Here is an 850,000-nt window from a genome sequence, read left to right as displayed (position 1 = left end):
CTCTCTCTGTCTCTCCCCTCTCTTTCTCTCCCCCCTCTCTCTCCCCTCTCTCTGTTCCTCCCCTCTCTCTGTCTCTCCCCTCTCTCTCTGTCTCTCCCCTCTCTCTGTCTCTCCCCTCTCTCTGTCCCCTCTCTCACCCCCTCTCTCTCTCTCTCTCTCTCACCCTCTCTGTCTCTCTCTCTCTCACCCTCTCTGTCTCTCTCTCACCCTCTCTATGTATCTCTCACCCCCCTCTCTCTCTCACACTCTCTGTCTCTCTCTCTCACCCTTTCTCTGTCTCGCTCTCTCTCCCTCACCCTCTCTCTCTCACCCTCTCTCTGTCTCTCTCTCTCAACCTCTCTCTGTCTCTCACCGACACTCTCTCACCCACTCTCTCTGTCTCTCACCCACACCCTCTCTGTCTCACACTCTGGATCTGGATCTCTTATTTACTCTATATATCTTAACTGCCCTATACTTCACCGAAATAACCTATACTGCTTTCTTCCAGATCTGACTCAAGCTTCACATGGAAGACATCGGAACCCCCCCAACCCAGAAGACAGGTAGGGAACACCTTCCCTCCAATGTATAACATTGCAGGAATGAGGGTACATGGACATTGAGGGACTGCGGATCAGGTAAGAGCCCAGGCGAGATTGCTGCTTTAAATATTGGGAAGTGGGGGCATCCAGACACTGGTTAAGGGGTTCAGGAAACTAGTCATTCACATCTGGCTTTTTTTTCTAAATCCGACATTTACACACACAAACACACACACACAAACACGTAACCAGGACTAATTGTAGTATAATGTAATACAATAAATAAACTTATGTCAAAAACGAATGTTCTTACTAGGAATTTATTTTATTTATGTATTTTTAAGCGGGGCGGGATTGGGGGCGGGGTTGGGGGCGGGACTAGGGGCGGGTTGGGGGCGGGACTAGGTGGCGAGTAGATTTTTTGGTTCGGCGAGTAGATTTTTGGGTGATTTGTCAAGCACTGTATATATATATATATATGTACATATATAGATGCATGATGAAGCCACTGTACAAATGAATGGGTGAAGGGTGGGTATCGGGCCAGGGTGGCTAAACCCCTTAATTACCTTTGCGGTTATTATCCGATAAGGTGATTAAGGGGTTAATTGATATCTGAATGTTATTGCTATGTATTGGCTATGTATTTTGTTGGCAACGGAGGACAAGGATTGTGCTGGCGACGGAGCTTCTTATTGATGAGGTCAGTAGAACTTTATTTATTTTATTATGCTAGTTAATGTGTTTAATAATGGGCAAATAATCTATTATCCCTATCTGGATAATAGTTATTTTGCACATTATTGTACTGTATGTGTTGGGGGGGGGGGGATTGATGTATTTAATGTATAGGTCAGGTTTATTTTTTTTACATTCAAGGTTGGTTGCTTTTGGTTCTGCGAGAGACTTCTGGAGACCACCTGCGGTATCCTCGGGCTTCTCATGGGTATCAGGCTGGTGGGTCAACGGGGGACACCTGCGGGGAAGAACCGGTGGCCCCACATCTGTGGGGGCACCGTGGACCCATAGTGCCCACCTGTGGGTCCCCAGACCACGTGGGAACCACCTGAGGCCCCTCAAACACCTGTGGGTCTGACCCGGGGCCCCCAGACATCCGTGGGCCTACCGTGGGGACCCAATTGTGGCCTACGGTGACCCGCAGAGACCACATGGGGGCCATGGAGCCTGGCGGGACCCACCAACAGGCCTCCAGAACCTGTGTGAAACAAGTTGCTGGTAACCTGTAGGTCTGTGAGGTGACCCGTCAGGCCCACCGGGGACTCACGTGGGCCTGGGGTATGAACCCTGTATGTAAAAGAATAAATCATGTATTTATGGGGGGGGCACAGGGGGTGGGTTATGTATTTAATAAATAGAATGATGTTTATTGTGGGGCAATGTATTGTTTTTATTGTGGGTACTGGGGGTGGGGGGAGGGGGTATTGGCCTCAAGGGTATGTGGGTAGGCCTCCCGACTGGGTATTGGGTGAGGGTGGTTAGGCCTCACGGTGTGGGGGGTTAGTGGGGGAGGGTATGTAGGCCTCCCGAGTGGTGGTTGAGGGTGGGTTAACCCCTTAATGACTGTAGCGGTTAATAACCGCTATGGTGATTAAGGGGTTAGGGGACATTACATTGGATGTTTTTATTCTTGTGTATGTTTTGCAGCATCGGAGGGTGCATGGGCAGGATGAAGATGAGGATGAAGACGGCCTTCATCGTTGATGCCTGTAAAAGGTAAGTGTAATATATATTGACTGTATTTATTGTAATTTATATGTATTTAAAATGGGCAAATGCATTATTATCCATATGTGGATAATAGTAATTTTGCCCATTACTGTACTGTATGTTTTAGGGGGCGGGGGCATGTGTATTGTATATTGCTATGTTTATTAGGGGCAATTGGCCCCAATAAACATGTTATTGTGCCTTAAACCCTTCATTGCCTTAGCGGTTAGCCGCTAAGGTTATGAAGCTGCTTTAATGTATTTTTATTAATAGTGTGCGGGAGCAGGGGGTCCTCTGAGCTGAACCGCATTGATTTCTGCCTCAGAGACCCCTGCTTCCCGAGTTACAGGCCCGGGTTTGGGGCATCGGAGGCCAGTGTCGCCGCCATCTTTATAGAGCCCACATCGCGTCTTGGACGCTATAAAGATGGCGGCGACACTGGCACCCGATGCCCCATACCGGGGCCTGTAACCCGGGAAGCAGGTGATCTCTGAGGCAGAAATCAATGTGGTTCAGCTCAGGGGACCCCCTGCTCCCGCACACTATTATTAAAATTTACATTAATGCAGCTTCATTACCATAGCGGCTATCCGCAACGGTAATGAATTATTGTTTATTGTTATGTGTGTTTTGACAGTAGTGTAGATGTGTAGGGGGTCTCCTGAGCTGAACCGCATTGGTTTCAGGTCCGAGGACCCCCTATTTCAGGAGATATAGGCCCCTTTATGGGGTGCCGGTATCCCCTGCAGAATTTAAATGTCCCGGTCACGTGACGCGGAAGCTTGAAAGTGCAGGGGATACCAGCACCCCATAACGGGGCCTATATCTCCTGAAGTAGGGGGTCCTCGGACCTGAAACCAATGCGGTTCAGCTGCGGAGACCCCCTGCTCATGTACACTATAATTGAAATGCCTTGCATGGAGATGGCAAATCTCCATGCAAATGTTACATGCGGCTTTTTTTTCTATCAGCTGGTGTACGGGAACTTTAAGTGCGATAGCAGAGGGAAAAAAGCTTGCACGCACGATAAGCCAGTTTTGGGCCCGTCCGATAGAACATGGGCTCAGGGCCTTAGTGAATCGCGCCGCAGGCTTAATTTTTTATCGGACGTGCTAATTTTTTTCAGGCCAGCGCGAAAGCTCGGAGCTTAGTGCATAGCCCCCTAAGTGTGGCCATCGGTGTAAGCTTCACTCTGGTGGCCAAGTGAAAGCCAAAACATCATCTGGATGCTAGTTACATTCTGGTTCCATCTACACTACCACTATCCTTACCAATGACAAAAAGCAAATGGTTTATGACTTCTGTATGTAAGAGAATTTCAAGAGCATTTGATGAAGATTACAGGTTTCTAACCAGGCCTTCCCCAGCATAATTAGTCACAAATACGAAATACATTTTAAATAAAAAGTAGTTGTAGTAGTATGTACTATGGGTAGTAGTAGTAGTATGTAGTATGGGTGTGAAAAAAAAAAGAAGTTGTAATTTCTACCCCTTATACCTATAACAATTCAACCAAGCAAGGTATCGTATGATTTTTGAGCCTTCTTTATCATGGTTCGTGCTAGAGATGAGCAAAGTCTCCTCACTGTTCAAAAAACTGGTGAACATTAAACTTGGGCTATTTCACGATTCACAATTATGCTCCTGAAGTGTATCTTTCTCAGACAGTCTCCAAATATAATTAATGTCCTTCTCTTCTTGTACACAACCTGTTCAACTTGTGGTGAGACTGGTAAGTGAGAAGAGGGTGGGAGGGGGGTACAAATTTTGGATAATACTTACCGTATTATCCGTCATTTTCGGTTATTTGACACAGTATTTGTCCTGTTTAGGTCAGAAAACTGAGACTCTACTGCACTTTGCACTGTGGTTGACACACTTGAATACAATTTGGGGGAAATATTATGCCTTGTGTATAATTATACAGAGTATGTCTTAAAAAGGGCAGTCCTCCCTACTATGATTTTTTTTCTTATGTTCTTAGAGAGTTTCTAAGTGACAGAAACCCCTTGTTTCTGCCTTTGCTTGGGACGGAGAGCCAATTAACTGTGTTATCAGTGAAGATGGGACAGGCAGTGAGTTATGGGAGAGCAAATAGCAAGTTAGCAACCAGAGTCCCTATTATACTGTACAATGGCAATCTCTAAAGATAAACGGACTAAAGTCAGACTTTAGAACATAAGTAAAACTAGAGCATGTAATTGACTAGCCTAGAACTGATTTTGGCCCAGGAGGCCAGGACTAATACCAGGGATCAATTCGCCAGACAGAAACCCAGTTTCTAAAATTAATTTACTGAAAAAAGTTATCTACAGCTGACATAAACAGACAACACACATACTCGCAACTGGGGAAAAACCTGGGGTAACCTATAGTCCTTAGCGCAGGGACCTCCTTACAGAGATTTTCCCCTTTTCTCTCTTCCCTGCAATGTCCTCTGAAACAGGATTCCAGGCCTGACACCAGCACGAGTGGACAGTGCAGCTTCTCTCAGCTACAGCAACAACTTCTGCAACTCTTATAGCTAGCTAGGGGTCTCCCTCACACCTTTTAATACACTAAACCCACCACATTGAAACATTCATGACCAGGTGCTGTCTATTTGCCCAGCCCCTGATTGGTGGGTCGAAATGCAACATAAAAACAGTAACGTACAAAATGCTACAGGGAAAGCTTACAGACACTTTTGCAACATTTTTCCTGCAAACAAAACTAACTCCTGGTCCCTGAGGTGCGGGAACCAGGTTAAGATATAATACATTATTCATACACTTAACATAATACCAGTGTATTATTGACAGGTTGGGGTAATGGCATGCTTGACCTTTATTTACAGCAGCCATATTTACCACTACCATCACAGCCCCATCTTCTAAAAAGTTTTAGCACACCTTAACTCCCATTCAAGTAAATAGGAGTTACAATGTGCTGAAGCGTAGCACCATTTATAGTAAATCTGGGCCTTTCAGCGTGATGGAATGGAGATGTGGAGGGGGAGGTAAGCAAGCATGGATGTGGAGGGGTCGTAGCATGGGGTCAAGTTGTATCCGCCTCTCTCAGCACTCCTGAATATCAAATGTTGCCTTTTTTTACCCTGCATTCACAGCCGCTCCATTCAGATCAGATCTAGTGTTCTGGGAAAGACACCAATTAGTAGGGGGGCACGAAAGGGCCAGCTCTGCACATATGCCCTCATGATGTGAATTAATTAAAACTTCATTGTATTGTTATTCCGTTAACATATTAGGCACAGAATAAATAAATAAAATAAATTTAATAAAAGAGTCCTGGTCTGGTCTGTGCTGAAGACACTGATATATTAACACTGGACCATGGTGTATTGGTAACAGCTAAATAGTTGGGTGAAACCTTACTGTATGGTCAGTGTCTCTCTATGATAGTACCATATCGATTTTCGGTACTTGGAGTGTGATGCCGGTGACGGATGCATACATTTCTATACACTCTTATAATAAGAGGTACCTATGCGAGTGGGTGACTATGTATGCGTCCATCACCTGCAAATTATTTTAGCGGAATAACAATAAAATTAAGTGTAGCCCTGGTAAGAAATGGGGCTATAGTTCTATCCTCCTCCTGGTGTAATTCCTGCTAAGGGCAGGTTGCCAGGAGTTATCATGGGTTTCCCCCACTTCAAGCACTGCCGTGAGTGGTGGAAGAAGGTCACCTGACCCTGTGTCAAAGCAAGAGGCGCAGGGGCGGTGCCTGCTGAGATCATAAAGAGCAGTGCACTTCCTATTTAGTGAGTTGAGAGAAGTTTGTCTAGTGAGTTAGAGGAGAGTGTATGGAGAGTTTATGTTAGGAGAGGAGGAGCAGCCTCTGAGTAGAGCTGCTAGAATGATAGTGTAGTGAGATGGACCAATACCTCTCACCCTGTTTAGGGGGTGAGGGAAGAGTTAGCTCCACCCTGGATGCCCTTGATCCAGGTGGTGGCAGGGAAGGGACCATCCTGAAGGAGAGCAATCTGAGTGGAGTGGACACCCTGTACCTGTCTGCTGCTGCTGCTGCTGCTGCTGCTGCTGCTGCTGCTGCTGCTGCTGCTGCGGTGAATAAAGACTGCTGCTTTTAAGGAAATCCGTGTGTGTGAGACTGGAATCTCTCATCCCTGTGTGGGAACTTTCTATAAGGACTCCACCCAGCATTCCTGGGGCTTACTAGAGATGGAGGCGCTGCACCACTGAATGAGAACGAAGGCATCCACCCCAGAAACCTGTTCCTGTTATCCCCCATGTCATCGCGGGAGACTCAGGCCCTCCTGTTGCCAGCAGGTATGCACCATATACAGTCATGTAGCCAGATCCCAGTACAGCTTAGGGGGGCCGATCTGCGATTGCCCCGGGATAGATGGGTTACATAAGTTTTAATGAATTCACAGCATGAGTGCATATGTGCAGAGCTGGCCTTTTTGTGCACCCCTACCAGTATACTTACCTGCATGCACCTTGACATTCAGTACACGCACATCTACCTACAGTTGCTGAGCAGGAGCTTCCTTCTCAATATGGCAAAGACATCGATTAAACTGATTAAAAATTCCAATGCCTCAGAATGAATAAGGGAACACAAAGCTTATGTTATGTTTGAAACACCTTTTATTTTGTGCCTCGCCCTTTTTCCTGCAATACATGACATGGTCCTCACTAATAGGTCTTACTCTTTTTACATTCATATAGTGTTAGAGGGGAAATGGGGTGTGCAGTGGCTTTTAGCATTTCTAAGTAAAAATAATCTCCGTGCAGCCTGAATAGTGTAGGTTTATTTTTTTATTTTTACGGCAATATGCTTATACTCTGGGGAATGTCTTGAGCATAAAATGCTATATTTAAGCGAAAAATGCTATTTCCCATTTGGACAGTAGGTGTCTCCTCCTACTCTTGGATACAATGTTACTAATACAAGACTGCTTGGCAGCTGAAAGCATTCTTATTGGTTTACTGGAATTGTGATGCTACAGGGTAGCCCCTTTTAAGAGAAAACCTTAGTACTGTACAATACAAAGAGCTCCACTCTGTACACCCCTCCGTGCAAAGGAAGTACTGGAGACCTAAGGACTGCCATTTCAAAGCAAATATGAGTGAGGTGAGTATCCAACCCTTTTATAAGTCTGGATGTGCTGCACTGTCTAGAGATAGCTGTTGAAGCAATTACAGAACACACCGCAGAGCTGCAGGTGTCAAACAATATTATTATATATATTGTAGTCATCAAATAACCCATGGGAAATATATTTATTGAAAATGAAATTATACTGTTTTTTTTTTATATATACTGTATGATCTGATATATATATATTTTATCTGCTACTGAATTTATGAAAGCACATTGTAGGTATCCTGAAAATAAAAAGTTTATTTTAATTTTTCAAAAGGAATGCATTTTTTCATGTGATTTTGTAGTAATAAATACAGGCTTGTCTGCTATGTAAGGTGAATTAAGACTGCATTTAAAGTATGGGGACAGTGTTTTTTTTGTTTGTTTTTTCAAAACAGTATTGTATTGAAAGAAGGCAAAAGAAAGACTGAATTTGCATTTTACAAATGCAGTAGGATAATGATAACAGCACATCTGCTTTTGGAAAAAATAATTACAGTAGGATTAGAACTTAAATGTTTCTTTAAAAAAAATTGTTTTTCATTTAATTTTTTTTAATTTCATTTGTAAAATAAGATTTACATGTATTTTTGCATGATACTTTCACCCAAAATATCATAATAGTAAAGCCATCTCTACATTCACCAGCAACTTTTTAGCGGAACAGAATTTTATTGGGTGGGGTTACCTGCTATTAAAAAAGAATAGGTATGTAAGTGTTTAATGAAGAGTACATTTTAGATTTAAATGTTTCATATTTATTGGTATGCCATGATACAATAAGTTCACAGGTAACAAGTATTCTATTGATATGAGCACAGTTCAGTATGAATAATTAATACATCCACCGGGGCTACTGGAAATTAATTAGTTTATCTTATTCTACAACAATGTCAATTACACTTCTGAAGTCAAGCCTTCTGAATCCTAATGGAAAATCCCCACTTAATGTGCAGTATGTGATCATTTTGTTGGTTATGAACTACAGTATTCAAGTTAGTAGCACAACCATAAATATCATTGTTAATTTATCCACATGAATATCGATTGAGTATAGTATATTCAACACAATGCAGATTATTCATTAATACTTAATATAAACCATTAAAATATCATCTCCCAGAGCAACAGCTTTTTTGAGCTAATGTTGATAAAATGTGGAAATGTGTAAAATATTGGGGATTTTGGCACATCAATAAGTAAGCAAGTTTTTTTAATAAGTTATTTGCCTATACATCCTATGACGTATCTGGATTTTCATGTGTTCATTTTTATACTTTGTGGCATTGTTTAAATAGGTAGTCAATAACATCAAACTGAATAATCACATTGTCTCTCACTTTATTATGAAAAATATATCTGTAACTGTGCTTTTATTCTGGACAGCACCACTGTTACTCAGGCTCGTACACCTGCAGTATGGTTGCAAAAATTCCCTTCGCACGTTCATTTCCTCTTTTCATACATTGGAATTCAATTGACGCTTATATGTCTTCTAAAAACTTCCACAGAGCCCTACGCACCTTTGCGGAGATTTAGTAGAACTTACTGCATTTTTCAAAATATCCCAAGTTCTTTCAAATATTCATATAGTAGCTGTATGAGTTTACATAAAGTTATGAGTTTACATAAAGTTATACATCTTTGATTTTCCAGAACCATCAGGAGTCGTTTTCCTCCAATGCTGTTCATCTTCTGGAGATTTCCTATGCAAATCTTTTCAATTCAAATAGAGTTGCACATATCGCTGTATTCAAATCAATGCCGGCAATTTCCATAAAATTCAATTAAAGTCTGCAGGCTTTCTAAATCCTTGAATGTCATTTCCATAACATTTTCCATACAGTGGCAATCAATCATGTCGAGGCAATCTTTTTGCTTTTCATAGTGCTTTTGTTGACTCAACGACTCAATGTTATCACAAGAAAATAATATTTGGAATGCTTCAAACAAAGGAACCCAAGCCCAAACTTTCTATGGATACTTATGGTTTTATAATGAACCATTTCTGCTAGTCCTTTCTTTAGGAATACAGCTTTGCATACTTGATATCGGTTTTAATGCTGACTTGTTGACTTGTCAATTTTGACTGCCCATCCATTAATGCTATTGATCGTAAAAATACTGCAACTGACATCTAATCGCTTGGCTTAGCATCTTGTGTACAGATGGGCACAACCATTCTACCATATACTGTACTTCTTTTGATACATTTCTGTGATCCCCATTTTAAAGCTTCCAACAACAATTGTCAATTTTAGCTTTAAAACAAGAACTAAACAACAAGGATAAACAATAAAAGACAGAGTCATACAATATGCAGTAACAGCGTCTTTGTATAGTCTTTGTATGACATATATTCATCTTTAAATGTTAGTACATAATATTGTGCACCTGACAACAGGAACAATCTGCCAGAGACTCTCAAAGCCGCATCGGTCTAAATTCTTCCAAAACTAAAGCTCTCACATTTAAATCTGGTCTGTATGGCTATGAAAAGTGAAACTTCACGCACAATAGCAAAATATATGATGTGCCGGTGTCTGCACTAAATGTACTGCAATAAACTTGTTAAAAGAGGATATTATATTGTACAAAGATCTTTAGTCAGAGGAGTTTACTCCGTCACACTTGGTGAAACATGTTTGCAGTCATAAAAAGGAAAAAAGTGACTGACGGTATCAAAATGCAGAATTGTGTAGATCTAATTATAATACATTTGTCTGGTGACACCTCCTAAATTACTCACCCAAATCACTAACTGATGCACATGGGGCAAAAGTTACTTTGATATATTGATTTTTAACCATTAGCGTGCCCCTATGACAGGGGTGGGCAACTACAGTCCTCAAGTGCAACAACAGATCAGATTTTAAGGATATTTGCTTCAGCACAGATGGCTCGACTGAGCCACTGATTGAGCTACCTGTGCAGAAACAGGGATATCCTAAATACCTGACCTGTTGGTGGCCCTTGAGGACTGGAATTGTCTACTCCTGCCCTATGACGTACCTCAGGTGGCAGGTAGAGTAATTATTGGACGGGCAGGTTAGGAATACAAGAGATTAGAGATGATGGGCCATATTTACTAAGCAGTGCTACTCCATAACATACGTAGCTAGCAAGGTTTAGTAACGATGGTCCCTTGCAGTGAATGTGGTGTAAAGTGTCTTTCGGCCCAGAAAGTCTTTTGTATGGAGTGACACTGCTTAATAAAATATGTCCCTTTCCCTTGAATTGTGGACCAGCAAACTAAATGAAAAATGGTGAAAGGTAAAGCTAGTAGTTGCTGAATTAATGTAAATACCTATGTTGATATGGTGAGATTACACGTGTCCTCAGAACTTGACATGACTTCAGAGCCTGCGTGGCTGCTCCCCCAATCCCTCCCTGAAACCCCCCGCAAATAAAGCACATACACAGAGGTCTGAAGGCACAATGGCCGTGGCTTTTAGTCAGATACAGCAAAGGGGAGGAGATAACCCTGCCAGAGTGCTCCACCCACCAATGAGGCCAATGATGCCCAAAATATGGCCCGCCGGCTAGGACTGTCCAAAGTCCCAGTTGCTCAGCTGACCCCACGTTAGTCGCGACATGGGTGCCTGCATTTCTCTTTTCAGTTGTGGTTAGGAACTACACATCTCAACTAAACAACTAGTGTTTCTAACTTTCATACATTAGGTAGGATCAGACGCATGAGAAGAAGGCAGACCATGTATATTGGCAGTGACTTTTTAAAGCTACATTCATAGCTGTTAAAGCTGATCGACATTTTTGTTGGATTTTATTAAATTGCTGTACTTTAAGCTATATCATCTTGCCCTCTCCAATGCTGGTTTTATATTTTTAAATCTGATGCTCCATTCAGGAGATATGTGTTTTAAATATTAAAGGGGAAATTGGATATCCACAGAAGCGGCCGTTTAGGCTGTTTTTGTCAAAAATGGCCCATGCAGCTACTTCTGTAGATATAGAATAAGGACCAAAGTCACAGATACACAAAAGGGTGCTAAGCTTTAACAAACCTTTATTCCCATTTGTTTGAATGGAAGATAAGGTGTGGTAAAGTTTTGCACACTTTAATGAATCTGGACCCATGGTAGTAGAGCTATGCTAAAGATTATCACACCTTTGTGGATCTTGGCCTAAGTGTCCAGGAGGTTGAAATAAAGCTCTCCCCAGAGCTTCTTCCAGTCTACAGGTTATGTGCAAAACATAGGTACTGGCGCCAACAAATAAAATATATAATGTGATCAATTGAAAAGTGAACAATTCAATTGTGTTGGCGGGAGTCCCCACAAACCAATTGTTACACACAGCGATTCCTGCTCCTGATGGTATCCGTGGAATGGGTCTCCTCCTAAAAAGACAGATGACAATCCACATAAATAGCATAATATTGTTTACTGCAGTATAAAAACAGACACAGTATACAAACAGTGAAAGAGAATACACTCACACTTTTCCTATTAGTTAAAGCATCGAATGTTTTGGGCACGCTCTCATCCTCTTGCATGTGTCCCAGTCACTTCCCAGCTCCAACCTGCACATACGCTGCCTTGCCGCCCACTCCTGCCTCTGCCTCTGTTTCGGGGGAAACACATGGATCTCGGAAAGCCTGCTGATTGGTTGGTAATGCTGCTGCTAGGACGGTATCCTCCGAGGCACTTCCAAACGTGTTTCGTCGTACTGCGACTTCCTCAGAGGTTCTGGCTTCGGAACATGATCCTCTATCTTATACCCACAGCAATATACATTAAGCCAATCAAATGAAAATACAGTTTCTAATTGTGGTAGAGACCAGTTTCCCACACACGTACAGTACATAATACTTCATTAGCTCTTAAAAATACACATTCAATGTTTAATCACACAATCTTTATATAATGAAAATAAATCATTTATACAATGAAATGAAATTAACATAGTTACAAATATATAAATATATATATATATATATATATATATATATATATATATATATATATATTTATATATTTGTAACTATGTTAATTTCATTTCATTGTATAAATGATTGTATACATAAAAGGAGCCTATTTGCCACTATATATATATATATATATATATATATATATATATATATATATATATATATATATATATATATATATATATATATATAGTGGCAAATAGGCTCCTTTTATGTAGGGCTGTCATTTGCCCAGGCTCTTCACGACGCAGTCTTCTAAGGTTTAATTTATAGAAAAGGAGGACAAACACGTGTATACACACAAGAGACACTTAGCCCTCAACCTTCAGTGGTTTATTTTTCCATTAGTGACACTAAACATTTCAAACACTGTCACTTTAAGAAACAAAAGAAATCATAAAACTAACATCTACTCCTGTCAGGAGTCTAACTCACAGCATATCCCTATCTGCAATGTTGGCTGGGTAAGCCAGTTACCAACTTTAAATAAGACACAGATATAACATTAAATTCTTAACTGTCAGATGGGGACAGCGTCCCAATAGATTCTCAGATGCTGCAACACATGAGGGGGGCATCTATCCCGAACTGGATCCTGGGGAGCAACATCCTCCCAGCCTCCAAGCTCTAAGGGCTGGGACCCGCTGTGCTCGGCGGCGCGGACGGCCGCGCGAGCGTTCCCCACCAGCAGGGGAATCCTCCCTAGCCGGTCCCAGCCCCCCCTCGCTGACGGCTCACTACGCACTGTGACGCGTCAGCCGGCAGGGGATTCAAGAAAATTGTGATCCCGAGCGGTGACGCGTCACGTGGTGCGCTGATGAGCCAATCAGCGGCGGGGCCGGGAGCGGGAGCTGTCATCAGGCAGCTTCCTACTCAAGGTAGTGTGTGTGTGTGTGTTTTGTGTGGCAGAAGGGGGAGGGAGCTGCTTACCTTACAGCATCCCACAGCAGCTCCCTCCTGCAGCCCGAGCCCGTGGAGGGAGGGAGGGGGGGAGTAGTGGGTCCCTCCGCTCAAGCCACGCCCCATCCACCCACCTCCCGCTCTGGCTCCCACTCCCTACAGACCGCATATCACGGTCTGTGTCTGTCAGCGCCCCGCCTGTCTGCAGTGCGGGCGCGCTGACTGAGGGAGCGGGGCCTTAGCCTAAGAGAAAATGAAGCAGCCAATCTAACAGCAATATATTCCTGTTCCTCAATTAGGAGAGCAGATGAGGGAAACTAGAACCATTGTAAAGTCTGGTATGGATTTCCTATCCACCAGCCTTAGTGACTGTGAATCTGTGGGGCGGATCACTTCCATACTATGAACGCACTTTGTTTTATAAATCAGACAGAAAGCTGCCCACTATTCCTAGGACTATGGCACAATATATATATATATATATATACTGTGTGCAAGAATTGGTTTGTGGGGGACTACTGCCAACACAATTGAATTGTTCAGTTTTCAATTGAGTTTTCTCTTATTTGTTGGTACCAGTACCTATGTTTTACACATAACCTATAGACTGGAAGAAGCTCTGGGAGAGCTTCATTTCAACCTCCTGCACACTTAGGCCAAGATCCACAAAGGTGTGATAATATTTAGCATGGGTCCAGATTCATTAAAGGGTGCTAAAATTTAAATATGTATACATTGTATATACATACACAATCCCCTCTTACTCAACATCACTCCAATAAAAAAGGATGAAATGTACATCACATGAGATGAAAAGGAGACAAAAGTTAAAATAATCACATATACACAATTGTATTGAAATTGTCGACTGTTCAAGACAAATGTGTTTCCCAAAATTAGATGAACAGTCGAGTAGTCCAAATAAGGAGTGATAAAAAGTCTTGAAATAGAATTAAAAATCCAAGACTATACAGTGTTAATATGAATAACTAATACAACAGACATTATTAACGTTCTGTGTATGATAGCAAAGCGATACAATTACCAGAGAAAATGAAAACATTAGGAAAATTAGAAAAAACATTTTTTTTACAACAAAAGATGGCAATCGGCTCAAAAGGAGGGAAATAGACAGGTAGTGATAATATTATGGTCCTTTAATATCAGAGTATCTCAAATATACAGTTAAAATTCAATTTGAAATGAAAAATAGCCCCATCACCTAAATATACGTTATATAACAGTCTATATGTTACCATGGTAACCTCAGAAGAAAGATACTAGGAAAACAGATTTTATATATATATATATATATATATATATATACATACACACACACACACACACACACACACACACACACGCACGCACACACACACACACACACACACACATACACACACACACACACACACACACACACACACATAAACTGATACTGGGTGCACACAAGGAAAGAACCATAATCCACAGAAACAATATTATATACTTGCAGAGATTCAGGTGCTAGTAGATAGACAGGGAACACCAACCAGTCTGTTAAATACACAAAAAGATGAAGTCCGCAGCACACTCCAAATAGAAAAAGGATTATTTAATCTTAGAAAATCATCAGGCAATCACAAAAACTCCAAATTTTCTGAAGCTTGAGAAAAGACCTTGTGGTCTGAAACGTACGTCGCTCTGGAGTTTTTGTGATTGCCTGATGATTTTCTATTTGGAATCTGCAGCGTACTTCATCTTTGTGTGTGTGTGTGTGTGTGTGTATGTGTGTGTGTGTATATATATATATATCATTAATTTATTTTTAAAGAGCAGGATAGGGTCAGGGGCAAAATAGTGAGGAGTCGATTTATCAAAGTAGAGGACAATGTGTTTTGTTGCACTTTTTTTGGGGGTTTTTTTTGGAGCAGAATTGTAGACGTAGGCTACTTTAGATATGGAGAATTTTGAAAATGGCTGATCCATGGTCATATTGCGTCTTTAGCTGTATATCAAAACTGCCACTTAGTTAATCTGCACCATAATCTCTGCCTATAATTTTTAATTGATACATGTATATTGTTGTAATGGTCAAAAATTAAATAGGGAAAGGTTTCCTGTCTTGCTTCTCGGTTTTTGGTACATAGCATCAAAATCTAAATGAAGAAGCTAAGTCTTAACTGTGCTGAACCTGTAATCATTTCAGAATAGCTGCCTCACTTTATATTTCAATAGCCTGGGTTTAACCTTTGAAAATAACACAGGTAATATTTTACTAAAGTATATGGCTTGTGTTGAGGCTTTAAGAGTCCTTCACTATCAGTGGGATCTCATTAGTGTTCATTTTTCTAAGCAATTTTAATGATTAGTGCTAAATGTCAGAGGGAAATGAATTCTGTTTATAAACGGAAAGGACGATCCCAGCTTCCCCTCCCGCCCCCCACTATGTTACAAGAGAACGTATGGAGATAAGCAGTGTTCGACAAACCTATACATTTGCTCGGCCCGGGCGAGTGGATTTAACCCCCGGGCGAGTAAATATTGGCCCAAGCAGCACACGTTTGGTACTAGGTGGCGAGTAGATTTTTTTGTGTGGCGAATAGATTTTTTGGTGATTTGTCAACCACTGGAGATAAGTATGTAAAGAAAACACAGAGGCAACACTACTGCCCATATTTACTAATCGGTGCTAAACCGTAAGACAGTTTCAGGCGCCGGAAAGTATTTTATGGCATAGTACAGTCTGTAGTGGAAATAGAGGAATAACCCCCTAAATCAGGGCTCTAGAGCATGCAAAATAGGTTAATGTCACAAAGCTTTAGAATATCAGTATCTCTGATTTATAAGAAAATGTCCAATGTTTGTCATCCTGGAAGAATAATGTTATATCTCTCCAATATAGTAGTGTGGTATCCGGTCAAATGATGCTCCCATGTAAGGCTATGATATAAATAAGCACATTGGGGATGTCTGAAAAACCACCAGAATGGCTATCCTGACCACCCAAAATAGCTTGCATATATGTCCTTGGAGCTAGACCGGTGATGCAAGTTGTATGAAAACGGAGAGTACTCACTACTTCTTAGTATGAACTGCTTCCTGGATAGGCGTGCGAACAGTCCAATAGCAACAGCAGGAAAGGATTCTCCCAGACGGGATGGTGCGACCATGCACTGCGTTCCTAACAGAGGTGCGCACTTGCACGAAACGCGTCAGAGGTTCTTCTTACCTGTATGCTGTAGTCTACAAATAAAGTACCCTTGTAGTGACCTGGCAGTTGTCAGCTGTTCTTCCGTTATTGGCACGCATCAACTTCCTCTGTTTGGAACGCAGTGCATGGGTCGCACCATCCCGTCTGGGAGTATCCTTTCCTAGTACAGTCTGTAGTCTGCTGCACTCAGCAAAGGATTACTAGAGTAATAATGACAGAGAATAAAAGTACAATGTATCAGGGAGATCCCTTTGTCAGGGGTAATAGGCAGCCGTGTGCCACACGGTCGCCATTTTGTAAGTGTGTGTAATAAATATGGGCCTACATCTTAGAAATTGGCAATATAATAAAAGGAACCACTTTGGCTATCAATGTATCTACATTTTGTGGATAGAGGTAATGTATTTTTGTAAAACAAAATGGTTAATCTGTGCTCATAATGCATCATTATCATGCACAGATCAATAGATAAACAAAGCAATGTGTTTTTTAAACATTTATTGGACTTAAAAACTCTATCCCTTCTCAATCCAAACCAGCTGCTACAGTACAGCTTGAAGAAAGGCCCATCCTAATGGTGAAAAGCTTCAATATAAATTGATTTAAAAAATATATATGTATCATAATACACCGACTACTGCTGAGGCAGCTAGTGTCGCCTCACATGGGAGAATATACATACACCTCTTATTTGAATCAATTTATATAATAAAGTATTTTAATTATTACAACATTGCTTATTTGTCTTTATTCATGGGGCTTTAGTTCTAGCATTAATATAGTTACTATACTTATATACTATATATCACTTGTATGGTTGAGAGTGCACGCAACCTGGGGAATTCCTGACCCGGCACTTCCGGCTGGTTGTAGCGTGTATCAGTTTCTCATTTGTCATATAGAAACAGAGGCTGTTATATCCAGTTTTGTAGAGCGAGATCTAGTTACAATGGATATGGGGATGGGTAGGAGGAGGAAGTGAGACGTGATGATAAGGATACTGGCAAGTTAGTGTGAAAATAAACAGAGAAGGCGTAAGAGGCAACACTCTATTGTAATGTAATAGGGACCTTGACAATCAGAAGACACAAGGGTAAAATGTGAAATAGTACAAGACTGTTTATGTATACACACACGTAAACCCAGCACACACACACACATTGTGTGTGTAGATAGATATAGATATAGAACAGTGGCACACCTTGAATAAACATTTTCAAAAAGGCCATGTACATATACAGTGCTTTTTTTGTGACCGGAACTCATAATAAAAAAGTTAATAATAAAAATAAAATATACATAATAAAAATCTAATTATTTAGCATTTAAAGACGCTGTTCATTACTGTGAGTTTTAAAGAATTAAAAACAAAATGAAAACATACAAAAATTAGAGTTTTCATAGAAAATGCCAAAGACCTAAAGACGGTAGATGTACCAAACAATAACACTTCCAAAAATGAAAGCATTCCAGATCCTCCCCTCCCCCCCTTTCCCTTCTCCCCTCCCCCTCCCCCCTCCTTCTCCCTCCTCCCCCGCCTCCCCCTCCAACCCTTTCCTTTCCTTGTTCACTTTAAGAATTCACTTTAATAACTCATTGATAAAGGGAACAATTTTTCGAATTAGTGCAGAATTCAAAGATTTATATATAGGCTTCTAGGAGTATATAAGGATTATATCTTAATGAAAAATCACTTGGATTGCATTTATTACAGAAAGCATGCCGTTATCTATGCTTTATTGTATTGGTGTTATTGTTATACATTATTACCATTTTAATTATTGAATATAAACATGATTACAGTACACTTTTGAAATATGCACTATATATGTGAAAGTTATGAATTTAAGATAATAATGCATTGAAAATCCCTTAAAAAAAACCTGACTTTACTTGTTTTTAATTTCATATTGCAATTATATAATATGTTTGATATTTGCAGTCTCAGAAGTGAGTTACTTTGTTACAACTTGATGTATATACTATTGCATGTATGTCACTCTGAACTGGGACTTGCGGTTATAGATTAACTGCAACTATGCGTATAATCATTTGTAAAACTAAGTATCACTTGTTTTTATTCTATTGGTCTTTACTGCGCATGACACTGGTACCGGTGTATCCCACACGAGTCCACGCTAGCCATGAGTGCACTTTCCCATCATGCCATCTTGGGAACACTCGCATCTCATTGGCTGAGTGACATCACGTCCGGTTTACTTCCGATATTTCAGGGGATTGTGCACGAGTAACGTTACTCTTTGAGAAAGCCCATTTCTTGGGTGAAACGCGTTAGAGGCGCAGGGGTTTGTCTCCCCTCCTCTTGTTTTTATCCATGTTTGAATAAAGTATTTTTATAGCCCAGTCCAGCCTCTGCAACCTTTTTCTGCACCGTAGTGCCCGCTGATTCACCTCTCCCCTCGGTAAGGGTGATTTCGTCTTATCTTTGTATCATTATAGTTTTTGGTAAAATGTTATTTTTTCTTTTTTTTCCCCTTCATATGGGTCTATATATTAAATTAAGAGAATAGCGTTTCTTTGCATGTAAACACATCTTGCCACAGGCAATATTTTTTTTTTTAGCATTTCCAAGCCGTGCAGAGATGGCGATTTGATTTGTGGACCTGGAAATCCACGCTGTATGCAAATTTTGCAGGCAAATGAAGACATCTCGCAAAAATTCAATGCTTGGGGGACCCTCCAATTTACGAGATATTACAGTTCTTGACTTTTGCCAGTACTTGAAAAGGAAAAACAAAGACGGCCTGGGGTGGGGTGGTGTGGGTGTCACCCAATGGGAAGCTGCAACGTATCTCACAATGATGCCACAGCTTTCTATTGGCTGCCAGATTTGGGTTAATTCCAGTGGCCATATTGTTGATTCATTTCCAAAATACAATAATGGTTTTAAATGACATATCTCAGGAACCAAGGGTCCCCGTTGCATCAAGTACTGCGGTTCAGCTCCAGGGAACCCCTTCATTTGAGTAAAGAGAAAATAAATCGATGTATTGTATGTAAAAGAAAAATGAGCAGCACAGCTTGCTGCTTTAATAGGTTCCGTATGTTTGTGGTTTGTAAGAAGAGAGGATGATTACTCTAATGGTCTTGATAATGTAGTAATATTTCCACATAGGTAATTCTTATTGAATACAGAAAAACTCATACATTTTATTGCATTAAATTACATTCGGTGTTGGGGAAATTTAGCCTGAGAAACCTAACAGTTTGATGAATAGGCTTGATTATTTTTTTAAAACATAAACAGAAGTTTACCATAACCACTTGCTACTATTATTTCTTCTTTTTTTTAATATATTTTAGAGCTATTATGCGCAGATTTCAAAGTGTGAATGGATATTAATAGAAACAAAATGTTCCGAGCCTTGATAAACTGTAGCAGATAAAGCTCTCTGTGGTACTTGCAATCAATATGTTCAGCTACAAAACAACCTTGTATTGCAAGATTTAGTCTTTAATAATTCTGCCATCATACGTAGGTGTAAATGAATTTACCACTGAGTTTTTCTTGCAAATTACATTTCACTATGACATTGACAGTTTAAAACCGAAAGACAAGTTATTGATAAAATCTCATGATACTGGTTTGTTTGTGCCTACCAACACAACAAAATACTGAAAGCTGGTTCAACGACCTTATATAGCACATTTTTCTTTTCATGTCCCTGAGAATTTTGTATAAATATGATATCTTTTAATGTTGCTACAAGAGAATTGTACACTTTTAGCCCCCTCCTTTAGGCTAGGGTTTCAATGGAAGCTAAAACACGTTGTTACATGTATACAAGGAAACTAAATACATAGAAAAAGACATACTGTATAGGGCTTTGCACCAAGGCAAATTTAGAGCAAAGAAAGTATGTTTTGAGGAATTGCACCGTTGCATCAAATGTGAAGCACTGTATCAGATGCATATTGTGAAAAGCCAGTAATTGATACCACCTTAAAGTTGGTGGATCTTTTGATTCAGATTGAAAATGGAGGATGTGCGCTATGCTGAAGGGAGCCAGTTCGCCAAGAAATATTTTGGAACTGGATTCCACAGTTCACTTGTTCTGCCCTAGTACTTCAGGTCTAAGGTTGAGCCAACCACTTTTGCTATCAGATCTGTTAACAAGTAAACTAAGTTATGGTTACTCAATGTGGGGTATGGATGGTACACTATCAGTGTTTATTAGTAGTCATGGTGCAAGTAAAAAAAATGTTGGAGTCTTCATACATAGCTTCTAAAGTTATTTTGAAAACAAGGACATTAGTAAAGAAGAACAGAAAATAGGTATCATTTTTAACCAGCCCACTTGCAAGTGTTCCAGAACCTATTCCTTTAAAAAAAAAAAAAACATATTCTTTATTCAACATATCAAACGTTTAATAAGATATTGTATGACACTGCAGTATTAACATTTAACATCCACATATAATGTGAGGAACCACTCCTGGGTCTTCAACACACAGCACCTTTATTGTTCCTTGTGGAACACACCTGAGATACCTGTGAGATATGCTAACAGCTAGATTAGCTACATGTGTGAGCAATGAGAAGCTCAAACATAGGATGTAACAGTTATACTACCCATTTACTGATTTAGCTAACACTGCTAGAGCTGCTGCCTAGAAAAGCAGTGGTTGTGGGTTCTAATCCTGTTGTGTCTGACACTATTCTAGTCATTAGGTTGGTGCCTTAGGCGTATTATTGACTCTGTGTAGTTGGTATATCATTCCTTTTAGAAAGTGTGGGGTGGAACTCATTTAAATATACAATACTTTGCATAGATATTTGCATATCTTCCAGCCAGGTATCTCAGGTATGCTCTTTTTTAAGCACAGTCGTCACCCTATTGGATGGACGTTTGAGGGGATATATACTGTATACAACTGGAGATATTTATTAAATTAGAAAGGTCTCCCTCTCGCCCCAGCCCTTTTCAATCCACTGCTGGATGAAGGTCTCCCCAATAATCTTCCAAGTAAGACAGTTGCTACCCTCTCTTCTCCACATCGATACAACATATTTCCTAATTTAATTGTCCCATCTGATTCTTGTTCTTTCGATATCTTTTGGAAGCCAGTAGAGTACCATTCGAGTTGCCTGCAGCTTCTGAATTATCTTCACATTTAGGGGGTAATTCTATATTTACCGAAGTGGCGGTTTTGTCACAAAATCCCTATAAACTTCAATGGGCATTTTTGGACAAAAACAGCCTGAAATTCCGCTTCGGAAGATATATATATGATAAGGCCCTAAGGGTGCAAGATTCACATCCATATGTGAGTCACAGGCATACTGTAATACAGGCTGCGCAAACTTCTTGAGCTGCAGCCCCCTTGCCGGGAGCCGCAGCGTTCGCGCCCCCACCGCGTCATTTGACGTGTGTTGCCATGGCGACACGTGAGAGCGCGGGACCTCTGTATCCGCCGCGCCCCCTCTAGAGATTCTCGCGCCCCCCTCTTTGTGCACCGCTGCTGTAATACACTGGTCAAACACTTTTTTTTAAGGCACAGTGAAAGATTCCCTTGAAAATGTGTCTTGTTTCTTCCAAATGTGCTCCATCCCATCTTCATTCTCCTATTAATTGTATTCGATAGGATCCCATCCATTTATTCTTGCTGGCCAATGTAGTCATAGTTTCAACGTCTTCTAGGTCTTTTTCATTTATTTTTAGCTTTTTCGAGGACAACACATGTACATTTTCGAGGCCGGAAAAATACGACTAAGATTCACCAGTCAAGGAAAAAATAAACTTGTTACATTTTCCTCCTCCCCAATATACAGACCCTCCCTCTTGACCACATAACCCCCCCCTCCATACCAGTGAAGTCTCATCCACCCCAAATGATAAAGACCATTTTCCTTACCTCTGTCAATGATGCAGAAAAGGTTAAGTTCAACCAGTCAGGAGGAAACAATTTTGCTTGCTATTATGTTACTTTAATCAGGTTCAGGTGCTGGCTGGCAGATTTTTGACTGAGGGACAAATGCATACTACCCACCCAGATATTAGGCAGCCAGTGGCCACACACATACTGTATATACACTACCGACACACTTTATTGCAGCATGGCTAGCACCGCAAGCCGGGGGATGCCCCGGCGTGCTAGCCGCACTCCCTCAGCGTGCCGCGCATCACCGATGCGCGGTCACGCGTCATCGGGAGCCTGCGCCCCCTGCACGCGCGTCCAGGGCTCCCCCAGGGAGCCCTGGTGTCCCGCGATGTGGGGGACGGCGGCAGGGGGTTCCGGGGGACCCGGCGGACCCGGCAGCGGGAGTGAGAGCGCCCCAATCGGAGGGCGCTCCTCCGCGGCTTTGGCGCGCGCCGGGCACCCTCCGGCGCGCGCCAGGTTACTGCTGCGGCCGAGACCGGGCAAATGCTCGAATAAACTCGGCCGCAGCAGTACAGGCGGTCCTCGTTTTACGACGTTTCGTTTTACGACGAACGGCTTATCCGACGCTAGTCAATGCATCCCTATGGCCCATTTTACGACGCCCGAACGGCTTATCCAACGCTCTTACGACACTTTACAAAATTGCTACAATTGCCCAATCAGAAGGCTGCAGGTTAGGGAAAACATTCTGAACCGTCTGTGTGAAGGTTTAGTGGTTTATTTTAGGCCCTAACCATGTCTGATAAAAGCAAAAAGCAAAGTGCTGTAACTCCAAAAAGGATTAGAAAATCTATTACTTTGGAGACCAAACAAAACATAATAAACCGCTCTGAGAAAGGAGAGACGAACACAGAAATTGGACGTGCCTTGGATATACCTCGCACAACTATTGTGACAATAATAAAAGATAAGGCAAGAATCTTGGAACAGATCAAGGGCTCAGCTCCTAGGCAAGGTACAACAATAAGGCAACGTGTTGGGCATATTGCTGAGGTAGAAAAACTCCTCATCATATGGCTGGAAGATCAATCCCAGCGTCATGTGCCTATTAGTTTAGCCTTAATTTAGGTGAAGGCTTTGAGTCTTTATGAGGACATTAAGCACCAGCATGGAGAAGGGACCACTGAGGAAACGTTCACTGCAAGTAAGGGCTGGTTTATGCGGTTTAAAGAGAGGGCAAACTTGCGTAACATTAAAGTGACCGGTGAAGCTGCTAGTGCTGATGAGGAGGCAGCTAAAACCTTCCCTGTTACATTGGCCAAAATTATAGAGGACGGTGGCTACTGCGCACGCCAAGTGTTCAATGTTGACGAGACTGGGCTCTACTGGAAGAAAATGCCTAGTAGAAGCTACATTGCAAAAGAGGAAAAATCTATGCCCGGGTTTAAAGTTGCAAAGGACAGGCTCACTCTTCTGCTTGGATCAAATGCTGCAGGTGATTTCAAGCTAAAACCTTTGCTTGTTTATCATGCAGAAAACCCTAAGGCATTCAAGGGTTATGCAAAGAGCACACTTCCAGTGATTTGGAAGTCCAACCGTAAGGCATGGGTAACAGGGAGCCTTTTTGAGGACTGGTTCCAGCATCAATTTATCCCAGCTGTGCAATTATATTGCATAAACCAGAACCTTGATTTTAAAGCATTGCTGCTCCTGGACAATGCTCCTGGCCATCCCGTGTACCTGGATGACTATCATCCAAACGTCATAGTGGTTTTCATGCCCCCCAAACACAACCTAATTGATACAGCCGATGGACCAGGGAGTTATCACTTCCTTCAAGGCCTACTACCTTAGGCGAACATTTACCCAGGCCATCAGAGCAACTGATGTGGAAGGAGGTCCAACGTTGAAAGAATTTTGGAAGGGTTACAACATTCTCCATGCAGTAAGAAACATCATAGAGGCATGGAATGAGGTCAAACAATCCAATTTAAATGGAGTTTGGCGTAATTTGTGCCCTGATTTTGTGTCAGATGTCCAAGGCATTACAGAGACTGTTGCAGAGGTTACAGAAACTGTTCGGCAAATGGCCAGAGATCTCAACTTGGAGGTGGAAACCGAGGATATTGAGGAGTTGCTCGCCTCACATTCTAATGAGTTGAACAATGAAGACCTGATGCAATTAGAAGAGCAATAAATTGCTGAAGAGGAGGCCCACCAATCTGCTGAAGTGGCACAGCCACGTAAATCTTTGTCAACCAAAATGTTGGCTGCGACATTCAAGCACATTGATAGCACACTGGCCATATTTGAGGAAAATGACCCTAACATTGAACGGAGTTCAACAGTCAGTCGTGGGGTGTCCAACCAAATCAGCTGGTATAGAGAGATCTACATGCAGAAAAGGAAAGGATCTGCCCAGACTTCATTGAAGAAATTCTTCAAGAAGCCCAAACCTTCAAGTCCACCTACAGTATATCACCTCCAAAAAGTCCGTTGTCTGTTGAAGATCCCCCAATCATCTTCCTCCAATAATTGATGGGTTTTTTTGCTCATGTACATTACTGTACAGAATACAGTATAGTTTTATTTTTATAGTTTTATTTTACAGTTCTGGAATCAATAAATATAATGTTTCCTTCATAATCTATGTGTGTGCTGCATATCTTATTGCTTGAGTAACATTTTCTGTGTATTTTAGCATTAAAAATGCCTTCAGGAATGGAACGTTTGATTTAAATAGTGTTCCTATGGGAAAATGGGTTTCGCTTTACGACGCTTCGCTATCCGATGCCATTTTGAGTAACGCATTGCGTCGGATAACCGGGGACCGCCTGAACAGGCACCATACACACAAGCCCACCATACACCTGATACATTCTCCCAATCCTATCAAAAGTCATGGAAAAATGTGTCCACTCCCAATTAAGCGATTACTATAACAAGACAAATTTCCCTAGCCAATTCCAATCTGGCTTTCGCCCCAAACACTCCACCGTAACTACCCTGCTAAAAGTTTGCAATTAAATCCAGTGTGGAATGGAACGGGGTCAACTCACTGGGGCAGTATTCCTAGATTTTGCAAAGGCTTTTGATACTGTTGATCATGCTATCCTGCTTAACAAACTCCAGAGCTCTCGAATTGGGAAGCATGCTTTAAACTGGTTTCATTCCTACCTATCAGGTAGATTCCAACATGTGTCCATCTCAGGCTCTAACTCCAACCCCCTGGATATCACCTGTGGTGCACCGCAAGGCTCTGTTCTGGGGCCCCTACTCTTCTCAGTGTTCATCGATGATCTTCCAACAGCTTGTCAGGAAGCCTCAATACACATGTATGCAGATGACACAATCCTATATGCACACAGCCATAGCCTCTCTGACCTTCAACACATACTTCAGTCTGAGACTCAAAAAAATGGATTTCCCACAACAAACTGTTTTTCAACACTGACAAGACTGTAACAATGGTATTTGGGACCAAGACTAAATTTTTAAAGCTCAAGCGACTGAGCTCCAGATTAGAACCAACACTAACACCACCCTAACCCCTGTCACTAGTTTTGAATACCTGGGCATATGGTTTGACTCCCACTTAACATTCGGGATGCACATTGATACCCTGACAACCAAGACCTATGCCAAACTAGGGGTACTTTACAGGAACAAATCCTCCCTAAGTCTCCTTGTTAGAAAGTGTATCGCACAGCAGATGCTAATGCCAATTATTGACTATGGAGACATAGTATATGGCTCTGCACCTCAAACCCACCTTAGCAAACTTGACACCCTGTACAATTCAATTTGTCGTTTTGTTCTCCAATGCAACTATAACACACATCACTGCAAAATGCTCAAAGAACTAGATTGGTCATCACTCGAGTCTAGGCGCAAAGTTCACCTTTCCTGTCTTGCCTTCAAATACTTTATTGGCAAGCTACCCAGCTACCTGAACAAGCTCCTCACCCCTACCACATGCAGCAGCTATCATCTGAGATCACACTCCAAAAGACTGTTCATGGTCTCAAGGCTCACCAAAGTATCCGGATGTTCCTCCTTCTCTTACCGTGCATACGCCGCTACCGCAATGTATGCGTGTATGTGTGTGTTTATGTGTGCACAATATTAATAAATAATTTATTCTCACAGCATGTATTTTTTTATATACGCACATATATACTGTATATACATACATATGTAACGGGTATTCCCCCACCCACAATCGCAGATAGAGTGAATGTGAGGGGGAACCTATATGTTACCAGGTGTGGTGCGTATACCTGCAGGTTCACAGGAGGCCTGAGCCTCTACTAGTGAGAGCCTGGGGGTGAATCTCTGGAACGTTCTCGTCGGTCAGAGCCTCCACCTATGTAGGATTCTATAGGAATGTAGAATGGGCCTAGCATAGGAACCCACCCAGAAACCACATACACAAGGGTTATGGCTAAAAGGTTTACTGAACGAGCAAATAACACAATAACATCACCTCACATCATGTTGTATAGCAACACAACAAAGAGTATCTTACTTTCACAGTGAAACATCATCAGTATGCACAACGATATATACTGTATGCCACCCTCCGCCACTAGCTGGCAGCTATAACCTTGCCCCTAACTGGGCTACAACCTCCTTACACAGTATTCCCAAAGTCCTTGTACCCAAAGTCCCAAGAGTCCCACAACCCCACCCACGTGTGGAACAGCGCTGCCCACTAAGATGAAGTGTATAGGTGGTGCACTTGGTGACTTGGATAATACCTGCCCGGTGCTCCTGCTACCGGGTACGCAGATGACCTTTACTTGGAATCCCTTGCTCCAGGAGATGATCCAAGATGCCTCCGCCTCAATGGTGGGTGGCTCCTGCATGGAGTTATCCACCTTTATAATGTCTCTTATCTCTGCTAACACAGAGGATGTATTACCTTCACAGCAATTGCCAGGATAGTCACGGTTCCTGGCTGGACCCTCACTTGTCTAGGTTCTACAGGACCCTGTCCCTAGTCTAAGGGGAGTCCCTGTAGTAACCACAAGCTGAGGTGAGTAGGGCCTAGCTGAGGGCTAAGGGGAGACTTCTGGCCTAGTGCAGGAGGCTACTTTCCTCCCTGCACAAACACACCCTCCCCTCTCTGTGTCCCAGCTCCTAACTGACAATCCCTGTCTTCACACAACATTGTTGCAACTTTGCAGCATGAGAATCTGTCAGCCTTATTGGCTGTCTGGCTGCCTGTGACAAGGGTGAAAGTGCAGTCCCCAGAGGCTGCTGGGAATTGTAGTTCTTGGTGCAGCTCCTTCTTATGGGGACCGCGTGCTCGATCTTTACTGCGCATGTCTGAAGCTGTAATGGCCGTCGCTACTCTTAACTGAGCATGCGCAACTTTCAATAGCTCCTGCACACATGTAATGGCTGCTGCTACACTTGCAAACCTCAGCGCATTACGCGAACCTCGCGCCAACCACAACAAGGCCGCCGCGGCTATCTGTGCATGCGGAACCCTTCGTGCATGCGCGAACATTAGGACCCCAACGGCGCCGGCCCAGATGGCGGCACCAACCGGAAGAAGTCGCCGTTCCCTTTTCCCACTGCCACAGGGGTAAGGCAGGGGGCAAAGGAAGATCAGGGGAACCGGGGGTGACCCCCTTACACATACATACATACATACTGTACACACATACACACATACATATATACACACACACACACACACCTTCCCCAGTGACACACAAATACACAGCGACACACATACATTGACACACACACACACACACACACAGTGACACACACAAACAGTACCTTCCACGCCTGTCGCTCACAGCAGCATTGACCGTCCACACAAAAAGTGTGCGTCACGTGCACGAGCGTTCGCACAGGCACGCGCGCACGCATTCACTTTATTATTGGCCTAACACACACAACCTTACTCAGTAAACCCTGTAGAATCAGGGCAAATAGTGTGATTTTAGCTAAATAAGGAACAGATGTTATTTGCTCTGAGATCTACATCTTACTCAAAAAAACTAATTATATGCAAAAATAATGTCTGTGCTTGAGCTCATTAGCTCCGTGTTATTTCAGTATAACACTGTATAATAATACTGAGTTATTTTCAAATAATGTGGTGTTATGTAAGTTTTAGTGTTACTCTCTGCGAAACAATAAAATAGTGTGTTTGGCAGACAGTAGAGAAAAGGGAAATAGCAAAGGGAAATAACTGTTATTTAATTCATACCTAAATCTGGTGTTACTCCCACACTATAAGAGGGCTCTTGCTTATTGCTTTTGTCCTATTTCACTTTCTGGATGGGTGTAACACCAGGTTTAATTATGATTTAAAGGAGCAATCCATGCAATATCCTACATGTGCTTTGAAAAAAAAAGTTCTATAATATTATATAATACATACATTTTTTTTCAATTCAACTCAGAATGCCAATTTTTTTGTTTCAAATAATTTTATTGAGATTTACAGCATATGTTAAATCCATGATAAATATGTTAAATATGTTAAATGTTAAATCCATGATATGTTACTCCTTGATAAAGCACGTTTGTGTGAAACACGTAGGAGGGTTCACACCTCCTTTTTTGTAGTGTTGGTTTGGCAATAATTTTTTATACCACCTGTTTCCCTATCTCTATGGGCAGTGCGCTGCTTTATGCATTTTTTTTAATTTTTTCTGCTATGTTAAATCCAAACCTTACAGCTGACATCAAATACAGATGTACAGAATCAACCACATCCAACATTCCGTTTTTCCCCTAATCCGCTGATACATAGGTGTGGATTTAGTGATCCTCTAAGCAACTAAGCTCTACCATTGCTGTCTATAAAACTTAAACCGGGGGACAGACAATTAAATAAATTATATTACAAAAAGACAAACGTGGGAAGGATGGGTGGGTAAGGGGGGGGGAGGGCAGGGGGCACCAGGGGGGGGGGGGAGAGGGTGGGTTCCATCGTCCCCTCCGTCCCCATCACAGAATCAATCAAATGTTTCTCTTCTGTTTATTTTAGTGTTCGATCCATGTTCCTATGTTCTATACAAGGTATCGATTGTTTCATGAATGCAGTTAGTTTCTCCATGGTCATTACCTCGTTATTTCGTTTCGCTACTGTGCGTATGGAAGGTGGAGCTATTTTTTTCCATGAGGCTGCGATTGAACACCTGGCTGCTGTCAATATGAATGAGATTAGCCCTCTCAGTGGGTGGCTTATATTTTCTACTGGTTTCGAAAACATGTATGTGAGGGGATCCCCGGGGATCCACTGGGATCGTTTCCTCTGTGGTGTCTTTTATAATTTCTTGAATCATTAGCCAAAATTTCTGTATTGCGGGGCACGTCAACCATATGTGGGCAATATCCCCTTTCTGTCCGCAACCCCTCCAACACAAGTCTGAGAAATCTGGGTATATCTATCTTAGTCTATCTGAGGTTAAGTACCAATGGAATAGGATTTTACATATGTTTTCCTTTGTCGTGGTGCAGATTGATTTTTTGGTCGCGTATTCCCAGATATCTTCCCATTCATCTCTGTCTATAGTATCATTTAAATCATTGGCCCACTTAAGCATGTAAGATAAGGGGTGTTTCCAGAACCCTCCATTCCCAGGTAGATTTTCGTAATCAGCCCTTTCTTATATACTCCCTTCTGACAGTATGACTCGAAGCTGGTAATCTCAGGAAAGGTTGAGTTATGTGATATCTTTATCCCAAAATGTCAAAACTGAAAATATTTAAATATATGAAGGTCAGGAGCCTCATATTTGGTGCATACAGTAGTTCCTGGAAACTAAGAATCTTCACCTTACTCAGAAGGTCTGCTACTGTCCGTATATTTTTATTAGTATATTGATCGAACTGTTTTGTTTCACATCCCGGTGGAAAATGCGGATCATTGAGGAGAGATATTAACTGGGATGGAGATGAGGTAAATTTTATATTTTCCTTTGGTTCTATTCCAGATGGTCCATGTGCATCCCATCGGACCCAATTTGAATCTTTTAGTATCCGAATCCTGCCCCCCCGGGGGAACACAGGGAGTTTGCTAGTGGGGAACCCCCTGAGTAATGGGCTTCAATACCCAGCCAGCAAAACAGCCTCGGATCAGAATTCCAGACCACTGCCTGCCTCAGCTGGGCAGCCAGGCAGTATTTTAGTATGTCTGGGACCCCCATCCCTCCCCTTGCTCTTGATGCCAACATGACTGATCTCGCCATCCTAGGCCTTTTGTTCTGCCAAATAAATTGGAAGATTAGCCTTTGTAGATTTTTAAACTCTGAGATTGGGATTTGGAGAGTCTGGAAGTAGTATAACAATCTAGGGAGAATGTTCATTTTAACTGATATTATTCTTCCAATCCAAGAGATCTGATATTTGTTCCATTTTTGTAAGTCCTTCTTAATCTTAATAAATAGAGGGGGGTAGTTGCATTGGAAGAGGGAGCCATAGTATCTAGCTATTTTGACTCCCAGATATTTAATGTAAGAATTACTCCATTTGTATTTACAATTTGTTTGTAGTAGTTTAATTTCTTGTGATGGGAGGGTCACATTTAGGGCTTCTGATTTGTCATTATTTATTTTATATCCTGAGATTCTACCAAATGCTGTTAATGCAAATTGGAGGTTGGGTAGGGTTATTTGGCGGTTTGCCAAGGATAAGATAATATCATCTGTGAATAGGGATATTTTATAATCTAGGTCACCTATGGTTATACCTTGGATGTCTGGATTGTTTCTAATATTTGAGGTGAAGGGTTTTATTGGCAGCGCAAAGAGGAGAGGAGACAGGGGACATCCCTGTCTGGTGCCGTTTTGGATTTTTTATTGAGTCTCCATTATTTCCAAGGAATTTGACCGAGGCTGTAGGATTCCGATATAGGGCTCTAACACTCTCTAGAAATGGGCCCCGAATATTTGCATTGTTCTATCTAAAAATTGCCAATTTATTCTATCAAATGCCTTCTCTAAATCAAAGCTCAGCAAGATCACCTTAGTTCCGGTGAAATGCACGTGTTCAACAATATCAATTATTTTCCGGGTATTGTCTGAAGCCTAAAAATAGAGAAAATATCCTATGTGAGAGCACACTATGAAGTCAAATATTAGACTAAAGAGACAACCTTCATACAAGAGCTCGGAGATGCGGTGATCTCCGAGACACTACGGTAGGTATGATGACTGAGATGATATGATAAGTAATTTAAAATGGTGAAACTTTAATGTGAGCTATGCTTTAAATATAAAATAATGGTTCCGTGAGGCAATTGGATTAATGGTCCTCACATAAAATATCAATAGCCTTGGTGAATAGCGAATTAAATGAACTAATAACACATGATCTCTGAAGATACAGAGTAAGTAACTCCTTGCGCTGTATAAAGCTTCGTGCTGGCTGTAACCAGGACAGATGAACACCGTTGACAGTGTAAAACTGGCTAGGTTAGAAAGGCAATCGGTGGGTAGGGTCGTATACGGACCTTAGTATAGCCTGTATGTGGCTAGCCTAGTGTTTCTATTGTCACGTCTCCCAACAGGCAGCTGCATATAAAATGCAGTATGTATCTGAGTGTTACAGGATCATCGTGAGTAGATACAATGAATATATACAGATGCAGCGGGATTAATTTTACGAAATCACGCGGTTTATACCTCGGAATACATGTGATGGCGCGGAATTACTTCCAACCGTACCGCCTTAAGACTCGAGTGCATATAATGCCATTTTAGTGTTCTGGCTTATAAACACCTGAAATAGACACAGTAGCACAGTACTGTACACATTACAATTCATTCATTTCATTGCATATAACTGCACACAATCCATAAAATTCAAACAAAGCAACCGCGATAAACGCACGTGCCTGGGGCGATTGGCCGCGTTCATGCCGAGTGGAGTACAGCAGCGCACACAAACGGCGCTGTGATGCCTTAAAATAACGGCTGCTGCATCTGTAACAACTGAATAGAGTCGATTTTAGGACCTTGGGAGAGCCTAATGAACTTTTTTTATTGGAGTTCACCCTCTGTGCATTTTCATTCAATTGGTGCTGCACTGCATCTCTGTTTTTTCATCGCTATGCCAGAGAAGTAGACAAGTGTGCGTAGAGGGGGTTTTGGTGTGCACTGCTAAACTGTCTGTGTGCTAACACTCGCATGTGCAGGTTTCAGGGGACATTGCTGGTAACAAGATATTCAAGACGACCAAATTCTCACGACATTTTAAATAGTCATGTTTTCTTGCAGCTTGGAGAAGAGGCTATGTTAGATGTATTGGAATTGTGCTATAAATACCTCTGTTTACATTATGCAGTGTTTACATTTGTGTAATTGCCTAGACAAAGCTACCTCTAATATTAGTTCCTACATTACATTTCCATTGAAAGCTGGAAAAAAAAAATTAATTTGTCTAAATGAAACCTGAATGGGATTAACCCTTGATGAGGAGTAATTAGAAGCATGTGATAAACAGTTTCTGAGGAGTCATTAGAAGCATAGTTTAGACGAGTGGATCTCAACTCCAGTCCTCAAGACCCCCCAACAGGACAGGTTTTGAGGATATCCCAGCTTCAGCACAGGTGGCTCAGCCTTTGACTGTTGGGGGGTCTTGAGGACTGCAGTGGAACACCCCTGGTTTAGATGTTATGTATAATAACATAAACATAGTAGCAAACTCCAGGACAAAAATAACCACTACTACAGTTAGCCTCCTGGGATTTAGAATTTCACGTACAAAAGAACATCTTAAAAAGAGTGTATGTTGTAGCAGATTTAAAAGAAAAAAAGAAAACAAATTATGTATTTAGGTCAACTGCACGAGGTACATTGTATTTTCATCCATCATAAAGTAAAAGTCAGTGGCGCCGGGACAGTACCTCCCGCGATGGAGCTGTGTGGGGGTCCATGTTTCTGAATGGGACCCCCCGCAGTGTTAATGCTTTGGTGCTGAAACCGCTGCGGTCATGTGACTAAACATGGCAGCGCCACTGAAGACGGTAAGTCTGGCAACATCTGTATGAGTGCAGTAGCTTTCTCTCGGCTATACCAGTTTTCCAAATGGGTCATATGGACCCTCCCAGAAGCATACAAATATAACATAGCATTATTTAGTTAGCCTGTGTTTCTGGGTTTGAGGTTTTACTCAACAGAGTTACTTTTAGTGCTCTGGGACATTGCTCGTGTAAACTATCTCGCACTTGTAAATTTTAGGTTCTTGAGAGAAAAGTTGTACAGTAAAGATTAGTGGATCAGACATAAAATTACATAACTGGATACTGACACAGGAAATATTGATATTTATGTAGCTTTTAATAAGAACAGGATCTACTTTACAGGGGCTACAGTTATTGTGGTTTATGTTTTAAAAGAGCCAGTTCTGTCATTTCAATATGTTCTACATATCTGTCCCAGTGTAATAAAGCAATGCCCTCAAGTTAGTGTAACATGAAATACAGCTACGAAATAGCAGAACATCAAAACTGTGCCTCAGAACATCTATAAATGTGTTGTGTGTATGATACCCTTTTAATGAATACCTAAATGTTATATTGACAAGCTCGTGGGTTCCATCCTATTCGTGTCTTGGACACAGAGATGCTGCATGGAGAGGTATTAATGCATTGATGTACTGTATAAACATGGCAAGATAAGTATTTGTCTTAAGAATGATCCGTTATACATATTGTGACTCCACAGGCACACAAACTATGTATAGTCTACTTGCGTTTGGATGGGAGGCTCCTCATTCATTGCATGTGTTAAACATGCCTGGAACACTTTAGGAAGTCAAGTATTGAGTATTTAGGAGAAACATCCTACTGTATGTGCCATCTTCCTTCCAATCTTTTAAAGTGACATATTTATTCAAATATTTTACCAGGAAAGATATACATCTCTCCTACAGTATGAAAGGGAATATATCAGAAGGTGTCCAATTGTGAACTGGATATGTCTTGGTCACTGGTAGAGTGGTTCAATACAGAAAAACAAAATGGGTGCTGCTTAGGATGTTGTAGTAGAATACAGCAAAAATAGAAATCTGTGGGGAAGCCCACAGAGAGGAGAGAGCCTATTTAGCGCACACCATATGAGTAAATGAATACATTTTAAATAAGTGTTACTAATATTATATTTAAAGAAGGGAGACATACAACTGTGCTCACGTGATTCTAATGGTAGAATTTAGAAACAGAGAACATGGACACCGAGTGTAACATAGACCTTCATGTGATACATTTCATAATAGTGAACAAGCTAAATGAATTCAGGAGCCGCCTGTGAGGTAAAGTAGTATTGTTAGTTGTTATAGGTAGGACGGATAATTCCTTCTGAGGTAATTTATGCTTAATTAGAGCTTAGAAAATCCTGTTCCTAGTGCTCCGGTATAGGATACTATTTTAAAAGGTCACCATCTAGGGGAGCTGGAGTGGCAGGGCTGGCAAAGCAGATTATGATAGGTAATTAGTTGGTAAGTGACTACAGAAGTGGTATTAGTTGTGTAGTTTTTGGTTAGTGCGATAGTATCAGTTATTCTCTGGACAGGGCCGCCGACAGAGGGGGTGGGGGGGGGGCTGGAACTCCTGTCCTGGGCCCGGTGAGTAAAGGGGCCCAGAACACTGCTGGCAAAGCCTGCAAAAGAGGCATCCTCTCTCTCTCTCTCCCCCCTCTTTCTCTCCCACTTCCCCCTCTCTCCTCTTCTTCCCTTGTCTCTCTCTCCCCCCTCTCCAACTTCCCCCTCTCTCCGTTTCCCTCCTCTCTCCTTCCACGTCTCTCTTCTCCCCAACTCTCTATAAGCCCCTTTTCCTTCCCCCTCTCCTCTCTATTTTACGCCCTCTCCTCCCCTCCTTTTTCTCCTCCCTCCCCCCTCCCCCTCTCTCCTCCCTCCCCCTCTCTCCCACCCACCCTCTCTACCACTTTCCCCTCTCTCTATTCCCCCCTCCTCTCTTCCTCTTTCCCTTCTGCCTCTCTCCCTCGCCCCTCCCTCTCTCTCTCACCCCTCCCTCTCTCGCCCCTTCCTCTCTCTTGCCCCTCCCACTCTCCCGCCCTCCCGCCCTTCCCTCTCTCCCGCCCTTCCCTCTCTCCCACCCTTCCATCTCTCCCCTCTCTCGCCCCTCCCTCTCTCTCGCCCATCCTCTCTCTCGCCCCACCCTCCCTCTCGCCCCTCCCTCTCTCCCTTCACCTTTCTCTTCTCCCCCACTTTCTTTGTGCCTCTCCTCCCCCCTATCCTCTTTTTCCTCCTTCCTCTCTCTCTCTCCTTCTCCCCTTGCTGATGATACTAAATTGTGTAAGGTAGTAAAATCAGAGAAGGACCTGGATAGACTGGAAACTAGGGCAGGTAAATGGCAGATGAGGTTTAATACAGATAAATGTAAGGTTATGCATTTGGGAAACAAGAATAAACAGGCAACTTAAAAATGAAATGGGGATAAATGAGGTCAATCCTTGATGGAGAGGATTTAGGAGTGCTTGTAGACAGCAGGCTTACAGTAGCAATAGCTGTAACTAATCACAGGGAGGTGAATTCAATAAATTAGAGCTAAGTTGTTTAAAGTTTAAAAAACTAAAATAGGTTTGAAGCAGGGGGTCTCTGGAACGGGACCGCATTTATTTCAGCTCCGAGGACCCCCTGCTTTCCGGATACTTACCTCGGTAGGGGGTGCCAGAATCTCTCTGCTGTTTACAGGTCTTGGTCACGCTGGCCAATAGGAAGACACAAAGGATGAGGTCACAGCTTCCCATTGGCCCGTGTGATGCGGGAAATTTAAACTACCATTTTGATATCCCGCAATAGCCCAACAGGAGCTGCTTCCAGCACCCCATAAGGAGTTAAGTATCGCAGACAGCAGGGGGTTCCCGTAGCTGAAATTAACACGGTTTAGCTCATCTTTTTTTTTTTTTTTTTTTTAAACATGTCCTTTGGACTGCTGCTTTAAATCTTACAATGCAGAATTCTGCACGTTGAAATGTACCACTCGTTCAAAGCAAAGCAAATAGGACATTTAAATACCCTAGAAATGTTACTTGCGTCTGTTATATACCACTGAGTGGGTGTATCGATACCAGTTTTCACATTTAGTTGTGTTTTATATACAGTAACTTTTCACACAGTCCACGAAAATGGGCAAAACGTGCTTGCAATATTTTGGCAATTAGTTTAATGACACCGAGAGTCACTGGCTGCAAAACTGAGGCAAAAATGTAGTACCAGGTTTATCAAACCTGTGGTATTTTGTAACTGAGGTATGAGTAAAGAACAGATGTTTTGGTGCTGTACCCTTAAGTGGACTCTCATTGTCTTCTGTTACTTAAGAACAGGTATCTTTGCCTAATACAAATAAAATCACTGCCAAATGTATCCCACATAATAAGCTCCCTGTAAATCATTCTAACCAGCTTTGTTTGTATTTCACATTTTTAATTGATTCACCATGTTCTATATCTGATATTGTTTTGTCTGTGCCCATGAAAGTGTTTGTCATATTTTTAAATGCCGACGGTTGAGTTCTAGTGTGCTTACGTATTCACTTTATTATGAAAGCAAGTACAGCAGATAGCAAGCGCTTGCTGACTATTTGCAGATGTATACAGTATACAGTAGGTACCGAGAATGGGAGATTCCCCAAAATGAAATGTGCAAGTTAGCTAGAAGAGTGTTGTGGCAAGACAATACTTCTATATGTGAAGCCTTAACGAAATGGCCGCCTTTCAGTTTCAATCAATCCTTCAGTCAGTGTAACTCAGCAGCTACAATGTATCCTGATATTACTAAGGTGACATTACCTATTGTTACAGTTTGCAGCTCAAACTGCTGGGAACATTGGCAACAAATTCTCACAAACAGGAAAGTGTTACAAAGATCTTGCACTGCTGGAGAGGTGGGCTAAACCTGCTATAGAAATCAATGGATGCTCAGTATATGAAAACTCATTAAAAATGGCATTAAGAGTTGAATACCAGAATGAATAAATAAACAGTTACTATTTAATAATACAGAACTGATTTATTAATAACAGAATATTTCACATGTTTTGCTGCTTTAAGGTTGCGGAAAACCATTTACAGTAGTTGCATTCTGCATTAGAAATACTGTATCACTGATGTTGAAACCTTAGTTTTAATGTATCGCTATTGTTAAACATATTCTCTCTTTTTTTAAATCTTACTCAAGAAAGGCGACATCCCCAAAATTTTCAGGACTCTTCTTTAAATAAAATATACAGTAGGCCTATAAAAAAAGCATATTGAAGTTATAAACTGGGGGCTGTCATAATGCCAATTTGTTGATATTTCAGGTCTCATACTTAGCCGTGGAATTTCACATACGGAACATTTTGTTCTCCATACTGTATATTACAGAAAGATACCTTTTTATTAGTTCTTTAAAAACGCCCCCCCCCCTCCCTCTCAGAGGCAGTAATAAAAGATATCCCAGAATGCAAGAGAGATGTAGAAGACTGAACATGACAGCACAAAGAGAAAGACCAGGAACTGCACATTACATCATGATAGATTGTAGTACATACAGTACACACTTATTAACCAACATGAAAACATACAGGTTTTTTTTCCTAATTGTTGTGTAGCCTGTGTTTAATGCAGGGTTTCAAGAGTGGTTCCTATGAACCCTTGGGTTCTCTAAAAGGTTCCATGCAATTTTCAGGTAATGAGAAAATTTTACCAAATACAAACAGATTTACAATGCATCTAATATCAGACGCGCTATTTGAGAGGGTTGGGGTTCCTTACAATGCATCTGATCACAGACGCGCTATTAGAGAGGGTTGGGGTTCCTTACAATGCATCTGATCTCAGACACGCTATTAGAGAGGGTTGGGGTTCCTTACAATGCTTCTGATCACAGAGGCGCTATTAGATAGGGTTAGAGTTCCTTACAATGCTTCTGACCACAGAGGCGCTATTAGAGAGGGTTGGGGTTCCTTACAATGCACTTGATCTCAGACGCGCTATTAGAGAGGGTTGGGGTTCCTTACAATGCATCTGATCTCAGACGTGTTATTAGAAAGGGTTGGGGTTCCTTACAATGCATCTGATCTCAGACACGCTATTAGAGAGGGTTGGGGTTCCTTACAATGCTTCTGATCACAGATGCGCTATTAGATAGGGTTAGAGTTCCTTACAATGCTTCTGTTCACAGAGGCGCTATTAGAGAAGGTTGGGGTTCCTTACAATGCATCTGATCTCAGACGCACTATTAGAGAGGGTTGGGATTCCTTACAATGCATCTGATCTCAGACGCACTATTAGAGAGGGTTGGGGTTCCTTACAATGCATCTGCTCTCAGAGACACGCTATTAGAGAGGGTTGGGGTTCCTTACAATGCATCTGCTCTCAGAGACACGCTATTAGAGAGGGTTGGGGTTCCTTACGATGCATCTGATCTCAGACGCGCTATTAGAGAGGGTTGGGGTTCCTTACAATGCATCTGCTCTCAGATTCACGCTATTAGAGAGGGTTGGGGTTCCTTACGATGCATCTGATCTCAGACACACTATTAGAGAGGTTTGGGGTTCTAAAGAATTTCACAATATAAATAAAGGCTTCCGTAACAACAAAAAAAAGTTAAAAACCACGGGTTTAAAAAAAATAAAAAATATTTTGCCCAAGTTGTGCCGATTTATTGTATTCCTGCTTCTCTTTCCGAATGAACAGGTGTCTTTGTAGCAGGCTAATCAGTGGGTGGGCACCAGGGTGAAATCAAATCAGAACTGCACCCTGTAGCTTTACTTCAGCAAAATAGGACAATAAAACATTGACATATCACAGAGATGGAATAACAAAGGCAGTCTTTTCAGGGCAATTAATACTGACTGCTAGCATTACTGTCTTTGCTACCAGTCACACGACTTTCACAGAAGAAAGGAGACAGGTCCATAACATCAATCCAAGACATTTTTTATTTTCTTATTTTTTTTAACAGAGAAATGAAGCAGGGGGTCTCAGGAGCTGAACCCCGTTAATTTCCGCTCCGGGGACCCCCCTGCTTCTTGAGATACGGACCTCGAAAGGGGGTGCCAGTATCTCGTCAAAGTTTTAAGCGCCCGCATCACGCGGGCCAATAGGAACCTAACCTGATTAGGTCATGGTTTCCTATTGGCCCGCAAGGCGCGGGAGCTTTGAAATTCCGCCATTACATGAACCCTGGTTACCGGCTCTTATTATGGTGGTCTGTATCTCCAGAAGCAGCGAGTCCCCAGAGCTGGAATGAATGGGGTTGAGCTTCGGAGACCCCCTGCTTCAAACTTATGTTAATAAAAAATTTTGGATTGTTGCTTTAAGCAGATGGTAAGACTGCCTCACCAGCTAGGCATGTGCGGGCACCCGGGCAAAAAATATTTCCTGGTCCCCTCATGTCTCTCTCTTTTCTCCCCCTCATGTCTCTCTCTTTGCTCGCTCTCTGCTCTCTCTCTTTTCGCAGGCTCTCTTTGCTCTGTCTCTCTCTGCTCTCTTTCTCTGCTCTCTTTCTCTGCTCCCTCTTTTCTCTCCCACTCCCGCTCTCTCTCTTTGCTTTCCCTCTCTGCTCTTTCTACTCTCTCACACTCTTTGCTCTCTCCCTCTCTTTCATGCCTTTCTTTTCACTCTTATGTATTTCTCTCTTGTACATCAGTTTCTCTTTGTGTCTCTTCCTTCCTGTATCCTTTCCTTTCCATGTCTGTTTTTAGCCCTGCGATTTAACCCTTTCCCTCCTCTCACCTTTCCTTCCCTCTCACCTTTCCTTCCCTCTCACCTTTCCCTCCCTTCACCTTTTTTTTCCCTCTCACTTGAGGCCCCGCCCCCTGACCTAGGCCTCACCCACCTACAGAGGCACTGCAGAGGAAGGCATTTTCCCTCTGTCCTTCCTACTGCATCTCAGGGCCCCGCCCCCTGTCCATCCTACTGCATCTCAGGGCCCAGCCCCCTGTCCTTCCTACTGCATCTCAGGGCCCCGCACCCTGTCCTTCCTACTGCATCTCAGGGCCCCGCCCCCTGTCGTTCCTACTGCATCTCAGGGCCCCGCCCCCTGTCCTTCATACTGCATCTCAGGGCCCCGCCCCCTGTCCTTCCTACTGCATCTCAGGACCACACCCCCTGTCCTTCCTACTGCATCTCAGGGCCCCGCCCCCTGTCCTTCCTGCTGCATCTCAGGGCCCCGCCCCCTGTCCTTCCTACTGCATCTCAGGGCCCTGCCCCCTCTCCTTCCTACTGCATCTCAGGGCCCCGCCCCCTGTCCTTCCTACTGCATCTCAGGGCCCCACCCCCTGTCCTTCCTACTGCATCTCAGGGCCCCGCCCCCTGTCCTTCCTACTGCATCTCAGGGCCCCACCCCCTGTCCTTCCTACTGCATCTCAGGGCCCCGCCCACTGTCCATCCTACAACATCTCAGGGCCCCGCCCCTGTCTTCCTACTGCATCTCAGGGCCCTGCCCCCTGTCCTTCCTACTGCATCTCAGGGCCCCGCCCCCTGTCCTTCCTACTGCATCTCAGGGCCCTGCCCCCTGTCCTTCCTACTGCATCTCAGGGCCCCGCCCCCTGTCCTTCCTACTGCATCTCAGGGGCCCGCACCCTGTCCTTCCTGCTGCATCTCAGGGCCCTGCCCCCTGTCCATTCTACAACATCTCAGGGCCCCGCCCCCTGTCCTTCCTACTGCATCTCAGGGCCCTGCCCCCTGTCCTTCCTACTGCATCTCAGGGCCCCGCCCCCTGTCCTTCCTACTGCATCTCAGGGCCCCGCCCCCTGTCCTTCCTACTGCATCTCAGTGCCCCGCCCCCTGTCCTTCCTACTGCATCTCAGGGCCCCGCCCCCTGTCCTTCCTGCTGCATCTCAGGACCCCGCCCCCTGTCCTTCCTACTGCATCTCAGGGCCCCGCCCCCTGTCCTTCCTACTACATCTCAGGGCCCCGCCCCCTGTCCTTCCTACTGCATCTCAGGGCCCCGCCCCTGTCCTTCCTACTGCATCTCAGGGCCCCGCCCCCTGTCCTTCCTACTGCATCTCAGGGCCCCGCCCCCTGTCCTTCCTACTGCATCTCAGGGCCCCGCCCCCTGTCCTTCCTACTGCATCTCAGGGCCCCGCCCCCTGTCCTTCCTACTGCATCTCAGGGCCCCGCCTCCTGTCCTTCCTGCTGCATCTCAGGGCCCCGCCCCCTGTCCTTCCTGCAGCATCTCAGGGCCCCGCCCCTGTCCTTCCTACTGCATCTCAGGGCACTGCCCCCTGTCCTTCCTGCAGCATCTCAGGGCCCTGCCCCCTGTCCTTCCTGCAGCATCTCAGGGCCCCGCCCCTGTCCTTCCTACTGCATCTCAGGGCCCCGCCCCCTGTCCTTCCTACTGCATCTCAGGAACCTGCCCCTGTCCTTCCTACTGCATCTCAGGGCCCCTCACCCTGTCCTTCCTACTGCATCTCAGGGCCCCGCCCCCTGTCCTTCCTACTGCATCTCAGGAACCTGCCCCTGTCCTTCCTACTGCATCTCAGGGCCCCTCACCCTGTCCATCCTACTGCATCTCAGGGCCTTGCCCCCTGTCCATCCTACTGCATCTCAGGGCCTTGCCCCCTGTCCATCCTACTGCATCTCAGGGCCCTGCCCCCTGTCCTTCCTACTGCATCTCAGGGCCCCGCCCCCTGTCCTTCCTACTGCATCTCAAGACCCCGCCTCCTGTCAATTCCTGCTGCATCTCAGGGCCCCGCCCCCTGTCCTTCCTACTGTATATCAGGACCCCGCCCCCTGTCCTTCCTGCTGCATCTCAGGGCCCCGCCCCCTGTCCTTCCTACTGCATCTCAGGGCTCCGCCCCCTGTCCTTCCTGCTGCATCTCAGGGCCCCACCCCCTGTCCTTCCTACTGCATCTCAGGGCCCCGCCCCCTGTCCTTCCTACTGCATCTCAGGGCCCCGCCCCCTGTCCATCCTACAACATCTCAGGGCCCCGCCCCCTGTCCTTCCTACTACATCTCAGGGCCCCGCCCCCTGTCCTTCCTACTGCATCTCAGGGCCCTGCCCCCTGTCCTTCCTACTGCATCTCAGGGCCCCGCCCCCTGTCCTTCCTACTGCATCTCAGTCCCCCGCCCCCTGTCCTTCCTACTGCATCTCAGGGCCCCGCACCCTGTCCTTCCTGCTGCATCTCAGGGCCCCGCCCCTGTCCTTCCTACTGCATCTCATGGCCCCGCCCCCTGACACAGGCCACGCCCACCTGCAGAGGAAGGAATTTCCCTCTGTGCTTCCTTCCTGCATCTCATACCCCGCAATGTGCCGCCGTCAAGGGGGAGAGCGGGCCCCCATGCTATAGCTGCGCCCCTGGCTAGCAGTCGGATTAATATTATGGGACACAGTGTTTGTCCCTTTCATAGTGCGGTATATGTGGCCGATTATAAAACCATAAAAGCATTGTGTAAATGAAGGGACTTGAGCTGTCTCCTTACAGGTCACTCACTTATTTTGCATATGCCTAAAACACCTGATTTTTACATACTGGGTATCAAAGGGTTGCAAAAATGTTAGTGAGGTTTTAGTGAGAGCACACGCCCCACAGTGTCCTCAGCCAAATATAATAATGTACATTTGTATATCCGGTGACTTTTGAAGAGAAGTTTTTCAAACTGTGTTAAATCACTCCATTAAACATTAATATGTCTCTAAGCAGGCAATAAATGACGCTTCCTCCTACACAGTAACAAAACTGTTTATCCTTTCATAACGTTACCCTATGGACAATTCTTCCTTTGGCAGCATTCAAAATTGAAGCTGTGTTGCATCTTGGTGTTGGAAACAACTATCAAGAGAATACATACACAGATGCACGCCCACATACACCTGTCACATCATTGCTTCATCTATTTCCTGTTATCGTTGGAAATTCCCACCGCGGAATAAAATAGTTGCCCTGTGTATAATTTAATGAATGTGTTCTTTGTTTTGCAAGACTAAAATACTTTTGATGCAGATACAGTTAAATTGATCAGTTTAACAGCCATATGCTTTTCCTTATGAAACATTAAAGAGCAGGGGTGGCCTGTCGAAGGCTGAGCCACTGATTGAGCCACCTGTGCTGAAGCAGGGATATCCTGCAAACCTGACCTGCTGGTGGACCTTGAGGACTGGAGTTGGTCGCCCCTGCTCTTAAACATCTTCATTTATCTGCAAGTGTCAGAAAAATATATTATAATTTGCTGTCCACAATTGAGCTCTGCATTTCATAGAAGGTATTCAAGATAGATGGGGGCGTCCTTGCATCCTTATCCACTTTAGCAGATTTATGGCACCTTTTTTGAGCTGCTTGCTGCTGTTTGATTTAAGCAAAGAAAGTAACATCAATCTATGTTTGGATAAATTCACCTTGTATCTCTAATATGACACACGCGATGAGTGCATTGATTAGGAGGCATAAAATACTGTATCTACAAATTATTCAACCACAAGAGGACTGGATGGGAATGCCACTCACTTATCTAAGAGAATAAAGTGTAGGCTTAAATAATACTTGATGTTATAATTGAGCCACACCAGCTCTACATGCAGTACAAAAAAAAATGATGAACACACATTGATGACACATCACATCCTGTGATATTCCGGAATAAAAAAAAACTGTTTCTGCACAAACAATGATCCTATACACTGGTGTGATGTGATACTAAGGAGCAGATGCATTGGCTGAGAATTAGTTCATTAAAAGACAAAATATGCAAAGCACGGAAGGCCTGTTACTAACACGATAAAAAAAAGGTAGACAGGAGAAAGCAGAACGGGCTGATCTTATATTCCCCTCACACAGCACTGAAATACACTATGTTTTTTTTGTGAGTTTCTCTATTCTCTGAGATGATACATGGGTGGTGTAGAAATTATACAGTATGTCCTCCTAGATTACCCCTAACACAAATCAATAAGCAAGTCATTTCTTTCACTCACTAGGTGTACTGTACGTTGAATAAGATCTGACACATCCACTTTTTCTCAAGATGAACATACTTTAGCTTGTTCTAGCAGCATGTGCATACCATAGAAGGCCATTTATTAAGAAATACTGGTCCCTCCCTTTTTTCTTTTTTCTTCTTTCTATATGTAAAGCATGTGACAATGTGTCATTCTACATACTTACCTAAACTGGGAATTGTATGGTGCTCCTGTTATAAATCTGTAAACAAAATCCTGCTTGTGTGCCTAATGAAATGGCCGCCTTTCAGTTTCAATCAATCCTTCTGTCTGTGTAACTCAGCAGCTACAATGTATTCTTATATTACTAAAGTGACAAAGACTATTGTTACAGTTTGCAGCTCAAACTGCTGGGAATATTGGCAACCAATTATCAAAAACAAGAAAGTGTTGCAAAGATTTTGCACTGCTGGGGAGGTGGGATAAAACCTGCTATAGATATCAAAGGATGTGCAGTATATTAAAACTCATTAAAAATGGCGAAGAAAATAGCATATACAAGCGCCAATACTAAAGTATACCTCTAAAGTGAAAATTAAATGATCAACCAGTGATGACCAAAAACATATGATAAAGTGTCCTAAAATAAATGGAAGTCTCTTCAGTGGTGCAATGTCCAAAAAAAAAGGTCTATTAATTTGGTGCAGTATCCTGCAGCCTAAAATAACCTGGGGTTCTCTGAAAAAAAAACCTCTGTAGAAATTGCTGGGTGAAGGTTCTTGTGGGCGCAGTTAATGGATCCAGATTGTATGCGGAAAAAAGAAGAAAAACGTATACTGTAGTGTAGTTTGTTTTAATCATATAAGGCACAATTCTGTTGATGGGGTCTATGGCGTTTACACTCACATTCTAGCTATCTTGAGCTTTGTGTATATAACATGAATGGTGCAGGATAATCGGTCACTCTGCCTTCTCCTTGCTTCAGGTCCTTTTCTTCATAGAGGGAGACAGAAAACAGAAAAAAAGCACATTGCACAGTCTGTCTCTCCAATTTCGGAATATAACGTGCAGAAAGGGTACTCACATTTTCATTGTGATGATTCAAAGCATAAATGCAGATTTTTTCCTGTGTGCTTTTGTATCATGGAAATGTTCTTCCTGAATGGAGTGTCTTCAAGGTAAGGCTGAGTCCCCGCTAGCGCTGAAGGGGCGACGCTTGCAGCGGTTAGATACATATATAGATATATGTAAGTCCCCGCTCACGCGATGCTCGTGCGCGGGCACACACGCTCACTCGCGACCGGCGCATAGGTAAACATAAAACTTATACTTACCCGCGCGCTCAACTACCCGCAATGCCCCCCCTCCCTCCCCCACGCACACTTACAAGCCGGACACCCGGCGCTCATGCTTGGAGCGCTCTCCAAGCATGACCGCGCTCAGCGCTAGCGGGAACTTTGCCAAACACTATTGCCTACTGCTTAGGCTATGTGAAATATGACTACCAATCTCCCTTGGGCTGGATGCCTAATGGGTCTGACCCTCACTAGAGCACCCCCCATCCCCCCCAGGGAGGTTAATGAAGCCAAAAAGGTATATATATAAAAATTAATCTTTTAATAAATATTGACAATCAAAAAAAAACATTAAAGGAAAAATAGTGGGACTGGATGTGCTCACAGGAGTGAACCAGTCCTGATCTTAGTGCCTTCACTCAGTATCTTTGGAGGGGAGCCAATCCGGTGGGATGCAACAGCTTACACACACACAGCTGCTCTCTGCCTCTGCGAGTGTGTGTTTAACTATCCCTTGCCGGTCCTGGACTGATTATGTCACCATTGAAGTTCCGTTGTGTCACATCCCACACCTGTCCTTCACAGCGCAAAAACAACACCCTACGGATTTCGTGACTCTAAGTGGGTCACTTCATCAAGGGTAGTGGTCAGCTAAGACCCAGAGGGGCCATTATATAGCCCAATGTCTTATTTAACCCATTGATGGACAGGGGACCTAAGTCAGCATTAAATCAGCACTTGAATGTAAAGGACACAAAACAACTACATATCGGTTACACTGTGAATGATAAAGTATCAAACAAAATGTTACAAGAAAACTAGAAACTTATCTAGTGCAAAGATTATAGCAGTAATAAATATGAATGCTATAACAATGAATAGGATATGAGTTACAAAACGATATGAAACCTTGTTGGTACTCATAAAAGTGTATAGAACACTCATTTATCAAAAAGTGATAATGATTATTACTTGTTTTTTTTTTTTTTAAAAACTTGTTTTAAAAAATGGCTAGTGAGCCTATTATTCTTAATAGGAGCACAAATCAGAAAGAAGTTAATTAAAAACAATGACATCATACTAGCTCTGAAATAAATAACATCATTAAAGATGACATTAAGGGTTGAGTTAAAGAAAAAAAAACAGTCACTGTTATCTAATATTACAGGACTGATTTATTGAAAATAATATGTAGAAGATTTCACCTTTTGCCACGTTAATGCTATTAATATTAAGAGACCAGTTAATTTGTTTTTGCAAATCTTTAACAGGTAGTTTTATACAGAAATAAAGCATCAAGCGCTCAAAAAGTGCCCCTCACTGCACACATAAAAACATAGGGGGTTTTTTTTGTGCTTTTATGTCAAGTCAGACTTGGTTACCATGTTATTGCTGAGGAAAATTAACATATACCTTAATAAAATTAATGTAAAAAAATCCACTTAATGCCTTATTAAAACCACTTTCCAAATACTGTAACAAGCTCAGGCAATGTACGTTGGGGGATAAGAGATTAAAAAATAAAAAAACTTGATTAATTAAAGTTCAGACGCATCTCCACGACACAATTTACATCAAGTAAGACATTTGTGTCTCCTAATAATGTCAGCTGGGAAATAAAATACATCTGAAGACCCATCAAAATCATTACAATTGGTATCTTCATCATTTTTCATGGCAGCCGTGCATGTAGATGATGTTATAAAAATATAAGTTATAATTTGTGACTTTATTCTTTCCAAAGATACATTGAAATAACATTAGCTTAAATCTGCTGCAATTGCATATTGTAGAAAAGGAGTTTGTCAAGGACAATACCCAAACACTACTGATGTGGATGATACTAATAGGAGATATACAGTACAGGCAGTCATCGTTTTACAACGCTTCGTTTTACAACGAATGGCTTATCCAACGTTATGCAATGCATACCTATGTTCATTTTTACAACGCCAAAACGGCTTATCCAACGCTCTTACGACGCTTTGCAACGTTGTTTATGTGTATGTGTGTGTATACACACATACACATAAACAATGTTGCAAAGCGTCGTAAGAGCGTATATATATATATATATATATATATATATATATATATACTATATAATATTATATTATACTATATAATATATTATTTATTAAGTTATATTATATATATAATACAGTATATACACTATATAATTTATGTGTGTGCTGCATATCTTATTGCCTGCGTAAAATATTTGGTGTATTTTAGTGTTAAAAATGCCTTCAGGAACGGAACCTCTCATTTAAACAGTGTTCCTATGGGAAAACGTGTTTTGCTTTACAACATTTCACTATCCAAATCGCTTTTGAGTAACGCATTGTGTCGGATAACCGAGGACTGCCTGTACTTCCCAGAACTACTTATTGTGCCTACTGCTTGGGTATTTAATGCTGTTGTTGTGTTTAGGAAGTACAGTATATTTGGTGTGAAAGAAAAGTGTTGTCATAATCATGTACTATGCCAGGGGTGCGCAAACCTATCCCCCTGTGCCCCCCTGTCTCCTCTCCTCCCCCTCCTGCTCGCGCCCCCCTCCTTACCTTGTCTTCAGCGTCAAATGACGACGCGGGGTCATGTGATGTCACGTTGCCATGGCGTCACCGAAGACAAGGTAAGTGAGTTACAGAGGCCTCACGCGATGCCCCGACATTTTATTTAAAATGCATTGGGGAAGAGCGTGGGGCCTCTGCAACCGCCATGCCCCCCTTGGGAAATCTTGTGCCCCCCTTGGGGGTGTGTCTCCAAGTTTGCGCACCCCTGTACTATGCTACCGAGAATCACTATAGCCCTGGAGATGTGTTTCATCTTAATGGTAAAGCAATCCAATATATTAAAAACAAAAAAAAAAAAAAAAAAAGGAGAAGGAGCAGCTCAGTGAGTAAAGACACTGACTGGCACTGAGATTGAAGCAGGGGAGCCTGGTTCAATTCCTGGTGCTGGCTCCCTGTGACCTTGGGCAAGTCACTTTATCTCCCTGTGCCTAAGGCACCAAAAAATAGATTGTAAGCTCCATAGGGCAGGGACTGTGTCTGCAAAATGTCTCTGAAAGTGCTACGTAAAACTAGCAGCTCTATATAAGAACAAACTTTTATTATTATTATATAAAATGGATACATGGTTAGGATAGAGCAATGGTGCTCAAAGTGCTGTGTGTGTGCTCCTGGAGGGAGGGAGAACACTGGGTATTAAGGTATCATTAACTTGTATACTCAGTCCATAATAATGGGGGGGGGCACCAGAAAGCCCTGAAGGTTGGGGAAGTTGTCCTAGGACACCCTCCTTCACCTCATTGGGATAGCCCCTTATGAGTACTCACTGTCTTGTTCACCTCCAGAGTCTCCCTTCCAATGCGTGCCGCTGTATATAATGAATTCCAGAGATGTAGTTGTGTAGCGCACAGCATCCAAATGAGAGCAGGTCTGGCGAAAACTTTCTTTATTAGCAAGGCATAAAAAAGAGGGACGCAGCCCTTCAACGCGTTTCGTGCAAAGCACTTTGTCAAGAAGTGCCTTTACACAATATACAGCCACTTAAATACAAAAGATCAGTCAAATCTCGCGATATGTTGTGACATCATCAAACCGCCACTATCCAATGAGAGAGTCATTCCCCGCGCATGCGCGCCGCGATCGAGCCCCGTGATAGCAACAGCCACCGCATACCATCCTTCTCACTGACGCTGCGACGTGCACCAGCTGGTAAGCACAACGCTGCTCAGGAGACCAGCCCTGGATGCGGCAATTGAGCACACCAGACCCTCCGCCACGCGCATGCGCACATGGATGTTCTAAAGTGCCTTATCTATTGACGGATCGGTGCACCTGAGCTGTCAAAGAATAGAGGAAGCAGACTCAAAATGGATACATGTACTGTATGATGTTTCCATGCAGTATAATAACTAAGCTGTGTTATAGCACGGTAGTTGTTGTTTTTCTGCCACTGCGTATAGTTTGCCTTTCATCTGTTACCTAATACTGTAGTAGACCAGTGAGGAGAAGACATTAATTACTTTATGAATTAAAAATATATTAGGAAAAACTTTATGGAACTAGAGAGTGCAAAGAAGAGCCACCAAATTAATAAAGGGCATGGAAAATTTAACTTACTGTATGAGGAGAGGCTAGCTAAATTAGATTTATTTACATTAGAAAAGAGGCGTCTAAGAGGGGATATGATAACTATATACACATATATTCGGGGACAGTACAAGGAGCTTTCAAAAGAACTATTTATCTAAAGGGAAGTACAAAGGACACAGGGTCACTTCTTTAGGTGGGAAGAAAGTAGATTTCACCAGCAACTAAGGAAAGTAAGGGCAATTAAAATCTGCAATTCATTACCCATGGAGACTGTGATGGCAGATACAATAGATTTGTTCAAAAAAAGGTTGGACATCTTTTAAGAAAGGAAAGGTATACTGGGATATACCAAATAAGTACACATGAGAAGTATGTTGATCCAGGGAGTAATCCGATTGCCAATTCTTGGATTCAGGAAGGAATTATTTTTTCCCCTTATGAGATATCATTGGATGATACTGTATAACACAGGGTTTTTTTTTGTTTGCTTTCCTCTAGATCAATAAGGAAGTATAGATATAGGATGAAGTATCTGTTGTCTAAATTAAGCATAGGTTGAACTTGCTGGACGTATGTCTTTTTTCAACCTCATCTACTACGTAACTATATGTTTCAAATCTAAATATTGTGAATTTTAACATTAAAAAAAGTTTGATGTAGTGTATAATGTACTTGATAAACAGACGACAGCTTTTTTCAGTAGTAGGGTGGACGTTATTAAATGTCTATCAAACACTATTACGGTGGTATTATTGCATCAACATCAACTTAGTCCATGTACTCCTCTTGACAAAGAGTTGTTTCCCGAAACGTTGAGGAGCTCAGGCGTGTCGGCCCTTTTTGTATTGTTTATATACTTTTCTGATATTACTTTGAGTATTGTGGGAGATTTGAATCGTGTGATGTTTGTCACAGATGTTTCCCTTATCGTAAAAACTTTTTCGATAGAAATTTGGATAAAGGATTTTTCTCTGAGTAGTGTGCAAACTCTTTTATTATTGTGATTGGAGTTTCCCCCATTTTTTTCCCCTTGTTTAAAAAAAAATCTTTTGCGTGTAGTGTTACTTTATTTAGTGTTGTACGTTTAGTGCAGAACATGTATATATAATGTTTCTATTTGATTCTCTTTGAATACACGAAAGGCAATTGTAATTATGTATAGAGACGGGCGCATCTTTTTGGGCAGACTTAGATCCACAGCAGGTCGGACGGTTCCTCTGGTCCGCGGATTGTAGCGGATCAATATCAAAAAGGGCGCTTCGCATTATGCATATTTTTTATTATAATTGCCAATACACTCTGCGGGTTCTCCAATCCGAGAGTTCAGCGATCCGTTAACGGATTGTTAAGAATTCGCCGAGTTGCTTAATCCGCGGATTGGATTCTACAAATCCATTAAGGGATTGTATCCAATGGCGGTTCTTGGTGAATCCGCATGGATTAAAACCAACCAAATCCATTCGCGGATTTTACACTGCAAACGGATTTGGGGGGGGGGGGGGGGAAATGCGAGATAATTTGGAAAACGGATTTGGACGGATTTGCCTATCTGTAATTATGTCAGAGAGATCCAGTCCACCACATTCAATTGATATAATGTTTAAATGTAACCTATGAAAGGTAAGGGATAGAGATGGTCTCAACTGTAAAAATTGGGTTGCCGAAATTCCACCGAAATTAATTCCGCACCCCAAAACCGCATGCAGATTTCATGCTTGACAATCCGGGCGGATTCATTCAAATTCGCCATTGATATCAATCCGGACGGGTGTGCTCCAAAACGAACATTAAACTGTTAACCAGGAAGTGGAAGTGGTCTGCTTTTAAAGTAAGGCAGGGGCAGAGAGGTATATGCACTCATTTTGGTGCTACATGACGGACATGCACATAAGTGTCTATGGTATAACAGAAGAGGGATAAAAATATTCCCTGCTCCATCTGCCAGACTGCCAGACTGCCAGACATATACTGCATTTAAATACTTAATTTTACAATAAATAACACTCTACAAATGACAGCTAGCTATGCCGCCGCTTGCTTCCCAAAGTGTTATCGGGTTTACAAGTCTAAGGCACCTTAGGAATGGGGTATGGTGTCAGACCCCACAAGATCAGAATTTCAACCCGCACAATCTCTGTTATTCAGAACAAAAGCTCTAGCAGTATGAACTAAAACAGCTGATACGTTGCAGTGCACATTGTTGACTAACAGCATACCCTCCTAGGGATATCTATTTTGTTGATTTGAACTGTATTTGTAACCTTGAAAGCACTTCAAGCACAAAGTAATAATATGTACTGAGGGCTATGAGTTACTGAGGCCAGGTGAGATTAAATAAAAGATGAACAGAACATGGGAACCTCACACTACTGGGTTAGAAGAAAATGGGTGCCACCTCAGCAGCTCTAGGGATTACACAGATATAACGGCGGTTTGACAAGCAAGCACTGCTTTTATTTGTAAATTAATATTATTGGTAATTATCTGGATGTTATACATTGTCATCTTCTTAAACCCTAAAGAGATGGATAAAAACAAGGGGAAGCACAGCTGTGACAATAGTGCTAGCCATCAGCTGGTTTCGCTCACACGGCTAGAGCTGTGGCTTAGAGATACGGTGGTTGTGGGTTTTAAGCCTGTTGGTTCTGACATGATTCCAGTCATTAGGGTGGTGCCTTAGGTTTATTATCAACTCTATATAGTTGGTATGGAAATCCTTTTAGAAAGTGTGGGGCGGCACTCATTAAATATACTTTGCATAGCCATTAGCATATCACTCAGGTGTGCTCCCTTTTCTGTGTTCTTTCGTTCGTACGGGTTCCTTTTTAACAATCCACAGACGGATGGTCAAAAATTGGTCCAGGAACAGATTTTTCATTGCCTCTGAAATAAAATTTAAAATCCTAGGTTGCGGATTTCACTTTTGGAGAGTGATCTGCGGAAATCCACGTATCAAAGGAACTGCCCGATTTCAGGTGGATCCAAATTTCCAGAAACAATTCGCCCATATCTAATAAATGGGCTTATTCTGTAAATTCAAAAATTATATTTTGACCCCTGGGCTGCCAGCAACTGTGCCAAGGGTTTAAATATGTGTAAAAAGATAGCTATCAGGCTGGTATTGCACTGATTTTGAATATTCACTATCAGCGTTTTTTGCAACACAATGAAAAAAAATGTATGATCTGTTTAAACTATAATATTTGCAGCACTGCTTTAATAAATATAGTATGCTGGATGGACAAAATGCTCTTTACACGTAAGATTTTATATCTGAATGAGAACATGTATAATTGTATTTGGTGTAGTGTATGAAGATAGTAATTAGATGTATAGTGCTATGTGCCATATGTCAAAGTAAAATATTGTTCAGCATATTGTAATTATCTGATTGCACAATTATGCCAGTGAAACAGACATGCTTGTCAGACAAATGTGTAATGGATGTAATCAGCAGAGTAACACATATACATACACAGATCTTATGTAAATCAATCTAATACATATGGGGGCAAAATTGGACTTAAATCACTGTCTTAACACGTACATAACATGTTGTCGTAATTAGTCTTCAATTTTTTTCTTTTCTTCATCTAGAGACAAGGTTCTGGGGCAACAAGTGGCAAAGACCAGACATCAGGTGGGAATGGTAAGACTCATTTGTTTATGTAGTCATTTGAATATTGTTGTGAGCAAACCAGAATCACGTGCATTGCATTCATTACATTACAATCACATACATGACCTTTTCATTCCTGCGCTTTTGTTATTAATGTTTGTGAAACTAAAAACAAATGAGTGGTTCAGGTGGATTGGTTTTTTTTATTCCATTTTATTAGGTCTGTTTTTTTAAAGCATAATGGCCGGTATGTCTTGTTAATGTCTATTTAATTGAATAGTGTTTAATAGTGCCACACCCTGAAGTGGTGGGGGGTGAAGGAGGATAGCTTTCTTATCGATGGATGGGTTCCACGAACACATTGGCAGCTATACCTTCTTTGGGGTCACCTTGTCTTAAATTTCGTGTCACTGAGTTGTCTCCAAAGCAACAAAGACTTCAATGGCTGATTAATAGCAATACCGCAATAATAAAAGTAAAAAGTACTGACTCGTTGTCATTGTTTATTATCTCTATTACTACTACGCTAGCGGTGCCGGACTTACGCTTAAGCTAACTGAGCTGTGGCTTAGGGCATCCAAAATAGAAAAGAAAAAAAAACATTTTTAGTTTTAAATTCAGATTAATTAATTAAATAGTTAAATAAAGAAGACGGGCGGAAAAGAAGATTCTTTATCAATACAGACATTTTTGTTCAAAAGTTACGTCAATCATCATGTGCATCGAAAGTGACAAACATCGTAGCTTATCATTTGAAGACAATGACTTTGCTCTCCTAAAATCTTGAAAGAAAATATTTTAATATAAAAATGAATGTGATCTGCAAACACTGTTCATTTTACCTTCACACCGTCTTCTTTGTGTATAACAATTCTAGCATAATGCTTTCATTCATTTCAGTTTCATGGTTATATTTTCAATGGTCCCTTCAGTCAGAATAATAAATCTATTTCTCATTTTTGCGGCCTCTTCAACTTGACTTATCTTAGGGCCTCAGAAGGTCAAAGTCCAGTCCTGCATACTAGCATATGCCCAACTGTAATCTGACCCATGTATGTTGGAGAACATATTTTACGTGTCCTTTGGTTATGGTTCTCATTCAAATTTATATTTCCAAAGCTAGTCTACATATGATTGGATAATTTGTAACTGAAGGTGACATACAGGTGTAGCAGAGGTTATTGCTCCTGCTTGGGTGTTATGGTGGGGATATAACATTTCTGGGTTACTGTATAACGCGTTATGTTATGTTCTCAGCGAGTGCAATGAAGACTGCTACTGTACATCTACTGTATAGGAAAAGAGCACTACTGATTAACCAGAGATCTTCTAGCCCAGGGGTGTGCAAAGTGGGGGAGATTTTCTGGGGAGGGGTCGCGGTTGTTACAGGCCCTGCTTTACCCCGAAAGTATTTAAAATAAATGCCGGGGATCGCAGAGGCCTCTGTAATTTCCAGCGACACGTCTCCATGGCAACCTGGTGTCAAATTGCATCGCGGGGTCACTTGACGCCAGAACCATGCAGGGAGAGGGGGGGAGGGGCACAAACTGGAGGGGAGAGGAGATAGGGGGCACATGTAGGAAACTTTGCGGACCCCTGTTCTAGCCCCAAATGCACATCAATGTGAAGTGACAGCACTCGCATGGACTTTATATACTTGAAGAAATGTATTTTGAACAGAAGGTCAATGGTTCGGTGCCTTCTTCATCCACAGTGAGAAAAGTGATCCATATATACACTCAACCAAGACGCTGCCGGGTAAAGTTTGCCCTGTATGTTGGATATGCAACTGGTGTTGCTAGGCAACCATTACCTAGCAACGCCATGGACTTTATGAGATACTTGTGGAAATGTATTTACTGCCGAGTAAAGTTGGCACTAAATCTGCAACTAGCATTGCAAAGTAATCGTTATGTAAGCCGTGTTGTGGTTGAATGTACAGTATACATGGATCAATTTGCTCACTGTTCTGTGTCTTGATTGAGGTTCATTTAAGGATTGAAATGTTGACCTTACATTATAAATACATTATTAAAGTCCATATGAGCAAGGACACTTCACATTGATGCAATTTGTAGCTGAGCCAAATAATGCTAGGTTTACTTTCCATGTTTTGTTGTGTTTACACTAGCAAATGCATTTGTGCTGCTTAGTGGATTCAATTGCCATGGTGATTCAGGTTCCCTATTCAATGTTTTGTCAATCTTCGTATTTGGTTCGTTAGAGCACTATGATACTGTACAGTATAATTTAAGGATCTAATATCAACATGTTTCACGAGTACCCAATATCTCACCAGCTATAATGTAGTGGTCATTCTGGTGGCGTTATATAGCAGCTATACAAGAGCTTTCAAGACCTCAAAAATATTATAATAACTCCCTGTTGTGTTGTGTCATTGTTTTTTCATAACCGCCCCATTCCACAGTAACAGCGCCCCCTCGGACACGGGATGGTGGTTTTGTGGATTAATGATATTAGTATCATACAGTAGTATTAGATTAAGTCTGGTAAGAAGGAGCAAAACCCAAAAGACGGAGAATTGCTGAAACTCCAAACACAGGGCACTCAAATAGGTATGACAGGTACGCAAATAATAATAATTTATTGTTCAAAAACAGATTTAAAAAAATGGACAAATAAAGTAAACCCAATTAAAAAACAATTCACAACTACTCTAGATCACAAAAAAAAATATAAGCCAATTGGCTGTAGAAAGCAGCATAAAGATAAAGTAAAGGAAGCAGCACATCTCAATAGGTCAAAATAATAACAACAATGTGTCACAGAGATCCCAAATAAACAGAAGGGGTTAAAATAACCCCGCCTGCATGTAGGGGATAGCTGTCCAGCTGGATAGAAAATCTGTCAGGTGTAACAATCAGATGCATATAATCATGAGACATGCAATGAGCATCAACCAGCACAAAACTAGATGCAAACCCAGAAAAAAGGTGATAAACTCTCATGGAACACTAGTATACTGTCATATGTTATGTCAAATATGATGTCATCTGTTGATATAAACATCAGGTAACGTGTAAATAGACAAAACAATGATGGAACATCTAAAGGTATTGAAATCAGGCGTTTTAACCAGAGACACGCTGGATATTCGTCCTAACAAACATTCAGTAAATACGTCCAATGGATATTAGTACTAGATTTTACACTCGTATTTACCGAGTGTTTGTTAGGACGAATATCCAGTGTGTCTCTGGTTAAAACGCCTGATTTCAATACCTTTAGATGTAGGTGATAGGGGGGAGAAAGAGAGGTGATAGGGGGAGAAAGAGAGAGGTGATAGGGGGGAGAAAGAGAGAGGTGAGAGGGGGGGCAGAAAGACAGGGGGGAGGGGAAGAGAGTGGTGAGGGGGGAGGGAGAGATAGGTGAGGGGGCAGGGGGAGAGAGATGTGTGTGTGTGTGGGGGGAGAGAGAGGTGAGAGGGGGAGAGAGAGGTGATTGGGGAGAGAGAGGTGAGGGGGAGAGAGAGAGGGGTGAGGGTAGGGGGGGTGTTGAGGGGGGAAAGGGATGATGGGGAGAAGTGGGGGGGAGAAAATGGGAGGGGGAGAGGTTGGTGAAGGGGAGAATGGGAAGAGAAGTTGGGGGACAGTGATTTTAACTATGTAACCCATATTCCCCCCCCCCCCCCCATCGCAGATAGGGTGTATGTAAGGGGATCTATATGCATTACCCAGTGTGGTGCTTTACCTGTTAGGCTCACAGGAGGCCTGGCCTCCGTCACGGAGAGCCTGGGGCACGTATGACAATATGAATAACCTTGTACTTGGTGCAGCGCCTCCACCGGCGATGGCTTCCACCAGAGGGGGAGTGGTTCCTGCAGGAAATATATATATCACTCCACACAATGTGTAAAACAACCAAGGACTTTACTGGCAGCAACCGTAAGCATATACACATATACCAACAGGTGTCCCTCCCTCGAGGAGACACTAACTCGGCATCGCGCAGGACGCTACCTTCACCTCCACCTCCACCGGATGATCCCACCCAGTGTCCAGTAACCCCACACAGTATTACCCCACCCTCAAGTGAGATGTATATGTGTGACTGCGCAGCCACTATGTCCTTTGTGAAGGTGATATGACTCATTGGTGCACTTGTAGATTACCTGCCGGGCACTCCGGTGTCCGGGCATGCCAAGGAACTTCACAAAGGATCCCGACGTCGACATTACACCGGAACTACCGTCCGGGGCGATTCCACCCGGATGGCTGATGCAGCAACAGCGAAGATCTGAGCCCAAACCTCTGGACGGACGCGCAGCTTCTGCTGTGTCCCTAACTAGCCCTATGTAGTAAGTGGCAGGGTCCCTAACCTGGGGGCTGTCCCTGACACAACTCACACTACAGGGTGACTCAGGGCTAGCTGGGGCCTTGGGGGCTGCTGGCCTAGTGCAGGGAGTCACTGACTCCTGCACCCTACCTCCTTCCCCTGGCTTCTCCTGGCTCCAACTGCCTAACGTGCTCCAAGCCCACAAAATGTATCTCTTAGCTCCTGCAGAGCCATCCTCCAGCCCTATTGGCTCCCTGGCATCACATGGGGCGCTGCTGAGGCTCATGGGACTTGTAGTCCCTTCCTAGAGCCTTCCCTGGTAGGCTAGAGTTTGCGCGTTTATCTCTGTGCATGCGCAACCCCCCAATGGCCGCCGCAACTCCCTGACCTCTTACGCGCATGCGCAACCCCAGCGCATGCGCGCGCAACTGCAATGGCGGCCCCCGCTAGCCGGGTGCGCCGCTGAGCCTCCTAAGGCTCCAACCGCTCCCTGCTCCGGCCCCCACCTTTGTAAGCAGCCGGCGGGTCCGTCGCTGGCTCCGGTGGCACCCGCGACCGCGTTGCTACAAAGGAGGGGGGGCTCTAGGAGCCGCCGGGGACCGAGGCTACAACTACAAAAAAAAATAGATACAAATTACCTTAGCTCAAGCTACTGTATACAAGTTGTGGAAGAATATTACTTTGTTGCAAGTAACAAAGTTACTATTTGGGACCAGCCAGCTTCTGACAGCACTAGCAGCTGTGAGAGAGCCTGCATGTGCTGTGAGAGAGCCTGCATGTGCTGTGAGAGAGCCTGCATGTGCTGTGAGAGAGCCTGCATGTGCTGTGAGAGAGAGCCTGCATGTGCTGTGAGAGAGCCTGCATGTGCTGTGAGAGAACCTGCATGTGCTGTTAGAGAGCCTGCATGTGCTGTGAGAGAGCCTGCATGTGCTGTGAGAGAGAGCCTGCATGTGCTGTGAGAGAGCCTGCATGTGCTGTGAGAGAGCCTGCATGTGCTGTTAGAGAGCCTGCATGTGCTGTGAGAGAGCCTGCATGTGCTGTTAGAGAGCCTGCATGTGCTGTGAGAGAGCCTGAATGTGCTGTGAGAGAGCCTGCATGTGCTGTGAGAGAGCCTGCATGTGCTGTGAGAGAGCCTGCATGTGCTGTTAGAGAGCCTGCATGTGCCGTGAGAGAGCCTGCATGTGCTGTTAGAGAGCCTGCATGTGCTGTGAGAGAGCCTGCATGTGCTGTGAGAGAGAGCCTGCATGTGCTGTGAGAGAGCCTGCATGTGCTGTGAGAGAGCCTGCATGTGCTGTGAGAGAGAGTCTGCATGTACTGTGAGAGAGAGCCTGCATGTGCTGTGAGAGAGAGTCTGCATGTACTGTGAGAGAGAGCCTGCATGTGCTGGCATTCTGTGTGAGGAGAGGAACAGAGATGCCGCGCTCCCTGTGCATCTATGAAAGGTGAATTGGCAAGTTGCCCAAAATTCCGGGCAAGGAGAGAATCTAAGAATTCTTAATAACAGGCCCCTTAACGATCAACCCTTCTGTGTGCACGTAGAGTACTAGGGCTGACGAGCAGGGTCCAGCATAACCTGCTACAGTGCCTAGCAGAGAACCTTGCAGGGGACCATCTAGTACCTCCAGCATTGCAAACAGCAATTGATGCTGAGCTGGTTTTAAAAGCACGTAAATATACTCAAGTCATTTTGACTACAATTTTCTCTAGAGGAAGACAGCTTCAGAATAGAATAAAATGTGATTGAAGTAACAACAGCAATTTGTGTTTCGAGATGTGCAAATGTCTTCAAATTTGCTTTGCAAATTTTCACTTGATTTTTCACAAAATTCTGGAAAAGGTTCACATTTGCTCGGGAATGAGTGAAAATGCCAGACTTTCATCAGAATACTGTGACATTTTTTTTTAAATGGCAGTATACGGTATAAAGGGTCATGTGACCTGATGGTCATTTGCTTCTGTGTTGGAATTTGCCATGTACATTTTTATGGACTTTTAATGCTTGACTAAAAGAAAAACAAAAATGGCAAATTTTGCCTCGTTCCCAAGCCTGTGTGAAAAACTCACCATCTCTGATTGCGATTTCTCTTTACGAAACATCTACCTAATGATAATTTCTTCTTTATCTAATGATATATATTTATGTTCGCCTTTCCTCTGTGATGGGGAGAAAGGCTCCCCGCGACTCCCCGGAATTTTATTTCTTAATGGTTCGTAAAAGTTTGTAATAATGTATCTTTTTGAATATCTAGAAAGTGAAGGTGTGTCAAATGATCTCATTTATTGGTGGTTATTTTGCTGACAACTTATAGAATCTCCACCGAGCTGCCTACTGTACAGTATGTGCAAGGCCAAATTATAAATGTCATCTATGTACCAATAATAGCGTTGCCACATTTAAGTTTTTATAATACAGGACACTGAAATCCAATGTGAAAGTGTGACATCATAATGAGTTAATGACTGACCTTCAAAACTACTATACAAAATATTATCTGCATAGTTTGTATACAGCTTTCCTTTTAATAAAATCCCACTGTTTAGAATAATCATCACTAAATGTTCACTTGCATTTCAGCATCATTATTAATTGAAAGAGTGAGTAGTGTTTCTGGTCCAAAACTTTAACACTAGTCAATTTGCACTGATGAGTGGTGAATGATTTGCAAACGCTTCAAGCTGAATGGTATCTCCCGCTTGATCGCTATAGTCTTTGCTTTTTATTATCTCCGCTGTTGGCCGGGCGGGGAAAGAGGCGCACTGAACTAACAACTGACGGTGGTTGAAAAAGTAACACCTATGAGGGTGGGTGTCATACAGTCACCAGTATCCGATCACTTGCCTGGGTAAAAACTAAGGCATCTCACAGTAAATGGGACTTCAAGGACCCCCCGCTGTGTTAATCCGATTGGGCCATTAGTCTGGCTGCAGAAATCTCACAGAAATTATGCAGTTTATTGGGAGATTGCCCCAGATTTTCCAAGGCAAGTGATCGGATACTGGTGGCTGCATCTGTATTGTGAGATGTTGGTGAGGCACTGTCCTAACTTTGTCATTTTAATAATTTAGTAAGGCGACATTTATCTGAAAAGATAACCACGACACGCAAGTAAAAATGAATTACGTTTTTATTATTGATTTTATCACAGTCATTTTAAGTTCAGACATTTCATGTCATCACGGCACTAAAATACGGAACAATTATGCATCCCAACAGACGTTTCAGGGACAATGGGACAAATCAATGAAATAAGGGACAATTTCCTATATACTGTACAGCACGTCTGGCAACTCTTAATCATAACATGTACAGCATTGTCAGGAGAGAAGATGAGAGTATATGCATGATTCATGAGTATGTTAGGGTTGCTGGGTTTCATAAATGAGGAAATGTTTAAAATGTTTTATTTATATGTAGAATGAAATGCTGTGGAAAAATAGGGAATTCAGAAGGAGGGACAGTGCTGTGTCTGAATGGCATCACCTTCTTTTAAAATATTGTAAAGCAAAAATAAAATATTCATACAGTAACTATTCCACAGGCATAGTCTATAGAGCACACAGTAAAGATTTTTTGGTGGAAGCAAGTGAAGGTCAGCTAAGAAAGGAGTAGCACTTTAAAACATTGGTAATTGCTAAATCAGACATGCAGCCAGCATTTTCATCAACTACAGAAGACGTGGACTCCCAGCCTGGCAGAATTCCCAGCAAGGTGTTACAATAATCAATTCAAGACCATAATACTGCTTGTGTTAGTAATCCTGTGGAGTCGATAGTTAAGACATTATGGATGTGCCACATGTTGAGAAGGTATAACCTACGTGCTTACACAGCACAGGCAATGATGGTCTGATTTGCCAGTTGACCTAAAATTATTACTTCAATGTTATGCTTGTTGAGAAGAAAATCCGTACTGCCTCACTAAACAGCCAGAGGGAAACAGTAAATATAATCAATGTATAAAAAGGTTGATCTCTTTACGATAGAGTCCACATCAGTTTCACTTAAAAGGGGGGAAAAAAACTGTTTAAAGGTAAAATCTCACCTCAGGTGAATGGATTTACCCAGTTGGCGTGTGATCTGAGCCATGAGTGTCACTTACAGTAGGTTCAAGACGCAGCTGAAGGCTCCTCTGCGGTCGCCAACTCCCAATACAGGCTGTAATTCTCTCATTTTATTTCCCTGCTTCTTTCCTTGTGCAACATGAGCTCTTTAACTTCTGCTTCCAGCAGGACTAGTTTAACCATTAGGTGAACTAGGCAGCCGCCCCAGGCAGAATGTGGGGGGTGGCAGCCGCCTAGTTTGCCTAATGCAGTTTCCTAACCGGGTGCGGGATTTTCCCGAGTAGGGAGAGAGCAGGGCTGTTGCTAGGGGGCGGGGAAGTTTCCTCCATCCTGATTGGCTGCTGCTGGGTAATGCTGCCATTCAGGAGCTGTCAGGAGCCTGGGGCGGCGCCAAGCAGAGGAGGCAGCAGCATGACCTGGAGAGAGGTATGTCAGTGGGGGGGAGAGAGTGTCTGTGTCAGTGAGAGAGAGAGAGTGTAAGTGGGGGGGGGGGAGAGCGTAAGTGGGGGGGGAGAGAGTGTAAGTGGGGGGGAGAGAGTGTAAGTGGGGAAGAGAGGTAGTGTCTGTAGGGGGAGGGAGAGTGCCTGTGGAGGGATGGTGAGGGTCTGTGGAGGGAGTCTGGGGAGGGAGAGAAAGAGTGCCAGGGAGAGTGGGGGGAGAGAGTGTCAGCAAAAGAGAGAGTGTCAATGGGAGAGAGTGTGTCAGCTCGACTTTTTCAGTTAGAAAAAAAATTCAGAACGTTACTGTAATTGGGAGGCGTGTTAGGGGAGGGAAATGGGGTGTTAGGGGAGGGAAGCGGGGGGTTAGGGAAGGGGTTTAGGGGAGGGAAGGGGGGGTTAGGGAAGGGGTTAGGGGAAGGAAGGGGGGGTTAGGGGAGGGAAGGGGGTGTTAGGGGAGGGAAGCGGGGGTTAGGGAAGGGGTTAGGGGTAGGAAGGGGAGGGAAAGGGGGTGTTAGGGGAGGGAAGCGGGGGGGTTAGGGAAGGGGTTAGGGGAGGGAAGGGGGGGTTAGGGGAGGGAAGGGGGGGAAAGGCTGAAGGTTTGCCGAGGGCACCGAATACCCTTGCACCGGCCCTGCCTTCCAGTCTTACAAACTTCAAATTACATTTGTTTAGATTTGTTTTGTGAGGCTTCCCTATTTCTTCCACGCTCCCTTCTCACTCTGCTGGGTGCAATATTATCTTTTACACTTGTATACTTTTCTCTTGTTTGTTGTGCCCTGTTCTGTCGTACCCTTTTTTAGTTATGTGTCCCTTACTCTCCCCTGTGCTCGTATCTCTCTCTGCCCCGCCACACCAGTTATCTCCTCTTATCCCCTTGACGCTTTTGGTTCCCTCGACTTCCTTTTCCCAGATCACATGTAGTTTCCTTTTTTTTTTTGTAATACATGTTTACGGATTCCTCCTCCCTCTCTCTTCTCCGCTGCGGTGCTTGTGGCCTGATGACCCAGCAAAGAATAATGCTGTTGTCTCTCCATACTGTGAAAAGGAGGTTGAGAAGCTGTGAGCGGAAAGCGCCCCACAGGCACTGAAACTGTCCTCAGATTATAGGGAGCCAGCTAGGGTGGAATGATTTAGAGCGAACAGTGAGGACAGACGGAGAGAATGATTGTTCTCATATTAGTCATTCTCACAACATTTCCTGCTGAGCCCAGAGCAAACTAAAAGCACAGTACAATATAATTAGAATCTACCCTGCGACTGCCTCAGGGAAGTTCTTTAGTCCAAATAATTTATTCATGTTAAACAGACAGACTAAAGTGGAGGTTCAGGCGTGTGTCACTCTTGATGTAACATCACTTCATCCAAGGGGGAGAAACACGAGCAGCAAATAGTATGGTGACACTTATCAACAACGGTCATACATTGTATCATATCATGATATTACCTTTACATACAGGGGCGCCGACGAGTATTCTAAAACTTGTCTTAAACTTGCCTTGGATATCTGGGGTTATAACCAACAAGACTCAGGTACATGCTGGGTACATGCTGCAACATGCTGGGTACATGCTGCAACATTTCAGTCACATTTCTGCAGAGACTAATGGCCCATCGGATTAACACAGCAGGGGTCCCTGGCAGTCCCATTCAGTTTGAAGACCCCGCTGTTAATCCGATGGGCCATTAGTCTGTCTGCAGAAATGTCACTGAAATGTTGCAGCATGTACCCAGCATGTACCAGCATGTACCCAGCATGTACCTGGGTCTTGTTGGTTATAGCCCCAGATTTGTTTTAGAATACTCGTCGGCAGTACAGTATAGGTAAATCATCCCAATTCCTATTCATACATATTGCAAAAAGCCTTTGCCTTGTTTGCATCTTGGGTCCTCCTGGACGAATAGAGCTGCATTTTTGTCATATTCCACACCAGGGAGGCCCAGGGCCCCCCTTATCGCTGTATAGCACTGGTCAACAGACTGAACAGCTGCTTTAGGATGTGACTCAGAAATAGGTTGCTGTTTACTGGATTCCACCTACAGTACAGACGCTTCAACATTTTGCACATACAAATAGGCACCACTGTAGTTGTGTCCTCATGCTGGATGGAGCTACAGTACTTCCCAGCAATTTCAATGGGAGTTCCTCAATCTATGCAGCCTACTATACACAAAAAATTTAATGATACAGCTGGTCTTACAGGACACACAAACACATGCTGTACCTGCTAAATAGGTACAGTTGGAGGGCATGCACTTATGAGTAACCATATCTATTTAATAAACCATAAACATCTGGTATAGCAACATAGCTATTTAAAGCTGCAGTTCAGGCAATATCCTGCATGTGTGTGTTTTTAATAAATCAGTTCTGTAGTAAGAAAAAATACTTTTAGCATTTGCTGTTTTAAAAAAAACAACTTTGAAAGACCAATTTTCTTGTATTCTATTTTAACAAGCATGCTTGTTCCTATAGCAACGATTTACATTCCCCATATTGTATTGTATTGTATGTCTTTATTTATATAGCGCCATTAGTGTACATAGCGCTTCACAGTAGTAATACATGTGGTAATCAAATAAATAACAGATAATATAAATAACAGATCATGGGAATAAGTGCTTTAGACATAAAAGTAACATTTCGGAAGAGGAGTCCCTGCCCCGAGGAGCTTACAGTCTAATTGGTAGGTAGGGAGAACGTACAGAGACAGTAGGAGGGAGTTCTGGTAAGTGCATCTGCAGGGGGCAAGCATTATGTATCGTGTTTAGAATATCCACAGTGCTATTCATATGCTTCTTTAAGCAAGTGTGTCTTAAGGTGGGTCTTAAAGGTGGATAGAGAGGGTGCTAGTCGGGTACTGAGGGGAAGGGCATTCCAGAGGTGTGGGGCAGTCAGTGAAAAAGGTTTAAGGCTGGAGAGGGCTTTAGATACAAAGGGGGTAGAAAGAAGACATCCTTGAGAAGAATGCAAGAGTCTGGATGGTGCATAACGAGAAATTAGGGATGAGATGTAAGGAGGGGCAGAAGAATGTAAAGCTTTAAAAGTGAGGAGAAGAATGGAGTGTGAGATGCGGGATTTGATCGGAAGCCAGGAGAGGGATTTCATGAGGGGAGATGCTGAGACAGATCTAGGAAAGAGTAGAGTGATTCTGGCAGCAGCATTTAGGATAGATTGTAGGGGAGACAGGTGAGAGGCAGGAAGGCCGGACAGCAGGAGGTAACAGTAATCAAGACGGGAGAGAATGAGGGCCTGAGTCAGAGTTTTAGCAGTCGAACATCAGAGGAAAGGGCGTATCTTAGTTATATTGCGGAGGAAAAAGCGACAAGTTTTAGAAATGTTTTGAATGTGAGGGGCGAATGTGAGAGAGGAGTCGAACGTGACCCCTAGGCAGCGTGCTTGGGCTACTGGGTGAATGATTGTAGTTCCAACAGTAATGTGGAAGGAGGTAGTAGGGCCAGGTTTGGGAGGAAGTATGAGGAGCTCTGTTTTAGCCATGTTGAGTTTAAGGCGTCGGAGGGCCATCCAGGATGATATAGCAGAGAGACATTCACATATTTAAAGATGTCGCCAAACTTTGCCGATCAATAGACAGAGAACGAATTAACCGGCAGCTATGCAGTTCTTTAGGTAAATAGAGATTGCCCACATGAAACTATTGAAGTAAAAAAATAAATTTAAAAAAAAGACTGAACTGCAGCTTTAACAGGATGCACTGTAATTTATACCTTCCATTTATTATGGAGAAAATGTTCAGTTCTCAGCTAATTCAGGCCTCTGATTAGCGGAAGCACCCTATTCTTTCTTGTAGCGTATTATACATTGTCTTAACGTCAGTGTGATACTTTAAGTATTTTTCCCTTCGTTAGCATAAGCGTGAAAAATGCTTTGTTTCAGCCAACTGAGCATTGACCTTTCTCTTATATATTTATTTTGAAATCAACAGTGCAAATGTTTTCAGTCCCTTAATATCGGAGAGCAAAATTAGTTTTCATAGATTCCATGACCTTGCAACCTTTGAGCTTCTACCCAACATCCACCCGTGGGTTATAATACAGTAAATCATGATACCGAACTGGAGGTAAAACGAACACAGCTTTAATTAAAAATAATTGTACATTTAAATTGTACAATTAAATTTGACCCAGCCAAAGTACTCACCCTGACACTCTGCCATTGGCCTACCCTTAAACTTTTAAATTAGGTCCGGTGCCTCCAGCTCCCAAATAAGCTTTTTCACTGCATCTTGCTAAGTCACGTGCAACAAATCCAGACACAGCGGAGATAGACGAACCCCATCCAACTGATACAGTCTCACATTGCCCAAATGCCAAACAAACTTCGCAATTGCCTTATTTATCTTCCTACCCCGAGCACCACAGAAAACAGAACTAACTTTAGCCCCTTAAAATGGACCAATTACTGGGTGAGATCCTTCCAAATAGAATGATTGACCTGCAAACACATCTTGCCCCCCAATTAACTAAAATTTCCTGCGGAGGCTGCCTATCTCTCCCCAAAAATTTCAGCTCGGACAACAACTTTCCCCAAATGATGCTTCTCTTACCCCACCAGAAGAGTTTTGCTCTGTCTATATTAAACACACATTTTTCCATAAGGGCCAACGACAATCAGATGCACATGCAGTAAGAATCAGCCACAATCAATACAGTTTATCAACATGCACCTGTCCTAAAATAAACATGCAGTAATATATGAACATGGTTAACAACCAATGCAACTTTAGAGCCATACATAACTCTTTAAGCAACTGGACTCCCTTCGTCCCAAATCACCTCAACACCTGGCCCAGAATGGTCCACCTCTGTCGCTAACCCCATTGCAAAAGGAATGCATTCCTAACCTCTCTTTCCCCAAACTTCCCCAGAAACAACTGGAAGCTGGATACAGGCCACCTATCTGCATAGACCAACAATGGGCATGTCCCAACAGACCTCCTTGCTAAGAGGCCTCTACTTGCTTTACCGGACACATAACACTATTCCGTAAACCATAACACTTTACCATTGACCCTTACCCAGCTGATCCATTGTTGATCCCCTATTAAGAAAGCTGAGCTGCCTGGCTTCCAAAACACTTCTTCCACCTGCAAACCACCCCTCCTCCCCCCCCCCCGCCCCCTGCCTTTCTCAAGGCACAAATCAACTTGCTCACCCTCAGTTTCCCCAAAAATTTCAACACAAATGCCAAGCTGAACAGACTGTGAGGAACAGACTTGTCCTGTAGCCATAAGCTGGCCCTCCAGAACAAAAAGGGGTTTAATCAGAGTCAAAACAATCCAGGGTCATTCACGGCAGGCAGCAATATAACTTAAGGGTTAGGCGAAAAGTACAGAGCAAGCTGAGATCATACACAGGTAAGTCAAAATAGTTTGTGGGGTTAGACCTAAGAAAGGTCCAGTACAATCCGAGGCAATATACAGAGAAGGCAATATACCAAGCTGGGCAGGAGACAGGAAACAGGGACTTTCACTTAAGCTGGGAGCAGAGTTGCAACGCAAGGAACTGAGGAACTTCCTGTTCTTGAAATAGGGCTCAACCAGCTATTCCCAAACGTGCACTGCCCTTCGTTGAAGTCCCAACACTGCCCTTTCCTGCTAAAGGTCAACAGCCGCTGGAATCCCCTGGCCTCAGGGGTGTCATTAATTCAAGCCAAACATCCACGTCCTCAGCATCTCAAGTCAAACTCTTCCTGACGCGCAGCAAAATAGAAAAACTCGGCGAGAGTCTGCACTATAAGATAATATGATAAGATACAGATATCTTTCTGACAAAGGGTTGTATCCCGAAATGTTGAGGATTTCTCAGGTATGTCGGCCATTTTGGTATTGTTTCATTTTACATTGCACTATTTGTAATGTAATATTGTGATTGTTGCACCCTTTGACTTGGAGTTTTCAATTTGAGTGCACTACCTAATTTTCAGTAAATTCCACCTGACAGCCATGTTCTGACTAAATGCTTCATTGTGACGCCACCACGCCATACCCCCATATGTCTTATGCACTATTCCTACCATATTCAAGGAATTAAAAAAGAGTGGCTGAGGCAGCTTCTCCCCAACCACGCTTGCAAAAAAAGCCAAAACCCTGAAGCCAGTTCCAAAATGTTCTGGGAAATGGTCACTTTTAACAACCCCCTTTCTTGCCTCCCTTTTCTGCCTGACCTGACCAATGTTTCATCATACCCCAGAAGAAGTGGAAAGAAAATTGAAAAATTTAAATTTTCCCTATATTTTCTTTTATCTCTGTGGAAAGGTGCATCCTTCATTACCAGTTCTGCGCTAGCTACGGCACTGATCCCTTCCGCCAACCAGCCGTCCCACTCCATTACTGGGAGCCCCATCTTCGATTCAATTAGGGGCATCTACCCCTTGGCCCCTCCAGTTCCTTCACACGCAGCAGCCACCCCAAAGGAAGACTCCCTTATCCCCCGTTTCTTCTGCGCTCCCCTACTAGAAGATACGGCCTCCCCATTACCTTCTTTCTTGGACAATATTATATGGTAGAGTCATCAAGGAAATAAAGATTTGAACTCTTTTGTCAATTAAAGCATACACATTGTTATATGGTAGCTGGGTTCAGCCAGAAGCGGCGGACTTTGCTTTGTAACAATACTTTTTGTAATAAGTCTCGTATATTTTGCAATATTTGTATGCTGTTTACAACCCAATGTTAGTAGTTGAAGCACAAACTACTTGCCAAAGATGATGTGTAACTACAGCAGCTGCAGGTGTCAACCACATTTATTGGGAAGGCAGAAAGATAATTTCCCTAGATAAACAGCATTTCATCGGGACATATACTGTATGAGCCCTCGTGTTTTCTTTTACCTCATCACTCCCATTATTGTCAACCATTGTGTACTCTGGATATTGCAGAGTGAAGAGCAGTGGGAATGTAGAGTTAAGATAACTTCTTATTTGGATAGCTGTGAAAAGAGCTCACTTTTTTTTCCTATGGCAACAATGCTTAGTACAGATTAAAAAAGTCATGTTTGTATTTTGTAGCGTTAATATTTAATACGGTAAAATAGCTCTGAAATGTCAGATGCAAATAAATGTATTAATAAAAGGTCTATCTGCTTTGCATACATGCAATGAATTATTTGTGCATACTGAAAACACTGTATTGTTACTGTATATGCATTTGTGTTTGCATTGTATGACTGGTATGCGCTACCAGAGACTTGTATTCAGCCTGGAGGACAAATTGACTTGTGTTTCCTTCTTGCAGCATGTACGTTAACAACTTGCAAGGCAGATATCCGTAACAAATATGGGAATTTAGTCATTCACTGAACATAAAAACAAGAATTAGACAGTGCCGTCTTAACGCATGGGCACGCTGGGCAGTTGCCCGGGGGGGCCCACGAGCATAGGGGCCCCACGCTAATCTATGCACAGACCAGAATTTAACACACATATTCCGATCAACCGCCTCAACATTCAAATCTCCCGCTAACTCGGTAGAAGGAGAAAAATGACGACTTGTAGCGGAGAGTTGGCGTGTCTGCATTCGCGAGAGAAACGTTGCCATTTTTATTGCTTGCAATGTTATGGAAGCAGAATATTGTAACGGATTTGCGGGAGGCAATTAACGGTTTTGTTGGAGGTACCAATAAATATAAGTTTATTTTATCGATAATTAACATTTTGATTCCTGTGAGTGGTTGTGTAGGCCGGGCCCAGTGCACTGCTTTGCCTGTGGTCCTGAAACGACTGGAAGTGATATAGAGAAGGGGTATATTGAAGAGACTGGGTATTGTAATGATAAACTTACCGAGTCATATAATTATTAGATAACATGTTCTGTTGAAGCACAGAACTATCTCAGTCAAACCTCATCTGTTATGTTAATGATCAAGGCAACACCTTACTGGGCGTATCCATTCTCATCTCGGAGAAATGCTTAGTGGGGGGTATAGGGGGAGGGACTTTCTTTTTTCGGTGAAAGAGGTGGGGATACTCTGGTCCTCCAAGAATCTTTCTGTGAGAGGTGGAGGAATTTTGAGAACGTGCACCAAGCACAGGTAAAAATGTTAAACATATATTTTAATATCATTTTATTTACTGTAAAGTTAAAACAAAAGTATAAATTAATATTATAAAAAGTTAACAAAATCATCTTCGGAAAAGTTTTATAACAGACTCCAAATCAGAGTCATGCCACTACCAGCCGAATATGATTTTGTTAACAAGTTTTTTCACGCAAATCCCTAGCAAATCCAGCGCTGGTTAGAGTACTGATAGTAGTCAGTACCGTTACCAACCATGTTATGCTTCAATCGACACAAGCGCCTCTAGTGCTGACAGGTGAAACTATAATCAATGCAACGTTTGAATCGACAGAAATGAATAAATAAAGTCAAATGACCTTTACCCTTTACTTATTCATTGATCGACACTATGGAATTCTAGTTCCGTCTAATTACTTACCTGATGAAAGGTCGTTTTGAATGTCACCCCAAGATGCTGCAGTTGTTGTGAATACGTTTTCTTTAAGACAGGAGTGATGCGGTAAGTGTGCGCGTTACTCGGTGTGGAGTCTTCCTTTTTTGGTTTTGTGTACTAAATATCACCAGCCTTCACTTAGCAAACACTAGAAAAAAAGGCAAGAAAGACATCCCGCTGAGTATTGATTTCTTTGGATTTAAGGCATGTGGGGGAAAAGCAGCAACTACCTACAAAGTAATGAGCAGCGAGGAGGACACACTGGCCTTTCTGATTCATGTTCTACAATTTTCAAGAAACTATTGATTGCCTTTGTCCTTCCTTGTATTTACCATAGAAAGGCTCGCTGTGACAATTCTATATAATTTGGTATTTATTTCAAAATTCAATGACATGTATTCCACGCTGGCGCTTTGTATGCTTGTTAAATGCTGTAGGAGAATGTTCCTTAAAAAGGTTCTTTCTATCCAGGCCAGCTTTGTTTTCCCAATTACAATGTTTTATTGTGACTCCAACAAATATCTAAACAATACACCTTTTTTCCATGATTGAAGTCCCAGTTATTTATTTATTTTATTTATAAAAAATTTTGACAAGGAAATAAAACATTGGGAGTTACCTCTCGGTTTCAAGTATGTCCTGGGCATGGACTTAATGAGTTGACAATACATCGTTACACGTTATATACAGTATTCACAAACATTCCATTGGCAGTTAGGGACAATATATGTTATGGGCACATTTAATAGTTACAGACAAGATTAAAATGTGAGACGGTTGAAGTCTTGAAAGAATTTAGCCCGATGGCGGATTTGAGAGTCCCAGGTTATTCCAGACGCGAGGTGCCCGGTAACAGATAGATGATCGGCCGGATTCCTTGTTGAACCTTGGGACCATGAACAATCTTGCCTTATTAACCGCTGTGTCAAACAAGGGGTTAACGCTTACATCGTTTTTCCCAGGGGGCTTAACTATCCACCCCCAGGCAACTACCCAAACATACCCAACAACCCCCATTAAGATGAATGCCTTACAACCCTATTGGCCAAAGCTGCCTTATAGGGTTGTAGGCCATTAAATAAATTGGTGAAAATATAGGTGCAAAATAGCGCTCATGCAAACAATGATATTTTAAAAACCTGTGATACAAAATCCAATAGGTAGTCCTGGAGCTGCCCAAAGAGGTTATTCTGGTATCTCCCAACCAGACTTGGAATTGTGGAAGAAAAAACCTCCTGTGGCGCTGAGGCAAGGATAAGGATAGGATTGTAGACAGAGTTCTTCTCTTGGATGATTAGCTCAAGAAAAAATGACAAAACATGCAGACAACACTGCAATGGTGCATTACCCAGGGACAACAATGGATTATAAATAAAGAGCAGTTTAATATGAGACAATTGAACCATGCATTATAAAAAACACAATAATTACAATAAAAACTTCCATGTGCCTCTGCACTTGAACAATGAATCTTGAAACTTGCTCCGCCTTAATAAAAATTAGTATCCTACTCACCAAAAGTGACTAGGACATGCGCATTTGTTTAAGGGTCTTTTCACCAGGTAAACCGCTCGCCGTGGGGTGAATTGTGCCAGTCGCTGAAGGAGGATCACCTTCTATGCTTGGAGTCTGCTTGCTGCCAGAGTCTGGTCGATCAACTCCTCTGCTGACGTCACCACTCTGATTTCACTGCTACGGTGTCCCTGCAATGCCAAAAAACCTCCAACGCGTTTCGAAACTCCAAATAGTGGGACGAAGAAACCGTCACCTCCTGGGGAGTATAGGCACCTACCGCCCACCAATGGTCGACTATGTTGCTCCCAATTAATAGAAACCTGGTACGGTCCATACCCTTGTGGTACCCAGTGAACAGGGGTGCCCACTACTTGTCACGGTGCTCGTACTCGGACACTGCACTAGAGGTACCTGTCTCTGACTCAGCTTGGGATGATACACCGGACGTGACCGCCTCTGTTGAGCGCGAGCAGCTGCGTCTACCTTTTGCATTAATATAGATGGTAGGATTCATTTTGGTGACCACTTTGCTTACAGGCCCTGCCTCCGCAGTAGTGTGGGACCCTCGGGCCCTCCCTCTAGACACAGGAGAAAAAGATACAGGGTTAGGCACACATATCACATTAGCATATGGTACTTCCCCATCAGATCCCTCGTCACTTAGTTCCCAATCCCTCAAATCTTTGGAGTACTTGGGGTTCTTACTTAACTTATCCCCGCTAGGTCCCGGTGTCATGACTTGTGACGGGGCAGGGGTAGTGGCCGGGGCAAAGGTGCTAGGGGCTGGGGCTGGGGCAATGTCCGAATCAATGTCCAGCAAGCAAGTAATGCCGCGACCGCTGGGCACTTTCTTGCTTGCCCTCTCCGTCGGGCTTCGTGTTCCTCGGGAAGGGCCTTGGCTTCTCAGGGTGGCCATTGCAACTGCCATGGCTGCTCTCCGCGGGGGAACAACGCTCCCGGGCCTCTTTTCCAGTCGGACCCGGAAGTGACGTCATCATTGCCGCCCGCAGAATCTCCATCCGCTCCATGGTCATGCACCGAAAGTGCGTCGAGGCCCGGAAGGGGCGGTGGTGGATCATCCGGCCCGCGGACCGGTAAGTAGGCTGCAAGCATCTCCTTCTCATTCTTGGCAGGGTCCTTCGTCGCCTGGCGGGAGTAAGGGGGTGGTGGAGTCTCCTTACCGCTCCGCTGCCGGCTGATGACCTCTGGTTCCTCCGGAGCCGTCTCGGTTCCCGTCTCCACCGCACTGGGAGTCACCACGGCCGTGGGACTTCTACGGGCCTCAGGCTGCACCAGCGCTTGCCGTCGGGAGGTGTCCGAACTCGTCTGCTCCCTCTCTCCGGTAAGTGGACCGCCATCTTTCTTACAGCTGGGGTGGTTCACCGGTAGGCGCATCACCACCGATGAAACGCCATCTTCTTCCTCCGAAGACGACTTGGTCGGATCCTCCGCTAGGGAGTCACCTGGGTCTTTTGCGGCCCCACCAGTGGGTAGTGGTACGAAACGGGCCCGCTCCGGTACCTCCACTGCGGTCGCGCTCTTCTCCGCCGGATCATCGCTCGGCTCTGTAGTTGGTTGGGCCTTGGTTCCCACCTCAGCAGTGATGCAGGGAACTAGGGCAGCCTCGTCTGTTGTCTCCGCCACCTCCGTTAGTGTTCCCGGAGAGGCACCCCGAGGGGTCTTTAGCATGGGCCATGGTTCGTTAGGCCATAGGTAGTACGTGCCACATTGAGGGCATCATGCTTTGGTGCTTGCGGCCGGTCCGGGTGTCCTGCAGTGCATGCACAGGCACCGGAGATACTCTCGGCCATCGATCTCCACCACCAGGTAGCCTCCTGGGAGCTGGAAAATCGTAGTGCTTAGTTCTGACATAGTTAGCTCAGGGGTGGAACAGTTCAATGTTTCAGCTCCTTGCTCTTCGAATGCCAGACAGAAGTGAAGTTCCTCGCTCTCACTTCCTGTCCCTCCCTTTGCTGGGGAGGACACTTCTGATTGGCTCTCCTTGTGCCCCCTCCCTCTGGTGGATACAAGAGGAGGGGCACTCCTTCTCTCAGTGTGACGTGGCCTTGTTTGTCGGCCAGTCACAGCACAGGTGGGTGGGCTTTTGGCTTTTGCGCCGCTCCGCTCCTTTTTCAGGGGATCTGGGTTTGGTGCCAGACCCCTGCACATCTCCCGCCACATTTCCCTAACAGTCTCTTTTCACGCTTCACGTGCGCGATCCAGGATTGGCGGGAGTCGCCATTTTAGTTCGGCTGCTAACTGCTGGGCCGTGGATGGCGCTGCGGTCGCCATTTTTAACTCTTTCATGCTCCACGGAGCACATGTAGTGACGGCCGCCATCTTTGATGAGCCCTCTAAATGTATAATGTCACTATTCTCAGTGTCTAGTGCATAGCTCGTTCCTAGACACTGAGTGCTCTCACACTGCTCACTGAGCGCTCTCTGCATACTCTTTCTGACTGTTTTGCCCACTGATACGATGTGGCATACCCCAGGCTAGGCAGAACTCTCTCTCTCTGTGCACCGCACTCGCTGACGGTTCCTGCAAGTACTCTGTGGTGTGTTTTATGTGGGTGCTGGCTAGTGTACCCGGGCATCTCCCTAAGGTATGGCGTCTCCTACTTTTGGCCACTCATAGTGCGGGCCCTGGGCCATGGTCCCTGGACAAGTTAACAGGCTAACCCCCCAGTTGCCTCCCACTATCTGGCTCAAGGGACTAGGACAGCTATAGCTCCACACCTATCTTACAACACCCTCTTAGGGCACCCAGGGCATACTGTGCGGGAATCCACACTCCCCTGACTACCCCTGGTATGCATACATGCCCTACTCTCTCCAGTACTTGCATGGAAGGTGCACTTTACACTTCCAGCTCTGCTTTGCTGAAAGCCTGTCCTGTTCTGGATCTCAGCAGCTCGCCTCCAAATGTAACCCATGTTCCCCCCCCCCCACCCCCTGGTCGCAGATTGGACCCCTAGGGTGTTGTGAGGGCTGGCTACATGCATGTAGGTGGTTCATACCTTTGAGGATCTGGAGGGCCTGAGTTTCCCATGTTGGTATTGGGGATAACAGGGACAGGATGCTGGAGTATATGCCTCCATCTTCTTAGCAGTCTTAATGAATAAGGTGAAACCCTCCCAGAGAAGCCCTGGTCCCAGGGCGAGAGATTTCAATCTCACACAGTCTTTGTATAAAATCAGTACTGGTCTTTATTGTCCAACAGCAGATCAGTAGCACACAGCAACAGCACACAGCCACAGCACACAGCAACAGTAGCAGGGTACAGCTTTTCCTCCTTCTCCTTCCCTCCAGAAGTACACCCTCAGGATGGGCTGTCTGGAGTTCCAATACTCCACACCTTCCACCCCAAGATATAGGCCCTCAGGGTGAGGCTGACTCTCCCCTCACCCTCTGTAGGGTGAGGGGCATTGGTCCACTGCACTATTGTGCTATCAGCTCTACTCAAGGTGGCTGAGTCTCTCCTCTCATTTGCATGCTCCAAGCTCAGACTCTGTTTTGCTGCACTCACTCCCTTCTCTCCAGCACCGACTAACTAACTCTCCAGCACTAACTAACTTCTCTCCAGCACTGACTGCTACCAGGACAGAACTACTTGTCACCTACAGGAACAGGCAGGACTACGTTTTGTCAGCACCACCCCCCATGATGTCAGCAGGCCCTCCCCTGTGTCTCATGCCTGCACACAGAGTCAGGGGCCTGCCTCCATCAATCAAGGCAGGGCTTGAAGCAGGGGGGGGGAAACCCATGATAACTACTGGCGGCCTGCCCTTAACAGGACTTACACCAGTAGGAGAAAGATATATAGCCCCCATTTCTTACCGGGGCTACACATGTTATTCAGGAAAGTGCGATAGTAGCTACAGCGGTTCTCATGCATTACCGCCAAAAGGCCGTAAACATATTAGGTAATTAACGGACAGTTATGCATATATAATTCTTAGTGAATACAGGGTTAAGTCTGAAAACACATTGTTTTCATAACGTCGAAAAACATTGTCAAACGACCTTCAGTGAACCTGGGCAATGATGTTAATATGGAGATATCATTTGAAGCAGCCACCTGTAATATAGGAAGGACAAGTTACACTTCAACAACACCCAGGACTGAATAAGCTTGTGCTTTGATGTAATATAAACTATATTGCTAATGACGGTGTTACTGCATCTGTACACGATCATACAGATGCAGCGGCCATTATTTTAAGAAATCACGGCGTAGTTTTCGTGTGCGCTGCTGTTCTCCATGAGGCATTAACGCGTCCAATCGCCCCAGGCACGCGCGTTTATCGAGGTTGCTTTGTTTGAATTTCATGGATTGTATGCAATGAAATTAAATGCAATGAATGAATTGTGTACAGTACTGTGCTACTGTGTCAATTTCAGGTGTTTAAAAGCCACAACACTAAAATGCCATTTTATGCACTCGTGTCTTAAGGCGGTACGGTTGGAAGAAATCCCGCGCCATGACATGGGCTTCCGAGGTATACACCGCGTGATTTGTTAAAATAATGGCCGCTGCATCTGTACAAAGTAGTCATTGCAGAGGGAAATGGGCCAAGGTAATATTATGCATGGAAAGTTATGTTCTCACTTCTCCACAGATTTGTCAGGCTGGATCCAGGCGAGAGAAATACAATTAGGGCTGTCTTTTGAGAAGAGGTAAAAGAGAAATATATTTAAAATAGAAAATGGATTTCACCCACATGCTGTTTCCCCGTCTGCCCTTATCTACATTATTTCTAATGTCATTCACTGACTGATTTCATATTGATACTCCACCTAGGACCTTCATTATTATATTCAACCCCAATTCCGTATTAAATCACTGTAGCTTTACAGTTAAGTGCAGTCTACGTGTTTTAGTAAATTATAATTGGGCCACAAGTGTGACCCGAGATCAAAATTAACCGACTAACTGGTAATTGCGGTACAAATGTGTTTTAGATTTATTAGAGTAATGTCAATATATCAGTTTATTAGATGAAAGCTGAATATTTAAATTTGAAGCTTCTTTCTCCTGTGGGGGGATGCAGGTGGGGGGGGGGGTGTTGATTTTACTTTACGATAACAAGTCGCAATATTTTCAACTGGAAATAATTAATTGAAACAAAATATAGAAGATAAAAAAAAAATCAGGCTTCCCTAATCTAATGGTCCATATATAAACTACAGTAGTTCCCTTGCTTCGTATTTCATTTAACCCTGGCTGTGCTGCAAAGCTGTGTCATGTGGCAGGCATAAGCTTATAGGAGTCCATGGTAAAATGGATATGAAGTAAAAGGTGACATTGTGCTCATTTGCATGTCATTTCCTAGAATCCCTAGCTGCAGTGGAAGCACTGTATTCCAGGAGATAATGGCAAAAAGCCGGCTTTCAGACCTGTCTGAGATGTTAATGTGCTCACAAGTGATATTTTTATTTGCTATTTCCAATTGTTATTATTAACCACAAGAAGGGTTTAGAAGTGATACACGTAATACACTGTAATTTATCAAAAAATAATTGATCACAACCCGAAATTAACTTGTAAATAAAAGAACAATACAAGTACAGCCAGTTTGTCCACAGAGTTAATTGCTAGAAACAAATCAATACTAAATGCCACACAGTAGGAATTGTTTTGAAAAAGTATTTTGTGAAGACTGCGTCTATCTTTCTCATTATGTCGTTCTTTAATATTCCTAATGCCTTTCTTCTATACCAGGGGGCTCTACTCCTGTCCTCAAGCCCCCCACCCCCAACAGGTCAGGTTTTCAGAATATCCCTACTTCAGCACAGGTGGCTCAATCCGTTACTGCTTCAGCACAGGTGGCTCAATCAGTCAAAGCTTCAGCACAGGTGGCTCAATCAGTCACAGCTTCAGCACAGGTGGCTCAGTCACAGATTCAGCACAGGGTACTCAATTAGTCATAGCTTCAGCACAGCACTGGCTCAGTCAGTCTCTGCTTCAGCACAGGTGGCTCAATCAGAGGCTCAATCTTAGACAGCCTCTAAGCCACCAGTGCTGAAGGGGGGGAGGGGGCTTGAGGACTGAACTACACCAGTAATCACGTGTCGGGAAGAATATTGCTGTTCTGTTACGTTATTACAACTGGGGGGAAAAAAAGAAGATTAATAAACCAATTTCACCTTCCCTGAGCGGCAGTAACGTTTTTACAACTCATAAAGAACAACCTTCTTTTTCAGTATTAAAGCTCATTTCTCACAGCTGAGAAAAAAATATAACATTATAGATGTAAAGGTCAGTGAGAGAAAAATGATTTGGCCTGATAAATGATAACATTTGCCTCTTGCAATAATAACTAGGAGATCAATTGGAACGCCCTTACTGTATGTCCCATCATTATGTATTTCTTTAAAGTCATCTCTTCGCATGGGCGCTGTCCAGAATAGGACATGGCGGGGACTCCCATATCAATTTAACTCCATTACAACATCATTGGTAAACATTTCTGGTATATAATTATGTTGATAAAAAAAACAATATTTGTTCCTTTTACCATAAAGCTTTCATCAGTATCAATCAAAACCGCCAGATGATCCATAGCAAAACTGGTTATCTTATTAATGAATCATTGCAAGTTCCAGTCTGTTGTGGCCTTTTACAGTAGATTGTCCAATGCTTTGGTATTTTCAGAACTGTTTCTGAAGATGTGTACAAATAGTAGAACATTAGACTCTTTGCAGTCACGTATGGCTCATCAAAAAAGTAAATTGGAAACCAACGTATTAAAAACAAAGACATTCATTAGCAGCAGTCTTCCCTTTAGTCTTTAGTATCCTATTCTGTGAAGTCGCCAATTACTGAGGCATCAAATAAAAAAATTCTCAATTAATACCAGAATTCATCTTAGAGTGCATGTCTATTTTCATGGTATATTCTGTTCTAATTATGCAAATAAACAGGTAGGTCTGAAATAAACTTCAGTACGCATCCAAAAAAAATAGAATAAAAAACGACGACAGATTGAGGAATATTTGGCCAACATGCTATAACATTATCTGGCCCTTTTATCTATATGCAAGGCCTTCTGTCTCTTTCTAGCCGTTATGCATAATGTCACTATATTTTTCTCCACTAGCTCAACAGGAAGTCTACTCCATCCATCCACAGCAGTTTTACTGAAGTACTTCACTACTACAGATGTGTCAATTGTTTGCTGAAAATGCATGAATCAGGCAAGAATAGTGGGGCCCCGTACCTGGGATCTAGATCCGGAATCCATAAGAATAGTGGGGTCCCCGTACCTGGGATCTAGATCCTGAATCCGTAAGAATAGTGGGGTCCCGTTCTGGGGTCAGTGGATAATGCAGTGGCTGAGTACAGGTCACAGTTTCAGGGTCAGGGCAGGGAGAGGTAGAATGGTTGTGGTCACAGTTCCAGCGTCAGGGCTGGAGTGAGGCAGAGAAGTCCAGAGGCAGGCAGGGGTCTGAGGCAAGAAAAACAGCAACCAGAGGTTCCAACAGGAGACAAGGTAGGGAGTACCTTGCACAGGCAAGTAGAGAGGGGAATAGAAGCTTTATAAAGAGAGATGACAGGTGTGAGCAATCCAGCTCAAATAGAGGCTGACTTCCTGCATTGGTGGCCTTGCTGGAAGAGGCAACAAAGTCAGGGGTCATCCATGTTGGCGATCCTTACATGTAGTGGCACTGTAGGGAGAGACAAGAAAATCTAAAACAGTTGACGAGGAGGGGTATTGATGTCCAGAACAGTGTTTTGTGTGACTGCTTCCAGAGCCCAGGGTCTAGTGAGATGGAGTCACTTGCGGTTTCTCGTGCTCTCCTGAAACTGATCCAACGACAACCCTACGCATTTCAAAGGTGTTCCTTCTTCATCAGGGGTAAGTTTCAGGAGAGCACAAGAAACCATAAGTAACGCAGAACGCCGACTGTATCAGCGGCGGGAGTAGCAGGAACCGGAGAAAAAAGCTAAAGTGCTTCAAACTGGTCTTCTGTATTACACTGTCAATGTGAGTGTACCCTGATTTTTATAGAAAAAAGTTGGACTTTTAACAAAAAGGCTCCCGAATCCTTCTATAACATCTTGGAGGTGGAGGATCTAAAGAAACCTTTACGTGCCTGAACGCAGGCACTCGCATGTAAGTGCATATCTCACCATCTGTTGTGCACATATAATTTTGTGAACTTGCTTCACTATTGTGCTTTTCTTTCTCTTCTTTTTTTCTTCCCTTTATGATGAGGCACGCTGATCATCTTTGAAATCTATTCTAAGCATCAACTAGATATCTGCTAATATTTACTTACATTAGGCTACATCTTCATTATGTATATTTCATATGTTTCCCCATCACCTTTATACACTTTAGGTGTTCTCACTTTTTGGATCCATTCCTGCCCCATTTGACTCTTTTATGCTCTACTCCAGCTCATAAGTTACTTAGTCTGCGTTTATTGCAGCTATATTAGTGGCGTAGTGGTATTTAAGATGGCCGCCGCGTCCTTACGGGTTGCCTAGCAACCTTCCTGCTTGGCTCGGCATAGTGATTGAGACTCCCACAGCTTGTTGCGTATAGCGCTCACACGGGGACACACTGGGTCTAGCTGGCCACCCGAACCGCGCATGCGTGTCTTCATTATCTATACTGCATTGCGCATGCGTCAGATATTGTGATTAAAGATGGCTGACGGATGCATTAAATTATGGCTGGTGCAGCACCTTAGAGATCTTGGATACATAGGTTTGGCAAGATTTTTTCTGGGTTAATTATTTGGCAATTGTTTGTATGCTAATTTGATCGTCTTCACCTGGGTTTGTGGGTATTTATGTTGTGTATGTTGAGGAAGGTCTCATATTTGGACCGAAACGTTGGATTTTTGTGCTTTGTTTAAAATATACTTATTTACTACATTTACCTGAGTGCTGTCTGCTGATTTCGTGAAAACAGTATCGTATATTTGTTTATTTCTTATGGAATATGCACCTGCCTTTTTTGGACAAATACTGGAGTGCGGGCTGCATTTTTGTTTATATATTGTCAAAGGGAACCACATCCTTGATTCTATTCCCTGGGAGTTTCTGGAGGCTACTAGAAGGTATATCTGTGGTGCACCAACTAAGGGATTTCTTTCTTCTCTGTACCCTGGTGTACTTTTGTCTGTACATCCACTATTTCCCAGGTAGCACACAGATGTCTGCATTACGGGTTACAGTGAGGTTTTTCTCAATTTATACTAGAAGGCACACCTCAAAACACTGACAAGAGAACTGGGAACACAAAAACACATTCCCTGTCTACACTTTTACCAAGTGGTTTCTGTGGACTATCTATAGGACCTCAGCAAATTCAGGGGCACTTGACTCAGAAAGCACACTAGCAACACACCACCATAAGTACCACAAGCAAAAATAAATATGCAATGAACCATGTGGGCTAGCACTCAGTCACTACAACAGAGATATTAAACTAAATGGTTTAAGAGGGAAATGCACATTCCACAAAAGGGATATACAGTACATGTATGACATACAGTCAGTAAGAAGTAAAATAAAGGGGAGAGCTCATACAAGTTCCTACAACTTACAGAGAGGTGACAGCATGCAGCTTGGTGTTTCTGGGCAGGACTTATAGGTCCATGAGGTTTGGAAGGGATCCCTGGTGCCAAGCATAGTTGCAGGGTTCAGATGCTCCAAGGAGAGTCCCCAAGTAAGTCTGCTGTCAAACTACCAGGTCTTGCCCTATAAGCAATTCTTTGTGATAATAAACTCTATAGGGCTTAAAGCTATCAGAGAACAGTGGTCTTTGGGGTTCGTACTCAGTTGCCCATATTTAGAGACACGAGGGAGACGTTGCCATGCATGGCAGGATGTCCTGGCCTGCCAAAAGCTCCTCAAAGGCTTCAAAGCTTTTTCCCTCAAGGTTGGTGATGCTCCTGCCCGTCAAACCACTTGGCCAGTAAAGGGTCCCCGCCTCACGCTTCAGAGTGCAGGACACATCTTAGTGGGGCCGGAGACCAATTCAAGCCTACCCCTGTTTTGCTTCACTGGCCACAGCCTCTTCTTTCCTGCTGCTGGAGTGGAGCAGCAGGGTGTCAGGGGAGCATGGAGGCCTACAGCGGCCTCATTGACTAGCAGCCAGGAGAGCAGAGGATTGGGTCAGCCAGAAGGAACAGTGCCATGTATAAGGGATAACTGGTGTGGGGGATGGGGGGGAGTGGGCAAGATGTACAAGGGTGTCCAGATGCTGGAAGGCGGTTTTAGGGAGGAGGAGGGTCAGCTGAGGCTCGTTTCTTTACTGCAGCACCCCCTTTCGATCACACATGGTCCTTTATAAACTTCCAGTCTTCCTACAATTTTCTCCACCACTGGTTTCCCATTTTGTTTTTATACATTTTGTGCGAGAATGCGAAACTGAATGCAATGTGGGCTCCTCCGAAATATTTAGCGAATATGTTAAATTGAAAAATAAAATCACAATACGTTTTACAATTGCATTTTGAAGACATGCTCATAAATCTATTCCTTAAATTAGACAGGCGTGTTCTGCGGCACTTTTCTTTCATTTTTCACATTAAAAATCTTTAGTCATTCTCCTACTTTAGATTCTACAAAGGTGCTACCTGCACGGTTAACACGTCATTGCCAATGAACCCCAATAACTTGCAATGAATGCACAATTTGAGCTATCTTTATTGTATTAAGATTAACTTGACACCAATGTTTACTACATGTTAAAAATAAAAAATAGCTGTTATCAATCTTTGTCAAAGTGTTTTGCTTCCAAATTGGGGAAAACTCATGCAAAAAAAGGGCCAGATATATTAAACAAAATGAAAGCCAGAGAAATCAGTGGGGTTTAGTTTTCGGTGATAAATCTGATGCGCTGATTTTGCCTTTACTTTTGCTACGGGGAGACTTGAGATGAAATATGCCACTCCACGTCTATGGTCATTTGTAGAATACATGTCATGATTTGTTGGCTAATTGAGACGTTTGTAAACAGAAACCATTTACAGTCCTTATAAATAAGTTTATTCAAACAACCCTTCATAATATTCTTTTAAAATATATTTTTCAATTGATACAGTGGAACTATTCTGGCGTAGCTTCTGGGGCCCCATTTGAAAAATGTCTTATGGCTTTCTTTTCAATTCGTCTATTTTTCTGAGAAAATAATTAAATTATTTTGACCCTATCCTTTCCTTTTTCCATGATGTACTTATTAAGGTCCCTTAGTATTTTCATGATGTTTTAATGCAACATACTGTAGAGTTTAGTGGCAGGTAGGAAAATGGGCAGACTACTCAAGCTAAGTGGTTCCTATCAGCCAGCCTTTAGCACCAGAACCTGGCCTCCTTGTTCTGGCACATCGATTTCTCTGAAATATACCTTATTCCAGTAATTTCTTGAAACCCTTGACAGATTTGAAAGTTTCAATCATATCCCCCTCTGTTTCTCTCCTCTAAGCCAGGGGTGCGCAAACAGGGGGGCACGAGATTTTCTGGGGGGGGCGGACAGCGCTTACAGAGGCCCTGCGCTCTTCCCCAAAGCATTTAAATTAAACGCCAGGGGAGCGCACAAGGCCTCTGTATACCTTACTTACCTTGACTCTGGCGGCTTCTGGCGACGCGACGTCAAATGACGCTGCGGGGGTCAAACGATGTTGCATTGCAATGGCAACGCGGGGTCACGACATCATGATGTCAGAAACGACGGAGACAAGGTAAGGGGGATGGGGCGGTTGAGCAGGTAGGAGAGAGCAGGCAGGGGGTTGCAGACTAAAAAGTCGGTGCACCCCTGGTCTAAGCTGTACATATTGCCATCCATTAGTCTTTCCTGAAAGGAGATTTCACCGGCAACAAAGGAAAGAGTTCTTTATAGTAAGGGCAGTTACAATGTGGAATTTATTACCCATGGAGACAGTGATGGCGGATACAATAAATATATTCAAAAGAAGGTGGTACATCTTTTTAGAAAGGAAAAGTATACAGGGATATACCAAATAAGTAGACATGGGAAGGATGTAGAGCCAGGGAATCTGATTGCCATTATTTGGAGTTAGGAACTAATTTATTTTTCCCGTAATGAGATATCATTGGATGCTATTAAACTGGGGGGGTTTTGTTTGTCTTCCTCTGGATCAATATACGGTAAGTACAAATATACATTAGGATAAGTATTTGTTGTCTAAATTTAGCATAGGTTGAATTTGATGGACATATATATTTTTTGCAACCTCATCTACTAGAGCAGGTTATACAGCTCAACCCCCTTATAACGCTGTGCTTGGGGTCCAAAGAATCACATCGCGTTATAAGCGGATCGCGTTAGAAATAATGTACAATTGTATGCATTGTACAACAAAGTATTTAAGACGCCAATAATCGTGTTGTAAAGTATTCATAAATACGTAAAATGGGAGCCACGCTTGCATCACGTTATAAGCGGATCCGCCTTGTAACGGATCACGTTATAACAGGGTTAAGCTGTATATATCTAGAGCTGGGATATCCTGAAAACCTGACCTGTTGGGGAGGCTTGAGGACAGGAGTTGAGCACCCTTGTACTAGACTATATGTAACTATGTAACCTTTGATGTGTAAACCAGGCATCACTTTGTTAACCTTCTTTGCACAATCTCTAATTTATGTATGTCCTTCTGGAGATATGATATAAGAATGTGCAAGTGTTTTTCTGAAGTTCAAGAACCAGGTAAAATGTGGAGGGGTTTTTTTTTCCGTCAATGTGCAAGGTCACGTGGCCCTTCACATAGAAAACGTTGTCGAAAAATATGCCCACATCTACGTAATCAAGCATCAAAGGTATCTCCTGCCTTTAATCTTGAGAGTCCTACGTGAAGGTAGCGGTACCTCAGGTGCATATTCTATACACACCCAAGCGTCAGCTACAATGTAAAAAAAAAATTGGGGTAACAAATAAAATAGTGAAGTTGAAAGGAAATGCCATAAAAAGTCCTTTAGGCCTTGAATTTTCTCATTGTTTTCTCTATTTTGTCCCCTTTCCTGTAGATGCCAGGTTTACAGTACCATGAAATATCTGTGAATTGACTGTATAACATCTGTTCTTTTAATGGAACCATGTATTGTTATAACTCTGTGCCCAGGAAATGAGAGGTAACTCTCAATGTATTACTTCTTGGTAAAACATTGTTATATAAATTATACATTGATATTCAATATATTCCTGCCATAAATAATTAAATATTATATTATCCCCTTAATAACCATCATGTATTTATACTTCTCCTGCTCTTTTCTCTGAATTCTATACATGGTTCATGTGATTTAAACTGCGCTCATTATTATAAGCAGTGAATACATGGTTGGTGCTGTATAACAATAAAATAATATGAACAATATTACTGTTATTGAGGGTGCAGTCCATGTCCCCTTGGTCACTTCCGTAAAAGTTGACTAATGACTTGGTATCCTTGTCAAGTTGCCCAAATGAAGAAGTAGCAATCCGAATATTTCCAAAATTTCAAATTGTAAAGACGTTTGCAAATTGAACCAGGAGACATTAACACATCTCTGCTTTTGACATACAGTACAAACATTAAACCAAAGGATTTACAGTATATTTATATTACAAGATCGCTAGAAAAATACACGTTGCGTAGACACAGCAATATAGATTTAAGGATAATTATCCTTCAGATTGCAAGTGTAATTTGTGTTTAACATTTACTAATCCAGCAATTCTATGTATGTACTGTATGTATAACTTTATTTATATAGCACCATCCATGCACATACTGTAGCGCTGAACAGCAGTAGTACATGTGACGTTATAGGAATACGTGCTTCCATATAACAGGAGACATTAGGAAAATAAGTCCCTGCCTGAAGAGTTCACAATCGAAGTGAAATTAAACCAGAGTTATTCTGCGTTTCATTTATACCACATTCATGGCATAAGATGTAAACCATTACTCATATTTCATTTTCAATGGAAAATGTATATTGATAAGCTATTGTATTATTAAAAATAATTTCTCTTAATTGCAGCAGGTCCCAAATGTGTAAACACATCATTTTCTAATCATGTTAAAAATCGCTCATTCTGCATAAATATTTTTTTCTGGCAAAGCACAAGTCAGCAGATTAATTCCTTCATGGCTTCATTGTATTCATGGCTTACTTTGCACCAGTGTTCTTCCGTCTGAAAAAGCTTCTCAACCCTGAATCGCAGATAAACCTTACATGGATAAGACATAAATCCACATCTTTTTTTAAATTGCAATTTTACTGTAGGTTTTGGTGCAGGTGAGAGTCTCACTGGATTTAAGAGAGCCTTTTATAAAATGCTTTTCACAATGACCCTTGAAGGAAGAGAGATTGAAGGTTGTTTTTTGGTAGAACTGTCATTGTTCATTTTGACTCAGACTTGGAGGAAGGTAAACTGAAAAATTTGCTAGGAGCAAGTTTGAAACTAATAACTCTGGGACGACATTTATCAGATACTTGGTGAAAGGTTCCTCGTAAAAAAAAAATCAAATAAAAGGGCTTTCTAACATCAAAAAGAAAACTTAAAATAAAACTATCAAGCGACTCATTACTTTAGACTTTCCTCTTACTATTTCTGTATGAAAACTGAATTATTCTTCCCGACATTATCAGTGCCTTCCAGTTTGTTTTGTCCTCTTGTATCGATTCATCATCTTTATTTCTGCTCCACACCATTTTGTGGTTTAATATACCGGGGCTAAAAGGGAATTGGTTACTGTGTGACCAGAAACGATTGCATGATTCCTATGTAATAGAATCAATTTGACATTAAAATAACATTGTAATGCTTTTCAATGCAAGTGTTCTGTAATTGCAATGTAAATAATGTATAACTGCTTACCTAACAAGGACATTTAGTTTGATGTATCTATCCAGCAGATATTAATGAGGGACAAAAGTGAGAAGGCTGCAAAGCTTCTGAAAGGACAAGGTCATTTGTGTGTCCTTCAGAGTGTCCTTGTAATAAGCACATAATGGTGCACTTACTCCGGCGCCTTCACCGGTTTCCTATCTTAACCTGTATGAAAATCTTTATCCCTGAAGATTGCCATTATAAATAATAATGGCCTTTGTTACTGTATCTCAGACCTTATATGCGAAAAGTTTTAGAAACATAGAATTTGAAGGCAGAAAAGAATCGCTAGACTCGCCTTGTCCACCCATTTCCTATCTGCTGTAAAACATCAGATCCCATTTTATCATTGGAATAATTTTATATTTAGGATTGCCTTATGCCCAACCCAAGCCATTTTGAATTCCCATACTGTATTACTATCTACTGTACCACCTCAGTTTGGAGGCTCTTCAATGAATCCACGGCCCTTTCTGTGGAGAAGTGCTGTGCTTCCTCACATTTCCCTGAGCCTGACACCCTCCAGCTTTAGAGAATGGAGCATTGTTCTAGAACTTCTCTACCTTAAATATGCAAACCATTCACACTTTAATATGCTATGCACAGTTTTAGTAGCTCTTCTTTGTACAATCTCATTTATTTATGTCCCTCTGGAGATTTGGTCTCCAGAATGGGACACAGTACTCTGCAGTAGGTGAGGTCCCACCATCGATTTATAAAGTGCTATCAGTAACTCTCTCTCTGCTGCGAATACTGCCTCTACAATCTAACATCCGGCTGGCTTTCCCTTTTGCTTTGTTACGTTGCGTGGCTATTTTTAAGTTCTCTATAGTAGTTGACATTATAGTGCCATTAATCCTGTTTTCTGCTTTTGGAATTTTGCACTTTTTGGCAATAAATTGTAGTTGCCACACTTTTGTCCATTCTTCTAACTAGATCATTAATCATTTTGTTTACCCCGTCCCTCCCTACCTGGAGTGGCATTTAGTGTTGTACCGGGGTCCTACATTTTCTGAAAACTGGGCAAATGTAATAATTTTACCCGACTAGGTACCCAGTTACCCGGACGGCACTTACCTGCAGGGTGAGGAAGACTGCGGCGACATCTGGGAGCAGCAGCAGAGGTCCTGATGGCGGTGGCAGCAACAGAAGTTTGTGTACAGCCGGCGGAGCAGCAGGAATACAGCACACAGCCGGGGAGGAGCCGGCTGTCCAATAGGAACGCTCCTGCTCAGGTCACATGGTTCCCCGGCTCACACTGGTATCAGCTGTGTGTTGTGCTTCCATCGGCTGAACACGGACCTCTGTTGCTGCTACCGCCACCAGGACCTCTGCTGCTGCTCCCAGATGTCGCCGCGGTCTTCCTCACCAGTCTTCTTCACCTTCCGGAGCCTGCTGCAGGTTAGTGATGAAGTATTTTCATTTACAGTGACATAACCCGGCACCGGTTCCTACCTGGTTCCGGGCCCAGCCCCCTGCTGCCCGGTCCGGTTAATGTCCGGGTAGCTGAAAAAGTGCTGGGTAAGCTGGGTACCGGGTAATTACCCTGGGCTCGGTACATCACTAGTGTCAATGATATTGCAGTTCTGCAAAAAGGCATACTTTCTATTCCAGAACATGTGTAATGTTGCCTAATGTCTGAGGTATTACACTGGTCCCCTTTCCCTCCTCTGAATAAACCCCCTTTACCACAACTCTATCGCTTATCCTTCAACCAATTGCTCATCTATTCAACGGCTGCATTACTCAGCAGCAGCCAATCAGGAGGAGGTGTCAGGAGCCTGAGGATGAGGCCAAGGAGAGGAGGAAACAGCATGGAGTGGAGAGAGAGGTGTGAGTATGTGTGTCTCAAGCGTGTCACACCTTTCGCCAGTATTTTTGGAGAAGCCACCTGGCAACCCTAGTTTTCTATGTGGGGCAGTGTCAAAGGCCCTACTATAATATAGATTAGATGCATCTAATTTCCCAAACTACGAGTATTTGCTCACACAGCCTGAAGTCTTTTTATGGCTTTTCCTATTGCCTCCTGTTTCACTAGTATACCTACTTCTGCGTGTGTTATTGATCTTCTTTTCCATTGAAGCTGTCGTCCTCTATTCCCTTGGATATATTTTCTGCTTGTAAGCTCCAGCCCAAGCATTACCTCTTGCTGAGGGTGGGGGAAGTCAGAGTAATCCTTACTCATGTCAGTTTCCTCAGATAGTTTAATAACTTGCTAATGACGCCACTAAGCTGTTTGGTGAGGATCCTAGTCCCACTCCAATATGGATGCAGGACAATTCTTTTATATAGGCTGATATCCCATTAACAATCAAAATCCCTCCTCTTCCTCAACCATACATACTAGCTAGACATGCCACTGACTACCTGAGTAAGAGCTTGTGCTCTTGAAATATTTTAAAATGAGGAAACTATGAATGTATTTTTTTTCCTGGTGAAATATTTAATACACAAAAATCTCCCTTCATTCCTGCCGCACTACCGTCTAACTTCCTTACTAGTCAGTTCATTTGTCCCTAGGTGGACCATTACACCTGCCTCTTGTCTTGCTGCCTTTACAATTCCACAGATATTCTTCTGGTCCTCTGAGCTGTAGCTCAGTGTAGGCTCCTTGCCATGCGCTTTCCCTCACTACCTGCTCCCAAATCTTTACTCCTTACCATGCGGGTGTTAGGCTCACTCACTCCTTGTACTGACATTCCCAATACCTTCCCATATCACCTTCCCTAACAAACTATTTAGCTGAAATTCCCATTGTCTGCTATACCTTTACCCTACTTCTAGAAGAAGATTGTTGACTTTTTACAGGCACCTCACTTATCGAATACACTGAGCTTGGCCATGCATTTTCTCCTGATTGCCCCATTTTCATTTCAGATTGCGTTGATTGATCATATCGATCATCTGTAGCTTTCATATGCATCCATCTTCTCGCTCAGACCTGTGTTTTGCTTTTCATCAATGTATCTACGCAACATAAAAACAAAGATTGCTTCCACTGCAGGGTGTTTCTTTTTAATGCCATTATTTTGTCTCTTTTTAACACTATCCTCGTATTTGATTTGAGTTTTTATTTTCATGCACGGTAGCCTATTTTTCTACAGTACATTCGAGCCCTTTGTTGCTTTTGTTTGTCCTCATTTTCTCTTACAACCTAGTTCTTTGTTATAGCTCAGGGCTCGGCTCTAACATCTCCATTACACGTTCTTTACTGAATTTTAATCTTGTTTGAACTCAGAAAGGATATTGGAAAAGGCTGATCCGCAGTCTTTACATTTTTCGTGACAAATTCAATCTTTCTTCTTTCAACAATTTTTTTCTTTAGAACCAGTCAATATTATTTCTTCTGCCACGTAAAGTCATAAATTAAACTAATGTTATCTTTCCTCTTGATAGACTCCTACCTGAACTTTATTCAACACATCCCAGAGAACACTGGCACAGCCATTTTTATCAGCAAAGGGGATAATGTTTATATTACGTTTAACGGTATAAGTATATACTGTAGGCTAATTATTCACTTACCCTATTTCCTCAATTATAAGAAGCACCTTTTTTTCGATTTTCACATGTCTGAAATCGGGATGCGTCTTAGAATCGATGTATTTAAGAAAAAAAATATTTTTAAGTGTCTACAGTACTAACCCCCTCTTTTCACTTAACATGTTTCAGGAGAGGTCCCATGTCAGCGGAGGATAAAGCGGGCGGCGGCAGCAGGAGAGGTCCCACGTCTGCAGATGGTTTTAGATGGACAGCGAGCGGGAGTGCGGTGGCGGCGGCAGGACAGGTCCCAAGTCTACAGGTGAATGAAGATAAGAAGACAGCGGGCGTGCGGTGGCGGAGGCGGCTAATAGATCATAATAGCAGGAGCAGAGCGGCATAGGGGAACGGCTTGGGAGGTGCACACTGTAACACTGGAAGTTGACCGGTGCCTGACTTCCGGTTACAGTGTGCACCTCCCAAGCCGTTCCCTTATGCCGCTCTGCTCCTGCTCAGCTCTCCTGCTATTATGATCTCCTGCTGCCGCACCCCACCGCACTCCCGTTGTCTTCTTATCTTCATTCACCTGCAGACTTGGGACCTGTCCTTCCGCCGCCACACTCCCACCCGCTGTCCTTCTTCATCCATCTGTAGACGTGAGACCTCTCCTGCCGCCGCCGCCCACTTCATCCTTCGCTGACATGGGACTTCTCCTGAAACCAATTAGACTGTAAGCTCCTCGGGGCAGGGACTCCTCTTCCTTAATGTTACTTTTATGTCTAAAGCACTTATTCCCATGATCTGTTATTTATATTATCTGTTATTTATTTGATTACCACGTGTATTACTACTGTGAAGCGCTATGTACATTAATGGCACTATATAAATAAAGACATACAATACAATACAATACATGGTAAGTGAAAAAGTTATTTACCTCGATAATAAGGGCCAAATCGATGATGCGTCTTACAATCGAGGACATATGGTATATCTTAGGACTTAGTAGTCTTTAATGCAAGATAATATCTTGTTTGCCTTTGCAGCTACCTATAGGTCACACACAAGCTTGTAAACACAAACATATACTGTATGTATGGTGTGGCACATAATGGGTTAAAAGTACACAGCAGGGATTCACAAATGTTTTGTGGTGTATGTATGTTGAAGATCAAAAAATATCTGATCCTTTTTTTTCACCCAGAGGTACAACAGTCACAATCCTTTGTATGCTATAGGAGTATACTAAATAAAAAACATAAAAAAATAAAGAATCGAAACATGGCGGGTGCACTCCACTCATTTCAAAATACGGTTGGTACTCTACCAGGAAAGAGAGAATCCAAGCAGAAATCGCTCCATAGACTTCTATAGAGAACGGTATCCTGTGGCACTCAAACTACGTGACAAAAGTCAAACAGACATTTCAAGTCTTTTTAATGATACAGACATAATGCGTATAGTCATGTGTCCACCTGAAAAAGGGATTTCCCTGAAACGTTGTGCATTATCATTAAAAAGACTTGAAATGTCTATTTGACTTTTGTCACAGAGTTTCTGAGTGACACAGGAGACTGCTCTATATTGTACTAAATCAAGACAGCCATTCATGGTAGTAGCAGGGCACACACGAGTTGTTCCTGTTCTGCCGAATCTGCCACCTTCATTGTTTATTATTGTGCCCGTGATTCTGCCTACACACGATTCACTGTCACTGAATCTGCGTGAATGTACAGTAGTATGAATTAATGGACTGCTTAAATAAATATGGTTCAGTAATTGTCTGGCATCTATAGAGCTCTAAATGGATTAAGTAACCTACTGTAGTTTATATGAGATATAAATATGCATGACAGACTGGGAGGGGTGGCAGAGGGGCACCCACTCAGCTCAAGGGTAAAAAGATGGGTGCACTAAGGGTTTAAATATTTAGAACAGAGAAAAGGGTAACAGAGCCAGAGGGTGACTCCTAAGAGGGAGAGTAGGCTGTTGTCACAGCCCGAGTTCCATTATCTACCAGCGAGTGCATGTATCCGGCGGCTTTTTTACCACAGCCTACTCTCCCTCTTAGGAGTGACCCCCTGGCGCTGATTACCCTTTTCCTTGTTTTATATAAATAGGCATGGCATTACCACTGGATGCAAAGGGGTTAATGCGTTGTTTCTTTATAAAATGGGGTGTGGTTAGAGTTTCTGAAAGTTGCTGAAGGGTGAAAGGTTGGGGCCTCTGACTCCCTGAAAACAGTGAAGGAAGCCATAGTAGAAGGAGGGATACTTCTATCAGCCATTGTTATTGATTAAACATGGTATATTATTACACGAAGAGAAGTATAATTGTACAATGCAAAGTGCAGTCTACACTTCAAGATCATTTTTTAAGCAGATATCAAAAACATACATCCAACGGGAACTGTCGCTTTAAATGAGGGTCAGTAAAATGTTTTAAAGAGAAAGGGAAAAAAGAAACCTTCCTATCAGTGTTATTTTTCAGATGCATTTTGTGCCATGTACCATAGGACTTGTAGTTTGACCCCATATCCTAAGTATATTCAAGCATTTCGTTTTAGAATTAGTCAAATTTAATAATAACAACTTAATTTCATGTAGCATTTTTCTTCCAATGGGACTCAAAGCGGCGATTTTGTTATGACGGCTGCAACATTTGGCGATTCATGACTTTACCGCTCATTTATGGAGGCTTACTGAATAGCAGTAGGCATTTTGGCCGATAAGTGCTCGATACGTGGCTTATCGAGGCTTAAAGACTAGGCCCCTCAGTGTCATTGCTTAGAGAGCCAGAGTCTTTACTCACGGAGCTGCTCCTTGCGCCTTATATGAGGAACATGTCCGTAAATTGAGATGAAAAAGTTTCCAGGGGAGTTTATAAACACATTAGTGATATCTATGCAGTATGTTTCCTCATATGATTGCTTATTTAAGAAACAATACACTCATGGTATACAGTTAAATTGTTTTCAGTACACATTCCTGTTGTATAGCCTGTCATGCACATAATTCACTTTACTCCCGTGGGTGGATATGCAATAAAGGCTTTAAAAAAAAAATACATCAGTTTCTTATTGTTTGCTTTCTGTTCAGCTGTTTGACCTGAAGTTTCAACCAAGCAGAGGCATTTTCATATATTTGTACAACGTATGTAGAAAGCAATGTTTATAAAAGGGGAAAATGCATTTGAGTTAGTATGAATTCAATGGTCATATTTACAGCAAATAAAAATATAACTTGTGAGCACATTCACATGTCTGCAACCCTGTCTTCCCCCATTATCTCTTACCATACAATGCTTCCACTGCAGCCTGGGATTCTGGGAAATCGCATGCAAATGAGCAGACAAATGGTCATTTTTGGAATGCGGAACCCGTTATTATTAAAGGGAAAGCATTTAGAGATCCTAAATTGTGTGATTTATTTTTTCGTACAAATTGCTCAGTTTTGAAACTCCGTTTGTCTAGTATGACTTAGTTTACAGCGATATAACTCGCGTTAGTGAAATTGCAGAACACAGAGAGCAAGCTTCAAAAATAACCGTTACAAATGTAGTTGTTCACGGATGACCTATAGTGCACGTTACAAAAGTACTGTATTTCTCATTGCATTTTTCATTGCACATTTCTCCTTTAGTTTACTCTCTCCAAAATCTTCACATAACACGTTCCAGTGGCAATATTCTGAAGAACTGTAGGTTTATTTTGGGTTGTGATACTGTACAGTTTAACTGCATTACTGCATAACTTCTGCATTAACTGCTGAACAAAATGGTTCCTTAAAGATGCAACAATATGTACAGAACTTTTTGGATCTCATAGATCTCTCTTTCACGTGTACACTGAGTAGATATTAATGCAACGTTGTTGTTTTTTTTGTTGTTGACAGATGACCAGAAGAAAGTCCAAGAGGACTTTGACATAGACATGGATGCCCCAGAGACAGAGCGGGCAGCGGTGGCAATACAATCCCAGTTCAGAAAATTCCAAAAGAAAAAGCAGGGTGCAGACGACTCGTAGGACTTACCTCTCGCTGTAGAATAACTGTATGAGAAAAAAAATATAGAATGATTCACCAGGAAACTAAGAAAATCTAGGATGCATGTACAGAAGTTCTTGCTATTTATAGCCCATTAGGCAGACATAAACCATTGAGCTCGTGAGTGACTAGCTCACTATGTTTATCTCAAAACCTGTTCAATCTGTAACCTTCTATTTTACGTGATGTTATAATAAAACACATGGCTAAGATGAGAAATTCAAATATTCTTGAGCGTTTTGTTGTGAGTTGATGTGTTCAAAGTATAAAATTCGTAGCAAATGCCGAACTTGGAGTCTAAGCAAGCTTAAGATTTCTTTTGTGAAGGTATTAGGAATCTCTTTTATTCCCTTCCAAGCCAGGATCACATTGCTCCTGCATGAAATGATTTAAAGCGGTGATAGAGAAGCAGCCACCAGTATTAGAACTCTTGCCTGGGAAATTCAGAGGCAGACTCACAGTAAATGCCTCAACATTTCTGTGAGATTCTTAATGGCCCATCGGAATAACAAAGCAGGGGCCCCCATTCAGTTTTCTACATTCCCTATTTTTTTATTATTTGTATATGTAAAGCAGGTGACAATGTGTAATTCTACATTCTTAACCAAGCTGGCAATCGTTTGGTGTTCCTGTCACAATCCTGATTGTGTGCATAACCTAATGGCTGCCTTTCCGTTTCAATCAATCCTTCAGTCACTATAACTTAGCGGCTACAATGTATCCTGATGGTACTAAGGTAACATTATCTATTGTTACAGTTTGCAGCTCAAACTGCTGGGATTATTGGCAACAAATGATCACAAACAGAAAAGTGTTACAAAGATCTTGCTCTGCTTGGGAAGTGGGCAAAAACCTGCTATAGAAATCAAAGGATGCTTTAAAACTCATTGAAACTGACATTAAGAGTTGAATAATAATAAAAAATGCAGTAAATATTATTTAATACTACAGAACTGATTTACTGTTTTTAAAGATAACATTTCACGTGTTTTGCTGCTTTAAAGATTAAAGAGCAGTTCTAGCATATTCCAATTCCTGCCAGTACAACCACAATCACTAAGCCTTTTTATCTTCATTTTACATTAAAAAGCTAAGCAGGCTTCAAACTTGAAGTGAGTTCCTCTTGCAAACCACTGCAATATTAACTTAAAATGACATTTTATTTATCTTGTTGTAGTTCTCAAATATTCCTTTGGCATTATAAGATGGGTCCCTTATTGTTCTAAGGTACAGATGTAGCACAACTTATTTTCGGTGTGAGCGCAAGGAAAAGTGCTGCAGAACGGAGCCCAAATGCAGCTCGATCGCAATTCCCCCCCCCCCCCCCCACACCCACAAGGCCAGTTATGCTGGGTTCCCTGTAGGATTAACATAGTGGGGGTCCCTGCTTCTGAATGGGACTCCCACAACGTTAATCCTTCCAGACCACCACCAGTCTAAGAGCTGCGAAGAGATCAGAGAGAAGCGGTCCTTCTCTCTGTGTATCCCTGCAGAGTTCTTACAGCAGAGAGATCAGAGAGAAGCGGTCCGTCTCTCTGTGTCTCCCCACAAAGCTCTTGCAGCAGAGAGATCAGAAGAAGCAGTCCCTCTCTCTGTGTCTCCAGCACAGCTCTTACAGCAGAGAGAGCAGAGAGAAGCGTTCCCTCCCTCTGTGTATCCCTGCAGAGTTCTTACAGCAGAGAAATTAGAGAGAAGCGGTCCCTCTCTCTGTGTCTCCCCACACAGCTCTTGCAGCAGAGAGATCAGGGAGAAGCAGTCCCTCTCTCTGTGTCTCCAGCACAACTCTTACAGCAGAGAGAGCAGAGAGAAGCTTCCCTCCCTCTGTGTATCCCTGCAGAATTCTTACAGCAGAGAAATGAGAGAAGCGGTCCCTCTTTCTGTGTCTCCCCACACCGCTCTTACAGCAGAGAGATCAGGGAGAAGCAGTCCCTCTCTCTGTGTCTCCAGCACAGCTCTTACAGCAGAGAGAGCAGAGAGAAGCGTTCCCTCCCTCTGTGTATCCCTGCAGAGTTCTTACAGCAGAGAAATGAGAGAAGCGGTCCCTCTTTCTGTGTCTCCCCACACAGCTCTTACAGCAGAGGATCAGGAAGAAGCGGTCCCTCTCTCTGTGTCTCCCCGCACAGCTCTTACAGCAGAGAGATCAGAGAGAGATGCGGCCCCTCTCTGTGTCTCTCCCAACACAGCTTTGTTCCCACGCCGACTGTTCTCTGTCTTTGATACTCTACTCAAACCACCCTCAGCTGCCTCTCCTTCCTCCATCTCCGCTCAGGACTTTGCTGACTATTTTAAGGAAAAGGTGGGATCCATACGTCAGAACATCCCCTCTGTTTCTTCCTCCCATCCTACACCTCTTCCTAACTCTCCTCCTGCCTTCCTTGACTCTTTTTCCACTGTCTCAGAGGAGGATGTGTCGCTGTTGATCGCCTCTTCTCCCTCTACCACTTGCCCTCTTGACCCCATTCCCTCCCATCTCCTAAAACCTCTTGCTCCTACTATAATCCCTATGCTCACACACATTTTTAACTCCTCCCTCTGCTCTGGAACCTTTCCATCCTCCTTCAAACATGCAACAGTCATACCATTACTCAAAAACAGCAAGCTTGACCCTACCTGTCTTTCTAACTATCGGCCTGTCTCCCTCCTGCCTTTTGCCTCTAAACTCCTTGAACGTCTTGTATTCGCTCGCTTGCTCCATTTTCTCAACACCTATTCTCTCCTAGAACCTCTACAATCTGGCTTCCGCACTGCTCACTCCACGGAAACAGCACCCACTAAAATAACTGACGACCTCCATGCTGCCAAAGACAGAGGTCATTACACTCTGCTCATATTACTCGACCTCTCTGAAGCATTTGACACTGTGGACCACCCTCTTCTCCTTCACATTCTCCATACTCTTGGCATTCGGAACAAAGCTCTATCCTGGATCTCATCCTACCTCTCCCATCGTACTTTCAGTGTCTCTTCTGCTAATACCTCTTCCTCCTCTATTGATCTCTCTGTGGGGGTACCCCAGGGCTCTGTCCTGGGACCTCTTCTCTTTTCTCTGTATACACTCTCTCTTGGTGACCTAATAACATCTTTTGGGTTTAATTATCACCTCTATGCTGACGACACACACATATATTTCTCAACACCCGACCTTACACCTGCTGTACAAACCAAAGTTTCTGAATGTCTCTCTGCTATATCATCCTGGATGGCCCTCCGCCGCCTTAAACTCAACATGGCTAAAACAGAGCTCTCATACTTCTTCCCAAACCTGGCCCTACTACCTCCTTCCACATTACTGTTGGAACTACGATCATTCACCCAGTAGCCCAATCACGCTGCCTAGGGGTCACACTCGACTCCTCTCTCACATTCGCCCCTCACATTCAAAACATTTCTAAAACCTGTCGCTTTTTCCTCCGCAATATAATAAAGATACGCCCTTTCCTCTGTTGCTCGACTGCTAAAACTCTGACTCAGGCCCTCATTCTCTCCCGTCTTGATTACTGTAACCTCCTGCTGTCCGGCCTTCCTGCCTCTCACCTGTCTCCCCTACAATCTATCCTTAACGCTGCTGCCAGAATCACTCTACTCTTTCCTAGATCTGTCTCAGCATCTCCCCTCATGAAATCCCTCTCCTGGCTTCCGATAAAATCCCGCATCTCACACGCCATTCTTCTCCTCACTTTTAAAGCTTTACACTCTTCTGCCCCTCCTTACATCTCAGCCCTAATTTCTCGTTATGCACCATCCAGACTCTTGCGTTCTTCTCAAGGATGTCTTCTTTCTACCCCCTTTGTATCTAAAGCCCTCTCCCGCCTTAAACATTTTTCATTGACTGCCCCTCACCTCTGGAATGCCCTTCCCCTCAGTACCCGACTAGCACCTTCTCTATCCACCTTTAAGACCCACCTTAAGACACACTTGCTTAAAAAAGCATATGAATAGCACTGTGGCTATTCTGAACACATGGCACATAAAGCTTGGCCCCCTGCAGATGCACTTACATGAACTCCCTCCTACTGTCTCTGTACATTCTCCCTACCTACCAATTAGACTGTAAGCTCCTCGGAGCAGGGACTCCTCTTCCTTAATGTCTAAAGCACTTATTCCCATGATCTGTTATTTATATTATCTGTTATTTATTGGATTACCACATGTATTACTGCTGTGAAGCGCTATGTACATTAATAGCGCTATATAAATAAAGACATACAATACAATACAGCTTTAACAGCAAAGAGAGCAGAGAGAAGCGGTCCCTCTCTCTGTGTCTCCCTGCACAACTCTTACAGAAGAGAGAGCAGAGAAAAGTCTCTGCAAATGTAGTATGGAGCTTGGGGTGCAGGGGTCTTTTCATAAGGTTGGTGCTGTGCCTCCACCTGCAAGGGCACTGTCAGAGGCAGAGATTCACCCCTTGCAGGAACATCCACTCCATAACAGAATGCAGAGTCCCAGGAACAGTTCAACTGGGTTTATTGGTGCCTTGACCTACCAGAACTTTCCTAACTTTGAGTCATGCCCATCAGACTAACAGGTGCCTGGATATTGCAACAATATAACTTAGCTAGGAGTCAGCTCACATGCCAGGCAGTGTGCAAGGGGTTTAACCCTAACACTGCCAGCAACTGCCATAGGCAATATAACAGGGGCCTAACTCTAACACTGCCTGCTATTACCAGGACTTATGTGCCAGGCTAAGGAAAATAGCAGGGGGGATACACACACATACATACATACATACATACATATATAGCCCCCTGCTAAAACCAGGCCCTATTAGCATGCAGGCTAGGGCAGTATTCTGGCAGTATAGGGGTTAAACCCATTACACATGGTCCTGCATGTGAGCTGGCTCAGAGATAAGATTAATGTTGCAGATCCCAGGCACATGAAGGCTGACAGAGCTAGGAAAGTTCTAGTAGGCCATGTAACCGGTGGGGGGACAGATTGCTACAGCATGTTTTGCCCAGAGATAGAGAAGGGGAAAGGTTGACACCCCCTGGGTATAAGAGGTGAGGACCCACCCTAAACAGAAAGAGTGTGCTGAGGCAGACTGTGCTAGGTGCCCGGTGCAACCGAGGTTCCCATGCTGCAGGGAGCAGGGCTGTAGTCCTGATCTGTGTAGGGATCTGGGGCATAGCCTGCTTCATCCTTAGCCAGGGTCAGGGTGGGTCCTTGGAGGAACTGCAGGCAGAGGGGGAACTTCTGCAAGAGATACATGCTGAAAACCTGTCCTTTCTATGATGTGTGATATGTGGATCCTGCTGACAATAAAAGCAAGCATCCTGTTTTAAAAGTTCCTGGCGCCCTTTTCTACTTATTCTACTCCTCACTACAGCCTTGGCCTGGATCTACTGGAGAAGCCCCGAGCCAAAGGTAAAACTGGCTGAGTTACACTATGCTGAAGTAGGTAAATCCTGTTTGCAGTGCAAGAGAGAGACTGATTGCATGTACACCCTTCTGCAGCTGGGGGGACATACATACATACATACATATATACACACACACATATACTTATATATACACAGAAACAATTAGTAGCGCTAGTGAGTGAATGGTAGTGTTAAAATGTGCAAATTAATTCTGTATATATGTAGTGTAAAAAAAGGATTAAATAAGTGTAGCAAGAGAATAATGTCAGCATCAATTGATTATAGCATAGGGTCAGTCTGTACGGAATAGGCGAAGCTTCTATGTGGTCAAGCCTGACCAAATGTAAACAGAAAACAGGATAAAAAGAAGCGCCAGTTCCATATGGTTGAAAAATAAATATGTGTAAATTTTATTAAATGACCAGAGGAGTAAAAAGGACTAGTAGTAAACTGGTGTGGTTAAAAAGCAATAATATGTCTAGTACAAGCAGACAGCAGCAATTAGCAAGTGACATATGGAAGGGGATGTGGAGCAAGCAAGCAAAATATCATGGGGAAAAAAGGCCAACAGTGGTGAATGTCAATAACAGTCCATATGGCTGATGATAGCCCAGTAAGGAACAGTAAACACCCACTAGAGAATGTCCCTTCTCAATGGTGATGTCGGTGTGCTGGTGACAGACCTGTTACATCTGTTGAAGCACGGAATAGACCTCCTCAGCGTGCGACCCGGTTAAACTGGTGTTGTTCTGATGCTGAAAAATCAATTCCCTCCTGTGGCACAAATTCACTTCCCACGTGTCAGACCTCAGTTTGAGATGAGACTTCCTGCATCTGAGTCCTTGCAGCGGCACCGGATGTATATATACAGACGGGTGCCTCTATCCCCAGATGTAAAGGAACAAGTGATCCTGGTTGTTTCCTGGTTGCTTCGCACAAACCGTGCCCGCGTCACTGCGTTGCTGCGCTGCTACATGATGACGTGCAACGCGTTTCGTCACTCTAGGTGACTTTCTCAAGGAACTGACACTTCTTTTTCTCCTGTTTTCTTACAAAAACCCTCCACAGGGGACCATGGTATATGGTTTTGAAGCAAAAGGTGGCACTGTGTGCTCATTTGCATGTCACTTCCCAGAATCCCTTGCTGCAGTCGAAGCACTGTAAGCTGGGTGATAATGGTGAAAGGCAGGGCTGCAAACCTGTCTAAGACATGCAAATGAGCATACAGTAATATTTCCATTATATATATATATATATATATATATATATATATATATATATATATATATATATATATATAACTTTATACATTTGACTTCTGGTAAATATAACATGGGAAATGGGAAATACAGGCATACAGTAGTAGTTTTCACAAAGGGAAGGCAGGTGTAAGTTTTGCCTTTGGCTCTGGAAAGGTCAAATGTTTTATGCAGAGTATGTACAGTAGTTTTTATAGAACAATAAAAATGATCAATGTGAGTTCCTTCCCTGAACAGTTTACAATATTAGCATGTGTTTTGGGAGATTTACAGTGGAAATGCGACTGCATTAATGCTTTGGCATAGCGACACACAAATGTATTTATCAACCCCTGATTTTACATCTGCTGGTGTCACCTTAGACTCCTCCCTGACTTTATCCTCTCACATTTACAATGTAGGTACAGTAAAACCTGTCAATTTTTCCTCTGTGACATTGCAAAAATGTATCATTTTCTTTGTCACTCTACTGCTGAAACTCTAACACAAGCCCTCATCTCTCCTGACATAACTATTGTAACCTTCTACTGTTCTGCCTTCCTGCCTCTCATCTGTCTCCCCTACAATCTAGTCAAAAATATTCTGCAGGCACATGTCCTTAGCGTCAGAAATGAAGAAATAGCTGATGCTCCTAGAAGTAGGGTAAATCCTGCATATCCCAGAAAGCCAAGAAAGAATGCAAGTGACAGCAGGTTACACAGAAGGAATAGTTATTTAATCAGTCCTAATTTTTCGCTATACACATGCTCTGGCATTCTGCTTAAGGATGTCTTCTATCTACCCCTTTTGTATCTAAAGTCTTTTCCCGGCTAAAACCTCTCATTCACTGTCCCACACATCTGGAAGGCCCTTCCCCTCAGTATCCGACAAGCACCCTCTTGCTCCACCTTTAAGGCCGATTTTAAAACACACCTGTAACAGGGACTTATCACTGATGAGAGAAACTGATTATAAATCCAGCAGTGTGCAGGTTAAAAGGAGACCTCAGTAACCCTGATGGAACGGAGTCGATCAAAGCAAAAAGGCAGAACAAGAAAAATAAAAGAGGTTCTCCAATTACCATGAAAGGATCAGACACGTCCGCAGATCCCGCGGAGGAAAAGAGGAGCAAGAAGCCCTGCAGTCTAGAGGAAATTGAGAATTCATCCCGTAGATGACCGAATATCCAGAGGGCTCAAGGCAGAAGTCGTGTACCCCAAAGAAGTATCTGACTGGTGCTGACAGTGAGAAACCCTCAAACTATATCAAGGAAGTGGAGCCGGAACCAATGATTGACGATCCCTTGACCAGCCCTGAAGATGCCCTGCAAAATGCCAGGCATGGCTGTGATCTGCTCCGTGAACAATTGAAACTGGAGAGGGAAGATAATGCTGAGCTACAGAAGACCCTTCTCGCAATGTACTCTGAATCCGAGACCGAATTGGAGGTTCTACAGTCAGATCTAGATACGGCAAATGCTATTCTACCCATGGAGACTGTGATGGCAGATACAATAGATTTGTTCAAAAAAAGGTTGGACATCTTTTTAGAAAGGAAAGGTATACAGGGATATACCAAATAAGTATACGTGGGAATGATGTTGATCCAGGTATTAATCCGATTGCCAATTCTTGGAGTCAGGAAGGAATTTATGTTTCCCCTTAAAGGGGTTTTTTTGTTTGCCTTCCTCTGGATCAATAAGTAAGTATAGATATAGGATAAAGTATCTGTTGTCTAAATTTAGCATAGGTTGAACTTGATGGACGTATGTCTTTTTTCAACCTCATCTACTATGTAACTATGTAACTATTACCGCCATGAATGAAAAGCAGAGCCAATCTGATAGAATGATTGTTAATCTGAAACAGAAGTATGAGGAGGCACTGAAAGAGAGTAATCTCTCTCAGCAAGAGGTTCGCAATTGCCATAGAGAGGGGGAAGTCTCTCAGAATGAGGTTCACACTCTCTGCAGAGGACTGAATGCCTCACACCAGGAGATCAACAGTGTCTGGACAGAGATGGACATATCGCAGAATGAGGTTCATACTCTCCTCATAGCATTGGATGCCATACACTAAAAGATCAGCAGTTGCTGCACAGAACTGGAAGTCTCTAAAAAGGAACTTCACTGTCTCGATGAGGAGCTGGACATCTCTCAAAAAGTTATTCTCGGTCTTATTATAGATCTTAAAGTCTCTCAGAAGGAGCTTCAGACCCTTAACCTAGAGATAGAAGTCTCATGCCAGGAGACGGGAGTCTCAAATCAGAAGTACGTAGATGGAAGGAGGACTACAAGGAGGCCCTGAATATTCCAGACTGCAAAAAGAGAAAGTACAAGGCTGAGAGAAGAAAATTCTGATTTGACTGACCACGTCAATGAAAAGAAAGAAAAGCTGCATGCGCTACAAAAAATAAAGAAACTATTGGAAGATGAAAAGTTTGAAGTATTGGAGCAACACACAAGCAGAGCAGCTATTGCAAAACCAACTGCAAGGTCTGCGTACGCACCTACAGATTGTCAAATAGAAGCAGCGAACTCTGCAGGAAGAAAATCTCCAGGCTGCTAAAGAAGTACAAGTGCTGCAGAAACGTCTGATTACCCAGTGAACCCCTGCAGAGCAGCATGACAAACTGAAGGCTCCCCTGAGTATCACCAGAGCATCGCTAGAGGCCAATCTTAGAGGCCAGGTGACTCGGTACAAGTGGGAGCACAAGAAGGTCCAGAAACTGAGGCAAGCAGCTGTGGACCTAGGGAAGAAATCCACAGAGCTCCAAAATATAATGAAGAATGCGTTGATGCACACTCAGAGCAAGCTCCAGAAACAGGATTCTCTCGCTGCTGAGTTAAACTTCTTTAAAAGGGAGACAAGCAGCAGAGTAATTCAGAAGTGCGACAAAGCTCTTGTTCAAGCAAGGTTGGAGAGAGAAATGCATCTGCGCTCACCATGCAGGTTGCCTACAGAGGAATGGAAACTAATCGGCTAAATATCCAGAATAAAGCAGCCTGCCTTCTCCAATCCATATGGAGAATGCAACGTCAAAGGAAAAATTATGAACATTTGAAGCAGTGTGTAATCTTACTCCAGTCAAATGTTAGGAAGCGTCTGTGACGGTGAGGGGGTAACCAGGCTCAATATAAAGGTTAAGCCCTCTTGGTTACCCCTTATCCATGTTTTGGAGTCCTAGAGTGTCAGCTCTTGGACCCGACAGTCGTATATGTATTACTGTGACTTTGTGTAAATTATGCGACAATAAAGAATTTTTGTGTTTTTGCCTTTCCAGGAGTGCCAGCAAGCAGAGATTGCAAGATTAGGAGTTACAAGGTGGGTTTTGCGGAAAAAGTCTTGTCAGATTGTGTCTATGTAGCAGGGTCCCCGAGTTACGGGATACCCCAAAGATGTACCCAAGAATCAGGGAGGATTCTCTGATACATTGAAACACATTGCTCCGGGCAAAATCCTACCCTGGAAACGTTCTTGCGACTCACCACCAGGATTCCCTGCTTCAGCACACACCAGAAAGGTAAAAATGGGCATAGAGGATCAAGGTATCAAACAAGAAACAAAGAAGTCCAGAGCAACATCTAATGTGACAAAAATACACAGTGAAATACCTATTTATCTCTTGAAAAAAGGGTCATTTAGTTAATCCTTTGGCCAAAGTGTATAAGCCTGCAAGCCACTTTCAAATCATGACCATAATATCACAGGTCCTAACACTAACTGATTAAAATCCTTAGTTTGAATGGGACTGCCAGGGACCCCCGCTGTGTTAATCCGATGGGCCATTAGTCTATCTGCAGAAATGTCACAGAAATGTTGCAGCATTACTGGGAGATTGCCCCAGATTTTCCAAGGCAAGTGTTCGGATACTAGTGGCTGCATCTGTATGTGACTATTTTAGTCATTAAATTACTTCTTTGCATTAACCTTTAGCATCTTTTTTTTTGGTGTGCACGGTTTCCCCCATTTGCTATTAAACCCTTGGCCAGGCATAGATTTGGAACTGATAGAATCTAGTGATAAAAACATATGTTTACCAGAGATGGGAGGAAATTATTTATTGTTCTCCCGACACTAATATAAACAGGGCACTGTTTAAAGGTATTTAAAGCATTCCTGGCAGGATTTTTAGAAGTGCCACGGGGCGTGGCTATCCCCTACCACCCAAAATATATGAAAAATGAAATCATGGACTTGACAGCAATGCTGAAGTATAACATTTCGATATCTGCAACCGTGGCAGGGAGACGAACGCAATGAGGCCAGAAGTGAGGTCTAACTGGTAATGGGGAGACAGATATCCATTTTTCGCTCAAATTTAGAGACAAGATGGTCATACTTAGTCTCGTTACGTCTGTCATGATGGCCTGAATCTATTGATGTGACGCACGTGTGTCCAGGTACTAGAGAAAAACTGTCAATCTCGCTGCTGATTTACCACAGGGGTGGGCTTGTGTTTTTTCAATGGGGAAAAATAGAACATACAGTAAGACTTAGCAAGGTATTATGAAAATCAGATTTCAACAGAGGTTTGTTTTGGACCAAGCACGTCAAGTCTCATTTCTGCACCAGTGACCTCTCTGGGAGAAAATGGAATGCTGTAAGGCCAGACACGTGAGGTCTAACTGGTAATGGGGGACAGATATCCATGTGTCACTCAAAATTAGGGACAAGATGGTCATACTAATATCATAACAATATATTAAAATACAATGCTTAGATTACAGAAAAAGGATGGCAAGAACATACAATTACAGTAAATGCAGGACAGTTTTATTAAGTAGCAGAATAAAACATAAAACAGAAATCCATATACATTACATTACCATATGTCAGGATTTCCTCCCAGAGAGGTCCCTGGTAAAGATTGAAAAACAAGCAGTTAATAAGGTTACCAAGTGAAAGTGTGAAGAGAAAAGGGTAAAAAAAAAAAAAAAATCCCCCTAAAATACAAATAGAGAAAGACCCACGAGATGAGACAGTAAACAAACAAATGAGATGAAGATATCGGGAGCGTTCTTTGTTGTACAGTATATACCAGGAGAAGAAAAGGGTCATCAGTATAAAAAGCAGCTGAGCGGTCAAGCAAAAGCGGAAGGGATTTTTTCAAGTGTGATTTAGAACTTTGGAAGACATTGGCTACTTTTGTAAGAGCTGTGTGTGTCTGGGAAGTAGAGCATGAATAAAAATAAATGGCAATAAAGAAATTTAGAATCAAATTGCATGAGAGAGAAAGTAAAGTAGTTCAAGGGGCAAAGCAGGGTGCTCTTTAGGTATCACTTCTGTACTTAAGAGGAAATAGCAATTTGCCTGAGCAGAGAAAATTGTAAGTTGTTTAGTGTTGAAGAAAACAAGGTAAAATCCCCAAGCACATGGAATTTCTACTAGAGTTATTCCGAGGAACATGTTCTTAAGTGTGTGCTTCCTCAGTCAGGTTTGGGAAGGAGTCCTATTTTTCCATCTCAGCTGAATATGTAAACCCAGCCCTGCTAAGAAGAAACTGACATTATTTTGAGACACATAACATCCCTTTTACAGATCAGGGCCTGGTTAGCATACAAAAAAAAAGTCATTTCAAATTAATACAGTACCTTCAATCAACAAAACACACAAAACAATCTTCTTTGCATGTCTCATATCATCTTACATCGTCTACTGTGTGCATGTTATAATAATATTATCTTCTACTAATAAGAGGCTGCACATATTACTGCACATATAGAACATTGACTGTGGCATTATAAGCCTTACAACATGCATGTCGCAGCATAACTAAGTCTTAAATGAGATTATGATACATCAAAGATGTTTCACCCCCTCTACTACAGCTCAGCTATTAAGCCCGCAAGGCATTTGTTAGTTGACGGCAAAGCACTTACAAGGTAACTCTTACAAATTGGTGGTGAATAAATCGAAAATCCATTATAGTTCTCCCTCAAAACAAAAACTGGAAAACATTTGTTTCTGTGCAAGATAAAGAGGTATGCTGCCGTTTATGACAACTTGCAACCATACCTAAGTTAGTTTTACTTTGATGTTATTATACAAAAATAAATTGCTCTTATATTGTAGCACTGACTGATCCACGAAGACTAGAAAGGAGACCTGAACTGAATACTGTTGTTCTCATTTTATAGCGCAGACTTTGCAAAGACAAGGTTAGAGGAAGGTCAATCTTTATTCAAAGGAAATGTTAGGGTGAACAATGAAGCCAGCAATTAACTAACTAACACTAGGAAACAATTCAACTATGGCTCAAACCAATCCTGCCCTTCAGTCTGCTAAGTGCGCTTTCTGGGTTACTTTCTCAAGCTGTTAATAAGCAATGGTGCTTAAAATACAGCTAAAATATAGCACATGTTGCCACATCTTTCATACCAACAAGTCCAGAAACAGTGAATGTTGCACACAACTATTTGAATGGAGTACTTTGGTGGGGTGTTTAGGTGTACCACTTATTTCTTCTGCAGGTTATTAGCATTATATTGTTACTATTTCATTCTGACACTGATGGATGGTTTATACTTTGTGTAGAAGTAGTATGTCCTTGGTTACAGATCTAAATAGGACTGAGTATAAGCTCCAACAACCTTGGAAAGATCACTTTATCTACATCTCTCTTGGAAATTCTTTCATTTAAGGATACATACGGTACTGTATAATATTTCATGTACTTAGCATCGTTTTGTTGAAGCTTCTAGGTTAGAGGCTACAATTATGGGAGGACGGTAGGTTCTAAGTTCCTGAAAACCCAGATATATGCAACTGTATCTGCAACCTGTGCAGTGGTAAAACTTTCCCTTAGAGGTATCTACATTATCTAGGCCTGAGACCACCCGAAATAGGTCAACCAAACACCTAACCCTATGTATTGTTTCCAAAATGCAAAATCAAACATTAAACAAATCATCATGATATTTTACTGGACAAGGAGATGGTGAGCTGCTTAACAAAGTATTTACTGAGCACTAAATGGTGTCGGTAGAGAAACACATGTAATATACTGTCAAAATTTTCAAGCTCTTTGTACCGGTAAATTTTTTGTTATTCTGGTTGATGTAATGTTTCCTACACGCTGTTTGACATACAGTATTTTACACTTTGTTCCAGCAACACATCTCTTGTAAATGCAATGAAACAGTGAGAAACCAAGACAGCTGTGGGCATTTATTGCATAAGTAGCCAAATCAACTTCGTGCCAATGGGTCTGCAAGTTATTACACAATCATATATATCATCCATTGCAGACAAGCAGCGATGAAATATTTGATAGTAAAAAAGATTGCACACTCTGGTTTGGAGGTTAGAAGCAATACTAGTGATGAGAGTTGAATGTGTCCAACTGAATTATGGTCAGCTGAATCATTGTTATTTTATTGATGTTATACAGTAACTTTAAAAACATTTAAACCTCTGCCAACCTTCAAATTAGGAGATCTAATAACTCTCCAAGGGAAAGGCACCAATGGCAGTTACCCAATAAATGTGTGAAATATGAATGGTTTATGAGTACTAAAAGTTATTGTATTCCTTTGGTAACCAGAGACTTGTGATAGTTCTACCTCATTCGCTTCTCCATCTTGCAAATGGGATACACACAAAAAGAGGTCTACTTCCCACGTGCACAAACCAGCTGTGTCTAATGAAGACTGAAGTGATAAAAAGTGACTGAAATGAGATAAAATGAGGATAGTGACAAAAAAAACATATGATGTGTGGTGTAGCAAAGTCTCTCACGGTGACTAAACAAAGTTTGAGTACTCCTTGGCGCAAAAAGTTATTCCAATAATAGATAATAAATAATCTGTAAAATTTATAAATGCAACACTCACATGAATGAGCAAGTGAATGTGGATTGGAACGGTTCAACTAATTTCCACTGTCCCGACAGACACATTATCACTGTTTTTTCTCCTGACAATATTATACTATGTTTTTTTCTTCTTTTTTTCACGTATATCCTGTGAGGAAATAGCCAGATGAAAATCTGACTGTAACACATTTATTGGAATCACTTTTTACGCCAAAGAGAACTCTAAGATTCGAGCTTCTTCATTTTGTGTGATGTCACAGGGTATCTCTCCAAATAGCTCCAAATATCACTTAATGGATTTCTCGCCCTAACGTGTTGGAGTGTGTTAACAAATGCTACATCTGTATCATTTTCCTACGACTCTTGTATTTGTTATCAAAGGCCTGTTTCCACTTTTATTGGACAGAATATAAAAAAGTTGACTGACCGTGACTCTGTGTGTAAATTAGTACAGTACATCAATCCAAAAAGGATTTTTTTCACATCAAAAACAGAATATATACTAGGATTAAAAAGGCCTTGTTGTGGCACAAGCACGAATGAAACTCATTAAAAATATATACAGTATATATTGATAAAGCCTTGATAAACATTCCACACTGGATCCAAATGTTTTGAGGACAGAAGAAGAAGAAATCCTCCACCAGAAAATAAGGTCATGGTAAGTTCTTTGTGCATATCAAAAACAAGTTGGACAGTACCACAGCTGTATGCTCAAGGTAAATAATATAAACCATTATGTAGGGTACCAATGCTTAATTGCACACCCCCCAAAAAATTGTATTTTGCCATTTACTGGATCAACATGCAAAGAAAACAATTTCAGGCCCGGCATGATCCCGATGTTAGAGAAAAACTGGACTGATATGTCCCAGGACCAGTGCAACAGAGTGTTGGCAAAGGTATATTATATTTGTTTATATCTCATGTCCCATTGGTAGAGCCGGACGATAATATACTTTATAGAAGTTAGATAAATTCTTTCAAACAACTTGATCAATAATTGCTTTAAACAAACACTCAGGATTTAGTAGATACCACCCAAAAGGGCTTTTTTTACTCCAAGTAGTTTTTATGGTTACTAGGAAAAGATATCGCCTGTAAAGCTGTTCTAGCCTGTTCATGACCACACTTATAGGAGATACTACTTGGAGTGTATAACAAAAATGAGTAGATCACAGATGACAGCATGGGAACATAAACCCCCAAAATTGAGTGTTACTCACTGAGTAGTTGAACTTCCATGCTCCAGGGCGTGCATCCAGCAGCAAAGGTAATAGTTTTGTAATCCAAGAATTGAGAAAGCGGTGCACAGCAAAGGGAGGAAAAACGCATTTCGGGCGTTCCTGCCCTTTGTCAAAGAGTACAAAGGGCAGGAACGCCCGAAACGCGCCAGAGTTGTCCATAGACCCATCCACGCTGATATCTCCCATGTTATTATTATCTTGACTGTTACTGTTTTCTAGCAGAAATGTTTCTCCTCCAATGTACTTGTTTTTCTCACATTGTACAACTTCAGCAGATTTCATAAAATCCTCTCTGGCTGCCGACCTCCTGACAAGATGGAGTCTAGCAATACAATATGAAATCTGCAGACAAAATGGCGTCTGAGTCACATGATCCTATCTATCTGCACTCCTGCGGCAACCACATAACATTATATTAATATGCAAAAAAAAAAGTGTGTTCATCTGGATGCAAGTGCATAAGTTATTCCCAAAACCTGGCACGGCCATAGGTCACAAGGAGGGGTTTGGAAAACACTACGCTAGATGACGGGGAATATCTTTGTTGATAGCCGTGGCGAACAACATAGAGTATAAATAATAATATTTTAATATCAAGGTGGTTTTACACACAAATATTTGCAATGCTCTGTGGCTGTTATAGGGTTCACTCTAAGATCATACGACTTTACTTTAGAGAATCGAAAGGCCTGTTACACCATACTGTATATCAATACGTTCACTCTGGTGTTCTGCCTAAAGAACATGAAAAAAATCATTACAGTGTTTGCATTAACAATAATATCTAAACCACATATTCTATGTGAAATGCCTACTGTACCGTATGTGTGTTCCAGAAAGGTGCCTACGTACTTTGCATGCTGTACATACGTTACTACACGCACTGTAAGTGTTACAGCCTGATACACATGTATGTGTGGTGCACAGTAATCTATGTGTGCATGCTAGCACACATTTTAAATATTTACTTTTTACACCAAAACACCCTCCAACCCAAATTCTCCCCCAGCTCCCTCCATGATGCATATTCTAAAATAAAAGTACCACTCCTGTTATTAAAATATTATTAAGTATATTAAATATCTTGGAAACATTAACTTGGCTTACTATTGTGTTTGTGTGGGGGAGGGGATCCAGGTGGGCTCCAGTACAGTACTGTATGTGTGACCAATTAATCAGTATTCATTAGAGAACTCATTGCATTAATGACACAGCAGGCGACTTTACCCACAGTAAAAATGTTGACTCAGAGAGTGGGGTGCAAACATTAACATACTACACAGCCCCATACTGTCCAAATAAACCCCCTCTCCCCCTTGCTCAGCCATTTCTTGGTCACAATACAAAAAAGACTCAGACAGTGCTAGTCGAATAATAAATATTTATTAAGTGAGGTAAGAAAGTATTTTGTAGCTACTTGTATTATAATGAAAATATCATTCAAGATTAGCTTTACCTGTGCATGGAAACATTATAGGGTTAAACATAATAGGGTTAGTACTGAACATCACATGTAATCTATCCCCCCATGTTCCTTAATAGAGATACATGCACCCTGGTATCTTCCATTAGAATCGACAGACTTTTTTTTTATTTACAAGAAAGCGTGTTAAAAAATGTAAATGAAAACATTTTAATAAGTAGTATCGATTTACTACTTTAACATGCTCTATTAAATGTAAAATGGTATAGGTAGCCTCACTGACACTATAGGGGTTAATGTCCACCATGCATGTGCCAGTATGTATTGTAATAACAACGTAATTTTACATTAAACATTGCATCATTTGGGTTAATGCACTAAAAGCACACATCCTTTATATTTTGGACAGGGCACCCCTATGGTTAGTCTGAGGCACCCCCTGGGTTACATGACACCTTGGTTGGGAAACACTGATCTGGAGTAATGCTGGCAATATATTGAAACATACGTAGCAATAGAGATGGGTGAACTGGTCTAAATCCCTTTCCCAGAGTTTTTAGACCAAATCCGAACCCCCCACGCACGCACCAAAATCAGCCAGCAGATTGGGTACTAAAAAAACAGAAGTGGATTAATCCAAATCTGCCATTTAATACAATCTGGGCAGATTCTTGAGCGTGTGAGACATTTAAATTTAGTAGTGTCTCCAGTTGTATATATATCCCTTCAAACATCCCTCCAAGTAAATTAGGGAGACATGACTGTGCTGAAAAAGAAGCACACCTGAGGTATCTGGCTGGGAGATATGCAAATCCTATGTAAAGTACATGTATATTTGAATAAATCCCACCCCACTCTTCATAAAAGGATTTCCATACCAACTATTTAGCGTTGATAAGCCTAAGGCGCCTAGTGACTAGGATGGTGTACTGGTTTTTGACCCTCTGTCCACCATTTAACAACCTTTTTTAGATTTCCTAAATCTTGTGGAGTGCCGTTTTTTTCCTATTGGGATCTACTTTTTGCCGATGTCAGACCCAACAGGACTAGAACCCACAACCCCTACTTTCCTAGGCCACAGCTCTAGCAGTATGAGCATCACTGTTACATCATACTATTGAGCTGCTCACTGCTCACACATGTAGCTACTTTAATCTAGCTTTTAGCATATCTGACAGATATCTCAGGTGTGCTCCACAAAGAACATGAAACTGTCAACAAGGAAGTGGAAGAGCTCTGCTTTTAATAGAAGTCAGGGGGAGGGAGCTACTGTACTACAGGTATGAGCACACATTTGGTGCTACATGAGGGAGATGCACAAAGGTGGCTACGGTACAACAGTACAGGGACAAAATATTCACTGTGCCATCTGCCAGAGTGCCAGACACATTCTGAATTGAAATACTGTACTTTATTTTAAAATTAATAAAACGCTACAAACTTCTTACAGCACACAAAGGGCCTCATGCAGTAAGCGTTCATAAGCCACGTATCGACCATTTATCAGCCAAAATGCCTGCTCCGATTCAGTAAGCGTTGATAAGTGGGCGATAAATGCCTGAATCGTCAAAAAACTTTTGAACAAAACCAAATCGCCGACTGAGCGGCGATAAGCCACTTATCGACGCTTTTCAGAATGTTCATAAACTCGTGCAATTCTAGCCGCAGCGAGTAGGTTATCGATGCCTATTGCCGCTCTAGAATGGCGATTTTCTCCCCAAATCCAAATGCCAGGAAAAGTTGGCAAGTTGGTGGGGAGAAGCTGGCGATGAGTGGAGAGACGGGACTTAGAAAAAATCAGGCCTTTTTCCTGCCTCGGATTGATGCCGAGGGTCTCCGGAGCAGATAACAATTAATACCAGCATCGGAGACCCCTGGCTAACCACTAAGGCAATGAAGGGGTTACCCACCCGTGCCAGGCTTATTATGGGTAGCGGGGGTGGGTGAAGGGGGTATTTGGCTCTTAGTGGGTGTTTAGGCCTTGCAGGGGGGCTGTGGGTAGACTTAACCCCTTCATTACCATAGCGGTTAATACCGCTACGGTAATGTAGGGGTTAACCCCTCCCACTACCCACCCGCAAGGCCTAAACGCCCATCCTTAGGGCTAATACCCCCTTCACCCACCCCCGCTACCCACAATAAAAACAATACACACACAACAGCCCCAATACCCACCTCCTAGGCCCCAATAAACATTGCAATATTTAATAAGCATGTGTGTATTAGAAAACCTGTATTTTATTTAATGTCACTGTCACGGAAGACCAGTGCTTTTAACACAGAAATTACCTGGATCCTTTGATTAAACAAAACGTGAGATAAAATAAATTGTAGTTTATTTACACAAGAAACACACACAGCTTTAAGTACTAAATAACATGAATAAACACTTACTGGGATGGGGCAAAACATAAAATGTCCACGGAACTAAATCTACAGAAATCAAGTCTCTAGCAACCAATTCCCAGGAGCGGGGTTGATGTGCAAAAAGAGCCGTGTAACAGTCCTTGGCTAGGGGCGCCGCTTGCAACCCCTGTATCTTCACCAAAAGGAAACTCTTTGTTCTGTCCTTGCAGGATGCGTTCGGGAATCCTTAGTTCTAACGAACTTTTGAAGCAGGGTACAAATCTTAGTTACGATGGAATTTCTTGTACCGCACGATGTATCTTTTACAGCATGTTGGATCTTAGGTGAATCTCAGAGGAATCTACCCCCTCACTGGCTGCACTGACTTTTGAAGACACACAATGCCTATTCTTACACATTGCATCCAATCACTGCGTGGGAATTAATAATCCCACCTATTGGCACGCTCTGCCAGTACTTCGGGGAACCGGGCAGAGGCTTCAAGGTATGCCACGGTCATGCGCTAACTTCGCACCTGAGCCGCTTAGCATACCTGACCAAGCCCACTGCCCTGGCGACCTGAAGTCTACCCCTCCCCTGACATATGGACATTTTCCAGGCACAACTGTTTATCCTTACTTCCCGGCATGTAACACTTTCAAATGTCGGTACCTTTTTAAGTCCGGACTTTCCTAGACACTCTGGAGTCGTCTCAGCATGGTGTCTTAGAAGTCCGCACTTAAGATATGCATGAGTTACTCACCGGAATGGCCGGTCATATAAAAATATATGTATATATCCGGCACATTGTTTTAAGGAAGACTTTGGTCACATTTTCTTGTTAGCTTGCAAATTCCCAATGTATACGCTGCCCCGCCTGCCTGAATGTAAATGCCCTTGCTCTTTGTAATTTTAATAACCAAAAAGATGGGGACTTTCATTTACTATTTTTCCCAAAAGTTAACAACACATAAACCATGACTGCCTTACTGGTGTGACCCCAGCAGTATAAACACCAATTTTCATCTTTCCCACATGTCCCTAACTCAAGTTAGCTATCTAATTATGTGTGGTCTGTGGTTTAAACTTTCTCCCTGTCTGCGGTCTGGCAGTGATTCATTGTTGCAATGCCGGGAGCTAAGACATGACCGCAGCCATACTTATCCAATTAACCTGCGGTTTGGACCGTGACTCATTGTAGAAATGCACGGAACTAACCTAACCGCAACCACACTTGTCCAATTTACCTAAATACAGTGATGTGGTATGTGTGGTTGCAACCCTCGGAACCAATGCATGACCGGTGACCGCAGTCATTCAATGTAGCTTATTTTAACATGTGTGGTCCGCTTATCCCTAGCCGGACACACACAGACAATTCTAATGTATTTACAGGCTCTCAACCTGCAGTGGGCTGCAGAGCTGACACTTTACAGTTACCATATGATTCAGGGGCACCCAGCCGGGCATAATACCTTTATTTACTGGCCTGGGTACCCCCTCACTTTAGGGTGCTTTTTAGCACTCCTATTTGTTACCTTCAGGAGACGAGTGTTTTAGTGACTCGCACATCACAGTCTATCTTTATACCCACTCTGTCACTCATTCTGCCCGTCAGTCCTGCTCAATGATTATGGACATTTATATTTGAGGTTCCACCATCTCTGGAGCACCCATTTCTCCATATACCTGGGTACCCCCTCACCGTCACCTGGCCTCAGTAACTCATAGCCCTCAGTACATATTACTTTGTGCTTGAAGTCCTCTGAAGATTACAATGAACAAAATATAGATCCCTTGGAGCTATGCTAGTAGACAGTGGTGCACTGCTAGCAATAAGCTGGTTTAGCTCACACTGCTAGAGCTGCTGCCTAGAAAAGCTGTGGTTGTGGGCTCCAGTCCTATTTGGTATAATACCATTACACCATTGCAGTCATTATGTGCCTGTCACAGGGACTCCAGGAGCAGGTAGGACCTCAGTGGCCAGAACAGCAGGGGAAGCAAGGATTGTTGGGGTCACGTGCTGAGGTCAGTGGCAGGCAGCATGCAGGATCATTGGGGTCACAGGCAGCATTCGGCGGCAGGCGGCAAGCAGGATTGTCGGGTCAAGGAAGGGGTCAGTGGCAGGCGGCAAGCAAGGATCGCAGCAGCAGGAAGGCAGGAACAGGGCATGGTAGCAGGAACTGAGACTAGGACCACAAGCAGGAAACAAACGGGGACAAGCCAGAACACTAGCAAGGGCCTTTAATATGAATCAGGACTCCATAAGGAACAGAAGCATGGGCATGGGCATAAGGAGTCAGGACACAAAACAAAGGCAAGGGAGGAACAGGAAACTATAAGGACAGGAGACAGACAGAGGACAGAACCCCAGAGCAGACAGAAACAGCAGCACACCCGTGGACAGACAAGGGAACTGTTGCTGGAAGCAGGATGTCTTGGAAGACTCTGACAGTGCCTTATGCTTATCAACTCTATATAGTTGGTAGGGAAATCCTTTTAGGAAGTGTGAGATGGGACTTATTTAAATATACTTTGTATAGCATTGGCATATCTATCTCATATATTAAAAAAAAAAGAGGCAGATTTTTCTTTTTTAGATTGATTCGCGGAAATACGTGGCTCAAAGGAACTAGCCAATCTGCGGTGGATTCAAATTCGCAAAAATTGTTTTGCCCATCTCTGCTTAGTATGACCCATAGTGATCAGCTACTCCTTGCTTGCCTTACCTGCATGCTATATTAGTTACAAAACAGGTAGTAATGTTTGTCATAGTGTTAGTGAAGGTTTGTAGATTCCCTCCGTCTCCAACCAAACTCTCTCACAGCACTGCAGCTGGAGGAAGTTTATGTCCCACTAGGAATGCCTCTGGGCTTCAGTTAACTGGTCTTCCCCAGAGCGCCATTGAGATGGGTATGGGTTTGAATAGTAGTGTTAGGATAGAATGTGGGGAGCGCAGAAACAGTGCATGAAAGATATCATATAGATAAATAGATCAATCAAAATAGAACAGATAGAACAAGGAGAGAGCAGGATTTTCTCACAAAGATACTGTGACGGAGCGGCCTTTAGGCGAGGGCAGATAGACGCACAGACAGAGGGTTCCGCTTAACTATAAGGGTTTATTTGCCACCAAACAGCAACCAAAACATTGGGGCTACTGCCCCTTTAAGTCAAAAGACAAAATAATGAAATCAAATCCTATTCCCGTTAGGGAAACTAACGACACCATCAGGTCCCTAGCTAACGGCGCTGGCCGACCAACCTGGTTCCCAGCCTAAAACATGCCCTGATTTATGGAACAAAGTAACACAGTCTCTGCACAGAACAATAAAGGATTTTTGCTTATCTGTCAGTCCTTGTCCATATCCGGGGTGTGATTCCCAGCTGGACCACGCAGGCCTGCTTCTTTCAGTCCTAGGGTCCATAACAGCCAGACTATCCCCGGTTGGGAGAACTTTCACTTCCTCTCTCTCTCTCTGTGGAGGAAAGCAGTCTCTCTGTCTCTGACAGCTTTCTGTCTTTTATTCATGCTTAATCATGAGTTGATTGCACACCTGAACAGGGAGGTGTGCACAATCCAACACCCGTGCAGTCTGGGAACGGAGTTAACCTCTTCACTCCCTTACAGATACCAATAAGGGCAATCTGCTCTCACATGGCCATGTGAATAGAAACTACATTGTATTACCATCTTCCCTGCCCACTCCCCTTTGCACATTGTTGCATAGAGTACATTTGCACACCTCAATCTGATGCTCATGTTTGTTTCAATTGTTTTAATTGTTCTACCTGTTTTAATTGTTCTATATGTTCTATTTTGATTGATCTATTTATATATATATTTTATCTTTCATACACTGTATCTGTGCTCCCAGCATTCTATCCTATCACTTCTACGAGGATCCTCTTTTGGGTCGAGCTGGAGGTCACTACTGGATTGTATTTTATTGCACAATTATCATTTACGTTTTTATATTTCCACACTTTGATACCTCTTTTATACCACTAAGGGAGCGCCCCAGACACAGTATCCATCCACATTGAATCCAGTGTGCCTGTCTAGTCATTGTTAAATACTACATTCGATAAATAGTTTTAATACACTTAATACATGCTTTATATAGAGCCATTAACACTCTGTCAACCATCTGCCTGTGTATTCGGTGTTTAGTAACAAGTTGACTTGGTCATTAACATTCTCTCTGCTTGTCTGTTGATAGCAAAATATTAAATTTGTATCAACAAGACAGAGCAATTAACACCATATCAGTTGCAGACCTGAGTCATAACAACAGCAATTCCAGAAAACGTTTCTATTGTAGTTCAGAGCAGTGGGGTCAGCCATAGATTAAGCTTAAAGCAAACACAGCAAACAAAACCTTGTGCAACTGCTTGATTTCTTGGCTAGTAAAGATGGACACAGTTTGAGACAGAGCAGTGGGGCACGGTGAGCTGCGGATTAAGCTTTACACAAAAAACAAACTGGGTATTCAATATTCAACACACCACCATCTCTTTATTTTGTTTAGGTCCAACAGAATTGAATACAGTACATTTTGTTCAGGACACTTTAAAATAAAACTGTATCAAACCTTCAAATGCAGTCCTTCATTAACATCCCTTTTGCCGTCTCATTTCTGTCTATAACTACTGGTACCACATTTATTAGATGGTTATGTAGTTGTTTCATGTATCCACATTCACACATTCACCTTCATATTTATCAAAGTCCAAAATGACATGGTGCTCAGAGTGATGGAAAAAAGACAATTAACAGTAAATGTCATAAAGTCCGTAATGACAGTGATATATAACTTGCATAATCCTTAATATACACTGAGGAGGAATAGATGCCTAGAGGAAACTAGAATAACCCCAACAATACATGACATAATAAACATCCTCCATAAAATGAGAAAAGCACATTATAAGTGAGGGGTAACACATGCGGATCTAAGGCTGTTGTGCATCCCCCATCTGATCCAGGCGGTTTCTAGGTGTGTAATCCATTAAGGTAGAGATACAAGTAATGGGGGTAGAAAGTGGAGCACAACCAAACAATGAAAAAAAGTGGACAATCACGAGGTGACCCCATAAAAAAATGACCTTTTTAATATCGTCACATGGACAGAATAAAAAAACGCACACCTATGCATTTTGCGCTAGTATGCACTTTATCAAGTATACCTTGATAAAGCGCATACTAGCATTGAACACGTAGGTGGTGCGTTTTTATTGTTCATCGTTTTGTTGTGCTCCGCTTTCTACTCCCTACAAGTACTTATTTATCAATTTCACTAGTTTGTCTTTTTTAGCTAACTTCACAAATGTGTGCAGATGGTGCTTTAAAACATGCTACACCAATTTTTTGGGGTTCAAATCATAGACAAATACAGTTATTGTCATTCTTGACAAAGACACATTGACAGATGATGTTCTATACTGTATCATACAGTGATATATTTCCGAATAATACATAACATAATAAACACACAGATACCCAGTAAGCTCATATAAACCCTCAAAATTACCACAATATATATATATATATGTATATGTGTCAAAAGGAGTGCTACTGGGCGTGGCAATGTGTACTGCAAAAAACAAAACACAAAAAGAGCCCAGAGCTACTTACAATATGGCAAAAATACGCAGTGAAATACCTGTATATATATATATCTTGAAAAAGGGGTCATTTAGTTTAACCCTTTGGCCAAAGCATTATAAGCCTGCGAGCCACTTCAAGGCATGGCCATAATATTGCAGGTCCTAACACTGATTCAAATTCTTATTTACCTGTATAATTACAGGAAGAATGATCTGCATTGGATCATTCAAAAACAGCTACATTAAAAGACCTGTACATATGGAAAATGGGGAGTGGTAAGCTTAAAACCTAGGGAGGAGGGGCCACTAACCTCCAAAACAGCTGAGACCAGCTGGACAAAGTTAATAAACACACAGATACCCAGTAAACTCATATAAACCCCAAAAATTACCACAAAATAAGCTCGCCCCTCCCCACTTTCTATATGTACAGGTCTTTTCATGTAGCTATTTGTGATAGATCCAATGCAGATCATTCTTCCTGTAATTATACAGGTAAATAAGAATTTTAATCAGTTAGTGTTAGGACCTGCGATATTATGGCCATGCCTTGAAGTGGCTCGCAGGCTTATAATGCTTTTGCCAAAGGGTTAAACTAAATGACTCTTTTTTCAAGAGATATATATATTTAGGTATTTCCCTGTGTATTTTTAATACATAACATATTAATATATTATCGATTGTCTGCACTTTATACTGTACACATTAATATATAACGAGCACAAGAGGTACCCTCACTTTGCCTGTAGTGTAATGTAAGGGGATCGTGCTCTCCTGAGATAACAGTTGTAGTAGAATACAAAGGAAATAGAAAAAGATCCCAGTCTAAAGCCACTCAGACCACCTGATTTCTCATGTCATAAATGTAGGGATGAATGAATGATTTAAGAAATAACTTTTATTTACATAAGGTTTAAACTAATGAGAGTTTGCATCGCACCAACCGAACAAAAAGAAAGTAGAGAGGGTAACTCCAAAAGTAAGTTTCATTGACCATAAAAAAGAGGCAAAAACTGACCAACATGTGCTGGAAGCGCTTTATCAAGGTCCCTATTCGTGTAACCCTCAGCTCAGAGTATTTAAGTGTAACGCGAACCTTGGACGTAAATTGGTCACGCTCTGTCAGAGAAGGCTAAGCCAATCAGCCACCGATTATAACGTCCACCAGAACCCCCACGCAGTTAGTTTAAAACATTCACAAACAATTTACAAGACCAATAAATTGCAAGTAGTTACAGAATCACATTACCATGAGAAGTGAATACATTTGTTGCATACTGTTCTGTCTTATTTGCAATGGTCTGTCACTGACAAATAAAAAACATAACTTGGTTGCTTGTGTGCTGTTTCATCCTGCGATGCATGGTCAAATAAACAATAGTACATATACATGTATATATACTGCACCGACACACTTTATTCGAGCAAATACCCAGTATGTACCTGGCAGATACCTGGAATGCGCCGCTCCTCACCTCTGACAAGCCCCGTTGCGTTTGCCTTCCCAGCCTGGGTTCATGCCTGGCTGACGGGCGGCTGATCTGTTAAATGATAATGATTAGGATCTAATAGGCTGCAATGCTTCGCGTGTCTACCAGATGGCATAAATTCATGAATTGTAATGCAGTATATATATATATACTGTGCAGTATTGCAGCCAGCGGGAATAAAATGCTTCAATCCCTGCCTGGAAAATAACCCAATGCACTCGGGCAGAAAACAGTCACAAACCTCAATACACCCGGGTATACCCGAATTCGTGGGACTAGCCGAGCTCGAATAAAGTGTGTCGCCAGTGTACTGAATAGTGTTATCCTCTTATCCTGTCACGCTTGTGCTCTCCACACAAGCGCAGGGAAAGGGAAGGACCCGTTAGCGAGGTGGGGAGGCCGCAAGGGATACGAAGGGAGTGAGTTGCCGCGCAGCTGGGGATCGGCGCACGTAGTCACGGGACCGCGCCGCGCTCAGGATAATGCGTGACGCATCCGGAGGTGCGGTGCCTGACTCAGAGACACGACTGATCCAGCTGCATATGCGTGCATGCTCTGACAGCAGAGCAGGAGTGTGCGCGTTCTCAGGCACCAATGCGGGGGTTGTGGGAAGCCAACGCTTCAGCACAGGAGTCTGGAACGGGAACCAGGAACTAGGAACATGGACATGGAACTAGGAACATGAACAGGAACATGGAAGGTAGAGTCCAGAGCACAAGGTAACATCCACAAGGGAATTGCTTCTTGGAGGACGTCCAGCTTCCTTAAAGGCATAGTGCCAGAAACCGCAAGGTGCAGCGAAACTAAATATAACATAAGGGTTCTTAGTCTAATCCATTGCCCAAGGAATTATAAGCCTGCTACCACGTCAAGGTGAACCCTACTAAGCAGGTACCTACACTACCCGACGGTAAACTAACCTCAGTAGTATATGAGTGACTGTCCCAGTCTTCCGGAATCCAAAGGAGAGAAGTAAAGGTCCCAAGGAGGTCCAGGCAGGAACAGCATGCGAATAGTACTAGCAGGCACCAGGGCAGGCAGAAAATGTCTAATAGCATAGAGAAAGTCAAGAGAGGCTTACTTCCTGTCAGGAGGAAGAGGGCAGGATTTGCCAGGAAGCAAGATGGCGTCGTTTGCTTCAGAATCCTTAAAGACACAGGATCTTGACTCGCAGCTAGAGGGCGGCGATCAGAAGAAAACAGGTAAGGAAGGAACACGCCGCAAGGGGTGTGTTCCGTGCATAATTACAGTACCCCCTTTTAAGGATCAAACTCCGAGAGATCCAACAGACTAAGGGGCAGCGATGCATAGAAAGATAGACTCGCAGCTAGAGGGCAGCGCCCACCACACAGAGAATCAACAGGGAATCTTAACTCGCAGCTAGAGGGCGGCGCACGCCATACAGGGAGACATCAGGGAAACTAGGTAAGAGGGCAGCGCCCACCACACAGAGAATCAACAGAGAATCTTGCCTTGCAGCTAGAGGACGGCGCATGCCATACAGAGAGACATCAGGAAACTAGGCATGGGTAGAGAATACGCCACAAGAGGGCGTGAAGTTGACTCGCAGCTGGAGAGCGGTGCACGCCGTCACGTGTACATGCCACGCGTGAGAGAATGCGTGACGCGACCGGGGGTGGCCGGACTCCGAGGTACGAGTAGGGGACCGCGGCTGCGTGCATGCTCTATAAGGACAGCGGGAACTGAGATGCGGCAGGTAAGGAGGGAGCACGTCGCAGGGGGCGTGTTCCCCGATTCCTTACATATCCACAACTTATAGTGTTTAGATTTGTTCAAGACTCGAGCTACCCAGTGAAAAAAGTTCAGTCCAGATGGAAACTGGGGCTCAAACAGAGTTAATGAACAGTTTTCAAATATTTATAAGATATTGAAAGAGGTAATCCTTTCCCAATCCTAATGAGAGCTTGATTGTAGAGGGGGAGTTAGTGAGAGGGTTATAAACTTGGAGATGGCATTAGTCCAGTTTAACTCTCACACAGAGTAAAACTCCCAGGACATGTGAAATATGCAAAGTTATACTCCTAACCCCTTACTGTATGTGTATATTGAAGAAAAAAAAGAGAGAGAAAACTCACTTATGTGTTGATGTTTTTCTCTGCTGCTGCTGGAAAAGGTATGGATACTCCGGTGTGCAATCCGCTGGTTTGGCACTGAATAAAAGAACAAATGGACTCACTATTAATTGACTATAATTGTCTGCCTTCATTAAAAAAAATTAAATAGGCTGTCACTCTGACTCCTTGTATTAGGACCCTCAGATAGAGTGCACAGGACTCTCACCAATATACAGTAGTGAGATCTGTGATCCATTAAAGTTAGTATTTCGTTACATTTCTTTACCTTTCTTTAGGCTGCAGAAGGGTATCACTTCTGCAGTCATATCCCTTATCCAGAAATCTCTGGGCCACAATTTTGGATTGTTCATCACAATCTTCTGTTATTGAGCAATTTTTTTTTCATTCTTAAAACTGCCCGTTCGGGATTTAATTTAGCCACTTTCCAGAGGGATTGCTTTTATAATCAAGGTATGAATTGAGGTGGGAAGCGTGGAATTGTCAAGTATAAAAAAGAGAAAAAGAGTAGATAATGCAATATCGGCAGGAAAATACAGCTAAATTAGTGACTTAGAATCTTGAGGTGCCACAACGTAATAGACGCGCAGTAAGAGGCTGAATCAGTCACTCTACCTGCGCGCCTCTCGCAGGCGATCGCAGGGTTTTTATTAAAATTAAATCACCTGAGCTGAACAAAGTTGATTTCAGCCTCGGGAACCCCTACTTCCTGAGTTACAGGCCCCGGTATGGGGTGCCGGTATCTCCACAATGTTAAAATCCACGCGGGATGTAAACAAAGCAGAGGGATACTGGCACCCCATACCAGGGCCCTCGGGTGTTCCCTCCGGGTCTGTGGGGCCCCCACAGCCATGGGGCCCCCAGTTCTTCTCTGCAGGTGTCCCCCATGAGTCAGCAGGTGGTATCCATGGGCATCCGGGGGTCCTCAGGTTGTACCCGTGGGATCCAAGGGTCCTCAGGTGGTCTCCATGGGTCCCCGCAGCCCTGCAATACAAATCCTGTATGTAAAAAAATTAAACATGTCCTACACTTAAATTAATATACCCCTCCTCTCCAGGGGTGCACTGTGGGGCCTGTTGACACCCGACGGGACCACCGGTGAAATTGCATATATATTATATACACTATAAATGTAGACAAACAATTGATATGGCCCTGAACTTGGTGTGTCGATCCTTTTAAATGTGAGATGATGTTATCTACTTTATTTAGATGCTTACAAGTTAAACATCTCATTCTCCCACAAGAGAAGTTACCATTATTTATTTTATTCTTCAATGTGGGATCTTCAGAAGTTTTTAATCTACTAGGTGCTATTAATGTTTTTATATTCCTAGCTTTCTGGAAAACAATCGGTGCTCTGGGTGGTAGTATTGGACCAACAACTGGATCATTCAACATGATCCCCCAATGTTTATTAAGGATGGATTTAATTTTTGTTGCTGCATTATTAAATTGTGTGACAAAAACTGGTATTGTTGAGGTTCTGTCTTTCCCCATCAGTCTTTTTTGAACTCTATAGTGTATATATAAGGATATAGTAATAACACATTCACTTTTTCATTGTAGAATACTAACTAATAATTAGAATGAAATCAATAAATATATAAATATTAGTTACTATATATTAATGTACACATTTATATATACTTGGCAATAAGGGTAGCTAATCTGATCTGTTCTCTTGAATATATATATACTAGCTGAGAGACCCGGCGTTGCCCGGGATGTAATGTTCCCGCTCCTCTCTCTCTCCTCTCTCCTCTCTCCTCTCCCCTCCCCCCTCTCTCTGTTTGTCCCCCATTCACATCAATCCAGTCCCCCACCCCCTCCCTCCTGTAAGTTTATTACCCTGATCACTCAGTTCTCAGGCATTTGAGATCACAAAGGGAAAAAAAGACATTAATTGAACCTGGCCCAATAAAAATGGCGGCAATGCTAAACCCCGCTACCTGACTCAAGCATGGTACTGACAGTGAAGGGGTTAATATAGGAACCCTAGATTTATTTATCAAATCCCCCCCAGCCCCCCCCTCCCAGCATGAAATGTATGGTGTGTTAGTATAGGGTGTTCCTTGGGTGAGTGCTTTCATTGCAGTGCGGCCTCGGTAGATCAGGCTGGCTTTTGCACCCCAGCTCCTGGCTGTAATTACCTCTCTCTGGGGGCTGAATCCTGACCCACGCGTCTGGGTTCTGGGAGGATGGGTAAAGCAAGTGATAACTGGGGTGGGGTGGGGTGGGGTGGATTGGGGCCGGACGCTGGCATTATCCCGTGCTGAGGCCTCCAAGGAAAGGGGAGGGGGGTTCATTTGAATGATAATGGAGCCCCTTGAAGTGGCTGTACTGGGCAGGGGAACAGTCAGTGCCCTTTGTGTGCGCTGATGGAATGGATGAGAACAGTGTGAGAGCGCCCGCAGCGGCCTCTCTCCCCCACACCCCGACGGGAGTGAGAGGTGGTGTAGAGTGGGACTGCCGCAGATCCGAGGAGGCAGCTTGGCCCCCCAGCGGCCGGGATGGTAGCGCCGAGGAGTTAGCGGCGGGGAGTTAAGGGAGCGCCGGGGAGTTAGCGGCGGGGAGTTAAGGGAGCGCCGGGGAGTTAGCAGCGGCGGGGAGGTAAGGGAGCGACGTGGAGTTAGCGCCGGGGAGGTAAGGGAGTGTTGGCGGCTGGGGCAGGAGGGCCGTGCCGTGCTTACGATCCGTCCGGGAGCCGGTTGAGAGCGATGGGGGAGGAGCCTGAAGTTGGCGGCAGGGGCAGGAGGGCCGCGCTTCCCCTCTGTCCGGGAGCTGTTGCAGGGCGGCGCACGTGATGGGGGGGACAGGGGGGGACAGAGGGTGTGTGTGAGTCACTGTGAGTGAGTGAGTGAGTGTGTGTGTGTGTGAGTCACTGTGAGTGAGTGTGTGTGTGTGTGTCTGTGTGTGTCTCCGTGTCTCCTTTGGCCCGTCACTCCGCCTCAGGCCTATGAGAGGTGTGCGGGGGCGGGCGGGCCAAGGGAGCAATCTCATTGGCTTGGCCCAAGGTCCAATGGGATTGCCGCTAGGGACACAGGGAAACACATACAGACAAGGACACATATGACGCTTTCAGAAATATACAGTAAGATATATATATTTAGAGTGTATACAATTTTCCAAAATATATAATCCCTTTAGAAATAAAGAAATGACTACTGAGAGCTTTATAGCAAATAAATATATATATATATATATATATATATATATATATATATATATATATATATGTATAGGTATCAGTAACATCGCCGGAAGAAGAGATCAGTGTATCTCGAAAGCTCGCACAAATAAAAGCATTTCATTAGCCACAGAACGGTATCATCTATTTATTTTTTGATCCATGCGCTAGTGCTACAGAGGCTTGAGAACACGGAGCCACTTTCCAGGACTCTTATACAGCATCACACATCCACTGGCCTTGGATACCTGCTGGGACATCGATCCATTCTGCTTTGAGACCGGGATTGCCCCAAGATTATGCAGCAGTAACCGGATGGTGGTGATTATAATCACGCAATGCTCATTTTAACTGTACTTTTGTAAAACTCATTAAATATACAATTTTACGCTATGGACGTGCGCTCTCTCCTCTTCTTTTCCTATATATATACAAATATATACATATATATATATATATATAATTATTCTTTGCTCTGGTACTCCATTTGATTTTCAACTCTATAGAAGTATTGACCTGAATGTATATTAATTTATATAAAGAATATTGAATTTTGTTTAAAATATAGTCTGTTTGAGGCGCATGCGCGAGCGGTGGTGCATGGATGCTTGAAGTCTGAGCTCCAGCCCGCCGGCGCAAATAATTAAATAAATACAGACTTTACCGGCAGTATTTCTAGCAGCAAACGCAGCCTCCGTTGTCTGAACATCAGGGGATGTCACTGGTCTCAAGGAGGGGCAGAAGAATATCATCGGTCGCAAGCTATTTCCATAAGACCCAGCACAAATCACCGGCAACAATGGCGACAGGCGGGAAAGGCAAAGGCAAAGACAGACCCCCCCCCCTGCAAAGGGCATAGATATTGGTGATGCAGACACGGACACCGAAGTGGAAGCTGACAGACCACCATCAGGGTCAGGAGACCAGGAATGGGCCAGAGTCAAGGACATAAAAGCCCTCTATGGAGAAATGTGAAAGTTCCTCAAATCAGAACTCTGGGCCCTACGGAAGGACCTGGACGCCCTGGGGGAACGGACTAACACTTTGGAAGGGAAATCATTTGAGACGGTCACTGACTTACACAAAACACAAGCAGAGGTGGCCTCCCTTACGACCCATGTAAGAGACTTAGGAGACAAACTTGAAGACTCTGACAACAAAGATCGAAGAAACAACCTCCGCATCAGGGGGGTACCAGAGGTGGTTACAGACCCAGAGGATTTTGTAGCACGTTGGGTGGAACATCTAATTCCAGATAGTACAGAGCTGGATAGGCACCTGGATAGGTGCCATAGGGCCCTCCGTTCATGTCCTCAGCCCGGTGACCCTCCCAGGGACATTATTGTCAGGTTTCACTATTTTAAAACGAAGGAATCCCTGGCCAGACTCACTCTGTCGAGTTCGACGAAGTACAATTTCAAGTATTCCAAGATATAGCTCCAACCACACTGGCCAGGAGGAGAAGTCTGGGTCCCATTACAAAATTATTACGTGACAACAATATAAAGTACCATTGGCTGTTCCCCTTCGCATTACTGGTAATAAAGAACGGGTCTGCACATACCATGCGTTGGCCTGAAGATGGGGACTCATTCCTATGCAAACTGGGCCTGGGGCAGTCCCCAACGTCTCCACAGGCTTCCCCCGCTCCTCACCGGGGAGGAGGGATGTCCCGCCAACCTCCTGGAGCAAAGTCGGCGCGGTGCCTGCTTCCTCTGATCCCCCGAAGTAATCCACGACTACCAAGCCTCAACAGACATCCACCATCCACACAAGATTCTGCAGAGCGAAACCACCTTCCCTGACCCCCCACGACCTGATCCAGATGACATCGCTCAAGCACCATCGTTTGATTTCAGCCGCAGGGACTCCCAGATAATCCGACTGAAATTCTGAAGCGGCGGCCATCTTACCCTCACGTGGAGCGGGAGTCTCCGAGGAAAAGCGCGGGACCACATGCCACACCTCCGAACTGACGGTTCCTCCCCCCCACTTCCGGCACCCCACGATGACGTACATTGCGTGGATAGGCCAGAAGCGATCCTGATCCAGCGCGGGGGGGGGGGCTATAGAGGAAGGGGGACACAAAGACGCGTAAAGGCCCGACAGGCGGCTATATTAAAGTAGCGGCACACACACACGATATAGGCTGAGGGTTCAGGGGAGGGGGGGGATAAGTTAGGCAGACAGGCCTAACCAATATGGCCTTGAGGCCCACTGGGATGAGTGGTTCTGCCGGAAATACAAAGCCAGAATTACTCATCAGTGGCCCTCCACTCAAGTGTCCCCAATTAAGCTCGGGAGCGTCTTACACAGCAGGAGCTGAATTATGAAGGTTAAATGACTGACTTTAAGGATTCGAGGGTTGTTAGAGTGTCAGACATGGGGGGGGGGAGTTAAGGGACGAGGGATGTGGAAATATGTATAATTGTAAAGGCATAGGAGAAGTTCACTTCTTTTAATTACTGCTCATGTAGTCTGAGTTTGAGGGCGCCAATGTAAATGTAAATCCATATGTTTCCCTTTAGCTGCCAGTAACAGTTAAGAAGTTACAAATTCATGTTTTCTCTGTTATGCTCAGTTAAGAAGTTAAAGATGAAGTTTTTGCCGATGCAAGTTTAAATGCTCTGTTAAGCCGGTATAAGTCAATGTTTGTTGTTTAAGGAAGCGCCGGCGGGGTCTACCCCCCCGCTGCAGGCATCTCCACCTCCGACCCATAGCTTTGAGATGGGTTGTGCTCCAGTCCTAGGGAGGCGTGTCTCTAGAGGCACAGATCAGTACAGTAACTCGGACGATCATGCTGGCCTCACCTATGGGCACATGGATCCCACAGGGGCTGCCCCAGTTGGGATCCTTTTGAGTTGTTGTTTAAATGCAATGAGAATTATTGCGATCAAGCTGACTTTGTTGTCTTTCTGTTTTCTGTTTGTTATATGTCTCACCACCCTACCCCCATGTATTCCCCCCCCCCATCCCTTCCGCTCCTTCCTCCCTACGCCCCCACCCCCACCCCTGGCGGAGTGGAGAATAGCCCTCGAAGATCCCTGTGGAACCGTCAGCGTTACCAGACCTAGCTATTCATCAGGCGGATCTCTTATCCCTAGGAGCGGGGTAAGATGGTCGCACACGACTAGCACTTCACAACTATTATGGTTAAATGGCACTTAATATCATCTCTCATAATGTAAAAGGCTTTAATAGCCCCGTCAAACGCAGGCTAGCATTCGCAGAATATAAAAAACGGTATGCCAATATTCTGATGCTGCAAGAGACACACTTCAGTGATAAATGTTCCTCCCACTTCATGGATAGGCAATACGCTCAATTTTACCCCTCCTCGACCCCTGAAATGAAGAAGGGGATTGCAATCCTCTTTCACAATAACACCCCTTTTATTATTAAAACAGTGATAAAACAGGGATGGAGAGGGCCGTTTCCTTATCCTGACAGGGTACATACATGAGCAACCTATCACCTTAGCAGCCATATATGCCCCATGCGAACAAGATGCAAAATTCTTTGACACCTTCTTTCATTCCCTCAACACTATGGCACTAGGACACATAATTATAGCAGGGGACTTTAATATACAGTAGCTCTCCAACCCACACTGGATAGATCTAGTGCCCCTAGAGTGAATAATAAGAAAGTACTGTCCTCTTTGAATTCGGGGCTTAGGAAAAACCATCTGTCTGATATATGGAGAGAGTTGCACCGACTGGAGAGGGATTATACATTCTTCTCCCACCCCCACAATTCATACAGCAGAATCGACTACTTCTTCATATCTAGTAGACTGGTCCCGTTGGTCACCGGAGCGGAAATCCATGATATTTCATGGTCCGACCATGCACCTATTGAACTTAGGTGTAACCAAATTAAACACGACAGACTCAGAGCAAACTGGAAACTAAACGAATCCCTTATTAAAATCCCAGATATTTGCGAACACATAGGCCAGGAAATCCGTCAATTCTTTGAAATCAATACAGGCTCTGTGGAATCTCAGATAGTTCTCTGGGAGGCTCATAAAGCGACCCTCAGAGGCACATTAATTAGCATCGCCGCAAGGAGTAAATGGGAAAGAGACGCCAAAATTATCACCCTTCAATCCAAATTACATTCCCTCTCCGAGAGCCACAAAAAAAGGCCAGATCCACAAGTTTTAAAAGACCTGAAAGACACAAAAATTGAGTTAAACATGCTTCTGACTTCCAGAGCCGACAACTCATTATGTTGGTCTAAGAGGAAGTTTTACAAAAAGGCTAACAGGCCAGACACAATGCTGGCTCGACTGCTTCGAAATAGACAGGCCAATTACAATATTCAGGCAATACGGTTAAAATTGGGCTCCACATCGGCCAACCCCAAAATGATAGTAGACTAATTCGGTAAATTCTATGAATCCCTGTACAATGGAGAAAAAGTGGCACATACACCCAAAATGAGCAAGGCCCTAAGGGATTTCCTGGCAAACTCGAATCTAGCAAGACTTACTGAGGAAGACAGAGAGAGGTTGGGCGCGGACTTTACTATTGAGGAACTAGCTTCGGTCATTAAAGAACTAAAGACGTCAAAGGTCCCCGGCCCAGACGTTTTTTCAGGATTATATTATAAAATATTTAGCAAAATACTGATCCCTAAGCTGCTCTGTATGTACAACACAATACTAGCAGGACTCCCTGTCCCCAGCAAGATGCTTCGGGCGTCTGTATCATTAATTCACAAATCAGGCAAAGATCCGCTAGACTGCAAAAATTATAGACCAATTTCCCTGATAAACACGGATATTAAAATATACGCCAAACTACTGGCCAATAGACTAAGTCAGATCCTGCCCAGACTAATACATCCAGATGAAGTCGGGTTTATTAAAGGTAGACAGGCAGCAGATCACACCCGGTGAATTATTGATCTGATTGAATTGGCTAACAGAGGAAAATCACAAAATATGATGTTAAGTCTGGACGCTGAAAAAGCATTTGACTGGCCATACTTGAAAGAGACGCTCGGGGAGTTTGGCTTTGGAGATAGGGTGAGCGGTGCAATTATGGCACTGTACTCAGGCCCCACGGCTAGGGTCATACACCAGGGCTTCCCATCCGCCCAATTCCAAATTAAAAGTGGCACAAGACAGGGGTGTCTGTTATCCCCCCTCCTGTTCTCCCTATGTGTAGAACCCTTAGCAGCACAGATCCGAAGCTGTCCGGACATAGTTGGTATAGACATTAAATCACAATCCCACAAAGCAGCCTTATACGCTGACGATATCATTTTATTACTCTCGCAACCCCTTACCTCTCTGCCGAATCTCTTCAACCTGCTAGATAAATTCTCAAAAATTTCTGAATTCAAAATAAACCTAAAGTCTAAATCAGAGGCCCTCAACATCAGCCTTCCCAAGGCGATGGAAAAACTACTCAAGCTAAATTTCGACTTTAACTGGAAGCAAACCCAGATTAAATACTTGGGATTCCATATTACCAGAGATGTCAAAGACCTACAGTATACAAGGCAAATTACCCCCCCTTAATTCGATCTCTCAAAGCTGACATCCTGAAATGGTCATCCCAAAGAATCTCATGGATAGGCAGGATACAAAGCATAAAAATGAATCTTCTCCCCCGCATCCTGTACCTATTCCAAACCCTTCCGGTGCCACTTGGACTGAAAGATTTACTCTCGCTTCAGTCTGACATCTCCAAATTTATTTGGAAGGGCAAAAAACCGAGAGTAAATTAAATCAATTATGAAGCGACCCTCTACTGAGGGAGGCCTGGCGGTGCCTTGCCTGTTATCCTATTATAAAGCGGCACAACTTGAACTGAATGAACTAATATGGCTCCCCAAAAAGGCACATTTTGGTGCCACCATGCTTCTTTCCTCTATGACCAACTCGTTAGCAATATGGAATACCTCGAATCACAGGCACCTTCTCACCACTAAAAATTCTTTGATGTCTCCCCTTTGGGGGAACACTGACTTTGCTCCAGGCCTGCTCCAGGCCTGCTGCAAGGAAGTTTACGCCTCAAGGATCTGGAGGGCAACAGTGATAAGGTTAAATCATTTGAGCATATCAGATCTGAAAAGAATATCCTGCACTCCGAATTTTTTAAATACCTTCAGATCCGTGCATTCTATAATAAATCCGCCCCCTACCCAGCATTGACTAACTTTGAAAAGCTCTGCCTGGCAGATACAGACACGTCGGGACTCACATCGCAGTTATACGGAGAAGTAGTGGGTTCTGTAGACCCAGGAAAAAATCCCCCGAATTATAGATCTCAGTGGGAGTCTGACCTCGGAGAGGCCCTAGAAGACGTAGACTGGAATGATATATATCTAGCGACAGCCAAAAGCTCAATATGCACCACACTAAAGGAGAATGCATATAAGGTCCTAATGAGATGGTACCACACCCCTCTAAAATTATCAAGGTATGTGCCAGGACTCTCCCCGCTGTGCCCTAGACAGTGTGGAGAGTCGGTCGACCTCTTGCATATGCTGTGGTCTTGCCCGCGAATCACCACATTGTGGGAAGAAATTAGAGATTGGACGCAGAGGATCTTTGGCCTCCCAATTCCCCTAGACCCGTGGCTGTTTCTTCTAAATAACCATTGGAGGGTTTGCCAAAAGCTAACAATAAATTAATCAGACACATTGCCATGGCTACGCGGTGTGAGATTGCAGCAATATGGAAACACAATGAGATCCAATCCATTCCCAAAATTCGGAACAGGATTTGGTATGTCTGCGAGATGGAAAAATTAACAAGCCTGGTATCAACTATCTAAAAATCTGGGTACCCTGGTTGGCCCAGACAGATATCCCCGGGGTGGAGCGTGCCACAATTTGGCAATAATAGTTCTAAGTGCATTCTCCTCTAGTGAGCCTAGTGTATACCTCGATCCAACAATGAGATAGCAGATAAGTTTTACCGCTGAGTTTCCAACAAGACATCAGAAATCTAGGAGACAAGATTGTACTCCGGCAACAGACTTCTAAAGATCCCCCCCTTCTTCTCTTTCACGCAGGTCCTCCACACCTCCCATCTCCCCAACCCCTCCCCCCCCATACAACCTCCCCCCCCCTCTCCCTTAAGTATGTCCTGACTGTCGGAGTTTAGCAAGAAATTTCAAGTTACTGTGACGTCATCGTTGTCTTTGTTCGTCCTGTTATATGTTATCCTACCTTTAACACCAACACAATCTTCTATTGGTATGGCTCAATTGATCCACATGCTCATCACGTATTATATTGTCATTCTATTGCTGTACTTGAAATTTACTCAAATAAAATACAAGTTACAAAAAAAAAAAATACAGTCTGTTATAGTATATTCCATCTTTAATAACTGTTTCTCATTCTAAAATACTGTACTGTAGGTGTGGTTTAGCTTGTGGGATCAATTTTTCATCTGTTAAGCAAGCCACACATTACATAGTTGCTTGCCCTTTTATTATAAGTGGTGTATGGTATCCACAACTTTTTCCTAAACAAATTGAGTGTTCCATTAAAAATCACTAGTAATCTCATGGTTGCCTCCAGGCTCAGTTTAGACTCTTCTGCTATACACCCGTGACTGATGCCACCTCCTTTGCCACCTTCACTCCATCCTTACTGTCAAAGGGAGAATGCATTTACACTTATTAAAGCCAGATCGATGTTCTCTCTACCACTGGGATGTCTGTCTGAGCCAACCAGGGCATTCAGACTTTTAGAAAATTTTCGCCAGTGTCCTTGACCAAACTTGTTTTTCCATCTGGCATACGAACCAAATTCTGCTCTTGTAGAGTAGAAGTGGATACACATGTATATCCTATCAGGTGCAACAGAATAAGTAAAATAACCATTGCATAGTGTTAGTATAGGTCTTCTTAAACCATAAATATCAGATGGCAACTGGCCCAGCTCTGGGCACCAATGGTTGCTGTATAACTCACGGTTTGAGGAGAGTGAACGCCGTGTATGAAGTCCTCAGTGGCAATGATGCAATGTAGCACCCCCAACCCTTTCATGTCTGGAGCGTCACGTAGGGCGGTCAAGTGACCGGTGGTGATCTCCTCCGGTGTTGGTGAGGTGGGGAAATGCCCGGTGCTGTGCCTCAGGTCAGCTGCTGTATGCACAACATGCACCGTCAAAAAACGGAAAGGGTGCAGAAGGGGGAAAAAGAGCAGAGAGAACATCAGGCTCAGACAACAAGAGGAAAAAATACTTTTAAATCCCTCCCTCAGTAACATCATTAACATGTCTGACACCCCCTCACTCCTCAACAAATTGTTCTATTAAATAAGGGTTTAAATTTCGCACCCCAAGAGGATTTTGATCTTTTCAATACGATCATAGATCTCCAAAAATACACCCGTAAACTTGCTCTAAATTTTTTTTTTCAAAAAAGGGTCAGACACCATTGATTCCCATCTGTGATACTACTGAGTCAAGTAATCCATTAAAGAATATAGAAATGTGTTCCTTTAAAGAACTTACCTTCAATGTAGATATGAATACACTCTATGATGAATGCTGTACAGATACTCCTACCGAGCCCCCCTTTTTTGGTCATGTCGATTCAGGGTTACAAAATCGCTCCTCTTTCATTCCAAATAGCTCTAAAGGAACATGCATCTCCATGTTTGAGTCTTTGGTAGATAGAGATCTTAGACTATTGGCAAAAGGTTTTCCTTTCCAGGGTCTTCGCATACTATACACAATCTGGCCAAACAGGAGAAATTAGATCTAGATCTACTTAAAAATGACCAATCTATAGTAATCAAAAATACCGATAAAGGAGGTGCAATCATAGTACAGTCATCCATTAAATATAGGAATGAAGCCATCGGACTACTGAGTGATAGTACATTTTATTTAAGGTTGAGAACAGATCCCACTAAGAGATTTCTTACAGAACTAGAGACTCTTTTGGAACTCGGCGATGTTCTGCAGGTCTTAAACAATAAAGAAAGAAAGTACCTCATGTGTGAATTCCCCATAATGCCGGTGTTTCACCATCTCCCAAAGATCCAAAAGTCACTGGAGAACCCCCTTGGGCGACCAATTGTCTCTAGCATTGGATCTTTGGGAGATGGTGTCTCCCGCTATGTTGACCACTTTTTACAACCCATTGTACGACAACTACCATCCTTTTTACAGGATACTACTGCGCTACTCATTGAGTTGGAGAACATTGCTTGGAAAGAGAGTTACAGATGGGTCACCATGGATGTCATATCATTATACACAATTATTGCACACGAACATGGACTTAAAGCTATTTATCACTATTTACTATCCTCTTCTCTTTCCACTGCACAAATCACTTTCATTAATGATGCCATTTTGTTTTTACTGACACACAATTATTTTCTTTTTGATTCACTTTTTTATCTTCAGACACAAGGCACGGCAATGGGGACTTCATTTGCGCCCTCATATGCCAATCTTTTTATGGGTCTTTGGGAATCCACTCACATTTTCGGTGAAACTAACATCTATCGCTCTAACATTGTTTTCTACAAGCGCTACATAGACGATTTGATTTTTATTTGGGACGGGGATCTTCACACTCTACACACCTTTATTGACACGTTGAACATTAATGACATTAATCTAAAATTTACCTTTAACACTGATCCACATGACATCAACTACTTAGATGTGACACTCCATGGCGGCCCAGAATCTATCATCTCTACAGATATTTTCACTAAGCCCCACTCACGAAATTCATATTTGTATGCCAAAAGCTGTCATCCCAGATCCATGATCCGCGGGATTCCAAAGGGGCAATTCTTGCGTTACAAGAGACTCTGTTCAGACCAAGATAATTTTCTCCAACATTCAAGAGATCTGAGTTATACATTTGCTGATAGAGGATACTCCAACAAGGACATAGAACAAGCATTTACATATGCAGATTCCTCAGATAGAACTATGTTGATAAAAAGGAACAAAAAACAAACACTGACAAATAATAGCTTTGCAGATAATCCTTTATTTATAACAAAATTCAGCAGACAGGCCCCACAGATACAACACATCATATCGAAACACTGGAATGTGTTGAAACTTGACCCGGATCAAGAACCATTTATATTGAAACCTAGATTCGCTTTTAGAAGAGCAAACACCTTGGCGACTTCCCTTTCCAAAAGCCTTTTCCGAACACCCCCTCCACCCAAAATTAGCAATATACCAAAGGATTTTTTAAATGTGGGTTTTGCAAGTGCTGCCAATATGCAGCACCCATTAAAAGAGTTACTACTGTGTCTACGTTGAAAAAATTCCGAATTCCTTCATTTATCAACTGTCACACGAGTTATGTGTGTATGTAATATCATGCGGCTGTAATGCCAAATATGTGGGTAGGACAATTCGTCCATTGCATATTAGAATTTCCGAACATGTAAGATTAATCAAGAGAAAAGACCTTTTACACCCTGTATCTAAACATTTTACAACTTGTATAGATGGCGGTCTAGAGAACTTTAGTTTCTTTGGCGTAGCACACATTCATACACATATCAGAGGGGGAGACCGACTTAACAGGTTAAACAAAATGGAGATGCAATGGATCTTCCAGTTAGATACCCTGCTCTCAGTTAGTGGTCTTGATATCCTCATGTATATAGTACTTTTATTGGAGATGTCCATTTCTTATACTATTGAACATTAACATTTACAACAGACCAATGTACTTTTTATGCTGCTATTCATGAATGTGCCGGTTTTCACAATGTTTACATACTGCTGCGGCCGAGTTTATTCGAGCATTTGCCCGTTCTCGGCCGCAGCAGTAAACTGGCGCGCGCCGGAGGGTGCCGGGCGCGCGCCGAAGGGTGCCTCCCGCTGCCGGGTCCGCCGGGTCCCCCGGAACCCCCTGCCGCCATCCCCCACATCGTGGGACACCAGGGCTCCCTCGGGGAGCCCTGGACGCGCGTGCAGGGGGCGCAGGCTCCCGATGACGCGCGGCACGCCGAGGGGCGGCCACTAGCAAGCCGGGAAATCTCCCGGCTTGCGGAACTGGCCGCAGTGCAATAAACTGTGTCGGTAGTGTACATCTTTATGCTTGTTATACATATGTTACAACTCTCTTACAACAATCAATTGATGGCACATTTTTTAAGTGTTTTTATTACCCTTGTTACATCAATGTTAGGAGTATTACCACCTCACCTGATTTGTTTCAGGCACAGGTGTTTAGTGTTAATGTCTGCCTATATCTTTGTACTCCCCAGCTGATGGATCACTCTTTGACAAAGGCCTGAGGGCTGAAACGCGTCAGAGGATCCACCAGCTACACATGTCTGTTTAATAAAACCTTTTTGTAGTCACCACCCACGTCTACACCCTGTTTGTCCACGGCTGTGCAGCGCTACCTTCCCTGCTGTTGCTGGAAGAATTTTCCTTCCAAATTCTGCTCTTGATTGTGGGAATCGATGGGATTTTATTCTGTTTCCTTAATGCTGCAATCTCGCACCTCGTTGCTGTTGCAAAATGAGCAACTAATTTAAGTTCTGCTTTGGCTAGACCCGGCCTTGGTCTATTCAGTAGAAAGAGCCATGGGTCCAGTGGAATAGTGAGGTTAAAATTCCTCTGTAGCCAATCTCAAACATTCTCCCATACTGGAGTTATCCGAGGACAAGACCACAGCATATGCAACAAATCTGCACTCTCTCCACATTGTCTAGGACACAATGGGGAGTACCCTGCCAGAAATTTTGATAATTTGAGTGGGGTGAGATACCATCTCATTAGGACCTTATATGCGTTCTCCTTTAATGTCGGGCACATCAAGCTCTTAGCCGCAGCCGTTACGATCTTTGTCCATTCTTCGGCGTCAAGTGTCTCCCTCAGGTCTGTCTCCCATTGTGTCATGTATTCTAACTTTTGTGATACCTTAAGACTGGCACCGATAACCTCTCTATATATTTGCGATTTAAGTCCCCGGGTGTCAGTCCCTATAAGACAGAGTTTTTCGAAGGGGCAGCACAGAGCTAGGATTGGGGAGCAGTGAGGTATACCCACTGGAGATCCTCTCCCTGACATCCCTCTGTCCATAATGCAGAGGGAATCCTTGGAAAGACATGCTGCACACTGCAAACATAGATTTGCAGATGTTGATTTTCCAGATTCATGGGTCTTTCCAGCATTATTTGCCCAGAAAAGTGAGCTTTGATGGCTTGAGTGGTGAGAATGCTGTACCAAACTACTTGAAGGGTTGGCCATTCTAGATGCTGCCAGGGAACAGTACAGATATATTATTACAGAATTGAATAACGTCCAAAAAAACAATGAATGGACTATTACGGTATCTGAGGACTGTGGCTGGAGTAATCATTAACTCATTAAACATTATAAGACCATGTAATATGAAAACAATGTCTCTTTTTTTTCTTCCAGGGGGTGATAAGCTGTTGTGAAAAACTAAAATAGTTTGGGCTGGTAGCTGTGTGAATAATGTTGTTGGTTTCATGAAATGCCGTTCTCTGAATGGATGACATTACAATATTGTACCATCTGCTTTATCAGTTATACATTGTTCTGTTTTTTTAAATGTAGTTAGATCTTCCAGGCCTGTGGCATAAAATATGAGATGCTCTTGAAAACATTTTGTAAGGACCAGGAAGGGAATTGCAGACTATAAGAACATTTAAATATGCTTTGTATATTTCACCTAATAAGTGAAGGGATGAACCTTCAATTAGTTGTAGACCAATGTTCAATAGCATATCTACCATTATTACAGCACTGCATATGTCAGCATTTTCATTTGATAGGCATAGCAAATTGAATTTTGGCTAAGCTCAGTCACATATGGAATAACGCTATAGTTCCAAGAAAGAAAGCCAATCTGCAGAAGACAAAAAAACAAGGCTTTGACATTTCATAGTGAGGTTGAAATGTATTGTGTTACATGATTTTACACCAGGGATTAAACGTTACATTGACTTAATTCTAACTTCAGCTCCCGAAATGTAGAATGCCTAACTGCAGGACATGTTTTAAGGCAGTCAGCCTAGCAATTCAGCAATATCTTATATATATGGAAATACATGTTTTGTTGCACTGGTATTTGAAGTATGAAAAATGTATTTGTTTTTATTGTAAACAAATATTTTATAAAACAAGACCAGAGCCCCACCACTTATTTAATCTGCTGGTTTTTCGAATAAATGTAAATCGAAGCTTGAAAATTCCTACTGCAAAAATAGGAAAACCAGCAATAAGAATATATTCAAAAGGTTAATGATGCATAAAATCTTTGCAAACATGCGAAAGCCTTAAAGTAAAATATCCAGATGTTTGCACTAAAGATAAAAGGCAATGCCATAAATATATGTGCAAAAAGGAGAGAAGAGAGACTGGTATTTTAAATGTTTTACTTTGTATATTTAAAAAGGTGCAAGTGTTTGAAAATGCAGTGTTTCTAGCACAATGTAATATAACCCCAGCCGCCATTTTGTGTGTATAGCACATGCATGATATTCTTGTCTGGTAGTACAACTGAGGATATCTGGGGAACTGGGGCCTTTTGGATATTGATGAACTGCAGATTAATTCCGGTTCAGGTAATGAAGCCGTCTTCCTCTTCATGACTTAAACCCCATTTTAACGAAATGGCTTTGCACAGGAGCCCCAAACAAATCTACAGGACTGTCAGATATTTAAGAGGACAGGCTAAAATGTAAGCCACAGGACAGGTTAAAATGGTCAGGCCAGCAGAAATACTGCAATGTATGCATATTGTATTCAAGCCACTAACAATAGCTATCTGAGCTACAGGGTTAATTCATCAGAAAGACCAAATCAACACAGTTAATATGGAAAGCTGCTCCTCCAAGTAGCATGCTCTGTCTTGCATTCCTGATACAACCAGGCCTAGAATAAGCAAAGGATGTCTGAAATTCTAAACAACACTGAAGGGGCTAAGAACAAGCTTGAACTCTTATTGGAATATAAGAAATCAGCATCAAGCAGGGAAAAGGCATGATGAACACACCCGTTTTATCTATATCTAAATATACAAACAAAAAGGTGTAAAAAATAATGGGTAATGTTTTGGGGGAAATCATTTTAATATATATATTATATATATATATATATATATATATATATATATATATATCTTCTCTGATAATCAAGGAACACGTTACTGTTGTGTTCACTGCTCATGAGAGTAACAACTTTAGAAGCCTTTGGGTCATTAAACCTTCTACAGCTCTTTCATGTAACACTTCCTAAACTGTTTGGTGCAACATATTAAAAACAAGGTTTTATTTTCCTTCTAATTTGCATTGCAGGAAATACGTACCGAACATCCTTGGTTAATAATAACAGAGCACCTCATCGTTTGCAATTCATTGTTGGTGACAGGTTCAAAGAAGTCAAAAGCCCCCTAATATATGGTTTGTGGTTTCCACTATACCCAATACTGCAGTGTAAACATATACATATTTATTAGTTCCCCTACTTCTGTTAATGGCGTGGAGTTAAACTGGCCAATCAAAAAGGTTCACGTACACAACGTCTCAAATCAATCTCTCTCCATTGGCAAGTGCGCATCACTAATCAATTTTAATGATGGTGATATTCCCCCTTCCTCATTAGACTAAAGCGCTGGCACTTCCTTCTGCGCTGGAAACGCCAGGAACACATCAGCCCAGCACTGACGGGTAAAACACCTTTTAAAAAATGATAGTCTTTAAGCTATTTAAGATTTTAAAGCTAATCAAAATGCTGGATATAATTACATTGGTGACCAGAAGGGGATACCAGTGAAGTGTTAAATTGTTTACTTGGATTGAATTTGCAGTCTATGGAAGTTAAACTGCTCAGCTACAAAATCTGCCTCAAAGGACACTTCATAGCTTTCCAATCTGTTTATAACTAATCAAAGGTACCTTCGCTCAGAGAAAACACCATGGGTTTTTGCAGTAAAAGTGCAGTATTTTGTGACATGTACTGCAAACCTCAGATGGAATTCAGTCTTAAATGGTAGCTTTTATTAACTTAGAAAGCCGTTCAACATGACTTACTGTATTAGAAGGGTTTGATTTCATTAAAGATGACCTTATTAAAAAATATATCTATTTTGGTGGAGACAGTTCTCAATATCAAACAAATAATTAAATCAAAATGAAAGCAGCTAAATAAACAGTTTGGGGAATAAATAGAAAGGACGAGGAAGGCATAAAGATTATTGAAGTCAGAACAGACAGAGGAATTCAGAATGACAATAAGTTGTTTATACATATGGACTACCCTAGATCCAGACTAAAAGTAAGTATTCCTGGATTCTTCATTATTGTGCCATGGGTGTCTAATGTATGTCTCTGTCCTTGTGTCTATTTGTGAGTCCCAACCTCCCCTCCACTTTAATTCCAAATTTATTCTAAATTCTCCCCCTCCACTAAAGGCTCATATCTCCATTTACCCACCCTTATCCATATCTCCCCCTCTTTTCACAGAGCACCGCCCACAAGCCTCGCGTCAAGCTATCAGCTGTGGCAATCTTCCCTCACCTATTCTTGCCTTCCTTGGGGCTGCTCCCCCGTCACTCCCCCTCTTCCTATTGGGCTCTCTTCCCATTTATACCCTGCTCAGCCATTCCTTCTTTGGCTGAGCATAGCTTTGTGTGACCTGCGTTACCCACGGTCGTGCCTGCCTTGGTGCTTTTTGTCTCTGTCTTCCCTAGTGATCTCCTGTGTACCGAACCGGCTTGGCTGTGGACCCGCTCTGGATTTCGACCCTTGGTTTGCCCTCTGACCTCCTGCACTCTCCGACCCTCCACCTCGGCTTACGGATTCCGACCTACCTCCCGGCTCTGGACCCCAGGCTCTCGGCACCGACTATTCTACTGGAACCTCCCTAAACATCCGGCGAGTATCTGAACTTTCACCCTTACTCCCGTGCAATTCTGGACGCCTACTATCCACCTTCCAGGCGTGTCCCCACAGCTGTGGGTGCAGGTGTTACCCTTGTCACCTCAGTTCCGGGGCCCTCCTTGTCCGCGGGGAGCGCAGCGTGACACTCCTCCCCCAACCTAAAGTATATCTTATCCCTCCCCCTCCTCTTGCGGCCCATATATTCAACCTCCATCTCTCCCGGACCATATCTTCTCCCCCCCCCATCTCTTCCAGACCATATCTTCTCCCTCACCCCCATCGCTCCCAGACCATACCTTCTCCTCCCTCTCTCTCAGACCATATCTTCTCCCCCCTATCTCTCCCAGACCATATCTTCTTCCCCCCATTTCTCCCAGACCATATCCCCCCCCCACCCCATCTCTCCCAGACCATATCTCCCCCCCCACCCTCTTTTCTCCTGGCCCATATGTTCCCCCTACCCCCCACTCTTCTGGCCCCTATTTCTCCCCCCACCCCCCACTCTCCTACTCTTCTGGCCCATATCTTATCTCCCCCCAATCCATACCCACTCCCCTTCTCCACCTTTTAGCTCCCCAATGTCTACCTCCACCCCTTTGCCAAAGGATATTGCAAGAGGGGGGCGGGGAGGTGAGGGGATTCATAGGGGTTGGTGGCCCGGCTCCTTTAATTTGTCCTGATAGCTTTAACCCAAGGGCTCTTAAGAAGATCAGCTTAGTCATAGCCAGAACATTCGATTTAATATTCAACGTTATTATTACTAAAGATTGAGTACCATACTGTACACTTGATGTGAAGAAAATGTGGTACAGTACATTTATTTAAAACGAAATATATATAGCCTGTTAAACTTTAAAGAAGTAGTCTTGGTTGATCATCACGAATAATAATTACCTTTGGGATTTCAGCAATTGTTTTTGGGGTGGGGACAGGTATTGACAAGTTCATTAAAAGTATTCCTTCTGGGTTGTTGTATACAAAGCTGTGTCGCTGTTTCTTCCATAAATGTCAAATCACCCATCTCTGATTTTTGCCAAGATCATAAACATTATATTTATCTGTTATCTGGAACAAAAAAAATACTTCTCTTGGAGACCTGAACACCTGCAGAAAAAGGAGCATTTGTTGGTTAAAAGGAGCAATCCAAGCAATATCCAACATGTGTGTGTTTTGTTAAATAAATCAGTTCTGTAGTATTAGATACTTACTACCTTTTTTTCCCACACAAAAGGTTAGTGAACAAAATAAAGCAAATTGGAAACAGTAAAAATATTTGCACCTGAATTGAAAACGGGTTGAAGGCTAGACAACAGAGAGTTGTCATAAATGTAACCTTATCAGGTTGGGCTAAAGTTGTGAGAGGAGTACCTCAAGGATCGGTACTGGGACCCCTGCTTTTTAACTTGTTTATTAATGAACTTGATGTTGGCCTAGAGAGCAAAGTCTCCATCTTTGCTGATGACACTAAAAGGTACTGTAGTCGAATCAGAGGAGGATGTAATTTATCTCCAGAAGGACTTGGATAAACTGAAAACTTGACTACCCCCTTTGTATCTAAAGCCCTCTCCCGCCTTAAACCTTTTTCACTGACTGCCCCACACCTCTGGAATGCCCTTTCCCTCAGTACCCGACTAGCACCCTCTATATCCACCTTTAAGACCCACCTTAAGACACACTTGCTTAAAGAAGCATATGAATAGCACTGTGAGAATAAAAGCTGCCGGTACTGTACATTAACAGCCTGAGGCAAAAAAGTCCTCCAACAAGCCAAAAAAAGCCCTAATCATCTTTTTTTGCCAGTAATAGCTATTCATTAAACAGTGATAAGCTTATCGAACTTTAAAATATTGCAATATTTTGTCGCAAGATAGAGGCAGGGCGCAAGATGCATAAAAACGTTTTATTTTTCTTTCTGCACAGGATTAATACCAGAGGCCGGCAGGGACCCCCCGGAGACACATGGGGAGCCCTAATGGTCTCCAGGGGGTCTCCGGGGGTCCGCGGAGATGTCCGGGGTTCTCTGCGGGTGTCTGGGGGCCTATGGGTGGTCCTCCCGGGTGTCTGGGGGTCTCTGGGTGGTCGTCGTGGGTGTCTGGGGGCCTCCAGGTGGTCCCACAGGTATATGGGAGCCTCTGGGTGGTGTACGGAGGTGTCTGGGGGTCTCAGGGAGGTCCCCGCTGGCCTCTGGTATCAATCCTGTGCCCAAAAAACAAAAATGCTGCCAGTTTCATTACCATAGCGGCTAACTGCTAAGGTAATGAAATGGTTACAAATCAGGTACTGCATAGTTGTTGATACAGGGGGTGGGCGAAGCTAGTAGTTGTCCCAGGGTGGGTGTTGAGACCTTGTGGGAGGGTGGAAGTAGAAGTTAACCCCTTCATTACCTTAGCAGTTGCAACTGCTAAGATAATGAAGGGGTTAGTCCCTCACACTACCCTCCCACAAGCATATATAGTATATATAGTACAGTAATGGGTAAAATTACTATTATCCAGATATGGACAATAGGTAATTTGCCCATTAAAAATAAAATCAACCAGCATAAAGTAAATAAACTTACACTTACCCCAGCCATGATGAAATCCATCCTCATCTTCAACACCGTCCTGGTCCTCCGTTGGAAGCAACATAACAATTAAAAAAAATACAATCTAATGGCCACTAACCCCTTAATCACCTTAGCGGTTAGTAACCACTATAGTAGTTAAGGGTTAACCCCCCTCCCCCGCTACTCACCTGGGAGGCCTACCCCCACCCCTCTACCCATTAATTGGCACAGTAGTACATCATGCCCATATAATCCATTACGGGGGGGGCAGAGATGTATTCCCGGACACTTGACAGTCCTATAAAAGGCCTGTGATGTCACATTTACTGTCAAATGACACGCCTCCAATCCTATTGAATGGTGTACCATGTGACAGAACCTCTTTTTTTAAAGGATGTGATGTAATGCAAAGGGAGAGAAGCCAGCCAATCAGGAAGCCTGTGCTTCCCCCACTTTAAGATGATGTCACCAAAAAGAAGATGGCTGCCATCACATGTTACTCCAAACAATCGGATTCTGAGATAAACCATGTGATGCATCTCCTAGAATATCCCCAATCTGATTGGTTAGATTAACCATGTGACAGAGTCAATTTTTGGAAAGGATGTGACATCAGCAAAAGGGAAGTCAATGCGGTGCAGCTCAGGAGACTCCCTGCTCCGAACACTATTAGTACAAATAAAATTTAAGCAGCTTCATTAACTTAGCGGCTAGCTGCAATGGTAATGATTTTTTTAATTTTGGGGTGGGGGGGTTGATACTAGTGTGCGGGAGCAGGGGGTCTTCTGAGTTGAACCACATTGATTTCAGCCTTGGGGACCCCCTACCTTCCGAGATACAGGCCCCAGTATGGGGTGCCAGTATCCCCCTTCAGAATTGAAATCCCCCGGTCAAGTGACGCGGGAGATTTATACACACAGGAGATACCGGCACCCCATAACGGGGCCTGTATCTTAGAAAATAGGGGTCCTGATGCAGATCAGTTCAGTAGACCCCCTGCACCTGCTCCTGCTCTCATTAGTATTAAAATTAATATTGGAACTGCACGATTGCCTGTAAGAGTCGTCCAAGGAGACACAGCATCTCCGTGCAGCTCTTCCAGGCTGCAGTTTCAACTATCAGTTTCCACTCGTCTGGATTATAGCGCGATAGCACTCAGGAAAAAAAAACTTTTTTCTTAGTGAATACCATTTTTACCAACATGTTTTATTGCGAGATAAATCAATGCAAAGTCGTTCGACTATGCACTGATTTTATCACTGTTTCGTGAGTAGGCCCCTTGATGTCATTTTTAATGAGTTTTAAAATACAGGGCATCTTTTGATTTCTATAGCTGGTATTAGCCCACCTCCCCAGCAGTGCAAGATCTTTGTAACACTTTCCTGTTTTTCATAATTTGTTGCTAATATTTCTAGCTATTTGAGCTGTAAACTGTAACAATAGATAATGTTACCTTAATATTATAAGGATACATTGTAGCTGCTGAGTTGCATTTTTATTTTATAAACTGCTTGGATTGCCTCTTGAAAAAGTAGGAGACATTAAATGCAGGTCCATCTTTCGACCTGTTGGATATATTTGCATTTGCTTGTATTGTTGTAATTGGAAATACAATCCAGTGGTTTTTTTTTTTGTTTTGTTGGGTTTTTTTGTAACTATTTTTGTTATCTATCTTTTGATTAATAATATGAAATGATTTAAGTACAGTATGATACAGAAAATGTAATAATTAAGAAATCTCAGAAATACCTATGTTTTTATCAACAAGTATTGGGGTTATTTAAACCATTATACCGAACACAAGAAAAATAATTCTCCCACAGAAAGTAGCAATCCCACATAATCAGCCACTTTCATCTCTTCAAGGCCTGTGAATGTTGAAATGGTGAAGTGTTTCTCAATCAAGTGTCTTCTTTACCCTTATCAGAGAGCCAATAAAGATAAGAGGAGAGGGAACTCAGGCTGTACAAACACTTGCTGATCACACAGTGACATCACCCAGTGACATCACACAAAAGGATCAGCCAGAAGAAATCAAACCCCTCCCAAGTCTAAAAAAATAATTAAAAATATGTATAGATGTGAAATCGGGTAAAAAATGTATCAATTACCCAGATGAGACTCCTTAAACATGCCACTGGAATTAGGTCACTTTGGTCCAAGGAAAGATTGATGCTTCACAGAATGTAGAATCTGCGCCTTTTAACTCTCATTAGATTCTGCCATTAATAACATTACTGAAGCCTCTTATATTCTGTAGCCTCGTCTGCTTGGTTGGGCAGGGCACTGAACATGTGAAAAGGAAACTTATCAAATAGTGGCGCTCTAAATAAATAAATCAAATCTTGCTAAAAATAGTGATAGTAGTGATACTTATATAAACACTTCTAATAAAAATAAATATAATGTGAAACAGTGATTAAATAATCAAAAGGTGATACTTATACAGACACATATACTGATGCTGCTATAACCCGGTGAGGATTTCTCTGTCTGTCCTCTTGGTAGATACTGGCGGTGATTCTCCAGGAAGCGCAAAGATATGTGAAGGTAAAAGAATATATTGATAGTGCAATATTGTATGTGATACTTATGAATATGGCTGTTTTAATATGAATGTACTCACAAGCGTGAGGAGATTAAGTGCACATAAAGGTATCTTTAGGTAATCTAGATGTCACACAGCGGTCAGGAGTTCAGTTTCAGCCCCCATGTAGACTCCAAAAGACCTTAAATAAGAAGACTGGACATAGTGCAGACTGTATACAAAAGGATTTTAAAAGGTAAGTGGATAATGTTACACTCACATGGTTTCAAAAGGTTAAAAGCATTTAGACCACACGTAGTGGATCTCAGCAGCCGGATGGGTAGTAGCGATGGTTCCCCTCCTCTGTAGCGTGCGTGTCACGGGTAGCGTTCCACCAGCACCGGAAGTGATGTCGTCTGCTTCCAGGGGTTCCGGCTTCAAGACTCCTGAAGAAACCGAATAGGTGAAACGCGTAGAGTGACGCTTTCAACATTGACCGGAACCCCTGGAAGTAGATGACATCACTTCCGGTGCAGTCGGAACGCAACCCGCGACACGCACGCCATAGAGGGGGAGAATCAGAGCCATCACTTATCCGGCTGCTGAAATCCACTGCGAGAGGTACCTTCAGCATTGGCCGGAACCCCTGGAAGCAGACGACATCACTTCCGGTGCTGGTGGAACGCTACCCGTGACACGCACGCTACAGAGGAGGGGAACCATCGCTACTACCCATCCGGCTGCTGAGATCCACTACGTGTGGTCTAAATGCTTTTAACCTTTTGAAACCATGTGAGTGTAACATTATCCACTTACCTTTTAAAATCCTTTTGTATACAGTCTGCACTATGTCCAGTCTTCTTATTTAAGGTCTTTTGGAGTCTACATGGGGGCTGAAACTGAACTCCTGACCGCTGTGTGACATCTAGATTACCTAAAGATACCTTTATGTGCACTTAATCTCCTCACGCTTGTGAGTACATTCATATTAAAACAGCCATATTCATAAGTATCACATACAATATTGCACTATCAATATATTCTTTTACCATCAGGGCACTGAACATGCAATTAAATATATGAAAATAATATATTAAGCATTTTTAGGTTTGGTGTTTATTTGGAAGGATGTTTCATTCATTGAAGCCTCTGAGTAAGTGCTCCTCAGTCAAGTGTTTACTCAACCTGTTGCCAGACCTGTTCCTGTTAGATGTCCAATGAAGATAAGAAGAGATGAGAGGACTGCTTTGCGTTGTTACACTATGCCTTGCGCACATAGTGCAAGGGTGGTATCCCTGCCTCAGCCATTGAGTGAGTCACCTGTACTTAAGCAGCGATATCCTTGAAACCTGACCCATTGGTGCTCCTTGAGGACTGGAGTGGGCCACCCCTGATATAGTGATATCACAAAAAAGGGAGAAGCCAGAGAAAATTCCAACCCTCCCATAATTCATTTTTCCATGTTTGCAAATTATTTAAAAAATACTTTTTAGTTGTCTGTATAAAAACAAATGTGCCAGTCATCTAGATTTAACTTCTTAAACATTTTGCTGTCATTGGTATATTTTGGTCTAAAGGGGGACTGCACCGTTAAGATTGCTGGGGATTTATTTTTGTGGCTATTGCAGATGTAGTGGCATAAAGAATGTGTGTTATTAGCTTATCTGTATGTTTGTCCATATCACGGATAGGTTTAATAAGTACAGTAGGTTGACCCAAAGGTCCCCAGTGTAAGAAGTGGCCAGTTATCTAGTTAATGAAGCAGCTGACTTTTTCCCACATGGATGGAATTTTGGGGGGATATCTCTTTGCCCATAGTTTCTCCAACACACGAGATGCTGTTGTGGAAATAAAACGTATAACCTTTTTGGTGTTAGATAACACCTGTGCAGTAATTGCAGGTCTATCGGCCATTATATTTAAGCAAATTGCTTATCTAAAAAACATTATTACAGTTATTTTACCAGAGTTTAGCATCTATTTGATATCCAATATCAGACTCCCCCCTGCGTCATTCTTCACATATATGGAGAGTGCCACTATTAGGAGGTAACATTCCCTCCCTCTAAAGGCGTTTACATCAAATTCAACTATATACAAGGCAAAGCTCAGTCTCTCATACCTGTCCAGGGTGCTGGGTCTGTGCATGCTGGGCCTGGATATGCAGATATAGATGCAACTGTCGGTTTTGCACCAGCGTCTGAGGAAAATCCACACGCATCTCACAAACACTCTGCATCATAGTCCATAGACGCTGTAATTGCCCATCGGATTAACATAGCGGGGTCCCTGCATTTGAATGTGACTCTCAGCCCGGTAGGATTCACACAGCGTTAGTCCCATTCAAATGCAGGGACCCCCGCTGTGTTAATCCGATGGGCCATTACAGCGTCTAATGACTATGCTGAGGATTTTCCCCGACATGTTCATGATATTCGTACAAAAGATGCGAGGAGCTCAGGAACCGTGAGATATAAAAAACTAAGATAAAAATACTGTATATTGTGCAACATTGTTTGATGGTAATGAATCAATAGGTGAATATAACACCTAATAGGTGTACACTCACACTTTCCCGTAGTAAAATCAGCGTGTGTGCCTCTCTGGGCAAACCCCCTGGGTGTTGATAAGAAGGAATGCTTGATGGTGGTATCAGTAGTGTCGGTGGTGTTAGTCCTCCAGGATTCGGACAGACATGGGAGATAAGATATACACAGAGGAGATGAACTTAGTGTAGGGAGTAATGTTATATTGGTAAATCAAAAATCAAATGACAAATTACCACTCACATGTAGCCCCCAAAAATACAAACATGGTATGCAGTCCGCCCTCGTGGATACCGGTGACCGAGGGTGGATATCAGATGCAAGGATCCGATGTCACCTGCTGCTGCGCACACAACAGCCGATGGGTCATTCACTTCCGCATTCCACACTCGCGGCGTCACGTGCTTCGGGGGACGTCTCAAAGGATGACATCACTGGCCGGTTCCGACTGGGCTTGGCTAGGAGAGCAACTTTATTCATTTTGCAAAATGATGTTTGCTTCGTCAGGACTCGTCGACAAAGCAAACATCCTTCTTAGATCATAGAGGATCTAACCCTCCCCCCCCCCTTTCTTTTTCTATTTTTACACCTAGGTCATTCTGTTTATAATATATATATATATATATATATATATATATATATATATATATATATATATATATATATATATATATATATTAAGATAATTCAATAGTGCGCAAAATATTATTTCATGTAGTGTTTCACAATTTTCGGGCAGACTGCAGTGTGGAAGCTTCATTGGAAGAAGTGGACAACATCCCCTTAGTGGGTCTTTTTCCATTTCTGCAGCATCCGGATCTCAAGAACACCTTAGAGAGTTATTCAAGGGGTGTAATCTATGATGGTAAGAGGAGAGGTCCTGTACGGTTGTGAAGCACACTTATTGATCTTGTTATACTAAATAGCTTATAAGAACATTGGTAGTTTTATGAGTGAGAGGTGTAGTCAAAGAACCATCAATTGTGTTAGTGGGTCAAGGAGATTCACTTTCAGTGCAATAAACAGTCAGTGCTTTAGACAGGCGGGTATAGTCCACATTGGGCATCCAGCTTTTCTCCCAGAGCCACTCGCCACAACTCTACACCCTTGTAGGTTCCTCTCAGCCGGTAAAACTTCCTTTAAGGCTCGTCACTTGGACACTATTTACTTTTGCCGGCTGCACCAGGTTCCCCAGCTCTGGTTTCAGGTTAGGATAAAATGGATTAGGGAGTCTTTATGCAAGCATTGGGTTCTATAGAATTTTAAAATAGGAAGATAGGATGGTGAATTAAATCAGATTTTCTTTCTTAGAGCAGCTAAGCCAGTGTTTATCAATCAGGGATCATAGGAACCCTTGGTTCCCCGGGCATCCCTAAAGGATTCCCTGCAACTTTCTGGTCATTTGAAAATGTTATCAAATACAGAAGAATTTACAATGCATCTGATCACAGAGTTGCTATTAGAGATGGTTGGGGGTTCCTTAGAATTTCACTTAGGATTCCTTAACGCCAAAAAGGTTGCATACCACTGAGCTGAGCTATGGTGCATGCTTTCAGCTCAGCATCCAGACCACTTCCCCTACTGGTTACTTTATTGGTACCTACAATGTACTTATTCTTCCTATATATTATGTGTGATTAAACGGGCTTATTTGTTATGTAAAACAGAAAAGAACAAGTGCACGACTCTCATAGTGTACTGTAGTAAGTAAAAACATGGTATATATTTTGATCAAGGTAAGTATCGCACATTTAAAATAGCAGATCTTTAAAGCTTATCATGTATCACAATGACATGGATTACCACCACAGCACCATTCGCAACTTGCCCTCACGAGAGATCTGGGTGTCTCATGATGCCGACCTCCGATCAGGAGAACAAGGCGACAGTTACACGGTAAGTAGTCGGACTTCTGAACAGTGAACTTGAGGTCTCTTGCTATCCAGCAGGACCGCAACTAGCACGACTGGCGTAGCACTCAGCGAGTGTTCTCCAAGGGCAGTGAGTGTTACAATTGGACTCAATTGGTTAAACAAATCCGATTGAGATAGGTAGCCAATGTAGCTGAACTTAATCAGCAACCAGCAGAGAAAAAACCCCATAATTAATTTAATGATCTTTTAAAAAAAATGTAAAAATACATATCATATAAAAATATACAGCAATATAATAGCTGAAAGATGTAGTTAGAACACTATAAAGATGTAATATGCAGTACAAACATATAATTCCTATCCGGATGTTAACCATGAAGTCATGAAGGTATAAAGCACAAGAAATTCTCAACAGAATACATTAGCTCATAATATAAAGTCAACAATAAGAATGAATGACCTTCTTTTTATTGACCTTATATTATGAGCTATTCTGTTTAGAATTTTTGGTGCTTTATACATTCATGGCTTCATCTTTCACATCCTCATAGGAATAATATGATATTCTTATCTCTGTACTGCATATTACATCTTTATAGTAATGTAGGGGTGTCCTGGTTTTCCCTCTGTACCTCCGCTGTAGGGCGCAATCACAGGGGGTGCTGTGAGGGAGCGTTCGGAGGTTCTGCGGCGGCCCGATAGCACAGGGCGCCGCCATGTTGTTTGGGCATTGCGCAAAACTCATGCGCGACCGGAGGCACGGAGGGAGTCGTGCATGCGCAGTGTAAGCGCGCGAACGGCTGGCCAATGACCAGGAGGCTCTGAAGTTAAACTATAATTCCCATGAGCCTCAATAGCGCCACCTGACACCAGTGAACACATAGGAGTGCAGGGATTGCTAGCAGGCAGGAAAGGGAAGCGTGGGGGAGAGACCACGCTAGCAGAGGGCACCGGAGGAGCAAGGGGAGAGGTTGTGTGTGTGCAGGGGGTCAGTGACCCACCTGCGTAGGCCAGATTTCCCCTCAGGCCCAGTGCCGACCCTGAGTCACCATTAGCTTGTGGTGCTGCAGGGAAAGCCCTAGAGAGAGATAGACATCCTATTCCCTTACTGTAGTAGCAGACAGGGACACAGTGTTCTTCCTGAGCTGCTGTGTGTGAACAGTGGTTTGGGCTCAAGCTGCTGGACATTTTCAACTCGTGAGAGACTACGCTGGATCAGCGGATCGTTTTTGAAGTCTGTTACTGGCTGCGGGAGTAGCCGGAAGGTATTTAATAAGTGCACCAACACCGGTACCTACAGGCGCTGATCCCGCCTTGGGGGAGGGTTCTTTGGGGACACTGGGTTGAGAGACCAAGGGACTGAGTATATATATTGGACACGGTGTGGGGTGCACGCAGTGATGGGAAGGGACATTACTCAATGAGGAGAGTGGCCAGGCCACAGGGGTATATTACTGAATATCAGCTATTCATGTACTGTACTATATGTGTGTTATCCCTAATAAGTGTACGCTAAGGTTTTGCGGTTACGTATTAGTAAAAGGTTACAACGTTGAGGCTTGTTATCAATATTCTTACCTAGGGGAATCTTACTGATTGGGGATCCTGGGTAAGTGGAGGCGCTGCCAAGAACATACAGTAGTGTTACCCCAGGCTCCCAGTTAACAGAGGCCCAGATCTCACTGAGCCAGCAGTTACATACAGCATTAGTAGTCTCTCTATATCAGCAGCAAAGAGGGCTACAGTAATATTAGTTATACACAACTTTAGCGCTCAAAAGTAAATTGCTTGCGTATTAAACATGATACATTTCCTATTACAATGTCCAAAGTCCTGCAGCCCAGAAGACTTGAAGGTCAGTTCAAACTTGACCTTCTGGTATATGGCATGAAAGAAAAGTCCTCCTTGGCGCTGGAATCTAGATATTTCTGACGTAGTTCTCCCGTGAACATATGGAATGAAACAATGAAAAATGTTTCATCTGTGAGATCTTTGCCCTATGTTTTTTTCTGTTTTTTCACATGGCTTGTGAGGTTACCCTATTCCTCGAGAAGTTAAGTTAAAAAGTTACATACAGTATTCACCACTATACAAGCCAACTTTGCACAGAGGTGTAGGTGTACCTGTTGGGGTTAATATCCCTATTAGATCTCACAGATTAAACATCTGTGTCAATAAGGTGTAAACACAGCACCTAGAAGTGCACAGAGGTGATTGTATGTATTTTATGATTGTGCATTGATGCACACATTTTTTCATTGTTTCATTCCATATGTTCACGGGAGAACTACGTCAGAAGCATCTAGATTCCAGCACCCAGGAGGACTTTTCCTTCATGCCATACATCTTTATAGTGTTCTAACGACATCTTTTTTGTTTCAGCTATTATTTTGCTATATATTTTATATGTGTAAAATGGTAAGTCCATTCTGCCTCTCTTTCCCCCCTGTCACTTAAGTCCCTAGCAGTCAAGGGCTGTGACAGGTAATCCTGTGGGCTTTTGACCCCCTTATGTTCCCTTCTGAGTGACAGAAGTATGGTGGTGACTCATGGCCTGGTAACAACCTATCTGGTATAGGTACAGACCCTGAGTCTGCCCCTTCCTAAGGAGAGGATGTGAGTTCCCCCTCCTCCCCTCCAGGGAGTGGGAGAGGCCAGTCAGGCCGCAAGGCTGACAGGCCTGAATCATCAAGGCTCCAGACTCATGAGCAAGCACCATCCACATGCCTGGGATCATCTGAGACCTTGCCCCACTGTAATACCATCTACGCAGTGACTGCAATAAAGCCCCTTACTCTTTTACACCTGTCTGGATGGTGTCAGTGAGTGTGGTGTATGGGAGATGTGCATCAGAGTGGACTGCCTCCAATCTGCTTGGGGCCCAAAAACCTGGAGGCGCTGATACGGACACAGAACCTAAGATGACACCAAAAACCTGTCCTGGTCTCCACCCCATCGCAGACCACTCAGCTCTCCTGAACCCTCACAGGTATGCCGCACCTCAACAGCTAGTACCCGCAACTCGTATCTCCTAGAGGGTGGGGGTACATGTGCTACATATGATATATTTTTATATGTTTTTTTAAAGATCATTGTCACAGGAGACCAGGGCTTTTGACACTTATTTATATTTGTACCGGGATCATTCACTAGGCAAAACAAGGTAGTAAGAATAAAATGCAGTTTATTCAGGTAAACCCACGTACAACACAATGAATACACAAAATACAGGTAAAAGCACACTTACTGGGGGTGAAATCTAGGCTCTACTATGTGCAGGGCGCCTACTTCAATACGCATACCCTGACCGGGATAGACACCCGGACTTCCTGGTCTTCTTTTCGGCTTCACTTCCGAGCCACAACCGCTACGTTCCAAAATGAGAACTTGGACCTTGCGTCTGACTTAGTCTCTGCAGGGCAGACTTTCCTAGCTTCAAAATAAAGTTGGTTGCTCTGATATTCATGACAAAGCAACTTTGAAAAGCCCGCCCTAGCTTCATCGACATAAGCCACTAGATCTCTGGTTCTCTGACTGGGGCTTCTCCTTACATACACTCCGTTGAGCTATGTTCAGCATGGAGGAAGGTGGAGAGACTAATCAGAGCATTCCTTGCTGTCAGCCAATATGAATAGGGGCTCATCCTTTGGCTGATGTCAGATGAATGGGCGTGCCAAGCCGGCCCAGTCAACCCATTGCCACCTACTGGGTAGGCTCCACTGAATTCGGCAGACCAGATTGTCCTACCCGCAGGGGGTCTCTGTTCTCCAGACTCTGAACTCTGTCAAGACACGGCCATTTAACACCCGACACATCTCAACATCCCGTCTCCTCTTTGAACTCCGATGTCTATCCAGACTTCCGGTACCTATATGCAGTGTTTGACAAACCTATACATTTGCTCGCCCCGGGCGAGTGGATTTAACCCCCAGGCGAGTAAATATTGGCCCAAGCAGCACACGTTTGGTACTAGGTGGCGAGTAGATTTTTTTGTGTGGCGAGTAGATTTTTTGGTGATTTGGCAACCACTGCCTATATGGATGCCCGGGATGACTGAATAGACATTTATAGTAAAAGCACAAATTAAATTAAATATACTTTAATACATGGGAACATTTGGGAGACTCATATTTGTAAGGGATATCGGATTGGGATATCTGGGCTCGAAAACCAGGAGTTTGGGGGACACTGGGCAGCCCAGGTGTAATTCAATCCGAGTACCGTCAAATCATGCCCGCACGCTGGGAGAATTAGGGGGCTACTGGTATCTTTGCCCCCCGAACTCCTGCAAACAAAACAATTGCATTTCTACCCAAATATCCCACCTAAAACCTACACATAGAAAGTTTCATGAGTCTTGGGCACAGGGAACATGAAAAGTGGAAAAGCAGGGGACACTTTAACTTTTACATGTTCTAATACCTGGCCCATGGTGCTAGGTAGCTGCCAGGGGCCCACAGCTTACAGGGGTAACCAGAATGGGCTTCACCTATATTGTAAAGCCTGGTAACCCCCTTACCGTCACAATCATTAGATGAATGTATGTTTTATCCCTGCTGATTAGGTTCAGTTACGTTAGCTACATAACTCAATCTGATTTGTTTAACACCCCCCACCCCCGTACTCATCCAATTGTAAGAGAAATAAGAGTTTAATTGTTCATTGCTGTTTTATCCCTGATGAAGTACAGTAGTATGTTACTACAAACGTGTTAGAACGTTTATTCTGTGTTTTGTGGACTGTCACTGGACTGTCTCTGGACTTTTGAATCGTGAGGCATACAGTACAATACTCGATTGAAACATCTCCACTCTTTGCCGATCTGCTACATGGTCGCTTCGGTGATGCTTCGTGATGTCATCAGTCACTGCCCTTGGAGAACAATCGCTGAGTGCTACGCCGGTCGTGCTAGTTGCGGTCCCGCTGGATAGCAAGAGACCTCAAGTTCACTGTTCAGAAGTCCTACTACTTACCCGGTAACCGTCGCCTTTTTCCCGTGATCGGAGGTGGTCATCGCGAGACACCCATGTCACTCGTGAGGGCCAGTTGCGAATGGTGGTGTGGTGGTTATCCCTGTCATTGTGAAACATGATAAGCTTTAAAGATCTGCTATTTTATACGTGCGATACATACCTTGATCAAATATATACCATTTTTCAACGTACTACACTTTGAGAGTTGCGCGCGTGTCTTTATTCTTTTTTATAGCTTTCGAGATGACCTGCCATCTTTATGGATAGCAGCAGACTCTAATACCTTTTTTTTTTTTTCAAAATCTCTTAATTTGACATTACAAATAGAATACAATGCATAGTGCAGAAAGAAATGATTGCTTTTACATTGTTAGAATACATTTTTGACGTATTTGCAATTCTTATACATTAATTTAAAACACTGACCCTTGCGTCTATATATTATACATGCTTAACTGTATTTTACTCCATATTCTTCCGTCCTATTAGTACGAAGGTTCCTTCTTAAATCCTTTTTTTTTAATTTGTTATTTAATCTTAAAACTTTTAACTTCAACTTCCGGTCTATACTGTATATCTTGGGGGATGGGGGGATGGGGGAAGGAGGGGGGGGCTGAGGGTCTTCATGGCCTATTCTTCGTGTCTTCTTCTTTGCTGCGTGGCTCACGGCCCTGACGCCTCGTACTTTTAGCCATTAAGAAACAGTTTTGTCATTTACATTTTACCACTTGGATATTTTTGGATAACACTATGTCACTTTTCATCTCTGATATTCTTCTGTCATTTCTATAAAATCATCACGTTTGGGTTTACACAGATATTGTAACTTACCGGAGACTATAGTCACTCCTGCAAGTGGTATTTATTCCACTATACAATTGGTGAGCTGCCAAGTTTTCTACTCACCTTTATTTGCTTATTTGTTATGTGCAGCTAAACACTTATGAAGTTCAGGTTTGTACAGTTAGTTGTATTCTTGTAAGCAAAACAATTATTCTGTAACGTTTGAACAAAAGGGTACACTTGAAAAATAAACCTATTTTTGTTTTCGAAAGTACAGTACGCTTTAATCTCATTTACCAAAAACTCATATGCTGCCCACTGAAGGCAGCGCCACATACACACAATGATTTGGTAAAGGTAATGGGATGGTATGTCAATAAAACAATTGTCACCTTCATAATGCAAGAGCCTGAGAAGTGATGCATCTTAATTACCAAGTAGAAGTGGTTTTTGTACCTCTTGGAGCTTCAATTGACATGCTTGTTGTACCCTTTTTGTTTGTTTGTCCGATGAAGCGTATGTACAGAATCAATGAGCTTTAGATAGCTCTGCTGATTAGCAGAATAAAAGAGTTGGCTTAGGAATGAAACATGAATTGCTTATAGCATGCATGCTTGTACCGTGCACCACACAACTGGAACAACCTACCAGAGATTCTCAAAGCCATCTCCAGTTTAAGTTCTTTCAAGTCTTCAGCTGTCTCACACTTTAATTTTGTCTGTAACTGTAACATACTGTACGCCCATAATCATGTAAGGCCCCTAATAGTCCATGAAATGTCTAAATATAACATGTACCAAAGTATTGTCATTACAAGCCTTTGCCCAGAACATGCCTGAAAATGAGAAGTAATTCAATGTATTATTTCCAGATAAAACATTTTATAAGTATAGCCATGGTTGGTCCAGCTACCTTTCTGCCCCTGCTGTCATGTAAGCCCTAGTAGCTACAGGCCGTGACAGGCTATCCTATGTGTTTACCCCGCATCACGCTTCCTCCCTGAGTGGCATTGGGTCTGTGTTGCAGCCAATACTGGTGCAGACCCGGTGCCCTCCCCTTCTTCAGCAGGGAGGAGGCTCTGCAAATTATAGCTAGAAGTTCGCCACTTAGGTGGGAGACAGTCAGTTCTACTTTCCCCTTCTTGGGGAGAGGTTCTACCTTCCCCTCAGGGGGTAAGGAGATCCACCTAGCCCCTTCTGGGGTTGGGAGAGAAGCAAGATGTGCATAGCACTAGACCTCAATTACTACCTGCTAGCCACGCACCATCCAAGGGCCTGAAACCCTTCTCCACTAAGATGCATACGCTGTATTACCATCTTGCAGTGGCTGCACTTAATAAAGACCATCATTTATATATCTCTGCCTGAGTTGCGGTCTATTAGCCAGAGGTGTTGGAGACAGAACTGTCACGGTAGGGACTGGCTGCAGCTATGCTGTAGCCTGCCGTGTCTGGAGGCACTGACACAGAAAGAAAAGGACCAGAGGATCACTTTAAAGACTGCCCTGTTCCCCCTCACCATCGCAGGCAACTCATCTCTCCTGTACCCTCACAGGTAAACAGCTGTACAAGTAGCTGTAGCCTAGGCAAGATCCAAGATCAATGGGAGCTGAAAAACACTGAGAAGAATCCATTTAAATTCCCTTTAAAAACCAGGAGAGAGAGATAAAAAAAAAAGTTACTTTCACAGATCAGCAAATTAATTATACAAGATTAAAACTAAAGCGAAAAGGAAAAAATGAAGATAAAAAGGATAAGGAAACATTACATTTTGGGATTCCCTTACCCCTGAGGAATTCAACAGTGTGTGCACAGGCATCAAGACATTTACCTTCCTCAACTGAGCTCATAGCAATGTGGCAGATTTTAAGCAGGTACACATTTCTGTTTAGCAGATCAGCACATTTCTTTAATTAGCGTATTGTTCTATCCTCCGCAAGTACTATGTAACAGATAAGCTGCCTTTTCATTTCAACCAATGCTAATTATTTTAACTGAAATCAATTTTTTTGTAAACATGGGCATCCAAGGCTGAGACATTCTTCGTATTCAGATCAATGAACTTTAATCACATTAATGTATACATAGAATGACTGAAGGTACATTGACTTTTTTGCCTAACAGCTTCTAAAGAAATTATCTTATTATCGGGGGGAGGCAGCTCTGGGATCCACATCGCTATTACGTCATGGGCACATTTCTCACTGTGTTTTTTTTAGAGACCGGTTGAGTTAATGAGGTGATAGCCCATAACATTTTTGTGGTGTGATTTTCAGCCATGGTATTTTAAAGATTTGGGATGCTGTATAAGTACTGTGCTTTACCCTGAAGTTAAGTGGCCGTGAATGTATATCTTCTCCATCCCAGTGCATTGAGCAACATTACATTAAAATGGATTATCTGGTGGTACGGCTCCTGTAGTATTTAATATTAGTTTAACTATACTGTTGATAGAAGTATCTCACCGTCTACTATGAACCAAAATCTTGAAATTGAGGGACGTGTGATTTCTTGTCAATCTTAACTATTCAATAGTTGAAGGTGAGCACGCCTGAGCAAATCCTTGCCTATTCTATATGTAGATATTGCTACTTTGCATTTATGCAATCTTTACTGTATACCACTGCCTCATTTTGTATTCATATGACCACCTTTAAAAGAATGACTGTAATACAGTAGCTGGTAATGGCAGTGGTAGATGTAGGTAGAGTATGATTATAAATGTGGAAGGCTTAATCCTGTATTAGGAGTCAGCACGGAAATACCTATCCCTGGAGACATTAATATCCTCATGGATCCAGAGGGGAGATCCATTATATGTGGTTTGACTAAAGGATGGTGTTCCTGTGAGAGCAAGGCTCATGTAGGCCAGCAGGCTATTAGAGTCTGTGTAGTACAGCTTGGAGTTTACGGGTGGGACTCTTTTATATGCTTGAATGTTGTTCTGGCATGCAGGGGGTTAAGTGGCTTAAAATAACTAGTTGCTATGGGAGATCGGAAGATGTCCCTGGGGAGTAGGGTTAGGAAAATTCTTATTTGTGTAACCCTTCTCCCCCCCCCCTAGACTCATCTGACATATCTAGGGTGTGTGGGGGCGGATTACATGTACTGGGTGGTGCGTACCTGCGTGGAACAGGAGGGCCTGAGTCTCCCGCGGTGGTGTGGGGGATAACAGGACAAGGCTTCTGGGGTAGTAGCCTCCATTCTCTTAGTGGTGGTGCAGCGCCTCCATCCTCTATACCTTCCCAGGGATGTGGGGTAGGACCCGTATAGAAGAATAGCCCCTGGTCCCAGGGTGAGTGCTCCAGAATCACACAACAGTCTTTAGTAAAAGGTAATGTCTCTCTTTATTGCTCCGAGCCACGTTCGGCAGTAGTAGCAACAAGCAGCTACAACAACAACAGCAATCTCCACAGCACACACGACCCTCCACTTTGTACAGGCCTTTCCTCCTCTCCTTCCCTCCAAGTGTGCACTCCGACAGGATGGACTGTGGTGGGGCCTCAATATCCCACTGCCCACCTCAGAGGGTATCCTCTGGGTGGGGGATGGATTCTCCCCATCACCCCCTCATCGGGGCGAGGGGCATTGATCCACCTGAACTCGGCTCGCTCTCCAAATGTAATAGGCCAGAGTTCTCTCTCTCTCTTGCTTGCTCCCAGGATGGAGCTTGGTCTACTCCTCCAACTCCCAGGACAGAATAGCTCAAGAGCCGGATGAGAACAGCTCTGTCACTTACAGGAACTGGCTGCTAAATAGTCAGCCCCACCTCTCATGATGTCAGCAAGACCTCCCCTCTGTCTCACACCTGCAGCAGAGTCATGGGCCTGCATCTATCACTCAAGGTAGGGCATGAAGGGGGAAAACCCATGATTACTACTGGCACCTGCCCTTAACAGGACTTACCACAGTAGGAGGTAGATATGTATAGCCTGTGCTGTTTACAGGGGGCTACACTCTCCCTCTGGTGGGATCCAATAGTCCCCACTTGGACCTAGCTTTAGCAGTACCATCCTGCGGTGAACAACCTGGGAAACAACACATATTATGGCAGTGTTAGCATAACCTAGGCACATGAGGTAGTTCAAGAAAAACACGGTTACTCCCAACGTGGAGAACCCTATTAATAATGTTTTGGATCTGGCTTTCTTACTCTTCTGCCATTCTGATCCGTGATGGTCACAAAGAAAGATTGCACCGACCCATGCTCCGGTCGATATATCACGCTGTGCATGTATATGCACCTTCCTATGCTCCAGATCCTAACCAACTCACTTATTTTGTCCTCATTATGATAACCTCCCTGACCAAACTTGGTCCGAAGATATTCCTGAGCCAACTTGGTCCGAAGACTCCCTGAGCCAACTATCCCGATTTTCTTCTATATCCCTCATGATGGGCTCAGGCACATAAGGGTATTCGTATCCATGTGACTGCCTATACCTAGCCACTATGGCTCTGTCGGCACGGCTCAATTTAGTGAGCTTGCGGTGACCCGCCCTGCTTGGCAGTACCCAAAACTCTGGCTCTTCCGGAGCAATTTCATCATACAGTATACTGGGGCCTTTGGGTTGAATGAGTTTCTGCTCGATCTCTCGGAATCTATGGTCTATCTCGTCCTCCACCTCCTGAGGAGTAAATGCACCTGTCACCCACCAATGATCAACGATGTTGCTCTTAATGAGCAGGAACCGTGTACGGTCCATCCCTGCATGGTACCCAGTGAACAAGGGTGCCCACCACTTATCACAGTGCTCGTACTCTGTGGAATGGCTAGCGTTCTCTACCTCAGATTCTGCCTGCGATGAGACACCGGACGTCCCGCCTCTGTAGAGCGCGAGCAATCTCTCCTCCCCTTGGCATTGATATACCTGGTAGGGTTCATCTTGTGAACCACCTCCTGAACAGGCCCAGCCTCGGCAGGAGTGTGTGACCCTTGGGCTCTCCCTCTAGCTGTAGGAGAAAACGGCACAGGGTTAGGCACAGGAATCACACTGTCATATGATATTTCACCATCCGACCCCTCATCGCTCAACTCCCAGTCCCGCAAGTCCTTGGAGTACTTAGGGTATTTGCTTAATTTATCCCCGCTAGGTCCCGGTGACAACACTCATGACGGGGCAGGAGCAGGGGCCGGGGCATTGGAGCTATGGTTTGGGGCAGGGGCAATGTTCAAGTCAATGTCCAGCAAGTGGGTAATACTGCGACCAAGGGACGCTTTCTTGGGTGCTTTCTCTGCCATACTTCGCGCTTCCCTCGAGGGACCTTGGCTCTTCAGGGTGGCCATTGCAGCGGCCATGGCTACTCTCCGTGAGGAGAACAGCGCTCCCGGGCCTCGTCTTCCAGTGGAACCGGACATGACGTTATCAGAGGTGCCCGTAGAATCTCCATCCGCTCCGTGGTCACGCACCGGAAGTGCGTCGAGGACCGGCATGGGCATTGGCGGAGCATCCGGTTCACGGACGGACAAGTAGGCCGCAAGCCTCTCCTTCTCGTCCTCCTCCGTTGCTGCTTTCGCCTGGCGGGAGTAAGGGGGTAGTGGAGTCTCCTTACCGCTACGCTGCTGTTTGGTGATCTCGGGGTCCTTTGAAGTTGTGTCGGGCGCCGTTTCCGCCACACTGGGAGTCACCACGGCCGTGGGATTCTTACGGGCCTCCGGCCGCACCAGTACTCGCCATTGGAAGGTGTCCGGACTCGTCTGCTCCTTCTTGGTACCGCTGGGGTGGTTCGCCGGTAGGCGCATCGCCACCGATGGCACACCAACCTCTTCCTCTGAGGATATCAGGATTGGTTCCTCCGCTAGGGAGTCACCGGGTTCTTCAGTGATACAACCAGTGGGTATAGGTACGAAACAGTCTCGCTCCGGTACCTCCACTGGGGTTGCTCTCTTCTCCGTCGACGGCTCGCTTGGTTCTGTAGCGGGCTGGGCCTTGGTTCTTCCCGCTTGGTTGCAACGGGGAACTAGGGCCGCCTTGTCTTTACTGTCCGCCACCTCTGTTAACGTTCCTGGAGAGGCACCCCGCGGGGTCTCGATCAGTGGCCACGGCTCGTTAGGCCACAGGTAGAATGTACCGCATTGAGGGCATCGTGCCTTGGTGCTTGGTACCGCGCCCGGTATCCCGCAGTGAACGCACAAACACCGGAGGTATTCATGCTCCGCTACCTCCACTACCAGTAAGCCTCCTGGTAGTTGGTAGATCGCAGTGCTCATCTCGGACATGGTTAGCTCAGGGGTGGAACAGTTCAGTGTTTCAGCTCCTTGCTCCTTGAATGCCAGACAGAAGTGAAGCTCTTTGCTCTCGCTTCCTGTCCCTCCCTTTGCTGAGGAGGACGCTCCGGATTGGCTCTCCTTGTGCCCCCTTCCTCTGGTGGAATCCAGAGGCGGGGCCCTCCTTCTTTCAGTGTGACGCGACCTGGTTTGTTGACCAGTCACAGCACAGGTGGGTGGGCTTTCGGCTTTCACGCCGCTCCGCTCTTCTTGCAGGGGATCTGGGTTTGGCGCCAAACCCCTGCACATTTCCCGCCACATTTCTCGTACAGTTCTTTTGCACGATTCACGTGCGCGCTCCAGAATTGGTGGGAAACGCCATTTTAGATCGGCTGCTATCTGCTGGGCCGCCGATGGCGCCTTGGTCGCCATTTTGGAGGGTTCTTTGCTCCGCGGAGCAAATGTAGTGACGGACGCCATCTTCGATGCGCCCACCACATATAATTGTGTACTCTCCTCAGTGTCTAAGGTGTAATTTGCTCGTAGACACGAACTGATCTCCTCGACACCTTCTACTTCTCTCTGCATGCTTATTCTGTTGCCCACTAATATGAGGTGGCATAACCCAGGCTAGGCAGAACTTCTTCTGTGTGTGTACTGTGCTCGATGTTCGTTCCGGACAGTGCTCTGTGGTGCGTTCTGTGGGGGTGCTAGCTAGTGTACCGGGCATCTCCCTAGGTACGGGCATCCCTCTTTTGGCCACTCATAGTGCGGGCCCTGGGCCATGGTCCCTGGACTAGTTAGCAGGCTGACCCCCCCAGTTGCCTCACACTATCTGCCTCAAGGCACTAGGACAGCGATAGCTATGCACCCCTCTTACGCCACCCGCTTAGGGCGCCCAGGGCGTACTGTGTGGGAGCGGCGATCCACGCTCCCCTGACTACCCCCGGTGTGCAATTGCACCCTACGTTCCTCAGCACTGGACCGGAGAGTGCACATCACTCTTCCTGCTCTGCCTTGCGGTAAACCTGACCTGTTTATCTCAGCAGCGCCTCCAAATGTAACACTCCCCCCCCCCTAGACTCATCTGACATATCTAGGGTGTGTGGGGGCGGATTACATGTACTGGGTGGTGCGTACCTGCGTGGAACAGGAGGGCTTGAGTCTCCCGCGGTGGTGTGGGGGATAACAGGACCAGGCTTCCGGGGTAGTAGCCTCCATTCTCTTAGTGGTGGTGCAGCGCCTCCATCCTCTATACCTTCCCAGGGATGTGGGGTAGGACCCGTATAGAAGAATAGCCCCTGGTCCCAGGGTGGGTGCTCCAGAATCACACAACAGTCTTTAGTAAAAGGTAATGTCTCTCTTTATTGATCCGAGCCGCGCCCGGCAGTAGTAGCAACAAGCAGCTGCAACAACAACAGCAATCTCCACAGCACACACGACCCTCCACTCTGTACAGGCCTTTCCTCCGCTCCTTCCCTCCAAGTGTGCACTCCGACAGGATGGACTGTGGTGGGGCCTCAATACCCCACTGCCCACCTCAGAGGGTATACTCTGGGTGGGGGATGGATTCTCCCCATCACCCCATCATCGGGGTGAGGGACATTGGTCCACCTGAACTCGGCACGCTCTCCAAATGTAATAGGCCAGAGTTCTCTCTCTCTCTTGCTAGCTCCCAGGATGGAGCTTGGTCTACTCCTCCAACTCCCAGGACAGAATAGCTCAAGAGCCGGATGAGAACAGCTCTGTCACTTACAGGAACTGGCTGCTAAATAGAGTCAGCCCCACCTCTCATGATGTCAGCAAGACCTCCCCTCTGTCTCACGCCTGCAGCAGAGTCAGGGGCCTGCATCTATCACGCAAGGTAGGGCATGAAGGGGGAAACCCCATGATTACTACTGGCGCCTGCCCTTAACAAGACTTACCACAGTAGGAGGAAGATATGTATAGCCTGTGCTGTTTACAGGGGGCTACACTCTCCCTCTGGTGGGATCCAATGGTCCCCACTTGGACCTAGCTTTAGCAGTACCATCCTGCGGTGAACAACCTGGGAAACAACACATATTATGGCAGTGTAACCAGGATTGCAAAATGGCCGCCGCGCGAGGACTTACCCGGCATCTGCAGCTCTCTCCTCTCTCCCTGCTTCATCAGGCTAAATCCAATTGCAGTACATCTCCAAGGATTTTTTTTTTTTTAATAACATTCAATGCTTTATTGCGACACACACACACACACGCACACACACACACACCTTCCCCTACACTAAAAATGTTATCAAAATTATTATTTTATTATATAAAATACTAATTTATAAATAATACCATACAGGAATCGAACCCATGAGCCTTCATACACTAGTAGAGATTCTCTACCAGAGTATAGAATAATGAATAGAAAAATGATACCAAACGTTTCCTGATTAAGAGGTACCAAAAACAGTTATCTGTTTCTCATGCAAAAATATAAGATATATGTTCATATTTCTACAACACACAACGACAACACCACTGCGAAATGCTCAAAGAAATAGTTTGGTCATCACTTGAGTCTAGACGCAAAGTTCACCTTTCCTGTCTTGCCTTCAAATATTTTCTGGGTTTAAGATGGAGTTAATGGCACCCTAGGGTAGGTGATCAAAATGAGCTACATTTTTTGGTGATAGCTTAAAATCACCAGTAGAGATGTGCGAATTATTCACAGGCATTAGATTGCACTGAAGATGTGGCATTTCTGCGCAGACACATATATTCACAGCTCAATCTCCAATCGGGCACATTCACCTCTCTTCAAAGGGGGAAAAAAGCGAAACATTCGGGCATGCGACAGATGCATGCATGGCGCCCCCCTCCTCGCAAAGGTGCGAATGTCTCTGTTAGGAGCCATTGTGCTGACATTCGAATTGAGTAAACCCCATCAGACATTCATTTTAACATTATCTTTGGGAGGAGTATAAAGAGGGGTGCAGCCTCATGTCGAAGCCGTTGTGCTCTTGGGTTGGTGTGGGTAGCTGTACAAACATTCAACTGACAAATTCGACCGACAAAAATCAAATGCTTCATAGCGTTCGCCAAACAAATATTATGGTATTCGCAAAAGGGGAGGGCAAAGCAAATATGGCGGGCAGGTTTGGGTACATTCACTCAAATTTTACCATACCAAATTCAAGGTTGAATGTTCGACCACAAATTAAATTTGGTCAAAAAGACACAACGAATTGGCGTATCAAATGGACACATTAGCCCATCTCTAATCGCCAGGTATAGGAGTTTAGATAATAAGGCATTCGGTGTTAATTACTCATTGGTACAGAACGCTCGTTTCCACTTGCCACTGTAAAAATATTGGCGTCACATTACTGCTTCGCCAGTGGCGATAGTGAATGTACGTTGATAAATGAAATTGCTATTAAACACTAGTAACCCTATTTATTCCATTTATTGACTTTAGTGAAATTATGCTGCAGTGTCTTAGTTACGTTTTCTCATCCAATAATCCTCAGATAAAAATGGGATTCATCAAAGCAAAATACTTTGACACATAAAAAATTCTACATGAGGAATCCAGTTGAAGATCTTCACTCAAATTAGAGATGCTACAGTATTTACACCTGCAGGAAAAAAGAAATCAACAAAATAGCACAATACATTTATCACAATTTTTACCAAAGTTAAATTGAAAAAGTCAAAATGTTGTTAACAAAATTATAGGGAGCACTTTGCAAAATTACAAATGTTTAAACAATTAGACAGAAAAATGTATCAATGGAAACTGGATACGTTTGCACATCTGTATGCATAATGTTTGTCTTTAATGATAATAAAACTGTATATATTTTTGTTGATAGAGATCCATCAACATACAGTATGTGACTATGCATGTAAAAATAGACAAGAGATTCCAGGAAATTACAGTACATGCAACAAACATAAAAAACCCTGCCCCGGGGACCATATGCAATCTAAGAGGTACTGTATGTTTGGAGGCTTGTTGAGAAGGGGACGCTAAGTGCAGTGAATGGCAGTGTCTGGGTTCATAAAAAGACCTATACCCATCGACTTCAACCTATGTGAAATTTAGACCAGGGGTACGCAAATTTCCTGCGCTGCGCCCCCCCTGCCTGCTCCGGTGTCACGCCCCCCCCCCCCCCCATGGCGTCAAATGATGCCCCGTGACCCGCCGCGTCTTTATTTATTTATAAAATGTTTTACCAGGAAGTAATACATTGAGAGTTACATCTCGTTTTCAAGTATGGCAACCTCTTGTCTTCATGGCAACGGGTGTCAAATGGTGCCGCGTTGCCATGGAGATGCGTGGACAGAAGCCGGGTAAGTAAATTACAGAGGCCTCGTGCTTTCTGAGCGGGACGTCTGTAAACGCGTGCGACCCCCCAAAAAAGTCTTGCGCCCCCCTGATTTAGACAACAGACACTCATCCTATATTTGTATTTACAATATACTGTATTACTTAGTTCCTTACTTGAACGTAAGGAGGGCAGGTGCTTGGCTTGTACTGAGTGAGATACTGTAGGAGTTTCACAGATAGGGGCCGTAATAAATAAAGATTTTAGTTGCAAGAGAGCAGTAGAGGCGAAAGGGATGGAAAAGAGAGAGTTATGAGCAGAGTGCAGGAGATGATCAAATCTGAGATGTAGTAACTGGAAATCAGATGTAGAGCCTAGAAAGTGAGGCTTAATTTAGCATGTATCTGCAGATCTAATACTAATTCTCTTTTAAAAGAAAGAAAAAGCTGATCTATTGCATCTGCAAACTATTCAACATCATGAGGTCATCAATATATATTTTCTGCTACTGTCTAACTAAGAAACATTACATCTGTATTCACAAATAAGACAATCTTTTAACAGATTTCTACATAGGACACAAATTGTACTTATATTTGACCCCTTGGCTGTCAGAGGGGCCAGCCTCGCATTGCAGAGCATAGGGAGTAATATCTGCGTCCACTTTAAAAATGACAAAAGGACAAGGATATCTTCTTTAACATGTTACCTTTAGTCTGAGTACATTTTGCTGTGAATCCATTATCCTATGCTCCTGCCAGAAGTGATCAGTATTAGATCGGATGTGAGACCCAAGGTTACAGGCTTTTCGCTGGTTTCTGCTTTCAGATTCGCTGAGACGATTATTTTATTTCAATAGGTCCCATCTAATTTCGGAGAAGAAATACCCAGTGTGTTAACTCCAACATTTGTGACAGCATCTCTAAGCTACACAGAGCATCTGTTTTGTCATGTGGCTTTGGGACAGAAGCCTGGCGTCAGGAAAATCTTTAGCTGACTTAACAGTAAAATGTTTACTTTGCTCTGCTTGTCTTGTATTTTTTTCACAATACTTTTCCTATAACCTGCTTGACTTGTATTTTTCAATTGTTCTAATTTGACAAAGCAGGGAACTTTTGTTGTTGTTTAATTTACTACGATTTAGCTTTGTAATTTAAAAATGTAATTGCAATATTGTGGAGGCATGAAGAAAAAAGAAATGCCGGCGCCAAACGTGACAATATAGAATTATAAAATTAAGTCCAAACCAATTAGGTGATAGTCCAAATGGATGTCCTTAGGTGGTCAGTGGCTGATCAAACGGACTATGGAAACTCTCCAAGGGATGGTGAGATATGTGGAAATGAAAGAAAATAAATTATGGTGCAGTATATCAGTCAATGCAGATATAAAACCATAGAACATATAACATTAACAACACAATACAAACATGACACACTAGACAAACTAACATTAACACAAGCCAGACTATAAAATAATGAAAAGCTATTTATTAACAACTAATTGCAGGGTTCCATGGTGTGCAGACATCAATCCTGGGGTGGGGGGTAAAATCGTTGCCCTACTCACACGGTTTAGGACGTTTACAAGCGGTGAGGGTAAAGACACAGTCTTCTGCAGTCTGAAGATGGCGACCGGAGTCCTCTTACTGGCGTCCCACGTGACGGGGATGCAGTGTGGAGCCGCACGGGCCGCAGGAGCTGTGCCACCAACCGGACGTGACGTCACGCTCCTTCCTCCAGAAGGACGTGACGTCACGTCCGGTTGGTGGCACAGCTCCTGCGGCCCGTGCGGCTCCACACTGCATCCCCGTCACGTGGGACGCCAGTAAGAGGACTCCGGTCGCCATCTTCAGACTGCAGAAGACTGTGTCTTTACCCTCACCGCTTGTAAACGTCCTAAACCGTGTGAGTAGGGCAACGATTTTACCCCCCACCCCAGGATTGATGTCTGCACACCATGGAACCCTGCAATTAGTTGTTAATAAATAGCTTTTCATTATTTTATAGTCTGGCTTGTGTTAATGTTAGTTTGTCTAGTGTGTCATGTTTGTATTGTGTTGTTAATGTTACATGTTCTATGGTTTTATATCTGCATTGACTGATATACTGCACCATAATTTATTTTCTTTCATTTCCACATATCTCACCATCCCTTGGAGAGTTTCCATAGTCCGTTTGATCAGCCACTGACCACCTAAGGACATCCATTTGGACTATCACCTAATTGGTTTGGACTTAATTTTATAATTCTATATTGTCACGTTTGGCGCCGGCATTTCTTTTTTCTTCATGCCTCCCCACTGACTGTACTGTCAGTTTTTGTCTGGCTGCCACCATTGTAACTTCATTTGTTTTTCAAGTGTGTCCTATTGTTATTTTTAGCGCTGTTTTGCACCGTCTTTCTTTTGCAATATTGTGGGGTGACTTTGGAAACAAAAAGCCAATTTATTTGGATTTGAAAGATAAAAAATAATATACAGTATATATATATATATATATATATATATATATATATATATATATATATATATATGTCTATGCATTTACATTATTGGTGGGAAGATGTACAACAAGCTTCCGATCAAATCCCGCATCTCACGCTCCATTCTTCTCGTCACTTTTAAAGCCTTACACTCTTCTGCCCCTCCTTACATCTCAGCCCTAATTTCTCATTATGCACCATCCAGACTCTTGCGTTCTTCTCAAGGATGTCTTCTTTCTACCCCTTTGTATCTAAAGCCCTCTCCCGCCTTAAACCTTTTTCACTGACTGCCCCACACCTCTGGAATGCCCTTCCCCTCAGTACCCAACTAGCACCCTCTCTATCCACCTTTAAGACCCACCTTAAGACACACTTGCTTAAAGAAGCATATGAATAGCACTGTGGATATTCTGAACACATGATACATAAAGCTTGGCCCCCTTGCAGACACACTAACCAGAACACCCTCCTACTGTCTCTGTACGTTCTCCCTATCTAACAATTAGACTGTAAGCTCCTCGGGGCAGGGACTCCTCTTCCTTAATGTTACTTTTATGTCTGAAGCACTTATTCCCATGACCTGTTATTTATATTATCTTGTTAATTATTTGATTACCACATGTATTACTACTGTGAAGCGCTATGTACATTAATGGCGCTATATAAATAAACACATAAAATACAATACAATATAAGTGTAACCCTGCATCCCCCCCCCCCGCCCAAGACTCTACGGTGGTGCACATGAGGGCAGACTACATGCGGTGTGGTGCATACCTGTTAGGAACAGGAGGGCCTGAGCTTCCCACGATGTTGTGGGGGAGCCAGGACCGGGCTTCTGGGGTGGTAGCCTCCATGATCTCTTAGTGGTGCAGCGCCTCCATCTTCTATACTCCCAAGGTAATGGGACAGGACCGGTATAAAAGAACCCCTCGGGTCCCAGGGTTATACTCTCCAAGTCACACACAGTCTTTACGAATGAAGAATAGTCTCTATATTTGACAGAGCAACAATATCCCAACGATAAGGCTTCCAGCAGCCACAACACAATCGCCAGAACGGGTTATACACAGCTCACCTCCGCCCAAATACTTCCTACTCTCCTTCCCTCCAAGTCACTCTTCCGGCAGGATGGTCTGAGCTAGGGCTTCAATATCCCGTGGCCCACCCCCGAGGTTAGCCTTGAGGTGGGTCTTGAATTCTCCCCCATCACCCCTGGCAGTGGGGTGAGGGCATTGGTCCACCAGTCTATAATTCTATCAGCTCTACCTATAGACGCTGATCATTTCAGTTCCTCCCTCCCTCTTTCGTCCGGCACTCTGCGCCGGGGAGCCCGCAACCTCCTGATACTCCTCGGACCGTTCCGCAGGATTCGTGGCTCACGGCATAATAACCGGCACTCTAGACTCTCGATGTCTCGGTTCACTTGAACTCTTCCTAACTACTCTCTCGAACGAAATAACCAGAAGGCAAGAACAGCAGCGCCACTCTGCGGAGTTGGCTGCTAAATATAGCGCTAGCCCCTCCCCTAATGGTGTCAGCAGAACCTCCCCTCTTGCTCACACCTGCAGCAAAGTCCAAGCCTGCGTCTACCACTCAGGACAGGGCTATGAAGGGGGAAAACCCATGATGATTACTGGCGCCTGATCTTAACAGGGCTTATTACAGTAGAAGGAAGATAGGTATAGACTGCTGTTTACAGGGGGCTACACAAGCATAAAATACGATATACTGTATCATTCAGAAATTGAAAGGCTAAAGCCGAAATTTGTGAGTTGGAGTAGCTAATTTATGCAGCTGTATATTCTATACTGTAAATGCTCAGTAGTGGGTCAGCTGGCCTTGTTGGGACAACATTTGGGGGAGGGGGCCTCTTTGAGCCTATTCAAGCTGTGAAGGTTAAAGCTGTGAAGGAAGATCGGCTGTTGACTAGGAGTGGTACCTATGGAACTCAAGCGCCCCCAGGGGATTCAAGAGTTGGCAATTTTATTATCTTCTTGAAGGAAATGGTATCAGTCTAGGAGGACCATGCGAAGGGGCCTGCTGAATTGCAAAGGGAAGACATGATGCCAACGTCCTCTCAGGTTTCAGGAGCTGAATGCAGATCCCTGTTGGCTTTGCAGTGGCATGGGTATCAGCACCTTTGCTTGTGAGTGCTAATTCTCATTCTGATGGGTTTGAAGCTGGGGTAGGGGTAAACCTACCCCTGGAGGAAAGGGAGTGGTTGCAGTGCCCAGTTCCGCAGTGGGCCTCAGTGAGGCTGGAAAAGTTTTGGACAGTTGGCTTTGTGATACTTTTACTTGTGTCACCATCCCCTTGGTAATGCAGTTGACAAATAATGTGAGAGAAAATATTTGAGGGGAGAGAGTATGTTTAAATTGTATCCTTGCTTCCGGGATACAAAGAGGAAAAATGTATTAAAAAGGGGAATCTATTACACTGGGCCTTTTCGAATTCGCTACAAATCTTTTACATATTAGCTAGTGCAATTGGGGAAAAGGCTCTGGTTTTGCTCTGCTTAAATATTTAAATATCGGTGCACAGGATGTATATTGCCTGGTTGTTCTACAATGAGACATTTTTGTCAAAAAATCACGGTCAGAAAGCAGTTGTCTTGGGATCGAAGGACAGACTTTTAACTCGAGCTAATGATGCCACAGAGTCCATCTCCCTGTTGCAGGGCGGCCGGCAATTGGTTGTCCCCTGGACTATCTGTCATTTGCAAAAAAAGGAAATTTCTGGGCTTTCAAGGAAGGTCCGGCCAAATTTAGTGGTTGCACATAACAGCACGAATGCTTGCCATGCTGAGGAGGGCACTCAGTAGCCAGATGCTGCCATTGTCAGTTGAGACTTGCCGTTGGAGTATATCAACGGAATTGCGGTCTGGTTAGCTAAAGAGGTGGCCAGCAAGTAAAGCGTTGGTATTGAGGAAGGGTTTTAGATTCCATGTGAGGAGAAGGCAGAGTTATACGGAGTCCTAACATTAATAGTTCTTTTGGAAACTCCTTTTCTTTATCCCGAATATATTTGTACATAGTTATCAGATCCCATCTTAGACACCTTTTTTCTAATGTAAACAAATCTAATTTAGCTATCCTCTCCTGATAAGTCCGAATTTCCATTCCCTTTATTAATTTGGTGGATCTTCTCTGCACTTTGTCTAGTTCAATAATGTCTTTTTTGGATTGGTGCCCAATACTATACTCCATATTCAAGGTGTGGTCTTACTAATGCTTTATACAGTAGAGTGGCCTCATTATGTTTCTGTTACTGCATACTCCGTTTAATGCAAGATGAGATTTTATTTGCCTTTGCCGCACCTGTATGACATTGGGCACTATTGCTAAGCCTGCTGTCTACAAGCCCTTCTAAATCCTTCTCCATCAGGGATTGACCAAATTTTGCCCCATTTAATTTGTAAGTCACCTTTTTATTCTTCTTTCCCAAATGCATAACCTTTCATTTATCTGTATTAAACCTCATCTGCCATTTACCTGCCCAAGTTTTCAGTCTATCCAAATCCTTTTGGAGAAAAATGAAATCCTACTCTGATTCTACTAGTTTACACAATTTTGGGTCATCAGCAATAATGGAGACTTTGCTCTTTATGCCAACCTCAAGGTCATTTTAAACAAGTTAAAAAGCAGGGGTCACAGTACCGATCCCTGAAGAACTCCACTCACAACTTGAACCCAACCTGTAAAGGTTCCATTTATTAAAACGCTCTGTTATTTACCCTTCAACCAGTTTTCAATCCAGGTGCAAATACTTTTATTGAAACTAATGTCCTTTATTTTGTACACTAACCTTGTGTAGGACTGTATCAAAAGCCTATGCAAAATCTAAGTAGACCACATCAACAGCATTACCCTGGTCTAAATACCTACTTAACCCATCAAAGAAACTAATACGGTTAGTTTGGCATGACCTATCCTTCATACATCCATGTTGACTATTAATAATAATTTGTTATCCGTTATGTACTCATGCATATTATCTTCTACTACAGTAAGTAGCTTCCTACTATTGGTGTTAGGTTTAGAGGTCTGTAATTCTCCGGGTGTGATCTAACTAAACTGCCTTTTTAAATATAGGCACCACGTCTGCTTTATGCCAATCTTGTGGTACTGAGCCTGTGGAAATGGAGTCCTTGAATATTCTTTATTTAGTTATGAATTCCTTGATGTATGCCACTGGGCCAGGTGCTTTATTTGCTTTCATGTTATCAAGCTTCCTATGCACTTCTTCTTCAGTTAATCAATTCTATATTAATATAGCGGCTGTGACTTTCTCCTGTTGCACTATTTTTGCAATTACATTCTCTTTTCTAATGTTTTTGTTGTTCAGATACTTAGAGAACCTTTTAGGGTTGATCTTACATTCTAGTGTAATCCTTTTTTCATTATCCAGTCTTGCTATGAGTGTGCTTTTCTAACAATATTTAAAAGTCTGCCCATTTATCTTCCACATATTTTTCCTGCAAAGGTAATCTTAATTTATTCCTTTTAGATTATTCCTCAATTTATTAAAATCTGGCTTTCGAAAATGTTAAGGGACCTATTCTAGTAGCCTCGATAACGCACTTATCGAGGCTTTTGAGCAGTCATCGGCCCAAAAAATGCTGTAGCTATTCAGATAACCTTGCTAAGTGCGCAGCAAAAACATTTAGGGGCCTATGCAGAGAGCAGCGCTATTTCAAAATTCGCCATTTTTTGGAGAAAATCGCGCAGAAAACAGCAGAAAATGGCGAGTTACGAAAAACGCGCCAATTTTTATTTTCTATTTCTAAAACTCGCCTCGCGGCTGGCGAGAACCTCCATCTCACCAGTTTTTAAAATATCCTAATGCAGAGAGGCGTGAACGGCATCTAGCGGCTGTTCGCGCCAATACAATGGCGCGATTGTCTCCTTTTTGCCTCGCCAGAAAAAATTGGCAAGAAGCTGCCGCTCGCGGCCATAGCAAAGGGAAAAAAAAGGCGCAAATTTTTTTTTACACATTTCTGAAGCGCGCATCTCGCCAATTTAAACTCGCCACACGCATTCATGTTAAACATAGCAGAATTCGCACATTTCTGCATATGGAGAATAAAACTCTCCAAAAAAGCTACTTTTTAATAAACTCGCAAATTTTAAAATTCGCTGCTCTCTGCATACAGTAGGCCCCTATATCGCTCTCAACCAAACATGCCGTGCGGTGTGCAGCGATAAGCTCCCAATACTAACTTTTGGGAAATCGTGCAATGCTAGTAGCCTCGATAATCTCGTCGGGTTTTAGAATTGCGATTTTATCCAAAATTCTTCTCGCCAGATAAAGTTGTCATGAAACTGGCGAGGGCTGCGAGAGAGGGACTTTATCCTGGATTGGATTGATGCCGGGTGTCTCCGGAGCTAAAATACATTAATACCAGCACCAAAGATCCCCGGCATCAATTTTGTGTATATCTTTCTCTAAACAGGAAGGTTTTTAGTAGAAGGTTGGTGGGGCAACTTCAAAGGCTCTAAGGTTATGCTTTTTCTCCTCAAAAATATACAACTTTTGGTGTAATTTCATTGGAAAGGTGTATGGGTAGAGTTGGTTTAGTACTTGGGGTCAGGATGCAAGCCGGAAACCGGGACCAGAAATCTGCATCCAAAGAGTAGTCAGCCAGGCTGGGGTCAAAGTACGTCAGGCAAGTATGGTGGCCACTGGGCGATGATCTGGTCTCCTGGCACAGATATATAGATTGTGTTTTTTTTAATCTGGAAGGGCAATGAGGATAATCTTAGTACTTTTTTTAGATTTTATCAATATTAATGATTTTAATCTAAATTTCACTCATAAATGGAGTAGAGTAGATATAGACTTTTTAGATTTGTTAATTTATATAGAAGACGGACAAATTAATACAAAATCATTTTTAAGACAGTTTATAGTAATAGTTAAATTTAAAAAAACAGCTGTTACCATCCCCAATGGGTAAAGAATGTACTATTTGGTCAGCTTCGTAGAATAAAATGTAACTGTACTAAAGATGAAGTCTTCATGCAACAATCATAAGTATTACATTTTTTTAATAGAAAGCGAATACGATGATAATATTATAAAAATAGCTTTTGAGAAATGCAATAAACTAAATAGAGAGGATTTATTAACACAAAAACAGAAAGATAAAAATTCCACAATGGATTTTAAGACTTCTTTAATTAGAAAACTAGCTTTTGTACCCGGCTTCGCCCGGGGAAAGTAATATTGAATACATCACTCCGCCCTCCCCTCCCCCCTCTCCTCACCTCCCCTCCCCCCCTTGATGGCACATCTTCCCGCCCCCTATCCCCATTCACTGCTGGCAAATCTCTCCTCGCTGCCGGCACATCTCTCCGCCCCCTCCTCCCGCCCTCTGCCGGAACATCTCCTCTCCCCCCGCTGCTGGCACATCTTCCCGTGCTGCTGTCGCATCTCCCCTCGCTGCCGGAAAATATCCCCCCCCCTCTCCCCGCTGGCACATCTCCCCGTGCTGCTGCAACATCTCCCCCCGCTAGCTGGAACATCTCCCCCCCCCCGTTGGCACATCTCCCCCCCCCTCCCACTGGCACATCTGCCTCGGACATCTCACATCACACACACAGAGACACACACACACAGCCCCGATCCAGGCAAGGACACCCCCTGCCCCCTTAGCAGCTCCCCCCCCCCCCCCACTCCTGCTCTAACATTTTTGCAGGACACCTGATGGAAACTTAGAATGCCCATAATTTGGGAGGTGAGTGACATTGGAAGCTCAAATAAGTTGCGCTGACCTTCAAATCCGCAGCAGAATGTACAGTGAAAGTTTAGTTGTGCTACATGGTGCAGTTTGTGAGATATTGATGCTTCTGACATACAAACAAACGGAAAACTTAGAAATATAGTATAGATAAATCATTTATTACTATTATTATTGAAAATATATTTAATAAATCATTTATTACTGTTATCATTGGAAAAAAAACTATAATAATAAATCATTTATTATTGAACCAAAAAAGCTATTTTTGACCCGCCCCCCAAGCCATTTAACCTCCCACGTAATAAACCCGACAAGAGCAAACCTCCAATCTATAGGAATAGGCGGCTGCTGCAGCTGCGCTGACGTGTCCAGTTAAAATCACTCGCTATTATTGCTGCTGACGGCTCAAGTTAACTTTAATTGAAGTGGGATTAAGCGAGGGGGACGTATTAAAAAAAAAAAAAAAAACCCCGACAACTCTTTTTTTTTATTGAGAGAGCGGCTTAAAATATTTCTGTTAATCAAGATTGCAGAACTGTCGCGTCCTCTGGCAATTAAACCCCGGGTCGCCTGGCGGATAAGGTCACCGTGAAAATGTTTTTTTTTTCTTTTTCTGGGGGCTCGCTAAAGATGGTCACCACCGTGAAAATGTTGGCACCGAAAGGGGGTGGTGAAGGCCCCCCCCCCCCTCTAACCCGCCGTCTGATCCTTAAGGAATTTAAAAAGGTCAGAATTGTTTCACAGCACTCGCAGGGTTAAGGGTCCTAGCTGCCTCCTAAAAGGTCCATGGTCAGCAGCACTGAAGGGGTCCAGGATGTGCTGTGCCCTCCCCCAGCACTGAAGGGGTTAAGGATGTGCTGTCCCCCTGTATTGAAGGGGTTAATGGCATGCTATGACCCCATCCCCCCAGCACTGAATGGGTTAATGGTGTGCTGTGGACCCCCCCCCAGCACTGAAGGGGTTATGGGTGTGTTGTGGCCTCCTCCCTGAGCACTGAAGGGGTTAATGGTGTGCTGTGACCCCCCTCCTCCAGCACTCAAGGGGTTGATAGTGTTCTGTGACCCCTCCTCCCCCCAGCACTGAAGGGGTTAATGATGTGCTGTGAACTCTTCCTCCCTCAGCACTGAAGGGGTTATTGGTGTGTTGTGGCCTCCTCCCTGAGCACTGAAGGGGTTAATGGTGTGCTGTGACCCCCTCCCCCAGCATTGAAGGGGTTAATAGTGTGCTGTGACCCCCCCCCCCAGCACTGAATGAGTTATTGGTGTGCTGTGACCCCCTTCCCCAGCATTGAAGGGGTTAATAGTGTGCTGTGACCCCCCCCCCAGCACTGAAGGGGTTAGTGGTGTGCTGTGACCCTCCCCCAGCACTGAAGGGGTAAATGGTGTGCTGTGACCCCCCTCCTCCAGCACTGAAGGGGTTGATAGTGTGCTGTGACCCCTCCTCCCCCAGCACTGAAGGGGTTAATGGTGTGCTGTAACCCTCCCCCAACACAGAAAGGGGTTAATGGTGTGCTGTGACCCCCCTCCCCCAGCACTGAAGGGGTTATTGGTGTGCTGTGAACTCCTCCTCCCTTAGCACTGAATGGGTTATTGGTGTGCTGTGACCCCCTCCCCCAGCATTGAAGGGGTTAATAGTGTGACCCCCCCCCCAGCACTGAAGGGGTTAGTGGTGTGCTATGACCCTCCCCCAGCACTGATGGGGTTAATAGTGTGCTGTGACCCCCTTCCCCCAGCACTGAAGGGGTTATTGGTGTGCTGTGACCTCCTCCTCCTCAGCACTGAATGGGTTATTGGTGTACTGTGACCCCTCCCCCAGCATTGAAGGGGTTAATAGTGTGCTGTGACCCTCCCCCAGCACTGAAGGGGTTAATGGTGTGCTGTGACCACCCTCCCCAGCACTGAAGGGGTTGATAGTGTGCTGTGACCCCTCCCCCCAGCACTGAAGGGGTTAATGGTGTGCTGTGACCCGCTCCCCCAGAATTGAAGGGGTTAATGGTGTGCTGTGACCCCCTCCCCCCAGCACTGAAGGGGTTAATACTGTACTGTGACCCCCTCCCCCCAGCACCGAAGGGGTTAATGGTGTGCTGTGACCCCCCTCCCCCCAGCACTTAAGGGGTTAATGGTGTGCTGTGAGTCAGTGTGCGTGTATGTGAGAGGTGTGTGCATATGTGTGTGTCTGTATGTGAGAGGTGTGTATATGTATGTATATGTGAGATGTATGTGAGAGATCTGAGTCACTGTGTGTACACAGCCCCATCCAGGACAAGGACAAGCCCCCTCCCTTAGTAGCCACGCCCCCCTTCCCCTGCTTTTACTGCTGTCCAGCCGAGTGAAACTTAGAATGTCCATAACTTGGGAGGTGAGAGACATTGGAAGCTCAAAATAATTGCGTTGACCTACAAATCCGCCGCAGAATGTACAGTGAAAGTTTTGTGGTGCCACGTGGTGCCGTCTATGAGATTTCGATGCTTCTGACATACGAACAAACGGAAAACGGAATCCAACTTAGAATTATAGTATAGATATAACAATGATGCTGGAAAGATAAAACAAATGTTAGAAAACCCCCAAAAAAAGATCCAATTTTAGGAAACTCCATACCCGAACATCCACACGTAATTTTTAGAAAAGCCAAAAACCTAAAGAATAAACTTGCACCTAGTGTTATTAAAAATGGCAATAAAAATAAAAAAGATGATACAAACAACTGGATCCCCCAAAAACCTGACGGTTTTTATAAATATATTGCTTGTAAAGCTTGTAAGCATGGATCAAATGAGAAATTGAATTTGAAATCTTCCAGGACTGGAGAAATATTCAAGAATGAACAATTTGCAAATTATAAATCTAAAAATTGTATTTATTTATTGGGATGTCCGTGTGGGCTCCAGGATGTTGGTCGCACCACAAGACCAGTGCATGTCCGCATACTGGAGCACATAGGAAATATAAGAAAACCATTGCAAACGCACAGTGTGTCCAAACATTTTAGCCTGAAACATGAAAGCAATCCCCTAAGTCTAAAATACAGGGTGATTGAATTTGTAAAAACAAACTGGAGAGGAGGGGGCATAGTTAAGATCCTCTCCCTAAGAGAAACATATTGGATTTTTAAGTTGAAAACTTTAATACCAGATGGGTTGAATTCAGAATTGGATACCTCGTCTTTTTGAGTTCGCAGTGCTTTTTAAAAAAAAATGTATTCTATTTTTAAATGTTTAATACTTTTTTAAATTTTATACGTATAATGATTTTATATTGATACCTGTTTTTTATCTTTCTTTTTCATCCCCAATTATTGCACATTGAGTTATCCATAATATACAGTCTGGACTCACTGTTCTGTATCAAATCATTAGTGTAACATGGGAATTTATGTAGTTTAATATGTGAATAACCAAATGCATTTAGTTCATATTTATAATAAATTGTTGTTCAAATTTTTTTTTAACTTTAAATCTATTCTAAATATAAAAGTCACTTGTATAACTATTTTATGTATATCATAATATTTTCATAAATTTCTGTAGATCATATCACCAATCGTGTTTGAGAGTAGATAGTTTATAATTGAAGATTAAAACTTTTTATTGTGTATATTTAAATATCATCTTTTTATGATATTGTTGTTTAAATTGAATGTGTAATTATTAGAGAAATCTGGGTAACTTTGTTTTTATAATCATCATTCAGTTTGTCTATATTATAACCATTTGAGATTAAGTATAGATATTCTATAATTGAAGAGTGATTGCTTAGAGGATATATATATATATATATATTATATATATATATATATATATATATATATATATATATATATATATATATATATATATATATATAACAGCAAATGACAGACTGTAAGGAACTCCTGACGAAGCCATCGGGCGAAACGCGTTGAGTTGGAGAGCCTGTCATTGTTGAGGAGACGTGTTAGAGGTGCCCTGGAGGTCCGCAGAGTAGCTACAGAAGTTTAACTCCAAGTATCGCGAGACGTGACTCCATGATGTCACAGACCAAGAAGTGACTGCTGGAAGAGCAAGCCGGCACTCCCCTGCATCTTTCGGATCCACGGAGAGGAGGACAGCTGAAAACTAGGATTCTGAAGGACTGCAGCACCAGAGAAACCTTTAACATGCCTGTATCATAAGTTTTAAATGTAAGTGTACATTTTAAAGCTTACTTGTGTATTTCAATATATTCGCTTCAATCTGCCCCACTGGATCCATTTTCCTTTTTGTCTCCTATGACCCTGGGAGGAAGATTGAAGTCCACTACAGTTAACCTTATGAGCAAGAACAGTCAAGCAGTTTATGGTTGAATATAATATATGTTGTCCACATATAACTGTCTCTTATGCACTTTTTACCTTATTTGCACTAAGAATTTGAAAGAATATATGGTTTTTAAATTTTCTTGCACATCACTGAATTATATGCAATATTTATTGTATTTTGCACATACAGTATATTTGCACGTAATTTTAAGAGCGCTCCCCGAGTTTTTTCGATACCAAGCAAGAGCCAAACGAAGAAGCAGTGCTTCTTCCTTTGGCTATTCCGGTACCTTTGCTGGTTGCACGTGGATTCCAGGACACATCACTGCAGGAATTCACTCAACGGTGCTTCACCTTTATCTCTTTGGCTACACCGGATCAAGCAGCATGACAGCAGGTATTATCATTGGCAGAGGGGACAGTGGGTGACTTAGCGTCAGCCTGGCTGTTCTCTGGATGGTCGGCGACTCTTAGCGTCACCTCACCTTACCCCTCCCCCCAGCCTGCTCCACTGGGTCCGCTTAATACGCTTGTTTAGAGTGATAGTTATATGCTGCAGACGTGTGCCATTATGTTCTAAGAATAAGACATTCTACGCTTTGGCCCTTGAGCACTGGCAGCAGAATTCTTCTGTGTTCCCTCTATACCAAGCAAGAGTTATGGCAGGCAGCTGGCAAGAAGAATCATCAGACAGGGAAGGTTCAGGACAGCAAGCAAGGAGAATCGTCAGGTAAACCGGGATCCTAACCAGAGTTTGGTACAAATTGAGAGCAGAACCAGGAAGTATCTCAGCACTGCAGCAGAGACTGGAGCAGAAAACCCTTTCACTAGGACAACAAACAAGTTGTAAAGCCCAGCACATTGGGATCTGATGCCTTGTATAGGCAGTAGAGAAGTAAGGCGATGATGTGACAGTAGGCTGACCATATTTCCTTGAGACAAAAATGGGACATTGGGGTGGCAAAAACGAGACGGGGTTATGTAATATTCCGTATTCATGAAAAAGTAAGCCGATAACAAAAGTTTTATTTATCCCCACACCCCACGACAGTGCATTTACTGTAGTGCCCATGGTTATTCTAACACAAACCAGTGGCAATCGCCAAAAAGACCCAGGTACACACTGGATACATGCCTTAAACTTGCCTTAAACTAGACCCAGCATTTCTGCATTGATTAATGGCCCATCAGATTAACAGCGGGGGTTCCTAGCAGCCCCATTCAAACTGAATGGGACTGCCAGGGACCCCTGCTGTGTTAATCCTATGGGTCTTTAAATCAATGCAGAAATGCCTTAAACTTGCCTTAAACTAGCCAGGTTACACCCAGCACATACCCAGAATGTAAACGGGCTAGTTTAAGGCAAGCTTTAGAATACTCGTGGTCTCGTCTGTACTTTACTGAGTCAGAAGCACAATGGATTTCTAGTAGGTTCAGTGGTGGGGGATCATTTTGCCAGCCGCCAACGCTAAGGAAACAACGATATGTTTACAATGTGGGACTCCGATCGTACTAAGCAGCGAGAATGTGTTCGCTCCGTCTCTTACTAGCGCTGTTCTCTCTCTGGGCAAGAAGCCTGGCCCTGATTGGATAAAATAAATGGAACTTCCTCTTTCATCACACTAGTTTTTTACTGTACGCATTAATTAGCATAGAGCCTTATGAGAAATAAACAACCCGCATTCAGTTTTTCACAAAAAATTAAAAACTATATATAGTTTATTAAAAACGGGACAAAATTGACATTTATATTAAAACGACGGGACGGGCGGGAAATATGAAAAAAAAAAACGGTACGTATGGTCTGCCTATGTGACAGGGCTGTCCGCCGCAAGGCCTACACGGCCCAAAGTAAACCCTGCACGTGAGTCCTAACAGAATTAACTGAGGTGACCAAGTTGTGGCCTAGAAACAAGGGTTAAGGAGGCGGCACATCCTTTCCAGACCACATTCATCCAAAAGAGCTGCCATTAGCACTAAGTTGTTGCTGGGTTTTTTGCATCTCTTATCTGTTTGTTCAGCAAGCTGCTGTGTTTAAAGGTTTTGGTCGGTGTGGATTTCTGTTTTCACTGGACAGAATGGAGGCTAATGCAGAAGCTGTAAGAAGGGCGATTGAGTCTGTTATTAGTGCATAAATAATCCTCATGAATTGGACAGTTATGGTTACGGTGGTTTAAGGTCCACAGAAAATCTGGATGTACGAATGTATCGAGACCCCCCTAGAAACCATTGTATTGCAGAAGAGTGGTAATCTTTTGAGATTTAGAATTCCAAGAAGGTAAATAACAGGCATGAAATATATTTATCGTATTTTGTGCATCATGAAAAACTACCTGATCTGAACAGGCATCACCGGCTAAGAAACGTACTTATGTATTAAACAGGGGAAACAAATGTCTTACATTATGTAGCAACACAGTCAGCATGCTATGTAGCCTCCAGAACTTACTTCTATAGCCATGGGGATGTGGAATGAGATATTGCTGTACCTTTGCTTGGGCTTCCGGCAATGCTTGGGATACGTTCGCTAATACATTATTACATCATATGGGGCAGGGTTACTCATCTCCAGCACCCCACCCCCCCCCCCCCACCACCCTTCAGGTCACATTTTCAGGATACCCCTGCTTCAGTGTAGTGGCTCAATCAGTATATCCCTGCTTCAGCACAAATGGCTCAGGTGGCGATTGAGCCACCAGTGCTGAAGCTGGGATACCCTGAAAACCTGACCTGTTAGGGGGGCTTGAGGACTACAGTTGAGCACCCCTGATATAAAGAACGCAACTTCCCAACCATCAACAGTGCAATTAACCGCTCCAAGCTTACCTTTCCTTTTGTGTTTCTATCATGATTCCCAAACATGGATTTTTGTCCTCTTCGGTTTAAAAAAATAATAAATACTGTTCAGTTCCAGTTTCATTTGTTTCTCTTCTCGTCAAGGCCTCCTCCTGGCTTCCCAAGCTCCTCCTTGCTTCCCACGCTCCTCCTGTGTAGCTTTCTCATTTAGAAACCTGACATGAACCCTTGCTAGAGAACAAAACACCAATGTCTGCTTACTTCCCCCAGTTATCTGTTCTGTGACGATGACCAATGGGTGCTGTCATATATAAAGACGGACGGATTGATCACTCCACGCCGACAGGAACCAAGATGAACTAGAGGCAAACACTATCCCCTATCTCTTTCAGCATGGTAATCAGAAATCAATCACTAGAAGCAGGCTGCTGGCAAATGAGTATAATAGCACTGGTATTTCCATTGCTTAGTTCAATAATTGTTTTTAAGCAAGTAACCTTTACTATATCTGCATTATATGAGGGTCATTTATCAGAGTATCCTGGCTCCCAAGCCACGGGAAAAAACCACTGCACCAAATTCAGAAAGTACCTTTAGATTTAATGGGAGTGTTTTTTCCTTAATAAACCAAGTGAAAAATTTTTACCCAGTTTTCTAGCCGAGAAAGTTTGATAAATGCCCTCCTGTGTGCCTACAGGAATAGTAATAGGAGGGGAGAATCAGGTAAAGCCACCTGGGATGGCCCTAAATGCAGGGGTCTAAGATGACGAGAACTGAGAGAGCGGGGTGCTAAAGGCAAAGAACAGTCAAGGGATAGCAATATGTGGAAGGGAGCCAAGCACACCAAACAGTAGAGAAACTCAAAGTACAGCAAAAAAGGTAATTTAATTATATTTTTTGCTATACTTCGATTTTGTTTTTCTATTGTTTGGTGTGCTTGCCTCCCTTCTACATGTCTACAGGAATAGGACATTTTTTATGTATCAAAATATCCCAGTGGCAAAACAGGGACAACAAGTGTCACAAATAGTAATGCTAGATATCAAATGGATAAATAGTAATACTATTAACATGAATAGATTTGTTGTATTTTCTTTACAAAATCCGCTGATAATATTGCCACAGTTGTGCTGTCGGGAGATGTTGATACTGCACATAGTGGGTCTTCTGGAACCAGGATCACATGTGGGATGTGAGTGAGTCCAGTGGTTTAACTCATCCCCATTTGAGAGCACACATAGTCCTTTTATTTTCTTCAACTTTAATGGGAGAGTCAAAAACAAATATAAAGGGTACTTGCAGATGGTAATGTGTGGTGAGAGAGTGCTTCTCTATGTGATGGTGCTCTGTTATGGGGGGACGGTAAAAAAGGATGGCCTTGCAGGGGTGTAATGGTGGAAGCATGTACAGGCATACCCAGGTTTAAGGACACTCACTTTAAGTACACTCGCGAGTAATGACATATCGACCAATAGGCAAACGGCAGCTCGCGTATGCTCCTGTCAGCACTTCCTGAACAGCGATACCGGCTCCCTACCTGTACCAAAGCTGTGTGCAAGCGGGGAGACTATAGAGCTTGTTATAAATGTGTTATCTACATCAGTTATGTACGTATACTGTATGACGATTGCCGTATAGTACATCCATCGATAAGTGGAGAAAAGGTAGTGCTTCGCTTTAAGTACATTTTCGCTTTACATACATGCTCCGGTCCCATTGCGTACATTAATGCCGGGTATGCCTGTACTCACTAAGCCAGCTAGTTAGATCTAAAAGCACATGTTCCTGTTGCTGGCAGGAAGGGTCTAAGGACCAAAGTAACTACTATAAAGGCCGGGGAGTAGGATTGAACCAATCTTCTCTCTATGAGAAATGGAAGGTTGTCAGGGCAACCAACTAGAACTGTGTGAAGGGCAAATATAGCAGTAATGCTGCTTTACACATTCAGCTAGCTGCTGGGAGAATTACAGGCAACTGAACAAGGGAGACAGGAATAGTCAAAACAGCAAAGGGAGACAGAAAATATGTAATCCTGTTCCAGGACAGTGGGTCATGTACAAAGAGTAAAAACTGACCCAAAAACTCCAGAAAACTGCTTGAAATCTTACTCACATTTTAGCAGCACTGTTTACTATAGTTTTTTTTTTGCTCCTCTGGACTAAAAGCTTTTTAATGACATGCAAATGAATCAAAGCGGGCATGTTTTAGGCAAATTTGGTGACCATCTCCCAATACGACAATAAAGAGCAAAATACAGTATACTGTAGCTAGTGTTTTTTTTGTTTGGTGAAGAACTACTTTTTAAAGCCAGGTACTATTTCTAATTGTCAGTGTAGCAGGGTACCTTCCCTTGCCTCCTCCCTGGCAGTGGTCCCATCACTCAGGAGGGTTGGTGCGAGTTGCGTCGGTCATGTTGTGGTTATCGCAGTCACATACATATGGACTGTATGTAAGGCAGCAGCCATCTTGCGGTTGGCGCAGCAGGAAGAGGAGATCCTGTCGTTCAGGATTTCCTCTGCAGACTGGAGGTAACGTGTGCAGTTTTGATGGAACTGATCGAAGGGAGAAGTAGTGTCCAGGGAGCTAGTCAAGCCCCCTGGACAAGGCCAGACCCGTTCCCCGTAGGCCCCAGCTAGTTTCCCCGACACCGTAGTGGAGTACTATAGGGCTGGCCATTAGTAAGGGACTTGCACCTTAGTGTGTGGAAGATCCAGCGGAGCAGAGGGAACCACCGAAGAGGATTCCCCAGACCTGGGGGAATGGTCGCACAGTACTACCAGATGTAAGGCGGGAAGGGATTGTGTCGGAGGCCCTGCATTGTGGGATCACGGATGCGGCCCGTTTGAGCATACCCTGGTGTACCCAAAACAGAAGCCAAAAAAGACAAAGCACTACTTTACAGCTTGTGTACCCGAGTACTCAGGAAGGTAACAACATGCACCAACACTACACGGGAGGGTAGTGCTGCCCTCACATATATCTCTGGGTGTGATTGTTCTGCCGGACACCGGGTTCTAGGTGCACAGGGCACCCTCAGTCCTTTGGGGGACTATTGGGGCATTGTTACTATGCCGTTATTATTGTGTGATTACTATGGGACCATAGTAAATTGTGTTGCATATACCTTGTTTGGATTGTGGTTATTTGATCCCTGAGATATACCTGATCCCATGAGGGGGTATCCCACCAACGCTCTGATCCTCCCTGGTGGAGGCACTGCACTAGCCACTCCAGGCTCCCCAAGCATGAGGCTCAGGCCTATTTTAGCCTAATAGGTTACCACCATAAGGCTATGGTCCCGGTGTCTGAGCTGAACGCGCGCCTGCCGGGCTGGCAGCATGTGCAGCCGAATTCCCCTGTCTGCAGTGAGCTGCAGAGGGTAAGACAGGGGGGGGGCATGACGGGGGTGTGACGGGGCACGGCCATGATGTCACCCGGTAGGTTAGTCCTCATTGGCTGAGCCACCTGGGGGCGTGGCCTAATGCTCAGTCGCCAGTGTTAATCTCAATTTTAGGGTCTGCAAGAAAAACTCGCCGCGCAGCACGGTGGCCACCCCTTGCAGTGGGCCCGGCCCCATTGAGAGGCGGCTCTTATCCCCGCAGTGCCCTCCATAGAGGGCGCTGCAGCAGCCAGTGGGGACCAAGCCTTACACCAGTATCAGCCAAAGCTCACTTAGGAGGGAAGGGGTGTTACATCAGCAAAACAGGTCAAGCATCTCCAATTGCTTTATTCCCAACCATGATGGAAAACCAAGCCTTCCTAAAACCAGGGCAAAGCTGAAAATTAGCACACCAAAAACAATTGGAGGACTTCTTTGAATACAATGTTTGTACCACTGTTTGTATGATCCCCATGACCTCCGTACTATACTAAAAGTGAAGATGATGTTAAAACGACACAATAACAAAGCATTTTTGGTATGCAAATATTTATGGTTTCAGAATCACGACATTGGAACCGTCGAGCAACCCCACATACCCCAGTACCTCCCCAACAGTAACCCCCAAATAACACCAAGTAGTCTAGATTGGAGGTAACATTGAGCAGCAGATGTATTGATGAACAAGTGGCTTAGAAGAAATGGAGACAGAAAGTGCCCCTCACCTCGCCAGCATGTCCTGAAGCCACCACTACCTAACGTATGATTTCTCTTATCACTTTAAACCCAGTGCCAGGTCAAACATTAATCAGAGTCCCTGCTGGGAGAGTATCACCACCCAAACATTCTCCAAAGCTGCGCCGGAATATAAAACAACCACTATAACAATCGCTTTTTTTATATACACATAATAAACTCGTAAACATGAAGCAATAACAGTCAAACAATACTAACAATTAGGGGATGGAGGGTGGACTACTTTCTCCTGGTTGTGGGAAAAGAGGCGGGCCCTTCCCCTTGAAGCTTAGCTATCAAGGCCTCTGGCGGGACCTCCCCACACCCAGCCCCTCCCACTCAACCTTAACCTCTTGCTACCACTACTCTGACCAGGTATGGGAAAGAGGAGAAAAGGGGAAGGAGAAGCTTGGGGCCCTTGGATTGGCTGCCATACTTCCCCTTTCCCCTATGAACGGAGGCTCCTGGACCTTGGACTAACCCATATCCCCCATTACCTCCCCAATGTAAACTCCAAAGAACACCAGTTAGCCGAGATTGGAGGTAAAATTGGGAAACAGTTTTATTGAAGAACAATTTGTTTAAACCAAATGGAGACAGAAACTGCGCCCCCCCCCCCAGCCCCACCCTGCCAGCATGTCCTGAAGCAGATATCTGGCCCCATGTTGCCCCACCATGACCGGTCTCCACCTCCAGGTCCCACCCAGAATACTGGCCACTGTAGAAACAATAGACCACTAATGGTAAAGACACCAGTACCTACCTTCCCCAGATACGGCTTCCTTTCCCACTTTAGAACCAGTCCAAGGTCAAACATTAGTCAGAGACCCTACTGGTAGAGCGTCGCTTAAACATTCTCCACAGCTGCCACCACAAATTGGGCTATTTAATGCTTTAAATTAGCCCAGTTGCTCTGCCTTTTAAGGCTTCTGGAGGGAGCTCCCAAGTTCCAGCCCAACAACACCCACTCAACCTTAACAACAACACCCACCAGGAATGGGAAAGAGAAGAAAAGGGGACTTGGCCTGGCAGTCCTGCTGCCCCTTTCCCCTATGGGTCGAAGTATCCTTAATGTGATTAGTAGCACTTTTTTTTTGGCCACAGTTTAAAAATGATGACACAAGACAGTATCATAATAAGGTACATTGCAGAAATGTTACCAACTCTACCACTTCACCACCACAATGGCTATTGCTAACGGATTCCCCCGTCATCAGTAAGGAATACATTGAATGTTTTACTTATCTTCATCATATTAATAAAACGAAGGACAAAAGGTCGAAGTCAGTTAGAAATGTTTTCATGGATTTGGCAAATTTAGGCTTTAACATCAAACCTGCACATTTAGGCTGCCTAATTGTAACTAAAACAGCAAAGTCACTAATTCACAGTGGGATAATTGGAAACCTTTGGCTAAAGAACAGTAGCCTGGGGATAATTAGCACTAATTATGCATTTCCATTAATTGAGGAAGTGACCTTGCAGCTACTGTAGTAATAATGGTGGGTGACAGACTGTGTCATGTTCTAAATGCCCTGTATCCATCAAATAGCCTTGAAGATTATTTGCATTGACCCTACATATTTTTGCTGCGAAAATAAATAAAAAACACAGAAAGAATGTATTACCCTCTTTTCTATCATTATTGAAATTGACTGAATCTTCTTCCCTTAGGGTGTCTGATCTACTTTTTCTTGATCAGTGAGTTTGGGTGATTCTTTCCTCTGTTACAGTTGTAACCCCCTGTCCCTACCCCTAAGGGAAATAACGGTAATTACGGTCACTGGTGCTACCTGTGAGACTTACAGAAGGCCTGAGCCTCTGCTCCTGGGGAGCCTAGGGTGACTGGGTGTTCTCTCCCTGATGCAGCACCTCCACCTATGAGGATCCTGAGCAGCAGGATGACTCCACATAGGAACACGTACACACTTATAATATACCCCAATAACAGAATCACAGCAATGTTATAATAATTCCTTTACTGTGATCCCACAGTAGGCCAAAATAGTACCACATACACAATAATAACAGTGACACAGAAATAACAGTAAGAACAGCCCTGGGGTAGCTAGCCCCAATAATACCTAGGTGCTTGGGCACCTGTACCCTGGTGACGGCAAACAACCCAGTCCCAATGTATGTCTGAGGGCAGCGCTACCCTCCCCTTTGCGGTGGTGCACATGTACCTTCCTGGTTAAGGCCTTAACCAGGGAATGCTTCCAGATAGAGGATGATCAGTGATGGGATCCCACGCCGCGGGGTCCCCGACAACAGCCCCTCACGCCTCACGTCCGGATGCTGCACGGTTACACTTCCCGCTGATGAGACTCCTCTCCTGGCTCTGGTCCTGCTCTGCTGCTACTGCTCACTAATGTTAGATGCCTAACTGTATGGTCGGCACCACACACTCCACTAAGGTGAAGGGACTGCCTGGGGCCCAAGGGTAGTATGTCTCTGGCCTAGTCTTGGAGCTTGACTAGCTCCCCAGACACTACCTTATTCTTTGCAGGCTCCTGATCAACTGCCATACCGTCCCCAGTCCCGCGGAGGAAATCACCTGCCAGCAGCACCTCACCCAAGATGGCCGACGCAACTACACTGTTTCTCCCAGCTACGAAGCTTATCTCCCCTCAGGAGGTAAGAAGGGGGACACATGCAACTATTCTACTCCTTTTTGAGTTTATATTTTTGGATGAGCGAGCAAAGCGAAGACATCATCTAGACTTTGTGGCTACTTTGAGTGTGTTTGTCTGTTTTTTTGTTTCGTGTATTCTCCCTCCACACACCAAATGTCTTAACCAATTGTGATGAAATGTTGACGGTACCTTTCTGCCAGCCTAATTCAGATCTGCCAGAAGTTTCAACCAAATCGGTTCAGCCCCCATCTTTGAATAACGTTTTTTTTAAAGTTTGTGTTCTCTTTTTGTTTTTCAACTTTCAGACAGTTTCTTGCGAATGGTATTGTTGGAAGGGTTTTGAAGTTTGTGAAATTATATTAATCGTCAAGTCACAATAATATGAGAGTTGAAGTATAAATTCTGTATTTACAATTTTATTTTTACTTCATGACCACGCTTGATCGTCGTGACAGACAATAGCCGCCTTTCTCAGCAACTTCGTTGCCTCGACTGTCAGTGGAAACTAAGCTTGTTTACAGTAATAGCTCATATAATACCACACAGTCTGAGATTAAATTGGCCAGGCATTACTATTTTTAATTGCAGTTTGAGAATACTAGAAATGTTTGGCAACAAAATCCACAAATTGATGGTGTTTCAAATTTTGTTTTGTCCGTGTTATGAATCTTTGTCCTATTAGGACTTTTACCGTGTGAATCAATATTTCTATGAAGAACAAAATGGGGAAACAATCTGAAAAAAAAAAAAACAAGTGCTAATGCAGCTAAGAGAATGTGTGAATTGGGTGCAGAGAAATATCTGAAGAAGCTGATTTAAGACGACACAGCAATTCTCCGAGAATTCAAAGCAAGAGAACCCTCGAAGATGACGGCAAGTCACCTCATTCTCGAGAAGCAAAGCAGAGAATGAAAACTGCTCTTCAAAATGAAACTCCAGAACAAACTAAAGAAAGAAGAACACCAGGTTTAAAATTGGCTACTGCAGCTCTCAGCAGAGAAACACCCTCACAGGCTTTGTTAAGAAGGACGTTGAGTCAAGAGAGAGTGTGAACTGCTGCTTAGTTTAGATAGACTTTGCATGGTCCCCAGAAAGCAGCTGCCCAAAGCAACAATCCCATGGAGACAACTAAGCTTGGATAGAGTTCACTTTGCCCATAACAATGAGACGCCTCAGCAAACTACCACATGGAAGGCTGACAATGCTCAGCGAATTACACTTACACGACGAGTGAGTGCACCCGAGACAAACGACTATAAGGATCTCTAACATGGATGCCCCTGACTTTGCTGTTTCTACCAAACTGGCCACCGAAGCAGAACTTGAGCCTCTGCTTGAGCTGGATTGATCATACCTGCCTGATCCTTTTGTAAAGCTTCCATCCACCTCTTTCCTTGTCTGTGCAAGGTACTCCCTGCCTTGGAATCCCTGTTTCTGTTTCACCTGCCTCATACCCCTGCCTGCTGCCAGACTATTCTGCCTCTCTCCAGCCTGACCCTGGAACTGTAACCATGGCCATTCTGCCTCTCTTCTGCCCTGACTCCACTAGTCTACTGATTCAGGATTTAGATCCCAGGTACGGGTCGGTCTATACTCTCTACCCTGGCTAGCGGTTCTTTCTCCTTGACAGTACAAACCGACGTACATAAACGTAACAACGACATAGTACAGAACGCAGTGAGGCGTTGAACCCATTCCTTTAATCTTTGTTTCTTGCTAAAAAAAAACCTGCTGATTTGGGATAGAACCTGGCTTGTGATGTTTCTGATAAAACAGAACACTGACCATGCACACAGAATAAAAGCAAACTTTTCTCGCTCACCCCACAATGCAGTATTGCATTTTCCTAGTACTAAAGCAACATTCTGCTATTGTTTTTGATGGCAAGATTCATTGCTGTATCTATCTGCTCTGGTTGAAAGAACACATCCACAATGTAATCCAAGGCTACTTTAGCTCAAGAATGTAATCTGAGTTTGCCACTGACATGCTGGATGCTTGTTTTTGAACAAATTTATTGGAGCATGTGAAGGCTGTAGGCAGTGCAATGCATTCAGACACAATTGGAGAAAATGGTGCTAGAAGTGTTTTAAATGCTGCATTAATTAAGGATACCGCCTATGACAGCTGTGTGACAGAAGTAATTATACTGTTTGGACTGAAGTACACAGAGTTTTTACTTGCAATTGGCCAATTTTGTGGCAAAAGTCTCTGGCACTTTACTAATGTAGCTCATGCAGTTTCCACATGTTGCATAGGGTAGAAGATTAATCACGTTTATTTTGTTCTTCTGCTATCTTTACAATGCTATAGTTCACATTAACATGTACTTGCTGAAGACAGTGATGTCACATGGTGTGTTATGTTTAAGTAGTGTTCATATTTTTCCTGTATCAATGGATTTGCAAAACTGGTTAGAACATTAAGCAGAGTTGCGATGTAGGGAGGGATATCATCTCCTATATACTGCAGTCAAGGACAAATTAGTTTTTTGCTTAAACATAATTTAGACCACTACAAATACTGCCCATGCCATTATGATGCATCTGACGAAAAGCTAAATAACCAGTAACTTCAATAATTCAATGACTGTTACGTGTTGCCTTTGGCATTGCTATATTACTTTGTCTGACTTTGTTATATATGTCGCAGAGAAGGAAATGTCTGTTACTCTCTTCCTCGCCCTCTAGACCATATTCCCTCCCATCTCTTCACACCTCGTTCTTCCACTCTAACTACTGTATTCACCAACATTTTCAATTCTTCCCTCTGCTATGTTATATTACCTTTCCCTCTTCTTTCACCCATGCATTCGTCACACATTCTCAGATATAACCTGCTTGTCTATCTCCTACCTTTTGCCTCTTCACTTCTTGAATGTCTTGTATTCTCTTGCTTGCTCCATTATCTTAATCTTTTTGCTGCTCTCTAGATGCACATTGTATGTCACAGACCCTAGCAAGCCAGAAGCCCTATTGATATACCATACACCTCATCATGAAAATCATTGTTTCTAGTGGATGAATGGGCTGACTGCTCCATCGGAGCAGAGCGTTTCCAGTATATCAGCAAGGAGACCGCCCAAGCCACGTGAACTGTACCAATGCGATCACATGGACACAAATTGTGTGCCACGGGCCTCTAACAGAAGAAAAGTTACCTCCTCATCTCTCGAAGACCCTGTACAATCTGGTTTACACACTGCTCGCTCCACTGAAATAGCCCTAAGCAAAGTAGCTAATGACCTTTATGCTGCCAATGACCAAGGTCAATACACCCTTCTTATATTATTTGACCACTCTGCTGCTTTTGATACTGTGGACCATCCTCTTCTTCACATTCCCAGTACCCTTGGTATCCATAACAAAGCCCTATTCCTCATTTCTGTTTGGAAACAAGTATTATCGCAGCAAGTTACACGGTATATCGATTTATGGGATAAATACGGTACAGTACATATAGGAGATCTAAAAAAGTATCTATTAAGAAACAAAACAAGATTAAATTAAACTCTGAGGACTAAACCATTGCATAGCCTTAATAAGGAGCTCCATTTTAATGCATTTTTGTGGTTATAGGTTTTGTGATGTACTTTAAAAAACAAAAAACTTTTTATTTAAGAACAGTTCTATATATAGTATTTTTTCTTGTTGGAGCAGTATCTGTATGTTTAGGTTTATAGAGTGTTTATTATAGATTCAGGCGTAACTCTTGCTTGATACACCTGTCCTTTTAAAAGCTATTAGGCCCAGATCCACAGAGATCGGCTACGTAGTAAACAAGGTGCTAACCTAAATTAACTTCTTATTAAGTGTCAACGTGCATCTTCAAAGCTCAATAACAATAGGTTAAGACTTAAGTCCTCTATTTAGCTGGAAAGGGCACTGTGTTCACTATAATAGACAGTAGTGCTAATGCTATGCAAAAGAGGCATTCCCCCTCAGACCCTGAAATATTCTTTTTAGAAGAGAGAAGAGCAGCGGAAAGGGGTGTGGGGGGATCTGAATGGGAGTAAAATGGACCCCCATATTACCAGTAGTGTTGAGAACCTTATGGATGTACGATAGACAAATTACCCCCCAAAAAACATTACAGAGATAGTGACGGAGTGGGAGTCCTTTCAGATTTCTCCAACACTGGGGGACTCAACAACAGGGAGCAGATCCCGATGGCTGTAGCAAGCAAAACCCGTAGAGACAGGCTGCGCATCTCAGAGTTGGTGAAGTGCAGGTGTCATGCAGGATCGACAGGCAAAGGCAATATAATGGAAGAGGCAAAGCAAACGTCAGACAGGTGGCAGGCAGGAGAAAGGTATAGACAGACTGGGGTCAGGGCAGGCCAAGGTCACCAACGAATCAGGAAGCAAGCAGGTCAGACCGATTGGAGATGTTCAGATAACAAGGCTGGATGCAAAGGGGCAACACCACATTGATCAGGAAACCTGGAAGTGGACGTGGTCTACTTTTAAAGGAAGCCAAAGGTAGTGTCCACATGGCTGAGTGATAGTAGGTAGAGCTCAAAAGTATGCTGCGTCATTGGAGCTACGCAGCCACTTATTTAATTCACTGCCTGAGCTGCATCCCTGAATTGCACATGTCGTGGGATCTGGTCCCATTGGTTCTGACAAATTGAGGATGAGGAGTATGTGTCGGTTATACTCATAGCACTAACGTGCACAAATATGGTCAAAGATAACTGGAGGCCCCGGACATTCTACCCTTATATATCAAGGTGGCAAGAGAGGCTGCATTGTGATCTCCCATATTTGAGAGAAGCAGAGACTACTGGCAGAACATCCATGCCAGACTAGGGACTCAGAGGAGAACATGAGGTACTGGGGTACATTGTGAAGAGAATACGAGGCAACTTTTATTACTGCAGTATATCTAACACTAGCCAGTATTTACAACATTTTACACCCCCTCTGGGCGCCTCTGAGTGACGCTATAAATGTGTGCTTTTTTGGTATCTTTTTCATCGCACCAAATGTTGATGAACCTCTTATGGATGAACAAGGATGTGAGGACATGAGCATTGTAGGAAAGAAATTCCTATGAAGAGACATACAGTAGGTAGAAAAAGAAGACGTTTTGAGCAAGTGGTTCTTTTGAGAGCTTTTTATGTTTTGTTTAATCCACCAATATTTTACATATTTACCAATAAAGGTTATATTTTAATCATATTACCATTACACCGCTGGGAGTGCTATACTAGGGGCCTTCTTTTTCTACCTATGTCTCTTCATAGGAATTTATTTCCTAAATTACTATAGTCCCAGCACCCCAATGTCATTCATGACAGTAGCTAAAGTGTTCTCCCTCCCATATCCCCATTCCCCGTTTTTCTATCAGATATGAGCATTGTACAGTAGCTTTTATTCAAAACATCATATCAATATGCAAATAACACCCTGTAGGAGATATTCAAACAATGCTATTTATTTTTTAACAAGCATTCGACTGAGAAATACAGACTGCGATTGATTTAATCTACTATTGCTGATTTGCTTAACTTAACTGGACGTGGCTTATTTGTACATATTCCTTGTCCTCATACATGCAGTAGAAGTCGGTCATGCTGTTACAGTAACTCCTGTTTTCCCTATGCACTTTATTGTATTTATATGCCTATTTTTTGTATACCAGGGTGGATATTGATAGTTAAATATTAAGTCTGGCGGAAACTACAATATCTTGAAGTCTGTTTAACATCAAGTAGAGCTGCATTGCCCTGACAATACTGCGGAAATGCAGAAGTGCCGACTACAGCAAATGTCCTTAAGGGAAATGCTATTAGTGGGATAAACAAAGATATGATTTCAGACAAACTGTAAAGTGATTAGTGCTCTGATGGCAGAAATCGCCACCCATTTTGGGAAAAGGTAAATAATTAGAAGTAGAAATAGATTTTCTATACTGCTTGCTTTTGCGGTCTTCATTTACATAACTCAGCGTCTGTTTTTACTACCCACAAATGACCAATTAGGTATTCATGGTAACATTCTAAAAACGTAACTCATGTTACCTGTGTCATTTGTATTTTGTATTGATGGGGAGGATAAAGCATAACATTATAATGTAATGCCCTATGTTGCTGTAGCATGATAATATAGTACCCCTATCAAGAGTCTAATTAAGGGTAGGTGCTCTCTGTCTCCCACCTTCAGACTTGATTTTTGTGAGATGTTCTGTATACTGATGATGCAATTTGTGGCAGAGCACAGTTGGGACCACATTTTTTTCATTACTCTATTAATCTCTAAATAAAATTCTTACAGAAATGAACTCCAAGCTCAGCATCATTTGGGTAGTTAATAGTATTTTATGTAGGTCAAAAGTAAGTTTTTAAACAGTATGTTCAATTGTCTACATCCCTGACAGGTACAGTTTTTCACATTTTGAGTCATCGTCCGCAGTCCTGCACACTGTTGTTGGACTAATCAGGATGCTGATCATTCTCTAGCAGCGATATATCTCTGATCTTTGAGTGGTTTATGTGCACAGATAAAAGTCCTATCGCTGCCAGAAATCATGGTCTGAATAAAATAAATGAAAAACATTTGAAATAAACAGCATTATGAGTTTAGAGCTGTGCGTCACGCTTTTCTGAGATTAGGAGCTGATTAAGAGACGGTTGCCTATGTGTAATGTTAAGAGCTTTCAAAATGATTGGTCCCTGTAATCTATACTGTACCCTGGAACACAACCATACCGTACCTGTGGAGTACCTCGGCATGCCAAATACGGTTACTGTAGTCCTAAAAAATATTTTTCTTCTTCTCCGGTGTCTTGGTCTATAATCAGAAATATCAAATATTGACAGGTTGTGTCTGCTCATCAAATGAGCAGCAACGGCAGCCTTTGATCGAGAAAATGTTTTTTTTTTTTCCAACTTAAATTTTATTTTCAGTTTACACATCATGAACAATGGTCCGAACAACATTTGACATATACGTACAAATCATCCGTAATGCTTGGAAAAATAGACATTAACAGAACTTAAGGTATGTGGTAGAGGGTAAATAAAGAAATGCAAAACAACAAGGGGGAGGGGGAGACGGGGAGGCCTCTTATAGTTTACAACACTACTCTCTCTCTGCCTTTTTATCTTTGTCTCGTCTCCGTGCAGTCCACTGTCAGACCCCCCTGATGGCAGGAGGCAATCTCTCTAAATCCAAAATCAAGATACTAAACCCCACCGAACGAGAATGCACCTGTTCCTATCAAAGCAATATTGTGGCCATGCTCACCACTGGGATGTTCGAATGTGCTGACCATGGTAACCAAACTTTTTGGAATTTAGTGCCTACTGTATATAATTTACCAAGCTTGTGAGTGTCTCCATCTGGCAGATAAACCAAATGTTATTCCTGATTTTGGATAATGACGGAGAATCCTTCGGTTTTCCTATAACAGGGACTCCTGCTCTCTTCTATCTGCCGCTACCATACTCTTCCAATTCCTCCCTCTCTTGCTTTTCCCTCCTTTGAGGCTCACACTGTCCAGCTTTTTTCTCCTCTCCCTGTCCATGTGATGGTCATCTATCACCCCACCTACCTCTACTCATCCCCCTTCTGTCTTTCTCTCTCACTTTGAATCCTGGCTCTCTTTCTTTCTCTCCTCAGACTCCCCTGTTCTTCTCCTTGGGGACTTCAACTGCCATATTGATGACCCCTCTCTCCCTTGGACTTCCCGCTTTCTCTCTCTAACCTCTACTTTTGGCCTTCAACAGTGGACTGCAGCCAGCACCCACACGGATGGCAACTACCTAGACCTTGTTTTCACTAAAAACTTTTCTCTCTCTGATTTCTCCATTTCCCCTTCTCCTCTCTCTGACCATCACCTCATCTCATTTTCTCTCTCTCACTTCTCCCCTTCTCCACCTCGATCTACCCCATGGTTCTGCAGAGACCTGCGCTCTATTAACCTACAGCACCAGCTTTTTATTCCACTTTACGCTCCTCCCTCTCCTCTCTCAATCTGCTCCAGACCCTGAAAACCTGGTCAGAAACTACTACTCTGCCCTATCCTCCTCTCTTGATATACATGCCCCGCTTTCTATCTGCCGTTCTCGCTCTTTGATCCCAAGACTCTGGCTAAATTCCCACACGTGCATGCTGCGTTCCTGCACTCGTTCCTCTGAACGCCTCTGGTGGAAATCTCACACTCTCACAGACTTCCTTAACTACAAATTTATGCTATCCTGTTTCAACTCTGCCCTTTCTCAGGCTAAACAAACCTATTTTTCTTCACTAATCAACACGCACAAGTCTAATCCACACCGACTCTGCTCTGTCTTTGACTCCCTACTCAGACCACCCTCTGCTGCCTGTTGTTCTTCCTCCATCTCACCTCAGGATTTTGCCGACTATTTCAAGGAATAGGTGGAATCCATATGTCAGGCCATCCCCTCTGTATCCTCCTCCCATCCTACATCTCTTCCTAACTCTCGTTCTGCATTCCTTGACTCTTTATCCGCTATCACGGGGGAGGATGTGTCGTTGCTGATTTCCTCTTCTCCCTCTACCACTTGCCCTCGACCCCATTCCCTCCCATCTCCTATAGACTCTTGCTCTTACTATAATCCCTACGTTCACACCCATTTTTAACTCCTCCCTCTACTCTGGTACCTGTCCCTCTTCCTTCAAACACACAATAGTCATTCCATTACTCAAAAACAGCAAGCTTGACCCTACCTATCTTTCTAACTATCGACCTGTCTCCCTCCTGCCTTTTGCATCTAAACTCCTTGAACATCTTGTATTCTCTCACTTGCTACATTTTCTCAACACCTATTCTCTCCTAGACCCTCTACAATCTGACTTCCACACTGCTCACTCCACTGAAATAGCCCTCAGTAAAAGAACTAATGACCTCCATGCTGCCATTACACTCTGCTCATATTAGCAACATTTGATACTGTGGACCACCCTCTTCTCTTTCACATACTCCATACTCTTGGCATTCATAACAAATCTCTATCTTGGATCTCCTCTTACCTCTCCCATCGTACTTTCAGTGTCTCTTTTGCTAACACCTCCTCTTCCATTGATCTCTCTGTGGGGGTACCTCAGGGCTCTGTCCTGGAACCCCTTCTCTTTTCTCTTTACACACTCTCTCTAGGTGACCTAATCACATCTCTTGGGTTCAAATATCACCTCTAGGCTGATGACACACATTTACTTTTCCACCCCTGACCTTACACCTGCTGTACAGACTAAAGTTTCTGAATGTCTCTCTGCTATAATATCCTGGATGGCCCTCCGCCGACTTAAACTTAACATGGCAAAAACAGAGCTCCTCATACTTCCTCCCAAACATGGCCCTATTTCCTCCTTCCACATTACTGTTGGAAGTACTATCATTCACCCAGTAGCCCAAGCACGCTGTCTAGGGGTCACACTTGACTCCACTCTCACATTCTCTTCCCACATTCAAAAGGTAGCAAAAAAACTATCGTTTTTTCCTCTGCTATATTACCAACATACACCCTTTTCTCTGTTGCTCGACTGCTAATACTCTGACACAGACCCTCATTCTCTCCCATCTCGACTACTGTAACCTCCTGCTGTCTGACCTTCCTGCCTCTCACCTGTCTCCCCTACAATCTATCCTAAATGCTGCTGCCAGAATCACTCGACTCTTTTTGACATCTGTCTCAGCGCCTCCCCTGCTGAAATCCCTCTCCTGGCTTCCTTTCAAATCCCTTATCACACACTCAATTCTCCTCCTCACTTTTAAAGCTTTACACTCTTCTGCTTCTCCTTACATCTCAGCCCTAATTTCTTGCTATACACCATCCCGACTCTTGCATTCTGCTCAAGGATGTCTTCTCTCTGCCCCTTTTGTATCTAAAGCCCTCTCCCGCCTTAAACCCTTCTCACTGACTGCCCCACACCTCTGGAATGCCCTTCCCCTCAATATCCAACTAGCACCCTTTCTATCCAAATTTAAGACCCTCCTTAAAACACACTTGGAAGCATACGAGTAGCTCCATGGCTGATAATTAACACCTCATACATTAAACTTGGCCCCTTGCAGACGCACTTAGCAGAACGCCCTCCTACTGTCTCTGTACGTTCTTCCAACAAATTAGATTGTAAGCTCTTCGTAGCAGACTCCTTTCCTAAATGTTACTTTTATATCTGAAGCACTTCTCCCCTTTATGTGTTATTTATATTATTCATTATTTGTATGATTGTCACGTATATTACTGCTGTGAAGCGCTATGTACATTAATGACGCTATATAAATAAAGACACATACATACATAAAGCTGCAATCTCGCAATTATGCAAAGTGAGGGATATATTCGTCTCTGGCTAGCTCTGCGCTGGTCTGTTCAAAAGGAACAGCCAGGGGTCCAGTGGAATTTGGAGCTCCAATATCCTCTGTAGCCAATCCCGAATTCTCACCACAGTGGAAGTTATTCGAGTGCAAAAGCACAGCATGTGTAACAGGTCCGCTTGCTCTCACATTGTTTAGGACACAATGGGAATTAGCCTTCCATGAATTTTGACAGTTTTAATGGGGTGTGGTACCACCTCATCAATACCTTACAGTAAATGCATTCTCCTTCAGCGAGGTACATATTGAACTCTTTGCGACTGCTAGAAATATGTCATCCCACTCCTCATCTTCCAATGTTTCCCCTAAGTCTGCCTCCCATTGAGATGTAGATAGCAGCTTCTGAGCATAGCCTGGGCCGGGAACAGATCGCTTCCCATACAGTTGAGATGTCAGTCCACGCGTATCTCTCTTAAGTAAAGAGAGTTGTTCAAAATGTGTTAATGGAGGGAATGGTGATAGTTTGGAGTAAAAAGCTCTGATCTAGAGGTATCTAAAGATTTCAGAATGGGGAATTTATTTTTCAGATCTGATTTGCTCAAAAGTTTTTATATTTTTTCCTGCCTACAGATCTCTAAGTCTCAGTATTCCTTTTTGCTTCCAAATTGCGAAGTCCTTTCCATCTAGACCAGGAGCAAAGTCGGTATTATCAAATTTGGGTGTCATCAGCATCACCCCAGAGGTTAGACCACACCTGAATTTTGTGGATTCCCATACCTCCACTGAGTTGGTCATCGAGGAAAGTGACGCCTAGATGGATTTAAATATTGCTTTTTTGACCAGATTAAATTGACTATGTCATACGGAGTGCATATCTACATTTCCAATTCAACCCATCTCTTCCGACTGGGCTCAGAATGCCATTGCGAAATTTGGCATCATTGACCCGCCTTATAATAGGATATCAAACAAGGTATTGCTAGACCTCCCGCTAATGTTGGTCTTTTGATGACCCCCCTCTTAATTCTTGTTTTTTTGTAGTTCCATATGAAGTTAGAAATTAGGGGTTGTAGAGAGAGAATGTCCTTTCACCGGAGTGGGACTGGGAGCGTCTGATAAAGATATAATATACTGTATATATATATATATACACACACACACACACACACACGTGTGTGTGTGTGTGTGTGTGTGTGTGTGTGTGTGTGTGTGTGTGTGTGTGTGTGTGTGTGTGTGTGTGTGTGTGTGTGTGTGTGTGTGTGTGTGTGTGTGTGTGTGTGTGTGTGTGTGTGTGTGTGTGTGTGTGTGTGTCTTACAATATTTCCTGGATAGCTAGAATTCACTGTATGTGGCCTAGGTTTTTATATCCTCCCATAGGACTCGGATTAATTTGGGGTAATTTGCTTGATATAATGAATTATAATCTATAGTGAGGGATACACCTAAAAACTTAATAGCATTCGGCTGCCATTTAAAATTAAAGTTGATTGTTATCAGCTTCTCTTGGTCCTTTGGAAGACTTACTGTATATTTAGTGCCTCTGATTTATTATTATTTATTTTGAACCCTGAAATTCGGTGAAAGGATCCTAGTAGGCTAAATAAATTGGGCAAGGAGGTGAGGGGCCTTGACAGAATCAAAAATACATCATCCGCATATACTGTAGGTCAATCTTATGTGTTTGTTCCTTAAATTGGAGCCCTGAAATGTCTGAGCTTTTCCGAATTCGTGCGGCAAGGGGCTCCATGCACATAGAAAATAGTAGGGGTGAGAGTGGGCATCCCTGACTAGTGCCGCTTCTTATTTTAAATAGATCTGACGGGAACCCCTGATGAACCACTCTTGCCGCCGGGTTATTATATACTGCTGCTATAGCTTGTATTATTCTATTCTCGAATCCAAACGCTCCAAGCGTGGCGTTAAGATATGTCTAGTCTATTCTATCGAACGCTTTTTCCGCGTCCAGACTTAAGATCATAGCAGGGATCTGTTTGGTATTTGCCAATTCAATCAAGTCTATAATGCGTATAGTGTTATCTGCTGTTTGCCGCCCTGCTTTGAAACCCACTTGATCCGGGTGAACCAATCTGGGCAGGACCTGCCTATTCTATTGGCTAACAATTTTGAATAGATTTTAATTTCCGAATTAATGAGGGAGATTGGTCGGTAGCTCTTACAGCTAGTCGGGTTCTTTCCTTTTTTATGGATCAGGGATGTAGACGCTTGGAGCATTTCTTCCGAGGAGGCTCCTTCTAAGATTGCGTTATGCATGCAGAGTATATGTGGGGCCAGAAGGTCAATGATTTTTTTATAATATAGATTTGAGAATCCATCCAGACCAGGGGCTTTTGATGGCTTCAGTTCTTTAGTCGCTTGGGTGACTTCCTCTAGCGTGAACTCCCCTGCCAGGAAATTCCTCTCCTCCTCACCCAGTCTCAGTAGGCCCACCTCTGCCAAAATCTTCTAAAGCTATGTTTGTTTTAGCATTGTGGGTAACTTTTTCCCCATCATACAGTTGTTCATAAAAAAAATTCTTCAACTATTAATTTGGGATTGGAGGTTAAACGTACAACGAATAGTTTGGATATTGAAATTTAGTTGCCAATTTCTGAGTTTTGTTGCTAATAAGGTATCTATCTGGTTTGTTTGTTTTTTCATAAAATTTCCTCTTCGACCAACTCAATGCATTTTTCACCTGGGAGGTTAGGACCAAATTTAACTCAATTTTGGTATCTTTTAATTTCTAAAGGGTTGCAGATTTCCCTTCTCTTTTATGTTTCTTGGAGATATCCATTCGTTTTGTTTGTAAATCTAGAATTTTTTTTGCCCTTTCTTTTTTCTTCCCAGCTGCAATGCTGATAGGGGAACCTCTAAGGGTCAGTTTGTGAGCCTCCCATAATATCGACTGAGAATTAACACTTCCCTCATTAATTTTAAAGAATTGATCTATATCTTTATTGACTTTTAGGAGTACCTCCAGGATCTTTAGGAGTGCCTCATTCAGTTTCCAGTTTGCTCCCAGCCTGTCCAGGTCCAGACTAGTGCACCAGAGCTCTATTGGTGCATCATCAGACCACGAAATATCATAGATTTTGGCCTCTGTGACCTTTGGAACCAATCTACTAGAAATAAAGAAGTAATCTATTCTGCTATAATTCAGGTGTGGGTTATAAAAGAAGGTATTCTATTTGTCCAGCGGGTGAAGCGCTCTCCATATATCGACTAGTTGGGTCTCTTGAAGGCCTTTTAGCAATGCGAACACCGCTTCCTTTCTTATGTATTTAGGTTGGCTGGATTTGTCTAACACTGAATTCAGTACGGTGTTGACGTTTCCAGCCAGGATTGTGAAATCTTTCATCATTTTATGCAAAACCGCAACGAAGGTGGGGAAAAAGAGAGGGTCGTATTCACTACGGGCGTAGACATTAGTTATGGTGATAGGTCTCCCCTTATCGTTCCTATCAGGATTAAATATCTACCATCTTTGTCTTTCCGTATCTGTTCCACCGCTAGTGGGAATCTATTATTGATCAAGATTGCTACCCCTTTCTTCTTGGTCTGAGCTGAAGCCAGATAGAACTGCCTAAATTATTTTGGTGCACTCGTCTTACTAAAGTGTATCTCCTGTAGTAATATCAAATCCGCTTTCTTTCTTTTATAGTTGGACATGGCAAACCGTCTTTTGACAGGACTATTAAAACCCTTTACATTATGTAATAATATTGTTATTGACATAATTTACCATTTAAGCAAATGCTATTCTAGCTAGAGACATCTGAGAACCGCACGGAGTCACCCTGTTCACTCAGGTCAGAGAGATAACAATTATTCCCCTTTTGGCTTGTCTTCCCGGCCCAGAAAGCCTATCAGACGAGTGTCCTGGACCAGATATGTGCACAGGATACCAAGAGGCTTGACCTGTGGTGGGGGCTGATCCCTCTCCCCACTGTGAGGTTGCATGTGGATGATAGGGAAGATGTCTCCTCTGCCCAAACTTTCCGTTGGAAATTTCATTAAACAAAGAAAGCACATATTTTACTAAACTCTTAATCTACTGTAGTATACCATCAAAGCAAACACAAACTTCATCATCATAATAATAACGAAAATAACACTCCCCCTCGTGTGTTATGAAGCATGAAGGAACAAGAAAAAGAAGCTAAACTTTATTGTGGCCTACCCTGTGTTTTTGTGATCCAACCAACTTTATTGTAGTGAACATTAAGTCTCCCCAATGTAATTCTTTGTGGCCAACCCTACGGTCCTGTGTTTAATTACCCCACCGAAAGTTCCAACGTGTGTGATCCCTCTCATCTCTGCGGGCCATGTAGTGTTATAAACATAGGCTATCAAGAGCCTCTTTTGAGACTTTTCCTCTGATACAGTCTCAAATAAACCCACACACTGGGGCCCGTGGACTACCCATGTGGTCATTGTGTCCCATTCAATCCAGGACCCCACCTTGGGCCTTTGCCAAGTGCTGTAATCCCGGACCGTGGGAGGGGTCCTCAGCCATCCCTCTTTGTGATATCAGTCTCAGGCCCCATCTGAACCCTCCACAGGACACCATCTGTAGTCTACTGAGGTCTATTGTGCCTCGTTGGTCTGGAAGAAAAATTGTATTTTACACGGCAAGTCTGCAGATATAATCTATGGTTGAGCAATAGCTGCTTGTATCTTTAAGTGTTGGGGAGTGTTACTGAACAATTGGGACGTAAAGAGGCTTATTTGGCAGCTATACCCAGGCTTCCACGCTGGGATCCCCTCACTTCGCGCCAGGACTGCTCCAGGACAAGCTCTTCTCCAACCACTTGGTTAGTAGTAGGCGTTGCAGACACAGCATCAATTGTCTTTAAAAATTCCTCTCCCACGGATAGCTCTCACATCACATTAGCCCTGTCATTTTTTATGACCAGTAGGCCGAAGGGGAATATCCACCAGTATCGTATCCCCTTTTCCCTCAGAATTTTTGTGATAGGTTGGAGTTGGCGGCGCTTATTGAGCGTTGTTCTTGAAACCTGAATATTTATTTTTTCAAAGGGGATAGTTTTTGTGTTACAGGTTATATTGCTTAGGGTCTCCTTAGTTTTATAGCGGTGGAAGAGGAGGATAATGTCCCTCAAGGGATCCCCTGGTTGTGGTCTGCCTCGCAAGGCCCTTTGACAGTGATCCATTTCCAACTCAGACACAGACTTGTCTGGCATCATGGAAGTTAACCATTTTGAAACAAAATCATCCACATCTGAAACTGTCTCTGGGACCCCTCTTAACCTAATATTATTGCACCTGTCCCTATTCTCGGAGTCCTCTTGCAGCTCCATCAACTCTGTTATCTGACTTTTTAGGTATATTTGACGGCCACATCCAGCTTTGTTTCCCCCAAATCATCGGTTCTACCTCCAATGAGAGAGATATCTTCCTAGGCTGACCATACGTACCGTTTTAAATGGGACAGTACAGTTTTTTTCATATTTCCCGACCGTCCCGTCGTTTTAACATAAATGTCAATTTTGTCCCGTTTTTAATAAACTATATATAGTTTTTATTTTTTTGTAAAAAAACTGAACGCGGGTTGTTTATTTCTCATAAGGCTCTATGTTAATTAATGCGTACAGTAAAACCACTAGTGTGACGAAAGAGGAAATTCCATTTACTTTATCCAATCAGGGCCAGGCTTCTTGCCCAGAGAGGGAACAGCGCTAGTAAAAAACAGAGCGAATGCGTTCTCGCTGCTTAGTACGATCGGAGTCCCACATTGTAATCATACCGTTGTTTCCTTAGCGTTGGCGGCTGGCAAACTGATCCCCACCACTGAACCTACTAGAAATCGATTGTGCTTCTGACTCAAAGTAAATGCACTGTAGTGGGGTGTGGGGATAAATAAAACTTTTGTTATCGTCTTACTTTTCATGAATACGGAATATTACATAATCCCTTCTCGTTTCTGCCATCCCAATGTCCCGTTTTTGTCTCAAGGAAATATGGTCAGCCTATATCTTCCTCATCTCATGAACCTCTGCCTGGAAAAATGATTTTAGCTCATTCAGAAGGTCTTTAATGTCTGTTTTGGTGACCATATTTTTAAATGGATCTGTCTGCCCCTCTTCAAGCAATTCCCGCTCAGAGTCTAAGCCTTCGCCATTTGATGCATCTGGCATTGTTGCCTTTTGCGCTGATCGCTTCCAACTATCAGTACTTATGTATTGTTTCTAGCTGTGGTTTCTTTTAATTGTGTTATGTGGGCATGCGGAGCTATCAGATTAGATGTCCATCTCTATCTCCATTGTGCATGCGCCCACCTTTTCCCAGCCACCTCAACAGCGAGCCCAGGAAAAATCAAGCGAAACTTTTATTCATGCTATTTCTTGATTCATCTTGTAGCACTCAGGGGGCGGGGGGCACTCTCCTTGATGTCTGGTACAGTCTGTGTGTGTGTGCCTTTAACTGTTTACCCAGTCTCCCCCCCCACCGGAGCATCGTTCAATAGCCAGCGCTTCTCTTTCACCCCCACGTGACCCGCCGACAGACTCGAGCGGGAGGCCGTGCAGAGTGTCCCGGCAGCTCTGTCAGTAGTGCAGGTCAGAGATCCGCACTGCTCTGCCTGCCTTCCCCTACTTCTGCCTATGCGTCAGCCATCTTGTGGCAAGGACATGTGATTGACACATGCAGAAACAAAATATCCTCAACAATGTCATATACAAAAAATTTGCAACATAATAACACTATATTCATTACAAATTGTCACAATTGTGTCCTATATACAAAATTACACTATAATAACTGATTAAGTTACATACAGAATTTAGTTAATTATACAAAAGTCATTTATATAAAATTAATCCTTTGCCATGCTTATGTCTGAAACTGTGTTTGCATAGCAACTAGGCACATGCAGACCACACTGACAGACAGGGACAATTAAAAAAATCCTATTTTAATCAATATACAAATATTCAAGAAACTCATATTCCTAATGAGGAATTTCTTGTAACGTGGATATCTTTTTTAATAATAAAGCAATATTACACTATTTTTGCTTTTCTCCTTCTTACTGTATATGCGGATTTCCCCCTCCTCCCCCCCGCCCCCTATGGAACATTGCCTGTGTTGATGTGGAGTACCTGTCGGGATGCAATCAAAGTTGGACATCTGTGTTGATTTGGAGTACCTGCCTGGATGTAACTAAAGTTGGTCACTTCTAATAACCACACTGCCTGAATATCACGTTAAACACACGAGTGTAAAGTCTACAATACGAATACTATTTCTCTGAAAATACAATGTTGCACTATTTTGTGTTTTCATTTCTTTCATGTCCTGATGAGATTTGCGCACCTGCTGTTCTTCACCATAGTTTGATATGTACCTGGTCCTATAGGCGTATAATCAGAAGGGGTCTTTAATAAAGAATAGCCACCAATTTGACTCTAATACAGGACAGCTGCTATTTGGTGTGTGCACGCCCATGTTAAGCTCAATAAAATAAATAAGGAATTGAAATTGAGATGCCTCCGCTCCACCTGCTGGGTCATTATGCTATATTAACAGTATTTTGCAGCTATTTGTGGACAACTCTAAATGGTGGTCTTATTTTTAACAGTTGCAAGCCGACCACTAGCGTGACCACAATTAATTTCAACTACAGTACATCTCCACTGTCATTGGCCCCCAAATGTTCAGTATAAATAAGACTGTCATTTTTTCTAGTGGTCTATATATTTTGGTGTATCCTTATAGAAATTGTTTCATAATTTAAATTGGTCTGTTCTTAATCCAAAATATATTGTTGGATTCCAAGAGACCCCCCAATTTACTAAAGCTTCGGAATGACTAAGATGCCTGTATACAACAAAAAAACAAGTAGCCAAAAGCTATATCCAAAAATACACAGTGAAATACAGTACCTATATATTCTCTTGATAAAGGGTCATTTAGTTTAACCCTTTGGCCAAAACGTTTTAAGCCTGCTGCCACATCAAGGCATGACCATTAGCAGGTCCTAACACTACCTGAGTTAAATTCTTATTTACCTCTATAATAATCTGTCACAACCCAGCAAAATGAAACTTACCAGCTAACTTGGAAAATGGGGAAAGGCGAGCTTAAACCCTGAGGGGAAAGAGCCACTAACCTCCAAAAACAGCTGATATCAGCTGGACAAGGTTAATAAACACACAGATACCCAGCAAGCTCTGAAAAATCCCAACAATTACCACACTACATATGTATATAAGTGTTAAAATGAGTGCTTCTGGACCTGTAAGAGACATGCAGAAAAATAACTAGGGAGACATATTTGGGGAAATATAAACCATGGCTTTTATTCAGCCCATAGCTTTAGGCAATACAATTTAAAGAAGCACACAAATAAACAAACATCCTATTCCTTTGTAAGGACTAATTCACTTTCCCAGTCCATATCTGCAGGACTGGGAGGATAGGCCTCTTGCCAACCTATGGCCCCAAAGTCCATATAGGTACCTGCAGATGCAGCAGCCATTATTTGAACAAATCACAGAGCTGTTTTCGTGTGCGCTGCTGTACTCCACGCGGCATTAACTCGGCCAATCGCCCCAGGCACGCACGTTTATCGCGGTTGCTTTGTTTGAATTTCATGGATTGTGTGCAATTAAATGCAATGAAATTAATGAATTGTAATATGTACAGTACTGTGCTACTGTGTCTATTTTAGGTGTTTAAAAACCAGAACACTAAAATGCAATTTTCTGCACTCGCGCCTAAAGGCGGTACGGTTGGAAGAAATCACGCACCATGATGTGGGTATTCTGAGGTATACAACACGTGAAGTATTCGAATAACGGCCACTACATCTGTATAATCAAGGGTTTTTTATGTCAGTCTCTGGGTTGTGTCCATTGGGGGGCTACCCTCTGGCGGGTTCCAGGGTCTTCTGTGTCCTGACATAGAGGGTCTGGTTTCAGGGTGTCTTGCTGGCAGCACAGTCCTTCTGTGCTCAAGACAACTGAATGTGAGTCTTCAACATTCTCTCAAACACACCAAAGTCAGAACTCCTGTCAAGTGGGAACCTAGGAGTCCCTCTGACAGACGGTGTTTTAATATAAAATAATTTTTATTAAAATACAGTAAATTCAATTATCTGGTAAGTTTTTCTTTGCATCCCCCTGCCCAAGATACTAGAAGGGAAAAGGGAAATTGGACTCTGACCGCACCCGCTGCTCCAAAAACCCTGTTACCCAGCCTGGACAGTGACTGCACAAAGCACTCCTCTCTAAGGCTACATATTATATATATGTGTGTGTGTAACGGTGTTTCCCCCACCTGGTGGGGGATCGTGTGGTGCATGATACCTGCTGGTAACAGGAGGGCTGAGTCATCCGCTAGTGGTAGTAGGGACACAGGACCAGGCTTCTGTGGTTCATACCCCACATATCTCTTTAGCAGTGCAGCGCCTCCATCTACCGTAGGCTCCAGGGACTGAAGGGGATCTCCCACGATATAACTTATTACCTCTCCCCCCAGTAAGGTCATGCACTAGGCAGGAGGTATATGCAAACAGGAATGGTTTATAACTCTTCTGTACAGTTACAGGAACAAGGCAGGTTCTGCCCGTTGCAGTCTCACAGCTATCACTGGATGATGGTCCCTGGACCGTCACTACAGGCCAAGGGCACCCGCAGCCATCCTAGCTCTTCCCCACCTCCCTAGCATAGGAATGGTCCACACTCACTCTCCCCCAAAGGGAAGAGGACTGGAGAAGGCCCAATCTCAGCCTTTCCACTGTGTGACCTGCCTTCCTCAGTAGGGAAGGACACACCTTGAATTTGGGCGATACCTTCCCTTAAGTACAGCCAGGAGGAGGGCACCCTCCTTGTGGGGGGGGAGTGTGTGTTTGTGGGGGGAGTGTGTGTTTGTGGGGGGGAGAGTGTGTTTGTGGGGGGGAGTGTGTGTTTGTGGGGGGGAGTGTGTATATGTGGGGGAGAGTGTGTGTTTGTGGGGGAGAGTGTGTTTTTGTGGGGGGGAGTGTGTGTCACCAGAAGTACCCACCCAGTTAGTCATAGTCAGTCACCCACCCACCCAGTCACTCACCCACCCAGTCAGTCACTCACCCAGTCAGTCACCCAGACTAGTCACACACTCACAATTCTTATTAGGAATTTATTCCATTTGTTAAAAATGGGGTGGGGCAAGGGGAGTGGCTGGGTGGCGTGGGGCAGGGCTAGGTGGCGAGTAGATTTTTTGATTCGGCGAGTAGATTTTTTGGTGATTTGTCGACCACTGTGTTTGTGTGTATATATATATATATATATATATATATATATATATATATATATAACAGAATTCCTTACTAGGCAGACCAGGAGATCCAGGACCACACAGCAAGAAAAGAGACAGCACTCCCTTGAGAAAGGTCCTGTTGTTAGGACCGAAATGTCGGTTGATTGTGCCTGTTTAATACACCTTTTGGATTTTACAACAAGTGCTGTCTCTTTTCTTGCTGCGTGGTCCTGGATCTCCTGGTCTGCTTGGTAAGGAATTCTGTTCCATATCCTTTCCTATGGGATAAGTACCTACCTTAAATACTTTTGTGAGTGCCATCTGTTTCTGTATACTATATATATATATATATATATATATATATATATATATATATATATATATATATATATATATATATATATATAAAACAAAAAAACAAAACAAAAGAACCGCCAGTTCCGTATAGCATAAAAATGTATGTAGAGTTTATTCAATAACCAGAGTAGTCAAAAGGACCAATGTTCAACTGCATACTGTATATATATATATATAGCAACTGTAAATATTACTGTATGTTCATTGGCATGTCTTAGACAGGTCTGCAACCCTGTCTTTCCCCATTGTCACCCAGCATACAGCGCTTCCACTGCAGCAAGGGATTCTGGGAAATGACATGCAAATGAGCACTCAGTGCCACCTTTTGTCTCAAGCTCATATTACACAAGCCAATCCTCAAGCCAATGCATGCTGTTTTAAACACAGCTTTTAAACAGAGGCTGGGATGAGATGCAAAGCCATTAGACCCACTCACATACATGTTTCAACCTTGATGGGTATCATCAGTGTGAGACTGGTCTTAATGGCTAGCAGGTTTGAGACTAGACTAGGTAATCACCACTGTCATTAAGGTTATGGTGGGTAAAAAAAGTGACAAAAACCCTCCACAGTAAAGCAGTAAAGTATATATATATACGTCTCAGATACAGATGTAGTAAGACCTACTGTATACAGCACCAAGACTGAAAAAGATCAAAAAAACAAGTGTCTGCCGCGGTAGCGCTGCAGGGTGTCCTTGCTTCAGGATCGGGTCACCCGCAGTGTTAATCCTCTGGCACCAGGGCTGCATAAATGCAGCTTACCCCAGTACCGAAAACAGTTATTGTTACTACATCTGTTGTATTAATCGTCAGATTTGAAGGTGCTTTATAGGACAAGGGAGACCAAATTGTACAGTGTAGAACTGGCAACAAGGTTATTGAAGAGCTGAAAGACTATAATTAGCTATACCTGCTGATCACAGTTAAATCTGCAAGGCTGGTACACTAAAGACAGTCAAGAACAAGTACAGTGATGTAATGTTCAAGAGAACACGTTTTTATATTTTGCTATGTTTTTTTAAAGGGTCTGCAGTTGCTGGATTGAAATGTCTGGCTGTGATTTGGTCTTTACAGTGTCTATTTTAGCCCATCCCTATCAAAACTAATTCCCACTCACGTGTCGTTACACAGTACATTATAAAACATTTTTCATAACATGTTTTTATCTCTGTCTTGCAGTAGGAATCCTTCGTTCTGTGGGTAGAATGCATTCTGTCTATGTGGTCCCTACAGTCTGTGGATAAGATGCAACTTATCACTCTATGGACAAAATGTACTGATTAAAAAAGACATTTCACAGTATGCTTTTATTGTAACAAGATTGTATTTCTCTCTCAGACTTACAGTATGTACTCAACAAATTATAGTATTTTTGGACAATCAGTCCAAAATCACCAGCATAATAAGCAGAAATATCATATTCATAGCTACAGGCCAACAATTAACTCATACAAAGTAGTAAATAGTTAATGTTCAAGATCCCTCTAAAGATGTATCATACTGTACATCATGTATAATTTATTAAATACACTTATGCATATTTTATGAAATCACTAATGATTTTGAGTGCCAAGCTGGTTCTTGATTGTCAAGTAAAAAGGTTTTAATTTACAAAATGAAGTAAACATTTTACTTATCTCTCCAGGTCTGTGAGCAGTGCACTTAAAAATGATAAATTGTTACTAAAAACAGACAAAGACATTGAACAAAAAAACCTTCAGACGGAAGTTATCAGAATTAAGGCCCTAAATATGCAGTATGAATAGAAATGTGTTGAATTGCATTGGATACTTCTACTTTAAAACTAAGATGTATACTATATTTGGCTTTTGCCAATTGTGTAGCCCAGCGTTTCCCAAATGGTGGGTCGCGACCCGGCACCGGGTCATGGAAGCAAAATTACCGGGTCGCAGCGAGGCTGGCCGCATGGCGTCCCCCCCTCCCTCCTTGCGGCGGCCCGAGGTGAGGTGCGGGACAGTGCTGAAGTGGTGCAGGCTGCTATCGCTGGGGTGTCAACGGTGATTCGCTGACTCGGGCTCCTACTGCAGCCCCGCATCATGATATTGCCGCCCATGACATGCTCCGCCCCCCCACAGGACACGATGCTCGGCATGATAGGAGGTAGGAAGTGGTAGGGGGGACGCACCTGTGCCTCCGTTCCTGGCGCTCCCTTCCCCTCAGTCCCCTTGGTGCGGGAGATGGGCCAGGGGGTGGGCAGTGGTGGCTGCGCAGTCGCTGGCAGGCAGAGGGAGGCGTGGAGCCGCCTGCTCGGATCGCTTGGCCTTTCCTCTCTCCCCCGCCCCCCCCCCCCCTCCAGTCACTCACATCCGTCGCTGCCTCTGTAATAAATTGTGTGTGTGTGTGTGTCTGTGTATATAGGGGAGTGTGTGTATATAGGGGAGTGTGTGTGTGTGTGTGTGTATATAGGGGAGTGTGTGTGTGTGTGTGTATATATAGGGGAGTGTGTGTGTGTGTGTATATAGGGGAGTGTGTGTATATAGGGGAGTGTGTGTGTATATAGGGGAGTGTGTGTGTGTGTGTGTGTGTGTGTGTGTGTGTGTGTGTGTGTGTGTGTGTGTGTGTGTGTATATAGGGGAGTGTGTGTGTGTGTGTGTGTATATATAGGGGAGTGTGTGTGTGTGTGTGTGTGTGTGTGTGTGTATATAGGGGTGTGTGTGTATATAGGGGAGTGTGTGTATCAGTGGCTGTGTGTGTGTATAGGGGAGTGTGTGTATAGGGGAGAAAGGTGTGTGTGTGGGAGAGAGTGTGTGTGTATCAGTGGGTGCGTGCATCAGTGGGTGCATGCGTGTGTATACATAGGGGAGAGTGTGTGTGTGTGTGTGTGTGTGTGTAGGGGAGAGAGAGAGAGAGTGTGTATCAGTGTGTGTGTGTAGGGGAGAGAGAGTGTGTGTGTGTGTGTGTGTATAGGTGAGTGTGTATCAGTGGCTGCGTGTGTGCATAAGGGAGAGATAGTGTGTGTATATATAGGGGAGTGTTTGTGTATCAGTGGCTGTGTGTGTGTATGGGGGAGAGAGTGGGTGTATGTGTGTGTGTATGTATCTGTGTGTATGTATGGTATCTGTGTGTGTGTGTGTGTGTGTATGGGGAGAGAGTGTGTGTATGTATCTTAGTGTGTATGTGTGTGTGTGTGTGTGTGTGTGTGTGTGTGTGTCAATGTCAGTGTGTGTGTGTGTCAATGTCAGTGTGTGTGTGCGTGTGTGCGTGTGTGCGTGTGTGTGCGTGTGTGTGTGTGTGTGTGTGTGTGTGTGTGTGTGTGTGTGTGTGTGTGTGTGTGTGTGTGTGTGTGTGTGTGTGTGTGTGTGTGTATAGATGTGTGTGTGTGTGTGTGTGTGTGTGTGTGTGTGTGTGTGTGTGTGTGTATCAGCCACAGCCACTGTGTGTATCAGTGGCTGTGTGTGTGTCTGTGCAGGCCAGCAGTGGCTGTGTGTGTTTGGTCTGTCTGTGTGAGTGTCTGTAGGTCAGTGACTGTGTGCGTCTGTGCAGGTCAGAGAGAGGGTGGGGGGGAGGGAGAGAGAGAATAGAGGGGATTGGGAGAATATATGACATCTGTATGGACATTCATAACGGTTTTATTTTACCTATAGGCGATAAAATTTTTAGTGGGTCACGAAGGAGAAGTTCAAAAATAACCGGGTCACGGAAAAAAAAGTTTGGGAAACGCTGGTGTAGCCCCTTCTGTATACAATGTATGTCCTTTGCATACGAGTGTCTTGCCAACTTCTGGGACGTACTCTACCAGCTTAATATATTTTGGGGTAGTATATTAATTAATTTAACTTCTAACACTGCAAAAGGATAATGTGTTGCCTGCTAGAAGTGCAATGCAATGTCACTTCATTGTACTTTATGCACATTTTGAATTATACAGTATGTACAGATAGTTTGGGGGAAAATACAGCTCCCATAGTTACATACACTGGCGACACACTTTATTCGAGCTCGGCTAGTCCCACGAATTCGGGTATACCCGGGTGTATTGAGGTTTGTGACTGTTTTCTGCCCGAGTGCATTGGGTTATTTTCCAGGCAGGGATTGAAGCATTTTATTCCCGCTGGCTGCAATACTGCACAGTATATATATATATATACTGCATTACAATTCATGAATTTATGCCATCTGGTAGACACGCGAAGCATTGCAGCCTATTAAATCCTAATCATTATCATTTAACAGATCAGCCGCCCGTCAGCCAGGCATGAACCCAGGCTGGGAAGGCAAACGCAACGGGGCTTGTCAGAGGTGAGGAGCGGCGCATTCCAGGTATCTGCCAGGTACATACTGGGTATTTGCTCGAATAAAGTGTGTCGGTGCAGTAGTTGATGAGGTTGAAAAAAGACATGCGTCCATCAAGTTCAACCTACTCTATGCTAAATTTAGACAACATATACTTTATCTTATATCTATACTTACTTATTGATCCAGAGGAAGGCAATCAAAAATACCAAGTGACATATCATCCAATGATATCTCATAAGGGGAAAAATAAATTCCTTCCTGACTCCAAGAATTGGCAATCAGATTACTCACTGGATTAATTTATTTGGTATATCCCTGTATACCTTTCCTTTCTAAAAAGATGGCCAACCATTTTTTGAAAAATACTATTATATCTGCCATCACAGTCTACATGGATAATGAATTCCACATTTTAACTGCCCTTACTGTAAAGAACCCTTTCCTTTGTTGCTGGTGAAATCTCCTTTCCTCCAACCTTAATGGATGACCCCGAGTCCTTTGTACTGCCCTTGGGATGAATAGTTCTTTTGAAAGCTCTTTGTACTGTTCCAGAATATATTTGTTTAAAGTTATCATATCCCCTCTTAGACGCCTCTTTTCTAATGTAAATAAATCTAATTTAGTTAGCCACTCCTCATAAGTTACAATGTCCATCCCCTTTATTAATTTGGTGGCTCTTCTCTGCACTCTCTCGACTTCTATAATGTCTTAAGGAGGGGTGCCCAAAATTGTACAGCATATTCAAGGTGTGGTCTTACTAATGCTTTGTATAGGGGCATAATTATGTTTACTTCCCTTCCATCCATTGCCTGTTTAATGCAAGATAAGATCTTGTTTGCCTTTGCAGCTACTGCATGACTTTGGGCACTATTGCTAAGCCTGCTGTCTATAAGCACTAGTAAATCCTTCTCCACCAAGGATTCCCCCCATTTATCCCCATTTAATTTGTAATTCGCCTTTTTATTCTTGCATCCCAAATGCAAAACCTTACATTTACAAAACCTCATCTGCCATTTACCTGCCCAAGTTTCCAGTCTCTCCAAGTCCTTCTGTAGAGAAATTACACCCTGCTCTGATTCTACTACCTTACACAATTTTGTATTATCAGCAAAGATGGAGACTTTGCTCTCGATGCCAACCTCAAGGTCATTAACAAAGAAGTTAAAAAGCAGTGGTCCCAGTACCAATCCCCAAGGTACTCCACTCATGACCTTAGCCCAACCTGAAAAAGTTCAATTTATGACAACCCTCTGATGTCTTATTTATTTATAAAATGTTTTACAAGGAAGACTACATTGAGAGTTACCTCTCGTTTTCAAGTACAGCTCAACCCCCTTATAACGCTGTGCTTGGGGTCCAAAGAATCACATCGCATTATAAGTGGATCGTGTTAGAAATAATGTACAATTGTATGCATTGTACAATAAAGTATTTAAGATACCAATAATCTTGTTATAAAGTATTCATAAATACGAAAATTGGGAGCCAAGCTTGCATCGCGCTATAAGCGGATTCACGTTGTAACGGATCGCGTTATAACGGGGTTGAGGTGTATGTCCTTCAACCAGTTTTCAATCCAGGTGAATATATTTTTGCTTTATTTTGTACACCAACCTCGTGTGGAACGTATCAAAAGCCTTTGCAAAATCTAAGTAGACCACATCAATTGCATTACCCTGGTCTAAATTCCTACTTACCTAATCAAAGAAACAAATAAGGTTAGTTTGGCATGATCTATCCTTCATAAATACATGCTGACCATTACTAATAATTTTGTTTTCCGTTAGGTATTCCTGAATATTATCCCGTTTTAAACCTTCAAGTAGTTTCCCCACTATTGAAGTCAGGCTTAAAGGTCTGTAATTCCCCGGTTTTGAACTAGCTCCCTTTTTTAAATATAGGCACCACATCTGCTTTACGCCAACCGTGTGGCACTGAGCCTGTGGAAATTGAGTTCTTGAATAGAATATTAAATGTAATGGTTTGGCTATTACTGAACTTAACTCCTTGAGAACTCTTGGATATATGCCATCGGAGTCAGGTGCCTTATTTACTTAAATTTTTTCAAGCCGCTTATGAACCTTCCTCAGTTAACCAATTGTTCATTAATATGGAGGTTGTGGCTTCCTCCTGCGGCACTACTATTGAAATTGATTCTTCCCTGGTAAACACAGAGGCAAATAATTTGTTTAATACCTCTGCTTTTTCCTTATCTCCAATAATCTTCCTGCCCATTTCACATTGAAAGGGTCCCATATTTTATTTTCTGATTTTTTTTGTTATTAAGGTACTTAAAGACCTTTTTAGGGTTGATCTTACTTTCTATTGCAATCCTTTTTTCATTATCCATTTTTGCTAATTTGATTGCCCTTTTGCAATTTTTGTTACATTGCTTATAATTCTGATGATGCGTCCGTCCCTTGTGACTTAAAGAATCTAAACGCCTGGCTCTTCTTTTCCATTTCCTCCTGTAGCCCCCTTTCTCTCTGCCTAAGGGAAACTATGCGGGCGACTATACGTGCTGCTGTACCTGTTGCTCACAGGAGGCTTAAGCCTCTGCAACTGGGAGCCTGGAGTGAGCTCTTTCTCCTTCAGTGCAGCGCCTCCATCTATGAGTGATCCCAGCGTTGGTGGGATAACCCCTCACAGGAACCAATACAGTAATGAATACACACACACAAAAGGTAGATAACGAGTATTTACTGAACACACATAAAATAACTATATAACTATGACCCACAATATAGCCCAATACCCAACACGTGGTGAGTTCCCCCCAACGTACCAAGGGTGCGGTGGCTCGAATACCCTGGTGTCCTTCCCAATGTCAGTCCAACCCAATGAATGAGGTAACGCTACCCCTGTGAGCCGTTGGTGCACCGGGGTACAGCTGGCCTCCGACACTAATCCCCTCTCTCCTTATAATCCTGATCCTCCCAACGAGGTGCGAGCTTCAGTTTGAGGGTCTCTCACAATGTCTCTATTCCCTGTGACCTGGTCCCAGGCTGCAGGACACCGCATGGCCATCTGGTCCCCGGTGCAGGAATATACGAAAGGGAAGCATCCCTATCTGGGGCTTTCCGTACAACACTCAACTGGCTGTGTCTTAGGGCCTAGCTGGGGCCTAAGGGGGGTGGCCTAGGCCTAGCCCAGGGAAGCACTGCTCCCTGGACACTACTGGCTCCATTGCTTCCCTCCGTCAGACTGCCTCGTGGGGTCTTTGCGTGCTAAACATACCTCCCTTCCTCCCTGCTCCTCAAGCCCTAATGGCTGGGACTCCCCATTTGGTAATCCCTTACCCTGAGGACTTTGGGACATGTAGTCCCTCTGCAGGCTATGCCGAGCCTGTTCAAGACGGCCACCGTGCTATTTCTGTAAGGCATTCTATGACTTGTACTTCCCAATGCCTTTTGCAGGACATCCAAGATGGCCGCCACGCCGCTTGCCACTGCGCATGCGTAACTCATAAGATGGCGGCCCCCACACTCCGATACAGCACTCTGGTGACACAAACCAGCAGTCCCCCCTCACCAGAGTTAAGTATGGGGACTCTGCTAGACTCCCTTACCCATTTATTTAGCCACATTGGTTTTGACTTATTTCTTTAATAACGAGTGACTTTCCAACTTGTGGGATGTTCTGTACCAGCTTAATATATTTTGGGGTAGTATATTAATTAATTTAACTTCTAACACTGCAAAAAGATAATGTGTTGCCTGCTAGAGGTGCAATGTAATATCACTTCAATGTACGTGGATTGCGGAATCTGCGGATTGGATTGTCCGAATTGCCCTTTTTGAGAATGATTCACAGAAATCCACGGACCAAAAGGAACTGGACCATCTGCGGCCGATCTAAATCCGCCCCAACAATTCACCCATCTGTACCTGCCACTCATCCTCTGGTTGTAGAAAAGGTGTCGGAGATGGGCACTCTTCTACTTTGTGTTCTGGTGCTTGGACGTTTTGTGTTAATCCAGTGCCCGTGAAGCTTACAGACAGGGAAGATACTGCACACAGAAATAGATGCTGAAGTCAAAATGATTTTTTTATTTGCAGAGGTGGAGCACCACATTTTAGGGGAGGGATGGGGGGAGCAACCCCTTTGTCAGGGAGCTACCTACTTCCCATTTTCCAGGTAAGCAGGTTTTCTTTTCACGCAGCTGGTTGTGACAGGTTCAATGCTAGGACAATTCATCCTCTTATTATAGAGGTAAATAATCATTTTAATCAGGGTTTGGACCTGCGAATTTGGTCATGCCTTTAAGTGGCTCACAGGCTTATAATGCTTTGGCCAAAGGGTTAACTAAATTACCCCTTTTCAAGAGATATATAGCTATTTCAATGTGTATTTATGTCACATTGGATGTTGCTCTGGACTTCTTTGTTTCTTGTTGTATACAGTACTTTCCCTCATCTCAGATAATCAGTGATAGGTGTAAGTAAGGATGTATTATATATTTAAAAATACAATTGATTTAAAAACACCTTGAACTTGTAATAAATGTTAAAATGAAATATATAAAAAATATTATTTTTTAAGCAGCTAGTAGCATTACATGCTGAGAATTAGGCAACAGACCTGCACAGGGCACCCTGATGCGTTTCGCACCCAAATGAGCTCTATATCAGACGTCGTGAGGAAAAGGTTACACATACTGTAAATAGTGGTATCATTCAATGCATATCTCTTTTACAGGTAAATGTTATATAAATGGGATGACACAATAGGAAATATGCTCTGTCTGTAGCTCTAACAACGCACCCACTAGGTAAATATAACATACAGTTTCAGAAATTAAAATATAACTTTTAATGGCATACTTAAAAAACAATGAAAAATAACAATGGGATAATAGAGACAAGGTTAGTACAGAAAAGTCCAAACAAAGGATAAGAGCTTAACCAAAAAACAAAAACAATAATATTACTACACAACAATGAAATTGAGAATGAAATACTATTATGTGATAATTTAATTGGTGGCTAACATAGAAAAGTGTATAAAATACCACAAGTAAATCCTATACTTTCCCTTAAATAAGTGGCAGCAAGAGAGGGGAAGGATCGATGGTCCAGCCGCTCCAAAAAGGAAGTGGAACTCACCAGCAAGGAGGTTAAAAACACTAATTTATTAAACTACATAAAAAAAAAATAACGAACAGTACAAAAACTCGTTCCCACGCGTTTCACGCCTACTGTGGCGCTTTTTCAAGGAATACAGAGAAGGGGGAGGCCTTGAGGCCTATTTAACACACTCCCCATCATGCAAAACAGCTGTGAAAATGTAATCAATTAAATGGAGTGCTTACCTTAGCGATTAGCTAACAGAGATGTGGGCCAAGTATGGATCCCACTAGCTAGGGCTAGGACTGTTCTTATCCTTACCTGGTGAGAGATCCCTGCACTAACACGGCGATTCAGGTACTCCTTCCGCAATGTGCTCCGTGATATGGGGGGTTGATGATCTGTTGCCTTAGACTCCATAAGGCTGCTAATGATCACTGCTATTTGCTTTAAAACTTATGGATAAGTGGGGCATACGTTTAACCCCTACATACCCACACACAGCAGAGCAGAATGCCCATTCATGAGTAAACAATTGGCACTACCTGAACAGCAACACTATGCCTGCAGTGTGATTCTCCCCACTCTGTACTCTTCCCCCACATATAAGGAGGTTTTCTTGAGCCAACAACCTTGAACTTCCTCTCCTAGGGGGTAACAGTACATGAGTATCCATTTGGTGCATTTACCTTCCATATGACCTATATGCGATTACAACCAATTTTGGAGGTATATACAATAGACTATCAAGTAGGCACCATCTATATTATTATTATCACCACCAGGTTACCCATCAGTCCTTTCCCTGGATCACTCATATAGTGTGTATACCCGGACATAGACTTACAGTAAGCATTCCACACTCCGCTGTGACAAACATGCGCTGTCTTTTCAGGTTTTAATTAGGGTGTTTCTCTTGATATCATTAATAAAATTTCTTTATTTTGAGCTCTATCCCGAGTGAGTGCATCTGATGGGATTCTTCTCCTTGTTTCTCAGTGTATACCTTTATCCCTGATAGCACCACTTCCAGTCTCCACTCTCATACCACAGTGGCTGAGCGGGGTTACCCCACCTTTTTCTCTCCCCTCCCCTCCCATATTATTGGGCCATTAATCAATGCAGAAATGCTGGGTCTAGTTTAAGGCAAGTTTAAGGCATGTATCTGGGTGTACCTGGGTCTTTGGGGCGATTGCCACTGGTTTGTGTTAGAATAGTCACAGTCTCTGCTGTACAGTATTTCTCATTATAGAGGAAGTAGCAGATTTGTTGGCAACAAATAACTTCTCATGTGTACCTGGTATAGGTCCAGTCATCCGAACACAGCGTCTGATGTCACTTCCAGGTTTTTCGTGTTGGTTGTTAGTTGCTCTCTGCATCTCTGCTCCTTCAATCCAACAGGGTGCCGAGTGTGACTCCGACCACTCGCACACAGTATCAAGTGTGACTTCCGGCTCTTTGTGTTAGCTGCTGCCTTGTCTCCGATCCGTCAATCCAATCCTATGCATTTCACAGTTAACACCGCTTCATCAGGGTTGGGCTACATTCTCTAAAATGAGATACAGTATGTCTATTCAAGAATTGTTATTGTACTGGAAGTGTTTGTAATCCGGGAAGCTGCTGAAGCAGTATCACACCGATTAAAGATCTGGTTTTACCATTGATAAAGCAGGGACCCTGAGAGTTAAGTCAGTCCTCTCAGATATACGCTGTTTTAAGGGATCTCTTTTTGAGTGAGTTTGTATTACTCCTTTTCTGGATATTCGGTTATTGGATAGCTTCAACCCCAATGTTATAGTATCTAACCATTAGTTACATTAGAAATCACATAGTCATATTTGTAACCATGTAGAATTGTTACACACATAGCTGATGTTTCCTATGCCCTAGGTTTTTTAACAGATATAATTGTATCATGATTATATCAGGTGGATATTGCTGTTCAGGGTCATCTTGTAAATATTTTATTTTACACGGAATTTCTCTCTGCTAGAGCACAGTTCCATTTTTCAGACCCTGTTACTGTTCATTATGAACGGCTGGTCTGATGGATATCATTTAAGATTTGTGTTGTTATCTTAAAAACCTGCTTATCATGTATAGACAGGGACCTAATTATATGATCAGGACAGATCAGTTCAAGTCCCCATTATACATCAATGTTTACATACATATATATTATGTGTTAATGTTTGGGGTTTCTCAGAGCTTGTTGGTATCTGTGTGTTTATTAACTATGTGCAGCTGGTCTCAGCTGTTTTTGGGAGGTTAGTGGCCCCTCCCTCCCAAGGTTTAAGCTCGGCCCTCCCCACTTTCCAAGTTGGCAGGTCAGTTTCATTTTGCTGGGTTACGACAGATCCAATGCTGATCATTCTTCCTGTAATTAAACAGGTAAATAAGAATTTTAACTCAGGGAGTGTTAGGACCTGATAACTGTCATGCCTTGAAGTTGGCATGCAGACTTAAGACACTTTGGCCAAAAGATTGAACTAAATTACCCTTTTTCAAGAGAATATATAGGTATTGCACTGTGTATTTTTGTCACATTGGAAATAGCTTTGGGCGTCTTTGTTTGTTTTTGAAGTGAAACTTCCTTAGAGGCACCTCATTCGAACTGGGGCAAAAATGGATTGTGGAGACAGAAATGAAACGGATGTGACGTCAGTGCTGGCAGTTGAGGCCGGGCTGTGTTCTGGCTCAGCCCGACCCCAACACTGACATCACACCCGCTCCACAAATCAGATGCGGCGGCGGCGATAGCCGGCGGCGCCGCTCCTAACGGCCGCCATTCCCCCCGCACATCCGCTGCCAAGCCGCGCATGCTCAGTAATCATGGGGACTGGAGGAAAGCCACGCATGCGCAGAAGCGGTTGGCAGCGGCGCCATTCCCCGCCCGCTGCCACGGCTGTTGACATGTGTTGCCGTTCCCCGTCTGCTGCCCGGGACCCCCCACACACTGACCGACCCCCCCACACACTGACTGACCACCCCACACACTGACTGACCCCCCCGGACCCCCCCACACACTGACAGACCCCCCCAGACCCCCACACACACTGACTGACCCCCCCAGACCCCCACACACACTGACTGACCCCCCCAGACCCCCACACACACTGACTGACCCCCCCAAACCCCCACACATACTGACTGACCACCCCAGACCCCCACACACACTGACTGACCCCCCAGAGACCCACACACACTGACTGACCCCCCCAGACCCCCACACACTGACTGACCCCCCCCAGACCCCCACACACACTGACTGACCCCCCCAGACCCCCACACACACTGACTGACCCCCCTGAGACCCACACACACTGACAGACCCCCACACACACTGCCTGACCCCCCCAGACCCCCACACACACTGCCTGACCCCCCCAGACCCCCACACACACTGCCTGACCCCCCCAGACCCCCACACACACTGACCCCCCCAGAGCCCCACACACACTGACTGACCCCCCCAGACCCCCACACACTGACCCCCCCAGACCCCCACACACACTCAGTCACACACACTCAGTCAAACTCACAGTCACACGCACACTCAGTCACACTCACAGTCAGACGCACAAGCACAGTCACATGCACACGCACACGCATAGTCACACGCACAGTCACACGCACATGCTCAGTCACACTCACAGTCAGACGCACAAGCACAGTCACACGCACACGCACACGCATAGTCACACGGACAGTCACACGCACATGCTCAGTCACACGCACACGCTCAGTCACACGCACACTCTCAGTCACACGCACACTCTCAGTCACACGCACACTCTCAGTCACACGCACACTCTCAGTCACACGCACACTCTCAGTCACACGCACACTCTCAGTCACACGCACACTCTCAGTCACACGCACACTCTCAGTCACACGCACACTCTCAGTCACACGCACACTCTCAGTCACACGCACACTCTCAGTCACACGCACACTCTCAGTCAAAAGCACACTCTCAGTCACACACACACTCTCAGTCACACGCACACTGTCACACGCGGAATTCACACTTAGTGCAAATAGCTAATACAGGGGATGTGTGCCGAGCATGCGCATTCTAAGTCAAATTTATTTGCGTTTTGTCATTGAGATTGTATTTTGATTTTTAATTAAAACATCACCAACACCAACACAAATACAATTTCTGTGACAAAAGTCAAAGAAGTTTCACTTACTATGCGCGTGCACAGCACACACAGCTTTTTTTTCTCACATAGGATTGAAGCAGGGCGTCTCTGGAACCCCCATTAATTTGTTGTATACATTTAGCCATGCCCACTAGCGCTCCTTTTGACACATATACATATATACAGCTCAACCCCTTTATAACGCGATCCGTTACAACGTGAATCCGCTTATAACGCGATGCAAGCGTGGCTCCCAATTTTAGTATTTATGAATACTGTATGACACGATTATTGGTATCTTAAAAACTTTCTTGTATAATGCATACAATCGTACATTATTTCTAACGCGATCCGCTTATAACGCGATGTTATTCTTTGGACCCCAAGCACAGCGTTATAAGGGGGTTGAGCTGTATATATTATGTGGTAATGTTTAGGGCTTCTCAGAGCTTGTTGGGTATCTGTGTGTTTATACATCAACGTTTCATCAAGGGACACCCAGATGTAACTCTTATTACAACTGTGAAACTTCCAAAAGAAAAAATGGTTAAAACCTGACCTTGCCTATAGGAATTAGTCAACCCATTGATATCTCTCACCAAATAAACCAATTCCAAACATCAGTGGTCATCCTGCGGGAGAGACCAAATGTTTTTTTGGATTTTTGGCAGATGATGATAAACACTACAGGCATAAAAGAATATGATCTTTAAAGATAAACATATCCGTGTCCGGTAATTATACCATTGTAAAGACCACTCGTGAGAAAAATATCAAGTTCTTCATTAAATTGATGGTAGGATTGAAGGTCAATCTCTTACACAGTATCAATTAGTATCTGACAACGATCTGATTGCCTCATTGAATATATAATATCTAGCAATTTACAAGATCCCAAGTAGCATGGATTTAATCAGGGGATATCATGTCAAACTAACCTTGAAGATTTATTTGACTGGGTGCCCAAGGTACAGTAATAAGTCATGGTGGACCAGTACATTTAGCTTAGCTCATCTAGATTTTAGCAAAGCCTGTCCTACATAGAACACTGATAAACAGGTTGCACTGCTTGGGATTGGTTAAATAGATAATACATTAAAGGTGACAGTAACTTGTGATAAACGGAGCATATACAGAAAAGGTGAAGCTGACCACTGGACAACCCCAGAGATGGATGGGACCGATGCCCTTTAATATCTGTAATAGTGCCATTATTAAATAGTGACTAAAAATGGAACTGGTCTCATACTGTACATATTATCACTGTTAAAATTCTCCTGCTTTTTGAATACACCTTTTCAGCGGCATTCTTATTTTTCTTCTGTTTTAAATCCAAATCTTCTAAACCTTCATGGGCTGTAACTGCTACAAATGTTTCATCATTTGAGCTCCGTGTGTTCTTGGACTTGCTTCAAGAAAACAACCAGAGTGTAAAGTAACTCCAGGGTAAAAACAGAAAAGATAAAGGGAAGCCCAAAGATGTTTTGTATTATGTCTGCATCCCACACTTTAAACAAGCTCTTCAGTTCATTCTCATCTTTTCAGTTGTCACACTATGCATTGGCCATTGCAGATAGTACCAGGTTGTACTTGTGTTTGTAACATTAATGGGAAGAGAACTATAACAATCTTAGAGATACACACCTACGTAACATACCTAAAAGACTAATCAACACTTTTATACGATAATACAGAACGTTGTCAGGAATTGCATTCTGAAGACGCCAAGACACTAATCCGCCGGTCGCCCAAACTGTGTTGTATATCTCCACATAAAATCTTGCTGGAAAAAAACAGAGCTGTTTTCAGAAAATATCTCATTAGTAAAACCTAATGATAGTCGCATAAAATGTCACCAAGGGAGCTGCATCTGTGCACCATGTATCAATTGCATATGACGAGTGCATAACCCATTTTCCAGGCCATATTGAAACAACTCAGAATGCACAATTAGCTTTTCCCTGAAAATTGTAGCAACTTAGGTCATTTACATTCATTAGCATGTATTCCAAAATCATCAGACTATTACAAAATTAGAGCTTTATTCCGTTTTGTTTGTATGGAGGCTGTTTTTCTGAAACTGTTCTTTTTTTATCCTTCCACCCACATACTGTACTATATTTATTAAACTGCCTGCTAAGACTTTAAAGGAGATACAGTATAAACATGTGTGTTAGTGAAACCCTTCTGGAAATGTATCAACGGCAAGAACATAAAGTACTTGTGTGGGTAAAGAAAACTATTAAAAAAAATTGTTAATTCTGCAACAATAATTGAGCTGAAAAATTACCCACTGGGATGAAAAAAAATTTCCAGCTTGCTTACAGTTTTATTTACAACCATCGGGGCTTATTTCAAGATCCCTGAACAGTATGCATGGCACATACTGTAGGTCAGCAGTATAGGACTGAATGTGCACTGCAGTTACAAAGGCTGCCAACGTGTGGACCACTATTTTAATAGATTATGACTGTGGTCAACATTTAATTGACACTGATGCAGCAATTACTGTAGTAATGATTTAACACAGTGAAACAGTACTAACTTATAGGACGTTCAAATTGTATATACATCTGCACGTGAATTTTTTTTTTTAAATAGCATATTTTACATGAAGCACCAATGCCACAAAGACATAGAAACTGACATTACTTTTTTTTTTCAAAGACCCTCTATTAACACACACAGTTTTAATGATGTCCATGCCCGATGGGCAATTACTATGAACCAAATAAAGGACTGAGAAGACAGGATACCCAAGAAAGATGATGCCATAGAAGGAGGGAATAAGAGAGGGATATAGCGAGAGAGGAACATGTGAGCGGGAGGAGACCTGCAGAGAGAGAAGAAAATAACTGTCTGGAGGAGCCTGTCGAGAGATACAGCCCGCTGGCAGAGTCTTCCTGGAGTGGCAGAGCAGCACGTTCCGGAAGATACGAGCGAGCGGAGAGTACATCGTCAAGTAAAGGGGACCATGTAAGCTGAGGGTCCTAAAACTGTGTACTGGTCATGCGGAAACACATCCAAGGGATCAGCACTACAGCACTTCAATATCCTTTTCATCATACATATATACCACCATTCTTTGTGAAGTACTAGGCCTGCACCTATTAACACGCCTACATTTCACAGGAGCTCCAACGCTGTACCAGCACCAATAGTGGCCCATTAGTTAGCATCTGGGCCACCTGGACTGAGAAAGAGACAATGAGGGGCAATTGCATGTGCAGCGGGGTACACTGTCATCCACTCTATGTTTTTTTTATAACGTTTTCATTTATTTATAATGCACCAACATATTCCATAGCGCTGTACAATAGGATAGGAGGACAAAAAAACCCCCATTAATTAACAAACAATCATACATTGTTACTGTAGGTAGAGGGTCCTGCCCCACTGACCTTACAAATTATAAGGAAAGGTAAGTGGAAACATAAGGTTTAGGGGATGAGAAGGTTTGTGTGTTTCTGATAGCTGCTAGTTAAGAGAAGGAGAGAAGGAGATGGCGTTGTGAAGATGTAAGTGGGATTATGTAGATGTAGAGCTGTGAAAGCAGGATAACATGAAGATGGAAATGCTTCAATATGCATCTGAAATGCTTTATTTAACCCAATAATTGAGCAGCTGTAACAGCAGCATACAGCGGCATCCTTTGACCGATGCCTTCAGGGTGACTCTGGTGTTATGTCCCAGAGATCCAGAGATTCTTTGGGAGAAATGAAAAAATAAAACCAGCAGAACACACAGGGAAGCACAAACTTTTTCCCGTGCGCCCCCCTGCTGGCTGTCCCCCTCTTCTTGTGCCCCCCCCTCTTTACCGTGGCTCTGACATTCTGACAGTATGACGTTACATCACCATTGCAATGCGATGTCACATGACCCTGCGGCGGCATTTGATGCCTCGTTGTTACTAGAAGAGGTCTGAACCAAGGTAAGAGAGAGTTAGAGTCATTCACTGCTTCCCCGGCATTTAATTTAAATGCCTTTGGGAAGCACGCAGGGCCTCTGAAACCCCCACGCCCCCTGCAAAGAATTTCGTGCCCCAAAGTTTGCGCACTCCAAGCGTAGCACACAGTACATCACGGCAGACACGGAGGGAGGAGGAGTAGATGAACTTCAATCACCTGCGAAGTGTCTCTTTTTCTCATGCTGTTCACCCAATCAATGCTGGCTTAGTGGACAGGGGCAGTGAATGCATAATGGCTATCCCCTTGTCAAAAATATTGTATGTGGTCTTCCGAATCTGAGGGCCCCGGTATGTGATTTCTATGTGTTTCCTAGTGAATACAGTCCGCTACCAATGCTGTATAACCTGTAGGCTCGCAGGGGCTGAGCATCAGCCACAGGGAGCCAGGGGCACGCGTATGAATATGGACAATCTCTTACTTGGTGCAGCACCTCCACCTGTGATGGCTCCCACCAGAGGGGGAGTGGTTCCTCGCTGGACAATTATATCACTCCACACACACAGCATGTAAAATAACCAATGACTTTACTATCGCAACCATAAGCTTCATATATATATCAACAGGTGTCCCTCCCTAGAGAAGACACTAACTACTGCATCTCGCAGGACGCTACCCCCTTCACCGGATGATCCCACCCCGTGTCCAGTACCCACACTTAGTAATTCCCCACCCTCAAATGACATGTGTATAGGTGTGACTGTGCAGCCACTATGTCCTGTATAGATATGTGGTATTGTTGGTGCACTTGTTGATGGTTACCTGCCGAGCACTCCAGTGCCCGGGCCTGCCAAGGAGCTTCACAAAGGATCAGACGACGGTTAAGTACTGGAACTACCTTCCGGGGCGATCCCACCCGGAGGCTGCTGCGGCGGCAGCGGAGGTTTGAGCACAAACCTCTGGACCAGATATGCAACTGTCTCTGTACTTAAAATTGTCCAATGCACAGTAAAGGGGAACTGCAACCTTACTGGGGCCGGTCCCTACATCCGCTCCACTCTACAGGGACTCAGGGCCTAACTTGGCCGGGGAATAAGGCCTAGTGTAGGGGCTTCAATAGTTCTGGAAAGATCCCCATCGGCGCAGGACAATTTTGCCAAAAACAGTGTCGATTATATCCCTACAGACTAAGAGAAGGCGTGTTGGGACACGGGTCAATTTACAGGTAGTGGAACGCAACACCTGGATTGTTTTGCAAAATGTCTCCTACTGTACACCAGATAGTCAAAGCTAGCCCATAACGCCAGTGAACCTGCATTTTCCTGCCTGGAACCCTGACACCATTAGATAGCACAGTCTGCACCCCAACATGGAAGGGTTAAGACTAGCCTAGGGGCCTCAAGCTCCTGGAGACCTAGTCAAGGGAAATGCATCCTCTCTTGCATGAGAGGAATATGAAGTGTGAGCTGGTCAACCAATAAATGAAGTTGAACGGTTCCTGCATTAAGAATGATGATTGGAAAGTTGAATCGCAGAAGCCCAAAAAAAAGCACCAACAGCTCACCAAGTGGAGGACTAAAAACGTTTAATAAAGACTACATAAAAAAGAAAATAGGACAAACAAAAAAACTAATACATAACAACCCTACGCGTTTCAGGCACCTTAGTGCCCTTTCTCAAGGGGGATAGTGGGGACTGAATGAGTATCAGGTATATATAGCCCCTCCTGTTCTATTAACACACAGCTGGAAAGGGTTGGTATTAAGTTGATTGTTTAAACTGACATGTCTGTGGATGCACCAGGATGACTGATAAATATTCAGAGTAGCAAGTCAATTATAAATAAATCAATACATAATCAAAAGACAATGTGGATGGATGGTCTGAGATATGAAACTGAAAATACCCTGCTACATGCGGACAGTGCACATAGTCACGCTCTGATTAAAGGGATACCTTATGGACAATTTATCCGCCTCAGGAGGAACTGCTCTAACTTAGAGGATTTTCACAAAAGATCAACTGAGTTAACCGATCGATTCCTCGCGAGAGGATATACTAAAACTAATCTTCAAGAAGCATATAAAAATGCCCTCCAACAAAACAGAGAGGTGATGATCAATAGATCTGTAGATAAAGTGACTAATAGATTCACTGATAACAACATCTCCAGAGAGAGAAACACAAATACAGATACCCCCTACTTCATTACAAAAAGGTGCCTGAAACACGTAGGGTTATGTATTAGTTTTTTTGTTTGTCCTATTTTCTTTTTTATGTAGTCTTTATTAAACGTTTTTAGTCCTCCACTTGGTGAGCTGTTGGTGCTTTTTTTTGGGCTTCTGCGATTCAACTTTCCAATCATCATTCTTTATGCTGCTACCGCTTGATTGGAGTGACGCGCTGAGGATCTGAGGGTACGTGGGTGTCGGCGGCTATCACATTCTCCCCCGTGAAATCACGTGTCTACAGGGAGAGGAAGATTTTCCGGACGGACCGGATGCACCACTACGTGCTTCCGGCACTCGGGAACTCTGCGCCATTGATGGGAGACCGTGCAGAGGACACCTAGGACGGCATCGTTCCCTCTGCGGAGAGGCTTGCGCTGGAGGAGGGCTACACGAGGGATCCATAGAGGCGCTGACCCAGGCCTTCTATACTTCTCGGATCTCAGGTAGCGTTTTCCATTGGAACTCCTCTTTCATACACGCAGCCCAACAGTGTCTCCCCCATCTGCTTCCACCCCTTCCACACCCACGCTGTGGAATTCCCTCGCGGCTTACCTCAGCAGTCCCACATTATTATTAACTCCTATTGACTTTTTTTGCACTCTCTGTTTTTGAGCTGTTAGTAGCCTTACAACTCATCAGTTGAACGGTTCCTGGCCTGTGACTGCATTACTTTGAGTGTTCCTGTGGGGAGTAATCCCTGCCCCTAGCAGAGCCCTGCAGGATGGAGGCGCTGCACCATCCCGAAAACCTGTCCCGTTGCCCTACACCGTACCAATGCGGAGCCTCAGCCCTTCTGTGAGCCTACAGGTGAGCACCATTCCACCAGAATACACAAGTACCATCAGATCTCCCTTGAGGGGTCAGGGGTGGGGCATAGAGGAGTTACATAACTGTATCTGCTTACATTTTTTGTTCTTCAAAAAAAAGGCGTTTGAACATATGTTCTGGAAGCAATGAGCTAGAAAACTGGTTAACATTACCGCTAAGTCCCTTCCACCTTGTGACATCACTGGACATCAAACAGCTTTATTTGAGAGCCTCAGGATAACATTTCTTCTGATCTGACTCTAAGGCAGTGGTTTTCCACCTTTTCCCCCCTCGGGGTACCCTTAATCACAGGGTTCCATTGCTGAGGTGCCCCCACAACTGGACAGTCAGTGACAGAAGACACAGGACAGAGACAGACAGAGAGTCATAAGAGACAGAGGAAACAGAGACAGTCACAGGCACAGGAGACATAGGGCAGAAATAGTCACAGAAGACACACACAAACACACACAACAGGACAGAACAAATACACACAGGACAGAGACACAGTCCCACCACACGCCTGCCCATGCGGCTTTCTTCTATGGTTAGCTACACCCACAAGGCTCCTGACATCACCTCCTGATTGGCTGCATTACCCAGCAGCAGCCAATCATGGTGGATGAAACTGCCCAGCACCCTAGAAACTGCCCTGCTCTGGAAGATTGGGGGAAACCCACAACACTCTTTTGATCATCTCACAGAACCTCAGGGTGCTCCTGATCCCCGATTGGGAAACACTGCTCTAAGGTATACATGGAAGTCAGCTCTGTGCTGTATTGTGGGGTGGAGCAACTGAGAACAAACAGTAAAGGAGAACAATCTACTGGACGTTTTAAGAGTTCTTAAATAAAACTCATAACAATGAAAATAAGAACGGCAACCTGCTTTCTAGTGCATTCAGTTGAGGTCACTTCTTTAAAGGTTATATTTGGTGCAGTGTTTTTCACCTGTAGAAGGGTTATTCCACTGAAATATTGTGCCTAACCTCCAATGTCTCAAAGTCTTCCAATGGATATTGACCCTTAACCTTTCTCATTCAAGTGTGGTGAACTAATTCTTCTTGGAGTGATTTCATGTAATGGAATGCACATCAGATAAAACGGACATGTCATGATAGTTTCCATGGTTGCTTTTTCACTCATAAAAAAAAAAGCTTATGAGTTACAGTATGAGTTATCTCATGTCAATGTAATTTTCCCCATCATCCTGACCTTTAAAACACAATAGGAATATAGCTTGCTGTTATGGTGTTAGGTTACAAGATGGAAATATCTATCTTGAAGATGTACAGTAACAGTGAATTAGTTGGGATATGAAAAATGTTGGCAATGTGTTTGGGTCCAATCTCAATAAGAAAAAAACTAATCTAATAAAACAAATTGCTGTACACATGGAAACGTACCAGGAGTAGTTTTAGCAAAATATTTGGATGTAAATAATAATAATAATAGCATGTTCTTGTATAGCGCTGCAAATTGTACGCAGCGCTTTACAGAGACATTTTGCTGGCACAGGTCCCTGCCCCGTAGAGCTTACAATCTATGTTTTTGGTGCCTGAGGCACAGGGAGATAAAGTGACTTGCCCAAGGTCACAAGGAGCCGACACCGGGAATTGAACCAGGCTCCCCTGCAGCAATCCCAGTGTCAGCCAGTGTCTTTCTCACTGAGCCGCTCCTTCTCCTTTATGTACAAATAAAGGTAATGAAACAAAGATAGTGAAAAATAAAACAGAATAACATCTGGTAATGGGTATTAGAGATAATGGGGGTAGTTTGTAATTTGTAATTACAGTAAACATTCACAAATGGTCAATTTTGTTAAATTTTGTAAAAAATGGAAAACAGTTAATTTTCATGTGTGAATATTTTCTGGCAAATTAAAAATACAGTAGGTACAGTGCAGTAAAAAGCACTGAATCGTCTGAGGGTTTAAACTCACACTGTTCACTTACAAAAAGCATTGTTTTTAACTATTTAGTATTGGGAAATTGGCAAATTATGTAAAATAACTTTCCAATAGTTTTTGAAAGTGGACACTTTATTTAAAATAAAAGTTAAAAAAAATTAGTTTTATTTATGAATTATTGAAATGTGGGCAACATGTTCAAACTTTAAAAAAAAATTCGTTCACAAATTTTACATGTTGTACAATTTATTAAAAAAATTAAATTAATTGAATTCTGCAAGTGCTGAGTAACCATATTATTAAATACAGGGCACTGTGGACTATATTAATAGAATAGTGCTCAGCCTTAAGTAAAAATTAAGTAAATGAAAGGTGCTCTATAGTTTACTATTCATTAAATCTGGGCCTATACTGTACATACAGGCATACCCCTTTTTAAGGACACTCACTTTAAGTACACTCGCGAGTAAGGACATATTGCCCAATAGGCAAACGGCAGCTCACGCATGCGCCTGTCAGCACGTCCTGAACAGCAATACCGGCTCCCTACCTGTACCGAAGCTGTGCGCAAGCGAGGAGACTATAGAGCCTGTTACACATGTGTTATTTACATCAGTTATGCACGTATATGATGATTGCAGTACAGCACATGCATCGATAAGTGGGAAAAAGGTAGTGCTTCACTTTAAGAACATTTTCGCTTTACATACATGCTCCGGTCCCATTGTGTATGTTAATGCGGGGTATGCCTGTACAGTAATATACCATGGGCCTATTTTCTCCAGTGGGTGCAAACCATTTTAACACATGGTAGTGTAAAAAATAGTCAAACTGATAGTTTTCCAGGGAGTAGGAAATAGTGCAAGGCTTACAAAAGGAAGAATAAAACGAAATGAACCATATTTCTACATAAGGTACAATATACATGTATTATTTGCAATTATTTGGGAATATGGTGTTTCTCAGAAGTTAGACTTTTCGAAAATTCATCCGAAAAAGTTTGGTTCGCCAAACTTAAACAAAGCCTTACTTCAATCTAGACCCTGAAAATATGGGTTTTGGTGGAGGGGAAAAGTGACAGAGCAAGGGATTTAAAAACATTCTTCCGAAATGTTACTTTTATGACTGAAGCACTTATTCCCATGACCTGTTATTTGTATTATTTGTTATTTATATGATTGTCACGTGTATTACTAATGTGAAGCCCTACCTGTATGCACACTAATGGCGCTATATAAAGAAATACATACACACATACTGTACATACAATTTAATAGTGTCTCTGGTTGCATATATTAATATATCCCCCCTCAAATGTCCCTCCAAATAAATTAGGGAGACATGCCTGAGGTTCCCAGCTAAGAGATATGCTAATGCATATTCAAATTATATTTAAATGAGTCCCATCCCACACTTCCTAAAAGGATTTCCATACCATTTAGAGGCCACAGCTCAAGCAGTGTGAGCTAAACCAACTGATGGGTAGCAACACACAGTCTACTAACAGCATACCTCCAAGGGATATCTATTTTGTTGATTGTAATATTAAGCACTTCAAGCACAAAAAGTAATAATACTGTATGTACTAAGGGCTATGAGTTACTGAGGCCAGGTGAGATTAAATAAAACTCAGGTTTTCTGATACACACACGTAAAAACAAGGTGAAACACAGCAAATAAAGCAGATGCAGAGAGAAAGTAATATAGCAAAGTGACCTGTGACTTGAGTGAGTAGTCTGTCATAAGGCACCTTCGGTGCTGGAATACATTGCATTCTATTCAAATAAATGGACTGTAAGGAGTCCCACTGTGACAGGTACCTCATGGCAGAAAACTGCTTATTTGATATGCTTCTCTATCTCAGAAGAGGGTAAAGTGCTTTGTACAGGTATGAGCACTCAATGAGTAGAGTTTAAAACCAAGTATGCTGTGACAGTGGTGCTATCCATCAGCTGGTTTAGTTCACACTGCTAGAGCTGTTGTACTGTAGCCACCTTTGATCATACCTGTCATATAGCACCAAAAAGAGTGCTCATACCGGTAGTAGCTCCCTCCCCCTGGCTTCCTTTAAATGCAGACCACTTCCTGGTTGACAGGTTAATGTTCCTTGTGGAGCACACCTGAGATACCTGTGAGATGTCAATAACTAGATTAGCTACATGTGTGAGCAATGAGCAGCTCAAAAGTAGGATGTGACAATGATGCTACCCATCAGCTGGTTTAGCTCACACTGCTAGAGCTGTGGCCTTGCAAATCATTGGTTGTGGATTCTACTGTAGTCCTGTTGAGTCTGACACCATTCAAGTGATGAGTTTGGTGCCTTAGTCTTATCAACTCTATATAGTTTGTATGGAAATCCAAATTTAAAATATTCTCAAAGAATTAGATTGGTCATCACTTGAGTCTAGAGGCAAATTTCATCTCTCCAGTCTTGCCTTCAAATACTTTCTGGGCAAGCTACCGTCTTTCTGAACAAGCTCCTGACCCCTACCACATGCAGCACTTATCTGAGATCTGACTCTAAAAGACTGTTCATGGTCCCAAGGTTCAGCAAAGTATCCGGCCGCTCCTCCTCCTCTTCGCGTGCACCCCACAACTGTAACAATCTACCGGAGACTCTCACAGCCACCACCAGGCTAAGTTCTTTCAAAACTAAAGCTGTCTCACATTTTAATCTGGTCTATAACTGCTACATACGCCTAGAATATGTAACCCCCTTTCCCTATGACTATGGGAAACCATGTGCAATTACGCATGCTGCTGTACCTGTGAGGCTTATAGGAAGCGAAAGCCTCCGCTCATGGGGAGCCCGAGATGCTATCTCTCGTGGTGCAGCGCCTTCACCTAAGAGAATCCCAGCGTAGGCAGGATTGACTCCTCATAAGAAACAATACTCACTAATAATAATACAACCAATGTATATACACACACTTTACTCATACATATAATGACACCAACATAACAATACACTGCAATACATAACAATAATATGTGGTTTCCCCAAAGTACTGAGATTTCCCTGGGCACCTGAAACCCTGATGTCCGCATAACAATCCCACCCAATTGTGAGGTAGCACTACCCCCCTATGAAGTGTTGATGCATGGTGGGTACCTTCCTGGTCAATGGCTAGACCAGGGGATAAAGAGAGATGGATGCTGGATCGGGTCCCACGCTGTTGGGCTTCCAACACAACTCCCCTCACATCTTGTCCAGGCCGTGGTCCGCGGTGTAATCTCCAGCCGGAGTGTTCCACCTCTGCTGTCACGTGCAGCCCTGTCCAGGCTGCAGGTCACCGCACGGATGTCCGTCCGCTGGCACAGTAGTGCTGCTGTACCGCTAATGGGAGGGTCCCTATCTGGAGCCTTCCCTACAATACTCTGCTCACAGGGTAGGCTATCTGGGGCCTAGGAGGCAAGATCTGGCCTAGTCCAGGAAGCTAACTGCTCCCTGGACACAACTTTCCTCCTTCGTCAGGACTGACAAAGTCACCTTGATCCCCGCAGATGATATCCTGCTTCACAAGGGCGGCATCTCATCCCATTGGCTGGGACAACCCATGTGTTCTTTCCCCCCCAAGGATTCTGGAACTTGTAGTTATGTCTCGGTGCATGCAGAGTCGTTCAAATATGGCCACCGTTCCTGCTGACATTGCGCATGCGCAAAATGACCGCCCCCACAATCTCCCTGATCGAGTGGAGCTCCGTAGACTTGCTAAACAGCGAAGCAGTTCCCCCGCACCGGAGGCAGGGTAGGGGGACTCTGCTACAAATATATATTATCTTTAACTGTGCATCCAATGTCTTGTATATAATGTATACCCTGTTCACTTATGTATCTAAGTATTTGTAACCATGTATTATTTGTCATAACTCTATGCCCTGGACATACTTGAAAACGAGAGGTAACTCTCAATGTATTACTTCCTGGTAAAACATTTAATAAATACATTCTGTATATACTGGGTGTGATATTCTTAATATAGGACTCCACCAGTATAATCAGTTCTGACATGTTTTTCCTCTTACCACTTGGAGATATGCTTTACACAGAGGAAATTGTTAACATTTACAGTTTATATTTGATGTCTCACTTTTCTAGCTAGGTCGTCATACTGTATCATTTCGAAGGTCTTTTAATACACGATAATACTGATTATAAATCACATCTATCTCAGAACACACAGGTAATTGGCCATTATTTGCTGAACGGATAAGCATGTGCTTATCTCCTGTTAACAAGCTACAAGCTTCTAATTGCTTTTCCCCCAGTGGTATACTTGACACTTGACGAATGACTATCCAGTGAGACTCTGTTCAATATATATTTGTAGTTGCAAAAGCTATTTACATATTAATAAAATATTCCTGGACACACTTATCTATTTCAGCTCCGTAGTTTTAATGGACATTTACTGTGAAAAGTATATATTTTGTTGATAGTGTATGCAACATGTAGAGATGTCAGAAATATATGTAAAGATTTGCGATTGTGGCGAATATTGTATTTTTGTAACTAAAACTGGTGCATGGAAATCTCATTCTCAGTTGCAGATGCTTCCACCTACAGAACTTCCCAACGTGAAATTACTCAAACTGTGCCATCAGCGTAAAACATTCGATTTGTTTCATTTTCTTTGGTGCACAGAAATACACCACTCTAGGCGTGGTCTATTTGAAGGCAAGTACCATGCTTAGGTGGGAATAGGCCTGAAGAAGGGCCAAGTGCCTAAAACATAGCCCCCCTTGTGTCTGAACATTGTTTTCCCATGTATTTTCACATTTTGTCCCGATTGGCTCTTTTCTTTGTTACAGTATGTTGCATCTTTTTTGCATTATGTATTTGTATGTGTTGTTTATTGAATGTCTTGGGGTCCCCTATTCCCCAGTGTGCATTTTATCCCAGTCCTTTTCAAAATGTCTGTCTGCATGACCCTGCATTTGCAGGGGACTGTCTGTCTGCGTGACCCTGCATTTACAATTTTTTGGTATGCTTTCACCATATAAAACTTGAACATTTTTGATACTGCATTAGTGTGTGGCAGTTCTTTATGCGAGTGCTGCAGGTACGTTCTCCGTTGTGATTTAGGGAAATCCTCACACCTGCGTGCACCATTTCTATTTTTGTTCTCATTCTTTTATATCAGTGGTGCGGCCTGACCCTCCATTTTGTGAGACTACCTGTCCGTCCGCTTAAAATGTGCGTGCCTCGCTTAGGTTTCTCCTCTTTATTTGTGGCACTTGTGAAGACATGATTTTTTGGGGCGTTAATTTCTGTGAATTCTATTGAGTAGCCTCTCTCTATCAGCTGATGTACCCAGCGATCTGTTACTTGTTGTCAAAGAGTAGACCACCTATTTGTTGACTGACCCCCAACAATCTGGTCTCTAGAAGTTTGAGGTACCTGTTGATCTTCCTCTTCACCCTGGTCTTGTTCTGGAAGATAACTGCCCTCTGAAGCTCTTTTATGACCTGTATTCTTTTTTAGAAGGTCTTGGGCCACGAAAAAATGATCTGCGGTTCTTGGTCAGATTTCAGTCTTGAGGTAACACTTTCGCCTTGTCCTCTTCATTTTTCCACGAGTTTCTCTAATTTTACTTCGAATAATAATGATCCTTCAAATGGCATAGAACATAGCTTGTTTTTGGAAGCTGCATCTGCTAGCCAAGCTTTAAGATACAATGCCCTGTGGGTTGCTGTTGAGAGCCCTGCTCTTATTTGTTAAGCAATGCATATACAGTATGGAATCTGCCCGCCTATGCCCAGATGAATCAAAAGGATTTTGGTTTAAGGATTTGATCTCCTGAAACCTTAGTTGTTAATCCTTCTACTTGCATCATCCATACTCTCAGTGATCCTATAACGCAGGCTACATGCTTCTGTTGTTTTGTATACAAGCACCTGCTGTTGAAAAAATTCTCCTTAATACACACTCTGCCTTCTTATCATAGGATCTCGGAAGCATGATTCATTATCTAAAGGTATGGCTGATCTTTTGGATAGCCTTGCTACAGGTACTGTATGTCTACTTTTGGAGGATTATCGCAAGTCTTGGATTTCTCTGAGTCAAAGGGACCTATCTGGTTACATTTTCTTGACAAGGATGATTTCTTGTTCGGATGCTTCCATTCATCATTAATCAGCTTCTTGATTGCTATATGTACTGGAAATACTCTTGACTTTCTTTGTGAACCATTAACATACGGCCTTGTTTTCTTATTGCTCTTTCCCTTCTATTTCCATTACTGCTTTTACCAGCTTGTTAGTATCTGGTGAAGTTTGCAAATTCTTCCATTCACCTTCTTCAGAAGTTTAGTCTGGAAACTCTGTACCTACTGAGGCTTTCCAGTTAGATTCCTATGAGGGCGCTGGGAAACACCTCTGCTAATCTCTTTGCTCAGAAGAGGTCATCAGCTCTTCTCTTTGCATCAAAGTCCCTGACACTGTTTGTACAGTATACTTGTGGCTTTAAAATGATCACATTTTTTGATGCATTGCTGACTGAAACCATTCCAGAAATCCCATGATCTGGAGGGGATTTACTTTTATCACAAGTAGATTTACTTTTATCACGAGTTGCTTTAGTAGACAGAAGGGGTTAAACTGCTCAGAAGCTGCTTTCCAGCACTCTGTCTTCAGCGTGTCTCTCCTCTCACATCACTTGTCTGCCTTCTGTTTCCTCTTTTTTTTTCAAAGGCCCGCTGGCCACAGGGTGGATTACAAGTGGTGGAGTAGTGGAATGATGTGCTCTTGGAACCCTCAACATGTCTGCTGCCATTTTAAACAAGGAACATCAACATTAAATTGTAAAATGGCCGCTATTCTTTGTACCAAAAATATATTTAGTTCTTTTCAAACGCCGGCTATAAACCACTTCATTTTTTTTTTTTCAAGCCACAACTGGATACTCTTTGCAAAGGGATTGGAGAATCGAATTACATTTATAGCAACCTTGTATTTTGTGATCTGTTTCTATCCTGAATATAGATATTGAGGGAGAATACACAGAAACAGAACTTTTGGCGCCATCATTACTGTTGACTCTACAGAGACTAACAAACCAAAATTAATTTCCACAACATTCACCGCCAACCGTGATTATATCCGGAAATACATTGATCAAGCATACGGTAGTTTCTTACCTTTATTGCATTGTTAATGCAGAGGGATGAAGACATGTAATCTACAGTATGTTTACATGATGACGTAGGCCGCATCCATTGTAAGTGCAACCGCACGGGCCGATAAAAATGCCGTATGGCAATGAGCACGCCATAGACAGCGCGTGCAAGAGTGTGAAGGGTCGCGCGATTCGTGAGGAATGAAATAAATTTGCTTTTGCTGCTGCCGACCGAATCACGTGAGGGGTTCAGCCAATGAGGGTGAGCCGCTCATGTGACATCATGTAAAGGCCTCTCAGCACACCCCCCATCGCACAATTCTACAGGCCATGTATCGCTCCAGCTACAGGCGTGTGACGCTACACACGCACTGGCGCAATGCTACGCACTTGCTGGCGCGAGCATAATCAACGCAGCCTTATGGTTATAAAACTATAGGTACTGGAGTTTGATGATTTCCTTTGGTTTGCATGGACTAAATGAATAAGATTCTTTGTTTCTAATCTACTGATTTTGTTTATTCTTCAACATAAGGCGGTGATCATATTTATCTATGATGTACATTGCTATCCTTGCTCTACGTGTATATGAAATACATATATATTTACATATTGCACAGTATTACATTATTCAGATATATTACACATACATATTTTACTTTATGATTGCACAATGCAATTGTAATTATAATACCTCTATCCTAGTACAGTGTGGTTGCTATTTGATAAAAATATTAATGTTTTTCAGAACCAGTGACTGCAATGATCAACTCATTGCAAAAAAGACTACACATTGGAAATAAATGGCATCGTTGATTTAAAGTCAGATAGAACATGTTCAGCTCTCTCTAAATTGTGGTGTATTGATTACAACAATCGTTTGTGTCAATAAAATCACCTCAATCACGAATATTAAGTGACAGCCTAAGATCCATAGCTCATCTTGCAGATTTACATTGATACACTTAAGATACTATTAAGAATTTCCCAGATTGGCTCTGATATTTGTGGTATACAGTTCTGCCCCCTGTACATGGAATCTAGTAGGACAACCCACTTCCTATTACTAAAATACCTTTCTAAAAATGTACTAATTGAGCCCACATTCCTCGAACCTACACACATAATGCATTCTAGCTTTTACTAAGTGACCAGATGAGGATTTATCTCTGGCATCATGCTAAAGATCGTGCAGACTCCAAATAACCATAACGGGATTGGATTTTTTAACAGTGTAGCCCTTAATAACACCACTTTCCTCTGTGTGCCTTTTAGCTGACATATAGCGGTTTCTAAGATGCACACAGCATTTCACTTTTATAACGTTTATCCAGATACAAATGCACTTTTCATTTTCTAGCTAAAAAATATCCTGCCCCGTGGAAAATAATGTATCCTAATATTAACATGAAATGTATTTTCTCCTATCTTTAAGTGTATGTGAGTCTCCACGGTGAGGCTGCTTCACTTATACTTCCACTGGGGATTTGTGCATTCATCAATACTTTCAACAAAATGCGAAGTAATTTCCAAGGTGAGAGACAGCCATATGGTATCTAAAATTAGAAATAGAGGTGCTTTTGGGGTTTATTTCGAATGATATCTGAGGCACAGTGAGGGCTGGATTTGTGATTCGTGTCAAGTGGTGTTGGGTTTAGCACAGATGAAACTAAACGCCCATGTTGTGTTGATACAATGTTGTTGTTTGTGAACCCTGAGGTTTTCAGCTTTGATCCATGAATGGTACAAAAAATGTCGAAACACATATTTCAAGTGATACATTTTTAATTATTAACTTAATTAGACTTGGCAAACTGAGGCAAAGATAGGTGAGAATAATAGTGAATAGTGAATCAATGCTGATATTAAAAATGTCCTTCACACGCCCCGTCCCATCTAATACCATTTTCCAACTACACAGTGATAATTAGTAACAAAGTTAAAAATGCAAATAATGTTAAGGAGCAGAAAGCTGTTAATACAAGTATGTATTCAATAATTGCTACAGCCTGTATCTTTAAAAGACACAAAACCACAGTGCATAGTGTGGTTCAAAGCAATATTGAAAACAGAAAAGGAGTAAGCATTTTGTGCTCTTAAACTACGGTTCCGGTACAGGGACAACAAGCACTTTTCAGAAGCTCCCACGGGGAATAAGGTAAAATGGTTTTCAGAGTAAATTGCAAATAAAATACACGATTGAAAACACAGTAACAGCCAGGTATGCGTTATGGTTTACAGAGGCTATTGACTTGGCATATTTGCTCAGTACTGTATTGTTTTTATTTCCTTTTCAGTAGGTATTACCATTGACCAATGAGTTATAACATGACATTTCTTACATTACCGAGAGAAAATGTTAAATCCATAGAATTGTAAGAATTTTAGTCATATAAAAATAGAAGTACCTTTAGACCTTTTTAATTGTTTTCTGTGTATGTCCATGCTGTAATTGTTTATAAGACGTTATTCCTTTGACTTATGAAAAGTTAGTTATACAATTGTGGCATTGTGATACACATATATGCAGTGTTCGACAAACCTATACATTTGCTCGCCCCGGGCGAGTGGATTTAACCCCCGGGCGAGTAAATATTGGCCCAAGCAGCACACGTTTGGTACTAGGTGGCGAGTAGATTTTTTTGTGTGGCGAGTAGATTTTTTGGTGATTTGTCAACCACTGTATATATGTATATATATATATATAAAAAATTTTTTAACTCATGAATACAGGAGGTGATTGCCCCTGTGCTCAACAATGTAGATTTTATCACAGGAAAATAGAGGACCACCACTTAATAAATTGTTAAATAAATACTTTTTCGGTTTCAACTAAAGTCCTGATTATATGTAACACCGCCAGAAGAAGAGATCAGTGTATCTCGAAAGCTTGCACAAATAAAAGCATTTCTTTAGCCACAGAACGGTATCGTCTATTCATTTGTGTGTGTGTATATATATATATATATATATATATATATATATATATATATATATATATAATTATATATATATATATTTATATATAATTATATATATCCAATAAAGAATATCACTTGTGAGCACATTTGCATGTCTTAGACAGGTCTGCAACCTTGTCTTTCACCATTATCACCTGGCATACAGTGCTTCCACTGCAGCAAGGGATTATGGGAAATGACATGTAAATGATCACACAATGGAGTTAAATTAAATAGATCCGTTTGATGTAGGGTAAATCTAATTGACCATGATCAATATTGTGAGTATCATCTACATATGAAACGAATAGCATAGAGAATTCATACAATATAGTTGCATTCCTATTCAAATAGAAAGTATTCCAGAAAAGTGAATTTATTATAGGGCTCATAATTATGTTTCCACTGTAGCAGTAGGCACATCATGTTTAGCTGTAATAATTTGTCAGTGCTTGCAATTTAAAAAAACAACACATGCAGAATAGTCTACTGTATTTGTAATCGGAACAAAAATCAGAGTAAAATATTGATAAAATATCAATATTTCTTCCTTTTTTTCGGTTGCGGCCAGAACCATGGAAACAGCAACAGCTACCAACCTGGTCAAACTATATAAAGGATGGATTTCTGTAGTTCTGTATGATCTAGAAATAATATCATAGAAATATCATCTAAACATTTATATAAGTAGCATGCTTTGTATGTCTCTTGAAAGCGTCATGTTTTTTTGTTTTTTTTCTATGCAAGATAAATTTATTTATCCGTCATGTATGAGCTTTGCCTTATACGAGTACCTGTGATAATTCTGACAGGTCACATGTATAGGTCTCAAATCCAAGATGCTGCAAGAACAACACAGACAACCCAATTGTTAAGGGAGAACTGTGTGTTCCAAGACAAGCCGAGTGACCCGAAGAAAAGCCTATGATAGCCTTAAAAAACCTTTCAGAATCATAAGTTCAGTCGTTAACATTTATATTGCATTTCAGACTGTACCATGTAATGGAACACAACGTTGTAATGCAGTTTGTGTCTCCTCATTTTTTTTATAGGACTTCAGTTTGTGTTGAAGCATGGACAGAAATGCTAGTTTTAAATATTCAAGTGTTCACGTGTGTACTTTTGCACAAACTTATGCAGTATGTCAATAGAAGTTATCAATGTTTTCCAGTCTAAAAATTACTTGTTTTTTTAAAACATTCATTTTCATATTAAAAACCACTCCCTTTTAGTAACTAAATGTAGATGTCATTTTTCCCTTTATAGAACTGTAGCAAACCCCTGATCTTTCTGCAACTTTAGGACAAACATTTGGAAACACTGACACCTCTGCTTATCGAGGTAACTTGACTAGACATCAAAAGGTCTATGTATCAAGACTATCTTGGAGAAAAACTAGGTGTCTTTGCCATGGGCCTCTTAAGGTACATGTATCAAGGTTACTTGTGTGCACTAGTTTGTAGTAAATTGGGGCGTGTAATGGGAGAGATTAACAACACCGTAACAAAATTGAAGCTGCTACTTGCGGTGTCAAAGGCAGTTGTTTCAAACGGCATCAAATCCATAGACATGCAATCAAAGACACTGGAGAACTCGTCCTGACGAGAAGGCCCAAACTCACATAGAGGAACAGAATTTCATACCCGTAAAGTTCCTGACTTTATGACGTGCTCAACTCCAGTCCTCAAGAACCCACCCTCCCCCTCCGACTAAGTCACCTGTGCTGAAGCAGGGATATCCTTACAACCTGACCTGTCAGGGAGTCCTGAGGACTGGAGTTGAGCCCCCCTGCGTTATGCTACCCCCAGTGTGTGAGTGGGCTTCTATAGACCATATGTCAGAAGGAGAAATTACCTGGCACAATATACAGTAATACAGTATAATGGAATGCATTCAATTCTGTGTCCGTGTTGCACCATTTTGTGCTTTTCTTCACGTTTGAGTTGGTTAAACTTCTTCTGTTAATCTGTGCAAGCTGCAATAAACTTCATTAACATATTTCTTCCATTTGAAACAACAAAGAGCACATAATAGTATATTGTACCAAATCATGCATCTCTTTGCATTGATGCCTAACCCTCCAAATGTTATACAGTATCTGTATTTAAGTCAATTTAAAAATCAGAGTATGAGAGTCAAAGGCCCTTATTCAATACTGTATGTTGTGGTCACTTCCTGGATTTCCTGGAAGAGGTTAGTCCTCTTCATTGGAGTGGTATTGATCTCAGGTGCTACTCAGTGCTTTCAAAGTTGCATCCACAAAACAAATAGTAAAGGCCATAATAATAGGTACATCTTTTTTTACACCAAAACTGCAAAAACAGTTGAAAAACCAACTAACATAATAAAACAATGAATAATGTATTAATTCAAAGGGCATACTGTAGAAGTTCTCTAATGTTTACAAGCTGTAGATCTTGATGGGTTTCCAAGCTTCAGTCTCAGTGCCATGTTGTTGGTCAATTATACATTTAATGAATTAGGACTCTTCATAAGTAGACCAATTTCATGTTTAAATATTTCATATTGTTGGAAATCAAGGAACTTTAATCTGAGGATCATCAATTCTATCTTAAACTACAAGAACCTATCAACATTTTTAACATTAGTCATATGAAGGGATTATTGTAAGAAAAACCAAATAGCTTGTGAGTATATTCAACAGAAATTCAAACGTTCTTAAAAACACAAAGCGTCTCATGCTCCTTTAGATCTGTTTATTGATGTGAAATGTTAGTATTTGGGTAAAATCTGCTCGGCGCCCAAGCAGACCATAGAACTTACTTACAGTGCCATCAAGAAAATAGGCAATAGGGTGTAGCACTGCTTAGTAAATATGGCCCAGTGTGTTTATACAAAGAAAGTATTTGAAACTTAGTTGAGAAAGTTATGTATCAAGTGAACAGAGGTAAAATAGCTTGATAATTAATACAGAGATGCACGTTTAAAATGGCTTGCCGATAGGGTACTATGGAGGAGATTGGTATTCAACTACGAGTAGGTAAAGACCAATCCAAGACGGCACATTTATTTTTTATATAGCATTGAAGCAGGGGGTCTTCAGAGCTGAAATTCTAATGAATTTCAGCTCCGGGGACACCCTGCCTTGGAGATACTTACCTCTAAAGTAGGTGGCAGCAGCCGCTTCGGCTGAGCAAGCTCGGCTTTAAAATTTAAAGCTGCTGCGTCACATGAGCCGTGACATCATCAGTGCTTTACACAGAGGACATATTGTGAACCCTGGTAGCCGAGGAGAGCTGCTACCGGCACCTAATTCGGAGGTAAGTATCTCTGGAAGCACGGGGTCCCCAGAGCTGTAATGGATTGGATTCCGCTCCTCAAATCTCAGTTGAATGAAGAACTCTGCTTCACCATACGGTTAATGGAGCTGGCGTCTTGGTTTTCCCACTGTTCGTGGATTGGAGTGCTCCATGTATAGTGCAGTGTCGCCACAGAGGTAATCTAAACAAAATTCTCAATACAATCTTCAAGCTTTGTTTCAAAGTTTAAAAGCCATGTAAATGAATCCAAAAAGTGAAAAAGGGTGCAACTTAACGCGTTTCACCCTGGACATCCAGTAGCACTTCAGAGGTTCTGATGAAGCGGGGTCCAAACGTGAAACGCGTCGGGCTGCACCCTTTTTCCCTTTTTGGATTCAGTTGCATGGTTTTTAAACTTTGAAATAAAGCTTGAAGTTTTATTATTGAGAATTGGGTTTAGATTACCTCTGCCACGGACTCTCACAGTATACGGTGTGCTACGTCATCACATGGTATGTTTTACAGATAGGCACAAATTAATGGATGCATGTGGTAAAGGGCTAATATGAGTGCTTTGTCCTTGATTATACACAGGCTAAATAAAAGTAATATTCACACTATTTTATTTGTATGCATACTGTACACAATATAAATATTGTGAAAGCTATTTTGCTGCTCCTCTGGCCTTCAGCTCATCCAGCAAGGGTATTACTGGCTAGTTAATGCCATCCTCTGAGGGGATTATTACCACTCTATGCAACACTCATTATAGATAGTATGTATTTGAGTGTTACAGTTTATGTTTGCTGCATTTAAATAAAATAGGGCAGACTACTTCATGGGTAAGTGTTTTTTCTTGGAGGCTAAACAGAATGTTTTACACTGCGCTAAATTTACTAAAGAGAGCAAACATTTTGGCATTAACTATTGTATCTATCTGTTGGATGCTAATGCTAAAATGTGTCTCGTCACATAGGAATACAAGAGTTTGCATGGACTACATATATACTAATGATGACCATTAAGTTGCATATTGAGCTCATTTTTGCCATGTCAAGTCTTTATATTTGACACCTATTTAATAGTAGTGCTAAGGAAGGTAATCGCTGGATAAATAAACTTTAGACTACATTTACTAAAATGCACGATATTGACCCAAATATGTAATGTACAGCATACTGTATGCACTGTGTGTAAAATATATAATGTTTGTAAGAAAATACATCTGTTTGCACTGCAAAAATACCATTTGTGTATAATATATGTGCATATTGTGAGCTAAAGTATTGCAAAGAACTTGCAACAAAAGGGTTAAATAAAAATATGCAGTACATGTACAGTATATAAAAGAACAAACAATGCTTTTTACATCAACTCTGGAGATTTCTTTAAATCACTCGTGGGAGAAGTCAATATTTTGAACTTAATTTACTGGGCTTTAATTAAATGTGATACATTATTAAACGTGTACTGTATGCTACAATAGAATATTGCAAAGGATTATAGCTAGAGAAGGTGCTAAACAGATTTGCTGCCCTTTATATTTCACATTTTCTACTACAGATATATTATTTCTCATATATTATATTTCGGATATTACTTACTGTACATCACAGATTCCATGTATGCTGCACGTAACCAGTTTGGGTCATAAACGTATATTTTACAAGTTGGAATTTGCCCATTCCAAAATTCTATTTGGTGCAATTTACTGTAGAATAAGCTCGAGAGAAACAAGTTGTACTAAAGATATTTGAAGGAGTTTCTCAGTGGGACAGTCTCTGCATACATGTAATTTAATGATTATGGAGCAAAATGAGGGCATATTGCACAAGATTGAGATTTTCTGTTGATTGCACTATTATCATTACTTTTTTTACTCCCATGAGTGAATGTCTAACTCCTTGCAATGGGTTTATACCATGAGTGAATTCTAAGAATCAGCAAATCCATTTTTGGCGGATGCGTCTACACTCACAAAAGGAGAGCACAAACCAAATGATCAATTAGAAATATGCTAAAGGGTAGTATACTAAATCCAGATATTAATATATATATATTAAATATTCCTTAAAACAATTAACAAGGTAATGCATAACAAGTGAAAAAGCAATCCATTAATATGGCATTAAAATAGTCTAGGGGAGGATATTGGTGCAGTTCCTTCAAGTAGTTCCTCCGAGACTTCTTGTGAAGTATACAAGTATGATCTATTAAACAGCTCACATAACATCTCATGGTGGAAAACCCTGCAATACAAAATAGTTAAAACCAGTTGAAATGCACTCACAAGCATGGCTGTGTATTCAAGCACCGCAGTAAAAAGATGCAACCGTTGTCGTTTCATGGGATCCAGATCCCGCCCCCCTCCCAGTTTGCTATATTAGTCACCGGTGTTGTGCCAGTCAATCCCTGATAAAGTGAGGATAGCCCCCTTGAAGCACATTGGACTAGGTGAGGTACAGCCCGCCTGTGAAATGCCGGGTAGTGACATTATCACGGCCGACTCACGCCAACAGCTGACAGAGCTGTTATCGGCACAGCACTGGGAAGCAGCAATGGGAAGAGGCCACTATCGTTGACCAGACCTGAATCCAAACCGACTGACAGAGAATGCATCCATAACCTTTTGTGCTTCGTTACACAGCCATGTTTGCGAGTGTTGAGCCTTTTTTCCCCTATTTTGTAAAAAGGTTCTACACCTCTCATGGTGTAGACGTGTGCACTTCTGTTTCATAGCTCTTATACTCACAAATAATGTAGTGCCGACGAGTATTCTAAAACAAATCTGGGGCAATCACCAACAAGACCCAGGTACATGCTGGGTACATGCTGCAACATTTCAGTGACATTTCTGCAGACAGACTAATGGCCCATTGGATTAACAGCGGGGGTCCCTGGCATTCCCATTCAAACTGAATGGGACTGCCAGTGACCCCTGCTGTGTTAATCTGATGGGCCATTAGTCTCTGCAGAAATGTCACTGAAATTTTGCAGCATGTACCCAGCATGTGAATATGGTGAGTTTGAGTCTGGATACCGGAAGCATGAGGTCCTCGGCTGTGCTCTATCTACATCTACTATTTCCCTGTACCCAGCATGTACCTGGGTCTTGTTGGTGATAGCCCCAGATTTTCCAAGGCAAGTTTTAGAATACTCGTCGACGCACCTGTATATTTGTGAAAATGTAAAGCCCTTGTTTCTAACAGCCGACCATGCATCTGTGTTCACGGGTGTTGAATTTCCGTTGAATGTCAAAGAAACAGAGTTCGCAAACACCACGCACAGCTATATAGGAATATCGCTATGCTAAGGGAATTTTCCGTTGAATAGAGCCCTTAATATTTCAAAGATAGCCCTTCATCCTGTTACATACCTTACCACATATAAAACAGTGCTGGGATTTTAACCTGATCACTAAAAAAAGCTTTTCCTTCAATTGCTTTTTCATCAATTTTTATAATACAGTACCAACAAGTTGGGTTTGAACAAGAAACCACATTTTAAAGCCTCATTCAGTGCATATTCTAGCTACTTTAAAACCAAAAAATGTACTTGAGCCAGCGAATCAAAGCAGGCGTCACAGCAAAAGGCAGAAGACCCTTTATTTCTCATAGACAAAATGCAAAGTGTGTCAATAACTTCACTAAATAAAAAAAAAAAAAAAACAAGTATATCTCCTCTGATAGCACTCAAACTATGTAACAAAAAAAAAACCTGACTTATTAAAACGTATCGATTTATTAAAAATAAAAGAGTGCAAACGTAACTAAAGACTTTTCTCCACATCATTGTCATTTTTATCCACGGCTGGAGTGACATGGATTCCATTTGTATTTTATTCCTTAACTGGGCCGTGTTAGAACTTTTCAAGTAGAATGTCTTCATGCACCATCGTGTAGAAAAATCGGTAGAAATGTGGGAGCCGGTAAAGGCCAGGAAAAAGAAAAAAAAAACAACCCTTCAAAAAAGTTTTGATATCCAGGAAAATGAATATTACATACTTGGACAAAAGAAAAGGTGGCGAGTCTTTGCACAGTCTGTAAATTCCTCTTTTAAAAAGGTTTTGGCAATCCTTTTTTTCTTGAAATTATAAATATTGGAATTCTGTAGAAAAAGGTAGCTTTGATTTGCATTTTGTTTTATTTGTTAGTATTTACAGCCTTTTCGTTATACCAGGGTATAAGATTTTGTGTAGGGATTGTTTCCTTTCAAGTGACCCCGGGAGTCCAGCAGCGATTCTTGGGAACTGCTCATTTTAGCTGCCTGTCCTAGCTCTGTGCCCTCCCGCTGAGGTAATGGTGCCGCCACCACAGCACTGGGCTGCCATGACTGGACTTCTCTTGCTGATGGATTTTCCATGGGTATGGGCTCCAAAACTGTGGGTCGCTTCAGGGTACGGCTTTTCTGAGGTTCCAAGCAAGCCTGCCCTACGCCCGGGTCTCTGCTAGCTCCTGAAGCACCTCGATTTAATAAAAAGTCCATTCTAAGATACGGTGGCAAGTTCATCAGGTCACCTAGAGGAGAGAATTGGGAAGAACATAAGCCTTTGTTATCTTCATATATGACAAAGTAAAAGCACATCAAATCATCTGAAAATTAAAGCATTAACGGACCAATAATGTAAGTTAGACAATTATTCTTGCTTACATTTAGACATGCAAGGGCAGGAATAGTTTTATTTTGTGAATCCTGTGCAGTCATTAGTCTCATCTAATGCATTATGAACATGGGTTTTACCTTATTTTTTAATTATAATGTCTTTCTCTTCAGTCTGTCCAGAAAGATTTTATTCCCCCCCGCCCCCCCATTATATCCCAATGGGAAAAAAAAGCAACTGAATTTGAAAAGTGGACACAATAGAATACTTGAATAAAGATGTAATCAATAATATTCTATACCTATTATGACAATGAATTGGTGTCATGTTTGTCTACTAAAAGCCCCAACAATCTACAATACTACACTTACAAATGATTAAAAAGGATGATAGACTGGAGAGTTATACTCGCTAAAATGGACGATTTCTGGTTGAGGTGGTGGATATGGTGAGCGATGTGTCTGTGTGTTCTTTATGATCTCTAGTTCAGCGTTTGGAATACAGGTTGGTTCTATTGTTGAAGCTTCTGTAATTTTCACAAAATTCCTCTATGGAACAAGCAAACTAACATACACTATGATATATATTGGCTATTGTAGGCCTTTGCGCACCGTCATCTCAGACCTTTAGATTGTAGATTCCTCAGAATAAATATTGCATGGGGCTGAGAAAAAAAAAATAGATGGAAAAGGAATACCTGTACAATGGTTGCATTGTTATGCGTCTTGTCTTGGTGCTTCTGAAGCTGGCCAAGCCTGAACTGGTATAAAGAGCCATTTAGAATGTAACATTGCAGTAGACAAATAAACTCTTCAGCAGCGATATACCTTCATCAGGATGGAATACTCGGCTGCTGATGCAATGTACAGTGGAATAGAAACATTGGTTCAATAAATCCTTCTGCTGCTGAAGATTTTTTTTGCCTCACCACAAAGATCTCTTCTTAAGATGCTACTGCAAAGAAACGAGTTTCCCTAGGACAAATAAAACTTCTAGAGGTATTGACTTTAAATTCATTCAAATAGATTGTTGATTTGGACAAAACGTGATCAACTGTATAAAATATATACCCTCCCCGGGACTGGTACAGCTATTACAACTATTGACTTTAAGTAATTCTAGTAGTATTTAATTTTTTTTACATTTGAATCACTGCCCGACAATAATTAATGTATTATGGTGATATTACTAAAAAACAAAAAACAAAACACAGTTTTCTTGTTTTTAGAGGGCTAAAATTCAACCTCTTTAATAGACAACACTATTCTGGAATGAGATAGTGTACTCCATGACTTATTGCTCTCATATTTGATACATGTGATGGTCAGAAGATGTGGGCTGAATCTGATAAACTGAAGGCCGTCAGTAGAACAGTACCCTTGACTTGAAAGCATGGAGTTGTACCGAGTCCTAGAATGTTACATAGACATTCAGAAAATCTTTCCTACCTAGGAGCAATTGTCTAGGAATTCACAGACACTTAATTGTAACAAAGGTCCGTTCACACACGCCGCTCTGTTTCAGTAATATGGCAAGCAAAGAATGTCATGGGTGACCAACTCCAGTCCTCAAGGGCCACCATGAGGTCAGGTTTTCAGGATACCCCTGCTTCAGCACAGGTGGCTCAATCTGTGGATCAGTCGTCGACTGTGCCACCTGTGTTTAAACAGGGATATCCTGAAAACCTGATCTGCTGGTGGCCCTTGAGGACTGGAGTTGGCCACCCCTGGAATAGGTGAACACACAAACCATTAGATAAAACACACAAAACACAGTTAAATATGAAATTAGTTTTTTTTCTAACATATTTACCAGTAGATACAGGTACATGAGAACCCAATAGTTTTGGGCATGAAATGACAGATTCCAAGTGCTTCAGGACAGGAGATTCATGTTCCTAAGGTTTACTTTTATTTTTGAAGCACTTTTTTTCAGTATAAATCACCGCTCATATTATTTGGTTGAGCCAATTACTGCTATGAAACATTATGTATAGAACAGTACATGGATGGTGCTTTTAAAATGTAGATTTCAATGCATGCAACTGTTAGCAGCTATATTCGTGTGTACCTAACAAACCATGCGTGTGAAGTATAAAAAGACGGCTCATTTTATACACATTTAACTGATCTTATGATGTAACCAATCGCACAGTAATAAACTCAATTATATCAGTGCTAGAATAGCCCTCACACTTCCTCCTTGGTTTCATCACCAAATACTATGCAAATATCCAATACAATATGAAGTTGTTCTTGAAAAAAGACTCAAGTATTAGTGATGAACGCCAAGGAGAAAGGTCTAAGGGTCAGAGACCCCAAACTCTTTGGCCCATATACATCAAGCAATGCTAAGGTAAACTGGAAGTGTTATCTCCAAAAGTGTGTACATTTTTGGTCAACTAGCATTCTAGATAACATCTCCAGTTTTCCTTAGCACTGCCTGATGTATCTGAGCCTTTATTTCCAAAGTTTTAATGGAGACTCAGAAGGTTCTTTTGACAGTGTAAACATATATATTCTGAAGGAGTGGCTCAATTACTAAAGGCACTAGCTCTGAAAACATTAGCACTGACTTTGAAGCAAAGGAGCCCTGTTCAAATCCCACTGTCAGCTCCTTGTGACCTTGGGCAAGTAATTTTCTCTCTGTCAGGCACCAAATACAGATTGTAAACTCACCAGGGCAAAGACTGTGTCTGTACAATTGTATGCTATATTGTAACAGTATGTGCTATATTGTAATTGTAATTGTAATTGTGAAGCACTGAGTTCCATTTGGAGAAAAGTGCAGGTGGTCCTCAGTATCCGACGGTCTGCTTTCCGTTGCACGCCTTACCCAACGCCGTATAATGCAGTCCACTAGACGCATTATCCGACATCGCAACTGCTTGTTCGACGCTCACCGCCGCGGATTAACATGGACCCTCAATCCGACTGTCCGTTATCCGACGACAGTTTGCGGGACGGATTCCAGTGGATAAACGAGGACCACATGTACTGTCCTCAAAGTAATTCATTTGTTTAGTATGCGTGCTGTATTTACCTCAGTACTGCTGGCTTGTCATAATGTTGTTGATTTAGAACTCCTAATAAATTACAAGGTAGACTAGATTCCCCTCCAAATGTATAATATTTTAACTATGGATCATATACCATTTCCCCCCTGCAGTTACCATATCCACAATATACTGTAGGAAGCACTATACAGTTCATCAAATATTCTAGTTTTCAAGATTGCATTTCACAGGAACTCAAACCTACAATAATGTTGATGTTTAGATGTAGTCTGCAATGGTTTCTGCTGTAACTTTTTAATATATAACCGGCTTTTAATGCTACTTGGATTTGCATTGTAATATCATTATTATTACTATTTTTTTATTATTACTTTTTTGTTCTTAAAATAAATACAGAGGATCAGCAGATGCTGAAAATGAAGTTCAAGGGACATCACTAAAAGTTTGTTCTCTTGCTCCTGAATAAAATTTGATTAATTTGTCCCCGTTATCAACTTGTTAAAAGCACAATGATGCTGAGCGATCTTGTTTTTCAGGCCCAGTTTTATTAAGTTTGTGATATGTTCATTGCCCTGAAGCTCTAATTACCTCTTTTCAGCACAGTGGACATCTTATTACTGAAGAAAGTAAACCTTTCAACTCTCTCTTCTCCTGCAGAAGAGCAACTTTCAATAATTCATGTGTTTAAACCTAATTAGCCACAAAAATAGATGAGGGGAAAAAAAGGTCTGTTCCCAAACGATTGTTTACATAAAATGGCACAGTACGAATAGCTGAAAACACACACAGATGGTCTTAAACACTTAAACCTGAAAGCCATGGTTCTCTTAGGTTTGTACAATTAGCTGTTAGTAACACTGTATGTAGGACATTAGATTTTTGGTGATATCAGAGAACAGAGAAGTTTTAGCTTTGCGCTCCCATTCCTTGTCTGCACATTTAAATGTGATCTGCTTGAAACGCCCAACTCGGAAAAAGTCGTGATTTCAAACGATGAAACGTTCGTCGGGTAATCATACCGGAAGCTTCAGTAAAAACTTCTGGAGCGGGGCTAGAGGTCCTACTGCTAACCGATATAGACCCGGTCTTCAGCTGTGGACTTCACTAACTAACCAAGTGAGTGAGTGCACAACAGTTGCTTATCCACGTAGAATTCGATTTAATACGTTTTTTTAATCATTTGATGTACCTTAAACGTGGTACTCTTTAGAGAAGTGTTTGGCATCTAAACTCAGGGTTATTCCGGTGTTAACATAACAGCACTACAGATACAGCTATACTAGTAGCAGAGTGCACAATAGTGCTATACCAGCCACGCTTACCTTGCAGCAGCAAACAAATCCTGTCCTTGCTGTAACATACTGCACACATGACTGGTTAACACCATCACCGCTCGAAGTAAGTTGCGATAGGTAGCGTCATGAAGCATAAGGTGCACACAACACACTATTGACAATGAGTGACCTCTCTATTACTGAGTATTTATGCGATAATACAAACCTCTAACTCAGGCACTGTGAACATGAATAGCTAATTGATCCTATCATTAGATCACAACAACAGACTAGAGACACCTAACACTAGGGCATAGACGATTTGACATAACTGTTGCTACATATTTGTTCACAGAAGGGGTAGTTAGAACAGCTCAACCCTGTTATAACGCGATCCGTTACAACGTGAATCCGCTTATAACGCTTTGCAAGCGTGGCTTCCAATTTTCGTATTTATGAATACTTTACAACACGATTATTGGTATCTTAAATACTTTATTGTACAATGAATACAATTGTACATTATTTCTAACGCGACCCGCTTACATTGCGATGTGATTCTTTGGACCCCAAGCACAGCGTTATAAGGGGGTTGAGCTGTATTCTGCCAAAATTGTCTCTTACTTTCCTGGGTTATTTTTAATTTAATGACTATGTGGATGTCCATTATAATATAGTTATCTATATACATAGTAACTAATTATCTCCATCCACACAGTGTTGACACTCTGGTTAGTGTCCTGTGTCCACAACAGGGCTGTGCTGGCCCGGCGACTATAACAGGGCTAAGCCATTTAATATACACCTAAAATTACAAAAGGAAACACTACACTGTAGGTGGCATTTATTTTTACATTTTTAACAATGTCGTCAAAATGCCTTTCTTTTAAACGTTCATATTAAATAAAGCTATTTTAAATAATTAAATTTTTCAACTTATTCTTGCTGTGCACCACAAAGGGGATTCTTTCTCTGAGTATCCCCGAGTACTGTAACATTTACAATTCCTCTTCCCCGGTAGGATGTAATTAAAATTAAAATATTTGGTTTTGAGCGAGGTGTCTTTCTACAAAATATCAAAATACACAAGACACAGAACATCCTCATTTATCACAATATTACTTTGCCAAGACAAATACTAAAATTACACAGTGTGTATTATAATTATATATACATATATACACAGAGAGAGAGAGACAGAAAGAGAGAGACAGAGACTCTCTTGGGACACAGCCAAAAAAAATCCACATATCCCAGAGACCATATTTGTGTGGTCGCTCTTCATGGGGTTTATACTTCTGGATTGGACCCCCCCACAGCGATAATCCTTGGTCGCTAGGGTTCCCAAAGTCGAGTGACCACAGCTTACCCCAATGTAAGTGACAGTTACCCTTGCTACTAGAGGTGGGTGAATCCGCCTAAATCCGTTTTCTGGATTGTTTTTCACATTTTCCCCCCAAAATCCGTTTCGCGGTGTAAAATCTGCGAACGGATTTGGTCGATTTTAATCTGTGCAGATTCAGAAATAACCGCCATTGGATACAGCCCGTGGATGGATTTGTAGAATCCAATCTGCGGATTCAACAATCCGTGGCGGGTTCTTAAGAATCCGCCAACAGATTGCTGAATCCGTGGACTGGATTCTACAAATCCGCCCACGGGTTTGCGAAATCCGCAGAGTATTGGTAATAATAATAAAAATCCGGAAAACGTGAATCGTCCTTTTTGAGACTGACCCACTGAAATCCGTGGACCAAAGGAACCGGCTGATCCGCTGCAGATCCAAATTAGCCAAATAAATCACCCATCTCTACTTACTACATCTGTATCACTTATATTTTGTGACTGTAAGAGGTGCAGTTCAATTTATGACCAATTTAAACTAATATCAGTGAAAGACAAAAATACATATTTGAATATGTTATGCCCATTTGCACGTTATGACGCAGACTCCCTGGCTGCAGACCTGCCTGAGACATGTGAATGTGAACACAAGTGGTATTCTATTTGACATATTTCCTGCAAATGTTTGTAGAGCTGGAGCACTACTATTTAGAGAAATGCTAGCTACTTGGGTGTTTTGGGTACCTGTTTGGTCTGCATTGTAAGCTATATTTCTCCAAGGTGTTCTTCTAACAGAACTAATTTATTGTGCCATAAAAAAACAATTCCTGTAAATCTGGCTATTAAGCTGCAACCCCCATATTCCGTGTGAGGCGCTGTAATCAGAATATTAATCTACATGTGCCGAAGGTTAATTGCGCTTCTTTGCAGATTATATTGTATCCCGACCTACAGACGTTATTGGATCCATTACTGTGCAGAAACGAGCAAAGATACGGCTACAATTTAAGAGGCCTTCTTTATGCTACCTACTGATATTACAAATGTTTTTCTTTACCCTGTGCTACTCTGCACATGTACAGGCATACCCCGGTTTAAGGACCCTCACTTTAAGTACACTCGCGAGTAAGTACATATCGCCCAATAGGCAAACAGCAGCTCGCGCTTGCGCCTGTCAGCACGTCCTGCACAGCAATACCGGCTCCCTACCTGTACCGAAGCTGTGTGCAAGCGGGGAGACTATAGAGCCTGTTACAAATGCGTTATTTACATCAGTTATGCACGTATGTGACGATTGCAGTACAGTACATGCATCAATAAGTGGAAAAAAGGTAGTGCTTCACTTTAAATACATTTTCGCTTTACATACATGCTCCGGTCCCATTGCGTACGTTAATGCGGGGTATGCCTGTACAGTATTAAGACTTACTGCCTCTGTGACCACGGACCAACAGGCTGAAATCTGAGGCCTGTGTGCAATTGGTCTGTGGCCCCCGAAAGCAACACATTTTGCGGCCCTGGAGGATTGAAGCAGTGTTAATCGTGCCGAGCCAGATAGTCTGCAATAGCTGCACAGAGGAATCCCAGAGAGAAAACCTCAGCGTCTCCCCAGAGAAGACTCTGGTCTGTCATGCCACTTGATGATGCAGATGTGCTTGTATGTTGCAGGTTTTCTTTTTGGAGTGTAATAATGACTGCTGTTATCGCTGATAGAAATTGAATACTAAATGAATTAGGTATTTATTTATAAGAGTGCTTTAAATTCCTGTGTTAATTTCAAACACGTGTACAGGTATTGTACCTGTCGACACATCTGTTTATCATTTAACTTATTATTGTGCGGGCGTTTGCTTGATAAGAATCTTAATTGCTGGAATAAGTGACCGTGCAGTGAACACTGTGTTACACAATCTCCTTTCAGTTCCCAGTGTTATAAGGTTTGATGTCAGCTTTGATTGATTTGTCTTGGTTTCTGCTTTAATGTTGACATTAACATGTTTAAAAAGTTCATGCAAGTTTATATAATGAAAAAGGTTTTATAATAAACTCCTTTGCCCTTTACCCAGAATTATAATTTGGATTAGTGGGAAGGACGATGTTTGGCTCCTTAAGAAGGAAAATTCCCTGTAATGGAGAACAGATTCAAAGTATGTTAACACAAGGGTATGGATTTAATTCCCAATTCCTTTAATACGCCTTCAGTGCAGATTATTACACTACAGTACAAAATAACAGCATACTGTGATACTATGGATTTAAATAAGAATATGCACCTGTATTAGATCACCATATACTCATACAGTTCTATACCTGGTACTCAGTACTTCGAGAGAAAGTCAATGTTTAAAAATACAGGTATCAAAGAGAAACATTTGGTAGAGAAGCTAGTATACATTATTTATCTTTTTTATGAATATTTGGAAGATTAATGTATAAGATTGTAGAAATGTGAGTTTGTAATTGTAACGGGTTTCCCCCCCCCCCCAATCGCAGATACAGTGTAGGGGTGCAGGGAACATATAGTGTTACTCGGTGTGGGTGCTATACCTGTTGGCTCACAGGAGGGCTGAGCTTCCGCCACGGGGAACCTGGGGCAATTATACTAGGGGTACTCACTTACAACGATGCAGCGCCTCCACCTGCAATGGCTCCCACCAGAGGGGGAGTGGTTCCTCGCAGGAAAATCAATAATACCATACACAGTGATTTATATCATCATTACTGACACAAGTGGACTCTCTTCCCATGAGCGCTAAAGGCCATGTCTGTACATACTGTGCTATATGTATGCACACACAGCTGTCTCTTACACATACTAATACTCCTTGTTTTTCCATCCCTATACACCAATAGGGACCACATAGTATCCACACACACTTTTAGTTGTGCTACAATCTCTCACATTTCCACACCAACCCACACCATTTATATCCACTCCCACTCCACACACACCTTTTTGTAAAGCACTGTATATACTGTGGGCTCTCCATTCATTTATATTCACACAGATACACACACACACACACACTCTTACATCACTTGCTTTCAGGAACCTTTTGACACCTCTAGCCATAAAACACATCCACACCGGGGGAAGGACTAGCACAGATAACATTCCAAGAGACACTGTTTTTAAGTATACCTTTTGCTTGCTTCATTCATTGTAACATCGCCGGAAGAAGAGATCAGTGTATCTCGAAAGCTCGCACAAATAAAAGCATTTCGTTAGCCACAGAACGGTATCATCTATTTATTTTTTGATTATATATATATATATATATATATATATATATATATATATATATATATACATATACACATACAATTTAAAGCCTTAGCATTTAGCAGTGGGATTTCTTTTTTTTAAATGAATGATACCTCTTTTTGTTTCCAGCTTAACTGGAATAAAAGGGGTAATTGTCCCCAACTACAAGTGCTTCCCTGTCAAATAAGAGTTTAATGGGAGGATCTTAAAAAAGGTTATATATAGCCGGTTCCCTTCTATTGAATGAGGAGTTAGCATTGGAAATACAAGATAGAGCCAGTAGTGTCCCCTGAAGACCAGTCTAGCTTAAGAGACTGATGTCTTTCTTCTGATGTGCACTGGGTGGATGGGCAGCTCTGGGGATCGGTAATAAGAGGAAACTTTAAGAAAGGTCTTGCCACTGGTTGACACTCTTGAAAAGCTACCCTAACACCATTAGTTTATGCGCCTGCCAGCTGGGAGCCCGGACTCTTCCTGTCAAGAGAAAATTATGTTTAGACTTTCATAAATAAAGACGGTTATTAAATAGTCCCTGGCTTCCTGGTTAATTTCTTACTTCAGCCCTGCACAACCCCACTTCTAGCACCGCTAGCACAGTTAAGGACTGTACAGTATATCCACATTCACTTTCTACAGCTACAGCACCAGTAACAGATTACATGCCCTACTGCCTTTACCAGGAGATTGTTACACATAAAAAGGTCTGATATATTGAACCACTACTCCAATCCAGAGAAGAAGACAACTTTGCTGTATATTCAGTAATTCATCTGCCAAACACAAATAAGCTAACGGTTCATCTATAACCTACAGTACATAATACATAACACCTAATACAGATACATCGGTCAAGCCAGTAAACAATCCATGTCTATATGTATCTTTCAGTTACACTATTTATCTATATCACAATCCTTTACATTGTATCAGCTTTATTTAGAATTATTGATTTACTATATTGAAAGTTATGAGCTGGCTAACTTCTTCTGTTTTGATTTCATGTTCATATACAGAGTACTTTTGAAAACTGAATTTTATTGGTAAATTCTTTCAGTTTTGTGGGAAAAAAAGTGTGGCGTCTATGTCTAAATTCAATTCTTAATGATATTTTGCATGTTGGAGCTTCTGTTGGACAATTCTCTCTGATTGTCAGTGACATGTCTTAAGATACATGTAGATTGCAGCTACATTCATAACCAAAGAATAGAAAACTAATTTCAAAATAATTATGGTTGTTTGATGTCTGTAAACAAAAGCCATCAGCCCCCTACCTACATTTTAAAGATTAAAATTGTTACTGTCATTGGTTCGCGTTACGGGGTTTTTTACTTGTTCCGTCTGGCTACGGTGAGCAGAAGTTACTCACTGTTGGTGTTATATTTTGTATAAAGTCTTATGCTTGGTGGTTTTATTAACCTTTTTTTTTTTTTAGCAAATTCAGCTTGAAAACAAGTTCAACTTTTGTGAGTCATTAAGATTTCAGTTTACTTATTGCCACAATCATGTCACTATACGGTATTTGCAGCCAAAACATTGCAAACCTTAGATAAACCAATTTCTTGCTTGGTATCTGTAGGAGGACATGTGCAGAGGTACACAATGGAGGCTGTTGTAAGGTGAAATCATAACAAGGCTTTATTGTGCCTGTCGCTTAAAACACAGCAAAAAAACAACATAAGCGAAATAGTGAGCCAAACAAAGAAAACCTATCTCTGCTTTGGAGACTATCTACACATGTAGCTCAGCCCTCTCTGACTGGGTTGGTTAGCTAGGCTCTTTTCCAGCCCCAAATCATGCAGACATTTATCAATACACAGACCTAGATAATAGTCTTATATGAAAAAGTCTTATCTGTTAGCTGGGCTGCTGTAAAGGAAGCTTCTCTGTTCTCCTGGATCCGCACCCTTGTGTGCACAGAAAATGTCAGGCTCCAGGTTAGAATCTTGCCCTCTTTGTCTTGTGGTCAGCTTGTCGCTCAAGACATCTGCCCTTCCTTGGTTCAGCCCAGTTGTGGACTAAGGAATCTCTGCTCTGTCTCCAAAGTTCAGCTCAGGTGTGAGCAAAGGAGTCTCACTTCCTGTCTCTAAAGACAGGCTTTTCTAAGCAATCAGACAGGTGGTGTTAGTTAATTGCCTACCAGCAGTTAACCACCACACTGCTGGATTAGAGGCACATTTGTGAAAAGGGATAAGTCCCCTGTTACATACCTCCCCTGTTTGTGGGAAGCTCGGGCTTACCACGGCCAAAGCCCATCCTTCCACTCTCATTCGAGATCTTTCTGTGACTTGAATGAGAGTGTATGGAGGAAGAGAACCCTCTGTCCCGCTGGGATTGGAGCCCTTTCTCCAGTTTATTTTTGTCTCCTCCCGAAGGTGCTTGAGATCAGCACTCCTCAGTCGCTCGAGGAGGACTTTTTCCAAGTAAAGTCTTTTTACCGAGTGCGCGGTCATGAGATTTCCGTTGCGTCGGGCACTCCTCTTTTTGTAGACAAACTGTATGGCAACAGTTGTAGAGCAGTTAGGACTAGCCCTTCGAGTTTTCCGCTCCTGAAGCAGTCTTTCTGCACCTCCCCCACACAACGGAGTCGCCAGTTCAGCTTCTTTGGGACTGAGTTGCACCTCCACCTCCCTTTCCAGAGAACGTCCTATCTTTTCAGCTTCCTCAGCTAAGGATTCTTCAGGCTTTGATTCTGCACTCCTACCTCTGTTTGTTGCCTGTTGGGCAGCTGTAGGTTTGGCTAGTGCTTTCTTAGGTGGCTCAAACTTCGTAATCTTGTTTTGAAGGTGCGTGGAGTCCCCAACTCTCACTGTACCCTTGTCCTCACGGGCATTAGTTACTGTGGGATACCGGTGCCTGGGCAGAGCCAATACCTTTTTCCGTATTGGAGGAATCTGTAAGTTACTGGTCTGCAGAGTCTCAACCTGTTTGAGTGCGTCTTGCAAGTCTCTTCTCAGGGAATTTATCTGCGCACTTTGCTTTCTCTGTATCAGTGTCTCCTTCATATTCTGGAGCTCTGTAATTTTTGTCGTTAAGGTTGCCGCTGCGTCTGTTTTCTCCTTGGTGTACTGACTCAAGGGAATGGAACAGTCTCTCTGTCTCTCCAGCTCTTGCTCCAGTTTCTGAGCCTTCTCACGCTCCCTCTCATACAGAGTCACCTGGTATCGAAGCTCCGCCTCCAATGATGCTCTGAAGACATGCAGCGTGGCCTTTAGCTCCTCATACTGCTCTGTGGGGATGTACTGGGTATTCAGATGTTCCTGCAGCGCTTGTACCTCTTTAGCAGCCTGCAGCTTTTCTTCCTGCAGCGTTTGCTGCTTCTCCTCAGCATACTGGAGGTGTGTACGCGGACCTTGCAGTTGGTTCTGCAGTCGGTGCTCTGCTTCAAACTTTTCCTTGACTTCTTCTGTCAACTGAAAATTTTCTTCTTTCAGTTTTAAGTTTTCTCTTTTTAATCTTGAATTTTCTCCTTTTTCAGTCTCTGTATTCTTCAGGGCCTCTTTGCAGTCCTCCTTCCATTTACGCACATCTGCTTTGAGAATGACAATCTCCTGGCGTGAGACTTCCTTCTTTAGGTTGAGGGTCTGAAGCTCCTTCTGAGAGACTTTGAGATCTGTATCAAGATTGACAATAGTTTCTTTAGATATGTCCAGCTCCTCAGTGAGACTGTGTAGTTCCTTTCTGGAAACTTCCAGATCAGTGCGGCAGCTGTTGGTCTCATGATGTGAGGCATCCAGTGCTCTGCGGAGTGTCTCAAACTCTTTCTGAGATACGTCCACCTCTGTCTGGATATTGTTGACCTCCTGTTGTGAGGCATTCAGCTCTACGCGAAAGACTGTCATCTGCTTTAGTGCCTCCTCATACTTCCGCTCCAGCTGAGTCATCATTTTATTAGATTGGCTCTGCTTTTCATCCATGGCGGAAATAGTAGCATTTGCAGAATCTAGCTCAGTCTTGAGATCGTCCAATTCTGTCCTGGCTGCAGAGTACATTGCGAGCACATGTTCCTGTAGCTTCACGTTATTTTTCAGTAGCTCCGCGTAACCATCTTTCTTTTGTTTCAATTGTTCACGGAGTATATCACAGTCACGCCTGGCATTTTTCAGGACATGCTCAGGGCTGGTGAAGGGATCGACACTCACATGTTCTGGCTCCACTTCCCTGGGATGGTTGGTTGAGGGTTCCTCACTGTTGGCACCGGACAGACACTTCTTTGGGGTACACAACTTCTGCCTTGGGCCCTCTGGATATTCGGTTAACCGCGGGACGAATTCTCCATTTTCTCTAGGCTGCAGGGCAACTCGGCCCCCCTTTTCCTCCACAGGATCTGCGGACGTGTCTGTTCCTTCCACGGTAATTGAAGAACCGCTTTTCTTTTTCCGCCTTTTTGATTTGGATGACACCGTCGCTTCAGGGATACTGGGGTCTCCATCTTCATTTGAAGTTTTAGCAGTGTCACTGGATCCACCCGGCTTTTCTTGCAACTGTAACAGCTGACGGAAAAATTCGGTGATCCACTGCTCCCGCTCTTTCTCCTGCTGATCATATTCGTCATCAAAGGGAGCGGTCTTTTCGGTTCGTGCCGAGTTCAGGCACCCCCACCATTCTTGGGGTGTTTTGTGGGTGTGACTCGGTTCGGGTTCCCTGTTTATTGGACTGGAAGGGTTACTCTTCCGTGGAGTATGGTTTATTACAGGAATGCTGCATCTTGTCCTCCATTTTTAGGCTATCAGGTGTAATTTTCTTCATGACGTCAGGAGGCGCTATTGCAGCTGTTGCCACTGTATTTGCTAGAACCCCCAATTGTGGTAGTCCTACAGGGGCCCTGATCCTGGTCTTCCGCTGTCTCGTGATCTCATAATCCCTCATTAATCCCACTTCTAACACCATATGTAGGAGGACATGTGCAGAGGTACACAATGGAGGCTGTTGTAAGGTGAAATCATAACAAGGCTTTATTGTGCCTGTCGCTTAAAACATAGCAAAAAAACAACATAAGCGAAATAGTGAGCCAAACAAAGAAAACCTATCTCTGCTTTGGAGACTATCTACACATGTAGCTCAGCCCTCTCTGACTGGGTTGGTTAGCTAGGCTCTTTTCCAGCCCCAAATCATGGAGACATTTATCAATACACAGACCTAGATAATAGTCTTACATGAAAAAGTCTTATCTGTTAGCTGGGCTGCTGTAGGGGAAGCTTCTCTGCTCTCCTGGATCAGCACCCTTGTGTGCACAGAAAATGTCAGGCTCCAGGTTAGAATCTTGTCCTCTTTGTCTTGTGGTCAGCTTGTCGCTCAAGACATCTGCCCTTCCTTGGTTCAGCCCAGTTGCGGACTAAAGAATCTCTGCTATGTCTCCAAAGTTCAGCTCAGGTGTGAGCAAAGGAGTCTCACTTCCTGTCTCAAAAGACAGGCTTTTCTAAGCAATCAGGCAGGTGGTGTTAGTTAATTGCCTACCAGCAGTTAACCACCACACTGCTGGATTAGAGGCACATTTGTGAACAGGGATAAGTCCCTTGTTACAGTATCTTACTGCACTTATTAACTTTGTCCCTACTTTTAATAAAAATATCACTTGTTCACATGTCTCAGAAAGGTCTGCAACTCTACTTTTCACCATTATCTGTTAGCACAGGGGTGCGCAAACTTTTTAGTCTGCGCCCCCTTGCCAGCAACCCCGTGAGCCCACACCCCCTTTGGCCTCAATTATACCAAAAACTGCAGAGCTGCAAAGTGATCCAGTGACGTCGCGTGCATGAAAAACAAATTAAACAAAACCATGAAGAGTGCACATACAAAACGCGACATAAGCGGCGCTACGTACTGCAGAGAGTTTGTCTCGAGGAGATTTGAGATTTTGTTTTTTTTCCCACTATGGCCGCATCACGTGATTTGCACGGCCAAACGCAGTGCATCTTCAATAAACCAGGAAGTGAAGATCTGTGCAAGTCTCCCTGCAGTAGCGCTACAAATCTCTGCTGCATGTGCACTTTAGCACGACTACGATGATGTAATAATAATAATAATAATAATAGCATGTTCTTGTATAGCACTGCTAGTTGTACGCTGCGCTTTACAGAGATATTTTGCAGGCACAGGTCCCTGCCCCGTGGAGTTTACAATCTATGTTTTTGGTGCCTGAGGCACAGGGAGATAAAGTGACTTGCCAAGGTCACAAGGAGCCAACACCGGGAATAACTCTGCTTCAAGCTCAGTGCCAGTCAGTGTCTTTACTCACTGAGCCACTCCCTCTCCTGATGTCACTGGATCGCTTTGCAGCTCTGCCGTTTTTGATATAATTGAGGCCTAACCAGCGAGACGTGAAAACATTACCACTTAACTGCTCAGCACTAGACACTTCGGCCTCAACTCGTACTGTATGCATATGTACAGTATGCATTTACAGTATATCATGGATTCTTTCTTTTTAGATGTAGCCCTGGTAGGTTTGGGCTATTATTCTATCCTCCTCCTGGCAGTAATCCCTGCGTAAGGGCAGGTTTGCCAGGAGTCATCATGGGTTTTCCCCACTTCAGGCAGTACACTGAGGCAGTGAAGGAAGGTCACCAGATTCTGTGTCCAATCAAGAGACACAGGGACGGTGCCTGTTGGAGCTACTTAGGGTATTGCCACTTTCTATTTAATGGTCTTTGAGAGTCTGTCCTTGGAGTGGAAAGGACAAGGGTGGCATAGACCGAGCTGCCAGAATTGGCTAGCTTGAGGGAGAGTGCGCACCCCATACCTCCTACCCTTAGGGGGTAGGGGAAGAGCTAGACCCACTCTGGGTGCCCTAGGCCTGGAGTGGTGTCAGGGACATCCTAAAGGAGGACAGCCTGCTGTGCAACTGTCTGCTGAGGAAGAGGGAGAATAAAGAGCTTGCACTTTTATACAAACTCCTGCCTGAGAGTGAAGTGTATCGGGAGGAGGGGAAGGAGAACTCTCTTGTAGGTACTTCACCCCATACTACTGGGTGCTTCAGAACATGGAGTTTCTGCAACAGTAGAGAAGACGGAGGCACAACCCCAGAAGCCTGTCCTGTTCTCCCCCATGTCATCGTGGGAGACTCAGGGCCCCCTGTTGCCAGCAGGCACGCCCCACACAGAGACATGTAGCCTGAGCATTAGACTCCCTAGGAGACCCTATCTGAGATTGGGTGGGGGAAACAGGGTTACAAGATCTTAGAAAAAATATTTGTCAGTGGAACTTAAAATATATTTAACTTGAGGCTGTAACAGTGTTATATTAATACTGTATGGTTTTACAGACACTTATCAGTAATCAACAACGTTTTGAATACATGTACTGTATTTGTCACAGTTCCTGATAAAATACATTTTCAGCTGATCTGTCTTAATAAAGAAGGTGCCTTTTTGTGGATAGAAGAAACTGCTCTATCTTTTTGTCTCCTTGCCATGATAGAAGAAGCGGCATTTTGGTTAAGACACCGACCTCTGCATTTGGTCGATACCAAGTTTGAGGCTTTGCGATCTTGGGATTGTCACTGTATCTCTTTGTTCCTAAAGTAGACTATAAGGTTGAAAGGGCTAAAAACACAAACATTGCTGGTTTATTGTTCCACTATGTGCAGTGCTTCGTTCAGTAGCAAATCAAGAGGAAACACAGCTCTCTTTATTACACCAGTACAGGACGAATATATTGCACTGCTCAAACAGGGAATGGAGTTTATGTCAAGTCAATAAACAACTAGACAATGAGGGCCACTGGTTAATAAAACAGGATATGCATTAAATGGTAGGGAGAACGTTTCACTGTGACATGGCGACTATGTACTTGTGACTATAGTTCTATATAAACAGTTGAAATGATTTACATTCTACAATGGGCCACTAATTGTTGACTATTAAATTAACTGTCTCTGTAAGGTCTCCCTAATTACCACTTAGATTGTAACCTTTTCAGGGCAGGGACTCCTTTTCCTATTGTTACTTTCACGTCTGAAGCGCTTATTCCCATTATGTATTGTATTGTATTGTATTGTATGTCTTTATTTATATAGCGCCATTAATGTACATAGCGCTTCACAGCAGTAATACATGTGGTAATCCAATAAATAACAGATAATATAAATAACAGATCATGGGAATAAGTGCTTTAGACATTAAGGAAGAGGAGTCCCTGCTCCGAGGAGCTTACAGTCTAATGTGTAATAATATTATGTCACTGAATTACTGCTGTGAAGCGCTATGTACCTGGATGGCGCTATATAAACAAAGATATACATATACATAGACAAGATGCATTTGTATAGTATTCAATCAATGAAGGGGTTAATATACGGTACATTACAGAACAGGCACAGATGAAGTGTGAAGACTTATGCAATTATGTTTTAGGAAATTAGGTTATTTGTGTGTGTGGGGGGTGGGTGGGTTTAAAAGCAAGTACAAGACATAAACTTACCCAGGCATGGTGAATATTAACAAAAGTCCTTATATTGCAAATATAGTGGCGCTTGCCAAGGGCTTTTGTATTTTGAAATCTATTGTCTCTCCCTAAGTTTCTGGATCTGTGCCATTTTAATTAAACGGCACACTATTTGTGCTCTTTAAGAAAATTAAAAAAATAAAGGAATTGACTCAATTTTTCACTCTTGTTTTTGTCTGCGTCTTCAGGCGAGGAGAAAAAGAAGTACATTTTCACTGAACTTTCTCAAGCAAGAGTAACATTTCCCACGTCAGCCCATCTATTTTCTAGGATATTTAGATTTGCTATACTGTAGGTTACACCTTTTATGGAACATTAGATGCATTCATAGATGTAGGTGTACATGAGCTATAGAGACCTCATACGTCTATTCAACACACATATAGTTACAGCTAAGGCATAACAAATCCTCATTTTGGTCTATTTAAAGATAGAAAGAAACTGTTACACATCTATTCTGATCCAGGACCAGTATGGATATACTGACAAATAAGCTAAATGAGAATTAGGTTTTATTGAATATGAAAACCATTTCCCTTTCCCATGCAATTGGAGAGCTAGAATATATTATTTTTAAATTAGAAAAAAATGGATTAGGCCCTCCTCATTCAAAAAACAGCTTTTTCTTGAAGCCAGGAATATCACAATTTGGGAGTGAAAACCTTTAAAAATTTGGTGGTTCTCAAGCTCTTAAATGGAAGCTACAGAAATAGAAAAAAAAAAAAAGTAGCGGAACAGAGTTTTCTGGGCACTCTTAGGCCCGTAATATAGTGGGCGCGCGCGCTGCACCGTGCATGCGCGCGGCACTTATAGTTGGCTGTGGTTCGTCAGCCATTGTATGCTAGGGCCGCGCGCGCACGGCAGTGAGCGTGGCCCTAGTCGCGTGACATCACAACGTCACTTAGCGTCATTTGATGCCGCACAGCCATTTTTTTCAGGACCTGCAGGGGAAACAGTAGATATTTCAGGGTAGAAGACGGAGATCGCTGCACCAGCCCCTGCACAGTGAGTCCAGGCGGGCCGCATGCGGACTGCAGACCATATGTTGTGGCGTGGAAACAATGTTGAAAGGGATGAGCCCCCACAACTTTTCATGTGCTGCAGAGGATCAGTCCAGGAATATATTGTCCATATGTTAATTTTGCAAAACGATGACGGACACGCAGGAGTTAAGAGAATGATTCAAGCAAAGTCTCCTGACTCACCCCTAATGTGGGAGCAGCCTGGCGGTATACAGAGGGTTGACCGGAGTGGTCTTGCAACCAACTGCGCACCCCTCAAACATGTATATCCCGCATATATACGGCTGTTCACCTGGGGTGGCTTGTAAATTGTATATAATGAAATAGTCACTTACTCCAGTGTTGATGCTCTATCCGGATCGGCGTGCTCCAGGCTGCTGGCAATGGTGTATAGAAAATCCTCTCAATGAAGGGAGTGAATCAGCGGGCATTGCTAGCAAAAATGGATGAAGGCTGGACTGCGCTAAAAAAAATGCCTTTATTAAATCATGGCAAAATGCAGATTAAAAAGGGAGAGTCCCCCCTCAGCGCTCTAACGCGTTTCACCCCTGTGGGGCTTTGTCAAAGAGTGCCATTACTTGCTACACATTACCTTAAGTGAAGATCCGTATCCGGATATGACATCACGCTATTCCGCATATTTAATTATAATTGTTCACATATATGTTGTTTGTTTTTACAGTATTACACTATGTTTTGTGTTTTTTTACATTTTTTTTAAGCACATCTTTACCGCTTGGAATCCACATCGGTTTCTTCCTGTTGGTGAATATAAAACATACTGGACACCTAACAAGCTCCTATTGAACCCCCAAAATGACCACAACATATATATAAGCATATGAGTGTCACAGAGGAGTGCTACTGAGCATGGCAATATATATTTTAAAACCAGAGACAGAACATAAAACACAGACAAAGCTCAGTTTTTAGCACATCCAGTGAGACTCATACACGGTACAGTGCCTAAATATATATGTATAAATATCTAATAAGTAAAATGGTCTTTTAGTTTGACATTTTTTGGCCAAAATTGTTGTAAGTCCCTGAGCCAACGCCAAGGCAGGCCACATATCAGGGGTCCCTAACGCTAATATAAATTCTTAATAACCTGTGTAATAACAGGAAGAATGCCTTGGCAATATAAAAGGCAATATCCTTTTATTGTTGGCGCATTTTCAATACTAATCTTCTTTTTCTCACCCACTACCTTAACTACTAAAACCCCTACTGATAACCCCCTACCCTAAAACGTACCTCCTCGTAGAAGTGACCAGCGGCGGAGAATCCAGTTGCGGAGCGGTTGCGGGTCTCCCTGTAGCTAAACGCCGACTGGGAGTTGGTCAGCGGGATGGCCATGACCAAATGTGCCATTCCACTCCCCAAGGGCTTCCTCCGGGCTCTATATCTAAAGAGCTTGTAGCTGTAATATTCACTAAAAAGTGAAATGTTGCTTTAACCGCATAACCTTTCCTCGCTCAGTTTTCACTGAATTAGCGTCCAAAATACTATAATGAATGCATAAACAGTTCTAACAGGCCTATTTTGTGGCTAGATTGTTCAAACAATTTATAATTGCACTAAGCACAATGTCAACTTAGCTCACTACACATTATCACAGTTATATTGTAGTATAGCTGCACACTGGCTATACAGGTAAGTACATACACTGTATCTATCTCTTTTTAAAAGTCCTATGTACTCATGGCACACAACTGGCTATTTCCTTTACCATGCATATACACTTCTTTCTTCTTCTCTTGGTCACAAACTATATGTTTCTCCACAGCCGCGCTCACGGAAACGTTCTTTCAGTTGTTGTAGTGAGGTCCTACTTTGTACAGGTCTCCCCAGGGTGTCGGCAAACGAGCAGGTGCTCCATGGTCTGTACTTCACCGGACACTTTGATCTGGCAGTTTGCGAGCACAGATGGTTCAGGCATCACTATACGGACCAGTCTGTATTGACCTAACGGGGAAGGTCCTCCTGGGATTCCAGATCGAGATCAGCATGTCCAACTGCGCGTAGTCTTTCATTCCATAAAGACAGCCATCCCTTGCCAACTGTCGTATTCCCAAGACTGTTTACAAAACGCTTTCGTGATTTAAGGTGTGTGGTTACTTCTGTGTGACCATATAGTGGATGCCTTGTGTCTTCCATGTGCTGCGATCTTAACTCCATGGGGGCCATAGCAGAAGGTTTCACATTGAGGCCCCTGTCAGATATTGACTAATATGCTACCCTTCTTGTCACAACAATCTCCAATGGATATCAGGCATACAGTATACACGTAACAGAAACACTGAATTTGCGTGGGATGTGTATGTGGCCTGCGTACATGCTACTGTACAGTATATTGCCAACTTCACATCAACCTTTCAATGTGCAAATGAATTATCTTTGCATTGTTTTGATACCTTAATGGGGAGATTATTAATAACTATGATCCTGTTGCACACCATTGTATGATAAATAATGAAGTCCTTCAGCGGCAGCCACACCATTCATTATTTTATCATCTACAGTACATCACTTGCCAGTTGTAAGGATAACGTAAACTGTACATGGCTACGGAGACACATCCAGCAGTGCAGAAGCTTAATTAAACTGGCATGTTTTCTAAAACTCTATTTCATGGAACAGTGCTGCTGCCACAATTTGCTAAATATAGCACCATACTATTTTCCACAAGAACTGATGGCAACCGCTGGAAAGGTGCAGTATGTAACTGTGCATGGAACCACGAAACCAGGAAAACGTAGGCACAGTTTCAGTGACTGGGTGACACTTTACGGTCAGTTCATTCTGTAATGTTCAAAGCACCTATAACTAATATTTCCTAACTTTTGCAGTAATAAACTGCCCACAGCGTGATTTATAAAACCCTCAACTTTAAAAATGTTGGTCAGCTGAGAAAATGGACGTCCCAGCTCGCTTTGACAGATTATTTCCATTGTTATTCCTCTCATCCTGTTATTAGCGGTACTGGGACTGGGATATCATGGCAATCCTACAACAGGATAATCCAGGTTTAGGAGAATTTATAGGGATCAAGTACATTTTAATGCGAAAAGGGGGACATCCTGCATCAATGTACTGTACCAAATTACATTGCTACACTCAGCATGTGACTTGGAGTGCGCGTAGGAGGAATTGGGGAGGAGTTACATGGTCAACATATTTAATTTATAATGTGGAGCATATAATTCTGGGTCTCATTGATCCAATTCTTCTCCATTCTGCGTTAAAAAAAATCTACTAAAGTGGGAGAAAACTCGGACTCTTAATAAAGAGCAGTGCAAACCCCTTTCCACCAACCACCACTTTTCTCTGTGTTAATGCAGAGGTAGTCAGACATACCTTTCTCTGAGTCACATAAAATAAGTATTTTGCCACCACACCAGAGAAGAGTCATGAGGGACAATTCGTCGGACTGCCCACAGCGCTAATCCGTATTGCCGGATAATGTCACGGTCGGGTTCATGCGGCATTCCCTGGCAACGGGGAACATAAGTCTGGCTACATCTGTCCCAAATCACTTATACAGAAATATTGCCTGTGATTAGTAGGGACAGCATGGCAAGCTACAATAATGGTTCAGCCAGCTTGCTGCTCTTGCCCATCAAGATGGCTACCCAAAGCAAGGATTAACTGAGCCATATCAGGGTGTTTAGTTACTGTATGTCAATATGTATTGTTACTATGTAACTGAACTTGTCTATGTGACTCATTGTTAAGGGGCAACTGTAATTTTTGCATTTTATCTGTGTGGCATTGTGTGTAGGCTAGCAACAGTTGGATGATAGGCATAAATGTGTCAGAGGACTGGCCTTTGTGTAGGCCAGGTGGAGTGTTAAGGGAGTTGGTATGGGACATGCTCACCTGCTGGGAGAGTACAGAGCATAGTCCTCCATGCACCAGATTGGTTGGCACCCAGTCTTCCATATTTCAGATGGGGGCTGGGAAAGTATAAAAGCTGTTGCCACTACCAGCTCTATATTTGTTCTTGGTTAGTCTCGGTGTCAAGAGACTGCCCCAGTGTCAACAATTGTCACACCAGGAAGTCACTCCTGGTTACTGGAGTTCAGACGGATAAAGCCAGAGCGAGGGTAAGCTAGCTCCAGCAATTCCCTCCACCTAGGAGACCCCCCTGTATTACCCATTGGTAAACTACAGTATTGTTGTGTCCCGTATTGTGTGGTTTTACTGTTAGCTTTGGTCGAATCAACTCTGGTTTATTTAACTCTTCCACTCTGCCTGGTGATTGTCGATCTCTAGTAGTCTTGTCAACCCCGTATGGTGACATTGCCAATGCAAAATTGCTCCACAATGGCATGGTGTTTTTGACATATTCCTCAAGAATTATCTATGCTTAAAAGTCACACAGTTTGACATGTCATTTGCATGCACTTTCCACCCGATTTGCTGTAATACCCACTGGAAAGTAGCAGTCTCCCCGCCTAGAAAAGCCCTATTTTGCCCATCTGAGGGAGGTGAGATTTTAGGCCAGGTCTTTTCTGGCGAGCTGAAAAATTGCAACTTACGGAATATTCCATTATTCAAGTTTTCCTCATTTTCATACACAATTTGCAGATCACACTAAATTGCATACCTGGGCCGTAAAAAAAATGTGACAGAAATTACTGTTTGGATTGCAATAGGGCATATCGAATACAATGAGATGCAAATCCGTATGAATTTCACACAGAAATGCACTTATCACAGTTTAATCAATACCCCCCCATGAATTAGCTTTGTGCCCAAAATGCAGCTGTGTTGTACAACAGTTCCCCTTGCTGGTAGTTTCCTGTGTATTGGAAGGTTAACTTAATAAAAATGTCATTACTTAAAAAAAATGTGAACATCTCAAGAACTGGAGGCTCATCCCTGTAAAATAAGTTTTTAAGGGGCCCTCCTGTTTAACCAAGTCTATAAATAAATGAGGGATTGAGAATTTAAAGCTAAGACAAACCCATACACAAACCTTTTACATGTACAGTATGTGGCAACGTTGCAACTGTTTGTTCAAGCAATAAAATTAAATGATTAAGCGATCACAATTTGGCCAGTTTCGCAAACATGCCCCGATTCAATAAAGTGAGCCGGGTAACTACTAATTAGAGCTGAAGAAGTGGCTGAGTGAGTAAAGACACTGACTCTGACAACACTGAGTTGGAAGCAGGGGAACCTGGTTCAAATCCCAAATCCTTGTGACCTGGGCAAGTCACTTTATCTCCCTGTGCCTCAGGCAACAAAACATAGATTGTAAACTAATCTGGGCAGGAACCTAAAATACCTGTGTGCTGCGTACCGCACACTGTAACTGTAATGGTGAAGCGATTTGAGTACCATTGAGGAGAAAAGCGCTATATGAAATAAAGTTATTAACAATGTGGTAACTTCCTTTCACTTAAAGTTACTGCTTTATGAACGTTGTTACCCCATAGCTTCAATAGATACAAATGATGTAGAAATTCCGTAACTAGTAACTGGCTTATGTATATACTGTAGCAAGAAACCCAGTGTGTCACATGGTGGTGCTAACCTCACCCAATCTGTAAAACTGTAACTACAAAACCTCAACAAGATGGGCAACAGAGGGGAGAAAAGTTTTTAAGAAATAATCTTAGCTTTAAGTAATTGCCAGGTTTTATTAAGCCCTAGCGCGGTGTTCTCCAACCTGTGGGCTGGACCCCTTAAGGTGATCCATGGACTTTGGAAGGTGGTCTCAGAGTGACAGGGAAGACATACTGTGCACACTGGGAGATTCAGAAAGTGGCAAAGAAAAGTGAAAAAAAAGCAAAAAAAAAGACAGAGGATGTCACTTAAAGTCACATAAACAAAGGCAGTTTTACTGCATCAATAGCCCAATTATTGTACATCACCAAGTCAAAAATCCTTATTCTTTAAACAGGATTTTTTTTGAGGTGTTTGTAGGGAAATCCACAATCACTGGTAGAGAAACTGATGCTTTGGAGGGTGTCACGTCTGCCCAATTATTATGTTTATTTGAGTATTATTTTGAAGTTCTGCTAGTATGTTGCATTTTCTAAGAATAAAGTTCCTTTGAAAGATCTTTCATTCTCCAATATTCCATAGAAACAAAAACACACACGAACAATGAAGGTCTGAACATTTCAGATAAATCCGGCTGGACTCGGGTGATTTTTAAATGACTATCAAATGTCATTTAGTTTTTTCAATGCAGTGTATTTCCATGAGATAGGACAGACTGGTGTGAATAAGGTGTTGCTATAGTATTGTAGCAAAGTTCCTTACATTTAGAGCTAGTTGAAAAGGAACACTGGAGTGCACCAGAGGTATTAGGGAATAAAGTGACAGTAAATATCAAATTATGTATGTATGTATGTATGTATGTCTTTATTTGTATAGCGCCATAAAATGTACATAGCGCTTCACAGTAGTAATACATGTCATATAAATAACAAATATAAATAACAGATCATGGGAATAAGTGCTTCAGACATACTGTAAAAGTAATATTAAGGAAGGAGTCCCTGCTCCGAGGAGCTTACAATCTAATTGGTAGGTAGGGAGAACGTACTGAGACAGTAGTAGGGAATACTAGTAAGTGCTTCTGCAGGGGGCCAAGCTTTGTGTCATGTGTCCATGATTATCCAGTGCTACTCATATGCTTCTTTAAGCAGATGTGTCTTAAGGTGGGTCTTAAAGGTGGATAGCGAGGGGGCTAGTCGGGTATTGAGGGGAAGGGCATTCCAGAGGTGTGGGGCAGAAAGTGAGAAAGGTTTAAGGCGGGAGAGAGCTTTAGATACAAAGGGGGTAGTAAGAAGACTTCCTTGAGAAGAACGCAAGAGTCGTGATGGTGCATAGCGAGAAATTAGGGCTGAGATGTAATGAGGGGCAGAAGAATGTAAAGCTTTAAAAGTGAGCAGTAGAATTGAGTGTGAGATACGCGATTTAATCGGAAGCCAGGAGAGGGATTTCAGCAGGGGAGACGCTGAGACAGATTTAGGAAAGAGTAGAGTGATTCTGGCAGCAGTGTTTAGGATAGATTGTAGGGGAGACAGGTGAGAGGTAGGAAGGCCGGACAGCAGGAGGTTGCAGTAATCGAGACGGGAGAGAATGAGGGCCTGAGTCAGAGTTTTAGCAGTTGAGTAACAGAGGAAAGGGCGTATCTTTGTGATATTGCGGAGGAAAAAGCGACAAGTTTTAGAAACGTTTTGAATATGAGAGGAGAATGAGAGAGAGGAATCAAGTGTGACCCCTAGGCAGCGTGCTTGGGCTACTGGGTGAATGATCGTATTTCCAATAGCAATGTGGAAGGATGTAGTAGGGCCAGGTTTGGGAGGTAGTATAAGGAGCTCTGTTTTTGCCATGTTAAGTTTCAGTCGGCGGATGGCCATCCAGGATGATATTCCAGAGAGGCATTCAGAAACTTTGGTCTGTATAGCAGGTGTAAGGTCAGGGGTTGAAAGGTAAATTTGTGTGTCGTCAGCATAGAGGTGATATTTAAACCCAAAAGATGTGATTAGGTCACCTAGAGAGAGTGTGTAGAGAGAAAAGAGAAGGGGTCCCAGGACAGAGCCCTGGGGTACCCCCACAGAGAGATCAATAGAGGAGGAGGAGGTGTTAGCAAAAGAGACACTGAAGGTATGATATAAAAAAACACTAACACATGTCAGTGAAGTGAAAAGGTGAATATGTACTCCAACACACGAAGAGTGACTAAGTAAATATCACAAAATAATACACCATAAAATGTGAAGTGAAAAAATATGTATAGTACTATAATATATTAAATAATAGGTATTGAAAATATATTTCCCTTGTTGGCTGAAGTAATAATCACAGTGCTTGTGATGTACCACTCAGACAAGCAGATGTCTCAGCATCACAATCTAGGAAAAAAAAACACAAAAAGAGCACACAACTCTCATAGTGAAGTATTGTATATTCAAATGATTCATAAAAAGGGGTAAGTAGCTTATGTACAAAGAGGAAATGAAAAACAAGTCTATCGTGTATTGGAGCACAGCGGTGTCATCTCTGGGGCAAGCTGACTCCATCCGCCGGCTGTACCGTGGCACGGGAAAGGATAATAGAGTACGGTATAGAGTCGGACACGTCTCTCTGAAGGATCTCCGCAGGGTACTGCATGCTGTCACAGACGCGTCAGAGGAAACCCGGCAGTGGCACACCTCGAGTGGAATGCGGGGACACTCAAGGATGACGTAAGGGTCAGATGCAATTCAACATGGGAGTTTATTGGAGACTATTCCTCCCCAGCTCGGATCGGTTTGATCCAAACCATTTGTCTGTATATATTTTGCCCTATTGAACCTGAGACGCTCTCTGGATTGTTGAATTCCAGCGGACACCTACGTAATGCTTGACCACCTCTAGTTTCCACTCGAGGTGCACGATTTCCTGGTTTTCTCTCAAGACAGCATGCAGAACCCTGCAAAGATCCTTGAGAGAGCAGTGTCTGGCTATCCCACGTCATGATACAGCCTGCGCAAGGAGATAACAGGGGGCAGCTGCCCCCACTGTGGTCCAACATACAATAAACTTGTTTATAATTCACTTTTTCTACATGCGATACTTACCTGCTTTTTCTTTAATCATTTGAAAATACAATAATTCACTGAGAGTTGTGCTCTTTTTTTGCATTTTTGTTCAATTTGAAGCAGTTATGCATGTCAATAAATAAAAACCCAAATGGTGCAACTAATATTAATCACTGTGGAAGCCCAACATAGCACATTATAAGTAAGAATACCCGAGACTTTCCTTAGGATTTAATCGTTGGCACAATAAAACACCATAAATACAAATTTGAATAGTAATACTGGAATAATAAGCTTAGAAGCATTGTGTGCCAATATTGTGTATTAAAGAAACTGTGCAAAAGAGCGTTATGACCTGTTTGTGGCCCTTGAGGACTGGTGTTGCCCATGCCTGCATTAATGCCTTTAACCTATTCAGTTTTTGTAACAATACAGCAACCAAAAAGTTAACTTTCATTTAAAAATACCTATTTTTGTCTCGTGAGGTCACCTGGGTTAACCTTGTCTTTCCATTAATAGGTCAATAAAACAATGCCAACATAATATACGTTTAAAGTGTACAGGTGTACCAAGGATTTGACACAGTGACTAGGTTATCTGAAACAGTATCGGGTACATTCCTGAGACTGGTCGGGTTGTCAGACAGGAGGTGACAGAAAAGGCACTATCCATTTCCTTACAGATTGAAAAAAATTGTATGGTAATTAAAATCTGATGTAATTCACAAGGATAAAAAATATATATCTGTGTCAGGCTAAGGTAGGCAGGTGCCACAATATTAAATATGATAGGTTGTCTGTGTTGCATGTGTCAGATATTTGTTTCCTCCTCAAAAATTAAAATTAGCTCCGTCAAGACAGATGTCCTGGAGTGCATTCAACGTTGAGGGTAGCATTACTCTAGGGGTTACAGGGAGAGAGTTATAGGGTATTTAATGTTCTCAGATTCACTGATGGACTAGACTTGAGAAAGGGCCTTAGACTTGGCAGGACTTGTTTTTTTTGTCCCTCTGCCACTACATTACTTTGCATTGCTATAGCTATGCTCACATTCAGATGGTGCTTTGTATACGGGGCTACATTGATATTTTTAATTTACTGAAACAATCTAGAAAACTTTTTTTTAAATCTATAGCAGCATGTCTGTTGTGCATATATTACTTGCTATAGTATTGCTGTAGTTATCTGTATATTTACCATCCTCACATTGCTGGGCTGCCTGCACCAGGAGGAGTTTGCTGCCACGACCTGTTTTTTGCCATAGGACATTTCCTGCATTTACTGGACTCAAAGCTCTCCAGCATGGGTCATTAACCCTTTAGCACCCTGCTTTGCCAGCTAATTTCACTGCTACTTAGATAGCCTTTATAGTGTTGATGTATACCTTTTAGGTTCAGACCCTTATCATCCAATTTCCCTGTTACTCACTTAGGGTTAGTTGGTCTGAGTCTTGTGCCTCACAGCCTACCTTCATTCTGTTGGGATATTCAGTGATAGCTTGTCACTGTGTCTCCCAGGGACATTGTTGCAGGGTTTAGGGAAGTACCAGGTGACTACGGTCTACCTGGGAACAGGCCTATAGAAGGGGTTTCTATACCCCGAAATGTGACGTTGTCCCTCTTGCCCTGGACTTTTAACTCCCGTGTTTTCCCTTTTCTTTCCCTCTCCCCTTTCCCCTTCCCTAGCACATTGTGCTTTCTTTCTTTTTTTGGTCTTTGTTTGACCATTTTTGCATCTTTCGAGTACCATTAAATACTTACTTTTGGCTGATCCATTTACTATCTGTTCTTTCCGTTTGAGTGCTGGGAACATTTGTGGTTTATTGATTATTTGAGAAGAATCAGGGTCCTCCTTGTTCCCATCTTGCACCTATTATTTCACTTTATACAGAGTTTTGTGTGCTGTCTTATACTGTTTGTTATAGGGTATTTAATGTTCTCAGATTCACTGATGGACTTGACTTGAGAAAGGGCCTTAGACTTGCCAGGGCTTGTTTTTTTGTCCCTCTGCCACTATATTACTTTGCATTGCTAAGGCTATGTGCTCACATTCAGATGGTGCTTTGTATACGGGGCTACATTGATATTTTCAATTTACTGAAACAATCTAGAAAACTTTTTTTTAAATCTATAGCAGCATGTCTGTTTTGCATATATTATTTGCTATAGTATTGCTGTAGTTACCTTTATATTTGCCATCCTTTTCATCCTATGTTAGTTCTTCCAGGGGCCCCTCTCTTTTAACATTACAAAGTCCTTGTTCTCTCTTTATTTCCTTTCTAATTAATGGGACACATTATTGAGCTATCTATTAATAGACAGCATTACCTTATACGAATAGTCCCCGACAAATTACAAATTAAGTATATTTATTATACCTTTGCTGGTCATTTGTTTTCCTAAAAAGAAAATAAATACATTCAAGTACCATCTTGAATCTTTCCAACTCAATCCAAGTTTATCACGAATGATTTCTCTGCAATTTCATGCTGTGTTTGAATTATTATTATTTATACCCTAATCATTGTTTATTTATCATGTGCCATGATATCCTACAGCATTGTATAATGGAGTGGGAAGACAATAACAATAAGAATACATTAGACAACACACTGGTACAGTAGGTTAAGAGGGTCCTTCTACAAGGGGCTTACAACCCAAAAAGAAGAAAGAGTAGAAACAAAGTTCTGGTTGAGAAAAAGGTTGGTGTGTTTCTAAATGGCTGCTTTCCATGAAGCAAGTAGCCGAGATGATAGTTATGTTACAGTGAGGAGAAAGAAGATTGAGATATCAGAGAGATGACGTATAGGCATTTTTGAAGATGTGGATTTTCAGGTCATATTTCAATGTGTGGGGGAGAGATTGATTTTGCAGGGAAGGGAATTTCATCGGTGTGGAAAGGACAGGAAGAGATACAGTAATAAGCACAACAAAGAGGACATATGGGAAACTATTTTGGGTGACTTCTGAAGGAGTGACAGAGGAGAGGAAGACCAGCAAGAAGGCGATTATAGTAGTCAAGTCTAGATATTGAAGGGTATTGGATTTGAATTTCGATTGCTTCTCCAAGCAAATATATAACATTTATTTTCTCTTTCCCAACATTCAAACTTTAAAAGCAGATGAAAGATTCCAACATTATTAGCCGTTCTTGATAATTATTTTCTTCATTTTAAAACAGATCTAAAATTCAATTACCAACATTTCGATGTGGTCTCAGCTGCACTCTCTCAATATGTGCAGTCTTTTATTTAGCACAATATAGATTGTGGCACAACCTTTTGAGCACTAGGCCTGTTGTACTATAGCCTGCACCTGGCGAAAGGACTAATCCTCCAAAATGCTGGGAAGGGAAGTAAGCATAATTATGCCACTGTACAAAGCATTAGTAAGAACACATCATGAATGTGGAGTACAGTTCTGGGCACCATTCCATAAAAAATACATTATGGAACTAGAAAAAGCCCATAGAAGATATACCAAATTATATAAGGGGATGGATAATCTGATCTATGAGAGGCTAGCTAAATTAGATTTGTTTACATTAGAAAAGAGGGGATATGATAACTATATGCTTCCTTAATCCACTCTATTTTGTCTGCGGGCCATATCCCTAAAACCTGGAAAACTGCCAGAGCTGTCCCAATCTTCAAAAGTGGGGACAAAAACACTGTCTCATACTACAGGCCAATCTCTCTTCTCCCAATACTTGGCAAAGTCATGGAAAAATGTGTTCACTCCCAATTATGCGATTACTATACCAAGACGAATTTCCCTAGCCAATTGCAATCTGGCTTTCGCCCCAAACACTCCACAGTATGTGACTCCAAAGAACAGTTCCAAGGTTCAACAAAGTATCCGGCCGCTCCTCCTTCACATACTGTGCACCCCACAACTGGAACAATCTACCTGAGAGACTCTCAATACCATCACCAGTCTATGTTCTTCCAAAACTAAAGCTGTCTCCCATTTTAATGATGTCTGTAACTGTTACATACTGTACACCTATAACGTACTTCATCATTAACTGTTCATGCAATGTCTTCATATTTAATGTATAACCCTGTTCGCCTAATGTAAAGCAATCTCTTTATATATAATGTACTGTATAACCCTGGTCTCCTATGTAACCATGTATTTGTACCCATGTGTCTCACATCATAACTCTATGCCCAGGACATACTTAAAAACGAGAGGTAACTCAATATATTACTTCCTGGTAAAACATTTTTATAAATAAATATACAAATATATTCGGGGACAATAAAAGGAGCTTTCAAAGAGCTACTGTATTCATCCCATTGGCAGTACAAAGGACTCGGGGGCATACTGTATCTTAAGGTTAGAGGAGAGGAGATTTCACCAGCAACAAAGGAAAGGGTTCTTTACAGTAAGGGCAGTAAAAATGTGGAATTCATTACCCATGGAGGCTGTGATGGCAGATTCAATAGATATCTTCAAACAGAGGTTGAAAATCTTATTAGAAAGGAAAAGTATACAGGTATATACCAAATAAGTAAAAATGTCAAGAAAGTTGATCCAGAAAGTAATCTGATTGCCATTATTCGAGTCAGGAAGGAAATATTATTTCCCCCTTATGAGACATAACTGGATAATGTTTCACAGGGGTTTTTTGGTTTGCCTTCCTCTGGATCAATATACTGGAAATACAAATATAGGATAAGTACAGGTATCTGTCGTCAAAATTTAGAATACTTTTGGTTTAACTCGATAGATACAGTATGCCTTATTTTTCAACTTCATCTACTATGTAAATATGTAACTAAGTTATGCCAACATGTATGTTCTTTTAAATAAAAGACTTTGGGGTCTATGTATAAATGCAGATGCAGGTGTGTTTTGACGCAGTGCTTTGTTATATGGAGAAGAGTTGTTTAGATGCAAGAATTGTTTCGTACAGATATGGAATATTTTTGCTGGTAAATAAAATGGGAAAATAATTGAGCACAGAAAAGCATAATGTGACATCTAGTAATCTGGGCGCCATGTAACTCCTTCCCAGCTTCTCCAACTGAAACTCCCCAAGTCGCAGGATGGGGCAAAACTGGACCAAAGCACTTTGATGCATACAGTAAGTGCAAGATGAAAATGCCACAGCTTTGCATCAGAATTGCCTTGATACATAGATATCTTCATATGTTAACTGCGTTTATTAATGGTGTGGAAGAGACCATTCCAATGTGTTACTTTCCAGCACATGAGAAATCCTTGCCACCATTCAGCTGGTACCACGTTCACAAACCACACCAGCGAATTTAAAGAGGCAGCTACATGCTTATTTTTTTTAAAGAGTTATTCATGTATTACTGTGCAGTAAGATTTCAGTTTCACCACCAGGTTTGTCCCCAACTCAATGATTTTTAAACTGTATTTTATTCCTAAAAAGAAATAGTCGGAAACCAAAATTAATATGGCTACTAATCCCTACGGAATTTAAAGGGATTAGCAGACCTCATAGAACCTGATCTGAGAAAATGACCCTTTTTTTCCCTTTTCTTCTAAGATCCTATTCATGCACGGGAAACAGCTCGGCGCTGCTTGGTGGAGGAGACAAAGTGAGAATAAACAGCGGGAGTTGCCATGTGAACGCTCTCCTGCAGGCTCTGGGCTTTTAGAATAAAAACCAGCTAGGAAAAAATATAATGTTGTTTAATCTGCTTTAAAGGGAATTACATGGGGCCCACGTTCAGAGTAGGTCACGATGGGAGACAGCGGGGGTAGGAGGGACGGCACCTTTAGGTAGAGTGCACAAGTACCTATGTTGTGCATAATGGTTATTACTTTGATTTCCATTTAAATACAGTCATTTTGTAAGTTGCTGAGCAATTTTCTCTTTTGAACTCCCCCATGTTTATACCACTCCAAAGCATTAATCGCTCTTTTTTTGTAAGTACTCAGCCACGCTGGCTCTCCATACGTTTACATATTTCTATCACCCTACTATGCGTCACATTGCACTTTTACGTCAAAGACCTTCGCTGAACTTCTCTTCACTACACTTACGAGTCTACTGAATTCTCCAGACTTTTACCCTGACCTCCAATCACTTTGTCATTCTTACAATGCTTGGGATAAGCACAAGTCTAGCCTGCATATAAAAAAAAACAAGGGTCAAATAGTGCCTGATGTTATGCAACAGATAGGAATATGGGGAGAGTACTTAGCTGGGCCAAGTGGGTCTTTTCTGCCATCATGAAAAAAAAAAATACTACAGGTGGGTATAAAACAGGTGATTGTCTCCAGATCGTGTGGCCACACTTAAGTTTTAGAAGCAAGGGGGGGGGGGGGGGAATGAAGGAGACAGCACTGAAAGGAAAAAAAAATAAAAAATAACAACACTCCGTAGGTATTTCCTTGCAAGGATCAAAGTGAAACTTGAAGGTGCAAACAACGTTTCCATTTATTTGTAAGCAGCAACACACGTGGCCTTTTATCAGGTAGGTGTGGCTAAACAAAAATAAATAAATAAGAGTGTGTCTTCAGCTCTGGGTTTTTTCTCCTGTTGTCTGCCAGCTAACCTTTACCCTAGTTTCTGTCCTCTTCGATACGATGCAAAGTCTACTACAACTGTCATTAGCCTGTTGCCTCAGCAACTACTCTTCCCAAACCCTGGGGGTTTTGGTATGTTCCTCTCTCTCTAGCACGTGGTCAAGTCCTGCTCTTTTTCCTGCTTGGCCAGTCTACAGTGCTTCCTTTTCAAGCTTGAAGCCACAGCTAAGTGGCATCCCCAACTGCTCTCCATGTCACAGTATTGTTTTTTCACCTTCTCCTAATCTATGCATCACCAAAGTTTTCTATTCATTTCTGTTTGTGCTTGTAAATAAAGTTCATCGTAAATTCAATGAGTACTCTACAGTACTTTGCACGAAGAAGAGTTTAACTGCCTGTCAACTCTTACAGAGTCCCAGGAAGCCGAGGACAGAACAAATACGCTTAGTTACATAAGTGACTCCCAGGAAACGACAGGTCCATTCTATGCAATCTTCTAAGTCCCAATTTACGAAGGTCCGAGGTTGGAACAAAAAGCTGATCTTCTTGTCTTCTTGATCAAATATTGTATATTCTTTTACTTAAGACCATTGGAGTGCTGCTGCTGTTCTTTCATTTTGGCCAATTGGAATTACTGTATGATCATTGAAGTTGAATAATATGTATGGTCATAGTAGCTCCTGTAGTAAACAATAGTTTAAAAGTTCCTAGTTTTGCATAATGGAAGTATTTGCCATCTAAAACCATGAAGTGATGAGGTTAAAAACATGCAGAGGTTCTGTTTATGTATTTCTATCTAGAAGTAGCTCATACGTGCCAAAGAAAAAATGGAGTATAAAATTAATGCATTTGGGGAATTGTTAAGGCAGCAAGACAAGAGAAGACAAGAGGTAGATGTCATTGTCCAACTCGGGACTAATGACCTGGCCAGGGATGAAGTTAGGGTAATGAAGGAGAAATTAGGTGAGTTAGGAACAGCTCTTAGGAAAGCATCATCCTCATTGGCCTTTTCAATGGTATTGCCGGTTTATAGGAGTGGAGAAGGCACAACTCCTTGCACGAATTTCATGCATGGTTGAGGAAGTGTTGTGAAGAGGGATTTGGATTTATTGTACAGTACATAGCTGGAGGTATATTAACCTACATAAAAGAGATAGCATGCATCCATCTTGGAGGTTAACAAGGATACTCAGTGAGCAGTTCAGATAGTTCATTTTCAGATTTTTACTGCAAGTTTTTAAACTAATGTAGCAGTGAAATCAATCAAGATCAACCCTGCCTATCCTGATTTGGATATTGCAGCTATTATGGAGTCAAGGTACGATGAAAATCAGACAGATACAAAAAAAGCAGTGGTACTGGGTGCTCAAGTACTGGATCACCAATGTATGCATATACGGATGATAATAAGTTGAGATACAGTATTCAAAAAAAGGAAGAAGATGCGTGAGGTACAAACTTCCAAAAATATGTTATCAAAATGGATGAGTCTAATGATGTCTATGGCAATGGACAGATGTTCCCTGAAAGCAATGAGTTGGTGAAAATGAGTCCACCCCTTAAAGCCTCATTGGGAGTGTCCCTAAACAAAAATAATAAGACTCATACTCACATTTCAAATCTTCCTCTATGCCCCCTGAATCTGTGTCTCCATGGGTGCCGTGCAGGTGTTTTTCTACAATGAAAATCAGAACTGAGGCACATCTATACTGGGTTACAATCTATGTACAGTAGAAAGCACAGGGTAGAAAGAAAGGGGAGAGGAGATACCCTTTTTGGGAGAGTTAGGACACTTTGGATAGCCCTAAAAATGGTGATAAGGTTGTCATTCATATATACAAACCTCCAGGACAGGAGGAGGAACTGGACAGGGTGTTAATAAAATACATCATGAAGATGGTAAATAAGGGAAAGGTAATCATTATGAGAAACTTCAATCTGCCAGATGTGTATCAAATGTATCAAACGTGAGAGATTAGGTTCCATTGATCATCAATCAGTGTGATTTAGTATAAAGACGGAGGCAGAGTCATACTGCTGTACATACAAATGCAGATTTTAGAAGAGATGACCATTCATTAATGGGAAAATAGTTAATGGGTTCATTTGTAGAATGGGGAATGTGAGAAGTGCAAGAACAATGGGAAACACAAAAAATGCAATATTTAAAGCAATAGACTCATGTCAGGCAGGTTAGTAGAAGCAACTTGAATAGAAAGCAAATATAGTTCTTAAAGGAGGTGGTAGGAATTGTAAAGGCTTAAGCAAACACAATGAGGAAGATAGAGAACTATATCAGTTTAGGCAGGATGAGGCTAAGCAAGTAATCAGATGTGCAAATAACCAAGCAAAAGAGAAGAGAGCCCAGTGATTAAAGAGGGTGAGCAAAACCTTATTTTTAGGTATATAAGTAAAACGGAAAAAACAAAAGGAGTAATAGTAAGACTAAAGACAGAAAAGGATGGTCATAAAGAGGGACAAAAGGTAAAGCAGACCACCCTAATTATTTTTGTTCGGTTTTCAGAGCTGAAGGTGAAGAGGGGGGGACGGCAGTTGAAGAACAGGAATATAAATGGAAAGAAGGTGGACACACCTGTAGAGGGGAAAGTCCTAAAAACTGAAAGTGGACAAGTCAATGGAACCAGACTGGATACATCAAGGGATATTAAAAGAGCTTGGGGGCGTGATGGCAACATAATTAACAGAATTATTTAACCAGTCATATTACGAGGTAGAGTTCAAGCTGACAGAAGAAGGACAAACATAGTCCCACTAGACACAATTGAAAGTAGGGCAGAGGTTGATAACTACAAGCCAGTGTGTCTGACGACAGTAGAAGGGAAATGAGTGGAAACACTATTGAAAGAAAGAATTGTTGAATATACAGATGTAGCAAGACACTGGTCAAAGCAGCAAACAATTGCATGTCCAAAGACAATGTCTTCTGCAGTGGTGCTGTGGGGTGGGGTTCCATACGATACATCCGCATCAGACCCACCCACCAGCATTAATCTTCAAGCACCTGGGCTGCCATGGTCGCGTGACCATGGGTGGCCCCATTGCCTCGCATCATAAAGGTCCAACAACAAAGTTGCCAGGCTTCATTGATTTATTGGGGGGAGAACATGTCAAACAAAACTATGATATGTCAATCAAAACTTGATATGTTTTAATAGATGAATAAGGAAATAGATCAGATTGGAGCCTTTGACTGTCCCACATACAGTAAAAGACAAGTTGCAATGCTTAGTATTGAATTCTATGGTTGATAAATGGAAAAGACATTGGTTGAAGGATAGGTAACAGAGTGTTGAGGTGGTAAATGGAGCACATTCAGAGAAGATGAAGGTGACAGGTGGAGTACCTAAGGGATCTTTACTGGGACCGCTGCTCTTTAATATCAGTATAGTGACATTACAATGGTCTGGAAAGAAAAGTATGCCTTTTTCTTCAGGTTACACAAAGATATGCAACAGGGTTGAGACTCCAGTGCGAGCAAACAAAATTAGTAATGATTTAGGTAGATTAGAGGAATGGTCAAGAGAGTGACAACTACAATTTAATGCCACAAAGTCCACAACATGCTGAGCGTGAGCGAAGGAGGCAGAATCAGCTGATAGCCGAGCTTAGGAGGCGACGTCATCAACCCCAGGCTCCGGATACCGGATGGAGGGTATTCCCCCGACACTGACACAGTGGAAATAAAACCCTGAGGAAGAAGGACCCTCACCCTACGAATGACCAATGCACTGACTCCTAAACTATTAGGTTGCAACAGCTAAACACCACTTCAATGCGAACAGCCACTGACTTACATTGTAAATGTGCATTTTTTTTTAACCAATACTTATTATACTTAATAAATGATCTTATTACACCATAAAAGCATCTCTTGCGCTCTTTCCCTATGGAAAACTTACCTCAAGTGACCTCCAAGACCACTTCAAGTGCAGCAGCCCTTCGTTCTGGCATTTGATCTGCCCCTACTTGCCTACTATTGCTGGACTCACTTGTCATATTATTGCTAGTATAGTCATTACTATACCACTTATTCTATATTCCCCGACAATCCATTTAGCACGTCTCTTTGTGTGTGTATGTGTGTGTGTGTGTGTGTGTGTGTGTGTGTGTGTGTGTGTGTGTGTGTATATGTGTATGTGTATCTATACATATTATGTATAATAGAAAGTAATAGCAGGCACACCAGGACTTATGCAAAAATGATAAAAGTTCATTGGTACGGTCAACGTTTCGGCTCTCCAAGCTCCAAGGAGCATTAAAAATTTTTTTTTTAAATGACTCCTTGGAGATCCGAAACAATTTGTATTAGTAAAGAAACATTTTCCAGTTTTGCATAAGTCCTGGTGTGCCTGCCATTACTTTCTATTATACCCAATTTATTGCCAGCTAAAGCACCCCGGTAGCACACCATTTTTAGTGGAGTGCCACTCAAATCAATGATATATATCGTCGTTGTAAAGGTAAAAGTCATAAACTACATTCTTTGAGTACTAACGAAAAGGCGATAACATGTTCTTTTTTGACATTATTTAAACATCATACTTAATGAGTTTTATGTTTTGGTGACTCTGAACTATTACTAAGTAAGTACTTAATGGGTTTTTCAATAGAAATATTAGGAAATTCCAAGTCAGGAAGGGCATTTTGTGAGTTTCTGTAAGAAATGCACCTACTGTAATGAGTTTTACCTCTACAATAACGAGATTTATATATACAGATGTAGCACGATTCAGCTTCACTTGGAGTGGGTGGACCGCGGCCCAAGTACGTCCGTGATCGCAGCCAAGTGCATCATGGCCCTGCGCAGAATTCCCATAAGGATAACGCAGTGGGTGTTCCTACTTCGAGTGGGACTCCCACTCTGTTAATCTTACCGGGCCGTTACCGGTCTGGAAGGACTGTGCAGAGAGAGCAAAGAGAATCGGTCGCTCTCTCTGTGTTTCCCTGCACAGCTCTTTACATGTAAAATACATTTTGTATTTGCAGCACATACAGTAGGATTGAAGAAGGGGGTCTCCAGAGCTGACCTGCATTACTTTCTGGTCCGGGGACAACCTGCTTCCCAAGATACAGGCCTCCGTATTGGGTGCCGGTATTTCCTGCAAGTTTAAATGTCCCAGTCATGAGACCAAAACATTTAAAACTTGCAGGGGATACCAGCACCCCATACTGGGGATTGGTGACGCAGTTGAATGAGGAGGATGAACCTTCATACCGGCAAGGGTAAGATACACATTTATTGACTATAAGATGCCCATTGATTGCCAATGTGGCTATCTGTGCCCCTGTTGAGGGCATAAATAACCACAGTGACAATCAATGGATGAAATGGCTAGTGTTTGTTTTGATTGTACTGTAATTTGTATTTAATTATAATGTGCAGTACTGTATATTTGAATGGGCAAAAGCGCTATTACCAATATTTGGCTATTACAGCTTTTTCCCATTCCTGTGACTGGTGTGGTCCGGTGGGATTAACACAGTGGGAGTCCCATTCAGAAGCAGGGTCGTCGCTGCATTAATCCTTAGGGGAAATTAGTGTACTGAGTTTTTTGGCGCGGGGAAGCCGCAATCAGGCTTCATCCTGCTGCAGTTTCCTTGTCCCCAAAATAATCCTCCATGTGTGTGCCTGTCTGTCTGTATATATATGTGTGTGTGTGTGTGTGTGTGTGTGTGTATTTATATAATATATATATATATATATATATATAAATATATATATATATACACACACACACACTATATATATACACAGAATCACAGATGATCATGTTATTATTAAAAATATATATACATTAGGGTTATGAAAAATGGAGCATTTTGAAGTTGTTAAAGATTAGACCATGCAACGCTGTCATTTCAGCATACTGTACATGCAGCCGATTGCGTGCTGAAAAAATCAGATTATATTCTTACCTGGCCTATGTGCCTTGGGAGCTACCATATTTTGCACCTTTCCTCCGTCAAGAGGTTTAGGGGGCGATGCAGTAAATCTGCAGATCCCCGACTCTGACGGTGTGCTTGAGGTCAGGCTGTCGGTATACTCATTAGTCCCTGCTGTTAGCTGCTCTGATGAGGTGTCTGATATGAAGCATTCTGTAATGGTGAACTTGGCATGCCTCAACTGCTCTTCCATCTTTGCGTGCTCATATGCTCTTGCTAGCTCTTCGTACGTGGAGGAGGCACTTTCTGTGGAGACCATGCTGCTCCTTGCTCTATCTAAAAACAGAAATACACAAAGAAAACACACAAGTTCATTTGTTTAGAATCATATTGTCTTATGAATTGTCCCACATTGTGGAGCTTACATTTCTCAATAGTAAAGCTGCAAATTATCACACTGCTTTTCAGTTTGGTATATATATATTTAAAAAAAAAAACAACATATTCTCATATTTCCAAGCAGTGGATAAATTATTCATGATATAATTACCTATTTTCATATTCCTTAAGCAGATCTTCCATCAAATATTTTCAAGCTGCATTCATACAGAACTTTAGTGGCCTGAACGCCTACCTTCATTTTGCACTAACTAACCGTATTCATTAAATGCGAGGATAAATGAGTAAACACTCTAATCATATTATCTTCAAGTTATAACTACACAATAATTTTTTTTTTTTTCAATTATGTTGAAGCTCTGGATTTATCAATGTACTATGAAGATATAACAAGCTATTGATCAAAGTGATAAATAGCTAGTATTTAAAAATGCCACTGGCAAGGTACTGTAAGCATTTGGATACAACCTCAGTGGTATATAATTAATCAATAAATTACAGGAACTTGTTTTATAAAATATGGTATGCATTTACATGAGATAAAGTACTATAGCCAAAACATATGCAGTATGATTAATTTTCACATTGAATATTCCCTCTCACCTTTAGGATATTTTGATTGATTTATAATCAATATAGATTACTTCATTTTAAGACATTACTTTTTTGTTACTCATAGTCTGCAGTACTTTCCAAGACTCCATAGTCATCCACACTTTGAGCTCATCCCACTCTATTGGGTTTTTATTATATTTAAGTTCAGAATTAATCTTTGTACACAATACAGTATTTACATTTAAAAGCTATGAAATATGTGCCTGAGCCAACATCATTCTATTATCAATTCAGTCAGACATTTAGCTGACAAAAGCATAAAATACAGATACTATTTTTGGGTTGTATGTTGTAGCATATACAATGTGATGGAAAAAGCAATTCAGACACACACATATAATCTTGTAATAGACTTTATCTACTTTCTTAGAAACCTTGGTAAATGGAATTACCATGGGAACTGCAATATTTCTGGGATTGGCGTGCTTTGGGAATATGGAAGATGTACTGTACTTTTTTATTCTCTGTAAATCAATTCACAGTTGCTCAAAGGGCAGATAGAGTAGAAACCCAAAAACAGAGTACACTGTAAAGTCAGGATTATCTATTACGCATGGGCAGGGGGGAACTCCAATACAAATTTATGCTAAAGCTGCATCTTATTAGTAAGGTATCTCTGTTATACTGTAGTACTCCAAATGCAGTGCCCTTCCCAAGAGTCACACACAATCACACTCCCTGCCAGTTCTGAACGCCGTTGGAGCTTATTGTTGTATAAATTACCCTTACCAAGAGTGCATAATAAAGGACTCATTCAGACAAAAAAATTAAGCAAAAACAAAGTTATATTAGTGTAAATGTGCCGTGTAGGTGCACCAATAATGTAACGTGCAGTAACTAGCATAGTCGGTAGAAACCACGTTTTCAGGAATAATTTAGCTTGGTGTATTTTGTTTCACACTGAAATACCATCAGCATCCTGATGACCCCTGCTCCCCATGTGGGGTTGAGGGCAGAGGGGAGAGGGAGGAGAGAGGGGTGTAAAAGAGCATATATATATATATAATATATTAAAATACTACAACTTGGCAAAACTGACGATGCTAAAGCATCATTCATGAACTCTACAAAATGGTAAATGCATTTGACAATAGAAAACCGCGTAGTGCTGAACTATACAACTCCAAGTAGTGTATAGCAACATAGAAAAAAATATACTGATATCAGGTGTCATTGTGGAAAACCCCTATGTCCTTGTATTGCTACAGTAGATGTTTATTTGAATAAACACAGTGCCAGATCTGTGTTGTTATTATGATCATTTATTTATAACACCGTAACATATTGCAAAGATAGTCATCATAAAATGCTAACATTAATATACACTGGCACCGCAGGTAAGGGGCATCCAGCTGCAAGGGACATGCAGTACAATCTAAAAAGTCTAAAAAGAAGGGGAAGTGGAAACTTGGAGGAGGAGACTCGTATGTTCCACTGAGCGACTTCCTGTGTCATTCAGCAGTTGTAACAAATATTCAGTTTTATAGTCAGGCAGGAGGCAGGGTTTTCTGGATAGCAAAAGGATGTTGCATATGCTTCCTATTCGGGCTACCTTTATACCGTATGAGTGAAGTATAGGGGAGAATCTGATGATACGGGGGAGAGAATTTCAGATATGGCCCGGAAGCCTTGGGACGGGGACAAAGTGACGAGGGAGGAGAAGAGATGAGGGGCAGAATAAAGATGGCATGTGTGAGAGTATTTGGAGCTGATGAGGAGGGGCAGCAGGGTAACTAGTCATTATAATCAAAGGCAGCAACATATACAGATACTGTAAGATAAAAATACCTGTATCCTGTGAAGGGCTCACGCTGTAGCTGTCACTTTCCTTGTCTACGGACCCTGCCGCTCGGGGTGTGGGAAGTCTCCAGTCTGTGGTAAGCGTGTGCGCAGATATGGTAGGATGAGGCCTATTGAGAGTCCACTGGCTGGCATACCTGTTGCGAGTTGCAGGCCCAGCCTTTGCATTTTTTCTAGTGGTAGGATCTGTAAAACAAAAAAAAAAAAGAAGAAGTCACACGCGGACCTTGTAATAAAGTGAGGAATCCTGAAAAACAACATTACTAGGGAGATGAAAATACTTAATTGCTGGTGAATAGAGGATTTATTTCTAAAACATTTCTGTAAAACGAATATATTCTGTTTATATGATATTAAGAAGTGCTTGCAAACATGTATAGAAAAAAACCTTCATATGTTTGGTTTTGCCCATCTTTTTTAAGCAGAATTGCTTATTGTTAACAGCACTAGTCTGAAAAACAACATGGGTCAAACCCAACATATGCTGTGTACTTCTTGTCACGTGCTAAAATACTGTTGAAGTACTAGATAAGCAGTGAAGTCAATTTATATAGCATGGAGCATTCTGAAGTATGTATTCTTATCCAAAGGATGGAGCCAGCATGTGAAGTTTGGAGTTTGCTGTTCAACTAACAACATCAAACATTTGGTTTCTGACATCAAGAACATGAAAGAAAGTAATTAATATTAACGATTTGAAAAGACCCCTACTCATACTTGATGGAATCTCATTTATCCTGCTCGTTAACATTTCTATGTCTGAACTTGAAGTTCATAGGACGTAGACTTGGCTTTCAGACTGTGAAACACTGTGGTTAGGGCTTTTTTTCTTTAATCGGTTTCCTGGGTACAATAAACAATTTGACAATATTAAAGCAATGGTTCAGTAACATCCTGCTTCGTCTAAAAGTTCACAACATTTATCATTTTTATTTCTCGTCAAGAAACATTTTATGATCTTTTTCAAATGTTCACAGTTTATACATTTTTGGGAGGTAATGAACTTAAATAATGGATTTTTCTAAAAGTCAAAAGTGCTCTTTTTAAGGTCAGTGGGTTTCCATACACTACATTTTGTAGTTTGGTACTTGGTCATCTTTTAAAACTCACAGGGGAAACATTATTTTGAACGTTTACAAATGAAGATGTTGGAAAGCATGCTTTTAGTAACATATTGTTAGATAAAAAGAAGATACAAGTAAATTGTATATACTGTACGAGTGCTTTCCATAAACACAAGCAGAATGTATTTCCTCAACTTCAGCAGTAATCAAGTCACTTTTGTGGCATACTGTTGACCTTTTAGTAAGTTTAAAAAAATTATATACTTGCCCTGTACTCACACTCACTGCCGATTACAGCTCATCCAAGCTGTGCTTGGGGTCCAAAGAATCACACCGCGTTGAAAGGAAAAAGAAAAAACTTGACTTTTTTGTTTTTGTACAATGCACACTAAGTCGAACTAAAGCACAACCCCAGAGAGCCTGGGAAAACAACGCGATCAACATACTGTATCTGTCCACCAGGCACACAAGCCCCATACATTAATGTCACTGTGTCTGATGTATGTATCTATTTCTTCTGTCTGAGTGTTCTCCCACAGAACTCCCCTTTCATCATTGATCAAATTGCCTTTGCTGTAGTATTCTCTCGCTTGCTTCTAAGAGAATTCCTTCAAGTTTGGAAATGTCAGAGAGCTGCTGTAGAAACATTATATTTTTTTAGTCTGGCTAGACAGATCTTTTACAATAAAACAAAATTACTTTTAACCCACCCCAAAAATACAAGTAAATCTTTTTTTATTCCCTTTAACAGTGTCATATTTCATTCCATACTGTTGGTATGACTCCTGCTGTATTATTTCGAGAGACTAGTGCCAAGAACCTAACATGCATATCACTGGTTTGTAAATGCCCGAGGAGCTGTATGTCTTAAAAGACAATACCCATCTAACATGTTTTGATTTAAACTCAGAGCAGATATCCTGAATGAAAAGGTTTTCTTTTTTTTTGAAGAAGTTCTTTGTTGTGCAGACACTGTTTGAGACCCGTCGTGTTGTTTGTCTCTGACCTAAATTATAATATACAGTGACAATGCTGAGGAGCAAGCAGATGGTCTTCGCTTGAGTTTGTGTTGACTAAAATGTGGTTTAAAATCTAATAGGAGCTTGCAGGAGGTAGCCAGCTACACACACACTTGCTCCTGAATGGATTTTTGAAATCCATTCTAAAAATCAGCGGATTCAACCGTCAGCCACCTCAGAGAAATACTGCAATGTAATCTTTATGTATATTAATGTGATCAACCAGCTCTTCTCCTGGAAGAAACATTAAGCATTTTTATATTGCGGCCTGCTGCGGCCTGCAGATGCCTTTACTAAATCACAATGTTCTCTGAGGCACTCCCACAACTGTGGACAGTCTCAAAGAGTGACAGATATAAATATCCAGTGTGGTGCACCCTACTACATTAGGTATAACTGCCTTCATTTAAATCTCCACCTTGAAGGCTGCGACATACATGTAGCAGGTGCTCTTTTACTCTTCCGCGGCCAATTTGAGTTGGAGACTTTAACTGTAATAAAGCCAGCTAGAGCGATTTCTACTTGCAGTCTTCAGGATAACCCTCTGCAGTGAAGCCTTACCACTCAGCTGCTGGTCACCGGGTACTAACTTACTTTTGTTAAAGGCCTTTAAGACGCTTGAGTTACGGCTCCATCTGCTAATAATAGTACCAAGAGTTTACTCTGTGTCTTCCATGCAGTTGTCCTTGGTTGGAACATAGCTTCTAAAAATCTGTGGTTTGATATCGAAAGAGACTCTTCAGTCTACTCTAAGCCTTACCTCCTGATGTTTCCTTGGATATACTAGAGGAAACCTAATTCAACATGTAATTCAGGGGGTATTAAAGAGAATTACACCGTGGCACATATTGCAACCATATGTCCCCCCAAACTGACCTCCCTACAGCTAAAGATCTTATGGCTAAACCCCAGTCAAATATATCAGTCAGCTAAATGACTGTCTCATGATGGGGATAAAGTCATACCATACTTTACATCCTAAGAATAAATGTTCTGGGGAGTTCTGAGGAAATTGTATGAAACAAAGCAAAGAATTCTGAACACTTTCACATGTTCTGACCTGGCTGAGATATGCACCTAATTCAAGTTTGAGCTTCCCTGCAGGCAAAAACCAGACAAATTGCTGTACCTAGAAAACACGGGAATATATGCTGCATTGGGGCGAAGTTGCAAGGTGGTACCTGCAGGAATAAGGGTGTCGGTAAATATTTCCCTGGTAAATGCTAAACCCCACTACTGTATATTTTTTTTCGTATTTGATAGGTCCAAAAAAGCTCATATACCTGGAACACAAATAACTTCTTAATCAAGATTTTCCTGATGAGCTCTTGAAAAAGGAGGAAGCATTCAACTCCAACTCGCCTAGACGGGCAAGGGGAAGATCCTAACGCTCGCTTACCCACCTAGCAGAACATGCAATTTGGGAATAAGTTACCTTATGAGGCCTATACTTTGATTGCAAAAGGGATGTATTCCTGCTTACATGAAACCATGCTATTTAGAGGGACATGTTCTATAGCACATCTTTGTGTAGTTGTTGTTCACTGTTCCATTGTTCATTTTTTTTGTGGGGGATCCACCTGGATCACATCTGTTTACAGTAACATTTGGACTTTTAATAGACTAAAGTATAGCTTTATTGTGGCATTTCCATTTAGACAAACTAAAAGAGAGAACATATTTTTATTTCCTGTTGTACTGAATACTTTGCCACACGGTCATGAAGGTGAAACCCCTTTGACATGGACTACAAGAAATTGTCGCTTAGCTAGCTTGGACATACTTGAACAGAGCAGTGTCATAAGGAAAACATATTTAAACATGAAGTTGAAGAACACTGTAGATCATAAAAAAATCAAATAAATAAACATATTGGCGGAGTGCTCATAGCCTGATGAGCTATAAGAAAGCAGGCGACATGTGCTTGCATTTTGTAGAACTACACACTAGAGATGGGTAACTAAATACTTACAAACTGTACAGTAATACCAGTTACCAAGATCATATTGTACCACAATAATGGTTGAAAATACAACTTTCGGGTTTAGTTGTGTCCCTTTAATACAGAAAAATATCTAATTTTCTTAAAATACGGTGTTTGCTATATAGAATGTGGCCACTTGTATGTTCCGGAGTAACGGAAGCATTTTCCCTGATGGCCAAGCAGAAACGATAAAGTAGCATTCTGAAGCAATTTTGGGAAAGACTTTTTAGCCTTCTAATTGATTAATCATACTGCTAAGAGCTTTAAAAATCAAAGCAATATATTATGAAAAGCAATTCCAGTTGATTACAGCAATGCAAATCATTTACTAGGCTTTATAATCAGCAAATTAATTAATGTAGATTATTGAATATACTTCAACATTTATTTATTTTTTAACCCCCCACAAATTGAGAAACCAAAAAAGATTTTAATAGACCTGTGACTTCACACAACCTTTTTTTTTTTTTACTTATTCATATATTTTAAAATCTAATTTTTATAAGGGGGGGGTTGGGATAGTGAGGTTTTAATAGTAGTAGGTTAGGAGCAGGAAGACGAATGGTGTTTGATGTGATAGTTAAGGTGAGGTAGGCTTATACTTGCCCTCTTCCTCCTCGTGGCATGCTTGAGGACAGAAATGCTCCATGGATTAAGGTTGAGCAGGTCCATGGTGGCTGGGTCTTCTGCAGATCTTAAGCCATCCCTCATCTTGCAAACTATACCAGGCCCTTTAGGGGGGAGTTCTTGCGATGAACTGCAAGAGGTTGCTGAGGGAACTGCAGAGAGGTGTGGAGGAGCATGGAGAGAGCATGATCCTATGGGGTGTGTTTTCCTCCCAGCATTGCCAATGGCAGAGGCATCAGTGAGAGAGGAGGATGCCATGTAAAGTGATACAATATCTCGAGGCTGCAGCCTCGTGAGTCCAGTACTGGGGCAGAGTCGGAACAAGCATACACTATCAATTGGAGGATGATGCTGTAGCCCGACAGGAAGCTGAGGCTATGTTGACATCAGGGACAGGCTAGTCTGGTCTGCTAGCTGCAGATATGAGTTGTTTTGGGGGGGGGGTGGAAGGTTAGGCCAAGATTGGGTATAAGACAGGGTGGCTGTAGGGGAGGTTTGGGTGAAGGTGTTAGGTGTGGTTGGGATATCTGGGATAAGTGCCGGCATATTTAAGGGAGGCTTTAGGTAGGCTGGGTGATACAGAAGTGGTTGGGAGTAGTGTGATGGGCAATCTGGGTCTACCTCAGGTGAAGCAGAATTAGGGCTGGGGTTGGCGTGGATGGCTGCAGAATGATTTGAGGCCTCTACTCATTGCCAGGCTGGTGTAGTGGGTTTTCTTAAGCAGCTGTTAGTATCTCCTCCTGGATGGGTTTCAGTGTGGGGAGCAGTTGAAGGCACTGTAAATAGTGTTGCAAGGTCGGATTGGGAAAGGAGTGCTTCATGGGGGAGATAAAGGGAGTCAGGAGGTAACGGGTGGTGATTTCGTACGGCCAGTGGTGGAAGTATCTGCTGCAGAGGGGAAGCGTTAGCTTCAAGTAGTCTTATTTTTGCTTAGCAAGCCCGGTGGCAATGAAAGAAAAGATTTGGGGTAAAAGTAAGTTCAGATGAGGACACTTTTGCCCGATTTAAGAAATGAGTGACAAATAGTTTGGGAAGAAAGGACAAAAGAAGGATAAAGATACAAAAAAAAACACGTGCCCAGCGCTTTTGTAATTGTCTGGAAGAATTTGGTATTTTAGGCAGCGTAGGTGACTCTGCAGTATTGTTCTGTGTCAAGTATCAGGACACAATCTGGCCTGATTTTAAGGTTCATAGGAGACGAGATGTGATGAGGGTTTTAGGCAAAATATGGCAGTTCTAAAGCACAAGTGGTGAGAATGTGAGAGATGCGAACTTGTGGCTGTCACTCATGGTACCTCAGCATCCATTCCCCTTTCAGGTTTTGGCCAGCAGCATATGGCCCATGGGACAGTCAGCAGCTTTTAATCTTTGCGTTTACTGTGTTTACAATGAATCCAAGTGGGGAGCATCCTGCAACTTCAAGCATGAGTGTTCCTCATGCAGAAGAGTCAAGGGACATTTAAATGCTTTAGGAAAGGCTGGTGTTGGTGGAGCTGAAGGGAAGGAATCTGCTAAGGAGGGAAATGAGCGCCAGGCTTTTGGCTAGACCATTGAGCTATTGCATTGTAGATTTTAGGGACTTAAATAAGAAGTCTATACAAAGGAATTTAAAATCGGTAGATGAGCATTCTATGGTGGTCAGGGCTATGAGGAGTAAAAAAGTCTCATTGGGTAACATGGCAGGCCTTTGTTAAATCTCCTCCTGTGGTGGAGCTGACAGTATAGTGCCCAAGAAGCACCCTGTGGCATGTTGTCAGATCCAACACTTGTCATAACTGGAGTATGTGTCCGATAATAACATGACTGATAGGCATTTGGGTTGGATAACTCATGACCGGGTAATGAAAATAGAACCATCATTTGTGAGCACATTAACATGTTTCTGACAGGTCTGCAACCTTGCATTGCACCATTATCTCTTAGCATACAATGCTTCCACTGCAGCCAGGGATTCTGGGAAATTACATGCAAATGAGCACAATGTGTCACCTTTTCCTTCTTAACCATTTGTACATGGCAACCACTATAAGCGTATTCCTGCCGTATTACACATCTTTTCAGCGCAGCCTGGGTTAAAGACATGCATTATGAGTAAACCTACTTATAGACAGGATGGGTTGGAAAAGGCTTTTTGGTTGGTGGTAGTGATGAGGAATGTTTGAGGGGTTCAAATGGCCTTGACAGTGGTGGGTGTGGACTGCTCAGGCGGTGAGTTTGACTGGGTGTTAACGGTTATTTGGGGAGGCGGTGTCAGGTCTGTGCCAAGTGCAACAGCTCTACCGGTATCCTATTAGGCATCCGCGGTTTAGACTCAAGGATGCTCCTTGGGACAGGGGCGTCAGTGAGCGATCACGGGTTATAGGGTTGTTTATGATTGTGGGGGCTGGGTTCTAACCATGATGTATGGATGTCATGGTTATTAAAAGCTGTGGTAATTTTAACTTATTTACAGTGTTTGTTGTTTATTTGAAGCTTGGATATTTTGGGATGGAAGGGGCAAAATCAAAGGTACAGTGGCCATGAGGATCCCTAAACCCAAATTTAAACACAGTACACACTAAAGGACCTTAAGCGAGTTACATAAGTGAACATGGGTTAGTGAATGTTCTTCACGTTTCACAGAAATTTGTTTATGCTGTAGGCTGGAGAGTTGTTCTAATAATAACAATAGTACAAATTGACCCAAAATTCAAAAAGAATAGAACAACAATTTTTCACTCACTTGTTCCAGGCCGGGCATCAGAAACATCCACCAACGGTCCAGTAGCCTGTGAGACAGACTGGTAATGCACTGTGTGAGTAACAGTTAAGGACTTCTGTTTTGATGACTCTCCAAAATCTGCATCAGTCAATAGCACCGTAGATCTGTCATCTTGAAGCAAGAGAAGATTTAATGTTAGACAGATTTAGGAGGCATTTGCAAAATCTTCCATCCTTAATCCTAACATAATAGAACCTTGCATTGGCAGGCTGCCCAGTGATTTAAAACAGCCCTCCTACATTGATTACAATGTGTATTTAACACTGCACCTCTTGCAATCCTGCGGATGATATACGTGTTCAAAGTATAAGAATAATTGCTTCCTACTGTATATAAATCCTACTTAAAGAATGTGAAGCCATGCATGAGAGCAATTGAGATGGCAATGAGATACCAACTGATTTGCTTAAAAGGCAGTAAAGCCCATTAAAGGAGAGTGATAACAATCTTTTAAATGGGCTTTCTTATCCCCCATTCCATTACAGGGGGAAAAAAACCACTATGTTTACAGATTGCAAAGAGAGCAAAAAAGCTATGAATTCAGTGCTGCTGGGATTAAATCTGCAGGAAATCTACAGAAAATTGTGCTTTGACATAAAGCACTTTAAAAAACAAAAACAAACATTCTTCTTGCAGCTGTTTCATAGGCGAGTGGCATTGGGGGGTATTGTAGTAGCTGCGAGAAGTGCATATCCCGGCGGAAAGGGCCCTTTGCGTTAGAATATGCAGGTTCCCGTATTCTGAAAGCCTTTCTCGCATGTCCAGTAGCGGTTTCACTCAGGACTCTGAGCGGTATGACAAACGCGTCATTTTTACAAACTCGCTGGAATTCTAGTAGCAAAATCGCTTCAAATAACGAGCAGATTTTTTTTCCTCGACAACTTAAGTCTGGCGAAATCGTCTCAATAGATGCGTAATCTCATCATTACAAGCCACACATCCTATTTCAGGTCTGCTGAGCATGCACTTTATATGTCTGATTATTCTATAGTAATATCTGACCTTCTACACTACTGGCGAATGTGATGTACTGGGGGAGCCCTGTGGGGTAATAACGCCTTTATTGTAGTCTTTAATACTTCTGAAGAATGTTTGCAAAACATATTTAGCTACATTATTTGTCCAAATATTCCGCATACATGTGTATGCAGTTATTATACTATACATTACAGACAGCACCTCAGCTATGAAGCATCTGCAAAGCACATCTTTGGACATCATTAACAGTTTGCATGCTCCATTTAAATGTAAGCAAAACATTACATTTCTATTTCAATTCATACTGTATGGCTAACAAATTATTCATTCATGTTACTGATGATGAAAGCAATTACTTTAAATATAATGTCATATTTTGGGGAGGAAATAACGAATTACTCAAGTTACCTACAGTGTTTCAGTTTGATGGTCATGTTGATTTTTCCTTACAAAATTTAGAACTCAATATTAATGTTCTTTTAGGAGCATTATTATTATGTTGAAATATTAAGCTCTTTATGTTGTAGAACATAGGAATTAAAAAAAAACTTGTTTAGAGTAATACAAAACTAACTCCAATTCTTAAACAATATTTATTGAAAGGATGTTATTTCCAATATTGACATTTCTCATGTTTCTACTCATTTTTGGTGCTGTTGCTCATGCTGCTGTTAATTCCACTTAAAACCAAAGTGCAATCTGTACGAAATGTCCATTTTAATAGACGCGATATAATACCGCGACATAATAGACGCCAGACTATGGCTGGCTGTGACTTGTGACAGTGTCAAACCGCAAGGACAAACTCACAGCTACTAGAATATCCCCCGTAGTATATTATTGTCAAGTATGTTACATTTGATATAGATCATTAAGCCAGGAACGTCAGGTCAGGCAGGGAAACGTATACAGAATTTGACGGATCTCATTGTAGTGTGTGTAAGAAATTATGAGATTGTTGAATTTTAGTAAAGCATGCATTTATATTTTCACTGTCTTAAGAGGATGACATGTAACAGTAACAGCTGATATAGATTTGCAAGCTGATCCAATATCATTTTGTAATTTCTGAGACGGTAGAAAGGTGTTTGTCATGTTGGGATGGGGTCTTACGAAACCGAATTTTTAACGGTCATACTGAATTTTTCTGACAACTATTTCAAGAGACAGAAGAGTTGAATCACCGTGGTGCAATTTAGGCATACACGAAATTGGGCATTTTGCCAAGATGAAGGAGGTCACCGGTATTTATTTAAGTGGGATCGAGCCAATCGGTCCGTACTGAACATAAACTCCATTCAAAGTCAGGAGTTTACGGGAGCAAGTCGCTGATTGCCACTCTCCCACTTTAATGAATAACCCCTGAACAGCCTGGGCTGAACACCTCAGTTAAAGGTACAGTTAAAGCAGAGAAAGAGGAATGTCATGTAGCTTTGTATGTTTGATGACCCAGAATCAGAAACTAATGGAGGATAAATTATTGTTTGTGCAGATGGAAGACGAATATATTGCCTTTTTTGTAACTTATATATACACATCTATGCCAATGGTAAAAGTGTGATTGCCATTCAGTGTTTGTTAATAAATAGTGGTTTAGAGATATCTTGAAAGTGTGTGCATGTCTGAAATGCAGCTTCATGAAAGGGGACCCTCAGCCAGTGTCAGAGTTGCAACAGGTGCAGGATGCAAATGTATCCCTCGGTGCATTTGTTAATAAGCTCCAAAGCAGCCGGTCGCGGTGCCATTCAAGTCAATGTTAGTGTTAAGCCAATCCCTCTGGGATCGGCCAGTTTGGAGTTTAGTGAACACGGGCCTTTACATCAACTCATCGAACGTCCCAAAGAGATTACATTATGATAAAACGCAGAAGCGGGTCTGGCTTATGCATAAGCAACAGGTGGCAACGAAGCATGTGATTACAATTAAGATGCAGAACGTAAGAGGGGATTAAAGACTTTGAAAATAACAACAATAAAACTTGATGAGACCTTAAAGCATTGTATAAACAATATAAGTGAGTTTACCATTCGGATGTTCTGGAAACATTCTACTTAACCACTGTGGTGCAGATTTGACAAGTACACTTGCACACTTGTATTGTTTGAATTTTTTGCCCAAACAAGGCTATAGACAGAATGTACTTGAAAGCTGTATTTTAAACCCTTGCAGGTTATGAGTCTAATCTCTTGCCAAGAAGAAGTATAACAGTCAGCCAAGACACAGCGTAGAACTTGTTAACCCCATGCCTGCTCCATGGGGTACAGCTTATTTTTCCGAAAAATGTCACAAATCATTAACCGTCAACCTGAACAATACCATACAGACAAGAACGTTGAATCTGTTGGCCCTTCCACTTGTGACTGAAGGGGTTAAAGAAGCTACTTGACTTTGTGCACATTAAACTTGTAAAGCGAAAAATATATATTATATGTGAGGGATGACAGTGATGAATGAAATTCTTGTACAGTGGAACATTATGCACTAGTGCTGAAGACCAGGTTGGATAGCACTTAGGCTGCAGGTTTCTAATATGCTGCCGCAGATTAAGCACACTGTTTATGTGATTAGTGACTCTTTGGCAGCATGTTTTGGAGACCAGGTGTAGGATTTTTTTTTTTTTAATTAATATATGTGCTCGGCGAGAGGTCTTCAAATACTGTTTCCAAAACAAATCTCACCATGGCAATCAACTCCATGCATTCACAAATAATCCTCTTAGAAGTAGATTTTGGCACAGTAAAAAAAAAACAAAAAAAAAACACCTACAAGAATATCAGCTAAAATTAAAAAGGTGTTTAATAAATATAGAAAATAAAGAGACATTTACCCATATCAACTAAGTGTTGCTGTGCCACAAGATACCTCCCAGCATCGGAACACACCTTGCAGCCTATTTGCTTGAATGAGATATAAGGTATCTTCTGGAGCTGGAAGGTGGCTTATGGAATAGCACTATGGCTCCCATTAAAATGAATATGAATCAATACGAAGTATGACTTCACATCTATTTTACTTATATTATTAAAACGTGTGGGGATTCAGTTAAAATGATGACAGCCCCATTAAAGTCATGTCCCTAATGTACTTATTGGATTTCTACTTATATAATGCCAATTTAGGACTATCATAAGTCCAGTTTTAATTGGACATGTCCTATTTTGATGGGTCTGTAAGAGCGTCCAGCAGGATTTTGGAAAACAAGCTATTTTTCTGGGATTCGGCCGGTGACGCCGTTCAAAATTATCCCAAAAGTTAAGAGGAAGGGGAGTGATGTGTGGTTATTTGCTACAGTACATACAGTACAGTAGTAACGGATTAACTGGCTCAAACGATGTTCCTGTTGTGATTCTCCACAAGTATCTCCAGAGCCCCAACTGGCTTCAAGTTCAGGAAACTCAGGGTCCCTCAACTATCTGCCCTCTCCTGGCTCCGTACATCATATGGGCCCTTATCTCTGGAGATGCTCCTGGACCCACCACCCAAACATCTCCAGTTTCTCTACTCTGGATCCACATCTGCCCCCAGATACGTGCGCGTCTCTCTAAGTGCACGCGCTTATGTGTCTCTCCAAGCGTGCACGTCTCTGTAAGGACACGCCTGTAGTAAGGATCTCGATAAAGTGACGCAAGAATTAAATTACACAATTTGGGTCAATTACGCTTCGAATTTGCCTTTGTATCTCTGTCTGTGATGTCATTGTGTGAGACACCAAGTCGCCGAAGATTTACTAAACTATATGGATTGATTCAAATAAAATGAAAGAATTAAATGAATCAACTGTAAGTGCCCAAAGGTGCCAGATTTACTAGTGCCAAGCCTTAAGAACACATATAATCCATAAAAATGTTTTTCAAAGAATCAAATGAATGGGCGAGAGTGTGTCCTAAGGCTTATTACCAGTGTTCGACAAACCTATACATTTGCTCGCCCCGGGCGAGTGGATTTAACCCCCGGGCGAGTAAATATTGGCCCAAGCAGCACACGTTTGGTATTAGGTGGCGAGTAGATTTTTTTTGTGTGGCGAGTAGATTTTTTGGTGATTTGTCAACCACTGCAGTTATTACCATTTAGTAAACACGACCCTAAGCTTGTGTGTACGTCACAAAGAGTGTGTGCCACTGTGAGGGTTTAAGCAGATAATCCTATGAATCGATGAGTGCTGTGCATATCAGCCTGTGTGCCTGCTAGTGAGGATGTTAATGGGCGTGTGCAGAGCACGATGTGCCAAATAATCGGTTAGGCTATTGGCAGGATGAATGTGTTTCATATTTGTAGTATGTGTGGTCATCACATTGCAGTTTCATTCACAAAGTGGGGGTTGCCACTTCCGCATGTTATGCTATATAAAGGTTTTGTGAATGAGTCCAACAGTGTCGTTCTTTTGGGGATTTCAAATATGGTAGCCCTATGTCAATAATGTATGCAGCACATTACAGATTTAGCAACCATTATTGTCGTGTTGTAGTGAGTCACACAACTCGCCCGCGGGAGCAGACACCATTGTGTTTAAATTAACCATGTGAAAAAGGGGATGGGGCAATGACATTACAGCACTAGTGGGTGAAATAACGCCTGCTACATCTGTATATGGATAACATAGACGACATAATATAGGAAAGCATAAAAGTACATCATATAACAATGTAAACATTTGGAGAAATGCCCCAAAGAGCTTAAAATCTAATTAGAATACTGGGAGAAATATAGGCCCATATTTACTATGCTTTGCCGTAAGACACTTTACAACCCATTCATTTGAACAGACCATGGTGTGTCTTCCAGCACTGGAATATGTCTTATGGAATAGCACTGCTTATTAAACATGGGCCATAAAGATAAATGGAAGGAATACATGGAAGCAAGTTTCATGGATCATGGCCAGAACTGTAAGTGTATAGTTTATATGCAGTGGCCCATGAGTCAGTGATTTCATGAACCCTACAAAGTGGAAAAGTTCTCTCTTTGGTTATTGCCATGGATTTAAGGGGAGCTAAGGGTATGCAATAGCTGGGCTAAATCAGGTTATGTTATAATATGCATGTAGTGGTCCTGTGTTAAAGGTCACAAGGGTCCGAAGTATATTTTCTTGCTATTGAAAAACAGTTATATTACAAACACCATTGTAGTTGTCTCCTATAGTTCGAGCTAAAGCCACGTGTCACATATCACCCAAAACAAGGAGAGGACTCAGCCCTTTCCCCACATCAGCAACAGATATCAGCCTGGGGGCTGTATGTAAGGGGGTTTCACGTGTATTTGGGAGGCATCACAGAAGTCACCTTATCATTATTAACAAACTGGAGTACAGCAGAGTTTGAAAGTTTCAAGGTCACATAGACATGTTGCTAAAGAAAATGTCACTGTTAAAAGAGCCAAAATGTAGCACAAGAAATAGAGAAGACGCCCATATTGTTGTGCTATTGCACTTTCATCCCCACACATGATTAGCAGGAACAAAATATCCTTACAGTTTAATCCAGGACAGTTGTTTTTTGGTCTCAGTAGACTTGACTTTGGTTTTCTCTCTATACAATGCAGGGTTATTTATTTTTTTTACTTCTTACATCACAACCTTAGTTGGCCTGTTTTGGAAATGGCTTTCAGCGAGACAGTGCAAATTAAGTTTTGTTCTTGAAAAGGGTTTCTTCATACAGTGTGTTGATCACCTTGAATTGTAAGACTTTGGAAAAGAGAATGGAAGCAGCCACGTGTATAAAATGTGAAAACATTAGATACGGAAGCTTTTCAAAACGTGTAACATGGGTAGGCATACCAATGGTTTCCATCGTGTCTCGTTCTTCAATAAGAAGCTGAGCTCGAGGAATATCGATGTGCATCCTCAGCGTCTGCTGCTTATTCAGTGTGTCTGAGGTCCGGGTGTTTTTACTAGGAACAAAGAAAATGACAGAAACACAATGAAATAATTATACAAATATTCATTTACGTATTCTGTTTTATGGTGACCTAAACTACAATGTACAAAAAGGGGAGGAGTCCACATCAAAAATGTATTAAAACAGTATAGTGTCAGAAAACCTGAACAATGAAACTTGTTGTGTGGCATTATTAAAAAAAAAATGGGATTGTGGTGATATTAATTTGGAATTACTGCCCTAATCATTTAGAAATATTTATTCCTAAATGGGTTGCAATCCACAGCTCTTTTGAATACATGAAAAATGTGTTGACTCTGCAGTAAAGAACACTAGCGATACAAAGGAGGCGAAGTTTTGGGGGGAGAAATGATAGGCGATCACACACATTTCTACCACAGGGTTATGTTATATGATTTCTTACAAAACACCCATGGCAGAAAATGATTTCCCCCTGGGATGCCTTCAAGTACCAACAGGGTTAATGTACAACATAAACACCCAACAAATAAAACAAAAAAAGGCATAATATGGAATTCTAGTGAATAGCAAGTAAATAAGTAATTTGCTCTTAATTACTTATTTACATGTGCATCTGCAACTGTCAAAAAGCCCTATATCACTTGCATTGCCGCAGGCGACATGGCTTTCGTGAGTAGGTCGGAAAATAAAATTGGAGTTTAACACTGATAACGCCTATTTTTTCTTTGATCAATATTTAGTCAATCTAGGCCCATAAGCAGTACAATAGCCTATTTTAACTGCATTCTCACAAATGACCAAGCTGTAAATACTGTATATTTGGGGATCCCAAATGCTTTCAGACCCCTGAATTTAATTGAGTTAAACCAGGTAATTTCAACTTCTTCCTAGGAAACTACGGGCGGCAAGTATCCCATGTCCATTGAGTATGACTACCAATAGGCGTCCTGCTAGTTTCCTGTGGTAAGTGGATTATTTATTTTCCCAAACTTCACACATACGATCTTCTGAGTTATTTGAGCACTAATCAAAATAGTGGGTATCACTGCTGCTTACACTCCGCCCCAGTATCAGAATCTGGTGTTTCATTACAGGCATACCCCGGTTTTAGGACACTCACTTTAAGTACAATCGCGAGTAGGTACATTTCGCTCAACAGGAAAACGGCAGCTCACGCATGCGCCTGTCAGCACGTCCTGAACAGCAATACTGGCTCCCTACCTGTACCGAAGCAGTGAACAAGCGGGGAGACTATAGAGCCCGTTACAAATGCGTTATTTAAATCAGTTATGCACGTATATGATGTTTGCAGTACAGTACATGCATCGATAAGTGGGAAAAAGGTAGTGCTTCACTTTAAGTACATTTTCACTTTACATACATGCTCCGGTCCCATTGCGTACGTTAATGCGGGGTATGCCTGTACTGGTCACTCAGGCCAAGCAGCTGCTTAGCAGTGGTTAGGTCAAAATGCAAAACAAAATCCGGCACATATAGCGTTAAAAAAAATCATGCGCTTATTTTCGCACATGTATAGCACAGATAAGAAAAGCTAATTTTCTGAACTCAGCAGGGTTGCACAAATCCTAGGATTTCTGAACACGGGACTAGTCAGTGGGAAATCCACTAAAAACCCACTTATTGCATTATGTAATGACTCAGCGAAAACATCTGAAAATATTTTTCCCCAGGATTCGCCTTTCATGCTAGTTTGTGGAAGTGGTGACTCCCTAGAAGTGGCTGGCAGACACTAATACTATATGTTTATTTTGTTCACAGTGCCAATAACAATTTTTTTTTAAATTGTGGTGCAATAAAAGGATACACATATTAATACTCTTTATCAAACAATACAAAAGAGAAGATAAAACATTAAGAACAAACACCAGAATTCACTGAACTCTGATAAGGGGCCTCAGATCTAGACCCAGTGTTGACAGCCATTGATTTGTATAGCAGTTAAAGTGGGATCAAGCTTCAATATCACTTACTGGAGTTTAAAGAATCCCCCCAGAGTTGTTTGTATGATCTGGGATAAGGAGCCCCTCAGTGAGTCAAGACACTGACTGGCACTGAGTTTGAAGCAGGGGAACCTGGTTCAATTCCCGGTGTCGGCTCCTTGTGACCTTGGGCAAGTCACTTTATCTCCTTCTACCTCAGACACGAAAAACATAGATTGTAAGTATAGCGGTGGCTGGTCCAGCTATCTCTCTACCTATCTCTGTCATGTAAGTTCTAGTAAGACACAGACAGTGACAGGCTGTCCTATGGGGGTTTCCCCTCCTCATGCTGACTTCCTGAGTGACTGGAGTGGTGGTGCATGTGCTGGGCCCTCCCTCTTTGAGCTACAGGAAGGAAGTGCCTAAATTATAGTATGAAGTTCAGCCCCTTAGGGGTGGGTACTTCAGTCTGTGATTGGGGTTCAAAACTATCCCTTCATGGGGTAGGAGCTCTGAGCTCTCCTACCGGCTGGGAGATAGACATGTGCTCAGTCCCTCATGGGCTGAGGCACTAACCTAATCTAGAGAGGCCTCACTATTACCAGCAGGCCAGTACCATCCAGAAGCCAGGGATCTACCTTATCAACTAAAGCATTCGCTGTAACAACATCGCAGTGGCTGCTATAATAAAGATCATCCTCATTTATACTTCTGGCTCCGCGGCAGTCTGTGTGGAGGGAGTATTGTGAGTAAGGACTGTCATAGCGGGGACCCCCTTTAGAGTTGCTGAAGCCCCCTATGTCTGGAGGCGCTATCACCAAGAAGAAGAACCTGGAGGAATCCCTAAAAGTCTGCCTGTCTTCCCCCACACCATCGCGGGTACCTCAGCTTTCCTGTGCCAAACAGGTAACCAGCACTACACCTAGCAATAGCCATGACCAAATCTCCCGTGGGGGGTGGGAAGAGAACATGTGCTACATAAACTCTACGGGGCAGGGACTGTGTCTGCAAAATGTCTCTTTAAAGCGCTTTGCAAAACAACTGTAGAAGCGCTATACAACAACCAACAATTATTATTAACTATACAATAACCAATATCTTGCAGAGGTCTACTTGTTATGCTCCACTTATTAAATGGCCGTAACATGTAATCTGTAACGTATTTTCTCAATGTAATCGGTTTAAATCTGTTTATTATAGGATTTGTAGGTGAAAGTCTTCCATAATGATGGTCAGTGGTGAGGTCCATAAACATGTTGATTTGGAAATATAGATGGTTTCATACTATAGTATGTATATTTGATGATACAGATACAGCAAACAATATTCCATTACAATAGAGCATATTAACACTTGGAATTAATATCATGTTAGTATTCTACCTATTGTACATGTTCAAAGTATGGCCCTTATTTCTACTAGAAGAACATAAACTTGATATGTTAATAAAGCCAAAGCAGCCATTAGCAAGCTGTTAATTCTTTTTATGCCTTGAAAAGCGTTGGAAAACCCCTTTTACATCATGTTCAAGGCCAGATCGTACCTTAGGACATGTACAGTAATTTAGTTGTGTTGATTGACTTACTGTATTAAGGGCTTTACTTTAATTTTGTGACTCACCCAATATTCATCATTGCAATCAATTAACAACTAAATATAGCTTATCACAAATCAAGACCAAGACGTATTTATATTTCCTGTATTATAGCATACTGTCACATAATTTAAAACTACATTTTCAAATGTGTCTATCTCCGTCACATTTTTTTATTTGATTATTAGGATCACAGACTGAATTTGGCTTCATGACAGAATCCTTTGATGAGTTTTGGAAAATTCATTCACTTTACCTGTGTTTGACATTGCTTACAGTTCCCCAACTACCTACCCAAAACGTGTCTGAATCACAAGAGGATTGTAGGAAAATACTTCCCATGCAGGGCCGGTGCTACCACTAGGTGATTTAGGCGGTCGCCTAGGGCAGCACATTTAGGGGGGTGGCGGCGTAAGCAGAGGAGGAAGATGACGGAAGAGGAAGATGGCGGGCGAAAAAGGACGACGGCAGGAGAGGAGCAGGGCAGAGGAGGAAGATATCAGGAGGTAGCGGGAGAGGATGGATGACTATGGAAGCAGAGCAGGGTGGCACAGGACGATGGCCAGGGAGGAGCCTGCCCCAGAGGTCTGACTCGGAAGTCTTCACTGACTTCTGGTGTCTGCCACTGCTACAGTGCGCTCCTCCCCGGCTATCCTCCTGTGCCGTGCTGCTCCACTCCAGCCGTCTTCCTCCTCTGCTGCCCTGGTCTGCTCCTGCCATTCTCTGTCCTATTCTCTTCCGCCACCGGATGTCCTCCTTTTCCCCTGCCGTGAAGGATGGGATGAGAGGGGAAGAAGAGGAGGCGTGGGTGAGGAGGAGGGGGATGACAAAAGAAGAGAAGAAGAGGGTGAGAGAAGGAGAGGGTGAGGAGAGAAGAAGGTTTGTGAGAGAGAAGGAGGAGGGGGTGAGAGGAAGAGGAGGGGGTGGAAGAGGAGGGGGTGAAAGAGGAAGGGGAGGGGTGAGAGAAAGGAGAAGGAAGATGGAATAAAAGGGGGAGAGAAGAAGAGGAGAAGCAGGGGGTGAGAGGAAGAGGAGAAGGAGGGTGAGTGAAGGAGGGGGTGAGAAGAGAAGGAGGGTGGTGAGAGAGGAGGAGAAGGAGGCGGTGAGAGGAAGAGGGGGTGAAAGAGGAAGAGTAGAGGGAGCATGGTGAGAGGAAGAGAAGGAGGGGTGAGAGAAAGGAGAAGGATGGTGAGAGAAAGAGGAGGGTGAGAAAGAGGAGCAGGGTGAGAGAGGAAGAAGAGGGGTGAGAGGTAGAGGAGAACGAGGGGGTGAGAGGAAGAGGAGGGGTGAGAGGAAGAAGAGAAGGAGGGGGTGAGAGAGGAAGAGGACAAGGAGGGGGTGAGAGAGGAAGAGGACAAGGAGGGGGTGAGAGAGGAAGAGAAGGAGAGGGTGAGAGGAGTGGGTGATTGAGGAGGAAGAGGAGGAGGAGTGATTGAGGAGTGGGAGGGGGGTAAGATGAGAGAGGAAGAGGAGAGGAGGTTTGCCTGGGGTGCCGAACACCATTGCACCAGCCCTGTTCCCAAGCATACAGTATGTTCGGATTGTATCAATTTATCATCAACTATATTGCAAGTTTTAGGTCTTCCGAATGAAGTACATTTGATTTTTCCTTTAGTTTAACATCAGACATTGATCATTGGAAAGGTGTGAAAATGTATTAGATTTCATACAATTATCTGGTAGTAAAAGGTAACATTTGGTAATGATCAGCTGATCGCCACCCAATATTGCTGATCGCCACCCAATATTTGTTGCGAATATACAGGATTACTAATTTTGTTCCTACCGTATTTGTTATTAACAAACTGATGTGTGATGTAGTGGTAGCGATGATGTACAAGGTTGATCATTAAATCCACCCTACTGCCCTAACACAAACCACAGTGTACTGTGCACTTTTGCACTGGGGTGGTTTGGGATCAACAACGCTATTCAACTGTCTACAATAAAATATACATCTAATATCAACAAGTGTGGATTTTTAACTGTTCTTTTTTTGAGTAAATCTGTGTTTTCTCTTCCTCTTCCTCTACTACGCTTTTTCTAATTTAGATAAAGCTGGGAGTTTAAAAACATTCATCATTTGTACACCTAACAGTAGAGATGGGTAAATTTTGTTTTGCGAATTTGGATCCCCAGCGGATCGGCCGGTTGGATCAATGTCAAAAAGGGCGATTCGCATTTTGTGGATTTTTAAAATTATTATTACCAATACACTCTGCGGATTCCACAACCCATGGACGGATTTGTAGAATCCAATCCGCGGATTCAGCAATCTGTTGGCGGATTGCTGAATCCACGGATTGAATTCTACATATCCGTCCACGGGCTGTATCCAATGGCGGATTTTGATGAATCTGTGCGGATTGAAACAGCCCAAATTACATGCGCCAAAATACATTCATGAATCACTCATATCTGTTTAGCAGTGTAACAGGGACTTATCACTGTCAGAGAGAAACTGTCTCTAAATCCAGCAGTGTGCTGGTTAATTGCACACAGGCAATCAACCAGACTCCACCTGGCTGATTAGGACTCTAAGGAAAAGCCTGATGTGAGAAACAGGAGAGAGATTCCTTAGCTCACATTTGGGCTGATAGGAGAGTAGAGAAGCCTGCACACAGACACTGTCTTGAGCACAAAGACTGTGCTGAGATCAAGACATCCAGACACCTATATTTCCCTGACACCTGAGGACCCAGAAGCCTACCAGAGACTGACATGGAGGGCCATCTGCTTAAGTTACCTCTTGAGACTTTGGGGTGATAGGCTGTAATGGGACTATCCCTCCAGTCCTGCAGATAGGGTCTGGGGAAGTAAGCTAGCCCTTACAAAGGGATAGGGGTTTGTTATTTTGTTGTTTTTGTATGTTTTGCCTGGATAAAGGAACAGGCTCACTAAAGCCAAGATATAATTTTCACCCAAAATCGGTCTCCATTATATGTATCTCTGCACACATCTCTTACAAGCAGTCTGTTACAGTTTTCCACATCATTGCTACACGTGTGAGATTGCATCTCTATGAGCCTGAAGTTGTGTATACATTATTTGCAGTAGAATTCTATTCACATAGTCTCTATATTAAATATTGAGTATGAAAACAATCGTTTGACACATTTCAGATGCGTATGACACACATCCTCCAATTATCTCCTTCCGTGTTAGAGCAGAACTCCCCTCAGGCACGCATATGAAGGTCAGCGATAGAACAATCATTTCTAATGCTATTTATCTACTCCTTATCAGAAAATCACTCAAATAATCACATTTGAAAAATGAGTTTGTGTGTAGAAATTGCCGTATATATGTCTTAATCAGCAATGTATGTAACCTGTTTTTTTCCGTCTATTCACTATCGAAGAGATTAAAGAAATTGGGTTGACAGAAGGTAGCCTGCTAGGATTTCAGGCATTATTAGATAAAATGTACGGTTTCATATAAAAACACGGTTTCTAGCATTAAAAATTGTGTTTAGTTTTCAGCCATTTTTTTTTTCAGAATGTAAAGTCGGTCGTAAGTACTTTAACATTACATTAACCCATTGTGATCCAGAACATCCACTGATAAAAATGTCACCAAAGTAACTAGTAATTAGTGACACCTGACTCCAAAGTCATGCGATTGCTAAAACTGACCACGTGACCCGGAATCCCTGGGAATCTGACTGCTCTATTCATTTCATGTTGATAGTTCCTGTAGAGCTGTGGATGCAACCGGATTCGAGAACATGACAGAATGCTGTGTTGTCTCAGGAATGGCACAGGGACCTCAGCAGTGACGGCTCTTGTGCTATTCCCAGAACCCTAAAATTGGTAACATGGACATTAAATGTGCTGTCCCACCTATGACCAATGTGAACTGATGGCAGAGATAGAGATCATAGAATAATTCTCAGTTACTGTTGTAAGACAAACAAAAGATGTTGGATAAGGCCTCTGAAATAACTCCAAGCTTTGATTCTCAGTCCGAGATTCACTGTGAACGACCATTGAATGGCAGTTAATGTGGGATCAAGCTCTATAACCCATTAATCCATTACCAGAGCTTGGTGAATGCCCCCCTATATTCTTTACAAAATGTATCCAAGACAACTTTCATAAATGATTAAAACAATACTTATACTTGACTGAATATTCTAAGGAAGACCTCTATCAAGATTATAACCAGTAAACTGAAGCCACAGCTACAGGCTCATGGGGGGTTGCACCCTGATGGCCTATAATGGTGAAACCTCCTGCTTTGCCTTAAAGAAAAAGTCTTAAAGAGTTGGAACCGTACACAGTAATGTCCACTTCAAAAATATTAGTCACATCAAACCATGTTTTAGTGCCCCAGTGCAAGGGATGAAAACAAGCCAGACTTACTGTACATGTATGAGGGTTTCGCAATTTATACATTTGACATTTGACATTTGTTTAATATGGAGTTGTGTACCAAGTAAAAAATGGTGCAATTAAAAGACAAAAAAGCAATACCAGATGATCAAAGAAAAGCTGCCTTTGAAAGCAATGGGATTCCCTTGTCTATGACACTTTACATTTGGTGCAAATTTTGCCTTGATATAAAAGACTCCCCAAAACCACCTGATCCTATCCATAGATGGGGCCATTATGTTGGGTTTAAAAATCTGTATTAAGCCGGATGTATCTGTCTTAGAAATCCATTTCCGACATTGATGTGAGCTATAATGATCAAGCATATTACAAAATCATTTGTAATAATCATTGGTACTAGGTGGCGAGTAGATTTTTTTGTTGGGCGAGTAGATTTTTTGGTGATTTGTCGACCACTGTATATATATATATATATATATATATGTGTGTTTTACTTCATTATATCAATGTGGTCAAATGTACATGATGGTTAACTTCTTGTACTAGCTGGAGTTCATCCCTACGTTTATGCTTGAGAGAACGTTAATCTTTTTAACAATGGCATTTATTTATATTTCACTAGTATGTTGAATTGTGATACAAATGTGTGCCAGACGCAACATGTTTTATTCAAGAAAACCTCTTTAACCCGGACAGGAGAGAAAAACAAGTGTGGATAACTCAGCAAAATATGTTTCTCTCACCTCATGAGCATTTCAGCTAAACTTTTTGCATCTGGAACAAACAAAACAAAATATTACCAATATTTTACTGATCAGAAGACTAAATCAAACATGGTCATACATTGATTATTGAAGAACTACAAATTAATAAATACAAAATATACCTAGAGTCAAAAGAAGCCGTGTGTGAAATATACAGGCAGATATCAAAACCGAGAACCATGCAATGTCATTATGATAACAACATACAATACATATTAAGCATGGCATTCCTTAACATACTTCTTGTTTAAGAAACAATTTCACTTTTATATGCTGTGCTTCCATTGTAGAAACAGCCATGTCTATTGTTTCTGCAAAAAGAATTGCCAAATCTTTGCTATCTGCTGATACTGTACGTGTTAATATGAAGAATATCGGACCAGCAAATCTGTTAAGCAGCAGCATGTTTAAAGAAGCAGTTTCCCCTCCTTGATTAAAAAAAAAAAAAAAAGAAATCATCAGGAGATTCAGCAAGTTTTTCTTATTGTTATGAAGAGATTTGATCTTTTTTTTTTAATTAGATTCACTTTTTCTACAAAAAAAATTAATGTGGTTTGTTACGGAGTCAAACGGGAATATGTGATTGCATGTTTGTTTTATTATTTCTAAAAATAAATTAAAACAGAATAAGTTCTTGTATGTTGTCACTTAAGAGTACTTTGATTGTTCTGTTTCCCTTAAAACAATTATGGAATAATCTCTTCACAGCCAGAGAAGTCTGTGTTTCAAAGTAGAGTTAAAAGTAGATGCAGCTACCACTCTATGTAGATCTTCGCTTCAAAAGGACAATGAGAAGTTCTAATTAGCTGATACCCATGTCACAAATTTGGATGGTTATAAACAATTTGTTGTATGCTTTCATTCATCTGACAGTATGCAGGGCCATGGTAGTCTGCAACTACTGCAAGTTTAAGGAAGGCTGGTCTCGTGGTAATGTCGCTGCCTTCGAACCAAGTAATCCCAATTTGATTGCCAGCACCAGCTCATTGTGACCTTGACAAAGTTACGGTATCTCTGTGGTGGCTCACGTCCCAAAAAATACATTGCAAGCGCTACATGAAAGGGACTTGTGTCTGCTTTTAGACACAAAAAGGTGTTAGAATCATGATCATCAATTCACTGTGAGGTTTTCTAAGCATGAAATCATACATTTCTCAAGAAGATAAGGGACAACATCCCCCATTTACTAAGCAGTGCAAATCAATAAGATACCTTGCTGCCTATTTTCTGCAAGTCTTCCAGCACCAAAGGTGTCATATGGAAGAGCTCTGTTTAGTAATTATGTCCCTACAGGGGAAAGATCGAATCGTGACTGGGAAAATTTGTCCCCCCCCTACCTCGAATTTGTAATTTACCAGCTGCACAAAGTAGCAAATGACATTTTTTTTTTTTAAAGATAGAAAACATAGATTTACCAGAAGGAAAGGGAATAAGATGAAGCCAAAAATAAAATAACTCAATGGAAAGGAACCCCAAATGCATTCATACAACACCCAGAAGAAGTTGGCTGTGGTTGATATACATGTACAGTACTGTTAGAATCATAGGACAGTCCATTCTTCGTATGGAAAACTCTACGCTTTGAACAACATGTGGAAGTACTATATAACAGAGAATGACCTGTATACCCACAAGAAGTACTGTTAACGTGTTATTTCTTTTTTGGAACATATAAGAAGATATTGTTAGAGCTCAATTAACACATTACCCAGGACAAAAATTAATGAGGACATGAAAAATAAAATGCCAATCATGACCACGAAAAGTCACCACAGAGAAAGAATGGAGACTAGTAAACAAAACAGGGAGTATTTGTGAGCATTGTTTATGGAGTGCTGCATTAATAATGAGAACGGTTAGAAGATGGGTAGCAAGGAGATAGAGTAATACAGCTCAACCCCGTTATTGCGCGATCCGCTAAACGTGACTCCTGATTTAAAAACATCTCCTTTCGCCGTGCAAGGACTTTCCGGCATCTGCATGCGGCTATCGGCTCTCTCCTCTCCCTGCCGGCGGGTCACATGACACACACACACACACATCCCACTACACCACGTGGAATTTATTTTCCTTTAAACATTCAATACTTTATTGCTAACAGACACATACACACACCCTTACACCATGTGGGAGCTGAACATGAATTCATTTTGTATAATACACGTGCAGGAATCAAAGTCAGGACCTTCCATTTGCTAGACCAATTCTTTACCTGCTACACCACAGCATTGGTGTGATGTCACAGACTATAAATATACTTAACCTCTGTAGCACAGGGCAGAGGAGAGAAGTGCAGATGCCGGTAAGTCCTTGCGCAGCATCATTTATGCTATCACGGTTATAATGTGGTCTCATTCCGTGGACCGCGTTATAAGGGGGTTCAGTTGTAGTTAAACAAATGATCAACCCGAAAGCAGAATTTGTATCCCATGTACTGTACCACTGATTGCTGAAGCAGCACTTGGTAGAGGTTTGGGCCAGTGTATACAAAACAGAGGTGTTGTTGTTGCTCCATGTGATGGTAGGGGTAAATATGGTTGCTGTTAATAAAGGTTAAGCCTGCCATTACCCCTACCTGTCAGTAATAGAGTGTATTATGCTATATGTTTTATATGTTGTGCATAGCTGTATTGTAAACCTGGAACCAGTAGTTCAGGGACCGGGGGTTTAACTGTGTTTCAGTGGGAACGTTTCTAAGATTGCCGGCGACCATTTCCTGGACTCAGGTTATGTTGCATGAAGTACAAAGGGGAGGAGTTAGGCCCTGGTGGTTCAGTGGCTGAGGGAATCCCAGACAGTTACAGTCAGCCAGTCAGTTAATGACAGTTGCAGGTCTCCGAATTCCAAGCACCTGAGACTCAGTTGGTGCGGGGCTGCTGAACCGGTAACTGCTTCAACACAGGGTGGGAGCAGAACGGGAAAAAACTTACTAACGGGGGTCCCCACGCCAAGGTTATAGGGTAATCCCAGTTTACCCCAGTTACGTGTGAGTGTTGTCTGTTTATATGTACTGGTGATGATTATATTTTTCCAATAAATTAATTTGATAAACTCATGTTTCTGTCTGACGATATTGATCCCTGGTATAAGTCCTGGTCATCCTGTGACACTCCAATCCATATCCTTTACTTACTCTGCACGAAATAATGCCAAGTAATGCAGTGCAGTGCAGCTCAATGTGTCAGCAAGGGGGTTAACCAAACCTTCTGCACTGAAGGAATGAGTCGCTGACTTGAAGTCAAACAAAGGACAAGACGTGGCATTAATGTTAGGACGTGGTACGTCTTTTTTCTCCTAAATCCCAAATCCATACCTATAACTCACAGTTTTGTTATCTTTGGCTCCCTTTGTGATGTAGCAAACCACTAGCAGAAAAGTCACTTGAAGGTAGATTGGTAACAGTTATGCAAATTGATGGACATATCAAGTTGAACACATTTTAAAGGTATCCAACTTTGTGTAGATGTATAGTATTGATCGGTGGGGATTATGTAAGGATTTTTTGCACTTCATCATAATGGCTACATGAGTTTTATTGCATTTTCAAAAGCAGAACGGATAGAAAATATGGTTTATTATAAAGCACTACAGCGATTAATCAAAAATGTCATGGTTTATGTTAATTTGTGACAAAATGAAGCCACACAACTAGCACAATAAGCCTTAAGGTCCCTTGTAACAGAAATTGCAAATAAGCAAAACTGCTCTCCAAAAGGACATTGGGTTTATATGAATTTAGTTTTCCAGTGTTTAAACCATTGCTCTATTTTTTTTTCCCGAAGCAATGTGTACCCCCATAAAGAAGCAAAACATACAGCCAAAGCGGAAGAGTAGGTGAAAGTGAGTCTCTGAAGTGGTCCTGTCAGACACCTAAGAAAGATGAGCTTGTGAGAGACACGTGCGGTGAAGGGAACGGTGCTTGGAGGCGTAAGAATAGGTTTCTCAATAACAATGAAGAAAATGGGGAATCTTTGGTAAAGACACTGCGAAAAAGATCACTGAAAATCCAGGCTCTAAAAGTGAAATGGGGGAATATTTTAAGGCAGCAGTTCCGACTCACCCCCCTCCACATTTTGTTTTTTTTATTGACGGGAAGTAATGGGTGCCCGGGGCTGAAGTGTATTGATTTTAGCTACAAGGACCCCTGGTTAACGAGATACTTGCTGGTAAAGGTAGTGCCGGTACTTCCTTGCATTTAAATCCTTCGTCACCGAGGCAGATAGGAGTCCACAATGGATGACGTTGCGAATTCCTATAAGCCCGGGTGATACGACAGATTTAAACCACCATGTTGTTTCTCCTGGAGGGAACAGTATCAGCATTACCTCGGGAATCAAGAGGTCCCCGGAGTTGCAAATTGCATTTTTCAGCTATGGTGAACCCCCTGCTTCCCATCCATATAAAAGGAGGAAGGGGAAACAAAGTAAAGGGGAACTCGCTCCTTTAAAGTAAGACTAATTATCCCCTAAAAATGGAGCCTGTGGTTCTGAGAATAAGTAACATCAATCTGTACCATTGCATTTCATCCTATGCATATGACTTTCAAAACCATCATAGGAACAGTAAAGGTACAGGAGAGACATCCCAAGAAAATAGGGAACAGCGTCCAGCAGTTTTATAGCACAGTATACAGTATATTGTAGGAGACTGGAAGAAATGTCTGGTCCATGAAGAATTGATCTATTAAGTTGATCTAGTGAACGTGAAAAAATAAAAACCCTTTGCTGAGCAACGAATGAATGTGCAGTAAAAATTCAAACCTAGTAACAAAATCTCAACAGATGAATAATATAATATTTTTTCTTACATAGTGCTGATGATGTACACAACACTGTACATTGAATTTGGCAGTACAAGAGCGCTTACAATCGAATGTTGGTGTCTGAGGTACAAGAAGATAAAGCGACTTGCCCAAGGTCACACTGAGCCGACACTGGGATTGAAACCAGGTTCACCTGCTTCAGAAGCAGGAACATTACCATGGAAGCTATTCCTTTAGATATAGAAATCGGTCTTTCGAAAGGGAATAATGGAACCAAAAATCTGTTTTCTGCCTGTGCTTTTCTTCAAGTAATTTAGCTCATTTGAACCCATATTGCCTCACTAAACTATCCCATCCGCATCCTTGGTCCATAGTCTGTTTCCTAATCAGGATCCCGGGTTATGAAACCTCCCCAGAAATAACTAGAAGAAGAGGCGTGATTGTGCACAATGCAGCCAATACCGAGAAGACCAAGATTAAAGTGATGCAGGATCCGAAATGTAGAACAGCAGGTTCATTTTACAAACATGTAAATAATATATGTAGTAGCGGAGTTCCAAAAAGACACCTCAAAATGGTCTTGCTGCCAGCAGTGCCCTTCATGAGGTATACTGTAACACTTGTACCTTTATACAGTAACTTGCATGATTCCAATACATCACACTTGGCACAATGCAATGTACTGTGCAGTAATCTTAGTAACACTTAAGTAGGGAAAAACTGAGAACCGAGACATCCTGCATTGTGGTCGTTCCCAGCAACAACAAAAAAGGGTCTTAGTCAGCTTTCTCTTGTAGATCAATATTATTCTGCCTGCATGCTCAAAAATCATCTTCAACACAGTTACCCGATGTAGCCTCTGGCAAAAACAGCTCATACAATATAAGAATTACAGTCAAATGCATGTTGACAACTTTTGTTTTTATGCAATTAAAGTGACGGGTCTAAGTTTATGTATGCGCACTGGGATCAGCTGGAGTTTCTAAGCAACGTTAAAATGAACCAAAATTTTGACAAAGCAATTGTGAAAAAAGATTTTTAAATGATTATTTTTATTGTCGGATTTAAAAAAGGGGGGAAAAAAATTCCATCAATTATCAGAATGTAATACTTGAAATGTCACAGCTATTGAATTACTGGTGCAAAAATGACTGTACCTTCAAACCTGTCAGTGCTAAAATGATCCGCAAATAAAAATGGTGACATACTGTATTTGGAAGTTGCATTACAATGAACAAGCAGCAAAATGTGGATAGCGATACCAGATAGCTTATTCAATGAGCACGAGCTATATATTGTATATTGAAAACATGAGTGGTAAGGGTACTTACTGTAATATTTGCATGGACTTACCTCTCAGTCTCTTCAATCTCTGCTCCCTCCGCCTTCTCCTGACAATCAGCAGCAGTGCAAAAAGCAGCAAGACCCCAATCAAGATACAGGAAACAGTCACCAACATCTTTATCCCTTTGTTGGTTGCCATCCCTTCCTCACTTGTCACAACCGACTTAACGAGGGGAGGGATTGTACCTGTGAACAGGGACAAAAAATCTACATCAGTATTAATGATGAAAATGTGAAGTGTGGCAAAGGCGAATAAGAAATCACTGCAGTGGCACATATCACACTCTCGCAATCACTAGCTAAATGTGAAATAAATACATTGCAATAACCATTTTAAATAAATACATTACAATATGTAAGCAGCCAGGCAATATTTAAAAATACTTATACTGTATGTGTCAGATTTGGGAGAAATGTAACAGGTCACTGGCTTTAGTTCACTTTGGGCTTAAGGGGCATTGTCCCTTCAGGCAGCAATAAGGACCAGATTTATTAATCATTAAGGGTGGACCCTTCCAGTTTCAGTTCTAAAAAAAAAAAAAAAAATTTCATGTTTAGCTTTTGCTGCAATTTGACTTAAAAATAATGTAATTTTTTTTAAAAAGTTAAAAATAAACAAAATTTTGTTTTTCTAAATTTGGCCAAACTTTTGCGTTTTTTTTTTTGTCCACAAACAAAAGTTTACACAGTTTATTACAACGAAAAATGAAAAACACACGAAAAAAATGTATCCAAATATGAGCTGCTCTCAGATTTTAGTTCGCATTTTGCTCGGATTCAAACAGTTTGTTCCAAAGTTTCGAACAAACTAAAAGGTCCTTACCCTTCTGATTTTGCACCCGCTCATCCTTACTAATCTGTCCTCCGCCACAAGACAGTTTATGGCCTGATCACTCCAATGGGTATCTTATGGCTTGGCATGGCTTAAGAAACATGAATGAGGTTACTTACATTAGCAAATGGATCATTTTACTTCTCTACGTGACCAACCAGAGAAAACAAACAAATCGAAAAAATGAAGCACCTCATTCTTTGGTTTCTTTGGAGCAGAGTTGGAGACTATGTTTTTCCTGGGACTTGAGGGTTTATATGCCAGACTTCCAATACTCTTAATTTATTGTAAAATCTACATAACTTTCTCACACATTGAGAGAGATCATTAAAATAGATATGTAACTGAAACCGCAATCACCAAAATAAATGTCAGTGAAATGGAAATATATAGCTGGTGCTTAAAGGGTTAATGTATGATATTAACAGTGTTGATCAAAAAAAGAGATTTTGATCAGAAAGGCAACCCTCTATATACAGCACTCTAATCCTATATAGTGTTTATTATGGACATAAAGGATTGTCCAACAGATAATGCTGTCAGAATCACCGTAGAAGTCAAAAACAATAAAAATTTATTACGTCTTAATTGACTTTAAAAACACAGATCCAGTATTAAAAATTCCTATATAAACGTGGCTATAGTGGATATTGATAACAATTTCAGGTAAGTATTATAGATCAAGCTATTTTGTTAGTAATATCCAGTCATCCAGACCTATAGGTATATAGTGAGAAAGCTGCTGAGAGGGCTTGTGTTTATATCAGAGACAGCTGCTCTTATATATGTGGTAGATTAGCATGCAATGTTACAACAGGTGCTGTCTTGGATCCCCTTTAACAAGCATGTATCTAGCCTTTAATTGGCTCTTTTGTATATGTGAAAAGAGATCCAGCAATATGTATCTATATAGATAGTTGGGACATTGTATGTACTCAGAATGTTATATGATACAAATGTCGGCTCATATAACCATACACATGTAACAGTAGAGTGGTTTATATGTATCATAAAACCCAAATACCTTGTTTGTTGGTGGTGTGTGTTAGCCACTAGCAATATATGTTTCCACTGCTATTGCAAAGGACACAGCCGTGATGTACACGCTACCGGAGTATATATACATCTTAACTTAATATATCACATAGATTTTACAGTATTACGATAACCGGGTAATAACATGAGCCAGCACAATAAGCCACAGATGTACTCAGAGTCTGCAGCGATCAGTTTTAAGTGTTTGCAGATAGTAAATAAGCCGCTGCACAATACAAGCCTGCTCGTCTGCTGGTGTCTGGATGCTGCCACTGAGTGTGACGTCACCGCCGTGACGCACTACGTTCCCCGACGTACGTTTCACGTGTTACACACGCTTCATCAGGGGGAGGAGGGATAGGAATATGATCCTAACGGTGAGTCTTAAATACACCTTTTGGGTACATCCCCCAACCAAAATAGGCGGAGTCTGACCCAAGAGGGGCTGTCCGGTCCATAAGGAGAGTGGAACAAGAACAGTAACAGTGTCCCTAGAAGTGATTAACCCTACGAATTCAGACCTTTGTTAATAAGAGTTGGCACAGAATGCAAGAATGTAAAGGTCCTTTAATGGACTATATGTGGATTGTAATAAATATAATAAAGAGTGTATTTGTATGATTATTGTGTGTATTTATTGGTGTGGATAACCTCAGGTACGTATAGGTATGTAGGAGTGTTCTAAAGTATATAAGACCTGCCCATAATGGTCAATGCAGGTCAGGTAATGCAGATTTGTATGCTAATATGTGGTATGTGTAATGTACAGGTGTAGGATTGTATGATGTTGTCATATATAGATAAATGAATAAATAGGCTTCCCAAAATGAAATAATAATAATTAAATACAATGATTTGGGTACACTGTGGGGTGTTGGATATTTAAAACGTATATATAATAATTAATATGAAAATATATAAATAAGTGGGTGATGTGCTTGTGTAGGAGTGTATACTTAAATATATAAGAGACCTGCCCATATTGGTCAATGCAGGTCAAAATATGTTTTAGGTTTAACTAATGTGTAATATGTGTAATGTACAGTGTAGGATTGGGTGATGTGTACACCTGCTAGTATAATTAAAACAAGAAAATAACCCAATAAAATTGTAAATAATAAATACATATTAAATTATTAAATTAAATTGTTATATTATTATTGAAGGGTGTGATGTAATTGTGTAGGAATGTATACTAAAATATATAAGACCTACCCATAATGGTCAATGCAGATCATAATTATTATTAGGTGTAAATAATATGTGATAAGTGTAATATACAGGTGTAGGATTGGGTGATGTGTACATTGACTTAACCATTGTTAAATATAAACTATTAAATAATTAAACACCTAATATCGTGATAGTGAACTTGTATAGTAGTGTTGAGAGTAAATCACATTCTTATCTGTAATATATGGGTCCGACGTCATGTAAACTCAAATAAATGGTGTAAATATGAACCCTTCATTGAGTCCATTTGGGGCCAGAGTTTGGAGTTGGAAAATCCAACGACATTCCTGTTGCAATAGTCGTTGGTCCCAGTTACCTCCTCTTTGATCCTAGCATATATAATCTATTCCGCAGAAATGCATAGCTCTGGTATCACCTTTATGGTGTTCTATCACATGTCTTGCAATAGGGGTATCTTTAGCATTGCGGACATTCCCCACATGCTCTAAAATCCTTGTCTTAAGAGGTCTGTGAGTCTTCCCCACGTATTGAATGCCACATTCGCAGGTCATCAGATATATTGTTCCGCAGGTTAAGCAATTAATGAAGTCTTTAATCTTAAAGGACTTTGTATTGGTGGAGTCTTTAAACTCTTTTGTAGCTGACATGAAGGGACACGCTTTGCATCTAGAACAGGGATAGGACCCACAAGGTTTGGGGCCTAACCATGTTTTTATCTGATTTTTATCCAGATGACTACTGTATGTACCAATCTGTCCTTGATGTTTGTATTTCGACGATAGCCTGTTGAAGGAGTATCTCTAAGAACTTTCCTACGGTCAGAGTCCTCAAGCAGGATATTCCAATGTTTTTGTAGGATGTTTCTAGTTGTATGTGATTGATTGTTATATGTAGAGATAAATCTAATCTCTTCATCCTGTGGAATAATCTGTTTGGGTATCAAAAGATCTGCCCTGGGAGTAGTCAGTGCCCTATAGTAGGCTTTTTTGATCAATTTTTGGCTATACCCTCTTGTTGGACATATCCTTTGATTGTCTGACAAATTCTTCAGTAGAGGAACAGTTTCTCCTCAATCGAAGAAACTGTCCCACTGGAATGTTGTTAGTCACATGTCTAGGGTGATAGAGTGCTGTATATAGAGGGTTGCCTTTCTGATCAAAATCTCTTTTTTTGATCAACACTGTTAATGAGAGATCATTAAAAACAGAAAGTTTCCAACCACCTTCTCTACATATTCAATGCAGAAGCTGTGAAATCCCAAATAATCTGCTTCGCCTGCCTTTCTTTATATTTCACGGCCTTTATTATTGTATCTGACTATATTTCAATAACTGAATCACAATCTTTCTTGTTTTATATTCATTATCTAAATATTGTGCCCAGATTCATATTGATTGCACTGTATTTGATGCAAAATAAATTCTAACAATTACAAAAGAAATACAGATGGATCAACTGATGCTGTAGGGACAGTATACATTTGGTCTACTAGTCTGGAGTGTAATTCACCAAATGCTACAGTTTAATAGGAAGTTGTAAAATGTTCCATCTGCAAAGATAAATTGGACAATAAGGACACGTCTTTATTAAATAGTGTCCTTCCGTACCAGGCTGCTGCTGTTATATGCAATAGGTTGGTACAGTAGATCAATTTGGAATTCATTTGTGTTTGGAGGGCTTGTGGCTGAGTAATGAAATGTAATATTTCATTTGGGCATTAGCAGCAAGACATTTCTAACTACAATAAGTTTTCATATAAAAAGTTCTCTTGTTTTAAAATAAAACTTTGGTTTCTGGACATTTCAGTACGAAATATATTCACAGTCAAATAATGAAAGGTAAAAAAAAATACAGAGTATATATATATATATATATATATATATATATATATATATATACACATATATACACACACACACACAACTGCATATGGCAAGAGATAGGCTTCTTTCATTATGAATAATTGGGTAAGTCTAACAAATATGGTTCAAATTACTCTTGGGGCAAACCCATATGCTGCAAGGCACAGGTATAATACAAAACAGAAACATTTGGTGCCGTATATTACATGTATTTAAGGGCTCAGACAAATATACAGGAGGCTATACGGGATAATTGAAAGGCACCTGCTTATCTTAACATAAGCCATTGGGTACATTTGAAACACAAAAAAGACAAAAGCGCAAACGCACATAGTGAAGTTTGTAAAAATGGGTGAATATAATTTTAGGGTATAATATCTGCGTACATCAGGTTAGTGGGTATAAAGCATTTCATGCGCAATACATGAGTTTACCAACGCCGCACTGCCGCCTCCAGACTTTGGGAACTCTCTCTCACAGCATCCAGGACACACTGTCTCGATTGTAGTTGGAAACCTCCACTGCGGTGCTGTGTCTTGGTCAGTCTCCTTCCCCGATCGCTGCCGTTATAGCTGCTCCTTCTCGGGTCTGTTTTCCAGCTGCCACTGTGTCTCAGCTCACTTCGGCAGTAGGTCACGTGTCCCGCGGGGTTTGCGACCGGCCGCAAAGGGAGGTGGTGCCGTAAAGCACGATCTTAGCTTTACTGCAATTTGCCGAATGCAGTTTTTTTGTGAGAAGTCAGTCCAATGCAGGAAAAATCACACAGAGTGTGGGGATAGAGTCCTAGGACTTATTAAAATCTTTATCCAACGCGTTTCGAAGCATAGGCTTCTTCTCTGAAGAAGAAGCCTATGCTTCGAAACGCGTTGGATAAAGATTTTAATAAGTCCTAGGACTCTATCCCCACACTCTGTGTGATTTTTCCTGCATTGGACTGACTTCTCACAAAAAAACTGCATTCGGCAAATTGCAGTAAAGCTAAGATCGTGCTTTACGGCACCACCTCCCTTTGCGGCCGGTCGCAAACCCCGCGGGACACGTGACCTACTGCCGAAGTGAGCTGAGACACAGTGGCAGCTGGAAAACAGACCCGAGAAGGAGCAGCTATAACGGCAGCGATCGGGGAAGGAGACTGACCAAGACACAGCACCGCAGTGGAGGTTTCCAACTACAATCGAGACAGTGTGTCCTGGATGCTGTGAGAGAGAGTTCCCAAAGTCTGGAGGCGGCAGTGCGGCGTTGGTAAACTCATGTATTGCGCATGAAATGCTTTATACCCACTAACCTGATGTACGCAGATATTATACCCTAAAATTATATTCACCCATTTTTACAAACTTCACTATGTGCGTTTGCGCTTTTGTCTTTTTTGTGTTTCAGTTGCCTAGGGGTTTACCCCTGTTCATATAGCTGCAGGTCACCCATCGATTTAGAGGTTGTATTTTGTTATATATATAATACACGGAGGTGAAGGGGTTAATCAATAGATTTAATAATTTGCGCACTCTATCTGTTTTTTGTTATATTGGGTACATTTGACCTGATATATATGCAGGATTGGGTAGCTATACGGATTTGTCCAGACACATTGGCTACTAGATCATGATTTCTACACATACAGTAACACCTGGAAGATCTGCACCCTGTTGTACGTCTGCATAGCTTCCTAAAACTATTTGGAAAGTCTTGAAACTGGAGCAGCATTCCACTGGGGTTATATATATTTTATATATTCAACATTTTTATATGTTCACCACTATATTCGTTGATGTGTGACTTCCCTTCTGCTTACTTTGTTTGCATATTGGCAACTACTGCATGATATGCGACAAACAAAGTCACATACTGCACCGACACACTTTATTCGAGCAAATACCCAGTATGTACCTGGCAGATACCTGGAATGCGCCGCTCCTCACCTCTGACAAGCCCCGTTGCGTTTGCCTTCCCAGCCTGGGTTCATGCCTGGCTGACGGGCGGCTGATCTGTTAAATGATAATGATTAGGATTTAATAGGCTGCAATGCTTCGCGTGTCTACCAGATGGCATAAATTCATGAATTGTAATGCAGTATATATATACTGTGCAGTATTGCAGCCAGCGGGAATAAAATGCTTCAATCCCTGCCTGGAAAATACCTCAATGCACTCGGGCAGAAAACAGTCACAAACCTCAATACACCTGGGTATACCCGAATTCGTGGGACTAGCCGAGCTCGAATAAAGTGTGTCGCCAGTGTACAGTATAGTTATAGTATTCTAAGGAAACGTGTGACCGCTTGTATTTTGATGTGGTAGACTGCAGTACTACCACAGAGACCGTGTAAAACATGTCTTCTCTGCAGTGGTGGTGAAGAGCAGCGATGGATCAACAGTTACTGTAAATCTGTGTAAGCACCTGTACCGTACATCGTTAAAACAGAGCACTTAGGATTCGGATAGCACTTGTTAATGTGACAATGAGGTATAATTTTTCCAAACATTTATATAATAATACATTGCACTTCTCATAACGTTATGTGAAATCTGGTAGATTTTTGATGGCTGTGATTCCATTCAATAGACTTACAGAGGGCTACAAATATTAAATTATTGTGTACAGAACTATTGAAACCTCCCATGTCTCTTATTGATCATTGGATACACATATTCAATGTGCCAACACATGATGGAGACCTATGAGGTTTTGAAAGCTCTCTAAAACTAGTTTTCATCTTTAAATAAATCACACATCGGTCAATTAAAGGTATCGCAAGTTACAAGAAACCTATGTGTATCCAATATTATCCAATATGGGCACGAACATCGTACCATTTTATCTGGTCAAATATTTTTACAATAAAAACAATGTAGCAAATAAAATGCACCTCTCTTCGTTATTGGAGTAACAATAGAACTTGGAATCAACAACTGGAATTTTACCCACTGTTTCCATTCTTCGAATGGTTATATTGAAAATGGTAGAGAAAGTCAAATCGGACTATTGGTCAAACTTGGATCTTTTTACATTTTCTGTGGTTGCAGAACTCAAAGTGAGTAAAATAAACCCAATTGGTTAAAAATAGACAATCGTACTTTAGTGACTCACCATCCATGGGTCACTGATGCATAAATATATGGGCAGCGAATCAGCCACTTCTACACTAACAGTACGGTCAGAAATATAACTACGGTTATTTACTGATATTTGACAATATAACCTGCAGATTAATCACTTGCAGCCAGACATGACCATACATTACTGTTGAATCTTATAGAGATTCCACTTTGAGCTTCAATATATCATATCAGTGGGGATAATTGATCACATCTGTAAGTGGCTGTTACAAGCAAAATGGAACAGATAATGTACTGTAAGAAATGCGAAATGGAGCAGATAATTTAGTGCAATATATTTTCAGTTTCAGATGGATTCTGAAGCGGTGTGCTGTTCTGTTCAGCACTGGGAATGATCACAACGTTATCATATGCAATCTGTGTCAACCATTTATATGTGTACAGTCTAGTAAAATGCCCTTAGGGTTTCTATTTATTAAAATGATTTTTTTTTAAAGTACTGTAAATATCTAGCAAGAAAAAGATGGCATTACTGCATGAACAGTTAATGAATGCCCATACATACATTAATGGTGTATTGCCTGTGCTACAGAGCTACTGTTCTCTATATTACTTCATTTATTACAACCTCTCCCTAGAACCTCATCCACAGGACAATTGCCAAATGATCTGTGATAGAAATATGCTTTTATAAGATGTTTAAATATTGAATCTGTAATTCACAAGGCTTGGAAGAAGAATATTTCATAATGGGCAAAATAAAATGGCTTCTTTCAGATGAACAGGCTTTTTAAACAATGCAGCCTGCTGGTTCAATGTGCCACTTCTCATTTAGTCCTAATGTAATTAATAAAAATGATTGTCACCTTTATCTATGGGGAATTTCAATAGTTATTAGCGTCATTGTGATCACCAAAGAATAATGACAATGTAGTTATGGGGGTGGTGTAGGGGGGGGGGGGGAGAGTGTGGGTGACTGAGTGGCTGTTCCATGTCTTTATATGATATATTTCCCAATATATTTGTTGGTCCCAAGGCTCGACAAAGTATCCGGCCACTCCTCCTTCTCTTACCGTGCACCCCAAAACTGGAACAATCTACCTGAGACACTCACATCCATCACCAGTTTAAGTTCTTTCAAAACTAAGACTGTCTCACATTTTAATCTGGTCTGTAACTGTTTCATAAGAATACAATATACATCTTCTTTAGCTGTGCATGCAATGTCTTGTATATAATGTATACACTGTTCATTTATGTAACTGTATTTGTAACCATGTACTGTATTATTTGTCATTTTAACTCTATGCCCAGGACATACTTGAAAACGAGAGGAAACTCTCAATGTATTACTTCCTGGTAAAACATTTTATAAATAAAAAATTATATTTGCTACTATCCTGTACAATTAGGTTTTCTGACATAAGACTTTTTTTACTGCAACTTGAATACTCTGTGTTGTACTACTTGTAATTGGGACTTATTCGTTCAATAACAACATTTTATTTACGAAAACATATCTTCTGTTTCCATACGCTACGTGAAAGAAATAATGAGCTTGAATTCCCCAGCAAACAAAACATTTTGTTCAGCCTTTGAAAACGGGATTTTCTGCTACTTTTTTACAAGCTATTCCCGACCTCAGCTACTGTACAGTATCTGATGCATAGATCTCCATTAGCCCAGCACTAGCATCAAACAGGGTGATCAACGTCATACATCTTACTGTTCTGCCTGTCATTGTGAGATTTTCAAGTCATCAAAACAAAAGCCAAATAGAGTTTGAGCAAAGCACATTTTTATGGTTTGCTTTTATTGGTAAAGTTACCACACTAATTCAAGTGCCATCTGAGGTTACATAAAAATTATGTCTCCCACTTGAGGCTTCTAAATTGTATTTGTAAAATACAAATATGTGCTATGATTTATTAACCAAAAATGAGCAGGGACTCAGTGTACATTTTCCCAAGTAAATATAAATATGCAGATGAGCATTTTATTTATTTCATTATTTAACATGAGTCAGCATTTTAAATGTGTACTGCGCATTGCAAATGCAAAACTCATGTAAAATAAGACACCGATACTTATTTTGTAGTGTCATGAATTACTGTATTTCCTCGATTCTAGGAAGCACCTTTTTTCCGATTTTCACATGTCTGAAATCGGGATGTGTCTTAGAATCGATGTTTAAAAAAAAAAAAAAAAAAAGTGTCTGCTAAAGTGCACTAACCCCCTCCTTCTCACTTACCATGTTTTAGGACAGGTCCCATGTCAGCGGAGGATGAAGCAGGCGGCGGAGGCAGGACAGGTCCTACATCTGCAGAGGATTGAAATTAAGACAACGGGCGGGCGGTGGCAGGAGAAGACCATCATAGCATGAGACGGAGAGCGACATAGGAGAACGGCTGGGGAGGAGCACGCTGTAACACCGGAAGTTGACCGGTGCCTGACTTCCGTTGTTACAGCGCGCTCCTCTCCAGCCGTTCTCCTATGCCGCTCTTCTCCTGCTCAGGTCTCATGCTATGATGGTCTTCTCCTGCCGCCACCTGCCCGCCTGTTGTCTTAACTTCAATCCTCTGCAGACGTGGGACCTGTCCTGCCTCTGCCGCCTGCTTCATCCTCCGCTGACATGGGACCTCCCCTGCAACATGGTAAGTGAGAAGTCATTTTCTTTGATTGTTAGTGCCAAATCGATGGCGCGTCTTACAATCGAGGAAATATGGTATACAGTGCCAGGTATCCAGCTTAAAAATAAAAAATAAATCACATCTATATGGAGAGTATAGATTGTTATTTTATTGTGCTTCTTGGTGTATGACAGGTAAGAATCCTATTCATAAATGTCCTCACACTAAACTTGTGCAGTTGGTAAATACGACGCCTTCATAAAAACCACAAATCAAAACCCAATTGATGCAAAATAGGTTGAACAACTGATGCCGAGAGACATATGTTTAAAATGCCTTGAAGACATATGCATTTTGTGAAATGTTTAATGACTGGAGCTGCTGAAAGATCACTACTTTGACTCATCTCTGAATTTGTACACTTGATTTGGTAACACGCTCTACAGCCATCAGTGAAAATCCTCCAAGTATCTCACAACTCTCTTCTAGCGCTAATCATTCCCATCTACAGTACTCTACCTTCATGTAATGCACTATCCAATGAGCACAGCTGATCCATTCTTTGCAATTGTTCCTTACCGTCACTGTAACAGGGAAACATGGCTGAGCTCAGCATATCGGCATTGGTGGTAGAGCACAGAAAGTAGCGGGTGGTCAAAATATTGTTGGGATAGCCATCAAAAAATAATGAATTGTTAACACTGCCCTTTCTGTGCTCATGAATTAAAAGAACAGCAAATAGCTATCATTAATAGGATACCAGTCTCACTGTGTGTTGTATGGTGTTCCTCAAACATGCCCATTATGGCATTAAATAATCAGTTACATGTCATTTTGCTTTACGGGTGTACTACACATATACTAAATGTGTACGATCTGCACACCTAATCATTTTAAGTATTCTCAATGGATCCTACCGAAGAGCATCTTTGGTTAAGGTAACAAGATCTTGAAAGGAAAAGCAGCAGATTTGTGCTACAGAACTTTATGTTATGAAGATCTTAAACTGATGAGCTTAGGACTGCTGGGGAGGACAGGGGGACGGGGCAGGAATGTTTAAAGGGAATGGTAAATTTGACATTCATAATGATTTAATCTTGATATTAAAATAAAATAGCTCAACCAAAATAGACTAATTTACCAAATGGTTATTTTCAGTGGGCCACACAAATGATAGACAATACCAACAATGATACTTTGGAGGTGGACACCATTGGGACTAGAAGAGCAGTCCATTTTTAGGTACTGTAAATTAACTTACAGTAGATAACCGTCTTCATGATTTCAATAAACTTCCCAGGTGGTGAAGGTACCTGTCCCTCCGACACACCTGGAGCCTATATGGAAATGTGTTACTGCTTACTTAACAATATCTAGCATTCTACTCAAAGGGCTCCTGTAGCTTTTTCTCCAGATATCACAGAGTGGGCATTATTTTTTACTTGCAACACTTTCCTTTGATACATGGAAATCGGTTATTTGCTTTTGCCTTCCCTTTCCTTGATTATCACGTTCACGGCAGCATGCAATAAAGAACAACTTGGGAATGTTACTTACTGCCATCATAGTTCAACGTGGCAAAATTAGCTTGCTTCTCTGCACATCCAGCACTGTTGCACACTCTCATTTGCAGCTCGTACCACATTGCTTCCTGCAGCTCATACAGTATATAGGATTTTGAAAGAGAAGTCCTCTGTGCCAGGGTCCATACTGTTGTGCCAAAAGGCCTGTACTCCAGATTAAAGGACGTTATCGGGCATCCTCCATCATTCCACCCAATAAGATTCAACCTAACACGAGTAGTATTGATGCTGGCAAACAAATCTTGCTCTTTGGAGAACTGTGGTTCTAAAGGAATACATGAAAGGAACACATGAAATGTTACATAAGACTAATTAATACTTAGAAAACTGACAGCCAGCCCCAGTCAAATGCAGTCAATTATTTATACATGTTCAAACACCTTTCAAGATCGTCTTTTATTTGTATATAGACACACATTTGGAAATATTATTTCTTCATTTGTCATTGTAGCCTAACAGTGCTTTTAAAAAGAAAGTCTGTGTATATGTAATTTATTATAATTAGAAACCACAGCTTACATGGTGAGCTATAGATATAGCTGTAGCTATATTGATAGCATCAATGTGGGAAACTATCTTGGCTTACTTTACATACCATGTTAAAAAAACAATATAAATTAGTTAGCAGGTTTACAAATAAACTACGACATTCCCCCGAGTGATTAGCGATTTCCAGCAATCGTAAAGTTATTTGTAATTTTCATTGATTTTTCCAAACAAATAGGACAATATACAATATTGCAGCAATAAAGATTTAGACAAAAAATTGTATTTGTAGCTTAAAAAAAAAATGCAATCTTTTGTGGCCCTCCCTGCCCGGCTTCTAGGGAGGTTACGTCGGTGTGTTATGTATGGCTTCCCCACACGGGTTACCTTGGCTCAGGGTGCTGGATTCAGGAGACTGGGCGATGAGGTAGCAAGGTTGCAGAATAATGGGTACCAAAATTTGTAGTACAACTGTCATTTATCCATGTCCCCAATCACAGGGACCATTCATACACATATTGACAACGTGGTATGTATTTTATACTAGACATACATGAATATATTTCTTCCATCAGTGCCCACTCTTAACACTCAGATAGAGGTACTTTGACTTAGTTGCTCAAAGTGTGGGACCTGGCTCCCCTTGTTGCTTCAGAACCATCATCAGTATTAATCCGATTACTCTGGGCCCCTACGGGAATCCTGGTGGATCTTTCTTACTTCACCCAATTACCTTTTGCCTGTTTGGGAACTGCCACTTCAATACAGACTGATGAGGAATATTAGCGCTGATCCGCAAACACCTGGGAGCCCTCTTTTCTGAGGCCCTCTGTGGCATGTCATATTCCTTTTCCTTAATTATTTAGGACTCTGTTCCGTCTTTTGGGAATCCTAATTTAAAGGGTACTGTCCCCATCTACAACATAATAAACGGGGTGGGGTGGGGGGGGGAGAGAAAGAGCCTGGTCTTTGCTATTATGAACATACTTGTCGACTCTTCCCAAGGCTCCTCTCCTCTTGAGCTAACCTAAGAATAGTCCCTCCTCTTGAAATACCCTGCGAGACGTATGGATCCCGCATAGCAATCCAGGGTGGAGACCAGCATATAACAGCCATGTTAGTAACCCTTTAGGAGGGGAGTTACACTGTTAGTTTAGCATAAAATAATATGTATTTTTATATTCAGCCTTTACAATTATATAAAAAAAATATACAGTGCATTCTGGGCTTTTATTCTTCCTCATAGAAATATAAAAGTAGGTGTCTTGTGGCTGTGTGTGTGGTGGTTACTAACTTTTTTGTGCCCTGCCATTTCTTTGTTGTACAGTATATTCCTACTCATTTCATTCTCTTGGTATCTTAAGACAAGCCCTTGCTACTTTGTTGAACAAATGTAAAATCAACCTGCATTTCTTTTCACAAATATATTCACTTTTAAGCCTTAATTATATTTTTTCTTACCGACGAAAGATTTGTTAATTTAATACTAAATTAAATTATTTAAAAAAATTAATTAAAAAAAAAAAAACTACTCTATTAGGCAGCTGATGTTCAGGAACACAACAAATTAAAAAAGCTTCAATACTTAGTAGTTGAAAATATTACTCTGCTACACTATTCGTTTAAATGAAACGTTTACGTCTTGTTTTAATGTTTGAATTATACTTCTTATGCGAGTTCTTTTTAAACCTTAAAGTTTTAGTTCTAGTGTGTGATTGTGTGTGTGAGAAATCTACATGTTATTGTTTGGCTTGTTCAGTACATTGTGTATGCAGTGTGTGACTGTTTTCCTTTGGTCTTAATTGGAGATACATGTCTCTTATCTATCTAAGCCACATAAAGTGTGACATTTTCTAACAGTTGTCATAATTCTTTTAGTGTTTGTTGTTTTTACTTTCATAACTTTGGGATGGATGTCCTTCTACCAATCCAGTGATTCTCAATCTCTTTATACTGCACTACCTCCTAAAGCCTTTGTGGCTCCATAAAAATAAAAGAATAAAGATGTCTCACAGTTGGGTTATTAAAGCTTTTTCTGATCCATTCTCTCTATTTGTCACTAATATTCTCCCTTATGTTTGCCACATCCTGTATCACCCTGTGTCGATATCTCACGCTGGGTTCTGAAGACTTCTGGACCGCTCAGGTTGGGAATCTTTTGACCATCAAAAACATGCTGTTTCTCATAAGGTCAGTTCCTATGTTCCCCACCAGTAGATGTGACACACATTCTTGAAAGATACACACTTGTGAGGGAATTTGCTGCACATTTGATCACTTTCTGATAATATATTACACTATTGGAGTCTATTTCTGCGCAGTGTTTTCGTCTAAAATTATTGTGGAATGTGAAATGACCTTAAAAGCTGCAATGCCAATAGTGGACTTATTTGTGAACTAAATACCCTTCCTTACACATTTAGTCTGTTTTATTATTATTTTCCATTTTATTTTCAAGTTACAGTTTCTATTTATTATGAGAGAGAGAGAGAGAGAATATATATATATATATATATATATATATATATATATATATATACACACACACACACACACACACACACACACACACACACACACACACACACACACACACACACACACACACACACACACACACAGAGGAGAGTTTCTCTGGGCTCATGTGGGGCTGAGTTCCCCTAAGAAGGAAAGGACGACAAGGCTGTGCTGAATCAGGGACGTCTGCTCCGGAGGACTTACAGTACAAACAAGTAAGCAAAAAAACCTTTGTTATTGCCGTGTGCAAAGACGTGTGTATATTGTTGTATATTGTTGTATATGCCAGGGCATGTTTTGAGGGTGGGAACCAGCATAGCTGCCCATCCAACTAGTGAGGGTGAAAGCTACAGTGTAGTTAGCTTTCCCTTAAGGGAATTGGTGTTTATTTTCGAATATTTGTTTTTTCTTAAAGGGACGGTGGGCCTGTTGCTATATGTTTTAGTCCCTGTAAATAAACCCCTGCATAGAAAATACAGTGTTTCCGGCCTTAAATTGGATACAGGAGACTGCAACGTGATGTGGGCATCACAATATAAATATATATATTTTTTTTTTACACAATACTGTTGGCACACTTTATGATCTAGCCCGGGTCCCCCTCTGGGCTACACTATGGCCCTCTTACCTCCCGGCGCGGGTGCGCTAGGCAGCTGAGGCACAGGACAGGTGCTGGCAAGGTCAGGGAGGCAACTGAATCACTCCCGGCGGGTCCCCTTGCAGGGCGCCGCCATGTTGATAAGGCACGTGCATGCGCAGTGTGATCGCGCATGCGCAGATAGGTCCCTGGTACGGCGGCAATTACCGCTAGGCTCCGCGCTGGGACTACAAGTCAGGCAGAGGGTAGGGTGTTTGTGCAGGGTGTCTGTGACCCCTGCACTAGGCCAGAGACCCCCTTAGGCCTCAGCTAGGGCCCGACTCCTCTCAGTTTGTGGTTGCTGCAGGGACACTGCCCCTGTAGTACCAGTGTGGGGGACATAGCCAGGATGCGGCTGCAACCTGGCATCAGGTGGCCTGGGACCAGATCACCACCCACAGATAAGAGACTATCTTCATGGTTGGACACTAGTGCTGGATACCACCCAACGTGGAGGCGGACTCGTCGCTGACAACGATGGCGTGGGACCGGATGACTCCTTGTCTACAGTCAGCGCTACCGGGTGCTGGAGTACCCGGCAGTTATCATCAAGTGCACCAACACTACACACGTTAGTTGTGGGCAGCGCTGTTGCACACACTTGGGGTGGGAGTGCCTATTGCGGTCGGACACTAGGACATTGGTGCCTCTGCACCCAGGTACTGTGGGAATACAGTGCGGGACTGTTGCTATATGTAGTATACGGTGTGGTTGTGTAATATATGTGTGTTATCAGTTGTGCTTAGTAAATATCGTTATACCATATCCTGGTACAGGGTTATCCGACACTGTTAGGATCCTGCGCAGGTGGAGGCGCTGTCTCCAGATGGATCAGGCACACCCCAGGCTCCCAGCAGCAGAGGCTCAGAACGCCTGTGAGCCACAGGTAACGGACCACACACACAGTAGCCGCCATATCTCCCAGGGGGTGGGGGAAAGTGCGCTATATAGTATACACAGAGAACTGTGGATTATGAATGTAGCTCCAGTACTTTATGGTGCATTTACTGCAAGGATAAATTGCCATGATACAGCATGCTTACTGCAAGGTTAAACTGGATTTATCTATACCGCAGGTTAAGTAAACACATCTATCTAAGTAAATGTATTCACACTCCCATTATAGAAGTATAAATATTTATAAGCTCATGGGCACAGCTCATATTAGAAATGAGATTCCGTACAGTTGTGAGATATGCCACTGGCCACACTATGCCGGAGCTCTACACATCCCATTAAATATAGTGCAATGTTTGGTATCCACAAAGAAAATAGTAATCATCTAGAATTGCCACAACTGCACATACATTACAGTTTGTGTTTCCATTAAAGTCAACATAGAATTCTTGTAATTCAGATGAAATGTATCCAGGGTGTCCAAGTATGTGACTTACAGTGTCCGCATTTAATTAAAGGAAAGCTCTTGCCATGGTACCCTAGAGTGCAATACTGCTGTTTAACGATATCAATCACAACGTCCTTGAATTTGAGACATGTAATGTACAGCAGAAGGCAGAGGTGGAGCAAAACTTCCTTATTAACTGAAATTGAATGCCTGGAGAGTTCAACCTTCTCCTTTAGGGCCACTGCTGGGAAGCCGTGTAATTCCTCATCAGGCCTTGTGTTTTCCCAAAACATACATTGAGAAAGGGTAGAAGACCTTCATTTAAAGGTGGGAATTTAAAGGCCTAGTTAGTTACATAAATATGGTGGTAAGTTGACTGGTTCAATTACAGCTTAAATACTTTAAAGTTGCAGACCAAGCAATAGCCTACATGTGTGTTCTCTAAAAAATAAATCAGTTCGGTACTATGAAAATACTAGTAGCATTTATTTAAATTATTATTTTAAAACTGTGAATTCAATTTTGAATGTACAGTATTATAATGTAAGAAGCATTTTGTTTCTATAGCAGCCATTTAAAAAGTCACGTCCCCTTCCTCTTCTGAAACAGGCTCTGGCACACCCCTTTTTGAGCCCTGCCCTCTCTCTAGCAGTGCACCAATTGTATCTAGTGATTGTCTGGTCACATGATCTTCCCCACAGAACTGTGCATCTTTGATCGTCTTCTGCTGCACTGACAGCCATTTAGTGAACCCCAGAGCCGAATCGTCGCCGATCAATTACAGGAACACAGATCGATCAGCAACTTAGCGAATTACTTATCATTATGTGGATTGTATTGATGCACATATTAAAAATGCACGGGAAAAAAAAATATATATATATTTTTTTTAACGGCAGCTTGGACTGCTGCTTTAAAAGTGCAATCCCACATAGTTGGCCTGAAACAAAAACAATCTTTTGTAAACAATTGGGGGCCGCTTAACTGTTGAGTGTTTGTGAAATCAAAGGGAGTTACGGACTGTGCAAAATCTTATTGAACTCCCAGTGGCATTCGATAAAAGGAAGGAGCCAGGAAAATCAAAGCTCTCCAAGTCTTAGCTCACCGTGTTTGCAAACTATCTTACAAAAAATATTTATGGGTGGGCCTTAAGGTTTAAAAAAAAAAAAGACTATACAGTTGCAGCGTTTCACAAAACAGAAAACCTCTTGAAAAGGTATGAACTTGAATAGACCCAAAAGAGAATCCTATGAAGAATAGTGTTCAATCCAGCAGTAAGTAATGTAAACTACTGTATTTATTAATGCACATTTGCACTGCCAGGAAGGTAGGCGGTGCCTTTCTAGACTTTCCTGCAGAGTGCAGCTTGAAAAAGTCTCAGTGGATCCTTTTTGGCAGTGAAAGGATTAAATGGACCCGTCAGAAGGTTTGAAATACTACTTATAAACGGATGCGTAAGGACCACCATGAGCTTCTAAAGAACGTCATATACAGTACTCTACATTTCATCTCAAATCATATTGACCAACTTTCCCAATTCCTTAAGGAGACGTATAATTTCTCTGCTTCCTTGCTGAGAAAAGATCCATCAAATCAACACAGGACAAGCGAAGATTAACAGACCTATTCCACAGTCCTTCCGAAAATCCCTGAAGCGTTTACATTTGCCATTATATCATCAATACTTCATAACACGAAGAAATCCTCAATTTCTCCAGAGAGGCATCGGATCAATGATTTGTGTTGAACACAACTGGTTATTGTTATGTAAAAATAAAAAAGTAACTGGATAACTTATAATTACTTCCTGCTTTGGATGGGCAGGACAACACTCCAGTACCTTTCCCAAGGGTTTTAGCCTCTATGATCTCACTGATGCGCCCCGGTCCTACGCCGTTCTGTGCCGTTAGAGTGAACTTGTACCAGGTGCCGCATTTCAGATTCTCCAGGCGGTACGAACGCTCGCTGGGACTGATGGGGAAACTGCCCCATTGTTCACTATTATCCTCCGAGTATTGCAATATATATCCTGCAAGAAGCACAAACAAAAAAAACAATTAGATCTGTCCTAAGCTGGTCATAAAAAAGGTTAGGCGCTTAGGAGGCCCCCAATGCAATGCGGCTCTGTCTGCCACCCATGGAGTTATATGTGGGTGGACCAACTCCAGTCCACAAGGACCACCAACAGCTCAATCTTTTCCGGATATCCCTGCTTCAGCACAGGTGGCTCAATCAGTGGCTCAGTCATAATGGCTCAGTGGCGCTTGAGGAATGGAGTTGGCCACCCCTGCCCTAAATGTCTGGTCATCGGGGATGTTCATGTAGCTTAACAAATCCTTTAGTGCTTTGTGCAGTGATTCCTTTATTCCCTGTTGTGATAAAGCGCTCTAGGAACATGTGCTCCTACGATCTAAATTGTTTCATGAATATGTTTTATGAATATTAAGGACAAATGAAAACTAAAAATGACGTTGGCGAGCTGGAGGGTGTGGGTCAGTTGCACGCTATGAAAGAAGCTGAAGTAATTTAACTGTATAAACAAATTAAATTGGACCAACACCACAGTGACGTTCCAATCAATAATGGTATTACACCTAATCCCTTAAGTTTCAGCTCAATGTCATCCACTAAACTGCAGCCACTGCACTGGAATAATTAGCCACAAGAACAGGAACGTTTATATAAAATGCTAGCAAAACGAGTGACATTTTTGAAGCTAAGCCGTCACTCCTGTTTCTTGTCCGCGAGCAACAAAGGCGAGCGGGAGGTAAGGCTGCCAACCTCTCAGATTCAGTTGCCATGTTACCTAATGCGCACACAAACCGTGGCACGCTACACCCTGCTGCGTACATGGCAATTTCCATCTTTATCATCTTCTAGCCCTAGACACTAGGTGTTACGCACAAACTTTATCAAACCATAACAGGATAGCAAGGAATATGGATCTTTTTGTTGAATAAATCTGATGCTATATTTTACCACAGTTTGTACGCAGGAGACTGTGGTATATAAAACCCCAGGTCTAACTGGCTTTCTTGTGAGGTGCGGTGTGTGCAGTAGAACCTCAGAGCTTATTTACTCAGTGAACGCCACACGACAATTGCCGACATCCCCTACAAAGCAGCAAAAATCCAGAACTCAGAACATGGAGAGGCCCATTTTCTCGTGCTGGGATTCCCTTATTAAAATGAAAAGTGCCCTAGGGGCATCAAATCATGGGGTTTTGATGCACATACAGCACGTACAAAACTTTTTTTTTTTTTAATTCTTAGGGCTTTACATCCTATGGATTTCTTTGAAACATATTAAAGGAAATATATCTTTGTTTATAATAATAAAAATACACATAAATACAAAGGAAGACTACATTGCTTCCACAGACACATTACGAGCATTACCCGACTTACTACCATAAATGTGTCCTGTTTTCCATAGAATTGCTAAATGAAAGAAGTAAAGCAAAACATTTTGACACATTGACACAAAGCTGTTAAAGACAATGCTGTTTAATTTGTTTGATAAACAAACCTCTGGTTCCTTAAGAACCTCTGTGTGACCTTGAATACCAGAAAGCGTCAAACGATGGGATATCAAGGTTAAAAATTCTAATGCTATTCAATGTTTGTATTGTCAGCAGATCCCCTTTGATGTTATTTGCTGGCGTTAGAGAAAAATGTACTTACTCTTCTGGAAAAAAAAAAAAAAAAAAAAAGATCTTGACAGGGTCTCACTACACACTAAAAATAATCATATCCCGGGGAATAACACACACAGAAATATTTACGATTCGTTCATTCACTCCTGTCATTTGCAACCGCCAACTACTCCCGAGTCCGTTAGCTATAAAGCTGATGTGATCCAGTCTAGGAGACTGGAGAGTAACAGAAAAACAGAGTACCAGCGCCAGAACCATTCCATCAATATAAAGGTTTGTTGCTGCATCCGTGTAATTAGTCCTGGCCATTAGTGCGATGGAAAAAGGTTGCATATAATAACTGAATCTTTCTTGCTTTTCATCTATCCTGTACATACATACAAACAAATAATATCATGGTACAACCTATAATAATGTTCTCAGCCCTGATTAAAGCTTTCGATTTTGCTTGAATGCTTGATGTGCAAATTGGTCGTGGCTTAATGTTGGCTGCAGGCTTATAACGCTTTGGCCAAAGGGTTTAACTAAATGACCCTTACTCATGAGCAGATTAGCACTGAGGTATTGTACTATATGTTGTGTCACTTTGTATGTTGCGCTGGCCTTTCTGTTTTTGATAACCTATAATAATGATCTCAGCCCTGATTAAAGCTTTCGATTTTCTTGAATGCGTGATGTGCTGGAAACCATGCATTGTTTTTTTGGTCAGGCTCAGCTAGCAACAGTGTTTATTTAATCAGCAGTGCTCATGGCGTTCCAACGCCCGGCAAACATAAAGGTTATTAATATCAGGTGCAGCTCCACATACTTGATCATTGCTTGTCTTTTCTTATTATTATTTTATTTTTATTTTTTTAGCACTGAACGGTCTATATTTTCTCATTATGTGCACAGCTTCGTGTTTCAAAATCTCCAGTCAATTTTGGAGGTGTACTGTTATAAATGCTATTTTCAGGACCTTCTTAAAATATATAGAGTAGCAGAGTTTCTAAGAGCTTCTTTAGAGCTCCGCCGTGACCCCTGCAACATTACAATCATATCATTTCCTATCTTTTCCATATTAAACGTAACTGGCGTAGTAAATTCTGTTTGCATGTGTACATCTGAAAACTGTTACATGTACCTGAAATTAGGAAGATTATGAAGGAAATTAAAGGTGATAGAGAAGGTTTTCATGTTATTGCAATGTAGTGTGTTCTAGATTGCTCCATTCCTTCTCCCCATTATCGTGACTAGTGTTTCGCCCATGTTACCTCTGATGGAGCTTCCTCCATTGTCTCCGGGTATCCAGGAAAGTGTGATGGACGAAGATGTGGTTTTTGACACTGTGAGTCGAGGCTGGTCAGGTGGTACTGGATTAAGAATAATTAGGATATGAGGTTTTTTTTCTTCATTATTATTATTATTATTTACTTTTTATTGCATCAAAACAATCTATGATTTTAAATTGGGGGATATGAAAAGCAGTTTAGAACAAAGATCTCCAACAATAAATCAATTTATTCGCTGCTTTTTCAGATTTGTAGATGATTAAATTAATTTTACTTTTCAATGAATGGCTGTAAAAAAACACAACGTTATGAAACCAAACTCAGAGATGTGAGTTAAAGTAGAAAACACTGCAAATGCTGGTGAACTTAGACACAAAATACTGACGATTGTAACAGCGACTTAACTCGTGTCTAATGGCAATCATCTTCATTGTCACGCGACTCCACAGTTGTGGATATTTGGAAATATTCGGTGTAATGTATCTAATATGTGGAGATCAGAAAATATTTGCCTATCAAAACATGTCAAAGTTGGTGTGCCTGAGGTCTGGGGTTTGTTTTCGTGGGCATCTACATTGTAATGGTAGAGACCGTCGTATGACTTGACCCTTTAACTTATCGATGGCTACAATATAAAAAAAAAAAATTTAATTGGAAATTTTTTTTTTAAACCAACAATTTATTGTATTTTTTGTTTAAGACTAAGATCATTTATACTAATGTACAAAAAAAAAGTGCAATTTTTGCATTATGGACAATATTTACTATACAGTGCTATTGAAAGGATTTGGGCGATATTCTTTTACACTATTCCAGAACACATCTTCTGGGCCTAGAACACAACACATTATGGCCCATCCTCCTTTCAATCAAGTGAATGCACCGTCAGGTGTCTGTGAGACAATATCTAAAAGATTTGAAAAACCAGCATCATTTTGCAATATTTCTGTACATCACTGTACTAAAAGTCAAAGAGAGAGTTCCAGAGTGTAGTGTGGGTAAAGGCCCACTAGTATTAATTGGGAAACAACTATTCAACACCAAACCAAACTTGAAACAATCTTCAGTGAGGCCTCATATGAGCATATGGCTCTAAAACCAAGGACGGGAGTCGTCAAATCGCGATAAAGGATATGGCGCTCTATCTGGTGGTAACTGCCATTGAATCCTACATTGTGATTTGATGACGCATGGCCTAAAAATTATACTAGGACAGAGAAAACCCGGGCGCTCCCTCCGGAGAAGATATTAAATGGGGTGAATGCAATAAATAGTTTACAACCTTGAAACTGTTATACAAGGATCCCCTCAGTGTCGTCGTCTCTCCTATGGCTCTGACCCCAATAGGATCTATCCAGGATCCTTGTTGGTACAGGGATACAGAAAGAAAGGGGGAGTACAGGTAGAGGGGTACTATTGTAATGTATAAAACCTCTAATAAAAGGTGGTGGGGGTAAAAAAAAAATGGAAACACACTTACACGGCCTTGTGTAAATGCTATCACATTAAGGTTTCTTTATGGTCTTCTTTTTTTCCCTTCTCCTCTTTCTTTTTTCTCTGTTATGGTGTTTTTCTTTCTTCTCAGGTCCAGGTATGTTCTTAGGTTCGCCGACGACTTTCCCTTCCGACGTCACCCTCAGGGCAAACAGATATATGTATATATGAACAGTATTGAAGAGAAATTGCAAATAATAATAGTATTGAGTGACCAGCTATAATATAAAGCAGCAAATAAATGCAGTCACTCACACGGCCAAGTGTGAGTGCAACTAGTAGGGGAGGTATTTTTTCTTTATCACATGTAGGGTGACCGTGTTCAGTGTATTATGAGCACATAAATAGTGGGTAATGATGGATAATAATAAATATAAAAAATGATACTCACACGGCCTCGTGTGAGTAAGCACACATATGGGTATCTTTTGAAGCTTCAATGTTGGTTTCCAGGCAGGGGGAGAAAGGCTAGACGCTCCTCCCCTTTGGTAATAAGACAAAGTGTAGTCTCAGATGAAGAATACCTGTCTTTTATTTAACATTAAAAATGGAACAGAAAGGGTAAAAAAACGGATAAAAAACAAATAAAAGAATGCAGCCAGTCTTTAGGATAATGAATTGTAGGGATCGAGGCACGCAGCTAACTGCCTCCGCGTCCGGATATGGTGATGCGTTACCCGACAGCCTACTCCTCAACGGTGGCTGAAATTGTCCAAAAATGCTGACAAGAAAGAGCAACGTGTTTCGCCACTTTGCGGGCTTCCTCAGGCTCCGTAGATGGGGCAATAAGGCTGATACCGGTATATATGCTACTGGTAGCCAATCCCCTGTCTTGTCAGCGTGATTAAACTTGATTGGAAAGTTGGAAACTCATAGGTGCTCCCCACATATGTCTTTGGGGAAAAAAGACTTCATTGTAAATGCACCACATAGGTGCAGACATGTGTATATAACTAAGGGAACATATGATGATGTCCCAAAGGGGGAATAAATATAACAATAACAATAAATGTTCTGAGACATAGTATATAGTATGTGTATACTATGTCTCAGAACATAGACATATGTGGGGAGCACCTATGAGTTTCCAACTTTCCAATCAAGTTTAATCACGCTGACAAGACAGGGGATTGGCTACCAGTAGCATATATACCGGTATCAGCCTTATCCCCCCATCTACGGAGCCTGAGGAAGCCCGCCTAGTGGCGAAACGCGTTGCTCTGTCAGCATTTTTGGACAATTTCAGCCACCGTCGAGGAGAAGGCAGCCGGGTAACGCAGCACCATATCCGGACGCGGAGGCAGTTAGCTGCGTGCCTCGATCCCTACAATTCATTATCCTAAAGACTGGCTGCATTCTTTTATTTGTTTTTTATCCGTTTTTTTACCCTTTCTGTTCCATTTTTAATGTTAAATAAAAGACAGGTATTCTTCATCTGAGACTACACTTTGTCTTATTACCAAAGGGGAGGAGCGTCTAGCCTTTCTCCCCCTGCCTGGAAACCAACATTGAAGCTTCAAAAGATACCCATATGTGTGCTTACTCACACGAGGCCGTGTGAGTATCATTTTTTATATTTATTATTATCCATCATTACCCACTATTTATGTGCTCATAAGACACTGAACACGGTCACCCTACATGTGATAAAGAAAAGATACCTCCCCCACTAGTTGCACTCACACTTGGCTGTGTGAGTGACTGCATTTATTTGCTGCTTTATATTATAGCTGGTCACTCAATACTATTATTATTTGCAATTTCTCTTCAATACTGTTCATATATACATATATCTGTTTGCCTTGAGGGTGACGTCGGAAGGGAAAGTCGTCGCCGAACCTAAGAACATACCTGGACCTGAGAAGAAAGAAAAACACCATAACAGAGAAAAAAGAAAGAGGAGAAGGGAAAAAAAGAAGACCATAAAGAAACCTTAATGTGATAGCATTTACACAAGGCCGTGTAAGTGTGTTTCCATTTTGTTATTACCCCCACCACCTTTTATTAGAGGTTTTATACATTACAATACTACCCCTCTACCTGTACTCCCCCTTTCTTTCTGTATCCCTAAAAATTATACTGTAATCTGTTTGGATCAGTGATTCATTTTGCCTGCATTTTTCTACCACGTCCAAGCTAGAGCACATTGGCAGCACTAAAATACAAAATAAATATTCAAGACGTACTAAGTGAAAATCAGAAGACATTAAAGGTTATTAACTAGACAGGGCTAAACCATATTGTACCTTTATAGCCCACTGAAGATAATTTAAAAGATTATGTTATAAAGCTGTATTATGGCACCATTTAGTAAATAAAAGTTTTATTTAGGAACTTGCTTCTAATAAATTGCAAGTAAGTTAAGTAGCCCATACTGTACTCTACCCTGTGTATTTTGCTTTATCATAGGGAGGATGCACAAAACTAAAAAACAAAGGTGTACATGCCATTGTGTCTTACCTTGGACTTGCAAATTTAGAATTATTTCATCCGATCCCCAGCTGTTAGTGGCAACACAGCTATAGTACCCAGAATCCTCTGCTTTGACCGTGCGGATGATAAAACTTCCATTGCTGTAGATACTTCTTCGCCCATCAATCATTACTAGACTGGGTGTCCCGTTACTACCTCACAGGAAACAAAAATCATAAATTAAAGGAATTACAATCAAAATCAGTCATGACTGAGGAAATGCACAACAAAGGTTAAAACACGAATAAAGATGTAGCCAGTCTTACTTTTCAAGATGCTGGGTAACGCCATGGGAACCCGTCTGTAACATGCCCCCCGCATCAAGGATTACCACTGGGGGGAAGGCCGTAAGCAAGCAAGACACCCCACACCAGATACCACCATCCTAACCGCTGTGGCAAAAAGGCTCTGAGGAAGGTAAGCCTGGCTACATCTGTACATGCAGGTTTAGACATTGTCTCAGAAATTATTTATGGTTACGGTGGCTCGAAATGTTATTCTCCCCTTACAGTATATTTCTTTGACTCATCTTTTACCCTTCCAATGGTTTCTTCTATACGTCATCATTCATCCAAGTCATCATGATCTAGTCCTTTATGTCCCTTTACTTTGTATGTATTCTAATTCACAATTTTCCTGAATTTCTATGCAAAATGGAAACTTGGACAGTTAAGACTGGACAAAAATTGCATTATTATAACGAGCTAGGTTGGCCCCAGAGTAGTAGCAGGTCCCACAGACAGGCCTGGCAAATTACGCTATTTTGTCACGAGGGGATTATTACTTAATTACAACCGTGGCCAGCTTTCTTTCTGGGTTTCAGAATGGTCTGTGGCAGAAACCACAGTCTCGTGAAGACTTACAGATTCTACATAAATCAGAGAAGCATTTTGTAACCCTTTATTGGCAGCATAAATCCACCTTTCAATAACATATACAACAGTAACAATGTAAATAAATGTAAACACATTTAGCTTATTTTAGCGCCTAACTTGGTATCAATTGCAAGATTCCGTTAAATCCCTTTTCTTCTGGAGTGATTGATAACAGACAGAAAGGATCTCAGTAAGGCTGCGCTTATAGTGCCGGCGATAGCAACGCAACGTTGCGGCAAAACAAATGCATTGCCGCCGTCACGTGCGCTTATAGTAAGTGCGACGCAACGGAGTGACAGATTGGTCGTGATCGCTGGAAGTCATCTCTATTTGATTTTCCAGCGACCGTCGCATCGCCGTCACTATAAGCGTAGCATAAGCCTTTCTATATTAAGAGTTCTTCTACTGGTAATTGTTAGGGGCTTAACATAAATTAAAGCTTTAGCTAAAAGTATAGAGACAATATCACCACTTCTTTATAATCATTGGTTATCAACTTTGGTTGTGTACCACATTCTAAAATAACCCAATCACCATTGAAAGGTGCATCTAGGCCTGTGTGTATCTATTCAGATCACTTAGAATTGTGTAGCATTCGTTTTAATTGATTATTTACATTGTAAATGCAGTGTTTATAAACCTTGCCTGAATATAGTTCTTATTTTCGCTTCGCTTTTGTCTTTTCCATCCCAATATAAACCCAAGACCTGGAAACCTCAGCAGTATGCAGTAACACTTTGCAGGACTTTGTATAGCACCAATGCTGTTCATACTAAAATGTGCCTAACAATGCAGTGAAGCTACACTTCTCAAAATAGTTACATTCTGTATAATATACGCACTATTAAAACCTCTTCACTGGTGAAGCCAACAGTAGCATAATACAGAGCAAAAAGTCATGGGTCCCTGCCATAGGGGTTGCCATTAAAGAAGGTCAGGTGGAGCTGGCTCCCTCAACAAATAATAATAATTGTTCCGGACTGTCATCTCCTATTCTTCACCTTGCCTTGTAATGGAGAGAGAGAGGGACAGACGGACAGAGAGGGACAGAGGGACAGAGAGGGACAGAGAGGGAGAGAGGGACAGAGAGGGAGAGAGGGACAGAGAGGGAGAGAGAGAGAGAGAGAGGGACAGAGAGGGACAGAGAGGGAGAGAGAGAGAGGGACAGAGGGACAGAGGGACAGAGAGGGACAGAGGGACAGAGAGAGACAGAGAGAGACAGAGGGAGAGAGAGAGAGAGAGAGACAGAGGGAGAGAGAGAGAGACAGAGAGACAGAGAGAGAGAGAGGGGGAGAGAGAGAGAGAGTGAGAGTGTGTGTGTATAGTATATATATATATATATATATATATATATATATATATATATAAATTTTTTCAATTGCCTTTAATTTATATTTGTGTTATGCTAATCACATTCTGCATTGTTCAATATTCCAGCATTTTCCAGTTGTTTTTAATCTGAGAGAAATCTTAATTAAAACATTTGGGGGGCTGAAGCTTGGTATTGCGCTTCTTTAACACACCTACTTAATACTGAAGAAATGTACGGAATTGCTCCTTCTCGTGTTTAAGAACCTGGACCATGGTGGTGAAAGCTGCCAACCCTCTCACAAAACACTAACACAAGCCCCTTGAATTCAGTATTGAACGTGTCATATTTGGGGGGGTTTAACCCTTTCACAACACATTGATGGCTCCTCTGGCAGCTAAAGGGTTAGTCTTTGGTGCCAATTAAAATCTCACGTTAGGTTGTCTAAGATTTCATTACTTTAAATTGTATCCTAGAAAGTACTAAAGATTAATGACCGTGCATAACCTCTCCATCTCCGGGAATATACAATAAGTGATAGTTAATTTAGCAGTTTGACTGGATATCTGCCATATGCAGTCCATCCATCATCCCTGCTAATCCATTCTTCAGCAAAGTGTACCACTAGAATAGATGAATTGCCCCATCTGTCCTTATGTAGCAGCCTTAAAACCTCTATGCAGGCAAACAAGTTACCCTGCTAAAATCCTACCCTAAAATTACATTGAAGCACCAGTTTCCACCCCTCCTCCCCATAAGAGAAACTGCTCCGTCTTAATATTGCCATTATACAATTTCCTATTTTTTATTGAAATCTGTAAGATGTTTTCTAAAGAAAATACTCAGCACTGTTGATACTAATGTCCCTGATAAAGGATAACGTCTCTAAATTCTTGCTGTAACAACAGTGTTAAGAAGTGGCTGCATCCATGGCCATGGAGTGACCAATATGTAAAGTGCTGACATCTTCCAAGGATGTCACAGCTTTCGATCATGTGGAAGAAAGACTGACTCCTGAGTTCTCCCATGAGAGTATTCTAAAATGGGCCACATCGAAGTCGTACAAGAAGAGATTTTCCAAAGTAACTAACGCTATCTACCACTCCCGTTAGCATTCGTAAATTACAAAAAAAAAAGCATTTGACTCTGTCTACATCGCATCAAGAAGAAGTGTACATTGAGGAACATTTACAAGAATTGCACATCAACCATTAGATTGCATGATAAGGATCAGCAAAGGAGTGCGGCAGGGAGACACCATGTCACCAAAGCTTTTCAATGCACCCTTGAAGATTTGTTGGATTGGCTTAGGAAGAAAAAGGAATCAAAATCCAAACGTGAATACTTGAGTACCCTACGATTTGCAGGCGACATTTATTTTTTGCCATACGTCCAGGAGACCTCCAGCAACAAATCTGAGACCTCGCCAAGGCAAATAAGAAAGACATCATCACCAGGGTGAAGAAAATAAAATGGTAGTAGTTCGGACATATCATACGTAATGACCATCGTTGGACAGAGATGGTACTCGACTGGATTCCAATGGAAATTTAAAAAAAAGACCAAGACAAGGACCAAAAGTTGGCGGATGAAATCAGAAAAGTTGTTGGAGAAAAGAGGTTGGCTACTTTCGTACCTGGAAGGACACTGGGGAGGCCTTCATCCAGCAATGGATTGACATGGGCTAAAAATTATGATTGAGGTATATATATATATATATATATATATATGAGGATATATACCTCAATCATAATTTTTATATCATATATATATAGATATATGATTTAAGTTATGGTGGGTGAAAAGGCCAACAAAAAACTCCACCATTAGCATAAAGCCAATAAAGATCACTTGTGAGCACATTCACATGTCTTAGACAGGTCTGCAACTCTGCCTTACACCATTATCACTTAGCACATTGTGTGGCCATTTGCATGTCATTTCCCAAAATCCCTTGCTGCAGTGGAAGCACTGTATGCTAGGTGATAATGATGAAAGGCAGGGTTGCAGACATGTCTTAAGACATGTGAATGTGCTCACAAGTGATATTCTTTATTGGATAGATAGATCAATCCCTTGTTCCCCTACCCTCTGGGAAATGGTCTTGCTACCGGTGTATTCTGTGGCTGCTGTGGTCATACCTGTGAGGTATACAGAAGGCCGGAGATCTCCGCGGTGGTGTGGGGTGTGTCAGAACAGGTTTGAGGTGATTTCCTCAGTGGTCAGCGCCTCCAGTCCAAGAGGATCCTGAGGTTTATGGATGCACCTTATGGACACTTTAGTCATTACCATGCTTCAAGGTCTACACATGTTGTTGCTTTGACTGAAGTTTATTGGCAGTAGTATTTGTAGTACATTCACTATATTCTTGTCATAGGCCCCCCTTACTTCAGTGAAAGGCCACTGTAACTTTATTGTTCATACCTGCTGAACAATGTAACATCACACACTAAACATTAGAATGAATCCCCTGTAGGAATCATGCCCACACTGCCCACCTTTATAGGAACTTACAGTGAAACTTAGGCAAGGACTAGTAGTCCAGAGAGACCTGGTTACATACATATACATACATATATATATATACACACAGCTGAACCCCGTTATAATGCTGTGCTTGGGGTCCACATATTGCCACCGTGTTATAACGGGGATTGCGGAATAAACAATGGCCGCCGCGCCCGGTCACGGGTTCCGCCGGAGAGGGAGTGTGTCTGTGTGAGAGGAGGGGAGTGGGGAAGGCGCCGGCAGCAGCACGATCTCCACGATCAAGAGAGGTAGGAGATGTGTTTAAGACTGGCACCAATCAGCGCATTACCCGGGGAGTTTCCCGGGGCAACCACAATTTTGTAGTTGTCCCGTGCAGGTGCTCAGCTTCATGCCATGCTTGTGTGTGTGTGTGTGTTATGGGGGAGGTCCTCTTTTTCTTCCTCTCTCCTTCTGTCCTGTTTGTGTTAGAACAATCTAGAGGGACATTCATGGGAGCAGACAAAAGCCTCCGTCTGAGTGGGTAAAGTCCATTTGAGGCTTGGGGAGGATTTTGCATCTGCGCTTGGTATTTATGGTTTTGGAATGCTTGGCTTGGACCCGATTACTTCTGCAGCATTTATACGGGGTGTGGGAAAATGTTAGATTTTGTGGTTAAACTATTGGTCTGGGTTACATTGTTGCCAACTCGCCTTGAAATTCAGTGAGTCTCCTGAAAAGATTTCCAGTCTCCCGCCTGTTGTGTTTTCTCCTGCAGAGAGATGAACAGGCACAGCGAGTGTTCTGTCTAAAGCACTTATAAAATGTGTTTTTAGTTCTTTAAAATTGTGTTTTGGGGGAATTTTCATTTTAAGAGGAGATTGTGGAGCAATCAGATGTACTTTGATGCATTGCACAGCACATATGGTATATGGAATCTCAAGCAGGCTCAACAGTGCGCAGTATCTCTTCATGATCTCTTCATCACGCTCACTTCTATCTCTCAATGCAGTGCCTGCCTCTGGGGATCGCTGGGGGGTGGGCATGTGCTGAGGTCACTAGAGGTTCCGCACAAGCAGCAGTAGCATCACTTGCTGGGCAGGACCAAGGAGAGAGAGGAGCGGATTGCAGACCGCTTGTGGTCTGGAAACTTCACTTCTGATTGCTGGCTGCTTTCCCCACCTCAGTTTCTTGTTCCTTGGCCCATTTCCTTATTGCATTAAAAAACGCAATCCTCCGTTTATTGAATACTATGGAGTATTACTAATCTTTGCAATAGTGCATTTCACTCATTTGCTTTACAGTGACATCTAGTGGGCAACACAAATAGCAGGCAACGAAAAAAAATGCTAGGACAACATGGGAGAAATTGCAGCTAAGATGTACTTATTTATTTAGCAAATAAATAAGTACATGGAGGGGGAGGTGTGTGTGTCTGTGTCTGTGTCTGTGTCTGTGTCTGTGTCTGTGTGTGTGTGTGTGTGTGTGTGTGTGTGTGTGTGTGTGTGTGTGTGTGTGGACTTTCGTCTCGGCGAATCCTGGACGTTTGTCAAAAAAAAAATTAAATGGGAGCCACGCTCACACCGCGTTATAGCGGATCCACGATGTAGCGGATCGTGCTATAACGGGGTTGAGCTGTATATATATGTAACGGATTTTCTGGCCTAGCCTGACCCACCCAATCTCACATTGGCCCCTGTGGTCTAACCAGTCCCCATTACATGGTCGTGTCTGGTGGTGCACCTGTTGGCAACAGGACTCCTGAGTCTCCCGCATGATGTTGTGTGGGGATTGCCAACCCAGACAGGCAGCTGAGGTAGTGTGCATGAGTCCTACGTATATCCAGTGCAGCGCCTCCACCTCATCAGGATCTCTGCATCCGGCAGGAAGATGTGACTGATGAGGAACTCCTTCTTGGTGGTGCCTTGCCCTGCTGAGTAATTCCAGACTCACACAGTGAAGTGTCTTTATTCAAGGTCATCTTTATTGCTTGATGTGGGCTAGCTGCCCCTCGCAGTAAGTCACTTAGCCACACATTGCACCGTGTGCTCCTTTCAAAGGTACACCCTCCCAATGGAGTGGGATTCCCTCTCCCCTTAGGGAGATCACCCCTGTGCTAGGTCCCTGGCCACAGTATCGTGTACACAGCTGGCTGCTGATCAGTATAGGGCCACTAGTTACAGCACTAGCGCCCTCTGCCCCCAGGTCTCAACGCAGACCTGCTCCTTCTCCAACACACTAACTTTGAACAGTGCTGTGCCTTATATCTCCAGGGGGCGGGCACCTCTCTGATGTCACTAATGGTGGACTCTGTATGTAGCCACTCCCATCCACACATAGGGCACCTCACCAGGGTGTGAGGGCAAACCTCCATGATTACTGCTGGCATCCCTGTTACTTACCAGGCCTTACTGCCAGCAGGAGAGGAAACTGCAGTCCATTTTACAGCATGGCTACATATATATATATATACTCACACACACACACCTCTATATACTGTACGTCGGCGACATTCACAGGCAGCTTTGACCATCAAGTTTGTGCTGACCCTTAAACTCATCATTTTCAGTTTGCCTCCACCTTTCTGCAAATGTCATAACATCCACCCGTGAAACTGTGGACATTTGATTTGTAATGTTTCTCCATTTGATGCACCCAGAAGTTCCAGAGCCTGAAATATCGGGCTGAAATTTCTCTAGAGAGAGTCCTATTTTACTAGAATACCAAGTGATATATATATATATATTCCTTAATACCCACATTCAAACAACACACAGAGAGACATGTGCGCAAAAAGGAGCACACCTGTAATATATGCTAATAGGATATGCAGAGTACATTTAAATGCATCTCCCGAGAAAATCCCAAATTTCAGCATCTGGAACGTCTGGGCGAATCAAATGTCACCACATTCGCAAACTAATTGAATGAGCTATGTTGCATATTGTGATTCCCACACCACGTTGCACGTCCCTTTAAGAAAACCAAATAATAAAATCAAATCCTATTTCCATTAGAGAAAGATACCTATACCGTAGCTTTCGCCCTCACTAACTGCTTGGCCAGCTAAGCTGGTTCCCAAGCCAAAACATGCCCTGTCATAGGCAATAAAGTAACAAAACAGTCTTTGCATACAATACAAAGGGTTTTGCTTATCTTAGTCCTTGTGGAGAAGACGTCTCTGCTTCAGCACAATTTCTCCTCCTTTTCTTCCTTAGGGAACTCGGCCCCACGTGAGCTCAGAGAAACTCCTATAGGCCTCTGTAACCAGACATCACTGCTTCAGCATGGCTCTCTCAGCAGTGTCTCTCACTCTCTACCAGCTTCTTTAACCAGCTTCCGCTAGCTGGGGAGCACCTCTGTCTCCCCCCCCCCTTCTCTGTGCATGGCAGCTTTCAGTCTTTTAAAGCACTTCCTGACTATTCAGAGCAGGCTGATTAGCTTCATTAGTTAGCAGCTGATGGTTTCTCTTTGAGGAATTAACTCTATGCTGCAAAAGTCCTATAGCTGCCCTATTCAGTCCCTAGAGGAAAGGGATGGCACCAAAATATGTACACTCAAAGTATGCATACACACTTGCATGAAGCATACACTATGCATACACACTTGCTTAAAGGGCGGCAAATGTCACCTTATAAAATCAAGCAGCAAATATTCACAGCTGCGAAGAAACGCCACATACTAAGCGAGTTTGAGTGTTGGCGGAAAATGTACCCAGCTCTAGTTAAACTGCTTAATTTTACAAACAATTTCAGGACGGAAAAATGACTGTGTCACAAAGTGACTTTAACAGACTAATGAATGTGTGCACCGAAGCTTCCCCGGAGCAAACAGCATAAGGAAGAAAATGTTGCCAGATAAAATGTCTTTCAAAGTCACACAGCAAGTAAAGTACGTGGAAGAGTTAGAGCAACATTACAGGAGTCTTTCGTGACTTTCTTCGCATTTATAAAAAATAAATTACATATCTTGCTGCTAATATTTTGAGTCGAATATTTAAAAAGTTACCAAGATTTGACAGCATCTTAAATTGAACTTAAAACAAATTATGGGAAACTGCAGTAAATCAGAATGGATTCTAGCAATCTTTAAAATTAGATTATGAGTCAATTTATTTAAAAAAAAAAACAAATCATGTAGATGGCATTTATGTATTGCTTCCAATTAACTTTGAAATTATATCTACTGTACTTAGATTCATTTTGTACACTTTTTTCCCCAATTGCAGTCAAGTAAATATGTAATTTATATCAGACATTGTATTGATGTCATGAGTTAAAGGTCATCCTAGTGTCTCATGCCATTACCTCTGGAAAGCGACCCCCCCCTGTCATGGGCGCGGGGGTTTCATGACCAGGGGGAGCCGGCCCCCCCCCCCCGCTGGCCCGCCCCACACACCGCCCTCCCCGTCACGGGGGAGGGCCTAAGCCCCTTAATTTAAGGTCAAGCTGGCGGGGGCTCGTCCTCTTTGCCTCCCGACAGCCAAATCCCACCCACCCGTCCCCTTTAGTTAGGATAGGGAGACCTGATGGTAACCGGCAGACAATGTCGGTAGCTGGGAATAAAGCGGGTATGTGATGTTAATATTTCTCTGTTCTGTTGCAGTATGGAATTCTGTTACTCTGCTGATCTTGAAAGGAACAAGGTTCCAAGCAGGAGGGGTCGTTGATCGGCTTTGCCTTTGTCGCGGCGGCACGTGGGGGGTAGGTGCTTGTTCGTGCCAGACTGGAGCTGGGCCGTTTGAGCCCGGGGGGAGCACGAGTGGGCGAGGTCAGATATTCATGACGTCGATAACCCGCTCGCGCAGACGGCAGCGGTGCGGGGGCCGGCCGACCCTCCCCTCCTCTTCCTGTCAAGGTACATTCTGGCGGAGAGTAGCATTTACCCCTCTTCATTTTAAATAAATAGCCACGGCCATTTTACCTCCAGTCCTGTCTCTTGTCGTTATTTGGGAATTTTCGGGGGACAAAGGGGGCGGAGGGGGGAACTACCTGGCAACCTCCCTGGTCAAGAACAAATCATGAGTTTCCCATTGTATGTTCGCTATACACCTTTGAAGTAACAGGATTCAGTTTGCCTTCTATTGAGCAGATATAATTTTGCCATTAAAAAACTACACTGTCATCCATACACTTGTAATGTACTTTGCACCTACAGTAATTTGCCCTGTGGGTTTCAGTTTACAATTTTAGAGGTGTTTAGGGCGTGTCAAGTAAGCCCCATAGCCTTTAGTTTCTCTCAATGCATCCCACACAATTAAATCCATCTTAAATAAACATTGGAGTATAATTTTGAGGGATCCTATAATTGGTCTCAAGCTACCACCAAAAATAGCGGTGGTTTTTTAAAAAGCACGAAACATCAAAACATGGTTAGCCCCAAGCCGATAAAAAACAATAAAAATAGACAAAAAAATGGTAAATCAATCAATGGTAATTTTTCATGTGGGCGGTCAAGATATCTAACATGTAAGCACCTAACTAAGGTGGATAAAATTAAATCGCATTCCAATAGCTCAATACATCTTTACGCGCTTTCTAGAACACAAGCGCAATATAATACATGCGCAATATAATACATGCGCAATATAATACATGCGCAATATAATAAATGCGCAATATAATACATGCGCAATATAATACATGCGCAATATAATACATGCGCAATATAATACATGCGCAATATAATACATGCGCAATATAATACATGCGCAATATAATACATGCGCAATATAATACATGCGCAATATAATACATGCGCAATATAATACATGCGCAATATAATACATGCGCAATATAATACATGCGCAATATAATACATGGTTTGCAAACACACAGTCTATCCAGACATTACAGTGGCGGCCGCCTTTATTCTCCTGCGGCCGCAACCGCAATGTGCGGGCAGACGCGGCTGATTTGGGTTTTTTTCTGACGCGTGCCGCGCGTCACTGGTGCGCCGGTCACACGTGCCAGGGTGCGTGCCAGGGTTCCGCCGGCATCCTGAAGATGGATGGAGGTTGAAGGCAGAAGCGGAAGCAGAAGGCAGGTTGAAGGCAGAAGGCAGGTTGAAGGCAGAAGGCAGAAGCAGAGGCGGAGCAGCCAGGGGGTCGGACCGGAGGAGGGGAAGATGCAGGGAAGATGCGGCTGGCGCGTGGCCAAGTTCGGCGCCAGCCGAAAAAAGCCACGGGTAAATGTAAGAATAAAGCTGGCCGCAGCAGTATATGGACAAACACAACAAAGATCCATCTTCACTATCAGTTAAGAGTATAGAAACCATTTCTTCTTCACTATTCAGTGGGGATAGACATAGAAGATTAAATATAAGAGAAACCTATTTGATCTATGTATTAGATACATTGAGTCCAATGGGTCTAAATAACTGTATAGATATGAGTACAATTGTGTGATTGTTTCTCCATCCGGTCTATAGATATGGTAAAAAGGTCTGGTTTGAACATGTCTGGCATGTTCCTGTTGTTTCCGGTTCTTTGAGAGGTCCTTGGCTGGGGGTACACTTTATACTAGGTTAGATCACATCGATTATATATTACAATATTAGGCAAAATATTCACCTTCACTCACAATAATATATAAGTTTATATACATTATTATTTACATGGTTATTAATTCAACATTTATAGTATTCCATTTATCATTATTGCAACACATAATTCACTTCACATCAAAATGTACAAATGATGTATTATATCATATTGCACATATGGATTTCACAATCATATTTATTATTATTAATTAGTTTCATTCTTAGAATTAGGGATATCCATATATAGATTGGTTTATACATCTATTAGATACTTCAATCATAATATATATATATATATATATATAGTTGGGGACACAATAAAGGTTGGTGAGATATCAATAGAACATTTACATTTAATTTATAATATAACATTTCAATTTAATTTATAATTAGTTTATTATAATTCATTTAGTTAGTTGGTTGACATCTGGTATTTGTTCTGTTTCTTTCTTTCCTCTTTTCAATTATAATGTATAATTGATCTATATACAGTACATATAAAAAAAAGCATATTACTAATAAGGCAAAATTCTTTCTAAGAAATAATAATAATATTGAGATTTTCAATATGTTCTAAAGTTGATTTCAATTCCAATGGGCATTGTTCATATACAATGGATTTGTGTTCAGTAACACACACATACATACATACATACATACATACATACATACATATATATATATATATATATATATATATATTATTATTTTTTTCCAATTGAGAGCATAAGATGGTTTCTATATATATATCCGAACTGGATTATAAAACAAGATTAAATAATGGATTATTAATATAGAATATAAAATAATGAGGTCCATATTTGGAGCTAATTACAAGGCTCTCTCAGACGGGCTATGTACTGTATATAGGTATGTGGGAATATTTATTTTTTTTCTAATTGTTATATACGACATGTTAGAATGCTATTCAAATCATCATGGGCAATCTGATGTAATTCTCTGCTGTGCTCTTGTAAAAATAAGCCAAAAATAAGTTAAGAATATTAATGTGATTAATACTGTTAATTATTTGTTTTTTTGGGGTATATCAAAATATTTTATGTTTTTTGTATAAATAACCATGTTGTCTAGGTTATAATCACATTAATATTCTAAGTTGAAACAATATATGTGTTAAAATGGTGTTATTTCAATTGTATTTATTAAGTTCTCAATGCAAGATTCCAAAATGTATTAAGCAATTAACATGTCATTATTAAGATTAGTCTCTATCAAGCGGTGGCCAAACACAGATTTCCAAAGATTATAATACGTGTAGTTCTCTCTTGATTGGACTCTGGTACTATTTCTATCATGTGATTGCCAGTAAAATCCATCCCCTGATGAAATCCGCTTTGATGGAAGAAACGAGTAGGGTCACGTGGTGTGAGTAGGCTACGGTAGCTGAGCGAGTGCCAATTCTGATGCCGGAGAATAAGACTGCTGTGATTTGCCCTCGTGGTTTGGGAATCTAAGAACTAGGAACTTTTTACTGCATGTTCGGGTTGCCGGAGGACCATTCAGACGGTGACACCAGCAGTGGAGTTCCAAAGGAAAGTGTCCCACGACAGAGCTAGCAGAACAGCGGTTTGGAGATTCACAGTAGTGCATGAGTTCACTCATACCACGCTTTTATTTCATGGCTATATTGTGAGTTTTTAATTGTTACAGTCCACATTATTAAACCTTTATACTCTGATATCACACTAGGATCGGACACTTTTTTCTCATATTTATATCACAAATCCTATGTGATTTTTCTCTCCCACCCTTGGTTTAACTAGCGCGTTATACCTAATTAGCCCTTTTGAGATTATATATATATATATTATATATATATATATATATATGTATGTGTGTGTATATATATATATATATATATATATATATATATATATGTATATACACACACATACACATACATATATATATATATATATATATATATGTATATACACACATATACATATACACACACACACACACACACACACACACACACACATATATATATATATATATATATATATATATATATATATATATATATTATGCTAATGAACCTAAAACAACTATAATTAAGAAGAAATGAAAAAACTACAGGCCAATCTCTCTTCTCCCAAGTCATGGAAAAATGTGTTCACTACCAATTAAGCGATTACTATACCAAGACAAATTTCCCTAGCCAATTCCAATCTGGCTTTCGCCCCAAACACTCCATGGTAACTACCCTGCTAAATGTTTGCAATGAGATCCACTGTGGAATGGAACTGGGACAACTCACTGGTGCAGTATTCCTAGAGAAGGAGGAGCGGCCGGATACTTTGCTGAACCTTGGGACTATGAACAGTCTTTTGGAGTCAGATCTCAGATAAGTGCTGCATGTGGTAGGGGTCAGGAGCTTGTTCAGATAGATGGGTAGCTTGCCCAGAAAGTATTTGAAGGCAAGACGGGGAAGATGAACTTTGCGTCTAGATTCAAGTGATGATCAATCTAGTTCTTTTAGCATTTCGCAGTGATGTGTATTGTAGTTGCATTGGAGAACAAAACTGCATATTGAATTGTAGAGGGCATCAAGTTTGCTAAGGTGGGGTTTGGGTGCCGAGCCGTATACTATGTCCCCATAGTCTATAATAGGCAGTAGCATCTGCTGTCCGATACGCTTTCTGACCAGCAGACTTAGGGACGATTTGTTCCTATAAAGTACACCTAGTTTGGCATAGGTTTTGGATGTCAGGGTATCAATGTGCATCCCAAATTTTAAATGGGAGTCAAACCATATGACCAAGTATTTAAAACTAGTAACAGGAACTATGGTATTAGCGTTGGTTCTGATCTGGAGCTCAGTCATTGGAAGCTTTAAAAATGTAGCCTTGGTCCCAAATACCATTGTTACAGTCTTGCAATGTTTAAAAACAGTTTGTTTTGGGAAATTCAATTTTCAAGTCTCAAAAAGTCAGATTGAAGTATGTGTCCAAAGTCAAAGGTTAGGGCTGTGTGCATATAAGATTGTTTCATCCGCATACATGTATATTGAAGCTCCCTTACAAGCTGTAGGAGTATCACTGATGAACACTAAGAAGACTAGAGGCCCCAGAACAGAGCCTTGCGGGACACACAGGTGATATCCAAGGGGTTGGAGTTAGAGCCCGAGATAGACACATGTTGGGATCTACCTGATAGGTAGGAATGAAACCAGTTTAAAGCATGCTTCCCTATTCCAGAGCGTGATTTGTCGTTTTGCAGTTGTATTAGTAGCAGAAACGGTGTACCACAGTTGTACCTCAGAGAGGAAGATTTTACTTTAGTAAAGACAAGTCTTTACTGTGAATGAGTGCAGCAGGAACGACTGCTTCTCCAGAGATCTCACCTCCCAAAGAAAGGCACTATTCTGTATTTTGAGGTTAGGATTGTGGAGAGAAACAGAGAGGAGTATACTATAGTAATATCCCTCGTTATTCTTTAAAGACATCTCTTCGTTTGCATTCCCTTTTCAGGGAATTTTGCATGGCAAATATAGCACCAGATTGACACCAGAGCCCGGACGCTTGTTATGTGATCGCTCCTGGAGCAATCACGATGTGGCTGGTGCCCATATGGTGGAAACTGAAGTTGAAAACAAGTAAGGGACCATGGCATACCAGATAAGTCACAGGGGCCCCTGGCATGCCAGAACCCATGCCATATCTGGCACGTTAGATTAAGGTTAGAATGAATTCATAACAGTGTCACTTTCAGGTATAGTATCTTCAATAGCACGGATATCCATGCATCTTGATCCAATGGTTCATTGAATACTAGTATCAATGTCTCTTTTCTCTCAAAAGCACACAGCCCCTGTGAGGTCAGAACCCCTACTGAAGATCTGACAAACACACACAGCCCCTGTGAGCTCATAACCCCTACTGAAGATCTGACAAACACACACAGCCCATGTGTGGTCAGAACCTCTACTGAAGATCTGACAACACACACACAGCCCCTGTGAGCTCAGAACCTGTACTGAAGATCTGACAAACACACACAGCCCCTGTGAGCTCAGAACCTGTACTGAAGATCTGACAAACACACACAGCCCCTGTGAGCTCAGAACCCCTACTGAAGATCTGACAACAAACACAGCCCCTGTGAGCTCAGAACCTGTACTGAAGATCTGAAGAATAATAAATACACTGTTAATGGTGTAGTCCTGTACTCATTTTACACTAATAATAATATATATTTTTATAAACACACTTGAATTGAACAGTGTGCTGTACATGCAGTACTGTAGCTGAACTCACAGACAGACACAATCTCTGGCTGATGCCTGAGGCACTGCAGGGTAAAGCGACACTCTGGGACTTGCATTTAGTTAACCAATGTCAGAGTCGGCAGATTTTCCCCATAACTGCTCCATTGATCCCATTAGGCACGGAGGAATCCTGTACTACTGTATTGCCAACCTAGCAGGGCTTTCTTGTCATCATAAAAGTGAAAAACAGTCCTGGTTATCGGATTGAAGTCTCTATTTTTCACAGAAATCCACGATTAGTAAGAGCCAGCATGTCCCGGTTAAAGAAGAACAAGGGCTGTATCAAGACATGATAGCACGAGCCTGCAACATCACTCCAGCGCTGCCGCTGCATGGGTAAGCTAATGACCAAAGCGGTACATTTAGTTGCTGGTTACCTTTCCTTCATCCATTTGACTGTAGGAGATGGATCCCCAACAGCCTTGCAGGGCATGATAATATCCCTCATCCACGGTGTTGTCACAGTGCCACTAAAGGTGAGAATTCTGGCAGGAGCTGCAAGGAAGGTAGATCACAGACAGCCCCCATTATCTCTTTTAGAAATGCAAAAAATAGAAATGTTTAGCTTTAAACCATTTAACACGTGAAATGTAACACTATACCAATAACCTACTGTATTTGGGTTAAACAGGTATTTTCTTAAAGGTGTCAAGTGACTCAATGGATTGTTTAATACCCAGAAGCACTACAACACATCTGAGGAATTTACACCAGTTTTTTCAATCATAGAAGGTAACAACATGTATGTATGTATATATATCTATATCTATATATATATATATATCTTTATTTATATAGCGCCATTAATGTACACAGCACTTCAGAGCAGTAATACACGTGGCATCATAATATAAAATAACAAATAATACAAATAACATATAATGGGAATAAGCGGCTCAGACATAAAAGTCCCTGCCCCGAAGAGCTTACAATCTAATTGGTAGATAGGAAGAACATACAGACAGTAGGAGGGTGTTCTGGTAAGTGCATCTGCAAGGGGCCACGGTCGACATATGAGGTGTATACCATCAGCCACAGAGCTACTCATATGCTTCGTTGAGGAGGTGGGTGTTAATCCGATGGGCCATTAAGAATCTCGCAGAAATGTTGAGGTATTTACTGTGAGACTGCCCCAGAATCTCCCAGAATTTCCCAGGTAAGTGTTCTAATACTGGTGGCTGCATCTGCAGCTCTTAAAGGTATATAGAGTACAGTAGGACGATGTCCAGAGAGTTAAAGCTAAGCATTGTAAAGCAAAAGGCAGAACAAGAATAAGCATGGAAAGGGCAATTAAAATGTGAAAGGCAAGTGGAGTTTTTCCCAAACCATCTCAGGCATATTATTACGCTATTTATCTCAACCTAAATTTGCTTATATTATCCGGCGAGGGATTTTCTGCACAAAGACGTCCTTGAGGGCAGGAAAAGGAAACCCAATGCTTGTAATCTCACTCCCAAGCACAGCTAAACTGTATGTGTCAAAAACTTCACTTGATCTTTTGGCAAAATGTGCAGAATTTAAAAGTCGAAAGATTGGAAAAAAAAGAAACACCCACTATGAATTATTAACTGCGCTGGCATGTCTCCCTTCTGCAAATGTCCTCCGCATTATTTTGAAGGTGGCAGGACTTGCACATTCAGGGTTATGTCATTGTGAGATGCGTATCCACAAAGGGGGACTTTATCAGCACAGCATTGCAAAAGTGTTCCAAAAATCACAGCCTCAGCGGTGTCATTACAATAGTCAGCAAATCCATCATCCAGGGTCAAGTACTGGTTCTAACAACACCTTGTGACACCTTGATTATACCTGTGGTACTTTGTGGTAATATCTTTCATTTATATTTTGCTTTCAGGTTGATTTAATTTTGAGATACTTAAAGTAGTCAGGCTTACCACCTTGCTCAGGTGTTTGTCTGTTTCATCCATAGAGCAGGGGTTCTCAACTCCAGGCCTGAAGCCTCCCCCGCCAACAGGTCAGGTTTTAAGGATATCCCTGCTTCAGCACAGGTGGCCCAATCAGTGGCTCGGTCGAAGACTGAGCCTCTAATTGAGTCACCTGTGCTAAAGCAGAGACTGATTGAGCCACCTGTGCTGGAGCAGGGATATCCCAAAAACCCAACTTGTTTTGGGGGTCTTGAGTACTGGAGTTGAGAACCCCTGCCATAAATTGAGGCAGTGTTTTGAGGAAAGGAATGATTCAAATGGACAGAGGAGATACTGAAGGATTTTACCAAAATTTACTTGCCTAAACCTCTATGGTATGCACCAAGATATCTGTTAAAATTGAAATCGTCTTCCTTAAACAATAATTATAATGAAATCATGCATACAAATTTGGCTGATATGGTAATTTGAGAGAATTTGAGACTGAGCCTCTGATTGAGCCAACTTTGCTGAAGCTAGGATATCCTGAAAGCCTGACCTGTTTGGGGGGTGTTTGAAGGCTGGAGTTGAGCACCCCGGCACTAGGGCTTCTGAATGGGAGTTTGTCTATAAAATGTTTACTCAACCTGTACCCCCCTCTGTCCCTGTTAGAGAGCCAATATACATAGGAGGCGAGAGGGGGGCTCTACGTGTGAAACCCCCTGATCAGCACATCGTGGTATCAGACAAATGGTGGCGAGAAAATTAAATCCCTCCCATGTCTCCGTTTACCATGTTCACAAACTACCTTAAAAGTACTTAATACAGGCATACCCCGCATTAACGTACGCAATGGGACCGGAGCATGTATGTAAAGTGAAAATGTACTTAAAGGGAAGCACTACCTTTTCCCCACTTATCGATGCATGTACTGTACTGCAATCGTCATATACGTGCATAACTGATGTAAATAACGCATTTGTAACAGGCTCTATAGTCTCCCCGCTTGCGCACAGCTTCGGTACAGGTAGGGAGCCGGTATTGCTGTTCAGGACGTGATGACAGGCGCATGCGCGAGCTGCCGTTTGCCTATTGGGCGATTTGTACTTACTCGCGAGTGTACTTAAAGTGAGTGTACTTAAACCGGGGTATGCCTGTACTTATATACTGCAAGTCAATTACAGCTCCTCAACATGTCCCTGCCATTCATTTCACGTTGAACCTAGGAGGGAATTCACATTTACAGCTACTGTAGATTAGTCTGCCACCATGTACCATGCATTTCAAGTATCTCTATTCACATGCATATTATATATGTAGCCAGGTCACCCTTTGCCCCCTGCGACCCCCTCGGGAGCCTCCGTGGGCACAAGCAATGCTGGGTACTGCCGGAGGCCAGTGGCAGACCCGACGGCCATCCCAAGGGTGGGGGCCGTTGCAGGGAGCGGTGCGCTGTCTCCGCGAGCGGGCCGGTTGCCGGGGACGCGATCGGGCCGTTGCTAAGGCCGCGGTCGCATCTCTAAGGTCCCGGCGGCCGGCGAGGAGAGCGCCGCCATTACGCAACCACTCGCGCATGCGCAATGATCGCGCGAGTGTAGGAGTAAGCCGACAGAGTCGCGCATGCGCAGTACAGCTGCCAGAGGCAGGGAAAGTCGCGCGAGGGCCAGAACAGAGTAGGGAAAGGTTGAGGAAGCCCCAGATAGCTTGCGCCTGCGCAGGAAAGGCGCGCACGCGGCCCCAATGCCAGGATAGGCTCTATGGGACTACAACTCCCATGGAGCATAGCGAGGGAGGCACCAAGTGCCTCATAGGAGCCAATAAGGCTGCAGGACTGCCCTGGAGGAAAGGATACATTTCGCGGGCTTGCACCACGCTAGTCAGTCAGAGGAGGGACCCTGTGAAGGAAGGAGGTAGGGCACAGGAGAGAGGGACTCCCCTGTATTAGGCCAGCACCCCCTTGGTCCAGGATAGCTCAGCTCCCCAGTAAGGTGAGTGTTGCCAGGGGCAGCCCTCAGGTTAGGGACCCTGCCACTTACATTAGTGGGAGCTGGGAGAAGAAAGTCTGCAGTTAGAGAGTTGGAGTCAGGGAGCTGTTAGGGAAGTAGGGTGTAGGGAGCGAGTGCAGCTTCTGCCCCATATAGGTACCTACACTCCAGGTAGACCCCAACTCCCCACTAGTTGGGTGGGTAACTGTTGAGGAAGGTGATAGAGGGTTGGAGCTAGGGAGCTGTGAGGGAAGAAGGGTGCGGGGAGTGAGAGCAGCTCCTGCACCCCATAGGTACCCACACCCCAGGTAGGCCCCAACCCCCCCACTAGTGTAGTGGGTTAAGTACTGAGGGAGGCCCAAGATAGGGACGCTGCCCTTAGTGTTGTTAGAGTGCTGCCTTGTCAGGGTCACAGCGAGCAGTGCTGTGAGGTCTGATAGGCAGGCACCTTGTTGCGCAGCACGTTGGCTGCAGCCTCCAGTGAGTTACAGCTTGCTGCGGTAGGCGCTGGGACTAGTCAGAGAGTAGTGGGTTTGGAGAAGGGCTATAGCTGTTCTAGTCACCTTGAGGTAGCGCTAGGGGTAGGATGCCTGAAGGGATAGCCTGTTAACGAGGTCAGGAATTCTGGAGAGGATCTACACTAGGCTAGCCAACAGTAGGTAGACGCCCAAGTACTGCATGGAAGAGTACTATAGTCCATTCCAGATCACTTAACGAAGGGACTTGGGTAGTTGGGGGAGTGGGACAGGTCATTACCCCTGCAGGCCCTAGGAGTTCCCCAAGCCACTACAGGTTGCTGTACTACAGGGAGAGGCCCTAAGTTAGGGTTCCTGTCACATTAGTACCACTTATATAGATAGGGACACAGCGGCTGCTGCTGTTCCTGTGGAAGCGGTTAGACCCACGTTGGGGTCCTCAGAGACGATTCCAGAGTGGGACCGCCCTAGCGGTCCGCACGTGCAAGGAGTTCGGTTGGAGGATCAGACGGACTCATCACACGTCTGACCCTTTGAGAAGTTTGTTGCTGACCCGAGCACCGGAGTGCTCGGCAGGTATTATACCATCACATGTGCACCAACAGGCCTAGAGGTTCTTAGTGACTGCGCAGTCACCCATTGACTATCTCTGTAGGAGTACGGGACATTGGGTGGGGTTCTTGGGACACTGGGTGGGATCACCTAGTGTTTGGGAATCGCCCTGCGAGACGTTACTGTTAGTGTCTCACCGTGAGAGAGACACAGGTTATCATTATTATTCGTTAGTAAAGTCCTTAGTTATATAATCACTGTGTGTGTGGTTTCTGATTGGGTTCCTATGTAGGGTCATTCTACACTTCCATAGAATCCTACACAGGTGGAGGCGCTGAAAGAAGATTCGTTCCAGAGGATTCACCCCAGGCTCTCACTAGCGGAGGCTCAGACTTCCTGTGAGCCTGCAGGTATACGCACCACACCGGTAACACCGCATGTTCTACTCACCCACACTATATATGTGATTGGGCGGGGTGGAATACGCGTTACATATATATATATATTTGTATTCCACACATTACCCCTGTGAGGGACACTGCTCCTTTGGCACCCTGCTGGGATCACAGCGTCTCTGGAAGAGACCTCTTCCATTCAGGTGGGGTTCATGCAATCTCCCCTAGAAAACGACCACAAAGCTCACAACGTAGCGGCTAAACAATGGTCCTATCGGAGTGCCACATGCCCCATGACGTTGGTAGTTACAGCACGGGGCCCTCAAGGGGATAATAATAATCAAACTAAAAGGATCCCCTTTCTTTGCTTGCCAACCATACCAGAATATCTCCTGTTTTATGAAAGGGGGGGGGGGGGGAGTTTTAAGGTCTCAATTAGCAGCCATGTATCTACTGAGGAAAGATTGATGAGCAGTTTTGATTTTAAGCAGGTGTTGGAATAACCAGGGTGTAACTCTGATGAGCTTCTCTCTAATGCAGTCAGTCCACGATCAACCCACTCTCTTCCAAAATAGCCTCTGCAGTATTACTCTATGCAGAGAGAAAAAAGGCCAAGAGAAAGTGGGACTACAATGTACATTACAAATAGCCTTTTACTATTGTAGTGTGTTTGTCCAAAGCTAGAAAACAGCTCCAACTCCTTTGAACATTGATTAATCGGGGTCTTCTTTTTTCTGTTAAGGTTAAAGGTGGAGAGTATAGAATGCAATTCATCCCTGTCATCATGTGTTCCCCACATGTCCAGCATCCAATCCGCGGGAAGCACCCAGCTAAATAGATGCATTAGATGCCCATTAATCGGTGTTTCTTTGGATGGGTATAACTGTAACTGTAGGCTCCTTGCTGACGGATTAACAAACGTACAAAAGAGCAAAAGATCAGGAAATTGGTCCACAGAGAGTGCAATTTTAAAACATGTGAACAGGTGACCTATCCATTTAATTAGAGGCATGTATCTATTATCTCTGCAGAGTATTTCTGCCCCAATTTGCAGCTTATATGAATGTCTACTAGTAATCAATAAATACAAAATGCCTTTTCAGTCTCTTGATACAAGAGACCCCTAACGCAGGGGTGATAACTCAAGTCCTTAACAAAAACCCCTCCCCGTCACCCCCCAAACAGGTCAGGTTTTCAGGATATCCCAGCTTCAGCACAGGTGGCTCAATCAGAGTTGAGCCACCTGTGCTGAAGCTTGGATATCTTGAAAACCTGACCTGTTGGTGGGGGGGGCTACAGGAATGGAGTTGGGTACCCTTGAACTAACCAATTAGGACATTCCCAGGGTCCACCTATCATTCTGCTCTAGAAACTTTGTACATTTCAACCTTTTTCTGCACAGAGACAATTTATTTTCACCTTCTTTATTACACATTTCTTATTAAATTACTGCAAATAAGTTGATGCACTGTATGTAAAAGCATAAATCATCTCTGTGTGCATACGTAAAAAGACTTTCAATTTTCATTCTGCCGATGCCTCTCTTCTTGAGTTTGCCGTAGAAATAATGAGAGCAATAATGAGATTTTGATACTGCTGAGAGCCTCCCTGCAGTGAGTCCCTGCCACAGCTATCCATTACCACAGCTAAACGTAGCAAGTCAAGCTTAGAAGTCACACATGAGAGAACAGAGCACAGGGAGTCCAACATAACATAAGAATTAGGGTTCTGGGTTATAAAGCCTCTGGGTAGCAATACTGAAACAGCGCATATAGGAATATAAAAAAAAAATATTTCCTTCCTTCTAATTGCAGCAGCTAATTTTTAAGGACATTCTGAAACCGTTCCAAACTTGGTGTGCCTGAGTATATACTGAAGGGCCAAGCATCAGGATTGTGCGTTAGCTGAGCCATGCCCAGGAGAACTCATTGGAGCGGTATAAGTTAAGAAAGTTAAGCCTGCGAAGGCAGGCAAAGACCTGGATGTCGACCAATAAGAGTAAAAAGATATGAAATAAACAATGTGCATGAAAGCACTCGGGCAAAGCTATTTTAATGTAAAACTACCAATTTCATTTGTGGCACATTACCGGTTACTGAGATGAGTATATCTTACAGTGCAGTTTTCAGAATGTTATCCATGCTGAAAAGCGGCATTACCGCACAGTACAGGTGCAGCGGACGTTATCCGACCATTTCTCGACTTTGTTTTCTAGATCTCCCCGTAATCCTTTCAAAATTTGTCGTGGCGGACTAATGGCCCATTGGATTAACACAGCGGGGGTCCCAGCTGTGTTAATCCTACCGGGGGTCTACCTGTCTGTAACAGACGCGCAGAAAGAGAGGCTGAATCGGTCACTCTAAGGCTGCGGTCCCAGTACAGCCAGTGCGCACGGCGCGGCGTGCACTGTGCGTGTAAGCACCGCCCCTCAATGGGGGAGGGCCCAGTACGCACCGTCACGCAAAAGGTGCAGCTGCGCCGTGCGGCAGGGTTTTTCACAACTCAATCAAATGGAGTTTAAACCTTACGAGGGAGGCGTGGCCACGCCCCCACCGGCGGTTCACCCAATGAGGGCGAACCAGCCGCGTGACGTAATGGCCACGACCCCGCAAATCCCCGACCATGCCCCCTCCCGTCGCAAGATTCTCCTCTCCCTCACAGACCGCAGATCGCGGTTAGCGCTGTGCACGCGCCGTTCCCCCCCCCCGCCGGGCGCGCGTGTCACAGACATTACTTGGACTGCAGCCTAACTGTGCGCCTCCAACAGGCGATCGCGGGGGTTTTATTTAATTTTAAACTCTACAGTATTGTAGCAGGGGGTCTCCTGAGCTGAACCGCATTGATTTCAGGTCATCCTCGTTATGGGGTGCCGTTATACCCTGCTAAAATCCTTTTGGGTCACGTGACCGTGGGATCTAAAAGCAGAGGGATACGATCACCCCATATCGGCACGGCCTGTATCTCGAGAAGTAGGGGGTCCAAGAGGCTGAAATGAACGTTGTTCAGCGCAGAAGATCCCCTGCTCCTGCACACTAGTAGCAAACAACCCCCCCAAAAGAAAAAAAACATTACCTTAGCGGATAGCTGCTAGGGTAATGAAGCTGCTTACATTTTATTTTATTCATAGTTTTCGTGAGCAGTGGGTCTCCTGAGCTGAACAAAGTTGATTTCAGCCTCGGGGACCCCCTACTTCCTGAGATACAGGCCCCGGTATGTGGTGCCGGTATCTCTCTGCTTTGTTTAGATCCCACGGTCACGTGACCCACAGGATCTTAACATGGGGATAACGGCACCCCATAACGGGACTTGTATCTTGGCAAGTAGGGGAACCCTGGACCTGAAATCAATGCGGTTCAGCTCCGGAGACCCCCTGGTACAATACTGTAGTGTTAAAATGTAGATAAAACCCCCGCGATCGCCTGTTAGGGGCGCAGGTAAAGTGACTGATTCAGCCTCTCTCTTACTGTGCGTCTCTTACAGGCAAGAAGACCCCGGTAGGTTTCACACAGCAGGGACCCCTGCTGTATTAATCCGATGGGCTATTAAGTCTGCAGCGGACCTTCTCGGACCACCACGTACTGTAGTGCGTGATTCTAGCTGGTACATGATCGGATAACGGCCGCTGCATAAGTATGTTCTTCACACACAAGCAAATGGGGGTTGTTTTCCCCCAAAACAACACAAAGGACAATGAATGGAAATATTAATTGGCATAAAATACTGTACTTGGATAACGTAGGACAGTGCATTTTAAGTTAACAGCACCAATATGTTTTGCATGGAAGATAAGTCTACTAAATGGGCTTATATGTGTACTTTTCTAGTCAATTCTGTATTCTGCACACTATAATAAACACACAATATAAAACATCTTGGCCTTGTGAAAAGGAAATGATTCCCACCTTATTCATGCTAGACATTATCACAACAACTCATTGAATGCAATGTCACATTTTTCACATAGCTTTGGGAAAAATGTAGATACCGATTAAACTTGAATAGTAGCCATTCTAGTTTTAACGTTTGACTATGTTTCAATAAAATGCAATTGCTAGTTTATAGCCCATCAACTGTAATTCATACAATGTCACTGAGAGAAGAAATATACTGCCACACTGCTAAATTAGAACTCAATGAATGCAGTCATGATCCAAATCTTTACTAATTGCCTGTACAGTACACGTCAGTCAAAATATTTAAGCTGAGCTTAAAAATGAGAATTTTGTGCACATACGAACCATTATGTAAAGTGGTGCCTGGTGCCTTACCTACTGAGTAACTACTGTGTGTATGTGGATTTCTTAGTCTTTTATTTTATTTTTATGATATAGTTGTATGTAATGGTGCATTCCCAAAATCAACCATAATCAAAATACTTGCAACAAGGAATTGCGCTCGTACTGTCCGTAATATTTTGTATCCGTTTTTCTTTAAACACTGCAATCCCCTTGCTGCTGTGAGCGGAGCTCCTCCCCAAGCCCTCCTATATGGGACTACCCATGCGGGGAGTCTCAGACAAACGAAAAAGCAAAATGCGCACAAAGCGCACCAGGGATTAGTGCATGGGCTCACTAAATGGAGTGTGCTGATAATAAAAACACATAATATATAAAGTGTCAAACAAATTTATTAAGCAAGTCAATTGACCCCATAACATAAAAACAAAATAAACCACAGGGAATAGGAAACTCTCTCCAAACGCTAGAGACCCAATCCTTCCCAGTGATCACACACTTCAAAACATAGAATGAGTGCAATAGCGCTAGACCAGAATGGTCACAGTTACAACAAGGCTACTCCCTATCTATTAGTGACCTCTGACAGGGTATTGTATCAGAGAGATGATGGCTGCTATTTAATCTCCCAGAATCCCTTGCTCGGCCCCCGCTTATTTATTATTAGCTGAAAATCAATGACATACAAAATGGTAGAAAAATGTATTATAAATCATACGACTGGGAGAGAAGGTACAGTATAACCCCAATGCATTTCTCCCTGTGGGATTTCTCGAGGGCTTACATATCAGCATACTACACCCCCTAACCTTATAAAGAAGGGGGGTGCATCACATGACTAGTTCACACCTAACAAATCATAATGTTACTATATGGGCACCTTATTTTAATAAGGCAGATATTTACATCAACAAAAACTCCTTGTATTCTATTTCGCCATTTAAACCATGTGGTTTTAAAGTATCAAGTGTTATTATTCAAGAAGCTTCTCTCCTTGTGAACACATCCACATGTCCCAAAAAGCTTTTCTTTCTGGTCATTTTTTCAGATTATTGACCCACTCCCCCCTCCCCCCAGGGCCATATGTCCCAATATCTAATACTGTCAAAGTCAACCAAGATGCATCACCATCATATTTCTCTAGCTCTGTACATGTGAGCTGTAGCATACTGTATGTCATATTTTTTTCTATCACCTCAGACTCTTAGAGAACAACCTAGTCAAAGCAAAGCTAGGCCCCCTAAGAATGTCTTCCAAATTAGGCTTCCCCTTCACTGTTTATGTCCATTAAACCAGCGTGGACAGGTTTAACATCATCAGGAAAAGACAGACAACTTCAAAGACCTGAATATCATCAGCACCTCTCCCCCCCCCTCCCCCCCCCTGCTGCTTGTGTCTGTTTGTTGCACAGCGGTCTTCACTTCACCTCAGACTCTCTCAGGCCATGGTTTGAAATGGCGCACATGCGCGCGATGCCAGAACAAGCACGTGCAGACCAGTGAAGACGCACACAGTGCCCGCGACCGCGTGCACGAACGCATTGTCCAGGTGCACGATTTTTTTCAAAATATTTCCAAAATTGGTTTTCCGGCGCGCCGGCCGCATCACGTGAGCGGTTTAGCCAATGGGGGGCGAACCGCTCGCGTGACGTTACGGCCACGTCTCCCTGATGCCTCCAGCCGGCAGTGCAGGTTTCGTACGCGCACTGCCAGCTCTACTATAAACAAGGCCTCAGAAATAACAACGGAGTTGCCACAAAGGCGACAGCTAAGGGGTGTCAGCGATTGCTAATGTTACCGGAGCTGTTGTTGTTGAGCTTGGGTAAAATATCTCAGATATAAAATTAAGCATTTCCATCTTCTTACATGCCACAGCTCTCTCGCTGCTCACACAAACACAGCTCTCTCCCACACAGCTCTCTCCCACACACAGCTCTCTCCCACACACAGCTCTCTCCCACACACAGCTCTCTCTCACACACAGCTCTCTCCCCACACACAGCTCTCTCCCCACACACAGCTCTCTCCCCACACACAGCTCTCTCCCCACACACAGCTCTCTCCCCACACACAGCTCTCTCCCCACACACAGCTCTCTCCCCACACACAGCTCTCTCCCACACACAGCTCTCTCCCACACACACAGCTCTCTCCCCACACACAGCTCTCTCTCCCACACACAGCTCTCTCCCACACACAGCTCTCTCCCACACACAGCTCTCTCCCACACACAGCTCTCTCCCCACACACAGCTCTCTCTCACACACAGCTCTCTCTCACACACAGCTCTCTCCCCACACACAGCTCTCTCCCCACACACAGCTCTCTCCCCACACACAGCTCTCTCCCACACACAGCTCTCTCCCACACACACAGCTCTCTCCCCACACACAGCTCTCTCTCCCACACACAGCTCTCTCCCACACACAGCTCTCTCCCACACACAGCTCTCTCCCACACACAGCTCTCTCTCACACACAGCTCTCTCCCACACACAGCTCTCTCCCCACACACAGCTCTCTCCCAAACACAGCTCTCTCCCCACAAACAGCTCTCTCCCCACACACAGCTCTCTCCCCACACACAGCTCTCTCCCCACTCACAGCTCTCTCCCACACACACAGCTCTCTCCCCACACACAGCTCTCTCCCACACACAGCTCTCTCCCACACACAGCTCTCTCCCACACACAGCTCTCTCCCCACACACAGCTCTCTCTCACACACAGCTCTCTCCCCACACACAGCTCTCTCCCCACACACAGCTCTCTCCCACACACAGCTCTCTCCCACACACACAGCTCTCTCCCCACACACAGCTCTCTCCCACACACACAGCTCTCTCCCACACACAGCTCTCTCTCACACACAGCTCTCTCCCACACACAGCTCTCTCCCCACACACAGCTCTCTCCCCACACACAGCTCTCTCCCACACACAGCTCTCTCCCACACACACAGCTCTCTCCCCACACACAGCTCTCTCTCCCACACACAGCTCTCTCCCACACACAGCTCTCTCCCACACACAGCTCTCTCTCACACACAGCTCTCTCCCACACACAGCTCTCTCCCCACACACAGCTCTCTCCCAAACACAGCTCTCTCCCCACAAACAGCTCTCTCCCCACACACAGCTCTCTCCCCACACACAGCTCTCTCCCCACTCACAGCTCTCTCCCACACACACAGCTCTCTCCCCACACACAGCTCTCTCTCACACACACAGCTCTCTCCCACACACAGCTCTCTCCCACACACAGCTCTCTCCCCACACACAGCTCTCTCTCACACACAGCTCTCTCCCCACACACAGCTCTCTCCCCACACACAGCTCTCTCCCCACACACAGCTCTCTCCCCACACACAGCTCTCTCCCACACACACAGCTCTCTCCCCACACACAGCTCTCTCCCACACACACAGCTCTCTCCCACACACACAGCTCTCTCCCACACACAGCTCTCTCCCCACACACAGCTCTCTCCCACACACACAGCTCTCTTCCCACACACAGCTCTCTCCCACACACACAGCTCTCTCCCACACACAGCTCTCTCCCACACACAGCTCTCTCCCCACACACAGCTCTCTCCCCACACACAGCTCTCTCCCCACACACAGCTCTCTCCCCACACACAGCTCTCTCCCCACACACAGCTCTCTCCCCACACACAGCTCTCTCCCACACACAGCTCTCTCCCACACACACACAGCTCTCTCCCACACACACACAGCTCTCTCCCACACACACAGCTCTCTCCCCACACACAGCTCTCTCCCACACACAGCTCTCTCCCCACACACAGCTCTCTCCCCACACACAGCTCTCTCCCACACACAGCTCTCTCTCACACACAGCTCTCTCTCACACACAGCTCTCTCTCACACACAGCTCTCTCCCACACACAGCTCTCTCCCACACACAGCTCTCTCCCCACACACAGCTCTCTCCCCACACACAGCTCTCTCCCCACACACAGCTCTCTCCCCACACACAGCTTTCTCCCCACACACAGCTCTCTCCCACACACAGCTCTCTCCCACACACAGCTCTCTCTCACACACAGCTCTCTCTCACACACCGCTCTCTCCCACACACCGCTCTCTCCCACACACCGCTCTCTCCCACACACAGCTCTCTCCCACACACAGCTCTCTCCCACACACAGCTCTCTCCCACACACACAGCTCTCTCCCACACACACAGCTCTCTCCCACACACACAGCTCTCTCCCACACACAGCTCTCTCCCACACACAGCTCTCTCCCACACACAGCTCTCTCCCACACACAGCTCTCTCCCACACACAGCTCTCTCCCACACACAGCTCTCTCCCACACACACAGCTCTCGCAGCTCTCACGCAGCTCTCGCAGCTCTCACGCAGCTCTCTCCCACACACAGCTCTCTCCCACACACAGCTCTCTCCCACACACAGCTCTCTCCCACACACACAGCTCTCTCCCATACACACAACTCTCTCCCACACACAGCTCTCTCCCACACACAGCTCTCTCCCACACACAGCTCTCTCCCACACACACAGCTCTCTCCCACACACAGCTCTCTCCCACACACACAGCTCTCTCCCACACACACAGCTCTCGCAGCTCTCACGCAGCTCTCGCTCTCTTTCTGCAATCTCATTTTCTTCACCCCCAACTCCTTCAAATAACAAGCAGCTATTCATGACGCACCAATCTTTTCTCCCCCTGTATCCCCTGTCTCCACTTACCCTTCCTTAGGCTGCGGTCCCAGTAATGTCTGTGACACGCGCGCCCGGCGGGGGGTGGGGGGGAGGGGGACGGCGCGTGTCACAGCGCTAACCGCGATCTGCGGTCTGTGAGGAGGAGAATCTTGCGACGGGAGGGGGCGTGGTCGGGGATTTGCGGGGGAGTGGCCATTATGTCACGCGGCTGGTTCGCCCTCATTGGGTGAACCGCCGGTGGGGGCGTGGCCACGCCTCCGTCTCTAGGAGTAATCTCAATTTTATTGAGTTGTGAAAAACCCTGCCGCACGGCGCGGCTGCACCTTCTGCGTGACGGTGCGTAGTGGGCCCAGCCCCATTGAGGGGCGGTGCTTACACGCACAGTGCACGCCGCGCCGCGCGCACAGGCTGTACTGGGACCGCAGCCTTAGGCCTCGGATATAGTGGCTCACGCGCGGCGGACCTAATGGTGTCGCACGTGCCTGTCGGCCTGAGCGATCAGTGGCATGAGACCCACAGCGACGCGAAGGCGTGGCATCACGAGGCAGGTTAGCCTTCATTGGCTGAACCGCTCACGTGACCCGGCCATCGCGCTACAAAAGCAAAAAAAATTGTCTCCTAAAAAATCTGACGTACCGTCGCGCTTAAATGCGCGCTCTATGGCCGCCCCAATTGAGGTGCAGTCTTTTGTTTGCGCCACACATTATGGACGCTGCCTTGGTGCCGGGCTCTCCTTCCCTATGGGACCAATGTATGTTATTGTATTGTTTCTGTCCTACAACCTTGCTGTACTGTGCTGCAGAATATGCTGGCGTGTTATAAATAAATAATAATAATAATCTAGGTGTTCATATATCCCAGGGAGCACATTCACGTGTCTCAGATAAGTCTGCAACCCTGTCTTTCCCCATTATCTCCTCACAAACAGTGCTTCCACTGCAGCCAGGGATTCTGGGTAATGACATGCAAATGAGCCCCGTGTATCACTAAAAGAATATAAAAACACGGACACCTGCAAGAATTATTAAACATAAAAGTTAATTTTACATAGTTGCATACCAAATGTTTGTTTTTTTGTGTAATAAACCCCATGAGAAGCCGGATCTTCTTTACTCAAACGTGATCGAAACACTTATCCTTTTCTGAGGTAATGGAAAAACCTCACTAAACACTGCCCGATATTTTTTATATTGTCCTGTCAATAAGACACAAAGCTTTGGGTGCATGTGTCAGGGACACTTACAGTACTGAATATATTAACTTATGTGGGGAAATGGCACTAAAGGGCCTCCCTATCGTGGTGCTCGACAAGAACACGTTTTCTCATTTCGAGAATATATTGGCAGTTTATGTATTTTTCATTTGAGGGATATAATGATATAAATAAGTTCCTTCATTACTTTCCGTTTAGGAAGTACCAGGTCAGCCAGTTTCTCACATGGGGAATACTTCACCGACTTCTCATTTAGGGAACGTATCCGTTTATTTTAGGTCTACGGAAATGACTTTTTACCGACCCCCACTTTGACGTCCCCACGGTTGATCCATCCTTTGGGAAATATTTCCATCCAGGTTTAGTCGACTTCCTTCCTTCATCACATCATATTGTACCATAGTGTCGTCTCAACACGCTGTTCATCATTTGTTTACTCACTCACAGTTCGTTAATAATTTATGCATAACGGAGGATGGACAGCTCATAAAAAGAGGTGGATACATTCCTCTGATGTAAACGTTGAGCATATATATTGTTTTTAGTTTAAAGGTCATATACGTAGTGAAAATTGAGAGCAGTTGCTTTCTCATTTGCCTGTGGTTCATCTTCCAATGGGATTCTCTTCCTTTAGCAATGACGCGTTTCACAAACAGTATAACGTGTCAGATAAGTCACAAACTCTCGTTTTTTATACAACTTGGTTGAAACATGAATATCTTGTCAGTTAAAGTATTAACAATGAATGTTTATTACTTTAAAACCTTAAATTGTTATTATGTATTTACCTTTAGCCACTGGTTCAACTGTAATTGTGTCACTGCTGTTGCCTCTGCCTGCAGCAGTCACTGCTACCACCCAGACACTGTATTGTCTGTTTCGGCTCAAGTTGGGTATCCTGTAGAAAAAGGAGTCGGGGGCAGCCTCAAATTCGCTGATTACCTGTGAGGAGAGAGGCACAATTTACAGTTTATAAATTCGGGCGCGTTCAATAATTTAGACTCTCCAAAATGATAACATAAAACAAATAATTCACAATATTATAGGAGCTTAACTTTCCTTCGGTTATAAAGTGTTTTATGTTCCACTGATTTTCCAATATTATGGCACTAACCACGTGTGTTTTAAACAATAAATCTACATTTCCACTAGACCAGAAATGGAAAGAAAGCCATCTTGTATTAGTATCTAGAAAGCAGCAAAGTACATCAAGAAGGGTGGGGGGCCGTGTTGGTCCTTTCTTCCATGTAGTAACAAAGAAGGGAGAGGGAGTAGATTGTATGACATGTTCTAGTAGACCAACAAGTAGTTTCTAACATATCAACTACTTGTTGGTCCGATAAAAGGTATCATAGCACATGCTCCCTCTCCCTCCTGTGTTACTGCAAAGTACACTGACATTCGTTACTTGTCCCTTTGGTGTATCCTTCTTATAGAATAGAACAAAGCTGTACATTTTCCACCTTTTCCTACCGAAATGTGTTACATGACCATAGTTAGGAATGGGCCAGATTTGTGCTTTTCCAGATGAAGCAGAATAATTACAAATTAATTTTGATACTCTATAGAAGGGCCGACACCAATAAATATATATTTTATCCTGCTTTGGCCTTCGAAAAATCCTTACAAATAAGCAACAAAACAACTCACACTCACACAGACCCTCCGTTTATGTCCACATAGACCACCCTCCATCCCCAAATAATTAGGATATTTGACTTTACCACAATGAGGCAGAAAGGGTCAAAATATCCTGAAGGGAAAGAAGTAGTCTCTTCTTCCTTTCAACTGCACAGCTTATAGGCGCGGAACTGCAGGCTGTGTGAGGCACCGCCCACTACCTGTCGCTCACCACTGGGGCATCAATTCTTGCGCTCCACAAATCCTTGTGCTTACATTTACGTGCAGGGCATTGTGGGAACGCAAGAATCGAGGCCCAGGCGGTGAATGACACGCACACTGCCTTCACACAGCCTGCAGCTCTGCGTCTTTAAGCCGCACAGAAGTTAGATGAAGCTGCTTGCCCACACATCTGTGTTTCCAGGCCTTCAAATATCCTTGACAGTTTATTTGATATCCTGTAATCCCGTTTGTTGCCCAAAAATCTTCAAAGAAAAGGATGTAATCCATGACAACGGCAGCCCTTCTCTATCGCCTGCCATAATTAAGAGGGGAATTTTTACTCAAATGCTAAGCTAAAGGAAAGAAACAAGAGTGTAGAATGTGATGGAAACGTCATTCTTATAAGCACAATATTAAAATCTCTTATCAGAATTTCTTCCCACATTCTTCAAATGTTACAGTACGTTCAAATAAACAGCTCAAACTGTAGCTGATACCCCGGCATAGCTAATTCTGTATCACCTACAGTACAACTTTCTTCTCATCTAAAAGCTCTACACTGCTCTGTGTTTCCTATTATATACTTCTATATATTATGTACTCATTGTTTTTTGTTGTCACAATGCACATACAGTATATACAAAATCATAGATTGTAAGCTCAGCTGGAACTGTGTCTGTAACCTTTCCTGTGTGTTGCGTACACAGCACTACACTGTAATTGTGAAGCGCTTTTGGGTCCCGTTGGCCGTTTCAACAGCCACTTCTTATCGGTCCTACTCTTAAGCTCTATGCGTTCCTTTACAAACCGCAGTCCCACCACTAACATGTGGGTGTTTGTTATAATGGACAGAAAAAAAGGCATGGAGATCTTGTGAAGCGTTTTACACGTAACGCAGCAAAAATACTTATGTGATTGTTCTTAGAGTGGCTTCAGTGCTCTTATGTAGTTATTCATGCGCCTGAATGACAAACAATATATTTATTAGATTAACGGAACCATTGGTGCACTTTTAAGGAGGCACTGTAGCACAGATAATTATGTATGATTACTTACGTGTTCTACCACTGTTCTATTTGATTGGGACACTTTTTTCAGTAGAAATGGGCTAACCGTGTAAAACTAATATCGGTTTAATAAAAAAAAAATATTTAGAATTCCCATTTTTTGGAGGTCAAGTTCAAATTACTTATTAACATCCATGAATGTCCACACCGGAACTTTGCTTTATAATGATGGATTTTCTTGGCCTCTTTTATATATATATATATCTTAATTTAAACAAAGGTTCCCCGGACTAGATTTCAGATTTGTTTTTTTTTGTTTTTTAAATGCCGGGTCCGACTAGAAGAAGGTCACAACGTCTTTCCTGATTATGTTGTAACGTTCTACTGACCGCAGGAGTGAACACTTGCCCCGAGGCCATTTGTATCTACCAAGCAGGTCTTCTTGCACGGTTGTCAGACCTGCTTGGTGATCCGGAACCCCGGGTCAGCTGAGGAATGCTTTAGCAGAAGAAAAAATTGTGAGCAGCGTAGACTGCTGCTTAAAGATATAGATGTTTGAGCTGAATGTCCAGTGTTTTGATTTTCACCCAAGCTCAGTTTTCACTTAACATTGGTAAAACCCTTTTACCACTGGTCAGGACAGCTTGGCTAAAGTACATAGAGACAACACCTTTCTTATCCAGCATCCTCTCCCTGTTTACATTATCCCCATTCGTCTACTTCATGGGGACACATCCAGAAGTTTGAATTACATGCATATTTCATTGTTTTACATACATGCATAGATATACATTGATGGAGGCCGGTCGATTGCTGGGTGACTCTGCCTCCTACATTCCCTTGCAGGATGATCCCACATCACAATATCAGGTGTTGCTGAAACAACATTTGCTTTCAGCCTTGGAGGAGGGTATTCTCAGTAAGACTGAGTACAAATTTCTTTATTCTGATCACCCCCGCACACCCATTTTCTATCATTTACCCAAGGTCCACAAGTCTCTGGCGGACCCCCCTGGGAGACCTATTATCTCGGGGATCGGGTCGATGACGTCCGGCCTATCCCAATATGTTGATTACTATCTTCAACCCTTCGTAGCCAAGCTCAGGTCACATATTAGGGATACGCTGCATGTCATCGACTCGATCTCTGAGATCAAATGGAAGCCCAATTATTTGTGGGCTACATGTGACGTGTCATCATTGTACACGTCAATAGATCATTCCAGGGGGGTGAGTGCCATTGACTTCTGGCTCAACACGGATCCCTCTATTCCTACTATTCACAAAGTTTTCTTATTAGATAGCATTAAGTTTATTCTCACTCACAACTATTTTTCTTTTGAGGAACTTTTCTACCTACAAATCTGTGGAACGGCCATGGGTACGAGGTTTGCCCCCAGCTATGCCAATCTCTTTATGGGATATTGGGAAGAAACAGCTATTTGGCCCAACCCAAAGCTGGGGCGGGCCTTGTATACTATGGTCGTTTCATCGATGATGTTATTATTATTTGGGAGGGTGATATCACTGTTTTTTCCAATGTCCTCACTTCCTTCAATCACAATGCCATGGGCTTGAAATTTACATTTGAAATTAGTTCTACATCTGTGGTATTTCTGGATCTGGTTTTAACTGCAGACCCAGAAGGTAATATCATTACCACCACATATTTCAAGCCTGTTGCAGTGAACAATTATGTTCATGCTTCAAGCAACCATCATGCACAGTGGCTTAAAAGCATCCCCCTGGGACAGTTTCATCGTCTCAAAAGGAACTGTTCCAGGGACAGTGACTTTGGTCACCAATCCAAAGAACTGAGTGAAAAGTTTCTGCTGAAGGGTTATAACCCTGACCTGGTATCTGACTCTCTCAAAAAGGTGATGTTATCTGACAGCATAGGTAATGAAGATTGGAAGGTAGAATCGCCAAAGCCCCAAAAAAATGCACCATCAGCTCACCAAGTGGAGGGCTAAAAAAGTTTTAATAAGACTACATAAAATGAAAATAAGGAAACAAACAAAAAACTAATACATAACAACCCTAGGGTTTGTTTCCTTATTTTCATTTTATGTAGTCTTATTAAAACTTTTTTAGCCCTCCACTTGGTGAGCTGATGGTGCATTTTTTTGGGGCTTTGGCGATTCTACCTTCCAATCTTCATTACCTATGCTGTCGTTGCTTGATTGGAGAGACGCGCTGAGGATCTGAGGGTACGTGGGTGTTGGCGTTCACTACATTCTCCCCCGTGAAATCACGTGTCTACAGAGGAGAGGAAGATTTTCCGGACCGACCGGACGTGCTATGACGCACTTCCGGCACTCGGGAACTCCACGCCAGAGATGAGAGACCGTGCAGTGGATTTCCAGGACGTTTTCGTCTATGCTGCAAACAGGGCTGCGTTATGAGGAGTGCTACAAGAGGGATCCATAGAGGTACCGACATAGTCTCTCTATTTTCTCAGGATCTCAGGTAGCGTTTTTCCATTGGAACTCCCTTTCCCTAACACGCAGTTCACAGTATCTTCTCCATCTACATTAACATTCGTGTTACACCCACGTTTTTGATTCCCCTCGTTGCTTACCTCAGCAGCCTACACATATATTATATCATTGTCTATTTATTGGAACTCTCTGTTAGAGCTGTGAGTAGCGTTACCACTGACCGATGTTATCTGACAGGTCATCATTACTTAAAAAGTGTATTATCAAAAATAAAAATACAAGATATAATACTCCAAGAAATGGATCACTACAAGTAGATGGGGTTTCTAGGTTTATTACGACTTTTAACCAATCCCACAGATCCATACAGGGCATATTAAATACCCATTGGAGTATTTTGAAATGTGATCCCCATTTGGGGAATATTATTCCTGAGAAGATCCCCATTGTATATAGGAAAGCTAAAAACATCAAAAACATTCTAGCTCCAAGCAAACTTAAACCTACGGTTGCGGCTGCCGGTGCCACCTCAGTGAACCTTATTGGCAATCACATATGTGGCAGGGGCCGTTGCATCACGTGCAAACATCTTATTACCAATATGGAGTTTGCCTCCCTTCACAAAGATGAACGACATAATGTGAGGGGCAATATTAATTGCCTCAGTACATTTGTCGTTTATTTAATACAATGTGGATACGGCCTCCAATATGTAGGTCGCACCACTGGCCCCTTAGTACCAGATTCCTGGAGCACAGGAGGAATGTGATAAATGGTGTCAGTACCCATAGTTTACCAAGACATTTTTTTAACAAACACAATATGGATCCAGAATCCTTAAAAATTATGGGTATTGAACACATTCCTCTTAGTGAATCAGGAGGGGACCGCTTCAAAACACTTTGTAGAAGGGAGACCTTTTGGATACACTGGTTGCGGACACTCACCCCCGGTGGTCTAAATAAATGGTTAGATACCAGTACTCTGGTATAGGTCTGCCTTTACATCTTGGGTGTAGTTTCTCTGAGTTAATCTCTGCTGTTTCTTTTTGCCAACCCCCTCTTTTCACCTATTCCATCCAATGTAGCCTATCCCCCCCCTCCCCTTTTTCCCCTCTTCCCCCTCCCCCTTGTCCCCTCCCTTATCCCCCCCCCCCCTTTTTCCTTCCCTCACAAAATCGTGTGGACATTTTAGATTAATTTTTTACAATTTTTAAATTTTTAAATTTTCATTTACTGTGGTTTGCGTGTTATCACACTAGTATAATTAGAATTGAGAGTTTGGTCCTCTATATTTCTATATATATACTTAACTATTGTCCTAGGATAATATATTATATAATTGTTTAATATAAGATTTTTTATAAAGATATATTTGATTAACTATAATAGAAGTTAAACGGTTTTTAAGTAAGTGGAATAAAATTGTTGCTTATGCAATTTGCACTAAATAGTGTAACACATTATATATTTTTAAGTTGTTTTGTATTGTATAATTTTTACATATATTTTACATATATTTCTTATATATCTCTTCCCTATATTTTGGTATTTCAACAACTATATAGTGTATGCTATACTCATTGAGGCAGTGTGTGTATATATATCATTATCTTGTGTCATAGCACTGTTATGTTACTGGAGAGTCTATTTATCCCATGAATCATTTATACCTTTAGAACAATTTATATAACAAATAGTTAACTTGAACTGCTTTGGGTAAATTAAACTATACAAGCCCTTAGCTACGATCAGATTTAGGGGTGGGACTTTCATTTGGTCCATCAACCAATCAAACTTGGGACCCTCCAATACTTAAACACTGTTAATCTTGTTCAGGGACATTCCCTTTGATAAAGTTGCATTTGTTGCGACGAAACGCGTCAGGGACGTAAAATACGACACTACGTCATCACGTTGTGTGCTCCTTTACGGCCGAGGAGCACATGCAGTGAATTCAAGGCCAACTCTGATACCAAATGACTTTGGAAGATTTCAAGTGAACCGGAGGGACAGCGCTGTTTGAGTGACCTATTCCAGCGAATCTTGGACTCCCTGCTGCAGTTTGGACATGCCTGGTGGTGATTATATATCACATACTGCTTAATATATACCTTTACCTTGTGAGTGTTTTTAATCCCTCCATCCACCCTTGCCCAACATTAAATGTTACAGTGTTACACTATGGGGCGTGCGCTCTGTTTTGTTTTTATATATATATATATATATATATATATATATATATATATATATATATAAAATAAAAAAGGGCACCCCCTAGTGCATTATCTTCACAGTAGGAAGATGATAAATTTATTTATAAAAGTAGATGGTAGGCAATGCACACTTACAAGAAATAAATATGCAAAGTTTACATAAAAGGTGTCTTTAAAGAGCCTCGAATAGCCAGCCGGTAGATGAAAAATGGGGACACAACCAACTCGCTGCGATCACCATGGGCAAATAGCGTCTCTCATAATACAGACAGCTTGTGATGATCAGTCGATGGTACAGCCCAGGCTTAACCGCGGGGTCCTCACGCGACAACAGGCAAACGAAAGGCACCTATAAAGTTCAATGGAAGTCTGTCCAATGATAGCGCGGAAGTATCGCGAGAATACAGTGACGTCAGCCCTACGCGTTTCGTCAGCGACTGCGGGGCACGAGGGGTTGTAATGGCCCCCGCGCTCTTCCCCGAGGCATTTAAATTAAATGCCGGGGGACCGCGCAAAGTCTTTTCAACCTCAACTTACTGGGATTCAGCCAGCTTCTTGTCACGTCGCCATGACAACGCAGCATCAAATGACGCTGTGGGGTCATGTGACATGCACATCATCATGGAAAGGCGCGTCGAATTACGCTGCGGGGTCATTTGACGCCAGGTCACTGGGGAGGGAGGACACGAGCTCTGGAGCCGTCACACAGGGGGGGTGCAACAAAACAACTTTGTGCACCCCTGCTCTACATCATGAGGGGGCGGCTATGTGACCATATTAGGTAATCTACGTCATAAAGTGGGCCAGATAGTACATGTAACATGGTCCAGGCCCCTTGATGGTGTGCATGACAGAATATTGTCATGTAGTCTCCTCCAGAAGTAGAAAGCCATATTCAAGGGGTTGGCAAGCCCTGCGAGAAGATACTGCAGACGGGGACAGAGACAGCCGTGCAGCACATCTAGAAGGCTCTTATCGGTTTTCTCTACCCAGCAGATGGCCCAAAAGGATTAGGGTTAATCCTCACTGGCCGCTTATTGTCCTCAGGCCGCTGCCACTGCGGTGAACACGCCACCGAGAACAATAAGCTTTACTACATCCGTATAGCATATACGCATTCATTGCAATATGGGAGAATCCTGCCACACACTAGAAAGCATCATTAGAGCAGCCCCGAGAGACGAAGGACCCCCATTAAATATGCGGTAATTTTCCTCGCAATGTACAAGAGTCCAGCTCAGTCCCCTTGCATGGGATAAAGTCCTCTACAAACACAGAGAAGACAGCTTCACAGTATGCTGAATACAGCGACATGTTATAAAGTGACATGTATTGACCACCTCAGTGCCTGGCGGAGGCAGGAACACATTGCTTTGCACTACCACGAGAAGGAGTTAAAATGATGGTAGTGTGAGAACAATGTAGTTTGTAGTACAACTCCTTTCTTAAACTCTTTGGTAAACGATCCCAAAGGTGTGATGGTACAGTTGGTAAACTTGGTACATCTGTAGAAAATTAGACTAGTATCATGCCAATGCACAGGTAGGGATAAAGAGCAAAGAAGGGTGGGGTAACTGTGTTGGTCCTTTCTTCCAGGAAGCAACAAAGAAGGGAGAGGGAGTAGGGGTATGACACATTTTAGTGGCACAACAAGTAGTTATGTTACCAGCGTTCGCACTTCTCAGTAGGGTAACTCGATGAAGGACCCCGAGAGGTTCGAAAGGTTGTAAGGAGCGGATCAGTGAGTAAATTCACGGACTCTGGCACAGAGTTTGAAGCAGGGGAACCTGGTTCAATTCCCGGTGTCGGCTTCTTTTTGACCTTGGGCAAGTCACTTTATCTCCCTGTGCCTCAGGCACCAAAACATAGATTGTAAGCTCCACGGGGCAGGGACCTGTGCCTGCAAAATGTCTCTGTAAAGCGCTGCGTAAAACTAGCAGCGCTATACAAGAACAAACTATAATTATTATAACATAACTACTTGTTTGTCCAATAAAAGGGATCATACCCCCTTCTCCCTCTCCCTCCTTTGCTACTACTGGGGTTAAATAGTGAGACTAAAGCGGGAAGGTGCAGTATGTGAGAATTTACACATACCGTATCATTATAATACGAATATAAAGTAACATCTTCTATTACTCCACAAAACCGTTCCAATTAAGGGATTTCTGATTCAAAAAGGGGTCAAATCAATGCAAAAGTACCTCGGCACGGGGGAAGTGCATATATTGGCAATATTTCTTAATGTCATTTTTAAGCCATAAAACTCAACCTGGGATTTTGATAAATAGCCCTGAGCTGTGCACAGCGGGTAAGAAAATTACTGGATTAATGACAAAAAAGCAAAACACATTGCAGTTTTCTAAAAACATGTAGAAGGTTAACTACAAACCTGGGATAAAGCCAACTTCTAAGTAACTGATGCTGTAAACTCACACCCGCAATTACACCTACACATCACCTCCAGTTTTTGCAGAAATGCTTTATTAAAAATCCTCTGTGTGCCCCGAGCAATATATCTTACATTTCAAATATCACTATAAAATATCTCATTAAAAAAAATGAAAGGTTTGTTCTTATACAATTTTGACATGTGATTAATAGTAGTAGGCTCAACCTGGGAAGCAGATCATGATGAAAAATGTAATTACCGTTTGTGAGTCTAACGGTTTTCACTTTGTCTACTCCAGCACGCCTGCCTTTTGTAGGATTACAAAAAACGAGAGTTGATTTTTCAGCGTGGGGGTCAAATAAGCGAACCCAAGTTCAACAAAAAGATGCATGCCACAATGAGAATTGTATATACACTTCCACATCTCTAATACCACTTCTACCCTGATTAGATATGGTTTCTAAACTACAGTGTATAACCAACACGAGTCCGTCGAAATAATGGGGGGTTCCATTTGGGTGGCTTGAGCAATGGGGCAAGTAATAGGGTCTATTAGAGAGTGACCTACTTTATTCAATATTCTTAGGCAGTTTGAAGATTGAAGACAGAACTCAAATTTCAACGTGCTTTTTCCAACACTGTTTTACTTTGCTTTATTCTTGATTAGATCACAGACGTTGAAATGATAGTGCAGAGAGCTTGATGTAGCAGAACTTTGACTACATCGTTGAAGTTAAAATATCTAAACCAGTGGTTCCCAACCATATTCTCAGGGACTCCATATGCATAGAATGTTGGGGTGGTTGCCTTAGAAACTGGTGTGGTCGGGAGAGGTTTGGGAACCACTGATTTAAATGGACAATTAACCACATGGAGTGCTTTACTAGACCTCAATCATATAATCATCTTTTTGGCCTTGAAATGTGCCGTAGTGGACAAATTGCACGACTATCTGTACAATCCAACCAGAGAGCTAAGGAAGGAATTACATGCAACCTCTTTGAAAAGTAAATGGCCTATTTGATGTGATCCACCATATATCTACTATTTGTATATGTAAGTAACAACTTTGGACAAATACACTTTTTATTTTGTGTGCTATGCGAAATTATTATATGCAGCTGTGATAATATGTTGAAGACGTTTTACACACTCCTTCCTGCCGAAACAACTCACTGTTAACAGATTGAAAAACTGGGTCACAAAACACCCTGCTGCCTTATTAAACCACCGAACTTCAATCCAACCCAAGTCCATCAAAATAGCATGAATTAAGTCCAAAGACTTGAACAACACGATGTCATGACCCCAAAATGCGAAGCAATAATCAGAGGCTTCCTATTCTTAACAAGCACCAACAATTTTAACAACCAATGGTCCCCTTTGTCGAACCGCAGCCCGCTTTCCAGCCCAAAGAACATGTGTGACGCAGAGTAGCCATTCGTCCATGGCAGCCTAAAGCACAACAAGGAAAACAAAATGTGGTTGGTTAATTGGCTAGCCTAACACACCTTCAGTGGGTGGGGTTAGTTAATTGATAACCTAACAAACCTGGTGGGTGTCCCTATTTAAACAGAGGCTTCTAACGAATCCTGAGCTTGCGTGTACTGATTGATCTGTGTGGTTGATTGAAGTGCTGGTTGGGTAAAGTGTGTGCAGTTAGAACCAGAAGGAAAGGGAAGTACTGGGTATACTAGCAGGGGTGGCTGTTTTTGGGGAGTGTGCAGTGGGTTAATCTATTTTTAAAGTGTGCTGTAATATGAATCCTGTAACTTTTTTTTCCCTTTCTCCTGCCTGAGGCAGAGTGGGTGTGGTTGGTTAATTGGCTGGCCTAACACACCTGCAGTGGGTGGGGTTAGTTAATTGATAACCTAACACACCTGGTGGGTGTACCTATTTAAACAGAGGCTTCTAACGAATCCTGAGCTTGCGTGTACTGATTGATCTGTGAGGTTGATTGAAGTGCTGGTTGGTTAAAGTGTGTGCAGTTAGAACCAGAAGGAGTTTGAACAAGGAAGCGGTTAAACAAGGTATAGTTTATTGAAGTACAGATTACTGTTAATATTTCTAAACTTCATAGTTGCTAGAATGAGCAGGATTGAAAATGCCACTCAATGCACATCTTGCCACATGTATGTGCACTTGGAACAGCTGTTCCAAGGAGCATACCACTGTGAAAAGTGTGAGCGGGTGGTCTCTTTAGAATCAGAGATTGCTGATTTGAAGAGGCAACTTGCAATATTGACGGACATTGACAATCTGAAAGTGAATTAGAGCTCACTGAGCAGGCCCTTGCTTCGACTAGTGGTGCAGATGGTGGCGCTGTTAGTGAGGAGCAGGTAGGTAGCTTAGTTGCTGTTAGTGAGGAGCAGGTAGGTAGCTGGGTGACAGTTAGAAGGGGAAGCAAGGGCAATAGGGAGAGGCAGGTCGTTTCTGAGCTGACACATCCCAATAGATTTGCCATGTTGAGTGAAGATATTGGGAATGTTGGGGCAGAAATGGCAAGGCTGGGGGAGACTAATTCCTCTAGCAGCCAGGGGCATAGTTCTCCAGCACAGTGGGGACCTAGGATGCTCAGATACAAAGAAAAATTGTGGTGGTAGGGGACTCCATTATTAAGAAGGTAGATAGGGCAATCTGTTGCCAGGACCGCATGAACCGAACAGTTTGTAGTCTCCCGGGTGCTCGGGTTCGGCACATTGCGGATCGGGAATACAGATTGTTGGGGGGGGGGGGGGGGAGGGGGGATTGACCCGGCGGTCTTGGTACATGTTGGCACCAATGACAAAGTTAGAGAAAGATGGAGGGTCCTAAAAAATGATTACAGGGATCTAGGCCAAAAGCTTAAGGCAAGGACCTCCAAGGTAGTATTTTCTGAAATATTACCAGTGCCATGCGCTACCGCAGGGAGACAGTCAGAGATCAGGGAGGTTAATGCATGGCTAAGAAAGTGGTGCAGGAAGGAGGGGTTTGGATTTTTAGAGCACTGGGACTCCTTTTCTGAGAGGTGACATCTATATTCTAGGGACGGATTGCACCTCAATGAAGAGGGATCTTCTGTGCTAGGGGGGAGAATGCTAAAAAGGTTGGAGGAGATTTTAAACTAGGATGGAGGGGGGATGGGAATGAAACAGATAATGAACTAAATGGAATAGATGAGGATACAAGGTGGTATGGAGGTAGAATGGGGGCAAGTGCAAGTTTGACAAGCAGTGAGATACCCATAGTAAATAGAGATAATACTAGAAAACTTCTAAAGACTAAACCAAGTGGGAGCAGAAAGGAAGGAGCAGATAAGATAATAGTACAGGCTGAAAAGAAACTGAAATGCATGCTTGCTAATGCAAGAAGCCTGACAGATAAAATGGGGGAGCTTGAATTAATAGCTACAAGGGAGCAGTATGATATCATAGGCATTACTGAAACATGGTGGGATGAAACTCATGACTGGACAGTTAATTTAGAGGGTTATTCTCTTTTACGGAAGGATCGAACATATAGAAGGGGAGGTGGAGTATGTCTATATGTTAAACCGGATCTAAAACCTATTATAAGGGATGATGTCTATGAAGGGAATGATGAAAATGTAGAGACCTTGTGGATAGAAATTAGCAGTGGAAGTAAAAGTATAAAGAAAATGTTTGTGGGAATATGCTATAAACCACCAAATATCTGTGAGTTTGAGGAAGCTAAAAAACTTTTGCAAATGGACAAGGCATCAAAATTGGGTCATGTTTGCATAATGGGGGATTTTAATTATCCAGACATAGACTGGGGCAATGAGTTACAACAAATGTAGCGTTACAACAAAAGGAAATAGGTTTTTGGGGGTGCTTAAAGATAATTATATGACCCAAATTATTGAGGAACCAACAAGGAGAGGGGCAGTTCTGGATTTGGTCATATCAAACAATGTAGAAGTAACAAATATTCAAGTCCTGGAACATTTGGGTAACAGTGATCATAACGTGGTCTCATTTGAAATAAATTATCAAAAAACAGATTACTTGGGTTCAACAAAGACCTTCAACTTTGGAAAGGCAGATTTTAATAAACTGAGGTCTAATCTTGTAGTAATACAATGGGAAGATGTTTTTGCAGGGAAAAATGTAGAAGATAAATGGGCAGTCTTTAAAACATAGTTAGAAAAGCACACTTATCAGTGTATACCCTTGGGTAATAAGTATGTAATGGATTTTCTGGCCTGACCAGACCCACCCAATCTCACATTGGCACCTGTGATCTAACCAGTCCCCATTACATGGTCGTGTCTGGTGGTGCACCTGTTGGCAACAGGACTCCTGAGTCTCCTGCATGATGTTATTCGAGGATTGACACACCGGACAGGCAGCTGAGGTAGTGTGCTTGAGTCCTACCTATATCCAGTGCAGCACCTCCACCTCATCCGGATCTCTGCGTCCGCAAGGAGATGGTACTGATGAGGAACTCCTTTTGATGGTGCCTTCCGCTGGAGAGTAACTTCACACTCAAGCAGTGGGGTTGTCTTTGAACAGGGCATCTTTATTGTTGTATAGGGCAGCTGCCCCTCACAGCTAGCAGTCTAGCCGCTCATCTCTCTGCTGCACTCCATTAGGAAGGTTCCTTCTCCTCTAATAGAGTTGCTCTCCACCTCTCCCCTCAGGGAGATTTACCAGCTTGTCTGTCTGCTTTTAGCTACATAGACTCACAGCTCTTGCATCAGCCTCTGCAACACTGTTGCAGACCTCCACATGACTCTCCTGAACAGAGTCAGAATACCAACAGGAACTGAACTGAACTGCTAACTTTAGGCAATGCTGTGTCCTATATCACCTCCAGAAACAGACACCCTCTGTGTCACTTCCTTTGGGACATATGACACCTGTTGCAGGGTACATGCAACTACACACGTGGGTTTCTTGACAAGGCTTATTTATTTAGCCTTGCAAAATATACAGCACACAAAACAAAAATAGCTTTTCATCAGCAACAAAAGGAAAATGGCTTTTCTTCAGCAGACAGACAAAAACAGTTTCTCTTTAGCATGGCAGTTGCCCTTTTCTATGCAGGGGACAGACAGTTCACAATTCATCTACTTTGTTAATCAGACCTTGTACCAGGGAATCTCTCAGCAGCTTACTCCTCTCTGCTCAACCGACCGCCTCCAAGTGTCTACAGCCTGGGTTTAAACACACCTTGATTAGGTAGCTGGGATCCAACTAATTGTCCTGAGGTTCCCAGCTGAATTAACCTAGTCGGTGCTGCACTGCAGACTAGACATAGGTTTTCCAGGCATATAACTGGTGGCTTTTGTTTACCCTGTCACATTCCTCCCCTGTTAGTGTGTGGCTGGGACTACGCACGGCTGAAGCCCGACCATCCACCCCTTCTCTAGAAAAGAAGTCAGCATTTGCGTTCTCTTTTCCAGGCCTATGCTGAATCTCAAATGAGAAGGGTTGGAGGGCCATATACCACCTAGTCAATCTAGCATTGGAATCCTTCATGCTATTTAACCACTTCAGTGGAGCATGATCCATCACCAAAGTAAAATGGACTCCTGTCAGGTAATGCCTCAAACCCTCGATTGCCCACTTTACTGCGAGGCACTCTTTCTCAATCACTGAGTAGTTTTTTTCCCTTGGGAACAATTTCCTACTCAGGAAAAGGATAGGATGTTCAACTCCCTCAAATTGTTGTGACAACACTGCCCCTAGCCCTATCTCTGGTGCATCTGTTTGCACTATAAAAGGGCTGTTTAAGTCTGGGCTTCTAAGGATGGGACCCTCTGATAGACACCTTTTTATGTCCTCAAAGGCTCTCTGACAATCCCTTGACCACACCACTTGATTAGGGGCACACTTCCGAATAGTTGGGGATGAACCGCCAGTAGTACCCTGCTAAACCCAGCAGAGAGCGTACCTGTGTTTTTGTTTGGGGGCTCGGAACTTCTTTCAGGGCAGCTACCTTGTCGGCTAGTGGCCTTACTTTTCCACCTCCCACTGCATACCCTAAGTATTTGGTTTCCGCTTTACCCAAGGCACATTTCTTAGGGTTGGCTGTGAGTCCTGCCTCTCTTAGAGATTTGAGGACCGCTTTCAGCCTATTTAGATGGGCCCGCCAGTGTCTACTATAAATGACAATGTCATCTAGGTAGGCTGCGGCATAAGTCCTATGGAGCCTCAGTACCTTATCCATGAGTCTCTGAAATGTGGCTGGGGCTCCATGCAGTCCAAATGGCATTGTCACAAACTGGTATAAACCCATGGGAGTGGCAAAGGCTGTTTTGCATTTGGACTTTTCCTCTAAGGGTATTTGCCAGGATCCTTTTGTCCAGTCCAACGTGGATATATATTCCGCGTTACCAAGGGCGTCAACTAATTCGTCCACCCTTGGCATCGGATATGCGTCAAACTTGGATACCGCATTGACCTTTCGGAGGTCCACACAAAATCTTACCTTCCCATCGGGTTTAGGGACCATAATTAGTGGACTACACCACTCACTGCATGATTCCTCAATCACTCCTAAGTGTAACATTTCTTGTACCTCCTTCTCTACCAGAGCCCTACGACTTTCAGGCAACCTATAAGGACGGGAACGACCCCTACTTTTTAACTTGTTTATTAATGACCTTGAGGTTGGGATCGAGAGCAAAGTCTCCATCTTTGCTGATGATACTTAATTGTGTAAGGTAATAGAATCAGAGCAGGATGTAATTTCTCTTCAGAAGGACTTGGGGAGACTGGAAACGTGGGCAGGTAAATGGCAAATGAGGTTTAATACAGATAAATGTAAGGTTATGCATTTGGGATGCAAGAATAAAAAGGCGACTTACAAATTAAATGGAGATATATTGGGGGAATCCTTGATGGAGAAGGATTTAGGAGTACTTGTAGACAGCAGGCTTAGCAATAGTGCCCAATGTCATGCAGTAGCTGCAAAGGAAAACAAGATCTTATCTTGCATCAAACGGGCAATGGATGGAAGGGAAGTAAACATAATTATGCCCCTTTACAAAGCATTAGTAAGACCACACCTTGAATATGGAGTACAATTTTGGGCACCAATCCTAAGAAAAGACATTATGGAACTAGAGAGAGTGCAGAGAAGAGCCACCAAATTAATAAAGGGGATGGACATTCTAACTTATGAGGAGAGGCTAGCTAAATTAGATTTATTTACATTAGAAAAGAGGTGTCTAAGAGGGGATATGATAACTATATACAAATATATTCAGGGACAATACAAGGAGCTTTCAAAAGAACTATTCATCCCATAGGCAGTACAAAGGACTCAGGGCCATCCCTTAAGGTTGGAGGAAAGGAAATTTCACGAGCAACAAAGGAAAGGGTTCTTTACAGTAAGGGCAGTTAAAATGTGGAATTCATTACCCGTGGAGACTGTGATGGCAGATACAATAGATTTGTTCAAAAAAAGGTTGGACATCTTTTTAGATGGGAAAGGTATACAGGGATATACCAAATAAGTATACATGGGAAGGATGTTGATCCAGGGATTAATCCGATTGCCAATTCTTGGAGTCAGGAAGGAATTAATTTTTCCCCTTAACAGGGTTTTTTGTTTGCCTTCCTCTGGATCAATAAGTAAGTATAGATATAGGATAAAGTATCTGTTGTCTAAATTTAGCATAGGTTGAACTTGATGGACGTATGTCTTTTTTCAACCTCATCTACTATGTAACTATGTAACTATGTAAAGCAATCCCCTTAACTGCCTAAATGACTTAAAGGTGAACATAACAGCAACAACGGTCTGCCTACCATCTTCCAACCCAGCGAACACATCGGCGCCCATAGCTAACCGGGCATTCTCCACAGCTGTCCAGCAAGAAAATATTTCTATATACTACAAATCTGTATCGAACTGGAGTCAGAATTCAGGTCACTGAATTGAGAACACCACGCCAGATCTCCACCTCAGCTGGTAAATGCAACCCCAAAGGGCTGTGACATATGAATACGTATCCATAAAAGAACCATCAGAAACTCTACCTGCCTCAGCCAGGACCACTGAGGAACAGGCAGTGCAAACAGAGCCTCAGCACCCAAGACACATGCAGTCCCAACAGTAACTTGTTTCCCACCCAGGCAAGAACTGGTCTGGGCCACAAAATCTGTGACTCATCCATGCTGCTATCATGCCAGGAGACACACCAGCCCCAGGCATAGGAGTGCACTCAATTGGACCGCCGTAGGACTCCTCAAGTGGCTCTACAGAGCTACCAAAATGCCACCCAATAGCGTCGCTAAATCTCCCGCTCCTGGGCCCCCAGGCAGTGATTCACACACAAGGGGTTCAACCACAGCTGGTGATGCTAGTCTAGCTACCTCCCTTCCAGCAGCCACTATTTTGCTGAAGAACGTGTTCAGGGGCCGCTCCCCCAACTCACCCACCTGACCCCCCGCTACCGGGTGAACCCCATAAACCTTGACTCCAACACCAAGGGAGTTAATAAAGGCCTCAATACCTCTATACCGCTGTGACCTACTTGGTTTACCTGGGGGAGCTCAAAATATGAGAAGGAAGGCCTGCGACCCAGAACCCTCCTCATACCTCAGTCGGTTCGGCAGCCGACCTGTTCGTTCTCCTGCTGAGATCCACCGGCAGCAGGATCCATGTCATGGCTCAGTCTCTTTCGAGGCCTAGCGCACCTGCGTGATCGCTGATCTTGCACCCCCGCTAACTCCACCACGTAGACTGATAAATACCCCTGCTAGAGCTCCGCTCCCGAATCCAATGCAAAAAGAACACACACAACAAAGACTGAACCTCGTCCCGATGCAAAACCCCAACACCCCAGAGCCATCCCAGAAAGGGGCATGCCATAAGGCTCCCAACCCAATACCAGGAGGGCGACAAGGGGCTAATCCCGTTCCCTACGCCCCCTCTCCAATGCACGCACCCAGCGGAAGACAAGCATGTGTTCTACCTGTCCAAAGGACCAACGAGAGATGCAAGGCATAGGGGAGGGGGCTGCAGATCAGATCCAGCACCTCACACAGCCAACATCCAATGGTGAAATGACCCAAGGTCCACAAGAGGAACCAAGCAGGAGCTCACGTCCGCTATCTCCCTGCAAATTGTTGGCTGGAGAGTAGCAGATTTCCATTTCCCGCCCCTGATCTAAAGTGTATAACCTCCCTCCCGTCGGCCTGGCCCCCGGGCCACATCACTACCCTCGCAGAAGCATTACGGAACAGAGGTAAATTGGGGAAAGGGGGGGAACCTCGCCTTATCGGTCATGGCGCCCTTTCACATAAGGCTCTGGGCTACTGAATTAGTAGAATGACAGAAACACTCTGATTGGCTCTAGAATAAACTTTGCGACACCAAGCTAACCTTTCCAGTCATTAAAAATACTGGGGTCTACAAATGAGACTCCCTCTCAGACATAACGTATCCCTTTATAAGAGACGCAGAATATCACAGAGGTTTTCAGCACTCAGGGTTAGCGGTGTTGCAGAATATCACAACATATCTCACCATATTATAGCAGAGCAAATAGTGAGACTACATCTGTATATATCTTAAGTGCACAAATGTGCTTTGCAAACAACAGTTTTGACAGAATTTCGACACTTTTCCCAGGAATATTGCAAAGATTGCAGTATACAAAGGATAATGTGACTTGATTTGGGGTTCATGTGACCTGCACATTGACTTATAATTAGGGATTCCGGTATGTTTTTTGTTTTTTTTTTTTTAAATGTGTGTTTATTTATTTTAAAATATTTTTCCATATGCAAAAAATCGGCATTTTCAGTGTTTAAATAATATACTGTTTAACAATTTAAAACAAGCAAAACCGTGTTTAGCTTTCCAATTTTGTGCCACACACTTCAAGTAGCATAGATGCCACTTGACATGGTAATATTGGGGGAGGGGGGGGGGGGGGAAGGGGGGAGTGTGTGTGTGTGTGTGTTTGGGCAAGGGGTTCAAGTCTGGGGGGAAGAGAGATCAAATATTCAGTGCAGAGGTTCAAGTACAGAGGGCAGGGGTTCAGGTACAGAGGGCAGGGGATCAGGTACAGAGGGCAGGGGATCAGGTACAGAGGGCAGGGGTTCAGGTACAGAGGGCAGGGGTTCAGGTACAGAGGGCAGGGGTTCAGGTACAGAGGGCAGGGGTTCAGGTACAGAGGGCAGGGGTTCAGGTACAGAGGGCAGGGGTTCAGGTACAGAGGGCAGGGGTTCAGGTACAGAGGGCAGGGGTTCAGGTACAGAGGGCAGGGGTTCAGGTACAGAGGGCAGGGGTTCAGGTACAGAGGGCAGGGGTTCAGGTACAGATGGCAGGGGTTCAGGTACAGAGGGCAGGGGTTCAGGTACACGGGGCAGGGGTTCAGGTACAGAGGGCAGGGGTTCAGGTACAGAGGGCAGGGGTTCAGGTACAGAGGGCAGGGGTTCAGGTACAGAGGGCAGGGGTTCAGTACACGGGGCAGGGGTTCAGTACACGGGGCAGAGGATCAGGTACAGAGGGCAGAGGATCAGGTACAGAGGGCAGGGGTTCAGGTGCAGAGGGCAGGGGATCAGGTACACAGGGCAGAGGATCAGGTACGAGGGCAGGGTTTCAGGTACAGAGGGCAGGGTTTCAGGTACAGAGGGCAGGGTTTCAGGTACAGGGGGCAGGGGTTCAGGTACAGAGGGCAGGAGTTCAGGTACAGAGGGCAGGGGATCAGGTACAGAGGGCAGGGGTTCAGGTACAGAGGGCAGGGGATCAGGTACAGAGGGCAGGGGATCAGGTACAGAGGGCAGGGGTTCAGGTACAGGGGCAGGGGATCAGGTACAAAGGGCAGGGGATCAGGTACAGAGGGCAGGGGATCAGGTACAGAGGGCAGGGGATCAGGTACAGAGGGCAGGGGTTCAGGTACAGAGGGCAGGGGTTCAGGTACAGAGGGCAGGGGATCAGGTACAGGGGGCAGGGGATCAGGTACAGAGGGCAGGGGATCTGGTACAGAGGGCAGGGGTTCAGGTACAGAGGGCAGGGGTTCAGGTACAGAGGGCAGGGGATCAGGTACAGGGGGCAGGGGTTGCCTCACTACTCCTCCTCGCGTTGGCTGGCTGGTGGTGGTCCTGCCTCTTCACACATGGCCATTTGCATTCCTGCGCCCGCGTGTTTAGCTTTCCAATTTTGTACCACACACATATCGAGTAGCATAGATGCCACTTGACATGGTAATGGGGGGGGGGGGGGAGGAGGACATCACAAGGGGACACTCCCAATGAACATTGGCAGCTGAATTTGTTATTCCTGTTCCAGTCTTTATCTTTTTTAACCGGAAAAAAACCCCAATTATTGATCAGGTTATTTTCGGTTAAAACCCACAAATCGGGAGGTGCATGCTGGGAGATTGGAGAGCATGGAGGCATAATCCTGTAGCTCTGTGCCCCTCTCCAACATAAGTAAGCAAAAAAGACGAATAACTACACCGATTTACACCAAAAAAGCACAAACGCTGCACAATAACCCCAGGATGTCAAAGAAACTGGCGAAAACCCCAGGAAAGCGGGGCTTACCAGCATATTTCGGCGAGAGCAGAGCCCGCAGAGCGGCCTCAGCAATGGCCCCCGCATCAAGACCAGGCTCTGAGTCAGAAGGAGAAGAGAACCCAGACAACCAGGGGCTGCTGCCGGATATTGAGCGGCTCTTTCAAGATTTAAAAAACGTTCTGCAAGCAGAGATAAGAGCCCTGGCCAAGGAAGTAGGAGGTCTGGGGGCCCGGACACAGGAGTTAGAGGTGCGGGTCGACGCGAACGCAAAAGCAATTCAGAAGGGCGCTAAAATCACGGCGGATCTCCAGTCCCAGATTAATGAAATACGGAACCGGCAAGAGGACGCCGAAAACAGGGACCGCCGCAATAATGTGCGCCTTCGCGGCATCCCTGAGGACATTGGGGACTGTGAGGAATTTGTAGGGCGCTGGATGGAGCATATCTGCCCGGAGTCCCCAAAAGATAGGCTCGTGATGGACCGCTGCCATCGGGCATTGCGCGCTCGCCCCCAGCCCAATGAACTCCCTAGAGACGTTATAGTGCGTCTACATCATTACCGCACACGGGAGGAGATTCTACAAAAATCACGAAATACCCCCTTCATGGCGTTTGAGGGAGCTAAGATTGCGGTGTATCAGGATTTGTCACCCATCACACTGGCCAGACAGAGGGACCTGTGGCCTGTTACCAGGGTGCTAAGGGAGAAAGCGGTCCGGTACCGGTGGACGTTCCCCTTCGGCCTCATGGTGATCCGTAACGGGCGACCCATACACCTCAAGGCACCAGAGGAGGGGAACAAGTTCCTACAGAAACTGGGACTCGGCACGGCTCCTGGCGCTGGCAACGAGGAGCCTGAAGCCCCGGCGGTAAGCCCCGTGTGGAACACAGTCGGGAGCCCAGCCGGAGGAGGGGTCGTCTAAGTTACTAGTTTATCGCTGTTAAAATAAACCCCCAAGTTTTACAAGTTTTAAATGGTTCTGGATTAAAGTTGCACCAGCCCCAGCGAATATGCTGACACACGTTCCATACGGCGGGACTCCCCACGACAGAGGACCGGGGGGGGGGGGGGAAATAGCCCCCGTAATCTCCCACATGGCGCTGAGCCCTACGGAAGGAAAAGGAGACTGAACAAAAATTTCTGCTTACCGCGTGGTCCAGTCATGGCGACCGAGGTTGCAATGGCGGCTCCCCAGCTTGCAACGCAGAACACGGAAGCGGAGAGCGCGGGAAGAGCTCACCAGGCGGGAAAAAGGACCAGGTAGGAGGAGCGGCTTCAGCTGCGTCTTCCTCGGGCGACTGCCTGCTCCAAGATGGCGGAGGGAGCAAGACGTCACAGGAAGGGGCGTCCCCAAAGGCGGCCATCTTGAGTAAGGGGGAACAAGGAAGGACGTGACGCACGGAAGTCGACGCGGTTCCGGCGGCGACGGCCATTCTACACCGGAGGGAGGCAGCATAAGGCGCAAGAGGAGAAACGGAGGGACAAGCGCAACCGGAGAGCAGAGGCCGAGCGGACAGCCGAACCAAGCCGCGGGGAAGAGCGGCATAGCAACAATTAGACAGAGGGAGGGGATAAGGGAAGACAACAAGGGACAATAGGAGCCCCGGTAGCAGCTTAGTAAGGGGAGTTAGAGAGATAAGAGAGACCAGACGCTGAGTAGGTAGAGTAGATGGTATTGAGTGGTAGAAAGTGTGGGGAAGTGGCAAGCACGAGCGGATAGAGAGAGAGTACTGTAAGTGAGAGGCAGAGGTTAGAGCTAAGAACATATGTGAAAGGAAAAGCAGGGGGAAGTGATCGCAGAAGGGGAGGAGTCGGAGTAGCAAGTGACGGGAGCAAGAAAGAAAAGTAAGTGAGAACAAGATGGGGATAGGCAAGTGTGCAGGGAGGTGGCAGGTTATAGGGCACGTGAAGGAGAAGGAGGTGAGGCGAGAAAAGAGGTGAGGGGAAAGGAAGCCTAATAGCGGCAGAGTACCTAGGGAGAGGTAAGAAGGAAAAAAGAAGTGAGAGAGGGAGCTAGAAGACAATGGGGAGCTCAAGGAAGTCAGCTGCAGAGGAGCAGAGTACTTAGGAGGTGGGAGGCACGACATATGCTGGAGCAGACTGGCATAAAAAAGATATTAAAAAAAAAAAAAAAAAAGGGGAGGGAATTAGCGGAGGAGAAATTAGCCAAGTGGAGACAGGAAGTCCTCATAGGTAGAGAGAGAATGTGAGAGAGAATGTGGAAGGTCACATAGTGGGCAGCACAAGAGGTTGGGGGTGAGATGCAACACGGGGTTATTAGTGAAAGTTATAAGCGTAGTTATTCGTTCATTTAGAGATAACGGGAAACAAACGGGGAGGGGCGGGGGGGTAGAGGCCTGCCCTGATCTCCGCATGTGCTCCGAGTCGGGACTGGCTGGGTTTAGGCTAGTGGATTCCGACAAAGTCCCCTGGTTGGGTTGGGCGACGGGGGAGGGGGAGGGACGCCAAGAGGGAGTGCGGGAACCCCCCCCCCCCGTCGGTTACCCAGGGGCGAGGGTGCCAATGCCACGTGACCCATGTTCTGATATCTGTTTTTTCTTTGTTATTTGTCTATATGTTCCCCTCCCCACCCCCCTTTTGTGTCAGCCCTCCCTGGATGTCAACCCCAGAAACAAAGGCTTGGTGCACGGAGAGAGAGAAGCGGGAGACTGATCGGCGAAAAAGACATCAGGAGACAGGATACCAACTCGTCCAACAACGGCGGTTACGTAGATGGTTCACGATATACTGTTCAGATGAGTAATGAGATTATTATGGTTTCACATAATGTGAAGGGGTTCAACAGTCCCGTTAAGCGGAGAATTGCCTTTCGGGAATATAACCGTCGGAAGGCCGACATTATTTTCCTACAGGAAACTCATTTTTCCCGCGTAAACCACCCGAAATTTTTAGATAAGAGCTATAAAACATTCCACCTGGCATCGGCAAATGTCAAAAAGAGGGGCGTAGCAATAATCACACATAACAGGCTTGCCCTGACCATAGATAAGCAATACTCTGACCCACAGGGTAGATTCTTAATCTTAACGGGCAAGATACAAAATCAACAGGTAACACTAGCGTCAGTATATGCCCCGTGCGAACAAAACCCTGTTTTCTTTGAACAGTTTTTCTCCATACTACATAAAATGGCAAAGGGAAATACCTTCCTCGCTGGGGACCTGAACCGCACACTGGACCCTGACCTTGACAGATGCACCCAACCTAACACTACCCACAGACAGGACATATTAACCCTCCGCAAGGGCCTTCAAGACTGTCAGTTGACGGATATCTGGAGAGAGCAACACCCGGTGACCCGAGAATATACTTTCTACTCACATCCCCATGACAGATATAGCCGAATAGACTACTTCCTGGTATCAAACAGAGTGGTTCCAGTGGTGGGCCACACAGAGATTCACGAGATCTCGTGGTCCGACCATGCGCCTATAGAGCTGAGGTGCACGATTGTAGGGCTAGACAGACCCGGAGCAAACTGGAAGCTCAATGAGCTTCTTCTCAGGGCCCCAGCCACCGAAAGGGCGATACGGGACCGGATAAAAGATTTCTTTAGGGAAAACGAGGGAAGTGTACAGTCGCAGGCCACGCTTTGGGAAACCCATAAGGCTACTCTTAGGGGGTTCCTTATGAATATCGCTGGTAAGCGGAGACGAGAGAAAGCTTCTAAAATACATGAGCTGCAGGCGAGATTGACACTTCTCACTGCACAACACTCCGCGGATAAAAACCAGAACACGTGGCAAGAATTGTTAGATACCAAGGCGGCCCTTAATTTGGTGTTATCATCCCAGGCCGAGAAGGAGTTAGCTTGGTCCAAACGCAGATTTTATGAAAAAGCCAACAAGCCAGATACCTTACTAGCCAACAAGCTCCGAAACAAGCTTCCAAACTTTCGGATAGCAGCAATTAGAACCCAGCAGGGTGATCTTACCTCTGATCCGAAACAAATAGTGGAAACATTCCGGAAATACTATGCTACACTGTATGATGGAGATAAGGTCACCCATAACCAAAAAACATCGGCTGCCCTCAAGAGGTTTCTGTCTGAGGCACAGCTTCCGACCCTGGGCAGGGTTGAGAAGGAGGCCCTGCAGGGTGATTTCACCCTGGAAGAGATCACAGAGGTAATTAAGTCCCTCAAACCAGCCAAGGCCCCAGGCCCTGACGGATACTCAAATTTATACTATAAAAATTTTTGTAAGACCCTAGCCCCTCATCTTCTGAAGTTATTTAACGGGATCCTAGAGGGAGAGCCCTTCCCGACCCAGATGCTCCAGGCGTCTATCTCGGTGATCCACAAGCCTGGTAAGGACCCGGCAGACTTCAAGAGCTACCGGCCAATCTCCCTGATTAATTCGGACATAAAAATCTTCTCCAAACTATTAGCAAACAGGGTGGGTAGTGTCCTTCCAGGCCTGATACATCCGGATCAAGTAGGCTTTATTGCAGGTAGACAGGCGGCAGATAACACCAGACGGATAATTGATCTAATAGATTTGGCAAGACAAAAACACATTCCGTCCATGGTGTTGAGTCTGGATGCCGAGAAGGCATTTGACCGTATCGATTGGTCCTACCTCCGAGAGACGCTGGGGGTGTTTGGGTTTGGGGGCCGCCTTCTTGAAGCAATAATGGCCCTATACGCAGGCCCCACAGCGAAAGTGCGGCATCAGGGCTTCCCTTCCGAGCTATTTAACATTCGAAGTGGAACTCGCCAGGGTTGCCCGCTGTCCCCTTTACTTTTTGCCCTTTGTATCGAACCCCTCGCAGCCCACATTAGATTAAGCCCTAATATATCAGGAATCCATTTGGGGGGACAGCATCACAAAGCTGCGCTATATGCAGACGACGTGATCCTGACCATCTCTAAACCGCTGACAACCCTGCCCAATGTCTTTGAGATCTTGGGCGCCTTTGGCAGGATTTCAGGGTTCAAGATTAACCAGGCCAAGTCTGAGGCGTTCAACATCAATCTACCTAAACCGATCGAAAAATTATTAGAATTAAATTTCAATTTTAAGTGGCAATCCTCCGCTATCAAATATTTAGGGGTATACATCACTAGGGATTATAATACTTTATATAAGGCAAATTTCCCCAAGATGATGAAGAAGCTCAAGGAAGATCTCAGGGTATGGGCGGGGTACGGGATATCATGGTTCGGCAGAATTCATAGTGTAAAGATGAATTTACTGCCCAAAATGTTATATCTGTTTCAGACCCTACCAATACCTTTAATTAAATCTGAGATCCAAGCCCTTCAAGCTCACATCATCCAATTTGTTTGGAACAAAAAACGCCCACGAATTGCAAAAAGCCTACTGACAAAACCAGTAGTAAAAGGAGGACTTTCGGTGCCTTGCTTGATGGCGTATTATAAAGCGGCACAATTAGGCCAAATCATTCAATGGCACACGGACCCCACAAACAGAAGATGGACAGAGCTAGAAAGGGAATGTTGTGCCCCAGTGGCACTTCAAGATTTGATCTGGCTACCAAAACAATGCAAGAAAGGCATTGGAACGCCGCTCTGCGCAGTGGCGAACTCCTTAGCGGTCTGGGAGACATCTAAATTTAAAGCTAACTTAACCACCCCCCACACATTAATGTCCCCCCTATGGGGCAACCCGGACTTTGCTCCGGGGCTGTCGAGTGATAAATTTGAAAAGTGGACGCAGGCAGGGTACAACCGATTAAAGGACCTGGGGGGTAAGGGATCTATCAAGACGTTCGATTGGTTTAAAGAGGCATCAAATTTCCCAAATTCAGAATTATTTAGATTCCTCCAGGTCAGGGCATTTTATAACAAATTTCCTGTTCGTCCTGCACGAACTAATTTTGAACAGCTGTGCTCCAGACCAACGGACACACGGGGACTGACATCTCGGATGTACAGGGAGGTAGTCTGTCCGGCTGATAAGGACTCCCCCCGCCTACGATACATGCGACAGTGGGAGACAGAGCTAGGGGAGACATTAGAGGACGACGACTGGAAATACATATTGCAAACTGCAGCGAAAAGTTCAATATGTGTCACATTAAAGGAGAACGCATATAAAGTCCTCATGCGGTGGTACCACACCCCAGTCAAATTATCTAAATTTGTCAAAGGTTATTCGCCGCTCTGCCCTAAACAGTGCGGAGAATTAGCTGACCTTAAACACATGCTGTGGTCTTGCCCAAGGGTGGTCCCGATTTGGGAAAAAATTCGAAACTGGCTGGAAGGGATGCTCGACTTAGAGATCCCCCTGGACCCGTGGCTGTTCCTTGTGGGCAGGCGGCCCCAGGGCATGTCTAGAACAACACATAAACTGGTCATGCATTTTGCGACCGCCACCCGATGCGAGATCGCAGCACTGTGGAAGCAGAATGAGATCCCAATTATCCCCAAAATCAGGAACCGAATTTGGCACGTCTGCCAGATGGAGCAGTTGACGAGTTGGGTCAACGACTCTGGCGCTAAATTTCTAAAAGTCTGGGGCCCGTGGCTAGAACAAACCAACATCCCAGGGGTGGACGCCGCCTCAATTTTGCACTAATAGTATGAAAAATGCGTTCTCCTTGGATGGGACAGACGGGACATAGACGTAGGGAGACGTTATTTAGGGCCACCCACACACTACAATGAGCAACAGGCCTATCAAAGTGAATCTCCAGCTACTTGTGGTCGCTTCAACCCCTCGCCAGAACATCGCAAGAACGCCCCCCCCCCCTCTTCCCCCTCCACCATACGTCTCCTCCCCAGTCCTGTAAGTCAAGTACGTCCTGTCTTAAATCCCTAATTGGGGTTCGTTTGGTGCTGTCAGTGTCGACAGCTGTTTTCTCATAAAAATGTGGTTTGACCATAATGTACGCCCATGGGCGGTGCGTGTCTGTAGATCGGATTTCCACAAATAAAAATGAAAGTTGAAAAAAAAAAAAACCCACAAATCGAAAAACCTTACTTATATTGCTTCAATGTGGCCCCAAACAGAACGTTTACATTAAATGCAGCTCATTAAAGCACGTTATTCTCTGCTACTTTTCTGCACAGGGAGTCAAATATGAATTGTTACAGTATAACAAGTTTAAATTCGGGCTCTTCCAGCATTGAATGGGTTGAGGTCAGTGACTGCTAGACATACTGATGTGGGATTTGTAATGCTGTTGGTGGTAAAAGACACATACTGTATACTTATATTTACTAAGCAGTGCAACACCAAAAGGCCTTACAACACATTTTAGTAAATGGGCCTTCCTGCTGTGTAATCAACCACATCAGCTCAGCTTCAATACATTATAACAGCACTTTAAGTGTAACAAACATGAACCAAAATGCCTTGCAGGTAAGACATTAATTTGGAGGACAATGGTCACTACTCAACTGGGGGCCAGGGTACATCCTTTGTATGTTATCATCCAAAAAGGAAGGAAATTGTGCATTAAAGACCCCAGGCTGTAAACAAAAAATAATGGCAGATTTATTACAGAAAAACATCTCAATTGCTTTCAATATGATGTTTTTCCTTGGTCAAGCTGGTACAGAATACTTAGCCAAGTTCTGTTCCCGGGATGCAGCTATTAAATGCACAGGATTTGCACCACCATGTGTGGCACATGGGCACGCGACTAAGAGGTGCAACCTGTTTGTTTGCTAAGTGAAAAACACATTTTGAAAAACGGATAATGTAAATGGCTTCTTTAAACAAATCTAATTCTATGTACAGCAAAGATTGGGCTGCTCAGTTTCCTTTGGAAATTAGATTAGAAATGATGTTTTGTTTCATCAGGGCCAATAATTGTGAAACAAGTGTTTGATCTCAAATTAATCCAGCCTGTGTTTGCCGATGAACTTTTAATAGCATTCCAGTATGTTTTGTCTTAAATGTGGTACAATTATTAGATTTAAAGCAAACAATTTGCAGCCTAACATTTTTTTTGTTTTGTTTGTTCTTGTATAGCGCTGCTAGTTTTACATAGCACTCTACAGAGACATTTTGCAGGCACAGGTCCCTGCCCCGTGGAGCTTACAATCTATGTTTTTAGTGCCTGAGGCACAGGGAGATAAAGTGACTTGCCCAAGGTCACAAGGAGCCGACACCGGGAATTGAACCAGGCTCCCCTCAGTGCCAGTCAGTGTCTTTTACTCACTGAGCCGCTCCTTCCCCACAATTTAAACTTACCTGCCCGGCAGCCCTAATGGTGCTGAAACTGAATTACATGTAATATAAATGGTTATATTACAAATGAAACAACAAAGAGTGGGGAGTGATCACAGGACCATACTAATTGAATGAAGTGTTTATATTCATAAGTGAGGTAATCAAGAGGTGGGTGCAAACTGTGAACTGAAAGTGAATCAGAAAAGGGGAAGGGGAAACACAAAATGGATGTGCCCCCAAAAGAATTCACTTAAATGCACACCACCCAAGTGTAAAAATTAACTTTTAATAAATACTTAAAACATATATTACCAAAGTAACGTGTGATGTGAATTAAAAATGTATTAAATCATAGCTATCAAGCAACCGTGTCGTTGGTTAATCTTATTATCCCAGTACCAATTGATATGATGGGATGTTAAAGACAGGGACTGCTATGAGTAGGGTATTAACCCCTGTGGGGCAACGATGAGACCAGATGTAGAGTTGTATATAATTATATACAGGTAGGTGGCCACAGGATTGAATATCCTATTACTGCTAAATATAGCTCCCCTGCATATTTACATAGAGGTAATAGCGCTGGTATATGATGGTATAATAGCTGTATTATAGAGCTTCCAAATACAGCAGTGTTGGCTTGAATACACAGCAGTGTGATATGAAGACGCCTCACATAAGGTGCAGGGATAGCAGGCACACTGACCATGAATTGTTTAATAAATAGTTAACTCATATGGTTTTCACAGTTACACCCAGGATACTGCAAACACTACATTAAAAACAGCTCCAAGTAGGAGACTGACAACATTGCGCGTCCAACGCGCGTTTCCCTCCAGCAAAGGAGCTTCTTCAGGGACAAGTATACTTCCCCTTCCCCTTTTCTGTTATATTACAAATGTCAGAATTAATAACTGGACAGTTCAACAATTTTATAGGGGGTACTGTGCATGTCTAATGAAAGTATCTGCATGGTCTTCAAAGCTGACATCAATTACACAATATAAATACCATGTCTATTAAACCATTGATTGGATGTCTCAGGACATTTGGTTTTCTTGCCCCCCACACGCCATAACACATTGTTACTGCTGGGCAACGTTTATTTTCTTTGTGTTCCCTCTACCAGATTAGAAGACCTAAATCAAAACACTAACTTGATTATGGGGGAGAAAGCATATATTTTAAATTAAGGATTCCCCTTTCAGTTTTTCTTTTTGCTTCTCGTGGTCTCATGGCTGCAGCACTCAAACATTGTACAGTAAAGACCCAGAAGTAATAAACCAGCGTCTCAAACTTTCATATTCACATCTATTCTGAACATCACAATGAAAGCTGGAGCTTTACCGTTGAACTATTTTAGTCCTGTACCTCCAGTGCTGACAAGGTTAGAACACAGTCATCAGTCTACAGATGAGGCCAGACTTGCTGTCCTAGGCACCGCGGACAAACACGCACAACTCCCCGGCGCCCGACACTGTCACGATGGAGCTGCGGAGGGTCCATGCTTCTGAATGAGACCTCCCCCCCCAGCCCAGCATTAATCCTTCAGTGCCGCGACCAGCACGGTCATGTGACAGCAGCACCAAACACAGTAAGGCTGCGTCCCCGCTAGTGCTGAGCGGGTGACGCTTGCGGCAGTTACTTACATATAGATATGTAAATGCGGGACACCCGGCGCTCATGCTTGGAGCGCTCTCCAAGCATGAGTGCGCTCAGCGCCAGCGGAGACTCAGCCTAAGGCCGCACCTATAGTGCCGGCGATGGCAACACATGACGTCACCGTCGCCACAAGCAAAAGTTGTATTTCGCTTTGCGGCGGCGTCGCGGGCGACCAGGCTCCTGATTGGTTCAGGGGCTGTCACATGAGGCGACAGCCCCTGAAAAATCAAATAATTTCGGCTACCAAAAATCGCGTCGCTACCGCGCTTACCAGAAGTGCACGCGGCGGCGACAATGCATTTGTTTTCGGGCGAATCGCGTCGCCGGCACTATAAGTGCGGCCTAAGTCTCACTACATCTGTATACGAAGCAAAAAGAAAACAGGAAAAATGTCCAGTGTTAGCACTATTCCAAGAACACATATGTGCTGCCAAATTGTATTTAGATTGTACAGCTGTGCAATGTTTCTTAATTAGATCCTTCTATTAGATTAGTTGCTTTATATTTAAACTCCGGCTCTGGCATTCAGCAGACCAGGATGGTGTTTCCTAAAGGGACAATTAACAAAATGTAAAAGAAATGAAATGTAGACGTTTCTTTAATGACAAAAAGTAATAGCAGGTGCCGGGAACAGTAATCTCTAGCATATATAAGCACTCGATAACTCATAGTAGCTTCAAGAGGTGGCATCAGGCTTTAAAACTTCTTGAGTATATCACACTGTTGCTGTACTGCAGATAATGGATATGAACAGTTATTGGATATCCCCTATATATAACTCGGGTGCTTTGTGTATGTCCTGCTGCAATGTGCCAGAGGGATCAATAACATTGGACACTTCTGTGTATATCTGTATGTGTGCATGCATACGTGTATGTATATATGTATGTATATATAAATATACACACACACACACTGTATGTACGTATGTGTATATTAAAATGTCTGATTGATATATATATTAGACCTTTTTGCAGCCGTGTATGTATATGTATATATATATATATATATATATATATATATATATATATATATATATATATAAATAATATATTCTATACAAATACACACACAGAACACAAAAATATGTACACACAAACACGTATAAATACATAATGATTTTTTACAAGAGTATACTCCAGTAAATCCACAGGATCGTCTTTTTCTTGTCATAAAAGGTGCTACTCTGCCCCATTTCAAGTCTTAAACAAATTATAGCCATCTGCACTTGTTATTTTGCTTGATCAGGGATATCATATTATGCCAACAATCTGCAAACTGTGCACCACTCAAGCTTCACGGTAAAGAACTGGGGATGATCCAGTAGCTAGAAATTGATTTGTTTTTCCAACTTTGCTATTTCAGGCAGAATTTTACATTACTCCAAGGGCGCTAGAAAAGTCGAAACTTCAAGTGGGACGGGCAAAATCAAACTAAAACAAAGTGTGTATGCAAGGACAAGACTGCCATTTTCTGTTGCTTTATACTGTAGATAAAAATGAAAGGAGAACTTTATGCCAGTCTCCCCCCTGGATAGACCTATTCTAGTAGCTCCAAAGTGTGACAACGCTTTTAAAGAGCACTTTAGAAGTGTATTGACATGCTTTTCTATTCTGTAAGCCCTTATTGTAGCATTAGCACAATATATTATGTAATCACCTTGATAGGATACGCTACGTATGCTGCCCCCTGGGCTGATTCCTTTCTAGTGTGTATGCTGCTGGTAAAGAGACAATGACTACAACTCCCAGAGGCCCTTGCTGCCCAGATAGGGACACATGACATTACAGCCAATCAGTGCAAAGAGGCACCAAGGGAATGCTTGGAAGAGGAGGGCAACAACATCAACTATAATGGAAGTGGTTTATGCTTGTGTTGCTAACAGTGTGGGTTTGGAGATCTCTGTTCAGAAGAGGTCATCACATATGAGATCAGCAAAACATTGGAGAGGAATCCAACCACCCCGCATTGGCACAGTCAATGGTTTCATTTTGGAGATCCTAATGCTTGACTGCAATAGCACATTTGGTATTACATTACTATCTTCAAATTAAACTGACACGTGTCAAGCAGTTCCCTAGTATCAGGCGTTATTTAATTTTTCTTTCACTGGTACAAAAAACCCCATGTATTTTATGGATGTCTTTTAAAAGGCAAATGCACAGCGTACAGGTCCACATTCTACCCAAAGAGACTCGTGACAAAAGCTTTTGCCCTTCTAAGAGACACAGGGAGTTAGTAGAATTACACACAATGGAAACTATGTTAATGGTCTATTTTTAAAATAACCTCTTTGGTGCCAACACATTACAAAATAATGCATACCTAAAATGCCTTAAAGAGTTCGTAGAATAGTGTCGACTAAAAATGAAATGAATGTCTATTAATGATTGCAGGTAGAGTACAATTCAGGTGGTGTGGTTTAGTGGGAATAGAACTGGATTGTTTGTGGGAGAACAACAGTGAATTGTTTCAAGGTGCTGTAATCCTTACTCGCAAACTTGAAGTTGCCGAAATAAATGCCCTGTATGTGCTGAGGAAAATAGGAGTTAATCTACAAAACTAATGTCATACATTGCCAGCCCAGAATATTCAGGGTTTCAACAAAAACGTAATTACAAGATGAATGCAGGTGACAAATGTGACACTCCTTGGCTCCCAAGTTTTAACAGCAAGGTACAGATAATCATTTGGTGATTACTGCTGGAGCTAGGAATTCATTGCCTTGCCATGCAATAGCAGATACAACTATGACATTTGTGTTGAATACACTTTATGGATTATCTCGGATCTGGGCCAGATACCACCCATGTGTAGGAGGTTAAGGCTGCTGCTTCCTTTGTCCAATGATTCCAAAAGGAAAACAATGCTATATTATGCCCTTCACACAATGAGACTCTGTCTCTGCTTTAATAAGGCACTATATCGTTTGAAATGCAGCAGACAATGCACATAGTGAATTTATTGTATTTTGGAGAAGGCTCAGATCTCTGTCCTAAATTAGTCACGAAACAATTCAGTCTCTCTTTGAAGGTTTAAATTGGACATGTTTTAAGTTCCCCTATTTAATTTTTGATTAAAACGATAGGTTTGATGAATTATTGAAAGACTAATGAGTTGGGGACAATCTCTTCTACGGAATATAATCAGTGTAACTGCCGTCAGTGTAAATGTTGGTTTGACAATCTGTTGGTACCAATATAGCTCCCATTATTCAAAGCACGTTACCGTCACACGCATGATCCGTAATGCACGTTTAAAAGCGAGACCCACCGCGGCTTAGCTTATTCACGATAAATAAAACGTGCATAAATTAATGTAAAATCACAATTTTTGGGGCCTGTAGCATGATCGTGTTTTGAATAACAGGAGCTACATCTGTATTTAACGTTTTCCCAGATACTTTTTCCTGTTTGATGCGTCTTAAAACATAAATTACTTTAACATCGCGGAATGGGTTTTGATCGGAAAGCTCGGGAAACGGATTGGGACAGTTTGGCCCATCTCTACTTTAAAGTGAGACTTGGGAAAGTCACGATCCAGACATTATTGCATCCGCCGGTGCTTTAATAGCAGGTTAGCCCCGCCCCTTTCCCCCACACACCGCTGATTCATGACAATGGCCGCTTGTCCCACTGGCGCGTTGTGCATATCCCACAGAAACATGCCAGCGAGTGCAATAAACTCTGCTACATCTGTACACACCTGCATACCCATAGCAATGAAAGAACAGTAGCTACAGTAGCATTACAATGTCTTCAGACTAAGCACATGTGTGACAAAAAAAGTGTACGAAGGCAGAATACAAACTTTGTAACAACTAGGTGTCTTCTAGAAAAGAAGCAATTGTAATATTTCATGACATTATATTGCATGCTTATGCAGCATGTTGTAGAATATAATTAAAAGATAAGGAATTGTTAATTATATTTAAATTGCAGTCTTTTAAGTAGCATTAAGTGACATGTAAGGAAGATGGGGTAATAATGGGATGTTCATTGGTATTTGTTACTTTTGTGTGTACGGTATGTATGTAAAGCTCAACCCCCTTATAACGCTGTGTTTGGGGTCCAAAGAATCACATTGCGCTATAAGCGGATCGCGAAGTAATGTACAATTGTATGCGTTGTACAATACAGTATTTAAGATACCAATAATCGTGCTGTAAAGTCTTCATACAGTGGCGGACGCCTTTATCCTCGTGCGGCCGTATCGGCGCAACTCTGAAAACCGCGGGCAGATGCAGTATTTGATGCGGTATGTTCCGGTATTTTTAGCCGCGGCCGCCTGTATTGTATTAGCGCTGTCTCGGCATGAATGCGGCATGAATGCGGTGAAGTGCGTGGCATTCGGAAAAAAATACCCAAACAAAATCGGAGATGTTGGAGAATAAAAGGGGCCGTGACAGTACGTACAAAAACTGGGAGCCGCGCCTGCATCGCGTTATAAGCGGATTCGCGTTGTAACGGATCACGTTATAACGGGGTTGAGCTGTATGTATGTATATATATGAAGTTAACGTAAATAGCCGTGTTAGTCCAGTTGCGATAATGCAGAATAAATGAGTTCTTCAGTATTAGGTGATACCTTTTTTATTTGGACTAAAAATTGATATAGTAAGGCAAGCTTTTAAGAGTTTTCCTCTCTTCCTCGGGTCAGCAATACTGACCCTTCCCCTCCATGCTGCTGTGGATGTACAGCCCCCCTCCTCCCCCCCATCCCTTATTCTCTCCTTCCTTGTCACCATTTTATTACCCTTCTAGTGTCTTCTAACATCCCCTTGTCACCCCACCTCATTTACACTTCTGTTTTTTTCCCCTGTTTTTCTTTTCTAATCTCCGTTTAAGCCATAGAATCCTTTGTGTATCAGTATTGCTGACCTGAGGAAGAGAGGAGAACTCTCAGAAGCTTGCCTTACTATATCAATTGTTGTCCAAATTAAAAAAAAGGTATCACCAGAGATGATAGAGTATATACAATCATATAATGTACTCACACGGGCATGTGTGAGTCAAATCACTTAGTGTGGTCCTCTGTGTGTATATACTCTATCATCTCTGGTGATCACCCTGGCAAATTCACTGACTTGAGGCTACTCTATGCCTCTCTTCTGTTCACGAGCTCATCCTACCAGACCTGTTCCAGCAGATGAGCCTACCTAGTGACCAGAAGGATAGCCTGCAAGACAACGCTGAGGGATTTCGCTCACATATGCCCGTGTGAGTACCCATAGCCTCATATTACTACCGCCTAACCCCTTTTATTATCATATTGTTCTTTTGTATATATTTATTATACATTCTACATTTTTCCTCTTGCATGCGCTCATCTCCACTCCATCCATGATTCGATAAGTGACAGCGCCTCCACCTGCGCGGGATCCCAACTATGTGGGATAACCCCGTGCAGGACCATACATGTACAACACACACTGATGTAATAAAACAATAGCACTTTCTGTGAACATATATGCAGTGATATTACTACTACATCAATAGGCCACACAGGGCCGCAACCCCTCACCGTGTTTTCCCAACACTGTGTCCATACCCCTGTGGGGTTACCCCAATGTACTGAGGTGCTCCGGGCACCGTACCATCCCAGTGTCCACAGAACCAACCACCTACCCAAGTGTGTGACACAGCGCTGCCCCACTGTCCCGTGCATAGTTGGTGCACTTTGGTGAGATGAAGTACCTGCCGGGTGCTCCAGCACCTGGGCGCGCTGACAGAAAGGAAGACAGGATCCGCCGATCCAGCGATGGGGTTGTCCGCGATGAGTCCGCCTCCGTGTGGGGTGGTATCCGGTCGGAGTGTCCCACCATGAAGAGAGTCTCTGTGCCTTTTAGTGGTGGTGTGGTTCCAGACCACAGGCCGCAAATGCTGTGTAGCTTCTGCTGTGTCCCCGACAATAGGAATGCTAAGCGGGGCAGTGCCCCCAACTATGGGGCCTGTCCCTAAAGCAGCCACAAACTAAGATGAGTCGGGGCCTAGCTGGAGCCTAATAGGGGGTACTTGGTCAACAGACACCTGCACATAGAACCTACCCCTTCCTTGTCCCAGCTCCGACTAACGTGGTCTCAGTGCGCGAAAAGTAACAATAAACCCTGTGCAGGGAAAGCTGAAGCCATATTGGCTATTGTCCGACATGTGTGCCTCACCCCTATGCATTGTGGGGTTTGTAGTTCCCCACGGAGCCTGCTGCCTCGCGCGCCTACCAATGCGCATGCTCAGCACCTTGCCGCAACTGCCCGCAGCCCTCCTCGCAGCACCGGCGTTCTTTGGGTGCACGTGCACTCCCCCCACTGGCCGCCGCGAGCCCCCCCCCCAATGCTCACCCCCGCAGCGAAGGTAAGGAGAGCCCAGAGGGAGACCCTGCCACACTGATGAAAGAATATTTATAAATATGTAGCCTGGAGCTCCCGTGGCTCCTGTAGACCCCCCTCCCTGGTTGCAGCGCGGTCACGGGTGCCGACGGACCCGACGGCTGTCTCCAAGGGTGGGGGCCGGTGCAGGGAGCAGCGCGTCTTCCCCTGCATGCGGCCGGTTGCCGGGAACGCGATCGGGCCGTTGCTAAGGCCGCGGTCGCATTGCTAGGGTCCCGGCGGCTAGCGAAGGGGGCGCCGTCATTGAGGAGACTCGCGCATGCGCAGTGATCGCGCAGGCAAGTCCCCAGAGCTAGGGAGAAGTCGCGCGAGCGTGAGGTTAGTCAGGGAAAGGTTGAGGCAGCCCCAGACAGCTTGCGCAGGTGCAGGACAGGAGATAGAAAGCCCGCGAAGCCCTAGCCTACCAGGGAAGGCTCTGAGCAGGGACTACGAGTCCCATGAGCCTCTGCATGCCCCACGTGATGCCAGGGAGCCAATAGGGCTTAAGATGTCCCTGCAGTGTGGATACATTTCGCGCGCTTGCACCACATTAGTCAGTTGGAGCCAGGGAGCTGTGAGGGAAGGAAGGGTGCGGGGAGCGAGTGCAGCTCCTGCACCCAGATAGGTACCCACACCCCAGGTAGGCCCCAACTCCCCACCAGATTAGTGGGTAATTGAGTAGGGACGGCCCAAGATAGGGACGCTGCCTTAGTGTTAGTGTGCTGTCTGGTCAGGGTCACGGCTGCCTGTGCCGTGAGGTCTGACAGGCAGGCACAGTGTTGCGCAGCACGTTGGCTGCAAGCATCCAGCGGGTCACAGCTTGTTGCTGCAGGCGCTGGGATCAGTTAAGTAATAGTCAGGACTGGGAAGAGTTAGGGGAGTGGGGCAGGTTATTAACCCCTGTAGGCCCCTAGGAGTTTCCCCCTAAGCCATCAAGGTTGCTGTGCTGTAGGGACGGCCTATAGTACAGTATTGTCCATGTAGTTAGTGAAGTCAGTTAGGGACTCAGCGGGCGCTGCCTCCGTGCATTGAGGTGGGCGCAGTTCATCGTTGCGGCTGCAGCAGTCCTTCGGGTGGGATCGTCCTGGAGGTGGTTCCGGTGTTCTTCGGTCGCCGGATCCTTTGCGAAGCCAGTTGGAGATCCGAGCACGGGAGTGCTCGGGCAGGTACTATTAAGTCAACAAGTGCACCAACGGGCCCTTAGTTTAATAGGGACTGCGCAGTCACCCACGTTCTCTCCAAGAGTGCGGGACATTGGGTGGGGATTCTGGGTGGGATCCGCTGGTGTTGGGGAAGCGTCCTGCGCGACGCAGTAAGTGTCTCCTCTAGAGAGGGACACAGGTTATTATGGTATTGCCGTGATATGTTGTCTTGCATGTTAGTAAAGTCACTAGTTATTATACATCACTGTGTATTGGTTATTTGTATGTGTCCTGCGAGGAACCACTCCCCCTATGGTGGGAGCCATCGCAGGTGGAGGCGCTGTATTGAGTAAGTGGTTACCCATCGTATTATAATTGCCCCAGGTTCCCCGTGGCGGAAGCTCAGCCCTCCTGTGAGCCAACAGGTAACGCACCACACACCTGGTAGCATTGTATGTTTCTCTGCACCCAGTGGTGAGAAATGTTTCCACATGTGAAATAGAAAAAGGAACAAAACTGCCTTCTGGTGTCAGAAATCCCAAACCATATTACATTTGCTGTACATCATTTCAAAACCTTAAACGGGGCACTACATGGATTATTTTCTAGGTTAGCAACGTTTTACAGAGCGGACAGCGCGATGAAGCGGGTTTGCTTTACAGCAGACATCTACTTCTGCTGAGTCAGTCTAATTAACATCTGAGCTTCTGAATAAGCAGAATGAAGTGTATAACAGCAACAAGAAACTAAAGTAAGTAAAAGAATTAAGGGCGGGTGGGAGCGGAGTTAATCAAGACGCTTAGCTGGTGTAGTGTGAACACCGACATTTGGTTTCGGACATGCAGTGCATTTCCTTCACCATAAACTCTACATGTTGTAATACTGCCACGCTCACATACAGATGTAGACGGGAAACAGTATCTTAGTGACCCCACCAAAGTCTCCTCGTGTTACTGATCCAGTGGATGGAAACCCATGTGATCATTCCATGTCACTGGTTAGAAAATGCTCATATGTGATCTAAAAGGTATCCTGACTTGGTAAATATAGGCCAGGCGTGGCCGACTCCAGCCTTCAAGGCCCATGTTTTCAGGATAGCCCTGCTTCAGCACAGGTGGCTCAATAAGTGGCTCAATCTTTGACTGAGTCACCTGTGCTGAAGCTGGGATATCCTGTAAACCTGACCTGTTGGTGGCCATTGAGGACTGGAGTTGGCCACCCCTGGAATAGAGCATCACTTGGCACATACTGTATTTGTCTTTATCTGTTATCTAAGTAAACAGGCAAAAAAAAAAAAATAGGAGTGAAAAAAAGCCCATTAGTTGTAACATGACAGTATATCTGCCAACAGAAAGAAAATCTCACTTTAAACAGAAAAAGCACAATTTCATTTTTCAAATATATTAAAAGTAATGTAGACTAAAGGGAGTATTGCCTATAAACTTCTTATGAATGTGATGTTTAAATGGCACATGTTTTATTTGCATTCTTAAGACACGTCAGCATACATAACGTTTACTGTATTTGATCAATGAAATCATGCCTTTGTATGTAAAGTGATCCTTTTTGTCTAGTAGAAGGGATGCTGTCATTGCACATTTGGGATAAAATGCAATGTTGCCTGATGCTGTTTTTGTGTACAGTACTTTGCCCAGTGCGCCACCTTGTGGCACTGGCAGGAATCGCATGCTGAAACTGCCAATGTTCCCATTCCTTTTGTCTAAGAGTTGAACGTTTTCTTGGGGTTGCCAGGTGTCCAGCATTGAACCAGATAGTCCTGTATTTGGACACAGCTCAGTATAAAAAGAGAGGCAATATTGGACATATATGTGTATACTGGTATTACATCGCTGGGCATACTGCCCATCCCGGCGTGTGGGGCTGCGTGATACTCTATCCCCGAGCAGGGAGAAAGCAGGGCTGTTGCTAGGGGTATGGGCAGCTTCCTCCATCCTGATTGGCTGCTGCTGAGTAATGCAACCAATCAGAAAGGGGTGTCAGGAGCCTTGGGGTGTATAGACAAATATAGACATCCCTCTTCGTTAGTACGGAGGTTTAAAGAGTGGTGGGTATTATGCACAATGAGACAGCGTGGGTTTATTTTAGGAAATATTTAAAGGAGGAGGGATTCTAGTCTGTCTGGAAGTGTGTAAAGAACGTCCTTCCAAGACGCTCTCACTGGATTGAGTCTCATTCAGCTTCCTCCATCTTGATTGGCTGCATTACCCAGCAGCAGCCAATCAGAAAGAGGTGTCAGGAGCCTGGGGTGTGGAGAAGGAGAGGAAGAAACAGCATGGAGCAGAAAGAGGTGAGAGAGGTGTGTGTGTGTGTGTGTGTGTGTGTGTGTGTGTGTGTGTGTGTGTGTGTGTGTGTGTGTGTGTGTGTGTGTGTGTGTGTGTGTGTGTGTGTGTGTGTGTGTGTGTGTGTGTGTGTGTGTGTGTGTGTCTCGAATGCATCATACCTTTCACCATTGTGTCTAGTATTTTTTTTAAAGTCATCTGGCAACCCTAATTATATGCTGCGCATCCCGATTAGTAAATAAACATGGCCGACCGTAGGCTATGCGGGAAACAAGGTGGCATGTTGGCAGCAGGGGTCCCCCCCTGTAAAAAAAAAAAAAAAAGAGAGCAGGACTTGCCTAGACCAGCAGCCCTACTCCTGCAGCATCATGAGGTCACAGTGTCATGTGACATCACGTTGCCATGGCAACGCGACGCTGTAGGAGGCAGCCCGCTACAGAGTGCGCACACGCACACACCTCTCTGAAAGTCCGGGGGCCCCCTGCCCACCCTCCTCCTTTCGTCGCCTTGCCCTAAGACCAGCACAATAAATTCATTACTCTGCTCTGTTTGTCTATTCTGAAGTTTGGATCTTTTGAGAAGTGTCCCCAGAGAAATTCGAAGAACCTGATTCTACCACACTTGACTTTCCTATGGAATTTGTGAGTGTACCAACCACACATTAATCACATATATACATTTTTGGACATAGTTACACTACGTTATGATTCATGTTTAAATCGAGTTGCTGTATGTGCCCTGGAAACTCCAAAGAAAATCTTGGACTAACAGAAGAAGAAACCGTATTCTGAGAGCAGCCCAACAGCAGTAATTCATTAGGATCATACTGTATCGCTCTAAACAGTCACATTAGATCAGGGGGGCTCAACTACTGTTCTCAAACCCCCCCCCCCCCCCCAACAGGTCAGGTTTTCAGACATCCCAGCTTCAGCACAGGTGTCTCAATCAGAGGCTCAGTCAAAGACTGTGCTGAAGCAGAGACTGATTGAGCCACCTGTGCTGAAGCAGTGACTGATTGGGGGTGGGGGGGTGCTTGAGCACTGGAGTTAAGCACCCCGGCATTAGATGATCACAATTCTTGCTTGGAGCACACTTATTTCATTCTTGTTATTCTTAGAAAGGAGCTTTACATGTCGCTACTTACGGTGGGATATGGATGTGAGCAGAACACAGTGTACTTCCGGATGATGCCGTTTAGCTTGAGCGGGGGAAGCCAGGAGACATACACTATGGAGGCAGAAGCTGCCGCGGCTTTTACTCCAGCTGTAGGACCTGGAACTAAAAGCAGGTATACAATCATCACCCGAAGGAACCGCTTTAGTACATTCACATCTCTTTAACTCAGCATGCGTCTTTCTTTATCATGGTTCTTCTACCTTCTCCCCACCTCTTCAATATGCTATGAAGCCATGTTCCTCTCGCTCAGGAAGGATTGGAAGTGTTATAATAATAATAGGGGGAGGGGGAGAGGGTTTCTCTGACAGTGTAGATAACGCATTACATAGAATTTTTGCAGGCACGAGTCCCTGACTTGCCCAAGGTCACAGCACTTGCCCAAGGTCACAAGGAGCCGACACCGGGATTTCAAGCTTCCCTGCTTCAAACTGAGTGTCACTGTTTTCAGTTAGTGCCTTTACTCGCTGAGCCACTCCGTCAGCCCAAGAACTCCCCAGGAAGGAGAGCATGGATTCACAGCATGCTAAATAGGGGGGCTTCGTATTCATCTTAAATCTTCTTGCACACCTCTACCCACTATTATGCTACACAGTATATTATCAAATGTTCTATTGGCGTCTTTTCCTCCTATTCCCTCACATCCACCTTAGCTTTTGAACATGGAAGTGATGGACTGTAGTTTCCTAGCAACGTTAGCTCTTCTCCAATACCCACAAACCAACACTGCTGCACATTACAGGGAGAAGCACAGTGTAGCACGTCACAGGGAGAAGCACAGTGTAGCACGTCACAGGGAGAAGCACAGTGTAGCACGTCACAGGGAGAAGCACAGTGTAGCACGTCACAGGGAGAAGCACAGTGTAGCACGTTACAGGGAGAAGCACAGTGTAGCACGTCACAGGGAGAAGCACAGTGTAGCACGTCACAGGGAGAAGCACAGTGTAGCACGTCACAGGGAGAAGCACAGTGTAGCACGTCACAGGGAGAAGCACAGTGCAGCACGTCACAGGGAGAAGCACAGTGTAGCACGTCACAGGGAGAAGCACAGTGTAGCACGTCACAGGGAGAAGCACAGTGCAGCACGTCACAGGGAGAAGCACAGTGCAGCACGTCACAGGGAGAAGCACAGTGTAGCACGTCACAGGGAGAAGCACAGTGTAGCACGTCACAGGGAGAAGCACAGTGTAGCACGTCACAGGGAGAAGCACAGTGTAGCACGTCACAGGGAGAAGCACAGTGCAGCACGTCACAGGTTGAAGCACAGTGTAGCACGTCACAGGGAGAAGCACAGTGTAGCACGTCACAGGGAGAAGCACAGTGCAGCACGTCACAGGGAGAAGCACAGTGCAGCACGTCACAGGGAGAAGCACAGTGCAGCACGTCACAGGGAGAAGCACAGTGCAGCACGTCACAGGGAGAAGCACAGTGCAGCACGTCACAGGGAGAAGCACAGTGCAGCACGTCACAGGGAGAAGCACAGTGCAGCACGTCACAGGGAGAAGCACAGTGCAGCACGTCACAGGGAGAAGCACAGTGTAGCACGTCACAGGGAGAAGCACAGTGTAGCACGTCACAGGGAGAAGCACAGTGTAGCACGTCACAGGGAGAAGCACAGTGTAGCACGTCACAGGGAGAAGCACAGTGTAGCACGTCACAGGGAGAAGCACAGTGTAGCACGTCACAGGGAGAAGCACAGTGTAGCACGTCACAGGGAGAAGCACAGTGTAGCACGTCACAGGGAGAAGCACAGTGTAGCACGTCACAGGGAGAAGCACAGTGTAGCACGTCACAGGGAGAAGCACAGTGTAGCACGTCACAGGGAGAAGCACAGTGTAGCGCGTCACAGGGAGAAGCACAGTGTAGCGCGTCACAGGGAGAAGCACAGTGTAGCGCGTCACAGGGAGAAGCACAGTGTAGCGCGTCACAGGGAGAAGCACAGTGTAGCGCGTCACAGGGAGAAGCACAGTGTAGCGCGTCACAGGGAGAAGCACAGTGTAGCACGTCACAGGGAGAAGCACAGTGTAGCACGTCACAGGGAGAAGCACAGTGTAGCACGTCACAGGGAGAAGCACAGTGTAGCACGTCACAGGGAGAAGCACAGTGTAGCACGTCACAGGGAGAAGCACAGTGTAGCACGCTGGTTTCCATGAACACTTGCAGATATTATTTGTTTTTCCCTTGGCCTCCAAGGATCAGACATTTATTCATGAGCGCTCAATCATATGTCACAGGTCTTCATCAATATCCAGGTCATTAGAACCATGCCCCATTTATTTATTTATTCAACATGAAGAGGGATTCTTCATATTTTGAAAATAGTATAATTTCACTTACTTCTGGGGAGAAAAAATGTACAGTAGAGGCAACGTTTATTCTAACATTTGCCGTAAACTAGCCCGGTTACATTCTGGGTATGTGCTGGGTATGTGCGGGGTATGTGCTGGGTATGTGCTGGGTATGTGCTGGGCTAGTTTGAGGCACGTTTAAGGCATTTCTGCATTGACTAACGACCCATAGGATTAACACAGCAGGGATCCCTGGCATTCCAATTCAGTTTGAATGGGACTGCCAGGGACCCCCGCTGTTAATCTGATAGGCCATTAATCAATGCAGAAATGCTGGGGCTAGTTTAAGGCATGTATTCAGAATGTACCTGGGTGTTTCCTGGGTTTTTTGGGGAATTGCCACTGGTTTTTGTTCGAATAAGAGTTGCCTCTACTGTATTCTCATTCAAAGAGGCAATCCAAGCCAGTGAATGAATAATATATATACATACTCTCTGCCACCTCCGTTTTGTCCATAGTATGGCATCCGGAGGCCAATACGGTACTGCTGGTACCCCGTTCCCGCTGCTAATAGAAGTGCCCGTACCCCGTTCCCGCTGCTAATATAAGTGCCGGTACACTGTTCCCACTGCTAATATATGTGCCGGTACCCACTGCTAATATAAGTGCCGGTACCCCGTTCCCACTGCTAATATAAGTGCCGGTACCCCGTTCCGGCTGCTAATATAAGTGCCGGTACCCCGTTCCCACTGCTAATATAAGTGCCGTTACCCCTTTCCCACTGCTAATATAAGTGCCGTTACCCCTTTCCCACGGCTAATATAAGTGCCGGTACCCCGTTCCCACTGCTAATATAAGTGCCGGTACCCTGTTTCCACGGCTAATATAAGTGCCGGTACCCCGTTCCCACGGCTAATATAAGTGCCGGTACCCCTTTCCCATGGCTAATATAAGTGCCGGTACCCCTTTCCCATGGCTAATATAAGTGCCGGTACCCCGTTCCCACTGCTAATATAAGTGCCGGTACCCTGTTTCCACTGCTAATATAAGTGCCGGTACCCCTTTCCCACGGCTAATATAAGTGCCGGTACCCCTTTCCCATGGCTAATATAAGTGCCGGTACCCCTTTCCCATGGTTAATATAAGTGCCGGTACCCCTTTTCCACTGCTAATATAAGTGCCGGTACCCCTTTCCCACGGCTAATATAAGTGCCGGTGCCCTGTTCCCACTGCTAATATAAGTGCCGGTACCCTGTTCCCGCTGCTAATATAAGTGCCAGTACCCTGTTCCTGAGGCTAATATAAGTGCCGGTACCCCTTTCCCACGGCTAATATAAGTGCCGATACCCTGTTCCCGCTGCTAATATAAGTGCCGATACCCTGTTCCCACTGCTAATATAAATGCCGATACCCTGTTCCCACTGCTAATATAAGTGCCGATACCCTGTTCCCACTGCTAATATAAATGCCGATACCCTGTTCCCACTGCTAATATAAGTGCCGATACCCTGTTCCCACTGCTAATATAAGTGCCGATACCCTGTTCCCGCTGCTAATATAAGTGCCGATACCCTGTTCCCACTGCTAATATAAGTGCCGATACCCTGTTCCCACTGCTAATATAAGTGCCGATACCCTGTTCCCACTGCTAATATAAATGCCGATACCCTGTTCCCGCTGCTAATATAAGTGCCGATACCCTGTTCCCGCTGCTAATATAAGTGCCGATACCCTGTTCCCACTGCTAATATAAGTGCCGATACCCTGTTCCCACTGCTAATATAAGTGCCGATACCCTGTTCCCACTGCTAATATAAGTGCCGATACCCTGTTCCCGCTGCTAATATAAGTGCCGATACCCTGTTCCCACTGCTAATATAAGTGCCGGTACACTGTTCCCACTGCTAATATAAATGCCGATACCCTGTTCCCACTGCTAATATAAGTGCCGATACCCTGTTCCCACTGCTAATATAAGTGCCAGTACACTGTTCCTGAGGCTAATATAAGTGCCGATACCCTGTTCCCACTGCTAATATAAGTGCCGATACCCTGTTCCCACTGCTAATATAAGTGCCGATACCCTGGTCCCACTGCTAATATAAGTGCCGATACCCTGTTCCCACTGCTAATATAAGTGCCAGTACACTGTTCCTGAGGCTAATATAAGTGCCGGTACCCTGTTCCCACTGCTAATATAAGTGCCGGTACCCTGTTCCCACTGCTAATATAAGTGCCGGTACCCTGTTCCCACTGCTAATATAAGTGCCGGTACCCTGTTCCCACTGCTAATATAAGTGCCGGTACCCTGTTCCCACTGCTAATATAAGTGCCGGTACCCTGTTCCCACTGCTAATATAAGTGCCGGTACACTGTTCCCACTGCTAATATAAGTGCCGGTACACTATTAATAATAAAATGTTTTTTTAGTTAGATATTTTGATGCTTAGGCCAAAATATCTAACTAAAAAACCATATTTTATTATTAGTAGTATTAGCATTATTATTAGTACTGAAGCATTATTTCTTGTAATTATTACCATGTATGTTTTGTCATTTGGATGTAGCACTGGGCACCCCCTGTCGTTTGCTATATTCATGTGCCACAGCCCAGTTGCACTCTATGTGGCATTACATAAAGTCAAGATTAGGTGGGTGTGGGCGTTTGAGCTTGCTGGGTTTGTGTGTTAATTAGTTTGTGTAACTATACAGTTGAGTGCCTTTCATAGAGCTACCAATCGTTTGTGTTTCCATATATTTTGGCTGTTCATGTGATCAGCCACTGGTGATTTTCTTGACCAATTTATGTGCCTTTGCCTCATGGTATATTTATATTGTCATTAGTGAGTCCCCCTCCTCTTTTATACTTTTTTTCCCCTTGTTTTTATCTCTATATCAATACATTTTGTATTCATAACTATATCCATGGTATGCCCGTGTGCTTTATTATAAGGACGCTTTCTTGTGGCATTACACACACATGTATGTTTGCAAGTGAACTTGAAAAAAAAACCACATCATTTTTTGATGTTTGGTTTTAGAAACTAGGATGGAAAAACATCTCCATGAGTCTCTGATTGGTGTCTCCCAGCGCAGAGGGAGAAACAAATACCACCCTTACATATTTTCTAACTGTCAGAAAAGAGAGGAAAAACAAACAGTGTTGAAAGATGGTTACTATGTGTTGTCCTGGATTCTTCTGAACCTTATGTACAAATAACAGCTGTAAATGTAATCATTTGTAGCAATACACTAACAATGACTAAGGAAAGAACATTTTCAGTGGATGACTGTCCTCTAGTGGCCATATTTTATATTACCAACATTAATTTAGAATATCAGAAGTGAACCATCATAATTGTATTTAAACTCTCGGCGGCCTTATGTCACACAGGTTAAGTCATGGTATTAAAGCACATTTTGTAGGTAGAAATCGTGTTCTCCACTCCACTTATGCTATAAGTGACCTTAAAAATTTGATCAGGAAAATCTCTGTCCAAACTTTACCATTCTACAAACCACAAGTGCACGACTATTCATGGGGAAAAAAAAGCCTTAATTTGGTGAGAATTGGAAATATATCTATTCAATATTCCGGGGAGACATCTTCTCTTTAAAATCAGAGACAAAACATGAAACACAGACAGAGCCCAGTGCTACATCCATTGACACAAATACACGGTACAGCGTATATATCTATATCTATATAGATATATATATAGAGATATATATATATATCTATATATATATATATATATATATATATATATATATATATATATATAGATAGATATCTTTTGAATAAAATACTCTTTGGCCAAAGTGTCGTAAGACCATGAGCCCCTCCAAGGCAGACCACGTCTCATGGGTCCTAACACCAATATAAATTCTTAATAACCTGTACATTACCAGGGAGAATGATTTATGTAATCATGCTAAAACCTTGCATAATGCACATGCCAATATGACTATTTTATCTCATTATACATGTACAGTACATGGTATGTGCCATGTGCCCGGTGATGGTTACATTTCTTACCATCCTCTTTGGTTCGGGTGAAAATCTGCTCACTGCGTACTCCGTCCCCCGCCTGGGTAAAAGCCAGCACCTGGATGCTGTAGTTGGTATACTTCTCCAGTCCATCTAACTCCAGTAAAGGTTGTGTTGTGGTGACATTTCTTATTTCACCAAGCTCTAGAAAACAAAAGAAAATCATGGACTCAACTCGGCTCAACAGGAACCAGCTCCAGGTCAAACATGTCCCAAAGTGCGACGCCCTGCAGAATGAATAGCAGGCCTCATAGGACTAAACATGAACTAGTGTTCACATGGGCCTGATATAAGCCCTATGACAATTGGCGAAACATTTTGCAAGAAAACAAAACAGAAAAAATGCTAAACATGTTGTACCTGCATTCTGTATAGTTTTGCACATTCCTACTGATAAGCACTCATCCAGGAGACATCTAAGGAGGCGACAACCCTTTTTTGTTTTTGTATTGTATGTCTTTTATTTATATAGCGCCAAAAGTGTACTCAGTGCTTCACAAAGAATACAGTACAGGGAATTATAATTATACAATAAGTGCAGCAAAATCAGACAATAGGAAAGGAAATCCCTGCCCCAAAGAGCTTACAATCTAAGAGGTTTAATGGGAAACTTGCAGAGAGAGCAGGTGAGGGAGTAAGTACTGTAGATGGCAGTGCTTGGTCACAATGGGTGGTAGGAGTGACTGAGTGTGGGACAATAGCCATGAGTGCAGGCTATTTGGATGCTTGATTTGTGGGGTAAAATTTAAGGAAGGTCAGTGTTAAATGAAAAGGTTAACACCATTTACAGGTGATTTTTAAAATCAGACACCTATAAAAGGCCTTTACCTGCCTAGCAGGGGGTCACCAGAGCTGCAAATAATACAATTTTGAACACAGGATTGAATCAGGGGTCTCCAGAGCTGAACCGCGTTCATTTCAGCTCCGAGGGTCCCTGCTTCCAGAGACACCTCCTTAGGGAGTACCGGTATCAGTTAAAATGTCCCAGTCACGCGGGCCAATAGGAAGTCGCACCAGATTACGTCACCGCTTCCTATTGGTCAGTGTGACGCAGGACATTTAAAAGCCGCCATTCTGTTAGGAAACCAGTTCCGTGGCTGCAGATACCGGCAAACCCTATGGAGATAAGAATTTCACTAAGCAGGGGCTCCCAAAGCTGAAAATAACACAGCTCAGTAAACCCCCTGCTTCAAACCTGGTATAAAAATATATATTAAATAAAATGGAACCCGTATTGCCGCTTTAATGTCCTCCATTTACTCCCCTGTGTATGAGATCACTGTGACACCTTCTCATGCTGGAATACACTATACAGCTCATTCAAGGGAACAGGCGTTCGCACTAGTAAAGCACTCGCTCATCGTCAGCTCTCTAACATGTCTTGGTCGTCTAGAGCAGGGGGGTGCTCAACTCCGGTCCTCAACCCCCCCCCCCAAAAAAAAGGTCAGGTTTTCAGGGAATCCCAGTTTCAGTGCAGGTGGCTTGGGCCACCTCTGCTGAAGCAGGGACTGATTGAGCCATCTGTGCTGAAGCTAGACCGATTGAGCCACCTGTGCTGAAGCTGGGATATCCTGAAAACCTGACCTGTTGGGGGAGGCTGGAGGACTGGAGCTGGGCAGCCCTGTACTAGAGGTTGTATAAACACTTCATTGACAAGTATAGATGTTGAAAACTTTCACCAAAGATCGCAAACCAGACACAATGTGCCCTTATCCGCCGTGAGTCAGTCAATATGCATGGACCTTTCCCTTAACCTGCCAATTTGCTCAATTCTATACAATTGCTACAGTAGATTCACTTATTGCTGAGACTATATAGGGCCCTTACACCTTGTTCCACTCACTATCTGACTAACTTTGCGATATTATTAGCACTTTGAGGTTCGGTGAAACGTTTTGCAAAGAAGGGAAATTGGGAAACAAACACTAAACATGTCGTGACTCCATGTCAAACAGTTTCAAACATCTCTACTGACTAGGGATGCCAGGTGGCTTCTCCACAAATACTGGACACACATTTCCCCGCTCCATGCTGTCTCCTCCTCTCCTTGGCCCCACCACCAGGCTCCTGACACCTCCTGCTTACAACTTGGCTGCATTACCCAGCAGCAACCAATCAGGATGGAGGAAGCTGCCCAGCCCCCTAGCAACAGCCCTGCTCTCTCCCTGCTTGGAAAACTCATCAGCCCCAAGCTGGTCAAGTCACTGTGTCCGGAAACCCTTGGTGTAGCCCGCATGTCCAGAGAAAATGGCTGCTGCTTGGTCTGGGGGGAAAGGGGCGGAAGAGAAGGGCAGGAGACAAAGAAAATGGTGTCCTGGGGTGCAGATCAGGGGAATCCAACTGAAGACTGAAGCCATTTGCTGCCTCCCCAGCCACAGTGGTGCCTGCCCAGTAGGAGATATCCTGTTGGCCAGGTGAGGCCATTGCCGAGTCCCTCTGGTAGGCGCTGCGCTCATTGGCCAATTTGAATTTCCCTCCACAAAGCCCTTAAGCTCTGAAAAACCGCCCCCAGCCCTGATTGGTCCATAGAGGCGACGCCTCGCTTCTTGATTGGTCCGTAAACTGAATCGCGTTCTGATTTGTCGCCTGCCCCTCTACCATGCTTTCCTATGTCAGAGGGGAAGTTAGAAAAAAGGGGACCAGATCAGCACTCCAGAGTTCACTTGAATCCCGTAGTGCAGGCGATCTAAGTGGTGTGCTCCGAGGCTGTGCCGGAGAGAATCGAAGGAGGATCACTGAGCCCAAGGAAGCGGGACATTTGAGCTTGCTTTGTGCTACAGGAACAAAAGTACCAGAGCAAAATTGCTAAAAAAAATCCGGTGCTCAAAAGTACCTCACCAGTCTCTAATGAAACAGAAGAACAGTTCTGCTGTGTGTAGTATAAGTTTTCGCTCTCAGTGAGAGTCAGTTACTCACGGCTTGGGTGACAGGCTGATTAGTAGAGGAAATCACGGTGTGTACATCATGTGGGTACGTTGATCAACCGCTCTGCGTGTCCTGTCCGGATGCAAACCTCGACTGGCCCATCTCTTATGGCACTGATGATGTCAGATGCAGGGTCTCAGTACCCCCACGCCGTGTGTCGCTCCGTTTAGTGGCGGTCTCCGCAGTTCAGCGTCTCCGTCTGCAGGGGACCTTGACCGGATGCCCCGCCTCTCCCCACAGTCAGCCTGACGTCACTTCATGCCGGGTAGATGATGCGTTAGTACGGCAACCTGCAGCCTGTATAAGTAATCCTCTGCTTGTGTGCTCCCTGGTGTGTAGAGACCAGTATGCAACAACTCCCAAAAAGGGGGAAAAATACGGTGCACAGCTTCAGTCGTGGGATAAGTATTCAAAAGGATTTATTCATATTAAAAACATGGACAGAAAAAAGTACTGATACAGTCACTCCAACGCGTTTCACACGCAGGGAGCTTTATCAAAGAGTGCTTTGCTGGAGAAGCAGAGAGCAGGACATTCAGCCGGAGATTTAAAAATGCTCTGCTGCGAATTGCATCAGAGAGGTCTGGACGGTCCCCGTCTCATCGGAGCCCTGGATACGCCTTTGAAGTTGCGCACAGGACCGAGGTGGTTATGATTTCCCCTGTGTTCTCTTTGTTGGTGAGTGTAAGCTCTGTTTGGGATTATTTTCGTGTGTTTGCTGGCTCCGGCTAGAATAAATACTGTTTATTGAACTGCTTTGTCCTGGTATTTCACTGAGCCACCCTGTACTGAAGCAGGGATATCCTGAAAACATGACCTGTTAGTGGCCCTGTAGGACAGGCGTTGGCCACCCCTGCAGTAACGTGCTTTGTGCACTCCTTGGTTAAGTTGTTTAAAATTACATGCAGAATATACAGCAGAAAACCTTCGACGGGCTCTGTCCTTTGCTATATAGGGATATAGGCAAGTCATTGTACTTAACAATGACCAACACAGACGTTAAGCATGGTCGAGGGTGTAATATAATACATGTTCTAATTTGGACTTCTGCACTGGTTGTTTCCAGTGTTAGAACTACGTCTTGCCCTGTAGTACTGTTATGAAGTACGGGGGGAGGGGCAGAGGGGAAGGAGGCTGGAAACACTGGGGGAGGGGCGAGTTCTTCATCTGCTCTTGTTTTTCAGAGTACTCTCACCCCAAAATACTCTCCCACACACAGATTACCAACTAGCACAAACTTGTCAACTACATTAGGTTCACATACCTCCATCCAGAAGATTTGCCCAGTAAATGACCCTGAATCCCTGGAGAATACCATTGAGGGCCTCTTTGGAAGGTGTAGTCCAGGCGATAGATATGGTCTCTGGTGAAGTTGCAGCTGCTTGGACATTCTCTGGGGGCCGGCTAGGCACTGAAATGAGAACATGGTTCAATTTGATTTAGTTCCCTTCCTTCAAAACGGTATGATGGTACCTCTCAGAACAGTATGTCAGAGCAACGTTCTTTGACAAGGAGAAGTAATACAGTATTTTTTATTTACACTGGAACCCGTCTGCAATACTGCAGCATAGCTGGATGTATGTCTTTATTTATATTACGCCATTAGTGTACATAGCGCTTCATAGTAGTAATACACATGGCAATCATATAAATAACAAATAATACAAACAACAGAACATGAGAAGAAGTGCTTCAGACATAAAAGTAACATTTCGGAAGAGGAGTCCCTGCTCCGAAGAGCTTACAATCTAATTGCTAGGTAGGAAGAACGTACAGAGACAGTAGGAGGGTGTTCTGGTACAGTAAGTGCGTCTGCAGGGGGCCAAGCTTAATGTATCATGTGTATAGTATTAGCCACGGAGCTACTCGTATGCTTCTTTAAGCAGGTGGGTCTTAAAGGTGGATAGAGAGGGTGCTAGTCGGTTATTGAAGGGAAGGGCATTCCAGAGGTGAGGAGCAGTCAGTGAGAAAGGTTTAAGGTGGGAGAGACAGGGTGAGATATACAGTAGCTCACTGAAAGTCATACAGAACATGACTTGATATTGTTACATTAAGAAATATAAATCAATATTGTGCCACAATTACCCATTTACTATAGGAGAACACACAAAATATGAATCATATAGAACTTTCAGAGATCTTAATCAGAATCAGAATAACAGAACCCAGATCATGTTTAAAAAAAATATAGTTTGATAACATGTTTGATCTATTATTACTATCCAAGTCTTACAATTGCAAGTATAAATAAGCTGTTACCGATCAATGTTAGAGGAGGTGAAATATTGTATGGAGAAGTTTATTTGTAAACACTGCACAGTGTACCTGCCGTTGAATGTTAGGCAGGGAACTTTACACCACTTTGGAACTGGCAGTTTTTTCTTTTTTTTTACACTAGCAAAAAGACTATGTTGACAAATGCAAAACTAGGTAATCCCCAAATAATGCATGTCACGTATTTATACACCCAGAACCAAACTGCATCAAATTCAAAAACTGATTCCACCAAAACATTTTTAGAAGCTCTAATACTATTCTTGAAAAGCAACCGTAACATTTGTGATTTGTGAACTTTTTGCCTACGTTCGCTAACCAGGCAAAATGTGTTCATTTTCGTTACGTAAACAGTTTTTGAAACCGGAGAATGTCATTTTTAGTCCAGATCCCGGAGACAGGAGAAAGAGATTCTCTGATTACATTTGATAAATGCAGTAGATTTTTTGGGGGAGCTAAAAAGTTTGATCGAATGTTTTGCCAATTTTCAAACTTCGTTGAAAGTTAGGGGGGAAAAAAGTAATAACTTACAAGCCAAATTTCAGTAAATTTGCACCAAAGATCTACCAAAAGCTTGGAGGAAAAGAGCCAGTGAATTCCCCACAAATCATAGTGTTGGCCAGGTTTCCTAGTCCTGAGATGATTAGCAGTACTACAACGCTCAGTCACCTTCACGTTGCACGGTTTGCTTGCACGCGGTAGGAAATTCTACCTGACCATCCCACACGCATGTTATATAATGCACAGAACATAAAATACTGACAAGTCCAATGAAGAGATGACTTACCATCCTCTAAAGTGGTGGTGATAATTTCCTGAGAAGAAGGCCCTGTACCAGCCCTATTACACGCCTGCACCACCACTCCATACTGTGTGAATTTTTTTAGGTTATCTAGAGTATAAACCTCACTATCTCCTGTAGTGTCAACGGTGATGATATTGAACTGGTAATTGCCACCTGTGCTGTACTCCCGGAAGCCAATCTGGTAGCCACGGATCATACCATTCTGGAGATGCTTTTTGGGGGCCTGAGTAGAAACATAAAGAGAAGTGTCACGTATAGTGTTAAATCCAAAATAAACACGCTCTACCTTGATTTTCTAGTTTAATAACTTTAGTGCATAATTCAGAACTCTTAAAACAATGAGCATACAGTATTTATTCACCTCCTTAAAGTTAAACGGAACATAATGTACTTCTATTAATAATTGGTTTGCAGACATCATGACTCTTTCCACATTATTATTTTAGTTGTACAGAGATGATCATCATCATTGTCTTATTAAAAAAGTGTCATAAAAAGTCACCAATCGTAAAACATGGGGAGAAGGCATTCTGCAATCCATTTAAGTAGAGATGCGCAAATTATTTGCCAACATTTTAATTTTCAGCGAATATGGCGTCTATTCTTGCGTGCAAATATACAGTGGTTGACAAATCACCAAAAAATCTACTCGCCACACAAAAAAATCTACTCGCCACCTAGTACAGTACCAAACGTGTGCTGCTTGGGCCAATATTTACTCGCCCGGGGGTTAAATCCACTCGCCCGGGGCGAGCAAATGTATAGGTTTGTCGAACACTGCAAATATAGACGGGTGGATTTTTTAAAAAGTGGCTTTTGCCTACCTGCGCTCAAATGTATGCCACCACTATTCACACATTCGATTCGACCCAATATTCGATTCGCCCAAAACATCTACCCCCTCAAATATGGGTTTTGGGAGAGAAGGGAGAAGAGGGAGAGGGAGGACAGGGAGACAGGGAGGGAAGAGAATGGGCAAATGAGGGAGGGGAGAGACAGAGACAGAGACAGAGAGGGGAGAGAGAGGGGGGGGAGAGAGAGAGGGGGAGAGAGAGAGAAGGGGAGAGAGAGAGGGAAGGGGAGAGAGAGAGGGAAGTGGAGAGAGAGAGAGAGAGGGAAGGGGAGAGAGAGAGGGAAGGGGAGAGAGAGAGGGAAGTGGAGAGAGAGAGAGGGAGGGGGAGAGAGAAAGGGAGGGGGAGAGAGAGAGGGAGGGGGAGAGAGAGAGGGAAGGGGAGAGAGAGAGAGGGAAGGGGAGAGAGAGAGAGAGAGAGAGAGAGAGGGGGGGAAGGGGAGAGGGAAGGGGAGAGGGAAGGGGAGAGGGAAGGGGAGAGGGAAGGGGAGAGGGAAGGGGAGAGGGAAGGGGAGAGGAGGAGAGAGAGAGAGAGAGAGAGAGAGAGAGAGAGAGAGAGAGAGAGAGAGAGAGAGAGAGAGATCTGGAATTTGTGGCCAAATGGTACGTGTGACTGTTGTCCGCCAGCGGAATTGCATACATTCGCTCAATTTTTTTTTTTTTTTTAAATATTTGCATGAATATTTGTCCGCGAATCGAATATTACAAAATTTTGACACATTTGCAATATCTACATTAAAGGAAGTGTCATCTTCTGAAGCAAAAAAAAAACACACACAGAATTGGGGTAGTATTACAAACAACTGTAATACAGCTGGAAAGTTGAACTTTAATAACCTACAGTAGGAGTTACAGTGTCAGGATATAATCGCTGAATTTGCTATACCTTCCAGGTAACCCTGATGCTTTGAGAAGACACAGGATCGAGTTGAACTTCCTGAGGGGGACCATCAGGGGCTGAAAATAAGCAAAGCAACAATGCAAATAAACATTTGCCCCTCTGCACTGGAATATCGTACTGTACACACTGTACAAGATGCGGGTGACACAAGGACTGATACTTTGATAGACACAAAACTGTTGGCTCAAATTAAGTGTCTAAATGTACACAACTTATCCGTGCCCCTTAGGTAACAGATGATTGTTGATCAAGGTCACAGGAAGCCTCACAATTGCACATGAAGACACAGAGTGATTTTTACATTTCTACACAAGAGTTCTGTCCTGGCTACTATTATCCTTAGTCGTGCGCGATGCTTATTTTATTTAAATGCAGACAAAACCAAAAACACGCAGAAGTCTATGTACTGTACATGCTTCACATATATTTCCCAAGATTGCACCAATCTTTCAAACGTCATAGAGTATTTAAAATGCAGACATCCAAACTTGTGGTATGGCCAAGCTGAGTAAACCCAGGGCATTATTGGTCAAAGCTGCTGTATTACCCGCACTACAGCACTAGATTCATCAAATCCCACTGATGTAGTGGAATCTTTCCATTGATTACTATACTACAGTATTATTATTTTTTTAAACAATGGGACTTAGTAAATTGAACCATCTACAGCAGGGGTGGCCAACTCCAGTCCTCAAGAGCCAACAACAGGTTTTCAACATACCCCTGCTTCAGCACAGGCGGCTCAGTCTTCGACTGAGGCAGGGATATCCTGATAACCTGACTAGGGGGTAGCTCTTGAGGACTGGAGTGTGACACTCCTGGTCTATATGGTCACTAATAGGTTAAACTGTTCATTTGGGGCAGATCGCTTCCCTGTAGCCAGCATTAGCAAGGGGGGTTGTTTAAATGAGAGTAAATAGAGCTACAGATGTAGCAGTACTCATCATTTTCGGTACTAGGGCAAGCCATGGGACCGCAACGGCCCCGGTGTCAGAGGATTAACACTAAGGGCGGTCCGATTGGGAAGCATGACGGCCCGGCAGCAATGTCACAGAAGCGCTATCTCCGGAGCCGCAGCTTTAAGCTATTTCAGCCGCGGTTGCAGAGACAGTAAGTACTGTTACATCTGTAGGTTCCCTGCAATTGGCGGGGCAGGGTGGGATGGGGGAGATGGGGGGGATGGGGGGATGGGGGGGGTGGGAGGGGGGAATAATAAGGTCTGATCTAAGTGATAAGACACAGGAATGGAGGAGCTTAACTACTTTCTAAATCAAATAATACAGATGGATGCCATCGCTTATCTAACAATATCTAACTTTCGTCTCTACTGCTTCTCATAGAACAGACTGCACAGCACTCCCGACGTCAAGCAGAGCGCGGTAGAAAGTTGGTTCGGAAACCTCCCTGTTAGTAGGATCTTACCAATCATACTTCATTTATGTATTCTGCAACAACAAGAGTGCGTCGCCTCACAGAGCATAGCAAAGAAAACATGATTTATTCTGCAAGAAGCAGTGGGGATAAATGTTAGATTCTGTACCCCAATTGTCAGTGCCCGAGTCACAGGCGGAGTACATCAAGTAACTTTCCCTTCTATACGTCACAAGGAGTTCACATTGAGATTCAAAAGCATTTCTCCCACTTCAAAGAATGTGGGGTTATTATTAAAAATATTGTATGTACAAAAATAGTACATAATGTATCCGGCTGCTCCTCCTTCTCTTACCGTGCACCCCAAAACTGGAACAACCTACCGGAGACTCTCACAGCCACCACCAGTCTAAGTTCTTTCAAAACTAAAGCGTTCTCACATTTTAATCTGGTCTGTAACTGTTACATACACCTATAACATATATTATCTCTAACTGTGCATGCAATGTATTGTATATAATGTATACCCAGTTCACTTATGTAACTGTATTTGTAACCATGTATTATTTGTCATCTTAACTCTGTGCCCAGGACATACTTGAAAACGAGAGGTAACTGTCAATGTATTCATTCCTGGTATAACATTTTATTTAAATAAATAAATAAAATAAATAATAAATAGGGAAAGACTAACCCAATTGGTAACGGACATGTATTCATTTGGGAGACATTGATCTGAGTATGAGAAGATGTGTAGATGTTTGCATGTCTTCATTTCTCAAACGTTACGCGTTTTGCAGAATTTTTTCACACGAGCACATAGCTCATGTAGAATTTTGCAAAAATCTGGGGGGTCCCGCGCCCTGAATCTGACCTCACCTGCACCATTGACTGTTAGGGTCTTATTCTAGATCTGCTCAAGGAGCCTTTAGATCTTTTCAGACAAGTTTCTCCATTCAAGTCTCACAGTTTTGGCCCAAAACAGCCTGTATGACCGCTCTGCCAGACAGACATACAATTACCCGCCTGTGAAGTGAATGGAGAATTGGTTTTGACCAAGTTTTCCAGTTTTTATGAAGAAGTTTGTGAACAGAGAAAAAAGTTACCGGCTTTGAGAACGTCTACGAAAATCTGGCACATCTCCAATGAGAAGCATAATCCACCGATTTCCATTTGTCCACAAAGACAATGACATATTTTCTCTTATCTGCATTTGGTGACGAGGTCAATCCCTTCAACAGGGATTATCAACGGAAAACATCCCACACTGCAACTTGATATAGCAGGGGTGGTCAACTCCAGTTCTCAAGGGCCACCAACAGGTCAGGTTTTCAGGGTATCCCTGCTTCAGCACAGGTGGCTCAGTCATAATGACCCCAAAAGACGAAGGCCCTTATCCTGTAAGGTGTGATAGCGCAGGTCATGTGCTATCGCATGAAAAGCCCCATTAAAGTCAATGGGACTTTTCATGCGCTGGCGCTTCATCTGCGCTATCACACTGTGCAGAATAAGGGCCTACGTATTTAAAGTGACATTCCAAGTGTTATTTTATTACATAAAACACAGGAGCAGGGAGTCTCTGGAGCTGAACCCCATTCATTTCAGATGCTTACCTCCGTAGAGGAGGCCGGGAGCCACTACACTCGAATGTCAGCGTTCACGTTATGGCAGCGTTTCTAAGCTCATGCACCCTGCGGGCCAATAGGAAGCTGTGATGTCATCAGTCTTTGACTGAGTCACTGATTGAACCACCTGTGCTGAAACAGGGATATCCTTAAAACCTGAGGACCTTGAGGACTGGAGTTGGCCACCCCTGCTCTGTAGACTAGGACACTTAGTCCTACATGGTGAACAATGTGGATTCAACGAGTTGGGTGGAGGGGCAGCTAGCACGGAGGAGACATCTGCGGAGAAAAGTTGCAACCGGGATGAAGTATTGAATACAGTTTGAAACACGGTAAAGTTGATAAGTTCAGTTCTTATTAGTACAGCAAACTGGCCATTTAAAAACGCGTTATTTAGTGACATACAATGAAAGTAAATGTGAAGACAGGCTATGTTCCCCATGCACGGAAATCTGTATCTCAGGACAGGTTTGCACATTGAGTAGCTCGTCAGATGTACTTTCTTCTTTTGTTTTGGTGCTAAAAGAATAGTGGGAGCTTCAAAAAAAAAAAAATATATATTTTGTTTACATCCCATATTAACAATGTTTAAGGATTTCTCCTCCTAAGAGTATGTGAAACACCGCCCAAACCGCATAAATGTTGTATAATCTTTGAACACAGATTCATCAACGTTAGTTCATAACAATCAATTATCCCTGTCTAATTGTGATTAGCACATGATTGCACTGCCATATGAATCCCGGCTAATGTTAAATATGTTGCAGATTCTAAATTGAAGTAACATTTGAGTTCGCAAAAGCTCATGTACATAATGCCGGGTTCTGGAGGAGAGGGACCTATGTTGTTAGTCTCAAGTTTTACCTATCCCCTCAAACATCTCGAAATAACATAGGGAGAGACACCTGAGTAACATGGGAGATATGCAAAGCACATATAAATGATTTACACCCCACACTTTCTATTTTTTTTCCCCCATAAGAACAATATTGAGATGATAACAAGTCTAAGGCTCCTTGTGACTGGAATGCGGCTCTGGTGTCAGGACAAACAGGATTAGAACCCAAAACTTTTCCTATTTTGGCCAGCAGCTCTAGCAGTGCGTGCTAACCCAGCTCACATCTAATCAAGCTATTAGCATATCTCACAGCTATCCCGGGTGTGCTCCTTTTTCTGCACAAGGAACATTGAACTGGTAACTACTGTAGGAATTGGAAGTGATCTGCTTTTAAAGGAAGCCAGGGGGAGGGGGCTACAGGTGGGAGCAATGAGCAGCTTAAATGTATGCTGTGACAGTGATAGTACCCAGCAGCTGGCAGGGGTAATGGTTAAGGGTCTGGAAAGAGATTGAAGAGCTAAAGAGGTGGATTCACATTTGAGAGCACACTGTAGGAAGGTCTCATGTGATTCCAGAATCCATATTGTCTGTGTTAGATAAACCTTGTTAAGTACCATCAGGATTTTTAAGTTGTGCTGAAATTCTACATAGCAGACCTCCTGATTCTGGAATGCCAAAGGAGTTACGACAGTCAAAGCAGTATAAGAAGAGCATGTCTAGAAAGTAGGACTATATGTAGGATAATATAGATGGTTTAAAGATACCAGTAGTAATTAATCAGTCTGGATACAAGGATGTCTGGAGATAAAATATAGGGAAAACTTGTTCTATCATGAAGGGTTAAAAAATAACTGCTAAAGAAGAAGAAACATGTTTTTCTAACTGTGTGTTAATATGAATTGCTATGTATAATCTGGTTGATCGTGAGAAAGAGGAGTAACGGCCACTTATAGCTGGTTATAGGAAGAAAGGGTATACAGGTTGTGCCTAGACATATAGAGAACAGAACTAGGAAATACCATCATGCGGATTAGTTTTCCACTCTGAACCTATATGCTTTCTGCTTCTGAAGCAGGGCTGGTGCAAGGGAATTTGGCCCCCTAGGCAAACCTTCAGGCAAAAAATAAACTAAAAAACACTTGGAATGTCACTTTAAATACGTAGGCCCTTATTCTGCACAGTGTGATAGCGCAGATGAAGCGCCAGCGCAAGAAAAGTCCCATTGACTTTAATGGGGCTTTTCATGCGATTGCACGTGATCTGCGCTATCACACCTTACAGGATAAGGGCCTTCATTTTTGGGGGTCATTATGACTGAGCAACCTATGCTGAAGCAGGGATATCCTGAAAACCTGACCTGTTGGTGGCCGTTTTTTTTTTTACAAATACGTTTTTCAGTTCAGTTATTATGTTATAATTCACCCAAGTATCTCAGATCTTATTTAAACTATATTTTATAGTGCAATAGCTCATTTGTACTGCAATCTTACAGTCAACTTTATATTCACCCCAACTTGTAAAAGGATAAATATTGTAAGAAGCAATGGACAAACAGTCTTCCTACGCTGGATGGTTAAATGTCCCAATTTAAACAAGTTAAATAAACAAAGCCTCTCAAAAAAATATTATTTCTGTAACTTATGTGCTCTTTAGGGGGGCTCCGCCCAAGTACTGTACATCTCGTACTTTCATGCAACCAGTAACCAGCCTGCTGCTCTCCCGTGTCTCCACCATAGGTGAACATGAGGAGTCACTGAGGTAGCATGTAGGAGATTGCTGGGAGTGGAACTGCGCCATTTATTTCTGGGGCACCACTTCCCTTATCAGCACCTACATAATGCACTGGGTGAAAGTCACTCCCTAGATATCAATGTAGAAACGCAATTGCTCCGGCGGCACTCATGGACAGTGGGGCTGGTCTAGCAGGGAGCTCCTGAATAATAATAATAATAGCATGTTCTTGTATAGCGCTGCTAGTTGTACGCAGCGCTTTACAGAGACATTTTGCAGGCACAGGTCCCTGCACCGTGGAGCTTACAATCTATTTTTTTTTTTGGTGCCTAAATTAAAGTGACTTGCACAAGGTCACAAGGAGCACCCCTGCTTCAAACTCTCAGTGCCAGTCAGTGTCGTTACGCGCTGAGCCTCTCCCTCTCCCCTAATGTTATCATCTTGACCAATCAGGCAACATTTTAGCTAAACCATAACATCAACGTTACCAAGGTTCCACAAAAACAGTTGCCTACATTTTTGAGGACTCTAAAGTTAATGTTGCTTCTTTGAGTAAGATATTCCTGTTTAGAGTCAGTTTTTGCCAATATATAATATTTGCACCACTGTTTTTGGACAGGAGCCACAAATATCCCCAATTTGCTGCCACCCAGACTGCATCACACATCTCTAACAATGGTCATGTTTTGAGTATTGTAAACTCGGAAGAACACACAAGAAACAAAATAGCAGTTTGTAATTCTAGGCAGTTCCAAGTTCTAGGAGCAGTATTGGTCCAGGAAAAGAGTAGATTGGTTGTAGGTTAATGGAACAACATAAGCGTAATTCATAGATTAAATTGTATTGTGAAGAGCTTCAAAACCTTGTAGTATTACAGTACAAGTTATAGCGCGCACACATGGAGAGGCCTGCATGTTTTAAAGGCTCCGTACATTATAATTTCATCTACGAAGAACTCCCGTGCAGGTCCAACAAATATATTTGCACCAAGTATAATTCTGGTGTTTGACACAATGAATTAGCTATTTGTTCCTTTTCTCGCTCATCTTTTTTTTCAATAAAAAGTTTAGACCAAATAATAATTGTCTGTACATTACACGTGTCATCGCAGCTAGAGATGGGCCGGTTATTTTTCTTTGATTTTGAATCCCCGGCGGACTGAGACGTTTCTTTCAGCCGTGGATCAGTCTCAAAAAGATAAATCCAAAGGTTTTTTTTTTTTTGTTTCGTTTTTTTTCTATTACTGAAAATCTGAATCCGACAAACGGAACCCAATGCTATGTGGGATATATGTGGAATCAGACGTTCCGCGGACTGGATTGACGTAAAATCTGACGTTTTATTCCTTTTTAAATCTGAGAATTTGAGAGCCGTTGGTGGATTTCAAAGAATCTGCGTGGGCTAAAGTTGCTGAAATCAGACTCGGATTTCAACTTGCAGATTGGATTTTGTCTGAAAAGCCCGGGGGGGGGGGGGGGGGGGGAAATCAGGGAAGGGGATTTGGACCAGGATTTGGACCAGGATTTGGACCAGTCTGCTCATCCCTATTCTCAAACAATGAATGTGATGATATATTTTCTTCCACAAACACCTTGCCATTCATGGAGTCATTAGGACCAAAGGCAAATTAAATTAGATATTTCCACCATTGAGCAATGAAAGCCAAACAAAAAGGTTTGAATTTAAAGACTTGTCAGCGTGATACTCTCAACAGGTATCCAAGTCCGAAAAGGAACCCATTATACCAGGGCATTAGGGGGGTAGAAAGTGCTCAACCTTCAGTAAGCATGCAGGCCAATTTCTTGAGTGGCACCCACTGGCACATCAGATGAATTCAATCTGTTCACCTGGTTCTCTGAATGAAGACTATAAGTTGCTATAGAAACGGACAAAGAGAAAAGGAGCTACAACAAAAATCAATAGGGTTGCAAATGGAAGAAGTTTGATGGGGGGGGGGGCTGGGAAAGGGAATGTTCATGACAGGGAAATGCTTTTATACATGAAGCACAGTACATATCATGGCCACTAGATGTCATTTAATTCCTTCTGTTACATTAACTGTCCTCAGAAAAAAAAGGCTTTTGTCATAAAATAAGAAAAGGAACAATCCTTCTTACTGTAGGGTTAGAACATCATTTTTTTGCCGCTGTGCATTTTTGGCTTGTAGAGTTTCCACTGTGATATTGATCGTTCCTATCAAATAATATTTGCTTTTAAAGAGTTAAACAGACACAAATGGAAGCCGCTTTCTCTTACAGTATAAGGAATCGGGAAACAATCGCTATTGTTAAATGCAGATGAATGATTTTTCAGTTGTTATTTCAAAGGGTCTTTCTTTTTTAACATGAATTGTATTAGTGTCTCATTTACATACTGTGCATGTTAGTAGTACACTTCCCACACTTAGAGGTTTATACGTTACATTGAAACATTTGATACAACGTAAGTTATAACACGTATAAACTATCAGTCAGGAGTATTATTATTCTTATTCCATTATTTCAGTTTCAGGGTTTTGGTTTTTGTTAGAACGTAATCTTTTCTTAACGAGTGGGGATGGACTTGTCTTTTATAGAGAAGTGGTTTAGCCCACACAATGGAACCTTGCTCGATTATTATTGTTGAGTTTGTAAGATGTACATAACTAATCCTTAGTGCCCAAGTGTTCTGGAATTTGTACTCCGCTTCTCGCAGTGCACCAGTCAGTTTTGTCATTACCATTACATTCCATATTTTGCCTTTCACCTGTTTTAGTGTGGGGGCCTCCACATGTTTCCAGGCTTGGGCAATGGCACCCTTAGTTGCTGATTGTATATGTAAAATTAATCTGTGGGTTTTATCTAAATCGTCTTGGGTTTTTTTTTATTAAAGCTGTCGTTTAAAAAAAAAAATCCATTAAACATGTGCATCAATACAATCTGCACACTGACTTGTGATTAGCTAAGTTGCCGATCGATCCGTCCTCCTGTGATTCATTGGCAAAGATTGGGCTCGGGGGTTCTTTAAATCACTGTTAGGGCTGCAGAAGAGGACCCAAGATGCACAGTTCTGTGTGGAAGATCATGTGACCAGACAGGCACTAGATACAATTGGTGCACTGCTAGAGAGAGGGCAAAAGGGGTGTGCCAGAGCCTGTCTTAGAACAGGAAGGGGATGTGACTTTGTAAATGGTTGCTATAGAAACAAAAATGCTTGTTACATTAGAATACATTAATGTCGTTAAAAATTGTTGTTTATAAAAAAAAATTGCTACACATATTTTCTCATAGTACAGAACTGATTTATTAAAAAAACAAAAAAACACATGTAGGATATTGCTTGAACTGCAGCTTTAATAGAAAAATCCATGGGTCCAAAAGGTATTTTACAGTCTGTTTTATCTTGTATTAATTTTCTAATCTTTTCCCAAAGTTTAAATATCGTTGAGCACGTCCACCAGATACAAAGTGAAGATCTCCTCTGCCCGTATTCCCTCCGGCATTTGGGAGAATGTGCTGTCGAGAAATTAAACAATCTGAATGGGGTGTAATGCCATCTGTGAAGAACCTGGGTGTTTCTCTCTCCACTAGTCGAATTTAATGAGGATTTCGCTGTCCTCTCTAATATATCTCCCCAGTCTTCCCAAATTAATTCTAATCCAAGGTCTCTTTGCCACTGCGTCTTACATTTTGGTTTGTGGCCTCCTGTTGTGGGTTTTGTAGAAGAAAGCTATTGTGCCTTTATTGTTTTCTGCCTTGCAATAAAGATTTTCAAATGTTGTGCGTGGTCTACTGTAGTTTTTTTCTTTTGTATGAAGGGCAAGTACAAAATGGCTCAGGTGGAGGTACTGGTAAAACAATCTATAGGGGATCTGTGACAAGTCGTAAATATCTTGGAAGGTCCTTATAGAATGGTCTCTGTAAAATTTCTTACTTCGGTTTTTCCCGGCTTTTTGTCACAGTGGGAAGGAGCAAATTCTGGGTTCCCAAAAAGCAGGGTTAAGGGGGACGTAATCAAGGAAATATCTATATTATTTCAGGTTCAATCCCATACAGTCAGAGAGCACATTAGTACTGGGTGGGGAGGGCTGGGTGAAGACCTCTGTTGTATGGACCCAGAATAGCATTGACATACAGAACTGTCACATTGTGCTTTATGTTTTTCAATGACTACCCTTATATCTTTGTCGTTTGGCATTGACCAATAGATTAAGTGGCATCTTCAAGCTGCTTAGTAGTATCTCAGGAGATCAGAAACTCCCAGTCCACCCTCTAAAATTGATTTGCTCATGAAATTATGTTTAATTTTCAATTTACACCCCTTCCAGAACATTTTAGATATGGATACTTCTAAATCTGTTATTATCCGGGTAGGAACATTAACGGGTAACATCTGAGAGGGAGAGGACCCAAGGAGGACATTCATTTTGATAGATGTGATACTGTCTATGACAAGGGATATGAGGTCCATTTTTTCAAATCAGATTTTATTTGCTGTATTAGTGAGAGCTACTTTAAATCATAGATGCTTCCTAATTTTTCATAACGTAAACTTCCTTTATCCAGTTTATGTTAAAATGTTTGTTTTGTTTTGTTTGTAGCTCAGGTCGTATATACAGTATGTACATTTAGATATTATAATTTAGGTCGGTTTATTTTGAAGTTTGACAGTGTCGCGAATATATGAATTTCCTTGAATAGTTCTATTACCATCTATTGAGGTCTCCGGGTTGGTCAAGGAGAGCTGAAGGTCGGCTGCAAACGGTAATATTTTATAGTCATCTTCTCCCATTTCTACCTTTTTAATTGTCTAGTTCTGGAGGCTAGAGTCTTCGTAGTCAGAGCGAATAACAGTGGTGAGATCAGATACAGATACGTTTACATGTAAAACAGAAAACAAGTGCAATTGAGAGAAATGTCCCTCGTTTTTACAATCAATCAGCAGAGTCATCAAGTAACACTGCACACAAGCCCAGACTTCAGTCTGCAGCTTTGGTAGCAATTGCAACCTGTGTTATCCATAAAGACTACTTAGGGTTTGTTTCCTTGCTCAGATTAAGGCCCCCTTTTTCCACTACAGTAAATGGAACAATAAGTATCTCTGATATGGAGGCGGTGGCTTATTAAATATTGGCTTTAGATTCCACTCATGACAATGTGGCTGTTGTAACGTAAATAAACACATATATATATATATATATATATATATATATATATATATATATATATATATATATATATATATCCACACCTGTATATGCCCCAATGTGATGACACTATGGGGTTAATCATTAAACTGTAATCATGTACATAGGGGCACTGAAGTCAATACTAGTATCCTGTGGCAGTGCCCCGATCAGCACTATCACTGTTTAATAAATAACTCCCTATGCCCCTTAATAAGAATAACTGTATTTCATATTGCGCTTTTTTCCCCAATGGGACTCAAAGCGCGTCACAATGACAGTACAGCGCATGGTGCGCAGCACATAGGATTGTTACAGACACCATCCCTGCCCAGATGAGCTTACAATCTATATTTCTGGTGCCTCAGACCCAGGGAAATAAAGTGACTTGCCCAAGGTCACACGGAGATGATACCGGGAATTGAACCAGGTTCCCCAAAGTCGGTGTCATTGGTTATAGTCAGTGGCCCATTTTAATACACCAAGTGAGCCAAGCATAGAAATATGCAGACGGCACCTAATTAAGTCTTAATATTATTTTTGAGTTCCATTTCTTCAAAGGTAACATTCTTAAGGTTGTAATAAATGTATAATGGAGGGACAACGTTTGAAAAAGAAGCTCTTCTAATTTGTTATAGCGTTGAGGATCTGAGAATGGGTGGGCATCGGACTAAATATCAGTGGCCTAATATGAATACAAACTGTATCCTCTATTGGTTGATGTGCTGATCACACAGGTTTGAATTCTAAATTCATGAGCATGGACATGCAAATACATGCGAGTTGTAATCAATTCCACCTGAATGTGTTAGGTGGCGCTGTTGTTTTAATATAAAAACGAGGGAGTACTATAGATACGGTTACGCTGTTTAACCATCATTAAGTGAACAGAGAATCTGTTATGTCTCAATTGAAACTCCAAACACTAATATCTTAAAGCTGTAGTTAACTCATCTTTTACCCTTTACAGATCATAAAACTAACATATTTTTACCATCTAAAAAGCATGCAAAATACTCAAACCCACCCCAAAGTGTAACATATTTAACACACTCGTACCTGCTTCTTCAGTCGTTATGGTGAGCTCATTGCTGGCCTCACTTTTGCCGATGCGATTTTTGGCGTACATCCGAATATTATATGTAGACGATGGATGGAGATCGATGATCGTTGCCTGGTTTAGCTGAGGAGATACATCTTTGGTTCTCTGAACTGAATCCCACGAGTCTTAAAATAAAAATATATATATATATATGTAAAAAATTTATTCTGCAAACATATAAAGATAAATAACTTAAGATCCCTGTGTTGCCGGTTGTGTGCATAAACAATAGCGGATATGAGCGGGGGGGGGGGGGGGGGGGAGAGGGGGAGGGGATTTTTTTAACTTACACAAATTCTCTCACTGAGTACTTTTGGGGGGGACTCCGTTTCTCAGCCTCCAGCATACAGGTGCTTTGTTCTTCTTCATTCCCCTCCAACTTGTGCTACCCTCACAATCACCCAATTAACTCTGTAGGTCACTACCTTCACTCAGTTCTGCTGCAACTTGCTGAGGAGTGGGAGTGCATGTAATTGGGGCTTCTCCCATCTTCTCCTCACATACTGTAGGAGATTCCATCCGACAGGGCCTCTCCCCTGCTCTTATTTGTTGTTTTTCCCCCAAGTGCACTGTCCCTCGCTACCCAACAGTCTATCAATATAGGATGAACCCTATTCTATCCCTGTTCGTTTCATAAACAATAGCTGCAGTAAGCTCAATAAGAAAGAATTCCTGTGTGAAAAGGAAGCGTGATAAGAACTAGGGTCTCAAACACGCCAACACTTGCACATTTTGGTCGAGTCCCGCGAGATTTAAAGGTCATATCCGCTTTGTAGAAATTCGGGACCAATTATTTTTGTTAACCCCATAAACTGAACACAACATAAAAAAATGTGCATTCAAATGTATATTAACAAATGCTCTTTTTTTTTTTCTTACCTGAACCACAAGACTTGGAGCTGAATATCTTCGGTTCCCGCACTGTCCTAATAAAGTCTTACCCAAGACATTTTAGCATATTTGCAAGTTGCAAACGCACAACGTTGCGGGAATCTCCCTTCCTCAGGTGCAATATCTACTTTTAAAAGTAAAAGTTTAAAAGTAAATATTTCACTGCAGGAAGGGAGATTCCCGCAACGTTTTGCGTTTGCAACCTTCAAATAAATCGTTTATTATCCTAAACTTTCTTGGGTAAGACTTTATTAGAACAGTGCGGGAAGCGAAGAAGTTCAGCTCCGAGTTTAACTACGTGGCAGAAGTGACATCCCGGCCACTCTTCAGCTGCCTGCTCCTTCCGGAGAAAAAGTACACCCTCTGTCATTATCTAAAGGGCGTGCGGTAAGATTTACAACCTTTATCCGAACTGCAAGACTTTAGATCAGGACTATACCGGATTTACTACTAGAACATTATAAAATAAGAATGAAAAAAACAAATTGGGCGCAGGGGGGTACTGCAGCTTTAAGTGAAGGCGCAGTTCCACTGAGAAAGATCATTACTGTTCAATCACAACATCCTTAACCCCAGGGCAATAGCAACAACACAGGGTCACCCCTTAAGGTTGGAGGAAAGGAGATGTCACCAGCAACAAAGAAAATGATTATTTACAGTAATGGCAGTTACAATGTGGAATTCATTACTCATGGAGACTGTGATGGCAGATACAATAGATATCTTCAAAAGGTTGGACATCTATTTTGAAAGAAAAGGTATACACTATACAGGGATATACCAAATAAGCAAAGATGGCAAGGATGTTGATCCAGGGAGAAATCTGATTGTCATTATTTGAAGTCAGGAAGGAATATTTTTTCCCCTGACATCATTAAATGATACTGTATTTTACTAGGGTTTTTTGTTTGCCTTCCTCTGTATCAATATACTGTAAGTACAAATATAGGATAAAGTATCTGTCATCTAAATTTAACACAGGTTGATTTTGATGGACATAGGTCTTTTTTCAATCCCCATCAACTGCGTAACTGCAACTGTGTAAGGCTGCATCCCCACTAGTGCTGAGCACGTGGCGCTTGCCGATTTTACTTACATATATGTATATATGTAAGTCCGCGCACATGCGTGCACGCTCGTGTGCAGGCAGGCACACTCAGCTAAATAAAAACATTTTTTAACTTTCGAGCACGCTCAACTTGCCCGCAACGCCCAGTCCTCAAAGGCCACGAACAGGTCAGGTTTTAGGGATATCCCTGCTTCAGTACAGGTGGCTCAGTCAACGACTGCAGGGTTATCCTTCAAACCTGACCTGTTGGCGACCCCTGCATTAGATGATGATGTCCAGAGCTTTACATATTATGGGAGCCAGAAACCTCAGTTGAGGGAGCGGAAAATAATATTTGGAACTATAAAATGCAGAAGCCAATGGAAGTACATCCCAATTGCATAAAATGAATATAAAATCAGAAGAACCACTAAATCTATATAAACATTATATCTTTCCAGCCCGACCTCTGAAACCACTTGTGGACCGCCGGACACTTCATTTACAGTACCTGAGCTCAGATCCTAAAATAAGAATGTATTTGTTGCTTACATCAAGGCTAACAATATCTACAAAATATTTGTGCCACATCCGAGTGCCAGTCATTTTAACCCATTCATTCACTGCCAGAGTAATTTGCACTGCAGTCCCTCCCTACTCCCAAGGACTTAAAGAGGAGCTGCAGAATTTTAAAGGTCCGTCTTTGGCATTGCTGACCTATCCGATTATACACATGCATTTTCCCTGATGCTGAAAGATGGGTCGGCTTTACTTATGAGCCGCCTGTTGGTTTAGTCAACTGCTGATCTAGCAGAAATATCTGCTTACCTTGTACTCTTTCACTATGTGACACCAGCCTGTGTCCCCTGCAGCAATTCAAGTAGGTCACTGCATAGTCAGATGCTTAACAAGTCATGCATTTCATCCACAGCCACCCTCATGAGGCTGCAGTTTGGTTCTGGACTCTGCTGTTAAGGTGAAGTGTCACCACCATCATTAGCAAGCACTTTGTGTATCTCCCCACTGCACTAAGGGCCTCAAAGCTGTTCCCCCACTCAGGCAAAATTAAAGTAAGGAAATACCAGCAACTGCATTACAATAATCAGCCCCCGGGTTCCCATGGCAGCTAATTGAAATCTGAAGACATCTTGGATAAGAGGTTACTAAGAGTAACGGACAAATACTATACAGATCAATAAAAATAGACTACTATGCAACCCTTTGGCGGTTCGATGACATGCCCTGCACGAAATTATGAGAAAAAATATTGATCAAGTGCTCTGCCCCAAAACGTTTTCTAAGGTTTAATTCGACCTGTTCACTGCGAAAGTGGTAAATGTCCTTATAGAAATCCTTACAGTGACAATGTGGCAAACCTTCCTACATTTGCAAAATCAATATTAAAATGCACAACTTACTTTGTGCTGCAGTATTTTACAAGTCTTAAAATGCTAATCTGGTAGAGGATGGGAAACTGTTACGAAGTCTGATCAAAAAGGTTCCTGGGGAACAACTCCATGCTTTAAAGGCATAATGGGGTACAAGCATGTAATTTATTAAAGCAGAAATCCCCCCTACTTTTTATTGATATCTTCGCACATTCTTAATCACGTTGTCTGTTGGAGCAGAACTGCACTATTCAGATCCAAGAACCCCGCAATTCCTTAGATATGTCAATTTGAAAATACCTGTAAAGTACCAGTTCGGTAAAATCAAAATGGCTTCCAGGTCAGCCTCTCCCTGATGAACCAATAGAAAGCAGCCAAGTCATTGAGGCAAGGATTCCTTTCTTTTATCGTGTTCCCATTATCTGCACACTAAAATGCAGATATCTCAGTAAACGACATCCCAGGAGCAAAATGTGATGTTCTACTACATGGTTCAGAATATATAAAAAAAATAACCATTTTATATTTTGTACAGCGATTCCCACCTATTGTTTTCATCCTGTTTCCAATGCACAGTATTTACAAGTACATGTATTTCTTTGTCAAATTTGGCAGAATATTTAGCTAATGTTTGTGGGCTTCTTTAAAAAGTTTGACAAGTTTATTTAAAAAACAAAACAAAAAAACATTAAAACAACAACACAAAATGGAAACCGAGGACCAGCCGCACTCGGATATTGGCTTGAATTGCGCTCGGATTCTAAAGTTGGTTCCGATCTCCCGAAAGTTCGGATTGTGATCCAATCCTTAATCATTCTATAAATATTACCTGATTTGTTCTTGCATTCAATATCATAGCCTGTAATTGGGCTGTTGCCATCGAATCCCATGGTCCATCTGAGGGCAATGCTACGAGCCCTAACTTCTCGGATTTCTATTTCGGGTGGATCAGGGGGCTCTGATAAAAAAAAAATAGTAATACATATACACATATATAGTTTTTTTAGGCACGTACTTTAGACAACCTCACACCACAAACTCCTTGATGAACATATAGATGTATTTGTGAAGGAGATGGAGTTCCTCTCAGGTCAGAGGGTCTCCAAGTTATATACTGGTGTGAAGGCAGATTCATTGTATTACTTCTCACAATTCCTTGGTAATAACTATATATTCTATATTTTAAAAGTACAGGTATACATGCATGTATAGGATCATGGTTTCCATATTAAATTGCCCTCGAATACCCCATCTTTCTACAAGTCCATCTTTACAATTAGATTGTCAACCCAAAAAAGAAAAGCAATAAATATTGGTAGGGTTATAGAAGTAGATAAGGAGTTGGGAACTCACACACTGTGGGACTCACAGCCACAGTTACTCCCCATCTACACTTTACTTTAAATTACCTTTTCCATTTTTCCAAAGTAGACTCAGAGGCAGACCCATTATACCTAATTAGGGGGTACCTGAGCCATCCCTGGTGCCACAGCTGCAGACGCTCCATATTACCAATTTTATTTAAGGTCACGTTTTTTATTTATTTCACATCATCACTTCACTATTGTATTGATTGTAGTTGCGCACTTATTTTTTCACAAGACCCATTATCAGCCTTTTCTGATCTTTCTCTCACAGAAAAAAAAAGAACCTTTCATTTCTGTTTGTGTTACAGTACCTCCGGTACGTACCAAAAACAGAGTGATTGATGTTGGCGGCAGGGATTCTTAAAGTAAAAGTTCAGCATTTGCCTATTCTACACTTTGATATTTGACGTACCTTGCACTGTAAGTTGAATTATTCCTCGATCCTCCCCAAAGGAATTGATCGCGTGGCATGAAAAAAAGCCTGAATCTTCACGGACAGTCGGCAAAATCTACATGAAATATGGGAAAGATAAAAACAGAACTAAAAACGCTAGACCTTAGAGGAGCGATCCAAGCAATATCCTACGTGTGTTTTATTTTTAAACAAATCAGTCCAGTAGTACGCATTAGATAATACTTAATATCTTTTTTTATTTTAAAATTCATCTCAATGCCATTTTAATATACTGTACCGTACTGAGCATCTTTAGATTTCTGTAGCCGGTATTAGCTCACTTCCCCAGCAGTGCAAGATCTTTGTAACACTTTCCTGTTTGGGATAATGTGTTGCCAATATTCCCAGGTACTTGATAGCAGAACATACATACACACATACTGTACGTACATACACACAAAAATATGTTGGTAGGATGAACTCAGAATTTGTTGAAGCAACGTGGCTAGCAACTGAAGTACCTGGAAGATCATTGAGGAGGCCTTCATCTAGTAGTGGATCAACACACACTGCATGTGCATCTATGTAAAGATTTCATAAGCTCTTCTTGTTGTGTAATGGAGTTGTGTAATGGAGTTGTGTAATGGAGTTGTGTAATGGAGTTGTGTAATGGAGTTGTGTAATGGAGTTGTGTAATGGAGTTGTGTAATGGAGTTGTGTAATGGAGTTGTGTTCCTCCTCCTCCTCCTCCTCCTCGTGTTCCTCCTCCTCCTCCTCGTGTTCCTCCTCCTCCTCCTCGTGTTCCTCCTCCTCGTGTTCCTCCTCCTCCTCCTCGTGTTCCTCCTCCTCGTGTTCCTCCTCCTCGTGTTCCTCCTCCTCGTGTTCCTCCTCCTCGTGTTCCTCCTCCTCGTGTTCCTCCTCCTCGTGTTCCTCCTCCTCCTCCTCCTCCTCCTCGTGTTCCTCCTCCTCCTCCTCGTGTTCCTCCTCCTCCTCCTCGTGTTCCTCCTCCTCCTCCTCGTGTTCCTCCTCCTCCTCCTCGTGTTCCTCCTCCTCCTCCTCGTGTTCCTCCTCCTCCTCCTCCTCGTGTTCCTCCTCCTCCTCCTCGTGTTCCTCCTCCTCCTCCTCGTGTTCCTCCTCCTCCTCCTCGTGTTCCTCCTCCTCCTCCTCGTGTTCCTCCTCCTCCTCCTCGTGTTCCTCCTCCTCCTCCTCCTCGTGTTCCTCCTCCTCGTGTTCCTCCTCCTCCTCCTCCTCGTGTTCCTCCTCCTCGTGTTCCTCGTGTTCCTCCTCCTCGTGTTCCTCCTCCTCGTGTTCCTCGTGTTCCTCCTCCTCGTGTTCCTCGTGTTCCTCCTCCTCGTGTTCCTCCTCCTCGTGTTCCTCGTGTTCCTCCTCCTCGTGTTCCTCGTGTTCCTCCTCCTCGTGTTCCTCGTGTTCCTCCTCCTCGTGTTCCTCCTCCTCGTGTTCCTCCTCCTCGTGTTCCTCCTCCTCGTGTTCCTCCTCCTCGTGTTCCTCCTCCTCGTGTTCCTCCTCCTCGTGTTCCTCCTCCTCGTGTTCCTCCTCCTCCTCCTCCTCCTCGTGTTCCTCCTCCTCGTGTTCCTCCTCCTCCTCCTCCTCCTCCTCCTCCTCCTCCTCCTCCTCCTCCATGTCACCTGTCAAACTAATTTGAATCTCAGCAAAACACGCGTCCATCTCTGTTACTGCAGATAGCGTAATACCTTTCTATAAGGTCATCTATTTTGGGATGGCACTAGATTACTTGGCGATGACAAGCTCGATCCAGCACACATTATCTGCACTGGCCCAAAGTCACCCATTCCCTCCAGTCCCCTTACCACCTCTGTTCCCGGTTCCTGTTTCTTCCCCTCTAATTATGATGTCATCTGTTGTCTTTGATGTCACTTGTTGGGGGATTTTCACTATTTGGTGCCTCTTTATATCTATTTATAGCACCACTGTTATTCTGTTTCCTTTGTCTTGTAAACGTTCAGTTGGGATCAAAATGCTGATACAAATAAATCCTCCCTACTGGCGAATGCCCGACTCTGTCTCTATATACTGTACAGCACGATTGATGGTTTGCAGTGCACCCCTACTACAAGACCATTTAGCCACTTGAGCCCATTCACCTTCTCCATTGGATTTCACATGGGTATTCACTCATGCGTTTATGGAACAGCCCATGCATTTGCTAACATTCTGTGAGCGTTCAATTTAAAGCTACACTAACTTAGGTTGCGCTTACAGTGACGGCGAAGCAACGGTTACATCAGGCTGCCGTCGCTGGAAAAATCAAGTTGAGATGACTTCCAGCGATTGCGACCAAGCCGTCGCTATGTCGCGCTTACTATAAGCGCAAGCGACGGCGGCAATGCATTTGTTTTGACGCGATGTCGCTGGTACTAGAAGTGCTAATGCGGCAAAGATACTTTTAACGACACATTTGGATCTGACAAGACTCTTGAAACTCAAAAAAAAGGGAGGCTGATCTACAGCTCCATAGTGTCTCCCTCTCTGAGTATTACAAACAAAAGAGGATATCCAGAGGGCTTAGAATTAGAGCCTGCAAACAAGGAGGTATAACCCTGAATTCTGGAGTCGATGGTGTGCATATAAGGAGCACAGAGTATACGCCTGGCTGGGGGGTATTAATACTACATCCAACCACATGTCCGCATAGGTCCGTGCCACAACATAAAAGGACACCCAGAGACACACACTCTTTATCCCCCAACAGTGACTTGTTAGAGTGGCATCGGTGTTGCACTTGGCATTAACACTTTTGACAAACCTTTTTTAGAGCCCCAAAAAAGTGTTGTCAAACACCGCAGGCCAAACCCAAGGAGAGTACTCAAGTAACATCCAACATCAAAAACCTCAGAGGTTTCACATAATGTGATGTACAATCTGTCCAATGACACTTTGTTACGCGATATTACACTTTCCCAGAATGCCCCTTTTTTGTGCCTCTTCTGTTTCCTTTGTTTGGAGAAGGTGACAGTCAGGAGTCAGATAATCATCACAACTGCCCAGTGTCTGCTCCACACTGCTTGTACAAGACTACTGATTGCTGGTTTGCAATGCACCCCATTGCTACAAAACAGTTTAGCTAGTGTGCACATTCACTACATACACACACACACACACACACACACTATCTTTGTATTTGTTAGCTTGTTTGTCCTTATTTTATATGTCATTCTGTTTGCACTTTACAAATTATATATATATATATATATATATATATATATATATATATATCACACACATTCATCAAGAGTATCATATCGATATTAAGTCTGCGCCTCAGTCACCTAAACTGAAATAGTCAATACAACCTTAATAACTATATTTATAATTGACCTACACATATAATTAATACACAGGTCCTCTTTCCTTTGGTTCTTGCTCCAATTTTTATTTTCCCTGACACAAACTAGCATTGCAATAGTTATTTTCATACAAGTTTTGTGCCAAGAGTAAGTAAAATGAGCATATATCACCCAAAAAAAAATCAATTATACAGCATGTCTCAGCCAACTATAGTATGCATAGCTACAATTTGAAAAAATAAATACTTTATCAAGTCCTAAAACTCCCCTGTGTGCAGAACACCGATTTAGTAAAAGGGAAGTTTACTTTACAGTATTCTCACATGGTCTTGTGCTCAAGTATTAAGGATTTTTTTTAGATTACATGAAAAGGCGTATAGTTAATTGTTTTGGGCTATTGTAGCAGCTACAGCATGATGCACAATTAAGTGAGTTAATGAAACACACTGGTTTGTGTTATTTTTTTACAGGGAATAAATGGATGTACAGCGCATCCATCAGTGTTTCATGCCACGGCCGTTGTGCTGAAATAGGGTCCCTGTGCAATGCTACATGTTCTCTAATAGTCACACAAACATATCATTCATGTGCTGTACCTGCAGAGTAGAGATCACTTCTTCTCCCACCTCCTTTGTGGACACCAAGTAGCGTGACATTTCAGGGACATTAATCATGCGATCCTCCTTTTCCCAGCGGACTATAATGGGCTTTTCACCATGGGCTGTACAGCTCATCTCCTTTTTCTGACCTTGTGTTGCCAGCGTAGTGTTGGGATAGGAAGTGATCATTGCAGGAACTAAACATCAAAGATAACAAAACAATCAGTGTAAGGAGCATTGCAATAAGAGAAGTTGTACCATGAATGGGCAATCAACAGAGCAGAAGAGAACTCATCTGCACCTCATGTACAGTACTGGTGAACAGAGACCCGAAACACACAGGGGATTTCTCCTTAAGGTCTCCTGTTTAACTGCAGCAATACTACTGCAAACGGCAACAAATCTTATCCTAGTGCATTCATTTAAAAAAACACTGAATACATTAAAGTAGCTAGCCGAGTGCGTTTCAACCTTTTACTCAAGGAATGACAACCGTTTTGGGAATACCCAAGTGATTAGCAGACACACGCGTGCACTTAGCTGTTAAATGAATGATTGATTGGTTTGTTATGCCAAAAATATTTCCTGATTCTCCAAGAAGAGGGTTAAAAAGGCACAAACCAAAGAAAAAACAATTGCATGTCTGATTGTTTGTGTTTTACAGACACGGGGTCTGTCAAAAAAATACTAGGCTCATTTAAAACAGAATTGTCAACACATTTTTAAAATATAGAGTCTACATGTTAAAGAATGTACTTTTAAACCACTGGAGATACACAAAATGAAATCTAAAGTAAACTGTATACTGATGTTCTTTACTAGAGTATAGAGTCAGTGATATCATTGGTGCACTGGAAGGCTGAGGTGTGCTGAAGGTCATTACCAAGATCTAGAATTGAACTCCTACAAGAACATATCTGTACTTGCCCCCCTTTTTTATCTGTACTTACCCCGCTTTTTTAACCTGATGTAGCTGCTAACAAAACCCATTGGGATGTTGAGGTTAAATCGTACAATGGGTGCATGCTGCCATTAAAATAAATATATGCTCTTCTAAAAGTGCACCAGTGTCAAAAGGGGAGCAGATAATCTGAGCCATTGTAAAGTGAATTACTGTAATTGCGGTTCAGAAAAGCTAATGTTTGGTGGCATGGCCTTTTCACATGTCAGAACTGTTGATTCCTAAACATGACAATATTTCAAAATGCAAACCTTACAAAGCAAAGTGAACATGAATAAATTAAAATGGATATGATCATCATTAGCAGTATTTATAGTGGAGGGTAATTGGTGGGCATGGATGAGAAGCGTTTTTATTGTACTGGATAAATATAGGGGTTTTTTTCCTAGCCTTAGCAGAAAAGATCGGGTGATGTGGTTAATTTACTTCTATGCTCGAGATTCTGTACCGATAACCTATATAGCTAACCTTTAGCAGCCATGTGACCCTTGTGATTTATGGGCTTATTAGGTACTGACACATGTTAGAAGGAAGCCCGAAGGCTGACAATGAATGCTGATGACATACTCCCTGGCTTCACTGCACCCAGCTAAAATGCTGTATGGTGTGAGTCGTAGGATGGTTACAGAGATACTGTACAGTGTGTAGGGGGGGGGCGGGAGAATCATGTTTAGTTGACAAATAATTACACAATCTGCACAAATTATAAATTTACTAAGTAAATTGCCACATGTGAAAGGCTTAAAACATTTGTTTTGTGGTCACATTGTAGCAAAATTCACTAGCTCAGCCTGTTGTATAGATATATGCATAGTATGCTGCAAGGTGGGCAAGCGAGTGAGTAGTACGGGACAATACGGGGGGAGGGAGGGGGCCGCGGCACTTACAGAGGCCCGCGCTTTTCCTCAAACCATGTAAGTTAAAAGCCTGGGGGAGCGCGCAAGGCCTCTGTATGCCTCACTTACCTCGTCTTCGGAGGCTTCTGGCGACGCATTGCCATGGCAACGCAAAGTCACATGACATCGTGACGTTAGATGACACCGGACAAAAGGTAAGAGAGGAGTAGGCAGGGGAGTGCTTACAGGGGGGGAGGGGAGCACAGACTAAAAGTTTGCGCACCCCACGTTTAATGCATAGCTCCCTTTCCCCCCTTTCAATTTATAAATAGAAAAATAGGTAGATGTGAAACAAAAAGGGCTCACCTTCAAGATGCGTTGCAGACATTTTATATTATAAATTAGTTCAGTAGTATTAGAGAATACTGACTGCTTTTAAAAAGAAATGAACTCAAGGCCATTTTTAATGAGTTTTAATATGCTGAGCATTCTTTGGTTGCTATAGCAGGTTTTAGCACAACTCCCTAGCACTGCAAGATCTTTAGCAACAAAGTATCACAAACAGGAAAGTGTTGCAGCGTTCCCAGGAGGAGACTGTGGCTGAGATGAAAGCTGTACCAATGTAACCCTTAGTAGCATATGGTTACATTGTAGCTGCTGTATTACACTTACTGAAGGATTGATTCAGCAATGGCCATTATGTGAACCTCGGGGCCTTCCAGTAAAAAAAATAATATCATGTAATATTGTTTTTGTAATTTGTTTGAAGTGTGTATTTCAGTATTAGGTGATAATTATTTTATTTGGACTATTGTTAGTCCAAATAAAAAAAGGTATCACCTAATGTTGAAATACTCATTTACTCTGCACTATCGCAACAGGACCAACACTGCTATTTCTACTTAATACATGTTTGAAGTGTGTGTTATTTGTTACACAGACTTGGCTTGCCAGACTAAGGCCCGATTATTTGGCGAGTTGAATGTCAGGCCGCATCAGGTCTATTCCCTATTAGGCCTCGTCCAGGGTTGCTGCTTGCTGGCGGAGGCGCGCTTCCGCTCGGCACTGAGCCCCTACAGCCGCAATTAGCGCGGCTTTAGTAGGGGCTCGCCTACGCTTCCGCAAGCGTGCGGAGGTGTAGGTCTTAGCAGATTTTTACATTTCAGCGCTCGCCGGAGCGCAGGGCCGGTCACGTGAGCGGTTCACCCAATGAGGGCAAACCAGCTCCGTGACGTCACTGGCCCGCCCCCGACACGCCCCTTGACGGCGCGCTGTCTAAGGCCAGGGAAAGGCCTGAACAGGTCATGTCCTACTTTAGTCACTGGGCAGAGGTGTCATGGCTAGCTAGGCCAGACTCCACTCACAAGTCTGAGCTACAGTAAGTGGAGAAAAAAAAAACAAAGCAATATGATCACAAAAGCAACTCTGCTATTTACATAGATAGGTTATGTGAAGGCTCAGAAGCCCCGGGATAAGGCACACTTTTACAATATGATACCGTTAACTCAAGTTACATTCCTGTACATGAAATGAATACAAAGCAGTGTTGCTGACTGGAAACGGTATAAAATGGAGTTCTTAACATGATAGAATGCCTTCGGTTTTGGCTTACTGCAGTCATATAATGAAGTTACTTTGATTATAAGCATTAATCAAGCACGTGTTTGCCAGCTAGAGCAGGCCTCGTTTGATGTAAAGCTTTAATAGGACTAACAGCGTCTCAAGTGCTTGGCGTCCCTGGCAAAGCATCGTGATCTGATTGAATTTGTCAGGGTAAAGTCTGTGAACAGTTAGGGTTCATATCTTATTCACTTTGAAACGGTTTCAGGTCGTATTATGGGAAAACGGGTTGATTTACTTTGCATAGCAACTATGAATTGTAACCAGGGGGAAAAAAAAGGTCTCTGTCCTCCTAGAACTTGCAACAAACATTGATTTTTGAGATGGTTTAACATTTAGAAACCAGAATCAGCTGCCTGCTAATGACACAACAGAGACAGCCGGATGCCGATTCTTCTATTTCTTTCTCCCGGGCAGACATTCTTTAGAAGTAAATGCGTCTTGTTATTTGCGGTCATAGGTCTTCCCTTCTATTTGCATTGTGAAGGGCCTTCCATGACAATCAGAGAAGACAACAAGTATGGAAGATTAAACAAACACTGATTACCACAGCATAAGCAATGCTGAGTTCGCAGGAATAGAAGACGAACGAGGACAACAGCCTTGGGCCTTTAATTTACTTCATATCAAGGATAGTTCATTGTGTGTTTTTAAAACAAATATAACTAACCTCGCAAGTACAGTAAGGGCTCTGCCATTGCCTGTCCAATTGTCTTTAGATATGGCAGATGGTTCACTGGGGCATTACTGATTTTATATTCTCCTTATTTTTTTCAATGGTTACAGTAAATACGAGAGCTTAGCCAACAGAATTTCCTTTTGTTTTTGATAACACTGAAACATGTATTGTCTTTTAGAAACCTATACAGTAGTTGGAAAGCTCAGCCATATAGACCATATCTAGGTCAAAGGCCATATAAACCACCTTTTCCAGCATTGTATTCATGCGTGTGTGTGTGTGCACGCATGTGCGCGTGTGACAGACCTCAAGCAACAAATTGGAGAACACGGCCAAAGCCAGTAGGAAAGTGGGCCTCTGTATGAATCGCAGCAAGTACAAAGTGATGTTCAACAAATGTGTAAACTCTACATAGATCAAATTATATGTTTAAGGATTCTGCTCGATCCGTGCCGGGTTTTGCAGCCAGTTCGGGTTTTCCATGATTGCCTGCCCTTTCTGCTCAATTTGGCCATTTTGGTTACTGGCAGCCTGCTATATAAGGCTGCACTTCCTGGTGGGAGTCGCAGAGTAAGGTTCTAACGTTTGCAGTTCCTGCTCTCATGCTTTACCCTTTTGTCCGTTTGGATTTCCCTGTTGCTGACCCTGGACCGTGACTTCGCTGCTTTCTGCCTTCCCTGACCCTTTGCCTGTCCCCTGGATTCCGCACCACTGCCGCCAGCCCTGACCTTTGCCTGCTTACCGACTACGGATACTCTAACAGGACTCTGTACCTGGGCTATGGTCGGTTATTCTGCATCCCTACCTCAGCCCTGCGCATCCCTACCACAATATGGAATAGAAATTGAAGTCGTCGTAAACCATGTCTACCTAAGAACAGCAAGTATCAGTAGATGTGAAGCTTTTTAATTAAATCAATAGACGACTGAAGATGGGATATATCACATTTGGAAGAAACAAGACAATCATTTGCTTCAAGGGAACCTTCCACTGTACTACTAGAGGAAAGTATTCAACCAGTGTATTCTATGTGCTTACATATGGTTGTGAAACGTGGACCATAAATGTGAAGATAATTCAGAAGCTTCAGACAAGAAAGAAGTATGGAGAGATGTATGCCGGGTATTACCCAGAGAGACCTGAAAGAATGAATTGGTCTGAAAGCAAACAAAAGTCTGTGACATCACAAGAGTGAAAAAAATGTAAATGGAAGTGGGCCAGACATGCAGTATAGCAGGAAGACATGGCCATCATGGGATGAAGATGGCACTCAACTGGATTCAAAAGGATATCAAAAGTCCAAGACCAGAAGTAAAGTGGGAGGATGAAAGCAGAAAATGTATTGGAGCAATATGAAGAGGCTTGCAATCGCAGTATCTGGAAGATCGGGAGGCCTTCATCCAGTAATGGATTGCCAAGGGTTTTAGATAATGATGATAAATATCCATTTCAAACATATTATATATTTTGCCTTAGTGGAGGGCATTAATAAATGCAAGGAGATGCCACTTCATAAAATAATTCCTGACAGTGAATTAAAATGGCCACTGCCGTTCACATATATTAAGCAAATTAACCAAACTAAATCATTTTTTTAAGTTTCCATAAAATAAAATATTTGTATTAATATCTCTAATAAATGAATGATTTATAACGTAAATAAATATTCTATCACAGCTTAATGCCGGTATGTAAAGCTGCATCCATTCTACAGAACTCCATATGAAAAATCAAAAGCATCTGATTTAAGATAAACTCTGATGGTGAATTCCATTAAATCCACGCAGAAAAAGATCCAAGGGCAGATTCCGAGGCAGCCGGCTGGATTTTTTAGTGCCCAATCTGCCTTCAGATTTCAGTGCACAGATCGGATTTTGCTAAATCCAGTGTGGAAAATCCGCTGATCATATTTTCACAGTTTCATCCGTCTAGAGCTCCCCTCAGATCATCAGGGGTGGGCAGCAAGTACGAGCATTACAATGAAGAAAAACACATAAGCAGCGTAAACATGCAGGGGAAAAAAAACTATTCTTTTGCATGTATTTTCTTCTTCTAACGTCACTAAATGCTCTCAGGGAAAGAGATGCTCCACCCCACTCTACATTACAGCATGTGGCTGGATATGAATTTATCCACTCAGCTTCCCCCTCTACCATTTCACTGCATGCACACACACTATATTTGTCTCCTAAATTTATCAACCCAGCGGTGCACAAACTAGGGGGGGCGCGAGATTTTTTTTGGGGGGGGGAGCGGACAGTTGCAGAGGTCCCGCGCTCTCCCCCCAGGCATTTGAATTAAATGCTGGGGGACCGCGCGAGGTCTCTGCAACCTCTACTTGCTGAGGTTCAGCCGGCTCCAGGACGCGTTACCATGGCAAAAAGTTTGCGGCCCCTGTATCAACCTACTGCGTTCAGGAAATTGAGGCCAAAAATAGCCACTCAAACATGTTATGTATTCATTAGATCCGGTATATCATGTTATATAAAATACTTTAATTTGCACTTTGTTCATATCATGATTGTGCCTTTATTGTATGGCTTGTATCATTCTAGAACTTTACTGGTGCATAACGACTTTATGTGGTCAGGGTACTGTATTTCTCTGTGAATGGCTGCTCAGACAGTGGTTTGCCTTTCTTCACACAAGTTGGCAAAACTGGTGAATACGGAGCATTCACCACTTGTAAAAAATGTCACTAAATGGTCAGCATTCGCTGTCATTTGTCAGGCGGGTGTCTCAAAAACAAATTGCATTCCGGGTGAATATTGAGGGAGATGAGAGAAACACACACAACTTGCTCACCACTTCCTTCATCTCCAGAAAGATTTGCATTCATACATGGTCTGTTTGTGAAATAAAGTAAGACCAACGCAGTGGGAGGCAAAAACATGTCCGCTTGCATTAAACTCAAACAATATATTGCATAATGTTGTTTCACAATATACAAACATACTAACACAGGGGGGGGGGGGGGGAGGCGACATTTCAGGGTCCCTGCATGATCAATTTTCCAACAAAAACTGCAGCGAAACTTTTTATTTTTGGATAGTTTGAATATTAGAAGGTGTTGAGTTAGTGGTATATACATAAATAGAGCCATTGATGTAATACACGGTGTGTGTCCCTCTATTATTTTGCAAATGCCAACGATTTTGTGAAACTTCATGCAGTAGTATGGTGCAATGCTACACACAACCAATATTAAATTATACGGTCCAATAGACCTGATGTGCAGAAAAAGCCAAAACAGAAGTACAAACTTTGGCAAATATTTTCGCAAATATGACAAAAAAATGAAAACATTTTACAACAGTTTTTGCAAACTGAACACTGACACACTGACACACTGACACACTGACACACTGACACACTGACACACTGACACACTGACACACTGACACACTGACACACTGACACACTGACACACTGACACACTGACACACTGACACACTGACACACTGACACACTGACACACTGACACACTGACACACTGACACACTGACACACTGACACACTGACACACTGACACACTGACACACTGACACACTGACACACTGACACACTGACACACTGACACACTGACACACTGACACACTGACACACTGACACACTGACACACTGACACACTGACACACTGACACACTGACACACTGACACACTGACACACTGACACACTGACACACTGACACACTGACACACTGACACACTGACACACTGACACACTGACACACTGACACACTGACACACTGACACACTGACACACTGACACACTGACACACTGACACACTGACACACTGACACACTGACACACTGACACACTGACACACTGACACACTGACACACTGACACACTGACACACTGACACACTGACACACTGACACACTGACACACTGACACACTGACACACTGACACACTGACACACTGACACACTGACACACTGACACACTGACACACTGACACACTGACACACTGACACACTGACACACTGACACACTGACACACTGACACACTGACACACTGACACACTGACACACTGACACACTGACACACTGACACACTGACACACTGACACACTGACACACTGACACACTGACACACTGACACACTGACACACTGACACACTGACACACTGACACACTGACACACTGACACACTGACACACTGACACACTGACACACTGACACACTGACACACTGACACACTGACACACTGACACACTGACACACTGACACACTGACACACTGACACACTGACACACTGACACACTGACACACTGACACACTGACACACTGACACACTGACACACTGACACACTGACACACTGACACACTGACACACTGACACACTGACACACTGACACACTGACACACTGACACACTGACACACTGACACACTGACACACTGACACACTGACACACTGACACACTGACACACTGACACACTGACACACTGACACACTGACACACTGACACACTGACACACTGACACACTGACACACTGACACACTGACACACTGACACACTGACACACTGACACACTGACACACTGACACACTGACACACTGACACACTGACACACTGACACACTGACACACTGACACACTGACACACTGACACACCGACACACCGACACACCGACACACCGACACACCGACACACCGACACACCGACACACCGACACACCGACACACCGACACACCGACACACCGACACACCGACACACCGACACACCGACACACCGACACACCGACACACCGACACACCGACACACCGACACACCGACACACCGACACACCGACACACCGACACACCGACACACCGACACACCGACACACCGACACACCGACACACCGACACACCGACACACCGACACACCGACACACCGACACACCGACACACCGACACACCGACACACCGACACACCGACACACCGACACACCGACACACCGACACACCGACACACCGACACACCGACACACCGACACACCGACACACCGACACACCGACACACCGACACACCGACACACCGACACACCGACACACCGACACACCGACACACCGACACACCGACACACCGACACACCGACACACCGACACACCGACACACCGACACACCGACACACCGACACACCGACACACCGACACACCGACACACCGACACACCGACACACCGACACACCGACACACCGACACACCGACACACCGACACACCGACACACCGACACACCGACACACCGACACACCGACACACCGACACACCGACACACCGACACACCGACACACCGACACACCGACACACCGACACACCGACACACCGACACACCGACACACCGACACACCGACACACCGACACACCGACACACCGACACACCGACACACCGACACACCGACACACCGACACACCGACACACCGACACACCGACACACCGACACACCGACACACCGACACACCGACACACCGACACACCGACACACCGACACACCGACACACCGACACACCGACACACCGACACACCGACACACCGACACACCGACACACCGACACACCGACACACCGACACACCGACACACCGACACACCGACACACCGACACACCGACACACCGACACACCGACACACCGACACACCGACACACCGACACACCGACACACCGACACACCGACACACCGACACACCGACACACCGACACACCGACACACCGACACACCGACACACCGACACACCGACACACCGACACACCGACACACCGACACACCGACACACCGACACACCGACACACCGACACACCGACACACCGACACACCGACACACCGACACACCGACACACCGACACACCGACACACCGACACACCGACACACCGACACACCGACACACCGACACACCGACACACCGACACACCGACACACCGACACACCGACACACCGACACACCGACACACCGACACACCGACACACCGACACACCGACACACCGACACACCGACACACCGACACACCGACACACCGACACACCGACACACCGACACACCGACACACCGACACACCGACACACCGACACACCGACACACCGACACACCGACACACCGACACACCGACACACCGACACACCGACACACCGACACACCGACACACCGACACACCGACACACCGACACACCGACACACCGACACACCGACACACCGACACACCGACACACCGACACACCGACACACCGACACACCGACACACCGACACACCGACACACCGACACACCGACACACCGACACACCGACACACCGACACACCGACACACCGACACACCGACACACCGACACACCGACACACCGACACACTGACATCTTTAGTGGGTGCACATTGTAACAATGTTACTGACGCAGGTGCGGCTATTCATGGCTGAATCTCAGATCAGCACATTGCCCTCTATTTTAAAAATAAGAACCATTGTCGCATGTGAATGCTTCACGCCTGGAGCCTGCCGCTAAGGTGAGAATGTCTGTACATTGGCAAACTCATTAAATCATTGTTTTGACATTCCCTAGTCCCTACCTGCCTGTCCACCCACACTAACCCGGCCCTCCACCAGCCCATCATATCCTGCTCCCTTCAACAATCTACAACTGTGAGAAAGTGGGAGGGGCGTCACGCATGCGCACATCTCAACACTCGCTCGTCGATCAAACGTTAAAACATTTGCTTCAAGCAAATATATAAACATTGGTCAGCGGATGTTATGAGCTTCGCAGAAAGGGAAGGCGAATTTGTAACCACCGAAGGGCAAAGATTCAACCAGAAACCAAATTTAGTTTAAAGCGGCAAAACATGTGCACTCATATGTTTTTTTTTTTAATAAATCCGTTCTGTAATATTAGATAATAATTACGAATTTTTAACATTTTTTATTATTCAACTCTTAATGCTATTTCTAATGAGTTGTAAGGCATCCTTTGATTTCTATAGCACGTTTTAGCCCACCTCCCCAGCAATGCCAGATCTTTGCAACACTTCCCTGTTTGTGATCATTTGTTGCCAATATTCCCAGCAGTTTGAGCTGTAAATTGTAACAATAGATAATGTTACCTTAGTAATATAAGGATACATTGTAGCTGCTGAGTTACACTGACTGAAGCAGCCGTTATGTTGGTAACACCAGAAGGATTTTTACAGATTTATAAGAGGAGCATCAAACGATTGCCAGCTCAGATAAGAACGTAGGTTCAGAGTAACGTGTATTTAACAGAGTAACTGTTTTGTCACATACCACCATGGTCCCAGGAATGTTATACACCATCTATTCTATTAACAATGGTTCCTAAGAGTGTAAACAATTAACATGGAGGCTACAGACATGTCAACTGTGGGAAATTTACAGTATCTATGTTTATGCAACAGTTTCAAGACAATCCTGATATAGTAACATTGAGACAGATGAGGCATTCTGTATTAGCAGCTAATGCGCACGCCTGTGGTTTGATTTTTGGTGCTCGCCAGCATTTGCTTTGTGGGGTCATTTCATCAACACATGGGGATTTAATATATTAATGTGGATATTACAGATAGTGTGCAACACTTTACTTTTTAAGTTTATTTGTACATGTATGTTTATTGATGTTACACTTTCACATTTTTCTTAACATCAGTGTAACACTTGGCCAGGTTTTCAGGATATCCCTGCTTCGGCCTATAACAGAGCCTCTCATTGAGCCACCTGTGCTGATGCTGTGATATCCAGTTTGAATGGGACTGCAGGGACCCCCGCTGTGTTAATCCGATGGGCCATTAAGAATCTCACAGAAATGATGAGGCAATGTTGGGGCATTTACTGTGAGACTGCCCCAGAATCTCCCAGGTAAGTGTTTTAATACTGGTGGCTGCATCTGTTTGTGTCAAACTACATAGAAAACAGCACAGTAGCAACAAATGTACAAAGTTCCCCATAAACAACGGTGAACGCCGTGTCTAAGTTAGCATGCAAATTCCTGCTGGGTGGCTTTATGCTCAGCCTTTGGCACAATTGTGGCATTATTTTGGCAGTTAGTTTTGCTTTGTTGAATTTACTCATCAAACGTGCCGATTGTGTGTGCTATGCAAAAAATAACCTTCTGGATCTGCTATTTATTTAGGACAGAACTGTCCATAGCGGCACAGTTTTGTGCATCTGAGTAAATAGTCCCAACATAGCAGTTACGCGGTTCCTGCCAGCGTACAGTACTTCAGACACTAATTTGGCAGAAAACACACATTTGTAAGGACATGGCTGACATATGTCTCGTATATTAACCCATGCTTAATGGACTAGTCAGTCAGAAAATCTGGCAGCAAGCGCCTTTTTTCAGATGGAGATTCTGCTTTGAACAAAAATAATTATTGTTTGGCATCAAAATTGGAATGCTAATCGTTGTTAGAACTGTATTATCAAAATGTTACAGTGACACAGCTAGGAAAGAGATGTTTCATCTCGTTTGGGATTCGTTCATTACAATATTACTATTGTCTACAGTTTTCTATCAGAGAAATAAAAGTGTGTGACTTATAAAAAATAGAAGTGAAAGCCTCCGAGCGACATTTAACTTAAGACCCCACAAATTGTACGTCGCGGTTCAGGCAAAATTCTAGTCACAGACAAATATGCTAAATGCTTAGATGGTGTAAAAAGATTTGAGCGGATACATGCAATTCTGCCAGCAGCCACCGGGAGGGAGAGAGCGCTATTCTACTACAGTCCCGAGTACTATATATATCCCCTGAAACCCACTTTCAAACACGTGGAGAGACACGTGTGCCCAAAGAGCGGCGCACCTGCGATACATGGAACATGTGCGAATGGGAGGCATTTAAATATAATTTGCATATCCTATTGGGAAATATCACAGGAGTGCTCCTTTATGTGTGCAGGAGTCTCTCCAGGTGAGGGTTGTCCCTTTGTCCCTGAAAGGACTATTGGGATATATAATTACATAGTTACACAGTTACATAGTAGATGAGGTTGAAAAAAAGACATGCGTCCATCAAGTTCAACCTATGCTAAATTCCAATGACAGATACTTTATCCTATATTTGTACTTACAGTATATTGATCCAGAGGAAGGCAAGCCAAAAATCCCCAGTGTTATATCATCTAATGACATCCCATAAGGGGAAAAATAAATTCCTTCCTGACTCCAATAATTGTCAATCAGATTACTCCCTGGATCAACATCCTTCCCATGTTTAGTTATTTGGTATATCCCTGTATACCTTTCCTTTCTAAAATGATCTCCAGCCTTTTTTGAACAAATCTATTGTATCTGCCATCACAGTCTCCTGGGTAATAATTTCCACATTAAAACTGCCCTTACTGTAAAGAACCCAAATGTCATTGATTCAGTTCTGTATGTATATTCTTTTTATTTAAATAGCACTTCACTGCAGTAATAAATGTAATACATAATGGGAATAAGTGCTTCAGACATAAAAGTAATATTAGGAAAAGTTCTCAGCTGAAATGCATCCCTTTCCCTAATGTGTTAGGGTGTATGCTATTAATACTCACACTCATCTTCTATTTGGTAACACTGCAATTACAGTATGTTCGACTACCAAGTTTGCACTGGAAAGTGAAAAGTAGCATACTGTATATGTGTAATGTAGTGAATTCACTTAAACATGCAAGCATTCATGCAAAGAGGCTATCAGTCCCGAGGCACAGAACAATAAGACCAGGATATTAGGATCCTTCACCTGCAAATCTATTATTCATGTGGCGGATCTTGTATAATGTAGAAAATGCACCAATATGTTCTAATGTTGGAAAACCAAACAGGCCCTTAAGAAAATGATGACTCATAACAGATTCAGCAAATGAAACACCAATACAAGAACTCCGACCGGACACTTATCTGACTTACTCGTATTAGACATCAGAGGAAATGTAAAAATACACAGGAGAGAAGCCCATGGGAATTAAAATACATTTGACACCTGGACTCAATTTGAGTCCATTTTGACATCTTGACTCGATTAAATTTGACATCTGGACTGGATTAACAATGGGTTAAATGAAGATCCGGGATTCATGACATTCTGGAAACATTGACAGTAGTTAATTTACTGCACCCTAATTTAAAGAAGGTGTGAACATTACAGCCAGATAACTCTTGACACATCTGCTATTCACCCGCCTCACATCTACTGTAGCATACGTCGCTCCTGCTAATTTATCCAAAGCCTCTCGACACTCCAATTGAGGACTCCCTGCAAAATTTATCTCCCTCCCTACTTATATTTATGATACAGTATATACCACAACCAACAACACATCCGCACATCTGCATTAGCTAGGGCTACACATAATGTGCAGGAAAATTGTGTAACAGCTGTTTTGTACGGTGTACAGGATATTAATAGGAAGAAATGCAATAAATATTGCAGTTGTCTATCTGCAATACAGAGTCATTTTGCTCAACATTTGATGTGCAGTCAATACAATGGCCTAGATTTACTATTTCTACCATTTCTTAAAAATCAGCATTAAATGTAACGCTTTAGTCACTAAAACTTTAATGCTTAGGTACCACTTCCATAATGTATATTTTATTGGTGTGATAAATGTTGAGTAAATTGAATGTCAGTTTTACAAATGAGCATGCAAGCGACCATGTATCACCTAATTACGTGTGCAAATAAAGGCAACAAAATAAGTGACCACACTTATTCACTAAACTCAGATACCTGGAGTTAGGTCTACCTTGCTTATATACATAATGGCCCCTATATACATACACATAGGCAAATCTAACAAGTTGATAAAAATACAAAATGTTAACATGTAGAATACATTTATATAATACCCCTTAGTAGCCACAGTCATGGTCAACCCATGACAGGGTGGCCACTTGTGCTACTAAAGGCTTTCTATTTGAACATACAGTATGGATGTTATGCTTTTTTGGGATGATTAATCAAACCCCAGCACAATTTAGCACACTCAATCCAGTGTCAACTCCTATTCAAGTTAATATGAGTTAACGCCGCCGGATGGAGTGTGATAATCTGTACCATCGCCTGAGGAATCTGCCTCGGGATTTATTTGTAGGGTGTTTATGTTGTTTAGAAACAGAAGTTCAGGAGCGCAAATAGATCCAGGTGCATATGGAAATAAAATAAACATATATAGTGCAATACAGTATTGGTGAAATAATAAATCTGGTCCGTGATCCGTCACATGGTCTGCGAGTGGATTTAGGCAGTGCGGTTATTCTGAGTAAGCAACTCATGTAGGTATCCCAGCACTAACGTAGCTGCGTTCATCAGAGCCGGGTGAAGAGAGTAGGGGACAAAGGGAGGGGAATCCCACATAGAAAACAGAGGAGACCCGGATAGTGCAAATTGCTTTATAATAAAAAGATACAGTGAAAAGATACATGCCACTCACAAGCAAAATGCAAAGGTAGGCGTAGGCACCATCCAGGGTCAGATTCTGGGGTAGGTACAGCAGTTAATCCCTGAGGAAGCTCGAGAGAGTGAAACGCGTAGGGTGGATCTATACAGACATTTAGAGGACTGCTCTGTTGATGGTGGACATTTTGGAAGTACTTTCAGCACTGATTTGGTCCCAGTGTCTCTGGGCTTCACCAACATTCCCTGGGGAACGGCCATCGCAGCTGGAATATCGGTGGGAGAGGGAGTGCATCTTGTCGCAGTATTTTTTATTATAATGCAATCTGCACTATCAGTGTCTCCTCTATTTTCTATGTGGGATTCCCCTCCTTTTGTCCCCTACTCTCTTCAACCGGCTCTGACGAACGCAACTACAGTACGCGAGTGCTTGGATACCTACATGAGTTGGTTACTCAGAATAACCGCATTGTCTAAATCCACTCACGGACCATGTGAGTGAGCTATACATTTATTATTTCCATTATTTCACCAATACTGTATTGCACTATATATTGTTGTTTTATATCCATATGCACCTGGATCTACTTGCGCTCCTGAACTTCTGTTTCTGCCATTCGTTCACGGACTTGGATTGAGCCCATCTCGGGAGCAGCACTTCCTCCAGGGACGGTATACCTTTCATTATAAGATTTAATTCAGACGTGTGTTCAGTATAATCACCTTTAATGATATTTGTGCTCAATTTTGTTCTGTTGTGTTTATGTTGTTTAGAAGCCCCCTTTGGTGACAGAAGGCAATCATTTGCAATTCACTGGCATCAAATGGGTTAAATAATATGCTGCCATAGGCCTTTGGAAGAAGTCCTGTCCTGGTGTTCACATTTTAGGGTGTGCAGATCTTTAATTGCACATTGAGTCATACAAGGAGTTAAATAGAAGTGGAAATACACAAAGATATATGCTCGATAGCCTTGCCTTTGGAGACAAAGAGAATCCGCCATACCAAGGTTAACCTCGGAAAGCAGTACAACCATGGCCCAGTCTGCATTACGCTTACTCTTCTCCCACATACTTCTCAGCAGCCTCACTTTTATACATACTGTAACGTCGGTTTATTGTCTCACTGGCCAGGAGCCAACGCAGAGACGAGTGAATCTGCCCACATCGGTTTCCCAGATTTTCTCGCATTTTCCCCGCAAAACCCGTTTCACGGTGTAAAATCCACGGACAGATTTGGTCAGTTTTAATCTGCACGGATTCATCAAAATCCGCCATTGGATACAATCCGTTGGCGGAATCTTAAGGATTCAGAAAATCCACCTACAGGTTGCAGATTCCGCAGAGTGTATTGGTAATAAAAACAAATTACAAATCGGCAAAACGCAAACTACCCCTTTTTTTAGATGGATCCACGGAAATCTGCAAACCAAAGGAACCGGCAGATCTGATCTGGCTCCAAATCCGCCCCAAAAAAATGCCCATCTCTAGTGGTAACTGCCATTGACCTGAATGGCAGTCACCGCCAGGTCCGGAGCGATATCTTGCCTCATGCTTTGATGACTCCTGGCCAGGGCTATGCAAATATTGTGTCTGCAAATGAGATGAATCTTTCTCCCAATATAGGAATGCATAGTTCTTCCCGAATACGGCAGTAATTCCGCAGAACATCGCCGCCATCAAATATTTAAATAATGCCAACATTTTAGCAGCTACCGTATATCAACCTTTGGTGAATCTAGGTGAATATGCGGATAAACCATAATGTTTCTTGAAGCGTTGTAGTGCTGCACGTGCAAGGAACACAAGAGTTGCAATGCGTTGGCGGCACATCTGGAATTGAAGAGATTATTTTTGGAAGATTTCAGTGGACATGGGTATAAAACTGATATCCATGTAACTGCAACACTGCAGGGTTTCGTTTTTTAATTAGGGATGAATCTCCGGGAAGCGCAGGGATATGTGAAAACAAAAATGTATATAGATAGTGCAATATTGCTGTGACAAATTAAATAAATTGGCTGATCTAATGCAGATGTACTCACAAGTGTGAGAAGGTTAAAGGCACATAAAGGTATCTTTCCCAGAGTATGGATGTCACACTGTATTCAGGAAATCAATCTCAGCCCCATATAGAATCCAAGAGACCTTAGAAAAGAAGACTGGACATAGCGCAGACTGTATACCAGGAATTTATAAAAGGTAAGTGAAAGGTATTACACTCACATGATTTCAAAAGTTTAAAAGCATTTTGATCACACGTAGTGGATCTCAGCAGCCGGATAGATGGTGTATCTGGTTCCCCTCCTTCCGTGGCGTGCGTGTCACTGGTTTGCGTTCCAACTGCACAGGAAATTATGTCATCGGCTTCCAGGGGTTCCGGCCAGTAGTACAAACGTCACTCTACGCGTTTCATCTCATCGATTTCATCGAAACGCGTAGAGTGTGACATCCATACTCTGGGAAAGATACCTTTATGTGCCTTTATCCTTCTCACACTTGTGAGTACATCTGCATTAGATCAGCCAATTTATTTAATTTATCACAGCAATATTGCACTATCTATATACATTTTTGTTTTCACATATCCCTGCGCTTCCCGGAGATTCATCCCTACTTCTCAACACGAGGACTGACAGAGCAATCCTCACCGGGTCATAGCAGCACCTGTTTTATGTGTTTGCATAAGTATCACCTTTTGATTATTATTATCACTACGATTATATGTATAGCTAATATTTTTATATAGAGCGCCACTATTAGATAAGTTTCCTTTTTCACTTTCGTTTTTTAATTGCCTGTAACACGATACTCTATAACATGTGAAGAGACATCATACAGTATGTACATGTAACTAAACATTCAATGAGTGCATCATGTAACTTTCATTACAGCAGAAGCGTGGGAGTTAAATAACCATGAAATCAGTTTCTTCCAGATAAGAATTTTTTTAACAGTCTACACTTTAAACTCCGGATCTCAGTGCTGTCTTTCACCAAGAAGATTAAGGTATTTCACAGTCTTCCCACTTCAAGGAGCCTTTGTAGTGTTAAGCAAAACAGCTTGCCATTGAGTACAGTCAGTTTAGTTAAACTTTGTTAAATATTTAATATGAAAGATGTGTGACCTCGCTTAGATTTCAGGCTGTGCTCTTCTGTATTCATACAGGAATACATTTTCTGACGATTTATTAGAAGAAAGAAGGGAATAGGGGAATGTAGATTTTTGCGCATATTTGCACAAGTGCAGGCTTCACATTTTTTACATTTTTTTTTTTATTATTTAGCGAGGATTAAAATACAGAGGGCGCTCAAGGTTGGCAGAATTCAATGGTGAATATCATACACGTCAAGGCTTTAAATAAATCAGACAGAACGAACCCAAGTTTTTTAACTATTTCAATTCTGGAGCAACCTATAAAAATAAGTCAACAGAATACTGTCCGTAATGGAATAATATTGCCTGGCTTACAATGTAATGCTTTGGAACTTTGGCACAACGGATACAAATACTTTCACAAGGCCATGTGGCTCTAGCACTGAGTTTTGCCACTGTATTCCATGACATTGAACTTGAACGAAGGCTGGTGAATTACACAACATTCCTGTAATGACTTATAGGCATATTTCCTGGGTGAGGTTTGAAAATGTAGAGAACAACATGTTACAGTGGTGAGATGTCAGGGAAACAAAACCCTGCCAATCACACTACACCAGGGGTGGCCAACGCCAGTCCTCAAGGGCCATCAACAGGTCAGGTTTTCAGGATATCCCTGCTTCAGCACAGGTGGCTCAATCAGTGGCTCGGTCTTCAGCTTCAGCACAGGTGGCTCCATCAGTGGCTCAGTCTTTGACTGATGGAGCCACCTGTGCTGAAGCAGGGATATCCTGAAAACCTGACCTGTTGGTGGTCCTTGAGGACTGGAGTTGGCAACACCTGCACTACACAATTAACTTCTAACCGTACTGTACTTCAAAGTCGCAGTTACACTAAGCAGCAAACTGCAAATATAGTGGGTATGTGTTGTAAGCCTATATGCGTGGTTCACGTTCATTATCTGCACATACTGTAAGAGCACGCTTACTGCATCATTTTAATGCATTTATTCAAATGTATCACAACCATGGATTCCGCGACACGGGGACGAATTTGCAGAATCCAATCAGCGGTTTCAGCGATCCATCGGCGGATTCTTAAGAATCCACCAATGAGTTGCTGAATCCGCAGATTGAATTCAACAAATCCGTCAACGGATTGCATCCAATGGTGGATTTTGATGAATCCGCGCAGATTAAACCCCACCAAATCCGTCCGCGGATGTTACACCGCAAAATGGATTTGGGGGGGATAATGCAAGAAAATTCGGGAAACGGATTTGGGTGGGTTCACTTATCTCTACCCACGGTGTGCTACTATTTTACAATATAAGATAAAACAATAGGTAACAATATCCCTGCAAGCATACAGTATGTGCAACTCCCACCTAAAATCCTAATTTACACAATGGGCCGGAGAATAAATACAAAATATATTTAGTGGGAAGGCTAGAAAAAGTTCTGTCTATCTGCCATTATTGGTTATTTTCCTAGTGAAGTTAAACTACAAAGTAACATCTTTAAAAGCTAATTGGTAATGAAAAGGACTTAATTTGGTCTGTTTCACGTGGCTATTGACAGTTTGAGTTTCATGTAGTAGAAATGTATGTTACCTCTGTCAGGATTCTTATCTGATCCCTTTCACCTAATGTTGCTCATCTCATACTGTATGTTTAATGCTAGGCTGTTAACACCATGAATCTGCTTGTTAGCCATTTGCCAAGTTTAATTGTGCAAACTAGCCCTGATTAACATCAGGTGATATGCTTGAATTATTTACTCATCATTTGACATCAACTTTACAACTCTACCTACAGTACCAACAGCAGTCTTCCGGCAGCCCTGGAACCCTGTATTTAATCCCTTTCAGCTATAGAGAAGTACGGTACACAGCCTTGCCTTTGCTATCTATGTTTCTGATAATGAACCTGCTACGTACCTCAATTCTGTTCATGTAAATGTTTCTCTATCAACTACACACTTCTCCCTCCTGGTTCACACCCAGTGTAATCACACACCCTGGACTTCTGAAAAGCCTTGCATCATTTACAGAATGTTGGTGGAGAGCTCTGAAAACCCAGCAAACCAACCACCGCTCATTGTAACACCTACAGTATGGCAAACATCGCAGCTTTGCAGCCTACAATTATCCAAATGTCTATTTATATTGTTACTCTCTTTAACAGTGGCTATTGAGCTCAACAGGGTCCCAAGTAACGGATCCAAAGAAAAATCCCCTATGTGCACCCTTAAGTAAATAATCTGTTACTCTATGATATTATGGCTGAGCGTTAGGTCACATGTTTGAGAAATTGAACTCAACCCAGGCCCTCCCTTTTCAACTCTGTCCCATACCCCTATGACATTTCCAAAAGGGCTATTGTCTTTATTTAATATTCGTAGCCTGCTGCCCAAACTAGATGAACTAAGGACATCGCTAACTCCTAAAATTCTTGATTAATCTATCTCCATTCAGGGACACTCCATTTTTAGGAAAGATAGGTCAACGAGAGGAGGAGAGATGTGTTATTTTACACTCAAGACTCATTATTTATGCTGCTAAATTTTAAATCCTAGTTGCTCAAATATGCCTCCCCTTCTCTAAAACTATTCTTATTGCTGGCATCTAGTGCCCCTATAAAATCCCTGACTGATATGACTCACTTTCTTGGCACAATTTACTCACAGATTGGCAAGAGTGAGCTGTGCTTGGCGATTTCAACCTCCTTCAAATACTTTCTGTACAAGCTACCAGGCTATCTGAACAAGCTCCTCACCCCTACCACACGCGTTTATCTAAAAGAGAAAATATAGGGAGGCGCAAAAGTAGGCAATGATGATTGATCAATTTTATGATAGGAAATGACTGAGGAATATAAAAATAAAACAATACAGTGCAAGGACGCAAAAATTTAGTAAAATGTATGACACAGAGGCAACTTAGCTGAGAACTGTTATTGTCTGTAGTAGTGGTAAGTCAGAACACTGCGATCCTTTCACAAGGCTCCTAGCCATCAGTCTGGAAGCGCTGGATAGGAACAGGGATAGATGTAATGGGCTGCTGATGTTCACCGCGCTGCTCTGCGTTCTTTCCGTGAAAGCGTCTCCTGCAGAGAACCTCCTCCATTGGTACACTTCCACTCCGGTAGCTGCTGCGGCTGGCTGGTGTGCCCAAATCCACTCCTTCGATCCTGGCGCTAGTGTCGACACGTGGCACGGGTTTCCTGGTGTGACGTCGCTTCCGGATGTGACGAAAGCACCCTTCCCGGCAGGCTAGACTCCTCTGTCAGATCAGTGTAGCAAGGCGAACAACCTCCGTCTCAGTCTCTCAAGCCTCTGTTGCCTGTGTGATCGTGACCTATTAGCTCCTCCTCCTACGCGTTTCACCAATCAGGTTGGCTTCGTCACACACATTTATCACCTGAGATCTGACTCCAAAACACTTTTCACGGTTCCAAAGTTCCACAAAGAAATCTCGTCGCTCTTCCTTCTGTTTCCGTGCACCTCACGTCTGGAATAACTTACCAGAGACTCCTCTCAAAGCCGCCACCAGTTTAAGTTCTTTCAAGATTTCAGCTGTCTCACAATTTAATCTGATGTGTAACTGTTACATACTGTGTGCCCATAACACTTATTGTCTCTAACTGTACATGAAACATCTGTAAATATAACATATAATCGCGGTCACTTCAGGACATATTGTTCCAAAGCGGTGCTAAGCCATGTGACACCTTACAGTTCCATCATGCCACATTCAAGTAAATGGTCGATAAGGGGTCTTGTGGTGCCTTACGTTGTCTTATTGCTTAACACTACTGTAAGGCTCTTCATTTTTAATCTGTTACATTTTCACGAGGTTTGAGTTTTTATTACAAATGTACGATCATGAAATAAAACCAAGGCTCTTGTGACTTTCTGTACAATATACTGTCATTTAGTTTGTAGCCGTGGCTGCCATTTGGGTTTTAATATAATTGGTGACTGGCGTCTAATCTTTAGTTGCTGAGCAAGAGAAAAGATGGTAAGTCCCATGGCCCAATTCTGACGTTTCAACCACCATCCTTACCAAAAACTGTAAGCTTTGTGTTTAATCTGTAGATGTTACTTTAGGCCAAGTCCATAGTGCCTTCGCCCGTGTGGAGGTGTGCGCGGCGGTGACGTCACCCGCTTGAAGCAGGTGCGTTTTTTGGCCGTGGTGCACACGCTGTCCGTGGACATGTCTAGGGCCCCAGAGGGTCTTAATCTGGTTTTCTCCACCAAGATTAGGTCCTGGCATTTTACCTCAAGCTCCTGTCCTTATAGACTGGATAGTGCAGCTGTGTAATTAACATTTTACAGTAGTTAATTGTTTCAGGAAAAACGATTGCAGACAAATAGGATGAATATAGCCTCTGTTCCAATTTTCCGCAGTTCAAACATTACTCCAGCCTTTCTTCTCAGCAGTAATGGTACAGAATATTTAAACTAGGAATCCTGGACAAAACTAGATAAATACACCTTATAATGATTAGGACCAGGTCTAACCAACGTAAATGGGCTAATAAGGTAGATATTTAGGTTTGCCTTCCATTTCCTGACAGGCAGCATAGAGGGACAAAATATTAACGTCCTGCTCTTTGCTCAGGGCAGGCACAGTAACCCTCCACCAGCACCCAAATAAACACACCCCATGAGCTTTGGAGAAAACAACGCATACATAACCTGACATAAAAACAACAGGTCTTCGGCAGAAATATGCAAAGGAGTATAGGGTATATAAAGTGTAGTACGCTGAGCTTTCTCTACCTCAGTGGAAGTAATGTATTAGGGAGCTGCAATAAGAATATTGTACCGCCAAGCCTGGTTTTAGGCTACTTAGTATTCCATGCATACAGGTCTATTTCTTGGTAAGGTGGCAAGCTCAGTGCAAGCACGAGGAAGTACTCCTTTACAGACAGATTAGTGGGTCCATGGAAAAGTCTCGCCTAGCAGAGGTGACGGAGTTTAATTATGTAAAGTAATTCAAAGCTGCTCAGGCTAGACACAAGAGTATCCTAAATATGGGTCAAGGACAGGGGAACCATTCGTTTGGAGATCTTGTAGCAAATAGGAAATGGGAAAAGTTATGGGTTTTTTTTACTATTCATTTCTAGGCTTCCATGTGACAAGTCTGTTTAGTTTCTGCTTTGCCAACCAGACAGAATATGATTTATTGCCACCTTTTTATGCACCATCCCCTAGGTGTAAAGTACAAAGAAAGCCTTGAGTTCAACCCAAACCCGACATTGTATCCGCAGCAAAACATTTTGAATACAAATGCGTTGTGAAAAAAAATAAATGTTCTTCCCTATTTGTGTCAGCCAGAGAACAGCCTGCAGTGCATTTCATCTCTCTGCCTCCTTTCTGCTGCCTGTTCTAAGGCAAAGGAGAACAGTGAGGGTGACCTTGCAGAGCTTGATATACACATTATGCACGATCAATTAATGACTACCAGAGGGAGCTTCACTGCTGGAATGCGTCAGGCTCCCAGATACCAGTGTGATAGGGGACAAGAACTGGTTCATGGGTCCCCAGGGCAGACAAAGCCTGTGGAAAAAAAAGGCAAGGCCATTGCAAGAATGAGTAAGAAGACAGGAGGAAATACAATCTTGAAGATTTATAAAATGAATATATTTTCATGGCAATTATTACTGCTATAAATGCTATTTTTGTTACTCATGCAGGCATCCCTTTTATTCTTGTTCTGTAATGCTGCAGGGTCCTTAGTAAAGTATATTTGAATTGCAAAGTTCCTAATTCTCAATGTATAATACTTTATCTTCTGTGTTAAGAAAGTCATGGAAAAGCACTCTCCGTTTAACACTGGATCTGGTATGTTGTTTGCTGTGTCGTTATTTGGCTTGTCATATGCAGACTCAGAAGAGACAGTCCAAATGGTATGACTCCTTTCCGGAGTCACAGTTATTGGCTTGAGGGCAAGTCCATCAGTGCTTGAATGTGTCATGCAGAGTAGATTCACCCCCGAATTCCACCAGGAGGCAGCGTGCATACATAACAGTATACACAAGGGGTGTTACAATTACATTGATCACAGATGTAGCAAGACTCCCTGTACCTGGTGCTGAGAATGAACAAGCAAAAGTCCACAGTGTCTGCTGAAATGGAACTGTAGGGCGTCCATGCTTTGCTAATGGGTACTCCCGCAGCGATAATCCTTTGGTGCCGTGACCATGTTTGGCAGCGGCACAGAAGACAGTTTGGATTACTACATCTGTAGGTTCTCATATTGTAGAAACGGAATGGGCCAGATTCGCCAAAAGGGTTTTTACGATACAGCACTGCTTAGTAAAAGTGGCCGACATTGCATTTTACAGATACTTTGAAATCCTTGACCAGATAGTTAGCTGTTTGTACATAGTGCGCGTGCCAGTGTGTAAATGTGTATCTGTATGTAGCCCCTCTTCCCGGGGCCAATCGCAGATTGGGCCCCCCTCTGTACTAGGGTCTGGCTACGTGTGTCTGGGTGGTGCATACCTGCTGGCAACAGGAGGGCCTGAGTCTCCCGCGATGGTATGGGGGATAACAGGACCAGGTTACTGGGGTGGATGCCTCCGTCTTTACTCAGTGGTGCAGCGCCTCCATCTTGTTCAAAAAACCTTACATGCAACAATATCTAATTTTCAAATTGCTCCAATACAATATATGATAACCGACAAAGTAATTTTCTAAGACGTACAATTCTGTAGTAACCATGTATTTAGAAAATATTAATTTGTCAATATCTCTATGTGGTATCTGTCATTTTATTGTGAGGTTGTTATTCCATGAACAATGTCCTGTGAAGAACAATTGAACACTATGACAAATGCAACTACAGATGCCGCAAACGCTATGGCCTCAGCTGGCATGCGCCAGTGGGTACAGAAGCCCTGTTGACCCACCTGCACGCATCTAATTCAGACACAATGGCATCTGCTCCCGCAGGTGCGTTGTGTGTGCTGCGCTGCAATAACTGCTAAATCTGTATATTAACCATTTGAGTGCACCAAGACGTAGCTACGCCATGGGTTTTGGCGCCCCATGACGCAGCAGCTACGTTAACGAAAGGTGCACGTTCGCTTAGGGGAGATTGCTTCTTGTGCTTTCACACGATCTGCAATGATGGCGGAAAGAAGGGAGAATGAACACTCCCCTTCCGTCATCAGTAATGAACCAAAGGCTTGATTATGCAGATTTCCCCAGCAGGGCTTTTTTTGCCACGGACATAATAAATGGTTCAATTATATGCCCCTTTCCTCTGGTTACACAGCCCCTCCAAGTGCAAAAATGGGAGCCAATGAAACTAAAATGCTTCATGTAATGTACGTAGAACTAAAACTATTATAAAGATTATAAATAGTATAGTACTAGTGTAACCCAGCCTAATTTATTTCCCATTCCTATAGTGCAGGGGTGGCCAACTCCCGTCCTCAAGGACCACCAACAGGCCAGGTGTTAAGGATATCCCTGCTTCAGCACAGGTGGCTCAATCAGTCCCTGCGTCAGCACAAGTGGCTCAATCAGAGGCTCAGTCAAAGACTTTTGAAAGTCTTTGACTGAGCCTCTGATTGAGCCACCTGTGCTGAAGCAGGGATATCCTGAAAACATGACCTGTTGGTGGCCCTTGAGGACTGGAGTTGGCCACCCCTGCTTTAGTGTGACATTACTGGGTGAAGAGCAGGACATGCCTTCTCTTTCCATAGGCTAAATGGGATTTGATGGCCCTTTCCCCCTATTCTTCATCTTCTTATAAGGAGTGGGAGTGCAAATGACATAGAATTGATTACAGAATATATTTTCATTGTGAGCCAAGTGGTTATATCCCTCTCGTGTCTTTGCCTCTGTATTCTAGATCATCCCACAGCTTTATTATGGCAGGCTCTTCAACATGAGATTTCAACTGCAAGGTAGTAGTGCAAGCCCAGCATGTAAGGTAATTAAGCTGCTGTTCACATTTGTATATCTTTATCTGTCACAGGATTAATTTCTACAAAAACTCCTGAAAGTCGATTCTAAATAGTCAACGAGATATGGTACATTTTTTTTTTCTACACAAAAGTATTTGAAATCCATATGAACGTTTAACCGAAATCGCAAATATCTTGATCTAGATGATCTGTACAGACTCACTCGTTTATTTGTCGCGTAATAAAGTTTTTAAAAAAATAAATGTTTTTATTAATTTTATCTGGCATGTAATATAAACATAAAATAGAGTGATATAACAAGAAATGGGGGGGGGGAGCAGCACTCAAATGAGAAAAATAAAGTCAAATGCCAAATATGTTATAAAGAAATGTTACTGGGATATTGCCACAATATGACCACACAATATGTATATTCTTTGAGTGCTGTTGAAACCATATACTTTCTGTATAAAATAGAGTGATGTATATGTGGCCCTCCCTGCCCGGCTTCTAGGGAGGTTACGTCGGTGTGTTATGTATGGCTTCTCCACACAGGTTACCTTGGCTCAGGGTGCTGGTACCAGGCGGCTGGGCGATGAGGTAGCAAGGTTGTAGAATAATTGGCGCCAGGAACTTTTGTAGTACAACTGTCATTTATTCATGTCCCCAATCACAGGGACTGTTCATTCACGTTAACAATGTGCCAGGAGAAGGGGGTTATCCCCGAAACGTTGCCCCCTCTATCTTTCATTTTTTACAGCCTCCATTTTTTCCTTACTGTATCCCTCACCCTCCCTGTTCCCCCCTCCTCCCCTCCATACGTCCGATTCCCTCCCCTTGTTTTCACCATTCCTTATCCTCCATTGCACCCCTTCGCCTTAAGGTGTCAGCTAACCCCCAGAGTAATTAATACCTCCCTTTTCACTTTTACTCCCACAACCCCCAGTGTGTATATTCTCATGGTATGATACATTTTCATATTAAATCTCCTTATTTGGTCATCATCTGATCATTCCATTATTGAGTGCTGGGAACTACGTGTTTGCTAATGTTAACAACGTTGTACTGGATTTTATAGTACACATACATGAATACTGTTCTTCCATCAGTGCCCACTCAACACTCAAATGAAGATACTTTGACTTAGTTGCTCAAAGTGTGGGATCCGGTCCTCCTTGTTGCTTCAGAACCATCACCGGGTATTAATCTGATTACTCTGGGCCCCTACAGGAATACTAGAGGGTCTTTTCTTACTTGACCCAATACCTTTTGCCTGTTTGGGAACTGCCACTTCCATACACTAATGAGGAATATTAGTGCCGATCCGCAGGTACAGCTGATCCGCCAACACCCACTTTCCTGAGGCCCTCTATGGCGTGTCGTAATCTTTTTCATTACTTATTCAGGGGCCATTCCTTCATTCAGGGATCCTAAATTAATGGGTACTGTCCCTACGTACAACATAATAAAAAAGTTCTATACTATTACTTTATAAATATTACAGATCTACTCTCCCCGAGGCTCCTCTCCTCTTGTCCTCCTGGAATCTAACCATCTAGAATATTCCTTCCTCCTTAAATAGATTGCGAGAGACAGCAAGAGACACAGAGATACTGTATTTGTGAACCCAGTCAGAAAGTTCACACATCTCTAGATATGGGCAGTTCATCTGAATTTATTATATTTGAAAGAAAAATTGTTCACTGGAAAATATGTTCACGTGAACGAGGTGCATAAAAGCAAGGAAGAATCCCACTTCCCCAATATTCCTGGCTACAAAAGTAATACCTGGACAGCAAGAAGTAAATGTTTTCAGTTCTTACTTTTAACCGTGAGATACATGGACTTGCTGACGTCCGCGCCCACATCATTGCTGACCTTGCAGAGGTAGTATCCGCTATCTTCCTCCAGAACGTGCTTAATGAGCAAAGAGCCGTTAGTGAGAAGCTGTATACGGCCATTCAAAGCAATAGGCTGGAACTGGGGCACTCCGGCACCTGGAATAACAAGGGGGTGGGGGGGAGACACACCAATTTGTCGGGGAGAAAAATCAAATGGGGATAATATACAGGTGTGGTTCAAACTAAACATTCATTATAAATCTTGTTATTGTGTGCTCATATCTTTGGACTCGTGTCGGTCTGAAATGTTGGAGGACTTTGCCACATCCAGTAGGTACTAGTCAGACATTTTTTTTGCCTCCGGATTATAGAATTGTTTTTCGATGTGAGAGAGTGGGGATGTCTTTTTAAAACGGGGGAAATCTTACTGGGAAAGGCAATAATCTTGTATTTTTCTGATGTTAATTTATATCAATATCAAACAATATAACATTTCTAGTGATTAAACATATGCAAAATGTACGATAGATAATTACATGTAAATCGTGTTGCACATCTTTATTCAGGGCAGATAAAATAGAATATTTAAATGTTAGAAAATACAAAAATCCAGGTAAAGAATTTTTTTTAATTATAATTATTATTATTAAGAAACAAACAATGAAATGGAAATCTTTTGAGCGACTCAAATGCATCTGTGTGATCAGGAACCCAAACTCACTTTAACATTAGATGAGATTGCAAAAAGCTCAGTTGAGGTGAGCATGCATACGGTTGCCAGGTGGCTCCTCCAAAAATACTAGACACAATGGTGAAAGGTGCGACGCGCTTGAGAAAAGTCGGTGGGAAGGTGTGCTATTTATAAATGATCGGACCGTTGCATTATTATTATTTGCACCATTTCATATTCTGTATTCTGGGGTCTGGAAAAAGAGCCTCCTCCCCAAAAACATTACGAAATAGAATATGAAATGGTGCAAATTGGTGCATACTTGGAGTGAAATTTAGAAAACAATGCGTATTGGCGAGCAATACTGATCTTAATGCTGCTCTCCCACAAATTCTAAGATTGTTGCACACCTCTTCATCCTATCACCCCCTCCCCTCATCCTCTCACCCACCCCTTCTCAATACACACACCCTCCCCTCTATCCACTCCATGCGGTTTCCTCCTCTTCTTGGCCCCACCCCCAGGTTCCTGACACCACCTCCTGATTTCCTGCATTACCCGGCAGCAGCCAATCAGCATCCAAGCAGGTCAGGTCACTAAATCCAGAGAGGTAATAACGGGCACATACAATACATGTCCGGTATTACCGCTCATTTTTTACTGGAGTGTGTCCAAATACCTGACACCTGGCAACCCTAATTCATACATTTTATGTATGCACAATTCACGTACTTAAAATGCGTCAACAGGAATATTTTCCAAGATTCAAGAACTCTGTTTATGAGAAACTACGCGGGATTAAAGATTAAGGCCCATGGTATTTCCAAACTTTTGACAATAATGTCGATCCATAACACTCAGATCACAGTTTTAAAATGTGATTTTTATGGTCTAGTTTAAATTCTAGATAAAGAATATTAGACTACTGTAGATCTGGGCACATTATAATGTTATACACAAAGTAGAAAAGTGTTCAATCACACACCAATCCAGATTTTTTTGGTATGCAGTGTCACATTGGTTTGTGGACTTACAATTCTGTTCCCTCCTAGTGACTTTACCAATATGACTGGCTCATTGTCTCCCTCTGGTGGAGCTTTGCAGACAGCACCGCTCTGCTTTATACCTTCATCTTTCCTGTCTCTGAACCGGGACACAGCGGAATCATGATGTTATGGGTTTTTATTGCTGACACTATTCCAATATTTGTTCGTTTTTTTTGTGTGCCAGAAGATAGCACAAAAACGTAAGATCTCGGAAATCATGATTTCCCAGCGGTGGGAGACTGTAGATTGGCCCAGAGGAAACCCGCTGTTCAGGTCATTTTAAATAAATGAGGGAAAAGCTTTAAAGGTTTGTGATTGAGGCTCCGATACCAAATGAACCTGCATTATGGACGTAAAGTTGTAGCCAACATTACTGCAGCCGCTGATCATGCAGAATATCCCAGACTACCCAACCATAAAGTGGAAGCCGGTGCTGTATCTGTGCTCGTAAATTCAATAACACAACTTTGTTACTGACATTGAAAGAACACTCTTAACCAAGCATTGTTATAAGTACGTACGTATAACCGGTGTTCCTCGCCACCCGACAGGAGATCTCATGGTTACACGGTGTTGTGGTGCTCACCTGCACGTTTACAGAAGGCCCTGAGCTTACGCCGATGTTAGTTGGGAATCAACAGGCCAGGCTTTTGGTGATCCGCAGCTCTCTTCTCCTTTGGTACAGCGCCTCCATTCCAACAGGGCCTATTGCAGATAGGTGCAGTCACCTGTAGAAAACATCTCGCCCTCCCCCTGACAGACTGCAGCCTCAGGTAGGAGTATAAAACAGGTAATTGGTTCTTTATTCTTCACACAGGAGTACACAGCATACATCACAGCCCACTCTTCTCTCTTTGGTCCCTGGACTCAACCCCCAGGGCTTGAGGCCCCAAAGGTCTATCCCAATATCCCACACTCCTTGGTGGAGCAGGGAGGGAAGGCCTGGAACCAGGTCTCTGGTCCAGGATAAAGTGCACTCCTCTCCCCCAGAGGGGAGAGGATAGAACACACCTCTCTCACTGAGTGAGACACAGAGAGACACTAAATGTGGCTGCAGCCCCTTTATGTTACAAGGGGAGGGTCCCAGGTCTGAGCCCCAATTGTGGGCAGTACCTAGCCCTTGGGCCCACACCCCCTGTCACTCAAGGGAGATGTTTACTGCAGCAAGGACATAGATTTAACCCCAACACTGCCTGCGCTGGTACCAGGGCTTACGTGTTAGGCAGGGAAATTAGTAGCCCAGGGGATAACCTGGCTACATGCTCCCCCTGGTGGAACTCTCACGACATCGCTGAGACATCCAATTACATACCATCCTAATAGGAGAACAGAGAAAAATAACTTGGAACAGTGCATTAACATAGAACACATGGGTACAGATAGATTCTTCCTATGATGAAGATCTACACCCCTCAGTAGTAGTGCTTGGGATCAGGCTTGCAAACCTTTCTGCCCTCACTATCCGGTACGGTGACCGAATAACACCGCTTCTGGCCATTCTCTGAGATATACTCAACCCTGTCCAGATAAACGTTGCTGCCTACTTTCCAGACATTCATTAGGTAGGAAACCTTTTCATTGTTATAATAATACGCCACTACACAGCGGGAAGCTAGATAGTCTAACACAGCCTCTCTCAGCCATTCCTCCCTATGGGCCTCTGCCTCTCTCATAAGGGGTTCAGGAACATAAGGGTAATCGTAACCTTGTGACTTCCTATAATGTTGGACCACTATACGATCCACCCTGCTATTTTTGATTACGTTCTGCCCACCAGCTTGCACTAGCAGCACCCAAAATAGTGGCTTGGACACTGGGATCTCTTTTTTGACGACCTCCAGCCCTGAAGGTGTTACCATCCCTAGCCCTATGTCCTTAATACTGCACCGACACACTTTATTCGAGCAAATACCCAGTATGTACCTGGCAGATACCTGGAATGTGCCGCTCCTCACCTCTGACAAGCCCCGTTGCGTTTGCCTTCCCAGCCTGGGTTCATGCCTGGCTGACGGGCGGCTGATCTGTTAAATGATAATGATTAGGATTTAATAGGCTGCAATGCTTCGCGTGTCTACCAGATGGCATAAATTCATGAATTGTAATGCAGTATATATATATATATATACTGTGCAGTATTGCAGTCAGCGGGAATAAAATGCTTCAATCCCTGCCTGGAAAATACCTCAATGCACTCGGGCAGAAACCTCAATACACCCGGGTATACCCGAATTCGTGGGACTAGCCGAGCTCGAATAAAGTGTGTCGCCAGTGTATGATCCCTAATGATCTCTGCTGTTTCTTCTGGGGTAAACTCTCCCTCATCCCACCAGTGATCCACCGTGTTACCTTCAATTAACAGGAACCTAGTCCTATTCATGTGCGGCACATATCCTTGAAACAAGGGTTCCCACCAGGGTAATACTTTCTTGGTACTAGGGCTAGGCATCTCAATACATTCTTCCTGCATTGAACCCGCAATAGATGGTCTACAACTACTAGATTTACAGGAACCTTCCAGTGAAGACATTGTATAATCGGACAACCCACCCATAGGCACATCATCATCATCATCAAACCCCTCTCACACAATATTGTCCTGGGTAGGTGTTTGCATAATGTCAGTGTCCTGGATAACATTCAGTAAGGCTTTACCCTCAGAATCATGTCCCAATGCCTTAGAGGCCTGCTGCCTGCCTCGGCCCATCACCGTCAATACCTTGTTAGGGGTAGGGTCCTTGGCAGCATGTCTGTCCATGGCTTTGCCTCGGGCACGGCACTGCTTAAGAAAATGGGCAGCCTCGGCCTTACTGACTGGAGGTCACGACTTCCGCTCCGGCTGCCGAGGTCGGGATGACGACTTCCGGTTTCACCGGAAAGGTGGCAGCGTCGTCTGGAAAAGAAGAAGTACCGTCTGGTACCTCCAAGATGGACGCCTCAGCAGGAACCAGCTGGGCCGAAGCACCCTCGACAGTCAGGTAGGCCGTTGTCATCGCCGGAACCTGTGGATCTCAACGGTCTGCGGGCTGTTGTCGTCTCATGGGACTCCCGGCTGGGAGCAGGCACCTCCGATGCCTCGCAAAGTTCGTCCGAGTTCCCGGACGTTTTCTGCTCTGGTGGGGCCGCCTCCGATGATGTCACAGATGGTTGTCGGAGCTCCTTCTCGCACTGCGCGACAGTTCTCACCACTGCAGGTACAATATGGCGACACTCCTGCAGGAGTACAGCGATGGAGCCTCCAGCCTCTATCTCCTCCAGCACCGCGTCGGACATTTTGGTGAGTAGCTTCCGACAGGACGCCATGCTCATTACCCGAGAATCAGGTAAGGGCTTTTCAGATGCCACGGTAGTCGAAGACGACCTTGGGGGCATCAGTATGGCACCGGTAGTAGCTCGCAGGTAGTGTGCCCACGCTTGCTCCACTAAGGAGGGTGAAAAAGGTCAATTCTCCCGAGCATTTCCTCAGGTATCTCGCACACATAGCCACATATGGGATTAGGATTGGGGCCGCGTCTTTCCTCCAGGGACAAGGGAATCCGCACCTCTTGCAGCGGGACTTCACTGATAGTTCCCCGCCTGGGTAATCCCATTGTGCACATACACACTGTAGAAAGTCCTCCCCGTTGAGCTATACCAACAGGATACCTCCTTGTAGTGTGTACAAGGGAGCAGCTTTCTCAGCCATATTAGTGATGGTAACAGGATCAGTCTCAAGTAGCTCTGTCTCCTTTGAGTCACCACGTGCACTGAGGGTGCGGTAGCTTGTGTCCGGCTACGCCCCTACTAGTGACACAAAGTGATCAATTTGCTCAGTGCCTTCTCCCACTCGTGGAACCAGGAGTCCAGGCACTAAAAGGTGGGCGCGGCTCCAGCTTTCGCGCCAAGCTCAGCACATTACAGGGAGCAGCTTCAGCTTTCGCACCGAGCCCTGCACAACTCTTGCCTCGCAAAGCTTACCACGCGGTTCTCCCGTTTTGACGGAAAACGAAAACGCTAGAGTAATGCATTGTATTGGCGGAGATTCTGGCTTCCCAAATTTCGAGAGCCCCCCTGGAACGCTACCCGCACATACTGTGAGCACTACAGGTGGATAGATATGTTGTAGTCCCCATCAGCCGATTCTGGTCCCCTTAAACCCCAGCAATCCCAGATACCCTACACATAATCCTTCTTACAATGGCCCTGATACGGTGTTTAACACGCACCTCACAGCCCGGCTTAAAGTTGGATATTCATTTGATGGTTTCTGGTTCCTCGGATCCCAAGAGCCCCCAGGTACACCACCCATAATTCCTCTTGCAATCACCCTGATACTGTGTTTTTCAGACACCTCTCAGTTTTGGCATAATTGGAGAAAACTCTATTTCTCTCGCTGCAAAAGCCTGCCTGCTTTCTGATCTTACATCTCAGCAGCACCTCCAAATGTAACCGGTGTTACCCCCACCCGACAGGAGATCTCACTGTTACACAGTGTTGTGGTGCTCACCTGCAGGTTTACAGAAGGCCCTGAGCTTCCGCCGATATTAGTTGGGGAATCAACAGGCGAGGCTTTTGGTGATCCGCAGCTCTCTTCTCCTTTGGTACAGCGCCTCCATTCCAACAGGGTCTATTGCAGATAGGTGCAGTCCCCTGTAGAAAACACTTTCGCCCTCCCCGACAGACTGCAGCCTCAGGTAGGAGTATAAAACAGGTAATTGGTTCTTTATTCTTCACACAGCAGTACACAGCATACATCACAGCACACTCTTCTCTCTTTGGTCCCTGGACTCACCCCCCAGGGCTTGAGGCCCCAAAGGTCTATCCCAAGCTCCCACACTCCCTGGTGGAGCATGGGGTAGCTGCTTCCACGCCCCTGCGGGAGGGAAGGCCTGGAACCAGGTCCCTGGTCCAGGATAAAGTACACTCCTCTCCCCCAGATGGGAGAGGAGAGAACACACCTCTCTCGCTGATGAGTGAGAGAAACACTAAATTTGGCTGCAGCTCCTTTTTGTTACCAGGGGAGGGTCCCAGGTCTGAGCCCCAATTGTGGCAGTACCTAGGCCTTGGGCCCAAACCCCTGTCACTCAAGGGAGATGTTTACTGCAGCAAGGGCATCAATTTAACCCTAACACTGCCTGCACTGGTATCAGGCTTACGTGTTAGGCAGGGAAATTAGTAGCCCAGGTGGTTCCTGGCAACATACGGATTTAGAATGCTTCAACCGGAATGATAAATCTGACCTGCCTAATCCCTGGTGCTCTCACAAGGGTTAAACATTTGTAACATTGCTATGCCTACTGTATACTGTATCTCCTATCACTTTATTTAAACAACGGCAAACATTAATGTATCTAGCCATAAAAGCAACGCTGTAGAAATGGAAGCACTTCTCGATTTTAGCCAGCTTGGTTGTAAATAGCTTAATTGTGCAGCTACTGCAATGAATAAGCCATCATTTTAAACTTTCCTATGTTCTTTAAGGCAAATGTATCTGCAATCGCGCATTACCAAACATGTACTCAGACAAGCCAACTTTTACATATGGTTCATATCCAACCCGGATAACTAGGTTGGAAGATCACAGTTTATACAAACGCAGTGCGTGTTAAGTTTCTCAGTTTGAGCAGCAAGATTGTTAATGAGCGCGTGCATACAGCGATGAAACTTTTTACTCGATCCCCCGAGGGAACAGATAAATTAGAACTCTAACTGCAGCAAACATTGTGCTCACAGCTTGGTGTCAAGTATGCAGGTGCCACAAACTAAGGCTGAGTCCATGGTGACTCAGCCCGTGCGGAGGCGCGCTGAGGCTGAGGGAAAGCGGGTGCTTTCCCTGGACTTGGTCAGCGAGCCATCCGGGGGCGTGTCGGGGAGCGGGCCAGTGACGTCACGGAGCTGGTTCGCCCTCATTGGGCGAACCGCTCCCGTGACCGGCCCTGCGCTCCCGTGAGCGCTTGAAATGAAATTTTTGTTAAGATTCCGCATGCTTACGGAAGCGTGCGCGAGCCCCTGCTAAAGCCGCTCTCATTGCGGCAGCAGGGGCTCAGTGCCGAGTGTGAGCGCGCCTCAGCACGGGTCAGCGCCTAAGCGCTGACCATGCCCGAGGCCTAAGCCCTTACTTTAAAGCAGCAAAACAAGTGAGTTTTTTTCCCGTTTTTTTTTTAAGCGTGGGAAGCAGCGAGTCTCCGGAGCTGAACCGCATTTATTTCAGCTTCGGGAACACCCTGGCTCCTGAGATTATTACTGGTGAAGTTACGGGTATTACTTCCTGGTTATTAAAATTTATTTAAAAGGCCGCCATTTTGGTTCCACTAGGTGAGATTTGAACCCTGTAAGTAGCTCCGGAACAGGGGAGTTTTCGGAGTTGAAGATGGTGGCGTTTGATTCAGGGGGACCACTGGTTACCACCCGGTGTCAATTTAAAAAATGGGGGCTAAAAAAAACAAAGCAAGGAGGAGGAACAGCTCATTGAATATGCCTTTTCCGTCGCAGGCGGTGTTCAGTTATTATGCTCTTATAAACTGGAATATTTGTGATATTATGGCACCAAGTATAAAAAGGTGAAATGTGGACATGCAGCTCAATGAGTGCCCGTGTACAGACGTGGCAAGACCTTTTTGTCCCCAGCATCGCGGGGGCGGTGCTAGGTACAGCGTCTGTCACAATCGTGCTGCGGGGGATCGTTGCTTGCAGACCAGACGGCAAACCTCAAGGTTTGCTGCATCTGTATAGGGGTTACTGAGACGAGATAATTTAATGCAACTCCTTATAAAGGGACAGTCAGATTACCTTAAAAGTTTCTGTTATGAAACTAGAGGAACCCATGTTAATAATGATAATTAATTGAAGTGCAGTAATATTAAATGGACTATCCTATGAAGCCTAAGTATTGGGCGTTGGAACTACAAGGGGGATCTGAAGGTTTATTTCTGCACTGGGATTGTTTGAATCACGCTGTGTACGCCAAATGTGCAATCCAAAAGAATGAATATTATAGTTCACAAATGAATTGGTTTAGAAATCCTTTCATACGATTCCCAGAAGGTTCCGAGATCTGTTTTCATTAAATTAGCAGCAGCGCAAAAAACTGGCAAACGCCACGAACGTTGCTTCAGGAACACGTGCGCTCCTGCGGCTTTATGGGTAAATGCCATATCATGAACGCCCTTAATTCATCCGCTTTGCGAATGTGCACAAGTTTCCTTACACATCTCTGCATTTCCAAAGCACACAGATATATTTACAGTTGCTAACCAGGAAATACCAAAAAGTCATTATTGTTCAAACCAAGATACAGTATTATTTGAAATAACACAATGGCGTTTTTTCATTTACCTCACATCGCTTTCTATGAAACGGGTCATGTTTGACATTGAAAAAAAGGTTGTTGATGGTAAATTTAATGTAGAAAACTGGCACATCACCTTCATACAAAGGATGAGATACTGCAGACAAAAACAATTACCTTTTGAGTACTTCCATATGATAGTGGGCACAGGATAACCCTCCGCAGAGCAGTTCAATATTACAGCTTTTCCGTATATTCCATCTTGATCAGTGGGTTGCACTACAAATCTAGGAGGAACTTAGAGAGTTGAAACAGATCAGTATATTGTTCTATATTTAATGGGCAAAATATAGTCATGTTACAGTACATCCTCTTACTCCAGGACTGGCCAGCTCCAGCCCTAAAGGGCCACCAGCAGGTCAGGTTCTAAGGATATCCCAGTCTTTGACTGAGCCGCTGATTTAGCTAACTGTGCTGAAGCAGATATATCTTTAAAACCTGACCTGTTGGTGGCCCTTGAGCCCTGGAGTTGGCCATACCTGTCTCCTCTCTTAAACCAGTCTCTGCCTCCCCCGTTTTTACTCTGTCCACTGGCTTCCCCTTACATTTCCTATTACAGCCCTGCATGTTAGAATATTCTCCTTGACTCCGTAACCCTTTCCGTTGCCCAATGCATTGCAGGCCGGCCTAGCAGTAACAGGACTGACGTCTCTACATTTCCATGCACCACCTTCAAAGTGCCAAGTTCCCACGTTTTGCCTAAAGGACCCCCCCATGGGAAGATAACTATTAAACGCTCTTAGAGGATCGGAAACTAAACACCTTGCATTTCCAGAACTATATTCACAAGCAGCGTCATTATGGTAATACTACAATGGCAAAACCTGGTATTTCATTTCAGTTTCTAACTATGCTGTAGTTTTATTGGTAGTTATTGGAACTTTATTGATCCTAACTATTGATACATTTGGGGTACCTCTGCTACGGAATCAAGTAAATCAGGGTTCTTTGCGGTAGAAAAGTAAAATTACTTAAATCTACCAATAAAATCATCAGCTTTTTGATGAAGCTTTTTTTTCGTTTTCAGGTCCTTCTTGTACTTTAGCATTTCCCAAGAACTATAAATTATCTGACTAATTGTATTCTATCACATCATGCACCTCACTAATAAAATGGAAAAATAATAATAAATATTTCTTGCAGTTTTGTTTGAAACGCCCATACATAATTCTAACTATTATAGAATCGGTGTGATCCGATTCTGTATAAATCTCAACGTCTCATTAACATTTGGGGCACCTGAGAATCTTCGTATTATTCTGTGTGATAGGACGGCTTCTTAGGTTAAACAGATACAATAACATTCATACAGCTCAACCCCTTTATAACGCTGTGCTTGGGGTCAAAAGAATCACATCGCGCTATAAGCGGATCGCGTTAGAAATAATGTACAATTGTATGCATTGTACAAGTATTTAAGATACCAATAATCGTGTTGTAAAGTTTTCATAAATACGAAAATTGGGAGCCACGCTGGCATCGCGTTATAAGCGGATTCGCGTTGTAGCGGATCGCGTTATAACGGGGTTGAGCTGAACTTCATTCCGAAAAGCTGCATTGACCCGGCTTGTAGTAAGGTGATGGCATCATTCCGCAGACCAGGGCCCGGTGGAAAATCGGAAGAGCAGGCAAGTTGGCCTCAAATCGGAACTTGTAATGTGTCATATTTATTGACATCATTACATTAAATAAGTATACAGCAATCACACAGTATGTGAACATGTGCTTTATTTATGCCATACGCAGCATCATTATTCCTCTCCTCTTGGGAGAAATTATTTAACTCCCACATAAGTCAGTGTATAAGTATATCTGAAGAAGGTTTGTATGTGCAGCCTTCTAAATAATTTATAAGGAATGCAGACATTAGAAACATTATCAACATTGACTATTACAGCTTTGCAATTACTTTTCATGCCCATTTGTAGAAAACAAGGTGTTTAGCCATTGGGTATTGAGAATTATTTGTAGGATTTGCAAAGGAATGTCATTAGGCTGCAGGGTTTTAAAAGGTCATTTTAAGAAACACTGAGAAAGTATAAAAGAATTGATGTAATGTTACATTTGTGGCTACATATATTTTGCGATTAGACTTACTCCATCTTAGGCCGCGTTTATAGTGACGGCGACGCGACCGATGACATCAACCGTCGCCACTGAACTGAACATCAGTTTTAAGTGACGTCGCTGGTGACAAGGCCAGTGATGTCATGAAGGGGGCGGGCAGCGCTCTGTGATTGGTTTAGAGAGTCACATGTGGAAAAAATCAAATTTCCCTGGCTTCCAAATTTTTGGTTGCGACATCGCGCTTACCATAAGCGCATGCGACGGATACAATGGATTTGTTTTGGAGCATGGCACTATAAGCGAAGCCTTAGCAAGCTCAAAATCCAGTCCCACAGTACTGTATACAGTATTTATATATTTCATTGTGTCAACTGGAGCGCTACTGGGAAACTAACCTTAAATATACTACAGTAAATAAAATAAACCCAATGCACATCCAATGTGACAAATGGTTTAGTTCATTTGTAAATCTTTTTTCTTCTCATTTAGTGCAATATTTTGGCCACAACGTTTCAAGGCTGCAACCAGATCCAGTTAGACCCGTCCAGCAGGTACCTACACTACCAATGTTACACTGCGTCCATTGTATTTCCACCACGGGGTGGAGCAGGGGGGGGCTCAACTCCAGACCCCAAGCTTCCCTCTCTCCCCAAACAGGACAGGTTTTCAGGATATCCCAGCTTTAGCACAGGTGAAAAACCTGACCTGTTTGGGGAGGGAGGGGGACTTGAGGACTGGAGTCGAGCACCCCTCCTATAGAGAAAAGAGAAAAAAGAGCAATGATATAGTCAACAGCATGGGATCCGTGACATGTGTGCGGTACCGAAGGGGTTAAACCGAAGAAACTCTATATTTGCTGTGTGTGAGCTACAGAGCAGTTAAAAAATCAGAAGTGCCCCAAGCAATAATTAAAAAAAAATATTAATAAGTGCAAGCAAAAAATTAAATATATATACACACACACACACACACACACACAATGTTTATTGCTGCAGCAATGGTCATCGCCACCTGTCTCCTGGGGGAAGAAATCTCTCAATGACAATACAATGGCCTGTGCTAAGAAGGACACAGTATAGAATAGAATTGGCAGTGTACTGTATGTACCTGCTGAAATGGACCTAAAAATGAAATGGCCCGTACTTATAAGAAGAAAAAAAAAACAGAAAAATGAATCAAATAATTTGCCATATATGATGTGTACATATTTAGCTGAAACAAATATTAGCTGAAGATATGTACACACACTATGGCAATATGCCCTATCTAAACCCTCAAATATACACTCCCCCGTGATCAAACTCAACTAATGATGTTGATATAGGGTTAACACTAGGGTGATTAAACCCTTTTTTGAAATTGACAAATAGTGTACTTTATATGTATTTTTGTTAAATTATTTCAGATGTGAGAGTCAATCTTGCTTCACCCCACAATAATGAGCAAATGGGGAAAGGGAGAAAATAAGCACAAATACTGTATATAGAAATAAAAGGCACACACACCTTCTCTAAACGGATCTTAAAATATTTTACATATCACTGTTCATTTAATTTGGTCCTGTGTGGAGCCAAAGAGAGGTGCTGTAGATAATAATGCAAACAGCGTATTGGGGGTCAGTATATTAAAAAATATATCATATGATGTTTTCATTAGAATTTAAGAGCCCACTGGAAACTTGTGGACCACCCAATTTAAAAACAATACTTGAACATAAAATAATATTAAAGACCATAACAAATACACAAAGTAATAAAAAATCAGTATAAACTACAGTGAAATAGATAATAACTATAATAAAACTAAATATAATTAATTACAAACAATAACATTTGTGCGAACATAGGTGAGCTGACCAGGTAATGGGGGTAGTGACGAGACTCGCTGATTAAATCCGAAGCGCGACCTCCGACATCCGATGCAACACCAACTCGAACTTCCTGGTTCAGCATCACCAACTAATGAAAGTGCGCGCCACACAACCTCACGCGTTTCGCACTCGCACGCTTCGCCAGGGGATTTTATGTTCAAGTATTGTTTTAAAATGTTGTAACTTGGATAATATACAAAGCCAGTGATATTCAAGTGGGAAGATCGTACTGTACGCACCAATTTGTTTTTGTAATTACAAAATGCATTATTGTTAGTTAATCTGTGATTAGGCTAAAAATAGACAGGGTTAGGGAATTTCCAGAAGTAGCAGATCTTCTATCATAGATCTTGTGAGTGGTATAATTGAGATTTTATACGCAAGTGCTATAAGAAAACGACATGAAATTCTCACGACCAAATACTTGACATCTGATAAAAAAATATGCCGGTTATGTACCTATATAATGAAAATCCTTGTGTAAAATGCCGTACTTTTGTACCGACGCTATTTAACCTTATGTATGAAATGCTGCATTTCACACCGACGTGCTGCACTTTTGGTGCTATGCAAGATAAAAAGAAAACACACACACACATCTAGGCTTCGTGTTGTTCATTAGTACAACACAGTATGCTTTTATCTCTGTAACTTTGAAGATCATAGTCACCCTCTAAGGTCATGTTGTGACTTATCTGTGGTAGCTGATGGAATGATCTTCATACAGTAATACGTTAAAATGCAGGGGTGCTCAACTCCAGTGCTCAAGCCCCTCCAACAGGTCAGGTTTTCAGGATATCCTTGCTTCAGCACAGGTGGCTCAATTAGTCCCTGCTTCAGCACAGGTGGCTCAATCAGTCCCTGCTTCAACACAGGTGGCTCAATCAGTCCCTTCTTCATCACAAGTGGCTCAATCATAGGCTCAATCTTTGAATGAGCCTCTGATTGAGCCACCTGTGCTGAAGCAGGGATTGACCTGTTGGGGAGGGGGGGGGGAGCGTTAGGACTGGAGTCGAGCACCCCCTGCGTTAATGCATGAGGGGCATACTATGTTCTTGTCTCCTGCACACACAGCCCGGGTGATTCTGCCGCTGGAGAAAAAAAAAAACACGCCTGCTAAGGTTGGTCGTCTCTAAGCAACCATGCTCATTTCCATGCTGGCTATCACCCCTTTGGGCTTTGCAATGACCTTTTTATACCCTCAGGAAGAAAACCGGGCCAAGATATATTACTTAAGGTAAACGTAATTGTTCTGCTGCCACAACAACAAAAAGACTCCTAATAATATTTCGTTATTTTAGTCACTATTCCGGCCATAACAGGGACTTCTTTATTCTAAAATGAATCAGCTTTCTGTGAACAAACACTGCAGGTGTTGGGCAGTGTGGACAGTGCAGAGAATCTCTGCAGAGTTTCCCCTGCATGCAGCATATTCTGAAACGGCCATCTTTAATAGCTGCAGTACGGATAATAAGAAAAAGCAAAATAAACAAAAAGGCCCTTGTCTGCAGGATTTAGCATGAAGCATACAGATCATGTGCTTTCCAACACCCAGCAGGCATTGTAAGCAACTGCAATGTGTTAGATTCTTTATGCATTTTACAGCTAAATCCAAACTGAATGAAAGAATACATTATTTTATGTTTACTAATGCATTTGTCATAACAAACATAACAAATTACTGATACTGTATTTCTGTAGATTCTGCTTTTTTTCTTTTACTTTGCTATATTTGAACTATAAACTTTCAATATTAAAAATGCCTTAGGACAGCGGTTATCAACATTGTGTATTACATACAGTATGAGCATGCTATAACTTCCCCATCATTTCCAACTACATGGTGCAATAACAACATTGTGTATTACATACAGTATGAGCATGCTATAACTTCCCCATCATTTCCAACTACATGGTGCACTAAAAACATTGACAGCTAGTTGAATTTCCTTTTTTGAAGAACTGTTGTTCTAAATAAGGGGTGCTCAACTCCATCCCTCAAGAACCTCCAACAGGTCAGTCTTAAAGCTATCCCAGCTTCAGCATGGAAGATTGAGCCACTGATTGAGCCCCCTGTGCTGAAGCAGGGATATTATGAATACGTGACCTGTTGGAGGGTTGGGGGGTGTCTTGAGGACTGGAGTTGAGCACCCCTGTTCTAAATCAATGTGAGGCTTAGAAGCAGTATGACATTATAAAGGATACTTTGTTTGATCTTGTTAACCACAAGTGGCCCTATTGTTACTATTGGTGGGGATCTTCCATGTTTGAACATTTCTTGATCAAAACAATGGGAGCCCTTTTATTCTTATGATTGCTGTACAGTTCTACAGCAGGACACTGTACGGTTCTACAGCAGGACACTGTACGGTTCTACAGCAGGACACTGTACGGTTCTACAGCAGGACACTGTACGGTTCTACAGCAGGACACTGTACGGTTCTACAGCAGACACTGTACGGTTCTACAGCAGGATACTGTACGGTTCTACAGCAGGACACTGTACGGTTCTACAGCAGGACACTGTACGGTTCTACAGCAGGACACTGTACGGTTCTACAGCAGGACACTGTACGGTTCTACAGCAGGACACTGTACGGTTCTACAGCAGGACACTGTACGGTTCAACAGCAGGACACTGTACGGTTCTACAGCAGGACACTGTACGGCTCTACAGCAGGACACTGTACGGTTCTACAGCAGGACACTGTACGGTTCTACAGCAGACACTGTACGGTTCTACAGCAGGACACTGTACGGTTCTACAGCAGGACACTGTACGGTTCTACAGCAGGACACTGTACGGTTCTACAGCAGGACACTGTACGGTTCTACAGCAGGACACTGTACGGTTCTACAGCAGGACACTGTACGGTTCTAAAGCAGGACACTGTACAGTTCTACAGCAGGACACTGTACGGTTCTACAGCAGGACACTGTACGGTTCTACAGCAGGACACTGTACAGTTCTACAGCAGGACACTGTACTGTTCTACAGCAGGACACTGTACGGTTCTACAGCAGGACACTGTACGGTTCTACAGCAGGACACTGTACAGTTCTACAGCAGGACACTGTACAGTTCTACAGCAGACACGGTACGGTTCTACAGCAGGACACAGTACGGTTCTACAGCAGGACACGGTACGGTTCTACAGCAGGACACTGTACGGTTCTACAGCAGGACACAGTTATACAGCAGGACACTGTACGGTTCTACAGCAGACACTGTACGGTTCTACAGCAGGACACTGTACGGTTCTACAGCAGGACACAGTACGGTTCTACAGCAGGACACTGTACGGTTCTACAGCAGGACACTGTACGGTTCTACAGCAGGACACTGTACGGTTCTACAGCAGGACACTGTACGGTTCTACAGCAGGACACGGTACGGTTCTACAGCAGGACACGGTACGGTTCTACAGCAGGACACTGTACGGTTCTACAGCATGACACTGTACGGTTCTACAGCAGGACACTGTACAGTTCTACAGCAGGACACTGTACAGTTCTACAGCAGGACACTGCACGGTTCTACAGCAGGACACTGTACAGTTCTACAGCAGGACACAGTTATACAGCAGGACACTGTACGGTTCTACAGCAGGACACTGTACAGTTCTACAGCAGGACACAGTTATACAGCAGGACACTGTACGGTTCTACAGCAGGACACTGTACGGTTCTACAGCAGGACACAGTTATACAGCAGGACACTGTACGGTTCTACAGCAGGATACAGTTCTACAGCAGGACACTGTACAGTTCTATAGCAGGACACAGTTATACAGCAGGACACTGTACGGTTCTACAGCAGGACACTGTACAGTTCTACAGCAGACACTGTACAGTTCTACAGCAGGACACTGTACGGTTCTACAGCAGACACTGTACGGTTCTACAGCAGGACACTGTACGGTTCTACAGCAGGACACTGTACGGTTCTACAGCAGGACACTGTACGGTTCTACAGCAGGACACTGTACGGTTCTACAGCAGGACACTGTACGGTTCTACAGCAGGACACTGTACGGTTCTACAGCAGGACACTGTACGGTTCTACAGCAGGACACTGTACGGTTCTACAGCAGGACACTGTACGGTTCTACAGCAGGACACTGTACGGTTCTACAGCAGGACACTGTACGGTTCTACAGCAGGACACTGTACGGTTCTACAGCAGGACACTGTACGGTTCTACAGCAGGACACTGTACGGTTCTACAGCAGGACACTGTACGGTTCTACAGCAGGACACTGTACGGTTCTACAGCAGACACTGTACGGTTCTACAGCAGGACACTGTACGGTTCTACAGCAGGACACTGTACGGTTCTACAGCAGGACACTGTACGGTTCTACAGCAGGACACTGTACGGTTCTACAGCAGGACACTGTACGGTTCTACAGCAGGACACTGTACAGTTCTACAGCAGGACACTGTACGGTTCTACAGCAGGACACTGTACAGTTCTACAGCAGGACACTGTACTGTTCTACAGCAGGACACTGTACGGTTCTACAGCAGGACACAGTTATACAGCAGGACACTGTACGGTTCTACAGCAGACACTGTACGGTTCTACAGCAGGACACTGTACGGTTCTACAGCAGGACACTGTACGGTTCTACAGCAGGACACTGTACGGTTCTACAGCAGGACACTGTACGGTTCTACAGCAGGACACTGTACGGTTCTACAGCAGGACACGGTACGGTTCTACAGCAGGACACGGTACGGTTCTACAGCAGGACACTGTACGGTTCTACAGCATGACACTGTACGGTTCTACAGCAGGACACTGTACAGTTCTACAGCAGGACACTGCACGGTTCTACAGCAGGACACTGTACAGTTCTACAGCAGGACACAGTTATACAGCAGGACACTGTACGGTTCTACAGCAGGACACTGTACAGTTCTACAGCAGGACACAATTATACAGCAGGACACTGTACGGTTCTACAGCAGGACACTGTACGGTTCTACAGCAGGACACAGTTATACAGCGGGACACTGTACGGTTCTACAGCAGGATACAGTTCTACAGCAGGACACTGTACAGTTCTATAGCAGGACACAGTTATACAGCAGGACACTGTACGGTTCTACAGCAGGACAATGTACAGTTCTACAGCAGACACTGTACAGTTCTACAGCAGACACTGTACAGTTCTACAGCAGGACACTGTACAGTTCTACAGCAGGACACTGTACAGTTCTACAGCAGACACTGCACGGTTCTACAGCAGGACACTGTACGGTTCTACAGCAGGACACTGTACGGTTCTACAGCAGGACACTGTACGGTTCTACAGCAGGACACTGTACGGTTCTACAGCAGGACACTGTACGGTTCTACAGCAGGACACTGTACGGTTCTACAGCAGGACACTGTACGGTTCTACAGCAGGACACTGTACGGTTCTACAGCAGGACACTGTACGGTTCTACAGCAGGACACTGTACGGTTCTACAGCAGGACACTGTACGGTTCTACAGCAGGACACTGTACGGTTCTACAGCAGGACACTGTACGGTTCTACAGCAGGACACTGTACGGTTCTACAGCAGGACACTGTACGGTTCTACAGCAGGACACAGTACGGTTCTACAGCAGGACACTGTACGGTTCTACAGCAGGACACTGTACGGTTCTACAGCAGGACACTGTACGGTTCTACAGCAGGACACAGTACGGTTCTACAGCAGGACACAGTACGGTTCTACAGCAGGACACTGTACGGTTCTACAGCAGGACACTGTACGGTTCTACAGCAGGACACTGTACGGTTCTACAGCAGGACACTGTACGGTTCTACAGCAGGACACTGTACGGTTCTACAGCAGGACACTGTACGGTTCTACAGCAGGACACTGTACGGTTCTACAGCAGGACACTGTACGGTTCTACAGCAGGACACTGTACGGTTCTACAGCAGGACACTGTAGGGTTCTACAGCAGACACTGTACAGTTCTACAGCAGGACACTGTACAGTTCTACAGCAGGACACTGTACAGTTCTACAGCAGACACTGTACGTTCTACAGCAGACACTGTACGGTTCTACAGCAGACACTGCACGGTTCTACAGCAGGACACTGTACAGTTCTACAGCAGGACACTGTACGGTTCTACAGCAGACACTGTACAGTTCTACAGCAGGACACTGTACAGTTCTACAGCAGGACACTGTACAGTTCTACAGCAGGACACTGTACAGTTCTACAGCAGGACACTGTACGGTTCTACAGCAGGACACTGCACGGTTCTACAGCAGGACACTGTACGGTTCTACAGAAGGACACTGTACGGTTCTACAGCAGGACACTGCACGGTCCTACAGCAGGACACTGTACAGTTCTACAGCAGGACACTGTACAGTTCTACAGCAGGACACTGTACGTTCTACAGCAGACACTGTACAGTTCTACAGCAGACACTGCACGGTTCTACAGCAGGACACTGTACAGTTCTACAGCAGGACACTGTACGGTTCTACAGCAGGACACTGTACATTGATGTCAAAATTCCCAACTCTCCAGTTATTAAAATTCAGCATATATCAATATATGGTATCCTTTGTCTCTCTGGCAGTGCACTGAACAGCATTAATAAACATAATGATTATTATTTGTTATACAGTATTTAGTTTCATTGACATTAACTCTTGATGCCAAGCACTTGGACATGGTTTCATACTAGGATACCCCACAAGGGGGTTCTAAAGTGTCAGTTATGTAATACCAGTACGCCACCTTCCTGTGAGGGTACTCCCAATAGGATATTATCCTATCTGTTGCATGGCTAAGGAGAGGTCATCACTGGAATCAATGAGAGTTTAGCTGAGCCCCTGTAACCATAGGGTTCAGTGAACCAACAATGTAGCATTCAAAAGCATGTCTACCGCCCTCAAAAACATAATCTATTCCAGCATGGGTCACTATAGGGGTTACAAAACGTATGCTTCTACTTTGTAACTAGTGCTTAGCACTAACTAATTAGCAGCTAGTGTAATAATAGTAGTAGCAGCAAAAAATATTTGTCCATATGTACAGGCAAAGTGGTGCAATTCTGATGCAAAAACTGCACCAGCTGTAGCCAACGGGAAAAAACATCGACATTAATAGGATTTTTTTCTAATGCCTGTTTTGTGCCCCAAAATCACACCCTTTTTGCCCTGATACCTACTGTTACCCCATTCTTTTGGCATCACATCACTTTCTCGTAGAAGTAATTGTTACAAATATAGTTTAGAGAAAAATGTTTTGGGGAAAAAAAATGCTGACGAAAAATGAATGCCCTTTAATTACACGTGCTTACCTCTCACAATTAATTGGCTTTGGTGTTCCACCGCTGCTGCATCGTTCCGAGCAACGCAGGTATAATTACCATTGTGCATCAGTGAAAGGTTAGAAATCCTTAGAGAGCTGGTAAAGTCAATGTTGTCAATGGTAACACCAAGACTCGATGGAATTGGCCTTCCATCCTTCTGCCAGGTAATTGTAATGGGCAGATCCCCTGAAACCACCACGCAGGAAATAAACACTCGCTGTCCAATGGAGAATCTTTGCGATTCAAAAGGCTGGATAAATGGTGGCACTGGAAGAGACAAAGATCAGATTGTTTTAAAGAGGCAATCCAAGCGGCATGTAAAAATAAAATAACCTACGCTGCTGATTGATTCGTTCTCCGGTAATCGATCAGCAAAGATCTTACTTCCTCGGGGCTCACTAAATGGCCGCCTTCCGGTTTCAAATCAATCCTAGCGTCAGTGTAACTCAGCAGCTACAATGTATTCTTATATTACTAAGGTAACATTATCGATTGTTACAGTTTGCTGCTCAATCTGCTGGGAATATCGGCAACACATGATCACTAACAGGAAAGTGTGGCAAAGATCTTGCACTGCTCGGGAGGTGGGCTAAAACCTGATACAGAAATCAAAGAATGCTCGGTATATTAAAACTCATTAAAAACAGCAGAAGAATTGAATGAAATTTTCTTTAGTTAAGTTTTATATAATATTACAGAACTGATTTATTTAAGAGCACACACGTAGGATATTGCTTGGGTTGCCCCTTTAAATGATGCATGGTACTTGCTGAGCTGCTGAAAACAGTGAGAACCAAGTATCAAGATCTTGAGAATTGTGTCTATAATTGCATCTCTGCCTGTACAAACTGGTTAGTAAAGTGTCTTCAATTTGTTGCAGATCTTTAGGCAAAGAATTAAAACCCCAGAAAAGCAATCCCTTCTTAACTAAACTAGTCTTATTGACACCTCGCTGGCATAAGTCTTGAAAATAGCTGCAATACTTATTTTACAAACCTTTTCCGTGCTAGTAATTCCGTTTCATATTCTTGTATAACTTTCAGGTATAGTGCTTCATTTATATTGCATAAAGTAGTAACACCCCCTACCCACACCGTGGTTAATAATGAATGGTCTACCAAGAAACCCTATAATCCTTGTGTATGGACCACATAGAACTATGCCCTCAGTGTTTCCAGCACTGTACCCAATGTGGGAGCGGCACAGTGAATTGATTTCCGCTGCAGAGTGAATTGGTTTCCGCTGCACAAAGAGACGTACTGTAAACTGGAAAATAAGAACTCAAATGAAGTTAGGTCTTCATAATACCACTAGTTTTTTTTATACCCTGATACAGGTTTCTCAACATATTAGGACATATAAAATACACCAGTAAATGATACTGTAAGTACATACATCTAGTAGCCACACCAGCCCTGGTGACGAACAGATTCATAGTACTGTAAATTTGCAGCATCTTTTAAAGATGTTGCTCTGTACACAGCCTACGAAACATCTGTTCTGTATATAACTTTATAAAGTTCACAAAGCTTGTGCATTACAAATTGCTCATGTGTAACTATATCCTATGTTTGCAATTCATTTTTTTTTTTTTTAAAACTACCAAGATCTTTTTAGGGCCTTATAACTAAAATTGAATGATATGTCCCTTCGCTGTCTATCAAGAACCCGGTTTTACAGAAGCAGATGATTATTCATATTTGTTGCATATAGTACTGCAGAGTCTATAATTATAGATACATTTGATTACCAAAATAGTAGCATTTTAAGCTTCATAAAAATGAATTTGTGTTTCAGAGTTAATAGTTAATATGCAATACAAGTATGTACTCTTAGGTGAAAGTAGATTGTATTAATTTCTCTTTTCAAGACATGGGAAGAACTGTACAGGGATTACAATTATTTTGCCAACTATAACAGCTAGTTCATTAGACATTGGCATGATGGAATTTTGCTTTGGAATGGCCACTTCTAATACAGGTTATAAGCACCTGTATATGTACCACATGTTAATAGAACAATAGCAGGGTTCCATTTAAACTTGGTTTACCAGATATGAAGTCACCATCATTATATTAAAGGTGTGGACCATGCGTTGACGGTTATCTTTTCCATTATCCACGCTGCTCTTTACTGCTTTTGAACCACTGAAGTTTAGACAGACAATTATCCATCCATAACTAAATGTAATGCTTATTGTCAATGAATAGCAAAGGCAAATTAGTCCATGAAGCCCCCAAAATATATATTCACCTATTTTAACAGCATGACCAATTAAAATGTAACGTCTAATCCTTAACAGCAACTCTAGGACGGATCATAAGGTATGCATGAAAAGTGAGGCTTTTTTTATTTTTAAATAGAAAACCACCTAATTATTTATATCTATCCACAGTATATGCACCAATATAAATAGTTAGATACATGGTTAAATGAATGGTCATATTTCAGAAGACCAACTCCTCTCAGTTCAGATTAGATGAAATGCAACACTTGGACCGTTACCTTATTTGGCCCTAAATGACTAAACAATATCTTGTGCACCAACAAATTAAATGAGTTTATGAATTAGCAAGCCACATAAAAATCAATGTAACTTATCCAATGCTGGTGTGGCTCCCAGACAAGTAGGTGATGCTTAATTTACCTTTTACAGTTACATGAACACTCTGGCTTGTGGATAACTGAGGCTGGACAAGAACATTACATGTATATTCCCCTTCATCCACATCCTTCTGCACATCCGAGAGTTTTAATGTTCCATTGTTTTCAAAAGCTACTTGACGGTGGTTGAAAGGGAGAAGGTTTGAATTCTTATACCACTTGATGGAGTAGTAGGGATATCCAATCACACGGCAGTGAACATATGTGTCGCGCCCTGCTATTGCGGTGATGTTTTTCATTGGCCGAATACTTGCAGGACCTAGAAAAGCACAGGTAAGCACTAAATAATCCTAGATCATGTGAGAATACACTAAACGAAGATACATGATCATTCAGGACAATTTGTTTACAACAATACGTATTCTTAGTTTGCAAAAGCTTAACTACTTTCAATTTAAATCTTTTACTGTATGTAAAGGTAACTACACTTAAAATGCAGACTGACCGGTAAAAGTTGTGTTGGTATGCATGTTTTTGAGAAAAATAAACAGACTATTTTAAATAAGAATCTCATAAGAAAGAAAACTGAATACGTGAAGCTGCATTGTTCTGTAAAGAAAATACTTTCAAGTGAATAGATGGGATGAATAAAAAAAATAATAGTAATTAAAAGGACATACTACATTACACTGAACGAGGGGTGACTAAAAGAAAAAGCTGTGTTGAATCCAAAGAATATGACATATAGATAGGATATATAGGAATATACATACTGTAGGACACAGTAAGATGGTGCTCGCTCTATACATACTAATACAATTGATGGAAGGAAGCTCGTTAAGAGCACAGATGTGAAAGGATATGCTTGGCCATTTCCAACGCCATCGTCATGCATGCAAAATCCAATGTCACTGTAATGAGTTGTGTGTTTTTTTTGAGGAGCTGATTTGACAAGCACCTCTTACGTTTATTCGAGCCTGGTACAGGACGACTCCTGCAGAGTTGTTGGCAGTGCAGCGGTAGACTCCACCATCTCGGACCTGAGTGTTGGTGATGTTCAGGTAACTGAGAACATTGCCCTCCGAGGTGATGATTTGACTAATTCGATGGTTGCCATTTTTGATAATGGGGTCATCATCCAGAGTCCAGGTGACTGTAGGAAGAGGGGTGCCCTTCACGTTGCACACGAGGGAGACGGGTTCTCCGGGACTCACCACTTTTTCACTAAAGGCAGAAATAATTTTGGGCGTTCCATCTAGAAACAACAAAACAAAGAAACATCAGAAGCAAACTCATCATAAAACATTCTGAGAACCTTATAATGTGGGTAAAATAGTATCATAGTATAAGTAGTCACTATTAATGTTTATATAACCCCAACCACACAACACATTGGAATACTCATGAGCAGTGCTCGACAAACCCGGTCGCCAACTCGCCAGCTGCGATCGGATATTGGCTCGTGGCCAGTAGCTTTTCCCCTGCTCTGCAAAAACAAAATCCCCTGCTCGAAAAAAAAAAAAAAACCCTCTGGCTGTGACGCGGCTTGGAGTTGCCAGGACTTCAAACCGCCCTTCCTTCTCTGCACGGGTAAGTAATGGGGGGGGGGGGGTTGGGGGTGCGCGCGCGCGTGCATCTGCTGCTCCTCCTCCTATATATCCTCCTGTGTAATTGTGTCACCTCCTGCTTACAAGACCTGCACTGATCCGGTCATGGAGAGGATTGTGGACAGATGCTTGAGGTGGGGGGGAATTTAATGCACTGTAATAAATATTTATATATACTGTACTGGTGTTTCTCCCCCCTTCCTCCGGCGCTGCCCGCTGCCCGCGCGGCTCAGGTGCTTCACCCCCGCTCCCTCCGGTGCTGCCCGCGTGGGTCGGGTTTCACTCCCCCCTCCCTCCGGTGCTCCCGCTGCCCACGCGGCTCGCTTGTCACTCCCCCCTCCCTCCGGTGCTCCCGCTGCCCACGCGGCTCGCTTGTCACTCCCCCCTCCCTCCGGTGCTCCCGCTGCCCACGCAGCTCGCTTGTCACTCCCCCCTCCCTCCGGTGCTCCCGCTGCCCGCGCAGCTCGGGTGCTTCACCCCCCTCCCTCCGGTGCTCCCGCTGCCCGCGCAGCTCGGGTGCTTCACCCCCCTCCCTCCGGTGCTCCCGCTGCCCGCGCAGCTCGGGTGCTTCACCCCCCTCCCTCCGGTGCTCCCGCTGCCTGCGCGGCTCGGGTGTCTCTCCCCCCCTCCCTCCGGTGCTCGTGTGTCTCTCCCCCCCATCCCTCCGGTGACCGCGCGGCTCGTGTCTCTCCCCCCTCCCTCTGGTGCCCGCGCGGCTTGGGTGTCTCTCTCCCCTCCCTCCGGTGCTCCCGCTGTCCACGCGGGGCGGGAGGTAGTAGCAGGGTGTTTGTGTGTGTGTGTGTGTGTGTGTGTGTGTGTGTGTGTGTGTGTGTGTGTGGGAAAGAGAGAGGGGTATGGGAGAGAGAGAGAGAGAGAGAGGGGGGTATGGGGGAGAGAGAGAGAGAGAGAGGGGGGGTATGGTAGAGAGAGAGAGAGGGGGGTATGGGAGAAAGAGAGAGGGGTATACGAGAGAGAGGGAGAGAGTGTATGGGAATGAGGGAGTGTGTGTATGGGTATGAGAGAGTGTGTGTATGGGTATGAGAGAGTGTGTATGTGTGTGTGTATGAGAGAGAGAGAACGTGTAGGACACCAGAGGTACCCAGTCACCCCCCACCCAGTCAGTCAGTCATCCCCCCCACCCAGTCAGTCAAAAGTCAGTCACCCCCCCCCCACCCAGTCAGTCAAAAGTCAGTCACCCCCCCACCCAGTCAGTCAAAAGTCAGTCACCCCCCCACCCAGTCAGTCAAAAGTCAGTCATAGTCTGTCATCCCACCCCCTGCCCAGTCATCCCACCCAGTCAGACAGTCAGTAATCCCCACCAAGTCAGACATCCCATCACCCCACCCCCCCAATCACCCCACCCTCCCAATCACCCCACCCCCACAATCACCCCACCCCCACAATCACCCCACCCCCCAATCACCCCACCCCCCAATCAATCACCCCACCCCCCAATCAATCACCCCACCCAGTCACCCCACACCCCCAATCACCCCACCCCCCCAATCACCCCACCCCCACAATCACCCCACCCCCCCCAATCACCCCACCCCCCAATCACCCCACCCCCCAATCAATCACCCCACCCCCCAATCAATCACCCCACCCAGTCACCCCACACCCCCAATCACCCCACCCAGTCACCCCACACCCCCAATCACCCCACCCAGTCACCCCATCCCCCCACAGTCACCCTCTCTCTGTCTCTCACCCTCCGTCTCTCTCACACTCTCTCCGTCTCTCTCACACTCTCTCTGTCTCTCTCACCTTCTCTCTCCGTCTCTCTCACCCTCTCTCTCCGTCTCTCTCACCCTCTCTCTCCGTCTCTCTCACCCTCTCTCTCCGTCTCTCTCACCCTCTCTCCGTCTCTCTCACCCTCTCTCTCCGTCTCTCTCACCCTCTCTCTCCATCTCTCTCACCCTCTCTCTCCGTCTCTCTGTCTCACAATCTGGATCTGGATATCTTATTTACCCTGGATATCTTAACTGCCCTACACTACACCGAAATAACCTATACTGCTTTCTTCCAGATCTGACTCAAGCTTCACACGGGAGACATCGGAACCCCCCCTAACCCAGAAGACAGGTAGGGAACACATCCCCTCCAATGTATAACATTGCGGGAATGAGGGTACCTGGACATTGACGGACTGCAGATCAGGTAAGATCCCAGGCGGGATTGCTGCTTTAAATATTGTGAAGTGGGGACGTCCAGACACTGGTTAAGGGGTTCAGGAAACTAGTCATTCACATCTGGCTTTTTTTCTAGATTTGACATTTATACACAAGGACTAATTGTAGTATAATGTAATACAATAAATAAACTTATGTCAAAAACGAATGTTCTTACTAGGAATTTATTCAATTTATTTCATTTATGGTTTTTTTAAATGCGGGGCTGGGGCGGGATTAGAGGCGGGGTTGGGGGCGGGACTAGGGGCGGGACTAAAGGCGGGGTTGGGGCGGGACTAGGTGGCGAGTAGATTTTTTGGTTCGGCGAGTAGATTTGTGGGTGATTTGTCAAGCACTGCTCATGAGCACACAATGCGGAAAAGACCATAATCTTCACGCCTGAAAAGGACAATTTTAGCCAAAAGGTCTCCAAAACCAAGCTCTATAATGGCTTACTTCTCTCACCTCTCATTCGGTGTCCCTATCATTCCCTCCTCACTCATTGCAATGTGTATGTGCCTCCGTGCTCTATTTTGAGAATTCCTCTGCAACCCTTACTGTATATTTTGATCTGACATTCCAAAAATATAATGATTTAAAGACCCACATCACATAGTAATGAAAAAAGTTGTGCCCTGAATTAATTATGTGGCATTGCGTTCCACAGCAATTCAGTTATATAGTTAGTTAGTTACATGCTGCCACATACTGGTTGGAATCACCCAATGATTGTATAAGTAAAATAAAAAAACAGTCTGGGTCATATTTACTCAGGAGTGCCCTGTACTAAATGTATCATAGAACAATTATTTTTTTTTCCCTTTCATACAAGTGGTGCAGAATTTTGGTCTAGAATTACCCAATTTTACCTCAATACATATGTCCCTACTGTATATCTCCTTGGGGTCTACTTCTCAAGGCAACTTTAGAGAAATAGTGACGTACACATAGGCACTTTTATCGGGCTCCAACTTGTGATGTCACATAGCATACTGGAATTATTCAAGTGAAACGCACTGAGAATTATTACTAACCACTCAAAACACAGACCTGGCTTTTCCTCCCTTCTGCCATACAAAAGATTGAATGAAGAAGAGAGCCGAGATGAAGAAGACAGGTACTGTATGTCACGAGCAATAGAAAAACAGAAGGATTCGCAATGAACCACAATGCACTCAAGTCTGTCCGATGCTTCCAGTGTCATCAATAACACTGCACGTTGCCTAATATCACGACTCGTTAAACAGAGCTTTCACAAAATAAAACTCAGAATAAGTTAAACATTTGATGGCATCCATTGAAATTTGAAAATGAGCCACACAGTACATTGGGAATCCTGAAATAGGTGAACATGCACAGACAGGCTAAAAACGTCACATTTTTCAGCTCGTCCTTGCAGGGTTATATATTCATGTTCTGGTACGTTTCATATTTATTGTTGTTCCTGATAAGCGAGCCAGAGAAAATACATAGGTGTTGTATACTGTATGTGTTTTCCTTTTTGTCTTTTATAGAACATTTCCTACGCTGCGTTGCTTATCAAAGGCACTTAACGCACCGCACAGTGAAAACATGAAATGTGGTGAGATCTTGATTTAGAGACAGAACTAGGCTCATTTCTATAATTGGCACAGGATTTGTCTCAGTTTCCCAGCGGAGGACGATCATCAAAGAAACGACTTGAACAATTGCAGTGCTTGCCTGGAAGAAACCCAGCGTTGCTTCTTCTAACCTTCAGCTGCAGACCCTCAACATTTCACACAACTGTATTTCATACTGTACTTTACACTTAATTATCCAAATAAAACATTTACAAGACTTCTAAGATCTTGTTGCAACGCTGCCATCTACATCGTTGTTTAATAAAAGTTATATTCAAATCTTTTTCATCAAAACGTTTTTTCCCGGAACCGGCTGTCTTAGATGTATTTTTATTTTATTTTTATCTTCATGCTTTTAACAACGCGACAAGGAATATAACCTTGTCCTCCTCTCTCCTTCCCCCTGTTTCTCTATGATATAATACGGTTATATTCCTCATAATACAAGGGGGGGAAAGGTACGTTTGCAATGACCAAATACGTAATTACATATTAGTTGTATGTACTTATTCATTTCTGTATTCAAGAAAGAAAAAGGGCTAAAGTAGTGGTTCTCATCTCCAGACCAAGCCCCCCACCCTCCCAACAGGTCAGGTTTTCGGGATATCCCTACTTCAGCACAGGTGGCTCGATCAGTCCCTGCTTCAGCACAGCTGGCACAACCAGAGGTTCAGTCGAAGACTGAGCCTCTGATTAAGCCACCTGTTCTGAAGCTGGGATATCCTGAAAACCTGACCTATTGGGGAGGGGTGGGGGAGGGGGTCTTGAGAACTGGAGTTGAGAACCACTGACCTAGGGAGTCCATTTAAAAAATGGATTGGTAGCTCAAAGTGACTCCTATCAGCAGCTCATTTGCATGTGACTCACTACCCAGAATCCCTGTTTGCAGCTAAGCCACATGACAATGGGGTGAATGAAGGGAACCTGTGTAAAACACGCAGATCGCACGTGCGTTCTGTATCTTGGCAGCTTTGAATGAAAGTGACACTTTTTTTCCGTAGACATTTTTTTTTCTTTTCTTAGTGAGACCAGAGAACGTATGAAATCTTTCCTGCTGCCTGACTGAACACCCACACTCTCCCAACATCATTATAGATTATCAATATGCTCTCTAGGCTTTCTGAGTCACAAGAGATGGTTGCCGAGGTAACTGGGCCAAAGCAGATAATCTCTTCATTCTATACAAATAAGGTAAAAATAGTGACCGTGCAATGCAGCATCATTACCAGGAGGTCTTCCTATAAACTAATCTCTCCTCTACGAGACCAAGATACTGTATGAAACACTGTGCTCGATCCCCAAAAGGATCTACAAATTTTTAAGAAAATGTCACATCACAATTAAAACTTGCACATCATTTGTCAAATGTTTGCAATACAAATAGCCTCTAAAACAAATTGGGCCTTGGTTAGGAATGATGGATTCAGTTTTGGCCAATGGACGGACGTTACAAGCCATCTTTGGGGAGAAAGGAGGACAAGAGCAACGGGGAAGGAAAGGAAATACAAGTAAATTGGAAGAAACTCTATCAAATCGGTAAGTAAACACAAGTAAAGAGTTCAAAAAAAAAATTTTTTAAGTATTTTTTTTTTTTGCCAAAGATTTAAAATATATTTCTGGCCCCTCCCTTACATTTAATCCCACCACACGGGGATAATGGGAAGCAGAAAAAAAATCCCATATTGTCCTCCATACATTGCAGAAACCGGTCCTGTTTTTGAAATTTTGTAAGGACCATATGGGAATCTTCACAAATGATGTTGGCCATAGTGGTACCTGACCCTCAGACATTTTGCAAATAGTATCACTGTAGTTGCTCTATGTACAGTAAGAGATGTGTGCAGAGGTACAAGTAATGGAGACCGATTAGGGTGAAATTATATATCTTGGCTTTATTGCGCCTGTTCCTTTAACAAGGAAAAACATTCAAAAACAAAACAAAATAAAGGCCTACTTCACTTTGGAGAATAACTAAACCCTTACTGCAGCCCTTTCTAACTGGGTGGGTAGCTAAGCTGGTTACCACCCTAAACACACATGCACGCACGCACGCATGCACACACACACAACACGCATGCACACACACACAATATCACATTTTAAGTTATGGTGGGTGAAAAAGACAACAAAAACCCTCCACCGTTAGCATATAGCCAATAAAGAATATCACTTGTGAGCACATTCACATGTCTCAGACAGGTCTGCAACCCTGCCTTTCAATCATTATCACCTAGAATACAGTACTCCCACTGCAGCAACGGATTCTGGGAAATGACATGTAAATGAGCACACAATGTGTCACCTTTTACCTGGAATATCCATTCACACGGAGCCCATTTAAGCTGATGTATCGCCAATCACACAGCTTTTACGCACAGCATGGGACTAGCAAAGCAAGTACAAACCACTCACAGACATGTTTCAACCTTGATGGGTATCATCAGTGTGAGGTTGGTTTATACTTGCCTTGAAATATTTCTAAGCTGGGTAGGTTTACCATATCACATTTTAAGTTATGCGTCCCCCCTGTGTCCCGTTCCCTGCGCTTGCCCCCCCCCCTCTCGAGTGACCCAGCGTCAAATGACACAGAGGGTCATGTGACCCCGCAGCGTCATTTGATGCAGCATTGTCATGGCGACGTGACCAGAAGCCGGCTGAATCCCGGTAAGTTGAGGTTGCCGAGGCCTCGTGCGGTTCCCTGGCATTTAATTTAAATGCCTCAGAGAAGCACACGGGGCAACTACAACCGCCCACACCGCCCCAGAAAAATCCCCCCAGTTTGCACACCCATGAAGTAGACCATGCACCATTTTAGTAGCCCTTGATTGCACAATCTCCAATTTATGTCCTTTTGGAGGCATGTTCTCCAGACTATATGATTTTTAGCAACAGTGGTAAGATAAACTTAAATGGTGTCTCACTGATGAAAATCAATAATTGATCATTAAAAATAAAATGTTAAGCTTATAACGCCCGAAGTTTGAATTTCCTTTGCCGTTTGACCACTTTACAAGCAACACTCACCTTCCAGTACCACCTGAACATGATCTTGAGCAGACATCTTATCTTTGCGCACAAAACACTGGTAAGCACCACTGTCACTTTTTGCCATTCCATCCATTACGAGGGTTTCACGGTTAACACCGGTGAACCGAACATTATTTCCAGCATTAACAATTTCACCATTCCGGTACCAGGAGAGCTCAGGGTCATCGGTTCCAGTTACACTACAGGACAATGAAACCTGACTTCCAACGCTGCTCTTAACTTTCCGTGGATTAATTGTTACCTTCAGTGATTCTGCAAAATAGGAGAATGAAAAGTTTAGGTAAGTAATAAAACAATAACAGACTCATTAATACACATTGGTGAGTTAGGCTATGCTAAAAACAGAATATCAATATACTGTAATGTGGGTATATTTCTTAAAGTGGCTATAACCCCTCTATAAAGTACTTAAAGGGCTTAAAATCCCTCTCTGGGGCTTTTACACCAGCAGCAGCATTAGAGGTATCTCAGAGCAGGGGAATTTAAATGAACACGGTTCTGCTCTGGCGACCCTTGCTTCCCACTTTTTTTTTTTTTTTTAAGCAATGCTGCTTTAAGATCCCCATTCTAAATACAGCTCAACCCTGTTATAACGTGATCCGTTACAATGGGAATCCGCTTATAACGCGATACAGGCGTGGCTCCCAATTTTTGTACTTATGAATACTTTACAACACGATTCTTGGTATCTTAAACACTTTATTGTACAATGCATACAATGGTACATTATTTCTAACGCGACCTGCTTATAGTGCGATGTGATTCTTTGGACCCCAAGCACAGCGTTATAAGAGGGTTGAGCTGTAGTAGGGATTATTTGAAACTGTTTTATGGCATAGCACCGCTTAGTAATGGGCCTAAACGTTTTGGGAGTTGGAAATAAACTGAGAATGTCATGGATGACATGTAAATGAACTAGGCGGAGTTGTCCATTATTGTCTCTTCTAATCTAGTTGAAATGGAAAATACTATTATACCCCCATTCACATTTTAGATATCAACAACATTACACGATGTATTGTGTGCTCTATTTTAAAACAATACCCATTAGAGTATTGTTTTATTTTATTATCATCTTTACAATTTGTGAGGAGGTGTGCACCATTTCTAGGACCTCTGTATCTCTTGCACACTGTGCTACAAACCACCCATTATCTAAGGATATTTCCCTGGTAGCACCCTCTCAACCAAAACTTTGGGATATTTCCAGCGAGGTTCTCCCCTCTTTTTTTCTCTTCTAATCTACATACTAATAGACCTGGCTGCAAATCATGAGACCTATTTTTCCTCCAAATTGTAGGCATTAAAACACCATCTACATGCATCGTGGAATATAACAAGATATGGCTTTATACATGTAATATTTAATAAAGGATTTCTGAACCGCAAACAATTAATTTGATACCCATATCATTAATGGGCAATCAATGTGTTTTCTTAGTGTCAACGAAATTAAAATAAATATTACCCTTTAAACTTCAAAACATAAAAAGAGTACATCTATGATTCCTGAATAGTTGACTTTGCAGCAAGGAATTGTCCAAAGCCAAACTTACTGGGAAATGCCATGCATGTTGGCCTGTACACACTGGATTTCAAAATCAATGATTTTACCAACTGTACATACAATTTTATTATGGAACCTTGGGCGTCTCCATAATATGTTAGACAAACAAAATATAATTCAGCTATTTCCAAATTTCTACATTCATACTGTTAGTATCTTTTCATAAAAGGGAAGATGCATAAAACCTATTACCGGTGACAACTCAGAAATGTTTTATATAAAATGATTGAAAGAAACTCCTGATCTGATCCTGAACTTTCCACTGTAGTCGATACCATACGTCAAAACATAAACCTTCACCTATTTAGAGTAACTGCATAAAATAAACACGTATTCCTTTGTAGATTTCATCTAATATAACATTAAACTGTTTTCTTTTTAATTAAAAACTAATTTAAAGTATCAGTCTCAGAACAATTAAATTATGAAAAACATTCAACAATTATCAGATAACTTAATTGAGTTGTGACGTACTGTATATGGCCTTTCGCATTTCCAGCAATGGAATAATTGCAATAGGCAAGTCCCAAAACATACTACAATTGAAGTAATGTACACGTTACTTGATAATTAAAGAAACAATTTAATTGTGACTTGCATCAACTATCAGAAAAGTCTCCCACTTGCCACATTATTTGACATTAAAAGGAAAGCTACATCAGCTATAAAAAAAGCTTCTGGACAATAACGGCATTATTTCAACAAGTTTGGTGAATATAATTTTGCGTTATAAAATAACAGTATCTCGGGTGTCATAATACACTTATCATGGTCCCGTCTCATACTTTATTGAAGGATTTGGGGGCAGATGTAATTTAGGAAGAGGTTGAAACCCGTCTTCAATTTGGAGTTGCAGCCTGACCACAAACTTATTTTAGAATATTGTGAATACAGTGCTTCATGACAAGCAACAAATTAAAACAGATGTGTAGACGTGAATGCAGATAATGACATTTGGGTTAAAAAAAAAAAAAAAAAGATCTCCTTCAAAGATGAAAATAAAACAGTATGCCAAACATTGCTCATCAATCAATCAACATCAGGTGCCTTGATCTCATGAGTTATGATAAAGGAGTTTTCAAAAAGATATACAAAATGGAAACTATCTGATAGTACAGGGAATGGAACAGTTTTCATTAACCTTGTCTAATCAAAAACCGAATGCAAATCTATTTTTTACCATTTGCCTTTCTCACCCTCCACAATCTTCTCATGACACTTTCATAGCACCGGTCATCAGCTTACTTAGATGCCCCAAAAAGGAATACATTTAAGTAATCCGTACAGTATATGTCCCCATGTTTCAATTAAGAACTCATTGCCTCAGTGATTATAATCCAGTAAAACATGTCCAATAAAAACAAAAATGGAGAGGAAAAAAATATATTGTTTCTTACGATTTACATATTACACTTACGTTTTACATACAAGGAGCCCATCACCTCAGCATTCCCATAGTTGTTCCACACTTCACAAACATAGCTGCCAGAATCAGACGGCCTTGTGTTTTCAATCAGCAAACCAATAATAGTCTGCTGAAATCGGCTGTCTGGCTCAATGAGAACATTATCCTTTAGCCAACGGTACTTTGGTATAGGGTGTCCAGATGCTTTGCAAGGAAGCTCCACTCGTTGTCCTGCCATGGCTTTGCGATGCTCAAACCCATCAAGAATAGATGGGGCTGAATTAGCCGGATCTGGAAGTATATCAAGTTTACAATTTAACGTTTCGCACTTCCTGAAATACACACTAGGCTCTACATATTTCTGAACGGGTCAGTCATTAAAATTCGCAAACAATGACTTGGTCATCTTTCTTCCCCTGTCCACTTTTCAACCTTCCATCCTTCTTGATCATGGACATTTATTGAATGGTCTGCCACTATATAGGATTACCTTATGCCTTCATCAAGCATTATTTTAGTGTATTTCAATCAGACACCTCTGCAAGGTGTATCTTCCATGCACTCACAACTTTTTAATAGTAGTTGCAAAATGGTGGAAGTGAGAGAACAAACTGGTAATATGGTGATCGCATCCTGGTGCAGAAGGGATGAGAATCCAAATCATCTGCAGCATCAATCAAGGAGAGTAATCTGCCACACACAATGAGACTACTAGAGTCGCAAATACATTTTGAAGTATTTATTAACAGAGGGAAGCACATTATTTCAGGGAGATCCCTTAATAAAGTGTTTAATTCAAGGACGTCCTTAGAATTTTCCATACAATCTCCTGATGCCCACTACCTCGGAAACCTAGGGCTTCCACCTAGACATTTTTTTCCACTGCCATATCCGCAGATTTAATGTTTCTGAAACATACTAGTACACAGAAATGGACATATAAAAGCCTATTTTGAATGTACAAACAATAGCGACCCACACTGCCATGGCACCGTGTTATGGGTTTGCCTTCTTTTTGAAACCTTACCACCTGGCTGTAGGACTCAGCAAAAACATGCTTTTTAATGCACATATTGAGGCTCACAGTCAGTCCAGGAATATTTGCGTGCATTGTGGCTTTGAGGTGGTTCCAAGAAAGCCAAGAGCGTCTATTTCCCTTATGGGCTAGAAGCAGCTCCGAAGAATCTCGACTCCAAAGCCTGGGAAAACCCATCACAGGTACATGGCGAGGAAAGAATGCTAGATTAGGCGAAAATGATGTGGGTGAGAATGGCATAATGTGGGAGAGAGTGGTGGCATGCAGTGAAAGAAGAAAGGTGTGAGCACAATGAAAGGGCAAAGCGAGAGTAGGAGACAATGGGGAAAATATAGGAGAATGATATAGTGTACGAGAGAAGAAATCCATAATGTGGGAGATAGGGTGTAGGGGGCACGGTATCTGCCTATATCTGCTTGTTGGGTATTCACAGAGTAACTTCATTCAGAAAGAAAAGGAGCCTCTAGAATGTGTTTATGAAAAATGTATTTTATTTTTAGAATACAATTATTTATAAGCATGAGTAACTAAACATTGTGTGTAGAAGGGACGCATGATGGCTCTAGTGTACATACATGACCATGAGGGTTTCCATTGTGGATTAGCATAGAAGAGACTTTGGAGCACTGCCATGAAAAGGATTAGATAAGCATATAGTTCTTGTACAGTAGATACCAGAGCTCCTGGGCAGACCCGCTGCTGTCCTTTGTACAGCATATAGTTGAAAGGTAAGTGAAATGGGCACTTCGGATTTGTTCAAAATAATCTTATATGGAGTCATGGTTGAAACCGAAGAACTACAGAGCTTCTCAAGCCATATCCTTGAGAAAGGCTGCAGTTAGAGCTGAAATGTTGGCTCAATAAAAGATTATTTTGAACATACACCATCTGAAGTGCCCACTTCACTTACCTTCTATTTTGGATTGACATTGACAACTGGTGACTTGAATTTTGACAGGAACTTTTTATTTATTATTTTAAGAAACTAAAGATGGCAGCCCTTTTAGGACCTGTATTTTACAATAAAGCGTTCAAATTTTTTTTATTGTAGCTCCCGTAGTAGAAATGTGTGAATTTTCCCAAGTTCATTTAGCTTGAAATATGGGTTTTGAAGGAGAGGGGAGATACAGTAGAGATTTAGTACCGTATCCATTGACTATACCTCCCAAAACACTCATCTATACAACATCTAAAGACATAACGGTTAACACACCTGAGAAATAAACTAATTTAAATATACACATAACTTACTTTCCATGTATGTCTCCCATGTGTTTTATAGTTATTATAGGTGCGTTTTTGGAGTTATATAAAGTAAGTCAATGGATACTCGACTAAATTGGTCTCTCCTTTCTCTACTATAAAGTCCATATTTCAGGCTATGGAGATTTTTACTAAGCAATCTGCTTACTAACCTATTTTATTTTTTAAAGATTGGAAAATATTTGTTTTTCAGAAGGTTCATAAATTTGGGTGAAATGTTTGCACGGCTCTATTGCCCAGTCTTTATACATGCCAACCAATTCCAGGTCAACAGTGTGATTAAGTTCTGGTTCAGTTCTTCTTAAGATCTACTCTACAAAAGTTCCAACTGTCCAGAAAGTGGGAATCTATCATCGGATTTAGAACTGGATTGAGTAGGCAGGTAAAGTATTCTTGTTTGGATCATCTCGACTCCTTTATACTCCCGGAGATGGGATCTAGTCTATTACTGCATGCATTACTTCATGGAACTCCTCAAGCTTACCCATGCAGCCATGAAATCAAAAGTCACAACAATTGTACAGATCAGCAATTTAACCATTCTTTTTGATGTTTGTTTATTTTACATAAAGAGAGCACTTTAACATTCTGTAATCAGAGAGGAAGGCTCAAATAAAATGAGGCCGGTTTTAACTTGTACTGTGAATAAAATGAATGTTTTCCGAGTCTTACTGTATACCAGTTGTCCTTTAATCAACTTATCTATGGATATAAAACGTATGTGAATGAACAGTGCCGAGTTCTCATTACCAAAAGCACTGCAAATAGTATATGTGAATATGCGTTTTATGAATCATGCTGTGGGTATTGTTAGCATGCATAATAAAGAGTCATTCAAGTAGTAATAGATATTGTGTAGGAAGTAAGGTTATACCAGGTCACTGCAGCTCCAGAGAATCAGGTTAACCACCTGCACAATTGTTTCCAAAGCATTTCTAGATATAGCACTGTGAATATACAGCCACAAAGGATTTCACAGCCAGAATAAAGAATGTGAATTATTTAATAGGGCTCGTCCCAGTGACCTAACTTACACTTGCTAAATTATTTCAATATGTACCAGTTACTTTAATTGTAAGGAAATCTAATGACATTTCGAGAAGCGTGCAGTAACTTGTGAAGGAACAATGTATTGTGGATGCTGAAATAACAACCCGTACAAGTGGCAACTTTCACATTGGATAACATTGTAAATTAGAAAGCAACATGCCAAAACCATAGCACAAAAGGAAAAACATAGGCACTAAATTATATTTAACTTTTAAATTAAAAACAAAAAGTTTGACAAAATACCGCCTTTTTGACTTTTTATGGCAGATGCACTTCCCATCTCCGAGAAGGTGTCGATCTAACACCTCTTCATCTCATCCTGACTCACTATCTAAAGATGTTCATACGTTTCAATGTCACCCTTTTTCTCACAGAAAAGTAAATTACATTTCAATCATTTTTAGTCAGTTTGCCTAGTGTCAACAGTCAATGTGCCTACAACTTTCTCTTAATGCCACTTGTCTGCTAGACTTGTTACACTTCCTTAATGTGGAGCCTATAAATAGGATCCAACCACCATGTGCTTGTGTGTTTGGGGAGCGGGTGTGGACACATACAGGCATGTTTGTGCATCTAGAGGGAGCGCTACCAATAGATACACATACTGTACTAGTCTTGACTAGATCACTCAATTAATTATATTGGCAAGAGAGGGGGGTTGGGAAGGTGGTCATTGTGGCAAAGTGTGTGGTGGCAGCAAGAGAACACTAATAGTGAGTGGCAGTGGGACCACAGAGAAAGTAACATCTAACCTAAAAAAGCAGCAGTTGTGCTTAACCCTCGGCAGCAGCTTTCTTGTAACAGAAAGGAAGGTTTTGCCAAAATTATGGTTATCCTCAGGTGAAGACAGAGGTCACCACCAGGGTGGAACAGGTCATCAGCAAAGAACTGCAAGTTTTGACATCACTTGAAGTAGCTTAGAGAGAGTCGCTTTCCATGATGAATTGAGCACACGTTTGTGCTGATGTAAGGGAATGGTGTTCTGCTGAGGATAAGAGGTAGTTGACTGAAAGTGGACAGGTTTCAACATCCGCGTGTGCAAGTGCATGAGCAGAACAAACTGTAAAGGAAGGGTCAGAGTCTCAGACATCCGCAGCAAGTGAAGGTGATGATCGTGGTGATGGGCACATTACTCTGCGAGCAGCAGGCAGCATTGGCCACCAGAGTTAACAGCATTAGTGCTCCAATTATTTGCAGTAAACTGAAAAACAACATTGGCATAGCTACATCAATACCTCACTAGACCAACATCAAAAAAGTGCACACAATGTTGGGCAACTACAGTCAACATAACGTCATTTATCATCCTCATCAAAGAGTGTATGGCCCTGTTTGTGGCAATGAGGTTACAGCCAAGAAAATCTTAGCCTTAGAAAGAACAGCACACAATATTATCCAACGTATTACTGCCGAGGTGGAGGAGTATGATCTTGATGATGAATACAGTATGGGTGTGGTGGGTGAAGCAGAGATAGCTCAAGCAGCAGCAGGAGGACAGCTTCTAGAATGCTCCTTAGACCAGCAGCAACATCTACGTCTAGTCAGGGCAACTTTCACCACGACTCTTCAAGTACACTGCCATCAAGAGATTGGAGGTTTCTGTGGGGGTTTTTAGTAGGCGGGTGAAAGTGGTGACTCATCTGTCTACCTCTGCAGGTGTAAGGCACATGATAAGGCAAGAAGGCAAATTAGGAAAGGAGGACACAGGAAATAACACATCTTGGGGTGGCTAAATTCCTTGTACAAGTTGATCAGATGACTCAGAGTTTTGATGGCATCATGATCAAAATGTACTTGGTAGCAATAGTAAGGATGAGGAGGAGGTTGTGCATGTACTATATGTATGTATCGCTTTACTTATATAGCATGCACATGGTAGTCAGCACTTCACAAGAGACAATACGGTCAAGGGAATTATTAATACAATAAGTGCAGCAAACAAAATCCGACGAGAGAAAAGGAAAGCCCTGCCCTGGTGTACAATCTAAGTGGTATGATGGGAGACTTGCAGAGACAGCAGGTGAGGTAGTAAGTGCAGCAGATGGCAGTGCTTGGCCACAATGGTTGGTAGGAGCGTCTATGGGTGTGACCCCGTAGCCATGAGTGCAGGCTGTTGCAGGGGTGCGCAAACTGGGGGGCGCAAGATTTTCCGGGGGGGGGGGGGCATACAGAGTCCCTGCGCTCTTCCCCATGCCATTTAAAGTAAATGTCGGGGGATCGCGCGAGGCCTCTGCAAATTCCCTTACCTCGTCTTGGGCGACGCAGCACCATGGCAACGCGGCGGCATTTGACCCTGTGGCGTCATTTGTTGCCAGAGATAAGGTAAGGAGGTGGGGGGGGGGCCTAGCAGGGAGGGAGAGCAGGCAGGGTGGCGCAGGGAGAAAAGTTTGCACACCCCTGGGCTATTGAAATGCTTCCTTTAAGAGGTGCGTTTATAACTTTGACTTAAAGGTGGGGAGAGAATGTGCTTGGCGTATACGCAGTGTGAGGAAGTTCCTCAGATAAGGTGCAGTGAGGCAGAAAGGTTTAAAGCCAGAGATACATAGCAGTAGAGGTAAAACTGGGGGAAAGCAGAAAGTTAGGAGCGAAGAGCAGGAGACAAAGCAGGGACATAACGAGAGATCGAAGCTGATATGCAGGAAGGAGCAGACGAGTGGAAAGCATTAAAAGGTAAACAGCAGAACTTTGTAGGTGATCCAAAACTAGGTTTCGAGGTTAGAGAGAGCAGCTAAGAGGAGGGCGAGGGGAATGAGTGGTGGTGAATGATAGGATGGTCAGGGAGTGGAAGGCAAGAGAGAATCAGAAAGGGAACAGTTTTTTGTAAGACAATGTCTAAATAGTGATATCCTTGTAGGTGCTGGAATCAGCCATTGGGGAAGGCCAAAGGAGGCAGCTAGATAGAGAAGTGAGATGCCCAGGAGACTAAGGGATCATTAATTTGACAGTTGAAGTTCCCCATTAAAAGAATAGGAGAGTCAGAGGAGAAAAAGGATTGAGAGGTAGATGAGAGAGAGAAAGAAAAAAAAGCTGGACCGCATGGACCTCACATGAAGTAAATGAAACAGATGGAGGCATAGAGCGGAGCTGATATCGGCAGCAGGAGGAGAGGATATCCACCACTCCACCCCGCCATTGGTGTGTGAGAGAAAGAGAGAACACCATAGGAGACAACAGCCTGCACAGCAGAGTCATGTTGTGTGAGCCAGGTTTCTGTTAGAGCAAAGAGATGAAGGGAAAAAGAGCAGAAGAGATTGTGTACAGCCAGAGCCCAGCTATACCGAGATTGAACATTTCACAGGCCACAGGAGAAGGGAAGAGAGAAGCAAAGGAGACCAGGAATAGATATTAAGTTAGATGGGTTAACACCCTTCGCGGGGAGAAAAGAAGAGGCAGGGGGCATGGATAGAGCGAGTGTGTATATGGCTAGGTCCAAGATTAGGAGAACTATCCTCAGTAGGAGGAGTGAATTAGTGAGTGAGCGAGAGAAAGATAACCAATAGCCGTAGCTAAGGTTTATTACTAAGCCAATACAGAATCAACCAGGAAGCAAAGGGATAAAACAAAAATTGTTTTTTTTTTTTTTTTTAAATAAAGACATTAGAAAAATAAGATGTCATATAAAAAAAGGATTTTACAAACATGGCATAAAAAATGATTAAAGAAAAAGTAGGAGTGTGTAAGCGGCTCAGACAGAAACAATTCATTTGTGATGAATTGAGAAAACAATGACTGCTGATTCATGCATATTTTCCAGCATAAAAATTATAAACTTGCACTGGCAATTTGACAATTTAGTGTACATTTAAAATTTTAAATAAAAAGGCAATACATTTTTTTAATCTCAAAGTACATGATGTGGGCAGACTACATGAGCCAAAAGGTTCATTGTTTCTATGATAAACCACCCCCCCCCCCCCAAAAAAAAATATTGGAAAAGAAGCAAGAAGTAATATACAATATGATTTTCCCAACATGGCAAGATAAAAACAGAATCCATAATAATCACACATAGAGATTTTTTTTTTTTTTTGTCGAAAAAAAAAACCAAAATTATAATAAAAATAAATAAACCAGGCGGGTGGAGAGGCAGACTCCGTAACTGAGACCGGGACATCTGCGCTTTAAAGGAGCAATGCAAGCGGGCACACGTTTTTACAGGATTTTTTAAAAAATTTTTTAACATAGGCTGAGGTCTTCTGCTTCCTATTGGCCCGCAGGGAACGGGAGCTTTGAAAAGCAAAACCCTGCTAGCCCTGTGGAGTGGTTACTGGCACCCACTATGGGGGTAATTATCTTCAGAAGCAAGGGGTCCCCAGACCTGAAATTAATGTGGTTCAGCTCCGGAGATCCCCTGCTTCAAAGCTACGTTAAAAAATAAAATTGTAAGAAGAAAAAAAAAAGAAATCGCCCACTTGGATTTTCACTTTAAGGCCACGTCCATAGAGGGACAGTCTGCGCTGAGCCGCGCTGACGCTCCCGCGAGGAGCCCCGTCATCCTCAATGAGGATGTCTTTAGAAGGGCTCCCGCGAGCGTCCGCAGGCGTGCTGAGGCGCTGGGATTGTCAGCCGACAGCAGAGCCTGTTTCTCAGCGCGCTCTCGGCTGAAAACACCCAATCGTCACGAAGCAGCGTCACGACGTCAATGCTGTGACGTTGAAGTCGGCGCTTCGCGGGCTATTGGCCCGGCAACGTCACTGCCCCGTCTCCCCCGCTGGCTCGCCTGCCAGTCCATGGAATCGCTCCTGACCGAGCAGGCTCAGCACGGCTCCCCCCTCTATGGACATAGCCTAAAGGGTAACTTGGACAAGTTGGACACGGTCCCCACAACTTTTGGTGCTATAAATTTTGATCAAAACATGAATTTCTGCTACATCCCACATCTGTACTTCTAACATATTCTCTAACCCAGGAGAGCGTACACTTTTGCTGCTGCGTCCCCCTGTCTGGCCTTCCCCGGTGCTCGCGCCCCCCTCCTACCTTGCAGCTGCGTCAAATGATGCTACGGGGTCATGTGACGTCACATCACATGACCCGTGGCGTCATTTGACGCGTGTGACGTCACATTGCATAACCCTGCGCCGTCATTTGACACTGCGTTGCCATGGCGACGCGTCTCGGCGTCAATCATGGTAAGTTTACTGTTGCAGAGGCCTAACGCGATCCCACCACCCCCCCGGCATTTAATTTAAATGCCTGGGGTAAGAGCGCGCGGCCTCTGCAAACGCTGCGCCCCCCCAGAAAAATCTCCTGCCCCCCAGTTTGCGCACCCCTGCTCTAACCCTTACTGTGCTCATGACAACTTTAACTAATCGCTCACACCCCACTGGAAGACTCCTTGCAGAGCTCCTCTCTTGTACACCTACCGGAAATGCTTCCTTCTTTCTGTAAGGCAGGAGTGGCAAACTTCAGTCCTCCAGGGCCGCCAACAGGTCAGGTTTTAAGGAAATCCCTGCTTCAGCACAGGTGGTGCAGTCATTGACTGAGCCACTAACTGAGACACCTGTGCTGAAGCAGAGATATCCTTAAAACCTGACCTGCTGGTGGCCTTGGAGTTGGCCACTTCTGGTATAAGGCACCAACAGCTCTTTATACAAATGTATACAAATGTAGCCCTCTTACCCCCACCCTAAGTGAGATTGAGGTGGGTAGGTGTATCTGACTACTTATCAGTGTGGTGCTGTACCTGTCTGGCAACCAGGAGGCCTGAGCCTCCGCCAATGAGAGCCTGGGGTGTATTACTCTTACTACTACTATATGGTGCAGCGCCTCCACCTGCGATGGCTCCCAGCAGAGCGGGAGTTGTTCCTCGCAGGACACATACAAATGAACACATACACTGGATGTGAAATAGCAAAGGGCTTTACTGAACATAACATACAGTATCTCTTAACACTCTAATGTACTGACTTATAACTCTATGCTAATATCTTATCACCCCACATCTAATTCCCTGAGTCCCAAGTGTCCCAAGAGTTATGCAACCCACCCCTTAGGCGTGATCAGTGCCTGTGTGGTACCGGTAATGGTGGTGCACTTGGTGACTGTACCTGCCGAGTGATCCTGTGATGAAACCTGCGTGGGGTGATGTCCCGCCAGACGCTCCCACCATGAAGACTGTCTCTTTCCTGAAGAGGTCTGTTCCCAGACCAAAGTTGCCAGGCCACGTGCACACAGCTGTGTCTCTGACTATCTTATAACACACCTGACTGCTGAGGGGATCCGTTCCCTATCTAGGGCATGTCCCTGTAGCAGCTCCAACCTTTCAATGACTCAGGGCCTAACTGGGCCTGGGGTATAGGGCCTGGTGTAGGAGCTACTTGCCTCCCCACACGCAGAGCTCCTTCTCTTTCTCTAATGTGACAGGTCCCTATACTAGGGCCTGTCCCTGTGACCACCCACTCTCACTAGTGGGAAGTCAGGGCCTCAATTCTAGCCTGGGGATTCCTGGCCTATGGCAGAAGCTTGCAGCTCTGTGCCCCCCTTCTTTCCCCCTCTGTATCCTCAGCCTGACTGACTCATGTGCTTCACAACAATGTATCAAATCCCCTGCTGCAGAGAATCTGTAAGTCTAAGTGGCTGGCTGGCTGCAGGTGACAGGGATCATAGGGCATTCCCCAGAGGCTGCTGGGAGATGTAGTCCACTCAGGACCTCTTTCCTATGGGGACCGCGTGCGCGATCTCTCCTGCGCCTGTGCGAAGTTGCAATGGCCGCTGCTACGCTTAACTGCGCCTGCGCAACTTCCCAGAGCTCCTGCACACTTGTAATGGCCACCGCTACCCTTGGCAACCTCTGCGCATTGCGCGAACCTCGCGTCACAACCAAGATGGCGGCGCCCACCGGGAGAAGTCGCCGTCCCCTCCCCCCACTGCCACAGGGGTAAGGCAGGGGGCAAAGGGACATCAGGGAAACCGGGAGTGACCCCCTTACACACAATGATCTTGTTGGTCCCTATTGGGATCTACGGAAATGTACACTTCTCCAGACCCAATAGGACAACTGACCTTTGACGTACAGTATGATAACTTTGCAAAGACTGACATTTGCCTTTGAGCCGTCTCTCTTTTTCCTGTTTGCTTATAAATGAACAAGAGTATTTCTTCTCAGTTACTAATACACTGGGGGACTTCCAGGAGAAACAGAACTCTGAGAGATTAGTATCAAGAACTCATCTCAATGCAGTTCCCCCTGTGTGTCCAATCACGATGCAAAGACAGCTACCTGCAACCATACAAGGAGAAAGTACGGATATATCATGTATTTATAGTTCATTTCTACAGCATATCAGCATATCACTTGGGAGCACATTCACATGCCTCAGACAGGCCCGTTTTTCCCAACAGGCCCACTAAATCCAATCCTAGGGCAGCAAAATCAATAGAGCGGCACCGTGACCCCCCAACACTTCCATTTGCCGCCTCCAGAAGATTTCGCAAGGCTGGTTCTCCGTCGCCAGCTGCCTCCTCCAGCTTGACTGCACAACGTCACATTGCCATGACAACGCGGCGTCATTGTTTCACATTGCCACGACAACGTATCACCACGTCGCAGCGTCATTTGATGCTGTGATGCTGGAAGAGGAAGGCAGCGGCAAAAAGGCGAGTGTCTAAGGGAGCAACATTTGTAAAACCGTCCCCTGTCTGCAACCCTGCTTTTCACCATCAACTCTTAGCATACAGGGCTTCCACTGCAGCCGGGGATTCTGGGAAATGACATGCAAATGAGCACAATATAATAGTAGAGAAAGTGAACGGTACAGCACCTGATACAAACAGTCTTGCGCTGTTGCTCTGACGTGTTTCTCCGGTGTATTTGTGCCGTGTGGTGCATCGATAATTATTTAACCCATCTTCATTCTGCACATCTGCAATATACAAGGCTCCCATGGACGTAATGAGAAATCTAGATCCTGAAATAAAAAAACAGAGATTTGATGCGTTATTCCCAGTGTTGCACATTTGTTCAAAGTACACATTTAAAGAGTTTATTTTCAGCAACAAGGTGTTTTATTGCACGACACAGAGCTCAGACCCGCTCGTGTGATATTACGGTGGGTATTTGTGTACACTACAACTGGTTTATTTTATGATTGTTTTTCAATACAAATGAAACTATAGATGTTTTTTTGAAATCTGGGGTTTACTCAATGCCATACCCATAACCAGTGTTCCACAAACCTATACATTTGCTCGCCCCGGGCGAGTGGATTTAACATTGTGGCGAGCTCTTATTGGCCCAAGCAGCACACGTTTGGTACTAGGTGGCGAGTAGATTTTTTTGTTCGGCGCATAGATTTTTTGGTGATTTGTCGACCACTGCCCATAACTATGATTATATCTCACTTTCCCAAGATACAGCGGATTAGACCAGAACTCTTCAGGGCAAACGATTTTGGAGTGTTATTTGGCCCTGAAAGCACTTTTTGGGCCAACACCTACTGTAGTTCCGGATCAATCGCAGATCAAACAATCCATGTTTTGAAACTATCCTGGTGGACATGAAATTTGATAGACACGAATACAAAGCATAAAAAGCACAAATATATATATATTAGTAATAAATATGGATCAACGTTTCGGTCCCCATCCAGAGGACAGGGCCTGCGGGAAACCAAAAGATTGATCCGTATTTATTGCTTCAATATAAAAAAATTCTAACGGTTCTGGTCTTTTCCTTTTATTTTCTATTCTGACAGGGAAACGCGGGCCATTAGGATTTTTAAATCTGGCGACTGGATTTGAAAATCAGGAGTAAAGTGACATTGAAAATGTCACTATCAAATACCCGATTTGTATTGTATTGTATGTCTTTATTTGTATAGCGCCATTAATGTACATAGCGCTTCACAGTAGCAATACACGTGGTAATCATATAAATAACAAATAATATAATATAAATAACAGGTCATGGGAATAACGTTCAGACAAACGTAACATTTAGGAAGCGGAGACCCTGCTCCAAAGAGCTTACAATATAATTGGTATGTAGGAGAAACGTACAGAAACAGCAGGAGGGCATTTTGGAAAGTGCTTCTGCAGGGGGCCAAGCTTTATGTCTCATGTGTCTAGTAATATCTACGGTGCTACTCATATGCTTCTTTAAGCAGGTGTGTCTTAAGGTGGGTCTTAAAGGTGGATAGAGTGGGTGCTAGTCGGGTATCGAGGGGAAGGGCATTCCAGAGGTGCGGGGCAGTCAGTGAGAAAGGTTTAAGGCGGGAGAGGGCTTTAGATACAAAGGGGGTAGAGAAAAGACATCCTTGAGCAGAACGCAAGAGCCGGGATGGTGCATAGCGAGAAATTAGGGATAAGATGTAAGGAGGGGCAGAAGAGTGTAAAGCTTTAAAAGAAAGGAGGAGAATTGCATGTGTGATACGGGATTTGTGTTTCTTAACGTGACTTAAGAACATCTTACAGAAAACGTGGCTTGATAGGCGTTCACAGTCATGGACATGGCCGCCATTTTGATTTAGTGTACGGTCTTCCATACTGAATTAAACAAAACTGGTAATACAACTGTGCATGGACCTTTCTTCTATTGTAGCATGCAAGACAAATGTCAGTGGGGAAACTGGTAGAGGCGACACAAATTATTTGAGTGGTGGAAGAATATAACTAATGTAGAAAGAGGCGGGTAGATAGATTTCAGCCATACAGTAACATAGCCATTATTTGAGAGACCAGAAGATGGGCTACTACTGCATGTTACACTTGACCTGTTCAGATGACGGTATCCACAAACCTTTGGACTCACACTATAAAAGCAGTGAAAGAGAACTGGAACCAATGATCAATGAAAAAGTATTGGAGTAAGGCGGCACTCAACTATAATACACGTTAAGCAATGAAACAACTAATGATGTGGTGCGCGGGAACAGAGAGTAACCCCTTGCCCCCTCAAAACAATAACCAATGTATATAGTGTTTCCCAGCACTCAATAAGAAAAACCAGACAAAAGCGTCAATGTTGAAATAGTAACGATATATTAAAGGAAATGATACATATCCAGAGCCAACCCTAATCAAGGCTTGGAGGTTATTTTACATGGAGCCTAATAGCTGCACAATGAGTAAACAATCAAGAAGGAGAGGGGGGGGGCTGGAAGGAATACAAAGGGAACAATACAGAGTGTAAAAATGAAAGGGTGAGGGGCAGGGGGGGGAAAGAACAATGTATAACACACGTTAAGGTCAAGGTAGTAAAATATAGGGGGGGCAATGTTTCGGGGACTACAGCGCCCCTTCTACAGGCCCATTCCCACGGATTATCCCAGTACTTCCCTAAATAATATACCTTCACCCAAAGCACCTCTCAAAGTAAAGAACAAAAGCTTTTAGACAAGCCTATGCCAGCTGCACCCTAGTGCTAATTAGTCAGAATAGTCAGAAAAATACAGAGATACCTGGGATTAAACCTTAATTATCTGACCCTAGTACTATAATTAGTATAGCAGGTACAGAACATGGGTTATATAACAGGTATCCTATACAGAATCAGCAAAGGTAATAAATTATGGCCTTTATCTTTTTCTTAAAAAGGCAATCCAAGCGGCACCTACAATTGTATCTTTCTTTCATATTACTACATTCAGCCTTTGATTACCTTTATTGCAAACTAACTATCTAAGCTGCCGATCGACTAGTTCTCTCATGACACTGCTTTCCTGGGTTTAGGTAATGGCCGCCTTTCAGTTTCAGTCAGTGTAACTCAGCAGCTACAATGTATCCTGATATTACCAAGGCCTATTGTATTGTTACAGTTTGCAGCTCAAACTGTTGGGAACATTTGCAACAAAGTATCACAAACAGGAAAGTGTTGCTCACTATATTAAAACGCATTCAAAATGGAATTGAGCTGAACAAAAAAAAACATGGAGTAAGTATTATTTAATACTACAGAACGGATTTATAAAAACAAAAAAACACATTTAGGATATTGCTTGGATTGCATTTTTAAAGATGCTTGATCCAGTCGGGTCCACATTACCCATACAACTCTGTTTAAAGTTTATACATGCACAGGCTTTGAAAAGGTTCAAAATGCCATATGCTGTATGTGAAAAAATAGACAGGAAGTCTTTAAAATCACTAACCTCCCTTACAAGCAAGTTTAACAGACGGCAAGGATTCATTATTCCTATTTCATACAAATATAATTGTTGCTAAATGTACATCACTGTTTACATAATTCTCTTTTTACTTCAATATGTTTCATGTACATTTAATAATCCACTATTTTGGCCTAACATCAAGGACGTATTTAAGTTAAATTAATTGTACAAATGGAAAAAGATTCATTAAAACTGACAGGCTGCCATCTGTGACAAACCCTTAGTGGAGAGCATTTTGTGTACTTCAAAAACACGCTTAGAAAAGCGCAAGCATGGGGAGCGACATGCACTTATTGTCCTGTCGATCTCGAACAGTATTCTCCCGGCACATTTCATTTAATCTTTCTTGCTCTGCAGCTCCAAAATCTAATTTTTGGTGACTCGCCTCCTTACCATGCCAATTGCAGATTTTCTAAGCCACCTTTCCAGAGAAATGTGCGGTAAGTTGTGTCACTAGCAAACAGATCATTAGATTGTTGATGCAAACTGTACATCTTATGCAAGTGTCGTCTGTTATGAATGGATTTTACATAGCACAACGTGAAATAAAGAATCACTCTTATGGTGTGTTTCACAAGGCACTGGTGTAGACCAGCAATACAGTCTTGTATGCATTTAATGTTAAGTTTAAGAAAAGCAATGACTCACTTAGATCAATGGTACTCATCTCCAGTCCCCAAGACCCTCCCAACAGGTCAGGTTTTTAGGATATCCCAGCTTCAGCACAGGTGGCTGAATCAGTGGCTCAGTTTCCAACTGAGCCACTGATTGGGCCACCCAGGCTGAAGCTGGGATATCCTAAAAACCTGACCTGTTGGGAGGGTCTTGAGGACTGGAGTTGAGCGCCCTTGGCTTAGATAATGCATTGTAGATAAACTTTAAAATTCCTACTTTTTGTTTCAAAATTGAGAGAAATTAAATTTTTATGTAAAATTCTGTTGTTAAAGAGTTAATATTGTGCATTTTAAAAGGTGCTGCACCTTTGCATTAGGTAACCGAGAGGCTAGCTTCCATAAAATACATTTGATGTGGTTGTAAAACAGCAGGTCTAGTACAAATAATTTTTACTTGCCCATATGACACAGCACACAGTATACATTACAACACAATTAGTCAGCACTCGTGAAATAGAATCCGATATAAAATGTTCAGGAAATAGAATCCGATATAAAATGTTCAGGAAATAGAATCCGATATAAAACGTTCATGAAATAGAATTCGATATAAAATGTTCATGAAATAGAATTCGATATAAAATGTTCATGAAATAGAATCCGATATAAAATGTTCATGAAATGGAATTCGATATAAAATGTTCATGAAATAGAATTCGATATAAAATGTTCATGAAATAGAATTCGATATAAAATGTTCATGGAATAGAATCCAATATAAAATGTTCAGGAAATAGAATCCGATATAAAACGTTCATGAAATAGAATTCGATATAAAATGTTCATGGAATAGAATTCGATATAAAATGTTCATGAAATGGAATTCGATATAAAATGTTCATGGAATAGAATTCGATATAAAATGTTCATGAAATAGAATTCGATATAAAATGTTCGTGAAATAGAATCCGATATAAAATGTTCAGGAAATAGAATCCGATATAAAACGTTCATGAAATAGAATTCGATATAAAATGTTCATGAAATAGAATTCGATATAAAAAGTTCATGAAATAGAATTCGATATAAAATGTTCATGAAATAGAATTCGATATAAAATGTTCGTGAAATAGAATCCGATATAAAATGTTCAGGAAATAGAATCCGATATAAAATGTTCATGGAATAGAATTCGATATAAAATGTTCATGAAATAGAATTCGATATAAAATGTTCATGAAATAGAATTCGATATAAAATGTTCATGAAATGGAATTCGATATAAAATGTTCATGGAATAGAATTCGATATAAAATGTTCATGAAATAGAATTCGATATAAAATGTTCGTGAAATAGAATCCGATATAAAATGTTCAGGAAATAGAATCCGATATAAAACGTTCATGAAATAGAATTCGATATAAAACGTTCATGAAATAGAATTCGATATAAAATGTTCATGAAATAGAATTCGATATAAAATGTTCATGAAATAGAATTCGATATAAAATGTTCGTGAAATAGAATCCGATATAAAATGTTCAGGAAATAGAATCCGATATAAAACGTTCATGAAATAGAATCCGATATAAAACGTTCATGAAATAGAATTCGATATAAAATGTTCATGAAATAGAATCCGATATAAAATGTTCATGAAATAGAATTCGATATAAAATGTTCATGAAATAGAATCCGATATAAAATGTTCATGAAATGGAATTCGATATAAAATGTTCATGAAATAGAATCCGATATAACATGTTCATGGAATAGAATTCGATATAAAATGTTCATGAAATAGAATTCGATATAAAATGTTCGTGAAATAGAATCCGATATAAAATGTTCAGGAAATAGAATCCGATATAAAACGTTCATGAAATAGAATTCGATATAAAATGTTCATGAAATAGAATTCGATATAAAATGTTCATGAAATAGAATTCGATATAAAATGTTCATGAAATAGAATTCGATATAAAATGTTCATGAAATAGAATTCGATATAAAATGTTCGTGAAATAGAATCCGATATAAAATGTTCGTGAAATAGAATCCGATATAAAATGTTCAGGAAATAGAATCCGATATAAAATGTTCATGGAATAGAATTCGATATAAAATGTTCATGAAATAGAATTCGATATAAAATGTTCATGAAATAGAATTCGATATAAAATGTTCATGAAATGGAATTCGATATAAAATGTTCATGGAATAGAATTCGATATAAAATGTTCATGAAATAGAATTCGATATAAAATGTTCAGGAAATAGAATCCGATATAAAATGTTCAGGAAATAGAATCCGATATAAAACGTTCGTGAAATAGAATTCGATATAAAACGTTCATGAAATAGAATTCGATATAAAATGTTCATGAAATAGAATCCGATATAAAATGTTCAGGAAATAGAATCCAATATAAAACGTTCATGAAATAGAATCCGATATAAAATGTTCATGAAATAGAATTCGATATAAAATGTTCATGAAATAGAATTCGATATAAAATGTTCATGAAATAGAATTCGATATAAAATGTTCATGAAATAGAATCCGATATAAAATGTTCATGAAATAGAATTCGATATAAAATGTTCATGAAATAGAATTCGATATAAAATGTTCATGAAATGGAATTCGATATAAAATGTTCATGGAATAGAATTCGATATAAAATGTTCATGAAATAGAATTCGATATAAAATGTTCATGAAATAGAATCCGATATAAAATGTTCAGGAAATAGAATCCGATATAAAATGTTCATGAAATAGAATTCGATATAAAATGTTCATGAAATAGAATTCGATATAAAATGTTCATGAAATACTGCTGCGGCACAGTTTATTCGAGCATTTGCCCGTTCTCGGCCGCAGCAGTAGCTTGGCGCGCGCCGGAGGGTGACGGGCGTGCGCCGAAGCAGCGGAAGAGCGCCCTCCGATCGGGGCGCTCTCCCTACCGCTGCCGGGTCCGCCGGGTCCCCCGGAACCCCCTGCCGCCGTCACCCACATCGCGGGACACCAGGGCTCCCTCGGGGAGCCCTGGACGCGCGTGCAGGGGGCGCACGCTCCCGATGACGCGTGACCGAGGGGCGGCCACTAGCAAGCCGGGAAATCTCCCGGCTTGCGGATCTGGCCGTAGTGCGATTAAGTGTGTCGCCAGTGTAGAATTCGATATAAAATGTTCATGAAATAGAATTCGATATAAAATGTTCATGAAATAGAATCCGATATAAAATGTTCATGAAATAGAATTCGATATAAAATGTTCATGAAATAGAATTCGATATAAAATGTTCATGAAATAGAATTCGATATAAAATGTTCATGGAATAATCCACAAAGCGTTTCCAGGATTCTTAGTAGAAAATAAAGGAAGGCCTGTGAGGAGGGGCTGCTTCCTTTTCCTTAGGCTGCAGCCCCAGATCTCCCTGCACATGGGCAGAGACTGCAGCCGCGATCGGCGGTCTGTAGGGGAGCGGCCATGAAAGGGCATATCTGCCCTGCCACTGGCTGCGCGCCAACTATGTGACCGCATTGCGGCATGGGAAGACAAACTTATTGTCTTCCCTGCTAGCGTACGCGTGAGCGCTTTGCGCGCCCACACACAGCCACTGGGGCCTGCCCCATAGAGGACTGTGCTGTGCGGCACGCACGCCGCCGTGACCACCGGGGACTAAGCCTTATGAAGGATTCCTTCGTTCCTGGGTGTAACTAAATAGAAGATCTAGGACAGTGGTGTGCAACCTTTTTTTGTTAAGGAACCCCAAGTGAAATTCTGAGGAACCCCCAACAATCTCTCATAACTCTGTATCAAATACAGAAGAATTTACAATGCATATGACCACGACTTTCAAATGACCAGAAAATGGCAGGGATCCCTTTAGGGATGCCCGGGGAACCCAGGTTGAAAAAACACTGGTGTAATGATACTTAATCATAGATAGGTTAAATTAAAAAGAGATAGTATGCACTCCAAAACACATCCAGGAGAGCCTTGTAGCACAGGAATCTTTTCCCCTCTTGCTGTGCCTGATTTTTCACTTATATTTTGGCGTGTATACTGTACTCTCTCTTTCTCTTTTAATTGAACCTTTCCATGATTAATTATTACTACACCGTGATGATGGTGTGTGCACGTCTATCTTCTAGAGCTTCTACTACACAGAACGTCTTCAAACCATCAAAGCTTTTGTGCATCTTCACGAAACTGGCAAATGTCGGATATTCATGCTTACAAAAAGGTAGCAAAACTATCAATATATTCATGAACCAACTAATTAATTACGAACTGGAAATTCTGCTGTGAAATCCCGCCCTCTTCACTAGAAAGTCTTACTGTAGGAACTATAAATAGAGCCCATACACACGACCACATCATTCACCCACTGGAGTTGGCAGGTGGGATACTGTGGTGTGGATAGGAGTTTGGAGTCTACTGGCCTAAAGATAGATAGTAGTCCAGAAAAGGATATCTGGGGCTCCAAAAAATGCGTTAACACCATATGGCTATGTGGCCAGGTCTCCCTTCTGGGCTTTCCCCTCGGCTCCCCCATACCTCCGCTGCGGCTGTGGTTGGTGCAGGGTGCAACCGGAGGTTGCAGAACAACCGCTGTAGACAGGGAGGTGCAGCGAGATTGTGACAGGGGCGACCGGGTCGCTGGAGATCCGCGGAGGCTCCCTTTGCAGTGCGCCACCATGTTGTTGGTAGTCGCGCATGCACAGTGGCACCCGAGGTCACTTCGGCCACCTTAGATAGCTCGCGCATGTGCAGTAGCATTTACAGCAGCGGCCATTACAAAGAAAGGCTCAGAGCAGGGACTACATGTCCCATGAGCCTTAGGGGGCTGGTACCTTGTGGCCCACAGTAGCCAATAGGGTGCCTGGATTTCCTGCTCAGCAACATTGATGCATTTTATGCGCTGCAAGCCACGCCAGTCAGAGCTGGGACAAGGAGAGGGTAGGGTGTGTGCAGGGTGTCTGTTGCCCCTGCATTAGGCCAGAGACCCCCATAGGCCCCAGCTAGGCCCGGCGGGTTTGTGTGATGTCGCAGACTCTAAAAACAAATTTAACATATAGTACACAGTGCAGACCACTGCACTGTGCTGTAGATGTTAAATATATTTATAGAGTCTGTTTCATCATTCCAATCCTGGGCGTAGCAGGTAGGGAATTGGTACTAGCATATGAAAGGTCCTAGGTTCGATTCCTGCATGTGTATTATATAAAATGTATTCATGTTCAATTCCAATATACAGGTGAAGGTGATCAAATAAGGCGCAAAAAACAAAGAGTGATCATTATTCTTAAAGTGAGTAAATATATAAAAGTCTGTAAAATACAGAGAATACATCTCTGTAAAATACAGAGATGTGAATAAAATATATTATAACTGTGCAAATGCAAATATATATTAAGTTGAAACTCCCTGCTCAGACCCTCTGGTGGGGCCTGTCTTCACTGGTACCAAACGTAGGAATTTTTTCTCACAATCCAGGGGGAGCATATAACGTTGTTGTCTCTAATTTTATATGCTCCCCCTGGATTGTGAGAACATATTCATGTTCAATTTCCACATGGTGTAGGTGTGTGTATGTGTCCGTTAACAATAAAGCATTGAATGTTTAAAAAAAAAAAAAAAAAAAAAAATTTTAATTGGTAAATTGGGAGCTACGCTCAGACATTGTTATATGCGGAACCGCGTTGTAGCGGATCACGCTATAACGGGGTTGAGCTGTATTTTCATTTTTTTTTTTAAACTATCCTAATACTTTTTATTTTGTATTGGACCATACAAATAAGTGTCCACAAAAAATAAATAAACCAATTTAAATTATTGATGCAACTTTTAAATCAACCATTCCACACGACACATTCCACACTGAATTAATCAGTGTTCCTGAACAAAGAAAAATGTTCCATATTTTATACACTTTGCAACCTAAAATAAAGTAGCTCGAAGGCAAACAAATAATAATAAAGAAACCTGCAAATGAATTAGTCACGGGTTTTCAAGGCCTTCTCTTTAGCAATGAGATCTATAACTTTGCAAAAAGGCTTTGCATGTTGGATAAATACCAAGGCAAATAATGACAGTTAAGTCCCCGTAGGACGACATAATGCCCACTCAGGTGAACATGCCAAACATGATGCTGATCCGTAGCGATTTAGTATGGCTTAGGTTCTTTTAGGCACAGGATGCTGCTCCAGAAGCTACAGTATGTGGAAACAATACAAAAAAATAAATAAAAGAACATATAGTGTAATACGTTCAAATAACACACAACTTTCTGGAACTCTCATAACTCCAATAAGATTTGTAGCACTTTCTAGTTACAACAGTAAAAAAAAAAAAATCACTTCCAGGTTGCATAACTCATCTGTTTCTTCAGTCTTTTCAATGAATGCTGAAATACTAATGGAGTATAAGCTTCATAAACATTAGGAACAAACTCTCCCCATATACAAGGGAGACTCGGCGCAAGTCAATAAAGTTGATGCGATATCACGGTTTCCAATCAAATCCCCCAGAAAAATATTTAACAGTAGGATGTCTCGGCAAATGCAGGACAATTAGGAATTTGCTTAGTACTCAATGGTCAAAGAGGCATGGTCACCTCTGGGGAAATCACCTTTTTTTCACAGCCAATGCTTTTTCATTCACAAACATACAGTGCCACTTGCTTTTTAAAGAAAGGTGATTTATGTTAAAGGATTTCTCTTACTTCCTATTTTTCCAATTTTCAATCTTTCTAAAACACAGTCCAAAAGATCCTTGCCGCAATATTTAAATGTATGAAGATCTCTTAAAATCAGGCCTAGTATCACTACTTTTAGCGACTTTCACCTGTGCTCATACTTCACTTTGCTCCACAAGGTGCATGAAATCATTGTGGAATTTGAATTCTGTTAAGTTTAGAAACAGAACAAGTAATGCAGCAGACTGGCATCACCTAGCGAGCAGGTCACACCGCAGTGTGGATGGTGAATAACAATACTGTTAAAAGACTAATTGGAGGAATGTAACATCCAAATTAAATAAAATCAGATGTGAGGAGCGTTTCTGTCGTCTGTTTATGTTACCATTCGATGGGGGGTAGGGGGTGTCTGTAGGACATTGGATTTACAAGTTGGGAATATAAAGGACATTGGAAGGTGGTATTTCCATACAGTTACATTCCTATTCTCATTCATCAAATATAAGTAAAATATTTAATATCTCATGAATCAGGGAGTCCCTGAAGCTTTGAATGCCAAGTTTCAGCTCTGGGGAAAGCCCAGGTTCGCAGAAGGTAGGATGTACTTGATGATGATAGGGATCACGGCTTTAATGCAGATAAGGTTTGGGGAGATTACCTTCTCCCTTCACCATTACCCTCCAAAAAGCTAAATCATTCAATTAAAAGATTATTAAGGACAACAGAGGTGTTGATATATTTCTTCCTATGTTTTTCATAAGTGGATGACCACATGACCCAACTATTCTTCCAGTGTCTGCTGGTTATTATAGCGGTAAAACCAGTTATTCTCTGGGAAAAAGACATTTTCCTACAGATATTCTTGTTCGTATTTTTCCTACGGTCAATGCATGTACAGTATACCTGAAGCCAATGCCCAACCAAACCCAATGGCCATTAGGACTGCATGTACAGTAGCTAAATGTACCTTTGTTTTTCATTTTCAATATAAAAATTCCATCATCATGTACATTTATTTAGAAATCTCTTTAAAATCCCTTACGGAGCAGAAGCAATGCAAAACAAAGTACAATCTGACAGCTGGTGAGCATATGATATTTAATTTTGTGCAAAGTCTGCAAATGTTAATTCCCCTGAGCAATTGCCACAGTATACTATTATAGTCCGTATTCATTGTACTGTGCATAGTTCAGCGACCAACACAACATTGATAGAGGTCTAAACTGATTCAATACCCATTATTCTGTAGTCAAAATCATCACATGATTGGGAGTAGTTTGGGACTTTTGTAAAAAAAAAAAAAAAAAAAAAATACTGCCAAACTAATACAGCTCAACCCCCTTATAACGCTGTGCTTGGGGTCCAAAGAATGACGCTATAAGCGTATCGCTTTAGAAATAATGTACAATTGTATGCATTGTACAATAAAGTATTTAAGATACCAATAATCGTGTTGTAAAGTATTCATAAGTACAAAACTTGGGAGCCACGCCTGTATCGCATTATAAGCGGATTCGCGTTGTAACGGATTGCGTTATAACGGGGTTGAGCTGTATAATAGTCTTGGCCTATTCAAGTGAATGGGCTAAAAGATGTCGCCTTGCAACGGAAGGTGTCATATGGAATAGAACAAGAAACAAAGAAGTCCAGAGGAACATCCAATGTGACAAAAATACACAGTGAAATACCTATATATCTCTTGAAAAAGGGGTCATTTAGTTAACCCTTTGGCTAAAGCGTATAAGCCTGCGAGCCACTTTCAAGGCATGACCATAATATCACAGGTCCTGAAAGTGGCTCGCAGGCTTAAACGCTTTGGCCAAAGGGTTAACTAAATGACCCTTTTTTCAAGAGATATAATAGGTATTTCACTGTGTATTTTTGTCACATTGGATGTTGCTCTGGACTTCTTTGTTTCTTGTTTTATACATTTAGCCACGCCCAGTAGCATTCCTTTTGACACACACACACACACAAACACACATATAGTGGTAATTTGGGGGGTTTCTGAGAGTTTGCTGGGTATCTGTGTGTTTGTTTACTTTGTCATATGGAATAGCCATGCTTAGTAAATATGGTCTATTGTCCACTCTTCCCTTTGCTCTGAATCCACATTCACCCTGCTTCGGAGGTCCTGCTTCGGAGGACTTAAGGCGCATCTAAACAGATGGGTTTACAGTTTCCTAAGCAAGTGAAATAGAACTTCAGAGAAACACAGGGTGGGGTAGCACAAATGACACATTACCATATTCTTGACACTGTTGATAGCGCTTTGGAAGGGGCTACCATTGTTTTATGAGCCAGGTAAAATATATTTTATACTATATAATGGAGCCCACAATGGAACATATAGATAATGGTTTTGTAATTTCAACTGTATCATTGAATTCAGGAAATATATGGTCTAATACCCAAAAAGCCAAGCTGGCCATGAGTTTTAAAAAAAAGGACCGTGTTCAACAATGTCTCAGTAGTTGTTGCGTGTGATCGACGTAGAACTGATGGCTTTTAGTGGCCACTGGTGACCAAGAATGATTTACAGTGGGGCTTGTTCGCAGCGACAGCCCTTACAGCTGACCGCTTCTCTATTTAATATGACAGGTGCACAAAGAAGGTTTTAAATAATTAATTGCTGTTGGTTGAATGGGACTACTAACCCAACCCTTAATGTTTATTATCTTGGATCAAGCTTTGTTTTTATTCTTCAGGGGAGAATATGACCTGCTTATTGCGATCTAAGCAACCATGCGATGCAAGTAAACATTAAATGTAGTGCAGTGTAGTGTAGGAGATGCGTGCAGAGGTTAAAAAAAAAGGAGACTTATTTTAGGGGGCTTTTATTGACCAAAGCTTTCATAACATAAAATCTGCCGGTGTTCGGCATACAGGAGAAAAATAAGCAGGACAATCTTCTCTTTGGAGCTGACTATACAGTGCTCAGTCTATCTGCAAGTCTTACCAACAATAACACACAAGTCCGACATGGGCCCCCGGCTTCCTCCTGGCTCGGATAGGGGGTCAAAAAGTTCAAGGGAAGGGTGCTCTCCCCAGCGGTTCAGGGTGTCTCCCTTGATCAGAGAGTCTGAGTGCCTTGTGCAGGGTGATCTCTCTTATGCAGTCACAGGTGAAGTAGCTTCCCGGATCAGAGAGTCCCTGAGACTGAAAGTTGTACCTGGGTTTTGTTTTGTATGTATCTGGGAGATGGGTTTGTAGGTATTTGGGGGTGAGAGGGGTGTATGTATTTTGGGGTGGTGAGGGTTGTATGTATTTGAGAGGGTGGGAGGAAGAGTGGGGTGAGGGGGGCGAGAGTGAGTGAGATAGTGACAAATACATGAGAATGGAAGGGGATAAGTGTGAAATGGGGGGGAGGGGCTTGCAAGATCGCCAACACAGGGGGGGGAGGGGGAGACTGTCAGAACTCTAGTCCATGGCCCCCAGGAAATCTGTCGTTGGCCCTGCATCTATGTGCTCTTTGGAAAACTTCAGATGGGCAACAATGTTATTTTTAGAGAGCAGAGGTTTCCTCCAGGCTATCCTTCCTTGATAGAACAGCAAAGAAGCAAGAACCCAACTAAAGCACTCACTACCCTAAATGCAGTATGAGGATAAATTAAAATACATATTTTAATGTTCATCAAATTAAAATAATGGGGTTTAAAATCCAAGGATAAGACACACACATTTAATCCTATGTTGAGTGCGTGTAGCACTCTGGATTATATATTGATAAGAACAAATGAGGGAGATTAGATCAAATGTTCTTAGGGGAGCTGGTGATGCAGTATTCCCTACAAGGGTGTTCTTTGGTGAATCAGGGATGAGGAGGTGGTGTAGAAACATGCCTATATAGAAGCCCGTGGTAATAAGGGCTAGAAGGCACTCGTTACTGGCAGTAGATAGAACAGCTTACAGATACCAAAAACGGTGTGGCTGGTTGTGTATGCCTATGCACATATTCATGAATGTGCTCAACCGTCAGGTACTGTGTTTCAAACACTGGCTAGTGAGGCAATAGGATATAAAAGCGAAGTGTACCTCTATACAGTATGATTAAGCAATCACTAAAGTGCTACTGCTCTGGTGCTGCGGTGTGGCAATAAATATACCTATTGTCCATATGTTAAATGAACTCAACCGTGCATACCAGATCAGATATCAAACAACCACTATCCTCACCTCCTGTCTACCGAGTGAACTCCGAAACTCTAACCCAGTCTGAGAGTGTGTGCAGGCGCTGGGTCTGGCAGCTGCTCGCTCTGCGTGATAGAAGGCTGCCGCTTCAGTGCTGACCCTGCGCGTGCACGTGAGAGATGCCGACGCGCGCGTTTCGCGTGAGAAACGCTTTCTCATGGCTCGTCTCATCATTAGTCCACTATCCTTCTTTGAACACCATTCTTGTTCAGTATTTTTCTGATAGTCGAGTCATGAACACTCACATAAGCCAAAGCGAGAGCATGGTTCTCTGGGTTTCTTTGTGACTTCCTGGATGATTTGCCAGTTTGTTCTTAGAGAGATTTTTGTAGGACGACCGCTCCTGGGTATACTGACTGTGGTCTTGAGCTTTCTCCATCTGTCTGGCACTGTATTGGTGAAGCCCCAGATCCTGAGAAATGGTTTTGTAACCCTTTCTAGACTGATGAGCATCAATAGCTGCTTTTCTGAGGTCTTCAAAATAAATCTTTGATCATGGCACAACGTGTTTCTACACACCTGTATTATGAAGACCAACTCACAAAGTTTCCAATCTTTATATAGGGTGGAGCCTGCCAAACCTTCATACCCTCTTCATACCTGATTCTCATTATCCCATTTAATTTAGCTGATAAAACCATGGTTTCACTTACTTTTACACCTACCCTAACTCTTACTCATTGTTTGTCTAACTCATAAAATCATTTTGTTTCAAAAGTCATGGAATTGGTAAAAATAACCCTATTGAATATTTATGGAAAGACTTGTTTTGATCCAGGAAGGTTATCATGAAAAAGGTATGTTTGAGGGAGTATACAAGAGGTTACAAAATCTCACTCTAGCAGACCAAAAAGAACCACACCCTAGCTGGTAGGTCTGCTAGCTGATTGGAAAGGGGAGGTTTAAAAGGCAGACAGGAGATTTCTTCCAGGCTGTACTTTTGCTCTCGACTTGTGAGGCAACAGGTTGCAGAGAGTCTGGCTGAGGGGAGAGCCTGAACTCCCTTTGTATACCTGGGACTAAGGACTATTGTGTTTGTTACAGACGTATGCCACTTACTTTAATTGCTTTATTCTCTGTTCATTAGGAGTATACTACAACCTGCTTCCTTGGTAAGGGAAATAAAGGACGTTTAATTGCAAGAAAGTGGTTTGTAAGCTCTTTTCTGACAATTACCGACAAGGCCGCTCCGTCACAGTATGGCATTTACATAATTATCATTGGGGTTCACAAACTTTTTCTCGCTACTTTATATACATACATACATATATATACACACACACAAACACTCACACACTATAAATATAATATTTGAAATGCTGTATAATTCTAGTTAATGTGTTGCAACTGAAAAAGTAAGCAGACCTACAAATACTGTGTCATTACATCGCTATATATGATATTAATTTGTTTCCGCCTCTATTCTTGTTGTATTTAGAAATATAAGTTTCTTTACAAGCCATTCGTTGGCCGTGCTGCATTCTTACTATCCGAGCATCTTTAATTGCAATAGCCTCAGTTCTTATTTTCCCCAACAGTGGACATTTTTACGAATAATGTACTCCGGGTGACAATAGTTAAATAAAGAACATAATAGTTAACCTATATAGCAAGTAACACTAATACAACAATAAAAGCATACATTTCAATAATGTTTTAATATAATAAGCACCTCTTGCAGACGCTTCAAAGAATATGCTTTTTACATCCTAAATACTGTAACAAAATGTGTAGCAGTTTAACGCATCCGATTGTAGAGTATAAGATCTTTAAGATCAACTTGCCCCTAGCATATAGGTTGCATTCTTTTTTCTTCAAAAATTGCCTATGCCCTTAATACTCTTATTCAGATTGGTGATTTCCAGGTAATAAGCAATTATATATGAGAATTGTGCCAAAATTATTTCCTAGTTTTGGGGTGTCTACACTTTTTTCTGTGCTACATTTGTTTTATTTATATTTCTGCTGTGGTGGTTAGCTGGGAATAAATAGAATATTGGCACTAGCAATGTGAATGACTTTTCAGCCGCATTATTGCCAAGCTTTATTAAAAGTTCCCTAAAACCACTTTAGTGTATTGGCCTTACAAGCCAACAGCCATCAATTCAGGCTGTCAAAAGTGATTACCAGCAATCTTTATAGAGCCACTTCTAGGCCATTAGCCTGATCGAACAGCAGTGTTTTTTGCTCCCTAGCATATGTAAATCTATCAAACGACATACATGCCTTCGTAGGAGGTGCTGGTAGCCGCTCCGGCTGAGCTAGCTGGGTTATAAAGTTTAAAGATCCCACGTCACACAGGCCAATAGAAAGCTGAACCGGAAGACATCAAGGCTTCAGGGCCCTGCAGGCTGATAGGGAGCTTTGAACAGCGGCCATATTGTGTACTCTGGTAACGGAGCGGCTTCCGGCACCCCCTACAGAGGTCTGTATTTCCAGAAGCAGGGGTCCCCCGGCTCTGAAATTAATGGGGTTCAGCTCCAGAGACTCCCTGCTTCAATACAATGTATAAAAAATAACTAAAAAAGTGCTTGGATTGCAGCTTTAAATTGAAGAGACTTCGATATCACCAGACATGCGATCTGTTTATAATTTTTGCAGCGCAGACAATATTTACTTTTTCTTACTTTTTACTTTTTATATATGCAGCCTTTGATTACCTTTATTGAAAACTAATTACTGAAATTGCCAGTAGATTAGTTCTCCCGTAATCTATCAGCAAAGATCCTGCTTCCCAGGGTTCACTAAATGGCCGCCTTTCAATATAAAAAAATCCTTCAGTCAATGTCTCGGCAGCTACAATGAATTCTTAAAATTACTAAGATAACATTATCTATTGTTACAGTTTGGAACTCAAACTGCTGGGAATATTGGCAACAAATTATCCCAAACAGGAAAGTGTTGCAAAGATCTTGCACTGCTGGGGAAGTGGCTAAAACCGGCTATAGAAATGAAAGGAAGTTCATTATATATTTAAACTCATTAAAAATGGCATTAAGAGTTGAATTTAAAAAATAATTGTAGTAAATATTATTGAATACTAGAGAACTGATTTTTTTTTTTAAACACACACACATAGGATATTGCTTGTACAGGCAGTCCTCGTTTTACAACGCTTCGTTTAACAATGAATGGCTTATCCAACGCTATGTAATGCATACCTATGTTCATTTTTACAACGCCAAAACGGCTTATCCAACGCTCTTACGACGCTTTGCAAAGTTATTTATGTGTATATAATATATATATATATTATACTATATAATATATTATATTTTTATATTATATTATATATATATATATATATATTATACAGTATATGCACTATATAATTTATGTGTGTGCTGCATATCTTATTGTCTGCGTAAAATATTTGGTGTATTTTAGCATTAAAAATGCCTTCAGGAACGGAACCTTTCATTTAAACAGTGTTCCTATGGGAAAACGTGTTTCGCTTTACAACGTTTCGCTATCCAACGCCATTTTGAGTAACGCATTGTGTCGGATAACCGAGGACAGCCTGTATTGATCTTAACACGGCTGATTGTTTTTTCCAAAACTGATCTGTTAAGCAAATAGCTTTATACTCTCTCATGTACTGTAGAATACAGGGCAGAAAAATGACAGCCCGATATGCGCCCGACAGAACAGTATAATTTGTCAGTCAACCCTACCCTAACTCCCGCTGTTGCACTGTATAACCGTTCCCATAGTAGCTCACACAAGAAACGCAACGTTAGGTACCAACGTTAAGCGGCGCATAGTCAAATTAACGCACCACCCGACATCATCTAAACCAAAAGCAGTGTACTACCGGCCTCTCGTGGGAACAAAAAGGGTCATGATTATTTTTCTCAAAAATACTTATCCTTCAAGATCAGCTAATTTAGTGCACATAAAAGAAAATCGCGTTTCATTTACACGCTCAAAATACTTGGATACTCCAGCTTATTTCCAACTGCACTATGACGTTACAGTTACTCTAGAACAGAGGCGCGCAAACTTTTGCCGCGCCCCATCTGTTTGTGCTGGTCCAGTGGTGCACCCCCTTCCCGGGTCGTGTGACGTCATGTGACCCGCTGCGTCATTTGACGTCACGTTACCGTGGCAACCGTGACGTCACATGATGCCACGTTTGCCATGGTCACGCATCCTGAGGCCGGCCGAACCTCGGTAAGTAGAGGTTGCAGAGGTCTCGCACGGTCCCCCACGGCATTTAATTTAAATGCCTTGGGGGGGGAGGGAGGGTGAGCGCGGGACCTCTGCAACCGCCAGCGCCCACCCAGAAAAATGTTGTGCCCCCCCCCCAGTTTGCGCACCGCTGCTCTATAAAGCAGTTACTTTAACTACAAATCCAAATCATCTGCATGATAGAGCATACAAAACAGCTTCCGTTATGGACATCCACCCTGCTACATCATGCAAAAAAATATGCCTGTTTTCTGTTGGTGGAATAGAATGGGTTCAAGGTCAGTGCTACGTGCCCCGCCAGAGATAAGAACATACCAGTCCTAGCAGAAACAAAGCAGTATTATGTATTGTGCATAACCTTACATTTTTCCGCCCATCAATCTTCCCATGTTTTGGACGAGCGATAAATGTGACTGAAACCACAGGGATGGGCATGTGACTTTCTTAAACAGAAGCATAAAATGAGACAGTGAAATGTGACATCCTCTGCTTCTCACTAAGGGCCTCATGCAGAGAGCAGCGCTATTTAAAATTGGAGAGGGGAATAAAAAGTAACTGTAATGGAGAGTTTTTTTCTCCATATGCAGAAAGGGCATAAAACTGCATTTAGAATCCTTTCTGCATATGGAGAGTTTCAACAAGCGATATGAGCGCTGTTGAAACTAGTGGGGAAAAAAATCGGATTTTTTTTTTTCTCCCCCACCGGCCGTTGAGCTCCAGCTTCTTGCCAAATTTTTTTGGAGAAGCAAAATGTTGAAAATCGCGCCAACAGCCGCTAGATGGCGATCGCGCCTCTCTGAATACGGCAGTTTTCAACACTGGAGAGATTTAGGTTCTCTCCAGCCGCGCGGCGAAATTTGCAAATAAAAAAAAAAATGGCGCTTTTTTTAAAACTCGCCAGTACCTGCCTTTTTACAGGCATTTTTCTCCAAACAATGCCGCTATTCCCCTTACCGCTGCTCTCTGCATAGGCCCCTAAGTGCTCGCACCTGTTATCCCCTCTCCATGGCTTTCTTTAAAAGATGTTACAAACAAACACAAAGAGAGCCCAGTGCTACATCCAATGGCAAAAATACACAGTTAAATACCTATATATATATCTCTTGAATAAAAGGGTCATTTAGTTTAACACTTTGGCCAAAGCATTGTAAGCCCCTCCAAGGCATGACCATAATTCACTGGTCCTAACACTGATTAATAACCTGTACAATATATAGGTATTTCACTGTGTATTTTTGCCATTGGATGTAGCACTGGGCTCTCTGTGTTTGTTTGTAGTATATGTTGCCACGTCCAGTAGCACTCCTTTTTGACATTTATATACATATATATATTTTGTGATTGTTTTTTGGGGCTTAAATAAGCTTACTGGGAATCTGTGTGTTTGTTTTCTTTAAAAGATGACCAGTTCAATATTCATTGAGCAAACCTGAGATACTTGTGAGATAAACCTATTAGTATATTAGCTACAGGTGAGAACAGAGGCGCGCAAAATGATGCCCTAACATTGGCGGTGCCCAACAGCTTGTTTAGCTCTTTCTTCATAAATATAGGTAATTTAGTTCAATAACTTGGCCAACATATTTGACACCTATAACCACGTCACCCTTTTCAGAAGGTCCCACACTACCAATACTACACTGTGCCATGTATGAAATGGGTTTACCGTGACATGGCTTTAGGCTTCCAATATTTTGGCCATGGTACTGAACTAAATGACCTATATTTACGGAGAAAGAATATAGATAAAATACATATTAATATACTAAATGATTTGTCAAGTTGGATGTAGCTTTAGGGCCCTTCTGTCTCTGGATAATATACGAATTGAATACATGCTAAATAGAATTTGAAGAGCTTCTCCTCTGTATATATTTCTAAAACGTTTTAGCTTAAGTGGCGCCGTCTCAGGAGGCAGCTGCTCAGCTCTAAATAGTAATAGCTCTGTTGAAGCACTGCACGTTTAACACATTCTGGCAGCGAAAAGGTCAATCATACACAGTATATATTTCTCAAATGGAAAAACTACATGCAATAAATGAAATAAGAGGCTTTTCGTGTTGCACTTCATGCATTTCATATTTTGCACTTATCTTTTGAAATATAATTTGGGAGAAGTGAACCCTTTTAAGTGCTTTATTCAGACTATGGGTTCCTACCAAGGCTCGCCCAGTTACAGAAAACGTATATACACATACAGTACATGGGTTCATTGTGATATTGGTCGCACTGTTGTGTATATTTGTTCATACATCTATGCTGTGAACCTCCCGCACCGTGAAGCTCCTACGCTCTCCTCACTTGGAAGATATCACCTATTTACACCCATATCTTGGTTTATATTGAGGAAGTTACTTTGTGTCAATGTGGTCATCTTTGGCACCAAACAGCAGCTATTCCCGGTCTGTGGTATCGTGCCTCAGGTATTCTAGTACATTTAATAATAGTATAACGAAATACAAATCAAATCTGAATTTATTATGATTCATTTCAAAAAGGGGTTTCCCATTTAAACAATTTAGTTCAGGAGTTCTCTTTTCTGGGAGAATAGACTTTGAGACAACTGAAATCTCAGCCAAGTTGTACAGTATGTAATATTATTATTCAAAAGCTTGGGGAAACCAATACATGGTGGATTTCTTGGTTGGCCTGAGGAAAGGCGTATACATGTGGCAGCCAGAATAGTGATATGTAGCTACTCATTACTCCGTAGTAGTGCTATTCCATAAGACACCATATGCGGGAAAGTGTCCTATATTTCAACTCTTTAAAAAAACAAATAGGTATTTTATTTATATATATATATATATATATATATATATATATATATATATATATATATATATATATACACACACACATAAATACATTCATACATAGATATATAACAAACACACAGAGTTGGTGCCGCAATCAAAACCATCCCCCATAGATCAAAATAAATCACTAGGCCAGATGTAGGGGTTAAATTTACCCTCTGCCGGTGCTAACAACACAATATGATATACGAAAAAGAAAAAGAGGGTTTGTTGAAAGCACATACATAGATATGTGTGTGTATGTATGTATATATCTATATATCTATATATCTATATAGCTATATATCTATATACAGTAGATATATATATATATAGATATATACATAAACACATACATAATATGTATATATTTTTTTTTTTACATATACTGTAATAGTTTGCTCTTGTATAGGGCTGCTATTATTATGTAGCGCTTTACAGAGACATTTTTGCTGACACAGTCCCTGCCCTGTAGAGCTTACAATCTATCCATATATATTTTGAAGACTGAGCCACTTAAATCTGGAGCAGGATGCATTCAGTCTAGTTGCATCTTGTGTGTTTAGTGTCATGTTTTTTTCTACTTTTTTCCCCACAACTCTTAACTTTGGCACTTTAATTGGGCTCATGGTTTGAACTACACCAACAGCACATTTATTATTAAATGCACATTGCAGAAATCGGTAGGTCTGCATAGAGACACTTCCATTTGAAAATTCTCTACTGTTGTTGCACCAAAGCCTAGGAATGAAATGGAATTACACCCCAAAACATGAACATTAATGGGGCAAGGAATAAGAGCAAAGATTTCTAATAAGGTCTGTTCCCAGTAATTACCACAACACCGTAAGATCAGCATTGCTTAAATATCTTTGTCGAACGAGCATCCGATTAGTGCTGATGTAATAAGTACCATTTGTCTCTATTAGAGTGGTGGTGACAGGTCCTTGCTGTTGCCATAGCAACATGGTGGTTTAACTTCTCCTGCCTATTATAGGGCATTCAATAAATCCCATGTAACGCCACGACAGCACGTGATATGTTAGCGTTACACAACTATGGAACTTTTGGCCAGGCGAGAGAAAGATCTGGAAGTAAATTTGTTAACGTTGCTAAAAGTCCTCTGTTAAATATATGCGGCCATGAAATCTCTTGCATTAGATTAAATCAGGGGTGGCCAACTCCAGTCCTCGAGGGCCACCAACAGGTCAGGTTTTCAGGATATCCCTGCTTCAGCAGGCTCAAATCAGTATCTCGGTCAAAGGCTGAGCCATTGATTGAGCCACCAGTGCTGAAGCAGGGATATCCTGAAAAACTTGAGGACAGGAATTGGCCAGTCAACAACTGAGCCACTGATTGAGCCAGGAATATCCTTAACACCTGACCTGTTGGTGGCCCTTGAGGACGTGAGTTGGCTAGCCTTGACATATTCTTTGCTTGCCATATTATTTGGCTACCCCTGATTTAAATGAATGAGTGGCAAGGCTAAGTATGAGGTTATTGTCAGTATCTACACTTCTATTTTTTAAGCCTCAAATTTGCAAAAGTATAGCCCCCCACCCACTACCTCCCTCCCGCCCCCAAAAAAGGCTTAATGTCTTTCAGAGGACTCCATGGCAATAAAAAGGTGCATTGCTCACGGAGTCTAAGTTGGGTTTTGGACCCCTCCTTGGTAGAAGGATATGCACGCAGTACATTATAGTAGAGGTGTTTCCAGCAGTACAGATGGGAGAGTTGTTTGCCAAAGTTTGAATTTGCAGTGAAAAACTTCATTATGTTTTTGCATTTTCAAACTTTTGCAAAATGACCCAAGTACGTACAAAAGTACAATTATTCTTTGCCAAATAACCATTTTCCCCATTTCCAATTTCCCTGCTGGACAAAGGCCTACTAAAAATTCAGAAATATGTAGCCGGGTCTCCTCGTACCTCCTGGCCGGGAGGGGGACGGCTGCAGAGTTGTCCGGAGCGCCGGAGCTCTGCGGCGTACCCGGCAAGCGGGGGCCGCCCTCTTGTGTGTTCGCGCATGTGCGGTAGATGCCATGCGCAGTGTAGAAGCAGAGTGTGGCAGCCATTACAGATGGCTCTGCATGGGACTACGTGTCCCAGCAGCCCCAGGGGATGTTTACCACGTGGGGCCCTACAGCCAGTAGGGATCCGGGAGTAACGGCAGAGAATGGATACAGTTTGGCGCGAGTGAGGGACCAGGACACCAACGGAAGAGGTAGTCCCCGTGCCTTTAGCCCTGGGACTAGGCCAGACTTCCCCTGTAGGCCTCAGCTAGTCCCCGATCCACAGTAGAGGCATTGTGCACAGAGCTAGGATCCCTCCCAGGTGGAGGCGCTGTACTGAGAACGAGAGCTCACCTCAGGCTCCCAGCGGCAGAGGTTTAGGCCTTCTGTGAGCCACAGGTAAAGGCAGAACGCGCAGTTCCCTTAGTTACAGGGAAAGGGGGCTACGAATAGATTTGGTGAAATTGGACAATTGAACTAGAAAGGTTTCTAACTTTTTCTAAAGTTCGACCAAAAAAACAATGCCAACCGAATGTTAACAAGTTCACCCAGTGGGTGCAGTATTTTTGGAGAAGCCACCTGGCAACCCTACATGTAGATGGGGCGTTTTCATCTTTTGTGGTATGTGTAACCCTTTGTCCCCCACCCTAAGGGAGCTTCGGTTCTGGTTACCGGTGTAGTGCTGCTCACCTGTTAGGCTTACAGGATTCTGAGTGTCCACCGGTGTTAGTTGGGATAGACAGGACAGGCTTTTGGATCTTTGGTGCAGTACCTCCATTCTAACAAGGCCTATCAGAGATAGGTGCAGTCCCTGCAGGAAAAACCTCTCCCTCTTCCCCCTCTCCCCCATCCTGAAAGGCTGCAGCCTCAGGCAGTCTTTATTCGTCGCACAGCATACATTACAGCACACTGACATATCACAGCAACTTCTTCTTCAGTGTCCCTGGAGTCAACTCCAGGAGCTTGAGGCCCCAGGATTCTCCTTATCTCCCACACTCCCTTGTGGAGTATGGGGTAGGTGCACCCACTCCCCTGCGGGAGGGAAGGCCTAAAATCAGGTTCCTGGCTCAGCACAGAATCACACACCTCCTTCCAGAGGGAGAAGGAAGAGAGAGAACATACATTTGGAGCTGCAGCCCCTTTTTGTTACCAGGGGAGGGTACCAGGTCTTAGCCCGGAGTGGGCAGTACCTAGGCCTTAGGCAGACTCCCCCTGTCACTCTAGGGAGCTGTTTACTGCAGCAGGGCATAGATTTAACCATAACACTGCCTGCGCTGGTACCAGGACTTATGTGTTAGGCAGGGAATTTAGTAGCCCAGAGGGTTCCTGGCTACATATGCACGAGGTCACAAACCGGTAGCAATCCTTTTGACACATACTGTATATATGATGTGGCAGATTTGGGTTCTGAGCTTGCAGGGCTTGTATCAGTGTGCCGCTACTGAACAGGTCAAAAAAGAAAGTAGCAAGTGTACTGTACAGTATGCACCCAAGTATCTTTTACCAAGAACAAAGCAGTGATAATTAGTGACATAGATCTCAAAAAGGTTCAAATCTAGCATATTTACTACAAATGGCAGCAAACAGATACTAAAAACATATTAAATGCCAGTAACCACTAATGCCTTCAGGCCTAACTTGTGTTGTAGGCCCATCACGAATATTGAGCATTAAAATGGCCTTTCTTGTGTTGGTGATGAAAATCTGCAGTGCTTCACAAAGCCTGAAATGTTTTTGTGGGGTGCGTTCCCTGTAGTAGACATTTCTGTATTAGTGCTTGCGGTATGTTGCCCCCCATTCAATATGGTAACACCGTTAACAATGCAGTAACATACATTCAGAAAAATGTATTATTAACGTGTGTAGAATTAATTGTTACTTGTATTACACCGGCTTCACACCATATTCACATTAGGGGTGTGTGTGTGTGAGAGCGGGCACTGGCAATAGTCAACCATGGCATTTAGGACACTGAAGTGCATATAAACCCACTAAAGAGCAAATTAGCTATCACGTGTAGGACCAAATGTAACTGGTGACAGGGGTTCAGGAGGTTAAAGACGAGCCATTTTGAAAGTTTATCATCAGGGGAATGTTTAAGGTGGGTTTACTACCCTGATTTCGGTCACATTCAGCACTCTTTCCTGTTTGTAATTGGTCTGGCGAATGAGAAGAGCATTCATAGGTCTTATTCTTGGGGAGAAGTAAACACAATTGTTGTCCATTAGAATAGAGAATACTAGAGCAGTTGCAGACTGTGAAGGGAATGTGTTAGCATTACAGGCTGCGTTGTTTGCTTTTTGTAATACAGGATTGAAGTAGAGGGTCTCTGGAGTCGAGCCCCATTCATTTCCCTGTTTCCCGTGATACTTACCTCCGTATCGGTGCCGGTATCTCTACAGCAAGGGAAATAGTGTGCCTAATGAAATGGCGGCATTTAAATCTCATGACATCATCCCTTGCGGCTTCCTATTGGGCCACATGCCTAGGGGCTTTTTAACTGCACAGAGATACCGACACATATGGGGGTAAGTATCCCTGAGCTGAAACTGATGGGGTTCAGCTCCAGAGACCCCCTGCTTCAATCCTATAGTATAAATAAAATAAAGCAAGCCATGCAACCTGTAGCGCTGCTTTAAGATATTGCCATTTCATACCAACCAAAAACCATGTCATTTTGCCCTATACTTCTTAACCAGGTATTGTGAATGGCAACAGCAAGAAAGAGAACATGGATGTGGCTTCAAATGAAGTTAATGCAATGAACTTCTGCCAAACAGTACTCACGCCATGAATAACAGGAACTGCAATTCCTTTAACCCATGGGCGGCCAACTCCAGTCCTCAAGGGCCACCAACAGGTCAGGTTTTAGGGATATCCCTGCCACTGCACAGGTGGCTCAGTCATGCTGACTGAGCCACTTGTGCTGAAGCAGGGATATCTCTAATACCCAAGGGGTTGGTGGCCCTTGAGGACTGGAGCTGGCCACCTCGGCATTAACCCGCCTGTTGCTTTTCTTGCCATACAGTGTACATCACGATGGCCGGCACTGTGCTCATTATCTAGGGGTAACACGGAATGATGTCAAGATCATGTGATCACTCAGGAGCAAATCACATGACCACTAAAGGGGCAAAAACAAAACCATTTTACTTCACATGGCGTTTCAAATCGTTCCTGTAATGCACGCATACTTCTTATAGAAAGTACAACATGCCTTCGAGTCAGTTGTAAGTGTGCAGCATTGCTTCATATTGCAGCATGTCCCATCATGGAAGGGGTAGCAACAGCTCTAGGATAGAGAGGGGACTTTGTGCAAGGTTTTTCTGTGTTTACATATTTAATTTAAGTGCTTACCGACATCCTCTGGTGAATAATCTTTAACATATTTCATATAACAGAAGCATGTAGTAGCTTACAGAAAATGACTGGGCAAAGAGCGTGTTAAGCATCTTTAGTTGAGTTGAATGTACTTTATAGAAGGTCTGGCTCTGTTGCTTAGCAACAGTCACCTTTGAAACCACCAGTACTTACTGCTCCTTTGTCTTCTTAATTGATGCTGTTTGCTCATTGGTTGGAGGGATGTTGGGAAGTGTTCCAAGGGGACCCATGCATTAGTCAGACAGAAAAACCCATTGCAAGCAGAATTCCTTTCCAGTAATTGGGCGCATTCCAACCTTAATGGTTCTGTGATCATTACGAATGCACAATTTTGTACAATTTGGGCTGACATTTAGATTTGAACATGTCTCTTATATTACCTGGCCATAAAAGCATAACAAGTCACTATTTGGAAAATGAAAAAGGTTAAAGCGGAAGTCCCTTTACGACTCCCCCACCCCCCAACCTTTTATTTTTTGACAGGGTGGCAATGAGGGGTCCCCAGAGATTATACCCATTTCGGCTCAAGGGAGTCCCGGTTCCGGATATACATATTGTTAAAAGTAGTGCCGGTGCTTCCTGAATGACGTCACGGCTTCCTATTGACCAGTGTGACATGTGAGATTTAAGCTGCCATTTTGTTCCCCGTGGAGAGGATTGAAACACACTTTTACCTGTACGTATCTGGAGAACCCGGGGTCCAGGCAGCTGAAAATAGCTGATTTTTCCTCCGAGGAGCCCAGACGATTTTTGTCGAGCGGCCCTCCTCCTGCAGCATCGCACCATGTGACATCACTTTGTAATGGCAACGCGTCGCCACTTGACATCGGGTCGTCATGACGCTGTAGGAAGAGGGCCGCTCCAGAGAAGGTAAGATGCCCCCCCACTCACTCACTCACTCCAGCACACACACACAATCACACACTCCCCCTCCCCCTTTCTCAGGTCAGGCAGAAGTTCGACACAGGTGCCGATATGATGGAGAGTACTGCAGGCAGATAGATCGCCAGATAAGGAAATCCACCCATGACCCCGGTTACAAAAAAAAAGATAGGAGAGGGGAGGAATGGGAGATTGGGGCTGACTCGCGGTCAGGTTCTCAGAAGAGAACGTAGCAGTGGCGTATGGAATTTTACGCCGATTTGGGTTCCAGGAGATTCCGGGCTAAGTCCCGGTCAGGGTAAAACTCTCCCAAAGAGTTCCCTGCACCGAGGAAAGTCTAGTTTTCAACCCCAGCCCCAAAGTAAGTGTGTCTTTTTGTCTGTATTTTGTGTTTCACTGTGTGTAAGCGAATTTATGCCGAATAAATTACAATTTATTTCTCTACCTAGTTTTCCTCAATGAACGATTCCGGTAAAAAGGTGTAAATAACCTGGTCTCCCGTGACATTCCCCGGTAAAATAATTTTAATATTTTGTTTGTAGACTGCTTTTTCTGGTTGGTCACACAACTGTGGCCAATCTGATGTGTGGTGGTCAGCCAATCAGTTTTTCGGCCTACAAAATAGATCTGCTTCAACACTTTGTTTTTACTTTGTAATGCTTCAATTGTGGTGGCTGTTTTATATAACCAAGGGGAAGTTGTTCACATTACTATGGAATAAGGATAGACCAAGAGGAGGAAGAAGGGGCTGTTTAAACCCCGAAACTTTGTGCACTTGGTCTCGTTCCACCAATGAATGGTCTGTGTTTTCCCTCCCTATCCAGATTCATGCTGGTGGCAGTTTTGAGGGGATCCTGCCACAGAGGACAGATTGCACCCCCATTAGGCTTTTATACGCCATCTTCACTCAAGGACGTCAAGACAAGTGCATCTTTTTTATTAGGGTGGACGAGTAAAGGAACTAAAGAAAAGTGATTACCTATCAGAGATGGGCACAGCTTTTCGACAGAGTTTACAAACCATGCAAAATTGGCGCAAGTCAGTCAGAGCTCAGTCACAGGACTGTTAAAATTCACCAGGCTTTTTCATTAATTCATTATGCTAACTGTTACGCAGAGCGTGAAATATTGGTTTGGCTAGGAGAAAATGTTTGGTGAATCCCTTTGCGAATTATGACAGAGTTACAATTCAATGGCGAAACAGCGAATTGATGGTGGACATTTCTAAGAAATGTTTAGCTCTAAAATATTCACCAGGAAATCAATTTTGGTTAAAAAAAAAAAAAAAAAAAAAAGAAAAACCTCAAAACATAAAAAAGTTTGAAAATGCCTTTTGGAAAGTTTTGCGCATCTCTATTAAATATCAGTTGCAGAATGACCTTATTCTGTCAAATCTCAGTTGTATCCCAACTGAATTTGGCTCAGTGCTGAAGACCTGTCAACTGGGCCTTATGTCATCATTATCTGTTACAGGTTTCATCAGTCGGGGAGCAGCCAAAGCAAGTTCCAGAATCCTTTGCACTATTTTATAATGTATAGTACTATGGTGAGTATATATGGTAACAAGTCAGTATATACAATGTGAGTTGGTGTTGAAGACATTATTATTATTTTGTCTTTTTATCTAGTTATTTGGTCGGGGGCTATCCTACAGTATATTCAATTAAGATGAACTGGAAAGGGTAAAAAGTACATCCTAATATCCTCTCTTTCTTTCCGAGCGTATAGTGCCCGCGACGGTGATGGCGCCGCCGCCCAAAAACAAATACATTGCCGCCGCTTGCGCTTATAGTAAGCGCAACGGCGGCAATGCAACGTCCCGTCGCCAAATTTGGAAGCCGGGAATATTTGATTTTTCAAAGGCTGTCGCCTCATGTGACAGCCCCTGATCAAATCAAATGCCCGGAAGGCCGCGCCGCCGCCGCAAAGCGAAATATAACTTTCGCTAGTGGCGACGTCACCCGTCGCAGCGACGGTCGCGGGCACTATACGCGCGGCCTTATGGAGAGGGCTTTTGGTGAAGTATGTAGATGCCCGCACAGCGGAAAAAAATCTTGTATATGTAGCCCTCTTCCCCCCCCCCCCTAAGTGAGATTGGGGTGGGTGGTGTGGTGTATCTGACTACTTCTCAGTGTGGTGCGGTACCTGTTTGGCAACCAGGAGAGCTGAGCTTCCGCCACGGGGAGCCTGAGGTATATACTTACACTCGGTGCAGCGCCTCCACTGATGAGGGATCCCAACGGGGTGGGCGTGTGCCCTCACCAGAACCCACATACAGTAAATACACACCGTGTGAATAAACAGTATTTACTGAGCATGAACTGTAACTTCAATAACACCTCTTTGCATAACATCAAAACAATATATCAATAACAGTGCATCACTCTGAATGCATACCATCCCCTCACCCACATGTCCATCATCATATTCCCCTCAGTCTCTTGAGTGTCCACAACAATAAAGACCAGTGTGAGTGTGAGGGATAGCGCTTCCCTGTGTTGGGGCCCGGTGGTGCACTTAATATATACTACCTCCCTGACCAGTCCTGGTCAGGAAAATCCTTGGAACTCTGCAACACCGCACAGTGATCCCACGGCGTGCTGCGCTGCTCTCTGCAAGAATGGATGCACACGCTGCATCCACAGGAAAGGAATCTCCACCCGGAATGATCCTTGAACACAGTCTCTGATACACGCTGTCAGACAGTCAGGTGCTGTCAGACAAAAATCCTCTTGCTCTCTAAATATGGTGAAGGAGTCCCTGTCCTAAGGCCGACCCTATACCATACAGCTTCTTCTGGTGTCATAGGGAACTAACTGGGCCCTGGGGTATACCTCTACCCTAGTCCCTTCATGCAGAATAACTCTCCCTGTAACTTCTGTCTGATCCCAGACTCTGGCAGCTCACCACGTGCAACTGGCACTGGTGATATAACACACACTGAACAACTAGAAAGCAACCCCCCTTCTTCCTATGAGGGGCCTCTCACTGACACAGCCAAAGCTAACTGCTGTGGCTTCACTTAAGGCCACACTGTGTCTTCTAGTCAGAGCACACAGCACGACAGCTATGTCACTGACAAGATTACACACACCTAAGGGCAGGGCCCTATCTAAGGGGCCTTCCCTAAGAACTTACCCACTAACCTAGTGGGGAGTGGGACCTACCTGTGACCTGGGGGTAACCTGGCCTAGTGTAAGAGCCTTGCTCCTTACACACTTCCTCCCCCTTCCTGCTCCCAGCTCCAACTGACAAACGTGGTCCCCGCAACATTGTAGCCTTCCTTCACAGGAGAAGCTGCAAAACCTTATTTGCTGGCTGGCTGCACGTGATGTGGGTGAAAGGGCAATCCCCAGAGGCTGCTGGGAATTGTAGTCCACTCAGGACCTCTGTAGCATTGGAACCGCGTGCGCTATCTTTACTGCGCACGCGCGATCCTGTAATGGCTGCCGCGGTGGCTCTACGCATGTGCGACCTCACGCCAACCTTAACCTTGCCGCCGGCACTCCTGGCACTATACAGCGCATGTGCAACTACACTGCGCAACCACGAGCTCCTACAAGATGGCGACGCCCTGTAACTAATGTCGCCGGCAGGCCCCCGACATACCACGGGGGTCCCCGTTCTCCTGCGGTGGTAAGGGGGCCTAGGGGGAAGACTGCTACATAGAGAAAATGTATATTTCCTTAATCTTGTGCTTTATCCCAGGGGTGCGCAACCTGGGGGGCACGGAGGTTGCAGAGGCCCTGCGCTTTTCCCCAAGGCATTTAAATTAAATGCCGGGGGATCGTGTGAGGCCTCTGCATCGTCACTTAACTTGTCTTCGGCACTTGTCAAAGCTATAGCCCAAATGGATAATACTGCAACAGACATAGCTAGGTAGTAAAGAAAGTTAAGACCAAGAGAGCAGAGCTGGTGTCATTAGGGGTGCCGTGTACCCAGCAGGCTTGGAAATCAACTATAGTTCTCCATCATCATGTTCCGAACGAATCCCATCCCATGTTTACAAACTTAGTTTGCTTTCTGAGGTACAGAAAAAGATACTGAATTTCCAGAGGTCTACTGAGTAAGCTTGAGAAATAATATTTCCGCCTAGGGTCTGGGCTGGCTCTGGAAGCCAATAGAAAAGCCTTTTTATGGGTGACCCCAGACAGCATCTTTGTGGTCTACCGGTTTTGGTCTGTGTGGGTTTTTCGTGTGTCAAACAAAACACATCCAAACAACACATATCTCCAGAACCAAGGAGCACCCCTAACGTCAATCTGTCCTAAGCAGGCAGCAGAACACAGCTGCACCTGAGCTGCAGTACTCAAAGTACCATACAGTGACTGAAAAAGTAATCGTATTTCAGCTAAACTACCAAAGCAAACTCCTGCTCACTTGCAGGCACCTTTAGACTTTCTTAGCCTATTAACCCAGAGGGGCAATTCCTTCTAGGACCAAAGTGTACTGATGGCAGTGACATGTTTAAAGGCTACATCTGGGGGAGGAAGTCAATGCGTTTTAATACCAAAATCTGACACACACTGATGTTTGTATAAAAAAAAAAATTCAAGTTATGTTGTAAACATAGTGAGCTGAAACTTCAGAGATATGTGATTTCCTCTTGCTGCTCCATTATGTCGGATATCAACAGGAGTTTGCACAGTCAGAGAATCCTTTCTCATATACTCCACATGTTGGCTCTCTGATTAGAAGGACCCCAAAACACCTTCCATGCTAGAAGACACGTTACACAGTCCATTCACTGAAATGGGCCATAGTGTTTCATATTTAGTTAGCTGTGCTGGTAGGTGTATCAGGTGGATCTTTAAGTGAAGGCCACGTAAGTGTGACATCTTTCGTTCTATACTCGTCTTTATAGAGCGGTAGCTTGATAATTGGAATACTTTGATAGAACATGGAGCACACTTGACATTCAAATGTTAATGAAAAATAATTAGGTCTTAGTAAAAATAGTGGTTTCACCAGCAGACCTTAAACCATCTGCAATATTGTGCAAGATCCGCATATTATACATACAACATTGCTATTGTTTTTTTTTTTTTTTTTTGAAACTTTGGTTTTATTGGGTGCATTCAAACATACATGTTATCACTTCCCATTGGCTTCTATAATATCACCCTTACTTTTTTATTTTTAACAATCGACCAAAAACTAGACGTACTAGACTCACAGGACAAACACGGGGATTCGGAAACAGGGTAGACCAGGTGGGGGGGGGGGGGGGGGGGGGTGGTGCAATAAAGACTTTCTTGCAGAAGCGGCACCGGCTTCGAGTTTTCCCAGTTCTCCTGTTGGGTGTGCTCCTCAGCGAGGATGTCGTGGGGTTATGTGTACACGCCTCTCTGCCTAGCGCCCTGTGGCTCCATGTGGTCTATCTCTGTCCCCTATTGTGGATGCTGATTGGCGTTATCACGCCCTCTCCCCATGCTATACTGTCAATCTGCCGTCATGGATCCCTTTCGTTACCGGAGAGCGCCTTTCTCAGCTATCATTGCAATATTGTGGTACTATCTATTCCCGGGATGTCCGTCTGTGCCAGCCAGGGCGACCAGACTTTTAGATAATTTTGGCCGGTGTCATTAACCAAACTTGTTAATTGTTCCATCCGGCAAACAAACCAAATTCTATTTCTAATCTTGGGGATGCATGGGAGGATTGGTTGTTTCCACAGTGCTGCAATCTCGCACCTGGTGGCAGTTGCCAAATGTGTGATTAGCTTATGTGAGGCGTTAGATAGTCCCTTGACCCGTCTGCCCAGCAGGAACAGCCATGGGTCCAGGGGGATCTCCACCTCCAACAAACGTTGAAGCCCGTCTCTAATTTCTGCCCAAATCGGCGCCACCTTTGTGCAAGACCACAGCATATGGCATAAGTCCGCTCTGTCTCCGCACTGTTTGGGGCAGAGCGGAGAGTAGCCTTTGACAAATTTAGATAATTTAGTGGGAGTATAATACCACCGCATCAGGACTTTATAGGCGTTCTCCTTTAACGTGGTACAGATAGAGCTTTTGGCTGCTGCCTGCAGGATCCTGTCCCAGTCCTCGTCTTCTAATGTCTCCCCTAAGTCTGTTTCCCACTGTCTCATGTAACTAAGTCTGGGGTGGACCTTCGGCTCCGGGCAGACTACCTCCCTGTACATTCTAGAGGTTAGTCCCCTTGTGTCCGTGTCTCTTGAACAGAGCTGCTCAAAATTTGTTCTCCGGGGCCGAATTGGAGCTTCGTTATAGAAAGCCCTGATCTGGAGGTACCTGAATAGTTCCGCGTTAGGAAGTGCTTTTTCTTCTTTTATGTGGGCAAATGACTTAATGTGCTGCCTAGCCTCCAGATCTTTTAGTCGGAGATACCCTGCTTGTATCCAGTTTGAGAAATTAGAGCTATCCAGTCCAGGAGCAAAATCTGGGTTCCCCCAAATTGGGGTCATTAGGGAGTTCGGAGATGTAAGGAAACATTTAAATTTGGTTGCCTCCCATATTTTCAAGGAGCTAGCCACCGCCTGCAGAGGCGTTCGTATGGTGGACCTATTCTTTTTGGCCAGCCAGATTAGACTATGGATTTCTATTGGTGTGCAGCACGCCTTCTCCAGCTCGACCCACCTTCGGAGACTTGGGTCTAAATGCCATTGCACAATCTGACTCAGCTGGGCTGCTTCGTGATAAGCGAACAAGCATGGCACCCCCAACCCTCCTCTCAAGGTCGGCCTCCTCAAGATTTCTTTTTTAATTCGTGGGCTTTTCTTCTCCCAGATAAACTTTGTTATTAGGGACTGTAACGCAAGGATATCATCTTTTACTAGGGGGATCGGTAGGGCCTGGAAAAGGTACAGCATCCGCGGGAGGAGATTCATTTTTATGCTATGAATGCGCCCTATCCACGAGATGCTGCACTCCGCCCAACGCCGGAGATCCTCACGCAAAGTCCGGAACAACCTGGGATAGTTTGCTTTGTACAAAGCTTTGTAGTCTTTCGTGATGTATACCCCTAGGTATTTAAGCGTGGAGGGTTGCCATTTAAAATTGAAATTTAGTCCAATTAATTTTTCCATCGGCTTTGAAAGATTAATATTGAGGGCTTCAGATTTGGCCTGATTAATTTTGAACCCCGATATTTGTTTGAAGGTCCCCAGAATTGAGAAGACATTGGGCAGGGAGGTAAGGGGTTTTGATAATGTCAGGATCACATCATCCGCGTAGAGCGCCACTTTGTGTGACTGCTCTTTTACAGATATTCCCGTAATATCCGGGTTGTTTCTTATATGCGCCGCCAGAGGTTCTACACACAAGGCGAACAGCAAGGGCGACAGCGGGCAGCCCTGACGAGTTCCGCTCTTTATTGGGAACTGTTCCGAGGGGAACCCCTGGTGCCGTACCCTTGCCGTTGGCCCCTCGTATAGGGCCATGATGGCCCCTAGGAGACGTCCTCTAAAGCCAAATGCTTCAAGCGTTCCTCTCAGATAGGGCCAATCAATCCGATCGAAGGCTTTTTCGGCGTCCAGACTCAACACCATTGACGGGGTGTTCTGTTTTTGTGCCAGATCAATCAAGTCAATTATCCGCCTGGTATTGTCTGCCGCCTGCCTTCCTCCGATGAACCCTACCTGATCTGGATGAATCAACCTGGGAAGGACGATACCCACTCGATTGGCTAATAATTTGGAGAAAATTTTGAGATCTGTATTTATCAACGAGATGGGCCGGTAGCTCTTACAGTCTGCCGGGTCCTTGCCAGGTTTATGGATCAGGGAGATGGACGCCTGCAGCATCTGTGCTGGAAATGAGGCCCCCTGCATGACCGAATTAAACATTCTTAACAGGTGTGGGGCTAGAATTTTTAGGTATTTTTTGTAGTATAGATTGGAGAAGCCATCAGGGCCAGGCGCCTTGGCAGGCTTAAGTGACTTTACAACTGCCGTTAACTCTTCTAAAGAGAAGTCCGTCTGTAACGCTTCCCTTTCCACCCTGGTCAATGTTGGGAGTTTTGCTTCCCGTAGAAAATCCCTGAGATTGTCCCTCGTATTTTGATTATGTGTGACCTTCCCTCCATCGTAGAGCGCCTCGTAGTAGCTTTTAAATTCTGCCACGATCCGCTTAGGATTTGAGGTGAGGTCTCCCCCTTGTGTGCGGATGGCTTGTATGTGATAATTCGGAATTTTGTGACGGAGTCGATTAGCTAATAGGGTGTCCGGCTTGTTCGCCTTCTCAAAGTACCTGCGCTTTGTCCAGCTCATTTCTTTTTCTGCCTGGGAGGTTAGTACGATATTTAACTGCTGCTTTGTGTCTGAGAGTGCTTTGAAGGAGACTTCACTTTTATCTCTCTTATGTTCCTCTGTTTGGGCTGCCAATTTCTCGTGTAGGAGTTTTATCCGGCAGTCTTGCTCCCTCTTCCTTCTAGCTGCTAGGTTCATTAACGTTCCCCTTAGGGTGGCTTTATGGGCCTCCCAAAGTGTGGTATGTGATGTCACTGAACCTAAGTTATCCGAGAAAAATTCTGCTATTTTCTCTCCGATTTCCAAATGGGTATTAGGGATTTTCAGCAGCAGTTCGTTTAATCTCCAGTTTGCTCCTGGCCTGTCTAGTGAATTTAATGTGCACCGCAGCTCAATGGGTGCGTGGTCCGACCACGAAATATCGTGTATGCCCGAATGGGAGACCACTGGGACCAGTCTATTAGATACTAGGAAGTAGTCCAGCCGGCTGTAACGGTTATGGGGATGGGAAAAGAAGGTATAGTCTCTGCTCAGTGGGTGTTGCTCCCGCCAGATATCTACCAATTGGCAGTCCTTTAGGCCCTGAGTGATTTGTTGGATGTCTGGCTTTGGTGGGAGACCTGATTCGGTGCATCGATCTAGTTTGGGGTTTATTGTTCTGTTAAGATCTCCCGCTACTATCAGCGTTCCTTTTGCCTCTCTCCGTAATTTTCGGAAGAAAAGGGCGAAAAAGTCCCCTGACGTCTCACAAGGTGCGTATATGGATACCAATGTAAGAGGTTTCCCCTGGAGCGAGCCCACCAAGATGAGATATCTACCCTCTCTGTCAGTTACTTTCTTTTCTAACGTGAAGGCTAGTCGGTTGTGTATCGCTATGGCTACCCCCCTCTTTTTAACCTGTGCGGATGCTAAGTATACCGTTCGGAAATTTTTATCTAGGAATTTGGGGTAGCTGTCCCTGGAGAAGTGCGTCTCCTGGAGGAATAATAAATCCGCCTTGTGTCTTTTATAGTCTCTAAGGGCTAGTTTGCGTTTTGCTGGGCTATTCAGGCCTTTAACATTATGTGAGATGCACCTGACTTCAATACTCATGGTGTATTAAAATGAACCTGTCTCTTTCGGAGTCCTGCTGGGACATTCTGCTACCGCCAGGTAGTTGTAGATCTCGTCTTTGTCTTCTCCCGCTCTGTCGCCACTTCTTGCTCTTGCACCTCCAGGGAGGGGGGTAGGGGGGGGTGATACGGGAGGAAAGAACATAGGGGGAGACAAGAAAGGGAAAACATGAATACATGACAACATAAAACACCATGTCCTTAGCGCTAGGACACCCCAATCCCATAGCCAAGTCCAGTGCCTTTGGTCTGGGGATTCTCGCGGGTACTCCGTCGTACTCCCTGCCCCGTACCCAAAGGACTTTGCCCGGGTTAGGGGGCCCACCCCCCCCCCGGCCCATTCGAGACACATGCCGACCCCGAGGTAGTCCCCTTGGTACCCACCCCGTGTCCGCGCTCTGCTATCCTCCTGCCTTGACAAAACACACTGAAACCTCTACCTCTATATTGTGCCTTTTCCGCCCGTCAACTTTTGTTCCGGCATCTCCTACCGCCTGCCTTAACTACTGCTTACCCTCGGTGGCATTTCCCGACTGCGTCCCTCTGCTGTCCACCCTTTGGGGGTCGGATCTACAATTTCTGTGTTCCTTCGCTTTCACTGTCTTTCCGACACTTCTCCTTTACTAGCTGTCTACTCCCTTTTACTGTGCTTCTCCTTATCTTTAGCCCTTTCAAGTCCCTTACTCCGATAGCTTCGCCGCTTCTCTCTCCTCTCCTCCACCTGTCAACTCTCCTTTCTAACTTCCTTCCTGTCGCTCGATGACTTTCCCCTTGTCCAGCTAACCTGCATCACTTGCCTCAACCCACTGTCTTAAACCTTCCAACTTCCTTTACCTCCTCCGACTCGTTTCCTCCTTGCGCCGCCACTTATCGCCTTCCTCTCCTACATCCCCCTGCTTTCTACAACCTCCCCCTCCCTCCTGTTTTCCCTAACTAGCTCCGGCAACCTGTCAGGCTCTCATGCCACCTACGCTGTCTTATCCGCTCCCTCAATTCAAGGTGCCGGATTAATTTCCTCCCCCCGGTGCCCATGCTGCCTGTCTTCTCCACTAACTGCTCCCAGGGCTGGGTTCCGGAGCGATGGCAATGTCCCCTTGTGCTCCCGGCCGCTTCCGGCGCTTTGTGGCTCCCCTCGATGCCGTCAATGTCTGCAGCTTCCGGGCTAATTGCCCCCTCCAAGATGGCGTCGTCCGAAACGCCTCCGCCTGGTGACGACTTCCGGTTTCCTGTTTCCGACGGCCGCCATTTTGAGAGGTGATCTGCCACGAGGAGGAAGCACGCGGATTCTTCCCGCCGGTGAGCTGTTTCCTGCTTCTGCGCCTCACGCTGGGCCGCTCCAATTCTCTCGAATGCCACCATCTTCCTCGGGTTGAAGGTAATCTCTGATCTCCCTTTTTTCCGCAGGGGTGCTTCGGGATGCCGACTCTTGCCTGGGGGTCCGCCAAGTAGTGACCGGGGCTCATTGTGGGAGCAGTTCTGCGGGGTGCCACCTCGTCGGTCATTTGTTTATGGGGTATTTAGTGTTGGCTGGCCAGAGACCTTCTGTAACTTGGGCGTGCAGTCAAACAGGCAAAAAGTTTAAACTTGATCCGCGCATTAAACGGCGCAACCGGTCCTTAGCGCAACCGCGCGCTAGAGTGCGGGGGTAATATTAGCTTCTCAGCGCCTCTTCCCTTTCGTTTTGGGCGAGCCGCTGCTCCCACTCCATTCAGGCTCCAGCTCCTCGGCTCCTTCCGTGGCCCGCACGGGTGCCTCCCCTAGGCCTAGCTTAGCGAGGAACTCGGGACCCTCCGTGGGCTCCTTTATCGTGGTGGACCTCCCGTTCCTAGCCACCATCAATCCGAACGGGAAGGTCCACCTGTATCTCACATTATGATCCTTCAACACTCTCGTGATAGGAAGCAGGTTGCGGCGTCTGAGTAATGTAACCGGGGAGAGATCCTGGAAGATGAGCATTTTAATGCCTTCATGCTCCACCGTCGGCAGCGGCCTTGTTTGTCGTAGTATGGCTTCCTTAGTTGTAAAGAAGTGCAGCCTGATGATGATGTCGCGTGGCTGCTCATTCTGCACCGGTCTCGAGCGGAGGGCCCTGTGACAGCGATCTAGTGCTAGGGCGTCTTTGCTAAAGTCAGGGAGCAGGGTCTCCAGCCATTTTGCTATAAATTCTGAGCAGTCCCCAACCTCCTCCGTGACCCCCCGAATTCGCAGATTATTCCGCCTGTCGCGGTTCTCCGCATCCTCCTGCCTCTCCCTTAGTTCATCTATTTGTCGCTGCAGATCTCCTGTTTTTTTGTCCGTTTTTTTGACCACTTTAATTGTTTGATCCATTTTTTTTTCGAGATCATCTGTCCTGGAGCCAAGTTTAATTACGTCTTTTTTCACTTCTTTGATCTCTGCCTGCAGGAGTGATTTCAGGTCATTGTATAACCTTTCGAAATCGCACCTCCTGACAGGCAATAATCCCTGGCTCCCTCGGCTGTCTTCCTCTCCCTCTGCCTCGGTGTCTGTGTCAGGATTTGAAACCGGCGCCATTTCCTCCATTCCCCCGCTTGCACTGGTGCCTCCGAAATATGCTCTGACATCGGCTGATTTGGTTTTTTTAAGGGGACCTGATTTTTTCGGGGCCATCCCTGGATGATATGTGGGAGATGCCTTCAGTTTGGGGTCGGTTCCGTCGGTTTTCGGGTGCTTTTAATATGTTTTAATATGAGCGCGGCACGGAGCTAGCAGCCTATGCGACTCTCCTCGTGTACATCGCGCATGCGCCTCCATTGCTATTGTTTTTTATTGTTGAAGTCTAGTAATTTATTTTGGCATCAGGTTGTAGATTCAACTAATTATTTTTGTGAACATGATTGCCATGATTCTACTAGATCATGTTGAATTGAAAATAAACACACTGAGCTGTTCTGTTGTGTTCCTTTTGTATTTTGTGAAATTCTGTGACAATGGAGGAAGATCACCTAGTGTGAGAATCGGGCGCAGGCTCCACTCCAGAGTTTGATTCTGACTTGCTGCAGGCTTTCCTCAGCTCCTGCTGTGTGCACTCTGCGCAGCAGCAAATCAGCACTCTGCTTTCACTTTCAGCCTCTGCTGACCAGCAGTTCACCGATTGGCTGATTCACCTTTTATATGCTCAGTCTTTGCCTCTGCAATTTGGCTGAGCATAACCGTTTGTAACGTGTGACGTCGTGCTGGTCGCAAGCACACTTATCACTTGTCCTGCCTTGCTGTGCTTTGTCTTTCCTTGCAGTTCTCCTAGACTCTTGCCACTGATTTACCTACTACATGCCTGTCTCCTACCCTCGGCTTGGATACCAACTACACTCATTTCTACTACCCTCGACCACGTGACCCCTACTATTCTCACCTCTCCAACCCTTACTCGGCTACCCACGACTACACATCTGCATTCCGGACGCAACTTCGCGGCTACATGTCGGTGTTTCTATATCCCCACCTCGGCCTCACGGTTACATCCAGTTTGTGGCGACACCCATTACACCTAGCGGGTGCGGATTCCACTGAAAATGTGGGACTCCTTCATATTAGTAAGAAGGAGCGGCTCAGTGAGTAAAGACACTGACTTGCACTGAGCAAGCAGGGGAACCTGGTTCAGTTCCCGGTGTCGGCTCCTTGTGACCTTGGGCAAGTCACTTTATCTCCCTGTGCCTCAGGCACCAAAAACATAGATTGTAAGCTCCACGGGGCAGGTACTGTGTCTGAAAAATGTCTCTGTAAAGCGTTAATGTAAAACTAGCAGCGCTATACACGAACAAACAAACAATTATTATTATATTATTAACTGGAAAGGATTACATAAAGAATCCCTTTGCTGCCAGATGGGCCTGCAAGGTTTTGTGAAGCCCCTCTTTTAATGCTTTTCTGGTCCCTCTGGCAGAGAATGGGTTAAAGCAACATCCTTGCATTTCCCCGATGTCAAAGTAACAATTCAGCTTTATTTTTATCTTTAATTTACCGGGAGATAATAGTAATTGAACATTTCCTCTAACTTTTTTCCCCACTTAAATTCTCTGCATGCACGTTAATGTATTTTTTACAAAGCAATATACTGTAAAATACAGTAGATATCTTTATTTATATAGTGCCCACAGAGTAATCAACGCTTTATAAAAGAGACAACAGACAGGGAATTGTACAATAAGTGCAATAAAGAAAATCACAATAGGAAAGGAAATCCCTGCCCTGGAGAGCTTACAATCTAAGTGGAATGTTGGGAGACTTAGAGACAGCAGGTGAGGGAATAAGTGCAGTAGATGGCAGTGCTTGGCATGAGCGACTGTGGGTGTGGGACAGTAGTCATAAGTCTAGGGCCTAGGCTATAGAAACAGGGGCGTTTAAAAGGTTGGACTTAAAGGTGGGGAGAGAAGGTGCTTGGCGTATACTCAGTGTGAGGGAGTTTCGACAGGTAAAGGGCAGTGAAGGAAAAAGGTTTGAGGCGAGAGAGGTGGAAGGGGTGAAAAGAAGATCGTTACTGTATGTGAAGAGCACAGGAGATGAGCAGCGGCATAACGAGAGATCAAAGCTGGTATATAGGGAGGAGCAGATGAGGGGAGAGCCTTGAAGGTAAGGAGGAAAACTTGGGGAATTAAGGAGATGAGCAGAGGCTGTTTAGAAAGAAAGTGAAATTATTCTAGCAGCCGAATTTTGGATATATTGCAAAGGAGAAAGTTGTGATGCAGGGAGGCCAGTTATCAGTATCATTTCATTTGTATATCAAAAATGATCTATGGTGCTGTGTAAAGGGCACAAATAGATGTTTTCATATTAGTTTAATTTTGTGACGGTTTGTGTTGTGACTTTTGGGATCAATAAGCAGCTTCCCAGTACTGGGGGAGAGATCAGCTCTATAGACATGGATGTGACCCATCATCCCTAGCATGCATCTCAGCGTATTGAATAGGAGACAATGTATGCCGAGACTTGGGCACAGGTCATCAAAAGGGTGCTAAGCTTTAGCATGCCTCCGCTTTCATTCATAAGACAGGGAGCAAAAAGTAATGCTAAAGCTCGGCATCCATTTATGGATATGGGCCTTATCATCTATTTAATGATAATAATAAATAATAGCATGTTCTTGTATAGCGCTGCTAGTTGTACGCAGCACTTTACAGAGACATTTTGCAGGCACAGGTCCCTGCCCCGTGGAGCTTACAATCTATGTTTTGGTGCCTGAGGCACAGGGAGATAAAGTGACTTGCCCAAGGTCACAAGGAGCCGACACCGGGAATTGAACCAGGCTCCCCTGCTTCAAACTCTCAGTGCCAGTCAGTGTCGTTACTCACTGAGCCACTCCCTTTCAAATAGCCACTAGCTATATGATGCATAAAGCTACAGGACTCCTTTATTTATTTATTTATAAAATATTTTACCAGGAAGTAATACATTGAGAGTTACCTCTCGTTTTCAAGTATGTCCTGCTTCACCGATGAACAAGGAGTTATAAAAACCGTTGGATAATCTCTGAATTGAGTGAATGAGACCTTTTCTTACAGCTGCGATGTTCATACGAGCTTGCATATCTATATGTAACACAGCAGGAGCCTCTACTCTCCAATGTATAAGGAAGTGTCCCTTTATATTAGGGAAATTTACTAGCCTTAATACTCGACACGTTCAACTCATTAAGTCAATGGGGGATTAGGAGAGGATTTTACTGCCTATAAAACATTTAAAATATTATATATACTGGGTTGTGCCAGTTTCTTAGGTCCTGATTAAATGTGTCCTTGGTATAGCCAATCATTTAGTCCCTGAGAAGTGTTCGAGTTCCCAATCCTGTATACCAGTGATTCCCAACAGGGAGTTTGGGAACTCCTAGGTGTTCGAGAGGGGTCTCCAAGGAGTTTTCCCCCCAAAATATGCGAGAGCAGATCCAGGAAAGTATAGTGGGATCATCAGCCTGTGCGGGGACTGGGCACTTAGTAAGGGGATGGAGGACTGGAATCAGGGACGGACGGCAAATTCCAGAAGTAACTTCAGATACCGGCAGAGACAGTCACACAAGAGAAGGGGATTCATTGGTGCACTGACTTCAGAACTCTGTATTAAGCCTAAATGAACTGGCCATATACTACCCCATGGAGAGACATAAAAACAGAGAGATGAAACACTAAAGATACCTTTAAGTGCCTGTGGTCTGGGCACTTCATGTAAGTGCATATCTCACCATTACTACTGAAAGCTTTCATATTTGGACACACTTCACCATAGAGATCTTTCCTTTTAATTTTGAGGTTGCGCTGATATTATTCTGGAACACTTGGTAAGGCCCCAAACTGCGCCTTAACATGGTTGGTATAGCTGTCACTCACCACAATGCTTTGCATCCAGCGGCAAGGCATTGTGGGGTGTGACTTTGGAAGCTCTGGCATTAATTGACAGCTATACCGCCCCATGCTGTCTGCACACACTGAGGTGCAGTTTGGGGCTTATTAAAAGTGTGTCCCCCCACCCCCCCCCCCACAAGCAATAAAATGTATTAATTAGGGGTTCATGGAACAAATATTTTCTAGACGGGATGCACAATGGAAAAAAGGTTGGGAACCACTGCTACAGTATATGCTGTTCTACAATTTGATATGGTGAGACCTAGCGGGCAGTTCAACAGCGCCAGTCCCGGACATACCCACAGCACCTTACCCAGCCAGCTAGCTACTCGTGACTATATATCCACAAACATACACAATAGAAAAAGCCTGGCTACCAAAGCAGCGGCATTTACTAGTACAGTACTAGTTTTCAGGCAAATATTTATAGCAAACAACATTTACTGTATTATGAAAGTGGACTTTCCAGGAAGACTAGTAACAAATAATATTACCATACTGTAGGGGGGGGGGGGAGGCTGTACTTTTCTAGGATTAAATCTTTTTTATACAGTACCTTAGCGGAGGCACCTGTGTTTATTTCCTGGGTACGACCGTGTATAATTGTTAACATAACTGCCTTCGGCTTTTAGGTGTAAATCAGTACACAAGCAAGTGAGGTGGAAAGTACTGCAGCTTCCCTCTGACAGATGTGTGCTAGAAAAAGAGGTGCTAATAGGTAAATGGTATTAAGGAGACTAATGACATACAATAACGTGCTTGTGCAACTGTAAAGATTTAATTATGAGAACCGCTGTGCTGATGTCTTTAAAACAAAAACATCTTTCTAAATCAGGCTTTAACCTTTTATTAGACCAAAAGAAAGCGGTGTGTGTATGGGCTTTCACAGCTTGCTTGGTTCCAGTGAGCCGGAAACGTAAATATTTATATCTCCATGTTATATGAATATTTATAGTGGGCTGTATTTTCATGTAGCACTGTAGTTTATGCAGTTCTGCACATATATTTTCAGGCTCAAGTCTCTGCCTTACAGATACTGTATTTCAGTTTAATTTGGATGTGTGAGGCACAGGGAAATATTCTGTCTATTTTGTTTATTTAAATACCCCTTTACAATGGTGACGTCTGTAGCCCCCTTCAGATCAGATCCTGATTTAAAAGCAGCAATCCGAGCGGTTTCTTTTTGTTTGCCCTCCCCCATTAACCCTTTCTGTGCCAGTGGTGTTTGCCCCCCTGCATGGCCACACCCATTTGCAAACATTTGGTATTCATTTATTTATATAAGTGTGATTCCTGTGATCAACTTCATATATTCCCACGAAAATGACATGTTTTTTTGTTTTCGGCACAAGCCCAGCTTTTCATTGGTACCGGTGTATGTGTGACCAAGATATGTCATAAATATGAAATAAATAAAAAAAATCAAATTTTAATATTGTACTACACATCTATAAAAAGAAAATGCATGCATTTAATTAAAATGGATATTAAATATTGCCCTATGTTCTCTGATTACACAGATACTATGTAGATGTGTATACTATAGGTTTAGATACAGTACTTGTAGGGCCAATAAAGACATCAAATTAGCAAGTTCACATCTAAAATGTTCAGGTCTGAATGTAAAAGACACAACATAATTTACAAGACAAAACTACCCCTAGCAGAAACATACCCCAACAAAAATATTAATTATCTGAAAGTACATGCTCTTCTAAGGCAGGGCTGCCCCCCTGCCAGCACTCCTCCCCTGCTTGTGGAGTTCAAAACACTGGGTAATGTGTCGTTCCCTACAAAAAGCTCTGGCCACAATGTAAATATATGAGGAAGATATCTCCATCTGCGGTGATGAATGCTGTGTGTGGTAGGGGTGAGGAGCAAGTTCAGATAGACGGGTCACTTATCCAGAAAGTGTTTTTAAAGCAAGACAGGAAAATTTTACTTTGTGCCTAGATTCAAATGATGGTCAATCTAGTTGTTGGAGCATTTCGTAGTTATGTGATTTGTAGTTACATTGTAGGACATAGTGGCATATTGAGTTGTAGAGCTGTCCCATATACTATATCCCCATAGTCTACAATTGGTATTAGCATCTGCTGTGCGATGCACTTTCTGATCTGCGGGCTTAGTGAGGATTTGTTGGTAAAGTACACCTAGTTTGGCATAGCTTTTGAATGTCAGAGTATCAAATGTGCAACCCAAATGTTAAATGGGAGTCAAACCATATTCAGAGATATTGAAAACTAGTCCCAAGGGAAAAGGGTGTTACAGTTGTTTCTGATCTGTAGCACTCTTGTTTGTAGCTTTAGAAATGTACTGTAGCCTTGGTCCCAAATACCATTGTTCGTTTAGTCAGTGCTTAAAAACAGTTTTTGGAAATCCAGTTTTCAAGTCTTGAAAAATCAGATTGAAGTACGTGTCCAAGGTCAGTTGTTAGGGCTGTGTGCATATAAGATTGTGTCATCCACATACATGTTCATTTTACGGTCCCTTACAGGCTATAGTTAGATCATTAAAGAATACTGAAAAGAGTAGGGGCCCCAAAACAGAGCCTTACGAGACTGCGCAGGTGACATCCAAGGGGTTGGAGTTAGAGCCCTAGATAGACACATGTTGGGATCAACCCAATAGGTAGGACTCCATATTTGTAGGGTCTCGTGAAATGGAAGTGTTGAAATACATTGTAAATGCAGCATGTGTTCAGTAGTTTATTTACAAACTTCTGAAGATCACAAAGAGTGACGATGGCATAGCTCCCTCCTACAGCACACAGGCTTAGTGCAGTGAGAGGGAGGGGGGACTACTCTGTGATAATCAGAAACATGGATTTAGTTCGGGAATTCCAAAATTAAACAAAGGAATGAACCGCTGTTGATTTTTGGTTTTTACCCTAAACATATCACCCATAATCTGATTATATCAGTCCCAATAGATGAGATTAGAATATGGTATTAATGTTGTATAACCAATTGTACCATTAATCAATCATTTCTGTGGGACTAATTACAACAAATGGCACTGATATAATAAGAGAAAGTTACATTGGAACACTAGGACCCCCGAGGACGCCGCACTGACTGTGAAACGTGTAGGGTTTTTGGACTTCTGTGCTTTCCGTATCCAGCACCACTGTCACGGTCCCAGAGCCGTGATTGTTTTGGCCGAATGTGGCACGCATGTGGAGCGCGGTGCGCAAGCGCCCTCCACGTGTGGGAGCCTATCGATACAGCTGTTTCTGAGGGAGCGGTGATCGTTTACAAGAAGAGCGAGGATTGTACCACGCCACCATACATGCAATGTGTGAAACGAACTTGGAAGCACGGAAAATATCATATACTGTATACTGTATATATATATATATACACCCTAATTTCTCACATTGCTAACCATCTTTTACAGATTGTGTACAGATACTGCACGTGCTACACTGGGGTAAGCAGATGTCTCGCACAGCATGTATGAATCTATAGTACAGATACCAGTTAGAAACCCTTTAACACACAAAAAAAAATGCATAAAATAACTGAATGACTTGGTATAATAAGATATTTTATTTTCATATCAATAAACTGTTCCAAGTAAATTCTGTGCAATAGTGATGTGTACTGAACGTGTTGTGACAGATGGCAAATCCTTATGTAGATTTATATCTTCTTTACAGAAGGCCTGCACTCTTGACTTCACAAAATGCTATTCAAGTGGAAGACCGTTTTCACTGCACCAGACAACCTCCGTTCTAGCCTCCAGGGAAAGAGTGGCTGTTACTGACTGCATAAGACGCAACGGAGGAGAGAAATCTCTACATTTTCTCATTGCTCTCAATTACATCTTAAGTACTTCAAGTCATTTAGGCTTTTTGCCAAATGGGTAACCAGTAGTAAAAACGCGGCATTAATTTTCTGTGAAATTGACAGGATTGCCAATGGTAAACTTCACAGACAGACGATGTACCAACATGTACCTTGGTAAATATATATAATATAAACTTGTGCGCTGCGTCCCCAAAAAAGTTTGCTTCACATACAGTGCAGATTTAGAAGTACTTTAAGTTGCTAACAACATAAATCACATTTTTTTAGGCTTTACGCCAAATTCTACTTGGAGGCCGATTTTGACTACTGTTCAACTATTTTTCGGTACACAGACCCAATTTTTTAAGTAACTACTGTTCACATCTGCGAGTCATGTGCATTAACATTTGTACCGCTATATGACAAAACATTTTTTACGGTGACGTTTTTCGGTGCCCACGGATGTAGCTACTACGTCAGAATCCAATTGCTCGTTTTAGTAGGCGTGTCATTTTCCTATCCCAGAATCCAGTGCGTTTTTTATCCCCCACCACCATACGATTTCCTCTCTCTCAAAACGAAGAGAAGGGGGCACCAATAGACTCCAGGTAGAGCTTCACCTTATTCTGCCATGTTATTTTATCCCATGCAGTAGAAATTTATAGAAATGATATTATTATTAACTTTAAATTTGTAAAAGACTCTTTGTAGGCAATGTACAAGTAAAAAAATAAATAGAAATAAAGTGTGTGGCACAGGAGGTTTGCGTGGTCTAAATACCATCTACTTTTAAAAACAAATGCACTTTATTGTCCTATGAAAAAAACAAAAAAACTATCTGATATAGTATACATGTTGTACAACTGGAATATAAAATTAGACCCAGCTATTTGGCAAATTTTAAGAATTCATGTTGGGTTATTGTAGAAAAGAAATGTAAAACTGGAATGCAACAGTGACTTTTTTTTTTTTTACCCGAGTGTGTAATTAATTGATATTGATGTAGTCTCCTTTCCCCGTGTCTGAGGGAACTATGTGTGCTGCTGATTACCTGTTTGGCTTACAGGAGGCCTAGGCCTCCGCTGCTAGGAGCATGGGGTGGTCTCGGTCCTCTGTTTACAGCGCCTCCACCTGGGAGGGATCCTAGCGCAGCAGGATAACCCCTCGCAGGAACCAATACATTCAGTAATTACACACAGGGCATATAACAGGAGTTTTACTGAACACACACAATAGTACATATAGCAGTACAACACAATACCAGGCAAGGCCCCACAAGGCTATACCCACACCAAAAGCCATCCTGCTGGAACCCCCAAAGTACTGAGGCGCCCTGGGCACCTAACCACCCCGATAGTGTGTGTTGAGTAGCACTACCCACAGTTTATGGCCGTTGGTGCACTTAGATACTTTCCTGGTCTTAGGCCAGACCAGTCCGACTTGGCTGATGGATCCGCCGAACCGCAACGTGGTCCCATGCCACGGTCTGCTTGATCCTCTCCTTCCCTTGTCCTCAGGCGTCTGCCTCTGGAGGGAGCTCCAGCTGGAGTGTGTCTCTTTAAATGTCTATAGATGCCTGTGGTCTGGTCCCAGACAGCAGGCCGCACACACCGCGTGGCATCCATCACGGATGCGATAATACGGACACTAATGTGCTAAGGGGAGTGTCCCTATCTGGGGACTTTCCCTACAGCACACAAGCTATTGGTGGTCAGGGTCTAGCTGGGACCTGAGGGGATATCTGGCCTAGCCCAGCGGAGCACTTCTCCCTGGACCTTACCTCATCCCTGGCTGTCCTGCTTCAAACTGGCGTGGTCTCCTCAGCGTGCCAAATGTATCTAACGCTCTCTGCGCTGATCCGTTAGCCCTAATGGCTGCAAAAGCCCATGTGGCAAGCAGCCCCTGGGGCTGCTGGGACATGTAGTCCCATGCGGAGTTTTGCCAATGGCCCCCGCACTGTGTTGCACTGCGCATGCGCGAAGACATAAGATGGTGGCGCCCTGCAAATTCTGGCCGCCAAAGAGCTCCGACGATCCGGTCACCAGCCTGCAACCCTACAGCTGTGCTCCATGCTCCCCACCGGGTCCGCCCACAGCCCTGACGGCACCCGTGCATCTCTACAGCCGTCCCCCACCCCAAGGACCAGAAGGTAAAGGGGACCTGGGTACATCGACTATTTCTGAAATGCAACTTCCCATCAAATACTGAAATATACTGATGCTCCTTTGTATTAAAATACACCCCGGAGACGTTACTGCGAACCAGTTCCTTCATGGAGAAACCATCATTTAGAGCCCACTAAAGTAGGGTAATGCAATCCAAGAGTTGATATCTAAATACCGGGTCCTATTCACATGTGGACCAATGTAAACCCCATTAGAAGGATCTGCTAAAGCCTCTACTGAAATGTATTCAATCCCAGTGTAGGGCGTATTGAATTTTCCATGTTGCCAGACTACCGCAAGGGTGGTCATGGGATGCTAGCCCATCTAACACCCCAATGTTTGAAGTACATCAACCTACAGTATATATTTTTTAGTCTGTTTGGCACTATAAAAAAAACATATAGAAAGTGTATAACGTGTGATAGCCCCGCTGAGCCAGTGCTACTGCTTGGAAAGTCTCACTGATTTCAATGTGGCTTTCACTGCCGTAGCAACAGATCAGCGCCATCACACTTTATCGAATAAGGCCCATTTTACTGTATGTTAAGTAATGGGGAGAAGGGATAACCAGAGCTTTACCTTACAGGAAACGTAAGGTACAAGTGAGGGCTTTAATAGATGGCTGGAGAGAGTGCAAGCTTTCAGGACCACAGAGGTCCCTTCTTCAGGCCAGTTATTTACAAATAAAGCTGCAATAGTATGTCATAGTGAAGAGGCTGAATATTAAGATGGAATTCCTTACTACCCGAACAGTCCAGTGATTTTATATCTGGTAGCATTTCTATTAAGTAAAAATACATCCACATAATTTTTTTTTTTTTTTTTTGTAGTAGTTTTTTTTTATGTTTGTGGTTATTTGTGTTATGCCCACACTTATTACTTCCTTATTTAGGATTGGTTTGTAATTAGCAGTGAGCCGAGCTCAGGTGATTGATGTTGACTTGACCCAACGAGTATATTTTATTTTTGTATCCCAGTAAGACTGTGAAATATAACAAACTGAATAACGAATACTTATCCGATCTTTATATATGGAAAATAATTTGTTTTCCCATGTATAGCGCAGCTTCCTTAAGCATTTAATAATGGCGCCAGGGGAATGGGAGATTTCTCCTGTTTCCAGTGAAATAGGCCTCCAGGACTTCTGGTATCTGGCATCTGAGTTTGGTCTCATTGAGTGACCCATTAAATAGATCATTATCATTTCATAATTTCAAGTTTATACAGTAGATGCGCATGAGAGAGGCGTAATGTGCATGGCAATGGAGCAGAGAAGTCAGGAGAAGGGCCTATTCTGCACAGAGGAAACCAGCACCATTACTGCCGAAGGCATCCTTGGCTATATGCCATATTCTGGCTCACCAGCATCGACAGCCAATAAAACCACACTGTTCATAATTACACTGCTAATTTTTTTCATTATAGGCCCCCTTTTAAAGATTGACACTAAATGTAAAGGTAGCTTTCCCAAGAACACGGGAAGATGTAAAACCTTGAACATTTTGTATTTTTCGGCTTTTTTTTTGGTCAGGTTGAAAAGAATGAACAAAGAGCATTGATGCTGGTGTGAAAACAATTCCATCTACAACCAAAAAATAATAATTATAGCGGTTGGGAACTAGTTTCGCTGGTGCGAGACCTTAATTGATGGATTTGCTTTGGATGAGAGTGCCAACTATGGCTTTGTTTGTAATATGCACAATTGTTAGTCCTTAAATATTTCGAAGTGTGGATTTGATCATCATGTCGGGGGTATAATTGCTGCAGTCAAACTCCGAAAGAAGCCAACATCTAAATTTAGGAAATAATGGCTTTGGATGATTGGTATTTCACTTTCTTTGACGATTCGTTTTTCCGCACACAGTGATTTTTGGCCTTTTCACTCAGATTTTTAGACTGTAATGTGTTCCCTCCACAGGTGCACACGGTCTGGAAAGAAAATAATTCATAGCATGGGTTTACTGTGGAAACAAATGGGAATTATTATTGTTTTATTTTTTTGTGTGCGCCTATTTTCAAAGAGTGCCATAATAATGTGTAGGGCCTGTGTGTCCCCAGTACTGGCAGAACGAAAACTCCAGTCACTGAGATAACTTGCATCAGCAAACAAAGCTAAGAATACAATGCAGTTGCTCAGCAACTGCTCTGTAATCTTCCAATTACTCCCGAACTCTACGGTTTTACATAACTAGAGCACGCCGGCATTGACAGGAATCACGCCATGTACTGTAGTGTACATCATTTCCCCTGGGGCATGAAAATTTAAATACAATGAGACATTTCCCAGTACATCAAGTTTTTATCCTCAGGAGAAGTACTTGAGAGGGCTTTAAGTCTATTTTTAATAACACTTGTTATCACTCAAAATCATCATTTCAGACGTAAATGGTGTAAGGACAATAGCATACAAAATCCTCTGCAACCGAGCCGACAGCACTCAGAACATAAAAGCAGCTTGGGTTACAGAATGATGTTCCATGGCCAATTATTAACACCATCAAAGGACGGATTCACATGCTCTGAACAATTACACGAATTATCATTTCTGGCAAAATAAGTCTGCAAAAATCAACTTGAATACAGAATGGGTGTGTGATACACAATCATGTCACACCATCCAAGAAAAGAACGCACAATCGGCAGCTGGAAGAATATGGCTTTGAAACACAGGACTAATTTACTCTTATTTATCTAACGTAGAGGATAAAAGCCTGTATTAAAAGAAGCAAATTGCTCCTTACAAACTATGATATGTAAATATGAAGCCGCTTCCTCTGCCTTATTCAACAGTGAAGCCTAAAAGCTGGATGTAGCATTAACATAGCAATGGGAAGTGCCGCGGATGACTCTGATGAATAACTATTAAATACAGTACATAAAACTATGTGCATTAAGTGACACCATTTAATTATAGCTTAAACAGTTTGAAACGCTGAGCATCCAGAAATTGCTCGACAATAATAATAATGCCTTTAACAGCAATGTATTGCACTACAGCCAAGGAATAAAAACAGAATGAGGTTGGATCTTCCCTGCAAGATACGAAACCAAGAGCATCAGAGTCCTCCTTTCATGCTTAGCTTTGTGCTACCTGTATATACAAATGACTTGCAGACCATTCATTCTGTTACAGGACAGAGAAACAGCTCTACTGCAATAGATTTTTTTGTTGGGAAATCAGGTTGTCTAAGCAAACGTACTGCAGTGTACAGTGGTTGATGTTGACTTTCTTATCAAAAGGACAAAATATTGCATGTTGTAGGAGGCAAAAATCCATTAAACACAACCCTACTGGTGAAATACAAAAGAGAACTACAAAATGGAAAGGCGGGTTACCAGGATACATATTCTTGTACGAGACTTGTGTAGCCGAGATCAGAGGTTCTCACCTCCAGTCCTCAAGACCCCCACACGGGTTGGGTTTTCAGGATATCCCTGCTTCAGCACAGGTGGCTCAATCAGAGGCTCAGTCAAATACTGAGCCTCTGAGCATTATTCTGAAAACCCAACCTGCTGGGTGGGCTGGAAGACTAGAGTTGAGCCCCCTGCTCTGGAGTGCAGTTTTGTCCCACCATCCATGGGTGAACAGACTACAGCACTGGATGCACCGCTTCAGGTGCTCGGTGTGCACCCGAGGGGTTACCTGCGAGTCGTGCTTCTACATCTTTCTCTCTCTCCAATATTGTGCTGAAAAGGTACTAATACGGTGACATTTGAAGCTGTGCACAAACATTTTGCAGGGAATTGAATTTGGAAGAATAAAAAACACATCAAAATTTTAGCAAATGCATTTTGGACGGTTTTGCCCACCTCCACCCAGATCTTCACACCTTAGACAGCTACGATAAGTCTAAGGCTGTGTCCATAGAAGGACAAGCAGTGCTGAGGCGTGCGGTTGCCTTGAGAGGGGGCTCACGCGAGCGTCCGCAGGCGTGCGGAGGCTTTGGAGTTTTCAGCCGAGCGCCAAGCTGTTTTTCAGCGCGCTGTCGGCTGAAAACATCCAATCAGCCTTAAGCAGCGTCAAGGTCAGCGCCGTGACATTGACGTCAGTGCGTCACGGGCGATTGGCCCAGCGACGTCACTGCCCCGCCTCCAACCACCTCCCCCCAGGACATTCCAATCCGCTGGTACACAACATTTAACACGCCACGGAGGACGTCCACAATTATGCGCCTCGGCGGACGCCACAATAACCTTGCGCCTCGGCGGACGCCAACAATAACTTTCCCCCAATCCCACCACCGAGTTGGTGCACTTGATGAAATTCCTGGCAAGCACTCCGGTGCTCGGAACTGCCACGGTTCTTCAAAAAGAGTCTCTGGGGATCCCACGCTACGGTATGGGGCGCTTCTCCCCGACAGGATAGTCCCGAACACAGCCGTAGGTTTAGGGGGTTAAAGCCCTTACTAAGGGTGTCCCTAGCTCCGCTTGTCTCTACGGTGACTCAGGGCTAACTGGGCCGGGGGCACCTTGACTGCGCCTGGGGGTACAACCTCCCAACACAGAGTCTCCTTCTCCTCGTCTCTCCACGATGCTCTAACTCCACATGTGCGCAACCACTGCCTATATCTCTGGCAACTCCTCCGCCCATAGGCTAAACGCGCTCACCTGACCCTCCCCGTGGGGCTGCTGGGTCAAGGGACTGCTCCTTTCCCGACAATATGTATTCTCCTCCTTCGCGGGCTTCTGCAACTACTCCTTGCAAGCGCAACCTCTCATTACCCGGGGTGAATGAAGGGTCACGGCTACACTAATGTAAGGGGGTCACTCCAGGTTCCCCTGATTTTCCTTTGCTCCCTGCCTTACCCCTGTGACAGTGGGGGAAGGGGACAGCGACTTCTCCCGGTGGGCGCCGCCATCTTGGTTGTGGCGCGAGGCTGGCAAGGATACCGGTGGCCATTACAAGTGTGCAGGAGCTCTGGGAAGTTGCGCAGGCGCAGTTAAGCGTAGCAGCGGCCATTACAGCGTCGCACAGGCGCAGGAGAGATCGCACACGCGGTTCCCATAGGAAAGAGGTCCTGTGTGGACTACATCTCCCAGCAGCCTCTGGGGAATGCCCTATGATCCCTGTCACATGCAGTCAGACAGCCAATAAGGCTGACAGATTCTCATGCTGCAAAGAAGATACAATGTTGTGTGCAGACAGGGATTGTTCAGTCAGGCTGAGGACACAGAGGGGGAAAGAAGGGGGCAGAGAGCTGCGAGCTTATGCCCTAGGCCAGAAATCCCCAGGCTAGAGTTGAGGCCCTGACTCCCCACTAGTGAGGGTGGGTGTTCATAGGGACAGGCCGTTAGGTAAGGACCCTGTGCCCCTTCAGCTGTGTGCTAGGCAGGGACCTAGTGACAGATCCTGTGCAGTTCCTTAGTGCAGGGCGAGAGAGAGGCCCTGCTGCAGTTCTTTAGTGCAGGGACCCAGTGATAGAGTCTGCTGCATGTTCCTGTAAGCGGTGTTGCTGATCCAGAGACTGTCCTTACTGTGGGACGTCCGGCGGGACCCCATCCCACGCCGAGGTACAGATCAGCGCTGGACCAAGCGGCGCCGGTAGATCCTTTGCGAAGACACCCAGGTGTAGAGACACCCTGGCAGGTATTTACAACCTTCCACACGTGCACCAACTTTACCTCGCTCCTCACATGTGACAGGCCTGTTCACACACTTGGGTGGGCTTGGACTCTTTGGACACGGGGTTGGGAAGGGGGTGTAAAGGTATAGCCCAGTTAGGGGCTAAGGAGGTTATAGCCCAGTTAGGGGCAAGGTTATAGCTGCCAGCTAGTTGCAGAGGGTGGTACATATATCTTGTTGTGTATTGCTGATGTATGTGTTAAGTTACATTCTGCATATAGTAAAGACCGTTGCTATTTTACATCCAGTGTATGTGTTCATTTGTATGTGTCCTGCGAGGAACAACTCCTGCTCTGCTGGGAGCCATCGCAGGTGGAGGCGCTGCACCATATAGTAGTAGTAAGAGTAATTCACCCCAGGTTCCCCGTGGCGGAAGCTCAGCCCTCCTGGTTGCCAAACAGGTACAGCACCACAGTGATAAGTAGTCAGATACACCTACCCACCTCAATCTCACTTAGGGTGGGGGTAAGAGGGCTACACTAAAAAGATTAAATCAAGCTTAAAATAAAATCTGGACTTATTTGTTTCCTCTGTAAAAAATAAATAAAGGTGTTTCTATTTTCCTCAGGTCTCTAATTCCAAGCTTATCTTGGCTTACGACAAACCACTGGGCCCACTTCTAGTTTGAGCATTTTCATTGCTGCTGTAAAATCTCAGACGCACCTTAAGCAGGTTTGAATTTCCTAACTGCATTAGCCCCGAGCACCACTGCTGGGAAGCGATTTCACCAATCTACCCCTCTTTGTGTGAAGTACCTCCCCTTCAGCATCCCATTCTCCAGCATGACGCTTTGGTTCAAGGTCACAACTATAGTGCCAGCGTGCGCGTGACGTGGCGCGCACGCGTGACATGCACTGCAGGCATGCGACAGCGAGTCGTGGCCATGACGTCATGTGAGCGGTTTGCCCTCATTGGCTCACGTGACACGGCCATCGCGCTGCAAGAACAATTCCAAGTGGATTTCCAAAAAACTCACGCCTGGATGCGTTTGGTCACGTGCACTATGTGCACATTCATTGCTCTCCATTAGTTTGTTCCGGCGGCGTGCAGCATCGCGCTCACGTGCGCCGCCACTATAATCACAGCCTAACGTTTCTCTACTTTGTTATTAGTTCAAGCAAAACTATGGAGCGAAAATAATGTCTATCAACAATACACAAACATCACAAAGACTAGACACATCTAACAACACTCCAAAAGCATTGGGATAGCAAAACATTCCTAAAGGTTAAAAAAAAAACAAAAAGCTCAATACTTCTATTTGTCCAATATCTTCTTAAATGGTGACCATTATCTACATCAGTGTTTCCAGCGTTTCCCAACTCCTTGCAACCTTGTAAGCGTGTCCATCTGTGCAAACGCTCGTCTTTTTCTTCCTGTATTATTTTTTATTGAATGCGTAAAAAGGCTTGAAGACCCTAACAAATCCAGATATATCAATGGTGTTTAATCACTTCTACATCTGCAAATAAAATGTGCGTTTAGAATTAGCTAGCTCATCACTACAGTAAGTGGTGTAACATGCCTCTGTAGATTAAAATTGAATGCCCAATCAGTCAATGGATCTTACTGGACAACGATTCTCCAAACTGTTATGTCGACAAAATGCATAAAATCTGCTAACATTCAACCCATATCAGTATGTAAATACAGTTTTCCACACTAGATATGCATGAGATCAGGGGTTAACTTGAAGCCTACATCCTCCTCCTTGAGCATCTGGGGAAAAACATATCTGGGAAACAAACTGGAGCCCCTTCTGTCATCAACCAGCCTACTTTACACAGAGAGCCTATTAACATAAATTCTGACAAGAGAGGAATACAGTATGTCTTGTTTCACCGACAGGAAACAGCAGAATAAGCAACTAAGAACATGCTAATTCTTCTGCAGAGTTGTCAAAGCCGTAGCCACAGATATTATTTTTTTTCTGGTACAGTACCTGTCATGTAGTCTTCTGAGCACAATAACACAGAATAATACATAGTCAACAATAAAAGAAACAAATCTTTATAAAAAATAAATAAACCTGAAGCGTGATTTATCAATGAGATGAGAAAAGAACACCATTACTGTTTTGACATTACAATCATTATCCTAAGAAGGCAAAAAGTAGAATGAATGGATTCAAATAGGGAAAACATTAAACATCAATGTATGTTTCAGTGGAATGGACATAAACTGCTACCTTTACGGTCTACCTGACCCAAATAGCTCAACCACCCGCGGATAATTACTGGAGTAAAAAGAAAGAAAAGGCTAATAATGTAGGCGTAGCCCTGCTTCCTGCTGAATACAGTGCGCTACCAATGCTGTTTAACCTGTTGGCTCGCAGGGCCTTAGCTCCGCCACGGAGAGCCTGGGGCAACACATATGTATACCGATAACCTCTTACCAAGTGCAGCGCCTCCACCTGTGATGGCTCCCAGCAGAGCAGAAGTGGTTCCTCACAGGACAATAAAGTATTACTATGCACACAGCATATAACCGAAACAGTGACTTTACTAAGGGTAACCATAACCTTGCATGACATACAATAAGTGTCTCTCTGTATAGGAGACATAGTAACTCATGCGTCTCACAGGACGCGACTCCTCACCGTGTACCCACACCGTGTCCAGTTTCCCCCACACCACAATCCCACCCCCAAAGTGCGGTATGTGTGTGTGTTACTGCGCAGCCACTATGTTCTGATTTTATAGTTGGTGCACTTGTGGATGTTACCTGCCGAGCACTCCAGCACTCCGACCTGCAAACGAGCTTCACAAAGGATCCGACGACGAAGACACTCCAGGGATACCTTCCAGGGCGATCCCACCCGGTCGGGTGCTGCTGTGCTGGCAGAAGTCTGAGCCCAAACTTCTGCGGTAGTACTGCGACAATCTCTGGGTATACACTTCTATTGCTCACTCTAATGGGGCAGGTTCCTATACTAGGGCCTGTCCCTGCATCAACTCCACTGACAGTGACTCAGGGGTATATGGCCTAGTGTAGGGGCTACATGCCTCCCTACACGCAGAGCTCCTTCTCCTTCCTCCTCCCGGTCCTCTCTGACCAACGTGCTTCCCTGCGCAACCTCCTAACTCTTCCTGCCCGCCCTATAGGCTCCCTGGCGTCACCTGGTCACGCTGAGGCTCCTGGGACTCGTTGTCCCATGCGCTACGCCCTCTAGGATTGGTTCCTATTCGCGGGCTACCGCAACCCCTACCGCACATGCGCGACCTTTCCTCCATCACCACCTCCACGGGCAATGCTTTTGTCCTATTGTTTATTAGAGCAAGAGAGACAACAGAGAGTTGTAATAAATGGAACCTTTTCAGGTTGGGCTAAAGGTGTAAGTGGAGAACCTCAAGGATCAGTGCTGGGGCTACAGCTTTTCAACTTGGCATAGAGAGCTAAGTCTCCATCTTTGCTGATGAAGCTAAATGATGTAAGGAAGTAAAATCAGAGCAGGATGTAATTTGTCTACAAAAGGCCTTGGACATACTGGAAACTTGGGCAGGGTAAATGGCAGATGAGGCTTAATACACAAATGCAAGGTTATGCATTTTGGAAGCCAGAATAAACAGGTTACTTACAAATTAAATGGAACAAAATTAGGTAATTCCTTGGTGGAGGCGGATTTAAGAGTGCTTGTAGACTGCAGGCTTATAATAGTGCTCAATGTCAGTAAGTAGCTGTAAAGGCAAATACGATCTTATCTTGCATAAAACATGGATGGGGGAAGAATGAAAGGGAAGAAAGCATAATTTTACCACTGTATAATCCTTCGTAAAACCACATCTTGAATATTGGGCACCACTTCATATATTAAAAAAAACAACAACAAAAACACAACATTGAGGGACTAGAAAAAGTACAGAGAAAAGCCACCAAATAACTATTGATATGATAACTATTTACAAATATATTTGGGGACAATACAAGGAACTTTCAAAAGCATTATTCATCCCTGGGACAGTAGAAATGACACCATATCATTTGTTAAGGTTGGAGGAAAGGAGATTTCACCAGCATCAAAGGAAAGGGTTCTTTAAAGTAAGGGCAGTTACAATGTGGAAATCATTACCCATGGAGACTGTGATGGCAGATACAATAGATACAGATGTAGTAAGACTTGCTGTCCCCAGTACTGTGGACAAAAAAAGGAAAGGTCTGCAGTGCTGCGGACAAAGTCTGCTACGATCGCGCTGCATGGGGGTCAATGCTTCAGAGTGTGATCCCCCCCACCCCCCACCTTCCGGTCACAACAAAGAACACAGTAAGCTTTACTACATCTGTATCCACAAGAAAAGGCTTGACATCTTTTTAGGAAGCAAAAGTATACAGGGATTTACCAAATAAGTAAACATGGGAAGAATGTTAATCCAGGGAGTAATCCGATTGTGATCATTGGAATAAGTAGGGAATTTATTTTTCCCCTTTATGAGACATCATTGGATAATATGTTAAAAAAAATGTTTTCCTTTCTTCTGGATAAATTAACTTTAAATACAAATATACTGTAGGATATGTATCGGTCTTCTAAATTTAACATGGGTTAAACTCGATGGACATTTCTAAACCACACCTACGATGTTATGTAATATTACAGAATGTGCACAATATTGTCTTTTTGTGTAATGTAAATAAGCATTGGAGATCACATACCTTTTTTCTTTAGATCCTACAGACACTGGTGTCAAAACACAAGCTATAAGTTCTGAGGAGTTGCATCCTCGCGGTTCACACCACCACACCACCACCACACCATGCATTTGCAACATACTGTACCTCCTAATATGACTTTTCTACTTTGTGCAACACTGTATGCAGTAGCAGGGATACAAACAAAATAGAGCATTTTTTACAACTTCCTTAAGAACATCTAATATAAACATCGGTATGGCAGATATATTTCGGCATCACGCTAAGGATAACCATGCATCACTTTTGAGCAGCTGGGAAGAAGCCAGGGCAGACAGCACACTAGATGGCAGTCAAGAAGAACCTTGCAGCTTCTAATACTCCAATTACATTCTAGAATTGAGGTACAGGGTTGTGTGGGAATAGGTTTAATGATTGCGATATACAATAAATCTTATTTAAAAAGAAAAACCCATCACAGTTCCTTTGGTTGGATTGTCTAAAGTCAAAGCTGACAAACAAATGACCAATAACTTGATGAATGAAAGTGGAGTAAAAATAGTGAGTGCAGCAGGAGCAGCTATATATATATATATATATATATATATATATATATATATATATATATATATATATATATATATATATATATATAAAGCAGAAAATAGCCGTGTTAGTCCAGTTGCGATAGTGCAGAATAAATGAGTTCTTCAGTATTAGGTGATACCTTTTTTATTGGACTAACAATTTATGTTATACACTGTTTTAGCCATTGATTCCTGTGTAAATCAGTATTGCTTGACCTGAAGAAGAGAGGAGAACTCTCGAAAGCTTGTCCTATGACATAAATTGTTAGTCCAATAAAAAAGGTATCACCTAATACTGAAGAACTCATTTATTCTGCACTATATATATATATATATATATATATATATATATATATATATATATATATATATATATATATATATATATATATATAGATCAATTTATATATTTATTGCTGCTCCTGCTGCACTCACTATTTTTACTAAATGGTGTGTGTGTGTGTGTGTGTGTGTATATGTATGTATATGTATATGTATATGTATATATATATATATATATATATATATACATACACACACACACACACACACACACACACATACATATACTGTATACACACACACACCATTTAGTAAGGTGTTCCTTTGGCTGCATAATACTTAAATCGGGATATAAAAAACATGATATGCAAAATACAGAAAGTGAATGAAACGCGCACACCAGCTTGTGCTACCATTAAGAATGTCGATGGCGTATTGTATGGACGTAACAATGCACCACTTGCACAATTCATTAATGTGTAATGAAGGTGTACAAGAAAGACCAGCAATCATAAAGACTAATGGAGAGTGTCAAAGATTTGTAACTGACTCACATATCCTAGTAAACAACTCTGCTTCACTGGCACAACAATAATAAGCAATTCATCTGGTCTCCTGACAAGTCATAAAGAAAGCATATTCTGACTAATAGAAACCATGAATTCTTTGGGCCGACCTAATTTCCCAGTACCATGTACAGTACCTGAGCCGACCTAATTTCCCAGTACCATGTACCTGAGCTGACCTAATTTTCCAGTACCATGTACCTGAGCTGACCTAATTTCCCAGTACCATGTACCTGAGCTGACCTATATTCCCAGTACCATGTACCTGAGCTGACCTAATTTCCCAGTACCATGTACCTGAGCTGACCTAATTTCCCAGTAACATGTACAGTACCTGAGCTGACCTAATTTCCCAGTACCATGTACAGTACCTGAGAGCTGACCTAATTTCCCAGTACCATGTACCTGAGCCGACCTAATTTCCCAGTACCATGTACCTGAGCTGACCTAATTTCCCAGTACCATGTACCTGAGCTGACCTAATTTCCCAGTACCATGTACCTGAGCTGACCTAATTTCCCAGTACCATGTACAGTACCTGAGCTGACCTAATTTTCCAGTAGCTTTATTAATAAGCATGTAGTCGTCCTGTCTGCAGTGCTAAAGCGAGCCTGCAGTATGATGTTAATCTACTGTAGGGTGGCCAACTCCAATCTTCAAGGGCCACCAACGGGTCAGCGTTTCAGGATATCCCTGCTTCAGCAAAGGTGGCTCAATCAGTGGCTCACTGATGCTGTGCTGTAGCAGGGATATCCTGAAAACCTGACCTGTTGGTGGCCCTTGGGGACTGGAGTTAGCCACCCTTGATCTACAGGAAGCCAGGATTACGGATCAGTCTTCCCAGCAGCGTAGCTTTCAGATGGTGACAAAAATAGTTGCAGGAAAACAATATCAGTATTAAAAAAAAAAGCAGATTTCTGTGGCCATCCTCTTTCTTTTTTTTACATAGCTCATGTGGGTCTATTTTTGTTAATATTTTTTTTTTATTGTGTAAGGGGGTCACTCCCGGTTCCCCTGATTTTCCTTTGCCCCCTGCCTTACCCCTGTGACAGTGGGGGAAGGGGACGGCGACTTCTCCCGGTGGGCGCCGCCATCTTGGTTGTGACGCGAGGTTCGCGCAATGCGCAGAGGTTGGCAAGGGTAGCGGTGGCCATTACAAGTGTGCAGGAGCTCTGGGAAGTTGCGCAGGCGCAGTTAAGTGTAGCGGCGGCCATTACAGCTTCGCACAGGCGCAGGAGAGATCGCGCTTGCGGTCCCCATAGGAAAGAGGTCCGGAGTGGACTACATCTCCCAGCAGCCTCTGGGGAATGCCCTATGATTCCTGTTACCTACAGCCAGCTCGCCACTGAGACTTACAGATTCTCTGCAGCAGGGGATATGATACAATGTTGTGACGCACATGAGTCAGTCAGGCTGAGGATACAGAGGGGGGAAGAAGGGGGGCAGAGAGCTGCAAGCTTCTGCCATAGGCCAGGAATCCCCGGGCTACAGCTGAGGCTCTGACTTCCCCTAGTGAGGGTTGGTGGTCACAGGGACAGGCCCTAGGATAGGGACCTGTCACATTAGAGAAGGAGAAGGAGCTCTGCATGTAGGGAGGCAAGTAGCCCCTACACTAGGCCCTATGCCCCAGGCCCAGTTAGGCCCTGAGTCATTGAAAGGTTGGAGCTGCTACAGGTACTTGCCCTAGATAGGGAACGGATCCCCTCAGCAGTCAGGTGTGTTATAAAATAGTCAGGGACACAGCTGTGTGCACGTGGCCTGGCAAGTTTGGTCTGGGAACAGACCTCTTCAGGAAAGAGACAGTCTTGACGGTGGGAGCATCTGGCGGGACATCACCCCACGCGGAGGCAGGTTTCATCGCAGGATCAGCGGATCCTTTGTGAAGATTCATCATACCGAGTGTGGACACACTTGGCAGGTACAGTCACCAAGTGCACCACCATTACCAGTACCACACAGGCACTGATCACGCCTAAGGTTGCATAACTCTTGGGACATTAGGGACTCGGGGAATAAGGTGTGGGGTACAAGGCCCTGCGAGGTGTGTGGCTAGTTGTGTCTTCAGTGGGTGGAGTGATAAGATATTATCATAGAGTTATAAGTCAGTACATTAGAGCGTTAAGAGATATGTTATGTTCAGTAAAGCCCTGGTTGCCAAACAGGTACACCTACCCACCTCAATCTCACTTAGGGTGGGGGTAAGAGGGCTACAATTGCAACAAACTAATCTAGTGTTTAAACAATAACGTCGTACAATGTTTGCAACTAGATATTCCACTGTTTATTTGAACCTGGATTGGTTAGAACTGAACAGGCACCATTCGTTTTCTTTCCAATTAAAACCATGTTGACATATAAATGACTCAAGAAATGTACAAGAGAAGGAGTGGCTCATTGAGTAAAGACACTGATTCTGAAAACGACGACACAGAGTTTAAAATCAGGGGAATCTGGTTCAATTCCCGGTGTCAGCTCCTTCTGATCTTGGGTAAGTCACTTTATCTCCCTGTGCCCCAGGCACCAAAACATAGATTGTATGGGACAGTGTCTTTAACAATCCTATCAGCTGCGTACCGCGTGCTATCCTGTAAATGTGACGCGCTTTGAATCCCATTGGGAGAAAAGTGCTATACAAAGTTATTATCAAGTACAGAAGAAAATCATGGTTAAAATAGAATTTCATCATTTGAAGAAAACATTGTGCTGTGCCACTGAAAATTAAATGCCAGAACCCATCATTATTCTGGCCAGCATTATGCGCTTCTGATTGCCACAAAGATAAAATCATAAGCGAAAGCACCCACGTTTTTCTGTTTTACCTTTACTGGGCTCCTAAGTTTATAATGAAACGGGAAGTTGATGATTACACGTGGTGTGGAATAGAATTGTTAGGATTCCAGAAACGGAGCTCCCCTTCATCCAGCATATTTCGGTATTTACTGAAGTCGTTAAAGCCAACCAGCTTGCACTGATGGGTATTTTAATGCCCGATGGTAATATCTAATGGTGTGAACAAGATGGGAAACACTTGATAACCGTTTAAATGGCACAACTGTTTTGCTTTATTGCCCATGGAAATAATGTGCATTACAATCCGTTGCAAATAGACCTCTATAAAGTGTTTAGACACATTTCCTCCCACTTGATGCTTTGCAAATTCACTGCAGTGAAGGGAGAGAGCCAGGCTGCTCCATGGTACCAGTTCAGCGTTCCGGGCGCACTGCCATTTTAATCGTTAATAGAATACATACATGGCTTGTGAGGTCTTATCATAAGCCTTTTATTCCTAAGACACTTCAATCGTACGACGTAAACCTTGGGCAAAGGGCATTTAAGAACTTTTGAGATATACAGTATTGAGAACTAGAATGGCGTATATGCAGATGCAGCGGCCATAATTTTATGAAATCACGCGGTTTATACCTCGGAATGCCCATGTCATGGCGCGGGATTACTTCCAACCGTACCGCCTTAAGACGCGAGTGCATAAAATGCCATTTTAGTGTTCTGGCTTATAAACATCTGAAATTGGCACAGTAGCAAAGTACTGTACTGTACTGTACACATTACAATTCATTCATTTCATTGCATATAATTGCATACAATCCATAAAATTCAAACAAAGCAACCGCGATAAACGCGCGTGCCTGGGGCGATTGGCCGCGTTCATGCTGCGTAGGAGTACAACAGCGCACACGAAAACAGTGCCGTGATGCCTTAAAATAACGGCCGCTGCATCTGTAGTCCTGCTTAAAAGTGAAGTTACATTATGGTGTCATTCTTATGTTGGGGGAAAGTATACTTCTTAAACAACTTTGATTTTTCTAGCATTATGCATGATGTACTACTACATATACACACACGTGTGTGTGTGTGTGTGTGTGTGTGTGTGTGTGTGTGTGTGTGTGTGTGTGTGTGTGTGTGTGTGTGTGTGTGTGTGTACTGGGTTGATAGATAGACAGACAGACAGACAGATAGATAGAAAGCTGTGAAATCCAGCAAGCTTAAGCATATAGGGGGTCATGTTAAATGGTTTTGAACAAAAGGTTGCACTGTGTGCTCATTTGCATGTCATTTCCCAGAATCCCTTGCTGCAGTGGAAGCGCTGTGTGCTGGGTGATAATGGGGAAAGGCGGGGTTGCAGACCTGTCTAAGACATGCAAATGAGCATACAGTAATATTTCCATTTGCAATATGCTTTACTGTGGAGGGTTATTGTCACATTTTGTACCCACCATAACTTAACTAAGTGTGGTGAAACCTATCCCTGCTTCATTTTGCAAAGCCAGTATAACCAACCCCACACTGAGGAGACCCATTAAGGTCAAAACAGCTGTCTGTGAGTGGGTTTACTGGCTATGCATCTTAACCCAGGCTGCACTCAAAACTGTGAAATGCAGCAAGCTTAAGCTTATAGGGGACCATGTTAAATGGTTTTGAAGCAAAAGGTGGCACTGCGTGCTCATTTGCATGTCATTTCCTGGAATCCCTTGCTGCAGTGGAAGTGCTGTGTGCTGGGTGATAATGGTGAAAGGCGGGGTTGCAAACTTGTCTAAGATATGCAAATGAGCATACAGTAATATTTTCATTTGCTATATGTATATATATACACACACACACACATACTCTTCACCGTTGACTGTCCATATTTGTTCTGGCTCTGTAATTTTCTTTGACACACACACACACACACACACACACACACACACACACACACACACACACACACACACACACACACACACACACACACACACACACACACACACACCACCGTTATTGACTGTCCATATTTGTTCTGGCTCTGTAATTGTCTTTGACACACACACACACATTTAGGGGGTACCCCCTGGCTACTATTCTACCCAATGGGCTGCCAGTAAACCCTGGTATTTACAGGATAGCCAGTAGTTGGTATGGGGTTTTCCCCTTTAACCTTTGGTGCTGCACTTGAGCGACAGAAGAGGGTAGCACATCCTGTTGTCGCTGTGACAACGGGGTGCCCACCTTCTGGCTGTACTTAAGGGCAGGACCGCCCTAAAGTTAGAGGTTGTTCCTTCCCTCTGAGGAAGGCAGACGTCGGGGGGCCTACCCATGTGCTCTACCCATGTGCTCTACCTCTACCTCCGCTGGGGAGGTGGGGAAGAGCTAGGATGGCTGCGGGTGCCCTTGGCCTGTAGTGACGGTCCAGGGACAACCTTCAGTGATTGCTGATCCAAGAGACTGTATCCGGTAGAAGACTGCTGAGTAGCTATTGCGTTACTGCAAAGTGTGTAGTAATAAACCGTTCCTGTTTGCAATATACCTCCGGTTCGGTGTGATCTAACTGGGGGGAGAGGTACATGTTCTACCGTCAGATCATCTCCATATCCCTGGAGCCTACGGCAGATGGAGTATTATGTGGGGTATGGACTCCAGAAGCCTGTTCCTGTGTCCCAAAGTCATCGCGGATGACTCAACCCTCTTGTTACCAGCAGGTATGCACCACACACCCCCTGTAATGGCCCCTATCTGCGAATGGGAGCGGGGGGGGGGTCACACATATACATATATATACACATATACATATATATACACATATACATATATATACACATATACATATATATATATATATATATATATATATATATATATACATACACACATACTGTATATACACATATATATACACACACACACACACACACACACTTCTCTGGCTCTCATTTGGCTTGCATCCTTCTATATTTGTACCCTTTCAAAGTGACACCCATTTTATTCTCAAACGTTAAATATTTTCTTACTCCCCCAAACCTACACCAACGGGTAGGCACACAGAATGCAATACCAAAACCTCTGGTGTTAATATGGGTCAAAATATATTTATATTCCTGCAGTCACATCAACTCCATTGTACATTACAGATCGTGTGCTTAGAGATCAAGCAGAATTTCATATTTCCATAAAACCCCAGTGAGCTTTTAGCAGTTAACTAAAACTAATTGCAAATCTTTATACCTTTAATTAAATATAATTTTGTTTCCTAATACTTTTCTCTAACTTCTGTAAATATCTTTGTGGCAGGGAAAAGGTGATATAGGGCTCAGCAAAGAAGAGAGGGATTAGAGGTAGGGTTGATTGCGATTGGAAGAATATACTGTACTGTGAATGAGGGGAAATACGAATCGTGTACTTAAAACGTCCTTTGATTTTACCACACAGTTTAACGCTGGTAAGTCCACAATCAGATAATGTGCACAGAGCACAATTCCACTGTGTGGTAACATCAAAGGACTTTTTAAGTACACGAGTTGCATTACAAGCGACGTAGTCCATCTGACGTCATCAGCAGCCTCCAAAATGACCATCACGTGCAATCAGTGTGGAACCGGTGTTCTCCAACAGTATGGAGGGACTACCCAATGGCTCACTCAGACGCGAAAAGCCTAGAAGACCAGGACCGAGGTTACCAGCAGTCTCCGAAAGGACCATCACGTGCAATCAGCATGCAACCGGCGTTCTCCAACAGTGAGGAGGGACTACCCAACGGCTCACTCAGACGTGGAAAGCCTAGAAGACCAGAACCGAGGTAACCAGCAGGAGTTGGTGTTCCGTGGATAAGAGATCCTGGATGCTTCATCTGGCTCTACCCGTTTGATCTGGTGCAGTGTGGGCGATGCTGTTTGTGGTAACATGTCCCTAACATGTCATGCTCGTTTATGTCCAAATTGGTGTACATGTAAAACTTGCCCGCTGATCTTGAATTTCAATATATTTTCTAATTACTACACTGAGGTTTTGAGCTGTTTTCTTTTATAAGGAGAAAGCATTGGATAGAATGATAATGACTGTATCTTGTACGTGTTCTGTTCTCTAGTTAGAGGTGGGGCATATGAGCATTAAACCAACAACGAAGCATTTCAACATTGGGAATCAGCACTGTACAGTATTGCAGATCCTATCCGGACCCATAAATGGCGCATTAGTGCGTGTAATCCGGTTAATCCCTCAGGCGTCCGCTCTATAAATAGAGGGCTACACCCACTTCGTGAGCGTGGAATATATAACCATTATCCCAATACATTGGGATGATGCTTTTGCAGGGAAAAATGTAGAAGTTAAATGGACAGTCTTTAAAACATTGTTAGAAAAGCACACTTATTAGGTAATAAGTATAAAAGAAATACGGCTAAACCAATGTGGCTAAATCTCTCTAAAATGGCCCAATGTGACATCATATTAATATGCATATACACTCTCTTACGAAGCGCCGTCTAAGGCGTGAAACGTGTAAGAGGACCCCATTTTTTTTATCTTCCTGCACCATGTTGTTGTCTATTTAATAAAGTATTTTTTCTATGGACATGCTGTAACCCTGGACTAACCTCTTACTTGATCGGCTGTGCTCCGCCTGCATACCCTGCTGGGACTCTTCACTCGTTCACACCGCGTGATGAACGCCAACGGAGACGGAATGGGTGACCAGATGTGAGTACATTTCCATTTAGATTTATGCTGTGGTTATTGCCGAGTTGTTACATCACAGGTTTTTATTTCGTGTGGAGACATAGTCCCAATAGGAGGAGGATTAGTGGTATTTCCCATCTACACCACCTACCAGGGCTCATACATGTGTCTCATTGCATGATTATACCTGCGTTCATCAGCACTCACTAGCTCTCTGGTCACCCACATCATGAACTTTCTTCAATCAATCAAGCATATTTATTTAGTACACATGCTATTAATGATCTGACTCATTTGAGCACTGTATATTACAGAACTTTGTTCTATATATGCCACAATGTGGCTAAATAAACAGGTAGGGGGGGAAATGGAAAAGAAGAGGAAGGCGTTTGGATTCTTTAAGTCAGAAGGGACGGAGACATCGTATCAGAATTATAAGGAATGTAACAAAAGTTGCAGAAGGGCAATCAAAAATGGATAATAATAAAAAGGATTGCAATAGAAAGATCAACCCAAAGTTCATTATGTACCTCAATAACAAACAAATGAGGAAGGAAAGAAAATATAGGACCCTTTCAGTGTGAGATGGGTAGGCAGATTATTGGAGATACGGAAAAAGCTGAGGTATTAAACAAATTCTTTGCCTCTGTGTTTACCAGGGAAGAATCAACTTCTATTGTAGTGCCGCAGGAGGAAGCCACAACCTCCATATTAATGAACAATTGGTTAACTGAGGAAGAAGTTCATAAGCGGCTTGAAAAAATGCAAGTAAATAAGGGCCTAGCCCCGATGGCATACATCCAAGAGTTCTCAAGGAGTTAAGCTCAGTAATAGCAAAACCATTATATTTAATATTCAAGGACTCCATTTCCACAGGCTCAGTACCACAAGATTGGTGTAAAGCAAATGTGGTGCCTACTGTATATTTAAAAAGGGAGCCAGATCACAACCGGGGGATTACAGACTTGTAAGCCTGACTTCAATAGTGGGGAAACTACTTGAAGGTTTAATACGGGATAATATTCAGGAATACCTAATGGAAAACAAAATTATTAGTAATAGTCAGCATGTATTTATGAAGATATATCATGCCAAACTAACCTTATTTGTTTCTTTGAGGAGGTAAGTAGGAATTTAGACCAGGTAATGCAATTGATGTGGTCTACTTAGATTTTGCAAAGGCTTTTGATATGGCTCCACACAAGAGGTTGGTGTACAAAATAAAGAAAATTGTAATATATGCACCTGGATTGAAAACTGGTTGAAGAACAGACAACAGAGGTTGTCATAAATGGAACTTTTTCAGGTTGGGCTAGGGTCGTGAGTGGAGTACCTCAGGGATCGGTATTGGGAGCCCTGCTTTTTAACTTGTTTATTAATGACCTTGAGGTTGGCATCGAGAGCAAAGTCTCCATCTTTGCTGATACTAAATTGTATAAGATAGTAGTATCAAAGCAGGATGTTTGGAAACTTGGGCAGGTAAATGGCAGATGAGATTTAATTCAGATAAATGTTACTTTATGCATTTGGGATGCAAGAATAAACCGGCGACTTACAAATTAAATGGAGATAAATTGGGGGAATCCTTGATGGAGAAAGATTTTGAAGTGCTTGTAGACAGCAGGCTTAGCAATAGTGCCCAAAGTCATGCAGTAGCTGCAAAGGCAAACAAGATCTTATCTTGCATTAAACGGGCGATGGAAGGGAAGTAAACATAATTATGCCCCATTACAAAGCATTAGTAAGACCACACCTTGAATATGGAGTACAATTTTGGGCACCAATCCTAAGAAAAGACATTATGGAACTAGAGAGTGTGCAGAGAAGAGTCACCAAATTAATAAAGGGGATGGACAATCTAACTTATGAGGAGAGGATAGCTAAATTAGATTTATTTACATTAGAAAAGAGGCGTCTAAGAGGGGATATGATAACTACATCAAATATATTCGGGGACAGTACAGTGGGCTTTCAAAAGAACTATTCATCCCAAGGGCAGTACAAAGGACTCTGGGGCGTCCCTTTAGGTTGGAGGAAAGGAGATTTCACCAGTACCAAAGGAAAGGGTTCTTTACAGTAAGGGCAGTTAAAATGTGGAATTCATTACCCATGGAGCCTGTGATGGCAGATACAATGGATTTGTTAAAAAAGGACATCTTTTTACAAAGGAAAGGTCTATAGGGATACACCAAATAAGTATACATGGGAAGGATGTTGATCCAGGGGTTAATCCGATTGCCAATTCTTGGAGCCAGGAAGGAATTTATTTTTCCCCTTATGAGATATCATTGGATGGTATGTCACTGGGATTTTTTGTTTGCCTTCCTCTGGATCAATAAGTATAGATATAGTATAAAGTATCTGTTGTCTAAATTTAGCAAAGGTTGAACTTGATGGACGTACAGTATGTCTTTTTTCAACCTCATCTACTATGTAACTATACCAAACACAATGTAATTTACCTCCATCTTCCCATTTCAGTCCCTAAAGCAGGCCTGCACAGCATGCGGCCCGCGAGCCGCATGCGGCCAGCCTGGCCTCTCTGTGCGGCCTGCGATGAGATAAAAAAAAAAAACTTTGAAAAAAAAATGGCGCCGATTCCCCTTGGTCCCTGCGTGCATGCGCAGGGCCGCCTCCCCCCCTGCTCCCTCCCCCCCCGCTCGCAACGTGGGACTGAGGGGGAAGTCACAGCCAGCTGAGCTCTTCTGCGGCCGCTCCCCCCCCTGATCCCAACGTGGATATGTGCAGGGGGGTGAGGTGAGGTGCGGGGGATTGAGGTGCATTGAGGTGAGGTGCAGGGGAGGTGAGGTGCAGGAGGGGTGGTTGGAGGTGCAGGGGGGTGGTTGGAGGTGCGGGGGGGTGGTTGGAGGTGCAGGGGGGTGGTTGGAGGTGCAGGGGGGTAGTTGGAGGTGCAGGGGGGTGGTTGGAGGTGCAGGGGGGTGATTGGAGGTGCAGGGGGGAGAGTGATGTGAGATGCAGGGGGGGAGAGTGATGTGAGGTGCACGGGGGGAGAGTGATGTGAGGTGCAGGGGGGGGGAGTGATATGAGGTGCAGGGGGGGAGGGTGATGTGAGATGCAGGGGGGGAGAGTGATGTGAGGTGCAGGGGGGAGAGTGATGTGAGGTGCAGGGGTGGAAAGTGATGTGAGGTGCAGGGGGGAGAATGATGTGAGGTGCAGGGGGGGAGAGTGATGTGAGGTGCAGGGGGGGAGAGTGATATGAGGTGCAGGGGGGAGAGTGATGTGAGGTGCAGGGGGGAGAGTGATGTGAGGTGCAGGGGTGGAGAATGATGTGAGGTGCAGGGGGGAGAATGATGTGAGGTGCAGGGGGGTGGGATGTGTGGTGTGCAGGAGGGTATTGTGTGTTTGATGTGGAGAGGGAGTATTATGTGTGTGGGTGAGGGGGAGAGACGGGGGTATGAGAGATAGATGGGGAGTATCGCAAAGGTTGATAGTGAGGGGTTCTGGGGGAGATATGAGGATGATGATGAGGGGTGCTGGGGGAGATATATGAGGATGATAATGATGATGATGAGAGGTGCTGGAGGAGAGATGATGATGATGATTTTACCCGTGCGGCCCAAATTTTTTTTCCTTGGAGCAGTTCGGCCCTTCTCACTTTACGAGTTGTGCAGGCCTGCCCTAAAGCCTCCCCCCCACCCCCCCGAGAGGGTTATCTAAATGTACTCAATCGAGTAAACGAAACAGAGGATAGTGTATATATTTTGTATATATATATTGTGACAAACGGCTTACTCCGGGGCTCCGCCGTCTGTCCGGGACTGTTAGAACACGGTCTTTTAGGGTAGGTTAAATGATGAGACGTCACGTACTGTTCCTTTAAACAGGCTATGCCTGGTTTATTCAGTCCCAGGCACTGAGACTGCCACAGTTTAAACAGAAAACAAAGCCAAACAAAAAGCTGCTCGTCTGAGCGATAACTTAAACTTAGATGTCCCTGACTCAGAGTTGGAAGTGGCTTGTCCACTTCCACCAACAAAATAAGTACCTTTGCAGTCTTTAGACAAACTAACAGAATGAATGAAGCGATTTGGGAAAGAGGCTTTCTCACCCCTCTGCAGTTCAGCAGCCTTCCAGGCTCTCGGGCGGGGCCCAGAGGAAACAGGAAACAGGTCTTATATACCTGAACTCTAATCAGCATGACAGGTGACAGAAAACAGGCAGCAGACAAACTGTGGAATGGAGTGCCTGTACCACGAGGCTGCCCTGTTCAGCTTAGACAGGACAGAAACTGTTCAGTATCCTGGGAGCCCTGTATATGGAGTTTATTACCAACCCCTGATTTCTGTCACATATCCTCCCCCCCAGCTCAGACCTCGAGGGGTGAGCGACCATGGATATTAGGGAGTGCATCCTTGACAACCCGTCGGCATTGCCATGTTTGTGCCCCGACCTGTGTTCCACAGAAAATTTAAAGGGCTGTAGGCTTAGGAACCACCTGGTCACCCTAGCGTTCTTCTCCCTATTTTGACACATCCAGGTAAGGGGTGCATGATCTGTGACCAATCGGAACTTTCTCCCCAACAGATAATACTTGAGTGTCTCTACAGCCCACTTTATTGCGAGACACTCTTTCTCGACTATGGAGTAATTTTTCTCCTGGGGATTTAGTTTCCTACTTAAATAAAGGATGGGGTGCTCCTCCCCTTGAGACTCCTGGGAGAGTACCGCCCCCAGCCCTACCTCAGATGCGTCGGTTTGGACTACGAACTCTTTGGGAAGTCAGGTGTGACCAACACTGGTTGGGCACAGAGAGCTTCTTTCAGGCTTCTAAAGGCCTGTTCGGCTTCGGGGGACCACTTTACCATTAGCGGTCCTCTTGCTTTTGTGAGGTCGGTTAGTGGGGTTGCCTTAGTTGCAAAATTGGGAATAAACCTCCTATAGTAGCCAATTAACCCCAAAAAGGTCCTTACTTGTTTTTTTGTGACTGGCCTTGGCCAATTTTGTATCGCCTCTACTTTGAGTGTTTGTGGTTTGAGTAACCCTCTACCAATAGAATACCCCAGATACTTGGCCTCCTCCAGACCAATAGTGCATTTAGCGGGGTTAGCAGTTAGTCCAGCAGACCGAACTGCGTCGAGCACAGCTTGGACCTTTGGAAGGTGGGACTGCCAATCTTCACTATGGATTACCACATCATCCAGGTAGGCGGCAGCGTACCGAACATGTGGTTTTAAAATTTTATCCATCATTCTTTGAAATGTGGCGGGAGCTCCATGTAAGCCAAAAGGCAGCACCTTATATTGAAAGAGGCCGTCTGGGGTTGAGAAGGCTGTTTTTTCTTTTGCCCTTTCTGTGAGGGGAACCTGCCAGTACCCTTTTGTTAGGTCTAGGGTTGTGAGATATCGGGCTTTGCCCAGTCTCTCTACAAGTTCATCCACCCTGGGCATAGGATAAGTATCAAATTTTGACACCGCGTTTAGTTTCCGGTAGTCATTACAAAACCTTGTTGTACCGTCTGGCTTTGGGACTAAAACTATAGGGCTGTTCCACCCACTTTGGGATTCCTCAATTACACCTAGTTTTAGCATTTTTTTAACCTCTAAACTTATAGCCTCTCTCTTGGCCTCTGGGATTCGGTACGGTTTAAGGTTAACTCGGACCCCCGGTTCAGAGACTATGTCATGTTTAATTACGTTAGTTTTACCTGGCTGTGTAGAGAAGATTTCTTTGTTCCTTCTCACTAAACTCTGGACCTCTCGTTTCTGATGCACGGACAGTGTTTCAGCTATGCTAACCTCTGGGTCAGTTTCTTGATTCTCTGACGGACCTGGGGGTACTAGGGTTAACAAAACCTCTCTATCTTTCCAGGGCTTGAGTAGGTTTATATGGTAAATTTGCTCAGGTTTCCTCCTACCTGGCTGCCTTACCCTATAATTTACTTCTCCCACTCTTTCCAAGACCTCATATGGCCCATGCCATTTAGCAAGGAATTTACTCTCCACGGTGGGAACCAGAACTAGTACCCTATCACCTGGAAAAAAAATTCTGACCCTAGCACCCTTATTATACGTATTCCTTTGTGCTTCTTGAGCTTTCTCCATGTGTTCCCTCACTATGGGTAGGACTGCAGCAATGCGGTCCTGCATTTGGGCAACATGCTCTATTACACTTCTGTAAGGGGTAACCTCGTGTTCCCAAGTTTCTTTGGCTATATCCAGTAAGCCCCTTGGATGTCGGCCATACAATAGTTCAAACGGGGAGAAGCCTGTGGATGACTGGGGAACTTCCCTAATGGCAAATAACAGGTATGGTAACAAACAGTCCCAGTTTTTCCCATCCTTATCGACCGCCCGGCGTAACATGCTCTTTAAGGTTTTATTGAACCTTTCCACTAAACCATCTGTTTGTGGATGATAGACTGAGGTTCTGAGATGCTTGATTTTTAGGAGTTTACATAGCTCTTTTGTTACTTGGGACATAAATGGTGTTCCCTGGTCAGATAAGATCTCTTTAGGAATTCCGACCCGGGAAAACAGAAGTACTAACTCTTTTGCTATGTTTTTAGCAGAGGTGCTACGTAGGGGAACTGCCTCCGGATATCGGGTAGCATAATCTAATATTACCAATATATGCTGATGTCCCCTAGCAGACTTTATTAGGGGTCCTACTAGATCCATAGCAATCCGGTCAAATGGTACCTCTATTATGGGAAGGGGTACCAATGGGCTGCGGTATGCTTTGAACGGGGCGGTGATCTGACATTCTGGGCATGAGGAACAATAGTTTGTAATTTCTGCCAGAACCCCAGGCCAATAAAAGCTTCGGAGAACCTTTTCTTTTGTCTTTTCCACCCCTAGGTGTCCCCCCAATGGATGACTATGTGCGAGGTGTAATACTACGTTACGGAATGTCCGTGGTACCAACAATTGTTTAGTTGTAACTGATTTTCTTTTATCAACCCGATATACTAGGTCGTTCTCTACCTCGAAGTAGGGGTAAGCAAGTGACCTATCTGGTTGGCCATGAGTACAATTCTGGTCCCGTATATTTCCCCTTGCTACCGCTAATGTGGGGTCCTCCCACTGGGCCTTCTTAAAACTCCCAGGACTGACCTCTAGGTCAGCGAGGGTCTTATCCTGTACTGGGGTGGTAAGTGCCTGATCAACATCTTGATTTGGGGTATTCCCTACCAAAGTAGTGATGGGGAAGGGAATTTCACAGCACTCCTCCTTTTCCCCTTTCTTATTTGGGCCCTCGTCAACCTCCATTTCTGAAAAAGGGAAAGGATTTGTTTCTTCTAACACTTCGTTATGGTCTGCTATTGAACTCTGGGCGCTATTCTGAGCTGGGGACCACATTTTTAGAAAATGGGGAATGTCGGTCCCTATTAACACATCATGTGCCAGTTTGGGTACAACACCCACCTTGAAATCTAAAGAACCAAATTCTGTTTCAAAAAAAACATCAACAGTGGAATATTCATGATTATCCCCATGTATACAACAAATTGCCACTCTTTGTGAACTGTTTACCTGTTTCTTCTTAATGGGCAATAGGTATTCGGACACTAGTGTGACCATACTCCCAGAGTCAAGAAGTGCCCGAACCCTCTTACCATTAACCTTTACAAATGCCCACAGATGGTTATTCAAGGGGTCCTCTGGGCTAGGGCCCATACATTGGGACAACAGCGAATAAGGTTCCACGCTGTTGCATTGCATGGGCTCATCATTTAGTGGGCAGATTTTTGCTGTGTGGCCCCTCTCATGACAATTTACACATTTAGGTACATAGTCTGTGTCCCACTTAGAGCCTTTTCCCGGCTCCCCATGTTGGCTATTGCCCTTAGTGTGCGAACCACTGTTGCTGGTGCTGCGTGAAGGTGGTCGCCGCTCTTCAGCTCCCCTTAACCCCGGTACCCTTTTACCGTCTCTGGAAGAGTCCTGGAACCTCGGGTAGTGGGGTTGCTCCACGACTGTGGGTTGCGGGTGCTCTCCTGCTGCATTGTACCTTTCTACGAGGGCCACAAGCTCATCCGCATTGTGGGGGTCACTCCGACTGACCCAATGGCGTAAGGCAGAGGGAAGTTTCCTCAAGAACTGGTCCATGACCAACCGTTCCACGATGTGGCTTGCTGAGTTGATCTCGGGTTGTAGCCACTTCCGGGCGAGGTGGATGAGGTCATACATCTGGCTTCGGGTGGCTTTATCCATCGTGAAGGACCATGCGTGAAACCTTTGGGCGCGAACAGCCGTGGTTACGCCGAGGCGGGCGAGGATCTCGAACTTCAATTTTGCATAGACGTTAGCTTCGGCTGGCTCTAGATCAAAGTAAGCCTTCTGGGGTTCGCCGCTTAGGAAGGGTGCGATTAGACCAGCCCACTCAGCTTCTGGCCATCCCTCTCTCTGTGCCGTGCGTTCAAACGTGAGAAGATAGGCTTCCACATCATCCGAGGGTCCCATCTTCTGAAGGTAGTGGCTTGCCCTGGTCATTTTCGGAACTGGGGCTGCCGCTGCCAGTGGAAGGTTACTGATAGTCTCCCTCAGGATCTCGAGTTCCTGCTGTAAGCCCTGAGCGAACCGCTGTTGCTCCTCTTTCAGCAAGCGGTTTGTCTCTTGCTGGTTTGCATTCGCCTGTTGCAGGGCTTCATTCGCGTCTCTCTGGACAGCGACATTGCGTACCAGCGCACTCACCACGTCTTCCATCTTGTTTGGAGAGAGAGAAAAAAAACCTTTTTTTTTTTTTTTCTTTAAAGTTCTTTAACCCCCAGACCTTTTAGTGTTCTGCCCGCATTCTCCACCATATGTGACAAACGGCTTACTCCGGGGCTCCGCCGTCTGTCCGGGACTGTTAGAACACGGTCTTTTAGGGTAGGTTAAATGATGAGACGTCACGTACTGTTCCTTTAAACAGGCTATGCCTGGTTTATTCAGTCCCAGGCACTGAGACTGCCACAGTTTAAACAGAAAACAAAGCCAAACAAAAAGCTGCTCGTCTGAGCGATAACTTAAACTTAGATGTCCCTGACTCAGAGTTGGAAGTGGCTTGTCCACTTCCACCAACAAAATAAGTACCTTTGCAGTCTTTAGACAAACTAACAGAATGAATGAAGCGATTTGGGAAAGAGGCTTTCTCACCCCTCTGCAGTTCAGCAGCCTTCCAGGCTCTCGGGCGGGGCCCAGAGGAAACAGGAAACAGGTCTTATATACCTGAACTCTAATCAGCATGACAGGTGACAGAAAACAGGCAGCAGACAAACTGTGGAATGGAGTGCCTGTACCACGAGGCTGCCCTGTTCAGCTTAGACAGGACAGAAACTGTTCAGTATCCTGGGAGCCCTGTATATGGAGTTTATTACCAACCCCTGGTTTCTGTCACAATATATATATATATATATATATATATATATATATATATATATATATATATATATATATATATATATATATATATATATATATATACACACAGAATTATTAAAGTTATGGTGGGTAACTTTAATAATTGTGGTGAACACCTACTCTAAGTCTCAAACCAGCAAAGCCAGCACAACCAACCTCACACTGATGATACCCATCAAGGTTGAAACATGTCTGTGAATGGGTTTACTGGCTTTGCATCTCATCCCAGTCTCTGTTTAAAAGCAGCATGCATTGGCTTAAGGATTGCTCGTGTAATATGAGCTTGAGACAAAAGGTGGCACTGTGTGCTCATTTGCATGTCATTTCCCAGAATCCCTTGCTGCAGTGGAAGTGCTGTGTGCTGGGCGATAATGGTGAAAGACAGGGTTGCAAACCTGACTAATACATGCATATGAACATACAGTAATATTTACAGTTGCTATATATACACACATCAATTTTCATCTGCCTGGATACTGATATTACTATAACACCTTGTTGTGAACCACATTTAAATCCCATACAATCCACCAGGCAGTATTTTGTGTATGAATGATTAAACCCACATTAGGATCAAGGCCAATATACTGACTGTATCTTCCACAGTCGGTTTCACTCGCCCTTTAAAGAGGCTTGTGGGAAACCGTGCAGCAGCCCTTGCCAAAAATAGCTTGTACTATATGTCACAGAGAGACTTCAGGAGCCTTCATTTCGTCTGAGGCCTTACCGGCGGTGGATGTACCTGCAGAATGTCAATTGATATTGCTATGGAAACAGCATAACTCTCCTTCCTGATCTGTCATAGAATATATGGATTTTGTTCCTGTCCTGAGAAGACAGGAGGAGGTCACTTGAAAATCTACAAAAGATGATTGAAATAGAAAAACAGGATCTTGTTTTTATTAATGAAAAGCAATGGAAAGCTATTCTAGGACATTATCCATACATTACTTTTGATTTAAGCAGCATTTGCACGTTGTGTTTTTGCATTACTAATATTTTGCAAGATATATTGATAACCAGAAACATATACAGTATTGATAACCAGTTCATTCTGAATTAATTCATTACATTGCTTTCATGAGCACAAAGACAAAAGGCAATTTAGTATGCAAGGTCTCGTGACATTGGCACTGCTCAGTATGTAGCGCGAGATGTCATTCTGGCTTCTTGTCTCCTTGGATACAATATTTCCTGATACAAGGACAGCAAAAAGAATATTGCACATTTTCAATGTCCATGTAAACGCTGTGCACACACACACACACACACACACACACACACACACACACACACACACACACACACACACACACACACACACACACACACACACACACACACACACACAAACACAAACACACAAATAAAATGATCCATTATATCTTAGAACAGGGGTGCGCAGACTCTTCCCCTCTGCCTGTTCCCATCCCCTGCTCGTGTTGTCCCCCCAGTGTCAAACGAGGCAGCGGGGTCATGTGACGTCCCGTGACCAATGATGCCGGGTTGCCATGGCGATGTGTCGCTGGAAAGTTCAGTCAAGTAAAGGTACAGGGGCCTTGTGCAATCCCCGGTATTTAATTTAAATGCCTTTGGGAAAGCGGAGGGCCTCTGTAACTACCCTGCTCCCCCCCCCCTAAATCTTGTGCCCCCCAGTTTGCACACCCTTGTCTTAAAAGCTTATACTTTAGGAATGGGATTCCAACATTGCAGCAGCAACTTCAGAGAGTGTATGGGGGACATTGCAGCAGCCAAGGAAATATTATTAATTGTATCCAAATTACAGAATAGCTGGAGGACTTTATAAAAGCAGGTGTATGACTGCATGGAAATCAAATGACAGAAAAAAAGAAATTGAGACTAACATTTTAAATATAGCAATAAACAGGCAACATTCACAAATAAATTACAGTCATTATAGATTGGCAAGTTCTTTGGGGGCCTGATGTGCCCAGGCAGAGGCAAAAGGGAGTTAAAACCTTGTTTTCTCTTCCTGCTCAGATTTGGGGGAAATTACCTTGGTACAATGCGTGTTGATTATCCAAATCCACTAGCAGTGGTGGATACAAAGAGGTGAGAGGTTCTGACTGAAGTCAGCCCCTGATGAAGCGAGCTCACATGCGAAACGCATCGAGGTACGTCACGTACGTCGGTTCAGACAGACACATGCCCTGGAGTTCCCTGTAATATCGGTTGGTCCGTTAGCTTGGTGTACCTGGCTTGAGAGGACATTTTCATCAACCCATTGTGAGATCTGTCTGCGGAGCTCAGTCTATTGTTTGGAATTGTAAGTCAGTATATTGTGTACTTTTAAATTTGCTCGTCTTTACATTTACCACTGGGGCGCCTTATTTTTTTGTTCTTGGTCTGATTTGGGCCTCGCCTGGTAAGTGAAGGATCACTTGCACAAGTCGAGGCTGCAAAGGGGGAATTGCACTAATCAGCTAGTATTTATGGTGAAGAGTCCAGCTAAATATACATACTGTATACATCTATACACACACATTGGCGAGAAAAAGTTTGTTAACTCAAATGATAATTACGGAAATTCCATTGTTTTTCCATGATAACCTTCTTGAATCAAAACCAGTCTTTTCTTAAAGATTCAATAGGATTTATATGAACCAATTCCATGAAAACAAAATAAGAGAAATTAGACAATGAGTAATTAAGTCAGTGCATGAGAAAAATTAAGTGAAACGCTGGTTTTATCAGCTAAATTAAAGGGAATAATTAGAATCAGGTGTTTAAATAATTAGGTAAATCTTCATGTGTGAGTTTGGGAGATCCCATCCTATATAAAGATCAGAAACTAATCCCAGAGTGGCTAAGAAAAACAAAAAAAGTCTAGAAAATAGCCTACATCTCAATGTGTTCTGTCTGCTGGCCAGCTGCTGATCGACTGTTGCAAAAAGAGGAAGCAGTATGGTAGGAGAAAGAGGAACCAACACAACCAGGACACATTTCCAAATGGGTGGGTGAATACATCTGCCACTGTTGTTCAGCAATAAAGTGGAGTCATAATAACAGTGTTGATTATTGAAGGAACATACATGTTGTTTTGTGGCAACCTGCATTTAGAAGACAACCATTTTAAGGGCTGAGAAAGCTCATGTACCAACTACATTCAGAAAGAACTTCTATGTTGCTCCTCAGAAGGTATCATTAACAGAAAAACCTACACAAATAAGCCATGATTACGGTAAACCATCTTTCTGAAATACTAGTGTATTGTTTGTTGAAATGAAGCATTGCTGTAGAGGGATTGCCAGTCTGTTACAGATGTAGACAATGTTATTATACCCACTGGTGCGTTGCAGTTGGACATATTCAATGCAGCAGAGAGAGGAGCAGCCACCATTTTGAATCAGCTGGACATGAGAAATAGGTGAGCTAATGCGCTGTTTAACTGCAGCAGCGGGCCCACGGTGGCTATACCATTGACTACAAGTGTACTTGTAGGTGTGTAACTGGATACCCGCTGCACAATTACAGAGTATTGGAGAAATAAGATAATAGTTCATGTTGTAGTTACTTTCAGGCCCTTCTGTTAGAGATTGGGTTAAATAAAGGCCCATGTCTGTGTGACCTAGAACAGTGGTGCTCAACGCCCATACTCAAGCCCCCGCAACAGGTCAGGTTTTCAGGATATCCCTGCTTCAGCACAGGTGGCTCAATCTGTCCCAGCTTCAACACAGGTGGCTCAAATCAGAGGCTCAGTCTTCCATTGCCCTGCATTTGAGATCTACCCTGAGAAATGAGCACTCAAAAGGCATGACTTAGCCACTACATCAGGAGTGCCAGTCCCATATCTACTAAGTGGTGCTATTTTATACGATTCCTTCCAGCTCTGGAAGTCACATCGAATGGGCTGTAGGACGCGCACCAAGGACTAGAAGGCTTTTTATTTTAATTATTTTTATGTAGAATAGTATTTTTATTTAATATGGGCCATGGTCTTTCTACAGTACCATTGTTTTGACTTCATTTTCACCAAATTCTCCAAGAGAACTCAAAAGACATAAGCTGGTATAAGTTTAAATAAAGCCTGGTCTCAAAATGTCCAGGATACAGGAAATACTGTAGAGCAAGGGTGTGAAAACTGGGGGGCGCGAGATTTTTTTTGGGGGGGGAGGAGGGGGCAGGGGGGAAGCAGTGGTTACGAGGCCACTGTAACTCACCTGAATTCAGCTGGCTTCGGAATGGAAGTCTTCAAGTTTATTTTGACCATTGACCCCATCCTGAGCAGTGGTGTCATCTTCATCAAGATAATGAGACCACGTTATAACCGTTTATCGACTATGGGGACATAGTATACAGCTTGGCACCCCAAACCCACCTTGGCAAACGTGATACCCTATACAATTCTATATGCCATTTTGTTCTCCAAAGCAACTACAACACACATCACTGCGAAATGTTCAAAGAACTAGATTGGCCATCACTTGAGTTTAGGCGCAAAGTTCATCTTACCTTCAAATACTTTCTGGGCAAGCTACCTGTCTATCGGAACAAGTTCCTCACCCCTACCACATGCAGCACCTACTGTACCATCTGAAATCGGACTCCAAAAGATTGTTCATGATCCCAAGGCTCAAAAAAGTATCCAGCCGCTCCTCCTCTTACCGGGCACCCCAAAACTGGAACAATCTACCGGAGACTCTCATAGCCGCCACCAGTCTAAGTCTTTACAAAATTAAAGTTGTCTCACATTTTAATCTGGTCTGTAACTGTTACATACGCCTATAATATATATTTTCTTTAACTGTGCATGCAATGTTTTATATAATGTATATCCTGTTCACTTATGTACTATGTATTTGTAACCATGTATTATTTGTCATCATAACTCTATGCCCAGGACATACTTGAAAACAAGTGTAACGGGTATTCCCTGTGAATACAGACGCTACTACCTGCTGTGTATACCTGTGTGGCTCTCAGGAGCCTAAGCCTCCGCTCGGGGAGCCTGGGGTACATACATATAACACAATCTCGTGGTGCAATGCCTCCACCTTCTATGGCTCCCGCCAGAGGAGGAGTGGTTCCTCGCAGGACAAATATATATATATCACTCCCACCGCATGTAAAATAACCAATGACTTTACTGTAGCAATACTTATTCATATATCAACAGGTGTCCCTCTCTAGAGGAGACATTAACTACTATGTCTTGCAGGACGCTCCCACCTACACCGGGTGATCCCACCCCGTGTCCAGTAACCCCAGACAATATGTCCCGCACCCTAAAAGGGAGATGATATGTGTGACTGCGTAGTCCCGTATGAATAGAATATATATGTAGGATCGTTGGTGCACTTGGTGATGGTTACCTGCCGGGCACTCCAGTGCCCGGGCCTGCCAAGGAGCTTCACAAAGGATCCGAAGGCTGACGAATACAGGAACTACCGTCCGGGGCGATCCCACCCGGATGGCTGCTGCAGCGGCAACGGAGGTCTGAGCCCAAACCTCTGGATGGACGCGCAGCGTCCGCTGTGTCCCTAACTGACTCTGGGTAGTAAGGGGCAGGGTCCCTAACCTGGGGCCTGTCCCTGCAACACTCAATGCTACTGGTGGCTCAGGGCTATCTGGGGCCTAGGGGGCTGCTGGCCTACTGCAGGGAGTTACTGACTCCTGCACTCTACCTCTTTCCCCTAGCTGCTCCTGACGCCAACTAACGTGCTCCAAAACCCTGCGAAAAGTATCTATTCTCCTCTGCAGGAGATGTTTTAGCCCTATTGGCTCCCTGGGGTCACGTCGGGCGCTCCTGAGGCTCATGGGAGATGTCGTCCCTTCTCTGAGCCCTATCCTGATTGGCCCTCGTTCGCGCGCGTCTCCTGTGCATGCGCGAACTTCCCTGCTGGCCACCGCACTGAGATCTTCACTGCGCATGAGCCAACAATTAGAAGATGGCGGCGCCCTCGCCGCCCTGCTTCGGGAGCGCCGGGAGCCCTAACAATGCGATCGCGGCCCTGGCAACCGGCCGCACGCGTCCCCGGCAACCCCTGAGCAGGATCCTGACCGCCCCCACTCTTGCGATCGGCCGACGGGACCGCCATTGGGCTCGGCGGCACCCGCGATCACCAGCAAGGTGAAGGGGGCTTGACAGGCAGGGGGAACTGGCTACACAAGAGGTAAATCTCCATGTATTACTTCCTGTAAAACATTTGATAAATAAATAAATGTATCTGTGTATTAGTGTATGTGTGTAGATAGATAGATAGATAGATAGATAGATAGATAGATAGATAGATAGATAGATAGATAGATAGATAGATAGATAGATAGATAGATAGATAAAGATATCATATATCCTTCCCTCGAATTCTCATCTCACTGCTTCAAAGTGGCGGGTAGGTGGCAATGGGTGTTCAAGATGATGCATTGTGCCACTTATACTGTTCGGTTTAACAACAGCTTTAACAATACACCTGGCAAAAGTGGGGAAGGTACTTTCCAGCATCCAAATGAGGATGGCATGGAAAGTAAGGCCTCAACCCTCAAAATATGGAACATATAAAAAAACAATGGACCTCATTCTCAGAAGGCTGGATTGTCTCCGAGCTTGACAGCATCCATGAAGACATGAAGACCAAGGGTGCTAAGAATTCCCAGAAGTTAAAAAAAAAAAAGTGTCATTCAAACCTAAATCTAACTACTTCCAACTGCCCGACTTTCTCCATGGAAGCAGCATTGCGACAACTGCAAGATGCACTTTTAAAGATTAAATGGAATATTGTTGGCCTTCATTAAGTAAGAAGAAAAGATAAAGGCCTCAAGGAGCACAGAAGTGGACAACTACGGTATTACATTACAGTACAGAGGTACAGAAAACAGAATAATCAATGGAGTAGGCTTCATCGTTAACAAAAGATGGAGAAACAATACTGTGGAGTATGAAAGCTCATCAGAAAGAGCAGCTACAATCATCCTTCAGTTACAGGCATAAAATAAATCCAAGTGTATGCCCCAACATCAAGTCACACAGACAATGAAGTGGAAGACTTCTACCATGAAATGAATCAACGTGGCAACAAATGAAATGGTCAACCCAAGACAGTTATGGAAGATTGCAAAGATTGGTGCCCAGAAGAAAGACGAAGCATCTATTGGTAAGTATGGTTATGATAACAGGAATGAATGTGGAGACAGATTGATAAAATTAGCAGAATGTGAAAATGTCTACATCATTAATTCATCCTTCAAGAAGAATCCATATAGAAAATGGACATGCCATGGACACAAGAAGGAAATTGACTGTATCCTAACCAACAAGAAACCCATGATTGAAGACTGCACAGTCCTTGACCGTTTTGACACAAGGAGTGATCTCTGATCGGTTCGTTGCAAATTAAATCTGAATGCAAGGATGGAAAGAAGAAAACTGATTAAAAAGATGACAAAAACAATCAACATCAATAACCTCAAGAACAACATCAGAGAATGAAAACTAGAACTGAAAAATTGCTACAGCTTGCTCGAAATTAATGGGGACACCTTAACAAATAATTATGAAGAACTTGTGAAGATTGTAGTTAAAAGATTAGAAAACAAACTGGAGACATCGCTTACAAGAGACAGGATAAGAAAATATCTGATGAAACATAGAACTGAGTAAACGACGAGAAATGAAGCAATCCTAAGATGCAAAAACAAGAATTGAATATATAGAGCTGTGCAAGACAATCCGCAAATGTACAACTGAAGATGTAAGAACCTTTAACTGTGATATGGTGAAGATGATGATTGAAGATAAAAGTCTAAAGAAGGCAAAGCAGTGACTTACGATTGGAAAGAAGCAAATCAATGAACTCAAACAAAACAATGGATCAACAAGACAGTGCCCTTTTCATTAAAAAAGTTGAGGACTACAGTAAATTGTATGAGAACACAGATAAGGGAGAAGAAACTACCAATGATGTGTGCCACGTGTCCTTCCAGAAAAAGTTGCAAAAGCAATCAAAACAATTAAGAATGGGAAGGCTCCAAGGGAAGATTGAATTACAACTAAAATCTTGAAAGAAGCTGGGGGAGAAGTAGAGAAAATACACTTTACATGCCGCTTGAAGAACCGGAAAGTTCCAGAACAATGGAGCAACGCTATAGTTATCTTCATCCACAAGAAAGTAGACAAAGAAGACCTCAAGAACTACCGGTCAGTCTATTTCCAATCACTGACAAGATTTTGACGTAGATACTCCCTATTCGGCTGCAACAGACCATGGACTTTGCCCAGCCTAGAGAACAAGCGGGATTTTGCAGTGGATCCATCACAATGGATCACACCCAAATTATACAACAAGTGATTTTGCTACAGCAATGAATACAATATACCGCTCTGTTTAAGATTCGTAATTACAAAATAGCATTTGATTCAGTCTATACCCCAGCAGTTTTAAATGCATTAAGTAGACAAAATGTTGAATAAGTGTACATTGATATTATAAAGCACATTTAGGAGAATGCCAAATCCATCATTAAATTAGATGAAGATACAAGATAAGGATCAGCAAGGGTGTGCCACAGGGAGACACCATCTTATCAAAGCTTTACTCATCAACACAAAGAAATGTTCATGACATTGCATTGGGAAGATTAAGGAATCAAAATCAACAGTGGTGAATACCTGAGTCACCTACAATTTGCAGAGGACAACCAATTGGAGAACTTGCCAAGGCCATTAAGAAAGTGATCCTCCATATGAATGTACCACCCCTACCAAAGTGATGTTCAACAGATGTGTCAACTTTGCAAAGTTCGAAATAATAGAACTATAAGTCAAAGGCTGTGTGTACCAGTCAAGAAACAATGGATGGGAACCTTTTAAATTAAATCAATAGGAGAATGAAAATGGGATGGTGTGCATGTAAAAGAAACAAGACAATCTTGCAAGGGAACTGTCAGGACCGCACCTCCAGTCTCCGTGCCTTGCCGCTCACCTGCGTCCACGTCCCGCCGCAACGGCGGTCCCCCGGAGGTCCCCTGGACATTGGCTTGATTAACGGACTTCTGCTCACTCTACTCCACGACCACGGCTTACAGACCAACCATTCTACACTCTCCAACCCTGGCTATAGGCAAGTACCCGCTACTCTCTCCACTCTCCTACCTTGACCAGGCTACACGTCCACGACTCTGCAATCCGGACCATCCCCGTGATCTTCCCCCACCTCAGCCCTGCGGTCCAGTCCAGGTTGTAGTGAGCGTCCGTGACAGGAACCTTCCACTGTGCCCTTTGAGAATTTGATGGGCCGCTAAAATAAAACCATTATAAAGAAATAATATGTTGTTCATAATTCTTCAGCAACTGTGTGGAGGTGATGCTACTTTTTTTTGTCTCTCTTGTAGAGTTCACTGCCAGATTTTACAGCCAGCACCTTCGTAACGATCCATATGAACAAACATTGAGTGCAACCGGGGATTCCATTGTGACATTTCTGATAGTGATATATACTGTGATACAGTGATATCTATCTTCAGCCCTTGTCGACCCACCGCTGAATGAAAGCCTCCACAATGATCTTCCAGGTACTGTGGTTGCAAGACTATTCTCCATGTTGCTCCAACAGATCTGATTTCATCCTCCCATATAACTTTTGGTTGTCGCCTTAGTCTTTTAATGGAATTAAGTTGCGTACCATCTTTGACCAATGATGGTAATTTCCTCTTGCAATATCTCAGGCCCACTCCCATTTTACTTTCTTCACCCATGAGATGATGTCACAGACTTTTGTTTCGTTTCAAACCCATTCATTATTTTTTCCTATCTTCAGGGAATAATCAGCATACATCTCTCCATAGTTTGCATTATCTGAAGTTTCCGAATCATCTTGGTATTTAGAGTCCAATTTTCACATCCATAGGAGAACACAGGTAGAATACACAGGTCAAAAACTCTCTTCCTGAGGGATAGTGGAAGGTTCCCTTGGAATATTGTCTTATTTCTTCCAAATGTGTTTTTTCTCGTTTGTCCTGTGCCAGATTATTACCTGTGTTATCTGTGTCCAGTACCTAGCAATACATTGCAGTACCCTTTGGCAATAATGATTTTAAGGCTTATGTCATCAGTAATTGGTTAGCATCTATATATGATTACTATGATTAATAAGCCAAAAAAAAGTGCTTCACACCCACAGAATATGAAACAAAAACAACTGCCTAGCATTAAGCTGATGTCATTTTCATTAGAAAAATTGTTGTAACGGCTTTTTTTTGTGCTGCATTAGAATTTCAAGCTTCTTGAATGCGTGTAGTAATAAGGCAGTTTGTCTTAAAAACTAACAGTTACTGAAGAAGAATGATGGTAATTTTCTTGTATGCAAGGCAGCAGAGGCAATTGTTGTGAGCTTTCAGTAAACACAATAGAGCAGACATGCATATTTTCAGAGCGCTAAATAAATCCCTGCTACTGAAGATATTACCCATTTAAAGCTACAGTCCTTAATGAATTCATTCTATATTTTGTAAAAAAAAATATATATTTTTTTTTATGTCAGACGTCATAATGCACTGCACACATTAAAATGCCATTTAAGTAAATATTAGTGCGATTGATAAATTAATATATATGTAGCCCTTGTACCCCTGGGGTACTGCAACTACACATGCTACTGTTACCTGTGTGGCTAACAGGAGGCCTGAACCTCTGCCCCTGGAAGCCTGGGATATACTTATACACGGTGCAGCGCCTCCACTGGTGAGGGACCCCAATGTGGTGGGAGTGTTTCCTCACCAGAACCAACATACACAGTAAATACACACAGTTGGATAAGAACAGTATTTACTAAGCATATAATTATAACTTCTTACATAGATCTCTTTGCATCATTCCTCATGTCAATCATGGCATCACTCCCCATGTCAATCATGGCATCAACCCACATGTTCATCATGGAGTGGGAGTGGCTCAGTGAGTAACGACACTGACTGGCACTGAGAGTTTGAAGCAGGGGAGCCTGGTTCAATTCCCGGTGTCGGCTCCTTGTGACCTTGGGCAAGTCACTTTATCTCCCTGTGCCTCAGGCAACAAAATCATAGATTGTAAGCTCCATGGGGCAGGGACCTGTGCCTGCAAAATGTCTCTGTAAAGCGCTACGTAAATCTAGCAGCACTATACAAGAACATGCTATTATTATTATTATTATTATTATCATTGCACTACCCTTTGTCCTTTGTGTACCAATGTGCCTGGGCACTTAACCTCTGAGTGTCCACAAGCTATAGTGTGAATGACAGGGATAGCGCTTCCCTGTGTTGGGGCCCGGTGGTGCACTTATAATACCTCCCTGGTCATAGTCCTGACCAGGATAATCATCCACAATCAGCAACTCTGCAATGTGGTGCGCTGCTCCTTGCAGGAATGATTCCACCGCCTGACTCCTCTGGGGAGGGACCCCCAGATGAGAACAGTCTCTACTATTGAGTCCAGATCTCCTTTCAGCTATCAAGCTCCCTATTTCATGCACATAGAATACTTCTACAGTGGCTCAGTGAACTAACTGGGCCCTGGGGTTTTACCTCTGGCCTAGTCCCAGGACACAGCTCCATGGACAATACCTGCACCTTCAGGGTTCAGGTCTTGACTCACTGCTTCCTCTCCCAGCATGCAGTACTCTTTCCTGATCCTCCAGAACGATCCAGCCATCCCCATTGGCTATAGTGCGTCACCTGGCAGCTTCTTCCTAAGCATTATGGGAGTTGTAGTCTCTCTGCTGCTGAATTAACATTGGGACCGTGTGCGCATAGGACACTGCACATGCGCGACTCTAATGGCCGCCGCGGGGGTGTCCTTCGCATGCCCGAACCAGCAAAGCCCCCTATCTTCCAGCCGCCACTTCTGCACATGCGCGACTCTGCACGCACAACATGGCAGCGTCCTGCGGAGCAACATCCCACATATGAGAGGGTAAGGGGGAAACGGGAGAGCGGGGGGAGGGGGAACCAGAGGGGACCTGGCTACATCTAATAAGACTTATCAGTACATATGTTAAAATAGTCATATTAAAAAGCTATGATATACTGTAAGGCACTTCAATATTTGTCTAGAGCAGTGGTTTTCGATCTTTTTTCCCCCCTCGGAGCACCCCTAATCACAGTGCTCAGTTGCTAAGGCATCCCCACAACAGAACAGTCAGGGACAGAAGCCACAGGACAGAGAGAGTTACAGAGGACAGAGTCACGAGAGACAGAGGTGACAGAGCAAGTCACAGATGACACAGGGCAGAGATGGTCACTGAAAACTCACACACACAAACAGTACAGAACAAATACACACCACTCGCCTGCCCATGCTGCTTCCTCATCTGCTAAACCCCCGTTTTAGATTTTCTTTTCAGAATCAGAACTTGGCTCCAGGGGACTCCTTGTCACCCGAGATGCTGTATGCATCTTTGTGTGCCAGTAAAAGCAAAGTAAGATTAAATGAGTTTGCTGGGGTCGTCCCATAGTAAGCTGCATTACCATGTTCACATTACATTGCGGCTTCCTACTGGCGCATGGTATTAGGGCTTGGCACATCAAAAAGGTAAGTATCTCAGGAGGGGTCACCCAAGCTAAAAACAGAGAGGTTTAGCTCAGAGCCCCCAGTTCAGATTCTGTAAAGTAAATTGTATTCCCTTGTGCCGAGGGGGAAGATGAGTCAGCGGGCACTACGATGCAGGAAAAAAATCGAAGAGGCTGGACTGTACTACAAAAAAATCCTTTATTGAAACATGGATAAAAATTGAGAGGAGGGAAGAGAACCCCTGCACCTCTAACGTGTTTCACCCGCAATCGGGCTTTTTCAAAAAACTCTTTGAAAAAGCCCGATTGCGGGTGAAACGCGTTAGAGGTGCAGGGGTTCTCTTCCCTCCTCTCAATTTTTATCCATGTTTCAATAAAGGATTTTTTTGTAGTACAGTCCAGCCTCTTCGATTTTTTCCTGCATCGTAGTGCCCGCTGACTCATCTTCCCCCTCGGCACAAGGTGATTTCGTTCTGTTCTCATTCAGCTGGAGCACACAGACCCGGATATACACATGGACATATGTGAGTACCATCATGCTTTAAAGTGAGCTGCCCCATTACCATTGGTTTATTTTGTTCTTGGTGTACATCAGAGGTTTGGGGGGGTCCTAGGATATCCCCCACACAACTCTCTTTACCCTTGCTTAACCGTGGTTCATCTAGGGGTTAATGCCTAAGCTCCAAGCATGCATCAAGGATATCATGTGTTCCGGTTTGCAGTGAATTAAACAATATATATTTTTTGTGCATTAATGGGTACATGCTCTGTAGCACTAGTTACATTTGGGGTCCTAACCTCAATATCTTCTATTTAAATTGTATTCCCAACATGTCCATGAAAATCAGCTATATTAAAAGGTGGTCTCAACCTGAAGCCTATAGAGCAGGGGTAGCCAACTTCAGTCTACAAGGGCTACAAACAGGACAGGCTTGCAGGATATCCCTCCTTCAGCACAGGTGGCTCGGGCGAAGACTGCACCACCTGTGCTGAAGCAGGGTATCCTGAAGGCCTGACCTGAGGGCTACCCCTGCTGTAGGAGTATACAGTATGTATCAAGGCAAAAGTGTTGCAATTCAGGGGCAAATCAATTGTATCAAATCAGATGTACAGGTACCAAAGGAAAAAAACTTGATTTCAATCAACAACAAAAATATATATCTTTGAAACATGTGCAGTCTTTTTGGCCTAGAAGTGCACCACTCTGCCTTAATACATACTGTAGTGTAGCATTTTTGACAATATATAGTTGGTTGACATGCTGCTTCCATCACCCCATTAAAAGGTGTAATTTCCCAAACAGCACATCTTTTGTTCATGTCACCTTACAGTAAACTATTTGAAGCACTAAATGGCTATAAGCCCTGCCTATTACATAGTAGCACTGCACTGCACAGCACCCATATTTGTTTTTAGATTTTTGGGTACAAAAACAAAATTAACAGTTTTTTTTTTTTTTTTTTTAGAAAATCATTTTTGGTTCAAAGAATATAATATAAGATAAAACATTTCTCTAGAGAGACATTTGAACAAATAGAAATAGGGTGCTAAATACTTTGCTTTTTTTAGTCTTTAGCCATGCCACGTTTGACTACTAGTCTGCCCTACTCTTGGCAGTAAGCCCTGGTACAATCAGGCTGCCAGTAGTCAATATGGGTTTTCCCCACTCACTGGTGCTTCACTTGAGTGACAGTGAAAGGCGGTGACATCAGGCCTGAGCATGTCCAATCATGGGACAGACCTGGTGCCCTCCTCATGGCTGTACTTAAGGGTGGTGCCATCCCAAATTTAGTAGTGCCTCTACCCCCTTGAGAGAGGCAGGTCACACAGCCAAGAGGCTGACTATTGGGCCTTCTCTGGTCCTCTTCCCTCCGGGGGAGAGTGAGTGTGGACCATACCTCTGCCTCTGCTAGAGGGGCAAGGAAGAGCCGGGCCCGCTCCGGGTGCCCTTGGCCTGTAGTGACGGTCCAAGGACCATCCTTCAGTGGGTAGCTGAGAGTTGCTGTTGTGGGTAGGACCTGCCGTGTACTGTGCTGTACAGAGAGAGACAATAAACCGTTCCTGTAATTATACCTCCGGCCTGGGGGGTAGAGGTAAAATCGGTTCTACCGTGGGAGACCACCTTCAGTTCCCTGGAGCTTACGGCAGATGGAGGTGCTGCACTGCTAAAGATATGTAGGGTGTAAACCCCAGAAGCCTAGTCTTGTGTCCCCACTACCACGGGCGGACGACTCAGCCCTCCTGTTACCTGCAGGTATCATGCACCACATACGTAGTAATTGCCCAAATCTCCCACCGGGTGGGGGAAACACCGTTACATGTCTAAAACATTTTGAGTTAAAAAATAAACAACTGTAAGCTGGTGGTGGAGTAATGTTTTTATTAATATTGCAATGTATGTAGTTGACGTATTCTCCATAATAAAATATTGATCGTAGCACAAAAAGATGCTTCTGAATTCTAGCGGCATGGGCAACACGTTTTGTGGCCTTAGTGGCTCTTCTTCCTGAGTTGGTCAACAAAGGGTTAGGGGACCTAAGGACGTTGTAGTTGGAGAGCAGAGGTGAAGGAACCATATTTACATACTACTGTATATACAGGATGAGATAGGATGGGTTACTTTAGTGTTAGGAAGGGATAAAGTGGGCAAGTCACACAAGGAATCCTGTGGTATTGTAGCTTTAGTTGATTGTACTTTGACTTCATTTGTTTTACTTCAAAGGTCTAGTGGTCTAATAGGTCTGGAGAAATGCAGATTGTGATACCTTTTAAGGGACCAACATTAGCGTTCTTTATTTATTTATAAAATGTTTTACCAGGAAGTAATACATTGAGAGTTACCTCTCGTTTTCAAGTATGTCCTTGGCATAAAGTTATGATGACAAATGCATGGTTACAAATACATGGTGCAAGGATTCTGCTCGATCCATGCCGGGTTTTGCTGCCAGTTCGGGTTTTCCAGGCTGCCTGCCCTTTCTACTCGGTTTGGCCATTTTGGTTACTAGCAGCCTGCTATGTAAGGCTGCACTTCCTGGTGGGAGTCGCCGAGTAACGTTCTGTGTTTCTGCAGCTCCTGTCCGTATTTGCTGTCGCCCTTTCTGTTTCCTGTTTGGATTCCTTGTTGCTGACCACGACCTCTCTGCCTTCCGCCTGCCTTGACCTTTTGCCTGTCCCCTGGACTCCACACCATTGCCGCCAGCCCTGACCCCTGCTTCCATACCGACTACGAATACTCTTACAGGACTCTGTCCCAGGGCTCTGGTCGGTTTATTTACAGCCCTACCTCAGCCCTGCGGGTCCACCTCCTGATTTGAGACGAGCACCATCACACATGGTTACTTTAAGTGAACAGGGTTATACATTACATACAAGACATTGCATGAACAGTTTTAACATATTTTATCTTTTAGGCATACAGTATGAAACAGTTACAGACCGGATTAAAATGTGAGACAACTTTAGTTTTGAAAGAATTTAGACTGGTGGCTGTGAGAGTCTCCGGTAGATTGTTCCAGGTGTGAGCTGCTCGGTAAGAGAACGAGGTGCAGACGGATACTTTGTTGAACCTTGGGACCGCGAACAATCGTTTGGAGTTAGAGAGAAAGTTATAGGGCACTACACAGAATTTTAGGGGTTGCTCCCCAAAAAAAATCATTATTACAACCAACCTACCTATCTTTTTATCATAAATCTAAAATATTAACAGAAGAATTCAAAATAAATAAATATAAAGAAGCGGATATTAGGGAAAAGGAAAGAGCGTACGTTATTGATAAATTAATGTAATGTTTGCCACTGCTGAAGTTACAGGAGTAGTATACAATAATTGATGTACAGTACATAAAGATCAGTTGGGATACCTGCATATTGTAACCTACTTTTTTTTTATTTTAGTAGTGTTGGCCAGTAGCTGGCAGATATGGGCTACAAGGGCGTCCAGTGGTAGAGCGTCCAGCGGCAGAGGGTCCCTCTTAGCGGCAAAAATCCAAGGCTCAGCAGTTACAACAATCTTTGTGCAGTAATTTTCTAGCATGGAGCACAGTCTTCTTAAACTACATAATCCGTATAGAGCTTAATGTTACAATACATATGTTTATCTACATTCACAGCAAGTAGTTTTAGTAAATGGCCTGTTGTCCTATCTAATGATTACACCATCTAAATCCCGTTTGTTTGGAAATTATATAGGAAGATTATGTACCTAATAAAGCATTTAGCATATTATGGGTAAAGTTTCTCTCTTCAGAAGTGAAAGGGGCTTCCTTTTCAATAAACTCACAGTCACTCTAGAATGTCAAATAACATTAAACACAACTTTCCCTATTGCTGGAGAGGATAAAAGCTGCATTTAAAAGCCTTTCTGAAAATGTCCTTTTCAGTACAAATTAACATCAATGGCCAAAGCAACCAGCGCAAAAGCAAAATCCAAGTAAGAGAAAAAATAGAAAAGGGGGGGTCTGAAAAATAAAATAAAAAGACCAATGTTACTTTCTAAAATGTTTTGCACCCGTGTACATTCGAGTACTTTTTTATTTTTTAAAACATCCATTATTTTAATTTTTTTATTATACTGTAGGTCACGTAACATAGAATTTGCAAGTGCAATGGATCTTTGCTTATACTGTATGTAACAAAATAATTATTGAGGGGGAAAAAAAAAGTAGCGAACTGGTTCATTTACAGTCCAGCTCCATGATCTTTTTTTATTGTTATTGCAGAGTGGATATGGGAGTGTTAAACCTTTTGTTAGCAACAGCTTCAAAGGTGATCCAGGATATGGAGGTGTTAAACCTTTTGTTAGCAAGGAAGAGAATTTCAAAGCCACCCAGGCATGTAGGTTCTCTGGATGGGCCTCATATGCTAAGCGGCCAAGGTGCAAAGTTGCAAAGTTGGCACATATCCAGAGCAGACTGAGAAGCCCCTCTGCCAGGTTTGCAAAGTAGTGGCAAGTCCATGATAGGGTTAAGGAATTATTCCCACGGAGTAGATTCGCTGCATGGGTTAAGTATAGGCCTGCTTCGTGCATAAAAAAAACCCTGCAGCCCATGGTGAAAGAGTTCCATCATGTAACAAGATTCGTCATGCAGTGAAAGATCCATCCTGTAACCAGACTTAACAGCGTAACTAGTAAGTGTAGTTTTCGTTGGCGCTGTAAATCAAGCTGTGTATGTTCATTTTGTAAATAAATTACAATTTATTTTATCTCTTGCTTTGCTCAATCAAAGGATCCGGGTATTTTGGAGTTAAAAGCATTGATCTCTCCCCTCCCCTCCCCTTTTTGCATCTCTCCCCTCCCCTTTTTGCATCTCTCCCCTCCCCTTTTTGCATCTCTCCCCTCCCCTTTTTGCATCTCTCCCCTCCCCTTTTTGCATCTCTCCCCTCCCTTTTTTGCATCTCTCACCTCCCCCCTTTGCATCTCTCCCCACCCCCCTTCGCATCTCTCCCCTCCCCCCTTCGCATCTCTCGGCATCTCTCCCCTCCCCCCTTTGCATCTCTCGGCATCTCTCCCCTCCCCCCTTTGCATCTCTCGGCATCTCTCCCCTCCCCCCTTCGCATCTCTCTGCATCTCTCCCCTCCCCCTTGGCATCTCTCGGCATCTCTCCCCTCCCCCTTGGCATCTCTCGGCATCTCTCCCCTCCCCCCTTGGCATCTCTCCCATCCCCCCTTGGCATCTCTCCCATCCCCCCTTGGCATCTCTCCCCTCCCCCCTTGGAATCTCTCGGCATCTCTCCCCTCCCCCCTTGGCATCTCTCCCATCCCCCCTTGGCATCTCTGCCATCCCCCCTTGGCATCTCTCCCATCCCCCCTTGGCATCTCTCCCATCCCCCCTTGGCATCTCTCCCCTCCCACTTTGCATCTCACCGCTCCCCCTTTGCATCTCACCGCTCCCCCTTTGCATCTCACCGCTCCCCCTTTGCATCTCACCGCTCCCCCTTTGCATCTCACCGCTCCCCCTTTGCATCTCACCGCTCCCCCTTTGCATCTCACCGCTCCACCTTCGCATCTCACCGCTCCACCTTCGCATCTCACCGCTGCGCATCTCACCGCTCGCCCTTCGCATCTTTCTGCTGCACCTCCCCATCTCCCCGCTCCAGCTCCCCCCTTCCCATCTCTCCACTCCCCCCTTCGCATCTCTCCGCTCCCCCCTTCGCATCTCTCAGCTCCCCCCCATTCGCATCTCTCAGCCCCCTCCCTTCGCATCTCTCAGCCCCCCCCCCTTCGCATCTCTCAGCTCCCCCCCATTCGCATCTCTCAGCCCCCTCCCTTCGCATCTCTCAGCCCCCCCCCCTTCGCATCTCTCAGCTCCCCCCCTTCGCATCTCTCTGCTCCCACCCCGTCACATCTCTCAGCTCCCCCCCTTCGCATCTCTCAGCCCCCCCCCCCCTTCGCATCTCTCAGCTCCCCCCTATTGTTAATTCAACCGTATACTGTAAATCAACATCACATTATTAGACTATTCCTTAGTAAGTAGAGAATACTCTGCCCAATCCCCCAAAAAGCCTCTCCTCTTTATGCCACACATCGACCTAGAACTTTTCCCTTTTAGCATGTCTGATTATTTCCAATTTCCAAAGCAACAAAGATAACCATGGCTATGGCAGTCACAATCACCACAACTCACGTCCAATCCAACACAAAAATGTAGGTAAAAAAAAAACGAAGCCAGCATCCGAGATCTGAAACCTGCGCTTTCAGTACACCGACATGCATGTTTTTATCTGAAGGTCATGCAGCCGAGGCACGGATCAGCGACTACGGAAACAATAGGAAGCGCTGGAAATCAGCACACGCTCTTCCTCTGCCGCCTGCTTGCGACATCCTTAGGTTTATTTTCTGACAGTGTCCTATGTGCTGGAAAGGCATTCTTCCATGTGCAATCAGCAAGGGGAACCGTGCGGCTGCAGGTTGGCATATGGCGTCTTGAATTTCTCAGTGACAAGTGGCATGTTAGCAGAGCAACAGAGTAGCAAGGAAAAAGCCGTTTTGCTAATCACTCCCTGTTGCCCGGGGCCTCAGGCAGAATCCTATTGCTTTATGCAGATGAGCTCGTAACCGTTCTCCAATTTAGCTTTTATATGAGAAAAAGTGCCAGTTCCTAACGCTGTGTCAACAGGCACCCGCAGGCCTAGCACTTTACATTGCGAGTGTATTACTATTTAAAGACGAGCATTTAGTTTAACATCAGTGCTTGCCTTCTGAGTGTAATTACCGCCCTCCCCATGGGGCTCAACGAGCCATCTCTTCCTAAGGGGATTCTGCAAGGTGGTGATCTTTAACTATGTAAGCAGATGCCAAATATGCAATCCTTAAAGTGACAGAAGCCCATGTTATTTGTACACCCATTAAAGGCAGAAGGAGGAGGACGAGAGGGTTTCTTTCTGACTGGCGCGAAGCTAGCCATTCAATTATTTTATTAAAATGCGTCCCATGTATATTAACCATGGGGTTGAGCCCTTAACTATTTTATCTGCATGATCATCCTTCACACAACTGTTGGTAGGGTTGGTAGCTACCTTTAAAAAGAAATGGAAATTAGGAAACTTAAATACTGTAACAGAAAATATCTAAGCAAAGAGTAGTTCTTATTTATTTATACACACACACAGTTCATCCAGCAGTGGATCGACAAGGGATAAAAAAAAGTATATATACATATATAAACACATACATACATACAGTATATACACACACTTATTTTATTTATTATTTCAACAAATCTGTTCAGAAAAAATACATTAACCTCTTTCGAGTGCATTGTGGCCCCTCTTTAACATGGGATCATGCGACTATTCCTCACAGTATTCATATAATCGTGCAGTGATCTTTGACAAGGCAGCTTTAACAGTAACTGACAATATATCATCTCTCTTTCTCTATATATGTAACCCCTTGTAACATTCATGCAGCACTCGCACACCGTGCCCCTTGTAACATTCATGCAGCACTCGCACACCGTGCCCCTTGTAACATTCATGCAGCACTCGCACACCGTGCCCCTTGTAACATTCATGCAGCACTCGCACACCGTGCCCCTTGTAACATTCATGCAGCACTCGCACACCGTGCCACCTGCCATGCTCCTCTCCAATGTGCACTCAGCATGCGACTCATGATAGACATGACATCAGCCAATGGCAATGGACTTGAGAGAGGAGGGACTAAGGAGAGAGGAGTCTTTATGAGGCCCTGGCAGAGCACGCAGTGGGCAGAGCTGCTGCATCCCAAGTGATCTCAGAACTGACCAGTGGAGGCTAAGATCAGGCAGCAATCCGCACGAGTTTAGCGGACGCTAACTGAATGGAGTGCAGGTCGACTCCATGAGGGGAGCCCAGTGGAGCATCCATCGGACATCCGCAGGAGGCACACGCAACATCAGAGGGGATCCTCAATGGAAGCATTTGTGAAGTACAGGCCTGCCACAGAAATATCCCAATTAAGAGCTCCAGCATTGTGCCAGCACTTTCCCCCAGGCCTTTATATGTAACCCTCTTTCACCCCACCCGACATGAGATTGGGGGGGGGGGGGAGGGCACTCCTTCTTGTTACTGTACACGGTCTTGGTGCTGTGACCTGCTGGCAAACAGGAGGGCTGAGGGCTCCAAGGTGTTGTGGGGAGAACCAGGACAGAGACAGGAGGTGGTATGGGACAGGTAACCTTTCTCTTGTTCTCTCTGGGTGGTGCAGTGCCTCCAGCCAGTAGGGATCCTCTGGGGTCACCAGAGGAGAGACCCCCACTGACACTCTCTCCTTCTTACACAAGGAACAGTGATACACACACACAGCAGCTTCTTTCTGTGGTTCTTTATTGGCAGAGCAGCATACACCGCATACAGTGGTCAGCAACAAAGCATAGGACTGCGCTTGCTTCTCTGCCCTCTGCTCATAGCAACATGATTTCCCTCCCTCTCACCCAGGTGGGGTAAGAGGGAGAGACCGCTTCTCTATCAGTTCTACTCAATATCTCTCCTCCTACTGACTCCTCATCCTAACTGATCACTTATTTTAGGAAACATGTCTCAATTTGAATATCCTCAGGGAGTGTCTGTAGCTTTGAATCATTACAACTCAAAGCTGGATACCGATTGGCTCACACACATCAGGGGGTGTTCCAACCCATATCCACCCTTTGGATTAACATGCTCACAGGTTGTTTAAGCCTGCCCATGAATATTTCTACAATACTCAGAGCTGAAATGCAAATAGGCTAACTGAATTAATTAACCTTTCCACTGCCTGTTCTAACAGGACTGACAGAGGAAAGGCCCAGAATTAGCAATAGCTGCCGAAGGCCAGGCAATATATACATAGGGTTGAGTGGTATCAGAGAGAGAGAGACCGGGACACACACGTGTGCAGCATTTTGTGGGGAGCGTTTTATGTTACTCTGTATTGTATGTGCATTGAATGATCCTCCAGTTGAGGATCATATGCTTTACCTGTGTATATGAAGACAATTACCTTATAAATACATTTTTGCTATAAACTTTACTGTAGTCTGCCTCCCTTTGTCTGACCTACTACCACATGTGGGGTAATTTATCTAGAAGGAGGACTCAGGCCCCCACATCAGCATTAGGTCTTAGTCTGAGAAATTAGAGGGGTTACATACATACATAGCTATAAATAACGCCTTAGAATCTGCATATACAGTACTGCTCTCTAGGCCTAAGCAACATGTACTATATGTACTACGGAATATGTACTATATGACTGCTACTATTATACATAACATATAAGAAACAGAACTAAAAAAAAGTCAACTATTTATGAAGTGAATCTGCTTCACTAGAAGACTGTGTTACTGATTATCATTAGTGTTCACTCTTCCCAGAGTAGAATAGTTTGAGTACAACATTTTTGGGAGAAAGGTTTAACCCATAAAAATCTTTTATTTAAATTTCATGTCATAGCCTCAAGAAACACTTGCCTTTTCAGGAGTGTGTTTCACAAGTTGTTTGTCAATGTCTCCCATAAAATGTCAATCTTATTCTGCCTGTTTATTCCTGGATTGGTCCTTCCTGTGTAATCAGCACCATACATGATTAGGAGCAGGAGACCCCATTTGAATTGATTCACAGAGAGAGAATTGACCCCACAGAGATTCTAAAATGTTTGCCCTGCAAAGTTGTGATTACTTGTACTGGAGACCATCCCAGTTTCTATGTAGGAGGTTTTAATGGTTGTGTCTTTCACTAAACATTTCTTTTCTAGGAATTGCTACTTTAATTATGAAGAACAGAGCTCACACACAGACATAATCACAAAAGTATTGCTTATGATTAATGCGCATAAAACAACCTGATTGAATCAATTAAACTGAATGCACATGAACTCGAGTATTGCACGGCAAGGCATGACATATGTCCCGCAAGCCCTCCTTACATGAACATCTGCCTTTGATCCTCATTATATGCTACATGATTCAAAAAGTCATAAGTAATAACATGCAGCTTTCCTATGCAATGGTACAACACAATGTTATAATAAGTATTATTTTATATAAGGACAGATTGCAAACATATTGGAGTGATTACAGCAAGAGAGCATTAAGTGCAAGATAAAACAGATTTCACATGCTTTGGGCCTGGATTATAAGAAGAATCCCACCCGGAAATTGAACAAGGCCTAAGCATCTATGTTTATCTGCATTATAGCTCCAAACCATCTGCACCTAATTGTAAGGCAACCAATTGTATAACAATCAACATGGATTAAAAGGACAAATCTTCTTAAGAACAGTTTATATTGATAAAATTTCAAGAAGCAGACGACACTGAGCTCTATCCCAGCTGGTTTTCTGCTGCCACTGCTTAAATGTTTGTTTAAAACTGATGGTACCATCTCAATAAATGACAATATAAGGGATGTCGTTACAATCTGTAGGTTTATTCTTTGTGATTTAATCCAAGAAAGGTCCCAAAATAATGTGTGTGAAGTCCTGATTATTTGAGATATTGGAATGGGGACCTATGCAGGACATACAGTATATATCTTTTCTGTAACCGGTATAATCTTCAATCTTTCGGAGGTGTGACCTTTGCATTGTGGTTGAAGTGGAGATATTAGTACAGTATTTAATATTAACAATAGTTTCAGTGCAGTGAATAGAAAGACACAACGTGCGAGTGCTGAAGGGCACAATTAAAAACCATTGCTAGTGCAGTCGTGACCCAAATCAGCCCCCTAGCGTCAGTAATGGAAGAGGTTGCCCTACTATTTTATTCTGATCACAGATATTTGAGAGCTGTGGCTGCTGTCGGGATCATCCTCAGACACGAGCAAAGAAGTCTGAAGGACTCGAGAGCTCCAGTCCTTGTGACCTTCACTGAATGTCATAAGGACTTCGGAACTGTTAAAGCGGAAGATTCAGCCAATTCCTCCTTGTACACCAAGCTACCTCTTCCAAAACAAGGTCTGAATGGGCATGTCAAGATGACACGGTAGTGGCATCATAGTATCTGGTTTAAGTGACTAAAGATGCATTTTGGCAAACACGTAACTAAAAATAAATATAATAATATTACATCTGCAAACACACAGAAAAATCTTGTGTACATACCTAGCCTTTCAAAATATCCTGTACTCATATATATCCTTTGCTGATCATTTCTATAAATGAACATCTTTAAATAAATATACTGCTTATTTGGGCTATGAGTTCAAAAAGCACTTTTGAAGCTTTTAAGACACTCAACTATTTTTTAGTTTACTTGTTTTTCTCTTACGTAGGATGCTGCCTCTATTTCAAATCTAGAAAACTATCATTTCTCATTTAACATCCCGCTCCACTTTTATTTTCACTGTGACTCGGCAGTGATTTATATTTAACTAGTACAGTACCTAGATGGGTCAGTGAATAGGAAGAAATGGCAATGAGGCTGTATGGGGCGAACGCCTCAAATAAGTGCAATTGGCTTCTGAGGGCCCGAAAAAATTGGCAGTGAATAACCAAAAAATCCCACACTTTCTATTGTAAAACAAATTAAAACGAGGGGCTTTTTTATGCAATGGAGAATTGAAGTTCAACAGTAACCCGATAATTAACAGTAACCCCAATAATTAACAGTAACCCTGATAATAAGTGAATGAGGCTCATGCTCTTCCAATTCTATGTTCTCACATTGTGTAAATTATTCTTTGCCCAAACATTTCTTTAAAGCAGTATTAGAGATTACACCAGACATCAGATTAATACTACAGTATGTTTACAGGTTTTTTTTAATACAAGTCTGATCAACTATAAATTAATAATTTATTAACCTACACAGTTGATCATGTACTGTAACTGGGCAAATAGAAGTTTTTTGGCAGTTTAAATACTTTTATTTTCCTGGCACTCCAATATATTAACCATGACCACTCTTTGAAGAGGCAATCCAAGTGGCACTTTAAAAAAAAATATATATATATATTTGTTTTAATATATCCAGCTTTTGATTATCTTTATTGAAAACTATGATCGATCAGCAAAGATCATGCTTCTCTGGGTTCACTAAATGGCTGCCTTTCCGTTTCAAATCAAACCTTCAGTCAGTGCAACTCAGCAGCTACAATGTATTCTTATATTACTAAGGTTACATTATCTATTGTTACAGGTTGCAGCTCAAACAACTGGGAACATTGGCTACACATTTACCACAAGCAGTAAGTGTTGCAAATATCTTGCACTGCTGGAGAAGTTTGCTATAAAATCAAAGAAAGCTCAGTACAGATGCGCCTAGACACTTTTTTGTGCCGCGGACCAACATGTGAAAAGCCTAGGTCCCCATATGGAGGAAGCAGGGTGACCCCGGAGCTGAAATTAATGGGGGTTCAGCTCCAGAGACCCCCTGCTTCAATTCAGTATAATCTGGGGAGAGACAGACACTACTTCTATTTGGGACCTCTCCTCTGCGCAGCTCTTACAGACTAATGGGCTGGCTTGGTCGGATTAATGCTGGGTGGGGGTGTCCCATTCAGAAGCAGGGAGCCCGTTTATTTAATCCTACCGGGCCATTTTCCGTTTTCTTGGCCGCCATGGAACATGGCTGCATTGCGACCTGGCCCCCGCTAACTTTCGCGGCCACAAAAACAGTAAGTCTGGACACTTCTGTAAAAATGGCATTAAGAGTTGAATTTGAAAAAAATATATATAGTGTTATCTATTACTACAGAACTGATTTCTTTAAAAAAACAAACAAAAAACACGTAGGATATTGCATGGATTGCTCCTTTCCAGGCTGTTCAGGTGAACCAAAGATAACCCGCTCTACTGAAGATCGATGACAAGCATTCATTTGGCTAACTTTTAGTATCTGTGGCACAGGGAGTCACAGGGACCTTTCCAATGTCATAAAAACCTGCTACAAAACAGTGTCTATCACAAGACCACGCTATCACTTATCATAGATAGATATACAGTAATGTATACTGCTGCGGCCAAGTTTATTCGAGCATTTGCCCGTTCTTGGCCGCAGCAGTAGCCTGGCGCGTGCCCGAGGGTGACGGGCGCGCGCCAAAGCAGCGGAAGAGCGCCGGGTCCCCCGGAACCCCCTGCCGCCGTCCCGCGATCGCGGGACACCAGGGCTCCCTCGGGGAGCCCTGGACGCGCGTGCAGGGGGCGCAGGCTCCCGAAGACGCGTGAGACCGCGCGTCTATGACGCGCGGCACGCCGAGGGGCGGCCACTAGCAAGCCGGGAAATCTCCCGGCTTGCGGTACCGGCCACACTTTAATAAAGTGTGTCGGTAGTGTATTACCATCTCTATCTATCTAAGGCTGCGGCCAGGGTGACGTTAAGCAGTTGCAACAATGTATGTGGCCAGCGTAAGCCTGCGCATGCACGGCGCTTAGCTGCTTGCTGAGGCAAACAAATTTGATTATGCCGCTCGCTGGCGCGTCACGTGAGCGGTTCGCCCAATGATGGCGAACCAGCTTCGTGACGTAATGGCCGCGCCCCCCACCCGCGCACACAACCAGCTGGCCATAAATCGCCCGGCCCAGCAGAGCGCGTGACATCACGGCGCTCGAGCCCCAGCACGCTCGCTCCCTGCCTGGCCGCAGCCTAACGGATATATGCTTTTTTTTTATAACATAGGATTGAAGCAGGGGGTTTCCTCAGCTGAAACCCCTTAATTTCAGCTCCAGGCCCCGGGATCATGGGATCATGTAAAGGCCGCTTTTTAAAGTGGCTTCCTGCAGATTAATAGGAAGTTGTGACATCTTCAGGCGAGGCTTCCTATTGGCACGCATGACGCAGGAGCTTTAAAAAGCAGAGCTGAAATTAATGGGGTTCAGCTCTGGGGACCCCCTGCTTCAATCCTATGCAAAAAATAAAAACTCTCCTGAAACACCTTTTACAGTATATCAAGCATGTTTTAGTAAACAATATGCTGCCATAATACATTGAATATACAGTCCCTGTTCTTTGCCTTTGTGCATGAATCATACTTCAATAAACAGAAGTGTGTGAGGGTCTCCTTGTTACTAACTGGCAATAGACAAGTGATGTAAAATGTAGAGAAATGCCACAGGACATGAGAACTGCAACTGTTACAAGTATCTAATCGCTGCACTAGTGGCTGCCCAAACTGTGCCACCTGGCAAACGTCCTCATTGGAATCATGTAGCTGAACTGGAGCCCGTAAGGTTCCAGCTTTCTCGGGCTGGGGGATTTTTGTTATTTTAACTCATTTTATTACACTGCCTACAGTTTTCGATTATCTCTTCAGTTGCAATGTTAAGTTTTATACACATGTAAATTATATTTGAGACAAAGATTAAGCATAATTTTTTTCTTGAAAGGAATTGCCATTGATTTTCACAATTGCGTGCTTTATAGGCTCTGTTAAAAGCAGTCACATACAGGTGTAGCCCCCTGTAAACAGCACAGGCTATACCTATCTTCCTCCTACTGTGGTAAGTCCTGTTAAGATCAGGCCCCAGTAATCATCATGGGTTTTCCCCCCGTCATAGCCCTGTCCTGAGTGGTAGATGCATGCCTGGACTCTGCTGCAGGCGTGAACAAGAGGGGAGGTTCTGCTGACATCACAAGGGGCGAGGCTAGCTCTATATTTAGCAGCCAACTCCTGTGAGTAAGTTAGTCAGTAGGCTGGAGTTATACCGATAGTCTGGAGTTGCCGGTTAGTTGTGCCGATGGTATGCAGTTCAGTTAGTATGCCGTGAGTCGAAGAATCCTGCGTATCGGTCCGAGGAGTGAGAGGAGACCGCGGTTTCCCCTGCGCAGAGTGCAGGAGCAGAGAGAGAGAGGAGCGGAGAGATTCAGCTTCCTTTAGTAGAGCTGATAGAATTATAGACTTGGTGGACCAATGCCCTCACGCCACTGCCAGGGGTGATGGGAAGAATGCAAGCCCCACCGCGAGGATAACCTCGGGGGTGGGCCAGGGGTATTGAAGCCCTAGCCCCGACCATCCTGTCGGAGGAGAGACTTGGAGGGAAGGAGAGGAGGAATTATCTGTGGGGGAGGAGAGTGGAGTAATAAGTACAGCTTGGCGGTTGTTGTTGCGGCTACTGGACGTCCCTACCGTGGGGAGTTGCAAATCCGCTAATAAAAGAGACTATCTTTTGTTACCAAAGACTGTGTGTGAATTGGAAGCTATTACCCTGGGACCCAAGGGGTTCTTCTATACAGGTCCTGTCCCATATTCCTGGGAGTATAGAAGATGGAGGCGCTGCACCACTAAGAGATCATGGAGGCTACCACCCCAGAAGCCTGGTCCTGGCTACCCAACAACATCGCGGGAAGCTCAGGCCCTCCTGTTCCTCACAGGTATGCACCACACCGCATGTAATCTGCCCTCATGCACCCTAGACACCATCGTAGAGTCTGGGGGATGGGGGGAAGCAGGGTTACACAGTACAGTAAAGCAGTCAGATGAGGAAGGGCAGGGCAGCCAACAGGAAGAGAAGGATGAGGGAGAGTCCAGGATTAATGGCTCGCTCCTTTTTATTTAATCACAGAAAAACTGCCTGGAAATAGGACTGTCCTGAATTAGACTAAGGCAGAGATTACCTTCGATCACCTTTGATGGCAGTTGTTTTTTATTATACCACTATTCTCCTGCATTATATAAATAGCTTTTAATGCAATTTGGTAATGAGTTGTAAAGCATCCTTTGATTTCTATAGCAGGCTGTAGCCCACCTCCCCAGCAGTGCAAGCTCTTTGGCAACAAATTATCACAAACAGGAAAGTGTTGCAATGTTGCCAGCAGTTTGAGCTGTCAACTGTAACAATAGATCATTCTACCTTAGTAATATAAGAATACATTTGTAGCTACTGAGTTACTATGACTGAAGTATTGATTAAAACGGAAAGGAGGCCATTAGTACAAAGGACTTTGAATTCACAGCTGCATTTAATCTGAACCCCTTCAGTATACATATGCGTCCCCCCAAAGGCGGACGCCTGATGGGGTTCCCCAAGAGCTGCTCCCCTTTGCATAGGACAGCGTGCTAATGGTTAACATTTTCTTGTACTATGTGGAACATCAGCCACACCCACTGGAATGTTAATGAGCCAAGAGGACAAAGGACTTTGAATTCACAGTTCCATTTAATCTGAACCCCTTCAGTGTACATCTGTCACCCCAAAGGTGGACAGCAGTTGGTGTAGGTGAAGGGCATCTAAAGGGTGTGAGACGTTTGCTGATGTTAAAGCTTCTCTATTTCAATCAATCACAAACTCACCCGTCTTTTATCCCCCGCACCCACTTTTCCTACTCTCTGTCCATGAATGTCTGTGAATCGATTGTATAACCCTGTTCTTTTAGTAACCATGTATTATTATAACTCTGTGCCCAGGACATATTGAAAACAAGAGGTAACAATGTACTACATCCTGGTAAAACATTTTTATAAATAAAATTATGTTAGGCACACAATCAGAATTTTTACAGATTTATAACAGGAGCACAAACGATTGTCAGTTTAGGTGAGAATGTAGAATTATACATTGTTTCATGCTTTACATATACAAATAAGAAATGGGAAAAAGGAAGAATGTAGTGTTGCTGCTTTAAGGATATCCTAGCTTCAGCACAGGTGGCTCAATCAGTGGCTCAGTCAACTGAGCCCCCTGTGTGAAACAGGGATATCCTTAAAACCTGGCCTGTTGGTGGCCCTTGAGCACTGGAGTTAGCCACTCATGCGCTAGGAGCATGCTTAGTAACATTTCAACAGCACACATTGCTACACTATAATGATTTCCTGCGCAGCCTATGAACATGTCTTAACTGTGCAACCCAACATGAAGAAAGATTATACATTTGAAACTAATGGGGCCTGAAACCATGATACCGTAGGCTCTCTCTGATCTAAAATAAACATGAAAGAAAAGCTGCTGACCTAACAAAAAGTTACGCTCTCTCGCCAGCCAATACAATCCTCCACATCCCCCAGATTGCACTGGGGGCATACAGTAGAACTAGACACATAGGTACAGTACCAACACATTTTCAGATAGCTCGATCAATTCATACTGTAGATACAACCCTACATCGGACTGTTTTCAAGCTTATGTGCAGCAAATATTCAAATTGTGTCAGTGATGCAAACATGTGCAAGCATGTTGCACATCTCTGTTCTTACAGTAGGAGTGCAGCTGATATCATTGTATAGCGCTGTATTCAAATACTATAAACACATTCTTCGAAAGGAATTGGTGACACCTTATTTTAGCAATGTAATCTACATACAACACTTCCGGTTATCTTGGCTGCATGAAACTCGAACAGTGTTTCACGAAGTATTTTCAGTGGTTTGCAATACATGATCTTCACAGCAAATGACATTATCACGTGTGAGCACCTTCACATGTCTCAGACAGCTCTGCAAGCCTGCTTTCCCCATTATCTGTTCGCATGCAGTGCTTCCACTGCAGCAAGGGATTCTGGGAAATGACATGCAAATCTGCACACACCGTTTCCCCATTTGCTTCAAATCCATTTTTAACCTGGACCCCTATAAGCGTATGCCTGCTGCATTACACAACTTTTAAATGTACGATCTTCGCACTAATTGGCCGAACGCAGTCATCAGAAAGCATCATCACTTCTGTGACGGGGACTACCCCAGAGGAATGTGCGTGACTGGTCTGGATCCTTCAAGGTGAGACGGTAACCTTCCTTACTGCAAAGCTTCACAAAGACAGAGGAAATCCAGCACGGAATCTGCATTCTCATCAAGATGCAGGATTAGGGAAGCTTCGTCAGCTCAGAAGCGCTGGCAAACTAGGCAGTAATACCCAATGCACAGGACCATTATCAGGCAGTTTACTGTAGGAACCCAGGGGATATTGAAATTGCCTCTTCGGTTGTTATCAGTAACGTGCAAATGGCATTACGTCCATAATACCCTATTTAGTAATCCATCAGCGGCAATATTCTATAGTGCTAGTGATCACAAAGTTTATGAATCCCCATTTCCTTTTCCCTTTGCCACAAGTGAAACCGTGGGGCTTAAGGTACCGAGCATAACCGGTGCAGTAAGAGCAGACAGATATAGGAATAAGGGAATCTGAGCATCGACAATCGCAAGTGTTACATGTGATACAGTGATACATGCAGAATACAATAGATTGCACAGTATTTCTACACACCCAGGTTACAGACCTCTACAGTACAGGTCAATATGAAGCCGCCTTGTTCAGGAAGAATGAAACCCCAAAGGAATCCATGAACAAGGTGTGACAGCTGCTCATCAAGAAGGTGCCACAGATGCTAAATGTCACTTCACATGACATACTACAATAAATAGCCATCTTCAAACACATCACATGGATGCTTAATCCCCCTGGTTATTATGACGGGTGTGCACTTTCACTGGTGTTTTGTTTATAACAAATATAATAATATAATACCATAAAGCAGGTGTTCTCAGCTCCTGACCCAAGACCCCCACCCACCCCACCACAACAGGTCAGGTTTTCAGGAAATGTCAGCCTCAGGACAGTTGGCTTGGGCCACCTCTGCTGAAGCAGAGACTGATTGAGCCACCTGTGCTGAAGCAGGGATATCCTGAATACCTGATTTGTTGGGGAGTGGGGGGTGGGAGGGGTTTGAGGACTGGCGTTTAGAACCCCTACCATAAAGTACAGCAACAGCACACGACAATGGATAGGAAATTAAACGTGACATGTCCACTGTGCTGATTAGCATGCATTTAGAATCCGTGTCTGCCGTTTAACCCCCTGTATAATGTGACATTGAGGTGAATAAAGGAAGCTTGTGGAACATTAGAGCTACTATGTTTTACTTTCCCAAAGAGAGGGCCCTATCCACAAACCGGTAACCAGACTGCCGGGCACCATTTTGTGAATCTGGTCCTATAATTCTGACCATAAAATAGGTTAAAAGAGGGGGTTAAAAGAGAAGAGGTAAAGAGGAGGGGGTAAAAGAGAGGGGGTAAGAGAGAGGGGGTAAAAGAGAGGGGGTAAAAGAGAGGGGTAAAAGAGAAGGGGTAAAAGAGAAGGGGTAAAAAAAAGGGGGTAAACGAGAGGGGGTTAAAGGGGGGCTTCAGCTGTCTCACATTTTAACACACAACCCCTTCAAGCTCAAACCCAAACCCACCTCACCATATATATGTATGTCAAAAAGGCTACTGGGTATGTGACAATGTATAAACAAAAGACAGAGAACCCCAATGCTACATCCAACATGACAAATTATTTGGCCAAAGCATTGTAAGCATGGCAGACCATGTCAAGGTGTGGCGCACACCTTAATATATAAAATAATTTAACCAAGTGACTTATGAGAAGAACAGATAAGTATGTAACTATATGATTTGGTGGATTTAGTATTGGGGTTCTCTTTTGTCTCACATTTTTAACTTTGTAACTGTTACATACGCCCATAAACATGTCATCTCTAACTGTCCACGAAATGTCTGTAAATTGAATGTATAACCGCTGTTCATTTAATGTAACCATGTATTGTCACCATAACTCTGTGCCCAGGACAGACTTGAACATGAGAAGTAACTCTTAATGTATAACTTGCTGGTAAAACATTTGACAAATAAAATAAATAACTCCATCTCTATTTCACTTGTACTGACTGCACAAATCCAGGCATTACACTGAAACCTCCGTTAGAGTTACCTTGGCAAGCCTGCGCTTTTCGCACACAAATCAATATTGATATTGGAGATGAAGCACACCACCACAACTAGATATAAATATGTCAAGCATGATCACATATAAAAAAAAATGCTATCATATACACTCACACAAAACAGAACATATAATAAAAAATATATATATAATCAAAAACAAACCAAGCATGAAAATAAAAATATAATTATTTTCCAAAAAGATTTTATTGACGAAGCCATTATTTTTTTGCAAGATTTATTTGGGCTGCGTCTTTGCTGCTATTGTTGTTGATTGAAGCTATTGGAAGGAAGCCATTTTCATTTGCAATACCAATATACCATACAAACTAATTTACTTGCATTTATCAAGTTTGTGGGACTCCTACTAAAACAGCTCACTTGTTGATAATAGATAGGCTGTAATAAATATAAATATGTAGCATTTTTATGTACAGTATGTATTCACCATCATAGAGACCTGCAACAGAAGAATACATTGCATGGCAACCCGGCAGGCAATGGGTTAAGCCACGACACACACACATACATACATACATACATACATACACACAGTTAAGTTATGGTGTGTAAAAAAAGTGACAAAAACCCTCCACAGTAAAGTATATTGCAAAAGGAAATATTACTGTGTGCTCATTTGCATGTCTTAGAGAGGTCTGCAACCCCACCTTTCACCTTACAGGGGGCCATGTTATAGACTTTGAAGCAAAAGGTGGCACGGTGTGCTCATTTGCATGTCATTTCCCAGAATCCCTTGCTGCAGTGCAAGTGCTGTATGCTGGGTGATAATGGTGAAATGTGGGGTTGCAGACCTGTCTAAGACATGCAGATGAGCATACAGTTGTATTTGCATATTTGCTTTCCTGTGGAGGGTTTTTGTCACTTTTTTTACTCACCATAACTTAACTCAGTATTATGGTATATATATATATATTTATATTTATATACACATATATACATACACATACATGTGGTCTGAGCTCACAGGAAATGCAGACAGGGAAGAAATGAAGGCTTAATGTTTGCTGTTCATGAAACGGCTCATACTGAAGCGTACTGAAACCCTGTAACCATGGTATTTTCTACCCAAGAATAGAACGGTTATCAGCCGAACGCAGGCTCTGACCCCCTCTAGATTCTCTATTGAGAAGCAGGTCATCTGCATCTTGGACCATCATCAAGGACAATGGATTGACCTGATCAGCACAGCGCAGCTGCCTGAGAAAAGCAGCTTTAATAATGCACCCTGGAGGTATTAGACTAAGAGGGATTCAGTGGAGGAGGAATACATGATGCTGAATCTTCATGTTAAAATGCAAGTCATACTTCGTATTTTCAGTTCCTTCCATTGTACAATAGTCTTTTTGGGCAAGCGAGTGATGTGTTACATTCAGTATAAGGCCTTGGGCATGGTCAGCGCTTATGCGCTGACCCGTGCTGAGGCGTGCTGCTGCTCGGCACTGAGCCCCTGCACCCACAATGAGAGCGGCCTCAGCAGGGGCTCGCGCACGCTTGCGGAAGCGTGTGTCTCACCGAGTCTTCAGATTTGGCGCTCGCCGGAGCGCAGGGCCGGTCACGTGAGCGGTTTGCCCCAATGAGGGCGAACCAGCTCTGTGACGTCACTGGCCCGCCCCCTGACCCGCCCCAGACGTCGCGCTGTGTAAGGCCAGGGAAAGCACCGCTTTCCCTGAGCCTCAGCGCGCCTCCGGACTGTTTAGGCACTATGTCCCAGGCCTAAGGCTGTGTCCATAGTCAGCGCGCCACAAACAAAAGGGCGTAAGGCAATGAGCATGGCCATAGAGGGCGCGTGCACGAGGACCGATGGCGCGGCTGATTTTTCGCAAGACAACATTTTTTATTTTGTCGCGCGACGGCCGGGTCACATGGGCGGTACAGCCAATGAGGGCGAATCATAGCTGATCTTGGATGCCTCCCCATCGCGCCTCCCCCACCTCCAGATCCCTGTGGCCACGGATCGCCTCTACAGCAGGCGCGAGCGACGCCATGCGCTCCGTCGCGCTCGCCTACTATATCCGAGGCCGAACACTTGATAGGAAAACATGCAAAGATCTTAAACACAGGCGTCACATTTTGATAAACAAAATTAAAGCTTTATATAGGCCTTGCTCATCTACAGGTTAGATCTATTGTACAGGTCAGTAGTACATAGGTTTGCCAGGTGTCCAGTATTGAACCGGACTGCCCTGTCTTTGGACAGTGTGCCAAGTAAAAAAAAAATAGAGGTAATATTGGACATGTATGTGTCCGGGTATTACCTCTCTGGACATGTATGTGTCCGGGTATTACCTCTCTGGACATGTATGTGTCCGGGTATTACCTCTCTGTACATAGTGACCTGACCGGCTTGGGATGCCACAGGATTTACACCAGCAGGGAGAGAGAAGGGCAGCTGCTAGGGGGCTGGGTGGCTTCCTCAATCCTGATTGGTGCATTACCCAGCAGCAGCAAATCAGGAGGAGGTGGCAGGAGCCTGGGGGTGGGGCAAAGGAGAGGAGGACGCAGCGCGCGTGTGTGTGTGTATGTGTGTGTGTGTGTGTATGTGTGTGTGTATGTGTGTGTGTATGTGTGTGTGTATGTGTGTGTGTATGTGTGTGTGTCACCTTTCACCATTGTGTCCAGTATTTTTGGAGAAGCCACCTGGCAACTCTAGTAGTGCAGTTGCTGCTTTATTTGCATAAAATGAATACATACAATATACTGTATGAGGTCTAAAAAAAATGATTTTTCTAAAAGTGACTGCACATTTAACATACTTAACGATAGGGTCTTACATTATAATTGCACAGAAAAATGAAAGTTATTTTTATCAGATGATTTTACAATGAAATGCACTTTTAAACCTCATCTAATACAATAACATGGTCTTTATTACAGGCCCTGGTTTCAGTTCAGGTCTCAATGAATAAGACCCTGAATGAATTAATTAACCGAGTCAACCCATTTTATTAAATCATATCACATATTCCAAACTGCCTGCACCCATAGCTCCAAACTAGTGTGATTTTTTGCAATATTTCAACTCTAAAGTAGGTCAGTAATAATTGCCATCTATCGATTAAAATCCCTCCAAAATATCCAGCTTTAATGAAACCCATTGAGTGAGGCACTTCCAAGTCTCTTTGGACATTAATGGGCTTCAACTATACAGAACACGTTTCATAGATAAGACATTTTTCTATTGTGTTCCTCATTGTTAATTCCCTAGTTCCATATGCTACATAGATTAGCGCCATGCTAGTAAAATCTGTCTGGGTAAGGTGCAGAGGTAATTACTTTTGATAGCTGTCATTCCGTGGTTTTGGAATAAATCCCAGGGTATTGATTTTTGACAACTCACTGTAGGAGACGAGAGTTTGCCGTGTGAGGGAGCAGACGGCATAAATACTACGTGAAACCCAACCCATCAGCAAGATCAATGAATCAATACATGCTAATGTATGTTGACGACCAACTTAATGTTTGATTAAAGAATTTCATGTTACACAGCTACAGGGTACATAATCACAAATAAAACTGGTTAGTACCGTTTTCAAAGGACGGATAATTAACACAACAGATTGGGAATGATGTCAGACTGCTGCACACTTCTGTATGTGGAAAATGATGAATAGCAGCTTTCAGCACCTCCTGGGCTTGAAGGATTGTTCAGGCACAGGGGAAGATAAAGCACAGAATTCATCAAAGAAGTGCATTACCCCAAACATCTGTCTCAGGGGTGGCCATCTCCAGTTCTCAAGGTCCTCCAACGGGTCAGGTTTGCAGAATATCCCTGCTTCAGCAGTCTTTGACTGAACTACTGACAGCCACCTGAGCTGAAGCAGGGAAACCCTGCAAAACTTACTGGTTGGTGGACCATAAGGACTGGAGTTGGCTACCCCATAATCATCTCCTTCATGTACTGTAAAGTCTTCAGACATTCATAAAAAAGTCAGACTCCATGGAGACGTATCCCCCTGGTACAGCATTTCACCACAGTACAACTCGTTCAAGTCGATTACATGATATCCCGCAGAATCTGCACGCTAAAGTTTCTTGAAAATGTTATTCTTTAAATATTTAGAAAAAAAATATTTAAAAGAAAAAAGTGTTTGAATGTGTTACAAATAATGTTACAAATAATGTTATAATAATCAGCCACTCAAAGGCAGACATGACTTAGACTCCGAGCAACAAATACCTTCTACTCTGACTGTAAACAATGACGCAGAGTTTAAAATAAAGGGAACCTATTTGAAAACCAATAAATATTTCAAGTTTAAAAATAAAAAATAAAGGGAGCCTGGTTCAATTCCCGCCGTCAGCTCCTTGCAACCTTGGGCAAGTCACTTCATCTCCCTGTGCCTCGGGCACCAAAACATAAGTACACAGATTGTAAGCTCTACGGGGTGCAGACTGTCTAAATATTCCTAGGTGCTGCGTGCCGTGCACCATACAGAACTGGTGAAGGGCTTTGAGTCCCATTGGGAGAAAAGCGCTACATGAAATAAAGTTATTAGAAAGTTATTATTATTGCATTTGGTCTCACGTCATAATAATAGAACCCAAAGACACCTACTGGCGCAAGAGGGCACCTGTAACAGGGACTTATCCCTGTGGAAGCAGGGATCTGGTTAAGTGCAGCAGGTAATTAACCAGACTCCCCCTGGCCAATTAAGTTTCTTAGAAAAGCCTCCTGTTTGTAACAGGAGAGAGATTCCTTTCCCTGGGGAAGAGAGATATTCCTTAGCTCACAAGTGAGCTGACCAAGGGAAAAGACTGCAGAGGTTCCTTAGCCCACACCTGGGCTGAACTAAGGAAAAGAAGATGTCTTGATGCACACTGAAGGACTGTATGCTGCAGCAAGTAAAGTAGATGTCCCATGAGGTCCAAAAACGGAGCACAGCTGTGCTCCGTTTTTGGACCTCATGGGACATCTACTTTACCTGCTTTGCTGGCGTGATGCACGCACCACCCAGGGATGAGCTGCTATACTAGTGAGTACTTACCTGTTTTACTCCAAGTGTCATGTTATTCATGCAGGTTGTTTTATTGAGAGGGTAGTCATGACCATTATGGTATATATATAGGTCTGTCCATTATGGTATATATATAGGTCTGTCACCACCTCAGAGACACTTTTGCACTGCTTTACTGACAGGAGTTCCAGACATACAGGTGTATATCAAGTCTCACATAGCTTTGATTATAGCTCACTCCCTATATGGATGATTTCTTTTTATGAATACCAACACATTAATGTCATGGTGTGATTGAGCCCTGATTTTGGGACTGGTTCCCTTGAACTTTACGTATGCTGCAGCAAGACAAGGGTACAAGACCTCTATACCTGGACACAGAGAGTGGCATAGCATACAAGGATGCTGTCCCAGGAGAACAGAGAGCCCCCCTAAAGAAACACCAGATACGACTTTCTTTTTTGAGTCTTGGGTGTGTATATATATATATTTTATACATACATATACACACACACTTTTTTTTATGCTTGACACTTTTATCCTGAGGATCATTATATTCAGGTAGGTTCAAACTTGTCTATCAGACAGATGAGGCCTCTGGGATTTTGTGGTGTAATAAGGAGCACAAATGACCCATCTAATCTATCTGTAAAGAGTACTGACATTTTATTTAAATCTACAACTCATTTCTGCTTTGCCGCTCCAGGGGTCTTTCATACCGATCCTCCTGTTTGGTTTGTTTGATTTCCTATGCAGGCGTCTCAGCCAAGAATCACAGCTATGGGATTCTTTTACTAGTCACCTTCAATATATGTTACTGTGGGTACTGAGAGAAAGTCTGTAAAATAGAGCACAGCTGGGGGGAAACCGAGAGGAACATGTAACAAAACATTCTTCAAGCAAATAAATGAAAGGGAACTCACAGAACATCAGGTCAGATTTGTTATGATCTTATGCCCAGGTGAGAACTCATAATCATAATATCTTCCGAAGACCCCAAAACAATTAATTCACATCACTTTGCAAAAGAGGATTCTGAGAGATTAAAGGTAGCGATCAAACCAAAAGATATCATTGAGCAAAAAAAGAAAGGCTAAACTTTCATAGAATAGATCTAGTAGTGATACATTTACTCAAATCCGCAGGTGCAGGAGGGGCGTCACAATAGGTAGGTAACGCATATACTGCAACAAAACGAACACAAAGATACCTATTAAATGATATGCACTCAGTAACAATAAACTAATATAGTGTATGCACATGAATGATATGAGACAGATCTAAATAGATGAGTAACTGTAGACCTAAACATTTACTTTTAATAAATTGGCAAGATATTGTACACAAATATACCACCTAAAAACCAATAATATATAAGATCCCTGTGGCTAGTCTAAAGGCCCAGGTGCAGTGGGTAAGAGGATGGGGTCTGAAGGCTCGAGTAGCAATACTGCGTAAAGCTAGCTATAATGCTGACATGAGGTGGCTCCTACTGATCTGAGGCTGTACGTGTAGATAATCACAGTATTGGTAATCATCAAGCTGTAGGCAAATGAATCATGAGCTAAAGCACTACTGTATGACAATCAGTGTAAATAAATGATCAGGCTGGCCGGAGAAACATGATCTTCTATGTCTGTTCCCTATACCCGTCACCCTCTACAAGCAGCTGGGAGCCTGCGCTGTGCCGAAATCCATGAGAGTGCATGCTGCTCTCAGTGGCGCGGCTACACCTGACCAGGTGTCCTTCCCCATCAGAAACCAATACCTATGTCCACCCGAAACACATTTCGCTCTGCAGACGGAGCTTTAACAAAAGGCAAATCAATAGGTCCCCTACCAACTGTGCCAGGTATAGATAAACTAGAGAGATCAGCATCAATAAAAACTTTAAAACAATTAAGTAAAAAAAAAATTTTTTTTTAAAGTGCTGGTGAAGGAGAAGGAAAGAGAAGACGCGGCAAACCTTTCATAGCATCCATGGCCACAACATGGCTTGATCCTTCTACACTCCCACTACACTTTACACAGTGCCCACTTGTTTCCAGTTTCCCGTGTACTGCATGCTATATTGTAATTGTGAAGCACGTTGAGTCCCATTGGGAATAAAGCACTATACATGTGTATGACATAAATTGCAAAAGAGTTGTAATAATAAATGCACCTCCTAAAATGTAGGCTTGGCTTCCCCATTCTTGCATAATAATTCAAGTAAATATTACTCACATCAAGTCAGCATTCTGACATCAAACCTCTTTTCCTAGTGGAATAATCAATGAAGAAACAGCAAATCTGCTACTCCATAGTTTTAGATAGAGTAACATCTACAGTTCAATGCACCTTGGCAGCCAATACAGCACAATTAATGTATAATTCAGGTTTTCTTCTCCAAGCTAAATGAAAAGGCTGAGCATCTATCAACAACAGTTCTGGAGCAAAACAAACATCTTGTTCCAAAACCCTCATATTTTACTAACGTGGCAGACATGGGAGACAGAAAATTCATTTTCTCCTATAAATGAGGAACTCTGCAGTTTTTGTGACAGGTGGGAATTTGACATGTTTTTAATACATTGAGACAGATCTTAAAAAACCTTAACTACATTTTATCTCATTGGTAGGGTTGGTTGGACTACTATTAAAGGTAACATGCTAGCCTAATAATCACCACTAACCAGGACTGACAGGGAGAATATATATATATATATATATATATATATATATATATATATATATATATATATATATATATATATATATATATATATATATACACACACACATACACACACACATACATACATGCAGTGTATATGTATAGCGGTGGGTGGTCCAGCTAGCTCTCTACCTACCCTGTCATGTAAGTTCTAAGAAGATGCAGACAGTGGCAGGCTATCCTATGGGGTTTTCCCCCCTCCTCATGCTGAATTCCTGAGTGAAGGAGTGGAGTTAACACAGGGATCTGTGATAGCCAATGGTGGTACAGATACTGGACCCTCCCTTTTTGAGCTGCAGGAAGGAAGTGCCTAAATTATAGCTGAGTTCAGCCCCTGAGGGGTGAGACCTTGAGATGGTTAGTTTTGGAGTTGGTTCCAGCCTGCCCCTGCATGGGGTAGGAGCTTGCAGTGTCTCCTCCAGGCCGGGAGTGAGACATGTGCTCAGCCCCTCATGGGCTAAGGCAGTAATCTAATCCAGCCAGGCCTCATCATTCCCCGCAGGCCCGTACCATCCAGAAGCCAGGGATCCACCCTATCCAATTCAAGCATGCACTGCAATAACACCAGTAGTGGCTGCTGAAATACAGAACATCCTCATTTGTACTTCTGGCTCCACTGCAGTCTGTATGGAGAAAGGTAAATGAGAATAAGGTTTTTCATAGCCTTCAGTCATGTCTGGAGGTGCTGACACCAGGAAGAACAGAACCAGAAGGATCCCTAAGAGAGTCTTCCCTGCACCCCCCACACCATCGCGGGAAACTCATCGCTCCTGTACCTCGCAGGTAACAAGCACCACACCAGGCAGTCTCAGCCATAATATCCCAAACATCGATCCTGTCTTTTTAATAAAATAACTATTTGCCATTATAGAGACCTGGGAGTGCATCATTTTGTGTGTGTGTCTGTGTGTCTGTGTGTCTGTGTGTCTGTGTGTGTGTGTGTGTGTGTGTGTGTGTCTGTGTGTGTGTGTGTCTGTGTGTGTGTGTGTCTGTGTGTCTGTGTGTCTGTGTGTCTGTGTGTCTGTGTGTGTGTGTGTGTGTGTATATATATATATAATTTTTTTTAAAGAGTAGTTAGGCAGGGATTTCCTTTTCTATTGTCTGACTTTGCTGCGCTTATTGTATTATAATTCCCTGTACTATATGATGGTCTTTGTGAAGCGCTAAGTACACTGTTGGCGCTATATAAATAATGATATACATACAATGATTACAGTTAGAGGTTTAATTTCTGTGCCTAGATTGTGATGCAACCGCACATTCAGCGCAAACTTGGGTTAAACATGTACTGATTGTGTCCAAGGATGTGAAACGCATGCCCTCACTACGGAGCCCAGATAACAGTAGAGCGGTGGAGTGCTGTGTGAGTGATATCTATACGAGGTCACCTAATAAGAAAGGAGAGAGTAGGAGGTGCAGCTGCCTCATCTTTCATCCCCAGAATCTGGGGGATAAACACTTCTAACGCTATTCAGAATCTCCCTACATTTAGATAAAACAAAAGATAAAGTCTAGGGGCTGCATACTACAGCCAAGCAAACAATGGGCAGGAGATTGACCTCTTCACACTTTTATTCTTCCACTTTCCTGGACTTCTGAGAGAACGCAACCCTGAAAGTGCTAGAATTGAAGAAAAGATGCACGTGAGAAATACAAAATGGAGATGAAATCCACCATACATGACAGTCTTGGAAAGGCTTGTGGTTATTTTGTTCCAGAGCACACCTCCAGCATACTGTATTTCTATCATGGCACCATGGTCAGCATATACAATACTTATTTAAACACCGGACCACCAAGAACAAGCTACTTCAAAACGAAGTGTGCTTGTTAAGACCGGTTTGTATCTCCCAGACCAGGGATGCTCAACTCCAGTCCTACTGACCACCCAGCAGGTCAGGTCAAAGATTGGGCCACTGATTGGGCCACCTGTGCTGAAGCTGGAACATCGTTAAAAACTGAACTGTTGAGGGGTCTTGAGGGAAGGAGCTGAGCACCACTGACCTAAAGCAACCAAACAATATCTTGAGGACATGTGCCATGAAATGAAATGCATTAGAAACCCATATTATGTGGGATAAATCACTACAACAGTCTTTGACAGCAGTGAAGTCATTAAATTATGCTATTTCTTTTCGGCATGTACAAATTATGCACCCGGGGTCTATTAATTGTGTTTATTTCCACTGACATCAAATAGCAAAAAACACGCTAATCTGTTTTGACATTTTTCATACAATGTCATTTTGTATCAAAATATGAGACTGTTTTGAAGTTTCTCCGAACCATTCCTCCCGTCACACAATGCTATGCATCGATAAGCCTTTCTGGCATGCGTAACAAAGCTCTTTCCTTCCGCGCTCCCATGTGTCATCAGCAAAATCAACAAAATTAGCTAATCATTAAAACTAAATGTGTCTGAAAGGTGTGGAAATTTGGGTTATCTTGCCGTCATCCTCCATTATACTTGCAGACATCAAATCCATAGTTATAACTGTAATCAAACTGTGGAAGACCAAACAGAGGAAGGCGGAGGGGTGGCAGAGAGGCGGAGACGCCTTATTTTAGGTTCAAGGCAAATAATACAGAGAATACCTCTACATCAGCGGTGGCCAACTCCAGTCCTCAAGGGCCACTAAGAGGCCCTTAGTGGCCTCTTAGTGGCCCTTGAGGACTGGAGTTGGCCCTCCTGCACTACGATATTGGAGCAACCTTTCAAAAGTTGATCATACACAAAATGTGGCCTAGCGACTGTACAAACATTCATCAGCACAACACTGCCATGTGGGAATTCCTGTGCTTCCCATCTCCCCATGTGATATGATGTTTAACCCTTTAAAATCCTCATGGCGTAGCCACCACAGCACGGGGACTGGTACTACAGGACCTAGTTGCTGTGTCATATGGTTTCAGCTTGTTTTGTAAGGGAGATTGCGTTCTGCGCTCCTGTGGACTGCTGAACGCTACCTGGCCCGAAAAGGACTCCATCATCAGTGACGGTATGATCATGTGATCGCGAGTTGCCGAAGCCCTGCGGGACCTCCTGCACTCAAATGGTTAAGTTAAGCATCGTACGCAACACTCGCGCACACACAAACATGACAAAAGCATTGAAGCTCTATGGGAAGCATTAGGCACTTAAGCACTTGACTAGAGGTGTTCAAGCAATCATAATATTAGGTAAGTGTTGGTGAATGTATACGAAATAATATTATGGTTCTAACTTTATCTGGCTTGCAGCTCGGAATTGCAGGGCGATGGCCCCCAAGGTTCCTAACGTAGTTTCTACTAGATCGCATTTATCAATTGTATACCGATGATATGGTTATTCGGAAAGGGACAATTGAAGAGCTCCTATTTTTTGCAGTTAAATCATAAATCATTTAGACCCATATTAACTAAGCAGTGCTATGTCACAAGACGCACGCTGCCAGTTTAGGGGAATGGGGCATTAGTTATTTACTGGCTGGAGGGTGTCATATAGCAGAGCACCACTTGGTAAATAAGCGCCATGATCTATTATTCATTAGTGTAGAGGATCCAAGTTCAATAGATTGTGTGGATGTGAAACGTTGTGTACTATGTACAGTACTACAGTATGTACTATGTACACTCAACGCTGTACAGGAGAAAAATTAAAGGAAATTCCATATTACAAGCTGATATTTTATCCAGCTAGTAACACACTGGGAACATTAGTATGCTATCCAAGTCTCTGATCCAGAAAAGTAGACTATGTGGATGAGTCAATGAAGTTACCCATGGGGTATTCACCCGATATAATGGAAATGTTCCATTAAAAAAAAAAACAATTGGGATAAAAGTTCCCAAAGATGAGAACAAAACATAGTGAAGTGATTCAATCTTGTATTTAGCCAAATATGTTCGACAAAAAAACCAACAACACGCCATGATGTTCATTATCCGCCCAGTGTTCTGACCTTCCAGACTTCACTGATTAGCACCTCCGACTTTATGTGACACCTTTTTACTTGTATGTACCATATATTATATATAAATATATATAAAATCATATTATTTATATAGCACCGCTAATGTACAGTACACAGAGCTAAAAACAATTAAAATACAAGGCAAATAAAGTGCAAACAGTGCTAATAAGAGCAAATGTGTATGACAAATTGACAACGTAAGTCAGAGACCCCGCGCCAAAGAGTTTACAATCCAAGTGATATATAGGGAGACGAAGACATTCTAAAATACATTTATGTCAGGGAGGTCACGTGCATATGGAATCAGTTCTATATGTGTTAATAATTTATGAGAGGCTTCTTTTAAGAGGTGAATGTTTAACTGGGCTTTAAAAATGGAAAGAGATGGTGCTTGAGGACTGTGGAGTTCAAGAGCATCCAAAAAGTAGAGAGATGAGCGAGAATAGATTGGGAAAGAGTCTGACGGTATGTGGTAGGGAATACCAGCGAGAGGGGCAGCACGGGAGAACTATTGCAGGTGGGAGTGAGAGGAGGTAAGATGGGGGAAAGAAGATATCATGGGCAGAATGTAGGGGGCTTATAGTTATGCATTTGTGGATGAGGGCTGAGATGTAAGGGGGGGATTGTTGTTGGGACCCTGGTAAGTAATTACTAAGGTTTTAAATTTATTTCTAGAGGCTATAGGAAGCCAATATAAGGATATGCGTAGTGGAACAGTAGAAGTATGAGTGGTGTGAGTGGTAGAGGAGGCTAGCAGCAGCATTTTTGAATGGATTAGACTTGAGTGAGGTGGACAAGATAAATGCCAATAAAGTGAAGGTTGCAGTAATTGAGACGGGACATTAGTGGTAGATTAGGATTTTAGTTGCATCACGAGTGAGAAACGGGCGTATCTTGCCGATATTTTGTAGGTGGAGACGGCAGGACTACGTGAGGGACCAAATGTGAGGAATGAAGGAGAGATCAGAGTCAAAAATTACCCCTTGGCAGCAGGCATGAGGTGCTGAGGAGATTGTGGTTTTATTGACAGTGAGGATAGTGTTGGTGTAGTGGTGGCGGGGCATGGGGAAAGAATATTAATTCCGTTTTGGACTGTTTAGCCTCAGCTAGCGGTAGAAATCCAGGTGGAGATTGCAGAGAGACAGTTGGAAGCAAGAGACAGGGCAGTGGTCAGAAGGTGTCAGAAGTGGACAGCTAAATGTAGATGTCATCAGCATACAGATGATAGTGAAGGACAAAAGATAGTATTAGTTCACCTAGAGAAGAGCAGGGGGCCAAGGACAGAGCCTTGTGGGACTCCAACAGGAAGAGAGAGTGAAGAGGAGGAGACATCGGAGAAGGAAACACTGAAGGAGCGGTTGAATAGGTTGGATGTGAGCCAGGAGAAGGCTGCTTGTCGGAGGTCAATGGATTGGAGAATATATAGGATTGAAGTTGAACGGCAGTGTCAAAGGAAGCAGAGAGATCCAGGAGAATTAGTGTGGAGAAGTGACCCTTATATTTAGCTGCGAGTAGGTCACTGGCCACTTTTGTTAGTGCTGTCTCATGGAGTGTAGAAGACGGAGTTCTCGGCATAGTAACTCAAAAGAATGTTTGGACCGGCCCAACCAGAAGGTGCATAGTGCAATCCTGATCCCATAGGTATGGAAGAAGTATGCAGTACATGGTAGCGGGTTTTTAAACCCCAAGCGTATTCCTGAAAGGACCATTCGTTATGGGGCATTACTACTCTAGACTGCCAATCTTGTACTACATGTAACAAGTATAATAACCTCCCCAGCGTAGTAGGAGTGAGAGCCACCAGGGGGGATTGAAGACACAAGGCTTCTGTTACGTATGTCAATACCTGCGGAGCCTTAGAAACAGGTGTCAAATAAACCACCTTTAATGTTTTACAAAATTTCCTGGTGCCCATCCTTTTCCTGTTTATTCAGGTCCAGCCTGCACCCTGAACAGGTATGAAAGACTTGGTACAGCAATGTATATAGTCAATCTGATGTAACCTCCTTTGGAGCCGGTTAAGGAGGGTTACACAAAGAGAAGGGGATGGAGACCCGGATAAATGCAAGAGGTTCAAGGAGACGAGTGCCTTTTGGGGAGTATATATTAGTCTGAAAACCATTAACATTGTATTTCTTTCTGGTCTTCACTGTCCACCTGGATTTTCTATTTATTCTTCACAGCAGGGGACCAAAGCTTCACAGTTTATAACTTCCCACAGAAATGTTTTTATTTCAGTCAGAAAAAAACGGAAATGTTTTCAGATAATTAATTGCAGCACATTAGAAACGCGTCGGAAACATTGCTATGCCGACATAACTACGACAAATATTTAGATTAACATTAGCAATGAAAACATACATTGCTGTAACCTAAAGATGTAGCAAGTGCACCGCGGACACCAGCGGGTTCAAGAACGCATTAGTCCAGCCAATTTTTCGCATGCGTCTAATTCAAACACAATGGCGCCTGCTCCAACTGGTGGAATGGGATGCTTGGCCATGATCAAACCACCGCTGACTCTCTGCCATACGTCCCCGCCGGGACAACTCATCGGCAGGACACCTGACCGCAGGGCACCTCGCCACTTCACATGTCTCTGTGACACCATCTTTAAATGGCAATGCCCTGCGAGCTCACGCGCCGCCCACTCCAACAAGCCAGCTGTGACGCGCCACCTTTAAAATGTCCTGTGCGGTACATTTAAATATTGTATGTGTAGAGGCCCCAAATGGGACATTTAAAGATGGCTTGTCAGAGCTGGAGGCGGGCCATTACCATTTAAAGAAGGTGTCATGGCAAAATGTGAATCAGTGAGGTGCCCTACGGCCAGGTGTCCCAGTGCTGACAAGGGTAGTGGCAGAGCGTCGGCGGCAGTTTGGTCACGGCCAAACGTCATAGGACCGCCAGCTGGTGCATGTCGTGTCGCACAACAACGCACCAGCAATAACGTCTGCTACCTCTATATACAGTATATCTATATACAGTATACACACAACTTATATCTATGATTGCTAAAAATGGGGGTCTACATTTGGAGATCCTCATAACCATTGCCAAAAAATAGAGCGGACTGAATCGCCGTACTTTTAGTGAGATCAAATCAGAGTTCCTATACTAAATTCTTATTCTTCAAAATGAGACTCCCCTCAAAATGACAGCACTGAATTTCAAAATAGTAAAGGACAAGTCTGTTTGCCTTTTGAGCTGTTTTCAAAAGTCTAACAACAGTTTATAGATTTGAAGATATAGGGCCATAATTACGAAGTGGTGCTATTCCCCTGGATAACTTACGGCTCATTTGAAAATGCATGCTGGGTAATACCCATCATACATGTTTCCATACTTTGAGCTGTCTTAAGCTTCTGATGAAGCACGCAGCTGCGAAACGCGTAGAGGTCACGTGAGGCTGTTCAGCGCGCCCACCCATTGGCTGGTGCATACTACCAGGAACTTCGAGCGGACGGGAGATCAGCTGTGAGGTTGTGCAGTCCGGACTGTGATATCAGCACACACCATGGCAGCTCCGCTGTGAGCCCAATGGTCAGTTCCTGTGCACCCCCCTTTGTCGTTTTATGATTGGTTATTTCTCAGTTTGCTTTCACTCACTGTAGTTCTCATTATATTTTGTTCTGTTTTGCCAGTGGCATCTACCATCTGACACATTATGTGTATCTGTTGTTGAGTTACATTTGTCTATTAATAAAATTATCTCTCTCTCTCATATATATATATATATATATATATATATATATATATATATATATATATATATATAATTTTTTTCATATATTTTATATTGTTGTCTCATTGGAGCTTCATTTATTGCATGTTATTAGACCATGATTTTGGACTTCCTGATTTAATGCATACTATTGCCTTACATCCATGCATATCGCTGCTTTTCATAATTGACCCCCGGTGCTGTGTGCCTTTTCCTTCTTACAAGGCATATTTATTAAGAAAAACCAAGTGTGTGCATCTCTCAACCTATCAATTTTAGCCTATACTATTCTCTTTTTTTTCTTCTTCTCTGTTAACTGCGAATCCATGTGCCTGGAGCCACTCTCTTCTGCGTTAGTCTTCTCATCAACCCTAATTTTCCTTTCTTCAATGGAGAAGGACAAATAAGCACAGATGTAGCAAGACTTATCGTATCCGGAGCCATGGCAGAAACAGCAACACAGACGCGGCTGCGGCAAAATCGCCGCAGTGGTCCATGCTTGCAAACCGGACTCCCCACAGCGATAATCCTCCGGTCCCAGAGAAGCCGCGGTCACGCATCTTGACGGAGACCAAGTCCTGCCATATCTGTATTGGCATTGAGGTGCTTTTTTGTTTAGCTGTTCTTATTAACACTGTAAATAATAGAGTATGCTGCACACCACAATGAAAAAATAAATACATACAGTCTACCGGTGCTGCTGGTTGAAGGAGTACCTGTCCGAATAATTCCAGGGCAACACTCAGGAAAAGAAGGATCCAACGCTCTACGGTTTTGATTATAATGCAAATTTATTTGTGCCACACAACGTTTCGACCAATAGGTCTTTCTCTAGTGCCTAGTCACTTGAGAAAAACCTATTGGTCGAAACGTTGTGTGGCACAAATAAATTAGCTTTATAATCAAAACCATAGAGCGTTGGATCCTTCTTTTCCTGAGTTCTTATTAACACCAAAGAAATACTATGTTACCCCCAGTGTCCTGTTTCCAGTTGATCAATGTTGAACAGCTACAGATGAGCAGATGTAAATTAGAATCATTGTTAGCCAATAAGGTGAAGATTCTCTATGAAGCCCTGTCTGGTCCACAAAAGCACATTTCAAATACTGAAACTAAATAAATATTGTGGAGATGGTGAGGGAAATTAATCTTTACACAGACATGCCAGCTGTGTTGAGGCTTTCTACCTTTGAAGTGGAAGGCAGCTTAAAGGGAATACATTTCAAAATAAGGAGCCTTTAATGTCTTAGCAAGGTTTGGATTTTATTGTAGTAATGTTGCAGCCTTGGGGAATTGTATATTAAAAAAAAAAAAAAAGGAAAGGACTTTCAAGCCAGCAAATTCAAATAACAATTGCTACAATAGACAGTGAGCAGACAGAATGCGGGTCCTATACAGTGTGTGTGCATGCCTGTGAGTGCATATGTGCACACGTGCATGTGTGTGCATGTATGTATGGGCGTGCATGAAATCCTAACTCCGAATGCCTTCCCTTATGTGTCCAAAGCAAGTGATATTATAGAAAGTCGCCATATCCAGCACTAGAATATGTTCGCGTTGTACATCATTTACATATATACATTCAGCGCTTTACACCATATATTATAGCAAAGGAAGGTAAAAGTGTGACAACCTAACAAGCACAAGTATAGTGTCAAGGTCACACACTATGTAACATGCCTAAGTAAGAACCACAGTCCTGTTATGGGACCGCCACCAAAGTATTTACTATTTCAGGTTATAGCATATATCTTATGTATTAACCTATTGGTCACATATTGCGCTTCTGGGGTCGAAGACCTGATCACACAGTAACATAGAGCACATATAGAAACGGTTTGTATCATTCATATATTGTACATCTGATACATTGTTGGCAATTATACTCAATTATGTGCTTGGTCCACATAAAATGATTGTGGATCCTGCAATATATGAAGCCTGTATATTTATATTTGCAGAACAAAAGACTCCTGATTGAGAGGTTGGTTGATAATGCAGATTGAACAGTCAAAATGCATTAAATCACACGTTGGCTTCTTCAGTGGTGCAGTCACCCTGAAAGAGACACTATCCACTTAAATAGATAAGTGCATACAGGAGATAGAAGGGATTTAATGTCCCCTTTACAATCTATATAAGCGAGATTGCACAGATCTGGTCTAATAAGATGAAAATATACAACATCCAGATAGTGTCAAGAATATTCGTCTACAAATAATAACAGTGCTTGCTTGTCGAACCGCAGTTATCACTGTGTAGGCTAAATTACATTTGTTTACATTAGAAAAGAGGCGTCTAAGAGGGGATATGATAACTATGGTACATAAAATATATTCGGGGTCAATACCTGGAGCTTTAAAAAGAGCTATTAATCCCAAGAGCAGTACAAATGACACAGGTCATCCCATGGGCTGAGACCCCGGTAATGACAGCGGCGCGCGCCAAACACCAGGCACTCACCTCAACCAGGCAGGCCCCAGTGAGTTCTGTTGTATTGGCTCACAAAGTGCTGTGGCGCATCAGCCAGCAGGGAAGACAAGAAACGTGTCTTCCCGTGCGGCGACGCGGTCACGTGGTGTGCTCGGAGCCAATGGCAGTGAAGGGGAGGGGAGCTCCAAGCCGAAGCCCTGAAAACAGAGTGTAATCAGGGAAATCAGTGCCAGAAGAATGCTCTCAGTGTTGGTACAAGACAGATGGCAGAAATACTGCACTGGATGCTTACAGTGCTACAGCAACTGAGACAGCTTCATTAGTTCACGGCGCGCAAAACCCCCATTTTGGCCATGCCCCCCCCCGCGCCTCCCATCGCTCCGGACAGACCGCGGCTTTAAGCTGTGCACGGGCTGCCAGGACGCCAGGACGCCAGGCGCGCGTGGAGCAGCCAACACCGAGGCCGTAGCCTTAAGGTTGGTGGAAAGTGGATTTCACCGGCAACAAAGGAAAGGGTTCTTTACAGTAAGGGCAGTTACAATGTGGAAATCATTACCCATGGAGACAGTGATGGCAGATACAATAGATATCTTCGAAAAAAATGTTGGACATCTTTTTAGAAATTAATGGTATAGAGGGATATACCAAATAAGTAAACATGGGAAGGATGTTGATCCAGGGAGTAATCTGATTGCCAATTCTTATAGGTCAGGAATTAATTTATTTTTTCCCTCATGAGATATCATTAGATGATATGTTCTGGGGGGGGAGGGGGTTTGTTTGCCTTCCTCTGGATCAATATACTCTAAGTACAAACATAGGATAAGTATCTGTCGTCTAAATTTAGCAAAGGTTAAAATTGGTGGACGTATGTCTTTTTTCAACCTATTCTACTATGTAACTATTTATTACTGAACTTAAACTAGGTTAATTAAACCAATGACAAACAAAATATGATTTTTAAAACCGTGATACAAGTCAAAAAAAAATATTTGATGTTATGTTAAATGATATGAATGGGCTGTCAATATCCATTTTAGATGCTTTATTAAATTATTATGCTTGTTTGCTAAGGTATTTAACAAAGAATCGGTTCTAAGTCACAGCTTCGTTTTACATTATCTGCTGAGCATTCGCTCACCTGTCCTTGGCAAACACAGAGAAAACCAAAAGCAAATAAGTCAAACGTTGAACTTACCATCGTTTATAAGTCTTTCCCCCGTTCACCACCTGCTCAGTGTCATTATATCCGGGCTGATTATCAACCTGCGCATCAGGTCTGTGTAGTAGAAATAATAACCGTGATGGCACATGCTTGACTGCTGTGTTGGGGGGGATCTTGAAGACTGGAGTCGCCCAACAGGTCAGGCTTTCAGGATATTCCAGATTCAGCACAGGTGGCTCAATCAGTGGCTGTGTCGAGATCTGTGCTGACACAGGGAAAGTGCTGCACACCACATAGACAATAAAATGATACAACTACCAGTTCTCCTGGTTCAGGATGCTCTGTGATGATCCAGCTTACAATGAAAGGTGTAAAGAATTTTCACCATCACGGAATTTTCAGTGTGTGGACGAAACGTCAGTCATTTTGTTGGCAATAAATTAGTTTTGAAAATTCCGTGGAGCCCTGTTCTTTACACATTTCATTGAGATCTGTGCTGAAGCAGGGATCTCATTATTGAGGCAATCCAGGCACCTTAACAAAAAAAGTGAAATATTTTCTTTAAATATATGCAGCATTGATTACATTTATTGAAAAAATAATGACCTAAGCTGCCGATCGATTCATTCTCCCGTAATCGATCAGCAAAGATCGTGCTTCCCAGGGTTCACTAAACGTCCGCCTTTCAGTTTCAAATCAAACCGTCAGTCAGTGTAACTCATAAACTACAATATATTCTTATATTACTAAAGTAACATTATCTGTTGTTACAGTTTGCAGCGCAAACTGCTGGGAATATTGGCAAAATTGATCACAAACAGGAAAGTGTTACAAAAAACTTGCACTGTTGGGAGGTGGGCTAAACCTGCTATAGAAATCAAAGGATGCTCAGTATATTAAAACTCATTCAAAATGGGATTGAGTTGAATTTTAAAATAATAAAAGAAAGTATCGAATACTACAGATTTATTTAAATAACAAAAACACATGTACTGTAGGATATGGCTTGGATTGCTCTGTTAAAACTTGACCTGTTGGGGGATGGAGTTGAACACCCCATGTGTACTGCATTTAGTACCTATGCTGTTTGACTAGAAATTCTGCCACTGAAATTTACTAACACACCCCCCCCCACACACATCCCCCACTCCCCTCCCCCCCACACACACATCCCCCCTCCCCCCCCCCCCCCCCACACGTAATTATAAATATGTGCATTTGGTGTCCACTGTAGAGCATCATTTGTCATTCACAGATTATTTCACTTTTGCAGTATAATGTGTTCAGCACTATTATGAATACAGAGTGGCAGAGAGGTGTTGCTTTGTAGGCACCCATGCACTAAAAAAAAGGTCAAAATAACCTCCTGTTTTGTTCGTGTCTGTGTCATTTTTATGTAGGTTAATAAACATTTTTTATTTTTCCTATTGCTGGCGAGTTTCTATTTTTCAAGGAGTCGCAGTCTCATCGATTCACCTACAGTACTATTTTTCAAAATAACCAAGTGCGGCCAAAACGTGTATGGCTGTTAAAGGGTTTAAGGGCCACCTTGGTAGCCTGGATTTCCTTTTCCATGTTTTACCCTCTTGACTTCCTTGGTGGTCTTTATATTAAAAAAAAAAAAATGTGTTAACATTTTAATTGTTCACTTTCTGAAGTCCAAATGAAACAGCATCGCCCCTGGCAACTCGATTACTTCAGGAATCAAATAATAGTCTTTAGTTTTCCATTTCATAATTTTATATATATATATATATATATATATATATATATATATATATAAAACATCATACTGAGTTAAGTTATGGTGAGTAAAAAAAGTGACAAAAACCCTCCACAGGAAAGCAAATATGCAAATATAGCTGTGTGCTCATCTGCATGTCTTAGGCAGGTCTGCAACCCTGCCTTTCCCCATTATCACCCAGCATACAGCACTTCCACTGCAGCAAGGGATTCTGGGAAATGACATGCAAATGAGAACACAGTGTCACTTTTTGCCTCAATAACCATTTTTAACATGGTTCCCTATAGGCTTAAGCTTGCTGCATGGTCACAGCTTTGAGCACAGCCAGGGTTGAGGTGCATACCCAGAAAATCACCCACAGACAGCTGTTTCGACCTTGATGGGTCTCATCAGTGTGGGGTTGATTTTACTGGGAATGCAAGAGAGGCTATGGGATAGGCTAAACCATCATACTGAGTTAAGTTATGGTGAGTAGAGTAAAAAAAAGTGACAAAACCCCTCCACAGGAAAGCAAATATGCAAATATAAATAATAGACCTGCCTAAGACATGCAGATGAGCATACAGTTATATTTGCATATTTGCTTTCCTGTGGAGGGTTTTTGTCACTTTTTTTACTCACCATAACTTAACTCAGTATGATGGTTTAGCCTATGCCATAGCCTCTCTTGCATTCCCAGTAAAATCAACCCCACACTGATGAGACCCATCAAGGTCGAAACAGCTGTCTGTGGGTGGTTTTCTGGGTATGCACCTTAACCCTGGCTGTGCTCAAAGCTGTGACCATGCAGCAAGCTTAAGCCTATAGGGAACCATGTTAAAAATGGTTATTGAGGCTCATTAGCATGTCATTTCCCAGAATCCCTTGCTGCAGTGGAAGTGCTGTATGCTGGGTGATAATGGGGAAAGGCGGGGTTGTAGACCTGCCTAAGACATGCAGATGAGCATACAGTTATATTTATATATATATATATATATATATATATATATATATATATATATATATCCCAGAATCCCTTGCTGCAGTGGAAGTGCTGTATGCTGGGTGATAATGGGGAAAGGCGGGGTTGCAGACCTGCCTAAGACATGCAGATGAGCATACAGCTATATTTGCATATATATATATACATATACATATACATATATATACATACATATAGTAGGACTATATGAAATGCCATAGTAATGTTACTGTAAAAACGCTTTGCTTTTCAGTGTCTTTGTAATGTGTGTATACCCCCTCCACTTTTTTTCCTGATGCCCAATTCTAAGCATCCCAGCTGCTAGACATGATGAGCAACCTCAGAACCTCACTGCGACCATCCTACTCTCCCCCCTCCCCCATTCCTCTTCAGAAACACCCCGTGATTCTGCTCTACGCCATTTTGATTGTAAGCTTTTTGGATCATAGACCTACAGTGTGGTACTAGTTGGTGTCAATTTAATATGATTGAGCTGTACTTTAAGATAAAAAAAAAAAAAATATATATATATATATACACACACACACACACACACACACACACACACACACACACACACACACACACACACACACACACACACACACACACACACACACACACACACACATATATATATACACATACACTAGCTGATATACCCGGCGTTGCCCGGGATGTAAATCCGTAATAGGTAGTATTAATTTTTATAAATCGTGGAACAATAGGTGACTATTTGTTGTAAAGGTTGGATAATAATGTTCTAATATGGAAAATAGCTGAAGCGCTCAAATGCAGGTATATCTCAAAATGATAATAAGCCAGACCACTGTACCAGGGTACTAACAATTGATATAGTACCTATTGTGTCATATAATGGGTACTATCCTCCTGAAGACAGGTGGTGTGTGGTGCAACCCACTCACCATCAGTCTCATTGGCAGGTTCCCCTGAAAAATATACAAGTACTCACATCCTGGTAGGGCAGGCAGGCAGGCTGTGCAGCTACTCAATGTAATACAGGGAAAAGGGAGACCAAAAAGCGCACCAGCACAAACGGAGCAGGAAGAACCCAGGACAAAAATGTCGCTCTGTTATGACGTCATCAGGTTCCGATTTTTGGCGCGAAAAGGCAAACAGGTAAGAGGGTATATAATGGATGTTATCACATTGTGTTTTATCCTTGAAAAAGAATGCTGTGACGTTCGAAACGCGTTGGATGGGTCTTTTGTCACATTAAAGTGCCCTTTTAATCATTTTTTGTCCTGGGTTCTTCCTGCTCCGTTTGTGCTGGTGCGCTTTTTGGTCTCCCTTTTCCCTGGATAATAATGTTGAAAAGAAAGATGGAAGAAAATGTAATACGATGTTGTATAAAAATGGTTTATTGTAAACACCACAGTACAATGTATATTTTGGTGACATAAGTGATGTGAAAATGTGAGGCGTGTGTCCTGCTAGGGTGTGAGCGTGTGTGAGGCGGCAGGTGGGTGTTCAGTACGGGTGGCGCGTGGGTAGTGAGTGCTGGCTGTGGGTCGGGGTCCTGCTAGGGTGTGAGGCGGCGGGTGTGTGGCGAGTGCGGGTGACAGCTGGTCAGTGATATTGTTGCGTAGGGGCAGGATGCGGTAGGTGTGTGTCGAGTGTGTGGGGTGGGTGAGAGGCGGCGGGTGTGTGTCGAGTGTGGCAGGTGTCTGTTGAGTGCGTGCGGCGGCTGTGTGGCGCAGGGGTGTGAGCAGTGGGCGGGTGAAAGGCAGAAGTGCGGGTGGGCAAAAGGCAGAGGCGGGAGAGCGGACGAAAGGCATTGAAGGAGGGGAGGTGAGGTCGGAGGGGAGGTGAGGTTGGAGGGGTGGTGGGGGGTGGTGGTGGGGGGTGGTGAGGGGATGTGAAAGAGGGGCAGAGGGGAGGTGAAGGGGGGGCGGAGGGAAGGTGAAGGGGGGCGGAGGGGAGGTCGGAGGGGAGGTGAGGAGGATGGGTGGTGAGGGGGGGTGGTGGGGGATGGTGAGGGGAGGTGAAGGGGGGGTGGAGGGGAGGTGAAGGGGGGGCGGAGGGGAGGTGAAGGGGGGGTGGAGGGGAGGTGAAGGGGGGGTGGAGGGGAGGTGAAGGGGGGTGGAGGGGAGGTGAAGGGGGGGTGGAGGGAAGGGGGGGTGGAGGGGAGGTGGAGTGGAGGTGGAGGGGAGGTGGAGGGGATGTGGAAGGGAGGGGAAGTGGAGTGAGGGGAGGTGAATGGGGGTGAAGGGGGATGAGGGGAGGTGAAGGGGGTGAGGGGAGGTGAAGGGGGTGAGGGGAGGTGAAGGCAGCTCCCTCACCAGTCCGGCAGCTCCCTCACCAGTCCGGCAGCTCCCACGTGGATCTGAAGCGGGAGGCAGCGTGTTGTGGCCGCTCCCCCGCTGTGTCCCGGGCGCTCGCTCCGCTCCCCCGCTGACTGTAGCGGCGCCGGGAAAAGGGGGGGGGGGTGAAAGCGCGGGAAACAGGGAGAGGCGGAGGAAGAGGCGGAGCCTCCGGGACCGGCAGGTAAGAGAGCGGGAGATGTGCTGCTAACACTGTGAGCCCCGCTAATGTATGTAACACCCCCCCTAGTGTGTGTGTGTGTGTGTCTCCTTCACTCCGCCTCAGGTGTGCGGGGGCGGGCGGGCCAAGGGAGCAATCTCATTGGCCTGGCCCAATGAGATTGCCGCTAGGGACACGGGGAGGGACACAGGGAGACACATACAGTGTCTATATATATATATATACACACACACACACACACACACACACACACACACACACACACATATATACATACACATACACATATTTATACATATATCATTTTTTAAGACCAATTATTTACAAGAAAATATCACAGCTACATGGCAATATCTCGTTTTTGGCTACAGCACTTTGAAACATATTGGGTTAAAGAGAGCAGCAGCGTGAATTCCAAGTTGTGACCCAGAAAATATACTGCTCTTCCCTGTAGAACCTGATTTGTAGTTTTCACCCCAAGCCGCATTTCTTTAAATACTTGAAGTTTGCTCACAAAGCCAGTTCCTCTGGCCAATCACATCCCTTTTATCCCCCGCCGCCTGTTTGATCAGGTTAGCCTTTATCCGGTTCCCTTTGATCAGGTCCACCACACCTCCTTTTCTTTTGATCACCGCAGCTTTGTCATACTACAAAGTGGAGAAATGATACAGCTCTCCCAGCTAAAACTGAAACTACAACCAGTAACAAACAATGTCAAAGTCATCTATGTACTGTGGGTAGCCTGAATTGGTTATGTAAATATTCACAAGTACTATGCACTGCACTTTGTTGGTAAACATGGTTTACATTTGGATATATACACAGAATACAAATGAAAGACTTTGCTAGTTCTATCTTGGTTTGAGTGAAGTGTTGGTTGGGAATCTCTACTCCAATCAAAGGATACAGTAGAGGCAACTCTTATTCGAACAAAAACCAGTGGCAATTCCCCAAAAAACCCAGGAAACACCCAGGTACATTCTGAATACATGCCTTAAACTTTCCTTAAACTAGCCCCTGCATTTCTGCATTGATTAATGGCCTATCAGATTAACAGCGGGGGTCCCTGGCAGTCCCATTCAAACTGAATTGGAATGCCAGGGATCCCTGCTGTGTTAATCCTATGGGTCGTTAGTCAATGCAGAAATGCCTTAAACGTGCCTCAAACCAGCCCAGAACATACCCAGCACATACCCAGAATGTAACCCGGCTAGTTTACGGCAAATGTTAGAATAAACGTCGCCTCTACTGTATATTTATTGTCACTTGCCCGGCCCTGCTCTCTGTAAAGACTGAATTTTAGATACTGTATTTAAAGATACAAAATTACTCAAGCATTCAGCTTTCCTCAGAGTGACAAAGCCCAAAACGGTGCTTTTCAAGCCTAAATTTCTTTTGTTGCGACAGCATTTCAACATCTGTAACGCAGCAATGTTCGACTCATCATAACAAATACAAGGCGTCCTTAATTTTAGCACCGCAAAGTGCCTGTGTTTCTGCTTTTGTCGATGCCCCATTTTTACATTTTGAAGTTGCATTATGCACATCTTTACTTCCAGGAAAATATAATGACTGCTGCCTTTCAGAGAGATTAAGACCGGGGTTTACGATGCGAACAGCCTAGGCCAGTGGCATGATAAACCGATGACAACTCGGCAAAAAATAACGCTTAAAAAAATAATAATAAAGAAATTGATCAGCACAACATGTACTACTGGTTTATGATCGGACTATGGGTGACCTACAGTACTCCACTAGTGTTTTTAACGAAATTCTCTGCGCTCCTCTTTTCTAGATTATAGGTCTGTTTTACCCCGGTGGATCATGGGACAGGTTTGGAGCAGCGGGAAACACAGAACCAGGAAGAATCGGGAAGTTCCTGATCAGCGCGGTCTCAAAAACTTTTCTGTTTGAAAGCAGAAAATGTTAATTTTTTATTTTTGCAACATTTAAAAAAAAAAAAAAAAATTCCAAGGATGAAACTTGAACCTCGCATGGATTCAAATTGTGGATTTACAACCCACAAATCTGCCCACTCTTAGCTACGTCTTCATATTCAACATTAAGAGTTGGTTATTAAAACAACAACAAAACACGGAGAGCGGGGATTTGCAAGGCTCCTCACGTTCCTGCCTTTTCATCTCCTCCCTACCAGATCTTTAGGGGGAAAGATTACTCATGGATCGAACAAACCAAGCGACGTGCATTACAATTTAACAAGAGACAGAATGACTGTAGCGCGCACCCCATCATAAGTAGACTTGGAGTGAGGTCAGCTACAGCTATTCCCCGATCATATGCCGACCACAATGGCCAGAAGAAGAACCTTCGGTGTCATAACGGCAACCCCAAGATAAAAAACAGATCAGATATAGATAGAGATTCCTGATCCATCACCAAGAATCCTTCCACACGCTTCTGACAGGCGGGCTTGGTCGCGCTAGAGTCTTGAGGCCTGGTCGTTGGATGCGAGGACCATCAAGTTCTGTGGCCTGACCTGGCCCAGGCCTCTCCTACGCTGCAGCAACAGGAGTGGAAAAAATCTCCCACCATTTAACCAAGGACACACACAGTCCACCATTCACATTTCAAAAGAACCTTTAGAATGTGTGTCCTGGCAGCTGGAACTTAAGCCCCTTCACCCCCCTTAGGAACAACCGGCTGATCGGTTGTGACCCACTGCATAAGCCCATGATTGGCTGGGGGAGTGTGTATAAGGCCTGTCTAGGAGTCGGAACCCTGATTCTGGGAGATCCCTATCGTTGTTCATTTAGTATCTCCTGTGAAGCCCTGGTTAGATCTCAACCCTTCATAGAGGAGCAGGGGATCTCTGGGGATGGTCATTGACATGAAGCATGGAGCTCCCCACTTGGGACAGAATGAATGTACTTTTCATGGTCCTTGGTCTTGCAGGTTGCTGTCCTGAGCAGACCTATGCAAAGAATCTCCCCCTGGACACCGGAGGTCTCATACTAGGCCTGGGCCTGAGTGGATACGGGCCTTGGTTCAGAGATGAATTGAGTCTACAGTCCTCAGAGGGGTGAACAGACCCAGATTTGCTGGTTGTGAACTGAACACTTTAGAAATAAAAATCAAGTGTTATACAGTAGCTTAATTTCAGTTTTTTTCTTTTTGGGGGGCGATTGCCACTTTAAAAAGTACTTACATGTAAAGCATATGTAGCCCTCTTTCCTACGCTCTAGAGTGACTACGGGTACTGCACACACCTGTTGGCTCAAGAAGATCTGGGCCTCCGCTAGCTGGGAGCCTGGGGTAATAGTTATCTTATTGGCAGCGCCTCCACTTACCCAGGATCCCCATTGCGTAAGAATCCCCTGGGTAAGAACAATAGCAACACACATTAGATTGTAACTGTTTACTGTAATACTGCTAGAACCTTATCTTATAGGTATAGTAATAACACACATATAACACATCAACCAACGTCTTATAATATAACCTTAGTGGCTCGGGCCACTCTCATAAGGAGAATTGTCACTGTCCCGTCACCGCGTGCCCCCACACCGTGTCCATGTAACTATAATTATGTATATAGGCTCAGTCCTTTGGCCACTCCACTTAGTGTCCCCAAAGAGTGTTCCCTAAGGCGGGATCAGCACCTGTTGACCGGTGTTGGTGCACTTTAGTAAATACCTTCCGGTCACTGGGGTGACCGGCAACAACTTCAAAAAGGATCCGCCGATCCAGCGCAGTCTCTCATGATTGAACTATGCACAGCAGCCTGGTCCCAGACGACTGGCACCAATCTCAGCTCCGCAACCCTTTGTCCCTATCTTCTATACAGTAAGGGCAAATGTCGCTCTCAATACAGGCCGTCCCTGCAGCACCACAAGCTAGGGTGACTCGGGAATGCACTGAGGCCTGCGGGGAAGATCTAACCTACGCAGCTGGGTCACGGACCCCCTGCGCCCATACTACCTTCCCCTTTGCTCCTCCGGTGCTTTCTGGCTAGCGTGGTCTCTCCCCCATGCTTCCCTTTCCTGCCTCCCGCGATCCTTGCCCTCCTATACGCTCCCTGGCGTCAGGTGGCTTCGCAAAGGCTCCTAGGAGTTGTAGTTACTGGCTGAGCCTCTTCCTTATTGGCCAGCCGTTCGCGCGCTTTGCACTGCGCATGTGCGACCTCTCTCCCCTCTGACAGTGCTCCCACTATTTCGCAACAACATGGCGGCGCCCTATGCTGTCGGACCGCCGCGGAGAGACACAGCAGCGAAGGTGAAGCAAAACTAATACACCCCTACACATAAATACAAAAGCAAGAGAAGAGGAGAGAGGGGAGGGGAAGGGGAGAGAGAGGAGGGGAAGGGGAGAGAGAGGAGGGGAAGGGGAGAGAGAGGAGGGGAAGGGGAGAGAGGAGAGAAGAGAGGAGAGAAGGGAGGAGAGGTGAGATGTGTAAAGAATGAGATGGGAGAAAGGGGAATTTAGGGAGAGTTCATATTCAGTAAGCTGTGAAGCCACCTTCAGTGCTGGGGATCAGTTCAGCTCCAATTAATGGGACTAAAATCTGCACCAACACAGCTTAACTGCACGCTGAAAAAGGGTCAGGGAAAGAGAGGCAGAGTAAGGACCAAAAGAAATGCGTCAGTGCCGCCAAGTATGTCGTCAGGGGATTGAACTCTTGCTTACTCCATGTTCCAGCTACTATACTGGACATACTATATACAGTAACAAGTCAGAGGGTGGAAAATTTAGTTACTGGCGAGTTAGAAATAAAATAAGTTAAAACAAAAAAATGAGAGTAAGAACGTATGAGGTCAAATTTATAAGCAGGCATGTTCTCTTCATGTTATGCTAAGCAGATTTAAAGGAAATCGGGTAAGTCTGGGAAGATTAGGACAACAATAATTTGATTTTAGCAGCTCTCTGGTGAAGTATCTTTACCATGTTAGAAGCCGTGATGCTCCAATATGTCCCTATCTCTCCCCTGCAGCTGGCAAGCGAAACTAAAGGATTACGCATATGAATATGATCCTGAAAAACAGATTAATTTATATTCAGAGCCAAAAAGAATCAGGGCTTCCACCGTCCTCCTCCATGCAATGAGGATTCATATTGGGCGCGTTTTAGTTTCTACGTGGAAATTAAATATTAAAAAACAAAACAAATGAACAGAATAGTACGACAGTTCTACATCATTCTAGTTGAACATGAAAAGGTTATACAGACTGATAATTAGGCAGAAATGTGTTGATTGCTATGAAGTCCCACCCCATGGCTGTTTTGTGCTGCACACAGTAACAACCCTTCTGTATAAGCTCCTTTGTGCCTGGTATAACACAGAAGGGGCAGATAAAACTGGCACATACTCACAACACTAACCCACGTTCTGTCTGTGTTGATATTCATCATACTAAAGACCGTCATTGCTATACTGTATCTCGTATCATATTAATTATAAATAAACAATGTTAGGGGTCGACTGCAAAATGCTAAAAGTCAGCAAAGACGGACTTAAGATGGTCTCCAGACCATAAACCCGTTGTCCTTGTTCTTTGCCACTAAATCAAACTATATAGAAATCCTCTTACAGAATGTAGGATCAATGTATATTTTGTTAATATTTAATAATCTTCTCAGCCCATACATTGCACACAATAGCGTTTACTAAAAAATACTAGGGGCAGATTTATTTGTGGGATCGCAACGACCCTTCTCTCAGTTTTATTATCAGTTTCCTGTTTTTTTCCCCACTAGCCAATATAATTATTGCCCACATTACATGGGGAAATGAGGGGAGCACAGCTTTGTTCTCTAACCTCATCACCCAGTACTGCAGTGGGTCTAATGTCAAATCAGGTCAGCCAAGAGCTGGCACAAAAGTACAGGCATATGCATCTGCACAGAGCTAGCAACGCAGCACTTATTACGTATGCATTGTGCTGCGTTTTAGCACATTGGCCTGAATCTGAAGACCTATTGCATGCACTGTACCAGGAATTATGGGACATTTAAACTGGCAGAACTGGGTAAATGCATTTACTTCATTTCAATTCCATATGCATTTGGAGGCGAAAATCTGATATTTGGTTGCGGCCACCGAGGGAACCTTCGCTGCAGCCGTTCAGCCGCTGACCACTCCGCCACCAGCCCTTTCAGCAATAAAGTAAGCTAACTTAAGGGGTTTTAGCGGTTAGGGTAGGGGGTTAAGGATACGTTTTTTTTGGAAAGCGGTTAGATTTTGAAGGTAAGGAATCGGGGTAAGGTGCTATTAGGGCAAAGGGTGTGACAGTACGGGCAGCCAGTCTTCCATAATAAAATGGTAACAGTACGGGCAGCCAGTCTTCCATAATAAAATGGTGACAGTACGGGCAGCCAGTCTTCCATAATAAAATGGTGACAGTACGGGCAGCCAGTCTTCCATAATAAAATGGTGACAGTGCGGGCAGCCAGTCTTCCATAATAAAATGAAACCCGGCTGGCTGCCCCAAAACCATGTTATTTAAGCCACATGTATTTATTATCTGTATGAATACAGACTGGGAACTCAAACAACTTTTTGGTTTAAATCTAGATACATTATTAGTGTTTCTGGTTCTACACATCAACAAATTTGTTTCCGTTTCTTGACAATATTGACTGTCATTTATTTAATCAATATATGTATCTTAGGTACACTTTCAGAAATCTGTTTACCCATCAGTGTTATATACTCAGAGCGTGCAACTGTTCATTCAGAGCCCCAATGCATCACTTATTAAATGTTTTAATATATATCAAAATTCTGTGCTTATAATACAGAAAAAGTATTACAAGAATATGCAATTACAGTAATTGCAGAACAGTTTCTTAAAACAATCGGATAAAACAGAAATCCCTACACATTACGTTACCCTGTGTCAGGATATTCTCCCAGAGGTCACTGGCGCAGAAATGAGACCTCATGTGTTTGGTCCAAAACAAACCTCTGTTGAAATCTGATTTTCATAATACCTTGCTTAATCTTATGTACTATTTTTCCCCACTGAAACAACATAAGCCCACCCTTGTAGTAAATCAGCTACGAGAGTGACTGTTTTACGACAGAGTAAAAAACAATTCTACCAAACAACATTTAAAGGTTTGCCTCAATATATAAACTCAGTCATAACTTCCCTTCTCTAGTACGCACACACGAGTCATATCAATAGATTCAGGAGGTCATGACGGATCCAACTAGACTACATATGACCATCTTGCCACTAAATTTGAGCGACAAATGGATATCTGTCCCTTATCAGCTAGACCTCACATCTGGCCTCATTGCATTCATCTCCTCGACAAAACTGCAGATATCAAAATTGTATACATTAGAAAAGCTGCCAAGTCCATGATTCAACATTTCATATCTTTTGGATGGTATGGGACAGTCATGCCCTCTCGCACTCCATAGAACCCTTCTAAGAATGCTTTGAAAGTACATTTAAACAGTGTCCTGTTTACGTTTGTGGCGGGAGAACCATAATTTACTTCCATCTCTGGTAAAACATATGTTCTATGAGTCCTAAAACTAGACCTGGCCAACAGCTTAACAGATCATAAAATATTTATTTGTATTTTTAAAATCAAGCTAACTACATTAACACCTGAATCACCAGTTTGACTAAAATGCATAATATCTCATGATTTTACCATGATAAAAATATTCAACAATAGGAGTCCAGGTAGGTACAGTAAATGGACTCGTGACCAGCAGGACAAACAATGTTTGAACAATAAATACTAAACCATCCGTTCAGTGAATTTATTCACTCCAGCAGCAGAAAACCATTTCACTTTCCATGCTTTTCTAAACAGCTTTCCAATTCATGAATTATTGCATTTCCATGTATTACTTCTACTGTATTGCACAATGATGGTTTCAAAGCTTCATTCCAGGGATGCAAAACATATGATTATAAAGCAAATGTAACTCTTAAATTGTCCTGCTAGCGTGGGTATGGTAAATACAAACTTGTATCTGCTCCTTTTTCTAACAAGGGACGCGGTTTTCATGCAAAAAAGACTTTGTGTTAGATTACATTTGACTGCCATGTACAGGTGATCATTAAGATGTTAATCGCTCCCCATGGTTCGAACTTCCAGGGAGTTTCATGCACATGGTCGCAGACATTTTCCATTCACGACAGCAATAGAAGGGAGGCATAGAGAAAGGGCTTTTCATGTATTTACCTTGGTATTGCTTCAGGGATGGATGGAGGGTTTGAATAAAACAAATCTTTGAGTGCAAAGCTTTGTATTAAAAACCAGCAGTCTTTCTCCAAGAAATAACAATACTGTGCATTTACCCTTCTATTTTGACTGATGTATTTAGGTATGTGCATCAACTTTGCTCCTCTCGTCAAGGAGAGGAGGATACAATTATTTAGGTACTGTCAGTGACAATTCTGTCACATGCTCATACCAAATCTTGCAATACAGCAGTATGGAGTGCATGCACTTTCATTTGCATGCTGAATTGAATACTGTAAACCTTATGAAGCTTAACAAGTGCTGGATTGTGTAACAATCCTTATGAAAGTACTTGGCTATTTATATGATCACAATGGGATTGGTTTCTTGGAAACTGCCCATGTATTAGCTGTACAATAATGTAGCAGCTGAAACACTGCTTGTCAGTTTATTTTTAACACAATCAAACTATATTTCTGATTGTCTGAAGCTGTGGCATCAACTCCAAGCCAGAACATCATGTCTACATAATGTCAATCATAAGAAACCAGAGACCAACATTAAAAAAAATGTGGTAAAAATAACAATATCTCGAGTTTGTAATTTTCAACCTAAAAATTCGTGCATGAACAAGCACCAATATTTCCAATGAAAACAGTTTGCTTTTTTTATTTTACAATATTAGTGACTGCGTGGGTTATATATATATATATATATATATATATATATATATATATATATATATATATATATTTTTTTTTTTTAAACTTTTATTATTAAATGGACATATATATTATTAATGATGTGCAGATTTAAAAAGCAGTCACTACTGTAAGTCTTATGTTCAATTGCACTCAGACTAAAATATACAGTATTAAATGTTAATTGTTGCAATTGGTAAATCTCACATTTTAACAAAGCATAATGTTCTCTACCCATCTAGTGTTAACATTAAATGTTACCTGTGACTATAAATCTCAATTATCTTGGTGAGAAATCGCCTGCATTCTTAAATTACAACACTGCTGTATTTTCTTCTTCCCTACACTGTACATTTCTAATACTGGACTTGTGTTGAATGATTCATTTCTCTAAAGGTTCTTGTAGTGGCGCCTAAGTAAAATCTTGCACACTGTCATGTCAATGAACATATGTAGGTTAACAATTTTTGTTTAATTTTATTTATTTTAACCAATATAAGGATGATTAAATGTTTTTTTGCATTCATTTTATTCTGCCATTGGGCACAATGCAGAAATATATAATTACCCTGTTGTGAGCGTTTCAGCCATTTTTCACTATGTATCGATCTATTAGATAAATCCCTTGATTTTCGATAGTTAGGTTTACCTAACTGTTAAAATATCTTTCAATTCATTGAAATGTTGTAATAGTTTCTAATGTTTAATAACTATAGATTGAACATATTTTGTATGTAATATATGTGTGTACAGACAAAGATAATGCCGCAATACCTCCCAGAAGCCTATAAGAGTTTAACTCCTATAATGTTCGTGTAGCGCTGTTTCCCCCACCCTATGGGGAATGTGTCAGCTACTGAGTGTGTTGTGCTCACAGGAGGCCTGAACCTCCGCTGCTGGGAGCACCATCTGGTGACCACACCTCCACCTGTGAGGGATCCGAACAGCGCCGAATAACCCCTTCACAGGACCAAATGCAATAATATCACACACTTGTATTTAATAACAGTTTACTGAACACGGGTACAACTAGATATATCATTAACCCACATACAATATAGGCCTTGCATGGCCGTAGCCCCACCGTGCCCTCCAACCGTAGTGTCCACCCCTCATGGGATTTCCCCAAATTACTGAGGTCCCCTGGGCACCCAACCTCCCTGGTGTCCACAAGAGCCAACCCACCCAATGTGTGAGACAGCGCTGCCCACAGTAACAGAAAGTGTTATATTTTGTGTACGTTGTGAAGTACCTGCCCAGGTGCCCCAGCACCCGGGTTTGGGCGTAAAGCAAAATGGATCCACTGATCCCACGACCGATGCCAGCGAAGCCTCTGCGTGGGGTGAACGTAGGAGGGTAACGTAGGAGGGTCTCACCTTTGATAGTCTATGATAGTGCAGTGGTGGTCCTGCCCCAGACCACAGTTTGCAAATCGCTGCGCAGCGTCTTCAAATGGCACTATAAACGGACTGTATACAGCTACAGGGGTAATGTCCATAGCTAGGGGTTTCCCTATAGCAGCCACAATCTGATTAGGTGAGTGGGGACTTTCTTGGACCTAAAGGGTTAATCTGGCCTTGTCTGGATGCCACTGGCACCCAGACCCTACCTTCCCTTTCTCTGTCCTGGCTCCAACTGTCAGAGCCCCAACTGTTAGAATTCTAACTGCCATGCATCTCTCAGCCCTATTGGTTGCCTGGTAACATGTGGTCTGCAGCCCCTGAGGCTGCTGGGACTTGTAGTTCCCCTGCTGTGCTATACTCCTGTGCTACTGCGCATCTCCCCCCCCGCACTCTCCCCAGGCTCCGCTGCCTATAGAAAGGTAAGGGGACAAACAGGGGACCAGGAGGACCCAGGCTATACTAATTCACTATGTATCGATCTATTAGCTATGGGGTCGCAAACTTTTTCCCCTGTGCCCCCCTGACGGCAGTCCCCCCACTCCCGCACCCCTCCAACCCCCACTTACCTGCGCCATGATGTCACGTTGCCATAGCAACGTGACGCCACATGACCTTGCAGCGTCATTTTGACGCCGCAGTGCCATGGCGCCGCAGGAAGAAGCCGCCGGAGCCAAGGTAAGTAAAGGCTTACAGAGGCCCTGCAGCTCCCCCGGCACTTAATTTAAGTGCCTTCGGGAAGCGCGCGGGGCCTCTGTAAACCCCGCGCCCCCCCCCCCCCCCCGCCGGCAGTCTCGCGCCCCCCAGTTTACGCACCGCTGTTTTAGATAAATTCCTTGATTTTCGATAGTTAGGGTTACCCAACTGTTAAAATACCTTTCAATTTATTTAAATGTTGTAATAGTTTCTAATGTTTAATAACTATAGAATGACCATATTTTGTATCCAATATGTGTGTGTACAGACAAAGAGAATGCCTCAATCCCTCCAGAAGCCTATAAGAGTTTAACGCCTATAATGTTCGTAATAAGGGTGAATATTACTTATTTCTATTTCAACTATTATCTATCTTGGATGTAGTTGTAATTTCCAACAGTTTATTACTCTGAATACTATCTACTTCTCATTTATTTCTGCGCAATGATTCCCTTGGATATCCTGTGTGTGAATGTATCATTAAAATGTTAACTTGTTTTTGATATCCCTGCAGTGCATCACAGAATAATTCTAATAGCTAGACAGAACATGTGTCCCTTTAGTATATTATAATGCAATCATTTATTTTTTGTAATGGGTTTGGTACATAAAGTGGTGTGTACTGTATGTTTCTATCCTCCATGTAGATCTTAATTTCTAATTAATGAGGTTGCAATTGGTTTTCATGGTAAATGTTCAACCATCAAAGTTCTTAATTTAAATATTGCCAGAATTCTTTCAATTGTACTGCCATAGTAATATCACTATCAATAGCGTATATGGGCAAATGGATTCTTGGTAGACCAAATACATTAATCCTCAAAATATCTCACATACTGTATACTGTAGGTTAGATACATTTGGGGTCACTGGCTATACATTTGTATGTACGTGTACATATAGAAGTCATATTGAAATTTAGAATAATTGTTAGTTAAGACTATTTCAATCACAGAGGTGGTTTTCAGTGTAATAAAAAATATTTCAATGAGACGTTTGTATAGAGGGATTTTATGTCCTTTGTCCAAGACTCGCCTACCTGAAGAAAGTCCCATGAGGGCCTGAAACATTGCGATTACTGCATGCTCCACTAATAAATAGCATAACATTTTGCACCAAAAGAAATGGAAGCATCGTCTCTACTCCTTGGAAGGAATCTGTTCACATCTAGTCCCATTCAAGAGTGCTGTGTCTTCACCCTTTTCTTTGAACGGTTTGCGATATCTTGCAGTGTGGCCTCAGCATGGGAGGCGTGCAGTCTCAAATCAAGCTGACCTGCTACATCTGTATGATCTTTATTTATATATGGGATTGTACAGCGTAATACAATTAATCCACAATATGACCAGCTATTACAGCATTTATGTTTTAGTTCCGGTGTCCTGTGAGATGGTTACACCCTGTAAAAAAAACTGCCCGAGACTCGTCTTCCCCTCGGAGACCTCATGTGGAAATGAAACGTATCGACAAGTCGTTCTTGGGTTTCTTTATTTGCTCCAGATTTTCTTTTTTTTATATCTTGTAATTTTTGTAAAATTTTTTTTTACAGGATTGTTTGCACATTTTTGGTAATTGTAAAAATATTGATTCACTATAGAGAACGGACACTACTCCGTTTTTCATCTTTTTATTTACACATTGTGTTACACTTTGTAAGTTCGTTAACACTTCCTTTCATATTCAGATCACACACCCACCCATTAGGATCAAGGGCACTATTCATATTTTACTACTACATTTGAATAAATAATAACCTCTGTAAAAAAAATAATTACCCTTTGTATTGCTTAAGAACCCATCACATTGTATAGTACTATTTTGTGACTAATGACTCTTTGGGATCCAAGATATTGACCAATGAAGATACCTACAGTCCAAAGCACATCTGAAATCTTCCCATACAGTACAGCTGCACTGCTTTTATCTGCTAGCCTCTCTTCGCATTGGGGGATAAATGGATTAATGGCTAAAAAGAAACACAAATCCAACATGTGGGATGTATCCATAGACAGATACAACAGGATGTACTTGCTTTTTTTAAATAAAACAAATCGAACATATCCCAATACTTTGCTAGGAATACTTATTTTGAACTTCCACTTTTTTGTTCCTTGTTTGTCATTTGCTGACATAAGATAACTTCGTCCGACATCCACTGCCATCCTATCCGGTTTAAATGATTATTTATTGCTATTGCCGCTATTTTGCACTTGCCTTTGTGTATTGCTGTGTGTAAATTGCTAAATTTAAGCGCCTTTTATATTTTAAAAGACTTATGTATGTACTGTATGTATGTATGTCTTTATGTAGCTATGTCCCCCGTGGATTCCTTTTTTCCTTCATGCAAGGGGGATGTTGCGGTGGTGGCTAGAGCGGTGAGCAAGTCGCCGGGAGCGCCGCGGCGCACCCGGCTAGTGGGGGCCGCCATCTTTAAAGTTGCGCATGTGCATTGACGATTTGCACATGCGCAGTGCCATGCTAGGTTGCGGCAGCCCTTATCAATGTGGGCGCATGCGCAGTGATGTAAGGGAAGCGGTGGCCAATACCAAGTGATCTCTGCAAGTGACTACAACACCCAGAAGCCTCTGGGAAGTACTCCATGTGACGTTACACAGCCAATAGGGCTGCAGCTTTCCACTGGCAGAGGAATTGATAAATCTGGCGTGTCAGACCACGCCAAGTCAGAAGAGGGACCTCTGAGGAGCAGGTAGTGTCCAGGGATCAGTGCTCCCCTGGACTAGGCCAGATCTCCCCCTTTAAGCCCCAGTTAGGCCCTGACTCATTGTAGCTTGTGGCTGCTAGAGGGAAATCCCATAGTCAGGGACTTTTCCTCAGTAGCGCATCTAGTCAGGTACAGCACCGGTAAGATGCCATGTGGCGACTGCAGCCTGTGGTCTGGGACTAGACCAGCTACACGGTAAAGACGGTAAGGTGATATTATCCATGCTGGAATTCACCTCACGCGGAGCGGACGCCTTCGCGGATGACGACATTGGATCAGACGATCCTCTTTGTTATTTTGCGATACCCGGGTGCTGGAGTCCCTTGAAGGTACCTAACCACATGCACTACCAATCCACGGGATAGCGCTATCTCCAACACTTTGGGTGGGCCTTGACATTGGGACAGGGACATCAGGGAATTGGTGTCTGACACCCAATGTACTCTGGGGACACTCACTGGTGGTATCAGGTTGGGGTCTATATTACTGTGTGGTAACAGGGTACCAATATTATTGTGTTCAGTAAAGTTTGTTAGCATATATTTGTGTGCGAGCATTACTAGTATTGTACCTGTAAGAGGATTATCCCACCCCGTTGGTATCCCTTGCAGGGACCCACAAATGAGGTACACCCCAAGCTCCCAGAGGCAGAGGTTCAGGCTTTCTGTGAACTACAGGTAACGCACCAAACACACCATAGCCACCACATCTTCCATAGTGGGGATGGGGGGGGGGGGGGGAAGTGTGCTGCATTTAAATAGTGCTATTAATGTACATAGTGCATCACAGTAGTAATATACGTGACAATCATATAAATAACAAATACAAATAACACATAATGGGAAGAAGTGCTTCAGATATAAAAGTAACATTTAGGAAAAGGATTCTCTGTCCTGAATTGGTAGGTAGGAAGAATTTACAGATACAGTAGGAGGGCGTTCTGGTAAGTGCCTCTGCAAGGGGCCAAGGTTTATGAATGAGGTGTATAGTATCAGCCAAGACGCTACTCATATGCTACCTTAAGCAGATGTGTTTTCAGGTGGGTCATAAAATTGCAGTTCATACAATATCCTACATGTGTTTGTTTTAATAAATCAGTTCTGTACTATGAGAAAATACTTGTAGCATTTAAAAAAAAATTGTTTCTATAGCAAAGGATTTACAAGTCACATCCCCTTCCTCTTCTGAGACAGGCGCTGGCACATCCTTTTTGCTCTCTCTCTAGCAGTGCACCAATTGTATCTAGTGCCTGCCTGGTCACATGATCTTCCACACAGAACTTTGCATCTTGGGTAATCTTCTGCAGCCTTAAGGCCAACGCCCCAGTGCGCCTGCCGCACATGACAGGGTGCCTGGCGGCGCTCGTTCCTGGCATCAGCGCGACCAGGTGGACAACTGGTAACTCGTGACGGGGAGGCATGGTGAGGGCGTTGCAGGGGCGCAGCCCTGTCATGCGGCTGGTTCGCCCTCATCGTCTAAACCACCACCGCCGTTACGTGGCCAATGCTCGGCCAACGCACCAAAAGACAAAATTCTTGTCTTTTGGCAAAGGCGATCGCGCATAGAGCTGGGGCGCACAGGCAGCTACTGGGGATGGCCACATAGAGGGCCATACCTTGTATGCGCTGCGCACGCGTCACAGCCCCGGCCACCGGGGACAAAGTGATATAGGGGACCCCCGAGACGAATCTTCAGCTATCGATCACAGAAGAACGGATCGATTGCCAACTTAGCTAATCACTTGTCAGTGTGCAGATTGTATTGATGCACATATTGAATAGAAAAAAGAAAAATTATTTAACCGGCAGCTTGAACTGCAGCTTTAAAGGTGGAGAGAGAGTGTGCTAGTCGGATATTGAGGGTAAGGGCATTTCAGAGTTTTGGGGCGCTCAGTGAGAAAGGTTTAAGGCAGGAGAGGGCTTTAGATACAAAAAGGGTAGAGAGAAGAAATCTTTGAGCAGATTGCAAGTCGGATGGTGCATAGCGAGAAATTACAATATAGCATGCTCCACTTTTAAAAGCATGAACAGCACCTTCATCATGGGCTTTAACATACAGTATGAATGAATAGGGTTTATCTGCATTAGCAACAGATTAATCCATATGTTTCTAGTACTCACAAGGCCAAAAGAAGAAAAACACATTCCTCAGGGACCATATTGTGTCTCAACATTAACAAAAAAACTATTGCAATGGACCCTGTAACTCAAGATCCGTGTTCCTAATGCTTCTGCCCAAGAATCCCCCGCTAGACCAAATTTAGAAAAAAAACAATTACTTACATTGAAGATGCTCTTATCTTCTATGATAATGTGATCAGTGATGTATAAATATTAAGAGTAGTATCAAATTCAATGTGATATAATATTAACAAAACATATTTGGCTTCTAGCATTTTAACATTTGATTCCCTTCTTTCCTTAGTAGTTCTACCCATAAATTCTTTAAACTTTCTATGTTTTATATAGATCCTCAGAAAAATTATTTCTGTAGTCATTCAGCTTCCAGCTTAAATATGATAAATGCACACTGTACTTGCAGGGAATCAACAATGTGTTACTGTTGAATAAAAGTGACACACTAATGGCTTGCAATGAATTTAGACAGATTTTTTATTGCTGAACCTAACGGTGAGCATCCTGGGAATACTACACAAATCTTCATATTCATGAGGCTTAATTAGAACAAAATTGCCAGTCAGTAAAAGGCAGCAAGGCTCAAGCACTGCAACATGAGAGATTGTGCCCCTCATGAGATATCTCTGCCAAAGTAGTCAAAAATGGTAAGTGATGAGATAAAGGTCTACAGGGGACAAAGAGCTTGTGTCCCACACAGCCACTGGAAAATGCCGTCAGGAATATCATACACTGGGAGCAGATAAGGTGCAGTGTACTTGTAACGAAGCATCTAAAAACTCTACGGATCATGGAGCCAAAAGTCATTCTGCCACATTAATTTGGACAATAATCTTTGAGTTAAAGAACACAAGAAAACGCGTGAGATTAAAAAAAAAAAAAAAAAAGATTAAAAACAGACAAACAACAAAATGTAGACTTGGTTGGAAAAGTGTTCTTTAGGCCCCTTTTAGGGAAGACAGGCATGTTTTGGGGGTTAATTAACCTAATAGATGTACATATCTAGGCAATAGTGGGTAAAGTACAGCAGCCATTAGACAGGGTACGTTTGACTATATAAAAGTCATCCCAAGAAGGGGACTGGTGTTGGCAAAAAGGGAGGTTGCTCACCACTCACAGTTTCCTAGAGTCTTTAGAGCGGAGGATCGGTCTATGTAATTAGCACGTAAAGGGTACAGAGTTCTCAGAGATGGGATATAAACAGGTGCCACCTGGGCCGAGAAAGGCCAAATCAGAGTTAACACTGCAGTGCAATCTATGTTTAGGAAGGGCACCCAAAACTTCACAAGAAACGTTGAGGGTTGTCGAGTTGAAATGAAAATCGGAATTTATTTCAGAATTCAAATTAAATGAGAGGCAACTCTCGAACTTATTATCCCTGGATTCGTTTTCATTATTTTTTGGGGGGGGGGCTGTGAGCATTCGTGAAAAAAAAAGTTTCAACATTTGTCAAATGTTAAACATTTTCCGGCTTATTTTCAGTGTTTTTTTCTAGAACAATAATAAGTTTAAAAAAATCCAATATCTCGTCAAAAACACGAAAAACTTTTAGCGCCAGAACACCAGTGTAAGTACCACCCTCAATATATGTAAATACATATTTATTTTTACCTAAGGATTGAGAGGCAGTGGAGCTATATTTCATTTTGATAATGCACAGAATAATGAAAAGTGAATTTAAATCAGATGTATTGTCCATTTTAATTATACAAATATAGAATGTACTCTTAAAGAAACAATGACATACAGATGCAGCAACGAGTATTCAAACACTTGCCTTTGAAAATCTGGGGCAATCTCCCAGTAATGCTGCAACATTTCTGTGACATTTCTGCAAACAGACTAATGGCCCATCGGATTAACACAGCGGGGGTCCCTGGCAGTCTCATTCATTTTGAATCTCAAAATACAGACATATTAAAGGAGCAATCCATGCAATATCCTACGTGTTATTTTTTTTTAAAAATAAAGCAGTTCTGTAGTATTAGATAATACTTACTACATTTCTTTTTTTTTTTTTTTAGGCAACTCATGCCATTTTTAAGGAGTTAATATAATGACCATCCATTGATTGCTAACGCAGGTTTAGCCCACCTCCCCAGCAGTGCAAGATCTTTGTAACAATTTCCTGTTTGTGATCATTTGTTGCCAATATTCCCAGCAGTTTGAGCTGCAAACTGTAACAATAGATCATGTTACCTTAGTAATATAAGAACACATTGTAGTTGCTGCGTTACATTGACTGAAGGATTGATTGAAACTGAAAGGCGGCTATTTAATGAACCCTGGGAAGCACGATCATGGTTGATGATGACGGGAGCAATCCAGTAGAATTAATTTAAACCAATAAATCCATAGAGTTGATTGAAGCCCCCTAAAAAAAAGTATAACACATGGATAATACAAAGCTAATTACCTAGGTTATTATAAACAAGACATTATTTTGCCTACAGTACTTTGCCATGAATGGCACTACTGCATATTAAACCTATGCCAAACTAGGTGTATTTTATAGGAACAAATCCGCCCTAAGCCAGCTGGTCAGAAAGTTTCAGCAGATGCTAGAGCTAATTATAGACTATGGGGACATAGTTTATGGTAGAGCCCGCCAAACCCACCTTAGCAAACTAGACAACCTCTACAACTCAATATGCCGCTTTGTCCTCCAATGTAACTACAACACACATCGCTGCAAAATGCTCCAAGAACTAGGTTGTCCATCACTTGAGCTTAGGTGCAAAGTTCATTTTTTCTGTCTTGCCTTCAATTACTTTCTGACAAGCTCCTCACACCTAACACACACACAGCACTTGCCACCTGAGATCTGACTCCAAAAGACGGTCCCACGGTTCAACCAAGAATCCGGCCATTCCTCCTTCTCTTACCGTGCAACCCCATGTCTGGAACAATCTACCTGAGACTTTCAAAGCTGCCTCCAGTCTTCTTTAAGTTCTTTCTAAACTAAAGTGGTCTCACATTTGAATCTAATCTGTAATGGTCACATACGCCTATAACATTATCTTTAACTGTTCATGCAATGTCTTTAAAAATATAATGTATAACCTCTGTTCATTTAATGTACCCATGTATTTGTTATCATAACTCTGTGCCCAGGACATACTTGAAAATGATAAGTAACTCTCAATGTATCACTTCCTGGTGAAACAATTTATAAATAAAATAAATAACCATCATAGTAAAATGAATTAAAAGATACTTGCAACTGTATTTATCAGAAAAAGGAAAATGCAGCTCCATATAACATTTAAATAAGTGAGCTGGATAGAGGTAAGGGAGTGAAAATATAGTATAAAATATGATCGCCACACACTACAAGAGCCCTGAAGAAGACAATTCCCTCTGGCAAGTCTAGTGAGTAAAAATAGGACTACAAAAGCAGACCTAGGTTTGATGTTTCTGCCCTTATTCCTGCCCTCAATCCTAGTGTCACATAAATTATGCACACGCATCAGTTGGGGACTGTTAATATACAAGTTGTGCACACTCTAAAATTAATGTCTGAAATTCAGTTATTGTCTACTGTGTGGGAAAGTATTTTATTGTAGTTTAAGTACATTTGCAATTTAACAAGTTTGCTCCTCCAGTCAAGATCCTACATTGTAGGTTGTTATAGTGAAGTAGTTTGGCGATTCTTCCTTCAAAATTGAACAAGCATATGACCATTGGTGTTAGGGTTAGGGTTAGATTGGTTGGTGGATTACAAAGCAGTTATATTTTTGTGTTTTTTTTTTCTTTTTTACTTATTACAAGGATTTTTATTGCAAGTTCTGACCTTTTTCATTGGGTGACAGATACAAGTTTGTGTTTGTTGCAAAGAAAGGACAGACGGGAGCCAACAAATGAAAAACAGCAGTGCTTGTTAAATTCTATTGCTCAACTGTGTAGCTTCTGTCCAGTATTCTGCATAATAAAATATATAATAGTATATGAAGCCTATAGGAGTACAGTATGTATTCAGTAGTTCCTTGAAACCATGAAAATGGGGTATCATAAAGGATAAATGCAAAACAAAGACATTACAACCTTTAATAAAGATTTTGAGGCTCTTCAGGGTCGGCACCGGCATTTCAGAATTGTGCTGGTTAGGACTCCGGGCTTAATACTGGTCTGTCCGATCAGTAATGATAAGAGGCCATAAAGTGGTTGCACAGCCACAGCGCATGCTCTGGATGCATTTATCTACCTGTGCACGTACATACAACAAATAAAGACATGGGCCAACCTAACAAGAACCTAGGAGGTCCATGAACTATTGATCCTCGACCCTGCCCTTTACTTGCACAAACAACCTCCCTAATCCCCCCAAATTAGACTTGTTCTGCTCATAGCACCCGGCTGCACATGTATTTTGCATTATAAATATTTTAGATGTTCTCGGCAACCATTTAAGGTGTGCCACACTATGTAGTTTTGTTGGCATTGATGACCAACACAAATACAGCTACTACAATTCTGCACTATATTCCTTCAACATAGCGTGCCTCTGAGGGAATATGTAGGTAGCTGCCTTAGGATGAGGCCCTCGGATACTCCCTTCCATTGCCGATGTTATTTCAGTTAGTGCACCACCTGAAGATTGTGGCTAGAACCTATTCTGCCAGGTATAGTAATGCAGGATTTATTCAAATAACCAATTAATAAATGTTGTTTGAGTTAACATGTTAATAAAACCAAACTAGATTATTAATTTGTAAAAAAATAAATAAAAAATACTGTAAAATACAAAATTGACTGTAGGATAAGTATCTGTTTAAATTTAACACAGTTTGAACTCAATGAACACATCTTTTTTTCAACCTCATCATCTACTATGTATCTACTATGTAACTATGTAACTTCAGTATGTAAAACTAAATGCATAAAGCTATAAGTAATCCATACTGTGTCTCTAAAGCCTGTTAGATTAGTAAAGCAGCAATTACTTGGGTAAGCTGAATATACATCCAGCCTCACAAGGTTTAAATAACTTTGGCCTCAGTAAACCTCAAGCGTTATTGATATATTTCTCCCAGTGTCCCCAACTATACTGTATCTCCTGCTCTGTAAAATAATCTTCACTGGGGAAAATGTCATTTTACTCTACATGTCCCCCAAGGCAAAACATTAATGGGATCAGCAGATGCCCTGCACGAAGCAGGAATTGAAGCCCAGTGTTTAGCAGTAAATAACACCCGGCTATTTGGAAGTCAATGAGGGAAATAACTATTTTGTTTTACTTTGTTTAATTAACACAAGTGCTCAAGGTGTTGAATGTAGACGTCTACATACTGTAACACACATTGATAACTTAACACAATACAGAGGATTAATCTTCATTTTACTTGCATGGTAGAATGGAGGGATATTACCTGCTCTCATTTTGACAGCAAGTTAAGATTACAACTCGGTCTCAGATGACATTTGTGACTGAGAAAGTTGTAATTCAGATCAGACATTTTTTCTGATATGACCTTTTTAAGTCGAGTATGCCAAGAAAACAGCTATGTGCTGGCTGGTGAAAATGGGAATAAAAAAGCAGGAGTTGCCATGTGAACACTCTACTGCAGGTTACAGGCCTACTTAAACAAATTGTCAGCCCCTGCAGGGATTTCATGGTGGGTGTGAGCCCCAACCCCTCTAATGATTACCAGAGTGGGTCCTCCTGCCTAGTAGCGGACTTGAAAATCCACCGCCAAATACCAATATGTATTTTATTGTTATACGTATAGTCACAGCAGTGGTTGGCCTGCCAGGCTGGGAGAGCCCAGGAGGAGAAAGATAACGGGGCTAATGGCGCCCTCATTGGAGCTGTGGAATAATTCCGCTACCCCTTATATGGGTAGCAGCAGGAGTCATGAGCCATGGTGAGGCCATTGGGCATGAACTATGGTTGGGCTGCCTGGCAAGGGATGAAAAAAGGGGTAGTACATTTCAGGCTAAAAAATAAAGCTGTGGCCTTGTTTTTCCCCACCGTTGTTATTTGACGGGGAACAGCTAGGAAAATTTAAAAAAATAAGGTTGGGTATCACATGCCGCCCACTTTCAAAATAGATTATATTGGAGCGGAACGATGCAACTCTATAAAAAGCAGAGCGATACCAGCACCCCCTACGGAGGTAAGTATCTCCAGAAGCAGGGAGCTGAAATTATAGGGGTTCAACTCCGGAGACCCCCTGCTTCAATTCGCTGCTAAAAAGAAAAAAAATTGCTATGAAAAGCTATATCCCCATGTGCATACATTCACCTTGCGTGTAAAACATACTGAATAGGCTTTAGCAGGAGAGGCACACGAAGGACTATACAAAGATACCCGTTTCCAAAAAATACCATCTGAAACCATCAAATATGAGAACAGCCCTCTTGACTATAGGGCCACCAGATTGCCAAAGGCCAACTTTTTGAAGTTGCTGTAGTAGTAGTACTGTAGATGCCATCCTGTCCGACTGGAGACCTACATGCCTACATCCTCCAACGGAGTGTTGTGAACATATTACCCTTCCTAAGAAAGTCTAATTCTGACAAGGTGTATATCATTCCCAGTGATTGACATACAGATTCTTTATTACCAAGCTAATATTACTGCTATTAAATATCTGCAAAGACTGAGCTGGTCCGTATATACTCATCAAGCTGATCAATCCTCTCCCGCTGGCACTCCTAGTTAGACTCTAAGATTGCCTGTCTTTGGACAAGAAAATATCCATATCCACACCTCCTATCTAACCATCTATAAAACAGCTTCTTGGATGGGATTTATTATTTCACCAAAGCGTCTCTATATTCCCATTGAGTACATTAGAGTGGGACAAAGCTCCTAAAGGTGGAGTAGAAAGATTCCCGTGGTAGGTGGCATCTGTACGAATATTCTCGTAACTTCAGTTTCATTAATTCGACATTAATTTCATAAAGAGGTTAACGTGCCCCGAGACACAAATATCACAACGAGAATGCAAACCTGCACTATTTAGACACACAATCTTTGATGCATCCCAATATATTATTGGGTTGAGCTATTCCGATCCAACATTGCCAGACACCACTCACAAAATTGATAGAAATGCATACACACTCATACACAGATATAAAGAAAGGCAACATGAAATGGACTATCGTAGCATCAACTAATTGTCATGATACCCATTTGGGACCCACAAATATTGCCCGGCTTCCTTCTGGTGTCTGAAAACTTATAGGATACTGCGCATGCAACAGGATGGATTACAAAAAATATATTTGGCAGACAATGTACAATTATCATTTTTTTATTCTAAGGCTGCGGCCACACTGCCGCTGAGCACGCTCTTGCTTGATAGCGGTGATGTCACCAACTCCCCAAGCATGCTTTTCTTTGACCTACCTACCACATAAATAGCTCAGGTTTTGAAAATGTACGCAACTACAGTAATTCAAAACAAATGTAATGAAGACTGAGCAGTGGTTTGTTGGCCTTAGAGAAACATTATTGCTGTGTGTACTGCACTCATTAATATATCGTCTGATGAATAAGTGACGTTTTAAATCAGTTATCAGGTCTTGGCTATTTTGGGAAAAACTTAAACTAAAAAAGTTATACAGAACCAAAAGCAACTCTCTGTGCTATTTTGACATATTTGGGGCATTTCTGGATTACTTTAGACTAATATCCCGCAGTGATGTTTTGAACAACAGCTCAAGTAAGAAGAGAATTCATAGAATGTCGCAGGAAACAAAGATAACAGAGCATTGTATTTTACTCCCTAGAGAGATGGCTTCAATCCAAAGAGGGACAAAGTACAAGTGATTAGGGCTCTCTCTTATCAATAGCAGCAGAAGACACCAAACTTTTATACTATTTGATCCATGCAGGCAGAAGATTCTTTTATCTCACTAAACACCAAAACCTAATTATGAGCATCCTCAACAAGGATATAAAATATTTAACGAGCATAACAATTCTCTTCTAGTCTAAAGGATCATGTTATGATTATTTTGGGAGAATAGAACACTATATTGGTCAATTAACTGTATGAATATTTCACAAGCAAATTAAGCACATACCAACGCCCCTGAGAGGGACATACAGTATATGGGGAAGAGACTCACAATACTTGGGGGTCTTACTGTCAATGCAGGGGAAAGTGTGTTCCGATGCATTGCTCCGTACTTTGGAGTGCGGTTGTGTCATACATAAGAAACAGTTTCTTATACGCAGGCTCTGGTAAAATGTGAAGAAACTGAGTAAAGAGATGCACATCTTGACATACAGTACTCATTATAATATGTGCACCATCTAATTCCTGGTCAACTCCTCCTACTGACGCTCCCCAAGTCGCAAGCTGGTACAGGAGGGTCAAAAATCAGAGCAAAAAACTTTGATACATTGGCACAGGAGGAAAATGCGCCTGTTTTGTGCCAAAATTGCATCGATACATAGAACCCTTGGATATCTTTTTGCATTTTACAAACTATGTAGGATGAAACCCTACACACCCATAGACAACATGATTAAATGAAGGCAATATACAAAGGTAACTGTGGCTCTCCCAGAATATATATATATATTATCCACACTGCTCGTGGAATGGACCAATATCCAAATACAATAAAGAAAGAGATAAAACCAGAAATAATGGTTGATTTACTGGCCCCTCTGTTGATATGCTGCTCGACCAGATTGAGGATCTTCCCTGGATCTTTATTGGGCAGTGGAATTGGAGTGTTTGTGGTCAGCGCAAGACGATATCATGTATATGCGAATGATATATAAAAAAATAATTAATATCATGTATATATGGCTGGATCTATCTAAACACACATACAGTATACACACAAGACATAGGCTATGTGGGGGAAGATGTAGAATATAATGTAATAGACAGCCACTCACACGGCCATGTGTGAGTAAGAATCTCAACACAGTTTTCTTTAGACAGCTAGGTACCTAGTGTCTCTCCTCTGTGGCATGTATATGGAATACCCCCTGTATCTTGATGGGGAGCCTGCACCTCTCCCGTGACCCGGTTAGGATGACAGTCATAGGCAATGTATAAGAAAAAGGTGCTTTATTATGATAAAAAAAACAGATTATAGTGAATCACATATAAAAAAGGCAGCTGCAGCTCTCTTGTAGCCCTTTCTGGTCATCTGGTGCAGGTTGCTCCCACTTCTGTCAGTGGGCCTGCTTGTCTGAGACCTTTCTGGTCTACGGTGACTGTAAAAAAAGCCAGGACTTAGACTCCAGCGGGCAGACTTTTCAGGCTTGAAATGGAATGCCGGTTGCTTTGCTATTTGCGCAAGTGCAACTTTGAAAAGCCCGCCTGCGCTCTTACAACTGGAGGACACGAATCTGATTGGTTCACAGATTCGTATAGTATTCTCAGTTTCATTCACAAAGCTCAGTAACCAATCAAATTCCCAAGCAGCCAATCTGAGCCAAGCCGGCTAGAAAAGCCGGGTCAGAGGGAAATATGAAGTACCCAAGAGAGATGTGCAAGTTTGCCACCTAGGTCCCTGGCTATCTCAATGCCACCCACTGGGAGGCTCTACCAGGTCTGGCAGAGCAAATGGCACCCCGGATGACTGCCATTGTTCTCCGGACCTGGGTACTCAGCCCTTCCCCTCTGACCAAATGCTTTTCACACCTCTGGTATCTCCGACTGCTTTGAACTCCGATGTCCAGCAGACTTACTGGCGCCTATGAGTTAGCTCGGGCAGCCTGTTTGGACATCAGTTCCGAATGTAACAAGCATATTACATTACATTAATAAAGTATGGTTTTAATATACTTCTAAGTCTCTGGGTATTTGGACAAAATAAGAGATGCTGTACTTTATTCCTAGCTGCCTTACTCCCCATATACTATCTTTTGGACTTAGTCTGGACTCTAAGAGTCCACCCTCAACCTTATATACGGTTGGGACACCCACAAACCCTACACTGGTTCTGGGTTACTTGGCACAAGCTGGGGTACCCCCCTTAACCTAGGGATTCCCTCAGCTACAGGGATACCTATTCATCCCTGTGTCTCATTCACCTTTCTGGGCTATGCTGAAGCAGGGTACCCTAGTGGTGTGTCACTCTTGCGTTTTCAAGGGGAGATATTGCCGTGACAATCTCCCTACATGTATCCGAGAATCAGGTATGATTTCCGGGCACATTTATAGGGGAACCGACAACTCCGGACCCAAACTACCTAGGCACATTCTGACAACAATTCCTCCGCAAAAAACCCCTTGAAACTCATCCCCTAGCAATCCCTGCTGACTGGCATGCCCGGAAAGGGAAAAACACATTAAATACTTTTAATGCAAACAAGGCATTGGCAAGATACAATGTTACTGGGCCCAAGAGCTAACTCTCTTGGACCCTTATACACGGATCAGGGGTAACCAAAACGGGCTTAACCATTATTTGAGAGCCTGGTTACCCCCTACGTCACAATACTAAATTACTAAATATAAATACAAAAGTATCAGTTGTATAAAGGGAAGATACAATATAAACAATATGCAGAGTTTGCTTCCACAATAAGCTTCTCACGGCATATGATGCAAATATAGGTCTCCTCTTCCCCAGATGGCAAATCTCAAAAAAGAGGAAACAAAAGATCAATAGTGCAGATCGTATGATTTATAGTGCAGAATTGGAATAATTCATAAAGTCTACACTCACACTTTCTCCGTTCTTTGAGGTCCCTGGTTCCAATGCACACTGGCGGGAGCGAGCAGTCAGGGGTGCGGGGAGAGAAGCAGGCCTGGCAGGAGGCCCGGCATGGGAGAAAAGGCCCACAGCAGCTGGAGAGAGTGGGGACACCAGAGGCTCGAGACCATCCCCAAGTTAAGTGTCTGTTGTACACTATATATTTGGGGATAGGGAGTGTCACGGGCGACCAGGACAATCTCAGCAGGGATCAGTACACTAGACAGAACTGCAGAATTGAACAAAAGTTAATTTATTGGAAAAAGTTTCCACAAACTTCCAGTACATAAGACACACAAACTCACCCAACTGGGGGAACAACCTAAAGTCCTAGGATTGGGAACCTCCATCCGGAAGTTTATCCCAATACATGTTCCCAACCTGCGCCGCTGTCCTTGGCAGTAAGAGCAGCACTGCCCTGCTCTCCGCTAGCTAGCTGTTTTAAATTCCCAGCTATTGCTTAACTCCAAACAGCACAGGCTGATGCTGCACACACAGATCACAGCTCCACTGGATGCTCCAGACCCCTGCACTGGGTCTCCCTCGATTCCCTTCTACTGACTGTCAGCACGCAGCCTTCATAATGGCCATCAGGCCCAGAATGACTCAGTTGAGGCTGTAGAGAAGGAGTATTTATATCCCTTTCCCAATCAGAGAGATGCCAGCTAGTCTGGGTAGGAACAATAGTCCTGGTCTCTGCAAACGGCCCCAGACCCGGTTGATGAGATTAGTGGGGTTGGAGGTGGGCCAGGAAGCCCAAATGGCATGCCCAAATATGGTCATTCCTAGCCTTAACATAGTCCACAGGATGTAAGCAGATACAGGACAATGCCCACACAATTCCCTGCCATAGTCATACAATACAGATTATAACCCCAGGGTCAACAGCTTTCTTGCAGAGCAAGTCCTCTAAGCAAGTGGTCGACCTCTCCCTGGTTCCTCAACAATGGGCCTAATCCCACCACAGTGTCCAGGCCTACAATACCAAACTCTGATATGATTACAGCTCCTTTTGCAAGAGAGTTAACCCCTAAAGATCCACCCTCTTGAGCAGAGCTGTACATCACTGTTTTACATACTTTAAGAATAACATATATAGGACTGGTACAAACTGTACATACATAAATAATACATCATATTGTAGACAGGTAGGGGTAATGGCAGCCTTAACCATTATTTAAGAACAGACAAATCTACCCATATAGTCACAGGGAGTAGTGTTTTCTGTATTTGGTGATGGGGGAGTAGTGTTGTATATATTTTGTGGGGGGTTGGGTTGTAGAGGTATTGGGAGGGGGGGAATTATGTTTGTGACCAGTGAGGGAGAATGGAATGAGTGTGGGGAGGGGGGATTGAAGGCGTGGGATGGAGTGAGAGGCGTGTAATTGAGTGATAGTTGAGGGGGGGAAGTGTGTTAGAGGGGGTGTAAGAGGGGTTGTGAGGGAGGGAGTGAGGAAGAGAGAAGGGTGAGTGGGGAGAGCGAGTGAAGAAGAGAGGGGAAAGAGTGAGAAACAGAGGGGGAGAGAAATACATGGGGAGAGGGTGGGTATAGAGGTGAGCATGGAGGTGTTGGTGTGTGGGGGGCATGAAGACCACTGATGTGGGAGTGGGGGGGAAATCAAAATTGTAGTCATGGGCCCCAGAAAATCTGTCTGCGGCCCTTATTTGCAGCATTTCAAGTGCTTCTCAAATAATTGATTTACACCATCAAAAAATAAAAATGAACGCGGCATAAGAAATTGAAAATTGCACAAACTGATGGAAAACCTTTTGCAAATCTCCTCATATTTTAATTTCATTTTTCCCATATGGCCATTGGCAATATAGACAACTGGCAAAAGCTGACTGACAATATTGCAGATTTTGTACCATATATTGTGAAGTGTACAGAGGAAAACATGTTTAGGGAAGAAAGATGCCAAGATATTATTGCATCATAAGCATTCATACTGAAAGGCTCGCCAGATACCACTATGATAAGGAGTTGACGGTGAACATCACCCGGAGTCTGTGTTCGGCACACACCTATAAAATACTGTATGTTTTCAGCCAGAAATAGCCTGGATTTTTCTTTAATCAAAGTAAAAAATCTGCTCTGTTTATTTATGATGAACATAGACGACGTGAATTCTGCAGACTTCACTTACTGTATGTGTGCGCTTAGTAGGTGAGAATTAGGGTTGGAGTAATGAGTAGAATCATTACTCTCCAGACCTGTGGATAGACCTGTAGTCCTTTACCGGAGTTAGAAAATGTTATGCGGTCCTCCACCAAACCGAAAAGCATGTATGGTAACCCTGCAGCAGCCGAAATAAATTACCCGCGGGTGAGTTTCTAGCTGGCAGCTTCTGCAAATCTAAAAAACGAGCGTAAATGCGGAAAAAATGGAAGTGTATCATCAGTTCTTTTCATTTTGACATGAAAATGATTCCAAGAGACCGTACCTAAATGTCCGACAGTAACAAGCTCAGGTTAACATGGCATTTCCGAAGCTGGACTGGTTTAATGGCTTTCCACTGTAAAACCTTCAGTGGTGGTGAGAGCTACAATGCAAAGCTGGTTCGACCAGTACTGAAGAGGTTAATATGCTGAAATCCCAGATCTACTGCAACCATCTAGGTCAGATTTATTTGTAGCTCGCCCGCCTCGCTTAAAATAGCCGCACCTAAATTAGAAATGGTTTACAACCAGGGACAGAGAAAACGAAGTTGTTACTATAGACACTTACCGACTCGCTCTATTTCATGCGCCCATAATTCTCCTTGGCAGCAGCATGATTAATTCAAAGATGTATTGATTTTCTCCTGGCTCAATCTCGCTGACCTGCTTCTGCTGACAGGTTTGTGTGGATCACGCGCTCCCATCAACAGAACCCATACAGTAGCCACATGCGGTCTGCACCAATGTCTGGTCCAGGGCTGGCCAACGCCAGACCTCAAGAGCTATCAACAGGTCAGGTTTTCAGGGTCGCTCTGCTTCAGCACAGGTGGCTTCGACTGAGCCACTGATTGAGTCACCCGTGCTGAAGCAGGGATATCCTGAAGACCTGACCTGTTGGTAGCTCTTGAGGACTGGTGTTGGCCAGCCCTGGTCTAGATGCACAAAAGCTCTGAAATCAGGGGCTTATTATATACAGGTCAACATTGCAAAAAATACTTTTTTGGTGCAAAATTGGAACAGGCCAAACTCCTTTTCAATGGCGCCGGTGTGCGCCTATGTCCATATTTCTTCCTCAGTGCTAGCTGCACATATTTTTTTTTAATGTTGTTTCTGAGGCGCACAGAAAGTGACTGCGCTTGGTATACACCTGTAAATGGTAAGCATTCAAGAAGTATATTTCTGCGCGCCATAATCAAAAAGTTTAAATCATTCCCCAAGTTCAATTTGATGTAATCCCTAAAATAGCGGGTAATCATGTTAGGGCAGAATTAAGTTGATACTGTATACATGAACCAGAAAATGTATTTGACATCCCACGGGTGTTTTATTATATAGGTATAGCCTGGGACCCCGTCTGCCCCCTACCTCTGGCTGCAGCTGCGTCTGGCAGCGGAGGCGGGGAGCATGGGGAGGTTGCGGCAGGTGACCCGCATGCGCAGTGTAGGTGCGGAAGGCCGTCATTACCTGGATAAGGCTCCGCGGGGACTACAAGCCCCAGAATGCACTAGGGATGTAAATCAGGTGGCTACGCATAGCCAATAGGACTGCCAAGATTCCGTACTTCCACAAATAGATACATTGCGTGCGCAAGGAGAACACCAGTCGGAGCTGGGACCAGGATAGGGTAGGTTGTGTATGTGCAGGGCGTCTGTGACCCCTGCACTAGGCCAGAGACCCTCTTAGGCCCCGACTCCCCTCAGCTTGTGGTCGCTGCAGGGACAGGCCCAGTAGTTAGGGACACTGCCCCTGTACTACCAGTGTGAGGGACACAGCCAGGACGTGGCGGCATAATAAAGTGGTTTATTTGGCGATTGCAAATGCACAACGTTTCGGGATATCCCTTCCTCAGGTGTAATATTTACATAAGAAGATATCCAGTTTCAAGTTTAACTACGTGGTAGAAGTGGGGTCCCAGACACTCTTCAACTGCCTGCACCTTACAAAGAAAAAGGACACCCACTACAATTATCTAAAAGGAGGGCGGTAAGATCCCAAACCTTTATATATCATACAGTGTATTATCAATTATATTTTTAGTTTTGATTTTGCAAAGATTGTGTATGTCTAATTGTAAATTATTGGGAGGTTTAAAGTTCCTCCTCAGTTTAAGCTCGCCCTTCCCACCTCTATTTAATCAGCTGGGCCCAGCACATACATTTGCTGCAGCAATAAGTTTGGGAAGTGTATAGATTTTTTGCACTTTATTGAAGTGAAACTTCTTTAGTGGCACCTAGTCCTGCTTCTAGTCTACTTTGGTACTGTATGGCTGCAGGCTTGACGTGTTTTGGCCTAAAAGATTTTTAACTAAAGGACGTAAGAAAAAACAAACCTACTCTATAGAAGTAAATCAAATATTTTGTCACATTAGATGTGCATTTGGGGCTTCTTCTTTTACGGTTGTATATTTTAGGCCACTTTCTCAGTAGCACTTCAGTAAGTACAACAAAATTTATAATAATGTGGGACTGGGTTTTGAGCTTGCCAAGATTGTATATGTATGTATGTGTGCATGTATGTATGTATGTGTGCATGTATGTATGTATGTGTGCATGTATGTATGTATGTATGTGTGCATGTATGTATGTGTGCATGTATGTATGCATGTAAGTCTGTATGTATGTGTGCGTGTATGTATGTATGTGTGCATGTATGTATGTATGTATGTGTGCATGTATGTATGTGTGCATGTATGTATGTGTGCATGTAAGTATGTGTGTGTATTTATGTGCGCATGTGTTGCATTGCCACTCCACTATCAAATGCAACAATATCAATTAAAAAAATATTGCTGGGCATAGCTGGAAAGTCCCATAGGAACAAATCTCTTGTAATATTCCTTTTTTATCGCGTCTTCCCAAGCATTGTCACCTAAAATTTGAACAGGGGTTGTGATATGTTGGTCTTCGGACCACATGGGTGATCCCCGAAGCATTTTGTGAGGTCTGCACTATCCTTAAACATTCACCTCAAATATGCAGCTGTAGCAACTTGCCCCGAGATGGGTGGTTAGGCCACTCGAGTGGCTATCTCCCCAATAGCACAACATTTTGCCTTAACGCAGAGTTTCCATAGGATTCAATGTCCGTGAGAACAGGAAATATAATAAAATATTGCACCATAAACGTGCCAGTGGGACAAATCTTTGCTATATGTGTATTTCCTGTATCCCATAGATCACAACCAGCACATACGTGTTACTGTTTAGCTCCATGACCAGCCATATTAATGCATGGAGAGGATCATAGTGGTATAAATGTAAGCCAAAGAGTTCCCTTTCAATCTGTTTTGCGCTCTGCTACAAAAGGCAAAGTAATATCACCACTATGGCGTAGGTGACCATAATAACCAATCTCGCTCTAATAAGGCCGGATATCTGTCAGATATTACACGTGAATCAATTTAAAAGGTTACTAAACCATTCTAGGTATAACAACCTGGTATCACAGCTGTCTTGCTCTTGTAAAGTCTATAATTTATCCAGCCAAGTTGTTAATCAATATTAAAGAATATTAATCATCGGCCCATGAAGTCTGTATTTATTAGGAGCCATCACAATTCTCAATTCTGCCCATTCAGGATGTACCGATGATTTGCAAAATGATACCTGAATTTAGAGCTATCCTGATCGATTATCCCTGAGGATTCCTTAGCCTGGCACATGGTAGAAGTCGGGTTTATTTAAAAAAAAAATGGTCAACTGCCACAATTACAGCAAAGTAAGAGCTATACACAGGAAACAATCAATAGCGACAGTGAGATAGTGTAGAACGGATTCCTTTAACATGGCTACATGTGGAATTTGTGGATGGATTTCAGAAGAAATCCACTGGACCATCATCAGGATCCTTGACCCAACCAGGTAGCTCTTCTTAATCATACTGGTTTACTAATGTGAGTCTGCTCATTGTATGAATTCACTCCATATAAAATACCTTGCAGGTTAAGTAGAACGCTTAGTGAAAACTGCTAACTAAAATCCTCTGTTAAGCTGCCTTCAGTACATGCATAAAGGGGTTATGCTTCTATAGCAGAGTCTTTGGCTCTTCTGGTAGCCAATCAGAGGCTCAGACGGAGAATTATTTGCAGCTAAAAGCCTCTCGACCTTTGGCAGTGACGTCACCCACGGAGTGCACCGGGGATGTCGGGACGCCGCTGAGACGGTTCACTGCCATCATTTGCCTCTGACCCAGGGTGGTCTAACTGCTTGATTTTTCCGATGTTTGTGAGTGCGATACACATTTTAATCTTTTATATTGATAAAGCAATCTGCACTATTGCTGCTGTTTTTTTTCTTTATTCTATGTGGAAATTCCCTTTCCTCCCTCCCTTCCATTTGGGTCTGAGGGAGGACTGACGAGGGTACCCAAAGGATCATACAGTATGAGTTAGTTACTCCTAATCACCGCACCGCTTCACTTACTCACTTTAAATGCGAGTGGGATACCTCATCGACATATAAATGCCTACATTTGTTTTACTGTGTTACACTATATTGTGTTCTATTTATCTTTTCACATAAACCTGGAAGTATTTGCGCGCTGGATCCCGGTTTGTATTACCACCCTGACTTGTTTGAGTCCTTTCTGAGGAGCGGTGAGTAAAGACACTCACTGACACGGAGTTTGAAGCAGGGAAGCCTGGTTCAATTCCCGGCGTCAGCTCCTTGTAACCTTGAGCAATTCACTTTATCTGCATGTGCCTCAGGCACCAAGAACATAGATTGTAAGCTCCACGGGGCAGGGACCTGTGCCTGCAAAATGTAAAACTAGCAGCGCTATACAAGTACATGCTTATTATTATTATTATTTATTTGCGCTTGAATCCTCTTTGTTTTCTGTTAACATTAGGATTTTTAGAAAGATTTGCACAACATTTACGTTCTAAAAATAGAAATGGAGAAAAAGGCTTTATAAAATAAATCCCTTTTTTGTTAACAATTCAAACTGTATGCTTCTAAATTATAAGTAGTGCTACTCTGTACCATTCTGTAATTATACTCTAATAAAAGCACACCTAGACTGCCGCTCTGTTCCCTTCGTGCGCAGTGGTTTTATAGATCGAATACTTTGAAACATTCAGTATCCACATTGTATTCTCTCTCCTGAGCGGACTCCTGCACTTCCTGCTCTAGCTGCAGCTATTGGAACCCCCATAACTGTGGACTGGCCTTCGATCCCTGTTCTCCAGGTAAATTTGCTCAGTATCTTACAAGTTCACCTCTCAAAAAGGCATTAACCATCGCTTCATCCACGCTCTTTAACTAAACCAACCTACTTATATTTGTATCACTCGTCCACCTAAACCAAGTCTGGTTTCACTCACTCCATTTACATAATTTCAGAGTAGATGAGGTTGAAAAAAAAAAAAGACATACAGCTCAACCCTCATTACGCTGTGCTTGGGGTCCAAAGAATCACATTGCTCCATAAGTGGTTCGCGTTGGAAATAATGTACAATTGTATGCGTTGTACAATAAAGTATTTAAGATACCAATAATAGTGTTATGAATACTTTACAAGTACAGAAATTGGGAGCCGCGCCTGTATCGCGTTATAAGCGGATTCACGTTATAACGGGGTTGAGCTGTACGTCCATCGCATTCAATCCACAGTATGTTAAATTTAGATGAGAGATACTTAGCCAATATCTGTACCTACAGTATTTCGCTCCAGAGTAAGGCAAACAAATATCCCAGTGAAATATTATCCAATGATGTCTCACTTGCTTTGTCAAAGATACTTACTCTGATACGCCATATGCACTTACTGTATACAGTACTTACTATTACTTTGTTTTTCACTATATATCAGTGTAGCCAGGTCTCCTCTGGCTGTCAGCACCCCCCTCCCCTCGAGCGCGACCGCGGGTACCGCCGAGTCCCAAGGCGGCCCCGCAAGCCAATCGCGCGGGTGAGGGCGGTCAGGTCCCGGCTCGGGGGTTGCCGGGGACGCGTGCGGCTGGTTGCCAAGGCCGCACTCGCGTCACAGGGATCCCGGCGCTCTCGGGGCCGGGCGGTGAGGGCGCCGCCATTGCGCATTAGCTCGCGCATGCGCAGGGATGGCCCAGAATCAGGAGAGTCGCAGATAGCTCGCGCATGTGCAGGGAGGCTGCGAGAGGTAGGGAGAAGTCGCGCGAGTGTAGGGAAAAGCCAGGGAACAATGAGGCAGCCCCAGATAGCTTGCGCAAGCGCAAATCAAGAGAAAGAAAGCCCGCGAAGCCCTAGCCTACCAGGGAAGGCTCTGAGCAGGGACTACGAGTCCCATGAGCCTCTGCACGCACCACGTGATGCCAGGGAGCCAATAGGGCTTAGGATGACTTGGCAGAGGAGAAGAGATACATTGTTTGGGCTGCAGCTACGCAGTCAGTTGGAGTCCGGGAGCTGTGAGGGAAGGAAAGGTGCAGGGAGTGAGTGCAGCTTCTGCATCCAGATAGGTACCCACACCCCAGGTAGGCCCCAACTCCCCATTAAGTTAGTGGGTCTGGAGAAGGGCTATAGTGGTTCTAGTCACCTTGAGGTAGCGCTAGGGGTAGGATGCCTGAAGGGATAGCCTGTTAACGAGGTCAGGAATTCTGGAGAGGATCTGCACTAGGCTAGCCAACAGTAGGTAGACGCCCAAGATAGGCACCTTGTTGCTCAGCACTTTGGCTGCGAGCATCCAGTGGGTCTCAGCTTGTTGCTGCAGGCACTGGGAAGAGTTAAGGGGGGTGGGGCAGGTTATTAACCCCTGTAGGTCCCTAGGAGTTTCCCCCAAAGCCATTACAGGTTGCTGTGCTGTAGGGACGGCCTATAGTATAGCGCGTGTCACGTAGTGCTGTAGGGACAGGTCCTATGTTAGGGATCCTGTCACAGTAGGGTAGATTAGATAGGGACTCAGCGGACGCTGCGGTTCCTGCTAAGAGGTTCGGATCCAAGTTGGCGTCCGCAGAGACTGTTTCCAGGTTGGGATCGCATCTGGCGGTCCGTGTGCAAGGAGGCCGGTTGGGGATCAGATGACGCCATCCTACGACTGATCCTTTGTGAAGTCCTTGCAGGTCCGCAGGTACTCTATACGTGCACCAACAAAGATCATAACATTCTGTTAACACATAGTGGCAGCGCTGACCACGGGACAAAGGGGGTTGGGCTGTGGGCACTGTGGGGATGTTATATGGTGGTGATGTTATGAGTACAATTGTGATGTATTGTTATCGTTTATTCATTCAGTAAATCTGTTATCCATAATACTGGTGTATGTGGTTTCTGGGTGGGTTCCTATGTTAGGGTCATTCTACATTTCCATAGAATCCTACATAGGTGGAGGCGCTGAAACCGAGACCGTTCCAGAGGATTCACCCCAGGCTCTCACTAGCGGAGGCTCAGGCCTCCTGTGAGCCTGCAGGTATATGCACCACACCTGGTAACACCGTATGTTCTAATCACCCACACTATATATGCGATTGGGTGGGGTGGAATACCCGTTACATCTATATGCATGGATTCCTCTCACATTATATGCACCTAATTGTGACGTTCTTAACACCATTTAACGTTTGTACGGTACAGTGCCTCTGTTTGCAAAACTATTATAATTTTTCTTTATAGCAAATATTTTTTTGAAAACAATAATTATACGTATTCTAATGTAAAGGCGCTTGGAAGAATCATTGTGTAATGCACGCGGTGTACTTTAAAGCAAGATCCGTCAGGGCATTCGCATACACACTGTGCTCCTGGGGGAGATGAAGACATAAATAATGCAGGCCACTTAATTATACGCAGGTCATTCTGCACTAGTGGCCTGCTCATCCCCTGGATGACTGTACCAAATTGCCTGTTCTGAGAGGACAGGGATGCCTTAGAAAATCTGTAGCCAGTTCTAAATGAACATTAAAATATCCCCAGGGAATCTGACACCAACTCCCTAGGAGGAAGAAAAGCCACCGCATAAAAAAAAAAAAATATATATATTTATATAGATATAAATATTCATACTGTATTGTATATAATATATATATATATATATATATATATATATATATATATATATATATATATATATATATATATATATACACACACCATACGATACCAGTTTCAACACGACATCAAGGGACAGCACGCAGGTAAGTAATTCATACATTTTCTATATTTGATAGAAGACACAAAAAACGACATTTCGGTCCCCCAGTGGGACCTTTCTCAAGGGGGTGCATATTATATATTATATAATAGATATATATAGATATATATATACTGTATATATATATATATATATATATATTTTGTGAGAGAAAGAAAAGACCCCGCATCCGTATGACAAATAAAGGCAACTACAAAACCGACAAGAAAATAAAGATGTAATCATCTATCGGTGGTGCTAAAAGGGCATATAATATTGTAAAAAGAACAAAAGAGCCCCAAAAAAAGCACTCAAGTATGCCTCACATTACAAAACCACATTGTTTATTTGGAAAATGTCACAGAACATAAAGTAAAATTAAAAGCACAGAAAATAAAATACGGCATGGATCCCCTGAAAGGTGCAAACTTGATAGAAACCTCTAATCAGGGAGTAACCCTGAAAAACAATTCAGAAGTCTAATAGACGGATAGATACTGACAAAGTACCTGACAAGGTATATACCACGTAGCTTTTAACAGACACAACTCAATAGTTAAGTAAGGTGGCTGATACTGTGGGTAACAGAGTAATGCTGTCTCCCTGGTTCTGGGGACAAGTGTATAGCATAGCAATATCAGCAAGTTAGCAATAAAAACACATAGATACTCACAGAAAAGCACACCTTAGTCTGTTACAACAATAAAAAGATACTTCACCTTATGTCAGGCACTCAGCAGAGTATATAGAGGAATCAAGGAGCCAAGCTCAAAGCACATGAGAATGTCCCAAGGGGGGGACAAAACAGGGGATCCTGCCTACTGGACCTGCTCCTACGCGTTTCGGCCTTTGCCTTCAACTGGGAGGGGTACTGTAGGCAGTAAAACATGCACTTTAAAAAGGGATCTAATTGGGCCAGTGATAGCAAGCACCTGAAATGTTTAATAAGCCGCACATGGAATAGGGAGTATGCTTATGTGTATGCACGCTGTGTCATGAATACATTAAAGGCTGAAAGCCAATGGTTAGGATGTATTCCCTGTAGTCCTACCCAAAAGAGGGCATAGCTGGCAAGCAGATATCCTAAAACTCTTTTGGGTAGGACTACAGGGAATACATCCTAACCATTGGCTTTCAGCCTTTAATGTATTCATGACACAGCGTGCATACACATAAGCATACTCCCTATTCCATGTGCGGCTTATTAAACATTTCAGGTGCTTGCTATCACTGGCCCAATTAGATCCCTTTTTAAAGTGCATGTTTTACTGCCTACAGTACCCCTCCCAGTTGAAGGCAAAGGCCGAAACGCGTAGGAGCAGGTCCAGTAGGCAGGATCCCCTGTTTTGTCCCCCCCTTGGGACATTCTCATGTGCTTTGAGCTTGGCTCCTTGATTCCTCTATATACTCTGCTGAGTGCCTGACATAAGGTGAAGTATCTTTTTATTGTTGTAACAGACTAAGGTGTGCTTTTCTGTGAGTATCTATGTGTTTTCATTGCTAACTTGCTGATATTGCTATGCTATACACTTGTCCCCAGAACCAGGGAGACAGCATTACTCTGTTACCCACAGTATCAGCCACCTTACTTAACTATTGAGTTGTGTCTGTTAAAAGCTACGTGGTATATACCTTGTCAGGTACTTTGTCAGTATCTATCCGTCTATTAGACTTCTGAATTGTTTTTCAGGGTTACTCCCTGATTAGAGGTTTCTATCAAGTTTGCACCTTTCAGGGGATCCATGCCGTATTTTATTTTCTGTGCTTTTAATTTTACTTTATGTTCTGTGACATTTTCCAAATAAACAATGTGGTTTTGTAATGTGAGGCATACTTGAGTGCTTTTTTTGGGGCTCTTTTGTTCTTTTTACAATATATATATATATATATATATGTAAGGATGTGCATATATATTAAAGGTTCCGCGCTGTCAATTACATAGGCAGCGCCATATTGTCCCTGTTTGCCAGCGAAGTTACTGCGTACCAGTTGGGCTGCGCATGCGCGAGGGAAGCGCGCGAAGGGTAATATTAAGTAGAGACTTGGAGGGGGTTGAACTATGAACTCTGACTGTGAGAAGGTCAGCTGAGGCTGAGGACCAATGGGATGCGAGACTGTGTATGCAGGAACCGGATGCGTGTGGGCGGTGGGTCAGAGCAGCGAGGGAGGTGAAGGAGGAGGTTGGCGGAACCTCGTGTGCGAGAGCAGAGGGTCAGTGACCCGTCTGCTTAGGTAGGGTATGCCCACAGCCCCAGGAGCCTTTCCCCTGCCATCGTAGGGTGCTGTATTTGTAAGGACGCCCATAGTCGTCAGGGACGTTCCCCTTTAGTGAGGGTCATATGCGGAGCTGCGGAGCTGCGGAGCTGCGGCCGCCATCTTGGATTTCCCATCTGACGGTGCTGCAGAAGGGAGAGACGGCGCAAGGCTGGATTAACACCAGGGCCCCCTGTGGAGTGTCAAGGTCATCGTAGTGACCGGAAGGTATCCTTATCTACAAGTGCACCTACACCGGTCACCAGGCGCTGATCCCGCCTCCCACTAACTAATTGGGTTTCCTGAGAGAATGCATATGGTACCATACTTTACTGGTTATGAGACATACTCCTAAGGAGAGTGGCAGAGCCGCTTATGTACAGGACATTATCCCAATAAGGTGTGGCCGAGCCACGTTGTGTGTGTGTATGTAAATGTTATATGATAAGTCTGCATATCATTTGTTATTCATGTGTGATATAAAAAGGTTGCTGTTGCATACTGCTGTTGTTAGGTTCTTGCTCAGGGTATAATCTCTATAATGGGGATCCTGGGTGAGTGGAGGCGCTGCACCACAAGTGATAAAGGTATACCCCCAGGCTCCCAATACGCGGAGGCTCAGAGCTCCTGAAGCCACAGGTTTATGCACCGTAGTCCCTTAGTTCAGGTGTTCACAAAAAGGGCTACATTTGGAGGCGCTGCTGAGATCTTAGACCTGGGGTGCCCCCACATTTTTTTGTCTCTATTGTGCAACCAACCCACATCATGTCGGTGCCCTCGGCGCTCGAGGTGCGCAAGTGGGCCCAACGGCGCGGGATTCCCTTGAACCGTGTTTTCGCGCTGGGCCATGTCCCCGCCATGATCTCGTTAGGCACAGTGACCGAGCAGGTCCGAAAGCTTCCTCTCCTGGACAATGCCCAAGTACAAGACCATTTTTATGACCGCGACCAGACCTGGCGCCGGATCTTGTATGCCACTGAACAAGATATATGCCCCGAGGCTTTGCCCCGTATACTGCTGCTGCCCGAGGCTCCGGGGGTGCGCTGTCCCATCGTCCAGGCGGACACCCCTGCGCCCCTGGCCACTTCCACCCCCCGGAGAGAGTATACCCCCTCCGCTGGCGCCGCGACGGGAGGCCCCGACCACTCCCCTGACCGTGGCCTGCACCCTCACTGGCCCGCAGCCCTGAGCTTAGGCTCCTCCTCTACCCCGTCCGGCCTGCGGGCTAGCCTCAACCGACTTAGCCTATCAAGATTGGACGCTTACCCCGCTGTCGGGGATAGCTTACCGGGAGACACCTCTTTGCCCGCCTTAGCTGCCGTTATCCACAATACCACCCAGTCGCTCCAGTACAGGAAGTTAAAGGCCTTCTCCGGGGAGAAACCCACGCCCCAAGGGGAAGTAGGGATAGAGGACTGGCTGGATCATACCGAACAGGTACTACCTGAATGGACCTGCACGGACGCGGTCCGTAGACAGCGCATCGTCGAGTGCTTACGGCCCCCCGCGTCCCACATGGTGCACTACTACCGAGACGACAACCCGGAAGCTGATGCGGCAGACCTCATCTACTGCCTAACCAAGGCGTATGGAGCTCCGGTGGACATGTATACTTTGATGTCGAAATTTCATGCGTTAGCCCAGAAGGAAGGGGAGATGGTATCCGATTTTCTCAGGCGACTACACCTGGATCTCTGGAATATGGTCAGGAAAGGCGTGTTGCCACGGAAAGAAGCCAACGGAATACGTACCACTCAGTTGCTGAGGGGCCTCCTACCCCTACACCCCGTGTCGGTGCGGGTCAGTAGCTGCATAACGCCCGGGCAAGCCCTGTCGTTTCACGACTTAATGGATCGGGTCCAAGCGCACGAGATGGTGTTGTTAGGGCGTGACTTAGCCACCGGGAAGAAGCCACCGCCCGGGGGTAAAGAAGCCAAGAAAGTGGACCCAAAGCCCGACGTGCCTGAACCTGGGGATCTCGATCCCGAGGATGTCCCCACCCCAGTGACACCCAGACCTCGTCCCCCGACTGGGCGAAGTCCCCCAACCAGGAGAGACGAGGCTTACCTCAGCCAAATGCAGTGTTACGCATGCGGAAAGATGGGACATTTACGGGCCCACTGCCCCACCTCGCGGAGGACGTCGTCCCGATCGGCGCAGTCGATGCCGTGCCGGCCCCTGGAGGATGAAAAGGTGTTGCCATCCTCTCCGAGCCCCCGAATTGGCCCCGCCTCCATTATTCGAGTGGTTATTGAGGGCATCTACGCCGCCGCATTATTGGATACGGGATCTCAAGTGACCATCGTGTATCGGCCCTTCTACGACCAACACCTACACCAACTACCGTTGCTATCTGCGGATGCCTTGCGACTACGGGGACTGAGTCATGAAGATTACCCCATAGACGGAGTAGTAAAGGTGCAGTTAGATATTCTCCAGCTGAATACTGGTAAACATCACCCCATGGAAGTGGAGGCCTTAGTGTGCCCCGAGCCGCAGGACCACCCCAGCGCCCCAATCATCTTGGGGACCAACGCTGACATTGTGCGCGCGGTATTCCGCCAGTTTTTGCAGGAAGCAGGAGAAGCCCCACTGCTGGCCCTAGCGGCCTGTCCCGCCCTCCAAGAGGTCTGCGGTAAAATTGCGACTGAGGAAGAGCATGGCGTCCTCTACAGCCAAGAATGGGGACTGACCCAGATTCCCCCGGGGGAAGGACGAATGATGGTCGCCGCTTGCCATTACCCCCGTCGACGGTCGGAGGATCAGCTCTTCACCTTGGAGAGTGTGGCCCAGGACGAACAACGTTTGGGCTACAAAGTACTAACCTCGGTCAAGGAATGGCCCGGGAAGATCCCGAAGCGCACCTGGGTGTATGTGCAGAATATATCCCCGTACCCGATGACTATTGACCGGCGGCAGACGCTAGGAAGGATATACCCGGTAACTTCCGAGGAGGAGGCCTCGACGGGACTAGCTAGGAGCTCGCCTACTACCATAGCGCCGGCATTGGAATTTGACTTTGGCGACTCGCCCCTCCCGGATGAGTGGAGGAAGAGGCTGCAGGATGAGCTACACGACCGAAGGGGTGTGTTCTCCACTGGTGACATGGATGTGGGGTGCAGTCACAGTGCCCACCATACCATCCGAATGAGCGACGCCACCCCCTTCCGGGAGCGCTCCCGCCGGCTTGCCTCAAGGGATGTTGACGAAGTGAGGGGATTAAATCGACGAGATGGAAACGGCTGGCATCGTGCGGGAATCTCGGAGCCCTTACGCCTCACCCATTGTGGTAGTCCGCAAGAAGAACGGGACGGTCCGTCTATGTGTGGATTACAGAACGCTGAATAACCGTACTATCCCCGACCAGTATACACTGCCCCGAATCGAGGACCTCCTGAATGCGTTGACCGGGAGTAAATGGTTCAGTGTGCTCGACCTCCGGTCCGGGTATTATCAAGTGCCCATGGGCCAGGAAGACCAAGAAAAAACGGCCTTCATCTGTCCCTTAGGGTTTTACCAGTTTACCCGCATGCCTCAAGGGATCTGCGGTGCCCCGGCCACGTTCCAGAGACTAATGGAAAAAACCCTCGGAGACCTTAACCCGCGAGAGTGCTTAGTGTACCTGGACGACATTATCGTGTTCGGGCGGACTCTAGAGGAGCATTCCGAGAGACTGATGAAGGTGCTGGATAGGCTTGAGGGGGAGGGCCTAAAACTGTCGCTAGACAAGTGCAAATTCTGTCGGACCTCTGTAACGTATGTGGGCCACATTGTGTCAGCTGATGGGGTGTCCACCGACCCAGGGAAGATCGAGGCGGTGATGAACTGGCCCAGACCTCAAAATGTTCAAGAGCTGCGGTCTTTCTTGGGGTTTTGTGGCTATTATCGGCGGTTCGTGGAGGGGTATTCCAGCAAGGCCAAGAGACTGAATGACCTTCTCAAGGTGTATCCGGGAGAAACCGGGAGAAAGGGGAGCTCGGCGCAGACACCCTTTGGGAAGACATGGACTCCAGAATGTGAACAGGCCTTCAAACACTTAAAGACCAGCCTCACTCAGGCCCCCGTCTTGGCCTACGCGGATCCTGAGCGAGACTATGTCCTACATGTCGATGCTAGCCTCAGCGGGCTAGGAGCGGTTTTGCATCAGAAGTATGAGACCGGGCTACGTCCAGTGGCCTACGCGAGCCGAAGTTTAACCCCTAGCGAGCAGAATTACCCGGTCCATAAGTTGGAATTTTTGGCGCTAAAATGGGCGGTGGTGGACAAGCTGCACGATTATCTATATGGAGTACCGTTCGAAGTACGCACGGACAACAATCCCATGACCTATATCAATACGTCTGCCAAATTGGACGCCACCGGACACCGTTGGTTAGCTGCTCTAGCCAATTACCGGTTCAACCTTAAATACAAACCCGGACCCACCAACATAGGTGCCGACGCTCTGTCTCGTCGACCTGGTCTGCAATCCACCCCTGATGAGGAAGTCTGGGAGGAGATACCGGGCCCCGGGATTCGTGCTCTCTGTTCAGTAGCGGCGACAGTCGATGACAACGTAGCATTCTCGGAATTACGGGTGGTTGACTCGTTGGGATGTCATTCGCAGGCTGTTCCTCGGGCCTATCAAGGTCGAGACGGGATGAATATCAATGAAGATAATATCATAGCGTGGAAGGATCTAGTGCATTATCAGACACAAGACCCCATAGTGGAGCTAGCCCGTCAAGCTGTACAGCAAGATAATCCGTCTATACTGAAGCGGGCCCCCAAAGACTTGGTGAAGCTCCTGTTAAATGAGTTTGGGAAGTTTGAAATGGACAATTGTTTGTTATATCGGGTGATCTCCTATCATAACCATCCCGATCGGCGTCAGTTGTTTTTACCGGAACGTTTGAGAACACTAGTCCTCCGGGCCCTTCACGATGACCATGGTCACCTGGGCATTGACAAGACCTTTGGACTACTGCAGGATAGGTTCTATTGGCCGAGAATGAGGGAGTCAGTGGAGCAACATTGTAGGAAGTGTAATCGTTGTTTACAAAGGAAGACACTGCCTACCAGGGCGGCTCCTATGGCACACTTGAAAAGTTCGGGTCCCATGGATTTGGTGTGTATGGATTTTCTTTGTATCGAACCCGACAGTCGGGGAGTAGTAATGTTCTGGTGATCACTGACCACTACACTAGGTACGCCCAAGCGTTCCCTACGAAAGACCAGAAGGCCGTAACGGTAGCCCGAGTACTATGGGAAAAATATTTCATTCACTATGGGTTACCAAATCGTCTTCACTCCGATCAGGGCCGGGATTTTGAAAGTACACTGATACGGGAGTTGCTCACCCTACTGAACGTTGCCAAGTCACGTACTACCCCGTACCACCCCGAAGGGGATGCCTTGCCCGAACCGTTCAATCGCACCTTGTTGGATATGTTGGGTACATTGACGAGCCCGCAAAAGACGGAGTGGAGTAAACACGTCGAAGCATTGGTACATGCGTATAATTGTACCCGACATGAGTCCACTGGGTATACTCCGTATTTCTTGATGTTCGGAAGGGAAGCCCGGTTACCGGTGGATGTGCGCCTACGGATATATACCGATGGGGTATCCAATAGGACGCATTTCCGATACGTTCAGCGACTAAAGGACAGTTTACAGTTGGCCTACAAATTGGCTGAGCGGACGACCGCACAATTGAATGTGGGGAATAAAAGGCGTTATGACCACAAAGTACGTTACAAGGAAATTCACCCCGGAGATGCGGTCCTTTTACGCAACTTAGGTGTTCCTGGGAAGCATAAATTGGCAGACCGGTGGCGGGAGGGTGTGTATGAGGTGGAGTCACAGATGCCGGGTCTTCCTGTGTACCGGATCAAGGATTCTGAAGGCCGCGTAAAAGTGTGGCATAGGAATCATCTGCTTCTCATACCTCAAGTAGGGACGGATGAATTGGAAGCCTCAGCCACTGCCCTAGATGGAGCAGTTGAATACACAGAGGATGGCTCAGAGACTATAAAAATTGCCACCTCTGAGGATACAATGGAGGGAACCTCTCAAAGGGGCCTTCCGGCCGTGGAGGCATCTCCCGAAGGAGCCACGGGTAAAGAGCCTTTTGGCCCGAACATTGATCATTTGACTCCAGTGAGTCAGCCTCTAGACCCACAAAGTCCATGTTTTACACCCCAAAGAGACTGTGCTAATGCTGAACACCCCTCAAGGGTAGAGATGGAAATACCAGTTGAGACTGAGCACTCTGCAGAGGAAGCAGAGGAGGATTAACCCCGCCGAAGTCAAAGAAACAGTCAACCTCCCATGCGAATGGTATATGATCAGTTTGGGGCACCCCATTATGAGGCTCAGCAGTGGGCTCGGCATAGGATGCAAGCTATGATGGTACTGTTTAATGAGATGTGTAACCTAATCTAAGAAGAGAGGGTTGTGTACATAGTTATATATATGTGGTTAGGTAGTCCAGCGGGGACGCTGGATTCTGGAGGGGGGAGAATGTAAGGATGTGCATATATATTAAAGGTTCCGCGCTGTCAATTACATAGGCAGCGCCATATTGTCCCTGTTTGCCAGCGAAGTTACTGCGTACCAGTTGGGCTGCGCATGCGCGAGGGAAGCGCGCGAAGGGTAATATTAAGTAGAGACTTGGAGGGGGTTGAACTATGAACTCTGACTGTGAGAAGGTCAGCTGAGGCTGAGGACCAATGGGATGCGAGACTGTGTATGCAGGAACCGGATGCGTGTGGGCGGTGGGTCAGAGCAGCGAGGGAGGTGAAGGAGGAGGTTGGCGGAACCTCGTGTGCGAGAGCAGAGGGTCAGTGACCCGTCTGCTTAGGTAGGGTATGCCCACAGCCCCAGGAGCCTTTCCCCTGCCATCGTAGGGTGCTGTATTTGTAAGGACGCCCATAGTCGTCAGGGACGTTCCCCTTTAGTGAGGGTCATATGCGGAGCTGCGGAGCTGCGGCCGCCATCTTGGATTTCCCATCTGACGGTGCTGCAGAAGGGAGAGACGGCGCAAGGCTGGATTAACACCAGGGCCCCCTGTGGAGTGTCAAGGTCATCGTAGTGACCGGAAGGTATCCTTATCTACAAGTGCACCTACACCGGTCACCAGGCGCTGATCCCGCCTCCCACTAACTAATTGGGTTTCCTGAGAGAATGCATATGGTACCATACTTTACTGGTTATGAGACATACTCCTAAGGAGAGTGGCAGAGCCGCTTATGTACAGGACATTATCCCAATAAGGTGTGGCCGAGCCACGTTGTGTGTGTGTATGTAAATGTTATATGATAAGTCTGCATATCATTTGTTATTCATGTGTGATATAAAAAGGTTGCTGTTGCATACTGCTGTTGTTAGGTTCTTGCTCAGGGTATAATCTCTATAATGGGGATCCTGGGTGAGTGGAGGCGCTGCACCACAAGTGATAAAGGTATACCCCCAGGCTCCCAATACGCGGAGGCTCAGAGCTCCTGAAGCCACAGGTTTATGCACCGTAGTCCCTTAGTTCAGGTGTTCACAAAAAGGGCTACATTTGGAGGCGCTGCTGAGATCTTAGACCTGGGGTGCCCCCACATTTTTTTGTCTCTATTGTGCAACCAACCCACATCATGTCGGTGCCCTCGGCGCTCGAGGTGCGCAAGTGGGCCCAACGGCGCGGGATTCCCTTGAACCGTGTTTTCGCGCTGGGCCATGTCCCCGCCATGATCTCGTTAGGCACAGTGACCGAGCAGGTCCGAAAGCTTCCTCTCCTGGACAATGCCCAAGTACAAGACCATTTTTATGACCGCGACCAGACCTGGCGCCGGATCTTGTATGCCACTGAACAAGATATATGCCCCGAGGCTTTGCCCCGTATACTGCTGCTGCCCGAGGCTCCGGGGGTGCGCTGTCCCATCGTCCAGGCGGACACCCCTGCGCCCCTGGCCACTTCCACCCCCCGGAGAGAGTATACCCCCTCCGATTGGCGCCGCGACGGGAGGCCCCGACCACTCCCCTGACCGTGGCCTGCACCCTCACTGGCCCGCAGCCCTGAGCTTAGGCTCCTCCTCTACCCCGTCCGGCCTGCGGGCTAGCCTCAACCGACTTAGCCTATCAAGATTGGACGCTTACCCCGCTGTCGGGGATAGCTTACCGGGAGACACCTCTTTGCCCGCCTTAGCTGCCGTTATCCACAATACCACCCAGTCGCTCCAGTACAGGAAGTTAAAGGCCTTCTCCGGGGAGAAACCCACGCCCCAAGGGGAAGTAGGGATAGAGGACTGGCTGGATCATACCGAACAGGTACTACCTGAATGGACCTGCACGGACGCGGTCCGTAGACAGCGCATCGTCGAGTGCTTACGGCCCCCCGCGTCCCACATGGTGCACTACTACCGAGACGACAACCCGGAAGCTGATGCGGCAGACCTCATCTACTGCCTAACCAAGGCGTATGGAGCTCCGGTGGACATGTATACTTTGATGTCGAAATTTCATGCGTTAGCCCAGAAGGAAGGGGAGATGGTATCCGATTTTCTCAGGCGACTACACCTGGATCTCTGGAATATGGTCAGGAAAGGCGTGTTGCCACGGAAAGAAGCCAACGGAATACGTACCACTCAGTTGCTGAGGGGCCTCCTACCCCTACACCCCGTGTCGGTGCGGGTCAGTAGCTGCATAACGCCCGGGCAAGCCCTGTCGTTTCACGACTTAATGGATCGGGTCCAAGCGCACGAGATGGTGTTGTTAGGGCGTGACTTAGCCACCGGGAAGAAGCCACCGCCCGGGGGTAAAGAAGCCAAGAAAGTGGACCCAAAGCCCGACGTGCCTGAACCTGGGGATCTCGATCCCGAGGATGTCCCCACCCCAGTGACACCCAGACCTCGTCCCCCGACTGGGCGAAGTCCCCCAACCAGGAGAGACGAGGCTTACCTCAGCCAAATGCAGTGTTACGCATGCGGAAAGATGGGACATTTACGGGCCCACTGCCCCACCTCGCGGAGGACGTCGTCCCGATCGGCGCAGTCGATGCCGTGCCGGCCCCTGGAGGATGAAAAGGTGTTGCCATCCTCTCCGAGCCCCCGAATTGGCCCCGCCTCCATTATTCGAGTGGTTATTGAGGGCATCTACGCCGCCGCATTATTGGATACGGGATCTCAAGTGACCATCGTGTATCGGCCCTTCTACGACCAACACCTACACCAACTACCGTTGCTATCTGCGGATGCCTTGCGACTACGGGGACTGAGTCATGAAGATTACCCCATAGACGGAGTAGTAAAGGTGCAGTTAGATATTCTCCAGCTGAATACTGGTAAACATCACCCCATGGAAGTGGAGGCCTTAGTGTGCCCCGAGCCGCAGGACCACCCCAGCGCCCCAATCATCTTGGGGACCAACGCTGACATTGTGCGCGCGGTATTCCGCCAGTTTTTGCAGGAAGCAGGAGAAGCCCCACTGCTGGCCCTAGCGGCCTGTCCCGCCCTCCAAGAGGTCTGCGGTAAAATTGCGACTGAGGAAGAGCATGGCGTCCTCTACAGCCAAGAATGGGGACTGACCCAGATTCCCCCGGGGGAAGGACGAATGATGGTCGCCGCTTGCCATTACCCCCGTCGACGGTCGGAGGATCAGCTCTTCACCTTGGAGAGTGTGGCCCAGGACGAACAACGTTTGGGCTACAAAGTACTAACCTCGGTCAAGGAATGGCCCGGGAAGATCCCGAAGCGCACCTGGGTGTATGTGCAGAATATATCCCCGTACCCGATGACTATTGACCGGCGGCAGACGCTAGGAAGGATATACCCGGTAACTTCCGAGGAGGAGGCCTCGACGGGACTAGCTAGGAGCTCGCCTACTACCATAGCGCCGGCATTGGAATTTGACTTTGGCGACTCGCCCCTCCCGGATGAGTGGAGGAAGAGGCTGCAGGATGAGCTACACGACCGAAGGGGTGTGTTCTCCACTGGTGACATGGATGTGGGGTGCAGTCACAGTGCCCACCATACCATCCGAATGAGCGACGCCACCCCCTTCCGGGAGCGCTCCCGCCGGCTTGCCTCAAGGGATGTTGACGAAGTGAGGGGATTAAATCGACGAGATGGAAACGGCTGGCATCGTGCGGGAATCTCGGAGCCCTTACGCCTCACCCATTGTGGTAGTCCGCAAGAAGAACGGGACGGTCCGTCTATGTGTGGATTACAGAACGCTGAATAACCGTACTATCCCCGACCAGTATACACTGCCCCGAATCGAGGACCTCCTGAATGCGTTGACCGGGAGTAAATGGTTCAGTGTGCTCGACCTCCGGTCCGGGTATTATCAAGTGCCCATGGGCCAGGAAGACCAAGAAAAAACGGCCTTCATCTGTCCCTTAGGGTTTTACCAGTTTACCCGCATGCCTCAAGGGATCTGCGGTGCCCCGGCCACGTTCCAGAGACTAATGGAAAAAACCCTCGGAGACCTTAACCCGCGAGAGTGCTTAGTGTACCTGGACGACATTATCGTGTTCGGGCGGACTCTAGAGGAGCATTCCGAGAGACTGATGAAGGTGCTGGATAGGCTTGAGGGGGAGGGCCTAAAACTGTCGCTAGACAAGTGCAAATTCTGTCGGACCTCTGTAACGTATGTGGGCCACATTGTGTCAGCTGATGGGGTGTCCACCGACCCAGGGAAGATCGAGGCGGTGATGAACTGGCCCAGACCTCAAAATGTTCAAGAGCTGCGGTCTTTCTTGGGGTTTTGTGGCTATTATCGGCGGTTCGTGGAGGGGTATTCCAGCAAGGCCAAGAGACTGAATGACCTTCTCAAGGTGTATCCGGGAGAAACCGGGAGAAAGGGGAGCTCGGCGCAGACACCCTTTGGGAAGACATGGACTCCAGAATGTGAACAGGCCTTCAAACACTTAAAGACCAGCCTCACTCAGGCCCCCGTCTTGGCCTACGCGGATCCTGAGCGAGACTATGTCCTACATGTCGATGCTAGCCTCAGCGGGCTAGGAGCGGTTTTGCATCAGAAGTATGAGACCGGGCTACGTCCAGTGGCCTACGCGAGCCGAAGTTTAACCCCTAGCGAGCAGAATTACCCGGTCCATAAGTTGGAATTTTTGGCGCTAAAATGGGCGGTGGTGGACAAGCTGCACGATTATCTATATGGAGTACCGTTCGAAGTACGCACGGACAACAATCCCATGACCTATATCAATACGTCTGCCAAATTGGACGCCACCGGACACCGTTGGTTAGCTGCTCTAGCCAATTACCGGTTCAACCTTAAATACAAACCCGGACCCACCAACATAGGTGCCGACGCTCTGTCTCGTCGACCTGGTCTGCAATCCACCCCTGATGAGGAAGTCTGGGAGGAGATACCGGGCCCCGGGATTCGTGCTCTCTGTTCAGTAGCGGCGACAGTCGATGACAACGTAGCATTCTCGGAATTACGGGTGGTTGACTCGTTGGGATGTCATTCGCAGGCTGTTCCTCGGGCCTATCAAGGTCGAGACGGGATGAATATCAATGAAGATAATATCATAGCGTGGAAGGATCTAGTGCATTATCAGACACAAGACCCCATAGTGGAGCTAGCCCGTCAAGCTGTACAGCAAGATAATCCGTCTATACTGAAGCGGGCCCCCAAAGACTTGGTGAAGCTCCTGTTAAATGAGTTTGGGAAGTTTGAAATGGACAATTGTTTGTTATATCGGGTGATCTCCTATCATAACCATCCCGATCGGCGTCAGTTGTTTTTACCGGAACGTTTGAGAACACTAGTCCTCCGGGCCCTTCACGATGACCATGGTCACCTGGGCATTGACAAGACCTTTGGACTACTGCAGGATAGGTTCTATTGGCCGAGAATGAGGGAGTCAGTGGAGCAACATTGTAGGAAGTGTAATCGTTGTTTACAAAGGAAGACACTGCCTACCAGGGCGGCTCCTATGGCACACTTGAAAAGTTCGGGTCCCATGGATTTGGTGTGTATGGATTTTCTTTGTATCGAACCCGACAGTCGGGGAGTAGTAATGTTCTGGTGATCACTGACCACTACACTAGGTACGCCCAAGCGTTCCCTACGAAAGACCAGAAGGCCGTAACGGTAGCCCGAGTACTATGGGAAAAATATTTCATTCACTATGGGTTACCAAATCGTCTTCACTCCGATCAGGGCCGGGATTTTGAAAGTACACTGATACGGGAGTTGCTCACCCTACTGAACGTTGCCAAGTCACGTACTACCCCGTACCACCCCGAAGGGGATGCCTTGCCCGAACCGTTCAATCGCACCTTGTTGGATATGTTGGGTACATTGACGAGCCCGCAAAAGACGGAGTGGAGTAAACACGTCGAAGCATTGGTACATGCGTATAATTGTACCCGACATGAGTCCACTGGGTATACTCCGTATTTCTTGATGTTCGGAAGGGAAGCCCGGTTACCGGTGGATGTGCGCCTACGGATATATACCGATGGGGTATCCAATAGGACGCATTTCCGATACGTTCAGCGACTAAAGGACAGTTTACAGTTGGCCTACAAATTGGCTGAGCGGACGACCGCACAATTGAATGTGGGGAATAAAAGGCGTTATGACCACAAAGTACGTTACAAGGAAATTCACCCCGGAGATGCGGTCCTTTTACGCAACTTAGGTGTTCCTGGGAAGCATAAATTGGCAGACCGGTGGCGGGAGGGTGTGTATGAGGTGGAGTCACAGATGCCGGGTCTTCCTGTGTACCGGATCAAGGATTCTGAAGGCCGCGTAAAAGTGTGGCATAGGAATCATCTGCTTCTCATACCTCAAGTAGGGACGGATGAATTGGAAGCCTCAGCCACTGCCCTAGATGGAGCAGTTGAATACACAGAGGATGGCTCAGAGACTATAAAAATTGCCACCTCTGAGGATACAATGGAGGGAACCTCTCAAAGGGGCCTTCCGGCCGTGGAGGCATCTCCCGAAGGAGCCACGGGTAAAGAGCCTTTTGGCCCGAACATTGATCATTTGACTCCAGTGAGTCAGCCTCTAGACCCACAAAGTCCATGTTTTACACCCCAAAGAGACTGTGCTAATGCTGAACACCCCTCAAGGGTAGAGATGGAAATACCAGTTGAGACTGAGCACTCTGCAGAGGAAGCAGAGGAGGATTAACCCCGCCGAAGTCAAAGAAACAGTCAACCTCCCATGCGAATGGTATATGATCAGTTTGGGGCACCCCATTATGAGGCTCAGCAGTGGGCTCGGCATAGGATGCAAGCTATGATGGTACTGTTTAATGAGATGTGTAACCTAATCTAAGAAGAGAGGGTTGTGTACATAGTTATATATATGTGGTTAGGTAGTCCAGCGGGGACGCTGGATTCTGGAGGGGGGAGAATGTAAGGATGTGCATATATATTAAAGGTTCCGCGCTGTCAATTACATAGGCAGCGCCATATTGTCCCTGTTTGCCAGCGAAGTTACTGCGTACCAGTTGGGCTGCGCATGCGCGAGGGAAGCGCGCGAAGGGTAATATTAAGTAGAGACTTGGAGGGGGTTGAACTATGAACTCTGACTGTGAGAAGGTCAGCTGAGGCTGAGGACCAATGGGATGCGAGACTGTGTATGCAGGAACCGGATGCGTGTGGGCGGTGGGTCAGAGCAGCGAGGGAGGTGAAGGAGGAGGTTGGCGGAACCTCGTGTGCGAGAGCAGAGGGTCAGTGACCCGTCTGCTTAGGTAGGGTATGCCCACAGCCCCAGGAGCCTTTCCCCTGCCATCGTAGGGTGCTGTATTTGTAAGGACGCCCATAGTCGTCAGGGACGTTCCCCTTTAGTGAGGGTCATATGCGGAGCTGCGGAGCTGCGGAGCTGCGGCCGCCATCTTGGATTTCCCATCTGACGGTGCTGCAGAAGGGAGAGACGGCGCAAGGCTGGATTAACACCAGGGCCCCCTGTGGAGTGTCAAGGTCATCGTAGTGACCGGAAGGTATCCTTATCTACAAGTGCACCTACACCGGTCACCAGGCGCTGATCCCGCCTCCCACTAACTAATTGGGTTTCCTGAGAGAATGCATATGGTACCATACTTTACTGGTTATGAGACATACTCCTAAGGAGAGTGGCAGAGCCGCTTATGTACAGGACATTATCCCAATAAGGTGTGGCCGAGCCACGTTGTGTGTGTGTATGTAAATGTTATATGATAAGTCTGCATATCATTTGTTATTCATGTGTGATATAAAAAGGTTGCTGTTGCATACTGCTGTTGTTAGGTTCTTGCTCAGGGTATAATCTCTATAATGGGGATCCTGGGTGAGTGGAGGCGCTGCACCACAAGTGATAAAGGTATACCCCCAGGCTCCCAATACGCGGAGGCTCAGAGCTCCTGAAGCCACAGGTTTATGCACCGTAGTCCCTTAGTTCAGGTGTTCACAAAAAGGGCTACATTTGGAGGCGCTGCTGAGATCTTAGACCTGGGGTGCCCCCACATTTTTTTGTCTCTATTGTGCAACCAACCCACATCATGTCGGTGCCCTCGGCGCTCGAGGTGCGCAAGTGGGCCCAACGGCGCGGGATTCCCTTGAACCGTGTTTTCGCGCTGGGCCATGTCCCCGCCATGATCTCGTTAGGCACAGTGACCGAGCAGGTCCGAAAGCTTCCTCTCCTGGACAATGCCCAAGTACAAGACCATTTTTATGACCGCGACCAGACCTGGCGCCGGATCTTGTATGCCACTGAACAAGATATATGCCCCGAGGCTTTGCCCCGTATACTGCTGCTGCCCGAGGCTCCGGGGGTGCGCTGTCCCATCGTCCAGGCGGACACCCCTGCGCCCCTGGCCACTTCCACCCCCCGGAGAGAGTATACCCCCTCCGATTGGCGCCGCGACGGGAGGCCCCGACCACTCCCCTGACCGTGGCCTGCACCCTCACTGGCCCGCAGCCCTGAGCTTAGGCTCCTCCTCTACCCCGTCCGGCCTGCGGGCTAGCCTCAACCGACTTAGCCTATCAAGATTGGACGCTTACCCCGCTGTCGGGGATAGCTTACCGGGAGACACCTCTTTGCCCGCCTTAGCTGCCGTTATCCACAATACCACCCAGTCGCTCCAGTACAGGAAGTTAAAGGCCTTCTCCGGGGAGAAACCCACGCCCCAAGGGGAAGTAGGGATAGAGGACTGGCTGGATCATACCGAACAGGTACTACCTGAATGGACCTGCACGGACGCGGTCCGTAGACAGCGCATCGTCGAGTGCTTACGGCCCCCCGCGTCCCACATGGTGCACTACTACCGAGACGACAACCCGGAAGCTGATGCGGCAGACCTCATCTACTGCCTAACCAAGGCGTATGGAGCTCCGGTGGACATGTATACTTTGATGTCGAAATTTCATGCGTTAGCCCAGAAGGAAGGGGAGATGGTATCCGATTTTCTCAGGCGACTACACCTGGATCTCTGGAATATGGTCAGGAAAGGCGTGTTGCCACGGAAAGAAGCCAACGGAATACGTACCACTCAGTTGCTGAGGGGCCTCCTACCCCTACACCCCGTGTCGGTGCGGGTCAGTAGCTGCATAACGCCCGGGCAAGCCCTGTCGTTTCACGACTTAATGGATCGGGTCCAAGCGCACGAGATGGTGTTGTTAGGGCGTGACTTAGCCACCGGGAAGAAGCCACCGCCCGGGGGTAAAGAAGCCAAGAAAGTGGACCCAAAGCCCGACGTGCCTGAACCTGGGGATCTCGATCCCGAGGATGTCCCCACCCCAGTGACACCCAGACCTCGTCCCCCGACTGGGCGAAGTCCCCCAACCAGGAGAGACGAGGCTTACCTCAGCCAAATGCAGTGTTACGCATGCGGAAAGATGGGACATTTACGGGCCCACTGCCCCACCTCGCGGAGGACGTCGTCCCGATCGGCGCAGTCGATGCCGTGCCGGCCCCTGGAGGATGAAAAGGTGTTGCCATCCTCTCCGAGCCCCCGAATTGGCCCCGCCTCCATTATTCGAGTGGTTATTGAGGGCATCTACGCCGCCGCATTATTGGATACGGGATCTCAAGTGACCATCGTGTATCGGCCCTTCTACGACCAACACCTACACCAACTACCGTTGCTATCTGCGGATGCCTTGCGACTACGGGGACTGAGTCATGAAGATTACCCCATAGACGGAGTAGTAAAGGTGCAGTTAGATATTCTCCAGCTGAATACTGGTAAACATCACCCCATGGAAGTGGAGGCCTTAGTGTGCCCCGAGCCGCAGGACCACCCCAGCGCCCCAATCATCTTGGGGACCAACGCTGACATTGTGCGCGCGGTATTCCGCCAGTTTTTGCAGGAAGCAGGAGAAGCCCCACTGCTGGCCCTAGCGGCCTGTCCCGCCCTCCAAGAGGTCTGCGGTAAAATTGCGACTGAGGAAGAGCATGGCGTCCTCTACAGCCAAGAATGGGGACTGACCCAGATTCCCCCGGGGGAAGGACGAATGATGGTCGCCGCTTGCCATTACCCCCGTCGACGGTCGGAGGATCAGCTCTTCACCTTGGAGAGTGTGGCCCAGGACGAACAACGTTTGGGCTACAAAGTACTAACCTCGGTCAAGGAATGGCCCGGGAAGATCCCGAAGCGCACCTGGGTGTATGTGCAGAATATATCCCCGTACCCGATGACTATTGACCGGCGGCAGACGCTAGGAAGGATATACCCGGTAACTTCCGAGGAGGAGGCCTCGACGGGACTAGCTAGGAGCTCGCCTACTACCATAGCGCCGGCATTGGAATTTGACTTTGGCGACTCGCCCCTCCCGGATGAGTGGAGGAAGAGGCTGCAGGATGAGCTACACGACCGAAGGGGTGTGTTCTCCACTGGTGACATGGATGTGGGGTGCAGTCACAGTGCCCACCATACCATCCGAATGAGCGACGCCACCCCCTTCCGGGAGCGCTCCCGCCGGCTTGCCTCAAGGGATGTTGACGAAGTGAGGGGATTAATCGACGAGATGGAAACGGCTGGCATCGTGCGGGAATCTCGGAGCCCTTACGCCTCACCCATTGTGGTAGTCCGCAAGAAGAACGGGACGGTCCGTCTATGTGTGGATGTGTGGATTACAGAACGCTGAATAACCGTACTATCCCCGACCAGTATACACTGCCCCGAATCGAGGACCTCCTGAATGCGTTGACCGGGAGTAAATGGTTCAGTGTGCTCGACCTCCGGTCCGGGTATTATCAAGTGCCCATGGGCCAGGAAGACCAAGAAAAAACGGCCTTCATCTGTCCCTTAGGGTTTTACCAGTTTACCCGCATGCCTCAAGGGATCTGCGGTGCCCCGGCCACGTTCCAGAGACTAATGGAAAAAACCCTCGGAGACCTTAACCCGCGAGAGTGCTTAGTGTACCTGGACGACATTATCGTGTTCGGGCGGACTCTAGAGGAGCATTACGAGAGACTGATGAAGGTGCTGGATAGGCTTGAGGGGGAGGGCCTAAAACTGTCGCTAGACAAGTGCAAATTCTGTCGGACCTCTGTAACGTATGTGGGCCACATTGTGTCAGCTGATGGGGTGTCCACCGACCCAGGGAAGATCGAGGCGGTGATGAACTGGCCCAGACCTCAAAATGTTCAAGAGCTGCGGTCTTTCTTGGGGTTTTGTGGCTATTATCGGCGGTTCGTGGAGGGGTATTCCAGCAAGGCCAAGAGACTGAATGACCTTCTCAAGGTGTATCCGGGAGAAACCGGGAGAAAGGGGAGCTCGGCGCAGACACCCTTTGGGAAGACATGGACTCCAGAATGTGAACAGGCCTTCAAACACTTAAAGACCAGCCTCACTCAGGCCCCCGTCTTGGCCTACGCGGATCCTGAGCGAGACTATGTCCTACATGTCGATGCTAGCCTCAGCGGGCTAGGAGCGGTTTTGCATCAGAAGTATGAGACCGGGCTACGTCCAGTGGCCTACGCGAGCCGAAGTTTAACCCCTAGCGAGCAGAATTACCCGGTCCATAAGTTGGAATTTTTGGCGCTAAAATGGGCGGTGGTGGACAAGCTGCACGATTATCTATATGGAGTACCGTTCGAAGTACGCACGGACAACAATCCCATGACCTATATCAATACGTCTGCCAAATTGGATGCCACCGGACACCGTTGGTTAGCTGCTCTAGCCAATTACCGGTTCAACCTTAAATACAAACCCGGACCCACCAACATAGGTGCCGACGCTCTGTCTCGTCGACCTGGTCTGCAATCCACCCCTGATGAGGAAGTCTGGGAGGAGATACCGGGCCCCGGGATTCGTGCTCTCTGTTCAGTAGCGGCGATAGTCGATGACAACGTAGCATTCTCGGAATTACGGGTGGTTGACTCGTTGGGATGTCATTCGCAGGCTGTTCCTCGGGCCTATCAAGGTCGAGACGGGATGAATATCAATGAAGATAATATCATAGCGTGGAAGGATCTAGTGCGTTATCAGACACAAGACCCCATAGTGGAGCTAGCCCGTCAAGCTGTACAGCAAGATAATCCGTCTATACTGAAGCGGGCCCCCAAAGACTTGGTGAAGCTCCTGTTAAATGAGTTTGGGAAGTTTGAAATGGACAATTGTTTGTTATATCGGGTGATCTCCTATCATAACCATCCCGATCGGCGTCAGTTGTTTTTACCGGAACGTTTGAGAACACTAGTCCTCCGGGCCCTTCACGATGACCATGGTCACCTGGGCATTGACAAGACCTTTGGACTACTGCAGGATAGGTTCTATTGGCCGAGAATGAGGGAGTCAGTGGAGCAACATTGTAGGAAGTGTAATCGTTGTTTACAAAGGAAGACACTGCCTACCAGGGCGGCTCCTATGGCACACTTGAAAAGTTCGGGTCCCATGGATTTGGTGTGTATGGATTTTCTTTGTATCGAACCCGACAGTCGGGGAGTTAGTAATGTTCTGGTGATCACTGACCACTACACTAGGTACGCCCAAGCGTTCCCTACGAAAGACCAGAAGGCCGTAACGGTAGCCCGAGTACTATGGGAAAAATATTTCATTCACTATGGGTTACCAAATCGTCTTCACTCCGATCAGGGCCGGGATTTTGAAAGTACACTGATACGGGAGTTGCTCACCCTACTGAACGTTGCCAAGTCACATACTACCCCGTACCACCCCGAAGGGGATGCCTTGCCCGAACCGTTCAATCGCACCTTGTTGGATATGTTGGGTACATTGACGAGCCCGCAAAAGACGGAGTGGAGTAAACACGTCGAAGCATTGGTACATGCGTATAATTGTACCCGACATGAGTCCACTGGGTATACTCCGTATTTCTTGATGTTCGGAAGGGAAGCCCGGTTACCGGTGGATGTGCGCCTACGGATATATACCGATGGGGTATCCAATAGGACGCATTTCCGATACGTTCAGCGACTAAAGGACAGTTTACAGTTGGCCTACAAATTGGCTGAGCGGACGACCGCACAATTGAATGTGGGGAATAAAAGGCGTTATGACCACAAAGTACGTTACAAGGAAATTCACCCCGGAGATGCGGTCCTTTTACGCAACTTAGGTGTTCCTGGGAAGCATAAATTGGCAGACCGGTGGCGGGAGGGTGTGTATGAGGTGGAGTCACAGATGCCGGGTCTTCCTGTGTACCGGATCAAGGATTCTGAAGGCCGCGTAAAAGTGTGGCATAGGAATCATCTGCTTCTCATACCTCAAGTAGGGACGGATGAATTGGAAGCCTCAGCCACTGCCCTAGATGGAGCAGTTGAATACACAGAGGATGGCTCAGAGACTATAAAAATTGCCACCAATGGAGGGAACCTCTCAAAGGGGCCTTCCGGCCGTGGAGGCATCTCCCGAAGGAGCCACGGGTAAAGAGCCTTTTGGCCCGAACATTGATCATTTGACTCCAGTGAGTCAGCCTCTAGACCCACAAAGTCCATGTTTTACACCCCAAAGAGACTGTGCTAATGCTGAACACCCCTCAAGGGTAGAGATGGAAATACCAGTTGAGACTGAGCACTCTGCAGAGGAAGCAGAGGAGGATCAACCCCGCCGAAGTCAAAGAAACAGTCAACCTCCCATGCGAATGGCATATGATCAGTTTGGGGCACCCCATTATGAGGCTCAGCAGTGGGCTCGGCATAGGATGCAAGCTATTATGGTACTGTTTAATGAGATGTGTAACCTAATCTAAGAAGAGAGGGTTGTGTACATAGTTATATATATGTGGTTAGGTAGTCCAGCGGGGACGCTGGATTCTGGAGGGGGGAGAATGTAAGGATGTGCATATATATTAAAGGTTCCGCGCTGTCAATTACATAGGCAGCGCCATATTGTCCCTGTTTGCCAGCGAAGTTACTGCGTACCAGTTGGGCTGCGCATGCGCGAGGGAAGCGCGCGAAGGGTAATATTAAGTAGAGACTTGGAGGGGGTTGAACTATGAACTCTGACTGTGAGAAGGTCAGCTGAGGCTGAGGACCAATGGGATGCGAGACTGTGTATGCAGGAACCGGATGCGTGTGGGCGGTGGGTCAGAGCAGCGAGGGAGGTGAAGGAGGAGGTTGGCGGAACCTCGTGTGCGAGAGCAGAGGGTCAGTGACCCGTCTGCTTAGGTAGGGTATGCCCACAGCCCCAGGAGCCTTTCCCCTGCCATCGTAGGGTGCTGTATTTGTAAGGACGCCCATAGTCGTCAGGGACGTTCCCCTTTAGTGAGGGTCATATGCGGAGCTGCGGAGCTGCGGAGCTGCGGCCGCCATCTTGGATTTCCCATCTGACGGTGCTGCAGAAGGGAGAGACGGCGCAAGGCTGGATTAACACCAGGGCCCCCTGTGGAGTGTCAAGGTCATCGTAGTGACCGGAAGGTATCCTTATCTACAAGTGCACCTACACCGGTCACCAGGCGCTGATCCCGCCTCCCACTAACTAATTGGGTTTCCTGAGAGAATGCATATGGTACCATACTTTACTGGTTATGAGACATACTCCTAAGGAGAGTGGCAGAGCCGCTTATGTACAGGACATTATCCCAATAAGGTGTGGCCGAGCCACGTTGTGTGTGTGTATGTAAATGTTATATGATAAGTCTGCATATCATTTGTTATTCATGTGTGATATAAAAAGGTTGCTGTTGCATACTGCTGTTGTTAGGTTCTTGCTCAGGGTATAATCTCTATAATGGGGATCCTGGGTGAGTGGAGGCGCTGCACCACAAGTGATAAAGGTATACCCCCAGGCTCCCAATACGCGGAGGCTCAGAGCTCCTGAAGCCACAGGTTTATGCACCGTAGTCCCTTAGTTCAGGTGTTCACAAAAAGGGCTACATATATATATATATATATATATATATATATATATATATATATATATATATATATATATATATATATATATACTGTATATATATATATATACTGTATATATATATATATCTATATCTATATATATAAATACATACTGTATATATATATATCTATATCTATATATATAAATACATACTGTATATATATATATATATATATATATATATATATATATATATATATATATATATATATATATATATATATATATATACACACACATATATATATATATATATATACATATATACATATACACACACACACACACACACACACACACACACACACACACACACACACACACACACACACTGGTTTGCACTTTAATGATTGGGAATACAATTCAAATGAATGCTTTATTTGTTTAAGAACGGAGAGACCTAATAACAGCTATACATAGTTTAGTATTTTAATATACAAAATAATGTCCATTGCCTTGGAAGGGAGGTAGAACATATTTATATGCCGTTCTTGCAGCACCACAATACAAGCATCACATTATATACATGTAACATGGCTGGCCCAGATTGCCTCTCTGCCTCCTGTCACGTAAGCCCTGATAGCTACAGGCTGTGGCAGGCAATCCTGTGGGCATCGACCCCCCTCATTCTGACTCCCTGACTGACGGAAGTGGTGGTGTCATAGGAATCTGTGTGCAGCCTAACATGGTGCAGATCCTGTACCCTCCCCTTCCATGCCTCAGGGAGGAAGTGCAAATTTGTAGTGTATCTTCGTCCACCCATTCTAGGGAGTGGAAGTGTGTGCCATCTCCCCCCGGCTGGGAGGTAGGCCAGTAAGTCCCTCATGGTCTGGCTGGCCAAGGAAGATCTGATGCCTCTATTGGAAGAAAGCTAGCACCATCCAGAGGCCTGGAATCCTCTGTGACCCATGCATCCGCTGTGAGAACATCTACAGTGACTGCTTAAATAAAGCCCCTTTGTTTTATATACCCCTGTTGAGTTCTCTGTCTATTGGGCAGTAAGGGGGGAAGAAGTCTGTTTCAGTGGGAGACTGTCTCTGGATATCCTGGAGCTGGATCCGCCAACACCATGGGAAAAGCCTGGACTCATCAAAACCCTGTCCTGGTCCCCACAACATCGCGGACACTCAGCTCTCCTGGACCCTCACAGGTATGACCGCACCACAAACACCTGTAGCAGCAGCAACATCTCCCGGGGGGGGGGGGGAGGAGGGGGAACAGTGCTACATACAAACTGTTGTTCTTGTGGAAATGTCCTTTAGCTTTTTGTATTGATTACCATTTCTTTGGCAAAACCTAAAGCAGTTTTCTATTTCATAGATATCACATTATTTCAGTGGGCCCACTTAAATATGGTCAGAATTGTTATTTTCACAAGACATTCTCAATGCTTTAGCTTAAACAACTGCAAATATGGAAATCACTTCTCATTTTTGTCTAATTTAGGTATATGTTTCTGGCTAGAAGCATCTGGGCCTAAATTAAATCACTGCCAAAAGCAATGCGCTGATGGAAGTAAACTGGTAAAACAGGGTTAAACAGATCTTAATCTAGGAAACAAGCATTCAAAAAATGTGGAAAGACTGTACATGACCGTATTTTTAATTGATTGAAAACCCCAATATATGGCACTTCCCAGGACTAGGGATATACAGGTGCAGCCACGAGTATTTAAACACTTGCCTTGGAAAATCTGGGGCAATCTCCCAGTAATGCTGCAACATTTCTGTGACATTTCTGCAGACAGACTAATGGCCCATCGGATTAACACAGCAGGGGTCCCTGGCAGTCCCATTAAAACTGACCAGGGATACCTGCTGTGTTAATCCGATGGGCCATTAGTCTGTCTGCAGAAATGTCACAGAAATGTTGCAGCATTACTGGGAGAATGACCCAGATTTTTCAAAGTAGTGTTAGGATACTCGTAGCTGCATCTGTAGAAACATAAAGTAGCATGTAGTAGCATATTTACAAAGCTGGGCAATTCCATATAAGACACCGTCCAGCTCACTCAAAGACCATAAGCACCACTTTGTAAAGGAGCCTGCGGGATTTTTGGTGCACGCTCTCCCTTTGCGACTTGGTAGTTGGTACTAGTGACTGGCAAATAGAATGGTGCAGATTTTCCTGCGTACCAAGCCCTGCACAAACAAGAAAACACAGGATTCCTGACGCATGAAGAAAGATACGGATTTAAGGACCACTGGTTATTGTTGGTCTTTGTACAGCTATAGTTGATAAGATGTAAGAGGATAGCTTCCTATTCACAGATTTTAATACCAAACAATGCACGTTTTCCCGACTGAAAATATTTCCTTGCAGTGAAAAAACAGGTCGATATTCTTGCAACCTATTTATCAACATTGGAAATATAAGACCGACAGGATAATCAATAGCTATCGTTTGAGGCTTTGGCTATTTTATTAGGATAGAAGAATGGTTGCGCTGGTAAAATATTCCTGTTTTGTTTTGAACCTCCGTACGATATAAAATAAAAATGGCAGGCGCCCCATACTTCGTAAGCTCCATTGGGAGCCGAAACGTTGAGGAATAAAGAATCACGTTTTTGTGCAAGTATAGAGTGCCCGCCATTTTCATTTATAGAGGATCCACGCAACAACGGAGCGAGTAAAATTCTTCAATACAAAGTATCACTCTTGTTTCACTATAAACATGTGCCACTTTGCCATTATGTTACAGAGTTAATAATGTTATGCCTTAGTGATTGGGCTAGTTACAGTAACCTGCAGGCTAGTGGGAGTTTTTCAATTGAATATATAACATCTTTCAAAGTGAATTCAGCAGCAACTTTGGCAGACATTGTGGGATATCTCCTCTAATACTTGAATATACTACCTGGGATTTGTTTATATGTTGAGAGTCTTTCATAAATGTACTGTATATGGACTTTTTTTAGTGAATCATCACTTGGGAGTGTCACTCCCACTTTCTCCATTTTAATTTATGCATTATATTTCATAAAGTATTTGGGCAGTAGCATCTTTCCAGCTCTCGAGACTACTTTATTAACGGTGTGCCATGATTTACTTGATACTCATACAGAAATAGAAGAAACACACACCCCCCCCCCTGTATTAAAGAGCTCCAATTACCAGGTCTACCAAAAACCTGCTCAGACTGAAGCCAGGACCTGACTATCAAGTTAATCTTCCATTACTTGGTCTGTAATAGAGTCCATTAAGATGGCCTCGGCCACCCGCCTGATCGATATAGGCCCCAATTTAATAAGCTGTGCAACCATTATCATCTCTTTAGAAAAGCCTCATTCATATTCCCCTAGTCAATATGCTGTGAATATATCTTCTATTTTTGGAAGATATATTAGTCTCAATGATTGGATTGGGACTAAACTCTTCTCCAATGCATGGAAGAGGTCCTCACAGAATATTCAACCCCGGTCTACGTTGGAAATAGTGCGACAAAAGCGGGTTGAAACATAATTCAATAATGTTAATTGGGAACCAAGCCAAGAACATTGCTTTTGTAAGGTCACAAATGATAACATTAGCTTTCACCACACTTTTAAAATTGAACTAATGAAATTCTCACCTTTAATTCCTTACATCCATACACAATAGATGTGTACAATAGGCACACCTTAAAGCACAATAGGTATAATTGGGTGCACGGGTCAGGTAATAAAGCAAAAAAAATACTTCACCCATACAAGATACAATGAAGAAGACAACACTCCAGGGATAAGGTTCAAATGCAAAAAGTGTATTGAATGCCAACGTTTCAGTTCAACTGAGGAACCTCCAATTGCCCTGATGAAGGTTCTTTGTTGAACCAAAACGTTGTAATTAAATACACTTTTTGCATTTGAATCTTATCCCTGGAGTGTTGAGTCTTCTTCATCGTAACGTTACAGGTTACTTGCATATCAAAGACAACACCTGTGTTAAGTTTAACGATTTCAAATGAATTCATGATTGTTGTCTTCGATTATATGACTTTAATCAGATAGTATGCCATTTTGTAAGACAAGGCGTTTTTCTTTTTGAGTGTTGGGGTACACCCCTTAATTACATACAGTATTTCATAGCACAGTAAGCTGGGCAATACACCCTTAATAACATTTTCCATGCCAGGGCACAACACAGACAAAGATGGTACTGGATAGCATGGCCCAAATGTATGTACAGTATGTACTGTATTAATATGATCCAGTGAAAATAGAATATCATGTAGATGTAAAGATGTAAGTAGATCACAAACTTCACAAACGTGTGGATCATATCACACATCAACATGTACTTTGAAGTCCCTTGTAATAAAGGATTTGAAAATAATCCAGACTCACCAGCTTTGTGACAGGTTATTCCAAGCAGTACACATTACTTTTCATGGAAGATCCAGTTTCAGGTATAGGTTTCCTATGCATTATAAAGTGACTTCAAAAGACAAAATTGAAGCCATCTGGTTACTAAGCAACCTGGAAATAACCAGAGATTTCAACCGACCTCTACTACAGTCCAGCAAAATCTCAAATGATCGTGCTAAGCTATGGCTTCTATTTAGGGTATGCCAAAAGAAGATAGGAGCATTTTCTCTTCCAATTTTGTCCTTGTGACCCAACAACTTTATAATAACATTTTGTAAAGCAACATAAATTCCTCATTTGCAATTACAAACCAAAGTCACAAAAGTGACCCGAGGATTTTATTTATTGTTTCACTTTTTCAATGTTTCTACATTAGGCTGATGCAACATTTATATGCACAATTTAAATTACTCCATCATTCATCTTAACCCTATACAGTTTATGTAGCATGTATTTTTCAACGTCCATGAAACGCCTGTTAAAATATTCCAACACTATCGTAATTGAAAACAAAACATTGACCATATTGTGTAATGCTCAGAACTAAACAATTCTGCATAACCATGATACCAAAAAAACGTTAACCAGAATTGAAGTAGCCATGGGAGACGAGATATACGTATTTCGTAGAATGTTACGAATTGTTAAATTATTGAGAGTTCCAATTGCAGGTGATCACTGAAAATAAAAATATAATACTTACAAGTCAGCCAACTTCCGGCATTCCACACCTCATGGAAAGCAGAAGTTTTCCAAAAGTAGAGGAGGATCCATTAAAACGGAATAAAGTCAACCTACCTGAGACAAGTGAGACTGTGTCTTTCTCCCATGAGACAACAGTGACGTATGCCTCCACAGAGGAGGGGATAATGCACTTGAAGACTACTGCATTGCCTCTCATGGCTTTCTGATCATCCACACGGACCGTGTAGGGTTCCCGTAAAACTAAAAACAGAAAACAAACATGCTTAGAAAGCCCAGGACGAATGGCGAGATGTGTCCTTGAAATCGTTAACAGATGAAAACTTTCTTTGGGACCAGGATTTCGTTTCTAAAAACAGTACAACATATAATATACAGTAGTTGTGAATATATGGCTGCCCCACAGCTGTCCCCATGCACTACAGAATCCCAGATAGATAGACCGTGTTTTGCAAAGACTCTGCACCTCCAAGTCAGGTGTGGTTCAAAATTAACTCGCCTAAAATAGTGGGGGGTTTAACAGAGTGATTATATTGGATTTTTCTTAACTGGTAACACATTTTACAAAAGATAGTTGCTGGTTTATAGGAGCGGAGACTAAATCAGACTAAAGAAACCAGCCAGACTAGTGTCAAAGGAAAGGAATAATGTGAAAAGCATAGAGAAAGGGAATGCAGGCTTCTGAAGCAAGGAAAGTCTGGAAGGTCGAAAATCATCTGTTTTATTGCGGTTTATCTACATAAATTAAGCTGTTCAGTTTATGGTTGGTGTGTGATTAAAGTTTGTTTTATGTACAAAACAATGATAAATATGCAGGCTTAAAGCTTTTGGAGCTTGTCAAATAGAAGCGCACACACACGGCAAGCAGCAAAGTCTGCAAACATTGAGACTCCTCCTGGTGTTTGACACAGTCACATGTTGCACAAAATCCAGCAGTGGCGGAATAAGACTCTCCGGGGCTCCTGGGCATGAAGACTTTGGGGGCCTTTCATTGAGGCAGGCCCTCCTCCTCAAGTCATGGTGGTTGCCATGACAACATGACACTGCAGGAGGAGGGCCACTCCGGAGAAGTTAAGACACACCACACACTCACTCCTCCAGATTCCTTCTCCGGTTGGGCGGAAGTTGGATCTCGGCGCGACAGGAGGAGGGAGAGTATGGCAGACAGTGACCATCCGGCTTCTGCATAGGGAGCTGGGGAGCCGCAGCATCAGCCCACCACAACAAAATGGGGCCCCCCTAACCTTCGGGGTGCCTAGACCCGTGCTTTCTGTATAATCCGGCACTGATAAGATCTATTTAACATGGGTACTAGAAGGTATGCACATTTTATAAACCAGGTCCTCAATCTCTATTTATAGACATATCAATACAAAGGCTTGAAGAACATATTTTCAGGTCATACACATCACCAAGAAACTGTAATCCCAACTCGTTTCATGTGCCTCTGTGTCGAAGCATAAGAAAACGAGACAGGTAAATCCCTAGTAATAGCAGGTGTAGATAGCTGGCTGATATTAACACCTTCTACTACAAGGGATTTAGCCATTTCTCAGTGTTCATTTCATGCGTTGCGCCTTTATTTGATATTATATACGGCGCTACATACAGTACTATTATATTGCCAGTACCACCCTATTTTAAACTACATATTAAAAGTTAATCAGCTAACCCATATATCTACCTGATACCTGGTTGTTCTGTGCCAATTTAAAGGATTTCTTCTTCTTATAGCTTTTGTCTATTGTATATATCCTTATTAAGCACCTCCCACTCACACGTTCATATGTTCCCACTAGCTGAGCAAGGGTCCTTTGTGTTGTTTTGTTTGGGGAGGTGCAGGATAGAAGTAAATGGGGACTCTAGTTTATTATTATTATTAATAATAATAATAATAATATAATACGAATGATTAAATGTTCATCGTCGGGTTTGCAAGATCCTACGGTGACACATTGTTTCCTACATCAGGAGAAAATATTGTACACGTACAGGGGGCAATTTCAGGTCCATCAATAATCATTAAACAATTTCCGTGAATAAAATACAAATTGGGATGCAGAAAAAGATCTAAAAATAATACTATAACCATGTGAGCACACAGGGGATGTAACATTTAATTTTTTTTTCATTCAAATTCATGATGCATCCTATCAACAACTTTCTAATTAGTTCTCCACAGGGTTGGGTGTGATATAATACTGTATATGTATTAATAAAGTAATATCTTTTTTTTAATTTATTTTTCCTATAATCTTCTTGTGCTGATATTCATTTCAATTTGGAATGTTACACATTTCGACACTATTTTTTCTACCTTGCACATACAGGCCGTGTGCATATATATATATATATATATATATATATATATATATATATATATATATATATATATATATATATATATATATATATACATACATATACATATATATATATATATATATGTGTATCTCGAAAGCTCGCACAAATAAAAGCATTTCGTTAGCCGCAGAACGGTATCATCTATTTATTTTTTGATTATTGAAGCTCAGCTAACACGGTACTGATAGCTCTACATATGTGTGTGTGTGTCTATATATATATATATATATATATATATATATATAGACACACACATATACATACACACATATATATTTGTGAATGTGCTCAATGATATGAGATATGAGATAAAAATTAGATATTTTTATTTGCTATACAAATACACATGGACCCATCCCAAAGAGTATTGGTTTTAAAACCTGTGATTATTAAAATCTCCTTAGAAATCACATTTTAGGTTTAAAGTGCTTAATATGAACATAGTATTCACACTTACCGGCCTTAATGTGGACATCCTGACTCCTGATTTTCCCTGAAGGATTTTCAGCTGTGCAATAGTAAGTATTATCATGGATTAAGTTATTAAAGCTTGAAGGAGGGAAGGGGAAAATTTGGAGAGTGCCATTGGGGTGGACGTGGCGGATCCCAGGGACATCGTAGATCTCCTCGCCCGTTGCTAGGTACCATCTGAGTGTCACAGGAGGGATTCCTCCTGCAGGACAGGGCACCAGTGACCCCGTGGTGCTTGCAAACACTACCTCTTGCAAAGATGCATTGACAAAATATAGGCTGGCGTGTAGATCTTCACTGGAAACTGAAAAGCAAAGAAAGAAGACGAGGGTTAAACAGAATTCATCTCTTCAGCACACTTGTCAGAACTCCATGTACAAATTCTCATCACGAAGACTTGGGCTAAATTATGTCTGTAAAGTTACGTGCGTGACCTTTCAGGTCCCGTATTTTTTAAAACTGCAGATAATTGCAGTAATGGTTTCAGACTTCAGAACAAGTAGGTCATTACAATAATCTCAAGAGTCTAAAAGTAGAAAACCGTTAGTGCTTCTGACTCCAAACTTGGAACTCCATGTAACGAGGACTTGTCTATTTTCATACCAGTCAGCTGTGAGCTGGAAGCACGTTTTCAATATTTATCAGAAATGGTTTTTAGAACAGTACTGCAGTTGCAGAACTTGCAAGGTTGTTTTTTTTGGTATAGTTTAGATCTGAGTGGGCAACTCCAGTCCTCAAGGGGTACCAACAGTTCAGGTTTATCGGATATATGTGCTCCAGCACAGGTTGGCTCAGTCGAAGCAGGTATATTCTATAAACCTGACCTGTTGGTGGCAACTGAGGACTGGAGTTGCACACACCTGATTTAGATGGACACCGCCCTCCCTCTCTTGCATTATGTTACTGCTCCATCAAGCAAGGAGAAGGTACCTAAAGTCTCCTTATGAAAGGGCCACATCCATGTAATCCATCTACAATAGAAAAGATCACACATTGCTGATACCAACGAGGTTTTGCAAACAACGTCCAACTTGTCAAACAAACATATCTATTGTTATTCTGTCGAAGCCATGTTTAAAAAAAAAAATGGGGAGAGTAGACAGGGAACAAGGTTTGTAAAGGGGATGCAGATAATTATAGTGGATACAGAACATTCAACTAAAAAAGGGCATTTGACATGTGTATTGGTATTGAGCTTTTTGTTTTTCCATGCACTACTCGGCTTCGCCTCGGGCATTCAACTCTTCCAGCCAGGGCACTATTGGCCAGTAGTGCCCTGTTCTGAGGGGATTACTACTATTATAGGCTGAATGTACAGTAGGCTTTTTTCACAATCCGGATTCCGGAATCCACATCTTGGATGGTTCAAAATCTGTTCGCATTGTATCCAATGGCGGTTTTGAATTAATCCGCATGGATTAAAACTGGAACAATCCACGGACAGATTTTACACCGCAGAACGGATTTGGAATGGAAAGCACGGGAAATTCTGGGAAATTCTGGGAAATTGATTTTGACAGTTTCGGCCATCTCTAGCTAGTACAGTATATACAGTATAATGAAGAAAACAGAACTCACAGGAGCTCGACTGAATTTTCAGGTCAGATTATGGTTCCGATTGTTCCGATATATTTATGATCTAAAATATGCCACTGTACAGTTCATGACGTAACCAAATATTGCCAAATTTATTTTGCCAAAATTAACACACTGCACATGAGAGCATCCAATCTAATGGGGTAGAGTGGAAACACAAGGCAGTGTCTATACAAACCTGTATGTTGATGTAAACTGTACAATGCTGTATATTCGGAAGCTCATGGTACTGTATACATGAAACCCTTAAAACAGAGGATCACGATTAAACTTCCCAAACCAACGGGTCTTGCTTTTTAGGTGTATATCTGTACCACCTGAGAGTGAATAAAGTAACAACACCAATTGGACAAACCTTGCTATTAGTTAAGTGGGAATGTTAAAATCAGTAGATTGAAAAAAAAAAAAAAAACATAACATGTATGTACTAATAACAAAAAGTTACCCAACCAGAAGTCTCTACAACTTTGTAAGAGGATAATTGACCAGCAGATCCAAACCAGAAGGGAACCTTTTGGTGTACATTTTATTAGTGCAGTAGCTGTTTAGGAAAGGTTTATTAGATGCTGTGATCATGGGTAAATAATCTCGTTACATCCCTAATCGTCTCTTCTGCTCAACCCAAGGCCAAACCTCACGTTTGCCCCTTTTACATCAGAAACACTCTTGAAAGGGTAGAGCCCCTTCAAATTTCCCTGTGCTGCAGAGATTCACTCCAGGTATATGAAATCCATTTAAAATCAGCAACATGATGATAGACCATAAAGGGTTAACACATATGATGAAAAGCACATGAGTCTACTGACTCTCCCCTATTGTGGGAGCAGCCTGGCAACATACAGAGGGTTGACCCAGTAGGTTAAATAACCTGCTAATGACCCCTCAAAGATATAAATAGTGCTCTGAAAGTGGCTGTTCCCCTGGGGTGCTTTAGGAATAAGAGATAAACTTACTCAGTTCTTTGCTTGGTCTGTTTCAGTTGGCGTGCTCCAGGCTTGTGAGCAGTAGAGTAGCAAGGTATCCTCTCCATAGGAAAGTAATCAGCAGGCACTGCTTAGACAAAAATGGCAAGAAGGCTGGGCAAAAAATATATAAAAGCCTTTATTGGTTCCCGGCAAACATGGGTAAAAAAGGGGAGGAGTCCCCCCTCAGCGCTCTGATGCGTTTCGTCCGCACAGGGACTTTGTCAAAGAGGACTCTTTGACAAAGTCCCTGTGCGGACGAAACGCGTCAGAGCGCTGAGGGGGGACTCCTCCCCTTTTTTATCCATGTTTGCCGGGAACCAATAAAGGCTTTTATATATTTTTTGCACAGTCCAGCCTTCTTGCCATTTTTGTCTAAGCAGTGCCCGCTGATTACTTTCCTATGGAGAGGATACCTTGCCCCTTTTACATCGACAGCCCTCTCCTGTCTAAACCTTTTGTATTTACTAATCTCTCCCTACCTATTGAACGCTCTTCCACCAAATATTCGCCCAGCACCTTCACTTTCCACAGTCACAGCTCAGCTGAAAATACACCTGTTAAAAGAAGCATCTCATAAAAATTATCTACGCCTCTACTACAAACTCCAGATGCATTTGACCTCCCAATTGCCCTTTTAACTATGCACTTTTACCCCTACTGTGTGTGTAAGCCTCCCAACCTACCACTTCAATTCTAAGTTTTTCAGGGCAAGGCCTTCTTTTGCCCTCTGCTCTCAATTACCTGTTGCACTTCTCCCCATTGTAATTGACCTATTGTAATTTTGGGCACATTGTTGGGGGCTATATAAATAAAATGATACATACATAGATTTACCCTTCCATGGACACCAAGCCTCCGTGCTTATATCTGTACGTGTTCCTATCGTGGTGTGGTGGTTATATTAAGCCGTAAGTGGAAGTATCCATTCACAAAAGTTAGAAGGGCGATAAAACAGGCAGAATGAGAATTGGGGGGTGGAGTGGCGCCTTAAAACCTGACCTGTTGCTGGGGTCTCGAGGATTGGAGTTGAGACCTCCTGGGATAATGTGTACAAGTTACAAATATATAAATATAATGCATTTTTGACTTAAGATCTCAGGCAACATCTCCGCGCTGAACGGTTGCTGAAGGCATATGAGGTAGAAAATCATTAGTCTGATTACCTCCTAATGTCCTGTTTTTTTCGTATCCCCCGTTTTGATCCTTTGGCGGAGAAACATGCACGTTAATTAAGTGCAAGACTGGATCATTTCAAACCACCAAGCAAGGGAGTAGCTTCTCTGTGCAACTGCTATTAGAGGCTATGATGGAAATTGTTAAATCAGCTGAGCCTTTGTTGATCCAGGCGACTTGTGTTGCCATGGCAGGTCAAATGTTCAGATTGATGCAGGAAACATGCAATATTCTTGCCTCACAACCAGCAAGGAAATTATTAGCAGTTTAACTAGTCCAGATACGTGTTTAAAAATGCATTTGGATCTGTGAACAATCCTTCTATACCCACCATTATATCTATACTCATACTGGGGATCCTGGGGTGTATGTATATCTACTAAACAGCGCCTCCACCTGAGATGGATCCTCACATAGTAGGATTACCCCTCCCAAGACAATATGCCCAGTAATACACACACAGAGTATGGGAAACAGTATTTACTGGGAGGTAATAAACAATGACATCACTAGGAACAGAAATAGACATATGTATACCAACCCGCTGAATATCTCCACAGTACTTGGGTGCAGGGGCACCAGTGTCCAGACCCCAATGGCCTTTCCTACCCCCAAGTGTGAGACAGCACTGCCCACGTGAATGTTGGTGCACTTATGCGGATTTTTCCCGGGCGCTCCAGTCCCCGGGTGTAGCTGAACAACAGTCAATGGGCAGTCTGCTCCGACGACGCCTTCCGCCTCTGTGTGGGGTGGTCTCCAGCCGCAGCGTCCCACCGTATAGTCTCTGAATGTAGGTGTCTGATCCCAGATCATAAGTTCTGTGTCACCGCGTGGCATAGACACGGTGTCCCTGATACTGCACAACACAGGAAAAAGGGTCCCTAACTATGGGCTTCCCTATACAGCTCCAGGTGCCTACTGTGCGTCAGGGACTAACTGAGGCCTGCAGGGGAAAGCTGGCCTAGTCCCAGGGCTACTGGCACCCTACCTCCCTCTTCTGTACCCTGCTCCCAACTCCCCAACTGCCCTAACTGTTATCACTGTTATAAATGCATCAGCCCTATTGGCTGTCTGGCAACATGTGGTCTGCAGCCCCTGAGACTTGTAGTTCCCAGCGGATCTATGGGTGGAATGGCCGCAGCTGGCTCACAATCTCCCTGCAGTAACCACACAGCCGTCCCCCTCACGCAGCCTGGAGGTAAGAGGGGGACCTGGCTACATAAATAAATCAAATTTAGCTAGTCCATCCCCTTTATTAATTTGGTGGCTCTTCTCTGCACGCTCTCTAGTTTCATAATGTTTTTTCTATGGAGCGGTGCCCAAAATTGTACTCCATATTCAAGGTGTGGTCTTAATGATTCTTCAAAAAGGAGCATAATTATGTTTACTTCCCTTCCATCTATTGCCCGTTTAATGCAAGACCATGGTGTGTGTGTGTGTGTGGCGCAGCAGCCATTTTAACTTCCCCAGAAGTCAACATTTCAGCAATTACCAGAACATAAATACAGGATTTTAAAAAGTAACAAGCGAACGGTAGGGCGAGGCCTGGCATGCATCAGTTTGTTGTTGAATGCAAGGAGAAACCCCTGAGTGAATCCAATTACTCACAAGTGATACTACAGAACAGCAAGAGCAGCGTCTCCGTTTCACTCAGGAATAGAATGCCGTAGTCATGCAGACATTATACACTTTTTATTAAAACGTTAGTGTGAATACAACATGAGTGCAACAGAGACGCTACGGTTTTCTATAGGTTGTGGTGTCAACTGTCCACTATTACAGTAACTGGATAGTTTTGACGTCACAACAGAACCAGATTATATATAGAATTCAGGACCAAATACTGTAGCAATATATTGGTCAAATATTCCTACTGTATTAAATTTAGAACAGGATTGAGTCCCACAGACTGAGGAAAAAAGCCAGAGAAAGGTTTGTTTATTAAGTTTATCTGTAAAATCAGGAAGAAAATAGATGGACTGAAGACCTAAAAACAAACTTGAGGGACAGGAGGATGAGTCTCATGAGATCGTTGCTGAATTCTGCTGCAAAGGACGATGATTTTATGAGAGCTATGATAGAGACTGTGTGCTGAGAAGTCAGTGCTAAAAAGATGCGCCAAAAATCCAGTGTTGGAATGAAAATCACTCCTGAACCTCCCACATGATGATCCATCCCACACACTACTAGGGTTGTTAGGTGTCCAGTATTGAACTGGACTGTCCTGTATTGAACTGGACTATCCTGTATTTGGACTGTGTCCAGGGAACAACTAGTGGTAATACTGGACATGTATGTGTATACCGGTATTACCTCTGTGGACGTAATGACCTGCCTGGCTTGGGAGGGGGGCACGAGATTTCCCAGAGCAGGGCTTTTGCTAGGGGTCTGGGCAGCTTCCTACAGGAGGTGATGTCAGGAGCTTTGAGAGTGGGGCCAAGGAGAAGTGTGTGTGTGTGTGTGCACACGTACGCACGCACGCACGCACGCACGCACGCACACTGGTGAATTTCCCATAGGCCCAAGATGCAGTAATTTTTGCCGCCCCCACACACAGAGGCCACGCTCTCAAATCAAATGACATTGCGTACCATGGCAACGAGACGCAGTGTAATGTCTGCAGCGTCATGTGACGCTGTGATTTTGAAGAAGACGGAGGGCGGCAGCACCAGGTAAGTTCCTGGAGGCGGAGGATCTGGAAATCCACCGCTGTGTGTGGGTGCGCATCGCACCTGTCAGCATTGTGTCCAGTGTTTTTGGAGAAGCCACCTGGCCACCCTACACACTACTCTATGACCTGCACCTTTAGTTTGCCCCTTCCACATACTTCTGCACCAACTCACAGGGGGGAAAAACAGAATAAGTTAAAACCACCACCAAAAACACTCATTTATCTTCCTTTCTAGCCAATGAAGATAGTATTTGTAACCTGTAATATTTGATGAGTCCAAGGAAAACGGCAACCTCATTTAGGGGGTCACTGGTAAGTGGTTTTTGGAGAGAACCTAAATTATGTCATGTGGTGAAAAGTCAAGGAGCTCCAAGTGTGCTAAAAGAAAACTGAAATGCATAGAGCTACTGTAGCAAATAATGCTTACCTAACCATATCTAACTAATACATACTGTCAGTTACCAAAGTCACAGGGAATGTTGGGAAGCTACACATGATGGTTATGGCTTTGCACTGTTACAAATGGAAAGTTCAGGTTGCACTTTAATTATTCTGATGTAAAAGTGTGATACATTTTACAAAGAACGAACATAAGGGAGTGAGCATGTGTTTCTAATGCATCGAAAGGGAGCTAAATCTAGGAGGAAGGATTGCTTTTAACATCCACAGAAGTGCACTTGAAAGGTATGTTTTGACCTACAGTATAGGCCAGTGCACATACCTTTGGGGAGTTGGGTCAATGTTTGATTCAATTCATTGTGACACATTGAAGGACACAACCAAGAATACACCAGCCCCCAAAATATCACATGAATGCAGGAAATCCATTACATCAATTGAATTATTAATCCTATATTCAGTAGAGCTATAGAATATTGTAGACATGTATACAAAGGCATGGTCTGTATTAAATAAGAAACAACGTATTTATACTGCCAAAACAGGTATTTTATAGGACTGGGTCAATATTGCAGACAGTTGATTTTGTATACAAGTTTTCAGAGAGTACACATGCTTTCCATGAATGACGGTCACATTAGGGGACCCGAAATGTTGGTCCATATTTGTCATGCATAATCCATGACTACAGTACTTTCTGTGCCTACTTGCCTCACTTATTTTCTATACACCCTTATGCTGTAGAGTGTTTTATTTTTTTTTTATTACGCATCAGAAGGGGAACAGTGAGAATACCTTTTTGTAAATTGATTTCAGGATAGAATATAATGTTGGGTGTCAAGTAAATTATCAAAAAAGGCAGGAAAAAAGAACACTGCAGCATCCAGCTGTATGGATGGACACAGTGTAGTCATTCTCCCTCCACAGAGGTTGAAGAGAAGTTTCAGCAGGTTAGTGTTAGGACCTGCAAAGTTTGGTCATGCCTTGACGTTGGCTTGCAGGCTTGTAACGCTTTGGCCAAAGGGTTTAACCAGATGACCCTTGTTTATGAGAATATTATTATTGAAGTATTTAAATATATACTAATAACTATATATTTTGTCAAATTGGGTGTAGCATTGGGCTTTTCTGTCTTTTGTTAGTAGCAGACAATCTTCTGTAGCGTTGCTTCGTCATACGCCAAGGAGGGCCACCCCCTAGCCTACAGGAGTCAGAAACTTAAAGTCCGCAATGGAGGGGGTTACAACTGTATTATTCTCGTCAAAACAGAATATCAGATGAGTTTGACAACAAAATCTCCCTGCAGCAAAATGACAGTAGGTCACATCGCATCCTAAAGGCCTTCATTCCCTGTGGTCCTAAATGTACTTGTCCTTCAGATGTGCAGTTTAATTAAACAGTACTAAGTTAGGACCACATTGACCGAATGACCATGATAGGTTTAGTTATTTAAAACTGGGCAACATTTGTTTTTTGTTTTTTAGTACATGTAAAAAAGTATAAATAATAATTTTTGAAATTGAACTTTTTTTTTTTTTTTTTTTTTACAAATGGGCTTGAGTGGCATGATTATTAAATCTGTTTTACACCCCCCTCATTGTCAAGGTAATCTGATTTATGCATGATAAATGCATTTAAGTGTGGTTATGGACTCTAGTGTTCCTCATTGCCATTGAGGGAGCACGTCTTTATATTAGGGGCGATTCCTATGGCAAGAGACTTCCGTACATATTTTATTCTCTTTTTTTTTTTTATGCAAAAATCTGTAACAGTCAGAAGAGAACAGCATGTGGCCAAAATAGGGTGCGGGGACAATGTTGGAATAAACAATTTTAGGAAAACCTGCCCTAAACTATGGGTTCTGAGGTTTACATTTGATCTTATGTGGAACTGCACCTTAAAATCTTGGCCAATTACCTTATGCAGTGAGATTAAAGGTTCCCAGCTTGTATTGTATTTTATATGTCTTTATTTATATAGAGCCATAAATGTACATGGCGCTTCACAGTAGTAATACATATCATATAAATAACAAATAATATAAATAACAGGTCATGGGAATAAGTGCTTCAGACATAAAAGTAACATTAAGGAAGAGGAGTCCCTGCTCCGAGGAGCTTACAATCTAATTGGTAGGTAGGGAGAACGTACAGAGACAGTAGGAGGGAATTCTAGTAAGTGCGTCTGCAGGGGGCCAAGCTTTATGTATCATGTGTCCAGGATTATCCAGTGCTATTCATATGCTTCTTTAAGCAGATGCGTCTTAAGGTGGGTCTTAAAGGTGGATAGAGAGGGTGCTAGTCGGGTATTGAGGAGAAGGGCATTCCAGAGGTGCGGGGCAGAAAGTGAGAAAGGTTTAAGGTGGGAGAGAGCTTTAGATACAAAGGGGGTAGAAAGAAGACATCCTTGAGAAGAACGCAAGAGTCGGGATGGTGCATAGCGAGAAATTAGGGCTGAGATGTAAGGAGGGGCAGAAGAATGTAAAGCTTTAAAAGTGAGGAGGAGAATGGAGTGTGAGATACAGGATTTGATCGGAAGCCAGGAGAGGGATTTCAGGAGGGGAAATGCAGAGACAGATTTAGGAAAGAGTAGAGTGATTCTGGCAGCAGCGTTTAGGATAGATTGTAGGGGAGACAGGTGAGAGGCAGGAAGGCCGGACAGCAGTAGGTTGCAGTAATCGAGACGTGAGAGAATGAGGGCCTGAGTCAGCGTTTTAGCAGTCGAGTAACAGAGGAACGGGCGTATCTTTGTTATATTGCGGAGGAAAAAGCGACAAGTTTTAGAAACGTTTTGAATATGAGAGGAGAATGAGAGAGAGGAATCAAGTGTAACCCCTAGGCAGCGTGCTTGGGCTACTGGGTGAATGATCGTATTTCCAATAGTAATGTGGAGGGAGGTAGTATGGCCAGGTTTGGGAGGAAGTATAAGGAGCTCTGTTTTTGCCATGTTAAGTTTCAGTCGGCGGATGGCCATCCAGGATGATATTCCAGAGAGGCATTCAGAAAGTTTGGTCTGTATAGCAGGTGTAAGGTCAGGGGTTGGTTGAAAGGTAAATTTGTGTGTCGTCAGCATAGAGGTGATATTTAAACCCAAAAGATGTGATTTGGTCACCTAGAGAGAATGTGTAAAGAGAAAAGAGAAGGGGTCCCAGGACAGAGCCCTGAGGTACCCCCACAGAGAGATCAATGGAAGAGGAGGTGTTAGCAAAAGAGACACTGAAAGTACGATGGGAGAGGTAAGAGGAGATACAGGATAGAGCTTTATTCCGAAAACCAAGAGTATGGAGAATGTGAAGGAGAAGAGGGTGGTCCACGGTGTCGAATGCTGCAGAGAGGTCGAGTAATATGAGCAGAGTGTAATGACCTGTAATGAGCTTCAGCACAGGTGGCTCAATCTGAGCCACCTGTGCTGAAGCAGAGATATCCTTAAAACCTGAGCTGTTGGGCCACTGGCGTCTTGGGGACTGGAGTTGAGAACCCCTGATTTAAAGCACCTATTGTGTGATAGCCTTGTGGGCACTCTCTTGGACTTCAGATGGAGTGCTAGATTCTTTTCAATAAGAACTATATAAAAGCACTCTCACGTGGTCCAATCTGAAAACTTTGCATTGGGTCAATTTATGGCCTCGGAATATTTTAACCAAGAGGAATATGCTGACTAGTCAAATCAAGTAACTTCAGTAGGATAATTAATAGATTTAAGTACTATTAATTGCCATTTGATTATTATTTTTTACGAACATTTACTGAATGTATTCCTATGTAGATAATGTCATCATTTTAACTGTGAGACGAGTCCTGTAAAGTGTACCATCTTTAGGCAACCTCTATATTGCTTACATAATCCTTTAAACAAGACATCTGCGACAAGCAAGGATTTTGAGATAATCATCCCTGTGTCTTAATGCTCTCCTCTAAGAAGGCGGCTTTCTCTGTGGTCCCATCCTGCATGTGCTGCAGTGTTACACAGCCTACAATTCATCTATAATTCATGAAAGAACATAAGCAGAAAGCCAAAGATTTTCCTTAACATTTTCACACTACCTAATTGTTACATTTTGGTTTTCATGTAACACGTGCACATAATAGAATGCTTCAAAACATAAAAAAAACTCTTTTGTAACCATTAAGGACCAAAATTAACATTTTTATCTTTTTTTATCAACAAAGTCCCCTCCCCCCCAAAATCTAAATAAACTGATTGCTATTCAGTACTGTAAATAAATGACGGATTTAGTGGGAGCTAATGAAGCACTTATGTTTTGTTATCTGTTGAAATGTAGATTTTTGAAGCTGGGCTCCGACTACAAATAAAAGACAGATAAAAGGATCTTTTGTCTACAATCAAAGTTGCAGCATTTATTTTCTGAAATCGTTATCATAGTGTAGTAATGAAGTGAGCTGGCATGAAATTGGAGCTCTGTGTATTGTTTGTGGTTTTTATTTCACAGCTGCATGGAATGACTTTGTCCCGGTGGACTGTCCATCAGAGCACGCTGATGGAACGCCTGCTGCAGTTTGCATCCAAAGCAGCCCATTGCCTCGCGGAACTGAATATTTATTCTGAGACATTTGGCCAATGGACGTGGAGCATTTCTATGCACCAGAGGGTTTCTACTCTTCTGACTATCACAAACGGAATAATGCTGTTACAAATGTAGCTTGGTGAACCTGATTTTTTGGAAGACCACATTAAGTAGGAATAAAGCGCACGGTGTTAGACAAATAGAAAAATCAGACATAGGCTTGTTTTTCCTTATTTAGCAGGTCATCGGGATAACTCTTTTCTGCCAACTAATAATTCGAGGCACAGAATAGAATTTTCATTATATCGTATTTAAATTGCAATTTATTTAGCAATGTATCCCCAATGTGGGTGGTTGATGCCTTCAAAATGACTTTGCCATATACGAACCAATAAGTAACAAAATTATTCTGCGAAGTAATTATATATTCCCTATGCATGTACTTCCACCTCGGGCTACAACATACTTTTGCATCAATAGAGAGGGGGTTGTTTTGCACAGTAACAGACAGGCAAACTGATTGAGATATTCTAATTGTCTGCTCTGTCCTTAAAGGACAGCAAACTTCAATGAATAAAAAGTATGTGCCAGATGTGCCCAGATTGTTACGCTAATCCCTCCGATTTGTCCTCAGAGCAGCAGGAAAGTGTTCCTTATGCCTTACTTCTTAACTTGGTGTCTAACGGTACAAGAAGAGGAAAAAGGGGCTGGTTTGAACTACAGGGATTAATATCAAGTGCGTTCAACATCACTAATACTTATAAGGGTCATAAATTAAATCAATCTTTTGAAGGTTGTGGTTGGTACAGTACTTGTTAAGATGGTGTAATTTGCCCGAACACACAAAGCAATACTTTTCAACTGCATTAGGCTAAGGTCCCGCTCCCTCAGTCAGCGTGCCCACACAGCAGACAGGCTGCGCGCTGACAGGCAATTCCCGGAGCGGGAGGGGGTGGGAGTGGGAGGGGGGGGCATGGTAAAACTTTGCCAGGTCTGATCGTGGTGCCGTGGTGCTGTCCACCCCCCCCACCACCACCACCCCCACACACACAACACATACACACATACATATACACTCACACATTTTTCCCCGCAGCTCCTTCCCTGCTCTCCTCCCAAGCCGCCTCCCATCCGTAGCTCCTTCCCTCCCCTCCTTCCCTCATTGGCTGACTGCCGCCGCACCACGTGACGCGCGCGGAGGCTGAGGGAAAGCGGGTGCTTTCCCTGGCCTTGGTCCGCGCGCCGTCCGGGGGCGTGTCAGGGGCGGGGGCTGTGACGTCACGGAGCTGGTTCGCCCTCATTGGGCGAACAGCTCACATGACCGGCCCTGCGCTCCTGTGAGCGCCAAATCTAAAAATTTAATGACACACGCTTCCGCACGCCTGCGGAAGCGTGCGCGAGCCCCTGCTAAAGCTGCTCTCATTGCGGCTGCAGGAGCTCACTGAGAAGTGTCAGCGCGCCTCAGCACGGGTCAGCGCTTGGACGCAGCCTTAGTATGCTGCATTCATATGGGTATGAAGCTTGTTCGTTTTATTTCTTACATTTAACACAGATCTTAGGCCGTGCCTATAGTGCTGTCGATGGCGACGGCGACACAACGGGTGACGTCACCCGTTGCCACCGGCGAAAGTTATATTTCTCTGGGTGGCGGCGCGTGTTTACGGCAATTTGATTGGTTCAAGGGCCGTCACGTGATGCGACAGCCGTTGAAAAATCAAATTTTGCCGGCTACCAGTTTTGGCGACGTCGCACTATAAGCGCACGCGGCGGCAATGCATTTGTTTTTGGGCGACGTCGCCGGCACTATAAGCGCGGCCTTAGGAGCAAAGGTTAGCGCTACCTCACACCTGTGCTCGCACGTCAAAGAGAAAAGGAACGCAGTTTAACGGACTACTCCTGTAAACAGTCCCCAAATTCCTCACTGCCGCGATGGGAGAAAAAAATGCTTGTATCTGAAATCGAAAACTAATACAGAGCACCATTACAGGTGTGGGACCAGAAAGTACGGCAAGTAACAAAGCAACCTTTTTTTTTTTAACAATATCTGGTAAACATGACACGAGTTTTAATCTGGTTCAGAATAGGATAAATATTAATAAACAATCTCTTGTATTCAGGAAACAAATGGGTCGGAAATAGAAATGGGCATTATCAGTAGTACCTCACTGTGGATGAGGTACAGTAAGTAGTTGGTCTTCATTTTTATTTATTTATAAAAATGTTTTACCAGGAAGGAATACATTGAGAGTTACTTTTCATTTTCAAGTATGTTCTGGGCAGAGAGTTATAACAATACATGTTTACATTAAAAGAACAGGGTTATACAGTCAATTCACAGACATTTCATGTACAGTTAGAGTTGGAAAATTGGGTACCGGGGATAAAAGGGCTGGTAAGTTTCAGATTGAAATAGAGAAGCTTTAACATCAGCGGTCGGCGGAAGATAGCTCACACCCTTTAGCGGCGCATAAGGCTGTCCGCCTTTGGGACGCCGCCGATCTACACTGAAGGGATTCAGGTTGAATGCAGCTGCGAATACAAAGTTCTTTGTCCTCTTGGCTCATTAACATTCCAGTGTCCATTTGGGGGGTGGGGGATGGGGGAGAAATACAAATACAAAAAGGAAAAAGTAGCAGCAAGATGTCCTTTATTGGACCAGCCAATAGTTTACAATATATAGACTTTCAAACCTTACGGGTTTCACTTTACCTATGGCAGTTGAGTAGAGCAGGCGTGTACAAACCTTTCCCCCTGCGCCCCCCTGCCTGCTCTCCCTCCCTCCTTACCTTGTCGCCGGCGTCAAATGACGCTGCGGGGTCACGTGACGTTACCATGGCAATGTGATGTCACGTGACCCCGCGGCGTCATTTGTCGCTGCGTTGCTGAAAACAAGGTAAGTTGCAGAGGCCTCGAGTGATCCCCCGGAATTTAAATGCTCTGGGGAAGAGCGCAGGACCTCTAAAACCGCTCCGCCCCCCCCTGGAAAATCTTGCGGCTTGCCCCCCGTTAGCGCACCCCTGGAGTAGAGTACTGCATCTTAATTTGTTACAAATGTAACAGAAGAGGATGTGCAGAGAAGACACATTTACTGCATATTTAGTTGCACATTTCCTGGATTACCATCCAGAGTTAATGAGCTGGTTTCTGACCCAACTAATGTAATGCGGCTTGACAATAAATCACATCCGTGCTTATTTCACAGCCCTGGCACAATTGAACCTGGCAGCATTCCTGGATTGGATTGCAGAGGGGTTCGATGTTAAATTCTACTCCACTTCGCTGATCTTAATCGGATTTGCAAATTGGAACAGACAAAAGAATCACCTTTAACTAAATATTTACAGGCTTGACATTTTTGGCAAAGAAAGTTCCCAGAAATGCCTGGAGCAGCTTCACTGCAGAAAACCATTGTATAATATGTTATAACGAGCAGCTACAGGTGTATATACAGGAAGATTCGGTTTTAAATAGGCAGACTATTATTTTATTTTTATATTACATTTTGGTGTGGACTTTTACACCTTTTGTCCAATTTTTAATACATTTGAAAATTCAAACTTTAATACAAATAATCAGAGAAAACAATTTTTTTTTTAAATGGATACCAAAATGATTTTTAAACACAATTAATTGATAGCGCTGTAGCCAGGCCCATATTTAGGCATAGGCCTACAAGGCCCGGGCCTAGGATGGCAAATATCAGGAGGGGGGCGGCAAATTTTAAGGGGAGGAAATGCTGCGGTTACAGAGGCCCCGCTCTCTTTCCCACAACAATGAAACGGATTGCTGGGTGTGAGCCTGGGGCCTCTGAAAAGGTCTCTTACCTCCTCCTGCAGCAAAACAACGAGGCGTCCTGTTGTCATGAAAAAAACGTCGGGATGCAGCAAGAGAAGGAGGCCAGGGAGGTAAAAAGTCAAGTGTCTATGGGCCGCAAAATTCTAAAACCGGCCCCAGCTGTAGCGCCAACCTACAGTAGAGGCAACATGCCAACCAAGGGTTTCTCAGACTAATATTAAGGGTGCCCTGTGGGAAAAACGAATTACAATGCATAGATTAGAGGCCATTGACTAAATTGGCAGTTTAATCCCCATATACCAACAGGTAATGCAATGCGTTATACTGTAGGTACCTGCGAGTGAGAAAGGGTCAAGATGAATAGCTCCAAGAACCAATACAATAAACGTTGTGGCTTTATGCAACGATGCTCTTAGTCATTTGTAGCGTACGGGGAGCAGCCTTTACTGAATATGGGTCTGGGTCCTACTGGGGAATTCTAAACATTTCACAGCTCTCTACAGTGTTCATTAAAGAACATGTTATTGTGAGACAAGTGCCTTACTTACAGTGTGCTTCATAGCATATCCATCGTGTGTGTTGCAAGCCCTCCATTTTATTTTAAATGTGTTTTCATTATTTTAAGAACAGGCTTTGTACCACTTGATAACTGGCTATATTACTCCATTAAACAATGCAGAATAAGCCAATGAATCACAAACCAACAGAATACTGAATGGCAGGTGAGACCCTTCATTAAAAACCCATGCAATTATGTACACATGCAGAAGCACGCAACCACATAACATTTAGAAGTTCTTAAATAACAGGCTGTTAAGTTTCATGTATTTCTGAAATAGAGGCCATGTACTCCCTGCCGTAAAGCCCGTAGAAAGAGCAGCACCCTATATATCAAAGGAAAATGGAAAGCAGTTTGTTTGGAGGTCTTTGATACATCTGGTACAATCCCCTTGTGCTGCTTTTGCCACAGTTTTGCATCTAGGAATAGAACATCAGTAATCAATTCATGATCACCTTTGCTATCAGGGACAAATAGCACTTAAGTACATTGCATGGCCCTATTGCAGTTGAATAAATAACCCCATAGGTATTTACAGTAGGATAGGGAAACAGGAAGACTACATATAGTGTAGGGGTTACTTATTAGAGATAAGCGAAGCAGCCCAAATCCTTTTCCAGAAATGTTCCAGACTACAGACCAAATCCGCCCTCCCCACCAAGTTAAAAAGTGTGATTATTGTTTTTTCACATCAACGTGTCAGATATACAGAACCTTCACAGAACTTTTCACCTCAGAGAAACTACAGTATCAACTTTAAAAAAATTAAAAAATTACCATACAGCCGTCTAGTAAAAATACATCTAAAAATAAACTGTGAAAATAATCAGCTTTAGTAAAGGCGGTTAGATTATTAATAACTTTTTTTTCCATATACCACTTTTTTCCCCGATGAGAATCAAAGCACTTCACAATTACAGAATAGCCAGCGGTACGCAGCGATGTACGGAGTATTTTGTGGATACAGTCCCTCCCCAGATGAGTTTACAATTCATGGCCAGGATTCATCAAGCCGTGACGCATCCCAATCTGGCGGAAGCTGCCATTGACTCGTTGAAGTACTGTACTTCCACACATTTCCCCTGAGTCTGCCAGCATCCGGTTCGAGAGTGTGACATCAATCTCTGAAACATGCTTCCCTCCTGTACCTCGTTAAGGCCAACAATGCATTGCTCTGTATGCTAAACAATGCATTGCTCTGCAATAGATCTCAGTATACTAAACAATGCATTGCTCTGCAATAGATCTCTGAATACTTAATGCATTGCTCTGCAATAGATCTCAGTATACTAAACAATGCATTGCTCTGCAATAGATCTCAGTATACTAAACAATGCATTGCTCTGCAATAGATCTCAGTATACTAAACAATGCATTGCTCTGCAATAGATCTCTGAATACTTAATGCATTGCTCTGCAATAGATCTCCGAATACTTAATGCATTGCTCTGCAATAGATCTCCGAATACTTAAAGCGTTGCTCTGCAATTGATCTCAGTATACTAAACAATGTATTGCTCTGCAATAGATCTCCGTATACTTAATGCATTGCTCTGCTGTAGATCTCCGTATACTTCATGCATTGCTCTGCAATAGATCTCGTATACTTAATGCATTGCTCTGCAAGAGATCTCCATATACTTAATGCATTGCTCTGCAATAGATCTCGTATACTTAATGCATTGCAGGCCTTTTTGCCGGGAAAGAGATTAATTAATGATTGGCCAAAATCTTCCAAATTCAAACATGGAACAAGAGAGTTATAAGGTGGGTCGCTAATTGAGACTGTAGACGTGGTACAGCCTTGGACCAAGCAGGAAATTACAAATAATATATTTTATTTAAGATTTTACAGGGGGGGGGGGGGAGGAGGGTAAAGAAATGAACAAGGTTTGCGTTAATAACTGGAGATGACCAGTTGGTGAAAGATCTCCAAAACATTTTCTACTTGGGACCCCCAACAAGCCTGTCCCATCATTGCCTTGGTGATTAACACTACATAAAATCACATGCCTTCCTGTCCCTGCTCCGTTACAGGGCATAAAGCAGCATGTTATTGCAATGTTATTGCATAAAGTAAAAGAAAAAGGTGGAAATGTAAAAGATTCAAAGCGGTCAAAAATGGCAAAAACTAATTATGGCGCTTTCGAATCCATTAAAAACAGTATTCCCCAAGAGAATTAGGACATTAGAATTTCAGTATTTACACTTGTCACCGTCATTAATATTAAAAGCTAAATTACATATTCAAACGGCACAGCCACTTTTTACAAATCTGCGGCTTTCGGTATTGCTCATAAACAAAGAATCTAATAAACAATATGCATGAAACGCATTAGGTGACATACAGAACACAAAGTTCAGAAGAAGATACTAAGGCGTCTTAAAACTAAGGGCCCTATGCAGAGAGCAGCGCTTTTAAAAATTGGCGAGGGTAATAAAAAGTAGCTTTAATGGAGAGTTTTATTCTCCATATGCAGAAATGTGCGAAATCTGCAATTAATACCATGAATGCGTGTTGCGAGGTTGAAATGGAGAGATGCGCGCTGCTGAAATGTGTTAGAAATAAATCGCGCATTTTTTTTTTCCTATGGCCGGCGAGCTCCAGCTTCTTGCCAACTTTTGTTGGCGGAGCTAATTGTTGAAAATCGTGCCATTTTATTGGCGCGAACAGCCGCTAGATGGCGATCGCGCCTTTCTGAATTTGGATATTTTTACAACTGGCGAGATGTAGGTTCTCGCCAGCCACGCGGCGAGATTTTCAAATAGCGCGTTTTCCGTTACCCGGCATTTTCTCCTGGTTTCTACGCAAATTTCTCCAATAAATGGCGACATTTACAATAGCGCAGCTCTCTGCATAAGGCCCTAAATGTCTCAAACTACAAGTCATGCTTAAAAATACAGTGCAGCCTCGGATGGATGGGGACGGGAGGGAGATGGTCACCCATCCCATCTCCCTTCTCCTGTACCCCCTTTACTTCCCTGTCAGCTGTATCCCCTTCCCCACCTCCCCTTACCCCTCCCCCCCTCCTTCTGTCTGTCTCCCCCCCCCCCCCCTCTGCCCCTCACCCTACTCTATGTTGTAAAAAAAAGAAAATGCTTTATTGGACTCAATACGTGTATAAGTTAGTCATGTGCCCATTACTTCATTCCCAATGTTTCTGTTATTGTGTTTTTACTTTGTAATACCAATAAAGCAAAAAATTATTGAAAAAAAAAAAATACAGTGCAGCCTGAGAACTATTATTAATAGTATTTATAGAGTATTTTGTGTCCATGGGCTCCAGAGGAATTCACAATGAAATAAAAAGTTAAATGTATCAACCAACATACTGTACGTGAATAGGCTACACAAAGCAGGAAAGTGAATGACTTTACACATTCGGAAAGCCCTTTAATGCAAAACCACTTTTAAAACAATCTAAAAAAGTTTTCTATCCCAAAGCTATGCATCCAGACACTAGCTAAATTTGCCAACAACTCCCCACAGAAAAAGGCTCACCCAACAGGCACTTTGTTCCCATTTCATGTTTATTTTTTAAAAAGCAGTCAGTTTATGTACAGTAGTATTATATACAAGGGTCAATCTCTAGCATCAAGGGGACAAGTAGAGTTGTCCAACACCAGAAAGTAATGCGTCAATGTGCTCAAGGAAGGTAATGAACCTAAATTTTGTTAATCCAAGTACTGATTCTCATATATATTCATTCTTCCCCTCTACCCCTCTCTTTCCTCCACCTCCACCCTCCCACCCCACCCCACGATCCTTCTTTGGTTTCTCACTACCACCAGAGTTTAGCCACTCGCTAGTCTGATACAATCCCGCACGCTGGCTTCTCACTTCTTCCATCACAACATCTTACTGTGTCACATTACACGACGCAAAATAAAACCACTGTGACAGTAAGGGTAAATATGGCTGATATTAATAAAGGTAATACCTGCATTACTCCTACCTGTCAATATTACAGTTGTATTATATTAGGTTGTATATGTATGTATCTCTGTATTGTAAGCCTGGTTCCAGCAGTTCAGGGACCAGAGGTTAATGTGTGGTGTCGCAAAAGCGGTCTGTGACCTATCCCTGTCACAGTTTATGTTGCTAATGTAATGTTGCAGTTGTACCCACCAAATCAGGGCCTCGGCACATAGGCAGCACCTGGTCCTGAATGTTGCAATATGGTGGGCTAAAGGTATAAACATGTAGGGAGGGAGGGAGACCGCTAGCAGATCAGACCAGCTGAAACTCGGATTCAATGTCAGGCCAGGAGTTTTTGGCTAAAGTGAGCTGAAGGAATTGTAGGAGCTGTTAGCTTGGACTGGTAGCTGCAGCTCAAGTTTCTGTACCAGAGACGATCCCAGTGCTGGTGCCAAGCCTGGAATCCAGTCCAGAAGACATTGTGGGGAAAGATCAGGGAAAATCTCTCTAGGGAGGTCCCTGCACCTAGGACTATAGGAACCCCAGTTTCCCCAGTTGTGAGTACTGTAAGCGTGTTCTGTATCTTTGTGGATACTTTTTTCCAATAAATTAATCTTATAAAAACTTTTGTGTTTCTGTCTGGCGATATTGATCCCTGGTATTAGTCCCTGTCTCCTGTAACAACCACATCCACCACATCAAGAATTGGTTTACTTCTTGCTAGAAGAACAAAGCGCTGCTTCCACTTACAAACCTTCTACAGAATGAATTAACTAAAAGACAAGGAGTAACACTTCCCAAAAAGAAAGCACTATATAGAGACTCACTCCAACATCGACAATTTAAGCTTATGAGACTTTGGGGTGCCTGTCCTGTTTTTCCTATACCACTTCACCACTATCCACTTTGTGCTAATTATGGAGTGCAGAATTTGCCAAATTATGTATGTTTGCCTGTTGATTTTGGCGTACCGTCTAACTTGGGGTTCGCAGACTTTTCTTTTCACGACACCCTGTCTGCACTCCCCCCTGCTTGCTTCCCCCTCTTCTTACTTGCTCACAGGCTTCGGCGCCGTCATATGATGTCGCAGCGTCATGTGACGCCACGTTGTCATGGTGATGCGTCGCCGAAAAGCCGACTGAGAGCAGGTAAGCGAAGTTACAGAGGCCTCACCCAGCATTTCATTTAAATGCCTTGGGGAAGAGCGCGGGGCCTCTGCAATCACACGCCACCCCTAGAGAATCTCACGTGGCCCAGTGTGTGCACCCCTGGTCTAACCCTTGCTATCACAGATCAACTTACTCAAAATAAGACACAGAACAGCTTACAAGCAACAGCTGGCAAAGCAGCCTCTGGGAATAAAACATTTTAGCACTTCATACATTTCTAACTAGGTTTCACATTGCTACAGTTCCCCCCCCCCCCGTCCCTCCCTCCCCCCACCCCTCTCCCTACAGTTCTCTCAGCCCAGATGGGGGAGCATACTGTGGAAAGGTGGGGGGGCGGAGAGAGGATAAGGAGAGCGCAGAAAAAAGTTAATTAAATCTACATTGGGACAGCTAAGAAAAGTAGTTCATTATATATTACAAGTAACAATTATAATGAAAGTTATCTGGAAGTCAGAGTTAGTTCCTGCCTTAAATGGGTAGGAAACTAAGTAGCACAAGTCCCACAGTAACCCAGTTAATATGTAACCCACTTACAGCAAATATGTTCTGCATTACAGAGCAGGGGGAATATAATGGTAACGTGGTGCAACAAATTCGGAAAAATAAAAAAAATGTAACAGAAAATAAAATACTGTACATATGTTATTAAATGGCATCAATCAAATATGTATAAATATGATCCATGTTACAGTCTGTTGCACTTAATAATGTATGTACAGTATATAGCTTTATTCCAATTCCCCTTCACTTTGTTTCTGTTTGAACCTCTTTAACCGCAGACACCGAGATGCCTCTAAAAAAGAACATGTAAAAAAAGTAGGCCAGGGACTCTGTGTGTGGGACAGCTGCATCCTGCACTAGGAAACATGCACAATTACAGAAAAACTTTTAATTGAAAAGGTGGTCATTTGTTTTTATTCGATGGCTCGTTGGTCACTTCCTGCATTGTTTGCATATGCTTGTACATCAATGCCTAATATGCTGAAGTGGGAGATTCCTGGTGGAAAGACCATGGTCGCTCTCAAGTGAAAGAACCCCTCAATTCAAGCTGTAAAAAAAATTTTTTTATTGTATATTAAAGCTGATGCTTTATCATTTTAACATCGTGACGCCCAGCCACTCTGACCGTGTACAGCAATCTGATTTTTCCATGGTCGAAAACTGGATCACGCAAAAACAGTTTTTAAACACTGACAAAAACCACTAAACTATGGTACTTGGGATTTGTAAAGCTTCCCACGACAAAGCTACGAACCAGTTCTAAATACTTATCTTGCCTCAGTTACTAGCATTAAATATTTCGGTATGTGGCTAGACTCCCATCTACCATTTGGTTTGCATAAAGACAAACGGACATTCAAAAATCTATTCCAAACTGGGTGTACTTTATAGAAGTGAATCCTGCCCACGCCCCTTGATCAGAAAGCACATTGCACAGCAGATGCTAATATCAATGATTGATGATGGTGATATAATGTATGATACAGCACCCCAAGTTCACCTTGGCAAACTTGACATTCTTTACAACTCTGCTTTGTCTCCAGCCTGTGTTTTTCTGCTCTTGATTAGAACCTTTGCTCCAGTTCCCCCGTGACTACTGTATGTATTTTAGTAATACAAACGGTCATTCAAATTGTTGCCATTAAAAACTACTCTTTCCAACCCCTAGGGTCTTGTGTGTCAATCTCTTCTTGCTTCTAAGGAGTGTCTGCGGTTTGTATCCCTCACGGTCAGTGTTGCAGCTTTAACAGTCGGCTCTGGTAATCTGTGATCTCACCGTGCCCTCCTAGGTACACCATGCTCCTTATTTTGTGCACTTTGGAATGTTTTCCCTTCATGTTTGTTTCAATCTCTGGTTAGATTTATTTACAGGAACAAAGAAGACTCCATCATTGCATAAAAGAAGGGGATGAGTTTAGCTGCCTGTCAAAGTTGACCGAGCTCCAGGAAACCCAGGACAGAACAAAATCAAGATGCCATTCTGTCTTATGTAACTTCAACACCCACCCTTGTTACATTATATATTAATTGGACTAGGTTGGCTATCCCTCAAGTTCAACATACATCTTTCCTGTCTTCCCTTCAAATACTTCTGAACAAGGTAACCAATTATTTGAAAAGGCATCTCATCCCTACTGTACACAGCACATATCTCCTTCGATCCACCTCCAGGAACCTGCTTATGGTTCAACAAAGAAGCTGGTCGCTCTACCTTCTCTTACCGAACACCCAACTACTGAAACAATTTACCAGAGTCTCTCAAAACCGCCTCCGGTCGTCTACGTTCTTTCAATACTTCGTCCACTTCCTGCTTTAAAACATGTTTGTAACTAACTTGTAATGTTGTCAACATATTCATTTTGTATCCAGGACAACATTACCGGTAATGATCTATTGTTTCCTGGAAAAACATCTAATAAAATAAATACATGGTTTTGTACACCTTGTAGCTTAGAGCAGGCACCCAAATAAACAACTGTCGTTTTCTGCTAAAGGTGCAATCCCATAGTCAGCCAGATGGATTTCTTATCGGCCTTTGAATGTGGAAGTGTTGTTCATCATGTTTTCTTTAGCTTCACCGCACCTTGTCATTATCAGAGAACCGATAAAATTAATGGGAGATGGAGAGGGGGTGGGGACGACGACTCCGGCTGAACGAGCAGTTGCTAATCACACAAATTGGATTAGCCAGAGCAAATCAAACCCTTCAGAAGTCTAACTTTTAAAAATAAATATAAAATACTTATACTGTAGGTGTCAGACTTGGGTAAAACTTTAATCAATTTTCTAGTTGATATCCCTTAAACAGGTCCCTGAAATTAGCTCACTTTGGTCCTAGGAGTGATTGCCCCTTAAGAAGTACTGACATTTCTTATCCTTGACTAACTCTTTTCAACCAGCACTAGAATATATTATTGGTCACTGATGGGTCAGTATTTTTCCATTAAAATGCAATTTGTGGTCCCCCAAAGCTCACAGATTTTTGCTCAAGGGTTCATGTCTCTGTATTTGTGATATCGTAACTCCTCTTTCTAGGTTTTCCTCATCTATTTAAACAGCATCTCTCCATATTCCTGCAGGCTTCTCCTGAACTTAGATGTAGCAGTAATACAGTTTCCAGCATCAGAGGATTATCCCTGTAGGTGGTCTAATCCAGATGCATGGACCCCTCGCAGCGATGTCGGCTCTGGAGACAGCTAGCCCTGCAACAGTACATCTGTAATTGGACAACTTGTCACAATGGATTCAATTCCAATCTGATAACATCACTACCCTCACTTTGGAGGGAGAGCTAATGAACAGTGAGGATGATATACTATAAACTGGGGATTCTGTGAGAGGCCTCCACAGAGTCTTCCTGACACTTATACAATGATACATTTAATTTATAAGGCAATGCAATAAAAAAAAATATGATTTGCAACTGTAACCCCAGGTGTCTGTCCAGCAACACCAGAACACTGCCCCTTAGCAGGTTCCTCTCCTTGGAAATATGACTATGCTATGTTAGTAAGAAGGCTGGTGAAGGAGGAGGGACTATGAGGTGGAGTGAGCCGTAGGAGCTTGGGGCAGCCATGATAGATCAGATCTGCATGGGTCTGAGGAAGTGAGACTGTGATCCAGAGCCTCCTGCGTAACGGGACCTGGACATGTCCACCGAGAAGAGCTGATCAGCGAGTGAACCAACCAGCAGAGAAGCGGAGTAGGAGACAGACTGCTGACGGAGGGGAACTGAAAAGAGAAACTCGGGCGCATAGAGCTATCAATTAGTATTCCTCATTGAAATAGGGTTGCATTTCTGCCTTTTTTGAGCCTTTGGAGGATCCATAGAAGAGAACACATTATTCCCCTATCAGTCCCCTGACCGGTTTCAGGCTGGAACACTCATGCAGCATTTACCAACACAACTCCGTGAGTTGCACGCTGCATGCCGTAGCACGCGATTGGGAAGCACCTGGGGCAGAGGAGGAAGTCTGCGGATAGTATCTACATGCTGAGGCTGGTGTGGAAGTGCCACCCAGAGACAGCCTACCTTCTGAGATTCACTTATCCATCTGTCGGAGGACCCACCCCACGAAGGAGCTTATACCAGACTGCAGAGGCTGCCGTAAGACATGCAGGAGGAGTTGGCAACTGTACCTCCTATGAGGTTTGAGCGATTTACATCACTGTATATGAACGCTTGTTTCATACGGGAGTAAAAACACAGCTGTGTATCCACATAAAACCTACTATCCACATTGGGGATTCTAAGTGCACCTTCCAGAGCCTTTTGAGGGACTTACGTCTTTTAGGAAAGACACTTCCATTTAAACATCTGGAAAAAACTCCACAAAACGAGAATCTGTGTGATATTTCTAACCTACCAGCTAGTTTTGGAACAATCCAAAGTGTATTTGCCCCCTTTGGAGTTTACTAAAATATTTAGTGAGAATAACACCTACTGTATATTATCCGGGTCATAATTACCTATCAGTCACCTACAGGAGTCCTGCATTTTATTATGATTTTTATTGTATGCATTGATGTATTTTTATCATTTGAGGCTTCACTGAATTTTCAATCCATTAATGCCATATGTTATACATTTGTATATATTCATCCTGCTGTCCTCTTATATCTCTCTAAATATTCTCCAGTCCCACCTCTGTGATTTCAATGAGCAATACTAATTGGTAGCTCTATGCGCCTGAGTTTCTCCTTTCACTTTCCCTTGGGGTTTGGAAGACCCCTTTCTTATTGGCTGCAAGAGTGTTTGGGCAAATAGCCAAACTATCACTTCTCAACACATAGTAGTATTACACAATTAGCGCCTCTTTTTTTTCTCTCTCGATGGAGGGGAACCCCTGTAGAGTCAGAGGAAAGTGGTACCACACTACATGTCTTTGTGAAGTACAGGCCTACAACTTAGTTTTCAATACACAAGCACCAACGAGATACCGGCACCACACAGAACGGCCTAATCACCCAGGATTGGGAGATCTAATACAGCGGCTTATCACAAACACACGCGCGCAGCATTTTGGTTAATTATGATGTTAGTGTGTGTATTGTATTTTGCATGTGGTAATCCTAGTCCCCTTTTACTGGCACCACGCACGTGCATGTGGGGACAAACATAATTATACGGACTTAGGCCCCCTGCTCATAGTGTGAGGTATGGTCAAATAAAGAGGGGTTACATAAACTCTTATTTGATGCGATTATATGGTTTAACTAGATGGACATGTCTTCTTTCAACCTCATCTACCATGTAACACAACGTTAATTCTGGGCTGGATTGCACATCAGCCATTTCAGATGCTAGTCGCATACTCTGTCACACTTTATTTTGGCTACAAGGAAGATGTTGGTTTGGCTACCACACTCCTGTAGTGCATTTTAAAGTCTTTAAACTCTGGGATTAACGCATTAAACTCTCTGTTTAGGCAGAAAATAGTGAAACTCTCAGCAAATTCTCAAGCAATCTGCTTTAACAAAACATCTGCTCTCACATCTTAGGATCAAATCAAAATGAAAAAACAATTAAGCTATGTGATGTTTGACTTTTTCCCCAAAATAAGAAGGGAACTTGGGCACTTCGGATTGGCAAAAGATATTTATTGCAGCTAGAACAAAACCAATGTTTTGGTTGTCAGTGCAGCCTCAGGGATATGGCAAGCCTACGGCGAATCCGAAGTGCCCAAATTCCCTACTCGTCTTGGAATCTGCTACAGAATGCAACAGGTCATCCCACGAACTAGGAGCACTGGTCCAAGTATTAGTTTGACTTTTTGGATCTTGGTGTGCAACACTGCTATTATTTGCCGTATGCCTATTTGCCATTCATCTTAAATGGATCCCCTACAAAGTGCCTACTTCCATAAAAGTTACCTTTTTCTGTCTCTACCGTCTTCCTTCCTTTGGGAACGGCATGTTCCATTTCAGATTTGTCACTCCTCATAGGAACACTTTCTGCATCCGTTTTACCGTTCACACTTGTTTTACCTAGTATAGACTAAAAATCTAAATGACAAAATAGCGCTCGAGCTTTGATTTGCGGCCTGCGCTGCTGGGGTTTCTTTGTTGCTCATTTGCACAAAAGCAGAAATCTGTCCTGTGGAGGGGCGTTGTGTTAACATTTGTTTTCTAGTTCAGCAATTCATCTAATCTGTTTTAATAGATATCTCAGCAGTATTACATGTTGATCACAACTTGGTCGCCAGCAAGCACTAACGAGGGAGAACAGATCTACCACAGTGCATCTAGTTCCTCTTTAGTTGTACAGTATATTTTCAGTGATGGCGACTGTTCGGCAGTCGATACAGAAGGGAATGTGGGTCAGTTTTGCCTTGATGTTTAAACGTGACGTGTAAAGCTTCGATCAAGAGAAGCTTAAAATCATCAGTGCGCATCACCAGGTGAAGAAATCAGGTGCGGAGCTTACAATGAATGATAGGATCTTGGGTAATAGCTCACAGGGCCATGAGAGCAGAGAGCATTACTTCGTCAGCACAAAGTCACAGGGATTACACACAAAGTGAGGACTAGAAAAGGAAAGATAGGGACAGGAAGAAGTTAGAGCAGCTCTTCCTCCCTGCTTGCGTCCCCCTTCCCTTACCGGCTCTGAGCTTCGGCGGCATCATACGACGTCGCGTTGGCATGGCAACACGTTGCCATTTGATCCCGCGGCATCATCATGGCGACTCGTCGCTGAAGAGGCAGCCAAGACCAGGTAAGAGAAACTTAGAGGCGAAGCGTGTCCCCTGGCATTTAATTTAAATGCTTTGTGTTAGAGTGTGGGGCCTCTGTAACCGCCGCCCTTCCCCCCTCCCGAAAATCGAGGGCACCCCAGAGTTACAGAATAAATATTGGAAAATGAGGACATATTTGCAACACGCTATCCAACAAGGTAAAAAAAAAAAAAAAAAAAAACATAATATATGTTTGTAGAAATGTGATCAAAAATACCCAAATAGGAAAATCATACCAATTATGATAAATATACTTAATATGAAAAAGACCCAAAGTGTGTCCGCAGGCGCTGCTTCTGCCAATCAATGCTCAGTTGTAAATCAAAGATAAAAGTAAATGTCAGCAAGACAAATAAAAATTAAAAAAAAGTGTGCATCCTCCATAGTGTAATATAATGTACTTTATAAAATTACAATGTTACAAAATTACAAACATTTTTACAATGTACTTTATAAAATTAAAAGCATGTGCACATTATTAGGGCTTTGCATTCACCATATCATGTGGTGTTGTTCTCGGTGAAAAACAACCATACAAATGATATGCTCATATATTTACACTGAGTGCAAACTCTCACTGCTAATGTGTAGTAAGATGTTCAACTTACTGTGCATATTAATAATAGCATGTTCTTGTATAGCACTGCTAGTTTTAAGAAGCGCTTTACAGACACAGGTCCCTGCCCTGTGGAGCTTACAATCTATGTTTTTGGAGCCTGAGGCACAGGGAGATAAAGTGACTTGTCCAAGGTTACAAGGAGCCGACACCGGGAATTGAACCAGGTTCTGCTGCTTCAAACTCAGTGCCAATCAGTGTCTTTACTCACTGATCCTTCTCCCTAGGTAAATGAGCAGCTAAGTGAGTAAGTGTGGAGATTGTAAGCTCTTTAGGCCAGCACCTCATTAAACTGGTGCGCTTATGTCCATTGTTTGTCATGTATTTATCTTGTATTATAATTTGTGAAGTGCTGTGTACACAGCTGGCGGTACATAAAACAAATTACACATGGTGGCGGGGGATGTTTTGCAGTTCAAACATCTACAGGAGGCTGCGGACACTGGGCCAGGAGAAACGCAATGTGCATATACATTCCTTTCCCGTCAGAAGTAATATGATTATTAATAACGATGATATTTAAAGTCCAAACAAAACACCTCCTCACAGGAAGATCCCGTGATCCTGCCGAACAAGGGCACACTTGAGAGTTTAGGGTAGTGGTCCAAGAGTGTCTTTACCAGGGGTTGATCCAAGCGATCCTTTACTGATAACTTGCCTCACTTATCTCCACCTACCGCTGACCCATACTATCATCCATACATCCAATGTGCTCCTTTACGTTCGTACTCGGCTTCATAAACTGGCCTTGAACTTCAGGGTACTGCAACTGGTTGCCTCTATCCTAAATTCACATTCAAGTTATTATGGTTCTACGCGAGGGATTAGATGTCCATAAAATCATCGCCAAAAGCAGCTCCAGGCTAAATCCTTTTAAGATCTCCAATGTACGCAAGTGTAGTGGGTAGTGCAAGGCGTTTACAGAACAAAAAAAGGAGATCTAGAAACATCCACAATTTGCACTGTAGATTATCCTTTAATAAACGTACATAAAAGGTTCATATGCAAACATTCCAAAATTTTGGAACAATAGCGAAAAAGTCAATGGGTCACATCAGATAGTGGAGGTGAAATGGCATCCAACAACTGCCAATATGTGCATATATAACGATCAGCAGTTTAAGGCAAAGGTTTGCAAACCCAAAAGGGAAACCACAGGTTCTCGTGGGTAAAATTGGAATCCAATAAGTCTCTAATTTATTCTGACCTTAAAACAATAGCTACACACTGGGGAGAGACAGGCAAATACTGTATGTGGTCAGGTAATAAATCACTGGCATAGTCAAACCAACTAACGACTGAACTGCAGTCCAATGACAATAAAAGATGACCTCCTTGTGTCCTCCGCCTCCATGATCCGTAATACAGTGGGCATAATTAAACAGGACTTCTGTTCCTCTGCTACCGACCCAACACACGTTTTGCACTGACTGCTTATAGATTAATAAAGGATAATCTTGAGTGCAATTGTGGGGGGTTTCGGCGTCTTTGCTGTTGTACACTAGGTAACCGGCTATTTATAGCTCTTCTAAATCCTCCTCCTTTAACATTCTAATGGGCAGAGAAATACTGTATGGCCGAGAAAGTTAACCTCTCTAATACTAATAGGGCTGTAACGTGGGCTATTGTTTACTTCTTCAAAATAAAGTTTAGGTCTTTAAAACTTATCCAATAGAATATACAGTAGATGAAAAAAAATCTGTACATTTTTCTTCCATATGCTAAAATTCAATGCATATGACATTTTATCATTATTATTGCTATTATCATTTGTGTAGCGCCGTTTCCCTCACCCTATGGGAGATGTGGCGGCTACTGAGTGTGTGTAGTACTTTACCTACGGCTCACAGGAGGCCTGAACCTCCGCTGCTGGGAGCCTGGGGTGTACCTGGATCATCTGGTGACAGCGTCTCCACCTGGGAGGGATCCCAACAGCGCTGGATAACCCCTTCACAGGACCAAATGCAATAATTACACCGAGCATATATAATAATAGGTTTACTGACATGCAAATGATAACACTATAATATTTATACTCAGGCCTGACACGGCCTTGCCCACACACTACGGTGCCCACTATTCATCTACTTAGTCCACACCTCAATGAGTGTCCCCAAAGTACAGAGGAGCCCATGGCACCTACCCAACCTGGTGTCCACAGTAGCCCATCCACCCAGAAGTGTGTGACAGAGCTGCCCACAATGTTATAGTTGTTGCACTTGTAGATAGTGTGATACTTGCCGGGTGCTCCTACACCCGGTAGTGCCAATGGAAGACAGGGGTCCGCCCAGTCCCACCATCAGCGATGAGTCCGCCTCCATGTGGGGTGGTATCAAGCTGGAGAGCCCCACCTTAATTGTCTCTACATATGGTGGTGGTCTGGTCCCAGACCACAGGCCGCTGATGCTGCACAGCGTCTTCAGCTGTGTCCCCGACACTGATCAGCTAATGGGGCAGTGTTCCTGTCTAAGGGGCCTGTCCCGGTAGCAGCCACAAGCCTACAGGGGAGTCAGGGCCTAGCTGGGACCTAATAGAGGGTCTCTGGCCTAGTGCATGGGCCACAGACATCCTACACTCAGTGTCTCAGCTCCGACTGGCGTGGCCTCTAACGGGCCAAATGTATCAACTTGCTGAGCAGGAAAATCCTGGCACCATATTGGCTGTTGTGTGCCACCTGGTCGTGCAGCCCCAGTGGCTGCTGGGGGTTGTAGTTCCCCATGCAGAGCATAACTGTAATGGCCGCCGCTCACGCTTGCTACTGCACGAGGTGTACTAAGATGGCTGCCGAACCTGGGAACGCTCTGCACATGCGCAATACATCCCTGCGCATGTGCGCGCCTATTCAAGACGGCGGCACCGTTGGCAGAGCTCTGTCGACCGGATCACCACCCCGCCCACCTGCTGCGCACCCTGCACTTCCGGCACTCTGTGGTGGTTCCCCCGCTATAGCATAGGTAAGCAGGGAATCGAGGGGGAGCCCAAAGGCAGACTTGGCCACATTTGTAAAGCGTTAACATATTCTACAGCGGAGGTCCAGTGGGACATACATGTAAGGACAAACAAGCGCAAACAGACACAGAAAATGTCATGGAACAAGAATCATATTTCTGTTTGACCCCCATTCTGCTTGTCAGCTCCTTAAGTTCAGCTGCATGCATTTGTTTCACACACACACTGTGCTTGTGTGATGTATCATTATGTTGCCCTTTCTGCCTCTGAGAATGTAGCCAGTGAGTTGCTACAGCAACCTGTGAGATCTTGTCTCAGAATGGGCTATTCTGCCCCCCCCCCCCTGTCTTTGCTGACAGTAGTTTTTCCCATCTCACTTCTAGTGTGACCCTTGCTCCTCACTTCCTTTTCCACCCGGGAGACAGTGAGTACAGCACCCATCTCTGTTACATTCCCATGGCAAGGCCATCTCTTTCTACCCGTTTCTAACTACAAATCACTACTACACACCATCCACAAGAGCCTGAAATTACGACTGCCTTTCCAATAAAGTGAAGGAAACATTATAGGACTTGGAGTGATTTGGAAAGGGAGCTGAGTTAATGCTATCTGGGGCTATTCACACATCACACGTGACCCTGGCTTCAGAATAGAAAATAGTGGAGGGGCCTGCTCCCGAGAATATCCAGTAATAAGAACACAGTGGAGCAAAGAGCCATCATGTAACCAAAGTCTTAAGGAGGTATGGAAGCTCTGATATACATTGTTCCATCTATATGATTTCTATGGAGATTAAATGCATCTATAGTATTTTAAAGAATACATGATTTATAGAAGAAATTGAATTTATAGTTTTGTATATGTAAACGCTTCCCTACAGTTTACCAAGTTATGCATCATCATGATTTATTTTATCCTAAAACAAACATTTAAATAAATTTAACTATTGCCAAATAGGTTGATTTTTTTAAATAGACAAATAAAAGCCTATATAATAGAATATACTTTTTTTAAATTATTATTATGTAACCCATCGACCCCCACCCAATCGCAGATCAGGTCCCCTAAGGTGTTCTGTGGTCTGGCTACATGTCTCGGTGTGGTGCATACATGCTGGCAACAGGAGGGCCTGAGTCTCCCGCGATGACATGGGGGAACAACAGGACAGGTTTCTGGGGTGAATGCCTTTGTTTTTCTTCAATGGTGCAGCGCCTCCATCTGTAGTAAGGATATGGGGTGGAATCCCTACCACAGAAATCCCTCCCATGGAGGAGAGATTCCAGTCTCACACAATAGATCCTTTTATAAGCAGACTCTTTATTCAGTCTCCAGCATCATCATCAGCAGCAGTCAGGTATAGTCAATATACACAGCCCACTAGCTGTTCTCCGTTAGGATGGTCCCTGCCTCCACTCTGGACCCAGGGCCATCCAGAGTGGGGCTAGCTCTTCCCTTACCCCCTATGCAGGGTAAGAGGTATTTGGTCCACCTATAGCTCACTATCAGCTCATCAGGAACCTAACTAACTCACTCACCACACTGTCTAGCCAGACAGCCCACTAAATAGGAAGTGACACTGCTCTTTGTAGCTTCCAGTAGTTCCGCCCCTGTGCCTCTTCACTTACTCAGCACAGTGTCAGAAGTAGGGAAAATCCATGATTACTCCTGGCAACCTGCCCTTAGTAGGGATTACACACAGGAGGAGGATAGATATATAGCCCCTAAACTTACCAGGGCTACAATTATTATGATTATTAGTGTAGCCATGGCTGGTCCAGACTGCCTCTCTGCCTCCTATCATGTAAGGCTGTGCTTATAGTGCCAGCAACAGCGACATCGCGTCAAAACAAATGCATTGCCGCCGTCGTGTGTACTTATAGTAAGCGCGACGGCTTGGTTGCGATCGCTGGAAGTCATCTCAATTTGATTATTTCAGCGACCGCAGCCTGACATCGCCGGCACTATAAGCGCAGCCTTAGTCCTGATGGCCTGCCACAGCCTGTAGCTATCCTAGGGGCATTGACCCCCCCCTCATGCTAACTCTCTGAGAGACAGAAGTGGTGGTGACGCAGGGTCTGTGTACAGCCAATTATGGTAAAGACCTTGTGTCCTCCCCTTCTGGTGTCTCAGAGAGGAAGTGGTAAATTATGAGGAGGTCTCTTCCACCCCTCCAAGGTAGAGGTGGTGTGTGCTGCTGCAGCTCCTGGCTGGGAGTGAGACCTACAGTAGTCAGCGAGTCAGTCCCTCCTGGGCTGGCTGGTAAAAAGAGAGATCAGAAGCCTCAAGACTACCAGAGAGCCCAGCACCATCCAGAGGCCTGGGACCCTCTGACATCCATCTGCGTCCGCTGTATACCAACTGCAGTGACTGCTCAAATAAAGCCCTTTGTTTTATATATCCCTGCCTGAGTCTACAGTCTATTGGGCTGGGGTGTGAAAGAAGTCTGCTCTGGTGGGGACTGTCTCTGGAAATCCTGGAGCCCACCACAACTGGAGGCGCTGACACCCATGAGTGAAGACTAAAGATCACCAAAAGCCTGTCCTGATCCCCACACCATCGCCGACCACTCAGCTCTCCTGGACCCTCAAAGGTATAACTGCACCACAAACAACAGTAAAAAGTAGTACAGTTTCCAAAGAAGGGAGGAAACTGTGTTACAATTGTAGCCCTGGTAAGATTAGGGGCAATATTCCTTTCCTCCTCCTGGCATAATCCCTGTTAAGGGCAGGTTGCCAGGAGTTATCATAGGTTTTCCCCACTTCAAGCACTTGCCCTGAATGGTGGAGGTAGGTCACCTGACCCTGTGTCCAATCAAGAGACACAGGGGTGGTGCCTGCTGATATCAAGAGCAGTACACTTCCTATTTAGATGTTTTCAAGTGTGCGTTAATTAGAGAGAGGAGGAGAATGAGCAGCCTATGAGTAGAGCTGATAGAAGGTAGTGAGGTGGACCAAATACCTCTTACCCTACTTAGGGGTAGGGGAAGAGCTAGCCCCACTCTGGGTGGCCTTGGGTCCAGGGTGGAGGCAGGGACCATCACGAAGGAGAACAGTTAGTGGACTGTGCCTTAACTGTACCCGTCTGCTGCTGCTAAAGAGAATAAAGGAGTCTGCTGTTTAAAGAGAATCTTGTGTGAGACTGGAATCTCTCATCCCTGGGAGGGGGATTTCTGTGGTAGGGATTCCACCCCGCATCCCTGGGGCTTACTACATACAGATGGAGGCGCTGCACCATTGAAGGAGAACGAAGGCATCCACCGCATTAACCTGTTCCTGTTGTCCCCCATGTCATCGCGGGAGACTCAGGCCCTCCTGTTGCCAGCAGGTATGCACCACACAGAGACATGTAGCCAGACCCCAGAACACCTTAGGGGACCTGATCTGCGATTGGGTGGGGATCCATGGGTTACACAATATTATTTCAAGGGCTTCTAAATTACATTCATCCAGGACAAGAACTTTAAAAGCTGTGCAGCTACAAACTTCTCACGTCACCAAAAGAAGCCTCAATGTATGAGATTTGGGAGTTTGAAACTCCTGGCAATGATGTATCATATATGCAATGAAAATGCCATGAATTATATTCTGCTGTAGGATTGATTTTCTGCTCTATTTCCCAATTTCAGAATGTAATCCCAAACCACTAAAATGAACCCCAAACCCATATGTTGTCGGTATGATGATTGCACAGCACCAATAGGCAGATTGACAGATATTCTTTTATGCAACTACTGCACATGGACAGGGAGGGTTTCAAATCAAATAAAAGTAAGTAAATGTTAACACTTCCCTTCTATGGGGGGGGGGGGATCTACATTCAAATAAATGAATATTGCATTGGGTTTAAAATGAACCTGTACATACTGTATTTGCAACAGGATTAACCCAGGCCAATTCAGGTTCAGATGAACGGAGTAAAGACAGACTAATTTGAATAAGAAAAAGTCTAGTGAGTATCAAGGTTCTGAATATATTGTTCATTGTTACCCGTGTTCTTTAAACAGCCGCACATACTGCGGCTTTGTCAGAAACCATTAATAGCTTCCTTCGTGAATTGCCAAGTTTCACATAAAGCCCTCCTTTTTTCACTCCAAAAATGGACCCTTGTGATGGGCAGCGGTGGGCTCATCATTCTGATTTCTTTTTTTTTGCAGCCATGGGAGCAGTTCCCCCCCCCCCTCAAAATATAAATAAGTCATTGTATCATTAATTGCTGCTGTTTTTGTGCCAAGTGTAAAAAGTTGCTGTAGGAGTAAGTCATACAGCCACAAATAATGCAACTGCTGTACCCTCTTTTCTTCCTACTTGCTCCATTTTCGGGTCCCTAGTAAAAGATTGTTGCGATACCATTGAGTAATGTGGAAAGCCCGGTCTTACCTTTTTCACAGACCTCGATAAAATACTGGTAAATAAAAATGAAAAAACCTCACTCGTCTACTGGTGGAACCAAAACGCAGAAGAGACAGTGAGCGCAAGAGTGTGTTAATCACCGTCTGTTTCCCAAAGACAAGCCCCCCATTGCCTTGCATTTCCTGCGCCCTGTCCCACAAATTTTCAACTGGGTTCAGACAAGTGGATTTCCTTCTGAGCCTGGCCATGCAGTGGCGGATTTACCATTAGACCTGATAGCTCAGAGCGTAAACGGCAACATTAGGGGGCAGCAAATTTCCCTTTCTCCCCCCCCCCCCACAATATACATAGGCCCAGCTCTCTTCCCCATTGATTGCTGGGGGGGAGGGGGGTTTGGGGAGTGTGGGGCCCTGTAAAGTTCTTACCTTTTCCTTCGTGCCACCCTCCTTCAGCGTCAAATGACGTTGCCACGGCACCAGGTAAGGGACTAAGGGCGGCAGTTTTGCAAATCCGCCTCTGTGGCCCATGTATAACACCCGACTCGATCTTTTCCCATTTCAAAAATGCTGCTGGAAACGCCAGTGCCAAAATCTAATTATGTAAAGAAAATCCCTTTTGTAAAAAAAAACAATGTTAATGAGCACATGCAGAAGCTTTTTTTGGGGGGGGGGAACCGCATGACAAATTCAGTAAAAAGGGACTAAAACTGGACATGTATATGTCCGGCATTACCTCTCTGTATATACTTACCTGACTGGCTTGGGGGGCTGCAGGATTTCCCCGAGCAGGGAGAAAGCAGGACTGTTGCTAGGGGGCTAGGCAGCTTCGTCCTTCCTGATTGGCTGCATTACCGAGTAGCAGCCAATCAGGAGGAGGTGTCAGGAACCTGGGGTGGGGCCAAGGAGAGGAGGAAACAGCATGGAGTGGAGTGAGGTGAGGGGTGTGTGTGTATGGTCTCAATCACATCGCACCTTCCACCATTGTGTGAAGTAATTTTGGAGATGCCACCTGGCAACCCTACCTGTGCTGAAGCAGGAATATCCTTAAAACCGAACCCGTTGGTGGCCCTTGAGGACAGGAGTTGGCTGCCTCTGCACTACATGATTCTAATTATATGCCAAGATGTCTCTGATTCCTCTTGGTTAATCCCCTTCTCTCTTTGCCCCAATACCCCATTGTGGTTTAATGATGTATTGGATTCAGTTATTACAGTAGGTCACAGTGTAAATGTGAATGAACTGTATGGAGTCAGGCACCTGATGTTATTGCGCTATGTGAATGGGAATAGGATGTCCGGTTTAATTCAATAAATAATTAGCAAATAATATATAAAAAGAGTATGTGGGGTACACAAAGTGCGAATGGAAAATCAACATCGTCAGTTGCAATGTGCATCCTGTGTAACATATCACACACCCCACCCCCACACCCCATGCACATTTTCTAACTGGATTCGTATTTAAAAGACTGAGCCCTCTGATTCAGCCACCTGGGATATCCTGAAAACCTGACCTGTTGGAGGGGCTTGAGGACTAGAGTCAAGCATCCCTGGGCAAAACTGATCTAAAATGTCTAATTGATCTATTTTTTTTTTTATGCTGTGAAGCATTCAAGTGCAAATAAGTGCTGCGTTTACATAATTTATTTGTCCCATTTATAATTAAGGGGGCTTTTTGCACGCCGCTTAGCAAGGGTATTCTAGGGCACTGCAAGTCTTTCACCAGCAGGTATAGACGGGCGACTGGCTCTCGCATCAGTTTCAGTTGGCTTTCCTCAGGAGGTGCTCCGGATGCCAGTCTACCAAGAACAGTTCATTAAGCCAGACGACAGGAATTCAAACATCATACCTCAGGGGGATAAAAAAGGACTATTTCTGAATACATACTTCTCTAGAACATTAAGACGCTCAAATGGTTACTATTGCTGTGCTGTACATAGAAGTGCCACAGTGATAAAGGTCGAACACGTTTTCTTTTATTTATTTATAAAATATTTTACCAGGAAGTAATACATTGAGAGTTACCTTTCGTTTTCAAGTATGTCCTGGGCACAGAGTAAAACAAAATAATACATGGTTACAAATACAGTTACATAAATGAACAAGGTATACATTATATACAAGACATTGCATGCACAGTTAAAGAAAATATATATTATGAGCGTATGAAACAGTTACAGACCAGATTAAAGTGTGAGACAGCCTTAGGTTTGAAAGAACTTAAGCTGGTGGTGGATATGAGAGTCTCTGGTAGGTTGTTCCAGTTTTGGGGTGCACGGAAGGAGAAGGAGGAACGTCCGGATACTTTGTTGAGTCTTGGAACCATGAATAGTCTTTTGGAGTCTGATCTCAGGTGATAGGTACTGCATGTGGTAGGGGTGAGGAGCTTGTTCAGGTAGCTGGGTAGCTTGCCCAGAAAGTATTTGAGGGTGAGACAGGAAAGGTGAACTTTGCGCCTAGACTCTAGTGATGACCAATCTAGTTCTTTGAGCATTTCGCAGTGATGTGTGTTGTAGTTGCATTGGAGAACAAAACGACAAATTGAATTGTAGCGCTGCAGGTCCATTCAGCAGAAATGGGTTAATGGGGCAGTATCAAATGGCTCCTTGTCAAATTTAAATCACCCTGCCTTAACCCTGAGTGCTCTGCAATTCATTGATGGTCTCTTGGGCACCCAAATGATTTAAAGTAATTTGTTATTCATTTTCTGTCAAAAATAAACAGGTTTCTATGGTCTTCTGTGTCATTTTTAACGGATACCGCACTTATTGTTCGTGCCCCTGAATCGTCTGTCTAATGAATGCAGTAGTGTTGTACCGGGTCCTAATTTTTCAGAAAACCGGGTAACGGGTACCAGGGCCAAATGAATCATTTTACCCGGCCGGGTACCCGGTTACCTGGACGGCATTTACCTGCAGGGTGAGGAAGACCACGGCGACATCTGGGAGCAGGAGCAGAGGTCCTGGTGGCGGTGGCAGCAACAGAAGTCAGTGTTCAGCCGGCGGGAGCAGCTGGAATACAGCACACAGCTGACACCAGTGTGAGCCGGGGAACCATGTGACCGGAGCAGGAGCGTTCCTATTGGACAGCTGGCTCCTCCTGCGGTCTTCCTCACCTTCCGTCGCCGGCTGCAGGTAAGTGATGAAGTATTTTCAGCTACTCTGGCTTTACCCGGCACCGGTTCCTACACGGTGGCGGGCCCAGCCCCCTGCTGCCGGGTCCGGGTAGCTGAAAAATTATTCAATTTCAATATACGGTTCTTCCCTTTGGCTTGCATCCAGTAGCCAAATTGTGGAAACGACACTAATCAATATTCTGCTGCCTACTTAATTGATGTTGCGATTTACACTAAAGACTGGAATACCCATCTTAAAAAGGTAAAGGCAGCACTTGGGACCTGGAGGAATGTTGGTCCAACAGCCAACGTGTGCCACTGGTCTTGAAGAAGCCAAATATTTAGTTTACATAGTAGGTTGGGGGTTAATAAAGCCACAATAATATAAGATATGAGAAATTTGTAAGAGCCTTTCTGCGTTTGGCAATTTACTTCCATTACAATTAGAATGGACTGTAATTGCCATTTTTATTGGTAGAAAGGCGGTTTATGATTTAATTTTGAGTCAAGGTAGAAAAAACAGGATATTCAGCGCTCGTGCTGTGTGATGGTGTGGATGATCCCTTTGCAGTATGTACATAAAGCGTCTCCCCAGAAACTCTCAAATCTAGGTGAACCCCCTTAGAAAGGGGGGAAGGCACCCTGACATACAAGATAATAAAAAAATGCACAAATGCGCACCAGGGATTAGTGGAAGGTAATTTATTAAAAATACTCAAAAACTGAGGGGATCCAACCCCACCTCAGAACAACTGTGCAGCTGGACGGCTAAGTACTACCACTTCCACTAATCCCTGGTGCGCATTTGTGCATTTTTTATTAATTTTGAGTCAAGGTTTGCAAATGTAAGTCTTTTTTTTTTATTTTTATCTTTTTATTGGAAATTATACAAAATTTGTACATGACATATTTACATCAAACATAATATAGCATATTTCTTAGTTAAATATTTCCACTTTGCTTCTGCATATTACACATTTTGTAAATTCCCATTTCTTTTTTTTTAACAATAATTCAAACTGTATACCACTTTTGCTGTATATTATCCACCATTTAATAGCCCATATATGACTTTCCTCCTGGTGTAATTTAAGATTTTAAATATGAAATATGAGAGAATGTGCAGATGAATATTTATTTATAAAACCTTTTACCAGGAAATACAATGACTGTTGCCTCTCATTTTCGAGTATGTTCTGGGCACAGAGAATGTTAAGATATTTTGTAAGTGTAACACAAATTCCCCCCCCCCCCCCTCTGGGAAATTTTACTGCTACATGGGGTGGGATGGAGCATACCTGCTGGCTCACAGTAGATCAGAGTCTCCTGCGGTGTTGTTCAGGAGGTCAGTACAGGCTTCTGGGGTAATAACTGATTTGTACTCATGGTGACAGCGCCTCCATCTCTTGCACACCCCAGGGATATGGGGGACAATCCCTGCAGGAGAACTTCTTTACCCTTCCCCTGATAGATTGCAGTCTAAGGCAGTAAGGTAAAGTAAAAACACTGCAACACTATTAGCACACTGCAGATCTTACAGCTTCACAGCAGCAGGCACTTCTTAGGGCCTTCACCCTCAGGATGTGCCCTGGACCTTCACGCCAAGCCAAGGGCACCTGAAGCAGCCCTAGCTCTTCCCTTACTCCCTGGTGAAGAGGTATAGTCTCCCACTCCACTCCCCTTGGGGAGGGAGTACAAATTGACACAGCCTTGCACAGTTGTTGGGGTGGACAAGCCTGTCTCAGGGGTAGAGGTAACTGCTAAATTTGGGTTGTGCAGCTTCTTAAGTACAGGAAAAGTAGGAACCAGGTCTGAGTCCCTGATTGGACACATAGGCCTAGTTGCACCACCTCCTCTGTGACTCACTGAAGCTGCTGGGGTGGGGAAAACCCAGGATTAGTCCTGGGTGGCCTGCTCTTACCAGGGCTCACTGCCAGGAGAAGGGCAGACTAGTTGCCATAAACCAGCCATGGCTACATAAGTAGTTACAATAAAATTAGGTAATAACATGGTCATGAGTTTTTAATGTTGTATGTCGGGACCCCTCAGGGTACCAGCGTTAGTCCAACATTACAATTAAAAGACCTCTACAAAGTGTTAAATGAAAGTGAAATAAATGTAAATGTTTTGCAGACGACCTACAATTTGGTGTAAACAAAGAAAATAAAGTATGCAGGTTTGGCACGCCCCCTCCTCTGACATCAGCCAAAGGACGAGCCCCTGTTCCTATTGGCTGGCGGGGAGGAATTCCCACGCTCCTCCTACTGTACTTCCACGCTGAACAGCGGAAGGTATGTAAGGAGAAGCCCCAGTCAGAGAACCAGACGATCCTGTGACTTGGGCCAGTGACGCAAAGGCGGTGTTGACGGGCTTTTCAAAGTTGCTCAGTTACGAATAGCAGAGCAACCGGCTTCATTTTTGGAGCTAATAAAGCCTGCATAGCTGAAGCCAAGTCAGACGTGAGGTCAAAGTTCTTGTTTTAGAACGTAGCAGTACGGCTAGAGCTTCTAGCCGAAAAGAGGACCAAGAAGCCCTGGTGGATATCATGGTCAGGTTAAGCCTTCCGAAGCAGGCGCCCTGCACCTATTTTAGCCTAGTTTTCACCCCCAGAGCCCTAGTAAGTGTGTTTTTCGTCTGTATTTTGTGTGTTCATTGTGTGTACGTGGGTTTACCCGAATAAACTACATTATATTCCACTTCTGTGTTTTGCCTAGTGAATGATCCCGGTATAAAAAAGTGTTAAAAGTCCTTGTCTCCTGTGACAGGGAATCTTGGGGCCTCAAGCCCCTTGGGTCTGCTCTAGGGACTGTGGAGAAGGATTGCAGAGTACCATCAATGAAGACCCAGTTGTACCATTGACGGGGTGAGCCTTATACTGGGGAAGTATGTGCCTGTGGGGATTTATCCTGTCTTTGCCAGGACCCTCATGGGATGGAGGCACTGCACAAGGAGAAAACCTGCCCTGCTGCTGCTCCCAACTACATCATGCGGAGCCCTCAGACCTCCTGGAAGATCACAGGTGAGCTGAACGGCACCACAGCACAACCTGCAGCTACCAAATCTCCCTTGGGGGGGAAGGGGGAGAGGAGAGAGGTGTTACACGTGTATTTAAAATAGGAGTACAGAAATGGAAAGAAAGAATATGAGATTGTGTTTAGCATTTTCAATCTGTTAAAAACCATTCAGAATTAAATTAAGGCTTGTGTGTGTTTTCAGTGGTGGTGGGAGAGTGTGTGAAAGAAAGGAAGAGGGAGAGTGTGAATCTTATTAGAATATCCATTGACTTGTACATACAGTATATCTTTTTAAAACACTCATCTATACAACACTTAAGGAGATACCCACGAACAACCCCATTTTAATATGAAAATATTAAAAAACTAGCGTATTTTCCAGATAGAAGAGCGAACACACGTGAGCTATCAATGAGTAAATGTAAAGTTTAGGTAGGACCGAATTAATGCAACGTTAAGTACCTGCGTTTACGTTATCGGACCATTGTGGATATGCGCTGGTAGGCTGTGATTATGCCTGAAATCGCCGGTGATGCCGAGTGGCACAACGCCACAAAGCCATTAAACTCGATGAAAGCTCACATAACAATCGCAATGTAAGCACCGCGACGAACGGCAAAGAGTCTGTCTCATGAAGAGATTTGAGATTTTGTTTTTCACAGACGACGGCCGTGAGGAAGTGTGGTACAGGAAGTGATGAACTGGTCAGGTCTCCTCTGCAGTAGTGCTACAAATCGCTTTTGCACACGTCGCCCGGTGACAGTCACCGGATCGCTCTGCAGCTCTACAGTTTCTGGTATAATTGAGGCCTTAGGGTAAACACCTCTGGTGCATATAATTATTGTTAACACTGCCGTTTGTGGAAGAAAACACAACAAACTTTTTAGCACACCAGTGTTTCTCTTTAAACCAGATAAAATGTAAAAAATAAATAAATAGATCATTTAAAAACGGCACAATCTAAAAGAAAAAAAATTCTTTAAACCTGAGAAGTGATCAAACCATTTCTGCCTCCCACCATTTGAGTAAATAGCTCATTGATTTTATATCCATTTATCATGACACCAGAAGAAAGGTTCTTGTTTTTAAATACCTTTAAAGATTATCTGCCATGTTTAACGTATGGTCTTGAACATTGGCAGCTTTCGCCCTGGATTTCCTACATGGTATCGGTCTTTATTACAACTGTACACACACCTAAATTAGATTCTGTTCAAGTCTATCATATAAAAAAAAAAGAATGGTAAAAGGAAACCGCCTAAAATGGTATGTTCAATACAGACAATACGGACAGACACGGGAGCACTCACTTGTGAAGATTTTGGATTATGTTTGTAGACCTACCTTGTGAATTGCAAGTACCTACCCCAAATTCACCGCAGACACTTCATAACTTGTTAGAGTGAGCATGACGATAAAGCAGCACATTTCGGGGGTCGCAGCCATCGAAATTCCGAGACTGCAAACCACGGGATTACCTTTATAGCGATTACATGGGTGCGACTAGAGATATGCAATACTTGCAAAATGGGTGGCGCAATGATAAAGGCAATAGCCGTGAATAAATATAAAGTGAATGCAAATAAGTGAATACAAATAAGTAAATAGTGAACAAAGAATTGCAGCTCAAAAAACCCTTTAGTGGACGATCTGCAACCTCCACTTCTATTGCAGCGCGTCTTGGAAAAACGGGAGAGCAGGTATCAATATGCAAAAAATAGAAAAGCACACATAGTGCAAATAAAGTTAATTCAAACGATATGATGTGGTTGTATCAAGTGAATGGAGACTCACGTGGTGTCAGATATAATCAGTCATGTCAGAGATCAGTGGCAATTGCTTGACTCTGGAAAGGTAGATGAACCCCACAGCTGGATAACTGGTGCAATGTGAACAGCATACACGGCAATCAGGGTTATTGAAAGGAAAGAGAGGCTTCCATAGCGTAACACAATAATATCTTTTATACACGCAATAAAATTAACACTTACAGTGTCATAAAATTAAATGGGCACATAAAACGAGTGATATCACCTGCTCCAGTGTCCTCCGTTTTGGACCTCACGTTCTGGACCGCGGGAGCCGGCAAGATCAGCTGGCACACCAGTAGAACGGCCAGAACAGGGAACCTCTGTGTCCTATGTGTGGCACACTCTCGGTGCTTCTCTCAGCATCCAATAATGGAATCTGCGTAGTACATGTGGTGGACACGCTAGGAGACACAGCTCTTCTCACGGGGAAACAGCCGGTAGACTTCCGGGCAATGGCTGATGAAGTCACTCACAGCGACTCTACGTGTTTCACTAAACAGTGTAGTTTCATCAGGAGTCATGACGTCATCAGCCATTGCCCGGATGTCTACCGGCTGTTTCCCTGTGAGAAGAGCTGTGTCTCCTAGCGTGTCCACCGCATGTACTGCGCAGATTCCATTATTGGATGCTGAGAGAAGCACCGAGAGTGTGCCACGCATAGGACACAGAGGTTCCCTGTTCTGGCCGTTCTACTGGTGTGCCAGCAGATCCTGACGGCTCCCGCAATCCAGAACGTGAGGTCTAAGACGGAGGAGACTGGAGCTGGTGATATCACCCGTTTTATGTGCCCATTTAATTTTATGACACTGCAAGTGTTAATTTTATTGCGTGTATAAAAGATATTATTGTGTTACGCTATGGAAGCCTCTCTTTCCTTTCAATAACCCTGATTGCCGTGTATGCTGTTCACATTGCACCAGTTATCCAGCTGTGGGGTTCATCTACCTTTCCAGAGTTAAGCAATTGCCACTGATCTCTGACATGACTGATTATATCTGACACCACGTGAGTCTCCATTCACTTGATACAACCACATCATATCGTTTGAATTAACTTTATTTGCACTATGTGTGCTTTTCTATTTTTTGCATATTGATACCTGCTCTCCCCTGTTTTTCCAAGACGTGCGACTAGAGATAGACAGATTTTTGCCAGAATTCAAACCCTGCCTTGGGGCTGGGCAGTTTTTTACAGCCACAGATCAATCACAAACAGGCAGATGGAATAATCCAGTTATATTAATTTCTGTGTATTTTGTATTTGTTTTAAGAGTTAACAGTAGATCTTGTTAATGTCTTCTCTCCCAAACTCTGTTAAAAATAAAATAAAAAAACTCGAGTTAACACAAATCAAAATATAATCCATATCTGCTTTCAGCCAATCTTTACATTTATGCTTAGTCTGAATAGAAAAATAAATAATGATGTTCCATAACCTTTCTGAAACAAATATTAGAAACAGCTGCTATAGCAGCTGAATGTTACTACCTTTATAAAACTGCTCATGTTGAACAAAAGGAAAAAATGGATATGCACACAGAATTTTCTATAACCCAGAAACAGCAGCTGTAGCCATTCACTATGTAAAGCATACACGTTCATTGTATGTGTGTTGGAAACATGGGATGAGCAATTACAGACTATAATGAATCTGAGGTTTCTAACAGAGTTGAGGAGAGCAAGGCACCTTTCTCCAGTCTGTGCTCAATATACAAAAAGGTAGCGTAGAATGTTAGCCTCCTAATATAAAACCGACATTAGATAGGATCTAGTAGTTTAATGTTATGTAGATAAACCAAGAACATTCTCATAAAGGTGTTTTGCCCTTGAAATCAGACTTTCCTTCTTGGGAGAGGGCAAGTGACAAGGAAGAGAAATAACTCCTGTACGTTCTGTATAATAGCTAGCACAGTCGTCTATCAAGTGCCTACTGAGACCGAGGACCACAGATTTATGTAGTGATCAAAGCTACTATTATACCTTCTGAAAACGAAACTTAAATGAAGCGATTTGCGCCTAGTCACTGTTCTACATTGCACAGAAACTAGATGGTAATAGATATGCTACACAGATGTACTGTAACTATTCCTGAACATACTGTACAGTACTCATTTTCCTGGAAAGCTGGTTTCCTTTGGTGGACCCAGGATGGGGACTTGATCAAAAGTATTCACCCTGGAAACTATTTGGCTTAAAGTGAGCATGTTTAGAAGACCATGCCCATAATTTAAATTGATTAAATTGCCCACAAATCAAAGCGGTAGCAGAAAAAAAACAAAAAAAACATTTAAGACTTGATTTGCCCTGATTGGATGAAAGCCCCCGTTACAAAATGAAAAGAACTTGTGAGTATAAGAAGGAGAGTAACTTTAGTCTCTTTCCAACCCTGCCTAGTCTACAGAAGGAGAAGTGGGAAAGCCAAGAATATGTCTGTTGTCATGTCTCAGAGAAGCCAGAAAGCTGCAGAGAACCCAGGGCTGTAGAACTCTGGAGCTTAGAACTGTATTACTGCTTTTCAAGAACCACAAGATTCTGGAGAAGTGGTGTACCAGTGAGGCCAGTGCAAAAGCTAGTCTTTCTAGAATAGTTAGATTAGCGTCTATTTATGCTACATCCACCTGTTGGTTCCAGGAGAAATGCCTGGATCATTACAGGAACTTTTGCCAAGCCACAGGGAAAGGATTGCAAATATTTACAGAGGGAATATTCAATAAATGGTTTTACAGTCATTTTGGAACGGTAACAAAAAGAAAACAGCGCACAACGCCAAATAGTGAAGCAAGTAATAAAAATGTATTACAATAATATTGGGGTATAAAATCTGCGTACATCAAATAAGGAATACATAAGCATTTAGTGTATATAACACTTGTTACCACTCCAGGATTGTAAACAGGGGAATCAGCTTTATCTGCAGGAGCCTCTGTGGTGGTTGTGGGGCACAGGATCCCTCATACACTCTTTGTCCAGCTGGAAGCTGCTTTCAGGGGAGTTCCTTAGCAGCAGTCTGGCTCAACTGCAGGTTCAAGCACTCACTGAAACAAAGTCTCAGGCAGCAGTATGCCTCTTCCAGAGGTTTTTCTTCTTTTCTTACAATCCTCCGTTTGCAGCAGTGACAGGGCAGTTCAGAGCCGATGGAGAGGCTCAGCAGACACTTCCGCAATTGCATGCACCTGCACGGCGTGCCACGATGTCGCTCCGTCACGTGATGTAGCGGGGTGACGTCACCCCGCTACATCACGTGACGGAGCGACATCGTGGCACGCCGTGCAGGTGCATGCAATTGCGGAAGTGTCTGCTGAGCCTCTCCATCGGCTCTGAACTGCCCTGTCACTGCTGCAAACGGAGGATTGTAAGAAAAGAAGAAAAACCTCTGGAAGAGGCATACTGCCGCCTGAGACTTTGTTTCAGTGAGTGCTTGAACCTGCAGTTGAGCCAGACTGCTGCTAAGGAACTCCCCTGAAAGCAGCTTCCAGCTGGACAAAGAGTGTATGAGGGATCCTGTGCCCCACAACCACCACAGAGGCTCCTGCAGATAAAGCTGATTCCCCTGTTTACAATCCTGGAGTGGTAACAAGTGTTATATACACTAAATGCTTATGTATTCCTTATTTGATGTACGCAGATTTTATACCCCAATATTATTGTAATACATTTTTATTACTTGCTTCACTATTTGGCGTTGTGCGCTGTTTTCTTTTTGTTTCCATTTCCTAGAGTGTGTGGGGTGCTGAGCCACCCCCAATGTTTATAGCAGCAGACGCCCTTATCAACCACACGGTTATGATATAATTTATTATATAATCACTTATTCACTTGGTATTGTGGTTTATATAGTCTATATATGGTTTAGTCACTGCACTTTAATTAGTTATAAGTAGGAGTTAGATAGTAGCGCACAGTTTATTTTTGTTTGTTCATTTTGGAACGGTGTCTGGAAATTATTACACAGACACACCCAAGGGAAATACAAATATGATTCCAATGACTTTGGGCCCTGCATCGTACCACTGGAGTTGAACACTTTATTCCTACACCAAGAATATTATTATATACTTGCATATAAAAGGACTGGAGGAATGCAAGGGATACCCTGTGTGTTTAAGTGCATTCTAACTACTTTGATATGTTTAAGGAACGAAATACAGTAGCAGTTATTAAAACCTGATGTGGCCCTGAAGAGAGGTTTGAGACCCACTGCATTATGACAAATCTGATCCCCTACGGGAAACCTGATGGGTCTTCCTTACTTGATCCAATACCTCTTCTGCATTTGGGAATAGCCACTTCCATACAGACGAATGAGGAATATTAGAGCCGATCCACTGTTAGTGCTGATCTGCCTGCCCCCGGGAATCCTCTTTCCTGAGGCTTCTGTGGCGTTCCGTATTCCTTTTCATTAACTATTCAGAACTTGGTTCCTTTTGGGGATCCTAATTTAAGGGGTAATATCCCTATCTACAACATAACAGGGGGGCCTGGTCTATGCTATTACTTTATAAACATACTAATCTACTCTACCCGATGCTCCTCTCCTCTTAACCTGGGAACCTACACTTAACTCTCTCAAACCGTTCCCTTCCCTTATTTACTCTCATGTCATGATCCCATGGCAACAGAGGGTGGGGCCTTACACAAACCAATAATGCTAGTAACTCTTTAGGAGGGGGGTTAAACTGTATTTAAAGACCGTGTTTTAAACATCTGACATTTATAACAGACCGTTTTGATCCCTATAATGTTTTACTGATCCCTCCTGATTAAGTCAGATATATTGAAACTGGTACTGGATTTAATATAAGGACACTGTACACTTTCTGAATCTGGCAGAAGGTATAAATCTTGACCAAATAAAGGGCTGAGCCCTAGCCCCACAGCCCCTGTCCCCTGTGAGACATGTAGAGATTCTTCTTGATTTTTGAGAAAAATAAAAAAGTATAGCGATTGGTAGCGCTTTTTGGGATTATGGAAGTGTGTGCACTTTCAAATGATGAACGGACCAGCTCTCTCCTTGTCTGCTACTTGTTCTCTGGTGGATGGCGCTCACCCCGGCATCTGCTCCCCGCCAAGGCCACCTAGGGTCCCACTCTCTGGGACAATGGGGGCCACAGTGCACTTACAGGAAAGAGGGGGGAAATGGCAGTGTAGACCATTTTACCATAAAGGAAGGGTGGGGTAAAATCAGTGCGCTCCTGAATGCACTGCAGCCTGGCTGCGCTGTGGGGGCGCTTTGGTTAAATTTGGCATCAGTGAGCACTTCCATAATTAGCCCGGCCAGTCTGTCAAGTAAATTGGGAAGCTGGCTGGGCCCAGTTCCCTGCCTGCTGATTTGGTGGGTTGTGAACCCCCAGCTAGTCTCCTCCTTGGAGGCGTTTCCGAATTCAGACAGTCTGCCCTCCCTCCAAATTTCATTGGACCAATTCACCCGTCCCCAAAATGCTCCTAACGGTCCAATTACAATCCAGCTGTTTGGATTGGCCAAAAGCTAAATGTTAAGGTTACTCTATGGAAATGGGAAATGCACAAATAAAAACCTTCAGATTTAATCTGAAGATCACAGCACCAGAACCACTAGTACATGTATTATCTGCTGCCTACCCTCTTTTGAAGCCCAGGACCCCTCTCAGAGACAGGCCCTCACCAAGTATTCCTATACGTGTAAGTTCTAGGAACTTTGTATGCTTCCCCTTTTAATTTCAACACGTTGATTGTCTGTATTCCTTTCTTCTGTACTGTACCTTTCATATTCAATCTTTAGTTTAATAACATGCATGTCTGACTGATTGCAGGCCGTGTGCTCAGACAGAAGAAAACAATTCACTAACTGATACACATGCGCTTTAAAAAATAAAATATTTTTTAATTAAAGCTGTTTAAATAGCTTTTACAATTTCTAGATGAATTGCAGTTTCCCACCAAAAAATACTCACTTACTTTTGGTATTTCCTTGGGATGTTCAAAGGGATTATTGGCTGGATGTACATTTACATTTGAGTTGTTGTGGAGCCAGTAGAATAATTTGACAAGCTGCAGTGCAATAGTCTGTACAGCTAGGTATCAGACAAATACTGTACAGCTAGGTATCAGACAAATACTGTACAGCTAGGTATCAGACAAATACTGTACAGCTTGTATCAGACAAATACTGTACAGCTTGTATCAGACAAATACTGTACAGCTAGGTATCAGACAAATACTGTACAGCTTGTATCAGACAAATACTGTACAGCTAGGTATCAGACAAATACTGTACAGCTAGGTATCAGACAAATACTGTACAGCTAGGTATCAGACAAATACTGTACAGCTTGTATCAGACAAATACTGTACAGCTTGTATCAGACAAATACTGTACAGCTAGGTATCAGACAAATACTGTACAGCTTGTATCAGACAAATACTGTACAGCTAGGTATCAGACAAATACTGTACAGCTTGTATCAGACAAATACTGTACAGCTAGGTATCAGACAAATACTGTACAGCTTGTATCAGACAAATACTGTACAGCTTGTATCAGACAAATACTGTACAGCTAGGTATCAGACAAATACTGTACAGCTTGTATCAGACAAATACTGTACAGCTAGGTATCAGACAAATACTGTACAGCTAGGTATCAAACAAATACTGTACAGGTATGAGGCACAACGCAAGGCTTTTCTTACTAATGTAGCGGGTGTACCCCTGTGGTACGGTACTACTGGTACTGCTTTCACCTGTTAGGATAACTGAAGGCCTGAGCCTCCGCCACTGGGAGCCTGGGGTGTACTTACACTCGGTGCAGCGCCTCCACTGATGAGGGATCCCAACGTGGTGGAAGTGTGCCCTTATCAGAACCCACATATACAATACCACACGTGACTTGATAAACAGTATTTACTGACAGGAATGATAAGAACTCTTAGCATATAACCAACATATTATTACTCTGCATACACAGCATTACATCATCACGCATTTGAAACTGAGTGTGTGCTTATAATCAGTCCTGTATCACCTAAGTCCCTGGTGTACCACTGTGCCAGGGCACTTAACCTATTAGTGTCCACCAGCTATAGAGTGTGTGTGTGTGGGACAGCGCTTCCTTGTGTTGGGGCCCGTTGGTGCACTTTAAGTTACTACCTTCCTGGTTATTGTCCTAACCTGGAGAATCCTTGGTACTCTGCAACACCGCCACGTGATCCCATGCCATACTGCGCTGCTCTCTGCAGAAGGGGTGAACCCTCTGACGCCACAGGGGAGGGATCCTCAGCCGGATGATCCTCTGCACACTGTCCTTACTATGGATCAGATGCCACACCAGCACTTAGGCTGCACTGGTAATCAGGCAAAGTCCTGCAGCATTACCTCTCTGAAACTATATGAAAAGTCCCTGCAATAAGGCCTTCCCTAAACAGCACTCTCAGCACCTCTACAGTGACGCAGAGAACTAACTGGGCCCTAGGGACTTGACCTCTGGCCTAGTCCCTGGAGTACAGCTCCGTGGACCTAACCTGCAGCTTCAGGCTCCTGGTCTTCACTCTCTGCTTCCTCTCTCAGCAGGCAATAGTCCTTCCTGCCCCGTTGGCAGAATCCTGTAGCCCTACTGGCTCCCTGGTATCAGGTGGTGTCACTGCCCCTGAGCATCATGGGGATTGTAGTCCCGCCTACAGCCTTTTACATAGGGAGCCTTGTGCTCTCCCTCTAATGGCCGCCGCTCCGCACCTCGCGCTATTCCAACTCCTCTAATGGCCGCCGCAAGGTGCCACTGGCTTGCCTGACTCGCGCCCGCCGCTACTGCGCATCTCTGCGAAGTGTGCGCGCGCACAGCCAACATGGCGGCCCTCCGCCGCGGAGATCACCGCCGACTCCGCCGCCCCTCCGGCCCACACTCTAGGCAGCGAGAGGGAAGGCAGAAGCACAGGGAGACCGGAACACAAGGAGACCGAGGGGGTACCTGGCTACACTAAGGCAATGTTGTACTGCCAAAGAGAAATTATGTTGGGCATGTAATTTAAAAAGAAATGTAAAATAACAGCATAAAAATAGTCACAAAACACAACTGTATGCTCTGAAGACCTTAACAGAATACAAAATACTACACTCCTAAAGTCAATGCTGGGATATACATTTCCATGTTGGGGGGAGTTGTAATGCTTTGAGGTCACTCCTGGATTAAAGCAGCATTCCCACTTGGTTTGTGGAGGTTTTAACACAATCAGAATTGATGGATCCCTTGGAGTAGGGCTGCTATAGTTTTACCGCCAGGAGGTCCCAGATGCAGAAGAAGTTCTGATGTTAATGTAAAGTTCTCTTGGAAGCCCAATCACACTCTGGCAGACGAATCGACCAGTAATTCAATATAAAAATCGGGGAATATTACTATTATCTGATATTGGATATCTGCATCCAGTGCCCATTTTTTTTTTAAGTGAAACTTCTTTACCGGCACCTACCACACGAACATTTTCCTGGCAGCAAATTGTACCGGAGAAGGGCACCCGCTCAGCTAATAAAGTATAATTACGAACTAGAGGGGTGCTAATAGGGAATCTGGCAGTAAAGTGCCTTGAAGGTGACTGAAGTACAGTCCCGGAAGTGACGTCACTGCTGGCAGAAGAGGCCATGAGCGACGTCAGTGTTGCCAGCTCTCATCAGCCACCGAGGAGGAGGAGACACACACGCACGTCCGGTACCAAACTTCTGTGCGCCAGCTCCCCCGAGATCTCCTTTTCGGGCGGGGGCTGCGAGATCCGGGCGCGGTGTCCACTCATCTCTGCCGGGGGCAGCAGAGAGGGGGGCTGTTCTGGGCCGGGGGACTCTGACAACTCGTGTCTGGTAACGAGGAGGAAAGCAGCGGAAGGTCAACGGCGCTGGATCCTCTGGATGACACACACACACACACGCACGCTGAGAGCCGGCGGGACATGGTGAGTGCACACTCCACCCCAGCGTCACACTTGGAAGACACACACACACGGACTCGCACACACAATTCCCAGTTACTTTAAATATATGTAGCCCTTTTTGTGAACCGGCCTGACCCACCCAATCTCACATTGGCCCCTCGTGGTCTAACCGGTTCCTTTCCCTGCAACACACCTGCTCTAAGGGACTACTGGTACTGTATCACACCTGTGGCTCCAGGAGATCTGAGCCTCCGCTAGCTGGGAGCCTGGGGAAACCCTTACCATTACCTGGTGCAGCGCCTCCACTTACCCAGGATCCCCGTTACGAAAGATAGCCCTGGGTAAGAAATACAATAACACTCATAGATATAAAACAATAACTAACACTTTACTTGAGAACATATAACACAGTACATAACATCACATAACCTTATGCTCTATCCGCATCACCTCAGCCCAATGTCTGGTGTTCCCACCCAGTGTCCTGTGATCCCCCACACCCAATGTCCCGTACTCCTACGGAGGTCGTGGGTGACTGCGCAGTCACTAAATTAAGCTAGGGCCCAGTTGGTGCACTTATATACTTCAGAGGTACCTTCCGAGCACTCCGATGCTCGGGCCTGCAACTCTCTTCTAAAAGGGTCAGACGTCCGTCTGATCCTATCCAGGTACTTCTCTCCGTGGACCCCAACGAGGGTCCCACCGCTTCCCGGGAACAGCAACCGAATCACGGCAACACCAACCGCATCACGGGAACAGCAACCGCCGCTATCCCTAACTAACCCTATCAGGACAGGAACCCTAACCTAGGGCCTGTCCCTGATGAACCGCAACCTGGGATGGCTTGGGGAAAACTCCTAGGGCCTGTGGAACAATAACCTGCCCCCTCCCCTAGCTACCCAGTCCTATCTGTAACTCACTAGCTACTCACTACTCCTAACACCTGCAGCAGACATACAGCTCACACTGTCAGCCTGCAGACTTCACACACGCTGCACACACTGCGCCCAGCACATGCAGCGACACACACACACACACAGCTGCACTCACACACAGCCACCTGAATCCCGCAGCAAATCCACGGCTTGCACGCTGTGCCTATTTGCCAGTGCGCACAGCCCTATCCGCTGTGGCACTGCCAAACTGCACCTTCCACACCTAAGGGTGACCTCCCTAGCTAGGGCCGTCCCTTTTCAGTTACCCCCTGCCCTTACCGGGAATTGGGGCCTGCCTGGGGACCTAAGGAGAACCCTTACCTGGTGCAGGAGCCACGCGCTCCTTGCACCCTTCCTACTCCTTCCTTCTCCTCGTGCAGACTGACGCGTGCAAAGCCCGGGAAATGTATCTATATTCCCGGGCTGAGCTTCCTCCAGCCCTATTGGCCGCAATGGAACACCTGACCTCTGTCTCCCTATGCCTTCCCTCGCGCGATCTCTCCCTAGCTCTGGGGATCCTATCTGCGCATGCGCGACCTGTCTGGAGCTTTCCCTGCGCTGGCCACCTACTGCGCATGCGCGAACTAACGCGCAATGGCGGCGCCCTCTCCTTAAGCCGCCGGGCCGGTGGCAACGCGATCGCGGCCCTAGCAACGGCCCGATCGCGTCCCTGGAAACCGGCCTGCGCCTTACAGTCCCGCTCTGCTCCCTGCACTGGCCCCCACCCTCGCGTTCTCCCGGCGGTTCCACCGCTGCCTCCGGCGGCACCCTCGACCACCCGGTAAGCGCGGAGGGAGGTCAGGGAGTCAAATTTTACCTCGGGGCTACATATAGAAGAGCAAATAGCTAAAACACGTGTTCCAAGTCAAATTTCTTTGCGTTTTGGCACTGAATTTTTATTTAAAAAAAAATCACAAACACAATTTCTGTGACAAAAGATAAGGAAGTTTCACTTAAAATGCACGTGCTCAGCACACAACATTTTTTTTTTTTAATTTAAACAAAGGCTTTCCTACCCCCTGAATTTTTACTGTATCAACCTGACACAAAATGGAGTTAAGGAGAGTTTAAAAAAAGAGACACAAATCTTCCACCATACGGTATACATCAAATTAAAAAACCCACGTGTGCACATTCACATCTCAGACAATTCTGCAATCCTGCAATGATATCTTAGCATACTGTACAGTGTTTCCACTGCACCCGGGGATTCTGGGTAATGACATGCAAATCATGTCTACTGGATCAAGGAAGAGTTATTGCATTGGGGAGTGAGGACTGCTGCTTTCTGTGGAATTAACAAACAATTAATCTTAAAAAAAAGTCAAATCACCACACACAGATCCGTGGGATCAACAATATTAATCAAGCAGGGTAGCATCCGCCTGCATTTCAGAATAAATAGAAAACAGGTTTGTAGCAGCAGAACAGAAGGATATTCACCCATCTGTTGTCACAATGTCCTGCAACGCTTTGGAAAGCCGTTAAAATGTACGTGTTTTCAAGCAAACTACTATATTAAAGAAGCTGTGCTGACGTCTCAATTGCATCAACTCTTACTCGAGATCAAAAACAAATTGCCTAGTAAAAAACAAACAAAAAATTGGTCTAACGTTTTCACCAGTCCTGTACAAACTTAGTAAGGCAAAACAAAATAAAGCATGTAGTCAGATCTGTGGCTACTGGTCTGCTTCCCTCCTGGCAGTAAGCCCTGGTATAATCAGGCTGCCAGTAGTTGATATGGGGTTTTCCCCCTCCTTGGTGCTGCACTTGAGTGACAGTGGGAGGCGGTGACATCAGGCCTGGGCATGACCAATCATGAGTCAGACTTGGTGCCCTCCTCCTGGCTGTACTTAAGGGCAGGTACCACCCAAATTTAGCAGTGCCTTCCACAACTTGAGGAAGGCAGTCACACAGTGGAGAGGACGATTATTGGGCCTTCTCCAGTCCTCTTCCCCCTGGGGGAGAGTGAGTGTGTACCATACCTGCTAGGGAGGCAGGGAAGAGCCAAGATGGCTGCGGGTGCTCTTGGCCTGTAGTGACGGTCCAGGAACCATCCTTCAGTGGTAGCTGAAAGTACTGCATCGGGCAGAAGCCTGCCTTGTTACTGTGCTGTACAGAAGAGATAATAAACCGTTCCTGTTGTTATACCTCCTGCCTGGTGCGTGACCTTACTGGGAGGGAGATCACCTTCAGTTCCTGGAGCCTACGGCAGATGGAGGTGCTGCACTGCTAAAGAGATATGTGGAATACCCCAGAAGCCTTGTCCCGATGTCCCCACTACCATCGACGGATGACTCAGCCCTACTGTTACCAGCAGGTATCATGCACCACACGATCCGTAATGGCCAAATCTCCCACCGGGTAGGGGAAACACTGTTACAGGTGTAGCCCTTTTTGTGAACCGGCCGACCCACCCAATCTCACATTGGCCCCTCGTGGTCTAACCGGTCCCTTTCCCTGCAACACACCTGCTCCTAAAGGGTTACTGGTACTGAAACACACCTGCGGCTCCAGGAGATCTGAGCCTCCGCTAGCTGGGAGCCTGGGGAAACCCTTACCATTACCTGGTGCAGCGCCTCCACTTACCCAGGATCCCCCGTTAGGAAAGATAGCCCTGAATAAGAAATACCATAACACACGTAGATATAAAACAATAGCTAACACTTTACTTAATAACACATAACACAGTACATAACATCATAACATAACCGGATGCTCTATCCGCATCACCTCAGCCCAATGTCTGGTATTCCCCACCCAGGGTCCTGTGATCACCCCACACCCAATGTCCCGCAATCCTGCGAAAGGTCGTGGGTGACTGCGCAGTCACTATGTTAAGCTAGGGCCCAGTTGGTGCACTTTATAATATTGAAGATACCTTCCGAGCACTCCGATGCTCGGGACCGCAACTCTCTTCTAAAAGGGTCAGACGTCCGTCTGATCCTTTCCAGGTACTCTGCCGGTGGACCCCAACGAGGGTCCCACCGCTTCACGGGAACTGCAACCGGATCACGGCAACACCAACCGCATGGGAACAGCAACCGCCTTCCTATCACTGACTACTGCTAGAGTGACAGCAACCCTAACCTAGGGCCTGTCCCTGAAGAACCGCAACCTGGGATGGCTTGGGGGAAAACTCCTAGGGCCTGTGGACATAACCTGCCCCCCTTCCCCCAGCTACCCAGTCCTAACTGTAACTAACAACTAGCTATTAACTAGCTACTCCCAAAGCACCTGCAGCTGACACACCGCTCACACTGTCAGCCTGCAGGGATCCACACTTCACACACACTGCACGCACTGCGCCCAGCACATACAGCGACACTACTCACATGCAGCTGCAATCACACACAGCCCCTGGATCCCGCAGCAAACACACTGCTAGCACACTGTGCCTCTTTGACAGTGCCCACAGCTCTCTCCGCTGCGACACTGCCAAACCAGCACCTTCCACACTCAAGGGTCACCTCCCTAGTTAAGGCGTCCCTCTTCAGTTACCCCCTGCCCTTTACCCGGGAATTGGGGCCTGCCTGGGAATCTAGGGATGACCCTTACCTGATGCAGGAGCCACGCGCTCCCTGCACCCTTCCTACACCTTCCTTCTCTTCTGCCTGACTGACTGTTGCAAAGCCCGGGAAATGTATCTCTTTTCCCGGGCTGAGCTTCCTTCAGCCCTATTGGCCACTAGGGAGCACCTGACCTCTGCCTCCCTAAGCCTCCTGGGAATTGTAGTTCCCAGGGGCTGCCTAATGCATTGGGGCCGCGTGCGCGCTTCCCTTGCGCATGCGCGAACCCCTAATGGCCGCCTCAACCTCTCTGCTACCTTCCCTACTCTCACGCGATCTCTCTGGGGCCTTCCCTGCGCTTGCCGCCTACTGCGCATGCGCGAGACTCCCTGTAATGGCGGCGCACTCTCTGCAAGCCGCCCAGCCGTGGCAACGCGATCGCGGCCCTAGCGACGGCCCGATCGCGTCCCCGGCAACCAGCCTGCACCGCTCCCTGCACTGGCCCCCACCCTCGCGATGTGCCGGCGGGTCCGTCAAGGCCTCCGGCGGCACCCGCTACCGCACGGCACTCGCGGAGGGGGGCCAGAAAGAGAAAATTTACCTCGGGGCTACACAGGTATATTACATATGGAAGTAGTGCAGCTCCAGAAAAAAAGGACTCAATCCAAAGTCCAAACAGGTAACTGAAGCAGGAAATCAAGAGCGCAAATACTCCCAAAATGACATGTGAAAATAATAAATAATATATATATATATATATATATATATATATATATATATACACACAGGATAAGATTCTTCAAATAACATTTTGAGTTACATCCCTCAGGAGCAGGAACAGGTATCAATATATAAAAGGAACAGAACAGACAAGACACAAATAGTGGGAAAAAAATAATAATAAATTAGATAGATGGATAGATAGATATATATAAGTGAAAGATCATTCTAAAGGAAATAAATAATAAACACATTTTTGATGCCTGTTCCTGAGGGATGTACATACAGACAAATACATATTAACTGCCAATACTAGGTTAGACCAGGGGTGCGCAAACTTTATCCCATGCACACAACCCTGCTCGCGCCCCCCCCCCCAACCCCCTTACCTTGTCTCCGGCGTTCTGACGTCGTGTGACCGCAGCGTCATGTGGCCCTGAGGCCTCATTGAACGCCATGTTGCCATGGCGACGCGCCGCCAGAGTCAAGGTATGAGACCTTAGGCTAGGTCGCCAGTGGCCACTGCTATGCGCGCCGCACACAGGGTACAGTCTTCTACGGGGCAGGCCCCAGTCGGTGTGGGTGCGCACTCAAGCCGCGATGCACGACTGCCTTGGCCAAAAACACAAGATTTTTGTCTTTTGGCGCGGCGGCCGAACATTGGCCACATCACAGTGACAGTACAGCCAATGAGGGCTAACAAGCCACGTGACGTCATGGCCACGCCCCCACCTTGATCTCCTGCAACACAACCGCAGTTCACATCTTTCACCTGTGCACGCGCCGCAGTGAACACTGGGGCCGTATCCTTACAGAAGCCTTGCGCTCCCCGGCATTTCATTTAAATGCTTTGGGGGAAGAGTGCAGGGCCTCCCCCCCCCCCAGAAAATCTTGCGCACCCCTGGGTTAGACCAAATTGTCCAGCTGTATTTTTACTCCGATACACAGATACATCATCAATATGGGACTTCTATACTGTACAATGAAATAAGTAGTTTAAATATGTATGTGTATGCACACCTAATGTTTGTCTTCTTGCAAGACCTCTTGATTATTCCAATATGTGCTTAACCCTGCAGTGCTTTGCAGGTCTCTGGCAGCAAACAGGTTAGTTTTTTGTAGCTGACTCCAACTGTGCACAGAATAGGGTTATCATAGAGGCGTATTATTTCAAATTATAGGCAACAGCTGGTAAATACCGGGCCTTATTGAAATCCCTGCTCTCTGATTGGATAATGCCCAGAATTTTAACCAATCAGTAATGGTCTGGAATTTTTGGCAGCTTGCCAAGTTTTTCAGCCAATCAGCTTTCAGTCCTCATTCACAAAGAGTGAAATTTGCTCTTAGACAACGGAGGTGATTGGACAGAAGGCACCAGCAAGGCACTGACTCCTCCCCCACCCTGCCTGCAGAGAGCTCTGCACAGGAGAGGGAGGGGAAACGTTTGTCTGTCTGTGTGTGTGTGTGTGTGTTTTGTGGGTGTAAAGGGGCCAGCAGAGTTTTTTATTGGTGTGTGTGTCTTCTGTTGGTGTGTAGAGGGGGAAGCAGAGTCTTGTTGGTGTGTGTCTACTGTGTGTGTGTTTTGTTTGTGTAGAGGGGGAGCTGCAGCTTGTGTCTTCAGTGTGTGTTTTGTAAGTGGAGGAGGGGTGCAGAGGGTTTTGTTGGTGTGTGTGTGTGTGTGTGTCTGCAGTGTGAGGGTTTACAGGGGGCTGCAGTGGGTGTAGAAGGGGGCTGCTGGTGTGTGTTGTGGATGTAGAGGTGGCAAAATCTGTTTTGTTGATTTGTGTGTGTCTTGTAGGTGCAGAGGGGGGCTGCAGTGCGTGTTTTGTGGGTGGAGGAGGGGTGCAGAGTGTTTTGTGTGTATGCAGTGTGTGAGTTTACATGGGGGCTGCAGTGGGTGTAGAGGAGGGCTGGTGTGTGTTGTGGGTGTAGAGGGGTGCTGCAGTGTATGCGTGTGTCAGTGGGTGTAGATGGTGGAGGGGGGCTGCAGTGTGTGTGTGTCAGTGGGTGTATATGGTGGAGGAGGGCTGCAGTGTGTGTTTTGGTGTGTGTGTCTGTGGGTGTAGAGGGGGGCTGCTGTGTGTGTTTTGCGAGTAGAGGGCGGCTGCAGTGTGTTTTGTGTATATAGAGGGGGGGTTGCAGTGCGTATGTATGGAGAGAGAGGGAGGAGAGGGAGAGGGAGAGAGAGAGCTGTGTGTATGTGCAATTTCCTTTTAATAAACTTGCATTAAAAGCATAAGAATGTAGACAATCATGCTGATAAAAATCATTATCACTACAGAAAATGTATCTTTTTTTATGAAAAATTAAAAATAAGTCTACATTTACCGTATCATAGTAATAATCCCCTCAGAACAGGGCATTACTGGCCAATAATGCCCTGCTCTTCGTGGGATTATTACTTAAATATTTTAGTTGGGTCTTCATTGTAATAGTACATTTTCTGAGAGACTGACAGATGTGCCTGCAGTATGAAGCCTGGAATTGAATATAACCCGAGGTATAAAGCAACAGCAGAAATAATATGCACACATATATATCTGTGCCTACAATGTGTATCAGACGGCAAGCAAACATACATAAACACCATCGTCCAGGCAATGCAAAATCCATTCAGAGCATTTAGCGCATAGGATTCATCGAGTTATCATCTGATCAAACACTCATTAGCATAATCACTTGAGGGGAAAGCTGCACAGGAAGAGACGATGGAGCCCCCCGGGTACAGTGCAGAAACTAGGAGTTATTCAGCGAGACTTCGTTAGGAAAAAAGCATGCTGTACCCGCAATGCAATACAACTCCTTTCAGCATCACAGGGTTTGACATAGTGTAACATACTGGAAGTAGTATTTGTCATTAGAGCCAGACACACAAAAATATTGAAATCCCAACATTTAGCCATTTGACTGACTGCAATTTGACTGAAGCACTAGGATGGGCAACTATTAGCAGTAACCGTTTCTGTTGTGGTTTGTAGTGACGAACTTATTTAATTATACTGGATATGAGGCTTAGGTACATTTAAAAAAAATGTAATACTGACCAGTAGCAGACAAAACTTTAAATATATGTAACATGGTTAGTCTATTCTACCTCTCTTTCCCCCCTGTCACATAAATCCTTAGCAGTCTAGGCTGTGACAGGCCATTCTGTGGGCTTTTGACCCCCCTCATGCTCCTCTATGAGTGAGAAGTGTGGTGGTGACTCATGGCCTGTGTATAGCCTATCAGGTATACTGTAGGTACAGACCTTGAGCCCTCCCCTTCTGGTTCCTCACAGAGGCAGTGCTAAATTTAGTTAGTTCTCTCCCACCCTTCCAACTGAGTGGAGGTGTGGGGCCTGTCTCTTCTCCCTGTGGGAGAGAGAGGCCAGCCAGGCCCTCATGGCTGGCTGGCTCAGGAAGATCTAAGGCTTCACACTATGAGCCAGCACCATCCAGACTGGGATCCTCTGATGACCCTATGCACCGCTGTGAAAGATGCACAGTGACTGCTGAATAAAGACCCCTTTGCTTTCATCATACTCCTGTCTGAGTGTCAGTCCCAGGAGGAAAAAAGTATGCTTTAGTGGGGACTGATCTCTGAGCACCCTGGAGCCCACTACAGCTGGAGGCGCTAAGCACCCTAAAAACTTCAGTGATCATCAAAAGCCTGTCATGGTATTAATAAAATATACTGTGTCCTGTCTTCTGTGTGATACAAATATATACGTCCCTGTACTGGTGTCAGGGATGGAATGAGTATGTATGTATTGCCTACACTCACTAGCCTCATTCTTGGGACACTGTAGAAATTATTTTTAACTTTTTACACAAGAAATCACTCTTACATTTATCACTTAGCTGGAACACCCCCTGAACCCCTATACCAGGATCAGGGTACCTGGGCACCTCTCCTTATACTAGGGACCCCGTGTATGATTGCATGTATACATTAACCCCTTCATGCCAGTTTACCTTGTTTGGAAGATGCTGCAGCAGGAATCCTGGCGGTGAGCCGTAAGAACGTTTTCAGGGTCAGAGCCTGTCCGGAGTAATGTGCTTGGCTGCATCCGAGAATCTCACTCGATTCCCGGATCCAAATCTTGGTGTATCCCATAACTCTGTCGCATACTTTGCACACAGTCACATTAATGCATTTCTGATATCTGGGTCCAAGAGCTGACACTCAAGGACCTCAACACACGGATCAGGGGTAACCAAGTGGGCTTAACCTTTATTAGTGAGCCTGGTTAAACCCTTCAACGTCAAAACCGAAGTATGCCAAAATATGAATTTACTGAAGATAGCAAAATATACAGTAAACCTGGAATAATGTCACGTTGGCAGGAAATACACAAAATGGACCCTATGGATAGTGATGCGGGGTCAAAAATACAAGGGATGGAATACCACAATAGAAGAGAGAAAGAAAAGAGAGCGAAAGAAAGAAGAGAGAGAAAAGAGAGAGAGAGAGAGAGAGAAAGAGAGAGAATTATCCAGACCAAGGACTTTACAGTTGGATTTTGTATCTATTGAGAATTTTATTCTCCTACTAGGATCTGGACTCCGTGAACCTCTCTCTGATTTAATGTAACCCTGGTTCCCCCCACCCAATCTCATATAGGGTCTATCAAGGGGAAAGCTGCTCTGGTTACTCATCTTAGTGTGGTGCATACCTGCTGGTAACACGAGGCCCTGAGTCTCCCGTCTGGCGTTATGGGGGAGGTCAGGACAGCGCCTCCATCTCTTGCATTCCCCAGAGATGTGGAGAGAAATCTCTGCAGGAGAATTACCTCTTCTTCCTGATCGATTTCAGTCTCAGGCAAGAAGAATGTGGAAACAGATGATCTTTATTCCGGTTGCTCCCTCACACAATCAATGACAGTGTACAGTTTACAACGAATCAATTCTTAGCAATCAGGTCTTCACCTTTAGGATGTCCCTGGACCTACACTTGCCATTGACCACCAGGAGCAGACCTTGCTCTTCCCTTACCCTCTGGTAGGGTAAGGGAAATAGTCTTCCACCTTTCCCCTCAGGGAAGGCACCCAGTAAGCAGAGCCCTGCTCACTAGTTTGGAGAGACTACACCTCTCTCACGGGAGAGGCAACTGGCTAAATAGAGGAAGTGCAGCTCCTTAAGTCAGTTCCAGTAAGAGCCATCCCCCTGTCCCTGATTGGACAACAGGCCTGATTGCACTACCTTCTCTGACTCACTGAGCTGTAAGGTGTAGGGAAAACCCATGATTAATCCTGGCAACCTACCCTTACTAGGGATTACTGCCAGGAAGAGGGCAGACTTATAGCCCAAAACCAGCCAGGGCTACAATAGTTATTGCATTTTGTGTTTGGTTGTGTTCTATATAGTGGTGTTATAAGGGTTTAGGGAAGTACCTTTTGTCCTGGAGGAAGGGGTTCTCACCACGAAACGTTACCCCCCTGGTTACCCACCCACTACATACACCCCCCCCTTTTTTTGTTGTTGTTCCCTCCTCTCCTATTGTGGTATCCCTACCCTTGTATATTTGACCCCACATCACTGTCCCTAGGGTCCATTTTGTTTATTTCCTGTCGACGTGACATTATTCCAGGTTGACTGTATATTTTGCCATCATCAGCAAAATCATACTTTTGGCATTCTCCGGTCTTGACATTTTTTCCAATAGTCAGCGAGTGCTGGAACATTTCAGTATAGATATGGAAACTGTCTCCCACTGCTCCTTTCCTTCTCGTGGAGACACGGAGAGAGATTGGACGAGCTACGCAGAGAGAAGCAGGTCTGTCTGGTCTGTTTTTGATGCCGCGAATACCAGTGCATTTCCGCTCTTTGGTTTGCGGCACTGAAAACAGCAAGTCTTCCTACATCTGTACTTACAAGACATATGTTCTTTCGGACTGAAATGGTTACAAATGTTCATGTTTGCCAAAGTAAGATTTAGATTCTTTAGGAAAAAGATAAATTGGTGTTTTCAAAATCAAACACATAAAAAATGTTTTTGAACATATAGGACTTGATTAACCAATGAATGACTAGCAATGTAATAGAAAATACTGTAGCAAGCACTATTTAGAGTTTTTCTTAAATGCCACAGACCCAATAGCAAACTCCATACAGTATTTTACTCAATGAAAGGGAAAAGGTCATATTCGAACCAAGCGAGAGCAAATTGTGATGTGATTGAGTTGACTTGACACAGGAAATAGAGAAAGAGGGATTGATTATTTTGGCAACAGAGCGAGATTGGATAAAATTGTGGATATACAGTGTAAATTGGATTTGTGCTAATAAACATGAGGTTATGGAATTAGCTACCTGATCACCTTTATTTCATATAGCACCCATCTCCCAATGGGACTCAGAGCGCGTCACGATTACAGTATAGCGCGCGGTACGCAGCACACAGGATTATTACAGACACAGTCCCTGCCCAGGTGAGCTTACAATCCACGATTTTGATGCCTGAGGCACAGGGAGATAAAGTGACTTTCCCAAGGAGCAGACACCGGGAACTGAACCAGGTTCCCCTGATTCAAACTCAGTGTCATTGTTTTCAGAGTCGGCGTCTTTACTCACTGAGCCGCTCCTCCGCCCTGTTGGGTTACCAAGGTGCAGGGAGCAGAGACTTGGGATATGTCGTCATGTCCACACGTCATATAGAGGAGTTCGTTGAAACTAAACATTTAAGATTTAACCTTACGCTATGTATTTTGTACCCGTGGCACCAATTTATTCAACATGCCACAGAAATGTGGAGCACAGCTAGCTGGAGTTCGATCCTGTGTGCCTTCTTTGTTTATCAACTGTGCAATAAACAAATCCCTGCTTTGAGTTTCTAATTTTAGGGCATGTTACGGTTAAATGTTTTGGACAGCAGACCATGCTCAGAAACGTACCTGGCGGATAAGCTGTACAGCTTATCGTTTTACCAATGTAAACCGTTTCCATTACCATGAGATACTTTATACAAAGAATTACAAAGCTCTGCCCATGACATGCTTAGATTACAACTCATAATATTACTTACTTTTGAAACAAATCTTCATCTCCTGGCTCATGTTACTACCCGAGAACAAATCACAAGGCAATAAACAAAAATACAATGTAGTCTAAAATGTACCTAAAGTGACATTTCTATACATTAATGGTATCTTCTACATACACAAGACCTGGTGATTGTGTTAATACTGTGCCAGTGAAGCCCTGCAGCACCAGCATACCGTAAGTCAGGAATCAGACAGGACCTTTCAGGCCCTGGTGTTCCTTCATTGCTACTGCTCTATTTGCAGCGTCTGTGCTCACTAAGGCACGTTCTGTAGCGCCGCGCGCGTGGATTTTTAGTTGGCTGACGTCAGTCAGCCTTTGTATAGAAGGGCCGCGCGCGCGCACGGCAGGGAGCGGGGAGCCGACAGACAGCGGCGAAGATGAGGAAAATCTTATTTTACGCCACTGCCTGCGCTCAAATGTATGTATGTGTGTGTATGAATGTATATATGCATGCGTGTATGCGTGTATGCGTGTATGCGTGTGTGTGTATGCGTGTGTGTGTGTGTGTGTGTGTATGTGTGTGTGTGTGTGTGTGTGTGTGTGTGTGTGTGTGTGTGTGTGCGCGTGTGTGCGTGTATGCGTGTGTGTGTGTATGTGTGTGTGTGTGTGTGTCAAGGATTGCAAAACAAAAAAAAAAATATTTATTACACTTTTATTTTTTCTTTAAAAGATCTTATCTAGGACTTACTTTCACTCACACAACCCATGCACACACATACTCACACATACTCACACATACACACACATACACATTACCTGCAGCTCCCGGCACTATATACAGGAAAAGCATGCGGCACATGCACACGCGTTCGCATAGGAACGCGCGGCCGCATGCTGTATATTACAGCCCTAACTGTTAGTTTTTCCAGAGCATAAAATGTCCTATTTTTAAAGAACAATGTATTATTTTTTTTATATATTTTAAGGAGCACCTACAGAGCAGAATAGTTTATGCTTTGACGGTACAGCACCAGACATACCCGGTCTCAGGGTGATCTGCAGTACAAATGCGGTGGGCTCTTACCTAGTAGCTGGGCTTACACAGGGAACTTATCCAAAAATAGTCAGCTTTATAAATCTAAGGACGCACTACACGGTGCCGGGCTCACTACGTGGTGCTGGGCTCACTACATGGTGCCGGGCGCACTACATGGTGCCGGGCTCACTACACGGTGCCGGGCTCACTACACGGTGCCGGGCTCACTACACGGTGCCGGGCTCACTACACGGTGCCGGGCTCACTACACGGTGCCGGGCTCACTACACGGTGCCGGGCTCACTACACGGTGCCGGGCTCACTACACGGTGCCGGGCTCACTACACGGTGCTGGGCGCACTACACGGTGCTGGGCTCACAATATGAATCAACATAAATTCACTAGTAGCTCTACATACAGTAAATGTTAAACACATTCGTAGTCCGTGGCCACAGATATGCAATCCCCGGGCACAACCACTCCAGATTTACATTTTTAAGCATGTGTGTGTAGCTGGGGTTTCCTATTTTTCCAGTGTAACAGGGTATGTCCCATTATACCTTTCTTTCCCCCTGTTTTCCCTGTTATGCAAGTCCTGTTAGCTGCAGGCAGTAACAGGTTAAATCTATAAGCTATTTACCCCCCCTTATGAGTGATAAACGTAAGGTGGTGACTCGTGGCTTGTGCAAGTCAATCAAGGATAGGTATAGACCAGCAGTGTGCGGGGGCGGGAGATTTTTTTTGGGGGGGTTGCGGGCTGTTGCAGAGGTCCCGCGCTCTTCTCCCAGGCATTTAAATGAATGCCAGGGGATCGCCGGTCATGTGACGTGACGCGACATCACCGGCGTCAAATGATGACACAGGCCACGTGATCTGATGTCACATGACCCCGTGACGCGACTGGAAGGTAGGAGGGGGATGCCGTTTCGGCACAGGCCAGACAGGGGGCCGCAGCTGGAAGAGTTTGCGCTCCCCTGGTATAGACTATGAGCCCGCCCCTACTTGAGTCTCCTAGGATGGTGTGACCAAGTCAGTGAGAGTCCTGCTTGAGCTCTTGAAGAAAGAGGAAGCAGAGAGCTGCGAGTCTCTCCTATGGCAGGATGAGTGTGCTCACCCCCAGCCTCTGAGCTGGAACATTAGATTCATCCACAAAGGCCTGTAAGATCAGGGCCTTCACCATCCAAAGGTCAGGGACCTCTGAGACCATGCACCGCTGTGAAAAATAACTGCAGTGAGTGCAACCTTCCGTTTTTATGACCATTTAATAAAGATTTTTTTGCCAGACCTGCTATCACCCTATTTTGGCTGTGCGCTGCACACACACAAATCTGCATTGCAGTGAGTGCCAGCCTGAATAAAAATCCTGTTCTAATATACCTCGATCTGAGTATCAGTCCGCTCAGGAGGCGGAAAGAGTGCAATAGTGGGTGCTGACTTCAGAACATCCTGGAGCCCACTACTGCTGGAGGCGCTAAGCATCATGAGAAGAACCAGAGGAAGAACCTAAGCCTGTTATGATCTCCACACTACCGCAGATCAGCTCAGCTCTCCTGACCCTAACAGGTATCGCACCACACACTAGGTAGCAGTACAACCAACTCACACTGATGATACCCATTAAGTTTGAAACATGTCTGTGAATGGTTTCTCTGTCTTTGCATCCGATTCCCATGCTGTTATTTAAAGCTGTGTTAACAGCGAGCATTAGCTTATATGGGCTGCATGTAACAATGGATTTTCAGACAAAAGGTGACGCATTGTGTGCTCATTTTCATGTCATTTCCCAGAATCCCTTGCTGCAGTGGAAGCACTGTCTGCTGGGGATAATGGTGAAAGGCAGGGTTGCAGACCTGTCTAAGACATGTGAATGTGCTAAGAAGTGATCTTTTTATTTGCAATATGCTATACGGTGGAGGTTTCTTGTTGCCTTTTTCACCCACCATAACTTAAAACACATTACATACATATACACATATATATATATATACACACACACACACACACACACACACACACACACACACACACACACACACACACACACACACACACACACACACACACACACATATATATATATATATATATATATATATATATATATAATCCTATATACCCCATCTGAGAAGAATGGAAGGCTTGTTTCTGTATTTTTCACTCTGCCTCTTTAATGTTTCCTGAATGGGGTAACAGAGAGCATGGTTTATTTGTACTGGCTTATTTCCTTCCCTTGGGGATGCCCATCACAGGGACAGGCCTTCAGGCATCTGCCTGCTTCTTTATCAGGATAGTTCCAAAGCTTCAGATTGGACAACTCCTAGGGGACACAGGTCTCCCCTACTTAAAAGCCTTTACTCATCTTCTTCCTTACTCTAGGGAGCCTAACTACAAAGACACTCCCACATCTACAAAACAACAAAGGACTTCCCGCCCTTTACTTTTTATTTACATTCCTATATATAGGCGTAGCCATGTGTAGCCCCGGTCTTATTTTGCCCTCCTTGACCCTCTCTGTAGCGTGCCGAGCGATCGCGGGTGCCGCCGGAGCCAGCGACGGACCCGCCGGCACAACGCGAGGGTGGGGGCTAGTGCAGGGAGCCGTGCGCTGTTCCCTGATGCGGCCGGTTGCTGGGGGCGCGAGCGGCCCGTTGTTAGGGCCGCGATCGCGTTGCCGAGGTCCGGGCGGCTCGCAGAACAGGGTGCCGCCATTGCGTGATAGTTCGCGCATGCGCAGTGACAAGCAGGCACAGGGAAGGCCCCAGACAGATCGCGCATGCGCAGTACAGTGCCCAGAAAGCCCGCGAAACCCTAGCCTACCAGGGAAGGCTCTAGGCAGGGACTACAGATCCCAGGAGCCTCTGCGCACCCCACGTGATGCCAGGGAGCCAATAGGGCTGGAGGATTCCCAGACAGCCAGAATAAGATACATTTCACGCGCTGTGAACGGCAGTTGGAGCTGGGAGCAGGAAAGGGAAGGAAGGGTGCAGGGAGCGAGTGAAGCTCCTGCACCAGGTAAGGTTCCCCAAGTCCCAGATAGGCCCCAACTCCCCACCAGGTTAGTGGGTAATTGATAAGGGACGGCCCAAGATAGGGACGCTGCCCTTAGTGAGTGTCAGTGTGCTGTCTTGTCAGAGTCACGGCTGTCAGTGCTGTGAGGTCTGACAAGAAGGCACAGGGTTTGTGCAGTGCGTTGCTGCGAGTGCGTTACTGCAGGTAATAGGTAGTTAGAGTCAGGACCGGGAAGAGTTAGGGGAACGGGATAGGCCATTAAGCCCTTAGGTCCCAGGTAGGTTCTCACTCCCCAGTTTTTGGTGCTACAGGGACAGGCCCTAGGTTAGGGGTCCTGTCACAGTAGTGCTAGTGTTATATAGGGACACAGCGGACGCTGCGGTTCCTGGGAAGAGGTTCGGGCCCAAGTCGGGGTTCACAGAGACTATATCCAGGGTGAGATCGCCCTTGGCGGTCCTCGTGCAAAGAACCGTTTGGGATCAGACGGAATCACCGAGCGACGGATCCTTTGTGAAGCGGTTGCTGATCCGAGTACTGGAGTGCTCGGCAGGTACTATACAATCACAAGTGCACCAACGGGCCCTTAGTGTAATTGTGACTGCGCAGTCACCCATTGCCTCTCTGCAAGAGTGCGGGACATTGGGTGGGATACTATGGACACTGGGTGGGATCACCTAGTGTTGGGGAAGCGTCCTGCGAGACGCAGTAGCTAGTGTTTCCTCCAGAGAGGGACACCCGTCATTCTGTGCAGGTTATGTTGTGTTATGTTTTCTATGCACGTTAGTAAAGTATTAGTTATTATCTATACAGTGTATGTGTGTTGTTGTATTTCTTGCCCAGGGGAATCTCACGTCACGGGGATCCTGAGTAAGTGGAGGCGCTGCGCTATGTAAATGTGTAAGTATTACCTCAGGCTCCCAGCTAGTGGAGGCTCAGTTCTCCTGGAGCCGGAGGTGTTATACAGTGACCAGTAGTTCCTTTGGGAGGGTCAGAAAAAGGGCTACACATGTAACCCCAGGCTATATATTTCCCTGCAATAGTATCATCAGTCCTGTTGTCAGCAGGCAATGTTAGGATTAATTGCATCGCACATGGCCTAGTATGTGAGCCTCATCCCCGTAAATTACTTTGTTTTAGTTATATGCCCTGTCTGCATGGGAGGATACTAGCTGGGTCACATGGTAGTGGGTTGATGCCTGTGAGTCATCTAGTCCTGCCCAGATACTGGGGCAGATGGATTAACCCCTCCCCAGGTATAAAAGGTGGGGGCCCTTCCTTTTGGGTGTGTGTGTTGTGTGTTCTCCTGAGATAGTGTGCTCTAGAGGGAGAGAGGGTTCTACCATTGCTGGTATTTCCTGCTTTACCTCTTAGGGAGTGAGGGATGTCCAGACTAGCCTAGGGGCCTCAAGCCACTTGGATGTCTAGTCCTATCCTGTCCAGGGAAGGAATGATACCCCTGGGCTGGGAGCCATGCAGAGAGGGAACTATGCTGTAACTGCTGTTGTGCCAAATAAACCTGTTGTACTACTACTGGCACTGCAGAGTCTTCACTATATCTATGGAGGTTCTTGTGGGGATGAACTGTCTATGGCAGGAGCCCTACAGGTGGAGGATCTGCACACACAAACGGCAATCCTGTACCCCAAAGCCCCCTGCCATCGCGGAGGCTCCGCTTCCTGAGAAACAACAGGTGAGCAGCACAGCACCACAATACCCTATATACCAGTAAATCTCCCTTAGGAGGGGGGAGGGGGGAACGGTGTTACATAGGCAAAACCTCTCCACTCTCTCCTCCAGAGGTCTGAGGGTGGAATCCTCCTACCCTCCTATTTTTCACATTCCCTTCATTCCCGGTCTCTGGGTAGAAAAGGGGCGGAGCTAATCTTCTGTTTGTTAACACCTTATCTGGAGGGACAGAGACCTAGTATAGAATTCCCTTAACCCATATAGTAAATCCTACAGGGGGGTACAGATACATATAGAAATTGTACTTATTTTCATTTATTCCAAATATAAGTTGAAGATTAATGAGTTGTGAGGAGATGCACTTACAAAACATGTTCCATCAAGTTCTAAATAGCTGCTACGTCCAGTAAATGAGTTCCATAACAGGTAAATAGTGTATATAAAAAGCAGAGTTGATGTAGTGTATATACAGTATTTACAGTTTGGTAGCTTAAATATGAAAATCCCAAAGATTTAAATTATCCAAGTGCCATTCTTTTAGTGGAGAAGGGGGAACAGCTGGCGTGTTCATTGGCATGTAAAGATGTCACATGGGATCACTAAATCTCCTTTCCAATTGACTTTTCAATGCCCATCAAGCTGTAGCTGATTGAGAGTTTCAACTGTGTAGCTTCCCTGGGAACACAGCCAGAAGCTACAGTATACGGAATGTTTTTTCCCCCTGTTTGTTGTTAAGTGAATGCCCTCATCAATGTATCTGGGCATATGTGCCATCTGATTCAGAAACAAAACATTGGCAATTGCATTTCATATAATACAAAATGGTGACATCCAAATTGTAACGGAGTCACTGTGGTACAGTATGCTAAGTATCTCTAAGACCTAGAGCTGCAAAACTGGTACAAAATGCAGCACTATACCCTTAAAGTGCCATAGCCTCTCCGGCACTTGTGATCACAGGACCGCTCTCTCACGGCTGGGTGAACGGAAGTGGACTCATTTCCCTCCCGTTCCTCATCTGTGTAGATCGCGTCGGAGCCCAGGATGTGATCTCCCCTAGCAAAAGGAATCTTCATTTTTTAAATGTAACTACAACATCATGGGGTCCCCGAGTGACAGACGTCATGACAGAGTATGTAGGTCTCTGGGCACTCAAAGGGTTAAAACCATGTTTGTTTAATGTGTTTTTTGTTTGCACTAGAAATGCCCCAGTTTTGCATCCGGGAAGACAGTGAAAGGGTTAATAGGCATGTGATAACATCAGACAGTATACTCCAAAATATTTGGCATTGGGATTTCCACAGAAATATTTTTGTGGGTAATCGCATAGGAACGGACTAGCAAGAATCACTATATAGTAATTACAGCATTAGTAGGAATGGGGTTAGAAGTAGTATGAGTGGATAATGTTCATGCATTCCTCACCACATTTCTTTATTTAAAAGTAGAAATTGTATATATTTTTTGTACATAGATATATTTATTTTCTTTGCCTCGGATTCCTGAACCTTTTACCCCTACAAATACACCACTGGATTTTTGGCAAACACTTATTTAGACCTTAAAAATTCAAATATGGTCACTACACATTAGTAGATAACCCTCTTATCTTATTTTTTTTTAAAATTGCTCCAGAACTGCAATAAATGTTGGTGCAAATAACATCAGATCAACTGACAGAAAATAGGATAAAAAAAAAAAAACAATGGATGTTATACAGTAGGCCCATGCACATTGTTGCAAATGCAAAATCTGTTAAAAATGGCTAGTGGTTTAATTGCTGAATTTCATGGATAGTATTACATCAAACAGACGCCTTTGCAAGATGCTACTGTCCCCTCCAGTTGCAATAATCTACTATATACTACTACAGTAAATCTTATATACCTTATATAAGCTTTTTGCGTCTTTTGTAACATTGCCAAAAACTTAATCTAATACATGCCCGTATCCTCTCCAATCTGGATTATTGTAACCTACAGTATTACCAATAGGTCTTCCTGCCTTCCAACTTCCTCCTCTGCAACCTACAGTATCTAAAAATTCTGCATTTAGAATCATTTCACTTTCTACCAGAACACTGTGTGGTCATTCTCATCTCTATAAATCCCTCTCCTGGCTTCCCATCAAGTTCCCGTTTAGATAAAAATAAGTTTTTTTATCATCAAGACACTCCACTAATCTGCTCTTCCCTACATATCATCTTTGGATTTCTTGCTATGCCCCTGCACTCTTCTCATACTGGTTGCCTTTCCACCCATATTGGTCACTTTCATCTTAAAATATCTTTTCCACTCCCTGCCCCTTACCTGTGAAACTCTCACACTCTGTATATGCCAAGCTCCTTTTCTCCCCACCTTTAAAGTCCAACCTAAAAACACACCATCTGAATGAAGCATTTCAAAAGCCTGGACTCATGGCTACTGCCCCACGCCTACAGTGGCCCTTGCCATTGTGGTGAGGCACTGGCATTTACTGCACTCACGCCTTCATACTTACTTTATAAATACTTATAACCTTTATAAAATATGTAGCCCTGGTTCCCAGCGAATCCAGACCACTACCATATGCTGTATAACCTGTAGGCTCACAGGGCCTGTGCCTCTGCCACAGAGCCTGGGGTACACACAATACTTCTAACCTGGTGCAGTGCCTCCACCTGCGACAGCTTCCGCCCGAGGGGAAGTGGGTCTTCGCAGGAACTAATGTACATTAACACACACACAGCAATATAACTGAACGGATTAACTTTACTGGCAGCAACCATAAGCATATAGGTAGATAGCAACAGGTGTCCCTCCCTAGAGGAGACACTATATTCTGCGTCCTGCCGAACGCTCACTCTCCCCGTCCCTCCACCGGGTGATCCCACCCCGTGTCCAATTCCCTCGTGGAATAAGTCCCCCACCCTCAAGTGAGACACTGAATGTATATGTGTGTGACTGCGCAGCCACCGTGTCCTGAGTGAATGATGGTACCGTTGGTGCACTTGAAGTTTACCTGCCGGGCACTCCAGTACCCGGTTCTGCAACAATCTTCACAAAGGATCGGCGTGGGCGTAGCTGACGTCACCCGTAGGTGTCCGAGGCGATCCCACCCAGACACGCTGAAACTGGATAGCGGGGCCTGAGCCCAGGCCTCTTGCTGGCTCAGCACTGTCCTGATGGTGATATGGCACAGTAATGGGATCCGGACCCTGTCTATGGCCAGTCCCTAGCTCGGCTTCACACTACAGTGGCTCAGGGCCTAACTGGGCCTGGGGCATGCAGCCTAGATAGGGAGCGGACTGCCTCCTTATACCGGAGCTCCTTCTCCCTTCTCCTCCAGCAAGCTCTGACCCAACGTGCGCGCAACCACTTCCTTTTCCTCCCTTCCTCGTACCTGATTGGTCCTTGCGCGTCACGGGGACCCGCGGGACTGCTGGAACTCGTAGTTCCCTACCTCCCCTCCTATCCGAACTCTCCCCCTTCACGGGCTTTGGTCACCTTTGCCTGCGCATGCGCAACCTCTCGCTATGCCAGTTCCGTGCCGGCGCCACCCACAACATGGCGGCTCCCTATACCGCGGAACCTCCGTTATCGGAGCATTCCCTAAGTGCAGCAGCTACCACCCTTGATATAACTGGTGGCAAAAAGGGGGTCGCGGCTACAAATACATATGCCGGTACTATGTAAATAAAATATATACATAGCCCAACACTGCGTCTAAATGAGGAAAGTCAGTATATTTTTACATCACTTATTGCAAAGGGTTAATGGCACAAACAGGGACCAACCAAAAGCTTTCAACAGGACATCTCTAATAGCTTTCTGTCATATCCCAGGGACTGGCATCCCTTCACAGAATGTGTCAACCCCTGCAGGCACTCGAACAAAAGATTTAAATGGCTATTAGGCAGCATCAATTTAGTTCAACCAGAAAATACGTAGGAGAAAAACACACAACATGGAAAATTCACCACAATTGTAACCTTGATCTGGGATTATATGCAAAAGGAAGCATCTGACATAATGAGTGTGCAGCTTGTCAGCGGTGTGGTGGTTTGCAGTTCCCTGACCATCACACACTCTTATTATTTTGCCGCTGCTCGGGGCACCGACATCATTAGATTATCAGACACATGCTCAGCCTTCAGCATAGGTACTGCAGTGCACGTTCACATGCATGGAACAGCGTTTCATCAAATGCTGCCCTCAGCTGCACTCATCGATTTTCAGCTCACCCGGTTTCTTGCTGGTTAACCCAATCAGTTGCAAAACAAAAAAAACAATGGGTCTGCCGTGTAATCTTATCAGGCACCGAGGGTGTTACAGCCTCATTGAGGTTATAATTTCCGAGACTTTTACCATGTCTCCTGCATACAGATCTTTCATGAAAATCCATAATATTGTTAAGGGGAACATATCAGCAACAGCAACAAACACTCATTCAAAGATGCATGCTCTATATTGAAGGCAGTCCATCACTTGCAGTACATGCAGATATAACAGGTCTACTAAAATGAGAACATCTAGAACATTTTGGTGGTTGCTTTTAAGGCTGATGTTGCTCTGGTTTTAACACTGGCATCTCAGGTATGTTATTACATTTTTTGCTGTTTGGAGTGCAACTTTTCATTTATGTATTTTTTTTGCTCACAGAAGCAGGTCATTCATTCAGTATGTGTCGCCTGTACTGCTCTCAGAGAAGCTGCAGAGAGCATTTCAGATGGAGGTGACTTTCTCTCTACCCAACACACAGCCATAGAATGGCTTTCTATAAATAGGACTACAGTCTCTCTTAAATCTTACTTGCTACCTCCAGAACAAACATAACTTCATAGAAAATGATGTTATGGTCATTTATCATCCTTGCTATTAGTTTACAGTGACCTGTCAACAAAATTAAAATAAAGAATCCATGTGACTTACACAATGTTGTACCATCAATTGTGTGTGTGTCTGTTGCAGACATAATAAAAAAACATGTAAATACTATTGGGAAATATCTACTGTAGATTCAATTAAATTCAAGGGCAAAGAAGATTTGTGGTGGGTTTGCGAGTACTCCAGTCTTGTACACTATCATTTTCTGAACATACAACAATCCAATTATCGCTCAATACCTGGGACAAACAAAGTAGATGATGTGCCAGGTGCGTAGGGAGAAAAGGGAACAAACACAAATGGTGAACAGAGTCACCTAGATCCCTATTAAAGCTGCAGTTCAGTCTTTTTTTTAAATTTTTTAATTTATTTTTTTACTTCAATAGTTTCATGTGGGCAATCTCTAATTACCTAAACAACTGTATAGCTGCAGGTCAATTCGTTCTCCATGTATTGATAGGCGAAATTTGGTGACATAATTAGAGCTGGCATATGTTTTTATTTGCTTCTGTCAGTCAGTGGAAGCTCATGAATATTCATGAGCACTCCTGCACTGACATGTGCTAGAGGGAGGGCAGGGCAGACAAAGGGGTGTGCCAGGGCTTGTGACAGGACATGAAGGGGCAGCAGTGCGTTAGCAAATGGTTGTTAAAATAGAATACAAGAAAATTGGTCTTTCAAAGTTGTTTTTTTAAAAACAGAAAATGCTAAAAGTATTTTTTCTTACTACAGAACTGATTTATTAAAAAAAACACACATGCAGGATATTGCCCGAACTGCAGCTTTAATACGCACTCATGGTGCACTTGTACAAGGATATAATATCCACTGATAAATGCAACTACCCCACTATCCCAGCAGGGGTTAACAAAGGTGACAGACGTGAAGTCAGTTAAAAACAGAAAATAACCAAAAACTTTAATGAAAATAAATATGAAGCCGAAACAAGTGAAGGTATGTACACGTGAAAATAAAAGGGGAAGTTGCATTTATCAGTGGGTATTATATCCTTGTACTATGTACTAGTGCACCATGAGTGCGTATTAATAGGGATCTAGGTGACTGTTCACAATTTGTGTTTGTCCACTATCATTTTCTCCACGAAATATCTTGCTGGTCAAATCAAAATGGAAAGGCAGCAGCCCACACCCTTCAACAGATTCACAAATTCATTTTGACGGGCGTTATAAAATTATACCAATATTTCAAAAAGGTGTCAACATGCTCTGCAGCACAGTGTAATAAATGGAAAGCCAATAACAATAACATTTCAATTACAAAATTAATGTCACACCGAGGAGCACAGGCATAATAAAATATATTCTGTGCCAGCAGCCTTCATGGGACCAATACCCTGGAATTATTCTTCAACCTCAGCGGACCACCAGCCCTGTTATTATTTGGAAAGAGGGGTAAGGAGTGCTGAAACAGAGCAATAAGAGAAAACACAGACCACAGGTAAATACATCACTAATTAAAGAAGCATTTCTAACGAGGACTGCCACAATGTTGTACAAATTGCCTTTTAACTTATCTTTTTCCCATCCTTTTTCCATGTAGTTTACGGTACATTTTGTGTTGGAGAATTATTGATGTGGAAATATTTTGTGATAAATGACGGCCACGGTGATTCCATAAGCTGCTTCTCAGTCTTGTAGAGATCGGCAAAACCACTGGGCAAGTCTGTACAGTACAATTCACCAAGATACCACCAACTAAATGCAATAAACTCAAGTACTGCACCGACACACTTTATTCGAGCAAATACCCAGTATGTACCTGGCAGATACCTGGAATGCGCCGCTCCTCACCTCTGACAAGCCCCGTTGCGTTTGCCTTCCCAGCCTGGGTTCATGCCTGGCTGACGGGCGGCTGATCTGTTAAATGATAATGATTAGGATTTAATAGGCTGCAATGCTTCGCGTGTCTACCAGATGGCATAAATTCATGAATTGTTATGCAGTACACTGGCGACACACTTTATTCGAGCTCGGCTAGTCCCACGAATTCGGGTATACCCGGGTGTATTGAGGTTTGTGACTGTTTTCTGCCCGAGTACATTGAGGTATTTTCCAGGCAGGGATTGAAGCATTTTATTCCCGCTGGCTGCAATACTGCACAGTATATATATATATATACTGCATTACAATTCATGAATTTATGCCATCTGGTAGACACGCGAAGCATTGCAGCCTATTAAATCCTAATCATTATCATTTAACAGATCAGCCGCCCGTCAGCCAGGCATGAACCCAGGCTGGGAAGGCAAACGCAACGGGGCTTGTCAGAGGTGAGGAGCGGCGCATTCCAGGTATCTGCCAGGTACATACTGGGTATTTGCTCGAATAAAGTGTGTCGGTGCAGTATATATATATATATATATATATATATACTGTGCAGTATTGCAGCCAGCGGGAATAAAATGCTTCAATCCCTGCCTGGAAAATAACCCAATGCACTCGGGCAGAAAACAGTCACAAACCTCAATACACCCGGGTATACCCGAATTCGTGGGACTAGCCGAGCTCGAATAAAGTGTGTCGCCAGTGTAGATAGTGAGTAAGCAGGGCTGCCGCTTTAAGATCGGCGATTTGGGAATTGTGAGTGAAGATACAAACTGGACTTCGGAGGGATCCGGCGACAAGTCAGGCATGCGACAGATTAATAGCGATAGGGGTTACAAATCAGATGTCCATTTCTGGTCAAATGAACAAACATTATTTCTAAATAAGTAATAAATCTAACACGCTGTAGGGGAAAAAAACCTGTGGTGATCCCGATCCAGTGTGACTTGAAGCGTTCTATCCATGCATGGAAAGATTGTCTCTCCTCTCCACCCAAAAAAAAAAATATGATTTGCAGAGTTTTAGGCAAAATTTTATTCTAAGATGAATATTCGAATGCGAAGATGGTGTAAAAAAAAAATAACATTAGAGTGAATATATGCATTAGGGAAGAGTAGACGTGGGACTTCAGTAAAAGTAGGATACGTGTGCATAGTTGCAGCCCGCGGTATTGCATACTGAACATTCGAATGAAGGTATTGTAAGCGAAGATCATGTTTTTAATCCGAGCCGTGAATATTCGCGTTTTCGAATGCCACATTCGCAGCAAATATTTCGCCAATATGTAATATTAATACAACGTTGGCAGAATAATTTTTAGTGCTTTCTTCTCACCTAATGTGTACACACAAATACTTTACCTCTACTGTGTGATATACTGTATATGGAATTGAAGAAACAATTCAAGATCGAAACCCCCACACCTTCATGTCAGAGGCAGCAAAAAAATACATAGGTTGACTAATTAGAATAGTGACGTCATGAACTGTGGCAAAGGGGCCAAAAGAAATGGGACTAAATATTAAAGACTGAACAAGAATTTGTTTGCAGGAGATGTACGAGGTGTAAAGTATCAGCCACGGAGCTACATATACAGTATGCCTCGTTAAGGAGGTGTGTTTGAAGATCGGCCTTAAAAAGGTGGATAGAGAGGGTGCTAGTTGGATATTGAAGGGCGGGGGGAGGGAATTCCAGGAGGTGTGGGGCAGTCAGTGAGAAAGGTTTAAGGCAATATATTATACATGTTAATTGTGAAGCGTATTGTTTCAATAATTAAAATATTTATTATGCATCATGAGAATGCTAAAAATACATCTGAAACCTAATCAGAAGGAGAGAATGTATTTTAATTGGAAAAAAACAAACACAAAAAAACTCCACTGCTTTTGTTTAATTACGGATTATGCAACATATGTAAAAATGCAAAAGGATTGCAGGCCAATTTAAAAACAAAAAGGGTAAATGTTACATACAGTAGAAAATAAAGTTTTAGTCTAAAAATATTTCTGTGATGAAATATTGCTTTTAATGCTGAACATTGATGGTAAACTAGTCTTGTTCCCAAGCATTCGATGTAACACCAGTACAGTGCAAACATACAGTACTATGCAGTTCTATCCAGACATTTGCAGCTACACACATTAGCACTAGGCACCTGTTCAAATCAAACGCAACATTTATCAATTGGTTTTGCAGCAAATTTGTGAAACATGGCAGAAAATGAAAATAGCGCTGGTTTTCCAGCACCAATCTCGCTCTACAATTTTGAAAACAAAAAAACTGTTCCATTATTTTGTAGCACACACACACACACACACACACACACACACACACACACACACACACACACACACACACACATCTAGCACCCGTGAGAATACTACTTAACCTGAAGGGTTAATTGTATGGGTAGTTACAATTGTATTGTCTCTAACCATCACATAGGGTTGGATGGCTAGGCAGAGCCACGCCACACCCACCATGTAGAAGGTGCCTGGTGTTGTGATTAAGTAATGTTACTTTGTAGAATCAAAACCCTTCTCTTTGTAGCCATAGTAATGTCACTATGTGGTATATAAAGTGGAGATGGAACACTCTAGCTTCAGATCCCAGGAGGAGACCAAGATGGGGGATCTCAATGTAAATAGGGTTGCCAGGTGGCATGTCCAAAATGACTGGACACAATGGTAAAAGATGCGACCCTCCCCAATACATAAAAAAATAGCCCCACGCCCCCCACATACATATACAAAATACTCCCACCTCCACAATAAAATTCAGACTTACCTTGGAGATGGTGTCAGGTCGGGCCTGGTGGCTGCGGAAAGGCGGAGGGGGCAGTCGATGCGGAGGGGGAGCAGTGACCGTGGAAGTGGGGAGGTAGTGGATGCGGAGAGGCCGCCGGCCGGTCAGAGCAGTTGCAGCCATGCCTGGCTCTCCCCCGCTGTTGGTTTCTCTCTCCCTGTCTGTCCCACGCCGAGGTGTCTGATGACGCGCGCCAGGCCTCCATCTTACCGGAAACTGAGCCCAGCTGACTTCCAGCACTGACAGAGGACCCAGGGCACGTCATCAGACACCTCGGCGTGGAGCAGACAGGGAGAGAGAAGCCTGCAGCAGGGGGGAGTGCCAGCCATGGCGGCAACTGCTGTGACCTGCTGCCGCCCCCCCCCCCCCGCAGCCACCCTGCATTCGGAGAGACACTGAGCATCACCTGCACACAAGCAACACCTGAATAGACAGGTGTACTCAAATCTGCGATTTGTTATTCAATTATTCTTCTAATCATATGGAAAATGGAGATCTGTAAAGAGGAGGAGGGATGCCCATCAGCCTATTCGTCTGATCCGCTGGATATTCAGCTATATCCCTGATCAAGAAGCTTTCCTGTGAGTTCTTAGATTGGAGTAGGATTACTGCAATACATCCAGATTACACTGTTATTTTTATTTGTCCTGTCTTTGTGCTTTAGGTTTCTTTTCTGGACTTCGTATTTTCTCTCGGGGCGAGAGTGTGAGCCTCAGCTGAAAGGACAGTTCGGAGACTACACACTCCTATTATTTCACTTATTTTTGGATATTTCATTTATTAGTTTGGCGCGCAATTCTATTATTTTTCTTTCCTCCGTGTTCTTACTCGTGTCTTCACTGTGAGTCCTGTAAACAGGTTTGTGTGTACAGTTGTGTATTAAGATGTGTCCTGTCTCAGTTTGCTGTATTCAGTTAGAAAATGTGCCCTGATCTAAATAAGTGCCAGTAGTGAGGGCCCACGATTGTTCTCGCTATTGATATGGATGCATCATGCTCTTAGAGTTCTTGTCATAGAAGCTCCGAAGTATGTTTGGACCGGCCCAACCGGAAGGTTCCCAGAACATTCCTGATCGAATAGGTATGGAAGAAGTATGCAATCCATAATAGCAGGTTGCTAATCCAGGAGCCCAAATTGTATGCCCGAAAGGCCAATTCAACAAGTGCTAACTCAATGCATGAGATTGACAATCTGGCGTTTACTATGGGTAACAAGTTAAAGTACTTCCCCAGTGTAGGCGTGAGAGCGAACTGGATAAAGTCCAGAGTATTATTGTTTGCCACGAGTTTCTGTCAAGTGTGATGTATGTCGATACCTGTGGAGCATTACATGACTGTTCGATAAAGCCACTTTTTGTTTTATAAAAAAAGTTTCTGCCGCCCATCCTTTTCCCTATCTGCTTATTCACACCCAGCACCCCGCAGGGACCTGAGAGATGGAGTGCGGCCAATGTGTACAGTTAAATCGGAAGTCACCTCCTTTAGAGCCGGGTAAGGTTACATGTGCAGTACTTTGTATTTGGGTATGTAGCTTTCAAGATAGTCATTTAACCCTTTCAGACCTGACTTCTATTTCATTTAAAATTTGAAGTAGTTGGTACTGTAGCAGAATGCCATCCGCGTTTGCCATGAAGAGCGTACGCCTTGCAATGAAAAAATGGTAACCCGCTCGGTCTGGATTGTAATTGAAGCCATGTAAGAGCTTTGTTAAAAAATAAAAATGACTGCAAGTTTAGTGCCTTTGTGAAGGTTTCGCTATGATTTCTTGGCCCCGGTAAGTACCAGTTGGAGAGTATTTTACCTTCTACTACAGTGGTTCCAAGTCGAGCCCGCAAGTCCAGGTTTTAAAGGATATCCTCAGGAATACAGGTGTCTCCAACATTGGCTCAGTCATTTTGACTGAACGACCTGTGCTCAGGCAGGGATATCATTAAAAACGGCCTTTTCCTGTCCATTAGACTGTAGTTCTGGGTATCACTGTTCTAGTGCTACCTGATCTGCTCCATTCACACTTAGCAATAACAATATTACAGTATACTTTCAGAAATTTTAGTTGGTTTCCACTTATTTGCCGTTTTTACGCTAACTCCATACTTTTCACTAAAAATCGGGAAAAATAATAATCCAAAATGATTTTTTGGCATAAATGGCGACTTCTAATAATGGTATTTCAATGATGCCCATACAGTATTACTGCAGTTTTAAAACCACTGCATCACTCTGATGCCATTTATCCATTGCTATCCAAAGCATATTGTACTGTATATTCCATGTCATTGTGTGGTTCAGGCTTTTGGAACAATTAAAGCTGTTAAACCTTAAGCAAAAAAAAAATGAATAAATAAATGTAAATAAAAAGCATTACACATACTACATACAAGTAACCTGCTTTGGCTTCATGGCCAATCCAACACAGGCTATGACATGGAACTGGGGCTTTACTGCAGTGCTGTTATTTCCAGTGCTGCCCTCTAGCATCATTAGGTTTTACAGCACCAAATGCTCATCTTGCTTGTTTAGATCCAAGAATGACAGTCAACCGCCAAAGGGATTACTCCCCCCATCCATCCCTCCCTCAACCCCCACCCAAATAAAATCATAATGAAGCAGCATGCCAGTCATGGCAAAGGGATCTTTAGGACTTCGGTCTCACTGCCTTGCACCAGTTGCAGGAGACCAACTACAGCCATACAATGCTGGTTTGTCTGTTAATGGCTGAGCAGGACCAGGCAGTATGGGGTTGGTTTTGGTAACACTTAAATTTAAAATTAAATGCCGGGGGGGGGGGGACAGCGCGAGGCCTCTGCAGCTTCTCCTACCTGATCTTCGGCGACGTGCCGCCATGGTAACCGACGCCAAATGATGCCGCGGTGTCACGTAAGGTTTCACACTGAATGCAATTCTACCTTTTGGTACTGTACCCCGGAAACAATTTCCCCATTAAAGGTGCAACACAGGGGTTTATGAAAGGCAGGAAGATTCACATCCTTTATAAAAAATACTTTTCTGTACATAAAAAAAAAAGGGGGGGGGGCGCGGTTCAGCCTGGAGTGCACCATAATATTATTTTTTATTTTTTTTATCAGGATTCTTTAGAAAGAATGAAATTATATTTAAAGTAAATATTTCACTATTTTGTGTATTGTTATTGTGAAAGGGCTAGAAATGTATATTTAATATTTATAAAATGTTTTACCAGGAAATAAATATGAAAAATGGTAAAATGCTGCACACCAAATATAAAGAATAGATATAAAGTAATTACCGGTGCTCCTGCAGCTGTATAAGAGCCTGCAGCTGATCCAACAGTACCAGGAGAGGATATGTACAGTAAGGCAGAATGGATTTCCAAATGATCTAATTTAAGCCAAACAGAAACAACGTTTCGACCTTATGGTTTTTTTCAAGTAAAGTATAGTGGCGCTATACCTCAATTGAAAAAGACCAGAAGGTCGAAACGTTGTGTTTCTGTTTGGCTTAAATTAGATCATTTGGAAATCCGTTATGCCTTACGTAGCCTCTCTTCTCTTACCAGGAAGTAACACATTGAGAGTTTCCTCTCGTTTTCAAGTATATCCTGGGCACAGAGTTAAAATGACAAATAGTACATGGTTACAAATACAGTTACATAAGTGAACAGTGTACACAGTATATACAAGAAATTGCATGCACAGTTAGAGATAATATATATTATGGGCGTATGCAACGGTTACAGATCAGATTAAAATGTGAGACAGCTTTAGTTTTGAAAGAATTTAGACTGGTGGTGGCTGTGAGAGTCTCCGGTAGATTGTTCCAGTTTTGGGGTGCACGGTAATAGAAAGAGGAGCGGCCGGATAGTTTGCTGAACCTTGGGACAATGAACAGTCTTTGGAGTCAGACCTCAGATGTTAAGTGCTGCGTGTGGTAGGGGTGAGGAGCTTGTTCAGATAGACGGGTAGTTTCCCCAGAAAGTATTTGAAGGCAAGACAGGAAAGATGAACTTTGCGCCTAGACTCAAGTGATGGCCAATCTAGTTCTTTGAACATTTCGCAGTGATGTGTGTTGTAGTTGCATTGGAGAACAAAACGGCATATTGAATTGTAGAGGGTGTCAAGTTTGCCAAGGTGGGTTTGGGGTGCCAAGCTGTATACTACTGTATGTCACCATAGTCAATAATTGGTATTAGTATCTGCTGTGCGATACGCTTTCTGACCAGCAGGCTTAGGGAGGATTTGATCCTGAAAAGCAGCGGTGCGCAAACTGTGGGACGTGCCCCCTTGGGGGGGATAGGGGGCGCAAGATTATGTAGGGGGGGCGCGGGCTGCTTGCGGGGAAACTTGGGGCGGGCAGAGCTGTGCACGGGCGGCCAGAAGCTCCGTGCTGCTGCTTCTATGTGTCAGAGGGGGCGGGGCTTCTCTCTGCACATAGACAGCCCCTCCTTCTCTTCCCGCACCAGTTTTCAGCAGCATGGGGGGTTGGGGGATCGGAGCATGTCGCCCCCCCAGATGAAAGAGTGTGTGTGTGTGTTTGTGTGGGGGGGGATTGAGTGTGTGTGTGTGTGGGGGGGGATTGAGTGTGTGTGTGTGAGGGGGGGGATTGACTGTGAGTGTGTGTGTGGTGATTTGTTGTGTGGGGGGGGGATTGTGTGTGTGTGTGTGGGGGGGGGGGATTGTGTGTGTGTGTGTGTGTGGGGGGGATTGTGTGTGTGTGTGTGGGGGGGGGGGGGTTGTGTGTGTGTGTGGGGGGGGGGGATTCTGTGTGTGTGTGTGTGTGGGGGGGGGATTGTGTGTGTGTGTGTGTGGGGGGGGGATTGTGTGTGTGTGTGTGGGGGGGGGGATTGTGTGTGTGTGTGTGGGGGGGGGGATTCTGTGTGTGTGTGTGTGGGGGGGGGGGGATTGTGTGTGTGTGTGTGTGTGGGGGGGGGATTGAGTGTGTGGGGGGATTGAGTGTGTGTGAGGGGATTGAGTGTGTGTGAGGGGATTGAGTGTGTGTGAGGGGATTGAGTGTGTGTGAGGGGATTGAGTGTGTGTGAGGGGATTGAGTGTGTGGGGGGATTGAGTGTGTGTGAGGGGATTGAATGTGTGTGAGGGGATTGAGTGTGGGGGGGGATTGAGTGTGTGGGGGGGGATTGATTGAGTGTATGTGGTGATTGATTGATTGAGTGTGTGTTGTAATGCAGTGGTGCGCAAACTGGGGGGGCAATGAGGCGCAAGATTATTTAGGGGGGCGCATGCGGCGTGCGACGAAAACTGGGTGCACGGGCCGGCAGACGCTGTGCGCGGGAGGACGCAAAAGCTGTGCGCGAGGGGCGGCCAAGAAGATGTGCACGGGCGGGCAGCCAAAGATGTGTGCAGGTGGCTGAACAGGATAGTGCAGGTGGCGGCAACGTGATGGTGTGTGAGCGCACGCGCAGGGGCTTGGGAGGTACGGGGAGGAGTAAGCCCGAGCACGGTGAAGTCAAACGCCCCTCCTTCGGTGTCTGCCCTGCAATAGCGCTGTGTTCCTGCTCTCCTCCGCTGGCAACCTGCTTCGCTGCGATCCTCTGCAAGTGAAAGGGTCGCTGCACCTATATCACTCATACTATGTGTAGCCCTTTTTGTGAACCGGCCGACCCACCCAATCTCACATTGGCCCCTCGTGGTCTAACCGGTCCCTTTCCCTGCAACACACCTGCTCTAAGGGACTACTGGTACTGCATAACCTGTGTGGCTCCAGGAGATCTGAACCTCCGCTAGCTGGGAGCCTGGGGAAAACCCTTACCCTTACTTGGTGCAGCGCCTCCACTTACCCAGGATCCCCCGTTAGGAAAGATAGCCCTGAGTAAGAAATAACATAACACACGTATACGATAACCAATAACTAACTCTTTACTTAACACACATATAACACATTACATAACATCACATACCAGATGCTCTACCCGCATCACCTCAACCCAATGTCTGGTGTTCCCCAACCAAGTGTCCTGTGATCACCCCACACCCAATGTCTCGTAACTCCTACGAGGTCGTGGGTGACTGCGCAGTCACTATATTAAGCTAGGGCCCAGTTGGTGCACATATATTACTTCAGAGATACCTTCCGAGCACTCCGATGCTCGGGACCGCAACCACTTCTCAAAGGGTCAGACGTCCGTCTGATCCTTATTCCAGGTACTCTGCCGGTGGACCCCAACGAGGGTCCCACCGCTTCACGGGAACTGCAACCGGAACACGGCAACACCAACCACGTGGGAACAGCAACCGCCTTCCTATCACTGACTACTGCTTGAGTGACAGCAACCCTAACCTAGGGCCTGTCCCTGAGAAACCGCAACCTAGGATGGCTTGGGGAAACTCCTAGGGCCTGTGGACGATAACCTGCCCCCCTTCCCCCAGCTACCCAGTCCTAACTGTAACTGACAACTAGCTATTAACTAGCTACTCCCAAAGCACCTGCAGCTGACACACCGCACACACTGTCAGCCTGCAGGGATCCACACTTCACACACACTGCACGCACTGTGCCCAGCACATACAGCGACACTACTCACAGGCAGCTGCAATCACACACAGCCCCTGGATCCCGCCGCGAACACACTGCTAGCACACCGTGCCTCTTTGACAGTGCCCACAGCACTCTCCGCTGCGACACTGCCAAACCAGCACCTTCCACACTCAAGGGTCACCTCCCTAGCTAAGGCGTCCCTCTTCAGTTACCCCCTGCCCTTTACCCGGGAATTGGGGCCTGCCTGGGAATCTAGGGAGGACCCTTACCTGATGCAGGAGCCACGCGCTCCCTGCACCCTTCCTACTCCTTCCTCTGCTTCTTCCTGACTGACTGTTGCAAAGCCCGGGAAATGTATCTCTTTTCCCGGGCTGAGCTTCCTTCAGCCCTATTGGCCACTAGGGAGCACCTGACCTCTGCCTCCCTAAGCCTCCTGGGAATTGTAGTTCCCAGGGGCTGCCTAATGCATTGGGGCCGCGTGCGCGCTTCCCTCGCGCATGCGCGAACCCCTAATGGCCGCCTCAACCTTCCTATCCTCTTCCCTACTCTCGCGCGATCTCTTCCTGCTCTAGGGAACCCATTGCGCGCTTTTGTCCTACTGCGCATGCGCGAGCTAACGCGCAATGGCGGCGCACTCTCTCCTAGCCGCCGAGCCGGTGGCAACGCGATCGCGGCCCTAGCGACGGCCCGATCACGTCCCCGGCAACCAGCCTGCACCGCTCCCTGCAATGGCCCCCACCCTCGCGTTCTCCCGGCGGGTCCACCGCTGCCTCCGGCGGCAACCACGACCACCCGGTAAGCGCGGAGGGAGGTCAGAGAGCCAAATTTTACCTCGGGGCTACATTCTCCCCTTCGCAGAATCCCAACGCCCTCGCTTGGGTAGCAGCCATGCAGTGGTTTACACAATGAAAAATGCATAGTAAACAGTACATTATACACAAGCAATTTCCCATTGGTACCCAACATCCCCGCATGGATACCCGAGGCCAGCTGAGTTTCAGATTGGAGTGCCCCTAACAGACTGGGTGAGGGTATCCCACCTTGACTCCTGTGAGTCTTTTGGAACTCAAGACCTGTCCCTTGCACCAACCCACCTTCTCCCTCTCGCAGAAAAAAATGTACGGGGTCCTGGGTATTGACCCTTTCCGGTTCCTCCGGTCTCGTCTCACGGGAGACAGGGAGGCTCAGTCTCTTTCCTCGATCCACCACATGGCGAACATAGCGCTCCATCGCGCACCTGGGAGAGGCCACAACTACCAGAGCGGTCTCAACAGAGTCTTTGTCCGCTCCAACAATCCCTTTAACGGTGACTTCTTCCGCGGACGGCACCACTTCTTCGGGTAGGCCCGGGTCTTGAGAAGGCCAAGCTTGGAGACTCCTCGTGCACGAGTATGTGTCGCTCCGGTCCGCTACACCGGATACCTTCATGAGGTCGAGTTCGTTCCACGATCTGCAGAGATCTTCTGGGGAAGACACCTCCACCAGGACGCGATGACGGGGTGAGCCCATCGCCCGGGTGACCCTACCTCTGGAGTCACCAGGCTCCACGATCACCGGGGGGAGCTCACACCCGACACCCCTGGGGCAGTCAACTTACCCTTGTCGTTGCCGGCAGGTACTGGTCCCAAGCCTGGGACCGCTGGTACCTCGGTGGTAGGCCGGACTGGCCGTTGCAGGGCGCACGGGCCCACATCATGGTCTGTATCAGTTGAGGTGGTTGCCTCGGTCACCTCACTGGAGTGGTCCGCCGGCAGGCGCATCACCACGCTCGGTCGGTCGCTGGACTCATCGCACAAGGGCGGGGGTATAAACACCTTACCCTGGCCTTCCGGGACTTGTGGTTCTGGTCTCGGTGGTTCCTGCTCGGGAACCGGATCTGGAACCGACATCGGGGGTTCCGCCATCTGGAGCTCCGCCTTCAGCGGCTCCGCCTCAGCGTCTGGCAAGTTCACTTGGGCACACGGGCCCTCCACCACCTCCATCGCTGAAGTGGACAATTCAGGAGCGGCTTCACCCACCTCGGTAGCACCATCAGGCGCCTCTTCCTCCGCAGGTTCCGCCATCAGAAGTTCCTGCTCCTCCATTTGCACGTCCCCTTTGAGAGGGTCTGCCACAGTGGTCTGGACACACGGGTCCCCGGTGGCCTCTGGAAGTAGAACAGACTGGGGACACGCATCACTTACTTCAGGAGAGAGGTCCGGCTCCTCCTCCTCTTCGTCGGCTGGTTCCGCCGCCTGGGGCAGGATAGGCTGTAGGAACCAGGCCCCGCAACACTCACATTGAGGCCCCCACTCCAGTGCCTCCCTAGGACAGTCACAATTTGTCATAAAACACTGGATACTCAGTTCTCCATCCAACTCAATGTCCTTGAAGTCGAGCGGTAACTGCGACAGGGCTGCTCCCGAGGCACAGGCTTTTTGCAGGCAGGGACACGCTAGCACAACTTCATCTATTCCTGGCGCTCGCCAGGACACATACACATTGCGGTGTAACCCCTGGCAGTCTATTTCTTCCTCAGGGGAAGGACACTCCATTTCTACAACAGTGTCCCCTCCCACTGGCCGTTCGGTAGGCTGCGGCAGTTTGGGTTGCAGGGTTGGTACCCTGCAGTAGCCACATATACGCCCCCAAGCCAAATTACAAGACGAGCAGTCACCTTGGTTACAAAAACAGTCTAGGTACCCCTCCTCGTTCGCGTCTTCCAATCGCATTTTTACCATGCACGCCAAAGTTTTGAGGTCCATACTACCCCAGATACTCAATGTTTGTATTGTACATGGACACAACAAAAAGGATACGCTCCCAGCCTTGGTCTGCCAGGATCCATACGACGGCGAGCAATTTTCTCTGTGTCCAGTACTCTCTTCCAGGGAGTGTTGCGAGCTCTGTACTAAGTCACTCACAGTGTGGGGGCGGGGCTCGGGTTTTCCCGCCAGTCCTGGATGACTGTTGGCAACATTTTCCCGCGCGGCCGGGAACTTAGCACGTGGCTTCCTCCGCCTTGAGGGCTTCCCCATGGCGGAACAAAAATAGGACACAAATTTAGAAAAACATGTACAGGGCACCCCAGGTCTGATATCTCAGCAGCGCCTCCAAATGTAGCCCTTTTTGTGAACCGGCCTCCCACCCAATCTCACATTGGCCCCTCGTGGTCTAACCGGTCCCTTTCCCTGCAACACACCTGCTCTAAGGGACTACTGGTACTGCATAACCTGTGTGGCTCCAGGAGATCTGAACCTCCGCTAGCTGGGAGCCTGGGGAAAACCCTTACCCTTACTTGGTGCAGCGCCTCCACTTACCCAGGATCCCCCGTTAGGAAAGATAGCCCTGAGTAAGAAATAACATAACACACGTATACGATAACCAATAACTAACTCTTTACTTAACACACATATAACACATTACATAACATCACATACCAGATGCTCTACCCGCATCACCTCAACCCAATGTCTGGTGTTCCCCAACCAAGTGTCCTGTGATCACCCCACACCCAATGTCTCGTAACTCCTACGGAGGTCGTGGGTGACTGCGCAGTCACTATATTAAGCTAGGGCCCAGTTGGTGCACATATATTACTTCAGAGATACCTTCCGAGCACTCCGATGCTCGGGACCGCAACCACTTCTCAAAGGGTCAGACGTCCGTCTGATCCTTATTCCAGGTACTCTGCCGGTGGACCCCAACGAGGGTCCCACCGCTTCACGGGAACTGCAACTGGAACACGGCAACACCAACCACGTGGGAACAGCAACCGCCTTCCTATCACTGACTACTGCTTGAGTGACAGCAACCCTAACCTAGGGCCTGTCCCTGAGAAACCGCAACCTAGGATGGCTTGGGGAAACTCCTAGGGCCTGTGGACGATAACCTGCCCCCCTTCCCCCAGCTACCCAGTCCTAACTGTAACTGACAACTAGCTATTAACTAGCTACTCCCAAAGCACCTGCAGCTGACACACCGCACACACTGTCAGCCTGCAGGGATCCACACTTCACACACACTGCACGCACTGTGCCCAGCACATACAGCGACACTACTCACAGGCAGCTGCAATCACACACAGCCCCTGGATCCCGCCGCGAACACACTGCTAGCACACCGTGCCTCTTTGACAGTGCCCACAGCACTCTCCGCTGCGACACTGCCAAACCAGCACCTTCCACACTCAAGGGTCACCTCCCTAGCTAAGGCGTCCCTCTTCAGTTACCCCCTGCCCTTTACCCGGGAATTGGGGCCTGCCTGGGAATCTAGGGAGGACCCTTACCTGATGCAGGAGCCACGCGCTCCCTGCACCCTTCCTACTCCTTCCTCTGCTTCTTCCTGACTGACTGTTGCAAAGCCCGGGAAATGTATCTCTTTTCCCGGGCTGAGCTTCCTTCAGCCCTATTGGCCACTAGGGAGCACCTGACCTCTGCCTCCCTAAGCCTCCTGGGAATTGTAGTTCCCAGGGGCTGCCTAATGCATTGGAGCCGCGTGCGCGCTTCCCTCGCGCATGCGCGAACCCCTAATGGCCGCCTCAACCTTCCTATCCTCTTCCCTACTCTCGCGCGATCTCTTCCTGCTCTAGGGAACCCATTGCGCGCTTTTGTCCTACTGCGCATGCGCGAGCTAACGCGCAATGGCGGCGCACTCTCTCCTAGCCGCCGAGCCGGTGGCAACGCGATCGCGGCCCTAGCGACGGCCCGATCGCGTCCCCGGCAACCAGCCTGCACCGCTCCCTGCAATGGCCCCCACCCTCGCGTTCTCCCGGCGGGTCCACCGCTGCCTCCGGCGGCACCCACGACCACCCGGTAAGCGCGGAGGGAGGTCAGAGAGCCAAATTTTACCTCGGGGCTACATATGAATATACAGAAATAATTTTAAAAAAAAGTGAAAACACAACATTGAAAACGGGAAAAAATAAATAATACTGTAGGTAGGAGTTTGGATGACAATGGGGATAGCAAGACAAAAAGCATGGAGGGGAAGGAAGAAAAAAAAAAGGGGGGGGGGGAGAGGGAAGGGAGGTAGCAAAGAGGTCGATGAATGCCCGCCCAAAGGATTGCCTTTGTGCACGTACACTCTCCCAAGCTCGGCGCTTGGGGAGACAAACAAAATTGACTTTGATGTGCGCTCAGCAGCAGTAAATACACACACACACACAGCCACACACACACAAATAGCCCCGATCCACGCTTGCAAAATTATGCAGGACACCCCCCCACGACACAGATTCTATATCTAGGGTGTGTGAGGGCTGGCTACACGTGCTTGAGTGGTGTGCACCTGCCGGCAACAGGAGGGCCTGAGCTTCCCGCGATGATGTTGGGGACAAAGGACCAGGCTTCTGGGGTAGTTGCCTGATTCTTTAGTGGTGGTGCAGCGCCTCCATCCTCTATAACTTCCCAGGGATATGGGGTAGGACCCGTATAGAAGAAATAACCCTGGTCCCAGGGTGGATGCTCCAGAATCACAAACAGTCTCTTTGGTAATATCAGCAATGTCTCTTTATTCTCTTTAGCTCGCACACAGCAGCCGCAGCACACAAGGAAATCCCAAGGTGTACAGGCTTTCTCCTCTCCTCCAAGATGCACTCCGACAGGATGGTCTGTGAGGGGCCTCAATACCCTGATGCCCACCTCAGAGGATACCCTCTGGGTGGGGGTAGATCCTCCCCATCACCCCCTCATCAGGGTGAGGGGCATTGGTCCACTGGAGCTCTGCTCACTCCAAATGTATAGGCCAGAGTTCTCTCTCTCTCCTGCTCCCAGGAAAGCTTGACCTACTCCTCTCCTCCAACTCACAGGACAGAACTACTGTCACTCACAGGATTGGCTCTAAATAGAGTCAGCCCCACCTCTCATGATGTCAGCAGGACCTCCCCTCTGTCTCATGCCCGCAGCAGAGTCAGGGGCCTGCATCTATCACTCAAGGCAGGGCGTGAAGGGGGAAAACCCATGATTACTACTGGTGCCTGCCCTTAACAGGACTTACCACAGTAGGAGAAAGATATGTATAGCCCATGCTGTTTACAGGGGGCTACACATGTGATTTTGATTACATCAGGCAGGGGGGGCCCGAGAAATGTTATGGATGAAAAGGGGGGCTCGGAATAAAAAGTTTGCTCACCCCTGCTGTAAAGTACACCTAGTTTGGCATAGGTTTTGGATGTCAGGGTATCAATGTGCAACCCGAATGTTAAATGGGAGTCAAACCATATGTCCAAGTATTTAAAACTAGTAACAGGAGCTAGGGTGGTATTAGCGTTGGTTCTGATCTGGAGCTCAGCGATTGGAAGCTTTAGAAATTTAGCCTTGGTCCCAAATACCATTGTTACAGTCGTCAGTGTTTAAAAACAGTTTGTTTTGGGAAATTCAATTTTCAAGTCTCAAAAAGTCAGACTGAAGTATGTGTTCCAGGTCGGGGAGGCTATGGCTGTGTGCATATAAGATTGTGTCAGCTGCATACATGTGTATTGAGGCTTCCTTATAAGCTGTAGGAAGATCATTGATTAACACAGAGTAGGGGCCCTAGAACAGAGCCTTGCGGGACACCTATTATCTATTAATTGCACGAAATTGAATGTGCTTAGTTAATTCAAACCTTTTTTCCCCCAGAAGACAACAGAAGTAGAGATGTTCAGGTCTAACCCGCTTTATTTCAAGACAGCTCCTTTAAAATGTTTTATCAAATGTGAAAAATTATGAAGAGTTGTGTAAATTCTATTTTTCGATACTCTGGGGAAAAAAACAATTATGTATCCCCAAGGCTGCTGTCCCGCTGCGGTCCCAGTGCGTTCTGTAGCATGTGCGCCCGGCGCGTGCGCAATGCTTCACCGCAGATCGCAGTCCTGGGAGAGAGGGAGATTTTGCAATGGGAGGGGGCGTGGCGGGAGCGTGGCCATGACCTCACGCGTCTGGTTCGCCCTCATTGGCTGAACCGCCGGCAGGGGCGTGGCCACGCATCCGTCGCAAGTTCCACATACAATTTTTTTTTGTATGTGTGAAAACTTGCAGTGCAGCGCGGCTGCCAAATGCGCGCCGACGCATGTACTGGGCCCAGATAGATTGGGGGCGGTGCTTGTGCGCACCCGTGCGCTGTGGAACGCAGCCATAGAGTATGAGAATCTGAACCAAACTTTCCAAAATTTCCAACTTTAACAAAACAAAAAAGCCCGCTAATATTTTTGTGGACATTGGGATCAAAGCTATACTCGGAGTAAAATATTTTTTTTTGGTTCTTTTTAGTTAAGTCTATTTTTGCTTAAGAAAAAAAAAATTGCTATCTAGAAATTGCACCTCGAATACTGTACAAATATTATGTACGTCTTTAAATGTTAGCGATATTTACTGAATATCAGCATTGAACTCACTCAGAAACATTTAAAGTGACAAATATATACCGTAACAAAAAATAGCGTATTAGGTAACAAGTCTGTGTAACGCAAATTTGAAATGCTTATGCCTCGTCTGTCAACGATCACCCAGCCAACCTTTACATACAATTCATTGCATGAAGGCTTATTTAAATAATTTTATACAGATCACTCCATGAATGTATATCACATTAAATCTATTGCTGGATATTAGGACAGTGCACCAGCGTTGGGTATAGCCTGCAGTATTCGCGTTCTGATCAGATAGAACACCCGTCCAGTTGATGATTTGCATAACTTTTTCCATCTCTCTCAGAGGGCAGGAGATACACTTCAGTGGTTGGGGAGGCAGTTTTTTTTTTTTTTTTACCAACCTGTAACCCAAAAACAGATGCACAAAACGATTTATCTACAAGACACCAAACCAGATGCAGATCACGTGCCCTCACTAAAAAACAAAAACAAATATATTTCAGATTCCGGTTGAATATGGGAGTAATTCAACATCCACTGACGCTACAGGACGTTTTTCACCAAAATCCCCTTGGAAGCCAGTGAGGATTTTTGACCAAACAAACAGCCACTTTGCTGGATATAGAATGACTCCTTATATTACCCATTGTTAGCAATACAGCTCAACCCCGTTATAACGCGATCCGTTACAACGCGAATCCGCTAACTGTATAACGCTCCCAATTTTGTATTTATGAATACTTTACAACACGATTATTGGTGTCTTAAATACTTTATTGTATAATACATACAATTGTACATTATTTCTAACGCGATCCGCTTATAACACGATGTGATTCTTTGGACCCCAAGCACAGCGTTATAAGGGGGTTGAGCTGTATATTGTTTGCATTATTTATACTCTTTATTACAATGTATTCTTCCATATTTCTTTCCACCCTTGACCCCCAGTTTGTCTATTGCCCATTGTTAGCAACCTAATGGCACCAAAAAGCCCAATCTGTTTTATGTCAACGTTCCGATTGGGGCAATCCGAGTCATAGAGGAAGAATTCTACAATCCGAGATTTTGGGCAGTGGAAAGTTCTGCACCAAATCGGCCAGAGAGACTAATTATTAAATAGTAACTATTACAGACAAAAGAAAGCTAGGTATATGACCACTTGAGATTCAGGGATTTAAATTATACATTAGAATAAAAACATTTACACCAACATATTAAAGCAAAACAACCAAAGCATATTTTGCCCAGAATAGTAATAATCACCTCAGAACAGGGAACAGCCTACTCAAATAATACCCTGCCTAGATTAAATGCCTTAGACCCATTCCTTCAGCAGATAATGTTCTGTTCTTTCAGCATAATTACGGAAATATTTATATTTTTCATGTGTAACACCCCTATCTACCCGGCTACACAAAGATAGAGTGTACACAAACCCTCAGTCTCTGCTCTGTCCTGACAGGGTTTAGACCTGCTCCATCAGACTTGCTTGCTCAGTGGATTACCTTTGATCTCAGGGTCTCTCTCTGTGGGTCCAGGACATGGCTGCAGTGGAGTGAAGAAGTGAACAGGGCACCAGGAACTTTTCAAACACAGGTCTCTTTATTGGGTGCAGCAGCATTTCCATAGGTCCATCAGGACAGGTTCTCAGTGTATTCACACTTATATATTTCCATCCTCCTCCAGACAGGAGTTGCACGTAGGCAATATAGAATTAGCACCTCAAGCCTTTCATTGAACGTGGGGTCTGGATTCACCCCCCCCCCCCCGGGGTCTGGATTCACCCCCGCCCCCCCGCAAGAGTAGCTCCTCTCAGTCAGTCACATAATTCAAGGACCCTACACTACCATCATCCCTGTCTGGGCACTTCACAAAGGGGAAGCCGTCTCTTACCCCATAGGCTTGCTTGCACTTAGTGAATCCCTGAGGTCAGGGATTCCTGCAGAGATCTGTTCACCCACCCCAAGGGGTTTCACTACCCCCCTTGGGTAGAACTAAATATAATTTGATGGAGTCACATATTTATACCAGGGGAGTGGCCAGCTCCCCTTACCCCAGTAACTGGGCAGATCTGGTTACAGCAAAGGCCACTCATCTTGCATGTGACTCCAGCATCTTCTAGACAGGATGTGCCCGACAGTGCAACAATATAACATAACTAGGGATGTGATCTCACCTGCATAACCTGGTGACTAGTTAATCCTGGCACTGCCTGCAGCTTACCAGGGCTGACATGCAGGGCAAGGGGAAGATTCTATAAGGGTGCTACACATGTAAAGCATTGTACATGTAGCCCCTGGTAAGGCCTGTTTTAGCATGCAAGCTAGGGAAGTTCAACTGGGGTTTACCAGTTACTTGAACAACCAGAACTTTCTTAACTCTCAGTCATGCCCATCAGACTAAGGCCTCGGCCAGGGTTCCTGCTGGCGTGCGGAGGCGCGGTGCTTTCCCTGGCCTTAGACAGCGCGCCGCCTGGGGGCGTGTCGGGGGCGTGTCGGCGGGCGGGCCAGTGACGTCACGGAGCTGGTTCGCCTCTCATTGGGCGAACCGCTCACATGACCGGCCCTGCGCTCCGGCGAGCGCTGAAATGTAAAATTCTGCTAAGACCTATGCTTCCGCGCGCTTGCGGAAGCGTAGGCGAGCCCCTACTAAAGCCGCTCTCATTGCGGCTGTAGGGGCTCACAGGTAAGTACAAGCGCGCCTCAGCACGGGTCAGCGCTTAAGCGCTGACCAAGCCCGAGGCATAACAGGTGCCTGGATATTGCAACAATATAACTTAGCTAGGAGCCAGCTCACATGCCGGGCCGTGTGCAAGGGGTTTAACCCTAACACTGCCAGCAGCTGCCATAGGCTACATAACAGGGGCCTAACTCTAGCACTGCCTGCTATTACCAGGAGTTATGTGCCAGGCTATTGAAAACAGCAGCGGGGCTACATACATACATACATACATACATACATACATATTATATATATATATATATATATATGTTTTGATTTACTTACCTGCGTGCTGTCCCTTAATGTCGTGTTGCAACCGGTATCGTATGGTCTGTTATTGCTTTATGGGATAAGCACCAAAACTTATTTACTTGCATATGGTGTGCCGGCTGTGCATTGGATTATAAATAAATAAATATAAATATATATGTATATGTATATGCAGTGTTCGACAAACCTATACATTTGCTCGCCCCGGGCGAGTGGATTTAACCCCCGGGCGAGTAAATATTGGCCCAAGCAGCACACGTTTGGTACTAGGTGGCGAGTAGATTTTTTTGTGTGGCGAGTAGATTTTTTGGTGATTTGTCAACCACTGTGTATATGTATATGTATATGTATATGTATATATATATATATATATATATATAATACACACATACATAACCCTCTGCTAAAACCAGGCCCGTTTTAGCATGCAGGCTAGGGCAGCACTCTGGCAGTGTAGAGGTTAAACCTGTTACACATGGTCCTGCATGTGAGCTGGCTCAGATAAGATACAATGTTGCAGATCCCAGGCACATTAGGCATGACTCAGAGCTAGGAAAGTTCTAGTAGGCCATGGGACCGGTGTGGGGTGGGGGGGGGGGGGGGATAGATTGCTAAAGCATGTTTTGCCCAGAGACAGAGAAGGGGAACGTTTGACACCCCCTGGTATGAGGTGAGGACCCACCCTAGAGTGAGAAAGAGTGTGCTTGGGCAGATTGTACTAGTTGCAACAAAGGTTCCCATGCTGCAGGGATAAGTATTATAGGCTAAAGCTGTTAAATTCTGGGCATTATTGAAATCCCTGTACCGATTGGATAATGCCCGGAATTTTAACCAATCAGCAATGGCCCAGAATTTTTGGCACCCTGCCAAGTTTTTCAGCCAATTAGCTTTCAGTTCTCATTCACAAAGAGTGAGATCAGTTCTTAGACAGGGGAGGTGATTGAACAGGAGGCAGTAGCAAGGCACTGACTCCTCCCTCAACCTGCCTGCAGCCAGGCACTGACTCCTCCCCCTCCATGCAGCCAGGCACCGACTCCTCCCCGTCCCTACAGCCAGGCACTGACTCCTTCCGCTCCCTGCCTGCAGAGAGCTCGCACAGGTGTGGGGAAAGGTTTGTGTGTCTGTTGTGTGTTTTGTGGGTGTAATGGGAGCCAGCAGAATGTTTTATTGGTGTGTGTTTTGTGGGTGTAGAGGGGCAGCAGAGTCTGTTTTCTTGGTGTGTGTCTACTATGTGTGTGTAGAGGGGGTGCTGCACTCTTTGACTTTAGTGTTTTGTGGGTGGAGGAGTAGTGCAGTGTTGTGTGTGTGCGTGCATTGTGTGGGTTAACAGGGGGGCTGCTGGTGTGTGTTTTGTTGATGTAGGGGGGCAGCAGTCTGTTTTGTTGGTGTGTGTGTCTGCAGACTGTTTTGCCTGCGTAGAGGGGGGCTGCAGTGTGTGCGTGTGTGTCAGTGGGTGTAGGAGGGCTGCAGAGTGTGTCTTGGTGTGTGTGTGTGTTTGCAGTTTTGTCGGTTTACAGGGGGCTGCACTGTGTGTTTGTGGGTGTAGAGGGGGGCTGTTGTGTGTGTGTGTGTTTTGTGAGTGTAGAGGTTGAAGGATGGCTGCAGTGTGTTTTGTGAATGTAGAGGAGGGGGCTGCAGTATGTTTGTGTATATAGAGGGGGGGGTTGCAGTGTGTGTGTATATGTACAATTTCCTTTTAATAAACTTGCAGTAAAAGCATAAGAATGTACACAATGCTAATAAAAAAAATCAATACGACTACAAAAGTGTATCTTTTTATGAAAATGGAAAAAAAAGCCTACATTTAGTTTATAATAGTAATAATCCCCTCAGAACAGGGCATTACTGGCCAATAATGCCCTGGCTGGATTAAAGTCCCTCGCGAACTCTTCCAGGCAGGGCATTATTGGCCAGTAATGCCCTGTTCTGAGGGGATTATTACTACTATAGGCTAAATGTAGGCTTTTTTCATATATAATAGACACTTTTGTACAGTTATATAGATGGTTTTATTAAAATAAAATGGTAAATACATAAAAGCACCTCTACTGTATATACGCTTACACTGCAGCTATCTATATCCACATACTGCCGTCCCCTCTGTGTACACACACACACACACACACACACACCGCTGCCACACACAAACACAAACTGCAGCAGACAAACTCTGCAGAAGCTAGACACACACTAGATAGATAGATAGATAGATAGATAGATAGATAGATAGATAGGATAGATAGATAGAAACTACAGCTTCAAACAAACTCTGCAGGCAGACTCAACTCAACTGTGTCAGGCGCTGAGCTATGTGCATGGAGGAGTCCCTTCCAGGCTGCTGGTTCCTGACCAATCCCCTGACCTGTCCGAGAGCCGTTTCTGCCTCCTAACCAATCCCCTGCCCTATCTCAGCTATTCTGACAAAAGGAAAAGTTGATTGGCTAGAAATAAACACTTTGCTAGCTGCCAGAAATTCCGAGCATTACTTAATGAATAATGCCCGGAATTTTAACCAATCAGAGAGCAGGGATTTCAATAATGCCCGGAATGTAACTGCTTTAGCCTAGAATTACAAGTAATCTATTGCATGCACATTCTACCACACTTGGCTCAGATAAATGAACATTGGAAAACTAAAGCAGAGGTCATATTCATTACAAAAAAAATAAATAATATTAGACTAATGTTCTGAGTCACCGTCACAAGATCAAAGGCAATTCAATGGTTTGATGCCTCACGGTTTTAGTAAGTGACTTTCAGAAACACATACGCTAGACTAGGCATGAATTAAGGAGGTTCTCTGCTCATCAACCATGGTCTATAAACAGCATAGGCTATTATTGCTTGTAGTGTATGTATGTATGTATGTATGTATGTATGAATGAATGTATGTATGTATGTATGAATGAATGTATGTATGTATTGGTTTTTACCATCAGCTACAGTAGGATCTGAGCAAGACACATTGCTTATTCCTTTCATTGTCCTATGGTCACAGACACACAGACACACAGACACACAGACACACAGACACACAGACACACAGACACACAGACACACAGACACACCGGCGTGGGGAAAAACAAACAAAAAAAACCTCTTCTTAAACAGGAATATACCGCAGAACAGTTACACACCTGAAAAGTTGTAGATTTTTTAAAGTAATATTAAAACATGAAGCTATATATGCCCTTAACTGAATGCATGTGCAAAAGGTTTTGTACCTTGGCTGTAATGTACAGGCCTATGTCTATTATATAATACAGGGGGGTTCAACTCCAGTCAGGTTTTCAGGATATCCTTGCTTCAGCAGATGTAGCTCTATCAGTCCCAGAGTCTGATGGCTTCCACTGAGCCTCTGATGGAACCACCTGTGCTGAAGCTGGGATATGATGGCAATCTAACCTGTTGGGGGCCGGGGCTTGAGGACTGGAGTTGAGAACCCCTGCTATAATACTTAGAAACATGATGATGAATGTAATTCATTGTAACACAATGGGATTTTTGGACACTCCTGCTGTGGGTTAATAAAATAAAATTCAATTACCACATTACATTCAAATAACAAAAAAAAATATATATATATTTTTTTATATATTGGTTATTATCCTACTATTTTTCTATATGAATTTATTAGTCTACTAGATACAGATAATAATGGATACTGTTGCTTTAAGATGTTAGAATGGTTTACTGTATGTGCCGTTCAAAGCTTACTCATTAAGCCAGAAAAATCCTCCTACCCATCAGCAATACGTAAAACAAGCTAGCTCTGTAACTGGTCTTTTTAGTGTGCCAAGATTATGTGCAAAGTAGTGAAATTCATAGTGGTATTTTTTTTTTTAGCACATTTAATGCTGCTACCAGGCTCCCATCCCCTTTACATTGGCCCGGCTTTGCTTATCCCCAGTAAATCTCTAAATCCTATTTATTTTGTATGCTTTCTGGTAAACGTTTAAAAGCCTCATGCCAAACGATATGTTCTCTTAGTAGCGTGATTTGTAATTTATACCATGCAGTAATTGTGGACACCGCCAACCTATATCTACAATCATCATCGTCTGGCCTTCTACACTAAAAAAAAGGAGGAACAAAAAAGGGGTTAAAGGGAAAACTGCGTTACAAATGCTCGCACAGTAAGACCATCCCTCCAGGAGGGGGAAAAAGGAAGGGGATTCATGCTACTGTATGTATCTAAAGTGTAAAAAAAATAAAAAAAATAAACATGCCATTCTCAACGTTAAAATAATAATAATAATAATAATAACTACATCTCACATTCACATTTTTATATTTAATTTTGTATGACCATGTTCACAATGTTCACAACGTAAAGTCAGCTTTTAATTAGTGCTTCTTTCTAGTTAATCTGTATATTGCCTGCATATTTTAATATCAAATTGGTAGATAATTTTTTCTTTCGGAGGCACAAGATTAGGAATATGCCTGTACATCTCGGTAATAAAAGATAGCCTGGAGTTTAGAGACGGAAGCAAACGCGCACACCGCCGTGCTGTGTGTTCCAGATATTGGGCTATGGATCTATGCGGTGGTGTTCCTGGGTAATCCGTCTTTTTAATGATATTCCTATCCACCCAGGTGCCACTTGCTCTAGTGTGGCAGTGACGCGGTCCCTCTATTTTCTTCCCTTCTGTGCAGGGTACGTGACCCAATACATGGTATGTTTTCCGTAGTGTGGTGTTAATAGCCATGCTCAGCTCGTTTCTGTGTGTCCTCCATATATTACTAGGTGTATCTGTTTATTACATAAATAAAGTGCTGTTCCTCAGAGAGTTTGAAATTGCTGAAGGAAAAAAAAAAAAACCCATGACAGGACTAAATCATCATCAATACTAGGCATGATTCATAGTTAACTAATGGTGACCCATACATGTACAGTAGCCAACTGGTTGTACTGTATAAAACATATCTATTTTATTATATTCAAATTCAGAACAGTGAACGGTACATTGAAATGTATTACAAATGTGCGAACTAGCTAATGCATCTACTTAACAGGATGCTGCCGTTCTGCACACCGTTTACACCTGTATAACAACACACACACACACACACACACAATATTTGGTTCTTGTTTAATACTACATGGTGCAAGTAATTTTCTAATCACATTTTAGAAAAGAAACAAAATTGCGGAATGTGTCATTTCTCGAAATATCCTGCAGACTTATTCAATATATTAACATTCAGTTAAAAATGCTGATATATATTTTATTTATGACATTTGCCGTGCCCAGTTTTCCTTTCTAAATAATGAAAAGTAAATCACTCCCAGAAGGAATATTCCACTGGGAGAGACTGCAACAGCAATGCCCTGTGGAAAACAGAGCAGAAAAACAAATTATAATGGTTTTGTGTGATCAAACTTGTTGCACTTGCTTAACATTGACACATAAAAATATTAAAAAAAAAAAAAGGGGGTCATTGGTACAGTGTTGGGAGAAAAAGAAATGGATGTACCACAGAAGATGGGATACCATAAGAAAACCCCTCCCGCCCTCCCGGGCCCATCTCCTGCAATGCGTTATGGCGATTGCAGGTGGCATTTGAAAGACTTCTAAAACCCAGGGCTACAAGGGAAGCTCACGCAAAATGATGCCACAAAAAAAGGAGTCTTCCAGATGAAAGGGTTTTGCAGCATCCTTAACCCTGTCCCTGCCTCACTGACATTACAGGCCCGTCTAGTGGCAAAAGGGATTAATCTCCAGCCACAGCTCATGCTAAGCCTGCTTCGCCCGTCATTACATTTTCCCAGACAGGATACAGTTAAGCAGAGGTGAAGTCCCCCTCATGCAGCCATTACTCCTTACCATTCTTTTGGGGCTGCAATTATTTGCGACTAGAGTTGTTTTTTTTAAACATACATCAAGCTTTTTCTTATCCCTTTTGCATGATCAGCGTTTTTTTCACGTATTTTGTTTCCCCTATTCTGCACAACTCATTTTTCTATGCTATCAGAATACACGGCATCATGGTCGCACCTATGCTCAAAAAAAAAAATATTGAAATCAAGATACGTTGGTCCAGCTTATTGGTCTTCCCGTGCCTCCCACCCCCCACCCCCCTCACCCATTTCTCTGCATCATATTTTTTCCATGGACTGCGACACCCAAATCCATATCTTTTTCAGGGGGCAAAAATGATATTTCGCACTGATACTTAAAAATATAGGGTATTCGCCACTGTCCACACACGGCAATCTTAAAATACAAAATCCCACTCGAGTCATTAGTAGCTGCAAAAAGGGAGGAGAAGACACAAAATGAAAAAAAAAAAAAAAATTCAAATAACTGTATTCGTTCATAATTCCCAACTTTATCAATATACTGGGAGGAGGCATCAGCAACAAATTATGTCCTTGCATTATTTAATGCAACTGGGTGATATAATGGTTTTTGACAAATAAAAACACATATATATATATATATATATATATATATATATATATATATATATATATATATATATATATTATGCACATACACACATATACATATATATATACACACACACATATACACACACACACACACACACACACACACGTTATTTCTGCTGCAGTGTAGCCAAAATATTAAACCACATAGTATTTTATTTCATGCATCAAACCGCATGAGCAAACAGCCAATGACAGGTGACTCTTTTGATCGGTGCTTCAATCAAATAGAATTTAGCTGAGCCAAAAGCACAGATATGGTAATGTTAATGTGTGCAAGTTAGATATGCGCGTAGATTACAGGATGCCACTTTTCTAGGTAAGCCAGTTTAAATGATTACAGGGCGATTTCTCAACGTAGCCGTAATAACTGGCACTTTATAGGGGTTGCTTTTCCGCACACATAATTCAAGGAGGTAATTATCCAGTATTCCACGGTACCCTGAACACAAATCAGCAGACATTATATCAGAAAATATTGTTAATATTGCTCACCATTCAAGATGCTCTGGAACAAGAAGATAGCCAGTATCCACATGCCCCTGCTCCTTGTTTCAATCCTCCCAGCTGTATGCTTTGCTTTCCACTCTCGTTTTCTTGATTTCTGTTTCCCAATTTGCCAACTGCAAGCTAAAAGAGAGAGAGAGCAGTCCAGCTTATTATGCTGGTGGCTATGTTGCTGCTTGTAATATGCGTGGATGTGTCTGATTGTCCTTAAAGCAAATGATCAGTCTATCCTTTAGCTCCTGTTCTCCACTGACACTCTTGCTGGCTTTCTGTTTCAGAGATGCAGCTTGTGCAAATAGGGAGGCGGGTGCTTTAAACCCAGGTGTGTTGTTAGCTAAAGGAAACAGCAGTAGGTTTGCAGAGTCAGGTCCACAGGTGAAAAATCTTTGAATGCAGATATAAGATCATCCCTGGTAATAAAATCCAGTCCCCCCCCCCAAAATCTGCAAGAAATCAGGCTTTAATCACACACACAACCTTCATCCACCAGATCCAGGCAGCAGGCAAGCAGACAGGCACATCTTTCCTCTCCTTCAGCTTTAATCACATTGATCCCTCTGCTAACCTTCTCTGCCTCTGAGCAGAACAGAGGAAAGTATTAACCCTATCATAGGCCACCGTCAATCACAGCCGTTTGCAAGCAGCTGAAGATATCCATAGCGAGAAGAGCACCACCAGAAATCAATGGAAAAAACCCGAAACTTTCTGCATATGTCTATTCTGTTACTGTATGAATCCAATTTCTAAAAGATGTATTTTTTTTTTCCCTTCCCATGTCCATTTTTATTGGTGCGATTCGCTGCAGGTTTTTATTTTTTTTTCCCCCAGTGGGATGGATCCAGTGCACGTAAATCCATACAAGTCTTTCCATAGGAGATTCTCATTATTCGGTCACATTCTAAAATACAGTCAATCTAATGTTGACAATATTTTATGATTGTGGTGTGATCAAAACAGGTAAATATTTAAGTATTGTATGTTTTTAGTATAAAAAAAAATTGGGCAGGAAATGCTAACAAATGCATATAGTGTACAGTACAATAACGTGTACTTTTTTCAAATGTATTTGGCTATTATAGTGTTGGCTACATATTTCATATTATCGTATGTTGTCAGCGTTATAAATGACCATTCATTAATTTTCTTATTTCATTTTCCTTGGTTATTTTACAGGCAGATAAAACTTTTCAGATATCATATCATGTAAGCTGGGTGGACCTGACTTGAGGATACCCTGTGATGTTGTGTATCTTGTGGTTTGTGGCAGTAATGTTCAACATCCTGACAAAAGGGGTAATGCACATTGAATGCACTGAGGCCTAGTACATCAAACGGCGACATGGCAAAATTACATATTCGCGACCAACAATATGCGTTATTTTTAGCTGGCAGTCATCAACCTGTTTCCACTTATAATAATACATATTTTAACACACGCACTAAATATATTGGAACCGGCCACAAATGGAATAAATAACACAAGTTTACTCATTGTGATGCTACTCATCAAATGGCGATACCTGGCAATATAGGTATAATGCCAAAATGTAACACAATTTTGTATCACACACCTGGCTGACATTAGGCCTGTCTTGTCTATGTATATAAAGGCCATTATATATGTAACCCCCTTGTAAGTACATGCAGCTGAAACACGCACTGGCCCCTGCCTGGTTCCTCTCCGTGGGGTTCTCAGGAGGTGACTTGATAGATCTGGCCTCATCCAATGACACTGGACTCTGGAGAGGAGGGACTAGAGAAGTCTTTAAGAGTCACTGGCAGAGCATGCGGGGGCAGAACCGTTGCGACCCTTTGGGCCCTCTGTGCGATATACTGTAAGTGGTCAGGAACCAGTCTGTGAACGTTACAACTCTGCGAACGCTGGGTGATCAAATCGCAGATTGAATCCAGGAGTGGAGCCAGAGCTATGTAGCAGTCTGCCTGAGATCGAGAAGCATGAGCAGCTACTGAGGGGATCCTCATCACAAGACAAGCAAAGTGGTACTGAACACTTTGTGAAGCACAGGCCAGCTTAATTCAAACACTAACAACAAGAGCTCCAACGATGTGCCGGCCCCTATACACAGGCCCATAAGCACATTGTCGGATGGTTATGAAGAGAGAAACGGGTATACACCTGTCAAGCATCTTGTAGAAGTTTATATATGTAACATGGCCTCCCGGCAGTTACTTCTTGTTCTGGGCTTTTCCTCTGTCAGTCCTGTTAGAAAAGGCAGTGGAAAGGTTAATTCCTTCAAAAGGTGTGTATGTGTATTCAGCCTTGAATGTGTAGCAATATTCGAGGGCGGGCCTTGCAACCTGAGGATGTCAATCAAAGGGGTGGATATTGGTTGGAACGCCCCCTGGTGTGTGTGGGCCAATCTGTATCTGGCTTTGTCTTGTAATGATTCAAAGTTAGAGACACTCCCCTGAGATGTTCAAATTGAGACATACCTCCTAAATTAAGAATCAGTTATTCAGTCAGTTGAGTCTGTGATCTACAGAGTGAGGGGAGTGATTCCAGGACCTCTCTCTCTCCCTCCACCCATGCCTGGGTTGGAGGGAGGGGGGCCAAGAAGGACATGCACCTAGCTAGGGCTCTGAGCTACAGAGTCAGGAATATGCTGTGATACTGTAATGCTGTGCTGATACTGCAATTAAACTACAGAAAGACACTGCTGCGTGGCTTTATGTCTCTGGTATGAGAAGAGTGTCAGTGGGGGTCCCTCCTCTGAAGACCCCAGAGGATCCCTACTGGCTGGAGGCACTGCACCATAGAGAGATGACAAGCACAAGGTAACCTGTTCCACCCCCTGTTCCTGTCCTGGCTCTCCCCACACCACCGCGGAGCCCTGAGCCCTCCTGTTACGAGCAGGTATACAGCACCAATACCCCTGAGAGTAACCAGAAGGAGAGTACCCCCCCCATTTCACTTAGGGGGGATGGGATAAAAGGGTTACATTTGGAGGCGCTGCAGAGATGGACTGCTCCCCAGGACAGGACAGGACAGGTTTTATCAACAGGACAGTTTTCCAGGGACAGGAACCACGCAACGGTGTCAGAGACTTTGGCAGTTTATTGCAGACCTTGCAGAGAGGGGATCTCTCCCTGACACTTCCTCAGGGAGGGGGTCACCCTGAAAAGGACATTCTTCTATGTGGGGCGACCCCTGGTGGCTATGTGCCAAGGAGTGTGCTACCCACATACAGTCGCTAGCCTGTGGGGCGACTCCCTGGAAGGGCTATGGCCGGGGAGAGTGGATACCCACATACACGCCCTCCAGGCGTAATAGGATTTGGGACGACTCCCTGGGGGGGCTATGTCCCAGGGAGCATGGTACCCTGCCTATCCTGAGTAAACCGGAAAAGGATGGGGAATAACGGGTCCCTGAAGCTACACCAGGGAGCCTGCAGGCCCAACCTGGTACTGCAGTTGGGGCGACCCCTTGGGGGCTATGGACCAGGGAGTGTGGACACCATTCTGTACTCCCCAACGAATTTTCGGCGAGGGGACAGGGCCTCTGCAGTGAGATCAGAGACCCCTGTGCACGCAGGCTATAACAGGACTATTGCTGTCATGGTTCGGGAGACGTTCCCTGAGGCTACCCAGGGCGCGTGGAACTCTGCAAAAGAATTTGTGCTTTACTTTGCGTGGCCCCTTATGGAAGAAAAGTGGGTCACGCCTGTCTCACAAGTCCTCACAGGATGGCGATTTTGCTCTTGAGACCGCGTGGTGATGGACTTTGTGCGTTAAAATGGCGGCTCCAGATCACTGGGGGCCGCATGGACTCTGATAATGCTCAAAATGGCGCTTCCCGCCTTCCCAGGGATGCTATGTGCTCTTCTGCAAAAGCTACCACCACTTGCAAGCTTGTGCTGCTCTACAGCTTGCAGAAACTGCGGGACTATTGAAACCTCTCCCCTTTGCTTGCTCTGATTGGACTGTACAATTTACCAGGGGGAGGAGCTGGGTGTGCCTTGAAGGAGCACACAGGAAGTGAGTAGCCATATACCATCTCACTCTCACCACTGCTGGTTGTGTCTGCAAGCTGCCTTATCTGCTCTACAATGCCAATTATTCCTGAGTACACAGACTATGTTCACCACTTGCCTGGCGGAGTAGCTGTGATCACCAATGATGATGGGACTTACCAGACGCTGGGGGTATGTGCCATATGTGGGGCTATGGGAAAAAAACTGCAGGCAGCAGCGCAGTGTGCTACATGCAAAGTGCCCTATTTTCAGCCTTACTCCCTGCCACTCTCTGGTGATATCGTACCTGCCAGTGACCAAGAATCATCTGCAAGAGGTGCCGCTCTGTTGTCCTGTTCATCTTCTGATGCTGATCCGGTGAGCTGCTCTGTGAAAGGAGATCCTACAGAGGCTGATGACATCTTTGTGGTCCCTACCATTACCTCCACCGTACCTGAGTATGCTGCGGAGCTGCAGGTTCCAGTGACCGTTGCCCGTGCCTTCCGACAGATCCACGCTGCCAGCGCGGGTGCTACAACCCCTGAGGTACCGGTCGGGACCTCCAACGCTCCCGAATTGCCGCTTATCCTATCGGTGCCTTTTCGTAAGGCTGGCACCAATCCTGATGTCCGCGATGTGACATCACTTACCCTCCGCCGCAAAGATATGCGCGAGGCCCGCGTAAGGGCTGTCGCGTATGTGAGAGGCGGAACGCCATTACGACGCGCTGGGGCTGCTGGGAGAATTTCTTCCGGGAGTGCCAGCCGGCACTACTCGGGATGCCAGCCCCAGTGTACTTGTTGCTGCTCCATCACCGGGAGAAGGGAAGTCCGCAGAAACGGCCGGCCGGATGGGTGGGACTTCTGCTGCTACCTCCCCGGTGAGTACTGAGTCTGTGGACTATTTTTCCCTGCCCTGCTGGGGGATAAAAGAAGAACGGCGCTCCCATAATGTTGCAGTCGCTGTTGCGGCTGAATTAAGTGCTGCTAGAAGCTCTGGCCTACAGAGCCTTGCCGGGACTGTGGACGCTGTTATGGCTCCGCTCAGGGAGGTCTCCGTAGTCTCCCGCTAAAATGACTATAATGTGCCCGGTCCGCCCTGCCCTGTTCCAGTGCTCCATGATGCTGTCAGCCCTAGTGTTAACTCTGTGATTCCTATGCCTGTGTCAACTGTAATGCCTGATGCCCCCATGAGTAATGGTGGTAATATACCTGTCATGCATGTCACACCTATGTTAAGGGTAGCACCACAAGGGGAGGAGGGTCAGTGCAAGGCTGCAGAACAAGCTGCAATACAGAGGTTGCTAAGGGAATGGAAGGTGGGGCGTAGCATCTACATGGACAGGGTAGAATATATTTCTGCTGATGGGCATAAGAGATGTTATTCCATAACCGTGTCTGACAGTCAGGGCAAAATGGTCAGGAAGCCTGACCCAGCTCATTATTATTAATGTGTTTCTCTTACTACAGAGGTAGTAAATGTTCTGTTCATTCACTGTGTTGCCATGATATGTCATGTACCTGTGTTATGCAGTGTTTATGCGATTCTGTTCTGCTGAAGTGTACAGTTTTGCATGTTGATTTACAGGTGTTGCACAGCCAGGTAAGGTTATACCTGCTGTAGTCCAAGCCGGGACGGTTGGAGTTTTACCAGAGGGAGAATGTAACATGGCCTCCAGGCAGTTACTTCTTGTTCTGTGCTTTTCCTCTGTCAGTCCTGTTAGAACAGACAGTGGAAAGGTTAATTCCTTCAAAAGGTCTGTATGTGTATTCAGCCGTGAATGTGTAGCAATATTCGGGGGCGGGCCTTGCAACATGAGGATGTCAATCAAAGGGGTGGATATTGCTTGGAACGCCCCATGGTGTGTGTGGGCCAATCTGTATCCAGCTTTGTCTTGTAATGATTCAAAGTTAGAGACACTCCCCTGAGATGTTCAAATTGAGACATACCTCCTAAATTAAGAATCAGTTATTCAGTCAGTTGAGTTAGTTGAGTCTGTGATCTACAGAGTGAGAGGAGTGATTCCAGGACCTCTCTCTCTCCCTCCACCCATTCCTGGGTTGGAGGGAGGGGGGCCAAGAAGAACATGCAGCTAGCCAGGCTCTGAGCTAGAGAGTCAGGAATATGCTGTGCTGCTGTGCTGATACTGCAATAAAACTGCAGAAAGACCCTGCTGCGTGGCTTTATGTCTCTGGTATGAGAAGAGTGTCAGTGGGGGTCCCTCCTCTGAAGACCCCAGAGGGTCCCTACTGGCTGGAGGCACTGCACCACCCAGAGATGACCAGCACAAGGTAACCTGTTCCACCTCCTGTTCCTGTCCTGGCTCTCCCCACACCACCGCGGAGCCCTGAGCCCTCCTGTTACCAGCAGGTATACAGCACCAATACCCCTGAGAGTAACCAGAAGGAGAGTACCCCCCCCCCCCATCTCACTTAGGGGGAGATGGGATAAAAGGGTTAACATTTTTTTTTTTATATATATATATTGTGTATGTGAATGAATGATACTCCCATTCAGGAATCATGTTATATTGAGGTCTAAACTGAGCTACAATATAAATACTCTTGTTTTATTTACAGCACTGTGGCCTGTTTCCATGTGTCTGACCTATGGTCACATATTTCATAAGAAATAAGGTGGGTGGACTCTGGCCCCCACGTTAGCTGCAGGTGTTAGTTTAAGATAAAATTGAGGGGTTATATTGGAAGCACTGTTGAGATTATTGTAATTGGTGTGATTCTCTCTCCCTCTCTCCCTCTGGCAGGTTCCTCTCAAACATGACTGTGATGGACATGAGAGCAGCCAATAATATGAGGGAGAGGAGCCTTTAAAAGGGAAAGGCAGCCATGTTGGATTATATATGCACGGACCTGGTTCATTCGAGGTCTGCAGAGGGAGTGCACGTGTACACTTTGTGACAGGAGCTGAGAGCTACAGTTCCAGCGTGAAAAAGAGATCATGCGCCGCTGGAGGGGACCCGTCGCTGGTGTCATTGTTTGCAAACTCACAAAGCACTACTGAGATTCATGTTTTGATTTATCTAGTGTGGTACTACAGACTATAAGTTTCCCAGTTGTACGGTCAACATTGGCACGGTTACAGAAGTCATTAAATTAAGATGGTTGCCCCATAATTCCTCTGCCACCATTTTATCGTACCTCACCATGAACGTGGTTATTTTAAGTAATTGGTGCTTGCGGGATGGCCAGATGGAGAAGTTAACGAGTCTGGTTAACGACACTGGCGACAAATTTCTATAAGTCTGGACGCCATGGTTGGCCAAGACATCCCAGGAGTGGAGAGGGCCACAATCTGGCAATGATAGAGATAAATACGTTCTCGTTTGTGGGGTGGAGGAGAGTAGGCTGCTGTCCGCCTACAGACGGGGCAAGAAAGGCCACCGGGGGTCAGAGAAATCCCGAATAAGATACAAGGGCATTTGTCCTCCACATAGGAGATGAATAGGGCTCCTGAGGGCATCGTGGAAGGGCGGCAAAGGAGTGATCCAACACCCGTGGTGAGGAGCTTGTTCAGATAGACGGGTAGCTTGCCCAGAAAATATTTGAAGACACGACAGGAAAGATGAACTTTGTGTCTAGATTCAAGTGATGATCAATCTAGTTCTTTAAGCATTTCTCAGTGATGTGTGTTGTAGTTACACTGGAGATCAAAATGGCATATTGAATTGTACAGGGTATCAAGTTTGCTAAGGTGGGTTTGGGTGCCGAGCCATATACTATGTGCCCATAGTCGATAATTGGCATTAGCATCTGCTGTGCGATACGCTTTTTGACAAGCAGACTTAGGGAGGATTTGTTCCTGGATACACCTAGTTTGGCATAGGTTTTGGATGTCAATGTATCAATGTACACCCCAAATGTTAAATGGTAGTCAAACCATATGCCCAAGTATTTGAAACTAGTAACAGGAGTTAGGGTGGTTTTACCGTTGGTTCTGATCTGGAGCTCAGTCTTTTGAAGCTTTAAAAATGTAGCCTTGGTCCCAAATACCATTGTTACAGTCTTGTCAGTGTTTAAAAACAGTTTTTTTGGAAAATCCAATTTTCAAGTCTCAAAAAGTTAGATTGAAGTATGTGTTCAAGGTTGGAGAGTCTAGGGCTGTGTGCATATAAGATTGTGTCATCTGCATAATTTGTATTGAAGCTCCCTTGCAAGCTGTAGGAAGATCATTGATGAACACTGAGAAGAATAGGGGCCCCAGAACAGAGCTTTGCGGGACACCACAGGTGATATCCAAGGGGTCGGAGTTAAAACCTGAGATGGACACATGTTGGGATCTACCTGATAGGTATGCAACATTTCCTCACCATAATGGCGACCAATTTGAGTGAGTGGTGCACACGGTACGGCCTTGATCATAATAAAGCTTTGATCCTAACAGTCCCAGACACTGCTGAAGCTGTGACTATTAGTGGGGTGCTGAGAGCCGCAGCTCCTTGGGGGAAGGGCCCAGATAAAGGAAAAAGTGTTGTGCTATTGTACCAAGACTACATGTGTAATGTGTTGCTTCGTCCGGCAGCCGGAACGCCCAAGAGCCAGATCTGGCCAGTGGATGAGGGACTGCCATGAGTCTGTACCCCCGACAGACATAGTGAGAAATTGCCTGTGTTTGATAAAACAGACGAATCCTCTGGAGAAGTATCAGAACTAATGAATGCTATGTGGGTGGAATAAGTGCCAACCGAGAATGATCTGGAGAAGCACTGGGGATTGGTGCGGTGGCCACCTAGGAAAGATGCGCCAAGGGAGTGGAGCATTGGATACGCCTTCATAATGCCCACCCTTTTAGAGAAAGGTCACAGAAAATGGCCCCTGTAGATGTAGAAGACATGAGACACCACTTCCAAGAATTGATGGAGGCAGGTATAATATGGAAATCCTGAATCTCGTATGCTTCACCAATATTGATGACCCGGAAAAAAATTGGCACAGTAAGGATGTGTATCGACTACCACACCTTTAAAAAGTGAACCACTCCTGACCTGTGTATTGGATACTATCAGATTCCTATGTGCGAGAAAGACAACCTTCAAATGCCCCTTGGCGTTTTATCTGTTTGAACGTATGCCCTAAGGAGTGTTAGGAGCCTCTGCCACATTCCAAAGGCTGATGAAATGGATGGTGGGGGACATGAACATGCTGGAGCTGCTAGTGTATCTGGACAGCCTAGTTTTTGGAAGAGCATGAGACTCGTCTAGTGAAAGCACTGAACCGGTTGAATGAGAGTGGATTAAAACTCTCCTTGGACAAGTGTCAGTTCTGCCGAGCATCCGTCACCCATGTCGAACATATCGTATCTGAAGAAGGGGTGGCAACTGATCTGTCCAAATTGGAGGCTGGTCCATGCTCAGACAGTTAACAGAACTATGGTCATTCTTGGGGTTCTACGGATATTATCGGCGATTTGTGAATAACTTCTCGGCCATAGTACAGCCATTGACCCAACTGACAAAAGGTTACCTGCCATCTTCGGGACATTTTGGCCCATGGAGCCACCAGTCAGAATTAATTTAAGATGAACAAGCCATTTGGTGATAGGTGGACTTCCAAGTGTGAGGAGGCCTTCAAAGCCATCAAGGCTCACCTCACTAATGCGCCAGTACTGGTGTATGCCAACCCACAAAAGCCTTATATATTACATGTGGATGCCAGCCTGGAGGGACTAGGGGCTGTATTATATCAGGAACAGTCCGAGAAACTTTGGCCTGTCGCATTTTTGAGTAGGGGGTTAGCCTCATTAGAAAATAATTACACAGTGCACAAACAAGTTTTTGGCCTTGAAGTGGGCAGTAGTCGATAAATTGCATGACTACAGTACCTGTATGGAGCAACGTTTGTGGTACACACGGATAAAAATCCTCTCACATATATTCTCTCCTCGGCTAAATTGGATGCCACTGGTCATTGATGGCTATCTGTATTAGCCAAATACAATTGTAGCTTGAAATATAGATCAAGAAGACAGAACATTGACGCTGATGGATTGTCTTGGATTTGCCAAGATACCCAGGAGACTAAGGGGTCATGCAGTAAGCAGCGGAAAATTGCATTCGCCAGGGGTTTGAATTTGCCATGTTTTTGGCGTGTTGCCCTCGCTGTATGCAGGAAGGGCCGAATCCCTGGCGAATCACAGCGAGAGCAACATTGCCAAACATGGCGAGTAACCGGTGGCGAGACAGTGTGCCTGGCGAGAAGCTGCCGAGAAGCCGTCCCCTGCCGAGATGTGTCTGCAGCAGAGGGAAATCCGCCGCTCTCTCTGCGCAAACATCGGCACATGAAAAAATCTTTTAAATACAATTTTATTCATAGTGTACATGTGCAGGGGGTCTCCGGAGCTGAACCGCATTGGTTTCAGGTCCGGGGACCCCCTGCTTCCCGAGATATAGGCCCCGTTATGAGGTGCCGGTATCCCTCTGCATTTAAATGTCCCGATCACGTGACCGCAGAATGTAAACAAAGCAGAGGGATTCCGGCACCCCATAAAGGGGCCTGTATCTCGGGAAGCAGGGGGTCCCCGGACCTAAAACCAAAGCGGTTCAGCTCCGGAGACCCTCTGCACATCTACACTATGAATAAAATACCCATATCAATAAACAATAATTCCTTACCTTTGCGGCTATGTGCTATGGTAACGAAGCAGCATGAATATATTTTTAATAATAGTGTACTGTGAGCAGGGGGTCCCCTGAGCTGAACCGTATTGATTTGTGGATCAGGGACCCCCTGCTTCCTGAGTTACAGGCCCCGGTATGTGTCAATGGGCCCCTGTGCCCCCCCCATAAATACATGATTTATTATTTTACATACAGGGTTAATACCCCAGGCCCACGAGAGTCCCCGGTGGGCCTGACGGGTCACCTCACAGACCTACAGTAGCCCAGCACCATGTTTCAAACAGGGTCTGGAGGCCTACGGGTGGTCCCCGCCAGGCACCGTGGTATCCGCGGGTCACCGTGGGCCACAATGGGGTCCCCACGGGTAGGCCCGCGGCTGTCTGGGTGGCCCTGGTCAGACCCACAGGTGTCTGAGGGGCTTCGGGTGGTTCCCACGGGGGTCGGGGGCCCACGGGTGGTCCCTACGGGTCCGCGGTGCCCCCACAGATGTGGGGCCACCGGTTCTTCCCCGCAGGTGTCCCCCGTGGACCCGGCAGCCTGGTACCTGTGAGAAGCCCGAGGAGACCGCAGGTGGTCTCCATAGGTCCCCCGCAGACCTGAGGAAACAACCCTGTATGTAAAAAAAATAAACATGTCCTATACATTAAATACATCAACCCCCCAACACATACAGTACAATAATGTGCAAAATAACTACACTACCGACACACTTTATTAAAGTGTGGCCGGTACCGCAAGCCGGGAGATTTCCCGGCTTGCTAGTGGCCGCCCCTCGGCATGCCGCGTGGTCACGCGTCTTCGGGAGCCTGCGCCCCCTGCACGCGCGTCCAGGGCTCCCCGAGGGAGCCCTGGTGTCCCGCGATCGCGGGACGGCGGCAGGGCGTTCCGGGGGACCCGGCGGACCCGGCAGCGGTAGGGAGAGCGCCCCGATCGGAGGGCGCTCTTCCGCTGCTTCGGCGCGCGCCCGTCACCCTCGGGCGCGCGCCAGGCTACTGCTGCGGCCAAGAACGGGCAAATGCTCGAATAAACTTGGCCGCAGCAGTATTATCCAGATAGGGATAATAGATTATTTGCCCATTATTAAACACATAAAGTAGCATAATAAAATAAATAAAGTTCTACTGACCTCATCAATAAGAAGCCCCCTCGCCAGCAAAATCCGTGTCCTCCGTTGCCAACAAAATACATAGTGTAACAGGGGAGTAATCCCTGTTCAAGTAATGTGCCTTTAATCTAGCAGTGTGGTGGTTAACTGCTGGTAGTCAATTAATAAACACCACCTGCCTGATTGCTTACAAAAGCCTGTCTGTTGAGACAGGAAGTGACTCCTTAGCTCTGACTGAGAGCTAAACTTTGGAGACAGAGTAGTGTTCTTGAGTCTCCCAGGAGAGACTGACCAAGAGAACACACATCTCTGAAGCTGACCGGTCTTGAGCTCTGCCCAGCATAGCTGATTGCAAGACACCAAATAAGACTTCTAAACCTGGATGCTAATTTTCTGTGCACGCACGGGTGCGGTTCCAGGAGAGCAGAGAAGCTTACTCTACAGCAGCTAACAGATGAGACTTTCATTATTAAGAGACTGCTTATATCTGCTTATTTCATGCTATATGTTTTGGGGCTGCGAGACATGCTTGACTTAGGGAGTTGTGAATTAATTGCATGGTATTTTCACTAGAGATACTCCCAAGTGAATAGAAGCTTTGTCCCCCCCCCCCCCTGTGTTTGGATGATTTCCTGATGAAAAGGAAAAAGCACAATAAAGCCTTATTATAATTACACCTTATAAAAGCCTCCAATTGTG

The 850,000-nt window shown here is 43.6% G+C and overlaps 2 protein-coding genes across 6 annotated transcripts; one reads left to right on the top strand and one right to left on the bottom strand.

Annotated features, from left to right (window-relative positions):
• Positions 1–7,213: 7,213 nt before the first annotated feature.
• PCP4 (Purkinje cell protein 4) lies at positions 7,214–94,518 on the top strand. Of its 2 annotated transcripts, none has more exons than XM_075593715.1 (3): positions 7,214–7,352; positions 53,103–53,145; positions 94,140–94,518. In XM_075593715.1, the coding sequence occupies exons 1-3, from the start codon at positions 7,344–7,346 to the stop codon at positions 94,268–94,270; spliced, it is 183 nt and encodes a 60-aa protein (XP_075449830.1). In that variant the 5' UTR covers positions 7,214–7,343; the 3' UTR covers positions 94,271–94,518. The 2 variants fall into 2 exon arrangements, with proteins under 2 accessions (XP_075449830.1, XP_075449829.1); XM_075593714.1 differs by having other exon boundaries at positions 53,103–53,154.
• Positions 94,519–250,956: 156,438 nt separating this feature from the next.
• On the bottom strand, positions 250,957–838,287 carry DSCAM (DS cell adhesion molecule). Of its 4 annotated transcripts, none has more exons than XM_075593710.1 (34): positions 837,580–838,287; positions 734,201–734,518; positions 731,476–731,622; positions 531,000–531,146; positions 519,903–520,181; positions 516,895–517,170; positions 509,450–509,746; positions 508,535–508,810; positions 505,876–506,154; positions 494,729–494,848; positions 485,554–485,727; positions 457,238–457,437; positions 453,334–453,430; positions 452,384–452,512; positions 448,185–448,352; positions 436,382–436,452; positions 434,628–434,868; positions 432,831–432,977; positions 428,630–428,785; positions 422,274–422,407; positions 380,904–381,057; positions 365,063–365,180; positions 349,187–349,350; positions 345,215–345,313; positions 342,111–342,335; positions 335,296–335,586; positions 323,139–323,315; positions 317,003–317,033; positions 308,310–308,422; positions 301,520–301,669; positions 294,092–294,289; positions 291,323–291,625; positions 286,998–287,060; positions 250,957–251,882 (listed from the first exon to the last, which is right to left on the bottom strand). In XM_075593710.1, the coding sequence occupies exons 1-34, from the start codon at positions 837,620–837,622 to the stop codon at positions 251,536–251,538; spliced, it is 6,132 nt and encodes a 2,043-aa protein (XP_075449825.1). In that variant the 5' UTR covers positions 837,623–838,287; the 3' UTR covers positions 250,957–251,535. The 4 variants fall into 4 exon arrangements, with proteins under 4 accessions (XP_075449825.1, XP_075449826.1, XP_075449827.1 ...); XM_075593711.1 differs by having other exon boundaries at positions 342,147–342,335; XM_075593712.1 differs by lacking the exon at positions 286,998–287,060.
• Between the last annotated feature and the right edge of the window lie 11,713 nt (positions 838,288–850,000).

The sequence above is a fragment of the Ascaphus truei genome, chromosome 3, assembly GCF_040206685.1.
Source record: "Ascaphus truei isolate aAscTru1 chromosome 3, aAscTru1.hap1, whole genome shotgun sequence".
In the NCBI taxonomy this organism is placed as follows: domain Eukaryota; kingdom Metazoa; phylum Chordata; class Amphibia; order Anura; family Ascaphidae; genus Ascaphus; species Ascaphus truei.
The sequence above is the reverse complement of the archived record's forward strand: the minus strand, read 5'-3'. Positions and strand labels throughout refer to the sequence as shown.

Excerpts from the sequence above, each read along its gene's own strand:
- PCP4 (XM_075593714.1), top strand. Across the intron at positions 53,155-94,139 it reads CCAGACATCAGGTGGGAATG|ATGACCAGAAGAAAGTCCAA; the intron begins GTAAGACTCATT and ends TGTTGTTGACAG.
- DSCAM (XM_075593710.1), bottom strand. The coding sequence starts at position 837,622 with ATGTGGATACTGGCTATCTTCTTGTTCCAGAGCATCTTGAATG. Across the intron at positions 734,519-837,579 it reads GTTCCAGAGCATCTTGAATG|TTTCCAGTGAAGATCTACAC; the intron begins GTGAGCAATATT and ends TTTGCTTTTCAG. Across the intron at positions 323,316-335,295 it reads CACGTTGAACTATGATGGCA|GTACAATCCCTCCCCTCGTT; the intron begins GTAAGTAACATT and ends CCCTGTTCACAG.